Source organism: Scyliorhinus canicula, chromosome 22 (assembly GCF_902713615.1).
Source record: "Scyliorhinus canicula chromosome 22, sScyCan1.1, whole genome shotgun sequence".
In the NCBI taxonomy this organism is placed as follows: Eukaryota; Metazoa; Chordata; class Chondrichthyes; order Carcharhiniformes; family Scyliorhinidae; genus Scyliorhinus; species Scyliorhinus canicula.
The window spans coordinates 12,866,803-14,020,235 of record NC_052167.1 but is presented as its reverse complement, the minus strand read 5'-3'; the positions used below and the strand labels follow the sequence as shown (position 1 = coordinate 14,020,235).

The window sequence follows — 1,153,433 nt, the reverse complement described above, 5'->3', positions numbered from 1 at the left end:
CCTTTCCTTCGATAAAAAGGGACCAAAACTGCTCCCAGTATTCCAGATGTGATCTAACTAGTGCCTTGTATTGTTTTAGCAAGACTTTTCCATTTTTATACCCCATTCTCTTACCAACATTGCATTTACCCTCCCGACTACAGCTGAACTTGCATGCTAGCTTGTTTGATTTATGCACAAGGTTCCCCAAATCTCTCTGTGATAAATCTTTCTGAAGTCTTTCTCCATTTAAATAATATTCAGCTCCTTTATTCTTCCTACCAAAGTGCATAACTTCACAATTTCCCACATTATGTTCCACTCGCCAAGTTTTTGCCCACTCACCTAACCTGTCAATATCCCTCTGTGGACTCTGTGTGGCACCCTCATTACTTGCCTTCCCATCTGTTTTCGTGTCATCCACAAAATTGACAATAGTACCTTCACTAACCTCATCCACGTCATTAATATATATTGTAAATAAATGTGGCTTAGGACTGATCCCTGTGGCATTCCCATTAGTTACAGTTACACTAGTTACTTGTTCCATCCTGAAAATGCCTCTCCTACCCCCCCCCCCCCCCCACCCCCCCCCCCCCCCCCCCCCCCCCCCCCCCCCCCCCCCCCGCCCTACTTTTTAGAGTTTCCCAATCCTCTGGGGATTTTCCAGAATTTAAGTAATTTAGGAAGATTTTTACCTGTGTATCCACTTCTGGAGGATCCGTCTTGCCAGTGACGCAGGACATATCCAGGGTTGGTGATTGTGGTGCCTGGGAAATGTCTGTAAGGCATGATTCCGTGAGTATAACTATGTCAGGCTGTTGCTTGACTTGTCTGTGAGACAACTCTCCCAATTTTTGGACAAGCCCGTGATGTCAGTAAGGAGAACTTTCAGTTCTTCGAAAGGGCAGAATTTGCATTGTTGCTATTGGTGCCTGGGTCAATGCCTGCTGGGTCAATGGTTGCATTCCTTTGAGACCTATTAGCGGTTTGATGTAACTGAATGGCTTGCTAGTCCACTTTAGAGGTCAGTTAAGAGTCAACCACATTTCTGTGGATTTGGAGTCACATGTTGGCCAGATCAGGGAAGATAAGGACAGCGATTTTGATGCCTAACGGTTTTTACGACATTCAACAATTATTTCATGGTCATCATTAGACTTTTAATTCCAGATATCTTTTGGTTGCTTTTTAATTCCAATTCCAACACTTGCCATAGTGGGATTTGAATCTGGGTCCCCAGAACATTACCCTGGGTGACTGGATCGTTAGCCCAGCGATAGTACACTGCATCCCCGCGTCCCCAGAGGTAGAGGCAGATTCAATCACGACTTGTGAAAGGAAATTGAATAAGCACTTGAAGAGTAAAAGTTAGCAGGGCTAAGGGGAAAATGTGGGGTAGTCAGATGAGGTGAGTTAATCTTGAAGAACAGCATGGACGCAATAGGTCTCTTTCTGTGCTATAATCATTTCATGGTTCTAAACTCCCTGAGCTTTGTGGAACTGGTGAAGCAATAATAAGTACAGATTGCTGTTTCAGCAACGATTTTAGGAGAAGTGACATGGGAGCATTTTATAATTATCATATTCTGTAACTAAGCAAAGCTGAAAAATTAATCCAATAGAAGGTACCCAGACAGTTAGATTTTGCGTTCTAATTAATTGATTGGATAAATAAATTTAAATTAGGATAAGATGTTTAAACCAGAACTTTGAAACAGTTTAAGTAATAATGCGTAAGTGTTTTGACAAGGATTCTACTATTTAGATATTCCTTCCCTAATTTTCCCACTACTAATCCATGGCCGCGATTTTGTGACCATGCAGCACCCGAAAGGCAGCTCGCTGTGGCGCAGCGTCGCTGATATAAGCCGAGAGACCCGCTCCCGGAATCTACCCAACATTGCGATGTAAATCCCTCCCACAATTTTACCTTTTAGCAAATCTGCCTATTAAAGCGAGACAGCTAGTCTCACTTTACTGTGCGGATTCCTGGTGTACCTGTGTGTGTGGGTTTCCTCCGGGTACTCCGGTTTCCTCCCACAGTCCAAAGATGTGCAGGTTGGGTGGATTGGCCATGATAAATTGCCCTTAGTGTCCAAAATTCTATGATTAACCTAGGACAAAAGTTCGGCACAACATCGTGGGCTGAAGGGCCTGTTCTGTGCTATCTCTATCTCTATCCTTCACCACTGAGTCCTTGGGCGAGCACCGTTCAGTACTGGTCTCCAGGACTCAGTGCTCTATGGACTGTTTCCGGGGACACACACACACCGAAACAAACATCAACTGCTGCTGGAAGGTCAACAACTCGGTGAAAGACGCTCTTTGGTCTGCCCGTAAATTGCTGATCTTCCAGTGGAAAGAACTGTCCTCGACCGAGTGTTGCAGACTGGCACATTCCAAGGTCCAGGACTACGTGCTGAGGGACGCACTCAGGCTTGGGGCAGCTGCCGCCAAGGCGCAATGGGGAAAGGCCACTGTGTACGGTCTTCCAACAAATGTACACTGAGGGGCTGGTAACTGTAAAACCCCTTGGTCTGTGTCATTAACACTCCAATGTATAAAAGAAACATGACAATGTAAATATTTAAGAAAGATTGTAACGTAAAGAGGGATATGTGTGTGATGTCGTCCCAATTGAATGGAAAAAAGTCAAGGGAATGTGTAACTTTGATGGAAATGGACAGTCAAGACAATTCGAAATGTTCTGTAATGTTTATTATAGATTTTGTGAATAAAGTATATTTTTTGGGAAAAAAACTGGTCTCCATAAACAGGGACCAGATGGAACGGCACTCGTGTGGGTCTCCCATGGGAAGTAGGCACCCAGCTGCATGCCCTTTGGGCTAGGTGGTAGGCATTGTTGGTGCCACCTAGGCACCTTGGCTGTGCCACCTAGGTGCCAGGCTGGCACTGCCAAGGTACAAAGGTGGCACTGCCAAGATGGTATTTCTTGCATGGTGGTCATTGGGCTATAGGGCTAGAGGTGCCCTGCGCTGGTTTTGGGGAAGTGTAGGGGGGCGGGTTCCAGGGACTCTCCCACTGTGCATGGGGGTTTGGGGGATCGGGGATCGATCTCACGCTGCACTAAGGAGATCAGGTGAGCAGAGCTCCTTAGTGCATAAAACAGGGCTATGTGCGGCCTTGGCTACATATTCCCTGCTGAGGCCCCCTATCTAACATGAGTGTCATTTTCTAGCATTATGTTTCTTGGTGCTGCGTGCGCCGGGAAACACGCAGCTAAATGCACTCACTCTGCGTCTTTGCTCCTGTTTAATTAAATCGCGCCCGATAACTTTTCCAGCAGTTTATTAGACCAGAGTATTAGGGTCTGCCTCTGTACTGTGTTTCTTGTATAATTCCTTTAGTTAAGATTATGGTAATCTCAAAACATGTCCGAGCCATTGCATTCTGTCTCAACCTGTCACACTCTGAACATCTTGCAGTCTAACAGAGTTGAATGTAATTAATCTCTTTTTTTCTGAAAAGGACATGTTTGCACTTTTCTTGTTTGAATGTCAGTTTTATCCGATCGCTAAAACAATTAAGAGGATTTTAAAAATTAGGTATGGTTTAGCTTCGTATCTACTTTATCATAAAATGTGAGTGATTTTTGCAGATGTAAATCTCACAATGTATTTCCTTCACAGCTAAAAATATTTTTTTTGGCAATTCAACATTTTTCTCCCTACCCTTTTCCAAAACAAGAAATACAGTAGTCATAACACAATGCACACACTATATAATTACCGTAAGGCTTAAAAGGGTAGTTGTGTTCAAAAGACTTTCCCATTTTAGTCTGAATAGTGTACTCACTGCCACATTTTTTCTATAAACATCTTCAAAATTATGGGTTTGCATAAAAATAAGGATGCAAGAAATATGTCTTGTGAAACATGCTTTTATGGTTGCAATGTTAATAACATTAATAACTTTTAAATAAACAAATGTGCAGTTATCCAACTTTTGCAGTAATTTGCTGAAATGGTCTTGTTGAGTGGGAGGCCTTTAATTCTGAAATGAAAACAATTCAAAAGAGAGGATCGTTTATTTACATTATAATTTGGAGATGTTAGCAGGTTAGAGCAGCTAAATTAAGTGATTTAAATATTAATTATGAATGAAATAACTTGTTCAAGGTGCATTTTATAGCCTTTCGACAAGACGGCAGCTAGAGGCAATTCAGCAATAGACAAAGGGCAGGAACAAAATTATCATAAACTCTTAGCTTGTTTGCAAAGGGTTTATGTTAACCTTTTAGTACTAACGCACCCTACAATTAACATATCATAGGAGCTGCCTGCAAGCAAAGGCATGCAAATTGAAGTTCTCAAGATAAGGAGTGTTAACATTAAAATCAAAGAGGGGGCTGGTGTGGTGTTCAAAAGCTATCACTCCTTATGTTTGGGGGTAAGAATTGTAATGATTGTAATGATTGTCCTATCAGCCTTGGTTTCTAATTAGATCCCTTACTTCAACCATGACAATGGATGGAGCATTGATTTCTGTGTTTTATTGTGAAAGTCATTTAATTTTAGGGCTGATAATATGAATAGTTTAAATAAAAGGGTTGGGTGATGGCTTAGTTGATAGACTTGTTTAACATCTGCTTTGTTGCTTGGTATGAAAACAAGAAGAGCTGGGAACGGGATCGTATGAGATTTGAGAATTGTCATTCTCCCAGTGCTTGTCCTCGTCTCAAAGTCGAAGATTTTCTCTGATTTTAAAATCCTCCATTTTATTTTCTATGGGTATTCCACTTTCTACTGATTTGCAATATATTGGATGGCAATATTTAAATCCTTTCCGACTTTTCACAAATTATATTGAATTCTGGGGTGAGTGACGCTGTTGGTCCCAGCTTTGTTTCGGTTGTTTGGAATAGCCCGATGCATACCACTGTATGCAGAAATTGCATGACTGAATTTGAATTAAATTAAAGATCTATGTTTTGAATAATGCATTAAAGAAAATCAAAGTTAAAGAAGTATAGCATTGTGATTGTCCTCTGGGAGGAACATAAACTTTATAAAATTGTGAGACTGTAACTTCCACATGATAGCCCTTGTACAACAATCAGTGACCCACGTAATCCTTGGGGTTGAAATCAGTTCAATTCTTCATGAACACAGCCAGGGACTTTGGCCCTGATTTCTCCTTCCAACAGTGTCAGAGTAAACTGTTTAGAGTGATTGCTAATCCTTTGATCCTTTGTTGCTGATGCTTGAGAGGCAAGTATCCATTTTCTCCATCTATACAAAATCACTTTCCCCCTTTTTTTCTCGGTTATATGTATTGTAGAATATCTCGCTTGTTTCTCAGTTATTAAGCTTCTGATTGTGAGTAGGACTAAGTTTACTTAAATATGTACATACTTTCAAAGTGTTGGTCGGAAATTCTTCTCCAAAACACATTGCTTTGTTTCTTTCCCTGATGTGGATGAAATCAACTCCGATTCCATTCTCTTTGAAGGGTATTTTATCCCTGTTCATACCCTAGAACATCCGTGCTTCTGGCAACTTAAATTACTATCTTGTTCTTCAGGCATATTATTCGTTTAGTTGATATTTTTCACACAAAATGCCAAGAAAATGTAAGGGCAGAATTTAAATGTAAAAATGAAAATCTGCATGATGCTTTGAACTGTTATACTTGAAGGTTTCAAAAGATATTTGTTAATAATTACAAGGTAATAACAATTATGTTGCAAAGTATTTTGGCTTGCCCATAAAAGGTTTACCAGCCATTCTGAGATCTGACGCAGGACAAAGCATAAATTATAATATTTGCTGCGATTAATTCCATTGCTTTAAAGTAATGGGATTTTTCCCCCCAAAAAGCACCTTTTTCATAACATTTACAAAAGTACATTACAAGATTGCTCAAAGTTGACAATGTGTAAGGTGCAAACCAAACCTGTTGTTTACAATACTTTATGCAGCTCACTAAGTTTAAAATTACCATTAATATTGACAATATTCATCACATACCAAGGGATTTAACCCAGGTTCCAGCCCCTGTGTGTACAATGATAGAAACGCCTCAGAGGGTGACCTTTCCCCGCTTTTGCGGTGGCTGCCCCAAGGTTTCATGGGTCCTTAGTATATAGTTCTGGATCTCACAATGCGCCAAGATACAACACTTGGCCGCGGACAATTCTTTGCACTGGAAAACCAGCAAATTTGGGACAAACCAAAAAGTGTTTCACTGGGCCGATGGTCCTCCAGGCATAGTTTATGTTTATCTCAGAGTTCAGCCTAAGGACAGTCCATAGACCACAGAATCCTAATGATGTGGAGCTCCTAGGGATGAATCCTGACAAAAACCACTGCATCTCTTTCCAGACCTTGTTTGCGAGGCACATTCCAGGAGGAGATGGATGATGATCTCTTTCCCCACTACAGACCCTCTTGAGGGCAATATGCAGAGTGGGTGAGACTTGGGAATGCAGGAAGAATATGGTGGGTGATGGGGTTTCTAACCACCAGCCAAGCTCCACCTTGATGCATGTTTGAAGTTCTGGTGATTCTGCCAAATCCAAAAAAAAATAGTTGCCATTTGCAGTGTCCACCTGTCTCCTAAATGCCACCCTACTCATAACTGCATTCCCAGTGCTAATTAACCTTTGCATAAAGAAGCACTTTCTGACAGATCTGTATTTGCCTTTCACCATTTCAAACCCAAGATGTTTTTTCCACCTCTGAAGACTTTTGATAGCTTTATCTTGCCAAAACTATTTAACATTTTTAAATGCACTGTTGTATGTTCCCTTCTAAGTTTCACCATATCAAGCTTGAAGAGCTCAAATTTCATCTGCTGGTCTCAACTCAATCATCTTGTTTGACTGCCTCCTAAGACATGAATGTCTTCGTGTCTTGGTGACAAAAGTGTCAAACCAGATTTGACCAGAGCACCTCTTTGCTGTTCTGTAATGAGTGGATCCATAAAATGGCCACATTGCCAACACCTCAGACCTCTTTTAATTTGCAGGTAGCTAATTCAACACCATTCATAAAGTATTATGGAACAATTAATTTCTTTCAATTAATTTAAAATGTAATGTGCTTCTACCATAGACTGACAGAAGTATTGAAACATCAGGGCCACTGTACCTCACCATGTAATGAGAAAGCTACCGAGTGGTTAAAATGGGTATTAAACAAATCAACAATATTTGGAACAGCATTTGGCTGGATAGCAAACTAGTGGTAAATTAATTTTTAGTATCCCTGAAATGCAATATGATTTTGTTTAATCTTTGTGCCTGAGGAAAAAATGATCATTATTGACTTCTACTATGAAGTTCAGTCATCTGTACAGCTTTATCCTACAGCTCAGAATGATGGTACAGATTGAAGTGTTGGCTAGTGTAGACTTGAGAGATGAACAGACACTTCCAACACTGATGAAGGTTCAACTCAATTTTATTAACTATTTCTAACTAACTAACACACGATGACTGTGGGTCTAAATGATGCTAACTTAAACTAGAGACCTAAGCCTTGTCCGAACCAGTTGATTCTCTCAGCACGTGTTGTGAGTCTGTGCTGGGCTGGATGAGTTCTTGTTACACTCAGAGGCAGCACCCAGAATGAACGGGAACCGTGGTGCCCTCTGCCTTTATAGTGTGTGTATTCTAACTGGTGATTGGCTGCGGTGTTTGTGCATGTCGATTGGTCCCTGTGTGTGTCCATCAGTGTGTGTCTGCACCATGACATACTGGTGTATATTATGACACAGATGTGATCCAATGCACTGGACGGAAAGTCTTGGATTGCCAGAGTAGAGAAAATAAACTTGCCTGTAGGGTTTCCAGATGTTTGATTAAGCAAACTTATAACACATATAATAAAACAGATTTCTCAAACATTTGAATCCGCAAATGGGTTTTTAAAAATTCATTCATGGGATGTGGGCATTGCTGGCTGGCCAGCATTGTTGCCCATCCATTGAATTACGTGGCTTCCTCGGCCATTTCAGAGGGCATCGAAGATTCAACCACATTGCTGTGGATCTGGAGTCGCATGTAGACCAGACCAGGTGAGGACGGCAGATTTCCTTCTCTAAAGGACATTAGTGAACCAGATTGATTTTTATGATAATCAGCAATGGTTTCATGGGTATCATTGGACTTTTAATTCCACATTTTTATTGCATGGGATTCAAACCTGGTTTTGACCTGGGTCCACGGAGCATTCCCCTGGCTGTCTGGATAACATGTCCAGTGACAATACAACTATATTTCCACCTCACTTATCTGGAGGTGGCTGCACATTTTACTAAAAAGTCGCAACGTGTTGACAAATAAATTACTCAAATTAATTGAGATGCAAATTAAATCACCATCTTTTAAATTTATGGCAAGGAAAGAGATACATATTTTTTACTTACTTACATAGCTCAAGAAGTTAATAAAGCAGAAGTATATGCTTAGCTTACAGAGAACACCATTCATATATTGAAAAGTATAGAATGAGAATGAGAAAGAGTGATCCACACAGAGCGATGCAGTGCAAACTAACCTCCAATCAGCAGAAAGTGATGCAATTTGTTTATTTCAAATGTGCCAACGAAGAGCCAGAAGTAGGCCGTTCAGCCCCTTGAGCCTATTCCGCCATTCGAAAAGATCAGAACTGATCTACATGTCTAACTCTAACCATCTACCCCGATAGCATAGAACATAGAACATTACAGCGCAGTACAGGCCCTTCGGCCCTCGATGTTGCGCCGACCTGTGAAACCCCTCTAAAGCCCATCTACACTATTCTCTTAACGTCCATATGTCTATCCAATGACCATTTGAATGCCCTTAGTGTTGGCGAGTCCACTATTATTGCAGGCAGGGCATTCCACGCCCTTACTACTCTCTGAGTAAAGAACCTACCTCTGACATCTGCCCTATATCTATCCCCCCTCAATTTAAAGCTATGTCCTCTCGTGCTAGACATCACCATCCGAGGAAAAAGGATCTCACTGTCCACCCTATCTAATCCTCTGATCATCTTGTATGCCTCAATTAAGTCGCCTCTTAACCTTCTTCTCTCTAACGAAAACAGCCTCAAGTCCATCAGCCTTTCCTCATAAGATCTTCCCGCCTTACCAGGCAACAGCCTGGTAAATCTCCTCTGCACCCTTTCCAATGCTTCCACATCCTTCCTATAATGCGGCGACCAGAACTGCACGCAATACTCCAAATGCGGCCGCACCAGAGTTTTGTACAACTGCAACATGACCTCATGGCTCCGAAACTCAATTCCTCTACCAATAAAAGCTAACACACCGTAAGCTTTAACAACCCTCTCAACCTGGGTGGCAACTTTCAGTGATCTATGTACACGGACACCATGATCTCTCTGCTCATCCACAGTACCAAAAGTTTTACCATTAGCCCAGTACTCTGCCTTCCTGTTATTCCTTCCAAAATGAATCATCTCACACTTCTCTGCATTAAACTCAATTTGCCACCTGTCAGCCCAGCGCGGCAGCTTATCTATGTCCCTCTGTAACTTGTAACATCCTTCCGCACTGTCCACAACTCCACCAACTTTAGTGTCATCTGCAAATTTACTCACCCATTCTTCTACCCCCCTCCTCCAGGTCATTTATAAAAATGACAAACAGCAGTGGCCCCAAAACAGAGCCTTGTGGTACACCGCTAGTAACTGGACTCCAGTCTGAACATTTGCCATCAACCACCACCCTTTGTCTTCTTCCAGCTAGCCAATTTCTGATTCAAACTGCTAAATCACCCTGAATCCCATGCCTCTGTATTTTCTGCAATAGCCTACAGTGGGGAACCTTATCAAACGCTTTACTGAAATCCATATACACCATATCAACTGCTTTACCCTCATCCACCTGTTTGGTCACCTTCTCAAAGAACTCAATAAGGGTTGTGAGGAGATAAATCCTTTCAACATTCACCTTGCCAATACCATTCAGAATCTTATATACTTCAATCAAGTCACCTCTCACTCTGGTGGAAACAAGCCTAGTCTTTCCAACCCAGACAACCTGCTCATTCAAGGCATCATTCAGGCATTTCCTGATCAAAGGGTGTAAAAGAAGGGAACGTGTAGTAAATATAAAACCCTGTGGAACACTTTGAGAACTTTTGGTGGTTTTTCATTAAAAAAAGCCCTCGGCAAATATCCAGTTCTGAAATGCAAGAAAGAAATAAGTTCAACAAAATTGTGGTTGGAATTATAACTTTGCACGGTGGAGGTATCGTATTAAAAAAAATATGTCAATAACCTTTGAATAAAAATCAACAGACACTTTTCATTCACGATACAACCATCTATCTCACCCCCACAATCCAAAAAGATGTGCAGGGTAGGTGAATAGACCCTTAATTGGAAAAAAAAGAATTGGGTACCATAAATTAAAAAAAAAAGATACAACCTCCTGTTAAACAAAAATAAGTTCAGTCCATTTGGTGCCAGATCAGAGAGCAGATTTCTTGCAAGTGACAAATGTGGCATTTGAAATGAACGATCAGTAAGATGCACAGGAAGAACATTTAGATTAGCTTAGAATTTGGCTCAAAAAGGTTTTGATCCTCATGTATATGATCTTCACAGCTAAAGGTGATGTATTTTCCTTATGAAAAGTGAAATTAGTTGTGGCAATCAAGATATTTACTTTTATGTGTTAGTGATTGTGGAATCCCCATAATACCCTTTTATTAGGAAACAACCAATATATACCATATATGCACAACATCAGATCTAGTTGTGCTATTTGAAGTCAAGTAAATCAGTTAATGCACCACATCGCAATACGATGCAACTTTACGTTGAATCAAATCTCTAAACAAAGGTATAAATCAAGAGATTTTGTCCATGAGGGATTATAATAATTATTACTGTTATTTTACATGGTAACAACCAAAATACAAAATCTGATATCCACACCAGAACTTCTAGTTTAACAGCTTTGTTACCTTGTACTCTGCCTGTGAATTTCCGCTGATGGTGTTCAATGATGTGTTCCATCATCTGATTAGGAGCTCTGCAGCCACATGAAAGCATGCTTTAATTTCCTATCTATGGGAAAAGTAGCAGCCTCTACCATGACTGATTCTGAGGTAGTTGGTGGTTGTCATTATTTCTGAGAAATGTTTGATTCTTCTGTAAGAAATCCTCTGTAAGAAATCCATTATTGCAATTCTTCCAAGCTTTTCACCATTTGCCATCAAGGCTGAAGAATGATCTCTAAATTGTCTCGCGGATGGTCCATAATGGCCTTCTAGATTTACGATGGGACAATAGTAGGTTGATTAAGTTAGTCTATATGATCATGTCCGTGCTGGTATAGGTTGCACTCTCAAGAGGCTGATATTCACAGTTAAATTGTGGAAGTGCGGTATTTACCAGCATGGGCAACCAGTATGTTGTTTGGATGAAAGTGTACTGGTGACGATTCTCTTGTAGAGTTCAGCTGAACATTAAGAAATTTGATATGCACATTTGACAATAATGCCAGAGAGCATTGCTCTGCTGTAGAGTGAAGGAGGATGGAATGGATGCTGCCATACGGAGGGTTTGAACATCAGCTCCCATATGGAATCCGAGGAGTTTCTAGATCTGTTGATTAGTGTCCTGTATCTATTCTTCTGAGTACCAATGTAAACATGGGCCCATAGCTTCCAATCAGAGTCAGGAACGCTCCATCAAACTCTGACCAGACACAAAACTTGGATATGCCTAAAAAGGCCAAACGTCTGACCCACGATGCAGACGGATGGCCTCGGGGCAGGAATCCATGCAGAGAACAACATCACAGAAGTCATCACTCCTTTATATGTCACCCTTGAATGGGTGAGTGGATGTCACCCTTGAATGGGTGAGTGGATGGGCAGGGTGAGGTAAAGTGGTAGGGTAGCAGAGGGGTGAGGTGGTAGTGTGTGAAGTGCATGGGTGGCAGCTGGGTTAAGTGGTAGAGTGGCATGTGGGTAGCTGGTGAATGGGTAACTGTGTCAGCATGTAGTTGGGTTGGGTCAGGAGGAGTTGTCAAGTTGGGGGCTAGGGCGCAGCACTGTGGTGCAGTGGTTAGTGCTGCTGCCTCACGGCGCCAAGGTCCCAGGTTCGATCCCGGCTCTGAGTCACTGTCCGTGTGGAGTTTGCGCATTCTCTCCGTGTTTGTGTGGGTTTCACCCGCACAATCCAAAAGATGTGCAGGGTAGGTTGATTGGCCATGCTAAATTGCCTCTTAATTGGAAAAAAAAATTGGGTATTCTAAATGGGTTTTTTTAAAGTTGGGGGCTAGTCAGGTTGGATTGGGGGGTAGTTGGGTGGTGGGGGAGTATCAAATCGGGTCAGGGGAGTAATCACTGGGTGAGTCCTACCTAGTTGGGTTGGATTGTCAGGTGGTCCTGTTGGGGAGTAGTTGAGGGGTGAGGGGATAGTAAGGAGGTCATGGGAGGGTCAGTGTGGATGATTGGAGGTTCAGTTGTGTAGTTATCCAGGAGTTGGACTTAGATTTTTTGGTCTTGCATTTCCTGGGTAACTATTAAGTACGGCAGAACAGTCCAAAGTCTCTGACTCTAACTCAGAGTTGGAAACTATTTTGGAGGGTCTCAGGGAGCAGGGAATTGCTCATCAGAAGTTCAAACTTCCTGAACAATTCCCAAGGAGTCAGCGCGTTGGGACTTCTGCGGGGCCCCGATGCCTATCCTGGATTGTACACCCAGTTTCCAACAACTCAGATACCGGAAGATAGTGGGAATCTTGAAAAGCTTTCCATCCTGTAACATACGCCACTTACAAATCCACGAGGGCCTAAGCTGGTACTGGAAGGCAGCTTCAATGGGCATTGTTAAAGTTAACACTTAGTCAGTGGAGAGATGTCAGCATGGCTTTCAAAACACAGAAGTGCTACCAAAACAAGCGAGAAAATGCTTATTAATAAACCACAGATAATAAAATTATTGCTAAATCATAGTTATTATAAAAACTTGTGCTGATCAAGATGCTTCTGCTGATCAAGATATATTTACCCCATTCTATAGTGAAAAATTGATCAGCTTTTTAAGAAAGGAAGGCCACCTTGACCAGATTTATGGAATCAGCACATCAATAACCATAATGTCCCTTCTGTTGATTTCAATAAATTGCTGCATCTCATTGGCATATCTGACCTGATTGACCACTGTGTATTTCATTAATTGTGAAAGCAGTTATTGTTCTATGATACTCAAATAACCCAGTCTTCCAAAATGGCAACCTTACTAAAGTCCAAAAGCTTGAATTTAGAACTGCAGTCCAGCAGAAATATGCCCTTGATTTTCTCATTGTTTTCATTGATCTTGTGCTGTCCCAGTGAAATTGCAGGCTGTGTAACCTATCCAGGTTGGTGCAAGGTACATCATGCTAAAGTCCTGAATGACCCACATTGCAGCTGACATTACTGTCCTTGAAAATGACTTGAATTGTGCTCAAGAATAGCTATTGAAACTGTCAGCCTATTGAGAACATGTCACTTTACTGTGAAGTAATTTAAGTGTTTCAATGGATGGAATTATCAGAAATTGACAATGACATGCAAATGTATCATTTGGATGCCATTCTGGAAGCTTGAGCACATACCGTTCTTTTCTAAAGATTGGAAAATGAATTTCTACAAAGCCAATTTCCAGGACAATTTCATTCTTGAGGTCGGGAAATGGAAGTAGTTTAACTTTTGGGATTCTCTTTGTGCTAAATGCCTAGGGCACCTCGTGTAAGTGAGTCCTTGCTTACCGTGTGTTAATGTTTGGTCCAACATACGGAATATCTGCTACTGTTGCATTGACCGGGCATCAGTCAAAAACTTTAGTTACTCCATTTAGTTAACTGAATAATTAAGACATGATCCTTTTAATCATCAGATAGCAGAAGAATAAACACGCTTAACAGACAGTGGCTTAGACTATAAACTACAAAACAGGTTTTGTATAAAGTAATGTGCAACATTAGCAGAAGACAACAGAGTGGTGTGCTATATTAATTTATGCTCTATTCTCAGATCCAAAATTTGCAAACTATCAATAAGAGTAAACCTGGACTAACATCTGTCCTGTAACTTTTACACATCTCTTATCCTTCATATCTGGAGGCAGCCCATTCCTTTCACTGCAAGTTGTATCCTGGACACTTTCAACACGTTCCTTTTTACTTGGACAGGTCATTAGCCTGATTCGTAACTCCCTACCACCAGAACCTTATCTGGTGAGTGGTGTGGGACGAATGTCTACTCCACGCTCATTGATTGCCAGCATCCACTGAATGCCAACTGAATATTCCGGAAGACCAGGACACTCTTAGAAAGATTTGTAATGGTCCATAGAGCTCTATGAAATCACCTCTAGGTGAACTGCTGTTGTGTTATGCTGCTTCAGATAACACGGGCTGCTACTTGATGCAGTCTTAACTAAAAGATGCTCCAGACTCTGAAATGAGTTCAATGTGTTTATTGAACTATTAACACAGTTCTCAAATGAATTCGACTCTCTGCTAATCTAACTGTAGTAACTCAGTCTAACTGTACCAGCTTGCTCTAAGCCACGTGCTGGAGTATGATGCTGCTGATCAACCCTGTCTCTAGATGTCTGTCTGCGGAAGGAGGTAGGGTGTCAGTGCCTCATCCCTTTTATAATGTTTATATCATGCCCCCTTGTGGTGATGCCACCTCTGAGTGTCCTGACTGCCCATTGGTTGTGTCCGATTCTGAGTGTTCATTGGTTGCATGTTTGCATTTCATGACAGAGGGATGCAAGAAAAACTGATCATTGGAGATCAGAGCATGATTGGCCCATACATAGAAATTTAGATCGGAATGATTTTGAAAAACCTTGTTCTAAGCATTTTACAGCTGCTGATAGGATAATATTTTATTATCCAATCTTGTTGTCGTAAGAAGGTGGTGGACCTTCTCATTCAACTGATACAATGCTTTTGTGATTATGCTTCCACATTGTCATTAAGTATAGAATTATAGGATTTTGACCCACCGGCATTGAAATAACGATAATACATGTCCAAATCATGATGGTGGGGCGGCATAGTGGCGCAGTGGTTAGCACGGTTGCCTCACAGGTTCGATCCCGGCCCCGACTCAATGTCCATGTGGAGTTTGCACATTCTCTCCGTGTCTGTATGGGTTTCACCCCCATAACCCAAAGAAGTGCAGTGTAGGTGGCCCAATGAATTGGGCACTTTGAATTTAATTTGTTTTTTAAATCATGATGATGTGTGGCATAACAGAATCGGAAAACTGGAAATACTCCGCAGCTGTGGAAAGGGAAACAGAGTTATTAGCCCAAATTATCTGAGGAGCAGCAATCATCATTGGATTGCTATTTCACTCCTACTTTGCTGCACCATATTGGAACTCCTAATTTCTGACCAGGGCCGGGATTCTCCCCGACCCGGCGGGGCGGGGGGGTCCCGGCATAGTGGAGTGGCGCCAACCACTCCGGCGCCGGGCCTCCCCACGCTAGGCCCATGTCGGAGTGGTTGGCGCCACACCTACTGCCGCCAAAACCGGCGCCAACGGCCTTTGACGCCCACCGGCCTGCGTCGGGGCTGGCCAAAAGGCCTTCGCCGGTTCGCGTATGCGCCGGTGCGTCAGCTGCCGCTGATGTCACCACCAGCGCATGCGCGGAAGGGGAGTTCTCTTCCGCGTCCGCCATGGTGGAGGCTGTGGCGGCGGCGGAAGGAAAAGAGTGCCCCCATGGCACTAGCCCGCCCACTGATCGGTGGGTCCCGATCGCGGGCCTGACCACCATGGGGGCACCCCCCCAGGGTCCAATCGGCCCATGCCCCCCCCAGAACCCTGGGGGCCCGCTCGCGCCACCAATCCCGCCGCCACCAGAGGTGGTTGAAACCATGGCGGGGGGAGAGGCCTCTCAGCGGCGGGACTTCGGCCCATCGCGGGCTGGAGAATTGCTGCAGGGGGCACGCCGATCGGCATGGCGCGATTCCTGCCCCCACCAATTCCTGGGTGGCAGAGAATTCTGGCCACGGCAGGGGCGGGATTTTCACCGGTCCCGGGCGATTCTCCGACCCTGCGGGGGGTCGGAGAATTTCGCCCCAGGTCTTCCAATCCTGGCTTCTTCTGAGGAGCAGTCTTCCATTGTACTAGTTTCTTGTAGCACTGGATCATCAGGAGGAAGACAAGCCATGTCCCCCTTTTCCAGCAACACTGCTGTATTCTGGTAAATGTTTTCTTTCACACTGAAAAGCTTTGGGACATCTAAACAATGTTTTAGTGTATTAGTGAATGAATCTATGAAGGAATGTGTAAGTGAATAAGGTGGGTGAGGCAAGTGGTTAAGTAGGTAGGGTGGCAGTAGGTATGGTGGCAGGTGGGTTCGGGTGTGGTCAGGTTGAGAGGAGCTGTCAGGTCGGGCCAGGCAAGAGTTGGCTATAGTTGGATGGTGGGGGATAGTCAGGTCAGATTGCAAGGGGAGATGTGAGGCCAGACGTCCAATCACGGGGAAAGGGGTTTGGTTGTATAGTTATCCTGGAGTTAGACTTGGAATGTTCTGTCATTTACTGGGTAACTATCAAGGTTAGCAGGTTGGAACTGTTCAAAAAGTCTTCCACTGCAGCTCAGTGTTGAAGATTCTTGTGGAGGCTTCAACAATCCGGAGATTGGAAGGCCTCGGCGGATGTGTCACAATGGTACATGACATTGCTATACTTGTCCTTCTTGGCGATAGATATTGTGGGACACGGATGTGTTGTTGAAAGACACTTAAATTATTTGCTGGAGGGCAACCTACGGATAGTATGTATCATAACCATGGTGTGTAATCATGTATAGAATGTATTCTGATTCTTGTGCCAGAGACTGCAGTTAAATGGACTGTTAAACATCCTAGAAATATCAAAAATCTTTCTCAAGTATTGTTGCAGCTGCGCCCATTGAGGTGAGTGTTTAATATTCTATAGATTTGATCCTTGCAAAGACTTTCGGTTGCTTTTCATTGAGCAGCCAGCCTCTGTCTTGCTCTTGTAGCCGTTTTATTGATTGGCTCACTCTGTTAAGCTTGTAGTGATCTCTATGATAATGCCTGGGGACTCATTAATTGACATGTCCATTTGAGTCAGAGGCAGGAGGTTGAATCTTTTATTTTTAGAGAAGGTATTTGCTTGGCATTTAGTTGATGCAGACTTTACTCAGCATGTCAGACCTCCTAAATTGGCTTGAGTTGCTTCAGGTCAATATACAAATCTTTCCATAATGCACACTATGTTGAATCATCATCAATATCTAGACTCCTGATGGATGGAAGAGTATTAAAGCAGCTGAAGATGGTTTGCCCAAGGATGATGCTGTGAAAAATTCCTCCCAAAATCTCCTTGGACAGAAATGATTGGTATCTCAGAGCCACAACCATTACTTGTTTGTCTGGTACGATTCAAGCCATTGTGGGATTTTCCTTTTGACTATTGTTGATCTCTAATTAGTAGGACTTTTTGATATGAAGCAATGTCAAATATTGCCTTTATACCATGATTACCCACTCTTGTCTCTTTGCTAATTCTGGGTCAGTGCGAGCTCTGAAGTTAAATATTTTAATTTCCTTCATGGGATATGGAGGAGCTGGCTGGGCCAGCATTTATTATGCTTGCGAAGATGGTGGGGAGCTCCCTCCTTTTTAAAAAATAAATTTAGAGTACCCAATTAATTTTTTTCCCAATTAAGGGGCAATTTATCGAGGCCAATCCGCCTACCCGGCACATCTTTGGGTTGTGGGAGCGAAACCCACACAAACATGGGGAGAATGGGCAGCACGGTAGCATGGTGGTTAGCACAATTGCTTCACAGCTCCAGGGTCCCAGGTTCGAATCCCGGCTTGGGTCACTGTCTGTGCGGAGTCTGCTCATTCACCCCGTGTGTGCGTGGGTTTTCTCCGGGTGCTCCAGTTTCCTCCCACAGTCCAAAGATGTGCAGGTTAGGTGGATTGGCCATGCTGAATTGCCGTTCGTGTCCAAAATTGCCCTTAGTGTTGGGTGGGTTACTGGATTATGGGGATAGGGTGGAGGTGTGTACCTTGGGTAGGGTGCTCTTTCCAAGAGCTGGTGCATTCGATGGGCCGAATGGACTCCTTCTGCACTGTAAATTCTATGAAATTCTATGAAATGTGCAAACTCCACACGGACAGTGACCCAGAGCCGGCATTGAACCTGGGACCTCGGCGCCGTGAGGCAGCAGAGCTAACCCACTGCGCCACCTTGCTGCCTGGAGCTCCCTCCTTGAACTGCTGCAGTCCATCTGGTGTAGGTTCACCCACAGTGCTGTTGGGGATGGAGTTCCAAGATTTTGATCCAGTCATACTGAAGGAATGGTGATCAAGCTCAAAGCCAGGATAGTGTGTAGCTTAAAGTGGACCTTCAAGGTCGTGGTGCTTCCATGCATCTCCCACCCATCCCTTTCTAGTTGCTAAGGGTCACAGGTTTGGAGGCTGCAACTGAAGGAGCCGTGGTGAGTTGCTGCGGTATATCCTGCAGATGGTACAACCTGCTGCCACTGTGCATTAGTGATAAAGAGTGAATGTTGAAGATGGTGGCTAGGGTTGCTTTGTCCTGGATGGTATTGTGCTTCTTGAGTTTTGTTGGAGCTACACTCATCCAGGCAAGTGGAGAGTATTTCATCACGCTCTTGACATGTCTTTTGAATTGTTAGCAAGCTATGAGGAGTCAGGAGGTGAATTATTTGTCTCAGAATTCCCAGCCTCTGACCTGCTCTTGTAGTCATGGTATTTATATGGGCACGATCCAGTTCAGTTTCTGGTCAATAATGGCCCCCAGGATATTGATAGTAGAAGATTCCATGATGGTAATGTAATTAATGTCAAGGAGAGATGTTTAGAACATAGAACATAGAACATTACAGCGCAGTACAGGCCCTTCGGCCCTCGATGTTGTGCCATCCTGTGAAACCCCTCTAAAGTCCCTTTACATTATTCCCTTATTGTCCATATGCCTATCCAATGACCATTTGAATGCGTTTAGTGTTGGCAGGTCCACTACTGTTGCTGGCAGGGCATTCCACGCCCTTACTACTCTCTGAGTAAAGAACCTACCTCTGACATCCGTCCTATATCTATCTCCCCTCAATTTAAAGCTATGTCCCCTCATGCTGGACATCACCATCCGAGGAAAAAGGCTCCCAATGTCCACCCTATCTAATCCTCTGATCATCTTGTATGCCTCAATTAAGTCACCTCTTAACCTACTTCTCTCTAACGAAAACAGCCTCAAGTCCTTCAGCCTTTCCTCATATGATTTTCCCTCCATACCAGGCAACATCCTTGTAAATCTCCTCTCTACCCTTTCCAATGCTTCCACATCCTTCCTATAATGTGGCGACTAGAACTGCACGCAATACTCCAAATGCGGCCGCACCAGAGTTTTGTACAACTGCAACGTGACCTCATGGCTCCGAAACTCAATTCCTCTACCAATAAAAGCTAACACACCGTAAGCCTTCTTAACAACCCTCTCAATATGGGTGGCAACTTTCAGGGATCTATGGACGTGGACACCGAGATCTCTCTGCTCGTCCACACTACCAGGAATCTTACCATTAGCCCAGTACTCTGCCTTCCTGTTATTCCTTCCAAAATGAATCACCTCACACTTTTCTGCATTAAAATCCATTTGCCACCTGTCAGCCCAGCTCTGCAGCTTATCTATGTCTCTCTGTTACTTGTAACATCCTTCCGCACTGTCCACAACTCCATCATGTTTGGATTCCCTCTTGTTGGAGACAGTTAGTGCCTGGCACTTGTGTGATGCAAATGTTACTTTCTATTTATTAGCCCAAACCTGAATGTTGTCCAGGTCTGCTGCATATGGATCGGGGCTGTTTCAGTGTCTGAGGAGTCATGAATGATGTTGAACATTGTGCCGTCGTCAGCAAACATCCCCACTTCTGACCTTAAGATGGAGGGAAGGTCATTGATGAAGCAGCTGAAGCTGGTTGGGCCGACGAAAATCCCCTGAGGAACTCTGCAATGGTGTACTGGGACAGAGGTGATTGATCCTCAACAACTACAAGCATCTTTCTTTATGCTGTTTATGACCCCAACTAGTGGAGAGTTTTCCCCATGATTTTCATTGACTCCAGTTTTGCTAGTGCTCCTTGATACCACATTCAGTGAAGTGCAGCTTTGATATCAAGAGCAGTCACTCTCGCCTCAATTCGAATTCAGCTCTCTTGTCCATGTTTGTGCTAAAGCTGTAATGAGGTCAGGAGCTCAGTGGCCCTATTGGAACTTAAACTGAGCATCAGTGAGCAGGTTATTGCTGAGTAAGTGCCACTTGATAGAACTGTTGACAACACTTTCCATCACTTTGATGATAATCGAGAGTAGATTGATGGGACGGTAATTGGCTGGGTTAGATTTGTCCTGCTTTTTGTGGACATGCTTCCAGAGGAACCAAACAAAATGTCAATGAACAGTGTTTTGTAAGGAGGACCCTTTCAATGTTGCTGTCGATGATACCTTCTGTCAGTTTTCTGAGGTTTTGGATACAGCAGTATGTTGCTGGGTTAAATTTGCCCAGTGTTTTGGGAGAATCATAAAATCCCCACAGTGCAGAAGGAGGCCATTCGGCCCATCGAGAAAATACATACCTGGGTAATTTTCTACAATGCCAATGTGATATCTGTGCTGGAACAGCTGGGCTTGAGCTTGGGGGTTTCTGGCACTACACTTGATATTTTTAGGGCTATTGTTGTGTTCAGTGCTTTAAGCTACTTTTTAATGTCATGTGCGGTGATCTGAATTGACTGGAACCTATGACGTGTGGACTTTGGAAGGAAGAAGAGTACAATCGTCCACATGACACTTTTGGCTGAAGACAATTGCAAACCACTGATCTAAATACTGATAGCAAGAATGACTTTATAATTCAAATGTGTCAAAATAGTAAACTTGCTTAGATTTCTTCTGATTCAATTGACTATTCACAGAACTAAACAAGGTTACAATTAGCACATTAAATGTATAAAATCCCCAAAAGCCCACTCCTGTTCCTATGCTCCTGTACCTAAATTGGACACGCTTGATGCAATATTGGGAAAATGAAATGTGCTCTATTGCTTATCACTAACCTGCTTCATGTTAATGAATACAAAAATATAGGCCGACGTAAGGCATATCATTCTGACAAATTATTGTCACATAAATTGCTCGTCAACAGAGCTCGCCAGTGAATTAAGTCAAATTTATACTTCTAAACCCATCTAAACTAAATGGAATTGTGAAGCATTTCCCAGATAGCAGTCAATTTAATATTTATTTTTCAATTCTGCTACCAATGCAAAAGATTAGCTTTTATTGACAAAAGCCTGATAGTGTGAGAAATAGAGCCTTAATGTGAATCATTCCCTGCGCATATCTGGAGGATATGCACAAATACCCCAAAGCTCTAAATTATCAATTTAATTATTAAAAGTTTTATTCACCAATGCTCAAAGAGCAAAAACAGTATTATCCAAAGGCTCCCCTGCTGGATGAATCTTGGTTTCACTCTGCATCTAGGCTGATCAGGTGGCTCCATACAGCCAAGAGCTGACGTGGGACTTTCCTTGTCAATGTGGAACAGGATATTTTTTTTAATGAAGTGTTTGTTACTTCTAAAAACAGCTACCAAATGTGCAATCCTTTTGTGTTGTGAATCTTTACAGCACTGCAGCATTAATAAGACTTTTGCAGTTGCCCAACTCGAAACAATGGAACACTCTGCAGACCCTGGATTGATTTTAACATTTCATGAGAACACTGCTTTAAAACTTAATTTCTTTTTGTCAGTTTTCATAACTTACTGGAACAGATTACAAAGCTACTGATATAATATATTAGTTTGATCGACAGTTTTACACCCCCGATGTTTCCTGCTCTCCCCAATGACGCACAGTAACCAAGTGTGCTGTGACACTTCTCTTGATTTATTACCAGACTGGGAGGCTGTGTGGGAGACCGCATTCACACACAAAGCTGAAACTGGCCCAAGGCCTAGTGGATAAAGTTGGCCTGTATTTCACCAGAAAAGTGTCACTATTAAAATGGAAAGGGTCACTGATAATACTCTTGAATTTATTAGCTTACAGCAAAAAAGTTCAATGGAACTTGTTTCTTGATTGTTTGACATAATATTGTCAAGGCAAAATGCTCAGCCTACCAAAGATCTACAACATATTTCAAACCAGATGCCTTAGTTCTTGGCTTGTCACTGCCAGAACTAAACAATACACCAGAACAGAGAACTTGCAAACTGTGCAGTAATTAATCCCAGTTTGAGATCAATTCAAAATCAAGTGAAATTGGGCAATGCACTTCATAATTAATTGCAATCCAGACAGTTGGTGTAAATTTATATATTTATGTATTATGGTGCATATTCTTATTTATGCCACTTCTCATTGAATTTCATTTAATTGTTCTTTTCATGTATAGATAAATGGCAGATGTATCTGATGGGTTTCCATGAATAAAGACCGGACAGGAAAATTCTGCCAGATCTCCATCAGGCTTTTTACATGCACGTGCAAGAGCATTTAGCACAATTTATGGCTTTTGCAAATAGTAGCTTGATTGTTTTTAGCTTTCTGCAGATATTAACTTGTCTTTTGTTGATGACAGGGTTAAAAATTATTCATTAAACTGACCTGTAGCAGCTTTGTTAACTGGAAAATTGCCTTGCTGTTCTATTTGGTTTATAGATGTGATCAGAAGTAAATTTTTAACTTAATTAATTGGCTGTTTCTGTTGACAAGAAATTTATGTGGCAATAATTTGCCAGAAGTAAATGCCATGCATAAGAAATGAGATATCCATCACAGGTTTGTGCTCCGGCAGCTGTACTGCCACTAATATGAGAGTATTTCAGCCAGCAATGATCCTGCTGTTATGCAGTCAGGATTACATATCCCCACGATCCATTGCTTTCTGGAGTGGCACTTATGGGGGTTGATAATAACAAAGACTTTTTGATTTATCGTTGGAAGTGAAAGCAGAGCTTTATGAGATTAAACAATTTAGCAGCAGAAGTGTTTCTGAAGAACTGATTTGTAGTTGCTAGCCCAGGTTAATTCAGTTCCAGATGTACTTGAGCAGACGCAGCAGAGGTCCGCAATTACAACTTAGCATATTGTGAAGCAGGGTAACTGGAAGAATAGATATGTGTGTTAACAACACGCATTGTAATTTATTTTAAGGCATTCAATATTAGACTGTGAGATGTTTTCTCTGCTGTATTTCTTTCACAATTTATGTTTCTAGGGATACACTGGTCAAACCGGGTTGTCTGGAATATTTTTCAAACTGGATATGAAATTATGTGAGAGTTAGTTAAGGTTAGGTATTAGTTCTTAGTTCTGCTCAAACAGGGAAATATCAAAATGCGTATACTTAACAACACGAGTGCATAAATCACATGAACCTGTAAGACTTCAGAGTTTTTTTTGATGATTTTCTATTTAGTCACCAATGTTCCAAATAAAAAGCACTTTACTTTGAGAGTTTGATCTTGCACTGTGAAAAGGACTTTAAAAGAAAATGCAGCAGATGTTTTATGATGAAAAGCGAGTCGAATAGCCTGGGAAAACAGAGCTCAGCAGGGCTGTATAGATATCCTCCCACATGTGGGCTCAACTGACATTGTATAGGTGTTATTCTTGCTTCCTATGATTTATTAAACTACCCTTTACGCTTCACAAAGACAGCTGGGCCTGTAACACAAGACTAGCTTGTTTGAGATCCTTCAGTTTAAACCTGAAATTGAGATTAGCCCCTGGCAATATAATGCTATAAAGCTCTCAATGAGTGTTTATATATACAGGTATAAATGAGTAAAATGTGCAAACTCAAATGCAGATGCAAGGTCAGTTAAGTGTTTGGAATTCAGTTTTGTGAATTGAATTGAGGCTGGGGGTTAGTTGAACCACTAAACCTGCCTGTTGTATGCAACCTTCTATTGTCGAACACCAAATTGCACATTGTTACCAGTTTTCGGTGTAGAAGTCAATTTGAACATGTGATCAACTTTTGTATGATTCTGCAAAGTGCAAGTGCAGTCAAACACAGTGGGTAAATCATTGAAAAGTTTATGCTCCACACTATTTCTAAGTAAAACATCCTGCTAATATCTTTGTGGAGTAAAAGGCAGCCATTTTAGTGATGAACTTTGTACAGCATGTAGTCATGCGAAAATAATGAAATTACAGAGTGGAAAATCTGTTAGTGGGTGCTCAGAGTTTGTTTTTTTAATGTAAAAAAGATTCTTCCACACCTTTGTCTCCTGATTGCTGTGACTTCTTGCTGAAGTATCCATTGACACTCACTTTTCCAATATCTTGTAAATTGGCTGGACATCTGCTTTTACTTTATGCCATCCTGATTGCCTTGGGAACTTTTCTATCTTAAAGTAACTATTGGGGCAATTTTGTGCCTGTGTGAGGCATCAATGAGAACGGCGACAGGGTGCACAATATCACAAGAGTTGGGAAATGCAGTTGTTGCCGGCGGGATCATATTTCCCAATTTTCTACACCCACAAAAGGTAAAAAACCTCATTGTAATACATTTATATATAATTAGTGAGCATCCGACCCATGTGATGCCCCCTCACTGATTATTCAAACCTCACCAACATCACATCACGTCGGCGAGGTTCACAACAGCTATTTAAAAATGAAAATCGGTCGAGGAAGGTGAGAGTTTGCCCCTGAGGCTGCAGTGCTCGATGGGGGTTGGATATGCCAATGTTGGCGGTGTGGGGTGTGCTTCTGATGTTTGTGGGAGAGTCCGCCTTGTCCGTGGGGGCGGGGCTTAGGGCTGTTTACTCTCTGTGCTATCAGTGCACTGTTTGAAGATGATGCCCCTATCTCTGTGGAGCCAGCCGTGCCGGCTCTATCAGGCCCCAACCTGCCAGACTGACAGCATAAACCCCGCCTACCTTTTTTCCCCAGAGTGCCTAAAAACCTGGATTAAAACCTCGGTCGTGCAGCTGGAGAGCTACAGGCCGGTTCTGGAAAAACGATGGGAACATTCCACCCTATATAAATGCTCGTTGTAATTTTTGTAGTATTAACAACTCATTCTTTGCCACTAAACTCTCAAAACCATGCAACGCCTTATTCCTGTCTCGCTACCTTCTGATATTTGGGTATCACATGATCATTACTATTTATTGGCGGCTTTGCCTCATCCATTGTGGCATGTTTCATGGCAGTGACAGGTTCTTCTGTTCCCGTCCTGTCAATAGGGCTGCCTGTTGTATATCCCATGGAATGGTTTTGCCATCAGTGGGAATGGCCAGAAAGGTTCTGCCTGTATCTTTTACTCTTCAACCTTTGTGGTGACCTGTAGTACGACCTTGTCACCTTATGGTTATTTTCATCAATTGGATTTATCCTTTAATGTGAGCCGTGACTCTGTGGTACTCTTCAGTACTGTGCTGAGGGAGTTATTACACTACCAGAGATGCTGTCTTACAGCTGCAATTTTGAAAGGGGACCTCATCTTCCCTCTCAAGTAGGCATGAAAGATCCTATCACAGTTTTCAAGGAAGAACAGGAGGATATTTCATTACAGACATCACTAAAGCAAACTTTCTGTTAATTTCCCTCGTTGCTGTTTCTGGGTCCTTGTGAGCTACAAAATTAGCAGCCATGGTTTCCAACATTACAATAGTAAACACAATTCGAAAGGCTTTAATTGACTTTCATGCACCTTGGAATGCGAACCAGAGGGGCATCAGGAAGTAATGATAAATCTGTCCACGTCTATCCCTCTATTTATGGATAACATCTACTCAGGGTCATGCTTCTGCTTTCATGTGACTGAACGGCACGGTGGCACTGTGGTTAGCACTGCTGCTTCACAGCGCCAGAGACCCAGGTTTGATTCCGGCCTTGGGTGACTTTCTGTGTGAAGTTTGCACGTTCACCCTGTGTCTGCGTAGGTTTCCTCCAGGTTCCAGGTTTCCTCTCATAGTCCAAAGATGTGCAGATTAGATGAATTAGTCATGATCAATGTGTGGAGTTACGGGGATATGGCAGGGAATGGGCCGAGGTAGGGTGCACTTTCGGAGGGTCGGTGAAGAGACGATGGGCCGAATGACCTACTGCACTGTCGGGATTCTGTGAACACGCCGATTCTTGAGCCGCAGATTTTTGGACACATGGGCACAAGGTGGTGTGATCCAGAATCCAAAGTTTGTTTCCTTTTCTTTCTTCACCTGCTGCCGCGCTGCCTCATCATTAAGATGTTGTGATTCAAAGTGTGATGCAGCTTGATGGACAAGCTGTCACCATTCTGAACAAGCGGTAGCAGGCTCCTCTCCATCATTAATATCACAGCTACTGTGCTTCAAGGAGAGTCTTAAAGTGTCTTTGAAGCACTTTCTTTTCCTCCCCAAAATGTTGGCCATTTGAGAGTGGCAAAAATAGGACCCGGCAAAGGAGGTGACCTTCATATTTTCAGACACGGTGTCCAGTTCACCAAGTTGATTTTGAAGGAGTTTTCTCTGAATGTTTGTGGAGTCACATCAAGTAGGGCACTGGTATTGGTTTGATTGAACCCGGAGGATGTGGCGTACGCATTGCTGATGGACTTTTTCTAGTGTTCTTACGTTGCACTGATACAGAACCCAAGTCTCACTGTTGCACAAGATTGTGGTGAAGACGACTGCTCTGTACACTGAGACTTTTGTGATCAAACACTCGCTGCCATAGTTTCTAGAAGGCTGAGCAGCTGCCAGACATTTTGAAGGAGGTGGCTGCCGAGGTATGGGAAGAACACAATGTATTCCAATGTCCCTACTTAAACATAAATAGGAGGTGGACTATTTGACTGACCAGCTGTGGGTTGATATGAGTTTTGTCTAAGCAACATTCAAAGAGAGCCAAGTTTATTTTACACAGGATTGAAGAAATCAACAGTGGTTTGTAAATCAGGTGCCCAGTGGCTAATGACACTCCAGTCATCTGTAAACTATTGATCATGTATACCTCTGATGGTCATGGAGAGCTTTTCCAAATAGGTGGTATTTAATACTGACCAGAGAGTAGTTGATCTTTGATGTGGTGAATAACCACTGTCAATTAGATTGTAAACAGTATGAGGGTTATCATGCAGCCTTGCTTGACGTCAGCCCAGATTTCAAAAGCAACTGTTTCAAGTCTCCCAATCAAGATAGTTGCAGTCATATTGTCATGAAGCAATTTCAATATTGTGATGAAGTTCCTGAGACATACAACTTTTTGGAGCACGATCTAGAGAGTCTCCGAACCATCTATCTGACTTTCACATGCATCGTGAATGTCTTGCAGCATTGTGAGGCCCTGAGACCAACCCAAACATGCACATGAGTAAACCTGACAAAGGGACAGGAATAGTCATCCTTAACTATCCTGAATATATTAACAAACTGCATGCCATTCTTAATGACAGGTCCAAATTTGTATCCATTGGACCAGCCACTAAACATGACCAGACAGCCTTGCTCAAAAGTAAGCTAATAAATTGTTTGCTGAACTTGTGTATCAGTGAAATGAAATGAAAATGAAAATTGCTTATTGTCACGAGTAGGCTTCAATGAAGTTACTGTGAAAAGCCCCTCGTCGCCACATTCCGGCGCCTGTCCGGGGAGGCTGGTACGGGAATCAAACCATGCTGCTGGCCTGCTTGGTCTGCTTTAAAAGCCAGCGATTTAGCCCAGTGAGCTAAACCAGCCCCATATGAAGTTACTGTGAAAAGAAGTTACAGTGATGAGCTGCCCTGTGTTATATATTACAGGGTTTGTCCTCCTGGCTCACTGTGTGCATGAATGTATGGGCTGCCCAAGACGCACACAAATTATGTTCCTTTATGCTCTATCTTATCTATGACTGGTTCTGCACACCATGAGTTGGCCAAATAGTCAAGCAAATTATTACAACTGCTGAGAGCAAGTTTACCACATGCACGGTGAAGGATTTCTTGACATTTGCAAAAAACAGCCAGCACTTGCATATCAAAAGAAATACTGTGTCCATGTGTTCATTTGACATTACTAGCCTGTGTACCTGTATTCCACTCAAGGAAGCCATTGATGTTGGTGCTGCAGCACTGTATCAAGACAATCTAGAGCTGCCAACATTGCGTGAATCAGTATTAACTTAACTCATGAACTCAGCAACTCATGTCGTTGACTTCAGTTTTAATGACACTATGTAAGTTCAAATAGATGGTGTTGCCATGGAATCGTCTCTAGGCCCAGCTCTGGCAATCATCTTTTTTGGGTCTGTTTTGTTATGCTCTTGACGTAGCATAAGCTGCTTCCTTGATGTGCACTCTGACAAAGGAAGGTTCAGACTTGAAATGAAAAATGAAATGAAAATCGCTTATTGTCACGAGTAGGCTTCAATGAAGTTACTGTGAAAAGCCCCTAGTCGCCACATTCCGGCGCCTGTCCGGGGAGGCTGGTACGGGAATCGGACCGTGCTGCTGGCCTGCTTGGTCTGCTTTAAAAGCCAGCGATTTAGCCGAGTGAGCTAAACCAGCCCCTAACTGACTTGGAGATAGTTTTAACACATTTATTAAACTGTTAACGATTCTCCTATTTGGATTCGGCTCTCCTGTTAATCCTGCTATAGCTACTCAGACTGACGAACCAGTCTGCTACAATCCACGTGGTGGGTGTGATGTGTTTCAATCAACCTTGTATGCACTCACTAAGAGTCTCCACTGGAAAGAGGAAGATCATGTGTGCCATGTCCTTTTATATGGGTTGGTGTAATGACCCCTGTGGTAGTGTCACCTCTGTGTGTATCGTGAGTGCCCATTGGTCATGTCCTATCTTACTGACCTATTGGTTGAATGTCTGTGTGTCATGTCTCTGGTGCTCCCTCTAGTGTCTATCTAGTATACGTGTATTTACATTAACCCCTTGTGTATTTACAGTGATGCATATCACCTCAGGGTCCATGAGAAGCATGTCTTCGATGGAATGACACCTAACTCCTAAGCCTTTCATATTTCCAAAATGTGGATGACACATGCATGTGTAATAATTTTCTTGCATTTCCTAAGGGCTCCATCCCGTACGCGAATTCACATTTGAAATAGAGCAGTAAAATGATCTTCGCTTCCTTTACATACTAGTTGAGGAATCTGCCAAGGAGTTCTCTGCAAGTAACTACCACAAGTCTACCTTCAATGGTCAATATACGTGTTGGGATTCTTACAGTTCCACATGCTATATGGTTGATCTTATTGGCTACCTTGTAAATAGGGCCCAAGCCATTTGCTCACTATGCAAGCTTTACGTGGAAATAGGGCACATCAAAGGCATCCTTTGGGATAATGGGTACCCTGATCCGATCATTTTGCATTGTATGTCACACAAAACTCCGGAATGGGCCTTAAGGCTGTCACCTTTGGCCCTGAAAGGTGTCGGGCCTACCTCTGATTACCCTGGAAGGGCAAGGTATCTCAAACATTTGAGCAACAGGTAAAGCCAGCTGTTTCATGCTGCTACTATGCAGTAGCAATGTAAATGGTATTCTCCACTAACAGGATGCTGCTGTCAAACAAAAGACGTTCTACCGATCACACAAATGACAAATGAATGTCAGTGCCAGTGTGATGTTTGGTTTGTAGGCTGTGTGTCCCAAAGACTGGCAGCGGATCGTATCAAACAGCATATCCAGCCTCTGCTCGTAATGGCTTACCCATTGAGAACAGACCGCATCCAACAAGCCTGTGGACGTAAAACTCAAAACAGTGTCCAACAATAGAGGTGACTCTGAGACATCATAGAACATAGAACAGTACAGCACAGAACAGGCCCTCGGCCCTCGATGTTGTGCCGAGCAATGATGACCCTACTCAAACCCACGTATCCACCCTATACCCGTAACCCAACAACCCCCTCACCCCCCTTAACCTTACTTTTTTAGGACACTACGGGCAATTTAGCATGGCCAATCCACCTAACCCGCACATCTTTGGACTGTGGGAGGAAACCGGAGCACCCGGAGGAAACCCACGCACACACAGGGAGGACGTGCAGACTCCGCACAGACAGTGACCCAGCCGGGAATCGAACCTGGGACCCTGGAGCTGTGAAGCATTTATGCTAACCACCATGCTAAATAATCCTCAATGTAAGAATTATTGTCAGTTGGGCTCGCAGTGTGATGTATTTGCATGTACTGGAAGCTACATAGATTCATGTATACTTTGCAGTCAAAAATAACATGTAAGACTGTAAACATGGCTGTCTTTTGATGTGACCTTTTACAAGTTCAAAGTTCTTTTCCAAATAAGGTGGGTGATTATGTTGATGATGTATCCAGTGTTATGGATTTTACACCTTTAAGAGTTTGTGACAGCTAGAGCCTTTGTGTCTAAATAACTCATTCAATTTGATGGTACCCTCTTAGATTGGTTTCAGGAAAGGACATTGATTCAACATCAGTCTGGAATGATCCTTTTGTTCCTTCTTGAGACGGGCGTGGTTTCATCCGTAAAAAAAATAATGTGAGCCTCAGGTGCCATCCTTGGCAGCCTTTTGTGTTCAGTTTTAAAATATAACAAATAGTTTGAAGTTCAGAATATGCTGGGGCTTGACAACTGACATAGCAGTTTGAGTTGCAAGTATTTCTTCTCTGAATCAGAAAGCTCTCTGATCAAGTCCCACTCCAGGACTTGAGCATGTAATCCAGGCTGAAGTGGGAGCGCAGTGCTGAGGGAATGCTGCATTATTGACAACTTTGAATTCCAGCTGGATTATTTTCAAAAATGAATTGTCCCAATGAACCGGCCAACATTCTTTCTTTAATTAAACCGAAAACATCTCATTGGCTGGTTATTCATCTCATTTATAATTTATGAGATTTTATTATATGTGGATTTCTGATATGCTTGCTCATATTGCAATGACAACAATTCAAAAGTAATTCATTGGACGTAAAACATTTGGAATACGCTGAAGATGTGGCTATGTAAATGTTTTTTCATGTATAAGACTACATGGTTGGCGGACCATTCAATTATGGGGACAGCAGAAGCTCAATCGTATCCTCATCCAATGTGTATGTATAAACACCACACAGACCACACACACACACACCTGTGCATACATGGACACAGAGACTTTCTATCAGGCCACTAATACCAATCAGGAATTGTGCCCTGCTTCTGTCACCATCCCATTGATGTTGAGGCCAATTTTTCTGCTCCTACATCAATCGTATCTGAAACTATTTTCAGGTATTGTGGCACAGTGATTAGCATTGCTGCCTCAGTGCCAGGGACCCGGGTTCAATTCTGGCCTTGGGTGGCTGTCTGTGTGTGTGGAGTTTGCACGTTCTCCCTGTCTACATGGGTTTCCTCCGGGTGCTCCAGTTACCTCCCACAGTCCAACGATGTGCAGGTTATGTGGATTGGCCATGCTAAATTGTCCCTTAGTGTCTCGGGATGTGCAGGGGTACGGTAATAGGGGGGAGCGAGTAGGGGAGTGAATCTAGGTAGAGTGTTCTTTCTTTCAGAGGGTCAGTGCAGACAATATTGACTGAAAGGCCTCCTTCTATGAAGGTGGCAGTGCCGTACACAGTGCCCCAGATGTGGTCTCACCAATGCCTGCTATAACTGAAGCAAAACTTCCCTACTCTTGCATTAAATTTCCCTCGCAGTAGATGTTAGCTTTGCTAATTACTTATTGCGCATGAACTAAGCTTTTGCAATTCAAGCACTTGGACACCCAGTTCTCTCTGCATCTCATCTGAAAATCAAATGTAAAAACAATTCTTCAAGGCTGCAACTATGTGCCAGAACCTTGATTTCAGTTTAGTTCTGCACTGTGTGGCTTTAATTTCTGCATTTATTTTGTAAAATTGCCTTCCAAAGTAGCTGTATATTTCAGATGACCAGAACGTTCTTCCACCAACAATTTTCCAGTTAATTATAAGTCATTTGGAAAAATGTTGAAATCACTTTGAAGCTGAGCATCAGTCCTCCCTACCCACTGGCATTATTATGTGACTATTAAAATCTTTAATTTTAAAGAAAGATTTAGAGAACACTCACTAAATGCATAACTGCCAAGATCAATTGCAAATTGGGTGCATTATTTGCCCACATGGCAGTGATGGTGCTTTTCAAAAGTAATTAATTGGCTGTAGGTCATTGGGGATGTCTTGTAAACATCAGCGGGTTTTATGTAAATGTCAACTCTTTCCTTGGACCATATTTTCTTTTCCTCTTTGTTTCTCACTAATTTCCCTCCCCATCGCAGTGTTGAAGAAGCTGACTCCTTGCTGGGTCCAGTCTTGTGGCTGATGATTGCCCTCTGCCACTTACTAAGCTCCCTATTATTTCCCTGAGAGCCTTGACTATAAATATAGGCAAGATGTTTACAGCAAAATCTGAGTGTGATCTCTGTTAATCGACATTCCAGAAGCCTGTGTTATAAAAACAGAATTTGATTCACTCTTTCATCTGAAATCACTGAACAGAATCATATAATAACAACAGAAAGTGCTGGAAAAACTCAGCAGGTCTGCCATCATCTGTGGAGAGGGAAACAGTTCATCTTTCAAATCCAGTATGACTCTGTGTCAGAACTAAAGAGAGGTAGAAATACAATGGGTTTTATGCCGTTGGAAAAGTGGGGTGGAAAGAAGGTCAGGTGGGGCAGAAAGGATAGGTCAGAGGGTGGGAGAGATTATATATCAAAGATATCATGGGACAAAAGGCAAACGGAGTGGTAAAGAAACAAAGTTTTGGTTCAGAGTAGGTATTAATAGCAGAATAAAGGTCAACTCCGTGTGAAAGGAAAACATGAAAACAAGATTCAAACTAGCACTTGAATGGAAAGAAAATCAAATGGAGGAAAGAATTCATGTTCTGAAGCTCTTGAACTCAATATTGAGTCCAGGAGACTGTAATGTGCCTAATCGGAAGGAGAAGTGCTGTTCCCTCAGTTTGTGTTGGGCTTCATTGGAACATTGCAACATGCCGAACAACATTGTATCTTGCAATCACCAAAACATGTCGAGGTGGTGACACTGGGCAGGTCCCATATGCAAAAGTAGTCACTGAATTATGCAATGACTATTGCGAACTAGTGGCTCAAATCATTGAGTTATCATTTCTGGCCTCACCCAGTGTCCACGCGCATGCACTTCCAAAATTCTTTGTTGGTCGCCGGTGAGTATTAACTTTCTCAATGTGTGGTTCAGCTGTTCATGGAACAATTCTCTGAGCCATTACAGGGATATGTTTCTCTTCACTGCTCTTTAAACAACTCACAAAGGAAGGGACAATGGTTAATTAGTGAGGAAAAATAATCAACAAGAGAGTGCAACAAGATAAGCAGAAGGACGCCGCAATGTAGGGGACAAACAGTGTCACAGAGAGTTGAGAAGGTTTTATGTTGCATTGAGTGTCCTCTTCTGTCAACAGCTATGCTAAAGTAGCTTGATTCCTAAAGTCCATGACAATAATTTTTTTTTAAAATTTAGAGTACCCAATTAATTTTTTCCAATTAAGGGGCAATTTAGCGTGGCCAATCCACCTAGCCTGCACATCTTTGGGTTGTGGGGGCGAAACCCACGCAAACACGGGGAGAATGTGCAAACTCCACACGGACAGTGACCCAGAGCCGGGATCGAACCTGGGACGTCGGCGCCGTGAGGCTACAGGGCTAACCCACTGCGCCACCGTGATGCCCTGTCCATGACAATAATGAAAAATATTACACCATGACCACATTCTAGGTCTGTGCAATATCTTGTGCAGAATGGAAATGACACTGAGCTAAATATTTTTGCTCAGAAATTTGCCAAACTTAATTGTCTTACATCCTTCTAAGTTTGTGTCAACTGCCTGATAAGAGACAGGCTGCTTTTAAGAATAATATTATTTTGTTTAACTCGTAAACAAAATCAATTTGTGTCAGGCTAAATTTTCATTGTGAATTACAAACCTGATTTATTAAATACAGCAGTGGTGTGTGCACAATCACATGTAGTAATAATTAGAATTCTGTGTTTGATCAGCATTGCTATTCTGTTTGGTGTTTTTAGTATAAATACCTCAAATACTCAGTTTCTGTTTCCCCATCTTTATATCTTAAATTAGGTCACTTCTTTTGTATTGTAAATACATAACTAGTTAACGGACAGTTGATGAAATGAAAAATGAAAATCGCTTATTGTCACAAGTAGGCTTCAATGAAGTTACTGTGAAAAGCCCCTAGTCGCCACATTCCGGCGCCTGTCCGGGGAGGCTGGTACGTGATCAGTGTGCAACACAATTTAGTTTCTGTTTAAAATTGTAGGAAAGATAAGGATGAATCGGTAAATTCAGTTCAGAAGCACATCATTGGTTACGAAAACTTTGGGATGTTTTGATGTTGTGAAAGGTGCAACATAAATGCAAGTCTTTTTTTCTTTGAAAGGAAGGGTTAGTTGTTCAAATAGTGCAGTGGACTAGAAATGAGATTTCATATTGCTCTGCAAAACTATGTTTACATGTAATTAAAGGAAGTATATGAAAGGTAAACGGTTAAAAGTCTGAAGCGGATCTGTTTTTATTTCATAAGTAAAAAATACCATCGATTGTACTGGGCAGCATTGTAGCACGGTGGGTAGCACAGTTGCTTCACAGCTCCAGGCTCCCAGGTTCGATTCCTGGCTTGGGTCACTGTCTGTGCGGAGTCTGCACATTCTCCCTATGAGTGTGTACAAAAAGGTTAGATAGGGTTATTGGGTTACGGGATAGGGTGGAGGTGTGGGCTTGGGTTGGCTGCTCTTTCCAAGGGCCGGTGCAAACTCGATGGGCCGAATCACCTCCTTCTGCACAGTAAATTCTATGATTCTATAATCTGGTCAAATGAAATATAAGAAGTATGAACAAAACAAATGTTCTGTGATTGTATTCTGGATTTTGAGTGGCGCGGTGGTAGTGGTTAGCATTGCTGCCTCACAGCAGTAGTGACTCGGGTTCAATTCCAGCCTTGGTTGACTGTCTGTGTGGAGTTTGCACGTTCTCCCTGTGTCGTGTGGGTTTCCTCCGGGTGCTCCAATTTTCTCTCACAGTCCAAAGATGTGCAGGTTAGGTGGATTGGCCATGATAAATTGCCCTTTATTGTTCAAAGGTTGGGTAGGGTTATGGGGATGGGGCAGGAGGGTGGGCTGAGGTAGGGTGCTCTTTCAGAGGGTCGGTGCAGACTCGATTGGATGAATGGCCTCCTTCTGCACTGTATGAATTCTATTCTATCTTTTGTTCGAGCAGCACTTGGGTATTCCTTTGGTAGCTGATGACCATGTGTGGAGAGAAAAGCAGACTTGAGGCAGAATTCTCCCTAAATATTTTTGAAGTGTTGTCTCTAGTGGGGATCAAGATGCGCTACCTGCCGTGTAGATTGTGCCATCACATTCCGCGATCCACCCACACTTAGGTTTATTTTTGGAACCGGGGTGACTTGAGTCGTGGGACCCGAAGAAGAGCAGACAGGGCCGGAGCCTCAAAGATCAAAAGGGTGCCCTGATCTAAGAATAACGCTACAGAACCCCCCCCCCCCCCCCCCCCCCCCCCACTCGCTAGCTAGACACTTCCCCAAGTCGCCGGCATGGCCCACCTCCCAATCGCTGGCAATCCCCTCCCCAATTTAACGACACCCCATTATAGGTTCAGCAAAGGACCCTTTCAGGCCCCTCCTCCTTCAGGGCAACCCCTCAGTCCCCTTCAGAATGCATCCCTTGGCAGTGCCAACCTGACATTGCCTCAGCAACCTGGCAACGGAATCCTGGCACTGCCAGGTTGACACTGTCAGGGTTACTGGGGCAATGCCATGTTTGTGGTGCCAGGGCATCATTCAGTCAGAACACCTGGCCTTTCCACGAAGCAATTCAGGAACACCCAGCAGAATAAAAGTGTCAGACTCAGACTGTCACAAGTAGGCTTACATTAAATTGCAATGAAGTTACTATGAAAATCCCTTGTACCAAAACTCCGGCGCCTGTTTGGGTACACTGAGGGAGAATTCAGAATGTCCAATTCACCTAACAAGCATGTCTTCCAGGACTTTTGGAGGAAACTGGAGCCCCCAGAGGAAACCCACACAGACACGTGGAGAACATCCGCACAGACAGTGACCCGAGCTGGGAATCAAATCTGGGACCTTGGTGCTTTGAAGCAACAGTGCCAACCACTATGCTACCGTGCATTGTATTGATGTAAATGATACTTTGGTGAAACGGTTGCCTGTTGAAGTTGAAAAGTTTATTAGAAAATATGTTCTTCCTTTCTTAAATTATTACGAAATCCTATTTTCTAGATACCATTTTACATGCCTGCTCTTGCCAGTCATGGAGGATTCTGGCTAAGGTTGGGCTTGTGATTGTTTGCTTAGTATGCCTTGCAGTAGAGATCGCTTGAGGGTTGCTTAGTGCTGCGTTTCCAGGTGTTCTTGATTGCATATTGTGTTCTCAGTGCTTAATTTAAGGAGGGAAAAAGCAGTAACAATATAATGATTTAATTAGATGGAATAACTGCATGTCAAGCAGATGTATGTGTAAAAACAGGTTGTCTTTCATGGAATATTGTAACTTATAGTAGAAAAGTTGACTTCCAGCACGTGCACAAGTTTTATGAACTGGACAAGTCTGAAAAACTTCAAATGCAGTGAAGGCTAAATTTCCCACTTCATTTGAAAGTGTTTAAACTAATTTGTCTTTTGTTCTGGCTCTAAAATCGTTTGCTTCTGAAGGATTGTGCTTCACTGGCAGTGATTTGTGATTCACAATTGAGGAATGTTTTGAAAAGGATGAAGATTTTTGTAAAAATATCCTTGGTGTTTGTTGATCTACCAGGTTACCAAGGGCACTCCTTTCAGCTTGCAGTCACAAGGTTGGTCACAAGAAGTGGAAACTGTTCTGAAGTCATTTTCTTTTCTTAAATAACTTATGCCGCATTAGAGTTCAGTTGTTGTCAGCCCATTAACCCATCCCTCAACTGATAAAGTGGCTTTTAAGTGTTGGGACTACAAGCCTCCTATCAATCATTAGTCTTTTCCAGCACAGGGCAAAGCACATTGTTCTTCTTTTCTTGACTCTCATCTGATTGTACATGCAAGTACATTGCTTCAACAAGAACCGTAGCTCTTCAAAACTGACAGCGCGTCCAAATGAGAAAATATCGACAAGTTTATACAGTTAGCTTTCACATAAATATCAGAAGCATTATTTGGTGAGAAAACAAAAGAATTTAAAACTATTTGGTTTAAGCTCCTAAATCTCCTGAGATTCAAAGTCTTTTTTTTTACTTTCCAGTTCCTACTCTCTCACTTTTCTCATCCCACTGTAAAAAAAAAACCCTTCTTTATGGGGCTGGTAAATTGCAGGCCGATGCCTAGCAACAACATTCCTGTGCCTTAAGTAGCTGCAAGCCCTTGGCTGAACCCTTTGATGTGACTGTCAGGGCAGATTTATTTTGTTTTAGCACATTGTCTACTTGTCCAGATGTATCACAAGATAAAAAGAAGTAGTGTTTACACTTCTTGGAGCTGTAATTAAATTGTGTTTTTGATAAGGCTCAGAGAGATCCGAGATGAAAAAGGGGGCATCAACCAGGGCAAAGAAGGGAGCCGTTTGTTAGGTGAAAACACCTGATAACTCCGTAAACATTAGTTTGAAAATTGGAGGTAAGGTACCTTTGAACCCTAGAGGAATGTGAACCCTTAGGAGGCAACCATTGACCCACATAGATTCAGAAACAATATCGTCAAGATAGCACATGCATAATCGTGTTTTTTTAAAATCACTTTTTAAAGATATTGTCAGAATTCAATTACAGTGCTGTATTTTATTGGAACAAGGCACCTTCTGAGCTCTGATCGTACTGAGCTTGATAGCATCAAGTAATAAAATGGATATACCCTTGAAAAACAATTTCTCTATGCAAATTTCTGTAGTGCGTGCTACGTAATAAAAGCACTTTGGCAAAGATGTTTAAATTTAGATGAAGGACTGATTTGGATTTATTCTCCTCCAAAACTACGGATTAATACCTGTTACCAGATATCCCTCCCAAGCCCCATTTTCACCATCACAATTACAAAACACTATTCATATATAACATTGAGACAATGTCACAGATTTTTGGGAACTGCTGCATTTGTAGGGTAGTGTTCATTTGTAGGGCATGCAGCATTTTTCTATTTTGATCACACTATAGTAATAGTGGAATCCCTAAGTTTCTAAATGTGCTCCATTTATTGGCCTTGCTATGAAAACAAGTCAATTTAAGTGAAATAGAAACAGAAAATGGTGGATAAACTCAACAGGTCTCGCAGAATCTGTGGAGAAAAACTGAGTTAACGTTTTGGGTCAAATTGACCCTTCAATAGAATTCAATTCAAGTGATTGTTTTTTGAGTGACTGGCATCCAGTGGCCCTGATTTTAACTCTAGGTTAATTTTTCACTGACATTGCAGATTTAGATACTTCAGCCAAAAACACCCAATTATTTTTTCCAATTAAGGGGCAATTTAGCATGGCCAATCCACCTATCCTGCACATCGTTTGGGTTGTGGGGGTGAAACCCACGCAGACACGGGGAGAATGTGCAAACTCCTCACGGACAGTGACCCAGAGCCGGGATTCGAACCCGGGTCCTCAGCGCCGTGCAGCAATGCCACACTGTGCCACCGTGCTGCCCTGCCAAAAACAGACCCGATGAATTCTATTGATTGTTTCTGGTTTAGAGGATTTAGAATTTACAATGCATAAGGAGGCCATTCAGCCCATCGAGTCTGCACCAGCCTTTAGAAAGAGCACCTCACTTAAGCCCATGCCAACAGCCTATCCCCATGACCCAGTAACCCTATCTAACCTTTTGGACACTGAGGGGCAATTTATGAAATGAAAAATGAAAATCGCTTTATTGTCACGAGTAGGCTTCAATGAAGTTACTGTGAAAAGCCCCAGTCGCCACATTCCGGCGCCTGTCCGGGGAGGCTGGTACGGGAATCGAACCGTGCTGCGGGTCTGCTTGGTCTGCTTTAAAAGTCAGCGATTTAGCTGAGTGAGCTAAACCAGCCCCTATCATGGCCAATCCACCTAACCTGCACATCTTTGGACTGTGGGAGGAAACTGGAGCACCCGGAGGAAACCCATGCACACAGGGGGAGGACGTGCAGACTCCACACAGACAGTGACCCAAGGCCGGAATTGAACCCGGGTCGCTGGAGCCGTGAGGCAGCAGTGCTAACCATTGTGCCACCCATGCATTGAAGATCTTGATGTGGAGATGCCGCCGTTGGACTGGGGTGAACACAGTAAGAAGTCTTACAACACCCGGTTAAAGTCCAACATGTTCGTTTCAAACACTAGCTTTCGGAGCACTGCTCCTTCCTCAGGTTAATGAAGAGGTATGTTCCAGAAACATCTATATAGTCAAATTCAAAGATGCCAGAAAATGCTTAGAATGCGAGCATTTGCAGGTAATTAAGTCTTTACAGATCCAGAGATGGGGTAACCCCAGGTTAAAGAGGTGTGAATTGTCTCTAGCCAGGACAGTTGGTAGAATTTTGCAAGCCCAGGCCAGATGGTGGGGGATGAATGCAATGTGACATGAATCCCAGGTCCCGGTTGAGGCCGCACTCATGTGTGCGGAACTTGGCTATAAATTTCTGCTCGGCGATTCTGTGTTGTCGCGCGTCCTGAAGGCCGCCTTGGAGAATGTTTACCCGGAGATCAGAGGCTGAATGCTATTGACTGCTGAAGTGTTCCCCGACTGGAAGGGAACATTCCTGCCTGGTGTTTGTCTCGCGATGTCCATTCATTCATTGTCGCAGTGTCTGCATGGTCTCGCCAATGTACCACGCTTCGGGACATCCTTTCCTGCAGCGTATGAGGTAGACAACGATGGCCGAGTCACAGGAGTATGTACCGCGTACTTGGTGGGTGGTGTTCTCACGTGTAATGGTGGTATCCATGTCGATGATCTGGCACGTCCTGCAGAGATTGCCATGACAGGGTTGTGTGGTGTCGTCATTGCTGTTCTGAAGGCTGGGTAGTTTGCTGCAAACAATGGTTCGTTTGAGGTTGCGCGGTTACATAGAATTTACAGTGCAGAAGGAGGCCATTCGGCCCATCGAGTCTGCACCGGCTCTTGGAAAGAGCACCCTACCCCCTACCCAAGGTCAACACCTCCACCCTATCCCCATAACTCAGTAACCCCACCCAAGACTAAGGGCAATTTTGGACACTAAGGGCAATTTATCATGGCCAATCCACCTAACCCGCACACCTTTGGACTGTGGGAGGAAACCGGAGCTCCCGGAGGAAACCCACGCAAACACGGGGAGGATGTGCAGAGTCCACACAGACAGTGACCCAAGCCGGAATCGAACCTGGGACCCTGGAGCATTGAAGCAATTGTGCTATCCACAATGCTACCGTGCTGCCCTTCTGCCTCCTGTGGTGTGTTGGAATTGTCGATCGATGAGTCGAGCGCCATATCCCGTTCGTACGAGGGCAGCCTTCAGCGTCTGTAGATGTCTGTTACGCTCCTCCTCGTCTGAGCAGATTTTGTGTATATGGAGGGATTGTCCATAGGGGATGGCTTCTTTAATGTGTTTAGGGTGGAAGCTGGACATGTGGAGCATCGTCAGGTTATCCGTGGGCTTGCGGTAAAGCGAAATGCTGAGGTGACCGTCCTTGATGGAGATGAGTGTGTCCAAGAATGCAACTGATTTTGGAGAGTAGTCCATGGTGAGTCTGATGGTGGGATGGAACTTATTGATGTCATCGTGTAGTTGTTTCAGTGATTCTTCACCTTGGGTCCAAAGGAAAAAAATGTCATCGATGTATCTGGTGTATAACGTCGGTTGAAGGTCCTGTGTGGTGAGGAGATCTTGTTCAAACTTGTGTATGAAGATGTTGGCGTATTGAGGTGCGAATTTGGACCCCATGGCTGTTCCGTGCGTCTGGATGAAGAACTTGTTGTTGAAGGTGAAGACGTTGTGATCCAGAATCAAGCGGATGAGTTGCAGAATTGCGTCTGGATATTGGCAGTTGTCGGTGTTGAGTACTGAGGCTGTTGCAGCAATGCCGTCGTCATGGGGGATGCTGGTGTGGAGTGCGGAGACGTCCATTGTGACGCACGGCATAGTGGTTAGCACTGCTGCCTCAGAGCACCAGCGACCTTGGGTGACTGTGTAGTTTGCATGTTCTCCCCGTGTCGGGTGGGTTTCCTCCGAGTGCTCCAGTTTGTCACAGTCCAACGAAATGCACGTTGGCCATGTTAACTTGTCCCTTAGTGTCCATGAATGTTGATGAAGGAGGAGTTGCTGATGCACTGGTTTTTGGAAAAAGTAGATCTTCAACATTTGTATCATATTGTTGAGCAAGACCCTCTCCAAGGAGCCCATCACCACATCCCAGTTTCATCCACGCTGAATAAAGATATAAATACATTTGCCCAGTGGGGGGTAACCTGAATTAAAGAAAAGGAAGCAAACTCCTGGCTCAGAAAAGCACAGAAACCCTAATAACTACATTGAAGGCAAGTGTCCCGATGAATATTCCTACAGGGTATGTCAGTCAGTGTCTGCAGCCAATATTGCTTGGATATTACAGTTCATAGAGTCGTGGAGGTCTACAGCATAGAAATGCCCGTCTGCCAAACCGACGTGTCGGTTAAAAACAACCATCTAACTATTTTAATCCTATTTTCCAGCACTTGGCCAATAGCCTTGTATATGCCTGGGCATCGCAAGCACACATCTAAATACTTCTTAAAGGTTAGGAGGGCCTCTGCTTCAGTCACCTTTTTAGGCAGTGAGTTCCAGACTCCCTTCACCCTATGTCTGAAAATGTTTTTCCTCTCATCCCCTCTAAACCTCCTGTCCCTTACCTTAAATCTATGCCCCTTGGTCGTTGATCCATCAACCAAGGGGAAAAGCCTCTTCCCTGTCTAGTATATCTATGCCCCTCATAATTTTATATATTTCAATCATGTCTCCCCTCAGTCTCCTCTGCTCCAAGGAAAACAACCCCAATCTATCCAATCTCTCTTCAGAACTAAAACTCTCCAGCCCATTATTATTATTCCAACAGTTCAGTTAAAATTGAATTGAGGTCCAAGCACATCATGTAGTCCTGATAACGTATTTATTAGATAATTTGCAATAGGTGAGTTTTGAACAGGTACAGTGGCTCTTTTACATTTAGAATTGCTTGCTTCAAGTCACGAATGGGACAGTGAGTGGATTTTCCTGATTTTAACTGCTCATCTGCCTAGTTCTTGCTGCAGAGTAGATTAAAATCTGGGCTCAGACTTCTGCTTTGATCACTGAAACACCAAACAGTAGTTGAATTTCACCCTGTGTTTGTGGCACCCCGGTTGACCCAGCATGCATAATTGTTCCACGGAAGACCCCTTGAATCTTTGTCATTGTTTACATTGCTGGATTTTAAATTAATATTCTGTCCTAAAAGCTGGCGGCAGATGGCATGCACTGTACCCCAGAGGCAGGGCTTGCTTTAAATAGCAGGCGGCATAACAACAGGTGCAATGGACAGCATCTTTAGTTTCAGCTCTCTGACCTTGATGCTTACTGTAGAAAGCAAGATTTGAAAATATTGTTCTGGGCCACGAACATTCAAATACCACATTGTCTACACCTAAAGATATGCTCTGGTTTTCTTTATTTAGCAAGTGATTTAAATCACTATCGGCAGGCTGTGCCCGCTCACGCCAGTTGTGCTCGAGTTTAAACTTCAATGAGACAGATGTGGAGAGTGTATGCAGGAGTCTTGCTGGGTCAGATGATGGTGAAGTCAGGCGTGCATGGGATGAGTGGGAGCGGGGAATGTGAGGAGCAATTTATCCACTGGAGGGACAATGGGGAGTTGGTGGGGCGTGCGGGAGGGAGTTGGTGGGGTGCAGGAGGGAGCCACGACAAGGATTGGGAATCCGTGAAGTGACTGGAAGATAGATCACTGTGGATGTGTGATGGATATACGAAGGGGTGCAGTGGAAGACATTAAGAGGCTGCTGGCCAATGAGATTGGTGGGAACTTCCACCGAAAGACCAGAAGTCTGACCCTCACCTGCCCAAGTCCTCCAGCGGCATGTTATTGATGAACATCGGACTGTGCTGCACCCACATTCCTCATGCAAGGGCAGGAGGCTGGATGCAAGTGATACGCCAATCAGTAAACTTCAGCCCAGTTTTGAGTACTACAAAGAACAAAGAAAAGTACAGCGCAGGAACAGGCCGTTCGGCCTTCCAAACCTGTACTGACCATGCCGCCCGTCTAAACTAAAATCTTCCGGGGTCCATATCCCTCTATTCCCATCCTATTCATGTATTTGTCAAGATGTCCCTTAAACGTCACTATCGTCCCTGCTTCCACCACCTCCTTCGGCAGCGAGTTCCAGGCACCCACTACCCTCTGTGTAAAAAACTTGCTTCGTACATCTCCTCTAAACCTTGCCCCTCGCACCTTAAACTATGCCCCCTAGTAATTCACCCCTCTACCCTGGGAAAAAGCCTCTGACTATCCACTCTGTCTATGCCCCTCATAATTTTGTAGACCTCTATCAGGTTGCCCCTCAACCTCCATTGTTCCAGTTTATTCAACTTCTCCTCACAGCTGATGACCTCCATACCAGGCAACATCCTGGTAAATCTCTTCTGAACCCTCTCTAAAGCCTCCACATCCTTCTGGTAGTGTGGATAGTGTGGCGACCAGAATTGAACACTACTCCAAGTGTGGCCTAAGGTTCTATACAGCTGTAACATGACTTGCCAATTTTTGTACTCAATGCCCAGGCCAATGAAGGCAAGCATACCTTCTTGACTACCTTCTCCACCTGTGTTGCCCCTTTCAGTGACCTGTGGACCTGTACACCTAGATCTCACTGACTGTCAATACTCTTGAGGGTTCTACCATTCACTGTATATTCCCTACCTGCATTAGACCTTCCAAAATGAATTACCTCACAGTTGTCTGGATTAAACTCCACCTGCCATCTCTCCGCCTAAGTCTCCAAACGATCTAAATCCTGCTGTATCCTCTGACAGTCCTCATCACTATCCGCAATTCCACCAACCTTTGTGTCACCTGTAAACTTACTAATCAGACCAGTTGCATTTTCCTCCAAACCATTTATACGTACTACCAACAGCAACGGTCCAAGCACTGATCCCTGCGGAACACCACTCGTCACAGCCCTCCAATCAGAAAAGCACCCTTCCATTGCTACTCTCTGCCTTCTATGACCTAGCCAGTTCTGTATCCACCTTACCAGCTCACCCCTGATCCCGTGTGATTTCACCTTTTGTACCAGTCTACCATGAGGGACCTTGTCAAAGGCCTTACTGAAGTCCACATAGACAAATCCACTGCCCTACCTGCATCAATCATCAAGTTAGTGAGACACCTTCGCAAAACCGTGCTGCCTCTCGCTAATGCATTAGAAATTTCCTTTTATCTTCAAAATGTTAAATGTAGGCTGCTGATGAAGATGAGAAACAAGTAAACTTGTTACATGTATTCTGCTTAAAAAGTTAAAGCAGATGATGTTTGTATCCTGTAAGGAAGTTGGGTCTTTTAACCTTTATATTCTTTGCACTGATTGTTCCCGTGGTGGTGGAATTTCAGGATTTTGACCCAGATATGATGAGGGAACAGTGGTATTTGTCCAAACAAGGATTATGTGTTACATGCAACCTAGCGGAGAACGTCTAGGTGATGGTATTCCCATGACATTTATGTTCCTGTCTGTCTGGGTGGTAAAAGTTGCAAGGTTGACAGGTGCTGTCAAAGCAATTTTTAGAATTGTAGTGTTCCATACACATCGAATGTATGCACTCTGTACCTACTGTGGTCACAATGCACCCAGGGTGATCGTGGTGGATATTGAATTATGTGGCAGGGGTCCTGAACAAAATACTTTTTTTTTGTTTCAGTTGATTGTAAACTCATTGAGTCTTTATGTTATTACACACATTCAGGCCAGTGCGGAATACGTCTTCGTACTCCTGTGTTGAACATCATGGATGGTAAGATTCAGGAGTTCCACATATACGAATGCATATAGCTGATCACACAAAACCCTCTTATTTGATCATTTGAAAAACAGGCTTTTGCCTAAACTTTTCTGTCTATTTAACATTGATAAACATAATTAGATCTCAGTCATTCAGTGTACAATGCAGGCAACCGTGTTCAGTTCCTCTTAATATACATTTTCATGAGATAAGAAAGAGATGGGCACAGAAGTCATCTTTGCTAGATTTCACTGGGCTTAGGTTTCAGTGATTAATACCAGGTTCAGCCCAAGCTAGCTTTGAGTTTAAGCTAGGTAAAATGTCCAGCAAATTAGCTCATAGTTTACCTTTTACTGGCAAAACACTTGATATTCCTTTAAACTCTGCTGCATGTGCGACCAATTCTGTTGCTAATTGCCTTTTCATTCAAATGGGAAAAATGCCATATGTCAAATTAGAACTACAATTTCTTTAACTTCTCCCACTTCTCTGCAAATCATCGTGATGAACACTGACTCTGACGTTGCAGATCTTTTTTTCACCTAAGATATGTAGATTTAGATTTCCCTTCAGCACAGTGCACTTCTACTGGTATTTCACTGCTGGGGTAGTTCAGCGCACATAACTAATGGAATTTCTCTCTTTATATTTTGAAACATTTAAAGAGGCAATGTTGCAATGAAATTGTGACTACAATAATTCCTGCTCACTTTTAATGAGCAAAACCTAAACCTTTAATCTTTTTAAATGTGTTCTGGTCTGTTTTGCTCATAGATCCTTATTTAGCTGATGTGTCATTTTCAACTGCAATAGGATTCGCGTTTCGCTGGCAACAAGAATGCCTCTATGTGTGATCAGTGCTTAGCTTTTAAAAGTTGTTTGATGCGTCCTAACTGGCCATCCGTACTGTCCTCGCAAGAGCACCATTGAGCTGAAGTGCTTGCATCTACTTTTGCCCATTGAAATTGCTTCAAAGTGTGCTCCCCCTGTAAAGTCAGTCGTCAAACTGATGATGCATACAATTAGCTAAAGAGCTTGTTGACTAATTCTTTATCAGTGTGCTGTACAAGAAATGGTATGATGTAAGTTCATATTTAGAGCTTGCACATTGCTGATCTCATCTGCATTATTAGCAAGAACTTTGTAGACTTGAACCTTTTTTAAGTTTAGTGCACTTGCAATATAGCTTGTCAATATGGAGTGTATGTGTGAAACACTCTGTTCACATCAGACAACTTCATAAAACCTGGAGACCACACCAATAAGATGTTCGGACAACAGTGAAAATAAGAAGAACAATGCAGTGGACTAAACTGAGAGAAATCTCTCACGACATGGAAAAGATGAGCTGGAAGAAAGTGTCCATTGTGGAGTAGAAAAACACAAATTGAGTTATTTTTTTAAAAATGGACAATGCAGTAAAATGCAAATAAGGAAAACATTAGCACAGCACCTGAATGCAAAATGGCCAACAAATCCATGAAATATTAAACTGTGACAGGTAGGTGAAACAAAAAGAGTTGGAAAAAGGAGACTTTGAGAGGGACCATGGTGCAGAGACAAAGAATGACAACACAAAGTCAGTCAGTAACCTTGTTATCAAGTGTTTATGATGATTTGCAGAGAAGGAGGAAAAGATAGTCGTTCCATCATTGACATGTGAGGCAATTGCTCCATTTCCGTGAGCAGACCACGTGTGCTGCAGAATGTCTTATGCTGAAGTTATAAATGTGATTTGAAATTTAGTTTAATCTGGTGGTCAAAAGTGGTGACAAGGCAAGAAAATTGCCCTCTCTACAACATATCAGTGCTGAATGAGGTATGGATAGGATCCAACATCGGTCTAAACCCGAAAAAGCAACTTGCAAAACCTCTGTTGTGGAGCATTATGCTGTGGATGAGTGAGCTGGACCTTCCATGAGGCTGAGAAGAAGCAGATCCTAGCTTTTAAAAAGTGACTGTGGCAAAGAAACCTTTGAATTTGCCCACAGGAAAATTGGTGTCCCAGTATTTCATGGACTTTTAGCTGAAGTGAAAATGGAAAAAGTACGAGCACTGGAAAAGGCAGGGTGAGATTCTGGAGCCGGTGACAATAGAAGGAATGATCACACAAAGTTAGGACAGGATTGAATAAGTCCAGCGATGACCATGTCAATTGTCGTAAAATACCCAGCTGGTTCACTTTAGAGAAGGATATCTGCAGTCCTCTGGCCTACAGATCCACTGCAATATGGTTGACTCTTAAATGTCCTCTGAAGTGGCCTAGCAAGCCACTCAGCCTGACATAGTCATACTCACGGAATAATATCCTACTGATAACGTTCCAAACACCGCCATCACCATTCCTGGATATGTCCAACAGAGATGGTGGACCGGCACAGTCAGGAGGGAGTTACTGTGGGAGCCTGGACCACATGATGTCTCATGGCTTCAGGTCAAATATGTGCAAGGAAACCTCCTGCTGATAACCATGTACTGTCCACTGTCATCTGCTGACCACCACATGCAGGAAGCACTGAGGGTGAGAAGGGCAATGAATGTACTTCATGATATCAATATCCATCACCAAGAGCGGCTCGGTAGCATCACTACTGATCGAGCAGAGCCCTAAGGGACATAACTGCTGGACTGGATCTGTGACAAGTGTTGATGGAATCATCAAGAGGGAAAAACATACTGGACCTCGTCCTCACCAACCTGCCTGTTGTAGATGCATCTGTCCATGACTATATTGGCAGGAGTCACCACCGCACAGTCCTTGTGGAGACCAAGTCCCATCTTCACATTGAGGATACCCTCGATTGTGTTGTATGGCACTACCACCGTGCTACATGGGATAGATTCAGAACAGATCTAGCAACTTGACTAGGTATCCATGAAGCGCTGTGGCCCATCAGCAGCAGCAGAATCGTACTCAGCCACAATCTGTAACCTCATGGCCCAGCATATCCCCCACTCTACTATTACCACCAAGCCAGGGGATCAATCCTGAAGAAAAATGAAATGAAATGAAAATTGCTTATTGTCACGAGTAGGCTTCAATGAAGTTACTGTGAAAAGCCCCTAGTCGCCACATTCTGGCGCTTGTTCGGGGAGGCTGTTACAGGAATCGAACCGTGCTGCTGGCCTGCCTTCGTCTGCTTTCAAAGCCAGCGATTTAGCCCTGTGCTAAACAGCCCCTAGAGCACAGGAAGCAGCACCAGGCATTCCAAAGAATGAGGTGTCAGCCAGAGGGTGGTGAATCTGTGGAACTCTTTGCCGCAGAAGGTTCTGGAGGCTTTCATTGAGTGTCTTTAAGACAGAGATAGATAGGTTCTTGATTAATAAGGGGATCAGGGGGATATGGGGAGAAGGCAGGAGAATGGGGATGAGAAAATATCAGCCGTGATTGAATGGCGGAGCAGGCTCGATGGGCCGAGTGGCCTAATTCTGCTTCTGTGTCTTCTGGTCTTATGCATAGTGTTGAGTGACTCCTCAGACAGTGAAGCAGTCCACATGCAAATGCAGCAAGACCTGGATAATATCCAGGCTTGAGCTGACAAGTAGCAAGCAACGTTCGTGTCACACAAGTGCCAAGCAACGATCATCTCCAATAAGAGAGAATCAACCATCGCCCCTTGACACAATCCAGGAGAAAGCAGCCCGCTTTTTTTGGCACCCTATCCACAAACATTCACTCCCTCCATCATCGACGCACAGTGGCAGCAGTGTGCACCATCTGTAAGGTGTACTGCAGGAACTCGCCAAGGCTCCTTAGGCAGCACCTTCCAAACCCATGACCACTACCATCTAGAAGGGTGTATCTACACCACATGAATGCTAACGGTTCAAGAAGGCAGGTTACCACCACCTTCTCGAGGCCAATTAAGGATGGGGAAAAAAATTACATTAAATGATACCATTTATACATACATTATACATACATTAGACCTCTTGAGCAACCTCAATTTTTAAAGCTCCATTGGCCGCTGTCTTGCCCTGAAGCTCTAGAGTTCAATGCAAAATCTTCCCCGCCTCCTTTAAGTTACTCCTTAAAAACCTACATCTTTGACAAAGCTTTTGATCCACCCTACTATCTCTTTAAGGTTCAACGGCAAACTCATATTTGACAACACCCCTGTCAAACGCCTACAGATGTTTTTTTCTCTCCATTAAAGCTGCTATATAAATAAAAGTTTTTGTTATCATGTGTTATTTTGACAATACAACCTTAAATCAAATTTATGAAGTAGGAAAAGAAATACTAGTATATGGCAGATATCTTTGCTGTGGGTGAGGGTGGGGGGGGGGGGGGGGGGGTGTACTTCACAACTTCTCTTCGTTTGACTTTCTGACCTGATTTGTTTTAAATGCAAATCACTGCACACAGCACCCTCTCCTGCTCACAACAGGGTGTGGCATGATATCCACCTGAATTAATTAAAAGTGTGTCACTCAGTGCTTTGTGTGTGAGCGTGTGATGCTTTTTGGTTGAATGTTGGATGGAGAAGTGCTTATTCGAGGAGGACAGGATGTTAACCACATTAGTGCATAATAATGTTTTCGAATGGCATGATGAATGACAGCAGAGATACATCGGTCTCGGTAGATTTGTTTTCTGTGACTTGCAAAGTGCCTTTGTGCCAACTGAGGAAAGAATAACAAAAAGATATCAAAGTAAAATCGATTAGCTTGTAAGGAGGTTTACTGTAGTTCTGTCAACCAAACCAACCTTGTCTTGTGATTATTTTTTTGTGTGAACCTCTATAGCATATGATCAAAGAGAGCCCTGGTTGGTCATGCCTAATCTGATCAGCTTTAAAGGGAAAATACATTTTACAGCACATGGGATTTCTACTTTGGCTTGTTTAATTTTTGAAGGGTTCCAGAGCCCCTTCCTTCACTACAGGATGGGTCATTGAATAAACTTAAAAGGAGAGAGGATATGGGAGGAAATGGGTGGGATTGTGAATTAATCTTCCAGGAAAGAAATGTTTGATCAGCAGTCGGAAGGGTATGAAATCTCTGATGTTGACAGCAGGGAGCTTTCTGACCACAGCTTGATTGACATTTCTACCTCTCCCACAGGAGCTAATGTCCAGTGGAGCCCAGGCATTCTCTGTCTGTGGGTGGTAGTGTTAATAATGTGGCAACGAGAAAGATTAATTGTAGACAAGCAGCAGGATTACGAGGGGCTTCACCGGTGCAAAGGAACAGCGGTGAGGAAAGCCTCTGATCTCTCGGCTAGAGAGGAAATTAGTCAGGGCAGACAGGAGTTAGCTTAAAAAAGCATTTAGGATATTAAAGCCAAATGGTGAGAGGATATGCGAATAGTAACAAGAAAAAAAACTGAAGGTTCAAGATAAACATCTGATGACTTCACACAGAAGGATGCCATTCACATGTAATGCAGCTAAACCTCTCCCATGCATGTTTCTTTAATTTAAAATCCATTTTGAGATGTGAGCTCTTCTCGAAAGCAAAATACCAACCCTGTATTTGTGAAAGTGGATCCTTCGTTTGATGTAGAAGTAAGCCAAAGGAGTTCGAATTGCTCTGCTAATTCAACTGTGTGGAAAAGTATTTTACACTCTTGTGCATTCAAATGAAGTTAACATTCATCTGTATTCTTTAAACTGCGGTGATGTCATGCCACCTGTTGGATTCCGAGCAGACAACAGGGGATCAAAGTGTCAGCTTCAGTCATAGCCTGACCTTCGGTTGACCTCTGACCCAGTTTGTAGCTCCGTGACAGCAAATGAATCTTGGCCCATGCTCCTTAAAAACAGCTGGGGTGCAGCGGGAAAGAGGGATGGGAGCTTCTAACCATGGCTGATGCTCTAACGTTCATTTTTCCTTACCTTAATCAAAACCACCCTCTTTGCAAGCAAAGTTGAATGGAACCTGCGGATCCATTTACTGGTCTAACTGTTGCAAGCTACAAAGTGGTTGTGACACAGAACATCAGTTGAAGGCCAGGACCCAATTCCGGCCTCCCTTTTTACCAGCAAAATAGAACAACAAATTCAGCTGCAATGCGGATTTCACCCGCATTTTAAAAATAAATCTTACATTCCTGTCCAATGTTCGAGTGGCACGTACACCATTTGATGGTTAATTCCTATGTCTGATTTTCCCTCATGTTTGGACAGGACGAAAGTGACCTGTTTTGTTGTTTGGGTAGGGGTTTAGATGGGCTTTAGGGATATATAGACTGCCAAAGTAATGCTGCTCGAGAACATTGTCGTTTTAACCAGAGCTATTTTACAGCAAGTATTTATACATTTGGATCTTCACACAAGGTAAGAACTTTTGCTATGTTCAAGATCTCTCTTACTTCTCAGTCATGTGATCTGAGAACATTATTACATCAACTTCTCTTCATTATGGCTTACTATTGCTACTAGTAATTTCCCTTTGTGTCTCAAACTGATTTTTACAAATAACCCTCAGATGTTACCACAATTCCTGCTATTTCAGCATCAGGATGTTGTGAGCTTTGCAGCTAGCCCTGTATTGAGGACTGAGGCGGCATTCCTCTCAGTGATTGTGATGTCTTTGCAGGATCTACTTCTGGTACCTAAAAAATGTAGAAGACTTGAAAGATATATGGCAAAAAGGATGTCATTTGGCCCAATGTGTTTGTGCTGACCAAGATAGATTCATCCAGCTGAACCCACTTTCCAGCTCTTGATCCATAGCTCTGGAGGATCCAGCATTACAAGTGTGCATCCAAGTATTTTTGAAAATACACAAAGGGTTTCTGCCTCTACCACCACTTCAGCCAGTGAGTTCTAGACATTCGCCTCTAGGGATAAGGAAGCTCCTCAATTCCTTCTGCCAATTACCTGTACTTTAAATCTATGCCGTTAATTATTAACCCCTCTGCTAAGGAAAATTGATCATTCCTATACATTCAATCTAGGCCCTTCATGTATTTATACACCTCAATTAAATCTCCCCTCAGCCCCTTTGTTCCAAATAGAACCCAAGCATTTCCAATCTTTCCTCGTAACTAAAATTTCACACTCCTAGCAATATTCCCTTAAACCTCGTCTGTACCCTCTCTAATGCAATGAAATGAAAAATGGAATGAAAATCGCTTATTGTCACAAGTAAGCTGCAAATGAAGTTACTGTGAAAAGCCCCTAGTCGCCACATTCCGGCACCTGTTCGGGGAGGCTGGGATGGGAATATATGACATATTTTCTATAATATGGTGCGCAGTACGCAGTACACTAGCTCTTGCATAACTAGTGTTTTATACAATTATGGAATAAACTTGAGGTTCTTGTATTCCAGTCCTCAGATAAATATCCTGTTTGCCACCTTAACCACTTCATCTACCTGGGCCTCTACCCTCAGGGATCTGTAGGCATACACTCCACCGTTTCTCTCCATAAACCTACCATTGCTATTCCTTTGTCTTATTTCTCCTCCCACAATGCATTACCTTATACTTCTCTGGATTTGATTCCATTTGCCATTTTTCTATCAGTCTGTTGATACCTTGGTGTCATCTCGAGCTTTCTTCCATGCTCAACCACACAGGCCGTTTTTGTTTCATAAGTGCCAGGCTCAATTCAGAAACATCCTCACGAGCTAGCATCGGAGAAACCTGCATTGATGCAGTCAGTATATTAAGAAATTGCGGCATCTTCAGACATTTCTTGCGACCCCTTAAGAACGTGAGAGCAGGTCAAGCTAAGCCATGAAAACCCTGAGCTATTATTCTTCAATGCGTCTATGGAAAGAGTCATTACTGCCAATCAAAAGTAACAGTTGTCCTGTTCCTGATGTTGTAACGCTTTTGGCATCTCCTGGATGTTCACTCACTGGGGCGTTCTTCACATCATGCCACATATCCTGCATGGTGTTGCAGATTGACTGTTGAACCCCTTCAACTTTCTTTCCTGTCTGCAAGAAGAGGTGAAATTCTCTCTTATTGCCTGCAGGTGTGAAAAGCGCTTTTGAATCATTGTTTTTTAAGGAGTGAGTCACTATTATTTTGGTGAATGGGTTCCTCAGCTGAACAGATTTGATAACTGCTCCTTTTGGAGAAAAATACATCCAGATTGTTCATCCCAACTTCGTCCATACACTGATCTGTGATTATCCCTATGATGTAATCTTTCTCATGATTCGTCTCCTCCTCAGTTAGTGTAAATGGGCTGGTGCTTAAAAAAAAATTATACGCCCTGATCGAAACCGTAAATCACCCAGATGTCCTCTGGAGATGCCTGTGTTTGCCAGCTATTTCTTAGTGTTCTGAACCTATTAGGGATACAGAGACATGAATTTTCAGAAGAAGTGCTCTGAATTGCAAATTAGAAGATATGAATGAGCAATAATAGGTCTTCGAAGTAAACCAAATTCTCTGGAAATAGCAAACGCCTCCAGTTCTGTCACAGATTCATCTCCTAGCCATCCTGAACCTGATAGCTCTCCTCCGATCTCTCCATTTCCCACTGCCTCCCTGCTGATGAATTTCAAGCATCTCCCTCATGTCTACTTAGGGACTTGATGCTCATCATTCCTCCACCTGTGGTGCTTTTTTTTTTGCTCTGTGTGCATGCATTTGCAAAGAACACACAGATTTAGACAGGTCACCGATGAATTCAGTTTCAATTCACCCAGGCTTTTTTTTAAATTTAGAGTAACCAATTCATTTTTTCCAATTAAGGGGCAATCTGCATGGCCAATCCACTTGCACATCTTTGGGTTGTGGGGGTGAAAACCACACAAACACAGGGAGAATGTGCAAACTCCAGACTCTGGGATCGAACCCGAGACGGCGGTACCGTGAGGCAGCAGTGCTAGCCACTGCGCCACCGTGCTGCCCCACCTAGGCTTTTACAGATATTTCTTTGTGAATATTCTATGGGGTACATTCAATGCAGCAAGCCCTTTACTTTTCACTCAAATCACTGCAGGTAATTTGATATGGAGAGTGGATTGGTAGGAGAGGAGCCATTGACATGAGAGGAATATTGCAGCTATCTTGCTTTTAAATGCTGTCCCATTCTTTTGTTCTTTTACGTTATGCGGGTATGGATGGTATGGAAGTGAATCATTCTTTCAGCGTTATTCTCCATCTCAAGGAGCATTCCTGTTTTCCCTTACCTTACCCAACCTGATGATATAATTTATAGCATTAAATATCCTTTCAATCGTTGGTTCAGTTGGCTGTGACCACCAGAAGCCCCTCTGGTCTGTCGTTCTCTTGTGTGACACAGAACATTTACTTCCCTGGCCTTATGCCAGTCAACGTGACCTTTGCCACATCTTCTGAAAACCTTGGTTTTGGCCATGTCAAGTGCCCCAGATGTTTCTTCCCCTTCATTCATTGCAATTCTGCCTTCAGGTCCAGATCTAACTTCAGCTTTCTTGATCGCAGTCTCACCTTTTACTCTCTCCTTTTCTTATCCAGATACTGTGCTTTTAAACCTTTTAATTGCCACTGCTGGATCAGATTTTCCAGCCCCTGGATTAGCTGGGAGTAGGATGCCTGCCTGAAATCTGGTCTGCATACTTCACCAAGTCAGGAGGAGAGGGTGCTGGTGTTATCCTAATACCCCTGAGATAGGGAGAGGAACAATTGTCTTTATTTGTGCACCTTACCAGAAGAACTACCCACTGCAGGAAGTGTCTCGGATTTTTGGTCTGTTGGTATCATATGAAGATACCATTTTATAATGCCCCTACCATGAAACAGCACAGCTCCAAGTGAGAAATTTGGAGGGGGGAGGGAAAGAAATCCATATTCTGTTCAAGTGTAATCGGCACACAAATGTAGGCCCAAAAAGACAAATACAGTGAGCCCTCTTCTAGAAACAGAAAGGGCATTTCCTGTATTGTTTGTCACCATATGTTGGTTGGGTCTGTGATTGAAACAAAATGCTCAAAATCAAAAAGACCAATCAGCATCCTTCCCAAATCCGCACATTCTCTGTGAGGAACTGGGCAGGAAATACAGATCTGTGGCAGAAACCATGGTGTGTGCATGTGCATGCGATTAAAGGAACTGGCATCAGTGGTTGAGGAAGTGAGAAAATCAGGTTAGCAGACACGATGACATCAATAGTGAGCCGTGAACTGCTGTCACTTGAATTTTGAGCAGTAGGATAGAGGTTTGAGCAGTAGGATAGAGGAGCAGCTGCAATCCTCAGTCCAGCACACACTGATCAATATTGGCAGCAAAATACAGACGACAGCGAAGCTAGCACTGATAAAGGATCGCAAGCACGGAGTGTATAAAATGTTATCTCAATGAAGATTGATAGAAGTACTGTTATTTCAGCCAAATGGAGATCAGTACTATTTGGGAGATTTCTGTTTAGTTTGCAGTCGAAAACTAAACTTGTGCTTGCCTATATATGACACACGCACCAGCAGGGCCAAGTACACAGCAGGTATGAGGTTGTGAATTGAGCACTTGGTGATAAGTAAGCCTGAAGCAATGAAGTTTGAGTGTAGGATATAAAGATAGCGAGCACATTGCTGTTTGTATTGCATCGCTCCTTTTATTTCTTATTGCAGGTATCTACCATTTGACAATGAGGAAGCTCAGAGGCTTGGGATGACAGCGGCTGTAAGGTGTTATGTGAATAGATACTCAGACATCCAGATTTAAGTCTTCGTCTGGAATTGGTTACAGTGATGCAAACAGTTTTTTGCTGAAGTTCAGCAAAATGGGGCTTGGTGTGTGCCCATGCTGAGGTCAGACTGATGGTTGCAATGCACTCATAAGTTAGTGAAAGTACCTGCTGCCTGAGGGATCTGGGTGTCTTTGTTCATGAATTGCAGACAATCAGTATACAGGTACAGAATGTATTAAAAAAGGCTAATTGAACTTTTGTGTTTATTGCAAAAGGATTGGACATTGAATTAGAGAAGTGTTGTAATTTTAAAGGGTGTTGGTGAGACCACATCTGGAGTATTGTGTCCAGTTTTGGTCTCCTTATTTGACGAAGGATGTGGTGGCATTGGAGGCAGTTCAGAGGAGGTTCACCGTATTGATTCCGGGGATGAAAGGTTTTTTTTTTTTTTTAAATTTAGATTACCCAATTATTTTTTCCAATTAAGGGGCAATTTAGCGTGGCCAATCCACCTACTCTGCACATTTTTGGGTTGTGGGGGCGAAACCCACGCAGACACGGGGAGAATGTGCAAACTCCACACAGACAGTGACCCAGGGCCGGGATTCGAACCTGGGACCTCAGCGCCGTGAGGCGGTTGTGCTAACCACTAGGCCACCGTGCTGCCCCGGGGATGAAAGGTTTGACGTATGAGGAGAGATTAAACAATTTGGGTTTAGACTCGCTGGAGTTTAGAAGAATGAGACGGGATCTGATCAAGGTATATAAAACACTAAAAGGGTTTGATAAAGTAAACGTAGACTAAATGTTCCCCTTTGTGGGAAATCTAGAACGAGAAATCACAGATATAGGTTGAGAGGTAGATTTAAAACCTGAGATGAGGAGGAACTACTATTTGCAGAGGGTAGAGAAATTGTGGAACTTGCTGCCCCATAGTGCGGTGCAGTCTGAATCATTAAATGGTTTCAAAAAAGAGATAGATATATTTCTGAGGGGATATGGAATCAGGAGGGGAAGTGGATTTGACCAGGAAAAAGATCAGCACTATCTGACTGAATGATGGAACAGGCTCGAAGGGCTGAATTGTCTACTTCTGCTCCTAATTCCTATGTTCCTACTAAGCGGCCTGGTGGTACAGTGGTTAGCACTGCTGCCTTACAGCGCGAAAGACCCAGGTTCAATTCCGGCCTCGGGTGACTGTCTATGTAGAGTTTGCACGTTCTGCCCGTGCCAGTGTGGGTTTCCTCCGTATGCTCCATTTCCTCCCAAAGTCCAAAGATGTGCAGGTTAGGTGGAGTTACGGGGATAGAGTGGGGGAGTGGGCCTCGGAAGAGTGTTCTTTTTGGAGGGTCGGTGCAGACTCAATGGGCCGAGTGGCCCCCTTCTGCACGCTCCAGATTCTATGGATTCTAAGATTTTGCTTTGCACCCGTCAGTTCTCTTGTGATCATCTTGTGACAACCTTCCTTGCTGGAGAAGTAAACATTGTCGTCTTGTGTTAAGTTGGATCCAAACTGCTGCATCTGGATTTGGGAGGTTGAAAATGAATCAATCCTCTTTCTAAATCAATAATCTGACACCTGAGCTAGACTGATCTTGAAATGCCAAGTTAGTGATTTCAATTGATCTTTCAGCCTAGCTGAACCAGGAGCAAGTGGACTCATTATAAGAGGAAGGGATTCTTTCCCCTTGTTTTTCTATAACCATGCAAGTCAATATCCCAATTGGGTGGCCCAAGTTAGAATAAGAAGCTATAAGGTTCCCTGTTCTGGCAAGCTACATAGTAGTTGCCAGTTAAACTCCAGCAGTATATCTATGGGTTCCCTAAATTTGGCTCCTGCCAACATGTACCTAAGCTATTTATTTAAGTGCTTATACATACAAGGAGAAAGAGGAAACTACACTTCATGTGAGCAGCACGATGGATTGGTATCCATTTTGGAGACAGAGACGAGACGGGATTTTGTGGTCAACTGCTGTCCTCGAAGAACTCTCTCTACAATGATCAAGCAATTTCACATGTAGTTTTTCCCTTTCCTGATTTCTGGTGCCAGGTAATGGGGATCTCCAGATCTAGCAGTGATTGTCAGGAGGCAGCATAAACAGACAATCATATTGCAGGCAGCAAAGCACAGGTAAAAGCATCAATTAGCCATCATTTTTAATTTAAATGTTTGGGTGCTAAAATAAATTATGAATGGATTAATTTAGAAGTTACAAACTTTGAAAAGATTATTATAAAAATAAGTAGAATTTTTAAATTGCAATGGAGAAATGCGACATTTCACAAACAGACAAATAGCTTTTGAGGTCCAGTGAGGGTGCTTAGCAATAATTATGAAGTTAGTGTACTTTTTAAAAAGCCCAGTTACCTCTTGTTCAACAAGGTTTAACTTTTCCAAAATGTTTGCAGCGAGACTGACAGTAAAAAGTGGAAGTTATTGTCAATTTACTGATTGCTTAGGGATTGCAATCTGGGGATTGAAGTGGGGGGGGGGGGGGGGGCAGATGTTGATGAGGACATAAACAATGCACCCTCTGGAGTCGAATTGACAAGAGCCTCTGGAATTCTGGGCATGTGCGCACTCCTGAAATTGCAGTCAGTTTCGGTGGAGTAATGACAGTGAACGCTGACAGTTTTGCCGTCATTACCACTGCAAAATCCGAGTCTAATCATCATATCAGGCACCTAAAAGACTGGAAAAGAAGGAGGTAACTTCATCATCCGTACATTTTGAAATAAATTACAAAATGTTGCCAAGCTGTTGACATTATACTGAACTGTGCAGAGCAGGAGGGTGCCAGATATGATCCAAGTCTGTATTGAGCTCACTGATTGAGTCCTCTGTGATCAATCATCTCCTGGACTCGTACATGACATGGCCATTTATTACTGAGGTTATGGAGAGCAGCCAGTGCATATCTAACTGTACCCTAGCAAAAGGAATTGTCTTAGGTAGGAATGAAATGATGTAGAAAATCTAAAATGCATGCTGCTCCTTCCATTCCCATATTTTAGTTAGCTATGCATTTCCCGATGCCAACACCCCCCGCCTATCCCACTCCAAAACTTTTTGCAAACACTTCTGAAGGACAACAGACTTCTATAATTGATACTCGGAGCACTGGGAGTACAATGGTTTCGAGAGAAGTGAATTAATTTTCCCTCAAATGCGTGTCTTTTGCTGTTTTAAAAAAAGCAGGTTCTTTTACTGGTGCCCCTTACTGATTGCCCAACCAAGAATTGGAAGTCACATTTGCGTGAGAAACTTCATCTTAACATTTATTGGCACAGCTTGCCAATGCTTTACTGCACTACACACCTGCAGGTTTCTCAATATGCTGTTTTGTAGACTAAGAACCCCTTTTTGATCTCAAGTACTGGCTTCATTATTCAGTTTATGTTCACCAGTGGTATCAAGTCAGAACATTGTTGCCAAGGTAATTTTTCATGCTGTTATCTAGATGATAATGCAGTCTCCTCCAAATTCACATTTCAACAGCATAGTCACTTTAAATTCTGTTATCAGGTAAGCTGGAAAAGTAGGTCTTATCAGTGACATGTGTGTTTTACAGACAGACTGAAAATGGTGGCCTTGATTGGGACTTTATTAATTGTGATTCATATAGGAAACCCTTTAAGCTTTTTCAACTCCTCAAAAATGTTTGCACACATCTTACATTGACGGTGAATGAAATGTTTGAAAGTGCTGCCCAGGTTTTCCTGAAGACTTCCATTCTGTCGTGCCGCTTGGCGTGTGCCATTTAATTACAAATGCCAGAAGCTCGCTTTGTGCAATCATTCACCACATGAAAATGCGACTTTCTATCAGTTATAAATATGACGTCATGCTGCAAAGATCTGGGGGAAATCAGGTGATGATCTTGAAGGTAACCTATAAAATATGTAGTAACCTATAAAACTTGGAAAATCTAATAAATAGCTTCAAAGAAAGCTGACACAGGCTTCAGGAAGTTGACAACATAAAAACAATGCACAACTGAAAAAATAACTCAAAGTCCTTCAACCAAGGCCACTGTCCCAACGAGACTGCATAAATTCAATACTTTTTCGTTACATTTTATTGTGTTTTTTTTATTTTGGTTTTTTTAGATCATGTTTATAAATCAGCTTGATTTTCTATGAAAATTGAATTCTAATTGCTTCGCGTGTGCCTAATTGCCAACTCTCCATTTCTGGGGCAAAGATCGGCTTTTCTAGATCCTGTTCGTATGTGGGCTTCGAGAACAGAGGGACCACTCCTATTGATACTGTCATGGGCAGTTGGTGAGGGAGAACTCAAGTATGTTTTTCGCTCTTGTTGATTCCCCCTCCATCTACCACAGATGCAGTCTAGTTATGTCCTTTAGGACTCAGCCAGCTCCGTCTGTGTTGGTGCTACCAAGTCATCTTGGTGATGGACATTGAAGTCCTCCAGAGTCCATTCTGAGCCCATGCCATCCCCATTGCTTCCTCCAAGTTGCTGTTGAGGACTCCCAGGCCAACCCACTCCCGCCTGTATCCCATTGTGCCGCTGGGTCTGTGCTGCCAATGGGACAGAATATTATAGGGATGTTGCTGGTGATGTCTGGGACATTGTAAGTTATGATTGTAAGCCTATGTCAGGCTGTTGCTTGACTACTCTGTAATACAGCTCTCGCAGTGGGATTTGAACCATCTTCTGTGGTGGGATTTGAACCATCTGCTGTGGTGGGATTTGAACCATCTGCTGTGGTGGGATTTGAACTATCTGCTGTGGTGGGATTTGAACCATCTGCTGCGGTGGGATTTGAACCATCTGCTGTGGTGGGATTTGAACCATCTGCTGTGGTGGGATTTGAACCATCTGCTGTGTGGGATTTGAACCATCTGCTGTGGTGTGATTTGAACCATCTGCTGTGGTGGGATTCGAACCAGTGCATTATCCTGGGTCTCAGGATTATTTGGCCAGTGACAATATTACTACCCCACCGACATTGTAGTCTATGGAATTAATTATCGGGCGCTGCGTAGAACGGGCCAGTCAATCTGATACTGCCTGCTGTGCACTTCTTACTCATTGTAACTTGTCAATATTTTGGGTCATCGTGATTTATTGCCTCTTGAAACTCATAAGCCTTTTGTCAATCTGTAACCCTCATGCAGACTTATCTCTCCCAATGAAATTTTGCAGTAAATGTTTACATCATTATTGTTAAAATGATTTTCATTCCAAATTGCTTCAATTGGAATTTATTTTCTCCACATAAACGCATTATTTTTGATGTTCTGTTTATTGTATTATTTGGATTGTCAGTTCCATTATATTTGGAGAAGCAATCGGGAATAACAAGTGAAATTGAAGTATAACGTGTTTATTCTGACCATGAGGGTTTGGTGAGATGGAGTCAACAAGAAGATAACCTTTCAGCTTGGAAATTGGAATGTGAGAAGGTCAAAACCATCCTAGACCTGATCTATCATTTCCAACAACAAGCCCCTCCACCATCGGCACACAGCGGCAACAGTGTGTGCCACCTACAAGATGCACTGCAGCAACTTACCAAGGCTCCTGAGGCAGCTCCTTCCAAACCCATGACCACTGCCAACTAGAAGGACAAGGGCAGCAAATGCATGGGAACCTCACCAGCTAGAAGTTATTCTGCAAGTCACTCACCATCCTGGCCTGGAACTGCCTCATCGTTCCTTCACTGTCCCTGGGTCAAAATCCTGGAACACCTTCCGAACAGCACAATAATGCAAATTGTGGGATGCTATTTTTCCACTACAGACGCAAGCTACCATTTTAAGTGATCAAGCTTTAAACGTAGCTCCAAGCAATATGTCCCAAGAAATTCCTGTTAGAGAATGAACAGGCACATGACATTCCTTTGCTTGCTGTTTTATTGGAAACATTAACCTAGTTAGTTTAAAGAGGTACGGTCTGTGATAAAATAACAAGAGAGCGAAATGTTGGGTAATTGTCACTGCTCTGCTTGATCCTTTCGTGGATGCATCATGGGACACTTGAATCGAGGAAATTTCCACTGTGAGAAATCCCTCCCCTTTGCTCTATGCCTTCTGACTTCAGGGGCTATGTTTGGCAATTAAAGATGTCCTGCATGTTATAACCCCTATGACACCCATGGGGCTAACCTGATTGATTCTAGACAGATATAGCAACCATGAGGCCATCAACAGCAACAGAATTGTACCTAACCACAATTGTAACCTCATGGCTCTGCATATCCCTCACTCGGCCAATATGACCAAAGTCAGGGGATCAACCATGGTTCAATGAAGAGTGCAGGAGGGCATGCCAAGAGCAGCGCCAGGCATACCTAAAAATGAGATGCCGCCCTGGTGAAGCTACAAGATAGGACTACTTGCATGCCAAACAGCATATGTAGCACTCGATAGTCAGAGCTAAGCGATTCCACAACCAACGGCTCATATCAATGCTCTGCAGTCCTGCATATCCAGTTGTGAATTATGCTGGATAATTAAACAACTAAATGGAGGATAGGACTCCACAAATATCCCCGGCCTCAATGATGGAGGAACTCAGCACATCAGTGCAAAGGATAAGGCTGAAGCATTCTCAATAACCTACAGACAGCAGTGCCGAATGGATAATCTATCTTGGCACTGGATACTGCAAAGGCTGTGGGCCCTGACAATGTTCTGGCAATAGTACCGAAGACCTGTGCTTCAGAACTTGCCACATCTCTAGTCAAGCTGGCTCTAGTACAGCTAGAATACTGGGATCTACCCGGCAATGTGGAAAATTGCCCAAGTATGCCCTGTACTCAAGCTGGCCAATTACCTCCCGATGAGTCTGCTCTCAAGCATCAGTAAAGTGATGGAAGGGGTTACCAACAGTGTTATCACGCAGCACTTGCTTAACAATAACCTGGTCACCAATGTTCAGTTTGAGTTCCGATAGGGCCACTCAGGCTGCTGAACTCATTACACCCTTAGTCCAAACCTGGACAAGAAAGCAGAACTCAAGGTGAGGTGAGAGTGACAGCCCTAGACATCAAGGCAGTAATTGACCAAATATGGTGTCAAGGAACCTTAGAAAAACTGGACTCAATGGGAATTAGGAAGAAACACTCTGGTGGAGTTATACCGAGCATAAAAGAAGATGATTGCAGATGTTGCAATTGAAGCATCTCAGTTCCAGAACAGCATTGCAGGAGTTCCTGAGGGTAATATCCTAGGCCCATCTTCAGCTGCTTCTTCAATGACCTTCCGCCCGTTATAAGGTCACAAGTGAGGGGTGTTCACTGATGAATGCACAATGTTCAGCACCATTGGTGACTCCTCAGTTACTGAAGCAGTCTGTGTCCCAATGCAACAATATCTAAGGACAACATCGAAGGTTGGGCTGAAAGCAGCAAGTAACATTCGCTCCACATAAGTGGCAGGCAATGAGCATCGCAAACAACACAGAAATTAACCATTGCGCCTTGGCATTCAATGGCATTAACATCACTGAATCTCCCACTGTCAACATCCTGGGGGCTATCAATGACCAGAAACTGAATTGGACTTGGCACATAAATACAAGGCCAGGTCAGAGGCTAGAAATTTTGTGGCAAGTAACTCATCTCCTGACGTCCAAAGCCTGTCCACAATCTAGAAGGCACAAGTCAGGAGTGTAATGGAATATTCTCTACTTGCCTGAATGAGTGCTGTTCCAACAACACTTAAGAAGCTTAACAGCATCCAGGACAAATTAGCCTGCTTGATTGGCACCCCATTCACAAGCAACCACTCACTCCACTACTGCCGTACAGTGGCATCAGTGTGTATCATTTACAAGATGCAATGCATGAACTCATCAAACCTCCTTGGAAAGTACCTTTAAACCCATGCCCACTACTATCTATCAGGACAAGGGCAGCAGATATATGGAAATACCACCACCCAGCAAATTCCCCTCCAAGCCACCCACCATTCTCATCTAGAAATATATCGCTGTTCCTACACTGTCATTGGGTCAAAATCCTGGAACTCCCTAACAGCACTGTGGATGTACCTACACCACGTGAACTGCAGCGGTTCAATAAGGCAGCTCACCACCATCACCTGGAGATGGGCACAGACGATAACACCCACAACCCAAGAATATATTTTTTAAATTCAGCGGTATTTTATGTACTGCACATAGGCTTTGACTGATCGGATACTGTCCATTTTACACCAGTGTTCAAGGCAAATTTGTAACCCATTGATCCCAGCTTGTACACCACATAGGATGAAAGGACCTTTTCATAAACTAATAGCCTATACCTCTCCTGTAAAGGCAAGGAAGACTACTCGACAAAGAAAAAATAATTCCTGACAGACATGGTTATTGAGAAAGAAATCTCTTGGATGAGGCAAATGCAAAAATCTTAAAGCCCTGGACTGGGCCAACACAACTGTGTAAAACCCCGAACCAATAATGCGGGGAGGAACTGAATTATATACAACACAGATCAAAAAGGAAAGGAAGTCAAAATCATTTGACATTAGCCTGTAATTAGTCAAGAACCTAGTACTCTTCAATTGTACTATAACCATACCTCTTAAAAAATAAATCTCTTGTGATATAAAATTAATATTGGTTGCATCATCTGGATTGGATTTAAATTGAGTTTATTTTAGTAATTAAAGAAATGTGGAAGCTGTTCTTTTATTCATCTGTTGCACATTTTTGATTCAACAATAAATGTTCATTCAGATTTGCCATTTAATTTGTTACTGAAGGACGTTTACATTAGCATAAATCACCAAGTATTTTGTTCCAAACTTAAAAATGAGTTTGGACAAGTGGAAGAGAAAAATACTGATCCAATTGAATTGATTTAACTGTTTAGGCATGATGTAAAACCAAATATGAACCTTTTATACCGCTGCTCATGTTACAGAAGCAAAGCATTGTAAAAGATTTCTTTGTTGTCGCATGCACATTCATAACAGGTACAATAGGTTATTGCTAGACATTCAACTTGTTTCAGGTACCTCTCAACTGTCTCAGTGCAACTCTCGAGAAGTCCCTCCCTAAGCCTTTGTTTTGTCATGTCTCTCCCTGCCTTGAAAAGCTCCTTCCAAATCTACGTTTTTATCCAATTCTTCCACTACCTTCTCTCAGATTTCATACGCTTACATTATATATGTAATGATGCACTTTCACAGACTTCATTAAAAATACAGAAGGTATTTTATTAATAAGAAAAACAGTACAGCAGCCCACCCAGCTGTACCCAGTCCCCTAAATGTCGTCTTCCTAAGAGAGGATGCCACCCCATGGGTTGATTACCAACTCTCATCCCAATTGGTCCCCAAACCCAGGAGACCCTTATTATGCTGTGGTGCCCTTAAAGGGACAATCACCGCAATGACTACAGATGTTTTTAATTTTTTTTTCCAATTAATGGACAATTTAGTGTGGCCAACCCACGTACCCTGAACATCCTTGGGTTGCAGGGGCTGAGGCTCACACAGACAGAGGGAGAATGTACAAGCTCCACTTGGATAGTGACCCGGGTTCTTGGTGCTGTGAGGCAGCAGTGCCAACCACTGTGCCACTTTGATGCCCAGATACCTTTAAATATTCTAAACAAATGTATTATTAATTTTTGTTAAACCTTGCACCATAGGATGGTTTGTTAAACATGCTGGCCATTTAACATAGCAGAGTGAAGCAGATTGCAAAAAAGATTATTTTTGATGATGAAATTTATGCATTTTTGCCTTTTCTATCGTAACAAAACATTTAAAAAGTATTTAAACATTTTATTTCTATTCTTTGCTCAGTTATATCTTTTCTGTGATTATTCCTGTGGAATATTATTCATTGACATCTGTGCTGATTGAAATTTTTTGCCCCAAGATATTCTTTATTCAAAGCATTTATAAAAGTACCTTACATGAGAGTTCAAAGTGCAATACAGATCAGTTTCTTTTTATACAGGACATGCAATGCCTCACTACACTTGCCAATACAATTTATATTTACAATGGACATTTACATGTCAAACATTCTCTGGTGCATACAACCTGAGTGGTTTAACGTGGTTTACAATGGTGGGAGGGCCTTAGTGACTTTTCCCCATGAACATTTAGCAGCTGCCCCTAAGCTTTAGTGCATCCCTTAGAGGTTGGAATGTGCCAGCCTGCAGCACTTGGTCATCAGCTCTTTGCACTGGAGAACCTGCACGTTTCACCCAAACCAAAGAGTGGCTTTCACCGATTTGATGGTCCTCCAGCAGCGTTTGATATTTATCTGGGTGTGCATCCCTTGGAACAGTCCATAGGCCAGAGTCCACGTTACAGAGCTGCTTGGGATGAACCGTGACAAAAACCATCGCATCTCTATCCAGACCTGCATTCCAAAGGTATGACCCGGAAGATTTTAAACCCCTTTTTTCCCCAAAAGATACCACTGTTCTTGTTTTAAAATTGCATTCCATAGCAGTTCAAATTGGGCTTAACCGAAAGTTCAATTCATTCCATACACCATGTGACACTCCATCGTCCTTCAATGCAATTATACCAACATATGATATTTACAATATGCATTCCATGAGAATGATATTGCCTGAGGGGTTTTACACAGTTTCTCTCAGTATGAATTTAGAATTTAGAACAGTACAGCACAGAACAGGCCCTTCGGCCCTTGATGTTGCGCCGAGCAATGATCACCCTACTTAAACCCACGTAACCTGTATACCCGTAACCCAACAATCCCCCCATTAACCTTACACTACGGGCAATTTAGCATGGCCAATCCACCTAACCCGCACATCTTTGGACTGTGGGAGGAAACCGGAGCACCCGGAGGAAACCCACGCACACACAGGGAGGACGTGCAGACTCCACACAGACAGTGACCCAGCCGGGAATCGAACCTGGGACCCTGGAGCTGTGAAGCATTGATGCTAACCACCATGCTACCGTGAGGCCCTAAGGTATGGTAGGTGGACCTTATACAATGCCCTTTGTAAACTAGTGTTTCAACGCAAGGCAGTAGATAGTGAGACTGGAATTCCCTCCCTAATCTCTTCACCTGACTAATTCTCGATCCTCCTTTAAGTTCCTCCGTTTTGACCAAGCTTATGAAGAACTGTTCTAATATTTCTTTGTGTGTCAGTACCAGATTGTCTAATAATGCTCCTGTGCCGCACCTTTGGACACTTTTACTGTTTTAACATTGCTCTATAAATGCAAGTTGTTGTTAAGTGTTGGTTCTCTATTAATGTATTTGGGTATTTGTACCAGTCAAACAATCATTTAAAAAATAATTTAGTAGTCCCTAACTCAACTTACTGTTCCCTCGCAGACTCCAAGAATGGCCTACTCTTTCTATGTATCTCACCTCCTTTCCCAAAGATTGATGCTCAACTTCTGAGGAGAAAATGTGATGTGCGGCGTTGACAATAATCTCATTCACAGATATCCCAATGGTTGCTATTAGTAATGTTGCTCAGTCAACATCACACTTGGCATGTTGCAGTAATGTGGGTCAACCTCACCAAGCAATTTAGCTAAAGTTAGTAAATTCACTTCTGAGAGAAGTGCGAGTGTAAATGACATTCAAGACTGAGACTGGAACTCCATTAACCAATTGTATACTTCAAAACACAATTAAATAATTGCTATCAGAATAAGAATCTGATTAAGTCCTGAGCTAAACACATTGAATTATCCCTTCAATCTGATTAAATATTGTTCCAGAAACTAATAATCTTGCTGAGACGAATGTGGAAAGGCAACTTTGACATGTAACACAGCAGGAATAGTTCAAAAAACTACCTTATGTGACACCTTAATGTAAAGAAAATAATTCCAAAATCTTGTGTCAATTTAGAAAACTGCGGAAGCTGACTATTGGCTTCAGAAGCTGACACGGGATCCAGAAAGTTGGCAATTTGAAAGTTGCCTTTATTATGAACCCATGGCTGTAGGTACAGCAATGATTATAATATTAATGATATTTATTATTGTCAATAGTAGGCTTACATAGCACTGCAATGAAGTGAAGATCTTATTAATATTAAGCGATATAGAATTGGTCCTAGAACAGGAAATACTGGACAAAGGGGCAGCAGGGTAGCATGGTGGTTAGCATAAATGCTTCACAGCTCCAGGGTCCCAGGTTCGATTCCCGGCTGGGTCACTGTCTGTGTGGAGTCTGCACGTCCTCCCCCTGTGTGCGTGGGTTTCCTCCGGGTGCTCCGGTTTCCTCCCACAGTCCAAAGATGTGCGGGTTAGGTGGATTGGCCATGCTAAATTGCCCGTAGTGTCCTAATAAAAAAAAAGTACGGTTAAAGGGGGGGTTGTTGGGTTATGGGTATAGGGTGGATACGTGGGTTTGAGTAGGGTGATCATGGCTCGGCACAACATTGAGGGCCGAAGGGCCTGTTCTGTGCTGTACTGTTCTATGTCTATGTCTACAATCTCAGCAGGTCTGACAGCATCTGTGAGTTAGAAGGGAGCTAACGTTTTTAGTCTGGTTGACTCTTTGTCTTTGATAGAGAATCTTTCACAAAGAGTCACCCAGACTTGAAACATTTCCTCCCTTCTTTCTCCACAGGCAATGTCAGACCTGCAGAGATTGCTCTGTATCTTTTGTTTTTGTTTCAGATTCCAGCATCTGTAGTAATTTGCTTTTATTATAGTATTGATACTGTATTGCTTTGAAATGTAGTCTGTATAGATCAAGGACTACATACTTGCACTTAAGTTAACAAATTGAAAATACTATTTGACAGTTTACAGTGTGTTATGGAACTGCATATCACCCTAGGAAGTCCATGGATATGTTCCTGGCCTGGTCTCCACATCTTGTCTGTCCTTATTTTGACTTTCCTCTCAAGCAATAATCTCTTCCTTCCAACACTAGTTTTCCACACTCCTCTTTTCAGTGCCACCCTTTTCCCCCTCTCTCCACATACTTCTCTCCCCAGTCCAAGTCTACACTCTCCTCCCTCCAGTGCTACTCTTTCTCTCCTCTCCAGTGCAGGTCTTGCCTTCTCCTCTCCTGCTTGTCTTTTACGCTCCTCCAGCCAATGCTGGCCATGGAAACATTGTGCTGTCCAGTACTGGTCTTCCACTTCACTTCAAAAATATTAAAAATCCAATATTACTTTGAATCACTGTCCTCGTTGGCAAGTCATTTTGCTTGAAGTGAAGGGTTTTCATTCCTTTCTGAGGATGAAACAAAATAATTTAATTTTTGGTTTTCCCTGGTGGTATTTGTACAGCAAAGCACTGGCACATGAAACAACATACATTAAAATCAAACATTATGGTCTCTCTGAAGTGATAAGGTTCTTCCCACAGAACCGGAAATTTAATTTTAATCCACTTTAGTGCTGCTTTGTGAACTATGCATGAAACAATTGAAGAGTGAGAGAGGTGTTTTTTAAAAATTAATCTTTGAACTGGAAATCAGTGTGGCTCTCCAGCAAGTGGTTTATCACAAGAATGTTGATTCAAACTTAGCTAACATTATAAGCTTATTATAATCCTATAGTTAGGTTCATGTCTTATATTGGAAAGAGGTCAGCAAAAGCATAAGAGTTTGGAGAGAAGGAAACGGGAGGCGTAACAATCCCCAGGGAAATGATCACTTAAGAAAATTAATTTAAAAGAACTTCACAACAAGATTTCAAGTTTTGAGATTTTTAACAAGCAAACTAAAAGCAGCATTGACCAGACATTACTTAGTAGTGTTGGGAAAACAATGGTAGATTGAAGGATTTGTAGAGGTAAACAATAGAAATAAGTTATAGTTTTAAGTGGGTTGAATTTAACGTTCCTGTGCCTGGAAGAGTAAATCCTAGAGTTAGATTCATGTTGGACAAAGTGTTTGTATGTGTGGGGGTTGGCTAAATTCCAACTGTGTTTCTCTTGCCCTTCATGCTTCAGCGTGAAGAATAAATAAAAGTCATAAGCTTGTGGGGGTCGCTTAGCAACTGGAGGCCACTGTAAGGATCAAAAAGCTTCAAACCTTTATTTTAACAGTTGGAGACAGGATCTTGGGCAATTCTGCCAGTGGGGAGACTGGACAGGAGAGAAGCTGCAAAGAGGCAGGCTTCCTGAAGTACAAATTACAGTCCAGCTAACCAAGGAATTGGGACAGAAAGCTTCAGGTGTCTTCAACATTCTAAGAGAACAGAGACCAAGATATTGTTCAGAAGAATTCAAGGAAGAGAAATCAAAGTGTTTGAGTTAAAGAGACAATTGCAAGAACAATATTTAAAGTGGGACAGCAGACTTCAGTGGTAGATAAAATGTTTGATGTTGTTTTAATACAGTCTGGGAATTGAAAATTAAAGCAATTTTGAGCAGTTTGCACAGGGATTGGTGTGAAATCCTGGACTGGATTTTCTGTTAAAAGTGGAGCGGAAGCTTTGTTTAAAAGTGTTTTAGGAAAACTGGTCTGGATTTCAGAATGCAAACTGCTAAGGGAAAGCATAATTATGAGAGAAAATTTTAAAGTGTGATTTTGGGAGTGGAGCTTGGAAAGTCTCCCATGACAATCATCTGAGGGGATTCTGAGGAGACATCCACAAACATGTTCTTGGGGTTCAGAGTGGAGAGTGACTTTGCCCACAGTCATCTTGTGTGCTTAAAAGGGACTTGGTGTGTTAATGAGACCATTGTAGCTCAAGATGTACTTTGTAATCCATGTTAATCCTAAAACCTGTGTATACTTGTTAAACTAAGCAGGGAGTAAAGGTGTTTGTATTACCCAAATTTTCATGTTTAATAAATATTTTTTCCTTATGACTAATTAGCAGTCTTATGACGCTTATTCCCCGTTTTATTAAAAAAAAGTAAAAGTTACAGTCTTCTGAGCCAGGGTTCCAATCTGGAACATCTCTCAGTCTAGTTATACAGCCATCTGGGATAGTAACAGCAGGCAACTGATAGTTGAAACTATCAAAAAGATGACCCTTATTAATGTTTTAACTCAACCGATAATCTCGTGCCACATTTTCACCCATTCTGGTGATTTCTCCTCCCAGCTTCACAGAACAATTCTTCAGACTCCTTAAATGGCCATGAGATGCATCTCTTTGGCCAGAGGCTGCTGTCCCTCATTTTCTGCTTGGTAGCTTGCGAGGATGTTCAGCCTTCGCCTCTCTGCTGACCACATCACCTACAGCCTATGAGACCCACACACCTCTCCTTCTATCCAAAACTTTGGAGACCAAAGGTCTGTCCACAGTCAGCCTAGCTACTCTTGCCTTTGTTTCAAGGAATTAAATGCAGCAAGTATATTTTAATAAAAGTCTATTTATTCGTGGGATGTGGGCCTCACTGGCTGAGCTAACATTTATTGCCCAACCCTAATTGCGCCTGAACTGAGTGGCTTGCTAGGCCATTTGAGAGTGAATTTAAGAGTTAACCACATTACTATTGGTCTGAAATCACATGTAGGCCAGGCCAGGCCAGGTAAGGGTGACAGATTTCCTTCCCTAAAGGACATCAGTGAACCAGATGGCTTTTTACAACATTTGACAATGGCCATCATGAAACTTTTCATTCCAGATTTTTATTACATTGAATTTAAATTTCACCATCTGCCATGGTGGGATTCACACCCAGGCCCCCAGAGCATTAGCCTGGGCCTCTGGATTACTAGCCTTGTGATAGATAACCTTTAACCTGATCCACCCTGTCCCCATGGTAACCAACCCATATTGCTGTCAGACAGAGTTCAGCAAATCACATGACTCTTCATTCCTCCATTTTGTCTTGAAATAATGAGACATTCCAAAATTATAAATTTATAAAACCTCACATTTGTAACAGAGGTCAAGAGCTGAAAGAACACTTATTTATATTATAGCCTAAGCTAAGGTTAAAAGCATAATGTGATCTGGATCAAGAGGAGGTGATTGGACGGTTTCCTAAAATCTTGTAAAGTTGGTCAACCAATTCAGGATTTGTCATCTGCCTTTGTTTGAATATGCAATCTATGGTACTGTTTAATCTTGTTACCTCTGCCACTTTCAGGCTTTATATTGGTATAACTTTTTTCCATGCAGGCCTCCAGTGACTTTGGTTCTAATTTATCAGACTTCCAGCAATACACCCCACTACCTCAAGGAAGTCGGGATGGGACTCATCACAAAGGTAACAATAGATATGGCAAAACTTGAGGTAATCATTAAGTGCCTTTCAAAGATCGAATCTTAACAAGAACTGTTAACTTGATACAAGAGGAGAATGACTTACTTAAAATGAAGACAACATAGTTTTCTTTGCGATAAAAGTATTCGTAATTTTCTCAGTTACTAATATTGCTGTTTTCTAGCCATGTATATCTGCAGCTGTTACATTTGTAGATGTATTGCTTTGACTGGCTTGGAGTAATCTATGCATCAATTCTGTTATTAGTTTTAATTGGCAATGACCTTTTATTGTCTATAGCTAATTTGTCATGATTAATTTTGATGCATACAGTCTCACTGTGAAGAGTATAATGTAGTCATTAACACTGAAATACTTGACTAATAGCTATGTTTTCTGTGTCGTAAAGGTGTGTGACTTTCTTTTAAATTGAAATTATTTATCAATTGTAATTGAGATTGTATAGGATGCTTTTCTCTGCAATAGTTATTGTGAATAATGGATGTCCTGAAGATTTATACTGTTCTGTTTGTGTTCAAATACATTACCAAGGCTGCTCCAGATCGTGTTACCACTGCCCCATCTTAAACATGCCGACGGCTTTATACCTTTAATCTTATATGCTTTATTTTGGGAATCTTGGAGCTAAAACTGTTGAATTGTGCAATGTTGACTCACTAATCAATAACTATAGGGCCAAAATTTTACGCTCCCCCCAGGCAGGTTCTGAGGTGGGGTCGGAGCATAAAACTGCATGGATGGGGGATCCTGACGCAGATACAATTTCACAGTGGGGTGGGTAGGGCCTTGTGCGGGAAACCCTCCCTTTCCCCTATCAAGGCCCTTAAGTAGCCATGTCATGGCCAGTTAAGTGCCTTTTCCCACCCAGCCTCAAAAAAGGTGGACAGGAGTCCTACCTACTGCCAATCAAGGCTCAATTGAGTGTAAAATGGCATTGGGCCTGTCAGAATAGGTGAGGATGGGTTACACACTGACTCTCAGGAAACAATTTAGGCTTAGATCTATGAATTTCAGGTGTACAATTGCCCAGCAAAGCCCAGTCTTGGGTACATATAGTAATACCTAGGGAAAATGTGAGTTGCAATAATATATTGGTATATCTGGAAGTCAACATAGTTCAAAGGGCATTTGAAACTATTCAATCCCTTTAAAATATCCACATATATTTACTTTCTTGGCTTATTGCAGCCTCTAACAGTTGTCTGAAAAAACCTTGCCCTTCTCCATAGGAAGCTCTGTCCTTTGGCTGACTGTTGGCGGGCACGGTTTAGATGTTGAATACCTGATTTTAGGCTGCAGCTGCACGGTTTGATATCATTGATTGCATGAGCATGGGATGTTGCTGGGATTGCTATTGAAATTTCCAGAATGCTGGCAGCAGCAGCAACTGGCATGGTCACACAGACTTGTGGGGCAGTTTTTAATGCTGGCAATGTAATTCCTGCCTGCTGGCTGGACAGCTGACAGAAGCTCCATGTTGCCTCCTTCGGCAAAGGCCCCGGCATTCAGTGGATCTCCTATGCGTAGATTGTCAGTGACAGGTTTACCCCGGTTTAAGGGTCCGAGGGTTGGAAATGCTGCCCATTAAGAGCTGCCAGCCATTTATAACGCAGTAGCCGTCCATTTCAGGCAACACCAGTGGCAGAGATCTAGGATAGTCAAGGAACCCAGGCCGCAGCTGAGTGAGGACAGATGGGAGTTCAGGGGGAGAGTGGGGAGGGGAGTTGGCAACAAGGGGCAGGGAAGGGATCGCAAGGGGCACCATACCACACACAGACACACACCTTCCTGATGCTGAGTACCTAGATATGACACGATTTGCTCTCCAGCCTTCCCACATGTTGACTACCTTGTCTGCTGCATTAATTACCCACTTAAGGGCCTCAGTTGGTGGCGGAGCAGGAAGGGCATCAATGAGCCTACCCATTCCAGATTTATTTAGGGAAGGGTCACCTACCAGCATCCTTCCACCCAATTCGATACACTCCCGCCTCCAAACTCACCTCAGGGGAGGGCATTAAATTCTGTCCATAGAGTCGCAAGGAAGACAATAAAGGAGACGAGGACCAATCCAGTCTTCCAGAGCAGCAGATCTTAACTCAACATGGCAGAGGAGGTATGTATCGGGAGACTGTCCTTTATCAGCTGTTGCAGCAGGAATTGGAGCTAAACACCAGGGTACTCACAGTAAACACCAGGGCCTCACAGTAACCACCAGGTACTCACAGTAACCACCAGGGTACTCACAGTAAACACCAGGGCACTCACAGTAACCACCAGGGCACTCACAGTAACCACCAGGGCCTCACAGTAACCACCAGTTACTCACAGTAACCACCAGGGTACTCACAGTAACCACCAGGGCCTCACAGTAACCACCAGGGAAGTCACAGTAACCACCAGTTACTCACAGTAACCACCAGGGTACTCACAGTAACCACCAGGGTACTCACAGTAACCACCAGGGCATTCACACTCACAGTAACCACCAGGGCACTTACAGTAACCACCAGGGCACTCACAGTAACCACCAGGGCCTCACAGTAACCACCAGGTACTCACAGTAACCACCAGGGCACTCACAGTAAACACCAGGGCACTCACAGTAACCACCAGGACACTCACAGTAACCACCAGGGCACTCACAGTAACCACCAGGACACTCACAGTAACCACCAGGGCCTCACAGTAACCACCAGGGCCTCACAGTAACCACCAGGGCCTCACAGTAACCATCAGGGCCTCACAGTAACCGCCAGTTACTCACAGTAAACACCAGGGTACTCACAGTAACCACCCGGGCCTCACAGTAAACACCAGGGTACTCACAATAAACACCAGGTACTCACAATAAACACCAGGGCACTCACAGTAACCACCAGGACACTCACAGTAACCACCAGGCACTCACAGTAACCACCAGGGCCTCACAGTAACCACCAGGGCCTCACAGTAACCACCAGGGCCTCACAGTAACCACCAGGGCCTCACAGTAACCACCAGGGCACTCACAGTAACCACCAGGGCCTCACAGTAACCACCAGGGCCTCACAGTAACCACCGGGGCCTCACAGTAACCACCAGGGCCTTACAGTAACCACCAGGGCCTCACAGTAACCACCAGGGAAGTCACAGTAACCACCAGGGCACTCACAGTAACCACCAGGGCACTCACAGTAACCACCAGGGCCTCACAGTAACCACCAGGGCCTCACAGTAACCACCAGGGCACTCACAGTAACCACCAGGGCACTCACAGTAACCACCAGGGCCTCACAGTAACCACCAGGGCACTCACAGTAAACACCAGGGCACTCACAGTAACCACCAGGGCACTCACAGTAACCACCAGGGCCTCACAGTAACCACCAGGGTACTCACAGTAACCACCAGGGCCTCACAGTAACCACCAGGGCCTCACAGTAACCACCAGGGAAGTCACAGTAACCACCAGGGCACTCACAGTAACCACCAGGGCACTCACAGTAACCACCAGGGCACTCAGTAACCACCAGGGCCTCACAGTAACCACCAGGGCACTCACAGTAACCACCAGGGCCTCACAGTAACCACCAGGGCACTCACAGTAACCACCAGGGCATTCACAGTAACCACCAGGGCACTCACAGTAACCACCAGGTACTTACAGTAACCACCAGGGCCTCACGGTAAACACCAGGGTTCACAGTAACCACCAGTTACTCACAGTAAACACCAGGGTACTCACAGTAACCACCCGGGCCTCACGGTAAACACCAGGGTTCACAGTAACCACCAGGGCACTCACAGTAACCACCAGGGCACTCACAGTAACCACCAGGCACTCACAGTAACCACCAGGGAACTCACAGTAACCACCAGGGAACTCACAGTAACCACCAGGTACTCACAGTAACCACCAGGGCCTCACAGTAACCACCAGGGCACTCACAGTAACCACCAGGGCACTCACAGTAAACACCAGGGCCTCACAGTAACCACCAGGTACTCACAGCTGTTCCTGCAGATAAGTTGCCAGTTTCCAGGCAATCATTATGATGCCCTCACACTAGACCAGCCCTCAATCTCCCCGTTGCCCTCCCCCAGCGTCCCAACTTTAATCTAAGCTGGAGAAGTATGGCTGAATCCTTGGCGACATGTTGTATCTCCACAATACCTGGCTCATAATTCCCGTCAGGTATCCAGGTTCAGATAGTTGGTGCCGATACTGTGAGTGCCAGTCATTCAGCAAGTTGTAGGCATCCGAGAATGACCTAGTCAATTGGTGCATTTGGCCTTGAAATGGTCTTGTAGGTCTTTTGTTTGCTGCATGCTAGATAACTGTGCCATTTAGAAGGTCTAAGCCTTGAAGCTGCCACATAAGTGAGAGGTTCAAGAACAAGAAGAGGGGGATGACTGGAAAGACCAGACCGAGCTTTATTCTCAGCTGACAGAGCTGTAAGGCAGCAAACATGGAAATGAGCTTGGGCACATGGATAGGAGCGAATGGAACACCCACAGGGTTTCCAAGGCAGTTCATGCTCTTCTAAGCAGACCCTCCACATGGTGCACATAACCAATGGTTCCATTATTTTACTGACTCCTTGTAATACTCTCCAATACTACTACCTCTTGGGCCTTCCTTTAACAAATCTAAGAATATGAAGTTGAACATCAGTGCAAAAAAAGGTCTAATCCATCAGTGTCTGTCCATGCTCATTTCCCTATTCCAGGGCTCCTACATAATGATTCCCCTGTCATAGGAACCTTGGAGGTGGAAGGTTGCTGATCATCCACTAAAGGCACTTGAGATGACCACAGTAAATAGCTTCAAGCAACTCTGGGCCTTGAGAGATTGGCTGCAGATGTTGTGTTTTGCTTTGACCAGAGTATTCTGGACGCACTGACCTGGAACCAATGAAAACAGGCAGTGGATGGTAAAGGATACGATATGCTTGAGAGAGGGCAAACCCTGGGCGCATTATTCCTGTTATTGATGTGTTCTCCAATCTGTGCTTCCTGCTGTCAAGTAGCTTGGCCTACCTTCCTGCAGCTTTCTGGGTAAAGAAGTCTGTTCCTCAACAACCTCCTCCACCAGGACCTTCAGTGCTGCATCTGAAATGGGAGAGGTGCTTTTCATTGACCTGTCTTCTTCTAAATTTCCTTCAAACTGTACGTGCCTATTTAGAGGCTCAAGCTGCCTTTAAATATCATCTTGGACATTTTGCTGCTCGAGTTCCCAGCAGCCAAGATGCAAATTAAAAGTGGACTTAGTGCTGCCATTCATCTGTTCCTGATATTGAGGGCGCTTGACCAAATGCATCTGTAATTGCGCCCTTGTGACTAATTAAGCATGTCAACATAGTGCCACATAGTGGATCTAGAAATGCGTGCAGAAAACATCCACACTTTAATCTCTCGATTTTAGATTTGCTTCAGCAAGTTGCTTTTTGTTTGTGAATGCACTGGCTGAAGATCAAGATTTGGTGCTGTACCCCACAGGCACTTTGGGAAGAAAGGTAGTTCTGAAATGCTGCTGAGTTAGAGACAGGCATTAGTCATCTAAAGCTCTTGTTCACATCGTAGTATGAAGAGACACAAGTGCCTGTGACATATGACTCGTAACTACTTTTTTCCCAGTTGAGAAGCACAGCATTTATTTATAATTTGATTATTTTTAAATAAAAGCACATGTCATATCCTTTTTTCAACGGTTACAAATTGTAGTCACTTGAATGCTTTCTGTTAATCTGTATCCAGAGGACTGCAAATGTATTTTGCTACAGCGTTTTATCATCAGTCATAAAGTAAAATTATTTGCTGTTCAGGTCACCTGAACGTTTTTCTAAATGCTAGATTCCTTTGTTTACAATAAAATTGAATGACAGCATTTGACAAGCATCAATTGTAAATATAATACTACAGAAGGAGACTTAATAATGTTCATGCTGTCTGCTCATTTGATGGGTTCGAGTACAAATATATCAAGGCTACAATGGGTTATTTCTCTTAATACTTGTGATGCAATTTAGAGCAGGATGTCACGAGGACCTCAATTTGGGGAAAAAAAAATCTGGTGCATTAGTTGAAGCTTTGATGAAAACAGCTACAAATTTATTGGAAATTGATAGCCCGTTAAACTATTAGACTCAAAATGCTATTTAATATAGCGACTAATACTGGGAGAGAGTAGCTATTCCTTTGTGCCATTGACCTTTCTATTGCAACATGTCTTTTGTTGTCATCACTTGTCATGCCATATGACAAAAAACGACCGCTGTTGTTTTCGGAACACTGCTATGGTGGAACTGGTGGACACTGGCAGACTTTAGAGAACCGTAATCAAATACCAAAATAGACCAGTGTATAAAACAAGAAATATGCTGGAGCATATTACCGTGCTACAATAGAATTTTGGGATTCTTATCACTTCATAAATGGCTTGAGGTATGCTTTTACAATTTACGCCACAAAAGTCCTGAGATTGAATGACAGGATTTTAGAACATTCCACTACTGCTGTTAGTTTATCCGCAGCGACCTAATAAAGCTCACATAATGGCATCAATAGAAGCATTCAAAAGGGTAGTGAATCAATTCCTGATTCAGTCGATAGATGGGGATTTGAGGTAGCAAGAAGGTGAGAAATGGTAAGATTCCAGTCCTAAATTCAGACCTGGACAGTAGAACAAGCTGGAACAACTGAGAACATTCTTCATCAAAATGTCTAATTTAATTAGTTACAGTGCTTGCTATCTGTTATCAAAGCTTTCTGTTTTAACAAAGATTTTAATAGGACTAATCAATTTAAATCGATTAAAGCTTAGTTTTTGTTTATAGGAAAATAAGACCATAAGGCATAGGAGTAGAAGTAGGCCATTCGGCCCATCGAGTGTGCTCCACCAATCAATGAGATCATGGCTGATCTGATATAATCCTGAATCCCACTTTCCCACCTTCTCCCCATAAACCTTGATTCCCTTACCGATTAAAATCTGTCTATCTCAGTGTTGAGTATACTTAACCACACAGCGTCTTTAGCCCTTTGTTGCAAAGAATTCCAGATTCACTATCCTCTGAAAGAGGATACATTGCTCCTCATCTCTGTTTTAAATAGATGACCCTTTACTCTGAGATGATGCCCTCTGGTCCTGGACTCTCCCACAAGGGGAAATCATCTCAGCATCTACCCTGTCAAGCCCCTTGGAATCCTAAATGTCTCAATAAGATTGCCTCTCATTCTTCTCAACTCCAATGAGTGCAGGCACAACCTACTCAAGCGCCCCTCATAAGAAAATCCCTCTATTCCCAGAATCAACCGAGTGGACCTTTTCTGGACTCCCTCCAATGCCAGTATATGTTTCCTTCGATAAAAGGGACCAAAACTGTTCACAATATTCCAGATGAGGTCTAACTAGTGCCTTGCATAGGGCAGCACGGTAGCATGGTGGTTAGCATAAATGCTTTACAGCTCCAGGGTCCCAGGTTCAGTTCCCGGCTGGGTCACTGTCTGTGCGGAGTCTGCACGTCCTCCCCGTGTGTGTGTGGGTTTCCTCCGGGTGCTCCGGTTTCCTCCCACAGTCCAAAGATGTGCGGGTTAGGTGGATTGGCAATGCTAAATTGCCCGTAGTGTCCTAAAATGTAAGGTTAAGAGGGGGTTGTTGGGTTACGGGTATAGGGTAGATACGTGGGTTTGAGTAGGGTGATCATTGCTCGGCACAACATCGAGGGCCGAAGGGCCTGTTCTGTGCTGTACTGTTCTATGTTCTATGTTCTATATTCTATATTGTATAGTTTTAGCAGGACTTCACTGTTTTTATACTCCGTTCCCTTTGAAATAAAGGCCAACATTCCATTTGCCTTTCCTATTTCCTGCTGAACATGCACGCTAGCTGTTTGATTTATGCACGAGGACCCCCAAATCCCTCCTTGCTGCAGTTTTCTGCCGTCTTACTTAAAATAATATAGTACAAACAAACTAGAAAGCTTTATTCTTTGTTTATATAAATCATTTTTGATAATGATCCTAGCTTAATGATAGTCAGCTACACATTTCTACTTGTTTCCATAAGGTATCCTAGCCTCTCAATATTTTTAGACTTCTGGGTTGATGCAACCTCTTCCTTCTCTATGTCTTGTATCCACCTTGCTTTTCATAAGGTGAAAATAAGCAAATCCAATTCAACCTGGCAAGTGGAATGATTTTACTTGTCAGGCGGGTGGTGAGCTTCCCATCCCATGATAAAACAATGGCCTCGGTTTTTCAGAGATCGTGTCAGGATCCCACAGAAGACCAATAAAAGCATTTTTTTTCAAAAAGGATCCCACAGAGAAAGAAAACCATGTTAGACCTGGTTCTTGTGAATTAACTATAACAAGTGGCAGTAGGAGAACATTGAGGGACCATTGAATCATGAGGTTTAGGATGGCTATTGAAAAGGACAAAGAACAATCCAGAGTGAGAACAAATAACTAGGGGAAAACCAACTTTAAGAACAAAGAAAATTACAGCACAGGAACAGGCCCTTCGGCCCTCCCAGCCTGCACCGATCCAGATCCTTTATCTAAACCTGTCGCCTATTTTCCAAGGATCTACTTCCCTCTGTTCCCCGCCCGTTCATATATCTGTCTAGATGCATCTTAAATGATGCTATCATGCCCGCCTCTACCACCCCGCTGGCGAAGCGTTCCAGGCACCCACCACCCTCTGCGTAAAAAACTTTCCACGCACATCTGCCTTAAACTTTCCCCCTCTCACCTTGAAATCGTGACCCCTTGTAATTGACACCCCCACTCTTGGAAAAAGCTTGTTGCTATCCACCCTGTCCATACCTCTCATAATTTTGTAGACCGCTATCAGGTCCGCCCTCAACCTCCGTCTTTCCAACCAAAACAATCCTAATCTACTCAACCTTTCTTCATAGCTAGCACCCTCCATACCAGGCAACATCCTGGTGAACCCCCTCTGCACCCTCTCTAAAGCATCCACATCCTTCAGTAGGGTAAGAATGGATCTGGGCCTGATAAATTGAAATCAAATTTGGCAGGCAAAATAGTAGAACATAGAACATTGCAGAAGGAGGCAATTCGGCCCATCGAGGCTGCACCGACCCACTTAAGCCCTCACTTCCACCCTATCCCCTTAACCCAATAACCCCTAACCTTTTTGGTCACTAAGGGCAATTTCTAATGGCCAATCCACCTAACCTGCACTGGTTTGGACTGTGGGAGGAAACCGGAGCACCTGGAGGAAACCAACGCAGACACGGGGAGAACTTGCAGACTCCGCACAGACAGTGACCCAGCGGGGAATCGAACCTGGGACCCTGGTGCTGTGAAGCCACAGTGCTATCCACTTGTGCTCCCGTGCTGCCCAAACTTAATAGTAACTGAATAATGGGCTGCCTTTAAAAAAAATACATGGTTCGGGTATAATCAATGGATATTCCTACAAAAGGAAAAGATAGGACAAACAAACCCAGGACTTTCTGGGTGTCAAAAATGATAGAGTTTAAGATGAAGAAGCAAAAGTGCATTTATGACAGATATCAGGCTGGATAATACAGCTGAGGCTGAGTATGGAAGGTTCAGAGGGGAGGCAAATAAGAGAAGCAAAGAAAGAGTATGAAAAGAAACTGGCAGCTAGCATAAAAGACAATGCTTTAGGGAGTGGGGGACGTAAAAAAAAAAGAATAATTCAACAAGACAATCCATGGTCACTTGGGTAAAAGAGAGTTAATTAAGGAAAGTGTTATGGCCCACCTCAGGTGTGGTTCCCCATAGTTGATCCAGGCGAGACACCTCAATTTGTCACTGTCCCACTCTCCTGGACTCGATTGAATGGATTCCTGGACAGCTGCACTGTACTTTTATCACCCAGCCTGAGTTCAAAGGTCAGATGAGAATGGTCTGGCAGCGTTTCAGTGGAGGCAAATCGGAGCAGAGTGCCAATCTGACTGCGATTCCTACTCCATGGAAGTTATAAACCAATAGAAACCAAAATGTCTGAGAAGATTCAAAATATACATTACTTTTTTTGAGATACTCATGTTTCTTTTGTGTTCTGCTGAACCCATTTGTCCTTTTGTTGATTGAAATGGCACATTCAGATTTCTAAAGGTCAAGGGCAAAATGCAATGCTTTGTGTCTGCAGTGACACCAGTGTGTGTGTGTGTAACTTTTATTTCTTGCGAGCTGCTTTGAAACTTGCTCCTGAAACCTTTCCCTTTGTTTTCAATGGACTCATAGCGAGTGCTCATCTTTTAATTGTACCATTTCACAGAAAGGAAATGGTCTTTTATTCTGCGATCACAAATAATCCTTTAGTGCTATTTTTTGCATAACTTTTTTCAGCTGAACTCGCACCTCAAAATTAATACTTTTCTCGAAAACAATAAATGGAAGAAACTCTGAGGCACTGATACCTACTGTTTTATTGATTCTAGATCCATGTTATTTGAGCTTGTGAAATTGAACCTATGTTAGTTTATAGTTTAATGGATTTTTCTAGTTGTTCATCTCTCACGTGTCAGGGTCATTCACACCTGGTTCGCAGTGGCTAGTCTGTATTTTAATAGCATTAGTTCTCAAGATCTCACTTACTTGATTACGGTGAAGTACTTATGCTGTACACTCAGTTGTAATAATAATTTCAGTTGCAATTTGTGAAAGTGACAACTAATGTTCATGTTTTCTTTCCTATGGCATTGTTCACTTGAATATACCACGTTTCACCACTTGCACATACGGAGTATTTTGGTTCTGAGAATACATTCCACCAAAATTGTAATTTGATGTATTTGAGCCAAATTGACTGTGACAGAAAGTAAAGCTATAGGAAACAATATGATCCCATGGATAAATGAATATTAAAAATATATAGCCTTTTGATTTGAGGTCTTACACTCTGTTACAGAAGTAATGGAGATGGGAGGCACGGTGGCACAATGGTTAGCATTGCTGATTACAGCACTGAAGACCCAGGTTTGATCCCGACCCAGGGCCACTGTCCGTGCGGAGTTTGTACATTCTCTCTGTGTTTGCGTGGGTTTCACCCCACAACCCAAAGATGTGCAGGTTAGGTGGATTGGCCACACTAAATTGTCCCTTAATTGGAAAAAAATAATTGGGTACTCTAAATTTATTTAAAAAGTAATGGAGTCATGAAAATGATATGGATAAGTGAGGTATAGATTAGTTAGTGCCAATGTGTTGTCACTGTTACAACTCCTGGAATGGATAATAAGAGATAATCTACCTATCAAGTAAGAATTGTGCATTTCTGTTAAATTGCAGGAAAGAACATTAAAGAGTTTGTATTTATGTAACATCTTTCATGAAGGGCAGCATGGTAGCACAGTGTTTAGAACAGTTGCTTCACAGCTCCAGGGTCCCAGGTTCGATTCCGGCTTGGGTCACTGTCTGTGCGGAGTCTGCACGTTCTTCCTGTGTCTCCGGGTGCATCCGGTTTCCTCCTACAGTCCAAAGATGTGCAGGTTAGGTGGATTGGCCATGGTAAATTGCCCTGAGTGTCCAAAAAGGTTAGGTGGGATTATTGGGTTACGGGGATAAGGTGGAGGCGTGGGCTAAAGTGGGGTGCTCTTTACAAGAGCCGGTGCAGACTCGATGGGTCGAATGGCCTCTTTCTGCATTGTAAATTCTATGATTCTATGAACTCAGACATTCAAAAGTGTTTCACTGTCATTTGAGTGAGATAGAATCATCGTCTTGTAGGCAAACGAGAGTCAATCTACCGATACTAAGATCCCAAATAGCAATGAGAAAAATGATCAGTTAATTTGTTTTAGCCGTGTTTGTTGTTGGGTGAATGTTGGCAAGGACACTAGAACTCCCTGATTTTTGGAATTTATCGCATTAGACTTTTATGCCGACTGGAGTCAGTCTTGATTTGGAGGTGACTCTCATCTCTGAGTCAGAATGTTATTGGTACAAGTCTTACTCCAGGGTCTTGTGCACATAATCTAAACGGACATCCCAATGCAGAGTGTGGAGAGTGTTGGCCTGTTGCATAAAATATTCAACCAAAGACATGTCTTCCCGACCCCCCCCCCCCCCCCCCCCAAAAAGGACAGAAAATAGCCCTTATTTAAATGAGAGAAGGGGAGTTTGCTTGATATCTTGCTGAACAAGTATCTTTTAACCAATATAAGTAAAAAAAGGTTTCTGACATTCATTGATGTTTACAGAACCTTGAAGTGTACAAATTGGCTGGGCTGCTTTGTTTGCCTACAGTTCTGTGCTGTACTGTGCTATGTTCTATAATGGCAGTCAGTGCACTTTTTAATAATGATTATTATAAAGATTATTATAGGAGCAATTGGTTGCCATGATGCACTTTGATGCATCCTGATATTGTGGAAGGTCCTGAATTAATGCAACTTCTTCCTTTTACTGGATCAGGCAGGTAGAACTTCAATTCAAAATCTCGGCATTGGCAGTACAACTCCTCCACAGCATTGCATAAAAGGTAGAAATAAATGAGACAATAACAGCCACAAAGATTAAAGGGGAAATGTCTTTTTGGTAAGGGAATACGTACACATATTTAACTCTGGTGGTGAAGTATGGGCAAGAACTTGTGGCGTAATCTTTTGAATAATGAAAATACCATCAAGGAACATGAGCAATCAAGGGTATAGCTGGTTTAGCACACTGGGCTAAATAGCTGACTTGTAAAGCAGACCAAGGCACGCCAGCAGCACGGTTCAATTCCCGTACCAGCATCCCCGAACAGGCGCCGGAATGTGGCGACTAGGGGCTTTTCACAAAAACTTAATTGAAGCCTACTTGTGACAATAAGCGATTTTCATTTCATTTCATTCATACTTAACATCACAAAAACATGTTGCTTCACTGGCTTGGAGCGGCACAGTGGATCAGAGGTTAGCACTGCTGCCTCACAGTACCAGGGACCCGGGTTCAATTCTGACCTCGGGTGACTGTGTGGAGTTTGCAAATTCTCCCAGTGTTTGCGTGGGTTTCCTCCGGGTGCTCCAGTTTCCTCCCACAGTCCAAAGATGTGCAGGTTAGGTGGAATGGCTGTGCTAAATTGCCTTAGTATCAAAGGTTAGGTTATGGAGATAGAGGGGGGAATTGGGCCGAGGTGGGGGTGGCCTGTCAAAGCGTCAGTGTAGGCTCAATGGCCCATTGGTCTCCTCCTGCATTGCAGTGGTTCTATGGGTGCTCCGGTTTCCTCCCACAGTCCAAAGATGTTCAGGTTAGGTGGATTGGCCATGATAAATTGCCCTTGGTGTCCAAAATTGCCCTTAGTGTTGGGTGTGGGGTTACTGGGTTATAGGGATAGGGTGGAGGTGTTGACCTTGGGTAAGGTGCTCTTTCCAAGAGCCGGTGCAGACTCGATGGGCCGAATGGCCTCCTTCTGCACTGTAAATTCTATGATCATCTATGATGATTCTATTCTATCATTCAGATAATTGTTGGGAAGCAAATTTAGAATAAACTCCTGAATTAAATATCAAATGTGTACCAATCATAGCCTAACCCAACAATATCCTCTTTACTAGCTAACAGATTAGAAACTAGTCAAAAATGGAATATAAAATGAAGTCCATCATCAAATTCATTTTCATGTGTGCTGAGATTCAATCCTGAGATTAAATGCCCAGAACAATTTGTAGAAATGTGTTAAAAGACTTGGGCTCCTAGATATAACAATCTCAAAATAATTATTAATTTCAGGAAGTAATGAATCTAGATTACAATGTAGATCTATTTTCTAATGTTATAGATGGACAGTCAGGGATCTATTATAGATAGTTATAGGTAGGTGCAAATGCCTATTTTGAAGTTTGCTACCGACACAAAACTTTGTGGGAATGTGAATGGTGAGGACGCTGGTAAGAGGCTACAGGGTGATTTAGACAAGTGGGCAAAAACAAGGCAGATAGAGTATAATGTTGATAAATCTGAAGTTATCTACTTTGGACAGAAAAACAGAATGGCAGAGTATTGTTTAAATGTTGATAGATTGGGGAATGTTGATGTACAAAGGGACCTGGGTGTCCTAGTACACCAATTATTGAAAGAAAGCAGCTCGGAAGGCAAATGGTATGTTGGCCATCATTCCTTATCTAAGAAAGGGTACACTTGCCATAGAGGGAGCCCAGCAAAGGTTCACCAGACTAATTTCTGGGATGGTAGGACTGTCGTATAAAGAGAGATTTGGTCGACAGGGCCTTTATTCACTGGAATTTAGAAGAAAGCAGGGAGGATTGAAATGTATAAAACTCTGATAGGGCTGGATACAAGGATGTTCTTTCCTCTGACTGGGGGTGGTGGTCTAGAACAAGGAGTCACAGTCTTACAACACAGGATAGGCCATTTAGGACTGATATGAGGAGAAACCTCTTCATGCAGATGATGTGAACCTGTGGTATTCTCTGCCACAGAAGACTGTGGACGCCAAGTCACGGAATATATTTAAGAAGGAAATAGATATATATCTCAATTCTAAAGGTGTCAAGAGGTATGGGGAGATTGTGGGAGTATGGTGTTGAAAAAGAGTAGCAGCCATGATCATATTGAAAACATGAAAGTTTTACCGTCAACATATCTAAGGGCAAAATAGCCAATCCTGCTCCTATTTTCTATATTTCTATTTGCTTTGAAGGCAGAAAAATACCATGATGTATTAGTTTGAATATGTCTCCTTAGTGTTTTAATTAAACACAATCTGTTTGACTGAGACAGAAGAACAAATCCATCTGCAGGATGGAGTGTGTGAGCAAAGGTGGAGCTGCTGAATGTGAAGTTGTTTACAACCATAATGAATCTAGCTGGTCTCTCTTTATCATTATTAGGATCCTCAATTACAAAATGAGATAAAAGTGAGTTTATCCAGTGGGCAATGGAGCTATATAGACCAACCCATGCTAAATTAAGACAATCAACCAGAAATAGCAATTTAGCATCAATAGTACAGACTTCAAAGGGGGAATAGACAGACCAGGGGAATGTTGAGAGATATAATTGCTGTGCTCAAGATTCTGAAGCAACAAGATAATGGAGATTATGACAAATGATTTTGCTGTGCTAGAATAGGAAAACCAGAGGACACAATTGCACTTGAACCGGGGGGGGGGGAGAATCTGTAGATGCAAATCTAATATGCTGAAACGGCGGCCTGAATCTTCCAATCAGGAGCAATGCTGCCATCCATTATCGCTGTCAGTGAAAATTTTCCCAACCTCACTCTGCTACCCATTTCCTCTTGGATCTTCTGATCCTGGCTGAAAGCAAAATGGGCTGTGAATTGTCTCCTGGGAAATTCCAGCGGATTGTAGTAGGGTCACGGGAAGCAAGGAGAAGCCCACGGTTTATGGCATTAACTGCCATTTTCTGGCAAATATTTGAAAGTCCAGTCTTTTAGTCTTTCAATGAATGAGTGTTTGTTTGTGAATGTATAATGAATTGGGTGAGTGAATGAGTAGGTGGGCGGGGTGCATGGATTAGTCTGTGATCGGCCCAGAAGGGCAGCCAGGGTGGGGGGAAGGGGAGGTGTGGGGGGTGATGGTGGTGGGAAAGAGTGGTGGCGGTGATTGAGGAGGCCTGTAGTGGAGTTACCCAGATGTTAGCCCAGGTTTGAAATTATCTAACATTTCCTAGATAACTATCATTGTATAATTGCATATCTGTCCCAAGTTGGCGACTCTACCTCAGAGTTGGAAACATTTGCACAGCGTCCCAGGCAGCCGGGAAGTGTTCATCAGATTTGAAACTCCCCAGAGAATTCCCACATATGTCTGCACATCAGGACCAATATTGAATGAATGGTGTTGAAGGTGCAACTTTTATTTTTATAGATCTAACTCATTCCTTGTTCCCCTTCACCGGCTGCTGCTTACGGCTTTTCTGTCTCCATCGGCATCTCCATCGCTACACTACTGGGAAGGTGCCTGGTCTGAGCTTATTTTAATCCAAGGACCAAATCCCTGTGGTGCTATTCAAATGGTTGGGGTGTATTCATCCATCTTGCTGTTCTCTTGCTGACTAACATCATGTGACCAACCTACTCGTGTATCCAACATGTCAAGGACACAATTTTGGCAGTCAAATTACTGCCTGATGGTTTGTAGAAAATGTAACCAATATGTTTGCACAAGCTGTCTTTCATTTTAAATGTAAGATTCTAAGACCGTATGAAGTTTACTCAAATGACCAAATGCTTCAGGTAATTAATCATATCTTCAGTACTGTTTGTTCACAATGTTCCTTTTGGTAGAAGTCACATTCTGGCTCTCCTGCACAACCTCACTGTTCCCTCCCCCTCTATCATTTTATTGATATTCCCCTTGAGTCTCTGGTCACAGGTTTCCTCGGGGTGATATCAATTTATAAGTGAGCTTAGAAAGTGAGTAACATGAGTAGTTGTTTGACCCAAATCTCTTTTCAACAGCAGAAGAAGCTAGTGTAGTTATGTGCCACTGCATCGCTGCCTGGATACCAGTGTGTCAGTATACAAAAGACCCGTGGTACAGTGCCATATAAATCTGGCAAACAAACAATTTATTTTCCAATGAGCCCTGAAATAAACTTTCTGCCGAGACCATGGCCGTTTTGAAAACAGCCCTCAAGTGAATTCAGGAATATAAAGCTCTGGTTGGTTTCAAGTTGGTTGAACAAAATCGAGAGGTGCAAAAGGTCTGCAAAATAATTGACAGTTCAGTCAGTTTGTTGTTTTTGGGGCTACTTCGGTCTGGAAAGTATCAGAATGCATAAGCAATTTGTGTTTAACTTAGATCATTATAATGGGTAAGTAACATCGTCTGATCATATTAATAATATGTCAAGCCATCAGAATAAGCAAAAATAATTTGTGACACAGTTGAGATTAACAAAAAAAAATGTAATAATAGAAACTAACGTTCACCCTGCTCGAAGGAATTTGATCAAGGCTGTTTGAGGTTGCTTATAATGAAAGTCATTTCTTGAACACATCAATTCAGTCAATGAAATGTCACCAGTCAGATAGCAAGATATATCAACTGGAATGCCACTAGAAAGGTCCTAGATATGGAATGAATTTTGAAGAAGTAACTATTGAGGAACAGTCTATATGGGCTTTAAATGTCAATATCTTTTTTTTAATACATTCCTTATTTTGATGTAGGTGAACATGTTTGGTCAATTAGACCAGACTGTAGCTTTCCTTCTCACACTAACGTTTGAGCGTTGTACACCGATGGGACTAGTTGAATAACACATTTCAAAAGCATTTTAATCCATTGGTATATTTTGGTCTGATGCCACATATGGAACTGATCAACTGATATTAATTTGATGCGACTGTTACCATTTGGGCTTTCTCTTAACAATTTTAACTTGCGCTTACAGCAAAAAGGCACTTTGTATACCACTGGCATTTCCAATTACCTGAAACTTGCTAACTTATATAAGATGTGAAAGGGATAATGTGTCACAGGTCCAACAACTGTTCTTTTGCCACAATCTTAAGTACTACCAAGTTCTTCTGTACATTCTGTGAGGTGATAAATGTCATGGGCAGCATGGTGGCACAGTGGTTAGCACTGCTGCCTCACCGCTCCAGGGTTCAATTCCGACCTCGGGGAACTGCGGAGTTTGCACGTTCTCCCCGTGTCTGCGTGGGATTCCTCCGGGTGCTCTGGTTTCCTCCCACAGTCCAAACATGTGCAGATTAGGTGGATTGGCGGCCGTTAGGACGCGCGACAACGCAGAATCGCCGAGCAGAAACTTATAACCAAGTTCCGCACACATGAGTGCGACCTCAACCAGGACCTGGGATTCATGTTGCATTACATTCATCCCCCACCATCTGGACTGGGCTTGCGAAATCCTCCCAACTGTCCTGGTTTGAGACAATTCACACCTCTTTAACCTGGGGTTACCCCTATCTCTGGATCTGTAAAGACTTAATTACCTGCAAATGCTCGCATTCTAAGCATTTTCTGGCATCTTTGAATTTGTCTATATAGATGTTTCTGGAACATACCTCTTCATTAACCTGAGGAAGGAGCAGTGCTCTGAAAACTAGTGTTGAAACAAACCTGTTGGACTTTAACCTGGTGTTGTAAGGCTTCTTACTGTGCTCACCCCAGTCCAACGCCGGCATCTCCACATCCAAAAGGTTAGGTGGGGTTATGGGGATTGGGTGAAGGTGTAGGGTTAAGTGGGGTGCTCTTTCCGAAGGCTGGTGCAGACTCGATGGGCCGAATCATAGATTATCATAGAATTTACAGTGCAGAAGGGGGCCATTCGGCCCATCGAGTCTGCACCGGCCCTTGGAAAGAGCACCCTACCCAAGGTCAACACCTCCACCCTATCCCCATAACCCAGTAACCCCACCCAACACTAAGGGCAATTTTGGACACTCAGGGCGATTTATCATGGCCAATCCACCTAACCTGCACATCTTTTGGACTGTGGGAGGAAACCGGAGCACCCGGAGGAAACCCACGCACACACGGGGAGGATGTGCAGACTCCGCACAGACAGTGACCCAAGCCGGAATCGAACCTGGGACCCTGGAGCTGTGAAGCAATCGTGCTATCCACAATGCTACTGTGCTGCCCTTCTGCCTCCTTCTGCACTGGTTGGGGCTGGTTTAGCTCACTAGGGGCTGGTTTAGCTCACTCGGCTAAATCGCTGGCTTTTAAAGCAGACCAAGCAGGCCAGCAGCACGGTTCGATTCCCGTACCAGCCTCCCCGGACAGGCGCCGGAATGTGGCGACTAGGGGCTTTTCACAGTAACTTCATTGAAGCCTACTCGTGGCAATAAGCGATTTTCATTTTCACTGTAAATTCTGCACCATCAGACTGTATCACTCAGACCAAAATTCAGTCAAATTTATTTGCACGGTGATTGCAAAAACGCAGAAAAAACCATGAAGAAATTAGAAGGCCAATAAGTGACTGATTTTTTTCAACTGTTTCAAAGGAATGAAGGAGTGCTAAATCTTTACAAGTTCTTTGCAATGAAAGGCTCCAAGGTAAATGCCGCTTTTCTAATATGGCAATAGGCTATCATAAAAGGGGTCTTAAAATCTCCACAGGAAAATCCTGCCAGGTATTACACAACTTTCAGAGACTTTCAAAGACCAACTTCTCTGATCAAATCAAAGAGATTCTTTGTTAGTCAAGCAATCGTATATTATTTATTTTGACAAGTTGAGGCTTTTTTTCGTACGTCCTTTGATATCAAGGATGACAGCCAAAATATATCACCTCATTTCCTGCAGTGAGTCCCATGATAACTGAGGAGAATGATTTTTGCTGCAAATGAGTATCCACAGAATGAGCAGTGAGTTCTTGATACACCAGGTTGGAATCTTGATATTTCAGTTGAGGTTTGCTCGGCTGGCATCAGTAATGGAACCAGCAGGAGAGGCGTCCCTGGATTTTTCCACCCTGCTTCCTTATCTTGCCCAAATTGTTCACATTTCTGGGTGTATATTTTGTACTGTTTTAGAGTAAATCTAAGCAGTTTTTAAAATCTAAAATAGCAGCAAAATTCAGCAGATGCTGGAATCCAAAACAAAAACTAAGAATGCTGGGAAAACTCAGCAAGTCTGGCAGCATCTGTGGGGAGAGAAAATGGAGTTAACGTTTCGAGTCCATATGACTCTTCTTCAGGGCTAATGAGAGGGGAAAATGTGTTGGATATGTTGCATAAGAGGAGCTGGAACAGATAGAAGAGTAGCAGAAGGTCAGTGATTAGTGCGAGCTGGGAGAGATTGCATCAAACCTAACCACATCTTTGGACACGAAGGGGCAATTTAGCATGGCTAATCCACCTAATCTGCATATTTTTGGATTGTGGAAGGAAACCGGAGGAAACCCACACAGACATGGGGAGAAAGTGCAAACCCCACACAGACAATCTCCCGTGGCCGGAATTGAACCTGGGTCCATGGTGCTAACTCTGAGCCACCATGCCACCCATGTGTCTACAAATTAAATTATTCCTCCTAAGTAATGTTAAATGGCATTTTTTATGCCTTGAACTTGAAAAACACACAGGATCTGCCATACAAACTGGCGCTGATTACTTTTAGTTCAGGGCGTAGCATCAGAAATGACAGTTCAGTAATTTCGTCCCCACAGAAGTAAGCTATCTCTTGGTAATTTTGTGGATTGTTTTTCTTCCCTGACACCAAGAAGAAAACACTTCAGTCTCGTCAATTCAAAACATGTTGTTCCATCTATCGTAACATCAAACAGAATATTCCTGTTGAGGTATGGCAGAGCCTTGCTTCTTTCACATTCCAGTTCCAAATTGCTAACTATATGTATGCATCCAAATTCCTCACCTCAGCGTGATGGTTCTGTTGCAACTGTTCAACTGTTTAATTTCTGAGAGGGTTTATGCAGAATGTTCACTGGATAAAACATGGTGCATAAATTGTTCAAAGCAACCAATTGCCAGGACAGGGATGTGGAAGAAAGGTATTATAATGGAGCTCTTTAACGTATCTCTCGAGTTCCTGTATGCATATCTATGCTATCGTTAAGGATATCAAAAAAATTATTTATTGGTAATAGGTCCAGTTGTTATATACCAGAAGCCTGAACTAATGATCCAGAGACATGAATTGAAATCTCACCATTCTAGCTCGGGAATTAAACTCAGTTAATGAAATAAATCTCGAATAAAAAGGTAGTATCGGTCATGGTGACCATGAATCTAGCAGATGGTCATAAAAACACACCTGGATCACGAGGGAAAGAAAACTGCCACCCTCAGATAATATGGTCTGTATGTGACGCCAGGTCCATAGCAGTGGTTGACTTTAAATAGGGGCTGGTTTAGCACAGTGGGCTAAACAGTTGGCTTGTAATGCAGAACAATGCCAGCAGCGCAGGTTCAATTCCTGTACCAGCCTCCCCGAACAGGCACCGGATTGTGGCGACGAGGGGCTTTTCACAGTAACTTCATTGAAGCCTACTTGTGACAATAAGGGATTATTATTATTATAATTAATTGACCTCTGGGGGAAAAAATATGAAATGGGATAGAACACCTGGCATCAAGCTGGACATGAGGCATGTCAAAGGCCCAAAACACCCTGCAAAAACATCCTCCCTAATGTCTGGGTACTTGCACCAACATTTGGAGAGCTGTTCCAAATACTAAACAAGTAACAGCCTGACGTACTCACAGAATCAAACCAACATCCCAGACTCCTCCATCACCATCCCTGGATGGGTCCTGTCCCTCAAGGACTGCTGTAAATATAACGGCACTAAAACACGTTCAGTCATACTGTAATTGGGCTCTAATTCAACTCCTTGGTGCAAAGACTGAAGTTTTTTTCATACAACTGTAGCTTTTTCCTGTGGTTCATTCTCAATTACCCAAATTCAAGGAAGGAAGCTTTCAGAGTGTCAAAACTTAAAATGATAATTTTCTCCAAAAGAAATGTTTTCCTGCTTCACCAGAAGTGATTTCATCCACAAGGGAGGAAGCTTTTTAATTGTATATCACAACGCTATTTAGTAGTACAGGTGAGTAACCTTTACCTGTAAATCCGAAAACATCCAAAAACCACACTTTCTTTTTTTAAACCTCGTCGATATTTAGTGTGGGAAGTCGGTAACCAATGCTGACGTAAGACTAATAAGACATAGGAGCAGAATTACGCCAGTCGGCCCATCGAGTTCGCTCCGCCATTCAATCATGGCTGATATTTTCTCATCCCCATTCTCCTGCCTTCTCCCCATAACCCTGATTCCCTTATGAATCAAGAACCTATCTATCTCTGTCTTAAAGACACAGTGATTTGGGCTCCACAGCCTTCTGCGACAGAGTTCCACAGATTCACCACACTCTGGCTGAAGAAATTCCTCCTCATCTCAGTTTTAAAGAATCGTCCCTTTAGTCTGAGATTGTGTCCTCTGGTTCTAATTTTTCCTACAAGTGGAAACATCCTCTCCACGTCCACTCTATCCAGGCCTCGCAGTATCTTGTAAGTTTCAATAAGATCACCCCTCATCCTTCTAAATTCCAACGAGTACTGACCCAGAGTCCTCAACCGTTCCTCATACAACAAGTTCTTCATTCCAGGGATCATTCTTGTGAACCTCCTCTGGACCCTTTCCAAGGCCAGCACATCCTTCCTTAGATACGGGGCCCAAAACTGCTCACAATATTCCAAATGGGGTCTGACCAGAGCCTTCTATAGCCTCAGAAGTACATCCCTGATCTTGTATTCTAGCCCACTTGACATGAATGCTAACATTGCATTTGCCTTCTTACCTGCCGACTGAACCTGTGCATTAACCTTATAGAATCGTGAACAAGGACTCCCAAGTCCCTTTGCACTTCTGATTTCCTAAGCATTTCCCCATTTAGAAAATAGTCTATGCCCAAATTCCTCCTTCCAAAGTGCATAACCTCACACTTTTCCATATTGTATTTCATTTGCCACTTCATTGCCCACTCTCCTAGCTTGTCCAAATCCTCTGCAGCCCCCTTGCTTCCTCAATACTACCTGTCCCTCTACAGATCTTTGTATCATCTGCAAACTTAGCAACAGTGCCTTCAGTCCCTTCCTCCAGATCATTTATGCATATTGTGAAAAGTTGTGGGCCCAGCACAGACCCCTGAGGCACACTGGTCACCGGCTGCCATCCTGAAAAAGACCCCTGTATCCCCACTCTCTGCCAGTCAACCAAACCTCTATCCATGCCAGGATCTTACCCTTAACACCATGGGCTTTTAACTTATTTAACAGTCTCCTATGCAGCACCTTGTCAAAGACCTTCTGGAAATCTGAATAAATCACGTCCACTGGTTCTCCTTTGTCTAACTTTCTTGATACCTCCTCAAAGAACTCTAACAGATTTGTCTAAGATGACCTCCCTTTGACAAAGCCGTGCTGACTCAGTCCTATTTTACCATGCACTTCCAAGTACTTTGCGATCTCATCTTTAATAACAGACTCTAAAATCGTACCAATGACCGAAGTAAGGCTAATCAGCCTATAATTCCCCGTCTTCTGCCTCCCTCCCTTCTTAAACAGGGATGTTACATTAGCCACTTATTGCTTTTTTAGTTGTCCTCTGCTCGCTTTTAAAGGCTTCCCAATCCTCTTGCTTCCCACTGTTCCTCGCCACTTTCTATGCTTTTTCTTCAGCTTTTATGCTGTCCTTGACATCCCTCGTCAGCCATGGATGCCTTGTCCTCCCCTTAGCCCCCCTTAGTGAGCAGCACGGTTGCACAGTGGTTAGCACAATTGCTTCACAGCTCCAGGCTCCCAGGCTTGATTCCCGGCTTGGGTCAGAGTCTGTGCAGAGTCTGCATGTTCTCCCCGTGTTTGCGTGGGTTTCCTCCGGGGGCTCCGGCTTCCTCCCACAGTCCAAAGATGTGCAGGTTAGGTGGATTGGCCGCGCTAAATTGCCCTTAGTGTCCAAAATTGTCCTTAGTGTTGGGTGTGGTTACTGGATTATGGGGATAGGGTGATGTGGGGCTGGGTGGGGTGCTCTTTCCAAGAGCCAGTGCAGACTCAATGGGCTGAATGGCCTCCTTCTGTACTGTAAATTCTATCTACCTATCTATCTTAGCATGTTTCCTCCTCCTTGGGATGAATTTCTGTTGTGCCTCTGTAATAACCCCTTAAAAACTCCTGCCATTGCTGTTCCACTGTCTTCCCTGCTAGTCTCCTTTTCCAATCAACTCTGGCCAGCTCCTCCCTCATTTCTTTGTAGTTACCCTTATTTAATTGTAATACCATTAAATCTGATTGCAGCTTCTCCCTCTCAAACTGCAGGGTAAATTCTATCACATTGTGGTCTCTGCTCCCTAAGGGTTCCTTCACCTTAAGTTCCCTAACCAAATCTGCCTCATTACACATCACCAAATCCAGAATTGCCTGTTCCCTAGTAGGCTCTGTCACAAGCTGCTTGAAAAAAACCATCTCTTAGACATTCCACAAATTCATTTTCTTGGGATCCACTATGACCCGAACCAACATGAACTTCATCAACCGCACCCAACCGTTGTTATTCAGTGGTGCATCTTAATATACTTTAGACTATATCCAGCCATTAGGCTTAGGCCATTGTAAAGTAAGTAGGCCTAGGTCTATATGTGGTATCTGAAAAGCAAAATGATCAGAAATCCGCAAGGGATTGGATAAAGGATACTCAACCTGTATAATAATCAGGCAGTGGAAATTTAGTAGAATTGCATGCCATTTTATTCAGCACAATCTCCTTTTCAGCTGTTGTGTGTTATACTTGTGATGAACAGTATTAATAACTGCTGTAAACGGTACCTGACCTTTAATACCTTGCCCCTTTAAGATGCTTGGAACCCTGGGAGACTCCGCCTCTGGCTACGCCCCCAGGAAACGGTATATAGGATAAGGCTCCATGTGGTGAGCACACTTCTCTCGGATGCTGTTCAGTTCTCTGTAGATTAAAGCCTTTTGATTACCGACCTCGCTCTTGCGTCGTAATTGAGGGTGCCTCAATACTCAAATAAGTTTTCATGGGGGGGGCAGCACGTTGGCGCAGTGGTTAGCACTGCTGCCTCATGGCGGCGAGGACCCGTGTTCGATCCCGGCCCCAGGTCACTGTCCCTGTGGAGTTTGCACATTCTCCCCGTTTCTGCTTGGGCCTCACCCCCACAACCCAAAACGACGTGCAGGGTAGGTGAATTGGCCACGCTAAATTGCCCCTTGATTGGAATAAAAGAGTTGGGCATGCTAAATTTTTTTTTTATAAAATAAATTGCCATTTTGAATTTAGATAGGGAGAGATAATCATCATATTCCTCTCATTTTAATGCCCCCATTACGAAAAATGACAAATCAGATTGCCATGTCAAATTCCAGATCAGGTTGCATTTCTTGTCATAAAATGGCACATTAAAATCTGGCCTTGGACAGTTATTTTAAATAAATGAAAGTAGTTTTAAAAATATGTTATAAGAGAAAGGTTCTTGAAGAAACATGATCCAGGTGTTTGTAATACTGAAAGATACGGATAATATAAATACCACTAATTTATAAATAATTGTCAAACCAAAAGACAGAGGTACAAGGTTGAAAAGTCTTAAGTGAGTGTAATTGTGTTATTCTGCCCAAGTGCAGGAAAGATATTTCATGGTCTGTAAACTCATTCCTTTCACTTCTTTAAAATGAGAGAAATGTAGTTCGTTTCATACCACCGCACATCTTTGTTTTCCACTGGGGAATAGTGAAGAAGTGTTGCAAGGATTGACAAGGTCATTAACAACCTGTTTGAACCGTGTTCTTCTGTGGCGAACAAGTCCAGGAGCGTGACTTGAGCCTGGAGCTTTGACTCAGAGGAAGTGGTGCTACCTCTCCTTAGACACAAGACCTTTGGCAGTAATATTGTTCCACTCCTATAACTATGGAAATGCCAGTTAGATTTGAATAATATAGTTTATAATTTTACATCAATATATCAAAGTAGTGTGACATTACCTTTTAATTACCTGGTTTTGGGAAGGGGAGTGCAAGAAAGAACATCAAAGTTTTACTAGTTGGAGCTTTTTCATCTCCCACTGAATCCAATAAAGTATAAATCTTTCATGATCTGCAACACAGAATGTGGGATCTGAGTGGGTTTCTCCCATTTCATTTAATATCTTTGTGCACAGGCAGTTACAGGTCAACGTCATCAGAATAGTGTCATGATAGCCAGGGAGGTGGGATGGAAGTTTTTGGAAATGGGAGGAGAAGGGGATTAAGACGCTAAAAGATTTGTTTCTTAGGGGTCGGTTTGTAGGATTGAGGGAGCTGGAAGCGAAGTATGGGCTGGAGCAGGTTCGAGACTTTGCCAGGAAGGGGATACAGAGCTTCCCGGAGGAACCGGCTTCCACGTTGCTGGAGGAGGTGCTGACGGCAAGGGGAATGGAGAAGGGGATAGTGTTAGCGGTGTACAGAGCTATTTTGAAGAGGATAAGGCACCACTGGAAGGGATCAAAGCAAAGTGGGAGGAAGAGTTGGTAGAGGTTATAGAGGAGGGGGTCTGGTGTGAGGTGCTCCAGAGAGTGAACGCCTCCACCACATGTGCGAGGTTGGGGCTGATACAGCTGAAGGTGGTATACAGAGCACACCTCACGAGGGCGAGGATGAGCCGATTCTTTGAAGTAGAAGATGTGTGTGAGCGTTGCCGGAGGAGGGGGGGGGTGCGCTAATCATGTTCATATGTTTTGGGCCTGTCCAAAGCTAGATAGAACATAGAACATAGAACAGTACAGCACAGAACACGCCCTTCGGCCCTCAATGTTGTGCCGAGCCATGATCACCCTACTCAAACCCACGTATCCACCCTATACCCGTAACCCAACAACCCCCCCCCCCCTTAACCTTACTGTAATTAGGACACTACGGGCAATTTAGCATGGCCAATCCACCTAACCCGCACATCTTTGGACTGTGGGAGGAAACCGGAGTACCCGGAGGAAACCCACGCACACAGGGGGAGGACGTGCAGACTCCACACAGACAGTGACCCAGCCGGGAATCGAACCTGGGACCCTGGAGCTGTGAAGCATTTATTCTAACCACCATGCTACCCTGCTGCCCCCTGTGATGATTGCTGGAAGGAGGTTTTTAGGTAATTTCCAAGGTGATGCACGTGAAACTGGACCCAGGACCCCGGGAGGCCATATATGGGGTGTCGGATCAGCCAGGGTTGGAAACGGGTGCGGAGGCAGATATAGTAGCCTTCGCCTCGTTGATCGCCCGAAGGCGGATGCTGCTGGGATGGAGAGCAGCCTCTCTACCCTGTGCCCTGGCGTGGTGGGGGGAACCTGTTGGAATACTTGACCCTTGAGAAGGTTAAGTTTGAACTGAGGGGAAGGATGTAGGGGTTCTACAGGTCATGGGCATTATTCATTATGCACTTTCAAGAACTGGATAACATCGAACTTTAGTTGGTGGGGGGGAGGGGTACTGTGTGTATTAAGGGTGACTAGGGGTAATCCCTGATTCCTTTTTGTCATTTGTTTATGTAAACATGCGGTCTGATGTTTGGGGGTTGGTGGGAGGATGGGATCGTTGTTATTGATATGGGGATTGACATATTTGTTGCTGGTTATCGTTTATTGTTGGTGGGTGTAAATTCAGGAGAAAATGTGAAAAAGGAAAAGAATAAAAATATTTAAGAAAAAAGAATAGTGTCATGATAGATTTATATCGTTGTCATACAGTCTTCTGACTGGTTTTGTGTGACTTTGAAGAAATGCACTGCTCATTTTCAGGAGATATGTGGCACATATATGCTCAAATTGTTACTCGAGAACATAAAATCCATTGCTGTTTACAGTCCGCTTGTCCTGAATGGTGTATCCTAAAATTCATAATTGTTCGTTAAAATCAACATAGATAACTTGTAAGAGAAAGAGTCGCATGCCAAGATTTCACGTTTCAAATTCTTTCTATAGCAGCCTTATCAAAATCAACATTGACTAAACATTACTTAGTAGGTAACTCATACACTGCACCACAGAAAATGTCTTCTCCATCAACTTCTAACCGCAACCAAAAATGGTATGCCACATTTATACAAGAGAAAGGCAGAGCGCGATTCTCTGGCCGCGTTACGCCCGGCGCAAATCCCGCTATGTCAGGAGAATTCCAGGAGAGACCCGAAACGGGATTTGTGCTTGCGGCAAACAATTGCCATGCTCCCGGCCCACTCCAGCAGACGTAATCTGAGTCACGCCCTCGCTGTGTCCATACTCTTGAGTTTGAAGTCCCAATCTCCTTCTGGGACTTCTCTCTCTGTCTCGCTGGGAGGGAAATCTTCCTATTAAACAAAATTATTTTCACTCAATCTTCTGAACACACTCGAAGGCACCCTCTGGCTAGTTTTTTTAAAAAACTCTCCTCCAGCTCTATTTCCTTGTTTGCTCTGATAGATGACTAAGACTGGGAGTAAATTGAAAGTCTGAATTTTGAAGCAAGTCATACTTTTGCGATGTGACGAGAGACTTCAGTTATCTATTCACAAATGGTGTTTCCCATTGTGGTAACTTGACCACAAAAAGGTAGTTGAACATGTTGTGAAAGTTCAATCTTCTTTACAAAGAATAAAGAACAATACTCCAGAGGAACAGGCTCTTTGGCCCTGCAAGCCAGTCATGATACCACCCTTGGCCAAAACCCTCAGCACTTCCTGGTGCCGTATCCCTCTATACCCATCCTATCCATGTATTTGTCGAGATGCCTTTTGAACACCATTAATATATCTGCTTCCACAACCTCTGCTGGCAACGTGTTCCAGGCACTCACCACCGTCTGGGTAAAAAAACCTGCCTTGCATAAGTCCTCTAAACTTCGCCCATGGACCTTAAACCTGTGCCCCCTAGTGACTGACGCCTCCACCCTGGGAAAGAGTACCTGCCCATCCACTCTATCTATGCCACTCATAATCTTGTAGCCCTCTATCAGGTCACCCCTTAATCTCCGTCATTCTAATGAAAACAGTCTGAGTCTATTCAGACTATCCACATAGCTACGACCCTCCAGACCAGGCAACATCCTGGTAAACCTCCTCTGCACCCTCTCCAAAGTCTCCACATCCATCTGGTAGTGCGGTGCCAGAATTGTGGCAATATTCTAAGTGCAGCCTTACCAAGGTTCTATATAACTGTGTCATGACTTGCCAATTTTTATACTCGATGTCCCATCCAATGAATGCAAGCATTCCATATGCTTCCATGACTACCTTGTCCACTTGTGTTGCCACTTACAAAGATCTGTGGACCTCTATACCCAGATCTCTCTGACATTCTATATTCCTAAGAGTTTTGCCATTTACTGTATATTTCCCCTCTATGTTAGACCTACCAAAATACATTGCCTCACATTTGTCCGGATTAAACTCTATTTGCCATTTCTCTGCCCAAGTATTCAACCTATCTATGTCCTGCTGTATCCTCTGACAATCCTCAACACTATCTGCCACTCCACTAACCTTGGTGTCATCTGAAAACTTAATAATAAGACCAGCTACATTTTCCTCCAAATCGTTTATGTATACTACAAACAACAAAGGCCCCAGCACTGATCCCTGTGGAACACTACTAGTCACAACCTTCCATTCGGAAAAACACTTTTCTACTGCTACCCTCTGCCTTCTGTGACCTAGCCAGTTCTGTATCCATCTTGCCACCTCACCTCTGATCTTGTGTAACTTCACCTTTTGTACCAGTCTGCCATGAGGCACCTTGTCAAAGGCTTTACTGAAGTCCATGTAAACAACATCCACCGCCCTCCCGTCATCAATCATCTTTGTCACCTCCTAAGGGCAGCACGGTGGCCTAGTGGTTAGCACAACCGCCTCACGGCGCTGAGGTCCCAGGTTCGATCCCGGCTCTGGGTCACTGTCCGTGTGGAGTTTGCACATTCTCCCCGTGTCTGCGTGGGTTTCGCCCCCACAACCCAAAAATGTGCGGAGTAGGTGGATTGGCCACACTAAATTGCCCCTTAATTACAAAAAATAATTGGCTAATCTAAATTTAAAAAAAAAAAAAAAAAAAAAAAAAAAAAAAAAAAAAAAAAAAAAAAAAAAAAAAAAAAAAAAAAAAAAAAAAATCTTTGTCACCTCCTCAAAAAACTTGATCAAGTTAGTGAGGCTCAACCTCCCCTTCACAAAACCATGCTGTCTATCGCTAGTGAGTCCATTTGTTTACAAATGTGTATAAATCCTGTCCCTGAGAATTCTCTCCAATTTACTTGGACAGATATCAATCAAAATAACAGTGCATAGATTCAGAAACTAGCAGCAATTATACACAACTTTACACAAGGTCCTCATAGCGAATATATTTTTTTTAAAGGGGTGATTTAGCCTGACCAATCCACCACCCTCTCATCTTTGGGTTGTGGGAGTGAGACCCACACAGACACAGGGAGAATGTGCAAACTCCACACACACAATGACCCGGGGCTGGGATTGAACCCAGGTCTTCAGTGCCGTGAAGCAGCAGTGCTAACCACTGCACCGCCATGCCGCTGTTCTCGTGGTGAATATTGAAACCACACATGACCACGCGACCGATGGCATCACTCTCACGAGCTCACACTTGCTAAAGATATCCATATATCCATCTATACATATAATCAAATAGGAAGCTACTTACTTCGACACCCTATAGCGCTTCTCTCCACTTAAATTTCAATCCCCCTTAAGGAAAGGTACATAATGACACACTTGTATCAACTATACGTCAGTCTTTCAGGAATTTTGTGACTCCGCTGTGATCTACGCAGGACAACCAATCAGTAGATTGGTGAAGGTTGGATCAGTTGAACTGGACTTGTGTGTGCAGTAGTAGATTGGCTGTTTGTGGATGAATGTCCCATATCCTCTCCTGGTGTAGAATCCACTGGATGCCCCTGAACAACACGCACCAATTCCTGTTGAAGTTCCACAGCAGCATTTCCTTCTGCTGTGTGATCCGGAATCCTACCTGTATCAGAGATGTGGCACAGACAAATGTGATCTTTGTGTCTACGAAGGACTGTCACTGGTTAGTTTCACAACTACGGATACTGGATCACTTTCATTCAGAATAACTCCAGGCAGACATTGTTGGTTACGACTGAAATTCATTACAGAGACACGGTTATCTGGATTGAAATGCCTCCCTTTAGCATGGTAGTCCTGCCTTCCCTTCTGCTTTTCATGTCTCCTTCCCACCCTCGCTTTGACATCTGGATGTAGCAGATCCAAATGAGACTTTGGCTTCCTGCCCATCAGCATCTCAGCCAGTGAGAGTACTGTTGTCGATCGTGGAGTGATATGATACTGGGACAAGAACCGTGCGAGCTTAGTTCCCAAAGTACCGCCCGTCATTCTCTTCAATCCTTATTTCAGTGTCTGTACAGCTCACTCTGCTAGCCCATTCGACACTGGATGAAAAGGTTACACATGAATCATAGAATTTACAGTGCCGAAGGAGGCCATTCAGCCCATTGAGTCTGCACCGGCTCTTGGAAAGAGCACCCTACTCAAGGGCAACATATCCACCCTATCCCCATAACCCAGTAACCCCACCCAACACTAAGGGCAAGTTTGGACACTAAGGGCAATTTATCATGGCCAATCCACCTAACCTGCACATCTTTGGACTGTGGGAGGAAACCGGAGCACCCGGAGGAAACCCACACACACACGGGGAGGATGTGCAGAGTCCGCACAGACAGTGACCCAAGCCGGAATCGAACCTGGGACCCTGGAGCTGTGAAGTGATTGTGCTATCCACAATGCTACCGTGCTGCCCATGTGGTGTTCCATTTCTTTGCATAAATGCTTGGAAAAAAAATCACTTGTAGACATTGTCCGTTATTAGAAACAGAGAATCCAATTAACCATGAGCTGCAAAGCCTGGCGTAGCTTCTCTACCATAATGGGAGCTGTAATGTTGCTCATGATGTCAACTTCTCACCACTTAAAATGCACATCCATAAAAACTACAAACAGAGCAGCACGGTAGCATAGGGGTAGCGCAGTTGCTTCATAGCTCCAGGGTCCCAGGTTCGATTCCCGGCTTGGGTCAATGTCTGTGTGGAGTCTGCACGTTCTCCCTGTCTGCGTGGGTTTCCTCTGGGTGCTCCAGTTTGCTCCCACAGTCCAACGATGTGCAGGTTCGGTGGATTGGCCATGCTGAATAGTCCTTAGAGTCCAAAAAGGTTAGATTTGGTAACGGGGATAGGGCGGAGGTGTGTGGCGTAAGTTGGGTGCTCTTTCCAAGGACCGGTGCAGACTCGATGGGCTGAATTGCCTCCCTCCGCATTGTAAATTCAATGATTCTATGATATGATCCATAAAAGGTCCTGTTAAATCCACAAGAAACCGAGACCGGGTCGGTCAGGCCACTCCCAAGGATAGAGTGATGCTGATGGCACCATGCTTTAGTTTATCTGACACGCAGAGCAGGATTTTACCCTGTTCTTCAACTCATGATTCATATTAGGCCACCAAACATAAAACTTTGCTGAACTTTTCACTCGGGAGGGACCCAAATGAGCCTCATGAACTTCATCTGCAACTTGCAAAAGAACAGGGTGTAGAATGACCACTCCAGACCCCCAGAGAATGCAACCGCCCTGCACACTCCGCTCACCGTTACATTTTACAAATGGTCTCAGTTCATCATCCTCAGTAACAGGAGATCATCCCTGGAATTAGGAATCTTCTCACCCGGGGCAGGACAGGGTCCCTGTCCGTTCATTATTTAATGTTTTGCATTTACAGGAGACTTTGAAAATCAAACTCTTGTGGGTGTTGATTGGGAAATACTGTTTTGAGTCCTCCTCTAACAAGAGCTGCCAGTAAGCCTGACTCATATCAAGTTTTGAAAATGTCTTGCCTCCTGCCAGGGCTGATAACAGATCTTCTACCCGTGGCAATGGGTTAGCTTCCAGCATGAAAACCTGACTAATGGTAAGGTTGTAATCCCCACATGTATGCACAGTACCATCGCTTTTAATAACCGGCACAATTGGAGTTGCTCAGCGTGGAAACTGAATGGGCTCAAAGATTCCAAGCCTTTGCAGCTCCTCTCCGCTTTTCCTTTCATGTCGTAAGGCACTGCCCTAGGTTTGAAAAAGCGAGGAGTAGCCTGAGGAACTACAGACTTAACTGTAGTGCCCCACAGTGTATCCAGTTCATCTTTGAAAACCTCAGGATATTTCTGAATTACATACTTTTGTGCGTTTTATGTCACCCCAGTTCAACTGAATTTTCCTGAGCCAGTCATGCCCTAGTAGACTAAGCCCTTTTACTACCAGGAGCCATGTTCTTGCGTCTTGGCTGTAATATGCAATGTCCACCTCTTGCGTTCAAAGTAATGGTATGCATCCAAAGGTTGATCCCTGCCCGAGTAAGGACTGGTGTCTGCTTAGAGCCCCAGATTTTCTTGTCGGTCTCTCACCGATGACAGACGCAGAGGCTCATGTGTCCACCTCCATCTTAATTTTCTGTCCATCGACCTCCTGTAGCATAAATAGGCTCCCCGTGCACCTCACTCACATTATACATGGTGTAAGAGGGCTCCTTTTCATGCTGTGTGCTTTCCAGGTGATGCATTGCAGACTGCGGTTTCTTTGAATTTGAATTACCCTGCCCTGTCTATCCTGCACATTTTAGTCAAATATCCTTTTTTGTTGCAATTGTGACAGACAGTATCCATGAATTTGCAACAATTTGCAAAGTGTGTGTCTCCACACCTGAAGTATTCCACTGCTTTCTCTTTTCTATTTGCTGCCTTTTTTTTTTACTTGTTGCACTGCACATGGCTGTGCCCTACCATTGACCTGAATATCTGTTGCATTGTCAGCAGCCATTTCCATGCCCTGAGAAACCTCTAGAGCCTTCTTGAAGGTCAGTGTGGCTTCCCTCAACAAGCAACGCTGTATGTGTCTTCATTAATGCCACAGACTAATCAGTCCTGGAGTATGGCGTGTCTAATACTGCCCCAAACTCTCAATGCTCAGAGAGTTGAATGAATTCAGCCACAAAGGTAGCTATGGACTGTGTTGGTTTATGAAAATGACAGTGGAACTTAAAACGTTGGACTGAGGGCTTAGGATGGTGATGATTCTGAACGAGTGAACTAACACAATAAAGGAAATGTGAAAATGTCCCCCCAGTTTCCGTGGTTCTGCTAAATTCCTCATTAGCTTGTAAGTCTTTGCCCCACACACACAGAGGAGAACTGATGTTCAGCCTCACCTGCAATTCAATTTGCCATAAAAAGTGTCCTAACTTTTCCACATATTCAGTCCAGTCCTCCTGACCCTCCACAAACTCACTGATAGTACTGAACATAACCATGGCCGCCAACTCGATTTTAATTAGTAAACTCTGAAACCCCACCGGTTAAAGCTTCCAACCGCCCTTCATGTTGCAAACTAGCTACTGACTGTATAAGACTTCATGTCACCATGCTGCACCTCAAATCTTTCTTGTCCTGTTTAATTCATGTCGTCAGATAGATGTAGTAACTTGACCACAAAAAGGTAGTCACAAAAAGGTAGTCAAACGCGTTGTGAAAGTTCAGTGTTCCTATAAAAATATCAAAATAGCAGTCCAGCATGGATTCAGAAACATGCAGCAGTTATATACAACTATACACAAGCTCCTCGTGGCCAATAGTGAAAACCGTGCAAGCCCACATAGCGTGGTGACGTTACTCATATATGCTCGCACTTGCTAGAGATATCCATCAAGTAGGAAGATGCTTACTGTAACACTCTATAACACCCATTATGGCATTAGAACGATGTAAGAAAGTGCATGTTCTAATGCAGTGGTAGTCAGGTGGATGGTAAAAATCCAATGACACTGTTTGAAAAGGAGAAGTAGTTTTATGTGGCTGCCGAATGCCATCAATCAATGTCACAAAAACAAGGATTCACTAGTCATTCATCTCATCACTTCCATGTTAGCCAATATAACCATGTCATTGTAGTTCCAAGTACTTAATTGTGAAACACATTGAGACCATTAAAACAGTGATAAGGTGTGGTGATTAAGTAATGATAAATGCACACTGATCGGTTGCTTCATTCTCTGTGTTGCTATGTTTAATGTAACAGTGTTCAAGTTTCTGAGAAATAGCGTTCTCTTCCTTCAGTTGCAGGGACCTTTAGAGTTTATCCTTCTTTCTGGCCATGCAGATATTCTCCAATTTTTGGAGTGCATTAACCAACTGGATACCAAGGGTTGCATTTCTGCAGAGTCAGGCTGACTCTGGGGGCCTTTAAAAATAGAGGACGCAACCCAGATGCAAAAGCACCTGCCCCATTTTCAGCAGATCCTGGTTTTGCCAGCAGAAGAAAGTGGCAGGACGTGGATCACATCGGCAGGAAACCCACACTCAACAGAGTCATTTGAAATTGGTGCTGAGTTCAAACAGACCTTATTTTGATTGTTGCAAGTGCTGCGACCTGCAGTGTGGGAATTCCAAATTGATGGAGGAAACAAAAACGATCTTGATGGATGGATAAAATCTGTTAAGTGTCATGATCTAAAGTTATTTAAAACCCCAGTCTGTTAAACACAGAAAACACAATCTCTAACTGTCAGAGCAAACAACAAACACACTGCTCGTGTGCATTGATTGACAGACCATCTAGTGTAACTTAGAAAAAATACCACCACCATCTGTTCCTGCAGTTTCCATAGTCTTCATTGTTGACACTCCCAAAATATCTTACTACATTGAACCTATTATGAATGTTTGGCTGAGTTTCAAAAATACCAAAACCACTTATCGCCGTGGAGGGAGGGGGGGGGGGGGGGGGGGGGGGGGAGAGGAAATGTGTGAGTTCACAGTTTCCCTGACAGTTCTAGGAAGATATTAAAAGGATTAGCCATCTTTGATGTGGTGACAGAATAAAAGTTTGTTTTTATAACAGATTAACTGCATCAGAGGGTTTTCAATTTTCGAAAACATTTCATGAGCGAGAAATTCTTACTGTATTGAGTGTGTGTAATGAATATTATCTTAGTTTAATGGAAGTTTTCGTGTCATCTCCACATGGCTGTTTTAGTCCTCCCATAGTAGTTACTTGATGAGTGGCTATAGGGGTGACATTGGGTTATGAGGTGGCATGGGTAGATATGAGGTGGTACTTGAGAATGAGGCTGTATGGAGGGTATGATGTAGCATTGTGAATATGTGGTCATAGAAGTGCCATAGAGTATTTAGTGGCACGGAGGTATTCATGGCATGGGGATGGTGAGGGTGATAGCTGGAGGGCCTAATGGCCTTTTCTAAAACTGAGCCAAAGACTCAGGGAGGTGGGCCCTCTAACTAGCCTGACTTAGCACACATCTGCCTTTGTGTCCACCTCTGAACTGCCTTCAGAGACTACAAGCCTGACTCAATCATGACCCTGCACCAGCCCCCAAACCTCCATCGCTCCTGCCAGTGAAAATCATGGTGTATAAGGATCATGTTCATTAATCTAATAATAATGTCCACACATCCTTTTGCTTTGAGATGTTGGATTGATCCAGGTACAACTGAGGACCCTGTCCCCTCCACCCTCACCTTTGACAATGTGTAAGCAGCTCATGGATTTCTTCCTCCCTAAGATTCATCTTATCCAATCAGCTGTCTCTGCCAAATCCTTCCCTTCCATGAGCCCACAAGGCCAAACTTTCTCTAATTTTCTGATCCCAGACCACACCCCAACAGTGGATACTACAGCTCTCAATCCATCTTAAAATCAGCATGGCATAGAGTAATACTTGCTTCACAGAACAGATTTGGACACGTGTTAGAACCCCTTCAGACTCTGGCTGAATAGCTTAAAAAAATTGGTTCCCCTGGTGTATTTCAGCTTCCTCCTTGTCTTCAGACAAGACTGCTCTGCTTTAAATATTATTACCCTTTTTTTAACTATCCACTTTGTGCACCGTTCCACTGTCATCCAGCTGAATGGCGTTCCTCTCGCTGGTATCATTCATATCTATCTAATTCTATCCAGAATGTAACTTACAATGCCTTCTCTTCTTGCTCTTGCAGTATTACCCCCAATGCCCCCCCCCCCCCAAAGCTGCATCCTTGGTTCCCTCCTAATTTTCGTTTACGTGCTCTGCCTGAGTGACATCATTCAAAAGCACATTGGTCATTGTTACATGTGCGCTGATGATGCTCAGCTCTACCTCACCACCACTTCCCTCGACTCCTCCAGATGCTAAAATATCACACGGCTTATCTGACATTCAGCACTCGTTGACTAGAAATTTCCTCCCAACAAAATATTGGGAAGACTGAAACCATTGTTTTTCATCACCACTCCAAATTCTCCCAGACCAGGGTGTTCATAACCTTGGTGCAACATTTGACACTGAGATGAGCTTCTGACTACATATTAATGACATCACGAAAATCGCCTAATTCCACATCCATGGCATTGTCAGACTTCACCCCTGTTGGAGTTCATCTGCTGCTGAATCTCCTCATTTATGCCTTTGTGGTCTCCAGACTTGACTATTACAATACATATCTGGCTGGTCGTCCATGTTCTACCCTCTGTAAACTGGAGGACAGCCAATGCTCTGCTGGTAGTGTCTTATTCTGCACCAGGCCCTGTGCTTACTGATCTACATTGGCTCCCAGTCAAGCAAAGTCTTGATTCTTGTTTTCAAATCCTTCCAGGACCTTTTCCCTCCCTGTCCTGGTATTCACCTCCTGTCCCACAACCCTCTGAGATATCTATATTCCTCTAATTCTTGGCACCTCCAAAGTTCGTCTCACCACCAAAAGCAATCTGTGTTTTTTTCTGTGTTGAGAAATGCATGTGTGCATCACTAGTGAAAGGAGTGAATGTAGATGGTGGTGGATGGGGTACAAATCAAATGGGTTACATGTCAATCAAACAATCAAATTGGTTGAATACTGGCATCTGTGATACTGTGGACCTCTGGAGGAGGTCACGATGGATCATTCACTCAGCACTTCTGCTTGACGATGGTTGCAAACGCTTCACCCTTGTCTTTTACACTGAAGTATTGGGCTCCCACATCTTGAAGACTCTCCTCTTCCCGTGTCCACTACCCCGGACGAGCCCTTTGATGATGTTTTCTGTAGGGGATGGTTTAGCACACTGGGCTAAATCGCTGGCTTTTAAAGCAGACCAAGGCAGGCCAGCAGCACGGTTCAATTTCTGAACCAGCCTCCCCGAACAGGCGCCGGAATGTGGCGACTCGGGGCTTTTCACAGTAACTTCATTTGAAGCCTACTTGTGACAATAAGCGATTTTCATTCATTTAATTTCATTGATGGCTAGACTGCGGCACAACAGCAGATCGGTTGGTTGTGGGATCGCTTAGCTTTGTCGAACACGTGTTGCTTCTGCTGTTTGGCATGCAAGTCGTCCTGTGTTGTAGTTTCACTAGGTTGATACCTGACTAAGCTATCAGCTAATTAGAATAACTATCTGTGAATTAACTACAACAAATATAAAATACAGTGTACATAGTGTCTGACAAAATTACATTCTTTCCATTTGACGAACATTTCCAAGGTTATATAAAGTTTACACTGTATCCACTGTGGACCAGTACATGCTGTGGCTTCGATCTAATAATGCTTGTCACTGGTCTGCCCGCTATGCAATTTATTCCCCTTTATCACATCTATCGAATTTGTGAGGATTTTGGCAGTTTGCATGTTTGCTCATTCCACTGGATCACTGCAGGAATGCAAAGACAATTTCCTGGAAGGAGGGAGAAGCAGAAAATAGAATCAGGAGGGACAGACACTTGGGGCACTTTTGAGAACTTCCCAACTGCATTACGGAAGCTTGGGATGGGTCCCCATCCCATCTTTTCAATCTATTTGCATTAAATCTGCAGAAGGGAGGATGCAACAATGCAAGATTCTGAATTCAGTTGTTTATGGTTCCAGTTGCAAAAGAAATACTAAATTGTAGGTTTAGTATATTGTTTCTCCTTGCTGTTTCCCTGTTTATACCCTGTTTATGTTTTGGAGATTATATTCATAGAATGGACCACCATCATTGGTCACCACAGCTGGGTCACTGTCTGTGCGAAGTTTGCATGTTCTCCCCGTGTCTGCATGGGTTTCCTCCGGGTGCTCCGTTTTCCTCCCACGGTCCAAAGACGTGCAGGTTAGGTGGATTGGCCATGATAAATTGCCCTTAGTGACCAAAAACAGTTAGGAAGGGTTATTGGATTATGGGGATAGGGTGGAAGTGAGGGCTTAAGTGGGTCGGTGAAGACTCGATGGGCCGAATGGTCTCCTTCTGCACTGTATGTTCTATGTCCTATGTTCTATTGCCATGTTCAGAGGCTGAGGTACAGAGCCCAGCCTTCTAAAATTTATTTTCCAGATGTGGGCATCCTTGCTCGACCAGCTGTTATTGACCATCTCTAATAGCTCTTGAGGAGATGGTTAGCTGCATTCTTAAAAAGCTGCTGCCCATTTGGTGTAAGAACACCCGCAGTACTGCTCGGAAGGGACTATGAGAGGCTGTACCGGGCGGAGCCGGGAGAAGAGGAAGAGGAGGGGGATATGGGACAGTTCCTGGATCGATTGGGATTTCCAAAGTTGGAGGAAGAGATGAGGCAGGCATTAGAGAAGCCGCTGGGGTTGAGGGAGCTGATTGGCAGCATGAGGGGAATGAGCCGGGGAAGGCCCCAATGCCGGATGGCTTTCTGGCGGAGTTGACAAGGCGTTCGCGACAGAGTTGGCACCACATTTGTTGGGGATGTTTACTGAGGCAGTGGAGAAGGGGGAGCTGCCAGAGACACTGATGACGGTGTAGATCACACAGATCCCAAAGAAGAGAAGGATCCTTTGGAGTGTGGGTTGTATAGGCCCATTTCATTGTTGAGTACAGATGTGAAAATGCTGGCTCAGTTGATGGTGAGGAGGATGGAAGGATGCATGTCAGGGGTGTCCGCTGAGGATAAAACAGGCTTTGTAAAGGTTATGCAGCTCTTGAATTGCATCAAGAGGCTGTAAATTGTGTTATGCTTCCATCAGTGAGGCGGGTCATGGAGGTCATTGTTTCTCTGGTTGCAGATATGGCTTTTGATCATGTGGAGTTGAGATCTTTGATACGTTTGGGTTTAGCCCAAGGTTTGTGGCATGCGCTTGCTATATGTAGCCCGGGTGGCAATTTCAAGTTCAAATGGGATGAATCCATGGAGTTTTGGGCTATACAAGGGAATGGGACAGGGGTGTCCATTGTCGCCATTGTTGTTCACGCTGCAGATTGAGTCCTTGGTGATAGCCCTTAGGGGGTCTGTGAAGTAGCAGGGGATTGTGAGGGGGAGCAGGGAGCACCAGCTATCGTTGCATGCGGATGACCTGCTGTTCGTGTTGGCCCCGTTAGAGAGTATGGGTAGGATCATGGGAATATTGGAGAGGTTCGGGGCCTTCTCTGGGTATAAGTCAAATGTTGGGTAGAGTGAAACTTTTCCGATGAATGCATCAGGGTTGGGGGCCAACTTGGGAAGGTTGCCATTTAAGATAGGTAGGGAAAGATTCAGGTACTTGGGGATTTGGGTGGCCAGGGAATGGGCTACAATGCAGAGATGGGATTTGACAATGTTGCTACCACTGTTCATCGGTGATGGAGAGGTCAAATGTTTGTGGAAGGGGTAGCAATCAAGCAGGCTGCTTTGTCCTGGATGGGTTGAGCTTCTTAAGTGTTGTTGGAGCTGCACTCATCCAGGCAAGTGGAGAATTTTCCATCACATCCTGAGTTGTGTCTTGTGAATTGTGAGCAGGCTATGTGGATTCAGGAGGTGAGTTACTTGTCTCAGAATTCCCAGCCTCCGTCCTGCTCTTGCAGTCATAGTTCAGTTTCTGGTCAATGGTAACCCACTGGATGTTGGTAGTGAGGGATTCAGTGATGGTACTGCCATTGAATGTCGAGGGGACTTGGTTGGATGCTCTCTTGATGGGGCTTTTCATTACCTGGCACTTGTGTGGTACAAATGTTACTCGCCACTTGTCAGTTCAAGCCTGGATATTATCCAGCTCTTGCTACGTTTGGCCATGCACTGTCAGGGCCCAGAGCCTTTGCAGTGTCCAGTGCCTTTAGCCAGTTCTTGATGTCACGTGGTGTGAATCGAACCGGATGAAGACTGGCATCTGTGATGCAGGGAACCTCCAGAGGAGGCTGAGATGGATCATCCAATCAGACTTCTGGCTAAAGATTGTTGCAAATGTTTCAACCTTATCTTTTGCACAAATGTGCTGGGCTCCTCCATCATTGAGGATTAGGGTATTTGTGGAGCCGCCTCCTCCAGTGAGTTGTTTAATTGTCCATCACATGGCTGGATGTGGCAGAACTGCAGAGCTTAGATGTGATCCATTGGTCATGGAATCGCTTAGTTCTGTCTATATCTTTTTGCTTATGTTGTTTGGCATGCAAGTAGTCCTCTGATATACCGACACCAAGTTGACAACTCATTTTAGGAATGCCTGGTGTTGTTCCTAGCATTCCCTTCTGCACTCTTCATTGACCTGGCTTGATGGTAGTAGTAGAGTGGGGGCTATGCTGGGCCATCACGTTCCAGATTGTGGTTGAATACAATTCTGCTGCTGCTGATGGTCCACAGCATCTCATGGATGCCTAGTCTCAAGATCTCTATTCAAAGTTTACCCATTTAGCACGGTGATATACCACACATCACAATGGGGGCCTTCAGATGTTAGTAAGGAGGCTCTTACTGTCCACCCTATCTAATCCTCTGATCATCTTGTATGCCTCAATTAAGTCACCTCTTAACCTGTTTCTCTCTAACGAAAACAGCCTCAAGTCCCTCAGCCTTTCCTCATAAGATCTTCCCTCCATACCAGGCAACCATACCTAACACACCGTACACCTTCTTAACTAGCTCATTGGTATTGCCACTACACCACCATGTCCCCTAGCTGTTTCTGATTGCTGAGTTTCCTGAACCTCCTCATTGCATTCCAAAAGGCAAAGCAAAGAAATGTCTAGTTCGAGGAATGTTGTACAACTAACCCAATCCAGAGTCTTTTCTGAGCATGATTGAAGGGGAAAAAATTGCATCCACAAAATTTGAGCATGACACTACTTCCTGAATATCCATTGTTTATGCACTTGGAATACAACAACCTAATTTTTATGTTTTTAAGCTTCTGTGTTTACTTTTTCAGAATTAATCTTCTCTGGGCTCATCCACACCAGCCTGCAAAACGTCAACAGTTTTGGGGAATTATGTGGCTTCAGTTCCCTAAAGCGCATCTGGAAGGAATGTTGCAATTTTGTTTTTTTAGGTGAAGAAATCTGCTCCATTGCATATGTAGTTTTGTTACTTTTTTGGGGTCAAAGATTTCCTGCAGCTATGGAAATTTACAGGGAAAGGCAAAAGGAAAAAAAGAAGCAGCTCTTTTTGTCTCAGTTTATCTACAAATACAATATCTAAGCCGCTGATTAATGACAAGTAAAAGTTCAATACCATGCCATGAAAGTGTGGAATTCCTTTTTTGGCACAAGTGTGTTAGAAATTATGATATGTCAGAACTTTTTTCATTACTCTCAGGTTTTCTAAAGAGATTATTGCTGGAATGAAACAATATTCACATGTCATAATGATTAGCTTGGAAATGACCTTCATATAGTTTCGACATCTGAATTCTATTCTAGTGTTACCAACGTGTTCCCAGCCCTGCCAGAAGTTTGAGCAGATCTATATTTCCTTTAGAACATCAAAACGAAGACATTTATCATGGAGATTTATCATGGGACAGACATCCAGATGGTCTGGGTATTTTAGCTGCTGGTCTGGTGTGGGTCTGATTGGACCCATGTCATTGCCTAGTTAGAATCTAATACATCAGCTATTCTAGGGAACTGCTTGACTTTCTCTGAGTAATGTAGAAATATTAATGTCCTGGCAGATGTGGAATAGCTTGTCATTTTAAAGGAAAACCAAGCCATACCCAATTACCCTTAATTATGTTATAATTAGAGTGTGATTTGTGTTAGAAAAACTGCTGGCTCAGAGAAATATTTATTCTGATAAATCACATTTAATGTATGTAAAAATAAAAACCTTTCACAATGTTAAAAAGTATAAGGAACACAGAAGGAATGCTGCAAGATAAGAGAATCACACCTAACATTAGAGTGAAAGCAATAATACCCTTGATTTTGACAATTAAGTTGTCAACTGGAAATTATTTTTTGTTAATTAGTGTTAAACAACATGTATGGCTATGGCTGTCATGGAATTTGTACATTCTCGTTTTGTATGTAAGGTACAACATCTCTCATCAATCTAATAAATAAGGACAACTCATTTCTATTTCAGGACTTGATTGGGTGATCAGTTTTGACATGCACTGTCACTACACGATGATACAGTTCACTGAATCCAATTTTAACTGTTGATTTCAGGATACTGTGATTTCACTCTCTTACATCTTTGATTTTCACAGAGCTGGTGACTAAAATAGTATAAAAGCTAATGATTAATCTTTGCACTGGTAACAAGAGTAACTATTAAAAATCAAAATGTTTATTCAACAAAATGGATAAAACTTAGTAAATAAAATGCATCTTGGCCTTCTGAAGGCAATTAAATGTTCACGGCAGCTTTAAAAAAAATGCCTTCCTAGAATTGCAAATTAAGGTTGTGAGCAGGTCTTCGCTTTGTTTCAGTGCAAACTATGAAGTGTAATTTTGGTGTGAAAGTTGATTCACATCTAATATTGCACGAGAGCGATGCTAGTGTCACTGGATCCTGATGTATGGGTTTCATGCAACTTGCTGTAACTTGAAACTGCATTTACTGGGATTTTCTAGAGCTAATTTCCAAGAAGATTGAATCGCGCAGCACAAAAAGAGGCCATTTGGCCCATCGTGTCTGTGCTGGCTCTTTGGTGGAGCTATCTAATTAGTCGCAGTCACTTGCTCTTTCCCTGTAAGCCCTGCAAGTGTTTCCTTTTCTCGCTTAAATCCTATTCCTTTTTGAAAGTTACAATTGAATCAGCTTATCCACCACCCTTTCAGGCAGTACACCCCAGATGTGGTAAAAATGGGTCTTCTCAGCAACCTTAGTAAATTCTATTAGGCTGTGGCCAACTGTGTGACAGTCACCTGTTGGGAACTTTTTTTTCCCCAAATATACTTTATTCATAAAATTTCTAAAAGTACTTTACATGACATTCAAATTTTAGATGACATAAAGTGCAATGTTTTAATTTATTTCAGTACGCTATATGGCACTCCGCATTGCCTTACAAATACATACAATTACGGTATTGGACAGTGGTGTCACAAACACAGATCAGTACAGCGCATCAGCAGGTTCTGGTTCAGTGGATTGTTGGGACTATCACACACTACAGAACAACTAGAAATGGTTAAAATTTTCCAGCTGATCCATTGACTCCCCTGGACCAGGAAGTTTTTAACCTTCATTTTTAATCATTTTAATGTTAGCAGAGAGCCAGTGGGACAATTATCTCTGTGCTAACATTAAATTATAACTAGCATTTGGATTCTATTGAGCAAAGCTTTTTGCATGTGTGGAAGCATTCATATAGAAAGCTGTCTCCTATTTCCCCAGCTGGAGAGTAATGTGAATCACCAGTTGCCTTGGCTTTAGTTGGCCGATTTGCTAGGGAACAAAATTTAAATTCACCTTTAATCCCAAAGGCTGTTTCCAAATTTGTGTTGCGATTGCAGAAAAAACTCAACATTACAAAAGCTGCATTATCTCTCTTGTGACATTGCAGCTTTATTACATTGCCTTCATTTCTCAACTAGAAAATACAGTCATGCAGTTAAGTACATAATATACTGTGAGCTCTGCATCATGTACTACTATAATTAGCTTTGTCAGGTTCTAGCCTTACAACCTTTATGCAGATAATATGATAATATGTCTTCATAACCAGATGACCTTACATGCACAATATTTCTCTCCTTATGAAGATTGCATGTCAATAAAGTAATTGACTCTCAGAAGCAGTGCCAAGTGAAGATGCATGATTGGACTTTCAGAGCAGTGATGTACAATCATTATTATTCTCTGTGTCAGATATCTGCATGCAGGCTTCTGATGGTCATACAATGACAAGTCTGGGGGTTATGTATAGAGAAAGAAGGGAAAGGCGAGGGATGATATCTTCCAGTCAGATGATGCATCCCTCTGAGTGATCTTCCTTTTCCATCAATGTGACATTAAATTTTGAGTTAACAATTATTGGTGTTGATAGGCACGCCCCATGCGGTGAGCCAAACATGGTTGTTTTGATCCCTTGTTCTTTTATTTCCATCCCTTTTCCCTGTTTTCTGTCACCATGTCATGTTAAATCATTGTTTTGTGGCAGAAGAAGGACCCTCAGGTATTGCGGTAGCAAGCTTCCAGAGGCATTATAAAATGAATATAATAATGTGGACCGGAAAATAGCACAGACCACTTATCAGGCTGGAAAACATCTAATAAGTGTTGTTAGTGGTTTCTGTTGGGCACAAAACCAGGCGTTCATCCTCCAGTCATGCAGGTGTGGATTATACTGTCTGAGAGTCCAGTTACGGGAACCTTGGCAGATTACTATTGATGTCTGTCACTTCATGGCTATCAAGCTGCTTATCTGGCTTGCTTTCAAAGAAGCAGAGAGTGCTGGGTCCATGCTCCACTGTTGTGCATGAGGAAAAAAATCTATAAAACCTAGACATTTGTGTCAAACAGTTGATGTAAATTCTGTTGCCCTTGGAGAGTTTTGTTAATGAGTGGATCAAATTAATGGTTTCACTGAAGTAGCCCACTTTGAATGAGGTGCGTTTGAAAATGTAACAAGAAGAAATGCTGCACTCTTGCAACTTATATCCTCAGGTTCAGAATAATTAACGTGCATTACCAACCAAATTGAAAAAAGAACAAATATCAGTTTGCATCTGTACTTGTAAGGTAAAACTGCATTAAAGTTTTGGCCAATAATTATCTTTTTAATGTGTGCTTGGAGAAAATTGATTGAATGCTCTGTGAAATAATCAAGATTAAGTGGAATGTAGAATTTACTCGAAGTTTACTTATTTTCTCATCAGATATTGATAGTTAATATATTGTTGCATTATTATTGTGCCCATTGTCTCAATGTCATGGACAAAATTTCTTAATGCATCCAGCCATCACCTAACTAAAGTAACTATTAATTTGAATATGAAATCCCACACGTCACTGCAGGAATGAGCAAGGCATTTTCCTAATGTGCTGGCCAACAGTTCAACCTCAACCAAAACTCCGATTCAGTGGTCAGCCATTCATTTGCTGTTTGTGGGTCTTTGCTGTGTATAAATTGGCTGCGAACCTTGCCTGCATTAACAACAGTGAAGCTGACTGCATTTCAAAAGTCCTGCATAGAATGTAACATGTTTTAGAATGCTCCGAAAGTTTGGTAAGATGCTGATGAATTTGTTATTTGACTTAGATCATTGATCTGAGTTCTGGTGGTTCACTGGCTGGTCTATAGATAATAACAAAGTTTGACCCAGTGACTAGCCAAGAATGGTTAAAAGTTCCATTTTACATGAGTATTTCACCCCAGGGAAAGAGAAGATTCATATTTCCTGCTGGAGCTCACAAGAACCACATTTCCCATTGGTTAATAAATTAAAACCATATCTTCCTCTGCGGGCTAGTTTATGTAACATTGGATGTGAGTAAATGTGTGACTAAGATCAGTATAAAACTGTGGATCTGTGCCTTGATTCTAGGATAACAAGAGTTTACTATGCTGTAATTAATTCCAAAATGCTTGCTTGTTAGACTGTTTAAACTAAGTAAGCAGTGAGTAAGTGAGTAAGCTCACTTCAATAAAGTTTAGTGCAGAAGCAGGATAAGAACAGCCAGACCTATGAGTTACTGAGTTGGTCAGGCAGGTAACCAGGGTATGTGCAATCACACAATTATATACATAATAGTACGACCATCTATTGTGAATGCTCTCACTGATGGGGCGGACTACACTTGTCCCTGTTATAACTTTGGAGAGCAACCAGCCAGATTGAATAGGTGAGATTTACTTGGATTGGATAATCTGGAGTTCATTGACTTGTGGAGTTTGGGAAGGAATTTTGTAGAACTTTCCTGAAGGGATAGAATACGTTCTGTAGAATCTATGAACAAGTAGATTATATGTTGCCTGAGGAGGGGGCATACTTATTAATAAGCTAAAAGGCCTTTCCTAATTAGTTGTAGTTTAAACTTTTTAATGAAGGAGACACCTGGTGATGTCATGCAGAGATATGATTACACATTTCACACAGAATGCAAGGGAATGTTTCATGTCACCTACATTGTGACTTTATCACCCTCAATTTAGTGTTTCAGGGGAAGTTATTAAGTGGATATATTCTGAAAAGAAAAAAAAAATTAATTCTTGTGTGATGCAATATGGGTATGACTTTGTGTGTGTGTTCAAATATCATTCATCCCATGGCAAAATTATTGATGCATTTAGAGGAGAACCTATTAAGTACTGCAGAGGAAAGCAATAGAAGAATATGTTGATCGGGTGAGGTGATGTAAAATGGGAGGAGACGTGGGAAATTAAAAACTATCATGTGTTAATTCATGCCCGTTTCATTGACATATCAAAAACAGTTCAAGGACCACGTATTTCTAGAGGAGATAGATGGTGAACAATGCATTGAAAAGGGAGGGAAACGTGAGACATTCTGCTTGTGATTCAGCAGAAAGAGCTAACTTGGAGTTCTTTGCAATGCATCAAATTCTCCAGAAGGAAAAAGATGATGGAGACATTTACACCAAAGCTATTGAAACTTCACAAGAACAACATTGCAAACACTTTAGTAACTATATTCCCTCCAAATTATTTACTTTTTACTGTGCATTCTAAAAGATCAAATAATGAAGAGTTTTGACATTTTCAGTTTACAGCATATTTAAATGTTTCTGTGGTTCCATTCTTATCACAGATTTTGAATTTCTGACTCGCCATTTCTAAGATTTTCTCCTTCCACCTTTCTCATTCAAAATTTTTGAGTATTTTTACAGTTAACTCAAACTCGATGTTGATAAACATATTTAATGCTTTTATGATTATAATCTGGCCTAAATAATTACATCCATGTGCTTGATTAGCTGTGGTAACACAGATAGCAACTGTCTGAATCCAAATGTTATATACACCTTCATTGTACTGTTTGATCTAGTTTATTACAAATGCTTTACATTGAAGATAATGTGATTTAGATTTGTTTGCAGCAGAGATCTGATTAAAACCAGACCTCATTCATTTACAAATAAATGGTCTGAGTGAAGCAGTATTTCTGAATGAATCATATTGCCCAAGCAGCCATTATCAATGCAGGAGTACTTTTCACTTAATACTTACATTTAAGCTTTGAACTTCATGTGGGAAATTTCAGAAACCAAAATGAGTAGAAACATGATGATAAATATTCTGGTAGTCTTTTAAATACTCAACACATCGTCATATGGGGTGGCATGTGGCGCAGTGGTTACCACTGGGACTGCGACGCTGAGGACCGGGGTTCGAATCCTAGCCCTGGGTCACTGTCCGTGTGGAGTTTGCACATTCTCCCCATGTCTGCGTGGGTTTCATCCCCACAGCCCAAAGATGTGCCGGTTAGGTGGATTAGCCAGGCTAAATCGTCCCTTAATTGGAAAAAAACATAATTGGGTACCCTAAAATTAAAAAAATAACACATTGTCATATGACATCCAACACATTTGACTTCTAGTTACAGATCACACATGGTTGATTGTTTACTTTCTCCAATACATGACTGCATGAAAGAAAACATTCACCAGAATTTCTCCTGGTTCTCCAATACTCCTGACTTGCCCCGTTGAATTCCTCCTGTCTGTACCTCGCTCAGTTTTCACTGCCACTTTCCCTACAGCCAAGATGTCCAACTTCTGGACATTTAGGGTTTAAGTTCCCCTGGAAGAGCACTTGCGAATGCGAAAAATAAATGTTTAGCATCTGTTGCAATCGAATACAGAGGAATAATTATACAAACACGGAAGTGTTTTGTTAGACTAAATTAAACCCCTTCCTGTTTTTTAAAAAGTTGCCTATAATGTCGCTCCATGGTAGCAAGCAAGATGGGGCAGTAACATATTTTTCTACACTCCTGGAATACCTTGTTAGTGCATTAGCCCACCAATTAACAAGTAGACATGCACTAATACTTATATGGCTAAGGTTAGACTGTTTTTGTGACAAACTGTACCAGCATGTTTACAGCACCTAGTTAGGAAACATGTGCCATGCTACCTAGCTGTTTACTGTTTCATGGTTTTATCAGTTTAGGTGTGCCTCATTTTTTTGGCAGCACTACAACAAAGCATTCAAACAGGTGAAGGCTGTTCGGAGACCTTCTCACAAGCCAGAGATACTAACAACAGACAGCCTGTTGCAGTATTTTCTTTGTATCTGTGGTGGACAGTATTTTTGATACGTATGTTGTACTCTTTCTTGCATCAGTAAAATATAGCTTATGGAGCCAAGTTCGAACACTCCGTCACTTTCAGATCTGTATCATACGTTTACTGAAAATAGCTCACTTTTGATATTTTAGGTCCCTAGTGAAAATCAAGTTCCTTTTTTTAAGCAAATTTCAAAGCTACAGGATAATTTGTTCCTATGGGCAACACAATGTCACAGAGTTGACAAACTCACAAATGCATATCGAAGGTAACTTGCAATTTATTCATCTGAATGGCCACAATGGATCCGAAAGCTCTCGTTATGAGGGGATGTTTCATAACTTGTTGAAGTGATTCTGCTTTGAAATCACTGCACTTGAAACTAACTTTTGACTTTGCCAAAAACAGTGAAGATCATGCCCGACTTACACAAGGAATTTAATTTAATTCATACTGCAACGCTTAAATCTAAGCCTAGCTGAGGTGGATTTACAATCAAACACCATGCCTAGGCCCAGGACCCTAACCAACCAAGGGGGCCCCATGCTGGCCAGTGTCTGGGGGCACCAATCAGAGCCTGAGAGTTCTGCATTGCCTGCTGATAGGCTCAACATGAGCCCATCAGCAGGCAATGCCGAGCAATACCAGACTCTAATTGGTTAAGTCCCCCGAGAGCGGGAAAACGCTAGTGAATGTTGAGGTGGCTCAGAGGGTGAGAGAAAGCAGTCAAGCCAAAGATCTGTGTTTACTAAACTAACGTTTTTGTGAATTGGCGAAAAAAATCCACAAGAAAGGGAGGTGGCGATCAAGCTATCGTTGGGGGGCACAGGGCTGACTCAACCCCCAGACCAAGGCTGAGGGGGGCTGCGCAGGCCATAGCGAGCCAGCAGTAAGGCGAGGTGATCGAGGTGAGGTACGAAGCCGGGGCCAGGCGAATTGGCAATAAAAGCCACAAGGGACGTGGCAAGTGAACCAGCCAGCTGGTCAGGACTCGGGTTGGTCATTGTCAAGCAGCCAGGAGTAACTCCTCACCCAGGCTGAGGAGGGCAAAAAAAGACTCCTGTTCCAGAAAATTCATGTGCATTAAAATCAAGATCAGTTGTTAATATGAAGCTGCTCAATGATCAATCTGGCAGTCAAACATGCAGAAATGTGAAGGTGAAGCAAAAGGACGAAGCCAGGCAAAAAGACAGTTTGTCATTTTACTTTTAACAGTTCGAACAGTGCACAAACTGCACATGTATCCTCATCCACCAAAGGCATGGGTGAATTATCTGCTGACTTAGACTTGCCGATTTCTGGAGAAACCACATCACCTGAAAAAGTTGAACAGGAAGTGGAATCTGAAATTGCAATGGAGCAACGAGATATTCCTTCTGTCGAAGTGAGGGAAGAAACCAACTCTGAAGGCATTGCCTTATGGCTAAAATCTGTTCCACTGGGTATGATATAATATTTCACACTAAATAAATCAGAAAACAGTCTATTCAGGCTGAATCTTGACCAATTGGGCCAGTGGGCCGATGAATGGCAGATGGGAGTTTAATTTGGATAAATGTGAGGTGATGAGTTTTGGTAGATCAAATCAGGACAGGACCTACTCAGTTAATGGAGGGAGTTTGAGAGAGTTACAGGACAAAGAGATCTAGGAATACAGGTTCATAGCTCCTTGAAGGTGGAGTCGCAGGTGGACAGGGTGGTGAAGAAGGCATTCTGCATGCTAGCTTCTATTGGTCAGAATATTGAATACAGGAGTTGGGAGGTATTGTTGAAGTTGTGCAAGACATTGGTAAAACCACACATGGAATACTGTGTTCCGTTCTGGTCACCCTATTATAGGAAGGATATTGTTAAACTAGAAAGAGTGCAGAAGAGATTTACGAGGATGCTTACCGGTTGATGGTCTGAGATATAAGGAGAGGGTGGATAGGCTGAGACATTTTTCCCTGGAGCATAGGAGGCTTAGGGGTTGATCTTATAGAAGTCTATAAAATAATGAAGAGCATAGATAAGGTAGATAGTCGACAGCCTTTCCCAAAGGTAGAGGAGTCTAGAACTAGAGGGCATAGGTTTAAGGTGAGAGATACAAAAGGGAGAGATACAAAAGAGACCAGGAGGGAAATCTTTTCACACAGAGGGTGATGAGCATCTGGAATGGCTGCCAGAGGCAGTGGTAGAGGCAGGTACAATTTTCCTTTAAAAGCAGTTAGACAGTTACATGGGCAGGGTGGGTATAGAGGGATATGGGTCAAATGTGGGCAAATGGACTAGCTTAGTGAAAGAAACGAGGCGGCATGGGCGAGCTGGGCTGAAGGGCCTGTTTCCATGCTGTAAATATCTATGACTCTATGAATCCTGCAGACAGAGCCACTGATATTCGAATGCGATTCACTGGACACTCCATATGGATTTAAGGAAATAATGTCTTCGAGAGGAAGTAAGGAAGTTAACTTTTGAAACTGACTGAGACTCTGAAATATGCTGAATGGCAGCAAATGCATCTTGTTGATTGGAGTATTTGCTCCTGCACTGGACTGGCTCATTCTGGCCTGGACTGGCTCATTCTGGCCTGGACTGGCTCATTCTGGCCTGGACTGGCTCATTCTGGCCTGGACTGGCTCATTCTGGCCTGGACTGGCTCATTCTGGCCTGGACTGGCTCATTCTGGCCTGGACTGGCTCATTCTGGCCTGGACTGGCTCATTCTGGCCTGGACTGGCTCATTCTGGCCTGCACTGGCTCATTCTGGCCTGGACTGGCTCATTCTGGCCTGGACTGGCTCATTCTGGCCTGCACTGGCTCATTCTGGCCTGGACTGGCTCATTCTGGCCTGGACTGGCTCATTCTGGCCTGGACTGGCTCATTCTGGCCTGGACTGGCTCATTCTGGCCTGGACTGGCTCATTCTGGCCTGGACTGGCTCATTCTGGCCTGCACTGGCTCATTCTGGCCTGGACTGGCTCATTCTGGCCTGGACTGGCTCATTCTGGCCTGCACTGGCTCATTCTGGCCTGGACTGGCTCATTCTGGCCTGGACTGGCTCATTCTGGCCTGGACTGGCTCATTCTGGCCTGCACTGGCCTGTGCTGCAGTGTTGTAATTGGCTGATTTTTTCATCTTGTTGCTCATCAGCAAGCTCCATGTTTGCACATCTCAAGACACACATATCTTTACCTTCATTCTGACAAGAGGTACGCTTGGATTTCAAGTCAGCAATTAATCGTACAGACATGAAAAAAAGCACTAAAGCGGTTCAGCAATGATCAACTTGTGTATTTTTGTGGCTTGCACCTTTGCATTCAGTGGGGCGAGGGTAGGCGTGATTGAGAGGGGCGTAACATCATTGGGGGAGCGATGAAAAATCATTGAGAGGGGCCCTAGAAATGAAGTATGGGCTGGAGCAGGGGGAAATATTTAGATACATGCAGGTTCGAGACTTTGGCAGAAAGGAGATACAGAGCTTCCCAGTAGAGCCGGCTTCCACATTGCTGGAGGAGGTGCTGATGACAGGCTGTCTGGCAAAGGGGGTAGTATTGGCAGCTTAGGGGGCTATTTTGGAGGAAGAGAAGGCACTGCTAGAAGGGATAACGGCAAAGTGGGAGGAAGAGTTGAGAGAGGGTAAGGAGGGGTTCTGGTGTGAGGTGCTCTAGAGAGTGAATGGCTCCACCTCGTGTCTGAGTTTGGGGCTGATACAGCTGAAGATGGTGTATAGAGCGCTCCTTACAAGGGCAAAGATGAGCCGGCACTTTGAGGGGGTAGAAGATGTATGTGAATGTTGCTGGGGGGGAGGGGGGGGGGGGCGCAAAGCACGTTCATATGTTTTGGTACTGTCCAAAGCTGGAGGATTACTGGAAGGAGGGTTTTAGGGTAATCTCTAAAGTGGTGCACGTGAAAATGGACCCGGGGCCTCGGGAGGCCATTTTCGGGGTGTCGGACCAGCCGGGGTTGGAAACGGGTGGGGAGGTAGATGTTGTCGCCTTCTCCTCGTTGATCGCCCGAAGGCGGATCCTGTTGGGATGGACAGCAACCTCTCCACCCTGTGCCCTGGCGCAACGGGGGGACCTGCTGGAGTTCTTGATGCTTGAAAAGGTCAAATTTGAACTGAGGCGAAGGATGGAGGGGTTCTACAATTCATGGGCGTTATTTATTATGCATTTCGAGAATTGGATCACATCGAACAGTAGGTGGGTTGGGGGCTGGGAGGGTTGGGGAGAGGGGGACTGTATGTGTTAATGGTGACTATGGGTGATTCCTGATTCCTTTTTGTTATTTGTTTATGTTAACATGCGGGCTAATGTTTAGGGGTAAGGTGGGAGGATGGATTATTGTTATTGATATGGGGATTGACATTACATTTGTTGCTGATTATTGTTTATTGTTGGGTGTAAATGTGAAAAAGGAAGAGAATAAAAAAATATAAAATAAAAAGTAGGCTTTGGTATGACCACATCAAGAGCACTGTACGCAGTTTAGGTCTCCATATCTAAGGAAGGATATATTTGCTTGGAGGTGGTAGGCGCAAGTTCACTAGATATGTTTCTGGGGTGAGAGGCTATTCCATGGTGAGAGGTGGATCAAATTAGGGCTATACTCTCTGGAGTTTAGAAGAATGGGAGGTGATCATTGAAACATTCTGAAAGAGCCTGACAGGGTAGACACTGAGAGATTGTTTTCCCTGGATAGAATAGATTCAGAATCAAGGCTATTTCTTTAGGACTGCGGTGAGGAGAAATGTCTTCACTCCGAAAGTTGTGAATCTATGTAACTCTCTACCTTAGAGGGCTCTGCATGCTCCAATGTTGAGCATATTCTCGGCTGGGATAGATGGATTTTGATGTCTCGGGGAATCAAGGGATAAGGGGAGCAGGGAGGGGAAAGTGGCGTTAAGGATGGGCCATGATGTACGAGGGGCCACTTGACCTTCTTTCTCTTATGTTCATTCGATAACAACCTCCTCAGTCATATATAAAAGAGTGGATGTTAGGAGTTTCACTTCTAAGCTCAGGAAGGGGAAAGCACATTCTGGGAGCTGCAAATATAACACATTTCTTTTCGACTAAGTATGGTGAGTGGAATTGGGGGCAATATTTGATGCTGGTATTTGTCAGGAGTGGAAAAATATATAATTCCTTGTGCCAGTTTACTCACTTTGGAAAAAACAGATATTTATTTTTTAAAAGTGGAAAAAGTGTTGAAGTTTGCCCAAGGAAGGTGTTTGGGGCCTAAATTCAACAACGGTGCAGTTGTCCTCCCTAGTTATTTTAATCAGTGTGGCTCTTTGCTCCAGTGGTGCTACATTTTTCTGTTAACTGGCTGTGGGGTCCATAATGTCCAGGAATCCAACAGCCCCTCTCCATATTTAATGTGCCACTTTTGTATTTGACTTATAGAAATGTTCTAATTCTTCATCTCCTCTTGTCTCTCTCTTTTGTTTCTTCAGCTGCATCTATTCATTTTTCACAGGATGAAGGATGAGGTTGGTCATTGAGTTGCCAACTATGGTTGCATTATGGGAGGGTTGAGCACATGACATCACATGACAGTACATCTGCGAATGTTGTTGCATTTACTGTTATAAAGTTATATTTTCGGAATTATTGCCGGTCTTTCATAAAATGAGCAAGTTCTATATAGAATTTTAGAAACAATTGAGAGGCTGACCCTTGATTTAGTTGAATCGTTTTTTTAAAATGATCGATATTATTTTGAGGATAAATTATGGTGGTACAGAACATAAATTTTTAAAAATAAATTTAGATTACCCAATTATTTTTTCCAATTAAGGGGCAATTTAGTGTGGCCAATCCACCTACTCTGCACATTTTTGGGTTGTGGGGGCGAAACCCACGCAGACACGGGGAGAATGTGCAAACTCCACACGGACAGTGACCCAGAGCTGGGATCGAACCTGGGACTTCAGCGCCATGAGGCAGCTGTGCTAACCACTAGGCCACCGTGCTGCCCTTACAGAATATATATTTCATGTAAGTAAGGCAACAAACAAAGACTCTTCAACTGTAATGAAGAGAAATAAAGGAAGGTCTAGTAAACTGGAGGGGAAACCCATAGCATTCTCTTCCAAAGCTCTAACATCAATTGTGACCAAATATACTAACATAGAAAGCGAGCTCATAGCAGCCATGTGCAGATGTGAGAAATTCCATTCATATCTCTATGGGAGAAAGTTCATAGTGGAGAATAATCATTGTTCACTAGAGAAGACCTGCAAGAAAAATCTGTATAACGCACCAGCAAAACTGCAGAGGTTATCCCTGAGGTTTCAGTTACGATTTCACTCTGAAATACAGGCCTAGATGAGAAACAGTGCTAGACGATGTCCTATCTTGGTTGTCACTACAGGGGAAGCATGAGATAAAAGATTTTGGTATAGAGTACCATCACCAAGTGAGCCTAACACCACAGAAACTGAGTCAAATTAGAGATGCGATCAGCAAAGACAGAGTTTCAGATGCTCTCACAACAAGTAATCCAGGGATGACCTGAGAAGATACAGCAAGCACAGACAGCAATACAACTATACTGGTCTATCAGACATGACATCTCACTAGAAACAACTCAGTGATGCACAGGTCTCAGGAGGTCAACACTTCAACAAGCATGCCAAATCATTACCTGATTTGTTGAAAGGACAGACTGTACATGTACAGAATTCAATCACGAAAACCTGGAACACAGCAAAGGTTATTGGTAAGCAAAGGAGAAGGAACAGAGTCCACAATTGACCTCCACCGGAGCTGAAAAAGCAGAAAAGATCATCAATAACATCAGCAACATCTTAGCCAGTGAACCAACATCCACAGCATCACCTACAAGCGGTGCAACAGCAACAGCGTCACCAACAGGTGACACAATATTAGCAACATCAAGCACATGATCCAGAAGCAACACATGCGGCATTGCCTTTGCAGCATGCCAACATACCACTCAGAGCAATGAATGCCAAATCCACAAGATGGAGGCACAACATTCACGATCCACATGAATGTTTTTCTGAGAGAAAAAAAGAAACTATAAAAATTCTTGAGGAGTTCCATTCATTTATGAAAGACAATTGTTAATCTTTTTTAATTTGGAAGAGAACATAAGAACTAGGAGCAGGAGTAGGCCATCTGGCCCCTCGAGCCTGCTCTGCCATTCAGTGAGATCATGGCTGATCTTTTGTGGACTCAGCTCCACTTTCCGGCCCGAACACCATAACCCTTAATCCCTTTATTCTTCAAAAAGAAGTTAATGATATATATTATATTGATATAGAAGCACTTTTTTTTAAAAGAAAGAAGGGTGGTGTTTCCTTGTGTTGTTCGTGGTGGGCTGTGAGCTAGTTGTTGTGCAGATATGTGCCCTAATGTGCCACATTTGCTGCTGTACTGCGATTGTGAGCTGGATTGTGAGCTGGATGGGTACCTGTTGAGCCTGATAGAGGACAGTGAGAAATACACTTGACGAAGTTACGGCATTTAGCGTCCAAAGTGTGATTATTTCTAATTTCCGAGAGCCAGAAGACATAACACTATCTTAGGTGTGACGATGGCTGTTTGCTACAAGCTGCCTTGTGTAGGCTAACACTTCCTTTCATTCTTGCAATTATAAAATGTATTTATTTTGGGGCACTAATTGTAGATCTTTCTCTGGAAAAGATCTCAAAGCTTCAGTGTATCAGAGCTCATCTGCTATTTGCATTTCCAGTACTGGGCCCCACAATCAGACATGATTTATTTGTTATTGTTACATTTTGGACAACATTTTTGTGGTTTGTTTGCATTTCTGTCAAGCCCTAGGATATTTTTTTGGCTTCGGCAAGCGGTTTGTGTTTGGAGCACAGAACAGTGCATATATTTTGGGATAGCTTTAGAAATGTAAAGATAATGGATAGAGTAAAATTGTTATTGTCAAATATAGAGTATCAATTAACAAGATAATGTGCAAAGTTGCCTCAAAGGTAAATACAGATAAAATGCTTGGAGAATGAAAATTATTCATACTGATGACTAAATACAGGATGTCAGATTGGTAGCCGAGCATTGCAAGAGCTCTTGTGCAAGACTGAAAGACCCATAACTCATCTGTGTCAAAGTTATATGGGCAGAATTTACCAACAACCTCGCCACGTGATTTTCGGCAGGGGAGGCGGCCCGCCAGCGGGAATAACTGGTTCCGCTGTTATCAACAGGATTTCTCGTCAACTGCACCCAGCGCCGGCCCTAGGGTTGCTGGCGCCCCGGGCAAGCTGAACTTCGGTGCCCTTGGGGGTGGGGCCGAGGGAGGGGGTGGGGCCGAGGGGGCCGGGGGGGCCGGGGGGGGGGGCGGACCCGAGGCGGGGGGCGGACCGGACCCGAGGCGGGGGGCGGACCCGAGGGGGGGCGGGCGGGGTGGGGGAGGACCCGAGGGGGCGGGGTGGGGCGGACCCGAGGGGGGCGGGGGGGACCGAGGGGGGGGGCGGACCGAGGGGGGAGCGGGGGGAGCGGACCGAGCGGGGGGGGGGGCGGACCGAGCGGGGGGGGCCGCCCTGGGGGAGGGCGGCCACCGCGCATGCGCTGGTTGGCACCTGCCCAACTGCGCATGCGCGGGACCCGAGTCTCTGGCGCCCCCTAGCACATGGCGCCCCGGGCGACTGCCCGAGTTGCCGGTGCCTTGAGCCGGCCCTGACTGCACCCTTCGTCGCCGGGAAACCCGGAATATTACACCGCCGTGAACAGCTGGTGAATCCCGCCTTTTCAGATTTGTTTAATGAGAAATGCACTTAATGTATCCTATGATCTATGCCCTTTGGGCATGTGCTTTTATATGTACCCCACCCCACCCTGACTGGGGCTAGATACTTCTCCCAACGTCTTGCCTATAGTGTGAGTAATTGAACAAGTTTCCATTTGTGAGAAGTTGCCACTTTGCACTTTCCCTTGCAAAACTGTGCTTCTGTTGCAGTCTGTTATTTGCAATGGGCTTGCTTGCTCAAAACTGAAGGTGGCACGGGTGCAGTAAACCAAACAAAGAAGCTGGTAAAAGTGCAGCCATCGTCTCTTTTTGGCATTGTCTGTGATTGATTTGGACAGGGAGCTGGGAAGGCATTGCAAACTTTATCATTGCTATGGTTCACGTGGCAAGTAGCATCATTGTTGGTGGAGCAAGTGAATCGTAGAATCATAAGAGTGCAGAATGAGGCCATTCGGCCCATTGAGTGTGCACCAACACTCTGAAAGGGTGCCCTACCTAGGCCCAATCCCCCATCCTTGTGGCTTGTTACGTTGCTTGTGGGTTGTGTGGTCATGCTGTTTTTTTTTCCAATTAAGGGGCACTTTACCATGGCCAATCCACCCTGCACATGTCTGGGTTGTGGAGGTGAGAACCACACAGACACAGAAAGAATGTGCAAACTCTACGTGGACAGTGACCCGGGGCTGGAATCAAACCCGGGTCCTCGGCACTGTGAGGCAGCAGTGCTAACCACTGCGCCGCTGTGCCACCCCGTGTGGTCATGTTATACGATTGCAGGGAAATGTTGCATCACAATTTGTAGGCAGCACGGTAGCATGGTGGTTAGCATAAATGCTTCACAGCTCCAGGGTCCCAGGTTCGATTCCCGGCTGGGTCACTGTCTGTGTGGAGTCTGCACGTCCTCCCCGTGTGTGCGTGGGTTTCCTCCGGGTGCTCCGGTTTCCTCCCACCGTCCAAAGATGTGCGGGTTAAGTGGATTGGCCATGCTAAATTGCCCGTAATGTCCTAAAAAGTAAGGTTAAGGGGGGGGGGGTTGTTGGGGGTATAGGGTGGATACGTGGGTTTGAGTAGGGTGATCATGGCTCGGCACAACATCGAGGGCCGAAGGGCCTGTTCTGTGCTGTACTGTTCTATGTTCTAATGGTGCTCAGAAACTACTCGATGCCCATCATTCTGAACACCAGGACATCCTGATTTCAGCCATTGTACCAGAAATATCAACATGACAGTAAAAATGAAAGAACTGTGTATTTATAGATCTTTGACAGTCAATGGATGGCTCAGAGCATTTTTACAGGCAACAATATATTATTGCAGTGTAGTCTGTTGTAATCTAGGAAGCACATAATTTGTACAGTTTATGCCCCGCAAACCCCTGTAAACAAAGTTAAATTAATGGTCAGATCATCTATTTTATATTGAGGGTTAAACATAGGCCAGGGCACTGGGTGATCGCCCTTGCTCTTTGAAAGGTGCCATGTGCCTGATTGGGTACCTGAGATCTGGGTTTAATGTCACATTTGAAAGATAGCGCCTCCGATACCATTGTTCTAGCCATTGCAATATCCTGACAATATTTCTTGTTGCTTGACTTCAGTTGTGATGCCTGAATTAAGCAAATCCTTTCATTCATACTACCCATTGCCAGCATGCAATTTAACAAAAATGTTTCAAATTGGCTCCTCTGCCCTTTTTTGAACTGGGACGTTCTTCTGTGATGTTGAATTTATCCGCTCCTAATGCTATGAGATCAGTTTGGAAAATTTTACGTAGCAGATGCAGATTTACAGCTGATAAATTAATATAATTAATACATTTTCCAAATCATTATTAAGGCTGAATTTTAAAACTGCCATTAGCCTTGGCACTAGTGTGAGATTAATAGCGAATGTGAGTGATTATCCTTTTAGATTTTTTGCAGAATACAAGAGATTGCACCAAAATGGCCATTTTATTGCCCCACCAAGAGTGTTTGCAGTCATGATTTTTGGATGAAATGGTGAAATACATCTTACAATAAACCCCATAATGGCTGCATGTTGAACCCAGTCTGATGAAAGAGCTCAGAATGGATCATTATTCGATGGTGTTGAACTATTACTGAGTTGTTTTTAATCATCACAAATGGTGTGCAATTCTCCACTTGAAAGGGTATGACAAATTTCAGTTCATACTGTACATGGTTTCAGCATACATTGTGACTTGTTTGGGGATTAACATTTTTGTAACTCTATATTGGTTCCTCATGGTGTGTGTGTGTGTTTGAGCTTTAGTTGTTTAAGAAGCCAAAGCAAAAGTTAGAAAGGTCACAAAAAATCTTTGGGGGGGGTGGGGGCAGGGGAAAGAGCCCTGGAAAAGGAGATGGACAATGTTCAAACATTATTTTGGCTTAAATATTGCTACATATTTGTAACTGGAAAGGGATGTTGCAAATATCAGTTGTATTGAAAGCAGAATTGGGTAATGTGTTCATGATGTTATTGTTAGACTCTACAAGTGGAGCTTTGACTACCTAGTCACAAAGCAGAATATAAGTGTTTCTAATTTATCTTCTTAGCCCCTCCTCAAATAAAGTTGGTATCTCCAGCTAAGGTAACATTCCGTGGACACCAAGGCAATCGGCAGCTGCTATTTCTCATGTGTTATCCTGGACATCAGCAGGCTAATGAACTGAGGAGCTATCAGTTAAGTGACACATACATGGTCCACTGTTGCGATCAGAAATGCAACTCTGTGTGACTTTGTTTCTTTTCCCCATTCCATAGTCCAGACTTGAGAGCCAGCTGTAAAGCTTCCACATTGACTGGACTGAGATTAGATAACTCCGTAAAGACCAGGGAGCCAATCTGGCACCGTCCTGCCATGTTTATTTCAGTGGCATACTGCAAAATGTATTTACTCATCAAAGAGTTGGGTCAGTTCTCTGCTGAATTTTGCACTCTTTCGACAGTGTATCCTTTCTTTGCCAATGTTATATTCTCAGCCACATCTATGCCAGACTTTGATCCACATTGAAGTAAGTCAATTAATCAAATAAACCAATGGATGGTTGGGCTGCACAGCTGTGAGTGAGTCACAAGCAGCGTGTTTTCTTTAAATCCCGAAGACCTGTTCTTTCTAGAACTTTTCTGAATTAAAACCTTTTGTGAGGGCCACAAAGAATCTAGCACAAGTTTGCGGAGTCAAACAGAAGGCAACTTTATTCACAACAATATGTACACAGGGCGAGTCGTTCACTGCTGATTCCCTCTCTAGCCGGTACTACACTGGCTAGCTCTATTTATACAGCTGCACTGCTAATTATTACCCTGCCCCCCCCCCTCATTGGTGGAACCCATGGGCGGGATTCTCCCCCGGCGGGATGCTCCATTTTGTTGGCGCCTGGGGGTTTTCCGATGACGGGGGGCTGCCCCACAATGGGAAACCCCATTGATCGGTTGGAGTATCGAGGCAGAAATGTGGCAGGGTGGAGAATCCAGCCCCATATTCCCTAAAATACGAACATCATGGGATTGAACTTCCGTACTCGGTGGGCACCGCAGGGGTCAGATTGCTTTATCGACCCCAGTTTTCACATTTTGATTTAATGTTTTTTAAGCTTCCGTTCCTCTTTGTTCTTTTTGGACTGTGTCCCATTTGTTCTTTAGGAGTGGCCCCTTTCAATTTATCCCTCAGTTAATTTCTGTTCTTCTATTTAGTTGATTAACTCTAAAATACATCATGAGATTGGACCCTAAAATACATCATGAGGTTGGACCCTAAAATACATCATGCGGTAACCAAAGCTTCTGCTGTGCTTTGTTATTTTTGGGCAGTGCCCCTGCCAGGAGCGGCCACTTTTAATTTATCCCTGAGTTTATTTTTATTTTCTATAGATTGATTGGGCCAGATAATATATCATGGAGTATCCAATTGTCTCTAGGCAATAGAATTCGGGCAGGATATAACAAAACCGAAGTCATGTTATATTTTCATTATATTTATATTTATAATTGTGGCTTAATGAAAGTTAACATTATTAGGATCAGAAAAGGGGAAAATTGATTTTAAAAATGAAAGCTCTCCCTTGACCAATCTTGTAGATAGTTTTTGCTCAATATTTTTTTTAAATTACCCTTCAACCGTCTCTCTGAACTTTTAGTTTTACTCTTGCCATTATCAACGTGCTAATTCACTCCCAGTTATTGCAAACTCAGTTTCTGAATGGAGTATGCATCAATGCCTTGACAATTTAAAAATGTGCTCTAATCCACTGGCTACATGAACCATTTCACATTGTTCCATTGTCAAGTAGCTGCACTTGTCTGCAACCCGTTCTTCAGTGCATTTCACTCTCCATTTTTGTACGTTAGTTTCTTCACATGTAACAAATTATGTCTTCACACTTACTGCACACCACTTTCAATAGCTTAATGGAGCCATAACTGCCCAACGAGGAACACCAAAGATTTAGAAACATGGGTTGGATTTTGATCCTTGAGGCGGGTAGTGGGAGTCAGGAAAGTTCTCTCCTCAGCCTGCCCATCTTGGTGAAAGTGAGAGGAAGGGGATGATTTTCATTATGAGGGTGCGGGTTCTGACTGTAGTCAGGCCAGCCAAGCTGGGAATAAGTTCAGAGGCAGACACAAGTTGCAGACACAAGTTTTACCATTTCTTTCTTTCTTAATATACATATAATTCCCCCCCCCCCAAATTATCCACCTTTCCTGCACCTTTCTCCTGTTTGCTTCAGCCCTTCCACTCCACCCACACCTACAGTTCATCCTCTGATGTTAGTTTCCCTGCTGTTTGACCTTTCACATCTTTTGTCCTCTCTGGGGACTGCCATTAACACTCTTTCCCCTTGGTATCTGTGGCCATTAGCACCCGGTTTCCCTGGGTTTCTGTGGCTATGACTCATCTTTCATTCTCACTCCACAGTATAAATATTTCCCACTCTCTCTGTCTGTTAGCTTTGACAAAGAGTCATCGGACTCGAAACATTAGCTCTTTTCTCTCCCTAAAGATGCTGTCAGACTTGCTGAGATTTTCCAGCATTTTCCCTTTCGTCACAAGTTGCAGATGCAGGCTGTTTAAAAGACCCACCTCAATGCTGTATAACTTTGTCCCAGTTATAATAAAAACAAAAAGGTGCTTCAGCCCTCACCTCTCACACCCCTCACCTCCCGCACACGCTCCCCATTTCCTATCTATGCCACATCATAATAGTGCACAAGAGGCTTGGCTGAGTGTCCAGACATCCAACTAAACAAATGAACCCCAGGGGAAACATTGCTTGATTGACAGCCCTGACCTCTGATCTATGTTACCAATTGCCCACGATAAAGAGGTTTCAAGTGCTTGCATTTTCTGTTACTGATATTTTAAAGGGTCTGGATGATCGACACTTTTATTGAGCTGTAGTAAAATGCAATTATTTACATAACTTTATTCAAAATCCTGTCAGAAATGTTGAGAGAGAGACAATTGATGGATACAAAGGTGCAATTGACAGGAGGTGAGTTTTGAATCTTAGATATACTGCTGACAATATTCTGCTCACTATCTCAGTGGAGAAGCTGCATGATTTGGATGATCATCCTGACCAAATTAACTGGAAATTGAGCCTCTTGATCAATGTTGAAAAGACAAAGTGATGGAGGTGGATGAAATAACCTGCAAAATTCTAATTAAAGGAGTTCAGGTTGATATTTTCCTCTATCTTGGATCATTCATCACACAAAATGCAGTCTACCAAAGAAATTTGCAAGGATCATGGTGTTGTAAACTCACTTGAAAGTGTAAGGAGTAGGCATTCTGAATTACAATGAAAATTCATCTTCTAAATACCCTTGTGTGGCCAGTGATGAGGCATGGCTGTGAAAGCTGGACCATCAAGAAGAGTGATGAGGCTCGAATACGAGTATTGAAATGAAATGGCTCAAATGCATATGACCTGTGTCATGGACGTCCAAACAAACAAATGAGTGGGAGCGTGAGAAAGTTGTGTTAAGAGCCACTTGTTTGTGACAGTGATATCGAGGAAGCTCACATATTTTGGGCATATGTTGCGAACAGGAAGGGAGTGTTTAGGAAAAGGGGTAATGCAAGGAAAAAACCTGGAAAATAACATTCTCAAGGAAGAGCCAAGGTGGCATGGATGGATAATATCAGAAGATGGACTGCTCTCTCCCTGAACAGGCAGTGAGGACAATGGAAAATATAAATCAGTGGAGATAAATTGTTCCTAGTGCGGCCAGTTCTCAGAATGAGATCTGGTGGAAGAAAGATGGACAGTAAAAAAGAGTTTTTTTAACAAAGTGTAAAGTTATCAATGAATGAATTTTGTTTTTACACATGCTATTGTCATTACAGGGTTCATTGGGTCTGTACAGTGGGTGAATGGTATGAAAATATATTAAAATTGCTCAGCACAGGGTACTAGGGGTGGGGGTAGTTGGGGGCAAAGGTTGACATGGGGAGGCCTGAAGAGGATTTTTGTATTTGTATATCAAAAGGCTTCCCCATGCAAACTATAGTTCATGACATTTCTGAGTTACCTTGAACCATGACTTTTTGAAACTCTAGCTTGACTCTCTGGAAATTGTGACGAGAAGGACATGCCTATCTCCACAATGGAGCCAGCCAGGTTGGGAGTGTAGGATGTGTGCTCGCTAACTGAATTAACCCACACCACAACACGACACTCTGGAAAATTGGACACCCTGAGAATGGGGTTGGGAATCCTGGATCAGATCCGCCAGCATTTTCAAAGGGCTCCCAAACCATCCTGACCCAGCCAAAAAGCATATGGGTTTTGACAAAGTGGCAAATAACGCACTCGTTCTCATTTCATGCAGTAAGTGCACTGCCTGACACACCAGTACAGGTTCTAGCATAAAAATTCTGGGCCCATGCCAGAAAAGTCATTTAGGTCTTTGAGAGTTGGCTTTTGGAAAATCTGTCGCAAATGATGGCAACTTGCATCATGCATGCAAGGTCTCAGGTACATAAATGGGCAGCTGGTGGGTATGTTTTAATTCTTTTTACTTTATTGTGTAGCTTGGAAAAGCAGGACATTCATTGCATCAATAGGTACAGGCTATGTATGAGCTGGTACAGCACACACAGGTGAGGAGAGAAACTGGAAAGAGAGGGTTACAGCCTCTGGGAGAAGTTGCAGGCACATGGGGTTAACATTTAGGGTGGAGAAGGCGGGGTGAAGGAGAACCAATTAGGATGAAAGGGTTGCCCTATGCTGAGAGGCTGGGTACATTGACCGCATAATCTCTGGAATTTGGAAGAATGAGCGGTGATCTCATGGAAGTATTGAGGATTCTGAAGGGACTTGACAGGGTAGACACTGCGAGGCCCTTTTCCCTGACGAGGGAATCTAGAATACGGAAGGTACAGTCTCAGGATAAGGGGTTGAATATTTAGGACTGAGATGAAGAGCAACCTCTTCACGCAGAGGGTTATGAAGCTTTAGAATTCTCTACCTCAGAGGGTTAAGTATATTCAAGGCTGGGAAAGATAGATTATTGATCTCTGCTGGAATTAAGGCAAATGGAAAGCAGGCAGGAACAATGGAGTTGAGGCAAAACATCAGCCATGATTGTATTGAATGGAAGATCAGACATGAAAGGCCATATAGTCTACTCCTGTTCCTATTTCTTACATTCTTAAGTTGAGGATCATGTTATCCCATATAATGCCGGTTATATTTACTGTTCATGTGAAACTGTCATTGTAGTCGAATTGTCATTCAGTATACAGCAGAGGAGGTCATAGTTTAATTGTTATTCAAGCTGCGGGTCATAACCTTAGCTTGTTTTTAATTTTGGATTTGTAAGGTCACTGAGATATTAGAAGCCTTTGCCAAATAGTACATTTGTTAATTGTTTTTAACATGATCTAGAAATTTTAACGAGAGACACAGGAAATGAGGGCCGATGTGCTTCTCTTTAAGATGTGAAATATTTGGGGATTCATGTGCAGTATGCCACTTCACTCTGCTCTTTACAAGTCTCTCCATGGATGTAGTTTATCCCATTTGCTCCCAGTCCTCAGTTATCATCTTTGAGTTATGCCAGATGGGTACAGTGAGTGACCATTGCTTTTATTTTGCCTCCTCATGTTTGGAGAAACACCAGACCTCTGGTTTTCATGCCCTTTATCACATTAGTAGTTCAGAGTTTAGCATGTGATGAATCTCAGGAGTAAACCTCTGTCCTGAGCTTTGCTGCCTTCCCACCATGTCCCCCAAGCACAAGGGCACCAGCCTGTGCGTAAAAGGTTCTTCAGTCGAAATTAATTAACCAAAATGGTTACCCAAAGAACACCATCTGGCACCATGCTTATCTATAATAATTGATATATCTATTAACACACACAACCCAATATATACATCTCTCTTTCTCTATTGACACATACATACCAAGCAGAATTTAAAAGTTTTGAAACCCTTTATACAGCAAATATTAAATGTTACTTCAGAAATAAAGCAGAGACACTCTGCGAAACCCATTACGTTCCAAAACAAATAAGGCTAGCGTCTTTTTTATTGAGGGTTTAGATTTTCTTGTTGTGAACCAGACTTATCTATAAAGCAATGAGGTACAGCCAAACAATTTATACAGTGATAATGATGTGTCCATTGTAAATGATTTTGTCTATATCTCATATTTTCTTTCGATGGTTTCTAAAACAAAGACTATTATCTAAAATCCAGGTTGTCACTAATATGTGTCAGTTACATATGAAATCCCCTGTGATGGGTCACATGGGGCCATGTAGCACAGCTAGGATTAAATCTGTGATTGGAGCCACTTCTACAACTTAAATTACTGTTCTCTTATCTCAAGGTAACAGAGCGACTGTATGCCTTGTCGCACTTTCTCCCAGATTGAATAAATGTCAGCAAAATTAATTTCGTTGCCACTTAAATTAGCTCCTCAGTGTGATCTCCTGCTTCCCGTCAATTTATTTCCTCAACATTAAATTTCCTTTTTATGTATTTTATTTCATAAGGGAAACTCCCAGAATTGCACATGCTATCAATAACCTTTTCTCGTTTCACCGGAATTTACAAAGTCGAGAGCATGTTGCAGAATGCAGTAATCTTTCACTTTAATGGTCCTACGCAGAGATAGCTAAAACTAATCTGATGCCTTGTTGCTTTTATTTCCTACATGCAGCCTCTCAGTAGAAAAAAAAACTTTCATTAAACTGTAAGCATACATCTGATTAGCTTTACTATCAAGAGATCCTCACTTGTACTTAATCTTCAACCTAATTTGAACAAGCTTATATTATGCTTCATCATAGTCTTGCAATTTCAGGCTCCCTAAGAGGGTCTCGAGTTTTTTTTTGCTGATTCATTCCAGATAAAGACAATTACCCAGACTTTGCAAATTTGCAATTCAGCGCCTCAGTGGCATGCTTAGAGTAAAGATTTGAGAGAGGGTGTTTTATTGGGCATTAAATCACAAGAATTGTGATCACTCTGTAGACAGTAGCAGATTACCTATAATTAAACATGCAGAACCAGACATATGCATTGCCCAATTTAAAGCAGATTAAAATTTTAAAAGTGTGTTAGAAAAATAAAAGCACAATTTTATTTCCCATCTTTGTAGATGAGGTAGACTCCTTTGCCTCATTTTAGAATAAGCTTTTCATTTAGCAACTTTAAAAGTAGCAAATATTGCAATGTTTCACAGAGGAGAAATGTGCACTAAGCTGTTCTGGGAGCAGTTCAGGGATGACAAAGTATTTGGGGAGGCCTTAAAGACGGTGCTGCTAGGGGAAATTTGTAGAGCACAGAACTGAGATGGCTGAAGGTTCTGGCCACAGATGATGGAGTGGAAAATTGCGTGAGACATAAAAGACCACAATCAGAAGATCAAAGAACACGGCTGTAATATAGTTTGGAGGAAATTGCAGAGGTAGAGCGGTGTGGTGCTGTGGAAGAATTTGTAAATGAGGACAAGAATATTGAATTTATTGTATTTGGGAATAAGGAAACAGTAAAATAGTTGAAGATAAAATGATGGATGAATGGGATAGGATGCTATCTGTGCAGCGTTTGGGCAAATTGATTTTTGTTCTAAGATTGCTGCTCAGGAGGAAAGCACTGGAGACATTCAGTCTGGAGGTAACAGAATGTCAAAAAAGATGTAAGTGTAGTGGATAAGGAATAGACAAAAGTATTGCAGCTGCAGTTGGTGATGTGTAAGATCTCAATCTAAGCTCATAGTCAAAGAACAATTGGGTTAATTTTAACCAAGCTCACAGATAGAAAACCCAGGCAATTGGGTGGAACACCAGTGTTACATTGTGCTCAATAATACACTCCGTTGGCTCCATTATATAGCTGTCAGTTTCTCAATGCCGAGTTAGGTTAAAATTGCTCCCATTGAGGTTGTTCTCTAACTGGTTTATGCTGAGCAAGCTGCAAGGGAGAAATACAGCGAGGTGAGGGTAACATCCAGTTATTCAATGTGGGAAATGGAAGAAGACAGCCACAGAGCATTTGGGGGAGAGAAGAAGGAATTTTAAAGAGTACTTCTGAGCGTGGGAAGGACGGGGATGGAAAAAACTGGGAATGCATTCTTAGGCTGGACGTGAAAATTGTGAGAGAAAAGGGGCGCAACGAAAGGAACTAGGTGCACGCACATGAATGCTGGGGGAGAACGAGTGGCTACACAAACTGGTGTCAATAGATGGGACTTAAAGAAAATAAATCTTGCATTATCCTGAAGAGAAGGTAGGGCCAACTTGTTCTTTAGACACAGAAATAGGATGAGCAACCTGTGAACTAATTTGAACCAATTTAAAATGTGCTGATACCAATAACGAATATCTAAATTTGACATATCCTGATTAATGCCCTTTATTGCACGGCTCAGCTGATATTTTGTTCCTCTGAACAATTTACACCTTGACACCTTGCCTTATTGCAAAAAATTATTTTTAAGACATGGAATGCTGACAATTTATTTTAAACACTGCTCAATCAATCTTGTGTTTTTTGTTAATTCTTTTCAATGTTCGCTGGCACCGGTTGCCACCAGTGATACCAAACTGTCTCCCGTAACGTTCTCTGCCAGGCGTTCAGTACATTATATCTCTGAGCCCACAGTCACCACTGGTGGATAACTAACAGAAGGCGGACTCGCTGTCGTGAATGCAGCGTTGGGCCTGTGTTTTTCTGCAGGAGAGGAGAAGAGCGGGAGACCAACAATTTTGATTCCTGTACAGAAATATCAAAATGAAGATGGGGCCCAGATCCATCCCAGTGTGCCAAACATACTCGGTCAAAAAAACAGCAGTGACAAGATAATGTGTTGAACTCCAGTTCAAGGTTTCGGAGCCACGAGGTCATGCTGCAGCTGTACAAAACTCTGGTGCGGCCGCACCTGGAGTACTGCGTGCAGTTCTGGTCACCACATTATAGGAAGGATGTGGAAGCTTTGGAAAGGGTTCAGAGGAGATTTACTAGGATGGTGCCTGGTATGGAGGGAAGGTCTTATGAGGAAAGGCTCAGGGACTTGAGGTTGTTTTTGTTAGAGAGGAGAAGGCTGAGAGGTGACTTAATAGAGACATATAAGATAGTCAGAGGGTTAGATAGGGTGGACAGTGAGAGTCTTTTTCCTCGGATTGTGATGACCAACACGAGGGGACATAGCTTTAAATTGAGGGATGGTAGATATAGGACAGATGTCAGAGGCAGTTTCTTTACTCAGAGAGTAGTAGGGGTGTGGAACGCCCTGCCTGCAACAGTAGTAGACTCGCCAAATTTAAGGGCATTTAAGTGGTCACTGGATAGACATATGGATGAAAATGGAATAGTGTAGGTCAGATAGGCTTCAGATGGTTTCATGGGTCGGCGCAACATCGAGGGCCGAAGGGCCCGTACTGCGCTGTAATGTCTATGTTCTATGTAAGGTGTTTCTAAGGCCATCATGCGCAACTGAAGAACTGGTGGCGGCAATCAACAGAATAGAAACTTCACACTCGCTGGTGCTATCGTTTGCATGGGACCCATATACCAGCAGCCTGAGGTGCTGCATTGATGTAGAAGCATCTTTACTGCACTTATAAATGTTGGTTGTGGCGAAGAAGAAACATATTTGTCTCAAGGCCTTGGAAACTTTACAGATTAAGAATAATCTAACACTTCATTGCTAATCTGTAATCAAAACGACTTCACGTTGGTAAATTGGCGAGGAAAGTATGCATTGTTTCAGAGCAGCTGCCATTTGGTATAGTTAGAAAGCTTAAGTAGCTCCTGTTGCTTTGTTTTAAATTTATAAAAACCGTGTGTATTATCCCCTAGAGTTGGCCTACAATGCTTTTTATATTTGCCCGAAATTTCATCCATAATATTTCTTGACTGAAAACACATGGTAAACAGATTCTATTATTCAGCTGACACCATTTTTATTTCAAATTTGGCATCTTCCAGCTGACATGAATGACAACTGTGGCAGCAATCACCTCCTCAAATCTCTCCGCGATGTCTCTCCTGGCTTCTGGCAGCCTTTCTTTTTAAATTTCTATCAGATGAGCATACTTTCTTTGGCATGCATTGTCGAATCTTTTCATGTTAGTTTATCGCTCCAGCAGGAGCCTTTGCCCTGCATTGCTATTTACTTTGTTTGCGACAGTTTCTCTTCTTTCCAAATTTATGTAAAACCAGACACAGATCTGTTGGATTCTCGATTGCTTTGTCAGATGTACACCAGACTCCAAGCTCTCACAGCAAGGGAATCTGAGTGATTTTGATGAGGGCACATGTATTGACCAGGTTTACAATCAGTAAGGTTGGGGTGAGGCGAAAAATGGCCAACTCTGAAAACTGTGCTCCCTTACCACCAGCTTCGCGACCAGCATAATGAATTTGCGCTGCAGCAAATGACGTGGTTCCTACAGGGGGAGCTTTTCGAGATTTCTTTTGTAATAAATTCAAACCGAAGAAAAAGAGAAATTTGAAAATGACTCCATCAATTTCTGTGGTCCATTATTGGTGATTTTTCCATATTTCCAGGTGTGTAATTAATACAATATCATATGCACAATCGGAATTCGGGCAAATAAATCATGACTTAGCTCCCTGAAAGTACCACATGTGGTTGGGTGTATTCCTGGAGGCTTCATCATATGATTGTTTGCCTCCAATTTCCCAGCCTGGTCATACAGCCATTTTATTTAGCACAGTGGACTAAATAGCTGGCTTGTATAGCAGACCAAGGCCAGCATTGCGGCTTTGGTTCCCATACCAGCCTCCCCGAACAGCGCCAGAATGTGGCAACTAGGGGCTTTTCACAGTAACTTCCTTTGAAGCCTACTTGTGACAATAAGCGATTTTCATTTCATTTCATTTAATTGTCAATCCCCAATGATTTTATTATTTAATAAACACAGTGGAGGTAATTTTGTGGCACATCGCCCATCAGCAAGAACGGCGATGCGACAGCAAAATCTGGTGAGAATCGGGAAACGAGATTCTCACCGGTGGGATCTCATTACGCAATTTTCCACGCCTCTCGCTCGTGACACTGATGGTGGTGGATGGGGGGTGGGTGTAAGAGCCCCGATGATTGTGGGGGGAGGGGGGCTCTCCCATGTATGTGGGGTGGGGGGGGGGGTGGGATGGGGGGAATTTATGCTCTGTGCTGTTCGAGGCGCCCTGATTTGTCCGGCTGTACCCTGCCACAGTGATAGCGTAAATCACGTCCTCTGAATTTTTCTTTTAAAGTGGCTCAAAATCTGGATTAAAAACTCGGCTGTGCAGCTGGCGGATTGCATGCCGGGTTTCCGTCAGAGCCTGACGCCCTGGAAAAATATGGGAGAATTCCGGCCAGAGTTCAAAGAAAATTTGAAACAATACAATTTATTGTTTTTCTCTCAGTTTACTCACATCAGTGTCTAGGATTTTAATATTTAAGTCCTGGAGGTTTGCAATATGAGCTGAAGCTTCTTGTCAAACTTTGAAATAGCTGAGTTAAAATTCGAACCATTTCTGTTGAAGTGGGTTATTAAGGATGTTTATGCTGACGGGATATTCCGGTCCCACAACAGCACACTGGTTTCTCGGTGACGAGGGGCGCAGTCAATGATAAATCCCGCTGGCAGGCCACCTCCACTGCCAAAAAAACACACCTCAGGTAAATCCCGCCGAAGGACTTGTCTCTCCAACCCTTTCTATCCCAGCCACCTTCTTGGTGCTATTTATAAATTCTGCACACAATTTTGTACTTTTACTGCAACGGATTGATTGATTTTGTACTTATAAAGAATAGAACATATGTTCTAAATGGAGAAAAGCTAGACACGGTGGAGGTCCAAGAAGTCTTGGGGGTCCAGCTCAGTAGAAAATTAAAATGTCATGAGCAGGTACAGAAAATAATCAGAAAGTTAAATGGAATACGAGGGCGGATTACATGCATTAGCTATGCAAAAGCCCGTGAATCGTAGAATCCCTACAGTGCAGAAGGAGGCCATTGGGCCCATTCGGGGGCCTCACGGTAGCATGGTGGTTAGCATCAATGCTTCACAGCTCCAGGGTCCCAGGTTCAATTCCCGGCTGGGTCACTGTCTGTGTGGAGTCTGCACGTCCTCCCTGTGTGTGCGTGGGTTTCCTCCGGGTGCTCCGGTTTCCTCCCACAGTCCAAAGATGTGCGGGTTAGGTGGATTGGCCATGCTAAATTGCCCGTAGTGTAAGGTTAATGGGGGGATTGTTGTGTTACGGGTATATGGGTTACGTGGGTTTAAATAGGGTGATCATTGCTCGGCACAACATTGAGGGCCGAAGGGCCTGTTCTGTGCTGTACTGTTCTATGTTCTATGTTCTAAGTCTGCACCGACTCTCTGAAAGAACACTCTACCCGGGTCCAATCCCCTTTCCCCATAACCCCACATCTTTGGACTGAGGGAGGAAACCGGGGACGCCAGAGAAAACCCAGGTGGATATGGAGAGAATGTGGAAATCCTACACAGTCACCCAAGGCTGGAATTAAACATGGGTCCCTGGCATTCTGAGGCACCTGTGCTCACCACTGTGCCATGGTGCTGCCCCAATGAAACCACAGTTGAAGAACTAAGAGTAGTTCTGGACACCATGCCACAGGGAGGCTATATTGGCCTTGGCCGTCATGCAGTGTAAATTACTATAATAATACCTGAACACTGAGTGTTAATTTACAAGGAAACATTATACAAAATAGCGTTGTATCCCTGAAAGTTAGAAGATTTAATGGTGATTTGGTCAAAGTTTTGAAGATATTTTTAAAAAATTATTAATTTAGAGTACCCAATTCATTTTTTCCAATTAAGGGGCAATTTAGCGTGGCCAATCCACCTAACCTGCACATCTTTTTGGGTTGTGGGAGCGAAACCCACGCAAGCACGGGAAGAGTGTGCAAACTCCACACGGACAGTGACCCAGAGCCGGGATCGAACCTGGGACCTCGGCGCCGTGAGGCAGCAGGGCTAACCCACTGCGCCACCATGCTGCCTGTTTTGAAGATATTTATGGGAACAGATAAGCTCATTAGAGGGAAACTATTTTGACTGCTTGAGGATGAGAAGGACATGGAGACAGCCTAAAATTAGAGCCAATCCTTCCACGTGTGAAATTAGGAGACACTTTTACACATAAAGAGCGATAGAAGTCCGCACCTCTCTTTGCTTAGACCACAATTGAGGCAGTAATCATTGTTAATTTTTTAAAATCTAAATTTAGAATACCCAATTCATTTCTTCAATTTTTAGCATGGTCAATCCACCTAGCCTGCACATCTTTGGGTTGTGGGGACAAACCCACTCAAACACAGGGAGAATGTGGAAAATAATTGTTAATTTTAAAACCAACATTGATTTTTTTTGATAACCGAATATGTTCAGAGTTTTGGGGCAAAGGCTAAGTCACAGGTCAGTCCCGGCAGAACGGGCTGGAGGGACAAAATGACATCCTCCTCCTGTTCCTGTGGTGACTCAGATAGTTTGAATAAAGATGTAAAAAATGTGATCCTATTGTTTCAGAATAGAATATCAGAGGTAGAAGCAGAAACGGAGCTTTTGGCTGGTTGTGCCTGCTCCTCCATTCAGTGTGGGTATGATCGATCTACTGCTTCAACTCTATTTTCCCATCCACTCTCCATATCCCATGGTTCCGTGAGACCAAAGATCTGTTCATCTCAGCCTTAAATATATTCAGTGATGAAGCATCCACAATATTCTGGGGTGGGGAAATCACTTTGAGTGAAGAAGTTTCTTCTCATCTCAGTCCTAAATGCTTCTTCTTTTCCTGAAGCCGTGTCCCTGTAGGCTTTCAAGTGTAAGTTAATGCAAATCCCTGATATTACTATACATGTGTATTGAGGTCTTCAATTGCAGTCCTAATGGATCTCTACATTGCGGCATGGACAGTTTACTGCATTGAACCACACTGTGCTTGTCTTAATGCAATTCATGGCCTAATTACCTTTGTCTGAGACTGGGATTGAGTTGGTAAAAATTTATAGAGGAGATTGGGGAATTAAGTTAAAAGCAGTTTGGACAAGGCTTACCTTGTGCAATGATGTTCTTAATCCAGCCATCTGATGTTGCTCATCCTTACTTGGTGCAAGTACCAGATGTAGTGTAAAATAATGTTCTTGCAGCGCAGTTATTCATGTGGTAACCTCTGAACTTCTGTTCCCCAGTGTAATCATTTCAGATGGTAACCAAATCAATTTGCAATGTTCCAAACATATTTTTGGTCCAAGAAATATTTGCTTCATCTCATGAATCTTGTAGCCTACAATTCTTTTGAAAACAAATACTTTTCAGTGGTTTGCCAACAGAAAATAGATAATGTGCATTTTAACGACTAGTTTTAAATCAGAATGCACAAATCTTTCTTTTACTGCCTTTCCAAAAGCCTTGGGACTCTGCAAGGAGTTGATCGTGAACATTGCAGAATCTTTCCCATGGATATTAAATATGTAATATATTGTTTCCTCTGCTATGCATGCAGTATTATTGAGACAGAAAAATAAAAACATGTGCATCAGAAAATAATTCATGCTGAATTTAAATCCAACACTAACAGTTGCCCTGTATAAAGAAGAAAATAAATAAATACTTGCATTTATATAGTGCCTTTTCCAACCTCGGCATCCCAAAGTGCTTTGCAGCCAATGAAATCATCTTGAAATCTAGCCACTGACCCAGATTTTCACAATGATGGAGAGCCTCTCTGTCATGGCGAAAATGGTGAAGCAGCCAAAAGTCCCACCCAAAATGTGGCATTTGCCATTTTTTGCAGGGCAGGAATGCATGCGCAGTTTCTGAAGCCAGCTGGCCATTATGAAACATTAGCTGCCTCCACCAAATTGAAGAATGGGTCTGAACTTTGTGGATATGTTTGGATAGCCAGGGTGCTGCTTTGGAGAGGTAAGGTGCCCATTTGGATCTGGTCCCAAACATCTTTGTGGCAGTTAGTAACCCTTTGGTGTAGGTCAGGTGCCCTTTCAAATTGTTAATTTGTTAATTGTTAAATTTGTAATTTGTTAAATTGTTAATTGTCATTTTCATTTCATTTAATAGTAGACATAAATATGCGTAAGAAGTGTATAACTCATTACTGTCACGTTCATCAGAACTGTCAACAGATTTGTCAAAATAAAGTGTCAAAACTGGCAGAAGCACCTGTCAGAAACGCAAGCCAAAGGAAGTTGTCAATGCATTTAAAAGCGCTGCCCTTTAAATCTTTGGGGGGGAAATGGAGTATTGCTTGCCATTTCAGTCTGTCTGTTGATGAACTTGAGGGCTTCTATTACTGGATTAGAGTTGATAGCTGATTTCACAATCATCCATGATCACAAATGTGCCTGCTATTTCACAGTTCGATTAACACCTATAAATGATTATCGACTCTGATATGGGACTATGAATTCCAATGCTTGTTATTGTAGGAGAATGTGCACTTGAATTAAATATTCGTTGTTTTCAGGCTTTATTTAGCTCAAGAAATGTAAATTTAGAAAATTAATTGATATGGTTGTATTTTCTTCAGTATATTGCTGCCTTGGATTGGCATTAGGTTTGCCCAATGTACTGCTCTTCAATCTGCAATATATTATCTTGTTTAAGAAGCAAGTGACTTCTATCAAAACTTTACGGATGTTGACGAAAGCGGGGTACCAAGATTTTCAGTAGTATTATTAACTGATCTTCAAATTCATTTTTTAAAACTCCTCGTGCTTTTAACATTTTTGTTGAGTGATATTTGGTGGTGGTGAAATCTCGTAACACTTTTTGTTTTACACTTGGAAAAATTATACTAATTGTGAGTTCATGGTGAGCTGACTATCACTAGAGTACTTGTCCTGCACAGTAGTGTAACTCACCCACCCTTCGGTTTGTTCAGCAAGAACATTGGGGTGAGTTTTATGTTTCTCAGGGGGGGGGTCTGGGAGCCTAACCCGATAGTTTGCCAATTCCCACCAACTCCCTTCATACAAGCCGAATAAAACGTGGTGCAGCCAATTAGCGGCCACCCACAGGGAAGATGCCCAATTATAGCTGGATTCCAATCTCAAAATCTCCCTCTTGCTCCCGCCCAAGCGTGCAGTTAGTGCCAGGATCAGTTTCCCAGGCCTATTTTTAAACACCATGCCACAGTAAGCTCTTTTGACTCGAGTCAACATAATAAATAATGTAGTGTTATTTTTGTTGCAGCCACATTCACATTGTTATTTGAATAACACGTTGTTATGAAGGCGCTAAGAATCAGCTCTTCGGGCCTGTACCTCATGCTGCAGTAGAGTAATGCCAAAGTCATGGCTAGAATTGTAAAGTCTCCCTGTTCTCAGAATCAGTTTTTATTGATCATATTGAAGGCGCAAAAGCAATTAAAAATTGTAATTAAAGATCACGCACACACTGCCACCTTCCCACACAGTCCGCTGGTACATTCAACCATGGTCCCAGTGGTAGGCCTTGGCGGCTGCTCATTTTAGGTGGCATAAAACATTCCCAAACCTGTTTAGATCCGATACAGAACAATCCTGTAGGTGAAGTAAAATTGTGGGCGATTGAATTGTTAACAAGCTTAATAGTTTTTAAATGTTTCAAAAATGACATCCACCCAACTTCTGGACTGTCAGAGATTAGTGTGATGACATTGGTCAGGATCTTCCACCCTTCCCCGTGGCGGAAGCAGCTCACCATTGGCCGTTTTGCATGGCTCACCCATCCCGCTGCGGAGAAATCCATCGTGCAGAGGTTGCCTTCAACGGGAGGCCAGAATATTCCTCCCATTGGGTTCGTGACCCAACGTCATGAGACTGGATTTTCAGTGAGCACAGGGCGGCTGCACGCCCAATTTCTAAACCTAAAATTCACCCTATTCTTCTCCAAGTCTGCACTGCGTTCTCTCCATACTTCAGTGGAAAGGTCTTACCCCCAGAAACTGCCATGATAAATATCATTCGAATGTGCATTTCACCTGATCTCATTTTAAGTCAACAATTGATTTTGAAGTAAGATTCAGTCAGCAATTGAAGAAACCTACATTTCAAAGATTTCAGCACACTCATAAATGCTCTGACGTGTGAGGGATACCTCCACCATTGCTTTTACTTGGACCGAGTTGTAAGCATTGCTGAAAGTAATAGTTTGTCATAGTGATCTGCGCCACTTTAACATACATTTCAGCAAGACCCACGCAAAGCAGATTTCCCAGGCTCCCCATTTTTGTTGCATTTAAGTTTAAAATACTTGTCTGAGAATTATTCCGAAAAGAAGTGTCCCATGCTTTTTCTAGGACTTTGTGTTCTAGATCTCATGATATGGGACCCCCTCCCTATCCCCACCCCGTCCCTGGTTAACTTTCCATTAATCCCAACTACTATCAGGCCCCACATCCAGCCACCACTATGATCTTTCCCCCAGTTACTCACTCCCCCAAATACATCTGCCTGCTCCTTTCCTCCCAAAAGGCCTCCAGCCCATCAACCAGTTTGCCTGTGGACAGAAACACCACAGAAAATACTTCAAAGCATCTTTGCTACTAAATTCTGCAGGGCATCAGAGAAACCCTGTCTTCCAGGTTCGCTAACCTCAACAACCAAACCCCTGCCCCTCCCCCCACTGCACGATAACATTTGTCTCCAGGCTAATATATCCAGACCGTACCTTTTCCTCTTTCCTGTTTGAATGGACCCTAGTGGATGTCAGTTGTTCAAGGTTAATTCAAAGCAATCAATATATATTGAAGCAACAACCGATTCCATTCCTGCATATGTTTTCAGAAACTGCGAATTGAGTTACAGGATATAGGCCATTAAAACAAAATGAAAACGGTCAGTACACATGCTACATTACAGATATTCAATGCACAATTATTGATACCTAGTCCATGTTTATTTTATTTTCAGTTTCTCTGATAGAATGAGAGTTAGCTGTTACATGAAATTGGTCAGGGTGGGCGCAAAGAGGTTGGGGAATGAAGGTGGAGGGGGGGGGGGGGGGGGAAGGGGAGTTCCACAACCCTTAAAGTAATTATAGACTACTTTTAGACAGTGACACTGCTGTGGTCATTCAAAGTCCAGAGGCCACTGACTGTAATGAAAAATATGTCACTATTAGTGCTGTGGATGCATAATAGTATGTCAAACAGTCACTATATTCAGTAATTAATAGGTTTAAAGTGTGCAACCATTACAGATTTTTGAGAATAAATTCTAACTCAATATTGATTTTTTTTTTATTGATTAACCACCATTTCGTAGACGTTTTATGATGCAAATGACACAATCTCACTCGCTGTTATGTTATAATAGATTGTACAAAGTGGCAGGATTTCATTTGACCTGAACTCATAATATGGTATTTTTGAATTTATGTCTTGCCACACTAGATTCTAAAATATTATATTTGCATCCATGTATGTGACTATTTTAATAATTTATTACCAAAAACAAAACTGGTTTCAGTGCATACTAATTTATTTGGCAAAAGACGCCCAATCTTTGGAATAAGATTAACAATATTTGCTTCAATACATCTTTATTCAAAAGAGGAAAGGTAGATATCGCAAGGCATTTCATTGAAATGTAAATGTATTTATATCCATGGGCAGGCTTCTCCCATCCCTGGGCCGGGCCGGAGAATCCCTGCGAACGGGCCACGCCTCCCCGACGCCGGCACGCGATTCTCCGCAGAGCGAAGCATCAGCGCCATTGACGCCGGCGTGCTTGGTGCGGCGCCGGTCGTGGGCCACTCTATGTGGCCGGCACGCCGATTTTCGGGCCGGGATGATCAAAAATGAAGCCGAGTCTCACCGGCGCCGTTCTAAGCTGCTCTGGGGCGGCGGGACCTCGACGTGTAAGGGTCAGGTGGCGGCCTTTGAGGGGGGGGAGTTGGGTCCGTGCCCGGGGGAGGGCCTCCGATGTGGCCTGGCCCGCGATTGGGGCACACTGATCGGCGGGCCGGCCTCTGTGGCTGGGGACCTCCTTTCCTACGTGCCGGCCCCTGTAGTCTTGCACCATGTTGCGTCAGGGCCGGCGCATTGAAGGAGGCCACTGCGCAAGCGTGCGCTGGCACTGCTGCGCATGTCCTCGTTGGCACCGGTGCAACTGCGAATGCGCAGATCCCACGGCGCACAGTTTGCACCGGGAATGTAGCTGTAGCGATGCGGACCACTCCAGCACCGTGCTGGCCCCCTATAGGGGCCAGAATTAGTCGCAATGGTGTTTACGAAGGCGTGGACACTCTGCCGCGGGATTGGAGAATCTTGCCCTATCTTTCATGAAAATGTTGATATAATCTAAAGAAACATGTAATTATTGTTGTTTTACTTGCAACAACCCGACTTGTTGGTAGAAATAATATTAATGAATAGTTTTGATGCAGTCGTAGATTCTGTCCTGACAACAGGCCTAACCACCGTGCACATTCGTTTCCAAAGTGGCGTTGTACACACTAAACTAAAACTACTGTAACATAACAAATTTGGTTTCTAGCACCGAGGGCCTTCTTTACAGAATATAATCTTCACACTTAAACATTGCAAGGACAATTAATTTTAGACTGTAATCAGTAACCTATTCCATCAAATAATAAATATGCTTTGCCTCATTGCTACTGTTTATCTAAAAGAGCAAATCAGTGCTTAAAAATAAGCAGACTATCCAAAGGCCTTCTCTGTGAGACTGAACACATGTTACTGATTAATATCATGGTGCTTCTAAAATCATTTTTATATTGAGAGCACCCATTTAACATTGTAGATTAATTGGTTACCTCAGCTGCAAAAATCCTTAAATTGTTTGGCTCCTAGTAACAAGCAATTTATGTTGCTGTTTATTGCATATTATAAGAAAAGAATACTGTTTCAGATTGTTTTTTGTATCTATTGCTCCTTTAATGAGTTGCTCTTTGGCAATGCATAATACTGCACTGTAAATGGACAGGCCCCCGTGTCCTAATTTTATGCAGTGGAACTGCCAAGATTTGCTTCCAAGCATCGCTACAGTGAAAAATGGTATGCATTTTCTTGATAGTCCATGTGGTTGTAGAGTATAAATGGCTAATGAATTACAGATGAACATTGACGCAAATTAATCTTTTTGATGTCCCTAGGTTATATGGCAGGCATTTAAAAGTTTAATCAATACACTAAAGTTGAAAACATGCAGGCACTGCAGTTGTTTGGATGTAATAAACATTAGGGGAAAACTGGAGACTTGTACTCAGTACATGTATCATAATGACAGGTATTTATGTTTAATGGACTAAATATTTTTTACTGGAAGAGAACAAATGTCAGTTTAACTTTGAAGGTTTTGGATTTAAGTTAGCAATTCAGTCTCCGGGAGATGGCTGCCATATCAAATAGTCAGTAAGGAAGTGAAAATCTAAACAATATAATGACTAATTGGTTCTGCCTTAACTTAATGATGCAAAATTGTCTGGATATTTCTTTTTGTATATTAATATTTTCTCCTTTCTGCACAATATCCACCCTAAACTGGTTATGACATTTTGGTAGTCTAGCTTTAACATTTTCCACACTTTGTTGGAATGTGTTTGTTAAATTTACCAAACCTTTCTGAAACAACAGCAGGATGAATGGTAACTATGCAGTCTAATGTTGATGTAGACTGATAAACAGTATGTATGAGATATGTCCAGTCTAAAATAGCACTGCCACTATACGCCCTATCTCTGCCTAACCCCATAATTCAGTCTTGCATGTGGTTATGGATGTCTGGGCTCTGTGAGTCTATCTTTTTCCTACAGGTATTATTTCAGCCCTTTCAGATAATAAGGAATGTTTAATTGCATTGTTAATTGATTTTTTTGCACTGCATTATTACCATGATTGATTGCCATGTTGATGAAAATGTTAAATGCAGCTCGTGTAAAGTATCAGGGCAGTGAGGAGGGAGAGGCTTGCGGAGAACAGATAACCTTGATGTTAAGAGCTACATCCTTTGGATATGTCTTTCCTTGACATATTGATGGCTCTGGAATGGGAAAAGCTGATTGTATGCAGAATACAATCATTAAACCCACTTCAGTGCACTGTTGATTAATTTGTTTTTTCCTGAAGGTTCTAGTTAAACAGAAGGCCTCAGTAACCTCAAGAGCAGCAATATTTCAGAGTGGAAATTGTGTCTTAACTGATTTTCTCCTCTTCCGTTCCATCCTCCCCACCTCCCTACCCCTGCAAAGAAATCTGTTTCCATCATCACTACTGCAGAATAATCATTCGCCACCAGTAGCAAATCTGAAGACAGCACATACCCACATCAAAGCTGAGCAAGTCAATGTCATTCAAGGATGTGGAGATACACTCCCATTTTTAAACAAAGTATGACATATGAGGAACAAAGTGTTGATTGTTCCACTGCCAAATTGTACATAATGGAAACATTAGCTTCAAGATAACTTTTAATCTGTCAGACTAATGGGTTCTTAATGTGTATAGGGGTTTAAATGTATGCCAGCCATGTCTGTATAAGGTAATATACTTGCGGCCCGAGAGAATCTGGATGACTGTACGCTCGACACAATATGGTTTATTATTGTGTGTCAGCTCATCATTCTGTTCCCACGGACTTTGAGCTGCTTCTCAATTTTCCAGAAACAGATTATATGAAGAAGAGGCTGAGATTTCCAGTTATAGATGCATTGCTGCCCCTCGAGTATATTCTGATAAAGCTGCACCTCACCATCATGAATAAGTTACGCTGAGAGCTTGGGATGCAAACTTTTTTCAGAGCTCGCATGCTTGCCTGTTTTACAGCCTGCCCTTGTACTGATTCTCTACCTTTTGCTTTATGGTGTGTTCAACATGTGGAAAAGAAAACTTGAATGTCAACTTTTCCAGATCAGATTGCAGCCGATTAAATCTCCTCAGTGAACATTAAGGGATGGAAATACAAACTGACAGTCTTTACATTTGTAATCGCCATCATCTGTACCTAATTTTGGTTTGTTAAGTTGTAAGTTATCAAAGTTAACAAAAATAAATAAAATAAAAGCATAAAGGTTTCATATTAAGAAAATGCATTTATAACACATTTCTCTTAGTGTCATTTTCAATTTGTCCACTCGAGACATGGAACTAAACAAGTTGGCGCTGACAGTGAATACATCTTTGGTCTCCATCAATTATTGGTTATGACATTTGGTAAAGCAATAGTTTATGGAGACAGAATTCCTTTTGTTGGAGTCGACAGTATTTTTTTGACAAAAAAAACTCTAACTTACAAAAAAGCCTGTTCATATTATTTCAGATTTTTAAAATTGGCGTTCTGAATCATGAGATTTGTTACAAAATTCAACTGCTAATGGAATAAACCTGGAGACCAACGTGTTACTGGAATCCTCCCACTTGCAAAAAAGGCTGTCATAACTTACTCACAAGTGACACCATGGGTCAATCCATATATGTAACACAATCTTCAATCTCAGTCTGTTTTGAGTTTAATCTTAGCAAGGGAGTTACGGTTGGTCAAGGCACTCCTGGGATAAGAAGGGGAAAATGGACCAGGATTCCTCTTCTGGCTGGTATCAAAGCTCCCGGCTGAAAGTGCCTGTGGGTTGTTGTCAACTAGTGACATCCTCTACAATTGAATCAGTGCACATGATAATTAATAATAATCACTTGGACAAGATGCCAAAGGATAGTCGTTGATCATGGAATTGTAGCCAAAAAAAAAAGAAAGTCTGGCCGTTCAGGAGAGAAAGACTGAACATTGGCAAAAAAGAAAGGGTAAAATGAAAAACGATTCTAAAATGAATCAGCCTGTCAATATATTAGGTGTAGAATTAGTATCCTATAACTACATATTACTGGCAGATTCAAAAATAATTACAGGTCGAGTATCGGTAATCTGAAATCCTCGGGGGGGGGGGGGGGGATTGAGTTTCGGATTTCAGATCATTTTGCTTTTCGGATACTGTATATAGGACTAGGCCTACTTAAATTACAATAGCCTAAGCCTAGGCTAGCTATAGTCTAAAATAAATAAACAAAATAGCTGGAAAAGTCATATGTTATTACTGAATAATAAGTAAGAAGTCTTACAACACCAGGTTAAAGTTCAACAGGTTTGTTTTGAATCACTAGCTTTCGGAGCACAGCTCCTTCTTCAGGTGAGTGAAGAGGTGGGTTCCACAACCCGAAATATAGACAAACTCAATGATGCAAGACGATAATTTGAATACGAGTATTTGCAGGTAATTGAGCCTTTACAGGTCCAGACGGAGTGACTGGAGTGAAGGATAATCAAAGGTTAAAGAGGTGTGAGTTGTGTCAAGCCAGGACAGTTGGTAGGATTTCGCAAGCCCAGGCCAGATGGTGGGGGGTGAATGTAATGAGACATGAGTCCAAGGTCACGGTTGAGGCCGTCGTACTCATGCGTGCGGAACTTGGCTATCAGTTTCTGCTCGGCAATTCTGCGTTGTTGCACGTCCTGAAGGCCGCCTTGGAGAACGCTTACCCGAAGATCAGAGACTGAATGCCTTGACTGCTGAAGTATTCCCCGGCTGGAAGGGAACATTCCTGCCTGGCGATTGTCGCTCGATATCCGTTCATCCATTGTAGCCGCGTCTGCATGGCCTCGCCAATGTACCACGCCTCGAGACATCCTTCCCTGCAGCGTATGAGGTAGACAAAGTTCGCCGAGTCGCACGAGTATGTACCTCGTACCTGATGGGTGGCGTTCTCACGTGTACCACCATTACTGCAAATGTTCGCATTCAGAGTATCATCTTGCATCATTGACTTTGTCTATATATGTTATTGTGGAACCCACCTCTTCACTCACCTGATGAAGGAGCTGTGCTCCGAAAGCTAGTGGTTCAAAACAAACCTGTTGGACTTTAACCTGGTGTTGTCAGACTTCTTACTGTGCCCACCCCAGTCCAACACCAGCATCTTCACATCACTGAATAATAAATACGGGGTACCTGTAATAAATTTCCACTTATTACAGAGTGCCATCTGTGATTCAGCTTGTAGGAGAGAGTTGAGGTTGTTGATGTGTCAAAGATTAGGTGCGGTCGGTGATGTACGTGTTGGCTCAGGTCCTGTTGGCTCAGGTCAGGGACGACCCTTCTTAAGATTGGGTGCAATCGGTGAGGTTTTTGTCGACTCAGGTCAGGGTCCTGCTGGGTTGGGTGTAGTTGGCAAGGTTCCTTTTGACTCTAATTGGATTAGCTTGAGTCAGGGCTTGCTACACTAAAGGTTAAGTGCAGTCGGCGAGATGCCTATCAGTTCGGGTCTTGTCAGTTTGGACCAGGGAGTTCTTGCACTAAAGGTCGGGTGCGGTCAGCGAGGTTTGTGTTGCCTCAGGTCAGGAACTTCCCGCACCTGAGGTCGATAAGGTTCAAAAAAAGTGCAGCTTTTGCATATGATTGGTTTTTGGATTTATGGATAAAGACTACTCGACCTGTCTTTCTTAACATACTTACAACATATTTGAATAAGTTTTCATTTAATTTTGTTTTGCAAACCTAGTGTTACTCCTAATAAATTGTCACCCCTCTTTTTTTTGTATACGTTGACTGCGCATTGTTTGCGGTTTTGGATAGATTGCTGTTGTTTCCCTCAAACATTGACCTACTATCTTTCCTCGGAAAGAGATTTAATATTGATGAGCTAGGTTTGTATTAAGTGAGATTTCAAGAAGAGAGACAGACGATCCAGTGCTTTTTCCAAGTTTAGGTTGAGTCTATACATTAAATATTCCAATTTAGATGCATTGAGAAGCCTTTTGTGAGGGTATGCACCCTCTTACAAACAACTGAGAGTTGTGCCAAGCTGTATTTTATCGTGTGCTCTCATTCTCCAGTGGCAAGGTCTGGAATGTATGGATAGTGAGTAACTTTGACATTCATCCAGGATTTTCTTGGGTTCTCTGGGAAACAAAGGTTAATTTTAAGGTCACTTTCTGGGACGTCTGGAGAAAGGACATTAAAGGGAATATGAATATTTTTCATTTTCTTTGAACATTTACTCATTCTAAAAGTCCTGCAGTGGGGACAAAAAGGCTGTTTGACTAACAGGCATAATCAGTTCAGAGTCTGCTGGCTTTCCAATTGCCGTAGGAAAGCAGGACACGTGAAGATGAACGTGTTGGGAAACCAATAGCAGGAACTTATGTGTGTGGGCACAGTGGTTGGAGATGGAGAGTCATGTGATGAAGTCTTCAGGAATGCATTAAAGCAGATCTGGCCCTAATAGTGGGAGAATTTGTAACGGTAATTTTGGACTACCATCCAGAATAGTTGGATATTAGTTAACAACCGGAGCATGTGTTATCCTCATATTACAGTACATTGTCCATACGCATAACCAAGTTCTATGTTCCAAGATTACTTCAAGACTGAATTGGATTCTGAAAATTTAATATGGGGAGACTTGGGAGTAAATTAGCATATTTGGCCTAATGATCTTTTAAATTCTCATGAATTGTAATCAATCATGCTTGTAAATGAACTCCATCACAAGCTCTCAAACTACCACGGCAACAGTGATTCATTACGGTGATTAAAAAGTCCGCCAATATCTTACTTTTTCATCCAAAATGCATTTTTGCATCGCTGATTTGGAAAGGATTTTGTACAAAATGCAGCCATACGTACAATATCAAAATATGTAAACCTGCCAGTGAGAGGCACGGTGAGGAAAATGTAAGTAAATGGATGGGCATGTTACCATAACTTGAATTGAAAATGACAGGGTTCAGTTGTTGCAACACAATAATCCGGAAAATTACTTTTGCATTTTGAAAGTGCACAACTGAAATGTGAAACACCAGTAAACATTTGAATGACAATTCCTTAAAAGATAGGGTGCAGATACCAGAAATGTTGCTTTTATTAAGTAGAAAGTAGCTTTTACATATATATATATATGTATACCAACACCATCAGTTCTTACCACTTATTCCACATTGTTTTCATGAGCTAACACAGGTGCCATTTTCTGACACTGTTTGTTGCCATATGGCTATGCCATGAGCACTTTAAACCCAGAATTATGACTGAGGTGGACATTGTAAAAGATTTTATGAGGAATTTAAGCAAATATAGATTATGCGAAAGACTCATTGTGCAAAAGCACCACCCTGCTTGATGAAGAGCCAATTGAGTCAGAAGGTCTCACACTGTGATCTGATTTCTGCAGGGGCAATGGCTGGACATTAGGAGACGGGAAAAATTAGCAGAGGTTTCCACCCCTGATCGCCACCTTAAAATTGCCATTGTGGAGGGATCAAGTTAGGCTTCCTCTCTATATTGTCCACGTTCAAATAGCCTATTGGTTTGACTGAGGAGTGCCTTTTGGAAAGTATGAGAGGTCTGCAGGACCATGAATCTGTAATCCAATATGAGTGCACTACCTTAAGAAAGGGGACAGGATCAGGGAAAGGGTGGGGGGAACAGTTTTATTACAGTTTAAATGACCAAGGAAGCTTCTGTTAATGACAATATTGAAAACAGTTCCAAGAAGGGAACAAAAGCATAAATACTGATAACTCCCAGGGTGCCTTGTATTCCGCACACATTGATGTCATCATCTAGTGTTAAAGGCACTGCCACTACTTCCAGCCAATTGGAAAGCACCCACTTTGAAATAATTTTATTTTAAAGCCTGAAGATAGCACAGTGGTTAGCACTGTTGCATCACAGCATCAGGGATCTGGGTTCAATTCCGGCCTTGGGTGACTGTATGGCGATGCACGTCCTCCCCGTGTCTGTGTGGGTTACCTCCGGGTGCTCTGGTTTCCTCCCACAGTCCAAAGATGTGCAGATTAGGTGGGTTGACCATGCTAATTGGCCCCTTAGTGTCCAAAGATGTGCAGGCTAGTCAGGGTTATGGGGTTACAGGGATGGGGCGGGGGAGTGGGCCTAGGTATGGTGCTCTTTCAGAGTGTTTGTACAGATTCAGTGGGCTGAATGGCCCCCTTCAGTACTGTAGGAATTCTATTCTATTCTATAATTCTAAGATGATAATGAAACAGAATTCGCACAAGACGGAATATTGTAATATATTAAACATTTGAACACTTTACAAATTTTCTGAGCTATTATAATTTTATCCTGTGAATTTTTCAAGTCACAGAGTAGAGTCTTTTATTGCGTGGAAGGGAGGCCTTTCAGTCCATTGAGTCCATACTGGCTCTCCTTGGAGAAATCCAGTCAGTCCCACTCTTCTGAATGACCCTGTAGCCCTACAGGTTTATTTTCTTCAAGTGACCATTCAATTTACTCTTGAAATCATTGATTCTTTTCTCTTCCACCACACTCACGGGCAGTGAGTTCCAGGTCATTACCACACACTGTGCAAAAAAAGTTCTTTCTCATGGCACCCCCTGCATCTCTTGCCCTTTTGTACAATTTCTTGGTACTTTGTGTAGTTAAAATTTAACTGTTCAATTGCAACACTTCCTTTCATAAAGTAAATTATTCCTTTATTTGTATGATATGTGAGCTTCCTATTTTAAATGAGTATTTTTTTAGAGCCCCTTTGAAATCTAGTTTTTCCAATTAAGGGGCAATTTAGCGTGGCCAATCCACCTAGCCTGCACATCTTTGGGTTGTGGGGGCGAAATCCTCACAACATGGAGAATGTACAAACTCCACACAGACAGTGACCCAGAGCCAGTATAGAACCTGGGACCTTGGAACCGTGAGGCAGCAGGGCCAACCCACTGCGCCACCATGCTGCCCTGAAATCTAGTTTTAACAGGTACACATGAAAGTTGTAAAATATGGTTGGCTATCAAATCACAGCTGCATCGCCTAGTGCGGCAACTTCTCTGCAAAACCAAGCCTTTTTAAAAAAAAAATTAAACAGTTTCAGACCCCAGGAGTTCAGAATTTCAGCTGACTTTTACTGTCACTAGCTCGAGCACCTTTATCCCCAGGCGAACAGCAGCAGCTGGAATTTATTTCCTGCTGCCAGAGAGTCCGACTGTTTTATGATACATCCAGAAATTCAGTTTCTTTAATATTCGAACCTTTTATTCGAGGTGACAGCTGCTCACACGTTGCTGTACCGAGCACCTCAAGTAGCGAGGGTTTTCAGAAAAAATGAGTGTCCCGTCGCTACAAGCTCACAATGTAGAATGACTGAGGTTATCCCTAGGCCTCTGAGCCCCAACCTCCCTGACAGAACAACCGCTGGTAACATAAAACTTGACTACAGTTTGTAATGATGTCTGGGGAAAACTAGGCGGAGGAGCAGCAGAGAATACTGCAAGTGATAGGAGATGATGTCAGATTCAGTTAGAAGTGCAGACAGTGTTCGAATATGGTTGGCACTAATATGGTACCAGTATCTTTCTCCTCATCTCTGTTTTCTGTCACTGCTCACAAGTCTGGGCCTGTCTCCACAACTGACAATGTCTTTTCAGATCATGTTATTGCCAGCGCAGAGTGCACTCAGCACATCATCACTCAGCTCCTTTGTTTGAAGCCTGGTCTTTTGTCATTAATGCACTTGATATCTATTTAAAACTGACGGAGAATATGGGATCTGTTTTCCTGTCTCGAGATCATTGACAATATTAATACCACATGTCCTTGCTTCATATTCTAAGCACTGACACCTAGCTGCAGTCTCTTGCATTCATCAAGTGGCTCTTTCACCAGGATGTCTGTTAACAGTCCTGTTTCTAATCCGTCAGCAACACCAGCAGATTGCAATCACCAACTGTTAACATAGCCTACAAAAACATGTTCTTAACAAGTCACTTCATTTATTTTATTTTGGTGATGGGGGTGAGAGGGCTGGAGAGGAGCATGATAAATCTAGTGTATAGGGGCAGAAGCCAAATTTGTTTCTGGAAAGAGCTGATCCGGATAGCCTGAAGGCATTGACTGTTAAACATTGCCCAGATATTCCTGCAATTGTGAGTTTGGATCCCACTGAAACCATGCAGCCCCCTGTCAGCATCTGGGCTTCAAGCTTATCAACAGAATTGCTCCACCTGGCTGACCTTGGGTCAAAGTACAAACGGCAAGAACTCATTCTTTTTGCTTACTGTCCTTCTCCAAGTTTGGCCAGTGACTTTGTTGAGCGCTATGGCTACTATCAGTACAGTTGCGTATCTTGATGCAACTTCCTGCCAATGATCTTGCGTGCTGTGGAAGGAGCGAGCAAATTCTAGGGTCAAATCTGCCTGCGAATAGTTAAAGAAATTGCAAGGTAACGTTACGATCAACAAATTGATCAACGTTTACATGTTAGGGCTGAACAAAAGTAGTTTAATGAACCAATTAAAAGGCATTACATTGCACAAAATATGATTCAATAATTTAGTGTGTAACGTTTGGGTGTCATATCAAGTGGGGGAAAAAATCTCCCTTTTGCACAGTTGACGCATCATCCTTACACCTTAGCATTGTTTCCTCCCGAGACCAACATGATAGTGCCATACATCTCGTGAATCATTATTTTCCCTGCATGTTCTCTTTTCGAGAATGCCATTTCCCTTCCTGACACTGTTTAATCCTAACTTCCCTCCATGAGCCTGTCAATCCCTTCTGGAGATCATCATCAATGGTGTTCTTCTCCTGAGATCAGCTCTTCCCAGCATGAAAGGCCAAAAAAAATGATAGACTGATACCATCCTCTGCTAAAAAATTAAGAAGATCAATAATAAAAAAAAAGTCCAGAAACTGCAATTACATCAAACATGTCAATATATCACAATAAAGATAAAGTTTTCACTTAAATAAAAGAATCCTTCAGATCACTGAGACATAGCTGCCTCTCATATTTGAACTTGAAGACACTGTGTAGTCTTGTTCAGGACCGTTTGATGAGGGCTGTTTGTTCTTCTGCCTTCCTTGGTGAATTATTCTGCCCCTTTGTAGCCCGAGTGCAAATAGAATGAAAGCACCATACATTCAAATGTGAAAAGAGGACATCCAACTTTGTTTGGTTTGTCGATAAAATAACCAATGAGTGATAGCTGACGTATGCCTGGTGTGTTATAACTGCTGACTCACTGCAGTTCTTTACTTGTCCATTAACCAACAGGCTCCATTACACACTGTTTGTACTGCACAATGAGCTACTTGCACAAGTTCAATTAAGATATGCCTTTCAGGAATGAAACGATGTGATGGTGTTTTCTCATGATGGGAACGGCTGTATTAATATAATTGCTGTACTGTACTGTCCTGACGGAGTAAATTGAAGGTTTTGTACACATCAGGAAATTTTAGAAAATACGTCGAAAAGAATTTGTGTAAAGACTCATTTATTTGGTCTCAGATGAGGTGCTTTGCTTGGCCTCATACATCCTGGATAATAAAATCGAAGATCAGTAAAAGTTCTTTCCGTAGGTCGCTGGAATGTACACGCTTGGTGAGGCCTGGATAGGTCTTGGTTGTGATGTCTCCACAGTCAAATAGCCCATGAATGCTCACTGGGGAGGCTCAACTGTGAATAATGGTGACTTGGGTGAGGTGCCAAAGAAGACTATTCACTGAAACTGCAACTCAGCAAGAAATTAATGCCCTTGGGGATGAGGAACAGAGAAAACTTTGTTTTAAAACTGCGCCTTGATTTAATACATGTGAGGTTGTGCTCACTGCAGGAATAAGGAATGGTGGTACTAAAGTTTTATTTCTTCCTGATTAAGTATTGCCCCTTGCCCTCCTCTTCCACCTCCTCCTCCTCCTCCCCCCCCCCCTCATCTCCCACACTTGGATAAAATTCAAAATTGCCTCTAGTCTTCCTCAAATCAGTCGATGAGCTGGAAATTTAAAGCAAATTTTTCACTTCCCCCGTCAGTTTTCTTCTGTGCAATGGCTGCGTTCTAGCTTCTCTGATTGCTCAATTTTTGTAGCATTTATAGGCATTTGTATCTTGTAGACTTGCATTCAGGAAGGTTGATTGAGGCTGCTCAACTGCTTTACACTTTGTACATTAAATAGGCATCAGAAAATTGCCTTTTATCTCTTCTGTGTGGACTAAATTCAAACCCCTAGCTGAAAGGGAATGTTCTAACCCACACTATCGCCCAGTTGCCTGACCGTCAGATTGTATCTACAGGCTCTGTTCCTCGAGATAACCTTATCTTAAGGTGTTGTCTTTCCACGGTCCACTGTGACAGGCCAACTAATTGAAGTGCTTAGTGTGTCAGAGGGAACAACTTTATTCCCAGTTTAGCCATAAAGTGATATAACCTGTTTTGGGATGGAGTTTTCCACCTTCAGAGCAGGAAGATACTTTACCTGCCTCAGTGATTATCTTTATTCCTGTTTCCTGAGCCATAGAATAGCACTAAGTTTAGGTTTGGCAGGAGATATGTACAGCCAAATGGACATCCTGGAAAAGAAAAATATGTAAGTTTGTTTTCTTTAAATAAAACTAAAAAAACAATATATTTACTGTGTTTTTTTTGTGTGTGTTTGTAGGTGTTTTTGCAAAATGCCGCTATGTCTATCACGGAAGACACTCAGAGGGGAACAGATTCATCCGTGATGACCAGCTTTAAGAACAATTATGTCAGGCTACCTGCTTTCACCTTTTCATATATTATATATATGTTATATTATATTCAAAGCTGAAAATTTATTCAAATACAAAGAAACACAGAATACAATGTCAGCCTGCTAGTGTCTTCTGCTGACTTTGCCATGCCTGTCAAGATCAACCTTTCAGCCTAGTCTGAGCAGGCACATAGAGATTGACATGATTGCCTTTAAGCAGGTCCCTTCTATCGCCATGACAGACAGCTGCACCGAGGCTGTATGCCTGACAGGATGAGCCTCATGATGGATTGCCTGGTACAACTGCTGCTCATGGGAGGGCAGAGGTCACACCTGAGGTTGAACTGAGCATGCTTATTGCATCACACCAAGTTCCAGAAAGTCACATTAAGCCCTTACTGCACTCATTACAATGACTTGTTGTTGAGTAATGGGAAAATTCTGTTCCATTTTATAGATGGCCATGGACAAGATGAAATGAATAGTCATATTAAACCGTAAATCCCATTGACTGACCAACATTATTTCAGGGACTTTATCTTGATTTATCTTTTGCCTTATGGGTCTTATTTTGAGGTTGGGAAGATTAAATATCAGCTCCATTAGATGAGATTCTCTTTTTAACTTTGATCAGTGACGGTTCACTAACAAAATTGACAACTCTAGCAGGCTGAATAGATTGCACTTGTATCTATGTGTGGCTTTGACTTTTGATGTATTGAAAACTCAGTCTACCTTTACTGCAACTTTTTTCTTGAGCAGCAGATCATTTCTGAATGGTGTTAATTTTTTTTCATGTCACACTTGCTGTCTCTTACCCTATTTGAGTGGGATTTGCAATTAATCAGTGCTGTAAAAGGTGGAGAAGAGAATCTTTAGGGGCTCATCCTCTTCTTGTGATTAAAACCTATTCAGTTGTGGTCAGTCTTTTCTGTAAGAGGCTTTTCAGTTATTTTTAGTGCAAACAATGCAAAAGCAAGATAATCTGACAACATTAAACTCACTATCTTCTATACAGTACTTGTATTTGGCCACCCTCGTTCAAAATGGTGCAGCATTAAATTCAGTCAGGTATTTTTCTACGTCTACACTATACAATATTTGGTTTTCTACAATGGACATATTGCCGTTTTATACTTAAGTGTCAAAACATTTTGTTATACTTGTTTTTTTGCGTAGTACAGCACTGTGGTTTTGTCATATTTGATGTAACTAAACGTTTGGATGCATGTTTTCTATACATAACTTTTCTGTGCTGTCTTATTTAATACAGATGATGTTCTAGGAATCTTGAGTTTACAGTTTTCGGTGGATCCATTGAAAAATTGAGCAGTGATGAGTAAAACGTACTGTAAAGCAGATAGCCTGTCTAAACAATATGAAATGATTACAAGTATTATTTACCTACGCTAAGAATGTTATGTTACAATATTTAAACTTAAAGACTAACAAAGTAGATTCTGCACTTTATAAATCTGTGCATGATATCCACTGCAATAATTTACATTCCCGTATTTTGCAAAACATGCAGTTAATAGCAATTTGTTATCTAATTCTGATGACCGCTTCACTTATTAATAAAACAAAAGCATTCACTGAAGTGTTGGATTCTTCTTGGTCTGCTGAAAGCAGTTTTCTTGTTCAACTTTGAATCTTCAGTATAGTTTCCGAACTTAACTGGAGCTACGGGATTGTAAGTGTATGGATAGTGCTTGAAGTAGGATGTAGCTATTTTCAGTAGAGACTCTCGGATAACCGTTCTTAAAGAAACTCAGTCTATTTTAAAGGTTCAAAAATTAAGAAATAATTCCTGAAGACTCTCACTTTCCTTCGCAGCATTTTTGATAACTGTAAGAAGTTCACTTAGGTCTTGAGCTCAAATCAATCAATGCTGAGCCAAATGGGAAAATTTTTAATGATGACTTCATATAGATTATCAGCCTTTTCACTATAAGCTTCCCTCGTATCTTACTATTTGTGCATTCTCCCATTGTAGTGAGGTCCCCAACTTGGGAAAAGCGACAAAAGAACTTGTCCACAGGGAGGGAAAGTGGTGGGACTGATGTTGTGCACGTCCTAAGACTCAACAGAATGCTAATAGGGCAGCATGGTGGTTAGCACTACTGCCTCACATCACCAGGGACCCAGGTTCCATTCCAGCATTGGGTGACTATGTGTGGAGTTTGTATATTATCCCCATGTTTGTGTGGGTTTCCTCCAGGTGCTCCAGTTTCCTCCACAGTTTAGGTGGATTGGCCATGCTAAATTACCCCTTTGTGTTCAAAGATGTGCAGCTTAGGTGGGATTGTGGGGTTATGGGGATAGGGCGGGGGAGTGGACCTTGATGGAATGGGTCTTTTGCACAGTCAGTGCAGACTCGATGGGCCGAATGGCCTCCTTCTGAACTGTCGGGATTCTATGAACACAGGCCCAGATATCAGCTGGGTCATCAAGTATTTCCCCACAGAAATGGACAGACAAAGCAATGACGGTTACACCAAGAAGAACTGCTTCACACAGAGTGTGGCCAACATCTGAGGAGGGAAGCAGAGCGACAATGCTTAGATTCATTGAAGGTGAAATTTAATCTTTGTTGGGGGTGCGGTGGGAGGGAGATTGAAAGTTTTCTGCGTGGTTGAACTAAGATGGGAAGAGTGACCCCCCTCTTGACAGTGAATCACCTTAAATTACTATCATCAACTTAGCCACAATATGCATTTGCAGAGAGGCATTGCCACAGGTCTAACAGTTTGCAGCAAAGTGGGAGTTAAGGATAGGGAAAGAGAAACTCAGAATATCAAATGTTTCAAATGACCTTTCAGTTAAAAATACTTTTGTGGACCAACAGTCTGGCTGCATTACAAATTTGAGACTGGGAACCTTGTATTTTGCAGAGAGAAAAAAAAGCAATGTGGGATGGCTAATTTACTATGAAAGGGGTTAGCTGACGGTGAAAGTAATGCAAACGTCATTAAGATTCTTTTATCTATTGTCCCTGAAACCTTTTCTGCGCCATTGTCAGGCCCAAAAATCAACAGTAACAGCATTGGCCTGAAAGATTGGACCCAAGGTGTCATCTAAACATTAGCCTTTGTCAGTCACAATGGTTATTTAATTTATGTGCAATGAATGTCTTCACGAATCTGCTTCCAGAAAATCTTTGTTTTAAAAACAAATTGAGAAAAGTCCAAGCAGTAATGAACAAGAATGTTTCCATTTGTTTTCCATCCATTTATTGTGTAACATGCCAGGTCTAATTTTAGCTTGAGGCAATGCATCTAAATAACAGTATTGCCATTGAGTTTAGTGTGTCTCCTGAACAGACATCAGGCACAGGAAAGTTACAATTAGGATTTTCTTTCATTTGGATTTGAGTTTTTTAAACTATGCAATGCAGATACTCACTTCCACCAGTGGCTGAGTATACGGTGCAATTCAGATAAGAAAGATATCAGGATTTTTATCCTTGGTCTGTTTTTAGTTAGCTGAATTCAGCAACCTTGCCCTCTGCGTCCTTGGATTAAGAAATGGTGGTTAGCCAAGCTGCTGCTCGTGATCACTATCCAATGACCTCTACGGGAAGTGCACTATCATGGACATCAGGTGAGACGGGATTGGGCTCCGATGAGTTGCTCCAAACCGCCCCCGTCTGCCCATTTGAATATGTGCCAACCCTCAACTTGCACACAAGCAGTCACCACTTGGGCCAGGATATAAAGAGCGCTGGTACTGCATGTACAGCTGTGGTCCATCTGCATCAGACTTCAAGCAGAACAGACATTAGAGACAAAAATCAGGAAAAATGAAAGGAGAAAAAAAATAAACAAAACTAGGAGCTAGTAAATTATAAGGTGACTCCAAAATAAGGTACACAAGGATGTGTGCCAGATGCAACTATAAATTGATATTCGCACACCGCTGTGGATAAATGTAAGGCCATTTTGTTGTAATTTCCCGAGCTCATAATTGACCATGAAGATGTTAATTTGGATGAATATTTCCACTGCTCTTGCGATCAAAATGACCTTCTCCAATTTTTGCTTCATAATTTTTATATGGCAAGTATTCCACTGAAATGGAAAAAGGACAGGAGAATTAAGGAATTCATGTGTATTTGAGTTGTGCTCATCAATCTTTGGAAGCAGCACATCACAAAGGTCAAAGATAGCCTGCCGCTAAATTTTCTGTTGCGTTGCTTCCTATGAGAAAATGTGCACATTTTGCTTTGACATGTTTTTTTTTTAAACTTGGTCATTACTGCATAGATTTCCAAATGACCATGTTTATTTGTCTGTGTTTTGATATGTTTAGAGGATACTTGGAATGACAGTTGGAAGAGGGAGCTACAACAAGTTTCCCCCCTACAAAATGTCATCTTTCCCCTGGCTGGGATTCAGAAGCATCCTAATGAAAAGAGCAGACATTTAAAAGTTTCTGACAGATGTCAGGGACGCTGCCATTGAGCCAGTGCTCCTGATGTAGCTCGAGATGACAGCATCAGAGGGAATGGAGCTGGCTGCGGGACATTCCGAGTTTGGTACGTGTCGTATTCGATCCTTGTTCACTGGAAGTAAGAAGTGGGAGAGGGGGGGGGGGGGGGGGGGGGGGGGCGTGGGTGGAAGGTACTTTACTATTTTTTTTTCATCAGACTCAGAGCTGTGGGCTTCAGGGTTGAGTGACAGATATGAACCAGTAGAAAATCCGCTGAAAGCAAGGAGCGTATCATGGGCTGACATTCAGATTGATAGCACAAGGTGTTTGGGTATTTGGATCGAGTGAGATGTTCTAACTAATCACCATGTGTGCAGAGTTAGCTGCGTTCTGTACCTGTAGATATCAGCAAAGACTGGCTCAGGATGAACTCACTCGAAGGGAAGAAAAAGCGCCTATTTCTGGAAAGGTTTCAGATGAGCAGCATTTGTCATTGAGGGGGAGATGAGTGTAATTAGCTTGTCAGTCTAGTTTGGGCTGCGTTGGCTTGCAGTGGTAAGAAAGATGGACTGACTGCCAGAAGAGCTGACAGCCAGTCGATAATGCAGCAATTAATGTCATAAATAATTCTGGAACCAATTATATCAAAATGGACTCCATGCTTTGAAAAGGAACAGTATTCCCTTATCATTTCTCCTAACAGCGGGAACAGCTTTCATTTTTCTCAGTAATTACCTCTTATTCTACACTACAATACAATGGTTCTGTTCTTGCTACATTTGGATTTTTTTTCCCCCTCACAAATACATTTTTAAAAACAAAATGATCAAACACAGCACATCACAATCCAGTGTAACAAAATCAGTTAACTCCCTGCTACATCCAATTGGGAAACAATTAAGGGAAATAAAAACTTTGGCAAAATCCTATTTGGCATAAGCTTTCGATAGGTTGAAGAAATCACTTAGCAGTGACATTTGGAAATGAAGACATTTATGAAAGAAATGGAATTGTCTTGATATTTTAGAGGTTGCTGTAGCATTACTAACATGCCTGCTGACACCACAGCTATTGATTTTTATTTTCTCATTGTAGGATTCTGAAAGCTAGATAAGACAATTCCCTGTATACCGGAGCACAATGAGCAGGAGGTGACTGAAATCTCTTTTTCCTTAAAGGCTACCTATGATTATTCTGGTCCTTTTAGTATTGACAGCTTACAATGCTGAAGGTCATTGGAGGAGACTTGGAATATCTGCGTCACATGATTTTTGTTCGTGTTGTCACACAGAATTAATCTTCCAGACTGCGTGTTGCACAGTGTCAGTAATATGGAAGAAAATATTGGTTAAATACATCTAGTATATTTATAAGCTGCTGAAGGTCAAAGCTGATATAATATACTGTTCAAGTAGTTGTGGCTCAAGGTCACTGAGGTTTCCTGTTCATAATGTATGAATATTGAAAGTCTTGCAGACTCCAATCAGTCGACCTGAACCTTGGAACAAAAATTTTACTAAGTAAATCAGTACATGCTCTGGCACTTCTATTAACCTTTAATACACTACTGACAGTAAATGAGTAATGATAAATAATATGACGTGGTTGCAAATCACTTTTAGTACCATGCGCAAAAGAATTGTACTGGCATGCCACCATCTGTTAGTTCTTTACCTTTATTTTGTTTTACTGGTAAAATTAAACTATATTTCGAGCAAGAAATGGCTAATGACAAATTAAAAGAAAGCTTGATAAATTAGCTTTAACCTCTGGAGGGCTACAGTTCCATGTTTGTTTCCAATTGCTTGCAACTGTGCTGTGTGAACAAGGGAGCACAGTCCAACGTGGACGTCTAATTCATTCTTTGTCATTGAAATTCCGAATTATTTTATTTTTTTGCCATTCGGTGTGTAACACTGTAGAAAATATGTTTAAAAATGGAACTGGGGGAAGGAAGAATCTTGTTTACGCACCACCTTTCACAAACTCAGAGGGCATCGCAAAGTGCATTACAACCATTTTAGTACTTTTGAAGTGTAGTCATTGTTTTAATGTAGGGAACACTGCTGTAATGTCGCCAACTTGTGCACAGCAAGATTCCACAAACAGCAATGTGAAAATTGAACACAACACAAGATGCAATAAGTGGTACAGTACGGTACAGCCAAAATCCACCTCTGATCATGGCTTACGATTTATTGATCTGGTGAAAAGCCTGTCTTTCTCCCCTCTCTACTTAAAAGTCCTGATTGTTTGCTCAGTACAACTTCCAAAATGTTTCCAGGATGAATAGACTAATGGACAACGGTAGTCGAACAGTGCAGAAGCTCTCGAGTTCAAATCTCACAAAGATGAGTTGTGAAATTTAATTTAATGAACCTGTTAACTGGTCCTGGAAAAAAAAAGCAAACAAAAAACATTAAAGCTTCTAGATTGTCGGGTGGCGCCCTCGAGGAGGCAGGTCGCAGGTCGGATCGCTCCCGCCCGCGATGGGCAAACGGACCTTTGTTAACAGACTTTTTTGGGACCTGGCAGCCTGCATCGGTGGAGGAGACGATAGGGAAGAGGCTTCCTTTCCGGGATATGGGCAGCTGGACTAGAAGTGGTCGAGTGGAGCGGCAAGGATCGAAGCGGGAGCAGCCGGGACCCCAGGCTGGGCGGCCAAGCATGGCGGACGGTAGGGACCAGGGAGCGGAGGATCACTGGCCAAGGGAGGAGCAGATGGAGTTCTTCAAGAACTGCTTCGCCGAGGTGAGTAGGGACACGCTGGACCCGATGAGTGTGGTGATGGACCGAATGGTCGAGATACAGGCGGTCCAAGGGAAGGCGCTCAGGGAGGTCGAGGCGAAGCTCTCCAGCCAGGCGGGCACGATAACGGAGCTGGAGCACGAGGTGGAGGAGCTGAACGCCCGTCAGAGGAGGATGCAGGAGCAGCTTGAAGAGCTGGGGAACAGAGCCAGGAGGCAGAATTTAAGGATCATTGACCTCCCCGAGGGCTGCGAGGGGTTGGATGTGGGCACATACATGACGGGTATGCTTGAGGCGCTGATGGGACCGGAGGCCTTCCCTCAACCCCTGGAGTTGGATGGGGCACATAGAGCCCCCGCAGGGAAGCCCAGGACAGGCGACCGACCGAGGGCCTTGGTGGTCTGCTTTCACCGGCTTGCTGACAGGGAACGTGTGCTGCAATGGGCCAAGGCGGAGAGGAGCAGCAGATGGGAGAACTGCGAGGTGCGCATTTACCAGGACTTGGGAACGGAGCTGGCCAAGAGGCGTGCAGGATTCATCAAGGTAAAGGCAGCCCTCTACAAAAAGGAGGCGAGGTTTGGAATGCTGTATCCTGCAAAGCTCTGGGTTACGTTTGAGGAACTCCACTACTATTTTGAGACACCAGAACATGTTTGGACTTTTATTAAAGATAAGAAGCTGGACTTGAACTAATGGGCACTTGGTTCTTTCAGTGCTGTACAGTGGCGGCGGTCCGTTAACCCAAAATTGCTCTGATTAGGTGTGGACTTTTATTAAAAGAAGAAGCTCAACTGGAACTAAAGGACTTTGGGCTCTCAGAGCTTTTGTGTGGCGGCGGTTTGCTAAACTATCCTGTACTGTAATGTTTTATCCAAGATTGTTTTCAGCCTGGACAGAGGGGGGCTGGAGGGCGCACTGTTTAGGGTGTTTTGGGGGGATTGCAACGGGGGGGGGGGGGGGGGGGGGGGAGAAGAGAGGGGCCCTGCAAAGGGGGCCCTGCACTTGGTATCTTTTGGCAGGAGATCGGGGTCTCTGATAGGGGGATGGGCTAGGGGCTGGTTGAGGGACTTGAAAGGGAACGGTGGGATACAATTAGGTTAATGGGTCCCTGGCGTGTGGGGGGGAGGGCCCGAGCGCTGGGACGGGAGACAGGTAGGCGCCAAGGGCAGGGGTCAGTGTGGCTAGCGTAGGTCAGGGGGCACCAGAGTCGGAGTGGGGTGGGGTGGGCTAGGGCCAAGCGCAGGTTGACCTGGCAGGTCAGGCCTTGGGGGGCAGGGGAGGTTGGGGGGGGGGGGGGGGGGGTTAGGGCCACGCTAGTTTAGTTGAACAAGTGTGGCATGGGTAAACAGCTGGCAGGGGAAGTGCCTTATTAACATGTTTATTCTTTCCCACTGTTCGTTTTCACTATGTTAAGGCTCTTTGCACAGGGCCATTTTTCTCTCTGTAACTGTTACAAATTTGTGTTAAATAAAAAACTTTAAAAATAAAAAAAGCTTCTAGATTGTCATAAAACTCCAACTGGTTCACTAATAGCCTTTAGGGAACGGAGCCTGCCACCCAATCTGATGTAGCCTACATGTCACACTATGTGGTTGATTTTTAACATCCTCAGGGCAAGTGGGGAGCTGTAAGAAACAATGCTGTGCTATTTATTCCCTGAAACAAAGCCCTTTCTTATATTTATACCATACATACAATAGCATGATTCCCAGGAGCACATTCAGACAAAAACAGATGATGCACAAAATAAAGAGATAACAAGGAGGGGTTGATAAAAACAAAACTTGGCCAACTGACATGGCCACAGCTGGGCTTGTGACTTCCCCCAATAGCCCAGCAGATACCACATACTGATATTTTGAGTGCATCAAGGGCATGCTTGTATCTGAAAGGAAGAACAAAATATTTATACAGTGTCTTTCTCAACTTCAAGATGCCCCAACACACGTGCAGTCAATGAAGTACTTTTGAAGCATAGTTACTGTTGTAATGTAGGAAACAAGCGTACGAATTGCCCACAGCAAGCCTCAACTAACAGTAATGACATAATGGCCAAATCCTTTTTTTTCTTTCACGATGTTTGTTGAAGGTAAATCTTAGGCAGGATATTGGGAAGAATTCCCATGCTCTTCATCCAGCTGAGAGGACAGACATGGCCTTGGGTTAAGTTCTAACCTGAAAGACTGCCCTCTGATAGTATTGTCTAGAGCAGTGTTCTTCAAACTTTTTTTCCGGTGACCTATTTTTACCAACCGGCCAACTTTCGGGACCCAAACCGGCCGACCTTCGGGACCCAAATCGGCCGACCTTCGCGACCCACGCTGGCCGACCTGCACAACCCACCATTTTCTCTTACCGTGTTTGTTTATGACAAAAATGGAGCAAATGGTTTTGGGTCATTTTGGGCCCAATGGTCCCTTAGTCCATTTGGCCCCCCGAAGTTGATAAAAAATGGCTGTGACCATACAAAAAAAATGCGGGCACACTGCGCATGCATACCCGATCATTGGTACGCATGTGCAGAGCGGACAAATTTTTAAAATCTGTTCCTGGCCATTTTGAAGGCTGCTCGCAGCCGCCATTATTAAAAGCTGGCTGCTGTGGCTGTTGTGCATGGAATTGCGTGATCGGGATTGTCGCGACGGACAGCTCCGCGACGCTCCCGACACCCGCCCGCGACCCACCCGCAGGTCACGCCCCCGAGTTTGACAATGCCTGGTCTAGAGCATCAGTCTTGTTTTTCTGCTCAAGTTCTGGATCAGGCCTTGAATGCACCAGATTTTGACTCAGAGGCTAGAGTGCTGAGCCACGGCTGAATCTCTGGTATCATGTATAGTCTATGGCTAATGTTAGTGCAACATTGGAATTGCTGGGCGGCACGGTGGCTTAGTGGTTTCCACTGCCGCCTTATGGTGCCGAGGACCTAGCTTCGATCCCGGCCCTGGGTCACTGCCTGTATGGAGTTTGCACATTCTCCCCGCTTTTGCGTGGGTTTCGCCCCCACAACCCAAGGATGTGCAGGGTAGGTGGATTGGCGACGCTAAAATTGCCCCTTAATTGGAAAAATTAATTGGGTGTTCTAAATTTAAAAAAAAACATTGGGTTACTGGAAGAACTGAATCACTCTATTGAAGTTTAGCCAAGCATAGTCATCAGGACTTTCTGGCTTGTTTATTATGGGATGGTACTGTGACCGAAGAAACACAGTGCCTTCCATGCAAAATATTTGACAAATGTTTCTGTTTTGAGAGAATGTAAAAATGTTTATCAAACATTTTTAAAAATAAATCAAATGGCTCTATTTCCTCCTTGTTAACATTACGCAGTTGAATTCATTTCAATTTTATTTTTACAAAGATACTGCAGACATTGACTTCTCTCTCATGTTTGACAGTGTCTGCCATGTTGTATCTATTGGCAACCATTTCAGCTGTTGTAAACTGGTACTGCAATCTCTCACCTCCTTATCCTCCTGTGTGGTGGTGAGCCCTCTTAAATCTATCACTTTATTTGGACGCTTGCAATCGTGGACAGCTCGATTTTTATTCCATGCAAGCTGCCTTGGACATCTGTTATTTTCATCAAGGCAAAACATTTTGTACGGATTACATCATCAGCACGAAAATGAAATATAGAATGGCAATATGACAAATAAAATATTTCTGCTTTACAGATATTTATTTCACTACTTTCTTTAGGTATAAACAGACCTACAAAATTTCATTACAGTCATGGGGTGCTTGGATCTCTCATCTGGTGCGTTGAAATCTTGAGAGCTCGTGCCAGAATGAACAATATTCTGTGAACCCAGTAAACACATGCAGTTCTGATGCACAAGATATAGGGCAGAATTTTGCACCAGTGGGATTTTACTATCACCGAAGTCAGTAGACTTTTCAATTGCTGGCCACATTTTACCGCCCTGCCCCCACCCGGGCGGGTCCATAAAATGCCACCCAAGATGTTTAAACTATTCCAGCTGTTTTGTAGTTTCACAGTTTTGATTTCAGTTGTCACATTTGTCCCTCTCCTCTCAAAGGTAGTGGACGGGACCCTCCATCCCGCCTGCCCAGTTTTCCACTGCGGCAAGGCCCCACCGGCAGCGGCAGCCTCTGTTCCTGCAGCCGGGCAAATAGGGTTTCCCATAGTGGCCATTCCACGCCATTCGGGAAAACCCGCGGGCATGGGTGCAGTGCCGGTGAAGCAGAGGGTCCCGTCAACAGAGAATGATTTCTGAGGGCATAACATAGTATGGCCTGGTATCACTTAGCTTTTATAGCACAGATACAGGCCATTCGCTCCATCTGACCCATGCCAGTGTGTTGATGTTTCACCCACGCCTCCTTTCAGCCATCTTCAACTAATCATGTCGACATATCCCAACTATTATTTTCTCTCATATAGTTTCCCTTATGCTAGTCACCTCAATTCCACCTTGTGGAGCGAGTTCCACATTCAAACCTCCCTCTGAGTGAAGAAGTTTCTCTTGAATTCCTTATTTGATCTATTAGTGACTATCTTATATTTATAGCCCCGAGTGCTGTACATTTCTGTAGGTATCAGTAGCTCTTTCCCATCTTGATCAGTGGCTATTCATCATGTTTGAGCTCAACAGTGAGTGTTGACACGCTGACCAACTGCAGTGGACATGGTGGTCAAACCTCCTCCCAAAATGATCTGCAGTGGTCGCTGGATTGAAATTGAATCTTTTATCCCCTCTTTCATATCCCAAGCTTTTGAAGCACTTCTGCTATCTTCATAGCTTCTATTAGCCAGGCAAAAGCAGATCAAGATTCAGCATTGAGACATTTTTAGCCCGATCAGTGCCATATCACAAAGGGGAGAAGCCATTTTCACCATTCTAACCAGAGCTGGATGCATTCTTTTGTTACATAGCAAGATTGTTCCATAAATGGGTTTCTGTGGAAAGTAAAATGTTACCACATGCTTGTATTATATGAAAAGATTTTTTTGCAGTACTTGGGAGTAGCTTTATAACTGTTCAATAAAGACCGCTTGCTTTGAAGAGTATATAAATGAGATTGGATTTCTGCCTTATTTCCTGTCGACAGGGCTGTGTTGAAATTCTTCCACGCAAAATCCTACAAGGCATCAAAGGCAGGAATAAGATGGAAACCCAATCCAATGTGTGCCTCGAGATGTTCACCTTCAGTGCACATACATTACAGTGTGCAGAAAATACACGGCGAGTTCGGGGTGGGGTATGGACATGGCGTGTTTTCATTATGTGAATGATTCATAATTGATGAATGATGAAGTCCATCCACCATTCCCAACTCAGTCTGATGTTTCTTCTCTTTGTTTGCTTTCTCCTTTTAAAAAGCCAATTGTTTGAAATGCTGCAATGTGCAACTTTATTAGTTGCTCCTTTGTCTACAGGGCACAGCTTTGAGTGTTAATAACAAGGTCACAGACATTCACAAGTAGGTCTATTATTTTTCACAGGTGCAATAGTTTAATTCTCAAAGCAATAAAATAACATTCTGGTGTTATGAAATCATTACAAGTAAAATTTGGCCGGTCTGGTCACTGTGAAAGCATGTCATTTTATTTGAAAGTTGAATTAAATATATTTATTATTAGAAAGGGATAAATGGCTTTATATTGTTGAACAACTGGACTAAGATGGCAGAATATGCTCACTGTGCAGTGTGAAGTTAATAACAATAGCATCTCTACGTACTGCTGTAGGACCTTCAATTCATGGAGCTCACGAGGTGAACAAACACCTCTGCTGATCACCCGTTGTGGAAAATTATTAACAGTTAGGAGTTTTCATAGGCACAATGCTGAGCATGCCCCCGGGCAGTATTTCTTCACTGATGGAGATGCATCTACTGCAGCACAGTGCATGTTGCGCCGTGTTTAACATTAAACTGGCCTGGAGCTCTCTTTCAGTGTGTCTCGAGTTTAAATGCAAACACTGAAATGCTTGCTGGAAACAATGACATTTATTCACATTATCAGTCGCCACAAGGGTCTTTGAGGGAGACTGTTATTTCTTCCGAGTATACAGGAAGCAAATGCCCCCTGGAGGTGAAGGTTTCTTATAATGAAAAGCATGTGATTGTCGCTGTGCTGTGACAATGTCCAGTTATGGATTATCTGAAGCTAGCTTTGTTACTGGATCAGCACAGTTCAAAACTTGGCCCCATGTACTGGCAGTTCTATGATGATTTACCTTAAATATATGAGTTTGGAGTAAAATAAACTTTGTGTGGTCTTTGTGGCTGCCTTACGTCAATAATTAGCTCTTGAAAGACAAGATTATGGTGGATTAGAAGATATAAAGGGAAAGAGTGGTCAAACTAAACTACCCCTCCAATATAGTGATGATTCAGTAACTCGTATTATAAATGGAAAAAAATTACAAGTCATATCAATGTAAACGATCCCCAAAAATATGCCAGATTATAAAAACACACGATAAAGTAAACATGGTTTAATAAGTCACTGCTGCATTGTATGTTATGAACAACGTCACTCATATTCAGGCTTCAATCTATGTTTTCCCTTACAACCCACACACATCAATTTTGAAAATCCAGGAAATTAATGCTTATTTTACAGACCATTCACATTTCAGCTTGTCCTGCAATACAGCCAGATCTAATAAAAACAGTGATAAATAGTCCACTGTGTGTTTGATTGAAAGTAAACCTTTATTCTTTGCAGGTGGTTCAAACATCTGTTCAGCTCCAGAAGAATTAAAAGTGAGGTTTAATGCTTTATTTTAGGTAGAATACGATTTCAAATATTTAAACCTCTTTCACTTAAAAGAAAGCAAACTGTCTCCATTGTTTTCTTTTGAGATTAACGGCACAATTAACAGCTCGGTTATAAATCCTGTAATATTTTCAAACCATTTCTACTGCCAAACACCTCTTAAATAGCTAATAAAAGTGAGACACTAACAGGACCTAATCTCCAATGCACTATCCCCTAGAAGTCAATAAATGTCCATACTGCTTTAATGTCCACTACAGTCTACGGGCTTCATTCTGTCCAAGAATTTCAGTTATTGTGTCTACATTTAACTCCCATTTGATTTTTCTGATACATTTTGATTTTATCTGATTCATGCAAACTTAGCTCACGTACAGTGCAGTTGTGTGCAAACAAGAAAATGGTGCAAAATTAATATAGGTTAAGCTTGTTTTGCTTAAATCAAAGTATATTTTTGCTTTCATGGTTGATCAATTGCAGCATTTAATCAAAATTTGGGGCACTGTATAGCACTGAGAATATGTGAGTTGCATGGAAAGTTCTGGGAAAGTACGTGATGTAGAAAGGTCAAAGGGGTTGAAATCATTTCCTTTACTGTATGCGACCATTCTGCATGTGTACGCTGAGGCTTCTGAATCAAATGTTTGTTCCTTTTACACAGTTTACTCCAGCGAGACCCATACACAACAATTGCCAAGCAGCAGTCAACACCTTGACTGTTGCACAGCGCTAGTATAGTTTGTGCTGACTCCTTCCTTGGGAGCCGGGTCAGTTATTGAATGGGGCCGCGATCTAGTCATATATAAATGTGGCTTTGCAGGGCCCATGTGATCTCCTGGGCTGGTCGGGATCGCCAGACAGGATCAGAGAGTTTTGAGGTTTTTTTTGCTTCTCCCACAAGATTACACGCCCTGGGAGGGGAAGGGTGGTGTGTAGGGAGAGGAATGTCTACTCATGATGCTCCAGGTCTCCTGTGGACCAACTGGACTTTCCCTGCCCATCCCTGCTTCATATGCTCAGATGAACTTGTACTTGGCTATCCAAGGCTCAGCTTCTGCACTCCATGGGATTGGAAGTGCAAGAACTGTTCTTCATCTGCACATGGATGCTGACTCACATTGGTCCGAGGACTCTCTTGCTGTCTTGATTAATGATGTTGCACCTAAAACCAATTTAGAGTTTAAGAGCTACAGTCAGAATTACAGGAAAACTATAGAGTGGCTTGTGTGCTGATTAAAACGACACAAACCTCTCTTAACATCATGGTTTCAGTATCGATGATCAGACTCAGCAAGGATCAGTCCTGTGTCAGCACTTTTCACTGAGAAAGGAACTCTGGTAGAGCAGAATTGCACCGAGCCGGGATTCATTATTGGAAATAACCAGAGCTCTCATGGACGGGGACCAGGAAATGGACATTTTTAAAAACTTGATGTGAGCATCGCTGGCGAGGCTAGCATCTATTGCTGTAATAGGCACCAAAACGAAGAAATAAATGTGACTGAGCAAGGTGATGGCCGGGATGGTCGCAGGAAAACTGGAGCAGTGTAGGAGAAAGAACAGCTTTGTTTTTCATGTAACCAAAGGGAAGATGTTACAAAAGATCAACATTGCTGGTATAGCAAAAGAAATAAAGGAATTATGGCAAGGTTGGCAGCATGGTAGCATTGTGGATAGCACAATGGCTTCACAGCTCCAGGGTCCCAGGTTCGATTCCGGCTTGGGTCACTGTCTGTGCGGAGTCTGCACATCCTCCCCGTGTGTGCGTGGGTTTCCTCCGGGTGCTCCTGTTTCCTCCCACAGTCCAAAGATGTGCAGGTTAGGTGGATTGGCCATGATAAATTGCCCTTAGTGTCCAAAATTGCCCTTAGTGTTGGGTGGGGTTACTGGGTTATGGGGATAGGGTGGAGGTGTTGACCTTGGGTAGGGTGCTCTTTCCAAGAGCCGGTGCAGACTCGACGGGCCGAATGGCCTCCTTCTGCACTGTAAATTCTATGATGATAATGGGTGTCACGGTGGCACAGTGGGTAGCACTACTGCCTCACAGCTCCAGCCTTGGGAGACTGTGTGGAGTTTGCACGTTTTCCCCGTGTCTGCGTGGGTTTTCTCTGGGTGCTCCGGTTTCCTCCCACAGTCCAAAGATGTGCTGGTTAGGTGGATTGGCCATGACAATTGCCCCTTAAAGTCCAAAAGGTTAGGATAGGTGGGGCTACTGGGTTAAAGAGCTAGGGTGGTGGCCTGACCCGAGGTAGGGAACCCTTTCAGAGGGTCGGTGCAGACTCGATGGTCCGAATGGCCTCCTTCTGCACTGTAGTGATTCTATGAGTCCTGTCTGTTGTTCAACCCGGAATCTGAAAGTTGGGATGCGCTCTGCATGCAGTGTGTGGAAAAGGAGAAATGGGATCAGCAATCTGGGTGAATTCATAGTGCATTGTCACAGATAATGGTATTAGCTGATTAATAAATCCATGTCAGAACCCATAAGGGCTGTGCAGGATCACCATGTGCACTAAGGAGCTGTTTGCAGGAATAGTGAAGGCAATGGAAGAAAGTGGATCTTCCACATGTGACAGTGTCACGAGGTAAAGCCAAAGGCTGAATTAGTCATAATTGACAGCAAAGACAGGCTTTGTACATCGGAAGACTGAAGCTAAGCATACCACAGGTTGAACCATTGGAATAGAGAACACTTTAGGTAAAATCCATGAGCAATTGCAGGACTGATTCACTGGAATTAGTAAACTGAAGAAACGCCAGCTAAAGTGAAACATTGGGACCTGCCATGGAGGAAAATACAGAACTTGAGTATTGCTGCAAAAAAAAGAGACTTGGACAGCGAACCTTTTTTCAGCAATACCAATTGTACTTCATGACAAGGTCAACACAAAGCTGGGACAGTTTCTAGCAAATGACATTACTGAGGAAGTGTTTAACCCCTTCAATCATGCTACCCAAAGCTGATGAAGATGTTTGACCATATGTGGCTATGTGCATGTGTTAAAACTGCAAATTTAAGAGAATTTCATCCATTCCTGATGCCGGAAGAGATTGCAGAGGGATTTTACGACAATTAAATATTTTCCAAGTTAGACTGGAAGCAGGACCTCCATCAAAGGACTGGGAACAACAATACAAATGGTTGATGTTTGAAACTAAGCACTATCAGAAAATTGTTCAGAATCTGCTGGCCAAGAAAACAAAGCCAACCTGACCTGTGTTGGCCAAGGATAGACTGGGACGGAACACGTCCTCTTGTCCTTGTGTTGCTTTAGTTGTCAAAATAATGGGATCATTCTCTGCACAAACAGTGGACCAAAGCAGAGCACATCAGGACTTCTGTGGAGTCCAAAAGCACATCTTGGGTCATACATCCAGTCTCCTGCAATCTGGAGACTGGAAGCTCTGGCCCATGTAGCACTTGTGTCATAGCAAAGTGATAATGGTAATGAATTTGTGGCTGAAGAGCTTAAACAATTTGTGGAGGAACATGGCATGGAACATTCCACTATGACCTTGCAAAGAAGCTAATGATTAGGTAAAATACTCAAACATGATTCTTAATGAATGTGTGACATGTTGTGCAGGCTGAAAGCAAAGATGAGGGGCAGGAAATGATAATCCCTCAGCAATGGGTATTACTCCAGCTTCCAGCTTGGTTCATGTTTAGATGCAAGCTGCAGATGAAGTTGCCAGAATGATGGCTCTTCGCCGTTGACCAAGATCTGGCCTGGAAAAGCCAAAGCATTTAGGGGACAGAAATTAAGATTGGTCAATCAGATTTTGGCGAAGATGCTGAAAACAGGTAAACTGGTAAACCTGAACCCTAGACTGTGGTGAAGAGAAGGGGACGTCACGAGCAATTGCGGATGGGAGAAGCGATTGACCAGTCAGGATCCTCGGCTGGAGGAAAATGATTGCGGATCGATTCGGAAGAAGAATATGTCCTGAAGGAAAATCATGAATGGAGAATAGCGGTGAGTCATCAGGAAGCATCTCTGGGAACCAAAACTACCTTATTGCTTCAAGGCCTTTGGTGATAGAGTGAAGCAAAAATAAGAGAGCTATGTGGAGCATGGTATTACCTGAGCATGTGTGGGTAGTTCTGGGAAACGAAGTGGTAACATAAAATGATAGAAGGGCCTCTATCATGGTGTCTGTGTCTTACAATTCACTGTATGTTTTTTGAGGCTTTAGAATCAAGCTTTTGTTTCCTCCTATAGATAGTCTTTGAATACTCCAGCCATGTCAATCCACGAAAATCAAACTTTGAACTTTATTTTGGATGCGGCCTACAAGCAGGACGGTTTGAATATAGACAAGGGACCAAACATTCTGATCTGTGTTATCAAGTTGCAGATAATTGTACAAACGAATGAATCATCCCATGTTGTCCGTGTGGATTTCCCAAACATTTTACAGGAGTTGCTGATCCTTCTTGGATACTTTGGAACCGATTACATCTCTATAGGATGGAAGCAGCGCACTAGACAAAGTATTTGGACAGCTTTGAGGTAAGAGGTGGTAGCACTGTGACAGGACTGAATGTGAGAAAATTCATCGAATGTGCATTGCAGTCTGCCCTGATTACCATCAGTCCTTTTGCCAGTTAAAAAGCTTTTTTCTCGGTAAAATCCCAAGCTGATGCAATAGCAACATTGTATGTTTCCACTTTTAAACACATGCTCCTTCAAAGGCGCAACAACCAACACCTTCAGAAATTGCATAACCAGTTGGAAGCAATTTTTAGAATATGTCCAGTTGTATTCTGGTTTCTAAGACTGGAGTATGTCAAAAATAACTCAAAGTGTCAAATTTAAAAGTGTGAGCCAAACTTTGTTTTGTAGCAAAGAAAAATAACAGCAGACGTCTGTCTCACTTGATTATTCATTTGCTTCTCCCACATCATCTATCTATTGGCACCTTAAGCTCTCTGATGTGGTCTGTGCTTCCTGCGTAATGTAGCTCCAGTTTGGACACATTTCTGGTCGTGCTTGAATTTTGCTAAGTCACAACACTAAAGGATCCATGTCGTCTCAGAAATCTTCACACTGTTGACCTCTCCTGGGCTCTGCTGAGAATGAATAGGGATTGTGAACCCGGGGCCCTGAGTCATAATATTCAGCAAACACAATAAGCCTTGAATTTGAAGGACATGGAGAATGTCATCCATAGAATTAGAACCATTGAATCTCTACAGTACAGAAGGAGGCCATTTGGCCCATCGAGTATGCAGCGGCCTGCTGAAAGAGCACCCTATCTAGAACGACTCCACTGCCCTATCCACGTAACCCCACCTAACCTGCACATCCCTGGACACTAAGGGGCAATTTTTATCATAGGCAATCCACCTAACCTGTACATCGTTGGACTGTGGAGGGCAGCACGGTGGCGCAGTGGGTTAGCCCTGCTGCCTCACGGCGCCGAGGTCCCAGGTGCGGATCCTGGCTCTGGGTCACTGTCCGTGTGGAGTTTGCACATTCTCTCCGTGTTTGAGTGGGTTTCGCCCCCACAACCCAAAGATGTGCCGGGTAGGTGGATTGGCCATGCTAAATTGCCCCTTAATTGGAAAAAATGAATTGGGCACTCTAAATTTAAAAAAAAAAATCTTTGGACTGTGGGAGGAAACCGGAGCACCAGAAGGAAACCCACGTAGACATGGGGAGAACATGCAAACTCCACACTGTCACCCAAGACCGGAACTGAATCCGGGGCCCTGGCGCTGTGAGGCAGCAGTGTTAGCCACTGTGCCACAGTGCCACCCTACTGCTTCCCAAAGATGCCCCATTATTTTATCATTTTTCTGCTGATTTAAGGTAAGGGAATGTAAATGTTAGGAACAGCAGAACACTTTTTTTTGCTGTCTGAGTGCACATAATCTATTATTTTCACAAGTAGGCTTACAGTAACACTGCAATGAAGTTACTGTGAAAATCCCTAGTCGCCACACTCTGGCGCCTATTCGGGTACACAGAGTGAGAATTCAGAATATCCAATTCACCTAACAGCACATCTTTTGGGACTTGTGGGAGGAAACCCACGCAGACCCGGGGAGAACGGGCAGACTCCGCACAGACAGTGACCCAAGCCGGGAATTGAACCTGGGACCCTGGAGCTGTGAAGCAAGAAGGCTACCGTGCCACCCAGAGTTGAGCATGGTTTGCATTAAGCGTCAGGTAAACCCTTTCTATTATCCCTTAGCCGCCTAACTTCAGATGAGGAACTTATTATTTTATATATAATATAGTAATATAATATTAAATGAGAGCAGTGTTTTTATTTCTATCACCTGCCACCCTTAATAATTATCTTTGCCTGCTATTGCTCTTCAGTTGCTAGCCTCCTTTGTATGTTTGGTAATCGTAGCACAATAAATCACTAAAATTTACATAACTCACATTGACATGCATTCAATAAATTGTCTGCAGGTCTCACTCTCTCTTTAAAAATAACTTAAGAGTTTGAGTTAGTGTTGAGCAACTGGGCAAAGGAACCAAATGTCATCAGGGGTAGATGGTAATGTGGAACTCAACACAAACAGATCAGCCATCATCTTATTGAATGGTGGAGCAAGCACGAGGGGCTGAATGGCCTACTTCTCCTACTTCTATTATTTCATATGTTTGTAAGAGCTACCAAATGTGCCTGCAATTCTCAGTACTGTAGTACAGCATGTGGACTGTAGAGAATCTTCCTGCATTCACCAATAATACTGTGCAACTAGTTGGTTAAATTCTGGACCATTAAAGATGTATATGTTTATAGACTGGGAAAGTATCTGATCCAGATTTTAAGCTGTGGATGTAAGCAGCCAAGTTAATTTAGATGTAGGCACAGAACTATGAAACACACCATGATCTATGCTAATTTAGAACAGTTGTTTCCTCCCAAAGTAGTTATGGGTTCGTAGCTGCTTTGAAAGCAGACCAAGGCAGGCCAGCAGCACGGTTCAATTCCCGTACCAGCCTCCCCGAACAGGTGCCGGAGTGTGGCGACTAGGGGCTTTTCACAGTAACTTCATTTAAAGCCTACTTGTGACAATAAGCGATTTTCATTTTTTTCATTTTCGGTAAAGAATTGGATCTGGTTGCAATTGGTAGTTACAAAGTTGGTATGGACTTAAACGGTCAAGGCTCCTATGATGTGAAGCCTGGGTGATGATGGTATCTTTGGCAAAATGGAGATGCCTAAATACTAATTTATCTTTGATTGCCTCAAGTGATGAGGGAATATTAATGCAGTGATTACAAAGACATGTTCAGATGAAGAAGACTTTTCTCTTACTTGATCTCATCCCTTCAGAATACTAGAAGATGAAATTGGTATTTTGTGCATGTAAGCAAGAGGTTTTTGTTCGGTATTTTCTCATTGTACGCTTGAAGTTCCCAAGTATTCTTGAAGACGGCTGCAAAAGGCATATCTGTTCATTAGCAGAACTTTGAGGTTTCACCAAATATTTTAGCTAAATTATATATGCTGTATGTTTTTTGCTCAGGTTTGGTTGTGCTGTATCCTGAAATGAAATACAAGACAGGGTCTTGTTATTCTTTTCAGGCAACCCTCACTTTTACTGTCAAATTCTCCGGGTGCTCTACAAAATTCAGATAGGTTACACTGGGTGCCAATGTGTTTTCAGGTTATTAACAGCAATCTAAATCTTTGCTGAGGCTGAGGTGCGTTCATTTTGACTGCACGCCTTTTGGTCCTCCATTCATATTTTGATTCAAAGAATTTGTTGATTCCAAGTTAATCCGCTCCTTTTATTATTTTTGGAATGCAAATGGTAATCCCTCTCACCCTTTGTTTTACTGTAAGGAAAACAATTTAGTGTCCTTAGCCTAGAAATCATCATTGTCAAGCTCTGGTATGGATCTTACTTATACACGTCATGTATTTTTCCAATACGATAGGAGAGGATACAAAACTCCCCAAAGCACAAAAATGGCTATTTGTCTCAGAATTGACATTCATATTTTTGAAAAGAAGCACAGCATTTCATTTTGTTTATTCTATTATTATTCTGTCCCAGACGGAGTCGCAGAAGGTTGTCAATTAACTCTCAACTTTTGCAGAGAAGATAATTTCTTTCTGCCAAACACAACAAAATGTAACACAATTGTGTTTAAATTCACAGTCAAAATAACACTCCCCTAATAAGCTGGCTCTAATAGCTTATAAGGTCAAATAGAGACCAGTGTGTGCTCTGTCAGAAGCAAATGGAAAATGCTTCAATATCTTATTAAGGTGCGTGACTAGATCAAAATGTATTGGGTATATGCAGCCTCATACATAAACCTGCTCACAATGGAACTATTCAATTTATAGCAATTTAATTAATTTTAATTATTCACCAGGCCAAAAATAAACAACTTAATATGTTTGGTGTAATATATTCCAATATCAAAAGGCAGGAAAAGTCCACATACTAATTAAATCATTTTCTTGTCAAAGATTGTTAGGGCAATGAATACTTGATTACACCAACTTGTTAATTTCTTTCTGTGTAATAAGAACCTGATTGCCACAGATTCCTGCAGCGTGCTGTTTGACTACGCCTTTTCTACCAGGTAAATCAAATTTTGTTATCTGTGACACCTGCCATTCTGGAGAAACTGAATTGATTCATGATGTTTGTGTTTGCCAACGATGTAATTCTTTTTAAGAACATGTTTTTATCTGCGTCATTCTGAAACCTCCTCTAGTCTGGCATCCCACACTTCCATCATCACACTATTGGTAGTTGTACCTTCAGCTTTCTGAGCTATAGGAACTGGAATGCCCACCCTTGCTGCCTTGCTATCATGCTCCCATCCCTCCTTACATCAATTAAAATTTGCCTCTTCCGACTAATCTTTTGGTTGCTTGTCCAAATATTTCATTATGTGTCTTGGAGCCAAATTTGTCTGATAAATTACCCCTGAAATTACCCCAGGGAATATTTCACAATAGTAAAGACGTTCTTTGAATGTAAGTTGCTGTACATCTGTCCACATTAAGCACAACTCCTCAATAATTTGCCCGAGAGTCTACTCCAGTTCCCTTTGAACATCATTTAAATCTGATTCACATTTTGCTACCTTACTGAACTATTACAGTTTCAATCTCCTTGTGTAGGTGTTTCAGTAGATTAAGCTAAGGGCGGGATTCTCTGGCTGCATTTGACGGCAACCGGAGAATCACGCCTGAGGTCAATGGATTTTTCCATTGTCGGTGTCTTGCCTGTGGTGTTCTTACGGCAGGCGGGGTGGAAGAATCCAACCTGAAGTGTTCATGAAAGCACGGATAGCTAGGGAACAGTATTATTCCCTTTCCTCAGTATGAACTTATACCTGTTCCCATATCCCATTGTCATATTATCTATTTCACAGGGTACAATCCAATGGCTGCACTGCGCTGGAATTGCAGCTCGCCGTGGCACAGTGTGGCTGATGAAAGCCGGGAGACTGCGCTCCCAGGAACTACCTGGCTTGCGTCGCCTTGGGAGGTCCAACGCAACCTCACGAGACATTGCGATGTGAATCCAGCTCACAATGGGCAAAATCACTTGTTGGCAAATCTGCATATTAGAGCAAGGCAGTGAGCTTACCTGAGACTTTGGGTTTCAACCCCCTTCGTCTCAGTGATCTTGGGCGAGCGCCGTTCAGCACTGGTCGGCACAAATGGGAACCAGATAGAACGGCACTCATTGGGGTCTCCCAGGGGATCGGATTCCTCCAGCTGCATGCCCTTTTGGCAGGGTGGTGTGCTGGCAGTGCTGGTGCCACCTGGGTACACTGGCAGCTCCAGCCTGGCACCTTGGCAGTGCCACCTTGGTGCCAGCCTGGCACTGCTGAGGTTGGCACTACCGACATGCCAAACTGGCATCTTTTGTGCGTGTGCGATCGGGCCGAGCTTGACCAGCCTGCAAAATGAGGCTTTGTGTGACCTCAGCAACGCATTCCCCATTCAGGCCCCTTATTCAACGTGAGCGCCAGGAAACACGTGGCTAAACGTGCTGACTAGGGCATTTGTTCCCTTTTGGGAGAATCGCTCCCATTATTTTGGCACTAATTCCACAAAGGCTTAATTTTGCTGCCAATTTCTTCTCAGTTACTTCCCCAAATATCTCTTACAAGATAAATTTCATATTTTAGGTATGCTCCCATCTGAAACCTTGATTACATCTCCAAACAATGTGTAAGAATTGTTGTTATGACCATCAAAAAGAGGTGAACTGGCTGTCCTCTATTCAATCTCCTCGGTTCGTCCCAACAAAGATTTAGTTTTCTTTTTCACAAGGATTTGCTTTTTCCACATTCAAATGCATTTAACTATTTAAGATGTAAGCAATAAGGAGCCAATCAAACAAGATGTTCTTAAGTCAAATAAGGAGCAGATTTATTAACCACGAAACCTCAGGGAAAAATTAATAAAAACTCAACATCTTGCACACATATATCAGAAAGAAGGTGTGTTAGAGCATAATGAAACAAAGTTTAAAGAGCACACTGTCAAGTGTCTTTTGATTCTCCTTGGGGCATAGGTTTTTACACTTTGTGGCAGATTTGCATTTAGCTGGTTTCGTTGATGTGGTCACATGTAATGTAGAAGATGTTGCAATTATTACAAGGTCTCAATCCACTGCTAGATTTCCAGTAAAGGTGGCTTCTGAACTGGGTTCCGAACTTGTTCTGAAAGAGAGAGAGGAAGCGACAAGTCCTCAACTTTTTTGTTCTGTTGAAAGCTTTCTTGCAACTTCCCTGCACTGGATGCAGCCTGACCTTGAAGTCACACGGGATCAGAGGTGCGGTGGTAAAATGGATACAGAACTGGCTCGGTCACAGAAGGCAAAGGGTAGCAGTGGAAGGGTGTTTTTCTGAATGGAAGGTTGTGACTAGTGATGTTCCACAGGGATCCGTGCAGGGGCCTCTGTTGTTTGTAGTGTACATAAACGATTTGGAGGGAAATGTAGCCGGTCTGATTAGTAAGTTTGCGGATGACAACAAGGTTGGTGGAGTGGCAATTGTGTTGAGGATTGTCAGAAGAGACGGCAGGACATAGATAGGTTGGAGACTTGGGCAGAGAAATAGCAAATGGAGTTTAATCAAAACAAATGTGAGCTAACGCATTTTGGTATGTCTAATATAGAGGGGAAATATTTGGGGGCAGCACGGTAGCATGGTGGTTAGCATAAATGCTTCACAGCTCCAGGGCCCCAGGTTCGGTTCCCGGCTGGGTCACTGTCTGTGCGGAGTCTGCACGTCCTCCCCGTGTGTGCGTGGGTTTCCTCTGGGTGCTCCGGTTTCCTCCCACAGTCCAAAGATGTGCGGGTTAGGTGGATTGGCCATGCTAAATTGCCCATAGTGTTCTAAAAAGTAAGGTTAGGGGGGGTTGTTGGGTTAAGGGTATAGGGTGGATACGTGGGTTTGAGTAGGGTGATCATTGCTCGGCACAACATCGAGGGCCGAAGGGCCTGTTCTGTGCTGTACTGTTCTATGTTCTTTGTTCTATGTAAATATACCGTAAATGGTAAAACTCTTAGGAATATAGAAAATCAGAGAGATCTATTTGTGCAGGTCCACAGATCTTTGAAGTTGGCAACATAAGTGGGCAAGTTAGTCAAGAAAGCATATGGAATGCTTGCCTTCATTGGACGGGGCATCGAGTATAAAAACTGGCAAGTCATGCTGCCGTTGTATAGAACCTTGGTACGGCCGCACTTGGAATATTGTGCACAATTCTGGTCGCCACACTACCAGAAGGATGTGGAGGCTTTGGAGAGGGTGTATAGGAGGTTTACCAGGATGTTGCCTGGTCTGGAGGGTGTTAGCTATGTGGAGAGGCTGAATAGACTCGGACTGTTTTCATTAGAAAGACTGAGTTTTAGAGTGACTTGAGAGAGTTCTCCAAGATTTTGAGGGGTATGGATAGAGTGGATGGGCAGAAACTCTTTCCCAGGGTGGAGGGTTCATCACTAGTGGTTTAAAGTCTGTAGGGCAAAGTTTAGAGGAGATGTGCAAGGCAGGTTTTTTATGCAGAGGGTGATGAGTGTCTGGAACGCATTGCCAGGGGAGGTTGTGGAAGCAAATACATTAAAGACGTTCAAAAGGCATCTTGACAAACACATGGATAGGATGGGTATAGAGGGATACGGCACAAGGAAGCGCTGAGGTTTTTTTGCAAAGATTGGTATCATGACCAGTACAGGCTTAGAGGGCCGAAGGGCCTGTTCCTGTGCTGTATTGTTCTTTGTACTTCACCCATTATGTATTTCCAAGAGGTTTTGGGTGGGTCTGTCTGTGGCAGCCATTGTTTGAACATCCAGCATTTTGCATGTCAGTGTTTTTTCCTGAGACGATGACAATTTTCAGTGGATGTCTGAATTGGAGGAAATGTCTCTCTTCACACTTCCCTGTGGGTGGTTTGTTTGTTTTTCACCGTCACCTTGGAAGGTGGCCTTGCATTTGTAACTAGTTTGCTTTGCTTCATTTCAGATAGCAAGCTTTCTAGTCAGTTGAAAATTGAAAATCATACTTTCAAAAATAAAGGGGCACAGCATCATGACAATTTGAACAGATTAATCTTCTAAATATTGGCTTTCATTTATCAGATTTTCTTTTATGTATTCCTCACAATACTATGTAATGTCATTTTTTTAAAAACTAACATTGTTGGTTTATTAGATAATTTGTAGGGATATTTTTATTATTTTGTAGGAGCCAATGCAACAATCACACAGTTCTCACCTTTACTGGGTTGGCAACGAGGAGTGTGAAGCTCAACTTTCCAGGTTAGTCAGTGGAGCCGCTCATAGATGTACTTTTAACAAACCTTGTTGGATTGGCTTGCCAGCCTGAGAGATCTCAAATAATATCTTCCATTGCTATCAAAACAGAATAGTGGGATTGTTCTTCACTCCACAAATAAAACCATTGGGTACCAATGATTGTCTAGGAAAGACAGTTATTAAATAAGGAGATGGCACAAGGGGACTACGTGCAGTCTGAAGGTTATTATTGATTATTCGCCCATGGGGTTACTGCATGGTTCATTTTAAAATGATCCCTTATCTGTGACTAGATTCTCATTCACTCTTTAGAGATCCATACACATTAGGAACAGAACCAAAACTTTTTTCATATTCCCTTTTTAAGACTATCCCCGGGGCGAGGGGGGAGGCGGTCAGTCACCATTGATGGGGGCTCAGTCACTCCTGGACTTGGGGGGGGGGGGGGGGGGGGGGAAGGGGCTCAGTGCTCACAAGTCTGACATGCCACCCACTGGATTGTGTACAGCCATACCAGGGGCAACTTCAGCTTCTGCCTGTCCGTCCCACCACACAGCTCCAGGACAGAACCCCATCCGTGAAAATATGGTGCAAGTCACTTTAACCCCCATACAGCTGAAGGCTATTGCTAATAGGGAATTGGCAACGTTAGTAATGTGAGAACTTCACAGCTCCCAAGTGGATTCCCGTGGATAGATATGCCATGTCGCAGGCGAGTGTTACTGCCATCCCGATCAGACTGTGAGGCCCGGACGCTGTGCCTGAACATTGCAGGTTCAACTCCACAGGGGCAGCAGTCAACAATCAAACACCCAAGAGTTGATCCACCTGGTGACACTCCCCACGCTGACGGCAGCTGCAACTGACTCTCCCTGCGGCTGACCCTCCGCCCTCCTTGGGGGAAACAGGTATCCCGTCTGGGCTCCACCGCGTCTAAGTCGTGCCAGGTCTGCATCACCGAATCGTGGGGCCGGTTTGCACGGTGGCATAGCTGCGTGCTGCCTGGGGTCTGCTATTTGAATGCATATTGAAATAATGCTCCAATATCTCTAGGTCCATTGTGTTGAAACCATTTGTCTGCATTTCAGAAGAGTTTCTGCAGGTCAGATGAGTTGGAAAACAACTATACACTGGCATTTGGTTTGGAAATATTTGCTTCATATTTTTATCTTTGCCAATAACTGCGATTGTTTGCTTTGGCGCGTGCTGGTAAACCCATAATAATAATAATAAGTTCCTGTATGAAATTCCTGTGGCTGCCGAGGTGCTAGATGTTTGTGATGCAGCTTGATTTGCTGCTGGTTCTTTGGGAACAATATGGAGCAGTTATAACCCCCAGAAGGGGAAACTATTGTTCACCTCCCCGTGGGACTCGTGCAGTAAAGCTTCCCTGGAGCTCATTAAAGACGACACGTAAAAGCCGGCCCAGGCAGGGACTAGTGTGGTTGGTTCTCTCAGCCAGGACTCGACTGGGAGAGAGTTTCTGCCATGGGCCGAATATTGTACATAGTTCAATAAATCTTTGTTGCACTACCGCTGGCTTCCTTCCATTACTAAAACCACCTATTTTGAAAGTGCAACGTTTCCATTGGCATCAGCACTAGTGCTAAGAAGCGCAAACTGTTGCAAATGTCATCAACCAACATCTCCTCATGGAACACAAGCTGTTTCTCCTTCGATGCTCTTGTCCTACTTCCAAGGTTATCCTCATGATCTAAAACTTATCAAAATGTCTGGCAACCTAATTTGAAATATTAAATCCAATGTCATATCAATCATGTAGAGTATTAAGATCCTCCGTAGCCATTGTCTAGATGCGAAGCTATGAATTTGCTCCCTAAACACCTCCAGGTTTATACCCCCTTCTCTTCTTTAAGACACTCTTTTGGTCTCTTGTTCTAATATCTCTTTTTGTACCTCAGTATCAAATTTTTTAAAAAATGCATTTTATTCAAACTTGTATCAAAGTAGGTTACAGCAAATAAACATCCCGGGAAACATTCTTCCCAACAATCAAGTATACAATTTGTACAAATTTTTTTGGTCACAAACATCCCCCACCTTTTCTCGAACTCCCCTGCTGAGCCCCTTAACTCATACTTTATCTTCTCTAACCGCAGGAAGTCATACAGGTCACCCAACCATGCTGCTACCCCCGGTGGCGATGCCGACTGCCACTCCAGCAAAATGTGTCGCCGTGCAATCAGAGAGGCGAAGGCTGTGACAGCGGCCTTCCGCCTCTCCATGAGCTCCGGCTTCTCTGAAACCCCAAATATCGCCACTAAAGGGCCCGGGGCCACTCCCTCCTCCACTATCCTGGCTAAGGCCCGCCCAGAATCTTCCCAATTTTTCACAACCCCAAAACATGTCGGCATGATTCGCTGGCCCCCGCCCACACCTCTCACACTCATCTGCTACCCCCTGAAAGAACCCACTCATTCTCGCCCGAGTCATATTCACCCTGTGCACCACCTTAAACTGTATCGAGCTCATCCTTGACAAGAGGAGGTCCCGTTTACCCTTTGCAGTGCCTCACTCCATACTCCCCAATTGATTTCCATTCCCAACTCCGCTTCCCATTTCTCCTTGCCTCCCTGCTCCCCCAGCCACTTATATATATCCCCAATTCTTCCCTCCTCTTCCATATCTGGAAGCAGCAGTCACTCCAGCATAATGTAACCCGGCAATCTCGGGAACCCCTTCCAGACCTTTCGTGCAAAGTCCCTAACCTGTAGATACCTGAACTCACTACCCCTCAGCGGCTCTACCTTCCCCCTTAGCTCCTCCAGACTGGTGAACCCTTCCTCCAAATACTAATCCCTCACCTTGACCAGCCCCACATCCCTCCACCTCCTGTATACACCATCCATCACCCCGGCTCAAACCCATGATTCTCTCACAGCGGCGTTAGCACCGACATCCCTTCCACCCTAAAATGCCTCTTCAGCTAATTCTATACATTCACCGTGGACTGCACCACTGGGCTCCCTGAATACCTACTCGGAGCCATTGTCAATGCTGCCATCACCATAGCCCTCAAACTAGACCCCTAACAAGATTCCTCCTCCATCCTAACCCACTCTACCCCTTCTCCTTCCCACCACCGCCACACCTTGACAACATTCGCCGCCCAATAATAGTTTGGCAAGTTTGGCAACGCCAACCCCCCCTGCTGCCTCTGCCTCTGTAGCAGGGTCCTCCTCACCCTCAGCACCTTCCCCGTCCATACAAAGTCAGAGATGATTGTGTTCACTTTCTGAAAAAATGCCTTTGGTGTAAAGATCGGGAGAGGTTGAAAGATAAACAAGAACCTTAGCAGAATATTCATTTTCACCACTTGGACCCTCCCCGGCAATGTTAAGTGTATACCACCTCTTAAGATCCTCCCTGGCCTCCTCCACCAGCTTTGTTAAGTTCCACTTATGGAGCCCCGTTCAATCCCTCGTTACCTGAAACCCCAAGTACCTAAACCTAACCCTCGCTACCGTAAATGGCATCCCCCCTAAATTGGCCCGCTGTGCCAGCTCATTCACCGGGAATACCTCACTTTTCCCGACATTCAGCTTGTATCCCAAGAACCCTCCAAACCTCCCCAACAGGCCCATAATCCTTCTCATACTCTCCAACGGATCCGAAACATACAGCAAGAGGTCATCGGCATAGAGACCCGATGCTACCTCTGTCCCCTCATTATCCCCTGCCACTCTGGCGACCCCCTGAGAGCCATCGCCAATGGCTCTATGGCTAGCGCAAAAAGCAGCAGCAACAGCGGGCACTCCTGCCTTGTACCCCTCTGTAAGTCAAAGCTTCGTGAGCTCATATCATTCGTCCTCACCCTCGCTCTTGGCGCCACTTACAGCAACCGCACCCATGCCACAAATCTCAGTCCAAACCCAAACCTTCCCAAAACTTTGAACAAGTACCGCCACTCCACCCGATTAGATGCTTTCTCCGCGTCCATGGACACCACCACCTCTGGTACCAGGGTTCTCGACGGATTCATCACCACATTCAGCAGCCGTCTTATATTACTTGCGAACTGCCTGCCCTTCATGAAGCCTGTTTGATCTTCTGTAACCACCCCCGGGACACAATCCTCCATCCTCCCCGCCATCAACTTAGCCAATACTTTCACATCCATGTTCAATAGTGATATGCGTCTATACAACCCACATTACACCGGATCCTTCTCTTTTTTGGGGATTAGTGTGATTACTGCCTGCTTCATCGTCTCCGGTAACTCCCCCTTCTCCAGTGCTTCATTAAACGCCCCCAACAGATGAGGTGCCAGGTCCTCCTCAAATTCCTTATAAAATTCTGCCGGGTACCCATCCGGCCCAGAGGCCTTCCCCGACTTCATATCCCTGATACTATCCAGCACCTCCCTCAGCCCCAGGGGCTCCTCCAACGCCTGCCTCTTTGCTTCCTCCCCCTGGGGAAATTCCAGCTCGTCCAGAAACGACCCCAATTCCCCCTCCTCTCCTCCTGGTTCTGCCTCAAAGTCCCTGGTAATACTCTCTAAATGCCTCATTTATCTTCCCTGGCTCTGACACCACATCCCCAGCGTCAGTCCGGATCTTCAATATTTCCCTGGACGCAGCCTGCCACCGCAGCTGGTGTGCCAGCATGCGGCTCGCCTTCTCCCCATACTCTTATTGCACCCCTCTTGCCCTACGCAGTTGCCCTACCGCCCTCCCCATTGTCAGCCTGTCAAATTGCCCCTCAAACTTTTTCCTCCTCGCCAATCCCTCCACGGTGGGCACCCTCGAATATTCCCTGTCCACCTTCACTATCTCGCTCACTAGACGGTCATGTTCCGCCCTCCTTTCCTTATTCGCATGAACCGTAAATGAGAATTTCTCCCCGGACCACTGCCTTCAGTGCTTCCCAAAAAATGCCCAATGACACCTCCCCATTCTGATTGAACTCTACATAATCCCTAATCGCCAATCGCACCTTATCACATAAACCTCCATCCGTCAACAACCCCGAGTCAAACCTCCACCCCGGCCTCTGCTCTCGTCCGGTACTGAACCGATTATCCAGCCAGTGGGGCGCATGGTCCGAGATAACTATCCCCACATACTTTGCCCCGTCCACCCCAACCAAAATCTCCCGACTCACTACAAAGTAATCAATCCTCGAATACACCTTATAGACGTCTGAAAAGAAGGAATACTCCCTTCCCCCTGGGTTCTGAAAGCGCCATGGATCCACCATACCAATCCTCTCCATAAACCCCACCCCCCCCAAGCTCCCTTGCCATTCGTACCTTACCCATCAACCTGGGGCTCGATCTATCCACCCTCAGCTCCAGGACACAGTTAAAATCTCCTCCCATGATGAACTGGTACGTGGCCAAATCCGGGATTGCTGCCAGCACCCCCCTCATAAAACCCACATCATCCCAATTTGGGGCATACACATTTATCAACCCTACCGGTGCCCCTGTAGCCACCTGGGGTGGCCAAGTCTCGATTCTAAAATGGATGCCGGCAAAGAGTACAGGGAAAATTGGCCAGCCACAGGAAAAACAAGCAGGTGCAAGGTTTCCTGTGCATTAAGATTTGCAGAACCCAGACAGAACCGAAACCAAAAGCCATCTACATATGAATGAGCGATCCCCAGAAACAATCAGAAACATTGAATCAATCGGGACCAAACCAGACTCCCCGGCACCAGCGGGAGCTAGGACAAAGGCAGGCCAACGGACACATAGGGCCCAACGATCAGGGAATAGCTCCAGTATTGGAGAAATCGATAAAAATGATTGGGACATGGTTCAATTAATTGGGAGGAAGTCCGGGGTCCGCCCAAAAGGGCGCAAAACCCCTGGGGACTATAGAGTAGAGTCCCCAAGTCCAGTTCACTCTCTTGGCAGCTCTCAAAGAACTCTTGACCGTGACTCTCAACAAGGAGAGACCTGCCTAGCGGCTGCACCAACCATGTAAGTCTCCAGTCAACGCACGCTATTCCATACCAGCTTGAAGCCAGCAGATTCAGAACTGGACAAAGGTCATTGTTCCTCTGACCTGGTGGGCCATTTGAAAGCTAAGTATAGGCCTTTAGTAGTAGTGATAGTTTAGTAAGTAGAGTTTTATGCATGAGTAGTGATTGACTGTGTGTATAATAAATGTGTTTTGGTTTGAAACTTACTAACTGGTGTATTGAGTTATTGATCAGCACTTGGCTTTGAACCTCGTGGTGGTATCAGAAAGATACATGGTGACTCCAGAGCAAAGGTTATTTAAACAGAGCAGTTAAGTAAAAGCATAACGAGCAACAGCCCTTCCAATACCCCACTCACAATCACATATCTCCCACCTGGATCCCTCACCACCTTCGCACTCACAAATCCCATTTTTTTGCTCATTAAAATCGTCACACCCCTCGATTTCAAATCAAACGCCCGAGTGAAAATCCTGCCCGACCCACCCCTTCCTTAACCTAACCTGGTCCTTCACATGGAGGAGTGTCTCCTGCAAAAAGACAACCTCCGCTTTCAAGATTCTGAGTTGCGCGAACACCCGCCACCTTTTAACCTGCCCATTCAGTCCCCGGACGTTCCTCGTCACCAACGTTACCGGAGGCTTGCGCCTCCAATCCCCTCTACCGTCCACCATCTTCCCCACTTAACTCCTGTCCCTTTAATTTCACTCTGTACCTAGCCCATCCCAGATGGCCCATTTTTTCGCCCATGACCATGTCATCTCTCCTCAGTATCAAACTTTGATAATGTCCATGAAGTGCACCTTGAGACATTTTACTGTGTTAAATCACTGCTTAAAGTTTTCTTCTCAGTCGCCTTTGTTCTATCTTACTTTATTATCAGGCAGTTACTCATGATTACAATTGCTCAACTTCTATTTTCCATGGTATTTGTTAAGCAATTCCAGTTCAGCTTGTTTATTTGCTCTGTTATCTGGAACAATTGTGCTGCTCTTGTAGTATTCAGCCCTTATTGATTTGGACACTGCAGCAGACTAAGTTTTCCGTTTTACTGCCAAGTGTTCCCTGACCAACCGCACTTCTCACCAATCTCTGGTTCTAAGCATTAAAAATCATATTAAATACACTTTTCACAAATTATGGCTGCATGCTTTTTGACTATTGTGCAGGTTTTCAGGTCTAGCACAGTTGATTTCTAATTGTCATGACTGGTTTCTGGGCGAGGTGCCTCAATTTGTTGTGATTCTTGATGATATCCCCAAATTGTTATGCTCCCGGGCGGAAAGAGATGAACTGGCTCCCCTTCTCTATTCAGCTCCTTCGGTTGTTTGCACAAGGTTAATTCATAAAGGATCCCTTCCGCAGTGGATAACTTTTCCGGATACAAATGTATTGTAATAATTCCTGGAGACGCAGAGTGAAAGGCCAAACTGGTTTATTTTAAACTGAAAATAAAGCCGCTATCACGGCACACAATACACCGTCCCAGCCCAGGACGTTCGGGGACTGCCGATCCGGGTCTGGGAGGTCCCACAACAAACCCCACTGGCCAGGCTTCTCCCCATTCACCAATGATCCCCTCTGGTCCTCGTGAGGGTTATTTATGTTCTAAAATGAACCAATTTAACCAAACTTCTTTGGATTGGATTGGATTCCAATTCTTTGAGTTAAAGAAAGAGTGAGTTATTCATCACTAAAACATGAAGGAAACAAATAATCAAATGCAACACGGTAGGGCAGCATGGTAGCATTGTGGATATCACAAATACTTCATAGCGCCAGGGTCCCAGGTTCGATTCCCCGCTGGGTCACTGTCTGTGTGGAGTCTGCACGTTCTCCCCGTGTGTGCGTGGGTTTCCTCCGGGTGCTCCGGTTTCCTCCCACAGGCCAAAGATGTGTAGGTTAGGTGGATTGGCCATGATAAATTGCCCTCAGGGTCTAAATTGCCCCTTAGTGTTAGGTGGGGTTTCTGGGTTATGGGGATAGGGTGGAGGTATGGGCTTGGGTAGGGTGCTCTTTCCAAGAGCCAATGCAGACTTGATGGGCCGAATGGCCTCCTTCTGCACTGTAAATTCTATGAAAAAACACGCATACTCACAGATTAGTAATGCAAAATGAGTGCGAAAATACAAGTTTTAAAAATATGTAAATCAAACTTTGGCTTGTTCGTGAGGAGTAGAGGGTGAAACATTGCACCCGTTAAGTTGGGTCATTCTAGTAGCGCTGACTTTGATAAATTGAGGAATTGGTTTGGCGATTCTTGGTTCTGCAGCTTAGCTGAAAGGCATTATCCTGTTTCCTTTTCGACTGGCTCTGTTGACTTGTGACTTGCTTCCAACAATCAGAGAGATACGTTTTTACCTGCAAGTGCAGGGATGTCCAGTCAGTGTTCTTCAGCTGTGACCTTCACAGCATACACTAGAACTAGAACACCAGGCTAGCACACATAGACCAGCATTGCAGTTGGCTTTTTAAACACTTTTCTTGAGTCTTGCTGGAAGGGGAAAACAGAAACATGTATTTCACCCAGACTGCTTTTTTTCAATTTACCTCATGTTCATAGGGTGAGATATAGCTCACAGAGATGGTTTCTTCTGAGGTGGTAATCAGTCTCCACTATCTCCACAGGAGATTACAGTTCATTGTTGGCATTACATTCCTTTCTTTGAAGTGTTTCTGTCTGAAAATGTGCGGCATTGCATTCTCTCTTGACTAGTTAGGCAAGTGTAATCCACAATGGAATTTTCCAGCAAGTACTTACTTTGCAGTCTCAGCCAGTTTATGTCCTTTTTTAAAAACACATATATTTTATTGAAATGTTCAATGGGGCTACGATTCATTGCCGTGACACTATACATTTGGACAAAATACTTCCGATTGTCTACATTTATAAGTTTGGAATCCAGAACTCCTATTAGTCCTGTCAACTTCCTATTCTCTGACACACTTTTCATCTCTCCTTCTCATTTCTCTTTTGTTTCCTCTAATGTGCCTTACATTCCCCTTTTCCCTGACCATTTTTCCCTCCTCACGTTATCAGATGTCAATCACGAATCCTCCATTTTCTCCTTCATCCTTTCTTTTTATTTAATTCAATGGAATCTCAAAATCCCAACACCAATTCCATTTTAGAATGCATCTTTGTAAAGCTACATTTAGATGCTAATTACAAAATGGCTGAGAATTTATGCATTTTTTGGACTTGATGATTAGATATGAGTTGAACAATCCTTGCTCACTGCGAACTTAAATTGCCATTATTCTAGAATATAAACATAATGGGCATGATTTATTAGGAAAAAAAGCAATGTCCTGTTTTGGATGCATTTAGCAGGGTGTTTACCAATGCTTGCAGTGCTGAGAACAACCCCGCATTTAAACGGGACTCTTCATTTTCGGGCCTGAGTGAGGAATATTCCGCTGAGGCTGAACTTAGACCTATTTCCTGCACCAACGAGCTCAGATCGCCAGTGCAGGAACTTACCTAATTGAAAGTTTGAGTTATATGAGGATTCCGGAGACTGCGGGGTCGTGATTTTTAAATGGTGCCCTTTCTCTGAATCCCCATCCCCCTGTAACCTCTCGACCTCTCCAACACCCAAACTTACCAAATAGGGAGTCCTCGAGCACCCCCCCCCCAACTCAACCTCAAAAGGGCAAGGCATCCCTGGACCCGATCCCCAGTGCAGGCAAGATGCCACCCATGCATATTGGCACTGTTAGCCTGGCAACAGGGTAGCGGTGCCAGGGCTGGCAGTGCCATGGTGCCCAAGTAGCACTGGGGTGCCAGGGTACCACCCTGCCCAGACCCCGACCACCCAGGGGGCCCTGATTGCCTGGGAGAACCCTCAGGTGCCGTTACGCCTGGCCCATGTTTGTGGAGGCCAGTGTTAAACGGTGCCCCGTCGAGGTTTCCAAGGTGGGGCCGCTCGTTCCTGTGCCTTGGGTAACTCCGGCATCGATGTATTCAAGCGAGACGGTCTACTCACCTGAATATGCAAATCTAGATCACCCCCAGTGAGGGCGAGATTCTGATCGTGACACCTCGTGAGATCTTGGTAGATCGTGCGAGACATGACGAGCGTCGTAAGTTTCACGTGAGGCTTCTTGCAAGATTTACCGGCCTCATCGCACCCTGAGTTGGGCAGGACGAGGCCGTTAGATCTCGCCTAATTAATACAAATCAAATGTCATTTCATTACAACACAGCTACTGCAATGGAAATATTATTTTAAAATATCAATGTATGAGCAATGGATAATTCTCACCTCTCTTTCTGTTGGTACTTTAATGGTTAGAGTTTTGGGGTCTGATTCTATTATCTACTGTCATTCTTGGAAATGTTATTCCTCCTTTTCATTCAGAAACATCCCACCCCCTTCCTTCCCTTCACCCTTATCCAATGGTGGGTGAGGAAGCATTCATATTCTTCTTACAGAATATTGTTAACCAATTGGGGCACGGAGTTTTGCTTCCTTGAGTGCTCTTGGGTCCAATTTTCTGTCTTACCTTCCAATGTTTCGCTGTCTCCATCTGATAGGCAGGATCTAAGTGGCAGAGTGTGTTGCAACGTCATGTCTTAAACACCAGCTGTGAATGGCCGTTAAAACAGTGAAACTGATTTGAATTAAAATGTACAGTGTGAAAACTCTCATCCAATGGACTATGTTCTGAACAATACAGAAGAAAAGGATTAAACGGAGGTCGTATTGATATTTCTTTTGGAATTCCAGCACTAAACACACACACTGGCCAATGATGGATGGGTTTTGTATGTGTCTCACTGTAATTTGATGCTGACGGACTCATTTCCTGGTTTAACTCAAACCGCGCTTTAAACACTCAGAAGATCAAGTTCAATTCAGATCTTTCTCTCTGATCTGAACTGAATTGAATCCCCAGTGTAAACAGGTAACACACTACCTCCTCTGCCAGGCTTGCCTTTGTACTTATCCTCTCTGTTAATTTTGGCAATCCTACACTAAACTTGACGAGGACCCTGTCCGCCATTCGTCCCTCGATTAGCCACAGCTTCTGCCTTGAGCCCACTGAGGATTTCTTGTCTGAAACAAGTAATTGTACAATTACTGTTGTATAATTCAAACAATGATGGAATTTTATTCAAAGTAACAGAGTAAAAGCTTTTTTTTTTGGGGGTGGTGGGGGCAGGAGGGAGAAAGGGGGACTGGGTGGGGAGGTTTTTAATTAAAATCCTGACATTATCGTTTTCATTGAGAAATAGAAATAATCTATATCCGGTTCTGGATGTGTTTACTAGGGTGGCGGTGCCAGGGTGCCAGGCTGGCAGTGCCAAGGTGCCTGGCATCCAGAGGGAGTGCCAGGGTGCCGCCCTACCCTGTCCTCAACCACCCAGGAGTCTCTAATGGGTTGGAAGAACCCCCCCCCCCAGGTGCCATTTCCATTGGTCCATGTTTGCAGAAACCATTGCTAAACGGTTCGCTGGGGAAGTCTTCCAGGCTTAGCCATTAGGTCTTGGGGGCCGGGACAAATCCGCAAATGCTTATTTACGTGAGCCTCTCGCGAGGTTCAACGGCCTCACCCTGACACCAAGTCGGGCGCCACGTGGTCGTTAAAGCGGGCCTGGAATTTGTGAATAACTGGGCGAAAGGGATTTTTTAGCTTCTTTCAGTTCTATTCACAATTTGAGGTGCGACACTTGTACACTTGTTCTCTGGGGGTTTTATGATTATCCTTCTGGGCATTGCCTGCTTGTTAATAAAAAATGAAAATATTGCTGTACAGATTTAAACCCCATCGAACTTCATACTGTAACTTTGACATTATTCTGGCACAGTTTTCCACAGCAGTCTGAAAGCCTGAACACACACACACAAATAATTCTGAAATGAACAGTCATGATTTATCAGTTAGCAGTAGTGTTGGGAGGCAATGAAGCTCATTTTGAATGGAGCTGATGCTGTAAATCCTCCTGCAGTTTTCTTTTAAATAATTGTGCTATTATCAGCTGCTGCAGATGTCTAGTTAAAATAGAGGATTTACATGTTGTGGAGGCTATAAATTTCAAGACTTTATTCAACTCACTGTCCTTCTAACGCTGGGACCCAGCTTTCAATTCTCTCCCAGCTTATGAAACAAAAGCCTCGACTCCCTCCCAGATTACACAAGTCTTGAGTGAAGGGTTTGGTAATGAAACATTACTGGTAGGTGTGAGTTCTCAGCAAAAACAAAACACTCGTATTTTGTACTGGGAAGGAAATGTCTATAACCACTTCTGTACATTCCGTGGCCCTAGCTGTCAGGTAAGGGCTGACCTTGCAGTGTAACCAAAACAAGTAGAAGTCAACTCTCACTGTAATTGGGTACCACTAGGGCACCACTCACTCAGCAGACTGAGGTGATTATTAGGAGAAAGCAGTTTGGTGACACTGCTGATGTGTACCACTGGTGACACATTTTCTGCGCAGGTGATCGATACATGAAGTTCAGTCAATCGGAGCAGTTGCACTGTGTGTTCTCTTACTCCACACCATATTAAGCATATACCACACTGAGGATATTTCGAAGACCTGGCACTGTGGAATGACCAGCATGTCTACCATATTGAACACGCTGCATCCCTCCACGATCTTCCTAAATGTGTGGAAGCAGAATTAGACAGATATTATCGCAGAAACCTTTGAACAATTGAACCAGGTGAATTGAAAACAGATCATTGTGAACTGAGTTATTGCAGATGTGTAAATGCCCCGTTAAATAGGCTTCTACTATTGTTAAATGGAGTATTACGGCAGTGCAAACAATTTCTTTCTCTTTAAAATGAGCAACAGTGACATATTTTTCAATCTGCCACCATTTAATTCCAACAACCTGCTTACACCAACATTGGCCAGGTCTGGATCAACCTGCTAAACCAGCATTAACCCAGCCTGGATCAACCTGCTAAACCAGCATTAACCCAGCCTGGATCAACCTGCGAAACCAACATTAACCCAGCCTGGATCAACCTGCTAAACCAGCATTAACCCAGCCTGGATCAACCGGCTAAACCAACATTAACCCAGCCTGGATCAACCGGCTAAACCAACATTAACCCAACCTGGATCAACCTGCTAAACCAGCATTAACCCAGCCTGGATCAACCTGCTAAACCAACATTAACCAGGCCTGGATCAACCTGCTAAACCAATATTAACCCAGCCTGGATCAACCTGCTAAACCAACATTAACCCAGCCTGGATCAACCTGCTAAACCAACATTAACCCAGCCTGGATCAACCTGCTAAACCAACATTAACCCAGCCTGGATCAACCTGCTAAACCAACATTAACCCAATCTGGATCAACCTGCTAAACCAACATTAACCCAGCCTGGATCAATCTGCTAAACCAGCATTAACCCAGCCTAGATCAACCTGCTAAGCCAGCATTAACCCAGCCTGGATCAACTGGCTAAACCAACATTAACCCAGCCTGGATCAACCTGCTTACACCAACATTAACCCAGCCTGGATCAACCTGCTAAACCAACATTAACCCAGCCTGGATCAACCTGGTAAACCAGCATTAACCCAGCCTGGATCAACCTGCTAAACCAGCATTAACCCAGCCTGGATCAACCTGCTAAACCAACATTAACCCAGCCTGGATCAACCTGCTAAACCAACATTAACCCAGCCTGGATCAACCTGCTTACACCAACATTAACACAGCCTGGATCAACCTGCTAAACCAGCATTACCCAGCCTGGATCAACCTGCTAAACCAGCATTAACCCAGCCTGGATCAACCTGCTAAACCAGCATTAACCCAGCCTGGATCAACCTGCTAAACCAACATTAACCCAGCCTGGATCAACCTGCTTACACCAACATTAACCCAGCCTGGATCAACCTGCTTACACCAACATTAACCCAGCCTGGATCAACCTGCTAAACCAACATTAACCCAGCCTGGATCAACCTGCTAAACCAACATTAACCCAGCCTGGATCAACCTGCTAAACCAACATTAACCCAGCCTGGATCAACCTGCTTACACCAACATTAACCCAGCCTGGATCAACCGGCTAAACCAACATTAACCCAACCTGGATCAACCTGCTAAACCACCATTAACCCAACCTGGATCAACCTGCTAAGCCAACATTAACCCAGCCTGGATCAACCTGCCCACACCAACATTAACCCAGCCTGGATCAACCTGCTAAACCAACATTAACCCAGCCTGGATCAACCTGCTAAACCAACATTAACCCAGCCTGGATCAACCTGCTAAACCACCATTAACCCAGCCTGGATCAACCTGCTAAACCAACATTAACCCAGCCTGGATCAACCTGCTAAACCAACATTAACCCAGCCTGGATCAACCTGCTAAACCAACATTAACCCAGCCTGGATCAACCTGCTAAACCAGCATTAACCCAGCCTGGATCAACCTGCTAAACCAACATTAACCCAGCCTGGATCAACCTGCCCACACCAACATTAACCCAGCCTGGATTAACCTGCTAAACCAACATTAACCCAGCCTGGATCAACCTGCTAAACCAACATTAACCCAGCCTGGATCAACCTGCTAAACCACCATTAACCCAGCCTGGATCAACCTGCTAAACCAACATTAACCCAGCCTGGATCAACCTGCTAAACCAACGTTAACCCAGCCTGGATCAACCTGCTAAACCACCATTAACCCAGCCTGGATCAACCTGCTAAACCAACATTAACCCAGCCTGGATCAACCTGCTAAACCACCATTAACCCAGCCTGGATCAACCTGCTAAACCAACATTAACCCAGCCTGGATCAACCTGCTAAACCAACATTAACCCAGCCTGGATCAACCTGCCCACACCAACATTAACCCAGCCTGGATCAACCTGCTAAACCAGCATTAACTCAGCCTGGATCAACCTGCTAAACCAACATTAACCCAACCTGGATCAACCTGCTAAACCAACATTAACCCAGCCTGGATCAACCTGCCCACACCAACATTAACCCAGCCTGGATCAACCTGCTAAACCAACATTAACCCAGCCTGGATCAACCTGCTAAACCAACATTAACCCAGCCTGGATCAACCTGCTAAACCAACATTAACCCAGCCTGGATCAACCTGATAAACCAACATTAACCCAGCCTGGATCAACCTGCTAAACCAACATTAACCCAGCCTGGATCAACCTGCTAAACCAACATTAACCCAGCCTGGATCAACCTGCTAAACCAACATTAACCCAGCCTGGATCAACCTGCTAAACCAGCATTAACCCAGCCTGGATCAACCTGCTAAACCAACATTAACCCAGCCTGGATCAACCTGCTAAACCAACATTAACCCAGCCTGGATCAACCTGCTAAACCAACATTAACCCAGCCTGGATCAACCTGCCCACACCAACATTAACCCAGCCTGGATCAACCTGCTAAACCAACATTAACCCAGCCTGGATCAACCTGCTAAACCAACATTAACCCAACCTGGATCAACCTGCTAAACCAACATTAACCCAGCCTGGATCAACCTGCTTACACCAACATTAACCCAGCCTGGATCAACCTGCCCACACCAACATTAACCCAGCCTGGATCAACCTGCTAAACCAACATTAACCCAGCCTGGATCAACCTGCTAAACCAACATTAACCCAGCCTGGATCAACCTGCTAAACCAACCTTAACCCAGCCTGGATCAACCTGCTAAACCAACATTAACCCAGCCTGGATCAACCGGCTAAACCAACATTAACCCAGCCTGGATCAACCTGCTTGCACCAACATTAACCCAGCCTGGATCAACCTGCTCAACCAACATTATCACAGATTGGATCATATGCCCTCCTCATCTTTCTTTTCCCAAATGAAGACCAGTTCAGTTCTGTCAGATTCTTTGAGTACCTTCTGCATTTATTCTCGTTCGGCTGCTTCAGCATCCTTTTCAACACAACACTTGTCATGGGCAGGTGCCCAAATTGCACTGTTTCCATTTCTAGGGATTAATGGAATCTGTTTTTTACTGACAATAACACCTTCTAGATGAATCCCAGTTCTTACTGACCAAGCCTTTGCTTCTTTGGATTTGAAAATTCAAGTCATAGAAACTGTCTGCTTCTGTCTGCAATTCACTTGTCTCATTGTATGTATCTGATATAAAATACCTGAACAGGGATGCAGAAAAAGCATGTGCACGCCTAATCTCCACTCAAAGTGAATATCCTCACTCATTGGTCTATTGCATTTGCTGCTCCCAATGTGGTCTTCTCCACATCAAAGAGACTAAACGCAGACTGGGTGACCGCTTTGTAGAACACGGTCCGTCTGCAAGCAGGACCAAGACCTTCTTGTCGCTGCCATTTTAATGATCGTCCTGCTCTCATGCCCACATATCTGTCCTTGGCCAGCTGCAATGTTGCAGTGAAGCCCAGCGCAAACTAGTGGAACAGATTCTCACCTGCTGATTAGATATGTTGCACCCTTCCGGACTTAACATTGAACTCTCTCCTCCACCTTCACCCCATTTTTATTTCTATCAATTTATTTTCTTTTCTTCCATGCTCTTTTATTTCCCTCACCATTGTCCCCCCTCCCCCCACCCAACTAGGGCCAACTGTTCCTCATTGTCCTTTGATGCACTGCTCAGCTTTGTTCTGTCATTCACACATTCTAATCTTGTTATATGCCTATCAGCGCTCTTCTTAGCCTTATCACTCCCAATACATTCCTTTTGTCTTCTCTCCTCAACATCCTTGTCAATCTGCACCTATCGCTGGGCCCCTTTCCAGCCCAGCCGCTCCCATGCCCCGCCCTACTGCAGTATAAATCTGACCCCGTTTCCAGTTCTGTCTAGCTTTGACAAAGAGTCATCCAGACTCAAAACGTTAGCTTCCTTTTCTCTCCACAGACCTGCTGAGATTGTCTGGCATTTTCTGTTTTTGATCCTCACTTATTGGTTCAGGCTCCTCTGTATGTGTCATGTGCACAGGCTTGAAACTGTCATAAGACCCGTTCTATATACAAATAACCAAACCTGCACTGGGTTTGAAGCCTGCTTTTCAAGATTTAATTGTGAAATGCATACTGTAGCCAGTTTCTGCTCATGAACCAAATAGGCTTGCCTCCTGGCTCCATATTTGATCTGCGAAGCACTGCCAGTCATTGCTCTCACACCCCCTTCCCCCCATCAAAATTTCCTCTTCCATTACTTCTGCAGTCCTCTGTAGGTTCCCTCTCACGATGATCTTGTTGGCTGCTTGGCGGTACCTCTAGGCCATGATTGGTGCCTGCTGCTTCCAAATGAGTCTGACGGACCAATGTATCATTGGGCGCTTGCAGTTTGTACTGCACCAGAGTTGGCCCATGATTCGGGAATGATCCAATTTTTAGGCCTTTGTTTCTCAAGGCAATGAGAACTGACATCATGGGCGGGATTATCCATTGCTCGACGCCAATGTTGTAATCGGCGATCGGGCGGAAAATCCCTTCAGACGCCCAAATCGTGGGCGGCGCCAGATTGACGCTGGTTTTTGAATCCCCGCCGCCTCCGAAATGGCATCGTCGCGTCAAGCGCCGCATACCGTTGCAACAGCATTGGTGTGTCATTGGCAAGCCCTCTCGCGATGCTCCCCCCCAGATGGGCCGAGTTCCCGACCGCGTGGTTGACATGTGGTCTGAGCGGTCGGGAACCCGGCGTGGCGGCTGAGGCCTGTGTCCAGCGGCGCCACACTCGGCCGCCTTCCGTGCCGCTGGCCGAGGGGGCTTCCCCAAGGGCTGGGGGACTGGTGGGTGCTGGCCTGTTGAGTCACGTTTGGTGGGTTGGGTCCACGCATGGCTGGCGCGACCACTGCAGGTCGTCACCGTGCACATGAGCAGCCACGGGCCCAGCTGTTTTCAACGCGGGAGTCGGGAGTTTTACCGGCGGTGCTGGTAGCCCCTCACCAGTCCCAGAATCGGTGAGGGTTCACCGACAATTTTGGCTCCGTGCCAGCTGAAACGGGGAATCTGGCCCGATATGTCTGCAGACCTCCTTTTGATTGAACCACAACAAAAACTGAGCAGTGTAATTAACTGTAAAACTTTACTTGCACTAAATGTGCAACATATAGTAATGACCTGACATCGCTCCTTCATGGCTCAGATAATCACCAGGTGGTGTCACCTTTACCCCATTAATAATATCCCAAAAAGAACTAATGACAACACCTGAATTAAGACAGAATGAAGGTGTAATGTGAGCACTCGCTGAGTATGCACCAAGACAGCACGTGTGAGTTAGAAAGCTGACCCCATTCCTTTGTTCCTCATGCTCTCTCATATCGAACATCCTGCTTTAAATTAGCAGCAGCTCTTGTGGACAGTGATCATGAATTTAAATTATTTATTGTTGATGTTTGTTTAAGTACAGTAATGCCATTAATATTTTCCAAGAAGAATCAAGATCAAAAAATAAATCACTTGTAATGTGAATCTATAAACGGTTCATCAACAAGCCCTAAATGATAAGGTGGCATTTAGCAAAATACTTAACAACATTTCAGTTTTTTTCTCATAAAGACCATCAGTAATGTTTCTGGCAGAAACAAACTTGGATCTCCTCCAGACATGATTATTGCTACTGGTTATTAATTAAATTCCAGTCAGCTAGATGCAATTAAAATAGATTTAAAATCTACAATGGCAAGGGAATTTAATTTTGTTAAATTAATGATTAGGGCTCCTGTAGTGTAGCATAAGCAAAATATTTGCCCTGCATAATAAAGAATGACTTTGCAATGATGGTAATGAAAAATTAGACCAGATGAAAGTATATAAAATACACTTGTCAAAACATGGTTGACGTATCAAACTGACAGTGATAAGTTCTGTTGATGTTTTTATTATAATCTTCATTTGAAGGAAGGTAATCAAAGTTAGCATGTTATTACAGGTCTGCTGTGATAATTAAAACATTCCACTGGCAAGTGACAGATTATAAATTGCCATCTTTTTAATCTTGCCGTATATATTTTTCTCAGTCTAATTCTGATACCAACAATTGACACAGATCTTGTGCAGTACCTAATATCAGTTAACCTGCAAAGGCCTATTGGCGGGGGGGGGGGGGGGGGGGGGGGGGGAGAGGGGATTTCCTCAATCCTTCCCCAGTTTTGAGGAGGGTTTGGTGAGGTTTCATTCTCTGCATCCTGCCCATCTGCAGCAATGAAATCATTCCTACTTTGGAAAGTTGCGGGATTTCATTGTAACTGCTTAAAGAAACCACAAGCAAGAAATATTATCGCGATGCACAAGGCAACATTCTTCTGGTACCTCCCACCTTTCCATTATCAATGAGGTGCATCTTTAATTCCAGCATTTTCCTCATGAACAAATCCAGACATGATTAATCAACCTGGACAGCACAAGGTGGTCAATTTACCCGAGATATTCAAACTTCTTTCGTGTCTAAATTGCTTGTATTCTTGAAGAAACAAATGTATTTTGCAATGAATCGTGAACACTAATAGCTGGTGATGGATTATCAAATCGAAGGGATTTGTTTGGAATGTTTTCCCCCAGGATTCCAAAGCTACAAAACTCTTTCCCTCCTTCAGTCTCTCCATCACCCCTCATTTTATGCTTTTCTTTTTTTTAAATTTAGAGCACCCAATTCATTTTTTCCAATTAAGGGGCAATTTAGCATGGCCAACCCTGCACATCTTTGGGATGTGGGAGCGAAACTCACGCAAAAATGGGGAGAATGAGCAAACTCCATATGGGCTGGGCAGCACGGTAGCACAAATGGGCAGCACTGTGACTTCACAGCGCCAGGGTCCCAGGTTCGATTCCCCGCTGGGTCACTGACTGTGCGGAGTCTGCACGTTCTCCCCGTGTCTGCGTGGGTTTCCTCCGGGTGCTCCGGTTTCCTCCCACAGTGCAAAGACGTGCAGGTTAGGTGGATTGACCATGATAAATTGCCCTTAGTGACCAAAAAGGTTAGATGGGGTTATTGGGTTACGGGGATAGGGGAGAAGTGAGTGTTCTATGACAGTGACCCGGGGCCGGGATCAAACCTGGTACCTCGGTGCCGTGAGGCAGCAGCGCTAACCACTGTGCCACCGTGCTACCCTATGTCTATGCATTCATGCCCAATCCGACTTCTATCCTTCTTTTAAATCTTGTTTGCAAGTTTAGAGACCTTCCAAACCATTATTTACTCCTCCACAAAGACTGTTGTCTTCTATCTCCACAACATCACCAGCTTTCATCTCCAATCTCAGCTGGCCATCTGCTGCAGCCCTCGTTCATATGTTTGTCTCGTCCAGACTCGTCTACTCCAAAGATCTCCGAGCCGGCCTGAAATCTCCCATTCCTCAACCTCAGCTCATCCAAATCTCTGCTACACATGTTCCACATGAAATCCGAATTCTCATAGCCTCTCTTTACTAGTGAACACTGATCCCTCAATTTCCCACCATCTCAAATTAACAATTCATAATTGTCTTCCCCTGTGGGGAAGGGACTGAGTCTACCTCTACTTTGATACCTTTTCCTGTCATGATTTTTATAACTCATTTTTTATGTCACTGGCGAGGCCAGCGTTCATTGCCCATCCCGAATTGCCCTTGAGATGATGATTATGAGCTGCTTTTTTGAACCCCTGTAGTTCATGTGGAGTAGGTGCACCCACTGTGCTTTTCGGGAGGGAGTTCCAGGTTTTTGACCCAGCGACATTGAAGGAATGTCGATATGTTTCCAAGTCAGGATGGTGAGTGGCTTGAAGAGGAAATTGCAGGTGGTGGGGTTCTCATGTATCTACTGCCCTTGTCCTGCTAGATCGTAGTGGTCGTGGTTTTGTAAGGTGCTGCCTAAGGATGATGAGTTCCAGCAGTCCGTCTTGTAGATGATACACTGTTGCTATTGTGCATCGGTGGTGGAGGCAGTGAATGTTTGTGGAAGGGGGAGCAATCAAGCGGCCTGCTTTGTCCTGGGTGCCAGCGAGCTTCTTGAGTGTTGTTGGAGCTGCACTCATCCAGGCAAATGTTGAGTATTCCATCACACTCCCTACTTGTGCCTTGAAGGTGGTGGACAGGCTTTGGAGAGTCAGGAGGTGAGTTACTTGCCGCAGGATTCCTAGCCTCTGACCTGCTCTTGATTTGATTTAAATTGATTTGATTTGATTTATTGTCACATGTACCGAAGTACAGTGAAAAGTATTTTTCTGCGGCCAAGGGAACGTACACAGTACGTACATAGTAGACAAAAAAAAGAATAATCGACGGAGTACATTCACTAATGGTACATCGGCAAACAGTGATTGGTTACAGTGCGGAACAAGGGTCCAAACAAAGCAAATATATCTCTTGTAGCCACAGCATTTATAAGACCACAAGACATAAGACTTGTGACTCCACGTTCACAGAAATATGATCAGCTCTTCAGTGCCCTCCGCAGTGGCCTCACAAGCTACTCAGTTCAAGGGCAAGGGATGGGCAACGAATGCTGCCCTTGGCAGCAACACCCACATCCCATGAAAAAATTAATTTAAAAAAATATATTGTGGAGCATTGGAATTGAAAAAAAACTCCATAATGTATAACCTCTCCTTAATTTGTCACCAGTTGACACTGAATTGATATTCTCTATTACAGATATGAAAGGATGGCTGCCATGCAAAATGATAAATTGTTACACCGGTTAAAAAGGGATGCCATTGCAAGGTGTCACGTGCCTTGCCTCGGAGTGATCGATGCTGAAACTGTGTACCTAACGTAGGTAAGTATTCCTTTCTCAGCATCGACATCCTTTCACCTCTATTAGGTGAATAAACATAAGGAATTCAGATAAAATGTTGGCGTGTTCCCCTCCATTGTGTTCTTTGACTACAAGCTAAATGTTTATGGGTTCACAAAATACACAGTGCTGTCTTGGCCTGTGGAGGGAGGTAAGCTTTAGTTTTTCTGGTAGCGCTGAAGGATATGCAGGATTGCATTCTTTCACCTTTCATTTTGGCTTTAAAACTGAGAAGAGGCTGATCAATATGCTAGCGAGCCCATGAGACTTTCATCAGGAGGCTTTACCTTGCCCTGAATTTCATTCAATATCATGGGATAGTACCATCCATTTGCACAATTAGAAAGTCTGATTATCGAAAATGCGTTGTCTAATGAAAAACCTATATTTTATTAAACCTTCTTTCAGACGCCCCTGCTTCAAAATAAGCCTATGTACTTGGAGATTACTGGTTGTCTCATTCTGAATTAATGAACATGAGCTGACAGTCAAAAGCAGGTCACTCGAAAACAGTGCAGTTTGAAATTAAATTAAGGCATGTATAGTATGTGCTACTTAACAAGAAAACTGTGTCTGGAGAGCAGGAAAGAACCAGCTTCCAGAATCTTATGTTCACTTACCATTGTACTAAACAGCAGCTATTTAGTGCTACAGAAAAGATTTCTCTACTGGGAAATGGCATTAGTAGATTGAGTAATCCTCTTTTACAGTTAATCCTACGGTTCAATACAACATTTTATGATATGGGAAGAAACAATTGATGCCAATTTAGGCCACATTACATTCTCATTTTTCCTTTCTCTTATTAGCCTTTGTTACTAGATTTATAAAGACTATTTCAATGAAGGTAGTTAAAGCAACATTATCCCTCGAATTACAAACATGGAGCTTCTGTCTGAGGGATGTGAATTCAAGGAGATGAAGTACGTGTGGTGGTAAAATTTCAATTTTTATATCTGTTTGCTTATTGCTCAGAAAAGAAATATTTTCAATGTGCATTTGATGAATTGAAATCAGTGCAGTTGGTTATAATGCAAAAGATGAGTTAATACTACCAAGCTGAAAATCAAATAATATAGATGTGAAAAGTACTGTACTAGAAATTTCATTTTTTCTGTGCAGTCAGCATGGATTTTATAAATGTATGCGCATATATCCATTTACTCAGTCTGCATCATTTCCTTTATGTGACAAGCAAAGCCATTTGTGATGTTGGAGTAGACTTTTATCTGTTCAGATTCAATTTTCCTGGATTGCTGCATTTTTAAACTTTTTAAGCAATTCGCTATTTAACACTTTTTGAAAGCCCAGTGTGCTCACGTAACAGGGATCAGATTCCGTTAAGCATTTCAGGATAAATTACCACTGTGTGTGTGTAAAGACAGAGGGAGATATTTCTGTTCGCCGGCAAGTGTCAAATTGGGGTGGGTGGGGGAGATACCATGCTCAATCATGACTGCAGTATCACCCACATATCCCTGTGCTCCCTCAGCAATCCAATAGCCCTTATTTTAACTGACGGGGTGACATTTTGGCTGTATGGATAATTTGCTCTTTGAAAGCAGGCGATGTAAAGGGTGGGCTATACCTGTCTGTCCTCTGCACATTTCACTTAGATATGGAAGAGATGTCCCTGTGCTTTTGGGCACATTTTGCATTCAAAGCAAGCCTGTTAATAAGAAATATTAATATATTTAAAATTGCAGTTTATTATATTTTGTGCTGCATTTGTTTTCCTGAATTAATAACACTACAAGACATGCATTTTATAGAAAGGGAATATGCAAAGACAAAGTTTTTTTAATTTGGATGTGGGCACGCTGTCTTGGCCAGCATTTATTGCCCATCCTGAATTGCCCTTGAGCTGAGCGGCTTGCTGGGACATTTCAGGGGCCATTTAAGAATCAACCACATTGCTGTGATCTGGAGTCGCATGTAGGCCATACCAGGTAAGGTCGGCAGATTTCCTTCCCTAAAGGACATTAAAAAACCAGTTGGGTTTTTACGACAATCAACAATGGTTTCATGGTCATTGATGGATCTCTGTGTGTATTCAGAATCCTGGATTATCCCTTCTCAGTTCCTAAATAACAGAGGTCAAGTCTGTGCTTTTTGGCAAAGTCCACTGGAACTTTATTGGTCAGCTGTAGTGCCCACTGGTAACTTTATTTTCAATACGACATTGAGAGAATTCCGACTAACCCTTCAGCAAGCTAGTCAGATTGATTGTCTTTAGCGAATACAGTGGTTGAGTTTTAAAATACAGATTGTGGTAATTCTTCAAATCATAATACACAGTATAAAAAGACTGAGTGATTTAAACAAAAGAAAGATGACGATTTAGCAAAAGCAAGCAAAAAAAAAAAGGTTTCAGAAAGAGATAGATTGATTCCAAAATGGATTTTACCATCCCGACAAGTGATACTTAAGGAGATTATGATCTTTAAGGTCTCACCTTCTTTACATCTATGATTGGCTTTAACTAATTTATAATTCACTTAATTCAGCCAAACTGTCTATTCGTCAATTTAAGAGAGATATGTATTTAAAATATATTGGGACCGGGGGGTCGCGGGCAATGACTGCCCGAGGCCATCGGCAGAAAGGGAAAAACGGTTTGGTTGCTAGACTGGTAGCGCGGGGGGGGGGAGAGGGTGGGGGGGTGCGCGCGGGGGAGGGCGTGGGGAGGATTTTCCAGGGGGGATTTGTTGTGTTATAATTTAAAATGTAGTAGGGGTAAATGTTTGTATCGAAAAATTTCAATAAAAATTATTTAAAAAAAAAAAAAAATATATTGGGACAAACTTTCCCATACCATCGCTTGAGAAAAACACATTCTTCGCTAGGACTTATCACCTTAGACTGGTTGTTACCATAGAAACGGAACTGCCTGTTCTTTCACACAATGGGGCCTTTTAGCTATTTGACGTCACTGTCCTTACAATGTTAAGCAAGTCTCAAGCAACTTGCAAAATGTTCCCAGCTATTCGTCTTTCCTCACTCTCATGGTTAATATGATTTAGTTAATTACTCCTAATGAGTTCTCAATTAAACCTTTCACCTATATCATCTATACAACAGATTCATAGAATTTACAGTACAGAAGGAGGCCATTTGGCCCATCGAGTCTGCACTGGCTCTTGGAAAGAGCACCCTACCAGGCCCACATCTCCACCCTATCCCCATAACCCAGTAACCCCACCCAACACTAAGGCCAATTTTGGACACTAAGGGCAATTTAGCATGGCCAATCCACCTAACTGGCACATCTTTGGACTGTGGAAGGAAACCGGAGCACCCGGAGGAAACCCACGCACACACGGGGAGAACGTGCAGACTCCACACAGACAGTGACCTAAGCTGGGAATCGAACCTGGGACCCTGGAGCTGTGAAGCAATTGTGCTAACTACTATGCTACCGTGCTGCACCTACAAGCTAACTAGCTAAGCTACCTAACTAGAAAGCCAATTTCTATCAGTCATCATTGCACTTTTGATGTAGGAGCGGTTTCAAGACCTGTGTATTGAGTCAGCTTCCATGTAGGGTTATTCCCTGTGGCTCAGCTCAGTACAGATAGGAACAAAACACCATAACCTGGACAAGATGGCTATTTAATCAAGCTTGTTACGTTTACACGGAGAACAGACTGGATATCGGCCAAGACCTGTTCTGCCGAACAAAGACCCGAACACAGTAATTATACAACATTCAAAAATCAATAGCCCACCCCAGTTGGAAGGGATCCAATTACTGAAGCTGCTACTTTTAAACTTATCCAGTAGAATCATAAACAGTGTTTAAACTTCACCGAATAGAATCGCAAGCAGCGCATGATTGATCCTCATCCTGACAGCTGGGTACAATCCCAGCAGCCTGTGCTGACTGTTTGTGAGAAGCAGAACAACAGAACTAGCATCCTGGATTGTTTCACAAAGACAAGGGGTGGGATTCTCCGACCCACTGCCGGGTCGGAGAATTGCCGGGGAGCGGCGTGAATCCCGCCCCTGCCGTCCGCCGAATTCTCCGGCACCGGAGAGTCGCCAGGGGCGGGAATCGCGCCGCGCCGGTCGGCGGCCGCTCACAGCGGCCCCCCCGATAATTCTCCGGCCCGCAATGGGCCGAAGTCCCGCTGGTTCTTTGCCAGTCCCACCGACGTAGATTAGACTAGGTATCTTACCAGCGGGACCTGGCAGAGTGGGCGGGCTCCGGGGTCCTAGGGTGGGGCGATCTGGCCCCAGGGGGTTCTCCCACGGTGGCCTGGCCCGCGATCGGGGCCCACTGATCCGCGGGCGGGACTGTGCTGTAGGGGCACTCCTTTCCTACGCATCGGCCATGACAGCCTCCGCGATGGCCGACGCATAGGTGAACCCCTACCTGCGCATGCGTCAGCAGCTGCTGATGCTCCCGCGCATGCGAGGACTCTCGCCGGCCGGCGGAGTCCCTTCGGCCCCGGCTGGTGTGGTGCCAAAGGCCTTCCACGCCAGCCGGCGATGATTCCGCACCTTTGGGGCGAGCCGACGCCGGAGTGGTTCACGCCACTCCATCCCACCGGGGTCTCCGCCCTGCCGGGTACGGGAGAATCACGCCCGAGATGTCAAAAGTAATGTCAAGTTAGCTATCCTAAATCCCATTAGATTACTTATTACTGCTATGTCCTAAAAATACATGTTTAATGGTTAATAATGATTACTCAGTCCTATATTTCCTCTCAATCCTTAATAAAACAACTTATAGAACTAGCAGCATGCTATTTATTTAGTTTTAAGAGGTATTATTGCTGAACTTTTAATTTCAGATTTTTATTGAATTCAAATTTCATCACCTGACATAGTGAGATTTGAACCTGAGTCCAAGGAACATTACCCTGGATCTCTGAATTACTAATTCAGCGACAATAACACTATGGCACTACCTCGCTTGCACAGAGAACATCTCAAAGCACCTCGTGTCAAGTGACAGAAACAGCTGGATTTAGGGAAATGAATGATCAAAGAGAAGACTTTTAAGGAGACCTTAAAGAGCAGAGAGGGAGTACTACTTAGACGCTCAAAGTCAGATTTATTTATCATGCAGGGCCAATAAAATTCAAACGTAACATCATCAGCCATCTGAGAAAATTTAAAATCTGAATGCTCTTCGGGTGACATTTGTACTTAATACAAGACTTTTAAGAATTTCTTTATAAGTAACAAGGGGAAGAGTGTTCAATTAAGTCCTTCAGCGGGAGCGGGTATTCCAGTTAAGCCATGTCTGTCCAGTGGAGACAGGCTGTATGCAACCTTTGTACTGTCTGCTTATCAACATGGTTGTGGCATGAAACACACACTGTCTGGCTGCATACTCAACACGGGGCGTGTATGGCTAGCAGGACCAGAGACTAGCCTCCGCTTCTTAAAGGCAGCCTGCCGCTCTTTATGTGACGGTACATTCAGGTTGCACCAGCTGGTGGAAATCTCAGAAGGATTTTGAGGGAACGAGGAAGACTGGTAATGGAAAAGCTGGCCAGAGACAGGACTCCTGGGATCTCTGCTGCTTTGGAGTCCTTAGTCCAGCAGGCCTTGGGGCAGCACGGTGGCACAGTGGTTGGCATTGTTGCCTCACAGCACCAGGAACCCAGGTTCTATTCCCACCTTGGGTGACTGTGCGTGGAGTTTGCATGCTCTCCCCGTGTCAGCTTTGGTTTTCTCCGGGTGCTCCGGTTTCCTCCCACAGTGCATGTTAGGTGCATTGGCCATGCTAAATTGCTCCTTGGTGTCCAAAAGGTTAGGTAGGGTTACAAGATTACGGTGTTATGGGGCGGGCCTATGTAGGGTACTCTTTCCACAAGAGTAGGTGCAGACATAATGGATTGAATGGCCTCCCTCTGCACTGGAAGGATTCTAGGTCACAGGAAGCGAGGCCATGTTTCCATAGGAGGCCAGGAAGCCCGTGTGAAGGGAAGGGGAGAAGGTGGCCAAGTTGAGAAATCCCATAGTTTGGCCTCACAACCAGTAGGGTTCGTTGATCTCAAATGAGTGCTCAAAGTTAATGAAAACATCTTCAAATTACATCTTTTACCCCCCACCCCACACCACTAATCCCTAATGTTGCTTGCTGCACCACAGCCCCATCACGCATCCATTGACAAGACTCATCAGTAACAGTCAGATACCCGGCCCACCCCTCACACATTTAACAATATTGTCAGTTTCAGAGACACATCTCACAGCATTGGCACACGTGCGCCTATTCAGCTATGGCAACTACACCACTCCAACACATTGCAATGCACCCGCTGACATTCTTTACTATCTCTTGCAGGACAAGAATGCAGAAAACTGCAGCAGAGAACCAGAGGGTAGCTGGCCTGCCTACGTTTCCTGAAGCATTTGTAGTAGATGGTGCTCTCCATCTGGGAATGGTAGTGGTTGCTGCATCCTACGTCGCCAACAACTTTCAGGATGATGGTAAGTTCCTGCATTATGCGCCTTCTTCAATTCCACTGGACTCTCATCCACCTATCTGAAGCACAAACTGAAGGTGGTGATCATGGACCCTTTCCTTTCACTTAAGCCCAATATTAACACCATTTTCCTTTCAGGCACCCAAATGCAGTCTCACTATAAAGAATGTGAGAATGGAAGACATCTGGTTCAACTAACAATGCACACAATGTTCTAACAGGTACAATTCATGCTTTAGCAAATCTGCCACGTCTAATCCTACAGCATGCAGTAGTCAGAATTCAAGCTTGACATTGAGTATTAGAGAATGTTCCATGGTAGAGCATTGCAATTAAGTTAAATATTGTCCTCACATCACTGGGATACATTAATGGAAAGCAACCTGAAGTGGAAACCTTAGATGGTTTTCTCCTCTTACTTGATAAGGACAAGGGCCAGATGGACGAGCTAAGTGGCTCAATGTAATTGGGAGTTTGCACAAGCCATTTGCCTCTGCTATTCATGGAGCCACATTCGAGACCCAGCACTGACTCTTCAGCCAGGGATTCGTTCTAATGAACTGTTGGGTAATGTGTTCAGGGCATTGTTGCAAATTGCAGTAGTGACCAAAGGAAAAGGTGCTCACAGGTTCATTTATTAATACAATTATGGAAGAAAACAATTGAAACATTTAACATATTAATCTAATATCATCCATTCAGCATTAGACACAACAGGAGCAGAATATCGAGGGGTTAGTAAGAAATGTAATTACCACTTGGTGTAGAAATGGATAGGAGAACTAGGATATATAACTAGGATATATAACTAGGATATATAACAATAATAAGTGTGGTCTCGACCAGCTGTGAACTTAAATGAACATTAAAATAGGATCTACTATTAATTAAACATTGTAGATAATGAATAGTATATTATTTGCCAAAGTGTTTTATATGTTATGTTTCTCCTGATCAATGAAGTTTACTTTTAACAGATGCCTTGCTCCGTTAAGGTTGTGTCGCACGACAGTATAACTTTATATGTGTCATAAACCACAATTTGGCAATTTAAGCTTATATTTTATAAATGTTCTCTTCACAGTTTCACAGGCACTGCTCTGCGTATTTTGCCTTGGCATTAATTGTTTTTAAAAAAAATAGATAGCCTGTGTTGAATGCTCAGTTCATAATGAGAGTGAAGATAATGTGTGCGTTGACTTCACATTCAATGGGCGGGATTCTCCGGAATCCTGCGTGCAGACCGTACCGGTGCCAAAGAGTGGCGTGAACCACTCCGGCGTCGGGCCGCCCAGAAGGTGCGGAATCCTCCGCTGGCAGGTGTGAGTTGGCGCATGCGCGGGAGCGCCAGCATGTTCTGGCGTGATCCCAGGGCATGCACAGGGTGGTTCCTCTCCCAACGCTGGCCATGGCGGACTGTTACAGCGGCCAGCGTGGAGGGAAAGAGTGCCCCCATGGCACAGGCCTGCCCTCAGATCGGTGGGCCCCGATCGCTGGCCAGGCCACCATGGGGGGGGCCCCCTCCGAGGCCAGATACCCCTGCGAGGGCTCCGCAAGCCGCCCGCAGAGCCAGGTCCCGCCGGTAAGTACCTTGTTTGATTTACGCCAGCGAGACTGGCCGAAAACGGGCGGTGACTCAGCACTTCGCGGAGCGGAGAATCGCCAGGGGGGTCCCACTGCCAACATCCCCCGACGGGGGGACGTGATTCCCGCCCCTGTTGAAAAACCGCCACCGGAAAATCCGGCAGTCGGGGCGGCAGGGAGGGATTTAGGCCGCCCCCCCCCCCCCCCCCCCCCCCTCCCCGATGATTTTCCGCCCCAGAGGGGGATCGGAGAATCCTGCCCAATGTGTTTGCCCCATTGGGGCATGGAAAATTTTACCAACAGTTCCACCATATCCTGCTTCACGCTGTATGTGGCATAATTCTGTAATGTGTCAGCCTTGGCTGCATTGGTACACTCTGACCTCTGAGTCACTAGATTGTGGGAGTCAAGTCTTACTCCGGGATCGAGCACCACAATCAAAGTTGACATTCTCGTCTCGTGCAGTACTGAGGGAGTACTCATGGAGATGTGAAACCAACATTGGTCTGCCCTCAGGTGTATGTACAAAGTCCCACGGGATTATTTCAAAGACTAGCAAATGAATTATCCCTGGTGTTTTGGCCAATTTTTATTCCTCAATCTCCATCATCAAAAGTATCTAGTTGCATCACAGTGCAGTATGTGGGAGCTTGCTGTGCATAAACTGGCTCCCATTTCCTGCATGACAACAATGACTACATTTCAAAAATATTTAATTGACTGTAAATCACTTTGGGAACTATTGTGGTTGTGAAGGGAGCTCTATAAATGCAAGTCTTTTTTTCCCTAAAGTGCAGGAATCTCAACTTTTAACATAACTTAACAGAATGCATACTTTTCATCTGTCTTTTCAGTATAAACATGCTCATTTTAAGAGTGGTGCTCTTGGCCTTGATTAAGCTTCAGCAGGTATCCCCAAATTGTGGCTTTATTAATGGGCAGCTCGGTAGCACAAGTGCTTAGCACAGTTGCTTCACATTTAGGGTCCCAAGTTCGCCAGGGTCCCAGGTTCGATTCCCTGCTGGGTCACTGTCTGTGCAGAGTCTGCACATTCTCCTCGTGTCTGTGTGGATTCCCCCGGGTGCTCCGGATTCCTCCCACAGTCACAAAGGCATGCAGGTTAGGTGGATTGGCCATGATAAATTGCCCTTAGGTTATGGGGTTACTGGTTAACGGGGATAGGGTGGAGGTGTGCGCTTAAGTGAGATGCTCTTTCCAAGAGCCATGCAGACTCGATGGGCCGAATGGCCTCCTTCTGCACTGTAAATTCTGTAATCCTCAATACTTACGTTGTCTTAAATTGTTCCCACTATCTTATGGCTTCAGTTGAAAGATTGGATGGGAAGAGGGTGAAGTGATATGTGGTGGAATAGTCTGCAAACACTCACTTATCTAGGTTCACATACCAGGGATTGGACAAGCACTGAGGGAATGTAATGCCTAAGGAACCATAAGCCAATATTATTTACTGATGTAATTGCAGGTAAAAAGCTGCCATGTCACTGAGTTGCTTGCATGCTGCAGGCGGTATAGTGCACGTGAATACAGACTTGCCGAAACACTTACGGTGCAATTATGGCAGCAGCTTAGAGGTAAGTCCTGGCAGGGATTCTTCACTATTCAGCATTGCATGGCCAAAGTCAATTCTTGACTTTGGAAGTATTGTGGCTACTAAATGCTCATCACCCCTCAGGAACTCCCCCATGATCGGACGAACTGCAGTTAAGTAGCACTGCTCTCCTTTCTCATGATTCCTCTGCTGGGAAACAAGATAACGGACCTAACTCTGGAATTCAGGGATAATAAAACAGCACAGTAGGAGGAATTGATTCTTTAATAACATCAATTAGTATTTTTTTTGTTCCTGCATTCATTCTTGGATGGCTTTTCATCCAATGGTGACAGTGCAGTGAATGCATTTACTGAGAGCCTACAGCATACCAATGATTGGTACTGAGCAAAGATTGTGGAATATTTCACAGTATCTCAAAATAATTGCTTCTTTCTGTTGATACATTTCATATTTTTGCAGGTTGCTTTAGAAATTTGGAAAGGCTGGGACATTGTGTATTTTAGAAATTGACATTAATTTTACCAACAGTAACAAAATGGCTAACTGCATTGAATGGATATATTAGTGGCAGTCCCTGTGTAATGTTGCTTCAGTGCTTGCTAGGTTGATATTAGCAGGCACCTTTCTTAAGCAGCCAATTTTAGTCACAGGTTTCATTACACCTGGTTTTATGTATACTTCTGGGAGCGGTTAGCTATGTTCTTTGAGTTTTAAGTATAATGATCTATTGTGTTGTGTGGATATAGTGAAGTTGACGAGCTCTAAGCCACCCGCTTAAACCAAGTTGTTGAAAAGCCTGTTCATCATCTTTTGTGCAGTGGAATGGTATATGAACTAATAATGTATCACCTTCATAATAGTCTCACAAAACATCAAAATGTGTTTTCTTAAAGGTTACTGTTATGACCCTGTTACCTTGAAAAAGAAGATAGAAAGTTAGTATTGTGCACAGTGTGTCTATGACACATCCATGAATAAATAAATATTATTTTTACATTTCTAATTTAAAAGAAGCACATCTCTTCATTTAGAGTAATTGCAGACATAATTCCTTCGGAGTGCAAAAGAAATCAAAAAACGTTCTTTTAATACATATTATTATTTTAATACTTGTAAAGCAGAATGTCACTGAAATAGATTACAATGTTATAAATGTTTCAATATCAAATTTATTCTTAAATTCAAATGTCCTTATTTTCTTTTGACGTAATGGCACATATCAAACAGACTGTACATTTCTCCTTTCAAAATGCTCTGTCAGATTTTAACACTCTTCTCTCCCAAATCATTGACTTTTTTGAGCTTATTAGAGCTCTGTCATTCTGTCAAGCTTCTAGTAAATGAAGATAAGTGAAAGCTGTGTTCTTTATTAGGAGCTGCCAATTACTCACTCTCCTTTCAGAAAGCTCTTATCAGTTCCTAATTCTTGCTTATCAGATGCTATGGATTTCATACCTATTACATGGACCACCAACAGTGGCATTAAGGCTAGTACAGGCTCTGCATTGTCAACTACCAGCTGGGCACCATGGGATGCCAGTGACAATACGTCTGCTGGAGTATTGAGGCTGTCTGCACAACACACCAAGGTGCTTTGGGGAAGGAAGATTTGGATGCACAGAGTGTTTGGTAGGGATTTTGCGATACAGCATATCATGAAAAGTAATAAATAAAGCTTGGGTTAAAGAGGCACAATAAAACAAAAGACAATGTCGAGGATTAAAGAAAGAAATGATACATTAAACAATTGTGGCTCTGTGGTTTTGTACTTAAATTCTGTTAATCGCCCAAGGTAAAGATTAGCTGCTCTTGTCAATTTAATTCAGCTTCAAGTAAAGCAACAAGGTCACTTTTTGCAGCAACGAGGATTGAGTTGTCATGTAGTTCTAATAGGCAGCACAGGGAATCATTAGTCCACCTCAGCTCAATGACTGATGGGCATTTCACTTCAATCATCTGACCATGCACCAGTGGCCCAGTACTATTGACACCATGTCAGTGCCGAAAGAAGATGCCTTAATCCGCTGAGACACTCATCGAATTGATTTGACAATCTGCCGTAATGACCTTCTTGTTTTCGTAAAGAATCACTGTTTATCCAGGGCAGTGCTGGTATACTAAATACATTCGATTGTCATGGAAACTCATATCATCACAATCAGAAGCCCTTGAAGTTTCCAGCTGATAATGTAGGTGTCAGACAGTGAATATTGCAGGCATGTTGACAGGTCGTACCAGCAACTAAGTGTGCAAAATCACTAATAGGCGGCATGATGTGCTACTTCTTTCCAAGGTGAGACGCAGAGGGAAAGACAACTCTTGGCAACTCAGTAACAATAATATGAAAGACAAAGAGTGTGAGATAAGACTCCTGCTCAGAACTTTGCCTAATTCGTGTATCTACGTAACACACTGTCAAACAAGATTTTTCAATTTCTGTGAAGCTGGAGATTAAACAGACAGTATGGCTCTTCTTGGTCTGTAAAGGCTAGATTGAAATTATGCTGAAAAATCAAACTGACACAACGTTTCTTTTGCCTTGCCAGTCTTGCCTTAAAATGTAATGTGTTTTCAATAACATTACTCATCTAATGGGGCAGTCACATTTTGGAAGGCAGCAATGGGCTGCTTGCTTAGTGGAAAGGAGTGACCCTGTCATGGAAATGGTGTGTGATCGAAGCAAGAACCAACAATGTCCATCCCAACTGAAGCTGGTGGATGTGAGGGGCAGAAGTCAAGTGAGGACCAGCCTCAGATAGCCAGCGATGCAGTTGTTAAGCTCATTGACTGCCACCAGTTTTTTAAAAAAGATGCAAGTAGTTCTGCAGCTGTATCTTATAAAATGGGACTACAAATATGAGCTGTCATTTTTATTCTGATTGTGGCACTTGCTCAATTACCTGTGAACCAAGTATCTCAGACACATAGGCTTCAGTGACAACTGATATCATCTGACATTCTGAGCAATTGTTCAAAAGTTTTCTCAACGTGTGAAACACATCCAATGAAATATTTATGCAGTTTGGAACTTTGAAGTTGCAGCAAGAAGTACAAGTATGAAGCTTCAGAATCCCAGAGATGGCTCTGTCAGTTGAAATTCAGATTCCTAAATTTACATACTAATGTCAAGGTTCCTTCTGAACTTGAGCTGAGCTGGGTAAGTAATGAGAACCTAAGAAATAGGAACTGGAGTAGGCCATTTGCCCCTAACTCGGCCATTCAGTATGATCGTTACTGACATGGTTGTGGCCTTAACTTCACTTTGCTGTCTGCACCCTATAATCCTTGACGCCCTAGCAGATCAAAAAGCTAATGAATGTCAGGTGAAGTTCAAGTCATTTGAATGTTTGTCTCAACCAAGAATTGTGGGCTTGAACCCATCCACTTCAGTTGGTATGAATTCCATCAAATCACATTAGAAGGAGCATAACAAGAGTTAAAGTATTACATCTTGCTGTGTTTATAGAATTTACAGTGCAGAAGGAGGCCATTCGGCCCATCGAGTCTGCACCGGCTCTTGGAAAGAGCATCCCACTTCAGCCCACACCACTCTATCCCCGTAAACCAGTAACCCCACCTAACCTAAGGGCAATGTATCATGGCCAGTCTACCTAACCTGCACATCTTTGGACTGTGGGAGGAAACCAGGGCACCCGGGGGAAACCCACGCAGACACAGGGAGAACGTGCAGACTCCGCACAGACAGTGACCCAAGCCAGGAATCAAACCTGGGACCCTGGAGCTGTGAAGCCATTGTGCTAACCACTGTGTTACCATGCTGCCCCTTTGTGACTTTGATGATTCTCATTAATCACATGCCAATTTGTACACACTTAAAACTTAGCAGATTACCACATCCTCAATAGTCACCCTTACCATGCATTTCATTCTCAACACCACTGCAAGATTTTGTCAGTTTCCCCTGATGCTAACAATTGATGTCAAGGTCCTTGTCCATTTCCTCCCATCTCCCTATGGTTTTGCCTGGCCGTGATCTATTTCAGGTGTACATTCCTGTGCACACCCTAAGCTTCTGAGATATTGGCACACCATTCACCACCCGCCATTAGTGCCCCTTCATTCAGTATGTCCCAGCCCTCCTTAAATTAATCTGCCTCTCCATCTTGCTCTTCTGCTTTTAATAGCCAAAAGTACCTTTTGTTCCACTATGCTTTGACCTCCAACCTGTAGGGTCTCCTGCATCCCCACCTTTCTGCTAGGCATTGTTTTGTAATTCTGAGCCCTGGAAAACATCCTGCAGTGTATTTCTGTACATGAGAAGTATTAGAGAAATGCATGTTGTCGTTGCATATTCTATATTCCCAAAGGGTTGAGGGGACTTTTCTTTATAGTTCTGGGATATTTATGTATTGATAACAAATTTCCCAGTTGGAAAGGTTGGGATTGATTGATCTGAAGTCATGCAACAGGATCAGAGCCATTTGGGTCTTTGAGCCTAGCTCTGCCCTTCAGTATGATCATGACTGACCTAATTGTGGCCTTGACTTCACTCTCTTGTCTGCACTCCATAACCCTTGATTCCCTTGTAGATCAAAACTCTCATCTATTCTAATCTAAAATGCAATGGAATTAAATGGGTCAAAGTTAGGGAAGTATAACTAATTTACAGTGGGTGTGAGCTACTGACCTTGATTATCCAGACTTGCCCATCTTATTAGCTAAAAGAAAATTTGGGCAGTGGGGAATGGCAAATGAAACAAACAATGATGAATATTGAAATGACAATTAATGCAGCGTAAGTACTGATTTAAAAACTGTCACTGCTTTCACACCTGAGCTATCTGTGTCCTGGTGATAATTGCTGCGCATTGAATCTGCTCCATGATGGAGGAACCAGAATGTGAAAACAAAGCAGGGAGGCAGTGGCGTAGTGGTATTTTCATGGGTCTAGTGATCCAAAGACCCAGGTTCGAATCCCACCTGGGTAGCTAATGTAATTTGAATTCAATAAAAATCTGGGATTAAAAGTCTAATGATGACCATGAAACTACGTTCCTGTAGGGTGCCACAGTGGTTAGCACTGTGGGTTAGGGGGACAGAGTGGGAGGTGTGGGCTTCAGTAGGGTGCTCTTTCCAAGGGCCGGTGCAGACCTGATGGGCCGAATGGCCTCCTTCTGCACTGTAGGGATTCTATGGTTCTAAATTATTGTCAATTGTCGTAAAAACCCATCTGGCTTCACTGATGTCCTTTAGTGCAGGAAATCTGGGGTGGGATTCTCCGGTCCCCCCAACCATGTGTTTCTTGGCTGCAGAAGGCCACGTGCCAATGGGAATTACCATTGAAGCCACCCCACACCTCCAGGAAACCCGTGGGGGTGGAATGCACTGCTGATGGGATCAGAGAATCCCGCCGCCAGTGAATGGCCGGAGAATTCCGGCTCTGTTGTCCTTACCTGATCTGGCCTCCCATCTGATTCCTGATCCTTAAAGTGCCCTCTGTTGTGATACATGTGATGTTACGGTATGGGGGGAATTGTGGGTGTTATGGGGCTGTTAGTTGCACATTATTGCTTTTTGCTATACTTTTTGTTATATTTTCTGCAAAAAATTCCAATAAAAAAATTAAAAAAAAAAAAAAAAAAGTGCCCTCTGTAATGTAGCCTAGCAGGCTGCTCCGCTGAAGGGATGGGCAATAAATGCTGGCCCAATCAGTGACAGCCACATCCCAAAACTGGATCAAATAGAGTGAGCTATCTTGCAACAAATATTGTCTCCAGCATAAATGCTATCTTTCTCCTTTACCAATGCAGTATGATAGACTTCATTTCAGTGTCCTGTAAGGCCCTATTTTAAAATACGATGCAGGAAAAAGGGATAGAGCAAATTTAACAGCATGATTAGTTGGTTGAACCATTAAATTGGAAGGACCGTTGCAGTGTTAAAATTATTGGTTCATGGGCTTTACTCCATTGATATTGAGCAGGATGAAAGCAATACAGTGTTAGTATCAATCCTGATTCGATGAGGGCCTGATGGTATCCTGAGTCTTAGAGGCAGTTTCACTTATACAACCAATTCACTTGCTCATTTTCCTGACCGGAAATGTGTGGCTAAAAAGTGAGACTATCTCACAAATGTGCATCTTTTCGACGTTCCAGCCCCATCATTAAAGGTCTCTGATAATTTCAAGCAAGGCACTTGCACGGTGCGAGCCATTTATACAGATTGGGAGTTGGACCCAATTAGTGAGATGGCGAATGTGACAAAAGTAATTTATGGCTTTAGTTTCTTGTCATGGTATATATGGGATTAAAGGCAGATTTACTCATAATTGTAATAATTAATCAAGTTAATCTGGGACATGATTTATAAGCATTGACGGGGAAACTTAAATTGGGAGGAACCACTGAATTCAATTGAAATACAAACATGCAGTGAGATTTGTTCTGGTCCACGATGAAATGACGACATGTTGAATTGAATAGTTAATTGAGTTTGCAAATCTCTGGATATTATTTCAAAGCCAAATATCAACTATTTTTTAAATCACCGTGACTTACCTGGAAGCTTCAAAGGAAGACTATCTGGTTGTTCTGAATGGTGATAGCACGGTAGAAGAATGAACCTTGTGTCCCAGCTTGTGGGCTATTTGTTATTTTTGACTATACGGAAAGCTAGTAGACCTTAATCACGGAAAAGGGATATTACCCTACTGTTTCTATTCACTTGTTCTAGTTTGCTAAATTTAGTTAAAGCCTAAAATAAAATATGTGTAACCTTTCAAAAACTAAAGAGAACCAATACCTGAAGTGATCTTAAAAAAATGTGTTCCCTGCTTATCCTAGGTGTACTATGAAATTCAACTGGTGAAAATACATTCTGAGCATGTAAACAGTATGGGCTGAATTTAAACTTAAGGGCCTCATTTGGACTCGGACTAGGAAGGTTGGCGTCAACCTTTCCCACCCTGGACTTATGAGAGAGCCCAGAAAGTCAGCGTTTGCCCCTCTGTGCCTTCCTACCCATTGCATGTCCTACCCTTGCCTCACAGCCTGTTGCCGGGTGGGTATTGAATTCTGCCCTACGGTTTATTTCTGAGAATAGTTTATAAGGCATTCTTCTCCATGCATTCAGTCGGGTTGGAGGGCAGCCATATCCACTGATTTAAAGTTTTTCCCCATGGAAATATGAATACTTAGTTATTCTTGATTACCACTAACATTTGAGATGCGATTCTCCGGCCTCACTGCGCTCTCGCTTGAGTGAAACAAGGCCAGTAAATAGCAGGAGGGGCCGAAAACGAGGACAGCGGCAGGCACCAAACAGTTTGTGATGCAACCAGCCCTTAGGCAAGATCGGGTTCTGGCCGTAGTGTGGCAAGAGACCAAATATCACCACTTAAGCCCTATCTCCAGACAATTAACAGGAGCCCCTCCTTATCCAATGGCCTCTCGTGATTCATCAACCTACCCAGAAAGTGGACATGCTGGTGCTGATTAGTACTCCTTGTGAAAAACGTGAACCTGGTGGAAGGGTTTCTGTGGGGACACGAGGAGGTGAGTAGCCATCTTTGCTCACAGGTAAAGAGCCCAGGGGCACTGGGCTGGCCACCCCCAGTGCTTGGCGGGGGTGGGGGACCTCGGTTGAGGGGGGGGGGAGAACAGAAGTGGGCTGCCATGGGAAGGTGGGGGGGGGGTGAGCGGCAACCACGCATGGCACCACCACGCTAACCCCTGGATATTGTGTATCCATTCCGGGTAAACCCCTGTCGCTGCCTGTCTGCCCCATCAACCACCCATAACCCCCACCGACTGCTGAGACCTCTGGCCGTGCAGTTGAAGGCTATTTCTAATAGGGAATTGGCAATCGTGATTAAGTGAGCACTTCACAGAAGAAAGGTTGAGGGAGCTAGGGCTTTTCTCACTGGAAAGAAGAAGGCAGAGAAGTGACTTGACAGAGGTGTACAAGGTGATGAGAGGCATGGATAGAGTGGACAGCCAGAGACTTTTCTCCAGGGCGGAAATGGCTGTCACGAGGGGACATAATTTTAAGGTGATTGGAGGAAGGTATAGGGGGGATGTCAGAGGTAGTTTCTTTACACAGAGTGGTGGGTGCCACCCTGCCGCCCCCTCATCTGAGGATTTTCAATATGGATAACACATTGGCCAACATATACAGGTTGACCAACCGTAGCCATGTTTTTGCTGCAGCTGTCACAACAAGGGACCAGAATGGACAGTCTTCGACACATGTACCTGCTCATATCCGAAAGGGACATCGAACATCACCGAACCTGTTTCACTGGATCTGCAGAGAACATCTGGATCAGTGGCAATTTTTTCAGCAGCATTTAAAGGTTACCACAACATAGAACTTTCACTCTATTGGATCCTTTCAAACTCGGGAGACATCCATCACATCAGACAGTGTTTACTCCTGTATCAAATAAGTGATGAATGTTATCATAATAGATCTGCCTGCCTCTAAAAGGACATAAATTATTCAATTAAAAATAGGCTTCAACTGGACAGATGTACAATGCTTGCTGGGTGGCAGGGTTATTTAAATATGAGAGGTTCATGTGGCCACGGGAACTCCTTTGTACCAATCCATAAATGATCACGGTTCAGATGACACCTGGCTACAGTAATGCCAGTTTGTACATCATGGACATTCTCCAGGCGAGATCAATGGCACCTTCATTGTGTGGCATTTCATGAGTTTGAATTCATGACTTTTGAGGGCTTCTGGAAACATGGGACCCATTTTCATAGAATTTACAGCGCAGAAGGAGGCCATTCGGCCCATTGAGTCTGCACCGGCTCCTGGAAAGAGCACCCTACCCAAGGTTAACACCTCCACCCTATCCCCATAACCCAGTAACCCCACCCAACACTAAGAGACACTAAGGGCAATTTATCATGGCCAATCCACCTAACCTGCACATCTTTGGACTGTGGGAGGAAACCGGAGCGCCAGGAGGAAACCCACGCACACACGGGGAGGATGTGTAGACTCCGCACAGACAGTGACCCAAGCCGGAATCGAACCTGGGACCCTGGAGCTGTGAAGCAATTGTGCTATCCACAATGCTACATTTCAGCAGCACTGATGGGCAAGTCGCTGGTGACACCACTATAAAAATCTAGCAGATCTCACAAAAATATATTATCCTTACACAGGGCCAGACATGGAGCAAGGAGGATATTGGGCAGTGTATATTCGTAAGCAAGCTGTTTGACAGTGCTCAGGTGTGCAAAGGCTGGCAGTTCACATTTAAACCATCTTACCCAATGTCACTGCAGTGAATAATTGCCCCCCTTCATGATCATGTAGCAATGCTGATAATGGGTGAAGCCTTCACTACAAAGCCACTGAATAAATAGTGTCTGTCACCACAGCTCTCAGGCATCAGTGGAGTCAAACACCTGAGCAAACGTGAAAGCTCTTTCAAGCTCATTGTGTATCATATTTACCCTGAGGCTAGCGCTGGAAAGAATCCGCACTTTAAAATAAATAGGAGATTCTCCAACGACATTGAATCTCTGATAATTACTGAGGTTTCCTATTATTGATGTGCACCATAATAGCCACTTCATCAATCTTGAGTTTCTGTCTGAGTGTCTTCAACGCTGTTCATTTGCAAATCTCAGACATTTTGAGCAGGGTTCTATTAAATCGCTTCAGCTCAGGATGGGGGAGAAGAAACAACAATCCTTGTTTCGACATAAATAGGATAAAGGTGGTGTTTTTAACCTGTGCGCTGCTATATCTCATAATTCAATGTCTTAGATAGTTTTTTTCAAACTATGTTGGGGGGGGGGATGTTTCTAGTTTAACAATTCTGCAACTAATTGGGAAGTGGCTATGGGGGTGGTGTATGGCGGGGGGGGGGGGGGGGAGGCTGGGGAGAGGCAGCATTTGATGATAATGTTCAACAAAACTTTCTTCATCTTCAGAATAATGTTTAAGCTGATTTTTCCCTGGAGATGCAGTAGGTTGACACATCGCACATTCACCGTTCTTGGCCATGTTACATGTCCTTAAAGAGGAAATGTGCTCTGTTCAACTGCAAATTCATCCTAAGGAAGATATATCTGTGCACTCAAATATTTCAGTCACACCTTATTGCTGTTGGTTCCAGACAGTGTGAGAACAGACTTTGGTAAATTTGGAATTCTGCCTGGTAAGATATTCTGAAGTCCTGCTCCAAGAATATGATTGCTAGCAAGTGAAAGCATTGAGCAGCCATATTTCCATTCACTCCTCATCAATAGCTGTAGCAAAGTTTAATGATGCAATGCGACTCTGATTCACACAGTCATGCTTTATTGCAATTCATTCTGTGTCTGTTTCTGAATCTGAACATCAGCAAGAGGCAGATCTCTCCCCCACCCCCCTTCTTACAGCTCTTGGTTTCTCTCCGCACAGCCCCATTTTGAAGTCCCTATCTACAAGTGCTGAACCTACCGGATAGTCTGACGTGGTTGGATGTGGCTGATGCTGGCCAGGAGGAAAGTGCTTAGCGCTGGAGATGGAGGTGCAGCAGTAGGACACATGGATTGGGATGTGATAGGGGCACTGTCAGCTTGATCTGGGTGGTGATGTGCAGGGGGGGGGATGCCAACATGGACTTGGGGAGATAGGAACAGTGCCAACATGGTCTGGAGGAGGTGCAGGGGGCATGCCAACATGGCATGGAAGGGGGAGGGCAGCAAAGGGGCTGGGAGGGGGGAAACGGATGGGGAGTTGCTGGCATGAATGAGGAGGAGAGGGACAGTGCCAATGTGGACTTTGAGGAAGCCACGTGAAGTGGCCGAAAGACATGGGGAGTACCGGCATGGACTAAGGACAGGGAGTGTAAACATCGACTGGTGGTGGTGGTGGGGTGGGGGTGAGGGGGCATGGGGGGAGGGTGTAAGCACTGATTTGGGGAGGGCAGCGGGGGTGCTAGCATGGACTGGAGAAGGCGCACTTGGGTCTTAATGTATCATCATGAGCCCGGGGGGAGTGTCCCGTTTGCCGTCTTGCATTATAGTTAAGAAATAGTCATGCTTCCAGGGTGCACTCTGCCATAATACCCCAGTTTTAGAGCATAAACAGTGAAACATGATATCCATAAGAGACACACGTAATGATATATAGTTAGTTCATTTTATGATGTGCAACATGGCAATACAATGTAATATTTTAGGAGATCAATAGTTCTCTTTTGCTCCTGTCTTTAGAAAAATAATTTACTCAGTGTTATTGAAAATTAAATCTAAGCATCAATTTGATTTGCCTCATCTTAATTTTAAACACCAAAGCAATTCTGTTCTGATGTCAATAATGTCTAAATTTAGCAAACCGATTCCTTCCTTCCAGCCTGCGAAGAAATTAGAATGCTCAATTTTTATTTAGCTCCTGGAAACATTGTAATTATCCCTGAAGTACATTTATAAAGAAAGTATTGTAGCTTCTGAATGTTTAAAGAAACGCAAGCAAACTTGTCGAAAGCTGATTTGGTCAGGTGACTGAGATGGCTAAGATGTTTTTCACGTACTCGGAGGGAAAACAAAGGACTGAGATTAGATTTGTGGGCTCATCACAATGTAACTCCTGTTATAGGGAGACAGTGACATGTGCACAGTGCTGTCAATAAACCTGCTGTCAGATTAACCAGCTGATCAATCATCATCAGCAAAATCGATCAGAATTGGTTCTGCCTGCGTGCACATCCTGGGGCCAGTTTATTTTCAATCAATCATTTTTAAACCACCTCACAAGTAGGTTTTAAGCAAATGATTGATTTGAATTGATAAACAACTTTTGTGTGGGCATAGCAAAGCGATTCAGTTTAATCCTTAGAAAAGAACCAATGGCGAGGTTATAGGAATTCTCTCCATCATAGTCACCACACCATTGGACACTGACTAGTGCAGCATTTTTATGTCTGAAGGGCATTCACGGCGTGAAGCTGGAGAATCTTTCTTCTCTGCCCCCAGGGGCAGCATCGAGTTCTCTGAGTACAAGGCAGGCACATCCTCCCATTCATCGGCATAAGACCATGGGAAATTGCAATTCACTCCTTTTATGTCTGGTCCCTGTTTTACCCTTTCAAGCAGATTGTTAGACTCCCAGCGAGAGAACTGCCTTGAGACACTCATCACAAAGCGTCAGAAGGAAAATAGCTTAACTCGAATTCAAATCCAGGTTTCCAGAGGTAAAGAAGCAATAGGCGAGTAACTGTGTACCATTCAGTCCATCGTTTCCGGTCGGTTTTGAAGAGGAGAGGATGCTGGGTATGTTATAATGTAATTTCTTGAAAGTCATGGGAATATTTGCCTTTTCCAAGGTCAGGATTGAAATCTATCCTGATATAACTGAACCATCCCTCGCCAGAAGTTGAACATCTGCAATACTTTGTCATAAATCATCTTACTTTTAAAGGGTTTTTAATTTAATTGCAGAGATATACCTACAGATGGTCCAGCTTCAAAATTAGCCCCAGTACACTGAGATCACTAGTTGGCTAATTTTGAATCCAAGGAATTGTCTTGAAATTGCCAATTATAATTTGGATGTGCATAAATAGAGAATCTGATTGGTTAATTTCTGGGATAAACCCAGAGAAGAATCAACACTCTTTGCAGAAGAAGAAAACTATTTTGTCAATTAAATTTAATTTCTAAAGTAACAAATGTCCAGTGACATTTATAATCACAAAGTCTTTCTCACACAAGTGCCCATTTCAGTACTGCTCAACACTTCATCAAAACTAAAGCCCAGATACTATTTTAAAAGAAAAACAATATTCCCTCTCATTCAATAATGGAGAGAGTTCAGGCAGAATGTAATCTAGCACTAATTGGTTATCATACTGACAGAGGGCACAGGAATGGCTGGTGTGGGAAATGAACAAGTGACTCATTTCTTTCCATTATTAAATGGACGGATCTGTACAGCTACACGAGTTGTCATTTTGATGAAATGAAGAGGACTTTCAAAATTACAACCCTGGTGTGAGTAAGCTTTTATATCATTAGTGTAGGAAGGGGTTTTGTTTTCAGATTGGCATTTGGGCAATGCAATCTGCATCCACCTCTGCCACAGGTGGCATATCGCCAGTGAGTAGAGGAAAGCTACGGGCAGCATTGTGGATAGCACAATTGCTTCACAGCTCCAGGGTCCCAGGTTCGATTCCGGCTTGGGTCACTGTGCGGAGTCTGCACATCCTCCTCCCTGTGTGTGCGTGGGTTTCCTCCGAGTGCTCCGGTTTCCTCCCACAGTCCAAAGATGTGCAGGTTAGGTGGATTGGCCATGATAAATTGCCCTTAGTGTCCAAAATTGCCCTTAGTGTTGGGTGGGGTTACTGGGTTATGGGGAATAGGGTGGAGGTGTTGACCTTGGGTAGGGTGCTCTTTCCAAGAGCCAGTGCAGACTCGATGGGCCGAATGGCCTCCTTCTGCACTGTAAATTCTATGGTAAAGGGAAATTGTTCAATTCATTGTGAAGTATCATTGAATTTGAAACCCACAGACGTGAAAATATAAACTTACAATTCCTAATTAGCAACCAGAAACATACTTGAAATCCTCTTGATCTGTGCATTTGATAATAGAAATGGCAATTGATCCAGCAGAATATGACATACCCAACCATTAACTTCGGACTTTGCTACTGCATATATCACTCAGAAAACTGTAAGTACAGGTTGGTGGAATGAGCTAAAGAGATCGTGCTACACTATCGGTTGGAGGTAAGCTGGATCTTTTCTTTGGTCACTGCATTTTAGAATCACTACAGTGCAGAAGGAGGCCATTCGGTCCATTGAGCCTGCACCGACCCTCTGAAAAAGCCCCCACCCACCACCCTATCCCCAAACCCAGTAACCCCACCTAACCTTTTGGACACTAAGGGCATTTAGTGTGGCCAATCTACCTAACCTGCACATCTTTAGACTGTGGGAGGAAACCGGAGCACCCGGAAGAAACCCACCCAGACACGGGGAAAATGTGCAAACTCACACTGACAGTGACCCAAGTCGGAATTGAACCTGGGACCTTGGAGCTATGAGGCAGCAGTGCTAGCCACCGTGCCACCCTTTTGACTGCTGTTGCCATTCATAAGAGTGGAGAACAGCCTTACAAGGTCATGAGTTTACAACAATACTTAATCCATATGTAAAATAATGATAGTTAGGCATGGGAGCATGATACTATGCTGCAAAACATTCAAAGGTCTTTGCTGATTACAACAAAGTCTTCCAACCTCAAACACATTTAATGTTTATTTATCTTATTGTGTCCTTTATGAAAGCAGTTCTGTACATTGAGTACTTTCCTTTTCAGAAACATCCAATTATGTATTGAGCTGAGGTATTAGCAATGCTGTGTGTATTAAGGGGAGAAATATTTCATATGATGAGCATGCTTGGACCTTATGATGGTCAGGAGACCAGTGGTTATGGAGAACTTAGGAGCACAAATTGGCCATTTGAAACTTCAAGCTTGCTCCACCATTCAATAATGATCTGGTCGTGGCCTTCGCTCCACTTTCCTATCTCCCACCCCTCCATTCTCTCCCCCGATCCCTTGACTCTCTTGCCTCACTTGTCTAACTAACCCGGCATTGAGTAAATTCAAATACCAAGCCTCCACTACTTTCTGAGGAAGAGAATTTCACACACCAGTGACCTTTGGGAGAAAAAGATTCTCCTCATCTCTGTTCCTAAAAGGGAGACCTCTCATTTTTAAACTGTGTCCTCTAGTTCTAATCTCCCTAGAAGAGGAAACATCCTTTGGGTTTCAAGCCTATTAAGACCCCTAAGGATCTTGTATGTTTCAATAAAATCACTTCTCATTCTTTTAAAATGGGTTCAGGCCCAACCCGTTCAACCTTCCTTCAGGAGATTACGCCCTCCACACCCCAATCCCAGGGGTGAATCCGGTAAACCTCCACTTCTAAGTGATTATATCTTCTTTGTAAATAAGGAGACCAAAACTGCGCACAGTACTCTTTCTGCCGACTTGCCAAAGCCCTGGACAGCTGGAATAACCTTCCCTACCTTTATATTCCATTTTACAATAAGCACCAACATTTAATTTGTCTCCCTAGTTACCTGCATACTAACATAGTGATTCATGTACCAGGACAACCAGATCTCTCTCAACCATTGAATCCTGAAACCTTTCTCCATTTAAGTTATACACTGCTCTTCTCGTCTTCCTGCCAATGTGAACACGTTCAAATTTACTCACGCTGTACTCCACCTGCCAAATTTCTGCCCACTCACTTAACCTGTCTACATTCCTTTGCAGACCCTTTACCCTCTCGTGACAACTTACTTTCCTGCCTATCTTGGTGTCGGAAGCAGATTTAGCGACCATACATTTGCTCCCTTCATCCAAGTCATTGATATAGATTGTAAATGGTTAAGGACACAGCACTAATCCCAGTGGCATGTCACTAGTTAGTTTGCCACCATAATCTCTCTGGTCGCCTGGAGGAAATCTTGTTCACAAAGGTCAATGGGATTACCGCCATACTATTTTTTTGCAAAAATATACTTTATTTATCAAGTATCTGAAAGAATATTACAAACATTTCAAAGTGGCCATCACACAAAGTGCAACAATATTCAGGTTCTCGGGGCAGCACGGTGGCCAAGTGGTTAGCATAACCGCCTCACAGCGCTGAGGTCCCAGGTTCGATCCCGGCTCTGGGTCACTGTCTGTGTGGAGTTTGCACATTCTCCCCGTGTCTACGTGGGTTTTGCCCCCACAACCCAAAAATGTGCAGGGTAGGTGGATTGGCCACGCTAAATTGTCCCTTAATTGGAAAAAATAATTGGGTAATCTAAATTTATAAAAAAAAAAAAAAATATTCAGGTTCTCTACGTATATCATCTTGCACTCTGAGGTGCTTCAATACAGTCAAAGAAACATTTCAGGTATTTCAAAATGGTCAGTGCAAATGGTACCTACGTTGTCTACGTAGATCAAGTTGTACTCTGCTGTGTTTCAATACAATTGTGATACATTCGCTGTATACATTCATTGTGAGTTATACAGCCCAAGGGGGTTTGATACAATCCCCCCCCCTTCAGTTCATTATAGCCGAAAGGTCTTCCACTGCGACCTTCTCCCATTGCACACCTGGCGCTGCTGCCCCCAAGCTTTAGTGCGACCCGCTCTCTGCCATAGTCCAGGGAAATGATGGTGATAGATTAGGTCCACATCTCGGTGATGGCCATTTTAATCAGTGTACCTTCATGGACTTTCCAATGTCCAAACTTTTATATTTTGAATGTAACCATGGGGTATTTGGAATCACGGCTGTGAATCAGCCCCTACACGGCTGTTGGCATTTGCAGCCACACGTGTCACAGTGGGAAGAAAGAGTTTGCAAGATTACTATTTTTTGCATTTTTATTTCAATTTCTCCTTTCTATCTCATTCCCGTCTGATGATGACATCAAAGCAATTGGCAAGAAGAGAGCATTTGAATTTTAAAAATAGTCTCTCCGTTCCGCATTTATGCCATACACATGTATAACACTAGAAACAGTTTCAAATTGGTTTGGATTCATTCTGGTTAAAGCAGCCTTGAGTCTACAACTCCAAAGTCACCGTGCATACCCCAGGCATGCACTTTAGATAATTAATTATTTCACACATCATGCGCCGCATGTTAGTTTGTACTCAGGGTCTAATGACATTGCAGTATGGCCATTTTGTTCAAATCCAGTTAAGAATAACTGAAATACTTGTCGGCCCTTATCTCCCAGTAGCAACTGCTCTTTGCATTAATTTTTAAAACATGGAGATCTGTTTTTGCAACATTTTAACATGCTATTCATATGTGTGAATTACTGGGTGCAATTTAACTAAATGGGAACAAAGTCCCAATAGCGAGTGCATTTAGCCGTGTGTTACCTGGCGCTCGCAGCCGAGGATCGCCCCATTTTCTGGATTGAGGCGCTCTGCTCGTCAGACTTCGTCAGTGCAGCGAGAGAGCGGGACGCCATTTTTAAATGGTGTCCCAATCTCTGTAGACCCCGACAGCCCCCCGTCTAGCACCCCCCCCCCCCCCCCCAACACCCACGTGTTGTATTTTGTCCTTTGTACTTCACGAAGGAACTCACCAAGCACTTTAACTTATCCAAACCAGAATCTTTTATTGAGTCTCGTGTGGTAAGGTTGCAATCTGATACAGAGCACGTTATCATGGAAACTGCTAACTACTCCTCTGGAACTTGCACCTCGCACTGACCATTTTCTTATATGTCTTATTACCCTCTTATCATCTTCTGAAGATGGACGGATGTGTCTCCCTTTATATCGGAGTCACAGGTCACATGACCATAGTCTAGAGACCGCATGGTGTGTCTGTACTGCCACCTGCTGGTTGTTGGTCGCACTCCTTCCAACTATGATATCGCCCATGGGCCTATCACCACACCACGCAGGGCACCCCTGACCCAATCGCCACCACATGAAAAATGCCAGCTTGGCACATTGTCAGTGCCAACTGGTACCCTGGCAGTGCCACCTTGGCAGTGGCAGGCTGGAACCCAGGTGGCAGTGCCAGGATGCAGGCTGGCAGTGCCAGGCCCCACCCTGCCCAAAGAGCATGCACCTGGGAGCCTCCGATTCCCTGGGAGACTCTGACAAGTGCCGTTCCATCTGGTCCCCGTTGCTCGCTTAACCGAGCTCTTTGAGATGAAGGGGATAGATCACAATGCCTCGGGTTTCTCAGGGAATTGTATATTAGAGTGAGAATAGCTGTCATGCTCGAATATGCAGATTTTCCAAAAATGATCCTTTCCACAATAAGAGGGAAGGTCTCGTAAGTTTGCTTTAGATCTTGAGGAGTATTGCGAGCTGGGTAGATCCGTGAGTGGGGTCTCCCAGTTTCAATCAGCCATGTGGCGCTGTGCCGCGATGCGTTTCAGGCACAGCGTGTTCGATCATGCCTATTTTTGACACCAGGTCTCCAGCAGTGAAATTCCCAATGCCACCTGCACAATAAATATTTCTATTAGATGTGATTTCCTTTCAGGATTTGTCACTGGGCATCATTCACGTCATGATAGAGATTCAGTAAGTGCTGAATGACTGGTGGGAACATAGCAACAAAAATGCCAAACAAAATCTCGCTCATGCTTGTACTATGATTGTGCACGGTTATCACATTATACGCTGATGAGACCATCAATTCAGGTGACACGTGGTTAGAAGTGAACAGTGGTTTTAATCGCCTTACAACAGAGCCTGCCTGTGACAAGATGAACTCCAGATGAACTGGCAGGCAGGCTCTCAGCATCAACCTTTATACTTCCGGTTAGGGGGGAGGAGCCAAGGGTGGAGCCCAGTACAAACTCCCGTACACTCCCAGTGCATCTCCCCCTAGTGGCAGAGCAGCGCAACTGCTCGTGTACCGAGCTTACAGAGACATAGTACAACATGTGTAATACAGTGTGAATTACGCTACTGTGATTCACCACATTCACCCCTGTAAAAAAAATCAAGTCCGGCGGGGATGGTGGCTTACAGATTGAGTCTGTCCGGTGGCCGAGTTATCCGCTGTGATCGGCGGAGCACCGGGGTTGCAGCCCCTTCTGGTGGCTGGATGAGCACCGTCGGTTGGGGTACAATGGCGGACTCCGGGGGCGATTCCGCGCGAGCTTCGTACCCGCCTGGTTCGACTGGGGACTGTGGCCGCTGGGCGGGCGCGTGAAACAAATGTAGCGCACTGGTAGGTGCGGGGGCGTGGGGGTCGAGTTGGGTGGGGTGTAGTGTGAGGGGTACCTCAGCGGTGGTAGTGGGGGGGGGTTGGATCCTGCAGGTGCTAGGTCCCGGAGGGATACAGTGTCCTGACGGCCGTCAGGGAATTCTACGAAGGCGTACTGGGGGTGCGAATGCAGTCGGAGCACTTTCTCTACGAGTGGGTCAGTTTTGTGCGCCCTGACGTGCTTCCGGAGGAGCACTGGGCTCGGTGTCTTCAACCATGCCGGGAGCGAAACCCCCGTGGTAGTGCCCCTGGAAAAAATAAAGAGCCGCTCGTGAGGGGTCTGGTCGGTAGCAGTACATAAGAGGGACCTAATAGTGTCGAGCGCGTCGGGGAGGACTTCTTGCCAATGGGAGATCGGGAGATTCCTGGACCGGAGGGTCAGTAGGACGGTCTTCCAGACCGTTGCATTCTCCCTCTCCACCTGCCCGTTCCCCCTGGGGTTATAGCTGGTAGTCCTGCTCGAGGCGATGCCCTTGCCGAGCAGGTACTGACGCAGCTCGTCGCTCATAAAGGACGAACCTCAGTCGTTGTGTACATAGCTGGGGAAACCAAACAGGGTGAAGATACTATGCAGGGCCCTAATGACTGTGTGGGAGGTCATATCGGGGTATGGGATAGCAAAGGAAAAACGGGAGCACTTATCTATGACGTTCAGGAAGTACACATTCCTGTTAGTTGAGGGGCTGTTTAGCACACTGGGCTAAATTGCTGGCTTTGAAAGCAGACCAAGACAGGCCAGCAGCACGGTTCGATTCCCATAACAGCCTCCCTGAACAAGTGCCGGAATGTGGTGACTAGGGGTTTTTCACAGTAAAGCCTACTCGTGACAATAAGCAATTTTCTTTTTTTATTCAGTGGCCCTTTGAAATCGATAACGAGGCGTTCAAAGGGCCTAGAAGCCTTGACCAGGTGGGCCCTGTCTGGTCTGTAGAAGTGCGGTTTGCACTCCGCCCAGATCGGGCAATCCCTGGTGATGGCTTTTACCTCCTCGGTGGAGAAAGTCAGATTTTGGGCTTTAATGAAGTGGACGAGCCGGGTGACCCCCGGGTGGCAGAGGTCATTGTGGATGGCTTTTAAGCGGTCGCTCTGTGCGCTGGCACACGTCCCGCGGGACAGGGCATCTGGGGGCTCGTTGAGCTTCCCCGGTCGATACATAATATCGTATTTGTAGGTGGAGAGTTCGATTCTCCGCCTCAGAATTTTGTCATTTTAAATTTTGCCCCTTTGCGAGTTGTCAAACATGAAGGCAACCGATCTTTGGCCGGTGATGAGGGTGAACCTTCTACCTGTGAGGTAGTGCCTCCAGTGACGAACAGCCTCCACAATGGCTTGTGCTTCCTTTTCGACTGAGGAGTGTCGAAGTTCCGAAGCGGAGAGGGTTCGGAGAAAAATGCGACTGGTCTCCCTGCCTGATTTAGCGTGGCTGCAAGAGCTACCTCTGAGGCATCGCTCTCAACCTGGAAAGGGACAGATTCATCCACCGCCCGCATGGCAGCCTTGGCGATGTCCTCCTTGATGCAGTTGAAGGCCTGACGAGCCTCAGCTGACAGGGGAAATCGTGTGGCCTTAAAGAGTGGGCGGGCTTTGTCCGCATATTGAGGGACCCACCGGGCATAATACGAAAAGAATCCCAAGCACCGTTTGAGGGCCTTGGGACAATGAGGGATAGGGAGTTCATACGGTCCAGGTCGGGACCCAGGACTCCTTTTTCCATGACATAGCCGAGGATGGCTAGTCTGGTTGTGCGGAAAACGCATTTCTCCTTGTTGTATGTGAGTTAAGCTTCTGGGCCGTCTGGAGAAATCGGTTGAGGTTGGCATCGTGGTCCTGCTGGTCATAGCCGCAGATGGTGACGTTATCCAAGTATGGAAACATGGCCCACAGCCCGTACTGGTCCACCATTTGGTCCATTGCTCGTTGGAACACCGAAACCCCATTCGTGACGCCAAAGGGGACCCGGAGGAAGTGGAAGAGGCGGCCATCGGGCTCAAACACTGTGAAGTGGCGGTCCTCCGGGCGGATTGGGAGTTGGTGGTATGCAGACTTCAGATCCACCGTGGAAAAAATCCGATACTGGGCGATCTGATTCACCATGTCTGCAATCTTGGGGAGAGGGTACGAGTCGGGGAGCGTAAACCGATTAATAGTCTGACTATAGTCTATGACCATGCGGAATTTTTCCTCGGTCTTGACGACCACCACCTGAGCTCTCCAGGGACTGTTACTGGCCTGTATGATCCCCTCCTAAAAGCCTCGGATCGAATGAATACCCTGTCCTGTAGGCTGTACCGCCTGCTGCGAGTGGCTACGGGTTTACAGTCCGGAGTGAGGTTGGCAAAGAGAGGAGGGGGGGAGATTTGCAGCGTGGCTAGGCTGCAGTTAGTGAGTGGGGGTAGGGGTCCACCGAAGCTGAGGGTGAGACTCTTGAGATTGCATTGAAAGTCGAGTCCCAATAAGAGTGAGGCGCAGAGTTCGGGCAGGATGTATAGTTGGAAATTAGAGTAGCTAACGCCTTGGATTGTTAGAGTTGCGACGGTGCGCCCTTGGATATGGACAGAGTGGGAACCCAAAGCGAGGGAGATAGTTTGCCGTGCAGGGAAAACGGGGAGCGAACAGCGTCTTACCAGATCTGGGTGTACGAAGCTCTCAGTGCTCCCGGAGTCAAAAAGGCACGGTGTACTGTACCCGTTGATTTGGACCGTTGTCATCGGGTTGTGGAGATGCTTTGGACGCGATTAGTCCAGTGTGACTGCGTTGAGTTGCGGGTAGTCAGCGGCTCGGTCGGCTGCGCTGGGATGGCCCTGCGATGAGTGCCCGCTGAGGTCGCAGTCTTCAATCGAGTTTTCTGAGTGTGGAGAGGATGGGGCCCAAGATGGCCACCCCCGTGGATCTCACGTGGTGGGTGGCGAGGAAGATGGCGTCCACGATGGCAGCCCCCATGAGTCGCCCATGGTGGACCGCGTGGTGGGGGTCCACCAAGATGGCGGCCCCCATGGATTGCACGTGGCGGGTGGGGGCGGAGTCGGGGCATAGGCCGCTGCGTTCCGGGGCCTGCGGGCCTGCGAGTGCAGAGGGCGATTACTTTGTGCCGCTGGAGGTTTAGGGGCTGGGGCCTTCCTTGCCAGGCACACTCTGGCGTAGTGGCCTTTTCGCCCGCAGCTGCTGCAGGTCGGGCAGTGCTGCTGCGGGTGCTGGGGCTGGCCACAAAAGTGGCAGGCTGGGGTAGCATGGTGGCTGAGTGGCTGCGTGGCGCAGGCCTGGGGGAGTCGCTGGTCGGGGGCCCATGACGGGGTCGCGCAGTCGGCAGGAAACGAGGTGAGGCTACGAAATGAGACCTCCATAGTTGTAGCGAGTTCCACAGTATCTTCTAAATTTTGGGCCCCCTTCTCCAGCAGTCGCTGGCGCACGTAATTCGATCTAAGGCCTGCAACAAAGACATCGCGGACAGCAAGTTCTCAATGTTCTGCAGCAGTTACAGCCTGATAATTACAGTCCGGGATAAGGCTTTTAAGTCTCTGAGGAATTCTTCTAGCGATTCTGTAGGGCGCTGGTGGCGAGTAGTAAAAACGTGACGTGCGTAGACCTCATTGATAGGCCTCACGTACATTCCATCGAGTAGGGCCAGGGCCTCTGTATATGAGCCGGTACAGTTTACCTGAGTAGATATACGATGGCTCACCCTCGCGTGCAGTAGACTGAGTTTCTGCTCCTCCATCGTTTCTGTGGTGCTTACTTCAGCCAGGTAGGCCTTAAAACATCGGAGCCAATGTGAAAAGATTTCTTTCGCCTCTGCATCCTGTGGGTCGAGTTCCAGTCGATTAGGCTTGAGGGCTGATTCTATGGTCATTCCTTACTGTTTCTTAAGACGATTAAATTGATGAGACCATCAAATCACGCGACACGTGGTTTAGAAGTGAACAGTGGTTTTAATTGTCTTACAACAGAGCCTGTCTGTGACAGATGAACTCCAGATGAACTGGCAGGCAGGCTCTCAGCATTAACCTTTATACTTCCGGTTAGGGGAAGGAGCCACGGGTGGAGCCCAGTACAAACTCGCGTACTCTCCCAGTGCATCTCCCCCTAGTGGCAGAGCAGCGCAACTGCTTGTGTGCCGAGCTTACAGAGACATAGTAGAACATGTGTGGTACAGTGTGAATTACGCTACTGTGATTCACCACATACGCATTTTCCCAGCTGCGGTAAATGTACAATATTTCGAGGGCTGGCTACACTTTAATAGAAATGAATGAATTGCTGTTTTAAACAAAAAGGGTTACACAGGAACCGGTTAGTGGCTATATGAGTCAATGAAACATCAGATAAATGGTATCAGAATATTCAAACATAATTTACAATTCTGATTTATATCCAGTTCACCAAGTACCCGCTCAGCACTGGCTAATAAAACCGGCAGTAGCAGTGACATGCTGGAGCAGGACAGTGAAGGGTGCATTTACCTATTCACTTTCCCACTGTAACTCTCAGACCCTATCTCCCACAGTCCTCAATGACTCCATCAGGCGATGAGGATCTCAGTGCTTGCACAACCCCAGGCAGGATCCTGAACCCTATTGCTCCTTTGCACATAATGAATTGATATTCAGAGGCATTGCCCCATTAGCTCAATGTTGGGCTGTTTAGATCAATGTACTCTGCATCCAAATCAAATTTAGTCAAAAAACCATGAGTTGTCACTTCTGGACAAATTGCCTGCTTGTGAACGTATGCAATTCATAAACTGCAGAAGGTGTATTTATTTGATGACCTGTGCGAAACAAAAAAAATTGGAAGGGATTTGAGACAGAATTCAGAACATTATTGTAAATCTAAATTAGAACTGGTTGAGCAGAGAGCTGAATAGATTTCCCACCAGTTTAGTACTTATCCTAATTTATATCTGAAGGTAGGTGATATGATTCCTTTGAAATCTTAGGTAGGTTATTGGTGTTGCTTATAAAATAATTCATTCTCGGAACGTGGTGTTGCTTCACAGATGACATTAATTGCTCTGCCTTGCTACCCGGGAAAGGTTACGGTTGTGGATATTCTTCCTGAATCACCGTTATCAGTATGATTCAGTTGAGAGGCCCCCAGTCTCCTCGGTGGACAGCTGTGGAATCAGATAAAGGACAGATCAGTAAAAGTTCAGTTTCACTTCCCTGATGGACTTTGTGAAACTGATTGGGTTCCAATTCTACCCCACCGTTTCACCCCAGAATCTGCCCTCTCCTTCATATCCACCATAGCTCCTACACCCTCTGCAGTCTCTCCCCTATACCTCACCCTCCCACTATCTCTCCTTACCCCTAACATCTCTCCTCACTCCCCAACATCTCTCTTCCCACACTCCCAAACATGCCCCTCACTATCTCTCCTTCACCCATGCCAATCTCTCTTTCCCTTGCCAATCATCTCATCACCCCCTCCTCCTTCCCCAAACCCCTGCCCTCTCACCCCCCCCCCCTCACCCCCCCTCACCCTCCCTCGTTCCCTCCACTCTGACCATCTTTCCTCCCCACACCATCCTTCTCACCTACCCCCAACCATCTCTCCTCCCTATCCCTGTCATCTGCCCTTCCCAGCCCCCCAACATCTCTCCTCCCCACCCCAGCATCTCTCCTCCCCATCATCTCCCCTCACCACTCCCTACTCCCCTCATCTCTTATCCCCATTCCACAACATCCGCCCTACCCCCACCCACCATCTCTCTTCATAACCCCCTACCATCTTTCCTCAGAGCCCCCACCCACCATCTCATCAGGCCACCCCAACTTCCCCCCCCCACTATAATCTCTCCTTACCAAACTCACCCCTCCACCAGCTCCCCTCACCACATCACGCTCACAACCCCCCCCCCCCCCCCCCTCCACCTAATCCCCCAACGCCAGCTAATTCAGAACAGAAGACTCCCTTCAGATCAAAAGCAATGTGGAATACTATATCTGACTTCATGTGTTGGCAATTTGGGTTAAGAGGCCTGATAGTTCTAGGCCTGTTTGTCTGAAATCTGATGAACTAAGTTATCTAATCTTTTGAACAGGAGAATGTGAATTTGTATTACTCAACCTGTATTGAATACTCATCATTTTGGAAGTGTAACTCAATTGAATCATCAACTGTTCCATTAGAGAGCTTCAAAGAATAATTTACCAGAAAATTGCTGTGAACACCTGATTCACGAACCTGAATATCACAGTTCTGTGATAAATTTCTTTACTGACCTCCAATCTTTTGTAACTCAGCTTTGAAATCCATGTCTTCGTTTTTAACTCCTTCATGGTTTCCCTACCTCTGTATTCTCCTTCAGCACTCCATCCCTTTCCTCCAGTGAATCTGCTATTCCGTGGGCAACTTCCTTCACTCTGTAAAATTCCACCTCCTAAATATCCATGCCTCCCCCTGCTTTGAAGAATTCCTTGCAATCAATTTCAACTACAATTTTGGTCACCATATCTTTGCTTTGCAAATGTCTGTTTCTTAGGTTGCATTTGAATGATTCAAATTAAGAACATTCTCTCTGTTAATAGTGCTTAAAGAAATGGGAAATTTAATTTGTAGTTCAATCAGAAATATTGGAAATCTGGGGGAAAAGGACATGGGATCATTTTGGTTTATTATCCTACATTAATTTAAAAATTAACAGATTGGTGAGTTACTTCTGAAACTGTAGTAACTCTTCCTTTTTTTAAATAAAGATACTTTATTCCAAAAATATTCAACATAATAACACCACCTTAACATCCAACGGAGTATACAGTTTGTACATTTTCCCCCCATGAACCACCCCCTCCGGCGATAAACAGTTCCTCTAATACGGTACCTCGAAGCCCTCCTCCAACCCCCGAAGGGCAAATGTGATTTTGTCTAACCTGAGAAACCTGTACAGATCCCCCAGCCAGGCCGTAACCCCTGGCGACATAGCCGACCTTCAATTCAAAAGTATCTGTGGCCGGGCAATCAAAGAGGCGAAGGCCACAACATCGACCCCCTTCCCCTCCAGCAGTTCCGGCACCTCTGACACCCCGAAGACTGTCACCATAGGTTCCGGCTTCTTTCGCAAACCCTACAATCCTCGATAAGCTCCCAAACACTGCCTCCCAAAGGTTCTCCAACTCCTCACGCCCCCAGAACATATGGGCATGGTTTGCCTACCCTATCTCACATCTCTCACACCCGTCCGCTACCCCTGGAAAAACGCACTCATCCAGGACCTAGTCATCTGGACCCTGTGCACCACCTTGAATTTTATCAGACTCATCCTTGCACAGAAGTAGGTGGAGTTCACTCGGTGCATTACTTCACACCAAAGTCCCCATCCTTTCCCCCTCCCCAACTCCTCCTCCCACGTCTGCATGATCCTTGTCACTAAGGCTGTGCCCTGCTCCCAAACCACCCACCTATATCCCCAATCCTACCACCCCCCCCCTTCATCCGGGAGCAACATTTTCTCCAAAAGCATATACTCCGGCACCTGAGGGAACGAAGGCAGCGCCTTGCGCGCAAAGTCCCGCACCTGCCACTATATGAACTCACTTCCCCGTGGTAGTTCGAATCTCTCCCACAGTTCCTCTAGCCCAGCAAAGCTCTCCTTCGCAAACATGTCCTGACCCACTCTATCCCCTCCTCCCTCCATCTCTTATACATCCCTCCATTCCTCTGGCGTAAACTTATGATTCCCACCCAGTGGGTCACGTGGCTCAGTTTAAAGTGTCTCCTCAGCTGGTTACAATATTTATAGATGACGCCACCACCGGACTCCTCATGGCGACGGCAGCGGGACAGTCACTCGAGCCCTCAGGCTCGTCCCCTTGCAAGATTCCTCCTCTAACCTGACCCAATCTGCTCCCTCCTCCTCCCACCATCATCTCACCTTCTCCACATTTGCTGCCCAGCGGTAGTGCAACAAATTCAGTAGCATCATCCGCCCTTCCCGTCTCTGCCTTTGCAACAGAGCCCTCTTCACCCTCAGGACCTTCCCTGGCTGCACAAATTCTGAAATTAATGCATCTACCTTCCGAAGAAAGGCCTTGGGGAGGAAAATCTGGAGGGATCGAAAGACAAACAGGAATCTTGGCAGTATGTTCATCTTCACCACCTGCACGGTCCCCACCAATGTCAGGTGCAGCACAGCCAACCTTTTGAGGTCCCCTTAACCTCCTCCACCAACCCCATCAAATTCCACCTGAGCATTGTGGCCCACTCACGTATCACCTGAACCCTCAGGTACCGGAACCGCTCCCTTGCCACCTTAACGGCAGTGCCCTCAGTTTCACCCCCCCCCCCCCCCCCCCCCCCCCGACCCGCTGCATTCACCGGGGTGGGTAGCACGGTAGCCTTGTGGATAGCACAATTGCTTCACAGCTCCAGGGTCCCAGGGCTGGGATCGAACCCACGTCCTTGGCGCCGTGAGGCAGCAGTGCTGCCCTTGGTAACCCACAAACAAGCCCATCCTGAGGAAACTAATCTCCCTCTACTCTCCGCACATTTCCGCAGAAATTCCCCAAAATTAGGATAGAAAGGGTCAAAACTAACTCCTTCAAGCAGGACCCACCTGTTTGCGACCACTCACTCCATGGCCGCCACCAGTAACTCTTCTTTAATGCTATAGTTACCAATTCATGAAGCCAGCATCTAGAAACAGTCGGTCAATGGTGCTTATGTACTTGAACCAATATAAAGTACAATGATCAGCAGGTGAATTGTAGAGCTATAATTTAACCTGGTTATGAATGATTTTTCACTCGAGGTTCATACGTAATGTCATTAAATTCTGCTAATTAGTTGACCAATTTCCCACCCCTATTTTACTGGTTTAGTTGGGGCTGGTTTAGCTCACTGGGCTAAATCATTGGCTTTTAAAGCAGACTAAGCAGGCCAGCAGCACGGTTCGATTCCCGTACCAGCCTCCCCGAACAGGCGCCGGAATGTGGCGACTAGGGGCTTTTCACAGTAACTTCATTGAAGCCTGCTCGTGACAATAAGCGATTTTCATTTTCACTGTCCTTTCCAAAGTCCTACAGGAATTGAAATAAAACGTGACACCAGCTCAAATAGTGAAATTGTAACGTTTCCCAGTTGCTGCTTCATTCTGCCTTCCTTCTCCCTCTTCCCCTATTCAGTGAGCTATTTTAAAGAGCTAGTCATTCTCTCTATCATCACACTGACAAGTACACAAATAAAAACAAAACCATTGACCTTAAGAGGGACATTGTATTTATAGAAAGGTGCTTGACAACTCTTTATTTTGTATCTGGGAGAAAAAGAGGTATGAATTGTAAGTGGCCCAATGATTGTGTTTTGACAGGATTTATGTAATTCTGTATGTGTTTGTCAAACAATTCTGTGAAAACTCTATGCCCCCTTAATGCCAGTTAGTGGAGAACATTGAACATCCTTTGTCTCTTAGCTGATAGCCCTGACAATAGACAGGTTTGTTTATAGTGAGGAACCCCATATTGCCTTTGAGCAAGATCCATTCAGGATTTACATAGAATATACTGGGCACAATTTAATTAAATGGGAACAAAGTCCTACAGCAAACGTTTAGCCGTGTGTTTTTTGTCCCTCGGAGGGCCGAGAAACAGGTCACTCGGATTGGTTAGCTTCAGCAGGTAAGGTACGACTGAGGCCGCACATACTCGATCTCTGGAGCCCCCAATGCGACCCTCTCCCCCCCCCCCCAAAGCACAATGAGGGCATTACCGGACCCCCCCCCCCATACCACCCCAACACCCGCACAAGGCAGCACCATCGTGCATAAAATTACAGCTTGCTGCCCTGGCAATGCCACTGTCAGCTAGCAATGCCACCTGGGAACTATGGCAGTGCAAAGCTGAAGCCCAGGTGGCAGGGTGCCAGGTTGGCACTGCCAACGGTAGCACAGTGGTGAGCACAGTTGCTTCACAGCTCTAGGGTCCCGGGTTCGTTTCCCGGCTTGGATCACTGTGTGTAGTCTGCATGTCTTCCCCGTGTCTGCGTGGGTTTCCTCCGGGTGTGCCGATTTCCTCCCACAGTCCAAAGATGTGCAGGTTAGGTGGATTAGCCAATGCTAAATTGCCCTGAGTGTTCAAAAAGGTTGGGTGGGGTTACTGGGTTACGGGGAGGGTGGAAGCGTGGCCTTGGGTAGGGTGCTCTTTCCAAGAGCCGGTGCAGACTCAATGGGCCGAATGGCCTCCTTCTGCACTGTAAAATCTATGATTCTATGATCTCACGAGGCACTGTGAGCTGTGTAGAACCAGGCAGTGGGGTCTCCGGTTTATATTGGCCATGCTGTGCCACGGCCCCCTGAAAATCGCACTCAGCCTCCGAATTCGGCTTTTATGTAGCTGAAAAGGCTCTGCTGCAACCATCCTGCCTCCAGAAAAAAGGCCCAGCTGGGAAACGTGTTGGGATGGAGACACAAACCCATCTGTTTTGAAATCCCACCCTTGACAGTGGATAAAAATCCAGCCCCAGCTGTTTTTCACCCAGTGTGGACAAATGCACATGAACAACTTTTGATGTGTAGACATGTTTTCCACCCTTGCACCCGTGCAGAATGTGGTCCCCTGAAAGGCAAACATAATGTGGGACTCCATTGAAATGCCAGCCTAGTTTAAGCCCTGCAATCTTGGCATTCGGTTCCACCCAACCTTCTGATGCGGGCAGGAGTAGTGCCAAGGACCCAAGGTGACATTTAGATGCAGTCTGCTTATATCATTCAATTGGTAAGGTTGCGGCTATGTAACTTAGAACACAAAAGTTGCATTGTCTGGATTGTACTTCCTTGATTAAAACTCAAGTGAAGAACTGCATCTTTCCAACATCTTGGTATTTATGGGCAACATAAAGTCAGTAATATTCCCTTTGTGGCAAAAGTTTAGCGCATCTGGCTCAATGTGAGTGAGCTGAAGTTGGCTTAATGATTCCCTAAAGCCCACAAGTTACTATAACTGTTGGAAAAGAACATTAAAACAACATTTTTTGGATGAAATAACCGCAGCAGTTCAAACAATGTGCAATATCTTCAGAATTTCCATTCGGGCACATAAAAAAAAAATTAGGAATAAAACTTTAATTTTTAGATTGTTTACCCGCGCAATTATAGGCTTAAAGATAAAATATCTGCCACATCTTCGTCCTCTCGCTCTGACACTTCAAGCATCTATTTCATACTTTTTATACAGTTCCATCATAATCTGTCAGCAGTTACTGGTGAAAGAGACATTCAATATGATAAAACTGAGTATCATGCATGTATGAACGAACAAACTAATGAATGGATAAAATAGTGAAAGCTTTACAGCTTGGAAGGCATTTAACCATGCTACTGTTCCATTTATCATCTTAATTTTTTTAGTGCTGTTCATTTTATCTGACTGGTTAACATCACACTGACATACACGGATATTGGAACATTTGTTGGAGCATCTGAAGCCTGCAGTTGACAGTACAGTGAAAAAGTTGTGTGCTTTCTTCTGTTGATAGATTGAGTGCAACCAGGCCTTGATTGTGTAGCAACATTGTGGAGTCTAAAGCACTGGGGAAACCCTGATCCTCTGTGTCAGTTCCTGAAATTAGATGCGAGACATTAGCAATCCTAAATTTGCATGATTCGGAAATCTGCCCAGATTCAAAGAAAGCCCATCACAATGTGTTCACATTCATTCATCAGTCAGCTGTCAGCTTTCCAAAGTACTTTTCTTTTTGCAGGCATTGTTTATAACTTTTCATTGTTCGAGCGTAAGTGTGAAAGCTACATATCAAAGTCATCCCAGTTATGGTAGTCCCCTACTCTCCCAGGGGTGTTGGCTTTTTTTGTTAAGGTAGGCTATGGGCCAAGGGCTGGGAAGTGGGATTAGTGTGGATTATTCGAGTAGTTTTTGTTTGTCGGTGCAGGCTTGATGGGCCAAAGGGCCTCTTCACTCTATGATTCTGTGTAGCGGTTTCTTGGCTCTCGCATCCAAGCAGTCATTGTTCATGCATGAGTCTAGGCGGCAAGTGTTTGAGGTTTGGCTAGCATATCAATGTCCTGTTGATATGCTGCTTACACTTTATTAATTTGTGTCTCCTGATTATAAAGTGACAAATCACTTTGAATGTAAGAATGCAAAAATGAGGAAACTGATTAAAATATTGGATGACAGTAATTTTCCACAACCGATTCGTCAGTTCTTGTTTATGATGAATGTACAGTTCTCACTAACTGCAACTTGCATTCATATCGTGCTTTTAACACGGACGAATGTTCTAAAGGTCCTCACAGGGCCATTGCCAAATAAAATCTGACACTGAGCTGAGCAAGGAGATACTAGGATAAAGGGAGAGGTTTTAACCAGTGGCTTTCAAAGAGGAGGCAAAGAGTTATCGGAGAGAACTCCAGAGCTGAGGGTTGAATTGAAGGTACGGCCAACAAAGGTCGGGCAAAGGAAACTAGAAATGTACAAGGCGCCAGGATTGAAGACATGCTGATTTATCAGCAGGTTGAAGGGCTGGAGGAGGCTGTGCATTGAAACTTACCTTGAAATTTACCATCTATTCACAATAAAATACTAGCTAGAACAAAGCCTTGAGAAACCCCCATTGTTCTTATGCTAGGCTAAATTTTCTTTTACTAAAACATTGTCAGAAATTATTAGAAGTAAACTGAAACTATCCTTTTATAAAGTTAGAGGTAGAATAGTTAGTCAAGTCTGTGTCGCATATTAATTCACATGGAATACCTAATCTGCTTCATTTGTTGGTCATTAATAAACATTCACTCCCTCCGCCACCGAAGCACAGTGGCAGCAGTGTGTACCATCTACAAGATGCACTGCAAGAACTTAGACAGGGTGCAAAACTTGTCCAAAGCTTCTTAGACAGCACCTTCCAAACCCACGACCACCACCATTCACAAGGACAAGGGCAGCAGAAATACAGACTCACCACCTGCGAGTTCCCCTCCAAGCCACTCACGATCTTGACTTGGAACTATGTCACCGTTCCTTCACCGTCACTGGGTCAGAATCCAGGAACACTCTCCCTAACAGCACTGTGGCAGATTGGGCACATCAGCATGGAGGCGCCCTAACTGAACAAAGAACAAAGAAAAGTACAGCACAGGAACAGGCCCTTCAACCCTCCAAGCCTGTGCCGACCATGCTGCCCAATTAAACTAAAATCTTCTACACCTCCTGGGTCCGTATCCCTCTATTCCCATCCTATTCATGTATTTGTCAAAATGCCCCTTAAATGGCACTACCTGACATCAGTGTGTACAGATGGTACACACTGCTGCCCCTGCTTCCACCACCTCCTCCGGTAGCAAGTTCCAGGCACCCACTACCCTCTGTGTAAAAAAACTTGCCTCATACATCTCTAAACCTTACCCCTCGCACCTTAAACCTATGCCCCCTAGTAATTGACCCCTCTACCCTGGGGAAAAGCCTCTGACTATCCACTCTGTTTATGCCCCTCATAATTTTGTAGACCTCTATCAGGTCGCCCCTCAACCTTCGTCGTTCTAGTGAGAACAAACTGAGCTTATTCAACCTCTCCTCATAGCTAATGCCCTCCATACCAGGCAACATCCTGGTAAATCTCTTCTGCACCCTCTCTAAAGCCTCCACATCCTTCTGGTAGTGTGGTGACCAGAATTGAACACTATAACAAGTGTGGCTTAACTAAGGTTCTAAAGTATGAAGTTACTGTGAAAAGCCCCTAGTCGCCACATTCCGGCGCCTTTTCGGGTAAGACGGTACGGGAATTGAACCCACGCTGTGGGCCTTGTTCTGCATTACAAACCAGCTGTCTCGCCCACTGAGCTAAACTGGCCCATCTCCTTCTATAAAGGCGATTCTATGCAACTGGCTTGCATAGAATACAGATAATAAAGACTCTCAGGGATGACGGGACTGTCATACGAGGAGAGACTAAGTTGGTTAGATCATATTCATTGGAGTTTCGAAGAGTGAGAGGGGATAGAAATTTATAACATTCTAACCGGATTAGACAAGATAAATTCAGAAAGAATGTTTCCAATAGTAGGATGTCCAGAACTAGGGGTCATAGTTTGAGAATAAGGGATAAACCTTTCAGGACTACGATGCGGAGAAATTTATTCACCCAGAGAGTGGTGAATCTTGAAATTCACTGGCAAAGAAAGTAATTGAGGCCAAAAAGTTGTGTGATTTCAAGAAGGAATTAGATATAGCTCTTGGGTCTAAAGAGATCAAGCGATTTGGGGGGAAGGCGGGATCAGGGTATTAATCGTGATGATCAGCCAGGATCACAATGAATGGCAGCGCAGGCTCGAAGGGCTGAGTGGCCTCCTGCTTCTATTTTCTGTGTATGTTTCTATGTATTTTGCAAGGCACATTAAACTGTCTCCTTTGATGTTTCAGGTGGATGTCAAAGATCTCATGACACTGTAAGCAGTTAAGATGTGGAACTTGCTCGGATGCAAATACGGGGAAGCTGGATAGGCACATGAGAGAGAAAGGAATAGAAGGACATGTTGATAGGCTTCAATAAACGGGGTTAGGAGGAGGCTTGTGTGGTGCATAAACAGTGGCATGGACCTCTTGAGTTGAATGGAATGTTTCTGTCCTGCAAATACTTACTCTTAAGCAACATTCCGCCCTCTACAACATCAGCTAAAACCAGATTAACTAATCATTGTTCTCAATACTATGTGCGCATTTGCCTACATAATAAGTTACTGTAGCTCACGACATGTGCAATGCGGCTGAGATCTTCCCGAAGGACATGATTAAGTGTTGTATAAATGGAAGTAAAATTGGCCAATCTCTTGACTGAAATTAACTGATCCTTGTCAAATTTGATAGTCTTGGCAGCCCTTAAACTTGATCTAATTAAAATTAATCTCTCATAAGTTTACTTTTGTTCACATGGAGGAATTTATGAAGACTAGAACAACATGCTGCTGGCAGTTTGCCCCAAGAAAAATCTGTGTGAGATTAAATTGTTTTTGATGTGTTATTTCACATGTTTTTGAATCAAAATTGAATGAATAAAATGTGGTAATCTTTTGTTGCAAAAATGTCTGATTTCATGATTCATATGTTTTAGGAGCATAACTTTTAGTGGGGATTGAAGTTTTTAACTGTACAATAATGGGAGCACCAATGGTAGGAGGCTGGTAAACTGACCTGAAGTAATTGCCGTTCAGAGGAAGATCCAGGTTTATTTAAAAGAGGTCAGAGGTGGAAGTGTGAAAATACTAAACAATGAGCTAACACTCCCCTAGACCCTTGGTGGACGTGAGATTTCTACAACAGTCTCTGAAGGGCTTTGAATTATTCATGTGAGTCCCAGATGAAAGAGTGATTTGAAAGCAATGGCGAAGCAAGGGAAAATCATGGAGTATCCGTATACTTTTCAAATCAAAAGATAGGTTTAAAATTGGAGGCAATTGGTTTAAATTTTTATTTGGAGCATCTCAGGCATGCAATATTACTATGGAACTAGGTTAGGCAGAGGGGCACCCTTTTGTTGTGGATTTATCTGTGAGTTACCTCATAGGAACTCTTAAATGTCCAGAAAGCAACTAGAAGCAAAGAAGTAATTTGCCAGAAGCTACAGAACTGAGCAAAGGGCTAGCAGAAATTCAGGGTATTTCTGAGTTGGAATCACTAAGCAGAGTACAGTATGAGTGTTTATGAAATATAGCGGTAAGATGCTGGCTTTGTTTAACTCTTGTACGATAAGAAGTTCAGCTGTAAAATGAAATTATGTGGATTAGTTTGTTTCAATTAATAACTGGGAGTTTTAATTTCTTTTTCAAACTAAATGGTCTCTCGCAAAATCAGAACATCATTTTGGTGGCGATATCTGCTTAATGAAAGAAAATGTTTCCTATTCAGAGGTTTTGACATCACCCTCAGAATGATGAGTTCCTGGTTATTGGGCGAGCTTCTCTGGCCTCTCCGTAGTGTGTTTCTCAACTGTGCAAGGTGGCCAGCCAGTGGCGGAATCTTCTGGTCTTGCCGCTGTCAATGGGATTTCCCATTGGATCCACCCCACACCGCTGGAAAACCCACGGTGGGTGTGCGTGGGAGAATTCTGCTGGTGTGAACAGCCAGAAGATCCCGCCCATTATCTTTAATCAAATCATTCAACAACTAAAAATATCAAAATCACAGAACAATTAGCAATGATAGGCAAACTGTCTACTGGTCAGCTCATGATTCAGAAACATGACTTCTCATTAAAGCACATGATGGGTGGCACGGTAGCACAATGGCTAGCACTGTTGCTTCACAGCACCAGGGTTCCAGGTTCGATTCCCACTTGGGTCACAGTCTGTGCAAAGTCTGCAAGTTCTCCCCGTGTCTGCGTGAGTGTTCCTCCAGGTGCTCTGGTTTCCTCCCACAAGTCACAAAAGATGTGCTTTTTAGGTCATTTAGCCATTCTGAATTCTCCCTCTATTCACCCGAACAGGCGCTGGAATGTGACGACTAGGGGCTTTTCACAGTAACTTCATTGCAGTGTTAATGTAAGCCTACTTGTGACAATAATAAAGATTATTAGATTATATTATTACATGGGCAGAAATAGAGACAACACTAGGTGCAGACTGACCAAACAGCCATATTTCGTGTTGTGGCAGCCATTTGATTGAGTTTATTGGTTAAGAATGAAATGGTTGATAGGCATTTTTAGTATAGTTGTAATCTGCCTAAAAATGTCCTCTTCAGTTAGATGTAAAGTTGTTGAAATTGATTTATTTTCTGCAGGATAAGGAGAATACCACAATAAAAAAAACACAGGTAAATTATCTTTTCAAGTTCTATCTATATAAAAAATATGTACACATACATATCTCAATCTTGGTTTGGAATATTGAATTGCTGCAGACTCTAGGAACAGGAATACTGAATATTTGTAACAGTTACATCTTAATAGTAGAAGTCAACTGTCTTGTCAACTCATTGCTGACGTCAAATGGATTAAAAATGACATTTATAAAGTTGTGAGGCATGGCCTGCCCTGTTACTTTTAAAACTGGCTCCTGGAGGTAGTCTCAGATTTCTTGCCTAAATCTGAATTTATTCACTTCACTCCAAATTACACTGCTCTGTACTGACATCACTCAAACTGTGCCAGATCTGACCTAGATGTAGGCTTGATGATTCAGTTTGCCCAATGTAGTTTCTGGACAAAGTCGCATATTTGTAATTGTAGGCATCATGTCAAAGAATTGTTCCCAGTTTTAAAACTGACCCTTATTATGCTTCGATTGTGTATTATGCAGGTTTATCACTGTCAAATCTAATATTATGCATTTTTCTACTGTTAAAGAGAAACCTAGTTGCCATAGAAACGTTAAATCCGCTTTACAACAGTTATTTGCTATATAAGGGGGAGGGTTAGCTCAGTTGGATGGGTAGTTGGTTCGTGATGTGGAGCGACGCCAACAGCATGAGTTCAATTCCCATACCGGTTGAAGTTATTCATCAAGGCCCCACCTTCTCAACCGTGTGTGTGGTGATTTATCCCTCAGATTAAATCACCACCAGTCAGCTCTCAAAGGAGGGAGCAGCCTTTGGTCTTCTGGGGCTGGTTGAGGGGAACACTATCCATTATTTTTACATTTGCTACATTTGGGGCCTCACGGTAGCATGGTGGTTAGCATCAATGCTTCACAGCTCCAGGGTCCCAGGTTCGATTCCCGGCTGGGTCACTGTCTGTGTGGAGTCTGCACGTCCTCCCCGTGTGTGCGTGGGTTTCCCCCGGGTGCTCCGGTTTCCTCCCACAGTCCAAAGATGTGCGGGTTAGGTGGATTGGCCATGATAAATTGCCCGTAGTGTAAGGTTAATGGGGGGATTGTTGGGTTACGGGTATACGGGTTACGTGGGTTTAAGTAGGGTGATCATTGCTCGGCACAACATCGAGGGCCGAAGGGCCTGTTCTGTGCTGTACTGTTCTATTAATCTATTATAATTTTATGTGCTTTGATAAATATTGTATTCTGTTAAATGATGTTTTCTGAGGGTAAACCCACATTTCAACAATGTGCAGTAATTCACGTGAGAAAATGCAGTAAGTTCGAAGTTGGTCAGGAGGTTCTGGCTAACGGAGATTTCAGTCCTTTGGAAAAATGACTTTGGTCAGGGGTTAATGCTACTTAAAGTGTTTTATCAAAAGGGTTCACTCCATTGCATCAAAAATAGTTCTCCTTGATTGACAGCCTGTCAGGCATAATGCGATAGGAGAGTAAAAATGTGTCATGCAACCATGTGTCAAAAGTAGTGTGCTTGTGATGATGGTGATCATTCTAATAGTCCCCTGTGGTATGTGCATCCTACACATATTCACAAATCCTTCATCTGCGACTGCAAGTTATATCCACAGTGTTTACAGCAACTATGCCCCCAGTACTTTAAATACATTCCCAATTGTTGGCCAATGAAGCTGAATTTCAGTGTGACTGAAAAATATGTCAGTGCAGCTTAGATTTAAATTCAATGTCGATTTCCCCCCATTAAAAGTTTTATTCTGCCTTTTTGTCATTTCAATTCAAATGCAAACAGCCTTCGTGAGATGGTGCTTATTTTGTATTATTTTCACCGCAGGTCATAAGCTCTACTTTCTCCTCGGTACTGATCTCTTACACAGTGTCCTCTAGCTGTGGAGTTGGAGAGTCAACTGCAGTCTGCTATTCTAGCCGGACCGGAAGAATCCTTTGATTTCCCCAGATGAAGCGTTTCTCTTCTGCCATAAACCCTTCATCAGCATAGACAGAAAGTGAAGAATCTCACTTCAGTAAGTTAGGATTTTCCAATTCTTATTCCTTTTTGCATCTGAAACTTGATGAGATGACTGTGATGGGGAGAGGAGGAAATTCAAATGAGGACGGCACGTTCACACAGTGGTGAGCACTGTTGCTTCACAGTGCCAGGGGCCCGGGTTCGATTCCCAGCTTGGGTAGTCTGTGCGGAGTCTGCACATTCTCCCTATGTCTGCGTGGGTTTCCTCCGGGTGCTCTGGTTTCCTCCCACATGTCCGAAAAGACGTGCGTGTTAGGTGAATTGGACATTCTGAATTCTCCCTCTGTGTACCCGAACAGGCGCCGGAATGTGTCGACTAGGGGCTTTTCACAGTAACTTCATTGCAGTGTTAATGGAAGCCTACTTGTGACAATAGTGAAGATTATTAGTAGTAATTGGAATGGCTGTGTTTCAGGAATTAAACACAATTCAACATTTTATGTTGGTTTAAGAAAATGGCAACACTATTATGGTATTATATAATCATGGACATAATTTCATAGTTACTGGGAGTTCTATGAAAACGTGTCCCAATAGCCCAATCTTCTCAGAATTGTAACATGTTGCAACATGGCCATTTGGCCCATCATGGTGATTGTCTCCATTTGACCAATCTCATTTAATTCCATTCTCCTCCATGCTTTCAGTTAAAGATTTTTAAATAACTAAGACCCTTCTACAGGCATTTGCTGATACTACTTCAGCATTAGCTTGTAGCCAAGAGTTCCTGTGCAGACCACCCTTTTGTGCACAGCTTTTAAAAAAAATTTCCCTTTTAATTTTTTGGGTGATTATTTGGGCAGGTATTAGGATGCCAAATGTTAGAACACTCAAGGAATGCAGTATTCTTTCTTCAAAAGTGTGGTGGCCTCAGATTCCTCTCAGCACATAATTCCAGCATTTACCCTGTGACTGCCCAAGGGCTCAATCTGCCACATTTTATGGAGGTCAGTGGGAGGGCATTTAACTTGCCTGAGGCAGGTGGACACGAGCACTATTGTGGTCTATCTCCATCACCTGCTCTGCCCATGGGAATCTAGCACCTGCCTGCTATTGAGGGGGGCGGAGAGGGGTGGAGAGCATTTGTACATCATATCCCCCCCTCCCCTCCATTTAAACTCCTCACACCTGTCTGAGGAATTAATCACAATTTTGTATCAATGTGACCATTTAACCAACTGGACGTTGGTCTCCATCATCTCACTGGACATATTAATCTCTAGAGACACGTTGAGTCTCAACTGACCAGTAATTGGTACTCCCAACCTTCAACAATATTTGCCATGGAGGGGCCTGTCTGTCAGAAAAGTTCTGGCCCAGTGGTTAGCTCTGCTGCCTCATAGCTCCGGGGATCCAGGTTCAATTCCGGCCTTGGGTGACTGTCTGTATGGAATTTACGCTTTCTTCCCGTGTCTGTGTGGGTTTCCTCCGGGATCTCTAGCTTCCTCCCACAGTCCAAAGATGTGCTGGCTAGGTGGAATGGCCATGATAAAATTTCCCCAGAGATGTACAGGTGAGGTGGGGTTACGGGGCTAGGGCGGGGAAGTAGGCCTGGGTAGCTCTTTCAGTGGGTCATGCAGACTCGATGGGCCAAATGACCTCCTTCTGCACTATAGGGATTCTATGAGCCCTGCTGTTTTCTGATAGATTCCACCGATCTATTACTGGAATTACGACCAGCAGAACACCTAGATTTTCAGAGGAATTGGGCAGGATTTTGTTGGTGGTATATCATTGCCAATGGCAGACAGTAGTGCACATCATTTCTGCTCTCTTGCTTTTGCTGGTTCCCACATGACCACCTGATGTACCATCAATTGAACGCGAGACGAGTTGCTGAACAAAAGTATGGCTTTAATATACTAGATGTTAAGCCCTGTGGTCAATTACAGTAGAAGGACGACCGCCGGGAGTAATGGGTATTTATACCCCGACCTGGAGGCGGGGTTAACACAGACTCTGGACCAATCGGTGAGCCGTCACATGACTGGTCTCAACTAACCGGTCGAGAGGCACATGACCGACCAGGGCCAATGGTAAGCCGGTGTTCTGCACCAATGGCAGGCAGCTATGCTAATCATACCACCACACTACCATTAACATTAAGAGAGCCAGTGGCGTGCAGAGGAGATGTGTGTGATTCTGTGGTGGGAATCCCACTGTCAGCCTAAAATGTTGTAGCTATGGTTGGGCTATAAAATGGCCTCCTGCTCAAACATCAGGATTATCGGGCTAAAACCTGCCTGCCCATCTCGACTGCCATTAATAGAAGATTTTCTGAGAGCACAAAGATTTTTTTAAATTTTCAATTCCGCTTACAAATAATTCACTTGACATTGTTTTCGCATTATTCGTACGTGCATCGTTGTTATTTGCTGACACTAGCTCAGTCAGAAAGCTGAATGTACTGGCCCACACATTGTGGTTAGTATGCATTGATAGTTATAGGGGAGATAGGGACATTTCCTTCATTGTAGAAAGAAGAACATTATGATTTCTTTGATCACTCTTTATTGAATGTTCATCTTGATGTCCAGTGTTGCACTTGCCGCTCTGTGGAACATGGTTGAACTTAAAGGCTCTGCTGGTGCCCCCTTTTAGATATTGTACAGGATGTTGTTCAAGATCACTCTCAGCAGGGAAAACTGAAATCTTGTCGGTGAACTCAAAAACGTGTGAAGACTGTCAGCGAATACTGAGATGGACGTTCATTTGTACAGTACTGACATTGCCCCTTGGGCCCCTCATTTCCTTCTCTTGATTGGCTGTCCCCATCACATCCAGGAAGCCAGCCCTTCCCCATCACACCTCAATATCCCAACCCCACCCTCTGCCCTCCCATGGACCCCATTTCACCCCCACTGAGTCACCCTTGCCGGTTCCGAGTCTCCATGCAAGCTGCCATTTTCCTGCTTTCCTTCCGTGTGCCACAAAGTTCAACCTGGAAAGCCGCTGACCTCAGGCAAGGCGGCGCAAAGGCAACTGGTGCATGACGATTATTAAAAAAGCAATGCGAACCGGGGGTGATGAGATCTCGTGAGCCGCTGACTTTATCTTGCAGGTAGGAGTTTGTTTTAAAGGTTTTACGTTAGTAAGTATTCATGGAATGCAAATGTATTCTATATAACATGTAGGTTCAGTCGGCAGTTAGCAAGGCCAATGTTAGCATTCATGACGAGAGGGCTAGAATACAAGACCAGAGATGTACTTCAGAGGCTATATAAGGTTCTGGACAGACCCCATTTGGAGCATTGTGAGCAGTTTTGGGCCCCGTATCTAAGGAAGGATGTGCTGGCCTTGGAAAGGGTCCATAGAAGGTTCACCAGAATGATCCCTGGAATGAAGAGCTTGTCGTATGAGGAATGGTTGAGGACTCTGGGTCAGTACTTGGAGTTTAGAAGGATGGGGGAGGGGGGATCTTATTGAAACTACAGGATACTGCATGACCTGGATAGAGTGGATGTGGAGAGAATGTTTCCACTTTTAGGAAAAACTAGAAGCAGAGGACATAATCTCAGACTAAAGGGACGATCTTATAAAACAGAGATGAGGAGGAATTTCTTCAGCCAGAGGGTGGTGAAACTATGGAACTCTTTGCCGCAGAAGGCTGTGGAGGCCAAATCACTGAGTGTCTTTAAGACAGAGATAGATAGGTTTTTGATCAATAAGGGGATCAGGGGTTATGGCGAGAAGGCAGGAGAATGGGAATGAGAAAAGTATCAGCCATGATTGAATGGCGGAGCAGAGTCGATGGGCCGAGTGGCCTAACTCTACACCTGTCTTCTGGTCCTATTACAATTACAAAACTGTCACAGGCATGAGCCCCAACATGCTGCAAACACACTACTGACTTTATCTCTGTACTTCAACCAGCTGTCAGAAAATTAAAAGTTAGCATTCTGCCTAATTCAGTCACCAAACAATCCATGTTTCTCACTTGTACAGGCCCCATAAATTACCCGCCTTGGTGTTCTCAGAGATTTCTCATCATGGTGTTGGACAACGTTACTGCAGGAATGCGATCTTTGGCAGGTAGGAAGTTAACTGCAATGCAATTATTAAGATACCGAGGTTTAAGTCTTCTTACCACAGTCCAATGAACAAACTCAACAGCTTTAAAAGATACTTTACTCTCTCACGCCGCTGAGGACCTGGGTTTGATCCCGGCCCTGGGTCACTGTCTACCTACAACTCCGACCTGCAAGATAAAGTCAGTGACACACGAGATCTCATCACCCCCGCTTCGCATTGCTGTTTGAATAGATATCATGCACCAGTTGCCTTTGCGCTGCCGTGCCTGAGGTCAGTGGCTTTCCGGTTTGAATTTTGTGGCATACAGAAGGAGAGCAGGAAAATGGCAGCTTGCATGGAGACTCGGAACCGGCAAGGGTGACTCAGTGGGGGTGAAATGGGGTCCATGGGAGGGCAGAGGGTGGGGTTGGGATATTGAGGTGTGATGGGGAAGGGCTGGCTTCAAGGGAAGAAAATGAGGGGCCTAAGGGGCAATGTCTGTATGTGGACATGTGGAGTTTGCACTTTCTCACCGAGTCTGCGTGGGTCTCAGCCAAAGACGTGCAGGGTAGATGGATTGGCCACAATAACATGCCCCTTAATTGGACAAAAATTATTGAAAACAAAGGTAATTTAGAAGTTACATCTCCTGAATTTTCCCGAACATCTCTTTGCTGCTGTTGACTTCCTTCCTGCTCCATATTGAGACTGCTTAGGTAGTGAAATTCCATAGGATGCAGCAGTCCGTGATGATATGGGAGACTGGCTCAACCACATTGAAGGATCTACCCAGCTGCTTGAATCTCTGTTCAGCATGGTGTGTTTGGTGATGGCATGCTGAACACATGTCCTCTTTGGCGATCGCTCGCTAAGGAGTATGATTTTATACCTCGGAAACTCTGTTACTGTCCATGGCTTCTGTGGGTTCTTGCATGGGCTGATGAGCCCAATCCTAGAGTTGCATCTTCCATCGCACACTTGGCAGGCGTTTCCAGGAGGTGGGACTGACTCTAGATCGCTGGTATTCCTTTCTCAGGCTCCTTTTCTGGACCCCCTCTTGCTGTCGGGTGTCCTGGAAGAATTGTGCCCCTTCCTTCAGGAGGTTCCTCCAAGTAGGTCTCTTATGAGCATTTTCTTAGGTAAGCCCAGAGTGCCTTTGAAGCACTTTTCTTTGTCCTCTTTTTGCTTGGAAGCCTTCCTTGAGATGGGCAAAGAAGATTTGCTTTGGAAGTCAGGACTCTGACATCCTAAACACATGACCAGCTCAGCGGAGATGGTTTTGGGTGGTCATGACCTCAACGCTGGTGTACTTGGTTCCTTCAGGAACACTGATGTTAGTACGCCTGTCCTCCCAGCTGATGTGGAGATTGCCTCTCAGACAGCATTGATGGTACCTCTCCAGGACCTTGAGATGGAGTCTGTACATAGTCCAAGTTACTGAGTCATATTAAGAGTTGGGAGGACGAACACATTGTCCACTAGGATCTTGGCATCAGCACGGATGTTGCAGTTGTCAAAGACTCTTATCCTTAGGTGTCTGAAGAAGGCACTCATGAATTGGATACGATGTTGGATTTCTGCATCGCTGTCAGCCTTAGAGGTATAGGAAATGTTCCACATTTGTGAGGGCTTCTCCATTGATCTTGATGGAGGGGGAGACAGGATCTTCCCCTGGGGTGGGCTGGTAAAGGACTTGAGTCTTTTTGAGATTGAGGCTGAGACCGATTTTTCAGTATGTTTCCGTGAAGGTGTTAAGAATGGCTTGGAGATTCTCTTCCGAGAGAGTGGATGTCATCTGCATACTGAAGCTCCATGAACAATGCCAGTCTTGTTCGCTTCTTGGATTTCAACTAGTTGAGGTTGAAATGTTTTCTATAAATCCTGCAGATGATGTCCACTCCACTGGGAAGATTGTTCTTGACAAAGTGAAGGGTGGTGGCGATGAAGATGGAGAAAAGGGTGGGGGCAATGACACATCCCTGCTTGACTCCAGTCTTGACCTCAAAGGTTTCATTTCCGTTGTGGAGGAGTCATAGGACGTTGATGAATTTTTCTGGGCAGCTGGTCTTTGACAGGGTTTTCCATAGCACTTCCCGAATGACTCAATCAAAGGCCTTGGTCAGATCGATGAAGGCCATGTAGAATGGCTGATGTTGCTCCTGGCATTTCTCTTGCCAAGCAGTGAAAATCATGTCTGCTGTTCCACAGTTTGGTCAGAAGGATTTCTTCAGAGACTGGGAAAAGGCGGCTAGCGAGGATTCGCGCGATGATCTTCCCGGCGATGAAGAGTAGAGTGGTTCCTGGGTAGTTCCCACAGTCCACTTTGATGGAAAGTTCAGGGATTTCCTCAACCAAGTCCTCATCTCTGGTTGTATCACGGCTCAGGAGCTCTTTGAAGTGTTCTCTCCATTGAAAGCTGATGTTTTCTCTGTTTCTTTTTCTATTCCTTTACGGGATGTGGGTGTCGCTGGTTAGGCCAGCATTTATTACCCGTCCCTAGTTGCCCTTAAGAAGGGAGTTCCAGGATATTGCTCCAGTGACAGTGAAGAAACGGTGATATATTTCCAAGTCAGGGTGGTGAGTGACTTGGAGGGGAACCTCCAGGTGGTGGGGTTCCCAGGTATCTGCTGCTCTTGTCCTTCCAGATGGCAGTGGTCATGAGTTGTCATGGGGAACCTTGGCGAGTTACTACAGTGCATCTTGTAGATGGTGCACATGGCAGCCATTGTTCGTCGGTGGTAGACCGATTGAATGTTTGTGGAAGGAGGAGCAATCAAGCAAGCTGCTTTGTCCTGGATGGTGTCAAGCTTCTTGAGTGTCATTGGAGCTGCACTCATTCAGGCAAGTGGAGAGTATTCCATTACACTCCTGACTTGTACCTTGTTGATGATAAACAGGCTTTGGGGGGGTTAGGGGGTGAGTTACTCGCCGTATGATTCATAGCCGTTGACCTGCTCTGGTAGCCATAGTATTAATATAGCTATATCAGTTCAGTGACTGATCAATAGCAACCCCCAGGATATTGATTGTGGGGAATTCAGCAATGGTAATGCCATTGAATGTCAATGGTCGATGGTTAGATCCTCTCAAGAGGTTCTGTCCTTACTCTGCACCGGTTTGAGGCCGGTATTGGGTCCATATATGGTTATAGAATCATTGAATTTACAGTGCAGAAGGAGGCCGTTTGGTATGTGTTCAGTCCACCGTTGTTCTTGATTTCCCTAGTTCTTCTTTGGATTTGGATTTTGATTTATTTTCACGTGCACCGAGGTACAGTAAAAAGTATTGTTCTGTGTACAGTCCAGACAGATCGTTCCATACATGAAAAAACATAGGACACACATAAATACACTATGTAAATACAAAGGCACAGGCACTGGGTGAGTATATGCAGTGTAGTACTTACTACTTAGTAGAGAAGATGTGTGAAGAGATCAGTTCAGTCCATAAGGGGTCATTCGGGAGTCTGGTGACAGCAGGGAAGAAGCTGTTTTTGAATCTTTGCGTGTTCACAGACTTTTGCTCTCCTGCCTGATGGAAGAGGTTGGAAGAGAGAATAATCCAGGTGGGAGGGGTCTTCGATTATGCTGCCCACATTCCCAAGGCAACGGGAGGTTTAGACAGAGTAAATGGATGGGAGGCGGGTTCGCACGATGAACTGGGATGTGTTCACAACTCTCTGTAGTTTCTTACGGTCTTGGGCCGAGCAGTTGCCATACCACACTGTGATGCAGCCAGATAGGATGCTTTCTATGGTGCATCTGTAAAAGTTGGTAAGTCAAGAGACATGCCGAATTTCCTCAGTTTCTGGAGGAAGTATAGGCGCTGCTGTGCTTTCTTGGTCGTAGCGTCGACGTGGGTGGACCAAGTCAGATTGTTGGTGATTTGCACATCTAGGAATTTGAAGCTGCCAACCATCTCCACCTCTGCACCATTGATGCTGACAGGGGTGTGTACGCCCTTCACTTTCCGAAGTCAATGATCACCTCTTTAGTTTTTCTGACATTGAGGGAGAGATTGTTATCATTACACCACACCACTAGATTCTCTATCTGCCTCCTGTACGATGACTCATCGTTGCTAGAGATCCAACCCGCTCCAGTTGTGTTATTAGCAAACTTGTAGATGGAGTTGGAGCCAGATTTTGCCACAGCCGTGCGTAAATGTAGGGGGTTAGCCTTGGTCGGCCCCAGAATTGAGGACTATCGTGGAATTGGTGTTGATCCTTACTGAAGTCGAGGATCCAGTTGCAGAGGGAGAAGCCAAGTCCTTGGCTTTTGAGTTTTGATATGAGCTTGGCTGGGATTATGGTGTTGAAGGCAGAGCTGTAGTCAATGAATGGCAGTCTGATGTAGGAGTCCTTGTTGTCGAGATGCTCCAGGGATGAGTGTAGGGCCAGTGGGATGGCATTTGCTGTGGACCGTTTGTGGCGGTATGCAAACTGGATCATGGCATTCTGGGAGTATGGAGTTGATATGTCACATGACCTCCGTCTTGGCTAATTGATGAGCTCTCGTCTTAGCCTTACTGGTCATGTCATTTTGTCAGGCGCAGAGTGCTTTCCTCTACTTGCTGATGAGGTCTTGGACGGTGTGGTCATTCCATAGAGTTGCTACAGTGCAGAAGGAAGCCCATCAAGTCTGCACTGACTCGCTGAAAGAGCAGCCCACTCCCCCACCCTATTCCTGTAACCCCACCTGCACATCTTGGACACTAAGTGGTAATTTAGCATGATCAGCCCACCTAACTTCCACTTTTTGTATTGTGGGAGGAAACCTGAGCATGTGGAAGAAACCCATGTAGACACAGGGAGAACGTGCAACCATTTGCCCAAGGCCGAATTGAACACGGGTCTCAGGCGCTGTAAGGCAGCAGTGCTAACCACTGCCACCATGCCGCCCTTTTCTTGTTGAACTAGTCTTGGTGTTTTCAGTCTTGCAGCTGATGGGTTCTTCACAGCTTGATATGCTGGCCGTCTTCAGCTCTCTCCAGCTTTCTTCCACTCCATTAGAATGGACACTGGAGTTTGTGGAGAAGTCGTTGCTGGAAGTGCACTCGCACGCTTGGTTCTTGAAACCACTCAAAGTTGATCATTTTTCTGAGCTGTTTCTTCATCTTCTGCTGCCCCTGGTGGAGTTTGATGGACTTGATTCTCTGTTCAGCATGGTGTGTTTGATGATGACTGGTCAGTTTATCTGTGCTGGACACGTGTATACGGCTGCTGTAAAGGTTCTCCTGAACGTGGCTGCCTAGCCAATAATCTTGGGTTTTTCTTTCTTCATCCAAGATGGTATTTTAAAAAATTATTTTGCAGGATGTGAGCATTGCTCGCCAGGCCCGTCCCTAATTACCCTTGAGAAGGTGGTGGTGAGCAGCCTTCCTGAGCCGCTGCAGTCCGTGTGGTGTAGGTACACCAACAGTGCTGTTAGAGAGGGAATTCCAGGATATTGACCCAGCAGCAGTGAAGGAATGGCGATATAGTTCCAAGTCATGTTGATGGGTGGTTTGCAGGGGAATCTGCTGGTGGTGCTGCTCCTGTGCCTCTGCTGCCCTTGTTCTTCCAGGTGGTAGAGGTTGACGGTCTGGAAGGTACTGCCGAAGGAGCAGTGCATCTTTTAGATAAGAAATGGTGTACACACTGTTGCTTGAATCTAAAGGCCTCATGGCTGGGAAGTTGGCATTCACGTGCACCTTCTATGAAGATCAGAATTGGGCTGCACATTAATTGAGTGACTGCTATGTGGTTCATGAACCCATAGTTAATGTGTATAGGCTTTATGGGTCCAATACAAATCACCTGCATTCTGCAGTTTGAAAAGATGTAGAAACCTCCAAGGCTATTGCTGGTTGTCTGCAAGAAAACGTTCTTAGCCCAAGCAGCCATTGATTGATCTGCATTGCGGATTGATCCATGCTGCTGATATCTGCTGCAGGCGCCTGGACTGAGCTTAAATCATTAACTTTTGAGTGGTGTGATGACCTTGGGTTTGACCGCAGGTCACTTTACAACATGTGGTATAACCTGTCCCTGGTGAATCTCGTCCTGTGCAGCTTTTATCTAGAAATGTGTGGCTCAAAACCCACTTCCTATTCAGCCACGGTAATGCCAAAAAGGAAAACACCATGGCTCAAATCTTCCAGCATCCGTATTGTCGGAGATTGTACCTTTATTGAGAGATGCACATAAGGATGCTGTGGGAATCCTGGTGCATGAGCTGGAATTACTCAGGAAGTTTAAACATCTGATGGGTTGATTTCAATTGCCTGGAACCCGCCGCGAAAATATTGGACACTGAGCTCGGTGATTACTACCACCCCACCCGACAAGTCTCAATCGGACCTGATCCAACTCCCTCACCTGACTACTCCTCCGACCCAACTGGCCCTCCATGTACGCCGATATAGAGGGAAGCCTCCAGATGTGCACCTATGCACTGCCCTCAAACCGCATCTAACAAAGAACCATTGCACCTATATGCACCTCTCATGGTCATCCACAGCAGCTGACATCTTTGAGTGGAATGGTAAACAACATTTGGTCTTAGTCCGTTCGTATTCTGGGTGGTTTGAATTCCACTATTTGCCAAACATGATAAATAACACAATTATCATCAAGCTCAAGACACCGCCACACACGGCATCCCTCAGAGACACACGGCATCCCTCAGAGACACACGGCATCCCTCAGAGACACACGGCATCCCTCAGAGACACACGGCATCCCTCAGAGACACACGGCATCCCTCAGAGATACATGACGGGCAACACTCAACAATTTGTCTTTACTGAATTTAGAAAATTTACACACACATGGGACTTTGAGGATATCTCGAGCAAGCCCCCTATACCCAAAGTCCAACAGTCTGGGCTCAGCTAAGCATCTTCTCGGGGTTGCACAGATTACTATGCGGCACTCCTCGATCTGCGAAATCTGCTATGATCGGGTCTCGTCAGCAAATAATACAGTATTATTTGCACGCACCCGATCAGCACAACGACTATTCTCCAAGCACACCAGGACCACAATTCCTACAGCCAAGGTTCTGTTGCAGCCCAAACTTTAAACCAATGTGAGTGGTACCCTCTTGGAACACCAATTAAGGTGCAAAACGCCTATGATCACAATGCCTAGAGATCTGGCCCTCTAACACCTGGTCAAACAGTCAAGATCCAGATTGAACATGGCCATGACAAGGTGGTACACGGATATGTGGTCGCCTCAGACCATGCCCACTTTGACCAAACCGCCATCACCTACTACAGGTATTGGAACCAGCATCAACATATGCTACAGTGCACCAGTCATCTAGCCTACAACACAGGCCCCTACACCAATGGACATGTGTCTCCTCCAGAGGCCTTCGCAACGAGCCCTGCATCCACTGGTACACTGACAGTGTGCACCAGATCAACCACACTGAGACCAGCCTGGCAACTACAGCACAGCCAACTGGCACAATCACACATTCAGGGTGTATGACCAACCCTAGCACAAGCTTAATCCATATCTCATCCTATGTAACTAGTGATGTTTTGTTAGCCTGTTCACCTGTATGCTCTAAAACAGTTTATACACAGTATTATTTGCGCGCACTGTTATATCTTTCTGAGTGGCCACATGATGGCAGGTCACAGGTCACATGCTGCACGTTATCCCCGTGTCTGCGTGGGTTTCCTCCCACAGGTTAGGTGCATTGGCCATGCTAAATTGCCCTTAGTGTCCAAAAAAAAAGGATAGGTGGGGTTACTGGTTTATGGGGATAGGGTCGAGGTGTGGACTTATGTTGGGTGCTCTTTACAAGGGCCGGTGCAGACTCGATGGACCAAGTGGCCTCCCTCTGCACTGTAAATTCCAGAAGGAGTCGACCCCAGAAGGAGCCTATCTGATGCTAGCTCGCTCACAATATTTGTTTCATTCCAGCAAAGCCTTACATGGGCATTCAACCCTGAGGATGCACACGTTTGTCCTCTTTACACGTCGATGGCGTTTAGCTTTGGGACGAACGAGCTTTTCTGAAATCTATCTTGTGAAAGGAAAAGAAATCCGTCACCTGGATAGTATTCTGAGTAAGTTATTTTCACCTTGTGATAAAAAGGACCTTTGTTCCTATTGTTTGTGGTTTGACACTTGATGAGGTTAAAACAGAGATGGAAAGGAGCCCACAGCATAGCTTCATTGGACACAAATACAACAATTTTAATCTGAGAAAAAATACAAAATGAAACCATGTACAATATATGTACAAACTCTTTTTGTACAAGACAAAATATTATCACCAGATATCATATATGACAGAGCCAGGTAGATCAGGTCTGAGCACCATCATATTATCTCCTCTAAGTTACCCAGCAAAAAAAAAAAATGCAAACCGAAAATAAAAGTTGAAAAGGTGACTCCCTACAACGACTCTATCTTCAATGTTGATGATGAAGAGGAGGGAGCAAAGAGAGCAACAGGGATTTAAGGAACCAAAATTGATAAGAAATAGATGTGCACAAATGCAGAACAGAAAACATGCTAAAAATAATGAAAATGTACATTTTTCAGTAAGTGTAGTAAAGTTAGTTTTCTTTGTTGTTATGTAAATCATCCACTGAATTCCCAGACTCTGGCATCACCGAAGAGTCGAACTGAATGGAAGGTGCTGAAGCACAAAGTCTTAAAACAGGCTAACAAGGTCTCCATGTTAACAATCCAATTAATATTAATATATTTTATTCACAATTGTTTCACTCTACTTCCTACAAAATTGAACAACAAAATAATCACAATTCAAAAATCACTCCAGAACATAGTGTTGGGTTGCAGTATGGACCCATAAGTGTTCGGTGCTGCAGCCGGAGAACAGACATTAAAGCTGAGATAGATTTAGCTAAAGTTAAGAGTCTATAACTGATGGAACTGACACAGCAAGGTGTGCAGAAACAATAAGATTGCCTGCCACCTATCTTTTTCAATCCAATGATGTGAATATACAGTAGGTCCAATCCAGCTCTCTCCTGACATTGCCTGTTTCTCTCTCTTCTGACCTTGTGTTGCTGGACAAGAGTAGATACCAAGGTGGCTTCCGACACTGTGAGGGAGGTGGGGGGGGGGGGGGGGGGGGGGGGGGGGTCGCACCATGAGTCATAGATTGAACTGCTTCGATCAATAAATGTTGCTTGAAGCTGAAAGGTGTGCAGGCTTGCTTCAGACAACTCTGCATTAACGCTTTCTACCTCGCTGAGTTGGCATTGATGTCTCTTTATCCTCCCAGGTTATACTGCAAAGTATGATCTACTGCCTCTGTGATATGTGTAAACTACTTTTTGGTGTCTCAAAATTCTCATTTTAAAACAAGTTTAAAAATGGAGAAAATGAACAGTGTATAAAAATAGCGCTTGGCTTGCAATGTTCTCTATCCAAGACGACCTTGTAGGTTTATATTTCATCAAAGCAGTGAAACTAAAATCAGAAATGGATAATGAAGAAATGGCGATGTTAAAATGTGGATCAACCTTTAATACAGGACTTGGTCTCTGCCCTATCTCAACACAAAGACAGATAACAGCATTATTCTGATAGCGCTCACATGCTAGTTATCAGGCAACAATGGACGCCTCATTTGCCACTGCTAGAAGTATATTGTTTTTATTATTTTGTTGATTCAGGGATTGGGTACATTGAAATCATTATTTTTTGTGACCTTCATCCTCCAGGGGGAACAAAAGAGGAACAAAATAAAAGAGTCTGGTCACAAACAGAAGGAAAGAGAAGCTACAAAGTAGAAGATGACAAGGTATTGCATTTATAAAATACATTTTTTAAAACATAAATGGCCATAATATTCAGTCTGCATCGATTGTCTTCAAGTCATCAGTAAAACCATCCAATAAAACCTGTGATTCCATGCTGGACAATCAGGTAATTTTCAAGGGCAGATTATTACTACTTATTAGTGGTGGTGCAGCATCCATGATTCTTCACCTGTCTGTAACAGATCACGGTAAAATCCATGGAGCATTGAAGCCAGCAATCCTGTTGTAGGAGCTTCTCAAAGTCTCTCTCTCTCAGACTGGAGTTCATACAGGTATCAACATTCATCTTCTACCTCTCTGATTGGTGGGATCAAACTGCTGGTAGATTTGTACTGATTGATTTGATTAGCCATGTGAGTGCTCATTGGTTTTATCTGAATGTTCCTAGGAAAGGTGTTATCAGTTTCATCTGTAAACCATTTCTTTTCTGCAAGGGCCCACAGAAGAGCAAGAGAAAGAAGAGGGAAGAGAGAAACAAACATTGTGGTTAGTTTTGTGGGCTGGAAAAAAATGTTAACGTTGGCGCATGTTTGACAGATTGTAAAATTGGAATTCATGACATGTTACCTCCTCTACTGTGATACTGACTGATTAAGTGGTTTAAATTATTCCCTGTGACAGAATGATAAAGTTACAATCTGTTCTGACATGATCTACAGGTTGCCGGCATTCTGCAGCGTCCATCTACATTCATCTTCACGTCAAACAGACATTTTTTTGTAGCTGTAATTCAATGGAACTTTTAAAGTAATCAGAACACCTGAATTATTGATGGGGTTTTTATGTGGAGGGTTCCCAGTGGACTGGAGTTAGAGAGGGAGAGAGAAAAAACTGTTTTTTTTTTCCCAAGCTTAGAATGCAGTATCCCCTAAACCGGTTCAATTGCTTTGAAACTATAAGAATATGACTCAGAGGTATTGTAAATGTAAAATAAAATCAAAGCAACAAAAGAATGACTACATTTCACTTTGACAGCTTTTGCAAAAACCAATAACAGTATGATGTCTTGTTTGATATTGTGAAATCGTTCAATTTTACAGGCAAATTTCCTTTCTCCTCATTTTACTTCTTCTTGCCTGTGTGTGTCCTCCTGTATCGTGGGCCCAATGGGACAGTGCAGATTTAAATACTTCTCCAGACCCGCTGTCAGGGCTGTTGCCTTGTCTTGTTCGTTGGTTTGCGCTACTCAGCTAGTGAATGAGACAGTTTATGTCTATGTCAGCCTTTTCTTAACTCAGAGATGGAATACTTTACTATTCCACAGTGTGTCATTTGCTACTCTAGTTAATAGCCTGGCTGAACTCAAATGAGATTCACTCAACTGAGGCAAGCAAGCTGAAGTGACAGGCCACTCTAGTAGGTGGGTGCATGGCTCCCTGGCTGGCAGCCAAGTATTCAACCATTTGGGTTCCTGGATGATTGGACACAACAGACATTCGTAAAACATCCAAGTCCATCACAAATGGAGAATGCAGTTCTTGCAAGATTAAACCTTCAGATGTGTGTAGACAGATAGTTGGTAGAATTCAGGAGCTACCTTGGTAACTTTAACCTAGCCTGCCCAGTGGGAACAAAACAGGTTCAGATTAGACGCCTGGTTACTACGAGGCCCAAATATAGGCTTCACTGATCAGTGGGATATAAAGTGGGACGGGGGAGTGGGCCTAGGTAGTGTACTCTTTCAGAGGGTTGGTACAGACTCGATGGGCCGAATGGCCTCCTGCCGCACTGTAGGGATTCTATGGGTGAAAGGTTATCGGGGCAGGTTACAATCAGATCAACCATGATCTTATTGAATGGTGGAGCAGGCTTGAGGCGCATAGTGTTTCGCTCCTGCATACGTTTGCTTGCTATTGATTAAAGCTACCCCATCACTGTTCAGCTAAGTAACTCCAGTACATTGTGAGAGACATGGAGCCGGAATTCATTGGCCATTCACAGGCGGCCGGATTCTCGGGTCCTGCCCTTGGGCTTCCCAGTGGTGTGGGGTGGCTTCAATGGTAATCCCCATTGACAGCAGGGGGCTCAGAGAATGAGTGAAGTTTTCACCTTCAGCCAATGTTGAGACCTCATGCCCCTTAGTTTTGCTACCACAGTTGTTCGACCATGTTCTATAACTTGAGTAGATGTCTTTTTGTGAGGAAAAAAAGCCATTAAATAAAGCAATGGGCTTATGAATCCAAATCCTCTGAAAGACTGCATTGGTCAGATATGAAGTGTCATCACATTATTTTTATAGTTTTAGAGCAAGACAAACCTTTGTGGCCACGACAGATTGTCAATAGTTGATGCAGAATTGATGTTCTGCCAATAGTTACAAGCAGATTTGATCAATACTGTGTCATTTTCACAAAGCAAGAAATAAGGTACTGACGGGGTTGGTGGTGGGATGTAGACTAAAAACATTTGTCATGTTATTTTTCTTTTTAGATTATCAGCCTCCAGGAAAACTGAAAAGGTTATTTTTCAGAAGTCAGGAAGATTAAGAAAGAATGTGATCCATGTTTTTAAAATATGAAAAGGAACGAAAGGGATATAAATGGTCTATTTATAAAATAAACATTTAGAGTACCCAATTAATTTTTTCCAATTAAGGGGAAATTTAGCGTGGCCAGTCCACCTACCTGAACATCTTTGGGTTGTGGGGGTGAAACCCACGCAGACACGGGGAGAATGTGCAAACTGCGCACACAGTGACCCAAGCCGACATCGAACTTGGCAGTGCTAACCACTGTGCCACCTTGCTGTCCCTTAAATGGGCTTGTTTTGACTTAGATTCTAGCTTTATAAGTAATGCTGAACACGCCGCCATCCCCACCCCTCCTCAGAATGGCGGTGCTTAGCACTGTTGCCTCACGGTGCCGAGGACCCGGGTTCGATCCCGGCACCCGGGTCACTGTCTGTGTGGAAGTGGGTCTCACCCTCACAACAAAAGATGTGCAGTGTAGGTGGACTGGCCACGCTAAATTGTTCCTTAATTGGGGAAAAAAAGAATTGGATACTCTAAATAAAATGCTATAGGCTTCCATAAAAATCAGTGAGAGCTGAGGCAACTAGCTGCTTGGGAGAGATTAAACGATCGTAGGTATGGATGATATACTCCATAGTCCATAATTTGTTACAGTATTGTCAGGCAGGGAGCAGATAGTGAAGAGATGGCTAGGATTGAAGGTAGGCTTGAAGATATAATGTAATGTCCTTGCAATTGGGACAGAGTTGGAATCGTTGGAACTGAGTGGGTTTCTGTTGGGGGCTTACAGCCTTTTTTGGTCAGTTAATCAACGCAGACATACGCACAAATGCTTGTGGAAAGTTGCTGTCAGTTGCTGTTTGGAAATAAGATCTACTCTTCCACTTCAATTCATTACAGCAGGCTAGCAATGTAGTTCTACTAGCATTAAGCACAGACTATTACAGACACAGACACTGATAATCCACTCTGAATTAAGGCAAGCATTGGTTTTATGTGTGAAGCTGTTGACAAGGAATTTCAACAACTATTGTAGATGTGTTTTGGTAAATGTGTGGAGCTTGGAAATGTAATTTGCTCAGCTAACTCATTTTTCACTCTGAGTTGTATCTCAGAGGGTGAAACAAGGAGGCGGGAGGGGGTTGGCACCAACTATAGATGCTGAGGGGCGGGAAGGAAAATAGGTCAAGTCCCCACAGTTAAATAATTCTGACTTCCTAATTCTAACTGGAAAACATTTCCAGACTACACAGCAAGGACTGCATTAAAGTACGTGTCATTAATTTTTTTGATTTCATTCTAGGTTATCATTGAAAACATTGGAACGCCTTTCAGGAAGTAAAATTCCCTTCAGGAAGTATAAGCAAATCCGAAATGCGACCTGTCTTGTGTTCCAATCAGAATACGTTCTTTGTTGAGTTTCTCAAGCTTGAGTTTCTCTTCCCCACAATCTAATTCGAACCACAGGGAGCTGGTTGGAGATCAGGAAGGGTCGTCTTCTCCTACATAAAGTTGGCTTGGTATTTAGCACAACATCTGTATAGGCACCAACTCTATGTATCCCTATGAATGGTTAGTATCAGTACTTCAAACGTGAGTAATAATTCTGCTAATGTAGTAAGGAGCCACCCCACAGGAGAACTAGGGCCGATCAAGTTGACCCTTGTCCACTATATTGTGGGCAGAATTACAGTTACAGAATGCACTCTTGGGCTTTTATTAATAAGTTTGGTTTTCAGCCAAAGGACTTCCTTAGTTTTGTCAGGGAGAATATTTTAGTGTGTGTGACGATGGGTTCACATCGCACCACAGTCCTTCAACTCAGCTACAGACGGGAAACACAAAGCAACTTTCAGGCCTCAGTAACCAAGCAGAAAATTATAAACAGATAAGTAGGAACCCACAGGGCTCTCAAATAACCTGCGGTTGAATAATTTACCAGTGATTGCATAATATTTCCATTTCTTCGGACCATAGCCTTTCACAGAAGACGACAAAGTAGAAACAAGCAAGAGACAATTTAAGGGAGGTTGTTTTCCTACAACACTGGCGACAGTACAATGCTCTTGTAATCACTTCCAATCAGTACAGTTTATTGATGTGAAGAAGTCCATGTAAAAATTTGGGTTATATTCCTGGAAGGATTTCATGACAATGATGTGGTATGCCTCTTCTCTGCCAAGTCTTGGGCGACTGAAACTGATTTGAATTATCGTAGATTTCAAACATTGCCCTTATGTTTCTAAGTTGCTTGTCTGTATTTTTTTTCATTCAAGATTACCAATATAACCTAAGGGTTGATTGGTGCTACTGAAAGCCACGCAAGCGTGTGTTTGAGATAATGTAATGCCCCAGGCAACAGTTGCCCATCATTGTGTTAAATGAGAGGAACAAGTGGCCAAATTGACTGCCCCTCGCAGCTGATTCACATTATAAATAAGAGTGTGTATTAAGGAATAGATAAAAAGCCTCCTGAGAAAACATTTTGGGATTATTTATTTACAGGTTTATGTGCCCTGTTACATTGTGGCTAGAATTGTTGATGTTCCACTCGAACCACCTTTCTCATCTAAATCTATCATTAACCTCTCCTCCCTTCCCCTTAAATGTATCTATACTATTTGCTTCAACCATTCCCTGTGGGAGCAAGTTCCACATTCTTATCATTCCTTTGGGGTAAATGTTTTTTCAAGGTTCATTTTCTCTGCAATCCCACCATTCCCTTTTACTACGAGTGTGGTCTAACCAAGGTTGGCTACAGGTTTAGCATAACATATCTACTTTTCAATTCTATCTCTCCAGAAATAAGGCTTTGTTTGCTGATTTTATTGCCTTGCAAGTACAATGTTTAGTCATTGGTGTATTCCAAAAGGAGGTGGAAGGGAGAAGAGGGCGGGGGGAGGAGTGGGGGGAAAGAAGAGAGAATAGAGGGGGAGCTAAGAGGAGGGGGGGGGAGAGCAGGGTGGAGAGACAACAGGGAGGGGAGTGGGTAGAGGAGAGGGATAGGGGGAAGAGTCAAGGGGGAGAGGGATGGAGAAGGGGCGAGGGGGGAAGAGCGGAGTGGAGAGACAACAGGGAGAGGAGTGAAGAAGAGAGGGGGGAGAGGAGTGAAGAAGAGAGGGGGGTAGAGGAGGGTGGGAACATAAGAACTAGGAGTAGGCTATCTGCCCCTCGAGCCTGCTCCACCATTCAATGAGATCATGGCTGATCTTTTGTGGACTCAGCTCCACTTTCCGGCCTGAACACCATAACCCTTAATCCCTTTATTCTTCAAAAAACTATCTATGTTTACCTTAAAAACATTTAATGAAGGAGCCTCAACTGCTTCACTGAATTCCATAGATTCACAACCCTTTGGGTGAAGAAGTTCCTCCTAAACTCAGTCCTAAATCTACTTCCCCTTATTTCGAGGCTATGCCCCCTAGTTCTGCTTTCACCCGCCAGTGGAAACAACCTGCCCGCATCTATCCCCTTCATAATTTTAAATGTTTATATAAGATCCCCCCTCATCCTTCTAAATTCCAACAAGTACAGTACCAGTCTACTCAACCTCTCCTCATAATCCAACCCCTTCAGCTCTGGGATTAACCTAGTGAATTCCTCTGCACACCCTCCAGTGCCAGTATGTCCTTTCTCAAGTAAGGAGACCAAAACTGTACACAATACTCCAGGTGTGGCCTCATTAACACCTTATACAATTGCAGCATAACCTCCCTAGTATTAAACTCCATCCCTCTAGCAATGAAGGACAAAATGCCATTTGCCTTCTTAATCACCTGTTGCACCTGTAAACCACACCCAGGTCTCTCTGCACAGCAGCATGTTTTAATATTTTTTCATTTAAATAATAATCCCTTTTGCTGTTATTCCTACCAAAATGGATAACCTCACATTTGTCAACATTGTATTGCATCTGCCAGACCCTAGCCCATTCACTTAACCTATCTCAATCCCTCTGCACTGTCGTCTGCAAAATTGGACTCATTGCACTTGGTCCCCAACTCCAAATCATCTATGTAAATTGTGAACACTGATCCCTGAGGGACACCACTAGCTACTGATTGTCAACCAGAGAAACATCCGTTAATCCCCACTCTTTGTTTTCTATTAATTAACTAATCCTCCATCCATGCTACTACTTTACCCCTAATGCCATGCATCCTTACCATATGCAGCAACCTTTTGTGTGGCACCTTGTCAAAAGCTTTCTGGAAATCCAGATATACCACATCCATTTGCTCCCCGTTATCTACCGCACTGGTAATGTCCTCAAAAAATTCCACTAAATTAGTTAGGCACAACCTGCCCTTTATGAACCCATGCTGCGTCTGCCCAATGGGACAATTTCCATCCTGATGCCTCGCTATTTCTTCCTTGATGATAGATTCCAGCATCTTCCCTACTACCGAAGTTAAGCTCACTGACCTATAATTACCCGCTTTCTGCCTACCTCCTTTTTTTAAATAGTGGTGTCACATTTGCTAATTTCCAATCCGCCGGGACCACCCCAGAGTCTGGTGAATTTTGGAAAATTATCACTAGTCCATTTGCAATTTCCCTAGCCATCTCTTTTAGCACTCTGGGATGCATTCCATCGGGGCCAGGAGACTTGTCTACCTTTAGCCCCATTAGCTTATCCATCACTATCTCCTTAGCGATAAATATCATCTCAAGGTCCTCACCTGTCATCGCATCATTTCCATCAGTCACTGGCATGTTATTTGTATCTTGCACAAATACAGACCCAAAAAACCTGTTCAGTTCCTCAGCCATTTCCTCATCTCCCATTATTAAATCTCCCTTCTCATTCTCTAAAGGACCAATATTTAACATAGGAAGAGAAGAGGTGGGGGGAGGAAGAAAAGGATGGGAAAGAGAAGAGGGGGGATAGAGGAGAGGCCAGCATTCTATTGGGGGTGTTTATTGCTATGTATAAAATTGAAAAAGCTGACTAAAAATATATTTTTATAACTACAGATCTGTCTGCAACTCCATGTGTCCTCGTCACAACATACTTTCACACCTCGCTATCAGTCATCTGCAAATTTAGCAACTCCTCGTCTAAATCATTGATATAAATTGTCAAACGTTGATGCCCCAGCATAAGCTCTATTTTCAAACAGCCATGTTACCCTCCCCCCACTACATCTTGAGCTTTTCATTTCTGAAATGTTGATGTCGCAACTTCTGGAAATCCAACTACAGAACAGCTGAAGGCTCCCTTTTTACCACAGCATGGGTCTTTAGAAGAATTCCAATAAGCTAGTTAAGCACGAGTTCCCTTTCACAAAACTATGCTGACTCTTCTGATTAAACGATACAAAATATAAAGTAAAATAGCAATTAAGTTATGACAAGCTTTGATTTAATGGCCGTGATTATGGACGAGAATATTGAAGGAGAGGAGTTGTTCCAATAATATAGTGTAGAAGATATGATGACTCTAATGCAATGTAGCAAGGAAACAGTGAACAGTTCAAGGACAGAATGGAAAATACAGAGGAACTGTGAAATATTGATATTTATCAAATAAAGATCAGAAAAGCTGTATTGGAAAGCAAACGGAGAGAAAGATTCCTTATTAAATGAAAAATCTTTCCTACTTTATTGTCCAGGTGTATGGAAGAGGTCATGGACTCTGGAGAAATATTAGCCACATTCAAATCTTTCATGATTGTATTTTGGCACTGCCAAGGGTTGCCTGAGGGAGGGAGGGAGGGAGGAGGGGGGAGCATGCCCATGAAAGGGGAGGCTGGTGATGGAGTATCATAAAGGGGGTGGCATTGGGTGGGGAGTGTCCGAGACCTTCAAACTCAGTTCAAGATCAGGATGCCCTTTGGAGCCGGTATCGCTGGCGAGTTTAGTTCCCCAGTGCTGAAAAATTCTCTAAGTGTGGGCTAGACCAGTGAGAAACCTCCCCCAAGGCCCCAAAAAATGAAGTGTGGGTGAATCTAGGTCTGGAGCAATACCTAAGAAGCAATACTTTTTTGGGTGAATCGTACCCATCCATTCTTTCCCTGAAGTTGAACCAGAGTGTTTGCAACTTTAGTGTTATATTTGACCCCGAGTCAAGCTTCAGGCCATATCTGTCCTTGAACTGTTCACTGTTTCCTTGCTATATTGCATTAGAGTCATCATAACTTCTACACTATATTATTGGAACAACTCCTCTCCTTCAATATTCTCGTCCATAACCACTGGGCCATTAAATCAAAGCTTGTCATAACTTAATTGCTATTTTACTTTATATTTTGTATCGTTTAATCAGAAGAGTCAGCATAGTTTTGTGAAAGGGAACTCGTGCTTAACCAGCTTATTGGAATTCTTCTAAAGACCCATGCTGTGGTAAAAGGGGAGCATTCAGCTGTCCTGCAAGAGCCCCTCTTTTCATCTACGTTTGCTCACTCGGTCCTGTCTCAACTCAGCTGAAAAGCTCATTCAGGCCTTTGTTATCTCTAGACTGGACTATTCCAACACACTCCAAGTCAACCTCCCACTTAGTGAACTTGAGTTCATCCAAAACTCTGTCCTGACTTGCACCAAGTGCCATTCATCACCAAGCCTATGCTTACTGGCTCTCAGTTAAGGAACACCTCCATTTTAAAATTCTCACCCATGGATTTCAATTTCCTCCAGCCCCACAACCCAATTTTAACTGAAATTCCCATTTGAAAGCCACAATGAAGTTTTCTACTGTTGCTCTTTCAGGCAGTGCACTCCAGATTGTAACAACTCAATGCATTATAAATAAATATTTTCATTGTGTCAAAGAGCAGCAAGGATTTCTCAAAAGACCATTCCTATTGGCAGATGTATAGTGACAAATAACACCCATTACAGCATGTATTTAGCTGCAAACTATTCTTTAAGAGACAAATATGGCAGGGAGCTGGACAGCCTAGAAACAGTTCATGAGTTAGAATTGGGAACAAGTAGCCTTTGGTTTAAGGGCTATTTTCTTTAAAAGAACCAGTTAAAAAACAGCAGCAATCGGTCCACTCAATTCCCATTGACTAAGTGCGGCGAGGCTGTCTAGCAATATTATGTGACAGGCAAGAGGAGAACTACAGCACCTTAAGGGAGTATTGTTCATGCATTCCACCCATGTCTAGTGTTAAGTAGATGCTAAGGGGGTTTGGAGTAGACCGGTTATGATTCCACTATGTTCAGCTGGAAAATGCTGTTTTTGTTCATTTAGAGTACTCAATTAATTGTTTCCAACTAAGGGGCAATTTAGCATGGCCAATCCATCTATCCTGCGCATTTCTGGGTTGTGGGGGCAAAACCCATGGAAACACGGGGAGAATGTGCACACTCCACATGGACAGTGACCCAGAACCGAAATCGAGCCTGGGACCTCAGCGCCGTGAGGCTGCAATGCTAGGAAAATGCTGTTTTAAAGTCTGGTGGGAAAGCTAGGGCATTTTCCCTCCGAATTTGCACTCTCCTATCCTAACTATTCAGAGTTACAGTTTCAGAGACAATGGTAGTGCTCCAGTCCATGTATAAACTTGGACAAAGACTCTCAACCAGTTATTTGATTGTTTAAACTGGCAGTAGTGAAGGAGTGATGCACTGTTTCTTACACAGCAACACACTTCAAAATACTCAATTGCATGTAAAGCATTTGTGCAAATTGGCAGCTGTTACTGTTAATTTACCAGATTTCGTTGGCCGAGTGGTTAGCACAACCGCCTCACGGCGCTGAGGTCCCAGGTTCGATCCCGGCTCTGGGTCACTGTCCGTGTGGAGTTTGCACATTCTCCCCGTGTCTGCGTGGGTTTCGCCCCCACAACCCAAAAATGTGCAGATTAGGTGGATTGGCCACACTAAATTGCCCCTTAATTGGAAAAAATAATTGGCTAATCTAAATTTATAAAAAAAAAATAAAAAAATTTACCAGATTTCAGAAGTATTCAGTCAGCCGGAAATGCTTTGGGATGTCCTGAGATCATGAAAAGCATGGTATAAAAGTTCAGAAAAGGCACATAAAACGGACAGAGGGCACAAAGCTAAAAGAACCACCCCCACAATTTTGGAAGCAAACAGCAAACATTAGGCTGTTCCCATTTGCTGCAGGCACTAAATGCGCAGCTGAGGGCTTCCTCCCCTGCACCCCAAGCACCACATCCCACTCCCAACCCAACCCCTCTCTCCAATCGCATTGATCCTATCCCACCCACCAAGTCAACCCCTCTCTCCAACTCTACCCCTCGCCCCGTCCACCCTTTGCCTCTCCCCCTACACACCCTATCTAAATTGTAAATAATTGACAGGACAGCCAGTTCTTTTCCATAAAGGAACCATACATCTCTAAATGTTTCACTGAAAGTCAAATAAGACTTTTAAAATTTCCCACGTATGGCACTCGGTTTACTGTAACCGTTTCTTGTTGGTTGAAAAGCCCAGCTGACTTCACATCACTTAATATATTACCAGTGCTCACATCAGCCATCTTTTGTATATGACATGAAACAGACATGATCTCTCAGGTGGTTGTAAAAGGGACAATTTTAACCAAGAACAGGATAGTTTCCTCACCCTTCCAAGTGGAACCTGGCCAAATATTTATCGCTACACTAACATTGCTAAAACAGATTATTATTCCATTGCTACATGCAGGACCTTCTAGTGTGCAAATTGACTGTTATGCTTCCGACATTACAGTACCGTGACTACACTTTAAAAGTACTTTGTTGGCTGTAATAGCACTTTGAGCTGGCCTTTCTTTATTGTTGTCAACTAAATGGTAGTGGCTCTATGACAGTTCAGTATTACGATAAACAGATACTTCTGTTGACATCCATATTGTTACGCCTGCAGTAATTTCACTCTTTATCCTCTTAAAAAGAGTTTAATTTCCTGCATAGAAAAAAAGTCATTGCAATCATTTAAAAAAAAACTGATTTGCAGCCACAGGCAGGAAAGGAATTCTGTATTGTTGAGTGGGCCTGACTGACAGTCTCCAATGAGTTGTGCTCGCTCTTACATGCTTATTGATCATTAATGTCACTCCTCACATTTCCCGGTGAATGTTGACTGCTCGACACTATGGGTTTGTACTCCACACGCTACACAGCACCAAATGGACCACAAGCCTATTAGCACACTGCAGAGAAGTTTTGATTTTACATAATACCTAGGCCGCAGTTTTCTCTGTTACTACCCAAGTACACAGTCCTTTAAGGACAAATAACAAACTCTCCCATTCGTCAGCTCAACTTAAGTTTGTGGGTAACCAGTAGTGGAAGAAAGTAATATCTGGTGTGCGCCTTCTTTCACACAAGAAGGCGCACACAATCTGTCATAGCGAAATGTTCCACCCATGGCGAGAATGCTGAAATAATTCAGGTGATGAATTTGCACCAGACCTATACTCCTGGCAGGGATACCTCCAATTGTGTCTTTCTTGAAAAACAAGCAGTTGGATGGTGGAAACCCAGCTAAATGTAATTTGTAGGTAAACGGGTGAGCAACAGAATCACAAGCTGCAGAGCCAATACACATTCTGAGGTAGAAATGGGCAGAGGGTCCTCCCTACACCATCCTATCTGATCAGGCTTCAGTAGCTATCAATGACAACAAATCAATCTTGCATGCAGCCTGAGAGCTTTCACAACTCGATATTACTTTCTTCCACTGTTGGTTACACACAACTTAAGTTGAGCTGATGGCTGACAGCTGTTAGTGTGTTTACTATTTAAAGCACTGGATACTTAGGTAGTAACACAGAGACTGGGGATTGGATATTTGAGAAACCTGCAATAGTTTTACAGGCACAAAACACACATCTAATATAATATGTACAATGCATTGAACACATTCTAACCTGGAGGCCGACCATCCACCATTTTGGTGACATCTCTGGAATCGGAGGCCGAGGCCTGTGCCTGAAATAGGTGTTAGGCCCTTCATAAAGTTACGCTGCTCTGACTGCTGTCAGTATCCTCTCAAATTCAGAAGAACCAAGTCTACTGGTGGTGCCTACGGAAGGCCACCAACAAAAAAGGTACATGTTAACTTAATTGATTATGAAATCAATAGTGCTCCTCCCGGCTCTGCAGCGGTCTCAAAGGCCTCCAATAGGCCAATCCCCTCCCCTATCCCCAGGATCTACTTAAAAAATCTTAATCACCACATTGGCAAGCCTCGTGGGGATGAGCTGACAGCCTCACCTCAGCCGATGGAACCTGTTGAGTGGTCTTCAGGGTCTATAATCCCTGCACCCAATTTGGGCCAAGAAGCCAGTGCTATCCAATTTCACAACCACAACCCCGCTCCCCCATGGCATCTTCCTCCCCCCCGCCCCCTCCACAAGTTCAAATCCAATATGACAAGTCATGGAATCCCATTTGATAAATGTGGACGAGAGAGAGACAAAAATGACGGTAGCTGCCAGATAGTCATGAAAACTCCGCTGATCGTTCATCAAAGGGACTATCCCACCCCTATCTATACTGGTCTACAAGCTGACTCATTCTAGGTTGAGGTTTCCTGAGGTAGATTAGACAGCCACTCAATTGCTTTTTTTAATATAAATTTAGAGTACCTAATTATTTTCTTCTAATTATGGGGCAATTTAGCGTGGCCAATTCACCTCGACTGCGCATCTCTGGGTTGTGGGGGAGAGACCCACGCAGACACGGGGAGAATGTGCAAACTCCACACGGACAGTGGCGCAGTCGGGATCAAACCCAGATCCTCGGCGCCCTAAGGCAGCAGTGCTAACCACTGCGCCACCGTGCCGCCCGAAACCACTAAGTTCCAGTAAGGCTGTGCCCCCCCCCCCCATTGCCACCTGTTCAGGGCGATGAAGGACATTTAATGCGGTTCCACCAACCTAGTCTCTCGCCTGAAACAGAATGAATAACACCATAAAAAATGCAGATTGCACATGCAAAATGCAAACAGGCTGGCACATCGAAGGAAAGCATCAGTTTAAAGTGCTGTATGATTGGCACACATCTGTAAACGAGATGGCACCGCTGTTGAAGAAGCCGTTCAAGAGGTGGCCGTTGTTTCCTCATCGAGAGGTAAACAGCTGCTGTTTCTATCTGTCTCTGGGTAGACTTTCACATCACAAAAAAAATTAAACTGTCAAGAACTGTGCACGAACAAGGTTATGGATGTGTTTTTTTTTGGCTGTTGGTGCAGTGGAGGCCAGTCTGCAATGTAAATGAGGCAGCATCTACAGCAGAGTCAGCATTGAGCAAAAACACTTCTACTTCATTACTCAGTAACTAAAATGGGAGTGGTTGGGGGGGGAGTGGGGCAAGGGGGGAGTAAATAATTCCACACAAGAACACTTACCCAAACAAGTATTCAAAGAAATAATGCAAAGCACAGCAACATTTTGTCAATTCATATTCCTGAATTCCACCATGATTTATTTATTTTTTCTTTAAAGACACAGTCCACCCTCACTTTGTTTGGCCAATATTTCTCCCCCGTGAGCTGACCCAGTTCAAATACATAACCCATAGCCTCACTCCAGGCTTCGGTGGCAAAAGAAAGAAAAGCTGGGAACCAAACTGTCTGAAGGAAAAGAACAAAAGGGACGACAGAATTTATTTGCTGTGATTAAAGCACCACGTTTTTGAGTAACTGTTTCCGGTTATCCTGATGTTGGACAAGGAGAGAGTTATCACCCTGCTGTGATTTCACTGAAGGCAGCCGGTGCTCCCAGGTCAGTGGCAGAGGCCAGCAGGAATTCGGAGTTCCTGTGCAGTGACCTGAGAACGCAGCCACCTGCTCCGTGTCACTCTGACTGGGAAACTGAGCTCCAACACACACTTTGATCTCACAACTGTAAAAAGTCCAAACACTGGCAGATGATTTTTTTTTCTGAGAAGGATGAGGGCTCGGACCAACTTGAAACAAGGTGGAGATGGCTAGGGCCACGTTGCTGCTGAAGTTGGAGCAATACTTGGTGAGAGATGGCCTACACTAGGTTGAACCACAGTGCAGGTCTCCAGAGGAAGGGTCATCACACAAACGTCAATACCACAAGAATCAAACTGATTTTCATAACAAAGAGCCACCAGATTAAAAGTCAGTATTAAATTAGCTTTCCCACTGGCTGTTCATTGTCTATTGTGCCTGATGATTAATGCTGTCTCTGATGCCAATCTATTAACAACACCACTGTTAAACATACTTGTTATGGGCACAACAAGAATTATTATTTGGGTAATGCAAGCCCATTGATTATTAATAAAATTCTGCTCAGACCCGGAAGACCTCCACCTTTGCTCGACTTTAGCAGCTGAGTAAATGCGACACAGGTTTCCCATATACAGACAAAAATAGCGGAAACCTGGGGAGCACAATTGTTAATCTAATGACACATCCAGGGAACAAGTGGCTCGAGACCACCCTGAGGATGTGGTCTCAGAAGTTACAGCTCAGCAAGAGTTTACATTTTAACTGCCTCAAAACGTTTCAAGTTTTAATTTTGATGGTAGAATGGAGCAGACTGTGCTTTCGGACATCAGTGCCATAAATAATATGAACCACACTCTCCTACTGGACCTGCAGCATGGGGTTTAGCCACACAGGCCAACATTATGCCAGATGTTGCGTTAACTGATCTCGGGCAATGGCAACAGGACTAGCCTTGAAATGGAAAGAAGAAAGCCTGAATCCCTGCGAGTGAGTACATGTGTGAACATCACATTAAGAATTATAGAATTTACAGTGCAGAAGGAAGCCATTCAGCCCATCGGGTCTGCATTGGCCCTTGGAAAGAGCACCCTACTGAAGTCCACACATCCACCCTATCCCTGTAACCCACCTAACCTTTTTGGACACTAAGGGCAATTTAGCGTGGCCAATCTACCTAACCTGCCCATCTTTGGACTGTGGGAGGAAACCACCGGAGTATCCGGAGAAACCCCCACACAGACACACGGGGAATGTGCAGACTCTGCACAGTCACCCAAGCTGGGAATCGAACCTGGGACCCTGCAGCTGTAAAGCTAACCACTATGCTGCTGTACTGCCCAAGAATGATAGGTTTAGTTGTAATTTCCTGGTAGAATAACGTATTGATTTTCAAGACTCAAATATTAATTATAGCCAGTTGGACACTGGGAGGAGACTGTGCCCTGGGAACTGTGGCCGAGCAATGACTCAGCATCTTCAAGAGAGGAAGGAAGGAGGGGGGGTTATAACAGTGACAATATGCTAGGAAATGGGAGCACTGGAATCAAGTTTAAAAACCTGCTTAAACTGCATCAACATTCGTACAAAGTTCAGAAATTCTTTCAACTAAACAAAGAGTTTCAGGAAGGATTTCAGCACAGTTCACAGGTTTCTTTTGTCTTCATCGACTATTGACGGAAAAATTATTTATATAAAGAGATTGTACCCTTCAGCCACTTTTGAAGTGCAGTCACTGTTGTAATGTTGCAAACAGCAACTTCCGCAAAGACCATTGTGATCAGCAGCAGGTCATCTGTTTTGTGGTATTAATGGAGAGATAAATATTGGGCAGGACATCGGGGCTACCTTCCATGACCTTCAGAACAACGTGAGATATTTTATATCCACCTGACAGAGTAAACTGGGTCTCTGATTAACATTTCATCCGAAAGACAGTACCTCCAGCAGTGTAGCAGTCCCTCAGCACTGCACTACTGGAGTGTCAACTGGGATCTTTGTGCTTAACTCTTGAGTGGGATTTCAACTCAACTGTCTGCGGCCTCGCTACACTCTCGCTCGAGCAAAATAAGGACGGTGAATAGCAGGAGGTCAAAAACGAGAACCACGGCAGATGCCAAACAGTTTGCGATGCAACTATCCCGCTCACGTAGACGGAATCAGGATCCTGCCATAGCGTGGCAAGAGATCCCAATTATCAAGCCTTATTTCCATACAATTAATGGGAGTGCCGCCCGTCATTGATTGGCCTCCCAGCAAGTGGTCACACTGGCACTGATTAGTACTCATTTTGAAAAACGTGAACCTGGCAGAAGGGTTTGTGTGTGGAGTCAAGGAGGTGAGTAACCATCTTTGCTCACAGGCGGGGGAGTGAGGGACCCTCGGCTGGAGGTGTGTTACCATGGGAGGGTGGAGGAGGGGCATCTGCACGTGGCATCATGCCAACCCCTCGATCTTGTGTATCCATTTCAGGGCAACCCATGTCCCTGCCTGTCTGCCCCACCGATCACCCATAACTCCCACCGACTGCCGAGGCCTCTGGCCGTGCAGCTGATGGCTATTGCTAATAGGGAATTGGCAATCGTGGTTTAGTGACCACTTTGCACATCCCAAGTGGATTCCTGTGTGTGGGCAGGCCATGTAGCATGTGGGAGTCATTGCCAAACATCCCAATCAGATGTGATGCCTGAACACTGTGCCTGAACACAGAGGGAGGCAATACCACACACGGAGCAGCCAACATCCGAACACCCAGTGTCTGTGTCACATCACTCCAGGATGCTGGGACTGTATCGGCCCTGTCAGCGGGTCACTGTCGAGCAAAGGGGGGGGTGGTGATAATGCACAGAGAGCTGAGCGCTGATGCTCCTCAATCTTTGCCATAGTCTGACCCCTGCCTCTCTGTTGAGTGCTCACTCACACCCAGCACCTGCACGCGGTAAGCCCGGGGAGGAGGGGGGTGATGACAGGGGAGATGGCCAAAGATTCTGAGATCAGGCCGCATTATGGAAGAAGATGACAGACGCGTCATACTAGTTGTACTCAAGGGTGTTTAATGTGTTGTACACTTCCCCACTCTCCCGATGATAAAGCTGCCCCCCTCCCGATGTCCTCAGTAATCCTCAATGTGCTTGCCCCTCCTCACTCTACTGCTACATCTAGGTGTCTCCCCAGGATGCACATCAGAGATGCAGGCAGCCAGCTGCTTACCTCATCCCGTGGTCTTCGATGCCTCTGGCGCACTTGTCGACGGCTCCCGCACAGCCATGCTTCCCTGTCCCATGTGCCGATTGTGAGACACGGCTTCATCAGAGGGGTGGGGCTCGGGGGAGCTGGTGGCCACCGTGGCCACTCCATGGGACAGGTCTGGTTTGGCACCTAGCATCTCCTCCCGGTCGGTGCCCATAGGGACCTGGGGTTCACCTTGGGATGGAGGGGAAGCTGGTTGGAGCCCCGGCTGCCCCTGCATCATCTGGCTCTGCCAGTCCTGGAAGCTCCCTGATGTCTGCACCGTTGTATCAACGCCCTTGGCGATGCTCCTCAGCGATTGGGCCATGCTCTGCAGCGCGTCGGCAATGCTCACCTGCGACTAGGACAAAGCTCCGGAGCGTCTCGCCCATTCTCATCTGAGAGCGGGACATGTCCCGCAGAACCTCATCCAGGTCAGCCTGGTACTGGGTAACAGTCGCCAGCGAGTCAGACATTGTTTTTTTTAAACAAAATAAATTTAAGTACCCAATTCTCTTTTTTCCAATTGAGGGGCAATTTAGCGTGGCCAATCAACATACCCTGCACAGCTTTGAGTTTGTGGGGGTAAGACCCGCTCAGACACCTGGAGAATGTGCAAACTCCACACAGACAATGATCCGGGGCCAGGGTCAAACCCGGGTCCTCAGTGCAGTGAGGCAGCAGTGCTAACCACTACGCCACCTACGGGTCGGACTATCTGCTGAGACCCTCAGCCATAGCCGTCACCGACTGCGCGACGCCTCGGACACCTCCACTAATGGTGCTGACATCATGCATCAGGCTCTCCACTGCGGTCACCACCCGAGAAGTGATGGCCTCGCTGCCCCCGCCTCCCCCGGCGACATCTCCAGCGCCCGTAGCCTCTGGGACTCCTCCAATCAGCTATAGGCCTGAAGTGCTGCTGACATCTCCCTCTGAATGCCCAGACCGCACTCTAAAGTCTCCATTAGCTCTGGGTAATCCTGTACCTGAGCCGCAGCATCAGGCTGGGATCCAGCAGACCTATGACTGCTGCCTCGCCTGGGGGTTCCTGCCTCCTCCTGATGTGCATCAGCAGCTGTGTGGTGCTCACCAGAATGTGCCCCCGAAGCCTGACCGCTAATATTTTCTACCAAGGTGTGTGTATCTGCGCTGGTGGAGTGTGGGGAATGACAGCTGTGACCCCTCGACCGTGTCTTCCTCGGAGTTCCCTTCTGAGGTGGTCTCCCGGAGGCTGGCGAGGGGGCCATCAGGGATGGGCTGGCGCTGTTGACTTGAGGATCTGTGGGAGAATGGACACATGGTCAGTGGGAGGGATGGATCAGTCAGTAAGGCAATAACAACTCACTTTTGATAGGTCCTCCGGGCGAGGTCCGGTGGTTCCTCACCTCTGTGGCTTCCGCCAACCTCCGCTTGGGTGACCACTCTGTCCGTGGTCAGCCCCGCCACCTCCAGGGCCCAGTCCTCAAAGGGGGTGAGGATTCTTATGTCCGGCATGCCTCCATCAGTCTGGGCCCTGTCCCGACAGTCGTGGGAGAGCTTTTCCTGAGGAGACAGAGAGGGGATCATTAGCCACACGTGGTTCACAGCGGTGGAAAGGGGGCTGTGAAAGTTGGGCGAGCCTTCATTTACAGCGAGAAGCCCGTGGGACCTCGCTAAGTGGACAAATTAACTTTGAATAGCGTTGCCGGCCTCGCTGGGCCGATGTCTGGGAGGCTCGCGGCAGTTCCCGCTCGCTACCACACTCAGAAATCTTTCCACAGAATCGTGCCCAAAGGCAGCTTTACCAATTGAGCAACAGCTGAAACTGGTAAAATAAATATCTAAATTCCTCTCTGGAGTAACATTATTATAACCCTAGCTCTTTATTTTGGGTGAGGGTGATGGGGTGTGGCAGTTTTTCCCCTAGTCTCAGGTTTTGAGCTGCAACACAGCACATGCTTTGTCCAAATGAAGCGTTCTCAATCCGTGAGTAGGTCTGGACTTTACTTGGTAGAGCAAACACTATCAAGATGTGTCCGATATCAGTCAGTCACTGCACTGTTAACAACACCCAGACCTGCCCCTACTGTGCTGGAATGCAAATAATGCCAGTCCTATTAATTATCTTGCCTGCAACCAGAGTTATTTTTACTAGAATCTGGCTTGGCACTTTTTGTAAATATTTCAGAGCAAACTCAATCCCATGGTATTCTATTGACGCCGGTTTACTCAGCACCACAGGATTAAACAGCCTCAACACCAAGTCTATTTTAGCATTTAACGACAACTTACATTTACATAACACCCATAATGCTCCCTCAAAGCGGGAAAATATCCCAAGGCACTTCACAAAAATATAATCAGACGAAAGTAGTGCTGAACTGGAGGAGGAGATGTCTGGACAGGCAGCCAGCAGTTTGGTGGAAGAAATGGTTTTTAAGGAGGAGGGTGGCAGAGGGAAGCAGAGGGCGGAGCTCGCGTAGATCAAGGCACAGCTTCCAATGAGGGAAGCAGCACTGCACGAAAGACCAGTGTCCAAAATTACAAAGCAAGTTTTTGGAGCGTCTTGGCGTCAATGTAATTCTACAAGGTCGGGATTGATGAGTGAGCAGGAGCTGGTGAAGGTTAGAATTCCACAGCAAGGGCAGCACGGTGGCCTAGTGGTTAGCACAACTGCCTCACGGCCTTGAGGTCCCAGGTTCGATCCCGACTCTGGATCACTGTCCGTGTGGAGTTTGCACATTCTCCCCGTGTCTGCGTGGGTTTCGCCCCCACAACCCAAAATCAAAATATGCAGAGTAGGTGGATTGGCCATGCTAAATTGCCCCTTAATTGGAAAAAATAATTCGGTAATCAAAATTTAAAAAAAAAAGAATTCCACAGCAGGGTTTCAGATCCCGTGATCTGGTGCTGGAGCTGGTGGGGAGCGCAGGATGGGAACATTGGAATAGTGCATCTGGAGGTGACAAAGACATGGATCAGAGTTTCAGCAGTGAAGGCAGCAGGGATGGGGACAGGCCATCCCACCTTTGTGATTTAAGAGCCACAATTCTTTCTTTAATATCAGCATTTGGACTCCAGATTACAAACATTGTTCCTGAACTTCAAGAGGAGATGTTTAGAAAGAGGGTGGAATAATTTCTCTCAAAGTACTTCATCAATCTTGACCAAAAAAGTAATGAAAAATGTAGCTATTACCTGTACTGAAGTACAGTAAGAAGTCTTACAACACCAGGTTAAAGTCCAACAGGTTTGTTTCAAACACGAGCTTTCGGAGCACGGCTCCTTCTTCAGGTGAAGAAGGAGCCGTGCTCCGAAAGCTCGTGTTTGAAACAAACCTGTTGGACTTTAACCTGGTGTTGTAAGACTTCTTACTGTGCTCACCCCAGTCCAACGCCGGCATCTCCACATCCTGTACTGAAGTAACAGTGACCCTGCCATAGCAGGGAAGGCTGCAATTTTGCATTGCCTTTAATCCAGAGCCACAGGTTATGGGTGAATGACTCCATTCAAGTCAATACGGAATAGGTGATTCAGATTGGCCCTGGTTCCAAGCAACAGCTACCCAACTTCAGGGATGTCTCCAATCACTAACTGGTCGCTGGGTGGCTCCAGACCAATGGCAAGTTTAACAAAAGTAGTATTTCTACATTTACAAAAAGAAGTTTGACATTATTGTGTTACGAATGTTAAAGATCACGCCCATTCCATAACCGAGTTACTCAAGAGTAAGACTTCACTATGGATCCGCCGTCAACGTAAAAATCAATTTTGTTCATATTTGTTAAACGCTTCATATATATCGACGTCTATTCCCCCCTTGCGGAGAATTACATTTTCTCATTAGGCTGGCACAACGTTTGGTTTGGGCAGTGAAGGGATTCAGTTGGTTGGTCACGGCACATTGATCGTCGATTTCTTAAGTTTACCTCATATGTACGAGGTACACAGTAACGTGGGATGTCACGACAACAGGAACTTAAACAAGGAAAGCAAAAGATACGCACGCACAAACACAGAAAATGGGAGTGGTTTGAAGGGGACAAGTGACATCTGTGCAGTAGCGTAGGGAAAAAGCATCACTGGTGATTTGGGCCTGGTAATACCGAACAATGCTCAGGCCAGAGTTTTACTAGGGTGCTTTTATCCATACAATGCTGCTTATTGTTGTGTATCCCACAATGACACTCCTTCTTGACAAATCATGTAGAAACGTGTTGAGGGACAGATACACGGTACAGAATGACTGATTCACTAAAACATAAATTTCAGCGAACTGAATTTTTTGAGGAAGAATGAGGATAGAGGCTCGCAGAACCAGTGTGTGAACAGGATGATTAATTGCTCAGCTGACATCAACACAAAATCAAATGATCCTGTCAGTCACCGACAGAACAATGAGCTGAATGATGGAATCTGCATACAGTGACAGATTCCAATTGGTCACAGGGCAGTCACATGAGCAGCAAGACGCCACATGCAAAGGAGCAGGAGAATGATGGACAACACAGGGTCACATCTGTCATGGACAAAGCAACAGCAGCAGCAGCAGCAGTAGACAGCTCATTTCGGCCAGAAAGCATAAACAAACACAAATTATTTGATTTGTTTAAAAAAAAGTCTTTTTACTAAATTTTATTTGACAAAGTTTCACAAGGACAAGTATGGAAAGAACCCACGGCAATTGCCATATCATGCAAAACCATTGATAGTCATACCTTGGCTCATTCTAGTCATCCTTGTAGCACTTTAGAGAAAAAGTAAGTAAATATTCTAGGTAAGTTTACAATTTTCTTAAACTATCACATTTTGGACTCTACGCTTTCACTGACACTGTCAGACAGAACATTAAAATCTCCTGTAAATAAGACATTGTCAGTGAAAGTCTTCTTTGGTTAGTATTGATTAACCATAACACATGCCCACTGGTAAGCCCATGCTTTAAGATAGTGGTATAGTGTAAACATTATTTTGGGAAGGTATACTGAATAGCGGGAAGAGGGGGGGGGGGGGGGGGGGGGAAGTAAAGTCATTTTACAAATATTGGGTTCCTAAAAAAAAAATACATTCCCACATAACACCAGAAAGCAAATGTCCTGATTCTATGAAAAATCAATAACGTGTATATGCCAACTGTATGCATGACAGTCACACAAAAGAAGTGCATTTAACTGTCTTCATGAATACAAACTGTGGTATGAAATGGCTACTGCATATAAGTGCCTGACGCACATTTTCCTTTTTTGTTCTTTCTGCCAAGATTCACATCACTGAGCGAGCGGTCCCAGGAAAACATGACTGACTTTTTTTTTTAATCTTAGGAAATATAAAGATTAATTTCAAGAAAAATGTGACATCAATTCTCAGGGAGAAAAAAAAAAGTTGACAATGTAACAGATCAAGGAAAAAGAATGCTGTGTATGACTCGTTAAACTCTATTCATCACTCCCCCACCAAAGCTCTTTCAGCTGTGTCTGTGCTAATAGGAACATTCTATTGAATCAGTGACAATGCAAAAATGTCATGAATTTAAAATGCTCTGCCCTTATTACCAACAGGACAGCAGTCATTTTCGCTAGGGGTTGGATATAAGTAATTTCCTGTTTAAGATAATTATAAAAATCTTACCCTTTTCTGTACCCTAATGCTGTGCATTAAATAATTACTATTATTACGCTCAGTGTAAAGTAACAAACGTTAAATAATTAAGTGTTTCAAATTGCAGTATGTCAGTGGTTGTTGCTGATCGCTAACTGGTGTTTGGTAATGATTGGTTTTGAGGTCCATCTGGTTTGATGCTGTTGTGTTGCAGGAGGTGGACGATGAAATCTGTTGACAAGCACGTGCATACAGACGAACATGTGCAAACATATGTGATGCAGTCCGTGACAAAGGGAAGCTCGGCGTTGGGGAATGGACAGAGGTGGGAATTTACAAATAGTTTTTCATCAGACAGCAGGGTCAGGCACATACTTCTGCTTTTCCCGAGGATCTCGAATCTTGTTGCGGTTTTGCCGGTTGGTGGTAGTTGGGATGGAGTGCACAGACGAGCTTTTCTTACTGGAAGAATGAGAGGAATGAGACGAGTGCGATAAGCTGCCACGGGATTGGCCAGCGTTGTGGTCAAATTGCATCAGACAGAAGATGACATCTGTTGAGACTAGTTCAAATTCATAGTGTGGATTAGCAATCACGTATCTGAGAAGGAAACGGAAAATACTAATGAACCATGTAAGCAATCCTAATACTGGGACATTACTATGCATGTAAGGACCACAGTATTGCAAACACATTTTTAACTTTTGCCTAAAGCTGTAAGACGTTGACAAAAATTGCATTAAAATGCACTGCCCAGAAATGTCACTGTATTAATGGTGTATGTATGATGTTATCACAATTGCAACAAAGGGAGTAATTTTAAGATAACTCACTGAGCAGGTTCCCCAGGGGACTGGTGGAACAGTGGTTTTACATCCCAGCTGATATTACTCTTTGTTAACTTCAATAGAGTGTGACATTGAACATGGCGTAAACCAGCTTTTCACCAGATCCTAGCAGTTGGTCAAATTAGGTCAAAACTGCCCGCCAACATTTCTAAAACACGTTTCAACAAGGAAGGTTGAACATGCACAAGATCAATTGATTCACTACTGTCGCAGATAGCATTGAGTCTCAGGAAACTTGGGAATTATCATTTACCTCTTAGGATGACCTTATCCCCAAAAGCAGTATCAGAAGGAAAATTTGTAAGTTAAAAGAAATGTCCGTGGAACCTGTAAATGTTTTCAAGAATTCTCGAAAAGGACTCTTAAGAGTTTGCATTAATTGTACAGGCATCGGGCGGTATGGTGGCACAGTGGTTAGCACTGCTGCCTCACGGCGCCAAGGACCCAGGGTTGATCCTGGCCCCGGTTACTGTCCGTGTGGATTTGCACATTCTCCCCGTGTCTGCGTGCGCCTCACCCCCACAACCCAAAGATGTGCAGGATAGGTGGATTGGCAACGTTCAATTGCCCTCAATTAATTGTACAGGGATCAATTGTCGTGAGTAATAAATACTGGTCCATGTGATCTGGCGACCCTTGACTTGGAAGCAGTATCCACAGGAATTAAGTTAATATATTGAATTAGTGTGGGCAGAGACAAAGAAGAACTGCATCAGAGGAAGAACAGAGAAGACACATGTTAAAAAAGGACAGAAAGCTGATGACAGGGTTCAAGCAGAAGTTGTAAATTGGACAGTTCTACGATTATGCTTCAGTTCTGTCAGAGCCGGCCAGACTGTTTAATCAGGATTATTAAGGGAGTCAGCTGAAGGAATTGTTCATGACACTCTATCATCATAACTGTTGTGACCCTTGCCTAGGAGGGTCTGCTGGACTGTGCCATTTGAATATCAGTCTCTGGAGGCCTGGATGGAGTCACAAGTGACTTGAAGACCAAATCCATTAGGTGAGAAGATCCTGTGCTCCAGATACCAAATTGGAAAGACTTTGAAATTGCATGTAGTGTCACATTTGTGTGGGGAGAATTAAGAATGTTTGTAATCTCATGAGATAGTTGTATCCGCTAATTCATGTGTAATTTATAGTTGGTACTGGGTTTTTTTTGCCTGTTAATTCATGTGTAATTTACATGCATTCTGTAAAAGTAAAAGCTACAAACAATAGAATCCTTTTGGCAATTTCTTCGTTTAGGGCTCATTTAGTAAATTTAGTCATTTTAGTTTAGTTGTCCCACAGCGATCGTAACACTGAGTCACGTTTCAAAAAAGTGGAAATTCAACTTAAGTCAGACATTAGCAAGTGAGCAACATATAAGAACATCTCCTATGGAGAATGTGTGGAAAAATAAATAAATGAGGGAATGGAAAACCTCTTCAGCATGCGTCAAAGATCAAGTGCATAACTGGAGAATGGAGGGCAATCTAATGGCCTTGGTTGGAACTTTGTTCTGCGATTTGTTTGAGAGGTAATTTTTGAGAAATGCTTTAATAGGAGAATCTAAACGAAAAACATTCCAGCACTAAACAAGTGATGATATTAGTTAGGCTGTAATGATGTTGACAATACTTGCACTTGTATAGAAGCCATTTAAGCACTAGGGTAATAGTCTTTCTCTTGCTTTACACATTACTTGGGCAGAAACTTTGAGAGCTATGTTTGGAATGTCTCCAGTAGCCAATGTGATGCTGAGCTCTACCTACCTTCAGGGTACAGCTATCAGCTTGATGCGTCTTTCTAGTGCTTTTAGGTTTCTAATAATTGCATTCTGTCTTTTAATCACAGCCAGATCCCAGTGCCATTTAAAATTGGGGTGTGAAGGTGTATTTTAACCACAAAGTGGGTTGGGGCAGGAGGGAAGGTGAAAAAAAAATTAAATTCTTAAACCCTCCTCTAATCCGGTTTCCGGTTTTAATGATAGCAGGTGCCCCTCTGAGGAGGCAGATCAGTCACTAAAGTCTTGGCGTCATTTGAACTCCATGTTTATTTTTAACGCATAAAGGCCTGGGAATCCTGACAAGTAAAAGAATGCAAGAAGGGTTTGACCCACAGTGCAAATGCCGTTATTATACTGCTTAAGGGCCAGGAGGAGCAGCAGTGATTCCACCAAGCACAACAAGCTAACAAGCAATTGACACCCCATGATATCAATCCCCACACCGTACGATGTCTGAAACCCTTGTGATATCAGGGTGATATTACACACCCACTCCTCGCTGAATTCCAGTCTGCCATTCTGGCTTCTGGAGCTGGAAACCTGTTGAAAACATTTAGCAGCTTCGTCCTGTTAAATTCCGCAGTATCTGCGGGGAACCCTTTCTTCCAGGTTTTCCAGTCCAGAATTTCTCACTTATCCACATTCTTTTCCTGGCTCCAAGTAAATATCAGGAGCATCAGACCCATATAATCACTAACTCTAACCATTGCAGTATTTAAAAACAAAATCTAACAATAGGATGTGACGGCAAAAACAAACGAAAGTCTATTGCTAGGAATAGTATCATGATATAAGGATACCCTGCAGATTTTACATCCCAGCCACTGTTTACACAAATAGTCTTGCTTTTGGATTAAAACAAGCATGAACAATCTCTGGTATTCTTAGTCATTATTGCTTAAATTGGCTTCATTAAACAGACCATGTTCATTATTCGGGAATAATTAGTGATCTTATTTCAACAGCAGAGAGAAATAGCTTGACAGCACCTTCACCAATGGTGCACTGAGTTATTGGGCCTGATGAGGAAAGCCCAATAAGGAGCGCTCCACACCAGCTATGCACACCAACAGTTTCACATTCATTCCAGTAAAATGCAGCAATTAGAAAATGCTGTTTTGTTCAGACTGCTGGTTCTGTAAAGCAATGTTGCTATTTACCAACTATCTAAATGAGAGTCAGTGTAATCAGGGGCTTGTGCAAACCTCCAGGTGTAAATATTTGCTATTTTACTGTTCCGGAGTTCAACATGACAGCCGGTTTTCAGATTATTGATGCTGTATAATGCATGTTTTGCCTCTGAGAAATCAAATCTACTTGGGAATTGAAGTATTCATCTCATCCGTGCTCATTGAGAGCTACTAAAGAGACCATGGGGCTCATTTCACTCAAGTCAATGTTGCTTAATGGATGCAGGCATGGTAGCCTTGTGGATAGCACAATTGCTTCACAGCTCCAGGATCCCAGGTTCGATTCCGGCTTGGGTCACTGTCTGTGTGGAGTCTGCACATCCTCCCCGTGTGTGCGTGGGCTTCCTCCGGGTGCTCCGGTTTCCTCCCACAGTCCAAAGATGTGCAGGTTAGGTGGATTGGCCATGATAAATTGCCCTTAGTGTCCAAAATTGCCCTTAGTGTTGGGTGGGGTTACTGGATTATGGGGATAAGGTGGAGGTGTTGACCTTGGGTGGGGTGCTCTTTCCAAGAGCCGGTGCAGACTCGATGGGCCGAATGGCCTCCTTCTGCACTGTAAATTCTATGACATCTATTGGCAAGTGCATCATTCAGTGCAATGGTGTTTTTGCTAAAATGAATGCAATGGAGTGCAAGTCAGGTCTTCAAAAGAACATCATAAAATGATCATGTTTTACTGTGATATTCACGAAAACCAACAATTTTAGCGCTGTGAACTTAATCAAGGCTTCAATTGAGCAAATGGCACATGAAAGCTGCTCCTGTCCCTACACTGCATCATGTGAGGAAATGCAGAAAGTCAGAAAGGACATGGTCCAATATGGATTGCTTTGTCGCCTGTTCTGTTTATGTTTCACATGTCTGTACTTTACTCTCAGGATAAAGAAAGTTTTGGTGAGAAAGAAACAATCTTTAGAAGTGTGAAGATATCTGGCATGATGAAGAACATTGGGATAGCGAAGTGTGTCCATTCCCATTGTTTTGGGTTGGAATGATCAGCTGATTCGGATTGATTTCTTGAAAGTGTTTTAATGTTAAATGATGTGTACAACATCAAATGCGTTCTTGTACCCTGGACAGTGTTTGTGTCCATGGCATCTGTCACAGCATTTTGGTGTAAAGTCAATTTGACTTAATCCAGCCCTGCTGTAAGACAGCAACAAATAAATACCACAGATAAAATTCGCATCTCAAGTGCTCCCAGTCTACAGTGAATAAGTAGAAATACCAGGATGCGTTGGATGAATACGTGGCTGAAGAGTTGGCGTGAGGGAGAAGGTTTCAGATTCCTGGGGCATTGGGACCTGTACAAATTGGACGGGTTACACCTGGACAGGACCGTGACTGATGTTCTTTGGTGGGTGGGGGGGGGTACTTGCTCGACCGGTTGGGGAGCATTTAAACTAATATAGCAGGGGAATGGGAACCTATATAAGGATTCAGAGCAGGGGGAAATCAAGAACAAGAGAAAAAGACACCAAGGAGAATACAAAAAGTTATAAGCAGAGAAATCAAGGGCCTGTATCAGATAACGACCCTGTAAATAATAGTAGGGCGGGACAAGGAACGTTAAAAGGACGAGTCTTAAGGTTTTGTACCTGAATGTTTGGAGATAAGTTAGTTGCACAGATAGATGTAAAGGGGAATGACGTAGTTATGTAGGTATGATGGAGACATGGCTCCAAGGAGACCAAGGATAGGAACTAAACATTGAGGGCTATTCAGTTTTCAGGGAGGACAGACTGAAAGGAATAGGTGGTGGAGTTTCATTGTTGATTGAAGAAGATATTGATACAATATTGAGGAAAGATTTTAGCACAGGCAATGTGGAATCTTTATGGGTCGAGTTAAGAAACACCAAAGGACAAAAAACATTCATGGGGTGGTATACAGAGCACCAAACTGCTGTGGTAATGTTGGGAATAGCATTAGGCAGGAAATCAGAGATGCATGTGATAAAGGACCATCTGTGATAGTGGGGGACTTGAAACTGCATATAGATTGGGTGAGTCAAATTAGTCACAGTACAATAGGAGGGGGAATTTCTGGAGTGTAATTTCTGGATGGTTTTCTGGACGTTGAGGAACAAACAAGGGAACAGTTCATATTAGACTGGAAGTTGTGCAATGCAAAAGGATTAGTTGGCAATCTAGCTGAGAGAACACCTTTGGGGATGAGTGATCATAATATTTTAGAATTCTTTATCATGCAGGATAATGAGGTAGTTGATCCTGAGACCAAGGTCCTGAACCTCAATAAAGGTAACCATGATGGTATGAGCCATGAGTTGGCTATGGCGGACTGGGAAACATTACTGAAAGGAAGGACAGTGGACAGGCAATGACAGGCATTCAAGGAACGAATAGGTGAACCCCAAAAGTTGTTTATTCCTATGTGATGCATGAGTAAAAAAGGAATTGTGGTCAAACCATGGCTTACAAGGGAAATTAGAGATAGTATTAGATTCAAAGAACGTGCATACAAATTAGCAAGAAAAAGCAACAGACCTGAGGATTGGGAACAGTTTAAAATTCAGCAAAGGCAGATCAAGGGATTGATTAAGAAGGGGAAAACACAATATAAAGTTAGAGGTGAACATAAAAACTGACTATAAAAGTTTCTATAGGTATATAAAGAGAAAACAGATTGAGAAAAACGCCCTTTACAGTCAGAAACGGGGAATTCATATTGGGGAATAAAGAAATGGCTGAGGAACCAAATTCGTACTTTGTTTCTGTCTTCACAAAGGAAGAGATGAATAATGTACCAGTAGTTTGGAGAAACACATGTTTCAGTGAGTACCTGAAGGAAATTAGTATTAGTAGAGAAATAGTTTTGGTGAAATTAATGGGATTAAAGGCGGATAAGTTCCCAAGGCCGGATCTTCTTCATCCCAGAGTACGTGACAAAGTGAACCTAGAAATAATAGATCCATCGGTGGTCTTTTCCAAACTTCTTTGGACTCTGGAATGGTTCCTGCGGATTGGAGGATAGCTAGTATAACTCCGCTATTCAAAAAGGAAAGTAGAGAGAAAACAGGAAACTATAGCCCAGTGAGCCTAATGTCGGTAGCAGGGAAGTTGCGAGAATCCATTATTAAGGATTTTATAGCATAGCATTTGGAAAGCAGTGGTATATTCAGACAAAGTCAGCATGAATAGTTGAAATGCTTGACAAATCTATTCAAATTCTTTGAAGGTGTAACTAGTAGAGTTGACCAGGGAGAATCAGTGGATGTGGTTTATTTAGACTTTCAGGCTTTCGACAAGGGCATATTGCAGATTACTAGGTAGAGTTAAAGCACATGGGATTGTGGGTGGTGTCTTGGGATGGATAGAAAGCTGGTTAGCAGACAGGAAGCACAACATTGGAACAAATGGGTCTTTTTGCAATCGGCAGGCAGTGACTATTGGAGTACCGCAGGGATCTGTGCTCGGCCCTCAAATGTTCACATTATATATTAATGATTTGGATGAGGGAACAGAATGTATTATCTCAAAATTTTTGCAGATGATACAAAGTTAGGTGAGAGGGTGATCTGTCAGGAGGATGCAAAGATGCTTCAGTGGGATTGAACAGGCTAAGTGAGTGGGCATATGATGGCAGATGCAGTATAACATGGATAAATGTGAGGCTATCCGCTTTGGTTGCAAAAATAGGAAGTCAGATTATTATTTGAATGGGTGTAAATTGAGAGAGGTCAATACTCAACGGTCAATACCTTGGTGACCTCGTGCATCAGTCGCTGAAAGTTAGCACACAGGTACAGCAGCAGTAAAAGCGGCTAATGGTATGTTGGCCTTTCTAGCAAGAGAATTTGAGTATAGGAATAGGGATGTTTTACTGGGAACGTACAGGGCATTGGTGAGGCCACACCTGGAGTATTGTGTACACTTTTGGTGTCCTTATCTGAGGAAGGATGTTTGTGCTATGGACGGAGTGCAGTGAAGGTTTACCAGGCTGATTCATGGGATGGTGGGACTGTCGTATGAGGAGAGACTAAGTCGGTAAGGATTATATGAGGGAATCTGATAGAAACTTGTAAAATTCTAGCAGGATTAGACCGGATAGATTCAGAAAGAATGTTCCCGATGGTGGGCAAGCTTGAAGGGCCAAATGGCCTCATCCTGCTTCTACTTGCTATATATGTTTCTATGTAAACTGCCAGTACTGCAGTTTTACCATTTCCCCTTAGAACTGGTGTTGCTTAAATAGAATCCAACCAAACTAATTATGTCAGCAAACTCTTTTCCTGACAGCAAAAGCTTACAGCTGGAATGTGCTTTTACATTAGTTTTGTAACACCAATATTAGGTCTTGCATTGTAACAACAAAAACAAAACATTTTAGTTAAAGAGACACAAACATTATAAATAACAATTAAGGAACTGTGAGAAGCTTGTGGCACTTACCGCTTAGTACACTGATTATGTGCGCGTAAATGTGCATCTCTCAATCGGTAAATTCCAAAGCAAAGCATGTTATATGTTTTTAAGGCCTTGCAGAACAGGTCTCCATAACAACCACCATCCTGGGCAGAAGAAAGGCATAAGAGATAATATCAGCAACAGCTTAGCTTCCAGGGCAATACTTGCACCCGACCAATCTGCCAGACCTGCCATACCTTCAATTCACAATGTAGCATTTGGGGAGAAATGGGGGTTTGCTAAGTGCGACTGACACAGGAGCATCTGTTCTTTAAAACTGATGAGAAGATGTACAATTAAAGTATTACATGAAAAAGCAGCTTCATCTAGGTCCAAAAATAATACAATGTGAATATGTCTGAGCCTATTGTGTAATGTTACAACTCTGACAGTTATAATGAAGCTGATCACACTATCGAGCAGCCGACCTCAACCCCAGCAGAACCTGCCTCCGGGCAATCCGCCCCCACTCCTCCCTGCAGGTCCGGCGAGTCCGACCCCCCAAATATGTCAACAAAGGGATAGGGCCCCAGTTCAATGTTCAAAATTGCCGACATGGTACTGAAGAACGAGATCCAAAAGCTCACACGGTAGCACAGTGGTTAGCACAGTGGCTTCACAGCTCCAGGGTCCAAGGTTTGATTCCCAGCTTGCGTCACTGCGCGGAGTGGGTACCGCCCAACAACATCAACTCCCTCATCTCCCACTGTACAAAATATACACAATACAAAACAAATTCTCCCCATCCGCCCCCATTAAATTTCCAATCAAACTTTTTAAATTAAGTCCAAGTCCTTGCTCCTTGACAAAAGCTTCCACCTCCTCCGATGTATTGAGAAAATGGTCTTTCGACCCAAAAGTAACTCTCAGCCTCGCCAAGTGCACCACTCCAAATCTTGCTCTGCTCTCGTTTACCTCTGACTGTGCCTTATTAAAGGCCACGCTCCACTTTGCCAACTATGCTCTGACGTCCTGGAATATCCGGATGGTGCTTTCGTCCCAAAAAAGTCCCGATTCTCTTTGACTCCTTCTCCAGGAAGTTGTGGAATCTAATAATCATGCCCCTGGTGGCTCATTTGCCCAAGGCAAATGTGGAGTGTTCAGGCGACCCTATCCAACTCTGGAGGGGACATTTGCCCCCCCCCACCCCCAACCAGCTTGACGAACAATTGAGAAAAGTACTCAGTCGACCTCAGGCCCTCCATCCACTCTGGCAACCCCATGATTCTGAGGTTCTGTCTCCTCGACCTCTTCTCCAGGTCATCCACCTTTGCCCGCAGATTCTTGTTCTGCTCCTTCACTAGTAGAATCTCAGCCTCCAACGAGATGTTTGATCGCTATGCCGTGACAATGCCGCCTCTACACCCTTCAGCACCTCTCCATGTTCCTTCACAGCTTCCAAGATTTTTCCCAGCTTCTCCCGAATCAAGTCAAGCTCCTCCTCGATTGACGTTTCCTCGATTGATGTTTTGAGGGTTTCCATCATCACCTTTCCTTGCTTATCAAAATGTTTCTCGAATTGCTTTTCAATCTCTTGCGCCAGCACCCCAGTCAGCGTTTCCACCGTAACAGGAGCGGCCACACCCACTGAGGCCGTCTCTGCCATCTTCCCTCCCAATGATCCTCATGAACTTTCTGGATCTGTCGAAAGATTGCCACCCGTGGCCTTTTTGCCACCAATGCTTTTTGTAATTTTCTACATACTTTCGTCGATAGATGCCTAATACAATTAGATGAGTCGGGTTTGATCTCCAAAATCCTCGGGAACAGGGCAAAAAGGAACAAAAAAACAAGAACCCTGGCGGGAGCCACCTTATATGTGACCTTCTCCGACATGCCACCACCGGAAGTATTTCAGAAAACTTAACGACCTTGGTCATGAGTTTCTACTTTGGGCGCAATTCAGGAGCAAACCACTCAAAATCACACTAGTTTTGCATCTGGGTCCAGCTTTTAGTGTGAGGTTTTAAAATCAGCACACAAGTCAGCCGAAATTCAATATGCACTGGGCTGAATTTTCTCATACAATTCCATGATTTTTTGCGTCGGTTTTGGGAGAAATGTACTGGAAATACGAGCACAAGCTAACAGAAAATCCAGACATTTACCTTGAACAATTTTTAATGTTGGTGAAGAGTAAAGTTTCCCACTTGCTCTTCTTTGCCATTCAAATTAAACTGATGTTCAGGTGCTAGTGAGTGCTTAGCCTGGCCAGAGAACAAGGTGAAACTCAGAATGTACTTTTGAGTTTTCATTGATCTAAAGAGGCATCAGTCTCACGGTCAACAATTTGCTCACAGTCTGGCGAACATCTCCACAGGTATCAATAACCCTTGGTAACACCCTTTTGGAAGATGTATTTCAAGATATATTCTGAAAGCATTGCCTTCAAAGTTTTATATATGTATATACTGTACAGAACGATGACTCAAAATAAATAATTTCAGGTTATTTTTTGAAAATAAATTTAGAGTACCCAATTCATTTTTCCAATTAAGGGGCAATTTAGCATGGCCAATCCAGCTGCCTTGCACATCTTTGGGTTGTGGGGGCGAAACCCATGCAAACACGGGGAGAATGTGCAAACTCCACACGGACAGTGACCCAGAGCCGGGATCGAACCTGGGACCTCGGCGTCGTGAGGCAGCAGGGCTAACCCACTGCGCCACCGTGCTGCCCCATAATTTCAGATTATTAAAGGGTATGTTGCCATCTGAGTCTTTGAAAGAACAAACAACTAGAAATAACCAACGTTCCCCCTTTTTTCTATTTATTATGTATAATAATGTTTCAGTATCAAGCATTGACGAACATCAACATGAGAAAAGAGTTTACTGCCCACGACACTGAAGGAGCTGAATTAACTCTCAGTCAGAATGACATGATTGCTAAAGCTCTCTGGGTTAATGACTGTATATCCATTAATGTCAGTTCAGAATGCTCCCTTCACTGAAACCTTTGTGATGTTCTTTTTCTATGGGATTGAACGATGATTTGATGGCAGTGAAATTAAAAACAGTAATCCGCTGTGGTGGATTGGCACTGAGAGGATCAATTCACAAGGAACACTCAAAAGCACATTTGCATTCGAAAGATGTGCTTTACAGAATAGAGTATCAAATAATTGATGGCACATTGCGCCCCTATCTGCAGTGGTTCTTATAAACTCCAATTCTTTTAGTTTAAAATAATCTCATTCTCAGTACCTTCATGTCCATCATTTCCACACAAAAAACAGACACTTTAGAATTAGCCTCTTGTGAAGTTATTTGCACAGTTGTGACACTTCATGAGTTACATGCTTCACCTCTTCCCAACCCCTCCCCTCCCACCACCACATAAAGCACGTTTTGAGAAAGCTGCATCAATGGTGTATTCTAAGAAAATAACCCCCCCCCCCCCCCCCCCCCCCCCACAAGGGTGGACAAGTGCCATTGACCAATGAAAATGCTCCTCTACCATACAACACTGGTTCCATACAGATTATCCATAACTCTACCTCAATGAAATGTGCCAGGTCAGTTTTGCATTCAGAAGCTTAATGTTTGGGCTTCGAATAGAGGATTGCGCGCAGTATACCGAATTTGCGCACAGTATACGGAACAAGGTAAGTGAGCTCGTTGCGCACATTTGTGGGCATCACAGAGACGTGGCTGCAAGGGGATCAGGGCTGGGATCTGAATATACAAGGATATGTCCTATCAAAAGGACAGGCAGATGGGCAAAGGGGGCGAGGTTGCATTGTTAATAAGGAATTAAGGTAAATAGATAGCAAGGAGTGCTAAAGGATCAGAAGACATAGAATCTCTGTGGGTAGAGTTGAGGAATCACAAAGATAAAAAGACCCTGATGAGAGTTATGTACAGGCCCCCTAGTAGTCGTCAGGATGTGGGCAGAAAATAAATCAGGAGATAGAAAAGACATGAAAAAAGGCAATATTACAATAATCATGGGGGACTTCAATATGCAGGTGGACTGGGAAAATCAGGTTGGTAGTGGATCCCAAGAAAAGGAATTTCTGGAATGTCTAAGAGATGGGGTTTTTGGAGGAGCTTGTGAAAGAGCCTACTATGGAACAAGAAATTCTGGATTTGGTGATGTGTAATGAGGCAGACTTGGTCAATTGGGGTTGGGGCTCGGACCTCACTGGGAGTCACAGCCCAGACTGTGTGCTCGAGTCTGGAATGGGGGCTCACAGCGCCAGTGTCCCAGGTTCGATTCCCGCTTCGGTCACTATCTATGCAGAGTCTGCATGTTCTCCCCATCTGAATGGGTTTCCTCCGGGTGCACCGGTTTCCTCCCACAAGTCCCGAAAGATATGCTTGTTAGGTGAATTGGACATTCTGAATTCTCCCTCTGTGTACCCAACAGGTGCCGGAGTGTGGCGACTAGGAGCTTTTCATAGTAACTTCATTGGAGTGTTAATGTAAGCCTACTTGTGACACAAATAAAAATTCTTATTATTACTTTAGGGAACTTAAGGTGAAGGAACCCATAGGGAGCATTGATCACAATATGATAGAATTTACTCTGCAGTTTGAGAGGGAGAAGCTGCAATCAGATGTAATTGTAGTACAATTAAATAAGGGTAACTACAAAGACATGAGGGAGGAGTTGGCCAGAGTTGATTGGAGAAGGAGCCTAGCAGGGAAATGAAAAAATGAAAATCGCTTATTGTGTTGTATAAGAAGGGCGTGCGATTTGGTGTTGTATAAGAAGGGCGTGCGATTTGGTGTTGTATAAGAAGGGCGTGCGATTTGGTGTTGTATAAGAAGGGCGTGCGATTTGGTGTTGTATAAGAAGGGCGTGCGATTTGGTATTGTATAAGAAGGGCGTGCGATTTGATGTTGTATAAGAAGGGTGTGCGATTTGGTGTTGTATAAGAAGGGCGTGCGATTTGGTGTTGTATAAGAAGGGCGTGCGATTTGGTGTTGTATAAGAAGGGCGTGCGATTTGGGATTGTATAAGAAGGGCGTGCGATTTGGTGTTGTATAAGAAGGGCGTGCGATTTGGTGTTGTATAAGAAGGGCGTGCGATTTGGTGTTGTATAAGAAGGGCGTGCGATTTGGTGTTGTATAAGAAGGGCGTGCGATTTGGTGTTGTATAAGAAGGGCGTGCGATTTGGTGTTGTATAAGAAGGGCGTGCGATTTGGTGTTGTATAAGAAGGGCGTGCGATTTGGTGGTGTATAAGAAGGGCGTGCGATTTGGTGTTGTATAAGAAGGGCGTGCGATTTGGTGTTGTATAAGAAGGGCGTGCGATTTGGTGTTGTATAAGAAGGGCGTGCGATTTGATGTTGTATAAGAAGGGCATGCGATTTGATGTTGTATAAGAAGGGCGTGCGATTTGGTGTTGTATAAGAAGGGCGTGCGATTTGGTGTTGTATAAGAAGGGCGTGCGATTTGGTGTTGTATAAGAAGGGCATGCGATTTGGTGTTGTATAAGAAGGGCGTGCGATTTGATGCGGTGCCCGGCGCGACGGCGGCTCAGTGGACTCAAACGACCACTTCGACACGTCAGAGCAGGCAGAGGCCTTCATCAGGGGAGAAGATGTTGTTGTGAAGAGGAGTATGTGGGATTTGTGTGTATGAAGGAGGGGTGTTTGTAATTTGTACCAATGCTGCTGTATGTTCTGTTGTGTTATTTTTGTTCTGTTGTGGGGCGGGGAGGAGGTGGAGTATAATAAAGGGGATTATTACGTTTCACTTAGAGGGGAGATTGTACCCCAGCCCCCAGAGGGGGATTCGGACATGAAACAGTTCTTGAATATATGTCTGAGGCTATAGAAGGCTCTGGTCGGGCCCCATTTGGAGTATTGGGAGCAGTTTTGAGCCCCGTATCCAAGGAAGGATGTGCCGGCCTTGGAAAGGGTTCAGAGGAAGTTCACAAGAATGATCCCTGGAATGAAGGGCTTGTCGTATAAGGAACGGTTGAGGACTCTGGGTCTGTACTCGTTGAAGTTTAGAAGGATGGGGGGGGGGGGGGGTCTTATTGAAACTTACAGGATACTGCGTGGCCTGGATAGAGTGGACGTGGAAAGGATGTTTCCACGTTGGGAAAAACTAGAAGCAGAGGACACAATCTTAGACTAGAGGGACGATTCTTTAAAACAGAGATGAGGAGGAATTTCTTCTGTCAGAGGCTGGTGAATCTGTGGAATGCTTTGCTGCAGAAGGCTGTGGAGGCCAAATCACTGAGTGTCTTCAAGACAGAGATAGATAGGTTCTTGATTAATAAGGGGATCAGGGGTTATGGGGAGAAGGCAGGAGAATGGGGATGAGAAACATCTAGCCTCGATTGAATGGCGGAGCAGACATGATGGGCCGAATGGCCTAATTCTGCTCCAATGTCTTATGGTCTTATGGATGGTTTAGACTTCCTGGTGGGGGAGAAGAAAGTTCCGGGGTTGGAGACACAGGTGTTGGGCTGGTGGAAATTATGAGGTACATTTGCTCTATGCAATCTGGGAAGGCTCCATGCCCGGATGGATTCCCAATGGAATTTTATTAAAAATTTGCGACGGAGCTGGGGCCTCATCTAATGGAGATGTTTAATGATTCCTTATCCCGGGGAGAGTTGCCAACCAGATTACAGGCTTCCAGAGGAGTGTGGGTCTTATTGGCCCATATTTCTATTGAATGCCGGTACAAAGGTATTGGCCAAAGTACTGCCAACTCGCTTGAAGGAATGTCGGCCAGGGGTAGTAGCTGAGGATCAGACGGGGTTTGTGAAGGGCCGACAATTGTCAGCCAATATAAGGAGATTACTAAAAGTAGTGATGTCGCCCCTGTCGGTTCAGAACTGGAGGTAATAATCTCCATGGATATGGAGTAAGCATTCGACCTGGTAGAATGGGAGTATCTCACTGGGACAGTTCAGGTTTAGGATCCATTCTAATTTCTTGGATCAGACTGCTGTATAAGGCCCCCAACTGTGAGCGTTTGTATTAACGCATTAAGCTCGGGGTGCTTTCGATTGTATAGGGGAACAAGGCAGGTGCTTCCACTTTCTGTGATACTTTTTGTGTTGGCAATTGAACCACTTGGAGTGGAAAGATATAGAGAGGAGAGGTATGGAACACAGAGTGTCCTTGTACATGGACGACTTGCATTTGTAAGTAACAGACCCTCTTCCAGTGTGGGAAGGATTATAGAGGTGGTAAGTAGATTTGGCTCCTTTCCAGGGTATAGAATTAATGTGGGAAAGAGTGACGTGTTTTTGGTGAGCCCTCAGGGGCAGGGAGGAGGTCTAGAGACATTGCCGTTTCAGCTGGCTAGGTCGAACTTCAGGTATTTGGGAATACAGGTTGCCCACGACTGGGCATTGTTGCCTCAGTTGAATTTGGCCAGTCTGGTAGAAGGGATGAAGGGAGATTTGAAGAGGTGGGACGCACTGCTGCTATCGCTGGATGGGTGGATTCAAACAATGTAAATTATGATCCTCCCAATTTCTTATTCATTTTTCAGAGTCTCTCAATCGACTTACCTAAATCCTTTTTTGGGACGACTAATAAGCTGATTTCGCCCTTTGTTTGGACAGGAAAGACATTGTGCGTTTGGAGAGCGTTTTTGTAGACTGATAGTCGGTCGGTGCTTGGCGTTGAATTTGCTGAACTACTACTGGGTGGCGAATATCGAGAAGGTTCGGAAATGAGTCATGGGACATCGGTTTGGGGGCAAATGGAGGAAGCTTCCTGGACAGGGTCTTGTTTGAGGGTATTGGTGATGGCTCTTCTTCAATTCTCACTGGCCAGGTACTCTATGAGTCCGGTAGTGGTAGCCTCGCTAAGAGTCTGGAACCAGTTTAGGCAACATTATAAGCTAGAGGTGACGTTGAGGGTGCCGAGATTTGGGAACCACGAATTTATCCTGGCAGGGTTGGACTTGACTTACAGTTTCTGGGAACGGGAGGGGATAGAGAGGTTTAGGGATTTGTTTTGGAGGGTAGATTTTCAGGGTTGGAGTATATGGTGGAAAAGTTTCAGCTCCCCGGGGGGGGGGGAAATGGGTTCATATATTTACAGGTCAGGAACTTTGTGCGAAAGGAGCTGGCTGTTGCCACCCCACTCATTCATGGACAAGTGTAGTGTCTGAGGATGAGATAGGGGAGAAGACTTCATATATCTATAAGCAATTGATGGAGAGGGAGCGGGCCTCGCTGGAGGAGATAAAGAGAAAGTGGGAGAAAAAGTTGGGTGGTGCATTTGAAGAGGGGTCTTATGTAGGATACACTTGACCTCCATGTGTGCGAGACTGAGCCTGAAACTTAAAGTAGTGCACAGAGTGTATATGACCAAAACACGCATGCGTGGGTTTTTTCTGGAGGTGAAGGATAGATTTGAGCGGTGTTCAAGGGGGCTGGCGAATGGCACACACATGTTCTACTCCTGTCCAAAATTGGGGGAAGTTCTGGGTGTCGTTTTTCGAGATATTGTCAGAGATTTTAGGGTTAAGGGGGCTCCAGGCCCATGGATAGCGATATTTGGGGTATTGGATGAGCCGGGAATGCAGGAAGGCTGATTTGGCCTTTGCCTGTCTGATAGCCTGAAGGAGGATTTTGCTAGGGTAGCGGGATCCGGAGCTGTCAAGGGATTTGGCACGGGTGGGAGATCTGTCGGAGTTCCTGCATCTAGAGCAAATTAAGTACGCCATTAAGAAGGGGTTCTATTTGAGGTGGAGGCTGTTTATCTCGTTCAAGAATTGGTAATCGTCAGCAAATAGGGTAGGTGGAGGGGGGTGTTTTGTAAAAAATAAAACAGGGCACACAGGGTGGAAAGGTGGGTTGTCGGCTTATTAAGAAAACTGTGTAAAGTTGAATGAGTTTGTGTATATTGTAAAATAGAAATCCTCCTGAATAAAAATATTTTAAAAAATTAATTGAAAACAAGCATTTCCTGTTTACAAGGCGTTTCTATTCAATATTTTAGCCGCCGCTACAATCATCATCAGCGCTTTCACATTCCCCATTGAGGAAACTTCAAACTGTGCTGGGCAGCATGGTGGCGCAGTGCGTTAGCCCTGCGGCCTCACAGCGCCGAGGACCCAGGTTCGATGCCAGCTCTGGGTCACTGTCCGTGTGGAGTTTGCACATTCTCTCCGTGTTTGCGGGGGTTTCGCCCCCACAACCCAAAAACGTGCAGAGTAGGTGGATTGGCCACATTAAATTACCCCTTAATTGGAAAAAATGAATTGGGTACCCTAAATTGTAAAAAAAACGTGCTATTTGCAATCTTGCCCGCTTCTCTCCCAGTCTTGTTGGATATAATTGCAAGGCTGTCAGCTACCCATACACCCATTCTTCAACTGTGGACCCGGTCATTGAACAGGCTATTCACCAGGAGGGCATTGCAGGCAACTCTCTTCCTGTCCTCATCAATGTCCAATATGTCTCTGATTTCAATGTGTGAACCATGTATCAGACGTAGGAACCCTGAATGATTGTTTTGCCCAGCTTTGGCCGGGAGCTCCCAGCGACTGCGGTGCTCCTTGCGATGTTTGGTATCCCCATAACTCATCATATGTTAGGGATCAAACCTGGGACATTGCTTAACTGCCGAGACAAACCCCAGTGCCTGGACAACTGAGCCACAGGAGGTCTGGATGCATTTTTCAATCTTATCTCAAATACTCCCATTCTAATTCTCTTGATGCCATGTGCAACCCCATTCTCTGGCCCACAGGGTGACGAGCCACATGCTCTTAGACCTCTCTCAGCCAATGATGGTTTTGTGAAGCATCATTTTGTGTAGCTCAGTGAGATCAGTTTCCTCATTTTCCCTTTCTCACTCGGAGAACTTCCTGGCCTTGGCAGTGTTGGTCCTTACCCAGATACTTCCGGAAAAAGAGCTTCTTTACCAAGCTTCATGACACATGTTTAAGTGCTGATTAGTCAGTGCAGCAAACCATCTCATATTACAAATCCATTCATAACATACGCCAAATTATTTTTATAGTGTTTAATTACGTTAAATTTACAGAACAGAAACAGGCCATTTGGCCCAACGGGCATATGCTTGTGCACTGTTCCCCACCAATCTATTTGTCTCACCTTATCCTCTATTCTTTTCTCCCTCATATAATTATCCAGTTTACCCAAAATGTAAAGAAATGGCAGTGTCGGGTGTAAGTACTTTCCATTCAGAACAGTCAGGGAGAGTGTGGTGTAGTGAGCAAAACAACAGATTCGCCTTACCCCAAGGTCTGCAAAGGGGCCATCGTACAGAGCCAACTGTGCGACTCGACACCTGTCTCTGTTTGATAGTGTTTGCGGAGTGCTGTATCCACCTCTCAAGGCGTTTTCCTCAGCCAGCATTGATTCCAGCTCTGGCGTGGCTCCCCCTGTTACTAATGTCCGTATCAGAGTCAGGATATTGTCATTGAAGTATGTCTGTGGAGATAAAACAAACTCTTTAAGCGAACACTATTAAAGTCATCACCAAAGAAATTCAAATTACGCTTTCCAAGGACTTTGTGCAGTTAAAACTAACGTGCTGTCACTTCACATATTTTATCCGGGAAGTGAAAAGACAGCAGACTCCAATTACTCTGTTTTAGTTGTATGTCCCATTAGGTCCTTTCACTATATATCTTTTCTTCCACACACAAATTCAGGTCAGTTTTTTTCTAGACAGAAATTGTAATGATTAATTCCCTCTATAATTGCTGTTACTGGCGATGCAAAGTCTCCCTCTCTCAGCGTTAACTTCACAACCAATATGAGGCTGAGAAAGATACAAAAGTAGAAGACTCTGGACAGGTTTAAAGCCTGTACAAACTCGAGTGCCTTTTTTCCTCATCACTGATTCAGCTGGGAACAGCCTTTATGCTGAGAATGTCGCTGCGCATTACCACATGTATGCTCTCACAGTCCTCCCCTGCTATCACTTCCTGCAGCTTTACGACATGAGCTGACAGAAATCAGACTTAAGTATGTATCAATTAAACATTTTGATTATTTTTTAAATAAATGGATGATGAGGGTAAAGTCCCAGGTGGTCTTGTTTAAAACACTCAAGTGTGCTGGCAAGCACAATTTATTAGGTGCACAGCTACTTCAAGATGACAGCCTGCCAGCATCTATAACCATTCCATCCTGTCAGGTAAACAATCAGTCCTAGAAATATTTACTTAATGTCAATATAATAAATTCAAGCTTCATTAAAGATGATTGTTTTAGTGAAGGAGGCACTGTCCCTTTTACGGGCCTCCATGGACCTTGTTTAATAGCACAGAATCTGTACAACATCCTCATTACAGAATGCTCCGGCTTTCTCACAAAGTTGCAAGGACTCCCAAAACCATTTATGCTTTTTCTTAAAAAGACCTGCAAGGTTACAGGGCACAGTTCGATGGGCAGCAGCAGCCTTCAGCTGTTTCGCCCCTATTTGTTTGGAGAGGGGGTGGGAGTGAGAGATGGTCCTAACTGCAAGCTGCACAGCCCAATTCCGTATCAACTTGGCGCTGCCCGAGGGCAGCACGGTGGCACAGTGGTTAGCATTGCTGCCTACGGCGCTGAGGACCCGGGTTCGAATCCCGGCCCTGGGTCACTGTCCGTGTGGAGTTTGCACATTCTCCCCGTGTCTGCGTGGGTTTCACCCCCACAACCCAAAAAGATGTGCAGGATAGGTGGATTGGCCATGCTAAATTGCCCCTTAATTGGAAAAAATAATTGGGTACTCTAAATTTATAAAAAAAAAACTTGGCGCTGCCCGCCTTGGCGTCGAGATAACACCATTGAATCTCGCGAAAGGCCTCTCACGTGTTTCGCGATGCTCGAGACATCTCGCGAGATTCAACCGAGGCGTCAACCAGGCGCTGTTTAGTACTGGTCCACACAAATGTGGACGAGGCATAACGCCATTGGGGGAGTTTCCCAGGCCATTGGAGACTCCTGGGTGGCTGGGGAATGGCAGGATGGCCTCCTGACTCTCCTTCTGGCACCCAGGCATCTTAGTACTGCCAGCCTGGCACCATGGCACTGCCAGGCAGCACTGCCGAGATCAGGACCTGGGGGGGGGGGGGGGGGGGGGCATGCCCATGAAAGGAGAGGATGAGAGGGGATTATGAAGGATGGGAGACCCTTCAGCTCACTTAGAGATCGAGACAGCCTTTCAAAATGGTGGTCCGATCCCTCAGGAGCCAGTCTGACCGGCGGGTTCATCTTCCTGGTGAAGAAAACATTTGGGGAAAAACTCCCCAAGACTCTGCCTACTGGCAATTCTACCTGGGCACCCTGGCAGTGCCAGGCCAGCACTCAAGTGGCACTGCCAGTATGCCAGGGTTCCTGGGTGGAACCAACAGGACCAGGGTATCAACCTTCCCAGAGGCCTTGCACCTGGGGGCTTCTGAACCTCTGTTCAACAAAGAACACAAGCTCCGCAAGTTCCGCTCCATCTGGTCCCCATTTGTGGAGGGACACATCCCAACGCCTCAGGTACCTTGGAAATCTGCACATTAAAGTGAGACTAGCTTTCCTGGTCTAATGTGCAGATTTACCAAAAGGTGATCCCGGCCACTCGCAAGATTGCCTTAGATTTGACAAGGCGTTGCGAGCCAGGTAGATCCTGGCAGTAGTGTCCCCCGGATTCTTTCAGCAATGCTGCAATGCGGCACGCTGCTTTTCGTGGGCTGTTCTTCGATTGCACCCTACGTTTGGGTGAATAGCGGTACAGATCTGACCCAAACAGCCAGTGAGGAATACCCCGCCAAACCCGCCCAAAATGTCGCTCAGAGATTGTTTGGGTGAATTCTGCCAGTAGACTCCCCAGTAGGAATTTCTATTTGACGAGTGTATGAGACCCCTCCCAGAATTTCTTTCTAAGCAAGAGCTGTGCAGATAAACTGCTGTGTCCAAAAAATTGTCCTCGGGAAGGGTGGGGGGAAACAACAATTCTTTTAAAAACTGCTTACTTATTGCTCTTTTGTTTAAAAGAAACTAATTATTCTGCTGCTAAATTAAGGTGTCAGGTGAAAATACAAGGTCTAATTATTGCTAGCTAAACAGGTCAGTAAGAGTTTAATTGCTGTTTGGGTAAGAACGGGGGAAAATGCACAGAAGCAACCAAGCATTAAATGACTGTTTAAAAACAAGGCGAAAGTCAAAGGCCCACAGGACTAAAGTGAGATGTTTGGCGTGTAATGGAGTAAACACGTGCACATGCATGTTAAAGACTACTTAGCTGTGCTTTTGATTAACATGTTAAAGGAGGCTGACTCACACACTAAAAAAGACCTGAGATGGGGACATGACGATTCCCGGCCATGTTGTGCCTGGCGCAAGTCAGGAGAATTCTGGTAGAGGCCTGAAATGGGATTTGTGCCGGGTTCCAAACAGCTTCAGATGCACCCGGCCCGCTCCAACTGGTGTGACCAGGGTCAACTGATCACAGCTCTTTTGCATTGATGTTAATCCCATTGTAAGATTAAAGCTGAATGCAGTGGCTTCATGGCACTGGTGGGGGGAGGTTGCACGTCGGGGATCTCATGGGTCGTGAAGCCTGCTTTCTTTCATGTTTAACGCTGCATAACAGGGCAAAGCACAGCCAAAGCCCGCCTGTCCTAAAGTCCTAAACAGCACGGTAGCATGGTGGTTAGCATAAATGCTTCGCAGCTCCAGGGTCCCAGGTTCGATTCCCGGCTGGGTCACCGTCTGTGCGGAGTCTGCACGTCCTCCCCGTGTGTGCGTGGGTTTCCTCCGGGTGCTCCAGTTTCCTCCCACTGTCGAAAGATGTGTGGGTTAGGTGGAATGGCCATGCTAAATTGCCCGTAGTGTCCTAAAAAGTAAGGTTAAGGGGGGGGGGTTGTTGGGTTACGGGTATAGGGTGGATACGTGGGTTTGAGTAGGGTGATCATTGCTCGGCACAACATCGAGGGCCGAAGGGCCTGTTCTGTGCTGTACTGTTCTATGTTCTCTCATAGGACAGAGCCATTCTGCAGTTTGTTTCTTGAAGAAGCATTTCACTCCCCTTGAAATTTTAATAGGCTCTGCAGTTTCAATGTTGCAGTTTGCCCTCTTTTATCCCTTTATACTTGGTTGCTTACATTCAATTTCACACCCCATTGACTTTTAAGAGCCTCTTGATTGACAGCTGAATGCTATGTCAAAGGAGGGTAGTTTTGTTTGTTTTTATAGCACTTCAAGGTCAATTAACTGAAGTGTTTCCTCTTTTAAGCAGGTGTCCTATCTGACTGCATTTTTTCTATTGTGGATTTTTTCTACTCCAAAGTGTTTCCAAGAAAGATCAGGTGCTCTGCCTGACAGCAACTTTTTAGACTAGATCTTTTTCAGCCTCTGATGCCTGAACAGCATGCTTGCACTGGAGGTACTTTTCCACCATAGAAGCAACTCACTCCACTCAGACACTAAAGTGCAAGGGTTTCTTAATGAGGACTTTCTCGCAGTCACTGTTGAACACTCTGGATGGACGTAATCACCATGAATGGGGCCTCCCGGATGGTCAGGTACATGGCTGGACAGTGCCCTGACACTGCGCCCTGGCAGTGCCAACCTGCCAGTGCAAGGTTTGCGGTACCAGGGAGCGGTGCAGAGGGACATGGCTTGAAGGGGGGCCTTTGGAGACCCCATAGCGGGCTGTTTCTCACTTCGGGGGTGGGAGGGCTGATGACAGTTCTTGGGAGGGGGAATCTTTGCCAGCAAGAAGGAAGGGAAGGTTTACTGCCGGGTTATTCTTTTATTTAAAAAAAAAAGGGTTTCCCAGGGTCTTTTTCTTCTTTTTATTAAGGGGCAATTTAGTGTGGCCAATCCACCGACACTGCACATCTTTGGGTTGTGGGGGTGAGACCCACACAGACACAGGGAGAATGTGCAAACTCCTCATGTACAGTGACCCAGGGCCGGGATCCAACCCGGGGCCTCGGCGTCATGAGGTAGCAGTGCTAACCACCGTGCCGCCCGCTGTAGGGTTATACGGAGATCGAGGTGTACTTTAAAAGGGGTGTCCCGATCTCTGGGGATCCGACCTTTGGATCCAACTCATCACATTTTTGGCATGAATCACCCCTGGCTCCAAAATAATTGCTCAGTGTGGGTGGATAGCGATCTGGATTGCGCCGAATCACCCGGCGGGAATTGTTTCCCGCTGAAGACCACACTTAGAAACCTTTAGGGACAACTGGGTCCCAGACCTGCTTTTAACCTGGGGTTATGATCGTACTGGATGGGGAGTGTGGGGTGCAATACCAGAGGGAAAACCCTGCGGGGAGTTCCTTGTGAGACCAAGGCCATTTTAAGTCATGGCCTCTTTTGAATAGTCCAGCAACAATGACTCCTGCCACAACCAGTGGAAATGATATCATAGATAGCAGGTGGGAGTGGAAAATCAGATGGGAGATCTGTGATCATCTGGGGATCGAAGGGAACAATCTCTGCTATAAGGTTAGTGTTAAGAGTTGGGCAAGTGGACGGGTTGGGGCCTCCCAGTGCGCTCACAGTGATCGGTCAGAAGGACAACATTTGGTATCACAATCCTCTGCAGTTAAAATTAGATTGCAGTGGCATCTACATCGTCAGGCTGCGCCCTTCGAATTTCAAGTAGGCCATCGAGTGCTCAGGGCAGATTGCTCTTTCAACAAATGACTTTCCTGACAAATGAGTGTTGGGTAAAAACGCATCAGGAACACTGTGTAACTACTCCTTCACTCCATCCTGGTTATCATGTTAACTGTCCCTTAGCCCAGTTCACCCTAGCCTAGTTGTGTTAAAATTGGAGACCACCGTTCAATGCTGCTAACTCTGCGAACTCTCCAGAAATATCGAATTCCCAACCTTGTGTTATTACCAAAAGTTTCTGTTCGGCGAAAATCGATTTTCTATTGCGCTTAATTTCAAAGACACTTCAACACTGCTCTTTTTGAAAAATGAAGTCAGGATTGTAAAATCCACCCATTCCACAAGCAAAACATATCCCTGTTAATCACAGTGATGCCAATCTTGCAGCACTCGTTTTTGACACCCATGATTGATTGCGAAATGGAGTAACTAGCGTTGCAAGAGAGGTGTCACCAAAAGCGATACCCCTGCCATCTGAGGCAGGACCTGTAGAATACAGATCTATGGCTTCACTCATACACTTTGCAACAGTGACTGAAAGCAAATTGCATTCAGAGTGGAGTGATTTTGCTAAATCGCATCTTTCAGTGGAAGCAAGTGGAGCTAGTGGCTACCAAACAGATAAAAACTCTGGTTTAAACTCCGCTTGCAAAGATACAAAGTATTGTCCTTTTCCTTTTCTTTCCTTTATAAGGCTACTACATTCACTAACACTTTAGCTTTGACTGTAATCCACTTCCATCCCCACCTTTGATGGACGGTGAGGTTCAGGTTAAAATCCTGAATGTCGAGATCGAAGCATCAAAACTAACTACCGTAATAGTAATACAGCCGATTTGATTCATGTACTGGGTGACAATCCTTCCAAATGTAGGCATGATCCATTTATGATTCAAAGGTCAAGATACGATGAAACACATTTAAGGTCAGGGGTGGGATGGGTGTCCTGACCAGACAGGCCAGAAGAGGCCCAGCTAAGTTATAAAACTGTGTTTGTCATTGAACTCCTTGTAGTTCCTCTCCAGGACCCTCTAAGTCCATAGGCTTTCCCAGCACGAGTCTCCCCCCTCCCTCCCACCTCACCACAATCCTGGGGATTTCCCCACGAACAGCCTGCTGCATTGTAAATATTTTTAAAAAATCAACAGCCTCCCTCTCCCATTGCCATTGAGGGAAACCCGTCCAAGCAAATCCTCCCCGTCCCACCAACTAAGTAGCCAATTGGGCTTGTGTAGTGCTCAATCTATCTGAATGGAGCTCGGGCATTAAGATCGGCAGGGAGTTCCCATCCCCGACTTTGCTGCATTAATCGACCTTTCTGTCCACCCCCCCCCCCCCCCCCCCCCCCCCCGCCCGTCTCACCCTGCCCCATAAAAATGGACATTTTTGTACCTGGATGAGGAACTCTCAGCATACACACTGCAAAGCGTCAGGGCAAATCTCCAGCTCAGAGGGCTGCAGGGAGTAGAGTTAGAAACATTTCAACTGATCACAGCTTTCAGAAGGGAACTTTCTCCTGGTGAGTGGTTAAGAACCAAACCCTTGGGGCTAGTGGGCTATCTTAACCTGCCATTTTGAGAAACTTTCTCTGTTAACTTCAATCCAGCTTCTGTTAACTTCAATCCAGCTTGGCCACTTCATGTTATGATTTCAGCTGCTCTCTGGATATGCTGACTCTGATGGCTACCTACTTTCCAAGGAAGTTCACCCATTTTATAATATGGTCAGTTCTACAGACTCTGTTGTCACTCAGGTTCTTCTCTTCATCAACACAGTGGATTCTTCTTTCTTTTTCAGTCTTTTTCCCTTTATTTTTTTGAAATTTGTTCAGCCTTATTTTTTTATGACCAAGCTCGAATCCTTGACTGACGTTTTTGATCAGGTCTGGCCATGGACCTCCATCTTCTCTCCCTTGGACAGTCCATCATGGTCGAGGTTGATTTGCTTCCACTCTGGGGTGGTGGGTTCTGCAGTGGCTGGATAGTCCAATCTTGGATCCGCAGACTCTGCCACAGGTTTGGCAGATGATGTTTGATGAGGTGGGTGGGGCGCTCCAGATTCTACTCTCTCTTTCCACTGTTTACGCTTGGCCTCCACGTGTTCCACTCTACGACGCTCGAGATGTTTGGTGCCTTTGAGGATGCTTCTTCTCCGGTTTGTGCATTCTAAGGCGAGCAATTCCCACGTGTTGATGGGGATGTTGCATTTACCTAGGGAGGCTTTCAGAGTGTCCTTGTAGCCCTCTGCCCTCATAGTGATCACTTGCCATTGCGGAGCTCGGAGTAGAGCACTTGTTTTGGGAGTCTTGTATCGGGCAGTGGACAATGGGGCCTGCCCATCACAACTGGTTGAGCGTGGCCAGTGCCTCGATACTGGCGATTTGGCCTGGGAACGGACGTTCACATTGGTACGCCTATCCGATCAGTGGATTTGCAGGATTTTTCAGAGGCAACGTTGATGACATCGCTCCAGGGATTTGAGATGTCTGCTGTACATTGTCCATGTTTCTGATGCACACAGGAGGGCAGGGACCACGGCTTCTCTGTAGACCGTGAACTTGACGCTGGGTTCGAGGTCACGGTCTTCAAACACTCTGTTCCTCAGGCGTCCGAAGACTGCACTGGCGCATTGGAGTTGCTGCTGGATTTCGTCGACAATGTCTCCTCGGTCGAGAGGAGGCTCCTGGGGTATGGGAACTGATCGACATTGTCCAGGGGCACTCCGTGGATCTTGGATGGACGGGGGGGGGGGGGGGGGCAGTTTTGTATGGCAGGACGGGGCTGGTCGAGAACCTTTGTTTTCTGGATGTTTAGAGGCCCATTCTCTCATATGCCTCGACAAATGCATTGGCCTCCATATGCTCTGGTGGAGTCCTTGAGCCTCCATGTCTGTAATGGAGCTTTCCAATTAGACAATCTCCAACTGTGCCTTCAATTTAGGCACATTTCTCTCAGGTCAGGGTTCAGTGTCTTTAGATTTTCAAACCTTAGGATTCCAGAGTCCTTTTCCAGCTGCTCTGGGGTTGTTCATTTAGTTGCCACATGTCGGATGTCTTTGGTAGCTCACAAAGAGTTCTGGAGATTTGTATGTTTGAACATAAACCATTTATTGTTAAACAATACATATGCCAAGTACTGCTATGCATGGGTACTGCCTCCATGATGGCCCCTTCTGGACTCTGCTCAACAATCTACTATCATCCGACTCTCCACACAATACCTGGGGCAATCCATTCACGGTACAGTGCCACATTAATCCTTGCTCTGCTGATCACCTTTATAATACAATGGCAGCTACCCTTTAAGGGCAAATGAAACACCTACATTCAGCCCTGTTATATGCAAAAAGCCATTTATGCCACAACATTGCTTCATCAGCAAGAGCAAGTCAACCATATTGACAAAGAGCTATCCGGACTTGAAACATTAGCTCCTTTCCTTCTTCACAGATGCTGTCAGACCTGAAGAGATTGCCCAGCATTTTCTGTTTTCCTTTCAGATTCCAGCATCTGCAGTAATTTTGCTTTTATTTAAGACAACATATGAGGTGAGAGATGATTTGGCCCTGAGTGGTTGCGCCCCTGTTGGCAATGCCAACTGTACTTTAAATGGTATCTTGTCTGAAGACTGCTAGCAATGAGATACAAAAGAAGTGAAAATTGTACAAACATAAAAAATGTTTTTCAATATACAGGATTTTCCTTACTTCATTTTGAACTGTGAAGCGGGGGGAGGTAGGGAGAGAAAAACAACATAGGTCCCGTGAAAGTTATTTGACTGCAGTCCGCTAGCAGCCATCTTAATCTGCCCCTGCCTAGAGAAGCCAGAAACCATCTGTCATGATCTATAATCGACAGGAACTTCCATAGTTCTAAAAGTTGGAACAAGTGAGACTCACCAGAAATTTCTGACGCTTAAGGGAAGCAAATGAGAACAAGATCACCCGATTTTATTTTGGGAACGAGCGGTGGGAAATTTAGCTTGCCATGCTCAGCCAGTAAAAACAATGATCAGCTCCAGGGACTGTTTTGTGATTATAAGTGAATTACAGACCCACGGCTCTTAGTGAAGCAAGCTCAGCATTAACATGTGGTAGCTATCTGTGATTTTGACAATGCTGTCAACCGGGATGATAGATGAGAGCTGTCTGTTAATCATCAACACCTTTGTTCAACGTGAAATGTTGCCTGAATGATGTTTTGTTCGAGCTGTTTTTCAAAACGGAGAGAGGGGCCAAATTGAGACATCAAACCAGCAGACTATTTCAATGCCCAGAAATCCATATCCTCCTTGCTGGCACCTTTTCGGCCACATCAGCCAACAAAAAGGGCATTACTCCAGTGCCATACCCACAAGCCCACATAGCGTTCAAGGATTGTTATTTGGGGAGCTTGGTGCTGCAATGACCTTGTTAAGTCATCTAATGTGCTCAGTACAGCTCCATTTGATGGCAATGTATGTGAAAAGTGTGTTGACAGAAACTTCACTTGGCTGATACTGCAGCAAGTTGGACTGTCTGATCAATCTGACAGATTCATTTATAAACTTTCGCCTATTAGTGCAACTTGGATTCAACTTAAATTTGCATCTGGTGCCAACGCTGGATTTATGAATTCGCTTTTTTTGTTGTTGTTGTTGCATGGTACGTTACTTCGCATTTCTCGCAGCGAATTATTTCATATTGAATCTCAGGAGTGGTGGAAAAGGCGTTGGAAATAGTGCAGTGTTTTCTTTCAAAGAAAACATCTCCACAGCACATACACCAAGTTATTTTAATATTTCATGCTCAAGTTCACAAATTAAGGATCTCTCTGCCTTTTGCTTTCAAATCCACATGAATTTGTAACCTCAGTGCTCTCACACAGTATAAACTAAAGATCGTCTCTAATGCCAGAATAATGGGGCTATACTTCACAAATTGTCAGTTGCATTTACATTTATGTTAAATGGAAATGAAACCATGTCCGCTCTGCTCACTGGAGAGCACTAAACATCCCTGATCTGAGGCTGCAGTAAATTTTGAAGAGCGAAGGAAGATCCCATCCATTATATCCAGTTCCTTATTATTCATATTTAGCATTGTGTTCCAAAGCTGCTTCTCCTTTTTCTTTTGTCGTACTATTGCTAGTGCAGGGTTTTACTCACACTACCTCACCTTATTGGTAATTGAACAACAGCTTGTAGATAGGTGGCACCTTTAAAATAAGGTTTAGGGAGTAAACGCCAGAACTTAGAGGCTTGGCGACAGATGGCATAGCCAGCAACGGCACAGCGATTTAATTTAGGGATGTTGAAGTGGACGGAATTAGATCACACATATTGCAGGATTGTGGGGCTGGAGGGAGATTACAGAAACAGGGAGAGATGAGGCTAATGAGGTGTGTGAAAACTAAGATGAGAACTTTAAAATGGAGGCATTGCGTAATCAGAAGTCAACATAGGACTGCGGGTACGAGTTACTAGGTGCAAATGAGAACACAGGTGGGAAAGTTTTGGATGAACCCCAGTTTACAGGGGTTAGAATGTGACAGACCAGTCAGGAGTGTGTTAGAATATAGAGGTAAAAGGGCAAGGTTGAGGGTTTCAACCGCAGATAAACTGAGGCAGGGATGGAGAAGGGCAATGTTTTGAAGGCGGCACAGATATGTTGGTTGGAAACTAATTTCGGGGATCAAGTATGACACCAAGGTTGCGAGCAGTATGGTACAGCCTCAGACATTTGAAGGGCAAGCTTAGCAAGATTCTCTTTAGTCTTGTGAAATATGCTTGCTTTAAATTCTTTCATTCGCCACCTTAAGCTGCTTCACTATCCCTCTAACTCTCTCTTCTTTCACGTTGCTCCCTGTAACCTTCCTCTGTGCCCAAGCTTTTGATTCCCTGCCCTATTACCTGTCCTTGCGTGGTAAATTTTGTCTGACATTGCTCCTGTGAGGCACCTTGGGATATTTCAAAAGGCGCTATACAAATGCAAGTTGCTATTGGTGTTGAATGTCCTGTGCGCGCTGGGAAAGCCTTAAATGGCTGCTGAATGAAATATTTAATGTTCGGCAAAGTCAGGCCTTATCCTGACACTTTGAGAGGATTGGCTGTCAAAGGTGACTCTTCCAGCCATTACATTTCAGCTACATTGGAGCACTTAGCTAACGGTGTTCCATTATTTCAGAAATCCATTCAGTAAAAATCACCGGTTGCCTTAACTGTGGTTGGCTCTTATTATTTTGAAGAGATGCTTTGAAAGCTTTTGATCGTTTTCAAAGTAACCCCAGCTTTCTTATACTCGGGTGCTTTATTTTGAGCAAACAAGTGCCGCCCTTAAAAAAGCAGGTTTTGTTACAATCAAAGGCTCAAAGGATCGATCTGGCAGTATATTTAGCACAGTTCAAGAGCACCATAAAAACTTTACACTTCAATACTTTTACAGCAAACAGTGTTAAACGAACAGACCCATTAAACCCCACAATTTGCATCAATTCCGAAGGAGCTTTTGGCTTCAAGTTGATGTGAACCAGTAGCAAACTGCAACACTGATGCAATGTTGTCCAAATTGGACTGAGACCAGCAGTATGAATGGGCCTAGAGGAGGTGGGCTCTCACACTGCTTCAGCATCCCAGCTGCTGAAATATAACAGCGGCTAGCGTGAAGGGAATTCCAAACATCTCCCTGGTGGTTGAAATCACTGCTGGGGAAGCTTCTCAAAAAAAACTTTATTTCCACCTTTCAATGTGAGTAACTAACCCTTCGGCTCTTAGTTACCATTAAAATGTAACTGCCGTTTCAAAGCCTGTAAGCAGAGCTAAAGACCTCCAGCTTCCTGGTCAAGGAACAGTATGACGCCAGCTGTACAACTTGCGTTGCTGATCCCTTAACACTTGGACCAGGTAATTACCTCAAGACTGCTATTTGTAATATCACACTGCACCCATAAAGACAACAACACTGATATTTTCATATAAAAGGACCAGCTATATAAAACAAAATGCTTCTTAATTAATAGACGGGACGCATTCACTTCACGTGCAGTTCTACATTGTAACTTGCAGTTCACTCCGGCTGCCTTGAATTATAGCACACTTATTAAAACACGCAGCATGTGAGATCTTCTAAATGCCCAAAGGCTTGACCAAATCCTGCTAAGCTTTGGGTTTAAAAGACCAATGGATCTGTCAATGAGTGATTTATAAGAAAGGTTGTATTTTTAAAAACTGCATATCAGATGGAGCCTGTGAATTCAAGCGCAAGCAATGGACAGGAAAGACCGATCATGAAGAAGAAAAGCACGTCGGCCTGCTTTTACTTACAGCACTCATTAGGGAGTCCAACACACTGACAGCAAATGCTGTCCCGCACGCGAATGGCTGTGTCAAATACAACTCAGTATCTGGGTCATCATCATCATCTTGGTCCAAAAATTGAACGTTCGAGTCATTCACTGGAAAGATCAAAAGGAAAGGCAACAAGTTATCAACACACATTGGTCAAGGGAGGGACATGAATACACGATGGAAGCCATTGAACAGTCAAACAGCAGCTTGAGGAGATTGGAAATTGTAATCTCTGAACTTTTTGCTCAAAATTATTTTCATGGGACGAGGGATAGAGTGGGTTAGGATGGAGGAGGAATCTTGTAAGGGATCTAGTTTGAGGGCTATGGTGACGGCAGCATTGCCAATGGCTCCGAGTAGGTATTCAGGAAGCCCAGTGGTAACGCCGCTGTGCGAGAATCATGGGTTTGAGGACGGGGGGGGGGGGGGGGGGGGGGGGGGGGGGGTGGGGGGGGAGGATAGTGTATACATGAGGTGGAGGGAAGTGGGGCTGGTCAAGGTGAGGGATTTGTATTTGGAGGAGCTAAGGGAGAGGGTAGAGCTGCCGAGGGGTAGTGAGTTCAAGTATTTACAGGTAAGGGACTTTGCATGAAAGGTCTGGAAGGGGTTCCCTAGATTGCCGGGAAACACCCTGCTGGAGCGACTGCTGCTTCCGGATGTGGGAGGGGAGGGAAGAATTGGGGATATATATGTGGCTGGGGGAGCAGAGAGGCGAGCGGGTGGTGAAGATCAAGGAGAAATGGGAAGCAGAGTTGGGAATGGAGATCAATTGGGGAGTATGGAGTGAGGCACTGCGAAGGGTAAACGGGACCTCCTCGTGTGCAAGGATGAGCCTGATACAGTTTAAGGTGGTGCACAGGGTGCATATGACTCGGGTGAGAATGAGTGGGTTCTTTCAGGGGGTAGCAGATGAGTGAGAGGTGTGGACGGGGGCCAGCGAATCATGCACACATGTTTGTGGTTGTGAAAAATCGGGAAGATTCTTCTGGGCGGGGGTGTTCGCGGTCTGAGCCAGGATAGTGGAGGAGGGAGTGGACCTGGACCCTTTGGTAGCGATATTTGGGGTTTCAGAGAAGCCGGAGCTCATGGAAAGGAGGAGGACGATGTTTTGACCTTCGCCTTTCTGATTGCACGGCGACAAATTTTGCTGGAGTGGCGTTCGGCATCGCCACCGGGGGTGGCAGCATGGTTGGGTGACCTGTACGACTTCCTGTGGTTAGAGAAGATAAAGTATGAGTTAAGGGGCTCAGCAGGGGAGTTTGGGAAAAGGCGGGGATGTTTGTGACCGTGTTTGAGGAGCTGTTCGTCGTGGGGGAGGGGGGGGGGGGGGGAAAAAGGAGAAAAGTCTGTGCAAACTTTATAGTTGATTGTTGGGAAGAATGTTTCCCGGGGCATTTATTTGCTGTAACCTAGTTTGATACAAGTTTGAATAAAATGCGTCTAAATTACTTTCATATTTCAGTGCAAAGTGCAAAGCGTAGCAAGCTAAGTAGAAGTTATTCTTTCTTTGGTAACCCCTGAACTCTGCCTTCAGAGTAAATCTAGCAAAAATAAACAGTTTGAAAGAAGGTTTGATCTGAAGTCTTGTTTTGATTTTTTTTTCCTTTCCCCCCCCCCCTCTTTTCAGACTTGTTGTAAGAGCTGTGGAAAGAACTGTCAATCAACGTGACAGAGGGTGATGAATAGGCTGAAGCTGCAGAAATGAACTGCAAGCAAAATACTATGGAAACAGCTGCAAGTACAGAACAGCGAGGCCAAAGGGCAAGAGATACTCTGTGAAAATAATAATTGTTAAAAATAAATTAGAAGGGCACAACTAAAGCCGCCAACTTCAACCATAGCCAGCAACAGAAAGACACCGAGACTGGAGAAATCTCTCAGCAAAATGAAAAGAAGAAGTGATGAGCGAAGAGAAACTGTGGACAAAAGGTGTAAGGGGCTGCTTACCCAACTCAGTTATCATTGGTATGTTGGCTCCAATGTTTTTTTCCTGACTGAATGAAACCAAAGGGAGCAATTTGCCAGGTTTAACTAATAATGAATAAGAAATTGGTAAGCAGTAGAGTCCAAAGACACAAGAAAGAGAACATACAGGTAATACTTTCAAGAGGCACCAAAATAGAGAACCAGCGCATTAAATATTTAGCACCACGAGAAACAGTTTCTAAGAACAGATTTTCATTAAATAGGTAATACATTAAACTAACAGGAAAGGTTTCTGTTTGAAGGCTTTAGGAACCACCTTTTAAAATATGTTAACCATTGGGAAAGGTTAATTTTTACAATTATTCTTCCAATTTTCTCTTTTCCTTTCTGGAAGACACTGGACATGTGGCTCCATAGCACCTTCCACCTTGCAGTGCCTCACCCAACCAGCAATTCATTGGTGGGCCCAGTAGGAAAAGCAGGAAGTTCAATTAGAGCGCTTCACAGCTAAAGCTCATCCCGGTTTTCATCCATGTCAACCTGTGAGTATTCCAACAAGGGGCACTGGAGAATGACCGGGAGCAGGGATACTGACCGACTCCTCCCCTTCCTAATCATGTCAGTTGAAATTTACTGACGAGAATTCCGCTGGGATCTTCCTGCTCTGTACAAGTCCTTTCCACAGCAGACAGTGCAATGGTCTTTTTCCAACCATTCGCATTTCTCTTCCCCCCCCCACACCCCCCACCACCACACTTCAGGAAATACAATACTTTTGCAGAAAGCGCTTGTTGTCCTTGAAAGAAAAACTTCAAAGAAGTTATTATTATGAAAATTACCATTGTCAGTTAGTTTCTGTCAGCAGAAATCACACATCACATATGTATAAACAACCCCTGCCAAAAGCGCAATATTTAATAGTCAGGTGCTCAGTGGCTTGCTTTGCTGCTGAGAATACAGATTGTGTGTGTGTCAGTTTATGCGAACTGGAGAAAAATACCATGCGTGCTTTCAGAGTGAGAGTATTTTGGGTTGAGAGCGTGCTATTTATTGTCCACACAATGTTGACATAAAGGGCTCACGTTGGAGAATGATTAAGTAATGGTGGCCTCATCACAGGAAAACATGCACGACCCTGGACATTCATCTGTGTCTACCAAAGGCGACCTCCTGTTTTGATAGAGAGATGCTTGGCTCATGTATCTGGGGTGTAATGAATTTTGCTTCTTCTGTTCAGGAGCCTCCTGGCTAAAATTCAACATGGAATAACGTGTCAACCTTGAATTTATTGGTGCCTGCGGCTGGTGCCAGCTGAACAGGTCTCTGATGAGACACTGAAGATCGCCTTTAATTATACATTTGATCACAATATAATGGAAGGACCGCACAATATCCTATAAGTCAAAATGAAATAATAATTGACAGTTTGTGAATGATCGCTTGTTAAATAATATTTGTTTATGATTGAGATAAGACAGCAGTTTTATTTGATTGGCCACGTCACTGAGCATCATAAAACATGAATTGCCTCCTCTTTAGATTCCACAGGTTGATTTCTTCAGAGGTCTTCTAGTGGGGGATGAAATATTGAACTCACTGAACACTGTTGATGTCCTTGAGTGAACATGCAATCCCATTACTCCAACGTGAACATATTTTGTCAAATGTGCAGTCGGTTGCCGTGGAAGAAAGGTTGCTTTGTGGCTCTCATTGCTTCAGTTGTGGGCATTAAAACTGCTGCAGAGCATCCAAATGTAGCAGTGATCAGAGATGAAAACGTAGCTCCCATTTTAATGTTACCAAACCAGGTGAGAAAGCTTTTGTAGCTCACTGGAGTGTGAAAACAGCAATTTGATGTCATTTAGCATCCCTGCAATCTTTGACAGGTGACAGGACCTGACGTCATCTCCATCATGTAAGATAGAGATGAGGTAAGTGCTGAAGCACAAGAGTGAATAGGTTTTGTATCGGCTTGTTCCTGTACATGCAATTATAGACAATATGTATTGAAGTTTGCGTAAACAACTGGGCTTACCAAAGGATTGCGATATAATTACTGTATGATAAAGAAAAGAGTGCTATCTGTTACACAATGTATCATTAATGCACCCATGCTGTACAATTGATCAGGTCATCAATTCACAAGTGATCGGGATTGTAGATACAAAGGACAATAAATCAATTGAAATAAAAAGTAAAAGGGGCAAGTTCACAAGGGAGGGGGTAATAGTGGACATATTTTTTCAGTTGCAGCCAGTCTGTTCGTAGGTGGATACGAAGATATCTGTGCATTGTAAAAAAGGGTCATCGTTAATTTTATCGTACGCATAGGGTCCAAGTTTTGGTCAACAAGAGATTAAATTTTGCTTATAGGCACTGAGGTTCATTGGCAAATAGCATTTGATATATTGGTAATATCACATTTCAGCATTCTTTGTCCATTTTCCCACAGAATGGATCTAGATGTGAGCTTTTTAAAAAAAAAATGTTTAGAGTTAAAATGTCGAGAGTTAAAGCTTGCTTTAAAAGGTTAACTTCTCAGGACAACTCCATGCTGGGATGTGAATCTAAAATGAGATGAAAGGAAGTTAACATGCTAGTCAGAAGTTGTTTTCTCCGGAGTCTAAACATTAAGCAAGTCAATGGTTTGTCACTGTAACTGATAAACGTCATACCTGTTCTGTTGACAAGGTTTGTTTTGATCTCTTCCTGACAGGTAAGAAGGTATTTCTTATTTTTATGGGAATGGGATGCTGTACAGGCAGAAGACTAGGAAACACAGAAGACTGCAGAGAGAGTAAGTTCTGGTCCCTTGACAGAATGTAAAGGGGTTTTCATTTTAAATTGGAGTAAAATGGCTGAGAGAAGATGAAGTTCATTATTTTAATATGTCATCATATAAAGCTGTTGAATGTGATTTTAACTTATTATAACTTATGTTCACCACACTGTGAAATAAAGCAACTTAGCGATTCAAACAAAGCATTGCTTCATCTCGTTTAACTTTGTCTTCCTTTACCGAGACAAAAGAAAAAAAACATGACATTCAGTCCAAATAACAAGGGGGCTTGATTATTAGATTGTGGATGAATGTACAAGTAAAAACAAGGGAATGTTAATCAACCCTCATACATGCTGGACTCCTTGACTGCTTCTGCAAGTGGCTGAAAGTAACTACAATAGACTGAATTTATAACAAGAAAATAAATTCAATCATAACAGTTACATCTCACTCCTTCAGTGTTTGATGAACTTTTCACCCTCATGAAATTGTCCTCAGGATGGAAGGATGACACGAGTCTAGAGATTCTGCACAAGAGCAGGATATCAAGAGGGTTTGAATAAAAACAAGCTACATTCGGTTTAAAGAATAACTTTGCTAGTTGACTTGCGCTATGCTGCCAAATGCAGGAGATGATGTTTCTGCTCAAGTATTCGAAAGGGAACTGGATCATTTACTGAGCCAGTGAAGAGCAGTGCAAGGCAGGATCAGGTCTGGAAGTGGCACAAAGAATATTGCTCAGACAAGGCCCCAAAACAGAGCCATGGGGATTGTCTGAACGGACTGGTCTGGTTCCTACATTCTCAAGTACTTAACATAGACCGGCAAAGTCAAGCTCCCATGGTTGATGAACAATGAGCAGCTTCTGCGAGAATACAGTGTCACTGAAGGAATGGTTTTCGCTAAACTTGCCGTATTCCAGTAAAAATAAAGTTCATCCTTCAGTCAGCTAACAAAAATAATTAGGAAGGAAAAGCTGCACCCCATTTTAGGCATCATTCAGTTAATTAAGAGCACATTTCACCTAATTACTGATTTTCTGGGAATTTGACCTGAAGAATAATATAAATATATTTTTTCTGGGGATTCTAAATTAAGCATCTTTTCTCCAAGAATAACCTGCTGATATTCCTTTGAAATATATTGTCTACTCTTGCCTTTCATGTTGTTTCTTAATTAGGTTCAAGCAACCTTTCATCTTAAGTTGATTTTCACTCTCTAATTTTTTTAATGACTTTTGAGAGACGCAGCTGCTCTGGAACTGAATATGCTTCACTTTCCAGTCAGCTGGAGCACAGGTAATGAGTTAAGAGGATGTAAAACTCCCTCTTATTCTGTCAACAATGGGAACTGACTGCCTGTGTGTGCTATCTATTGTAAAATCAAACTCTTGTCACTTCACTCCATCATTGAATGGAGTGAACCTCTCTCCACTATCATCAATAAAAGCCCCGTTACCGTTTTCAGAGCAGGGTTTCTACTTCTTGAATTGATTATTGCCATCGGGCTGAGACGGTCAGCTGGTATTGAATTATTGGTACTTTTTAGCCCACAGGAGACTAGTGGGGATGCCCAAACTCATTTTGCCTTGGATCTGTTAAAGTCAGTAAGTTTAAGGGGATTCCCGGTGATGGCGTGTGAAAGCACAAAAGGTGGCTCCACCAAGGGCTTTTTTTGATGCTTTTTTGCCTGATGTTTCGGGAGAGTTTGGGTTCTAATCCAGTAGATTAGTGTGGAGAACGGAAAGGTTATTGAGAGATGTCCAAACACCTCGTCCATAAAGGCCAACGGAAAGAAACCCATGGCTGGTAGCCCAAGAAAGGAATATGATGGAGAAAAGATGGCAGAGGAGGCCGCACCCATCACGCTGGGCACACTGGCTAGGGTGATGGCGCAGGAGTTGGAGAAGTTTGCTTTTATTGATGGATGGCCAATCTGAGCGACAAGGGAAGGAGATTAAAGAGTCATTTAAAGCCACAGTGAGGACGGGAGCAGCTGGGCAAAGCTGTGAAGGAGCAAGGGGCGCCGCTGCAGGGCGTGGAGGAGGCCTTATCAAGGCACAAGGATCAGCTTGGAAGCTGAGATGCTGCTCATGTCGGACAGGAATAAGGGCCCGAAGGCCAAAGTGGAAGATCTGGCGAACAGGTCGGTGCATGAAGCTCAGAGTGGTGAGCTTTCCGGAGGGAGTGGAGGGCCCGAGACCAACCGAGTATTTTTCAAATGTTCTATCAATTGCTGGGTGGGGGATGAAGTGTTTGCCGGAATTGGATAGGCTGCATCAAGCTCTGTGGCAGAAGCTGGGTCTGTACGAGGCACCACGGACGGTCATCGATTGATTGCACAGTTACCAGAGGAAGGAGCAGGTACTAGAGTGGGCCAAGAAGAGTCAATTGGGACAGACACACGGTGCACATATACAAGGACATTGGTACTGAACTGGCCAATAGCTTTCAATAAGGCCAAGGCGGTGCTGTACAATAAGGGTGTGCTGTTCAGGCTGGTGTAGCCAGTGAGGCTGAGAGTCATGCTGGACTCGAGGTATCTTTATTTCGAAACACCGGAGCAGGCTAAGGCCTTAATCAAGGACAAAGGACAAAGGACTGGGACTGGTTTGTGGAGAGCTGGTGGGTTTTTTTCTGTGTGTGCAAGTTAGGTTGGGGTGACTGCAAATATTGCAGTATAGTGTGTTATGTTTTGGCTCTTTTTCTTGGAAGGTGGTGGGGGGATATTTTCTTGGAGACTATGGTAGAGCGGGTGGATGGATATGGTAATTGGAGGGAGGGAGAAGCACGGTGGGGATGCTGGGATTGGGGCGAGGGAGAATGGGCCAGGGGGAATGGGGTTGTACGCCTGGTCGTTTTCTGGGCAGGACTTTGGGGTGGGAGACACCTTGCTAGCACTAAGAGGTAGGCAAGTGAACGGGAGTGGTGAGGGGCAGGGGCTGTGGCTTGTTGGGACAGATTGGCGAGGCTCGATGAGTCTAGAGGGCTTGTTTGGGAGGGGGAGGGGATTACTTGAGGCGGCAGGCTGTCTGCTGGATTGGGGGGGGGGAGATGGGGAGAGGAGGAGGTGGGGGATATAGGAGTTGGGACCAATGTTGGAGGAGGAGTTGTGGAGTGAGGTGCTACAGAGCGCGAACAATACGTCATTGAGTGCGAGACTTAGCCTTATTCAGCTAAAGGTAATGTTTCGAGCGCACCTCACTAAGGCGAGAATAAATCTTTTATTGAAGGGTGGAGGATAGGTGCGAGCTCTGCTCGGGAGTGTGGGGTCACACCACACAAGTTTTGACCCTGTTCTGGAAGTCCTTTTTGACACCCTGTCCCCTTTTGGCTACTTTTAGGGTTTCGGCTGTGCAGGAGTTGAAGATATAGGTTTATGAGGTTTGTTATGTTGTATAAAAAAATGGTAAAAGTTTAATAAAAACATTTCCAAAAAAAAGGTCAGTGAGATGAAGAGACTTCCATCTTTTCAATGTGGAGTGGTTTTAAACCTTGATCTCAAGGTGACGTCTTAGTCCAAGGTTTGTTCCGTGCCTCCTGAGTTTGGATCTTTGTCTTTACTGTTCAGCTCTAATTAGATTTCATGCTGCAAATTGCTGAATATTTGAGGACCTACTCCTACGAGTAAAATGTCAGCCTCATGTTAAACACACTGAATAATAGAGAAGTGAAATCAAGTGCATCTGACGTGGGATAAAAGATCAAAGAGCAATAAAGAGATCAAAATAAAAATTTGGGCTGAGGAAGAAAAGACAGAAAAGTAATGAAAAAGTGTAATATTCAAAACACCTTTAGCAATAATTTTCCACCTGTGGGAACAAGACTCCATAAATTCAACTGCTACCTTTGAGTGTCTAAGTCGAGTTTCATGCGAGGACCATAAAATCCCCAATTTGCAGCCCTACTGTTCTGCAGCAAATTTAATTTGGTAATACAGCGCAACGTCGTGTTGATTAGCTCCCATTTCGTGAGGCTAATGGTACAAATTATCCAGCAATTATCGGCGATTTTCTACACGAGGCACACCTCTTCCCACCGCACATTGCTGGGTTATTTATGCACAAATAACTGCGTGCACCTTATTTTCCAACAGAATCTGGGCCAATGGACTCACTATGCTACCCAGGCACCAGCTCATTAATGCAAAGACTCCAGAAGCTATTGTACCTCTAAAAGAAAGTCAAAAGGTTATTGTATGTTTTCATCATGATAACCAGGTTCCACACATGAAGGGAAAAAGGATTATTACAATTATAGCAGATTTCGTATGACATGTCTAATATATCCTAGACAGAGCCTTTATCATAACTAACTACAATTATCTCCTAGTGAACTTGCAGTAATCATGTCACAGTTGTTAACCTCTGGTGTAAATACTGACATAAATGACTGCACTTCAAAAAAAGTACTTCATTGTGTGAAACACTTAGGGACATTTCGGTGTGGGAAGCTTTTAAATGCAAGTCTTATAACTGTTGTGTGGAAGTGAATCAAGGATATGAAGCATAATGTCAGCGCCAGCACTGAAATCAGAAAAAAAAGTATGGAGGTGAAATGTTTTCTATTTGATTATGGGAGGATTGCAATACAGTATATATCGAAATAACAGTGTTATGTTAGCAAACAGTTTGCAAGGGGTTAAATCCATTAATATAGCTCCAAGCTATACTAGTTAGATCTAGATGAACCTGCACACCATTTTAGCTTGAGACAATTTAAGTTCATTTAAATATATTACAAATATCCAGACTGACTATATTAGGATGGCCTATTTATTTGTGGACCGCACATGGTTGTTGGAGGGATAGATGGTTTAATTGCTGATCGCAGCAAAGGGTCAATATATCAGGTTAGCCACCCATTTATACACCTCTTCCAATTTCTCTTCCCAGTGACGTGAATGGAAGGTAATTCGGAGAGGTTTATAATAAATGGCCAATTCGCCATCACCCATTTTCCTATGTCATTGTCATCTATTGTCATAACTTAAAATGGCCCCTGGTGCTTTGGTGTTGTGTTCATCAGAAAATAGAGAGCAAAGAATCACTTGGCCTGGAAATATCCTGAAGACCTAGGAAGAGAGACAAGTTCAAAGAGTGACAGTAGCTTACTCAAAGTAGTGCCAATCAGAGGAACCACTGGACAGAAGTTATATTTAGCCCATTAATAGGGACAGTTTAGCGTCATTTATTAATTCTACTTTACAAGGAATTTACTAAAAAGTGGGTTGTAATTCATTACAATCATTGCAGAGTGTGATGCGTGTGACATGTCATGCTGCCTTTGATCTCATCTCACTTGAGTGTTCATAGGGCCATCTTTCAGAAGATGGAAGAAGTGTGTGAGATGGCGCACCGCCGAGTATAGATTCCGGTTCGTAAACCAAGATGCCTTATTGCTTTAATATCTGTGTCACATCATCATATAACTAAAGATCAGTAAAGATCAACCTCAGATTGTAAAATTTCCAAGAGGCACATGTGTGAGAGATTGATAAAATTGGACCAGAGAGATATGGAACATCGACCTAAAATTTGTAACAATCCCATATTGTAAACATCAATTTGGCAGTAATTTTGCAAATATAAATGACAATCTCCAGATCGCACCATCAAACATAATCCATTTCCAGTGTGGGCTAGATTTTGTTGTGGCCATCATTACTCCACTGAAGCTGAAGCCTGCGAATGTATAGAATAACATGGAAACCTGTCAGTGAGTCTCTGCTCCACCATAGGGTGTACAGCTCAAGTCTCCACGGACTGCACTCCCCGTTGCAATTATGAATTGATGCCAATTCATGCCTTTGTTACCTCTAGATTTGACTATTTCAACACATTCCTGACTGATCTCCCACATTCTATCCTTGATTAATTTACATTCACCCAAACCTTGGCTGCTTGTGCCATAACACGCACTAGGTACCATTCACCCATCACCCCTGCGCTCACTGACCACTGGCTTCTGGTCAAACAATGTTGATTTAAAAATTTGTATCCTTGTGTTATGGACAGAATTGGTGTGGTCCTTTCCAGTCTGTAATCAGGATGTTTGTGTGCAAGGTGTGTTTATTTCCTAACCCGCAGACTGATTTTCCCTCATTTAAAATAAATTTCAACAGCATACCTTTTGTGATTTTAAAAGTAAGGAAGGTTATTTATTATCACACAATTTCCTTGGACGCTTAAAACACAATGTCTCGATCACTCTTTTCCCTCACAACTTCACACATGCAAAGATTAGATACAGATGAAGTTAAAATCATAATTATAAAAATGGAATTTAGAACTCAGTCTCTGTGCTGGTGCAGGTCTGATGTCTTAATACATCAAGGATTTTTAGAAACATATAATTCTCATGAAGCTGCAAAGCCTCTTGTAGACAAATAGTCAGGAGATTTGTTTTGAAGGAGGGCTTGGAAACTGGGACAAGTTTGGTATTTTGGGGTGCATTAGAAAACTTTCAGCAGTTTCTGGTGTTGCAGATGTTTGTCTCCTGGATTTGCTTTGTTCCGAATATTTTAAACTACAGTTCCTGAAAGTTAGTTTCAGTCACATGATGGCATGGTTAGCACTTCTGGGGTCCAGATCGCGATGCTACAGAGACAGTTGACAATGTCATTCACTCTTAGCTCCACCCCAACCCGAGCTCAAATATTCTCCTTTGTTCAATATAGTACTTGGAGATGAACAGTCTAGAGATCCCAAATTCCTTAAATGCTGGTTCAGAAGAGGTCTTGCAGCCACTTTCACAAATTGTAATCTTACAATCCATAATATCCAATATCCTCTTGCTTATACTAAGCTGGACACTTGATTGCTATCCCTCCATGTCCTTGCCTCTCCCCTTCTCTGTAATCTCCTCCAGTCCCACAACCCTTGAAGATATCTGTTATCATCTAATTCTAGCCTATTTTACTCGTTCCACCATTGGTGGCCATATTTGCTGTTGCCTCGGCCCTAGATCCTGGACATCCCTCTTACAACTCCAAATCCATTTACCTGGCTTTTCTTTTTTAAGACACTCCTCAAAACCTTTGAGCAAGCCTTTGGTCACCTGACTGAATATCCCCTTATGTGGTTCAATGTCATCTTCTGTTTCATAATATTGCCATGATATGCCTTGGGACGTTTGTGTTAAAGGCACATTTTGTTTTTTGTTATTGCAGTCGAACATCCACTGTTTGTCTCTCAATTGTACTTAGTTGGAAAGTTAGCCATTGCTAAAAAGGGCTTCTGGTAGCATACCAACTTTACAATTACTTCTAAAAACCCTCACTGGCTCTGAAAAGCTAATTTTTCGTGATTAAAACACAACATTTTAAAAAACAAAATAGATTTCTGTTTATGGAAGTTTATCTTTAGTTTTGCCGCTGTCTCGATGTGGTCAGAATTTATTTCACTGTTTGGAAAGTTAAATTAGAAGCGAAGAGATTCAGTTGGTTTAACTTCCTGGTTTGTTGTGTGTGAATGTTTCAATGTGATTGGCTGCTTATAGTTGATTATGCTCGTGATTGGCCAGGACAACTGGCATCCACCATTGCCACTTGGTTCAATAGAGTGAAAAGTATTTTTCTTAATTATCAGTTGAGCTGCTCGCAGAAAAATACTTTTCACTGTACCTTAATACACGTGACAATAAACAAAATCCAAATCCAAATTTCCAATTGGCAACTGGCATCAACTGTTCCAGTAGAACTAGTTTTCCCATCCTGCTGCTGTTGCATGTCAAGACATCCCTTTGACTTGAAGCCAGATTTAAACGGTCATTGGCAAAGAGAAAAATACCACCATAAAGATTAGCCCCCTTTGTTGGGAGCTTTCTTTGAGCCCAGTGGCAAGCAGCCTTGCTCCCCCGCTAACCCCAAGACTGAGCACATTAGAATATCTGTAAACAAGTTGCAGATGTTGTGGTAACACTGACTAAAGTTAGAAAGATGACTGTTCTTTAAGTTCAACAAAATCCATTTCAATACACAATACTATTGAGACCAGAACTACAGTTGGTCAGCACTGCACTTTCCAACCTGATTTGTAAAAAGGCAAATGCGTGACAGGTATCGAGTCATAATGACTAAAGATCATTCGTTCGTAGGTCGGTGCTGAATTTGCTGATCTCAGGTAGGGTGCTTGTAGTTGTCCATAGCATCCTTTGGCTGGGGGAAGAATAGAAATTGGCAAGCATTGACCCTGGGACCTTCTAGGTCTAAATGACTCAGTACCACTTCCCACATTTACCCACAGGCCATGGGGGGAGAGCAGGACATGCTGACTGGGCTGGCTACATCTTCAATAATGTTCTAAAGTAATATGGATTTCCTTGAGAAATGAACAGTTGTCTTTTGACCTTTGATCAGTCAGGTTGATACAATCTGTACATAAACATTACAGCAGAAGCCCTTGAGCACAATGGATCTGAATTCTGTCCATATCATTGAACTATTAGCTAGAGTGGGAATGCCAGCCATTGACCCACATGTCTGTGCTACATTCCCCAAGGTGTCAGACTTGCATTTCTATTACATTTGACCCAAAGATCTACAGCTTTAATCTCTCGTCTTAACTAGAATAGCATTGTATAACACATTTTAAAAAATGAAATAATTGCTATTAGGTTTTAGGAAACATTCTCAAATCAGATAATAAGAATACCTAATTTACAACACACGATTTTACAGAGCTACTTTGGTAAGTTTGTTGTGAGGTGAAACTGAAACTTATTAGCAGAAAGCGAGAATTCTAAAATGTTTTCATTCTTGCTTCCACCAAGTAGGGAGCTTCAATGTCCGAAATGTATTCTCTTGTGACACGCTGTTTATTGGACCAGACAGAAGTAAAAATCAAGGATAGACTGTTCTTACTACCAAAAGTTTTCTTTCAAATCATTTACGTGTGGGTGACACGGGTGAGGCCAGTATTTATTTGCCAAGGCATCTTCGGCAGCACCTTCCAAACCCATGATCTTTACCACAGAGGCTAAGGGCGATAGGTGCATGGAAGCCAACAACAAGTGCCCCACCACATCATTCTGACTTGGAAATAATCAACATTACTTCATTGATGTTGGGTCAAAGTCCCTACATACCCGAGAAAGTAACGATTAGACACTTTCCTAAACTGCTGTGGCTCCGAGTTGAGAAGGTATTCCCACGTTTCAGCTTTATCAGCAGCTGTGGGAATTTGATCCAATGTTAGTGAAGCAATGGCAATATATTTCCAAGACAGAACTGTGTGTGGCTTGGAGAGGAACTCGATGGTGACGTGCCCAAATGCCTATTGCCCTTATCCTAGATTGTGGATGTCGCAGGTTTGGAAGGTGCAGTCACAGAAGCCTTGGCGAGTTGCTGCAATGCATCTTGTATTTGGCACACATTCTAGTCACACTGCACCGGTAGTGAAAGGAGTCAACGTTGAAGGTGGTGGATGGGGCGCCAATCATTTATAGACAGAGTATGTGTGTGTGACTTTCCTGGCATATTTTCCCTTGAGCGGAATGAATGATTGCAATTACCAACTGAGGAAGGTGTCACTAAGGCATGGAACATAATTTAAACACTTTACTCGAGGCGGCTGCAATGGCAAATATGTATCAAGTGGCTGAGATTGCAACATGGCTAGTATACACCACATTCCTGATTAATGGGTTAAAGGAAAGCATAGCCGAGAGGAGGAAATTTGATCCTCTTACCTAGCTCAGTCATCATTGGGATGTTGGCCCCGGTGGTGACAGAGGTCTGTCGGACCAGGCCGTGGACTGGACTGTTGTCTGGCGAAGTTCTGTCCATTCCCGGAGGTGTGAATCCTGGGCAGTGAAGAAATAATTCAGTCAGAAAATCTACCTCGACGACACTTAGCTGCCTCATTTAGAAGAAGCAAAAACAGGTGCATTCTTGCTCAGATATGTGATCATAGTTGTCCGATTTTTCCGACAGCCATTGTGAAGGAAAATCTCCCCTGTTAAGTGCAACCGACCATTACTCGTGCTAGTTTGATTAAATAGTATCGGTAAAAATGCTAATTCTCGAAATTTCTGCACAAAACCATAACTAAACAGCAAAAGCATAATGCTAGCACAGTTGTCAAAATGTAACTTATCTGCGCTCCATGTACAAAAAGATCAGCTTGAAATTGAGAAACTGAGAAGTAAAAAGCTCTCATTATAAAGCTCTCTGATGTGCCACAGATTCTGATACAACATGCGTTGCTGATAAATAAAGTATACACAAACTCCCCGAGTTGTTGAGTCCCACCACTGAAACATGATATTTGTATGGCTCCCGAAGGGAGTGTTACAGTGAAGGGCTACAGTACAAAGGAACCTGTCAGCATCTTAAGTTCAGAGAAATGACATGTGCTTTAAAGCCAAACAAACCCTCCCCACCAAAAATTGTTACGAATTCTAACTGAAGTGATAGCCTCGACTGATCAGACATTCCTCAATTTGGGAATATGGGAAGAACAGTAAAAATCAACTGCAGCTTCTCTTAAACCGAGTTCTTCCCCTCTTTTCTAATCTTGGTAGATCAGAAACTCCACACACAAGCTTTTATTCTAAACCCATTTTTGGTTTGGCACTCACTTTGATGTTTCACCAGACATGCCACGAGCAGCAACCTGAAATAATTTCAGCAATAAAGGTCACTTGATACTTATTTAGTATGTAGTTTCCCATCATGTTGCAGGTATTAATTTTACATGTTCTCCATTTGGGTACTTCATGGTGAACATAAAACCCTTCTTTATCAGAAATGTTAACTCTCAGAATCCTATTCCCCCCCCCCCCCCCCCCCTTGCATCCCCCACCCATGCACTCCATAAACATGCCATTTCTTTGAAGTCATAGAACTTGACATTTTTCATTTTCCATGTTGACAAGTCAACACCTAGAGCCAGTAATGCTGTATACATAATACATAGACTTCAGGTTTTTTTTTGAGGGCTTCAGGCCATTAGTTAATGCTGACACAATAAAAACCCAAGCTGCTGGTTTTTGAATCGTTACCTTTATATAAAAAAAAGGATCCCAGAGTTTTAGACAAAGCATATTCTTCCAATTGTTTTAAGTAATGCTACCCAAAATTGCTCTTTTGAAATGGAAATCTCCCCTCGATATTAATTACATATTTTATCTTTCGAAAATGCTTCGGCTTAAATGAAGAATAATATTCAATAGAATGCCGAGGACGAAGCTTCTTTCGAGGTGATCGGGTTCGGTTAAGTAAATCAAAGTGTTCAAGATTTTGTCTTTTTAAATATCCTGTGTTAACAGCTCTTGTTGAAGGGGATCTGTAATGTATCTTTCAGGATTATAATAACAAAAAGAAATCAAGGGCCTTTATTGTTTTCATGCAATTTTCTTGGCTGCAGTTTTGTTCTCAAAGTGTTAGAGCTCAATGCGGCTTGAAAAGCTCAACTTCTACAAATTGCCTGCAACTACAGGAGAATAATGCACACAAAGGAAGAGTGAGTGAACGAGGAGGTCAAAATACCTGGAAACAAAACAATTTAAATCACTAAACCAGAACAAAATGAAATGTGATTTTTTTAAAAAAAGATTCAAATAGCTTTAGCAGATCGAAACTTGATTTCTATTACCTTTTATTACCTTTCACCTACTGCCTTATTTCAAACAATTATTTTGTGTTTTATTCCTTTCCTGTCTCAATAAAAAAAAACTGAATTTACTTTAAGTTCTGAATGCTGACAAATTCACGTAATAAACAAGGGATCTTTAAAGTCTCCAGAAAATCCAGGACTCAACAGTGGGGGGGGGGGGGGGGGGGGGGGGGGGGGGGGGGCACGTACACCCACTAATACTTACACAACCCTTCTGCATCATATTCAAACCAACATTACACATTTTGTCCAAAGCACATTTAATATTCTTGGTGCCATTAGAATCATTCGGTTAAGCCTCCGTGCTGATGTAAGATGGTGCATGTATTTATACCGTTGGAAAGTATGGAAGACAGTCATGGCATACAGAACTACATTTTGTGTTATTATTCTTTAGGCCTACCGGAGAGGATTCTAACCATTTATTGTTTTTAACACTTCGGCCCACAGAGGATTACTGTAGAAGACGCTGTCTTACACTATGTACAGCGCTGTTCAGAAAATACAACTCCCATGTTGTTTGAGATTCTTAGTTACTGTAGTTGTGCACGAGAGCCAATATGGAAATAATTTTTAAAAAAAAAGAAACTGACAGTGTGCCTCTGTAGTATCGGTGACAGACATGCCGGATTGTCGAAGGATACTTTTATGGGGAACATAGATTGAGACGCCAACCGACACATTTTCAGATGGTAATAATCGTGTGATGTTCAGCAGATAGCGAACTAAAACAATTGTCAAATAGGGGAACAATCAGTGAACATCATGATAAATAAAACTCAATGACTGGATTAAATACTTGTTAATATCACATTAGTATCTCCTGCAACATAAATTATGTAAATTTCACACCAAAGCTTATGCGAAAATTATGCAGATTATAACTTGATTAGGCTTTTATCATGAGACCCAATTTGGCTTTTTTTATCTATTAAGCTTCAATAAATGAGGCATCTGAATAGCTCCCCTGAGCAGCTGCAGTAATAACTACACCAGCAGTTATTTCAGCTTTTGATGTTAAAGTAGTTCTACATGTACAAAGAGCAGAAGGGGGAAAGGGGAGGAGGGGGCGGGGGGCTGCAAAGGGTTGTTCATCTTAATGAACAAGTTTATATTTCAGGTCGTATAATCCAAAGTGGCTTTGACAAATCAAGAACACGGTGGATGCTGTCAGGGCAGTGCAGAATATACATAAAAGACACACAACACCGATTTAAGTACAGGTTATTGAAATACAGACCATGCTCCCCGCCCTCCCGGCAGATGCAGCGATTCATCTAAATCTAATTCAGTTTGCCAGAACCGTAATATACCAGCAGGCGGGAGTGGGTGACAAAGTCCTGGCCCAGCAGACTTGCTACCACAACAGACTATCAGATGGCAATGTAGTCACTATTCATGTTCAGTATGAGGCGATTTATAATCTATTAGGGACTAGTTTAGCCTTTGTTGATTCCTCTCTTAATTCAGCCATTTTACACTCACAAAGACCAAAAACACCAGCTACTGAAAGGCACAAATGTCGTACAACCAACTAAAAGTGTGCCTAACATTTGCGTCCACAATGAAAACAATGGGTGGAATGTTCCCCTATTTGCAGTGTTGGCTGAGGCGGGAAAACCCTCGGCATGCAGCTTGGGGAATTCCGAATGTGGGCGGAGCATATGGCAGGGGATGAAATGTTAATTTATTGAAATGAGGTTCCCGATCTTCCTGGGCGCTAACCTCGTTACGTCACCGGCGATGGGGGAAGGAAAATCAGAAAGCAAGGATTTGCCAGCGAGGTTCTGATTTCTGACTCACCCGAGACTTTGGGACCACGTTGCCCGTTGCGCTCGCACGTCGCAGGGTTTGCCTTCCCCAAATTGAATATTGACTCTGGACAATTATTTCATGAGGTAAATTCTCTTGAATGAGGAGTTATTGGCAAAGTCAAGAAAAAAGGTTGCTTCAGCAGTGCTGCATTGCACCCACTTTGTTGAAAGAGTGCAGGTGTGAGGGTTGGGGTTGGTCTCAAGTCCCTATCTGATACGTCACTTGTTCTTTCAATCCTGTCTGTGTTATTCTACAAACTCCACAACTGGTTCATTCAACGGTGGAGCTCTTCCTATTACACGCTGGACACTGTGGGTGTGATTCAGCGGATTTAAGTTAAAGACCTCTGAACAGCGCGTTTATCCGGGCGTTTCCTTCCTGCTATTCAAGGGCACATGACCGTTATTTTGGCCTCGGTGAGTTTCTCTCTGCCGAGCAGCACTGGCTCACCAGCAGGACAGGTTCCTCGCAGATCAGGGCGCCAATTTGACTGGCAGCCCCTATCCCCTCCCTCCTTTTCAGCCCCCTCCCCCCCATTTTTGTGACCTTCCCCCAACCTTTAAGAGAACCCCGGTAACAACAGCTCCCCCCCTCACCCTCCCTCTACCTGCAAGTGCAAACCTAGAACCCAGGCCCTGCCAGCCTGGTGCCCTGGCAGCGGCAGGGCAGCACTGCCATTTCCTGGGCTCAGTGCCAAGGTGGAGTGCCGGGGTGTCGCTCTGCCCCGTCCCCGACCACCCAGGGTCTCCAACGGCCTGGGAGATCCCCTTAGGGGCCTTTACGCCTGGTTAATGTGTGTATGTGTGCCAGTGCTAAACAGCACCCTGGCAAGGTTTCCCAGGCATGGTCGGTGAATCCGGGCCTCGGATGAATCTGGCATCCGGGTATTTAAATGAGCCTATTTAATACGCTGATCTAGGTCTCGCCCAGCGAGAGTGAGATCCAGATCGCGATGCCATGCGAGATTCAACAGTCTTGTTCTGACACCATGTCAGGTGCAACTAGGCTGCTGAATCGCACCCTGTGTCTCGGAAATTTCCATCTAAACTTGATGGCTTTCATAGGGAAGAACATGGGACTGGATCTCACCCGGTCTGCACCTTTTTGGAGTTCCCATTTTAACATGAAGATGAAGGATATATATGGGTGATAAATCACACGGGCACACAAACTGTGCTGTACCTGTAAAGAGTTATTGAGAACAATTTGATGTTGCAGAACAATATAAATTATATTATACATGCCAAAATTCCAAAGCAATGAACTGCTGCAAGGAATTGACATACTCCAGGATTCTGGTTTAAATCTTCAAATTCCAAATGTGCAGTTCTGCAAATAGTTTCTCTTGAAACCCTTAACATGGATTTTTTTGTGAACACGTTTTATCACGGGAGCAAAACTTGAAGGAAGGAGTAATCTGGAAGAAAACCAATACCACTTCTTCCCTTGGTTACTTTCAAAACCCTTTCCATTACATTTCACATCCAGAGGGAATCACTGTTCTCATTGTGCGCCATCTGATGCAAGTGACCATGACGTTTGATGACACAACATAATTTTTTCGAATAGTCCCATGGGATATTTTACATCAAATACAGCAGACATTTAATGATTATTTTGAAAGACAGCATCTGCGACAGTGCAGCACCCTCTCAGTATTGCGCTGAAGTGTCCAACTACATTATCTGGAACTTCAACCTGGGACCAGCAGCCCGAAGAGGCAGGTCAACTGAGTCCAGCTACAGAGTGCCTAAAGTTACTTTGCATCCAGGTTAGTGGGAATTATCAGGAAGATGGGAATAGGTCGGAAAATCTGCTTGACATCCTCCTGTCCCCCAGCCATGTGTTTCTCGTTGGCGCTGTTCGCTGGCAGCGGGTCAATGGGATTTCCCATTCAAGCCACCCCATGCCGCCGGGAGACCCAATGGCGGGGTACTGCCGGCGGGAAAAGTGAATCGCAACGGCCGGAGAACTCCTGCCTCTATCACAACTTGGCAATGTGATTGCAAACCTTTGAAACAACATCGAATTGAAAAAAACTCCCCATGGATCAGTGTGAAATGGAGGGAAAATATTTAGAACAAGACAAAAAAAAACTTTTGCAACAAATTCAGAATTGTGCCATGCCAAATCTAAACGGGGTCAGCAAAGCCACAAGGATTCATTTTTATCAGCCTGTGCTTGTTACGGAATGAAAGATTAAGAGAGAAAAGGAGAAACAGAGGGCGGGATTCTCCCAGTCCTGCACCGGGCCGGAGAATCCCCGCAACCACGCCACGCCGCCCTGACGTCAGCACGCGATTCTCTGTGCAGTGTAGAATCAGCACCAATTTGGCACGGGCCGCTCTATGCGGCCGGGCTGCTGATTCTCCAGGCAGAGCGGCCGCTCTAAAAAGGCAGAGTCCTGCCAGCGCCTGGTTGCAGCCGGCGGGAGCTCTGCGCGTAGGGTCAGGGGGCAGCCTGTGGAGGTGGGGTGGGGGGGGCTGGAGAGGGGGGAAGAAGGGCTCTGATCCCGGGGGTGTGGGGGGGCCTCCGATGGGGCCTGGCCTGCGATCAGGGCCCACCGATCGGCAGGCCGGCCTCTGGCTCCCCGGGCCTATTTTCTTACACGCCGGCCCCTGAACTCCCGCGCCATGTTGCATCGGGGACGGCACGTTGAGGGAGGCCACGGCGCATGCGCGGTTTGGTGTGTCGCACAGTTTGTGCCGGGATGGGAGGCTGGAGCAGCATGAACTGCTCCAGCGCCATGCTGGCCCCCTGTAGGGGCCAGAATTGGTACTCCCAGCGGCCCGTTCATGCCGTCGCGACGTGGACACTCTGCCGCCGAATGGGAGAATCCCGCCCAGGAACAGCAACAGGAAGTGTGCACAAAGTCTAATGGAGTGAGAGACAGGGTAGACAAATAGTAACCCAGAGTGGATAAATAGTGACAGAGAAACCAGGCGAAAAATAATTACAGGAAGAGAACATTTTGCCAGAGGAGACCAAGAGACGTTATATGTGGAAAAGGACCAAATTCCACCAAAACAAACAGACACAATGGGCGCAATTCACCAGAAAGATTTTGAAGTGTGGTAGCGAGCCGGAACTGCCGCAAACTTCGCCGACCCTCAGCCCAGCGAGGCCGGCAACGCTATCCAACGTTAATTGGTCCAGTTACACACACTCGGTTGGACATGTTAGTGGTCAGGCTTCATGGCCACAATCTGGCGAGTACCACACAGCTGCTGATGTACATCAGGTGGAGGTAGCAACTCCAGGTGAGGCAGCAGTTGGAGGTCTGATGGATCCCAGAACCCAGCTGGGTCCCAGCCTGATGCTGAACCTCTAGTACAGGGTTACTCGGAACTGATGGAGACGTTAGGGTGCAGTCTGGACATTCAGAGGGAAATGTCAGTGACGCTCTAGCAGATCTATAGCCGCTTGGAGGAGTCCCAGAGGCTACGGGCGCAGGAACGGTCATCAGCACTGCGTGGCACCCAGGCCAACAATGCTAGTTAGGGTGGCAACTGCAGTGGAGAGCCTGGTGTACGATGTCAGCACCATTAGTGAGGGTGTTCAAAGTGTTGCCGAGTGGCGACCATGGCCGAGGGTCTTTGCAGAATGTCTAACTCACTGGGGGACGTGACCCAGTGTCATGCTGACCTCGAGGTTCTGCGGGACATGTCCCGCTCTCAGATATGGCCGATGCACCGTGGAGCTTGTCCCAGTCGCAGGTGGGCATTGCTGAGACGCTGCAGAGCATGGCCCAATCACCGAGGAGCATCGCTGAGGGTGGCAACACCATAGTGCAGACATCGGGGAGCCGCCAGCTGCCAATCCATCCCAAGGTGAACCCCAGGGCCCTCTGGGCACTGAGCAGCAGGAGGGGGCACTGGATGCCAACCTGCACCCATCCCATTGAGTGCGGACGGTGGCCACCAGTTCCCTCAAGTTCCACCACTCTGATGAGGCCGAGAGAACACCATCCGGGAGAATGGGAAATGGTGTGACACATTGAACACCTTTGAGCACAACCAGTATGATGCCTCTGTCACTTTTTTCCCCACAATCTGGGCCAACCTCCGAACCCATGGTCCATCTCTCCAGGCATTCCACCCCCCCCCCCCCCCCCCCCCCCCCCACCACCGCACACACACACACACACACACACACACACACACACACACACACTACCGGGCCCACTGTTTCGGTCACCAGCCTCATCTTAGTGTCATTAGCCAGGTCACAGTGGGTACCCCTTATCAACCAAGAGCCAGCCGTCCATCCTGGGGTGGTTCTTGAAGAGGCTGGGGGTGATCGACTACACAGGATGTAACTATCGTGCACACGCCCCATGAAGTGTGCACACACACATGCATGATCTTCATGTGGTGGTCGCACACAAGCTGTATGTTCAGGGAGTGGAACCCCTTTCTGTTAACATTGGGCAGGGGCGAGGGTTGCCCCTGGGACGGATACACACGATCCAGGGGTTGGCCTGGTGGTGGCCAAGCACCTTTGCACCTCGTGCCTCCCTCCCACCCTCCCATGGCGGCCCAGCCCGTGGAGGATCCCCCACCCCCTCAAACGGCCAATGGTCCCCCACCTCCCGCGAGCACTGGGGCGGCAAAGCCCAGCGCCCTGGGCTCATTGCCTCTGAGCAAAGATGGCTACTCACCTTCTCGGCTCTCCACAGTAGGCATTCTACCACGTTCACTGGGCAGGGCTTTTAAAGAGGAGTACTAATCAGCACCAGCGTGACCACTTGCGAGGGAGGCCGATGAATCACTGGAGAGCGTTGGATAAGGGGTGGCTCCCATTAATTGTATGGACTTAAGTGGTGATAATTGGTGTCTTGCCACGCTCCGGCCAGATCCCGATTTTGCAACAGGAGTGGACTGGTTCCTTCACAAAATCTTTGGCGTCTGGCGTGATTCGCATTTTCGGCCTCTCCCGCTATTCACCAGCCTCGTTTCGCTCGAGCGAGGTGATGCTGGAGAATCGCGCCCAATTACGTCAAAATCCCCACTGGCAAAGGTTGTGAGCATTGAATTAAATATTATATGTATATTAAAGAATATGTACTTGAAACTATAGCTATTTTTGTTAAAATTTGGACCTTCTGCCTCACTGCATTAAGTCTAAAGGAAAAATTAAATGTCCCAAAGAGGGGTAACAATAATAAATCTGAAGAAGTCGTTGTTACAATGAATCCAGGTGAAGTAGGTGTCCAGCGATGAGACCTCTGAAAACTGAATAGCTAGCATGGCACGTGAATAGGTTTACATAAGTAAGGACTGAGATTAATTATAGAAAGTGTACTGGGTAATCATTATTAACCATTAAACCTGTATTTTAGGACAAAGCAGTGATAATCATGTAAACTCCAGCTACAAGCAGTGGCCACAATGCATGATGGGATTTAGGCTAGCTATCTTGCCCATGTTTTTGAGACACAGGCGATGTGTGGTGAGCAGATTACATAGTGGACGTAAACACGTTTTATCAGTGGCCTCCAATATCCTATGGAACAATCTATGAAGTGAAAAGGAAGCCACTTCTGAAATCCTGCCCCTCTGAAACAATGCATTGGAGTAAAGAGAATGCCAGTTCTGCCATCCTGTCCCTAATGAACAATGTTAGAATGGGGAAAACTTAAAATTGACATAAAACCTTTGGTAAACAACAGATGACAGGGTGAGGCTCAATCATGGGTTAATCGCAATTTTATTGGATAGGTTTGAACATGACAGCTTCAGGGATTGGGTCGAGTCCAACTGGGGTAGGCTATTGATTTTTGGAAATTGTATAATTGATGTGTTATCAGTGTTTAGCAGATCGGTCTTGGCATTATCCAGGTCCATTTCTCGGGTACACAAAATCAGGCTTGGGTTAATAAAGCCACCTTAACAAGGTTGTGCGTCGGCTCTGTCTATTAAGCTAAGGCCCAACAATTAGGGATGAACCCCACATTAAGGCTGGCTCAATACTCAGGCCTTGGAAAACGCTCCTATACCAGGTATGTGAATAAAGGAACCAGACATATCGTCAGCTTGCATGCTTTAATCGCCATAGATACAAGGTGAGTCATTAGCATGTCTGACACAGAATGAATAGAATATTGATCTGATTGTAAGTGCAGCTGAAGTGATTTAACTCCTTCACTGACATGCATATTTAAATTATAATTACATCTTATTTAATGCAATAGTACTTAAAGTCTTCTTGAACCACATGGCAGACAGAGGTTTAATATTGATTGTGTGATAACGCAGGCACAAGGTAGGTTAATTATCCGTGGGTCAGATGACAACCAAAATGAGCTTTCAGTGTTGATGAATGTATTTATTCCATACTCCTTATATGTTGGAAATGAATAAAACATTTTTCACATAACTCATTCATAACTGAAATGAGAAAGGTGAGCAAAGCCCTCAAAAGTCCTCCTGTAATGGTGTTGACAGAAAAGGTTATGGAAATCATTTAAAAAGTAATCAAAATGTCATGAAATTAAAGTATATTGAGACATGCTAAAGTCAAAGTCAACCAAAAGTGCCCCACTTTCAAAGGCTGATTTCATTTTTAAATGTTTATATATATATATATATATATATATATATAAAAATATATATAAAAATACACAGACATATATTATATATATAAAAATAATATATATATAATAGATAGATAGATAGTGAGTTTTATTTTGAACCATTTAGGATGAAGGTTTTGACTTCAAACATTGCTGGACAAATGGCAAATAAATCCAAATAGGGAATTCAGGAGCACCTTCTTTACTTAGAGATTGGTTAAAATATGGAATTCACGACCACAATGTGTAGTAGCAAAGGGGCATTTGAGGGGAAACTTGATGAAGACATGGGCGGTACAGTGGTTAGCATTGCTGCCCCAAGGCAGGGGGAGTTTGCACATTCTCATAGTGTCTGCGTGGGTTTCCTCCGGTTTCCTCCCACTGTCCAAATATGTGCAGGTTTGGTGAATTGGCCATGATCAGTGCGCAGGGTTACGGAGATAGGGCTGGGGAAGAGTACTCTTTCGGCGGGTCAGTACAGACCCGATGGGCTGAATGGCCTCCTTCTACATTGTTCGGATTCAATGAGAGAGAAAGGAATAGAAGGTTATTTTATAGGGTGAGATGAGGGGTGATCAGAGGAAGCTCTTTTGGAGTGTAAGTACTGTTTGGGCGGACAGAACATTTACCACAGACACAGGCCAATGTAATAAAATGGAATTAAGAAAAAAATTATTTAAAAATAGGCAGCTAATAGGGATGATTTACATCTTCTTAATGCATTAAATCAAAGATGTATGATTGGTGATAACCAAAGGAAATTAGTTCTGGCAGATTGCCATTGGATTGGAGCCCTGCTGTAAAATTCAATCGGGGCTGGGATGGGTTTTGGAAGCAGGTGGCAGTCTTCTTAGAGCACGCAAAAAAGGGACAGGCAAGATCCTTTCACACCTGATAAATTATGCTATACGCCAAATCCCAGTGCATCCATGAAAAGCCAGAGACCTCTGGTGGACCTGCTACCAGGAGATCCTTTCAGCAATCGGCTGATTTTAAATGCAAGCCAATTTGACATTTGAATGGCCTTTCTTGTATTTTTGTTTGTTTTTTTCAGTGTCCACAGCCCCATGTCTGAGAATTGACCTTGGCAGGCATTGTTTGTGGAGTTTCGTCCTCCTAAATGTCGCTGTGCCAACAAATGCCTGGTAGTCTTACATGAGATGTAAATGCCTCCATGCTTTAGATGGTACTATTCAAAATAAAGACATACCTTGGCGATCAGGAGCTGGCAACAACCATTTGGTTGCACTTGCCAAGGTGTCAACCTTATCAGCACTGCAGGTCGTTCAAACATGGTGAAGCCAAATGAGCAGAGGGCTGGGAGCAGAAAATATCATTAAAGATAATCTTTTTACCTGCCTTTGCTTGGCACGGGTGACAGTAGTGGATTCTGCACCGCATCCCCACGCCTTGCCACAATTCTCGAGTACCACAAGCTGGCGACAACTCTCCATTGACAAGTCCTATGTTTTTGAGGCTGGGTGATCAAAATAGTCATGGTCTCTGCTGCTGAGCAGGCAAAAATGTCCTGCTGGAAATGGTCTCACAGTTAAAATCAGCCCCGCGCATTAACTTTAGCAAGAGGGAAAGACTGATGGAGCAGACAGTGCAATGCTTGATGCCTTAAACTCAGTGAAGGAGGAGGAAGGGAACAGGAGGATGGTGTTTTAGGAGCTGAAGATAGAAGAGAAGCAGTGATTCCAATCATGTTCAGTAAAGAGATAAGAATGGTTGAGACAGAGAATGCAGTTTAAAGTTGAATGTGACAGACAAGATTTCCCCATTAGTGATAAAACATTCTATCTAGTTCAGGAAAGTGAAAACGATATGGCAAGTATGCGCCTTCCCCCATCCAACCTCACACCACCGAAGTGAGAAAAGTCTTCAGTGGATTTAAACTTTATAAAGAGTTGAGTAACGGAAAAAAAAATGTTTGCCATCAAAGAGAAAATCAAGTTTCTTCGAGTTGATTCTTGACACAGGAGTTCTATCCAAGATCAGAGATTGTGAAGCCCATAAACAGAGAAAGACCAAAAATTGAGTCTTCAAAGACAAGGTTGAGCTTTTATCTTCATGTCGAAAGTAACAAGATTATCACTGCCCCAAAGGGTATGGAGAAGATCAGTATGTAGTGATGCACTCTTTATGTAGCGAGAGAGATGGAGGTTGTGTACACTGAATATGTGCAGTCTGCGAAAATTATGAATGTAGAGTAAAATTATTAGCAAAGGAGAGGCTAAGATTTGGTTGTTGTCGATGCTGTGTTAGATTTGAATTGTAGCTTTCCACCTATAAAAAGCCTCTGTTATGATTCACAAGTGAAGAAGTTTGAAAAGGGGATTTTATTTTTGCACATCCTATTCTCCCCTTAGCCCCCACTCCCTCCAATTTTCTCTGCTGGTTTTTGGAAGGCACTGTACTTTTCTAGCAAGTCCATTAAGCTCCACACCCAAGCGATGATTCCTCACATTATGCAGAACCGTGCGAGTCTGAAGGGTGTTTAATAACTACACCGAATTACATAAAAATTATAGCACAGAAACAGGTCACCGAGACCAACAAGCGTTACTGGTCTCACGGCTCCCCTGGGATGACGATGAGGGGAATCCATTGGGTAAATGATAGCTGGTCAAGAGCGATGAAAGGTGTGTTGGGGCAGGGCAAGGATGGTGGAGCTAGACAGGCTTGTGACACCCTCATTGCATCAGGATTCCAGCCAGAATGGGGCTGCTGCAAGATCCCTTGATCTCCTCACAAAATGTCACTGTAAATGCCAGCAGATCCAGGGATTACAAACCCCGCATAAACAGCCAGACTGATGCTGCTGGATGGCAAGGAGTGGATATCTAACTGGGTGACATTCAAACATGGCGCCCGGACCTTTGACCCCGTGAGCTAACGGCATGGCCAGATACTTACTGCTCGTCTCTTTTTCATGATTGGCCTGGGCCCTCATTCCTGCATGTCCAATTGGTTGGCTGACGCCTGATTGCGCACGCCAACCTCACAACGTCCGAGTAGAAGCGCTGCCATAGAGACCCATGACGCGAGAAGATGATTCTATCCTCTGATTCATACATTTTATTCTTTCATGGGATGTTGAGGTTGCTGGCAAACATTTGTTGCCAGTTGCCCTTGGACTGATAGACCATTTCAGAGGGCAGCTAAGGGTCAATAACATTGCTGAGGGTCAGGGGTGACACATAGTCCAGGCCAGGTAATGAGGATGGATTTTCTTCCCTAAAGGATTAGAGAACCTGACTGATTTATGACAATTGATCATATTTATCATGGTCACCATTACTGAAACTAACTTTATATTCCAGATTAATTACATTTAAATTTCACCAGCTACCATTTGAACCCATGTCCCGGGTCTCTGGATTACAAGTCCGGTGACATCACCACTATGCCATCCCCTCGTGAACCTAAACAGTGGTCACATAGGCCTGGTGCCACAAACAAACCAGCACCAGTGGAACAAGCAAGGTGTCTTTAGCAGATCAATTAAGGGGAGGAAGCCGATTTGCCCCGAAGCCCTACCGGTGGGTCAGTGGGCAGATTCACTGACTCAGGTGGTTAGAAGGCATTCCAGGTTTAGTCTTTGTAACCTCGTTGCTCTCAGTAGCTGGAGGGCCACTAGAATTGCCACTAGAGACAGAGCATTTGAACTGACGGGAGGGTTGATTGAGAAAGTCTGCCACTGTTGGCAGTGTCTAATGGTTCAGCACAGGCCAAAAACGACCTGATTAGATTGGGTTGTGAGTTTTCCAGCAATTCAAGAGTCTTCCAAAACTTAAACAGTCATGACTTTGGGATGTCCCAAAGCTTCACAGCCAACGAAGTATTTTGAAGCACAGTCACTGTTCCAACATTGGGAATCTGACAATCAATTTGTGCATATCATAATAATCTTAATTAAGGCAGCACGGTGGCGCAGTGGGTTAGCCCTGCCGTCTCGTGGCGCCGAGGTCCCAGGTTCGATCCCAGCTCTGGGTCACTGTCCATGTGGAGTTTGCGCAGTCTCCCCGTGTTTGCGTGGGTTTTGCCACCACAACCCAAAAATGTGCAGGATAGATGGATTGGCCACACTAAAAACTGTCCCTTAATTGGAAAAAATGAATTGGGTACTCTAAATTTATATTAAAAAAAATAATAATAATAATCATCATAATTAGTGTCACAAATAGGCTCACTGCAGTGAGGTTACTGTGAAAATCCTCTAGTCGCCACACTCCCGGGGCCTGATCGGGTACACGGAGTGAGAATTCAGAATGCCCAATTCACTTAACAAGCACGTCTTTCTGGACTTGTGGGAGGAAACTGGAGCACCCGGAGGAAACCCATGCAGACACGGGGAGAACTTGCAGACTCCGCACAGACAGTGACCCAAGCCGGGAATTGAACCCGGGTCCCTAGCGCTGTGAAACAACAGTGCTAACCACAGTGCTACCATGTCGCCCTTCGTCCCATGAACAAGTGATAAATACCACTAAATTTGCTATTTTGAAGAAGTGATGTTGATTGTCGGATGAATATTGGGCCGGGGCATTGGGGTGAGCTCTTCAAAATAGCGTTTGGGATCTTTCGCGTTCACCTAAGAGAGCCAATGGGGTTTTGGTTCCATCCGAAAGAACAGAACCCCCAACTGTCCAGCACTCCCTCTGCACTACACTGGAGTATCTTCCTAGTTTTTTGTGCTCAAGTGCCTGGAGTGGTACTTCAACCCACAAGCTACTGACTCAGGTAATTGCTACCAACTGAGCCATGAAAGAATGGTTACTGATCAGGTTCGGCAAGGCAATCTTGAAGCTGTACCTGAGCAAGAAAACCAAAATCTCCAAGACAGGTGAAGGAAGTGGGAAGATTAATTGACGACAACAAAAATCTCACAAATGTAAATTTGGTCCTCTTCCTTTTTTAAAAAAAATTCACTTGTGTAAACAGAAAAATATAGATTAGGTGGCAGAAAGTGGCAAACAATTCACAAAAACTAATGAATATGGAACATCTTTAATCATCTACCCACCATAGTCAAGCTACAGCATGTGAAATATTTTCATGCTCAGAAAACCCCTGCACAACAGAATTGCTGTCATGTTAGCGAAATTATATCTTATTTATTCATCTAAAAGGTGAAATAGTCAACATTGCAAATCATCAATACATTCTATACATTCGTAAAACAGATATATTACGTAGAAATAAGTTAAACCTGAAATTTACGTCACACCTGAAAATAAATTAGCACATATATCACCAAGATGAAATGTTTTTTGTGTATATCCCCGCCACTTCTCAAAAGGCACACCGATCCCTTGTTATATATCGCATTATCTCCTTACTGCTCCAGATCCACTTTCCTGGTGTGTCCAGTTTGTGAATCAGAACTTGTACCAGGGATGCATGTCATGTCAGGGGCTGGTTTAGCTCACTCAGCTAAATCGCTGGCTTTTAAAGCAGACCAAGCAGGCCAGCAGCACGGTTCGATTCCCGTACCAACATCCCCGGACAGGCGCCGGAATGTGGCGACTAGGGGCTTTTCACAGTAACTTCATTGAGGCCTACTCGTGACAATAAGCGATTTTCATTTTTCATTTCATTCATACCATTTGAATAACTCTGGAAGCATTTCAATCAGTTATGCCCTCACTGGAATGTTGCTGACATCTCCTCCTGAATATCACAGCCATGTCCTAGCACCTGCTCTGGGATAACCTTGTCCAGTGGCTCGGCACCTGACTGGAACTCAGCAGAGTCCTGGGATCCAGCAGACATCCGACTGCTAACTCCTGTGGATGTTCCTGCCTCCACCTGATGGGAAATACTCCAGATGGTCCGGCCCCATCATATGAACATCATGTGAGAGGATGGGCTTGTGGTCAGTGAGAGGGAGAATGTAAAAGCTCCATTCAGACAGTCACCCAAGGCCAGAATTGAAGCCAGGTCCCTGACATTGTGAGCCAGCGACTGTATTGATGTCTGTAAGACATCCACCAGAGGATCCTTAAAATCTTTCATTTTAATAAAGTTCTTTGCTTGTTCTGAATGTTGAAATCGGTCGTTTCTCCTTTTAAAAAATCCCTTTATTTCCAATCATTGCACAGCAAAAGGAAAGCAAGATAAAACAGGGCTAACTTGTACCCCTGGGCACATGGCACTGCTGGATAGGGTTGGAACTGCCAAAAGCCACAGGTGAGGGAAAGGCACACCCCAAATGGTGCCAGACTATGCTAGGAGTTATGCTAATTTGTAGATTATCATAAATATCACTTGTTGAATAAAAATAAACAGGCCAAACAAGACTAAATCCCCTGAAGGAGTCAGCAGCATTTCTAGCCAAATAATAATCAACATATGTTGGATATTAATGTCTTTCTTGTCCATAATAATCTTTTTACTTGCGGTAATTCTGTTGGGCAGAGGGTAAACATTTAGTCGTTAACACATTTAAATAACCTTTGCTGCAAATTTACAGACCGAATCATCTCCAAGTTTCAAGTAGAGTTCCCATGACTCTCAATTTCAAGGAATATACTAATTTTCCACCACCAGTCAAATTTTGATGACATTTTGATTAGCAAAGTGAGCCAAATCCACACCAGGGATACTCCCAACCAGAGGAACATACATTGAAAATTGTGATAACTGCAAGGGTTAGCTCCAAATTAACTCATAATGTGATGGATGCAGGAAATAGTTATATATTGTATTTTATATTTGTTGCAGTAATGTTATTAAAACCCTGGTTTACGATACATACAGGCAGTATGTCTGCTAAAGCTGTGATTAAGGGGCCATCAAAGTGAGGTGATCATTGTTTTTAATAATTTACTTCTTTACAGCTAGAGGGCTAATGGAATATTGTTTTGATTTTGGAGGATCCCTGGGGTTGATCATTTATGAGGGATGGTGCTTCGCCACAGATAAACAGGTTTTGCGACATCTTAGTGGGAAGAGACCGAATAATGCATTATGATGTAATTAATGGATGGAGCCAGGTCTGTCTGCAGTTTTGTGGTTTGCCCATATGATTTTAGTCAGACAAAACAGCGCTTCAGCTGGCTGCTCAAAGGTTCTGTCCAAGGTCTTTGCACAGAGAGAAACAAGTAAAACAATGGTTTTGCAGTTTGCCGTATTAATAAATTGGTCTTTGAATTATATTGGTTTGCTCAATCGGAATATATATATATCTATGTGTAGGGAATAACTTAAAGTTTGGCCTTTTTTAAAAGAATTATTTGAACTGTTAACTATAAAACTGCTGCATTTCCGCTAATGTGATTGATTCGGTGTCTTCAACCATATTACAACTATAAACAACTACAGAGTAATTTGAAATGGTCTTTCCGTACTCAGCTCGAGGGTCCAACTGCTGGGACAGCACGTCCCAGTGAACACATCCCGACATGTCCCAGTGAATTCCCAACTTCTGCCCCTGACTGGACTACCAGGTCACATGACTGATCCCTCAGAGTACTCCCCTTCAAAGTGGCTAGCTACTACATTCCCCCGCCCCCCCCCCCCCCCCCAACTTTACGTCCCTTGTTACACATGGGAATAATTAAATTACACAATTGCTAAAACAGTAACAATCGTGAACATTTTTACACTAGTCCATCAATAACTCAGTCTGTCCGGTGACCTCCTCTTTCTCATAGAGTGACGTATCTTCAGGGACTGAGGTTCTTCTACTCGGGCAGTTACTGTTGGCCTTACTGCACAAAGACTCTCTCCTTATACCGGTGTTTCACCTTCCTCTGTTTCTCTCGTTTCCTGTGGGATAACAGTCTGGCCTGTCACTCACTGATCTGACAGTTCACTTCTCAGCAACCTAGCTATCCTGCTGCCATAATTGGATCACGTTGTAGCTCTGACTCTTGGGATGCTCTCGCACACGCAAATCGTCCACATACTTCTTTAGAATCTTCTCCTGTACTTTGACCTCACAGGACACTGGCCCTGTTCTGCCCACACCAACTCCTCAAACCCAATTTGGTCTGTTATTGGTCTTTTCCCAAACACTGGATCCTCTATCTCAAATGCTCTTGAACGTTTAAATGAACCATGGTTCCTCTTCTGATTCCTCTGGCGCGTCTCCACTCTCCCTACTAAATTTGGGGACACCAGGCTTAACCTGGTCCCCACCCGTTAGCCCATCAGCAACCCAGCTGGAGAAACTCCAGTCATCGTGTGCCGGCTGATCCGATATAACAAGAACAAGGTCAACTTGGTGTTTAAAGACGCGAGTGGCTGCTTCTTCCAGCCAGCCTTGAATGTCTGCATTGGCCTCATGGCCAGTCCATTGGTTGAAGGATGGTATAGTGCCATTCTGAATAAAACATATGAAAGTCAGCACTTACCAAAGCCATGGCGTTGTCTGAAATGAAGAGCTCAGGTATCCTATGGATTGTGAAACATTAGCGCAGCTTCTCAACTGTGGCAGAAGCACCTCAAACGTTTCCATCCACTTAAAATGGGCATCCGCTAACAAAACTGACGTGGACCCTAACCCATGGTCGGCCTGGCCCATGGATGTAACGGAACTGCGACAGGTGACATCTGCTGAAATTGGCAATGATCGCAGTGCTTTACCACTCCTCCAATTGCAGGGTCGATACCAGGCCACCACCCGTAGCTTCTCGCTAGCAACTTCATTTGAGACACGCCCGGATGGACACTATACAACTCTCCCAGTAATAATTCTCTTCCTGGCCTAGGGATGACCACGCTTGATCCCCAGAGGATGATACCATCCTCATAGCTAATCTCCTCTTTCTTGATCTGGTAAGGTTTCATTTTCCCTGAAGTTCTCTCTTCCACCATCCGTACAATGTCACTTTTGACAACACTGGATCTCTGTTTGTCCAGTATTTAATCTGTTGAGCCTACACTGGCAGTGTCTATAAAATTCCTGGCTATTCGTATCTCTTCCGTTAGTGTAGGGGGTGCAGCCATCTCTGGCAAAGGAATACGACTCAGGGCATCTGCATGGCTACTTGCTTCCCTGTACAATGTTTAATTGTGTACTCATAGGCCAATAAGAACAACACCCCCCCCCCCCCCCCCCCCCCGTGTGTTATCCGGGCCGAAGCTATTGGTGGAATCACCTTACTTCCTTGAATAAACCCAACAATGAATGTGGTCTGCCACTGTCTGCCGTATAGATATTGGTGAAACTTTTTGATGCCACAGATGACAGTTCGGCCCTTTCTTTCAATTTGTGAATAATCTTCTCCGGGTCTATAAGGGTTCTCGACGCATATCCCACGGGTCTCTCCAACCCATCATCCATTCTGTGGGATAAAGCCGCCCCAACACCATATGGAGATGCATCGCATGTTAGTATTATCCCCCCTTGGTGCGGTCGAGGTACACCAGTAAACATGACAATTGCAATAACTGCTTGACCTGGCCTAACTGCCTTTTTTTGACCCATCTCTGGCGATTCCTTAATAATGCATAAAGTGGAGCTAACATTGTTGACAGTTTTGGGAGGACCATCCCCAGAAAGGATTTGATTTCTGAGGTATTCCTCGGGGCCACTGCCTTTGGGATTGCTTTTACCTTGTCCTCCACGAGGTGCAATCCTTGTGCGTGCACCCAATAACCCAGGAAAGGCAGCTCCTTAGCCTGGAAGGTGGCCTTCTCACTCTTTAAGTGCACTATTGCTTCTTGGAATCCCCCAAATACTTGTTCCTGTCAGTCCTGTTACTAATATGTCATCCAAGTGTACAATGACACCCGCCAAGCCTACAGTAAAGTCTCCATTGTTCTTTGGAATATAGCACATCCTGATGAAACTCCAAAATTCGTACAACCCTTTCTGAGTGTTTATGGTCACATATTTCTACAATGCGCCATCCAGCTCCAGCTGCTGGTCGGCATGACTCATGCCTAACTTAGCGAACATTTAATCTCCAACTCTCCAAATCTCCAACCAGTTTTACATATAGATCTTCGATTTTGTCCAGCTTTACACCTGGTTCACCGTCAGGTCGTACTCCTTGCAGATGTGAATGGATTTATCCGGTTTCACTACTGGCGCAATAGGTACTGCCCATTCTGAAAGTCACACTACTTAAATGATGCCGTGGTCTTCCAGCCTTTTCAACTCTGTTTCGACCTTCTCCAATATTCACAGGGCACAGGTCTCGCCTTGAAAAATCTTGGGGTGGCTTCCAGGTTCACGTGAATGCTCGCCTCAACTCCTTTTATTTTTCTCAGTTCTTCCTGGAAAACATCTCGGTACTTGCTGATGAGCGAAAGAAGGGGGCCCCTTCTTTGATGCTAAAAATCTCTAGCCAATTTAATTTGATCTCCTGAAGCCAGTCACGCCCCATTAACATCGGTCTCCGGCCAGCCACCACGGGTAAAGGCAGCTGAGCGGATTACTGTCGGTAGTTCACTGGAGTCATCTTTGTACCTTTATCGTTATCTTAATGGTCCGCCCTGTCTATGTCGTCAGCCTGGTCTCGGTCTTCTTCAACCTCAGGTACTGGTACATCTGCTCCCCACTACATTGGCTGAAGCCCAGTGTCCACTCCCGTAGTGCCTTTCCCTTTCCCAATAACTCCACTGCGATTGGGGCAGCTTTGCCCACTTTTACATTATTGACATATATAACTTTCCACTCCCCCTCAGGACCATCTTCCATACTGGTGCTCTACTGTTTAATCTACTAGTGCTGGGCACCCTCCGCTTATACTTGCATTTATGTTTCAAATGTCCTTTTCTTCCACAGCTGAAGCATTCAGCTTCCCTAAATCGGCTTACATCTGGGGGGTGGCTTCCCTACATCTGTAACACTGTGCGCACTCTGGGTCCATGCTAGGCTGTGGGTTTAATCTCCTATACCTTCTGTCTCTTCCAGTTCACATATTCATTTCCTTGTTTGGACCAACAGCTTCACTCCTGGCGCCAATGCTGCTTGTGGTTCCCCGCGCTAACTGGTGGACTGCGCTGCCCAGAGCACTTTGTAACTGCTGAGCATCGTTCTCCATCCTCTCCACAGCTAAAGCAATCGCCAGCGCCTTTTTAAAATCTCGTCTGATTCTTCCAAAAACTTTTTTTTGTACGGCTTCACGTCGCGCCACGTACCAAATGATCTCAGCATCACATTTAACATAGCCCCAAATTTGCAATGCTCTGCAATCTCCTTGAGCCTCGTAAAGAAGGCTGCAGTGGTCTCCGCTGGGGATCACCTGGTCAAATTAAACTGGTAGTGCTGTCAAATGACTGGGGGCTTGGGGTGGAGCTTGAGTAACTCTACGATCTCTGTGAATGTTTCGGCATCTGGAGCATCTGGGGCGTTAAGCTTTGAATCCGACTATGTCTGCTCATCACATGCAATTAACAAAACTACGCTCTGCTTCTCCGCCGCCCCCCCCCCCCCCCTCTATTTCATTCAAATAGAAAATGAATTTCATGCATTTCACAAGCTGTACCCCCCCCCCCCCCCCAATCATCTGTAGCAGGATCGAATGGTTCTAGTTTCCCGTAAAGAGGCATTCCGCTTGTTCTCTTCCTCGTAGGCTGAACTTGTCTGGATTTGTTCTGCAACTCTTGCAATAGGACATTTTCCACTGATTCTTGCAATCTGAGGCACTGGTCTTTATCTCGTTGCTAATGTACTACCTTCAAGAATTGTCTCTAACAGTTAACTTATGAAAAAAAACAATGATTTATTACAACTATGAACAACTATTTACAGCGTGCTTTAAAACGGTCTTTCCATACTCAGCTCTTAGGTCTGACTGCTGGGACAAGTCCCAACACCTCCCAGTGAATTCCCACCTCCCATCACTATTTGGGCCAGTGGGTCCCTCCCTCAAAGAATGTCCTTTAAAGGGGCTAGCGGCAACAGAAATTGAATCTTAATTGTTCCTTTCACTCAGTTATTATCACTGGCAGAGTCTTGTCAATTCTTGATAACGGCTATTACATCTGAGCACTTTGCATCACAGGAGGAAGGTTAGGATAAAAGTATCCATGCACCCTGTACAAATATCCCTCAGCAGCAGTTCATGAAATGACTGACTGTTGGAAGGTTAGTCTTCATCCTGCCCTCATTCCAAACAGGAAGTATAGCAGAGGTAAAGTAACAAAATAACTTGCATTTATATTGTGCCTGTTGTCCCAAGGGGTTTACAACCAATGAAATACTTTTGTGCAGTCGCTGTTGGATAGGAGGAAAATACGCAGTCAATTTGTACAAAACAAACAGCAATGAGATAAATAGCCAGATAATCTGTTTTAAGGATATTGATTGAGGTAGAAATATTGGCAGGTAAATAATCAAAGAGAATCCTCCTGCTCCTCTTCAAATGGTATAATGAGGTCAATTTGCACCAGAAAGTAATGAAATGAAAAATGAAATGAAAATCGCTTATTGTCACAAGTAGGCTTCAAGTGAAGCTACTGTGAAAAGCCCCTAGTCGCCACATTCCGGCGCTTATTCGGGGAGGCTGGTACGGGAATTGAACCCGCGCTGCTGGCCTGCCTTGGTCTGTTTTAAATGCCAGTATGGTCTGGGTCTAACATATCATATGAAAGCTCTCAGCTCTGATAGAGCAACACCCCTTAGTATGGAACTTCTCTTGCCTAGAATTCGCCAGAGGAGTATTTATACAAGATCAGTCTGCCTCCGTCACCCTATGTGTTTCCTAGTCTGAAATTTGACAGGAATATGATTTAAGATGTGTTAAAGGATGGAAAGGGGAAATTGTAAAAAGGTTTCAATTCATTGTATTTGGAAAATGACACGAGAGCAAATATATTCAAATAAACAAGAACATTTACACTTAGCGTCAAATTTTCCATTGTAAATTCCAACATCCATACTTAATATAAAAACTGCCTATGTAAACATGTCACAGTGTAATTAGGGCATGGGAGCAGTGGTTAGCACTGTTGCTTCACAGCGCAGGGTCCCGGGTTCCATTCCCGCTTGGGTCACTGTCTGTGTGGAGTCTGCACGTTCTCCCCGTGTCTGTGTGGGTTTCCTTTGGATGCTCCCATAAATCCCGAAAGATGTGCTTGTTAGGTGAATTGGACATTCAGAATTCTCCCTCTGTGTACCCAAACAGGCGTCAGAATTTAGTGACGGGGGGCTTTTTCACAGTAACTTCATTGCAATGTTAATGAGAGCCTACTTGTGGCAGTAATAAAGATCATTATTATTACATCACCCCCCCCCCCCCCCCAACGGAGGTACTGCAGAACCACCACTAGAGGGAGCGACTAATAACAGTGTGACAAGCTTGCATAGGTTTTTCTCATTATACATATCAACATAGAATTTATAATGTAAACTAGCAGAAAGCTGCTATTTGAAATGGGGGCTGAATTACATCTCCATGTGCTGGTCCAGTTATGGTGCACAATAGCTCCACTCCACCTGGTGTGTATAATTGATTTTGATTCTTTAGGTGTAGCATCTCAAGAGATTGCCTCGTATAATGCATGTAAGTTTGAAATTTGGAGTGCAATTTGAACCCTGCCTGCCCAGTAATAGCTGCCCGGCATACGTACCTGCCTTAGACTCGCTAGGAACAGATAGGTGGGCATCCAAAGTCAATGGAATCTTTTTTTTTACGTGCGTATATTGGAATTAAATTAAGTCGATAGAAAGAAGCGATATAGGATCAGCAGGCACAGAATCTGTGTAGGCAGAGTTGAGGATGGGAGTTATGTACAGGCCCCCGAGCAGTCGTCAGGAGGTGGGGCAGAATTAGAAAGGCAAAATCGCAAAGGTAGATAAGAAAGGCGATGTTACAATAATGATGGGGGACTTCAATATTTAGGTGGATTGGGAAAATCAAGTTGGAAGCGGATCCCAAGAAAAGGAATTGATGGAACTAGGAGATTGATTTTTGGAGCATCTTGCGGCAATGCCCACTAGGGGACAAGCAATTCTGGATTTGGTGAGTTGTAATGAGGCAGACCCAATTAGGGAACTTAAGGTGGAGGAACCCTCAGGGGGCAGTGAGTGACCACAACACAATAGCATTTACCCTGCTGTTTGAGAGGGAATAGTTGGAATCCGATGTCACAGTCTTACAATTGAATAAAGCTAACTTCAAAGATATGAGGGAGGAGTGGTCCAGAGTTGATTGGAAGGGGAGCCTAGCAGGGAAGACAGTGGAACAAGAATGGCAGGGGCTTTTGGGGGTAATCCAGAGGCATAACAGAAATTCATCCCAAAGAGGAGGAAACATGCTAAGGGGAGGACAAGGCATCCATGGCTGACGAGGGAAGTCAACGTCGGTATAAAAGCAAAAGAAAAAGCATATAAGGAGGCGAAGATTAATGGGAAGCCAGAGGATTGGGAAGCCTTTAAAAGCAAGCAGAGGACAACTAAAAAAGCAATGGGGGTGGGGAGAGTGTGTGTGGAAAAGATGGAATGTAAGTTTAAGCTAGCTGGTAATATAATAGAAGAGTTTTTTTTCAAGAATAGACATTGGACCACAGGAAAATGAGGCTGGAGACGTAGTAATAGGAAACAAAGAAATGGCAGACTAACTGAATAGTTATTTTGCACTAGTCTTCACGGTGGAAGACACCAGTGGGATGCAAGAGTTCCAGGATAATCAGGGGGCAGAAGTGAGTGTAGTGGCCATCACTAAGGAGAAGGTTCTGGGGAAACTGAAAGGTCTGAAGGTAGATAAATCACCTGGACCGGATGGACTACACCCCAGGATTGTAAAGCAGATTGCTGCGGAAATTGTGGAGGCATTGGTGGTGATCTTTCAGGAATCACTGGAGGCAGGGAGGACTGGAAAATGGCTAATGAAACACCACTGTTTAAGAAGGGAAGGAGGCAGACAATGGGAAATTATTGGCTAGTTAGCCTGATTTCAATCATTGGTAAGATGTTACAGTCCATTATTAAAGATGAGATTGGCCGTGTGGAGTTTGCACATTCTCCCCATATCTGTGTGGGTTTCACCCCCACATCCCAAAAGAAGTGCTGGTTAGGTGATTTGGGCATGCTAAATTGCCTCTTAATTGGAAAAGAAAAATAATTGGCTACTCTAAATTTATTTAAAAAATGAAAAAGAAAGCAGATTAGATTGTGGAATACTTGGCAGTGCATGATAAAATAGGACTGAGTCGGCGTGGCTTCGTCAAGGGGAGGTCATGTTTGACAAATCTGTTAGAGTTCTTTGAGGAGGAAACAAGGAAGTTAGACAAAGGAGAACCAGTGGACGTGATCTATTTAGATTTCCAGAATGCCTTTGGCAGTCTTGAAGTTCTTTCTTAATGTTGGAAAGACCAAGGAACTTATCATCTATTTCAAGAAGCGTAGCACGACACCGACCCCCCGCTCCATCTACATCAATGGCTCCGAAGTGTAGATGATCGATAGCTTTATGTTCCTGGGAGTCATCATCACCAACAATCTGCCCTGGTCCACTCACGTTGATGCAACATTGAAGAAAGCCCAACAACATCTCCACTTCCTACGGAAGCTAAAGAAATTCAGCATGTCTGCATCAACTGTCACAAACGCCTACAGATGTGCCATAGAGAACATCCTATCCGACTGCATCACAGCCTGGTATGGCAACTGCTCGGCCCAAGATTGCAAGAAACTGCAGAATGTGGTGAACTCAGCCCAACGCATCACACAAGCTTGCCACCCTCCCATTGATTCTGTCTACACCTCCCGTTGCCTCAGGAAGGCAGACAGCATTGTCAGGGACCCCTCACACCCAAGCTTTGCCCTCTTCCAGACCCTTCCATCAGGCAGAAGATACAGAAATCTGAAGACCCGCACATCCAGACATGGGAACAGCTTCTTCCCCACAGATACTAGACTCCTCAATGACTCTCACTCGGACTGTCTGTGCCTTGTAAGAACACTATTCATGAAGTCATATGATGCTCTTGCTCATGTATTGCTTGAGTGATTGTTGTTCCACACTGTAACCAATCACTATTTGTTGATGTACCACGTGTCAATGTACTCTGTTGATTATTCTTATGTCTACTATGTACGTATTGTGTACGTTCCCTCAGCTGCAGAAAAATGCTTTTCACTGTACTTCAGTACATGTGACAATAAATATCAATCAATCAAACAAGGTGCCATATGGGAGGCTGTTAAATAAGTTAAGAGCCCAACGGTAAGATACTGGCATGGATAGAGGGTTGGCTGGCTGGCAGAAGGCAGAGATTGGGGATAAAGGGGCCTTTTTCAGGATGGCAGCCAGTGACTAGTGGTTTGCCTCAGGGCTCGGTGTTGGGACCACAACTTTTCACAATATATATTAACAATCTGGAAGAGGGAACTGAAGGCACTGTTGCTAAGTTTGCAGATGATGTAAAGATATGCAGAGGGACAGGTCGTATTAGAGGAAGCAAGGGGGCCGCAGGAGGACTTGGACAGGCTAGGAGAATGGGCAAAGAAGTGGCAAATGGAGTACAATGTGGAAAAGTGTGAGGTTATGCACTTTGGTAGGAAGAATGGAGGCCTAGACTATTTTCTAAATGGGAAATGGCTTAGTAAATTGGAAGCACAAAGGGACTTAGGAGTCCTAGATCATGATTCTCTTAAGGTTAACGTGCAGGTTCAGTTGGCAGTTAGGAAGGCAAATGCTTTTTTAAAAAAAATGAATTTAGAGTATCCAATTATTTTTTCAATGAAGGGGCAATTTAGCATGGCTAATCCACCTAACCTGCACATTTTTTGGATTGTGGGGGTGAAACCCACGCAGACATGGGGAGAATGTGCAAAACCACACAGAGAGTGACCTGGGATGCAGTAGGAGCAGTGCTAACCACTATGCCACCGTGTCACCCCGGCAAATGCAATGTTCGCATTCATGTCGAGAGGGCGGCGCGGTGGCATAGTAGTTAGCAGTGTTGTTTCACAGCGCCAGGGAGCCAGGTTCAATTCCCGGCTTGGGTCACTGCCTGTGCTGAGTCTGCACGTTCTCTCCGTGTCTGCATGGGTTTCCTCCAGGCACTCCCGTTTCCTCCCACACGTCCCAAAAGACTTGCTTGTTCGGTGAATTGGACATTCTGGAAATTTTCCCGCAATGTACCCGAACAGGCGCTGGGGGTTTGACGACTAGGGGATTTTCACAGTAACTTCATTGCTGTGTTAATGTCAGCCTTCTTGTGACACTAGTAAAGATTACATTATTATTATAGAATACAAGAGCAGGGATGTACTTCTGAGGCTGTACAAGGCTCTGGTCAGACACCATTTGGAGTATTGTGAGCAGTTTTGGGCCTGTATCTATTGAAGGAAGGATGTGCTGGCCTTGGAAAGGGTCCAGAGGAGGTTCACAAGAAAGATCGCTGGAATTAAATGCTTGTCATATGAGATGCGGTTCAGGACTCTGGGTCTGTACTCATTGGAGTTTAAAAGAATGAAGGGGGATCTTTTTCAATTTACAGGATACTGAGGCCTGGATAGGATATTTCCAGTAGCAGGAAAAACTAGAACCTGAGTGCACAGCCTCTGACTGAAGGTTCTGAGATGAGGAGGAATTTCTTCAGCCAGAGGGTGGTGAATCTGTGGAACTCTTTGCCGTAGAAGGCTTTGGAGGCCAAATTACAGTGGCTTTAAAACAGAGATAGATAGGCTCTTGATTAATAAGGGGATCGCGGGTTATGGGAATGAGAAACATATCAGCCATGATTGAATGGCGAAGCAGACTCGATGGGCCGAATGGCCTAATTCTTTTCCTATGTCTTATGGTCTGTGGACTCTCCATCCCTGTCCTCTCCCTCACCATCCTCGTCCGGGATGATCTCAACAGCCAAGCTGGCCCCTATCTGGGCTGCGTGACATTCCATCACTTTCTGTCCAAAATGGATGGGAGCTGAGGAGGGAGTGTTAAAAACAGCCCAGGCTTGTTTTCTGGAGCCCTGGGTGAACTTCTAACTTGCAAAGAAAATGATTCGCAGTTGAAATTAGGCTTTGACCTTTGCAGTCAGCTGCTGCTGCTTGTACCAAGGCGCACAAAGTTAATTCTATTTCTGGAAGTAGCTGACCCACTCTCCTTCCTGTCAGTTTGTCTGCTTTGCGCAAAGCTGCAGCACACTCTGCTGCAAATCTTCGTCTTGCTGCAGTGCCTGGCCCGAGAATCTGCTCGCCTTGTTTCATGTTGAACTGTTTTGCACGAGGACTCAAGTCATCTGATATTCACTGCAATCTCATTCAACTGCACTCTTAGTATCTTAAAACAAAAGAAAATGGATTTTGCTGTCTGCGATAAACCCGAGGCGACGGAACTTGCCACAGAAATAAATCTGAATCTTATGAGGATTTGTAAAGGTCACTTTTATGAGATCTCGTATCTCTAGTTAACATGCTACATTCCCCAAGTTGCCGGTTTAACATCCTGGCCCAGTTGAGTGCCTCTGACTTAACACAGCCTGTCCTGATCGTGTTGGTGCGATTACTCACACCGGTCAGGAACTGGGACACTGAGACAATCAAAAACACACACACACACGAGGTGTTCACAACTTTAACAAGCTGCTGATGACTTCATTAGCAGTCACATGACAGCCAGCATAACCCTGCAACCAGCAGTGTGACCTACACTTAGCAGCTGGCCACTTGCCGCCAGATTTATGTGGTACAGCCTGGATGGGAATTCAACCGCCCACTGAGGTCATATGCAGAATACATAGACTGTAAATTCATGGCTGACATTGTATCAGTGAGTGTAATTAGCCTTGTAAATCCCAGAAAGCGGCCTTTGACAGCTAGACTGAATGCCTGCAATGTTTTACACTTGTGATCTCGACTTAATATAAAATCATACCCTGGGCGAACCACAAGCATTATGTCGCTACCTTTGAGCTCCTTGAGCACTTTGAAAGCTGACTTATGTGAGCATTTCATTGTTTCACCAACAGGGTAGAAACTTGACTGATGACCACACAATTCAAACAACCGCTATTGTTGAAAAACAGCCCAGGGAGAGTTCTGCTGCTTTCTGGGCTTTCCATTACCATGCCCCCCACCCCTCTGCCGGGCAAGTCAACATTAATTAATTCACTGCTGGTCACCATTTTATGGGTTGATCTACTTTATGGCTTCCCTTTGTTCCAGTTTCAGGAAACTCAAGAAGGGCAACAATGTAATCCTGGAAGTTTCAGCACCACCTTCCCCAATTACATTCATCATATATCTTGCAGCGTAGATCTTGGGCTCCTCAACACAGAAAACAGATAACATTGGACTGCAGGGACATGGAACTTGTTCGACATAGACAGGCGGAATTTAATACCCTCTCCCAAATTAGGTTGTGTGGCAGGGGGGTAAGTTAATAGGGTGGGGGGGGGGGGGGGGGGGGGGAGTCACACTGCCTTCCCAACTCTGCCCTGGTGATATCCAGGGAAGGAAGGCTTGTGGATGACCTTCCAACCCTACCACCAACTGCAGCCTTAAATGGGCAACTAATGCCACCAGCGGCGGCAATGTGGCAGAGTGGTTGGCACTGCTGCCTCACAGCGCCAGGGACCTGGGTTCAATCCCGGCCTCGGGTGACTGTCTGTGTAGAGTTTTCAGCTTCTCCCCGTGTCTGCGTGGGTTTCCTCCGGGTGCTGCAGTTCCCTCCCACATTACAAAGATGTTCAGGTTAGCTGGATTTGCCACGCTAAATTGCCGCTGAGTATCCAGGTGTGCATGTTAGGTGGGGCTACGGTGTTCCGGGATGTGGGGTCATCTTTCAGTGGATCGGTGCGAACTTGATGGGCCGAATGGCCTCCGTCTTCACTGTAGGAGTTCTGTGGTTCTATGCTCATTTGACGGGCTCATTGCGCCGCGCTGATATTTACCCAGCAGCAAGCAGGATCTTGCCATGCAGGAAGCTCAAAAAGCAAGATCCCGCCTTCAATGGAACGTAGTGCTCGATTAGGGAATTCAACATCGGGAAGGAGGGATCGTCAACAGCCACCACCATTCCTGCCCATCCACGCCCCCCCCCCCCCCCCCCCCCCCCCCCACATCAATCAGCTGTGGCCTCATGATCATGGGCCTTGGGTGAGTGCATTACTGGTAATAGCCACTGCCATCCTGGTGGCCTCTGATTGGCTGGTAGCTTTCAGGGAGCAAGGATTCCACCCCTGGGGTCCTTAATCTTGGTCCTTAAAGTAGGTGACACGGAGCTCTCGCTGGCTCTCAAAGCAGCAGGTGAGATGCCCATCATCCAAATTAAATTCTGCTCCTGAATAATGCAACAAGATTGTCATTTCCATAATCTTAACAATAATTCTCGACTGTCTGCCGAGATTCTCTTTGTGTAGAAACACCAAAATCCCAGTTAAATGTTTCCTTCTCCAGTTCTAAATAGAAAAAAAAAGAAAGATAGAAAATCGCTTATTGTCACAAGTAGGCTTCAAATGAAGTTACAGTGAAAAGCCCCCTAGTCGCCACATTCCAGCGCCTGTTCGGGAAGGCTGGTACGGGAATTGAACCGTGTTGCTGGCCTGCCTTGGTCTGCTTTCAAAGCCAGCGATTTAGCCGTGTGCTAAACCAGCCATGGTGAATTTACTGGAACTTTGGTATGCAAAGAATAATATTTCCATTTTAGCTTTGGCTGCAAAAAGGTTGAACCTTTGGAACAATAATAGTTCTTCACATCTGTTGAGAGTATTCAAATATTCCATTATATGAATCAAGCCTATTTATATTCAATATTCAGACAAAACCACTTTTTCCTTCAGATAAACCTACCACTTCACCAAAGTTGCTGCAGTTTATATTTGCACTTAAACAAGTGCTTTAATGCCTTGCAGATTCTTAAAAATGCAGGATTCAAGAGCCTGATGGTAGAAGTGCTGTCTTGACTTCCTCCACACATTTTGATGGAAAAGTGAGACTTATTTCTTTAAGTTAAGCAAAACATGTTCTTTGATGCCACCACACTGAGCTGTCTCCACCTATCAAGGCTCCCACAATTTTGGCCTCCCAAAAGGTACAGGTTCATCATTTTTACCAAATATCTATTGTCTTTCAACAACCATTAAAATTACAGTTCTCTTATTGGTCCCTGGCCCTGGTTCATGCAACAATGTGGCTCAGTGGTATCACACACACCTCCTTCGGCATAGATCCAAGGCTCATCTCACTGACTGAGGGGGCAGAATCCAGGCCGACATTTCCTCACAGTACCAGGGCAGTGCTGCATTTTCATCAGGCAAGATGTGCCACCCTGGGGCAGCACGGTGGCGCAGTGGATAGCACTGCTACCTAACGGCGCCGAGGTCCTAGGTTCAATCCCGGCTCTGGGTCACTGCCCGTGTGGAGTTTGCACATTCTCCCCGGGTTTGTGTGGGTTTTGTCCCCACAACCCAAAGATGTGCAGGCTAGGTGGATTGGCCATTCTACGTTGCCACTTAATTGGAAAAAATGAATTGGGTACTCTAAATTTATAAACAAAAGATGTGTCACACTGAAGAAGGTTCAGCAGACATTCACACGAATGGTAATATGGGCTTAAATGGTTTAATAATGAGAAGAGGATGTGGTCCATCCAGGTGTTTAAGAGGATGAAGGGATTTGAAAGGGTAGGTACGCAAAAAGAATTTCCTTTGTTGAGGGAAATCGAGTACTTGAGAGAGCTCACATCTGAAGGCCGCAGATGAGCTTCTGGGTCTGCAGCCTCATCTGAATCTTGCAGAGAAGGGTGAAAATTGAGCCACCCACTCCATCAGAAGTTGGCTGAGATCAGCAAGTCAAATTTAGGGTGTGGGCAGGGAGGTGTCTATGGAGGCTTGGACTTTCTTCGAGGAATCTTATTCATGCAAGGAAAGGATTTCTTAAGCTTCCCCGAGCGGACTTCACACCGGCTTCCTGACGGGAAGGAGTGGGTATCTCACTTCGCAGCCAGTTAAAATTCCATTGCCGCGTGCAATGATTTGCATTTGTCAATGGGACTCCTGCTAGTGGCGGCTGCATCTGCATCCAAAATGCAGATTGGTGTGAGCAGGGCAGCAAGTGGAGCCACTCCTTTGTACTATTTATAGAATCCCTACAGTACTGAAGGAGTCCATTCAGCCCATTATGTATGCACCAACCCACTCCCACACCTATCCCCGTAATCCCACCTAACTGCCACATCCCAAGACACTAATGGGCAATTTAGCCAATCCACCTAACCTGCACATCTTTGGACTGTGGGAGGAAACCAGAGCACCCGGAGGAAACCTACGCAAACACGGGAAGTAAGTGCAAACACCACACAGTCACGCAAGGCCGGAAATGAAGCTGGGTCCCTGGGGCTGTGAGGCAGCAGTGGTAACCACTGCGCCAGTATTGGACCCACTCACAGAATCATAGAATTTTCAGTGCAGAAGGAGACCATGTGGCCCATCGAGTCTGCACCGGCCCTTAGAAAGAATACCCCACTTAAACCCACACCTCTACCCTATCTCCATACCCCAGTAACGCCACCCAACATTTTTGGACACGAAGGGCAATTTATTTTAGCCAATCCGCCTAATCTCTTTGGACTGTGGGAGGAAACCGGAGCACCCGGAGAAAACCCACGCACACACGGGGAGAACGTGCAGACTCCACACAGACAGTGACCAAAGCTGGATATCGAACATGGGACCCTGGAGCTGTGAAGTAACTGTGCTAACCACTGTGCCACCGTGCTGCACTCCATTCCCTCTGATCAAGGAAGAGTTAAAATTAGCCCGAACAACATGTGGAAGTTTCACTCCTCGAGGCACAAAGCATAGGTCTGACAGGAAACCGGTTAAAAAAAATCTCCTGTTAAAAATAAATTTAACTCAAGGATATAATAAATATTGATGGCAGCTCAAGAGCTATAATTAGTCATTTACTGCCTTCAGGATACAGACATAACCTTAAATGTTCAATAGGGCTTTCACCTTCGCCTACTATAATGAACCTACATTGACCCTTTGTCAATACTTCTCTCTTTACCTCGCAACTTCAGTTCATATTTCTATACCACACAGTTCACCAAAATCATCACGGGTATTTACGTGCAAGCCAGTTTAGTTAAATTTCAAAGCATTCCAAGCCCAAACAACCTTCCAGAGAAAGGAATGTCTCCTTGCTCCAGCCCCAGCAGAATAACAACGTATATTTATATAGTGTCTTTAACATAACAAAACATTGCAAGGGCACTTCATAGGTGTGTAATAAAGGACCGTTTCACATTAAGTCACAGTAAGGAAAGCCTTAGATTACAGACAATCTAGACGGGCTGGTTTGATGGGCAAAACAGTGGCAAATGGAATTGAGCCCTGAAAAGTGAGGGTTTTGATTTGATTTGATTTATTATTGTCACATGTATTAGTATACAGTGAAAAGTATTGTTTCTTGCATGCTGTACAAACAATGCATACCGTACGTAGGGAAGGAAGGAGAGACTGCAGAATATAATGTTACAGTTATAGCAAGGTGTCGAGAAATGATCAACTTAATACGAGGTTGGTCCATTCAAAAGTCTGATGGCAGTAGGGAAGAAGCTGTTCTCGAGTTGGTTGATACGTGACGTCAAACTTTGGTATCTTTTTCCTGACGGAAGAAGGTGGAAGAGAATATGTCCGGGATGCGTGGGGTCCTTAGTTATGCTGGCTGCTTTTCTGAGGCAGCGGGAATTACAGAGTCAATGGATGGGAGGCTGGTTTGTGTGACATGGAGGCCTGGGCGACATTCACGATATTTTATAGTTTCCTGTGGTCTTGGGCAGAGCAGGCTCCATACAAAGCTGTGATACAACCAGAAAGAATGCTTTCTATGGTGCAGAGGTTGGTGAGGGTCGTAGCTGACATGCCAACTTTCCTTAGTCTTCTGAGAAAGTAGAGTCGTTGGTGGGCTTTCTTAACTATAGTGTCGGGATGGGGGGGACCAGGACAGGCTGTTGGTGATTTGTACTTGAAGCTCTCGACCCTTTCTACTTTGTTCCCATTGATGTAGACAGGGGGATTCTCCTTCGTTTTGTTGACATTGAGGGAGAGATTATTGTCGTTGCACCAGTTCACCAGATTTTCTATCTCATCCCTGTACTCTATCTCATCATCGTTTAAAATCCGACCCACTACGATGGTGTCATCAGCAAATTTGAAAATCGAGTTGGAGGGGAATTTGGCCACACAGTCATAGGTGTACAAAGAGTATAATAGGGGGCTGAAGACACAGCCTTGTGGGGCACCGGTGTAGAGGATGATCGTGGAGGAGGTGTTGTTGCCTAGCTTTACTGATTGTGGCCTGTGGGTTAGAAAGTTCAGGATCCAGTCACAGAGGGAGGCGCCGAGGCCAAGGCCACGGAGTTTGGAGATGAGTTTCATAGGAATGTTGGTGTTGAAGGCTGAGCTGTAGTCGATAAATAGGGGTCTGACATAGGTTTCTTTGTTATCTAGGTGTTCCAGGGTAGAGTGCAGGGCCCTGGAGATGGTGCCTGCTGTGGACCTGTTGCAGCGGTAGGCGAACTGTAGTGGATCAAGGCAATCCGGGAGGCTGGAGTTGATTTGTGCCATGACTAACCTTTCGAAGCACTTCATGATGATGGATGTCAGATAGCCACTGGAAGATAGTCATTAAGGCACGCTGCTTGACATTTTTTTGGTACAGCGATGATGGTCGTCTTCTTGAAGCAGATAGGGACCTCAGCTTGTTGTAAAGAGAGGTTGAAGATATCTGCGAATACCCCCGCCAACTGATCCACGCAAGACCTGAGTGGGTTGGCCTTCGAGAAGGCTGCTCTGACGTCTGCACTGGTGATCTCAGATATAGGTTCATCCGCGGCTTCTGGGGCAATGTATTTTGGGAGGACTAACAAGGCAAGTGAATATACAATGAATGGTCGGACCCTAGGAAGTACAGAGGACCAGAGGGACCAGGGTGTGTATGTCCAAAGATCCCTGAAGTCAGGTAGATCAGGTGGTTAAGGTGCCATATGGGATACTTGCCTTTATTGGCAGAGGCATAGAATATAAGAGCAGGAAGGTTATGATGGAACTGTACAAAATGCTACTTAAGCCACAGCTGGAGTACTGTATGCAGTTCTGGTCACCACACTATAGGATAGAAGTGATTGCATTAGAGAGGGTGCAGAGGAGATTCACCAGGATGTTGCCTGGGCTGGAGTACTGCGCCTGAAGTACTGCGTGCAGTTCTGGTCACCACATTATAGGAAGGATGTGGAAGCTTTGGAAAGGGTTCAGAGGAGATTTACTAGGATGTTGCCTGGTATGGAGGGAAGGTCTTACGAGGAAAGGCTCAGGGAATTGAGGTTGTTTTCGTTAGAGAGGAGAAGGCTGAGAGGTGACTTAATAGAGACATACAAGATAGTCAGAGGGTTAGATAGGGTGGACAGTGAGAGTCTTTTTCCTCGGATGGTGATGACCAACACGAGGGGACATAGCTTTAAATTGAGGGGTGGTAGATATAGGACAGATATCAGAGGCAGTTTCTTTACTCAGAGAGTAGTAGGGGTGTGGAACGCCCTGCCTGCAACAGTAGTAGACTCGCCAACTTTAAGGGCATTTAAGTGGTCACTGGATAGACATATGGATGGAAATGGAATAGTGTAGGTCAGATAGGCTTCAGATGGTTTCAGAGGTCGGCGCAACATCGAGGGCCGAAGGGCCCGTACTGCGCTGTAGTGTTCTATGTTCTATGAATGTTTCAGCTATCAAGAGAGACTGGATAGGCTGGGGCTGTTTTCCTTGGCTGAGGGGGGAACCAGATTGAGGTGAAAATGCTGAGGGGGTAGATAGGGTGGATTGGAAATAACTTTTTCCCTTAATGAAGGGGTCAATAACCAGGGGGCACAGATTTAAAGTAAGGGGCAGAGGGGACGTGATCAGAGATGGACTTACATTTTTTGGGCCCTATGCTCTCCCTCTTTGCCCTGCCCCCCGGGTGACAGGACATCCCACCCCAAATGACATAAAACCCCTCCCTCAATGCCCTCCTGACCCCACCCACCCTCAGATATTGTTGGTGGCAAGGCTGTTCATCTACCTTTTATTGCACACTATACTAACTGGGGCTGGTTTAGCTCACTTGGCTAAATCGCTGGCTTTTAAAGCAGACCAAGCAGGCCAGCAGCACGGTTCGATTCTCGTACCAGCCTCCCCGGACAGGCGCCGGAATGTGGTGACTAGGGGATTTTCACAGTAACTTCATTGAAGCCTACTCGTGACAATAAGCGATTTTCATTTTAATTTCATTGAACTATACACAAGGCTCCACTGGAAGTATCTCAGCATACACTCTTGTCATGTATCTTACATCACAGATGACGTAGACTATCAATTTATGTAGTTAACATCAACCTTTTATACTACATGCCTCCCCACCATCCAAGTCTCTGACCCCATTCAACACATTATCCTCCATCGCCCTCTGAAGTCTCTGTCTCCCTCTCTGATGCACGGAGATTAAGTGTTGTTTCACCAATCTGCCCGGCACTGCTCTCAGCTCAGAGGTTGCATGGGATAGTAGTTCTTCATATTCCCTTTCGAATCCCATAGAATGGTCTGTAAATCATCAGAGACAATTGGTCCTCTGTTCAGGTTGTCTTCCTGATCATATGGGTAGTTAGTCTGTCCCAGTGATGGTCTTTGTGTAGTTACAAGTGCACTTCGAGTTCCTTTCGCTGTTCCCTTTTCAGTTTCACAAGATTGTGGATTGTGTATTTTTGTCCCAGTACGTGGCCTTCCAGATTTCGCTCATGAGTCCAGACTGATTCACTTGGTTGGAGTTCTAGTAAATGATGCACTCTATGGCCCTGATTAGAGTTTCTGGTTTGATTTGCATGATACTCATCCTCCCTTACTCACTCTCTGTTGTTTTGAGACTTGGCATAAGCGGGTGTGGAACACAGGAAATTGTGTGTGTAGTTGTCTTCCCGACCGAAGTTGTGCCAGAGCCAAACTGTGGAAATTAAGATACCATCAGCGGTTCCCTTTGATCCTGGCAATGGATTGCACCAGTGACGCAGCTCAAAGTCGTTCCCTCCAATTGTTTTGGAATCCCGAGCTACCAAATGGAATTCAACTCTCCAACATGAAACCTTTGTAATACCTAGGTGGCTCTGGTGTACTCTCTGACGTATCTCAAGTCTAAAGACTCCAGGTGTGACCAATCTCTCAACATAAATCAACACGTTATCCACAATGCTGAGTTGTCGTCTACGCTTGAAGTATTGTTTCAGGAAGAGGTTATTTGGAACATATTCTGGCCATCGATTGTTGCAGTATACCTTAATTTTTACACATTCTTCATCTAATTTTTGTGCCTTTTGAATTTCACTCTGTGTTGTTCCCTGTAGGAACTTTGTGATCAATGGGGTGTATGACTCCACATCCTCAATGAAATTAATGTCCTCTTGTTGAGGCTTTTCAACTAGAAGGCCTGACAATACATCCACTGCTATTTGTTGTTTTCCTTAGTCCATTTGTTCATGCAAGTGCAGCCTTTCCCCGTCACAGTTGGAACACTGATTAACAGTCTATACTGTGCCCTCTTCACACTTTCCCCGTTTTGGATTCGGGGCATTACAAATTGCACTGTATCAGCTCTTTTTCTGCATAAGATCTTTTTGTCACCCCAAATAAATATCTGATTTTGCTTTCTCACTTCTGCCTGCTTTGTTAATTACAGTCATGGATAAGGCCAAATCTTTTCATGAGTGAAGGATTGTGCTCTCTCCCGGTCTTAGGGTGCATCCAAGGAACTTCACTCTCTCTATAATGGTGTTCCTTCGAAGGCTAAAATAAACGACAACAGTTTTGACAACTTCTTCATATGTCGCTGTTTCTTCGTTTATGTCGTCTGACCATTAACGTCGTCTGCACTATTGCCTATGCCAATATGCTGAACTGTTTCTTGGTAGCTTTCTCTGCTAGTCCCAAAACTGTTCTGTACCTGGTAAACCTGCGATGCCGGTTATATTACTTTGCAGCTTGATCCTAACCTGTCACCTGGTCAGAGCAGTCTGGTAAAGGTAGGATCTTCCCCTTGGTTTTTCTCTGTAGTCTTTCTTTGAATTCTGTTGGCAATTTTCCTGCGTGGCCCTTTTCCCACAGTTGTTTCTCTTGTTGCTGCTTCCACTCACTGGGCTATTTATTTGGTGATTTTTCTGTTGTGTTTTCCACATCGGACTATCACTCAGCATACACTCTCGTAGGGCAGCATGGTGGTGCAGTGGGTTAGCCCTGCAGCTGCACGGCGCCGAGGTCCCAGGTTCGATCCCGGCTCTGGGTCACTGTCCATATGGAGTTTGCACATTCTCCCCATGTCTGTGTGGGTTCCACCCCCACAACGCAAAGATGTGCAGGGCAGGTGGATTGGCCAGGCTAAATTGCCCCTTAATTGAAAAAAATGAATTGGGTACTCTAAATTTATAAAAAAGAAACATGTGATGTTGCATCACCGATTATGTAGACTATATATTTAACATTGACCCTTTTTGCGACAGAGACCACAGGCTGTCTCTGAGCTATCCATCAGATACCAAAGTAGAGTTCCCAGCTCCAGGGCTTCACAGCTCCAGGATCCCAGGTTCGATTCCGGCTTGGGTCACTGTCTGTGCGGAGTCTGCACATCCTCCGTGTGTGCGTGGGTTTCCTCCGGGCGCTCCGGTTTCCTCCCACAGTCCAAAGATGTGCAGGTTAGGTGGATTGGCCATGCTAAATTGCCCTTAAGTGTCCAAAATTGCCCTTAGTGTTGGGTGTGGTTACTGGGTTATGGGGATAGGGTTGGAGGTGTTGACCTTGGGTAGGGTGCTCTTTTCAGGAGCCGGTGCAGACTCGATGGGCCGAATGGCCTCCTTCTGCACTGTAAATTCTATGAAAACCCTCCAGGATTGCCCTGGTGTCTCCCGGAATTAAAGATTAATCTAATCTCCAGGATACTAATTTGTACAAAAGCACAAGAAAAATGAGAAATGTTAAAAATTGTGTTTTCCTTTCTTTTTTTGAACATTTCTGTTCACTAGTGTTACATGGCTATGCCCCTTTATTTTTGAAAGTGTGATTTTTCAGCTTTCAACTGACTGGAAATTTTGCAATTTGAATTGGACAATGAAAACTGCTTAAAAATGCAAGGCTACTTTCCAAGGTGAAGGAGAGAAACCAACAAATCACCTTGGGGGTTGTGAAGAGAGAGGTTTCCTAAAATCCAGACACCCACTTAAACTCATAACTGTCCAAGGAAGAGACATTAAAAATGCTAAGTACTGGGTATTGAAGCAATTTCTGCCATAGACAGACCCACTGAAATCCTCTTGGAAATACGCAATAGGTGAAGAGTTTCAAAGCAAAGGCTGGCAGCTACCAGCGAGAGATTGCAAGTGACAGAGGTGGTGTGAAGAAAATCTTCAGCAGAAGAAACAAGCTAAGCATGATTGTCTCTCTCTGCTCACCCCCCCCTCTGTGTTTTGGAACAGGAGTGTTGTCCAATTCGAGAAGCCAACTCGACCAGTGAACCAAGATTGCGTAATAATTACAGAATCTTCTACGTCTGACTGCATCCAAGAAACCAGCTAAATTAAATCAGCCGCAGCATTTACAACCTATGCCTCAAAGACAATCAAAGGACACTTAACCAATATGTTCAACCAGAGTTAGCGGTCTGTACTACGGGAACATCCATGTACATATTCTTCCACTTCCTTCTGGCTGCCTTCAGTTTAATACCTGTACTGAGTTAGCTCTGATTCATATGGTTGGAGGGTGAAATTGGCTTCAGCATTAAGGGGTTAGGAAGCTAAGAATCAGTCAGGGTTTCCCTTCCTGATCACTATATGGACATCAGGTGCGGATTGAGTTCAACTATAATACTACAGGCAAACGGCCTGTTTATTCCAGTGTTTGGGCCCACATTTTGAAAGGGATGACTTGTGAAATCCATGCTGCTTGCCCATCGTCCCGTGCCTCCTGATCTACAAGGTTTCCAGTTAAGCAATGAATCGATTTTAAAAAATCCTCGTTTTCAAATTCCTCCATGACCCTGGCGCCCTTCCCTCTCCCACATTTATATAATCTGCACCTCAAGAGATCTCGGTGATCCTCTAATTTTGGCTGCTTGAACACCTGGATTTTAATCATCCTACCATCGGTGGCTGTGCCTTCAGCTGGTAAGGCCCCAAGCTCTAGAATTCCCTCTCTAAAAAATATTCCTTACAACTTATCTCTCTGACCAAGAATTTGGTCAGCTGCCTTAACATCTTCTTATGCGGCGGAGAATTAAATTTTATTTGATCACGCTCCTGTGAAAAACCTGAGTGTTTCACTATGTTAAAGCTACTATCTAAACAGTTGTTTCTCTCGCTCTGTCCCCACGGATGCTACCAGACCTGCTAACTATTTCCAGCTCCTGCAGTATTTTGCTTTTGTTTTGTCGGAGTTGGCATTGTGCAAGATATTTGGGATCTGCTGGCACATCGGAGGTTGAACATCAGAAAACCAGGAGTCCAGGTAGGTACATGAAGAAAAATAAATTAATAATGCTTCAAATGGAGCTGAATAATGCAGCCCTCACCATAGCAATAAATAATAGCCTTTAACCGACTTAATATAGGCTCTCTGACAAAATTCCATTTTTAAATTTTACAATATAACCTTTGTAGGTCTGAGATGATGAACAGTGAAATCCCACTCCAAAGGGAATTCAGTGTTTCAAGAAATTCTGGTACTGTTCTATTTTCAAGTCCAAATGGGTGCATGTTACTATTTTATTCATAGTATGTGTAATTGTAGTGTTGAATTGCAGAAAGCAAAATAAAAGTGAAGTGCCTCATAAATCAGAAACTGTCACTTTTACTTGACATAAAGGCTAATTAAAATCTAATTCACTTCATTGCTTGGGCAAGTTTAATGAAAAGTGGTAGAACAGCACTGGAATTGCATGAGCTGGAGCCTTGCATTGTTCATGACAAGATCATGGTGCTAGCAGAACAACAAGAGGGCAACACTCATGTCTACCGAATGTGGACATATCCTAGACACTTAACAAAGGTAAAGGGGCAGTTTGTTACTAAACCTGAAACATAGATGCATGTGATGGTCTGGCACAGCGTTTTCTCAGCACAATCTCATTTTACATGTAAAAATGTAAAAGAAATTAGGCAAGCCTTCACAAACAGTTTTAACTCCCTCTGTTTTTTCACCACCTTGATTTCTTTCCTCTTTCTCTGATTGCTAATGGGGGTGGGGTGGGGTTTAATTCCAAGCTGTGGGCTGGTATCCCACACAAGTGACCGATATCTCTCATGTAAGCCGGCACTGTGTATGTTGATTGATCACTCAGTTTTGCACAGTTGGCCTATAAACAGGCTCAGACTGGCAGGTAAGCAAATGCAGATAGCTTTTTCTCAAGAATTTAAAGCCTGGGGCCAGGTGGGTAGAAATCCATTGGCACTAGTCTCTCGAGCTTCGGTGGTGATGTGGCCAAAAAGCGTGCCTGAACTGAGAGCCTTAAGACAGCCTGAACCAGCAGCTGCTCCACACTACTTTATGGAAAGGGTCCTGAGACAAGAGTTAGGCCTCTTATCTACATACATAAGGGGCCAAATATTTGTTTTAGGTTGCCACTGGAAATGCCTGAAAAATCCAATTTTATTCAGGCCTTTGCTAGGTATCTTTTAGGGATGGAATTGGATGTTGCACCCATTTTGCACCTCGGGTGTGATACTGTAATGCCAATGCATTCAAGGCTATGGGCCAAGTGTTGGAAAATGGGATTAGAATAGTTAGATGGTTGTTTTGGACATTATGGGCTGAAGGGCCTTTTCCGTGCTGTAGATAAACCTCAATGACTCTAATGCATTGAATAAATGCTCGTTCTTGAAATGAAAAAATGAAAATCGCTTATTGTCACGAGTAGGCTTCAATGAAGTTACCGTGAAAAGCCCCTAGTCGCCACATTCCAGCGCCTGTCCGGGAAGGCTGGTACGGGAATCGAACCGTGCTGCTGGCCTGCCTTGGTCTGCTTTTAAAGCCAGTGATTTAGCTCAGTGAGCTAAACCAGCCCCTGTATGTTCTCCCTTGATAAACATTTGGAATAACATAGCAGGCAAGACAATAAATCCAAACATATTAGATGCCGGACTGAGTAAAGTAAGAGCTTTGATGGGTTGAATGTTGTTTTCCTTATACTTGGCATTTTCACATATTCTAATTGTAAAGCCCATATTTCTGCCCAGCTGAGATCAGTGAATTCAGCCCAGGTTGCTGATCAAATCTGGAACCGCTAGGACTTGCAGGGAAGTACCACACCACGTGGCACATTCACTTACAAAACAACGGGGAAACAAATTGGCTATAAAAGTAAAACCACCAACTAGAGAACTGAGTCATGTGTTCCCAAGGACGTTCGTGGAGCGACAGCGACAACTTCTGAAGGGACGCTCACTCAGCGAGACTAGGCTGGGAGGGGTACACGCACTTTGTGTGACATAATCAAGGGAGACACAGCCACACTGACATCCACAATCAAGTTATTTGCAGCACTGGCAGATTTTTAATTGGACCTCTGCATAAAATAACAATTAAATACTCTTGCAAATGAAGACAAAAAGCACATTTTACCAGAACTCACTGCAGGTTTCAAAGCATTTTTTTTTCGCAACTCATGCGATTGAGCAGTAAAAGAATGGTTATCTAGGATGAGTACAGTGTGTAATAAATGTAAATGACAGGAATTTGGAGGTAATGTCTTTCTGAACTATTCCCTTAAGGCCGTGCTGTGAAAAAATTCCTAAATGTAGATACCAGGCTAATGTACTTCAACCTGCAATTAGAACATTACTGGAACCATTACCCACTTAAACAATAGCATCTGATGTAGTCCTTGTAGTCTCATTAGAATTTTAAGGGTTATGTGGTTTACTAGCATTGTGTTACTGCTTAAGGTTTGCAATTAGTAAATATAAACCAGCAGGGTGGCTAGCCATGCCAGGCCATGCCAAAGGTGTGTAAAACATTACAATTCGAATATTTAATTTTTATTTGCAAGTAAGCGGTTCAAGTGCCAGTCTCCTAGTCATTGCAACCCTCATTTAATTAAGATTGCTGAGCCACTTAAGAAAACATCAAAGGGCCAAAAGTCATTCTAATAAGGCACCAAACACAATTACTGTAATAATGATAGACCTCTAAATCTATTCCAGAGACTTTTAAAATATACTATATTCACATCAAATGTCTTACTGGCATGAGAGCTTTTCAATCTATTCTGGGGAAAATTAAGAACAGACATGAAGCAACCAGTCCAGCATTAAAGACTCTGAACATTTTAAAAGTCTCAAAGGAGGTATAAAGTGCTTTTATAAATATTTCAGAAGTACAATCATTTAAACGGTGTTATTATCTATTGCTCTGTTAGCTCCCTAATACCACTACTTGAAGTTGGTGAGTGTTATTTAGCAATTGTTGCAAATCGATTTCAGTAATTTTATAAACAGCCTTAAGCAACGGTTGATTTTCTACCTGTTGCTAAGCAACCCCTGTAATGCATAGTCATCTATATAAATCATTACATTCGGTTGGAACAAACATTGATCCACTCGTACATTTTAATTAAATCATAATATTCTTTCCAGATGCAAAAGGGTACGACAGAATGTGGTATAGGACCCAAGTCCGAATACACTTCAAACAATTCAATGTCTTAAGGCAAACATAGAGATTAAAATATTTATAACGGGGGCTAAGAAGCAGTAAATAATTGCCATCTGCACCTATATGTAGATGTTATCGAGCATATATTTGCTGATTTTAAAGGTCCCACGTCATTTCTCATTTTCACGAAGGTAGTCAGCTTCATGCTCCATATGAGAGGAAAACATATCAGCGGTTTCTAACATGTTTACATCCCCAGATAGTAGGAGTGTAAAATATTTCCACAAGAGGTACATTACTGCACAAACAACTGTACAATCTGACAATGAATTGAATCTAAATCTTTTCCAGCAAAATGTTTTACGAGGCCAAATTGTTCCTCGCCTCACTCTATCATCAAATAACCGAGCAAGGTTGACGTGCGAGATATTGGGGCCTTAAACGGGGCAAGTGCTAAAGGGTGATTAGTCATAGCTTGGGAAAGACGCACAGTGCATTTCAATATTTAATCGATTATGGCGTCTTCGTGAGCTAAACAGAGAAGGTATGGAACTTTCTCCAGAACTCTTCAGGAAACTGCAGAGCTGAAAATACCTCAGTAATTCTGCATATGCCGTGACCCTCTGAACATCAATTAAATGTTTGAGGAAAACAAAAAAAAAATATTTCAAGGTAGATTATTATATATATTTTTAAAATGCATTATTTGTTACTTTTCTGCTCTTTTCTCTCAATCAGTCACAAAAACCGCCACCCACTAACCACAAATATGAAACCTTTTAAACACCCAGGTTTAATTATGCCCTGCCTATTTAGGCTCGGCCCATTTCAAAATTCCCCATCAATCCAAAAGCTATTCCTTTCCGTTGCTGTTTATCTCCGTCCTGTTTAAAACATCATAGCAGTCAGTTGCCCTTATTGTCAAACATACCAATCTGAGACTGTTTGAATTACTGAGTGAGGGATATTCTTCTTGCCAGCTCCTGTCCCCTCCAGGCATTGCAGAGAAGTATTATAGGGCAGTCCTTACCTTGGGAATTAGCCTGCAAGACCCCTATGCTGTCATCAAACTGCATAGATTTGATGTTGAGTGACGCCAAGATGCATTCCTTGTCCTGCAGCGAACAATCGTCGATATTGTTCTGATTGGCTGATAGAATAACACACATGTCGCAAAGGTTGATGTTGACAGCTCTTAAATCAGCACGACATAATGGCGTACCCTTCAGCGAATAAAAAATAGAAAAACAAATTAAAGATCAAGACTGCAGCTATGGGACAATACTTAACAAGTATCTTTTATTCTCCAACATTAAACCAATGTAAGTATGTGCTGGGGAATTGGAGATGTGCACTTATCTGAAAGGGTAGATGGTGCTGATGGCAACTCTCCGGTTCATTGTTTATACTCAGTGAAGCCATTAAAAGCAAATAAGAGACAGGCGCATTGCCAGCTTTCCACATCTGAGTCCACTGATGCCAAGTCAATAACTGTGAGCAATCTTTTCTAACTGGCAAACACTGGCATTCAGAATGCGTGAACTGAATGCCAGGCTGCTTATCGGGGCAACAAAATGTCAAACAGCCACTTGCGGCATCCAGATGTCCATGAAACTAAGGGCAAAGAAAGTAAAGGAGCTTAAACAACGGCAGTTACTTGCCAATACCTGCCCTTGCTAGTGCTACCTGCACTACAGGATATGTACAGGAATTGTACAGGAATTGTACTTTTGTTGGGAGTTACAGCTGTTTCAAAAGTAAAATCCTCAATTCAAGGAAAACGTTTTGGGTCATTGTGCAAGATGTTTTCAATTGTAATTTGCTCGGATCTTGGGCTTAATGGCTGGAACCCTTTGTTCTTGGTCCCTGGGAGCCATTGGGATAAGGGGGACTTGTCTTGGGTCCTTGTTAGCGATGAATGAATCATATACTGGCCCAATTTAGCATGCATAATCACAAATGTTCATTTCTCTTTTGGTGGTGGTCTGTTTCTTTCCTTCTCATCAAGTGTTTTGGCACTGGCAACATTGTGCTAAATGGGCCTCAAAGAATTGGCCATAATTGCTTGATATTTCTCAAGTTTCAACTGATATCTGAACATCAAGTGTTCACTATCCCATAGGTGCTTCAGACATACATTTGCTGTGGAGAGGTGATTAGGACTCCTTTTGTCCTGGAAGGATGAGTCTGGAGGAATGCATCTTTTTGCAGCCAACAGCAACAGCTTTGCAAATAGGGGGCCTTTACTCTCTATAGGACCAGTGATCATTGGTCGGGCCTTATGAAATGATGAGACCAACTAATATGGCCTTCTGGATAATTGTGCAGAAAGACAGACCAGGATATAAATAGCAGGGGTGCCCTACAGGCTGTAACTTCTGGACCAATAATCACGTCTGCTGCAAAGTGGCTCCAGAGTACATGTAGACGATGCACTGCAGTCACTTATCAATCTTGGTTTGGTAGCTGTGATCAGTTTTGTGTCCTCTACCAGGGGAAACATAAGAGCAGAAATATTATGGCAGGGGTGGGCAAACTACGGCCCACGGGCCGCATGCGGCCCGCCAAAGGTCTTTATGCAGCCCACCAAGATAAGGTTAATGGGGGGGGGGGGGGGCTGTTGGGTTACGGGTATAGGGTGGATACGTTGACTTGAGTAGGGTGATCATTGCTCGGCACAACATCGAGGGCCGAAGGGCCTGTTCTGTGCTGTACTGTTCTATGTTCTATATGAGGCGCCCAGAATCATAACCGGGTGAAGTGCCATTTTTGAAAAGTAGAGAAAAAGAGGGCTAAAGGCAGGATGCCGCCGGGGGAAGCGCTGAGGTATATGCCGCACGCTAATTGGTTACAACCGGGACTATTCATTAATATACTATGCGGCCCTTTAAAATTGTGAATTTCTGAATGTGGCCCTTGCACAGAAAAGTTTGCCCACCCCTGTATTATGGGATATTGTTACTCCTCCTTTATTGCTGGGTCAAAATCCTGGGAAGGCCTACCTAGCATCATGGGTAGATTATTGTGGGCGATTGGAGGTGGAGGCAACTGGTTGGGTAAAAGCACATAACATGGAGAGATAGGAAAACAGAACTTGCTTTAGCCGTGGCAGAAAGCTTTCAAATCCTATCGCAATAGCACAAGAACTCAAGGACAGTGGGGTCCTTGTAAAACAGTACAAAACCGGAGTAGGATAGGCCATTCAGCTCATTGAGCCTGGTCTGCCATTAAATAAGATCATGACTGATCCAATCCTATCGAGTCTGCACCGACGCATGAAAAACACTCGACCTGCCTATCTAATCCCATTCGCCAGCACTTGGCCCATAGCCTCGAATGTTATGTTGTGCCAAGTGCTCATCCAGGCACTTTTTAAAGGATGTGAGGCAACCTGCCTTTGCCACCCTCCCAGGCAGTGCATTCCGGACCGTCACCACCCTCTGGGTGAAAAGGTTTTTCTGCAAATCCCCCCTCAACCTCCCGTCCCTGACCTTGAACTTGGGTCCCCTCGTAATTGACCCTTCAACTAAGGGGAACATCTGCCCCTTATCCACCCTGTCCATGCCCCTCATAATCTTGTACACCTCCATCAGGTCGCCCTTCAATCCTCTTTGCTCCAGCGAAAACAACCCAAGCCTATCCAATCTCCTAACTGAAATGTTCCATCCCAGGCAACATCCTGATGAAACGCCTCTGCACCTCCTCCAGTGAAATCACATCCTTCATATAGTGTGGCGACCAGGATTGTACATAATACTCCAGCTGTGGCCTCACCAAAGTTCTATACAATTCCAACATGACCTCCCTGCTTTTGTGACTTATATCTTGATTGATAAAGGCAAGTGTCCCATATGCTAATTGGCCGACAGTTCCAGCGGTGCCAAAGCTCAGCAGACAAAGATGATCATGACTAACCCAGAAAGGCGAGTCCTGGGGTTTTAGGGCAGGGGGAGATCCTGAAGCCCAAGAAGGGGAAACGGGAGGGGTGGAGGGCTGGATTTTAGAGGCAAGGTGGTGCAGGTTTTCTCAATGTGCACAGGGCATGGAACCCCTTGAATAAAGGGTCCCCTTACCTTCCTGCCCTTTTTCATGTCAGCCATAACAAAACGATCTGCCCACTTCAGTCCACTTGCTTATGCTAGCCTCATTAAGACATGGGCAGTGTATTATCCAGGCCAATAGGCTTGTTAACAAGCCTAATTGACCTTTTATTATTTATTTAAACGACAGGCAGGCTGTTGATTTCGGTGCCCACCCATCTAATATATTATGGCGGGGTCAACTCAGGGTCGTGCATCCCACCACCAAAAACACACCGGTGGGAACACACAAAATTCAGTCCCTTGTCTTTAAACTGTGTTCCTGAATTCTAGATTTCCCCCAGAAAGAGAAATATCCACTGGCCCCTCAGAATCTTATATCTTTCAGTAAGATCATCTCTCATTATTCTGAACCACAATGAGTGTATGCGCAACCTGCAACCTGCTCAACCTTTCCTCACGAGATAATCCTTCCTCATCATTTTCTTTTACTCCTTTGCCCAGTGTAACCACTAAGATTTTTACTAAATGCATTAGCAACAAATGGCAAAAATCCACTGCTGAATTAAGCAAAAGCCAAGACAGAGCCACATCCTTCCATGTAAAGGGACACAATGCGTTTGACGACGCAAATTCAATTGTATACATTACCACACGCACTGAGGAGTCACTTTTGATATCGAGTTTCAGACTGAATCAGAAATGCTCAAATCATTTTAAGGTATTAGTTCCTTCCGTTGCCAGCTCCCAGTGCTGTCCCAGAACTCGGAAGTCGATAGAACTCACCGGCAATATAGATACTTTGGGGAAGTTGTGAAGTGTCTCCCATTCTCTCGTTAGGTATTCCAGTGTCCCAACAAAAACAATGTGCTTCAGTTCATGATAATGGAAATTGCTGGCTCGTAAAGGCATCACTAAGTTGCGTAAACCAACCAGAGCAGAGTTCAAATCCCCAAATATACACACGACCACATGGCCACTTAAAACCGTCATGGCAGCTTCACTCCGTGTCTAGGAAACAGAGATCTTTATTAATGACAGACAAGCTCATTCAGGCATGTAAAAATTAACCACTAAATGAATTTAAAAACCACCACATCCAAGCCAGACCTGGACTTCATTACTTGCAGATGTAAGGGACTGGTTGTCTTACATTTATTGGACAATATATATATAAATAGATAGTTTAAAAAAAAATAGATACTTAGGATTGCTGCCCTATTTTTCTCACCTGATTGCCCTATTCTATTCACATGATTTCTAAGATCCTTGATTAAGTAAATAAGGAAACATGGTTTCCATTGACAGGAGGGTTGGTTAGCAGATGACACATATTTAAGGTTATTGGCAAAAGAATCAGGGGCGAGAGGAGGATAAGTTTTCTCCTACGTTATGATGATTCGGAATACGTGAAAGAGTAGTCAAAGCAGATTGAACCCCAACTCCCAAAAGGGAATACTTGAAGACGGCAAATAGCAGGGGTACGGGGAAAGAGCAGGAGAGTGGAACGAACTGGGTGGCTCTTTCAGAGAACTGGCACGGGCAAGACGTACACCTTTTCGTGCTTTACAATTCTATAATTCTAAGCAACTGAAAGTGGAGTAGGTGCCAAGAGGGGAAGGTGGATTCAAGGCTGCAAAGTCAGTTAAACTCACTGTAAAATAGGACAGCGACATGATGGGTGCAGCAAAGCCTCGGCTTCCACTTCTGTGGAGAGTCAAATCTGTTAGCAATCCTCAAGCTGTTATCCTTATTCTTTTACTCTTCATGCTGCTAACTGTCCTTTATGGACTTCAGAATCCACCTCCTCCTGTCATATAGTATCTGAAAAGCTGATTTGCTATTCATTTCCAAAGCTCAGTGCAATTAAATTGGAGAAATGAACAGCGCTGTATTCCCGTTAATTGACAGTGCATTTTTTTTTAAACAGACTGGAAATTTCTAAAATGAGACAGAAATACCAACACACCTACCGCAGGGTTAATCAGATCACACAAACCTGATACTGCCAGGTCCATTATACCAGTGTGTTGTCCTGATGAAAATAGTGGAGGTTCTGAATTCGGAAATTAATTATCACTCGTAAGCTTCATTTGTCAGGAAGATAATGGTACAGGCCGACTAGGCTCGGGACTGCGGCTGATCCAATCTGGACAATGTCGCGGAAATGAGGCATAAACAATAATGGCCGAATTCAAACCGGAGTACCTGCAGGTATTTAAGCATTGGGAGCTTTGCAAAAACGGGTAAAATCAATGTTTCTACTCCAGTCTGATATGAAATTTGTTACAGGGTATGAGCATCATCACAGGCAAAAACTACCTTTCCTTCTCCAGTCCTCGCAGCCCATCATCCATGTTCTACATCACTGGGGACATATGTTTGCATGGATCTGATGTACCAAAAAATGCCTTATTGACCACGCTCCAGCTGCCATTGAATTTGGGAAGACAAGTCATAGCTTTTCCATTACATAAGAACATAGGACTTGGAAACCATTCGGCCCTTTGAACCTGTTCTACCATTCAATAAATCATGGCTGATCTGGTTGTGGGCTCGACTGCTCTTTCCTGTCAGCAGCCCCCAAAACCCTCAAGGGTTGTGAATCTTTGGACTTCTCCAACTCAGAAGGCTGTGGATACTCAGTCACCAAATATACTCACGATGGAGATTGATAGATTTTTGGACACCAATGGAATAGAGAGATATGGTGGCAGGGTGGGAAAGTGGATTTGAGATTGAAAAATCAGCCATGATAGTACGACTGGTACTGGAGGCCCCAACTGGCGTACACCTGATTCTATATCTGGGAGCAGTCACTCCACCTCTCATCAATCAAATTGTTTTAAGTTAAACATAGTTTAACTTAGATAGGCTGAACGTGCAACACATTTATTATAATGCAACTTCTTTTTTGTCAAAATGGTCTACATTATGCAACATTCCATATAGTTTTGTCTGATAACCTATGAATAAAGTAACCTGCTCGAACTATTTTCTTCTTTTTCCCACTGCAACTAACAACTAGATGCACAAGAGAAGCCCAAAAAATAGATGTGCTGGAGTTAGCCACAAAAAAGGTTCACTGGCTCCTTCAGCTCATTCCCTGAAGTCTTTTTAATTTGATTGATTGATCAATCTCTGGGATGAAAGCCTCCACTCCTCTTTGTCCAGCTGACAGAGACCAGCACATTCCAGGTTCATTCCCCAACCTGGGTTAAGTGCGCATTTGAGTCAGGCAGCAGAGGATAAAATACAAATTTATGGTCGCATCCCTGGGTCAAGGAGAGAAAAATAATTGCCTATTTCAATTTAAATGGTCTAACGCCTTCACGAAAAGAGCAGGCGAAAGAATGACATGTGGGTGCACTGGCCATTTTCCCATTGGCAATACCGACAGTTATTTCTGGGCCCTGATTTTTGCTCAAAGATACGGGCACGGAGGCAACATATGAGGCCTGGGATCTGGGTTGTAACAGTCGCCGATATTCATTATCCAAGTTCAGTGACATAACCGTGCCCGTCAGTTACTGAAATTGCAGCGTGATCCACTGACTGCAGCCCAGCAGAAAAACCATCGCCTTTGGAGGGAGAGAGAAAAGGGGGAAAGGAACACTTCAAGCACTTTGAATGACAAGCAATTGTGATAACAAAAGTCCATAGATTAATACAAATAAGGAACAGAATGTGACCCTATTTCCTACAAAACTATAATTTTCTTCTTACTTTGTCCTATTTGGCAAAGTATAATCAGAAAATCATTTTTAAAACAATTTGTGATAGATTACATGTTGTACAATGAATAAAAGATCAGTGCTCAAAGGGACAGCAGAAATCCAATAAGGTGATTCATGGTTGGGTATCAACAATACCACAGAGGGAACAGTTTGCTACCATAGTTCAGCTCATGGCACCCATGTCATTCTGTTTCTATGAAACTACTTTCAGGCTGCATTACATTCTATGATGTCATGCATCACCCGCATTGGTGATAAGTTCCCCTGATATTAATATTTTCAAATTGACATTTTGAATGTTTTAAACTCCTTGTCCGTTTGAAACTATTATTCATTTGTCCTTCTGTTTATATTCTTGATAATGTAACATTGGTGCATCAGTGAACAGCTGATTACTGAACATCAACAGCATCCGTAATGTTTTGATCCTCTATCAATGTATTGATGGAGACCAATAGCTAAGGACATTCTCTATTGTGCAACAGATTCATATACATCACAAGTATAAATCTCCGGCCTACGCTGAGCTAGCTGATCACAGCCATAGTTGAGGTAAGGGGAGAATTCCCCGTGTATGTTTAGGATAAAGAAGAGGAAGCTCATCCATTGTCAACCTGCAGCTGGAAAGCACGTGTTTGTGGGTGTTAGGTGGGAGGAGAACTGAATGATTCCTTTCAAATCTGAATGTGCTGCCAATGCTTGCTGATGAATAGGTACCCGGATGAGGTGCGAAAGGACTCCCCATTGCCATCCAGCTGTGCCAGCTAAATCAAGTCCAAGTGCTCCTGACTGACTGCCGCCTGCCAACAACAGCCGTAACCTGCCCCTGACTGAGCGTCCACCCCCAGCAATAACCCACCCCCTGCTCTGTGATTTCCACCCTCAACACTGCTGATCTTTCCCAACAATTTCTGCGTGAAAATTTCACGCCAAGTCTGCAAATCGGGAAATTGTCTACGATGGACGGAAAGTCATTGGCCAGACGTTTGTCGCTTCCTGAATTATGCGCTAGAAGCATCCAGGGTGAATTTTGTAGCTAACAAGCTTTGAATGCAGCTGGGATGTGCTGAACCATAGGGAGAGAAGGAAACAAAACAAAACAAATTGTTTCACTGGCATTATTGTATCAATTGGCTTTCAAAGATTTCAATATTATTCTTATGCTTTCAAGTTTCTTTTAACATGGGCAGCACGCTGGCGCAGTGGGTTATCCCTGCTGCCTCATGGCACCAAGGTCCCGGGTTCGATTCCGGCTCTGGGTCACTGTCCGTGGGGAGTTGTACATTTTCCCCGCGTTTGCGTGGGTTTCGCCCCCACAACCCAAAGATGTGCAGTGTAGGTGGATTGGCCAGGCTAAATTGACCCTTAATTGGAAAAAAAATGAATTGGTTATTCTAAATTTATTTTTTTAAATGTTTCTTTTAACAAATCCAATAAAAGTTTCTTTAAACAAATCTGTGTTCTTTGCAGTAAACAGCACTGAAAACATTGTTAATAACATTTGGAGATAGACAGTGCCTTTTCTCAGTTTTCTCCAGGACAGAGAATTATTTGACTGTTCCGGAATAAGGAGAGAGCCAGGGAAGTACTGGAACGGGATGATAACAAAACTGCAAGAATTCATTATTCACAGATGGGAACGCATCCGTGTTATAAAGTGTGTCATGGCTGACAGTGAGACGGAATAAAAATCTCCATTTGTGAGGCCGCTCAGAGCTCACTCGTGATTTCACCACTTGCGAGGTGGATTCACACGTCGAGACATTTATCACATCACATGGCTGGCCAGGATCCTATGTATCCGCTCAGATGTGCTAGGGGGCGAAAAGTGCACTGGGTACACTACTATAACCGGTGACTGTCGCTGCATCAGGACTGCCTGTCAAACAGGCGCTGAAGCTGGTCTCTGTGAAGAAATCAGATCTCCAGCAGAGACTGTGCAGGTTAGCATGTATTCAAAGCAGGACTGCCACATTACCGCAAATCAGCACAGTGATTTTACAAATGAGAAGTGGCATTTATGCAATCAATGAATGCAGCATCCTTTTGAGGACTGGCTGCTGATAAGGCAGCCAGGCATCTAAATGCAGAAATACACAACTCTGATTGTTGGCCTGATTGCAATTAAATAGAAAATATGCAGTTCTCATTTTATATGCATGGTTGAAATATTTCAGGGGCTGTCTACACGAGCTGAACCCGATTAATATCAGACTAAATGACCCATGCCCGGTGCATGTTGTTTCAGTGTCTCAAACTGAGCGGTCAGCTTTGTTCGCAAGGCATGAACTTGTTCCCAATGAAGCAGAATCTGATTCATCATACTGATAAGTCAGTTAAAATCAGCAAACAATGGTTTTGATCAGGTGACAGTGGATCTTAATGAGGGTCAGGGCCGGTTGGTGGCAGTTTGTAAAACAACATGTCACTTTTGTTCTGATAGGACATTGAAAAGCGCAGCGTACATGGTTGTCAGATCCCACTAAATGAAATGTCGGTTACACGTAATTGAAGAATCATGTCACCTTGCGCCATCCAAGGTCACTGCCAGCTTGTGATACCCACCAGAATGACCTTCTCCATTTCTTTGGCTGGGCACCAGTGAAACATCCCAGTGGAATCATATTTCTTCACACTGGCGTCTATTTCCTCGATCTGATCATTTCCTGCAATTGACAAGGGGTCGTGCCTGCGGAGACAAGAGAATCAAGGCTACGAGTTGTCTATCAGCCTGACACCTCACTCAATCTGCTTTGACCAGTTGACAAGTTACTGCTGGCCAGGAACACACTTAGTGAACGCGAGCCTATTTAATTTACAAGCAATCGCCTTACTACAGTACTTATTCTAGCCACCACCCCACCTACACCCTCCCTACCCCACCCCCTCCCCAAAAAAATGATCAAAAGGCAGACATTAACTGCTGCAATGAGGTGAAATAGATAGAGACAGAGCTTCGTGCTGGCTGAGTGGCATGAAGATGAAAAGCCAATTACAGGCTTTTACCGCGTACAACTTCCGATGCCATTCTCTGTGCAATAAAAGCTTTAACAGGGTGCACTTGATATATTTTAGCAATTTTACCCCCATCATATTTTGCTTTTTGAAAACTGGAAGCCATTAAAGTTTCAGAGGATGTCAGCTCGGAGCAGATTGATTAATTTACATCTCCATTGCGAGCAGATGATTTTTCTCCAGAAGAACACTGAGTATAAAAGTGGTCCTCAGCAGCTGCCACCTGGCCATCAACGCCTGCACTTCTAACATTTCACTGCATTCTGCACATCCATCATTCGCCAGCAGCTGTCATCCCAAGTCTCTGTCTTGAATAGTCAGCAATAGAGTTTTAAAAACCCCTTTTCATCCTGACCTAGCTGAAACTCTCCCAGAATTTCCATCACTTCAAATTCCATCACTTATGGGGTAATTACACCTGTGGCATTACCTTTTCTCAACCTACATAAGTTGCACTTAAGAAATGCTTGCAACATTTTCCATGACACGCAGCAACCTTGCTCAGACACTTGAAACTCTGAATTATTTCTGAGAAATAAATTATCACACATTTCTAAGGAAGCCAGATTGCTTTCAAATTCTAACGCTGTAAATTTTACAAATCCGGTGCTATATTTATTAGTGAATGAAACATTGGGCAAATGTTAGAAACGTGTCCAAGCAGACACCAGCAATTCTGCCTCTTTTTAAAAAAAAGAGGATTCACTAAATACAGAAAGAACTGGCTGCTTAACCCTTTCACCTGGAGAGGTTCACACTGTGAAGCCTTTCCTGACCCTCGGGTTGTTGTGTGTAATGTACTGTTTGTACCACAGACCACTCTTGTGTATTGCGGTGTTCAGTGCTGATAGCTCCCCAGTGTAATGCGATGCTTCACAGAGTCTGAGGCAAGGCACTGTAGACATTCAAGCACATTTACCGTATGGAATTCATTAGTAATGAAATTAAATGAAAATTGCTTATTGTCACAAGTAGGCTTCAAATGAAGTTACTGTGAAAAGCCCCTAGTCGCCACATTCCGGCGCCTGTTCGGGGAGGCTGGGTGAAAGCACCTTTGCGGAGGTGCAGGATCAAAACTGTCCATCACAGCCTCAATGGGTTAAAAACAAAAGTTTAAGAGTTGAATTTCAATTGCTCTGCGTGGATTTAAATTAACCTCCTTTGAAAGCATTTTGACAGTAACTCACGAATAAATAATAAAACTTTGTTCTTGCTCTATTTAAATTTTGGACATTTTTGATGCAGATTTCTTAGCGTCCTTTATTATAAATAGTTACTTACTAATAAATATGCCACTGGAAATAGTGTCCTGCAGCAAGCCAGGAATGTGTTGTCAAATCTGCGACTGGCAAGGGCCTGTTTTAACATTGCATCCAACCATGCAGCTTAACGGCAAGTAGAAATTGTGGGTAATGTACTATGAGTGCACACTAACCAAGCTGCCTTACAAGCAACAGCCCAGAAGCAAAACCACAATCCTATCCAGTAATGTTGCTGGGGATAGATTTTCTGCAGATCCGACAAAATATTGCTTCTCGCTTGGCATTTCAGTCATGCCTGCTCGAAACCTCGCACGTTTATTTAATTTCCCCCCTCGCTTTCTGCATTCCACACTCTCAGTCCTTCACAATCATCATGACAAAACATTTGTCTATTAAAATGTTCGTCGCCTAGATGCATGCAGTCAGTGCAGGTGCTAATAACTGCGAAACCATTTAGTGATTTTACACCATGGCTGAATATTTCATGACGCTTCTGTGTGTTTCACGATTTAGTCAATGGACCTCTGTCACTTCAATCTTTGCTGACTGCCTTGACTGGCGCAATAAAGCTCCACCAAGATAGCTATCTTTCACCAACTGTCACTCATTGCAGCCTGTCACTGGCAAACTCTTGTTGAACGCTGCTACTCACAGGGAATAACTACGACATTTGTTACACCGTAATGCTCTGTTCTGATGGATTTGAACAAATGCGTTGTGATTAATAGACCCAACATTCGCCGGCTACAATTAGAAGCAAGTATCCGATGACCCTCCGAAATCCAACAGAATGGTATTAATTTCATGTAAAGAATGTCAAACTGGCACTCGTTAGAACTTGTTATACTGAAGGCTCAAACAGTTCTATGCTTGGTGTTCAAGCTGCGTTTAGCAATTCCAATGTGATGCTGACTAGACAGCACTAGCAGGGGATGATTATTCTTGCTCAGTCCCTCTCCACCAGGCAATGAAAGCAGGTTTCTCTATGAAATTTTCCATTCCCATCATGCAAACTGACAAAGGCATGCTTTTCAAAACCCACTTCCAAACTGTTGATCATTACTTATTTACAAAGGCCTTGAGGCGTGTGCGCCTGCAAAAAACCATATTTGATACAATACATACCAGCTTATTCACCCTTGTGCAATAAGCACCCCTTAGGCTGACTTAAACCGGCACTTAATATTGCCCATAAAACGTAGCTTGTAATTCCAAAATATGTAATATTTAAGGTATAATATTTCTGCAGGAAAAGGATTTCTGAAGGGTTCGGTGGCTCTGTGTTCAGTAATTCTATGTTTTGCTGAGGGCTACGAGTTGAAAAAGCTGCACCAAGCAGAGACGACCTGTCATTTCACTACCCAAGGGCCACTAATATAAAGGAGTACCCTACAGCAGCAAAACTTCGGCACAGCTTTGAAGCGTACGAGAACAGCAGAACTTGCTCCCTAGAAGTATTACTGCAAGCAGATCAAAAGAGCCAATGCATATTTTACATGGTAAACAGGGACCCTCTGCTCATCTGTGAAATGTGTGGAATTTCTGTAAACCTGAAGCAATCTTCATGTAATATTGTTTCATATGCTAAGTGGATGAAGCTGTTTACTTGTCTAACATTGTACGCACTTTAATCCCTGACACGGGAGCAGCACAGTATCCATCATAGCGCTCCAGTCTACCTTACCCCACCAATTATTAGCTTTTCTTTCCTTCCTCAAAGTCAAAATCAATTAATGCCAAATTAATATAAATGGACAAGATAAAAGGAATGTAAAAAATTTGGGTTCATTTTTCATTGTGCCGCCATATCTCACCAATGGCCTAAAGTACAGAAAACAGGACTCGAAGGGCTTCGCGCAAACGGTGAACAGCCTGAGGCAAAGTAACCGTATGAGTCTCTCTGATTGGTTACTGCTGTCATTAGTGCCATTGCTGTTTAAGAAGTACATGCGGACAGGCTGAGGTGACAGCTGAGACTTTAAAGGCTGCGTTTTCTCTAACAGCTTTTCCTACCCTCTTTCATGACAGAAATTTTTCAGCTCTATCATTAACTGCTGACAGGCTGACAGAATAAATACTTCAGCCTTTAAGGATTTCTCTCTTGCTCGCTCACTCGCTCTCTCTCTCTCTCTCTCTCTCTCTTTAGACACAAGAGTTCTTTAAGCTGTCTTACCTCATCAGTTTGGGTGAACTGTTGGGTGAATTTCGCATACCTCCATTTCGCTGCTTTTTTTTGGGTGACAGAGCTGATGGGTTTTCATCTTGAACTGCAAACATATGGAAGATGGGAGATTAGGAGCCATTTTACGTCGGATATGAAATAAAAATTAAATATTTAAAAAATTTCATATTATACAGAAAGTGACTCATTGTGAAAGTTAAAGGTCCCCATTACAGGTAACTAACAATATTTGAGAATAAAAGGATAACACGGGAAAAGTGTAATCAAAATGAGTTTAAAGCCCTAGATGTCACAACTAGGGTTATGTATTATTCAGACTACGGTGCTGTAAGGACAGTGAAACAGATAATTAAAGGAAAATTTAAATCAATACACACACAAACATAAAGAAAAGGAAAGCTCGGAGTGAATGCAGCCTACATTTGTGTGGTTATGAAAACAAAGCTCCACCTACCACTCCAAAAACACAAGTAAACCATACTCAGTATAGATTTAACATATGTAATGTGCTGAAGTAATTTATTTAAAAAATAAATCAAACCACTCGGGTTAAAGACGTTGTCATTCCAAGCGTGCAGTTTTCACAAATGGGCTCCTGTTGTCAATCAGCAGTGGGCAAAGGAGCTACATGTGTACAACGTGCGGTACTGGGCAAAGCATACAGGGCGAGAGAAAATACTGCAGGGTACGTCCCTCTGCCTTTCAAACAATGGCTGTTAGAAAAGGTAGACAAAGTTTAACTAAAGTATTTAATCCATTATGGGAACGCTATTAATTGTTAAACCACTTAAGCAGCATGTTGTTGGTCTGAAAATGTTAAAACCCACACAACATTGTGCCTGGATATCTTGTATGTCATTCTGTTTGTGGTGATTTAAATGCAGTTGGGCAAACAGCATATTTTCAGTTACTCTAACGCCATCTGACACCTCTTTTACATATTTATTGCATCATTGGAATTTAACTGGAATCGTTAAAACAGGTACCAAGTTAGGACGCTGTCCTGATTGCTTTGTACAATCTGTAGTTATAGTTTTATTAGGGGAAGAACTAATGTTTCATATGCACATTGGGCTATGGTGTGAATTCAGTGACTCTTATGCGAGGACCATAACTAAGATTATCGACAGACAATGGAAACCTGGAACTTATGAGGAATCTTCTAGAATAACAGTTCAGGAAAGGGCAGGTGGACCAAAGGCACAGGAAGAGGAATGAAAAGGGAGAGGAACAGAAGAGGTTGTTTCCAATGATTGGAGTCACAGAGTACAGGAAATAAGGTGCTGTGGGAAACTGAGACATAACATTATCCGCCGCATAACATCATGATTTTGGGGTTTGTTGCATGCGCCTTTCTATTTATCATCTACTATATGCCATTAACCCTTTCAGTTTGTGCAGAATTACCGTATTTTATACGCCAGGAACACAGATAGAACCCATGATATGAATACTCCCCCAGCCTTCAATACTGAACCCAATGACAGCAGCAACAACAAAAGAAGATATTTCTCTCTAAAGTGCACATTGGAATAAATTGAGATATTGCAACTACTCCAATATTTTTGACAGAATTGAAAAAGGCTGCCAGAATCTACGGGAGAGCTCCATTTCATTGTGGCTGTCAGACACTGACGAACACATCAACCAGCATTCAATAACACTGTCTAGAAGAACACAATTAGCAAGAGCTTAGAGTCTAGTATAATATGCTGCTTACAGGGGGAAAGAAAACCCTTGCCAAGGGTTCTGGAGGGCTGCAGCAGTGACGACAGTGTTAGTTGAAAAGAAAATAATTCATGGGCTGTTAAATCAGGGTGGACTGAGATATTGGCTGATTTGAAACGCTAAAGAGCAGGGTTTTGGCTCAGGAATTTTCAAACACTTTCTGGAACATGTTTAGTCAGACTTCAAACTGTTATTACTGGCAGGTGATAAGATGATACAGTCTCTCTGCACCCCCCCCCCCCCAAACCTCCCGACAGTGATGCACAAAACCTGGAAAAGCACATTCTCTAGCTTAAAAGCTGTGATACAGCTTTTAAGATGTTTCTGTAAAACCACAAATGTTTTCATTCATCATTTGCAAAGTAATTTTATAACTTATCTGAACATACATTTCCTGAATATTAAATCAGCACATCAGCGGGTGTTTCTGAAAATGTAGAAAGGCTTCACCGTTTGTGTTACTTAGAAACAGTGACCCACACAGTAGTGGATGCGTGCCTGTAGGTACAAAGTGCAGTTTGCGTATAATCTATAGCTACTGATAATTCTGCGTGTTCTGTTGAAAAAAATGGATAATTGCTGAAGGAGAATTTAAGAGCATAACCAAACAGCTGTCTGCTGGGTTTATGCATATTCAAAACATTTCTGCTCATTTCAAGCTGAAGTAAATTGGACTGATTCTATCCGCAGCCTATCAACACGACAAAACCTGAGCTTTAAACACTCAGCTCTGCAAATGGTTGTTTTTATTGAGAAGAGTTTTTGTGTGTGTGTGTGCGCGCGCGCGCTCTTGGGGCTTGAAAGTTAATTGTATTTATTTGGGTTTGTTTAAATGCTGCAATGTAATGGAGACTTGGCTCAGATCAGAGAGTAAAAGGATCACTTCTGGGTGGACTGCACTCCTGTCACCACTTGGCAGTTTTTCTGTGTTTTTTTCTGTGTTTTTTTTTAAATTAATGTTTGAAAACAGAAAAAAAGGCACCCCAAACTATCCTGTCATGCACAGCTGTCAGCACTGCCTGCAGAATGTGACCAAGGGCACCTATGGAGGTCACTGAAAGCGGAGCGGGTGGACTGGTATCTGAACTTCATGGGCAAGCTTAGTGCCTGATGTAACTTACACTGGTCAACACTTCCCTGCTCCCTTGTATTCAGCAGACATAGGCAACTGAGTGAAGGGTCGCTGAAGTAAACATCCCCTTTGTTCCTGTTAACAAGCAGCATGAATTCTGCCTCTTCTATAACAGGTGCAGGCTCTGGCAACGCCACGTGATTGTGAAATCGTGGGCTTCAACCGAATCACTTAGCAAACCTGCTTTAGTTTCATCCTTTACTGACAAGAGTATGAAAGAGGAGATACATTAAAAACAAATCTAAGCCAAGCATCGGCATTGTCAGAAATTATTTTTGGGAAATTTTACAACTTATTTTCCCCAGTTCTGTTCAGAAAAAAATACTTCGATCAACTTTCACTGGCAAATCCAGGCTGACTAAAATATATAATCCGATTTTACAGTGATACCAATAGTCACCAGCAAATAGGGGCGCAGAACTAATAATCTCCAATGAGGTAACAATCAAACAAGCTTAGGCCGCACCTGTGCTTGTTGTTCATTATCTGGGATGTTGGCAAATCACTCAGAAGCAATCTGCATTAGTACAAATATTACAGATAACAATATACCCGCTGCCTTGTGTCTGCGTTGCAGGGTTTTAATGCTCATAATTGAATTGATGACAACAACTTACACATCAGTAATCTTTTAACAATCTGAATAATATGATGTTTTCCACGTAAATGATGTCAAACCAGAGACCAAAGAGCAGATTTCCCCAATTCTATTGTTAAGATAATGTACCATTTAACGAGGAATAAAATCATGCTCAAAAAGAAACCCATGCATTTTTCCCCTCCTCTCACCCACTTTGATATCGTCCTATCATCTATAAGTTTTTTTAAGTTGCCCACTCTATGTAACTCAGTTGGTTGGACAGCTGGTTTGTGATGCAGAGCGAGGCCCGCACTGTGGGTTCAATTCCCGTATCTGCTGAGGTTACTCAGGAAGGCCCCGTCTTCTCAACCTTGCCTCTCGCCTGAGGTGTGACGATCCTCAGGTTGAATCACTACCAGTCAATTCTCCCCCTCAAAGGGGAAAGCAGCCTATGGTCATCTGGGACTATGGCGTGTCACTTTACTATGCTCGCATTGAGAGGATGAGTTCTTCATGGGTCCCACAAAAGGTGATCTGGATCTATATATTAATGGATATCCCAGCTGAAACTTGCAGGACTCTCATGCTATTTTTTTTAAACCTGCGATCCAATTCCTCCAGTTCTGTGCTACGGTGGATGGAGGATTGAAATGATTTGCTGCCAGGAAATTATTTAATTACTCATCAGTGCAAATTTCTCTCTTGCTAACTTCAGCTCCCATTGCTGAATTCTCAACACTACACTACAGAGTTAACATTGTTACCTGCAGAATGGTTAACTAGGCAGCAGCATGATTTTCTATTGAAAATGAGTTGAGCTCTGAGCCTTCTGGGTTACACGACATGGTCCTCTGGTTGGTAGTCAGAATTGAGTTTAACAATATCATGCTTCACACAATGGGCCCCCACCTTGAATATAATAACCAATACTGAGTCATAAACTCTGCAGTCTAAACTGTGTGCTCACAATCATCATTACAAGCTCAATTTATGCAGGGGCAGCAATAGAATCTACTGATCATAGTCGGAGAAACCCCACTGAAAATAAATGGTGTTACTGCTCTCCTTTAATACTAGCATCATTGCTCACTGATCTAATTCTGGAGCTGAGATTTCAATCACAAGACCCCTCCCGAAGCCCCCACCCCCTCTCCATCCTACCTCCCATCACACACGCAAGATTGGGCAGCACGGTAGCATAGTGGTTAGCACAGTTGCTTCACAGCTCCAGGGTCCCAGGTTCGATTCCCGGCTTGGGTCACTGTCTGCGGAGTCTGCACGTTCTCCCCATGTCTGCGTGGGTTTCCTTCGGGTGCTCTGGTTTCCTCCCACAGTCCAAAGGTGTACGGGTTAGGTGGATTGGCTGTGCTAAATTTCCCTTGGTGTCCAAAAAGGTTAAGTGGGGGTTACTGGGTTATGGGGATAGGGTAGATACGTGGACTTGAGCAGAATGCTCTTTGTAAGGGCCGGTGCAGACTCAATGGGCATAATGGCCTCCTTCTGCACTGTAAATTCTATGATTCTATGATACCAAACGGCTGATGCCATTGAGAATATTGAACAAAAGTAACTTCTGAAAGGAAAACACGTCCATCTATCAAATAATTGAACAATAGCAACTCATTTGGGATAATTTAATATTTGGAGAAGTGCTTGAGAGATCAACAACAATACAACTAAATATTTCCAGAAAACGTATTTTGCCGTATTTAATCATGAGCATCTCCTCATGAATGACTTTTTAAAATAATGATATTGCACTATTTATCATTTCTCATTCATGACTTTGCAACTTTGATAAGACATTTGTGAAAAAACTCAGATCAAACCCTTGTAAGACTGGAGTTCTGAACCGGAGAAGTGTACTGTGTTTTAGATTTCTCCTGTTACTGGGTTGGGGGACTTAATTCATTTCATCTGGCCATTATTATAAATCTTATTGAACTGAGTGTTAAGCATCATAAAATGTCAGAATAACTTATTGAGATCACTTCACTTTTTAAATGTAACCCAGTGGCTTTTTTGAAAAAAATACTGCACTTCCACATTAATGAGGACACTTCCCGAAATCTTTGGACAATGGCAGCCAAATCCTCAAACTAGCTTAGAGCAATCCGTAGAGGTTGATTCTAACGTCAGCTGCTGCTTAGATTCAAACCCCCGCACCGATAACTCCTGGATTCATCTGCATGTTGTCAAACATGTACAGCATTAGTTTGAGAATTCGCAGGGTGGCAGTTTCACTGAGGATCCAGAATGATCCAGACGGCTGCTGTCTATTTACGCGCGGCGAGGCAAATGATGTGCTTGCCATGCATTTTTGTCTCAGTTATGCAATGACTGGTTGGCAATTGTAAAGATAAGACAAGAGAACATATTTGTATTTTTTTTATCAGAAACCGTGTTTCTTCAGCGTCGTTACTTATATTTCCCAATTTGCTCAATTTTGGAGTTTACGGTCTTTGTCTCATCGATGGCAAAAAGGGAAAGATGCAAAACACTGCTAGTGAATATCTCTCTGGATGTGGTCAGCAACAATCATTTAGATGTTGTGCTTAATAGTTGTTGTAGGTGGAATGTTGCATTTATATATATGTGAAATCAGAACTGGCCACACCCTGGTGTGTTAAAATTGCTTTTATGATAAAATTGATAACCCTCTAGATGTTACATAAGGAATATAACTGGTGGATAACTATCTGATTTGAATGGGACACCATAATTCCATAGACCATAAGACAGAGGAGCAGAATTAGACCATTTGGCCCATTTTTAAATAATCTTTATTGTCACAAATAGGCTTACATTAACATTACAATGAAGTTACTGTGAAAATCCCCTAATTGCCACATTCCGGCACCTCTTTCGGGTGCACTGAGGGAGAATTCAGAATGTCCAAATTACCTATCTATCAGCCATGATCAAATGGCGGAGCAGACTCGATGGGCCGAATGGCCTAATTCTGATCCTATATCTTATGGTTAGCAATTTTAACATTAATAAATGTAAATTTCGCCACAGTCCCAGAGGACCATAGGCTGCACTCCCCTTTTTTAATAATAATCTTCATTAGTATCACAAGTAGGCTTACATTAACACTGCAAAGAAGTTATTGTGAGGCTTCAGAAACGTATAAATGGGATGCATTGAGATTTTCGATACTCTGCTTAGGATCTGAATTTTCTTGTTGTCGCGTGTGGAGAATAAATAGGAGGTAAGGAAATAAACAGCCTATTTACTCTAATGCCAAAGAACGCATGCCTGTGTCTGTGTGAAAGAGAGCGAGTGTGTGCATGAGTGAGACAGTGTTACACTGTATAATGTACATATAAAAAAAACATAGGTTTCTCTGATACCTTATTCCTTAAGTAGCAGCACCACCTGCTGTTTATTACATTTATCAAATAGTCTGCACTGTCTTTCACACTCCACCATCTATTGCTTTAATTTAAGTCCCGTACCAGCCTCCCCGAACAGGCGCCGGAATGTGGCGACTAGGGGCTTTTCACAGTAACTTCATTGAAGCCTACTCGTGACAATAAGCGATTTTCATTTTCATTTAATTTCAAGTTTAAATGAAAAGCAATTACGAAGTATGGAGGAAGTGGTTACATTTGATACAAAACAGTGCACAACATTATTGCGAAGTGAAATGGTTCCATTAAATTATTTAATATTTTTAAAAGCATAACTCTAGGCTAAAAAGTAGAATTCACTGATTGCTTGAACAAAAAATGACTAAAATACTCAGCTATTTAATTACATTTATTTTCACGTGGATAGTTTCTTTAGTGTGTGTCTGATGTTCTATCCCTGAAACACAACATTGTGAAATCTGAATGAAGCTTTTGAAATGATAGATAGTTTATATTAAAGACAGTATCCATATTTGGGTTTGCTAAGCAGCGCTCAAATAATACCATGTCACTGCACTTTTTAGTTCAACCACCACATTGTTGCTCCCACCCTATAACAATGCAGAACGGTAAGAAACCATAGTTAGCTTTTAATGTCGCAACAAAGAGGTGCATGCTATCAAAACAGCAAATAGATCAAAGGGAGTAAATCCAATCTTGGGTCTCGATGACTTTGGTGGAATCATTTGAATGTTACCCTCCTCACAGTGTTAATGACACCATTATAAATGCGTGCTCCATCTGCAGGGTTGTGGCTTTCTCCCAGGAACCTGCGTAACTGTCTGGAGTTTATTTCAGCTTCATTCAGAGATCATTTTTAGAACCTTTAAGATTGCGCCTCTTGTGTAATATGTTCAGAGAACAAGCAGACTGGAAATCAGGATGGAGTAGGAGAAGTGACAGAGGATGGCTCAGCAGGCATTTCAAATACGTCCAGCAATTATTTTTGATCAATGGGCAGAGCAGCACTTCAAGACTTGCCACAAGCGGCAGCTCGAAGGAGCCAGAGCTTTGCTGACGTTGCTGGCATCCGCACTTGAAGATTTGGCAGAAAGGAGCTGCTGATATAGATACTTTTTCGACAGCTTACACCAACCCTCCCCCGCCCCACCCACCCTACCTAATGCATCTTTACAATTATTCAGCGATCAGCTGAATCAGGGCAACGAAGAAGGTCCCGGGTCTGATCCTAAGCTAACTGATCTCAGGAAGGAGACCTAACCTCTCTGGGTTAGAGAGGTACAAATTGGGTTTCCGTTGTTGATGGGGCCGAATGTTTAAACGTTGAGCTGGAAACATTTCTGTGATTGTTTCCCACTTGTATGTTCATATTCCCTGTCAAGATAAATAATAACCACTCCAACAAAATACCAGAGGGTGACCAGCAACTGTGCAACCATACAGTGTTAGGAATCGAAACCTTAAAAGAATTGGAGGGAAAAAAAACTATCTAATTCAAAGACCAGTACTTCAGCTAAAGAGCCCAGATATTTGACCTTATTTATGTTGGCTTGGGCACAAGGTAGTGACATAAAGATTCAAAAGATCAATATCAGCCATTTCATCGGAGTGAATGTTGATTATGGCTGATCCTGATATCGCTGAAGTCTAATTGACAAAGTGACCGCAGAAAAACCAACTAAAATAAGTAACCACTGCACTCCAACTAGAAGGAGAAGTCTAAAGGAATGGAAACAAATCAGACGGGCAAGGCAAGTGGGTTAAGGGGAGAACACGGGGGGAAAGATAATCAAACGGGAGGCAAAGGTACAGGGATAAATTAATTGTTGACAAACTAATGACTTACTTGAGCTGATATATCCGTTATAGCCATATTTTGCTGAAGACAATGCAAAAAAATTACAGGTTAAAAGATGCAGAAAACAGTAATCATGTTTCATGAAAGGTCAATGAGAAGCACAGGGAAAATAAATTCAATACAGGGGACCTTAAAGTCAGGATTGTCAGCATTCCACCCAGTGCCTCCTATGCAGATCGCCACTCGTATTGCTTTTTGTGCTGGTCTCGATATACAAATTAGTTCCTCACCCAAATGATCACTGGTGTATAGCGGGCGACAGACCCAACAATATATTCAACAGCACCACCAGAGATGTGCTGAAAATTACATGTGGCATATCCCATGGCGGTCATCAGAGATCCTCGAGCTATTACAAACATAATTTCACTGGATTGGATATGGAGGAGAAATGACGAGGTGCACCAATCCCATTTAGTCTTGCTGTAAAGTTTGGTGTGTATTTCCATGTCCTACCCCTAGCCCCGTGCCACAGTAGTACCAACAGGAGAAGGGGGTATATGGTGCTGGGCAGCTGGAACGGCACCCTCTGAAGTCATATCAAACTATGCAGTTGCACCATGGTATGTCTATCATTTACAAGTGGAAGCAGAGAGGGACTGCTGGGGAAATTCCTTCAAAGCACAACATGGAGCAATGAAGGGATTGCAGAGAGAATGAAAAGTATATTTTCATGAAAGGAGTAAACCTCCACGGTGAAGCACCAGATCCCCATCCTAAAAGACCAGAACTGAAAAAATTCTGATGGAAAATGAGTTCAATCTCAATTATCCTGAAGAAAATTAATGATAGAAAAGAGTGGTGCTGAATTGAGGAAGAAAAGGAATAAACTAATTGTTTACAAACTGATGACTTACGCGAGCTGATATATCTGACAGACCGCACCACAAGAGTTATTTGCAATCTAAGTAGCTTTTGCTTTTCTGAATGGCATTCTACTCTGGAGAAAATGCTAGCAGAAGAAGTGCCTCACTAAAATTATTGAATTCAGTGCTGACAAGTGCGATTGCTGTCTGCATCTAGATAGCCTAGGCGGAACTCTGCCTCTAATGCAGGCTGACTTGAGGGAAGGCACAGGAGCTGAAATTTGCTTTGAGCCTGCTCTGGATGAAGGTATGCGCTTCTCCATAAAAGCTTTTGTATTATTCACAAAAGGTCACTCTTTGGACTGAAGGCAGGAGTGTGACAGAAATGTTCCCGGGAAACAGTTCTTGTCCTGGCATCTGTCGCTTGGAATAGTCCAGAGCGAAAGGGCTCCGAAAAATAACTGCTGAGCATCTGTCTTGCACAAAAAATGTTGCAAGAAGATTCTGCTGCCTGGTGGTAAGAAACTGTCAGGGTGAGCTTCATGACAACCAGCAGCATTCAGAAAATGAAAATGCAAACATAATTTCCATGTCACCACATATAAACCCTCCACTGAATTCACAGCAGAAGATGCAGACAGCATCATTTCCAGCCTGTCCACATCACAACAAACCACTCGCTGTTTAGTTTCCAGTGACCCTGGTAACAAACACTGTAGTTACAAGCCCACGCTAACAACCGCCTTTAGCAATAGAAATTCCTGACCTCTCTTCTTAAAGCTCCAGTCTCTCTTCCAGTTGGCCTACACAGGTTGTCTTTTAAATGTCATTTTGATGTAATGCCCCCTTTAAAATGTTTGCATGACATTAAGAAGAGGTTAGCAGCCCACAGAAAGAAAAAGGACACTGGTTCCCATGGTTTAACTACGTTGATATTTCATGTAAGACTTGAATAACAAACAGTGCCCAACAACGTGAAATTGCGTTGATCCATTGTTATACACAGATTACACACCTTTGGTGCACACATTAACACATTCAAAGATCCCCGCCATTGGCATTTGATTATACAAGGAATTCACTACTAAACATTATCAGCATCATCATCAGGAGGGCAGCACGGTAGCATGGTGGTTAGCATAAATGCTTCACAGCTCCAGGGTCCCAGGTATGATTCCCGGCTGGGTCAATGTCTGTGCGGAGTCTGCACGTCCTCCCCGTGTGTGCGTGGGTTTCCTCCGGGTGCTCCGGTTTCCTCCCACAGTCCAAAGATGTGCGGGTTAGGTGGATTGGCCATGATAAATTGCCCGTAGTGTCCTTAAAAGTAAGGTTAAGGGGGTGGGGGGGTTGTTGGGTTACGGGTGTAGGGTGGATACGTGGGGTTGAGTAGGGTGATCATTGCTCGGCACAACATCGAGGGCCGAAGGGCCTGTTCTGTGCTGTACTGTTCTATTGCAAAGTCAAGCTCACCTTGTCAGGCTAACTACAGACTGGGCAATAAATGCAGCCTTGCAAAAGTCGCTCAGATCCTGAAAACAAACATCACAAGGTGGGCTCGGACCCAAAAAAAAGTCACTTGGGGTTCACAAGTTCATCTTTCCAGAATGGCCTCTTCCCGTTACAGCATTTACCTGTTTTTTTCAAACTGAAGCCAGAAACCCTTGCTCAACCCGCTAGGGCAGCACGGTAGCATAGTGGTTAGCACAGCTGCTTCACAGCTCCAGGGTCCCGGTTCGATTGGGTCACTGTCTGTGCGGAGTCTGCACGTCCTCCCCGTGTGTGCGTGGGTTTCCTCCGGGTGCTCCGGTTTCCTCCCACAGTCCAAAGATGTGCAAGTTAGGTGGATTGGCCATAATAAATTGCCCTTAAGTGTCCATAAAGGGTTGTGTGGGGTTACTGGGATAGGGTGGCGATGTGGGCTTGGGTGCTCTTTCCAAGAGCCAGTGCAGACTCAATGGGCCGAGTGGCCTCCTTCTGCACTGTAAATTCTATAAATTCTATGACACCTCTGCAAGAAATCTGTGCCCTTTGGGGAACGATAAGGTGCCTTTTGAAATTGTCCAAAGTAGATATGAATATGTGTAAAAGTGGATAAACTCATTGGAACAGTCAAGGTCATTGGAGCTATCAATCAGAACTGTCAAACGGAACTGTTAAGCTGTCAAGGCAACTGTCAAAGCTCATTTGAACTGTCAAGCCGTCAGGGGATTTAAATATCCAAGCCTCTAATTTAGAAAAAAATAGTCTGCAGATTTAAAGAAAGTTAGTGCTTGCTACTTCACTGTTTGCTAACATAAGCCTGAGGGTTATCATTATAGGATGAGTGCTGCATGACTGTTTTCACAATCTATCATTATCACAATGGGTTTCTGGTCATTTCATAGTTTGATTGACAGGTCCAAGTGGATATGCAGTCTTTGCTGTGGGGCTGCAAAATAACAAAATGCTTGTTGTTCTAAGAGATTAAGTGGTTGAAGGAATTTACTTGTAGCAAATGGATTTTTAGCAATGAGAGTATTTTTAAAAAAATAGTGAATTAACCATTGACACTTTATTTTCTCAACATGAGTCCTGAGATCTGCCCTTACTAGATACTGGGTGATTTGGCATCGAGGGTATAAAAGCAAAGGATGGTGAGCGAATGCCATTGGTTGGTGTTAAATTGACATAGCGCTACAAAAAGCTATGGGAGGTTAGTGGAAGGGGCACAGATTGGCATGGAGGGCATGAGGGGCCATTGGGGATGTGTGGGGGCATGAGGTGGCATGGATGGGGCAAGGGAGTGTGGGGTTTTGAGGGCAGGGGGCTGTTATTAGTCTTATTGGTGTTTTTTGCAGCTAGGACAAAGTGCCGGATCACTGAGTCCCACCTCTTGCCGAGCTCACTTCTGCAGCCAGCAGCACCCAAGCCAACTCTGAACTGTTTCCGGGACAGAGGGCCCGACTCCCATAGAACCCACCATCCGGAAAGAAAACCCAAACTTCTGGGGCACTTCCTCCCAGGTGGTGTTTGTGGAGCTGGGAATTCTGCTGACCCAGGAGTGAAACCACAGGCAGTAAGCTCTGTTTCTGTCTCCACAGATGCTGCCTAACCTGCTGCGTTTTTCTAGCATTTTTTGATTTTGTCTAGACATGACTTGCTGCCATTTCTCCGAAACATGTCCCCCACAAACTCCATAATTCTATGTCCTGGTGCTTTGACATGGAAACAGAAGCAGATACACCCACTCGAACTTGCATAAGAATAGTTTGAAGTTGAGTTTTGGGATCATCAGAGCTGTTAAAAGCATTTGTTCATCCCAAATCCTATGAAGGTTTTCCTGTTTCTTGTATATCACATTTCTACCCCAGATTAATGAGAGATAAGTGAGCATATGACCATAATACTCACATTTGCCCATTGTGTGCATGTCAACGCTAATCTTTTTGTGTGCTTATTGCTAAAATGGTTTGTCTGCTTTAGTTCCTTGATTGCTTAATGTCAAGAGCTGTTTATTAAATAAACATACAAAGTAGATTCACCTGTATTATGCGAGTGCGTGCAAGGTGCTTTCTACTAAATTCATGTTGATGAAACAGTGGCCAGAGTTCTGTGGTCATCGGGATTCTCTGTTCCCGCTGGCAGTGCACCCCGACAGTGGGTTTTCCGGTGTTGTGGGATGGCTTCAATGGGAAATCCCATGAACAAGCTGCGGGAAGGGAGAATCTCACCACCAGCGAATGGTGCGCCAACGAGAAACATGCGTCTGGGAGACCGGAGACTCCAGCCCAGTGTTGCTGGAGCCACATTTGTGGCTAGTCAGCACATTTATAAGCTCCTTTAAAAAGGGTTATTAAGGGATGATCAATGGATGAGATGACATTTCTATAGTTAATACGACTGTGCTGCTGTACCCTATTGATATGTGCTAACACGTTGGTATATTTGTATCTCTGCAATATGATATATTCTGCCACCTGCCAAATATTTTGCATGCTTGACAAAATAATGAGTTGCTCTCCATGGACCAATAACATTTCTACAGTTCAACTTATTCAGAGTTCAATGGCATAATTGTGTTGATGAATGCACCTTTAGCTTTTCTTAATGCAAAAGCATCTGCATCAATCATTCCAACAGGAGTAAGTACAGCTAAAAGACAGAAAGACTGCGCTGTGTGACTATTCTCCTGCTCATCCATTTTCCAATAACCCTCCCCTCATTTCCAATCTGGTATAAAATAATGAAATGTGAGTCAATTATCATTCTAATCTGCTACTAAACTAATCCATATTCCTTTGAGGGCAAGATTTGTTAATGTTGTACGGCTAAAGCAACAGTACTGTTCAACCAAGTCATCTAAATGTCAGCGTGATTAAAAGATTACTGTGGAACTGTGAAAATTGTGAACTGGTTGGAGCAATTAAATAGCCCACTGCCCTTGCAACCTTGCACCAAAGGATCAAGACCAAACTAGACTACTGGGATAAAGGATTCCCCTTCTTATTACGTGGAAAGGCTTTGTGAAATGTCAACTGAGTTCTCATTGGACATGGGCCCACAACTACGTAAAGGGCAATAATTTGGGCAACTGTTGGGCCTTGCACCTAGACAAGTGAATTTCGACCACAGTTCTGACCGATAGAACCACAAAACCATTGAATCCCTGCAATGCAGAGGGAGGCCATTTCAGGCCATCGAGTCAACACCGGCCCACTGAAAGAGCACCCCACCCAGGCCCACTCCCCTACCTAACCCCCGTAACTCCACCTAACCTGCATGTCTTTAGACAAATGGGGGCAATTTACCATGGCCAATCCACCTAACCTGAACATTTTTGGATTGCGGGAGGTAACCGGAGCACCCGGAGGAAACCCACGCAGCTGTGAGGAGAAAGTCAAAACTCCACACAGTCACTCAAGGCCAGAAGTGAACCCGGTTCCCGAGCGCTGTGAGGCAACAGTGCTGAGCACTGTGCCACCATGCCGCCCCTTACGAGGCATAAGCAAAATTTTCAAGTCCCGGAAATATTGCAAAAAAGAGCGAATGAGGCAGATGCCTCCTTGCTGGCAATTGAGTTTAAAAGAAGATTTGTTTTAAAACCCCTTAGTCTTTCAGTCTGGAAGTGAATGAAATGTGACGTTAAAGATCCTAACTATTACTGAAAAGGTAGATTTGAAAAACTGCTTCAAATGACACCATGATAGTAGGATATAGGTCATTTGTTCAAGTTGGGGGAAAAAGCACACCTAGGGTCGACTGAGAGTTGGAATGGATTTCCAGGTCAAGCAGTAGAGGCAAAGCTCATTTAAAGAACAACTGGACCCTCTGGTAGACAATTGCAGATTATTTACCAAAAGATGACTTATAATTCATTGAATGGCCTTCCTCAGCTTTTTCCACATTGTCGCCAGATTCACTGATACTGTGCAGGGAGGTATGGTCCGAATCCTCAGTGCTGACATCTTTCATCATAATGATTCAATACTGTCCCCCACCTTGTACCGAAAGGTGAAAAGGCTTTTAGCAGAAGAACCAACTCTTGTATGGGTAATGTTCATTATTCTAAATATAACACTGTGCAAGAACTGGGTGGATAAATAATTTATATCTTCTGTGATTAAAGGCCCGAAGGCAGTGGGGGAGAAATTGATTTTGTGGAATGAACAAGTGAAGGGGAATTGGATGTCTGAAAATGGAGGGCTGGACCTATCCTCCATAACTCGAGTGAACGGCAATCAGGCAATGTAACGTAACTCAGTCAGGGAATTTCCCGTCCAATTTGGACAGCACGGGCCTGTGTGGATGCTCTGAAGGGGGGGGGGGGAATATTCCGCCTAGCTCGACATTCAGGCAAATTTAAATCAATTTGCCTTTACATTCAAGGCTCCCATTGGTCACTTTAAGAACTGTTGGTTAAGCCATGGTGTAACTGTAAAAAACGAGAGGCCCATACATGGTCCACGCCGCTTTCAACAATTATCCAGAGAAACTCTAAAATAAAAAAATATGTTTTAAATAATTTTTACTGCCACAGGTAGGCTTACATTAACACTGCAATGCAGTTACTGTGAAAATCCCCTAGTCGCCACATTCTGGCGCCTGTTCGGGTGCACAGTGGGAGGATTCAGAATGTCCAATTCACCTAACAAGCATGTCTTTCAGGACATGTGGGAGGAAATCAGAGAGCCCGGAGGAAACCCGCGCAGACACGGGGAGAACGTGCAAACTCAGGACAAACAGTGACCCAAGCCGGGAATTGAACCTGGGACCCTGGAACTGTGAAGCAACAGTGCTACCCACCGTGCTATCGTGCTGCCTATTGGTAATAGGCTCCTCAATCAGCTTATCCATGAGGAGGAAATCCTGCTGTCCTTTCTCGTCTGGCCTACATTTGACTAGGCCACATTAAATGCTTTACTCTGAACTACCCCCCAAAAGTGATCTGGCAAGCAATTTCAGTTATATCAAACTGATGGAGGGCATCCCAATATCTCTATCTCTGGATTGGCAAAGAAAATGGAGGCCTTGCCAGGGACACTCTACATCCCAGTAGGAAAAGAAAAGGGGAATGGTAATACTGACCATGTCTTGAGACCTTGGCGTATTCTGTTCTCCCTACCCAAGGGGCATTGAGAATTAGTGGAGCAATTGTAGTATCCTATTTACTGGCCTTTCAAGCATTTCCAACAGTTTCTGTTTTAAAATATGAAATGGACCAGGGATCAGAGCAAGATCTCTCTCTCCTGGTAGCCCTTTAAAGTGAGGAGGAGGCTTGCCACAAAGCCCATGGCAAGAGCTTGAGTGTTGATTCATTTAACATGGAGAGGCTGGTGCTCTGCAGCTACCATATGGTTCTGGTTGACCAGAAAACTCTCCTGCTCGCACCGCCTGCCATATATCTGTATTGAAAGGATTTACATGTAAACTATCAACCTACTTGGCCACACCACAAAGCACCTTCTGTGGCCATCAGGTACTGGGGGGTGGGACTTGAAGCCAGAACTTTGGATTCAGAGGTAGGGATGCTACCCACTGCACCCGACAATCTCCACAGAGCGAGATCTACCTGATCCACATAGCTCAGTGGGCGAATATTCTGGTGGCGACGGCGCACCCCCGGGAGACAAGGAGAGCATTCAACGGGAAATCCCTTAACAATGACAGGACCAGAAACCCCGCTGACGGGCCGCCTGCCCCGCCCAAAAACATGTGGCGAGTTGCTCAGTGAATCCTGCCCATTGATTTACTCAGTAAACTGGCGAACCATTAGAAAACCACTCTGTGTGATTTTAAACAGTACTGTTAGGATGATGGCACGTGCAAGTAGATGTTTATAGAAAATGACATATTATTTAATCTCCATGAAATGTGTTTGCTATTCAGTCCTTCAAATGCTAACAAAAATGGAATAAAAGTCACATTGAATAAGATTGAAATAAAGCTTTGGCAGATAGTTCAACATCAAGGCTAGCTCACTCCAGCTACATGCAGTCCAACTCCAATAAAGAAATTACCAATCTGCCAAGTACTGCTCTACTTGGCTCAAGGTTTTGCTCCGATCAGGGTTTTCATTTAATAAGAGTGGATAGGAATGGTGTTCTGTAGTCGTCTACTTGGAACAGGAATCCTGAACAAAGTCAACAAATGGAAATGGTAACATAACTGTACTGGGTAAAGATACTTATGCAACAGCAATGAATGGGACTGGCGCACTGTAAGGACATAGGGTTGCAGACTGTGCACTGTAACTGCAGATGGGCAGGGTCTTGTATACAATAATGGTAACTGGAAATGGTACAGAGCAACTCTGCACCTGAGTCAGTATCCATATGTAACAGGAATAAAACACTCCAGTTCTACACTTGGAACAAGACTTGTACATAACTGGAGCACATTATTGGACACTAACAGTATCTTCCTTGTTACTAGCCCATTGTCCTCTGGTTATATCTGATTTAAAGTAAAATAAAATTGCTGAAAGCATAAATTACTTCTCTATGATCCCATCAGAAAGTTGACTGCAGCTTATCAATCCATTTGGGAACACATCAAAAGGATTAAATATTGTTGTTCCCCTTCAAGAGCCTTTGACAGCAACTATTTATTCACAATATGATTTTGGAATTTGATTATCTTAATTGGCCATGGGTTTACTATTCTTAAAATTGCCCACTATTAAACCAATGTTCTTGTCCTGCTCTTGCTGAGACAGGAATCTACATGGGCAGAGAGAGCGCATGGTCAATCTGCTCCCAGTCCACTCCCAGAGTTGCTCAGAACCTACCACCAGGTAGTGTCCAGGTGAGCGGTTTACAATATAGGAATGGAAGGAACAGAATTAGGCCATTCAGCCCCTCAATCCTGCTCTGCCATTCATTGAGATCATGGTTGACCCATAACTCAACTCATCCCGCCTTTGCTCCATCTTGGTACCTTGACACCATTACCTAACAAAATTGTACTGGTCTCACGAAGGCAGGAATGAAGTTGGGGGGGGGGGGGGGGGGGGGGGGAGGCTGGAAATGCTGGCATTGCAGACATGCAAGTTGCAAGACACCTTCTCGACACTGGACGTTTTGTAAGAGCTGAGTTTGAGCCCCTGGGGATGGGTTTGGAGAATGGACAGGAAGCCCATCTCCATGAGACAGGCAGGCAATTAGGCCGATTAAAAACTTTATTAAAGGTCAGTTTAGGAGATTGACTGGGATTTTCCAATTAGTTTCCTGACGCAACAGATCATCTGCCCAGAGGCAGGCACCCAGTGGCAGACTGGGGGCCTTTGTTCCTATCAGGCCTCCTTGCCTGACGGGGTGAGGCACAGCTAAAGACCACCCTGAAAGACACCCACCTGTTCCCTCCTTTCCAACAGCGGTGACCTGACTGCGCTTTCTCTGTTTCTTCAATGAAAGTTTTCAACATGTGTCTGAAAGTGCACCTTCTCGTTGAAGTGCCCTCTTAGTCACCCATGTTGTACTGCAGCCGGGTGCTTCCAAAGACATTGACTGGCTCTGCAGCTTCGAGAGTCATTTCCCCACCGTAAATTGGACAGGAAACCTGTCTCCATACCAATTATGAGCTCACCCATTTGAAAATCCCACGTGGTTCCCTGGCAAGTGGTTTTTTTGACCGAGAAAATCCAACTCATGTTTCCCACCTCCGGCAAAACATCAGCCTTGCTGTCTCCATTCCATGCCAATATTTATCGCTTTCATCGTTCTCTAGTCTAGGCGTTAAACTAGGCACGTTCTATTGCAGGGCTTTTCAAAGTGGGTGAATCGCGGGGTGGGGCTGTCGGGAGGATCGCAAAGTGATCAGTCGCAGCATTCCATTGGTGGTCCCAATCAAGGGAGAAGCTCCCAGTGGCCGCTATCGGTATTTAAACTGAGAATGGCAGCTGCCAGCGGCTTTTAAATGAGAACAGAATGAGGCTGTGTCAGTGTGCTGACCAGAAGCAGCAGCAATGAGCAGGTCACACACCCTGCGCATACACTCATGTGCTTTCGACATCAAATCACGCAAGAGAGCTTCTTCCATTTTCTAGCTGCTAGCAGGCAACGCAAGAAGACTGTGAAGGGGCTGGTTGAGCACAGGGCTAAAGAGCTGATTGGGCTGCATGGGTCCCGAAGGATGGCCAGTTAGCAAAAGTGGGTCCCAAGACAAAAGTTTGAAAAAGACTGTTCTAATGTAGACCTCTTGATTCTTTTTTATTTCTAGGTTTGGAATTATTTTTCCCCTCTTTTAGCATTCTGGACAGGATTCTCCATTTCAGGGACTACAGCCCCAAGCTGTCATGGAAACTGTGGCCTTTTATGCCAGAAAAACTGGCAGCAAAAGGCCAAAAGAGATAACACAGCCTTGTAGGGGGCTAGCAGGGAGCTTAAGTGAAGCTCGAAGCTGCAGATACGGCCCCCCCCCCACACTTCCGGGTCAGATGCCGCGCATGCACACGGCGGGCGGCCTCCAGCGGCCATGCCATGCTCCATGGCAGACTCAGACCGCGGAAGTAGTGCCCCCGATCGGCCGCGTGTCCGATCCGGACCACCCGCATAATAAAGGCACAGTCCCGTATGAGGCCACCCCGCCCTCCAATCGGCCTGCCCCGACCATGGCAGCCGTGGACTGAGTCCACAGCCGCGACGCGATTTTCCTGAACGGCTGGAACCATACGTGGCGCCGCGTACTCCCCGGGTACACAACTTTTTGGGGCCGGAGAATCGAGGAACCGGCGCCGGTCCCTATTCCATGTGTGAAACTAAATTCTCCGCCCCGGTGCCAGAAGTGATGTTGGCGACGGGGTGCAGAGAATCCAGCCCACTGCCTCAACACAAAAGATTTGAGTGGAAGATGTCGGCTGCTGGGCCCCTGCCAATGGTGCGGCGTAATCAAGAATAAAAGAGCTGCCTGGACAACCTATTAATTCTCGGCCTTTTACAAAAGAAGCACCTTGTCTCGATTTTGCACTTCACCCGAAGAATATAAAGATGAAAGAAAGTAACCAAATGGCTTCAAAACAAGACTAGTTCTCCCTAAAAGTTACCCACACAGGTACAGTGGGATCAGTTGCCTCCTCCTATGCAACAATGTCTGTAACTTGTTCACTCCTCTCTTTGGAAGCTCAGCTTTGAGCACAAACCCATTGAGTGGGGTACTTACCGTGCAACCCCAAGGCACAGGTGGTCATGTCCCAATCTTTTATTTATTTAGGGGATGTGGGCTTCGCTGGTTAGGCCAGCATTTATTGCCCATCCCTAGTTGCCCTTCAGAAGGTGGTGCGGAGCTGCCTTCTTGAACCGCTGCAGTCCTTCTGATGTAGGTACACCCACTGCGTTGTTAGGGAGGAAGTTGCAGTATTTTGGACAGCGAAGGAACGGCGATATATTTCCAAGTCAGGGTGATGAGTGACTTGGAGGGGAACCTCCAGGTGGTGGGGTTCCCAGGTATCTGCTGCTCTTGTCAGCTGGTAAACAGGAGAGGGCAGGACCGGAAGTGAGTTTTTTGCTGATACAGCTGGGAATTAATTATAAACTTCAACAATTAAAAATCGTCTATTTTGAAAAAAATAGAAATGCTATTTTAAAAAGGAACTTCCAGCAATTTTTGACCTGTCCAATCCAAAACTGGCTGGTAGCGATTCTGAACATTTATTTTCCTTCACAACAATTCACATTTCTCTAGTACATTTCAGACATAACAAGCTACACTCCAGTGAGTATTACAGCAGAAAAAAATAAAAACTGAAGTGAAGATAATAGTGAGAAACAGGGTGGGGGAAGGGAGCTCAGGTGAATGGATGTTTTTTTGGAGGCATTTGAAAGGTTAGGAGAGACAGTCCATGACCTGGCTAGGATATGCGCAAGGTTTAGGAGGTATTCTAAAAAGAGCAAGAATTGATTGGAAGAGCAGCTGGTGATAGAAATGTGGGAATGTCTTAACAGAAGTCGTCCATCCAGCCTCTCCAGCCTGCTCGGTCACTCAATTAAATCATGGCTGTTCCCCACTTTAACTCCATCTACCTGTCATGATTCTGTATCCTTAAATCCCCTTGCTTCACAAAAACATATCAATCTCAGTTTCGAAATTATGGCATTGACCTATGCTCAACAGAGAAAAAGAGGAGAGTTGCAGACTGCCTCTGTCCTTTGCATTCAGGATAAAGAGAGTTGGATAAGAGTGAAGGTTGAGTGAAAGAATGAACAAACCAGTATCTCAGATCACCTACATGGGAGATGACAGAGTTAGGGTGGAGGGCGAGGCCACAGAGGAATCTCAAATCTAGGGTATGGATCCTAAAAACTAATTGTTGTGGTCAGGAGTACCACTGGACTCTGCAAAGGAATTAGGCAATTTCGTGGGGTGGGGGGGTATGATGTTTGGGATGGTGATGGATGTGTGGAATTATGTGATGCAAGGGTGCAGACCAGGCCATTCTGAATATTTGTAAGGAATGTGTGCGAATTGGACGGCTAAGGAAGAGTTAAACTTCGAGACAGTTTACTTTTGCTTAGATTCCCAACTTTAGCGCTGGGTTTGGGATCTGAGCAGTGGGAACAGTGCATGCTCGGAACAGGAAAAGCCTCTCTGGGCTCATGCTGACTTTTCCCACTCACATTAGCAGCTGTTAGAAACTATACCCAGCAGGATTTTGGCAACCTGAACTTTGGTCTTTATTTAATTGGGTCAAGTTATGCAGGGAAATGTGTGTCACAGTTGAAGAAGTTAGGTGCAGCTTTTGTTTTTGGATTTAATATTTCCATGCTTTACTTTCAGCCATGCCAACTGTCACTCTTCTCCCTTTCTAATTGTGCGATATCAGCTCCCAGCTGCCTCGACATATTGTCAACAACCTTGTTTGCAAAACGCCCAGGTCCTCTGCACCAGGACTGCAGTGTAAACATGCGAGCGTTTCTTTAAATGTCACTAAGATGTGTGGTTGTATTTGCTGTAAATACAGAGAACGAGCCTCTCGTGAAACAGATCCCAATTTCTACAAGCTAAAATACAGCTTTGCTTGGGGAACACTTCATTACTGAACATTCAGGGAAATGGAAATGCAAAAAAAAAATCTGACGTATATCTCAAACTTTCTCAATTGTTTGCTTAAATTGTGTCTCTTCCCCATGTGTCTGATATGCTTGGTATGAAATATTACAACACACACGCACAGACCCCCAGTAGCTTTGTGTTCACCTGGCATTCTGACATCCATTACAGAAAAAGTTTACAGGTACAAGCGCAGTGCACAGTGTTGAGGATCTAGGTTTCAATATGAGGATGCTCCGCTTTCCTTCGGAATGCTGCATTGAGGATGGGCCAGGAAACGTCAAAAGCAATTATTGTGCTTGTCAATTTGTGGAACCAACTACGTGATCTTACTGAAATATCAAAATTGTGTTGTAATGAAAGAAAATTATCTGACAAAACCATGGGAGTGTGCTAACGTTACTGGGGTCCATGCTGAAACCAAGCCAAGTAATGATATAATGGGCTTTAATGAGTATCTAGGGAAGCAATCTAGTACCACAGTGAAAGACAAAGGGCAAAAAGCATCATAGCTGAACTGACACTAATTCAAGCTGATTGTCAGAGCAGCTAAGAATGTAAGAAAGGAAATGTGATCTGTACATCTGACCTCTCTTTGATTCCATCCCCCACTGCTGCCATTTCTAATTGTCAAATAGTCAACATTTCACATCTGCTCATATTAATTTAATGAAAATCTGAATCTCACAACTCACTGTCCTTTCCTTGCCCCTTGATTTCATGAACTATTTGTAAGCAGGCTCTGAACTAGGTTGTAGTTAGTGCGTGCCTGCATTTCCCCCCCGACTGGACAGTATTTCAGTTTGAGCACCTGGAATCATTCCCACGAAAACAGGAAATGTTGGTTCATCAATAAATAGGTGTAAACAAAAACAAGTTGCTCTGTGTAGTCCAGCTAAAGTGAAAAACAAAGTAATAAAGTTCACAACTACTGTAGAGGTAAAAATGACAAAGGAGTTTTCATCCTGGATATTTATCTTCAACAGATTATGAAGATCTAAGTACACCGGGGCCACAGATTAAAACAGTAGTTGTTTAGAGAATTGGGGTTTAAGATTATCAAGTGTTTCAAGTGATGTGGCATCTGCGTAAAGGGACAAAATTTGAGATTGGTAACTGCTTAAAAGTGCTGATTTGTGACCAGTGCTTGTATCGTGGTTTGAGACTGGTATCCCATCATCCACTGAAGGGCTTATTCAAAACTTTGTTACATGCCGAATGTTATTTTTAATGTTATCTAGCCTGCCATCCTCTAAACTTTCAGCTCATCAATAACTCTGCGGTCCAGTTTCTCACTCACAAGAATCCCTGCACGCCCACCACCCCTCTCCTCCCTTACTATCCCAATTCCGTATGCTAATATGTAAAATTCTCAATCTTGTGCCACCCCGGACCGGCCCAGTCCCTGATCTATGTAATCTTTTCATGCTCCTCAATTCCCTTCCAAGCCATGCGGTCCTCCCAGTCACACATGGAGGCTTGCCTCTGATAGGTTTGTCCTGGGAAACTGTAATTTCTGTAATTAGCAGGGCGCTCCTTTTAAACCCCCCAGCACTTGTTCCAAATCCAGTCGGGGGAGGAGATGGCTGCCAGAAAGACAGCAGCACGTTTTACAGAGGGAGCCCTGAACAAACGTGACAATGGGGTTCAGCAGAGGCGGAAAGTTCTCTACCACAATCAGGCAGGCGTCCAGCCAGCAAAGTGACCAACACGGCTTGGGAGGCTGTGGCCGTGATTGTAAACACCAGCTCACTTCAAAATAGGAGAGGGCTGCAGTTTCAGAAAAAGATGAATGACCTTCTTTGTGCAGCCAGGGTACACCTGCCTCCTCACATCTCCCTCAGTATCCCATAATGCAGCCCCCACACTTCCACAATGGTCTCATGCACCCACCCCTCCTCTCCCATGATGCTCCAAGTAGCTCTGGTGCATTTAAATGTCCTCTTCCACTCACCTCCCACGCAAGCCAGGCTTCATCCCTATCTGACCTGGCGCAACTCCCACCTACACTCTTCCCATCTGTCTCATTGCAGGACAAACTCAAGCCCAACAGGCGTGAGCGGGCACTGGCACTGGAATGATGTCGGAGCTCAAGACCCAAACCCTATTCAAGGAACAAGCCCTTGAGATTCCTGGTGAGGGGCAGGACCGCCCCTGGGGGCGAAAGACACAACTGAGAACCCTCAACACAGTCAGCCATGGCGCAAGCCTCACTAGTGACCTTCCTCCTATCAGTGTCCCACACTAATGCCATCTCCCTTCCATTACAGTCAATCAGTAAACCAGCCCGGACCATCCTTACAGTTCCTGGACACCACAAACCCGAGCAGCTCCAAGGCAGACATTGAAGAGGCGACACACCTGTCAACCGCACCCTCCACCAGCGCAGATCCTCACAGCTCGGTGGGATTCAGTAATAGGCAGACTTCTGGGTAACTCACTGCTGAGCACCTCACAGCTGATGACCCACAGCAGGGGGAGGCAGGGACGTCCCAGGGATCCGACACTCGGAGGGATACCTCAGCTCAGGGCTTTGCTGAGCCCCTGGCCAATGACGTGGCCCTGGGTACAGTTGTCCCAGAGCTACTGGAACTGCAAAGGCAGAGTCGCGAGCATCAAGAAGGGATGACAGCATCCCTTCTCAGACTGCAAGGCCAACTGGAGGAGTCCCATCGCCCTCTATCCGAGCTGATGGTTCCATCACTCCGATGCAACAAACCCAACACTGCGAAGGCGGCAACCGCAGTGGAGGCCTTGGTGCAGGACGTGCATTCCATGGCGGGGATGTCACGAGCTGAGGGCCTGGTGCAGGCATTGGGTGGAATACACGAGTGAAAGTGCCACAGGATGGGGGGGGGGGGAACTCTTGTATCTCACTCCAGCTGCCCCTCTATCCCATGGAGGAGCCCAGGACACCTGAAGGGAAGAGATTCAGCAGGAGCACAGCCCAGGCCCTCTACCCAGGGGACCTTGGTGGTGTCCAGCCCATCTGACATCCACCTCCCCCTATGAGTGAAACACCTTCAGCCCCACACACAGAGGGTGGCAGCACTGCAACACCTGTGCTGCCTGAATCCCAGGAGTAGCCCACCAGGGTCATCTCACCAGGGGGGGGGAGTCAGCAAGCCGCCTCAACCTCAGGTGTGGATCCTGAGGATATACCTCGAGGTAGCAGGAGGGTGAAGAACACTCAGAAATGATAAGCATCTAGTAGGCATGTGTGAACCTCGGTGCTATTAGAGAAGTCACCATTATACCAACAAGCTGGCGTTAAAATTCACTTTGATTACCCATAAAATATCTCCACATTATCACATGGCTTCAAGCGCCAACAAATCCCCATGCAAACTCGGCACGTCATCCCTGTGCAGTGAGAGAATGGCATCGCAATGTTTCCCCCACCTTCCACACTGAGATGCAGTAATGACGCATCACTCCCCCAACCCACATAAAGGCTCAGGCCTCTCACGTCTGCCAGCATCTCCAAGGTAGGAGGATGCCATCGGCTGAAAACGTGTTGAGAGTCTGTCACATATCGGGACCCCTGACCTCGGAGGAGCAGCTGAGATGTTTAATTCAGTCTCACATTCCCCTTGATCATTCCGTCCAGTGACAGGCCATGTTCAGCTCTCGGTCAGGCAGGAGTCAGTCAGTCGGCGGAGGTTAAGGTGAGCCTCGCTCTGACCCTCACTGCAAATAATCATCATTCTCCTGCAGCATCCAGTCAGTTGCTTTAGCGCCCTGCCCAAGAATGGTGCGATCATGGTGATGACCGCCCGCAGGCCCCACAATGAGAAGATGAGAGATCCCACGTTGGGAGAGGTCTTTAGACCCTAATTCTGGTTATCTCCAACCTGACAGTTCACGAGGGTGTCCCTAATCCTGCACCCAGTGCGGGCCCCAGCCATTGTCCAAGGTCCGTTCTTCTCCTCCTCTGCAGGTTGCCCGTCACCGCCCTCCTTGACATCGTCATCTGAGATGTGTCACTCCTCCATGTCCCCCTCTTCCATGTGAGTGCCAGGTTGTGCAGGGCACAGCAGAACACTATAGAATTTACAGTGCAAGAGACCATTCGGCCCATCGAGTCTGCAAAATCCCTTGGAAAGAACCCCTATTTAAGCCCACGCCTACACACTATATCTGTAATCCCACCGAACCTTTTGTTAACTAAGGTGAAATTTGGCATGGCTAATCCACCTAACCTGCACATCTTTGGACAGTGGGAGGAAACCGGAGCACTTGGGGGAAACCCACGCAGACATGGGGAGAACGTGCAGAGTTCGCACAGACAGTGACCCAAGTCGGGAATCGAACCTGGGACCCTGGAGCCGTGAGGCAGCAACACTAACCACTGTGCCACCGTGCCAATAATGTGTGATACCATCTGGGAGCTGTATAGGCTCCCCACGGCCTGTCCAGGAACTGGAACCGGATCTTGAGCAGTCCAGTTGCCTGCTCAACCGACGCACACGTTGTCACAAGAGCCTCATAGTAGCGAGTCTCAGTGGGTGTGTGTGGCCTCCGCCCTCAGCCACCACCCGAGAGTTTACACTTTGTCCGTGAGGAGCCATCCCCCCACCACTGCTCTCGCTCAAAAACAGCTGGGATCTGTGAACATCCAAGGATGTAATGAGTACAGACACTCCCTGGGAAACGGTCATACACCTGCATGATGCGTGGTCGCAAGACGAGCTGGACATTTGAGGGAATGGAATTTTTTTTGGTTCAAAAATAGCACCTCATGCCACCATGGAGAAGACAGATTCACGTGGGCGCAGTTGATGACCCTGCACCTGGGGTATGCCTCCTATGTGGATGAAGCCCATGGCCCTGATGGCCTGTCTTGTCTGGTCCCAGTCCAAGTTGATGTACATGTGGGCCATCACAAATAACTCTCCTTATGCATTTGTGCGCTATATGCCACACAGGTCACCTATGCAGTCCTGGAACGAGCCACTGGCATAGAAGATCAGAGCGGCAATAACTTTCAGGGCCACAGGCAATGGATGACCTCAGAGTAGTGTCCACTGTCCCTGGGAGACACACAGTCGTGTCCACCACTGGACCTCTGACATCTGGAAGTAGGAAGATCTGCGGCGGTATACCCATGGCCGGGAGTGTATGCTCTGAAACTCTGCCACATGTGGCACTGTTCCCGGAGGATCTGCCTGCCCCTCCTCTGCAGGGCGCTGGTCCTGGCCGCGTGCAGCATCACATCAATGTCGCTGCTGCTGAACGATCGCAATCAAAAGAATTGGCAGCTCGACTAGCTCCACGATTCCCCAGAATCAGTAACTGAAAGGAAGAGAAAATCAGAGTGAGCAATGAGGAGTCTTGACAATTCCCTGACCCTCAGCCCAGTCAGGATCTGGGACCTCCACCCGTGCACATCCCCCCATGAGTGCCTTTCCAATGCTCCTCACCTCTCTCCGGTCCAACAATAGCCAATTCCCCACAGTTGTTCTTCTCAACTCCACTTGAATGTAGCAATTCGATCCGTGGTCACGTACCATGCATCCCCCCCCCCCCGCCCCCCAAAATGGGTGAGGACAGTTGAGTACGTTCAATAGACCTACATTCTAATCTCACGGGGGATCTAATCTTTTCCATTGGGGGCCACATCTGTGTCACCTCTGTTATGTGGATGTGGGTATGAGCTTGGAGTTCAATGCTTGGGGAAGCATTAACAATTGGGTGTCAATCAGTAGCACGTTCATGCAATCACAGTGGTTAGCACTGCTGCCTCATAAAGCCAGAGACCCAGTTACAATTCCAACCTTGGGTGACTGTGTGGAGTTTGTGTATTCTCCCCGTGTCTCCGGTTTGCTCCCACAGTCCAAAGATGTGTAGGTAAGGAGGATTGACCATGCCATGATAGGTCGGGGCTGTGGACTAAGTAGGATGCTCCTTTGGAGGGTCAGTGCAGACTTGATAGGCCAAATGGCCTCCTTCTGTACTGTAGTCATTCTATGATTCTACAACTGCAATGCTGACTAAATTGGCACAATTGACTTGTCAAGGAAGGGTTTGGGATTTGATTCGGCAATCGGCTTCCCCTTGTGGCATACAAGGCACATTTGATGCATGTGAAGACTGCAATTAACATGTCCACTTCATCCTTAGAGGGAACCTTCATTCTCTCAGCTCTCATGGGCTGTGGATTAAACAAGCTATCTAACTTGAACAGCCATTCACCCAGACACTAATCCCCGAAAGTTTGGCCTCCATAACCAGTGGCCTTGACCTTTCATACAGCTCTCTGACTTCACAATGCTGTTTGAATGTGGGGGTTTACTTTCACTACAGTCCTCCTCCCTGTGTGGGGGACTTCACATCTCATGAAGCTGAAAAACACCCCTTCTGAGAGTTCTCCACTCTGTCCTTGCAGCCGGGCATCTCATGGGACCCCACCCAAGAACCTCACAGTTGCCCTCAGTGCTGAAGCTATGGACTCGCCTCCTCCCACTCACTTTCCAGCTGCCACCCTGGAAGGACAATACCTCAGCGGTGATAGCAAGGAGGACATGGGAAGCGCTGGCTACAAAGCAGCCGCCAGACCCCTTTAAACCTTGAGGCTCACAGCCATGAAGGGCCTCTAAGGCCTGTGAGTGACCCCACCCCCCAAGATGACGATACTGAACTTATTTTGGTCCCCCGCAACCTCTCCAATTTACATCCTGCAGTGTAACGGTGACCTGAGCGCTCACCTTCAATATCTCCTTTGAGGTGAGGTTGTCAGATTGTCTGTTGTAAATCACCCCAGCGGGACGTCACGCCAGCGGCCGATGAAGAGTCAGTGCAGGCGAGTAGTCACAGCGGGAAGCTGGCTAATGACATTTTGATGCACTGAAATTATGCTCCTGACCTTCCGTGGCAGATTTTTCATTATGCCACTGGCGAGGAACCTGGAAAATCGGAAAACGTTGCCTCGCTGCCGCTTCCTGATTCTCACCATATTTTCCATCCACGTCGCTATTCTCACTGACGGCTTACGGGGGCTCAAAATTCCGCCCGGTGATTGTTTCCCCATAACCAATGCATAAAAATGCAGGTACAACTCTTTCGTTAAATGCCAATGCTCAGTTTAATTCAGACCACATTTGGAATCTGCTCTGCAGGTTTCCGAGGTACCTTGCTCCAGTTCTAAAGCTGAGGTTAACATCCCCCTCGCTCAATAACAATTTAAAGTTGGACGCAACTCAATGCATTTGCAGTCTCTCTTTTGTTAACAGCTAGATTAAGATCTCTGGCAACTTTTTTGCCCCCAGTAAAACTCCACGGTGTCAACTGGTAATTTCAAAACATGAAGTACCTGCAGGCAGAGCCAAGTGTGATTGCTGAGAGACTTGGCTTAATTCAGAACAACCTGATTGAATCTAAATGTTACCTCCCGGTGTAAACAGAATAGTATGCTGTGAAATAAACTGACAGAGTTACTCAAAGAGGCTCTGCCATCCAGCAACAGAGCAGGCTCAAATATTTCAATTCCCAATTTCTGCAGAGTTGCCAAAGTACACTATAAAACTAGTTACACTTCGGAGGTAGGTGGACCCAATGGTAGTCTGAAAAATGCAGGACACCTGGCCTGCCATTCATATTCCAATTTTACACACTATTTTACATTCATTTGGCCCACTAATTGCTAAATTGCAGACACGCGATGGCAGTGTCTGTCAATGGCTTTAAAGGGGTTTAACTTCCTTCCCCATACCCAAATGATCCTTCCGACATTCTGATGTTTAGTGGGTTAATTCCAGAGTAATGGCAATATGATGTGATATATTGGAAGCGGTTCCATATTTAGCAACTCATCACTAATCTGGAGGTCAGGTTCCACGAGTAGATGTCCCACCAATAGGAAACTAGAATGACATTGAATGTTGTGGCGTGGCTCTTAGCCCCAAGCATATAGAACGGGGTGTTCAAATTTGTTATACCATGAGGTATTGAGCTCATGTAACTATGGGTATTGTGTACTTTTGACAGAAACAGATAATGAAAGAATACTTATAAAATTAAAACACAGCAATAATTAGAGATAAATCAGTTCCAGAAGGTATTGCCCCCACCCCTCTCCCACTCTAGTCATATACTTTAACTTTAATGAAGTCACTTCTCTATTGTTTATCCAAAATGACATTTAAAGACATGAAATAATTTCACCACACCATTACCAAGAACATCCACATTAAAGCAGGACTGTGGGTCTCCCATGCTAATCCACAGACCCAAAGCTCTAGCAAAGCACACATAGCCAACTTTGTCACTAGGAAGCTCAATGAACATGACAGCCATGGCAACTAAAGTACAACTTACTGGACCACAGATTACAACACAGAAGGGACGACCCCACATAGGACGGACATAGCATGGTGTTAAACTTACAGGCACGTAAACTGGTGGAGCAATCATTAACAGAGACAGAAGAAAGTGGGAAGGTTCTCTCAAGGGTGTCCAAGTTACTATGTACACTGTCTGACATGCAAGTGCAGTCACGCTCACAGCGTCCGCAATCAAAACAACATGCGAGTTTCATTCTCTTGTAGATGGACATCTTGGCTATAATCATGTTTTCGATGGAAGGAGAGGAAGAGGAGCAGGTTAATGGCAAGGTTACTCAGTCTGGCAGTTGGAAGGAATTAACAAGGGTTCTAACACAGGCCTTAGTAACATAAGCAGGCTTGACAAGAAGAAGAGCTAAGACTATTTCATGAAAGTAGCGACAAGAAAATCATCTTTAAAAGTTCAAAAGAAAGAGCTCAGAAGGTAACTTTGAATATACAATTCACATTCTTGGGTATTTTCAAGTTCAAGCTGCACGGGATACTATCCCACAAGGAGACAAGTTGCTGCTAAAAATTTCAATTGTAGACCTGCTCATCATATCCCTTTTGAAACAATTTAGCCAAAGCAGGTAATTGACAGAAACAGAATTGTATGTTAATGATTGTTCTTTCCGCCACTCTCCATTGTTTTTGCACAAGCATGTGCTGGCAAGAATTTGGTACAATTAGCATTTTCCTCATAATTACTACTGTGCTAATGAGCATGTCAAAACGAAGGTAGCACATAAAATACAGGTCCAATTCTTTCAAGCACACATGATGCTGAAATAGTTATTGTGCTAATTGATTCACTTGTTCAATGAAATTTGTAATATAAATAATATAAAACCATATTATTTGATAATAAACCTAATGTACTGATAATGAGGAATAATTTAAGTTTCTCATATCAAGTAAAACAAAATCAGCCTTGGATGAACAAGCCATTATGCCACGTGAAGGACATATTTAAAGCTCTCAACTGAGTCAAGCACTGACCTAAGGCCATTTATATCAAAATTACTGGCCAAGCAAGGGTCACGCTATGATCGAGGAAAAAAAGGCACTGGAGGGTGATGAATGTGAGGCATCTTCAGTAGCATCCCCATTTCTCTGCAATATTTTCAGCGGTTAGTTGCAAAACATTAATTTTCAGCAGGTTTTTTTTATTACGTTATCCGTTAGCTGAGAAAAAAAATGATCATATCATGCAGCATTAAGCCCGTTCAATGCACGCAACAGGACTATTCGGTTAGCACTGGTATTTCAATGAAGAAAGTAGCATCAAAGCCTAAGAAATGCCGGTGATGCTGGGCAGAATCGGCCTCTTGTCTTCCTTTGAATGATGCCAATCTTTTCAGCGTGACATTAATTGACTCTGACAAGGCTTTAAAAGGAATGGAATCTTGAGGGAGATGAACCGTTTTTTGATCTTGTTTCTTGAAATGAAACCAAATACTTCAGCCAAATTATTCTTCCCAATCAACAGGGGATTTGTGTAGAAGACATGCAGGTGCCTATTTTTTGTTTGTTTTTTTAAAAACAAAAGGAAGACTTGAGGAAACTATTTTTGAGTCCATGCAGCTTTACCAAAAATGACAGCATGCTGATAAAAATAACAGGCTTCAACCTTGGCAATAATAAATAAAGTAACACAAAAAATTCGATAAAGGTTATTAAGATTGAAGCATTCATAAACATTAACAGTACAGCTTGTGTCTCAAAAAAATCCATGCTGTAATAAATACATTGCATTCATTGTGGAAATAAAACGCACACAGTAATAGCACTTTCAGACAATGACATGTTGGGAAATGTTAGTTGTTGATGAGATGCATGTAGTTCTACACACGAAGGACTTGTCCACTAACTCGACACACAAACTGCTATATGGAATCCTTGTTAAAAACATGTTTATACTGCCAAAAAATGATTTTTAAAAAATCAGCGTTGAGGAGGACCTGAGGTACCGCGCGCTGTTGGAGTCCAGAAGAGGAGGAATGAGAAGGTCTCTGAGGACATCTAGTGGATGGACATCACAGAGCACCATGCTCAGCAAAATGCAGACGCTATCAGAGTCCAGTCATGGGCAGTGAGTAAAAAAGGGCCCAACTACCAAGAAGAATTGAAATGGTGACAAATTCATTTCAATTCAATATCTAGTGATGATTATTTGCATAAAAAGAAAAATGGAATGAAGAGTTGTGGGAATAAGAAGATTATTTTGATTGGTGATTAATTCAACTTTTTCTCCTGATTATAGTTCCTCAATTTTTAGGACTTCCCATAGGAGATGGTCCGTGCAGTGAAAATACAGCAGCAACATTAAACTGAAGATTAAGAGCACTCTCAAAAAGGTGAGAGTGCCCAAATTATTTCCACAGTCTAATAATAAAAAGCCTTAAGGTCGATTCCCTGGCTCTCTTTTTCAGATTGGAGTAGGGTGTCAGGGCCAGGGTTGTATTTTTGTCAAGGAAAGATTTGAAAATGCTTTGTTTCTTTTTGCTAACTTGTGAAGAGGGCATTGGATTGGGCAGCTTGATCGAGATTACTGGTGTAGAATCAATGAGACATATCTCATCTGTCTACCTACCCCAGATTAAAGCATTCCTCAAAAATAAATTGAGAAATCAAATGCACAAACAAAACATTCCCTCTGGCAGATCTTAGCCCTTAAAAAAAAGATTTCCGAGGCAGTGTTGCTACTTTCCTTCCTGAAGGCTTTCCTTTATGCAAGGGTGATTTCCCAGATACTGTGGCCCTTAGTAATGAGTATAGACAAAGTATTCAATCACATGGGCGCTCCTCATATGATGGCTAAATATGCTCATGGAGTCAAGGATTTACAGGTAGAAGCAGAAACCTAGAGTGTAGTCCCCACCCACCCCCTACCCAAACCTGGGGATATTGGCGTTGATTGTAACAGTCTAAGTACTGTCATGGGTGAGGCCAGCTTACTCAGAAGACCAAATCTGGAATGTCTTCACTTGCACCTCTTAATGCAGAGCCTTTACCCAGTGCTATGCAATGGGGACTCCTGATTGTTTTGGACTTCACAGCCCTGACACCAATACTCTCGATTCTCAGACTTGCAGTCTAAGCAAAGTCTTCAGAGGAAGAGGGCTGTTGTTTATGCCCCATGTTTGAGGCCCCCTGTACTGTCCACTTCTCATGTTGCTTAAAGAGAGTTACAACAGCATCCTGGTGACAAAAATGGCAACATGGGTGACAAAATCGCAACAATGGTTGCCATCCTCTTTTGCACCACAAGTGGGGAAAAAAGAATTGGAAATCTTGCAAGAAGGTTTTGGAATGAATGCACTATTCATTTCATCTTTTTTCATTCATATATCCAACCAATAACAGGGACACTTGACTCCAGTTGACTGAGCTCTGAAGCGGACTTGCACTCACTTCCTTTCCTTTAACTGAATCACATTTTTATTCATGCTGGTATCTTGCCGCTGGGCTGCTGTATTTTCTACAGATTCAAAGTGATCTGTGGGCAGTACTGAAGATGATGTGTACGTATGATGTAACTGCTACACATGCAACATAAAAATCTCTTGCTTAAGGTAGACAAGTTGGATCGCACTCTGGGCAACAGGGAACCCGTTTTTACTCACAATAGATCACTACCAGTGTGCAGTTAAATTATAGAGTTTCATGTTCCAGGGCAGCAGGGAGAAAAATAAATTAAAAATACATCAATCATCAAAAGGTACTTTCAATCATTTCATACATGGATTTTCATGTGCCTGAATTCCATGGAAAAAGGTCTATATGTAACTGTGTTTTGTGTTTCTCTTTCCCCATTACATGATCTATAACAGTGAGACAAACCTAGAAGGGGTGAATGCTTAAGAAATAAGTTTATACATACGGCAGAAATACCAAACTTTAGCATTTTTTCTAAAAAAATAACACGTATAAATCTTCAGAAATAAACAAACGGCTATTGCACTTGCTTCCTACCCCTCCCACCCCCACAACCATGGAGAAGAAATTTTCTTTGCAAATTCTGGGCTGCTTCTTGAATAATTTAGATTACGATGAAAAAATAATGATACTTTTAAGCTGAATTTTTGTTTTGCTTTCAAGCATCCAAGGTTTTCTTTTTTTTTTCAAAAAAAGATAAAGCTACTCACTTTAATTATTCTTGACCTCTGTGGATGCACCAAGTTTTTTTTTTGTTTAAATTATTAATAATGGGCCTAAAAGGTTTGGACAAGTGGCTAAGTAGGTCAGGTATATGTTAACAATGTGACATGACTAATGCCAATATAATGATAAATCTGCTGGAATTCCATTTTAAATGTGACAGCAACTACTAAGATGTGTGCCCTTATCAAAAAAAAACCTCTGCGTTTCTGGTTGTGTACTCAAGTATTGCATATTGCATGCTCCACCATTATGGGCTGTGAAATACAATGCATTTGGCAAGGATTTGTCTTTGTTTTTCCAGCTGACTTGGAGCATTACCTCTAGAGTTTTCAAACAGCGGCAGTTTAGTTCTGACAAGCTCTTTCTTCAGCCTCACTAATCATGTCATTTTATTTATACATCTGTTCTACATCACATCATTAATAGACTGAAATTTGGACTCCTCATTTTAGGCATGCCGTTATTCTCCAAGTATATTTTTAATTTTTTGTGTGCCGCTTAATCACATTAATGCTAATTATTTTTCGCTCCCCAATCTGCAGCATTCATTAATTTTCCCAGATTTCCCATTATGTATTAATGGCATAATGTTAATCTAAACCTGCCTTCCTTTCAGGTAATTAAACTTCCTTTCATATAGCCTAAAAAATGTTGCTCTCCATTTAATTTCTCTTGCCTTAGTTATTTGACTAGGTTAACGAGTTGATGAAGGACATTGCTGGCACAGTCACATTGCCACAGGCAAGTGACCAACAGAGGCCGCTGGGTAATAAGGAAGCTAAGTCAAATAGGTATCCCACAGCCTCCTCTTCAGCCTATTCGATTGGCCAAGTTCAGGTTAGCATTGGAAAAGGTCATTGGTCGACCCTACCGACGGCAGAGAGCAAGTGGCATGGACAAAAACATTAAAATGGAAACTTTCTCCCTTAAAAATTGAAGTGGAACACAAATTCTGTCAGTTCTGGTGCACATTACAAGCATTATGTTTTTCCTTAAAATGATAAATTCACTGCTAGCAGGAGTCTCAAAACCGCATTGCTTTCCGAGCAGAGGACTTCCTTAGAATAATGATTATGAGTTGAATTTTCACTGACCTCTGTCCACATTTTGTGTAAAAGATTTATATTCTGTAACAAACTTTATTGCTGCGGAACCAAACTCTGCCAAATAGGGACTGCAATTAGTGGTGGAGCTACAATAAAACATGCACCTGTACATTTGAAAACGGTTTAAGACGAGTGCTTTGCTATTGGATGGCCTGTTGTTTAGGTACAATTTTTATCGGATAAGTAAAGGGAGGTTTAACCACTATACTGTACTCCATCTCTGATCATCATGGACACGTTATTAACAGAAGACATTTGATATCCAGCCCTCCACCAATATGCTGTTGGTGCAAAAACTTTAATATTTTATTGCATTCAAGGTGCACATTCATTGTTTGCAAACTGTTATCACTAACAAGGTACTGACGGAAAGATGATGAAATTATTACTTACGTCGTTTACAACCACATTTCTTAATCCTTTTTGTATCTGTGATGTCATCATGACAAGCTTTGCAGTAGAAAAATGCCCTGAAGCAATAAAGTGTAAGAGTGACCATTGAACAGAGGCTACAGCAAGTGACACATTATCTCTAAACACCAAACGTGGCTTAGCCTGAGGGAGAAAAACAGTGCAGCGTCTTAAACGGCCAATCTTTACACAACGCACATTCAGAGTGACGAAAGGCCAGAATTTAAGTTCCAAATTCCTCAGTAAAGTACGCTATGGTTGCTCGGGGTACTAGTGGCGCAGCATTTTGCTCCAATTGAGGTGAAAATATATTGAGGAATATATATCAAAACATAAAAGGCCAGTTGCCTCATCAATCCCACTCCCTTCACAGCCATGCACACTTTCTGCTATTGTGGACTCTACCCAACATATTTAATCTCCTCGGGGAAAGTTGTGTGAAATTTCTCCCTGTCCCACTATGATAATTGACTGAAACTCCAGAATATCAATCTATCCTAACAAGGCCCATTATTCAATCCTGACCAGCTGCCTCCAACCAATGACGTTTCCATGGCGTCGGTGTCACAAGAACCATTGTGTTTCCGAAAGTCATTGATCATCTCTGTCTGCACATATCATTATAATCTTCAGTTCTACCTTTAACCAGATATGTAGCTGCTCCTCTTAAAGGAGTTACTCAGCACAGCCTGAACTGCTTTTGCTAAGAGTCTGTTCCAATATCCACACTACTCTGTGGGGGAAAGAACATTCTAATCTCCAGTCCTGCCTCAGGCTTGTTAATTCTGTTCTCATTTCCTGTAGTTCTGCACTTACCATCCAAGTTAAATAACCTGCTTACATCCATATTATGCATGGCTATCAGCATTTTAAAAATCTGGATCCTTTCCTGAACTTGCTTCTCCAATGACAAATTCTGTTTGGAGAGTCTATTTTCATAAATCACAGCCCCAAGGCTTCAATCATTCTTGTTCCTCTTTTGAAATGTTTTTGTTGGTGGAATTTCTCTGCTCGTCAGTGAATGGGGATACTAAATGCTGGGAGTGGAGAATTTTTAAACTGGTGCCCAATTTAAGTATTACACAATTCAACTGTGGACTCAGAATGAAGCTTTATTTGCTCAACCAACAAACCGCGTTTAACGAGCACCTTCGACATAACAGAACATGCCAAGGTATGTCACTGGACATTTATTAAGCAAGCCACACAAGATGTTTGAACAGATAATCCAATGTTGTTCAAAGAGGTAGGCTTTAAGGAATGGGTTGAAGGAGGAGATTGAGGTGGAGAGGCAGAGAAGTTGAGGAAGGGAATTTTGGGATTTAGGACATAGGCAGATGTTACCCAAGCCATTAATGATGGAGCGGTTAAAGGATGCACAAGACAGCAGAGTGCACAAATCTCAAAGTTGTAGGGAGACAGAGAAGGTTAGAGATCGGAAATGGCAAAGCCATGAAGGGATTTGAAAATAAGAGTGATTCACACAAGCCAGAACTAATTGGCATGAATAGGTTCAATTCAGTAATTCTGGGAGGTAGCTTGAGGGGAAAAGTTCAGGCTGCTGCAGTAGGGCTGAGGACCAAGGAATAGGAGGGCTATTTTCTGCTTTCAGAAACAGAAGTGTTAGTTGTGTTTTTTAGGGGGGTTAATTTAATGACTAATCGCTCCAGTCTTTCACTGAGTAATGTTATTGAGCCCGCTGTCAAAAATCTGGCCAATTGGGATGTGCCTTTAGTAATGTTCATTTAGAAACTCTCATGTAGTTTAATAGACACTTAACTTGGTGTAACAACTAGAAGCATTTTCAATTCCTATTTGGAACTATGGGCCCCATTTTAACTCTGTGGCAGTGAATAGGCCTCAGTTCATGTGATTTTGTTCACTTGGTTATATGTATCAATCAAAATAGTTGGAAGTGAATGGGTTTTCAGCGAGTTAAAATAAGAAATTAATCTGAGATGCATAGTTTATACAATTTAATTCCATGGCGTGCCAACTTCTAGATCTTAAATGACAAGAAGCAGTGACTTTATGATTACAAATCAGAAAAGAAGATTCAAACAGAATCAGTCTTTTAAAAATGCACCCTTCTCTAATTTGCAATGACATCTACATTCTCAACAATTGCTTGGTTAATTCAGGCTTTTGTTGTAATGTTAACAATTTATTTCAACAACCAAACCATGGAACCTGTCCCACCAGGCAGACCAAGGTATGCTGTTGAGGGACACATTGGGATTGTTAAAAAAAAGTATCAACAACCCAGGTCTGTTTAAAGTACCCATAAATGTTTAAGTGTAGGTGACCGCAATCTAAGAACATTTTTACAAGACTTGGTGATAGTTCATGGTGCTCAGTCTTTAACAGAATCTGCACTCCAGATAGCCATCTCCCACCAACACAAGCTAGTTTAAAATAGCAGCAGAATGCATGTTGAACAGAATCCTTCAGGGCAAATAGATTGGTTGCCTCATCAATGAATTTAATCCAGCTCGGTGAGTGTGTGGATTCCCACCAGTTCTTTCGATGAAAGATCAATACAACATTAACTGGCATTAATATGTATTAGCATTTCACTGGAAGAAATTCTCCGGTCGTTGGGATTTTCTTTTCCCGCTGACAATGTACCACCACTGGCGGGTTTCCCGGAGTGGGGTGGCTTCAATGGGAAGCACATTGACAAGCGGTGAGAAGAGAGAATCCCGCCCCCAGCGCACGCACTGCCACCGAGAAACAAGAGGTTATGGGACCCGAGAATCCATCCCGTAGTCTTGAATATCATTCCCCATTTTTGAGGGGTGAAAATAGGAAACATCATGAACAGGCCAACCTGGCTTTTCCCAGTTTTTCACTAACTTCAGGATTCAATTCTGTGTTCAATGGCATTGAAAACAATCCACGTTGTTGGGCTTGAGTAGAGTGAGCTTAGTTCTGTATCTTAACCCTGTTATAAATAACCAAGGGGTCTTAATGCTGAAGAAGACCCCTCAAAGCGCTCTGATATTATTGTTACATGAATGTAATTGCATTCCTTCCTAGTTATGCACTTATCTTAGTAGCTTTTCCAATATTAAAATGTCTACCCTCAGAAGGAAAATGCTTTGGTTTTAAGATCAAGATACTCTATCCTTCTGTACAGATTCTGACTGACACTAATGGTCACACTTCCAATGGTAGCCAGGAATGCAGGGGACGCTTATCCATGCAGCGTACTCCATGATGACAGTTGGTTGCACTCTGTTGATCAGCTGACTAGGGACACTTTTCATAACATGGGGTTATATCTAGCAGTGTGTTCCCCTCCTCCTGAAACTGACAGTCATTACTGGACAAAAAGAGACTGTGCATGCAGCAAGCCTCAACATATCAGGGCAACATTAAGAGTAGACAATTGAACTTGGCCCTCTTGCTTGCTGGGAGAGCTAAAAAGCTCCCAGGTGGGTTTATAAGTTCAGAGGCCTCACACCATCCATTCAGCCTTTTAACAGTGCCAACGCTGAAGAACACTTTAGCAAGGACACCAAACATGCCTAAAAAAACTTTCACCATACGTTATGAAAATGTTTTATTAAAATATAAGATGAGTTGCATTGTTGGATTACAAATAATGAGAATATTGTCAAACTTGTTCTGGTATCTCAACAAGAAAAAGTAAAATCCGTCCTTCTCCCTCCTCCAAATAAAAGGTGTGCCAGTTTTTAATATTTGGCATATTTCATCATTAATTAGAAACAGATCACAATTGCGTATGTACCAAAGTAAACAACTACCTTTTCACTTCTTTGGCATCACTTGCAATGAAGAATCCCAATGTGCCTTCATGGATCTTGATGTGGTTCCCAGGATTGATTAATATGCTACTCAGTGAAAACACAAAACACCAAGTTTCTGTTAGCTGCTGCTCGAGAGAAAAAAAACATTATCTTGATGGCACATGAATTAAAGGGGGATGTTGCAAACATTCCCACTGCGAAGGAAATCACTCTCATATGAACTGCATTTATATTTCAGTACCTGTATACATTCCAACAGATGACTGCAAAGTGATTCAATTCATAACGGAAAGAAGCTTGTTTATTAGACCCGTTATATTAAGATGCATGACAAGCAAAGCACCATCTGCTTAAAACATACACCCTTAAATAAATTCTCATTTTACCTCATTTGAAAGCCTTCTGATAACAAAGCAAAGCACAGGCTATATCATTTTAACCTGGGTGACGCAAGTCATTGCTATTCACAATCTGAATCAACAATGGAAGTGCAGTTTCAAGTTCAATTTTCAGGCTGATTTTTCTTCGACAGTAACAGTTGCTTTTCTTCTACATAGAGGTAGTGCTTTTAGGTGCAAACTTATTTTTTTGTGATTTAGCAACACTTTTTTTCTTTGCTCCATTTTGTTTCTACACCCACATCCCCCTCCCCTTTGCTGGTACTAGGACGTGTTCCCCAGCTAAGAAGCCCCTGTGGAGCCTTGCTTTCAAGCTCCTCCCCCCCCCCCCCCCATTACTCTAGACCTTGTTAAGATCTCTGAAGTGAACTCTTCTCTAGATTTTATTCAGTGTCCCCTCTGACAATACAGCTTGTGATCAGAAACTTGCCACCTCCTGACAGAGCGGGATGGACATTGGATATCTAACAAACAAATTAATTATATTCATTTGAACCACTGACCAATCTTGCATAGGTAATACAGATCTTCACAACACCATTTTGCCCAAGGAACCGTGGACAAGATTCTTTCCCCGTTGACCATGCACGGATTGAAAATCTAGCGCTATAATCTTAAAATGAAGCTACTATTCACAGATAATATAACAGGACAGTAGCTGCAGTGTCAACAAACAGGTTTTAGTAGATTGTACAGTTCCCCTGTGATTGGAAAACAACGCGAGCTCTGTGTAGCATCATTAATTAACTGCAACTTATCAATAGTTTAAAGCAACAGTCACAATTCTTTAAAGGTAATACACATCAAGCGTAGAACTACTGCACTGCAAAGCTGTATACTAAATTAGTTAGCTGACCCAAAGGAAAGAGATGGCTGGTACATGTTATTGACAAGAATCCCAATTCCTTGTCTTTAAACGGGCTGCCGTCTGAAATCTTCCTTTCGGCCCAATTTCTCACAATAAACATCCAGCTCTTTCCTCTGGGCTCTCCCCAACTACTTGGTTTTATATAGGTCTACTTTCATATCCAAAGGCTTTGATTTCTGGTAGACAAGAAAAAAAAAATAACGAAAAGGAAAGGTAGCAGTAGAGAAAGCGCACTCAAGAGGAGGTGCATTCACAAATAAAGCACAGCGAGATCTGAATTGCTTCCAGGGCTGAACTCCTTGCAGTTGCTGAGTTGCAAGTGTTATCAGTGGGGCCAGCTCCACTGATTTGCTGGGATTATGCCAGCAACGCCTCTCCTGAGATTACAGCTAAATTCCACAAAGATTCTTCGATGTCCTGAGGTGATTAGCAGATTAAAAAAAAACTTTCTTTCCTTATTTGCTCTGCCTCATTCTTACAATCATTCACTACTGAATGGCTATTCCTTTTATTTACCTCATCCATACCTCCTACTGTTTTAAACATTTCTGGAGTCCAGTAGATTGGGCCTTGGCTTCGGACGTTTGCTTTCTCCGTAGTAAAAAATAACTCAGAAATAAACCTGCTATCCTCGTTTACTGCAAGAACATTTCTAATCAGAATGGCGATTCTGCTTTTAAATTAAAGTTCATTCAGCAGAATTATAAAGGACATCTGACACAAAACTGAACAGATCCATGAGCAAAGCTAATGAGTTTTATGGATATATATTTGTTCTTATTTTAGATCTACTGCATTGACCGTTACTTTTCAGGTTTCCCCATTTTCTTGTGTGCTTTTTTATCTTCTTAGCTATTTCAATGTCCTTTCAAATATTTTCATAGTCTCGCAAGGTTTTTTAAAGTTTCAACAGTTTCCAATTTTCAATTAAGCGGTTTACAAATCACTTAACCCAGTAACATCCTCTGTGATTGGAGCTTCGGATACTCTTTCATCAACTTTTACCAAACTTCCCCCTCCAATTTTATTAAGCTGCTTATGTGCCAGCTCTCATATGCCGTGTATTTCCAATATTTTCCACTTTTGTTAAAAGCTACTGTTTAATTTCCAACATAAAACATATAGAATGCTACACATATCCTGAATTGTCAGGAAGCTGCTAATATTCTACTTCAATACACTGATGATTTATTTGAAAATGAATAACTTCGCAGGCTGGAACTAATAAAAAAAAACTTTAATTTCTGTAACACCTTATCACATTATTGAAAAATCTCAAAGTTTGTGACACAAAATACAGCATTCATTTAGGCTGGCCTTCAGCTGCTGGGGAATAGCCTAGCCATAATGTTGACCACCTGCTCTAATTGCCCTGGTTCATGAAATTAATTCTCAAGCTTGAATCCAGGTACGTTCATAGAATCCCGTCAATGCAGTAGGCCATTCGCCCCATCAAGTCTGCACTGACCCTCTGAAAGTGCACCCCACCTAGGCCCGCTCCCCTGCCCCATCCCTGTAACCCCACCTAACCTGCACGTCTTTGAACTGTGGGAGGAATCCGGAGCACCCGGAGGAAACTCACGCAGACACGGGGAGAAAGTGCAAACTCCACACAGTCACCAAAGGTGGGAATTGAACCCGGGCCCTTGGCGCTGTGAGGCATCAGTGCTAACCGCTATGCCACCGTGTGCTCATTGGGTTGCAGGTGTCATTATTGGTTCTTTCTAATTAAAAATAGTTTACAGTTGATGTTTTTGGTTAATCACATATGCATATGGGCCTTCCACACAGCACTATTGTTGAACATAAAACTAGGAATATTATACTAAAAGATGTTCTGCAAGGTTTTTCAAAGAGAAAAATATAAATAATGAATTTTATATCAGAGACCGTGATATATTTAAAAACATAATAGCTAGTTAGGGGGGAAATGATTTGTACTCTTGGTATGTACTATAATGAAATTTATTAAGAATACCAAGCTACGTATAACATCCATGGTACTAAGAACAATATCACTTCTCTGTGTGCTATAATTTATACAAGGTCCATAATCCAGACGTAACCTGCATTGTTGGATTGAACAAAGCTGCTAAATGTCTGTGTCTTTATAATTTACACTGCATGTATACATTGTACACTGGTGTATGTGCGTCCAATTCACGCAAGCTTTTCTTTCTTTATGAATAGGGATCTGATTTCTGCAGATATCATATCCAATTTAATATTCAATTGGCATTGTAATTAGAATATAAATTAATAAAAACCAAGTCTCGGTATAGATTTCCATATATCAGCAAACTGTTCATACAGCACAAGATTGACTTATTAACAGATTAAATTTTAACTGGAAAATCAAAGAGTAATCCCAGGAAGCAAATTGGTATAGAGTTCAGTTCACTGTGGCAATGACATGTCTCCACTGCAAGCACACGCAGAACAACAATATACAACAAACAACTCCAAAAATAGAGGTACAACCATTGCAAGCCACACATGACTGTGGTAACTGCTGTTGGATGACTGAATGGCACTGGAAGCTCCCTTATTTTTGTTGTACATATATCACTGCACACAAGCTTGAAGTCAGACAAAGGATGGAGGTGAGGGACAGACACAAAGCAGGATAGGGGAAAAGAAGAGGTAATTCATGGGACAAAGAGAGAATAAGCAAGGAGCTACGAAAGCTAGCTGGGTCAGTAATTAAATGACGCTTGAAAAAAAAATGGAAACAAAAATCATGAAAAAAATTCAAAGATTCAAATTCTTATCTTTGGACTAAAAGGATACTGCCAAAATATTAATTTACTTCATGCATTAATATTTCACTCAATGTCAAGCAACAAACAGGGTTTGGGGGGGGGTGGGGCTCAGATGATAAGTGGTTGTCTTTAATATTGGACTGGGAGACAATCTGCAAGCTTCCTAAAGCAAGAAAAACTGTGAAGAAATGGTAAAAACTGCTTCTGAAATACGTATTTCCACATTTAATGAATTAACTATGTAAGCATGGAGTGTGATCAGTTACCATCAGGTCATATTAACATGATCATTGTAAAAAAAAAATGATCAAACTCATTAATTAGCTAATGAAATAAATTTGTGACTATTCATTTTTCCCTTTCTTTTCAATGAATGCACAGACAACATGAAGTGTTGTTTAAGTGTATGAAAATCTGAAGACAGACAATATGTAAGACATCAATTGAACACTGACAAGCAGACAGCATAATAGCACCTTGGCTGACTGACATTTACATTACATCAGCATGGGGGCTGGGGAGGAATAAAACTTTATGCCAGCAAAGATTTTAATATGGAATGGTTGGAGACACAATCTGTGAGACAGCAAAGGATGAAGGACCATCTGGAAAAATATATGTAAATATCACTTTTTCCCACAGAAATTAGTGAAGTTTCAAAAAAAAACTATAAATGTCATATGTTGGCTAAAAGGTGATGTGTCGTTTTAGCATTATCCTGCTGACTTGGTGAGAGTAAAAGAATGAGTACGCTAGGAAATGAGGTCCAAAGCTGGAAGATGTAAAGAATTGAAGGGAAAGTTGAGATTGGTTGGAAAGTAAATGAAGAGAGCTTTACCGCTTGGCACCTCTGTAAACAACAAGAAAACATTTCAATCAAACGCCATGGTAGGAACAAACAGCTTGCAACAAAAACAAAAGGAAACATTCCAACTTGAACATAAAACAAACAAACTAGCTTTGTTTCTTCAAAAACACAAATGTGGCAAAACACAAGAAAACGTAAAAAGGAATCCTAGTAACAAACACGCAAAGTTTGAACTTTGTTTCTGTTGTGTGAAGGAATTATGAAAATAAATCTGTATACTCCAAGTAGATTTTGGACACTATTCTTGGACACTCACTAAGCTGCTTTGCAGCATTTATGTATTTCGCCATAAGATGTGTTTGGCCAGTCAGTGTCTATGATATCATGAGTTTTAATAAATCTTGCCCTCAAAAGAGCTAATCGAGCTTTCCCATCTTCCTTCCTCCCATTTGTTCATCACTTCAACACAATATAAAGATGAATTTAGGTTGCGTTTTAAATGTTCCTATGTTCTCTCAAATGAAACGAACACGACTATTTTCATCTGCTATAACCTTCCACAAACTTTCAGGAAAAGTAACTAATGAATATTCTGGAAACGCACAGCATCTTGATCAGCATCTGATGTGACCCTTTTCATTAAAACTGCTTGCCTGAAACAAAGGACTACAACTGTATGTCAACCTACCTTGCCTCTTTTAACTGATCGAGTTGCCGTGCTTCCCCAACATTTTGTTAAATAAAGTGACTAAAGATGCACTTGTTACCAAATTACTTCAAATTTAAACTTTACAGAAGTTTATGCAACGTGGAACCCAATCAATCAGATTTTTAATGGAAGAGACTAGACAGGAAATGTATTTTACATTAGGCTGGCATATAACATTGGACACATATAATGACGGTGAGAGGCTGATTAGACATGCTAATTAGCATTGGTTGATACATAGTTCTTCATGTGAACGTTTCATTTATGTCTTCCTGGTGTCTAATGTATGCAATATTGAGTAGAAGGTTAACATCACATTTAAATTAAATTAAGATGAGTTACCAGTACAAATGCCAAGCAATGCTATCTTAGAACGTTGTAAAGTTCTTCAATTGGGTATCTTTGAGATTATCTTTTGATAATAAAGGTTGCATTCACTTGTGCATTGTGAACCTTTCATTAATGGCAGTGTAAGGAATTACACAGTGTTAAATGCATTCATATTCTGTCAGTTCAGTGAACAGCTTAAGAAATGTACAGTGGAGACCCTTTAATGACCCTGTCTGCAGAAAATTGGATCTAACATGAACATGAGACACTCATTTGCCTCATCTACTGACTTTGAAGACCTGATGCCTTGGGAGCAGAAGCTTTCTTGGTCCTATGCTGAAAACAAAATACTGATTGGATTGCCCAGACCTAGTCAGGCATTTGTTTGAGTAGTGTTTTACATGCTTTGGGTAGTTTTTAAACTCGTAACATACAGCTAAGCATAATTATTTCAACCAGTTTAGCATAATCAGTTGTTGCCAGGCAATATACCCAATTTTAAGGAGCTATTGGAATGATTTGTCTTCAATTTAGCACCTAATACATATCCACAGCTGAGAATAGATACGTAATCTTAGTTCTTGCGAATTTACAGTGGAGATTACTGCTAATTGAGATTAGCAGTGAATCAATAATGTTTGCTGAATGCAAATAAGTGGATTAAAGAACAGTTTGCTTAACATGAGGCTGCTTCCATTAAGTGGCTTCTACTGTGTTAATGACTAAAATCAGCATCATTTATCCCCTTTCGCACTTAAGGCCAACTATATCTAAAATACGTTCACTTCATGAGATATATAATGCCTTGTCTCCATTTCAGATCTATTGTTATGTGGAAATATGCCCGAATCGACTTTGAATGGTACAAACTGGCACTGGATAGGATGGGCTACGCTTGCAGAGCACTTAACTGCTGTCTATGGCCAGTGGCGATCATCTTATTCCAATAATGACTAATGAGCAAGAGTTTACCGACCATGCATCACATAACCTTCAAAGATATCAATAATTCCTGGGCGGCACTTCACCATCAATCAAGGTGACAGCGGTGACTACATATGAAGTAACTTTGAAATGTAAAGGCATTTCTGATTAAAAGGTTGGTAAATTTGAAGAATGTTAACAATTAACTTTAAACAATTAACCTTGCTCAGCTCTGTTATGATAATTTTATTGAAGAACATGTTTTACTAACAGTGTACTGACGGAAAGGTCATGATATTTCCATGGAAAATAATGGAAATCAGCACCACCATGGAACTACAATTTATATGGGCTGCAATGATAAACCAACACTACTGTCAGCCTTTTAATATTCCTCTTCCAGGAATGCAAATCAGTAGTAGGTGTTTCCCTAATCACCACTGGAGCTTTTTGACCCATTCTCAGTTTTTTGCAAGTTATTACCTCCTGCAAGGGTTTATTTATTTCCAATATAAAACAAGCAGAATCCAACATGAGTCAGCCAGTGATACAGTTGGTGTAATTTCCTCATCTACTTTGGGTTTTTCCAGACTCATTTGTCAGGCTTTTCAAAAGGCGGAAAAAGGCTAGTTGCAATATATTTTTGCAACAAAAAAAGATTTAATATCTGCCCATTGTATCAGTTTATACGAGTGTGCTGTATTAAACGAGATGAGGCAGCAGCAAACAAAGGATATTGATACAGCAAATAAATTTGACATTGTGATTTTGAAGAAATATTTAAATATTTGATGTCCCATTAGTTAACATTCCTTGCAATACTCATGTGTGCAATGTTTTTATTGGCAATGATGTGGGAAGAACCAATCCCCCCAATGAGTTAAGGAAACACATTGGGAGAGCTGTACATCACAGTAATTGTTTCAATTGTACAGCTTCTTTCTACTCCTTCTTCAACTCCACCATTGACTCTGCAACCAACATGGCAAAGGAATAAAAGGTTTCAACAGGCTTTTAATCAGATTTAAATTGCCAATGTGAAAATGGAGTTAGAAGATGCTGAGTTTGTAGCAACAACTGAATGGCTTTGTCAACATTTAGTGTTCTCCTGACAGTCTGGTCGATTAGGAAGACTTGTGATGCAATTAATACTCACAATTCACAAGAAAGACTGTGGTACTCACCTGCTTTCCCTTGTGTTCGATTTGTACTCTATGGCTAACAATAACAGCTTCAGCTTCACAAAACACAGCCTGCATAAGAAAGGCAAAGAATCAGTCATTTCATATAGTTAATTCTCTGGCAGGTAAAACCATTTCACAAATACTGTCAGCCGGTCACATTCTCAACACAAGGGAATTGTTCTGATCTCACACAAATTCCGCATGGAGTTGTAAAAATAGTTGGTAGGCGGTATGATCAAAAAATGAACAGTCTGGTTCATTGGATGGCAGGATAGTTCACTGTGCAGATATCTTCCACTCCTCCCACTGGAGCTACGAGAGAATGCATCGTAGACGAGGCATGGATTGAGAGAGAGGGTGTGGCACATACAGGAACTACCAAGTTCCTGTGCTGCCAATTCTCCAAAAAGTAAGATCCAAATTTTTCAAAGTAATGTGGGGAAGGCTTTTCTGAAAACAGGCCCCTGGAGGAAGTACAAGCATGCCACATGAAAGAAGCTCTGTCGCATTGTTCAACCGTCCATTGTAGCTGGTCTTGGTACAGATCAATCTAGACTAAAATCCACATAACGTGGATCTTTACAGTATCAATGATTGGAGAGTCCAGAGATTCTACCTGAGGGCCAAGCTGCATTATTTAACCATCAAGTCAAAATCAAGGCGTAACAGAAATGTAGAACTATACTTAATATTAGGCCCTGCAATAACTAATTTTATTTCTCCTTAATCCAGACAATTGTAAGTACTGTTCACAAAGCAGTCAGTCTGTCATAAGTGTATTTGTGTTAAATCTATGTCCAGTAAACCGCAACGATCTTCTTAATAGAGAATGAATCAAACGATAAGAGGATTGTCCAGATAATTTCTGATTCAGTACATCAACTTGCTTGTCAATTAACACACATGAAGTGTCAAGTAAGAAAATATTTCCAGCTCTGGTCCCATCATCCATCACTTTGTTCGACTAATTATAGTCATTCTATTACATTTACAAAGAAAAAAGTCTGAAAATCAATTTTTATTAGTTGCACAATCATTATTAATTAAGCAATAAACATTGAACCCAAGTATGAAGAAAAATCAGTGTAAAATTAAATTTATAATACTTCTGCCACTAATGTAATGTTTACAGCTGAACCCACACAAGTATTTATTTTGTGCAGTATAACATGGACTAAAAGGAAATTTAAATAAAACTAAATGGACAACATCGTCAACTTAAATTGGAAGTCGGACTTCCGGTGACGGGAGGCAGCCGCGCGTTGGAGGGCTCCCATTTGGGAACGGAATTGTCGGGGATTGACGCCGATCCTAGGGGAAGCGAAGGCGGTAAAGGTCAGGAGAAAGCACAGGGAAGGGATATGTCGAGCACCAGTAAATAAACGGCCGTGAAAACAGCTGAAAGTCCGTCGGGGAGTAGAAAGGTCACCGCGGGGTCGGTAAAGAAAATGGAGGCTGGAGCACCAAGGGAGGCCGCATTGCTTACGGCTGAAGAAATAACTAAGGTGATGGTTGCAGAATTCGAAAGGTAGTTTACAAAATACATGGAGACAATGAGGAAGGAGATGAGGGAGGTTTTGAGTGTGCTGGTGGAGGAGGCGATTTCCCCGGTGATGACGGCGGTGGTGAGCGCAGTGGCTGAGGTGCGGAAGCAAGGGGCGGCGCTGAAGGAAGTGGAGGAGACATTATGCAGCACGGTGTTCAACTTACCTCGATGGGGAAGGAGATGCGGAAGGTTATGGAGATTAACAAGAATCTGCGAGGAAAAATGGAAGACTTGGCAAACGGATCCAGGCGACCGAATTTGAGGATTGTGGGGCTGCCTGAAGGAGATGAAGGGCCGAGGCTGGCAAAACTATTTTTGGGGGGGGGTGATCCCTCCCGATATGAACTGGATCGGGCTCATCGGTCGTGGAGGCCTGTACCAAAGGCGAGTGAGCCGCCAAGGGTAGTGACTCTGTGCTTCCGTAGGTACAGTGTGAAGGAGAAGGTCCTGTGCTGGGCCAAGCGGAAGCGGGTGGTGCAGTGGACTGGAGCTGGTATATGTGTATATCAGGACTTTACGATGGAGCTGACGAGGAGGTGGGCTGCTTTCAATCGGGTGAAGAGGGCACTGTACATTCGCATGGTGCAGTGTGGCATTGTATATCCAGCGAAGCTGAGGATGGCTTACAAGCTCAAGGACTTTTATTTTGGAACGGCGGAAGCAGCGGAGGAGGTGGGGAAGGCAGAAGGACTGTGGCAGAACTGAGAAATTGAGAAATGGCCATGTGCTGATGTAACCTCATGACTGTATTTTCTTTTTTTGTTTCACTGCGTGCGGGTGTATGGGATAAAGGAGCTAATGTTGTATATATTTGGACAAGTGAAGTGATGGGACTTTCACTCGAAGTGAGGGCTCTTTGGGGTGTCGGTGGATATGCGTGGTTTGTGTGATAAAAGGGGATTTCTGGGCTTTCCTAGGGCCGGGCAAGGGGGAAAGGGACCTGGGCCTCCACTGGCCAGTAAACGGGAGTGAGGTGGGGGGGAGCTCTGCGGCCATCGGAGCCTGGCAGAACAGGGTCCGAGTGGTCTCGCCGAGGTGGAAAGTTGGGGGGAAGGAACCGAGATTGGGGGGAGGAGTGTTACAAGAGGCAGTGGACGGGAGGAGTCGGAGAGGAGTGGGTCGGGGGGGGTGGGGGGGTGTTTACAACTCTTGGGTATCACGTACGGTGCTCTTTCAGAGGTTGGACTGTGGGGGGTGGACTCTACAGTGACCATGGGCAGTCCCGGACTCCTTTTTTATTTTTCTCCTTTGTTTTTTGTTTCCACTGTGGGAGGGTTTGTATTATTGGATGCCTATATTGACAGGTGTGCCGTTGTTTGGGGTGGTGGGAGGATGGGATCGTTGTTATTGTTAAGGGGATTGATTTTGTATTTGTTACCGTTTACTGTCTGTGGGTGGGGTGTACATTTTGAAGGAAAATGTGAAAATGGAGAATAAAAGCATTTATTAAAAAAAACAACTTAAATTGGAAGTCGATCATAATTATTAATCGTCATGAAATTTTAACAGTCGTCGAGTATCTTAAAGTCTTTAAACATGGCTACAGTATTAAGGCACATAGGAGCAAGAGCTGCCTGGTCAGATCCTCAAGCTTGTTTCACCATTAATTATACGATGGCTGATCAGTATCACTACGCCATTTGCTTTTCTTTCCCATGTATCCTTTCACACCCTCAACAAATTAAATCAGTCAATCTATTACATGAGGTTTTCAATTGACCAAACATCAACTACCCTTTTTCCCCCCAGAGAATTTTCCACATTTCCACTACCCTGTGTGTAGAAAAAAGTGCTTTCTGGTTTCACCGTTGTATGACTTATCCTTTAAGATTGTGCTCCGTGTGGGGCAGCAGGGTGGTGCAGTGGTCACACTGCTGCCTCACGGTGCCGAGGTCCCAGGTTCGATCCCGGCTCTGGGTCACTGTCCGTGTGGAGTTTGCACATTCTCCCCGTGTTTGCGTGGGTTTCGCCCCCACAACCCAAAGATGTGCAGGGTAGGTGGATTGGCCACTCTAAATTGCCCCTTAATTGCAAAAATTAATTGGGTACTCTAAATTTACTTTTAAAAAAATTTTGCGGAGAGCAAAATAAAGATAATAATAATAATCACTTATTGTCACAAGTAGGCTTCAATGAAGTTACTGTGAAAAGTGCATTTAGCCCCACACATTTCGGGCGCAGTGTGGCCGGCCGTTAGTTCGATCGTGCGTGCCCCAAATAATTTTTTTGTGGGCCAGAGAGATTGTTCGTTAGCAATTATGAATTCAGTACACTGTTCAAAACCCAATTGTACCTCACCGAACAAGACATAACTTTCCAAGAATTTGTGCAGTGTGGGCCAGTGTAAAAATGGAAGCTCTCATCGGTGGTGCAAGCGATTTCAAAGGATTGTCATCTACTGGAACTTGGCAATAGCACTCCCTGTGGAGGAGCAGGGACGCACTGACTGCATTCTGGATAATTTCCGCATTTAACGGTCAATGCTTTGGTGCCAGAATTTGCTGTCAATCTCATGGCTGCAATTACGGTGAATGCTATAGTTTCACCATCATTGCAGCTGCAAAATCCAGGTCATTAAGTTCCACAGTCAGAGAATCTGGAAATAACTCTTAAGGCGTCTACAGTTTTAAAGCAGGTTATTCAACTGAATATTTCAGAATGTCCAACACAGAATCCACATCACTGGATGAAGAATCACTGAGAATGTACAATGAATCAATCAGGCATTTTGAAAGTAATCAACTCCAGGACTTATATTTACAACTTTTCATCTGTTTAATAATATCTTTCGCTTCCCTAACATGATTCTGTAAAACAGCTGTATTTACAGTAATTTTAACAGGAATTAATTTGCGCAACAATATACAACAGGACATATTGATTATCATAGGGCTTAATTAAAGAGAATTGGATAGCATTATCCATCTAACACTAGCAAGGACATGAGAGCGTGAATAATGAGGTCTCTTTAATTTAAACTAGAAAACAGGATAATTGAGTCTCTAGGCAAAACCTATGTGTCAAATGAAGATTTTTAGGCGATTCCTAAATCTCATTAGAACATCTGCATTCATTGATCATCAGTTCCTTGTGGCACTGCATCATTAGTCGACAATAACAACCCCTCCTTGTTTAAATCTCATTAACCCCATGAGAACAGATGATGCGCGTTTTCCAAGCAGCCATTACCATGACAAGGCGACTGTTGTTTGGTATATGAACATGACTCCTGTAATAAAGTAATCAGCTTCTCCCGAGGGGAAATCCAAAATCTGAACTGTAATTACCATATTGAGACATGAACTGCTTTCATATACTCTACTTAAATTGGGAAGCCCAATGCAAATCCATTTGTTGGGCTAAATTGAATTTGATTTCCCCCCCCCGCTTTCACCTTCATGGTCATCTTTGCCCTGACCTAGGGCATGCCTTTGACATCACTGAAAAACCTACCCATCACTTCTGATGACATTCTTTGGAAGAATCAGTCTATTTATACTAGACACTATACACAGCTGTCTGATTTGATACACAGATTTATTTTAATTGTGCTACATAGCTCGCCACAGTAGGTTGAATAGGGTTTACTGCATTTCTGTTCCAACATTAAATTTCATTACCCTTTCCAAATAGAAGAATAATAGTACCTTAATATTAGGTGACAAGTTAGTGCTCGGTGGAATTTTTGAAGAGGTCAAGAAGATAGCTGCACATTTTACTTCCAATAATATTTAGCAGTTATGAGGTGATGCAAGAAGGGGGTTGATTCATCCTCACCTCCTTTAAAACCCAGCACAGGTTAGGCACTTATCATACGAAGAATAATGAGACGTATACCTAACAATGTGGGTAGCATATTAGTACACCAACATACCATGCTATTAAACTACCTATATTTTAGAACACTATCCTTTCTATGAGTAACTGAGATAGGTAGAAATTCTCTGTACTGCTCCTTATAAATTCTGCTTATAAATGGTTTTTCACTGCTGTTTTATGAAGGATGACTTCAACATTTTTGAGTGAATCAGTGTAGTTAACTTGACAGATAGTAGTTATTGGAGCCAATCAGGAAAGTGTGATGGATAATTTTTTTGCATCTTGCAAATAACTCATTTCCAGATTAAATGTATAGGCTGTCACATTTAATGTGTGACTGTTATTCACAAGGCTTTTAATTATATCTGCTAATGGCTAAGGAGCAATCATCGCCAGAGAGGAGTAAGCAGCCAGAAGCAAAGGAGAGAGCAACAAAAGGTGGAGAGGGAAGGGGGCTGACGGGCAGCAGAATTGACATTGAGCAGAGAAATGACATCAAGAGGAGGTTGACATGGAAGTGATACTGGAAGTGATGAATTGGTTGTGTTTATGGAACTCGGAAATGGTCTTGTAGTACAACCAGGAAATAGGTCTCCCTGAACACCAAAATATTGCCCTCGGTCTCCCTTCAACCATATTATTTTGATCAATTTCTTTTCGTCCTCAATAGCACAAAGAATCCAAGAGCTGAGAATAGATAATGGGTGCGATTTAATGGCTGCGAGAGCACAACAAGGCTGTTAAATCACGAGGTCTAAATCCGCACGAGGCACGGATCTGTTTGCGATCTAACCAGCCCGCTCCCGTTGGCAAAATTATGTTCATGCCACAGCATGGCAAGGAACCAATAATCACCACATAAGCCTAATTTGCATACAATTAAAGGGAACGACCTCCATCTAATGGTAACTTAAGCAAGTGGTTACGCGGGTGCCGATTAGTACTCCTCTTTAAAAATGTGAAGCTGGAGAAAGGGCTGCTGCGGGGACCTGAGCAGGTGAGTAGCCAACTTCACTCACAGGCAAAGAGCCAGGGGGCACTGGGACTACTGCCGCGGTGCACGGGTGGGGGAGGCATCGGGGGGAGGCCAGCCACGGTCAAGGTGGGCTGCCATCGGTGGGGATGTAGGGGGTAGTGTAACAGGAGACGTGGCAGTCCATGGGCTGGGCCAGGCTAAGCTTGGGGCAGAGAGATGGGTGGCTCAGCATTTGCGGGTCCGCCATGCCAACGCCTGGACCATGTGATCCCGTTCCGGGAGCAACCCCCATACCCAGCCCCAGCCCGCCCGCCCCACCGACCACCCCTAACTCCCGCCGACCTCGGAGGCCTCTGGCGGAGGGGCTAAGGTTATAGCTAATTGGAAATTGGTAATCATAGTTAAGTGAGCACTTCACACATCCCAAATGAATCCCCGTGGGTGGGCGGGTCCCGTGGGGGATTATTGCCTAGCATTCCAATCAGACCGTGATGCCTGGACACTGTTCCCAAACACTGCAGGAGGCAACACCATGGACACAGCAGCCGAACATCCAGGGGCTGGGCCCCAGCACCAGGGACATTTTAACAACCAAAGGGTGGGTATGTGCCCTGGGGAGGAGACCATATCTGGTCCAGGTGTCTGAATACAGGGACTGGGGTCCAGTGAGCAGGGGCCCCTGTTGCAGCCGGGTGTGAGCGGGCTGGGCGTGCCGGGTTTGTTGGGGGGGGGGGGGGGGGGGGTGGGGGGTGAAGAGGAGCAGTGGGAAGACTGGAGGGTCCCGGGATGGAAGAAGACACCGCTGGTTGTCAGTCTCACACCCTCTCTAATTTCTTACAGATGTTACGCTGGATGGACGATATCTTGGACTTGGGGGAAATTGCCCCAGTGGTGCTGCTGGCAGGCCTGGCGCTGAGGACGCAGCGGCAGCAGTGTGATGAGAGGCTCGAGGCGGTAGTGGCCCCTGTGCAGGATCCTGCCCCACACCCTGAGGCGGACCCAGCCATTCATCAGCCCAGGGGGGCCCGCAGAGGGGGGGGGCCCGCAGAGGGGGGGGGGCCCGCAGAGGGGGAGACCCGCGATGGCCCAAGGCGTACAGGTATTGCTGGTCTTTCGAAACAACGACGGGCAACGTGTGCCGCAGGAAGCTCCGCCTCAACAAGCGGATAGCGCGGCATCTGTACCATGTCCGTGCAGACGAGGAATCATGTGGAGGAGGAAGATACCTACTCCCGATGACAGTAAAGGTCAACAAAGCCCTGAACCTCTACACCTCAGGGTCATTCCAGGGCTCGAAAGGGACTGGGTAGCATCGCACAAGCTGCAGCCCACAAGTGCAATCAGGAAGCCACGGATGCCCTGTTTGCCTGGGCAGAAAAATCTATAAACTTTGACCTGGAAAACACCCAACAAGATGCCAGGCAGCAGGATTCTCTGCCATCGATGAGGCGCACCAGGTCCAGGGGCTAACAGATGGCACGCAAGTCGCCTTGCGAGCATCGGGCCATCTGGGAGTGCCGGAGGTCAACAGGAACGGGTTACATTGCTGTAGTAAACACCATTTTCGTCTCGTGGTCATTGATGGTACATCAATTGCCTGAACAACCAGCTGGTGTGTGACCACCACATAAGGATCACGCACGTGTGTCCTCGCTTCCCAGGGAGTGTGCACGACAGCTACAACCTGGGGCAGTCGGACATCCTCAGCCTCTTCCAGGACCACCCCAGGATGGCCGGTTGGCTCTTGGTGGATAACGGGTACCTGCTGAGGCCCTGGCTAATGACGCCAGTACAGAGGCTGGTGACCGATGCGGAGCCCCGTTGCAATGAGGCCCATGGGTGCTTTGTGGGGTCTGCTGTGTACTCCACAATCTGGAACAGCAGGAGGGCTATGTGCGGGAGATGGAGGAATAAGTGGCCACCTCCATTGTGTCCCCCTATTTTGCACATCAGAGGCGGAGTTAGCCTGCTGCTTACCGCATCCCTTGGCCTTTGATGCCCCTAGTGGGCATCCTCTGGGGCCAGAGGGCACCGGTGCACTTATCGGTGGCACATGCCCCGCCGTGCCACACTGTACCGGGTGCTGGCTGCGAGACCCGCAGTTCTGAGGTGGATGGAACTCGGAGGAGTTGGTGGTTCCTGTTGCCACTCTGCAGGATGGCTCTGGGTTGATACCCAGCGCCCTCTCATCTCGGTCAGTGCCCACAGGGCCTTGGGGTTCACCTTGGGACTGAGGGGTAACTGTATTGAGCCCCGGCTGCCCCTGCGTCATCTGTCTCTGCCAGCCCTGGCAGCTCCCCAATGTCTGTAGCATGGTGTTAATGTCCTTGGCAATGCTTCTCAGCGACTGGATCATGCTCTAGAGCGGCCCACCAAGATGTTTCTCTCTGCAGTGGTGGTGGTTTGGGGGTGTCTCTGAATGAGCCGGCGCTGTCGGCTGCAGGTCCTGCAGGAGAGTGGGCTTGTGGTCAGCGGGATGGGTCAGTCTGTGTGGCATTAACAACTCGTGTTTGACAGTCAGCTGCGTGGGGGTTGGTGGACCCTCACTTCTGCGCCGTGTGTCGACCTCTACGGTGGTCACTGTCACGTACTTGGCCACCACTGCGACCTCCACAGCCCGTTCCTCATAGGGGGTGAGGACTCCTCTGTTCATCTGGGCCCGTTCCCATCCGTCTGGGCCCTCGTCCATCGGTGGTGGGCCAACTTGTCCTGTGGGGACACAGACGGGGCATAGTTAGCCACACACATGGTTCATCACCCGGGGGGGAGACGACGACGGGGACGGGACGGGACTGCTTGGTGGTTGGGGAGATGGGCTGTATGGGAGGGGGGGGGGGGGGAAGAAACATGGTGGCATGGGCGGCACTGCTGGACATGGGTGGGCCTGGGCATGGAACGGTGCTGGGCAGGGACAGTGCCAGGCATGAGGGAAGGGGGGAGTGGTGCAAACTCACCCGAGCGGCACGGTGGAGGTCATTGACCTTCTTGTGGCACTGTGTGCCGGTCCTTCCAGGTCCAAGCTGACGGCTGCCGCCACTTCCTCCCAGGCGGCACTGGCTGCCCTGTGGCTGACCCCCCCCCCCCCCCCCCCCCCCCCACCCCCCGCCCCCCCGAGACCCTTGGAAGAGAAGAGCATCCCGACTGGCCTCGATCTCTTCGGGATGCTCAGATCAGCATCCTCAAATCGTGGGACTGGTCATCCCAGTGGCATGGCTGCATGTTGAGTGGGGTTGGCTGTGCAGGATCGGTTTAAGTGCTGCTCTCCCGTGTTAGCAGAGGGCTGGCGTGCACGGCCCCGGTGAATCAGCCAGCGGTACCATGATTGGCAGCGAGAACCCCGTGGGGCCAATTAACATTTTAGCGCGGTGACGGCCTCACTAGGCTGAGCGTCGGGAAGCTCGCGGCCGTTGCTGCTTGTTAACGCACTTGGAAACCTTTCCGTTAAATCGCGCCCAGTGTCATTACTTGAGGCATTCTGGATCAGGTAGAGCGAGATTCAGAGCTCATATTTATGCCAGTAATATGCCTTAGTCCCATTCTCACATAGTGTGACATCTTTATTTCGCACACAAGGCATTTTCACAACTAAGATTGACAATTTTAGACGAGAGAGAGAGAGAACAGTTTGGTGTCCACAGTTAGAACTGGGGTGAAGTTGTCCAAACTTACTTTGCATTCGCTTCTCCCAGCTGGCAAATAGAGAAAATTTGAATCCATTTGTCTGAGCTGACCTTGAATTTGGGTGTCAGAGGTGGACGAATGGTGAAAGGATACTAAACCTCTGGTCCTCACTTTGCGCATTTTTGCTCATCCACCCAGTTCTACATTGACTGAACACATGATCTTGTCATTGGCGTACCAAGTGGCTTTGTCATATGTCCCTACTTCTGAATTCACTCTGACAGGAAGTCCAATCCAAACTTCAAGTCAGAGCAAATCTGGAGATCAAAGTTTAGACATTTCACATTGAATTATGGAAAACGTGGAGCTGTGCAGAGGGAAGGGTCCATATCTTGTCTCAGGCAACATTTCTATCCTGCTTCATATACAAGGAGTTGTCTTGTCGGTGGATGTTGAGTGGGAGAAGGTAGAAATCCAGGGTTGAAGATGAGAGTCAGAAGGAAGTGTTTGAAGGCAGGAACAGAGCAAAAATAGAGCCTGCTCCACCATTCATTATGATCATCAAGTTCAATCCCCAATTAGGCTCACTGGTCTATAGTTTCCTGTTTTCTCTCTAACTCCCTTTTTGTGTAGCAGTAGGCTAATATATAGACAGGAGAAATACTGCAGCAAGCAGCTACAGAAAACGGAACAAAAAGACTTGAGTAGTCGTTACTGCTGGCGGAGTAGGTCAATGTTGAGATTGGGACAATATAAATGAGGCCTGGGGCAATAATTAAGTCATGCCACGGGCATTCTTGCAGCAAATACTTTGTGCAATTGAAGCAGTTGAATGTTCTGATACTCACTGCATTTAGAGGAGTTAGTCAAAGCCTAATAATCAGCTTAAAGTCAGTGTTGGAGATGATAGTAAAAAAAAAGCTCTTATTTACTTACTCACAAACTGCAGGAAATGATAAGCCTATGAAGGCACTAGACAGATACTCTGTGTACATCTCATTTGCGACCCCTTCTAGGTAGTACTTCTGCCAGGTGTCCTCCTCAATCTAGAATGGAAAGAGAAATGGAAAGTTGACATCTCACGAAAGGAAAACCAAAGTTTGGATTTTATTCCATCATCTCTATCTGGGTCAATGCCGTGTTTCCAAAGGTCACACCTAGGTGTGAACTTTGCTCCGATTGACGAAATGCAAGTTCTACTTGTTATATTACAATATGTAATTATATTTGTTACTCTCTTAATCAAGCCGAGTTGTTAAATGATAGCGGAGTCTTCCAGTAATGAATAAGAAATTTATTGAGTAACATAAACTAATCTCGTGAGTTCTTAATAATAAACTAGTAAAACAAATAAACAACTGTTGAATACTAACTATTAAATAAGTTGATATAAAACTCTGATAACTAATATCTCTCTCTAGCTTTCTCACTTTTCTTCTCTCTGCAATCCTGACACACACTCCTCGAAGAAAGAGTGGGTAAACATTTATATAGATCTTGATAGTGGGGCCATCTAGTGCTCATTTGCCTGTATTTGTTTAACATAGTCTGATCATGTATTATTAAATACAGACATCACTACACTACTCATGACATTAGACTAAAGCAGTCGCAGATTTTACAAACGTATCCATCATGGTGAAGTATTAGGATGCCACAAACATGTTGTATTGGTCCTGTCGGAGGCATTCAATCTGCCTGCAGAACAATCACTGCCCAATGAATAGTAAGTCAAGATGGGAGTCATTGGCAGCTGGTGTAATAATACATTTGAAAAATGCAGAATGCCCTTTTCTTTCTTAGGTTAAGGCTCAAGCATAATGATAGGCAATTCAGCTTTCACCTACACCATACCAGGAGAAATCCATCTTGATGCTGCTATGCGGAGAAAAAAAAAACGACTTTTAGTTGTCCATCTCAACCATCCTTACCTTGGCAAGCACAAAACGCTCCGCAGAAGACTTCAAGAAGAATAAGCAAGAACATATGCTGCCAAGGTGCAAGGGCGTCTACTACCAGCATTCATTTCAATTCTACTCCAAATATTAACACCAAAGTTCCCGTGGCCCTGTCACCAGCTTTCGTCCTGAATCGTATTATTTCTCCCTGTGTCACTGATAATCTAATGTAGGGCTACACTATTGGTTAATGGAAGCTCAACCAAAGGTTCGGTTGAGTATTGACCTTGATGGCAAAGCTATTTCCCCTAAATCTTTATCTCGAGACGACTGGATTTGGGACTCAACAATCTTCTTTTGTCCAAAATGGTGGCATTCCACCCAACCTTTACAAACATGCCCTTCTGGATTAGAAGCACTCTCATTTTTCACTCTGCTGCTGAGGCCTCTCTCAGCTAAATCTGACTAACGAGTAATTTTAAATTGCGAACTTGTGATTAGGTCATTGAAAATGCATTGTTTCTCATTACTTTATGACAGTAGAAATGGATGAGGGAGGGAAATTACATATTTTATTTTTGAAAGGGATTCAGTATTAGAAAATGAAACCTGAACGACTGTAACCTTGGCTGCCCTCCAAGCCTGCTCGACAGAGACTTTGCAATAAGGAACCGTGGGCACACATCTGTGGCACGGGATTTTGGGGACAGCAGAGTTCGCGCTTCTCAGACTTCTGGAAGCTTTGACCTCCAAGTTGAGTTATCTTTTGGATAGGGCAGAAATCAGCTGAGAAGGGCGAGTGTGTCAAACCTGAGGAGTTAAATAATCTCCACAAGACATATCTTTACTGAGAGAATAACATGGGAGGGAAAAAACCTAAACATGGATATATTTTGCCAGTTACTTTGTAAGCTTGCCATCTCTTTAGATGCCGCTTTGGCGCACATCATTTCATACTGGATGGGAAGATGATCTGCTCCCAGCTTTCTGCCAACATCTGACATGACTTGAGTACTGGGAAGCGTGTGGCATTGTTTCTCATGCCAAAGAAAAGAGCCTCTGTTCCATCTGACAGCTCTCCATTCCACAAGACTGAAATCAGACTTTATTACCCGATACTCATGGGGCAAGGTGTCTTGAAGTAGCACGCGAGCGAGCCAAAATATATTGCCAAACAACCCCATTTATCTCAGAAAAAAAAAATTGCTGGGAAAGAAAAATAAGCATACGTCTTCCACTCCCGATTAGTTATAATCGTCTGGAAAGTTCCAGAATACTGAGTGGAAATGGGATGCCAGAAAATTCTGTACAACATGGGGGGAGGGAGTAAGGAATGAGAGAGACGGGAAATTCTTTGGGCATTAACCACACGCATTAACTGGGTGGGCGAAAGGGAAAATCACTGGTCAATTGGTCTCTCAACGCACAATCGGAAAACCACCTTTGATAAACCAACACAACATGGGACAGGGGACATAGGTGGTTGAACAGTTCAAACATGATGGGATCAGAACTTTAACATGGTTCAAAATGTTGGTTAAACTTTCAAAACTTTTCTGAAAAAAGCATTTTTCTGAATTATTTTTCATCTGGTGCCTTGTGACATTATTAACACTCATTATGTTTGGTCTCCCCCTTGCCTTGACATACTTCACGAACAGTTTTAAACCTGTTACACAGAATTGTACAGTGTGGCACGGAGGTTGCCTATGCCAGCAGACAATGCTTTTGTATTGTTGGCCAGCGGAACAAGAACTCAGCAAAACATTCAACAGAACCCAATAAAACAAAACATTTTGTGGGTGCAAAATGTGCCCAGCTAGTTAAATTCACTGCATTGTTTCAACTCATCTCCAATAAATCTCCTGCAAACCTTCTTGCACCGTACCACCTTAAACTAGCGCTCCCATGAACTTTGCTCACTTTGTTCCTTCTCAGGTCCAAAGAGGCCATCCTGCATATCCTTCCTACCTTCCACATCCTCACTGTGTCGTCTCCTATCCCAACATATCTCATTCTTTGATAGAATGGCAAACTGTGTGTGTGCCTTTCTGTCATCAGTCTTGCTCCTTCCTACAGCCTTCAGATTGTTAAAACCTATCTCAGTTACAACTCATCCATTGCTCACTTGTTTTTTTTTTTTTGTTCATTTGCTCTGCTCAATTTTGGGCGAATGTTCTACATTTTGGAGCCGGGCTCTCTCCCCGTGGTTTCTTAAATTAAAATAAAATTTAAAATTGACTGGTCAGGGAACATCCCTCGTTTGGGTTGAGGATTACGTTTTGTGCAAACATTGTTTTAGGACTATTTCCCATGTTTTAAACTCAAGAAAGAACACGTTTGTGCAGGATCTTTCCAGTCTGCAGATTCTCACAGCCAATTAAATACTTTTCGAATGTAGCCACAACTGTTTTGGGTGTAATCTTTTTGGCAAGCAACAGATCACCTGAAAGTGAATAAGAAAAGTGACCAATTGATCTGTTTTGGTGCGGCAGATTGAGTTTTAAATGTTGGCCACTGTTCTTCATTGAACAGTATAACCCGAGCCATGGAACCCAACTGAACAGGCTGGATTGCATCATTTGGAAACAATTAAGAAGTGTTTGTTATGACTTTTTAAAAAAACGTTCTTTATCAATGAGCCAAACCAGAGGAAAGCTGTCACTTTAATCAATATTTCTGAGGATGAGGCAACAATGAAAGTCATTTGTGAATAACTGGTAAGGGTAACGCTACGGAAAATGGTATTGCAGATGTGTTTAAAGATCTCCAAGCGTGCATGGTGACTAGCAGCCCTGAGTTACATGCGCCACCTCAGACGCAGCAGTGATAAGTGCCTGTTGATGTGGCAGGTCACAGGGGTCCTTCCCCAGTAATCAGGTTTGTACGAGCTGCTACGATTATTTATGAGAGCCAAGTTCTCCAATGTGGAAAAATAGAACTTTACAATGACGACTGCTGATATTTTGAAACCATTAATTCCTTCTATGGCACGCAGATTAAATCTGTAGTGGCTCGTGGTGTCTAACTGGCCCCACACGGGAACAGAGACTGAAGGTGGCATTTACCAAGCAACCCACTGCGTGTTTCGCCATTGCGATGGGCGGCACGGCATTGGCCGGCAGAGAAAACCCACAGCGGGGGTGCGTCGTGGGCGGGACCGGAACATCCCACCGGCATGAACGGCCAGAAAGTCCCGGATAGGGATTCAGCCACTGAGGGATTAGACGAGTGTGGAAAACAGCTGTTTAGCGGACAACGTAACGGGATTAGTTAGGAATCTGAATTTGACTTCTCATTTGAAGTAGAGCATGCTGGTCAATTTGTATACCTCAGCCATACCACTGAAAACTATCAGCTTGTCATCATCACATTGCTGTTCATGGGACCTTATCGCGCACAAATTGATTGCCTTGTTTCCCTAACTTTGTCGCAATGACTGGACTTCAAAAATACTTCATGACTGGAAAGTGCTCTGGGTGTCTTGAGGTCTTTGCAGGCACCATACAAATGCAACTCGCTTCTCTCCTTTCTTCAACACTTCATTCATTTCTTTTTTCTGCCCATATCACTAAAATATTACATTATTTCTGTCTTTGATGATAAACAACTTCAAAGAACGAATGCATTCTATTAAATAATGATATAAATTAAAATGTTGTAAAGGAAGGTTATTCCAGTCACTCATTGGGCGCGATTCACTGGAATGATTTCTAAGTGTGGAAGCGAGCGGGAACTGTCGCGAGCTTCCTGGCGACGCAATACGTCAATTGGCCCACTTGTTTTTTAATAAACATTTTATTGAGATATTTTTTGTATTATAACAACAGCACAATAAACAATGTATATGAAACTATAAACATAGTGCAAAAGCCGTCTCCCTCCCTTACAGGTCCCACCTTTACTAACCCCCTACTCCAGGCTAAACGATCCCTCCCCCCCCCTTCTGCTGACGATTAATTTTCTGCGAAGAGGTCAACGAATGGTTGCCATCTCCGGGCGAACCCTAACATTGACCCTCTCAAGGCGAACTTGATTTTCTCCAAACAGAGAAAGCTAGCCATGTCCAATAGCCAGGTCTCTGACTTTGGGGGCTTTGAGTCCTTCCAAGCGAATAGTATCCGTCTCTTCAGCTTCTTGCTCTGCATCTCCTCTGACCCCATAAGTTCCTTGTAAATATCCGAGGCACTCCCTTCCCGTACCAGCCTCCCCGGAGAGGCGCCGGAATGTGGCGACTAGGGGCTTTTCACAGTAACTTAATTGAAGCCTACTCGCGATTTTCATTTCTCCGACCCACCCTCTGGAAACTACCCTATCCTGAATCCCCCTTAGCAGGAGCGGGAAGGTTGACACCTGTTTATGTAGGAAGTCCCGCACCTGCAGATACCTGAATTTGTTTCCCCTCGCCAACCCAAACTTCTCCTCCAGCGTCCTCATACTCGGAAAGCTCCCCTCTATAAACATTTCCCCCATCCTCTCAATCCCTGCTCTCTGCCATATCCGGAACCCCCCATCCATACTTCCCAGGGCAAACCGGTGATTATTACAGATTGGGGACTAGACCGATGCTCCCTCTGTTCCCACATGTGTTCTCCATTGTCCCCAGACTCTCAGGGCCGTCACCACCATGGGGCTGGTGGAGTACCGTGCCAGCGGGAACGGCAGAGGCGCAGTTACCAACGCCCCCAGACTGGTGCCCTTGCATGAAGCTGCCTCCATACGCTACCATGCCAACCCCTACCCCACCACCCACTTCCTGATCGTGGCTATATTCGCCGCCCAGTAATAGTTACTAAAATCTAGCAGCGCCAGACCGCGCTCTCCCCGACTCCGCTCAAGCATTACCTTCTTTACCCGCGGGGTCTTGCCCGCCCAAACAAAGCCAGAGATCACTTTGTTGACCCGTTTAAGAAAGGACAGCGGAATAAAGATGGGGAAACATTGAAACATGGACAGGAATCTCGCAAGGACTGTCATCTTCACCGTCTGCACGCTCCCAGCTAATGACAACGGGAGCGCGTCCCATCTCCGAAAATCGTCCTTCATTTGGTCTACTAGTCGGGCCAGATTTAATATATGCAGCCAGTCCCATTCCCGCGCCACTTGAATGCCTAGGTACCTAAAGCTTCCCCCTACTAATCTAAACAGCAGCTCCCCAAATCGCCTTTCCTGTCCCCTCGCCTGGACCGCAAACATCTCACTTTTCCCCATATTTAGCTTATACCCCGAAAAGCGGCCAAATTCCCCTAGAATCCTCATGATTTCTTCCATCCCATCTAATGGGTCCGATACATACAGAAGCAGGTCGTCTGCATAGAGCGAGACTGTGCCCCCCCCCCCCCCCCCCCCCCCCCCGGACCAGCCCCTTAAGGGTCTCAGAGCAATTGCCAACGGCTCTATAGCTAACGCGAACAATAGTGGGAAGAGGGGGCATCACTGTCTCGTCCCCCGGTGCAGTCTAAAATAGTCCGATGTTGTCCTATTCATCCGTACACTTGCCACAGGAGCCTGATACAGCAACCTGACCCAGTCAATGAAGCCCCGCCCAAATCCGACCCGTCCCAGTACCTCTCACAGAATAATCCCATTCTACCCGATCAAAAGCCTTTTCTGCATCAATTGCGATCACTACCTCCACCTCCCTACCTTCCGGGGGGGGCATCATGATCACGTTTAACAATCTTCTTACATTGGGCACCAACTGCCTACCCTTAAGAAACCCCCTCTGGTCCTCCCCAATAATGTCCTCAATCCTGGAGGACAAAATTTTGGCCAGCAGTTTGGCGTCCACATTCAACAGGGATATCGGCCTGTAGGACCCACACAGCTCCGGGTTCTTGTCCCGCTTCAGGATCAGCGAAATCACGGCCTGTGACATCGTCGGGGGCAGCACCCCTCTTTCCCTTACGTCACTGAACATCCTCATCAACACCGGCCCCAATATCCCAGAGAACGTTTCCTAAAACTCCACTGTGTACCTGTCCGGCTCTGCGGCTTTACCCACCTGCATAGCCTTCACACCCTCCACTATTCTCTTCCAACCCGATGAGGGCCCCCAGCCCTTCTACCAGCTCCCCGTCCACCTTTGGGAAATTCAGCCCCCCCCCCCCCCCCCCCCCAAAGAAGTGCCTCATCCCCTCCGGCCCCATAGGGGGTTCCGACCCATACAGCCTACTGTAGAAATCCTGAAACGCCTTATTCACCCCTGCTGAATCTCGAACCAGGTCCCCATCTCTGTAATTTACTTTCCCTATCTCCCTGGCTGCCTCCCTCTTTCTAAGCTGCTGTGCAAGCATTCTGCTGGCCTTCTCTCCATACTCATAGATTGCCTCCCCCTCGCCTTTCTCAGCTGCTCCACCGCCCTCCCTGTGGTTAACAAGTCTCTGCCGTTCCCTTAAAAGCCCTGCCTCTGGGGTCTTCCGCATACCTCCTATCGATCTGTAGTATCTCCTTTACCAGTCAATCGGTCTCTGCCCTGTCCACCTTCTCCCTATGGGCCCATATCGAGATCAGCTCCCCTCTGACCACTACCTTCAGTGCTTCCCAGGCCACCGCTGCTGAAATTTCCCCCGTGTCGTTGACCTGCAGGTAGTTCTGAATACATTTCCTCAGCCGCTTGCACACCCCTTCATCAGCCAAAAGTCCCACACCTAACCTCCAGTGTGGGCGCTGGTTACTGTCTTTACTAACCTGCAGGTCAACCCAGTGCGGAGCATGGTCTGAGATTGTGATCGGCGAGTACCCCGTATCCACCACCTCCACACTCAGGTTTTGGTAGACCCGCAGGATACTATTGTCCCACTTGCAATTCCATATCTGCTTGGCCCACTGTGGAATGCGCTCCTTATCCAAGTACCTGTGAAATCTCACCACCATTGCCCTCAGGGGGTCTCCAGTCCGCGGCTTCCTCACGTGTGCTCTCTGAGCCCTGTCCACCTCCAAGGGTCGGGTGAATGCCCCATTCCCCAGCAGCTTCTCAAACATGTCTGCGATGTATGCCCCAGCGTCCGCTCCTTCGGACCTCTCTGGGAGCCCAACTGATTCTCAAGTTCTGCCGGTGGGACCTATTCTCTAGGTCCTCCACCTTCTCCAGGAGCTTCTTCTGCTGGTCTCTCAGCATCCCCGCTTCCAACTCCACCGCAGTTTGATGTTCCTCCTGCTCAGCCAGAGCCTTCTCCACCTTCTGGATCGCCCGATCTTGGGCCTCCAATCTGTGCTCCAGCTGCTCAATTAACTCTTTCATCGGCTCCAAGCAGTCCCGTTTCTGCTTAGCAAAGCCTTCCTGAATAACTTGCATCAGCTGCTCCGTTGACCACTAGGTTGACAAACCAGAGGTCTGGTCCTCAGGCATGCTGTCTCCCGCTGCAGCTTCAGCCCAAGCCTTCTCTGTCTTTCTGTTTCTGCCGTTACGAGCACATCTAGTCCTTCTCTCCATGGACCGATGTGGGAATTCAGTCCACAATTGCCTCTGTCTTCAGTTTTACAGTTCAGGTCCAGTAGAAAATCGGGTCCAACCCGAGTGGGAGCCACCAGATGTGCGACTTCCCCCTTCTTAGCCGCCACCGGAAGTGTCAATTGGCCCACTTAATGAGGCCCCACGGGTTTCCACCACAAAGGCTTGCCAGCCGATTCACCGGGACCACACTTGCCAGCCTCCCGCTAACAAGCACTTGCACAGCCAACCCCACTCAGCTCTCAGCCGTGACACCGAGAAGACTTGCCCCAAGGTTTGGAGATGCGGACATGGGGAGGCTCCTAGATAGGTCAAGGCCAGGAGGGATGCCCTGTTCCTGTGAGGGTCCCGGAGGGTGAGCCACAGAGCAGCCAGTGCTGCCTGGGAAGAAGTGGTAGTGACCGTCAGCTCGGGAAGTATGACCAAGGGGACTGGGCCACATGCGCAAGTTGGCACCCCACCCCCTGCCGAAACGTTCCCAACCCCACGGGAGCAGCCCCCCCCCCAACTCTCCATTTCCCCCACCAACTCACCCTTCACCCCAACCACCCCAACCCACTCTTCACCCAACCCTCCCTTCACCGCCCCCCTCGAGCTTCCTGCACAGCAGTGACCCACCCTGCCCCCACCAACGTAAACCCACATGGGGTTAACGATGCCCTCTGCTGCCGCAGGAGAAGCTGCCCCACAATCGTCGGGAGGGCCCAGACTGGCAGAGGGGTGCCGGACATAAGAATCTTCGCGACCTCAACCTTTTGAGGAACAGCCCCAGCACCCATGGTTTCGCCCTCCCCTCTCCTCCCGAGCACAGGGGCAGCGTGCCCTCTGCCCCTGGGCTCACTGCCTGTGAGTGAAGATGGCTGATCATCTCCTCAGTCTCTCGTAGCAGCCCATCCACCAGGTTTGCATTTTTCAAAAGAATTATTAATCGGTCATTAATCGTGATCACTTGCTGGGTAGGCTGCTGCATCACGGGAGGTTGTTGGATAGTGGCAACTCCCGTTAATCGTATGGAAATAGGGATTATGCGGTGATATTTTGTTTCTTGCCATGCTACGGTGGGGTGCTGATTTTGCTTACAGGAACGGACTGGTTGCATCACAAACAGTTTGGTGCCCGGCACTGTTTTCAGTTTTGGCCTCTCCCACTATTCACCGGCCTCGTTTCACACTCTCGAGCAAAACAAGGCCAGAGAATCGGGCCCATTGTTGCTAAATATAACAAACTGGTTTCCCCCCACCAACCTCCTGCAGTCCTTCACCCACTGTCCTCAATAAAGAGTGGTATAAAGGTGTGTTCTAATACATGTCACTTGCAGGATTTATGGTAGCTGTGCACACGTTGATTGCCCGACATAGCTGTGGGATGGGTTCATAGTTGGCAGATCAAGGTGGTCATTGCTTCTCTAGGGGTTCAGGTCACAACGGAAGGGAGAAGGAGTGAAAGAGAAGGGTCTTTTGCTAGCATGTGGCCTCTGTTGTTGCTGATGGCAGGGCTTAATGGGGTTGCCACCTGTCCAGACAGGCATCAGCTCGGTAACCGCATGGCAAAGGGGGAACTTGCAATCACACGAGGGTGAGGTGGTGCCGAAGCAAAAGAAGTCCTGGTGCCTTTTTCAGCTCCAGAGGCAGCTTGTATGTCACCTGCCCTAATTGGCAGCTCTCCCAGGGCCTACACTGCTGGATGGAAACAGCCGGGCAACAAATACAACTAACAGCTATCACCAATTAGAGCATCATACCCTACCTGCTGCACTTAGGGGCACGGTACACTCCAGTCAATCCCACTTCCCCTTTAAAGCCTCCTCATAATAGTCAGCATTCAGTCCTAAAGCCATTTGGCAATTAATAACATGCGATTCGTTAATCCAAATCTAAGTTATCCCACTACCACCAGTAACAAACATAGAGTAGCAAGTGGAGAAAAAGACGGCCAGGGCCCTAAAACTCTCCAACTAAATTGTTATAAAAAGATAATCAGACTTTAGTCAAAAGCAAAAGAAGTCCAAGTATTTTGTTCTATGGGCGTTTAGGGTGTGAAATAACTGTAGCAATGAGACACAATAATTATCACCAACATGCACACATTGATGGCCCGACAAAGGGTGGGTACATGCATGGGGTTCATAGTTGTCAGGCACAGTGTCATTCCCTCTTTAGGGGTTCATTGGGCATGAATCTACATTGCAGCAATCTCTCAAAAACTAATGATAATGTATCAGCATAGATTCACCCTTCCTTGAGAGACAGGTCATTTGTTTTCACATGTAACAAAGGTCTGATCATGCACCATCATTTTGCCATATCCTGTAACAGTCCTCACAGGTTTAGAAACCTCTTTGGCGGTCCAGACTGTTTGCTTGTTGAAAGTGGGGGTTCATTTGTGAATGTACATGGAACCCAGGTTCTGAATTGGACTGATTCGGATTGTAATGGAAGATTCTGGAGTCAGCCAAACTGGGAGTTCGAGGCTCTGGGCCTGTACAATGTCATATTCTGTGTTTCTACCAAGTTTCTTCTAAATGCGGTGGGTATCAGTGTGTGATGATTGACTGCCATAAAGCTGGATGTTGAATGTTCTTCCCAGTGTTGGGCAGTGGTTTGGAGCCATTTCATAATCCAATGGAATAGGTAGCACTTGATGTCCGATACTCTGGTTGCAGGAGGTGTATAAGCCCCAGGTTATAAAGAAATGTTTTTTTTCTCCAAGTGCTGGGCCAGGTGAGAAAATGTTTCCATATTTTTCAGCACATATTAAAAAGAGAATGCTTGAGGCATGTCTCACGCTGTCACACTGAAAGGACGGGGCCTAATAGAGCTGGAAACTCAGATTCTCCAGAGATCAGGGTGCTCCCGATCGAAGAAAAATTAAAATCATAAAAAGATCCCCCACAGAGCCAGAATTCCCCCCACCCACAAACCAGGGAACTACCCCCCCACCCAGCCACCCCAACCCCCTGCCAGCCACCCCAACCCCCTCAGACGTCACACCCACATGGGGACCCCTCCTCCCACAGAGGCCTCCATAACTGAAGACCCCTTCCCATGCACTGCTCTCTTGCAATCACATGAGGGTGAGGTGTCCCCACAAATGCCATTGGGAGTGCCAGAGTGCCAGGGGTAGTGCCAGGGTACTGTCCAGGCATGTCCCTTTCACACCGGGGGCTACACCTAACTGTGCTCCTCCGGCGGGTGCCCTTCGCTTGATTCACGTTGTTCCGGATCTATTTTAAACCTCAGCAACATGACGGGGAATTCCTAATGTGATGGGAGGGGGTGGGGGGGGGGGGGGGGGGGGAAGCACACCAATTATATTTAAGTGCATTTAGAATTACTGTTACATCACTGGCTGGGTTGGGAGTGGTGGGGATCAGATTGTTTACGCTTGTCACCATTTGCTCTCTTGGAGAACGTGGGCATCCAATCCTCCCCTTCGAGGTTGTGGGGAAAGGGTAACTTCAAACAAGAGTACAAGAAGCTCTGCCCCATCCCATTTGGAACTTGAACTTCATGCTTTCATTGCCTAGATTTCAAACAGTCCACAGCCAATATCTAAAATTATCCAAAAAATATTCTTGCCATAGTCATGCTGGTTTGGAACAATTTCAGGGAACCACCTCCACCATGACTCAGACTTACCTATCAGCCAACCAAAGAGAGTTCTAAACCCTGATACCATCCTTCCTATTACACGCAGTCACCTATATTGGACAAGTGGTGCTAACCATTTCTATTCCCATACACGTTAATTACAATGGCGTCTTTTATACGGGGTATATAGTGTAACCATTTCAGGCAGGAAACTGGCAGGAACTGGCCGGAAGCTGCAGCCAACAACAATCCATACTTCAACATCCCGCTGAGGTGCAGAGATCAGTGTGGTGATTAGCATCATTTTTCACCGCAGTTAGTGGGAAATTGCATAAACACAATGGTGTCCACTTTACTGGTAATCTGTTCACGACAACGCACACTTTTGATTAAAGTTTCCATCCCTGCCTCCCTCCATTTAAAGCGATTTCTACTTTATATTGTAAAGAGTTGGACAAAAGAACACATTCTGAGGGGCCTGAAGCCTGATGGTAAATCCGTGGAAGAGCTGTGTGTACAGGAGTGTTAGCTATCTCACCATTGAAAAGCTGAAGTGCATGCTACACATTGGCACGTATTATGCCAACAAGCCATGAAATATGTTTGTGCTGTGGCACCTGAGATTTTACAAAGAACATATAAATCAAACATTAAAGAGATGTGAAGAGTCCAAGAACTCAAGTCATGACATCATTAGTTTTGAATGGCGACTGAAAGGGAAAGAACTTCCACGAAATTAACACAATATGTGAAGGAGCTGATGAGGAGATGACATTTGCATAAACAGCACTGGGCTTTCAAAACAGCTACTCTGAGTCAAGTTTTTGATTCATATATTGGGCTGTCATTCTCATTCAAACGAGATGACAGGAGCTTACTACTTTAGAATGAAATAAAGACGAACTGGGAGCTAATAAATCTGAAGTCCACGTGTCTTTGTGCGATCATGGATAAAGAGAAGAAACAGCACGTGTGGAGGAGAGCTGGTGCCGTGGGAATTGTGACCATCTCTGGAAGAGGTGCCAAATTAACTGGAATTTATGATGCTGGTTTTTGAAGTTGTAACTGAGGTAATAAATCAATCAGCCATGGAACAGAATCAAAGTCAAAAGTATTAGGAGCAAAGGCAAAAGTAAAAAAATGTGTCCCTCAATTAAACGTGGTGCATTACTTGAGTTCCTGCCATGAATTGAAGGAAAAGTACCTTCTGGCTTCATGTACATAAGAATTCACCTCAGACTTGGAGAGATTTATGTGCAAGATTAATGTGCTGGAGAAAATGTATTGCTTGAACAATGTCCAAATATACTTAATACTGCTTTTTAATAATTTGCATGTGTTTTTGGAGTTAGCCTGTACTGTACAAGCAATTCTTTAGACTGGTACTTTTTAAGCCTGGATTTAATTCAAAATTACTTGGAGAAATGCATTAAAATATTTCAACATGGACACGTAATTTAGTGATTTGTCAATGTGTTTCTGGCACTTTATCAACTCTGTGTTTAATATGCACCATTTATTTTCAGACTTAATTTTGAAAGATGAAATCAGCACTTGGATTTCGAAATGCTCCATAAACTCCCTTCACACCAAATTCTTGAGTGACAACACAGAACCAAGTGATTGATCATTTTCAGGTTTTCTTAACCCTCGAATGAGATTTTGATTAAAACAAATCATTTTTCATCAACGGATCACCAGGTGATTAGTTATTTCAGCAGAACGTAAGTAAACAAACAGCAGCTGTGATTAATAAAGGGGATGGATGGGATCCAACTTTTTAATTCCCAGACAGGTTCAGTGTTCCTACAGCCAATTGAGGAAGTTTTATTATTCCCCTAATCCCTAAAAGCTTTGGCCTGCACAACTGGTCCTGTTAAAAGCCAAGGCCCTGGAGACGCTGTTATGCCGATTAAAAGCCAGAGGAACAACAGTAAATTATCAAATACACTTTGGAAAAAAATATAAACTCTTTTCTCAACTTGGTGACAGGTATGATGTATGTATGTTTTGAAATGATGTGAAACCTTACCTAAACTAATTACTTCATTCATGTTAACAAAGCACTCCTCAGAGTCGGATAATTAACTGATTCATGCCCAATGCACTGTGGCATGGAACATCAGAAAAAAAGGTTGCTTTCCCACAAACTAAAAAAAATGTTAACATACAACAATTTATTTTATGTATAAACACAAATGGCAAGTGTTAACTGCAGTGGGCCTACACGCAAGCAAAATCCGAGATTTCAAAACAATTCAGGATATGTTGACGGCCACACCACAATACATTTTGGGGGGCAGAAGGTACACTTATCATGACAGAGCAGAACTGTACACATAATAGTCCTATATCACATAAATGGGGAGACTGAACCTCAAGGGTGGTTTTCAGTTTTGACCATCTCCCCAAGACTTGAATGTGAAAGAATTGAATAACAAACATTTATGTTCCTTGAAATATATGGAAGCTTAGCTTACTTAGAACCCAAGACTTTCCCAGTAAGTCATTTTACAAATACCAGTACAGGAAAGTAAACTTGGTTTTCACATGGAGTAAACAATGAGGAAAAAAAGAATGAATCCTTTGAAAGCCTATCACCATGTAATTGTTAAGTAGTCGCTGTTCTTTTTCCTCAAGAGTGTACTGCCAAAATTCCACCAGCACATCTCCTGTCCCACCAGGGGCGACAACACTCTTGACCACTGCTACTCAAAAATCAAGAGCGCCTACCGTTCCATACCCCGACCCCACTTTGGGAAATCAGACCATAAGATGGTGCTCCTTTTCCCGGCATGCAAGCAGAAACTGAAGCGGGAGAATCCAGCTAAGAAGGTCGGGCAGTGCTGATCCGAGGAAACAGAAGAGTTCTTACGTGACTGCTGAGAGACAGTGGACTGGTCCATATTGAAGAACTCAGCGACCAACTTAAATGAATATGCCACCACCGTCACAGACTTCATCAACAAATGTGTGGACGACTGCACGCCAAAGAAAGCAGTACGTACATTCCCCAACCGGAGACCATGGCTCAATCGCGAGTCCGACTCCCTACTGAAGGACAGATCTGAGGCGTTCAAGTCAAACGACCCTGACCTATACAAGGAATCCAGGTACAACCTCCGCAAAGCCATCCGAGATGCCAAGAGAGAATATCAAATCAAGCTAGAGTCACAGACAAACTCTCGTCGATTGTGGCAAGGACTAAACAAGATAACGGGCTACAAAGCAAAGCCAAGCAGTATCTTTGGCAGCAGCGCACCCCTCCCCGATGAACTCAAACCTGCTTGGTATGAGCAGGTAACCAACAATCCGCTGTAGAGTTCCCCAGCAGCCCATAACTCACCCATACCCACCGTCACAGCTTCCGAAGTCAGATGGGCCTTCCTGAAAGACCTGCTTCAAGAGGACCACCACCATACTGGTGCCAAAGAAGAACCAGGCAACGCGCCTCAATGAGTACTGTCCAGTGGCCCTGACTTCAGTCCTAATGAAGTGCTTCGAGAGGTTGATCATGAAGCTCATCACCTCCATACTCCCAGAATGCCTTGATCCACTGCAATTAACATATCATCGCAACCGGTCCACAGCAGACGGCATTTCCCTGGCCCTGCACTCATCCCTGGAGCATCTCGACAACAAGGACTCCGACATCAGGCTCCTATTTACTGATGACAGCTCCGCCTTCAACACCATAATCCCAGCCAAGCTCGTATCAAAGCTCCAAAACCTAGGACTTGGCTCTCCACTCTGCAACTGGATCCTCGATTTTCTGACCAACAGACCACAATCAGTAAGAATGAACAACAACACCTCCTCCACAATAGTCCTCAATACCGGGGCCCCGCAAGGCTGCGTACTTAGCACCCTATTCTACTCCCTGTACACACACGACTGCGTGGCAAAATTTGGTTCCAACTCCATCTACAAGCTTGCTGACGATATGACCATAGTGGGCCGGATCTCGAATAATGACGAATCAGAATACAGGAGGCAGATTGAGAACCTAGTGGAGTGGTGCAGCGACAACAATTTCTCCCTCAATGCCAGCAAAACTAAAGAGTTGGTCATTGACTTCAGGAAGCAGACTATTGTACACACCCCTCTCAGCATCAACGAGGCCGAGGTGGAGATGGTTAGCAGTTTCAAATTCCTAGGGGTGCATATCTCCAAAACTCTGTCCTGGTCCACCCCACGTCAATGCTACCACCACGAAAGCACAACAGCGCCTATACTTCCTCAGGAAACTCAGGAAATTCGGCATGTCCACATTAACTCTTACCAACTTTTACAGATCACCATAGAAAGCATCCTATCGGGCTGCATCACAGCCTGGGTATGGCAACTGCTCGGCCCAGGACCGCAAGAAACTTCAGAGAGTCGTGAACACCGCCCAGTCCATCACACAAACCTGCCTCCCATCCATTGACTCCATCTGCACCTCCTGCTGCCTGTGGAAAGCGGGCAGCATAATCAAAGACCCCTCCCACCCGGCTTACTCACCCTTCCAACTTCTTCCATCGGGCAGGAGATACAGAAGTCTGAGAACACGCACGAACAGACTCAAAAAACAGCTTCTTCCCTGCTGTTACCAGACTCCTAAATAACCCTCTTATGGACTGACCTCATTAACACTACACCCTGTATGCTTCATCCGATGCCGGTGCTTATGTAGTTACATTGTACACCTTGTGTTGCCCTGTTATGTGTTTTCTTTTCTTCCCTTTTCTTCCCATGTACTTAATGATCTGTTGAGCTGCTCGCAGAATAATACTTTTCACTGTACCTCTGTACATGTGACAATAAACAAATCCAATCCAAATCCAATCTAATCCAATCCAAACATTTATGTTCCTTGAAATATATGGAAGCTTAGCTTACTTAGAACCCAAGACTTTCCCAGTAAGTCATTTTACAAATACCAGTACAGGAAAGTAAACTTGGTTTACGTATGGAGTAAACAATGAGGGAAAAAAAGAATTAATCCTTTGAAAACCTATAACCATTTAATTGTTAAGTAGTCGCTGTTCTTTTTCCGGAATATAAACATCGTTGCTCTCCACATTACTGATAGACATGGCCATCTCCAAAGATAGAGCCAACTGTAGCTTCCATACCCCACCAACTAGAGCTGGTGGCATCATGTGCTCCTGCAAGCGACACAAAGTCATCCGCTGTATATTTAACTGAGGCAATCTCACCAGGACCTAAAGCTGTGGGCATGGCAAGTGGAACATACATCTTTCCAGTGTATTAAATATTATTTTTAAGTAATATAGTTTTCTAATTTATAGTCTGGAACATCCCCAGCATGACTACACCAGGATAATGTGTTACAAAAAGAATTCACAGTACAAAAAAAATCATGTTACACAGTTGAGCATGCAACATCAGTCATATCAATAATGAGAAACACAAATTTCTTAAAGCAGTTTTGTTGCAGTTGAAAGAAACCATTAATTCTCCCGTTGACTGGCGTTTGGACTTTCTTTCACAAAAAGTAAATGGCATCAGAATCATTCAGATAAATAATAGCTTTTTTTGGAATTTTTATAGGTCAGTAAAATTCTTACATGAGAGGTGGCATTGCAGTCACAACCATAATGAATGAGAGGAACATGCAGGTCCTTGCACTGACCATTAAAATGAATGCTACTATCACTTCTGGCCTAATTGCATGACACATAAAAGAGAACTGATAATCCATCACTATCCACCAAACCACCCCAATCAACATAGCTCTACCCCACCTCCCCTCCCTGCCAAAAATGGTGAAGCAACAATAACAGGACATGCTGAAACTCGTGCCACTGAATTCAGTGATTCAATAATTCAATTGTTCGACACCCATTTCCACTCAACTGTGACGCTCATGTTGTTTTTTCTTCTTCTGACATTTTGAATTGTTATAGTTAAAAATAAATGACGTCAAATTACCAATATGGTCCAAGAAAAAGAATGACTTGTATTTATACAGCTCTTTTCATGACCACCGGACATTTCAAAGAACTTTAGATCCAATCAAGTAGCTTAGAAGTAAAGTCACTGTTATAATGCAGGAAATGTGGCAGCCAGTTAACTCCCACAGGCAGCAGGGTAGCATGGTGGTTAGCATAAATGCTTCACAGCTCCAGGGTCCCAGGTTCGATTCCCGGCTGGGTCACTGTCTGTGTGGAGTCTGCACGTCCTCCCCCTGTGTGCGTGGGTTTCCTCCGGGTGCTCCGGTTTCCTCCCACAGTCCAAAGATGTGCGGGTTAGGTGGATTGGCCATGCTAAATTGCCCGTAGTGTCCTAATAAAAGTAAGGTTAAGGGGGGGATTGTTGGGTTACGGGTATAGGGTGGATGAGTAGGGTGATCATTGTTCGGCACAACATTGAGGGCCGAAGGGCCTGTTCTGTGCTGTACTGTTCTATGTTCTATGTTCTATAATGCCCAGATAATGTTTTTTGAGATGGTGACAGGGATAAATACTGGACAGGACACTGTTGTGTATTCATGTTTGTTCCTCGTTGGAACAAGGTCACTTTAAGAGTTCGATCACGTGACATACTAAAGACATCATCGGCAGTTTGGCTGGGCGAAGAGTCGGTCTGTTCTAGCAGTCTGAGAAATACTAAGGTTAATTTAGAGGTCCCCATTGAAGTTAGGAAAGGAGGTGAGAATACCTCTTACTATCCCACCAATTAATTACTGATATTTGTCTACCAGCCACAGTACGAAGTATTTCAAAGTCCGTTATCTGCAAAGTATTAGGAAGTTCGAAGAAATATGTTTTGGGGTCTCTAAATAGGAACGTAGGAAATAGGAGCAGGAATAGATCGTTTGGCCCATCATGCCTGCTCTGCCATTTAACACATCATGGCTGATCATCTACCTCCTTGCCATTTTTCCTTACTATCGATTTAAACATGCTCAATGATTGAGCTTCCACAACCCTCTGGGGTAGAGAACTCCAAAGATTCACCACCCGAGTAAAGAAATGCCTCCTCATCTCAGTGATCAATGGTCTTCCCCTTATTCTGAAACTGTTTCCTCTGGTTCTGGATTCAGGGGAAACATTCTATCTACATCTACCCTGTCATGGCTTGAAAGAATGTCTAAGTTTCAATGGGATCATCTCTCATTCATTAAAACTCTGGAGAATACAGGCCCAGTCTCAATTGCTCCTCACAAGACAATGTCGCCATCGCAAGAATTAGCTTGGTGAGCCCCCGTTGTTCTCCCTCTATGACCAATATAGCTTAGGAGATTTAAGACTGGACACAGTACTCTAGGTGCTGTCCCATCAAGACTCTATACAATTGCAGCAACACATCTTTACTCTTGTACTCACCTCCCCTTGTGATGAAGGCCAACATAATGTTTGCCTTCCTAATTGCTTGCTGCACATACCTGTTAGCGTCTAATGACTCATGAGCAAGGACACCCATGTCCCTCTGGACATCAACGCATCCCAATGTCTCACCATTTGCAAAGTACTCTGTCTTTTTGTCTTTCCAACTAAAGTGGATAACTTCACACTTACATGATATTCTATCTGCCTTGAGGCTCTGGAGTCCTGTGCAGAGCTAACACTCGCACTGCTCTGTCCTTCCCTGGACCCGCCTGAGGAGCTCCCTCCAGCAGGTTCAGATGCGAGATCCTGGTCTGAAGGTACACTGCTTATTTGAGTCGCTGGCCATCTTTTTCTTGTAAGAAAACGATTCATCTTCACAGTCCTCTTGCGTTGCTTGCTAGCAGCTAGAAAATGGAAGAAGCTCTCCTCCATGACTTGCTGCCAATAGCATGCAGTGTGCTTGACGGCAAGTATATTTGCAGACGCGTGACCTGCTCACCGCTGCCACTTCAGGTCGGAAGACTGCACAGTCTCCTTTTCATTTAAAAGGCGGCAGCGGCTGATATCCTCAAATAAAATGCTTGGGCGCTTCCCCCGCGATTGGGACCACCGCCACTAATCGCTCCGTGGCCCTCCGGACACCCGCCTGTGACCCACCTTTGAGTAACTATTGCCATCACCAGTATCCAAAAGCAGAAAACCTATCAGCAAACAAGATCAGTAGTGGGGACTCCTGCACTATCTGCATGGTTCTCCTGGACGGTCTGGCAGTCACCCGTTTCCCCCTCTGCCTGCATGCTTCTCACCTGCAGTGTGACCACCTCCCTAAATGTGCTATCCCCATAGTTCTCAGCCTCGCCTCGCGGATACAGTGACTTCAGCCACCACTAGATGATTGAAACCTGGAGTTCAAGCTTCTGCAGTTGGTGACACTTCCTGCAGATGTGTCTAGAACACACGGTGCATTCACTGCGACCCACAGGATGCAGATTCCATTTGGCCGAGCTGCTCAGTTCTACCTTAACTTGCTAAAATATTTGTTGTAAGTAAAATAACTTATTAGTTACTCATCAATCAGCTTCTTACCCTGTGCCAAAGTAAGTAGCTATGTCGGGGTTATTCATTTATCTCAAAATATATATTTTACCCAAGAGTCGGAATTTACAGACTGCCACTTATTGAAATATAAATGTAAAAATGTGAAAAGATACTCACCTTTTAACCCAGTCTCGAAGAGCAGATCCTACCAACTAATCAAATCAACTCTCCCTGTGATGTAACTTTTCAACTTTGTTTTACCAGTTTACACGGAGGTTGGGGTCATTCCTCGCACAAAGGAAGATTGCTGTGGTTTTTGTAGGTCAATCATTTCAGTCCCAGGACATCGCTGCAGGAGTTTCTCATGGTGGTGTCCTAGGCCCAACCATCTTCAGCTGCTTCATCAGTGCCCTTTTCTCCATCATAAGGTCAGTAGCGGGGATGTTCGCTGATGACTTCACACCATTCGTGATTTCTCAGGTATTGAAGCAGTACAGCACTGCAGGCGTACCTACACCGTTTGAATTTTCATGGTTCCAAATGGAGGTTCATCACCACCTTCTCAAGGGCAATTAGGTATGGGCAATAAATGCTGACTTAGCCAGCAAGACCCACGTCCTGTGAAAGAATGCATTTAAAAAAATGTAATGCAAGCTTTTGTTTCCTTCAAGAACTCACTCTACTGGGCAGCACGGCGACGCAGTGGTTAGCACTGGGACAACGGCATTGAGGACCTGGGTTCGAATCCCGGCCCTGGGTCACTGTCCGTGTGGAGTTTGCACATTCTCCCCGTGTCTGCGTGGGTTTCATCCCCACAACCCAAAGATGTGCAGGTTAGGTGGATTGGCCATGCTAAATTGCCCCTTAATTGGAAAAAAAATAATTGGGTACTCTAAATTTTAAAAAGACTCATACTACCTGCGAGAACAATCCAGCTATCTCCTCGATCCAGGTGAGCACACTTACTTGAGTTTTGAGATTCAACAAGACCTACTTAATGAAGTTCGTGAATTTTCTCATTCAAAATCGCGAACACATTTTACCCAGCCAGAAATGGTAGGCAGTGATCCAGTTTCTAATATAACCAAGTAGCTCAATGTAATGTTATTTATTGGCTCTTAATTCTGGACAAATTTAGCTGCCTCCTTAAGGACTGTCCTCCCCTGGTAACCAAACCAGGCCAGGCTCATTATCTTCCTGCCCACAATTTCCTCAGATCCCAAATGGGTCACCACAATGAAAACAAAGCATGTTTTGGGACATAGTGACCTTAGAGAACAGGTCACAGTTAACAACTAAGCAAAAGACAGTCCGATTTTAAGCTTAGTGTTTGGAGTATAATAGCTTGTTAGCGGTTTACAACTCAAGTCAGTTGCTCCACTGCACTGTATAAGGATATAGGCTGGGGATTTAATGACTTTGGTTATTTTAGCAAATGATGATATGGGAGGGTAAGTATGCAATGAAGAATTAGGTTCAATGGGCAGTCCAGACTTATCGGCGAGCCCGCTCACTCAGCCCTAATGTTAGAAGCCCACTGGCTAAGTGTCTCCCTCCAGAACTGGAAATGTTTAACAAATCCTTGATCAGACAGGAGTTGTCATCTTCGACAATTCTTTCTCCGGGCTAAAGGTATCATTGTTTTCAATGGATAGGCCAACTAAGTTATGTACGTAGCACGACAAAATCCTCAGTCCTCCTTTTCATTAGTTTTTTTTAAAAAATCATTTGGAAAAACAAGTCGGGTTGGTGAAGTACAATAAGGAATATGTGGGCTATGAATGTCCTTTTGGAGAAGACATTTGTGTTCAAATTTCATCTAATTGTAAATCCAATTTGCTTAACACATGGTACATCAAATACAATTTGAAAATTTTGGAAGATCTGCATTTTAACCCAGCAGTTCCTGATGTTGAGATATGTTGACCCCGAAAAGCAGACAAGAGCATAATTATAATGCCTTTCAAGGATAAACGTCTGACAGACAATTTCTACTGAAATTATTAGTCATTGTTTTGTAAAGGTTTTTTTTATTATAACTCTATGCTGAACTTTACAAATATATTAGAAGTCAAATTCTTTTTCATTTCTTGCCAAATGTTAAATAAAAATAAAAGGTTCCATATGAATACCGTAGAAACTGGAGAAATAAATCAGATGATTCTAGTTTCTGTGTTTGCTTTAAAATGAATAATACAGCAGGCAGTCAAAATGAATCATACTGTTTAAGGTCCAACATAATGGGTAAGGTCTGTTTTATTTTCCTAAAATTGCAAAACCAAGACCTTGGCTGATGGGAGCTTCAGGCACATTAACCATTTACGGGCAAGGGAATACCAAGGTTGGAACATGAAATCCAGTGAGCCTGCAATCTGGGCTGCATTTTTCAAAGGACCTTGAAAGTCCGACTGCCAAGGTCAAAATCAGCAGGTGTGGCCACTTCTGAAGCTGCAGTGAACGCCTCAAAGAGCAAGTAGATTTTTGTGGACAAATCAGAGCCTGACAGGTAGGCCCTGCCAGTCAGAGGAGGGGAATGGAGGTGGTGGTGTGGTTGCACCTTGGGGTGTTTGTTATTACAGAGAGGTATCCTTTAAAATATTAGCTAAAATGAATCTTGAAAATGACTGAATTTGTAGAAATATGAGTAACTTATAATCGTTTGAATACTGTCCATGACTGTCTCAAATGCTACGAATAATGTACTACAAGTTCTGATATGGAAGATACATTCGACAAGCTTGAAACAATCTTGTAACATTCAACAAGCTTGAAACAATCTCGTAACTGAGACCAGACGTGACATAGGGAGTTTGAACGTGGGACAAGAGTCGTAGGACAAGAGTCGTGGGAAAGTTAATTAATTAATTTAGAGGAATTGATTAGTCTAATTAACCAATCGCCTGTTAAGTTACTGACACTTTCCTGAACGAATCAAAGGGTCTTAGCTAAAAATTAGAACCAACGAAACTAAGTAAGGGGCTAAACTAGATAAGGATTCCCTTAAGAATGCGATCCATTTAACTGATTAGCAGAGAAATTATAGCCGTTGGAGAATCCTTGCAGCATAATTGGTAAAAGCATTGGTAAAATTTACTTTTTTTTTTAAATTAAATTTAGATTACCCAATTATTTTTTCCAACTAAGGGGCAATTTAGCGTGGCCAATCCACCTACTCTGCACATTTTGGGTTGTGGGGGCGAAACCCACGCAGACACGGGGAGAATGTGCAAACTCCACACGGACAGTGACCCAGAGTCAGGATCGAACCTGGGACCTCAGCGCCATGAGGCGGCTGTGCTAACCACTAGGCCACCGTGCTGCCCTGCTAAAATTTACTTTTAAAGGGCTTTGTTGAAATGACTTTTAATTTTGTAAATCTGAAGTCACTTTTATCTTGAAGATTTTGCTTCCACTCGTTGGTGTCTCAAGGACATTTCGAGAGACACAGGAAAAAAGTTAATTTTGTGTGAATGTACCAAAATGTGTTCTTAAAGCAAGAAACATGATTGAAATTCATTCAACCGGACTGACTTATCTATGAGCGAGAGATAAGGTGAATCCTATTGTGTCCTTCTGTGGATAGTGAAGTGGCCATTCAGGATAGACCAGCTGCCGAGGACCCACTAGGACTGCACCAGGCACCCTCCCCATGTAGCAAAAGGCCCTCCCTTAGGGGGCAAAATGCCCACAAGGACAGAAAGTGGCCCTTCATTGTTAAGCAGCTCAATTGCCACGCCACTAAGTTTCCACCACTGATGATATGGTTGGGAGGTGTTAGGCTCTCTGACACCTCCCCCACCATTGTATCAGCCCTCCTACCTCTCCCTGGCCATTGTCGTCCCATTGGTGACGGGCTGGGAAAATTCTTCTCCTCGTGTATTGGCTGCACTGGTTGTGCTGAGACAGTCCATTCATAACACGAAATATATTGTATCACAAGATCATGAACAGCTGGAGGAAGGTATGATTAATGTGTTGGATTTTATAATACCTGATCACACAAAAACCTGAGCTACAAAATACGAGGGAAAGATTTCCTTTGGGTGCCCTACAGAATGAAATCATAAATAGGCTCTTTATAAACAGGTTTATGATTTTGTTATTCGTGCCTTTGTTACCTTCAGATTCAACTGTTACAATGTGCTTGCAATTGGCTCCTGACAGGAGTGTCTTGAATTTTAAATTCTCAACCTTGTATTTTAAAATCACCTCCTCCAGCCCAACAACCTTCTCCACCTCTATAACTTCCTCCAACCCAACAGCCATACCTATGTTTGTAACCTCTTCCAGCCCCTACGACCTTCCCCATTTCTGTAACCTCCTCCAGCCCCACAACCGTCTCTATGTCTGTAATCTTCCCTATCTCCGTAACCTCCTCCAGCCCAACAACACTTCTCATCTCTGTAACCTCCTCTAGCCCCACAACCTTCCCTATCTCCGTAACCTCCTCCAGCCCAACAACACTTCTCATCTCTAACCTCCTCTAGCCCCACAACCTTCCCTATCTCCGTAACCTCCTCCAGCCCAACAACACTTCTCATCTCTGTAACCTCCTCTAGCCCCACAACCTTCCCTATCTCCGTAACCTCCTCCAGCCCAACAACACTTCACATCTCTGTAACCTCCTCTAGCCCCACAACCTTCCCTATCTCCGTAACCTCCTCCAGCCCAACAACACTTCTCATCTCTGTAACCTCTTCTAGCCCCACAACCTTCCCTATCTCCGTAACCTCCTCCAGCCCAATAACACTTCCCATCTCTGTAACCTCCTCCAGCCCCACAACTTTCCCTATCTCGGTAACCTCCTCCAGCCCTACAAGCTTCCAAAATCTCTGCGCTCCTCCCATTTTAGCCTCTTGCTCATCACCAATAACTGCCAATGGTGGGTTGATGGTAGTGTCTTGAACTGTCTTATCCTCAATTGCTGGAATTCCCTCCCTAAACATCTCTATTCCCTTTCAAGATGCTCCTTAAAGCCAATCACTTTGGCAACTCTTTTGGTCACCTCTCCTGATACTCTTTATGAGGCTAGGTGTTAAATTGTGTCTGATAATACTCCTTGGGATGTTTCTACCACATTAAAGCTGCTGCGTAAAAGCAAGGTTTTGCTATGTATTATTCACGGAGGAAAAGTTGCTATACTGTTAGCATGGGATATAGATTTCAGAATAAATGTGTTGCAACTATTAATAATAATAATGCAGCATTGGCAGAAGCCAAACTCATAAATTTGGGCAACTCGTCCTCTAAGGGGCCAACATTAACATTAGTTACTCACTTCCTTCTTGTACACTTATAGAATATTTTGCTATCAATTTTTATATTTTGTGCTAGTTCTTTTCTCTTTTTATTACTTTTTTAGTAACTCTTCGTTGATCTTCAAAATGTTCTCAATTCTCCAGCCTGCCACCAACTTCCAAATGGTATGCCTTCGTTTTGCCTTTGTTATCTTTAACCTCCTTGTTTACCCACAGATGCATTTTCCTCCCTTACAATTTTTCTTCCTCTCTGGAATATAGCTCAGATTGGAGGAATTGAATATCTCCTTAAGTGTCTGCTACTATTCATCAACTGTCCTATCTTTTAGTCTTTCTGCCCAACCCACTGGGGCCAAATCTGTCCTCATGCCTATGTAATTCCCTTGGTGTAACACCAGAGCACTAGTGTGGGAAAGTTTATTTCCCTCAAACTGGAATTGAAATTCAAGCATACAATGATCACTCTTCCCTAGAGGATCTTTGACTACAAGATAATGAATTAATCCCATCTCATTACACAATACTAAATCCAAAACTGCCTGCTCCCTGGTTGGTTCGACAACATATTGTTCCAAGAAACAATCTCAGATGCAATACATGAACTCTCTCTCTTGAGTACCCTTGTCAATTTGATTAATCCAGTCTATTGGCATTTTAAAATCACCTATGATTATTGCCGCACCTTTCTTATAGGCCCACAGTATTTTCTGGTTTATACTGTGTCCTACCATGGAATTACTATTCGGGGATCTATAGATTACTCACACCAGGAACTTCTTTTCCCTTGCTATTTCTTATTTCAACCCTGACTGATTCTATGTCTTGATCTCCAGTGCCAATCATTTCGCACTACAGTCTTCCTTTACTAACAAAGCTACCTCACCTAATTTTCATTTCTGTTTATCCTTCCAAAACACAGAGTACCTTTGGATATACAACTCTCCTTGTAATCATGTCTCAGGAATCGGCACCACATCATATCCCGTTGTCTCTATTTGTGCGGTTAACTCATTCGTTTTATTCAGAATTCTCTGCACATTCAGATACAAAGCCTTTAAGTTTGTCATATTATTAATTTTCCCTACTCTTGTTCAATCCCCTGCTGCAATATGATGTTCACATGTTCATCCCTTCCTTTCATTATCTGGTAACTATTAGTTTCGTCATTATCATGTATTCCTACATCCTCCTTGCACTTTGATTTTTTAAATTTCCTTGCAACTGAACCTTCCCCTGCAGTAAATGTCCTGCTTTATCTCCTGCACCTTGAATATATTGAACATCTGCACATATTTCTGATCATTCCATTTAAGGTCTTGCATCAATGGGCCGGATGCAGTAACCAAGTTTGTCAATGCCTTAACCTTCAGAATGTACAGCTGGTCCGAGGGTGAAGAATCCAGATTTTAAAGGTCCAGACTCATTCACCTGGAACCAATATGTTTACCCCTTATCCTCAAACTATGACACCTAGTTCTGGACTGCCCCATCATCGGGAACATTCTTTCTGAATTTATCCGGTCTAATCCTGTCAGAATTTTATAAATTTCTCTAATCCCCCCTCATTTTCTAAATTCCAAAGAATATAATCATTACCAACTTAGTCTCTCCTCATATTACATTCCCACCATCCCAGGAATCAGCCTTATAAACCTTCACTGCACTCCTTCCATAGAAAGAACATCCTTTCTTAGATAAGGACACCAGAACTGAACATAATATTGCATGGAAGACCTCATATTTCATCTCCTTCTTACTTCCTTATTTACAAAAGGTGTGGCCTTACCACTGCCCCATATAATTGCAGTAAAACATCTCTATTCCTATACACAAATCCTCTCGCTATGAAGGCCAACATACCATTTGCCTTCTTTACTGTCTACTGTACCTGCTCGCTTACTTTCAGCGACTGGCACAAAAAGACACCAAGTTCTCACTGAGTATCCACCTCTCTCAATTTACACCCTTCCTATTTTTGCTACTGAAGCGGATAACCTCACATTTATCCACGTTATACTGCATCTGCCATACATATGCCCATTTACTCAGCCGGTCCAAATCCCACTGAAGCATCTCTGCATCCTCCTCACAGCTCACCCTCCCACCCAACTTTGTATCATCTGCAAATTTGGAAATACTAACTGCACTTCCGTTGTCCAAATCATTAATACATAATGTGAACAGTTGGGGTCCGAGCACAAATCCCTGTGGTACCCCACTAGCCATTGCCTGCCAATCGGAAAAAGACCCATTTATTCCAACTTTTTGCTTCCTTTCTGCTAACCAGCTTTCTATCCATCTCAAGACACTACCCACAAGCTCGCGCTTTAACTTTACATAGTAATCTGCTGTGTGAGACCTTGTCAAAAGCCTTCTGAAAGTCTTTAAGTCCAAACGCTATTTACTGAAGATACAGACACGGAAAGTGCAAACTGCAATACTGTACCTAAAGGGATTCGTTTTTCTCTCTTCTTTCTTCACTGCATGCCAGTTTTCCAATTTCACTTCATATATATATATAACGGAATCCATTGATATCTTCAAGGTTCACTCTCCGAGATACAACAGCAAAGTGTTGTCACGTTCCGTCACTTGTGATGTCTTAACCTGCAATAACTGATATCCTGGTATTCATGTTGTGGGCCATGCATGGTCTAAGTGCAAAGTTAAGCAGGAATGGAGCATGTCTTGCAACTAGCTGGAATATGAGGCATAAATTAAATTAAATTGATCCATGCCTTTACTCCAAATATTTGGCTCCATTACTGCTTTCAGCTCCCACATGATAAAGGTTTTGCCAACATACTCTGGAATTTATGAAACAACATTAATATAGTTCAAAGTAACTTCAGTAAAGGGAAGACTTACATTTATATAACCTTTCATGACCCCGGAATGGCCCAAAGCACTTTACTCCCAATTAATAATTTTGAAATGTAGAAACTATTGTATCGTAGGAAGTGAGGCAATCAATATTAGCACAATAAAATCCCACTAACAGCAATGAAATAATGACCTGATCGATTGTTTTCTCGGGGCGTTTGGCTGTGGGACAGGTATTGGTCAGAACGCCAGGGAATACTCCTCTGGTCTTCTTTGAAAGTTGTCACAAGATCTTTTACACCCACAGAGGAAGAGGGTAGAGCTGGCCTTGGCTGAACACATTACCCAAGAGAGTGCAGCACTCCCTCAATATTGCACTTGATTGTTAGCCTGGTTTATGTCGCTTGGGGTTGGGCTTGATGCTTGAACCCATAAAATTCTGATTCAGGAGGTGAAAGTGCTCCCTCCTGGGCCAAGGCTGACACCTTGCTATTGTCCGCATGGTATGCAGAAACGTTTAGCAGTCTGAATTTCAAGAGCTCAGAGTGACTGCAAACAGGTTGGTATAAACCTGTGAACTTCAGCATTGGTTAAGTAATCATGAACATTTAATGACAAGCCTCGCAAATCACTGCCAGCCTGAAGTGCTGGTATTCTGTACTACAAAGGGTTTATCTGCTATATATCAGGTTTCGGAATGCAGGCACTGTGCGAGGCCCAGTGGTGCAATGCACATAGATTAAAGAGCAATAACACATGCAATGATTTTATTAGGAACACATCAACTTGTATTAAACTAAAACTCCTGCTTTGCTTCCCCAGGACAGTACTTCAAATTGGTGGCCTGAGTTTCACATTGAAAACCTTATATATTGCCAGCTGAATATCTTGAAAGCTGCATAAAAACTGCCCCCAGCAGCATACTGCCGATTCCTGGAGACTGCATACAAAGGAACCATCCTTTATCGCTTATAAACAGCAGAGTATCATATGAATCAAAGGTGTGCAAGAATCATTCTAAAAGCATTATGGTTTACTTAAGTATATGTAGCCTGGATTTTTAAAATCCACACATATTTATTTATATCATAGATTATCATGGAATTTACAGTGCAGAAGGAGGCCATTCGGCCCATCGAGTCTGCACCGGCTCTTGGAAAGAGCACCCTACCCAACGTCAACACCTCCACCCTATCCCCATAACCCAGTAACCCCACCCAACACTAAGGGCAATTTTGGACACTAAGGGCAATTTATCACGGCCAATCCACCTAACCTACACATCTTTGGACTGTGGGAGGAAACCGGAGCACCCGAAGGAAACCCACGCACACACGGGGAGGATGTGCAGACTTCACACAGACAGTGACCCAAGCCGGAATCGAACCTGGGTCCCTGGAGCTGTGAAGCAATTGTGCTATCCACAATGCTATCATGCTGCCCAAACACACCTTCTTTCAAGGCTACAAGATACGAGTGATTTGATAAATGTACAGCCCTCCAATGGAACTTGCACTGGAACAATATCGACTAAGTCCTTCCAACAGCTCACAACTGGAGGTCATCTTGTATCATCTTTCTGAACATATGACCACAAGATATCGCAGATGAACTAGTCCATTCGGCCCATCGCGTCTGCTCTGCCATTCGATCATGGCTCATATGTTTCTCATCCACATTCTCCTGCCTTCTCCCCGTAACTCCCCTTATTAATCAAGAATCTATCTATCTGTGCCTTTTTTTCAAAAATGTTTTCCAATTAACGGGCAATTTAGCATGGCCAATCCACCTACTCTACACATCTTTTGGGTTGTGGGGTTAAGGCCCATGCAGACACGGGGAGAAGGTGCAAACTCCAAACAGACAGTGACCCGGGGGCGGGATCGAATCCGGGTCCTCTGCGCTGTGAGGCAACAGTGCTCACCACTGCGCCGCCCATCTATCTCTGCCTTAAAAGGCTCTCAGTGACTTGGTCTCCACAGCCTTCTGCGGCAATGAGTTCCACAGATTCACCACTGTCTGGCTGAAGAAATCCCTCATTATCTCAATGTTAAACCCCATCAGTTTGAGGTTGTGCCCTCAGGTTCTAGTCTCTCCTATTAGTAGAAACATCTTTTCCACGTCCACTCTATCTGGGCCTCTCAGCATTCTGTAAGTTTCAATGAGATCCCTCACACCCCCTCATTCTTCTAAACTCCACTGAGTACAGGCCCAGAGCTCCTCATATGACAAGCCTTTCATTCCGGGGATCATTCTTGTGAACCACCTCTGGACCCCCTCCAAGGTCGGCACATCCTTCCTTAGATATGGGGCCCAGAACCGCTCACAATATTCCAAATAGAGACTGACCAGAGCCATATACAGCCTCAGAAATGCTCTTGTATTCTAGCCCTCTCGACATGAATGCTAACATTGCGTTCACCTCCTAACTGCCTGCACGTTAACCTAAAAGAGAATCTTGAACCAGCACTCCCAAGTCCCTTTTGTGCTTCAGAACCCATTTAGAAAATAATTTTTCTCTATTCTTCCTAACAAAGTGTATAACCTCACATTTTCCACATTGTATTCAATCTGCCGCTTCTTTGCCCACTCTCCTCGCCAGTCCAAGTCCTTCTGCAGCCCCCTGCTTCCTCAACACTACCTGTCCCTCTACATATCTTTGTATCATCTGCAAACTTAGCAACAATACCCTCAGTTCCTTCTTCCAGATCGTTAATGTATATCGTGAACAGTTGTGGTCCCAATACTGACTCCTGTGGAACACCACTCATCACTGGCTGCCATCCTGAAAAAAAACCTTTATCCCCCACTCTCTGCCTTCTGCCAGTTAGCCATTCCTCTGCTCATACCAGTACATTGCCCCAACACCATGGGCTCTTATCTTACTGAGCAGCCTGTTTGGCATCTTCTCAAAGGCATTCTGGAAATCCAAATAGATCATATCCACTGGCTCTCCTTCTTATAACTTCCACGTTCCCTTGCCAGAGCCGTGCTGACTCAGTCCTATTTTACCATGCATTTCGAAGTACTCCGCAATCTCATTCTTAACAATGGATTCTAAAATCTTACCAACGACTTTCCTGTCTTGTGTTTCCCTCCCTTCGCAAACAGGGGTATTACATTAGCCATTTTCAAGTCCTCTGGGGCCCTCTTCGATTTTAGCGATTCCTGAAATATCACCACCAATGCCTCCACAATCTCTTCAGAATCCTGTGTGCAGTCCATCCGGTCCAGGTGACTTAACCACCTTCAGACCTTTCAGCTTCCCCAGAACCTTCTCCTTAGTGTTGGCTACTATACTCGCATCTGCCCCCTGACTCTTAAAGTTCTGGTATGCCACTGGTGTCTTCCACTTGAAGACTGATGCAAACTACTACATGTCCAGCCCCATTTTCCAGTGGTCCAATGCCCATTCTTGCCTCTCTCTTACCTTTTATATTCAAATATATAAAAATATATAAATATATATAAAAATATATATATATATAAAAATATATATTTAAAAATATATACATATATATATCTATCTATCTCTCTATCAGCTGTCTATCTATATATAATCTTTTATATTACTAGCTAGCTTACACTCATATTTCATCTTCTCCCTCCCCTTATTGCTTTTTTAGTTGTCCTCTGTTCGCTTTTAAAGGCTTTCCTGTGCTCTGGCTTCCCACTCATCCTCGCCACATTGTATGCTTATTCTTTTATGCTGTCCTGGACTTGCCTTGGCAGCCATAGTTGTCTTGTCCTCCCATTAGCATGCTTACTCTTCCTTGGCATGAACTTCTGCTGTGCCTCATGAATAACCCCCAAAACCCCTGCCATCGCTGTTACAACATCTTCCGTGCTAGGCTCCCCTTCCAATCAACTCTGGCCAGCTCCTCCCTCATGTCTTGGTTCCTTTATTCAATTGTAATACCGTTACATCCAGCTTCTCCCCCTCAAACTGCAGGGTGAATTCTATCATGCTGTGGCCACTGCTCCCTAAGGTTCCCTTCACCTTCATCAAGTCTGCCTCATTACACATCACCAAATCCAGAATTGCCTGTTCCCATGTTGGCTCTATCACAAGCTGCTCCAATAAAACATCTCAGATATTCCACACATTCCTTTTCTTGGGATCTGCTACCAACCTGATTTTCCCAGTCCACCAGCATATTGCAGTCCCCCATAATTATTGTAATATTGCCTTTTTTATATGCGTTTTCTATCTCATGATCTATTTTCTGCTTTACATCCTGACTTCTGTTCGGGGATCTGTACATAACTCCAGGGTACTTTTTCCTTTGTGTTCCTCAACTCTACCCATACAGATTCTACACTTTCCGACGCTATATCGACTTGCTATCGATTTCATTTCATTACTTACTAACAAGGCAATCCCATCCCAATGCACATCTGCCTGTCCTTTCGACAGGACACATATCCTTGGATATTTTAAGAAAAATCTTTTATTGTCACAAATAGGCTTACATTAACACTGCAATGAAGTTACTGTAAAAAGCCACATACCAGCGCCTGTTCAGGTACACAGAGGGAGAATTCAGAATGTCCAATTCACCTAACAACTCGTCTTTCGGGACTTGTGGGAGGAAACCAGAGCACCCGGAGGAAACCCATGCAGACACAGGGAGAACGTGCATACACAGCACAGACAGTGGCCAAAGCCGGGAATCAAACCTGGGACCCTGGGGATCCCAGCCCTGATCCTCTTGCAGCCAAGTCTTTGTGATACCCCCAAAATCATACCCACCAATTTCAATGTGCACTACAAGTTCATTTCCCTTGTTTTGCATACTGCGCACATTTAGGTACAGTCCTGCTTTGACCGCCCCCTTCCCATAGTTGTCCACCTATCTGCTGTGCCTCAAGTTAGATTCCTTTCTTTAAATTTAAAGTATCCAGTTTTTTTTTCCAAATAAGGGGCAATTTAGCGTGGCCAATCCACTTACCCTGCACTTCTTTAGGTTGTGGGGTGAGACCCACACAGACATGGGGAGAATAGCATGGTGGTTAGCATAAATGCTTCACAGCTCCAGGGTCCCAGGTTCGGTTCCCGGCTGGGTCACTGTCTGTGCGGAGTCTGCACGTCCTCCCCGTGTGTGCGTGGGTTTCCTCCGGGTGCTCCGGTTTCCTCCCACAGTCCAAAGATGTGCAGGTTAGGTGGATTGGCCATGCTAAATTGCCCGTAGTGTCCTAATAAAAGTAAGGTTAGGGGGGGTTGTTGGGTTACGGGTATAGGGTGGATACATGGGCTCGGCACAACATTGAGGGCCGAAGGGCCTGTTTTGTGCTGTACTGTTCTATGTTCTATATGCAAACTCCACACGAACAGTGACCCGAGGACTGGATCGAATCCAGATCCTCAGCACTGTGAGGCAGCAGTGCTAACCACTGCGACGCTGTGCTGCCCATCTGAAGTTAAATTCCTGCCGCTTTCCATACTTTCTGTTCTATTACTTATTCTGGAAACCGCTCTAACCTCTCCTGAGCCTTTGGCCCCTTTAACTAGTTTAAAGTCCTCATCATTAATCTGCATCATTATCCTACCTTGTCCTTTAACTTTGATTTTCTAATTTTTCCACACAATTAACCCTCCTCCCCACTATTTAGTTTAAAGCCCTGTATATTTTTGTAAGCTATAGATATCTTTTGGCCGGATCTGTCACAGTTTTATTCTAATTGTAGTACATTATTTTTGGCTGTGACCTAACTGTTGTGGTTACATAGTGTCCAATCCAGATCTTCAAAGAATTTTGTAGAATTACATCAAATTTAGATCTGTGCGTGTGTTTAAGCACCACATTTGCCTCCTCCCACTTTATCAAATTTAATCAACATATCCTTCTATTCCATTCTCTCCACACCCCCCCCTCCTAATCTAATTTCCCTTTAAATACATTGAATGTCTCTGCAGTGAGCTAGTGCTTGGCCTCAATGCATGGGGCAAAGGCGCTTTTGTGTCAGAAAGCACCAACATCAAGCATATACGCTACAAGATTACTAGAAATATGCTATTGTGTTTAAGGTATTGATGTAGGTGATGTATTGGTGCTCTGCATTGTATGATGCACATGCACCACAAAGATGTATCCCTCAACAGGAATCGCTCTGCACGTTCTCCCCTTGTCTGTGTGGGTTTCCTCCGGGTGCTCCAATTTCCTCCCAGAAGCACCGAAAGACATGCTATTAGGTACTTTGGACATTCTGAATTTTCCCTCAGTGTACCCGAACAGTCGCTCAGAGTGTGGCGACTAGGGGCTTTTCACAGTAACTTCATTGCTGTGTTAATGTAAGTCTGCTTGTGACAATAAAGATTATTATTATTACTACAAAACTGAATCTCCTTTAAGGCATCTTGGTGTTTTGTCCCTGACGAACACAGACATTGTGGAGATTTGCTCAATAATGGGCCAAGGAAGCCTGAACTCCATAATGCCTCCTCCCACAATGGAACAAGCACGAAGATGTGACACATTGATTTCAATGAGGCTTTGTAGATTGAAGCACGTGCTACCATGTGATACTGTCCATTCTGCAAGCATAATAACAAAATTCTTTAAAAACAGACAAGCCGATCTTTATATTCAGCCTTTCATGACCTCAGGAGATCTGAAAATACTTCATTGCCAACAAATTATTTTGAAGTGAAGGCAACAGAAAACAGAAACATGCAAAATAGGAGAAGGCCATTCGGCCCTTTGAGCCTGCTCCAAATTCATTACAATCATGGCTGATCATCCAACTCAATAGCCTGATACCGCCTCCCCCCCCATATCCTTTGATCCCCTTCACCCCAAGTGCTATATCAACCTGCTTCTTGAAAACACACAATGTTTGGCCTCAACTCCACCGGCGTACTACTTTCTGGGTGAAGAAATGACACCTCATCTCTGCCGAAACGGTCTACCCCGTATCCTCAGACTGTGACCCCTGCTTCTGGAGCCCCCCCCACCCCAATATGGAACATCTTTCTTGCATCTACCCTGTCTAGTCCGGTTAGAATTTTATAGGTTCAATGAGATCCCACCTAATTCTTCTGAGCACCAGCAAAAACAATTCTAACCAACACTACACATTTTGTTATCTTTCGGAGGACAATGTATTTTCATAAGGCTGAAACCAGAATATTTCAGCAGTATTTCATTTATGTTAATTTCCCTTCCACACTCCTCAAACCGCCGTCTTTTTAAAAAAAAAACACATTTTATTCAAACTTGTATCAAAGTAGGTTACAGCAAATAAACACCCTGGGAAACATTCTTTCCAACAATCAACTATACAATTTGTACAAATTTTTCTCCTTTTTCATCACCCACCCCCCCTTCCCGCACCCCTCTGCGAGGAACAGCTCCTCAAACACGGTCAGAAACATCCCCCACCTTTTCTCGAACTCCCTGCTGAGCCCCTTAACTCATACTTTTTCTTCTCTAACCACAGGAAGTCATACAGGTCACCCAACCATGCTGCTACCCCCGGTAGCGATGCCGAACGCCACTCCAGCAAAATTTGTCGCCGTGCAATCAGAGAGGCGAAGGCTGTGACATCGGCCTTCCTCCTCTCCATGAGCTCCGGCTTCTCTGAAACCCCAAATATCGCCACCAAAGTGTCCAGGTCCACTCCCACCTCCACTATCCTGGCTAAGACCGCGAACACTCCCGCCCAGAATCTTCCCAATTTTTTACAACCCCAAAACATGTCGGCATGATTCGCTGGCCCCCGCCCACACCTCTCTCACTCATCTGCTACCCCCTGAAAGAACCCACTCATTCTCGCCCGAGTCATATGCACCCTGTGCACCACCTTAAACTGTATCAGGCTCATCCTTGCACAAGAGGAGGTCCCGTTTACCCTTTACAGTGCCTCACTCCATACTCCCCAGTTGATCATCATTCCCAACTCTGCTTCCCATTTCTCCTTGATCTTCACCATCCGCTTGCCTCCCTGCTCCCCCAGCCACTTATATATATTCCCCAATTCTTCCCTCCCCTCCCACATCCGGAAGCAGCAGTTGCTCCAGCAGGGTGTATCCCGGTAATCTAGGGAACCCCTTCCAGACCTTTCGTGCAAAGTCCCTAACCAGTAGATGCCTGAACTCATTATCCCTCGGCAGCTCTACCCTCTCCCTTAGCTCCTCCACATAACTCTGCCTTTTGCCCCTTGGTATTTCTCAGCTCTACCCATACAGATTCCACATTATCAAAGCTAATGTCCTTCCTCACTATTGCATTAATTTCCTCTTTAACTAACAATTCCACCGCCTTTTCATTTTTGCGTGTCCTTCCTAAATACTGGATACTCCTGGATGTTCAATTTCCATCCTTAGTCATCCTGCAGCCATATCTCCGTAATCCCGACAATATCATATCCATTTATATCTATTTGCATGACTAATCTATCCACTTCATTGCGAATGTTCTGCACATTAAGGCACAAAGCCTTTAGGTTTGTCCTTTTATCATTTCTTGTCCTGTTCCACTATTTCCCCAGTGGTCCTCGGTTTCTCCACCTATCTTATTCCTCTTTCTGCCTTTTGTTTTCGCCTTGATTCCCCCTCCTATGCCTCCTTGCATAGGTTCCCACCTCCCTGCCATTTTAGTTTGAACCCTCCCGAGCCATTCTGGCAAATACTCCCCTCAGCACATCAGTCCTGGTCCTGCCCAGGTGTAACCCATCCAGTTTGCACTGGTCCCACCTCCCCCAGACTGGGTCCCAATACCCAAGGAATCTGAAACCCTCCCTCTCACACCATCTCTTCAGCCATGTATTCATCCGATATATTCCATTTCTATTTTGACTAGCACATGGCACTGGTAGTAATCCTGAGATCACTACCTTTGAGGTCCGATTTCTCAATGTTGTTCCTAGTTCCCTATATTTTTCATTTAGGACCTCATCCCTTTTTTTTTAACCTCTGTCGTCTATATCTATGTGTACCACGACCACTGGCTGTTCACCCTCCCCCTCCAGAATGCCCTGTAACCGCTCCGAAACATCCTTGGCCCTGACACTGGGGCGGCAACATATCATCCTGGGGTTTGGTTATCGACCACAGAAACGCGTATCCATTCCTTTTACAATTGAACCCCCTAAAACTATTGCATTCCTGCTCTTTTTACTCCTCCCCTCTGCAGCAGAACCACCCGTGGTGCAACGAATTTGGCAGATAACAAGACCTCATGAACTGAGCCAGCCCACTATGTTGATGGGACTGGCTGAAGAATAACTGTTGGCTAGGATACCAGGAGAACACCCCTGCTCCCTTTTGAATAATGCCACAGGATATTTTACATCTGCCTAAACAGCCAGGCACAGCCTCACTTTAACAATCACTTTAACAAATGCTTGCAGCCATGCATCACTCTTCAGTACTGCACTGATGTGTCAGACCACATTATGGGACAAATTCAACTCCGCTGGGGTTGCAAACTGGACATAGAAAATTGTCCACTCTTTATACACCCCACCGTATTTTCATTACCATTGACTTCAGGATATTTAAACTGCATTTCCAAATTAATTCCTTGGCAGTGAAGCATTTTCAGAATTCCCCAGATCATGGGCTCAATATAAATCGAGGCCTGTCTGTTATTTCTTTAAAGAATTTTATTTTTACACTTGGCATCCATGATGATCATTGTGGTGATATGCCTGTGTTTGGTTTTGGAAACAGTTAGTAATGTGACCTCCAACCAGCTGGTGGCGTCAGACACCCATCACGTGACTGGAGATAAGACGTACAACAGGACAGTCACCCATAGGATAGCTCCGGGAAAGTTAACCAAATTCATTTAGTAACTTTGTCTGTATAATAAGAATGTGCTTCAACCTGCAAAGCTAGTCTGGTGTGTCTGCGTGCTTTACTGGCAGACAATTGGCTCCCACCCATTTTCTGTTCCCAATGAAGTTGCATTTTACCCCATGCCTCTCAATTTTATAATCAAACACCACAGTGCTTAAAATGCCATTTGTCTTCGTACTGCAAACGGCTCACTGTTAATGATACCATCAGTCTCTCATCACAAACTTTTCAAACATCATGTAAAGAACTATTGCCACTTTCGGGGCAAGGGGCAAATCAATTCATGCTGTAATTCTCACCATCTGGGTGGGCTTTCACCCTGCTGGTTCAAGGAATGTTAACAATTCCATGGCATCATTCAAGGGAGAACTTTTCCTCATTTTTCCCCACTCAACCAACAACCATTCAACTCATTGCCGTTAATAGGACTTCACAGACAATAAATTGCTCCCACGTTTGACTAGCGGACTCTGAGCAGTATTCACACCGTGGCCCACTTTGACATGTTTCAATCACATAATCAGGTGCTCAATAAATGTCGTACCAGTTTGACCATTACTTTCTCTTTCAGGGTTGTCATCTTGAGCGCTGAGAAAGTTTTCACAGACAGAAAGACAGACTTGTGTCTTTAACAAACTCAGGACGCCCTAAACACTTTAAAGCATTGTTGAAGGATAGGCAGTGTGTCATGTAGGAGCCACAACAGAGATTTACACACAGCAAGCTCCCACATATAGCAATGTGATAATGAGCCAATAATCTGTTTTAATGTTGTTGACGGAAGGATGAATATTGGCCAGGATAGTGGGGATAACTCTCCTGGCCTTATTTGAAATAACTTGTACCTACCCAGAGAGCAGAGCGAGCCTCCACTTAATATCTCAGGATGACACCTCCAACAGCGCAGCATTCCCTCAGTACTCAGAATGACACCTCCAACAGCGCAGCATTCCCTCAGTACTCACATCGACACCTCCAACAGCGCAGCATTCCCTCAGTACTCAGAATGACACCTCCAACAGCGCAGCATTCCCTCAGTACTCACATTGACACCTCCAACAGCGCAGCATTCCCTCAGTACTCACATTGACACCTCCAACAGCGCAGCATTCCCTCAGTACTCAGAATGACACCTCCAACAGCGCAGCATTCCCTCAGTACTCAGAATGACACCTCCAACAGCGCAGCATTCCCTCAGTACTCAGAATGACACCTCCAACAGCGCAGCATTCCCTCAGTACTCAGAATGACACCCCCAACAGCGCAGCATTCCCTCAGTACTCAGAATGACACCTCCAACAGCGCAGCATTCCCTCAGTACTCAGAATGACACCTCCAACAGCGCAGCATTCCCTCAGTACTCAGAATGACACCTCCAACAGCGCAGCATTCCCTCAGTACTCACATTGACACCTCCAACAGCGCAGCATTCCCTCAGTACTCACATTGACACCTCCAACAGCGCAGCATTCCCTCAGTACTCAGAATGACACCTCCAACAGCGCAGCATTCCCTCAGTACTCAGAATGACACCTCCAACAGCGCAGCATTCCCTCAGTACTCAGAATGACACCTCCAACAGCGCAGCATTCCCTCAGTACTCAGAATGACACCCCCAACAGCGCAGCATTCCCTCAGTACTCAGAATGACACCTCCAACAGCGCAGCATTCCCTCAGTACTCAGAATGACACCTCCAACAGCGCAGCATTCCCTCAGTACTCAGAATGACACCTCCAACAGCGCAGCATTCCCTCAGTACTGCACTGAAGGTGTTGGATGAGATTTTTGGGCTCAAGTCTCTGGAGTGGGAGTTGAACCCACAGCCTTCTGACTCAGCAGCAGATACAACCTGTCACCTTGTGCCTTTGGCAAAGGTGCGCATTGCACTGCATCTTCAATCACCCAGGTACCACGGGTGTGATGGCTGTGTTGCAATTCTGCAGGAAAAGAAATATAGAAAACAGCCCCTTCTGGGTGCTATGCATTTTGATGGAAACCGTAGAGGGATCAATCGATCAGTCTTCTGATAGTCTGACTCTTGCTGTTGTATAACTTGTGATTTACAAACACATCTGGTTTTCACTCCTTAACTGCTTATTATTCAATACACTTGACAGCAAAATTTCTTTAAACTCTACACCAAATATATAACCTGTGGACTGTTAGCCTTAACTAAAGTAAAGCCTAAGAAAACAACGTCAGATTCACACTCCATTTGGAATATTGCAGTATTGGCACACATTAAAAGCTGTGATACACAAGGGGCACTGGCCGTTAAGAGAAAAAAAAATGGTAACATCTTCCATCTTTTGCTTTTTCCTTCGAGATATATTCTTTATTCAAAAGAATGACAAGTTGGATGCATGTTTTGTCAGGTTTAATATGAAGAGACAGCACTATACCTTGATATACGACCTCATGGAGAAGAGGTTGGCCAGCATTGTGGAGAGGCCTGGAGCCAGGCAGCTCTGAGCTATAAAACCCAGCTTCAGTTCAGCAAGGCAGATTGCATCATCCCCTTCCCTCCAATTCCAGCTGGGTATGTTCAGCAGATGGGCCTGATAACACAGGAAAGCAGAAATAAAAGACAAGTTACAAATTTAATTCTGTTCGCTCTGCTCCCCAAAAAACATCTTGAAAAATGCACAGCGCTTCAAGTGAGGTTACAACAAACTGTCTCCTTTATTTTCCCTGGGAACCCTGCACAATAAAATGGCACCAGAGCGGCATGCAACAAACGCACTGTACTCCACATCTGTATCCACATCTGTTGCCCATTCAGAGCAGGCTCCCCCGGGCCGTTCATACCTTTCCAATATCGCTGGTTAAACATTTTGCTTTATTTTTATACTGTTCATACAGGAGTGCCAGTGTAGCATTTCTGTTCTGTAATGAACTACAAAACTACGAGCAGCTGCAACCCTTCCGTGGCATGCTCAGAAAGGCACACTCGATATAAAGCAGCCTCCCTTACTCACTCTGTGCCTGGGCTGTCAGTGCTGCATTCTGCTGCCTGACATTTTACAGGTGCATGAACCCTCGATTTGGAGATATGGACTTTATGGTTATTTGAAATTTGCAACATGCAAAAAAAAAATTACTGCCACCTTCCAAAAAGAATTAACAGATCTGAACCACTGAAATCAAGTTTTGGTTAATGTCATAACCATTGACCATTTTGGGAGCTTAAGATGTGGGAGAGTCTATTTATTTTTCAACCCCCAATTTCTGAGCAACTTCCTTCCCTGCTGTTCTGGGAGTCTAAAAGATTCTCAGTATGGAGAGAATCATGAGTGTGTCAACAAGGAACAGATTTACAGTCACCAGTGAGCACCCCCTGGAGACCAGGAGGATAGAATACCGCACTGAATTGGCCCTTCTTTACTCAGATAACAAATGTTAGGAGGTTATTTCACTGGGTTTAATGGCCAAACAAAATTCTGGCATTATCCAAAGTCAACACATACACTTACCAGTGAGGGAACAAGGTGGGAGATTGGGGGGGGGGGGGGGGGGGGTAACTGGATGGTCATCAGGAGCCCGATTAATTTTTTTCTCCCTTTATAGCCGTGGGATCATATAATCGTAGAATCTCTCTCCGTGCAGAAGGAGGCCATTCATCCCATCAAGTCTGCGCCGAAGCTTGGAAACAATACCGTCCTGAAGCCAAAACCCCCACCCTATCCCCATAACCTAACCTAACCTATCTGTGCGCTAAGGGGCAATTGATCATGGCCAGTCCACCTAAACTGCACATCTTTGGACTGTGGGAGGCAACCGGAGCACCCGGAGGAAACCCACGCAGACATGGGGAGAAATTGCAAACACCACACAGTCTCCAGAGGCTGGAATTGAACCCAGGTGCTGTGAGGCAGCAGTGCTAACCACTGTGCCACCCATATGAGAGTCACTGGTAGCTATGTAGTGTCAGCGATTGGTTTACAAATTTCAGCAAATCACAAGGCGACAAAGAAGAGGAAATGTGAGAGTGAGCCATCTTATGCAGTTGGGATCATTGGGTTATTTGAAATTCCCAGAGTGCTGCCTCAGTTAAATGCAGCCAGTCCTGGGGCATGATCCTCTCCCCCGAGCGATGCACTCGCACTTGAACTCCTCGGATGGGCTTTGTTCGGCAGGTGCACACTCTGGAAGACCCAACGTGATTGGCACACCAATGTGAACGGACAATCTAACAGGGTGGGTGGTGGTGGGGGGGGGGGGGGGGGTTAATCAGTGGTGAAGGGCTGATAATAACATTCAAATATATTCAAGTAGGGGTCTTGACGTTCAATGTTGGGATTCCCATTATGGCATGGGGGGGGGGGGGGGATGCAATCACTGGAGGATATTCGCTGTCTTAAACTGCATTTTGGGACTCACATGGGGTTTCCCGCTCCCGGCCCCAATCCCACCCCTCCAAAAACAAGTGCAGGAAAATCCCCCTGGGATTTTTTTGTATGCCCACTCGAGAAGCAGACAGAGCCTCAGATTAACATGTCATCAGAAAGGTGGTGCTTTTGGCAGTGCAGGACCCCAAGTCCTGAACTACAAGGGGATTTTGTGTCCAGGTTTTTTGTTTAGTGCGTATTAATTAGTAGGTTTCACTCGCACGTGTCACAGTCGAGCTTTATTCCAAAATTTTTATATTCAGGCAAGAGTGTTAATGATTGAATCATGGCTGACTCATGATATTTATGGTATCTAACGAACTCTTCCACCAAATCGAGGAGTGGCTAGCCTGGATGAGTCAGGAATTCACAGAGAAGTTTGAATTGATGCTGAATGGTTAAGAACAACTGGGTGTTTTTTTTTTCCTTTGAAGCTTTTTCTGCTAACTTTACTATACAAGGTCAGAAAAATAAAACAATTTAAAATACATTGTATTCTCTAACATTCAGGATTAACATGAGGTAATTCTCTAACATTTAGGATTAAAGTGAGGTAATCGTGAATCAACAGGCAAAGAGAATTTGGACACACCACACAGTGACTGGTAGATGTGACCAAGACAGATACCATGGATTTCTCAGCAACCCACCCAGAAGTCAGGTGTTCGCTGAGTTACACTTTCTTGTTAAAGCTCTGTCTCCCAACCTCACCAGCCTGACGGAGGAAGTAAAAAAGGACCTGCAAAGATGGAATACACTCCCACTCTCCCTCGCGGGGAGAGTTCAGACGATCAAAATGAACGTACTGCCCAGGTTCCTCTTCCTGTTTAGATCCATTCCGATCTACATCCCCAAGGCCTTTTTCAAAGTGCTGGACAAACTTATAATGGCGTTCGTATGGGGGGGGGGGGGGGGGCAAAAATGCTAGGATCCCAAAGGTCCTACAAAAAACAAAATCCAGGCTAGCCCTCCCGAATCTACAATTCTACCACAGGGCGGCAACAGCCGAGCGAGTAAGGGGATGGATCCAGGGGCCAGAAGCCGAGTGGGTGCGTGTGGAGGAGGCCTCCTGCATGGGGACCTCCCTCCGGGCCCTCGCCACGGCAGCACTCCCATCCCCACCCAAAAAACACTCCAGCAGCCCAGTGGTGACAGCCACCCTCCAATCCTGGAACCAACTGCGGCAGCAATTTGGCCTGACCAAAATGTCAGACAAGGCTCCCATCTGCAACAACCATAGGTTCACACCAGCACTGACTGACGCCACCTTCAAAAGGTGGAGGCAGGATGGGGGGACACTGACAGTCAGGGACCTATACATGGATGACAGGATCGCAACACTGGACGAACTGACAGGGAAATTTCGGCTAGCTGGGGGGAACGAGCTACGGTACCTGCAGCTCAAAAACTTCCTACGAAAGGAGACAAGGACGTACCCACAACTGCCACGACAGACACTACTGGAAGACCTACCGGACGCAAGTATCCTAGAGAAAGGGAACTGTAGTGACATGTATGACCAACTGGTAGAAAGGAGGGAACTGAAGAAAGGGATTAGGAGAGCTAAGAGAGGGCATGAAAAATCTTTGGCAGGTAGGATCAAGGAAAACCCCAAGGCCTTTTACACATATGTGAGAAATATGAGAATGACTAGAGCGAGGGTAGGTCCGATCAAGGACAGTAGCGGGAGATTGTGTATCGAGTCTGAAGAGATAGGAGAGGTCTTGAACAAGTATTTTTCTTCAGTATTTACAAACGAGAGGGGCCATATTGTTGGAGAGGACAGTGTGAAACAGACTGATAAGCTCGAGGAGATACTTGTCAGGAAGGAACATGTGTTGCGCGTTTTGAAAAACTTGAGGATAGACAAGTCCCCCGGGCCTGACGGGATATATCCGAGGATTCTATGGGAAGCAAGAAATGAAATTGCAGAGCCGTTGGCAATAATCTTTTCGTCCTCGCTGTCAACAGGGGTGGTACCAGAGGATTGGAGAGTGGCGAATGTCGTGCCCCTGTTCAAAAAAGGGAATAGGGATAACCCTGGGAATTACAGGCCAGTTAGTCTTACTTCGGTGGTAGGCAAAGTAATGGAAAGGGTACTGAGGGATAGGATTTCTGAGCATCTGGAAAGGAACTGCTTGATTAGGGATAGTCAGCACGGATTTGTGAGGGGTAGGTCTTGCCTTACAAGTCTTATTGACTTCTTTGAGGAGGTGACCAAGCATGTGGATGAAGGTAAAGCAGTGGATGTAGTGTACATGGATTTTAGTAAGGCATTTGATAAGGTTCCCCATTGTAGGCTTGTGCAGAAAGTAAGGAGGCATGGGATAGTGGGAAATTTGGCCAGTTGGATAACAAACTGGCTAACCGATAGAAGACAGAGAGTGGTGGTGGATGGCAAATATTCAGCCTGGAGCCCAGTTATCAGTGGCGTACCGCAGGGATCAGTTCTGGGTCCTCTGCTGTTTGTGATTTTCATTAACAACTTGGATGAGGGAGTTGAAGGGTGGGTCAGTAAATTTGCAGATGATACGAAGATTGGTGGAGTTGTGAATAGTGAGGAGGGCTGTTGTCGGCTTCAAAGAGACATAGATAGAATGCAGAGCTGGGCTGAGAAGTGGCAGATGGAGTTTAACCCTGACAAGTGTGAGGTTGTCCATTTTGGAAGGCCAAATATGAATGCGGAATACAGGGTTAACGGTAGGGTTCTTGGCAATGTGGAGGAGCAAAGAGATCTTGGGGTCTATGTTCATAGATCTTTGAAAGTTGCCACTCAAGTGGATAGAGCTGTGAAGAAGGCCTATGGTGTGTTAGCGTTCATTAGCAGAGGGATTGAATTTAAGAGCCGTGAGGTGATGATGCAGCTGTACAAAACCTTGGTCAGGCCACATTTGGAATACTGTGTGCAGTTCTGGTCACCTCATTTTAGGAAGGATGTGGAAGCTTTGGAAAAGGTGCAAGGGAGATTTACCAGGATGTTGCCTGGAATGGAGAGTAGGTCTTACGAGGAAAGGTTGAGGGTGCTAGGCCTTTTCTCATTAGAACGGAGAAGGATGAGGGGCGACTTGATAGAGGTTTATAAGATGATTAGGGGAATAGATAGAGTAGACAGTCAGAGACTTTTTCCCCGGGTGGAACACACCATTACAAGAGGACATAAATTTAAGATAAATGGTGGAAGATATAGAGGGGATGTCAGAGATAGGTTCTTTACCCAGAGAGTAGTGGGGGCATGGAATGCACTGCCTGTGGAAGTAGTTGAGTCGGAAACGTTAGGGACCTTCAAGCGGCTATTGGATAGGTGCATGGATTAGGGTAGAATAATGGAGTGTAGGTTAACTTCTTAAGGGCAGCACGGTAGCATTGTGGATAGCACAATTGCTTCACAGCTCCAGGATCCCAAGTTCGATTTCGACTTGGGTCACTGTCTGTGTGGAGTCTGCACATCCTCCCCGTGTGTGCGTGGGTTTCCTCCGGGTACTCCGGTTTCCTCCCACAGTCCAAAGATGTGCAGGTTGGGTGGATTGGCCATGAAAAATTGTCCAAAATTCTTTGATTAACCTAGGACAAAAGTTTGGCGCAACATCGTGGACCAAAGGGCCTGTTCTGTGCTGTATTTCTCTATCTATCTATCTAAAGGGACGACACCGTACTGGACGCAACAAGAATGAAATGGGAGGACGACCTGGGGATTGAGATAGGGTGGGGACTCTGGAGTGAAGCACTGCATAGGGTCAACTCCACCTCCACATGCGCAAGGCTCAGCCTGACGCAACTAAAAGTGGTACATAGAGCCCACTTAACAAGAAACCGTATGAGTAGGTTCTTCCCTGAGGAGGACGACAGATGTGAACGGTGCCAAAGAGGCCCGGCCAACCACGCCCACATGTTCTGGTCTTGCCCCAGACTTGTGGAGTACGGGACAGCCTTCTTTGAGGCTATGTCCAAAATGGTGGGGGTGAGGGTGGAGCCATGCCCGATAGTGGCGGTCTTCGGGGTTTCAGACCAGCCAGATCTATTCCTGGGAAGGAGGGCGGACGCCCTTGCCTTTGCCTCCCTGATCGCCCGCCGTGGAATCCTGTTCGGCTGGCGGTCAGCAACACCGCCCAGAGCTGCAGACTGGCTGTCCAACCTCTCGGAATCTCTCCAAATGGAGAAAATCAAATTCGCCATCCGAGGGTCGGACGACGGCTTCCACAGAACGTGGGAGCCATTCATGCAATTGTTCCGGGACCTGTTTGTGGCCAACGTACAAGAGGAAGAATAGTCCGGTGGCCAAGAATCAGGGGAAAATGGACGGGAATCAGGGGGAAGGTAGCCGGGGGGGGGGGGGGGGGGGGGGGGGGGGGGGGAGGGCTACGGGTTCGTTATGGGGGTTTGATGGCTAGCTAAGGCCCAAAACCAAACTGTAAATAAATGCCTATAAACATGTGCCTTGGCCATATTGGGGAATGTAAAATATGTAAGCCGGCTAAAGGGGGCGGCCACAGCTGTTATTACGAAGATGCTTACCTGTAAATATACATGTTAATTTTTGCGTTTTTTTTTCTCTCTAATAATTTGTTATTTGTTCAATATAAAATATGAAAACTCAATAAAAAACATTTTTAAAAAAAAGCTCTGTCTCCCATAAAAGGAACTGCACATCTTCACTCTTCCCTTTTGAAGATTTAACCTTGGAATCTTCTCCAAATGTCGCTCCATTTCACACTGCCTCGACAATGGTTCGCTTTGCAGGTTTTCAATCTCACCTCCCAAGACTCCATTCCCTAGAACACCTAAATCTGCTCTCCAGCACCAATTCCCAAGCTTCAACTTTAGCTCTTTAATCATGCTGAGCAAACACAAGTGCTCAAAAAGAGTGTCCGGCATGGAATCTCCAGCCTTCTGCTGTTTTCTCCAATCACCAGGATTCTCCCAAGCCCTCACTACCTAAAGCCTGCTAATTGTAGCACTTTTACTGCTTAGAGCCATTTTCCTTGCTCCTCTTCCCGATGGGTCCTTATCCTGTTCTTCCTCTTTAACTGGGACCTCTCCTGGGATCCTTCTCTGCTGACGTCCCACTCCTCGGTCACCTGAACTGGTTTTCATGAAGTTTTGTTTTATGCAGGTAGATGGGCGCTTGCCCTTGGCCCAAAGAACTATAGATGCCAAGCTTCACATGCATCCTGTCAGCACTCGTAGATCCCAACCTCCGCCAAGTTAGAATTCTTAACAACACCTACTGACCTCGTGCTGAGTCTGTACCTTCTAATATCCCACTGGAGTGGTTATCACTTACTTGTGAAGTGTGACTTTCAAACTGTGGGAATGTCAGAATCAAGTTTAATTCCTGCATTATACGACATCCAGATATACACCACTCCAGTAGGTATCTGTAGAGACTGAGAACCTGCCTATTTTCCTTGGCCTAATTTAAGTGAAATTAAAGAATCTAGACAGGGAATTGCATTGAGCTGCAGGAAACTGGATTTACCAATTTTAAACCCCCAAGGAGACACATTTGATGTCTTGTTCTCTTCAGAGGATCGCTTCTTTGATCATTCCAAAATAAGCAATGCTGGCTCTTCCCAAAACGAAGAAGAGTATCAAATACGCATCCACTTGGATTGAAAAGTTGAATTCTGGAAAAACCACCTCTGCAGACCAAGAGGGGTTACCCCATTGAGGAAAGCCATCCGTCAGCACCAGTGATTGATGAAAACTTACAGCAAGAGTGAGAGACAGTGCAGCACAGGCGAGCTGCATTGAATTGTGAAACAGAAAAGGAATCGAGTATTTCTGACACAGTGAACTCTGAAATCCAGTCATGTTGAGAGGTGATGATGTGAAGAGAGCAGGGGAACAGGAGCAGGTCCTTCAGCAACTTGAACCTGTTCAGCCATTTAGTCAGGCCATGGCTATAACTACATCTTAACATTGCTGCACTGGTACTGGCGTTTGAAGGAAAACAACTTGTACGGCTATGTGGGACCAAACGGGGGGGGGGGATCAAACGGAGGGGTGGGGTGGGACCAACTGGAACATTCTGTGAGGGACCAGCTGGAATTCTCTGCGGGGGACCAGCTGGAATTCTCTGGGGGAGGGGGGGGGGGGGGGGGCGGTGAAGAGAGAGAACCAGCTGGAATGCTCTGCGGGTGGAGGGGGAAGAGGACCAGCTGGAATGCTCGGTGGGGGGCAGCTGGAATGCTCGTGGGGGGGGGGGACGAGGACCAGCTGGACTGAACAGCCTCCAGCTGTGCTGTAAATGACTCAGACGCTATCCCTTAACAAAAATCTCAGCAATCTGAGGTTTGTAATTTTCAATTGAGCCCCAGACTGAACATATTTTTTTGGGAGAGGGGCGCTACAGATTCCCACTTCCCTTTGTGCGAAGCGCTTCCTGAAATCAGCCCCGAATGTCTGTACTCTCATTTTAAATTTACTGCGTTCCAAACTCCCTCATCCTCGTAGTTAACTTCCAAATCCCGGCTGTGCTACAAGGGGAGGAGAGCAGAAAATCACCTGGGATCCCCAAACTGAACCTGCAAGCTATAGTTGCCACGTTCCGGCGCCTGTTCGGGGAGGCTTTTGTGTGCAGTAAGATTCACAGAAGGGCAAGTGGAAGGGTTGAGTTTAAAACGCTTACTGAAAACAAATACAACATCAAATTTCCCCTTCAATCCCACCATGCCTCATGCTTCTTCTGATCAGATTTTATGCGCTCTGCGAAAATATATTGTTTAAATTTATGTTTTCACCATCAGACTGAGGGAGCCCAGTGCCAGAGAGAGGGGAAAGGGAAAGAACAGGAACATCTGCTGACAGCCTGCTACTTTGACCTAAGTCAGGTCATGGTCAGGAAGGTACATTGTTGGTACAGTCATATATCAAATGTCACCTCGTCTCAATGCCGCATGCTATGCCGTCAAGACTAGAGGACGAAAATGATACTGAACATATAGAGAGCAAGTCGTTTTCCATCAGATTATTTAATCTCTTTCTCTTCCCTGGGATTCAGTACCACGAACAACAGGAAATCTCCATGATGCTCCCCCTGCACTCCTCAAAACAGTAGCACTCGCATGTGTCACAGTCAAGCTTTATTCCAAAATTTTAACAAGCTCAACCATGAGGGAGGAGAAGGTTCGTCACTGAAGTGTTAGAATGAGGCTGCTGCCTCACATTTTTACCTGACCTCCAGGTTTAACAAGGCAGCTGAAGGGAGGCGAGGGCTGCTGCATGGAAGAGGCAAGTGCTTTCCTCGCACTGTTTGCGGGTCAGGAGGATGCTGTAATATAAGGGGATACTTCGGTGTGGTGATGTTAATGAGAGACAGTATACATCATCACATCCCTGGAAAGCTTCAAGCAGCTTGCAGGGCCAATCAAGCAGAAGCCTGGCTGAAAGGTCACCGAAGATTAACCAGATATTGCACTGCATCAAGCCTCTCTGTGAAGCCAAGCAGTGAGCAGGTCAGTACGCTGTTATACACAAGAGGTGGCTGTGCAGATGATATCCTCATCAGGAAAGGAATCAATGAAAAAAAATCTATATATAATGAAGTAATAGAAGAATTTGATGCCTCTTCAAACTGCGAAAGAGTAAGATGTCAACTGTGCTAAATTTAACAAGTGTACCCAATATCACGGGGACAGTGTTGATACAGAATCACAAAATCATCATGGCCCATTGCGTATGCCCAGCTATCCAATTCAGCATCGTGATTTACGCTTATCAACAATCTGTATGGGCTGCAGAGAACTGTGAATAAGGCAGATTAGGAGATGAAACAATTAGAGACAGAATTCCTGTCAGACTTTTGAGTGAAGCATTGTCTGACCACTTGAAGTTGGTGGACGATTTAATCTGAACAAAGGCAATTCAACTAAGCAGGCAAGCTTAGGTCAGGAAGAAAAAGCAATTGGTAAGTCAGGGTCAATCGTTTTTGGGATATGTTACATTTAAAATCAGCGAGGTGGCCGTACAAAAGCAGGGGAAGAATTCCTGCAGCCATCATACTCCTGGGCAAGGAGTTGTAGACCTCAAAGGCACAGGGCAACTCTTCAATGCAGGGGAGAGAAAAATCACTGAAACCTGATATGATCCTGAATCAGAGCTGTCCATTCTTAGACAGGAGAGCTTGCACTAACTTATATCTGATTGGCAGAATCGAGGATCTGCAAAGCAGAGAAGATCAGGCAAAACACTTCAGGAGTTGAAGTTTCACAGATGCTTACAGGGCTAGGAAAGTTGAAGACATTGTACCACATTACCCTACACCCTGAAACAAAACCAGTTCCTCATCCACAATGGTAAAGGAGGAAATTGACGCCATGTTGAAGGTGTTATTTCACCAATGACAGGCGCAACAAGCTGGTGCTCGGGATGGTCCCAGTCCCAAAATGCAATGGATCTGTCAGAATGTGTGTAGATCTTATCTCGCTGAACAATACAGTTGAACACGTAGTTCATCCGCTGTCGGCTGTGGACAAAAGCTGAGCAAATATGGGAGAAAGAGTTCAACCTTCACCAAGCTACAAGTTGTTTTCGGCGAATATCCTTCGATGAAGAATCCAAGTTGCTCACAACCTTCATTACACCCTTTGGGAGGTTTTGTTTCAACACATTATCATTTGGCATCACATTAGTACCAGAAATCTTCCAGAGGACAATATCAAGCACCCTAGAAGGACTGGTTACATGGGTAATGCCTTGATCCATGGATCCATTTAATCACATGACACTAGAGTGTGTGCTATGTTGCAATGCCTACAGGGAGCAGGATTGGCATTCCACGAATTCTCACAGCTGATTGTCGAGTACAGTGGGCATATTCGGAATGTGGCGACTGGGGGCTTTTCACAGTAACTTCATTGAAGCCTACTTGTGACAATAAGCGATTTTCATTTCATTATTGTGGATGGATCTGGTATCAGTGACCCACAGAAGGCAAGGGCAATTGAGGAGTTTTCAGCTCTTCGCTATGTGACCGAGCTCCAGAGCTTCAGGGATATTGTAAACCAAGGCTTGCCCATCCTAGTTGTTGTCAGTGAGCCATGACACCGGCCAAGATGACATGGTGATGGGAGGATGTACATCAGAGGTCTTTTGAGGAAATCAAAGAGCTGATATCAGCTGATGTTTTAGCTCACTGTGGTCCAGAACTACCCATTATCATTGCTGCAGATGCATCCTTAGTAGGACTGGAAGCTGTACTCTCCCAGGTCCCAGGATAGACAGTTGAAACCAGTTTCCTACACATCCTGTTCACTGGGGAAACTGAACAAAGGAACTGATCGAGAAGGAAGCATTAGCTGTTACATGGACTTGTAAATATTCATAGATTATGTTCTTGGTCTCCACTACAACAAGGAGACAGAACACAAATCCTTAGTGACACTATTACACTTGAAGGAGTGAGCAAAAATGCAAGTACAACGATTTAGACCGAGAATGATGTGGTTTGATACAAAAACAGAGTACATTCCAGGAAAGCAGTAGACCACAGCAGATGCTTTGTCCCATATGCCAAGAGCAAGGCCTGAACAAAGAAATATAGTTCTTGTTGAACAGGTAGAAATCTTATCACCACCAACAACCACAACTCTATCAGTGACAACTCAGCAACTGAATGAAATCAGAGGTGCACAGATATTTGATGAAGAATATGCTCAGGTCAGAGGAGCGTGGTGTCAAAGGAAGACCAGCAAACATTGGCCATTTTGAGAGCTCTGAAACTCGATATACTGTTACAATTACACAAAGGACATTTGGGCATCACAAAATGTTGAGACAGAGCAAGATGTTCTGTCTGGTGGCCATCTCTCTCTAAAACATTGGAAGAAATTCTATCAAACCATATTACTTGTGCTGTTCATCATCAGGAGGCAAAACCGTTCCACACCCACAGCGCCAGTTTGGATCCAAGACCAAGCTTATTATGGATAATGATTGAACAAGCACCACATCGATGGTCCTACCTCATTCAAACTGAGATGGCATGATCAGATTAAATAGATGTGCACTAGTTGCCATACTGATTCTCCCCATTATGCTGATGGGAGTTTGCTTCTGAGACTTGGGGAGATGTAGCATCGGGCGTTAACTCTAACTGTGGGGTATGCTAATAGCACCGTATACATCATTGCAAGAAATGATGCAAGGTCTGATGATTCTGCTCTCTTTGCCAGACCTCATGGCAAGGAAGCCACAGTAAGTTGTTTCTTAATAAAGTTAACGCGTTTCTTCTCTCATCAAACTTTGTAAATGTTATACATTATCAAAACGGGACCAAGAATATAGCAGAATCCAGTCTCCAAAATAGCCAACCCACTTGGGCAGAATCATTGCCTACATTGCCACCCATCACCTAGATTGAACCCTCCCTGCTAAGATTTAGAACTTCCAACCCCCCTCCACACCATCTGGTAGGAAAGTGGAGGCAGGTTCACTGGCTTTCAGAAGGGAATTAATGGGCATTCGAGGTGAAGAATGTAACAGGCTCTGAGGGAGGGGAGTGGAACAAATTGGATGGTTCTTTCAGGGTGCTGGCATAGACGCGATGGGCTGAATGGCCTTTCCTGTGCTGTAGGATTCTACGATTCTATAGCAACTCCGCATGTTATTTCACCTGCTGAATACTACTGGAAGGGCCTACTATGGGTGACACTGCCCGTCGCAAATTCAGGCACAGGCTTGTACTCACTGTAGTCTGTCAATATGTGCAGCCATCTCTTCAACAGCGAAGACTGTAAACTATCAATCTGTTCAGGAGAGTAATAAAAGCATCATTCTGAATCAATACAAAAGAAAGGATTCTAACCTTGTTATGATACTGTAGCATCTGTGTTATGATTCTTATCTTTGGATTGTAATTTTTGATGGATATTACCCTGAAAAAGGAAAATATTCATTAGGCAGTACCTCCTTTATTACATTCATAGGCTAAACCCTTCAATAAGCATGTCATAGGCAAATTAGAACACAATTTCTTGAACAGCTACAAGACACCTACAAAACTGTGAAATAGTGTGCACAGTAGCATTCCTCAGTTTTGCATTTGTCGAATTGGGATTGAGTAAAACTGAAAGGATTCATTCATTTTTTTTTAAAATTACCTTGTTCAGCAGCCATTTATTATTAAGAAGATTAAAAAACAGGAATAAGAGCAGGAATGTGTGACTGGACCTCCTGAGACGGTTCTACCATTCAATAAGATCATGGCTGACTTCCTTGCGTCTCAATTGGAACTTACCATTGTCTGTGACTATACACCCTCTGCTGGTTGGAGATGGGATTACATGACATAGTTTAAAACACATCACTCAACAGAGCAAACCTGGAAACAGAGAATGTGGTGAATTTCCTCGCGTCTTTTCCCCACTGCAGTGCTGTAACTTGTAACAATTTACACATGAACATGTCTGTCAAAGTTACACAGGTAGAGCGGAGGGAGTTCCAAGGAAATGCATCACAAAGTCCTTTCAATGCTATCCCCTTCCATCAATAGGAGTTGCATTTCTTTTCTTCTGTTTCATTTGTGTTGGTAAACCTCCCTCAGAGCTATGGCATTATTACCGGCCAGGTTATCTCCTCCCCTGCAGTCAGCTCTTGTTGCTTTGTAACCGTTCATGGCTGGGTAGAAGAGTTTTTACAGGATTAACTGGGCCTCTGAGCTTCCCACAGGCCTCATCTTTGTACTGATGCAAAGCACACTGTTTTCATCGCTACTGCATCATGCCTACTGTCGCCCAATGCCTTTCACTGGGGTGCTATATTTTCTTTCCAAAGTTGTTGCACCTGGCTTGACGGATTCTGGAGCAATATAGTAATTTTCAATAACCCCCGGTTGGTTGAAAAATTGTCTGCAAAAGGCTTTTGTTCATGTGCAAGAGTTCAAAATAATAAAGCTAAGCGTTTCCACGTTGCTTTTTAACTGGGAATGGATGGTATTAGTCCCTGGTGATGTCTATTCAATAAGGTGCTGTGCTGATATCATGTGCCCGTCTCTACCGCCTGTTTGTGTCACATGCCCGTCTCTACAGTCTGCTGATGTCACGGCTACCTGCTGGTGTCACTGCCGTCTGCTGGTGTCACTGCCGTCTGCTGGTGTCACAGCCCTCTGCTGGTGTCACAGCCCTCTGCTGGTGTCACAGCCGTCTGCTGGTGTCACTACCGTCTGCTGGTGTCACAGCCGTCTGCTGGTGTCACTGCCGTCTGCTGGTGTCACAGCCGTCTGCTGGTGTCACTACCGTCTGCTGGTGTCACAGCCGTCTGCTGGTGTCACATGCCCGTCTCTACCGTCTGCTGACATCATGCCCTCATCACTGCAACCACGTTCATCCCTGCTGTCCGCTGGTGTGAAGCCCCACCTTGGATGGAGCTTCTAAGGGAACAAAACCAATGCAATCTCTGCCTTTGTCTCCCCCCCATCTTCCTGCTTCCTGACAATATACCTCCTCTATCCAACCAATTGCTGGAATGTCTGCTCCTATAAGTCATGTCCCGCCAGCAGTCTAATAATCTCAGTCCACTCATTTTTACTAGAATTACAACAGACCATTCAGCCCAGCTGCATGCTGCTGTTTTTGCTTCACGTGAGCCTACTCCACTACTTCATTACCCCATCAACAGATATTTATGTTCCTTTCTTCTTCATATGCTCATCTAGCTTCCCCTTAAATCCATCTATATCTCACACCTCAACTATTTCTTATGGTAGCAAAAATCCACATTCTGGGTGGAAAAGTTTCTCCTAATTTCCGACTGGATTTACTGCAGTTGGAATGGACTCACTGGAACTCTCTGTCCTGTGTGGCCAGTTGTGTCGGTTGGTTACAATCTCAGGCATTCCAATCCACTCAGATGCTTGGGATTGTGTGTCGGTTGATTTATTGACTAGATAGGAATGTAGCTTCTCCCGAGCTCCCCATGCTGCTGACCTCAATAACGTTACTAAAAGATGTTACTATCCTTACAAAAGTTCAGAAGCGAGGACATAAGGTGATTCCTCAAGTTGGGATATTGAGGATAGCTTCAAGACACTGGGATTTTCTCTGGGAAAGGGGGCTTTGACATGTGGCCCAACTGAAAATTTCGAGACAAAAGGGAAGTGGCAAATCTGATCCAAGCAAACATCCTCTGTGACCGGTTCAAATAAAAGGATGCAAGTTAAACATTGGGAAATTAGGAGGGAGGGGGAAAGTCAGGTGCAATTTTTCATCTAAAGGCCAATAATAATTGCAGAATAAGTTACCTTGAGAAAATGATGGGCTTAAGTGGCAACAATTCATAAGACTGAGGGGTAATATGAAGGTAGGGAGAGTATGTTTATTTATCAAAAAGGGAATAGGCTTGTTGAGCAGTTTGCCATTTTGCTGTTCTTCAAACACCTTGCATTCTCACAAACAGGTTACTCAATACCATTAGCATAGCGCGCACAATAGGACGACGTGCCCATCACCTCTGAGCAGAATCTGGGACCTTATCCCTTGCTCTGAGCAGTAATGTTCCATCTTCCACTCTTACCTCATGATATTGGAGGCATCTTCAGCATCAGGATCAGGACAGTACTTATTGGCCAGAATCAGACATGCATCTGATGACTCTATCTGAGACACGGGAAAACATGAAAAGCCAATGAAAGGCATGGATCAGATGCAAAACCCAACATCAAATTCACAAACAAGTCAATAAACTGATGTTCAAGAGATCTAGCTTAACTAGATTTTAAACACCCGAGTAAATATTAACCCAAGGCCAAGTTTAATCCCAATCACTCCCTTATTTGTCAGTTTGCATTGGAAAGCTGTATGGAAGGAAAAGGTGAAAATAAAATTATCCTGATCAAATCATTCTTATGAAATTTTAAAATGAAATGTCATTCAGAAACGACATATCTCAGGTTCCTCGCAGAGGATTATTCATAGCCAGAGAAATCCCGCTCATTTTAAAACAGGAAAACACGTGTCTGACTCGCATACAGCTGTGTAGTGTTGCTGCTGCTCATTGATAAGACTGCAGCACTGACCAGGATACCAAACGGCGACCTCTGTTGACCTTTGTTGATAATTCGGCCAATGGCAGGCCACACGATGGCTGCCTGGAAGGGGAGAATGAAAGCTGGGGAGGGCTCACTTCACAGTAACTGTGTCTACAATGGTGCCAGTGGAGTGGACACTGACCAATCTCTGCCGGTTTTGATGGCTGTAGGAACGAGCTGGCAGCTGTAGACAATCACGTTTGCATGTTACGTAAACAGAGCAATAACAGGGCAGAGTGATACTGCAATTGGTCAAAATACTCAGTGTAGTTTGGTCCAACTGAACATGTATTTCTTAAATTCTACATAAGCTCAGGAACCCACCGGTCTGAGATGCTGGGCATCCATTTGTTTCTTACATTTCCAGTAAACGCTGGCGTAAATATTCCTAGGCAAAGTACATCGAAATAGAGAGTTGCAATAGTGCCCTCTTGTAGCCACTTGTGTATGTATGTATATAAACCAAACTAGATTAAATTAGTTTAATTTGTGTACCAGATGCCATGTTGTGCACATGAGTGCTTTTGTTCTGCAAGGTATCACAGTCTGGCAATGCAGGTGGGACTGCAGATTTCCAGCTGAATGTATTTGGACTGGAGAAGCTTCCAGCAAATCGACGCACTTGAGAGTGTTCTTTGCTGTGAGGGAAAGGCTTAAAAATATGGTCCTGAAAGAAGTGCGTCGGACACATGGGTGGACTGACCTACGGAGATGGCTGCATCAACAGGGTATTATCGGGAAACTCGGGAACGACAGCCATGACTGAGAATCTTTTGGTGCGTATGTGGAGAAGTTACAGAGATGATTTCTCACTACCAACAATACCCTCAAAGATCCTGACAATTGAGTGAACAAGCAGGCAGTGGGGGAGGAAGGAAAGTAGGCAAGATTTTGGATTGAAGTAGTGTATGAAACACTCAAGAACGAGCTAAGCCAAAAGACTTTGCTGTTGAACATTTTCAACCCCAAGCATTTGGAGATTGCAGACAGCTATTCGTTTGGGACAAGAAATAAACTGCCCAGTGAAGGTATTGAAGAAGTTCTTGCGTTCTTGAAAAATAATCTTTGCATCTAAAATCTCCAGTATCCATAACTGTAGCCTGAATGGTATGATTTCTGCTGATAGGTGTAATGTTAAGTACAGACATTCGGAAGAGCTGATGTAATGTCTAGATTGCCATCGCCAGAGGTAGAGTCCAACAGGAAAGATGCAGTTTTCTTTTCACACAAAGGAGATGCCAGTCACAACAGATGGCATTGGTGGGACAACTGGCAGGGACCCAGATTGTCAAGAGTGTATGACTATATCGCAAATGGGTGGCCAACACAGTGAATGTAGAAATAAGGCAATTTTCATGTGCTTGAATGAGTCGTCAGTTGATTAAGGTTGTGTCATGTGGGGAATCAGATTTGTAGCTACCGAGAAATGCAGATCGCAGTTGCGGTGCGATCTATATGATCAACACTTGGTGATGAGTTTGACAAAGAGTCCATCATTGGAGGCCAGGGTTAGATAAGGACATAGAAGACAGTGAAACAGTGCAGAGTATGTCAGGCAGTAGAGAAGCAGCCGCCATTGAGACCTTTGCATCCATGGAAATGGACAGAGTGCGGTCGGGGTTACCCATTGATTTCAGAGAATTTGAGGGGAAACATCTGTTCACTGGGATAGCCATTCAAAATGGGCTGAGGGGCGCCCGATGAATCGAACAACTAGCAAAACTCCAGCTAATCTGAATCATGTGTTTGCTGCTTGTGGGTCCCCAGAGGAAATGGAGCATGACAATGGATCTCAGCTTTGTTCAGAGGAGTTTGCACAATTCATGAGAATGAACGGGGTAAACCACACTGGAGATCCACCATATCATCCAAAGGAGCAGCCCAGTGCACAGTACAAATTGTTAAGCATGTTCTTGTTAAAAGGATGTGAGGTACAAATGTGAAGAAACGTCAGTTTTCACTGGATCACAGGTTGGCAAATCTTCTGATTATTTATAACACACGCCATGCTGCGACAGGCTAAAGTCCGACTGAGTTTCTTCTTAGAAGACCATCCAGAACACGATTTTCTCTTCTGAAGCCACACAAACAGTCAAGACAGAAAGAGTCACGATACGAAAAAAGTAAGAGAAAATAAATCTAAAATGGAACCAGAAAGTTAAGGTGAAAGACCATCGACAGAAGTGGTTGAAATGGCTACTAAGAAGAGTTGTGAAAATATGTGGCTCTTACATATATTTGGTCAAAATGTTGGGTAACGGAAAGGTTAGATGTTTATATATAACTATGTTCTGGCTTCAGAAGTTCATCAAGAAGAAGTTGGGATGAACCAAATGAGCCGATGAATCAGATAATTGGGATATGGGTAGATTACGAATAGTTACTCCAACACAGGTCATGCCTGAAACCAGTTCAAATCCAAGTCAGAGTCAGGCAGACATGGCTGATAAGGTGAAAATTCAATTGAAGGTCAGGATCAAAATCAAACTTAGTGGAGAAAACGTCTCCAAGATAGAGTGAACATGGAGAGGATGTAGGAGAGACTAGAACCCGAGGGCACAGCCTCAGACTGAAGGGACGTTCCTTTAAATCAGAGATGAGGAGAATTTTCTTCAGCCAGAGGGTGATGAATCTATGGAACACTTTGCCGTAGAAGGCTGTGGAAGCTAAGTCACAGTGTCTTTAAGACAGAGATAGATAGGTTCTTGATTAAACAGGGGATCAGGGGTTGTTGGGATAAGGCAAGAGAATGGGGATGAGAAACATAGAAACATAGAATTTACAGTGCAGAAGGAGGCCATTCCACCCATTGAGTCTGCACCGGCCCTCGGAAAGAGCACCCTACTGAACCCCACGCCTCCATCCTATCCCCATAATCCAGTAACCCCACCCAACTTTTTTGGACACTAAGGGCAATTTAGCATGGCCAATCCACCTAACCTGCACATCTTTGGACTGTGGAAACTGGAGCACCCGGAGGAAACCCACCGTGAGAACGTGCAGACTCCGCACAGACAGTGACCCAAGCCGGGAATAGAACCTGGGACCCTGGAGCTGTGATGCAACCATGCTAACCACTGTGCTACCGTGCTGCCCATATCAGCCATAATTTGCTGTACATGAGTGATTTTGTTCAGGAAAGGTAACATAAGAATATGCTTCCTTTACTCTGCACCAACAATGTACGTTAAGGGAAAAAACATTCTCTGCTTGGCTTGTAGGCCAAATAACTCAGCCATCTATATGGCAGCTCTGAATGTGATTATCAATATGGTTGTAATTTCTTCCAAACACTGGGAAGTTTGGTATTTTGGATTTATGTCCATGAGCAGTGGACTCAAGATGGTCTGAAACTCATTTCAGGATCCTTATACCTCCCAGACAGACAAGAATTTGATTTCACTTTCTTGGACTGAATTCCAACACAACTTCCAGAGAGCAGATAATATGCAACGAAACAGAGCCCAGTATCACTGAGGCAGAAATCAAGTTCAATAATCAAGTTTAATCAACATTATCATTGCCAGTTGCTGGCTACCTTGAGATCCAACTCCCGAGAGTTTATATTGGCCCAGACTTGGCTTGCGAAAATAACAGTAAGTTTGTTGAGACAACCGTTATTAGTGAGTAAATAACCCAACACTGTGGCGGGGAGGAGGTACACTGTGAGCTGTGCATCATCAAAAATTTAAGGGGACCAGTTACACAAAAAACAACTTCCTTGGGAGTTTCAAGAAATTGTGGCATTTGCCCAGTCGGCATGAATTAAATACCCTGCAGTTGGGGTTGATATATAACAATGCAAGGGCATTTTTAAGGATAAGATTTATGTTCCTGGCTTGCTGCTCAACCACTCCAGTCCAAAAAGGCGACAACTGAAACCGTGGAATCTCATTCCTGTGAGTAGTAAATTGTCATTCGATGCTTTGAAAATGTATTTACTTTTTCACACCTAATTTCAAGCTGAAGGGCGAGAGAAATAAATCTCAGAGGGCATGCCATGGGATGCCCCACTCCTGCAAAGATAAGAACATAAGAACTAGGAGGAGGAGTAGGTCATCTGGCCCCTCGAGCCTGTTCCGACATTGAATGAGATCATTGCTGATCTTTTGTGGACTCAGCTCCACTTGCCCACCCAAACACCATATTCCTTTATTCTTCAAAAAAAACATCTATCTTTATCTTGAAAACATTTAATGAAAGAGCCTCAACTGCTTCACTGGGCAGGGAATTCACAACCCTTTGGGTGAAGAAGTTCCTCCTAAACTCAGTCCTAAATCTACTTCCCCTTATTTTGAGGCTTTGCCCCTAGTTCTGCTTTCACCCACCAGTGGAAACAACCTGCCCGCATCTATTCCGTTCATAATTTTGTATGTTTCTATAAGATCACCCCCCCCTGCATCCTTCTAAATTCCAAAGAGTACAGACCCAATCTACTCGCCCTCTCCTCATAATCCAGCCCCCTCAACTCTGGGATTAACCTAGTGAATCTCCTCTGCACACCCTTCAGTGCCAGTACGTCCTTTCTCAGGTAAGGAGACCAAAACTGAACACAATACTCCAGGTGTGGCCTCTCTAACACCTTATACAGTTGCAAACTCTAGACCATTGTCCGTCATTAGGGCCACAAGATATATTTGTGTCGCTCTGATGGCTGAAACACAAGGTAGCCTCGTGTAACACATTTATAATTACGGCCAGATATGAAACAGTGACGGCTACAGTATCTTCAAAACTTTCCATTCCAGATAGAAGGCATCAATGGACAATGCTGTGACACTGAGCCTTGCAGTTGCATGTGATCCTGGGTTCTGTTTCTCTGCATCTTACACACTGGGTAGAATTTCTTACACGAAATGAGATGCAGCTTTCTAAACAAACTAAGAAAATTAACTAGACACATCCACCAATAGTGGCTTTGAAAAAGTGCAGCTGATAAATCAGAAACCAGGGGGACCTTGACTGAGTTTGAGCAAACTTTACTGCCCTGGTTATAATATAAAAAATCATATTATAGCATACAAGGCAGTAGAGTCAGAAAAAGGATACAGGATTACCTTGACTCTGGCTAGATCGTGAGGGTTCAGGACAGAACCTTGGAAGAATTCCACCTGAGTGAAATGCCTTTTGAAAAGGGCTTCGAGCTCAAGGTTAGGGGAAATACTGGGGAGATAAAAGCAAATTGAGACAGTTAGTCAAAAGGTACATGCCAAAGTTTAGACACGATAAATACAAGCAGTGAGAGCCGAGCCTATGCTGTTGTAGTAATATTTTAATACAAAGCAATTTTGGGTGAATGTTAACACTGAGTAGAAATGGTCACCCTCCTGATCTAAGCTCCAGCATACTGAGACTGAGAGGTCAGAGTCTCACCTTACTTCTAGGAGTTAGACTCATGTTTTTAAGGTAGTGAAAAACTACCTTTTTGACCAAGCTTTTATCTAAATATACAGCCAGCTTAGGTGGATTGATCACGCTAGAAATTTCCCCTTAGTGACCAAAGATGTGTAGGTTAGGTGGGGCTACAGGGATAGGGCAGGGGATTGGGCCTAGGTCGGCTGCTTTTTCAGAGTGTTGGTGCAGAATCAATGGGCTGAATGGCCTCCTTCTGCACTGTAGGGATTGTATTCTACCTGTTCCAGTATCTCCTTCACGGCCATGGTGTCAGATCTTCAGCTGTGAAATTCCTTGGGATATTTTACATTCACCACCCCCACAGGCAGAGCATCTCCGATCATAAAAACTCTGCATGATGAAACAAACTCTCATTTCCCCTGGCTTTTTTTTTTGCCAATTATCTGAATAAGTTCCATGGTCACTGATGCCCCTGTCATTATTCCCTCTCTACTTTTATCAAAACCTCTCAATCAAAACCTTTCAATCATTTAGGTTCAGGTTCTGATAACCCACTGTGATACCTCAAAGTATTATTTTCCCAACAAAAGATTTTACTCCCTTCCCAAGAGGAATGATATTCTGCTCCTGTGCTTTCAACGGAATGCAGAGAGTCTAGGTCAGAGAACAGGGTACAAAACCCCAGCTCTGATTCTCCAACCCACCCTTTGGGGGGGGATGTATCCTTCATAGAACCTGATGGGACTTTACGCAGCAAACAAATATGACGAACAAAAATCTGCTTCGCTAGAAACATGTTCATTTGAGGCAGATTGATTTAATTTTCCTCCCTCGAGTGTTTTGGTCGGTACATATTGCACTCAACAATTTACATCAGTAACATCTTATACAATTCACTTGACACATTCCCTCAGCGCCTTAAAGCGTTCATGAGGGATTCTACTTGCCAACTAAGACCAATTGCTGGAGATTACACACTGGGAGCCGCGGGATGAAGATAAGTAGCGTTTCTCCAAAACGTCCAATCTAATTCAGCTCACGGCTGCTAGGAACGGATGAGAGAGGTGTCACCAAGATGGAGGATAAAGGTTTGCATGTCAGGGCTCTCTCGTGAGACAGAGTGTCTGCCTGGTGTCACTGTGGGCTGCGGTTAGTCCTCTCCCTAGGTTGGTCCTGTCGTAGCCTGTCAACTGGGGCAGCACAATAGCACAATGGTTAGCACTGTGGCTTCATAGCTCCAGGGTCCCAGGTTCGATTCCCGGCTGGGTCGCTGTCTGTGCGGAGTCTGCACATTCTCTCCGTGCCTGCGTGGGTTTCCTCTGGGTGCTCCGGTTTCCTCCCACAAGTTCCGAAAGACATGCTGTTAGGTAATTTGGACATTCTGAATTTTCCCTCTGTGTACCTGAACAGGTGCCGGAATGTGGGACTAGGGGATTTTCACAGTAACTTCATTGCAGTGTTAACGTAAGCCTACTTGTGACAATAAAGATTTATTATTAATTGCAGTGAGATGAGGAAAAGGGTCACTGAATCTTCAGCTGGGGAATGGCACAGATAACTCAAAGAAAGGGAAACTGGTGGAAATAGGTAGAAGGATTTTTTTTTTTTTAAATGATTTGTTCTAAATAAGAAAAAGAGGAATACTGTAACTAGTCTGACCATTTTCAAATTCAGGTCCAAAGATGATTTAGTGCCATCTACTGGTTCCATGACAAAATGCAGAGAGGTACAAGTGTATTTAATAATATTGAAATTGTAGGTAATTCTCAATTGGGATCTGAAAGGTTTACTGAACAGACAGGTCCGTTTTATGAAATTAAGTCTTTTAAATATTTTCTCTTTTTACAGGGTTAGGGTGAAAGAATTGGGCTTGCATTGTGACAGAAGTCGAGATCTGCTAGAACCTCGTCGGGTTCAGCATCATCTTCCTGTGGGAAAGTTGAGGAACCAGATTTATTCATGGGTTTGCTGTCCCCCCTCCCAAGGCATTAACCTCTGGTTGAGATATGGCTCCATTGGTGCCACGCACACCAGAGGTATTGCAAACCCAAATGGCTGTTTTCAACGTGCTCGTCCAGACAGCAATTTAGTCGCAACGCGGCCGAGTCAGATTCACCCCCTACTCAATGTTCACATGTATAAACCTTCCAGCAGTGCTCGTGACTCAGTGGACAGCCTGAGGCAAGCTGCCTCCTACCTAATACACGTTGGACTGGTGTGGGGTCTTGAGCACTGGCCCAAGATGTGGTTGGCCCACTCGGCAGGGTGGGTGGGTGGAGGGATGGGGGTTTGGCCTGGGATATTTTCTGCTTTCCGTGGGCTCACTTACTCACTGCCTAGTCTTGCGCAGCTTTTGATGGAGCTCCTGGGATCATTTTACATTATTACGATCCACATCCACAGTTTAGGAAAATCAGCAGCTACAGATGCTGCCGGGATGAAGTAAGTGAATTGCTCGGCTCCCCTGCCGATGTGTTAATCCAGCGAAACAGAAGACTGGAACCACAGGCAATGAATCAAATCATCACTGCTATCAATAATACAGCGCACAGTGGTCCAGCCAAAGCTCAGTCATGCTAATCTATTTAGCATCATTTCTAAAATGAGATGAAGTAGGGATGTCATTCGAAAAGATGTTTTATTTCAGCACACATACACTGCTTTAACATTGGCTATGTCCTTTCCAACAATAACAACTTCTGCCTTTAACATATTTAAAATCTCAAGGTATTCATGGGAGCAACTATCAAACATATTTTGACATTGAGCCACTTTTAAGGGGATATTAGGACAGGTGGCTAAAGAGGTAGGTTTAGAGTTGGCTCCGAAGGGAGAGGTGGTGAGATGGAGGGGTCTGGGGAGTGAATCCCAGGTCTTAGGGCCCAGGCTACTGAAGGCACAGGTGCCGATGGCAGAGAGAAGACAATTGGGGATGCACATTGAGGCAGAATTGGAGAAATGCAGAGATATCACAACATTGTAGCGACTGGAGGTGGTTACAGGGGTAGGTAACAAGCCTGTTGGGAGTTTTGATATTTGTCTGTGCAACTCATTGCTGCACAGGCTGTGGAGGCCAAATCACTGAGTGTCTTTAAGGCAGAGATAGATAGGTTCTTGATTAATACGAGGATCGGGGGTTATGGGGAGAAGGCAGGAGAATGGGGATTTGAAAAAGATCAGCCATGATTGAATGGCGAGCAGAATTGATGGGCCGAGTGGCCTATTTTTGCTCCTATGTTTTATGGTGGCACATTTATGGTCACACACTGGAGGTCTTTACTTCAGTGTTTAGAAGGACATCACATTAACAACGGTTCAGACAGTGGCTCCCAGTGTCTGATCTATTTAGGCCATGAGGTCTCGGGTGTGATGCCAAGCTCCAGATCCTAAATGAGTAGTGCCTCAAATGCCCACACCACCCTGGATCTAAGAGTGGAATTTTAGACTGACTACTGTCCAGTGCTTTATCTGATGCATATCCTTTCGAATTTTAGCTGTTGTGTGTAGTCAGCATTTTCAGCTTTTTTTGGTTAGGTCAACCCATGATGTACCGAGGACACTAAGTTGGGAAATAGATGAATGGGTCGTCAGTGGATGATAAGTTCACAAAATCTTATCGATTTTTAGGGTATGATCTTTACAAGCCAGTACAATATTGATAGAAAATTATAGCTACATTTGTATTTTATGGAGTGGGCAGCACGGTAGCATAGTGGTTAGCACAATTGCTTCACAGCTCCAGGGTCCCAGGTTCAATTCCTGGCTTGGGTCACTGCCTGTGCGGAGTCTGCACGTTCTCCCCGTGTGTGCGTGGGTTTCCTCCGGGTGCTCCGGTTTGCTGCCACAGTCCAAAGATGTGCAGGTTAGGTGGACTGGCCGGGCTAAATTGCCCTTAGTGTCCAAAATTGCCCTTAGTGTTGGGTGGGGTTACTTGGTTATGGGGAAAGGGTGGAGGTGTGGGCTTGGGTAGGGTGCTCTTTCCAAGAGCTGGTGCAGACTTAATGGGCCGAATGGTCTCCTTCTGCACTGTAAATTCTATGATTCTATGATTTTCTTTATCTTTCCAATTTTTTCAAAAACTCACACTGGCAGGGTGGGCCAGAGACAAGACGGTATCTTATCCAAGTAGCCAAGTGTGAGCCTGGACAATAAGTTAAGGGCATGCGATGTCTTTCAGTCCATTTCAGCTCTCCCATGGTTGCACTTTCCAAGTGGAGCCACTAATCAAGCTGGCTTGCTTTTACCCCAGCCCAGGAATGGTGTTCTGACCACTGGCACAGCCTGGGTTCAGCGGTCGAAACCGAAAACCTACGTCCTGCAATGTCTATACTCACGAAACCACCAATCCAGTTCAAACATGGCCTTCTAGCAATTGCTGGGTACACAACGTTGCATTTTTCAGACATTGGGCTTTCTTAAGAAGTATGTGAAGACATAGAAGCATGAAACAACGCCGCATTTGACACTTGTGTCCGTATCCCTCTCTCTCTCTACCCTATTTCACACGTGACTAACCAAAAGGTCACAAATGCGCAGGCTTCTTTCTTTTTTCAGTGTCTGGCTTTGGATTGAAACATGAAATATTTCAGTCAATGTCGGAGCGGTTCTGCACATCATTATTCTAATGTAAACCAAAGCTGTTACTTACTTGTGCAGAAAAACTATTTCTACGTTCACATCATCCCTGTCCTTGTGCAAGAAGTCCTTTAGAAAATTGGAGACACTCTCTAGCGTGATGTGTCCACACACCACTATATGCCTGTTAAAAGTGAAAGTAAACTAGGTCAACAATTAGTGCCAGAGTGGAGATCAAAAGATTCCTACATTAATGCAGTTCACCAGAGACACGAAATGGTGGTGTTGTGACAGAAGAATTTCTGTCTGTGAAAAAGCAGGGAATGCTCCTAATCTTTTAGAATCCTGTGTCCATCTTATAAGAGAGAGGGGAATACCAAATGCATCCGATAATTTAAACCCCATCAAGATTTCTAATCTGGCCCCGAAAGGCCTCTCCCCCCTCTACCTGATATGCTCCTCAAGTACAACACTAGTTTTTACTTTCCTCCAGATCAAACCCACATGAGGTACTGGGGATAAGATAGAAGCAAACAACCGATTCATCAAATGTATAATTCATCGAATCCTAGTCTGTAGTATTGGCACATCTGAGGTTGGCCAAAGCAATGCAATGAAATACTGGTCTGTCCACTCTCACTGACTTCAACAATAAAAGCCTTTCTTCTGCCACTTCCACAGGAGTAGCCAATCAATCTTGGGTTGAACCTGAAAGTACTGAAAGTTTAGAGGGTTTGAAACATTTTCAGTGAAAATACCAATTCCGCTTCGAACTGCAAATGGGGAAGAGGGTATAAAAGGATGAAGGAGAGACACTTATTTAAAAAAAAATTTAGAGTTCCCAATTATTTTTTTCCAGTTTAAGGGGCAATTGAGCGCGGCCAATCCACCTAACCTGCAAATCTTTGGGTTGTGGGGGATGAAACCCACGCAGACACGAAAGAGGCTTTTAAATACATCAGTGACTGTTTAGTGCTCAGTTTTGATGTCACTCAAACAATCATGTGCCACAGGGAAAGGCCGCAAAACATGTTTATTGCTATCTAAATAAACACACTGCCCCGAGTACAGTTCAGAATCAACTGTAAGAAGAAACTCACAACAGTCACACATCACCCGCAGCAAGGAATTAAGAGTTTACCCAAAGTCCAAAGCTGCGGGGTATCCCTTTAATATTTGGTTTCACTTGTGTTAAACAAGGGCCCAAAAGTGTTCACACACCCTGATGAATGTATAGCTTCTTTCACTAGCACCTTAAAGAATCACACTGGAAATGATGAAAAAGCATTTGAAATGTGATAAGAATGGAATATGTAGATCTGTGAATATCACAGCAATCAGATTAATCCCAGAGTATTACGGTTTGGGTGCAGTGCAAGGTTTTCTATCATGTGCCGAGACTGATGAGGAGAAATCAATTGTCAAGTCTGATAAAAGTCTAACAGGATATTGAAGAGTTACTGAGGTGACATGGTAGATTTACTGCCAGACAGGCAGAGGTATATCGATGGATGTGAGGCAATTAGACAGCTCTCAACACACAATTTCAAAAGAGAGTTGAGAAAGTAACTTATCTAGCAAGACATGTTGAACCAGGGCTGATAACCATTTAAGTTGACAGACTAAGAGAACTAAAATCAAGTTTGATAATCCCCTTAATATACCCAATACAACAGCTCCAATTAAACACCAAGACAAAACACAAACCAATAAGTCTTTTCACATACTCTACGCACCAACCTCAATAAATGCCTTTAAAAACAGCACACTAAATAATAAACCTCTTCTCATACCACCCCCAATAAACCCCTTCACATACCAACCCCAGTAAACCCCTTCACACACCAACCCCAATAAACCCTTATCTACTAATATACATGACAAGCCCACTGACTCCCACAGCTATCTGGACGACAGCTCTTCGCACCCTACACCCTGTAAGGACTCCATCCCTGTCTCTCAGCTCCTTCGCCTCCATAGCATTTGTTCCGATGATACCACTTTCCAAAATGGTACTTCGAAAATGTGTTCCTTCTTCCTCAACCGTGATTTCCCACCTACCGTTATAGGGCCCTTAATGGTGTGCGGTCCATCTCCCGTGCCACGACCCTCGCCCCCTCCCATCCCTCCCAGAACAAGGATAGAGTCCCCCTCTTCTCACATTTCACCCCACCAGCCTCCGTATGCAAAGCATAATCCTCCGCCATTTTCACCAACCCCAGCATGATGCCACCACCACACACATCTTCCCTTCACCCTCTATCAGCATTCCACAGAGACCGTTCCCTCCGAGATAATCTAGTCCACTCCTCCACCATACCCAGTACCTCTCCCATCACCCGTGGGACCTTCCCATGCAATCGCAGAAGGTGTAACACATGCCCCTTTACCTCTTCCGTGCTTAATATCCCAGGCCCAAAACACACATTCCAGGTTAAGTAGCGTTTCACTTGCACCTCGTCCAATTTGGTTTATTGCATTCGCTGCTCCCAATGTGGTTTCCTCTATATCGGAGAGACCAAACGCAGACTGGGTGATTGCTTTGCTGAGCACCTTCGGTCTGTGTGCATTCAGGACCCTGGCCTTCCTGTTGCTTGCTATTTTAACACAACAGCCTTCCGGTCTCAACATCGAATTCAACAACTTCAGATGATCATCTCTACCCCACCTCGACCCATTTATTTTCATCCCATTTCATTTTAATTGTTTTTTACCATTTCTTTCTCTCTTGTCTTTCTTTATATATATACACCCCCCTTTAGCTTTGACAAAGGGTCACCTGGACTCGAAACGTTAACTCTTTTCTCTCCCTACAAATGCTGCCAGACCTGCTGAGATTTTCCAGCATTTTCTTTTTGGTTTCAGATTCCAGCATCCGCAGTAATTTGCTTTTAAACCCCTTCTTATACCAACCCCAATAAACCCTTCACAAACCACATTCACAGACCAATAAACCCCTTCACATCCCACCCCCAATAAACCCCTTTGCACACCAACCCCAATAAACCCCTTCGCAAACCACATTCACAGACCAATAACCCCCTTTACACACCAACCCCAATAAACCCCTTCACACACCAATCCAATAAACCCCTTCGCAAACCACATTCACAAACCAAAAAACCCCTTTGCATATCACCCACAATAAACCCCTTCGCGTATCACCCCCAATAAACCCCTTCTCACAGCAACCCCAAAAAACCCCTTTGCACACCACATTCACAAGCCAAAATAAACCCCTTCTCATACCACCCCCAATAACCCCCTTCACATATCACCCCAATAAACCTTCTCACAGCAACCCTACTAAACCCCTTCGCATATCACCCCCAATAAATCTTCGCATATCACCCCCAAAAAACCCCTTCACAAACCACATTAACAGACCAATAAACCACTTCTCACACCAACCTCAATAAACCCCTTCTCACACCAAATCCAATAAATCCCTTCGCAAACTATATTCACAGACCAATAACCCCCTTAACACACCAACCCCGATAAACCCCTTCGCGTATCAGCCCCAATAACCCCCTTCACACACCAACCCCAATAAACCCCCTTCTCACACCAACCCCAATAAACCCCTTCTCACAGCAACTCCAATAAACCCCTTCACAAACTATATTCACAGACCAATAACCCCTTCACACACCAGCTCCAATTAACCGCTTCAAATACCATCCCCAATAACCCCCTTTACACACCAACCCCAATAAACTGCTTCACATTCCAACCCCAATAAACCCCTTCGCGTATCAGCCCCAATAACCCCCTTCACACACCAACCCAAATAAACCCCTTCACACACCAACCCCAATAAACCCCTTCTCACACCAACCCCAATAAACCCCTTCTCACAGCAACCCCAATAAACCCCTTCACAAACTATATTCACAGACCAATAACCCCCTTCACACACCAGCTCCAATAAACCGCTTCAAATACCATCCCCAATAAACCCCTTTACACACCAACTCCAATAAACCTCTTCACAAACCTCATACAACAACCCTGAAAAGCCTGCTCGAAGAAGTTGTAAATATCCAGATTCACATGTTTGCATGAGGTATTGGAGGACAGTCGCCACCAGTGCATCTAGCCTCAGCAGAAGAAGAAAATAAAGTTGGGGTCAAATACAAATTTGATTGTCAGCTATAAAAATTGTGAAGTGTTGAGAATGTATTTTGATTATAAAAGTTGGGTAACTGCTGTAAATTCGAACTTGTCTAAGAGATAAGCAAACAGCATGTTGTCACCTGGGAATCCTCAATTTCACTGTCCGTATGTAAATCCATGGCGTGGCGGGGTGAGGGGTGGCATTATTTTCACGTGTGGGTTGTATATTGCAATTTTACACTAAAATAATAGACTAAGCAAAACGTAGAACAACGTTGGCAACAGCGTTAACTGCAGTGATTGTCATTGGTAAATGTGCTGCACTTCAGGGGTATTTCTAACTTGCTAAACAAGTAACTAAGTAATTATGGTGGGATTTTGAAACAAAGATGCAATAGACTGTGACAAACAGAAAATGTATGAGGTGGCTGGTTTGCATTTTTAACATGACAAGTCGATCAATTAACTTGTGTTGAGGCTCGAGAGAAGGAGCTACAGCGCTCTAAGTTTTACCTGGCAGAGGGTGGGCCAGATTGTGAGGCCTCAGCTGCATGAAATAATGTACAAAAAGCACTGTGAGCAGAAGGTGCTACACAGCACGTCATCCAGCATCTGAAAGGGAATGGGAGGCGAATGGTATAGATGCTCTCGAGTTCCAAGGCCCTTTCACTTTCAGATGCTGAATGACGACCTTTTATTGTTTTTATGTCAGATCTCTTCACATTGTCCTTTCCACTTCACTGTCAAGCTAAGAATCGTACAGGTATTTTCCTCATCTCAAAGAGTTTTTAAAGCACAAAAAAGGCCCTTTGCCCATCGTGTCTGCGCTGGCCATCAAGCATTACCCTAATCCCATTGTCAGGCACTTGGTAGCCCTGTATCTAAATACTTCTCAAGTGTTGTGAGGGTTCCTGCCTCTGCCACCCTTTCAGGCAGAGAGTTCCAGATTCCCACCGGGTGGTAAAGTCATTCCTCAAATCCCTCTAAACCTCCTGCCCCTGACCTTAAATCTATTCTTCTGATTATTAACCCCTCTCTGCTGAGAGGGAAAAATTCCTCCCTATCTATGCCCCTCATAATGTTACACACTTCAAGTCGGGTCCCCTCTCATCTTCCAATATACTTTCTTGCATTCACCATTATTTGTACATTACAACAGTAACCACACTTCAATAATTACCTCAATGGTTGTAAAGTGCTTTGGGAAGACCTCAGGTGGTGTAAGGCGCTATTTAAATGCAAAGTCTTTCATTCTTATACTGCCGGCTAGAATATATGTAGCTTTGACTTTTAGTGCTAAGTGTCACAGATGTTGACAAGGAAAACTGGTATGTGGAGTATAATTATCTATGAAAGCTGCCATTATTTTGCTCTTTCTAAAACACTGGTTGAACTCACCAGTGAAGGACAGATGCTTCATCCAGACTGCTCTTGGCGAGTTTGAAGAACATTATGTGATTAGGATCTCATGGAGGCATTTCAATTTAAAATACGATTCTTAGCTTGACAGTGAAGTGGAAAGGACAATGTGAAGAGATGCAGATGTTCTTGGAGGAGGCAAAACAAAGAAGTGAAACAAAAGAGAGCGTTTCTCCAAAGAGCCTTTTGTGATTGTACAAGAGAGCATGTGTGCGCATGAGTGCATGCATGTATTTTACATTACTGTGTATATGTTTGTTCTGTTTAATTTGTCTCATTTGTACCACAGAGCTACTTCAAGTCAGAGTTTTTTTTAATGGCCTTGGCTGTGGCAATCTGCCCATTTGTTTTATATCTGCAGATTCTACGGCAATAGCAGCAAAAGACAAACAGCTGTGGTTTGCATGTCCACATTTGTTTGCAGATTGCAATTTGCGACTTGCCTTTCTGACTTTCATTTTCCAGTAAAGTTGTGAAATCTGGAAACCACATCCAGCACAATCCAGCAGAGCAGTTATTTCCAGTTCTACTTTGATACAGCGGCATCTGAATGTGGGCTGTGAGAATCAATCACATCTTCATGTGGCTCTTACAGAGGCAGCAGCATCAACCAATTTACCTCACACCCCGACAGTGTTCTGAAATAAATGTAGCATTGGAGCACGTTTAACTAGATAACTTGCCTGAATGGAGTTTTGCCAATACTATGAACCATACTGTGGAGTGGAAGAGAGGCTAGGAGGATTTTTCTTGTGTGTCCTAATTATTTTAATTTAAATTGTGAGTATTGCTCCTGCCTCTGGGCACTCGTCAGAAGTTACTCGTACGAGGAAAACTGATCTAACATAAGACACTATGTTAACTGTTAACAGTTAGCACTGCTGCCTCTCAGCACCAGGGACCCGGGTTCAATTTCAGCCTTTGGTGACTATGTGGAGTTTGCACTTTCTCCCCATGTCTGCGTGGGTTTCCTCCGGGTGCTCCTATTTCCTCCCACAGTCCCACAGTCCAGGTTAGGTGGATTGGCCATGCTAAATTCTCCCTTAGTGTCCAAAAGGATAGGTGGGGTTGCTGGGTTATGGGGATGTGGGGGGGGGGGGGGGGGGGGGGGGTGTGGCTAGGTGGCGTGCTCTTTCAGAGTGTTGGTGCAGACTCTATGGGCTGAATGGCCTCCTTCTGCACTGTAGGAATTCTATGATTTGATGGTGTCTCCCTCCATCAGATCAACTGTTGGCATTCACTGTATGGGCTCAGCCATGGAGAGTGGTTACTCGCGCATAGTAACGGAGGACTCTTGTGCCTGTAGAATTCCAGCATCAGTTAACACTGCAGAAAAGAGGAGGATGTAACTGGTGAAAATATTTCTTTCTTTGAGCTGTTTTAAAGGGCCCAGAGTGTGAAACCTCCGTGGTCGGACCACATAGGTGACCCCCAAGATGCGCTACAGGATGCCTCAGATGTCCCGACTACTTGGGAATTTCCCAGGAAGTATGCACTTCTGATGGGAAATTTCTCGGAGAGTGGACCCCTCTGAAATAGCCTCCAACTCAGGGATAGAGGCAGAGACTTTGGATGTTTCTGACTTACCCAAATAGTTACCGAGGAAAGGTTAGAAGGATTAAAAGCAGTTCCAACTTCTGAATGACTGTATTACTGACTGCTAACCCCCTCCCCATCCACCAACTCCCCACTGGAACCCCCAACTGCCGCCACATCACTACCCCGACTACCCCCTTGGCCCTCCGACTCACCCTTAGCCCCCAACAATCACCCCAAACCGCAACTACCTTCCAGCTTTACTACCCCACTCCCTGACCTCACTCCCCGACCCAATTGCCCTCGATCCGACTACACCCCTGCCCTGGCCCCACTACCTCCCCTGAGCCACCCGACTACCCCCGACCTGCCAAACATACTACCCCTCACCCAATTGCCACCCTACCACCCTCACCCACTTACCTGCCACCCTACACCCTCACCTACCACCCTAGTTTGGAAGGACCCTCCACTGGAAGAGAGGCCCAGAAAATTGTTGGAAGGTAAGTAGGTAACTGTGTGTCTGATCTCTGTGGGTGGTGATTAGAGGTTCTGACACAGATCTGAAGCACTGGGCCATACCGAGTGCATTTGATTTTAGCTACTTTTCAGTTCCCAACCTCTGACGTCGTCAACATCTGACTGAGATATTGTTCGATGGACATCATGTCCTGTGATACCTCATGGAAATAATCATTGCTCATCACCATGCTCAAGTATCGGTGTGATATTCTGCTGAGGAGACATCACGATAACTGAGCTTAACCCAAAAGCAATATTCACCAGGCACTTTTCTGCCAGGAAACAAAAGGTAGCAAACAGGAGCAAGAATTCTGGCTGAAGGGCAGCACGGTGGCGCAGTGGGTTAGCCCTGTTGCTTCATGGCGCTGAGGTCCCAGGTTCAATCCCGGCTCTGGGTCACTGTCCGTGTGGAGTTTGCACATTCTCCCTGTGTTTGCGTGGGTTTCACCCCCACAACCCAAAGATGTGTAGGGTAGGTGGATTGGCCACTCCAAATTGCCCCTTAATTGGAATAAATGAATTGGGTACTTTAAATTTATAAAAATAATTCTGGCAGACATTCTCCTCTCTACCTTGGACCAGGTTGTAGCATTCTGGCCTCATGAGATCAGTTAAGTCATCAAAAATCATAATTTAATACAATGTAGAAGGGGGCCATCAAGTTGGTGTTAGCACTTTCGAAGGGCAATTCAGTTAGCCCCATGTCCTGGCACTTTCCCCATATCATGACAAATTTTCTCCTTCAAATATTTACCCAATTTCCATTGAAGGCTACTAATGAATCTGCTTTCACCACCCTATTAGACAGTGCATTTCAGTACTAACCATTGGCTTCAAACAAAAACAAATTCCCCTCAGATCACCTCTGGTTCTTCTGCCAATCACCTTGAATCTGTGTCCTTTGACTATTAATCCTTCAGCTATCGGAAACGTTTCTTTTTTATTTACGCTATCTAATCCCCTTCATAATTTTAAACAGCCCGATTAAATTCCCTCTTCGCTGCCTCTGCCCTAAGGAAAACAACCCTCCTCCAGTCTATACACACACAAAACCATAATTAATATCCATTCATGGAACCATTCGAGTGAATCTCTTCTGCACCCTCTCCAAAGCCTTCACATTCTTCCCAAAGTTTGGTGCCAAGAATTGGACACGATGGACTAGTGTTGTCCTTGGGAGACTCATTTAAAGAACAACGTTGAATTTAAGCTGCTGAAATAACTAAATTATTTTTACAAAAGCATGGACACAGAATTCCAATAATATCGCAAGAAGAATCAAATGCTCTGAATGATCTGGAGTGAGTTTAATATATCTAAGATTTGGTCAGTGGCAGAGCCACTGCTGCGGCTGCAAGGGAGGAGACAAAGTTAAGGCAGCAAAAAAAAAGGAAATGGTCAATAAAACTTAACATCTGTATGGAGGCCCAGGAATGGGGTTTCAAGGTGGTAAAAATGAATTATTGAGGAGTCAGATAGCAGCACAAGCAGTCAATTAAATACGAAGAAAAACATTTAATCTTTTTTATAAATTCAAATCTCTGGGCCTTTAAAAGAAGAGTAATTAGATAAACACAGAATCCAATAACTTTTTTTTACAATTTAACAAAACATTAAGCAACATTACATTGTGTGAAGTTGTGTAACTTTGATTAGAAGATGAAAGCACATCTAAAGTAAGCTGGTCATTAGATGAGTTCCCAGTAGATGCTAATTAACAATTTGGAAAATATTCAATATAAGTCACCTCCATTATTAATGGTGTAAAAATATAATCCGACTAAAGCATCTTCAATCACATGGAAACATATTTTAGGGAAGCAATAGCTTCCATAACCATTTCTTCCAACGTATTCCTGTTGAGTGTACAAGGGGTTTCAGGCTTTAAGCTCCTGTATACACTGCTTCCCCTGGTAGTCAAGAAAAGGCTCAAATCATGAGTAAAATTAAATTAATGTTAAAGACAAGCTGCTACTTTTTCATCGTTTTGAATGTCTTCTGGTACCCCAAGCATGAAACACCATTTCCAGAATAGCCAAGAACAGTTATCCAGGCCTGTGGAAGCTGATAGGAGCCAAATGGGAGGAACTGAGTTGTGAAAATAAATATTAATGTTCATTTTGCGTCTCCCTCCCACCCACTGCTCTTTTTACACCTGCCCGAGTGGGAGCTTGTCACATGGGGTTTTTGTGCCCGGCTATTCAATGGTCAATCATGCTGGTGCATCAATCACTGTTCTCCATAACTAAATGGAAGAGAGATAGGATGCTGAAGGCCATTAGTTCTGGGGCCCTGTAGACACTTTCAAGAACTAGGTCCTTGAGGGAGAGATTGAAAAATGCTGGCTGTCCCCCAAAGTTACCACCGACAGCCTTAACCATGAAGTCCAGAGTCCCAATGGTTTGGGAAGCTCTACAGAAGTATTGATTCCATAATTGCACAGCTTGGATAAATGGAGCCTTTTCTGTACCACCAGGGATTTTGACATGTACCCACCACCAGACTGCCAGACACCTGATGCATACCCAAAAATAGTCCAGCAGGACTTGGAATATATACCCACCACCAGACAGCTAATATATACTCACAAATAGCATGGCAAGATTCAGATTTATTCCCACCACCAGACATCTGATGGATACCTGAAAATACCCTGCAAAATTCAGACATGTATCCACCAGCAGACAGGTAAAGCCCGACAATATTGAAATACATAACTGGACTGTCAGAGTTCAGCGCACACACCTTTAAATTGTCCAACATTGATTGCCAATCAGCGATCGCAATCTTTAGAAGACTTTTGCACACAAATACATTGCATCAAACAGTTTGGGAGTGATTTGGATTATAAATCGGGGACTGCCCTTTTCCCAGACAGCCACCATTTCAGATGCAAATCCACCACCATCAGGGTGAGCGGGGAAACACATTCTCAGTCCCAAAACTCCATGACTGAGATTGAAAATAAAGCAATAAAAATACCCTTACCTTGTTGTAATGGAGAAAAGCATTCGGTGCTGTCACAGGGTGAACGGTCATCTCAATTGGGTACCATCTAACTTTCCTTCCTCTATTTTGTTACTTTTAACTGAATTATGTGAAGAGGCTATTTTGGAACAGATTCCACACTGATATTTGAATGCAAGAAATTAATAAAAAAATATGTAGAACTGAAACAATTCAGCCATTTTGTTGATGCAAATTTTGAAATTGGAATCCTTGGGCGGGATTAACTGACTAACCCGCCGCATGGTTTTCTGCGGCAGAGGTAGCCGACCTGCAGGATTTACTAATCCCGTTATTGGTAATGGGATTTCCCATTCCCCTCGTCGCTGGGAAACCTGTGCTCCCACCTGGGATAGGAATACCCCGCCGGCGTGAACCACCAGTAAATCCCACCCTTTGTTTACATTAGTTCTTTGTGTCAGCAGCATGTTGTATGTAGCTGGTTAACCAGACATTTAATATAATGAAAACTTTCCCAAGCTTGGTTCTAAGACTACTTAACTGGTATTTCTATTCGCTCCCATTAAAACTGTCACAGGATCATTCTACATTAATACGACAAGAGTAGCATAGCATGTCTCAGACATACCACCCAGTACCCTTGATAATGCCGACTGGCAGGAAGCTCAGCTGATCATTGCATGTTGCTACCATTCCTGTTTTCTGATGATCTACCAAGTATTTTAAATCCTGTGCAGATTAAAAGTGTTATTACACCGCAACAGCACGCCACTCGTGAAATCCAAGGAGATTACCAGGTCCACTGATGGCGAGCTGCGTGCTGGCACCAGCTTCAGCTAGTAGGTTGCCGCAAGCATACAATAAAGATTCAACTCATCCCAAATCTGAAAGGGAAAGAGGCAAACCGAGCCATTGGGCCCAATTGTATTTCTGGTGAATCTAACCCTCTCTGCTTGCTGTGGTGCAGATCCAACAGTGATCTTTACTCGCCATTGGCGATCAATGTGTCATATCCTGATAGCTCAGAGGCTGACAGCATTGACATTGTTAAGAGCCAGCCATTGTTTCAAACAAAATACTGATCAAGCAGCAGCTAGGATGGTGGTGGTGGAGAATATGATTCTAATCCCTTAAATTGAGCACAGGGCATCTGTTCCCGAGCGGTAATTCTGAAAATAAGAGTAATACGAAGGAGAGAAATTTCCTGGAGTTAGATCCATGCGAGTTTTCCAGTGGATCAACGTTTTCAAGTCTCTGGATGTGGGAGGGAAACAGAAACACAACCAATGACTGACAAACATAGGGAGGGGTATGGATAGGCCCTGGTGACGTATGTGGCTGATATCTGGCAGTCCATTTATTTATTTTTGTTGGGCTGGGGGCAGGGCTTGGGAAGCAACTATGTAACTGACCTGAGTTATCATAGTGCTTCAATTTGACAAATACATCAACATATACATCTCGAGGGGCAAATTCAAGTCAAAACCCTCAGTGGACAACCCAACTGAGCAAAAGAACATTATTGGAAACAGGCAGCAGTCAAACACAATTAGCATGTACATTAAGGAGGAAAGAAATAAACAATGTAACAGAAAGCCCAAAGACGTAACACAGTGGAATTAACCAGGGTTACGGTGAGTTAACATGCAAATGCAGCCATGCAGCACAGAGCCCCAGGGGCAGACAGGTAAAGAGCAGCTCCAGCATCAGCACCAGACTCCGCCACACCTCCGACTACTGCTCTAATCCGCATCTCATTGCGTTAAGTGCATTAAAAGCATAGCCCTCCTCATAGAAAGTGCCGCTGGCTGTCCTGTGGTAAAGTCTCTTAAGGTATGCAACAGTTTTAGACATTTCAGAAGATGGGTGATGGGGAAACCTCAGTATATTTTGCTACTCGTGTCAAACTGCATCAGTGGCTGCCCGCTAGGCTGCCCTGGATTCATAGCAATGCAATTCCATAATGTCAGGGCAGGCTTTACTTTTTCTAACTCTCATTGCTGAACACTTATGAATAATGACGGCTAACAAACTGCAAACTCTCTTAATTGGTGTTTAGACATTCTGTTGCTGTGCAAAATGAATGTTTATGTTGAGTGCTATGTTGATATGGTAAAATTAGAAAGCTGGAAAATAAGTTGTTTATAAGATGTCACTTTGCATCAACTTTCTCTTTAGTAAAAAAAAAAGTTGCAATTAAACGAAAGGCAAGAACTGCAGCCAGCTATCATGGCTGAGGCCAGAAGCCACGCTTGCCAGCTGTGCTTTAAGACATTGCATGGCTGGAAATTACTACCACATGGTCTTATCTCCTGGGCAGGGAGTCTAAATGTTCTGACAATTTGTTCTCTGAACATTAGCCTCCAAATGAAAACCAAAATGTTGGCCAAACATAACATATCGTCAATCTTCTCCTGCTAATGGGGAAATGAGACATAAAACAAATGATGCTGACTTTCACACAGTGTTTCTCAGCTATATAAGCGCTGATGCAAAGTCCAAGTGACTAAAGGTCTTAAAAACTTTACGCCAAACATAAATTAATAACTGTTTCACAGAATTTTATCTCCACCAGGCAGTTTGTGTGCTGATGAAAGAGCTGAGTTTCAATTAGGGTGGGATCAAAAATCTGACGGAATTCACAAAGACAAAAAAAAAAAATCAGCAGACGCAAGAAGCAATGACTATCTAAAAAGGGGAAAATGCCCGCTCAGACAAGCAGGCTGCCGACAGAGATTGTAAAGCAAGCCAAAAAGCATTGAGGATCCGATGGGCTGGGAGTTGAGGCCTTCAGAGTTTGGGGGAGGGGAAGGGAAGGGAAGGATCCAGGGGATTACAGGGCCAAGGTTTTAGACCACACAGTATCACAGAACTGAAGACTGGTGACAGACGAGCCTCTGGCAAGCCCTCGTGAAATGGTTTCCGTGGAAGAGTCACATGGGTTTTGATGAAACATGAAAAGTACAAAAAGCTGCACGCAGAAAACAAAGATGAAAACATCAGAGCAATGGAAGAACTGACTGCAAGGCCAGATTAAATATGGTTTTTAAAAAATGGAAATTTTGAAATAAATCATTTTGAATGACACAATGTAAATATGAAAATTGGAACAATGATGTTGTGCTTTTTTGGGGGGGGGGCAAAACAAAGTAGCTGGAATAGTCTGACTGCCATGCTTTTCTTCAACCTTATGCGCTGTAGACTTGATAAAACAACAGGAATTCTTGTTGGCGGCACCAGCAAAAAAAGAAACAGTTAACAAATGTGCCATATGCCTTATCAGAGCCCATAGTCCTCCACAGGCAATGTGACAAGCCTAGCCTTAACATCTGACATCACAATGCAAACAAAGTATCAAATCTCTGTGGGTCAGAGGCCACACAAGCACACTTTTTGTCCGGTTTGACTTACTTTCTGCCTCGGGTCGAATTAAAAGTCCCTCCATATTTCTTCCGGTTAAGGATGAGAGCAGCAATTTCTGGTACGTAGCGAGCAAACATTGCCTACATGCACGAAACAGAAAAAGAAAATGGCATGCAGAGAGTGTTCTACTGCATCAGAGGCAGCAGAGGCCCATGAGATACTTACTTTCTTCCATTAACCGCACTATAGGTACCACCATATTTCTTGCGGTTTCCTATTAATTCTATGATTTCAGGGACGTAGCTCGCAAACATGGCCTAAGAAGAAGATAGGAGACAGAAGAATAGACTAAAAAGAGAGGCCAAAGAGGGGGGTGGGATGCTGTGCTCTAAGGTTCAGAAGATGTTCTTAAGATCTGAAACTGTAAAAGAATAAGTCAGATCTGTGAAGAAGATCTCAGCTCTGCCAAAACTAGAACTCACAAAGCAAAATGGCTCAGCTTTTTACAAGGAAAGGGTTCTTTTCCTGAAGAATCTAAAGGATTTGGAGTTTTTTGAAACTATGTTGTGAAAATGTTTCATCTACTCGAGAGATGTTTTTCTAACAGTAAAGGCAACAAATAAACTATACAGTCTCTAAAAGAACAAATGAGGCCAAGGGCTCAGAAGAGCTTGCACCAGTTTAGTTTGTGAGTTTTAGGAATTTTTTCAATGAAAATAATCGGACCAAAATCATGTTTTTGAAGAAAAATTAAAAAATGTAATAAAAAAAAAGTCAGAGCTGATCATGTAACAGCCAAACAAGTCCAGGTCTGCTCACAAGATTCAACATTGAAGGGGGGAAAAAATGCAAAAGTAGTCGAGAGAAAATTTCTATCTGCCATGTTTCGTGCAACAAACAGTTTGCTTGTGGTAGGTTGCATCTGAAAGCTGTGGCTGGATGAGTATCTGAGTGATGTATGTGGGGGGGGGGATTCCACCTAGAGCCACCTCACAGTTACTCTGGCTGGTCTATGATGAGCTATTCTCAATTGTAAACTTAAACTTCAAAGTTTTGGGCATCCAACATTCGTATCGGCAAGGGTGCTAAACTGCATGCGAAAGAGGCAGCGAGGTCTTCTCTATCGGCTACGATCGGTGCTGCTGAAAGGTACAAGTGATGGTTTTGAAGGGGGATCGATCGTAAAAGAAAATAATTTTTCTTTACAAGCAACTGGTTGCTTGGAAGGTCATTCTGGTTGTGGCCGCCCTCCCATATCCTTCACTGAACTAGCTCTCGCTCGTTGTTGGCCTTCCTGTCAAAGTGGGTCTAAAATGACATTTACTTTGGACCTCGAGGCAAGACTAACATCCATAATTACGCTTTATCGTCCATCCAGTGATGAGAATTGCTTTAAATATCAGTGCTGCGCCTAGATTCCCTCTCCCCTCTGATGAACCAAATAGTAAAATGTCCCTCCAGGTTATCAGCAGTCTGTCCCGCCATCAGGCATTATAGCCAAGCCTGATTCTGTTCCCAGCTGACATTTTCCCTTTCGTTTGGGATCACTGTAAGCTGACCACAGGTGAAAACTCTGGCTGGTTTCCTCCCTCCCTCTCCTGGAGGAATTAAAACTGACCAAAGCGAAGAGCCATTCTAAGAGCCTTCAGTCAGCACAGATCAACTTCAAGACCTCCTTTGCCTATTACGTTACACTTTTGGCACATTGAGGCATCTGAGCAGGAGAGAGAACATCACAAAAACACTGATACTTTACCAGTTATCACCACTGGCTGCGTGAAAAAGTGTAATTATGAGCATTTGTTTCCCCTCATGGACTTGAACACCCATTTTTAAAACATTTATTATTGGGATGTTGACTTTGCTGGCTACACCAGCATTTATTGCCCATCCCTAATCGCCCTTGAGCAGATGGAACCGCTGCAGTCCATGTGGTGTAGGTACGCTGACAGTGCTGTTAGGGAGCGGGTTCCAGCATTTTGACCCAGTGGCAGTGAAAGAACGGTGATCTAGTTCCAAGCCAGGATGGTAAGTGGCTTGAATGGAAATGGTGGCGGCGTTCACATGCAGCTGCTTCCTTTGTCCTTCTAAATGGTAGGGGTCATGGGTTTGAAAGGGGCGGTCTAAGGAGCCTTGGTGAGCTCCTGCAGTGCACCTTGTAGATGACAAACACAGCTGCCACTGTTCATTGGTGGTGGAGGGACTGAATGTCTGTGGCTGCAGTGCCAATCAAGCGGGCTGCTTTGTCCTGGATGGCATCAAACTTCTTGAGTGTTGTTGGAGCTGCTCTCATCCAGGCAAAGGGAGAGTATTCCATCACACTCCTGCCTTGTGTCTTGTAGGTGGGGACAGGCTTTGGGGTGCTCAGGAGGTGAGTTACTCGCCATAGGATTCCTAGACTCTGACTTGCTTTTGTATTCATGTTCTGAGACCAGTCAGTTCCTGGTCAATGGTAACTCCAGGATGATGGTAATGGGGGATTCAGTGATGGTGGTGCCATTGAATGTCAAGGGATGATTAGATTCTCTCTTCTTGGAGATGGTCATTGCCTGGCACTTGTGTGGTGTGAATGTTACTTGCCACTTGTCAGCCCAAGCCTGGATATTGTCCTGCTCTTGCTGCATTTGGACAGGGACTGCTCCAGTACCTGGGAAGTCGCAAATGATGTTGAACATTGTGCAATAATCAGCAATTATTCCCATTTCTGACCTTATGATAGAAGGAAGGTCATTGATGAAGCACTTGAAGATGGTTTGAACCAGGACACTACCCTGAGGAACTCCTACAGTGATAGCCTGGAGCTGAGATGATTGACTTTCAACAACCATAACCATCTTCCTTTGTGCCAGGTATGACCAACCAGGAGAGAACCCCCACCCTTTGATTACCATTGACTAGGGTCCTAGATGTTACACTCAGTCAAATACTACCTTAGATTTAGGGGAAGGAACTCTCACCCCAACTTATTTTGACAGAGAAGTCAACAATGACCTGGACTGAGTCAATGGGAAAGCCTCTTTGTACACCATGTCTATAATTTCAAACCTGAGACTAAGGCTGTGCTTTACTGGGCAGCAGTGACTGCCCTGCTTCCGAGATACCCAACACCAGACACCCAAAGCAACTGCTCGACTTGGACCTCAAACAAGGCAGAAGACTCCCAGGTGGACAACAGGAATGCCTTAGTGATGTCTTTAAAGCATCCCTGAAGAGAGATCCAATATCCCTGCTGACTCATGGGAGTCCCTGGCCTGTGACCAACCATAAAGGAGAAGGTTAATTTAGGAAAGCATGGAACACACTGAAGAGACTTTTATGGGAACATGAAGCCTTGGAGAGAGTGCACTAACCTCCCAACAACTGATGTATCTACCTTGCCATTCAAGCACCACCTGCCCCTCATGTGGCAGAGCCGGTGCATTATGCATTGGCCCACCCATCTCAGAAGCCATCAAACCGGAGTAGAAGCAAGTCATCCTCGATCCCAAGGGCTGGCTTCAGATGATTTTTTTTTTAAACCTCCATTTGAAGGTGGGCGTAAATGACAAATAAGCACGAATCAACTCACATAAGCAGTGACTGAATTGAATATGTTACAGAAATACTATTAAGCTAGTATGTTAAGACCACCTGCATCGTGAATCATCACCCCACTGAACTTGAATGCCTCAGTCGTGCAGTTAAAAGATAGCAAAGTTAAATGAGCGAGCCTCTGAGTTGGCCTTTAAAGATTTTGGATTCCATAACATGGACAATGACTGTTGTCTACACCAGTGAATTGAGTGCCGACTTTCCTCTCTGCCATATTAAAGGTGGTGTTAAAATTGTGTCCGATAAACAGAATGTCAGTGATTAAAACGTTCACCGGTTTATATCAACCCAAGCAATTTTTGAATTCACATCAATGATGGTTACTAATAAATTTGATTTGTTCTCATCCAGGGGTACAGGCTTTGCAGTGCATCCTATAGCCATGTGTTTGTTAGCAGTTGGAGAGGAACACAGAGGGGTAGGGCTCCTGAAACCGCACTAAATAATCTAAAACATCACTTTATTAAAAGGAACAAATCACACAGAAGGGATTATGGTCACTGGCGTACGTAGAAAATTATTACACAAAACATCAACCTGGAACTATGACATAAAGCAAGACAAATGCTGTTTTCTGCATTATCTACGTCACTGAAACTTTTTCATAGAACTGGTTTTAAAATGAGTAACAGCTAAAATTCCGCTAATTTTTCACCAGCTCATTTTAAAAACACAAAAGATTAGAAACACATTTTGATTGCATATAATCCCGGTTACAAAAAAATTATTTCTATTTGCTTTCCTGAACAATCTCGTTGCTGCTCATTTGAGTTGAAAGGCAACTCTACCTTATTTTAATAACAAGCCAAATGTTTCAGTGTGGAAATCAGCTCAGGATTCAGCCCCAAATTGGTGGCTGTAGACTCTTCACCTGCTGTATGCAGCCCTGAGCCCAGATGGGTTTGGGTAGTGTCAAAGTTTCATGGTGTGGGTACTGGGAAGCTTTGCCCATAAGTCAGGCCAAAAAGGCATTAAAGCCAGCAGCCCCACTTGTGTGGAAAAATGGTGGCATTCCCTGTAGCTTTTTCTCTAAGGTTCAAGCTACGGCATTGTTGAATAGTATGGGCATCGCAATAATTACGGCAACCTCAAAAAGGAGACTGCAAGCCGGTTATCTAGAGTCTGCCTGAGAGATACTGAGGTGGTTAACATGAGGCATAACCAAGGTTCCCAGAGGTAGAGATCTTTGATTACAGGAGATGGGGAGCCGTTTCATTAGTGTTTCATATTAAAATAATTTGCGGCAATAATATATTTTGGGGGTAGTGGGAGTATGCTGTTGTTTACTGTTGTCGAATGTTCAACCAGGATGGGTGTCAAGCGTCAGAGGGGTTACCAAGGTGTTTTTCCCCCAAACGGGCCCTGGGCTTTTTTTTAAATCCCCCTCTCGGGTGACTACATGGCCCTGAGGGAAGAAATGTTCATTCATGATGGTTCCAATAATCATGGTGCTGGGGAGGCGAGAGGGACAAGCTGGTCTTTCCCTGCCAGTCAATCTTCTCTGTTATTTTATTTTGGCAGGAGCACGGCACTGCATTATTCTGGTGCTAAGCTGGAGCAGTGTGTCATCAGTCCATCTTCTTAAGGCTGCACAGTCTGACTGCTGTGTCGATACCTTGAAGCTAAATGGAAGCCGACTGCTCTTGGTGGATCCAGGAATAAGTGGCACTGTGCTCTTTGGGGCTACAGATACATTTCTAGCAGAAATACAAGACCAAAATAATATTAAGAAATAAAATATAAAACAAACAACAGGAATAGTCTGTCTGCCAGTTAGGAAGCCTGCTTCATTGCGGTGCTGGCTGATCTCAACAGTGGGAAGCTTGCATGCTTAAACTTTAATACATCCACTCAGCAAAACTGCATGAGAAAGAATTAATGGCATCCCCTGCTGTTGAATAAAATACAGTCTTTCAACATACTGGACTGCTTCACGGTGCAACTGCACAGAATAGGCGGAGGGGCTTCTTGCTTTGCAGTAAATTATATTTAACAAAAATATTTTTTCTACAAGTATCCAAGAGGGTAGAGTTGCCTTTGAACCAACTTACTAATGAGCCAACATGGTATTTCCCCCTCTACTTCACGATAAACCTGTTAGCTGCGAGACCGCGATAATTAAACCTATTGTTTGGAATTACTGTGATGTTTTACTTCATATTTAGATGTCTTACAATGTTTCAGTGGGGTTATTGTCATATTAACAAAGCCAATAATGCCTGAAGCCTGCCATTTCTCAATTCTGAACAGCAGTTCAATCTCAAATAAATACTACAGCTTATAAAGTAAAGCATTTCTTGATGCAGTATTAAAAGTAAATTGCTATTCATTAAGAATTTTAGAGCACAACAGATTAGGTAATTCTCTAGTTTTGAGACCCTGGTTGCCTTAAATCTTAAAAAAAAAGACTATCACAGAATTCCATTGCAAGAGAAGCACTAAGAAGAAAATGTCTGATAACACATAGTTTAAGCATTAAAAACACCCTGGGGGTGAATAGCTCTGGCTGCCTTTGCAGAGTAAACATATGGCAAGGACAGTGGGGTGCGAACATTAATGGTCCTAATCTTCCTCAGTCACAAAACATAATTCAATGAACCCCCGCTGTTTTGCCTCTATGTTGCCCAGAAACTGTTTGCAAACCTGCCAATAAATAGGTAAAAATAAAGGCCTCTTCTTCGGTCAAAACAGTGGAAAATGTAATCAGCACCAGGAACACTTGTACCAGGAGTGATTCTTATGGGGCTGATCAAGTGACGGCTGGCGCTGGTGGTGCAGCTGCGTATGGGCATGAATCTCCATTAGTGTGATGGAAACCTGGCGCACCTTGGGCAGTCAGGAAGTGCTTGCAAGGGGCTGTGTGCCTGACTTTACCGAGCTAAAGATCCCTTAAATTTCATATGAATAAACCAATTGTCCAATACCGTGCACTCAAGGACTTAACAGCGTTGCTATTAAATTATTAAATGGCAGCTGGGCCTTTCAGCTAGGTTGGGCTGCCTGTTGAATGGACACCCTGCTTAGCAACTGTAGCAAGTAGCTGTAAGCAGATCCAATTTGTTCTTTTTGCTTTTGCTGCAGAGGTTATTCAAGCTTCTTAAAGCTGCACCCACTCTCCCTTTTATGTGTGTTTCCAAGAGAAAAGTGGCCAAACTTAAAGAGATCTAAACATTCAAATGAAAGGTCTCCAGCTTAAATCTGTTGCCTTCTTAACGGATTCTGCCTAACCTGCCAACATTTCAGATCTGAGCAGTTCTGCTTTCACCAAAATGTGTCCCCCTGGACATCCCTGTTCATCTGCAGGATATGGAGATAGGGAAGAAAAATAAAGGGCAGTTGCCTTTACATTTTATATGCAGAAGACGAGCCTTTTATTATACCTCCGGCTGCATGAGAAGATGAAGAATCTTGTCACTTGTGAGGCAGTGACAGAACTGAGCCATCTCCTTCAGCCAAGCATTGAAGCCACTTTGAGGACAGGGTCAGTTCACAAAAGCTGTTAAACCACCTTCAATGTTTACATCCCTGAGCTTTCCAATCAACGGCTGCAGCTACTTGTCTCCTGACCAGCAGTGTATAAATGCATTCTGCAGTTAGTAGGCACACTCATTGTTGAAATGAAATGAAATGAAAGGAAAATGAAATGAAATGAAAATTGCTTATTGTCACAAGTAGGCTTCAAATGAAGTTACTGTGAAAAGCCCCTCGTCGCCACAATCCGGCGCCTGTTCGGGGAGGCTGTTACGGGAATCAAACTGTGCTGCTGGCCTGCCTGGGTCTGCTTTCAAAGCCAGCGATTTAGCCCTGTGCTAAACAGCCCCTGTTTGAGCAAGCCACAGATTTCAGTAATTTCTCCATGGAACCCAGCCAAAGTAAAAAAGCACTTTTACTTTCTGTCTCAATTCCCCAAAGTGCCGGATATTATTGGTGGCACATGCTTGCCCTTTGCCTCTAATGTCATTCCATTTTGAATAGAAAGGAGCTCTACTCCATGCCCCTATAGCTGGTTTGTTACTATGGGAATTGGGGGAAATGCACCTCGTAATTTCCATGACTCCTTAATTTCACAACAATCCACATTACCACCAGGGCCCACAATAATAAATGAATAACTGCAGGGAGGCCCCCATCTAACCATTGCAGTAATGACCATGATCCCATTGAGCCATCCTTGGACATGGCTTGATAAGACATGACTCGCGTATGTATCAAGATTGTGGGCGGCACGGTGGCGCAGTGGTTAGCACTGCTGACACACATCGCCGAGGACCTGGGTCACTGTCCGTGTGGAGTTTACACACTCTTCCTGTGCCTGTGTGGGTCTCACCCCCACAACTCAAAGATGTGCAGGGTAGGTAGATTGGCCACGCTAAATTGCCCCTTAATTGGAAATATTTCTTTTTAAAGTTTCAAGATTGTAGTGGAGCAGATTGTCAGGATGTTGAAATGGATTGGGGAAGGTGAGGTGGGAGTAGGAAATCTTTTACTAAAGTCTGATTTCTGCATTCTTGCTGCCCCTTAAAAACTCTCTTCTACAGGACCAATTAATGAAGAAATGAGCAGCAGGCAGTGGCAGAACGGTGCCCGAACTGGGATCGAGTAGATGTTTGCAGAAAGAAACACTCAGCAAGAGTTTTAATGCTCAAAAAGCTACTTTTCCAGTTAAGTTCCTGTGCCATCCGCTACACAACAGTCCTCAGTATATTCAGCAAATCCTGCCAGAAATCAGGCTTCCCACCTTTATCCTGAACCTTGCATCAAGATCTGTGACACCACTGTATTTCTCCATGATTACTTTTCATTTATCCCATCTCAAATGAGCTCTCACAATACATTAGAACACTAGTTTAGAAAAACTTAATTCATCATGACAGCATAAGATGCAGGAGTTTTGCATATTAACTCCACACAGCTTCATACAAATGGTGAGCAAATCTTTGCCTCGGGGTGGGAAACAGGAATTGGGAAAATTTCCGGGTTTTGCAGCTGCCGTAAGTGGGCAAAGAGTCACTCTGAAAGGGATGGAGAGAGGGAGGGAGGAGGGAGTGGGTGAGGGAGGGAGCTGGGGAGGGAGGGAGCTGGGGAGGGAGGGAGCTGGGGAGGGAGGGAGCTGGGGAGGGAGGGAGCTGGGGAGGGAGGGAGCTGGGGAGGGAGGGAGTGGGAAGGGAGGGAGGGAGCGAGGGAGGAGGGGAACGGGGGAGGAAGGGAGGGAACGGGGGAGGAAGGGAGGGAGCGGCGAGAGAGGGAGGGAGGAAGGGAGGAAGAGAGTGGGAAGGGAGGAAGAGAGCGGGAAGGGAGGAAGAGAGCGGGGAGGGAGGGACGAAGAGAGCGGGGAAGGAGGGACGGAGCGGGGAGGGAGGGACGGAGAGGGGAGGGACGGAGCGGGGAGGGAGGGACGGAACGGGGAGGGAGGGAGGGACGGAACGGGGAGGGAGGGAGGGACGGAACGGGGAGGGAGGGAGGAGGGACGGAACGGGGAGGGAGGGAGGAGGGACGGAACGGGGAGGGAGGGAGGGGGGGAGGGAGGGACGGAACGGGGAGGGACGGAACGGGGAGGGAGGGGGGGGGAGGGAGGGACGGAACGGGGAGGGAGGGACGGAGCGGGGAGGGAGGGACGGAGCGGGGAGGGAGGGACGGAGCGGGGAGGGAGGGACGGAGCGGGGAGGGAGGGGGGGAGGGAGGGACGGAGCGGGGAGGGAGGGACGGAGCGGAGAGGGAGGGACGGAGCGGGGAGGGATGGAGGGAAGAGAGGGAGGGAGGGAGGTCCTCTGCACGGCAGCTGTTCACTGGAATCACAGCCTGCCACTGGATACTTGCCTCCAGGTAGTTAAACAGTCCCATGGGCTATCGTAGATCAATCGGAAAATCTTGGTCCTCCTCATTTAGCTGCCCTTCACCAGCCTCTTAACCAGCCTAACCCTGCAGTCCCTGAACCTTGTCTTCCCCAAATGGCTGGGTCCAGAATGTTGGGAAACTGCCACAAAACCAGCTGGCACTGGAAAATTCTGCCCTATATCCGAATTTAGGACTATGTGAAAGGTGACCATTGGTTGGCAAAAATCTCCACAGGTTTCTACAGTTGAGCCAGGCAGACCTATCACTGCACAGGGATGTGTTACAGACATTTTCAAAGACGACCCCAAACCTAGAAAACCGCTTGGCGCACTCAAATAGCTGCAGGAAATGTGACAGTGAGCTATTAATCTGCATTCCTGACTTCCAGCTTTCTCCCTGGTCAGCTCTTGCACCTCCTCTATTACCACTTCCACATGTTTCTCCACATTTGTGCCTGATTTATGTATGAAATGCCCCTTTCGCAACTGACTAAATGAACACCTTAGAGTGGGTGGATTTGTGCTTCTTTTTTGTGCAGCCACAGAAAAGAGATATGTTGGAATTGAATTGCGTGTCACCCAAGTGGCCACTTCATGTCAATCCTTGAACGTTTACCACAGATACCTTAGCAAATAGTTTGATATAACGGCAAGGTTAGTAGGACACAGGGAAAAGCACGGCTGTGGCATCAATCCTAGAATCTCTGCCAACACGTGGGCAGCCAGTGCATTTGGAATGTTGGTGTGCATTCCCAGAATGTGTTTCATTCTGCCTCTCTGATACTCCACCAACCTTCTAGTGAAGCGCTGCTACAGCACAATGTTGGACAAGTTTAGAAAATTCAGCAAAGTGTAAAGACATTTACTCTCAAACTTCTTCCTCACCTGGGTCCCAGGAACTGGCTGGAGTTGATCCAGCATTGGCTCTTTCACCAAACGACATCTGGATTGGTCTGGCACTGCTTTTCCCTTTGATGGAAATCTCTGTATTCTAAAATTAGTCAGCCTACCCTCCAAAGCTGCATTCTTATTTATTGACTTGCTGCAGCCATTTCTTCTTCTAGCGAGCCAGCAGTCCTGGGAGGACAGTCTTTAAGAGCTGCTGCCACTAGATGACCTGCCCTTTGACCTAACTGGACTCCCAACCCATCACGTTCTGTGAACTGGGAACACGGAGATGGTGGAAATCTGCCAACCTCACATTCTGATGCGAGGTCAGCCAAGAACGCAGTAGACACGTGCAGCCGCTGGTGTGTAGAGATCCTCACCACCATCACGCTACTGGGACCCCCTATGTCGGTTCCACAGCGTAATGATGCTGCCAATAGGAAATGCGCACTGCCAGATGCTAGGAGAGACTCTCAATGGTGAATCCAAAAAAAAACAACTAGTGTCTAAAATATGCTCTGTGAATGACATACTGGTGATCTTACAAGCACTTTCTGGATCAATATTCAATGCGTTGAGTAAGTTCTGCTTTCTGGATTTTCTACATTTGCAGTTGCAGGGCTGAATTCTATTTTTCCTATCTACACAATGGAAATTGGCTATAATACTGCCGCATCCTGTGCTTTCTATTCGATTCATTCAGAATAAAATCGTCAACATCCTATTCCAAAAGGTATAATCCAAGGAATTCAGATTGAGGAAACCAAAATTTGCAACAGGCAAAAGCCGTTGCTTCTGTTTAAAGTTTCACACAGCTGAGCTGTCCAAATATAAATATTAACAAATGTTATATGAATTTGACTCAATCCAATTCCAAAAGAGCATCGGCTTAAAGCAGAACCCACCCAAATCTCAGGATAAATTGGCAACTTAATCCAAAATCCTAGTATTCCAGGCATTTTTCTTTTACTCATCGCATTGTCTTCAAAGGTCTGTGATTCATCACTCAAATTTTGTTGATCCGCTACCCAGTTTAAAATTTGAGAATTAGGATGCGCTTCCTTTTACAATCCTTTCCTCCAACAGGCATTCCATTTCTCTTTGCGCGAAACTGCTTCCGCAATCAATCTATCTGATCTGCTAACCTATGTGATCTTGGTGATGTTCTGAGGAAACCATATTCGACTCACAATGCTCACTCTGTTTCTCTCTCCACAGATGCTGCCAGATCTGCTGAGTATTTTCAAAGCTGTTTTTTAAATTTCAGATTTGCAGCATTATGTTTTTCCTCCTCCTGTAATCTACGATGAAATCATCAAATTTCACTATCAACCCTCTGCCAACTCTAGCCAAAATCATTTTGTTAAATGGAAAAAAAAATCATGTGTGCATTCCATTGTCCGGATCATTTCAATCGGTTTTGTGTTTTCTCCCACTGCCTCTCTATGTGGCTACATTTCCTTTAATGTGTAATGGGAGTTCACTGCAAACCAGGAGATGAAAACATATTAAAGGATGGCATAATTGCCCTGACAAGTCTCTTAAGTGGTACCTTGTCAAATGCCTTCTGAAAACTCAACAAGCCAACTGTGTTTTTCTATCTACACATCCTGTGGTTTCCCTCTTCACAAGCATTTGAAGGAAAGCTGCATTTTTCAAATGTATTCAGCCTATGTTCTCAATTAGAGGAGCGGAGAAATGCAATATGGTAAAATAAGATAATTTCACTGGGGCTTTGCAGCTAAAGTGTTACAAATTAAAAGGGGAACATTGTAATGGAGGTGGTAGCTTGAATGCAACGTGCTGTCCTTTTTAACAAATACTTTCTTAACGTACTGGGACAATTCTCAGCTTCCCCCATCCAAACTGTTCCCGTGGATTATCGCGAATGTCCGCTCTACTGCAAAAGGTGGGAAAGAGATGATCATCTGCTCTCAAATAGATAACAATGTCCAACCACTCCTACATTTGGAGATACCTCTGGACAATTACTGAGATGAGGCACATGGTCCCACATCAACCTGAACGATTGACACAATCAGCATCAGCTTAGGTTTTCAGGCGAATGTTGATGTTTCTTTTTGATGAGCAGTGTGGCCAAACCTTTCTAAACTGTGCTCCACAGCGCCTTTGAAGTTCCTCTATAATATGCTCGTTACTGCATCATAACATTTCCAAAATTTAAAAAAAAGTAAATAATAAGAATTTCATTTGCTTGTGAACATCCACTGTTTTTTTTATAGGCAGGAGAAACAGCTTTGCTGAATATTAAATGCTGGCTTGACGCAGAACATTAAAAGGACATCTCATCAAATATTTTATGGCTTACCGCACAATGGGCAAGTGTGTGAAAAGCAACACATGATGTTTATTTGCACGACTGAGACCGAGGAGTTGGAACAGTCTGTGCAGCGGATCGCCAGGCTTCTCAATAAGCAATGATGGGACTGGCCTGTAATTCAATGACCCTTCTATCAGGCCCAGGCACCTGTCAACACGGCTGTTGATTTGTAAACTGTAGGGGTGACCTTACAGGAGCTGCAGCACCTAACACACCTTCCTTAACTGTAATTTAAGTAATTGTCCAGAGGTATCTCCAAATGTAGGAGTGGTTGGACATTGTTATCTATTTGAGAGCAGATGATCATCTCTTTCCCACCTTTTGCAGTAGAGCGGACATTAGCGATAATCCACGGGAACAGTTTGGATGGGGGAAGCTGAGAATTGTCCCAGTACGTTAAGAAAGTGATACGCCCAATGTGAGTTTTTGGATATTTCCTTTTGTGATTCTGGCCAAAGGTGTTGACGCACAATTGGGCAAAAAAAAAAGCTTCTTAATCAAATGAGAGTGACGGGGATTTATAATTAGGCCAAATAATTTTAACATGTAGGTGGGTAATGCAGCATTTTTCAGCATTTTCACAAAGAGGAGGTGGAACTAAAACTGAAATTTGGAATGCACTTGGCCTTTATTTTACCATTTGAAGCAGGTTTTTGAGATCCCAGGCTGCAGCGATCATTCACAATAAATAGAGATTGTATTTTACCAAACCCCCGAGGATGAAGAAGACCATAAAAAGCCGTCCAAGGGTTGTCCTTGCATAAACATCTCCATAACCAACTGTGGACATTGTGACCATAAGTAAGTAGACACATTCCCAATACGTCAGTGGTTGGGAATTTTGGAAGTTTTCCCAAGGATCCCCCGAGTTCTCCACCTACGAGCAGCAAAAGTAAAAGACAATAGTTAAAAATCTTGAGTTTGGAAGGAGCTTCACAGATCTGAGAAATAAGTGAGCAGCGATACAGCTAGAGCACCATCTAGTGTCAACACCAGCACATTTACACTGTACTCAATGGTTAGCAGTGTGATTTACCCAATTCGAAACTGCGCAAATACAACAAATAACTTTTCTTTTGTTTATTCCTATTCACGGAATACCCGGAGCTCCAGAACCACATTTTATAAAACTCTGTTCGCATTGAACTTTCAAGCTTGGGTTTAAGATTTGCTGCAGACACAAGTGGTACAGGGGACCAGGGGAAACAGAAGGGCTGATAAACCTGAAAGAATTCTTTGTTTTTACATAGAATTACAGAGGCTACAACATAGAAACAGGCCACTCAGTTCAATCAGGTGCCACTTGAGCCTCCTCCCACCTTTCTTCATCTCAACCCATCATCATAACCCCCTGTGCCCTTCTCCCTCATATGTTAATTTAACTTCCCCTTAAATGCATCAATGTGCTGCATTTCAAGCACACCCTGTGACAGTGGTTCCCAAACTTTTACATGTCATGGCACACCTCTAAAAAAATAAGACCCATGCCTCCTATTTTCTCTGTCTTCGTCCCTTACTGGGAACTTTGTTTTTGTACCTTCCTATATCTCTATCACTTCTCCCAGGGTGTTTGTACCCTTTTTTAGTGTTCACTTTTGTGCAGGCACATGGGACCTTTGTCTGGAGCTCTTAATCCTGTTGGTCATGCGCATGGGCCTGACCAACATTTAAAATATCAAACCCATGCACGTGTGGCGCTTTCCCAGCTGGTGCATGTGCGGAGCTGCCAAACAGCTGAAGATCTTTGCGGCACACTTGGGAGGGTCTGCACACTGGTTGGGAACCGCTGCCCTAAGATAGCGAGTTCCACATTCTCACCACTCTTGGGTAACAAAGTTTCTTTTAAATTTCATATTTGATTTCTTGGTAACTATCTTATATTAATGGCCTCTACTTAAGCTCTTCCGCACAAATGGGGTTTCTGAAGTCGCTGGCTCTATTCTGAGAGGTCCTTCCACAACCTGCTTGGTATATCTCCCAGTCAGTCATTTTACATGTGCAAGTCTAAATAGCGGATGCTGACCTTCGGCATTTGACCTTAGGAGACTTCACAGTTGAGCCAATTTTGTTTTTTCTCCTCTTTCTCTCTCTCTCACACACACACACATACACACATTTACACACACACACATTTACACACATAGAGCAGGTTAGTCTCCCACCATCCTCCCAATCAGTTTGAGATCAGTTTTCAGATTTCTGAAATGTTAATCGCTCCACCCAATGGGGCTGTAGCAACGTCTGCAATTGAACAACAATCTCTACCATTCAACAACCTGCCGACAGATTATAAATTGACAACTGCATGAAGTACTGTGGGTTGATACAAGTATATGTCATCAATGTTTGAGAACAGGGAGAGTTAAAATAACAAATACCAACAGGAGGAAAATCAGACGAGGGCAAGGAAGAAACAAAGAAGAACACACAACCATTTTCACTATCATTCGCAATCGGACAGTAAAGCTTTGTAGCAAACTCTTAATTTACACTCTCCAATGGTACTATTTCTGATGAGAGATGTTCCGATGCCGGGTAGAATTTCCTTTATTAAATTGGCCGTGGTAATGATGATATTCCCTGCAATGGATGTGTTTATGGTGCTAGATTTGACATGGAATGGTGTGGTTTGCTTAAAATGGAAATAAGGTTGTTTAAGAATGCAGTATCCCTTTCAATGAATGATTGTGTGTATTAAGGTATAGACTGTAAAAAAGACATTGATGGAACCAACTTTTTGCAATATTTAAGAAACTAAACTGTGGATATAACAATTCCAGGTGAGAGTATAACAAATGGCACTTGTGGGTGGGGGGGGGGGAGAGAGGAGAGAGGAGAGAGATGGAGAAAGTCAATGAATGAGGCATTGTGAGATCCTGGTATATAGATCTATTATCTGTACCTGGCTTACAGGTGCAACAAGCGAGGGAAAATAGCTCATGGCATGTTGGACAAAAGCAAAGGAAGAATGCTACATTATACATAGCAGTGAGCAGTTTTAGGAAGGATTTGTTTTCCTTGGGAGACAGCCCAGCAATAAATCACCCAGATGCTGCTCAGGATGTAGGATAGAGTTATTCTGAGACACTGGGTAAATTTGGTCTATATTCCCTCGAGTCCAGGATGTTGAGGCTGTGATTTGATTGAGTTGCTTAAAGCAATGAAGAGAATAGATTAAAAGAAAAATGTACCCCTCAATAAAACAAATCCAGGACAAGAGGACAGAATCTGGACCAGTTAAGATGAAACCCAGGAAAAGCTCAACACAAGGAGCTTTTAGATTTGGGCCACAATCTTAGTGAGCCACTAATACAAAATCAATTGAGGGGTTTCGAAGGGCGAAAGATGTGTGCATAAGGATACAAGGATATTGGGGAAAATTAGATTAAAATGATCAAGCTGCTATGAGTTGCAAAAAGAGTGGAGCAGACTTGCTAGGCTGCCTAGACTCTTGCTGTTCCTGTGTTCCTTTTGATACTTGATTTATTAATAGTTAGCAATGGATTGTAAACATATGGTGATAACATCATGGCCATTAGTGTTACAATATAAACGTCATGGTGCATCAGCTATACCCACACCAACACTTGCAAAATTAGTGCTCCCAATATTCTATAAATTTACCATGGTCCCACAAATTGAACAAAAGAGCATCTACAGAGCCCTACAATGCAGCTAACGATCATCACCAATAACAATTCATCAGTGGAGATTTGAGAAATAATTGTGTAGCTAATTAACATTGTTTGGCCGTAGCTCTGGACTAGCTATTTTGTTCAAGCTATGTTAATGTTAAACACTGAGAAAAGTATCAGGCGTCCCAAGCACCAACCTGACCAAAGCTTTGCAGGTTGAGTGTTATTTACTTGGTTATGTACTAGGCTTCAGATGAACACAATCTTACACAATATAAAAATTAAAGTATAAGAGCTATGTAGATATTAGCTGTATTAATGGTTATTGAAAATTCATTGCTTGGAGAAGCTGTCGATCCAAATGACGCTTGACAGTGAACTATGTCAAGTACTTACCAAATGTATGAAGCCAGCTCCCGTTAGCCATGTGCTTATAAATATAGACAGTAGGTTCACCAACTTGATGGAATTGCTGTCCAAAAGAGAAAATAAATACTGAGTGGTACTGTTTGTGAAAACATTTCAAATCTCAAAAGATACTGATATCAAAATGCACATGCATTTCCACAGTGACTGGTCACATAGGTAGTCACTGGAAAGTCTGAAAGGTATAATTTCAGGGGAAAAGTTCGGAATTATTGGAAATTTAAAAATCTAAAAATATAGGAAATGTAAAGCAGGTCAGTCGACCATATCGCTTCCTCTAACATTTCAGAATGTATGTTAAAACAAACTAAATTAATGTCATTTTAAGTTCTAGCTCTCTTGTTAATAATAGTTAACACATCTGTACTTACGCTGTTTTGCTCAGTCTTCAGAAACTTTCCTGTTTGCCCATACCAGTCTTTCCATCCAAGTGGGATGAAAAGAAAACAGACACCCAAAACCCCAGAGGAGTGTGAAAGACCTCATCTCCTGATGACTTTCACACATGCATTGGGAACTCCTCAAAGGTTTCTGAGATGCCGTATCAAAACATAATTACCTGTGCTACATAGCAATGACCACCACAGAGGTGGTAATCAAATTTCTCTGGAATATACAGCCAGCAGGGTTTTTAAGGACTGTTGAGCAAGCCAGAACTGTCACAAGGAGAGATTAGAATGATGTACTGTAAAGCTTTAAGGAACCGGTTTCTCTTCTCTCTCGTACGTATTTCTTCTGGATTTGCTCAGTTGGCTGGATGGCTTTGTGATGCAGAGACATGCTATGCCAACAGCATGGGTTCAATTCCCATATCAGCTGAGGTTATACATGACCTTGGCCCTTGCCTGAGGTGTGGTGACCATCAGTAAACTTACCACTGTCATATTTTTAATAATGACTTATCTAAAATATATATATTACTCTTGAATCACCAGGATGATAAAATGACCAATAGTAATCTTGTTGAAAGATGAACTATTTAATGAGTAACAAAATAATAAACTGTGTGAGTCCTTTTACTCAATACTAAACTAACAATAAAAGAATTAAGTACAATAGATAACTATACACTATTACAACAATCTAGTTATAACTTCTCACTCTAGCTATACTATGTCTTGCTTGTTCACTGTTCTAGTATCATTTGTCATCTGACTTAGAAAAGGTGAGAAATCAGTTCTTATAGTATCTGACTGTGAGCCATCTAGTGTTCAAATGACTGTACTACATTTACATACATTGATCATGTATATTGATATCTGAATATCACTACACCCACCAGTCGCCTTTCTCTGAAAAGGGGAGGGAAGCCTATTGCCCTCGGGGACTATGGCGACTATCATTTTCCTTTTAATTTCACTGGTGTTTGTGGGCCCAGGGAATTTATGTGATGAATGAATGATGGCTGCGATTTGCCTATTTTTTTAATTTGCAAAGTAGGGGCAATAAACCTATCCTGTTCTTTGTTTAAATTCAGAAAACTTATCTGATTAATTCTTCATAATTTTAAAGTGTATGGAGTAGTGCACCTCCTGTATTGGCAAAGCATATCCTTGTTAAATTCACAAAAATAAACTCCGTTACGGTCAGACTTGGAGTGGTATAAGCCTCTCTTCACATGTCCATTACACAGAGATGTATCATAAAGGTCAAGACTAAGTTGTCGAAATCGCTCTCCCAGCTGCCCTCCAAATGGGTAATAGTGCATCATGGAGATGAGAGATAGAAAATGACACAGAATGAAAGTCTCTACAGATACCACCCAGTCATTAATGGGAAAAAAAGAAGAAAAAACTGGCACCGAATATAAGGACAGATAGCAAACGTTTTTATAATTATATAAAACTAAAAAGAGTGGCTAAAGTAAACATTGGTCCGCTAGAGGATGAGAGTGGTCATTTAGTTATGGGATATGATGAAATGGCGGAGGCATTGAACAAATATTTTGTATCGGTCTTCACAGTGGAGGACACTAAAAACATGCCAGCAATTGACCGAGAGAAGAAGGTAGGTGAGGACCTGGAAACCATTACTCTCACGAAAGAGCAAGTGTTGGACAAACTAATGGAGCTCAGGATAGATAAGTCTCCTGGCCCTGATGGAATGCATCCCAGGGTACTGAAAGAGATGGCTGGAGTAATAGCAGATGCACTGGCGGTAATTTTCCAAAATTCGCTGAACACTGGGGCAGTCCCAGAGGATTGGAAAACAGCAAATGTGACGCCACTGTTTAAAAAGGGAAGTAGACAAAAGATGGGGAATTATAGGCCGGTTAGCTTAACCTCTGTCGTGGGGAAGATGCTTGAGTCTATTATCAAGAAAGAGATAGGAGGGCACCTCGATAGAAATTGTCCCATTGAACGGACGTGGATTCATGAAGGGCAGGTCATGCTTAACGAATCTCTTGGAATTCTATGAAGACATTTCGAGCAAGGTAGACAAAGGGGACCCAGTGTATGTGGTGTACCTAGATTTCCAAAAGGCCTTTAACAAGAGGCTGCTGCATAGATAAGGATGCATGGTGTTAAGAGTAGAGTACTAGCATGGATAGAGGATTGGTTGTCTAACAGGAAACAAAGAGTGGGAATAAATTAGTGCTATTCTGGCTGGCAATCAGTGACGAGTGATATGCCTCAGGGATCGTTGTTGGGACCACAATTATTTACAATTTATATAGACGATTTGGAGTTGGGAACTACATGTAAGGTATCCAAGTTTGCAGATGACACGAAGGTGTGTGGCAGAGCAAAGTGTACTGAGGACTGCAAAACCTTACAGAGGAACATTGACACATTGAGTGAGTGGGCAAAGGTCTGGCAGATGGAGTATAATGCCAATAAGTGTGAAGTCATGCATTTTGGTACGAGTAACAATAGAACGGATTATTACTTAAATGGTAAAAAGCTGCAGCATGCTGCTATGCAGAGGGACCTGGGTGTATTTGTGCATGAGTCACAGAAGGTTGGTCTGCAGGTGCAACAAGTAATTAGGAAGGCAAATGGAATTTTGTCCTTCATTGCGAAGGGGATTGAGTTTAAAAGTAGAGAGGTAATGTTGCAGTTGTACAAGGTGCTGGTGAGGCCACACCTGGAGTACTGTGTACAGTTTTGGTCTCCTCACTTGAGAAAGGATGTGCTGGCACTAGAGGGGGTGCAGAGGAGGTTCACTAGGCTGATTCCGGAGTTGAGGGGGTTATCGTATGACGAGAGGCGTAGATTGGGATTGTATTCACTGGAATTCAGAAGGTTGAGGGAGGATCTAATAGAAACATATAAAATTTTGAAGGGAATGGATAAGATAGAAGTAGAAAGGATGTTTCCACTGGTAGGTGAAAGTAGGACAAGAGGGCATAGCCTCAAGATTAGGAGGAGCAGATTTAGGACTGAATCAAGGAGGAACTTCTTCACTCAGAGGGTGGTTAAAGTATGGAATTCCCTACCGAAAGGAGTAGTAGACGCTACTTCATTGAATATATTTAAAGATAGGGTAGATGTTTTTTTGAAAAATAAAGGAATTACAGAATATGGCGAGAATGCGGGTAAGTGGTTCTGAGACCACAAAAAGATCAGCCATGGGCAGCACGGTGGCGCAGTGGGTTAGCCCTGCTGCCTCACGGCGCCGAGGTCCCAGGTTCAATACCGGCTCTGGGTCACTGTCCGTGTGGAGTTTGCACATTCTCCCCGTGTTTGCGTGGGTTTCGCCCCCACAACCCAAAAGATGTGCAGGGTAGGTGGATTGGCCATGCTAAATTGCCCCTTAATTGGAAAAAATGAATTGGGTACTCTAAATTAAAAAAAAAAAGATCAGCCATGATCTTATAGAATGACGGAGCAGGCTCGAAGGGCCGGACGGTCTACTTCTGCTCCTAGTTCTTATGTTGCCTTCATGAATCAAACATTTAATTTTGTTTTGAAAAGCAGCCAGGATAAATTTTCACAATTCTGCGAACAGTTAAATATTAGTAACATGCTGGCACTTTTCAATGTCATTTATAGAATTAGTAGCATATGTTTGTAAGGAAATGAAAAATAGATTCCAAAGTATTCTGTGATTCATCATATTCCCCTTCTCATCTGACGGACTGAATATATAACATCACACGTACATAAACACCCACACACACACACACACACACACAAATACATAATACCCATGTTGGTTCAGGACACCTTTTCCTGTACTGCATACAGTACACAATGTAGAAGCACACATGGATACACATAGTGTGTATATAATATATATGTATGTATGTATTTACATTTAGCATATTGACATGTTAATAGCCTGCTCATTGACATTAGAATTCTTGCGTGTGTTCTCTCCTTTCTGAAAATGTTACTTCCTGTTGACCTGTTTATGGTTTTGTAGACAGGAAGTTCAAGAAGATAAAAAGCCAAGTAAACAAGCAAAGGGGTCGACCTAGGTGTAGTTGGATGATAGACGTCATAGAGTGGTTGCAGATAGGTCACAGTGGATATGAGAGGTTAGAGCGAGACAGACCAATGTGGCAGATCATGACAGCAGATCTGCAGGGTAATTCATCTACCGTGGGCGGCACGGTAGCACAGTGGGTAGCATTGTTGCTTCACAGCTCCAGGGTCCCGGGTTCGATTTCCGGCTTGGGTCACCGTCTGTGTGGAGTCTGCACATTCTCCCCGTGTCTGCGTGGGTTTCCTCCGGGTGCTCCGGTTTCCTCCCACAAGTCCCGAAAGACATGCTCTTCAGTGAATTGGACATTGAATTCTCCCTCTGTGTACCTGAACAGGTGCCAGAATGTGGCGACTAGGGGATTTGCACACTAACGTCATTGCAGTGTTAATGTAAGCCTATTTGTGACAATATAGATTATTATTAGTATCTGCTGGCACCTCCTGTCTACAAAACCAAAAACAGGTCAACAGGAAGTAAAGAAAGAAGAGAACACACACAAGGATTCTAATGTATTATGGGTCAAGACAAAATTTATAGCTTGTGACGGGGGGAGTGAATTATGTTCTGATCCAATTACCCTACCCTATAACCGTACTCTATTTGATGGCTAAAATAGGTTTAATCTCTCCATGTGCTCCACCAGACATGAACTCAAACAGATGTTATCTGTCTCAGCAGCAGCTATCAGGTTATAATTAACTTAGGCTAGCGCTAGGAAATTACCAGAGAAATATTATTTATCGCCAATATGTGTCCAGAATTTCTTTCAAAGGACAATTCACAAAGTCAGCGGAAAGGGGATTCCCACAACTGCTAATAGTGCATTTAGAAGGGCTGATGGTGCCATCATTTTGAAGTCCATTTAAGGGGTGAGTATTGAGTTATCAATAAAGATCACCTTCACCATTTAAATCCCTTTTAGGATTACAAAAGCTTTTAACCGTTCAAATTATCAACATTTATAATCAGAAACATTGCCATTCAACAACCAATGAAAGAAAATATATGTAGATGTTGTGCAATCACAAACCAATTGTACTGTGAAAGTTAGAAAGGATAAATGCTCATTACCCATGTAGTACGACTGCTTTATGCAGTACGCAGTAAGACCGCAGTATTTATTAAGTATAAACAAACCATTGTCAATACATTATGATTCTTAATATTAAATGCACTACAGGATTCTTAGGTCAAACTTTTTCAGGTTAAATAATAATCAAACAAGCTTAGAAAGAAAATTTTGATTTCATCGCACACTGAGTGTACGATGATTCTTCGTAGCAAGTCTTGTTGCCGAGCAAGTATGTTGAAATGGATTACATTTTCAATCATAGCAACTCAACATGGCCCCAGGATTAATCAGAGGCAAGCTCCTCAACATCTGCGCACAGCTGGGAAAAACAAGGTCTCAAACTGGCTCGGAAAATCCTCCATCCTGCACTGCACCAAAATATTATTTGGTTAGGAGAAAAATTGAACATTTTGAAACCCTCTGCAGTACGCTGCAGTTTTCCTTGTCATCTGTAATGTTAACTCTTACCCCAACCCATTCTGTGGTATAGCAACATTGACGTGCATGCCAGTTACAGGCACCAATTCCTTCCAACATAGTCCGCTGACCCCCTTGAATGGATAAAGGGGTTATTTTCTTGGTATGACAGTGCTTCCATTAAGATATTTCCATTACATATGGAGAACCTCAAAATATTCTGTGCAAGGCTTGCAAAAGTTAAAGCACATTGCACCAATCCTATTCAGGAAACAGAAGGCATCCAATTATAAGCAACGCTTGTAACGTTACACCACATGCCGTTAACACAACCACCGCCAGGCTGAGGACTATTCACGTTGGTGACATTTTAAGGTTATTGGGAGTAAATATGGTAATCTATCATGAGGACTCAGTGACTGAAATGCAATCTTCCTTAGTTTAAACAATGTGTATGACATGAACGTAATGCTATCATCCAATAATTTATTCCCTCATACCAAGTCATCATATTGGTATACTAAAAACCTACTCATCGACGTCAGAGAAAGTAGCTGAGTAAGCAAGCAATTTTCTGAAATGGAGGGTGGGTTTTCCATTCCCACCATCAGCGGAGCTCACCTCCAAGGGCCAGAATATCCCAGCAGGAAGGTTTTGCAGTCCTTTGCATTTATCTTGATACAAGCCAGGGAACACACTCACCATTCCACCAAGTTGCAGCAATTCTCTTTCTCCCTCCCATATTCCCCCCTCACTCTCCCTCCCACATCCCGTGTCTCCCCTTTCACTCATTTTGGAGGTTGAAGGGAGGAGGGAGAGTGGAGACTGGAGGCAGTGGTGAGAATAGAATCAAGACTTGAGGGAGAGAGGGGGGAGTTTGGACACTGGAGGGAGAGAGGGGAAGATCTGGAGGGAGAGAGTTTATTGGCTGCAGGGAGGCAGGGGGAAAGAGTTTGGAGGCTGGAGGGAAAGAGAAGAGTGCGGAAGCTGGAGGGCAAGAGGGGGAAGAGTTTGGAGATTGGAGGGAGAGAGGAGGGCAGTTTGGAGACTGGAGGGAAATGGAAGAGCGTGGAAGCTGGAGGACGAGAGGGGGAAGAGTTTGGAGACTGGACGACGCGGGGGAGAGTTTTGAGGCAGGAGGGCAGAAGGGGAGAGTTTGGAGTGTGAAGGTTGGAATGGGAGAGTTTAGAAGCTGGAGCAAGAGTGGGGGAAAGCTTGGAGGCTGGAGGGAGCGATGGGGAGGATTTGGAGACTGGAGAAAGGAGAATAAAGTTTGGATATGGGGAGAAATGGGGAGAGAGTCGAGGTTGGAATGAGCGAGAGGTGAGAGTTTAGAGGTTGGGGACAGGAGGGAGAGAGGGGTAGGTTAGAGGCTGAAGGGAGAGGGGGGGCGGAGTTAGGGGCTGGAGGAAGAGAGGTGGGAGAGGTAGGGGACAGGAGGGAGTGAATTAGAGGCTGGAGAGGGGGTGCATAAGGGGCTGGAGGAAGAGAGATGGGAGAGCTTAGGGACAGGAGGGAGGGAAGGGGAAGAGAGAGGGGATAGTTTAGGCTCTGACACTGGAGACAGAGTGTGGGGTGGATAAAGTTTTGTTTCACCCATGAAACTTGAGGAGGAATGGAGTTTGGACTTTGAGACGGGGTGGGGGGGGGGGGGGGGGGGTTACGTGGGTGGGTTACAGTATAAAACCTGATACTGTAATGACTTGAGAACTGATGGGAATCACATGGTGCTTTCAGGCATGTACTGCATAGTGGCACATTTTGTTTTGACTAAATAAAAAGCTGAAGAATTTCAGATATTATTGAAATGATAAATTTTCTTGTATTTTTCAATGCAACTTGTGGTGTGCGTTTGATAGCTTTGATGGCCCTATCAAATTGATGTCAAATTAATTTCAAATTAAAACTATTGTGTCAAATTGCAATTGAGTGCATTGAGCACACTTGATGAGCACACAAAAATGATATTAAAATTTTCAGGTAGGGTGAACATTTTGAGCAACAGGAAAGGGAACCAAAGGAGCATTTGTTTTTCTTGAATAGAATTAGACTCTGACTTGGTGAACAAGGAGCTCGGCACATGTTAAAATACTTCAAATCTCCACATTCTATTAAATGGTGTCCAATGGCTTCCTACATAAAGCTGCCAAGGAAATATTGGTCAACATAAACAGTGCAAACAACTAATGACAGATAGTTAGCTTGAGTGGTCCAGGGAGCCTTTCTGCACCTTATCCTATGCAGGAGGCGAAGGACAGAAAGATGTTAGCGTGCGCAGTACAGCAGGCACCGTCTGAGAGTGAGCATTAAAGGGAGGCTAAGGATCAGAGACGACTCACAACACCAAGCGTCTATAGTCCACGAATGACCTTTCTACACAATTGAGAGGCACTGCAGGGCAAGGCTGCAGACGTCGGGTCGCCTCACGCTCCGAGAAGACCTGACACCACATGGGGGTTGGAGGCTTACCCTGACAGTGGCCCTGAATGTGACGACAGGATTCAATTTATTTGCCTCTGGATCTTTCCAGAGAGCAACTGGGGCCCTATGCGGCATTCCTCAGTCGGCAACACATCGCTGCATTCAATAGACTGCACCCATATGGCCGTCCGGGCTTCCTCACAAGAACCCTTGATGTTCAGCAACCGCAAGAGTTTCCATTCTATCAATGTGCACTTAGTGTGTGACCATCAAAAGCAAATCTTCAACGTGTGCAGTCGGTTCTCCAAGTGCTTCCATGAATTGAATTGATTCCATGGGATCAGGGTATTGAACTGGATGATCAGCCATGATCGTAATGAATGGCGGAGCAGGCTCAAAGGAATGAATGGCCTCCTCCCACTTTCGATATATTTTTCTATTTTCGATGTATAAATCCTACAACCTCAGTTACTCTCAGGTGCCTTGGATCTTTGAAGGGCCAGAAAGTCTTCATGGTTGGTTGCTGAAGGATAAGGGCTACCCCACTTACACACGGGCAACCCTCTTAAACAACTCTGATGCATTGCACTCAGTCTCCAGCTGAGGAAAGGTACAACACTGCTCATGCCACCACATGCTCCCTCAGACTCCTGGACTGTTCAGGTGGCTCTCTGCAGTGTGCACTGGTGAGGGTTTGCCACATGATCACAGTTTTCTGCATCCGTTACAACCTGGCATTGCAGAGAGGTGAGGTGAGGCCCTGCCAGAGGGTAACCTGAGGAAGAGACCTCGGAATATGAAGATGTGCAGGAAGCCCAGAAGTTGCTGAGGGACAACATGAGTGCACTGTTGCCATGGAGGGAGGGAGATGTGGGAGGGGTTCCCATGATACGTTAAAAGTCCCAAGAGGATAAACAGTTTACCCAATCATCAGGAGTCATCTTCTCTGGCCCTCCAAGTCATGTCATGACTTCTGAGGGAATAGCCGAAGTATTGCTGAGATGATTTGCTGAATTCTCACTTGGGCCATATTCACCAAGGTCAGATCTTAGCTGTGGTCATCGGTGTTCTGCCAATGCACTTACTCTGTCACCTTGAAGTCCAACCAGGAAGAACAATGTGAGTGAATTTGGACTCTTCCTACCCATGCAAGGAGGAAAATGTTGCGAAGGAAATGTGGACCAGCGTAGGGCTCTCATTCTAAAGTGCATGTCTTGGCTATCAGTAAGAAATTCCAGAGTGTCACATAACTGATGAGACATTCTCCTCCATTGCTATCCCTTGAGTTCTAAGGGAACTCACTCATCATACACTCCTAATAAGGAATTACACAAATCTCCCTGACAACACACGAGGGTCCTGTAACAAGTTGCACTGTGGCTGACACTTAAAGAATGTTAATTTTAAAAGGGGTCATGCTGAATGTGAAGAAGGCTGAAACTTGGAATAAGAGGATTGGAAAGGTCCAAATCAAAATGCCCACAGTGTGAATTGCAGGATTTGATGGGCTAGGGTCCATACTGGGTTGTTGAGAGAGACCAGGCTCTACATTGCCCCAGGAGCGATCCCAGTCCTCACCAACGAGCTCTACTGCACCCTCCTCGAATTCGGTGAGGACGATAATCTCTGCTACGCTCTCCTGGTCTGGGCTCCCACTTGTTATACGCAAGTTTGGCCAGAATGGAGGCAAAAGAAAAACATGTGCTCAGAGAGAGTAGAGCAGAGATTAGGTAACATGCCCCCCCTGTGGGGTACGTCTTAACCAGAAGAGACTGAGAATGGAGTTCGAGGAACAAACAGATGGGATAGTGGCACTGCGAAATTCTTGTTGAGAGAGTAAGTGTTGAACTGTGTCCCCCCGTGACTGAATGTATGGGATTTATGAAGAAAGCAGCCGAATGTTTGATAGTGGAGAGAGCTGAGAGGGGACTTACCTGGCGGCAAGAGGCCATCACCAGGGCCCTCAGTTTAGACCCCCGAAACGACTCCTCTTCCAGCCTGACCCACTCAGACCACCCCCCCCCCTCCCTCCTCCCACCATCGTCACACCTTCTCACAGCATTTGCATTTTCTTAATTTCTATAATTCTTAGCTTAAAGAGTCAGAGTAATAGAATGAGGTTTCCCGGGATTGTTTGCAGGGTACTTTAACTTTGTTATTGCAATTATATGGCTGTTTCATTGAGCTTTTCCCTGCCTGGTTGATGCTTTGTAACTACAAAGCTGAAAAAAAAATCCTTTTTCTATAAAGCTTCCATCTTACTGAGGAGGCTCCAGACTAATCCACATCCAACAATCTGCCTGAAAACTCTGCTTGTATTTTGACAGCTGTGAAAATTCTACCACAGTTGCGGAGACTATCCATGACATTCTAAAAACCAAAGTCAATTCACCCGATCTCCCAAATGTTCAAAACTTCCAGGATATGGTGCACAGCTTTGGCAGAAGCTAATCAGTTAACCCATGGGCTATACGCTATTTGTGTACCATGTTTTGTTGAAATCTGTCCATTAGTTTCTTTGAGATATATTGTTTACAACTAGGCAGATTAGCAAACGGGCAAGAAAAACTTCACCACTGCCCGTTTCAGTCTTGCAAACAAAGCATGTCTAAGATACTCCTGCGGAATGTTAAATCTCTGATTCATAATTTGGGTTTCTTACCTTGTTTTTAGGATATTCAGAAATTGTAGAATTTCTGAGAACTGTATCAACCTGAGGGCTCTTAAAAACCGTAAGCCTGTAAAAAGAATCAACATGTTAATAGCCAGTCAACTCGGTTCAAGAGCATTTAATAACCAGTAACGTTCAGAATCAGTGCAACCACGAGCTCTGACTTAGAGTCGGAATTAGCTTAAATAGGGATTAAAGGGGAGACTTACTGCTCGAGGAATCTCATCTGTTGGAAGTGCAGATTAGAATTTACGGTTCACTGTGCATGTAAATGAAAGATGTCGCGCAACTCAATAGATACACAGTGGTTCTGTCAAAAATCATCCCCTTAGGCCTTAATTAATATAAGGCTACGATCTGCCACACATTTCTAAAAACCACCAGGCCTTGTGAGCATTAGCTTTGATGTTTGACAGAAACATAGAAAGGAAGGCATATTCGGGAACTCTGCATTCTGTTGATTACAATTAGGGGCTGGTTTAGCACAGGGCTAAATAGCTGGCTTTTAAAGCAGACCAAGGCAGGCCAGCAGCACGGTTCAATTCCCGTACTAGCCTCCCCGAACAGGTGCCGGAATGTGGTGACTAAGGGCTTTTCACACTAACTTCATTTGAAGCCTACTTGTGACAATAAGCGATTTTCATTTCATTTTTTCATATCGTTGAAATTACATGCTGTTTGATTCCCTGCTCATCTCAGTGTTACAGGAGTGGACTAGATGAGAAATAAAAAACTTGACATTGCACCAAAGTACCAGGAACTATTCATCACTTGCATACCATGACCTGACAAGCCTACAATGGCACAGTGTGCAGTTTTTAAAGAGTGTCACAGTGCAACAAGTTCCAAACAAGGGTGAACCACTAAAATCACAACGTTCGGTTGCTGCTCAACTAAAACTCCAAGGGAGATCTTCCTTCACAATGAAGTGTTAAAAAAGCAGAAAAGGAAACAAGAGGTAAAGCAGCAGCCAGAAATTTGAATAGGTTAAGGCGAACAATAATATAGTTCGGCAATAGAGATGGCGATGTCACGCAAATCAAGCAGAACTAAGGAAAACAGATCTCTAGTTTTCACCTCATCAGTTGGTTGTCATGGGTTGAGTATTAGAGAAAGTAAAGATTTTATGTGGCACAGAAAAACAGGCCGGTCCAATGTTCAATATATTAGCTGTCAAGACATTTTTATATTGAGCAACTTGCTATAGTCATTAAATTTGAAATATCTTCGGCTGGATTCAGGGCAGAAGAATCCAAATTCCCAACAGAATCAGGGGCACCGCCCCTTCCGCGATGCTCTGGCCCCTCCAAAGTGGCGTACGCATACGTAACCACGACTTCAGGCCATTGCCACCTGATGCTCCACCCACGGCCGGTCGAGTTCCTGACCTCGGGGTCTCCCATGGCCTCACCCATCGGGAACTCAGCGTGGCGGCTGCTGACTCAGTCCAGCACCGCCATTGTAGGGGGAGGGCCGATCGGCGGGCAGGGGTGGACATATTCGGGGCTGGGGCACTGTGGCGGGGCGGTCCGGGGCACGTGAGCCGGCTGAAGGGGGTACTATTTTGCGAGCCCGGTCCGCGAGTGGCATCCGCTATGAAGCAAGGCGCTGCCGCTGCACGCTGCCACTATGAGCATGTGCAGCCACGGACTCGGCAATTCTCCAGGCCGTATCGGCAGCTAGAGACGGGAGCTCTACTTTGCCTCTCTGCTCGCCCTCAGCCAAACGAGGAATCGGTGGGCGTTTTGCGCCAGTTTTCCTGGCGTTAAACGCCACCGTTTCCACGCCGGCATGGGGACATAGTCACCAAATCGGAGAATCCAGTCCCTTGTTTCCAGAAATATATTCTGGTATCAAAAGAGAAAATTAATTTACCACTTCAGTGAAAGATTATTTGAGAAGATGCCCTGCCTTGAAAAATAATCGGAGATAAATGATGTGAGCTGAAGTCCTTGCTGATGAAAGCGGGAGGGGAGGGAATTGGTGATCAGGCATGGAGACCACCACTCAAATACACGTCCCTCTTCTCCCTATTCCTGCACCCGCAACACAACCACAGTTATATGTATTGCGCCACAGATGTATTGTGTTCTCTATAAATAGGTCTACAAATTGGGAGCGTCGGTTTACCATACCCAACTGCCTGATATACACTCCAGCAGTGCTTACTCATAAAATTTACCCTATCAGGTAAAAGGAAAATATTAACAAATGACCATGTACAAGATTATAATCCCAATATAAGATTAATGGAGGCTGATCACAATTTAATCATCTTTTGGAATATCCCAAGTACTTCTTAGTTTGAAAATCAATTTAGTTTTGCAATCATTTTAACAAATGTTTTGAAATGATTATACTACGCAAAAAAAAAAAATCAATTTTGAAATTTTCCTTTGAAATGAAACCAGGGAACTGCAAAGGGTGTTGTATTATTTAGTGACAAGCTCATTCAGGAAACTAATCAAGAAAGAATTAGAACTTAAAAACCAAAAAGGAGCAATCACATTGCTGGGGGTTTTCTACAAGGCCAGATAAAATGCATCCCAGGCTGTTGAGTGAGGTAAAGGCAAAATAGCAGGGGGGCTGGCAATAATTTTCAATTCCTCTCTGGCCAGAGGAGAGGTGCCGGATCCGGGACTGGAGAATAGCCAATAACCATTATTCAAGACGGGAGGAAGGGATAAACCAGAAAACTAAAGCCAGTCACTCTCACCTCAGTGGTGGGGAAACTATTGGAAGCAATTCTGAGAGATAGAATTAATCTGCATTTGGAGAGGCAGGTATTAATCAAGAACAGTCAGCATGGGTTTGTTAAGAGGAGGGTACGTCTGACCAACTTGATTGAATTTTGACCGGGTGTGAAGATGAGGGAAATGCATTTGACATAGACTACTTGAACTTCTGATAAGGTCCCACATGGGAGACTGATAGTGAAGGTAAGAGCCCATGGGATCCAAGGGAATTTGGGAAATTGGATCAAACATTGGCTGTGGCAGGAAGCAGAGGATGATGGTCGAGGGGGTTTTTTCTGACTGGAAGCCTGTGTCCAGCGGGGGCCCCGCAGGGATCAGAGTTGGGGTCCTTGCAGTTTATGCTTAACATAAACTCGTGGATTGTATGAAAATTGGTGCGGTGGTAAATAATGAGGAGCATAGCCTTAGATTACAGGAGGATATAGACGGACTGGTTAGATGGGCTGATCAATGGCAAATGGAATTCAATCCGAATAAGGGTGAGGTAATGCACATGGGCAGGACAAACAAGGCAAGGGAACACATGTTAAGAACCGAGAATCAGAGGGTCCTTGGTGTGCATGTACACACCGGTCCCTTAAGGTAGCAGAGCAGATGGATACAGTGGTTATGGAGGCCTTTGGTATACTTGAAGAATTCCTACAGTGCAGAAGGAGGCCATTTGGCCCATCAAGTCTATACCGAACCTCGGAAAGAGCACCCTACCCAGGCCCACTACCCCGCAGCAACCCCACCTAATCTGCACATCTTTAGACACCAAAGGGCAATTTAGCATGGCCAATCCATCTAACTGACGCATTTTAAAGTGTTGGATTAAACCTGGCGACACTGGGATTGCAAGCAACTTGCAGTAACTGAATTCTGCAAACCAATTAAAAAAGCTATTACGTAAAATAAACGGGTGAGGAGCAAATTCACTTAGGGAGTTCAGACAGGGTCAATTCAAAGAGTTTTATTGAATATGTTAAGGCAGAGATACAGATTGAGAAGGCCAAATTGTTTATCTAAAAGATTAAATACCTACACCGCATGGCATTCACAGATAATGGCAATATAATCACTTTTGTTCCATCTACTTGCCTTAAGGAACAGTAGAGTGCAACAAAGCAGATGGAGAAATCATAAATTCTCCCTATCTCTGTCTGAGGAAGTATTTTAAACCCTTAATTCATGTTTTGCAAGAGATTGTTCGCTATTTAATTCCTTGGTTTGGAGTACAAGAATGATGGCGCAATCTGGAAATGATCATTGCACATTGAGGAATCAATTTGGTTGTTCTAAATTTAACATTAGCATCTGTTCCCTGTTCCTAGTTGTCCTTTGACACACTGCTCACCTTTGTTTTGTCATTATCACATTCCAATCTCTTAATGTGCCACTATCACCACTCTTCTTAACCTTGATCACTCCCATTTACATTCCCTTTGCCTTTCTGTCCACAACATTTTTGTCAATCTCCATGTATCGCTGGCCTCCTATCCAGCCCCACTGCTCCAGCCCCCCCCCCCCCCCCCCCCCCCACCGCAGTATAAATCTGACTCTATTTCCAGTTCTCTCTAGCTTGACAAAGAGTCAGCGAGACTCAAAACATTTGCTCCCTTCCATCTCCACACATGCTGTCAGACCTGCTGACAATGGCCAGTATTTTCTGTTTCTGTCTCAGATACCAGGATCTGCAGTAATTTGCTTTTATTAACATCAGCCCAACTTGTTTGGAGAGGAACAGGAACGGTGGAGCAGAATGTTCTCCTCTTGTTGGCGGCAAACGTGGCTGTGAGAAGGGCACTCACTTAGGTGGGGACGTGGCCAGCTGCCATCACGGAATTCAATTCCGGAGGGTAAATCCCACAGTCAACCTTCGCACTCCACCGCCAATTGAGGCCTTTAAGTGGCCAATTAACGACCACTTAAGGGCCTCCTCCCACGACCTCTGCGATTAACCCAGTGCAAGGGGGGTCAGGGTCCATTGACGGTCTCGCCATTGCCTGATTGGCATGTGGTTCTGCAAGCCTTCCCAAATAAAGGCACTGCAGATCTCACACCAGCTTTCCAGCCAATTTGTGAGCCCTGATACCACAACAGGATTCCACACATAATCTCCACATCATTTAAAAATATTTTTATGTATTCAAGCAAAACCCAACACAACACAACCCATTTTAACGAACCGTAATACCAATACTACCTCCTCCCAACACCACCCCCCCCACAACGAAGACCCTAATAAACTAACTGACCCCCCTTCCCCCCCCCAAACAGCTGACAGTAATCAGATCCCCGAGAAAGGTAATGAACAGCTGCCACCTTGAGTAAAACCCGTCCACTGACCCCCTCATTGTATACTTGATCTTCTCCAGGTACAGGAATTCCACCAGGTCCCCTTACCAGGCCGGGACCTTAGGTGGCACCAGAGACCTCCACCCAAGTAGAACTCGCCTCCGGGCTATGAACGAGGTGAAGGCCAAGATATTTGCCTTCATCCCCGCCTGCAGCACCGGTGAGTCCGACACTCCAAAAATGGCCATCAATGGGCACAGCTCCAACTTAACACCCAGAATCCCTGACATCGTCTCAAAACAAAGACCCAAAAATTAACCAGCTTAGTTTGCTGGCCACCTACAGTACCACTCACACCTGTCCTCCTCCTCTGAGAAGAACCCGCTCATACATGCCCTGGTCAGGTGCACCCTGCGCACCACCTTGAACTATATCAGACTTGACCTTGCACACGAGGTGGTGAATTAACCCTATGAAGTGCCTCACTCCACACACCCCACTCAAACCCAGCTCATCTCCCACTTCCTTTTACTTTGACCAGTGATGCCTGCTCCTTTGCCAAGAGCTGCCCATAAATATCTGATATCCTTCCCTCCCCTAACTCATCCAAGGAAAGAACCCTATACAAAAGCGGCACCAGGGGAAACAAAAGAAGTTCCTTCCACACAAAAGTGCCCACTTGAAAGAATGTGGATTCATTTCCTCGAGCACTGGAACTTTGCGTCAATCTCATCTAGGCCAGCCAACCTGCCCTCCAGAAACAAATCTCTAAACCTTTCCAATCCCTGCCCCTCCCATGCCCTGAACATAGAGTCTAAACCAGACAGCACAAACCTATGGTTCCTATAAATCATAGAGCTTAATTTACAATGCTGCCCAAATAATTTCCAAATCCTCAAAGAGTTTATTACCACTGGGCTTGATAAAAATTGCACGGGAGGAATGGGAGTGGAGCAGTAACAAGAGACTTGTTCCTATGCTCGAAGCCTCCTCCATCCGCCACCATATAGAATCCAGATCCTCAAACCAACCCTGCACCTTTTCAATGTTTGTCGCCAAGTAAAAACAGCAGATTAAGGAGAGCCAACCCCTCCCCTCCCCCCAATTGTCTATCTCTTTGCAGAAATTCCCTGTGAACCAGATGCCTTAGCTGCCCACACAAAAGTAGATATTAACTTATTGACCCGACCAAAGAAAGCCTTAGATAGAAATACTGGGAGATACTGAAACAGAGAGGATATTTGGCTTCACCATCTATACCCTTCCCACCAAGGTCAGAGGAAGGGCATCCCGCCTCTTCCAATCAGCCTTCACCCATCAACAAGACTGGCCAAGTTCAGTTTATGGAGTGAGGCTGATGCGACCATCAATTCACACGAGACGATTAGTAGAAGTGAACAGTGGTTTTAATTAGCTAGATCTGTGCCTGCCTGCGACTGCTCTGTACTGAGTGCCGCCTACAGGCTGCAGATTTATATACCACCCCGAGGGGGCGGAGCCACAGGCAGAGCCCACAAGAGCATCAACATAATACAATACAATGGTGAATTGTAGTAGCAATACTTTCACCTCAGAGGCCTAATCACCCGAATTCCCAGATCCTGAAACTTGTCCCAGCCGGACAAAACGGTAGCCTTCCCTGATCTGTTCCCCTCCAGATCTGTTCCACTCTCGGTGGGGGGTTTCTCCAGAAAAATGTCACTCTTGCCCATGTTTAACTTATACCCTGAAAAAGAGCCAATCTCCCTGAGCATCTCTCCATTATCCCCCCATATTGGAAAGAAGGTCCATGATGTACAACAGCAAATCATCGCCATATAGAGGAGCACTGTGTTCCTTTTCTCCACGCCCATCCCTCTCCAACTGGTAGATGACCTCAACGTAATGGCTAGCAGCTCAATCGCTAAGGCAAACAACAACAGAGATAATGAGCATCCTGTCTTGTACCCCTGTTCAGTAGAGTGATTGGTCGCTGCAACCCACACTCCGAGGGATCCTTATCCTTTTCCAGAATCAAAGAAATCGAGACCTGCGCCAGCGTGCCCGGCAATACCCCCCAGTGATAGAGAATCGTTGAACATGTCCCACAGAAGCAGAACCAACAGAACAAAAAACTGGTTATAAAATTCAATAGGGAATCAATCTGTACCCGGTGCTTTGCCCGTCTGCATTAAACATACACAATTCATCATCTCCCTCTCTGCCGCTCCAGCTCCGGAAAGGCCAACCCATCCTAGAATTGAAACATTACCAAGTCATCCTCCGGAGACTCAGACTTGTACAGCCCATGGTAAAACGCCTCAAACATTTCACTAACCTTCTCTGAGGCAGAAACCAACCCACCACCCAAGTCCCTAACCTGAACTATCTCCCAGAAGGCAGCCTACCGCCTCAGCTGATGAGCTAACTCACCATGCTCATAAAATGTGCCCCGCGAGTGACGCAGCTGGCTCACCGCCTTCCCCAATGATAATAAATCAAAATCCACCTACAATTTATTTCTCTCCACCAAAGGCGTTGGGGTAATTGCGTGTCTGCGGTCCACATCAGGGATGGAATTCACCAGCTTTTGCCTCTCCACCTTCCCATATTTATCCCCATACGCCTTATACGAAAATATCAGCTTCCAAACTTTTCAGATGGACAAACACCTGGGACCTTTTAACTCAACCCCATCACACTCCCTCTAACTTGTTCCGTCATTCAATTCGGCCATGGCTGGCCTGCATTTTAACTATATTTATGACCTTGATTCTGTAGCCCTTAATATTCTCCTCCAATAAATATCTACCAATTCCAATTTTGAACTTTTCAACTGAAACCCATCCTCACAGCTTTGTGGAAGAGTTACAGATTTCCACCACATTATGTGGGGAGAAATGCATGCCAATTTCACCACTGAGTATCCTGACTCTGACATGAAGGGTTATGACCTGTTCTCTACTATCCCACTGGAGGAATACCTTCCCCCATCGATTCCTTTTGGTTGCCTCTTCAATGTGTTGGCTAAACACATCAATTGAAGAACTCTTTAATCTCCTATATACAAGAGGATACAAGTATATAATCATATAAAATTCCCATTGGTGACAAAACATAGGTTCTGAAAGAGATTTGGCCTTTCCCATTGTCAGGTTTAGCTAATTCAAAGGTGGTTAGTGAAAACCCTTAGCTACAAGAGAAAGGGCCTGCTCCGGTAGTTTAGATACCTTGAAGACATTGGAGGCAATTGAGGCCCACTAATTCATTTGTTGTTGAATTATATCAAAATTTCCCGATTTTCGGAAAGGAAGGGGAAAGTGAATGACATTTGTGAATGAAACAATGGGAATAATTATAGTCACCAGATCCTCTTGGGATCACAAATAAGGACTCCGGGAGTCCACACCCCGGAATGGAATAAGATTGCTTCAATAACACTTTTAAAAGTGTAACTATTTTAAACTGGGATAGAATTAGATTTATTTACAATCACGGTGTATACACTTCCCGGTAGATCCGACCAGGTCTCTTCCTGTTTGGTGCCTTACTGGCCGACCTTTTATATACTGCTAAATGGAGTTCCCCTGTCCCTCAGCGGTGGAGCTCCTACTCTGTGAAAACTACAGGGAAGATAATCATTCAAACCCAGTAAGTCCCGTGGGGGATATTACAACAAATTCACCAAAAGGCATGATGGAAAGAGATTGGAGATCAATTAATGTGAAGGGGAGGAATGTCTATCAAAGATATGACAGAATTCTATGTAATACTCTCAACCAACAAACGTTATTTTCTTTACACCCAGTTTGGAGGATCGATGAGTCTCCCCATAGCTAGTTAACTACAATATATTTATTCAATGTGGTAAGGAATGGGAGAACTGGATAGATTTCAATGTTGACCTAAATTTATGACAAATTACATCTGAGTTTAGTTAGTTGGTCCTCAATGGACATCATCGTCCCTTTCCTCTCAGTTTACAATACTGAAACCTTCCCCTAAGTGTGCTACATAGATATCAAATGATGGTTTTAGCCAATGGATGCCAACAAATCAAAGGAAAAGGACTGAATCTTCACCATGCGCATTATTTATCAGGCATTCTGTGACATACTGATGAGAGAATTGACTTCCCCACCATGAGTGAACCACTATTTCTACAAGGCAAATTTCATGAGGTAATTTGATTACTATTATAAACTGAAATTCTTCCTCTCCTTTCTCTACGAACAAAAAGTCACTTTTTACCCTGTTTTCTCTCCCAGAAATTTCATTCATTCATTGTAAAAAAACCAAAGTGCTTTAGCCTGTCCCAGAGTAAATACAAGTATGTTTATCCTGCTATGTTAGCTCACTTTCTACACTGTAGTGGAATAAGATTGCTCCAATAACACTTTTAAAAGTGTAACTATTTTAAACTGGGATAGAGCCCCATCTCAACACAACAATGCGCATCATCTCAGGTACCTCCCCATTAAATTCAACTCTCCTGGCTCCCAGTACTGAGCGATATCCCGCCCCTCACATCAGGAGGGGGATTGCAACAAGAAAGCCCCTCGAGACGTTTATCATCAATCCAAGCCTGCCGCTACTCAAGGACCTTATCAATCCACCTGCTATTCGCCTCTCATCACACCAGCCTGTGTGGCTAAGACCACCGTGCCAAGTAATAACCGCAGAAGCCCTAAGGCAATGGAACCAACAGGCCACCATTGAAAAACCTCATCACATATCCCACCTGGCTTACACCTGCCACGCCAACATTGGCTGCTCCTCAGCCCTTTCTGCACCAGATAAGGCCTTTGTGCAGCAAATCAGCACAAGTGGCACCTGGCAGGGAACCCAAACTGCAGCTGTGGTGCACCCCAATCAATGCCTCACATCATTCAGGCTGCCCCGACAAAATTCAGTGGAGGGCTCAGAGAACTCAATTCGGCCTCTGTGCAAACTATTGCCTGGCTTAGTAATCAATGAACATGTTTAAAGAAAACTGGATTGGACAGGGGTGGCATAATATTTACAGTACAATTTGACCCAACAACTCTACACTGGTGTCAATACTCCACACAAGCCTCCTTCCACCCTTCATCTAATTCCATTAAGATATTTTTCTAATCTTTTCTCACTCATCTGTTTATCTAGCTTCCCCTTAAATATATCTATACTAGTAACCTCAACTATGCTTTGCAATATCGAGTTCCACATTCTGATCACTCTGGATATTTTCCCACTAAATGCTGTTAGGTGTCAGCTGATGCATTTATTTATCACATCAAGCATATTTTGTATTTCTGTGGCTGAGCGATGAGACCAGATGATGAGCGCGAGTTATAGATTGGCTGGTACTTGATCCTGTATAATTTGATTGGTCAAATGTGTTTAGTTTTGGGGCGTCAAAGGAACAGCCATCTTTTAGAGATGGACTCTCTTGTTTCAGTGGCGAGACTGGGCAATGCGTGGACGGGAGCAGAACTAGAGAATCAATGCGCAGTGTTCAAATTGCCTGTTATTTCAGGTAATTGGGCAGTAGCACAGATAGAAGAGGTTTGAGACCCATACTATCCATCTCAGCCAGCTGAAGAGAAATGTGTTATCGATTGTGGAGCATAATAAACAAAACATAGACCAAGTAACCCAATTCATCAAAATCTCTATTATCTTAAAAAGGACACACTGCAAAAATGTTCTTCAGAACTTAAAAACAGCTAAATGCAATAAATGCGCAGTCAATATGGTGATGTAGCTCAAGTAATTATGACGCTTTATTCCCAATTAGGAATAAGAATTGTTCATTTATCCATCTAACTCACTCCTTATTCAGTTTTGGTCGCAATCATGCTCACTGGAATTTTCCATGGATCGTAGAGTTACGCAGCACAGGAGGCGGACATTTGGCCCACAATGCTTACGACATTTCTTTGGCAGAACTATCCAATTCCATTCCCCTGCTCTTCCTCGCGTAACCCTGAACATTCTGGCCTTTCATCCAATTCCCCTTAAAAATGTTGAATCTGCTTTCACCGCCCTTCCAGGCAGTGCATTTCAGATCATAACAGCAGACTATATTAAAACAATTAGGGGCAGCATGGTGGCGCAGTGGTTAGCACTGCTGTCTCACTGTGCCGAGGTCCCAGGTTCGATCCCTGCTCTGGGTCACTGTCCGTGTGGAGTTTGCACACTCTCCCCGTGTATGCGTGGGTTTCGCCCCCACAACCCAAAGATGTGCAGTCTAGGTGGATTGGCCATGCTAAATTGCCCCTAAATTGGAAAAATTGATTTGGGTACTCTAAATTTATTTTTTAAAAAACAATTCTCCTCCCCTCTCCACCTTACAAAAATTCCATTAAATCTATGTTCTCCGGTTACTGAACACTGGAAGCAGATTTGCCCAACATTCGCTTTTTGAAACCTCGCATAGTTTTGAGCACAGACCAGGGATGCAGCAAGAATTTCTCCTGGCTCATTAGCAATGAGAGGGAGATAATCCATTTTGTATCAGTATGATTCATCAACAATGCTGTCTTCACAGACCAGGAACATTTGACTATTGGTGCTTTGTCTTGGAATAATTAATTAATGCATGATGCCGAGATCTTACCCCATGCATTCAGAAAGTAAAATGGAATGTCACGGCACCAGCATTACTGAACAAAATCACTACGGAGGAGCAATCAAATCATCAGAGCAAAATTAACAGAAACCTTAAATCCTGTGTCTGCCAGGAAAAAAAAAATCCTTTCAAAATTAATTGGAGTTGGTCATCAATGTCTGTGTTTTCAACGGTTAATCAAGCTAATGGTATACATCAACTGAAAACTATCAGAAATAACACAGAAAGGAAAGACCAAAGTTTTATTTCATTAACAAGGTTTTAGAAATCATATTATGAAAATTATCTGGACTAAAATTCAGCAGTTAAAATTCAAGGTCAAACCCCATTTTTAGCAGGGTTCTGATTAAATGATGTCTGCTTTTAGATATGGGCCAATGCAGGCCCTTCAAAATCAAATAAAACCAGGGGCTGGATTCTTCCCCCACCCCCGCCGGCCGCAAGATCGCCACAGGTGGGACACGCACCACGTAAAGGTCCACTGACCTCGGGCGGGAATTTCCAGTCGCCGGGCAGGCACGGCCAGAGAATCCCGCCCCAGAACTGATGTAACTGCATTAATGGCAGCTTAAAAATGGAGAGGTAGATTAGAGTTAAACGTAGGATGCCCTTTCGGAGTAATGGCCCCAATACCCAAGGTACAGAGAGTTCTTACCCCAGTAGTACACAACACGGTAGCAGGAGGCCACAGTGTGTCGGAAGCTGTCTTGATCCTCTTTGTCTGTGTTATGACCGTGACCAGTTCTGACACGGTACCCGTTTCGGAAAAGGTCTCCCAGTGACTTCTTGCGTCTCCTGGTGCTTCGCAACGTCTCTGTCCGTGTAGACCCATTGGGGGCACGGTAGACTAAAATTTTACTTGGAATCATGATTTGCAACGTTCACCAGCTGATCCCAAAGAGCTGCCGTGTGCCTCGTCCCTGCTCTTCCTGCAGATTCCTCGACATTTCAAAGTGAGTTCCCAGTTTCTGAACTTCCTGGTGCTAAATCACCTCTCTGTGCATTCAACTGTTTCGCCCACTGCTCATTATTAAAATGTGTCCACTTTCATTGAACCTGATCAACAAAGCTTTTTCTTAAAGATGAAAGAAAGTGCCTGCCCTGACCCAAAGTCCTTTACCAGCCAACAAAATACTTTTGAAGTGTAGTCACTCTTGTAATGTAGGAAACATAATTCCTTCCCTCCTGGGTTTGGTGATGTTTTCCATCGCTAGGTTACAGTGAACCTAATTCCAGCACTGCGCCTACAGAACCCAGGATCCAAATAACACACTTGTTCACCCACAGCACACTTCAGAGACAGCCAGCAGTGTTCAGCCAGAAACAAATAGAACAGACACAGGACAATGAGATGCAGGGACCTCCCACAGCTGCAGCTATGATCCTTGATACAGCAAAGCTTTAAAAGCCATTTTCCATCAGGATATTACAACATAAGCTCCTTTTCGATTCACCCAGGAGAATCACCCCTTGACTGTAAAGAACAGACCTGCTGCTTCTGCAGCTTGCGATTCCCATCTGCAGCTGGAGCCTCATGCAGAATTTTGCACCTTGTTACTCTATACTATTTACACCAAGTCCTCAGGAGGTGCTTCATGGCTGATTTTTCATTGTGTACCTGTGGAGACTTGAGCGCTACCAGTCCTTATTTACACTGAACTGTGTAAAGCAGCGAGAGCTCTTGCAATCATCTAACTCTTCAGGGATTTAGTCCAGGCTAAATGAAAAAAAAATAATCCTAACTTAATCACAACTCCACAGACCTGATGCTGTGCTCTGGTGACTTGGATACCTGCCCTAAAGGCACGTAGCAGATAATGAAAGGCTATTTTCGGTCGTCTCTTGCAAACAGCTGTCATTTAATTTGCAGAGTGACACGATTCTTGTGCAATTACAAATCAACTACCATTTTAAAAATTAATGAACCCAATATAATCTTTAAATGCTTCCTATCAGTGTACCTATAAAGCGATGATTTCAGTCTACAAAATCTGGCTTTTTCAAACATGGCTTTGCACAATTTTAGTGTCAACAGTTTCTCCATAAACCAGACAACTTGAGTACGAGAGAAAATTCTCTCAATGAACTCAGGAAACGGAAGGAGAGAAAAACCCTACAAGGCTCTACACACACAACACTTAATGAATGACATCGAAACTGACACATGTTGTGAGGGAAAAAACTTTGGTCATTTGGACAAGGACTTTGTTCTCATTTATTTTGGAACCAATGGTCCTGGCGGCAGAGGTCAGAGTATTGCCCACCTGTACAAAGATTTACGTTTCGGAAAATCACTTGCTGAACATCCCCCAGGAAAATTCTACATGTGGCTCGTTCATCAAATGGCATGAGAGGGCTTTAATCAGCCATACACTGGCTATGGTCTGAATTCCTCTGTGGGTTTAAGCACTCTCTTTGAAAGATATCCAAAAAGGTTTGAAATCATAGTGCTGAAAGCACAACTTTCACAAATGTGACCATGTTGAGCTTTTGTACTTCAGCAGCCTGGCTGGTAAAGGTTATGGAATGAAGGAGCTTCATACCTTAGGATTGTCAAACCTCCCAGCTTGTCCTGGAATCTTTGAGGATACAGCTGCTCTGAGAAACCCAGGCTTATAATGAAAGAGACATTTTAGATGTGTGTTTTTGTAAATTTTGCTCTCGTTATTAGAAATAATGGGTAATAACCTGTTTAATCAGGAGGAGCAGTTGACGGTGGAGCGGGTCATGTGATGAAAGTTCCAGGAATAGTCTCAAAGCAAATCATCAGTCTGCCATTTTGTTGGGATAATGCTTTTTCCTTTAAAGTTGGTGTTCGGGAGGAAGGTTTTAGTGTGGCATTTACTATTGAAAAACTTTCTGTTGCAACAAGTCGAAGCTCGAGCTTCCCGGTGTCAATATAGGGAAGCAATGGGTTCGAGAGATATAGAGAGGTAGGGAGAGAGAACGAGGAGAGAGAACGGAGAGGAGAACCGCGGGGGGGGGGGGGGGGGGGGGGGGGGGGGGGAGGGGGGGGGTAGAGAGAACGGGGAGGGGGAGAGAGAAGGGGGGGTGGGGAAAGAGAATGGGGGGGGAGAGAGAATGGGGGAGAGGAGAAAGGGAGAGAGAAAGGGAGAGAGAAAGGGAGAGAGACAGAGATAGAAAGAGAGACAGAGATAGAGGGACAGAGATACACATAGGAAAAACCCAGGTTTGATCCATAGGTTTGGGTTGGGTGGGATGTTAAAATGATAAAACTATCAAACTCAAACACAACCTGCCTCAAACCAGTCATCAAATCTCTACAGCGCAGAAGGAGGCCATTCGCCCATCAAGTCTGTAATGCCCCTCCGAAGATCACCCTATCCAGGTCCACTCACACATTCACCCCACCCTATCCACACAGTCCAGTAATATATCCTGTGCATCCCTGGACACTAAGGGGCGACTTAGGAAGACCAATTCATCTAACCTGCACATCTTTGGGCTGCGGGAGGAAACAGGAGCACCCGGAGGAAACCCACGCAGACACGGGGAGAATCTGCAAATTCCACACAGACAACCACCCAAGGCGGGAATCAAACCTGGGTCCTTGGCGCTGCGAGGCAGTAGTGCTAACCACTGTGCCACCCTCAACCAAGGAGGATTCAGAAGAAATGTTCAGGATCTCAGATGGTGTCATCCTTCAAGTCTGTTCAAACTTATGAGACGCTATATGACATGGTGAGATTTTAAATCAAGTTTATAAAATCTAGTCACCATCACTGAAGAGGAAATTCCTCTTCAATTCTTCTTAAAATTCCCATTCAATGTCTACACAACATTGAAAGCTGTGGGACTCCGAATGCCATCTGGGCTGTAATGCACCAAATGTATAAGGATTCCAATCTTGGACCTTTGGTGAAAATAAGGGCGGGATTCTCCCAGCCCTGGGCCGGGCCGGAGAATCCCTGTGAAATGGGCTATGCCGCCCCAACGCCGGCATGCGATTCTCTGCGCCAGGGTGGTTGGCACGGCGCCGGGCCGCTCTACACAGCCGGCCCGCCGATTCTCCAGCCCCAATGGGCCAAGTGGCCGTAAGAAAAGAGCCGAGTCCCACCGGCAATGTTCTAACTTGCTCTGGGCCGGCGGTACCTCGGCGTGTAGGGGTCGGCTGGCGGCCTTTTGGGGGGGGGGGGCTCCGATGGTATTTGAAACCGATTAAAATCGGCAAATTTACTTTCTTCTGCATAATGATTTCCTTGCTGGAAAAATTCTTCAACGGATTTCCAGTCTAAGTAAATATTTGCCGTACAAAAATGGGTTTAAAACCTGCAGCTCTGCAATCCCAGATTTGAAGTTATGTAAACCTGGACAAGATAATATGATGCAAATCAGCTCTGCAGCTTATGTTCAGCCAGTTGTGATACTCCAAACGTTAACAACCCACAATGGCTGTGCTGTGAAACTGGTCCACAGACCAAGCACTTAAAAGCAGCTCAAAGTCAGAATTGAGTATTTTAGAAATATTTGATTTGTAACTCTGGGCAACAAGGTGTGGAAAGGGTTTTTGGAGCAGCAAAGGGCTAGCATTACAAAAATAAACCACCAGATTGCTGTTAAACCATCACTAATGCTCACTGCCATGGACTGGTTAACATGAGGTCTTTGTTATTTCAATGTCTAAACCTCATTTAAATAGTCCTATCACAGACTGGTGCATGTAACTTTCTGGCCAGTGGGTGGCACTGAGGCCTGGAGCTGGACATCGCTGGCAATCGAAAGAAATGGTAAGTAACGCTTACCCAAGGGACTTCCACCCTGATCTTGCTCGCCACGAAACGGAGGTGGTGCACTGTATTGCAGACGTAAAGCAAACGTTCTCCAGGCACATCTTTCGTTACTTGTTTTTTCTTGTCCTGGAAGATGAACTCGTGTGCCATTAAATCTCTCCTGTCTTGCACCCTATCACAGGATTTCCTATTGTCCTTTTGCCACCCAACTCTTGCTCTAACCCTGTTACATCGCTAACTTTTCCCAGTTCTAATGAAAAGTCACAGATCTGAAACATCAACTCAGTTTCTCTCTCCACAGATGCTGCCTGACCTGCTCAGGAATTCCAGCATTTTCTCTTTATATTTATAATATGGAAGATCCTTCGAGTACTTTGGTCGGCTCAATTTTTCTCCTTAAAAAATCACGTGCACATTGTGCTGTTCAGCATGACTGACATCGGTAAAGGTTAGCTCTGGAATTACGAGATTCAGAATGTTACTGCACTGTTCATTAGTTTAGACAAGTGTGGTTTCCTCCTAAATGCCCTCTAAAATGGCCTTGCAAGCCATTCAGTTGTATCAAACCACTACAAAGTCTAAAAGCAATGAAATCAGACAGACCATCCTGCCATCAACCAAAACACTGGAAACGAGAACGGCAAACCCAATGTTACCGACCTTTCAAAGTCCTCCTTTGCTAACATCTGGGGGCTTGTGCCAAAATTGGGAGAGCTGTCCCAAAGCCTGACATAGTCATATTCACCGAATTATGCCTTACAGATAATGTTGCAGACACCACCATAATCACCTCAGGGTATGTCATGCCCCACCTGCAAAACAGACCCACCAGAGGTGGCAGCACAGTGGTATACAGTTGGGAGAGAGTTGGCCTGGGAACCCTCATCATTAACTCTGGATCCCATGAGGTCTCATGGCACCAAGTCATACGTGGACAGGGTAATATCCTGCTGATTACCACTTACCACCTTCCCCATCTCCAACTCAGCTGATGAATCATTACTCTTCCATGTTGAACACCAATTGGAAGAAGTACTGAAGTGGAAAGGGCACTGCATTTACTCTGGGTGGGGGACTCTTTGTGGAGTTAAAGTCCATCTTCACATTGAGGATAGATTTAGCACTAACACTGTGCTAAATAGGATATATGGCAAACAGGTCTAGCAACTCAAGCGTGGGCATCCATGAGGTCCTGTAGTCATAAGCAGCAGCAGAATTGTATTCAACCATTCAATGTAACCTCACGGCTCAGCATATTGCCCATTCAACCATTATCAGCAAGTCACGGGAATCAACCTTCGTTCAATGAAGAGTACAGGAGGAATGCCAGGAGCAGCACGAGGCACATCTAATGATGAGGTGTCAACCTGGGGAAGCTATAGTACAGTACAGTACATGCCAAACAGTGGATGCAGCCTGGAATAAACAGAGTTAAGAGGACCCACAATCATTGGATCAGATCTAAGCTCTGCAGTTTTGTTATATCCAGTTGTGTATGTTGGCAGACAATTAAACAACTCACTGAAGGAGGATGGTCCAGAACTATCCCCATCCCCACATCACAGCAAAAGACAAAACTGGAGTACTTGCAACCATTTAGCCACAATTGTCAAGCGGATGATCCATCTCGATCTCCTCCTGAGTTCTCCAACATCACAGATGTCAGCCTTCAGCCAATTTGGTTAACTCGACATGACATCAAAAATAGTCTAAAGGCACTGGATACTGCAAATGCTGTGGGGCCCGGATAAACTTCCAGTAGTTGTACTAAGATTTGTGCTCCAAAACTAGCCAAAACAGAAATCCAATCCAGCCAACTATCTCCCCATCAGTATGTACTTGGATCACCAGCAAAGTGGTGGAAGGAGCCATTAACAGGGCTTTCAAGCGGTACTCACTCAGCTTACTGATGCCCAGTTTGGGTTCTGCTCCTGACCCCATTACAGCCTTGGTCAAAACATGTAACAAAAAAGCTGAACTCCAGAGATGAGGTGCAAGTGATTGATCTTAACATCAAGGCAGAATTTTGTTGAGTGTGGTATAAAGGAGCCCCAGCAAATTTGAAGTCAATGAGAATCAGGGTATATGCCTCACTACCCATAAACAGACTTGGCATGGAAACTGGATAATCACCATTGCTAAATAACAAAAATATGTCATTAATTTAAATAGTGAGCACTCAAGGAAAATCCCATTTTTAGCTTGTATCTTTGTTCTTTTCAATTCATTCCTAGAATGTTGCACTGGCGAATTAGGCTTTAATTTTCAGTCAGGTATTTAATTCCAGTCACATAATGAATGTGAAAGAGATGCTAATTGATTATAATCTCAGACAACCTCTATAAAAGGACAACACATCTCTTCATTTTGGCACTCTGGAGGCTGCACTAATCTTCCCACTACAAAATAAATCATAAACAGAAAGATTAATAATCGCTCATTCACTACCAGAATGCTCAGCATTTTTAAGCATTCAGAAAACCCCATTAATTTCCTAGAATTTAATAAAAAACTTAGAGTATGTCTTGATATTGTGGGTTCCTGGAAAAGATGCAACAACACAGACATAATTGGGGGATCGTGGGGGGGTGTTGTGGGGGGGAGGGGGGGGGGGGTGTTGTGGGGGGGGGGGTGAGAGTGAGGACATTGGATCAAATCTGAGATTTCGGCCAGGATAGAAAAGTGATGCAACTCAGACATGGATCCATCTGCCAAAGGCAGTAAAGCACTATCCAGTTTCTGGAACACTTTAGTTGCACAAATACTACTCCCAAGCTCCAATATAAACTTAATGAAGCAGAAAATGAATTTAAAATGACAAGCAATCAATTACAAGGCAGGTCAAAATATAAAAAAAACTCCTGTACATTCTGATATACAAAATGTCACCCCATCAAACATATGAGCTGCAATTGGACTAGGTACGACTTAAATATTTTTTGGTGCTCTAGGTGTGTATGAGAATGACATAGCCATGTTCGTTGCCAATTTAGTTGACATGAAATAGTTTTTAGCGTTGAATGGCTTAGGCCAGATCCTGGTAGGAATCTAAATGATTTATATTTAGATAGTGTCTTCCACAACCTCAGGATTTCCTAACGTGCTTCCCACATTAGGATGTAGTTCTTTTGAAGTGCTGTCACTGCTGTAATGTAGGACACGGGGCAGCCAATCTGCACACAGCAAGCAGCCACAAACAGAAATGGGATAAATGACCAGAATCTGGAGAGGATTTTCCCAATGATGTCAGCCGAGCATTAAATATTGGCCAAGGCAGAACTGTCCTATTGTTCTTTAAAATAGCACAATGGGATATTTTAATAACACCTGAGGGGGAAGACGGGGCTTCAATTTAATGCCTCATCCGGAAGCCAGCATCTCTGGCCATGCTACAAAATGGCACTGGAGTGATGCCTGGATTTTGTACGATCTCTGGAGAGTGAGTTTCTTTTTCCTGAGGCAGATGAGCGAACAAGTTGGGTTTGTTACGACCACCTGACAGCTTCATGGTTGCAAATGACCAGATTTATTAAATTCAAATTAATAACTTGTTATGGGAAGCAAACTCACAATCTCTAGATTTGTGATCCCACAAACTCTGGACTATTTTACCCTCTTTTGTTACTACTAACAATTTTAAAGTAATATGTTTATTATTGATTTTATATGCTTGACAGAATTCCAATAGAAAATGTGCTCGTGCACCCCACCAATGTATTAGAGCACAAAAGTAATTATGGTTTCCTAGGTGTGAACTGTGGCTCAATCGTTTATCATCACTGAGCGATCAGAGTGTGGGTTCAATTTCCACTCCAGAGGCTGGAGCACTTCATCCAGGCAAATACTGCCGTACAACACCGAGGGAAAGCTGATATGTTGGAGATATCAGCCATTTTTCAGAGGAGACGTTAAACTTAGGTGCCATCTTTTCTCTCGGGTGAGCATAAAAAAATCCCATTACTGTTGATTCCATTTCCCTTTTGGTCATTCAGCTGAAACAAGCAACACATGATTTCAGGTTTGGAATTAAGGAGCTTCAAGCTCCATAAATCAGACCAAAACCCTAAGTATGTCACTGAACTCAAAACAGAGGATGCTGGAAGTATTCAGCCGGTCTGGCAGCATCTATGTACAGAGAAACAGAGTTCATGCTTTGAGTCAAATAGCATGCTTCAACTCAAAATGTTAACTCTGTTTTTCTCTCCACAAATGCTGCCAGACTTGCTGAGTGTTTCCACTATTCTCTGTTTTTAGTTCAGATTTCCAGCATCTGCAGGATTTCATTTTTATATCGCTGAACTGCCTAATTTCAGCCCAAAAACGATCACTACTCTCTGCCACTATCGTATTTGCTACATTGTCCCACATGCAAGTCAATATCCTACTTGTTCTAGACAAGTTAAGGCTCTCTGAGAGGGTCAGTGCAATGGGTCAAATGGCCTATCCTGCATAAACCTTAACTTATCGAGAAATCCCCAACTCTCATCCTTTTATATACAAGTCCCCCTCAACTAGCACACTGTCATTGTTGACCCATCCCAATTAATTGATTTCAAGATTCTTGTCATTGTTTACAATCCCTTCCAATATCTAATTGCAACCTACCGTAACCATGCTCTCCAGTCCAAAATTCCCCATTGTAATCTAATTTTTTGGTTATAGAACATAGATAGAACATAGAACATTACAGCACAGAACAGGCCCTTCGGCCCTCCATGTTGTGCCGAGCAATGATCACCCTACTGAAGCCAACGTATCCACCCTATACCAGTAACCCCCCCCCCCCCCATTAACCTTATTTTTCCAGGACACTAAGGGCTATCGTGCTGTGTTTGTCTAAGGGGTTCAGGCTGAGCAGAAACTACTTATTGTAGTACATAACTATGTCCAGATATGCAAGACAGGCTTTTTCAGTTCAAGCCATGACCCATATCTATTCAGGCTACCAGCACACTTCAAGTCTTGCGACTTCCTTTACATCATCATATGGGTGGTAATGTTTCCCCAGTCCCACATTAACCGTTACAATTCTGAACAACCTAATACTGCATCTTTTTCTTAATCTGGGCTGCATGCTTGCATCTTTCCAATGTTCCTTTGGTGACACAGTTTTCAGTCATCAGAGCCTGGTATTCGGAAATTCCCTTCCTAAATCCCCCAGTTGCATGACATCGCTCTCCACATCTTCAACATTCTTCCCAACCCACTTCTTTAGCCTCACCTTTGACCATCTCCTAATTCTTCACCCGATTCCAGCTTGATGTCCAAATTCAAACCCCTGCTTGTTCACTTTGATAAAAGCTTCCAAACATGTGCAGATTAGGCGGGTAGGCCATACTAAATTGCCTTAGTGTCCAAAAATGTGCAGGTTAGGTACAGGAATAGGGTGGGGGGAGTGGGCCAAGGTAGGGTGCTCTCTCAGAGGGTCAGTGCAATGGGTCAAATGACCTCCTTCTGCACTGTAGGGATTCTATGAAAAGAAAAATACCGCGGATGCTGGGGAAAAAAAACATTCACTTTGTTTCTTCCTCTACAGATACTGCCAGACCTGCTGAGTTTTTCAGGCATTTTATTTTTGTTCACTTTGGGATGTTTGTAATGTTAAAAGCAGTATATAAGTTTTTCTTGTTGTTACTTTATGTTTAAGTACAACTTGTTGACCTATTTCTCAAGGAGACTTTTTTGAGGAAGGGTAATTTGACCTATTGAACAGTTTTGTGTTCTGGGGAGAATAAAAAATGGTCTTGATTCCACAACCATTGCACAAACCATTTCATACACAAATTCACAACAGCCAGTTCAATAAAGCATGCATTCCTGGGTAAAGACTATTGTCCAACTACATGTCAGCCATGATCCAATCAATACCACCCTCACCATTGAGTTAGAGGGTTGTGGGTTCACAAGCACCAACAGCTGGGTTAACACTCCAGAGCAATTATCAGGGAGGGAGTGTTAAACAGAGGTCCTGTCTTCTCTCTAAATTGGGCATTAAAGATCCCATGGCGCCATGCTGAAGAGGAGCAGGGGAGTTAGCCTCAGTACCCTGGCTGATATTCGTTCCTTAATCAATACCACTAAAACAGACTAACTGACCATTGTCACATTGTTGTTTATGGGAGCTTGCTGTGCACAATCCGGCTGCCACATTTCCTACATCACAACAGTGACTATTCTTTAAAAGTACTTCATTGGCAACAACGCACGTGAAGCTGTGAAAGGCAAGATTTTCGTGTTTAAACTTTTCCCGCTACGAAAAAAAAAACATTTCAACTTGTGTAAATTACTTACTCATTAAGAGGTACGGTTTCAATATCCAATCCCATGAATTAACTTTATGCTGACACATATTACAGAAGAATGTGAGGTGTATATGACAGCACTAAAGGTTTGTTGACACCACTATGTTAAGGAACTCCACCTGATAGCCAGGTTCAAATTGTAGGACAATACTGGAATTCCAGTTTGAACAAAGTACTGTGACATCCCGTGAAGGAATTAGTATCACACTGTTTGGATTTAACATCATGCAAAGCATTAGAACCCGACTACTATGTCTGTTGGATCTCCAAAGCATGTTTTTAAACTTACTTAGCATTTTAAGTAAAGTGAAGAAAATGTGCCCTCGCGTTCTACACTTAAAATTTAAACAGCAGAAAGGGGAGCACTAACCGAGCCTTTAGCACGCAGCTTTTCCTTTGATCTGACAACTTCAATCAAAGCCAAACAATATAAAATTGGTACTGACTGGTTCAATCACAGGACAGTACCTGCGCAACATAAAAATGTGCCTGCTTGATGCCAGAAAAGCTTTGAAAAGCATGTGGATGCAATTTACGTAGAACGTACATACAGTGCAGAAGGAGGCCATTCGGCCCATCGAGTCTGCACCGACCAACTTAAGCCCTCACTTCCACCCTATCCGGTAACCCAATAACCCCTCCCAACCTTTTTGGACACTAAGGGTAATTTATCATGGCCAAACCACCTAACCTGCATGGACAATTATCTAATCATAGCTTTCAGGGTAATTTCAATGGGCCTTCTTGCTATGATCGCCCACCTCATTAACTGTGCATTATTGCTTCTAAACTACATCTGGCCTGTGGAACAGTGGTTTATGACTCCAACAAATGACAAACAGAAAAAATTGTTTTGTGATACATTAACACGAAGGTACCACCAAAAACATCAATCACCTAGTCAACAACTCGTGCTGTGAATGTAATGAGTGTTCCATTGCAAGAACGATGTTAGCCATCATCGGTGACTGTCTCTCCCTGTGGAACCATACTAACGGTTATGGTAATAACTAGGAAATCAGATTCCAAGCACAACGCCATGTGTGATGACGGAGTAACCTTCAGGTCCGCCATCTCCTTTAACAAATATTGAACTGTGGAGCTTTCAGCTTTGGTGGTTTAAGCAGGAGAAGCAGGGAAGAGAATTCTTACAGCTGAACGGATCATCGAGCACGAAAAACCCAGTACTTGAACAAAGTTCTGCCAGTTTGCTGCTGTAGATAGTGGGGCAGTCTCAGAGCTGAAACTGTACACATACAATTACACAGAATAATTTCCCCAAATCCTGACAATTTTCTTGACTTGTGACTTGCAGCCAAGCTGGTTAAGCAATTCACCTCCTGTCAGCTCTCAGCACATTTGATCTAATTGCTCACGTTCGTGCTCCACATTAGCTTCCTCCTGCTCTTCGTAATCTAACCTCATCAACATATGCTATTCATCTTTCTATGCACTTATCCAACTTCTATTTAAATGCATCTATGCTATTTTTCTCAACTACTTGTGACAGTGAGTTCCACATTGTACCCAATCTCTGGGTGAAGAAGTTATCCTGAATACCTTATTGGATTTATTAGCGACCACCTTACGCTGTGTCACTGTCTGTGCGGAGTCTGCACGTCCTCCCCGTGTGTGCGTGGGTTTCCTCCGGGTGCTCCGGTTTCCTCCCACAGTCCAATGATGTGCGGGTTAGATGGATTGGCCATGCTAAATTGCCCGTAGTGTCCTAAAAAAGTAAGGTTAATGGAGGGGGGTTGTTGGATTACGGGTATAGGGTGGATACGTGGGTTTGAGTAGTGTGATCATGGTTCGGCACAACATTGAGGGCTGAAGGGCCTGTTCTGTGCTGTACTGTTCTATTTATGACCCCTCGTTCTGGACTCCCCACAAGTGGAAACTCCTTCACCCCGTCTCCCCTATCAAATCCTTTCATAATCTCAAAAGACCTCTCTCTCTCGTTGTCCCTCGGCCTTCTCTTTTCTAGAGAAAAATGCCCCAGGCTATTCAGTCTTTCCCGACAGGCATACCTCATCGGCATAACCTCCGTGTTCTGGTATTCCCCCTTAAAATAATCTTTAAACAATTAAACATGCTCAATTAGAATAAAATGCTCAAGGGTTATCTTGAAAATCCATTCCTCATCAGCAGGAAGGAACCAGATAACAAATAACTCCATTCATATTCGAGTTCAACCTGATTGGAAACACATTTCTGTCCATTTGATTGTTTACTGTGTTCCTTAAAGGGGTATTATCTTTTTTTTCCATTATAAATTTAGAATACCCAATTAATTTTTTCCAATTAAGGGGCAATTTAGTAGTGGGGTGCCTGACACTGTGTTGCCCCTCACCCCCTCTGGGGAACTCCCAGAATCTGGCGCATCATGATTGAAGGTTCTTTTATTTTTCTGCCTCTGTAGATAGTTCAGCCAGTGCCCTATTGGGCCCCTCCTCCACCGACATCCTGACTCCTGCCCACCCCACCACCCTCTTTTTCCCCTCTCTCCCCACCACCCCCTTCCTTTCCCTTCTGTTGGTACAGAGGCGAGAGTATCTGGTCTCTCTAGCGGAAAGTTTAATGCTTGTACCATTTGTTTTTTGTAGAAATGTGTTCTGAGATGCTTTAAAATGAGTATCCACCCTCCCTCCCCATACATTGGTACTGAGGGGAGGATACCCTGTTTTTCCAACACAAAATTAGTGTTTGTACTGTTTTGCCTTCTATGTATTTTTTACTGTTTTAATAAAAGGCTATGGCCAATCTACCTAACCTGCACACCTTTGGGGACGAAACCCACGCAAACATGGGGAGAATGTGCAAACGGACAGTGACCCAGAGCCGGGATCGAACCTGGAACCTCGGCGCCGTGAGGCAGCAGTTCTAACTACTGCGCCACCGTGCTGCCTAATTCATAAATATTTGATAAATTTTCTCTTACCAATTACTTTATGAACACATTAAATATCATGTAAATTAAGCCCAATGTATCAAATCAGTTGCCAGTATTACAACTGGGACAAAAATTATAAACTGATTCATGGCTCCTTTCCTTACCAAATAACTAAAAGTTGTCATTCACCTTTTATCATTGATTGTCACTTTAAGACTTAACCTCAATTGTCCTTGACATTCTGGCATTGAGGGCTGCTGGAAGTAACGATGAGCGACAGGTGTGTTTTTGTGGGGGCACCAGGTAATGATAGATGTTAGGACTGTGAGGGCTCACAAAAGCAGGGGTCACAGGCTGATGCGCTCTGTTCATTTGTTTGAATTTTCTTCCAAATCCTCCGCCTCCTGTCAGGTGTCGGCGAGCAGCTTGGGCCTGACACGACCCTTCCGATAATCACCTCCCTTGCACCAAGTGACCATTTGCTTCTCTAAAGCAGCGAGGCTGAATTCAGAGGGAGCTGTGACCATCTCACTCTCCCTGAAGAATGGAGCAACGCGCAGGGAGATTGAGACAAGGGAAGAAGTGAAGAAAAAAAGGGAACCAAGCTCATGACGAAAATAAATTGGGGCAAATCATTAAAACAGCTAAAAAGCCTAAATTTGAAGAAATGGCTTCCGGTCAGAGAAATTAGTCAGCCTTCGCCTCGGCCTACATTAGGCACAGGCCTGAATGTACCAGATAAAGAAAAAAAAGGATTTGCATTTATATAGCACCTCTCACAAGCTGAGAGCTTCCCAAAGTGTGTTACAGCCGATGAAGGACACGTCTGAAGTGTAGTGACAGTCCCCGGGCTGAAAACCCATCCGCAGATTTCCTGTTCAAGATGATGGTCTACTGCTTTTGGCTAAACCTTTTGTCAGGTCTATCAACTTCAGCATCAAGCCTGCCAAGTGGTCTATAGTTCTTAATGTTCTGAGTAATGGGAACACAATTTCATAGACTCTCTACAGAGCAGGAGGAGGCTATTCGGCCATCGGATCTGCACCGATCCTTTGAAAGGGCACCCTAACCAGGCTTCCGCCCTATCCCTGCACCCCAGTAACCCCACTTAACCTGAACATCCCTGGACACCAAGGGGCAATTTAGCATGGCCAATCCACCTAACCTGCACATCTTTGGACTGTGGGAGGAAACTGGAGCACCCGGAGGAAATCCAGACACGGGGTGAATGTGCAAACCCCACACAGAGAGTCACCCAAACCTGGAACTGAACCCAGGTCCCTGGTATTGTGAGGCAGCTGTGCTAACCATTGTGCACTTCTGCAACGATAACTGGAAAATATTAGAACATAGGATTTAGGAGCAGGTGCAGGGGTTCGGGCCGTTGAACTTCCTTCGCCATTTGATGAGGTCATGGTTGATCTGTTTGCGGTCCCAGCTCCATATTCCTGTCTGCCTCCTATATCCCGTGACTTCCTTGTCTATCAAAAGTCTGCCTAACTCTGCCTTGAATAAATTCAACGATCCAGACTCCAATGCTTTCTAGGGAAGAGAATTCTATAGACTAACAACCCTCAGAAAATATTTGTCCTCATCTCCATTTTAAAAGAGACCTCTTGTTCTTAAACTTTGTTCTAGTCTCCGTACAAGAGGAAACATCCTCCTGATATCCACCTAATCAAGTCCTCTCAGGAACTTGTATGTTTCAGTAAGATCCCCTCTCCTTCTGATCAACTCCAATGGGTGTTGAACCTTTCTCCATTAGATAAGCTCCTCCTCATCGCAGGAATAAGTCAAGTGAACTTTTTCGGAACTGCTTCTAACGCAATGATATCCTTTTTTGAATAAAGAGACTAAAAGTGCACATAGATAATTAATTTTCTATTTGTTTCAACATAGCTTGTATTGGAGGACTGCGGAAAATTAAGAACAATGAAAATAAGTGCGGAGATGGAGGGAGACAGGAGGAGGAGAGATTTGCTGAATCGGGGAGACATGAGGAAGGAGTTAGATGCTGAAGGCTCTCACAACTTCACAAATTTTGCAAGAGCAATGGAGAGGCAGATTAAAAGCAAAAAAAGGAATACATAAGAATTAGAGATGAGTGACCAGGTAGACAGACAGTGACATGAACAGAGAAATCAGATATTCATTTAAAATGTTGCCTGTGGACTATGCCCTGGATGGTCAGCTAGAAAGTGTAAAAAACCAAGTTGTTGAATTAAATTTTTTAGTTGCAAAACACTGCATTTTGATTGTTCACCTGGATTCCAATTATTTAGAAGTGAAACAGATAGCACTGAAGGTCTGATTGTGCGGCAGAAAATATGCTGCAGTCACTGACATCCAATGACCTTGACTGCTGCCTTGTCTATAATACAAGTTGTGGGGTGGCACGGTGGCACAGTGGTTAGCACTGCTGCCCACAGTGACGAAGACCCAGGTTCGATCCTGGGTCACTGTTCGTGTGAAGTTTGCACATTCTCCCGTGTCTGTGTGGGTTTCACCCCAACAAGCCAAAGATGTGCAGGTTAGGTGGATTGGCCACGCTAAATTGTCCCTTAATTGGAAAAAAATAATTGGGTACTCTAAATTTTAAAAACGAGTTGTGTGTAAAAAATAGATCAGGGAATTTTAGGAGCAATGGATCATTAGCTTTCAAAACTAGTTCAAAAAGACATGGTTCAGAACATCAAGTAAAAGGGACTGATGATGTGTCAGTAGCAACTGATATTGGAGATTGAGAAGAAAATGAAGGCAGCAGCAAAGGAAGATTGAAACAAAAAGAGTGAAAATAAACTTTAATTAAAAAGGAGTGTTAGAAAAAATATGACAGGGTGCGATGGGAGTGTGCAGCCAGAATAGGCCATTTCTGGGAAGGAAAATGAAAAGACAGAGGTTTCTAACTTGAAGAGTGACAAAAGTTAAAAATGAAATCATAAAGGGAATTTAAAAAAATAAAAGAGGAATTCCATATTCTGAAAACGTTAAGAATTAGAGATGGGGTGACAGGTAGACAGTGTCATGAACAGAGAAATTAGCTATTCATTTAAAACGTTACCTGGATGGTCAGCATCCCTACCGGCTAAGGAACACAAATTATAAAAGTAACAAAATCAAGAAAAACAGGTCACAGCATGGAAACCTAATGACAGGAATTAATAGTTCTCTGAAACAAGGTAATGAAAGTCTTTTTAGGCAAGCTTAATCATGTTATTGTGAAATGTGTACATTTTTCTATTTTTATATTGGAACCCTCATTCTGAACCCTGGGTATTTAAGTTTTTAAGAGTAGAAAAACATTGGCGTGTAACTTCCTCTCCGGTCAGCGACTTAAGTCGTTGATCTGCTGAACATGTGCGGCGTGACAACCTGGAAGTGCGGGTGTAGGGGCAAGTGCACTGGAAGCGTGGGCTGTTCAAACTCGTGGCAGCCCACCCCCCTCCCACCGCTTCAAGCTCTGCGCTGGAGCTGCTGAATGAACATTGCAGGGACCGCGATAACTTGGACCCCTTGCCCGGATGTGTGGTGACTTTTTACATCTTTTTATTTTTTGGTCTAGCAGAGGCTGGAGACATTGGAAGACACTTTTTGCTAGGTTAATGTTTTATACATTATTAGTTTTTAGCATTTCTAAATATGTTTCAAATGCAAATAAAGAATATGGAAGATATATTTTTTTTAACTTTGGTTTTGCATGAGGCTGTTAATTGCAATAAAAGGGTACTTTACCATTTAAAGTGAGTTTGGAGTCATAGAAAAAGTTTCTTTAAACTTTGGTCTGTAACAAGGATGTTAATTCCATTAAAGGAACTATAATGGATAGACTGCTGTGATCGCTCACTAACGAGTATGATTGTCCACTCTGTGTTACTGGTCACAATTTTGTGGGTCCTTGCGTGGCTGATGAGCCCGCTCTTCAATCAGTCATTTGGCAGGAGTTTCCAAAAGGTGGGATCGGTCCTTGAACACTTGGTCGCATGTATTCCTTTCTCAGGCTCCTTTTCAGGGCCTCCTCTTGCTTTTGGGTGTTCTCGAAGAATTGCGACCCTTCAATCATGAGGTTCCTCCAAATAGGTCTCTTCTGAGCAAAGGTCTCCCAGTCATTGATGTCTATGCTCTATTTCTTGAGGTAAACCTTCAAGGTGTCTTTAAAGAGCTTCCTTTGACCACCTATTGTTCAGGATCCTTCCTTGAGCTGGATGAAGAAGATTTGCTTTATCAGTCGGGACTTTGGCATCCCAAATACATGGGTGGCCCAGCGGAGTTGGTTTTGCATGATCATGGCCTTGATACTGGTGCCATTGACTCCTTCAAGGACTCTAATGTTAGCACACCTGTCTTCCCAGCTGATTCAGAGCTAAACGTACATTTGGGTTTTACAATGTATTTTCAGCTGAGTTGTTTGAGTCCCCCTGACGTGATGTTCATCCTTACAATTTAAATGCTTTAAAAAAGTTTAATTCCTCAGTTGACATACGCAGGCCTCCTGTACGTTAATGCAAACTTTCTCTCTGGCAGGTATTGCAGCATCAATTATCCGCTCCTGAGTGCGTACTGCCAAAGGACATCCCCAAATGATGTCAGAGGAGATGTGTGTCAGGACACTACGCTTCAGCAGCTGCTGCTTTCAGACTTTGAATTTGTAACGTTAACAATTGAAATGTCAACCCCTTCCCATTCTGCCCCTCTTTACAAATAGAACCATTGTGTTTATGTGGGGAAATATATTTTATTGAGCATTGTGTTTAAGTGAGAAAATGAATTTTATTGCAAGAAATTTGTAAAAGTTGAGGTAGTTTAATGTCATTGTTCAACTGATAAAGTTAAATGTTAACTGGTTTCAAAGTTTAGTATTTATAAAATTCTTTTTGTTAATAAATATTTAACATTAACATCAAATATTAACATAAATATCAAAACACAAAATTTAATTACTAGATAATTATAAATGAATAAGATAAATGAAGTAAACAGGGCAGAAACATAACACAGGTAACACTTTTACACACTGGTTAGCAATGCTGCCTCACAACTCCAGGGACCCGTGTTAAATTCGGACCTTTGGTGACTGTGGTGTTTGCACATTCTCCCAATGTCTGCATGGGTGAGGGCAGCACATTGGCGCAGTGGGTTAGCCCTGCTGCCTCACGGCGCCGAGGTCTCAGGTTTGATCCCGGCTCTGGGTCACTGTCCGTGTGGAGTTTGCACATTCGCCCCGTGTCTGCGTGGGTTTCGCCCCCACAACCTGAAGATGTGCAGGGTAAGTGGATTGGCCATGCTAAATTGCTCCTTAATTGGAAAAAAAATGAATTGGGTACTCTAAATTTATAAAAGCAATGTCTACATGGGTTTCCTATAACTATGGAACAGAACCATAGAATTCCTAGAGTGTAGAAGGAGGCCATTCAGCCCATCAAGTCTGCACCAACTCTCTGAAGAGTATCCTACCTAGGCCACTCCACCTAACCTGCACATTTTTGGACAGTGGGAGGAAACCTACGGTGGCGCAGTGGGTTACCCCTGCTGCCTCACGGCGCCGAGGTCCCAGGTTCGATCCCGGCTCTGGGTCACTTTCCGTGTGGAGTTTGCACATTCTCCCCGTGTTTGCGTGGGTTGCGTCCCCACAACCCAAAGATGTGCAGGGTAGGTGGATTGTCCATGCTAAAACTGCCCCTTAATTGGAAAAAATGAATTGGGTACTCTAAATTTAAAAAAAAAGAATGCAGTGAAGATTTAAATAGTTTCAGATTTAAAACAAATAACCAAACGTATGTTCCCTTATAAATAATCCTTAATCATAAAACAAAAATAAAACTTACTTCAAAAGCATCAATAACAACAGCAATACCTTTATAAAGGGCAACAAAAAAGTTTAAAAAGCTTGTACACACCTTTAAAACACTTGTTAAGTATGTTGCCTGTTGTGTTGAATATAAATCTGCCTGCCCTCAATGGTCATTCCCAATCTGGCCCCATTCCTCCTGCATTCCTGGCTGCATTCCTCCTGCGCTGCGCTGGAGCCTGAGGTTGCCGCACTGAGAGGAAGGTTCATCGCAGAATCCGAGCGCAGGTAAGGGCGCATTTTTCCCTTTTAAAATCGGAGGCCCGTGGCATCCCGCCGCTAGCCGAAAGTTACGAGCCAGTGAAAAGAAACTGGCCAATCATCTGACTTGCCGCATTCAAATGAAGACGAGCGTTAAAAATCGGTCAGGCTGCTGCCGGACAAGTGGACGGGTTTGCTGACCATTCCTACCAGCTTCCCTTCACAAGTTAAAATCAGCCTTCTCGAGTCCATTTGGGAATTCCCAAAATAATAACTCGAAAAGAATGTCCACTTTTGCAGGTTTTAAAAAAACAGCTCAGAAAATGCTTAAGAACTGAACAGGTTAACTGAGAAAGATTAGTTAACAGGTTGCAGGAGATGCTTCAAAGAGGCATTTTTGACTTTGAATTGTTTGCGAGATTAGAATGACTGAATTGTGTTTTAAGCAGTCTCACATTTGACTTTGCTTCCACACAACAAACACTAGAGGGGGCTGAGAGATCACTTCAAGATGATCGTGCTATTTTCATGCAAGGTCTGCACACACCAGCATTCAACTGAGGCATTTGCTCAGGTGCAGACCAGTGAAGCTGAACTTCCATGCCACTGTTTTCACCTGGCTACCTATCATCTGTTTTTAAAGGCTGGCTTTTATGAAACTGTACTAGAAGTAGACTTTTGCCATCTCCACTCGGGGTGACTGAACTGGAGTGGCCAAATAACATCTTTTGGGAATTGAGTCATGCAGAGAGCACTGAGGTGGAATCACTGATTGATCAGCTGCAGAAAAATCTCAATTTTCAGTCACACTGGCTAGATAATGAAGGTGCCTTCAGATTCAATAATAAATCTGTCAAAACAATATCCTTTGTTTTAATTTTCCATCCTTTTAGCAAGGACACAGTGCTGAAAACTGTCGAACATTGTCCAGATGTGAATTTAGTCATTACACAGGTCGGAATCGTGCAATCCTGCGTGGAATTTATTCCACTTCTCCCTTTACAAAATGCAAATTAAACCACTGTAAATAAGGTTGTCACATTTACTGCAAAACAGTACAAAACTGGTCATGGGTGAATTTAAAGCCGCACAAAGTCATCATTAGGTTTTATCTCCTGAAAATATAACCTCTAGAAAAGTTATCCACTATACAGTAACCAATGAACATGGTTTTTTGTTACAGTGAAATTCAGCCGAGGTCCCAACCAAAATTGCGGTCCAAGTCATTGAAGCACTGCATCATTAACTTCCAAACATTTGACGCCAACACAAGGGCTTAAAGGAACATTTAATTTTGGATAGGTGCCAAAGTGATGGGCCGAACACTCCTTACATCATGGCAAATTTTCTGCCATTCTCCTCTTTAATTAAATTTAATTAGCTCTTGTGTGACACTTTAACACTTGCGGGACCAACACGGAGTTTCCCCCATAATGCAGGCTGCATTGGCCTGTCCACATTCTATCTGTAAAACAGAAGCAAGGGCCAGCTGAATTTCCTGGCAGAAATATCGGTGATGATTGTTGCGTTGCCCTAAAAGGGACAAAGTAAGTCACCTGGTTTGGGTGACCAATTGGAACGGAGGGGGGGAAATCACTCTTAGGCAGAAGACATGTAGGGGACTAGGGGCAGCCACCTGGCTGCTATACAGTTGTTAGCACTGCTGCCTCACAGCTCCAGGGTCCCAGGTTCAATTCCGGTCTCGGGTGACTGTGTGGAGTTTGCACTTCCTCCACGTGTCTGTGGGTTTCCTCCAGGTGCTCCGGTTTCCTCCCACAGTCCAAAGATGTGCAGGTTAGATGGATTGGCCATACTAAATTGCCCCTTAATGTCCAAAGGGTTAGATGGGGTTACTGGGTTATGGGGACAGGGTGGAGGCATGGGCTTAAGTGAGGTGCTCTTTCCAAGGGCCGGTGCAGACTCGATGGGCTGAATGGCCTCCTCCTGCATTGTAAATTCTATGATTTCTTATTCACAAATGCTTTTTCTGTTTCTAATGAAATCTGTGAAAGTGCACCATTACGTAACGCAAACTCGAGTTTCTAATCATTCCTCAGCTAATCTTCAAACATTTTGGGAGGGAGAAAAGCAAAACAGCTTTTTGGGAGGGAGAAACAGGAAACCCACGCAGACACGGGGGAACATGCACACTCCGTACAGTGACCCAAGCCGGGAATCGAACCTGGGACCCTGGAGCTGTGAAGCAACAATGCTAACCACTGTGCTACCGTGCTGCCCGTCATTGAATCTTCTCGGCTCCCTTGAACAAAAGGAATGCCTAAAAGAAAAGTTGCTGTGAAACTAAATGTCTCAGTTATCCATGTGTCAGGGCTGGTCCTCAGTTTTCTGATGGATTACTCCAATCCATTTTACATGGCCCAGTGGCTTTGAGACCCTTAACTCCTCAATCCACCATTCGTATCTTTCAGCCCATAGTTCTTTCAAATGCACAGACCGTTCTGGGGGCCAAGGGTAGGTGAAGCAAGCAGCTGTAGGTGAAGCAGTATTCCCCGCTTGCAGAGTGCCTAAATCAGTTAAAATATGGTGCGGTTTATTTTAGAAATGGTCACGAGCATTACATTAGGCTGAGGTGATTTTCAGTCAAAGCCAAAAGTATGGGTTTGAGGGGTTAAGTTGGGAATGCCCAATAGCAAAATGGCTCCAAGGAACTAGCCCACAAATGTTTTACTGTCTTACTTTTTTTTTAAAAATAAATTTAGATTACCCAATTATTTTTTCCAATTAAGGGGCAATTTAGCGTGGCCAATCCACCTACTCTGCACATTTTTGGGTTGTGGGGGCGAAACCCACGCAGACACGGGGAGAATGTGCAAACTCCACACGGACAGTGACCCAGAGCCGGGATCGAACCTGGGACCTCAGCGCCGTGAGGCGGTTGTGCTAACCACTAGGCCACCGTGCTGCCCCTTTACTGTCTTACTTAAGTGCCAATGTCAGTTATAAGTCTAAGGAGCGGAAAGTGCTGCAAATTACAATGGAACACAACTGTTTGCTAATTAACGGTGGTTGAGTAATGAAAGGGCAGCATTGACTAACTGTATCCTGCTTCCTTGAATAATTGCATAAATTCACTTCTAATAGTGCTTTACATTTGTCAAATGTTTTATCTAATACAGTAATACTTTCAATATCGGCTGACAGCCAACGATTTTAACTTTTTTTTCCTGAAACACACATTTATAGTGCATAGAGATTAATGTTCATCTCAATCGGTTTATCTTTCACCTCTTTGCATAAAAATTGAGAGAACGGAGGAAGATGAAGTGAAAACCCAACTAAACACCCCAATTGCCTCTAGTTTTCTGATTTAATGCTTAGATTATTCAAAAGTATGCAACTTTTGATAAAGAAAAGTGAAATCTAGAACTCACTTGAAATGAAAATCGCTTATTGTCACGAATCGGCTTCAATGAAGTTACTGTGAAAAGCCCCTAGTCACCACATTCCGGCGCCTGTCCGGGGAGGCTGGTACGGGAATCGAACCGTGCTGCTGGCCTGCTTGGTCTGCTTTTTAAAAGCCAGCGATGTGCTAAACCAGCCCCTTCCCAAAAAGCTGTGGATTCTGGGCCAAGTGAAACTTTTAAGACCGAGATCAATAGAGCTTTGATGAGTAAGGGTACAAAGAAATGTGGAACAAAGATGGTTAAGCAATGTGCTAACTGAATGTCAGTGGGGTTGAGTGGCCCAAGGCTGTTGCTACGTTCCTAAAATGGTTAGGGATCATCTAACAGAAGATGATGAAATATTTGGCTGAAAATCCTTCTCTTGAACTTGTATTATGGTAGAACAACAAGCTGTATTTATATAAAGCCTCTCTCACAGTAAAATGCCCGAACGAGCTTCACAAGGGCATACAAGGTTTGCCTAAATCAGAGGAAAAGGGAAGAACACTTGGGTGTCATACGGCAAATTCAGTGTTGCCATATCTCAGGGCATGCCGAATCAGAGATGACAACACGATGGAGAATGGTTAGTGGGCACTGGGTAAAATTCAGTGACGCCACATCTCAGAGGCAGCCTGCATCCAGGTTGGGCACACTGCAACAGCAACTCTGTGGCCTGCACTTCCCACTGCAAATGCTGAATAAATCCCTCAAGGGTATAGATATTCTAATTCCAAAGAGGCAGTTAAAAGGTTTGCTCACTTATTAACCTACAGGCCAATCTATGTTGCTTTTACAGTGAAGAAATGCAACTAATGTACAGTTCTGTCACCTCCACCTGCGCTTTAAAATATAGAAAGTACTGCCTGCTCAACACGTAGGGTTGTTCCTTGACATTTGATGCTAGCGTTGTGGTGTAAAGCAACATTTAATTTCAATGCCCATGCCCATTGCAGTTGTGTGAAGGAAAAAAATGTATTTAATAATGCCGGCTGAGGTACTTCACACCCTTGTCTCAGAATACACAGAGGGGTTAGAAACTGGGTAAAATTCCTCGGGCTGCATGTTTGGCATGTAATAAATATTAACTGTAATTGTAAATGTAATAACATTCAGTACTGAAGGAAATTGTTTTGGCTTGAATCTTATGTAATGTCAACTTTGAACGGTCATAGAACATAGAACAGTATAGCACAGAACAGGCCCTTCGGCCCTCGATGTTGTGCCGAGCAATGATCACCCTACTCAAACCCACGTATCCACCCTATACCCGTAACCCAACAACCACCCCCTTAACCTTACTTTTAAGGACACTACGGGCAATTTAGCATGGCCAATCTACCTAACCCGCACATCTTTGGCCTGTGGGAGGAAACCGGAGCACCCGGAGGAAACCCACGCACACACGTGGAGGACGTGCAGACTCCACACAGTCAGTGACCCAGCCGGGAATCGAACCTGGGATCCTGTATGTTATGTACTTCTATACATTTTAGGAATGAAGTATATTTTTGGAAAAAATAATACTCCTGCCTCTGAGACAGAAGGTTATGGGCACCCAAAACTAGTTTGATACTTGTATGTGCAGCATTGAGTGCTGCAATTTTGGAGGTGATGTCTTTAAGGTGAGACATCAAACCAAGACCCTGCCTGATTTCCCTACTTGATTACTTCAAACGTCAGGCTCAACCTGAAACATATTTTCCATTTCTCACACCAGCTATCTTGCGACCTCTCCAACTTAGGGGCTGGTTTAGCACAGTGGGCTAAGCAGCTGGCTTGTACTGCAGAACATTGCCAGCAGCGCGGGTTCAATTCCCGTACCGGCCTCCCCGAACAGGCGCAGAATGTGGCAACTAGGCTTTTCACAGTAACTTCATTGAAATGAAAATGAAATGAAAATCGCTTATTGTCACGAGTAGGCTTCAATGAAGTTACTGTGAAAAGCCCCTAGTCGCCACATTCCGGCGCCTGTCCGGGGAGGCTGGTACGGGAATCGAACCGTGCTGCTGGCCTGCTTGGTCTGCTTTAAAAGCCAGCGATTTAGCCTGGTGAGCTAAACCAGCCCCATTGAAGCCTACTTGTGACAATGTGATTATTCAAGCCACAAACACTCCAAAAAGTGTTTTATTTTCAATCCCCTCCTCTCAATCCACTCTTTACACCGAACTAAAATATGTTTAAATATCATTCAGCACTGGCGAGGTTCAACTTGCACAGATGTGTATCGGTAACCAGTGTATTTATTCAACACTTGCATCTTTCACTCAGTATTCATATTTGTATTTTCCAAGAAAGGTCTGGGAGATAAAATGTGTAAAATGTTCACCTGATTTAATGGTGAATTGCATTTGCTTTCTGAATATTCCACATTCTCTTGAGCAAGTTCTGGCTGATGCGCAGATGTGAATCACACTTATTTGGCCAGAATTCCCCAGCCCGTCACGCCAGCAGGCCAGAATTCCCCAGCCCGTCACACCAACAGGGTCCTGCGGTCCTGCCGATGTGAATGGAGGTTTCAATGGCTCGCTGGCTTCTGGGGGCTGGAAAATTCTGTCCATTGATCAGCTGCAAGACATCTCACTGTGGGCATCCACAATCAAGATATTAAGAGCTTTTTCAAAAATGTGAATTATTGGGAGTAACGTCAATTGTTGTTTATTCCACAAGCTTCCTGTCCAAAAGATGCACCAAAACCTCAAGGGCCAACTGAAAGAAAGCAATTTACAGAGTTCTGATTGCTATAACCAAACCAATGTAAAGGTCAAGAAATAAAATGAACAGTCACAGCCAGCTGCCCCAGGTATGCTCATAGTTCTTACAGTTCAATAAAAACATCAGATAGATAGACAGTTGCACAATATCCAGCTTCATCCACCATAGTCAACTTTGGAGGTCATTCAGTCTATTTATACCTTTCTGTCCAGGTATGTAAGAAAAATGTCCATACCAAGCAATGTATTGTCAGGCGGCACGGTAGCACAGTGGGTAGCACTGTTGCTTCCCAGCGCCAGGGTCCTAGGATCGATTCCCGGCTTGGTTCACTGCCTGTGCAGAGTCTGCGCGTTCTCCCAGTGTCTGCGTGGGTTTCCTCCCACAAGTCCCCAAAAAATACTTGTTAGATGAATTGGGCATTCTGAATTCTCCCTCGGTGTACCCGAACAGGCACCGGAGTGTGGTGACTAAGGGCTTTTCACAGTAACTTCAATGCAGTGCTAATGTAAGCCTAAAGATTATTGTCAGCAATAACAACGATGTGGAGATGCCGGCGTTGGACTGGGGTGAGCACAGTAAGAAGTCTTACAACACCAGGTTAAAGTCCAACAGGTTTGTTTCAAACACGAGCTTTCGGAGCACGGCTCCTTCTTCAGGTGAATGGAAAGGCTTGTTCCAGAAATGTTTATATAGACACAGTCAGAGATGCCCCGGAATGCGAGCACCTGCAGGCAATCAAATCATCAAAGATGCAGAGAGAGAGGTAACTCCAGGTTAAAGAGGTGTGAATTGTCCCAAGCCAGTTCAGTCGGTAGGCCTCTGCAAGTCCAGGCTTGTTGGTGGGGGCCGAATGTAATGCGACATGAATCCCAGATCCCGGTTGAGTCCGCATTCATGCGTGCGGAACTTAGCTATAAGTTTTTGCTCAGCAATTTTGCGTTGTCGCGTCTCCTGAAGGCCTCCTTGTAGAATGCTGACCCGGAGATCAGAGGCTGAATGTCCTTGACTGCTGAAGTGTTCCCCAACTGGAAGGGAACAGTCCTGCCTGTTGATAGTCGCACGATGCCCGTTTATTCGTTGTCGCAGTGTCTGCATGGTCTCGCCAATGTACCACGCTTCGGGACATCCTTTCCTGCAGCCTTTCCTGCAGGAAAGGATGTCCCGAAGCGTGGTACATTGGCGAGACCATGCAGACACTGCGACAACGAATAAACGGGCATCGTGCGACTATCAACAGGCAGGACTGTTCCCTTCCAGTTGGGGAACACTTCAGCAGTCAAGGACATTCAGCCTCTGATCTCCGGGTCAGCATTCTACAAGGAGGCCTTCAGGAGACGCGACAACGCAAAATTGCTGAGCAAAAACTTATAGCTAAGTTCCGCACGCATGAATGCGGACTCAACCGGGATCTGGGATTCATGTCGCATTACATTCGGCCCCCACCAACAAGCCTGGACTTGCAGAGGCCTACCGACTGAACTGGCTTGGGACAATTCACACCTCTTTAACCTGGAGTTACCTCTCTCTCTGCATCTTTGATTGCCTGCAGGTGCTCGCATTCCGGGGCATCTCTGACTGTGTCTATATAAACATTTCTGGAACAAGCCTTTCCATTCACCTGAAGAAGGAGCCGTGCTCCGAAAGCTCGTGTTTGAAACAAACCTGTTGAACTTTAACCTGGTGTTGTAAGACTTCTTACTGAGCAATAACAACAACTTTGATTCTCCAAGGCACCTTTAACGCAATAAATCATCCCAAGGCACTTCAGTGTAGCACTATAAAATAAAACTACACAGGGAGCTCTTAGGCCAGATGATCAAAAGCTTGATCAAAGAGCGAGGTGGAGAAGCAGAGAAATGTAGGGAGGGTACCCTAGATTTTGGGGCCTGGACAACTGAAGGTGCAGCCTCCAATGGTGCAGCGTTTAAAATTGGGATTACCCAAGCGAGCATATAAACTTCTTAAGTTTATATTGCATGTCTATTATGGTAGACTGCCCCAAGGTGCTTCATAGGACATTCAACACTGATACACGTTAGGAGACGTTCGGATAGGTGATCAAGATCCTAGTCCAAAAGGAAAATTTTAAGCAGCATTTAAGAGGAGAGTGATGCAAGGAGGTGGAGGCAGAATTAGAAGGAAATTCCAGAGCCTAAAGTCTCTGAAGCTGAAGACATGGCTGTCAATGATATAGCGATTTAAAACAGGGATATGCAAGAGGTCAGAATTGCCAGCAAATAAATGTCACTTTCTCCCAGTAAATAAGAGGCAACGAAAAGTTTCCTTTACATATAAGGGGCTTACAGCGCTCACTTAAAATGTTAACATTTAACACACTCCAAGAGAGCGAGGTGCTAATCAGAAGACAACATAATCACAGCATGCATTGATGGTGGCTTTCTGATCTCCAGCAGGACGATGTGCCAAAACTCAGTGTGTTCCCACAGGGAGCAAGGACTTTCCTTTTGTGCAAGATGATGAGAATCTCTCCTTTTAAGATAAAATATTTTTTCCTTGCCACTTTGTGCCTCTATCAGGCACCAGCTGTGGCCCGGGAGTGCAGCTGTGCAATCTCCACAGGAGCTCGGAGGTTGACAGTTTTAATAACACTGTTTGCTGGGACAGGCTGATTTCCACAGTGTTCTCTTCCTCTCCTGTTTAAAAACAAATTGCTGAGGATTATCAACAACTTGAACTTGTGCAACACAGTTAACAGGAAAAAACCCAAGGCTACTCAGAAGCACAATTAGGCAAAAGTAAATGCCAAACCAGAGAAGTGGCTTTCAGAAAAGACGATTGAAGCTTGGTCAGCACATTTGGACAAGGAGGGTCTTAAAAGGCAAAGGAGGTGGCGAGGTTTAGGGGGAGAATTCCAGAGCTTTAGGTCAAAAAGTTCAAAGTCACAGCTGTAGGCATGGGGAGGAGGCAAGGGAAGTGCACACAGCTCAGGGTCTGCAATTTGGAGGAAGGGTGGGATTGGGAAATGGGAATTGTAGAGTTGAAGAAAAAAATAATTTAAACATGGGCGTACTGAATTTAGCACATTGGATCTCCGTGTGCCAATGTGTGTCAGTGAGTGGCAAGAATGGGTAACTGGGATTTGATGTCGTCCAGGATATGCACAGCTACGTTTTGGACTATTTGAGTTCATGCAAGGGTGGTGGACAGCACTGGTACATTCCAATATGCACGGAGAAACACATTCTGAGGTGGGACATCACCACTTCCAATTTCTTTGAAGAAAATTGACGCATTTCCTTCTAACAGACTTCCAAGATTTGTTTCCCAAAATGCTTTATAGCCACTGCATAAGATGGTTCACTCTCACATTTCCTCTTCCTTGTCCCCTTGTGATTTGCTGAAATTTGTAAACCAATCGTTGACACCATGCAGCTACCACTGATTCCTTTCTCTCATAATGGCAAGGCGCCATTTGCTGTGTTAATTAAAAAATATATATATTTTCATTCAAATGTTTTATTTTATATAATACAGAATAACACGAATAAACACAAATACATACATAAAACAGAACCCTCGTTCAACCTAACTCCTCTCTCCTCCTCCTTCCCCCCCCCCCCCCCCCCCCCCGACGGCTAACAGCTAACAATGACCAGTTCCTTGAAAAAACAATAAATGGCTGCCACCTTCGGTAAAAGTCCTCAATTGCTCCCCCCACGGTATACTTGGCTTATCCGACGTATATGAACTCCATCAAGTCTCCCAGCCACACCGAGGCACTGGGTGGAGACGCTGACCTCCACCCCAGCAGTATTCATCTCTGAGCAATCTGCGAGGCGAAGGCCAGGACAGGGACACCCAATGCTCCACCCCTCTGCTCATTATCCCTCTCCACTTCGCCAAAGCCCTCAAAGCGATGGCCAAAGGGTCTGTCGCCAATGCAAACAGGAGAAGGGACATAGGGCATCCCATCTTGTTCCCCTAGTTAATCTCGTTCCCCTAGTTAAGTGAAAGTCCTCCAAGCTTGTGTTATTGGTGAGGACACTAGCCAAGGGTGCCTTGAACAACAATCATTTCCAAGACATAAACCTGGGCCCCACCCCAAACCTTTCAAAACCGCAAAAAGATACCCCCATTCAAATCTATCAAACTCCTTTTGAGGGTCCAACGAGATGATTACCTCTGCATTGGGTCCCTCCAACAGGGAAAGCACCACATTTAGCAATTGCCGCACATTAGACGACAATTGCCAGCCTTTGACAAAACCCGCCTGATCTTCCCCAATAAGACATGGTTCCAACCTCAGTGTTAACACCTTGGCCAGTATCATGGCATCCATGTTGACTAATGAAATAAGGCGGTGCTACCCACATTCCACAGAGTCCTTGTCCTTTTTTTAATAAAAGTGAAATTGATGCCTGCAACAGTGTCTTCGGCAGGAAACCCCTTATTACCGAGTCCTCATCATCCCCACTAATGACGGCACCAGCTATCCAATGGGCACCTTGTGGAACTCCACCGGGAACCCGTCTGGCCCCGGGATCCTTCCCTCTTTGCACCCGCCCTATCGCTGCCAAGACCTCCTCCATGCCCAATGGCTCCTCATGCTCCTCCTCGGCCATCTCGGGGAACTTTTAAGCCCTCCAAAAACTCTGACATACCGAGAATTCCCCACCTTTGGGGAGGCCCGACCTCCGAGTGGTTGGCGCCACTCTCCTACGCCGGGACCCTCCGTCACGCCGGGTAGGGGAGAATCCAGCCCCTGACCTTCCCCCCTGGCCTATAAAGGTTCTTATAGAATATTTCAAACTGTCCATTAACTTAGTCCAGAAGCGGACACCAGCCTGCTATCCGAGTCTCTGACCTGGATAATCTCCCAGGAGGCCACCTTCCACCTCAACTGGTAAGCCAAGAGACAGCTGGCCTTCTCCCCATATTCATAAGTAACCTCCCTCGAGCGTCGTAACTGGTGCATCACCTTGTCTGTGGATAACAGGCCAAACTGCATCTGCAGCTTTTTCCTGTTTGCTAGGAGCTCTGGGGTTGGGTCATTGAAATACCTGTGGTCTACATCCAGAATGTCATCCAGCATTGATCTCCCCTCTAATCACTGCTTTCAGGGCCTCCCATAGAACAGAGTGCCAGACTGACCCATTCCCATTAAACCCCATGTACCCATCTATTGCCCTCGATATCCATCTACAGAACCCCATGCCAGCCAATAACCCCACATCCAACCTCTAATACCAAATCTGCTAGATGTGGAGCGTGGTTGGAAATGAGTATTCGGCTTTTCTCACCCCAGGCAGAATAGACATTCCCATCAGGAAAAAAATCTGTCCTCGGGTACACTTTATGGATTTGGGAGAAAAATAAAAATTCCTTATCCCAGGGTACACAAACCACCACAGGTCTGTTCCCTCGTCTCCTCCATAAAAGCCAATAACATCTTTGTCACCCCCAAAGAGGCCAATGACTTCGACTTGGACTGGTCTTCTAATGTCCCAGTGTCTATCACATACCTACCTCCCTGATTGTTGCATTAATTTAACTGCAGTCACTGACTAACGGCAAGTAAAATGGGTTTGTTTTTTTGGTTGGCTTCAGAAGCATCTCATGACTCAAGCTTTATCCTCATCTAATCAGGGCAGTCCCTGGAAACTTTGCCATATATTTATTTTTTCGTTACACAAGGGTATGAAGGAGTAAGGAACCAAAGAAGATGGATGGAGCTAAGATACAGATCGGCTATTGAATGCAGAGTGGACCTGAGGGGCTGAATGGCCTATTGCTGTTCCGTTATTCTTCCGATGTCTCTTGGATTCAACTGTGATGATTCTCCTTCAGTAAAATCGTGTAAAACTATCGAACCAGATGATCACTGAGAGTTGAAGTGCAAAGCAATAACACTCAAGTGCCTGGAATAATAAAAACATTTTTCTATCAAAGTTGGCCCTGAAAATCTATTCAAGCTTTTTTCACTCTTGTTTTTATTATGTCATAATGGAAAATTCTTTGCTGCAGGCCACTGTTGAGCGAGAATGTGTTGCATTTTTCTTTTAAGGGAAGGGGAAATAAGTTGTTGAAACAGAAGAAAATGCAGAACGAATTCAAAGCAAAATGCTGCAGATGCCAGAAATCTAAAGCGTGGAATCTTGTGGAAGTGACGAGGATCACGGCCACTAGTTTGAGATCCAGCGAGGCCCCCCACGTTGCCTCTGCCACCCAGACACTTGACGTGCCAGCGACGGGCCTTCTCCCAGGATCAAGGACCCCAGGGGCAGCACACCAAGCGTTTGCCAGCCAGTCAGAGGCTGGCAGCTCTTATGCAGTCAGCAGTGCCAGTGGGGAGGTGGCAGCTGCTGCTGACCTGACACCACCCAAAGCCTCTGCTTGAGGAGGGACGCAGGCACAGATGAGTGATAGCAGGAATGGGGCCATGGGCTGGGGGGGTTGCAGCAACGGCCTTCAGTGGCCCCCGCTTCCTGAGGCTGGGGCCCTCGATCAGGCACTCATGACAAGCAATCATGTTGGGGTGTCCCACTGCTTAAAAGTAAGGTCAAGTCGCCATAGACATGGATGACTATCGGCTGCCTTCCCCTTTGACTGGTGGTGATTTAATCTGAGGGTCACCACACCTCAGACAACCACCTAACCATTCTAATCACATTTTCCAGCATTTGGCCCATAGCCTTGACTGCCCTGGGATCGCAAGTGCACATCTAAATACTTCTTAAATGTTATGAAGGTCTCTGCCTCCACCACCCTTTCAGGCAGTGAGTTTACCCTCTGGGTAAAAAAAGCTTTTCCTCACATCCCCTCTAAACTTTGCGCAAGTGAAGGAGACACATCCAGAGTGGGAATTTGGAACTTGGTAATTCGGTGCAGAGTGGGAGAAGGTGCTTTTTCCCGACTGTTTTGTTCTCTCTTGCTTCTGGCCTGTAACTTTTAATCTGCAGGGAGAGAACCAGAGAGCATCTGAGAACCTAGAAACGTCAGTGATTTTTATTTATTTTATTACCTTTTCAAATTGTGTAGGGGGGGGGACTGAAGTGACATCACAGTAAAGCTGTGACCTGATTGGCTAGTTGGGCAGTTATACTAAATTTAAAAATTAAGCATTGTTAAACTAATTAAACATAATTACTTATTAGTTAATAGTTATTAGCCTATCAGGGAAAAACAGCAGCAGCCAGAGCAGTGGCACCAGGGCTGGCTCTGATGTTCAGAAGGGAGGGTCGAAGCGCAGAAGAGCAATAATCATAGGGGACTCTATAGTCAGGGGCACAGATAGGCGCTTCTGTGGTTGTGAAAGAGGCTCCAGGATGGTATGTTGCCTCCCTGGTGCCAGGGTCCAGGATGTCTACGAACGGGTAGCGGGCATCCTGAAGGGGGAGGGTAAACAGGCAGAGGTCGTTGTACATATTGGTACTAACGACATAGGCAGGAAGGGGCATGAGGTCCTGCAGCAGGAGTCCAGGGAGCTAGGCAGCAAGTTAAAAGACAGGACGTCTAAGGTTGTAATCTCGGGATTACTCCCTGTGCCACGTGCCAGTGAGGCTAGAAATAGGAAGATAGAGCAGCTAAACACGTGGCTAAACAGCTGGTGTAGGAGGGAGGGTTTCCGTTATCTGGACCACTGGGAGCTCTTCCGGGGCAGGTGTGACCTGTATAAGAAGGACGGGTTGCATCTAAACTGGAGAGGCATAAATATCCTGGCCGCGAGGTTTGCTAGTGTCACACGGGAGGGTTTAAACTAGTATGGCAGGGGGTTGGGCAGTGGAGCAATAGGTCAGAAGGTGAAAGCATTGAGGGAGAACTAGGGAATAGTGTCAGTATGGCTCTGAGGCAGAGCAGACAGGGAGATGTTGCTGAACACAGCGGGTCTGGTGGCCTGAAGTGCATATGTTTTAATGCAAGAAGTATTACGGGTAAGGCAGATGAATTTAGAGCTTGGATTAGTACTTGGAACTATGATGTTGTTGCCATTACAGAGACCTGGTTGAGGGAAGGACAGGATTGGGAGCTAAACATTCCAGGATTTAGATGTTTCAGGCGGGATAGAGCGGGATGTAAAAGGGGTGGAGGAATTGCGCTACTGGTTAGGGAGAATATCACAGCTGTACTAAGGGAGGACACCTCAGAGGGCAGTGAGGCTATATGGGTAGAGATCAGGAATAAGAAGGGGCAGTCACAATGTTGGGGGTTTACTACAGGCCTCCCAACAGCCAGAGGGAGATAGAGGAGCAGATAGGTAGGCAGATTTTGGAAAAGAGTAAAACAACAGGGTTGCTGTGATGGGAGACTTCAACTTTCCCAATATTGACTGGGACTCACTTAGTGCTAGGGGCTTAGACGGGGCAGAGTTTGTAAGGTGCATCCAGGATGGCTTCTTAAAACAATATGTAGACAGTCCAACTAGGGAAGGGGCTGTCCTGGACCTGGTATTGGGGAATGAGCCCGGCCAGGTGGTAGAAGTTTCAGTAGGGGAGCATTTCGGGAACAGTGACCACAATTCAGTAAGTATTAAAGTGCTGGTGGACAAGGATAAGAGTGGTCCCAGGGTGAATGTGCTAAATTGGGGGAAGGCTAATTATAACAATATTAGGCTGGAACTGAAGAACCTAGATTGGGTGCGGATGTTTGAGGGTAAATCAACATCTGACATGTGGGAGGCTTTCAAATGTCAGTTGAAAGGAATTCAGGACCGGCATGTTCCTGTGCGGAAGAAGAATAAATACGGCAAATTTCGGGAACCTTGGACAACGAGAGATATTGTAGTCCTCGTCAAAAAGGAAAAGGAGGCATTTGTCAGGGCCAGAAGGCTGGGAACAGATGAAGCCTGTGTGGAATATAAGGAAAGTAGGAAGGAACTTAAGCAAGGAGTCAGGAAGGCTAGAAGGGGTCACGAAAAGTCATTGGCAAATAGGGTTAAAGAAAATTCCAAGGCTTTTTACACGTACACAAAAAGCAAGAGGGTAGCCAGGGAAAGGGTTGGCCCATTGAAGGATAGGCAAGGGAATCTATGTGTGGAGCCAGAGGAAATGGGCGAGGTACTAAATGAATACTTTGCATCAGTATTCACCAAAGAGAAGGAATTGGTGGATGTTGAGTCTGGAGAAGGATGTGTAGATAGCCTGGGTCACATTGAGATCCAAAAAGACGAGGTGTTGGGCGTCTTGAAAAATATTAAGGCAGATAAGTCCCCAGGGCCTGATGGGATCTACCCCAGAATACTGAACGAGGCCAGAGAGGAAATTGCTGAGGCCTTGACAAAAATCTTTGGATCCTCACTATCTTCAGGTCATGTCCTAGAGGACTGGAGAATAGCCAATGTTGTTCATTTGTTGAAGTAAGAGTGGCAAGGATAATCCAGGGAACTACAGGCCGGTGAGCCTTATGTCAGTGGTAGGGAGATTACTGGAGAGAATTCTTCGAGACAGGATCTACTCCCATTTGGAAGCAAATGGACGTATTAGTGAGAGGCAGCATGGTTTTGTGAAGGGGTGGTCAGTGTCTCACTAACTTGATAGAGATTTTTGAAGAGGTCACAAGGATGATTGATGCAGGTAGGGCAGTGGATGTTGTCTATATGGACTTCAGAAAGGCCTTTGACAAGGTCACTCATGGTAGACTGGTACAAAAGGTGAAGTTACAATGGGTCAGGTGTGAGCTGACAAGGTGGATACAGAACTGGCTAGGTCATAGAAGGCAGAGAGTAGCAATGGAAGGGTGCTTTTCTAATTGGAGGGCTGTGACTAGTGGTGTTCCGCAGGGATCAGTGCTGGGACCTTTGCTGTTCGTAGTACATATAAATGATTTAGAGGAAAATGTAACTGGTCTGATTAATAAGTTTGCAAACAACACAAAGGTTGGTGGAATTGCGGATAGCAATAAGGACTGTCAGAGGATACAGCAGGATTTAGATCGTTTGGAGACTTGGGCGGAGAGATGGCAGATGGAGTTTAATCTGGACAAATGTGAGGTAATGCATTTTGGAAGGTCTAATGCAGGTAGGGAATATACAGTGAATGGTAGAACCCGTAAGAGTATTGAAAGTCAGAGAGATCTAGGTGTACAGGTCACTGAAAGGGACAACACAGGTGGAGAAGGTAGTCAAGAAGGCATACGGCATGCTTGCCTTCATTGGCCAGGGCATTGAGTATAAGAATTGGCAAGTCATGTTGCAGCTGTATAGAACCTTAGTTAGGCCACACTTGGAGTACAGTGTTCAATTCTGGTCGCCACACTACCAGAAGAATGTGGAGGCTTTAGAGAGGGTGGAGAAGAGATTTACCAGGATGTTGCCTGGTATGGAGGGCATTAGCTATGAGAAGCGGTTGAATAAACTCGGTTTGTTCTCACTGGAACGACGGAGGTTGAGGGGCGACCTGATAGAGGTCTACAAAATTATGATTGGCATAGACAGAGTGGATAGTCAGAGGCTTTTCCCAGGGGTAGAGGGGTCAATTACTAGGGGGCATAGGTTCAAGGTACGAGGGGCAAGGTTTAGAGTAGATGTACGAGAGTTTTTTTTTACACAGAGGATAGTTGGTGCCTGGAACCCGCTGCCAGAGGTGGTGGTGGAAGCAGGGACGATAGTGACATTTAAGAGGCATCTTGTCAAATACATGAATAGGATGGGAATAGAGGAATATGGACCCAGGAAGTCTAGAAGATTGTAGTTTAGTCGGGCAGCATGGTCGGCACGGGCTTGGAGGGCCGAAGGGCCTGTTCCTGTGCTGTACTTTTCTTTGTTCTTCGTTCTAAACCTCCCACCCCTGACCTTAAATCTGTGTCCCCTGGTCACTGACTGGTCCACACCAAGGGGGAAAGTTTGTTCCCGTCTACTCCATCTGTGTCCCTCATAATTTTATAAATCTCAATCATGTTCACCCTCAGTCTTCTCTGCTTCAAGGAAAACAATCCAAGTCTATCCAATCTCTCTTCATAACTACCACTCTCCATCCAGGCAACGTCCAGTAAATCTCCTCTGAATCCTTTTCAGTGCTGTCACATCCCTCCTGTAATGTGGATTCCAGACTGCCCACAATACTCTAGCTGCGGCCTAACCAACGTTTTATACAGTTCCAGCATAACCTCTCTGTAGTGTACCTTATGTCTTCTTAACCACTGTATCCAACTGCTCTGCTACCTTAAGGAACCGGTGTATATGCACACCAAGGTCCCTCTGATCCTCGGTGCTTCTCAGGGTCCTGCCGTTTATCATGTGTTTCTTTGCCTCATTTGTCTTGCCTATGAGCATCACCTCACACTTATCCTGATTGAATTCCATTTGCCAAAGATCAACCCATCTATATCCTCCTGTAATCAAAGGCTATCCTCCCCACGATTTGCCACCCCACCAATTTTTATATCATTTGCAATTTTTCTGATTATCCCTCCTACATTCATATCATTATATATATGTATATATATATACAGAAACAGCAAGGGCGCCAATACTGATCCCTGCGGGACCCCACTGGACACAGACCTCCGGTCAGAAAATCACCCCTCGACCATCCTGCCACTCAGCCAATTTTAGATCCAATTTGCCAAATTCCCTTGGATCCCATGGGCTCTTACCTTCGCTATCAGTCTCACATGTGGGGCCTTATCAAAAGCCTTGCCGAAGTCTAAGTAGTCTATGTCAAATGCATTTCCCACGTCTACACACTTGGTCACCTCTTCAAAAAATCTCTCAAGTTGGTCAGACGTGACCTCCCCTCAATAAAACCATGCTGATTGTCCTCGATGAATCCCTGCCTCCCTTGCCTCACTCAGCAGCCTGGGATACATTTCAATTGGTGCTGGATTTGTCTGCTTTTAAGCCTGCCAGACACCTCTCTGTCAATGTTAATCTCTTTAATTTTATTAGTCCTTCTCACTGATTTCTGTACCCACACTGTCCCTCACACGAGTGAACACGGCACAAAGTATTCATTTAGAACGCTACCTACATCCTCCGGCTCCAGACACAAATTACCACTTAATGGGCCTTACTCTTGCCCTAGTTATCCTTTTACCCTTAATATACTTGCAAAATAAGTTGGGAGTTTCCTTTGTTTACCTCGAGAGAGAGAATATTCTCCACTTGCCTGGATGAGTGAAGCTCCAACACACAAGAAGCTCAACACCATCCAGGACAAAGCAGCCCGCTTGATTGTTCCCCCTTCCACAAACATTCAAACCGTCCACCATCGACGGAACAGTGACAGCTGGGTGTACCATCTACAAGATGTATTGCAGTAACTCACCAAGGTTCTTTAGACAGCACCTTCCAAACTCACGACCACTACCATCGAGAAGGACACCTGGGAACCCCAACACCTGGAGGATTCCCTCCAAGTCACTCACCAGTCCGACTTGGAAATATATCGCCGTTCCTTCACTGTCACTGGGGCAAATTCCTGGAACTCCCTCCCTAACAGCACAGTGGGTGAGGAGGTAACTCACCACCACCACCACCTTCTGAAGAGCAACTCGGGATGGGCAATAAATGCTGGCCTAACCAGCGACGTCCACATCCCGTAAATGAATTTTAAAAAATACTTGAAGACTCTGTTTATGTTTCTAGTTAACTGCAGTTACATTGTGTGAATGTCTGCTATGTACATTGATCAGAGCCAAACCCCACGCTTCCTCCACCACCTCCTTCACTCTACCTTGCAACACCCTACTCCAGTAAACATGCCCTTGCATTTACCAACAGAAACTGGGGATTTTAATCAATTGGAATATTTTCCCTTCCCTCGGACAGTGACAGCCTCGAACACCATATCCAACTGAGATCAGCTAACAGCATAAACCAGAGACTGAAGCCAAAATGTTCTTGGTCCAGCTGGCTCAATGCATTTAATCTGAGCCATCAGAAAGACTGTTTTTATCTTTCACAATGTGTAATATCCCATTAGAGTCCCATTTGGTATTGCCGTATCTATTCCACTTGTCTAACAGGATGCTCACAAAATCAATCATGGTAAATCCACCAATTAGTGCACAGAAATAACCAGGTAATTAATGAGTGACAATTTAAGATATTCACTATAAGTAACAGCATTACTTTTACAAAATAACAACATCTATCATCCAACTTTCCTTGTCAGTAATCTTTAGAAAAATATGGGAAAAAAATAATGTACTATTTAAATATACTATCAATGGAGCTTCTGTAATGCACCAATTTATGATTAAGTTTGTATAGAGTGAAAGAGTGATAACACTTCAAAAAGTCTCCTAACCTAGGGTGGCACGGTGGTGCAGTGGTTAGCACTGCTACCTCACGGTGCTGAGAACCCGGGTTCGATCCCGGCCCCGGGTCACTGTTCATGTGGCGTTTGTACATTCTCACAGTGTCTGTGTGGGTCTCACATCCCAAAACCGCAAAAATGTTCAGGTTAGGTGGATTGGCCACGCTAAATTGCCCTTTAATTGGAAAAACAAAATTGGGTACTCGAAAATTTATGAAAAAAATCTCCTTAACCTGTCCCAAAGTAAGTCATGGCCAAAGCCAATGAATGAATGAATGACGTATTATAATTTATACTGCTTGGACTCCTAGGTATAGATGATTTGATGATGCAGCACATCAGATTTCAATTCTAAGTAGTTTGTTGACTCACTTTATAAAGCTAAAATTATATTGGCCATTTTGCAGAGCACTGGCCCCAGAATCGAGTCTCACAAAGTTGGAAAACAGCATGGAACACAGAACAGGCTCCGTTAGCATTAGAATGCGTGCAATCCACGCTCTCAAATACTGAATCTGCTTTGCCTGAAGTGAATCCTCACAGAAATTTTCCCTGCTACATGTTTTAAATTTAACTATTAAATATTTAAATATTAAGAGATAACCATCTGAAGTTGTATATTTGTATGTAGGCATGCCCATTTTCCACCATTTGAAATGAAAATGAAAATCGCTTATTGTCACGAGTTGGCTTCAATGAAGTTACTGTGAAAAGCCCCTAGTCGCCACATTCCGGCGCCTGTCCGGGGAGGGTGGTACTGGAATTGAACCGTGCTGCTGGCCTGCCTTGGTCTGCTTTAAAAGCCAGCGATTTAGCCCAGTGTGCTAAACCAGCCCCTGCACATTACTTTGAGGATAGGCATTAGGTGCTGAGAAATATACATATCTAAGAACATCTCAATGTTGCAAATTGCACTCAGATGTTAATTTGCTTTAATTCTGCCATGGTTATCAGGCAAAGAGAAATCAAACGCAATGAAATGGAATCAAAGGGAAATATGACTGCCGGCTTCAGCACGTAGGACTGAAACGGCACAGGGAACATCATCAGAACAAACACCATTTCCTCCGTTTTGGTCTGAAGCACAGGGTGAATTTTGTTGCGTGCTGAATATTTTGCCAATTTAACAAACAACACCACCGTTACTGGAGTTCTGATATCATTTGATTGGAAATGCAAAACTTTTCCATGCAAACCGCTTCCCTCGCCCTGCAATGACTGAAACATAAGTCGCGATATTGGTTGAAGGGAGTGCGAACTTGAGCCAGTCCACCTTCTCCCATTAGAGGCTGCTCGTCCACAAGTGTCATTAAAAAGTGACACTTGCAGCCACAAATGCAAATCCCCATTGTTGTCAGGGCTCAGCCGAATGTCACCGTAACTAGCTAACATGGGGACCATTAAAAGGTAATGTGGAACATTTTATGAGCGGCATGTAACACTTATTTGACAAAGAGTAAGACCAAAAAAAAGAGCTGCCAATCTGTTTATAGGGTAACTACAGCACAAAGAGCAGTAACTAAAAATCAACATTGCTTAAAATCAAGGACCTTTGTGTTACAATCCTAGTTATGTTACAACTGAACTGGAAGATCCCAGAATGGAACCCTAGCTCAAGACCGTAACTTTTACTTTTCTTTATCTTAAACGTGAAGCAACAGAAATACAGGACTACTAATTCATTTTAACAAGGAAAGAACATTTGTCAAAATGAAAAGTTGGATTACTGTACAGTATTCACTCCCCTCTTAGTTTGACACAACGGGTTTTAAGATTAACACGGATTACAAAGTACATCTTAAGCTGCAATGGTCTCAGTAACACCAAGTCCCTTTTAAGCACATGGATTGATCGTGGCCAAATACACATACTCCGCTCTGAACCCAAGTTAGTGTCTGTGAATTTCTCCTCAGAATCCCCCCAAGGTGATTGCCACATGAGAGTTTCCAAACTCCACTCCCAAAAACACATTTTAAAATCTTCTCTCACAATTAGGCTTTCCATGAGCAGTTTGCATTCTGAAATCCAGTTCAAGTTTCCCAAATGACAATTTTAAACAAAGCTTCCTCTCCAATTTTAGCAGAGAATCCAGTCCAGAATTTGACACCACTCCCTGTAGGATTTCTTTGTCTTGGCTGCTGTACAAATTGTTCACAATTGCTCTAACTCTTGATTCGTAGATTCTTATTAAAATGGCATCAAATGTTTGAGTTACCTCTGAAATCTGTTGTCGCACTTCCAATCTGGTTACTGCAATTCTCTTTAACGCAAAACCCCGGGCGCGATTCTCCGCTGCCCACGACGGGTCGGAGAATAGCGGGAGGGCCTTCCCGACATTTTTCCTGACCTCCCGCTATTCTCCCCCACCCGCCCCCCCCCCCCCCCCACCCCCCACGGCCGCCCCACAACACGAATCGCTGCTCGCCGTTTTTTACGGCGAACAGCGATTCTCCCCTGGCCGATGGGCCGAGTTCCCAGGCCTTTACGGCCGTTTTCACCAAACGCAAACACACCTGCTCTCACCGTTCGTGAAAACGGCCGCAAAGTGCCGTCCCAGACAACCACGGCACCGATTGGCACGGCCGTGCTAAGGGTGGCATGGGCCCGCGATCGGGTCCGAAACCCGCGCACTCTTTGTTCCTCCGCCGCCCCGCAGGGTCAGTCCATGACGGCCCGCGCATGCGCGGGTGTGACGCATATGCGCGATGACGTCATCCGCGCATGCGCGGGTTAGAGCTGTCCAACCCGCGCATGCGCGGGTGACGTCATCGTGCGCGTCAGCCGCCGTGACGCTTGGCGCGCAGGCTTAGCGACGGTCGCTAAGCCAGCGATGCCGTGCTTCACGGGACCGCGCTGCTAGCCCCGCCCCGGGGGGGGGGGGGGGGGGGGAGAATCGGGTCCCGGGAGGGGGCGCGGAGGCTGCCGTGAAACACGGCCAGTTTCACGGCAGCCTTTACGACTCGCCGCATTTGCGGAGAATCGCGCCCCCTTTGTTTACTTCTCCTTGAATTCTTCTGAACAATATATTATAGGGAACGTGGTATGTACTCTGGTGAACTTCTCAGTTTGACTTGGTTGGTTAACACTCGGTCACAGCTGAAGAAATTTAATCATCAGTTCACGTGGTGACACCAGCGATCATTAGGAAGCTTCAGAGTGTTTTTTTCTGTAATGATGCTCATTTCTCAAGGTTATTCTGTTTTGCAAGATTGATGTCAACATCCCCAATATCAATGGGATCCGAAGCCCTCAGAGCTGCCCAGGGCACAGAGTCCTTAACAAGGAAGGGGCATCACAGCAGCAGCGTTTCAGTTTTTAGCATTTCAAGTCACTGAGCTAGAATACGAAGGGAAGAAGGATTGCTCAAGCTACAAAAAACCTTGGGTACATCACATCTGGAGGACTATATGCAGCTGTGGGCCAGGCACCTTAGAAAATAAATATTGACCTTGGAGGAGGTGCAGCACAGATGCAGCAAAACATTGCAAGGGTTAAGTTTAGGAGAGATTACAAATGAGGCTTGAGGAATAGTTGAAGAGAAACATTTTTTCACTGGTGGAAGAGTCTAGGATAAAGATACATCGCCTTAAAATCACAACAGACCACTCTGGAGAGAAGTTAGGAAACACTCTTCCTCTAACGAGTGATAGTGTGTAACTCTCATCCACAAGACGCAACAGATGGATAGCTCAATTAATAATTTTAAATCTGACATCAATTGATTTTTTCTATTCTGGGTTACAGAAGGTCGGAGCGAAAGCAAGTGAATTGAGCTAAGACAGAGGTCAGCCATGATCTAACATAGAACATAGAACATAGAACAGTACAGCACAGAACAGGCCCTTCGGCCCTCAATGTTGTGCCGAGCCATGATCACCCTACTCAAACTCACGTATCCATCCTATACCCGTAACCCAACAATCCCCCCTTAACCTTACTTTTATTAGGACACTACGGGCAATTTAGCATGGCCAATCCACCTAACCCGCACATCTTTGGACTGTGGGAGGAAACCGGAGCACCCGGAGGAAACCCACGCACACAGGGGGAGGACGTGCAGACTCCACACAGACAGTGACCCAGCCGGGAATCGAACCTGGGACCCTGGAGCTGTGAAGCATTTATGCTAACCACCATGCTACCCTGCTGCCCCTAACTGAATGGCCAAACTGGCTTGCCGGGCTATGTAGCAGATCCTTTTCCTAGCAATGAAAGTTAAGGTAAGGAATATTGCAAATGAATTTCTCACTTATTTCATTGAAACCTGAATAGTCTAAACTATTTCTTTCCGGAGGAGAGAATCTAGTGCATTTCGATGCTCATGCAGATACTTCACTGTATTCGTGCCAAGACAGGAAGCGTCAGGAGAAAGGGTCCTGAGCATGAAAAGGCCAACGTTTACCTTGTCAAGCTTGTGTGACCACTGGTCTATTTCCTGGTCCATAACAGAAAGTAAAAAAACATTTTGGGGCCCTCTTCCACTTTCTGATCCTCTCCACCTGGAAGGAAAAGCTCAGGCTGAAGCAGAACTTTCTCTCTGGGCCCAATGACACGCTTGAACCTGAATTAGCACGTGAACTAGGACCCCGATGGTGTTCGCCAACATAGCCGCCCACCGAGTAGCCTCTCAAAACTGAAAATGGCACAGGGAATTTTAACCGCCCACCCACCCTTTTTGGCCGGGGTAAAATTCTACTTCCCCCCCCCCTCCATCCCACAACTGTGATTTTTTTCTTTACAACAGACCTTACAATTTGGCCATTCTTGTTATGTTAACATTGATCTTACAGTCAAAACGGGAACCCCATCAAAACCACCTTTGGAGCAAAGCGGCCACGAAGGTTATCAAAAGCAATTCTAAGGGAAACGTGCCTTCCACTTTGTCTCTCCGCTCATGGGAGAGAATTAGCAACTTGTACTGGCGTCAATACCGAACCGGTATTTCACAAGCAGCAGCTTCCAATACCGTCAATACCGAACCGGACCTGCTGCAGGGGAAAAGCCGGCACAGCCAAGCCACATGACAACTGGTGGCTATGTAATTGACCTATGCTGCCCACTTTATAAGGATGCACAAAAATAAGCAATAATTCCCAAAGCCGAGGTCAGATAACCCCACTGACGTCACAATCAGGATTTAATAGGATGAATCTAAAAGCGCATTTCAGGACTTCTAATTTGCTCCATTGAACACAATAACGTGCAGATGTGATTGCTCTGGAAGCTGCTGCTTGTGAAATAAATGAGGACAGAGTGTTTGTTTCACAGTAACTTCATTGAAGCCTATTTGTGACAGTGAGCGATTATTATAATTATCATTGCGTTTGATTTTCGTCTCTGCTGATAAAATGGTACATCAGCTTACCGATGCAAAACAGGCCGAGAGGGGTGAGGAAATTGCCTTGCGGCTTTCAATAATTATCTCAATAGGTTATGCAAAAATATGCTTTATAGATATGGGGGAGGTGGGGGCGGGGTAAGGGGTACCCCCTCCCCAACATTTTTTAAGGGAATGCCCCAGTTATACTGCCCTGGAGCTTGGAAGTTATAATAAAGAACAATACAGCACAGGAACAGGCCCTTCAGCCCTCCAAGTCTGTGCCACCCTTTACCAAAACCCTCAGAACTTCCTTATATATATGTATAATAATTCACAGTCTTTGTAAGCGCAGTAGCGCTATCCTACCACTAGGGGGAGTAGCTCTGGGAGTACTCAGGAACTTGTACTGGGCTCCACCCTTGGCTCCGCCCATGACTCCTCCCCCTAGTGCAGCTGTATAAATACCCTTGTCCAGAGTCAGCCTGAGTTCACTAAGAGTTCATCAACGGGTAACAGGCTGGCTCTGAAGTAAGTCGATTAAAGCCTAGATTCATAGCGGAAACACCTGTCTGGTGAATTGATGGTTCCATCACTGTGTAAAAGACCTGCCTCGCACATCTTCTCTAAACTTTGCCCCATGGACCTTGAACCGATGCCTCCTGGTGACTGACCCCTCCATCCTGGGAAAGAGTGCCTGCCCATTCACTCTTTCCATGCCCCTCATAATCTTGTAGACCTCTATCGGGTCACCCCTCAACCCCCGTCGTTCTAATGAAAACAGTCCGATGGTCCATATTGTTTCTAACATAACGATAGGGCACATCTGAGACACTGTTGTCAAAGCAATAACGTCGCATCAGCTGAAAATCTATACCCGTTACTTTAAAAAGGGGTCAAACATTCTAATATGGATTTCTTGAAAGGACACACACACACAATGACCCTGACATAAATGCAGCAGAAAAGCACCTTTCCAAGGCTGGCTAAAGTAACTGCTGATAGTTGCAGTTTCCAGTCATTCTTTTCTCCCCATTTTACAAATTTCAGGCTTTCCCATTATCCAATGACAGTTTTGATGGCAGCAATCTTTGTCTGGGAGGTTCCAAGCCAACTAATTGGATTTTTAAAGAGGAAATGCTGAAGGTCTTTGAGGAAATCACTGCCCCAACAAAAGGAAATCACTCAACACGTCCGTCGTCCTGACTGTGCGCACCACATCAGCACTTTGTGTCAGGGGAAAAAACGTGAACAAACAATCACACGTGTTCCTGCTGGAATTTTCACTGTGCACAATCAACTAGCAGATTAAACGCTGGAATCTACAACCTACTCTCAGCGGGAAATTGAGGCCTTTCGCATCTCGCCCACTGCGTTTCCAAATGGAAACTTCAAATTTATTGACAAACGGGACTAGAAACCTCAGGCGGTAACCACGTGGAGGAGGACAATGGGAACTTCATCAAATGCTTCTGGCCATGGCAAGGGAGGGTTACTGATAAGGGAGAAAATAAAGCCTGTATCCTCCCCGGATACGCAAGACAATCATGCAAGAGGGCGCGGGCATCAGTGGGTGAGCTGGGTAAATAACACCCAGCCAGGTTGGGGGTAGACATTAGCTGGTGCCTGGTTGATGGGGCAAACGTGCTGGTGTGGCCTCAACCTGTGCATGAAACTGGAGGACTTTGGCTGGTCCGAAATTGGGCCTTATTAGTACTAATTGGGTGCGTCTGTCGTGCTGCACAGGCATATATTTTTATTAAAACAGTAAAAAATATATACAAGGCCAAATGATACAAACACTAATGTTGTGTTGGAGAAACAGGGTACCCGCCCTTCAGTACCAATGTATGGGGGTGTGGGGGGTAGGATACTCTGATTATTAAAATAGTTCACAACACATATCTACAAAAAACAAATAGTACCAGCACTAATGTTTGCGCTGGAGAGACCAGATACCCTCACCTCTGTACCAACAGAAGGGAAAAGATAGGGGGTGGTGGTGGTGAGAGAGGGGAAAGGAGAGTGGTGCTGGTGGAGTGAGTGGGGGTGCGGGTGGAGGGAGTCAGGGTGCGGGTGGAGGGGGTGGGGGTGCGGGTGGAGGGGGTGGGGGTGCGGGCGGAGGGAGTCGGGGTGCGGGCGGAGGGAGTCGGGGTGCGGGCGGAGGGGGTGGGGGTGCGGGCGGAGGGGGTGGGGGTGCGGGCGGAGGGGGTCGGGGTGCGGGCGGAGGGGGTGGGGGTGCGGGGCGGAGGGGGTGGGGGTGGGGGCGGAGGGAGTTGGGGTGCGGGCGGAGGGGGTGGGGGTGCGGGTGGAGGGAGTCGGGGTGCGGGTGGAGGGAGTCGGGGTGCGGGTGGAGGGAGTCGGGGTGCGGGTGGAGGGAGTCGGGGTGCGGGTGGAGGGGGTGGAGGGAGTCGGGGTGCGGGTGGAGGGAGTCGGGGTGCGGGTGGAGGGGGTGGGGGTGCGGGTGGAGGGGGTGGGGGTGCGGGTGGAGGGAGTCGGGGTGCGGGCGGAGGGGGTGGGGGTGCGGGTGGAGGGAGTCGGGAGGCGGGTGGAGGGAGTCGGGGTGCGGGTGGAGGGGGTGGGGGTGTGGGTGGAGGGAGTCGGGGTGCGGGTGGAGGGGGTGGGGGTGCGGGTGGAGGGAGTGGGGGTGCGGGTGGAGGGAGTGGGGGTGCGGGTGGAGGGAGTGGGGGTGCGGGTGGAGGGAGTGGGGGTGCGGGTGGAGGGAGGCGGGGTGCGGGTGGAGGGAGTCGGGGTGCGGGTGGAGGGAGTCGGGAGGCGGGTGGAGGGAGTGGGGGGCGGGTGGAGGGAGTGGGGGTGCGGGTGGAGGGAGTCGGGGTGCGGGTGGAGGGAGTGGGGGTGCGGGTGGAGGGGGTGGGGGTGCGGGTGGAGGGAGTGGGGGTGCGGGTGGAGGGAGTGGGGGTGCGGGTGGAGGGAGTGGGGGTGCGGGTGGAGGGAGGCGGGTGGAGGGAGTCGGGGTGCGGGTGGAGGGAGTCGGGGTGCGGGTGGAGGGAGTCGGGGTGCGGGTGGAGGGAGTCGGGAGGCGGGTGGAGGGAGTCGGGAGGCGGGTGGAGGGAGTCGGGGTGCGGGTGGAGGGAGTCGGGCAGTAGGGTGGAGGGCGTCGGGTGAGGTGGAGGGAGTGGGGCGTGCGCGGTGGCACGGGAAGTCGGGAGTGCGGGTGAGGGAGTCGGGAGTGCGGGTGGAGGGAGTCGGGGTGAGGGTGGAGGGCGTCGGGAGGCTGGGGTTGGAGGGAAGTCGGGATGCGGGTGGAGGGAGGCGTAGGGCGTGCGGGTGGAGGGGATCGGGGATGCGGTTGGAGGGAGTGGGGGTGCGGGGGTGGAGTGGAGTAGTGTGGGTGCGTGGTTGGAGGGGTGCGGTGGCGGGGTGGCGGGGGAGGGGGTGCTGGGTGGAGGGAGTCGGGGTTGCGGGTGGAGGGTGCGGTCGGGGCTGCGGGGTGGCGGAGTGGAGGGAGACGGGGTGCGGGTGGAGGGGGTTGGGGGTGCGGGTGAGGGGGGGGTGCGGGTTGGAGGGGGGGTGCGGGTTGGAGGGGGTGGGGGTGCGGGTGGAGGGGGTGGGGGTGCGGGTGGAGGGGGTCGGGGTGGGGTGGCGGGAGTCGGGGTGCGGGTGGAGGGGGGGGGTGTGGGTGGAGGGGGTGGGGGTGCGGGTGGAGGGGGTCGGGGTGCGGGTGGAGGGGGTGAGGGTGCGGGTGGAGGGAGTGGGGGTGCGGGTGGAGGGGGTGGGGGTGCGGGTGGAGGGGGTGGGGGTGCGGGTGGAGGGAGTCGGGGTGCGGGTGGAGGGGGTCGGGGTGCGGGTGGAGGGGGTCGGGGTGCGGGTGGAGGGGGTGGGGGTGCGGGTGGAGGGAGTCGGGGTGCGGGTGGAGGGAGTCGGTGTGCGGGTGGAGGGAGTCGGGGTGCGGGTGGAGGGAGTCGGGGTGTTGGTGTTGGTGTGGGGGTGGGGGCAATAGGACACTGCCTGAACTATCTATGGAGGCAGAAAAACAAAAGAACCTTCAATGATGATGTGCCAGATTCCGGGAGACCCCAGATGGAGTGAGGAGCGACACAGTATCAGGCACGAGTGAGCCCTGCACCCCACTGCAGAGAGCCTCATGTGCACCCTCCCGCTCCCGACACTGGATGGCTGACAGCCTTCAGACAGTCGCCCTCCGGCCCCAAATCCTCCACCATACCGAGTTCCGCGGGCGACACGGGCCCACCAACCAACCCAGGGCCTTCCTTGATCCCCCCACCAGGATCATCGATAGGCGGGATCTCCTCAGGCTCCTCCCGGGGTCCCTGATCAGTGGGAGGCTGTGGTGCAGATGGGTACTATGTCTATTTGAAGAAAATGAATACCAGGCTATTTACCACCTTCAGCCGCCAACAGTGAGCAGCAGCAGTTTCAAACAGGGTGGTGGGTGGCCATTGGAAGAGTGTGAAGACTGGGAATCATACCGCATTGTCAGCAAAGTCCTCTTAAATTTGGGAATAACTTATTTTTTATTGGTGGCAGCTGAAGAATTTGAAGCAGAGCAAGGTCAGCACCAGCTTCACTCGATAGCATGTAATTTCTATAAAGAGGCGCCTAATTCTGGCATTATGTTCCCTATTTGCATCTGTAAGGAACCCAATGCCTTCATTTACTCAGCCACTTGCAAATAACAGTCCAGCCCAATATTGGATCCATCAGATATCCTTTGAATGCAAGCATTGGTCACCAAACATTGGCTTCAAAGTCTGTAATTGGGTTGAATTTCATTATCAGGATTTGTCATGCTAGCACGCGAGGTCTAGGGTTAAAATCGCTCCCCCTGCGCTCCCCATTTTCAGATAGCAGCATCTAATCCAATCCACACTTAGAGGAAGTTGCTATTTTAAGCATTAAAACAAACTCAGATGATGTTAATTTTATCAAAATTCCCGACAGGTTGAGTGATGGTGAATTACAGAAGCTGTAATACCAAAGCCCAGTAAAGATGTTGCAGATACAGCAGCTTTAGGATTCATTTTAATTTTGTTTTGATTATATTGTTCCAATTCCTTATTTAATGATTCTGTAAAGTTAATGCTCTTAACTTAATTCTCTGCCGAGTTATTTTTTGCCTCTTAATGACATTATAAATAGATATTAAATATAGATGTTAAATCTGCCAAAGTACATTTTGCAAATTGAATCAATTTTAATCTTCCCCATCTGACAGCTGTAACTTCACTGCCACATCATCTTACTTTTGTAAAAGCCTTTGATTGTACTGATAGAACTATCTAAATGTGCCAATATAGTCCATTTTATTACGAGCTCATTGTTATAGAAACTGAATGCAGCCTACGCATAAACGTGGCCAAAATTCAACGTATTTTAGCACAAAATCTAAAGGCATCAGAAGGCATTCCATTTAAGCCACTTGAATTCTGACTGCTCGTTGCTACCTTAAACATGCTAGAGGTTTTCAAGTCATATCTCCCTCAATCTCCAGAATTCACACGACCAAGAAAAAGATGTGACCTACCCCGACTGTGCTGTGTTACCATTCTCCATCTAAAGTAATGCAGCACGAATATAGTTTACATACTTTTGCATCAATATAGCTTCAACAACCTAGAACTGCTTCTCTCAAAGTGTGTAGTCGTGGGACCGCAGGGACCAATCAACATGTACAAACACCGCAGCCAATCACCAGTTAGAATACACACACTATAAAGGCAGAGGGCACCACGGTTCCCGTTCATTCTGGGTGCTGCCTCTGAGTGCAACAGGAACTCATCCAGCCCAGCACAGACTTACACCACGTGCTGAGAGAATCAACTGGTTCGAACAAGGCTTAGGTCTCTAGTTTAAGTTAGCATCATTTAGACGCACAGTCATCGTGTGTTAGTTAGTTAGAAGTTAGTTAATAAAATTGAGTTGAACCTTCATCAGTGTTGGAAGTGTCTGTTCATCTCTCAAGTCTACACGAGCCAACACCTCAGAATGAATACAGCTTGTGACATTGCACCATCTTGATGCAAAATGTGCAGGGCGCGAGACTGGATTTTGCCTATGTGCCATCCACACAAACTGGGCAACCCTGCAGGATTGTAACAAATCAATCCTCTTGCTTTTTATAAAATGCATTCCCTCACCCCCAGTTTTCTCCTTTATTATCCCATAAGTGCTGACTTGTGCTTGGATGTGTACTGATGGACACTGACTGTTCTCTGGTACCTCAACCACATGGCTATTCCCCACATTAAAACTCAGTAGAATGGGATTGAAATCAGGAACTCCGGCTGCTTTACCTCCATCCAATTCTAGAGATGCTGAAACTAACCGAGTTCCAGATATGGTGAGTGGACACAAAATATCCCTAGCCTACAGAAATAAGTTTACAAATTGAAATATAATGAAGAGCATAATGAAATTATATCCTAAGTTTGTTGCATTCTCATTAATTCTTGGAGGAGTTACTCGGAGACAATTCTCATGCTTTACTGTCTAAAGCCCAAAACAATCGAAACATCATCAGGGACGTTCAGCACTGAAAGGGTTATTAACACAACATGAACCATCCACATTCAGCAGCGTGAGCTGCATCAGTAAGATGACTAAACCGAGAATTTCTCCACAGACATGCAGCATTGCTTTACGAGGATGGAAAAAGACCTATAATTCACAGACGCAAGTGAATTATGGTGGTATTTTGTGCAAACATCATAAATACAATGTCGGTGCTAGGAGCCTGTGCCTATTTCATGGCCTCTCGCTTTTGGCAGGTTATTAGGGGTTTTCTGTTGATTTTGGAACAGGACATATAGTCGTCTGTTGTTACTTCATGCTTGTGAGTTATCATTTTAGACTTTTATCATTGAAAACATTTCACTGCAAGCAGCAAGCTGATCATTACATTCCATTAAGGCGAAGCAAGGTCCATCAGTTAGCGAGTCAGGTTGATCAGCATCATTACCTTTCCATTATTTAAAATGGATTTTCTTATACTCCAGGGCCTCAATATTTGATCATTTAATCCCACTCCCACCTTGACTTTCATGTGCCCTTTGCCGGAGTGTCGGCTATTAACTGTATGAAACACTAACCTAACATGTACAAGTCCGTTGCTGTTTTCACAGAAGCGGGTTACACTCCATCGGTCTGTCTCTCTGTGAAGAGGTGGACCACTTCAAAATAATAACAGGTCGATTAGGAGGCTGGTGAAGCTGCAAATATACCAGCGACTACTGTTGCTCTCAAAGCTTCCTCCTTTCCAATGTTAATAAGGTGGATTCCATATGGCACCAACTGCTTCCAGCTAAAGGATGTCTGTTAAAGTAATGCAACATATGGAGAACTATCTTCTGAAGCTGCATCCTCACTTGTGGGATGGTTCATCAGCATTATTCTTTGTATTTTAATGAAAATGAAATGAATGAAAATTGCTTATTGTCACGAGTAGGCTTCAATGAAGTTACTGTGAAAAGCCCCTAGTCGCCACATTGCGGCGCCTGTCCGGGGAGGCTGGTACGGGAATCGAACCGTGCTGCTGGCCTGCTTGGTCTGCTTTAAAAGCCAGCGATTTAGCCGAGTGAGCTAAACCAGCCCTAGACGACATTACCGCTGCACTGAATATGCGCACATCCCTAGTCGATCATACAGCGTGATACTGATCTATGGATCCAAACTAATGTAACCCCAGGATCAAAATCAATACTCTGTTGGCACTTTGGGACTCAGGGAGTATCTCTCTGCCAAGGCCACGCTTTCATCGATTCCCTGCTGCCAGAGCGCCCAAGTGACACTGAGGCTTTCAAATGATCTGGAAAAGGAAGGTTAATCCAGAATAGTATTATCAATTAAACAGGAGTGGGTGGTTGAAACCAATAGAAATTTAACTTTTTCTTCTTCTCGTGGTGGATACCAACATTTGGAATGCACTCCTGGGCAGAACTGCAGAGGCAAAAATTCTGGAATTATTTCACAAATAAATAGCTAGAAGACTGGGGACAGGGGGTGGGAGTGGCAGATGGGATTGTCCTGGGTGGATGAATTAGGATGAGCTCAATGATCCTCATCATCTGTTATTCAACTGGTTAGTTTGATCCTTCATTGCAGGTCTATCAAAACCCCCAGGTTTACTGGGTTTAATGATCCTTTCCCAAGTATTTCTGCATTCTTCTAAATGTGCACCAACTGCCCACTTCTCCCTGTACAATTCAATACTTGAATCGTACTGCCGTTCACTGAATCATTTTGCTCCCAAAGTCCTGTTTATGAAAGGTCACAGAGTTAGCAGATATCTCAACAACAGGCTGTGAATCCAGCTGAACTCTATTTCAGGAGAGCTCATACAAGAAAAAGCAAACTGAAAATAATTCAATAACTTTGTCAACTTCTGTGATCATTTTCATCCATAATGTCAGAACAGAAAATGTCAAATGCAACAGAACAGGCGAAGAAGAACCATAGAAATGTTACAGCACAGAAGGAAGCCATTCGGCCCATCTTGTCCATGCCAGCCCAAGGACACAGAGATGCCCTTTCAAATCCCATGTTCCTGCACATGGTCCATATTCCTGTAGCTTACAGCATTTAAGGTGCAGATCCAGGTACTTATTACTTCTTCGGGTCTTTGCCTCCACCTTCAACTCAGGCCGCGAATTCCAGACTCCCGCTACCCTCTGTGCAAACATGTTCTTCCTCATGTCCCCTCTGCACCTTCTGCCACTTATCTTGAATCTATGTCCCCTGATTCTAGAATTCTCCACCAAAGGAAACAATTTTATCCTGTCTACCCTATCTCTTCCCCTCATCATTTTGTACACCTCAATTAAGTCACTCCTCAGCCTTCTTTGTTCCAATGAAAATAACCCCAACCTATCCAATCTCTCCTCGTAGCCACACTTTTCTAGCGCTGGCAACATTCTTGTAAACCTCCTCTGCACTCTCTCCAGAGCAATTACGTCCTTCCTGTAATGTGGTGACCAGAATTGCACACACTACTCCAGTTTCAGCCTCACCAGTATTTTATACAATTCCGACATTATATCCTTACTTTTATATTTTATATCTCTGCCACTGAAGGTAAGTATTCTATATGCTTTCTTTACAATCTTGTCAACTTGAACTGCTGCCTTTGGGGACCTGTGTACTTGTACGTCAAGATTTCTCACTTAATCTACCCCTCTTAGTATATTCCCATTTATTGTATGCTCCCTATAACTGTTTGACCTCCCTAAATGCATGACCTCACACTTCTCCATGTTAAAGTCCATCTGCCACTTTATCGCCCACTCCACCAACCCATTCATATCATTATGGAGATTATAACCATCCCCTACACTGTCCACCACTCAGCCAATCATTGTGCCATTTACAAATTTCCCAATCATGCCCCCCACATTCACATTCAAATCGTTCATACATAACACAAACAGTAAGAGTCCACCACCAAGCCCTGTGGAACACTGCTTGACACAACGTTCTATTTGCAGCCATTGACCATTACACTTTGTTTCCTGTTATTAATACAACATTTTATCCAGTTTGCCACATTCCCATGGGCTTTTATTTTTTTGACCACAGAATCCCTACAGCACAGGAGGTCATTCGGCCCAACAAGTCTGCACTGACACTTCAAAAGACCACCCGACATCAGCCCAAGCCCCTTGCAACCCCACCCCAAGGGGAAATTTTAGCATGACCAATCCACTTAACCAGCACATCTTTGGACTGTGGGAAGAAACCGGAGCACCTGGAGGAAACCCACAAATACACAAGGAGAATGCGCAAGCTCCATAGGCCAGATGGATTGTTTCCAAGGCTACCGAAGGAGGTCAGGGAGAAGATAGCAGATGCTCGGAGGATGATTCTCCAATCCTCACTAGATATAGGGGAGATACCAGAGGACTGGAGAAATGCAAACGTGGTTCCATTCTTCAAAAAAGGATTGGAGGAAATGCCAAACAATTATAGACCAGTTAGTCTTTCTTCGATGGTGGGGAAATTAGTAGAATCAATCCTGAGGGATAGAATTAACTGTCACATGAAAGGCATGGTTGAGTCAGGGATAGACTGTCTCCACACAGTGACCAGAGGTCAGAATCAAACTCAGGTCCCTGACGCTGTGAGGCCTAAGGGCTAACCATGTGGGACCTTGCCAAACACCTTGCTGACATCCATGTACACAATATCCACTGTTCTACTTCATCAACCCTTCTTGTCATTTCTTCAAAGAATTAAATCAAATTTGTGAGGCAAGACCTTCCTTTAACAAATCCATGCTGACTATCCCTGACTAGACCATGCCCTTCATGTGACAGTTAATCCTATCTCTCAGGATTGTTTCTATTAATTTGCCCACCATCGAATTGTTCAGCATTTCCTCCAATCCCTTTTTAAACTATGGAACCACGTTTGCATTTCTCCAGTCCTCTGGTATCTTCCACATATATCTACTGAGGATTGGAAAATCATCCTCAGAGAATCTGCTATCTCCTCCCTGACCTCCTTCGGTAGCCTTGGAAGCAATCCATCTGGCCCTGGCAACATCAACCTTCAAGTATTCTAATCCTTCGAATACTTCCTCTCTCTTTATGATTATCCCATCCAATATTTATCAGTGTTCCTCCTGGACTACTGTACCTGCATCATCCATTTCCTTTGTAAACACGGAGATAAAAGATTCACTTAAAACCCCTCCCACAACCTCTGCATCTACACAAAAGTTCCCTTCCTCATCTCTGATGGGTCCCACATTTTCCTTAACTTTTTACATTGAATATATTGATAACATGGGTTTTCTTTAACTTTACTTGCTAATCTTTTTTCATGGCCTCTGTTTCCTTCATCCCTGCACTTCCTATACTCCTCTAGGCTTTCTGCAGCACTTGGTACTTTGTGCCTTTTTCTGTTTGATCTTCCCCTGTATTCCTCCAGACAACCAGGGGGGTCTAGATTTAGCAGTTTACCACTCTTCTTTTTGGAGGGGACATATCTACTTTGGACATTTAGGATCTCTCCTTTTAGTGCTTTCCGCTGGGTTTTCCACGGAATTATCCTCTAGCAATACTGGCCACTCCACCTCAGCCAAGTCCCTTCTCATTTCTGCAAAGATTTGCCTTCACCCAGTTCAAACTTTTGATCCTGCTTTATCTCTGTCCTGTCCCATGGTGATACTGATTCTAACTGATTTGTGATCACTAACTGAATTGTGTTCAAAGAGAGGTTGGAATTCTGCACCTCGGGCTGAGATAAGGGTTGAAAGCCAAAGTTATCTGAAGATCGAAGCTCAATAGAAGCAAAAGTTCACAGGTTGAAAAATTGTAAGCATTGCTATTTTATTTTTTCTGCACTGCCTTCCGAAGTCTGTGCTGGACATGAGCTTTTTTATATTCCAGAATCTGCTATATTGGCGCCTATTCCTCTTCTTATGCTTCTCGCGCATTATTTTTGCCCTGCTCTCAGCTGTAACAGGACATCATGGTGAGGGATAAGTGAATGCGAGTTGGAAAGTGGAACCATTCAGGAAGGGGGAAGTTTTGGGTATTCTAAAAGGCATTAAAGTGGACAAGTCCCCAGGTCCAGATGTGATCTATCCCAGGTTTCTGAGGGAAGCGAGGGATAAAATAGGTGGGGCCTTAACAGATATCTTTGCAGCATCCTTGAGCACGGGTGAGGTCCCGGAGGACTGGAGAATTGCTAATGTTGTCCCTTTGATTAAGAAGGGTAGCAGGGATAATCCAGGGAATTATAGACCTGTGCGCTTGACGTCAGTGGTAGGCAAAGTGTTGGAGAAGATACTGAGCGATAGGATCAATTCACATTTGGAAGAAAATTGACTTATCAGTGATAGGCAGCATGATTTTGTGCAGGGAAGGTCATGTCTCACAAATCTAATAGAATTCTTTGAGGAAGTGACAAAGTTAAATGATGAGGGAAGGGCTGTAGATGTCATGTACATAGACTTCAGTAAGGTGTTTGATAAAGTTTCCCATGGCAGGTTGATGGAAAAAGTGAAGTCGCATGGGGTTCAGGGTGTACTAGCTAGATGGATAAAGAACTGGCTGGGCAACAGGAGACAGAGAGTAGTGATGGAAGGGAGTGTCTCAAAATGGAGAAAGGTGACTAGTGGTGTTCCGGGTGGGGAACAGAGGGAAGTAGATCCTTGGAAAATAGGCGACAGGTTTAGATAAAGGATCTGGATCGGCGCAGGCTGGAAGGGCCGAAGGGCCTGTTCCTGTGCTGTAATTTTCTTTGTTCTTTGTTCAGCATTGCCGTAAAAAATAAACATCCCCAGCACGGGTCACAAATAACAAATGACTGCATCAATGCTTTAAAAAGTTACACCAATGTAAAAGACTTTACCATAACACTTGGCTCAAGGTAAGGCATCTATTTAATCATTGCTGTCCCCCGACTTTCCTTGTCTATTAACAGTTTATCTCAATTGAGACTCCCAGCACTTACTACTATGAGTACGATCAAAAATGATCAGCACATTGCTGTGCCTGTGCAGGGTGTATCTAGTTGTTAAAATATGTTGGGAGTGATCTGCTCAGTACTGACTTTATCTGATTTTTTAGGATTATTCCTTTCTAAAGCCTCCAATTGGAAATTAATATTTACCCAAAACATTATAACGCAAATTAATAATAAGCATATTTTCAAATGTGGTATCTGCTGGTTTAGATCGGTGTGAAAAATGAAAAAAAGAATGAAATGAAAATCACTTGTCACGAGTAGGCTTCAATTAAGTTTCTGTGAAAAGCCCCTAGTCGCCACATTCCAGCGCCTGTTCGGGGAGGCTGGTACTGGAATTGAACCGTGCTGCTGGCCTGCCTTGGTCTGCTTTAAAAGCCAGCTATTTAGCCCTGTGCTAAACCAACCCCTAAACCAGTGTGTATTCATTAGAAATATTTCAATTCACAAAACCCATGAATAACAGTTCAGACCTATTTTGAAAGCGCTCCAAATACACTGATGACAGGCGAAAGCCTCCATCAATCTTATCTCCTTCTTATTTGCACTTCAGGTTTGACCTACTTTACCTCTTGCTGCCAAACTGTTTCTCACATTAACAGTCTAATTCTAAAGAGCCACTGCCTTTCAAATCTCAAAGGATCATTTGCTGAAAAAAACAAGTTCACCAATCTTCCTCATTTACTTCCAGTAATAATGGAAAGCATTACCGTACCACTTGCTCATATCACTCTGACCACCAGATCCATATCTTTTCATAAACAAAGGTTTCTTGTAAAAATTTGCTTGAAAAATGTTTGGTTCCACACAATTTGACCAGAGTCAACATTCCCACCTTAACCACTGCCAAGATTAACTAAAGATACATCTAATTTCTATCTATTTGGGATGTGCCGGACATAAGGGCAGCACGGTGGCACAGTGGTTGGCACTGCTGCCTCACAGTTCCAGGGACCCGGGTTCAATTCTAGCCTCGGGTGACTGTGTGGAGTTTGCACTTTCTCTGTGTCTCTACGTGGATTTCCTCCAGTCTTCCGGTTAATCCCACAGTCCAAAAATGTACAGGTTAGGTGAATTGGCCATCAGCAATTGCCCCTTAGTGTCCAAAAGGTCATGTTAGGTGAGGTCACTGGGTTAGGGAGACCGGGGGGGGGGGGGGCTGACCCTAGGTCGGGTACCATTTCAAAGGGTTGGTGCTGACCCGATGGGCCGAATCGCCTCCTTCTGCACTGTAGTGATTCTATAAGCAAATGTCGCACTTGCTTACATAACAAGTACAGTAATTCAATCTGTGAGAAAATTTCAGAGATTTTTCAAAGAGTTCTGATGAGGAGCTTTATGACCCCAAATCTTTTTGTAAAAAAAACCTGCTCATCTGGCAAGATTAGGCCTTTGTTATCATTGTCGGCTTCAACAATTCAGTGGCAGGGCCCTGATTGGTGAATTATGCCATCCACGGACTCTGCTTCCCCCCCCCCATTCAAGAGAGACACAAGCACCAGCCATGTGCATCAGTGCAAAATAGGTATCAACAGACATAAAGAGGATGTCAAATGACCTAACGGACTCTCACAACATCGCCTCATAGACAGATGGTGTTATTTGTTCAGAATATAATTTCAATGCACACAGAACTTGCTGGGTGTACAGTTTAGATCTAATTATATCTCCAGGCTATTTATAAACATTACTATGAGCTTCAGCTGCAGGCTCAGTATTGAAAAGGAACAGCGCTGTTTTATACTGGTGCCCAATATGGGATCTGTGTGCAAAGTTGGATGAGCAAATACTGCCCCCAAAAGAACAGCCGAACATTATGACCCGATTTTATACTGAAGACACTCTACAGTTTTGACAGTCTGGAGACAGTTTACTAATTCCTAGTAAAGCAATGAACACAACGCTTTTTATTAAAAACATTTGATGTGACAAGTGAATGTGGAACATACAATCATAGAAGCCCTACAGCGCAGAAGGAGGAGGCCATTTGGCCCATCGAGTTTGCCCCAACCCTATCCCCATGACCCCACCTGACCGTTAGAAACTGAGGGGCAACTTAGATGGCCAATCGACCTAATCTGCACATCTTTGGACTGTGGGAGGAAACCGGAGCATCTGAAGGAAACCCATGCAGACACGGGGAGAACATGCAAATTCCACACTGTTGCCCGAGTCGGAATTGAACCCGGGTCCCTGGCGCTGTGAGGCAGCAGTGCTAATCAGATGTTTTTAGGTGTCCAGATCACCAACAACAATGCCGACACTATAGTTAAGAAAGTCCACCAACGACTCTACTTTCTCATAGAATCATAGAATTTACAGTGCAGAAGGAGGCCATTCAACCCATCGAGTCTGCACCGGCTCTTGGAAAGAGCACCCGCCTCCACTCTATTCCCTGTAACCCAGTAACCCCAGCTTGTTTTTATTTACAATCTGGTTGGGATTTTACAATTTGGTAATTAAATGGCACATTTAGTGACTGTAGTGATCTGCATATTTGTATATATACAAGGGGTTAATGTATAGAATGTATAGAAGTACCAACTAAGTAATCATTAGATGGCAGCACTAGAGATGAGTATAAAATACAGACTCAAACCGAGTTCTTGCCTCTTCGTGTTTGGAGTGACTAGTGACCAGAGGTGGAGCGAGATAGCTCAGAAGAGTAAGAACATTTGGCATGTCAACTACGACTCTCACCAACTTCTACAGATGCAGCAGAGAAAGCATTCTTTCTGGTTACATCACAGTTTAGTATGGATCCTGCTCTGCCCAAGACCGCAGACCACAGGAAACTACAAAAGGTTGTGAATGTAGCTCAATCCATCACACAAACCAGCCTCCCATCCATTGACTCCGTCTACAATTCCCACTGCCTCAGAAAAGCAGCCAGCATAATTAAAGATCCCACGCACCCTGGACATATTCTCTTCCACCTTCTTCCGTCAGGAAAAAGATAGCAAGTTTGAGGTCACGTATCAACCGACTCAAGAACAGCTTCTTCCCTACAACCATCAGACTTTTGAATGGACCTACCTCGTATTAAGTTGATCTTTTCTCTACACCTTGCTTTAACTGTAACATTATACTCTGCAGTCTCTCCTTCCTTCCCTATGTACGGTATGCATTATTTGTACAGCATGCAAGAAAAAATACTTTTCACTGTATACTAATACATGTGACAATAATAAATCAAATCAAAACCACTGTGCCACCGTGCTTTACTTTGGGCATTGATAAGAGAGAAGCAGCAACAGTCTGTACAGGGGAGTTGAGAGGTGGGGGCACCTGAATCAATGGAAGACCATTCAAGTTAATAGGTCTAAAATTATTTGTTGCTCGGCATGAGGGCAAAACAGATGTTAACAGATCGACAATCACTTTTACATCCAATCGGATTGTCATTTCTATTTCCCGCTCTGCCTCACAGCGCCAGGGACCCGGTTTCCATGGTCTCCAAAGAGAATTGTTTTGCTAAAAATGAGTGGTGGCAACATTCCCATGCCTTTTTCATAAAATGATTGCTGACTTCTCTAATGTTTCACTTGTGTTAAGAGTTCTGCCTGTGGAAGAAGCCTTGTATTATAAGCAAAGTGATTATTTTGTCCCTCGATATACTAAAACCCGTCATCGGGGATTGGAGAAAATCAGAAGATATGTGGCTGGAGTGTCAGTGAACAGGGCAATCTGACATAGCAAAGCTGCACAGAAGGTCCCTTGACATCAAGGAAAATTGTATCTTTAGTCGTGGCACAAAACTTGAATAAAAGCAGAGATACAGTTATCCCAGGCCCATTGTCAGTTCTGTGAACCAGCCTTGTGATGGAAATGGGGAAAATTCAAAGACACAAGTGTGTTCAGTCCACAGCAGAAACATTTCTGTCAAGGGCAGGTCAGACTTGGAGATAGGATGGAAAGTCTGTTGCTCAATGGGCCACAGACCAAGTGCAGCCTGAGAAGGCCAGACCAGATCACTTCCACTGCCTTAATACATTCTAGAAATGCAGCATCAAATTCATACAGTTAGCTGACAACAGCTTGAGGGGACAGCGTGCTTATTCATGTGCACTAAATTACACTCAATAAATTGCAAAACAAAAGTATAATACTGCAGGGATGCTAAAATAACAGAAAATGCTCTCTTGAGTTATTGTTTCAGGGCAATGCCCTTTTCTGACATAAATTCTATTTCTCCCTCAGCAGATACTGCCTGACCTGCTGAGGGTTTCCAGCATTTTCTGTCTTTGTTTCAATTAATTTCCTGGACTGCTCCTAAGTTTATGCACCACTGCTACTGGATTTGATGCTTTCTGCTGTAATTCTGTATTCTTGGGATGCAAAGTTTTAAGGCGCATAACTAAGTAGACCTTAAAGTAGAAATCTCGATATCCTTGCCAAAAAAGACCCAAATACTTTGAAATGCATACACACGCTCCTTTTGACACTGCAATAACAGAGGTGCGCAAATGCTTCAAAATTTTTTTTAAAATAAAAATTTAGAGTATCCAATTAATTTTTTCCAATTAAGGGACAATTTAGCGTGGCCAATCCACCTAACCTGCACATCTTTGGGTTGTGGGGGTGAAACCCACGCAAACACGGGAAGAATGTGCAAACGTCACATGGACAGTGACCCAGAGCCGGGATCGAACCTGGGACCTCGGCGCCGTGAGGCAGGGCTAACACGCTGCGCCACCGTGCTGCCCCACGCAAATGCTTCAAAAATAAAGGAGGGAGGGAAATATAGGTCAGTGTTAGGACTGACAGTATTTGCAAACCATGCAACCATTACTGCTCAAAGATATATTGCTTTCCATTGAATCCCTTGCTAATCAACTCTAGATTATTTCTCAATGAAGCTGCAGTAATGACGTCTGAGATACTAATGCTCTTGTGTGAAAGTCATCGCACAGCAAGGGCAGAGAGTGTCCTGACAGTAGGCATTCAAGGTGACAGCTGCTGTCAACACAAAGGCTGATCTAGCCTCACATTAAAATGAAGCAGTATCGACTAAAAATAAAGGGAAGATATTACCTCCGAAGAGTTGATTTTCTTTGGTGGGGGGAGGGGGGGGGGGGTTCCTCTCCTTTTCTTCAAATGTGGAACTCACTGAGGCTAACTGCACAATGTCTTTAAGGGGAAGTCCATGAAGGAGAAATGAATGAAAGGATATGCTTATAGAGTTAGATCATTAGGCAGAAGGAAGCTCATTTGCAGCACATTCTTCATGTTGGGCTGAGTGTTGTGTTTTATGCTGCAAATGATACCCAAGTCCTGACATACTGGGATCTGGTTACATGGGCATCAATCACTATCTAATACTCAATGCACATGATTTTTCTTCATATGCAAATTTAGGCAATTAATTTTAACAGGTTATTAGGAAGAGCATTACAACCTGACCATGTGTCCACCATGCATAAATACTCTAGAAAGGGAGCCACTGGATCGCTATTAGGAGTAAGGACCCTGAGCAGACACACTGAGCCTAACTGTAGTGACCCAATTGCCATCCTGTTTAAGTTTGTTTGCTTAGAATATGTCAGGGAGCGAAGCTGAGAGATTTGTGAGCTGTTTGCATCAGAACCACACAAACCCTTGCATGGAATCTTGGATTCCTGAGCTCTGCCCCTACCCTCTGCACGCGCACACACACAAGAGTTTCTCCACATCTCTACTTTAAAACCTACTTGCTTTTGCTCATCTGCCCAAACGTATCCTTATGCAGCTTGGTGTTGAATTTTGTTTGCTAGTGTGCCTTGAAGCGTCTTGGGATGTTTTATATGTTAACGGCACAAGTTATCATTCTCGTTTGGGTCGATGCTCTGTGCATGGTAACATGAAGTAGCATTACTGTGCAGTTCACATAATCAAATCTCGGTGTATGACTTAATCAGTTAGGTTGGCTGAAGAGACATTGCATGCTGATTGACAGAACACAGCAGTGATGACAGTTGTGGTTTTAATTTATTGCTAGCTTCTTTCATTGGTAGCCTTCTCATGTGAATCAAAAGGGTGTGAGGTTCAAATCCCACTGCAGGATGCCAGGCAAAACCTGGAGCGATGTCTGATGTACTCAAGGTGTGTTGCATTGCTGAAGATGCTGTCTTTCAGATAAGATGTTAAATTGTCATAAAAGGTCCTCGGTTCAAGTAAATATAAAGATCCCAAGAAAAGCAGGAATATCCTGGCTAACAATTATTCCCCAACCAATACCACTAAAATAGATTAACAGGTCAACCGCATGGTTATGTATGTGAATCGGCTGTAACAAGAAATTTACATATTAAAAGTCATTCATTAACTGGGAAGCACTTTGAGGATATGGAAGGTGAGTATATAAATGGAAATTCATACTTTTATTTTAGGTTGTGGTGTTGATACATGTTTTTATTTGGGTTGGAGCTATAATAGTACTTCTCTGAAGTAGTGTTGGCAAAGGAGGTGACACAGTAGTATTGTTTTACCATGGAGAGGCAAGGACACAGTGGTTTTATCGCTGGACTGATAATCCAGAGGCTCAGGGTAATGCTCTGGGAACCTGGGTTTGAATCCCACCACCACGGCAGATGGTGAAATTTGAACTCAATAAAAAAATCTGGAATTAAGAGTCCAGTAACGACCATTAACCCATTGTTGTCGATTGTCAGAAAAATCCATCTGATTCATTAACTTCCATCAGGGAAGGAATTCTGCCAACCTTACCTGGTCTGGCCTACATGTGACTCCAGATCCACAGCAACTCTTCATGCCCCAGCAAGTCATTCAGTTCAAGGGCAATTAGGGATGGGCAATAGATGCCAGTGGTGCCCACATGCAATGAATATTTATTTATTTTGAGATTGACCTCAAAGGGTCTTGACAAAGTTATACATCAGTTGAGGGTGTCTTACGTGTTCTGAACTTGGGTTAGATTAGTCCCCATGAAATTATCGCGAAACATGCTCATCAGAAACCATATTACCACATAAACTAGCAACACTGCACCTCTGATGGGACAATGAAAATCTTCATTATTTCCCTGCAAAGCCCACTGTCTTGATTATAGCCAGACGTGAAGAAAAAAAACATCTGAGTGGGGCAGAAGTAATTCAGCGAATAGCTAATGTTTGTCAAGACTGAAATAAAAGACAAAATCAATACATACAAATGTAGCAGCTAACTCAATACTACATACAAGGGACTCACTCCACTGGTGTAAGATATGACACTTATGGAGTACAACACATGTAGTAAAAGGATAGGTAAATTTAGACTAGGAATATAGTCCCAAATCTGAACAGTAAGTAATGATGGGGAAAGTCAGAGCCCTATGGCATAATTTTTTTATCATCAGGGACATAAAACCGGTTTTATAACCACTCAGTTTTGCTCTCCAATGGCAAGGTACCCACCAACTTAACTGGAACCTCACAATTGGTGGGTACATATTCTACGCCAGCATCATTGCATAAGAGGAGCTGTAACAAAGATTTGAAAGATCTAGAAAGATAGGACTATTAGGTTACTAACAATAATATGAATTATTGAAATCTATCTTATTATTAGAAATTAATATCTAACCTTCTATTTTACTAACACTTGACTTTGGTAGACGCTCTTCTTTGTAGGATCCAATTTTAGGTCACAGTATAGCAAATATGCCAAGGATGGGTCATGGAGCTTGTGTTAAGTTTTAAAATAATTAATCTGCAGCAAAAAAAGAGCAAAGTTTGGATGCTATCTGTGAGAGACTGCTGGTCTGTGAATGGAATGTTGCTGTCTTTGTCTACCAAATAAGGAACCTCAGCGTTGAGATACAATATTACGTACAAAGGACGTTAAATTGCATAAATATATCAGGTTAGCAACAGCCACATGAACCACCTGGTTGGTCAAGGGAAGTGTCCACACACACACACACACACAGGGTTAAAGGTGATTGGGGTGAGGGAGGGGTTAATTGGTGAACAGCCAGAATTAAGAATGCCCTGAGTTCAGAGAGAATCGCTTCTCGGCCTTTTGGCTAAGATGAGCGCGAGGGCAGGTGTGATGCCTGGATCTGGTATGTCTCCCTTGTGGAGCCCATGAATTGGATTCAATTTGAATTGGTTTTTGGAGCAGGCAAGGAGCTGGATTAGGGGTTTGCCCCTGCCCACACTCCGAGCTCTGGCTTTACAACTCTGATAAAGTAATTTTTTTTTAAATCCTGAGTCAAGAACAAAATAAGATACAAGGGAGGGAGAGAGAGGCTTGAAGACCAAAAGACCCCAAAGCTGTGAGAGAAACTATTTTGAGAGCTCAACCATTCAGATCGAGAGAGGAGAATATTCTACATTAAACTGTAAATTATCACCCACGTTTGTTGGCATAGTTTATCAAGGAAATTAATAAACTTGTCCTGACTTCAAGTCAATTTAAATCAAAACTTTTCTGCCAAATCCATGCCTGCCTTAATAGTATGGAAAGACACCGCTCCCACCCCCCACCCCCCCCAATACCTTATAATGTTATGTAGCAGATACCTTTGCCTCCAAGAAAATCTGAGAGAAGTTTCATTGTCTACACTCCAGTTCCATCAGCTTAGGCACAGAAACTCAGTGGAACAGGATCGAGGGGCTGAATGGCCCACTCTTCCTCTGCGATGATTGTCCCCATCATGTCTTTTTGTGTGTTCATGACTGTCATACTTTCATGCCCATTGAAAAATGGATTTCAAACTGGGACAGCTTGTGAAACAAGTGAGTGGGATTTGGGCTGGTGTGGAGAATTCGGCAAGGAATTGGTTCAGCTTTGGGTTTGCAACAATTAGCTACCGTAAATAAATTGTTATGGTCCAGAGTTTAGAGAACCCCAAAGTGTATCATGGAGTTCATCTGACCCACAACTTTAAATAGATTTTAGTTATGGGGAACACAAGTGCCCACTTTACAAGTGTGATACAACAGAGAACTAAGAGTATTTTTAAACAAAAACAATGTTTATTCTATGAACCCGGTTAACATTTTCTAAACATACAGTGAACATCTTAGCAACCATCAATTCAAATACACCCCCCAGAGAATACAGTACTCTATAAGACATCCATAAGACAAAAACCCTTTTTACAGAAGGACAGCAGGTTTAAATTCTCTACTGAGAGCAGTTACCACTTTGAAATGACCACATTAACATTCTTCAGCTTGCAGAGATTCATACATATCTTGCTGTGACTGCAGCTTCTCCAAATCTAAAACAAAACTAAACAGAGTCACAAAGCAGCTTTTCAGCTCAATATGAAGGTGAAAGACAGAAGAACAGCCCAGCTCCACCCACACTCTGACATCACTGCTGCCATTTGAGAAACACACATTTCTTAAAGGGACTCTTACATGACAAAATAATAAACAAATAATCTTTATTGTCACAAGTAGGCTTACATTAACACTGGAATGAAGTTACTGTGAAAAGTCCCTCGTCGCCCTGGAGCAATTCACTATTGCGGTCATTACTGGGGTTTCTCATCACAATACAATAAACAAACATAGAATCACAGGGGAGATCATCAGCCCATCAAGTCTGTGCTGGCTGTTCTGAAGGACCACCCAGTTATTGCCAATCCCCTACTCTTTCTCCAATATCCAGCAATATTTATCCATCAAGTATTCAATTATTCATCCAATTCCCTTGTGAAGACTACTATTAAATCTGTATCCAACACTCTCATCAGTCGCCACATACCGAATCCTAAATATTCCTGGCTCAGAATAAAGATTTTCTTTAAAATAGTTGCTGTGTTATAATTAGGGTGGGAACAGCTGAATAACCACAGGCAAAATAAAATTCACAGCTTTAGTAGTTTGTGCCATGACTTTTTCGTGAAGCTTTCATATCTTGCGTGCAAAGATTCATATCTGTTTTTATTGCTGAATATTACAAAGTCTGTTGACCTTTATTCTGTACCTGTAGCTTAATCAGTCACAAGTCTCCAATTGCTCTTTATTCTTTTTAATGTAGCGTTGGGCTGGCACTCACACACTATTCTCACCAACTCAGCCCTTATATCTCCTGGGAGATCTCTCGCAGTTAATATAATGAAAATTCTTCCATTTTCAAAATGGGTTTGGAGAAACAAAATGTTCCATGATCAGCCATAATTTAAGTTCTGGAAGGAGAATTACGGTACAATAGTTAAATAGGCAGAAATGGTCAGGGAGGGGTGGGGCAGTGACTCATTACTGACTAAACATCCTACAAAATGCACCTCCTTGCTGGCCATTCTGTACACTGATGTGCAATAAAGTTGCGAGGGTTACGTTCCCCCAAAATCTCACAAAGGGCGAAATTGCAAACAGCGAACAGTCTTTATAATGGGGGTGAATTAGATAGGTGCCAGCCGTCACAAAATTCCTTCCCTGCTGTACATCTGAACTTTGCTCTTCCAGATGCAGAAACCTCGACAACTCTTCACCATCTCTCCCGAGCAGTGACTTCCCTCAATACCACATCCCAAACATTAAAAAAAAGGATGGCCTTAAATTCAGCCATCATAAACAAAAACGGCATCACCACAACATGCAAGTTGAGTCTGAACTTTACCAAGCATATAATTGTTCTGCAGTGCCAGCATGTTATTCAGCAGCTTGGCTTTGAGCTTATTCACACTTCTTCAAGAAGCTCCACACACGTTTAACCATCTTACCCATCCATATTTCTGTTTCAACAAATTAAAACCTTGAAAACATTAAATCTGTGAAGTAGCTCACGAGCCGACTGCCTAATGCCCTAACATCCCCTCACAATCTAGAATGAATTGTGTTTTCAAATTCAACCGCCAACTATCTGGGAAGTCAAATCCTATTTGGCTCTTTCCCTCATTTGTAATCCCCTGAAGATGACAAATGGCTATTTTAAAATGAACTTCAAGAGAAATATTTCCAATTTCTGAAAATATTTCTGGACCGCTACCACAGATGGGGCGTGATGGGCGATTGGGTGGACAATCTCTTTTGCCAAATTCGAGAAAGAGATCGCAAACAGCAGGAGTTTACTGTATCGATCGCTGGTACTCAGGCACAGTGAAAAGCGCTGATCTTTGAGCTGAGCCTCCCCTTGGGGATGGATGGCAGGTTGAGCTGGGAACTGAATTATCTCAAGTCATTCTGACCAAATTTACTAATGGCCTGGATGCTGCTCAGTCACATGACCTACTCGCTGGGAACAGTCGACAGACCAGGCAGGATCCAGTCCATGCTTACAATGAAAAAGAGTTACTCACTACTTCAGGTTTGAACATCACAAGTTCAACACCCATTCTCAAACTGGTAAAATTACAGGGGAAAAGAAGAATAGCATGGTGACTATTATCTTTATCTTTGGAATTCCCTAACCCAGAGAACTGTGACTGCTCATTTGTTAATTATTTTAAAGATTGAAATCGCTGTCCTTTTGGACACAAAGGATATCATGGGAGATGAGGATAGAGCAGGAAGGGAGTCGAGTAGATCAGTGATGATTTCACTGAACAGCAGAGAAGGTTTGTGGGGCCATATTGCATGCGCCTGCTCTCTTACTTCTAACAAAATAAATTTATGTCTTTTGTTTAAAGCTGTATCACAAAATTAGCACTAGATGGTGCCAACATTGCACAGAAGCCACCCTCAGCAGTCATATGACTTGCGATGTTAAGACCAGAAGCAAATTTGGAAATGCCCCAGATTTAACATTTCCATTGTTTCAATTTGAGAAAGTTACATGTTCGATTCCGATATTGATGTTTTAGAAAATCATCACAGCAACTGCATGAAAACGCAGAGTTGTTTGGATGCTAAATTGAAGTGCACCATATTACTCTTGAAAGTCTATCTGAAGCCTGAAAGTAGCTTCCTCAGGATGGGGGGGGGGGATATGGGGATCCTCGCATCAAGAAGCCTGCACTTCTAATGAAAACACCCTCATGCCTCACCCACCATCAACCCAACATTCCGTAGGGATGTCCTGGTGGCCTAAGAAACGGTTGGATAACCCCAGAGGTACCCGGAGGATTACAAGCGGTAGCCACTGGACTGTTCAAAGTGCTGCAGAAGTGCATGACTAAGACAACGCTGTTGGAATCAGCAATACGCGTACCACCCAGAAAGGAGTCAAAGTCACCTCAGGCCCATGCTTTACAAGTACGTCAGCCCTCAGAGGAGAAAATGATGCAGTTCAACTGCATCGCCACAATCAAGGTCGCCCCGATAAGGATAAGACTATTTGTCAACAGGTATTCTTCAGTGATGGAGGTAGATCTGGGGAGCTGCTGTCTCTACCTTTGGGGAACAAAAATTCTATCAGCTCCGAATGGGAATTCTGCCTTTAAGCCCAAGGGTTACCAGGGCTAGACTAGCCACATATAGGGGAAAATCTTTGAAAATTATGGGGACGACCCAACTCCCACTTATGGCCATGCAAGGAATTTTGTTTTACTGGTGACCAGTGGATCATATGAGGTTATTAGTAAATACCCCTAGTATACCCCAAGAGAGCCTTGGTAAAATAAAAGGAGCAAGAACCAAAATCTATATGTTAATCCCGACGCCCTGCCAAAATAATTCAGTCCCATACACATTGCTTGAGAAGGCAGAAACTGGGGATAATACGACCAGTGCAGTTTGAGGAGTGGCCCACACCCATAGTTCGTGTCCTCAAACCTGACAAGTCAATCTGCCTGTGTGGAGATGAGAAACTCACGGTCAGCAAGGCCTCGTGACTGGACTGGTATCCATGCCTCGTATCGAGGATTTGAATGCTAAATAGACAGGTGACCAAAGCCTTCACGAAACTGAATGTGGTGTCACGCCTACCTCCAGTTTGAACTAGACGAACCATCTAGAAAGTACGTCACGATTAACATCCATAAGGGCATGTATGAATATGCATGCCTGCCCTTTGGAGTCTCGTCAGCATGCGTCATGGAAAATATTCTCCAAGGAACGCTCAGGGTGGTAGTATATCTTGATGATGTATTAATTACAGGGACTACTGAATAAGAGCATCGAGTGAACTTGGAGGAGGTCTTGATGCGGTTCTCCAATGCAGGCATATACCTCAAGAAGGAGAAACTTGTATTCCCAGGCAGGTTAAGTGATCTTCCTAGCGTACTGGGTGGATAAGGAAGGCCTTGACGCCATGGAGGATATGGTCAAAGTCATTAATGAAGCTGTTGTACCAACAATTCACTGCGAGGCGATGAGAGTGAGTGGACTTTATTAACCAAGAACTAGCCTGCCTTTGTCTGCTGTACAAAATGAGCGCCACCCCCAGGCGGCCAGTCTATATACCGTCCGAGGGGGGGGGGTGGAGCCAGAGGCTCCGCCCACCAGGTTCCAGTACAATGCCTGAAAGGAGATCTCATTACTATTGGGCCATAGTGCTACACAGACAGCTTATACAATGATGAATACATTCACCACAGAAGCGCTGACCCCACAAAGTACAACAGAGTTGAAATCCTTTTTGGGTTGATAAATTGTGGGAAATTCATCCTGAATCTGTCCACTTTGTGATCGCCACTGCACCGGCTACTAAAGAAAAATCAGTGGTGGTTGTGGCAGACACCACAGGATGAAGCCTTCGCGAAAGTAAAACAGCAACTTCTGTCATCAAACACACTGGCCCACTACAATTCCAAAGAGGAACTAATATTGACGGCGATGCCTCTCACTATGGAGTGGAAGCAGTCCTCTCGCGGTGCTGGGAAGATGGCATGGAAAGGGCACAAGAAAGGTCATGGGGTTCACACCCCACGTTGTGGGGTCAAATCCAAACCCAATACACTTAAAGCCTGACTACTTTCAGTTTTCATGAAGGCAGAATGAGATGGTGCCAGGTTGTAATACTGGCACCATCTATTTTAATGAGAATGTGTGCCTTCAATTTTCTCTCACGTCCAGGTTTAAAGCTGGCTGGCTAGGTTTCGGGAGCCTGTGGAAACCCGATAGCTGAAGGGAGGTGAAGATTGTTGTGGGCCGGGAGGAGCAGCTGTGTTTCCCCCAGCCAACCCAACCTAACCAGCTGGCTGCCTTACTTCAAAAATGTCTTGGCTGTGAAGCAATTGAGAACTTCCCAAAGCTGTGAAAGGCATTAAATAAATGCCTGTTCCCAAATGCAGCTTTGCCGCCCACAGCCACTTTCAACAGTTTAACATTCCACTAACAAGTCGAGCTTTCAGGATCAGAGCTATGGCCAGTTTACTGTTTCGCAAAGCTACACATCAAACAACTTCTCTCTCCCTTTCCAAGACTATTAGTCAGCACCAAGCTAGTTTATTATAGGGTCAAGTTTCCCTTCTCATTCCATTACCAAGCATCAGGCATCACCACCAAAATACATCCACACACTCCTCACCCTTACAGTGCCCGGAGATCAGAACAAACGATTCTAAACTCATGAATACAAAGTCTGCAAGAGCCTCAAGCTGTTGGGCATCCCACTGAGCTGCAAGAATCACAAATCACACAGGAAAGAACATTAAAAAAAAACAATGCTCACGTTAATATGCGAGTCACAGAATTGCCTCACCCATCATGGCAATGAGTTGGAGAATGTCAACACTCTTTAAAGGAGATCAACTCAAATCCAAAGGCCTAGAAATTGGTGTGGTGGCAGCAGGATTGTGGGTGTGGGGGGGTGGGAGGGGGAGGAAAGAGAGAGAGAGAGAGAGAGAGAGAGAGAAGGGGGCACATGTAGGGATTGGCCTCTGTGCCTCAATGATAAGGCTCCAGGACCAGGAGTGAATGCTGAGCGGGCCACTGCTGGCTTTACGGGGGTGTGGGGAGCAGGGAGTTGTTAACCAGCGTGGGAAGAGGAGGGTGGGGTCTTTGGGAGGGTTGGGAGGAGTACATCAGCTCTTCCATGCTCCCCATTCAAGCAGTTATATTTCCCAAACGTACTTTGCTGGTTATGGCCTGGACTTTCGGCGTGGAGTCCACACCTGGAGGAAACCCAATCTTCATGGTTTCAAACAGACTGTATAGTGCCCATGCTTGTGTCTGCAAAACACTTAAAGATTGTTTCTGGCATGGGCATTATATTCAGCCTTTACCAGTAAGGCAGGTATTTGACATGTGATTCACAACTTACAGATACTTCCTGCCCAGTCCATATTCCCGACAGTGCTGTAATCTCTGTACAGCCGGAGCGTGAACCTGGATTTTTCTATTTGCAATATACCTTTCACTCTTTAAAAAAAAAGTCACTTATTCATCAATGTTGATACTGGGGAATGGAACCCATTCCCATTTCAGGTACCAAACACTCCCAAGTCTTGTACATCAAGGCCATTTCCCTCTATGTTACATTGGAGATATGCCTGAGCTCCGAAACTGGTGTACCAGTGTGATATTTTAATGTTTTTAATTTGTTCACAGGATGTAGGGCTGGTTTAGCACACTGGGCTAAACAGTTGGCTTTTAAAGCAGACCAAGGCAGGCCAGCAGCACGGTTCGATTCCCGTATCAGCCTCCCCGAACATGCGCCGGAATGTGGCGACTAGGGGTTTTTCACAGTAACTTCATTTGAAGCCTATTTGTGGCAATAAGCAATTTTCATTTTCATTTCATTTCATGTGGGCGTCGCTGGTTACATCCCATCAATCGGCCTCTCTATGGCTCCTTGCCAATTGCCTGTGCGCTGAAGGCATTCGCTCACTAAGACTGATACAATGCATAGGAATATTCTGGTCAGCACAGTAAGAGGACCATCATCCTGACTGAAAGCTGGGCACATCATGCGTGGGTTCCAGAGCCCAAAAGGATTGTTTACTATTACACGATTTTACCCAAGATACTTGAAAATGAAAAATGAAAATCGCTTATTGTCACGAGTAGGCTTCAATGAAGTTACTGTGAAAAGCCCCTAGTCGCCACATTCCGGCGCCTGTTCGGGGAGGCTGGTACGGCAATCGAACCGCGCTGCTGGCCTGCTTGGTCTGCTTTAAAAGCCAGCGATTTAGCCTGGTGAGCTAAACCAGCCCCTCTAATCCATAGTCTTGAAGGACAAACCCCCCCCCCCCGTCCACCAAGAAAATATGACCGCAGATCAGAGAATGGAAAGTGTTACATGTGGAATAATGAGGTGGATACTTGTGAACATCAAATAGATAGAAGCCTCACTTTAGAGAGTTGAATGACAGCAATCTCAGCATGATTCAATGGCCTATCTTAACCAGATTCTTCATCCAATTACCAGAGATACAAGACAATGGATATGTCATTCCTCACTGTAAAAGGAACTCTTGTTGAATGCTTCTAATGATCACAAGGTGATAAATGTACTTCATTAACCTGAATGAGTGTAAATTCGTCCTGAAAGTGGCCACCTTCCCCACAACCCCAAGGCCTGTTAATAGCTTTGCGGTGACATCCCAGGCAGTTCCCAGACACAAAGGCAAAGGGGGAAAAAGGTAGGAGGGAGTTAAAAGGCAGCAAAAGCATCTCAAGGTTCAGATGAGTTCTTCAAGCTCATAAACTTACTGCGTGTCATCTGAACTCTCAAACCGGTCACAATAGCTCCCAAATCAGATTTATTGACGTTTAACACATGCTTGATGTATTGCACAATCAGCCTTCATAACTCGCAGTGAACCCACTGCTTGATCCTACACCCTCTGAGATATTTCACAGGGCTACAAAACAGCCTCTAATTCCCTCCTACCATTGATTCATAAAGAGATCAGGAGCGGGAATTCAGGAGTAATTCTGAGACCTGGCAATGAGGTAAGAGAGAAACATAACACATTCCAAAGAGCTATGGGGAGGATGGAGAGGAGAGAGAAGCATCAGGCTGACTTCACATTCCCCTACCAAGTAGTAACGTCTATGCCTCTATGTATCACTTACTGCAGAGACAGCCAGATGTTTTATTAAAAGATTGGATGCTGTAAAAGTGCAAATGAACATATGCAACATGCAGCATCTGGCTAAATAGTACAACTTCAAAAGGGAGTTACCAAGGTCAGCTAAGGCTGATTAGTAGACCAGCAATAACACAAATCATTCACAGCTCAAAATGGTCTTTCATTAAAGCCCTAATTATACCAGCATACAAATGAGAAATACAGAAGAGATGGATTTTAAGTGACCATTTCTCCTGCAATTATTTTAGCAAAGGGTTTGGCTTGAAGTATTTTTATGGTCTACTGGTGATGACAAAACTATAATATTTGAACCCTTTCTGCTTCAATAACATTTCTGCTATCACAGCTTTTCATTATTTATTTGGTGCACACACGGTCAGGCTCTCCTTCTCAATTCCTGCACAATATACCTGCCCAATTTTTATACATTGTATTAAAGCAGATGTCAATGTCAACTGGACAACCAATTATCGCAACATTAGGTGCATTCACAGTGTGCATACAAGTGTGGCCACAAAAAGGCTTTGGGTTCAGTGATGCTGCAGTTATTCCAAAGTACAATCTGATTCTGGAGTTCTGCCCAATCAGATACCTCAACCAAGGACGTGACTAAGGCTCTCTGGGCTCACTCTCAAGTCAGGCACGGGACTCAATTTACGGCCCAAGGTTAGTGTCAATGCACTCTAAGTCTTAATATATGAAAATATTATTCATGATGCAGAATCGCCAGCACAAATATAAAACATTTTTTGACACAGCTAGTCTTATAACAATCATCGTTTGTGGTCGACATGGATGAAGGACGTCCAACTTACCCAGCCAGCTTCTGCTCAAATACACAGACACAAACACAGGAGGGACGGTGAAGAAATCTACCACAGAATTCACTTCCAACCAGAACCACAGTTTATCGTTTGCTGCAATAAACTGGAAGAGAAATAAGAGCAGCATGATTTTAATATCCCCTCTTGTGACAGTGTTCATTCAGTTTTCCAAGAGATTGTCAAAACATGAAGACACTTTACATTTTGAAGTTTTTAAAGTTAGATATCTTAATATTCGGTTCAATATAATGTGATGAGTTGCGAATTGCTGGGTCTCTGGGGATAGCATTGCAAGATGTGAAAATTCTTCAAGGTCTTAACAGCCTAAACACAGAACGTTAAAACTTCTCTGAGAACGGAATTCACACACAGCTAGCACACATCCCCAGCAGCCTTTCGGAAAGGTGAACGTCAGAATCCTTCTTAGTTTTACCTCCATGCCATCTGACAAACACATTTCTTTCCCTCTTTCTGCTTTGAGCACTTTGACCAAAAATCAGCAACTTCCCATCAGCAGAAACATTAGTGCAACGGTCATAGAATATACAGTGCAGAAGGAGGCCATTTGGCCCATCGAGTCTTCACCAGCCCTTGGAAAGAGCACCCTCCCCAAGCCCACACCTCCACCCTATCCCCGTAACTCCACCTAACATTTTTTGGACACTAAGGGGTAATTTAGCGTGGCCAATCCACCTAACCTGTACATCTTTGGGAGGAAACCGGAGCACCCGGAGGAAACCCACACAGACACGGGGCAGACTCTGCACAGACAGTGACCCAAGCCGGGAATCGAACCTGGGACCCTGGAGCTGTGAAGCAACTGTGTTAACCCTATGAGTCTATGGGCAGTACATGGTGATACTGGGCTGCTGTCATCTAACGGAGATGGAAGTTTTCCTGAGAAGTAACTTTAACTTGTTGGACTCGTCAACCTACAGAAATATTAAACTGCAATGTTGCATTTACTTCCACAGAAATCCCAGCTGCAATCCTTCACTGAGCAAGAATGAAAAGAGGTATGGAAAACCAGTGCAGTCCCAGGAAAGGAGGCCAGCTTGAAAGTCGATGCAGTAATTTCACAAAACAATTGCCACATTGCACTGTCCTGTGGCAATTGCGGCAAAGAGATTTACAGTGAACCTCAATAGACTCCACACAGAATCAAATGACTTCTCACCAAGCTATGTGTAATACTCAGATGTGCCTCACCGAGTACTCCAGTATTAGAGGCACATGTTTCATTCTGCAATGTGACGACCCATAATAAATATATTTTGGGGTGTTGTCATTTCATATGATATCATTTTAACATGATGCATTGTATAAACATAATGGAATATTACAGTCCCTTCTGCTTCCTTGTACTATTTCCTAATGCACTTGCCTTTCCCGAGAATAGCAATTGATAAATTATGAACCAAGAATGCAAAGATTTAAGGCTGATAGAACGAGTTAAGAAACAGATCAGCCATGATCTAATCAAATGACTGAACATGTTCAAGGGGTTGAAAAGCCTTCTCCTGTTCCCATGTTTCCTGGTACATTTCTAGCAGTTCTTTGCTTGTTTTCACATCAACTGCAGGAGGAAGTGGTGAAGGTAACTAATCTTTGAGCCCTTTCAAGTTTGTGATCAAATGGTTGTATGTGCTTGTTTCTGATATTAATTTTAACGCCGTCGCTGAATAACTCCACAAAATTCAACAGCAAGAAACTCTTTTATTAGCCAGTCTGCTCTTTCATTACTTTAATGGCAGCCATGACATTTTCTTTAACTTGACCAACAAACAGGTTGTCATTTTCTGCCTGGGGCAAAGTTTACGGATAAGGTTTCAGCATTTATTTCCATCGTTACTGAGCAGTCAAAATGAAACTTTTATTTTTGCATCAGAGAGATAGAACCTCTCTGGAATCCTCCTGGTTATATCTACACAGGTCAATTTTAATGAAGGCCAGGCAGCTACAAACAAATGCGTCACAAGTTGCTTCGGAGGTTGACGCATGTTTTGCTACTATAACCACCACATCGCCTCCAAGCACATCGGCTGCAGGCCGCTTGCGTGTTCAACTGACAAAATAAACCCAGCAAAGGGAAAGGTGCACTTTCCTAGGCTGGAGAGAGCTAATCCACTGAGCAACCTGGTGGATGGAACGCATCCACACTAGGCTGACTGAAACATCAACCAGGCCTCTTGACTCCAGCCCCTCCACAGCACCTAGCCACTGTATTCATTGGAGTAATTTTGTTAGAATGTTATTTTTGATCAGGAAACAAAAAGGGGCATTAGAATAGCAGCGTGCCTGCCCTAAAGATAGCCAATGCTCACACACAAATTCCCCACAGATCTAACTTGAAGTTTTGTTTTGTGCAGGATTTGTCACAAGGTTCTCTACACATGCAGGCAATGTATTTATTAACTTAACCAGATTAAAATGCAGAAAGGAACATGAAACAAGGAAAGGTTTGATGTCATGGAATAGACATTACTCAGTTCATTTCGGAAAGAAATATGTGACAAGCCATTATTTGGAATTTTGAATTGGAATTTTTTGACTCTTTTTATAAAATAAAATCCTAAGTAATTGTACATTTCCAATTTTAATCGAACAAGAGGCAGGGACAGAACCCCAGATGATCTAATTCCATTAATAGCAGAGATTGAGGAGGCTGCACCACAAAAATCACATTAAAATATCACAAATATTAAAATACATTACTGTTAAATCGAGAATGATTCTGATTTCTGATATGAGATACCATAAGGACCTGATGTATCCTCTCATCCTTCTGCCTAAAATCTCTGATGCTGTATTTTGATTCAATTTCTCTTTTGGTCTGTTGGAAGATAAATACTCAAATTGCAGACTAATTGGGTTCTTTGGCTCCGTTTGCAGAGGATTTAACCCCCAGTCAGAATTGTTGACTTTGAATTCGATTGCCGTCATTGGGCTTCAAAAGGTTTGACTGATGCCTTAAGTTACCTGCAAAGACTCGCATTTAAAGTATCATCTTGCATCAGTGGCTTTGCCTATATATATATGTGTGGAACCCACCTCTTCATTCACCTGATGAAGGAGATGCGGTCCGAAAGCTAGTGATTCGAAACAAACCTGTTGGATTTTAACCTGGTGTTGTAAGACTTCTTATCGTGCCTTAAATTAGGGCATGCAGCAGTAAAAAAAATATTGAAACTCGCCCCAGCACACTACTTTGATCATCCAAATATCAACTACCACTGGTGGTAACTATGGAGGAGAAGCAGCCACAATATTCCCAGCCCCAGGTTGTGTGGAGAGAATGGGGTTTCTCTCAAAGGAAAATGAGAGAAAAGCCTACAGGTATAGTTCAAACGGAGTCATACTGTTGTGTATTGCATTAAGTCAAACACATATTCCACTGCAAGCAGCCATTATTGAACAACTTTATTTATCCTCCCCAACAGAGAAGACAGCAGAAAGGGCAGTGTAAAAACGGCTCAGTTCTTCCAATATACTATACTCCCTACAAAATGTAAAAAAAAACATACATTAATGTAAAATGGTACCTGTACTAGTGTTCCCAGAATATAATATGACTAAACCAACATGTACAATACATGAAAATTTAACAGGTTAAGTTTCATATTTGATTTTAATGTATCACAGCCAAAACTTATAACTGATATGACCAGAGGAGTTTACACGCAAAGATTGTTTTCCTTAACTCTAGTATGCATTTCACAAAGATATCATGATTTGACAATAAGTAATGAAAAAGAACATGTTTCTTCTTCCCTCCTACATACTTTCAATTAACCTATCCAGCTACCTTCTCTTTCTATTCAAGTATCGCCTTCCATTTCCATTAGGCTGACTCTGCTCTCTCAACATGATTATCAAACCTGAACTTTGAACCAACTCCACTCATTGGTTGGGACTGTGACTGTCCCTTTACGCTACCAGTAGACTCTTGTCATGTTGCCAAACTTCTCAATTTCTTTGTGATTTTCACTTTCTTTCTGACTTTTCCTGATCACCTTGGTGGCTTTTCAACATGGCTTTCTGACCAGTACTGAACTCTCCAAGTTTTATGCCTTGTGTTCATGATTCACCTTCACTTCATCTTGCTTTTATCTTACTTTGCTATTGATATCAGGCTTGAGCAAATTAAACCTTGCCCTAGGTGCATGTTTAAATACTAACTTGCAAGAGTGCGGTATGGTGGCGCATTGGGTAGCAGTGCTGCCTCATGACGCTGAGGACCCGGGTTCGTTCCCGACCCCGGATCACTGTCCGTGTGGAGTTTGCACATTCTCCCCGTGTCTGTGTGGGTCTCACCCCCACAAACCCAAAGATGTGCAGGGTAGGTGGATTGGCCATGCTAACTTCCTCCTTAATTGGAAAGAAAAAGAATTGGGCACTCTAAATTTATTTTTAAAATATTAACTTGTAAGGTGAGCAACCTGGTATAGACTGTGGGATAATTCTGTAAGAACCAAAAGTTGCCTAGCCTGTGTCGAAGAAAATCTTGGAAATTACTGTCCAGCTTGTTAACCAGCAAATACCTCTTCACAATCGGTCCACTTCTTTCTGCGGCACCATTTGATGCTGGATCATATAGTGATAGAGTGTGTTGGACACTATTCTTACTCAAACATATTTCAAACTTTGAACTGTGTAAACTGTGGACCATTATCTGACACCAACACCTCTGGCAACAATAAATTACAAACCAACTTCCCAAAACCTCGAGAGTAGGCCATTTGGCCCTTCGAGCCTGCTCTGCCATTCATTACGATAATGGCTGATCATCCAACTCAATCGCCTGTTCCTGCCTTCCCCCCACTTGTGGTAGTGGGCATAGACTCAATATTTACCCATCTGCTATAGCTATTGGCCAGCATAAGGTACTTCTCTTCCATTTCAAAGAAATCGAGATGTACTCATCCCCATCATGTTCTGGTGTTTGACTGTGGTCTTTGGTTGGATCATTTCTTTTTTTTTTTTTCTTTTTTTTATAAATTTAGTGTACCCAATCATTTTTCCAATTAAGGGGCAATTTAGAGTGGCCAATCCACCTAGCTTGCACCTTTTTGGGTTGTGGGGGCGAAACCCACGCAAACACGGGGAGAATGTGCAAACTCCACACGGACAGTGACCCAGAGCCGGGATCGAACCTGGGACCTCGGCGCCGTGAGGCAGCTGTGCTACTCACTGCGCCACCGTGCTGCCCTGGTTGGATCATTTCTTATTCTGACGCACACTTAACAACTTTTCACCAACTCTGCAATATTTCTATCTACCTTGGATGCCAAAAATAGCTTATTGTAACTGATTTAATATGTACAAACATATCCTCTTGATGAAATTCCTCAAACAAGCTTTTTCTAAACCTTGGGGGAATAATGACTCTTAAACCGCATAGGAGACCGTCTTGATTTACACTGAGTTCAGTTCCACATGTGAAATACTCCTCCAGTTTTTCATGACACAATTAAGCACTTCATGAGCATCACATTCTCATGAGTTTCTTCACAAACTTCTCTGGCAGACACTGGCATATCACTTCTGTATTTAAAGTAATTCACTGGTAACTCAGTAACTCAAAATGAATCTGTCTTCACCACCACGTAGCAACACTTGTGCATTGACTTCCTGAAGTTGATCTAGAACTTTGTTCAATTTTACAACGCACTCTTTCTCTGCCTTACAGTTAATCAGAATGTAATTTAAGTAGTAACACAATCCTTTCATCAAACTTAATACCTGATCCATGATGCTATGGAACACTGCAGGAGTAGTAGACATCCCAAACAGTAACCTTTCATACTGGTACAACCCTTTGTATGCATGAATAGTAAGCAGGTCCTCAATTTTTCAAATAAACTGTGAAAAAACATTCTATTCCCTCCACATCACAATCTTTCTGTTGCGTATTATACTCAGTAAGATTAACACTTGCTCAACTGTGGCCAGCCAAAATTGAACTTTATTCATATCTCACCCCCAAAAAAGCAGTATAACAAAATACTGACAACACATTCACACATACCATCATACAACACCAGAAAGAAGCTTTTCAGTGCATTGTGCTTGTGCTCTTTGAAAGACCTTACCAACTAGTCCAACTCACTCTGCTTTTTCCCCATAACCCTGCAATATTTTCCCTTTCCAAACATTTATCCAATTTGACAAAGCTAGCAGGCACAAAGTAACTATTATTCCTAGCAATTCAATAGGAGACACGGTGAGACAGTGATGGGTGGGGGGGGGGGGGGGTCTGGGAGAATTCAGGCATTGTTTCAGGGACAAATAAAACCACTCTAATGTTTACAGAGTGTAATTCTGTTAAAATATTACACTATACGGTGTGAAACAATTTGGATAATCCACCTCCAACACCGCAGCTCTTATGAGCTCCATGGTTTGGATAGGACGGTCACCATTTGTGACAATTCCCCATTCAGTGGGATGTGTAAGTCGGGACCTCTGAACCAAATGTCCTTTCCTCACAAAGCCAGCTGTTAACACAACACCTTCTTGGTAAACGAGGGCCATTAATGGCCAATCCCGAGCAGGATTACAACAATCATTCCTCAGTGTCGCTGTACACACCAGGTCAGAGACCTGGCTCTGTAAACACCAGTGTTATGCCACGTTAAACACAATATATTCCACTGTTAAAGGGAATCTGTAGGTAACCCGGCCTTTCACTTCAAAGCCGTGACATCATAATGATGAACTTAAGCAAGACCTGCTGAGGCCCGCTAGAAGCTAATTGGAGGTTATTTCCTGGAATTGAAGAAGTGTGACTGAATCAAAGCGGATATGATTCTTCCTGGAGCATGCAACAATCATTTGCACAGCCATATAACAAAAACAACTAATGTCCTGTGACTTTGACCATAGTTAATTGGTGGAGCTAATATGTATTTTAGATGTGTTTTTGCAACAGGTCAACATGGTGAGCAAATCTAGGCACCACATCAGCACAGTGCTGGGAGGATTGAATAACAGCATTATCTCTAAGACGATTGGAAGCATATGTTACTTGTTATACTATAGGTGATAACCCACTGTCACAAATCTTACTACAGCATGACAACAGGAAACAAATATAACAAAAGAAAACCTCAAGCATTTTTTCTGTAGGATTTATATTATTGCATACATAAATATCCACCCATACACCTCAGTGTGCAGAATGACTGAATGAAGCTGACAACCTTTGGTGATAAGTCGGAAGCAAAATGCTGCTCAATTTCTCGGTGTAGAACTAAGAACCTGCCGAGACTAAATTCATGTGATTACATTCCAAATACAACTTAAGTCTAATAAATTGGTTCTCACCCGTAGTCCAAAGTAGAGTAGGAAGAATACGTTGAATGCCATGTCAATCTGCAACGTGAAATCGTCGTAGAAATTCTGACAGGATTCTATTGGGCTAGTAAAACACAGGAAAGGAACGTTTATGATGAATCAGAACAAAACAATAAACAAAAAATATAAATCACAATGAAACATTTTCAGTCCTCATTATACTTCTAAATAGCATCAGTCTTTATCCCTGTAATTTTCCAGGTAAACTATTCAAATATTACACATACAGGAGGAGAGAGCATCCGTTATCAGAGAATACCAAAAATGCATCAGGAATATATGGGGTTTGCTGTAAAAGAAGGAACATGCAAAAATAAAGCAGATATCAATCGGAATTTTGTTGGTCCTCGATTAACCCTTAAAGGACTGAATACTTAAAACTTTTTTTTTAAACACCAAAAGACACTAAATCTACTCCTTAATCATGGATATCTACAGTGCACCCTTAACATGTGGTGCATCAAAACACAAATATACCATACCTTTAAATAAATAGCATGTGCAATAGCAGTGCTTTAAGGGTTATTAAATTCATGCAGGATTGTTTTTCTCTATATGAGAAGCAGCCATAGCGAATGCTAAGATATCGAATCTCTTCATGTGTATCAGTATCAGGCACCAGCTATTGACAAAATGTGTATCTCGACACATGCAATTCATAGAAAATAAATTATAATAACAACACTCTGAAACGTTCCTCTCCAGAAACATTTATATATGCCAATCTGTACATGAGTTGCGGGCCAGTGAATTATACATTTAAATACCTCTCCGAACTAATGCAAAGGTTTAGAAGTGTTCGACTCAAAGTGCACATGCAAACCGGCCAAGTCTCTTAAATGTATTTCCAAGATGACGTCTGAACAAAGAGTGTTTAAGCTAAATAGAATTCACCATTATAATTTTTAAATCACATTCTGAAAGTATGATATTTTCTGGGTTTTATTTGCTTCCTGGGATTAGACTCAAGTTATGCTCGTTTTAGGAGTAGAAAAGATAGGTATAGACAGAAATAGAAAATGTTGGAAATACCCAGCAATGCACAGCTGTGCTGAAGGACTCAACCAAAATACTTTCTATTCCTCGGTGCTGCTCAACTTGCTTTATGTTGCCAACATTTTTCAGTTTTTAGTTCAGATTTTAAAAATTCCCTTCTTTTTTTCTCTCTATCCCCTGAACCCATCTAACCTCCTCCTCATTTCAGTATTTTGTATACACTGCTGGAACTCCCATGATGGGCGGCACGGTAGCACAGTGGTTAGCACTATTGCTTCGCAGCGCCAGGGACCCGGGTTCTATTCCTGTCTTGGGTCACTGTCTGTGCGGAGTTTGCACGTTCTCCTCATGTCTGCCTGGGTTTCCACCGGGTGCTCAGATTTCCTCCCATAGTCCAAAGATGTGCAGGTTCGGTGGATTGGCCATGTGAAATTACCCTGTAGTGTCCAAAAGTTGGGTGGGGTTGCTGGGTTGCGGGGATGGAGTGGAGGTGTGGGATTGGGTAGGGTGCTCTTTCTGAGGCCGGTGAGACTCGATGGGCTGAATGGCCTCCTTCTGCGTTGTAAATTCTATGTACATATCTATGTATGATAACTAGGATCACAAATTGTCTTAAAATGGATGTATTTAACTAATAGACAAGTCACATTAATCTATTGCTAAGGTGGATATGTATCTGATGTGACCATATCTGAAGGCCAGGTAAATCTAATTGCTCTAAAAGTATGTATAATTTGTGGTCACTAAAAAAATTGTTGATCCTTTGTTTGGGACCATGGCACACTGGAACGTATTAACCAATTTCAGTTTAAGGCAGAGTAACACCCAGCATTTTACGACTGTTTAGTAACTGCAACACAGTGTGACATCTGCAGCACCTTATCTGTAATGTACTTTTAAATATTTACCAGCGATCTCCCATACTATTGCGTGTGAAATCAGCTGACAATGTTAACATTAGGATTAGATGGTGGTTAGCATCAATGCTTCACAGCTCCAGGGTCCCAGGTTCGATTCCCGGCTGGGTCACTGTCTGTGTGGAGTCTGCACGTCCTCCCCCTGTGTGCGTGGGTTTCCTCCGGGTGCTCCGGTTTCCTCCCACAGTCCAAAGATGTGCGGGTTAGGTGGATTGGCCATGCTAAATTGCCCGTAGTGTAAGGTTAATGGGGGGATTGTTGGGTATACGGGTTACGTGGGTTTAAGTAGGGTGATCATTGCTCGGCACAACATCGAGGGCCGAAGGGCCTGTTCTGTGCTGTACTGTTCTATGTTCTATGGCGGTAATATCACTGGACTAGTAATCCAGAGACCCAGGATAATCACCTAATTCAAAATCCCAGCACGGCAATTGGTGGAATTTAAATTCAATTCATAAAATCGATTGTTGTAAGAACCCATCTGGAAGGAACTCCGCCATCCTTACCTAGTCTGGCCTACATACTGCATGCAGTCGTATAGGTTCACAACAATGTGGCTATCCTCTGAAATGGCCCACATAACCATTTAAAGGGCAATTAGGGATGAGCAACAAGTGCTGGCCTTGCCATCAACATTCACATCCCATGAAAAAATAAAATATAGTCCCTATAATTGTCAAACTAATATTCACCCTTGATGGAGTAATATCCCTTTAAGATAACAAAATATAATTATTCTTCAGAGTTTGCTTGTTATTAGGTGATTAAACTTTGCAGATTACAATGTGCCTCTTGGCTTCGACGACAGTTCAGAAACATACAACACTTAAAGTTGCTTTGCCTCCGTTACAAAGTGTGATGGCTAGAGGGTCATTTCTGCCTCCATTGAAGCATTATTTTAATATGTTATTGCTAATAAATGTTTTCCAGGCATTGACATTGTATCAAAGGGTGGAGCATAGCTCAATACTCCTGCAGAATAATAACAGCTCCATGAAGCGACTTTAGCCGAGGAGAAGCTATTGAGAAAGGAAGGGGACTGCTCTATAAGAACAAGAATGTGAAAGTCACTGAAGTTATGATAGCTATGGGGAAGGAAGGTTTTGTCAAGACAGAAAAAAAGGAGAGAAAGAAAAAAATGTGGGCATGAAGAAACATCGGCTATGTAAAACGGCCTGGTTTTAACTGGAGAAAGTACACGTTCTGTTCAGAACTGCTGAAAAGAGACACGTTGTCGTAGCTTTTCATCTTGCACTCATCAGTACAAAAGCATGAATGCTAAATTTCAAATGAACACAACAATTTATACTACAGGAGAAAAGGGTGCCGATTGATTGGTAAGTCGACTCTGATTGGCTGACATGTTGCCACGGAAAAAGGAAACTGGCAGCTACAGGCTTCCCGAGCTCCTGGGTAATTCAAAAAAGATTCAGGGCTTGAACATATTCCCTTATTTCAGAGCACAGGTCCCTGCATATAAATGTATGTCGCTTCATGCAAATGTCAGTGAGCCACATTACAAGCTCGACTAATTATCTGAAACTGGATGTTAGCACACTCCGAATTGGTCAGTGAGTGCTGCCCAGTAAAGAGTCACAGCCAACAACAGACATCTTCTTTTGGGTTTCCAAAGTGCGGGCTGGTTGAATAGCGTCTCCATTGTGCTTATTACGAACATGTTCTTTGATTTGATCAGCCAATCAGTGGCTTTAAATAGTTATCATTGGTGTAAATTGCTGTCAGTGTTTGAAATTTGGCTTTGCCCTGATGGCGAAAAGCTTTGGCAACATGTCTCTCTTTTCAGCAAGATTATATTCAGTTGTTTCTAGTTCTGTTGATAATTTAGTGATGTCCATCACTTCAGAGTTGCTTGTACAAGAAAAAAAAAGAAGGGGAAGGGAAAGGGAGAGGTAATGGACACAATCCTTGGAGGTGGTGTTTTGGAGCTGTGGACTCTCTGTACAAAAGTTCAATAACAGTCTTGCACTGATGTTGTGAGCCTTTCTCAAAATGGAAGTACTGATATCAAAATAATGACATCCATGGGATAAAGGGGCAATATGGAATCTAATAACCTATCCTTATAAAGCACAGAGGCTGATACCAAGCAGAGGAATAATCTGAGTGCACACACTAATATCGATTGACCATTTTCGACAAGCCAACTTATAAAACTGCAAAGTTTCATACGTTGAATGATGTGGCTTTGAGTTGCAAAATATAATTATTTAAAATCACTAAAAATGACTGGCATTTTCAAATCAAGACTGTTTAAAGCTGAAAGCTACAACCATTCAACCCTGCTAATGAAATAGCCAGGAACCAGTATTCTACAGTGTTATCTCAAAGGCTGGCCTTTGCAATCTGCAACTAGCAGGTTCTCATATGGTCTCAATCTAAACTCTTCAATAAAATAAAAAAACTTCAGCTTCTCCAAGCTCTCTAATTTAATCAAGAACACAGTTGTGCAGGCAGATTGGACAAATAACTCTTTCAAAGTCTCTTTGAAGCAAACATCATTTTTTTTAAATGTTAAATCAGTAATATATTTAAAATTCTAAAACTTGGTCATGTTCCATTAGGGGCTCTAAAAGTTCAATGGCCCTCCTGAGAACCAGAATGAGAGGCCGAGTTATGTGAAATTGCTTATCGGAGTCCACTATTACTGCAACATTAAAGATTATACAAGGCAACAGGAGAACATGTTGAAGCAGACCGCTGGTAAATTTAGAAAGAGCACGGAAGTTAAATACAATTACTGTTTTTCCGAGCCTATACCATATGACTTCATCAAGGAAAACAGCTGGTGGCACAGTGGGAACGATCAAATCACTAACTTGGTATCACAATTCATCAGGAAATAACTTTCTGCATTGTGAGGAGAAAAGCACTAGGAATGTCCAATGTATTGCATATAATCCGTCCCATGGCCCGTTTCTCAGATGTAATGGGGCTATCTGGAATCCATTTCTTTCCCCATAATCATTTCTATTGTTTTTAAATACCCAAGACATGATCTTCCATTGATTCAGTTACAGAACTGACACCCAAGTCAAAGTTGAACCAAGATGCACGTTTCTGTGCATTTTTAATAATTTCAGTTAAAATGCCATGTATAATAGTGAAAGATACAGGGAGCGATTCTCCCAAATGGAGCCCAAGTGTTTGCGCCATCGTGAACGCCGTCGCGTTTAACAACGGCGTGAAACGGGCACGGGGACGACCGATTCTGGCCCCCACATAGGGCCAGCATGGCGCTGGAGCGGTTCACGCCGATCCAGCCTCCCTTCCCGGTACCAAATGGTAAGTCAAAACGTAAAATACGAGAGGCTGGTACTTCTGGTATACTGGCCTCATATGTGGAAACACGAGTAAGCCATTCAGCCCGTCATATCTATTCTGGCAGTCTGTATCTCAGCCCAACCTGCGCAAGCGCGGGGGGCTTCTTACGCGCGCCAGCCCCGACTCAACATGGTGTCGGTGTTCAGGGGCAGCCGCACAGGAAAGTAGGCCCAGGGGAGTAGAGGCCGGCCCGCCTATCAGTGGGCCCCGATCGTGGGTCAGACCTCATCGGAGGCCCCCCGCCCCACCCCCATAGGCCACCCCCCCCCCCCAACGTTCCCGCCGGCAGCGACCCTTCGCGCAGAGTTCCCGCCGGCAGCGACCAGGGGTGAACGGCGCCAGCGGGACTCTGTCGTATCCGCGCGGGGCGGGGCTCGGAGAATCGCCCCTACAAAATCAGAGCCAGGCACCAACTTAATAAAAATCAACAGAATTTTAATGCAACCAGTCAAACACAAAGCGCTTTCTCTAGAAGTCTTTCTCTGCAATCAAATGGAGCTGTAGATTGTTGTGACGGTAGAAATAAACAGCTGAGAGATAAAGTTAGGGGCTGGCAGTGAAAGATTTGCCTTTTCTTCAAAGGTGAAATAGGCTCCAAAGAAAAAACTGAGCAACCAGCAAAAACAATGCCAAAGCGGTTTTGCAAAACCCACTCCAAGAGGTTTAGTCTAATATGCCCCAGTTTTCTTAGTAAGAATTTAAGTTTCATAAGTACCAGCCTCTCGTATTTTACGTTTTGACTTACCAGTACTGGCCTCATATGTGGAAACACGAGTAAGCCATTCAGCCCGTCATATCTATTCTGGCAGTCTGTACCTCAGCCCTATAATCCCCTACTTGCTTCATATCCCCTAGTGTCCTCAGCTAATGGAAATGAATAAATCTGAGTCTTGAAAGTTTCAACTGAACCAGCATCCACAGCCATTTGGGATACAGAGTTCCAGATTTCTACCAGCTCTTGCATGAAGGAATACTTCGTAATTACGCTCTAGAACACCCTCACTCTAACTTTGTGTCCCAGCTGCTGGGTTCCGCCACCAGAAGAAATAGTTTTTACTTTTAGCAACTCTTATGTTCCCTTTATTATTCAAACACCTCTCTTCACCCCAAAATCTCTGTACTCAGGAGGACATAAATTGATTTAAGCAATCTGTCTCTGGATAATTTAACCCTTTTAATCCAAGTATCTTTCTGCTGAATCTGCAGTGCACCCATTCAAAAGGGTTTTCATATTCATCTGAAGCTGAGTTTTAAGGTGCTCAAAGATGATACGGTGATGTTGAAAACTATATCTACAGTCCCTTGTTTCCCTCATAGTAAAACTGAATCAATAATTAAACCTGATAGAAACTATCACTTTAAAAATATCCATGCACCCATCAGGCACCCTTTTCACACTCCTCAGGAAGGTGAAAGTTAAAAAACTTCTTTTTTACTTTGCTGGTTACTTTCCTCCTCTTCTTTGCAGCACCTCACCTTTCAAAGGCTGAAGTCACAACAACACACCAATAACCTTAATTAGAATAGGCAACAGGTCACAAACATAGGAGGTGCAAGCACTCCCTTTGGGCTCACAAGTTTATCTGGAGAGTAATTGAGCCATACAGAACAGGAAGGGGCCAGCTTAGAATTCCACTCGAGTTGAAGTAGATGAAGGCTTTCTTCGAGGTATTACAGTCAGTTTCATTGATCCAGGATTGCGTTGGGAAAGGAACTGGCCAGGGTTCCCGCTGCGAATTGTGTGCGAGGCTATTGGCAATAGCTGCGAGATCAGCTCTCCCTGGATAGTCTACGACCACAGACTGCCATGGGAAGGTGTGAACAAGTGCTGTCAAATAAAGACAGCCGACGATTCTCCAAGATTCGTGTAAATAGCACATGTAAATGCCTTTCAGGAGATAAGTACACGAGGGAGAATAGAAGCAGATAGATTTGCTGAAAGGAGCAGTCAAGTAAGGTGGGAAAATGTTCTTTTGGATACAGATGAGTGGAGCTGGACGACCCGTTTATGTGCTCTAACATTCTAGGTGAAATATCTGGTGAATTGCAGGAAAACACCAGTAAAGATCTGGGTCATCCCAAAGCAGGGATGCAGCAATGATTTGATGCAGGTCAGAGAGATAAAAGTTGAAGTTCATATTATTGTACTTCTTTACTTTCCTTTTATTTCGACAAGGCCATAAAGGGTGAGGTTGGGGAAACTGGCTCCCACTTTGCTGTCAGAGTCATTCTTGGGTGACTTGGGACAATCTTCCCCCCATCCGAAGCTGGTCCGGATGAATCCATGCGGTACCTGGGGTAGTACCATTCCGTAAAACTCCGAGGAGGGGTGGGGGGGGGGGGGGGGACGACGGGACAATACTTAAATCAGCAGACTCCTTACCCTCAGGAGGCAGACAACAAAGATATGAAGTCCGGCCAGAAATTGATGAATTTATACTTAGACCACCGTCACTATTTTTTTTGAAATGTTTCATCTATGCAATTTGAATTACAGGCAGCATCAGTATGGGTTTACACCACCTTCTGCTGATGTGAAAATTAAAGAATAGGTGCCTTCAAATGTTCAAAATGCTTCAGACTAAATGAATGTTGGAAAGGAGCGCCAAGCCATGCTCAGCGCCCTGATTTACAGCCTGATTTTTGAAAATAGAAAAGAACAGGCTCTGAAGGAAATGGTAAGGTGCTCAGGCAATAAGGCTGTAATTGTAGACAAACAGGTTGAGGTGATTATTTGGATAGGTGAAAGCTGCTGAGATGCAAACTAAAGACTTCTCCCTATGGAACAAATATGGCTGGTGGCATTCTTCAACACGGTAGTCATGTTGTGAGGTTGTCTTGTGGTGCAGTGGTAGTATCCCTACTTCTGATCCAGAAGTTCCAGTTGCAGGTTTGTTGCGAATACATAATTAATGGTACATGTGACTATTTTAGAGGTAATTTTTAGTTCTGGGAAGATTAAAGTTGAACTATAGAAAATGGGACAGTTTGGAGTCTATTACACTTAAAGGGTTGAGGCTACTTTGACGGATAGGGTTAACAGCTAGAAACGCAAGATACTAAAAGCCTTTAAGGCTTACTTAGCTAGAGAGTTGAAAATGCAGGGTCTCCACTGCTTGTAAAGGAGTGCAGTCCAGAAAGATGTTTGTTTTGTGAGTTAGAGCTGAACTAGATTAACAGCATTCAATGGACCCTGAAAGACGACATGATCATGGAGATGGGCAAGCCTAAAGTGGTACACTGGTTTCAACTTATTTGTTTTGCAGTAGGGGGAAGAGGCTGGACACCAAAAGGATGCTGCGGATAGCAGGCTCCGGCAGCAAGGGCTCAGAAAAAGCCCAGGGAGCCATTCGGTGCAGCTCAGAGTTGCAGTTTGGGCCTTGTGTGGTTTGCAGTTCACAGAGGGCGTCTGAGAACAGTTCGGTGCAGTTAGCACTCAGGATAAATCCTGGGGAGTTGAAAAAGCTCATCCTGTGTTGGAGCCAGTTTGGACTCAGATAAAACAAAGGGCCGTATCATCTTTGTGAAGCTAGCAGTGTGGGAAAGAGCTGGAATTGTGCTGGTAATTAGAGGCAGGAATGCTGCTTTGTGAATTCTGTGGAAAGCACACTCAGGATGAGAGATTGAACTATTGGGAGATAAGCAGTTGTTGAGGCAGTCCGAGGGGCTGGTTTAGCTCACAAGGCTAAATCGCTGGCTTTAAAGCAGACCAAGCAGGCCAGCAGCACGGTTCGATTCCCGTACCAGCCTCCCCGGACAGGCGCCGGAATGTGGCGACTAGGGGCTTTTCACAGTAACTTCATTGAAGCCTACTCGTGACAATAAGCGATTTTCATTTTCAGTTGGAGCAGCCTTTCAGGGAATTTCAAGGATAGGACTTCAAAATAAGGAGCTGAAATTCCTCACGAGGGAGAGGTTTAATGAGATTTTGTGACTCACAGTGGTCATTGACATCTAGTTGTGTTGCTGAGAAATCTGTGGGATCTCTCTTGGTCACATCTGCCATTTAATGTGCAGTAAGGTGTGTTTCACCACAGCTTGTCTGTTAATTCATATTTACTTCATGTTAATTCTGAATGTTAGAGAATAGGATAGATATCATAAGATCATAAGACATAAGAGCAGAATTAGGCCAATTGACCCATCGAGTCTGCTCTGCCATTCAATCATGGCTGACATTTTTCTCATCCCCATTCACCTGCCTTCTCCCCATAACCCCTGATCCTTTTACTGTAGAATGGTTTTACATTTTTGAATTTGCACAGTAAAGTTTATTTCTGTAGAACATTGAGCTTTATTCTCCTCGTGGGTGACTGGGATTACAAACTGTGTCTACGTTAAACAAAACGTTATTAGTCCCTAACCAGGTCGTAAAAAGTGCCCTTGAGGGCATGGTATCTGAAGAGAGATCGAGTTACATTGGGACATAAAACCAAAATCTTCGAGTGTTTGAATGAAATATACTGACTATCCAATGTGATCGAAAGGTCAGTAAATTGATGGGACAATTTCGCCTCGATACACAAATGTAAACCTGGCCGGAGTTCTCCTGCCGTTGGGATTCTCTTTCCCCGCCGACATGCATCCCCGTCCATGGGTTTCCCAGCAGCGAGGGGTGGATATTTCCCCCCCCCCCCCCGCCAATTATGGGGTAATTTAGCGTGGCCGATCCATCTACCCTGCAGACATTGAAAGAATGTGCGAACTCCACACGGACAGTGACCCAGAGCCGGGATCGAACCTGGGACCTCGGCGCCATGAGGCAGCAGTGCTAAGCACTGTGCCATCATGCCATCCATGGAGTGGCTTTAATGGGAAATCCTGTTAACAACCCGCGTGAGTATAGAATCCTACCGCCAGAGAATGGTCCTGGGAGACCGGAGAAGCCAGCCCTCTGTCTTCTAAGGAAGTTATCCATGTGAGTGTCATCAATGTGTGCCAGGATACAAGAAATGTGATGGTTATTCAAGAATTTAATGAAGCAATATTTAACGTAGAATGGATGCCCTGTAATATCCATTATCAATGGTAAACACATTTCAGAATATTGGGCTCTGCAGAGAAGGGAGAAACCCATTTAAATTCTTGTTGTAATTACAGAGGCAGGCCATCACACACAGGGTGATTACACCTCCTCTCCCTGAATATATCAAAGGAGTAAAATTAGCAGTAAGATGACTGCTTATGTAACAGAACCACTTTTGTGTCGGTAAAACTGTAGCAGGGAGGAAAGCAAACAGAAAGCTGAGCATCTTCGTTCTCATGGGCCATGGGGAAATGCACAGCATCACTGAGACAGAACCATCAGAACACTGAGCCTCAAGGTTAATTACAATCCCACAGGAGGGCAGAAGCTGCACAGCAGTGCTTGATGCTTCAGAAAAAGCAAGTAAAACCATGGCATACCTGTCAAATGGTCCTGGCAATGGGATTACATCATGTGAGAACATTTCTTGAAAATACAGAAGTGCAAAAATCCCACAGCATTACAAAGTGCGCTAGGCTAAAGCAGTAGGAGCCCACACTTTTAAAGTAAAATACATACCTTTCCTAAACCAGTTTTAACATTGTGAGGTTAGAAGCACAGCTATTTATTCATCCACGACAAAACAATCAATTTTAATAAATAATTGATCGTATATTCAATTAAAAAATTTTTTATATAACGGGATCATTCAAGGATCTTTAAACTCGAAAAGTGTTCAGGAACACACAGAGGATTTTCAAAATGATGTTGTAATTGGATTGGATTGTTTATTGTCACTTGTACCGAGGTACAGTGAAAAGTATTTTTCTGCGAGCAGCTCAACAGATCATTAAGTACATGGGAAGAAAAGAGAATAAAAGAAAATGCATAATAGGGCAACACAAGGTATACAATGTAACTACATAAGCACCAGCATCGGATGAAGCATACAGGGTGTAGTGTTAATGAGATCAGTCCATAAGAGGGTCATTTAGGAGTCTGGTGACAGTGGGGAAGAAGCTGTTTTTGAGTCTGTTTGTGCATGTTCTCAGGCTTCTGTATCTCCTGCCCGATGGAAGAAGTTGGAAGGGCGAGTAAGTCGGGTGGGAGGGGTCTTTGATTATGCTGCCCACTTTCCCCAGGCAGCGGGAGGTGTAGATGGAGTCAATGGATGGGAGGCAGGTTCGTGTAATGGACTGGGCGGTGTTCACGACTCTCTGAAGCTTCTTGCGGTCCTGGGCCAAGCAGTTGCCATACCAGGCTGTGATGCAGCCAGATAAGATGCTTTCTATGGTGCATCTGTAAAAGTTGGTCAGGGTTAATGTGGACATGCCGAATTTCCTTAGTTTCCTGAGGAAGTATAGGTGCTGTTGTGCTTTCTTGGTGGTAGCGTCGACGTGGGTGGACCAATATTATGATGAATAGGGTCCACGCAATATCAGGGTCAAAAAAAACCCGACATTGTCTAAAGTCAGAAATATCCACACACTCGCCCAAATGACACCCTCAGTTGATGCTGAAGAAACGATAATATTCTATTAGCTTTCCGAATAACTTGCTGTACTTGGATACCAGCCTTTTCTGTACTGGGACACCAAGATCCCTCTGCACCTCAGAACTCTGCAAACCCCCACCTTTAATAATGGCTTCTAACCTTTTTCCGATGACAGATGTTAGGCTAACTGGCCTAACAGTTTTCGGTTTTCTGTCTCCCTCGCTTTTTGAATAAAGGAGTTACATTTGTTATCTTCCAATCTAACAAAACTTCCCAAATCAAGGGAATTCTGGAAAATTAAAACCAATGCATCAGCCACTTCTTTCAACACCTTAGGGTGAAGTCCATCCAGACCAAGGGGATTTGTCAGCCTGCAGACACTTCAAGTTGTTCAATACCACTTGGCTAGTGATTGTAATTTTCCTGAGTTCATCCCCCCCCTTTCCATTTTATATTTACAGCTATTTCTGGGATGATACTTGTGTTCGCTATAGTGAAGACAAATGAAAACTACCTGTTCAATTCATCTGCCACAGCCCTACTTTCCAATATAAATGCAAATGCTGCCACAGTCCCAGATGACCATAGGCTGCTCTCCCATTTGAGAGCTGACTGGTGGTGAATTAACTTCAGTGTCACCATACCTCAAGTGAGGGGCAAGGTTGAGATGGTGGGGCCTTCATGAATAACCTCAGCCGGTAGGGGAATTGAACCTGCGCCATTGGTTTGCTCTATATCATGAATCAGCTATCCAGCTAATCGACCCCTCACTATGGATGGCCAGTTCGTGATGTGGAGCGATGCCAACAGCGTGGGTTTAATTCCTGTACTGCCCGAGGTTATTCATGAAGGCGCACCTTTTCAATCTTGCCCCTCGGCTGAGGTGTGATCACCCTCGGGTTAACCCACCACCTGTCAGCTCTGTCTCAAAGGGAAGAGCAGCCTATTGTCCTCTGGGACTATGGTGATATTTATTTTCCATTACCAATTCCCCAGACACACTTTCAATTGGACCAATATTCACGTTGTTAACTCTTTTCTTTTTTAAATATCGCTAGAAACTCTTACTGTCCATGTTTATATTACTGGCTAGCTTTCTCTCATACTCTAGTTTTCCCTCCATACTTTTCGTTATTCTTTGACGTTTTTCATATTCTTTCCAATCTTTTGACCTGCCACTTGTCGTTGCACAAATATATACTTTGTCTTTAAGTTTAATACTGTCTTTAACATTTTTAGTTAACCACAGATAATGGACCCTCCCCTTGGAATCTTTCTCTCGCATTGGAATACGTCTATTCTGAAATATCCCTTTAAATGTCAGCCACTGAACATCTGGCCACCTATCCCGTAAGCACATTTGTCAGTTCACTGTAGCTGGCTCTACTTTTGTGCCCTCACCGGCCTCCCCGAACAGGCGCCGGAATGTGGCGACTAGGGGCTTTTCACAGTAACTTCATTTGAAGCCTACTTGTGACAATAAGCGATTTTCATTTAATTTCATTGCAAAATTGTCCTTATTTAAGCTTAAAATACTCGTCTTGGACACATTCTTCTCTCTCTCAAACTGAATGTAAAATTAAATCATATTATGATCACTGGTACCTAGGGGTGTCTTCACAGTGAGGCTATCAATTAATCCTTCCTCATTACGCAGTACCAGGTCGAGTAAAGCCTGCCCTTTGGTTGGCTCCAGAATGTGCTCTTCTAAGAAAATATCCTGAAAACATTCCATAAACCCTGTACTACCTTTGCCCATCTATTTTTTCTAATCCATATGTAGATTGAAATCCTCCATGATTATTGCAGCAGCTTTCTGACAAGCTCCCATTATCTCTTCCTGTATACTCTATCCTACCATGTAGTTACAACTAGGAGGCCTGTACCCCACTCCCACAAGTGACTTCTTGCCTTTATAATTTCTCATGTCAACTCAAACTGCTTTTACATCCTGGTGTCCTGAATTTAGGTCATCCCTCTCTAAAGTGCTAATACCATTATTAATTAACGAACCACCCTTACACCTGTCCTTAACTTCTTGTCCTTCCTAAATGACACATACCCTTCAATATTCAGGTTCCATATTCAGGAAAAACTCAGTTACAATGTTATATATTTGCCTGAGTTTATCTTGAACTTTTGCAAATTTAGTTTCTTTACTGGTTAGAACAGCAATTCTTAAAAGAATTGGTAGGTAAGAATGATCAAGGTAGGAAAGCACTGGGTGGATAAGCCATTGATTCCCAATGCTTTAGTTAGAATTGTGCACATAGTGCAGCTAATTGAAAACCTAACACTCAAAATATTTTGTTAATAAGGTTTTACAGTTGAGAGTTTTCCCAGCTTTGGAATTAAACCCAAACTTCTGTCTGTGTTCAGGAAATTTCATCAGGAAGGTCACAGTCTTCAACATTATAATGTTGGGGGCTGGGTCCGGGGGAGGGGGGGGCGGAGGCGGCGGCGGCATGGTGGCGCAGTGGTTAGCACACTGCCTCGCGGCACCGAGGTCCCAGGTTCAATGCCGGCCCTGCGTCACTTGTCGTGTGGAATTTGCACATTGATGAGCCATCAATTGCACGAGAGACGAGTTGCTATACAAAAGTTAGGCTTTAATAAGCTAGAACTTAGCCCTGCGGTTGTCTACAATAAAATGGACGACCGCCGGGCGCTTCGACTATTTATACCTCGGTAAGGAGGCGTGGTTAACTCAGCGCCTCAACCAATCGGAGAGCTGTCACATGACTGGTCTCAACCAATCGGTCGAGAGGCATATGACCGACCAGGGCCAATGGTAAGCTGGTGTTCTGCACCAATGGCAGACAGCTATGCAAATCATATCACCACACACATTCTCCCCTTGTTTTTAAAAATAATATATTTTTAGTCTCCTCCTTTTTCACATTTTCTCCCAAATGTACACCCAGCAATAAACAATAATCAGTAACAGATGTAATGTCAATCCCCATATCAATAACAATGATCCCATCCTCCCACCAAACCCCAAACATTAGCCCGCATGTTAACATAAACAAATGACAAAAAGGAATCAGGAATCACCCACAGTCACCATTCACACATACTTCCCCCAAAAGGTCGTACCTCACTAACTTGATAGAGTTTTTCGAAGAGGTCACAAAGATGATTGATGCAGGTAGGGCAGTGGATGTTGTCCATATGGACTTCAGTAAGGCCTTTGACAAGGTCCCTCATGGTAGACTGGTACAAAAGGTGAGGTCACACGGGATCAGGGGTGAGCTGTCAAAGTGGATACAGAACTGGCTAGGTCATAGAAAGCAGAGAGTAGCAATGGAAGGGTGCTTTTCTAATTGGAGGGCTGTGACTAGTGGTGTTCTGCAGGGATCAGTGCTGGGACCTTTGCTGTTCGTAGTATATATAAATGATTTGGAGGAAAATGTAACTGGTCTGATTAGTAAGTTTGCAGACGACACAAAGGTTGGTGGAATTGCGGATAGCGATGAGGACTGTCAGAGGATACAGCAGGATTTAGATCGTTTGGAGACTTGGGCGGCGAGATGGCAGATGGAGTTTAATCCGGACAAATGTGAGGTAATGCATTTTGGAAGGTCTAATGCAGGTAGGGAATATACAGTGAATGGTAGAACCCTCAAGAGTATTGAAAGTCAGAGAGATCTAGGTGTACAGATCCACAGGTCACTGAAAGGGGCAACACAGGTGGAGAAGGTAGTCAAGAAGGCATACGGCATGCTTGCCTTCATTGGCTGGGGCATTGAGTATAAGAATTGGCAAGTCATGTTGCAAATGTATAGAACCTTAGTTAGGCCACACTTGGAGTACAGTGTTCAATTCTGGTCGCCACACTACCAGAAGAATGTGGAGGCTTTAGAGAGGGTGCAGAAGAGATTTAACAGGGTGTTGCCTGGTATGGAGGGCATTAGCTATGAAGGGCGCTTGAATAAACTTGGTTTGTTCTCACTGGAACGACAAAGGTTGAGGGGCGACCTGATAGAGGTCTACAAAATTATGAGGGGCATAGACAGAGTGGATACTCAGAGGCTTTTCCCCAGGGTAGAGGGGTCAATTACTAGTGGGGATAGGTTTAAGGTGCGAGGGGCAAGGTTTAGAGGAGATGTACACAGAGGGTAGTGGGTGCCTGGAACTCGCTGCCGGAGGAGGTGGTGGAAGCAGGGACGATAGTGACATTTAAGGGGCATCTGGACAAATACATGAATAGGATGGGAATAGAGGGATACAGACACAGAAAGTGCAGAAGATTTTAGTTTAGACGAGCAGCATGGTCGGCACGGGCCTGTTCCTGTGCTGTACTTTTCTTTGTTCTTTGTTTGTAATCCTCCCAGCCTCTAATGTTCGATGCAATCCAATTCTCGAAAGTCTGAATTGTAGAACCCCTCCATCCTTCCCCTCAGTTCAAATTTGATCTTTTCAAGCGTCAAGAATTCCAGCTGGTCCCCCCATCCCGCCAAGGCACAGGGTGGAGAGGTTGATCTCCACCCTAACAGGATCCGCCTTCGGACGATCAACGAGGCGAAGGCTACAACATCTTTCTCTGCGCCCGTTTCCAACCCCAGCTGGTCCGACACCCCGAATATGGCCTCCCGAGGGCCCGGGTCCAGTTTCACATGCACCACTTTAGAGATTACCCTAAAAACCTCCTTCCAGAAATCCTCCAGCTTTGGACAGGACCAAAGCATATGAATATGGTTTGCCCCCCCCCCCCCCCCCCCCCCCCCCCAATCGCAACGTTCACACACATCTTCTACCCTCTCAAAGAGCCGGCTCATCCTTGCCCTTGTAAGGAGCGCTCTATACACCACCTTCAGCTGTATCAGCCCCAACCTGGCACACAAGGTGAAGGTGTTCACCCTCCGGAGCACCTCACAACAGAACCCCTCCTCCATAACCTCTCCCAAATTCTCCCCGTGTTTGCCTAGGTTTCACCCCGACAACCCAAAGATGTGCAGGGTAGGTGGATTGGCCACACTAAATTGCTCCTTAATTGGAAAAAATGAATTGGGTACTCTAAATTTAAAAAAATAGAAAATGACAAAGTTCAGACAATTTTGGATCATTCTTTGTGTTTTGATGTCACTTTTTAAATAGAATTCAGTAGAAATCTCACCTGAACGCAATTTTTGTGGGTCAACTATTTATATGTTATCTCAGCTCCAGATGTGGACATGTACAGAGAACATACAAGTGGCTGGACAGGAACAAAACTACATGTAGATAAAATTAAAAGCGAATTGAATAACTGAAGTGTATGACAAAGGGGAGAAATTCCTACACCCTTCCAAAAGTTCAAAAGGTATCACAATTTATTGGCAGCCTTTGACGAGGTTAAGAACTGACAGACAAAAGTGACAAATCAGGCAAGTGTAGTCACAGAAATGCATGCCCCCGACAGCTGCTGCTGCCGACCGTATTTGCCAAAAGACAACAGGATACCTACATGCCGCATGCCTAGTAGGAGGTGTAGGCAAATTGGAAGCTGCAACTGCTCATTACTGTCACTGGCTCTGCCAGTTCTATGCTGTCTATTAGTTGCAGCATGACGCAGCCCAGCATCTGGGATCTTGACTAACCCTCAGCCTGTGAGGCTATTTCCCAAGATCGTTTCCAGGTTGGCCTGACATTCTCTGTGACGATCATGTTACGTGATGCAGTCAGCCAAGCAATGCTGGCAGAAAAGGGCGGCACAGTGATTGGCACTGCTATATCATAGTGCCAGTGACCAGGGTTCGATTCCAGCCTTAGGTGTCTGTCTGTGTGGCACGTTCTCCCCGTGATTTTCCTCCGGGTGTTCCGGTCTCCTGCCACATTCCAGAGATATGTAGGTTAGGTGGGGTTACGGTACTTGGGGCAGGGGAGGTAGGGTACTCTTTCAGAGGGCTGATGCATACTCGACAGGCCTTTTTCTGTACTGTAGGAATTTTATGGATGTCACCCAGACTTGCCTTCTTTTGTCCAGCACTGTTGAAAATGACACACTTGTTAAACTTTTGAGAAACTACCTTGAATTCTAAGTAGTTAGACTGTCACTGATTGTCTCTGTATCATTAAACCTGCTTCCACAACCGTACTTGGACGATTTTGGATATTTTTCAAAACGTCAGTGTAGGTACAATATGCCAAATGGTTAGATCATTCTATGGGTTGGAACCTCTGCACAAACTAATTTTCTGTTAAACCAAGGTATGTGCACCTCTATTCATGGATATAGGTATGGGTGTACTGGTGAATAATACCCTTTAGCAAAGAAGTGCGGCCTTTCATTAATTAATCCACATTTGTGCAAGTGGCTGTTAATTTTGTCCAAATTATAGTTTCTAAATGCATTCCCAGACACGGAGGCTAAACCACCTCGACTTAACCTTCCACCCTTGTTTTTAACAAGGATGTAACATTTCCAATTCTTCAGTATTCTGGCATCAACATGTACCTCCTCTGCTTTTCTGCCCTAATCTTCCTCCATATCCTGTAATGCATCTCATCTGATCCTGGTGAGTTTACAACTTTAAATATAGCCAACTTTTCCAAAACATCCCCATTATAAATGGATAGTCCTCCGGGTGTTTTAACTGCTTCTTCTTTCACTATGACTTTGGCAACATTTTTTTTAATTGGGAAGGACAAATGGTTCCATTACAATTTTGCCTGTGAATCTTCAGCTCTAATTCACTTGAACCAGATCTGTTCTCAACCACTACAATTGGCCTCCCACGAATTATGTTTTCTCTGGATTCCTCCTTGTCCTTTTTCATTGCTAACCTAAATCACATGATACTATGATCATTGTCCCTGACTATTTCCCCTGCTGACACTTGATCCACCTGACTCCCAAGAATCCGATCCAGCAATGCCACCTAACTTGTTCTTAATGCTTCAAGAGAGTGAGGACATGGAATACTGAGGGAATAGTTATGGAGGAAATGAAAAATTATGGAAAAAGGTAGCTGGACTGAGATTAGATGTTTCATAATATGATAGGCAAATTAGAAGCATTCCTAATTCGCCTGGGTCTCTCAGCACCTGACCTCATTACAGCCTTGGTTCAAACATGCACAAAAGGGCTGAGGTGAGGTGAGAGTGACTGCCCTTGACATCAAGGCAGCATTTGGCCAAGTATACCATCAAGGAGCCCAAGCTAAACTGGAGTCAATGGGAATCAGGGGGAAAACTCTGCGCACAAATGAAGATGGTTGTGGTGGTTGGAAGTCAATCATCTCAGCTCCAGAACATCGCTGCAGGAGTTCCTCTAGCTTGTGTCCTAGGCCCAACCATCTTCAGCTGCTTCATCAATTACCTCCCTTCTATCAGAAGATCAGAAGTGGGGGCGTTTGCGGATGACTGCACAATGTTCAGCACCATTAGTGACTCCTCAGATAATGAAGTAGTCCATGTCCAAATGCAGCAAGATGGACAATATCCAGGCTTGGGCTGACAAGTGGCAAGTTATATTTGCGCCACACAATGACCATTTCCTACAAGCGAACATCTAACCATCAACCTCATGACATTCAATGGCATTACCATCGCTGAATTCCCCACAATCAACATCCTGGGGGTTACCATTGATCAGAAACTGAATTGGACCAGCCATATTAGGCTTCTGTGGCTACCAGGGCAAAGGCTAAGAATCCTACAGCGAGTAACTGACTTCCTGGCCCACCAAAGCATGTCCACCATCTGCAAGGCACAAGTCAGGAGTGTAATGGAATATTCTGCACTTGCCTGGATGAGTGTAGCTCCAGCAACACTCAAGAAGCTTGACACCATCCAGGACAAAGCATTCCACTTGATTGCTCCCCCTTCCAAAATATTCAAACCCTCCACCATTGATGAACAGTGGCAGCCGTGTGTACTGTCTAAAAGATGTATTGCAGAAACTCGCCAAGGTTCCTTAGACAGCATCTTCCAAACCCACGACCACTACCATCTAGAAGGACAAGAGCAGCAGATACATGGGAACCCCACCATCTGGAGGTTTCCCTCCAGATCACTCACTGTCGCTGGGGCAAAATCCTGGAACTCCCTCCCTAACAGCTCGGTGGGTATACCTACACCATAGGGACTGCAGAGGTTCAAGACGGCAACTCACCACCATCTTCTGAAGGGCAACTAGGGATGAGCAATAAATGCTGGCCTAACAAGAAACAGCCACATCCTGTAAATGAATAATATTTTTTAAAAAGAGAGATTAAAAAGAGAAGACGGAAGGTCAAAATTTTCAAGATCCATAACGAACACATATCCCTCAGGCCAAATAAAAGCAAATAAATTTAACAGTTCACAGTACTAGATTCCCAAGTAGATGAAGATGTGAAAAAAAACCAAAACACAAAGGCAGGAAGCTAACTGTCAATTATCGATGGACCGATAGAAGGGAGTAAGTAGTTTGCACAGAATGACAACAAAGTAAAAAAAAAGCATCTGCTAGCAGCTGACCTCCAGCTCAAGAAGAATGAGAAGGATTACAATGTGCAGCGTCTCTCCACAGATTGAGCATTTTCTAAATTTCAGATTTTCAGCCTGCGCATAATTTTGCTTCTGGAATCCAAGGTATTGCGCAGCACGGTAGCACAAGTGAATAGCACTGTGGCTTCACAGCACCAAGGTCCCAGGTTCGATTCGCCGCTGGGTCACTATCTGTGCAGAGTCTGCATGTTCTCCCCGTGTCTGCTTGGGTTTCCTCCGGGTGCTCCAGTTTCCCCTCTCAGTCCAAAGACATGCAGGTTAGGTGGATTGGCCATGATAAATTGCACTTAGTGACCAAAAAGGTTCGGAGGGGTTATTGGGTTACGGGGATAGGGTGGAAGTGTGGGCTTAAGTGGATCAGTGCAGACTTGATGGGCCGAATGGCCTCCTTCTGCACTGTATGTTCTATGTATCGTACTGGATTATTATGGTCGATTTCACCATCTCGGATGTAAAGTGGACCGGTTAGGAACATAGAAAATATTGTAGTGGAGGTGGGAAAAACTTCACACAAATAATAAATTACTTAACATGACATGTAAACAGGGAATGAGGCAGATGCTACTTTTGATTTTAGCAATGAATTTAGCATGGGAAATCATTAATAACTCGAAAATGGATGAACAGAAGATTGAGTATTCACTGAATTTTCAGAAAACATGGACATTTGTGGAGCTTTTAAAGCAGATTAAGGTTGATGGAATTAATAGCAATTTACCACAGATGGAATGAAAGCTGGGTTGGCAAATAGCACAAAATGGTGATAAATGAAATAGCTTGATCTGAAGGTCAGCAATGGGTAAAGCTCCACAAAATAATTACATATTCAAGTAACTGGTGCAAGGGACAATGACAGCATTTATAGAGGTTAAAAATGATGTTCTGAGGAACAGCATACGTTTCCAATGGAAACTCTAAGGTGATATACCTTTGAACAATCAGGGGAATAAACCTTACTTTACAACTGTCCAATAGCTAAGCTGAAAAAGGGAAAGGATCTGGGTTTGATTATTGCCATTGAATGTGAATATTTAGTTTATGTGAAGTTATATTCACCAAGACTAATCAAAACCTGGAAGATGCCTTCAAAGAAATCTGTATCTGAAAAGTAAATTTTAAAAATTCCAACTAAATTCTGACAGAACAAGTCAGAACAGAGACAACAAACAGAATCTGGGCCATTCGTAGCTAAAGTTCATTTTTTTCGACTTCCTTTCTGGACCTAGAATGGGCATATTGACAGGGAGCCATGGGTTCAATTGGGCGGAGAGCGAAACGTCTCAGACTGAGCAGAAAGCCTTCCATTTGTAAGGTCTCTCTTTGGAGCAGTCAGCTGGGAGCAACATTCGTGCAGACTTGTTTTTCGAAGGACGAAATGTCTAACACAATGGAAAAAACAACGTGCAATGCCATCAATCACTTTTGATTAATCAGTCTCCTGAACTTGCAATCTGAGAATTGTGGTGTTAAATACAACCAACTTCCACACCTTTATGAGCCTAATTTGAGAAATCGCTTTCACCAGCGGCAAATGCTATCCCCCAGCCCACGGTGCTTCCCAAACTCTGACAACTCAATGACAAAATAGCAAAGCCAGTCTTAGTTACAAAGTCAGGACTCAGACATATTCCAGTAAATATGGGCTGTAACGCAGTAGCCAGCATCATACCTGACCAAGTGGAGAACTAAATGCGAGTGAGGTGAAGTCAATATAGAGTTACTAGGAGTGGTAGCTTATCTAATGCTCGCTCACCCCCACCCAGAGTCGAAGCTCATACTATTTGAATGACAATTTGCAACACCAAGAGTTTCATGTCAATTACTGCCACAGACTCCAAGGGTGCAATTCTCCCAATCGGAGACCATGAGGCGGATTCTCAGACTCTGAGACAAAGGTGCTGACGCCGGCACGAGAATGGTGGCCTTTTACGACCGAACAAACGGCGCAAATCGGCGCAAAACGGCCACCGATCCCCCGTCCGGTGGGGGATAACAGGCACGTGGTGTAGAGCACCCGGCTCTAGCTGCCGATACGGCTGGAGAATTGCCGGAGCTGTGGCTGTGCACGGCGGCGGCCCGCAGCGGCCGTGCCGTGCAACATGGTGCCAGCCACATGCGGACCCGGCCTGCCAATTAGTGCCCCCTCTTTGTCCAGGCTCGCCACCCCCCATCAATGACCCGAGCCCCTGCCAAAGCCCCCACTGCCCGCAGATTGGCTCTCCCCCGAACTGTGATGGCGCTGGACTCAGTCCGAAGCCATCACGCCAAGTTCCCGACAAAAAATAGCGTGAGAGACCCACACAGTCAGGAACGCACCCTTGGGGGGGGGGGGGCGGAGCATCGGGGGGCTGCTGTTATTTACTGTTTTCATAAAGTATTTGAGCCTGGGATTCAGAAGTACAATTTCAAAAGTTCCCCAAATGCGACCCCAAATGGAGATGGAGTGGGGGCGGGGCAGTTAAGGGGAGGATCAAAGAAGACATGGGGATGCAATTAGTAAATGAATCTCAATATAGCTAAGTATGAGGTGTTGATTTCAATACCAATATCAGAAAAGGCTCAGGGCAGCACGGTGGCACAGTGGTTAGCACCGCCGCCTGACGGCGCCGAGGTATCCAGGTTCGATCCCGGCTCCAGGTCACTGCCTGTGTGGAGTTTGCACATTCTCCCTGTGTTTGCGTGGGTTTCGCCCCAAAGATGTGCAGGGTAGGCGGATTGGCGATGCTAAATTGACGCTTAATTGGAAAAAATGAATTCTAAATTTATTTAAAAAAAGAAAAGGCTTGGGTAAGATTCCAGCTATGGCCTCATCAAAAGCAGTATCTTATAATCCTGATTTTCCTGGACCATCTTCTCTCATGACAGCGGGCATGGAAAAATGTATAGTTGAATGGCCTTCATGTGAGTAAAAAAAGCAGCCACTTAAGACAACGTATGTTGGTTAAGATTGTTTTCTTAAACTGCTCTTGCAAATATATCCATGATACATATGCAATCAGAAGCGAGCCTGCGTGGGTTTCTAGGTAGGGTGCTGTTTCAGAGGGTCGGTGCAGACTCAATTGGCCAAATGGCCTCCGTCTCCACTGTAGGGCTTCTATGATTTGAGGCAGGGTGAACTAGAAGACACCAAGTCACAAACAGGGTGAGCACAGTGGTTAGCACTGTTGCTTCACAGCTCCGCAGTCCCAGATTCGATTCCCAGCTTGGGTCACTGTCTGTTTGGAGTCTGCACATTCTCCCCGTGACGGCGCGAGTTTCCTCCGGGTGCTCCAGTTTCCTCCCACAGGTCCCTAAAGACGTGCAGTTAGGTGAACTGGATATTCTGAATTCTCCCTCAGTGTACCTGAACAGGCACCGGAATGTGGAGACTAGAAGCCTACTTGTGACAATAAAGATTATTATTAGTATGAATTTCATGTCACTGGTGCAGAGTTCATAGCTAACAGTAGGTGACAATTAAATATTCAGAAAATTCATCAAGTTAACCTGAAAATTGCTCCCCGAAATTCATAATTCAAAGCTAAAAGTACTTGTAAAGAAATGCCTCCTTCTCCTTAACATTCATTACACAAAGAGAAGAGGAAGACGTTAAGATCATTAACAAGTTGTTATACATTAATTCTACAAGGAGAATGTACTGTTCCTGCATCCCTTTGTGCGATCTACTTTTTATCCCACTTGATTAGGGGCTGGTTTAGCTCACTCGGCTAAATCGCTGGCTTTTAAAGCAGACCAAGGCAGGCCAGCAGCACGGTTCAATTCCCGTACCAGCCTCCCCGGACAGGCGCCGGAATGTGGCGACTAGGGGCTTTTCACAGTAACTTCATTGAAGCCTACTCGTGACAATAAGCGATTTTCATTTCATTTTCATTTCATTATGCCTATAATATTATAGAACTGCTTATATTTATGCAAGGAAATTCTTGTGGCGCCAGAGCATGCATGTATTTGTGAGACACTTAAATGTGCAGCAGGTCTTAAGTGTTTGCAGTGAAATTATTTTCATAGGTTGAGCCATGAAAATTGAAAATATAAACAGTTCTACAGTATTAGGAATATAAGCAATAAAGAAAAGCAAAGACATTTGACTGAAACAGTTCAATATGTTGTACTTTCTGCATGAATTCTGTTTTCAGAGTGAAGCATATCAGTTCTGGAGAATGGAACATTTCTAAAGCTTGATCAACAACAAAGCTACCTCACCACTGCCTCGTGTCATTCTCTTATGCTCCTGTCCTCACTCTTTTTGGTTCCTGAATTGCAGATAGTATGTGCGCCATGGTTATGACTGTTTAACTGATTTTTCAATATGTTCCTTACATCCACAAAGGCAATAAGATTTTCATGCCATCATTTTGAGCTCGCCTTGAACTAAGATTTTAGACAAAGCAAAGAGAGTGGGCTAACCCCTTATTACGCACAGTATCCTGCCTGCCCTTCTGACGTTATGCAAGTATGTGTAATGTATAAAATGTTATTTCACAGTCATCATGAGTTTCTTTGGAACTAGAAAGTGAATAACATTTTTCTAGTTTCAAACAATAATACAAGTTCATATAATCTATTTTGCCAGTCCCAATAATGTGTGAAATTAATGTTTTTGCTTCAATCCTCCTTTTGTTTTCCTTTATCTTCCATTACGTACAACGCTGAAGTCTATGATCACTTGGTTTTTTATAAACCAACATTTACTGTCTTTTTTCTTGTCAATGGTTTTAAAATCAATCTGATCGCCGTGTTTACCAATCAGAGAATGGTGAATACATATATTAACTTGTACTCCAGGGGTTCAAACCACTTTACAATGAAGATAAGCCAGTCTTCCAAAAAGTTTGACAAGTTCTTCAGTATAGTTTCTGAACTCCCTTCCACCCATTTTGATTTTCACACATACAGATATAGTTCAATAAGAAATGCTATATTCAACAGTTCAATAGAAATTCCTCGATCATGAAATTGATGTCAATTGAAGTGAGTTCCTTAAACACAACTTGTATTAAACATTCTAGCACCACAGCTTAATATACAAAATCACTCATGCACATGTACTCCAAGACCCGCCAACAAAATAATAGATCTTAACAAGCCAAATGAGCAACATTTCAACTGTTAAAATTACTATTCCACAGTACATCGAGGCAGAATTTTATTTTATTGAGATTAACAAAGTGTTTCAGCAGCGAGAACATTAGTTCATGGTTCATTACAGTCCTTTGCACAAAGTAGGATTTTCTAATCCTAATTTGCATTTGCTTACTGTCAAGAATGAATCCAGCATCGTGGCACCTGGGCCATCAATGGGATACAAGTTTTCTATTTTTATGTTGGCTTGTCTTAAGAGTGTTATTTCTCCAACTATGGGGCTCAACAGTTACATTTCAAAATTACCTTGCAGTTATGAAATTGCTCAATACAATATGTTGACACATTCAGAATGGAATAGTGTGAGAATAGTTACAAGAAGTCCATACATTCAGTTAACAAGTCACCAGGCTGGTTATGTTGCATGCACAGGCAGCATAGGCTTTAGCTATGGTTGGTCAGGGAAGCAATGGTTAGTACCATCATGCAGTTAATGCATGGCTTTAATGCCATGCAATAAACCTACATCAATGAGCCTGGAGTGCGTCTCCTGGGTAAGACATGACATGAAACAGGGCTTGGTTAGTACAGAAGTGATAGATCGCGGGGAAAAATGCTGTTGCTATTAAATAAAATGATTTTAGCAGCACTATATTAATTTTATAAATATTTCCACATCAGACGTACGATAAATATTTTGTTGTTCTCTGATAGCAAGCGAAACTGGACCAATTTTATTCCAGAAGGACGACTGCCATGATAAGCAGTCCCATAATTACTTTCACTCTCAGCAAGTTATCAACCCTTACCATATCCAAAAGCATCATGTGGTGTCATCCATGGAATCTATTTCCATTACATACTCACCATAAACAGCCTAACACCTTTATTCCAAAAATCAGGTATGTTCAAACAAGCCATATGCATCTGCCTCCAAAATGGCTACCTGTATTGTGTCTCCACAATGAACATATATTTATTGTAAAGTGACAGTCAATAGTTCTCGCCTTCAACAAAGTGGCTTTCATTTTCCTCCTCTTGCAACTGACTGCACTTGGTTCCTAGGTTTCTTTTTAGGGTTGGATTGTTAAAGAAAGCACAGAAGTCCTTTTGTTAGCCTACAAAGTCTGTGATTAACAGCAACTGAACTGAATAATATGTCAAATAGCACACATTTGTGCAATCTTGAACTTGGGAGATGAAAGTCTATATAGACCAACAGAAGGTAGATAAAGTAACCAGGGATGAGAATGGGTATTTATTGCAGGTTGTAGTGCATTATTGATAGCATTGGCATTAGATGTAGCATGGTCCATGTACTAACAATACAACATCCCACAACAAACGCACTAATTTAAAATCATTCCTGCTGTTAGATTAAGAGTTTTACTACTTTTGGCATTCATATTTTATTTGTTCAATGTGTAGGAAACACCAAATTCAAAATGCTACATGATTAAACCAGTTCTCAACCAAATTAATTCTCCATATTGAAGAGCCGTAATCGAATGCCTCTCTAAAGCGTGAGTTATCTAATGAAAAGCTATTTCATTAGGGCAAATGAAGTTAATTTCTACTTTCTTGAGCCAATCTATGTGGATGCTTCACATTTCAAAAGGTTCAAAGCATATCAATGATTAAACCCTTAGCTTGTATGTATTGGATTGCCATCATAAGGTCGTAATTGTTAAATATATAATTCATACATTAAAACATTCGTAATCAGGTACTAATATGCTGATATTTCGCTCTATCCAAAACCTATCCTTACAGAAGGCTCAAAAACGGAGGAATTAATGTGCATTGACCATAATGATGCATATTAGCAACTTTGGAAAAATATTGAATCATTCAATTATCTAATTTTTCATGCAATATTAACTCGGAATAGAAATGGGACCAGGATGGGAATATCTGATAGTGAATCAGCATTTTCTAGAGCAGATCACAAGTTAGTATAATTTATATCAATATTAATTATATTCAGCTTATTTTTCCACACATTGTTTGCCTTTAAAACACAAAGACAAGTTTGATCCTCAGGTCAGGATAATCTTACAAACATTATGACTCCACAGTGCCACAATTTTGTGGTACAAACATCATCTATTTTCCATTGGAGAAAATCAAAACATTTTCCAGGAACAATCTGTCCAAACAAGAATGAGTAAAGAGGTGAATGCCTAATTATCTGCTCAGTTCTTCCACCAAACAAACAAAAAAGTGTGCAGAAAAAATAAAATAAAATAAAAAATACTGGAGATGTTGGATATCTGCAATGGAAACAGAAAATACTCAGCAGGTCAGGCAGCATCTGAGGAGACAGAATCAGAACGAACACCTTTGGTCAATGACCTTTCAACAGTTCAACTAGTTTTGCAGAAGGGTCAGTGACCTGAAATATTAACTATTCCTCTCAACAAAGCCTGATCTGCTAAGTATTCCAGCACACAGTATTCTGTTTTTCTTTTGACCTGTGACTTACAGTACAAAAAGGTGCAAGAAAATTCCTAAAACAGGCCTGCATCAGGATTCCAGAATTCATAATTTAATTTCGGACATAATACTGCACCAAGTAGACAAATTTCTGATTGGTTTTGAGAAAGAATGGGAGTGCCATTATCCAGCAACAAAACATCTCTGTGAAAAACAGAGGGAAGATTATGCAAAACAATGAGCCAGACCTTGTTAATTAGTACCCACAACAGATCTCCGAAGAGTTTTGTAAATACTGCATCAATTATAACACAATGCACTTTGCAGTCTTTATTAATTATCAATATGTGGCGGACGCCCAATCGCGAATGCATTATGCAGATTAACATTCCTCACGGAACGTTTATTTGTACCATGACACCTTTCAGGCAGAGAGAAAGTCAGTGGTATTATCCACGTCAACTTTTTTTTTATAAATTTAGATTACCCAATTATTTTTTTCCAATTAAGGGGCAATTTAGCGGGGCCAATCCACCTACTCAGCACATTTTTGGGTTGTGGGGGCGAAACCCACGCAGACACGGGGAGAATGTGCAAACTCCACACGGACAGTGACCCAGAGCCAGGATCGAACCTGGGACCTCAGCGCCGTGAGGCGGTTGTGCTAACCACTAGGCCACCGTACTGCCTTTATCCACGTCAACTTGCTGAGTTTTGTACATAACAGTAATCACCTCTTCATTAGGCTCGACATTTTTATCATCACTCAATCAAGATTGTTTTGTATCACACAGGTGGTATCCTATTCCAATCTAAAATCAATGGTAGGTGCATTTCAATTCATTTTATTTATCCCAAATTTCAATTGTGTTTCTTATATAGGACTGATGGGTACAATTCCACATCACTTATCCACATACCACAGTGTGACAGGAACAGCGGTTGCCGATTCAATATTCTGTTGCACAGAGCACATGCACATTTGTGATTAACAGGTTAAATGAATGGGGAAAAGTGTGGTCGGTGACGATCAATGGGGAAGTGTGGTGCAAGAATCCAAGAAGGGCAAAGTGGAATATTTTATTAATGAGGCTAGAAACAGTGGAGGAATGGAGAGAATTGGGTGCTCGGGTATAATTTTGTTTAAAAAGGTAGTGCACTGGTACAAAACATATCAAGGCAGTGGTGTAGTGGCATTGTCATGGACTGGCAATCCAGAGAACCAGGGTAATACTCCGGGGACCCGGGTTCGAATCCCGTGACCGCAGATGGTGGAAATTGAAGTCAATAAATATCTGGAATTAAAAGTCAAATGATGACCATGAAACCATTGTTGATTGTCGTATACAAACCCAGCGGGTTCACTCATGTCCTTCAGGAGGAGGAAATCTGCCATCCTTACCTGGGCTGACCTACATGTGACTCCAGATCCACAACAATGTCCTTGACTCTTAAACGCCCTCTGAAATGGCCGAACAAGCTACTCAGCTGTATCGAATGCTACAAAGTCAATAAGAAAAGGAACCAGACGGAATACCCGGCATCGACCTAGGCACCGGAAACAACAACGGCAAACTCAGCCTTGTTGGCCTGCAAAGTCATCCTTGTCAATATCCCACCGGCAGGACAGAGCCAGCAGAAGTGGCGGCACAGTGGTATACAGTCAGGAGGGAGTTGTCTTGAGTCCTCAAAAATCCATTTTGGACCACATGAAGTCTCAGGTCAAACATGGGCAGGGTAACCTCTTATTGATTATCCCATACCGTCCACCCTCAACTGATGAAATCGTACGCGTCGATAGTGAAAACGACTTGGGGAAAGCAGAGGGTGGCTAGGGCACAGAATGTCCATCACCAAGAGTGTCTCGACAGCACTGACCGAGCCCTAAAGGACACAACTGTTCGACTGGGTCTGCGACGGGTATTGAAGGAATCAAGAGGGAAAAACATACTGGACCTCATCCTCACCAACATACCTGCCACAGATGCATCTGTCCATACAATACTGGTAGGAATGACCACCACACAGTTCTTGTGGAGACAGGTCCCGTCTTCATATTGAGGATACCATCCATCGTGCTAAATGAGTAGATTCAGAACACATCTAGCAACATGACTGGGCAACTATTAGGCCATGGGCCATCAGCAGCAGAATTATATTCAGCCCAAATCTGTAACTTCATGACCTGGCATATCCCCCACTCTACCATTACACCAAGCCAGGAGATCAACCCTGGTTCAATGAAGAGTACAGGAGGGCATATCAAGAGCATCACCAGACATACCAAAAATTAAGGTGACAACCTGGTGAAGCTACAACACAGGACTACTTGTGTGCCAAACAACATAAGCAGCAGGTGACAGAGTTAAGCGATCCCAAAACCAACGGATCAGATCTAAGCTTTGCAGTCCTGCCACTTCCAGTTGTGAATGGTGGTGGACAATTAAACATCTCACTGGAGGGGGAGGCTCCACATATATCCCATCCCCAAAGATGAATGAGCCCAGCACATTGGTGCAAAAGACAAGGCTGAAATATTTGCAATAACCTTCAGCCAGAAGTGCTGACTGGATGATCCGTCTCGGCCACTCCAGAAGTCCCCAGCATCACAGATGCTAGTCATCAGCCAATTCGGTTCACCCCACATGATATCAAGAAGTGCCTGAAGGCACTGGATACTGCAACGGCTATGGGCTCTGACAATATTCCACCAATAGTACTGAGGACTTATGCTCCAGAACTTGCCCCTAGCCAAGCTGTTCCAGTACTGGGACAATGCTGGAATCTATACGGCAATGTGGAAAATTGCCCAAGTATGTCCTGTACACAAATAGGACAAATCCAACCCAGCCAATTACCACCCTACCAGTCTACTCTCAATCATCAGTAGAGTGATGGAAGGAGTCATCGACAGTGTTATCAAGCGGTGCTTCCTTAGCAATAACATGCTCACTGACACTCAGTTTGGGTTCCACCAGGGTCTCTCAGCTCCTGACCTCATTACAGCCTTGGTTCAAACATGGACAAAAGAGCTGAACTACAGAGGTGAGGTGAGGTGTGACTGCCTATACTTGACATCAAGGCAACATTTAATCGAGTATGGCATCAAGGAGTCAATGGAATCAGGGGGAAAACTGTCCACTGGTTGGAGTCATACTGAGCACAAAGGAAGATGAGTGTGGTTGTTGGAGGTCAGTCATCTCATTCCTGGGACATCACTGCAGGAATTCATCAGGGTAGCGTCCTAGGCCCAACCATTTTCAGCTGCTTCAGCAATGACTTTCCTCCAACATAAGGTCAGATGTGGGGATGTTCACTGATGATTGCACAATGTTGAGCACCATTCACGACTCCTCAGACACTCATGCAGTCCATGTGCAAATGCAGCAAGACCTGGACAATATTCAGCCTTGAGTTGACAAGTGGCAAGTAACATAACATTCAAGTGCCAGGCAATGATTATCTCCAATAAGTGGGAATCAATCCATCAGCCTTGACATTAAATGGCATTACCATAACTGAATCTCCCACTATCAACATCCTGGGGGTACCATTGACTAGAAACTGAACTGGACTAGCCATATAAATACTGCGGTACAAGAGCAGGTCAGAAGCTAGGAATCCTGCAATAGGTAACTCAATTCCTTACTCCCCAAAGCCTATCCACCGCCTCAAAACCATAAGTCAGGAGTGTGATGGAATACTCTCCACTTGCCTGGATGAGTGCAGCTCCAACAACACTCATGAAGCTCAACACCATCCAGGACAAAGCAGCCTGCTTGATTGCTCCCCCGTCCACATACATTCATCCCTCCACCACCAACACACAGTAGCATACTTGTGTACCATCTACAAGATACACTTCAGGAACTCACCAATGCTCCTTAGTCCAAACCCACAACGACTACTATCTCGAAGGACAAGGACAGCAGATACATGGGAACACCTTCACTTGGAAGTTGACCTCAAGTCACTCATCATCCTGACTTAGAAATGCATTGCCATTTCTTCACTGTCGCTGGGTCAAAATCCTCGAACTCCCTCCCTAACAGTATAGTGGACGTACGTACACCATATGGACTGCAGTGTTTCAAGAAGGCAGCTCACCTTCTCAAGGGTAATGAAGGGTTGGACAACAAATACTGGCCTAGCTAGCAAAGACCACATTGCGTACAAATGAACTAAAAAAAGGTTACTTTAGACATCGAGTTTACAATGCAGAAGGAGGCCATTCAACCCTTCGAGTCTGCTCTGTCCCTTGGAAAGAGCACCCGACCTAAGCCCACGCCTCCATCCTATCCGCGTAACCCAGTAACCCCACCTAACCTTTTTGGACACTCAGGGCAATTTATCATGGCCAATCCCCCTAACCTGCATGTCTTTGGACTTTGGGAAGAAACCAGAGCACCTGGAGAAAACCCACGCAGACACGGGGAGAGCGTGCAGGCTCCGCACAGACAGTGACCCAAGCCGGGAATCGAACCTGGGACCCTGGAGCTGTGAAACAACTGTGCTAACCACTGTGCTACCGTGCCGCCCAACTTTGGCCTTTATCTCAAGGGTTAGAATACAAGAGACAGGAAGTTGTGCTTCAGTCATATCGAGCCTTAGACTTCCATCTGGAATTCTGGGTTGAGTTTACGGCAGTGTGCGTCAGAAAATAGAGTACTACCCTTGGATGGAGACAGCTTTATATTCACCAAAATTATAACAGGATTTAAAGGGTTAAATTATCAGGACAGATTGCGTAAATTTGTATTCTCGAGTTGAGAAGCTTGAGCTGCGGTCTTTCAAGGCGTTTAAAATAATAAATGGATTAAACAAGAATAGATTCAGAGAACCTATTGCCGCTGGTGGGGAACTGCAGAACAAGGAGTACTATATCAAAATAGGAGTGAGGTCATTCAGGAGCGAATATAGGAACCATTTCTTCACACAATGCATAATGAAATGTGGAATCCTCTTCTCCAAAAGCTGTAGATTTTGGGTCAAGTGCCATTTTCAAGATGGAGATTGATAGATTTTTGTTATGTAAGGTTATTAAGGAAGAGGGATCAAAAGTGGATAAATAAATTTGAACTGCAGATCGGCCACAATCTAGTTGAATGGTAGAACAGGCTTGAGGGACTAAATGGCTTACTGTTCCTATATTTCTACTTAAATACTACATTCGTAATTTGAGAAATTAATAATGAGATTACTGACTGTTCCAATGCTTAGAGCTGATGCAGGACTGAGGTTCAGTTACCAGTTTACACAAGTTAAGTCAGGGGTGGGCAAACTACGGCCCGCGGGCCGCATGCGGCCCGCCAAAGGTATTTCTGCGGCCCACCAAGTCATTAAAAAAAAAAAAAAAAAAAAATTTTTTTTTAAAAAAAAATTTTTTTTTTTTTTTAATTTTTTTTTAAAGGTTAATGGGTGGGGGGGCTGTTCGATTACTTTCTGGCATAGGGTGGATACGTTGACTTGAGTAGGGTGATCATTGCTTGGCACAACGTCGAGGGCCGAAGGGCCTGTTCTGTGCTGTACTGTTCTATGTTCTATATGAGACGCCCAGAATCATAACCGGGTGAAGTAATTATTTTACTTAATATACTATGCGGCCCTTTGTGAATTGTGAATTTCTGAATGCGGCCCTTGCACGGAAAAGTTTGCCCACCCCTGAGTTAAGTGGTCTCAGCTGTATGTGCAATGAGGACTTTACAATTGGTTTCAATGTTCTTCCATTAGGGAAGGGAAAAATTGATTACTATGCATTGAGCCCTACTTGGAATGTGTGCAGATATGGAAGATGTCAAGTGAGGACTGCATTAGGTTCAACTGGTTAAGATCATCTTGTCTCATTCATAAACAATCAAATGCAGGGTTGACAAACTCTGGTGTGGCCACATGGGTTAACGTCGGAGGTTGTTGCAGGATATAAAACTTGTGTGCCAGCGCCCTCAAGGAGGGAGAGATGAAGGAAAGTAACGAATTTAACCTAATTCCAGAAATGCTAACCTATGCAGATCCTATTCTTCAAACTGTGACGGTATAATGGCTTTTCTTGCTCAACATTCCTGTTTCATCATACCTGTTTCATCATACCCGTTGCAATGCGGCGCAAAACTATGTGCCTATTTGATTCTCAGGGACTTTAAGAGATATCATGTGCATCTGTTTGTTGACAAGCTTGGGGCAAAGGCTATAAATGCCGAACATTACCTGGTTAAAAATAACAAATTAATGGATGGTGGTTGGGTAACAACAATTTTGGTCTATTGGAGGAAGAAAAATATTCGATCAGGACTAACATTTAATAACGCATTTTTATATATTAAGGTGGTTCATATTGAAGTATTTCTGTTTTAATCTGTGAAACACTTTGGGGAAATTTTTCCTGGCTTTTCATTTCCGCTTCTGAGCCTCCAACTAAATTGTTACACATGTGCACATATTGGCAGCTGAGTTAATAAATAAATCTAGGTCACTTATACAGTGTATTCGTATTACAATCGTAAACCCATATAATTCATTTGGATTTACTCTGTTTTCAGTCAATTGTTCAGTGTGCAATTCAGTTTTAACGTTCAAAGCAGTTCAACTTTCCACAGGCAGCTAGAGGATTTTAAGGTAACCATGGCAGCAGACAACACTTGCTTCTGGCAATTGAAGATTGCAATCTAAGTGGATAAGAATACAAGCACTGTTACTGTATATGTTTTCCAGATTAGTTGTGCTCCTCAACCACCATACCACCTACAGAAAAAAATTGAAGGCACGTCTCATTTTTGGACAATAATCAACATTAACAAGAGCAAGTAGGCCCACAGAATCAGTTTACATTGCAAATGTACTTCCTGCATTGGTAATACATTTCTCTTATTTCAGTTTATAGTCCTTAGTGGCAGAAAACTGTGGTATTGTTTTGCTCTATTTCTGGGTTCTGTTTCAGATCATTAAAGAAAATGAATATATTAATAATACAATATAGTAATGCAGCTCTTACTGGTCCTGATATTAATGAGGAGGGTACAGGGGAGCACGTGGAAAGCCTAGCAAGGCCAAGGACATGGAATTAATGGATTCATAAGGCCCTCCTGGATTTAACAATGTTACATATTTCTTGGCTTCCTGCGGTTTGTCTGTCAGTGTGACTGGAAACCAGGGACCTTTTAAGACAATAAAGGAGCATTCTGGGAGGAATCCTCTTTTATCTCACAGGCCGCCAATAAACTCACAGCACTCCCAGTTAGAACAGGCAGGCGAGCAAATAGCTGCTCTCAAGCTTCTGCCAGTATTACTCGGAGCCACCCATTCAGAGGCCATAGCAGCTAAGGGTGACATCCCTCTGATTCTCCGTCGCTGCTATGAGAAAATATGAGACGCCAAGCTTCTGATGTTTATACCACTCAAGCTTCCAGATTCCCCTGCCAAAACTAATGAAAAGCAAAATAGGAATGAGATAGAGATCGACAGACGTACCTGTCTCTTTTTTTGTTTTGTCAACATTTGTCCAAGATATACATTCATCCCTTGAAAGTTCAATACATTTATGAAATTATTGAATTAGATGTGGTCAAATTTGCCTTCCAGCGTTTCCATCCTTACTCAATATGACTGTCTCTTGGTTTAAAAGAACACTAAATATCATATTTTGTAAAATTCCCAGAGGGCAAAAGAATAAAAGAAGTTGGAAACTGGCTTATACAAAGTGCTTGTGAATTTGTTCTTTCCTACAAATTTCACCTTATACTCACCAAATGTATTGTCAACTGGGGTACTTAAAGTACCAGCCCCCCCGAACAGGCGCCGGAATGTGGCGACTAGGGGCTTTTCACAGTAACTTCATTGAAGCCTACTCGTGACAATAAGCAATTTTCATCTCATTTCAAGTAGCTTCAAATACTCTGAGGGCCATTTCACAACCAAACACAGCTATAAAACTCATCTTTTCTTCTTTTGATTGAGCCAAGTATCAAAATAAGCATCAGGCAACCAGCACTAATCTCATAATCTTGATCTGGAAAGGCACTTTTTTCACTGACATTACTCAGCAACATCACAAGGTTCAAGAGTTATTTTAAAGGACAGCTGCAGTTATTCTGTATTGCAAGAGTCATTTTCTGTGCTGCTCGATTCTACGAGCAGTAATGAGATGAACGCAGTTAATCTTTTTCTTAGTGATGCACACTGATCAAAGAATGTTACCTGGGACACTAGATAGTGCCTTGGGATTCTGAGCAATCGCTAAAGGACAGCACCTCTGATTAACATCACAGTGACATATTTGAGTGGCAACCATGATTAAAATTCGGGATAGGGCCTGAAACCCACAACTTTCTAACGGAGAGAGGACTGCACTACCAAGTGAGCCACAATGACGAGGATTGTCCCAGTAAGGAGATTCTTTGCAGATGAATTAAATCACATTTAGGCATGCCTTGAAGATTTATTACAATGGTACAATGAATAAATCATTCCAACATATTATATGTCTACAGCTTAAATCAATTATTTCAGTGCTGTTTTACCTCATTACTTTCCAATTGGGGGGGGGTTGAAATAATATTACAGATAAACATGTTCTTCAGTATCATACAAGAGGAGCTACGTTCTATGATTTGTTTGCAGTGGAGTGGACTCATAGTACAGAGCACAAGAAAAGGTAGCAGTAGTCCTGAGCATTGTTCAAGAGCAAACAAAAAGACAGGATAGAAAAGACTAAACTGTGTTCTGGAAGCATCTCCACAAAACTGAACAGAAATCCCATAATAGTAGTGGAATTAAAATTACTTCTCTGAGAAAAAAAAGCTCTTGTATCCTATCCTCCCTCTGTCAGAGGAGGGATTTTGAAAGTCCTGCGATGAAGATTGTTCATTTTGCTGGAAACTTGATGCTCTAATTGGGAACCAACAGAAACTGTGGATCAAAGTACCTGGAACGTTACTAAAAGAGCGGAAGATCTGGCTCTTCACAGTCTAATTGTGAAACCATCCATGACTGAAGAGAAGTCGCGTGGCACAGTGGCAGTGTCCCTAACACTGCACCATAATTCCAAAGTCCCATGTCAGCACTTGATTGCCAAGGAAGGTGCGTTCATAACATAGCCATAGAGGTTGATTATCAACTTGCAAATCCTTCCAATATGCCTGCTGACAGACAGTAAGAGTGGGAGAGGTTCCTGGTCAATCACACTACAATGACTTGCCAAGCATAATCTTGGACCAATCCAATGGAAGTCCTTGGTCTCCAATTTCAGGCTTGGTACCTGAAGGAGGGTTAGGACATCAACTTGAACTAACATTTCTAGGAATATGCCATAGCCATCTTTTTAAATGATGTGGAGATGCCGGCGATGGACTGGGGTGAGCACAGTAAGAAGACTTACAACGCCAGGTTACAACTTACAACAAACAAGGTTTGTTTTGAATCACTAGCTTTCGATGCACTGCTCCTTTCTCAGGTGAATGAAGAGGTAGATTCCAGAAACGGAATGAACGGACATCGCGCGACAATCGCCAGGCAGGAATGTTCCCTTCCAGTTGGGGAACACTTCGGCAGTCAAGGACATTCAGCCTCTGATCTTCGGGTAAGCGTTCTACAAGGCGGCCTTCAGGACGTGCGACAACGCAGAATGACCTGGCAGAAACTTATAGCCAACTTCCGCACACATGAGTACGGCCTGAACCGGTACCTTGGATTCATGTCACATTACATCATCTGGCCTGGGCTTGAGAAATCCTACTAACTGCCTTGGCTTGAGACAATTCACACCTCTTTAACCTGTGATTAACCCTCTCTCCAGTGACTCTGTCTGGACCTGTAGACGCAATTACCTGCAAAGACTCATATTCAAAGCATCGGCTTCCATTTTTGACTTTGTCCAAATATATGTTTCTGGAATCTACCTCTTCATTCACCTGAGGAAGGAGCAGTGCTACAAAAGCTAGTGATTCGAAACAAACCTGTTGGACTTTAACCTGGTGTTGCAAGACATCTTACTATCTTTTTAAATGGTCTAGTTTTGAATTTCTGCCTGCTGAGAGGGACAATTGAACAGTTAAACAGCAGGACCTGCAGCTGCAATATCTCAAATTGCTAGTCCTGTGAGAGGAATGTACTGAGGAGGCCTTGATGTTTGCTAAACTTATAGTTACAGCATTCCTTTTTGCCTTAGTGTCAGCTTTAAAGGAAAAAGCAAAACTTTTTCAACTCAACTCAGTTTCTTGATCGAGACACTTGTTGAAAAGAACCACGAATTAGACTTCGGTTTGTTAATGCCTTGATCTACCAATCATATCTATAACTATATCTATAACCATGGGGATGTCGGTATTTCACAAAGACATCATGTATTCGATCTGCATGAATGGCTTAGTCTGTTCATGTGAATCATTGTAATGGTTCACAGCAGGGGATGTAACACCGGTTGTATAAATGCAACCGGTATCTACAAGTTATTGCTCACAATGGAACGATAGATCTCTGAAGTCCGATAGAAAAAGATTTGTCTTAGCCTCCATTACTCTAGTTACAGTGATGAGCACGTGACACCAGGTGACACGAGTCAGTTAAAAATAACCTGACAAAGATGTATAAAATGTCATCTCTAAATAATGACACCCAGTGGCAAAATAATCACAGCATCAGAAGCCCTGGGTGCTATCTGGAATCCATAAAATTAGAAAACATCAGAGAAATTAGAGTAATCTGGGCTGCTAAGTATCCTGGCAGAAAGTGATGGGTTTTCGTATTTTGGCCGTTTATGAATGAAAATGGGCGAGATTCTCCAGTTCCCCCGGCTGTGTGTTTCACGGCAGCGCTCCGCAGGATTGTCTCTTCCCGTCGATTGTCAATGGGATTTCCCATTGAAGCCAACCCACACCGCCGGGAAACCGGGGGTGCGCTGTCAGCGAGAACAAAGGGCGAGATTCTCCCAAAACGGGAGAAATCGTAAAGCTGCCGTAAAACCCGGACGGGTTTTACGGCAGCGCGCCCCTTCCCGACCGGGGACCGATTCTGGTCCCCGGTCGGGGCTAGCAGCCCGACGCCGTAGGCTCCGGAAAGACGGGCTTAATGAAAATCGTTAAGCCCGCTTGCCGGAGTTAGCGCCGGCTGACGCGTCATATGACGTCAGCCGCGCATGCGCAGTTTGGAAGACTCCAACCCGCGCATGCGCGGGTGACGTCATCGCGTTTTTGCGCGAAACCCGCGCATGCGCGGGCCGGGTTGCCCCTCAGCCGCCCCGCGAATGGATACAGCGGGGCGGCGGAAGGACAAGTAGTGCGCGAGCATCGGGCCCGCTGCCCGCGATCGGTGCCCACCGATCGCGGGCCCATGGCACCCTTGGCACGGCCGTGGTACGGCCGTGCCAATCGGTGCCATGGTTATTAATAGCGAGTTTGTGACGCCGGTTTTACGAACGGCAAGACCAGGTGTGTTTGCCGTTCATAAAAACGGCGGAAAGGGCTGGGACTTCGGCCCATCTAACAGCTAAGAATCGCTGCCGGCCGTAAAAAAAACGGCGGCAGCGATTCGGGTCGGGACTTCGGCGGGGGGTGGGAGAATAGCGGGAGGGCGGCAAAAATGTCGGGAAGGCCCTCCCGCTATTCTCCCACCCGTCGTGGGGGGCGGAGAATTTCGCCCAAAGAATCTGAACGGCCAGAGAATTCCGGCCAATATATATGACAGCTTTGTATCCAAGCACAAACACACTTGCTAGGAGCAGTCCATGGCTCAAACTGAATACTGTCTTCTTACTGAAGCAGGAGACAATCATGGGATCTAAAAGAGAACACTGCAAAATAATGAACTCCCTGGAGATTTGCTCAGGCGGACTCTGCTTGATCCCCCCCCCCCAAATTTTACCATGAGAAAAACTGGACAAATGGAACTTAGGTGGTGATTATTCACTTATCTTGTGATTTAAATCGTTAACCGGAATAAAGCATCGATAGTCACAGATCCATCGCTTGCAGTGGCAATGCACAGAGCAATTTGACTGGTGAACAAAGTTCCAGACTGGAAACACTTTAATTCATGAAAGGTCTATGCAGAACTTTTCCAAATATTAACAGATATTTTCCAAATATTATTCCAAACTACTCTGAAGTAGTTCTAACTTTTATAATATATTTTTGTTATGCTAAACACAAGATCTTTAACATAGCAATTGTTCTATCAACAATTACTTCCTGATACAAGTGATCAACTGCTACTCAAAATTATCTGAATCATTTAATGACTCAAACTGTTGACATTTACAAATCAATCAATGACTTGGGCTCCAGTGTTGACCTAGTGCTTGATATTCTGAAATTTATAGTTCCAAAGGCCGTTGTAACTCTGGATACACAAACCTAATGCACAGGATGACACATGATAGTATTGTCATAATGTTACTATGCAGCTTCTTTAAGGTACACATCATTGTCTACATTGGCAGGCGCACAATATTGCAACATCCTCCTTTTCCGACAAAACTAAAGCTTTATGAGACCAGACAAAACAGTAAATATCTGGCATAACACGATTGAGTCACGCTAGAGTCTTGAAGCATGAAAATAACATTTTGGTGGGAGGACAATGCGATCGTATCTGGTTCTCATGTAGTTTTCAGGGTGTTGTGTCACATTCCGTGGTTGCGCATTCTCAGGGGGCATTTCCTGGTCGTTCACTGCGGGATCACCTTGTCTTACGGTGTTGCCACTTATGTGGTCCTCTGTGATTGAAATAACAGGCTGTGACTGAGTCGTTGTCTGTCTGTGGTTCAGAATGCACAATGCGAGTGTGCCAACGGTTCCTTCTGAGGATCTGTCCTCGTATAATTGTGGCCGTGTGCACTTTCACAGTACTTGTCCTTGTACCATATCTTTGTGGAGTGATCCAGCACGCATTGACCTACATTTATCAGTGTTAATGGTTTTGGATGGGAGAGTGGTATGGACTTGCCATCCAAACATGAAATTGGAAGGTATGGTGGTGCTGCAGTAGGGAAATTGAGCACAGCAAGCGATTTTGAATCATGCTTGGTTGCCTTACACTTGCTTTGACCATTTTAATAGTCTGTTCTGCTAATTCATTGGACTGAGGATAGTGCCGGGAAGATATGATGTGGTTTACACTCCATTCTTTGCACATGTCCTGGAAGGGTTGTCCTATATATTGGGGATCGCTGTCTGAAGCAATGGTTTCAGACACCAAAAATGCTGAAAATTGCAGAATGTATCAACAACCGTAAAGCTGGTCATGTCTTTGATCTGGCAAATGAAAGGGATTTTGGTCAAGTAATCAGTTGCCAAGTGCAGGGCGTGATTTTCCGCGTACATTGTGTCCAGCGGCAGTCCCATTGTGCTGAGTGCATTGCAGGAGAGGCCCAAAACGGGTTTCGTGATGGGTTTCACGTCTCCTGGCCTGGTCTCGATCACGCTCTTGCTGGGAGTTATCCAGATAATAATATTTAAATTATGATTAATTCTCCCAGCTCTCGGGAGTCACCCGCCGCACCGGTTGTTGGCAGTACCAGGGTGCCAGGAGGCCAAGAGGCGGGGCCTGAAGGGGGCAGGTGCATGAAAGGGCAGTTGAAAGCCGTGGACGGTATGAAGGGGCATCATGAAGGTTGGGAGGGTCAGGGCAGCACGGTAGCGTAGTGGTTAGCACTGCTGCTTCACGCCGCCGAGCACCCGGGATCGATCCCGGACCCGGTCACTGTCCATGAGATGTTTGCACATTCTTGTCGAATCTGCTTGAGTCTCACCCCCACAACGCAAAGATGTGCAGAGTAGGTGGATTGGCCACGCTAAATTGCCCCTTAATTGGAAAAAAATAATTGGGTACTCTAAATTCTTTCAAAAATAATTGGGAAGAATTTTTTTTTTTTTAATTAAGGCTGGAACGGTGAAGGGCAGGGTCCTGAAAGCATGGGTGTGGGACTGGGCGGTGGGGCAGGCTCACAAATTTTAGTGAGTGATGGGAGGGGGTGGGAGGTTGTCCCTCGGTGGTTGGCGATTCTTCCCATGTCTGCGGGTGGGGGAAGAGAGAGAGATCACAATGTCTGTGGGAAGGTGTGTGAGGGACCCGCAACGTCACTTTTTAAAAGGATGCCTCAATGTCAAAGGCACCCCGATCTCGGAGGAGCTGGTCTGGCCGGTGAGTTTAGTTCCCCACTGCAGAAAAAGTGTGGGATTTACCGGTGAAAAACTCTCCAAGCCCCAAAGAAAATGACTTAAGTGTGGGTGAATACAGATCTGGACTTCACCAAAAAAGTCAGTGGGAATCACCCAACCAAACCCTTGTACTCAAGGGCAGCACGGTAGCATTGTGGATAGCACAATAGCTTCTCAGCTCCAGGGTCCCAGGTTCGATTCCGGCTTGGGTCACTGTCTGTGCGGAGTCTGCACATCCTCCCTGTGTGTGCGTGGGTTTCCTCCGGGTGCTCCGGTTTCCTCCCACAGTCCAAAGATGTGCAGGTTAGGTGGATTGGCCATGCTAAATTGCCCTTAGTGTTGGGTGGGGTTACTGGGTTATGGGGATAGGGTGGAGGTGTTAACCTTGGGTAGGGTGCTCTTTCCAGGATCCGGTGCAGAGTCGATGGGCCGAATGGCCTCCTTCTGCACTGTAAATTCTATGATCTATGAAACCCGCCCACATTGACAGGAATTGCGAATTGTGCCCAGAATCTTTGTTGTCTAGATAGAATAAATCAGTGGCTATTTTTGACCATGAACAGAGGCAATATCATGCGTTAACAGTGATTCTGTGCCCTGCTGAAGTTGGTGTATCTGGCAGCTATGGCATGTTTAATTTCAATTTGTCACTGTAACATGGGGTCAGTAAACTAATTCTCTGGCAAGAAAGTTTTGTTTGTTCCGCACCCTTGTGTCCGACGTGTCAGTGACTTAACTTGGCTTGATGCATTGCCTGAGGTTTGAGGACAGGCTTGCTCTTGAATATATTGCTTCTGGAGGTGCCGAGTTAACCTCTGTGGTGCCAAAATGATCGGATCATTTTGTGAACATCTTTGACGTGATCAGGCCAACCAGTGATAATCATTTGCTCCAGCTGTTGTAGCTGCAGGCCTTCTTGGGTGGCTGTTGGTATCATTTCGCTTTGATCTTGCCCAAAAAGGACGAAGTAAACATGGAGATTGTTTTTCACCTTGTACTGAATCTTGATAAAAAAAGCACATCTTTGTAGTTGGCTGATTTGGGTCACCGACTCATGGGTTACCAGTATGTCTCTTTGGGTCAAGTCTTCCTTTGGTGGATTTCTATTCAGTGTTGGTGGCCACTGTTGTTAATACCAGTGCTAGTATATGATGAGGGAATAATACAGAAGCTTGTCTTTTGCCTTCAGCAAGTTTATTCGACACAGTGCAGTAGATATACAAACTCTATGTTCCAGCTGTGTCCATTTACACTCTTTTGGAAGTTGAGCCAATTATCATCAGTTATCGTTAATCGACAATTAACTTAATGTATTTGCCTAAGTATGCACTTGATACATTTACATCTGCCACATTATGGATAGTAACCATGTACATGTCACTGCATGACTGCTCGGACACTGGTTTCCACAACATAAAAAACCCCAGTGTCCACCTGGATCTTCCGTATTGGCATCATATTGTGCTGGTGCCAATGCAGGGCGGCACAGTGGCACAATAGTTAGCACTGCTGCCTTACAGCACCAGGGACCCTTGTTCAATCCCGGCCTTGGGAGACTGTCTGGGTGCTCCAGTTTCCTCCCACAGTCCAAAGATGTGCAGGTTAGGTGGATTGGTCATGCCAAATTCCCCTTAGTGTCCAGGGATGTTCAGGTTAGGTTAGGGGTTATTGGAATAGAGTGGGGAAGTGAACTTGGGTGGATTGCTCTATCAATGGGTCGGTGCAGACGTGAAGGGCTGTATAGCCTCCTTCTGCATTGTATGGCTTCTGTGTCAGACCTGTTGTAGGTGATGAGCTTAACAGATGTTGACTGGTCTATGCTGTGCCATTTTCCCGTGAATGTGGTGTTGAGAACATGCAATAGTAAGATATTGGCATTTGCACCAGTATAGAATTGTGCACGTATGGTCTGTGTGGTGGCCTGGAGACATATTTCACTTCATTGATATGTTTAAATTTTGTGGGATGAGTTTGACACTTGTATCGGATTTCTGTGGAATTCTTCTTTGTGTGAGTTTTGTATTTTGGGTCTGACTGGTTTCTTGCGTTCGCGACACATTTTTGCTGAATGCTGTTCGGTGGAGCATGGCTTGCACATGTCGAAATACGACCTCACTGCATGCAGCTTTTGAGTGTCTCTGATGTTCTGGTTACCGTGGCAATGGTACATTTGTGGTTGAGGGCTTGAAGGTGCTGTTCGCCAGCCACTAATGCCTCAGTTTTTCTATCTTCATCCAGCAGTGAACTACCGAGTAATGTTTCGCTTTGTCTAGTGGACTGATGGGCGTTGAAGCAAAGACAAGTTCCATCAATCTCTCCACAAGGTCATCCGCATTGAAGTCACATTCAACCCCTTTGCACCGGCACCTGGTGATAAATTGATGGATGCTTTCATTTGACGGTACGACATGAACCCTCGCCTATGAATTCAAAAGTTGACTCGGACTTTTAGTTCATCTTCAGTGAGCTTGAAGATTTGATCTGGGCTCTTTTGATTTTCATCAGATAGATCTGACGGGTTTACATGCATTAGCCCCTCATTGCGGGAAAAAGTTAGTAATTCGATGGTCTCTTGGTCCTGTACCTGCTGGTCTACAAAGTGTAAGCGCTCCTTTGTCTAAATAGTTGAAATTCTGCAAGGTCTCTTTGCTTGCCAGTTCATCATCAAATCTCTATCTGCTACTGTGATGTTCCTGGGTGCTGCACAAATGGGGATGCTGAGTGCCGTCTCTCTTTGCATGAGAATCTGTACTTGCCGTCTGCTTGTTATCCCTGTGCTTGAGAGCAAATACTGCAACAAATGTCACTGTTGGCTCATAACAATGTGCTGAGAATGGAGCAGAAGCCTGCCTCTCCCTTTGCTGTATATTTTAAAAATACCACTCAAGCTGCTTGGCCTTTTTAAAAAAAGAAACGTGATTTGAAATAGTGAATAAGAATTTGAAGTTGCAGATCTTTAGACTGCAGAGATGTTGCCTTGCTGATAGTTTCTGCTGCAGTGTTGAAAGTGTGCCGCTGTATTCCACCCAGTTGCTACCACGCCTCAATTGTCAGCACGGAAAGACTGGTTTTTGGCACTGAAACTGAAAAAAAAATGGACAAAACGGAGGAACCAAACGACAGTTGTGTTGAGCTCTGTCGAGAGATGTTGGAACTTGCCGTTTATGGCCCCCTCAACCTGGCATTCGATTTGTTTTTCAAATAAATTCCATGCTCTAGTCTACCCACCAACATTAAGGGCATTTAAATGGTCATTGGATAAACATATGGATGATAATGGGAACATGGTAGCATAGTGGTTATCATAATTGCTTCACAGCTCCAGGGCCCCAGGTTCGATTCCCAGCTTGGGTCACTGTCTGTGCGGAGTCTGCACGTTCTCCCCGTGTGTGCGTGGGTTTCCTCCGGGTGCTCCGGTTTCCTCCCACAGTCCAAAGATGTGCAGGTTAGCCATTAGATGTGGATTGGCCATGCTAAATTGCCCTTAGTGTCCAAAATTACCCTTAGTGTTCGGTGGGGTTACTGGGTTATGGGGATAGATTCGAGGTGTGCGCTTGGGTAGGATGCTCTTTCCAAGAGCCCGTGCAGACTCGATGGGCCAAATGGCCTCCTTCTGCACTATAAATTCTATGATAAGGGAATAGTGTAGGTGGGCTTTAGATTGGTTTCACAGGTCGGCGCAACATCGAGGGCCGAAGGGCCTATACTGCGCTGTAATGTTCTATGTTCACGGTTAGGATGAGTGGCATATAAAAAGCTGGTCCTGACGTTCAGATAAAATAAAGTCTTTTTCCCAAATTCCTGAGCTCGGAGTGAGGACTTGCCTCTGAACTTGGATGTCTTTGGGCACTATTTGCTGTGTTGGATTTTGGATTCCAAGTTCTTGTGGTTGAAGAACTGAGCTTTTGGCTTTTCAACTAAAGCACCTGGAGCACTGATGAGTGACTCCCCATGAATGACTTCACATAAAGCTCTGTTCTTTCAGACTGTCCCTCCCTCGAGTAGTCTGGATTGGAGCTGGGTCGGCAGAATCGCTCGAGTTGACGTTGCAGCCTTGTTTTCTGGTATCTTGAGGAATTCCCTTCACTGCGCGAGATCTTTAGAAGTGGCCACTGCTTTCAGCCATGTGATGGCCTGTTACAGTCTTCTGCCGCCATATACACTGATTGTCATGATGTAGCCTTTAAGGACGTCTGTCTCTACATTAAGCAAGATATTGACAATAACAAGGGTTCTGATTGAACACAAATACATGAAGTTTATTACTAGCAACAACCCTATAAAAAGTTCTGGACAGGCCTTGGTCAAGTCTGGATCCTAACAGTTATATAGGTTGATTATTTGACTATATACCTGACTCAAGGTATACATGAAGTCTTACTGATAGAGTCACAGGCAATAGTAAACATGTAACATAGAGGCTGCATCTTTCATCTTCCAGCCTTACACACGGTAATGTCACAATAATGTCACTATGCAGCTTCTCCAAGGTAAGTCATTGTTTGCACTGGCACGCATACAATATCACAACAGACTCAACAGCCTTATTCATTAATTAAGCTATATTTCAGGAAGAAAGACGTTTGTAGTAATTTATCTTCAAATATCCAGTTGATGTCTGCAGAAAAGCCACTCCTTCCCTGCCTAAATCCCCAATCCAATCTGCCTCGCTGTCATGGAAAAAGAACAAGGATTTGCTAAAAAGTTAAAAACTGGCCTTCCACCGCAAACCAACCCACCCAAACCAAATTACAAAACAAAAGGACACTTTCCCTTTTATTTTTTGTAAATCCATGCATGTTCTCAGTAATAAATGTTTTCACACAATACAGATCCACTGTCTGATTCAGTATAATTCAGCCACACTCGCTGCAAATTACCCGATACTTTAGCTATTGCTGGCAGACATTGAGTGAGGAATAGAAGTTTAAGTAATCACAAGGCATTTTGCATACAATGAGTGTAGCGTGTCTAAAAGAAATTACATGGTACCAAACAGAGCCTTGTAACGTTGACAATTTTGCCTTTTGCAATAATTGGACTCGCATTCCTTGGCAGGGTAAAAGCAAACTATTTTCCCATCTTTCTGTATCACCCTTGCGAAGATCAACCGCATCAAAGTCAAATCAGCAGAAATGCATCCAGCCTAGGGTCCATTTACGAGAAAAGCATCAATTGCAAATAAATTGAAGTTTCTTCCCTGACAGGATCTCAATGCATTGAGCAAACCTTCATCTTTGCATTATGCAGGTCGACCACTTTATCCAGAAAGAAATCTCGTTTTGGGTTTTTCTGAATCCTAGTGATTTGCTACTATTTTGAGGCTTTGCTCAGAGGTCACCAAGCAGAAGGGTATCTTTGTTAGACAAATGGAAGAACAGCACACACGCTGGGGCGTTAAAAAACAAAAACAATTTCTCATGATAATTTAAGAGGGTAAAAAAAGAAAACAAAACATCATCCTGGTCATTAATTCTAATATCAGCCTGGCACACAGACCAGCAACACATGTTGACATGATAATGCTAACCCTCAAATTTTCAAACGCCATAAGCGGTTCATAGTGCATGATTAATAATAAAATGCAAATTATACTTGCACAATTCATCCTAAGGTCATCAAGTAATTAAAATGACTTCAATACCAGGAGGGCATTAGCTCGAATTGTTATTCTTCTATCATTCAGACCCCTTTCTCTGTTGGAAGCTGGCGATGTACATGGTCAGGGTTGGAAACTGAGAGATTGCCTGAGGCACTATGCTGGAAAAACCACGAGCCTGAGGCGAAATCGAGGCCAAAGGAACTAAAAGAATCTCAAGCAGAGCCCTGGAGCAGCACAATAGAAGCACCGATCTGTGGCCAGTAACTGCCGAACCAGGCGAACGGGGTCCTATGAAAGCAGCCAAATCGTGGGCCTACTGTAACGACACAGGACTGAGATTTGGAGCCTAAAATCTGTACTCCCACCATGGCGCTGCAATCATTGTGAAGGAGTCAGATTTGTCGACAGAGAGGCTCGAGGGCAGCAACTCTTAGACCAATCACACTTTTCATCCACCGATGTGGAAGGAGAGGGCCATTAAAGCTCTTAGATAGATTTTATGAAGAATCAAAGCCAGTATGTCTGACTGCACTCCTGGTCTAGTACCCAGTTATATAAAGTTACAATTTGATTTTGAAGTATTGCCTCATTTTTTGTCTCCTTCCAATCTGTAAATAAAATCCCTCACTGTCTCGGAAACCAGAAACATATCTAGAGCATTGACCTCCATGAAATTAAATTAGCAGAAAAAAAAAACAGATTTTTATCTAGACTATTTACCCTCATATTTTTGTTGATGATACGCTTGACAGACTTCCAGAATGTCGTGACGTACCTCAACAAATACACTGTTCACTTTTTCTCCAAATAATTTGCCTGTACTTTAATATTAAAAAAATATTCTTCTGCTTTATTTCTCTTCCGCATGATGATTTGTGACTGATTTCAGGATATAATACCAGCTCGATATTCCTCTTGGCTGGTCCACAACTGTTGATAGTGAGGAAAGACTTCAGCCTTTTCTCAGCATCTTGTGCCAAGTCATAAATTCGTCAGGTTGGAATTGTGGGTGGACAGCCATTGTTCTTGTTGATAAATGGAGTGGCACGCTGATACACTTTGAGAGATGTATTTGCTCTAAGCTAAAACTTAAAAGCAGCTGTCACTTTCCAAAGAAAAGCTATCAAAGTAGAGGGGGGCGGCCATGGTAACCGACAGGAAAAATGAAGTGAAGGTCAGGCAGCCAGTGATCGCAAGAAGGGAGGGGACAAAGTGAGTTGAGATGGAAGTTGGAATCATTGTGGATGTGAAGTTGCTTAAAAGAGAGGCAAGAGGGTTGGACCAAGGCGAGGCGTTCAGAGGGGGCAGCAGTTGCACAGATCAAAGTGCGATTTTGTGATAAGGGCCACACTGTTTAGATATAGTGGGTGGTGAAAAGGAAAACTAGGTAGGGGGGCTTCAGTAAAGTACAAGGTACCACCACTCATGAGCAAGGTTTGTGTCAAAGCCATCACGTCAGTGCAGTTGCGCACAATAAGGTCATGGTCGGGAAGACCCTTGTACACAGTTAAATAAGCATTCTGGAGGAAGATATGGAAAGAACAATGCATGTTCTTCTGCTGATAAAGTCCTTGTGGCTGGCAATTGGAGGGATGATTGAGACGTGTCAGCAAGGCACTCTGAGTGGGAGTGTTGGCCAGAGAGGAAAACGGAGGATCTGGGGTTGCTGTAGTGCCTCAATGATTCCTCGACTAATGCACAGACTGCTACAGATCGAAGCACTGGGTTTATCCATTATGGAATCAAGTCTGGAACAATAGTAGAAAATAAAGAAGGTAATGGAGTATTGAGGGGTTGGGTAGAAATCTGGTGGAACAAAGTCCTTAACAGGGAAGAAATGAAAAGAAGCTCAAATGAGCAACAGGAAGGGATGGAAACAGGAGAAAAGGGGAGGGGGGTAAAGACAGGAGGAATAATGGAGTAGAAATGATGTGGTTGGGTCTGGAATGACTGCCGAGAGGGGTGCAGAAGTTGAACAGATCAAGATCATGCCTGTGCAACTTGAATCTAAATGTTCAGGTTTGGAGATGGCTGTGGAAGGTGAGCGAGGCCAGGAACGGCTTGAGCCACAGAATAATCAAGGTAGTTCCACTTACAACAGACCCCAGGAGGTGTGCTGTATTGACCATGATCCAGCAGAGGTGAGTGGTGGCCCCAGCAAGTGGTGATGCACACAACAGATCCAATATATCACTGCAGGGATTAATGGAGCCAACCAACGTGGAGAAACAAGAAGAATGCAGCACAGCAAAGGTCAGTTGTAGCAGCATTTGCAAAGCAATTGCTGACTGAAATGAAAAGGTACCCCTGACTAAGCTGACGAAGGCTCACTGACATGAAATATGAACAGTTTCTCTCTCCATAGATGCTATCAGACCTGCTGAGTACGTCCAGCATTTTTTGTTTTTAATCAAATTATAAATGCTGACATGGCAATCAAGTCATTAGCTTAGCAATGTGAAAAGGGGAAGTCTGAATCCTGTTGACAAAATGGGGAGAATTACTACTTCCTGAAACAAATGGAGTGGGAGTGAGAGGGTTATAGTGTACGGAAAACCCAGATGTCTGAGTTTCACCATGTGCGGCGGAGCTTTAACCCCCTATGTGACCTTTGGGCCTAAACCTTCTGAAGGGCAACTAGGGATGGGCAATAAATGTTGGCCTGTGTGAGGAGAGGATGATATGGGAGTTTTGGGGGATTATATGGGGGTTTAGGGGGTCAACAGGACGCACTCCTGGTCCACCATGTCCAAGGACTCCCAGCTGCAAAGCTTCCTGAGAGCCCTGGAAACCAGGCCATGCAAACCGTGCAAAGCAAGTTAAATATGAGTCTGCTTGCCTTAATATCATATTTAAAATTTCAATCCTTCCCCCAGGGGTCAATCGACTACACTCCCTCGCCCCCCCCCCCCCCCCCCCCCCCACCCCCCCCCTGTTCTGACTCAGTTAAACCCAGAAATTGGGGTCAGGAGAGTTGGAGCCAGCTTCTCCTTGCTCTCAAAAATTTTGCACATTTAACCCTCCTCTCACACCCAGTCCCATCCTCTCACTGATGTTAATATCATCGCCCCCCCCCCCCCCACCCCGCAGTGAACCAGCAACCCAGCAGCCTGAAATCATAGCTCTGAAATCATACTTTAAGAACCTGTTGACTGAACCGAAGCAACAAAATAAAAGCTAAGCCACGGAAACAAAAGGTACGACCACGATAGTTTCACAAATGGTCTCAAGTCAAGTGTGACAAGTTGTGAACGAAAAATAGATTGTGGAAGGTTTCCATTCCATTTCACAGTGGACATCAAGCAACAGTAGGATCGAGGTCAGGTTCACACGCACATATGCATACGGTGATTCTGACTACAATAGAATTTAGGCTCCAATGGACAAGAGAATTTACAGAAAGGATGGAGCCTTCAAGGCAGAATATGTGAGACAGTATTTATACCAGCATCCTCAAAGCCAAACTCCATTCACTCTACCTTTGCAATAACATATTGTATTTAGTTTGATCAACATAAGGTACCTAGATGTGAAACCCATGCTCCCCAACCCCGGGATTCCAAGATCACTTATCCACACAACTAAATTCCTTGTGCCAGAAAATTGTTATTCAATAACTGTTACAAAATGATGTGTCACAAGCTGCTGTTTATGGCGGGTGCAAGAAATAACTTTTGTTAAAATGGCTTAGTTATTCTACTTCAGATACAGAATATTCTAGCTATTTATATTCCAGGCTTTTGTTCAAAGTGACCTGCTGAATGACTCATCCACATAATTGCTTATATGATAGAATATTCCCCCCCCCCCCCCCCCCCCCCCCCCCCCCCCCCCCCCCCCCCCCCCCCCCCCCCCCCCCCCACCCCACCACTTAAATGACTCACAAAATTAATTGTTTGTGGGATGGAACGAATTTTCCCTTGTGAATTGTAAAGTAACCGTTGTCAGTGTGATTGTTTATGACTGCAAGCGATACTCAATTGATTGCAATTGAGTCCAAATACTGGAAGGTTTCTTCTGCAGATTACATACAACCTGCTACAATCAGCCCAGTATCCTCATCCCAGGAGGGAAATCGAGAAGTTGACAGTAGTATTGAGGCTGTAATTAACGCCACTGAACCAGGAGAGTTGGAAGCTCTGCCACAAAGGCAGACAATTTGCAAATCCCTAAACTTTCAGATTAGATTTATATATTTTTTTGTTTACCCTCTAAATTAACCCCGCAATGGTACAATATAAATATCTTAAATGCTTAATAAATAGTCATTTGGTAACACATTAGTAGAGTATTTCTGAAAAAAAGAGACATGCTTTATTTTCACCTTGCATTCATCAGGACAGTTTGCAAGAACATCAATAGTAGAAAACAACAATTTACACTGCATGAAAAGAGAGTGCTGATTGTTAAGTCGGCTCTGATTGGTAGAGACATTGCCATGCATAATGCACCAAAGTGCTGTTAAACTGCCAAGCTTTGGTTCAAATTCAAACCAGGCAGGTCAATTCTGATTGGTCAGGGCAGCACGGTGGTGCAGTGGTTATCACTGCTGCCTCACGGCGCCGAGGTCCCAGGTTCGATCCCGGCTCTGGGTCACTGTCCGTGTGGAGTTTGCACATTCTCCCCGTGTTTGCATGGATTTCGCCCCCACAACACAAAGATGAGCAGGTTAGGTGGATTGGCCACGCTAAATTGCCCCTTAATTGGAAAAAATGAATTGGGTACTCTAAAAAAATTTTTTAAATAAAATCTGATTCGTCAGAGCATTGCAATGGGGAATGAACTAGGAAATGGCTGTACCCCAAGCTTATTAGTTGCCTACCACACAAATGAGCAATGTGCCATATGAATTTCAGTGGCAGTGCGATGCCAGGAATGTACGTTGTATATCTCAATGACCGGGGGATAATACCAAGTTGCACATCCCTTCAGCCGGCTGTTCATAACAGGCGATGTACTGACTGAACCTAACTGGCCCATGTTTGCAAAACTCAAAACATAATATCCAACATTAGATGCAATTGTGTGATTGCACAACACTTGCAAAGGAATCCGGATTGTGCTAAGAAATACACTGAAAACCAATTTACGATCATCAGTCGGGTTCATATGTGGCTCACTTACATGTTGGAAGCTACATATATTCACACACACTTTGCAGACAGAAGGGGCATGTCCACATATGGTGCCTTTTTCAACTAAACAAAAGCTTGGTGGGTAGCCATTTCCTGGTTCATTCCCATAGCAATGTCTTGACCAAGCAGAGGCCACCTGTCCGGTTTGAATTGAACAAAACTTGGCAGTTAACTGTTCCCTGGTGCATTTTCCATGGCAAAACCGCTGCCACTCTCTTTTCATGTTGTATAAAATGTCCTGATGAGTGCAAGATGAAAAGCTTCAACAGCATGTCTTTTTTTTCAGTATTCCGAAATACTTAATATTCAAAGGATGCGGTGTTAAACTGACAGGCCATCATTTGACACCTAATGTGGTTCTTCTCTTTGTTGAGCATCATAATCTTTTCCAAGTGGATAACAAAATTGAATTCCTTTACAGCACATTTATAAAATTAATCATTTTCATTTTTTTTAGGGAATAAGATTTTGTCCCAGCATATTATCAGAGATAACATCCAAGGGGTACGGTGTTCATGAAGACGGGTGTGTTGAGCAGATGCATTATCAGAAGTTAACAATTTGTGGTCTTAGGTCAGCTGCATTGGGCCATCTGGGTACAATGGACACTGCAAAATTAGACAGGTTGGAGTACACATCTTAAAAGAACCTGCTTAATTTATCAGGAAAATTCCCCTTATCGTCCCCACTTGTATATGACATACTGTTTTTTAAAATTCATTTTTTATGGGATGTGGGCTTCGTTGGCTCGGCTAGCATTTGTTGTCCATCCCTAATTGCCCTTAAACATGCACAGCTCTATCTCCATTCTGCCTCAAAGAACCAAAAGCCACAGAATCCCTACCGTGCGGAAGGAGGCCTTTCGGCCCATTGGGTCTGCACCAACCCTCCCAAAGAGCACACTACCCAGACCCACTCTCCTACCCCATTCCCTGTAACCTCACCTAACCTGACACTAAGGGGCAAATTAGCACAGCCAATCCACCTAACCTGCACATCTTTGGACTGTGGGAGGAAACCGGAGTGCCCAGAGGAAACCCACGCAGACACGGGGAGAAAGTGCAAACTCCACAGTCAGCCAAGGCCAGAATCAACATGGGTTTGTGGCACTATGGTGGAACAGTGCTATCCACTGTGCCACCCATTCCTGCAAAGCTCACAGCAAAGGCACACATCCCTCAATATCATCTTTAGCCAGTGCCCTCATTTCAGCTTCTTAAGATAAAGCCGCATCCCAGGACAGTACGAACATCTCCACCACATCAGCAGCTGCAACTGTTCTGGCAAGAAGACACAAGGGTCATTCATTTTTATTTTGAAATGTGCAGTTCACCTTCCCCTAAGCATGAACTGATTTTCTATCACGCCTTCTCTCCTGGAGATGTATGGACCTCAAAACAGGTTTAGTAACCCGACTGCCAGATTAATGATGAAAGGAGCCTACTGCCCGGCCCAGATCTGAGGGAAGGTCATTGACCCGAAATGTTAACTCTATTTCTTTACAGATGCTGGCTGACCTGCTGAGTACTGCCAGCATTTTCTGCTTTTATTTCAAATTATTTTTATGGGACACATGGAATGAATCATCACCCATGTCCTTCAGAAGTGACATGGGCCACTGATGCCCTGAACAATATCCTGACCGTGCCTTGCTGATGACCAGAGCAAACCCAATATTGGTCGATACAGTATTACAATCTCCACAGAGATTGATAACTTTTAAAAAGAAATTCAAATTTCCAGTGACCAATTTAAAGGGTCACAAAATACAAGAATTCAAGTTTTAAAGTTCTTTTACAACAAGCTAAGCAACACAGACTAAACCCTTTAAACTACAGAACAGAATCTTCCCCCCTTTAATATTTAAAACAACCAAAAATCTACCGCTTCACAGTTACACTTTACACTGTTCCTTAAGCTGACATTTAATTCTCCCAGAACCCACCCAAAGTGATTCTTAGTTCTCAAAGGTTTACTTCTATTGTATTTCCTTTCCCAGGCTGGTAACTTCAAACCCCATAAGTGTCTTTCAAGGTGAATGTTTTCCTGGAGATTCTCCCTCTAGCTCAAGCAAGGCGAATATTCCAGCCTCGTTTTAAATCCTCTTGAATTTGGTCTTTTAAATTCAAGCACAAGATCCCACCAGCATTCCTGTGCGGTGAACCATAGAGTTCTGCCACCTCTTTATGCTCCCTTGCTCTCTGATTACGAGGTTCAGTAATACTTTAAAGAGAGAAATAAACCCTGTAACCTCACAATACAAGGGTTTCTAATGTACCATTCCTTCCTCAAGCCCACCCACCCCCCCCCCTTTTCCCGGTAATATGAATCACATAGGCTTTGTATCCAGGGAGAAATGCTAATTAACTATCCTTTTGACTCCTAACTCAATTCCATCTTTAAATTAAAAAGAAAGTTAATGCATAACCATTTACAAAACCTGACATTCTTAACATCTTCCTCGGACTTTGGAAGATATCAGTCTTTCCACAGTTAGCACAGATGCATCTGCCATTATGTGCAAATGTGAACATCTTTCCACCTTCTTCCCAGTAAAACAATACGGGCCTTCCCTTCAATCTTTAATAATCAAACCGCCCAGGTTTGCTGTCAGTAGAATTCAGAACAGGTCAAATGACCCCTTCATTCTTCCATTTTACCCCAAAATTAGAAACACAGTCTAAAAACTTAACAATCTTACAAATCTCACACTTGTAACATAGGCTACAATTCAATGTTGTTTGCAATGACACCAGGGCCTTAAAATGGTGACTATCTATTCTTGTTGAATGCGAGCGACTAGCCCATGAACATCATCGTTCCGTTGCCCATAAAACTGATAGATGCATATATGACCCAGTCACTCATAGGATGTTGCCAGAGTTCAACATTCACCCTGGTGAATGGTCCATAAAGGGTGTTGTCAAATTAAGTCACCCTTCAATCTCCTCTGGTCTAAAGAAAACAACACCAACTGATCCATCTTTCCCCATAGCTGCAATCTGCAAACTCTGGCAACATTCTTCTATTCCTCCTCTGTACCCTGTCCATAGTATTTACATCCTTCCTGTAATGTGTTGATCAGAACTGCATACAAAATTCTAGCTGCAGCCTAACCAGCACGTTACACAGTTTCACTGTTTGCCTGGTTTGTTTGCCCTCCCCAAATGCATTACCCACATTGAATTCCATTTGCCACTTCTTCACCCGCTCAACTAAACCATTGATATTATTCTGGAGTTGACATCAATTCTCTTCACAACTACGTGGCCAATTTTGCCATCTGCACATTTCCCAGTCATGCCTCCCACAATTAAGTCCAAATCATTAATATATACTAAAAACAGCAAGCTACCCAACACTAAACCCTGTGAAAGATGACTGGAAATCACTTTCCATTTGCAAAAACATCCATTGATCCTTTGTTTCCAGTCAATGAGTCAATTTTGGATCCAATTCACCACTTTCCACTGTATCCCGTTAGCAATGGCTTTTTAAAACCTTTTTTTGAAAACTTAAGAGTACCCATTTCATTTTTTCCAATTAAGGGGCAATTTAGTGTGGCCAATCCGCCTACCCTACACATCTGTGTGTTGTGGGGATGAAATCCACGAAAACACAGGGAGAATGTACAAACTCCACATGGACAGTGACCCAGAGCCGGGAATGAACCTGGGACCTCGGTGCCGAGAGACAGCAGGGCTAACCACTGCTCCACTGGGCTGCCCGTGCAATGACCTTTCTGACCAGTCTGCCGTACGGGACCTTGTCAAATGCTTTGCTGAAATCCATGCAGCCAACATCCACTGCATTCCCCTCATCAATCTTCCTGGTTACTTCCTCAATAAACGTGTTAAAATTAGTAAGACATCACCTTCCCCTGAGAAAATGATGCTGATTATCCCCAATTAAACCATTCCTTTCTAAGTGGAGTTTAACCTGTCAAGCAGAATTGATTCTAATTATTTTCACATCACCAAAGTCACGCTGACATGCCTATCTATCACACCCTTTTTAAATAGTTGTACAATGTTGGCAGACCGTCAATCCTCTGGTACCTCACCTGTATCTAGTGAAGATTGAAAATTTATTCTCTAAGCATCGGCTATTTCCTTTCTGGCTTCCTTTAACAGCCTGGTCCTGGTCATTTATCCACCTTCAAGGAGATAAGTCCCTCCAGTACTTTCTCTCTCATTATGTTTATTGTATCTAATATTTCACAATCCTCCTCATTAATTAGAATGTCTACATCATCCCTCTCCATTGTGAAGAGAGAGACAAAGTACTCGTTAAGAATGCTGCCCAGTCGTGAACACAGCCCAGTCCATCACACGAACCCGCCTCCCACCCATTGACTCTGTCTACACCTTCCGCTGCCTTGGGAAAGGGGGCAGCACAACCAAAGACCCCCTCCCGCCCGGCTTATTCACTCTTCCAACTTCACCCATTGGGAAGGAGATACAAAAGTCTGAGAACACGCACAAACTGATTCAAAAACAGCTTCTTCCCTGCTGTTACCAGACTCTTGAATGACCCTCTTATGGACTGAACTGATCTCTTCACACATCATCTCTACTGAGTAGCACTACACTCCTGTATGCTTCACCCGATGGCTGTGTCTATGTATTTACATTGTGTATTTTATGTTTGTATTTTCATGTATGGAATGATCTGTCTGAAATTGACACAGAACAATACTTATCACTGTACCTTGGTACACGTGACAATAAATAAATTCGATCTTCTGCATTCATGCATAAGTTACCTTGTACATCTCTGATGGTCCCTACTTTTTCCTTTGTTATTTTCCTGATGTACTGATAAACATCTTTGGGTTTTCCTTTCAACAGTTTTCCCATATCCTTTCCTGGTTTCCTTTTTTATTTCACCTCTGCACTTTCTATACTCCTCTAGGCTTTCTACAGTTTTATGTTTTTTTACCACCGTCATAAACGTTTTTTTCCTGCTTTATCTTACCCTGTATATTTCTGGATAACCAGGGGGCTCTAGATTTGGCACTACCACCCTTTTCCTCTGAGGGGCCATGTCGACACCGTCTGTAGAATCTTGCGTTTGAATGGTCTGCCACTGACTTCCCTTCAAGTAGCTGTAACCAGTCCACTTTTGCCAGATCCCCTCTCGGCATTTAAAAATATTGTTTCTCCTCAATTCAGAACTCCCCCCCCCGTTCTATCTTTATCCTTTTCCATAATAATGTTAAATCGAACTGCATTATGGTCACTATCTCCAAAATGTTCACCCACTGCTACTTCACACACTTGCCCAACTCCAATTCCTAAGACTAAATTCTAGAATTATGCTCCCTCTCTTTGGGCTCGTGATATACCGGCGAAAAGGTTCTCTTCGAGTGCAGTTCAAGAATTGTTCCCCCCTCTTTAAGTCAAGTATCCATTATGGTTATGATATCATGCTGCCATGTGTCTATTTGTGGCCTCAGGTCACTGGCTTTGTTTGCGATACTCCGTGCATTTAAATAAGTACCTTATTAACACTGACAAATCCCTGTGCTGTAAAACCTTTAACCTTTGCTTCTTTTTTCTTTCAGAGTAACTCGCTAATTTTCTGTCTCCTGTTCCCCGATCTGAATTTGACCTATTTGAATCTGCCGCCAGGTTCCCAGCCACTTGCCAATCTAGTTTAACCCCCCCCCCCCCCAAGAACACGAGGAAGTCTTTCCGCTCGGACATTCATCCTGATCAGGTGTTTATCACTGGCTTGTACAGATCCCACCTTCCCCAGAATCATTCCAATGCCCGAGGAATGTGAAACCCTCCTTCCGGACGCACATCTTCAGCCACACATTCATCTGGTATGTTCTCCTATTGATATCCTGACCAGCACGTGTCCCTCGGGAGATTACTACCTTTGAAGTTCTGCTTGCTAATCTCTTTCGTAACTCCCTAAACCTGGTCTGTAGGACCTCTTCCCTTTTTCTACTCACATCATAGGTACCAATGTGAACCATGACCTCTGGCTGTGCATCCCGCAGAATGCTCCATAGCCGCTCAGTGCTATCTGTGGCACGTCACCAGGGAGGCAACATAGCATCCTGGAATCAGGTCCGCAACCACAGCCTGTCTTTCCCTAACTACAAAATCCCCTACCATTATTGTGCTCCTGTCTTCTCCTTCTCTGCAGAGCCACCCATGGTACTCTGGCCATGACTCGCGCTGCTCTCTCCAGAAGTTAGAAAGTGGGGTGTCCTCAGAGGACTGTTGAACTAACTGCCTTGTCTTGCTGGTCTGTTTGCCTGCCACTCAGTCTCCCTCTGCCTGCACTTTCTTAATCTGTGGGGTGACCACCTTCCGGAAGGTGATGTCCACGCAGCTCTTATCCTCATGAATACATTTCAGTGACACCAGTTGCTCCTCGAGTTCCCACAATAACAGCACTCGAGTTTTTTTGCAATAAGCACAAAATGCAAGGTGAAATCTTCATTTTTGTTTCAATGATGTTGGATAAATTGACATGCTGTGTGCACCAAGTTACCCTTGATTGTGTGTGATGCTGGACTATACGTGCTGCTATACAAGTTCTGGAGGCTCTGGACTCCATCTTTTAAAATCATGATTGATCTATTTGAAAAGCAAAGGAAAGCATCACTCCAGTTAAACGGGGTAATTCTCCTGCAGCTCATTTTATAGCCACGAGCAATGTTGCTGAACAAAATCCGTAGAAAATCAATATTTTGGCAATTAAGCTATATATTTTAGTGTTTATAGTATTACAATATTAACTTTGTTTCTTGCATCTATCAATTAAGAATCTTAACAGGAAAGCTAATGTAAAAATTCTTAAATAAAAATGTACAAACTGAAATTCACTAGAATTTCAGCACTTTTCATCAATAAGTTGTGAAAGTTTTAGCGCTCGCATTGATCAAATGAATGAGGAATCACAGTCAGTGAAACAGAAACATTGCACACTAGAATGGACTAATATCTGCTTCAGCATCTAAAATAGATAACATTAAGCAACTAATCATTGATAAAGTAGAGCATCTCTCAATAAGTAGGTGAAGGGAAAAGGCCTCTGGTCCCAGTTATTTGCCAGAAGAGATTTGCAAGAAAATCAATTCAGGCAACTATAACACCCAACGGTTGCATTTCCCGTGATCGTTTGCCCTACAAAATAATTCAAATGCAAAAACATCACACCAAAACTGCTGAAGTTGTGTCAAAAACATTGTCATACATTTTATCAACAAAAAATAAATAAAATTGTTCTACCAAAACAAACGTGAACAATGGCGGCCATTTCTAGTTCATGCATTGCTATTAGCTATCTACAGAAAGCATTCCCAAATCAGCAAATGTCTACACTAACATGGTTGTACAACAGAAAGGTCTAACTGAAGAGAAAGGCAGCGCTAATAAGTTCAACAGGACTGTCCGAAAGTAAGTGGGTGAGGGACTGCATGCTTCTGTATTTGAACAGCAGTTCTACTCAACGCTACATCTCTAACGTATCTACATTCCTCAGCAATGCAAATGTGTCTAATACAATTTAGAGAGTAAAACAAGAGCATGCACATCTTACCTTGATGAACTAATAATTTGATATTTTAAAGAGGAAATGAATGGGAGAAAGAGCTGGTATTAGATCAAGTTATTTTTGATGGCAGATTCCATTAGTAAAATGTTAGTATGTAGCTTTTCTCAGGAAAAGAAAACTTGTAAGCACCAGATAGCTTTCGACAAACTTGCTGCCGCCACCAAAGCTTTGCAAAGCAGCTAATGAGAAAAGTACTTCAGATGTTTTGTATTCCCTTCAGCAGACTGGGATGAATGATATCAGGGTTGTGTGTTGCAAGGGAAGCAAAAAAGTCAAATGAAATAGCACCAATGACATTTGTGCACTCTCCTCTTCCCAAACATCTGTAACCAATGTGACTCAGAAGGAAATCAGTCCATGGCCACTTCAGTGGAGTACAATGAACCCAGTGCATTTTCTGTTTACAAAATGGTAATACGTAAGATTTGTAGAAGTAGACTATTGTTTCCGTTTCCCCTGTTCTACCCAGTCGACCAATAAAAGGACTGAAATATTTCATCTGCAATATGGTGCAAATGTTCACCAAATCCCATCAGTTTCCATTCCCGGCTTCTCACCATGGATCATCTACCATCAATTTCATTTTGACGTTGGGTAGGTGGCTTAGAACAAAAAAAAACTTGCAAAATGTCCATTATTTAAAACAGCTAAGTGTTTTATTGTAATACTATTGATATGTTCAATTTCACTGGACGGTTCGTGACAAGTGCTAGGTGGTTAGTGTTCATTGAAGATTCCATTGTGTTTCTCAATTCACTGAACTGAAGCATGAGACAATGCTAATAAAAGGCATGATGCCAAATGTTGTGGGGGTGAGGGGGCGGATATAAAATACTGTTGAAACATAAACCTAAAAGTTTTGTTTCTTATAACAGTGTTTTTCAAAAAGGTTTGGAACCAATGGTAGAAACTTGTCACTGTCAGCTGAGCATTTAAGGCCATTAGTTACATGGTGCCTTCTAATTTGGCAGTTTCATTTGATCAACATCATACTGTGTAGAGAAAGTTGACAAAGTTTCCCTCATCTGCATATTATATGTTAAAACATGTTCTTGGACAGCAGGGTCTGGTCGTGGTACGTGTGGTCGGCATTTACATCCCCTCTGGAGATATCTTTTGTTTCTTCATTATTCATTAACACCCTCTTTTTTGCCTTGCACTATCATCCCCTTTCTCATTTAATTACTTCTGGTCACTCCGCCCGAAGTCAGACCTCCCCTTCCGTTCTTTCAATCTCCCCAACCCCTCACCATTTTTTTCCCCCCTGGCTCTGGGCCCGCTTATAAACTGTTAAATCTATAATTTTTTTGAGTTCTGCTGATAGATCATCAACGTGAAATATTACCTCTGCATCACTCTCCACAGATGCTGCCTGACCTGCCGAATGCTTCCAGCACTTTGTCAGCCCTGCTAACAGACATCATCATGCCTGCTCTTTGTGAAAACTATCTAATTAGTCCTGCACTCCTGCTCTTTATCTGGAGCCTTGCAAAATATTCCACTTCAAGGAGATATTCATCTCTTTTGAAAGTTACTACTGAATCTGCTTCCACCACCAGTCCAGGCAGTGCATTCCAGATCATAGCAGCTCACTGTGGAAAACAACGCATTTCCCATCAGCTTCTTTTGCCGATTACCTAAAATCGGCATCCTCTAGTTATCGAGCATAGAGCGATGTTCAAAAAATACTTCCCTTTGCAATGTTGACAATGCAAGAAGCAAAGACTTAACATAAATAAAAGTGATCCTCCTATTGACAAATTATATGAGAAAACAGCTAATTTCCTCTAGACTGCAATCCCAATGTAAAACAAATGTATCCAGGAGAAAGGAGCCATCGGCTAACTGTTAAGAAAAAGGCAAGGAGAACACATTAAAATGTTCCCAAAGTTACGTACTTCATACTTTTAAATCATTTAAAAATTAAAAAATATAGAACAGCAGAAAAATATTTCATATGTTGGAAACATTTATTAACATGTTCTATGTTCTATGTGTGTTAGTTCTTCAATTACCCCAAAAGCGTGTACAAAACTATAAATAGAAAAACAAAGCTTTAAAGGTATTGTGGTACTTACTCTGAAGAATCTATGAAGTATATTACAAGTGCACCAATGCTCAGAGCAAAGACCAAGACAACCTGAAAAAGTGAGAATAAACAGCGATTAAGATACAAGACCAAAGAAAGGGATTAGCAAAAGTAAAATGAGCTACAAATATAGTCAGCAAGAAAAGTTGATATATTTACTAACTTCTACTAACTTCTAATCAATATTAACTTCATCTACACAAAGGTGGCAGCCAAATTAAATGCATCAATGTTTTACTGAGCCAAGTTGCTGTATGTCTTTGTTATAAATGACACTTTTTTCTCCTTATGCTTCACCTATTAATAAATCCCTCATGTTCTAGGCTCTGAATTCAAGGTTCCACCTCAGTAAAAGTCAAACGAATTATGTAATTTTAAAAAAATTGCGGTCAGACATTTAGGCGAATTATTTGATGAGACTGTCAAATCTGATCTAAAATTAATCAGATAGTATTAATATAACCTTTTGTTAAATTTGAGGCTGAGACCTCAACTTTTAACAATTTATATAACTGACTTGGATGAAGGGACTGAAGGTACGGTTGCTGAATTTGCTGATGGCGCAAAGATAGGGAGGAAAGTAAATTGTGAAGAGGACATAAGGAGGCTCTGAAGAAACATAGAAAAGTTAAGTGAATGGGAAAATATCTGGCAAATGGAGTATAATGTGGGAAAATGTGAAATTGTCCATTTTGGCAGGAAGAATAAAACTGCTTCTCATCTATATGGTGAGGGATTGCAAAGCTCAAGAGTGCAGAGGGATCTGGGTGTCCTCGTACACAAATCACAAAAATCTAGTATCCAAGTACAGCAAGTAGTTAGGAAAGCTAATCGGACTTCCGGTTGCGGCTATGACCAGCTAAGTCGCACGTTTGGCTGCTCCTGCTACAAAGGTGTTTTCGGGCCGATTGGAGGGCCCCAACGGAGCTGTAAGGACAAATCCCGGTGGGGGAAGGCTCCCTGAAGAGAACCAGACCAACTTTATGGTCGGTACCCGGAGTGGGGTGGTAAAGAAAGCAACAGCAGCTCCCAAAAAAAAGCGGGGGAAGAAGACCAAAATGGCGGCCGGTGGAACACCCGAGGAATGGAGGAAATGGGCGGAGGAGCAGCAGGCCGCTCTCCTGCGCTTCTTTACGGAGCTGAAAATGGAGCTCTTGGAGTCAATGAATGCGACGACCACCAGGCTGATGGGAGCCCAGGCGACCCAAGAGGCGTCGATTCGGGAGCTGCAACAGGAGATGACTGTGAGGGAGGAGGAGGCCACGGTCCTCGTGGGAAAGGTAGAGGTGCACGAGGCACTCCACCTGAAATGGCAGAGCCGTTTTGAGGAGCTGGATACCCGAATGAGGCGGAAGAACCTGAGGATCTTGGGCCTGGCAGAAGGCCTGGAGGGGTCAGACCTCCCGGGATATGTAGCAGAAATGCTGAGCTCCCTGATGGGGGCAGGGGCCGTCCCTTCGCCCCTGGAGCTGGAAGAGGCCTACAGGGTCATGGCTAGGAGGCCAAGAGCAAATGAGCCCCCGAGGGCGGTGCTGGTGCGGTTCCAGCGACTCAGCGACCGTGAGAGAGTGCTGGAGTGGGCCAAGAGGGAAAGGAGCAGCAAGTGGGAGAATTCGACGGTGAGGGTCTACCAGGACTGGAGTGCGGAGGTGGCAAAGCGGCGGGCCCGGTACAACCGGACGAAGGCGGTGCTACATGCAAAACGGATCAGGTTCGGAATGCTGCAGCCAGCGCGCTTGTGGGTCACCTACAGGAACCAACACCACTATTTTGAGTCCCCAGAGGAGGCGTGGGCCTTTGTACAGGAAGAGAAACTGGACTCGAATTAGACCCAGGGGATACTTGGCGGCCGTAGCCGCTCGGGTACTTTCAGCTGAATTCTTTGTTTGGATTTTGAACTCTTGCTGTGGTTTTTCTTCTGATGTTTTTTCCCCCTTTGCCAACTTCCCTTAGTTATTGTTATTGTGGTTATTCATGGTTATTTATGGTTATTTATGCTGTTTGGTAGAGGGCGACTGTTAAGTACATTGTTATTTGTTATTTATCTGTTATTTATAATGTTAAGTTGGGGAGGTGGGACGGGGGGGAGAGCAGATCGGGGATATGGGCTCCTAGGGGGGGTTCTTTTACAGGCATGGACGGGGACGGGGGTGGAACTGAAGATGGCGGGGTGGGGTGTGGCAGGGCGAAAGCGCGGGCTTTCCTCTGTTTTCCCGCGCGCGGGGCAGAGGAGGGGGGAGGGGAGGAGTGCGGGGCGTGGCTAGCAATGGCGACCTTTCCCGCGCTGGAGCGGGGCCAGGGAGGAGTGGCAAGGGGGGGGAGGCCCCCCCCCGAGCCGGGGGGAGTCGGAGTGGGGCAGGAGCAGCCGGGTCAGCGTGAACCAGCTGACTTACGGGAGTACGATGGAGGGTACATCGCGGCTAGGAGGGGTCCTAGCCTGGGGGGGGGGGAGGGGGGTTAGGGAGGGACACCGGGTTGCTGCTGAAAAGACCAGTAACGGGAAGTGGAGGACTGGAGAGGTGGGGGGAGGGGGACATCGCCATGGGGAGCGGGTCAGAAGGGGAGGGTCGACCCGGGGCGAGCAGGGAACAGGACATGGCTAATCGGCAGGGGAAGGGGGCGGGTCGTCCCGCGACCCGGCTGATCACTTGGAACGTGAGGGGGTTGAATGGGCCGGTCAAGAGATCAAGGGTATTCTCACACCTGAAGGGACTGAAGGCTGATGTAGCAATGTTACAGGAGACCCATTTGAAGGTAGTGGACCAGGTTCGCCTGAGAAGGGGGTGGGTGGGACAGGTGTTCCACTCTGGATTGGACGCAAAGAACCGGGGGGGTGGCGATTCTGGTGGGAAAGAGGGTGTCGTTCGTGGCGGAGGAGGTGGTGGCGGATAAGGAGGGTAGGTATGTGATGGTGAAGGGTAAGCTGCAGGGGGAGAAAGTGGTGATGGTCAACGTATATGCCCCGAACTGGGATGACGCGGGTTTTATGAGGCGCCTATTGGGCCTCATTCCGGGACTGGAGGCAGGGGGCTTGATCATGGGGGGGGACTTTAACACAGTGCTGGACCCCGGGCTAGACAGATCGAGCGCAAGGACCAATAGGAGGCCGGCAGCGGCAGAAGTGCTGAGGGGGTACATGGAGCAGATGGGAGGAGTAGACCCATGGAGGTTTGGTAGGCCGAGGGCGAGGGAGTATTCCTTTTTCTCCCACGTCCATAGAGTGTACTCCAGAATCGATTTCTTCGTGTTGAGCAGGGGGCTGATCCCGAGGGTACGGGAAGCTGAGTACTCGGCCATTGCGATCTCTGATCATGCACCGCATTGGGTGGATGTGGAAATGGGGGAGGCGCGGGACCAGCGCCCGCTGTGGCGGCTGGATGTGGGGCTGTTAGCGGACGACGAGGTGTGTAAAAGGGTCCGGAAGAGCATTGAGAGCTATCTGGACTTGAATGACACGGGTGAGGTGCAGGTGGGGATGGTCTGGGAGGCCCTGAAGGCAGTGATCAGGGGAGAGCTGATCTCCATAAGGGCGCATAGAGAAAGAAAGGAGAGGCAGGAGAGGGAGAGGCTGGTGGGGGAGCTATTGGAAGTGGATAGGAGATATGCGGAGGCACCAGAGGAGGGGCTGCTGGAAGAACGGCGCAGCCTGCAGGTCAAGTTCGACCTGCTGACCACCAGGAAGGCAGAGACGCAGTGGAGAAGGGCACAGGGCGCGGTCTATGAGTATGGGGAAAAGGCGAGCAGGATGCTGGCACACCAGCTTCGCAAACGAGATGCGGCTAGGGAGATTGGGGGAGTGAAGGAGAGGGGCGGGAAGGTAGTGCAGAAGGGGCAAGAAGTGAACGGGGTCTTCAGGGATTTTTACAAGGAGTTGTATCGGTCTGAGCCGCCGACAAGGAGAGGGGGAATGGAGGACTTCCTAAACAAATTGAGGTTCCCAAGGGTCCAGGAGGGGCTGGTAGAAGGGCTGGGGGCGCCAATAGGGCTAGAGGAGCTAGTCAAGGGAATAGGTCAGATGCAAGCGGGGAAGGCGCCGGGGCCAGATGGGTTCCCGGTGGAATTCTATAAGAAAAATGTGGACTTGGTGGGACCGGTACTGGTACGAGCCTTTAATGAGGCGCGAGAGGGGGGGGTTCTGCCCCCGACAATGTCGCAGGCTCTGATCTCCCTGATATTGAAGCGGGATAAAGACCCCGTGCAGTGCGGGTCCTACAGGCCTATCTCGCTTCTGAACGTGGATGCCAAGTTGCTGGCAAAGATCCTGGCAGCTAGAATAGAGGATTGTGTGCCAGGGGTAATCCATGAGGACCAGACGGGGTTCGTGAAGGGGCGGCAGCTCAACACGAACGTGCGGAGATTGCTGAATGTAATTATGATGCCGGCAGTGGAGGGGGAGGCTGAGATAGTGGTAGCGCTGGACGCGGAGAAGGCATTCGATAGGGTGGAGTGGGAGTACCTGTGGGAGACGTTGAAACGGTTTGGGTTTGGGGAAGGGTTTATTAAGTGGGTGAAGTTGCTCTACTCGGCCCCGACAGCGAGTGTAGTGACAAACGGGAGGAGGTCGGAGTATTTCGGGCTCCACCGAGGGACCAGGCAGGGATGTCCCCTATCCCCCCTACTTTTCGCACTGGCGATTGAACCGTTGGCGATGGCACTGAGGGGTTCAGGGGGGTGGAGAGGACTGACTAGGGGAGGGGAGGAACATCGAGTATCGCTGTATGCGGATGATCTACTGCTGTACGTGGCAGACCCAGAAGGGGGAATGCCGGAGATAATGGAACTATTAGCAGAGTTTGGGGACTTTTCGGGGTACAAATTAAATTTGGGCAAAAGCGAGGTTTTTGTGATACACCCGGGGGACCAGGGAGAGGGTATTGGGAGACTCCCCTTCAAGCGAGCAGGAAAGAGCTTTAGGTACTTAGGGGTGCAGGTGGCAAGGAACTGGGGGACCCTCCACAAGTTGAACTTTTCCAGGCTGGTGGAACAGATGGAGGAGGAGTTTAAGAGGTGGGACATGGTACCGTTGTCGCTGGCGGGGAGGGTGCAGTCAATCAAAATGACGGTCCTCCCAAGGTTTTTGTTTTTATTTCAGTGCTTGCCCATCTTCCTCCCTAGGGCCTTCTTCAAAAAGGTGACGAGTAGCATCATGAGCTACGTGTGGGCGCATGGCACCCCAAGGGTGAGGAGGGTCTTTTTGGAGCGGAGTAGGGACAGTGGAGGGCTGGCACTGCCCAATCTCTCGGGGTACTACTGGGCGGCAAATGTGTCAATGGTGCGCAAGTGGATGATGAAAGGGGAGGGGGCAGCTTGGAAACGAATGGAGAGGGCGTCCTGTGGCAACACAAGCCTGGGGGCCCTAGTAACGGCACCATGGCCGCTCCCCCCCACGAGGTACACCACGAGCCCGGTGGTGGCGGCCACCCTCAAGATATGGGGGCAGTGGAGGCGACATAGGGGTGAAATGGGAGGTCTGTTGGCGGCGCCAATAAGAGGGAACCATAGATTCATCCCGGGGAACATCGACGGGGGATTTCAGAGCTGGTACAGGGTGGGCATACGGCAGCTGAAGGACCTGTTTATAGAGGGGAGGTTTGCGAGCCTGGGAGGGCTGGAGGAGAAGTTTGAGCTCCCCCCGGGAAACATGTTCAGATATTTACAAGTGAAGGCATTTGCTAGGCGGCAGGTGGAGGGGTTTCCCCTGCTCCCCAGTAAGGGGGCGAGTGATAGGGTGCTCTCGGGGGTCTGGGTCGGAGGGGGGAAGATATCAGACATCTACAAGATAATGCAGGAGGCGGAAGCAGCATCGGGGGAGGAGCTGAAAGCCAAGTGGGAAGGGGAGCTGGGAGAGCAGATAGAAGACGGGACGTGGGCGGATGCACTGGAGAAGGTCAACTCTTCCTCCTCGTGTGCGAGACTGAGCCTCATTCAATTTAAGGTGCTGCATAGAGCTCACATGACGGGGACAAGGATGAGCCGGTTCTTTGGGGGTGAGGACAGGTGTGTCAGATGTCTGGGAAGCCCAGCGAACCATGTGCATATGTTCTGGGCATGTCCGGTGCTGGAAGGGTTCTGGAAGGGGGTGGCAAGGACGGTGTCGAAGGTGGTGGGGTCCAGGGTCAAACCAGGATGGGGGCTTGCGATCTTTGGGGTCGGGGTAGAACCGGGGGTACAGGAGGCTAGGGAGGCCGGAATACTGGCCTTTGCGTCCCTAGTGGCTCGACGAAGGATATTAATTCAATGGAAGGACGCGAGGCCTCCAAGCGTTGAAACTTGGATTAACGATATGGCTAGCTATATTCAGCTAGAAAGGATCAAATTTGCCCTGAGAGGGTCGGTACAGGGATTCGCCAGGCGGTGGCAACCTTTCCTTGACTTTTTAGATCAGAGATAGACGTTCGGGGTCGTGGCAGCAGCAACCCGGGGGGGGGGGGGGGGGGGGGAGGGGGGGAGGGGGGGGAGGGAGGGGGGGGAGGGAGGGGGGGGGCAGCAAGGGTCGTGGGGGGACACGCACGACTGTAACGCGGGCAAGCCTGCTCGCTGCTCATGTCTGAAACTGTAGGCTGCCTTGGTTGTTAAGGTTGCCGGGGGGGGGGGGGGGGGGGGGGGAGGACTGGTGCGCGCTAGAGGGCGGGCGAGGGAGGGACATTTGCCTAGAGGGATTGTGTTGTAAATAATTTAAAAATTAGTAGGGGTAAATGTCTGTATGGAAAAACTCTTTCAATAAAAATTATTTAAAAAAAAAGGAAAGCTAATCGAATTTTAACATTTATTTTGAGGGGAATTGATATACAAAAGCAGGGAGGCTGCATTTCAGTTGTACGGGGCATTGGTACGACCATATCTGGAGTATTGTGTACAGTACCGGTCTCCTTTTACAAGGAAAAATATAAATGTGGTAGAAGGAATCCAGAAAGGTTTACCAGTCTAACCACGAATAGGCAGGTTGACATGAGGAAAGGGAGAGATTAGGTTTATATTTAGTAGAAGTTAGAGGAGTAAGAGGCGACTTGATCAAAACCTTAAATATCCTGAGGGATACAGACAGAGTGGATGTGGAGAGTCAAGAACTAGGGGGTCACTGCTTAAAAATAAGGGGTCGCTCATACAAGACAGGGATGAGGAGAATTATTTTCTCCCAGAGGATCATGAGTCTCTGGAACTCTCTTCCCCAAGATGCAGATGCAGTATACTGTGGATAAATGTGTGTTAATCCACTTTGGTAGCAAAAACAGGAATGCAGATTACCTGAATGGCTATAGAACATACAGTGCAGGAGGCCATTCGGCCCATCGAGTCTGCACCGACCCACTTAAGCCCTCACTTCCAACCTATCCCCGTAACCCAATAACCCCTCCTAACCTTTTTGGTCACTAAGGGCAATTTATCATGGCCAATCCATCTAACCTGCACGTCTTTGGACTGTGGGAGGAAACCGGAGCACCCAGAGGAAAACCCACGCAGACAAGGGAGAATGTACAGACTCCGCACAGACAGTGACCCAGCGGGGAATCAAACCTGGGAACCTGGTGCTGTAAAGCCACAGTGCTATCCACTTGTGCTACCGTGCTGCCCATAACTTGTCACAAGTAGGCTTCGATGGAGTTACTGTGAAAAGCCCCTAGTCGCCACATTCCGCCGCCAGTTCGGGGAGGCCGGTACGGGAATTGAACCCGCTCTGCTGACATTGTTCTGCATTACAAGCCAGCTGTTCAGCTCACTGTGCTAAACCAGCCCCTACTGTGCTAAACCAGCCCCTGATTGAGAGATGAGAATGTAGACTAAGACTTGGGTGCCCTTGTACATCAGTCATTGAAAGTAAGCATGCAGGTGTGCCAGGCAGTAAAGAAGGCACCAAAATTGATAAGGTGGCATGCTGGCCTTCATCAGTCAGGGCATTAAATATAAAAATTGGCAAGTCATGTTGCAGCTGTACAGGACCTCAGTTCGGCTTCATTTGGAATATTGTGTACAATTCTGGCAGCCACACGACCAGAAGGATGTGGATGCTTTGGAGAGGGTACAGAAGCGGTTTACTAGGATGTTACCTGGTATGGAGGGCATTAGCAATGAGGAGAGGCAAGGTAAACTCGGTCTGTTCTCACTAGAACGACGGAGATTGAGAGGCGACCTGATATAGGTCCACAAGATTATGGGTGGCATGGACAGCGTGGATAGTCAGATGCTGTTTCCTAGGGTAGAAGAGTCAAGTGCTAGGGGACATAGGTTTAAACTGCGTGGAGAAAAGTTTCGAACAGATGTGTGAGGCAAGTGTTTTTACACAGAGGGTGGTAAATATATGAAACGCGCTGCCTGGGGAGGTGGTGGAAGCAGGTACAATAGCAGCATTTAAGGGGCATCTAGACAAATTAATGAATAGGGTGGGAATGGAAGGATACGGTCTCCATAAGTGCACACGGTTTTAGTTAAGGCAGGTACCATGATCGGCGAAGGCCTGGAGGGCCAAAGGGCCTGTTCTTGTGCTGCATTGTTCTTTGAATGGGAGAGCAGGCTCGAAAGGCCAAATAGCCCACTCCTGTTCCTATTTTCTATGTTTCTATGTAAAAGGCAATGGAAACTGAATCTCTGAATATTTTTAAGGCAGAGCTAGATAGATTAGTGATTAACAAGGGGGTGATAGATTTTCGGGGGTAGGCAGGAATGTGGGGTTGAGGTTGCAATCAGATCAGCCATGATCTTATTGAATGGTGGAACAGTCTTGAGGGGCTGAATGGCCTACTCCTGCCTCTAATTCCCATGTTTGCATGTACTAGAATAATCAATGTTATAACCTACTGGCACCATGGCAATCAATGCAAGGTCAATGGTACATGGTCATCAAGTGAAGGGTACTAAATCCAAGGGTCATATCTTTTAATTCAAGCAAACAATTCTGATGAAGGATCTATACTCAAAAAGTCAATCTACTTTCGCTTTTCAGTTACTGATTTATGTGTATTTGTGGACCTGGTGTGGTTATTTTCATGAATAATATAATAATACAATACAGAAAGAGACCATCGAGTCTGTGTAGGACTTCGAAAGAGCTATCCAATTAGTCCCATTCCCCGGTTCTTTCTCATAACCGGGGCTGGTTTAGCTCACTCAGCTAAACGCTGGCTTTTAAAGCAGACCAAGGCAGGCCAGCAGCACGGTTCGATTCCCGTACCAGCCTCCCCGGACAGGCGCCGGAATGTGGCGACTAGGGGCTTTTCGCAGTAACTTCATTGAAGTGTACTCGTGACAATAAGCGATTTTCATTTCATTTCATTTCATAACCATGCACATTTTCCTTATTTATGTTGTGGTACTGAAAACAGGCCGAGAAGATACACATAGGCCAGGAACAGAAACTGCTTCACAAGACCCTGGCTGGAGTCGATAGTGGTCACCTGCAACAGCACCCATGTCAAGACATAAACCTGCTATTGCTATATGGATTTTGTGATTACCCACTCCAAATCTATGAATATATAACAAACTTCCAGACACAGGTGATCAACTTTGCAGCCGGGCGAATATCACACAAAAAAAGCTATCAGACTCCTTAATGAGCTGATGGCTGGTCAGACAAGGGGAGTTTCAGAAGACAATGGGTCTTGATTGAACCACCATGGATAAACAGGAGTATCCTGTCCTTCTCATTAACAAGTTGGGGTCTGGCTCGGACAATGACCAGTGGTGAGCGTATATATATGACTCAATCCAAGCTTTCTAGTATAAAGAAAGCAGCATCCAACAGATCTTGAGCGATAACCTGGGAGTTCCCCAGGCACAACCATTGCAAGAAGAAAGGACCCTGGGTTTCGAACTCAGAGAAGACATCAACATCGAGTGATGGTAGCCTGCCAGCCTCCTTTACTAAATGCGGGTAAAACCCAAAGCTCAGCTGTGAGTCGGAGTCATATTTTCTTGAGTAAGAGAATTGTGAATAAAATTGCGTTAAACTGTGAACCTGTTTTGTCCTTTGTTCGCTTTGCAAATAAGGGCACCTGGGTAAAGCTTTAAGTAAACAGGTCAAACACATCAGAGGCTTTAAAGATACACAAAGTGGATACAAAATTCCCGTTTCTGCTTCCACCATCCTTTCCAGCAGTGCATTCCAGAACATAAGAGAGTTAGTTCACAGTGTAAAAAATCTCTTACTTTATCCCAGGATATTTATTTACCAATTACCATCTTTGCTATTCATTACCGATCCTCCTGCCACTGGAAGCAATTTCCAACGATCTACTCTGTTAACGCCTTATCATTTTTAATTTTTAAACTGCCCTTAATCCCCTAATGCTCAAAGAAGCACAAAATCTCCAGTCTCCTCATCACGATTCGGTCATTCATTCAAGTCCCTCGATCAGCCCTGGGTACCGTTCTCGTAAATTTCCTTTCAACCTTCTCAAAGGTCTTGACATCACAAAACGATGACTAAAATGGGTCTCACGGCTTTATGTTAGGAAGGGATAATTACTGAACTTGGCTTACACTGGAGAAAAGCCCGAGAGGGTCGCTTGAACCATGTCTTCAATCTGCAGGGTTACGTGGATGCATTCAGGCCGCGTAGCTCAAGTGTGTGAAGGCTGGACTAAAGAATATACGCCTAAAATTCCAAGCGTGGAGGGAGTCTTGACATGAGAATGTTTTTCTAGTTGTGCTCTGCCGACACTGTGGGGAACCCATCATAAAATAGAAGGTGGATGCTAGTGGCAGATAGTTCCTTACACACTTAAATAGCCACTCAACTCCAAGGAACAGCAAGCATGCCATGTATAGCTAGCAACAGAGAAAAATATCAGCTGTGGTAACTCCATAATCAAACACTTCAAAGAAAGAACAATTAAAAACAAAATAGTTCATCAGCCATTTAGCAGTCATTCTATTTCAGCTGCTGACACCAGGAGCCGATGAAAAATTGTTGATGTGCTTCAGCTGCACGAACAAAATAGGGATGAGCATGATCAGAAATGACACACTTCTGCTGGGCGTACACTGCACCATTTTCTGAAAAGGAGTCTGAATCCACGGGTATCGAGCTAGATTTTCATCGCTTAAATTAGCCCAAAATTCAGGCACTAAATTTAGACCAGAGCTTATGGTTATTTAGGACTGTCTGCATCATTACAAAACCTCATTCATCTTCACAAAGCGACGTGCAGCCTGTTTTCCCAATGACCCTTTTCTCACTCTTTCACTGCTATCCACAAGAGTAAAAGAATAATCCCTCGTCCAAAACTTGATTTAGTTAATATTTAAATCAGTCCATCATTTATTGCTTCACTTTTGAATTAATTTTCCTATCTCATTCCCCCAGCTAGAAAAAGATAGTTGGCTGTCGAGCAGCCTTGAGCAAGGACGGTCTTGCGCTGGTCACTATGATGTCACAGGTGAGAACAAGAATAGAAGCAAACTACCAACCCACAAGTAAATTAAAATAATCAACCCTTGTAAGGCTTTGTTTTTCCGACTGAACCTAAAGTTGGAACTATGATCACAACAATATGCAGTCACTCATTTTATATATGCATAGATGTATCATACTGTCTGTGCGGAGACTGCACATCCTCCCTGTGTGTGCGTGGGTTTCCTCCGGGTGCTCCGGTTTCCTCCCACAGTCCAAAGATGTGCAGGTTAGGTGGATTGGCCATGATAAATTGCCCTTAGTGTCCAAAATTGCCCTTGGTGTTGGGTGGGGTTACTGGGTTATGGGGATAGGGTGGAGGTGCTGACCTTGGGTAGGGTGCTCTTTCCAAGAGCCGGTGAAGACTTGATGGGCTGAATGGCCTCCTTCTACACGCGAGTACACATACACACACACGGATGACGTCTTATTCTGTGCTTCATTGGAACCTGCATTTTTCTGCTTGGTACATACTGTTAGAATTGGGTGAATGTAGTTTGAATATTTATTGTTATTATTTACAGCACAGGAGGCCATTCGGCCCATCGTGTCTGCTCCGGCTCCCAAAAGAGCAACCTAGCTAGTCCCATTCCCCAGCCCCATCTCTGCAGCCCTCTAAATTCATCACTTTCAAGTATATATCCAGCTTTCTTTTGAAACCTCCTATGGAATCCACCTCTACCACTCTCCCAGGCAGTGCATTCCAAACCCCAACAACTCCCTGAGTAAAGAAGGTTTTCCTCATCTCACTCTGAGCTCTCTTGCTGACCATCTTGAATTAGTCACTGACACACCAGCTAGTGGAAGCAGAATATCCTTGAATATGCATGTGTGAGACTTCTTGTTTTTCTATAACTAGAAGAAACAATATGTTACATAGCCTTTTACCAGTCAGACATTTTTAGGGGCAGGGCTCTGTGTATCAAATATGTTTTGGAATAAAGTCTCAGTTACTGCAACTTACAGATTTGAGTGGTTTCAATCCTTGACCACAAGTGTTTGGTATGAATGAAAACTATTTTCATTTTATCGGGATGGTTCCGGGCAGGTTCAATCGTATCAAATTACTTTACAAAAGGCAGCACGGTGGCGCAATGGGTTAGCCCTGCAGCCTCACGGCGTCGAGGTCCCAGGTTCGATCCCAGCTCTGGATGTGCAGGATAGGTGGATTGGCCACACTAAATTACCCCTTAATTGGAAAAAATGAATTGGGTACTCTAAATTTATTTTTTTTAAATTACTTTATAAACTGCTAACAAAATCACCCATTTAAGGGAGGGCAGGGTTCAGGAAGCAGGCAATCTCTTGAACGCTCTAGTTTTTGCAGTTTAATCTTTACCTGCGCAGGAAGGGTATTTTCAGTAACACTTGCCTCTTCAGTCAGTGTCCATGGATTGTAAAGTATCCAGAGACTGTTCCTTCGTGTAAATAGTGATACTTAAGCTGGTGTTCAGTCAGTTAAATATAAAAATGTTTTTCAATTGCACCAGTGAGCATTGGGTAGTCGCCTCTAGACGTTGACGTTTGGATCTGCAATTGGCAGAATATTGCCTTAAATGGCCTTTCATAGTCAGTGCCTTTGTACCCTTTGACATTTGCCTAATGCTATTATCTATTTATGGTTCCGCTTGCGTGCATGACAACTTATTTTTGTAAAATTCCATCCATGGAGACATTTCATAAACCGTGTTAAAAGTTTAAGCACCAACTATGCAGTATGCAATAGCTGACTGCTTGAAGCTATTTATGCAATTAAGTGACTTATCTGTGTTGCCATTTAACACCAATACACCACTTGATTTAATTTCAAAAAGAGTAATTGAACGATTACAATCAGATCAGCAAATTCCATGGCCTCAATATGGACCTAATTAGGTCACAGTTATACGTGCTCAATGATGATTTGTCAAAGCAGCTAGTTGAGTTGAAAGGCAGGTGAAAGATTTCTGAACTAACATTTTCAATTTTTAACATCTGTAAAGTTTCAGGGAGATGTGCAGCAGATTCTTTTTTTCAGAGTTGTATACTGTCAGAATGCTGTTAAAAACATTTCTGCCATTGTGTGGTCCTGTGTTAGGAAAATAGAGTTTTAAGGGATTTATATTTGTTTTGGTAAGCATTGAGCAAAAATTGAGTTTAATTTAATGTCTCTTTGTCTGGCAAGGTAATATCTATAGTTAGATTGATGCTAGACAAAGGTGTTTGTATGTGTGGGGGTTGGTTAAGTTCCAACTGTCTTTCCATTGTGCTTGCAGGGGACTACGGCGTGAAGAATAAATAAAAGGCATAAGCATGTGAGCGTTGCTTAGCAACTGGGACCTTCTAAGGTAGAAACACTTTAAAGTTTTAGTTTTAGCTGAATTTGAGAGTAGTTGGGGATAGGAGCTCGGGGAGTGAGCTCTGCCAGAAGATTATATAGGACAGAGCTGCAAAGAGGCAGGCTTCCAAAAGTACAAGTTACACCCGACTGCTCTCGATCACGCCGAAACACCTTCTTCCAGAATCAAGGGTGTCACGTGATCTATGTGACTGCTGCTCTTGATCACCACCTGGTGGCTAGATGCATTGACATAAAATTGTTGACACTTCCTTTACTATACAATATCCATATTGTCACAGTAATGAGACACCTTCTGGAACCATTGCAGTCCATGTGTTGGCGATAGAACCCAGAGTGTTTCTCTCTGTAGCGGTTTGGTATAATTGTCAGGCTTGTTCGGCCACTTCGGAGGGCAGTTAAGAATTAGCCGTTTTGCTGTGGATCTGGTGTTATGTCTGGGCCAGACAGGTAAGGATGACAGATTTCCTCCCCTGGAGGACACTCATAAATCAAATGAGTGTTCATGACAATCCCATATTATCATTATGATTATTATTATTCTCATTAATGAGAAGAGCATTTTAATTTCAGATTTATAAAATTGGATTTAAATTCCCCCAGCTGCTATGGAAGGATTTGAACTCATGTCACTGGCGCAGTCCAGGCCTCTACTTCAGTAACATTACCACCATGCTCTCATCCTCTTTAATATTCAATATACATGTATCCTGTACACAGTAGTGGCCAGTGATACAGTTTATAAACAAGCCTTCAGCAATAGTTCACAGTGTAGCAATATGCCCTTAACCAAACAACTAGAAGGTTCCACCAAAGTACGTGTTCAAAATAGTTTCTTCAAAATAGTTCATCAGTTTTCCAGTTATAAACCCATCTAAACTTTGTTAACCATGCAAGCACCGCTTTCACCATCTGCTAAGTACTACATAATCGTAGAACACTTTGTTTTGTTGAAGATGGTCAGACTGGCTGAGTCAAGAGCACCCTTGCATCTTTGTCAGATGTAAATCCCACTCCAGCATTCAAGCTAGGCTGTTGCTCCATGTAGCACGGAGGGACTACTGGATTGTAAGAGATGCAGTCCTTCAGATGAGAGATTAAAGCAAGACCACATATATTCATTAATCAGATAGCAGCTAAACTCCCAGGGCACATGTGACATTATACAAATGTACAGCATGTGAAGAGTTAAGCCTAGCCACTAGAGGGAGCTAAGGGACAGTGCTATAAATTACACTGGCTCTTGGGCTTGGGGAAGAGATTAGAGATTGGAGCTGAAGAAGACAAGACTCAGTGTATTGCAGAACTATTTAAGATAGAATAGTTATGACAAAGATAGGGTTAGTAAGTGTAGTTTAATTCTTACACGCATGTTTGCTATTTAGAATAAGCGTCAAACTCAAATTTAGTTGTGTTAATAAAATTAGTTTAGTTCTTCAAAAGAGCTTTGTGTATCTTTGTGATCACCAAGCCTTCCATCCTGGAAACCACAGCACTGTTTGATGAAGGGCAAATAGTTTTCTTGTTGTCCCAGCCAACATTCCTCTAATGGAAATGACCTTCAAATAATCAACATATTTATTATTCAATATACATCATATTCACAGATTTAATGTGGATGTCAATGCACGTCAATTACCCGGATTGCCTTGGTTATTATTAGTTTTGTAACTCAGAATGTCAGTCCAAAGGCACGTGGGGAAATTGGACATGGATTAAATTTGTGCAGGTAGAGTAAAATAATAGATGCAAGTGTTTTTACGATTAGATCATCCTAGGACTCGGATGGCGGTTCCTTAACTACATAAACTTTCACCATTCATAATGACATCAAAACTTTTGATGTGATTATTGCCTTGCAGTTTACCAGAATTAGCTTTTCTCATTGAAGGCAAATTACATGAGTAAGATCATCCGTTGTTACAAGAGAAATATGTGAACATTAATTAAAAGAAGAAAAAGGGCGTGTTTTGATCTGCATCTGAAACTGCACATGAATTATCAGGTCGGATATTAAATAGTGGTGCCACATGTAGGAAGATAAAGGGTGCAGGAATAATTCTGTATACACCTGAATAGTTTCTGGTCTCCATTATGCTGACAAATAGACAGTGATTTATTAGGGTGGATATAGAGAGAAACAAAGAGCCCTCCAGTTAGGTTACTGTGACATAGCAATTAATGGAAGAATTGAAAGTGGACCCTGTACAATGCTGCGTGAAGTGTGAGGCACTGATTAATCAACCAGCTTCAGAAATGTGGAATCTGAATCCAAGGATGTGACGCTCTTTAATACAACATCAAAACCTCAGATTTTTTTTAAAAAACAACGATAAGTAAAACCATGGTTCTTAGTGAAATGCATTTGGTCGGACATAATCGAGCATTTAGCAGCTGCTTGTCTTTAGCATCAACTGGCTTAAAACGGGCAATTTTACAAACATGTTGTAGCGATAGGCGATGCGGAAACTGCAAAGGTCACATAGTAATACCATGCTGGGATTGGAGTGGTGGTTTATAAACTGGGCAAACTTTACTCTGGACCATTCACAATGGCATCAGAATCAGTGGGTGAGGTTATTGCCTTGCAGTCACCTTCTGGCGTTAGCTGTTCTCTATTTAAAAAACACAGCTTGATTAAAATTAATTTGTGTTCCAAAATAATTGGTAGGCCCTTAATTAGATGCGGAGCTAAGCCGCACGTTCGGTAGCTCCCGCTATTTTTGGTCTTTTGGACTCTTTTAAGGGCCCGTAGCAGTGCTGGTTGGGCTTTTCCCTGTGGGGGAACACATCCACTATGCTTATCTGCCGGTGGACGAACTGGACCAGGAGCGGAGCGGTCAAAAAATCGGCTTTGGAGCAGAGAAAGGTGCGAGGCAGGAAAAGCAAGATGGCGGCAGGCGGGGAACCAGCAGCGTGGCAGCAGTGGGTGCAGGAGCAGCAGGAGCTGCTTCAGCGCTGCTTTAGAGGCACAGGTCCTAGAACCGTTTATGACCAAGCTCATGGCGACCCAGACGGCTCAGGGTGCGGAGATCAGAAAGCTACGGCAAAAGGCCTCGGAGAGTGAGGACGAACTCCTGGGCCTGGCAGTGAAGGTGGAGTCGCACGAGGCGCTCCACAAGAAGTGGTTAGCGAGGATGGAAGAGATGGAGAACCACTCCCGTCGGAAGAACCTGCGGATTCTGGGCCTCCCGGAGGGGCTGGAAGGTTCGGATTTTGGGGCCTACGTGGCTATGATGCTGAACTCGCTAATGGGCGCGGGGTCGTTCCAGGGACCCTTGGAGCTGGAGGGTGCCCATCGAGTGCTGTTGAGGAAACCCAAGCCGAACGAGCAGCCTCGGGCGGTGCTGGTCCGTTTTCACGGCTTTGTCGACCGTGAGTGTGTGCTGAGATGGGCGAAGGAGAGGAGTAGTAAGTGGGAGAATGCGGAGATCAGGATCTACCAGGACTGGAGTGCGGAGGTGGCAAAGAGAAGAGCTGGTTTTAATCGGATGAAGGCAGTGCTTCACAAGAAGGGGGTGAAGATTGGTCTGTTGCAGCCGGCCCGCCTCTGGGTCACTTACAAGGACCGCCAGCTCTATTTTGATTCTCCGGAGGAGGCCTGGGCTTTTGTCCAGGCAGAGAAGCTGGACTCGAACTGAGGACTGGGGGCTAGGGAATGATGTACATAGTCCGGAGGCTTTGTCCTCCTTGGTATCCTTTCGCTTTTATTGGTTGTATTTGATGATGCCTTTTTGTTTTTTCACTTTTTGGGACTGTTATTTGTTTATTTGGGTGTTTTTTCACTGGTGGAGGGCTGGGGAGCGGTTAGTGGTCCCGTTGGGTCATGTGCCCGTCTTTTCACGCGTGTTGGGTCGGAGGGGCGGGGTTTGGGATGCAAGCGCTTGCTTTCCTCCCGCGCTGGAGGAGCAGTGGGCGGGGACGGCACTGGGAGTGGGGATTGGGGGTTGTTGCGCCGGGGGGGGGGGGGGGGGGGGGGGGGGGGGGGGGTCGTTGGGATGGTGGGAGCAGCCAGGGTCAGCAGGAGTCGGCTGACTTACGGAAGTACGATGGAAGGGGTTACGCAGCTAGGGGGGGCCTTAGCGTGGGGGAGGTGGGGGAGCTTGGGGGGGGGGGGGGGGGGGGAGAGGGGGGGGGGGGAAAGAGTACCGGGTTGCTGCTGTAGGTGCCGAAGGGGAACTGCTGGTGATGGGGGGGGGTTGGGAAGGGGGTCTGCCACCGTGGGGAACAGGCCTGGAGGGTCTCACGTGGTGAACCAAGGGAGAGCTATGGCTGACCGGCGCAGTGGGAGGGGGAGGACCTCCCAGATTCGGCTGGTCACTTGGAACGTGAGGGGGCTGAATGGACCGGTGAAGCGGTCCTGGGTCTTGGCGCATCTGAAGGCGCTGGGTGCGGCTGTGGCTATGCTCCAGGAGACGCACCTTAAGGTGGCGGATCAGGCTGAGAAGAGGCTGGGTTGGGCAGGTGTTTCACTCGGGGCTAGATGCGAAGAATCGAGGGGTGGCGATTTCAGTTGGCAAGAGCTTGTCGTTTGTGGCGTCGAGTGTGGTGGCGGACAGTGGAGGTAGATATGTAATGGTGAGTGGTAGGCTTCAATGGGAGCGGGTGGTTCTGGTGAATGTGTACGCCCCCAACTGGGACGATGCAGGCTTCATGCGGCGAATGTTGAGCCGGATCCCGCACCTGGAGACGGGGGGGTTGATCTTGGGAGGGGATTTTAACACTGTGTTGGATCCAGCTTTGGATCACTCGAGGTCAAGGACGGGTAAGAGGCCGGCGGCAGCCTCAGTGCTGAGGGGGTTCATGGATCAGATGGGAGGGGTAGACCCTTGGAGGTTTTTGAGGCCAGGAGGTAGGGAGTTTTCCTTTTTCTCCCATGTCCACAAGGCTTATTCCCGGATTGACTTTTTTGTCCTCAGTAGGGCGCTAATCCCGAGAATGGTGGGGGCGGAGTATTCGGCGATAGTCATATCTGACCACCCTCTGCATTCAGTGGGGAGGGGAAGAATCAGCGCCCATTGTGGAGGTTAGATGTGGGGCTGCTGGCAGAGGAGGAAGTATGTGGGCGGGTCCGCAGGGGTATAGAGGGGTATTTGGAAGCTAATGACAATGGGGAGGTGCAAGTTGGGGTGGTCTGGGAAGCGCTGAAGGCGGTGGTTAGAGGGGAGCTGATATCTATTCGGGCACACAGGGAGAGGGCGGAGAGGGTTGAGAGGGAGAGTTGGTGGAAGAAATAGTAAGGGTGGACAGGAGGTATGCGGATGTCCCGGAAGAGGGGCTTTTGAGGAGCGGCGCAGTCTCCAAGCGGAGATCGATATACTGACCACCCGGAAAGCGGAGGCGCAGTGGAGGAGGGCGCAGGGTGGGGTATATGAGTACGGGGAGAAGGTAAGTCGGATGCTGGCCCACCAGCTCCGGAAGCAGGAGGCAGCGAGAGAGATAGGGGAGCCACAGATGCAGGAGGGAACCTGGTGCGGAGTGGTAGGGACATTAATGGGGTGTTCAGATCCTTTTGCGAGGGGCTGTACCAGTCAGTGCCCCCTAGGGAGGTGGGCGGGATGGACCGATTTCTGGATAAGCTGGAGTTCCCAAGAGTGTGGAGGATGAGCAGGTGGAGGGTCTGGGGGCCCCCGATCGAGTTGGAGGAGCTGATAGAGGCACTGGGGAGCATGCAGACCGGGAAAGCACCGGGGCCTGATGGGCTCCCGGTGGAGTTTTACAAGAAATTCTCAGATCAGCTGGGCCCGCTGCTTGTGAGGACCCTGAATGAGGCCGGGGGGTGGGTGGGAGGGGGAGGGGGGGGGGGGGGGGGGCTTGCCCCCGACGATGTCTAGGGCAATAATCTCACTGATCCTGAAGCGGGATAAGGACCCCCTCCAATGTGGGCCTTACAGGCCGATCTCGCTCCTCAACATGGACGCAAAGCTGCTGGCCAAGATACTGTCCAGGAGGGTGGAAGATGTGGTCCCGATGGTTATACACAAGGACCAAACGGGGTTTGTGAAGAGGAGGCAGCTGAATGTCAATGTGCGGCGGTTGCTTAATGTCATGATGATGGCATCGGCAATGGGGAGGCGGAAATAGTAGCATCGATGGATGCGGAGAAAGCTTTCGATAGAGTGGAGTGGAGCTACCTGTGGGAAGTGTTGGGGAGATATGTTCTGGGCGTGTCCGGAGTTGGAGGGGTTTTGGAGGGGGCTGGCGGGAACCTTATCCAAAGTGGTCAGCTCCAGGCTGGGGACTCGCGATCTTTGGGGTAGCATCGGAGCCGGGAGTGCAGGAGGCGAGAGAGGCCGGTATCCTGGCCCTTGCATCTCTAGTAGCCCGGCGCAGGATTCTTTTACAGTGGAGGGACGCGAAGGCCCCGAGCCCGGAGGCCTGGATTAACGACATGGCTGGGTTCATCAGGCTGGAGAAGGTCAAGTTTGCCCTGAGGGGGCGGTACAAGGGCTCTTCCAGCGGTGGCAGCCCTTTCTCAATTTTCTGGCGGAGGGTTAGAGGGCGGTTTGGGATCTGTTAAGGGAGTTTGATTTTGCGACTGTTTGTTTGCCACTTTCTTGTTTTTTGTATTGTTATTAATTTATTGCTTTGTATTGGGGGGGGGGGGTTCTTTCTGTTTATTTAAAAAAACATTTTTTATTATCATACCTTGTTTATTTTATTGTTGGGAGAAAATTTGTTGTTGAAAAATTTGAATAAAAATTATTTTTTAAAAAAGAAATATATTCACACTTTTAGAAAAAAAAGGAGGTTCCCTCTGCTGAGATTTGGGGCCAGGTAGAAAGGTCTTCATATGCATGCTTCATCTGAACCTTGGCTTCCCAGCATTATCATCTATGGTGGGGACAAAATATATTTCCCTCCCCTTTAGGTAGAAAACAAAGCATTATTCAAAAAGTGTCAAGTTTCAGGAGGAAGGGTTCCCCCTTTGGTGGTTGGCTATCATTTCGGGGGTCCCAGTGGCAAACACTGCTGCCTTACAGTGCCAGGGACCCGGGTTGTGCTTCAGTCAGACGTCCTGTTCACATCTTTGTCCCAGGGCCCAAATAAATTAATTCACAACGCAATCGCAAACAAAAATGGAAAACATAATCTATCCCCATCCTCCACATAACGGATCAGAATCTTAACTGTGCCGCTGTGGCACACTGCAGATCAATTAAAAAATAAGAAATTTAAAAATTAACTTGCTAATCAAATATTATGCTTGGTTTATGAATTCACTGGAAGCTGGTCTGGAATATTGAGACTCCGCCAACATAAAAAGGCTTCCTCATTCAAAATTTGCAATTGCAAAGGCACATGTTTACTCTCAGGTAGACATACAATGTGACCGTCATAATTTGTCTGATATAACGAAGAGAGATTAGAGCTTTATTTTATTTTTTTTTAAACTGACAATCACCACATTTTCTTCAATGAGAATGAGGTGATCCCAAGAACCAGCTCTGCCCAAGTGACAAGTAGGTTTAAATGGCATTTGCTCCTTAAAAGGAATTCCTAATTAAAATCAGGGAAAGTATTCTGGGGCGGCAGAGGTTCGCACTGCTGCCTCACGATGCTGAGGACCCGGGTTCGATCCAGGCCCTGGGTCACTGTCCGTGTGGAGTTTGCACATTCTCCCCGTGTCTGCGGGAGTTTCACCCCCACAGCCCAGAAAGATGTGCAGGTTAGGTGGATTGGCCAGGTTAAATTGCCCCTTAATAGAAGGTATTCTGTAAATCAGGACATTTTTCACTGCTACTTTGTAGTTGAATTAACTACTAATTTCAGAACACTGAATTTACATTTACCCAAAATGTTTCTCAGCAAACTTTGAATCCAAGTGCTTGTGCAATTTCCCAATTTGCGCAACCCATTTCCCCACTCACTGAACAGATCATACGGTTTTATAAGATTGCGATGGATTACATGGTTCAAATGGCATTATAAATCATGACTGCCAAGCCTCAGCAGTTATTAATGTCACCAGAACTTGGAGATGTTGTGACCTTGCGACATAATCCAACCCATGCCGCTCTGTACAATGCACACAGATTTCATGGTGCCAATGCATTCCACTTTACAGGAGGAAAAAAGTTATGATTTCAACTGATGAAAACTACTTTTATTTTACAAGGCGATAGATCCTGCCAAACATACTTAATGTAAATCTTGCCCGCCTATCATGTCCAAAGCATTATATTTGGAAAAAACACAAACTATAAATTTAATTAAAATAGCGCCCAAAAAAGGGCCCAAATCAGGAGAGCAGCAGTCAGAAGAATCAATAAACAAAGTCCAAGGACCATTTCAAAACTCTTTTGATCGATATGGGCAGCACGGTAGCATAGTGGTTAGCACAGTTGATTCACAGCTCCGGGTCCCAGGTTCGATTCCCGGCTTGTGTCACTGTCTGTGCGGACAGTGCACATTTTCTCCATGAATGCGTGTGTTTCTTCCGGGTGCTCCGGTTTCCTCCCGCAGTCCAAAGATGTGCAGGTTAGGTAGATTGACCAAAGGTTGGGTGGGGTTACTGAGTTACGGGGACAGGGTGGAGGAATGGCTTGAGTAGGGTGCTCTTTCCAAGAGCCGGTGCAGACTCGATGGGCCGAATGACCTCTTTCTGCACTGTAAATTCTATGATTCTATGAATATTCTTGTTTCACCACGCTAATTAACATAGTGCTCAAAATAAGGTTTCAACATAATGAAGACGTAAAATTTACAAGAACATTATTACACTAATATAATATTCTGTTCTCTGCTAATATTTTCTTTTGGAGGCCTGTGTCTTCTTTCTTTGAGAAGTCTAAAGCTAGAGCCCATGGAACTTCTCCTTCATACAATTCCCCAGCTAAATATAGTCAACAAGCTAGCAAAGCACAACTTTCAGCCAGGATTTATGCCTGCAACACCAAGGATTTTTGGATGAGTGACAGCAAGATAGGTAATTTACATTCACTATGCTGGGATTTGCTGCTTGTAAATCTGTCCCATTTTCCTTGTCCCATTAGCTCAAATAGAAAACAAATTGCTGGGGAAAAAATCAAAAGGTAAGCCATTATAAGAAGCAAGAAAAGTAACTAGAAGTTTACAGATAGAAGCAAAGTTCAACAACCATAGTATGTTAACCCTTATGCAAGTGCTAGCAACTGCCTTCTGTTACAGCAGAAGAGCGGAATGGGGAGTTTCTCTATTTTCAATATTCCTGGTGGGTACCTGCACCATTCAGGTTCGTTTTGATCATTCGTGATACATAAGAACATAGAACTCAGGAGCTGGAAGCCAGCAGGAATAAGTCACTAGAGCTCAGAAGAGATAGGGGAGACTTAGATTTAACTAGTAATTTAATGCTTTGAGCAACAATGTGTGCAATCTACAAGATGCACTCCTTCAACAGCAGCTTCCAAACCCACAACATCTGCCACATAGAAGGACAACAGCAGAAGATGCATGGGAACACCACCACTTTTTAAGTTTCCCTCCAAATCACACATCATCTTGACTTGGGAATATGTCACCATTCTTTCAGTGTCACTGGGTCAAAATCCTGTAACTCTCTTCCGAAGAGCACCATGAGAGTACCTAAAAAACATGGACGGCAGATGTTCAAGACGACAACCCTCTACCACATTTTTAAAAGATGGGCAACAAATGCTGGCCCAGTCAGCAATGCCCACATACTGTTAAAGAAATAAAGGCCTCCTTTGAACATCTAGGAGATAATGCCAGACTTGGGAGAACTGTCCCATAGACTAGTCAAGCACCAGCTTGATATGGTCATACTCACCAAATCATACCTTACAGAAAATGTTCCAGACACCATCATCATCTCTGTGTATGATCTGTCCCACCAATAAGACAAACCCACTAGAGATGGCAGCACAGTGGTATAAAATGAAGAGGGAGTTTCCCTGGGAGCGTTCAACATGGTCTCTGAAACCCACAATGTCTCGTGGTATCATGTCAAATGTAGGCAAGAAAACCTCCTGTTGGTTACCACCTACCACCACCCACCCACAGCTGATGAATCAGTACTCCTCCATGTTGAAAAGCATTTGAAGGAAGCACCAAGGGTGGCAAGGACACAGAATTTACTCTGGATGGGAGACCTCAATGTCCCACTGCTGACCAGGCTGGCAGAGACCTAAAAGGACATTGCTGCTAGACTGGGTCTGGACACGGTGTCCAGATCATTGCAGTTGCCCGATTGCTTGTGGGGCGAACTTCAAGAAGGACATTGATGTTTGTTTGTCGGTCCTCCCATTATGCTCGGGAGGATGTGGCTGAGGCATTGCTGATGGAATTTGTCTTGCGTTCTTATGTGTCACTGATGTACAGTTCAATTCTCACTGCAGTACAGGAGCGCAGGAACAACAACCGATCTGTACAGTAGGTTGTTTTTCTTACTTGCGGAGGTCTCTCTTGTCAAACACTCACTGCCATCGTTTGTAGAAGACTGAGCCTGTGCAGATGATTGGGTGTTGGGATCTCCTCGTCAATAGGGGCATGGGAGTAGACTATTTCAAATGCGGATATCAACCCTGTGCTGAAACAGCAGCACAGTACCTGTCCATGGTGCTGAAACGGTAATGAGGTATTTCAAGTTTGAGCATGCAAGGAATCACTTTTCTAGCATTAGCAATCTTGATTTTCAAGTAGTTGTGGATGTCTCACTGTGTTGTGAGTGGGTAATCTGGAATCCAAAGCAAAGCCTATCAACTTAAAGCTGAAAAACTACCCACACAAATCCAAGTAATTGTATTTACTTTTATATTCCACAGGTCAATTACTGGGCAGTAAATTAAGTGCTAATTTCAGGCTCCAGACTAATATCTGGTCATGATTATCGCTTCTTCTGTTATTTTGCATTTGGAATAAAGTGCAATGTTTGAAAGGATACAAATGTACACTTGAAGCCAGGTGTTTATACGAGTTCTTTATAAAAATAGAAATTATCATTCAGATTCATGGCTGAAATACAAACTTCCAATCAAAGTATTTAAGGTAATCAAAGGATCTGATAGAGTGCAAGTAGAAAACATTGACAGGTCCAAAATCAGACATCATAGAAATGTCTCCAATACGAAAATTCAGAAGAAGCGTATTTACTAAGAGTGGTTAGAAAACGCAACATACTCCCACAAGGAGTTGTTCAGACAAATTGCTTTTTTTATTTGTTTATGGGATGTCGGTGTTACTGGCTCAGCCAACATTTATCCCCCATCCTTAATTGCCCTTGAGAAGGGAAAGGTCAATAAGTACATGAGACAGACAAGAATAGGAGAATATGCTGTAAGGGGTTGAAGGAGGCTCACGAGGAGCATAAACACTGACATAAACCAGTTAGACTGACTAGTTTGGTTCCATTCTGTAGACTCGATGTAACTTGTATGCAAAACTTAAACAAATCACTATGGAAACAACAAAATCTTTAGACTGAGCAGATATACCACTCATTTGAGACATAAATATCACAGCACAATGGAAGCCTATTGTGCCATTAAATTAAAATATAACTAATCATCCATGACATTCACATTCCAGGTTAGATACGCTTGCCGAGTATTCTGTTGCTACAAAAGCAGACGTTCGGTATTCTCTGCTGAGTAACTCACCTCTTGGGGTAATGACCCCACAAAGCTCTTCCACCAAATTAAAAGCACAAGTCAGGAGTGTGACGGAACACTTTCAACTCGCCTGGATGAGTGCAGCTCCAACAACACAAGAAGCTTGAACTCCTTCCAAGGCAAAGCAGCTGGCATAATTAGCAGCTCATCCGCCACATTGAACATTCACTCCCTCCACCATCGGCACACAGTGTATTGTTCACAAGATGCACTGCAGGAATTTGCCAAGGCATCCCGGGTGGCACCTCCCAAACCCGTGACCTCATGGGAACATCACCACTTGCAGATTCCCCTCCCAAGTCACACAACATCGCGACTTAGAAGTAGGTCTCCATTCCTTACCCGTCACTGGGTCCAACTCCTGGAACTTGCTACCCAATAGTGTTGTGCAAGTAACTTAGTCATGCAAGCTGAAGCAGTTCAAGAAGATGGTTCAATGCCACCAGCTGGTGCAAAACAAAAACGCCCGTCTTGCCAGCAATAGTCACATCTCGTAAACAAATTTTAAAATAATCATGTCACCAACTGAAAGGGAATTCTTTAATCAGAGTATATTTGGATCCTTTTTGTTTAAACTGATATATTCAGGAGGTATCACGTGCAGCACAATATCTCTGCCATAGGTAAGTGGGAGGGGCTCCGTAGGTACAACATTTCTAGTTTGGTGGGGAGAGTGAAAGCTGATCTGGCAAGGTGGGACAGTCTCCCTCTGTTACTGGTGGGTCGAGTACAGGCTGTTAAAATGAACGTGTTGCCACGATTTCTGTTTATTTTCCAATGCCTGCTGATTTTCCTGCCAAAGGCATTTTTTAGAGAGATTGAAGGACTGATTACCTCATTCATATGGGGAAGGAAGGTGGCCAGAGTTAGAAAGGTGCTGCTACAGAGGGGAAGGCAGGCAGGGGGTTTGGGTCTTCTGGACCTGATGTATTACTACCGGGCGGCGAACGTGGAGAAGGTGCGGAGCTGGGTCAGAGAGGTGGATTCCCAATGGGTCAGAATGGAGGAGAGTCTGTGCAGGGGATCGGGATTGAAGGCGCTAGCAACAGTCTGCTCCTGATGGCCCCGGGGAAATACTCAGGGAGTCCGGTAATAATAGCTTCATTGAGAAATTGGAGGCGGTTTCGCCAAGACTTCGGGTTGGGGCAGGGTCGAGGGAAATGCCGATTTGGGGGAACCACAGATTTGAGCCAGGGAAGTGGGATGGAAATTTTCGGAAATGGGAGACAGGAATTAAGACGCGAAAAGATTTGTTTCTTAGGGGTCGGTTTGCAGGATTGAAATGAAATGAAAATGAAAATAATGTCACAAGTAGGCTTCAAATGAAGCTACTGTACATTCCGGCGCCTGTTCGGGGAGGTTGGTACGGGAAGCTTGGAGCGAAGTATGGGCTGGAGCAAGAGGAAATGTTTGGATATATGCAGGTTCGAGATTTTGCCAGGAAGGAGATACAGAGCTTCCCGGTGGAGTTGGCCTCCACATTGCTGGAGGGGGTGCTGATGACAGGGGGACTGGAGAAGGGGGTAGTATCGGCGGTTTAGGGGGCTATTTTGGAGGAGGAGAAGGCCCCACTGGAAGGGATCAAAGCAAAGTGGGAGGAAGAGTTAGGAGAGGGTATGGAGGAGGGGTTCTGGTATGAGGTGCTCCAGAGAGTGAACATCTCCACCTCGTGCGCGAGGTTGGGGCTGATGCAGCTTAAGGTGGTATACAGAGCACACCTCACAAGGGCGAGGATGAGCCGGCTCTTTGAGGGGGTAGAAGATGTATGTGAACGTGGCGGGGGGGGTGGGGAATCACGTTCATATGTTTTGGTCCTGTCCAAAGCTGGAGGTTTTTAGGAAGGAGGTTTTTAGGGTAATCTCTAAAGGGGTGCACGTGAGACTGGACCCGGGCCCACGGGTGGCCATATTCGGGGTGTCGGACCAGCCAGGGTTGGAAACCGGTGCGGAGGCAGATGTTGTAGCCTTTGCCTTGTTGATCGCCCAAAGGCAGATCCTGTGGGTTTGGAGAGCAACCTCTCCACCCTGTGCCCTGGCATGGCGGGGGGACCTGCTGCAATTCTTGACTCTTGAGAAGGTTAAGTTTGAACTGATGGGAAGGATGGGAGGACGTTTCTACAATTCATGGGCGTTATTTATTATGCACTTTCGAGAATTGGATAACATGGAACATTAGTGGGCGGGGGGGGGGGGGGTTGTCGGGAGGTGGACTGTGTGTTAATGGTGACTATGGTTGATTCCTGATTCCTTTTTGTTATTTGTTTATGTTAACATGCGGGCAGTTGTTTGGGGGTTGGTGGGAGGATGGGATTGTTGTTAATATGAGGATTGACATTATATTTGTTGCTGATTATTGTTTATTGTTGGTGGGTGCAAATTTGGGAGAAAATGTGAAAAAGGAGAATAAACATATTTTTTTTTAAAAGGAGGATGAAGTGGCGGGATGTTCATGGAGCAAATACCGGTGCTTAGTGCCTTCAGCTGACTGTGCCCCATCAATAATATTGGACTGATGAAAATCAGGGATGTGCAGGAGGCTGGAACTGGAGGAGCAACGGCATCTGAGACTATAGGGCTGGAAGCGGTCACAGAGATAGAGAAAGGCAAGGCCATGGAAGAAGTTGAAACAAGGATGTGATTGTTTTTAAAAACTGAAGCATTGCTGGACCAGGGCCAATGTAAGACAGCAAACATTGTAAACCTAATACCAAGAATTCACTGATCTATGGAGGGCACCTTTAATCACAGAACATCTTCAGTACATTGGATAGAATGGATTCCGACAGCAGCCAGAAGGAACAAAGCTTTAAGATGTATTGTTGGCATTTGGAAATGGGCCAATGATCATATTTAAGTTGGAATGAAGATAATACCACAATTGTGTAATGAAAGTTATGACATTATTTGCTGTCCACAAAGATAGAAACACAATGTTGTATCAGGCCCTCCGAATCCAGTTAAACAGCTGTACTGTTCATCACATCGGCATTAATACACTCCCGAATTTCATTCTTGATCACATAATCATTGAATGATACAGCACAGAGGAGGCTGTTCACAACATCATACCTACGGTAGCTAAAGGCTTTGAGCAATAGAGTTTACCGAGACCTTCCTTTTGTGAGTCATTGTTGGCTGCCTCTGATTTCTGTTATTACTGAGCAGGAAATTCCTCCTCTCCCTCCCAGTGGCTGAGCTGCAAAATCTATCAACTGAAGTTTGAAGAGGCAGGGAGTGAAGGTCAGGCAGTTCCTAACAATGCGTCAGGAGGGAGCAACAGGAAGTCTACAAATGAGCGCCTCCTCTCATTCTACTGACAGATTTGGATCAAGGAATGGATGGGTTCAACCAAACTTAGAATTATTATCCTGACAAATATCTATGCTGCAGATGAGAGACAATGTAATGAGTTTGATTGTACTATCATCACAAACTCTGCTCAGACGTCGGTGGCTCTTTGTTTTTGGTACTGAGTGGGTAGAGCTGGCGCAAACCTAGAAACCTCATTGGACGAGAACATGAAGGTAAAGGTGCAGAAATAATATCAGATTAGTGCAGCAGGGAGCATACTTTGTAGCATTGAATCAAAATCATCTTACTCCTGACTCAGTATTGTTCAACCAGAGTGCATGCAAAGCAAAAATAATGTCCAACTGGCTGGTATTGTGTCAGTATCCAGTTTAATGTGCACAATGACACACTCTCAGACATAATAAATTAAAATACATCCAGGAATACTGTGTGCTGCAAGGATCATTATATTGTAAATTCAGAATAAATACTGATCAAGACCTGCTCAAAATCCCCTCACCATAAAACATTGTAATGACCTCCATATGCTCCTACTTCCGACTGAACACTTGCTGTCTTCTTGTTGTACTGGTGAAGAAATACAACAAGTCATATATGTGCGAGCGTATTGTCTCCACAAATACCAGGCTCCAATCAACAGCACAAAGAGACCAGAAGGCAACTGTGGTACCAGGAAAGTCAGATTTGGGTTTATACACTTTCACAACCTCAGAACGTCCCTATTAAGTACTTTTTGAAGTGTTGCAATGTCGAAACCAAGGCAGCCAATTTGTATACAGTCAACTCCCACAAACAGCAGTGAGATCATGTTCTCTGGGGCTGGTTTAGCATAGGGCTAAATAGCTGGCTTTTAAAGCAGAGCAAGGCAGGCCAGCAGCACGGTTCAATTCCTGTGCCAGCCTCCCTGAACAGGCGCCGGACTGTGGCGACTAGGGGCTTTTCATAGTAACTTCATTTGAAGCCTACTTGTGACAATAAGCGATTTTCATTTTCATTTCTTTGTTTCAGGATGTTCACTAAAGGATAAACATTGACCAGGACATCAGAGACAACTCGCATTCTCTTCTTTCAGATATTGTGACGGGACCTTTCAGGTCTTCCTCAAAGAGACGAGGTAGGGCCTCAGTTTAACAACACACCATAAAGACCCTCAGTATCGCATCAAACGGCATTTTGTGCCCGAATCTCTGGAGTGGAGCTTGAACCTTTTGCCGTAGAGGATTACTTACCACTACCTAGTCAAGCAAGTGCTCAGTAAGGTAAATTAAAGTCTTTGCAATAGGTTCCCGGAAGAAAATATCTACATTTGCCGTGACCCTGTACTGTACCATTCTAAATATTACATGATGCTTTACTGCGTCTAACAGAAGTCTCCACACATGAAGAAATGGAATCCGCAGATGACAAAAGTCAAGATATTCTGTTCTAAACCTCATGAGGCATGCAGGGCTGTTTCAGTCATTCAATAAGGATTGCATTATGGAATCCTCTTACACATTTGGTTTTTGTTCTTCACATTTCTTGTTGTTGCTGTATTACAGTTTCTGAGAGGATTATTCTGTGCTTTTGTGCACTGGAACATTAACATTCACCGTGGCTGAGTGGGAATCTACAGGTTCAGTCCATCATTAAACTTCCAATCTGAGCAGCTGCAGGTGGAGACTGTGGCAGCTGAAGGGCTGTGCGGCATGGAAAATACTTGTTCCTCCCAATGGCAAGGTCTGACTGGCATGTTAATGTCAGCGTATTCTTCAACACGTGATCAACATCATTTGACCACTCCAATTTAGAACATCCGCAAATTCTAGTACACGTTATTTATAAATTAAAAAACAGCTTCATTTTTTAAAAAAATTGTATAACGTTTGAATGATTGTTAATAGATGCTGAACTAATTTGTAAGATTGTGAATGTCACACAAGGTATGGTAGCACAGTGGTTAGCATTGCTGCTTCACAGCTCCAGGGTCTCGGGTTTGATTCCCGGCTTGGGTCACTGTCTGTGCGGAGTCTGCACGTTCTCCCAGTGTCTGCGTGGGTTTCCTCCGGGCGCTTCAGTTTTCTCCCGCAAGTCCCAAAAGACCTGCCAGTTAGGTGAATTAGACATTCTAAATTCTCTCTCAGTGTACCCGAACAGGCGCCGGAGTGTGGTGACAAGGGGATTTTCACAGTAACATCATTGCAGTGTTAATGTAAGCCTACTTGTGACAATAATGAAGATGATTATTATTTCAAAATGCTTTCCCACCAATAGCAACAACAATCTTCTCTAACCGACTGCAAAGTGTCTATTGCTCCCACTGCTAGCCAATAAGTTGGGGCTTGCAACAGTACAGCAAATGCAAATTTAGGTCAAATGCATTTTGAATTGTGATCGTTTCAATCAGCTTACTAAATTTTAAATCATGCTGGGGTGTTATGATCCTGGCGTATCTGCATACAACTCCGCATCAGCCGACTGTTTTTTCTTTCATAACCGTGCATCATTAATAACAAGTACAAACCTGTAAGCCACAGCGAGTTTAGGTTACATTATAAACCACCGGAACATTATTCTCACTATACAATGATATCTGACACTGACTGGTTTATAGACATGCATCACGCCTGCATTTTTAATCTATGACTAAATACAGTACAATGGGTTTCACATTATGACTTCAGTGGTAAACCATGCATAACACCACAGTCTATATTGGTAAAGTGTCAGTCATTCCTTCAATCGTCCCTCTCCGAAAATCCCTCTTAAATCAGTCCATCTATCCCCCTTGAAGACCATCTTTAAAATCCAACTTTCACTGAGTGCTTGCTCATTGCTTCCAATCTTTCCTTTGGTGCATCATCCAATTCTCCTTTAAGCCTCGATGAAACACCTTTAGATGTTCCCGAGCGTGAAAGCCACTCTATTAAGTATTTGACTATCGATGGCACAAGCTCTCATACAGAATCATTACGCCTTCGCACATTTCAGAAAGAGTTTTGTGCCAACAATCCAATTGACTAGATGTACACAGTGACAACTAAATGGTTTCAATTTTTCCCCCCCATTCTAGACCCAGTCTGGGTTTGGGAATAAATCTTACAGGGTTTGGTATTCTTCAGATGTTCTGATATTAAACTGCATTTACAGCACAGACAAAGGTAAATCAGCCCAACATGTCCTTGTCAGTGTCAGCCTCCTCCTCCTCCTTTCGTCATCTAACCCATCAACATATGTTCTTTTCTTTCCCATCTTGTGTTTATCCAGATTCTGCTCAAACAAATTTAGGCTGCAGCATTGACCTAAACTAGTGTTTTTAATTTCTTTTTCCAGGGACCCATTTTTACCAACCGGCCAACCTTCAGGGCCCATGCCAGCCAACTGTCCCAACCCACAATTTCTTGCTTACTTTTAATGCAACAGGTGGGCCTGCTTGGTTATCAGAAGTCCTGGAGCTCACACCAGCACTGCTTAATCCTGCTGTGGATTCTCCTGAGCCACTCTCTCCAGCAGGTTTAATTGTGAGACCCTGGCCTGTTTGTGTCTCTGGACCCCTCTTCGTTATTACAAAATGATCCATTTTAAATGTTATAGTACTGTTGCTTGTTTGCTGCAGACATAAGGAGGAATCGCAATCGCGGCCAGAGCACGTGACGTCAAGTGTTTGGGGCACGTGACCGACCTGCTCTCTGTCGTCGTTTCAGACAGGAAGACTTTATTGAATTTTAAAAATAATCTTCTCCTGGGTCAGCGCGCTGACGTCAGGAGGAGGCGGTGTTTCTTGCTGGACTCCGGGCATGCACACTGATGACCGGGCGCGCATGCGCAGCGCGCCCGTATTCTGAAAGCCGGTTGTGGCCATCATTTTGAAAGCCGGTCACAGCCGATGTTTTTAAAAGCCGGCTGTTGCGGCCATTGTGCATTAATTCCACAATCGGGAACGCTGGGACGGATGTCTCCGCGCCCACCCATGACCCAGGTGGCGACCCCGACTTTGAAAATGACTGACCTAAACGATCCCTGGGGATATCAAGCTACATAATTCTCAGCTCATTGATAAATTATGAAATGGAAACTTTCCCCTTGTTTATAATTTATAATCTAAAATTCACCACAAGACAAAGTACTAGCAATATTGGAGAGTAAGACATTAATATCTCCAAGAAATGGGGATGGCTTGTTTTCCCAGAATGAGTCAGTGAATACTACTAATGCAAGAGTGAATAACTAGCGAGCAGCAACTACCTGTCTTAGTTCACAAACTAGTGTCACTTCATGCATTATGAATGGTCACAAGTGGATTACTTTTTCCACAATCTGTTCATTTTTGTTGAGTGTCATTTGTCAACTATGTTGTGTTAAATTTTTCATGGTATCAAGATATTTTTGCAAACTCCTTTTATTGCAACATACCTTGAATGAATGCAACTGTATAATGTTGTGGGCCGCACGGTAGCATGGTGGTTAGCATAAATGCTTCACAGCTCCAGGGTCCCAGGTTCGATTCCCGGCTGGGTCACTGTCTGTGTGGAGTCTGCACGTCCTCCCCGTGTGTGCGTGGGTTTCCTCTGGGTGCTCCGGTTTCCTCCCACAGTCCAAAGATGTGCGGGTTAGGTGGATTGGCCATGCTAAATTGCCCGTAGTGTCCTAATAGTAAGGTTAAGGGGGGGAGTTGTTGGGTTACGGGTATAGGATGGATACGTGGGTTTGAGTAGGGTGATCATTGCTCGGCACAACATAGAGGGCCGAAGGGCCTGTTCTGTGCTGTACTGTTCTATGTATACTTAAGTGAACATGTCAAGAAGAAAGGAATGTATCAGAATGTTCCACTCCTGAATATTTCACCTGTTGAGTGTGGTTTGTGTGGGTTTGGAGTATATGCCAAAAGGCTATGTGGCAGAGTATTATGAGATATACTCTCAAGGATTTTTTTGGCAGGAGGTCTTTGCTTCGTAAGTCAAGTTGCACCTATTTTCGAATTTCAGTGTATCTGGGACTAAAGTGTATGCCTTGGAAACAATGCACTGCACTTCAGTCCATGACTAGAATGAATGAAAGTATACACACACAAACTAAACATCCAGCGAAATCCCTTGCAGCGGATTTACAGCAATTCAAGCTTCGCAAAAGAGCCCAGCCAGATTAAAGGAAATTCCTGACCGAAACTTGAAGAAACATTAGCATCAAAATTTATTTAATACCATTCCGTCAACTTTAGTCCTCAAGAGTAAATCTACCAGTTGATGCAATGGCAATAATAAGTGAAAGAGTTATAGCCAAAATGTCACAGAAAGTATCTGGGCATTGTGTGCGACAGAGCATTTCCTTTTTAAATTTGGGTTTATAACATTAACTTTGTGCGAATTAGACGAAGTTAATTTAAGAAGGTTTGATTCTGTCTATGAATACCAGTTGGATGTAAACAGGATGGTCATGTAACCAGCTCCATTGCCATTGGAAATGACAAGTAAGTTAACTTTCTCCATTCAATGTCACTCTACCACAATAGACCTGTTAGAACTAATTAATTTATTTGTTGCTTCCAATTTTCTTCTTTACCCCCCCCCCCCCCCCCCCCCCCCCCCCCCCCCCCCCCCCCCCCCCCCCCCCCCCCCCCGGAAGATGACAATGCCGCGTTGGAGTACATTCTACTGGGGATCCTCAGCAGCTCACCCATAATGCTGATCCTAACCGTGGACAGCCCCTGATCCATGAAGACATCACATTTGGGCCCTACACAATCGCTGCAACATGCAGACTTACATATCACACAAGGATTACTGGATGGTGAGGAGGAATAGGAAATGTGAGCTGGTTTTCCTCCTTAACTGAAGGATGTGTAAATTTACATCCCAACTTAAATCAAATAACTCAGTACAGATGGATTAAAATCTAATGTTGTGGGCCAGGGTTTAGAAAACGGCCAGTATATCATGGAGTTCACCTGACTTACGACTGTTTGTAGATTTTGGTTACTTTTCAGCAACAGAGGCTTTAAGCACTTTTAAACAAAACAAAGTTTATTCTACAAATTCAGTTAACATTTCATAAACACACACAGTAAGCATTTTATCAATTATAAACATAAATATCCCACACAGCTACAGTACTCTATATTTAACCCTTAATAACTTCCCTTTACTGTTTTTACTCAAGTAACAACATCCATAAATCAGACAATCCCTTTTACCACAAAACAGTAGGTTTGAATTCCTTCCAGAACACAGTTATTACTTTGAAGTTAACAAGTGATCTGGAGACACCTTTTTAACATGGAGAGAGAGAGAGAGAGGCACCAAGATCCTTGTAGTCTGAATACAGCCTCCAACTGTCTAAACTGAAAGGAAAACTCAGAGCCACAGCCCAGCTCCACCCACACAATGACATCACTGCAGCCATTTGAGAAGACAAGCATTTCTTAAAGGGACATTCCCACGACACTAGTACCTTTGTAGCCTGTGACTATCCCTGGTTGAGGATGCAACCACTGAGCCACAACTGATATTTCCCACTGGAAAAACTCCCTGATCCTTCGGGAGTTTCCCCCCATTCCCTGCTTCAGCTGACTGATTGTCTATTTGTTTGCTTAAAAAAAAAAATCCTGCAACAAACCAGCTTTCAATTATTTATGTGGTACTAAAAACACATTCAAAAATCAGTGAAAGTTTGGCAACCCACTGTTACTTGGCAAGGTCTGGAATTTTTATTATGATGGTTTTATTGACATACTTCGATCATAAAAACAAGAGCAGGAGAATGTAACAATATACAATGCCAGAATTGATCGACAATAACAACCTGCATTTACATGCTCATCATCAGGTTTGATGGCCAAACAATTATAGGCCAGTTAGTCTTACGTCAGTGGTGGGCAAAGTAGTAGAATTAATATTGAGAGATATGATTAACTGTCACATAGAAAGGCAAGGACTAGTCAGGAATAGTCAGCATGGATTTGTTAAAGCAAGGCATTGCCTCACACATTTGATTGAATTATTTGAGAGAGTGACAAGAAGGGTTGATGGCGGTAGTGCAGTGAATGTTGTATATGTGGATTTTAGCAAGGCGTTTGGCAAGGTCCCACATGGTCAAAAAAGTAATAGCCCATGGGATACAGAGCAAACTAGATACAACGTTGCCTTAGTAACAGGAAACAAAAGGTCATGGTTGATGGCTGCCCTTGCAAATGAAAAGTTGTTTCAAGTGGTGTTCCACAGCGCTTGGTGTTGGGACCCTACTGTTTGTGTTCTATATTAACGATTTGGACGTGAATGTGGAGGGCATGATTGGGAAATTTTCAGATCAGCCGAGTGATGGACAGTGCACAGGATAGCTATAATCTCCATAATGATATGAATGGGTTGGTGGAGTGGGCAATAAAGTGGCAGATGTACTTTAACACAGAGAAGTGTGTGAGGTCATGCATTTAGGGAGGTCAAACATTTATATTGAGAACGCAATAAATGGTAATATACGAAGAGGGGTCGATGAAATGAGAGATCTTGGTGTACAGATGCACAGGTCCCTATAGGCAGCAGTTCAAGTGGACAACGGTGATAAAGAAAACATATGGAATACTCTCCTTCATTGGCAGAGATATAGAATATAAAAGTAAGGACATAATGTTGGAATTGTATAAAACACTGGTGAGGCTACAACTGGAGTATTATGTGCAATTCTGGTCACCACATTACAGGAAGGATGCAAGTGCTCTGGAGAGAGTGCAGAGGAGGTTAACAAGAATGTTGCCAGCGCTAGAAAAGTGTAACTGTGAGGAGAAATTGGATAGTTTGGGGCTATTTTCCTTGGAACAAAGAAGGCTAAGGGGTGACTTGAAATGTACAAAATTATGAGGGGAAGAGATAGGGTGGACAGGATAAAATTGTTTCCCTTGGTGGAGAATTCTAGCTCATGGGGACATAGATTCAAGGTAAGTGGCAGAAGACGTAGAGGGGACATGAGGAAGAACTTTTTTTCGTAGAGAGTAGAGGGAGTCTGGAATTTGTTGCCTGAGTTGGCGGTGGAGGCAGTGACCCTAAACTCTTTTTGAAAAGTACCTGGATCTGTAACGTAAGTGCTGTAAGCTGCAGGGCTCCGGACTGGGTGCAGGAAGTGGGATGAGAAGGTGTCCTCGGGTCAAGATGGGTCAAATGTCCTCCTTCTATGCTTTAACATTCCTATGATTCTATGTATTTTACCATAATGAAAAAAGAGATGGGCATTAAGAATGGGAAGACAGAATGGCTATTGAAAGACTAGAACAGGGAACCAAAATAAATGTTTTGCAAAGGTTTCTTTGAGTATACTGAGGAAGATAAGGTGGAGAGAATTGGTCGGTGAATGCCTTTATCGTCACTGAATCACCGACCAACATCCTGAGGGTTAACATTGATCAGAAACTGAACTGGACTTGCCATATAAATACAGTGACTATAAGAACAGGACAGAAGCTAGGAATCCTGCAGCAAGTAACTCACCTAACTCCGCAGAGCCTGTCCACCATCTACAAAGCACAAGTCAGGAGTGCAATGGGATACTCCCCACTTACCTGGATGACTGCAGCTCCAAAAACACTCAAGAAGCTCACCATCATCAAGGACAAAGCAGCCGCTTGTTTGGCAACAAACATTCACTCCCTCCAACACCGACACACACTAGCATCTGCGTGCACCATCTCCAAGATGCACTGCAGGAGCTCACCAAGGCTCCTTAGGTAGCACTTTCCAAATCCACTACCACTGCCATCTAGATTCTAGAACACCACCGGGAAGTGCCCCTTGAAATCACACACCATCCTGATTGGAAATATATCACTGTTCCTTCACCGTCGCTGGGTCAAAATCCTGGAACTCCCTCCCTAACAGCGCTGTGGGTGTACCTACACCACATGGACTGCAGCGGTTCAAGAAGGCAGCTCACATTCTCAAGGGCAATTAGGGATGGGTAACAAATGCTGGCCTGGCCACATCCAGCAAGGATGAATAAATAAAAATGACCAACTACCAATGGTGGAGAAGAGTGACTGACGATAAAGAAACCCACCAATGAGAAGAGTGCTCATTGTATCGAGGGATGTAGCGAGGATCGTAAATGTAGGTTTGAGTAAAGCCATGAAACGATTTGAAAATAAGAATAATAATTTTGAATGTGACACACGAGCAGGAAGAACTCTGGCGAGTTGGAGCGGAGGGACGAGACTGGATGTACAACATGGATTTGGTCTAGAAATTCTGCATTCAATTAGGTACTAGGTATAATTTGTCAGAAATAAATAAGTCGTGGACATGTGTGTCGTCACAAAGACCCAACGGAATGTGGGTCATACAGACCCATATCTCTGCTGAATGCAGACGCCAAAATACTGGCCAAAATCCTAGCCAAAAGGCTAGAAGACTGTGTACCTGAGGTGGTCACAGAGGACCAGACGGGCTTTGTCAAAGGTAGACAGCTGACCGCGAACATCAGGCGCCTGCTGAACGTGATAATGACCCCCTCCGGGGAGAGAACACAAGAGGTGATCGTCTCCCTGGACGCAGAAAAGGCCTTCGACAGAGTCGAATGGATATACCTCATAGAGGTACTGGAGCGGTTCGGGCTTGGAACAGGGTTCACAGCTTGGGTAAAGCTCCTGTACAACGCTCCCATGGCGAGTGTACAGACCAACAATACCAACTCCCAATACTTCCAGCTGCACAGGGGCACCAGACAAGGATGCCCACTGTCCCCGCTGCTGTTCGCACTAGCAATCGAACCGCTAGCAATCGCGCTCAGGGCAGCAAAAAATTGGAGGGGGATCCGAAGGGGAGGTAGAGAGCACAGAGTCTCACTCTATGCGGATGATCTGCTCCTCTATATCTCGGACCCACAAAGCAGCATGGACGGAATCATCGCGCTCCTGAAAGAGTTTGGAGCCTTCCCGGGCTACAAACTCAACATGAGCAAAAGTGAGATCTTCCCATTACACCCGCAAGGGGGGGGGGGGGGCAGCACTAAAGGGGCTGCCGTTCAAACAAGCCCGACATAAATTCCGCTACCTGGGGATCCAAATAGCCCATGACTGGAAAGGGATCCACAAATGGAACCTCACCAGCCTGACGGAGGAAGTTAAAAAGGACCTGCAAAGATGGAACACACTCCCGCTCTCCCTCGCGGGGAGAGTTCAGACGATCAAAATGAACGTACTGCCCAGGTTCCTCTTCCTGTTTAGATCCATTCCGATCTACATCCCCAAGGCCTTTTTCAAAGCGCTGGACAAACTCATCATGGCGTTCGAATGGGGGGGTAAAAATGCTAGGATCCCAAAGAAGGTCTTACAAAAAACAAAAACCAGGGGAGGGTTAGCCCTCCCGAATCTACAATTCTACCACTGGGCAGCAACAGCCGAGCGAGTAAGGGGATGGATCCAGGAGCCAGAAGCTGAGTGGGTGCGTGCGGAGGAGGCCTCCTGCATGGGAACCTCCCTCCGGGCCCTCGCCACGGCAGCACTCCCATCCCCACCCAAAAACACTCCAGCAGCCCAGTGGTGACAGCCACCCTCCAATCCTGGAACCAACTGCGGCAGCAACTTGGCCTGACCAAAATGTCGAACAGGGCTCCCATCTGCAACAACCATAGGTTCAAACCAGCACTGACCGACGCCACCTTCAAAAGGTGGAGGCAGGACGGGGGGACACTGACAGTCAGGGACCTATACACGGACGACAGGATCGCAACACTGGACGAACTGACAGAGAAATTTCAGCTAGCTGGGGGGAACGAGCTACGGTACCTGCAGCTCAAAAACTTCCTACGAAAGGAGACAAGGACGTACCCACAACCGCCACGACAGACACTACTGGAAGACCTACTGGACGCAAGTATCCTAGAGAAAGGGAACTGTAGTGACATGTATGACCGACTGGTAGATAGGGACGACACCGTACTGGACGCAACAAGGAGGAAATGGGAGGACGACCTGGGGATGGAGATCGGGTGGGGACTCTGGAGCGAAGCACTGCATAGGGTCAACTCCACCTCCACGTGCGCAAGGCTCAGCCTGACGCAACTAAAAGTGGTACATAGAGCCCACTTAACAAGAACCCGTATGAGTAGGTTCTTCCCGGAGGTGGAAGACAGATGTGAACGGTGCCAAAGAGGCCCGGCCAACCACGCCCACATGTTCTGGTCCTGCCCCAGACTCGTGGAGTACTGGACAGCCTTCTTCGAGGTAATGTCCAAAGTGGTGGGAGTGAGGGTGGAGCCATGCCCGATAGTGGCGGTCTTCGGGGTTTCAGAACAGCCAGATCTATTCCTGGGGAGGAGGGCGGATGCCCTTGCCTTTGCCTCCCTGATCGCCCGCCGTAGAATCCTGTTTGGCTGGCGGTCAGCAGCACCGCCCAGAGCTGCGGACTGGCTGTCCGACCTCTCGGAATCTCTCCAAATGGAGAAAATCAAATTTGCCATCCGAGGGTCGGACGACGGCTTCCACAGAACGTGGGAGCCATTCATGCAACTGTTCCGGGACCTATTTGTGGCCAATGTACAAGAGGAAGAATAGTCGGGGGAAGGTAGCGGGAGGGGGGGGGGGGGGGCTACAGGTTCGTTACGGGGGTTCGATGGCTAGCTAAGGCCCAAAACCAAGCTAAATAAACATGTTGAGGGGGGGGGGGGGGGGGGGGCGCAGTTACTACTACGAAGATGCTTACCTGTAAATATGTATGTTAATTTTTGCGTGTTTGTTTTTGTTTGTTTTTTTTTTTTTCTCTCTCCTAACAATTTGTAATTTGTTCAATATAAAATACGAAAACTGAATAAAAACATTTATAAAAAAAAAAAATGTGTGTCGTCACTGAATTAAGAACAACCAAGGTGAATATATGTATAATAACTATCTTTGCTATTGTGAAACTGGCAATGTGAAGACAGTTGCTATATTATGTATGGCCACCAGAGGGGGCAATGATTCTATAAAACTTGTAACACTGACATTCTGACTCTCAGCAGCATCTTTACAAGACAAGATTTGAGTTTACGGCATTCGCCTCCAATCACTGCATCTGCAGCAAGTGTGTATTTTCCATTCGCCTGACAGCCACCACCAACTGGTCTGAAAAAGATGGTTAGAATTCTTTTGAAAACTACATGCCACTAGCAGGACGTAATAACAAAAATAATCTCCTTATTTGGAGAATTCTGCACAAATCTTCCTTTGGCTAGTTTTATATTTATGTGTTGCCGCAAAGAGGAAAGGGATGTGGAGGAGCCCACAGTCTGCATTCTTGTAAAACACAATGAGAGGTTTTATTATACAATCGAGATGGTGATCTGTTCAAAGCTGACACACTTTGCAGATGGCACCACATATCACATGAAAAATGAATGAAAATCACTTATTGTCACAAGTAGGCTTCAAATGAAGTTACTGTGAAAAGCCCCTAGTCGCCACATTCTGGTGCCTGTTCGGGGTGGCTGGTATGGGATGCAGAACCAGCAAAACAATATCTCCGATACACAACACTCCTGCCTATTTACTTCATTAGGACAAGGACAGCAATTAACATTTATATAACAGATTACCTGATTATGTTACTTCTACACATTTACACAATTCAATAAGATAGACGCAGTCACTTCCTTTTGATAGAATTTGATGTTCTTGAACTCGGCTACTTGCAACCTCTGAGCTGTCTCATTACTTTCTGTAGATGGTACGTCTTGAGTGGTTATTTCAGTATCTGTCGCTTTGGGATTGAAAAGTCCTCAGAATCAGAACTCGTCACTGTCTCTGGTCTCCGTTCCAAACTATAGCTCTCTAAGCTAGAACCTCAAGAGCATTCTGCAAACTCACTTTGTGCAGCAAGTAACTGATCAGCATGACGCCGCCAAACTCTTTCATCATCCATCTGTACAGTGTATGATATTGGACCCGTCTTTACTAGGATCAAAGACCATTTCTCATTAGTGGTGTAATTCCGAGCTAACGCTCTCTCTCTCCCTGGCCGAATACTCGTCTTTTAGAGATTTTCTCCCTCCTAGTAATTTGTGTTTGTTGTCATTTGACAATCTCTGAAGAATCAGGTGGAGTTAACAAATCAAACGGTGTGTTTGTAGTTTCCTCTTGCACAACAGCATTGCCACTGAACTCTACGTTGTAGCATGTACAGTCTTCTGGTAAAACGTTAGGAGTTTGTTTACTCTTCTTGATAATGCCCCCTGGTCCTTCAATGCTTTGATAGAATGCTTTAACGATTGCACAAAACGTTCAGCCAATCCATTCCCTGCTGGATGATATGGAGCTGACTTGATATGGTGTATAATCCTTTCAAGTAGGCCTCAAACTCCTTTGAAGTAAACTGACAATCTGCTCCGGTATTTCAAACCTTGTGAATATCACGTTTGGTTTTTCAATGGTCTGTTCAGTCATAGTTGATTTAATTATCGCGAGTTCTGCCCATTTCAAGTGCGTGTCCACAATCACCAAGAACATGTGACCCTCTAGTGGACTAGGATAACCAATGTGTATTCTCTGTCATGATTGAGTTGGTCATTCCCACGGATGTAATGATAGAGTGTTTCTTAGTTATTCACAAGATTGGCATTGCACAACTTTCTCTTCAATTTGAGTATCTAACCCTGGCCACCAAAAATAATTGCATTCCAATTCCTTCATCCTCGTCACACCAGATGTCCTTCATGCAGTTGATCAAGGACTCCACTACATAAGCACGGAGGAATAAGCACGTGGATTCCCCATAATAGAACTCCATTCTGTACTATCAACTCAAATTTTTCGTATGGTGTAGGGCTCAAGGTCTGGATTTTTCCTATGAATGTCCGCCAGCATTCCTTTTTGACGAAGTCCACAAACTTCCCTATCACTTGATCGGTTCTTGTATATTTTTGAACTTGAGATGAAGTCACACGGACACTACCCACGAGCGAGAAGTACAAAATGCTGACAAAATTATTCTTCTGGGTCATGCTTGACTTGTAACGGCAATCGTGATAAAGCATCATCAGCACTTGCATGCTGCTCGGACTTACAATACTGGATATCGTAAGTTTGTGCCGACAATATCAATGGCCACCTCTGCAATCTGCTGGCTGCCAAAGAATGCATACCTCTATGCAGTCCAAAGATTACAATCAAGAGTCGATGATCCATCAAAAAAGGTAAATCAGCATCCAATAAAGATAATGATGGAACCTTCTGACACCAAAAATCAAAAATGATGCTCAAAGCTTCTTTTCCAGCTGAGTGTATTTCATTTCTGTGCTAGTAAGTGTGCGTGAAGCAAGAGCATGAAGCAAATGCTATCGGCCGTTCCTCCCCAGAAGTCAAAATGTGAGAGATGACTACATCAACCCCCATAGGGTTAGACATTGCAAGCCAACAGCTCTGACTTTACCAAAGCTTTTTTCACTTCATTGTATGTATTTTCACCTCCTTCTGACCAGCGCCATGCCTGACACAAAGTATGAAAAGGCTTCAATCGTGTTGATAAATTTGTCACAAATTTACCATAATAATTGATCAATCCTAAAAGTGACCATAATTGTGTCACATTGTGAGAACGTGACGTTTCTAAGATTGCTGACATTTTCCTCATTTCTTTGTGTAAACCATCTTTTTCCATGATGTGACCAAGGTAATTCATGGACGACTTGAAAAAGTCACACTTTTCCTTCTTAACTCTCAGGTAATGGCTCTGTAACCACTTCAGAGTAGCTTCCAAATTCTCCAAGTCTTCCTGTTCACTCGATCCAGTGATGAGCACGTCACCCAAACAGCACTGCACTCTATTCAACCCACTTAGGATTTGATCCATGGATCTTTGAAAAACACCAGGCGCAGATGTTCTGCCAAAAGGAAGTCTTCTGTAATGAAGCAGACCTTTGCACGTCACAATGGTGAATAGTGACTGTGATTCAGCAGCCACATTCAACTGCAGAAACACCTGTGAAAGAACAATTTTACTGAATTTCTACCCTCCAGAAAGTCCAGCAAACAAGCCTCCAATCAGCGGCAGTGGATGATGATCTCCAAAGCTCACTTGACCTACTCATATTAGCCAACTAGGCTCACATGGGAGGATGGCCCTCAGAAGAGATAAAACAAAGGACCGACATGGGCTGTCGAGTCACAGCCAAGTATAAATCGTCAGCTTCAAACAATTGAGGGGATGAGAGAGAGGAGACGGGTTTCTCTCTATATTCCCCCCCCCCCCCACCCCCCCCCTCTCAGTGGTCAGAATCTTTAAATGATTTACAAGCCTGAAGCTAAGCATCTTGTACTATTTGTCAGCTCGTAAAATGTCTTCCCAGCTTACTTTTAAATACACCTTGGCCTAAATATCTGCAGCACAAGTCAAATAAACACTCGTCCGTTAAGAAGTCGACTTTAATTTGACCTGCAGTCGCCAGCCTTGCCTGCAAGGGATTAGACGAGTCAACTAATCAAGATTCATGCTGAGGTACGACTTTCAAAGAATACTGATGCGATAAACTTTCGCAGCTGTGAACCATTGAAGCAGGTTGCTGGGTTCGAATAGGAGGAGGTTGTAATCTTCAATACAGTGCTTATCAGCATGCTTTAAGGTGTAAGGAGTTGCGCTGATTAAATTTGGACACATTTTGAAATCCACTCTGTGAAGATCTGCAACGATATGGGATGGTTCTGCAGTACTACAACCCCATATTGAGACATAAATTCCATGACAGACAACACAAGCAAGCTCGTGTTGCCACATCATAGGTGCATACATTGCAATGTTCTTTTCTTTTGTTTCTCTAGTTGCTTCCCTTGTAATCTATGACTCATTATTACGTGGTTGCCCATTCAGATGGAACACAAAAGGTCCTTTGGTGATATTCACAACATAATGTGCCGAATGGCATCTTTCATAGGTTTCTATGATTCCATTCAAAACAAGTGAAGTGAGAAGGTCACTCAGTGGAGCGTGCACGTCTGCCATTTTGCGTGAACTCGACGTCATTACAACAAAGCAATTCTTCCTGGAGGTGGTTCCCTGCCTTGTTGATGCTCTGGAAAGACAGTTTGAAAATAAAATGTTTTTATTAAGAGCCCCCATCTCATTGAGGAGGCTTCAGGTCAATCCACATCCAACAACCTGCCCCGAAAACTCTGCCCACATTTTGACAATTGTGAGAAATTCAGTTGAGACAACCCAGAAACAAACAGCATTCTAACTGAAACACTCCACAAAATTCTTTCCAAAAAAAAAGTCTATTTATCCTCTCTCCCAGTGTTAACGGGTCCCTTTAAAAATTCCAGGATCCGGATCTACAACTTTATCAACAATGGTTTAGTTCTTCCTTGAGCCATATCCCATGCGCTTATTGTTGAAATCCATCCATTGGGTTTTAATATATATTGTTTAAGACAGATAGACTAACAGGGATGCAAACATGATCTCTGTCTGGTTTCAGTGGCAGAGGTTAAAAATAAGAGCAGGGTGTTCTCTCAGTGCCCTTTACCTCAAATAAAACCACAAAACAACGGGTAATCTGCTCATTCCTTCATTTTCAAGTCGAAACCTTATTTGCAGCGTGTAAATTCATTCCCATAGTTGGCAATTTAGCATGGCCAATCCACCTAACCTGCACATCTTTAGACTGTGGGAGGAAACCGGGGCACCCGGAGGAAACCCACGCAGATGCGGGAACAAGGTGCAAACTCCACACAGTCACCCGAGGCCGGAATTGAGCCCGGGACCCAGGAGCCGTGAGGCAGCAGTGCTAACCACTGTGCCGCCGTGCTCTCAGCAGTAATTTGATGAGTTCTTTTTGTGAGCCAGAAATTCCGTCCATCTTGATTTTGCTGGTGGAAATCGCAACGATTGCAAATCCTTGAAGAGACAGAATGATCTCTAGTGAGCAGTGAGGGGCATGCCAAATGTGTACTAAAGAGTTCTCCACAGTCCCCACAAGCCCTCTGTGCATGCAGATAATTGGAAATTATTTAACGAGACTTGATGCCTTTGACGCAGGATTGCTTTGCACTTGGGATGCCTGGAGACAGAAATGAGTCTATTGGCTCCTAAATAAGTTTCATCTACAAATGGGAAATTACTAAATGCCAGCATCTGGTTTAAGAGATCTGGCACAATGCTGAGACATTGCTGAACAAATTCAAGCCATTTGGAGGCACATTTAGCTTCTTCAGTATCAACAACAACAATCTGCATTTATATAGAACCTTTAATGCCGTCGAAAGCCCCCACATACTTCACAGGAACAATTATCAGACAAAACGTGGCACCAAACCACAGAGATAGTAGGACAGGCAACCAATAACCTTGTTCAAAGGGGTAGGTTTTAAAGACAGACTTCAAGGAGAGAAATAGAGAGTCAGAGAGAATTCCAATGCTCAGACAAGGCACAGCTTCCAACGGTGGAGTGGCAAAAATTGGGAATGTGCAAAAAGACAGAACTGGAGGTGTGCACAGATCCCGAAGGATTGTAGGACTGATAGAGAGTGTCATAGGGAAAGTGAAGCCATGGAGAAATAGGAACACAAGGTTGAAAATCTGTCAGACTGAGCACCAATTTGGCCAATTCATGATTTGAGAATAAAGATGCCACTGAACATATCAGGCCAGAAATTGTCAGCAAATGAACACCCAAGAGACCTATATCAAATTCCTCTGAAACATTATATAGAAACATAAAATTTGTAGGGCAGGAGGCCATTCGGCCCATCAAGTCTGCACCAGCCCTTGGAAAGAGTGCCCCACTTAAACCCACACTTCCAACCTATCCCTGTAACCCAGTAACCCCACGTAACCTTTTGGACACTAAGGGCAATTTAGCATGGCTTATCAACCTAACCTGCACATCTTTGGACTGTGAGAGGAAACCGGAGCACCCGGAGGAAACCCACGCAGACATGGGGAGAACGTGCAGACTCCGCACAGACAATGACCCAGTGGGGAATCGAACCTGGGACCATGGAACTGTGCTAACCACTGTGCCACTGCGCTAAACAAGTGAGTGTAACTTCAATGCAGTGCTAATGTGAGCCTACTTGCGACATTAATACAGATTATTACTTTACGATAGACGAGTGAATGTCTCCTTTGTTATAACATTGAGGAATATGATTTCAATATGGTGACATCACTGATAGTTATTTTCTTTTGATTTTATAAATTTAAAGTACCCAATTCATTTTTTTTTCCAATTAGGGGGCAATTTAGCATGGCCAATCCACCTAACCTGTACATCTTCAGGTTGTGGGGTGAGACCCACGCAGACACGGGGAGAATGTGCAAACTCCACATGGACAGTGACCCGGAACCAGGATCGAATCCGGGTCCTCGGTGCTGTGAGGTAGCAGTGCTAACCACTGTGCCGCCTGATAGTAATTTTCAAACTATAATACAGCATCAACTGAGATCAAGCTGAATGACCAGCAGCTGCATGAAAACCGTTTCTTCCGATTTCCATTCACAACCTGCACACAAGGGCAACTATTAATGGCCACGGGAAACCCTTTACCTCATAACTGTACAGAGAATTTGGCCAGGGTGCCAGAGGCCAACAATCACTGTGGTTCAGTCTGACCATGCAACTTTCCCACAACTATTCCATCTCCTCGGTACACTAGATATGCAGCAATAGGATCCTCAGGTGTTTTTACCCACCCTTCATTCCACTTGCTTTGCACAACAGCACAAAGTGTTAGCTGATCCACGGACCATCTTATAAAAGGTATTACCAAGTATTTACAGCACAGAAACAAATGATATGGCCCAACAGGTTCAGGTTTATATTCCACACAAACCCTCAACTCCTCTTTATCTGAACCCAATAGCATGTTTTTCTACTTCTTCCCCTCATCAGTTTATCCAGCTACACCTGAAATGCATCTTTACTATTCATATCAACTACTCCTTGTGATCCCAATTTCAAAATTATAATCACTTTCTGAGTAAATAAGATTTTCCTGAATTCCCTATTGGATTTATCAGATACCATTGTATATTTAGGTCTTGCCTGCAAATGGAAACATCTTCTCTACATCAATGGGAAGGCAGTGGCATAGTGTATTGACACTGGACTAGTGATTGAGAGACCCAGGGTAATGCTCTGAATAGTACCAAGGCAGATGGTGGAGCTTGAATTTAATAAAAATCTGGACTTAAAAATATAATGACGACCGTGAAACCATTGTCAATTGTTGTAAAACCCCATCTGGTTCACTAATGACCTTTAGGGAAGGAAATCTGCCGTCCTTACCTGGTCTGGCCTACATGTGACTCCAGACCCACAGCAAATGTGGTTGACTCTTAAATGCCCTCAGGGATGGGCAACAAATGCTGGCCCCGCCAACGACACCCATATCCCATAAAACAATTTTTAAAACCCTATCAACTTTTCCACAACCTTGAAGAGCTTTATTAGGACGTCCCCTCAATCTTCTTTCTGGAATTAAAAAGCCCTAGCCAAAATGTCAAATCATTCCTGACGAGTTTGGTAAAAGGGTCATTTAAGACTTGAAACGTTAACTGTTTCTCTCTCCACAGATGCTGCCAGACCTGCCGAGTTTTTCCAGCATTTTCTGTTTTTATCTCCGATTTCCAGCAACCGCAGTATTTTATTCATGGTAGGTATTGTGTCGCACTATATTGTGCTCTGCCTCTTCAGAAAGTGGCACAATGTATAAATTGCATACGAGGTACACTGACCATTAAAACAGCTGCAAAGCAACAAGCGAAGCTCCCCTGATAACTTACTTGGTAAAGCGGCCAAGCCACGTCACCCAGCAGATACTTCATTTCTTGTCCACAAGAAGCTGTGGTGAAATGGAATGTAGGATTACTTTCTCATATGACATTGGTAGCTGAATTGAATAACAGACCATGCCATGGGCAAGAAGCCGCTCCAAATCAAAGGAAAGTTTTTGTTTTCTATAACAGCTGTAAGCCTTGCCTTGTGCTTACAGCTCTCTGCTAGTTTGCAGTCTCCATCCATTCACAAACATTGCACAACCACAGATTAAACATGTTTGCGATTATTGTCATAACTACTTTTAAAAAAAAATATTCATTTACCGGTTGCAAGCTCGGCCCCTCCCTGATTATCCTTTATCATTTGAATGATTTATCATTTAATGCCCCTCCCTGATTATCCTTGAGGAGGTGGTGTGCCACCTCACTGAACTGTTGCAATTAATTGTTATGGTTTTGATAGAGCGGAGAGAATTGCTGGGCCGTTTCAGAGGGCAGTTAAGTTGTGAAGCACATTATTGTGGATCTGGAGTCACAAACAGAGCTGGGCCAAGTGACAACAGATTTCTCTCCCTCGGGGGCTTTAGATGAGTTTTAATGACAATCCGATAATTTCTGCTACTAGCATTTTACTCAAGATTTAAGTAATGGAATTTACATTCCCCAACTCCTGTGGCGTGATTTGAACTCAAGTTGCCAGATGGGAGAGTAGAGGACTGGGAAATCTTTAGGGGGCAACAGAAAGCTACTAAAAAAGCTATAAAGAGTAAGATAGATTATGAGAGTAAACTTGCTCAGAATATAAAAACAGATAGTAAAAATTTCTACAAATATATAAAACAAAAAAGAGTGGCTAAGGCAAATATTGGTCCTTTAGAGGATGAGAAGGGAGATTTAATAATGGGAGATGAGGAAATGGCTGAGGAACTGAACAGGTTTTTTGGGTCGGTCTTCACAGTGCAAGACACAAATAACATGCCAGTGACTGATTATCATAGATTATCATAGAATTTACAGTGCAGAAGCAGGCCATTCGGCCCATCGAGTCTGCACTGGCTCTTGGAAAGAGTACCCTACCCAAGGTCAACACCTCCACACTATCCCCATAACCCAGTAACCCCATCCAACATCAAGGGCAATTTTGGACACTAAGGGCAATTTATCATGGCCAATCTACCTAACCTGCATATCTTTTGACTGTGGGAGGAAACCCACGCACACTCGGGCAGGATGTGCAGACTCCGCACAGACAGTGACCCAAGCCGGAATCGAACCTGGGACCCTGGAGCTGTGAAGCAATTGTGTTATCCACAATGCTACTGAGATGGAAATGAGGCTATGACAGGTGAGGACCTTGAGATGATTGTTATCACTAAAGAGGTAGTCATGGACAAGCTAATGGGGCTAAAGGTAGACAAGTCTCCTTGCCCTGATGGAATGCATTCCAGAGTGCTAAAAGAGATGGCTAGGGAAATTACAAATGCACTAGTGATAATTTACCAAAATTCACTAGACTCTGGGGTGGTCCCGGAGGATTGGAAATTAGCAAACGTGACACCACTGTTTAAAAAAAGGAGGTAGGCAGAAAGAGGGTAATTATAGGCGAGTTAGCTTAACTTCGTTAGTAGAGAAGATGTTGAAATCTATCATCAAGGAAGAACTAGCGAGGCAGATGGATGGAAATTGTCCCATTGGGCAGACGCAGCATGGGTTCATAAAGGGCAGGTCATGCCTAACTAATTTAGTGGAATGTTTTTAAGACATTACCAGTGCGATAGATAACAGGGAGCCAATGGATGTGGTATATTTGGATTTCCAGAAAACTTTTGACAAGGTGCCACACAAAAGGTTGCTGCATAAGATAAAGATGCATGGCATTAAGGGGCTGGTTTAGCTCACTGAGCTAAATTTCTGGCTTTGAAAGCAGACCAAGCAGGCCAGCAGCACGGTTCGATTCCCGTACCAGCCTCCCCGGACAGGCGCGGAATGTGGCGACTAGGGGCTTTTCACAGTAACTTCATTGAAGCCAACTCGTGACAATAAGCGATTTTCATTTCATTTCATTTCAAGTAGCATGGATAGAGGATTGGTTAATTAATAGAAAGCAAAGAGTGGGGATTAATGGGTGTTTCTCTGGTTGGCAATCAGTAGCTAGTGGTGTCCCTCAGGGTTCAGTTGGGCCCACAATTGTTCACAATTTACATAGATGATTTGGAGTTGGGAACCAAGGGCAATGTGTCCAAGTTTGCAGACGACACTAAGATGATTGGTAAAGCAAAAAGTGCAGAGGATGCCGTAAGTCTGCAGAGGGATTTGGATTGGTTAAGTGAATGGGCGAGGGTCTGGCAGATGGAATACAACATTGACAAATGTGAGCTTATCCATTTTGGTAGGAATAACAGCAAAAGGGATTATTATTTAAATGATAAAATATTAAAACATGCTGCTGTGCAGAGACCTGGGTGTGCTAGTGCATGTGTCGCATAAAGTTGGTTTACAGGTGATTAAGGCGGCAAATGGAGTTTTGTCCTTCACTGCTAGAGGGATGGAGTTTAAAACTAGGGAGGTTATGCTACAATTGTATAAGGTGTTAGTGAGGCCACACCTCGAGTATTGTGTTCAGTTTTGGTCTCCTTACCTGAGAAAGGACGTACTGGCGCTGGAGGGTGTGCAGAGGAGATTCACTAGGTTAATCCCAGAGTTGAGGGGGTTGGATTACGAGGAGAGGTTGAGTAGACTGGGACTGTACTCGTTGGAATTTAGAAGGATGAGGGGGGATCTTATAGAAACATAAAATTATGAAGGGAATGGATAGGATAGATGCGGGAAGATTGTTTCCACTGGCGGGTGAAAGCAGAACTAGGGGGCATAGCCTCAAAATAAGGGGAAGCAGATTTAGGACTGAGTTTAGGAGGAACTTCTTCACCCAAAGGGTTGTGAATCTATGGAATTCCTTGCCCAGTGAAGCAGTTGAGGCTCCTTCATTAAATGTTTTTAAGATAAAGATAGATAGTTTTTTGAAGAATAAAGGGATTAAGGGTTATGGTGTTCGGGCCGGAAAGTGGAGCTGAGTCCACAAAAGGCCAGCCAAGATCTCACTGAATGGCGGAGCAGGCTCGAGGGGCCAGATGGCCTACTCCTGCTCCTAGTTCTTATGTTCTTATGTTTTTATTAGTCCAGCAACATAACCATTCTGCTACTGTACCCTGTTTCTGAGCACTGCCCAATGACCTCTTCTGGCCAATGGGCTTTGAGTATGTTGGATGAAGTCAGGCGTGCATCATCTCCTCGCAGCTTGGCAGCGTTCAGTATGGAGACGCGTAAATGAAGAAAAAGCCACTTGGACAAATTACGTGGCGATCAACCGGTGCACATAAAATAATAGAACGTCACAAGCTGCCATCTTCAAAAAGGGAGAAGAGGGGGGAGCAAAACGATAAAAACCTACAAAAGAAAATCACTGCAGAATCCACAACAACTGGATCAAAAGCAAGTTAATCCCAGAGTGGTTGGGATTGCTGCCAATATTGGGTAGCTCAATCGGTTTAATACATCAGCAGCCACTTCCTCCACTACATCGTGAACATCAAACATTCCAGGTTACTAATGATAATGTTTTGAATGTCTTGACATTTGCCAATAGGTGAGCGGAGCAGAAATTTCACGGCTAACTGCAATTGCACTATTTAGGAAATGCGTCCAAAACAGTGCAGGAAAAACAGCGGTAAGGACACTGCGGAGTTAGTATCATTTAATGCTTAAGTGTTATTCTGGAAGGTGACAACTGATGATGGTAAAACGGAGCTTCACAAGTACATTATTCAGTTTCTCATCTAACAGAAATGTAAGACAGGCACCATTTCACTTTTCATACACAGCAATATGTCAGCAAACTGAAAGAGCATGCTAAGAATATAAATAGTACCAAGCAAAACCACGAAGGCTGCAATAAGACACAGCACGAGTGGTACAAGCTGTTCTTCACACCAGTGAAATACCTGCAATCACAGTGCTGAGCTGATTCAAGTGGCAAAGCGTGGCTTTTCTACCTCGAGTAACAGCTCCGTTGTCAGGGGATACATTAACCGCAGTAACAGATCCATTCCCGCCCCAGCAAACTTAACCTCACTACAGTGTCCCTTCACAAATCCTTCCTCGCCCTCTAAAAATAAATTCTAATATTTCACCCAAAGCCAAGAAAGAAATATTGGCACATATGGAGCATCTTAATAAGCTGTCAAAATGTCCCAAAGCATTTCACATAATGAATTTCTCAATGCAGTAAAGACAAATCTTAGGTCCAACATTAACCCAGGAAGACTTTCGGTGGAATTTAACCGGAAACATTCTATGTCCGATTTTGGGCACGTTTAGCAGGGTGTTTCTCAGCGGCTACAGCACTAAGAAACACGCCGATATTTAATGGCACTCTACTTTTTTTGGGGGGGGCCTTGTGGAGTCTCCCTCCACCAAGGCAGCACTTCAGAGTCATTTCCTGCTGGTGGGCCCAGTAGGAAAGGCTTCTCGCAGATCGGGGTGCCAGTCTGTCTGACCAATCTCCGCGCCGCCCACTGTTTTTGACCCCCTGCTTCTCCCCCCCCCCCCCCCCCAAAAAAAAAATCTCGGGAAGGCCCCTGGGAACACGCCCTCCCCTTCCACCTGGGAAGGCACACGAGCCCAATCCTTGGCAGTGCCAACCTGTCACCCTGGACATGCAATCCTGGGACCCTGGCAGGGTGACAGAGGTGCCAGAGTGAGCGGCCTCTAGCAAGATTCGACGGCCGCGTACTGACACCAATTCAGGTGCAACGAAGCCGCTAGATCACGTCCATTGTTCCAACATAAAATCACAAGGGGGATGTGTTGTTTTCCAACATTGCCCTTAACATCTGTGTATGTCAAAATGCTGGGCTTTAGCTCATGAGTGCGTTGTAACTAACCCTCAAACGCTGGTGTTTCTCAGGGGATTAAGTGATGGATCACTTCAGAGATTGAGGAATAAATGAATCCAATAAAAGCATCTCCGATGGATGGTGATAGAACAGCAATCATTGGACCCAAAATATGTTGTGACCCTCCACAGGCGATATACTCTAGTAGCATGGTTCGTCACGTGTTGTGCCAAAATAATTACTGGAGAGAATTCTATCCGGTTTCTCAGTTCTCTCGTGACATATTGGGAAGACCGTAACCATCGTATTTCATCCCCGCCACAAAACCTCGTTCCCTAACCACAGACTATGGGCTAGATTCTTCCGCCCCGCCCGCGCTAGATCACCAAGGGTGAGATGCGGATAATGGAAGAGTCCGTTGACCTCGGGCGGGATTCTCCGGTCGGCGGGACGGCCCAGCCGGAGAATCCCGCCCTACATCCCTCTTCCTGACAACTACCAGCAGCTGAGGTTGTTCACAACCTTGGTTTAAGATTTGATCCTGAGATCAGCTTCCAACCAGACAGTCACATCATCACCAAGACCATCATTTCCCCTCCTGTAATGTCACCAGAGTCTGCCCTGCTTCAGCTCATCCATACCTTTACTACCAAGAGACTCAACTGTTTCAATGCGCTCCTCGATAGCTTCCCACATTCTACCCTCCTTTAATCTAAGGATATCAAAGTTCTGCTGCCGTATCCAAACTCGCATTGTTCCATTTTCCCACCTCTCTGCTCACTGACCTACAGGAGGATTTTAAAATCCTTCCCTCACCCTTCACTATCTCTGTAATCTCCTCCAGCTCTGTAACATTGAGGGATCTGCATCCCTCCAATTCTGGACGCTCGAACATCCCCAGTTTATAATCACTCCACCATTTGTGTCTGTGCCCTCACTGTCAAGGCCCTAAACGCTGGGATTTCCTCCACGAACCTCTTCGCTTCTCTAACCCACTTTCTTTCTTTTAAGACTCCTTGGAACTGGCAGAGGGAGGCTCATCGTCAAGGTGCTGTAAATACATGTTACAAGCTCACCTGCAAAGTTCAACAGCAGGATAAAAATAGGCCATTGCCTTCTCTATGCAGGGATTGGAGATATTGCACCCCCAGGGGCCAGAATTTTACCATGCTTGTGTGAGCATACGCCCAACCCAAAAAACCCTTGAAATCTTGCGAGATATCAGGTGTGCGTTCTGATGTAATCGCGCACTCGCATGGTATTTTGATTGGTAGGCGCATACAAGAGATGCGCATTAATTGACCAGCCAGTGTGAAATCACGTCCCAGAGACGATCGCAGTCGGAAGTACATTTGTGCCCACTTCTGGGCCTGCCTTAGAATAGGAACAAGTCCAAAAATAGGGTTACTTTACAGAATACTGCACGCTTCATGTTAACAGTTGTTACAGCATAAGCACAAATGTTGACAAAGAATGAGATTAGACACAGCTGCGTCTGCTGTGGAACATTTGGCAATACTTTTGCCTCTGGATCACAAGGTTCTGAGTTCTGTGGGCAGCACGGTGGCAAGTGATTGGCACTGATGCCTCAGAGTGGCAGGGACCGGGTTCAATTCCGGCCTCGCGTTACTGCGGAGTTTCCACGTTCTCCCCGCGTCTGCGTATGTTTCCTCCGGGTGCTCCGGTTCCTTCCCACAGTTCAAAGATGTGCGGGTTAGGTGGGGGTTACAAGGCTAAGGCGGGGGAGTGGGCCAAGGTAGGACGTTCTTTCAGAGGGTCGGCGCAGACTCACTAAGCCAAATGACCCCCATCTGCTCTGTTGGGATTCTGTGGAAGTCCCATTCCAGACATAGGCACAAAAATGACGGCTGATTCTCCAATGCAGTGCTGAGGGAGTACTTCACAGTCAGAGTCGCTCGGATGAGACATTAAACCAACATCCCTTCTGCTGTTTGGGCGAACACAAAAGATCCCATGGCACGATTTTGAGGAAGAGCAGGGCGATTATTCCCCATCTCCAGGCTGATATTTATCCTTTAATCATAGAATCACAGCATTGTTAAGGCGCAGAACGAGGCCATTCAGCCCATCATCATGTTGTACCCTTCAATGAACATTTTGACTATTCCCCTGCCTTTTCCCCATACCCACGCACACTGTTTCACCATAATTGTTCTCTCTTTGTAGGAGTTTCCCGAGTGTTGGTTGTCACATTTCCTAGTAAGTGACTACACTTCACAAAGAACTTTACAACTACTTTTGAAGTCCAAAAGTTGCAAGATTACATGGAATTTACAGTGCAGAAGGAGCCCATTCGGCCCATCGAGTCTGCACTGGCTCCTGGAAAGAGCACCCTACCCAAGGTTAACACCTCCACCCTATCCCCATAACCCAGTAACCCCACCCAACACTAAGGGCAATTTTGGACACTAAGGGCAATTTATCATGGCCAATCCACCTAACCTGCACATCTTTGGACTGTGGGAGGAAACCGGAGCACCCGGAGGAAACCCACGCACACACGGGGAGGATGTGCAGACTCCGCACAGACAGTGACCCAAGCCGGAATCGAACCTGGGGCCCTGGAGCTGTGAAGCGATTGTGCTATCCACAATGCTACCGTGCTGCCCCGAAAAGTTGGGAAAACAACTTAAATGTAAATGGTATTTTGATTGGTAGGCGCATACAAGAGATGCGCATTAATTGACCAGCCAGTGTGTAAAATGTAAGTCTTTTTTCCACCTGTACTCTAAACGTTTACAGTTGTGTGTGAATATGATTGCTTCAATTCACAAATTGATCTGGAACTGTCCAGTCACCCAAGCAATGTCTACCTTCAGTCAGCCAGCCAACATACAGGAACCCCAGTGTGGTGAATCAGGCCAGCCAGACTAGAAAATGCTGTCAACAGAGTCCTCAGGAAACTATTACATATAGAAACTGCAGGCTAAAAGTCAATTTACTTTTGTTGTACATAAAAGGTATCACAAAGATAAATCAAAAGTGTCTTTGTCACAGAGGCCTTGGGCAGAAACTGTACTTGAGCAATTTCAATGTTATAAATCAGATAATTAGGGCATTGACTAATTAAGACTTTTGGGAAGGTAATTTTTAACAGAAAAAAATGATCTAATTTCATTTTTAGCTATTGCTTTTGAAATCATAGAATCCCTACAGTGCAGAAGGAGGCCATTCGGCCCATCCAGTCCACACCGACCCTCCGAAAGAGTACCCACGCCTCTACCCTACCCCTGTAACTCAGTTACTCCACTAATTTTGCATGGTCAATCCACCTAATCTGCACAGCTTTGGACTGTGGGAGGGCACAGGCCGCACCCGGAGGAAACCCACGCAGACACGGGGAGAAAGTGCAAACTCCACATAATCATCTGAGGCCGGAATGGAACCCTTGTGCTATGAGGCAGCAGTGCTAAACTCTGTTCCACCTTCTGATTCGAGATATCAAACAGGCTGGGGCCAAACACTTCCTTCCTCTATTTAATTACAGTGTAACCCGTTGCAAAGTCAGGATTTTACAGCTGGATAGCAGTATTTGAGAGTTCTAACTTATAAGTAATAAATGCACTGCCCAGCACTGAAGACTCAGAAGCAGCAGTATAAGATTTTGGATAGAGAAGGTACCATGAAAAATGCAAAACACAAGCATTCATGAGATTTTAAGCAGTTTACTGCTAGTTTAATTTCTCTAGATTAAGCAAGGTCAACATTAGTGCACACATCAGACTGCAATGATAGCATATGCAGATCAAATCTGGACGAGGCCATTTGGCCCCGAGTCCCTGCTCCACCATTCAACAAGATCATTGCTGATCTTCCAGCTCAACTCCACCTTCCCGCACTATCACCATATCCCTTAATTTCATTCGCACCCAAAAGCCTCGTCAACCTCTAATGTTGGAAGTGCTCAATTGATAACCATCCACAGCTCTCTGGGTTGGAGGGTGGGTCCCAAAGCACCTTCAAAACTTGATTTTCTTGGAAATTGATACCAGAAACAAAGGGCTTGGTTCAACTAATTAGGAACAAAGTCCCATAGCTGCGCGTTGCCCGGTGCATGCAGCTTGTTTCAGTGGCCTCAGTGGAAAACGGGGGGGGGGGGGGGGGGGGGGGGGGGGGGGGAGAGTCCTGTTTTGTACACTGGAGAGCTCCGCTCACCGGAACTTACCTGGGTAGCGAGAGATCAGGATGCCTGCACTCCGAGGCCCCCCAAGCGACCCCCGAACCTCCCCAGCCCGAACAATATATGGGATGTGTGGTGATATGTGCCATCACTGTAAATACACAAGGGGTTAATGTAGATACACGAGGACACTGTAAATGCACAAGGGGTTAATGTAGATACACGAGATCACTGTAAAGGCACAAGGGGTTAACGTAAGTACACTGGGACTGAATGAACACTAGAGGGAGCACCAGAGACATCATGACACACAGACATTCAACCAATAGGCCAGTAAGATAGGACACGACCAATGGGCAGTCAAGACACACCCAGAGGTGACACTACCACAAGGGGGCTACCCATATAGAAGGAGAGGGTACACATACTTGTTCTCTTTCCACAGGCGACACTCAGAGACACAGGGGCAGATCAGGGAAACATCACACCCACCGCATGGCTTAGAGCAGACTGGTTAGTTAGATTGAGTTACTATAGTAAGATTAGCAGGAGAGTCAAACCCAAGTAGGAGAATAAATGTGTTAAATCTATCTCCAAGTTTGAACCTTGCTTTGTCAGAGTATACATCAAGGAAGCAGCTTATGCTACGTGAAGAAGCATAACACAACAGGATGCAACAAATATATAGTTAATTGCAAAGATTTATGGATGGCACGGTGGCGCAGTCGTTATCACTGCTGCCTCATGGCTCCAAAGACCCGGGTCACTGACCGTGTGGAGTTTGCACATTCTCCCCATGTGTGCGTGGGCCTCACCCCTACAACCAAAAAGATGTGCAGGGTAGGTGAATTGGCCACGTTAAACTGTCCTTGAATTGGAAAAAAAAAAAGAATTGGGTGCTCTAGACTTTTTTTTTTAAAGAAAATTTGGGGAAGCAAGAGCTGTGGGGAGTGGTTGGTGAAGTGGATTTGAGCAGAAGATCAGCCATGAAAATGCTGAACAGTACAGCAGGCTTTAGGGGCCATCTGGTGTACTCCTGTTCCTACAACTTATGATTTTATATAGAGAATTCAAAAGATTCACAACCCTTTGAATTAAGACATTTCTCCTCACCTTGGACCTAAATGACCAACCTCTTGTTCTATGACTGTGATCCCCTGCTCTAGATTCCCAGTCAGGGGAATTATTTTCTCAGCAACTACCCTCCAAAATTTTCTAAAGGTTTCAATTCGATCAGCACTCATTCTTTTAAACTCCAGGGAATGAAGGCCAAGTCTACTTGATCCATTTTCAGGGGGTAATCCCCCTCATCCAGGAACCAGTTTCATGAACCACTATGGCACTCCCTCCCAAGTAATTATGTTCTTCCTTCCTTAAGACAGGAGACCAAAGCTGCACACACTACTCCAAGTTGCGGCTTCATCAATTTTCTGCATCACGTCTTTACTCATATTTCAATCAGACATGGCCATATTGAATGACGGAGTAAGTGCGATGGGTTATATCCTGCCATTCCTATTTCCCATGTTCTTATTTAATCCCTTTGTCACAAAAGCTGTTTAGGGGCTGTTTAGCACACTGGGCTAAATCGCTGGCTTTGAAAGCAGACCAAGGCAGGCCAGCAGCACGGTTTGATTTCCGTAACAGCCTCCCCGAACAGGTGCCGGAATGTGGCGACTAGGGGCTTTTCACAGTAACTTCATTGATGTCTACTCGTGATAATAAGCGATTTTCATTCATTTCATTTCAGAGCTAAAAAAAAAGGTAAATACCACACAGTTAGTTAATTTACATATATTCTCAGCTCAATACTAATTGAAAGTACAGGAGCAAGCATACACTCTGTGCCACTGGTAGGGTTGCCAAGGCGGTTGCATCCCAAGAGATTATATTGATTCCCACAAGCAAGGACAATTTATTTCCTCAAAGTTGTCAGGATCTGGATCATTCTACCTAAAAGGTGGTGGAAGTGGATTCCATAAATTATTTTCAAAAAGGCAGCACTTTAAGATGGGGAACATAAAGGGTCATTGACAAAAAGCAGCAATATGGAACTACAGACTTTTAAAGAGCAAGTATATAAACAATGGGCTGAATGGCCTCCTCCCGTGCTGTAATAAGTTTCTATTATTCTCCAAGACTCCCTACACCTCCCACAGCCATTTGCAATATTTCTATCACAAATAAGAGTGCCCTAAGAAAATGGGGGGGAAACTATTTTTAATTCCTCTTATTTTTTTTCCTCTTGGGTTCCTCGCAGCAGTGCCCAGGAGATTAATCTTCAACCACTGGAGGCTCCGTGCCAACCCTGGAGTGTTGGAAGCCCCAACTCTCCGGCCAAATTCTACCGAATACATCAAACCCTCTCATCGTGGAGGCAAAACGGCCAAAAGAAAATAACCCAGCGACTAAACTATGTTTCTCAGATAGGTCTCCCTTCCTTTCTGCTGGTCAGCTAAAGTTCGGACAGTTAACGCAATAGTCTTTGAGAAGAAAAATATAACACCAACAAACGTGTCAGAAAATCATCAAATTTGGTCACTGCAACCACATAAATCTTCACAACTTAGGCTTCCGTCAATCTAGCAACATTGGGAACCTCCTAAGGCTGACACAGTGATCATTCCCCCCCCCCCCCCCAATCAGACGCAGGGGTTTTCACCAGTCTTGGAACACACTGTTTAAACAAAGGAAATAATGTGTTTTTATATAAGAGGCCTCCCCATCAAAGGTGAAGCTCAGAAGCAAAATGCAGAAGAAAAAAGTTTTAAATAAGATTTAATAGAATAAATAGATTCAAGTAAGAATAAGATTTAAAACTCCGCATTAATGAGAATGAATACAGAGATACGAGTATAGTACACAAAACTATAAATGGGAAGGAAATAGAACGGAGTTAAAATGATTTTTCCACGGCGGCTTGGCTGAGTGTTTAACTTAGATTAGGGAAACCGAAGGTTTTTAAATATTGGAGAGTTTCTTTAGAGCTACTAATATTGCAGGCACAATATTTACTATCATAGAAGCATAGAAAACAGGAGCAGGAGTAGGTCATTCGGCCCTTCAAGTCTACTCCATCATTCAATATGATCATGGCTAATTCTCTATCTCAACATCACCCGCACTCTCCATAGAAACCCTACAGTGCAGGAAGCCACCATTTGGCCCACTGAGTCTGCACCAACCCTCAAAAAGAACACCCTACCGTGACCCATTCTCCCACCTTATCCCAGTAACCCCAATTTAGCATGACCAATCCACCTAACTCGCACATCTTTGGACTGTGGGAGGAAACCGGTGCACCCGGAGGAAACCCACGCAGACACTTGGAGGACATGCAGACTCTGCACAGTCACCCAAGGTTGGATCTGAACCCATGTCCCTGGCGCAGGGAGGCAGCCATGCAACTTCTGCACTCTCCCTATATATCCCTTGACATCTTTAGGGTCTATCATTATCATATCCATTAATCACCAATTATCTTCAATCTTCTTTCTGATGTGTTTTATTGAAGTGGAAAAAATAATGGCATTATCTTCACTGCATGCAACCAACCTAATGAACATGATAAAGCACTGCGCGGAATTTCAGTTTAGCGGCATGCATTATTTATCGACACTGTCCTTTTGCAAATTGGTGCATCTTCAACAACTTTGGGAGATCTGATAAACGAAAGACTGTCGCTCAGAAATAGACCATGTTTTCTGCTGTGCTGTAGACTAATTAGCTGCTAACCATGTTGGCTTATAAGACAGTTCCACCCGAATTATAATTGAAAGGTCATTTACTCTGATAATGACCGGCTACACTGAATGTAAATAAAATCACTGGAGTCCACTGCCACAGAAGTACAGCTGGGGTTTTATTATATGTTTTTATGCCCTACTGCTGGTTGTTACCTCAGTTTTAATCGGGTCTTCTCAAGGCTCCTTCCCATGATCTACAAACGGGAGCTTTCTATAACCTGCGCCACAACAAAAATAAAATACTGCGAATGCTAGAAATACGCAGTAGGTCTGGCAGCATTTGTGAGATTGGAAACAGAGTTAACACTTCAGATAGGTGTCCTTTCATCAGTTGACCCCATCTAAAAATTCGAATTTTCTAAAAATTGCTGAAATTTACATCAAAGGATGGGCGTTCTTCAGCCCAATAATGGGGCTTGAGGATGAAGCTGCAGCAAGTTCTGGGACAGAACACCACTGGTGGAAAAGTTTACAGATAACACTGTTGACATATTAATGACACTGCAAGTTATACCTCAAAACCTTCTTCCGCAAAAAAAGAAACATTTCCCAAATTCATGAAGACAAGGAGGGAAGTTAATCTTGGTGCACAGTGATATTAAAAGCAGGACTGGGCTTAAATACGCTCTGTACTGGGAACAAACCATCACAAAATAAACAGAGATAGCGCTATTAAATTCATCTCAGATCATCCTCTCATTGACCTTGCCGTTTCTCCCAGCATAAAAATCTAACAAATCATTTAGGTCATTCACGACATTAAGGAATTACTAAAGCACAAAAGGTAGTTGTTTTTAAATATATACTGATGCTATCAAAAAGACCACTTTAAGTTATTTTTAATAGGATTCTGTATAAATTATTAAAACAAGGTTATGTCAAGCTAGCTGGTCTACGTTAGTGTTTATGCTCCGTTATCGATCTCGATCGGGATATTACTTCCCCCACCATGTACCCATCCAACCTGCGTTTAACTGCTTTAAGTGCTTCAAAGGATGAATTGATATTCAGGGGAGGACATAAAACTGACCACATGCATGAATGGAAACAGAAGAGCATCCAAGATTCCCACACCTTTATTGAACAAATACTGTCTATAAAAAAAATCCTTTTGGAGAGTTTGTTTGTAGCAGATATTTTACCCCATCTATTGCCCCTGGTTACTGCCAACCAGAGACTCAAGACAGTAAGAATGAAGAGCAGAGGTTAGTACCATTGGTAAATACATTTAACTTGCTAAAATCTCCACGAATCATTACATTTGTATGTTTTAATCTGAATGTTAAACTTGGTAAATAAAAACAGCTGTAAGTGGGCCCTCCATTTACATTTCAATTTTTCAATGACTCTTAACAATTGCCTTCAAAGAAATATCAGCTGCACAATAATTGGTCTCCCACCAGCAGAAAGTTGCTTGAAGAAAATCATTGACTCAAAGCTTCTTGCCAGGATTTTCCCAAGTGTATATAAAAATAAACAGTAATTTCGCAGGTTCCATTAATAATTCCTTTTAGAGCTCGCTGGTCTGCATTGCCCGTCTGTAGGCAATATTCCCAGTGGAATTTTTCAATATTGGAAACATTTATTTTTGGACTGCATTCAGAGACAATTCTATTTTAGCAACTCGGTATCCTTTTAACGCTGCCAGTGACCCTTGTTGTATTACAGGGGTCTCAGAGTCATCCCCAGTCCTGTCAACCATTTGGCCAACAGTTGTGCCTGTGTAATTCAGAAGGGCAACGTATTTGTGCTTCAGAAATGTAGGTCAACACATATTCTATTAATATAACAGTCCATTATTTATTGGCAACTTAACCTAGAATAGCAACAGCTAGCAGTGCTGACAATACAGTAAACTTTGAGGAGCTTGGTTCCATGGGTACTGGCCACTCTCCAGTATGTGGGCACTGGTCACTCTCCAGTTATGTCACCTATTCTTTATATGCGGACTGCTTTGGCAAGTGCTGACAGGCCAATTTCCATCACAACAGAGTCTGCTTATATCCTCATTGATTCCCGTAACAGCCTTCCCGAACAGGCGCCGGAATGTGGCGACTAGGGGCTTTTCACAGTAACTTCATTGAAGTCTACTCGTGACAATAAGCGATTTTCATTTCATTCATTCATTTCATTTCATCTCCTCTTCTTTTTCAACTATCACTCGCTATCGAGTACGATTGTCCACCTCGGAAACTCTGTTAGTAGTCATGGGGATCCTTGCATGGCTGGTGATCCATGACCTTAGAGCCGCATCTTCACCTGCACACTTGGCCCCGAATCTGGTGACCACGGCCCCCGGCGCTGGTGATCAGGGCCCCCTGGCGCTGGGCTGATCAGGGTCCCCGGCGTTGAGCTGGTGATCAGGGCCCCCGGCGTTGGCGATCAGGGCCCCCGGCTTTGGCGATCAGGGCCCCCGGCGCTGGCGATCAGGGCCCCCGGCGCTGGGCTGGTGATCAGGGCCCCCGGCGCTGGCGATCAGGGCCCCCGGCGCTGGCGATCAGGGCCCCCGGCGCTGGCGATCAGGGCCCCCGGCGCTGGCGATCAGGGCCCCCGGCGCTGGCGATCAGGGCCCCCGGCGCTGGCGATCAGGGCCCCCGGCTCTGGCGATCAGGGCCCCCGGCGCTGGCGATCAGGGCCCCAGGCGCTGGCGATCAGGGCCCCCAGGCGCTGGCGATCAGGGCCCCCGGCGCTGGCGATCAGGGCCCCCGGCGCTGGCGATCAGGGCCCCAGGCGCTGGCGATCAGGGCCCCCGGAGCTGGCGATCAGGGCCCCCGGCGCTGGCGATCAGGGCCCCGATACTGATGTACTTGGTCCCTTCAAGGATACTATTATCAGTACCCCTCTCCTCCCAGCTGATGCAGCGAATTTGTCTCAGAAAATGTTGATGGTACCTCTCCAGGGCATCTGCATGTAGTCCAGGTTTCTGAGCTGTCGGATATCTGCTTTGCAGACGAGGTTGTCATGTGAGAGTGCCTTTAAGAATTGGATGTTTAAGAAATGTACCTTCAAGAAATGAAGCTGATCATATTACTGAAGTGATGTCACAGGGGGGGAGCTGAGCTCACTTCTGCTTTTTTGGAGTTTTAGTTTCAGTTTGAAGAAAGCTGGGTGTGTCTGTGAGCTGCATTGCTGGTGATCTCTGCCATGAAGGACTATCTCTTAATCCTTTGGTGAAATCGGAATTGTAAAAAGCTCTCAGTATTGAATATAAATTAATGTGCTTCTGTTTGAAGGATTTGTTCAGTCTTTTGGATGTGTAAAGGAATGGTTTGGAGGATTGGGTAGTGTTGTATTATTTTCGGGGTTATCTTTGAAGTAAGGGGTGTTAAGAGATCAAATGTTTATTTAAAAGGTTAATTTGAGTTCATGGAATAAACATTGTTTTGTTTTAAAAACCACGTGTCCATAATTGTCATACTACACCAGGGGAACAAGCCGTGTGCTTCAAAAGCAACAATCCATTAAAGGTGGGTTTGGTTGAACTCGATGATACATTTTGGGGTTCTGAAAACACCTCTCCCATAACAAGGGTCTTAGTGTCGGAATGGATGTGATGATCATCAAAGACTCTCGTATTTAGGTATCCGAAGGAGGCGCTATGCCCACCTTGGCAAATTGATGAACTCATGTCGCTTGTTATGTGATTTTGCCAGGCGTGGAGAGCTTTGCTCTTCTTGTTGATGAGGCCTTGGATAGTGTGGTCGGTCTCATCGAACCAGTCTTGGTGTTTCCCGGGCTTGTAGCCAATGGTTTCTTCACGGCTTGGGATAATGGCCGTCTTCAGCTCTTTCCACGTTTCCTCCACTCCATGAGAATGGATACTTAGAAGATTTTGGAGAAGACACTTTTGGAAGTTCATTGGCATGTTTGGCTCTTGAAGCTCCTCAATGCTGATCTTTTTTCCTGAACTGTTTATTTGTGTCCTGCTGTTTCCAGTGGAGTTTGGACATAGAGGTGCGGATGAGCTGGTGGTCTGTCCAGCAGTCATTGCACTGGTCAAATGCAAATTATTGCAGATGCTGGAATCTGGAACCAGCGAAAAAATGCTGGAAAATCTGCTTTGAGATAGGGCCATTGTGACTTGAAATGCTAGCTCCTTTACTCCCTACAGATGCTGCCAGACCTGCTTAGCTTTTCCAGCATTTTCTCTTTGCACTAGTCATCACTTTGGTGATGAGGGCTCCTTTTGGTTTTGGGATCAGACGATGATGAAGGCAATCATGTGCCAGTGCTTTGATTCTGGACGTGCCCAGGTGTCCTGAATGTGTCTTTTTGGTGGAACATTGATGACAAGCTGGTGTTCCGAACATTTGGTGAGCAGGAGAGCCCTGCTGGCGTTGCCATTCCCAACTCCTCCCTTTCCGATGGTTCCTTTCCAGAGTTGGGAATCCTTTCCAACCCAGATATTGAAGTCCCCAAGGGTCTTTGGCAAAGTATTGTTTTGCATCGTTGACTTTGTCTATATATATATGTTTTTGGAACCCAGCTCTTCATTCACCTGAGGAAGGAGCAGTGCTCCAAAAGCTAGTGATTCGAAACAAACCTGTTGGACTTTAACCTGGTGTAAGACTTCTTACTATAATTAAATAGGCAGCAAATACAACTGGTTAACTATTATCTAATTCCTAATCCTCCTTCTTTACCTTGTCCCATCTTTGAGATATATATATATATTTTTATATTTTACACACACACACACACACACACACACACACACACACACACACACACAGACAGAGGGGTATTGAAAATCTAAATCTCCAACAGCAAAGTACACTTTTTCAGAATTTTTAAGTTCCTCCCTTTCTCTACTTGACTTAAAGGTATATGTCCATTAAATATCTATGGATCAAAAATGATAATAACAAAGTAAAAGGACTGTGAAATAAAGGAATCAATAGAAGGGCCCTTACACTGTCATCTCTTGCCTGAGGGCTTCGCCTGTGTGGGGCTGGGGTGGGACGTCTTATCACGTGGGTACACTGTTGCACATCTGCAGTCACACAGCTCATGACAGAGGGTAGGACCAGTTCCAGTGACAAGGGAACCTCAAAGTTTGGTGATCTTCAGACTGCTACAGCCTTCATCCGCCATCGCAGCTGTTGATGCCATATGTGTACCTTCTGGCAGATCCGCCATTGAAGACTTGTTTTGGTTATGCTTTGTCTGGTTTCTCTCCTCCGACCGTACCATCATGGGTGACCCTGTCAGGAGTTTAAAACTCCTGATGGCATTGGTCTCGGGATCAACGTTAACGTTCAAGCCTCTCCACCCCGGCTAGGTGGCAATCCAAGGATATCAATACACACATTCACACCATAAAGCTGGGTGACAATGTGGAACAGAAATCCCCAGCTAGCTCTTCCTCACAAGATGCTGAGGACAACTATCTACTTGATCAGAACAAGACTTCCACTTATTTCCACACTGCTGTGTGTTTCTATCAGCTGTGTGTTTCTATCAGCTGAGCCTCCACGTGAGCCTCCAACAATGGTGTTACAAGTGCTATTGCCAGTGAATGATTAGCACTGTTGCTGTGAACAGGTTAACAAGAATAATTCTAAAGAATATTTCCACCATCAAATTCCGCACTGGTACCTAGTCCCATTTTTGAGCAATGAATTCCCAGGAGGAAAAAATATACCCATAGCCTGCTGACCTCAATGAGCACAAATAATGCTTAAATTCATCTAATCTCCTTGGGCTAGAGCGATATCCATCCTGATAGTGGAGGCATGAGGTTTAGGTAGAAAGAGAAGGCATTTTGTCCAACAAACAAGCTCTCTTTTCATCATCTCCATCAATCAATAAGAAAAGGATCTAATTGTCTCTTAAAACCATTTCTACTGTTATTCCAAAGACCTTTCCAAGATAACTTATTTCACAGACCATTAAGCTTTAGGTAAATGTTCTATCCAATTTACTTCCAATTTTCTTTAACTTGTGCTGCCAAGTACTGAAAACCCTTCTATCACAAGAAATTGCTAATATCTTGTCAATCACCTTCATAACCGTAGGCTTCAACAACTGCTGCCTTGGTTGAGTGTAATAGAAAATAGCATGAGGCCATTTGGCCCTTCAGGCCTGCTCTGCCATGAGTAATGGCTTACTCTGGTGGACTTTAGGAGGGTAGGGACATCTGTTAATCTCCATGTCATACCAGAAACCATAATCTGCCACTGGGAGGAAGTAACTTTTAGCAAGTTGTTTTATAAAATATTTTCTCATTAGTTTGTTGCAAACCCATAACAAAGCTCAATAAGCCCATACAAATTCTCTGGCAATATATCCTAAATGCCACAGTAAATTCTGGTAGTTTGATAAAGTATTGATTTATTCATAGTTTTAGGTGCTAGTTGAATGCATGTAGCTGAGAGGTAAAATTATTAAAAGTGTCTTGACTGTGGAAATGCAGTCAGTGTTTCACATAATGAATTATCCATTGTATTCCAGTGTCTTGACTGTGGGAATCCAGATATTGTGTCAGTCATTTTTCACATAATGAATTAGCCATTGTATTCAGTACTTAAGGATGTTCTTGGTCTAATCAACTAATTAGTTACAGCAAGGCCTCTGGGCCAAGCTGTGTAACAAGGAACACAGAGAAATATATCCAGTAATTTTCCTGAGACTATGCACGCAGACGCTGAGCTAGTTTTGATCGGCTCGCTGAGCTAGTTTTGATCGGCTCCAGTCTAACTTAATTAATGTCCAATGTTTTATGAACAAATTATCCTCGAAGTAACAGACATTCATTTGGACAAACCAGGAGGTCTCAGTTGAGAATTAGAAACCAGTGAGTAAATGAGGGGTTAAATCCACAGATAATAATAATAATAAATTCCCTTAAAAGTAGGACCTAATGGTCGAGGTCTTTGTTCCTGAATTCCTGAATCATCTGTTTGTTTGTGTTCAAGTGATTTCTTTATGTTTTATGATTTTTGCCATGTGTTCGACCTTATGTATTGTTTAATATTTTGTTTCTAACTTTTAATTCAGTTCTTATTCAAGTATGTTCACGTGAATAATTTGCAATAAAATCATATTTTAGACACCTCCAATCAATCGGACTATCGACTATTATCAGAAGATAAAATAGGAGTCTCAATATAGTTCTACTTAAGTTAATAATCAATTCTCGAGGCCCTTGGGTTCTGTTTGCTGGTCAAATTCTTGGGATATAATTCAGCAAACATCTCAAATATTAATCTCTTTCCTTCATCCACCAGTAGGAATGGACAGAACGGTTGAACACCCAAAGGGGGAATTCACAAATTATTCACACAAAAGACCACACAAGTATTTTTCTTGGAAGCACTGTGATTTCTAAGAGGACCACAGCTGCCTCAATCTAAAATCTCAGGAGCAAACTGACCAATTCTTGGTGCCGTTTACGGCACCTGCTCTAATGGAGGCTTTTGCCTCTTTTGCAAACCGGGTGTCATTGGCTGAAAGTGTGAAGCCTTGAGCAGTTCCTGTGGCAAATAGCTTGGATGGTGAGCCTGAGTAACCTTCATACCACCGAAAATGCAGAATAGCCATGCACCTGGAGAGATGCACGCTGGTTTTCAGTCTGAACCTGACACCCTGACTAAATTTGGTAAAGTTCCGCCCATCCTGAGGACAATAAGAGGATATTTTTGTTGCTGATGATAAATTTTGCCAAAATAAGCACAAAATCATTAGCTTCGTTCCTTTTGTGGAAAAAAAAAATCTGTGCAATAAAATTTGCATGATCAGTGCCTGGAGTTTGATGATGAACTGAGATCTTCTGCGCAAACCTCCAGCGCAAAATCTGGGGTCGTTATTTGCACCGTGACTCTGGTGGGGCAGGGCCACAGATATCAGGGTGCCATCTTTAAAGGGCTCCCCAATCTGCGCTGCTACAAGCATTGGGGCGACTCTCTTCTCCTTCCCCCCCCCCCTCTCCTCCTCTCTCTCCTCCTCCCCTCCCTCCCCCCCTCTCCTCCTCCTCCTCCCCCCCCCCTCTCCTCCTCCCCCCCACACACACACACACAGAAGTAAATGGGCAGTTCCACGGCTCCGCCCGGATATGTCCCTCTCCCTCGACGGGAGCTATTCTTACTCTGGCACTCCCATAGGGTCCCGCTTGACTGAGTCCCGCTTTTATATAGCTGTAAACCTTGCCAACGTGACATCACATTCGTGAGGTATTAATATTTAGTGAAGGGGTGGTCATGTGGCCGGTAAGCCCTTTAAATGATATTGAAATTTATTAAATTGTACTGAAATGAGAGTCTTGCCCCGGGATTTCAAAACATCACAGGCGAGGAAAAACTCAAAGATGTGCAGGGTGGGTGGATTGGCCATTCTAAATTGTCCCTTAATTGGAAAAAAAAATTGGGTACTCTACATTTATTCTTTAAAAAGAGTTCACACATCCTTCAATTGACCATGAGCGATGCCACAGGGGATCTGCTAGTTCCATATTATTCTTCCTGTAGTCTGCATTGCCATGGTCAGCATCAAGGACTGTGAGAGCACAAATCTTATGGTCAAGGCTACAGGCGGAAGTTTCTTCAACTTTTCCTCATCGCCATACATATTAACGTTTCTGAAACTCATTATTTAACAAAAGGGTAAAATACTTCTGACAAAATGTACTCATGCCGGGCTTGAACCTTCCCCATTAAAAGCAGATGGAGGCAGGCAGTGCATTTACACACATTTGCTCTTACATTAGTAAGATGTTCCGCACAGCATGTTAAGGCAGAGGACATTTCAAATATCTATAGCATATTAACATTTCAAAGGTTCTTTGGTTTTAAACACAAGACTGCCATCAGGATGTAGCATCAGTCACTGGTTGGCAATAATGTAACCTGCTCAGCTTGAATGGTATGTTGCTTCTTTAAGTAGATTATTATTGTATTTGGCTGTCAACTGAGTTGAGAGAAAAGTTTAAGAAAATAATTGTCTCTTTGGTTTGATGGACGATTTTGTTGCTTTATAATAATAGCTCCAACAGAAAACAATCACGCTTGCTGTTTGCCCCAGTCACTTCAAATTATGCTCATTTCTTCCTTTCACTGGCCAAGATCAATTTCCAACCTCAGCAAGGGGCGATTTAACAGGCTGGAACATTACCTTCAAGTTTCCATGTACTCTTTTCGTCTCAAGACTCCACTGATCAATCGCTGGGAGTGCCGCAAGCGTCTCCAAGCACATTCACACTGTGAAACACCAGGAGAATTAAGCAATGAAATTTATATTTATTGATGAGCGGTTTCATAATTTTCTGTTCTCAACTACAGATAGTTTGATGGAATTTTCTTCCACATCAATGTGAAGTAAAAAGCACAATAAAAATCGGAGTTGTTACAGCACAGGAGGCGGCCATTCAGCCCATCGTGTCTGCATCGGCTCTCCAAGTGAGCATTTCACCAGAGCCATTCTCCTGCCTTTGCTCCATAACTCTGCAGATTGGTTCTTTTTTCAAATCGTCATTTAATTCCCTCTTGAATGCCTCACTTGAAGGTGCCTCCATCACACTCAGGCAGTGCATTCTAGGCCCTAGCCACTCGCCGTGTGAAACTTTTATACCCCAGAATGCTTTTCAAAGAATTTACAGTGCAGAAGGAGACCATTCGGCCCATTGGGTCTGCATCGGCCCTTCGAAAGAGCAGCCCACCCAAGCCCACACATCCATCCTATTCCCGTAACCAGTAACCCTACCTAACTTTTTTCTTGGACATTAAAGGGCAATTTAGCATGGCTAATCCACTTAACCTGCACATCTTCGGACTGTGGGAGGAAACCGGTCAGACTTTGATCAGTAAAATTGTAAATTAAACGGATTTCAACTGTTCAATAATCTATTGCAAATGCAAAATGGAAAAGAAATACATTTTAGTTCAACAGCACATTTTCAAATATCTCTTGAATTAAACAAGTGACCCAATTGCCCATTTAAACTGAATCTCTTCGTATGTATTGTCGGCTGTGAATGAAAAATGACATTCTAATGAGCAAATTATTTCATGAACTCATTCCATTGAAAAAGAAATTAGCAGCACTGTTGAGTGATCCCATGGTACATCCACCACCCAATGCGAACTGAACCACACATACCAGCAAGATCTCAGGCAGCTCTCAACCAGGGCAGTGATCCCCAAGGTACTGCAATTTGCCTTAGCCCCTTGAGCAAGAGAAGAAAGCAGCATTTGGACAGGGTTTCCACTCCTGAGCACCATGCAGTGACCCTTGCTGAAATATGCACATACACACTTGGGTTGGGTGTGATTTTGCCCTTCCATTTTTCACAGAACTCAGATTTGTGTTTTTTGAATGGCTGATCGATCACATTTGAAATTTCTGTTACCTCAGAATCAGGCATTCATAGATAACGGCACAATATTTTAAAATAAACGTTACGCTTTCTTATATACAAATACAAATTTTTGGTGATAGTGGAAGAGTAAAGTCACATGCTTCCATACTGAAAAAACAAATATTTATTTTCCAAATCTAATCATGATACTTCATCGTTGACAGGCAACAAAATAAATAACTGTACTTGCACTGCTAAACTGCTACAATGGTTTTTATACAACCATATAAATGCTGTGTGGTCTTCAACAGAAAGGGAATGGTACTGATGAAGAAAAGAACCCAGCAATTACTGAGCATGCAACATTTCCTCTGACTTTCCTATGGGTGGCACAGTGGTTAGCTCTGCTGCCTCTCAACGCCAGGGACCCGGGTTCAATTCCAGCCTTAGGTGACTGTGTGAAGTTTGTACATTCTCCCCATGTTGGCGTGAGTTTCCTCCGGGTGCTCCGGTTTTCTCCCACAGTCCAAAGCTGTGCAGGTTAGGTGATTTGGCCATGCTAAAGTGCTCCTTTGTATCCAAAAGGTTGGGTGGGATCACTGGGTTATGGCGATAGGCTGGGGGCGTGGACCTAGGTAGGGTGCTCTTTCAGAAGGTTTGTGCAGACTCGATGGGCTAAATGGCTTCCTTCTGCACTGTAATGATTCAATGTTCTGTCATGATTCTATGATGACCAAATCACCCAATCAAATAAACCATGCAGAATATAATGGAGGACTTGAACGATCACTCGCACACCAAGGTACTCAATGCATTCAAATGGTATTGAACTGTGTGCCGCAAGGATTCCTCAAGAGGCTCATTTATTGAGACTGGAATCAATTCCCATGTCAAGGAGCGGTGAGAAAACCAAAGTGCCTTTGCATTGGTCACAACCTGCAACTCACAACCCCTACAGCTAAAAAATTAGATTGCTCAGAAATATATATTTTTAAATTTTGCTATTTTTATAAACCATTAATCCAATCAATAAGAACCAGCTATATTAATTAGGAGTGCCAAAATCGTACAAATAGTGACTCAGGTCTGCTATCTGCTTAATGCAATGAGCAGCTGGAAGATCAGTGCTGTACAGTATTGTCATTACTGCACAAAGTGCAGGCTTGCAGATGCTAGTACAGTATCAAAGGAAAGGGGTGGGTGGGTCAACATTCAACAAGCTCAAAGTAAAGTTTACAAAGTTTCCTTGTGCCCCAGTGACTTTTTACTGCAAAATCATGACTTCATTTCAGTGCAATGAGACACGAGAGAACAGAGCTGGGATTGATTCCAAAAGTACTCTAATTGAGAACCTTTCCTGTAAAATCGTAAACTTTAGTTCACTATTTCATTGAGACTTCCTGCCCTCCTGATATTCTATATTTCTAGCAATGTATTTTGGGTCTTCCTCTCATAATGACTGGTGCCACATTCACTCACCTCTTTAATTACACTGCAATCCTTTATTAATTTCAGATTATAGTTTATTCAAACAATGTAGAAAAGCCTTGGAAGTTTCGAGAACAAAACTTAAAAATTGAGGTAATAAGATAAATTGTGCAGCCTGATTAATTTTATAAGCCTGGGGGGGGGAAACAAATAGGGTAATTTAAGTTTTGCTTTCTGTGAAATTGAATAAATGTCGGTTAATCCCAACAATCTGTCCTGGTCCACCCACGTCGACGCTACAGCCAAGAAAGCACAACAGCTCCTTTAGTTCCTCAGGAAACTAAGGAAATTTAGCACGTCCACATTGATTCTTGCCAATTTTTACAGATGCACAATTGAAAGCATCCTATCTGGCTGCATTAAAACCTGGTATGGCAACTGCTCAGCCCAAAACTGTAAAAAAACTTCAGAGAGTCGTGAACACGGCCCAGTCCATCACACAAACCTGCCTCCCATCCATTGATTCTATCTACACCTCTCCGCTGCCTGAGGAAAGCAGGCAGAATGATCAAAGACCCCTCCCAACCAGGTTATTCTCACTTCCAACCTCTTCCCTCGGGCAAGAGATACAAAAGTCTGAGAACAAGCAGCAACAGGCTCAAAAACAGCTTCTTCCTCGTTGTTACCAGACTCCTGAATGACCCTCTTATGGACTGAACGTATCTCTCCACACATCTTCTCTACACCGTATGCTTCACCCGGTGTCTGTATCTACACATTTACATTGTGTACTTATCGTTTGTCCTATGTTTTTCAAGTATGGAACGATCTGTCTGGACTGCACGTAGAACAATACATTTTACTGTGCTTCAGTACACATGACAATAAATCAAATCAATTCACTCACTTATCTGATCTGACCAACCATATGTACTTTATTTGAGATTAACACGCAAGCATTTTAACAAGTTTTATAGTTTAGCATAAAATCATAGCATTCCTACAGTGCAGCAGGCTATGTGGCCCATTATCCCACCTAACCTGCACATCTTTTGACACTAAGGTGCAATTTAGCGTGGCCAATCCACCTAACCTGAGCATGAGCGGACTGTGGGAGGAAACCGGAGCACCCGGAGGCCGCCCATGCAGACATAAGTAGAAAGTGCAAATACCACACAGTCACCCAAGGCTGGAATTGAACTCAGGCCCTGGCACTGAGGCAGCAGTGCTAACCCTTTTTTATTTTGCATGATGTCATGTGAGTGTGTCCCTTTAAGAAAGGTTTTTGTCTTTATCACATCCAGTGATGTAATTTGTGTGGGTAGAGCTGGTCTGTGGCTCTGAGTTTTTACTTTCGCTTTGGGTTTTGGACCGGTTTGAACTGCACAGGCTGAAATAAGTGTCTTTCCCTATCTTCATTTTCAAAGCTGTTCCAGACTACTTGGTAAAAGAGATCATTGCTTTGTGGAAGGAATTCAAATCTGCTGTTTAAAAAGGGGAACAGAGTATCAATAACAATAGTTTTATACCAGTGAGAATGCCGTGAGCTGGGCCATGACTTGGAAAATGGGTTTTTGTTATTGAATTGGAACAGTTAATAGGGAATTCATTAAGGGTTATACATAAATTACTGAAGCTGTGTGGGGTCTTTATGTTTCTAAGTGATATAAAAACTTTGTGTTTATACAAATGTTTATTCTAAGTTCTTAGAATAAAGCTTGTTTTTTTTAATTAAAACTGCCGAAGAAGTCTGTTGAATAACACCTGAAAGGCAGGTTCTTGTGCTCATGCGAGCCAAATTCAACAAATAGTTATAGGTCAGGTGAACTCCATAATATATTTTGGAGTTTTCTAAACCCTGGCCTATAACAATGAGAATGCTAAGGACCGCTGCAGTAAGAGGTTAATTGAATTCTACCAGGAGGAGAGAGACACAAATTATTTTGAAGATGAAGTGAAACAATTCATTCATTTCATCGATAATTATGAGCTCTGCGCTTCGAGATCACCAGATGATTTGTACAGACTTGTAAATGATGGTTTGCAGGCAACTCTTCCAAATGTGGAAAGCATTTTGAAGAAAAAAAAAAATTTTAGAGTACCCAATTCATTTTTTCCAATTAAGGGGCAATCTAGTGTGGCCAATCAACGTACCGTGCACATATTTTTTGGGTTGTAGGGGCGAAACCCCCGCAAACACGGGGAGAATGTGCAAACTCCACACGGACAGTGACCCAGAGCCAGTATCGAACCTGAAACCTCGGCGCTGTGACTGAAGATCTTTTTAACAACACCAGGCACAAATGCTTCTGGTGAACGCTCTTTCTTTGCATTGAAAAGAGTGAAAAAGCTATCTGCGAAGTGTGAGTCAGGAGCATTTGACAAGTTCAGCCATACTGACAACAGAAAATACACCCTTCCAAGACTTTACCTATGGTGACAGGATCGCAAATTTTGTGAAGAAAGTGAAGACTAGCCAACTAAGTTGCCATGGATTACAAACAACTGATGAAGCAAGAAAATCTAAAAACAATGTTTGATTCAGACTATCCAGATATATTTTTTTACTGACAAATCATTTTCCACGTCACTTCATTTAAGAAGCATGGGGACATTCCAGTGAATCTGTGGGGCATGCGAAAATGGTATGCAGACACAAGATAGTTTAACAGCTGATAAAGAATAAACTCAGCAAGGTAAGGAATATGTCACAAGCCAAAGTACAGAGATTTACTGAGTAATTATGCTGCGATCGCACACGGATAAATTAATAACTTGGTGTGAGTTGGAACTATAATTAATTGAGGAGCGTTATGTTACATCAAACTACAAGCAGTTCAAAGCTGCATTCGATATTAAAAAGTGTATGGGGACTTCATTTTAAATCCAATTTTCGAGCATCTGAGAGCTCTAAATTTTAATAAGGACAAGAGGAGTTTGGGCTGAATAAAAATAAAGAACAACGTTTTGTATTTACAGCACTATATATACACAGCCCAGTAGATCCCTGGTCGACCTTTTATGAAGAGGTCAGTAGAGATCCCCTTGCGAGCAATATATATAGATATATAGGGGCTGTTTAGCACAGGGCTAAATCGCTGGCTTTGAAAGCAGACCAAGCAGGCCAGCAGCACGGTTCGATTCCCGTAACAGCCTCCTTGAACAGGCGCCGGAATGTGGCGACTAGGGGCTTTTCACAGTAACTTCATTTGAAGCCTACTCGTGACAATAAGTGATTTTCATTTCATATATATATGTACTTCTTTGCGTTTCGGAGTACTATGCCAGTGTGCACAACCCCAGTCCCGTGTCATGAGTTCCTTTCAAATTGATTCTATTTTTAAAATTTGCTTCGCCTGTCTCCAGCGCTGCACAAGGTTTTGTTGTTTAAGGTTACGGTGTGGAACACTTTCCGCACGGGGATCAGAGGCGCAGCTGGCAACATTTCAATCCAGAGTGCAAAAGGCCAGAGCAACTTTCAAATCAATCCAATGTTATTCTTGCGCCAATTTATCTCCTGTGGTGTCGCTCACGGTGGATCTGATGGCACGTTGCTCTGGAAGGTCAGGAGTGCTTTGTGACATAGCGGCAACCTGTTGCTGCTGTGTGTGTGTGTGTAACGTAGTATCTCCTTTCGCAGTCACAAGATGTGACTGCAATGCCTGCTTCAAGCAAGTTTCAGGCCGGCTGGTCCGAGCACAGCATCCAGTCAATTAGAAGTCAATCTGGATTATTTTTCTTACGTGTGCAAAAATGAAATGCATACAATTGTAAAAATACATACTTACTTCAGATGAAACACAGGCCTGAAGCATTAACTTGGCTTCTCTCCCCACAGACCTGCTAAATATTTACCATTTTCTGTTTTTAAGTTTAGATTTCCAGGATCTGCACCAGTTCGCTTGCGTATTTTATGCATTTTTACAGAATATTGAACCGTTTCGGGCTCTTTTGCTCTGGAAAAGAGGTGGCTAAAGGGTGATGTGATAAGAGATCTTCAAGATTACGGAAGGGTTTGATACAGTGGACGGAGAACATCACTTTTCACTTGCAAAAAAGACTAGAGGCCGTAAGAAAAAGATATTCACAAATAAAACCAATCATGAGTTCTGAAGAATTTTTTTTTTAAAACCTAGGATGGTTAGAACATGGAACGCACTACCATGGGAGTCAGGAACTGTGATGAATAGCATTGATGCATTAATGGGGAAGTTAGATAACCCTCGGCAAAAGGAATAAAAAGGTGTCCTGATGGAATTAGGTGAAGCGTGGTGGGAAGAAGTTAGTGTAGTGAATAAACATTGAAAAAAATATTATTGCCTATAAACAGATTTAGACCGTGCCTTAGTTAGTTATGTCATAGCTGCCCGAGTATAAACCTGTCACATAAAAAGTTAATTTATCACTAGCTTCTGAACCTCTCTGATTTGCATTAATCTACTCAATTAATCTAACGATTTATTTATATTTTTTCTTCCTTGTGCATATTCATCATTTTTTCATTATCCTTGCATCTCCTTTCCTACTTTGTGTATTTCCATATTTAATACCAACAACCTCAAATCCCAATGAAGCAGTTTATTTTTCCTGCAAAACACTTCAAAGCTGATGCACAGGCTCAAATCCGAGTTTGACCACAAGACATAGGAGCAGAATTGGGCCACTCAGCCCATCAAGTCTGCTCTGCCATTCAATCATGGCTGATATGTTTCTCATTCTCCTGCCTTCTCCCAATAACCCCTGATCCCCTCTCTAATCAAGAACCTATCTATCTCTGTCTTAAAGACACTCAGTGACTTGGCCTCCACAGCCTTCTGCGGCAAAGAGTTCCACAGATTCACCACCCTCTGGCTGAAGAAATGCCTCCTCATCTCTGTTTTAAAGGAACGTCCCTTCAGTCTGAGGCTGTAGCCTCGGGTTCTAGTTTTTCCTACCAGTGGAAACATCCTCTCCACGTCCATTCTATCTAGGCTTCAGTATCCTGTAAGTTTCAATAAGATACCCCCCCCCGATCCTTCTAAACTTGAATGAATACAGAATAGAGTTCTCAACTGCTCCTATGACAAGTTCTTCATTCCAGGGATAATTGTTGTGAACCTCTGGACCCTTTCCAAGGTCAGCACATCCTTCCTTGGATACAGAGCCCAAAACTACTCAGAATTACTGTTTTGATACAGGACCGAGAACATCTCTTTTCACTTGCGAAAAAGGCTAGGGGCCTAAGAAAAGGATAGTCACTAATAAAATCAATTGATAATTTGTTTTAAAACCCTAGGGATGGTTAGAATGTGGAACGCACAGTGATTAGCACTGCGGCCTCACAGTTCCAGGGTCCAAGGTTCAATTCTGGCTACAGTGACGGTGTGGTGTTTGCACTTTCTCCCCATGTCTGCGTGGGTTTCCTTTGGGTGCGCTGGCTTCCTCCCACAGTCCAAAGATGTGCAGGTTAGGTGGATTGGCCATGCTAAATTTCCCCTTAGTGTTCAAAAAGTTAGGTCGGATTACTGGGTTGCAGGGATAGGGTGGAGGCCTGGGTTTAGGTAGGATGCTCTTTCCAGGGGCAGGTGTAGACTCGATGGGCCGAATGGAATTCTATGATTCTATGATTCAATACTCCAATTGGGGTGTGACCAGAGCCTAATACAGCCTCAGAAATACATCCCTGCTCTTGTATTCTAGCCCTCTAGACATGAATGCTAACATTGCATTTGCCTTCCGAACTGCCGACTGAACCTGCACATGAAATGAAATGAAATGAAATGAAATGAAAATCGCTTATTGTCACGAGTAGGCTTCAATGAAGTTACTGTGAAAAGCCCCTAGTCGCCACATTCCGGCGCCTGTCCGGGGAGTCTGGGACGGGAATCGAACCGTGCTGCTGGCCTGCTTGAAAAGCCAGCGATTTAGCCCAGTGAGCTAAACCAGCCCCTGGTTTAACCTTATTAACCTTAAGAAAACCTTGAACAAGGACTCCCAAGTCCCTTTGTGCTTCTGAGTTCCCGAGCATTTGCCTATTTAGATAATAGACTGTGTCTCCATTCCTCCTTCCAAAGTAGATTACCTCACTTTTCCACACTCTCCTAGCCAGTCCAAGTCCTTCTGCAGCCCACCTGTTTCCTCATGTTCGTGAACTGAGCCATGCAGTTTATCCATTGGCAGCTGGAGTTAAAGCGGGTGCAGACTACCTGTCGCTCTGCATACCTTTATATTAGCTGCAGACTTAGCAAGTGCCCTCAGTTCATTTTTCCAGATCGTTAACGTATATTGTGAAAAGTGGTGGTCCCAGCACCGAGCCCTGAGGCACACCACTGGTCACCACGTGCCATCCTGAAAAAGACCCCTTTATCCCCACTCTCTGCCTTCTGCCAGTCAGCATTGGTTGGTAAACAACTAGCTTATTCCCTGGCATTTCTTTAATTAGTTCCCACTGCCACAGAAATAATCAAGCAACATCACCACTGGACTGTGGGTGGTATTCCGACCTCCTGTACATTTTTACACTGGGTTTATGATCTGAAGTGAGAGTAAGTGATGGGCAGAGTGTGCCAGTTGCTCACCCTGTGGAAGGTGGTCTAATGCCCAAACAGCTCCCCAGTTGGGCCTTGTTAGCTGTCCAGTGAGTTACTTGCATTTAGAGAAGTGATCAAATGGTGTGAAAAATCTTGAAACCTCATTGCAGAACCCACTAAGTGCACAGAATGAAGGGGCAGAGGAGAGGCAGTCCTGGGGAAGTGGGAAACAAGGGGGGGGGGGGGGGGGGGGGGGGGAAGGTAAAAGTGCTGAAATTGAGAGGGCAGAGAATAATAGAAATTAGCCTAAAAGACAGCACAGATAATTAAAGGACAGCAGAAAAACAGCATAAGAGGAAGGAACAGGTGAGAAGGGTAAAGAAAAATATTCAAGAGAAGCAAAGACCAAGACAGAAGGTTCATGAGGTAAACTAAACTATAAATAAATAAAACCACAGAGAAATACAATGTAGAATGAAGACAGTTTTATCGACACAGAGGCTGATTTTGATATTGAAGCATGGGATAGATGAGAGGTAGCTAACCCTCATGGGGACCATCATTGGTCACATTAAAGTGAAAAGTAATTCTTGGAAAAAGTATTTCAGAAAGTGACGTCTGTCACTTGAGTCACCGACTCGTGTAACTATTATACAGTCGTTCTTTGTCTGCTATCAATGGGATGCAACAAATGGAGTAGATTGAAGCTGGGGTGATTTTTGAACCAATGCCAAAGACCATTTTTATGTTCGACTTGACTCGGTTAATGAAAGGAAATGAAAATTGCTTATTGTCACGAGTAGGCTTCAAATGAAGTTACTGTGAAAAGCCCCTAGTCGCCACATTCCGGCGCCTGTTCGGGGAGGCTGGGACGGGAATCGAACCATGCTGCTGACCTGCTTGGTCTGCTTTCAAAGCCAGCGATTTAGCCCTGTGAGCTAAACAGCCCCAGGGCTGTTTCAGGGCGAAATCAAACATCAGACTTTTTTGATCTGTATACAAGGGGCTGGTTTAGCTCACTCGGCTAAATCGCTGGCTTTTAAAGCAGACCAAGCAGGCCAGCAGCACGGTTCGATTCCCGTACCAGCCTCCCCAGACAGGCGCCGGAATGTGGCGACTAGGGGCTTTTCACAGTAACTTCATTGAAGCTTACTCGTGACAATAAGCGATTTTCATTTCATTTCATTTCACATCGGCAGAGTTCAGGGATGATGTAGGAAGGAGAGGCAAGAAATAAAAGTTTGCCTCAAAAGAATATCAGGTTTTTGTTCACGTCATTGGGACAATGCCAGAATGGAGCAGTATGTTTTATCTGATTTGAAAGGTGAGTAGTTCGCTCTTCTACTTTCCTTCCACCTTGACTAGGTCTGTACATTTTGTAGGTAGGTCAAAGTTCACAATTCTTACATCTGTATTACCTCTTTAACAGTGCATGTGTCAGGACTTTGCTTGGGCCATCTTAACTACACAACAACACCGTGTTGGTGCATTAACTGCTTCCCAATTATGCACCCATTTTGAACTACAGCTGCCAATGGATAAACTGCATGGCTCAGCTCACGGACATGGATGTTTCTCATTTTAAAATTGGCCACGCTGAGGTATATTCTGAATCTCAGCACCTCTTACAAATTACTTCTCGCGTTCTCGAAACGAAAGCTCAACAACATTATCCATAAAATGAAAATACACCCTCATCACATGATGCATGGACAAATAGGCCTAGAAATTGGACCACTTGGCATCTATTTTCAGATGCTACCTAGCCTACAAAGGTTCCAAAATCGCAGACAGGAAGGGTACATGTACTTCTGGCCTGGAGGACACTAGCCACTATTTTAGGTAATCATGCCAAAAAAAAAGGGAAAGGCATTGAGCCAATGCCTGCAGGAGGTGACTCGCTCTAATATCGGTTTGATCTGAAGAAGCTAGGGTCACCAACCTCACATGGCAAAACCAGCCTCAGCAATCACCTGCAACAAGCAACTTAGTTGAATGTGGTGCCAGGAGGAGAAGGGATACTTCTCCCAAACCCACAAAAGTTCAATTTGCTGCCACCCCATAACCATAGCTTACCACTAGTGATCATCCTCACATTCCCGATTCTCTCGCACCACCGCACCCACCCCCAATTCTCTCGCACAATTGCAGCCACACCCGATTCTCTTGCACCATTGCAGCCACCCCTAATTCTCTCGCACAATTGCAGCCACCCCCAATTCTCTCGCACAATTGCAGCCACACCCGATTCTCTTGCACCATTGCAGCCACCTCGGATTCTCTCGTACCATTGCAGCCACCCCTAATTCTCTCGCACCATTGCAGCCACCCCTAATTCTCTCGCACAATTGCAGCCACACCCGATTCTCTCGCACCATTGCAGCCACCAATTCTCTCGCACAATTGCAGCCACACCCGATTCTCTTGCACCATTGCAGCCACCTCGGATTCTCTCGTACCATTGCAGCCACCTCCGATTCTCTGGCACCAGCGCACCCACACCCGATTCTCTCACACCACCGCAGTCACTCCCAATCCTCACCCCACTGGTCCCAAACACCGATCCTCCTCTTGCTGACCCTGACCTCTGTTCGTCAAACCCATATAATCTGTGGCCTGACCCGAAGCCTGACCTAGGTAAAGACTGCTGCAAATATCTGATTTTTTCTTCACTGCTCTCAATTCTTCACTGGTGGGCTGCGTTGCCACAGAGACTCTAGGACAGCAAGGTCAAATATCAATCGCAACGTGAACCTCAACATTCTTCAGATGCCCATCAAAAGCCCATGGAACAGCACTCCTGAATTTGTAGGCTATGATTGCCTAAACTAAGATAACAATCATTTGCCCTGACTATTAATCAAATTGCCCCTTTAGAATTCTTAGCTGCTAGGGCAGCATGGTGGCCTAGTGGTTAGCACAGCTGCCTCACGGCGCTGAGGTCCCAGGTTCAATCCCGGCTCTGGGTCACTGTCCGTGTGGAGTTTGCACATTCTCCCCGTGTCTGCGTGGGTTTCGCCCCCCACAACCCAAAAAATGTGCAGAGTAGGTGGATTTGCCACGCTAAATTGCCCCTTAATTGGAAAAAATAATTGGGTAATCTAAATTTATTAAAAAAAAGAATTCTTAGCTGCGGCAATGATGCCCCTCAAGTAGCAGCTTGAACTTTAATATAGCAGGGTCCTAAAAAGTTCATCAGGAACATCCCCATGACCTCATTCCCATTTGCCTTTCGAGGGAAACATAGACGAGATTCTGTCATTCCGCTGCCCTGCTTTTGACCCTTATCCAAGGTTGCTGTACAGTTAGCACATGGAAATAGAGCGTGATTCTGCTGAGAAAAGCATGGGTCAGGATTCTCAAATCCTGCAGCCAAGTTCTGAAGCCAGCATGAAAAGTGGCGCGAGCTTCTCCGGCGTCAACAGGCCTCACCTGGCAGCTATCCACTCATTCCTAGGGGGCTAGTACGGCGCCGGAGTGGTTTCTGCAGCTCCGGCGCCCAAAAGCCAGCGCGCCACGGCTGGCACTAGTTCACACATACCACAGCTGGCGCAAGTTCGCGCATGCGTGTGGGTTCCCATCTCCGTGCCGGCCCCGGGCAATATGGCAGAGCTATACAGGGGACCGGCGTGGAGGAACATAGGCCTCCATGGAACTAGCCTGCCCACCGATCGGTAGGCCGCGATCGCGAGGCCCCGACCCCCCCCAGGGTCGGATCCCCTCTGCCCACTCCACCAGGACGGCCCCCGTAGACAGCACTCCGAGGTCCCGCCGGGTGGGACCATACGTAACCCACACCGGCAGGACTCGGCCAAACACGGCGGGCACGGCCCATCGAGACCTGGTGAATCGCCTGGGGGGGGGGGGGGGGGGGCTGCTTTCAACTGTCCCCAACCGGCGCGGCGGTGATCCCGTGGGCGCCCGGAAATTGGTGCTGGAGAATCGGCGAGCCGGTGTCGGGGTGGTGTGGCCCGATTCTCGGGCCCTCCCACCGATTCTCCAACCCAGCACCGGGTCGGAGAATCCCGGCCATGGTCTTTGCTCAGCAACTCGCTTAACAACTTGATGCTTCGGAATTTGATCCATGGTCAGAATATAGTATTTAACATTAAAAAGAAAAGTCACTCCAGCATAATTTCTTCAGGTGGGGCTGAGGTCTGGCGGTACAAGCCAACTGGTTTACCACTGATTTCGAAGCATTATTCTGCCATTGGAATATTAGAAAAAGTGGAGGAGAAAAGGCAAAGCAAAACCCCTGCAGGAGAACATTTTAGTAATGAAATCACTATGCTCAATGGAACACTGAACATGGCAGCCTGGGTCACATATCCAAGCACAGAGGGGCTGTTAAGGGAGGTGCTGAACACAAGACCGTGCAACTCTCAGTAGAATCAGGCTCTACACTCTTCTGCCGCATCTCCCAGGTGCTAACTGCACGGTAACCTTGGCTAAGGATTAATCGCAGGGCAGACTACCTTCTCAATCAAGAATGACAAAAGACAGAGAAAGTAACCTAGAAAAAAATGAAAATCTCTGTAAAAACTCGCACTAAATTAACCCGTTAAGGAAACACAGATGCCAGTTCAAACTCATAACAAGGCAGATGCACAAAGCATGGAGAGTGTGCCACCTATTCATACCATTTAAATCTTTCCTTGCAGCACCATAAGTGTAATATATAATGAACATGCTCTGATTTGTCAGCAATATTCATCAAGTGAGTTATAAATAATGTACAGCAAAAAAACTGCATATGCACATCTATTCATCCGTTACAGTGATTGATAAAGCTGAACAGAACAGTAAGTAGTCTACGTGGTGGCTCCATTAATAAAGTGAAAACTTGCTTCATGTAAGTTGCTTCAGTGTCTCACCAAGGAGAAATGATTTGCATTTGGACAACACCTTGTCAATTCCTCAAAAAAAACGAATTGTTCTCAACAAACAATGGCTGATATCCAAACGCAGTGAGTGTTGTTATGTGGGCAGGCACAGCAACCATCTTACACGACAAATTGCAAGGAGTAAAATCCTTTAGTCTAGCTATTGTTGATCGAGGGAGTCATGTTGGCCAAGGCAACGGAACAGCATCCTGCTCTTGTAATATGTTCTGAAATTACTGGAACAGAGGGAGGTTTCAGTCTAATGCCTCATGCACAATTTGGCATCTTTGACAATATAATATTGAAGGCCCAAAAATTGCTAGAGTGACACAGAGCGTAATGAACACAATAAATGTGATTTTCTTTCACCTTAGCCTTCATGTCATGTTATTTTTGTGATGCAATTTGCTCAAAATGCAAACTGATCACAACATGGTGAGATCAATGGGTAATCTGGGTTGGTGAATGATGGGACTAACAGTCTATCTCAGTAACCAACGAGATTTAAGATAAAGAAAGGAGCAGAACAAAGGAAGAAACAGATGAGGAATGAGGTTGAATTAGTCAAATAAAAAACAAAGAGAAACTCTGAGGGGGGGGGGGGTAGAGAATGATTGGAGTAAGAATGGGAGGGAAGAGTCAGAATATTTTTTATGCACCTTAATATTAAATTTATAAAATCTCCAGGAACAATTTACCACCTGTGGGAGACAGACCATTTCAATGATTCTCTTTATAGGTCTTTAAGGACTGGGTTCCATGTCAGGAGCGTAACTCATATAACAGGGATTTTGAAATGCAGCTCTAAATGATTCTAATAAGATTCATTCCTATTTAAGGTGCAACAGCAGAAATTTCATAAAACCCATGGGGAGGTTGAAGCTGAGCCCCTTTTTCTTTGGCTAAGAGTCGTGCAAACTGTCCGGCAAGTTGTGGCGAATTGCAATTCGCAACAAATTTCTCGGTGTTTCATGGACTAAAAATACCAGTTTACACATGAAAAATTATGGGGAACCACAAATTCACTTTTTGTTCAGCAGTTTCTGGGCTATTATTGCTGTACCGCATCAAAATGTCAGCCTAGAAATGTGTGCTGGGTGCTTAAATCTTCTGAGGAATGGTTTAAGGCCTATAAATTATTAGTTTCCTACATATCATTTCAATTATTATTTCTGTCCGAGTATCTTTATAAAACTATGTACTTGTTAATGCACTATGTTAAAGGCTTGGAAATGTATCAATGAGCAGCTGCTACCTTTGCTATTGAGATCTCAACATTCTAAGACCTCTGACAATGTCACCTTTGGCAGTAACAGTAGGAATCCTCAACATCCAGCCAGGACATCCCATTTCCTCTGCCTTTTTGAGGTGGCATCATATTTTAGTTGCAAGCTTGGTGCTCCTTAGATAGTGAATGAACAGAATGGGGAGTCAAACCTTTGTCCCTACTCCCTATGGCACTGAATGTCAGCATCCAGTTCTATACTTTGTTCATGGATGCGGTGTGCCAGTTGTCACAGAATGATAGGGAACAGGTTGCCAGTACAGATTTCCCATCCAATGAACAATCAGTCAATTTCACTGTTCATCGAGTATGTAGTTGGGCAGATCTATTACACTTATATGCTTGATGAAGACCGCAATTATTTTGATGAGGTCCCCATCAGAATAAAATTGGTAAAGATCCAGTGCTGAATGGTGGGAGACGGAGGTGGGTTGGATAATTTAGCACCTCCTTCATGGAATGGAGCTGGGTGGCACAGTGGCATACAGTAGTTAGCACTGCTGCCTCGCGGTGCCAAGGACCCTGGTTCCATCCCAATCCAGGTCGCTGTCCATGTGGAGTTTGCACATTCTCCCAGTGTCTGCGTGAGCGTCACCCTCACAACCCGAAGATGTGCAGGGTAGGTGGACTGGCCACGCTAAATTGCTCCTTAATTGGAAACATTTTTTTTTTTATAAATGGAATGGAGCGGAGCAGAAAAAGTCAGAAAAAAGCATTGAAGCGCTGTTGGAGCAGCCATCAGCAATCCCCATAAGAACAACTGGTTTGGCCATTCAAAGCTTAGCTCCACTCTGTTAGGTAGAAGAACAACATTATACTAAAGTTCCTGCATACAACTCAAGACTCTGGTTTAAATGTTTATACTGAGGTTTTCACCTGATTTGAAGAGAGCACTAGCTCCCCATTTCAAGGTCTGTTTGAAAATCAAGTTGAGCAGATCTCGAGACGTATTGTCTAATCTACATTGATATTAAAATACATGCTGAAAACAAGGGGCACGACTCTCTCTTCCCCCCCCCCTCCCCTCCCCTCCCCTCCCCCCCCCCCCCCTCCCCCTCCCAAACAACCTCCACATTGCATCCAGCACACTTCCCACTATTCCCAGACAATAACTGGAGAGGCCTTAAACAGGGTTCACGCCAGGCGTTGAACGGAGCGTGATGCTCCTGGCTTATGGCAATGGAGCCCCGGCTAGGTGTGAACCAGACTCGCGTATTTAAATGAGTATTTAAACTAATTTAAATATGTTTCTGGGTTGTAGCTGACATCTCCCAGCTCGCGGGATTCTTCAAACCCCCCCCCCTCTCTCAGCACAACGTGAGGCCGGTGGGAATCACTACTGGTCTCCATCAACGAAGACCAGACGTGACGAGCACGGCAGGGGGCTCAGAAGCCATTGGAGCCCCCAGCTGGTCAGGTCAGGCCCTTTTAAAGAGCGCCCTGATCTCCAAGGAGCCGGCCTGACTGGTGTCTTTAGGTCCAACACTTCTCTTCCCCAGCAGGAACCTCCCCAGGCTCCAGCACATTGACCAAGTGTGGGTGGATTGGGATGGGAATTGCGCTAGTACAGCCGGCCAGAATCTCACCGTTTTTACCACCTGAAATGACAGTCATTTTTTGGAAGAATTCCGCCCAAGGCAGCAGATTGCTGAAAATTACCCCACAGCATGGTACAATTTTACAGCACGGAAGGACCCCAACATAGCCCAGCATCTGTCTGCCAACTCTCCAAAAGAGCTATCTACCACTTGTTCGGTCCCTTATCTTATTTAATCCTTTCTTGAGGGAGAGGATTATCTTTAAGAGAAAAAAGGGGAAAGTAAATTGGATAACATGTTGGCCCAGGATTGCAGACTGGCATTAATAGTGGCATTCATAAGTGGCCTACTGTTGTTCCTATTTATTGTTCAACAAGGTGTTGTTACCCAATGCCTACTGTCTTACAATCAGAGTGTGTTTCAAGGTAACAACCACTAAGTAAGAGGAGGAAAAGAAGCACTTAAAAAAAAAGTTGAAACAAATTCCATAATAATTAAGCCATGTGTCATTTGCTAGCCTAAAATGGAAATTAGTGAGCTGAACAGAGCAGTGTGAGGCATCTCATTAATATATAGGATCCATGAATAAAAGAAAGTGTACTTTCAGATCCTCGAGATTTCATGGAATTAGCTTGTTGCGCTCAATAATGGTTTTCATCTTCAGCGCCATCAATAAATGTTAGGGCACCAAACTTACAGAAGAGCTTAAATTTAAACAGAAAACTGATGTTCAAAATCATCAGAGGACTGGACAGGGTAAATGGGAAACTGTTGGCGCTCATAACAGGATCAAGAACGAGAGGGCACAGATTTAAAGTGATTTACAAATGAAGCAAATGTGACGTGAGAAAAACCTTCCACACACAAGTGGTTTGGGTCTGGAATGCACTGCCTGGAACTGTGGTGGAGGCAGGTTCCATCAAGGCACTCGAGAGGGCATTTAAGGATTATTTGACTGGAAACAATATGCAAGGGGACGGGGAAAAGGCAAGGGAACGGCAGAATCTGCAGTGTTTTGCCTTCATATCAAAAAAGAGCGGTCTGTCTACTTCTTTCTTTTTCTCATGGATTTTGATGGCACCTGGATGGATCTCTTGGGGGTTTGGGTTACCAGAATATGCACGATTTAGATAAGCCAGGTAAAGTTATCCCAAGACAATCGAGTTACTTTCAGTGACAGAAGAACAGGTTTACATTTATAAAGCAATGTTCGCCAATGCAAGATGTGCACAGCATGTGCACTCATTGTCTGTGAGAAGACAGCTGAACCTGCATCCTGGATTGTTTCACAAAGACAAGATATCAGAAGTGACGTCCTTTTGGTCAAGTTCGCTATCCTAAATCCCATTTGATTACTCATTACTGCTATGTCCTAAACATACATGTTTAATGGTTACTAATGATTACACAGTCCTATAATTCATCTCAATCCTTAATAAAATAATTTATGTAAAACTACTCTAGTGACATCCTAGCTATTCAGTTTTAAAAGGTACCATCACTGACCCCCCCCCCCCCCCCCCCCCCTTTCATGCTAGTCCCATGATTTGGAATTCCTTCATTTTCCCTGCACCAGGAAGTGCCTCACATATAATAGCAGAAAACTGTAAAGAGTCTGCTAAAATAAACAAGTCAGTCAGGCAATTAGAATAAAGCTGCTGGGATTGAGAGAGCAAGTTTCAATATTCTTACTCTTATTCACAGGAAGCTCAGGAATCTAAACATCAATACTTTAGACAAAAATTGCCTTGGGCGAATGTTACCAAAAGCTAACGATCTCAAACTTAAAGAACTTGCATTTTGTTACAAATGTGAATTTTGTAAGAGTGCCAGTACAGCACTGCCTCTTTGATTTAGGATTATGTTAAGGGTTGAAGGAGGGGGGGGGGGGGGGGGGGGGGGGGCAAATGATTCATTCTGAATTCTGCCTGACAACCAGCTTGGATAGCTTGGTTGCTAAAGAGGCCCCAAGTTGTCTTACTGAGAAGGTGGTACTAGATATTCACACCAGTAACAATGACCAGGGCAGCTAGACTGCCAATGGATAGGTCGTCTCCGAGTCACAGTGAGGCATTCGGAATGTTAGGTTTTGTAAACAGACATTAAACTGCCTATTTAATTCCATGATAGAATGCGATGCAGGGGGTTAGAATACAGTTAATCAGCATTTCTCCCTGGAGTCAAGGCCCTTGCTATTCATGGTGCCCTGGAGATGTGTTTTAAGAAGTGAACAGGGCACAGAAAGCCATTGCGGTGCGATCAGCTTTTCTTAAGATGTCCTGCACCTCGCAGACAGCTGCATCTACAAGAATCTGAGAGACAGGGGAGGAAAGGAGGGGGAGGGGGACATGAACTAGAGAGAGAGAGAGAGAGAGAGAGAGAGAGAGAGAGAGAGAGAACCGGTCTCTATTGTTCACCACAGAGAATGCAGGTGGGAGCTCACACTCGGAATGAAGAGACCAAGTTCATGAGCAGCTAAGTGAGGCTAGAAGATTCACCTTGAGAGAATGATCTCCAGGGAAATGTCAGTTCTGGGATTAGAAGTTATCTGGCTGGCAAAGGAAAAAAGAAGCAAGCTATCGAGATCAGAAAATAGCTTTGAACTGGTTCGTGGAGAATCGAGTGTTCACTGAAGCAACAGAATGAATAACTGCAGGGGGGAGGGGATTTTTGGTCATTTTAAAAGTTGAATAGGGCGGCACAGTGGCCGGGTTCGATCCCGGCTCTGGGTCACTCCATGTGGAGTTTGCACATTTCCCCCCCAGTGTCTGCCCCCCGTGTGGGTCTCACCTTCACAACCCAAAGATGTGCAGGGTAGGTGGATTGGCCACGCTAAATTGCCCCTTAAAAAAAAAGTTGAATGGGGGATCTTTTCTGTAGTTTAGCGTATAATTTGCTTACGGAACACTGTTTGGACATTGCTTAAAGCATGTTTATTACAGTAAAAGTGTCGAAATTTGAAATCTTGTCATGTGGTCTTTTCAGTCGGTGACTGGAATTTAAGTATAATTTTAAAAGTGATCAGTCTATATACACAGCTTCTCGTCATGTACTTCAGAGGTCACAAAATCCTTTACAACCAACAAACTATTTCAAGAGGGCAGTCAGAAATGCCATGTTATGTAGGTAAGTGGCTAAGCCAATTTGCATGGAGCAGCAAAAGAGACAATTGGCAGGTTAATGCTGGTACTGGTCGAGGCAGCAATAATCAGCCAGAGAACTACCAACTCGTCTCATGGGATCGGTTATATCCAGCTGAACAAGCATATGGGGCCTCAAGCTCCTATATGCTCTGACTCAGAGGTGGGAGTGCTACAGCTGAGTCAAGTTGCCACTGAAATGATACAGTGTGAAATTAAGATGTTCAGAAATATACCTTCAGTTTGATATTACAGCATGTCTCGTCCTCCAAGTCCAACATGAGATGATGATAGGTCCATAGAATTGAGGAAGAATCCAGTGAGGAATAGAAAAGGGTACGGCAACATTGCAAGATAAAGGGAAATTAACTGGCTAATTTTAATTCATCCATCCATAAAAAAAAGTCCATTGTAACAATCCAATTGTTTTCTAAATGGTTCCAATGATCCCTACTTCCGCCAACATATTTGAAAATCAAGTGTCACTGTTAAATATTCTTTGTGCGAAGCAATTCTTTATATCAATCCTAAAAGTGTCCTTCTCCAGGATGAACCCGGCCTGAAATTCTACTTCATAGTTTAATTTTGTGTAAAGTCTTGGGTTCACTTCCATAACTTTAGCAATCTTATATACCTCTATAGATTGCTATGGTAACTCCTTCCCAGGCTAAAAAGCTCAAGTTTCTCCCGGCTTTCACCATCACTGAAATCTCTGACAATAGGATCCAGCCACGTGGTGTTGTCTGCATGGCCTCCAGCTCCTTATTGCTTCTCACATTGCCTGGCAACTAGAACTGGATGCAGAATTCACAATGCAGTATGACTCGAGCACCATAGAGTTTCATCACCACCTCCTCTGACTTTTTATTCTATAGTTGTGACTCTGTAGCTCAACATCCTGTTGTTTTTGTTGCTTGCTGCTTCACATTGGTTGGATCTGATTAACATCGAGTGTTCTATGACTCATAGGTCTACTTCGACATCACCAGCCCGCAGCTATTTCAACACCATTCAAGGAGTATAGGAATTGACTTGCAACACAGCAAGAAGGTCATGCAAACCGAAAGAACTGGACAAAGTGAAGAGCATGAAAAGCTTGCACAAGGCAGAAAAGGCCTAGTGACATCCTCGGCCTCCGCTACATTAGCTGCATCTTAGTTGGAATGATGGTGGGGGCATTACAATGGATCCTGATGCCCATTTATGGGGAAAAGTAAAATTAATTTCGAGTAATTGGCTCCTGCTGGGAAGTGCACAGATGGACTTGGGATAAAGCCAGAATTAGATACAACTGAAGTGTTACTAATGAAGGTTGAACAGTTTATCAACACTGATTATGGGAAACTTTCAGCCTGTCAGGTGGAAATGGGACTGATAGTGCCCTCAAAACATAGAAACTTCCTCGAGACTCTGCAAAAAATACCTGGGCCAATGCCGCAGACATTCTCCCGCTTCCTCCTCAGAATAGATATCCTCCCCTACTCCTCCCCATTCACTGGTCATCCCTTCTCCAGGCTCCCTTGGGGGCACTCACCTTACACCCACAGCTCAGCAGCCCAGTGTTACTGAGAGCCAGCCCTCAAAATGAACCAAAGACCCCTGTCACCTGAAATCTACACAATGGGAAAATGTATTCCATTGTTCAGGCTCATAGTCGAAGAAAACCCCACTTGGCGAGGACACTGGAGGGATAATGACATTCACGGAGCTAGAACAGGTGGGGATGGTTGACAGCTTCAAACTCCGAGGTATAAACATCACCAACAATCTTTCCTGGTCCACCCACGTTGGCGCTACGACCATGAAAGCATAACAGCGCCTGTACTTCCTCAGAAATTGGGCATGTCCACATTGACTCTTACCAATTTTTACAGATGCACCAGAGAAAGCTTCCCATCTGGCTGCATCACAGTTCAGTATGGCAACTGCTCAGCCTAAGACTGTAAGAAACTAGAGTCATGAACACAGCCAAGTCCATCACACAAACCCGCCTCCCATCCATTGACTCTGTCAAAACCTCCCACTGCCTTGGGAAAGCAGGCAGCATAATCAAAGGCCCTTCCCATCCGGATTATTCTCTCGTCCAACCTCTTCCATCGGACAGGAGATACAAAAGCTTGCGAACACACACTAACAGGTTCAAAAACAGCCTCTCCCCCACTGTTACCAGACCCTTGAATGACCCTCTTATGGACTGAACTGATCTCTCCATGCATCTTCTCTACTGAGCAGTACTACACTCCGTATGCTTCACCCAATGTCTGTATCTACGTATTTACGTTGTGTAATTACCATATGTTCTATGTTTTATCCATGCCTGGACTATACATAGAACAATGGGCGAAATTCTCCGACCCCCCGGGGCCGGCAAAAACCCTGCCCCCGCCGTGGCAGAAATTCTCTGCCACCCGGGAATTGGCGGGGGTGGGAATCATGCCCCGTTGATCGGCAAGCCCCCTGCGGCGATTCTCCGGCCCGCGATGGGCCGAAGTCCCGCCGCTGAGAGGCCAATCCCGCCGCCGTAATCAGCAGCGCGAGCGGGCCCCCGGGGTCCTTTGGGGGGGGGGGGGGGGCGGAGCAATCGGAACCCAGGGGGTGCCCCACGGTGGCCTGGCCCGCGATTGGGGCCCACCGATCGGCGGACAGGCCAGTGCCGTGGGGCACTCTTTTTCTTCCACTGCCACCACGGCCTCCACCATGGCGGAGGCAGAAGAGAATCCCCCAGCGCGCATGCACCGGTGGTGACGTCAGCGGCAGCTGAGACACCGGTGCATGCGCGAACCGGCAAAGGCCTTTGGCGCCGGTTTTGGCGGCAGTCAGCGTGGTGCCAACCACTCCGGCACGGGCCTAGCCCCTCAATGTGAGGTTCTCCGCACCTTTAGGGAGGCCCAACGCCGGGGGGAGGCCCAACGCCGGGGGGAGGCCCAACGCCGGGGGGACCCCCCCCCTCTCCCCCCCCCCGGTAGGGGAGAATCCCGCTCATTAATTTTCACTGTACCTCGGTGCTCGTGACAATAAGTCAAATCCAAATTCAAAGAACCTGGCATAGGCTAGCACCTCCAAGGTCATAGAAGGGGAAACTGAGGTAAGGATTGGTGGGGGGAGGGGGGGGGACACCAGCCATCAGAAGTCAACCGTACCCTTGATTTTACACCAGCAAAATTTCCTACCAGATACATTCGCTTCTCTTGCAGCCTGCTTTGTCAGATTGCAATCACAGTAACAAATGAATTTGTCCTCTAATGGTGCCCTCACATTCTATCACATCCTAATGACATTTTTCCAGCAGCTGTTTTCGTTACATTTCAAATTTTTAGAACCTTTATTTAATCTCATGAGGCACACCATTCTGACCGTCTCCATGGTTCCTAATGCCTTTTGTGGAACAGGTAACAGATTAGAGATTTATTTAACCCAGCTCTACCTGACACGCATTATATTAGAAGTAAATTTAGCTTCCTTCTCCAGTCATAATTCAATACAAAATTTGCTGGTTCCCATTATAAAGTTCATTACAAATTTAATACGTGCTGAAAATGAATGAGAATTCGGAGTAGGAATGAAGTTTTATCCCATTCGGATCAAATGTTTTAAACAATGAAAGATGATTTTTCAGCTTCATCAATGTTATCTTGCAAGATGCAGTCACAGGTGTGGTTAACCGTACTCTATTTATCAAACCTCTTCACAATATTCATTCATCAAGGACATAAAATCAAATAGTTTGTGAAGAGGGTAAGGAGGAACTTTAGTTCTCCTCAATCAGGGACTTATGATATGCATAAAACCACAATGGCATTTTAACTTGCTCCTGCTGCAGCAAAGCTACTGGGTAAATCTTTTGGAAGTTGGTAAGACCATTCAAAGAAGTGCAAATGGGCTATGATCACTCGGAATGGTCCTTCAATCTGGCAAGGAAAGCCTGGTCTTCTGCCAACCAGGTTGCCATTAGCATAGTGGTAACCTTACTGGACTCGTAGTAGACAGACCTACTCTAATAATCTAGAGGTGCGAGTTCAAATCACATGATGATAGTTGGGGAACTTAAATCAAATAAACCTGGAATAAAACGGTAGTATCGATAATGGTGACAATGGAACTACTGGATTGTCATAAAAACTCATTTAGCTTACTAATGAGTATGCTCAAATATTACACCCAAGGAAGCACTAGGTAACTCACGTTGGAGCAACAGAATCAGGGCATGAACGTATTGTGATCAAGTCTTTCCACCTTTCGGGCTGGTTAACCATACTTGGGATGAATGGAGGAGATGGATTGCAAACACCGACTAAACATACTGCTCAAGGTTTGGTTTCAACTCCCTCCTCCATTGATCACCTAACACACTCACACATCACTTTCCCGTATCAAGTGGAAAATATCTTTGTTTAGAAAAACTTTCATTTGCTGGCAAAAACATATTTTCAGAACCATAGGACGCTTCACAACCAATGTAAAGGGCAGCACGGTAGCGCAAGTGGATAGAATTGTGGCTTCACAGCGCCAGGGTCCCAGGTTAGATTCCCCGCTGGGTCACTGTCTGTGCAGAGACTGCACGTTCTCCCTGCGTCCGCGTGGGTTTCCTCCGGGTGCTCTGGATTCCTCCCGCAGTCCAAAGATGTGCAGATTAGGTGGATTGGTCATGATAAATTGCCCTTGGTAACCAAGGAGGGGTTATTAGGTTACGGGGATAGGGTGGAAGTGAGGGCTTAAGTGGGTCGGTGCTGGCCCGATGGCTTCCTTCTGCACTGTACTATGTTCAATGAAGTACTTTTAGAATTATAGTCAATGTTGTAATTGAGGAAATTTGCCAGCCCAATCAATGTAATAATGACCAGATGAGCTGTTTCTGTGATGTTAGTGGAGGGACAAATATTGACCTTGACATTGGGAAAAATTCACCACCTCTTCTTCAAAATAGTGACACGGGATTTTTTACGATTACTAGAGGTGGCAGGTGGGTATCTTACCCGGAAAATGCAATCTATTGCCTCGCAAAACTGCCATAAATGTCTTGAATGTCTTGTATATCCCCTCAAACATTCCTTCTATTCTGCAATCACCTTCCTCATATTAAATTCGTAAGAAGCAAATTTTAGGCTTCATCCTGTAAACGTGAAAGAAAAAGTTGATGTAAACTTATTAAACTATACAAAACAAGAAACTCAGTGACAAAGACAGAGCTTTTCAGCAAATATTTCATTTACATGAACAAGTAAAGCAAATCCTGACATCTCACATTTACCTCAGAAAAATAACCTGATCTAAAAATTCAAAGAATCTCAGTTCCAGCCACAATCTGAACTCCTGCTTTGTTCGGTTCTACTCTTGATGAACAAAGAATGGGGAACAGTTTAACAAAGTCCTTCCACCTTTCGTGGGAATGACTTCAATGCGGAATTATATAATCTAACTTTGCACACTGACAATTTAAAGTGAAATTATGTTGGAGGGTCAGTCGTATTTCTGTTCTGAGTGTAAGTCCACGATATGAATTTACAACCTAATGGGTTACAGCCGAAGCCTTGACTGGAATCTTACCGCCGAGCCTGATTTTCTGTGACAGCAGTAGGAAAATATGCCGTTCCAGAATGTATCTGGAACAGTGAAGTCAGAACTCACCTGAACAATGACTGAGGCTGCCTCTAGGATTTGGGAAGGGGTGTAGGGTGGAGAGGGGGAAAGAGATGCTGATTCAGTAGCATCAAGGAGGTCCATCTTCCAGCCTCAGTGTTCCTGGAAATGTCTCTCCTTTCCCTTTTTTTATAAAATTACATTTTATTCCAAATACAATCAACGAATCATACAGTCAACCTCTCCTTTTTCAGGAGGTCCACCTTCTTTCTTCAATGGTGCATCAATGGCGTCGGGCGCCTTTTCGATATGGCACACACAGATATTATGGCGGGACTTGCGCCATCATATCCATCAGGCCATGGATTACAGCACTAAACACCCAGATGCATAATTCATGTGGTTGGAGCTGAGTTTCGAGCCTGCCTCCGCAGCAGAAAACACTCCCAGTTCCCCCTGGGTCGCTGTTACAATGCCAAAGAGATACATCAATAAAATGTTTAGTTAAAAAAAACAAAACTGGACTCAGTACTCCAGTTGAGGCCAAACCAATCTTTTAGACAGATTTCTCATAGGTTCCTTGTTTTTGTTCTGTGTCTTTACTTATAAGACCCAGAATCCAATACGCTTTATGACCCACTTTCTCAACCTGCCCTGATACACACACGCACACACACACACCCCCACCCCAGGTCCCTCTGCCCCTGACACCCCCATCCAATTGCATTTTATTTTCTCCCCTTCTTCTTACCAAAATGATTCACTTCATACTTTAATTAAATGGAGATGCGTAATATATTTTACTCAAATAATTTTTCTAGCTTCATGAATAAAATAACATTTTTTTGTTTGTGTGGGAGGAGAGTGTTGTGTCATTTGAGTCAAGATTAATGTCACAAGTAAATATGTGATTCATATAAATCATATTGTATTTCCGAACTATGCCCCTTAGGTACCACAGCCACCAACATTTTTTCAGTTAGTCTCTGCTGCTTTTAAAGACACATGGGGGATGTAAAGTGCCTCGACAAACCATTAATATCCATCAAGAGCATTTTCATGACATGGTTGTTCAGTTATTCAGCCAACACTCAATTGCTGACATGATCAATCAAAGCTGCTCATCTATTGAATTTGTTGAGGCACGTCTTTTATTTTACACATAGCATTCTCAGGGTCAACAAGTCCAATACATTTTCTGGTTGTTGGCACATACATAATCTGTTTAACACAAATTTACAGGTCTATTATAAAACGGGGCATCAACACAATCTCAAGGGGGAACTTGTCTAATCAAATTCAGGCAAGCGGTGGTTTATGTCTTCACTGAAGCTGCCACTCCTTGCTTTCCTGTCAGCACTTTACATTAACTCCATTCACTGCACCAGAGTAAATGGGGTTGTTAATAATTTTAGTTAAATTAATTTATTTTGTTTCCATGACCTCCAGCAACTTTCTCAAACTAAGCCAAACTGTGAGAGACCTTGCTGTTCTATCCAACCCCAAGTTGAACCGTAACCCTGTATCCTATTCAGCACCAACTGCCTATTTCACCCCTGTCTGCTCTTGCCACCTCTTGGCTCTCACCTCCAACATTCCATCCTCTAGCCTCCATAAACAAAAAATTGTCCAAAATGCAGCTGCTCCACCCTGCATCAAGTTCTATTTGTGCATCATCTTTGTGCTTGCTGATCAATGCATGTTCCCTGCCCTGCCCAACTACGCTTCTTCAGCTGCAAATCCCTGCACAACATTGCCCCATCTCAACTTCATAGAACAGAACAGCACAGAACAGGCCCTTCGGCCCTCGATGTTGTGCCGAGCAATGATCACCCTACTCAAATCCACGTATCCACCCTATACCCGTAAACCAACAACCCCCTCTTAACCTTACTTTTTAGGACACTACGGGCAATTTAGCATGGCCACTCCACCTAACCCGCACATCTTTGGACTGTGGGAGGAAACCGGAGCACCCGGAGGAAACCCACGCACACACGGGGAGGATGTGCGGACTCCGCACAGACAATGACCCAGCCGGGAACTGAACCTGGGACCCTGGAGCTGTGAAGCATTGATGCTAACCACCATGCTACCGTGCTGCCCTAAATCCTCCAACCTCAAATCCTTCTTCTCCCTTACACCCCTTCTGATTCTGGCCTTTCCCTTCACTCCACCATTGGTAGCAGAATCTTCAGCATCCTCAACCCTAATCTGTAGAATTTACACCTTCCAATTTGCTCATTAAAGCTGCTTCTTAAAACCTATCTTTCTGACCAATCTTCCACCCGTCCAATATCTAGCTCTACACCCATCTTCCCTGTCAATCTGCAGATGTGGACCTTTGAACATTAAGGTGCTCCATAATTATAATCGTTATTGTCACAAGTAGGCTTACATTAACACTGCAATGAAGTTACTATGAAAAGTCTCTAGTCGCCACATTTCGACGCCTGTTCGGGTACATGAAGGGAGAATTCAGAATGTCCAATTCACCTAACAAGTCATAGAATCATCATCGAATTTACAGTGCAGGAGGAGGCCAAACAGCCCATCGAGTCTGCAACAACCCTTGGAAAGAGCATCCTACTTAAGCCCACACCTCCACCCTATCCCCGTAACCCAGTAACTCCACCTAAACATTTTGGACACCAAGGGCAATTCAGCATGGCCAATCCACCTAACCTGCACACCTTTGGGCTGTGGGAGGAAACCGGAGTACTGGGAGGAAACCCACGCACAAACGGGGGGGGGGAACGTGTAGACTCCACACAGACAGTGACCCAAGCGGGAATCAAACTTGGGATCCTGGAGCTATGAAGCAACAGTGCTAGCTAACTGCTGTGCTATCATGCCGTCCTGAAAATACAAGGTGTCATATAGAATGCCTGCACTTTCAACAGAGTTGTTTTGCCAATATCTGCGCTTTGAAGAAAATTATTTCTACTGAATATTTATGTGTTTATTTTAGAAGCAATTGCTATCCTAGCCCTTTCCAATCATACACAGGAGTGTTTGAGATGCCATTTTTAATTAAATGTTTACTCTGCGAGGAGATTAAATCATTCCTCCAAAAATTCATTTCGAATCAGAGAACAAACAAGTTTGAAATGAGCCGGGCCATTTTTTTGTCGTTTGAGGCACACTATTTATACATCATTGAAGGGAAAAGTTTTGGGGGTACAGAAGAGATACTTAAATTGGCAAAGCTAATTTCCATTACATGTCACGATACAAAAACGTGAGCTGAACCATGAAATGTGGTAGTTAACAGGGCTGGTGTGGAAATTCACATTCAACAGTAGTCACTTCTGATCACTTGTGTTTCACTGCATACTGAGCTCTCCACAGAGCAACAAGATTCCGGCACTACCTTGTGTCCACCACTGCAGTAACAGTCATCCATCACTGAATCCTTATTCATGCCAAAGCTGCCTATTTCTCCAGACAGACTTATAACTACTGGCCTCCATTTTGGTCTAATTCACGTTTCATAGAACGTACAGTGCAGGAGGAAGCCATTCAGCCCATCAAGTCTGCACCGGCCCCTGGAAAGACCACCCTACTTAAGCCCATGCCTCCACCCTATCCTAGTAACCCCACCTAACCTTTTGTACACGAAGGGCCAATTTAACATGGCCAAACCACCTAACCTGCACATCTTTGGACTGTGGGAGGAAACCGGAGCACCCGGAAGAAACCCACGCAGATATGGGGAGAAAGTGCAAACTCCACACAGACAGTCACCCGAGGCCAGAATTGAACCCGGTCCAAAGAGATGTGTGGCAGCAGTGCTAACCACTGTGCAGCCCCCATTTCCTGTCTAAAACTCCCCTTTATGAAGTACACTGGGCCACTTCACGAGCAAAAACGTACTAGATTAATTATAAATTATTCTCAAGGATCAGACTATCAGAGCATTTCATATGTTTCTTTTGGCTGGTTTGAGAACAAGATGTTCAGAGAGAAACGGTCTACTACTTCTGCCTATCACTGCAAACTCTAACCATTGGAAGCATACTTCCTGAGCTGACACCAAATTATTAATGTCTTTTTCAGATGGTAATTGATAGGTCTCACATTTCCAGCACTGTTTTTAAGACATGCCATGTCTGGCCTCTGTGGTTTCTTGGGTGGAGATTATGATTCCAGACCAGACCCCAACAGTGGCTAGGTTACTGGACCGAAACCCCAATATTCTAGTTTATTTGCAAGACAGTGCAGAAGGAATGATTTGCTCCAGACATGATTCCATGAAGAAATAGGGATTCGGCATTTTTAGAACAAAACTTTATTATGAATATTATGCTAGTGGAGGTGGTGGAAGCAGATATGATAGCGATATTTAAGAGGCATCACGATGAACATATGAATAGGATAGGAATAGAGGGAGACGGACCCCAGAAATGCATAATGTTTTAGTTGAGACATGCATCATGATTGGCACAGGCCTGGTGGGCCGAAGGGTCTGTTCCTGTACTGTACTTTTGTGTGTTCTTAATATAGTGTTAAGCTTACATTTACTCCTTAAACACTACTATTTAATTTTCCATCAAATCACAAGAAAAAAACATAGCCCCCAATCTATCTTAAATTCAGCATGACAGTAATACTTGCTTTATAAAACAGATTTAGCTCCTCTTAGAATATCTTTAAAAAGCTGATTCACCTGATATGTTTCAGTTTCTTCCTTGTTCCCAGACAAAACTGCTCTGCTTTAAATATTATTTTATAGACTTTTAACAAGGTCTCTCATTGCAGAATATTATGTAAAGTTAAAGATCATGGGATTGCGGTAATGTCTGGAGATGGATAGAAATCTGGTTAGACAGGGAGCCAAATGTTGGAATGAATGGGTCTTTTTCTGATTGGCAGGCAGTGACTAGTGAGGAATTGCAGGGATCTGTGCTGCGACCCCAACTGTTCACATTATACATTAATGATTTGGATGAAGGAACTAAATGCATTATCACCAAATTTGAAATTTGATGCAAAGTTGGGTGAGAGGGTGAGCTGTGTGGAGGATGCAGAGATGCTTCAGTGGGATTCGGACAGGCAGAGTGAGCAGATGCAGCATAGTGTGGACAAATATGAAATATGAGGTTATCTGCTTCGGTCGCAAAAATAAGAAGGCAGATTATTATTTGAATGAATGTAAACTGAAAAAGGTGGAGACCTTGGTATCCTCGTGCATCAGTCGCTGAAAGTAAGTGCGTTGGTACGCAGGCAAACGTTATGTTGGCCTTCATAGCGAGAGGATTTGAATATAAGAATAGGGATGTTTTACTGCAATTGTATAGTGCAATGGTGAAGCCACACCAGGAGAACTGTGTACAGTTTTGGTGTCCTCATCTAAGGAAGGCTGTTCTTGCTATGGAGGGACTGCCGCAAAGGTTTACCAGGCTGATTCCTGGGATGGCGGGACTGTCATACGAGGAGCGGCTAAGTCAATTATGATTATATTCATTGGACTTTGGAAGAGTGAGAGGGTATCCCATAGAAGCCAATCAAATTCTAACTGGTTTAGACAGGGTAGATTCAGAAAGAGTGTTCCTGATGCAGTGGGAGTCCAGACTAGGAGTCATACTTTGAGGACTGAGGTGCGGAGATATTTCTTCAACTAGAGAGTGGTGAACCTGTGGAATTCACAGAAAGTAGTTGAGGCCAAAATGTTGTGCAATTTCAAGACGGAATAAGATATAGCACTTGGGGCTAAAGGAATCAAGGGCTATGAGAGGAACGCTGGCTCAGGGTTCTGAACTTTGATGATCAGCCATGATCAGAATGAATGGTGGAGCATGCTCAAATGGCTGAATGTTCTCCTCCTGCTTCTATTTTTTCTGGATGCTTCTAAATATTCTACGGTGACAGAATTGTGGATGCCGTGTCAGAGATCCAAATTCACCTCTTCTCTCTCTGAAGCCTTCTAAAAACTGACCCTCGGCATTCTTTAGTTCCACACAGCAATGACACCATCTCCCTAAGCAAACAAACAAATGAACTCTGCAGACAGAAAATACCTTAACCCACCAGGGACTTTCCCCATCAAACCACAGTGGATTGGCCTGGACTGCAAACCACATTCCTGTGCTCAATTTTACCTTCTGGCTTCCAAAAGCTCCCAGGCTTTTACAAAACACAATCATTTTTTTAAAAAAAACATGGCCACTGCAGTCAAATACACCACAGCCCCAGACTTTTAACTCTTAAATGGTACCAATATTTAGAAGCCTGAATTCCTAAATTCCTCCATCCGTCCCATGATATAAAAGGCAATCTTTCACGGTGGTATCCCATAAAGCCTTACAGCACAGAAGGAGCCCATTCAGCATGCCCGTAAGACATAGGAGCAGAATTAGGCCACTCGGCCCATTGAGTCTGCTCCGCCATTCAATCATAGCTGATATTTTTCTCACCTCTATTCTCCTGCCTTCTCACCATAAGCCCTGATCCTCTTATTAATCAAGAACTTATCTAACTCCGTCTTAAAGACACTCAGTGATTTGTCCTCCACAGCCTTCTGCGGCAAAGAGTTCCGCAGATTATCATGCCTCTATCAGCTCTTTGGCAAATCTCTTTCCCATTAGCCCTGCAAATGTTTCATTTGAATCTATTCTGAAGAATTCTATGCAGTCTGAAGGCAGAGCTTGATATTTTTTGCATACTGGAAGCTTGTGGCACAAGTAGCCATGGGTAACTAGTGACATATTAAATCATGAAAACAGGTACTAAATATAAAGGAATGGAAACCACACTGTTTAATGCCCTTTTCTCTTCTGGTCAGATAATTTATTAAAATAGAAGCAAAATACTGTGGAGGTCTGAAATAAAACCTCAGCAGCATCTGTGGAGAAAGAAACAGAGAATGTTTCAAGTCCAATATGACTCTTCTCTAGGAACACAGGAATATCTTTGGTACTGTCTTTATTAAATAGAAGTTGCCAGCTGCTAACCCAACTCTCAGTCTTCGTTATTTTGAAACCACAGTGCCTGGCAGCACTAGAAGCACAGTTGCTGGTAAGAATCTAGACTGAACTGACCAAATGCAGGAAAGAGACCATTTATATGTTCTGCCTCTGTATTCCAATGCCTTATTTGCATTAGCCAGTTTGCTTCTGACTAAGTGTAGTGTAGAGAGGGCTCCTTGTTTTCTAAGTGTTCTTCATCTCCATGAGAGCCTGGAAAATTGCATTACTGCTGCAGCTTAGATGCTTTCAAAAGGAAACTAGACGAGTATGTGAGAGAAAAATTAACAGAAAGGTGCTGAAAGGCTGATTTGAGATGGAGAGAATGGGAGGAGATTTGTGTCGAGTCCAAACGTCAGTGCAGACTAGCTGGGCCAAGTGGCCAGGTTCAGTGCTGTGTATTCCAAGCAAGTCTAGAAAATGTACATTACTACTGACAATACAGGGCTGCTGTGTTTCTTTGGTTCTCCACTACATTCGTGATAAATTACTGCAAAATACACGAGTGCGAGGGGATAGTGCAGTACTACCCAATGGCCAAATTAGTCCAAAGAGAATCACACTTTCAGAAGCAACAGAATAATTGATTAAAACAGATAACATAAAGACAAGTCTTTAATTGCGACAAGCAGTTCAGAATTATCAGAACAAGCACCACTGCCACCAGTACGACTGGAGTTCCGGTTTCAGATATAAAAGACTAGTTCAACCACGACCCGTTACTTCCACGTATTATCATATTTCATATTTCCCTCCTGAAATGACCTCTCAACTCCACAAGCTTACTTTCAGATCACTTTCTATTTTCAAGTCTCCATGGTTTTATGGAAGCAATCACAATTCTGCTGTAAATCATTCACGTCTCCTCCTCACAGTAACCTCCACAGTCCCAGCCAATTATTGATTTGTGCAAGCATAATGTCTGAGTGCACTTTCTGCTCCTGTCTAACAACACAACACCCTTGGCCAGCAAGAGGAAGAATGATGTGAGGCATCGTATTGGAGTTCAATGATTACAGAGAAATACAAGAAGTATGAGAAGGGCAGCACAATAGCACAGCGGTTAGCACTGATGCCTCACAGCTGCAGGGTCCCAGGTTCCAATCTCGGTTTCTGTGCAGAGTCTGCACTATCTTCCAGTGTCTGTGTGGGTTCCTCCGGGTACTCTGGTTTCTTCCTACAGTCCAAAGATGTGCAGGTTAGGTGGATTGGCCATTCTAAATGGCCCTTAATGTCAGAAAAAGGTTAGGTGGGGTTACTGGGATAGGGTGGAGATGTGGGTTTGGGTAGGGTGCTCTTTCAAAGAGCCGGTGCAGACTCGATGGGCGGAATGGAGTCCTTCTGCACTGTAAATAGAACTAAATACATACTTGGATAGCATTACAAGCCATCACCATCACATTGAGATATCATAATGATGAGAGTGAGCACACTGATGCACGAAAGGCAAATACTGCTGGAGTAATATTCCACTTGGTGGAAAATGGAACTCAAGATGAAACGATCTTAAGTAGACACGACGTACCATTTTCGATATAAACAAAAAATGGTTGCACCCAATTGCAACTCTCGGAGATTAAGCCTACACAGAGAGAACCCTAACCTCATCAGTCAGCGGCTAGAGTAGCTTGGAGAAAAGGTTAAAAATACAAAATTAACTATGTTTTACAAATTCAATTGGGTGAATATAAAAAATGACATGGAGGGGGTCAGGAAATTCATGTCCACATGCATTAAGAAATCCATTATCACAGTTCTCCCAAATTGCCTTAATTTAGATTTACAAATGCCATAGAGAAAAATATTTTAGTGAAACAAAGTTATTTTCTGAAATGGAAATTGCACTTAAAAACGACATTGCAAAATACAATATATTGGATCCAAAGTAAATAAAAATCCAAATTTACTCAAAGATTTAAAAAGATGCGAACCATAATAAAACGATTTCTTGCTTTAATCAGAAAATGAAACTCTTATTTTACAAATGCAATATTACATCAGGCTAATAAAGCAAGAGCAGGGAAGATTTCTCAATTCACAGTATTCTGTCACCAGAGTTAATTTAAAAACCCTCCGACCAGGTTAAGACATTATTTCACTTGATTTGAATCCCACTGATCATTATTATTTGCTTTAATGATCACATGGGAGACCATCTTGTATGTGTCAGAATCAGCTAGCGTCAGCCTCCTTAGTAAACCGTGGGTTTCTCAATGAAAATCAGAGTTGAACCATCTGAATAGTAGCTTAATAAAACAATGAGGTCAAAATCGCAGAGCTCCAACAGGTGGGGCATCCCTCATAAGGGTAGGGCACCGCTGGCCTCAATTCACAGCACGGCAAAATTCCACCTGCGTATTGTGGCAATGGCACCTGGAAGTGCCCATGCCAGCCTGGCTGTGCCATCTGGGCACCCTGGCTTTGCCCATGTGGCAGTGCCATGGTGTCCAGGTGGCATCGTGAGTGCCAGGGTACCAACCTACCCAGGGCTCGACCACCCAACAGTCTCCATTCGCCTGGGAGACACGAGCGCTGATACGCCTGGTCCATGTTTGCTGAGACCAGTGCGAATCTGCACCACGGCAGGGTCTCCAAGGCGAGGTCATTCGATCCCGCACCTTGGGTAACTCCGGCATAGACGCGTTCATATGCAAATCCTGATTCCGGCCATCGATGGTGGGATCCAGATTGGGACAACTTGCGAGATCTTATTAGATCCCACATGGAACTAGTCGTAAATATGGCAAGAGGCCAACTCGGGATGCGACAGGAGATCACTTAGATCGTGTGCATGAGAAAATAACATGGACCTGCAAGAGACAGCCACCTTGTTGCACCCGCCGCTGGTCAAGGCAAGCCAGCAGCATCACGGGAGACTTTGATACTTTGGATCAAATGTATTGTAGTTTGTGCAAAACCATGCGCAAGTCACCCAACGCACAGCACCCAGCACAATCAGGATCACGCCCTCAGCCGGCATGATCTAGATAATCCCTCATTTAGATATGCGTGGCCTATTGAAGGTCACATTCTCCCGGTGCCAGGGAGTTACCGGCCGCAACGGCAAGGCCTCAACCGGGCACCGATTAGTACTACCAGGGTCTCAGAGGCCATTGGAGCCCCCTCCCGGGTTGTTGGTGATAGGGCACCGCAGTTCCCCGACATTCCCCATGGCACCCAGAGTGCCCGATTGGAACTGATGGTACTGCCCGGTGCCACTGCCAAGGATAGAATTTGGGGAGCTTGCATATGAAAGGGTGGGGTCTGAATGTTGGGGGGTGGGGGGGGGGGCAAGGGTGGTCCTGAATGCGAGGATCCTGTATGAGAGGGCCATAGCAGGGTGTGCTCACTTGTCGGGGGTGGGGGGAATAATGACCATGACGGTAGGGTGGGGTGTGGGCAACCCTAAAGCTCACTTAGAGATTGAGGCCCTTTCAAAATGGGTCCCAAATCTCTGAGGAGCCAACCTCGCCAGCAAATTAATCTCCCGACTGATTAAAAAAAAGTGCTAAGTGTGGGCTAGACCAGGGAGAAACTCCCAAAGGCCCCAAAAAATATCTAAATGTGGCTTATCCAGGTGTGGATCACACCCAAAGAGCCTGTAAGAAACCACCCCACCAAACTCTCTCAAAATGTCACTTAGTCATTTTTTGGGAGAATCGCGCCCAATGTGATGGAACTCCAATGCACATTGGTCAAGAAGATAGACTCGCACGCACAGGTGAAAGGAATGGAAAGCAAAAGGGAGGGAGGTTCAGTGAGAAAAATGATAGCAGGTTTATTGGGTCAGAAACAAGCATTTGGATTCATCCACTAAACCAGAAGGAAATACACGATCACACAATGGTCCAGTGAATTTCTGGATTATTCGGTGATGAGCTTTGAAACTGTTAAACTGAAGCAATATGTTACATACTCGTGCCTTCCAATCATTTAATTTCCTTCCATCATATGTCTTTACACATTATTTCATTCCAGCCTACAAACATTTCAGGATGCCATTTGGAATTGTGGGTCTGAATTACTCAATGATGTATTCAATGTTACATGCCAATCAGCCAAGTCGTGGGTTTCCCTGATGATTTAGCTACAGGCTGTGTGTCCATGTTATATTGTTATTGGAACAGGTCAAACCACAAAAAAAAACCGTGCTGTTCCAGGTGGCAAGCATGAGGGTTGGGAGATAGCAGAAGTGCTTTAGGTGGTATGAAAGCACTCATTAACCACATTATAATGGGCTATTTGTAAACTTGAAGTCAGAAGGGCACGCAGGATGCAATCATTCTCGTCTTCAGACACTGTCTGATAGTCCTTTACGATCCCAGTTGATGTTATAACTGGGCAGGAAGATCCCAGAATGGAACACTGGCTCAAAAGGCCACAAATTATATTTTCCTTTATAAAACGCAGAGAAACAGTCACAGGTCCGCTTATTAGTTTTAACAAGAAATAATTTATTAAACATGAAAAAATATGTTTATGATACAACATACCTTTACATACCCTCAGCTAAACAATTACACCCAGGTTTTAAAATTAACAGGGATTACAAACTACATCTTAATCTACAATGGTCCCATTAACATATGGTCCCTTTTAAGCACGCAAGATGATTGTGGGCATATACACTCTTTAGTCTGAACTCCAAGTGAATGTTTGAGGATATTGCCTCGGAATCCCCCCCTGCCCCAGATGATCGTCACCCAAGAGTTTCCAAACTCCACTCTGAAAATTACACTTTTAAACAAAGCTTCTGCTCCACTTGTAACAGTGAATCCAATACAGGATTGTACACCAAAACGTTTAGGAGTTCGGATGTGGGGCTGTTAACAAATTTGGGATTTTGTGTGAAGATGGCCCGGGGGATTGATGAGTATGTGGAATTTAACAACAATGGGGAGGTGTCGCCCTGAGTGGTGTGGGAGGCCCTGAAGGCAGTGGTTAGAGGGGAGATAATCTCACACAAACCACAGGTGGCTAGGGAGGCAAGGGAAGAGCGGCAACAGTTGGTGGGTAAGATCTTGGAGGTGGAAGGAAGGTACTCTGGCCTCCACTCAGTGTGCTTCTCAACATGGCTTTCATTGGAGATATGTTCGTATTCCTCTGTTCACAGCTCATCCACCTATTGGCAACATCCAAATCTCGAGTTTATCCCCTTCCCTCTTACCACTGGCATTTGGAACATTCCCCCTGACAGGCAGCATACAGCTGCTGTTTTATCGAAGCCAGTCTCAGACTGGGTAATGAAACATATCTGCAGTCCAAGCTATTGAACCGTGCAGGGTTTCAGAATATATAATTGTTCAAAGTACATCATTTTCACATCCTATTATACACTGAGCTGCATTATACAAACAGACTGCTCGAGCCAAGTGAAGTGGTTATCTCAGCAGGCCTTCAGACTAAAGCAAATTAAGTGGCTGTTTTGGAATGGTCTCCCACAGGTGGAATACAACAGCATTAGACGTCCAATGTAGGTACATCAACATCAAGATATGAGCTCACAGGGCAGAATACACCAGCTGCTCAACATTAAACAAATACTTTGTATCTGTCTTCAGAGTAGAAGACTCAAAAAGCAGACCACAAAATAGTGGGGATGCGAGGGGCTAATGAGGGGGAGGAATTTCAAGTAATCAATACCAATGGAGGAAACTAATGGGATGAAAAGCGAACAAATCCCCTTGATGTGATGGATTCTATATAGATATTGCATTCTTTTCAAATTCCTTGGGTTTGGACCGGTCCCAGTGGACTAGGAGGTAGTGAGTGCAACACCGCTATTCATGAAAGGAGGACAGAAAACAGGAAGCTTTAGGCTGGTTAGCCTGATATTAGCTGCTCTGAAAATGTTATGACTTTATGAGGCTTAAAAAGCTGCTTAGAAAATCATGGCAGGATCAACATGGTTTTATGGAAGAGAAATTGTGACCAACAAATTTATTGGAGCTTTTTGAGGATCTAACTAAATGGGTAGATAAAGGGGAACTTGTCGATATGGTATATATGGAATTCGAAAAGTCATTCAACAAGCTGCCACATAGAGTATGATTACACACAAGACAAGGAATCCTGATCATGGTAATAATGGATTAACATGGATAAGGGATGGGTAAGTGGCAGAAATCAGAGATTAGGGATAAATGGGGCATTTTCAAACTGGCACGCTGTAGCCAGTGGGATCAGTCAGGATCAATGTTAGCTATTTCCTCAGCTATTTCCAACTGATGCAAGATTGTGAAGCAGGATCCCTGGGCTTGACAGGGTGGATGCCCCGATTGATGAGTCCCCAATCGTTTAAGACTTAGATAAGGAAGAATATCTTCACCCAAAGGATTGAAGATCTTTGAAATTCTTAATCAGAATGCTGTGGATGCTCAGCTCTTGCGTATGCTCAAGGCAGAGGTAGTTAGGTTTTTGGACCTTGGGGGGGTCAATGGAGATAAGAGTTGTGGACAGGAAAGCGGAACAAGGTCAAAGATCTGTTCCTATTTCTTATGCTTTTACAGTGAAACCTTTGTTCAGAGTTTAGAAGCAAAAGCAAGAAGTTGGTTGTTGACAAGCCAGCCCAAGTTTCTCCACCCAAGATCACATTAATACTTGATAAATCTTACAGCGTAACGACAGATTGTGTGCATGTCACACTCAGTGAAAGTGCCAAAGGGCACACGGTGACACAGTGGTTCGCACTGCTGCCTCACAGCGTCAGGGATCCTGGTTCAATTCTAGTCTCGGGTGACTGTGTGTAGTTTACACTTTCGCCAAGTGTGCCTGTGTGGATTTCTTCCGGGTACTCCACTTTCCGCCCACAGACCAAATATGTGCAGTTTAGGTGGATTGACCATGTTAAATTGCCCCTTAGTGTCCAAAAGGTTAGATTGGGACACTGGGTTACAGGGATAGGGTGGGGGTGTGGGCCTAGGTGGGGTGCTCTTTCAAAGGGTCAGTGCAGACCCGATGGGCCAAATGGCCTCCTTCGGCACTGTAGTGATTCTATGATTTATTTTGGAGCACTGCACAAAGGAAATACCATCCATTATAAATCAAGTCTTGTAAAAATAAAGTACAGACGATGTTAGAAAATTGCAAAACCATCACTTTCACTGATTTGGAACTGGCCATTTAGTGTGCAAACTAATACCATTTTGAACTCCTGCCCTCAGCTTTCCAACTGCAGTACAGCATTGGATGTTACAGAATCAGAATCAGCCAAACCCATGAGTGAAACTCGCTTCTTGTTGCATTCGTGGAATTCTATTAATATTCCTGTAAACCTCCAGGGTATTATCGCATGGGTCTGGCAGCAAAGGATATACCTTACGGTCATGTGCTGCGATCTGATGCCTACATTAAAACATTCTAATGTAGCAGCAGTCATGGTGAACTGAGGTCAGCACTTGGGCATATATTCCATAGAGCTGGGAATAAGAAATCAAAGTGGTTATTATGACAGGGAGAGAGGCTGCTTCGTTATCATCCTGAACAGCGTATTGAATATGATGTTGCAAAAATACACTTCAGCATTCTGCTCAAACACCAACACCGCTGATTTCATCAAGTGCTTTCTGTTCTATAAAGTTCTTCAGTTTTACTGTTCTGTGTACGATTAAATCTTAAAACCACTTTCAAACAAATATTGTTCCCAAAAAAGTGTCAATAAATTATACATCCCAACAAGTTTGCGGATCTGGGACTGTGATATTTGTGTCGCTTTTAATTTCAGTTCTCTCACTTCATGAACATTGTCTCCAGCCCAGTTTCTTCACTGTAACTGGGAATTCAGTCTTCCCCAGACTGAGCAAATAGAAATCTCAGTGGCAGTGTGCCTCAACTTCAGACTCAGAAAATCATCCCAGCCGAGCTGGAAAACCTCATGCTGGGACATGCACACAGCTGCCATTCTTATGGTTTCCAAGCGAGGTGCCCAAGTTAGTGTCTGTATCAAACTGAATGTTTAGCCCACATCTCTGCGAGAAATCACGGCCCTACTTTCTTTCGGGTATATGAACGGGCAGGAACAGAGAGAAGTAGACCTTGGAAAATAGGAGACAGGTTTAGATAAAGGATCTGGATCGGCGCAGGCTGGGAGGGCCGAAGGGCCTGTTCCTGTGCTGTAATTTTCTTTGTTCTTTGTACTGTCGAAATCTACTGCACTTAACAAGTTCGGAGCCAGGGGAGAACTGAAATTCCTACCCATGAATCTGGAATAAATTTGAAACCAGATTATGTCTGTGAAAGAGTTATGCATTCATAGTGTTACCTTAGTATTGGCTGCACTGGTTTGTCACACTCCCCAATATAGTTTTGAGACTCGAATGAAGCATCACATTCCCTCTCCATGCCCTGCGTTTGCTTTCCTTTTCCAGATGGCACAGTTCAAAATTGCTACCATATCATGAACAATCAGAAAACGGTATAAAAACATGTTGCATCAGTCTGTGGAATGATGCAATAATCTGCATCGTTCTCATGCAGACTCTGTAGTCAAATTTCAATTCATGCCTTTTCATTAAAATACATTTTTATTAGATTTTTCAATTTTTTTTTACAAATAATACAACAGAAGACACAATAAACAATGCAAAACAGGTACAGAATTGAACAAGAATTATTGCAAATATAGGAAAAGGCAAATAACCTAAACTCTAAACCCCAAATCCCCCAGAACAGCTGACGGTGTCAAGATCTTTGAAAATGTAGGTCAACAGTTGCCATCTCTGATCGAGTCTCTCAACAGAATCTCTGATGGTAAATTTAATTTTCTGCAAATTCAAAATGGACATTAAATCCCCAAACCAGCCAGAGGCATTAGGCAGAGCGGGGTCCACCTCCGGTGGCAATGAAGTGAAGGCAATGATGTCCACATCTGCCCCAGAATGAAGTGTTGGAGAGGCCAAAACCCCAAATATGGGCACCAATGAGCATGGCTGTAACTCACAGCATATTACTCAGTGTCACCCTTGCCTTATTCTTAATAAATTTTAAGAGTATCTAATTCTTTATTTTCCCCAATTAAGGGGCAGTTTAGCGTGGCCAATACCCAACCTGTACATCTTTTAAGGTTATGATGGTGAGGCTCATGTAGACACAGGGAGAATGTGCAAACTCCACACGGACAGTAGGCAAGGCAAGGATGGAACCCAGGTCCGCGGCGCCATGAGGCAACAGTGGTAACCACTGTGCTGCCGTGCTGCCCAGGTCTCCCTTGCCTTGGTCAAATGTGTCCTATGTAGCAATTTGAACTGAAGTAGGCTGAACTGGGCAGATGAGGCCGTGGCATTGAACCTGAATAGGGCCTCTCTCTAAACCGCCCTTGTGAGTGTAGGACCCAATTGAAATGGAATTCACTCTCCCCTCAGCCCTCACTGGAGGGAAGGTTAAGAAAATGTGGCCATAGGTTAGAGATCGATCCCCCTGCCTGGCTGGGCTGAGGATAGATTCTTCTTCATAAGGTGGAGATGGAACCAGAGGAAAAGAAGGGAAAGCTATATGGGTGAAATCACAAACTTGAAAGTAATGCCAACGACTAGAGTTGGAGAGTTGAAATTTGTATGCTAATTCTCTGGAGCTGGCAAACCTGCCACCATGAACAGGTTACCAAAGTGCTCGAGTCCCTTCAATTTCAATACATACTTTTAAATGCAATATTATGGTTTTCTGATATTTGACCTGGTTGGTCATATATGTCTCAATGTGTTTTTGCTTACTGTCAACTTATTTTTTATGTGTAAATGCCGGCGTTGGACTGGGGTGAGCACAGTAACAAGTCTTACAACACCAGGTTAAAGTCCAACAGGTTTGTTTCAAATCACTAGCTTTCGGAGCACTGCTCCTTCCTCAGGTGAATGTAGAGATAGGGTTTCAGAAACATATATATATATATATATATATATATATATATATATATAGACAAAGTCAAAGATGCAAGACGATACTTTGAATGTGAGCATTTGCAGGTAATTAAGTCTTTACAGATCCAGAAACAGGGGTAACCACAGGTTAAAGAGGTGTGAATTGTCTCAAGCCAGGACAGTTGGTAGGATTTTGCAAGTCCAGGCCAGATGGCCGGGGGTGGGGGTTTAATATATTGCAACATAAATCCAATGTCCCGGTTGAGGCCGTACTCGTGTGCGGAACTTGGCTATATGTTTCTGCTCGGCGATTCTGCGTTGTTGCGCGTCCTGAAGGCTACCTTGGAGAACGCTTACCCGAAGATCAGAGGCTGAATGCCGTTGACTGCTGAAGTATTCCCCGAATGGAAGGGAACATCCATGCCTGGCGATTGTCGTGCGATGTCGGTTCATCCTTTGTTGCAACGTCTGCATGGTCTCGCCAATGTACCACGCTTCAGGACATCCTTTCCTGCAGCGTATGAGATAGACAACATTGGCCAAGTCGCACGAGTATGTACAGCGTACCTGACGGGTGGTGTTCTCACGTGTAATGGTGGTACCCATTTCGATGATCTGGCATGTCTTGCAGAGATTGCCATGGCAGGGTTGTGTGGTGTTGTGGTCGCTGTTCTGAAGGCTAGGTAGTTTGCTGCAAACAATGGTTTGAGGTTGACGATTGTTTGAAGGCAAGTAGTGGGGTGTGAGGATGACCTTGGCAGGATGTTCATTTACATCGATGACGTGTTGAAGGCTGCAAACAAGATGTCGTAGTTTCTCCGCTCCGGGGAAGAAGGGTCCAGTTGTGTCCCATGTTCGTCTTCTGAGGAAGTCGGTGCGGTTTTTTGCTATGGCACACTGGAACTGTCAATTGATGAGTCGAGCGTCACAGCCCATTCGTACGAGGGCATCTTTCAGCATCTGTAGATGTCTGTTACACTCCTCCTCGCCTGAGCAGATCATGTGTATACGGAGGGCTTGTCCATAGGGGATGGCTTCTTTAATATGTTACGGTTGGAAGCTGGAGAAGTGGAGCATCGTGCGGTTATCCGTGGGCTTGCTGTAATGCGAGGTGCTGAGGCGACCATCCTTGATGGAGATGAGTGTGTCCAAGAATGCAACCGATTTTGGAGAGTAGTCCATGGTGAGTCGGATGGTGGGATGAAACTTATTGATGTCATTGTGTAGTCGTTTTAATGATTCTTCACCGTGGGTCCAAAGGAAAAAAATATCATTGATGTATCTAGTGTATAATGTCGGTTGAAGGTCCTGTGCGGTGAGGAGATCTTGTTCAAACTTGTGCATGAAGATATTGACATATTGAGATGCGAATCTGGTCCCCATGGCTGTTCCGTGTCTGGATGAAGAACTTGCTGTCGAAGGTGAAGATGTTGTGATCCAGAATGAAGCGGATGAGTTGCAGAATTGTATCTGGAGATTGGCAGTTGTGGGGTAAGCGTTCTCCAAGGCAGCCTTCAGGACGCACAACAACACAGAATCACCGAGCAGAAACTTATAGCCAAGTTCCGCACACGAGTATGTCCTCAACCGAAACCTTGGTTTCATGTCGCATTACATTCAGCCCCCACCATCTGGCCTGGGCTTGCGAAATCCTACCAACTGTCCTGGGCTTGAGATAATTCACACCTCTTTAACCTGGGGTTACCCCTATCTTTAGATCTGTAAAGACTTAATTACCTGCAAACACACACATTCAAAGTATCATCTTGCATCTTGACTTTGTCTATATTTATGTTTCTGGAACCTACCTCTTCATTCACCTGAGGAAGGAGCAGTGCTCTGAAAGCTAGTGATTTGAAACAAACCTGTTGGACTGTAACCTGGTGTTGAAGACTTCTGAATGAACTTATTTTTGAGCAAAAAATTGCTGCTGAGCCACGTGTAATACAAAAGCAGTGAAAGTGGCCATACAAGTAAATGTACTTTTCTTTGTCAGTAGCCCATGTAGTGACTTGATTGATGAGCTTAGTTGACTGGACGGCAACCTTGCTACTTGCCGGATGTGTGGTGATCCTCAGGTTAAATCACCACCGGTCAGCCCTCCCTCTCAAAAGGAGAAAGTAGCCTCTGGTCATCTGGAACTGACAGAAGAAACCAACCAGCTAGCAGCTGCAGTCAAAGAAGTGAAATGGTGCAACAAGATTTTCCAGAGGCAGTAACTCCCTCCCACAACGCAACTATAATCAGCCAGAAAGAGAGGTCAGTGTCTCCAGGTAGTTACCGCTAGTAGCAGCACACTCATTAAAAACTACAACGAACCCTGTCACTTTCTACTTCAGTGCTAAGAAAGCTAGCACTCACACAGGCTATTTAATCACGGAGTAAAAGGTCAGACAACATTTCAATCCGCCTCGTGTCACTAGAATTAACCAGAACGTTCTATATTCTACTGTGATCTGATAAAGCATTTTAATAAATGGAACAGAACATTGGTGCACAATCCTCTCATGAACTTTTAATGCCCTGCCTTGACAAATTTAACTCAGATCATTCACAGCAGTTTCATATAACCAGACAGCAGGTGATTACCTGTACAGCAGAAATAGGCATTCATAGAAATTCCACTGAGAAACAAAGAAGCTAGACTGGTTGATAAATAATTAATTTCACTGATCTTGTTGCATGTCATTTTGCATTGTTTGTCATACTTCTTTAAGCAATCCTGGCACATATTAGTACAACATCTGGAGACTGTAGTCTGTCATTTTGTTAAGGTACCTGTGGTCTCATAAAGCAATGGGAGGGCCGAGGGCAGAAATGCAGTGAAGTAGAGTCCATCTAAAACCTTGTGAAATAATTATCTAGATTTTGAACACAAATTTAAAAATTCAGTTTATATCAGTGTACACTGTGCGCACATTGTACTTCCAATATCACAATCTTTTTTTAAAAATCCAATTAAGGGGCAATTTAGCGTGGCCAATCCACCTACCCTGCACATCTTTGGGTCGTGGGGGTGAAACCCACGCAGTTACGGGGAGAATGTGCAAACTCCACACAGACAGTAACCCCCGGGATCCGGGATCGAACCCGCGTCCTCTGCGCTGTGAGGCAGCAGTGCTAACCTCTGCACTGCCCTCTAATATCGAAATCTTAGAGCAAAGCAAGATGCTCTGGAAGCTGGAAATCTGAAATAAAAATAGAAAATGCTGGAAATACTCAAAAGGTCTGGCAGCATCTGTGGACAGAGGAGCAAGAGTGAAGGCTTCATGTCAACAGCATGTGTTTGGGTAGCAATGTGCAAAAGTGGGCCAGAGGCTAGCTAACCAGCAGTACAGGAGCAGTAGACCAAGTTGACATTCTTTCCCAAGTGATAGATAACAGTGGTCAGAAATGATGACGTGCTGAGAGGAAAGTGAAGAAACAAAAACATTTGCTGAACGCAACTGATGTTACAATGTGGCAGGTGGTAAATCCACTGCTGCCACAGAAAAAGTATTTCACAGGCGTCTCGCTCTCTCACCCAAAGGAAAATTTGGACAAGCTACCACAACGATTTGCAATTTGTATTACATTGTGAGAAGGTATCTGCATTGAAGTCAGGAGCAAAACTTTCAAACCACTCGAGTGATTTGAAATATAAAATTTAGATATTTATTGAAAAACTTAAACACACAAGATTACATTTACACGATTAGAAGTATTCCACAGAGATTGCCCAAAAGATTTGCCCAAAAGATTTCTGCTTAGTTAAACTCGGAACTAAATACCCCTTTTAGGCAACAGACTTCATAATTTTTTTGTTATAGTAATTCCGGTAAGATTACCGCAAAAATCCACTGCTGCCACAGAAAAAGTATTTCACAGGCGTCTCCCTCTCTCACTCAATGCTGTAAATCGCAAAGCTCGTATCAAAACCTTTCAGACACACCACTCTTCTTTCTTGAAGGATGGCTGCAGGCTGCTGGTCACAGGTCTGTTTCAGCATGCATGCTCTTTAGGATCTCATGGCCACACCTACCTATAACAGCCTTCAAACTCTTTAATTATGTTTTTTCCCTTTCATCTTTAAATCTATTGCTTTACACCCCTTTGGAAGTCCCTGTTCCCAATATGATTTATGACTACTACTATAGGGTAAAAATAAACTTAATACTTTGCTTTACCCATTTACAATACTATAGTTAAACTTCAAGTCAGCTCCCTGATCTTCCTAATGCAAATTTCCATTTATGCTGCTTACTTGTATCCCATCATAGCCCTACTATGATTGAGGCAGATACGTTTGTGACCTTTAAGATTTACCTGGATAGACATGAACAGACCAGGTATAGAAGGATATAGGCAATTGGTCTAGGTAGGACACGTGGTTGGCGCAGGTTTGGAGGGCCGAAGGGCCTGTTCCTGTGCTGCACTGTTCTTTGTCCTTCTTTGTACTCAACTCCGCTTCAAAATAATTGCTTTCACACCTAACCCCTTTTTAATGTTTTTAACCTTTCAGTCCAACTGTCTTCAGTTTAAATTACATTAGTCACACCTATACACATACACAAGTCTGTTCACAGTGATATTGGGAAAATATTAAAAATGTGATATATTTGTCACATTAGGAAAAAGCAGGGAGACTGGGCAGGGGATATCTTAAGAGGAAACGAGGAAGGAAAAGAAAGAGAACATCAATGCAGGATCACTTGAAAATTGACCAATGTTATTGGCAAATTAAAAAGCTGGCATAGGGTAGAGAGAAATGGAGAAGTGAATGGTTGTGGTCTTCTGCTCCCATTTGCGTTGAACGGGTTTGGCAACAGGAGCGGAAAATATTACTAGACGGCCGAATCAAATATTGCTGGAAGGCCAAATCAAGGACGCAATCTCCTCCCCCCCGACCATCAGTGGCGAGCCACATTTCGGGATGTTCAACATGCGGAACCTCATTGGAATAAATTTACATATAATTATCAGGCCCATAAGCCGGAATCTTTGCATTTTCATGTATTTTCAAAGTAGTACACTGTACTTAATTAATTCTAGCATTAAAATAAAATGCTGGCTCTAGAAAGCTTCCAATATGACAAAAATGTCCCCAAAGATTTTCATTAGATGGATGCAACACTTCTGACACCCAGTATCACCTTCCAGCATTAATATACTTGATATACATCTGGCACCATATGGTATTGGCACATCAAGTACCTCTTGGTCAGATGAAGCAGAATTTAATGCTCCCCAGGACAGTCTGCAGGTGGCGGTGCATTGAATCAGGTGGGAGAGTGTGGGGTTGGAACCCTGCTGCTTTTCCGTCTCTGCCCATTAAAATTCAAGGCTGGAAGGCAATAAATGCTCACTCAAGGACCTCATCCTACTGTTGCTGATATTCAACAAGGAGTGGGCGGTGGGAAAATCTGCATGCAGGGAGACCAAAAAGCACAACTCTGTTTTCCTGTGGGTATCCAGGTCGGGGTCCTTTGCACAAAGCTGTTCAGTGCCTGATCGAGGAAGCCAGCATCAGGAAGGGGGGGTGGGGGTGCCGAGAGCCACCCCTGCTTTTACGTCCAATCCCCTCCCACTTTCCAGCTAATCCCTTCCCACACTCGCCCAACTCACCTCCGTGATCCTCAGGCATTGGTGGGTGAATTACCAGCAGTAACCACTGCTCCTGGCGGCACATGGATGATGGAACGGTGCTAGCCTCTGACTGACTGGCAGCTCTCATAAGAAATAAGAATGAGGTAATTTAGCCCATCAAGCCTGTTCCACCATTCAATTGGATCATGGCTGATCCAATTGTGGTCTTAACTCTACTTACCTACCTCTCCCCCATAGCCATAGACTGCCTTCTGCATCAAAAATCAGAGTGTGGGTACTCCACCCCTAGAAATCTAAATGCCAGGGAAGGCTCAATGTCTGCCAGTCAAATGTCTGATGGGCACTTGATACAGGCGGGCCTTCCTCTAGTGAGGTTCCTGCCAGTTCTCTAGCCAGTGAGCAAGGGCAGCACGGTAGCATAGTGGTTAGCACTGTTGCTTCACAGCTCCAGGGTTCCAGATTCAATTCCCAGCTAGGTCACTGTCTGCGGAGTCTGCACGTTCTCCCCGTGTCTGCGTGGGTTTCCTCTGCATGTCCAAAGTCTTCATCCCACAGTCCAAAAATGTGCAGTTTAGGTGGATTGGTCATGCTAAATTGCCCATAGTGTCCAAAAAGGTTAAGTGGGGGTTACTGGGAAAGGGTAGCAATGTGGGCTTGAGTAGGGTGCTTTTTGTAAGGGCCGGTGCAGACTCAATGGGCCAAATGGCCTCCTTCTGCACTGTAAATTCTATGATTCTACGAGCTGCTTCACAGCTCCAGGGTCCCAGGTTCAATTCGGGGCTGGGTCACTGTCTGTGAGGAATTTGCACATTCTCCCTGCGTGGGTTTCCTCTGGGTGCTCCGGTTTCCTCCTACAGTCCAAAGATGTGCAGGGTAGGTGGATTGGCCATGTTCAATTGCCCCTTAGTGTCCAAAAACATTACTTGGGGTTACTGGGATAGGGTGGAGGGTGCTCTTTCCAAGGGCCGGTGCTGACTCGATGGGCCGAATGGCCTCCTTCTGCACTGTAAATTCTATGAACGCCATTGACAACATTAAAATTTGCATCGGTAATGCAAGGACCTCTCCTGCTCATCTCACCCCTTAGCCGAATCTTTGAGGAATATTCTGCAGTACAGTTTAACAATATGTGTCTTGGCCTTTCTGAATGATTTCACAGTGAATTGTAATGAGCAGGTCTGTACCCACAAGGACCCAAGTGAGACAAAACAAATCAATTTAATTTAGAAATCCAAGAGGCAACTTTCAGCAAATAGCTCAGTTTGGATTTGCATCCAAATGGTAGTGAAAAATCATTTAGTGGGTCGTTAGTAACATAAGAACTTTTCAATAAATATGTTAAAGAGTTTCCATTTGTAACGAACTAATGACACAACAGACAGATGTTACATTATACAATATAGCCAAAACCCACCAGCCATATAAACCTAAACCAAAAGAAGAGAAAGGAAAAGAAATCTCCCCCCCCCCCCCCCCCCCAAATAAACAAATCCCCACCCCACAAACAACTGACGGTGACTAACTCTTTAAAGGAGGAAATGAATGGCTGCCATCTCAGGTAGAAACCCTCAAATGATTCTCCGATAGCACTTGGTCTTCTCCAAATACAGAAATTCCAAAGGGTCACCCAACCACATCGAGGTATTGGGTGGGAAAGAGGACCTCCACCCCAGCAGAACTCACCTCCAGACTATTAGCGAGGCAAAGGAGAGGACATCCACCTTCAACCCTGACGAGTCCAACACACCAAAAATGTCCGAAGGATAAGGTTCCAGATCGACATTAAGACTTGCTGACATGGTGCTAAAGAAGGAGACTCAAACGTTTACCAGCTTGGGACATGACCTGAACATATGGGTATGATTGGCCAGCATTCACACTTATCTTCTCCCCCCCAAAAAGAAACCACTCATCCTAGTCTTAGTTAGGCGTTCCCTATACCTTAAGCTAGATCAGGCTGATTCATGCACAGGAGGACATGGAGTTTACCCGGTGAAAATCCCCCTCCCATTTCACCTTCGCACCATCCACCGGGGTGGACTCCACTGACAGGATCTGCCCATAGATACCTGAAATACACCCCCACCAGATTCTGCTAAAGATAGAATCTTCCTCAGCAGGGACGATTGTAGTGCCATGGGAAATGATGAAAAGGCCTTTCGCACCTGGAGGAAACCCACGCAGACATGGGAAGAATGTGCAAACTCCAACCCAGGTCCCTGGTGCTGTGAGGCAGCTGTGCTAACTACTGTGCCACCGTGCCACCCATAGGAAAGTCAAAGAGCTCACAAGCACAGTTAACTTAACTCAAGTCTGTGCTTTTTTACGAAGGCATCTGCCTCCTCCAGCACATCAAACTAATAGTCTTTCGACTTGTAGGTTACACTGCCTCACTGGATACACCACCCTGAACTGAACACTCTTCTTTTGTAAGGCGGCCTTAGCCTTGTTGAAGGCCGCCCGCTTCTTTGTCAGCTCAGCTCCAGTTTCTTGGTAGATTCCTTCCCACTTCCAATCCCAGTATTCCTTGGCCCATTTCAGAACCTGTTCCATTGTGAAACCAAACAATGACTTTCCGTGGTGGCCCATTTGGTTTGGGTTCTGCTGGAGTGTCCTACGAGCCCTGTGTAATTCCAGAGGGGACTATAGTCCACCCTCCCCCATCTTTTCCAAAACATCTGGGAAAAATAAGTAGTGGAAGTTGGGCCGTACACATCCTCCGGCAACCCCACGACTCAGATTCTGCGGCCTGGATCAGTTCTCAAGGTCATCAACTTATACCCACAGCATCTTATTCTCGCTGGCTACCATGACGATCTCAGCCTTCAATGAGACAATTTGCTCACTGTGGCAAACGTTTCTCCACTCCCTCTAATACCTCGCCATGCTCCTTCACCATCTCGGAGGTCTTTTCCAATTTTTATCTGGTAGGCTGCAAGGCCGCCTCGGCCAAGACCTCCTCGGCCAACTTTCGGAGGCCTTCCGACATGGCTGGTCAATGGGAAACCCCCGGGCTGCCGGCAAAACAGAGAATCTCGGCGGCGGAGAATTCAGCCCCTTGTGTCTTCATTGGGGATAGGTTTTTTTTGACCAAAATTCCACCAGAAACTGGGCAAAAAGGGCCAAACAACATTTGCCCTGGCGGGAGCTACCTTGTCTGTGACTTCTCTTTACATGCCGTCACCATAACAAGATTAACATTGCAGGAGAAACATGTTTCCTGATTAAGCTTAAGGACAGTATAGGGCTTGTAGCACAATAAGCAAATATTCTCCCAAACTTAAAAGATTTGCATTTATTCTTGCAATTGAATTGTTCATCACAGGAGAAGAATATTCTCTGGCTTAGTTAGCTGGACTGCTGGCTCATGATAGAAAGAGGCCAACAGCGTGGGTTCAATTCCTGTACCAGCTGAGGTTATTCACGAAGGTCCCGCCTTCTCAACTTTGCCCCTCGTCTGAGGTGTGGTGACCCTCGGGTTAAATCACCACCAGTCAGCTCTCCCTCTCAAAAGAGGAAAGCAGCCTATGGTCATCTGGGGCTATGGTAACTTTACGTTACATTACAAGAGATAATACTGTGGTCAAACTATGCTTCAGTGCAACTTTCTGAACTGTTTTCTGTGCAATATTGCATTAACTATTTTTACATACGCACAGTATTGCCTGTTCCCAACATCACTTACGTGGTTGGCAAGTCACAGGAGACTGTAGGCAACAGCAGTCAATTGGACTCTGGCAACACTTGGATCAGGTTTCATGAAAGAACTGTTTCGTCTTGCTGACTGCTATGGAAACAATCTTAACACAGCGCACTTTCATTATTGATAAACATTCACGGCAAGCTGAGGAGCCAGCCAGCCGAATGCAAGAAAGAGAGAACTGACTGATGCAAATACAGGTTTGCTCAAGGCCCCACAGGTTTGATAGCACAGAGCAGGTCCAAGAAAATAACCTTGTACAAAGATGGTAGCTATTGGAAAAAAATGATAAAAAGGCATGGGCCAGTTATATCTAAAATCCAATGAGACAAACATTATTTGTATATGGATAAGTGACATTTTATGACCAAGAACTGTCACTCCCAGTGGAAATTGGTTTTTTTTTAAAAATAAACATTTTATGGAGTTATTTTTTGTATAACAACAAAATAAACAATGTACATGAAACTATAAATATAGTGCAAAAGCCGTCTCCCTCCCTTACAGGTCCCACATTTATTAACCCCCTACTCTAAGCTAAACTAACCACCGCACCCCGTCCCTCTTCTAACCATTAATTTTCCGCAAAGAAGTCGACGAACGGTTGCCACCTCCAGGCGAATCCTAACAGTGACCCTCTCAGGGCGAACTTGATTTTCTCCAAACAGAGAAAGCTAGCCATGTCCGATAGCCAGGTCTCCGACTTCGGGGGCTTTGAGTCCCTCCAAGCCAATAGTATCCGTCTCCGGGTTACCCGGGAAGCAAAGGCCAGAATGTCTGCCTCTTTCTCCTCCTGGATTCCCGGGTCTTCCGACACCCCGAAAATCGCCACCTCTGGACTCAGTGCCAACCTTGTTTTTAACACCGTGGACATGACATCTACAAACCCCTGCCAAAATCCTCTCGGCTTCGGGCATGCCCAGAACATGTGGACATGGCTCACTGCTCCCCCACACATTTTGCACACCTGTCTTCCACCCCAAAGAATCTGCTCATCCGGGCCACTATCTTGTGAGCCCAATGAACGAGCTTGAACTGTATCAGGCTGAGCCTGGCACATGTTGCGGACGCGTTGACTCCACTCAATGCATCCGCCCATCGACCATCCTCTATCTCTCCTCCCAGCTCCTCCTCTCACTTGCGCTTCAGCTCCTTGGTCTGCGACTCCTCTATCCCATAAGTTCCTTGTAAATGTCAGACGCTCCCTTCTCCTACCCACCCTCTGGAAACTACCCTGTCCTGAATTCCCCTTAGGTAGGAGCGGGAAGATTGACACCTGTTACGTAGGAAGTCCGGCACCTGCAGATACCTGAATTAGTTTCCCCCTCGCCAACTCAAACTTCTCCTCGAGCGCCCTCATACTCGGAAATCTCCCCTCTATAAACATATCCCCCATCCTCTCAATCCCTGTTCTACGCCATATCCCGAACCCCCCCATCCATACTTCCCGGGACAAACCGGTCATTATTACAGATTGGAGACCAGACCGATGCTCCCTCTGCTCCCACATGTCTCCGCCATTGCTCCCAGACTCTCAGGGCCACCACCACCACTGGACTGGTGGAGTACCGTGCCAGCGGGAACGGCAGAGGCGCAGTTACCAACGCCCCCAGACTGGTGCCCTTGCATGAAGCCGCCTCCATACGCTCTCATGCTGACCCCTCCCCCACCACCCACTTCCTGATCATGGCTATATTCGCCGCCCAGTAATAGTTACTAAAATTTGGCAGCTCCAGCCCGCCCTCTCCCCAGCTCCGCTCAAGCATTACCTTCCTTACTCGCGGAGTCTTGCCCGCCCAAACAAAACCAGAGATCACTTTGTTGACCCGTTTAAAAAAGGACCACAGAATAAAGATGGGGAGACATTGAAACACGAATAGGAATGTCGGGAGGACCGTCATCTTCACCGTCTGCACCCTCCCAACCGAGGCGCGTCCCACCTCAGAAAATAGTCCTTCATTTGGCCCACTAGTCGGGTCAGATTCAATTTATGCAGCCAGTCCCATTCCCGTGCCACTTGAATGCCGAGATACCTAAAGCTACCCCCTACTAATCTGAACAGCAGCTCCCCCAATCGCCTCTCCTGTCCACTCGCCTGGACCGCATACATCTCACTTTTCCCCATATTTAGCTTGTACCCCAAAAACCGGCAAAATTCCTGTAGCAACATGATTTCTTCCATCCCCTCTATTGGGTCCGATACATACAGAAGTAGGTCGTCTGCGTAAAGCGAGACTCTGTGCTCCACCACCCCCCCGGACCAGCCCCTTCTCAGAGAAATTGGTAACTAGCACAACAGTGGGGAGAGGGGGCATCCCTATCTCGTCCCTCGATGCAGCCTAAAATAGTCCGATGTTGTCCTATTTGTCTGTACGCTCGCCACAGGTGCCTGATATCTCCCCCCCCCCCCCCCCCCCCCCCCCCCCGCCAATCTGCTCCATGAACCCTTTTAGTTCCTTTGTCATTGCTGGCACCCTGCCCGTTTTTGAGCTTGACCGGTCCAAGCCAGGGTCAATAACTGTGTTGAAGTCCCCTCCCATGACCAACCTGTGCAAGTCCAGGTCCGGTATCTTCCCCAGCACCCTCTTTATAAACTCCACAGCATCCCAATTTGGCGCATACACATTTATTAATTCCACCTTCACCCCCTCCAGTTTCCCACTGACCATAATGTACTGACCTCCCATCCGAGACTATTCTACCCGTCTCAAACACCACCCACTTATTGATCAGGATCGCAACCCCTCTAGTCTTTGAATCTAGGCCCGAGTGAAAGACCTGACTGACCCAGCCTTTCCTCAATCTAATCTGGTTCGTTACTCTAAGGTGCATCTCCTGCAACATTACCACATCCGCCTTCAGTCCCCTAAGATGTGCGAGCACACGTGCCCTCTTGACTGGCCCATTTAACCCTCGAACATTCCAGGTGATCAGCCTAGTTGGGAGGCTCATTGCCTCCCCCCCTTCGCCGATCAGCCATCCCCTTTTTTTGGGCCCGCCTCCAGCCCATGCTCCGCGCCTCCACTGGCCCGCCCGAGGCAGCCTCCGCCCCCAACCTCCCCTCTCTCCCTTACCCAAGTCCCTCCCTCGTCAGCAGAACATTTACCCCCAGCGTGTCCTCGAATTAAAAGTTCTGTTCCTCATGCATGACCCATAGACAGGCCGCATGCAACAGTCCGAACTTCACCTTTTTCTTAAAAAGGATCAACCTAATCTACTCTTCTCCTGGCCACCTCCACACTCAGGTCTTGGTAAACCCGCAGGATACTGTTGTCCCACTTACAGCTCCGTGTCTGCTTGGCCCACTGTAGAATGCGCTCCTTATCCAAGTACCTGTGGAATCTCACCATCATTGGCCTCGGGAAGGGGGGGGGGCTCTGATTTGAGGCTTCCTCGCGAGTGCTCTGTGAGCCCTGTCCACCTCCAAGGGCCGGAAGAATGCCCCATCCCCCAGCAGCATCTCAAACATGTCTGCGATGTATGCCCCAGCGTCTGCTCCTTCGAACCCCTCCGGGAGCTCAACGATTCTCAAGTTCTGCTGGCGGGACCTATTCTCCAGGAACTTCTTCTGCTGGTCTCCCAACATCCCCACCTCCAACTCCACCGCAGTTTGATGTTCCTCCTGCTCAGCCAGCGCCTTTTCTATCTTCTGGATCGCCCAATCTTGGCCGTCCAATCTAAGCTTCAGCCGCTCAGTTGACTCTTTTATCCGGTCCAAGCAGTCCCGTTTCTGCTTAGCAAAGCCTGCCTGAATAACTTCTATCAGCTGCTCCATTGACTGCTGGGTTGACAAACCAGTGGTCTGGTACTCCGCCATGCTGTCTCCTGCTGCAGCTTCAGCCCAAGGCTTCTCTGTCTTTCTGTTTCTGTCTTTACAAGCACTTCTAGTCCTTCTCTCCATGCACCGATGGGGGAATTGAGTACACAATTGCCTCTGTCATCATTTTTACAATTCAAGTCCGGTAAAAAAAATCGGGGGAAAAGGTCCAAAAGTCCGACCCGAGTGTGAGCCACCAAATGTGCGACTTACTCCTTCATAGCCGCCACCGGAAGTCCCCCAATGGAAAAATTTACCTTTAAAGGCATGTTGAAGTGAACACCAAGGCTATGAAGGGGGATGGCGTAGTTGTGCTATTTTCCTATCGGCTCAGTTACAAATAATTGTAAAATATTCTACACACTTCCCAACTGTGGTCCAATAAGCCAGACAACTTTAGGTCATTTGCATTTAGTTTAGTTCAAAATAAGAGTCGGTCATCTCACTGACCCTTTTACCTAAATATCTCCTGGATTTTCTATTCATTCTCTGTCTTTCTGCTCATATATATTATGATGGGCCAGGGTTTAGAGAACATCAAAGTATATCATGGAGTTCACCTGACCAACATCTTTGAATTAGATTTGGTTATGGGGAGCACAAGGGCCCACTTTACAGGTGGGATGCAACAGAGATCTAAAGTATTTTTAAAACAAAAACAATGTTTATTCTATGAATCCAGTTAACATTTTATAAACAGAGTAAACATTTTATCAACTACCAACACTGATAACCCCCTCCCCAAAAAGATACAGTACTCTATAGATAACCCTTAATAACTTTCCAAACAGCATCCAAAAGTTAAAAACCCTTTTTAACAAAGACAGTCGGTTTGCATTCCTTACAGAAACAGGTATCACTATGAAATCATCAAGTGATCTGGAGACAGTCTTTACAGAGAGAGAGAGAGAGAGAGAGAGAGAAAGAGAGAGAGACCCAAAATACAGCTCCTTTGTTTGAATGCAGCTCTCCAACTGAAAACGAAACTAAAACTCAGCCATAAAACAGCTTCCAGCTCAAAACAAAAATAAAAAGCAGAGCTAGAGCCCAGCTCCACCCACACAATGACATCACTGCAGCCACTTGAGAAGACAAACATTTCTTGAAGTGACATTCCCATGACAATATGCTCACAGTTCCTGTTTCTCACTCACTTCTATGTAAGGTTTGTCTGATACTTGTGTCTCTCACTTTTTCCCTTTCTCCCCACATGCCTCATGGTCTTTCTTTCAGTTTCCTTTCGCCTGACTTCAATCTAGATCCGTATTCAGCGGTCTTAGGTCTAACATTGCCGATGCATTCCTCTCCTTGGATGAAAATAATGGGTGCATGTTATGTAATTGTGCTGTGTCCAGTGAGAATTGGGAGTGGGCAGGAGGCAGACGGAATGGGCCTTGATTGGGTGGGATTGAGTTTTAAGATGCTGCTGCCTGTATTACCAATATTCATAACTTGCTTGCTGCCTGTGTTTTTTGTTGCTTTGGTGTGATACGAATTGCAGATTTTAGAATACATGCACACATATTATATATATATATCGAATAGAACAGCAATTTATAGTTAGTTTCAGAGCTCCCATCAGGAAAACATACCTATCTCCGAGAGCAATCAGACTCCAAATGACTGTGAATATGCTTCTATAGCAGTAATACTTTGTATTCTTAAAACGGTTGTGCAAGAAAATGCCCATCTCCCTCTCCAAGGTAAATTGCACAGCAAATCTCCATTATGTAAACTTATCAGAGGACGAAGACCTGACTATATTTTTTTATTTTAATATAATATATAAATAAAAATATTTTAAAATATATACATATATATATATTTTAAAGACTGACCAAAGATACTTTTAAAATGGCTGAAGCTATGTCTGCACATGACTCAAACAATAAGAGCTACCAAGGCAGTATCGCAGAAACTTCTGTCTCGTTATCTCTAAAGTGACACTAACGACTCCTGTGGGCTACAGAGACTGAATTCAAAGGCAACTATGCGGAGGCGATCTGCATTTCATAGGCCAGACCTGGCCAACTGCCTATCCTTCTGCTAGGACAAAGAACCCTGCAAATCTTCCTGTCATGTCTTAATGGGTGGAACATTTAACCATCTCGGAAACCAGGTGGAGGATGTAAAGACGCTGGAGGTGGGAGGCATGTCATATAGAATCCACTAGCCTTGTAACCAGTAATATTGCTTTGCTGCACTGAGAAAACCTCAGTATGCCATTTTCCACCTACCTAGCAGCACAGAAAAGGGGCCCTGCCCATATTAATTAACCAGCCCCATCTACACAACCTCTACTGGAACTTCTGTACCATCGTCTCCAAGATTGATTCCTAACTTCTCATTTGAAGTCAACTCAACAGGAAAAATCAATTATACAGCATTGGGTTTCAACCAGCGGTCCTACGGTACCTCATTGGACTTTGATTCTGGACACATGCAAAACAATAATTCTTTTCCCTATAGTCTTTGCCCTGTTAATCTTTCTTTCTCTATTCCTCTTTTATTGTATGAACGCACAGAGGACCACATAGTGAACACCCCCCCCCCCCCCCCCCCTTCCATGTTTGGAGTGTGTACAAATATCCTTTCATGAGTTTTTAGAACAAAGAAAATTACAGCACAGGAACAGGCCCTTCGGCCCTCTCAGCCTGCGCCGATCCAGATCCTTTATCTAAACCTGTCGCCTATTTTCCAAGGATCTACTTCCCTCTGTTCCCCGCCCGTTCATATATCTGTCTAGATGCATCTTAAATGATACTATCGTGCCTGCCTCTACCACCTCCGCTGGCGAAGCGTTCCAGGCACCCAACACCCTCGCTTAAAAAACTTTCCACACACATCTCCCTTAAACCTTCCCCCTCTCACCTTGAAATCGTGACCCCTTGTAATTGACACCCCCACTCATCGAAAAAGCTTGTTGCTATCCACCCTGTCCATACCTTTCAATTTTGTAGACCTCAATCAGGTCCCCCCTCAACCTCAGTCTTTCCAACGAAAACAATCCTAATCTACTCAACCTTTTTTGTGAGACTATTACTAGAAACTGGATCACACCAAAACTAAGGGAGTTGGGAAATGTGTCACCACTTATAAAAGAGCAAGCAAATCAAAACACCTTTGTGTGTATAGACAGATGGTGAAAGGAGAAATTAGGGCTGGTTAAATTAACCCCCCTCCCCTCAATAATTTGAAAGAAGAGGCTGAATATATGATAGCTAAATTTGCTGACGTCACAAAGATTGAGTTGTCAAGAGGACAAAAAGTGTCTACAGAGTGATTTAGATAGATTAAGTGAGTGTGAAAAAAAATTCAGATGGAGTATATAATGTAGGAAAGTGAGAACTTGTCCAGTTAGGAAGAATGAAAAAGCAGTGTAATAATTGAATGGAGAGAGACTGCAGAACTCTACTTAATTATCCTCAGGAAGGTGGTAGTTAACTCTTCCTCAGCCATTCTAGTCCTTGTAGTAAATGTGCTCTCATAAAACTGTTACGAAGGAAATTCCAGGACTTTAGCCCAGAGACAATGAAGGAATGGCAGGATGATGCATGACCTGGACAGAACATGGAGGTAGCTCCGCTCCCATGCAGTTGTTGCCCCTCTAGATGGCAGAGTTTGCAGATTTGGAAGGTGCTGTCGAAGAATCCTCGGTGAGATCTTGCAGTGCATCTTGTAGATGCTACTCTACTGGTATGCAGGTTTAGCAAGTGATAAAGAAGAGAAATCGAAGGGAAGAGAATATGAAAGTAGGGATGTTATGTTACAGTTGTTCAGGGCATTGTTGAGATCACATCAGGAGTACTATTTACAGGTTTAGCAAGTGATAAAGAAGAGAAATCGAAGGGAAGAGAATATGAAAGTAGGGATGTTATGTTACAGTTGTTCAGGGCGTTGTTGAGATCACATCAGGAGTACTATTTACAGTTTTTGTCTCCTTACATAAAAAGGATATAATCGCATTGGAAGCAGTTCAAAGAAGGTTCACAACAATTTCTGGGATGAAGGAGTATGAGCAAAAGTTGAGTAGATAGGCCTATTTCCCACTTGAGTTGAGAAGAATGAGAGGTGATCTATTGAAACCTATAAGATCCTGACGGGACTTGACAGGGTAGTGGATTAGGAGCCTCCCATTTAAGACTGAGATAAGGAGAATTTATTTTCTCTCAGAGGATCATCAATCCATGGCATTCGCTTTGCCAGGGCAGTAGCAGGGGATGGGTCTTGAATATGTTCAAGGCTGAGTTATATAATTTTTGATCAAAAAGTGAATCAAGGGTTATGGGGGGCAAACAGGAAAGTGGAGCTGTGACCACAATCATGTGAGTTTGATCGTGTTTAATGGTGGATCAGGCCCCGAACTGCCTACTTCTGCTCCTAGTTCCTGTGCTCACTGCTGTTCTTACAATAAACATTATCCTCCAATATACCATGAGCAATGTTACATCTACTGGTTATTCATTATTTTTAAGATGCTTGCATGTTGTAATGATCAACATTTAACACTTCAAAGACAGGTATACCAGGAGCTAAAGGCAGACAAACATGTAAATAGAACATAGAACATACAGTGCAGAAGGAGGCCATTCGGCCCATCGAGTCTGCACCGACCCATTTAAGCCCTCACTTCCACCCCACCCCCGTAACTCAATAACCCCTCCTAACCTTTTTTGGTCACTAAGAGCAATTTATCATGGCCAAACCACCTAACCCGCACGTCTTTGGACTGAGGGAGGAAACCGGAGGAAACCCACTTCTTGTTAGCCCTTTGTTTTCAGTCAACATTTTAAAAAAGAAAACACAGAAATAATTGATATGTGTAAGGGAGGCTTCAGACTATTGATGCTTTATTTTTCCCTTTTTCAATTTCAGTCCTACGGTCAATGGTTTTGTATTATTTCATGCCTTTGCTGTTACAAACAATCAACAGCTTATTTATTTTGAAATGTGCAACCTTGCATTAAAATAGTACAATAAAGGTTTTAATGCAACCTCATTAATCACTGAACTAATAGTGCACACAGAAGAACTCTTGTAGATGGGACTAGATGCTGTAAGGGAGCTGTGCAAGGCTTTTTGTACTTGCTGATGGGATGTGGGCATCACTGGTAAAGTCAACATTTATTGTTTGCCCTTAATTATCCTCAGGAAGGTGGTAGTTAACTCTTCCTCAACCATTCTAGTCCTTGTAGTAAATGTGCTCTCACAAAACTGTTACGAACAAAATTCCAGGGTTTTAACCCAGAGGCAATGAAGGAATGGCAGGATGATGCATGACCTGGACAGAACATGGAGGTAGCTCCGCTCCCATGCAGTTCTTGCCCTTCTAGATGGCAGAGTTTTCAGATTTGGAAGGTGCTGTCGAAGAATCCTCGGTGAGATCTTGCAGTGCATCTTGGAGATGGTACACACTGCTGCCACTTGTGCGCCAATGACTGAAGGAGTGCATGTTTCAGGTGGTACCATGTGTAGGCCTGGATGGTGACAGCTTCTCTAGTGCTGCAGGAGCTGCATTCATTCATCCAGGCATGTTTGCCTACATTTTAACCTGGCCAAACAAAACGCTGTGTCAGACAAAACAGATCACATCCTCAGCAGACGGCAGGCTTTCCTGTTATGGTGCTTGCACTAAGCATACAGAAAAAAATTGAGTGAAAAGGGCCATATGCTGTAATGGTGCCAGGCCGATTTTCCATCCATTAATGAATTAATTGTTTATTTGTGCTGTGCAATCTTCATGCCTAATTTTCTTCTAAGTGCTTGCTTTGAGGCATTCCAATACATCCAAGCAAAGTGACAGGAAGATCTGCCTTGAAGTCTTTACAATATTTTCAAACATCCCTCCCCATCTTAGATACAAGCTCCATCTGTCAAACAAAAACAAGCCAATGTATTGGTAACACACCGGGAGGTGCCATAATAAATGACAACCTTACATAGCAAAACTGAAATGATCTGAAAACAGCCTTTTATATTTAAGTATAACTGGTGTTTTCTCATATTTTTTTTAAAAATAATTTTTATTGGAATTTTTTGAAAAATATATATCAACAGAACAATAATAATAATAACAATAATAAACACCCCCGGCACCCGAAACAACGCATATAACAAACCCCCCCCCACCCCCCAACCCCCCCCCCCCCAACCCCCAACCCCCCCCACCCCCAACCCAATAAACAACAAAATAAATTAACAATAAGCAAATTAACTTAAACACGACCCCCCCTTCCTCCCCCTCCCCCTTTCCTCCCTCCCCCCTTCCTCCCTCCCCCTCTCTCCTCCCTCCCCTTTCCTCCCTCCTCCTCCTCTCTCCTCCCTCCCCCCTCTCCTCCCTCCCCCCTCTCCCCCTCCCCCCCCCCCCCCCTCCCTTTCCTTCCCTCCCCCCTCCCTTTCCTCCCCCCTCTCCTCCCTCCTCCCCCTCCCTTTCCTTCCCTCCCCCCTCTCTTTCCTTCCCTCCCCCCTCCCTTTCCCTCCCTCCCCCCCTCTCTTTCCCTCCCTCCCCCCCTCTCTTTCCTTCCCTCCCCCCCTCCCTTTCCTTCCCTCCCCCCCTCCCTTTCCTTCCCTCCCCCCCTCCCTTTCCTTCCCTCCCCCCCTCCCTTTCCTTCCCTCCCCCCTCCCTTTCCTTCCCTCCCCCCCTCCCTTTCCTTCCCTCCCCCCCTCCCTTCCTTCCCTCCCCCCTCCCTTTCCTTCCCTCCCCCCTCCCTTTCCTTCCCTCCCCCCCTCCCTTTCCTTCCCTCCCCCCCTCCCTTTCCTTCCCTCCCCCCCTCCCTTTCCTTCCCTCCCCCCTCCCTTTCCTTCCCTCCCCCCCCCCTCCCTTTCCTCCCCCCCCCTCCCTTTCCTCCCCGGGTTGCTGCTCACCTAGTTCCTTATCGTTGAGCCAGAAAGTCGAGGAAAGGCTGCCACCTCCTAAAGAACCCTTGTACCGACCCCCTCAGGGCGAATTTGACCCTCTCCAGCTTAATGAATCCCGCCATGTCATTGATCCAGGTCTCCATGCTCGGAGGTCTCGCATCTTTCCACTGCAGCAAGATCCTCCGCCGGGCTACTAGGGACGCAAAGGCCAAAACATCGGCCTCTTTTGCCTCCTGCACTCCCGGCTCCACCCCAACCCCAAAAATCGCGAGTCCCCAGCCTGGCTTGACCCTGGATCCTACCACCCTCGACACCGTCCTCGCCACCCCCTTCCAGAACTCCTCCAGTACCGGGCTTGCCCAGAACATATGGGCATGGTTCGCTGGACTCCCCGAACACCTGGCACACCTGTCTTCGCCCACAAAAAACCTGCTCAATTTTCTCATATTTTTAAACTACAAAGAAACCCCTAATCTGTGATATTCCACCAAATGTTTTTTCCATGGGGGTCAAGGGTTATTGGCTGGAACGACAATAGCAAACTCAGGTGCTGCCATTTACTGATTTTACATTTTCACGGAAGCTCGACACCATCCAGGACAAAGCAGCCCGCTTGATTGGCACCCCCATCCACCACCTTCAACATTCACTCACTCCCTCCACCACCGATGCACATCAGCAGTGCTGTACACCATTTACAAGGTGCTCTACAGCAACTCATCAAGGCTCCTTTGACAGCAGCTTTCAACCCTGCATTGTCTACTACCAAGAAGGACAAGGGCAGCAAGGACCAACACCACCTCGAGTTCCCCTCCAAGTTACGCACCAATCTATCTTGGACCTATATCCCTGTTCCTTCACTGTCAAAATCCTGAACCTCCCTTCCGAACAGCGTTGAAGGTGCACTTACACCACATGGACTGCAGTAGTTCAAGAAGGGGGCTCACCACCTTCAAGAGCCATGAGGGATGGGCAGCCTAGCCAGCGAAATATATGAAAAATGTAGAGGCATAGCATCTTCAGGGTATAACAATCTCTGCTCTATTCTAATGGGAAAGTGTACATCTAATTTATTTTCTTTACTGACTTTTGTACTTATTTTTAATTTGTAATAATCTATTCGTGAATTGTATACTTTTAATTCATTCTCAGTATTTGAGCATCACGAGAAAGGCCATTGTTCATTATCTGTCAGTAGCTGCCCTCAAGCTGGTGGTTGTTCTGGGTCTTCTTGAACTGTTGCAGTTAATATGGTGGAGGTAGTGCTGCAGTGTGGTTATAAAATAAGCTGCAGGATTTTCAGCAAGCTTCACCTTCTTGAGAGTCAAAAATTCCAGTAGATCCCTCTGCCAAGCTGAGGCACAGGGTAGGGAAGCTGACCTCCACCCCAACAGGACCCGCCTCTGGGCAATCAGAGAGGTGAAGGCTAAAACATCAGCCGACGCTCCTGCCTGCAGCCAGGACCGGTCCGGCACCCCTAAGATGATACTAAAAACTCCCTCTAATACCTCTCCAGCTTTGGTCAGGACAGGAACGAATATACATGGGTTGCAGGGCGCCTCCCACAACGCTTGCATATGTCCTCCACTCCCTCAAAGGGTCGGCTCATCCTCGCCCTCGTGAAGTGCGCCCTACGATCTTCAGCTACAACCTCGCGCTTGAGGTTGGGGCCTTCACCCTCTGGAGCACCTCATACCACAAACTGTCTTCCATAGCCTCCTCCAAGTCTTTAATCCCCTCCTTAGACACATCGTCCTCCTCCAGAATCTTCCCGTAAATCGCCGACACCACCTCCTTCTCCATTCCCCCTGTCGTCAATACCTCTTCCAACTACGAGGTGTTCGGCGCCAATGGGAAGCTCGGAACCTCTTTCCTAGCAAAGTTTCAGAGCTGCAGGTACCTGAATCCTTCCCCTTGGCCCCAATCCATATGTTTTCCCCCAGGTCTTCCAACCTATCAAAACTTCCCCCGGACCAGGTCTTTTAAAATCCTAATCCCCCTCTCCTCAGTGACTGTAATATCACAAAGTCAGGGGGAGGTGGTTAGACTCTCTTGTTCAATTGACCATTGCCTGGCATTTGCGTGGCGCAAATATTGTTTAGTGATGTCTGATATTTCCTGGAAGAAGATTGAAATGTGGAATGGTTGGTTCTCCTGGAAGTTAGTTGAAGTAGGCTAGGTCTTTCCTTGCTTAGCCACTCATCGCTGGTAATCCTTTGTCGCAATGGCGCCAAGACTTCAATGCTCTATCCAAAAATAGCTTCTGAAACTACTCCTTTGCCGATGGTATTGAAATAATTATGAAGAAAATGAAGGATTTTAGGGTTAGAAAGTTCAAGCCATTGGTAATTCACAAGCACATGGTCATATGAGGGTCTGAAGATTTTATTTTGAAAATGCCTCTGATTCTTTAAGATTATAAGCACTAGGAACAGGAGTAGGCCATTCGGCCCCTACAGCATGCTCTGCCATTCAATAGGATCATGGCTGAACCGACATTCCTCATGTCCACTTTCCTTTTTTTAATAAATTTAGTGTACCCAATTCATTTTTTTTTCCAATTAAGGGGCAATTTAGTATGGCCAATCCACCTAGGCTGCACATTTTTGGGTTGTGGGGGCGAAACCCATGCAAACACGGGGAGAATGTGCAAACTCCACACAGACTGTGACCCAGAGCTGGGATCGAACCTGGGACCTCAGCGCCGTGAGGCTGCAGGGCTAACCCACTGCGCCACCGTGGTGCCCGTGTCCACTTTCCTGCCTTTTCCCCGTAAGCCTCGATTCCCTTACTTTAGTTTAAATCCATTTATCTATTTGGAGCTCACATCATTCAACTGCACGATGATCGCATTAAGGAGAAGGTTGAGCAAAGTTGATTTATTATGATAGCTAACATAATGATGGCACATTTCTTATTACTGGTTTGAGAATTGCTGAAGAAGCCTCTGTTTAATGAGAAAGAAGCTGCAAGGCCATTTCACCCGCAACAGTCAGGCTTCAACTCATTGTGTGCAGGAATGATGAGGCCATACTATCAAGAAGCACCAAATTCCCCCAATAAATGCTGTAATTATTATCAGTGAAAAGGTAGTAAGAGAGTGGAGGAACGAGTTTCAATCAAAATATTTAGGGGATGATTCAGTAGACTGCAGTTAAAATCTGGCGCGTTTGAAGGGGTGATTCTCAGGGGCTGCAGCTCTGAGAAACACCCCGCTACCCACTCTGCCCTTTTTTGGCCTCGGGGAGTTTCTCCGCAACAAGGTGGCACATAGAGGGATTTCCGGATGACGAGCTGAATCTTGTTGGTAGGAAAGTCTCCTTGCAGATCTGGGTGTCATTTTGTCCCGCCCCTTTCAGGATTGTTGTCTCTTCTTCTCCCCCCCCCCCCCCCCCCCCCCCCCCCACACCTTGGGGATGCCCCTGGGAACCATTCCTCACTCCATTTTACCTGGCAGGACTCCCCAGGGCTGACCCCTGGCAGTGCTGGCCTGGCACCCACATACTGTCAGGGTGCCAATCAGGCAGTGCTAAGGTGTCGGGAGAGTCGCAGAGTGCCATCCTGCCCTGTCTCTGAGCACTCGCTCATTTACATAGGTCGTGCGAGATGGAGCGAGTCTGGTCACTCGCGTGCGGCTTCATGCCTGGTGTGGAGTCTGACTTGGGGCTTGCCCACGCTTCACCTGGATCCATGCAATAGGGTCACTGAAGCGCGTCCTTAAAAGGAAATCGGATAAATTATTGAAAGAGAAATATTTGCAGAGCGATGGGGCAGGAGCAGAAGAATGAAAATTGATCGACTACTCCATCCAAGAGCCAGGGCAGGCAGAATGGGTTAGAAGTCCCCCTTCTGTTGTTGTATCATTCTGTTTTCTGGTGGGTTTCCATCGTCTCCCTCCCTTCACTTCAGCCATATTCCAATCTCATCAACCAAGCATTCTCTTCATTGCAAATAAATATAAAATATTTCAAATCCAGTTGCTAAGTAACTGGAGGTGCAACCAGTCTCATATATCTTCACTGTGCGCGAGTCTGAATGCAGCTTTCTATAGCTCCCTATTTGTTTCTCGCACTCCTGACTGATCAAGTGATGCTGCAGTTTTTAAAATTTATTAAAAATTACTCAATGTAACATTCTGGGGGTTTATAAAGATCCACCTTATTTCCAATGAAATTCAAAAGAAATTACTAGGTATTAAATATATTTTCTAGATATTAAATCTATCAAGGGATATATAGTGCGGGAAAACGCCATTCGGGCAGAAGATCAGTCATGATCTAGTTGAATGGCAGAGCAAGCTTGAATTAACTACTCTTGCTCCTATTTCCTATGTTCTTAAATCACTGTTTATTTACAAACCGAGGAGCATGATTTTATGGTCATGTTGCGCACTTGCTCGAGCGCAAGGCGGCCAGTAGATCCTAGGAGAGGTCTCTCGCGGTCTACCCGGCAGCCTTCATTCCTCATGGGATCTACACAACTCCCACGAGGCGTCAGAATCTGAAGCACGCCCAAATGGGGCTTGACCAAATGGTGCATGCCTAAATAGGCGTGCTTATCCAGGATCTACCAGCCTCCTGGGATCCATCAAGGAGGCTGCAGCTGGGTGCCATTCAGCACTGGTCCACACAAACATAGACTTGGCGAAACAGCACCCGGGGAGGGAGAGGGGTCTCCCATGAGATCCCTGGGTTGTCAGGCATAGTGCAGGGTGGCTCTCTGGCCCTCTCCCTGGAACATGGGCACCTTGGCACTGCTCAGCTGGCACCTTGGTACTGCTAGTACCCAGATGGCACTGCCAAGCTGGCAGCAGTACTGCCAGGGTGTACGTTCAAGGGTGCCTGGGTGGCACTACCAATGGTCAGGGTTCCATGGCCAAGAAAGGAGGGTGGAGGGGAGGGTTTGAGGAGTGGGGAGGCGGTGCATGGCAGTTAAGTAGGGGCCTCAGGGGAGGGGGGAAAGCTGAACAGAAGGGACCCTCAGGGGCCCATAGTGGGGTGTGGGGTAGTGCCCATGTGTGTAGTGGGTGATATTTCCCATGGGTGGGAGGTGTGGGGGATCCACAAGCTCACTTAGAGATCGGGGCACCCTTTCAAAATGGCGGCCCAATCTCTGAGTTCAACTCCCCGTGCTATAAAAAATTCTAAGCGTGGGCTAAACCAGTGAGAAAACCAGGGCCTATAAAGTGACTAAGTGTAATTTGATTATGGTGGGGAACTCACCAGCAGAGCCCACGGAAAACTCTTTGAAAAACCCACCACAAATGAACTTCGAAAATGTTCTATTAAATTCCACCCATTGTATCAAAGATATCCAAACCAAAAATAACAAGGATGTCTGTCTTTTCAAAACAAGACGATTGCAGCAAACGTATCAAATTATCAACAATGCAGCATCCTGGGTGCACAACTCTTGACCACTGTTTAAACCTAGCCCAGATAGACAACACACTCGCAGACTTTCTCTAATAACTGCCTATAATATGCCACAGAGTCTCCCCAAAGTCATCAACTGAAATAAAATCCATGAAACACGTGTCACCTCTTTGAAAGAGGCAAATGTTGGACCAAAGTTTTTCCTTATTAATCCCTTACTAATCTTCAATAGATTGTCCATTTAGTAATAATCGCTGACATTTGCAATCATACCCATCAACTGGATTAAGACTTTCAAGTTGAGCTCTCAAGTGACTGGTTTAGCATAGGGCTAAATCGCTGGCTTTTAAAGCAGGCCCAGGCAGGTCAGCAGAACGGTTCAATTCCAGTACTAACCTCCTCGAAAAGGTGCCGGAATGTGGCGACTAGGGGCTTTTCACAGTAACTTCATTTGAAGCCTACTTGTGACAATAAGTGATTTTCATTTCATTTTCATTTCAAGGGGGTGCTCAGAATCTGACTGCGCAGGTTACAGGGGAGCAAGTGGGAAAACTGCTTCCCTTATTAGCAATGGTCCTCAGTCCTTCTCGTGCTCACTGGTTGCAGAAAGCCTCAAATATACTGGATAAAAGCAAATTATTGCGGATGCTGGAATCTGAAATGATAGAGAAAATGCTGGAAAATCTCAGCAGGTCTGGCAGCATCTGTAGGGAGAGAAAAGAGCTAACGTTTCCAGTCCGATGACTTTGTCAAAGCTCAAATGGGGAACCAGGTACTCCCATTCCTGGTCTATCCAAGACACTGTCACAGAATAGAGACAATCAGCCACAGTAACAGCCTCCCAATGTCTGTCCCCAATCTGGGCCTGTGGATGGCCATCGTTGCCAGGTCCAGGAACAGACCCACAAGGCAGTTTTCACACTTGCTCCCCTGTAACCTGTGCAGTCAGATTCCGAGTGTCCCCTTGAGAGCTCAACTTGGGAAGTCTTGACCCAGTTGATGGGTATGATTGCAAATGACATGAAATTATAAACAGTGATTATTACTAAATGGACAATCTATTGAAGATTAGTTCCAGGAATGGTTGCGACAGGGGAAGAAAACTGGACAGTCCGGATGCTCCTGTGAGGGTATGTTAAGATGCTAAACTTTTTACTCAGAAATAATCAGCAACAAAGTTCCTGCCACATTTTGGAGCTTCTATCAAGTGGCTTTGGTGACTGATGGCAGGTATCAGATCTTTGCCCATCTCTAATGGCAGGAAAACCTCCGGGCAAGAGGCTAGCACGAGAGCTGCATATCCAATAGGGCGGGGGAATCACTCACCAATTACATTACTTTTTACCTCAGTGGTGAAGAAAATGATAAACACCAGTGAGTTTAACTCGGTAAAGGGCATAGATAACACCATAACCAGGGTGGAGAAGGAAAAGAGAGACAATCAGTTCCAACGTGAAATCAGTCCATTACCTCTGGAAGGACACAACAAGAATAAAAACGCAGGCAATGGATTGAGTGCGGAAGGTGACCCACTCTCAGAAATCTGTTGCACACTCCCAGGCCATCGCTGGCTGATCTAATTGAAGTTATGTCTGAGACAGTTCTTGACATACTTACCTGACAGGCTTGTTGCAACATTATTGCTCTCGGGCAGGAAATGGTTATCAGCTCATTTTAACTCACTTGTCAAATCTTCCCATAAGGTTTTGGACCCGAAAATCAGGAAAGCTCAGGCCAGCCTGCAGCTGGGAAATGAGCCTTATTAATATTGCTGAAGCGAGCTGCTAGCACCTCTTGCAACTCCACTGGCAGGCTGCTCATTTCAGCAAAAGGGATTTTGGGCCATTTGCCTCATTGACAATGGTTTGAAGACAGGTAAGGGATCATAAGACATACGAGCATAAGTAGGCCACTCGGTCCATCAAATCTGTTCTACCAGGCAACGAGATCACAACTATGATAATCCTCATCTCCATTTTCCCACCTTATCCCCTTGATTCCCTTACTGATTAAAAATTTGTCTATCTCAGCCTTGAACATACTTAACGACACAGCCTCTACAACTCCCTGGTAAACAATCCCACAGATTCACTACCCTCAGAGAAGAAATTCCTCCCCATCTCGGTCTTAAATGGGAAACCCCTGAAGCTGTGATTATGACCATGGATCCTAGACTCTCCCACAAGGGAAACAACCTCTCAACATCTACCCTGTCAAGCCCCTGAGAATCCTACATGTCTCGACAAGGTCGCCTCTCATCCTTCTAAACTGAAATGAGTACAGGCCCAACGTACTCAACCTCTCCTCATAAGACAATCCCTCCACACCCGGGATCAACCTGGCAAACCTTCTCTGAAGGGGGCCGGGTGGACGTGCAGTTTCAGCTGGAATAGGGTGAATAAGTTTGGGAATACGGAGGAGCCAAGAGAGCATGTCCGTTTCTCCCAGCTTCACAAGCATGTAACAATTTTGTGAACTACGATGCTGCCACTTTTGAATTGCATATTGCAGGCTCAGCTAGGTCCAATTTCTACTGCATGGCCATAAAACATTGTGCTATTGATACAATAGGTGTCCTCTGAAGTCACATTTCGCCCTTACTCAGGCCAAAGCAGAAAGATTTCCCGAGCAGCTGCCCTGTGTCAACTGATTATTCACCTGTAACTGTGCCAGATCGGAGGATATGCTTAGTAATGAAATAGGTGAGAAGAGTTGACAGGGAAGGTTTTTAGCAGGAGGTGGTGTTTGAAATTATTACCCAGAATTCTTCAAACGTTTGAAGAATTCTGGGTAATCATTTCAAACACCACCTCCTTGTGCAGGAATCAGACCCCAAATGTGAGGAGCACTTTCAATTATTGCCTCTCTGGTGTTTCGAAAATAAAGTTATAATGATCCCAAATAGAAGATACCATTCTGGCCTCAATGTATTTATTAAAAGCGTGTGCAGTTATAGAATCACTACAGTGCTGGAGGACAATCAACCCATCAAGTCTGCACCGGCCCTGATAAAAAGCACCCTACTTAAGCCCACGCCTCCACCCTATCCCCATAACCCTACCTAACGTTTTGGACACTGAGGGGCAATTTAGCATGGCCAATCCACCTAACCTGCACATCTTTGGACTGTGGGAGGAAACCCACGCAGACACGGGGAGAAAGTGAAAACTCCACACAGTCACCGAGGCCTAATTGAACCCGGTTCCCTGGAGCTATGAGGCAGCAGTGTTAACCACCGTGCCGTTCTCTCAAAGATAAGCTCGCAGCTCAAAATAGAAATGATATTTGTATTGTACTGTTCTCTCAACTAAGTACTGAAAAAATAAAATCAAACATAGTATCAAATTATCAAAATTCACTGTTACGGAAAGCTTTACTAAAAAAAATAATACTAATCATTGGTCAAAACAAACTAACCTCTTAGTGTCACGGCTGCAATTTCAAACAGAGGAGGAAATTGCTGTCGGTACTGAGCTGTGTTAGCAAGAAAATATCCTGTGCAAATTCTGATGGATAATTGCGGAAACAGATTATTGGAGTGTGCGTAATGGGCATGTTAGCTCTAAGTGCTCTCTCCAAGCATGGTCCAAGGACAGCATTATTAATTGTACTCCCGTGTGATTTTGGCATTTCTTTACAGCTTAAAAGGGTATTGTATAAAAGTTTCAGACATTCAGCATTTTGGCACAGACCAACACGATGAAAAGAATTAGCTTACTGTTTCCTGAAACTGTTTCAACCGAAGAAATCCTGCAGTCCGGCAGAATTTCCATCCACTCTTCCATCTTGGCCTTTCACCCCAGGGACCATTACTTTATCAAAGGCAGACACCCAAGTTCGTAGTGATATTTCAGGATGAGTCTCAGAACGCCACCGCACCACTTAAAGAGCGGCAGCCACAGACCACAGTCCAGTAGAAAATTTCAAGGCTTTGCTCACTCATCCTCTATCAATCCCAGCATGGTCTATCTCAGCATCAAATGGCAATTGATTCCCTCGAAATGGATTGCCATTTCAGTACTAATGGGCCCTCACGTTTCCTAGTGTGGCCTCGAGCCATGCTTCTGTCATTCCTTCTTCCAAGCATGGGAAACCTGGCAGAGATATGCCCTAACATCCGGTCTCAGACATTATTACACTTGATGCTCAAAGGAGACAAGGAGGTTTTATGGCCTATTCCTCCTCATACATGCTTTGTCCTTTCATCATGCTTTCCCCAAAACATTCACACATCTATTTACTGTACAATTTCAAACCTTTTACCATTTTTTTAAAATTCTGATCTTTTTCCCCTTTCTCTCTATGCGCTTTTTGCCCCCCTCGTTCAATGGAACTAAGAAAAGGACATGAGGATGAACTTAAAGTTCTGCAAAGTGCAAACTGGAGTTAGTCAATTCAAATACTGGTAGAGAGTTAAAGTAAAAAAGTTAAAATGGGATTCAAGAAAAGAAGAAGTGACAAAATAAAAGTGAGCACGTGAAGGAAAATGTTAATCGACTGGAGACAGCAGGCGAATAGAATTCACAAGTCTTGAAAATGAATAGAAATCGCAGAAAATGTGCACTGTTGATGGAGAGGAAAAGGAACATGAAACAGCAGGGCATGGACTGCGAACAAAGGGGATGCAGGAAACATTGGAGGAAATCCTTAGCTTCTTCTGTGCAACTAATAGTCAGAGAGAGTAAATACGAAGTGTCACTATCATTCCCTTTAGATGGAATCCATACAGCAATCAATGGATCGGACTTGGAACAAAAGCTTAATCACAAAGGCTGAGTACAGGAATTGATCAATATGAAACATCCTTGGCTTTTGCAAGTGCCAATAGGAGCAGTCTCTCGGGAACATGATGCATGCCATCAAGTATATGTTGCTGCAGGGAGTACACATATTCAGAGCCTCCAGCAGCAATCAATGTGAGGACCGAAATTACAGCAGTGGTAATTTCCAGAGCATGGGAACTCACTATGTAGCTCCCCATGGAGAGCATCATAGTCATTCTGCTGCTCCTGAATGCTCACGATTTGCAATGGGCTGTGAATGCATTCCTCACTTCATTAAATCTATTGCTATCGCTTTTAAAAAGATTCAGGAAGTATGACTGTGTAGCAGTATTGTGCCCGTCTGCACTCTAGATTCCAAGGAGACTTGTCCAATTAAAACAAAACTCAACTCCACAAACATTTGAATCGAGATAGCATGCTGTGATTGAAAAATATAATTATGTCCACACACTTTGCTCTCATATTAGAGATGCATGTTTTTAATGTTAATACTATTACATTTCTCCAAACCCTGCTATTAACCCATCACTGAAATTGGTATGCTTCTGGGATAGATGTAATGGTTTATCAATGATATAAACATTATATAGCCGCGGTGTTTGTCAGTGTAAGATAGACATCACTGTGGATAGTGCTCCAAGGACTTTCTGCTCCTATATCCATGGGACCTGTGATTTGTCTAGCAAGGATGGCATGACAACATTCAAGAGTATAGGAATAGATCTTCTGTCAATGAACAAAAGCCTTGCTGTGCACCCATATCAATATAAAGGGCTCCCTGCTCTGATATATGTACCGCATTCAAAATGGAATTAATTTGCACTCAAGAAATGGGTTTCAACTCCACATGGCAACTCCGGAGGTTCACTCCATTCATCTCCTTCTGGGAACATAGGAGAGACACCTTAGAAAGTTACAGATTTCAGAAAGTGATTTTACTTGAAAGTCTACTTTTAGATTGAAAAGAATTACACATGAATTCCATATCGTCTATTCCTGTTCCAGGTACACACGTTAAAATGGAAATAATTTCTGATCCAGAGTAAAATCAGTTTTCTTGGAGATGGAAGAAAAACCTCCTGAGAAATAACTACATTGCTGAATCTCTCTTCATTTGACAAGATGACCTTATTGTAAAATAAATTAAAACAAAGCACTGGAGTTTTACAGTGATACCAAGAGATGAGTACTCCTGTTTTGTTTCAAACTTTTTTGATCTCGAACAAGGAGTAAAAAGGAGTTTCATGGTGCAGGGTCTTACAAAGTAATTGTGTTGATGCTGGGAGATGGTGGTTAAAAGGGGCAGGAAATGTTCCCTCCTGCGAATGAAAGCTTTGTAACCTCACCTGTCAGAGCCAGAACTTGCATTCATTTGACACCTTTTGCATCGTCAGGATGTCCCGCAGCACATTTTACCCAATAAAGTACTAATAAAACATAGTCTTGCTGTGTTGCAAACATGCGGTAGTCAATTTGTACAGAGCAAGATCACACAAACAGCACCAATAAGATTAATTTGCAGGATTAAGGAAAAACACATTGGTGTGTAGGACTAAATTGGCCAGCTCTTCGACAAGTTGAATCGACTTTTACTTTGCTGTAAAATTCAATGAACAACCAGTTGTTGTTTGTTTTGTTTTTTTTATATAAATTTAGAGAACCCAATTCATTTTTTCCAATTAAGGGGCAATTTAGCAGCAGGGTAGCATGGTGGTTAGCATAAATGCTTCACAGCTCCAGGGTCCCAGGTTCAATTCCCGGCTGGGTCACTGTCTGTGTGGAGTCTGCACGTCCTCCCCCTGTGTGCGTGGGTTTCCTCCGGGTGCTCCGGTTTCCTCCCACAGTCCAAAGATGTGCGGGTTAGGTGGATTGGCCATGCTAAATTGCCCGTAGTGTCCTAATAAAAGTAAGGTTAAGGGGGGGGGGTTGTTGGGTTACGGGTATAGGGTGGATACGTGAGTTTAAGTAGGGTGATCATGGCTCGGCACAACATTGAGGGCCGAAGGGCCTGTTCTGTGCTGTACTGTTCTATGTTCTATGTTAGCATGTTCAATTCACCTACCTTGCATATCTTTGGGTTGTGGGGGCGAAATCCACGCAAACACGGGGAGAATGTGCAAACTCCACATGGACAGTGACCCAGAGCCGGGATCGAACCTGGGACCTCGGCGCCGTGAGACTGCAGTGCTACCACTGCGCCACCGTGCTGCCCTCTCAACCAGTTGTTTTTGATGCTAATGGTTAAGGGATAAATGGTTGGCCAAGATACCTGCAGAATACCCCAATTTCAACGTTCTTATGGGATCTTAGTTTAACCGAGATGGTAGATAGATCCAAAAGATGGCATCACCAATAGAGCAGCACACCCTCAGTACTGCACTGATGCGTCAGCTGAGATTAGGCACCCAAGTTTCTGAAGCTAGGCTCAAATCCATGATCTGCAGGGTCACAAGCGAAAGTGTTCCCACACGGAGCCAAGGCTTTGTCGCCTGAGCCAACACTTGAAAAAATATCTGCCAATGGGATCTGATTTAGATTAAATGGCATTAGTATCACAGTTCATGTACAATAGAGTAACAGAATTGAATACAAGAAACACTTACACAACATGAACTCTTGTGGATATAATCTAGATAACAATGCAGTGCAGTATTGAGGGACTGCTGGAAGTTCTGGCTTTCCGATTTCTATGTCCTGATTGACCCCTCAAATAGTTTCAAAACATCCCATGGCTCTATTGCGAATAAGAGCAGGTGATTTTTCCCAGTACCCCACGAATATTTATCCCTTAATCAACACCAATAAAAAGCTATTAAAATGCTGCGGATGAATCGGAGGCTGGGATTTTGCAGACAGGGTTTGGCTTGGCCGCCCAGCCATCAGGGAACCCGCCGCGGGAGGTTGATTGTGGCAGAATCATCTGATCCCGCTGCTGGGAAGGACTGGAAATGAAAACAGAAAATGTTGGGAATGCTCGGCAGCTGTTGAGAGAGAAATGGAGTTCATATTTCAGGTCAATAATCATTCATCTGAACTCAGTTCCGTTTCACTCTTAAATGCACTTGGAATGAAGTACTGCTGGACAACGACAATACCTAATGGCTCACTGGGTGAAGAATTTCACGGTGTTGTACTGTGATGTCATTGTACCCAATTGTTTTGATTCCAGGATCACAATATTTTGGTATGGTGAAAATCCCCCCAAAAATTCAATGGCACACTTTCCTTAAGCTTCCAAACCGGAATCTGACTGCTTCCAGCAGCTAAACTGGAAGAAAGACTTTTGACCAGAAGAGTTTCTTTATTTACTTTGTGTTCAGACAGAGATGAAGTGCCTCACAAATGAATACATCTAAAGCATCTTTGAACCATGTTTAAGTTTACTTCGTAATTAATCAGTGGAAGGTCAGTGGTTAAATTTTCCATGTCACAATAATAATTTCTAAACTAGAAATAGTGGATGGGCTTCTCCAGACCCCCAGCCTTGTGTGTCTCGGCAGTGGCCCTCTCGCTGAAAGAGAGATTCTCTACTCCCGCTGCTCGTCAATGGGATTCCCATTGAAGCCAGCCCCACGCCGCTGGGAAACACGCGGGTGGGCGTGCACTGCCAGCAGGTAAAGAGAATCTCAATGGCCAGAGAATTCCAGCCATTATCCTTCAATTCAATGAATGAGAGTCAAACGCTGGAATTTTGATCGCTTCAAGGTGAGAAAACCGTGGTGATATGCCTGTGTACAGTTCTGTATATAGTTAGCGATGTGACCTCTAACCAGCTGGTTGCAATACAGATCTATCATGTGATTCGGGACACCCGCCAGTTATTAGTAAGTTATACAAGAGAATAGTCACACTTCGAGTAGCTCCAAGAGAATTCACTGAATTCATTTAGTAACCATCGTCTGTATTATAGTTTGTTAGTTATCTTCCACCTGTTTGTCAATAAATCATCTTTCTAGTTAAAGGACTAGATTTTCTGTGTACATCATTACCACGGTCATAACACAGAACACAACAGAAACTAGTGCCATGGACCTGAATTAACATGGCAGGAGAACTATGTCTAAGTTAGACTAGGGTCAGTCATAACCCAACTTCCTTGTGCAACTCATCAGAAGCACTGACATTTAAGAAAGGGAAAATGGAGAGACTCCATTCAGGTATGGACAAAAGGTCAGCCAGTAAGGCACCAACTGTGGAGAGAACCACTAGGGATTGAGCAGGAGTTGTACATAACGTAACTGTAAATAAACCAAAGTTCCTTATACTTAAGGACCCGGTGTCCTTATTAAACAGCCAGCTAGCCAACTGAGCTAACCGATCCCGAGAAGGAGATGATAAATTAAATCCTTACTCAAAAGGAGCCTTGTGATCAACAATATTGTTGAACTTTCAATTTGAAATTAGAAAAACAAATTTAGAAGCAATTTAGGAACAAGGGTGGGCATTTTGGCCATGGAATTTGTTCATGTTAAACTGTGTGCCTCGCAAGTGTTTATCCAACCTTGTCATTTTTAAGACATAGGTGAAATATTCACAAGTACAAATTTTCACATCTTAGACTTAAGGTGACGTTTTTGGAGGAGTGGGCTCAAGATACATTAGTCAGGCTTCTCCTCCTCCCCTCCCCCCCCCCCCCCCCCCCCCCCCCCCCCCCCCCCTATAACTTCATCCAGCTGCACTGGTTAAGTCTGGACTGCAAGTATAGTTATGTTAGTGCATTAAAGTCCATCTGTAAGAATCAAATTCTCTGAATAATGCTAAAAGAGAATTAATACAACTGAACTATTTTACAACGCCTGTCCAAAGGATTCACTTAATATTAAACAGGTACTTTCCTAATGATTTATTACAGTAAAGTAATAACTGCAAAGCTGCCAACACTTGCCGTTATTACTGGGGAAAAATAACAGCAGCTTGGACAGATTTTTCCCAAACAAGGGGGTGAACACTTTGGAAGCGTTCACCTAAGCTCCAAACAGTTTGCAAGGAAATGGCTCCAAATGGCTGTGGGTGGGTTGCATACAAACATCCTGCTTTATACATTAATCGACAAAATACATGATAGAGCTGCACATTTTCACTGATCATGCTTTCAACAGCCTGGATCTTCTGAATAGTGTTATTCCAACGCCCTTATGGATGGTCCTACTGCATACCCGTTTTGATTCCTGCCTCAACTATCCTGTCTGCATACCAAAATATTGTGATCCTGGAATCAACTGCTGATTGTCATTTCAAAAACAATTGGGTACAATTACATCACAGTATAACATAGTGAAATAAATGGTCACCAACCCGATGCATATTTGTTTCACTAGTTCATTTTCTGTTAACTCCTTTAATCCAGAAACTTCACCTTCTTTATTCCTCCAAAGAAGGGACAAAGAGCAGCACAATTGACAGTGTTTGCTTCCAGGGTTTCTGAAACTGAGTTTGGCAACTATTGAACTTCTCAGAGTAGAAACATGTCCTTCTATGGTTATCAGCTAACTTCTATAACTTATAAGTAGTAACCGGCTCTAGGTAGTCTTGTACTTGTAATGCTCTTCAGCACCTCCAACACTTTTTATGGTCATTAAAAACAAGTTCCTTTCATTGCAAATGATTAGTCACCCAGTCGCTAAAAGGATTTTCAGAAAGGATTTCAGCAAATATTTTGGGCATTACTAAATGTAACTCCATTGATTAATAGCTGTGTGAGCTGTTAAGTTTAACGAGTTTTGTCTGATTTTTAGTTTAAATAAGGAGGGATTCTATTTATAAGCGTCTGGAGGGAAACTAGCTGTGAGACATTAGGTTGAAAGGTGGGTTATTAATGATTAGCCGTAGGGATGCATCTGCATTGGCAACGGTGTTGTTTGTAGATGACCTAGAAACTGGAGCCCGTTCAACTATGACCAAATGTCAGAAAGATATCAAAATAGAAACAGTGACAAATGATGTGAATGCCGGTTCTGAAGGATTGTGAGATAATCTTGTTCACAATGTACCCTGCGTTTATCTCCAGTTTGCAAGGCTGGTTGTGTTTGTTTAGAATCTTCTTCTTGATTATATGAATAACATTCTTTGGAGAAAAGCAGAAAAGATGGGGTGGAGGAAATTTTTTTGTGAGAATGCAATTATCATTTGGGACCTATGTGCAATATCAATCATTCAGGTAAAACATGATCTACAAAATAGACAACACCTTCCTAATCCCTGACTGTGACCATCTAGAAAGACAAGGGCAGCTGATACCTGGGAACACCACTTCCTGGAGGTTTCACTCCAAATCACTCACTATCCTGTATATATCGCCATTCCTTCACTGTCGCTGGGTAAAAGTCCTGGAGCTTGGTCCCGAAGAGCACTGTGTGGGTGTACCTACACCTCAGATACTGCAGCGGTTCAAGGAGGCAGTTCATTACCGTCTTCTCCAAGGGCAGTTCGGGACGGGCAATACATAATAGCCTAACCAGCAAAACCCACATCTCATAAGTGAACAAAAAAAAATCTTCCTAACAAAATTAAACTACTAAATTAAAGAATACATAAAAGGGACTAGAGAAATTAAAAACCAAAGTGAAACTGTAAGTTTTAGGGGTGTTGCATATTAATTGCTCTGACATGACTTATCATGTGCCATATTTATTTTTTCAATGTTTACTCTTCTGTGGACTATGTTTCAATACCCACTTCAAGTCTTTATTAATTCAACACAACAGCAACATGGCCATCTGGACCACAAATCTCCGCAATTGCAATGTCAGTTTCAATTTTGCACCTTTTGCAAGGGAGTCTGAGGGCAGGGGACCAGCAGTGAGACTGATCTACCAATCAGATTTAAGAATTTTTATGGACAGCAAAGCAGGATGTAAAATGCAAGAATTATAAATAACATTTAAATTATTGCATAAAAAGAAAAAAATAAGGTTGAGCCACAAAAATTCTGAAGAAGTTTAAATAGCAAAACGCAAACTTCAAGTAAAATTAAATCTACATTACAATTTTTTTATTCTGAGGGAATGAGACTCCACACTTAGAAAGTTAACTTTTCCAGGCCAAAGAGGTTGTTCAGCTCCTACGGCCACTAAAAACTCAGTTACAGATAATCAGACAAGGCTTAAGGTTACATTGTCTGCACAGTGAAAATATTGGATAATATCGTTCATGCCAAAACAGTGATTCGGTGTTGATTCCATTTGCGATGACTACAAAATACACCCTGTAGAGGAGCAGGGTCTCTCTGACAGCAGCTTCTAGATTTCTGCATTTAACTGTGCATGCGTGGCTATCTAATGGCCAAATTCTCTGTTTTTGAGACTAATTGCAGCGACGGATGGCTCTGGCCTTTCCCGCTGGCAAGATATCGCGGCAGCTTGGAACCTCATTAATTATCCACAGGCGATTTCAGAGGAGCTGCCTTCTTGAAAGTGAACCTACAGAAAACGTCAGGCCGTGACGGAGTCCCTGGGCGAGCACTCAGATCCTGCGCAGACCAACTGGCGAGTGTATTCGCAGACATCTTCAACACCTCACTTCTCTGCTCCAAGGTTCCCACCTCCTTCAAGAAGACCACCGTAATACAAGTACCCCTTATGTCTCATTCTACCTGAGCAATGTTTATCTTTCCTTGGAGGGGCTGTCAGCCAGTCTTCCCTTTGGCTACTCTGATTTCATTGCTGCACCCCAATCGAATGGCGAGCATGGAGATTGTTAGACGTTTAGCTGCTGTAGTATAAAGAGTCAAAGGTTCTGCTACTTTTCCACAAAACACCTTTAATTTCCTTCAACAGACTCTGCACAAAACTCTAACATCACATCACCTGACGCAAGGGCCACCTGAAGCCCCTTTACATATCAGTGTCAATTACTGGATGCTTAACATAAATGAGACAACTACTTGTAATGTCTCTTAACGCATTACTTAACAGTCTCCCCTTCCTTGGAGGAAAAAAAATAATTAGGTGAAACAAAGTTACAAGAAACTCAAAAACACACGCAATTTCTCCCCTTTTTTTCTTTTTGGAAAAAAAAGTCACAGAAACAGGTGCCCTTCATTAACAATATCCAAAAGTTTCTGTGAACTAGCCCCTCTTTTTGTAAAACAGTCTGATAATTGAGAGCTGCTGTCAACCATTTAATTTTTGCTATCTCCTCTCTGTCCAACATAGCTGATCTCCTCTTGGCTTCCTCTCCACATTCCTGTCCTGATCCCCATAACCTTTCATCCCGCAACTAATTAAAAACCTATACATCTCCTTAAATTTCTTCAGTGCACTCTGGGGTACAAAATACAACAGATTCATAACCCTTTTGTGTAAAGTTATTCCTCCTAATTTCGGTTTTAAATTTTCCACCCCATAGCCTCAAACTATGGAACATATGCTCTACATCAACACGGTCAGTGCCCTTTAGAATCTAATACACCTCCATTAGATCTACTCTCATTCTTCCAAACTCCAGCAAGTTTAGGGCTAAACCGTTCAATCTCTCTTCATAAGCCCAGTCCTTCATCCTTGGAATCAATCTAGTGATCCTTTTCTGAACCGCCTCTAATGCATTTACGTCCTTCCTCAAGTAAAGGGACCAAAATTGTGCGCAGTGCTCCAGATGCAGTCGCACCAATGCCCCATACAGTTGCAACGGCACTTCCCTACATTTATATTCCATTCCTTTAGCAATGAGTTCAAAAATTCCATTTGCCTTCCTTATTACCTGCTGTACTTGCATACTAACTTCCCACAGTTCATGCACGAGTACACCCTGTTCCCGCTGCACCAAAGCAGGTTAATGTTTCTCTCCAGTTAGATAATAAGTTGCCTTTTTATTCCTCTAACCAAAACCTCGCATTTATTCAGTTCATGAAGCGTCAGGAATTTGCGGGTGCATTAATGGCGAGAATTTTAACCATCCTATAGATGAGAGGAACAAATAAATACGAGTACTGTGATGAAGACAATCTTGAAAACCCTGGAAAGACCACTGGGACATATTGTTATTGGATAAAGGATTGAGAATACCCCCATAACTACAACTAACATGCCTGCAGGCTGAGTGACTGTTGATGTTATTGGGTGCCTAAACTATAATCATGTTGTCAACATTTGATGAGCTATGTTATGGGACAAGCAACAGTTTTGCTGTTTGTTTTGTGAAATATTTTACCAACGTACCAAGTAAATCCATTTCACTGAACACCTGCCACGCTTAAATTCCATGCTTTCATGAATTCCACCTCTGACAGCATTGTGATTGACTTTATATCATTCTGTTTGACAAATATTGCTTAGTTCACCACACAAAAATACATTTGACTACCCCACAATACATTACACTTTGCAATTACATTCTTTGACTGGTAGCATGTTCCGGAGATAATCTTACAATCATTTTTTATAAAGAATGGGGGGCTGGATTCTCCGGTCCTCCAGCCGCATTTTCCTGTGCGCCGCGCCCTCGCCGGCAGTTCTGGCAGCCGGCCAATGGGATTTCCCATTATGGCCACCACATTTAGTCAGGAAACCCGCGGGCGTGGGTGCGCTGCCGGGGGGGAAAACGGAGAATCCCACCGGCAGAGAATTCCGCAGAGGGCGTTAAACAGTTTATTTTATATGTATTAATGTTTTGTTAAAATAGCTAGGAACATCACGTGCACATAAATTAAAAATGCACCTATTTAGCACTTTTATGACTCCAGGACATCCCAAAATACTTCACAGCCACTTCTGAAGTGCAGTCACGCTTGCAAGGTAGATAAAGATAGAGGTACAATATGTGAATGACAGTACAATCTTATTGGGGCTGCCCCTCCGGTAAATAATTTTCAGGCACCGTCAGTAATATGGCAGCCAATTTCTGCACAGTCAGGTCCCACAAACATTAATGGGGTAACAGTGAGATAATCTGTTTCAGTGGCATTAGTGGAGGGATAAATATTGGCCAGGGTACGGGAGATCTTTGCCAAGTGTCATGAGGTCCTTACTGCCCAGATGGCAGACAGGGCCTTTGGTCAACATTCCATTTCAAAGGTGGCACCTCCATTCGTGTCGCACTTTCTCAGTGCTGCAATGAGGTATCAGCCTTTGAATTCAAGACTCGAGAGTGGGACTTGAAACCACAACTTACTGACTCACACAAAAAAATGTTACCGCTGAGCCCATAACAGAATCGGTCATTTCTAGTCTCATACATTAAAATTATTTGCAATCTGAATCATTCTTACCAATTAGAAATGTCACGCACAACATTGATAGCCCCGACGATATTATTGGCTTTTTAATTTAGCTTTGATTTTTTAATTAATTGAATGGCAGTTGAAACGCACAAAGGAACTCTTCACATCAATGCAGGCTGATTCATTGAAATCCTAACCTTTCGCTTGTTGTTCTGAGTAAGTGTTCTGAGTAACTGAAATTAATTATAGTATCTGCATCTTCAGCTGTGTGTTTGAAGTGCTTTTTATACTTAAGACAAACTCTCTTGTCAATTAACTGCCCACGTGGTTTTGTGCAGCTGTAGGCTCGAGTTGCTGAGATTAGATGGAAATGGAGAGACATTTTCCTCTTCAGGGCTTGGTCCGTACCAGCTTGGCAGGAATGGAACCATTCGATAAAGATTTAGTCACATGCTCAATTTTTCTTCCGCTAAAATACATAGACAGAAACGTGACACGAGTCTGCGACCAAATTTGCAATGGTAAGAGTATAAAGATTTCCACTTCAGCCAGGAGCTCGGCAAGTATCCACTTTGATACAATAGATGTGTCATTTAACACAGGGTTTCTTAAAACTCTGGATCACAACCCGCAGATGGGTGTCGGGAGGGTCACGGAGCGATCGGTTCTGATTGCGGGAAGACCCCAAAGGCGGCAACCAGTCTTTAAGAATGCCAGCCGTGGGCAGTCTCTGATTGGTTGCGGGTTCTGAGGGGGCAGGGCAAGGCTGGTCACCGCGTGCGTGGGGGTGGGGGCAAGGACTGACAGGTGTTCACATGGGCACGCGATGCTAACAGTGGTCGCCCCAGCTTGGAGCTCCACTCTGGTGCACGTCCTCTGCGCGTTATTCGGTTCATCCCCGCAAACCGATCGGCTGTCTGCAACCCTGTGATCAAAGTTTTAAAAAAGAATGACGGCTGCGACCAGCATTTAAATATGAACGATGGAGTCTTTCCGGCAGAGGCAATGGCAGAGAGAAGGTCACGCACCCAGCATGCACAATGACGCCATGTGCCCAGTATGTCCATGCTTTGGTGCAAAATCAAGGGAGGAGAAATCCCTCCATTTCGTAGCTGCCGGCAAATATGCAACAGGACTGTGTGAAGAACTAAAGTTGGATTATTCTGTAATAAGGAAAAGAGGATCAGAGACACAAACAGGCCAGGATCTCACAATTGAATCTGATAGAGAGAGCTTCACAGGAGAGTCCACGGCAGTACAAAGCAGTGCTGGTTTGAGCTGATCCAGAGTTCTAGGGCCTCTGGCGAACAAACAATTAAGGAGAAACTGAAATCGGGAGCAAAGCAGTAGAAAGATGTATGGCTTTAATTGTGCCAGTGCAAATCAGGATGCAAAGTCCATGTGTGTTATATGCAGGGAAGTACTGGCAAATTAAAATATAAAAGCCTCAAATCTTCAAAGGCGTTCAAAGACTAAGCATGGTGAGTTCGAGGACAGACTTAATTTTTTTCAAAGGATGTAGCGAGTATTTAAATAGTCAGCTGAAGTCCTTAGCATAAATGTAATGTTGAATGACAAAACAAGTGAGATTGTGAGGACCAAGCATGCTCACCTGCCACATTAAAGGTAAGCAATAATGGTGTGTCGCTAAACTCAGTCAGCTTGGGTCCCAAGGTTCCGATGGTTGGTACCTGTGGGTACCAGGACAAAGAGTTTGAATAAAACTAATATAAGTGTTATAAAAACCACATATACTAATTCTGATCCCTACGGAGCTCCTGCATCTGGGTTCTGAAGAGAAAGAATTGCTCCCACATACTCTAAATTGAGGATTATATTTCTCCTATGTATACCTCTTGGACTAAATCTCTCCTGACATCTCTCCCTCTATGACTGTCAATTATAGTCAGATTATGATTGAGCAAAACCCGAAACTTATTGTGCAACAGAACTATTTTTTTAAAGTATCCATTAGATAATTGGATCAATAATTTTATTTTGCTCACATCCTTCCAGATGAACAGCCTCTATTCCTTACAACAGCTTCATATATAATTGCCTAAGTGAACTCTGACAAAGCAGAATTAATGCTGTTCACTCTGAAGGGTGGGGAGGGGGAAATTAGGAATGCATAATGCGTCAGCAGAATTTCCCCACGAGAACAGCTGGCAGAAGTGGGTTGAGGTAGAACATCTGCAGCTGGTCCAACCGTGATTCTAACCTATTTTCCTGCATCAGGTTGATAAAGTCTGCAGGGAAAGCATCCAACAGAGCACTGGGCAATATTCAAGAGAGCAGAAGTTCCTGGCAGTAAAATGTACTGGCATAAAATGTGTTCTGAATCAGCCAAACAGACACAAATCAGGCATTTGGAAGGGTTGTCAGAGAGAGGAGGGAGTTGTCTGGCCAATTTCTCTCGTGCAGCCAGTTCTCCTGCCCACCACCAACTAACACCCACTGCTGCCACCTTTCATACCCGTGCACCACCAATGGAGGAGACTGAATCGCAAACCATCGCCCTTGCCATCATGTACAAGTAATGAGGTGTGTGTGCGCGTGTGTGCATGTACACGTATGTGAGAGGAAAACCTCCAGGCTCAATTTTATTCATGTCTCCACCCTATTTTCAGACAGCAATTCAAAGGAAAATCTTTCCGAAATTCCGGAAAATGCAGGAAAAATGTGGACTTTTAATGATAAATTTCACAACTAACCAGGAACCACCGATCCTTTTATTAATTCAGACTCATTAATGAATTAAATTACAGGATTAAAGACAGTAATGATCAAAAATTAAACTTCCATTGAGTTACACTGACTGCAGCACAGCAAAAGGCCATTCAGTCCAAAGGTCTGTGCCAGCATTAGCCTAAGCTTCTTTCTTCATCTACCTTATTGGCATACCCATCTATTCTTTCCTTCTTCACAAGTTTATCAAGTTTTGCTTCAATGCCTTAACCTCTTGTGGTAGAACGTTCCTTATTTTTCCCACTCGAGTAATGAAGTTTCTCCTTTTTGTTAATCACTGATGTGGACATCAACGGCAGAGCCAGAATTAATTGCCCATCCCCAATTGCCCCCTCAACTAAGGGCATTTAATATTGCTGTGGATCTGAAGTCACATGTAGGCCAGACCAGGCAAGGACGCAGGTTTCCTTTATGAAAGGGCGTTATTGAACCAGACGGGTTTTTACAACAATCAGCAATCGATTCTTGGCCATTAGACTTTTCATTCCAGATTTTTACTGATTTCAAATTTCACCATCCACCGTGGTGGGATTCAAACCCAGGTCCCAAGAGCCACTAGTCCAGTGACAATACCACTATGCTATCACCGCTCCTCCTGAATTATATATATTTGTGGATTCTCTACAAGTGGGAACAACTTCACTGTGATTACTCTATGGAATACCGCCATCATTTTAATCACCTCCATCATGTCACCTCCGTCTTTTTTCTGGAGAAGTGGGTTCCAGTTCTTTTATTTTACAGGGCAGACTTGGATCCAAAAAGGGAACTACAGCCATGATTATTGTGCCGAGACGGATCCAGAAGTATAAAGAGCAAACAGTCAGAGCTGTAGTAGACCAGAAGACTCTTTAGATTCTCGAATTCCAAAAACTGTGCTCTATGGTGAACTATGCCCCAGTAATTGAGACCAAGGTACTTTGAAGACCAACTGAAAAAAAGAGTTCTCTTGGCTGAAATTGACCTACGGGCATGGAAGGAGGAGGTTGCCAACAGAGACGCCTGTGCATAACAACAAGAAATGCAACTTACAAGATGGAAACAGGTTGACATGGGGGCTGCTGAAAAAAACAACAGACAACAGAAGGAATCTCCTTGTACCAGAGACACTCCAAACCAGAGGTTTCTGTGCCCCATCTTCTCAAATGCCTACAGATCAAGAATTAGCCTTGTTCAGCGACAAGTCATGTCAACTATGACAGAGGCCAGCCTGACCATGATCTTAACTTGTGAGGAATCTGCCATCAACTCTCAGTCTTCTCTTTCTTAAAGGAGAGGATTTCAGCTTTCTTTCAGTCATTCATTGGAACAGAGGACCAAGGAGCAGAAGTAGGTCACTCGGCCCTTCAAGCCTGCTCGGTCATTTGGTAAAGTTATGGCTTATCTGGTTGTGGTCTCAACTCTCAGTCCATTCTGCACACACACACACACCAACCTGCACATGCACGCGCACACACACACACACCAACCTGCACACACACACCAACCAACCTGCACACACACACCAACCTGCATCTGCGTACACACACCAACCTGCACCTGCGCACGCACACCAACCTGCGCACGCACACCAACCTGTGCATGCACACCAACCTGCACCTGCGCACGCACACCAACCTGCACCTGCGCACGCACACCAACCTGCACCTGCGCACGCACACCAACCTGCGCACGCACACCAACCTGCGCACGCACACACACCAACCTGCGCACGCACACACACACCCGCACACACCAACCTGCACACGTACACACACACCAACCTGCACACGCACACACACACCAACCTGCACACGCACACACACACCAACCTGCACACATACACACCACCCTGCGCGCACACACACACACACCAACCTGCGCACACACACACACCAACCTGCGCACACACACACACCAACCTGCGCACACACACACATACCAACCTGCGCACACACACACACCAACCTGCGCACACACACACCAACCTGCGCACACACACACACCAACCTGCGCACACACACACACCAACCTGCGCACACACACACACCAACCTGCGCGCACACACACACCAACCTGCGCACACACACACACCAACCTGCGCACACACACACCAACCTGCGCACACACACCCGCACAAACACACACACACACCCGCACAAACACACACACCCCCGCACAAACACACACACCAACCTGCACACACACACCCACCAACCTGCACACACACACACACCCGCACAAACACACACACACTCGCACAAACACACACACACACTCGCACAAACACACACACACCAACCTGCACACACACCAACCTGCACACACACACACACCAACCTGCACACACACAACCAACCTGCGCACACACAACCAACCTGCGCACACACAACCAACCTGCGCACACACAACCAACCTGCGCACACACAACCAACCTGCGCACACACAACCAACCTGCGCACACACAACCAACCTGCGCACACACAACCAACCTGCGCACACACAACCAACCTGCGCACACACAACCAACCTGCGCACACACAACCAACCTGCACACACACAACCAACCTGCACACACACAACCAACCTGCACACACACAACCAACCTGCACACACACAACCAACCTGCACACACACCCGCACAAACACACACACACCCGCACACACACACCCGCACAAACACACACCCGCACAAACACACACCCGCACAAACACACACACCAACCTGCACACACACACACACACCAACCTGCACACACACAACCAACCTGCACACACACACACACCAACCTGCGCACACACACACCAACCTGCACACACACACCAACCTGCGCACACACACACACACCTGAACCTGCGCACACACACACCTGCACACACACACACACACCTGCACACACACATACCAACCTGCACACACACACATCCCTACGTGCACACACCCCCTACACACACACACACCTACCTACCTGCACACACACACACCTACCTGCACACACACACACCTACCTGCACACACACACACCTACCTGCACACACACACACCTACCTGCACACACACACACCTACCTGCGCACACACACACCTACCTGCACACACACACACCTACCTGCACACACACACACCTACCTGCACACACACACACCTACCTGCACACACACACCTACCTGCACACACACACACACCCTCCCCCCTAATAACCCTGGACTCCGTTATCTATCAAAAATCTATTCATCTCAGCCTTGGATAAATTCCATGACCCAATTTCCACTGCTTTCTGGAGAAGAGAATTCCACAGACTGATGACCCTCTGGGATAAATATTTCTCCTTCTCTCTGTCTTAAAAGGGAGATCTATTATTCGTAAACTGTCTCCCTAGTTTCAGGCTACTCGGCAAGAGGCAACATCCTCCTAGTGACCACCCTATCACTTTCAATAAACTGGCCTCTCATTCATCTGAACTCCAGCGGGTACCAGCTCAACTTGTTCAACCTTTCTGCATAAGATAACCCCCAAGAATGAGTGCATTGAGACTTCTCGAAACTGCTTCTAATGAAATTAGGTTATTTTTCAAATAAGGGGACTAAAACTCTACACCGTATTCAAGATCTGGTCTCAACAAAGTCCTTTACAGCGGTAATAAAATTTTCATATTTTTACATTCCATTTACCTTGCAATAAACACCAAAATTCCATTTGCCTTCCTGATCACTTGCTGCACCTACAAACTAACTGAAAGATCTTTTATTTGACAATCGACTACAGAGTTGGTATTAACAAGCACAGAAATTACAGTCTCACAAGCAACAATCTAACTAGAATTCTGCTGAAAAGGGAGAATTTATGAACTGAAAGTTAAATTCAACAATGATGCTGTAGATCGAGAGGCTCAAGGAGCAGGGTGCAACAGATTTTTCGTATCAACAAGTGAATTAAATTACACTTAAAGAATTGTCTTTAAAAAATACATCATTTGGAGAGCACAGTGCAGTTAGAAATTGTAATGTTTTCCCCTGTGTACATAGTTTGCAGTGTCTGCTGGCTAGTTTAAAAATACCGTTACTTTGATGAATTTAACAGAATCACAATGTGCATCCAGATGTAAGACTGAGAAATGAGGCACAGAATAGAATGTGACGTGGACCTGAAATTGTGATTAGGGATCTGTGCAACATCAAAGTTTGGAAGGATCACAAGTGATACAATTGGAATGAGGTGAGCTGAAAGAAGGTAACATAGTTAGGGTAGAGTGTTTTGTCTGCTTGATAACATTCCTGTGAAATCCCTTGGGACCTTTTACCAGGTCAAAGTCACTACAACATAAAAGTAAGTCATTGCTGCTGCTGTCCTATGTAGGTTTGTATTCAGACTGAATCTTTGAATATGTCTTTACAATTAGTGTGCGCAGTTTAATTCCCATGTCCAAACTACAGGAGCCCTTCCTGTTTATTTCCTTTGTTCCATTTTCTTTTCTTGTATTATTTTTCTTCTGTGGATCCATATTCAAAAAGTGCCTTTAAGCGGAGGGCTCAAGCTTTGGAGGAAGTTAGTTTGATTGGCTGGCTGGCAACTGGTGGGTTGGCCAGGGACAATGTTCTGCCTGACAACAATCATGATTGGTTCCTGCGTGAGGCTTTTTCAGAGAACTGGGCAGAAGTGTTTAAACCTTGGAAGTGAAAGGGCCAGTTCCTCGCTCTCGCCGCTGAATTAAAGAACTGCTTGATTGTTGTAGAAACCAGTGAATTCCTGGCACATCTTTGCTGTAAACTTGATATGATCCTGAATCTACAGAGAAAGTATACAACCTTGCCAGAGAAAACCATCTCAGGCCCAGAAGAGAGAAGTGCCAAAATGAAAACTGAATCTCAGAAAGGCACTAATTCGAATTCACCCCAGTGCATCAAAAATCCTTTATCCTTTTATTTTTATTCATATTTTTTTAAATCTCCCAATCACCCTTTGCCTCTGTCTTGTCTATGTGTATGTAGAAAGCGGTGAAGTTAGAAAGGGGGTGTTGGGAAAGAGGTATCAGATAGCCAGTTACCTTTTTCTGCCAGTTTAACTGTAATGCTGTACATAATAAAAGGTTATTTGTGTTAAAGTTACAAACCTGGTTGGTGACTGCAGTTTTTTTGTTCTCAGCCAGGGTCCTCAGGGATTTAAAAATAACATCTAATTTCAATTGTGTTTTGACTCCGGGCCAAGTGGGGCTGGATTTGACCGTGCACTAGCCCAGGGGGTCATAACACAACCTATCGAAATACGTCAGCATGGTGTTATCAAAATGCCGTATAGATTGAGCCCCATTAAGAGCGTGCCTCACACATGTGTCCAGCATCAATCTGTAATTGGATTAAAATAGCAACACTTGCGTACAAATGCGTGCCATAAAAATTACTGGCATATTCACCGATACATATTGACTCATCGGAGAGAAATCCAGCCACCAGAACCAACTCCTGGTATTGGATATGGCCAGGGTTGGCAAATGGTCTGTCACATTAATTACTCATGCCAAACTCAGCAACAACAAAAAAAGATACAAGAGACAACCTCAGCACGAACAGAACACCAAGAACCCTGTCTGTTCAAAGTAGTTATTATCCAGTCACCAATTTTACACAAAAGTTACTGACAGCCCACTGAATGCGCCAGGTAAACACACGGTGCATTAGCAGCAGCTGTGATTTATTCTGTGGGGGAATTCTCCAAGAGAATTACTTAATATCACACACTGTTTTTCCAGCTACTTTGTAATTATGTTTTAAATAAAAATACGCAAATCATTATTGGACTGCCATTATACTGAAATGGCAATGACACACAGTACAGAATCATAATATCCAGTTAATGTAAATCACAATAATTAACTGCTGTGGTATATGCCACAATCTTAATCTGACTCGATGAAACATTTAACCAATATCATCGTAGGTAAACAGAACTGGTCAACACATTTAGCCAGCATGCAATATTGGGTCAAATCGCAGGGAAAAATAATGGAATTTTAAAGATGCATGCAGCTATTAATATGAAAAGCAGCCAAATTCATGGAGTAAAGAGAAATACAATGAGGTGTCAATCTCCAGAGTTTGTTGGTACAAATATCATCTCACCCTTAGCAACGGTCATCACATTCTTGGAGTTAAAATAATGTTTTCTGTTCCTTTCCGTCTCTTTCTTTATGACCCCATACCCAAACCAATCAACATATCTCAATGTTTATACCAACTCAGCTGAAAGGAATCTGAATCACATTGCCATATCAAGGTTTTTAAAAAGTGTATCAGGCCTTTGTAAGGAGTGGTGATTTCAAGGAGGTTTTGATTTTTAAAGTGGAAACTTAAGGATATATTTACACAGAAAGTACCACATCGCAGGGCAGTATTTTTTTCCCATTGTTCTCTGACATGTAATTTAGTAGGTAATTAGAGTGTGCAGCTCACAATCTTAGAGAGGATTGTAAGGGCTGCCAACAACTTCCATTTTAATAGCACCATGAACTGTATAAACATCTCAAAGTGCTTCACAGCTTGACGGGCATAAACAGTGGCCAAGTCAGGAAGGGAAAGGTCAGGACGAAGACTGTGTGATTGAAGGGGGTGGGAAGGACAGCTTCTTCCGAGTTGGACAATCTGGCTGGTTGAGAGAGGGGATAGAACATACAACAGCACAGCACAGAACAGGAGTCCAAAGATTTTTTTAAAAAGTATTTTTAGTTGGTAAATTTTCACAATACAAAAACCCTAGCAACACCAAACAAAAAAAATCCACACCCCAGAGCATGATAAACAAACCCCAAAAATTGTAGAGCCCCCCCCCCCCCCCCCCCCCCCCCACCCCCCCAGCTCAGCTCAAACCTTACCTTTTCCAGGGTCAAAACTCCAGCAGGTTTCCCCCCCCCCCCCCGGTGCCAAAACACAGGATGGAGAAGCTGACCACCATCCCAACAAGACCCACCTACGAGCAATCAGCGGAGCAAAGGCCAAGACAGCTGCCCCGCACCAGCCTGCAGCTCAGGCCGATCCAACACCCCGAATATGGTTTCTAGGGGTCCGGGCTCCATATCCACATGCAAGATCCCCAAAATTGTGCTAAACACTGTCCTCCAAAACCTTTCCAGCTTCAGCAGGACCAAAACATATGCAGGGCCACTCCCACAACCACTCACAGACATCCCCCACCTCATCGATATTGTGAGATGTGCCCTCAGCTGTATCAGCTCCAGACTCACACACAAAGTTGAGGCATTTACCCTTCGCAGTACCTCTCACCACAATCCCTCTTCCAGCGCCACCCCCAGCTCTTCCACCCCATTAAAACCCTCCATGGACACCCCATCCTCCTCCAAAATCCTCCCATAAGTCGCCGAGATGACCCCCACCCTCCCACCCCCACTGACAGCACCACCTCCAACGTGGAGGCTGGCGCTATTGGGAATGTCTGGAAAACCTTCCTCGCAAAGTCCCGCACCTGCATATAGATGGACCTTCCCCATCTTCCCGCGCCAGCCCATACGTCTCTCCCAGCTCATCTCGCAAATCGTCCTCCCCAGGAACAAATCCTTCATTTCCTTGATCCCTGTTTCGTCCCATCCCCAAAACCTCGCATCCATCCACGCCAGCCCAAACCCCTGTTGCTCTAATCAGCATCCCCCCTGACAGCTCCCAGCTTCAAGTGCGATCGAAACTGCCTCCAAATCTTCAACATGGCCATCAGCCCTGGACTCACCAAGTACTTTCCTGGGGACATCGGGAGTAGCGTCATTGTCTGTGTCCACAACCCCAACCTCCTACAAGAGCCTACCTCCATCTTTACCCTCAGAGTACCGACCACCCCCCCCCCATTGCTCCAGCACCGCACCTTCTTTGCATTCGCCGCCCAATAGCAATACAACAAGTTCGGGAGGCCCTTCACCCCCTTCAAATGAACAAGGAAATCAGCCTGTCCACCCCCTTGAAGAACTTGGGCAAAAAAGGGGGGAGAAAAGATACAAAAAGGTCCAGACGGGCAATTTTTTTCCACACAAGGTGGTAAGTTTAGAACGAACTGCCAGAGGCAGTAGCAGAAGCGGTTACAATTTTGTCTTTTAAGAAGCATTTAGACAGTTATATAGGAAAGGAGGTCTAATGGGATATGGGCCAAATGCGGGCAATTGTGACTAGCTTAGCGGTTAAAAACTGGGCGGCATGGGCAAGTTGAGCTGGAGTGCCCGTTTTCATGCTGTAAACCTCTATGACTATGTCCTGGTATATTCGTATACCAACGCCTTCCTACCTCACCTCTCATCTCTGCATTGCCTAACTCGGGACCTTCTCCTTCACAGGAAACTTATTGAAGCAGATTATGACCACCCTTGGTAGCTCATTTGCTTTCGGCTTCGGTCTGAGCGACCAATGTGTCCTGTCCAACACATATCAGAAGGGTTCTTCCCACTCCCCCAACAGCTCTGCCAGCATCTTTGCAAGTATTCGGTTGGCCTTGGGCCCTCCATTCCCTCCGGCAGGCCCACAATCCATAGATTTTGCCGCCTTGACCTGTTCTGCAGGTCATCCGCCTTAGTTCTGAGCCCCTTGCTGCCCTCCGCCACCCTCCGCACCTCTTCACCCATCGAGGTGAACTGGTCACTATTGTGACAATACCTCCTCCACCCCTTAGGGGCTTTCCACAGTAACTTCATTTGAAGCCTCCTTGTGACAATAAGCGATTTTCATTTCATTTCATTTTCAACTTTTCTCCTTGCTCCTGCACCTCAACCAATGTCTTCAACACTGCCACCTATACCGGGGCAATCACCTCCTCTACCCACTCTTTTGGCATGGGCGGCACGGTAGCACTGCAGCTTCACAACACCAGGGACTCCGGTTCGATTCCTGGCTTGGGCCACTTTCTGTGCTGAGTCTGCACCTTCTCAGTGTCTGCGTGGGTTTCCTTCGGGTGCTCCGGTTTCCTCCCATAAGTCCCGAAAGATGTGCTTGTTAGGTGAATTGGACATTCTGAATTCTCCCTCAGTGTACCCAAACAGGTGCCAGAGTGTGGCGACTTGGGGCTTTTCACAGCAACTTTATTGCGGTGTTAATATAAGCTCACTAAGAAATATTATCATTTTGTTCGTAGTGGCCATTATCTCCCTCAGCAGCACCTCCATGTGCTTGGGGAACTGCCCTTTAAGGGCAACACAACAGAGCAAGGGTCACCTGACCTGGGTGTGAGAAGACATACATCCCTGAAAAACTCTGGATATCTCAGTCTACCGGCGTGGAACGAGGTTCTGTTACAGTGCAGAGGTATCAAAGTTAAGCTTCTCAGGGACTACAGGCTTTGGACCCAAAATGCATCCTCTATGCACACAGCCCGCCCCCTGACGATATTGCACAGACCCTCACAAACCAACATAATTTGACATGAATGTTTTTCTACACTAAAATGCCTTCATAGAGAAAGGCTCTGCAGGGAGATTAGAGGGATTACGATTAGAAAAAAAAAAGCCTTAAAACATTACCTAACCAGTGGACAACCCCTGGTTTTGAACCCAGAATGAACAATAACAAATGACAGTTATATTTTGCATAAAACTCAATAAAACCTAATTTTCAACAAAGGAACTCACACAGGTCTATCAACACCTCTGGTTGTTTTTCTCGCTCTGATTTGCGCTAATTGTAGCAGAAAAATGTCTTCCGAGAATTGCGATCAATCTAATGGTCATAATACATCTCATTAACCTCGCCGTATTTATATTTTTTCAATGTGGAAGATGTTGAAGAGGAAGATAATATGGAGACATACAACTGTGTCATCATTGACATAAATATTTAAATCAGGGAGTGCAGTGAGGGATTATTTAACTGCTGACAGCATTTTTCCAAATTAGGTTTCTGTCATCCTTCACCTGTAAAGCAGCAAGCCACTTCAGTGTTTTCAATTGCAATTAACCTACAAATGCAGTCACTGATGAAATAATTGCTGCCAGCACTTCCAGCCTTCGAACGGTGGAACAGATGCTTCAGAATAATCTCTTAAGGAAACCTATGGAATGCATTCTGGAAGACACTATCCTTCAGTATCTTATTGGTAACCTGCATTGAAAAAAAATCTGTATTAATACGACATGACGTAACCTTGACAAAAAGACACATTGGCTCTTTCTGATCAACTCAAATTTGTTCCAACTGTTCAATCACACCATTCGTACAGATAGATTCTGGTAGCTTTCCTAAAACTGATAATAAACTGACAGCCCCATCGTTCCCAGGTGTCTTTTACCCAACCATCTGAAATAACAGAGTGACAAAAGCCAAATTCCAACTATCGGCACAGTTGCCAAACCAAGAGAGCTTTGAAACATTACCAACCCTTTTCCAATTTCATTATCTACTTGTTTTAATCCCAAGTTTAGCATGTTAAATTTATATCTCAATCCATCTAGGTAAGATCTGCATTTAAAATCTTAGTGTGTGGGTGTGCAAACAATATACTTTGAGTTACTGGATGTTAAACGCATAATATTATGGTCACTGTTTACTAATGCTGTCAAATATGGGCAGCACGGTAGCCCAATGGGTAGTACTGTTGCTTCACAGCTCCAGGGTCCCAGATTCGATTCCCGGCTTGAGTTACTGTCTGTGTGGAGTCTGCATGTTCTCCCTGTGTCTGTGTGGGTTTCTTCCGGGTGCTCCGGTTCCCTCCCACGTGCTGTTAGGTAATTCGGACATTCTGAATTCTCCCTGTGTACCGATCAGGCGCCGGAATGTGGCGACTAGGGGCTTTTCACAGTAATTTCATTGCAGTGTTAATGTAAACCTACCTGTGACAATAAAGATTATGATAATATGAAAATTAATTAATTATGGCTTGTTAATCATACTAGATCTAGTGGTCTATTTAGGTCCAGATTTTGCAGTCAGCCGCAAAGGAATGGCACATGGAGTTCATTATGATCACAGTTGCCCATGGACTTTTAATTGGTTGTTTGAGTGGCGACTTATGGTTACTCAAGATCCATTTCAGCATGTTGCTCTCATTGGCATCTGTGAGCAGGGCAACCATCAGCAAGTCTCCCCGACCAATGAGATTGCTGAATCTTTACTACATGCAGGTCTAAGCCAGGAAGTATAAAGTAGAACAAAAGAGAATTTAGGATTGGGACTTCACACTTTATGTTAAATTTTCAATGCGAGAGATGTTTGGCAGTAATTAAGACTTATCACACGTTAAAGATTCACTAACAGCTTAATGCCTTAGATGTTACTGCTGGGTGTTTAGTGGACCCTGCAAGGGTGCAGTGAGCTATCTCCGACAGAAACTTCACAATTTTCTCATTAAATGCACACGAGCAGATGCCAAAGATATTGTCCGATTTACTCCATGCTGAAGAAAAGCATCAATAGTCTCACTGATTTTGCAAAAGCAAAATCTTAGAACCATTATTTTAGAACTCTGTTTTGGATAAATCTAAAAATCAATTACCTTTACAACTGGATTAATTTGCCATTTAACAATCAACATGAGAATTCACATCTCCTATTTTATTGCGATTACATGTTTCAAACTCAAATAACTCCAGTTGTAAAGATAATTCATTTCTAGATTTATCCAAATAGTGAGCCAAATAGTATCAGTTTTTCCTCCATTACCCATTCCCTTTCAGCCCTGACCTTAAATGGTTTTCTTGTCAAATTGGAAGAAACTTATACAGTGAGAAGGGAGCTCAAGCAATAAACAAGCTTTGACCTTCCAGTCAGATGAAAACTTAAGCTAGTCCTTCTGTTAGGCCACCAGGAAACTCTTTCAACAAAGACGGGTTTGTCTCCATTTCAACATATCAGTTTTTGTAACTACAGAGATTTAATATTTATTTTGACCGTACCACACTTATTTCTGTCCACTTTGTCCCAAAAATAACTTAATTGTCCATTTAGTTGACTTTCTTCCATCTTTGCCAAAAGCAATATGCTTCATTACAAAACCTTTAAGTTGCTGTGTTTTGTCTTTTTGAAAAAAAGTTGGCAAAATCATGGGCAGGATTTTCCATTTCCCGATCCGGACTTCATAATCGGCGATCGGGTGGGGAATCCATTTTTACGACCGAATCGGGGGGCATCGCCCGTTTTAAACAGGTTGCATATGCTCCGCCCCCTCCAAAACGACGTAATCGCGGCGCACGCTGCACGCCATTGGGAAAGGGCTCAGGACGATACCCGAAGGCCCTCCCCAGATGCTCTACCCCTGAAGGGCTGTGTTCCCGACCAGGCGGTTGACATGCGGTCTCACCGGTTGGGAACCAGGCGTGGTGGCCACGGACTGATGTCCAGCGCCACCACAGACAGGCAGGAGACATGCTGCTGGCCAGGGGAGGGGGTGTCCAGGGGGGGTCACTATCTAGAAAGTCGGGTCCGTGCACGGCTGGCGCCATGTTGTACGACCACTGCAGGTTGTCGTCGTGCGCATGTGCGCCCACGGACCCGCAATTCTCCGGCCGTTTATTCCACGGAGGCCACGTGGTTTACATGGCGCGGCTCTAACCCCTTACCGGTCGGAGGATCGGGGCTGGGGCAGCGCTGATTTTTCCCACATAAAATGCCACGGATCCTCCGGACATAGCCTCAAATTCGGAGAATCCAACCCCATGTATTTCACAACATTGCATTCATTATTCAGAGTTATTTGTGATAATGAATCACGGATATAAAATTTGTGAGAATTGGTATTCCAATATGCAAATATTTATGCTTCAATGTGACATGTTGAAGTGTTCGCTCTTTTAATATGTACTAAGTTTAGCATCCTGGAACAGTGGGAACTGCAGAACAATTTCCAACTCTAAATATGGTCAAATACAAGGACTGTTTTTATTAACAATAACTCAAAAAGTTACTGTCAGTATAACAACCATTTATAGCCATGGCCGATTGTGCAGCATATCTGGCAGGCAAGAGTAATGCTATACTGAAGCAAAGCATTTCCTTGGAAAATGTAAAGGACATTTTTCAAAATGAACACTAGATGAACATCAGACCTAAAAATACCACCAAGGTTAGGATTTTCTGGAAATTCCCGTTGATGGGATCTTCCAGTCCTGCCAAACTTGGTCCTCGGCAGCGGGGCACGCAAGTCATGCAAATGGTCTTCGTCTTTAGCGGCGGCAGAAGATCCCACTGGCAGCCAATGGAGGGCCGACGCCACATTGGGGAAACCTGGGGCTGGAGAATTCTGGCCGGCGTTCTGGAAAACACGTAACAGGTTTCCACAGGGAGAAAGGATTGGTTAATTTCTCAGGTCTATACACTTTCAGAGGTCTGAATCCAAGTTGTTCCCCTGTCCAATGACATGAATGCTGACACAGAAAAAAATTCCTGTGTTTGCACATTTAGCCACACAGTGTACACTAACCAAGGTTGAAAAAGCAGAACAAAGCTATGCAGAGGTTGTGTAACCAGGATAGGCAGTGATGGAGGCAAGACATCAATTCATAGATAAACCATAACTATTGCCTCGGTATATTGCTGAAAAAGACAGTTTGTCAAAGCTTTTTGTCTTGCAATGGATTGTCCTGATAAGTGCAAGGTGAAAAGCTTTCACAAAATATATTTTTTCAGAAATACTAAAGTTCTCTACCAAATGACTATTCCCCTCAACCTAATGCAGAAAATAGTGCTGACATCTTTGAGTATTTCTATTTAAATAGGCAGAGTTTCTATTATACGACTCATTGTGGTGGGCATTCCGAGAGGTTAACCCTATGGATGCGATTTTCCGCGCCCCGCTTTGTAACAATACAGACGGCCTGCCATTGGCTGGCAGCGGGTTCTTCTGGTTCCACTGCTGATGGCAGGTTTTCCGGCCTGCCATTGGCTGGCAGCGGGTTCTTCCGGTTCCGCTGCTGATGGCAGGTTTTCCGGCCTGCCATTGGCTGGCAGTGGGTTCTTCCAGTTCCGCTGCTGATGGCAGGTTTTCTCAGTTGTTTTTAGCCTTCATCGCTGAGGAACCCGCTGCGCAAGATCTTTGTCAGTGGGACCGGAATATCCTTCCTTTGGGGATGGCTGGAAAATCTCAGCCCATGTTTCTCCATTTCCACAGATGCAGCCTGACCTCATTTGGAATATTGTGAGCAGTTTTGGGCCCCATATCTAAGGAAAGATGTGATAGTCTTGGAGGGGGGTCCAGAAGAGGTTCACAAGAATGATCCCGAGATTGAGGGGCTTGCCATACAAAGAGCAGTTGAGGACTCTGGGTCTGTAATCAATGGAGTTTAGAAGAATGAGGAGGGAATCTCATTGAAACTTAGAATACTGAGAGACCTAGATAGAGCAGACGTGGAGATGATGTTTCCACTAGTAGGAGAGACTGGAACCCGAGGACACACCCTTAAACTTAAGGGACGATCCTTTAAAACTGAGATGAGAGGGAATTTCTTCAGCCATAGGGTGGTGAATCTGTGGAACTCATTGTGGCAGAAGGCTGTGCGGCCAAGTCACTGAGTGTCTTAAAGACAGAGATAGATAGGTTCTTGATTAATATGGGGATCAGGGATTACTGGGAGAAGGCAGAAGAACGGGGATGAGAAACATAATGGGGAATGGAAACATATCAGTCATGATTGAATAGCTGAGCAAACTCAATAGGTCAGATGGCCTAATTCTGCTCCTATACCTTTTGGTCTTATGAATGAGGCCTCAACTTCACATTCTCACCTACCCCATATATCCTTTGACTCCCTTGTTCGTCTATGGTGGATGTAAGGTTGACTTTCACAGCAGATGACTGATATATTTGACAAGTTCGTACCTCTCAATGCTTTATTAAAGATCAACGTTATCTTTTGTATTCCAACATTTCAAGATTAGATACTTTAAGAACATCGAGGGCTAACATCTCCGTTCCTACGGCTAAGTGCCGACGCCAATGGTGGAACCTTGGTGTTTCACGACGGGAAAATCGGCACAAAACCCTCCCCAATTCTGCTGATGGTGAGGAGCTAGCACCACGTAAAACATCCACGGAACGTGAGGAAAACGGTCGGCGAATCGCCATGCTGCACATGCATAGGGCTGACAGGCTGCAGTCACGTCTACGCCTACACCCCCCACATACCAATCGCGCCGGAAAAGATGGCACCAGCTGTGCTGGACCATGTACCCACCCCACCATGATCCCACAGCCCACCTTCTGACCAACCCCCCACCACTCCCCCAGCCCTGGCAGAAGCCAGCGGCACGGATCTCGGCCGAGTGTGGCGGTGCTGGACACGGTCAGTACGCCCCCTCTCTCCCTCCGCACGCCAGGCTCACGACCGCTGAGACCACACGTGGCCCACGTAATTGGGAACTCGGCCCATCGGAAGCAGAGCATCACGGATGGGTCGGCTAATGACATTCTAATGGCGTTGCGACTGCGCACGGCGCATTTATTGATGATGCTGATTTGGAGAGGGTGGAGCATCACAACCCAGCTTAAAATCGGTGCCTGGGGAGCTATTCTCCACCCGATCGCCGTTCCCGATTTCAGAGTCGAGCTACGGAGAATCCCGGCATATATTTCCAGAGCAACTTTATTTAACTCCACGGTTCCTATCTCACGCCACTCATTTTCAACAGCTTTTATTTAATGCTAAGAACTCTGGTCACACACTACATAATGTGCTCAGCCTTTAAGAGATTGAAAGGTACACTAATTTATAACCATAAGTTTAATATGCCTGATGTAGAGCTCCTTTTATTTACATCAAGACAAAATAAAGTTCTACGCGTGCAGAACGTATTTCATTGCACAATCAAATCTAACCTAGACTGGTGTCACCATGTGCTCCTGTAAGGAAAATGAACTTCATGAATTAATCTGAACAAACAGCAAAGAAAGCAAATTTAAAGAAAATTGCAACTTATCTCCATAAATTTAATACCCGTTGACCTGCTATTTCTGTCTGTCGGGTTGGTGGAGGTCAGGGAGGTGTTACCAAACGAGTCTTGGAACTTGGTGTAGCGAATTCCACGGGCAGTACATACTGCAGTCATGGAACTCTGGTGCTGGAGGGAGGGAGATGTTCAAGCTGGCCAGTGAGGAGCTGATCAAGCAGGTTGATTAATCCTGGTTGGTGTTCAGCTTCTGGAGTATTGTTGCAGCACATATCCATACAAGAGCATTCTATCACACACCTGAGTTGTGCCCAAGGGTGTTAATTGTATAATTTAAGCTGAAATATTTACAGGTGGGAGGCAACTCATTGGATAATTAATTGAGCACTTATTGACACTGGAGGGTTATAGAGTTAAGAGTACACATTTTTAAAATTTCACTTTGTGAATAAATGTCAAACCGAGTAAAGACTGACGCCTGGTCTCCACTTCCACCAACTGGGGACTCCGGTGAGTCAATTTCCACACAATACCCATCTTTTTTGCCTGCCACAGCACTTTTGTGGCTTGAGGGTATGGCAAATTATGACCCCCAGGATCTTGACGGTGCGAGATTTGTTGATGGTGATGCCACTGAATATCAGGTTGTTGTTGGACTCCTTCTCATTGCAGAAAATCAATGCCGAGCAATTGGAAGGAGCACATGCTACTTGCCCTTTATCCAGAGTATTGATATGTCTCAGAATTGCTGAATCTGGACATATATTTTAGTGGAATGGTTAACTTTAACAACATTTAATTGCCCGTGCTGAATGAGCAAAGTATAGTATATTAAACACTCCTCTGCTACCCATGGGAGAGCAGTGGCATAGTGGTATTGTCACTGGACTAGTAAACCAGAGTCCCAGAGTAATGTTCTGGGGACCCAGGTTCAAATCCGGCAGATGGTGATATTTGAATTCAATGAAAAAATCTGGAATTAAAAATCTAATGACGACAAAAACCATAATCAACTCTCATAAAAACCCATTTGGTTCACTGATATCCTTAAATGGAAGGAAATCTATCGTCTTTACTTAGTCTGGCCGACATGTGACTCCAGATTCACACAATGTGGTTGATTCTCAACTGCCCTCTCAAGGGCAATTAGGGATGGTCAATAAATGCCGGCTCAGCCTGCGACACCCATGTACAAATACTTTTTTTAAAAATCAGTAAGAGTCATTTCCATCCTGATGTCTGGCAGGTACAGCCCAAGAGGGGATTGAAAATGCCTCGCCTATATATGCTACCTGGTACATGAAGGAACTGATGAGACTGCCAAAACTCTTCATATTTTACAGTCAGGAAGAAGAGGATCCTGAAGAAAAATACAAGCATTGTTTTCTTTTAGAGAAAGGTTTCACAGAAACTACACCCAATGTTGGTTCTAAATGCCTCAATGTTGCTGCAACAGAGGTAGAACATTGGGATAGGGTGTGTTTTAAGGCAGTGAGAATATAATGAGCACTTATGTCCACATTTACTGCTCATATAAAGTTAGTCTTTTTGCAGTTGGTTCAGAGAAAATCATTTAAACCTTTGACCTCAAGTTCAAGACAGGACTAAACAACAATGAGAAACAGTTATCTCGGCCATCTGTGCATGTACTGTTTTGTACTACACGGTATGGATGTCTGAAGACGCCAACTCCAAAGGCACAATTTATACCGATGCAAATATTAAACTGTCCAATTCCAAATAATGTTAAAACACATGAATTGTAAAAACATTTGTTTTGAGAAAAACATCCTTAAACTTCGGTCATCAACGTTTTCAAAGTCCTTTGATTACATGCTGAATAAATTAAGTCATCAGTTGTCACAAACAAACTCTAAATGGCTTCCCAGCACTCCAGATCCCACAAGAACTGTAGTATGTTAGAGGTCCATAATTTGTTTTTTGTAGAACTATCATATATAGGCATGGGAAATAATGCCTAAAATATCATTTTTGCAATGTGACTGATGATTCATATTCTCAGATAATCTGCAAGTCCCATTTAGTTTCTTTTAACAAGTTCACTCAACAGCCAGGAATGGAGTGCCACATCACGTTAATGAATACCTCAAATTCAGTAATCTGGTTAGAAGCCTTTCACTTTGAATACTCTTCAGCCCAAATGGTCCAATTTGTTTTAATAATGTCACAAGTAGAAAAAGCCGAATACTGTGAAAAGAAAAAAAACCCACCAGGACTATTAGCTATTTTGGGCTGCTTAGCTGCTCCTGGAAAGTTGATCGCACGTATAAAAAAACGTAGGTTCACTTGGCCTTCTCAGGCATGTTTCAATGAGAGGTAGAAAATGTATGTTGACTCAATTCTCATCCTATATTACTCCCTTGCAGGCGCAATGAGATAACATTAAACTAGGCTGAGATATTTTCTGGAAAAGGGAACAGGTGCAGATGCAAAAGCACGAGTTATTATAGTGTAACCTATGTGCAGAGGTCTCACGTACAGATCCAATTATAACTCATTGATAAAGCAACCTTAATGTATAAAAACAGTCCCAAGACACTTAGCAGAAATGCAATCAGAGAAAATTGCAGTTTGATTTCCAGATGCTCTGATGACACTGCAACGATTGAGATAAAGACCAAGGGATCGATTTTAACCGGAGTGGAATTAAAGTGGTCAGGGATGGGCGAGTGAGAGATGCACTGGCAGGCATAAGTTTCAGACCCAGGGTACTTTGACTGCTACTGCGGAGACAAGAGAATGCAAGCCAAAGGAAGTTGTGATCAATCTACATAGCTCTCTCGTCAGACCACTTAAGCGCTGTGCCTAGCTCTGACCATGTTGTGTATTGGAGTCAATAGAGAGGAGAACCACGAGTTTGATTCGTAATGACAGGTGTGTGAGTTATTACAAAGGATTGGAGAAATTTCAGCTTTTAAACTTGGAAGGAAGGTATCTGGGAGGTGATCTTTTAGAGCTACACACAGCAGGAAATGATACAGAAAGGGTTAGTTTTGAATATCTGCAGGTCCATACAAGGGGACACAAGTTGAAACTAGTAAAAGGGAACTTCAGGGCTGATATCGGATGGTTTATATCTTCATACAACAGGTGGCAAAACATTGGAAAGGATTTTTGGGCAGAGAACTCAAAAACCCTGGAATAATTCAAGAGACAATTAGATGCAGCAATGGGAAAGCATCAAACTGTTCTGGATGGATGAACTAAAATAGCCAAATAACCTTCCTCATCCTTGTGTGAAAATGCTTCTGAAATTCTAAATCCCAAACAAAAGAAGCAAATTCAGAAGCATGAAAATTATAAGTAAGTGGATGAAAATGAAATGAAAATCGCTTATTGTCACGAGTAGACTTCAATGAAGTTACTGTGAAAAGCCCCTAGTCGCCACATTCCGGCGCCTGTTCGGGGAGGCTGTTACGGGAATCGAACCGTGCTGCTGGCCTGCTTGGTCCGCTTTCAAAGCCAGCGATTTAGCCCAGTGTGCTAAACAACCCCTGCGAATGCAATAGGAGATGCGAATGCATCTCGATGCGAATAGGAGATTCAATGTTAACGGTTATTATTCACTCTGTCCTTTAAACAGTTCACCAATTTAAAAGCTCATTCACTTCATAATTATTCTGCCAAGAAGAGGTTAGTGTCTGTCCAAAGACATCAACAAGGAGAATGTGTAAACGTCTTTACTTCTGAGTTAATGTTGCTCACAGAATCAATTCATCTTGTGCCCATATTTCAGGTCAAGGCCTGAAAAATAAGCAGTGCAATAAAAACCGATGGATTGATTCTCTTCCAAAGTGACACACAACTTTCAATCTTGTCACCATTTTTGAGCATGTGAAACTTTCGTTTTTGTTTCTAATTCTGTCTGTGGGCTTGTCCCATTGGGAACTGTAAATGGGACACCTCTGCTGAATCAGATGTCCCAATCTAAAATAAGCCTTGCTTGGAAGTATGTGAAGTACAGAGGCATAAAATTAGCAATGAATTTCTCCAATCTGGCAGAGATGGAGACTTTAGAGACGCTAACTATATTTTGGAACATACAAATTGAAATTTATGTTCCTTGCTAAATGTGGAATCCCGGAAGCCAAATGTGACTTTTCAAGTTTAAAAAAGGAACACCTTTTCCTCTTATAACAGTGTGGACTGACATGAATTAACTTTTGAAAATTACTTTTATTTATCACCTAATGCTGACTGAACTTCATTCATTTTTGAAGCCAATGTGAATAAATGTAAACTCACCCTGATAAAGCTCAAACTAACTACTGAAATATACAATCTATGATTTTGAACCATGGGGTGCATCAGAAGTCCTTGGGACTTTTATGCAAGTCGATTTAGGTTTTTTATAAATGTATTCTTTCGTGTGATATGGACGTCACAGGAAATGTTGCTCATCTCTAATTGCCCTTGAACTAAATGGCTTGCTGGGCAATTGCGGACAGCAGTTAAGATTCAACCCACATTGCTGTGGGTCTGGAGTCACATGTATGCCAGACCGGGTAAACAGGACAGATTTCCTTCCTTAAAGGACATTTGTGACTCAGAATGGTTTATATGGCAATCATAATTTCATGGTCACTATTGCTGAGCATAACTTTATATTCCAGACTTATTATTAAATTCCACCAGCTGTCGTGGTGGGATTTGTACCCATGTCCCCAGTGCATTAGCCTGGGCCCCTAAATTACTCATCCAGCAACATTACCACTACGCTACCATTGCCCCAATTTTGCTGCCTGGCCCTTCTCCCTGGATAGGTACTTGGAGCATCAGTGCAGGGCAGGTCCATATGTTACATGTTTCATGTTTTTGTATAAACAGTAAAATTCAGAGTCCGAGGGGAAATTGGCGCATGGCTGGTTGGGGTTAATCCATCTCTACCAACCCAAGTGACAAGGGATTGTTCAAATCACTTTGTTTATGTCAGTGTCTTTAATACAAGGACATCATTGCTGACTACAATCATGGATAAAGTAGTGTTGTCAGATTATGTTACACAAAAATCCACATGGCAGACTATTTTCCTCAGTGTCTCAGACTGCTGATACAGATGGTCCTTCACCTTGGAGGAGTTATTAGATTTCTCAGTCTGTCTGGATGGGATAGTAATTTGCTTAGATATTGGGAAAATGTTTTGGCCAGATTGTAAGTTACATACATGATCTTGTGCTTGTGAAGGCGTGAGATTCAAGTCTGAACAGCTGCTCTCGAATTTGTGATTTCACAGCACTCTGCATGCAGCGGAGAAACAGAGAAGTTTTGATGAGAATCATATAAATTGGATATAACAAATTATAATCACAGCACTGGAGGCCACGAGGTTGGTCTATAAAATGAATTGTCTTCAAAGCCAGGATTAACTCCCTTATAAAGATAACTGATTAAGAATAGGAGAAGATTTTCAGAATACACATAAACAGCTGATTAAGTGCTCTCAGGTACATGATGGCTGTATAAGGGATGGGAGTTTAACATTGTGATCTGTGGAATGCAATTAGTTTAAATTAAATAATGTAGACTAGCAGATTAGATTAATAATCCTGTCAAGTGAACCTTACACAAACCTGGTTACCTCTGTCATGAGAATAAGTTGAGCAGACTTTAATTGTACAAATTTGTATAATGTGTCTGACAGACTGCCCTCAATACTGTTGCAAGTGGTGCAACACCACATATCAGGACATCAAAACCGAAGTGCTGTTTAATACATAGGGTGCAATTTTCCCAAAAGTGAATAAAGTCCCCGAGCGAGCACGTTTAGTCGCGTGTTTCCCAGCGCTCGCAGTGCCAAGAAACACATGGCTAGACAACGCAACTCGCGTTGAATAAGGGGCCTGAACGCGGAAACACACGGCTGAGGCTGCACATAGCTTCTTTTTTGTACAGTAGGGAGCTCCGCTCGCCAGAACTCCCCATTGTAGCAAGAGATCAGAGCACCATTTTTAAATGGCGTCCCAATCTCCGAGGCCCCCGAAACAATCCACGACCTCCCCCATCCCGAACGCACTATGGGGGTCCCCTGCCACCCTCTGCACCACCACCCCAAACATCCACGCCAGGCAACCCCAGTGCTAACCTGGGAAATAGACCACTGTTCTTTTTGGAATGATCCAGCAGCCTGGGGAAAGGTGATTGTTTTTTGTTCAGGTTCATTCCGAGCAGTTCGATGACACAGTCCCCCCTCCTGCAGCTGTTCACAGGGACCAACATCAAGATAAACAGCAACTGCGGCTGTAGGGTCATCAACTGGGTGAAAGATGCTCTTACGTCTGCCTGAAATTTATTGGTCTTCCAGCAAGTTCTCCTTAATGTTGCAGACTGGCACAGTCAAAGATCCAGGACTGTGTTGAGGGATGCACTAAAGCCTGGGCAGCCATTGTAGAGGTGCAACGGGGAACGGTTGCTGTCCAGTCTTGCAGACATAATGCACTGTGGGGTTGAACTATCTGTAGCAGCCCCCCACCCAATGAGCTGTATGACTGACAATGAATGTGCTTAGGGAATATCAAGAGTATTGAAATTGTATTGAGGTACCTCAGAGAGGAACGTGCTGTATGAAGGAAAGTTGAATTCTATTGCAATTTTTCAGCTCAATATGTTCTGTCCCCAGATTCCATGCCTAGCATGGAATGTATACTGTGAATATGAAGAGAATGACAATTGCATAGAAGCACCCAAGAGTGGAACATACTGTATGGAGACAGGTCACATTTTACAACACTGTGACTTTCACGTTGAAATGCTTTTTAATGTACTTTTACAAATTTCATGACTGAAAGCATATTTTTGGGGGTAATGAAGTTGAGATGTTAAACGTCTCAGGGCACTAACCAAAGGAGGTCAGGGAAGTTCTCTCAACAATCTCTCAACAACTAACTCATCCCTCAAATGCCACTCTAAAGCCAAACAAAAATGGAAAATGCTGGACACATTAAGTTGTAAAGAAAGGAAAAACATGGCCCTTTATCAGAACAGCAAAATATTGCAGATGAACTGCTTAAAGGAACAAACAGAGTGAAGAATGGAGGGGAAGATGATGACCTGATTAGTAGACAGCAAGAGATGGTTAACTGACACAGGAGATAATTAAATAAGATGAAAGGCATCATGATGGGAGAAATAAAAAGACATTTACGACATGCAGAGAGCATTTGAATAATTAAAGCATGTTAGCCAAATTGGAGAGATGGAGCAAGAAAACCCAGTACAGTGAAGCCATTAAAAAAATGACCAGATATCTGCATTTGCCAACAGAACATAAATTCCTTTTTTCCCTAAAGTGTAGTTTAAGGCAATTCGGGGTGTGGGGACATGGAAGGCAATATACACACCTTTCTTGTAGTTTCTATGTAGCATTACCACTGCAGAAGCAATGCTACTCTGAAGACGTCTTGGAAATTACTCCTTTGTAAAGATGTGGGGTCTCTCCATCCTCAAAAATGAGACAGCAGAGTGGTTAGCATTGTTGCCCCAGGGCCAGGGATTCAGGTTAGTTCCAACCTTGGGTGACTACGTGGAGTTTGCACTCTCTCCCCCTGTCTGCGTGAGTTTCCTCCGGGTCGTCTAATTTCCTCCCACAGTCCAAAAATGTGTAGGTTAGGTGGTTATGGGGATTAGACAGGAGCAGGGGCCCAGGCTGGGTGCTCTTTCGGAAGGACAGCGCAGACTCAATGGGCCGAATGGCCTCCTTCTGCACTGTAGGGATTTTATTACATATAGTTCTTCATTTCTGGTGATGGAACTACAAGTTGTGCTCTTTAGCTGTCAACCATTTCTCCACAGATGAAGTATCGGGCAATAAATATATTCCACATGCCAACACATGCGAACTTGCCTTGACCCAATTTTATAACCATGATTCCACTGATCCTTTAATCATGAGCTTCAGGTTAGATTTGGGTAGAAAAAGAGTGTGATAAATTCTCTCTGCTCCATCCCGTAAACTACCAAAGACCTGCAAGGGAGTGTGCCGGAGTTAAAATCTGAGCCAATCATTGAATGTGTCGGAATTTGCAGCATCAGATTTTTTTCCGCTAAGTGGAAATAATTTAGACATTAGCAAGTGGGTCAAGCTGTGTTTCCAACTTAAATCAGTGATATTTTAAAGAAAATACAACAAGGTTGAATTTTGATGATTTCTTTGGACCGATTCCAACTGAATCAACACATATACCAGTTGTTCATCTCCTACAGAGTGATCAACCCCCTTTGCTGCACCTAATGGAAGCATGGTAATGGCCTGCATCTCACAACAATCATTTTGTGGACATCTATAAAATACAAAGAGATAGATGGCAGCATTGTTGCGAGAGCGTTCCAACCTGTGCCTCCTTTAAGCACAGTTCTCTGTTTGGGCACAAGGTCAATAACTTCATCCTATACTCTGTTCCATATTGTATTACTGAGCTTTCATCATTGTTTGGTTAACCTTTCAGGTGCCAAGTTTGTTTTGCAGCATTTCACAGTGCATGCTATTTCTGCCCTGTAGAACCCGAACACATGTTTGGTTCTGGCACTGGTGACATGAAGCAATCCCCTGCTCGCACTGCTCATCAGAATGGCAGGACAAAGCAGGCATCTTTGATTACCTCAGTTCATACTGTAATCAGTCCCAAATAATCTTCAAGGCAAATTCCCCGTCAAAACGAGTTTTAAAATTGTTCTTGTGGAAATGAAATGTCAAGGTGACCCACAGGATAGATACTTCCTGTGCTTTCAGTCAGAAGATTGTGGGTTCAAGCCCCAGCTCAGGACTCAATCCCGGCTGATATTTCAACCAACAAAAAAAAACTTGCTTTTATACAGCACCTTAACATTTCAATGCACTTCACAGGATCATTAACAAACACACTTTGACACCAAAGCTCCACCTAAGTGTTTTGCCAGGTGTAAATAAAAAAACATGCTGGTATTTGAAAAGCATTTTCATAGTCTGGATAACATTTCTCACTCAACTGACACCACTGAAAAAAAATTAATGATTCATCTCATTTGCTATTTGCAAGATCTTGCTCTGTGAAAATTGTTTGCCATATTTGCCTACATAATCAAATGACTATACTTCAAAGGTCACTCTTTGTTTGTGCAGTGCCTTGGGAGGTATGCATGTAATGTTTCAACTTCATCACTAGTTCTGTGTCACTGACTTGTGGTCATTTGGTAAGTGAGGATGATAACTAAGTTCCAAGAGTCGATAATATTTCAATGAGTTAAATATTCACTTTAGTTACAATTGCACTTCTAGATGTCACTTTGCTTCAATTGTATCCAGTCTCCATTTTATAATCAGTGCAGTTTTACAAATTTCTCAAAATTTGGGCTTTTGGTGGCAAAGCCAGCTTTTATTGTCCATCTCCATCGATTACTGCACTCCACTGAAGGTTCGCTCACAGTATTGGTAGATAGGAATTTAGCTCAGCAATGATGATTGGAATATAGTGTTCAATTCTGGTCGCCACATTACCAGAAAGATGTGGAAGCTTTGGAGAGGGTGCAGAAGAGATTTACCAGGATGTTGCCTGGTGTGGAAGGCATTAGCGATGAGGAGAGGTTGAATAAACTCGGTTTGTTCTCACTGGAACGACGGAGGTTGAGGGGCGACCTGATAGAGGTCTACAAAATGATGAGGGGCATAGACAGAGTGGATAGTCATAGACTTTTGCCCAGGGTAGAGGGGTCAATTACTAGGGGCATAAATTTAAGGTGCGAGGGGCAAGGTTTAGAGCAGATGTACGAGGCAAGTTTATTTTACACAGAGGGTAGTGGGTGCCTGGAATTTGCTGCCAGAGAAGGTGGTGGAAGCAGGGACGATAGTGACGTTTAAGGGGGGTCTTGACAAATACACGAATAGGATGGGAATAGAGGGATCTGGACCCTGGAAGTGTAGAAAATTTTAGTTTAGACGGGCAGCATGGTCGGCGCAGGCTTGGAGGGCCGAAGGGCCTGTTCCTGTGCTGTACTTTTCTTTGTTCTTTGATGAAGGAACAGCAATTGATCTTGAAGTAATGACGGTGTGTAACTTGGAGGTGGTGGTGTTCCCATGGCGTCTGCTGCCATAATCCTTCCAGCTGGTAGAGGTCACAATTTTGGGAGGTGCAGTCGATTTTCATCCAGTTTCAACTTTTGGGTCTTCACAAAACTACAGCCCGTGGCCAGAGAATGAAGCCAATGCTGGAAGTGCCCCCAATCTAGGATGGAGACACCAATGTGTTCTCCTGCCTCATCCCCTCCCTCCCCCAGTGATTATCCTATATGAGTCAGATGGCTGCTCGCTACCATCAAAGGACACAAATACCTGCCCTGCAGGGAGTGAAGTGACAAATCTCCACCTCAATCTAATCTGAATAAAATCCTGCTTTTCTTATTATAGCTGTCAACAAATAACAACTTGATCATGAAAATCTAGGAAATGTATTCAAAACTAACATGCGGCCAACAAAAAGATAACCCCACGACCATGCACATTGCCCCTTTTGTTTTGAAAAGACCCAGAAAGGCTCATTTGGAGTCCCTTTCACTTCCAAAGATCACCGGTCTTTTGTTCAATTGGTGCTGCAGCCAAGAACTGTTTCCAATGGCAACAACATCTTTCTGGAGCCACAGGCACCACTGATGGCAACCCGATGTTATATTTAATCACATGAATTTTTTTGTATCAGTGTATAAGGAGTTCAAGATGATTTAATGTATCACCTGTCAAAACTAATCAGCAGGAACCGCAATGAAAATTTAGTTAACTCATCTGCATTGCTCATTTTATAATTTTTAGAGTTTGTCCTCTTAATATCTTATAGCTACAGTGGTCATGTAAAGCTCTCTGACAATAATTAAGGATAGAGTTCAACTTCAACAAAAATGTTATAATTTAGTTTGAGGATTGGCATGGTATCGTAAGAAAGAATAAAGCAAAGTATGTTGTTTTCTGAATTGCTTTAGCACAATTTTGAGATCATAGAATTTACAGTGCAGAAGGAGGCCATTCGGCCCATCGAGTCTGCACCGGCCCTTAGAAAGAGCACCCTACTTAAGCCCCACTTCTCCACCCTATCCCCGTAACCCTGCCTAACCTTTTTTTTTGCAGTCCAGTTTTCCTGGTTTCTTTCGTAGAGGTCAAAAGCTATTGTCATAATGAGCTTTCTGATGACTGACAGCATTTGAGTGTCACCAGGTTCGGAATTTGGTGGTGCAAGTTTGTGGTCAGATCGGGGCACGACAGCAAAGACTGATCACGTTTGTTCAAAGCTAATTCTGGCATTAGGCCCAAGCCTAACTTCCTCTCAAGAGAAGGACTGCCTCACATTTTACACCTTTGGGGATCTGGTGGTAAATGTCATTATTGCAGAGAAATTGGATAATTCTCTTGACGTTCAGCACAATTTTGCAACTCAACATTTTGTAAGGTTTCAATGGCAGAAAGAAACATAGCCTCATTCAGATGCCGATCTTGTGTGCCGTATCAATCGACGTGCAAGGCATGTCGACACTAGTTGTCAATGGAGAATCATTTTCCATGCACTGCTTTTACACCCCAATTTCTGAAAGAAGTTTACGTGGTTGCATTCCACTTCCCTCTTCATCTTTAATCATTTGGATATTATCAAAAGAGATGGGGGTTCTCTTGGATGATCTTTTGAAGAGTGATTAATTCCCCATCCAAGAGACGGGCAGCGACCATATCAGAGTGGGCAGGTGCAGATGCAATTTGGCCAGAGGAGTAGACAAGTGATGTGTCATCAGCAGGAAGAGGATCAAGTCAATTTCTGCTAATAAAAGTATTCTTGTTCATTCGCCTTGTTCAATTATGGACATTTAGTTTGGTGTACAGACAAAAGACATGGAAGGCCTTGATGGGAATAGTATGCAATGTCAGTATTTATTTCTTCCAACATTACGACAATCAACCCTGTTGAAGATGGTGGCCAGAATATTACAAGGGTTGCTCTAGATTCGAACCAGATCCCCACATTCATAAATCTTAACACTTGACTTTTACTCATATTGCTAGTCCAGTTTAATTCCTGGTCACTGGTAAACCCTTGGATGTTGATAGTGGGGGATTTAGCAATGGTAATGCCATTGAATGTCAAGGGGTGACGATTAGATTCTCTCTTGTTGGAGAGCATTATTGTCTGGAACTTGTGTAACGCACATGTTACTTGCCACTGGTCAGCCCAAGCCTGGATATTGTCCATTCTTACTGTATTTGGTTATGAACTGCTTCAGAAACTGTCTAAATATAGCAAGCAACTAAATGTTAAAAAGCATAAATGGTGCAAGAAAATCTATTGTCATTTCACATCACATCATTCGGAGAATTATCATGATACGCTGAACATCATCAGCATGTGTTTCATAACCAGATGGTCATAAATTCAAGACCCAGGGCTGCTTGTCACATGAATCCACAGGCCACATTTGTGATGAGTGTTGTCTGTTCTCAGCTGAGCCTCTAGCCTGAGCGCCTCAGGCAGATAGAAAGGCCAACATTGCCTCACTGCATGTGCCTCTGTTGCTACCTAAGGACGAGAACCTTTTTTGCAAAGGACATTAGGTGCTTTCTTTGCATTGCAGACCATCCTAATTTTACAAGAAAACATTGGCATGCCTTTCATTGTTGCTCATTCTCCCAATTTCTGGCTCGTAGAAAAGCCCAACATCCACAAGACCACCATGCTGAAAAGACTGCCCATCTTTTGAGAGGTGCCAAAACAGTGTTTTTCAAACTTTTTTTCCCCCCCAGGACCACTTTTACCAACCGGCCAAACTTTCAAGACCCACTCCAGCCAATCTTCACAACACACCATTATTGCTTACCTTTAATGCGACAGGTGAACCTGCCTGGAGTTCAAGGTCTCACTGGCTATGTGGTTCAGTGTTACATTTCTGCTAAGGACTTCAGCTGACGATTTAAGTTCTTGCTGCATCCTTTGAAAAAAATTAAGCGGTTTGTCCTCAAACTCACCATGCTTAGTCTTCAAATGCCTTTGAAGTTTTAAGGGTTTTCAACTTTCATTTGTCAGTACTTCTCTGCATAAAACACACGAGCTTTGCACCCCGATTTGCATTGGCAAAATTAGCAATGCCATACCTCAAGGAATCATCTTTTTACTGCTTTGGTCTGCATTTCAGTTTCTTCTTAATGGGTGGTTCACCAGACGCCCTGGAGCTCTGGTACAACTCACACCAGCACTGCTTTGTCCTGCCGTAGACTCTCCTGAGACATTCAATTGTGAGATTCTGAGGAGGGAATTGGGAAGCTCCCCTTCAGGAGGGCAGTGAAGAGTTTCAGGTACCTGGGGGTGCAGGTGGCCAGGAGTTGGGGGGCTCTTCATAAGCTTAACTTCACCAGACTAGTGGAACAGATGGAGGAGGAATTTAAAAGGTGGGACATGGTGCCGCTATCGCTGGCGGGAAGAGTGCAATCCGTCAAAATGACGGTTCTCCCGAGGTTCGTGTTCCTCTTCCAGTGTTTGCCCATCTTTATCCCTAGGGCGTTTTTTAAAAGGGTGACCAGCAGCATCATGGGATTTGTTTGGGTGCATGGCACCCCGAGGGTGAAGAGGGTCTTCTTGAAGCGGAGTAGAGATGGGGGGGGGGGGGGGGGGGGGGGCTGGCGTTGCCCAACCTCTCGGGGTACTACTGGGCGGCCAATGTGTCGATGGTGCGTAAGTGGGTGATGGAGAGGGAGGGGGCAGCATGGAAACGGATGGAGAGAGCGTCCTGTGGGGATACAAGCCTGGGGGCCCTGGTAACGGCGACGTGGCCGCTCCCTCCCACGAGGTATACCACGAGTCCGGTGGTGGCGGCTACCCTCAAGATTTGGGGGCAGTGGAGGCGACATAGGGGAGAAGTGGGGGGCTCGATGGAGGCTCCATTAAGGGGGAACCATAGGTTCGTCCCGGGGAACATGGATGGGGGATTTCAGGGATGTTATAGAGCGGGCATTAGACAGCTGAGGGACCCGTTTATCGATGGAAGGTTTGCGAGCCTGGGGGAGTTGAGGAGAAATTTGGGCTCCCGCCGGGAAACATGTTCAGATATCTGCAGGTAAAGGCATTTGCTAGACGGCAGGTGGAGGGATTCCCTGCGCTCCCCGCGAGGGGGTGAGTGACAGGGTGCTCTCGGGGGTCTGGGAGGGGAAGATATCCGATATCACAAGCTTATGCAGGAGGTGGAAGAGGCGTCAGTAGAGGAGCTGAAAACGAAGTGGGAGGGGGAACTGGGGGAACAGATCGAAGATGGGACATGGGCTGATGCCCTGGAGAGGGTAAATTCTTCCTCCTCGTGTGTGCGGCTTAGCCTCATTCAATTCAAGGTGCTGCATAGGGCCCACATGACTGGGACGAGGATGAGTAGGTTCTTTGGGGGTGAAGATAGGTGTGTCAGGTGCTCGGGGAATCCAGCGAACCATGCCCATATGTTCTGGGCATGCCCGGCATTGGAGAAGTTCTGGAAGGGGGTGGCGAGGACGGTGTCAAGGGTGGTGGGATCCAGGGTCAAGCCAGGATGGGGACTCGCAATCTTTGGGGTTGGGGTAGAGCCGGGAGTGCAGGAGGCGAAAGAGGCCGGTGTGCTGGCCTTTGCATCCCTAGTAGCCCGGCGAAGGATTTTGCTACAATGGAAGGACCATGTTCCATACAATGGAATGGAGGCCCCCAAGCGTGGAGACCTGGATCAATGACATGGCGGGCTTCATTAAGCTTGAGAAGGTCAAATTCGCCCTGAGAGGATCGGTGCAAGGGTTCTTTAAACGGTGGCAACCTTTCCTCGACTTTCTGGATCAACGATAGGGTACTGGGACAGTAGCAGCAGCAACCTGGGTGGGTTGGGGGGGGGGGGGGGGGGGGGGGGGGGGAGAGAGAGTGTGATACATGTGATGTTACGGTTTGGGGGGAATTGTGGGTGTTAGGGAGCTGTTAGTTGCATATTACTGCATTTTATTTAAATTTGATTTATTTAATTTTAATTTATGGTTAAGTTCTCTTGTTGGGGGGGGTGAGGGGAGTGTGATACATGTGATGTTACGGTTTGGGGGGAATTGTGGGTGTTAGGGAGCTGTTAGTTGCATATTACTGCTTGTTGCTATACTTATATTTTTATATTTTCTGTAAAAAATTCCAATAAAAATTATTTTAAAAAAAAATAAAAATTGAGAGATTCTGGCCTGCGTGTACCTCTGACCCTCTCTCCCTTATTACAAAATAATCCATCTTCAGTTCTTCACCCATTTCTGTTGCTTGCTTGCTGGCAACCACAAAATAAAGAATAATAAAGAAATAAAGAAATCTCTCCCTCATGATTTTGTGCCCAAAGCACGGACCAGTAAGACGTTTGATAAAGTTCCCCATGGTCGGCTCATGAAGAAAGTAAGGAGTTGTGGGATCGAGGGAAATTTGGCCAATTGGTTAAGTAACTGGTTATCACATAGAAGACAGTAGGTGGTGGTGGATGGAAAATTTTCAGAGTGGAGACCAGTTACCAGCCGTGTACCACAGGGATCAGTGCTGGGTCCTCTGCTATTTGTGATTTTTATCAATGACTTGGAGGAGGGGGCTGAAGGGTGGGTCAGTAAATTTGCTGATGACACCAAGATTGGTGGAGTAGTGGATGAGATGGAGGGCTGTTGTAGGCTGCAAAGAGACAGTGATAGGATGCAGAGCTGGGCCGAAAAATGGCAGATGGAGTTTAACCCTGATAAGTGCAAGGTGATTCATTTTGGTAGAAAAAATTTGAATGAGATTACAGGGTCAACGGCAGGGTTCTGAGGACTGTGGAGGAACAGAGAGATCTTGGGGTTCATGTCCACAGATCTCTGAAGGTCTCTGAAGGTGGAGCACACCAGAATGTCAGGGCATGGGATAGCTTGATCTTGGTTACGGACAATGCTCGGCACAACATCGAGGGCCGAAGGGCCTGTTCTGTGCTGTACTGTTCTGATGTTGTACAGGGCTCGTGATGCAAACGTATGTGCTGTGTGCGTGACCTGCTTTCTGCCGCCACTTCGGCGGGAATTCTCCAGGGTTCGCACCGGCATTCTGAAAAGACGGTCACAGCCATTGGGTGTTTCTCCCGCGACCCTCCTGACACCCACCCGTGACCCAATCACGGCTCGCGACCCTGAGTTTGAAAAACCCTGCTCTAAAACAAGTTGCAGGTGAAGGCAGTGAAAATGAAATGCCACTAGTAACGGCTTCATATACCATTGGGCCCAGACATCCTGCAAAAATATATGCACTGCTTTCAATCATGGAAATATGGCTATAAACACACACAAGGATCTGTTTTGGGGCCACTGCTGTTTCTCATTTTTATAAATGACCTGGAAGAGGGTGTAGAAGGATGGGTTAGTAAATTTGCAGATGACACGAAGGTCGGTGGAGTTGTGGATAGTGCTGAAGGATGTTATAGGATACAGAGGGCCATCAATAAGCTGCAGAGCTGGGCTGAGAGGTGGCAGATGGAGTTTAATGCGGAAAAGTGTGAGGTGGTTCACTTTGGAAGGAGTAACAGGAATGCAGAGTACTGGGCTAATGGCAAGATTCTTGGTAGTGTAGATGAACAGAGCGATCTCGGCATCCAGGTACATAAATCCCTGAAAGTTGCCACCCAGGTTAATAGGGCTGTTAAGAAGGCATATGGTGTGCTAGCCTTTATAAGCAGGGGGATTGAGTTTCGGAACCACAATGTCATGCTGCAGCTGTACATAACTCTGGTGCGGGCGCACCAGGAGTACTGCGTGCAGTTCTGGTCACCACATTATAGGAAGGATGTGGAAGCTTTGGAAAGGGTTTAGAGGAGATTTACTAGGATGTAGCCTGGTATGGAGGGAAGGTCTTACGAGGAAAGGCTCAGGGAATTGAGGTTGTTTTCGTTAGAGAGGAGAAGGCTGAGAGGTGACTTAATAGAGACATATAAGATAGTCAGAGGGTTAGATAGGGTGGACAGTGAGAGTCTTTTTCCTCGGATGGTGATGACCAACATACGAGGGCCCGTACTGCGCTGTAGTGTTCTATGTTCTATGTTCTACAACTGCATTTTTTCCATTTCCCTCAGTTCTCTGTGTTGGGAATGAAAAATTAGGAGTACTTTTGTAATCTAAACTAATACACATTCGTCAATGAGACCATCAACAACATCACTATTGAGCTTTAAAAGCAGCAGACGGCAGGGATCAGCATTAACATTCCAAAAATGGGGACCATTCTCACCCCCCTTAAATATATCAATATGCAAGAAAATAGACCATCCAGTGAGCTTCACTATTTATCTTCAAAATGCCAGCCAAACACCTCTGACTCACATAAACTATGATTTTGCTCACCTTCAAGGTCTATTATACCAATGAAATATTTATGACACAGCTTCAGCACAAATGAATTGGCAATGATAAAAAATTAAAAACAAGGTTTGGCTGTACAGCAGCTTAACAAACAATGCGCTGTCTGGTGTCACTTGTGGCGATGAGCTCTCCATGACTAACAGATATTTAATGATGATATATATAGGGCAGTCACTGGCAGGTGAAATGCTCAAATCGTGGACACAGGTCACATCTACCTCAACAGGCTGCACCATAACCATTAGTAGCTAGATTGCTCCCAGGGCTATTTTCAAATTCAAACGGCATTCTCAGAATACAAAATCCAATGTGAATTAATGTTCACTGCTAATCTAATCCAGGGTGTGCAAGAGGCATATTCTAACTAAAATATATTATCTCCTTTCTAGTGAAAATAGCCGTCACTGCTAGTTATGTAACTTTCCTTGGGTTCAGCTACAGTTGATTTCAAATATTGCCAATTAATCAAACTCACCACAGAATATGGCTGACTTTCTCTCCCTTCCATACTATTTTTCACAATTAAGATGACAATCGAGGGCAGCGACCTGGATTTGATCCCGGCCCCGGGTCACTGTCCCTGTGGAGTTTGCAGAATCTCCCAATGTCTGCGTGGGTCTCACCCCCACAAATCAAAAAGATGTGTAGGGGTAGGTGGATTGGCCACGCTAAATTGCCCCTTAATTGGAAGAAAAAAATAATTGGGTACTCTAAATTTATTTTTTTTTTTTAAAAGGCGACAATCGTAAAGATGGTTTGGTGACTCTTGAAAGGAACGACAAACATTTACCCAGTATGATATTGTATAGCCTGGTACAGTATGGTATATATGTATTTATTTATGAAAGTTAGGCTTTGTCGAACACATTTATTGAGTTCAAGATCAGCATGATCTTATTGAACGGCGGAGTAAGATGCAAGGACCAAATGGCCTAATCCTGTTCCTAATTCTTATGTTCTTCTGAAACAATGACCTCACTGACAGTAGAACTTGTGTGGATGAGATATACTTTGACTTCAGCAAGGTGTTCGACACTATGCCATACAAGTGATAACTTTGCAACGTGGTGTGGTGTGGACGAGGAAACAAACCTCGAGTTGAAAGGGAAAGTAGTGAAACTAGATAAATCAAAAATTCATTACCAATGGCATTCTCTCGTCATGACACGGAATCACTAACAAGGGGCCAATGTAAATCAATGTTGGGGTCACTGCTGTATACACGTATGAATTGGATCTGGGCACAGGAGCACCCTTAAACTTGTAGATAATACCAATTGAGGAGCAAATGTTTCCAAAAAAAAAATAGGAAAGAGAAGAAACAAATACAAAGTGATGCTGAGAACTTGGGAAGCTGGGGTGTTGATGGGAAATGGGAAAATAATTAGCAACTGCAGAGACACAAATGGAAAAATATGAACGTGTTGCCTGGAGAAGACAACACAAGAGATCCAAAGGAACAGTTAAATGGTTGATTGAAACCAACAGGGTAGTGTGTGTAAGCAGGATGGAAAGCTAATCAATCTTAGTAAGTATAGCCAGAGGAATAAAACACAAATAGCATGAGTTGTTAAGTACCAAGTATGAGGCAACCACAGCCGGGGATAATTCTGGTTGGCATACAACAAGGATATCCAGGCATTAAAGTCAGGGAATATCAAGGGCAGACAGACTCATAACTTGAATTATCCAAATTAAGAAAGCCAGAGATGGTTCAAGGGAGATTTTATTTAATTTGTTTACTGGATGTGGACTTTGCTGGCTCAGCCAGCATTATTGCCCATCTCTAGTTGCCTAAGTGGATAGCACTGGCTTCACTGCGGCAGGGTCCCAGGTTCGATTCCCCGCTGGGTCACTGTCTATGTGGAGTCTTCACGTTCTCCCCTTGTCTGCGTGGGTTTCTCTGGGGGCTCCGGTTTCCTCCCACAGTTCAAAAAGGTGCTGGTTAGGTGGATTAGCCATGATAAATTGCCCTTGGTGTCCAAAAAAAAGGTTAGGAGGGGTTATTGGGTTATGGGGATAGGGTGGAAATTAGGGTTTTAAGTGGGTCGGTGCAGACTTGATGGGCCGAATGGCTTCCTTCTGCACTGTACATTCTATGAACCTTGTGAGGAGGATGTGAACCGCGAGGTGGGCCGTGTTGAATTTCAAAAGGACATAGACAAGTCGGTGGAATGGGCAGACAAGTGGCAGATAGAGTTCAATGTAGAGAATTGTGAAGTGATTCATTTTCATACAAGTTGTGCCCAGTTCTGGGGAAGCTGAGAAGGAATTGGAGAGATTTCAGAAGAGATTAACAAGAACTGTTCCAGGGATGAGGAACTTCAGTTACAAAGACAGATTGGAGAAATTGGGACCGTTTTCCTTGGATTTGAGAAGGTTAAGAGGAGATTTGATAGAGGTGTTCAAAGTCATGAGGGGTCTGGACAGAGTAGATAGAGAGAAACTGTCCCCCTCATGGGGGAATTGAGAACGAGGGGACACAAATTTAAAGTAGTCAGCATAAAAAGCAACAGCAATCAGAGGGAAACATTTTTTACGCAGCGAGTGGTTAAGATTTGGAATTCACAGAGTGTGGTTGAGGCAGGTTCAATTGAGTCATTCAAAATGGGAATTAAATCGTTATCTGAAAGGGCAGAATGTGTAGATTTAGGCAGAGAAAGCAGGGAAATAGCAACTAGATAAGATGTTCATTCGGAAAGCCAGTGCACACGACAGGTCAAAATGACCTCCTTCTGCACTATAACAAATCTGTGATATAGATCAGCTGCTCAAGGAAACCAGCAGAGGTAGCATTGTCCTTTTCTGAATTTCTATGTTAAATCTTCAAATAAAGTTTCTTTCCACCTCAGTGGGATACACATCATCATACTCACTGAGGTTTAGAATTAATGTAAATTGAATGAAATTAAATCTGAAACTAAATTCTATCTATTGTAAAAGTCGTGATGCGAGTCTCAAGCATCAAGCTCTTTGGGTGTTCCTGTATCGTAACACTAAGTCAACGGCCAAACAGGAAAGCAAAGTGGAAGGCAGGGAATACCCCCTTCCAGCTGATTTGATGGGGGACAAAGTTCAAGCTGTAACTCTCGTTCCCTCTACCCAAACAAACAACAATTTGCATGTTTACAGTAAATGATCCCAAGAAGTTTCACAGGATCATTACCAAACAAAATTTAACGGCAAGTATTCTGAGATATTAGGGTTGATGAGTCCAAGTTTTATTAAAGAGGTTGGGTGTAATGAGTGCCTTTGGGGAGGGGGGGGGGAACAAACCTTGGTGTGAATTAGGGTAGGGAAGGAGCCTCATTTCTCCCGTGGGTGTTCATCAATTTGCGGATAAAATGATATACGATAGAGCATGTCGTCAGCGCAGTATAAAGAAGCAGTATCATCTTGCATCAGCAAGTGGAAGGTTCTGGATAAGCAAAACATCATTTTCATCACTGCATCATAAAGTATGAATGGTCCCATGACGCATTTCATTACAACTTGCATTATTACGAAGAGAGTTAAACATGCTATTGTGAGAGGGGCGTCAGATCAGGAAAGAAGGAAAAGCAAGAGATGCAAACATTTTATTACACCGAAGCAGCATGGGAGAAACTAATACGAGGGATCCACCTACCATTTACAAGCCTGTGTGATACCACCTTGCTGTTGTTAGGGTTTGTTTATGTTGTACGCCTGCTATTAGTTTAACCTTGTAATATTTCCTTCATTAAATATGTATTACTTTTCTTAAATGTTTTGTTTTATTGCCTTAACTAAATTGTTTGGTCAAATTCATATCTATATTCTAAGAGTTTCAATCTACTGTTTAAAAAATAAAATTAAATGCAAGAAAAGGAATGACAACTTGCAGATATTCAGCTGCAATTTTAATGTGCTTGACAACAACGGCTACACATAATTGGCCTGTGGTTCGTCAGTTAGAAGTCAGCATCAGCAGCATTATAATTCTAGCCTGAAATGGTCAGTCTAAGATCCAGTCCTTCTTTTGGTCATTTTTGCTATTTGTGCTTGTCAACACAATGTCAATCACTAACTAAACTCATATTGCCTTATGCACACCATCTCCTCTATGCAACTTCAATATTCATTTACAACCTATGAGAACTAATTTCCTCGTATCTAATTATCAATCATTCATTTACTGTGCTTACCCTCGGATCCAGACAGGAAGTCTTAGCTCTTCACCCCGGCCTCCTCGACTGTAAAACAAGTCACCGTTGCATGTTTGAAAAGTGCCAGGAAACAGAAGGTCACTGCAAATGGAACATTCTGGCAAACTTTGGGATCCACCTCTTTTGTACTCAGAACAAATTAAATTTTGAATTCTACAGAACAGTGTCCGATGGAGAAAAACTGTTGATGGGATGGATCTCTTTCCTCTTAGAAATCACAGCACCAACCTATGAGGCCCACACATTTGGAAACCAGGAAATAATTCCACAGTACGTTAAGACAGCATTTAAGAAAGACCACACAGATTTCTATCTTTGTTTTGAAGTGTAAGATTAAAGTCAGTAAGAGTTAAAATGTTCTGGCGAAAGCAAATCTCCACAGGGTTAAAAATTCATGAGTAGGAAGAAAATTATTGAAGTGGAAACCAGTCTACAGTACAGTTCTGCAGTAAGAGACCCCACAACCATCAATTTTTGCTTTCTCATGAGTTAAGTGTTCCTTTTTACAGTGTGCACTGTGTGCCTGGAATAATGCAAGGTCAAGAGTAAATGCAGACAGCCCAATAGCATAGGATTTTGATCAGCAGGCTGCCATGGCAGTGTGGCACCTGGTTGATTTATGTCTGGCTTATGCTCTGTAGTGAACAGTAAGTTGACATGATGGCCCATGACATTCTATATTTACTTTACGTGGCACAATTTGCTTCCCAGGTGCCACGGGCTTGCAGACAAATAGCAAATATTCTCAGGAACAAAAAATAAAATCACTGGTTACAACTCCCTACCTCAACAAGACCATCAGGAAGGGCACAAGAGGCAAATGGGAGAGGGGTATAAACACCACTTATCAAGCTATACTATACCTCCCAGATAATACCAGCATCAGCCTGAGTAAGCAGCCTATTGGCAGCCATTTTGGCAAGGAAAAGCAGATCGAGTAAATTTTTAAAAAGAACATAAAATTCTACAAATACTCAGTCGGTCTGACTCTTCATCACATTTGTTCTGACGATATGTTGTCAGAACCTGAAACTATTTCTCGTTTCACAGATGCTACTTGAATCAGGTTTTGTTTTTGTTAACATTTTTAGTTTTAATTTTAGATTCTGCCATTTTAAAAGAGTGAGTTATTCCAAACTTCCCAGCGGCCCAGCATGTCTCACGAGTGATGAGCTGAGCCATACAGAGCAAGTTGATGCCAGGCTCAATGCATGCCTGACCTTAATTAGCTGCTACCAGCCAAGGATGCAGCAAGGGGACTATAATCCTCTGCTGGAAGTAGTTAGTGCATGGATATCAGCCGAAGAGAGTGTCAAACTACATGACCTTTCCCCACACTCCCTAACACAGGATCATTAATTAGCCTATTGCCATATTAAGGATTGAACGTGAATCGGCCATTGAGCAGGGTTCTATCTGTTACGGTTCATCTGACAATAGGGTCAGTTATGTTATCTGGCTGTGGCTCAATGCTGATATCTGACTGCCTCAATGTTGAGTTGGATGCCTTTCCTTCTTTCTTTTTTTAAATAAATTTAGAGTACCCAATTATTTTTTCCAATTAAGAGGCAATTTAGCATAGCCAATCCACCTATCCTACGCATCTTTGGGTTGTGGGGGTGAAACCCACGCAGACACGAGGAGAATGTGCAAACTCCTCACGGACAGTGACCCAGGGCCGGGATTCGAACCCGGGTCCTCAGCGCCGTAGGCAGCAATGCTAACCACTGTGCCATCGTGCTGCCCTGGATGCCTTTCCTTCTAACTGTGATCATATATTATTGTAAAGTTCATGTCATATCTTATTGATCAACTCGTGATATTTTTCATGAGATCAATTGGCGGTTGAAAAATGAAAAAATAAAAATCGCTTATTGTCACTAGTAGGCTTCAAATGAAGTTACTGTGAAAAGCCCCTAGTTGCCACATTCCGGTGCTTGTCCGGGGAGGCTGGTACGGGAATCGAACCGTGCTGCTGGCCTGCTTGGTCTACTTTAAAAGCCAGCGATTTAGCCCAGTGAGCTAAACCAGCCCCAGGGCTTTGGTTAGGCAGCACAGTAGCAAAGTGGTTAGCACAGTTGCGTCACAGCTCCAGGGTCCAGGTTCGATTCCCGGTTTGGGTGATGTGCGGAGTCTGTACGTTTTCTTCGTGTGTGCGTGGGTTTCCTCCAGGTGCTCACGGAGGAAATCCAGAGATGTGCAGGTTAGGTGAATTGGCCATGATAAATTGCCCTTAAGTGTCCAAAAAAGTTAGGTGGGGTTACTGGGTTGCAGGGATAGGGTGGCGACGTGGGCCTAAGTAGGGTGCTCTTTCCAAGAGCCGGTGCAGACTCAATGGGTCAAATGGCCTCCTTTTGCACTGTAAATTCTGTGTTCTATTCAAATGCATGACATATACAGGCGACTCAGAAAAGGTCAGTGCTCTACTGGGCGAGACAAAAGTGGGGGAGGGAACTGGGCGTGGAGGTATAAGAACATAAGAACTAGGAGCAGGAGTAGGCCATCTGGCCCCTCGAGCCTGCTCCGCCATTCAATTAGATCATGGCTGATCTTTTGTGGACTCAGCTCCACTTTCCGGCCCGAACACCATAACCCTTAATCCCTTTATTCTTCAAAAAACTATCTATCTTTACCTTAAAAACATGTAATGAAGGAGCCTCAACTGCTTCACTGGGCAAGGAATTCCATAGATTCACAACCCTTTGGGTGAAGAAGTTCCTCCTAAACTCAGTCCTAAATCTACTTCCCCTTATTTTGAGGCTATGCCCCCTAGTTCTGCTTTCACCCGCCAGTGGAAACAACCTGCCCGCATCTATCCTATCTATTCCCTTCATAATTTTAAATGTTTCTATAAGATCCCCCTTCTAAATCCTTCTAAATTCCAACGAGTACAGTCCCAGTCTACTCAACCTCTCCTCATAATCCAACCCCTTCAGCTCTGGGATTAACCTAGTGAATCTCCTAGGTAGGGGGAGGACTCTGGATCGAGACCCTGCAACCAAGTGAACTCCACCTCCTCCGATGCCAAGCTAAGCCTGATGAAGCTCAAGGTAGTGTACAGAGCACACCTTACCAAGACATGCATGATCGGGTTCTTCCTGAAGGCGGAGGACAAGTTGGGGGGGGGGGGGGGGGGGGCGGGGGGTTTAACCACACGTTCCGGTCCTGCCTCAGACTTAGGGAATTTCTTTGAGGCTATGTCCAAGGTGGTGGTCGAGATGGAGCCCCCCTGCCCCCACCCCGCCAGTCCCCACAGCACCACCAGCGGAAAAAAGCCTATAGGCGAGCGAGGAGAGGAACCCCAACCACACCAAGATACAGAAGGGGGAAACTGGGGATAACCCCTACTGTCAAAACGGCAGGGGCACCAGCCGACAAACCAGTTTAAAGATCAAACCCAGATGTAAAAATGTAAATATTATCCTGCATCAGATGGCCAGTCACGGCTATGGTGACAGCGAGGGGCTCAAGGCTGACCCATGTACGGTTTTCTTTTTTGTCGTTGTATAATACTCTGCGTGAGAAACCCAACTCTTTCTTTTCTATTCTGTAACTGTTACTTCAAACACCAATAAAAACATTTGTTTTTAAACCCTGAACTAGAATGACACTAATGATATAGTCACCTTTCTTTTCAATTGTAAAGTAATCACAATATAGCTTGTATTGCTTCAAGTTTCATAAAACAACAGATTAATCTTAAATTCATAGGGGCTGATGGTAATGCACTGGGAAAAATCAGTTCTAAATTAGATTAGTCATGTGCTAATGGCACTCCATTTTCCTCGATCAGATGACTTATATAATTATTCAGAGCTCCTTAAAGTTCAGACTCCGCGGAACAGGTGCAGGAACGGAGCTGAATGTTGATGTGTGCATTTGGTTTCAGCTGCATGCAACAGCAGGGATCATGAGGATGATTACTGCCTCGAAGGCTGCAAGGATACTGATTTCTGTACAATAATCGTGGCTGCTTTTTCAGCACTCTTATTTTCTGCACCAGTGAACGAAGGTACTATTTTACAGGAACTATGGTTGCCTGGATCTGCCAAAGCTCCACTTAATGCCAATCATCCATCATCTTGGAGGACTCGCATGTTACTGCCCCCAGGAAATACAAGACATGTGAAAACGATATAACTAATTTAATGAAAAACAGGCTCAAATGTCTCTCCAACTGTATTAAAAAAATCTGTCATATGCTAAATTTAGTTAAATGATTGTGCACAACTGCTACATTCATTAGGTGTTATTAGGTAATGGACCATTCCCAGGAAGCGAAGGCAAGCTACCATTTTGCTCTGAGTCATGACAATTCAGGACTTCCAGATTACAGACACAGTGATTAGCACAGTTGCTTCACAGCTCCAAGGTCTCAGGTTCGATTCCCAGCTTGTGTCACTATCTGTGCAGAGTCTGCACGTTCTCCCAGTGTCTGCGTGGGTTTCCTCTGGGTGCTCCGGTTTCCCCCCACAGTCCAAAGATGTGCAGATTAAGTGGTTTGGCTATGCTAAATTGCCCCTTAGTGTCCAAAAAAGGTTGGGTAGGGTTACTGGGTTACAGGGATAGGGTGAAGGTGTGGGCTTGGTAGGGTGTTCTTTCCGAGGGCCAGTGCAGACTTGATGGACTGAATGGCCTCCTTCTGCATTGTAAATTCTATGCAAATCAATAAGCTCTAGAAAAGCTGACAATCAGCTTCAAAAGATGACAATGCAACCCCCCCCCCCCACTAATAGCCAACATGTCAGCAAAAACTGGCCAAAGTAAAAACCTCCAAACACCAAATTTATTTTGTTATCATATGTTATTTTTTTGTACTATTGTGGGGCGACATATCAGTTTTTTGTGACAATTGAAATTTTTACATGAAAATTTCTACAAATTGTGAGGAGGTAAATGACCAGTCAATGTTTTTTTTAAATTAAACTGGGGGATAAATGTTGCCCAAGATTCTGGGTGGCATCTCCAGTCCTGCTTCGAATAGTACCAAGGAATCCAACATGTACACTCAGTTTAACGTCTCATTTTAAAAAGACAACAACTCTGGCAGCAAGTCACTCTCTCAGCTCTCAAATCTCTGGTATTGGGCATCTGACTCGAACGCAAGAAAGGTCTATAACCTTAGTCTGGGAGAGGGATGTGCACACAATGCTAATCACTGGGCCCCGTTCGCAGCTTTTGTGATTGGCAGCACCATCCCCCTCGGAGGGAGCAGACAACCATATCCACAGGCTGTAATAAGTGTCCTGACTCTGAAACATGCCGGTTGTCCCTGATTCAATGGAGTTCCTGGACATGGCATCGTAATGGGCCACCTCCAAGGGAGGTCTTTCCGACAGGCGCACCAATGACAGTGCACCTTCCTCTCCTGGGTCTTGCTCTGGATTCCTGATTCCCCTACCTCTTTGGAATGTGCTCCACATGGTTCCAACTCACTGCGGTAATGGTCAGGTGGTGTCACTGGCCAGGGGTTAGAGGTGTGGCTTTGAGGTGCAGTTTGGCAAGTAACTTATATCGCTGATCTGCTGGGCTATTAGAGAGTGTGCATGGGGAGGAACCCCGCTGGGTTATTTCCAGGAGGTTTGGTAACCCCAGTCCATCAGTTTATGAGAGGCTGAATGCCAATCCAAGTCACTATTACCCATCTGAGCAGATGGTGCAAGTCTTTCCATTTGTGCGGATAGAAACAGCACATTGTTTTCATGGTTTGTTCAGTAGACATCACTGAATGATTCAGAGGCTTGTATGGTTGAAGAGTAGTGTTCATTGGTAACATATAATGTTTTACATCTGTACCCAAACTAGGAGCTAAACTAGGGCAGCACGGTAGCACAGTGGTTAGCACAGTTGCTTCACGGATCCCAGGTTTGATTCCCGGCTTGGGTCACCGTCTGTGCGGAGTCTGCATGTCCTCCCCATGTCTGCGTGGGTTTCCTCCGGGTGCTCCCACAGTCTTCCCACAGTCCAAAGATGCGCAGGTTAGGTTGATTGGCTATGCTAAATTGCCATTCGTATCCAAAAAAGGTTAGGTAGGTGGGGTTATGGGGATGGGGTGGAGGCTTGGGATTAACTGTGGTGCTCTTTCCAAGGGCCGGTGCAGACTCGATGGGCCAAATGGCGTCCTTCTGCACTATAAATTCTAATGATTCTGATGCTGGTTTATCATTGACTCTCTCCACACAACTGTGTATTGCTCTGTGATTCTCTATATTATACTGTGGGCAGTACTGGTCCCCAGTCCCACATTAAAACTTGCTGTGCTGAACATCCTTATACTACACGTCCCCTGACAAGTCTTTACCAAATATATTTACGATGCAATCTTTACTTCCATGCTACTCCATTGCCCCCTTCAAGTGTCTGACTTTTCTAAATTATGAGTCTGGAGGAGGCTTGACAATTCTTCCTGATCTCGTTTGGAGGAGTTATAGGTTCAGTTTCTTCGGGCACACGGTTTATTGGCTTGGAGTTGAAATTGTAGTAGTGTGTGTTTCTGACACTTGGTTTTCTACATATGATTTGCTTTTTGTGGTTCTTGGAGTTGGAACTTTCCTCATCAACAACTTATCTGCTTTTATTGGAGACCATTGGCTTGTCCCATTTCTTCTGGAGAAAACATTCACTCCATTCCTCCAGGGAGATTTCAGTTCAGGATCTTACTCGCGCCCCCCCCCCCCCCCCCCTCCAATGGTGCGATCAGATTCATGTCCAGGAAGGGCATATATTAGAACATAATTAGCAAACGTGACGTCGCTACTTCCACCCTCAATGTATCTTCCCACCCAGCTGGCGTGACATCACGCCAGCATGAGTCACCACAGGTTTTCAAAAATGAAAACCAGTCGTGATGACCACGCCAAGTTAGTCCCCAGGTGGTGAGGGACATGCCTTCTGGCAGTGCTAGAGTGGCAGTGTCAAGATAGCAGTGCCAGGAGCAGGCCCTCTGGGGAGGGTGGGTTGGGGGGGGGGGGGGGGGGGGGGTGTTCCCCCGATAGGTATTGGGGAGGACACAGACACAGACGGGAGAAGGAGGGTTAAAGGAATTGGGTGGGATAAAGGGCTCAGAAATAGGAGAAGCACTATGGCCCATGATTTCTTGCCTTGGTCACAACGGAATATGGTTCCTTTGTACAGTTTTTCAACTTATGCAAAGTCGCTATTCACTAAGCTCTGATAAAATTTTAAATCATGTTTTACAGACAATTTTTCTGACTTGTGGGGATAGTGGAAACATTTAGCATTTACATAGGGTACAACTGTCAATATTTACTAAACGTTACTGTGGAATTTATTCAGTCAAGGTATGCACTGCAGACAAGTGCATAGAATCTAATCGGTGAACTTTGCTGAACAAAGTTTACTTGAAAATAATTAAATGACAGGATATAAGAAGTTCAAGTTATCTACCCGAAGATTATTTATGTGCTGCACTCATATTTCTATTGGTTTTCCTTTGGACAGTGCAAATGAGATGATAAGGTGGACAAATACACAAACCACATGGACATTGATCACTATCAAATCGCCAGGGATTGGATTGACAACAAATATTCACAAAACATCAGCAGAGACTGGAAAGTTCCTGCTCCACACACAAAACAAACTATGATAAGAAAAAAAGTGTCACCGGGGAGCACAAAGACACAAAGTTTGCAGAAACTGGATAAAACCCTTGGGCACCATACATGCTTATCCCATCGCACCAGTAAAGATTCAATGATCACAGAGTATTCACACTGCAGGAAGAGGCCATTTGGCCCCCCCTCGAGTATGGTCAAGTGAAACAACCTGCAGCTGCAACAGAGCGATGAAAATGGTAGAGTTCCACTGTTCCAGCCGAAATTATTTGTTGCAGTGATTATAAGCCTTCTTAGCAACAAAACAGTGGGAAATATTTATAGAACAAAAAACGGTGTGCGAGTGCCCCTGAGAATTTTAGAAAACATACATAAGAAGGCATCAGAATTCTAAAATGGTCCAAACTGGGCCAGAATCAGATGTCAATACTTGATGTGAACACATACGACTATTATTTAATAAGTCCATTGCATATATAGAATAATTTCTTGCTTCTCGTCATATGTATCCATGAATATTTATTTGTCCTCTAGACTTCCAGCATCACTAATACTCAGTGTGAAGCTGCAACTTTAGTCATTTGCCTAGAATGTGTTGAGCATATCCAGCAATCACACTGGGCAATGGGGCATGATGTGTGTACATTAAGTGTGCCATGGTTGAGCGTGCACAGAGAAGAGATAAGATGCGAGGATATCTTATGCATGGTAAAATATACATGTGATGGAGATGTAGCATGAGCAAAGGTCAGAATTGCTCACTACTCATGTACAAAGCAGCAAATTGACATGACTGACAGACCGACTTAAGTAAAAAAAGAGAGGGAAGAGAGAAAAAATGGAGACCAGTCAGAGAGAATGGAGAGGGAGAAAGAAAGACCGAGGTGGATTGAGAAAGCTTCACAGATATACTGTAAAGAAGCACGAGAGAGACAGTTACTGGATGTGGTGCGCAAGAGGAAGGAAGGGAGGGAGAAAGAAAACAAGGGGCTTTGACATTGTTCTCCATATGTAAGGAGTGTGGCCATGTCAATGCTCTGCATGGTCTACACTGTGGCCTTAGTTTTAGTTTACTGTCCTAACAAAACGTAAAGTCCCACTGCCTTTAGCATGTGATTTGTGAATTTGAATAAGTTAGCATCAATGACACCCAGACCCCAAGCCTTTCTAAGATGCCCACATTGTGAACATCATACCTAAATGTTCCCCAGATACACAAGCACTACACTGTCCTTATCCATTAAAGATTACCTGCCACGTAGTCTCATTCGTCTAATTTATCTAAATCAGCCAGTAACCTATATATTTGCTCCAAATTCCCTACTCCTGCGCATATTTTTGTGTCATCCGCTAATATGTGGATGGTTCCATTAATACTCTGACCCAAATCATTACTGATAATGATGAACATCAATGGTCCCAAAAGACAAAGCTGCAAAACATCACTCATAACCCTGGCCATGTGAGTGCATCGAAAACAATCTACCCATGAGCTTGAAGCTAGTTACCTACTGGACATTGTATCTAACTGTCAATCCCAAACGTACAGATTTATTTTAAGCTAAATCTGGCAGTGTACAGCTGGTCTAGCTGGTAACTCAAGTTACACAATCAAACACCCATCTAAATTTCCAGGGGATTCAACTTTTTTGATGGGGTAAAATGCAGGTGTTCTGCACAGGGTCACCAACCGTCCAGGAATGCTCTGGACTTTTTCCAAGAATAATCCACAAGAACTCGGTTGTTAACCCAGGATAGGAAAAACATAGGGAATGACATTCATGACTTTGGTTGACCACATTTCTGCGCTCTGGGAGAGACTTGGTTGGAAGAATTCAAACATGAAGTTGGTCAAACAGGAACAGGGATCTGACAGATGACAACAGATCCGGCTACATCTGCATGGTTAGTGATAGATTCATCTTATTTGAAGTTTCAGTCTGATCTATTGCACCAAAGGCATACTGCCAACTCCATTTTGAGATGATGGTTTTGGGAGGTGGTGTTCTGGAAGTGGTGATGGAGTGGGAATGTCACTGAATTAGTAATCCAGAGACCCAGGGCAGCACAGTATCACAAGTGGATAGCACTGTGGCTTCACAGCGCTAGGGTCCCAGGTTCGATTCCCCGCTGGGTCACTGTCTGTGCGGAGTCTGCACATTCTCCCCGTGTCTGCGTGGGTTTCCTCTGCTTTGTGAGGGCCACGAAGAATCCAGCACGAATTGAAGGATAGGAAGAAATGACATTTATTTACAATAACACATACAACAGCAGCCGCAACTCCTTTGCTTTTCACTCACCTCTAGCTGGCTCCAAACTGGCCAGCTATATTTATGCAGGGAATCTGCTAATGATTTCTCGCGCCTCCTCATTGGGGAAGCTCATACTCCCAAAGGATTGTGGGATTGCCATTAGTCCCCAACCAATGGTAAGCAGGCAGTTTATAACACTCTGGGTGCTCCGATTTCCTCCCACAGTCCAAAGACGTGCAGGCTAGGTGGATTGGCCATGATAAATTGCCCTTAGTGACCAAAACGTTTAGGAGGGGTTATTGGGTTACGAGGATAGGATGGAAGTGAGGGCTTAAATGGGTCAGTGCAGACTCGATGGGCCGAATGGCCTCCTTCTGCACTGTATGTTCTATGTCTATGTCAGACTAAAGCTGGGGTTCAAATCCTACTGAAGCAGCTGGTGGAATTTGAATTTAATTAATAAAATCCAGAAATAAAAGTCTCAGTAATGGTGACATTGAAACCTATCACTGATCGTTGTAAAAACCCAGCTAGTTCACTAATATCCTTTTAGGAAGGTAATCCGTCATCCTTACTGATTCTGGCCTACATGTGACTCCAGACCCACAGCAATATGGTTGACTCTTAACTGCCCTCTGCAACAGCATAGCAAGCCTCAAAGGCAATTAAGATGGGCAACAAATACAGGCTTTGTCAGCAATGCTCACATCCCATTAAAGGATGGTTTTTAAATTCTGCTTTCAGCTGCTATTTCCTTTTGCAGCAACGGAAATGCGCAGGAAGCAAATGTATTGATGGTTCTTTTGGCAATACAAGATTTGGATGAGAAAAGACTGGTTTAGGCTGTCATAACTACCTCACATATTGTGTGCGCACCTGTCCTGATCCTCGGACCTATATTTATTGGGCACGATTCAGTGGCCGCGTTGCATCCAGGCGAGAGCACAATGCGGCTGGTAGATCCCCAGTAAAGCCTCCCGCGGGCCTACCGACAGCTTTTGCGCCTCACGGGATCTACCCAGGTCCCGCGAGGCGTCAGAATCGCAATGTCGCCAAAAAGGAGTGGGTCCAAACGGCGCTTGCTAAAGTACGTCTTAAATCTACACATGACCTACCTATCCAGGATCTATTGGCCTCCCGGGATCTACCAGCACCCCAGGGGGGCTGCAGCTGGGCACCATCAATGCCAGTCTGCAACAATGTGGACCAGGCCTAACAGCACCCAGTCTCCCGGGCCACTGGAGGCCCATGGGTGGCCAGAAATAAGCGCAGTGTGTCCTCCTGGCCCTTCCCCTGGAACGTGGGCATCTTGACACTGCCTAGGTGAAACTGCCAAGCCAGCAGGAGTACTGCCAGGGTGGCAGTGCTGGGAGACCAGGTGCCAGGGCCCAAGTGGTGCCATGCCCATGAAAGGAGGGTGGGGGTGGGGGGTTTAAAGGGTAGACGTATGTAGGACAGGTAAGTAGAGCCCTCTGGAAGGTTGGGGGCGAGAGGAGGGGGTTGATGGGTGGGGGACCCCCAGCGGGGTGTCCTCATGGGAAGTGTGGGGTAGTGTGGCGGGTGACATTGTCCATGGTTAGGGAGTGTGGGAAACCCACAAGCTCACTTAGGGATCGGGGTCTGATCTCAGAGTTCAGCTCCCCGGTACTGAAAAACATTCTAAGTGTGGACTAAACTGGTGAGAAACCCCCCAGGGCCCACGAAAGTGAATAAGTGTCATTTGATAGTGGTGGGATCTCGCAGGCAGGAAACTCCAAAATACCCACCACAAATTAACTTAGAAATTTTTCCATTGAATGCCATCCATTGACTCAGTTTTTTGGGTATGTCAGAACAAATCTTCAGCGCCAAGCTCCCTCTTGGACACAACCCAGATGCACAAAATAAACCTAAACATTTATTTGGGGCCTGTCCATGGTGATGGCACAAATGCCTCTTCACACAAAAAGGTAGTGGAAATCTAAAGTCCTTTCCTGAAAAAAGCTTTTGAGCTTGACCCTCCCCATTCTGTGTGGTTCCCCCACCCCCACGTGCACGAGTCTCAGACGGACATCAACCAAGAATACTCGCATCCCTTGTGAGGCCAAGGCGTGCGTTTGGTCTCTTGGAAGATGCCAGTGGCAATATCCCGAGCCCTGGAACGGGCAGGCTCCAAGTCCTCAGTGTCGGCTTTTCTTAGCAGTGTCCCCGTTCCTGCGGCCGAACACACTTTATCTGGCAACGAAAGGAAGAAATAAAGGGTGGCACACCGTTCCCGTGCGGGTGTCGTGCCTCTTCCGCTTGGACGGCGCGAGCCGGTTGCACCGTATTTCTAGTTGAACCTGGTACCTGATTCCCTGTCGGGAGGAAAGCCGCATACCCCCCCGTCAGAACACTTTCTAGGAGTGATCAGGTCCCCACATGCACTCCCACCCTTCTGCATCTGTCATCTCTTTACAGACAAGGCTCGCTGCTGTGTGTTGGCTTATCAATGTGATTAAAAATATCAAAACTGATATGGACCAATTTTTCTTTGGACAATCTATTCTCTCTTGAAAAAGACTGACGGGTTATCTAATTGTGTTCTTTAAAATTATGAAAAGTTTTGATAGTGGCTACATCGAGGGATGTTTATTCTTGTGGGAAAGACCCTAACCAGATACCATCAATATCGGATAATCACCAAGAAATGCAGAAGGGAATTCAGAAAAAACCTCTTCACCCAAAGGGTGATCAGAATGTGGAATTCCCTACCACAGGGAGTGGCTGACGTGAACAGTTTAGATGCATTTAAGGTGAAAGTGGACACGTATTTGAGGGTGAAGGAAAACAGATAGCTATGATGCTCGATTTAGATGGAGGTGGCGTGAGTGTAGCATAAATGCCAGCATGGACTGGATGTACAGAATGGCCCATTTCTTTGGCGTTTATCCTGTGAGATCTTATGAAATCCTATTAAGGGCTATGCAACAAAGGTGGTTTATGATACAGACCGGACATGATTTAATTGAATGGACAAATAGGCTCAAAGGTCAAGGGAGTGTATATCCAACTCTTGTCCTTCCTACGTTCCTACTCCGCTTAATTTATCCCAGCCACCACCAGCGATACAAGTTGGCCAGCAGTTTATCCTCAGTGACAAAAGATCATTTGCTCGCAAGAAAACGTTTGTCTCACTGTGGAAAGCTGACATCAGCTCAATAAGACCGGAAACATTTTCTAGGAGTGATCAGGTCCCCAAATGCACTCCCACTCTTCTGCATCTGTCACCTCTTTACAGACAAGGTATCTTGGCTCGTCAGTGTAGGAACCCCCCCATCACATCCACCTGAGCAGTGGAGCGCCCATTTATTCAGTTTTGAGCAGGTGCACTGGCTGCTGAACTTACCCAGAAACTTCACTTTGCATCTCCACATTGGCTTTGCACCCCATCTTTGCCAGACTGTTCTCCCCCCTCCCTAGCTTTGGCCAAATTGTGTCTTCACCCTATTAGGCTAACTCCCAACTCGAGGCCAAAGCTATGCTGCGAGCTCACTTAAATAAGCTGAATCCAAAAGTTTGGGCACACTTATCCCAGTGTGAAGTTGGCCAGCATGGGTCACACAGGAAATGTTCTCAGACTGTATTTTGTTGGTCTTGCAAAATTAGGGCTATTAAGTACATGGCCCAGAGTGTCTGAAAACCACAAGTAAAATATTCCTTACGTTTTAGTGGCAGGCAGAGATCAATATAACAATAGGTTGAAGGGAATGATGCAACAGCTGTCCTAGTTATTTACAGAGCTTTATAATTTTTATACTAGTTATCAAGAATTATCTTCAACAAAGCTTTAACTCCCATTCGTTACGAAGAAATAACATGAGATTTTGGAAGCAGAAATTGCAGATGGTGGTCACATTTTATTAGCCCATCACAGTCTTTACACAGGCTGGGAAATGACAGCAGGGATAGTTCATCCGATCGTCTGGGCAATTTAATTGTGGCGGATTTAAAGGCTGCCAGGTTTTTTATTTCTTTACCAAACTATCTCTGCATGACTGCACCTCATATTACTTCAAGTCAGCCTTGCACTTGTCACAGGAGTCGGACTTTACACAGCAAATGTGTCCTGAACAGACAGATGTTGATCTATGTGCATGTGGTTATAAAATGGTTACTGGGCAATAACAAACAAACTGAAAGGCTAGACCTGTGGAGTGTTCCAGCCATCTGTACTGCGGGTGACACACAATGATTGACTTTCTCTGTTGAAGCTTGTAATTATATTGCACAAGTGCTTATATTTAAGATCTATAATAAGTGTTTTTATGGGAACATGTGTTCATACATACTGGGAATTTAAATATTACTGTAGTCAATACATCAGTCATAATTTGCATAAAAGTTGCATCATGCCAACATTATATTTTCCTTTAATCTTTTAACTGGAATCAGATTCAGGACCGCTGTATGTTAATTTTTTTCCAGCCTCAAGGATATTTAACATTTGAAAGTGCGTCTGGATACACATGGAGCATAAGACGTTGAATACCATCTGCCTCTTGATCTGTAGCTTATCCGCGTGAAGCAACAACTGGGACTATACAGCTCCAGGGCAGGTCAGAAAAGCTCACAACAAGATTGCGATTAGCCAGACGGAGTCAAGCAATGTTTTTTTTTGAAAACTGCATGATGAACCCGGTGAGCCTCAACTTCTAACAGCATGAAATCATTCCCCTAACAGCATTTAACAACTGCAAGAGTTTGAAATAGTTTCAATGGTTGCTCCTGGTTGATTTCTATGACCCTGGTCTCTTTCCCATTCATGGCCTTTCGCTTTAAATACCTCTCAATCTGGTGTCCTCCTAGGTTCGACTTGCTTTTCAGAGCAGTTATGAGCTACACCAGGATTAACTTACCTGGAAAATGCGTAGGGAGTAGACAGAACAGACATGTGGCATTCAGAATTTTAAAAAACATGACAAGAGGTAACCAATACAGAGCTGAGTTGCAAGGCCAAGTGACGAAGTGATAGCACTCACTACTGACCTCGAAGAAAGTTGCCCGTAAAGATCAAGTGATCTCTGAAGCACAGATTTCACCTTTCCTGACATGAATTTGATTTTGGCATCGGTTCAAGGGGATTGCCGGTGTCCAGTAATAGCGATGGCATTCAGTAGGCTAAGCAGCCAATCACATTGATGAATTCTCACAGACAGCACATCAGGAAGAAGTGAAAAAAAAACACTGGATATCATTAATTTTTCAATTATTTTACAAAGAGCAAAATTAGTATTCAAATATTCACAGAGGATTGAGATTGAAGCCGAAATCTCAAACTTAAAAACAAAATTTAAACCTACGGACTTAAAAAAAAAATCAATGACATTCCATGAATCGAAAATTAGTTTTCAGGGGCAGAGAAATTGTTCAGCAATAAGTGTGAACGTAGGACCACAGATTCAATAAGGTGAAAATTATTCAAGGGTGTTTACATCAAGACTAATGGTGTAAAAGTGCAATTTCATGTCAATTGAAACAATTTCTAAAGAGCTCCATCTGCAGGAACATCAGCAGCACTCCCTGTGGAAATTACTGATGGAAATTTCTGGATTTCTGTATTTATCTGTCGATGTGCACATGCCAGAAGTTTCACAGTTGCAAGGACAGTGAACACCGGCAATTTCACTATTATTACAACCACAAAATGCGGGACATTGTTTAACATAACTGCAAAATATAAATGGCTTATTAAGTTGCCAACTCTTCACGATCGGCCTGGACATCTCCAGAAATTAAAGATGCTGCTTGACTTTTGGTTGATTAACATCGAAACTCTAATAGGATGGCTCATGTCACTACACCCCTCCCCAAGCATTTTCTATTCAAGGATACTTGGTTCACTTATTTTTTGCAAAGTCAGCATGGTTGGAGGTTCTGCCGACATTTTGTCAGGCAGGAAAAGGCAATTTCCAAGGTAACAGAGGCTGGATTACTCAATGGTTCCATGAATAAATGCATAAATGGACAATTCTGCCAAAGAATAAAGGTTTATATTGAGTTGGTTAATCAGCAATATGCTACGGGCAGCAGGGTAGCATGGTGGTTAGCATAAATGCTTCACAGCTCCAGGGTCCCAGGTTCGATTCCCGGCTGGGTCACTGTCTGTGTGGAGTCTGCACGTCCTCCCCCTGTGTGCGTGGGTTTCCTCCGGGTGCTCCGGTTTCCTCCCACAGTCCAAAGATGTGCGGGTTAGGTGGATTGGCCATGCTAAATTGCCCGTAGTGTCCTAATAAAAGTAAGGTTAAGGGGGGGGTTGTTGGGTTACGGGTATAGGGTGGATACGTGGGTTTGAGTAGGGTGATCATGGCTCGGCACAACATTGAGGGCCGAAGGGCCTGTTCTGTGCTGTACTGTTCTATGTTCTATGTTCTATGTAATCGCCACCAAGATAGTTTGTTCAGTAACTCCAGATTAACGGGGAAAAAAGTGAACAGCCAAAATTCTTGCACTTGATTGCTACCTGCAAAGAGCCCTACCTAATTTCTTATACCAGTAGAATTTTGCACCCATGCTACTTCAACTCCATGGTTACTGACACTTATGATGGAGCTCAGTTGTCAATGAAACTTATTGTGGTACTCCATAGTTACGAACACTCATTACGGTGGAGCTCCACAGATTCGATCATTTTAAAGGACAGGAGCTCCCTAGTTACTGGTGTTCACCTTGAATGAAAGTCTCCACTTAGAATTCTGCAACCACATTCTGCCAAGTTGGTGAGCTTGTATAATCTCAATAGTTAAAACATGAACTGTTCCTCTGTCTGCTATTTTAAGGAGATGTGAAACAAAATACCATAATAATAATCATCTTTATTATTGTCACAAATAGGCTCACATTAACACTGCGATGAAGTTACTGTGAAAAGCCCCCAGTCAACACATTCCGGTGCCTGTTTGGGCACACGGAGGGAGAATTCAGAATGTCCAATTCACCTAACAAGTACATCTTTTGGGACTTGTGGGAGGAAACCGGTGCACCCAGAGAAATCCACGCAGACACGGGGAGAACATGCAGACTCCGCAGAGATAGACAGTGACCCATGTGGGAATCGAACCTGGGACCCTGGTCCTGTGAAACAAGAGTGCTCACCACATATAACATCATACAAAACCATTAACTTCTTGGAGGTTAATGCTACCTTTCCAGAGCTTAACAATTGATGAAAAACAATACAACTGAAAATCCCACGTGCATGAAACAATTCGTAAAGTACAAACGGAGAATAGTTGGAAGGATGATGCAATTTTTATAATGCAAGAACATTTGTCTTGAATTTAGCAGTAGGATCTTCTCCCACCTTCCATTCCCTTTGATGCTGAACATTGCTTATTGAGAGGCAGCAAGAAAGTCTCAATGGTAAATTAAGCTAATTTGTACTGATTGCCATTTTCCCATCTTTCAAATTAAAACACCACATGCTGTTTTGTATATTTTTCATCTAGATAATTAGTAGATTTGTAGCTTTGCCAAAGTATGCAGTTTCAGGGCTGCTTTGCACTTCTTATGTCCTATAATGTGCTTGCATTTCAACGGCATTAAAGATTGGCATCCCATGATTTTCCAGAGTGCAGTTTCATTCTTAATAATATCTTGAGTCGGGGCACCACAAACCCAGCTTCACCTGCCAGAGTCATAATTAGAAGAGAACAAACTGATCTGAATCAATGTTGGAATTTGATGTGCCTCAGAAGAAATATTCCACAATGAATATGAACAATTAATGTTAGCTTATGGTCTGTAATATTCTGAGATAACAGTTGACATACCCATTTGATCTTTAACCACCGTGGCTTTTAAATGAAGATCGATTGAATGAATTTGTGTACTTGCATTTCATAAAAACCTGGCATCGAGCATTGGCACTTGGGACATTCGCTGCAGTGTCATTTTGCTATTAATAATTTCTTAAGTCAGTAGATCAGCCTCAGCTACCTACTCTAATTAGAGAAATTACTTGAACACAAGTTGGCTCCTGGTCAGGCAGGGATTACGCAATGTTCCAAAATTAATACCTTTAAATGTCTCAATCCACTGACTGGAAGATTCCAAGTTTACAGTTCACGTATCCCACTAATATTTGACTCAGGATATTTTGCTTTTATTTTTTACAAAATTTGATTTAATTAAAATTCTTTCAACAACTTTTTTTGATTTCTGAAGTAACAAACAATGTTTAAAATATTCAGCTAATCTGTCAGCATCTGTGGAGAGAGAAACAGAATTAAATATTTCAAGTCAATTCCCCTTTCCAACCTACGATACTTCTGGTGCATTAATCAACCCAGAAATGTTTGAGTCCACTACTGTTATTTTACGTTCCCGATCTGGTCCACTTATTGATGGAGGAACAAGAAGAGTCACTTCTTCCACATTGTCACTGATCTGCAACCAGTTACAACGGCATAGGTTATGCCGTGGTAGTTGCATGCCTTCCAGCAACCTTCTCACCCCGTATTGGGTCCTTGACTATTCCACTTCATTATCAGGTGTTGGAGTGGGACACTGAACTATATTCCATCAGATGACTGGACAGTAAACATATAATTTAGGGTGGCACAGTGGCTAGTACCACTGCCTCACAGCACCAGGGACACAGGTTCGATTGCAGCCTTGGGTGTGCGGGATTTGCGTGTTCGCCCCTCGCTTGAATTCACTTTCTCCAGGTGCTCCGGTTTCCTCCCATAGTCCAAAGATTTGCAGGTTAGGTGGATTGGCCATGCTAAATTGCCCTTTATTGTCCAAAGATGTGCAGGTTGGGTTAAGGGGTTATGGAGATAGGGCAGGGGAATGGACCTGGGTAGAGTGCTCTTTCAGAGGGTAGGAGCAGACTCGATGGGCCCAATGGCCTCCTTCTGCTCTGTAGGGGTTCTATTATTCAATTGTAGAAGGAATCATTTGTCTATATCTACAATGCCAGAGATCGAGCCACAACAATATACTGGGAAACTATAATGGTCCTTTTAAGTGAAGCTTATTACTGGAATCGGTGAGATTATCAGACTGAACATATATAGCAGCAGGGAGTGCAAGTTTTTAATGAGAGGTGCAGAGTAAGGCTGAACGGCAAGAGGTTTAAAAATGCCATTTGAATCTTGGGAGCAATTTGGATCAAGCAGCACAATGTAGGACAAAAGCTATTGTACAACAATTGCAACAGTGTTCCTGGAGGATAACAGCTTCTGTCAAAAATTATTGTTTGACACACGGAACAGTGGGGACAATTACACATCAAATTATTCCTAATTAGATAATTAAAGATCTTATGTAAGTAACACTTCAAGAGAAAACCTCAAACAGATTACAACAATCACCTGAAACCAAAAACATTAGTGTTGAAATTCATTGCTTTCTTCAATAATATATGGCCTTAACTTCACATGGAAGGGCTTGTTAAATTTTAGGTCTGCATTTGTGCTGGCTTTCGCGCAGTACAGCTACCAAGTGTTGGGGGGACTCTGTCATTAATATTCACACCCAACAACCAACGGTGAAAGCATCCCATGTATTCACTTTTTAAGAATCATAGCTTGCTATAAAGAAACCCATTATCCAAGGGGCTGGTTTAGCACAGTGGGCTAAACAGCTGGCTTGTAATGCAGAACAAGGCCGGCAGCGCGGGTTCAATTCCCGTACCAGCCTCCCCAAACAGGGGCCGGAATGTGGCGATTTGGGGCTTTTCACAGTGACTTCATTGAAGCCTACTTGTGACAATAAGTGCTTATTATAAATGTGAACAACCAGAAATTTACATAATGCAGAGTGAATGAAACATGGAATAATCAATTGAATCTCAATAATTGAATAGTAAATTACTAAATATTTTTGGATTGTGTGGAATGGCACGAGTTTTAGAGGAACATACTTAGATTTTGGCCAATTGTGGGTGGGACGCAAACCTCCTGTCTTCATATCGGTTGATAAAGGCCCAAAAACAGGTTATAACCAATTTTTGCCCCAAACTGTGCAAGCAAGTCAACACAACACCTTGAGATTATGTTACACTAAATCAATAGTTTCTTTGGCGAATGAGAGATCAAGTTGCCAATATTTGTTTTGCAGCAGTTTCTGATTATTGGTAATTCAACAACAGTTCAGCCTAAATACCCAAGATAAAAAAAACGCAGAAGGAATTCTTCACACTCACTTAGCCAGGGGAAGTCTGCTCCCTCATGTATCCTGCTGCACCCCTCAACAGACCCACCACACCTCCAGGGTGATCTATCTCTCTCTCAGCCACCTCACGGGTTCCCAACACTTGTCATGGCACCAAACCAAACAACCCCCCGAGGCGGCAGACAAAAATAAGATCTCTCAACACGTGCAACCATGGTGGAAGCTTCACGCGAGTTAACTTATTCCCATCAGTCTTCCCACTCATGCCATCTCACTTGCCTTGCAGGTCAGTCAACGAGCGCTGACCATCCTTGTGCCCTATGGAGACTATAGACCCGAGCAGCTCTGAGGGACAGATCTCAGACAAGATTCGAGGAGATCTCACAGCTGTCACCCACATTCTCCATTAGCACAGATACTACCGCCTCAGTGGGATTAACTAGGAGGCAGGCTTCTGTATCAATCACAGCTGACGATCTGCAGCAGGCGGAGGAAGGAAGGCCCCAGGGATCTGGCACTCAGAGGGAAATCGGAGCCCAGGACTCTGCTGAGCCCAAGGCCAATGAGGTGCCCCTGGGCCCAGTCATCTCAGAGCTCCTGGAGCTGCAAAGGCAGTTGCGAGCATCTGGAAGAGATGACAGCTTCACTCCTCAGACTGCAGGAGTCCCATCGCCTTGGTGCAGCCACTCCTACTCAACGAGGTCAACACTACGAGGGTGGACATGCTGCAGGACATGCACTCCATGGCGGGGGAATGTCTGCTCCATTGTTCTGCCCATGACTTCCATGACTGAGTGCAGGGGCTCCATGGAACAGGGCTTCAACTGCATGGTGCAGGCACCTGTGGGCCTGTGATGACCCTCCCCACCCCACCAAACCATATAAAGTTGCCAAGACTGAAGCCCACCCCCCTGGCCCTGACTTGGCCCCCCCACTTCCTCTTTGGTGCCCCCATCTGCAACTGGCACACTGGAGGGTGATGGCGACCCGAGCGCTCACTGCCAATATACCCTTAAGCAGTGAGGTCCCCAGAGCACTCACCACCAATATACCCTTTAGCGGAGAGGTTCCCAGGTTCTCGTTTTTAATCGAGCTGTTGTAAATCATGCCTATGTGATGTCACGTTGGCACCCGCCAAACAGTGAGTGGGGGTCCAGGTGAGACGACTCACTAATAAGATGCTAATCTATTTAAGTAAGGTCCCCGACCTTCCGTGGCAGGATTCTCATTGCCACTGACGAGGAGACTTCAAAGTCATGTCACATTGTGCACCATGTCATGGTTCTCGCTGATGGCTAATGCAGGCCGAATATTGCCCCCATTGTGCTCATGAGCTACCATAAACATTCAACCAATTGTGCTGATATTTTGAGCAGGGCTAAATTCAGGACATTTCTACCTCTCAGAGTCAGGCCTAGCAATTCAATGAGGCACGGCAACTTTTACAGGTATAAAACAAGCACCAAAGCATTCAATTGGAAGAGCACCATCTGCTATATTGCCCTGTAGCATTAAATGAGGCATCCAGGAACCATGCACAAAATAGTGTTGTTAGGCTACTTACTTGAATTAGCTGAAATAGTTTGCCCTCATAATTGCAATCTGCCACCGAAAGAGCCAGATTGTAAAAAAAAAAGGTACTTAAATGTGGTGCTGGGAGGTACAGGGGTGCTCCCGATACAGATCCAGGACTGCTCCAGATACAGAAAGAGGAGTGCTCCTCCCAGATAGAGGAGTAGTCCTCCCAGATACAGGAGTGCTCTAGATACTGATCCAGGAGTGTTCCAGATACTGATCCAGTAGTGTTCCAGATACTGATACAGGAGTGTTCCAGATACTGATACAGGATTGCAGCAGATTTAGATCCAGGAGTGCAGCAGATACTGATCCAGGAGTGCAGCAGATACTGATCCAGGAGTACAGATACAGAAGTGCAGCAGATACAGAATGCTCCTCCCAGATCCAGGAGTGCTCCAGATACAAATACAGATGTGCTCCTCCCAAATCCATATTAAAACCACAGGCTGCTGCCAGTCTTCAGCTGTCATTCAACCTTGAACACTTTCCTCAATTATCTCCCCCTCTCCTAATTCCGCCCCTGAATCATGTGACTGCCGCCGTCCTCCCCCCAACTTCCAATCATGTCATCCACCTCCCTTGAAAGTTCAGATTGCATCTTTCCACCAGCTGACATACCCCACCTATCTCAATCGACATCTCCCCAAACACCTCTCTTCCCCCCCCCCCCCACCCACCCACCCACCCACCGATAACCACCAACTACTTCCTCTCCCCATTGCATTACCTCTAACGATTGCCTTGGACTCTCCCAACCTTTCCTGACTGATCTCAGTCGAATGTAAATGAAGGTTAAGGCTCAATATCAGCCAGAATGGCCTACCCATTCTGGTGCAGGGATTGACTACTGTGCCCAGCCTTCGTTGGCCCACAAATATCCAGCTACTTAAATGCAAATACATTTTGTGTTGTGCGACTGATGTCTCCAAATGCTGGAAGTGCAGATGGAGGATTTCTCAAACAATGCCTGCAGGAGGGTGATGCATTTTGACGTTCAATTTCCCCAGTTATGCCAAATCAAATTTGCTCTCATCTTACATCTGCCCTACTCCAAGAGTAACGTATGACTGCATTGAGATTTTGCTAAGAAGTCTCGAGATAGATTTATCAGGAATCTTTACAAAACATTGCACTCTTTCACCTATTATAATCTCTTCTTATACTCTCTGCTTTTGAAAGCTGCATTAAAAAGCACAAAATGATGTCCAAATAACTCCATGGTGTCTGGACTCCCTTTGTTTGGTTTTTATTTTCATGACATAATCATACATTTTACCACCAGCCAATTTAATAAATTTTAACTCCAGTAGTAGACAGGACAGGCACTACCTGGTGTCAACACAACAAACTCAGCTGAATCTCGTACACCACAACTCTGAAGAGTGAAGGTTAAAAGTTTAAGACTCACAAGAACTCGGCCAGTGAGAGTTTGGGCAGATATCATGACACCTGCCCAGTCTTTTACAGAGGTCATCCAGCCCACTTCCCCTTGTGGTATTTCTTCCTTTTCGTCCGGGTCTTGAAGAGCATCATCTGGCTGGTTACCTGAGCCAACACCGATTTTCTGTGCATCCTGAAAAGAAACAAACAGGAAAATGTATGGTTTTAGTTTCCACCAGCAAGAAGACAGAATGGAAGGAGGGATATTTCTAAAGAATGCCACATTTTTCTTACTGCAATCACTTGTAATAACAGTTGCCAAAAGGGAATGCAACTAAAAATCAAGCGAGATCCTCATCTTGCAAAGTGGTTTGTTAAAGCTTAGAATCTGCCTTCTCAGGCAGCCTGCAGCATAAAATGGTTAGGGTTGCAGGATTCAGCTTGGTGCCCAGTTCCAGGACCTCAACAATAGTGTAAGCGAGCAGAACAGAGATCAGGTTATTTCCTCACAATTAATAAAAGTAATAATAATAATGATAACAACTTGTCACAAGTAGGCATCAATGACGTTACTCTGAAAAGCCCCTAGTGGCCGGTACAGGAATTGAACCCGCACTGGCATTGGTCTGCATTCCAAGCTAGCTGTTTAGCCCACTAATTAATGCTATTTTCCCATCTGTGCTGCTTCTATGATCCCAGCCACGACCATGAAAGGGAACATGTAGTAATCCACGGGAGGCAGGAGTTCCGTCACCACACCAATATTTATTTACAATAACGATATTATAGGAGCAGCTACAAACATGCTGGTAGCAGTCCAGTCAACTTAAGACTGGCTCACAAAGCCTACACAGGTGATTATATGGGCCCCCTCAATGAGCTATCATTGAGGGAGCTCATACTCCAATTGGCCAACCAATAAAGAAAATTGGAGTTCATTACAGAACACCAAGTCATAACGAGTAACTTTAGTTCCATCTATTGTCAGAAGGTGGACAGTTGGGCAACAATTGCCCAGATTATTTGCCAGTCTGCCTTCCCGAGATGGAAAGAGGGTATGCCCAATTCCATGGGGCCTTTCTTGTACATATGCACATTGGGACCTGATGATATTAACTCAGGACTTGGCTGGCAATCCACTGCCATCTTCCTGCTGGGCTAAACCAGGCTGGATGAGGATTAGTCCTGAAAAGGTTAGAGAAAGGAGAAGTTTTCCTTCATTCTTTTGTGACGCCAGAGAATTAGACCTTTAGCAACGGGCTGTTCCATATTCTCAACATAAACACTCGCACAAAGCTATGCCACTGCCACCCAATCCCACTAACCATGTGCCCGTGACCGATCTCTGGGCATCATAATTTCCTGCCATTCCCAACAGCTTCCAGACTATTCCGGATCAGAAATGGGCTGAAGGTTCTTAATGAGCTGGGAGTTAAAATAGCCCAGCCCTCATTTCTGGAGCAAGGGTGGAGTTTCCAAACTCACCTCGTCACCCATTCAACCAAAGTAAAAATCAAGGCCAGAGTTTCTAAGTCAAAAGAAAGCATTCAATCCCTGTGGATAGGGTTAATAAAACTCTCCAGTTAATACCAGTGAGCTGCTGCGATAAAACCTCGAAACATGTCAAAAATATCTGCGTGCGTGCACACATGCTGTGTGCTTGGATTGCACACAAACAGATTTATTTTGGCACCCGCATGGCTAGCGATTGACCGAAGGAGAGTCAGGACAAACTGGGGACAGTAGAACTTAGTGTGCATGGGTTGTGCTGGTCATCAAGCTTATATTGTAGACATCCCGATCCAGGGGACCTGCGATCTACCCCTGAAACAAGCATTATTGCGATTTGCAACTTGGAAAGTTGATGCTGCAAAATTGGAGATGGATTCTGGGATGAATTCAAACAGTCCCTCGTCACTGAACAGTATGAAAAGGTTTCCTAAACCTTTATTTTATTGTTAAGTTTCAGCCGGCGTTTCTTTAGTCAGCTCAATGGAGGCCTGCCAAAAATAAACTCCTATTTACAGAATGGCTCCATCAACAACATAACACAGTCTTCTTATGGTTAATTCTCTTCAATCCGGCTTCCTGCTCAGCTTCCCCCCTTTTGGTTGCAACATCTCCGTGAATTGACCATTTTCCTGGATGCCAGCTAATCCTGCCTAACAAACAAGTCTACTTATCAGAAGTTATAAGGTAAGTGGAAAGGAAACTGCAGCTCAGACATCTGGCTGGGAGCTGGATGTTCATGTTTTGATACAAGGGTGGGACTATTTCTGTTAGTGACTTAAAAAAATGGCAAGTTGGCTCAAATAATACCTCGAGGGAGAGGAAGAAGGGAGACGATGGGAGGGAAAGCAGGAGAAAGAAAGTTGGGGTGTGGAAGGAAAAAGAATGAGACAGAGTACCCAAAGCTTTTAAATCTATGGTATTAGCCATCAACATTTTGCACAGGTCGCAATTTTATAGTGAATACACTTCAAATGGACTTCATTGTATGTAAAGTGCTGTGGGGTGCCTGGAGGTTATAATTGTCACTCTTCTGGCACTTATTCAAGCTGTCAGTTGTTTATCACACCATCATTCTCCTTGCCCATTCTAATTTCCCATGTACTTTATCCATCATACGGATTTGAAAACCACACATTTCATTTCATCATACAAGCCTGCAGAACGTTCGACCAATCTAAAGCTCGACCAATCTAAAGCTCTTAACAGCCCTCAATACCGATTTCTGGTCACATTTTGAAGACAATTTTAGGAGCAGCACGGTGGCGCAGTGGTTATCACTGCTGCCTCCTAGCACCGAGGTCCCAGATTCGATCCCGGCTCTGGATCACTGTCCGTGTGGAGTTTGCACATGCTCCCCGTGTTTGCGTGGGTTTCGCCCCACAACCCAAAAATGTGCAGGCAAGGTGAAATGGTCACGCTAAATTGCCCCTTAATTGGAAAAAAATTAATTGGGTACTCTAAACTTATATATATATATATATTTTTTTAAATTTGGAATAGAATATCTAAAATCAGCATAGTGGTGGATCACAGCTAACAGGTCAAATAACCTCAGCCAGTGTTAATGGAGACCGGCAGAAACCTAACGCTGGTGTTCCGTACCTCACACAACCAAGAAATACGATCTTGTTGAAACCCGAGAGATGCAGGCAGCTCAGTGGTGAGTAAATATGCTACAAATAATGAAACAAACAGGGCATCTCTAGGGAGCCCCACAGAAATCTCATTTACTCTTGAGGAATGGAGCACAGCATCTTCCCTGTAAATAAAGCTACATTTTACCCAATGGCTTTCTCCCAAACAGTTAGCCTCACGGGGCTGGTTATTCAATTGCTCACAGCAATGAGAACAACAGGTTGCACTTTTAGTATCTGAAATTTGCCCCCCATCCCACCCAGTAATTTTCCCACTACCACCTTATTGGTCTTCAGGATATATATTATGCCCAGAACTGCCCCCAATCATTGCATGAATAAGCAAATATGCACCGGTTAAACAGTCAGCCGTTCATCTCGAGCTACAAATAAAATGCTTTTGAATAATCACAGAGCAAAAACCAGTGCAGTGTTAGAACCTAACCACTCGGAGAATTTTGAGCAGACAATGTTCAGTCACTTGAACAGAGCAAAGAGTTATCGAGGAAAATAATTAAAATGCTGAAATGCAGAAACACAAAGAGGATTACGGAAGGTTTCCAGCGTGTGACCCAGAGTTCAGGGATTCGCGTTATTTTCTAAAAGATCTTTCTATCATTACCAATTCCCAAATTACCACTACACTTTCAACCGGTGCTCAAACAGTCGCTCTCTTCGATCTTTTATGCCCCTGTACCACCATCAAACCATCACTCTCTCCCACAGTTCCTATGGGGCGAGCCACACCTTTGCTCCCTCAAATCCAGTGACTGCAGATGTCAAAACATTGGTGCACAACTGGTTGCACCATGTATCCATGGACCACATTGAGTTCTATTGAACCTTGGTCGTCTTCACCAAACCGCAGATGGTATCTATTATGGCTCGCGTTTCAATGCTGCGGTATGGGATATTGTTTCATTTGAATCGAGCACATCAGATTAGGCATAATAGGGCTGTCCCATGGCAGTTTTTGAAACAAAAATTCTTGAATCAATGTTGTCAGAAAACTCGGGATGCACTTTCTTTTTTTTTTAAATTTAGAGTACCCAATTCATTTTTTCCAATTAAGGGGCAATTTAGCGTGGCCAATCCACCTATCTTGCACATCTTTGGGTTGTGGGGCCGAAACCCATGCAAACGTGGGGAGAATGTGCAAACTCCACACGGACAGTGACCCAGAGCCGGAATCGAACCTGGGACCTCGGCGCCGTGAGGCAGCAGGGCTAACCCACTGCGCCACCGTGCTGCCCGGAATGCACTTTCAACATTGTTCCTTCACAAGGTCTAATATTTACATTGGGACAAATTTCACATCAGGCTTCACATTCCACAATATTTGTTTTCAAAATTGGTGGCAAAAAACTTTTTTTCTCTCAATATGAAAGATTCTTCAGCAAACACAAGCTTCTTAACTAGTGTACAACGTACTCAGCTTGGCTGATTCTTGCTCCTTAAGAGACTGAACATCTACTGTTCAGGTAGCCAAGAGTATAAATTTTCGAGCAGGAACATGGGCGAAATTCTCCACTCCCGCGATAAATCGGGAAGGCCGTCGTGAACTCGGCCGAGTTTCACAACAGCCTCGGAGGCCGTTCCTCGCACCTAATTCACCCCCACCCAGGGGGCTAGGAGCGGCGCTCCGTAAATCTCGGCCGCCGGGCCTTGACGCTTGCGTCAAGGCGGCGCACCGAGAATGACGTGTCGCCGGCGCCTATGTGACGTCAGCCGCGCATGCGCAGGTTGGCCGGCTGCAACCCGCGCATGCGCGGCTGACGTCACGATGGCTGACGGCTCCAACCCGCGCATGCGCAGTTGCTGTCTTCCCCTCCGTTGCCCCGCAAGACGTGGCGGCTTGATCTTGCGGGGCGGCGGAGGGGAAAGAGTGCGTCGCTTTGAGACGCCGGCCCGACGATCGGTGGGCACCGATCGCAGGCCAGTCCCCTCCCGAGCACGGCCGTGGTGCTCACTCCCCCTCTCCGCCCCCCACAAGCTTCAAACCAGCATTTGGCGCCCATGTTCATGACGGCAGCGACCAGGTGTGGTTGCCGCCGTCGTGAACCGGTCGGGAACAGCAGGCCGCTCGGCCCATACGGGCCGGAGAATCGCCGGTCGCCGTGAAAAACGGCGAGCGGCGATTCTTCCGAGCGGCGTGTGAGAGAATCACGGGGGTCCACCAGGGGGGCGTGTCGCAAGTTGCCCGGCCCTCCCGCAATTCTCCCACCCCTCGTGGGGAGCGGAGAATTCCGCCCATGTTTTTACTCTGCTGTTCAGGTGCCACCAAGTTTTGCAAAGTCACATGGTCTACTCAGACTTGCAGAGATCTATTCGAGGTCAGTCCCTCTTGGGTGCCTGCAGAATAGAGAACAATTATCTCTGAAGATCAGCAACAGAAGGAAAAGACCAGCATTTTTTCTTTTCAAAGCTACTTTACATCAGTAACGATGTGCGGCGGACTTGATTAACTTTGCACACGAGCCGTGGCAAATACACATTTCCTGTGGCCAGTGAGCCAGCAGTCATGTTATTGGAAAGAAGAGGCTGTTGGAGGGTACGGCAGTGTGGAAGGCCTTTACAACACCACTGAAAAAAATGTAGAAAAATGTTCCAAGTCGGTCATATACAGAGCAAGCATTGGGAAAGTAATCGAATGCTGTTATGGTTTCCTCCCACAAAGTCCTGAAAGACGTGCTTGTTAGGTGAATTGGGCATTCTGAATTCTCCCTGTGTACCCGGACAGGCGCCTGAATATGGCAACTAGGGTCTTTCACAGTAACCACATTGCAGTGTTAATGTAAGCCTACTTCTGACAATAAAGATTATCTACTACACGTTCATAACTAGGTAGCTGCTATATACAAGGGAAACTATGTCAATGTATTGCAATTACATTGTTACGCCAATTGCATTGTTAAAGACAGGTGATAAGCATTGGCCCACCTATAAATGGACACTTTTGTTTGGCTCAAAAGTATAAATGGATAAAGGGGGTTGTGAAGGAAGGAAGAAAGAAACTGGAAGAGTTGTCATTCTTCTGAGCAGTCATTCTTCCACAATACACAGCACAAATATAGGAGTTAACAGGTACGTGGATACATCCGTGCATGTCTCACGAGTGAATGATTCGCTACTGAAGGATATCAGTTAAGTATTCTGAAATGTGGTTTTAATAGCAAGGGTCAAGAAACATTAAATTTAAACAAGAGATCAAACTATTCTGTACTTTTTAAATAATTCAACCGTCTCTGCTGTGGTGCTGACTGATACGAAAGATGCTGCTTCAATGAATGTGTTCAATTCACAACCTCTTTTTAGCATTTTCCAAGATTATGGTCATCTGTCCTATGCTTCCTTATGCAGCTAGATGTCATATTTTGTTTTATATTGCTTGTGAAATGCCTTTGGGCATTTTATTATGTTAGGGGTGCTGGTGCTTTATTAATATAAGTTGCTATGATCAAGTATAAATCTGAAATATGGCTCAGCTTCCTAACTTTAGGAAGGAATGAGAGCTTGGAGAGGGTATAGAGAGAGATTTAATAGAAAGGTTCCAAGGATGAGAGATGAGTGTTACATAGATAGACTGGGAAAGCAGAGTTCTCTAGCTTCCGACGTCCAAGAGGAGTTTTGATAAAGGTATTTAAAAGCATGACGGGTAAATAAATGTAATAAAAGATTAAATAAAGAAAATTGTCAGTGGCTGAAGGGTCAATAACCAGAGACCACCGATTCAAGGTGATTGGCTAAAGAAAATCAGTTTCAGGATAAGCTTTTTATTTGATTTGATTTGTCACATGTGCCGAAGTACAGTGAAAAGTATTTTTCTGCGGCCGAGGAAACGTACACAATACGTTCATAGTAGACAAAAGGAATAATCAACAGAGAACATTGACAAATGGTGCATGAACAAACAGTGATTGGTTACAGTGCGGAACAAGGCCCAAACAAAGCAAATACATGAGCAAGAGCAGCATAGGACATCGTGAATAGTGTTCTTAGAGGAAACGGATCAGTCCGAGGGAGAGTCGTTGAGGAGTCTTGTAGCTGTGGGGAAGAAGCTGTTCCTATGTCTGGATGTGCAGGTCTTCAGACTTCTGTACCTTCTGCCTGATGAAAGAAGGCAATGCCTGGGTGTGAGGGGTCCCTGATAATGCTGCCTGCCCTCCCGAGGCAGCGGGAGGTGTGTACAGAATCAATGTGGGGGTGGCAAGCTTGTAAAGGGAGATTAGGATTTGAAATGGAATGCACCCTGATAGGGAACAGATTCAATAGTAGCCTTCAGAAGGGAATGGAATAAATATCTGAAGGTGAAAAAAATTGGAGGAACGTGGAGGAAAGGGCTGGAGAGTCAGATTAACTGGATTGCTCTTTGATGTGGCATTGCAGACTCTATGGGCCAAATGGCCACCTTCTGCCCTATACTATTCCATTACTCGATAATATCAGACATGGATTCAAGAATCCCAATCTGCATCCCAATGACATTTAGGATCTTAATTAATTGGATAAAGTGTGGCAGGATTCCACAATACCTCAGTGACAAAGAACTGAATTAATTAGAAACAATTTTTTGCCTTTTACAGTGATTTGTAACATTCAAGGCAAACTTTCATTCCGATTTAAATAGCTTTGTATTCCACAATCAAATTTGCAATGGTGATTATAAGAGTTTTAATAGGCAGCAGCAGCAGTGTGGAACATTGCTTTAGAAAGTGAAAGTGGCAAAACTTATAAACAGCAACATACTGCACATGAGCACCTTATTTTCCTTTTGTTCATCTTTCTCTCAGAAATGTAGATGTTTAAACCAGAGTTAGAAGCCATTCAGCCCATCTGGCCGTCTCTGTGCTCGAACAACTAATAATTAATGTTACTGCCCTGCTCTGCCCATAGTCCATTATGTTCCATTCCAGAACACCAGTTGATGGATGATACCAGGGCCAGCCTTTGCTCAGTTTAACATTTATTTTTACTGAGTAAAACACTGCAAGAAAAAACAAAAGACGATCTCAGCAGGTCTGACAGCATCTGTGGAGAGAGAAGCTAGCCAATGTTGAGCCTGGATGTCTCTTTGCCAAAGCATTGCAAGCATTCACCCAACTCAATCGCATCACAGTTTCAGAAAGTATGCTTTATATCTGCTTAAGCGAAACCTTAATTTATGCCCTCCACCAGGGGCAATTTAGCGTGGCCAATCCACCTACCCTGCACATCTGTTGGGTTGCGGGAGTTACGCGCACAAAGGCATGGGGAGAATGTGCAAACTCCACACGGAGTGAACCGTGGCTGGTATCGAACCCAGGTCCTAGCAGTGGCTAACCACTGCAGTGGTTAGCAGTGCTAACCACTGCACCACCATGCAGTCGTTAAATTAAACACACTTGATATACTATTACTTTATTTACCAATTTCCTTCAGAACATGCAGCTATTCCTTGTGATAAGGCATCCAAATTCCAACAACCCCCTTTTATAAAGACATTTCTCAGAATTCCACTCCAGGATTTCAGTGGCAGTCTTAAATAGATGGCCTTGCCACGAATTCCCCAACCTCACAAAAACTTCCAAAATGTGAAATGCTTCTACTAATCAGCTTTGAGCCCTCTTTTCTTTAGCGAAGGTATTATTTCATCTGGTCTGCAACATAATAAAGAGTTTTACTAATAGCTGCTGGAAGATTACGCAGCATGAGGACGAGAGAATGGGCATCAGGGCGTCTGTAATTTCATTTATGAATATCCTCTTCAAAGATCAGTTTGTTCTTGACAACAACAATGTGCTAACATGCCTGATCATGGTGCTTTAAGTCCAGTTCATTTGTTCAGCAGAAGGAAAATGGACCCATGAGAGCATGCGCATAAATGGATTAGAAAATGTGAACAAATTCCTCTCGTTAGTATTTTTAGATTTTCAGCATCCACAGTATTTTCCTTTTGCCTTCCCCTAATGATTCCAAGAACTTGCAAAGTTTTTTTGAACCCGTGTTGACACCACACTGGAATTGTACTCCATTTGGCATTAACCCCAAACACGGACTTCAACATCAATACTCGGGAATCAAGCACCACTGACTCTGAAGCTAGACTGCAAGCTCAACTAGTTTCCAAGTGAAAAAGGAAATTGCTGCAGATGCTTTAAAGGGAGAAATTGCGTGCACAAAAGGAAAAATATGTGGAAGGCAAGAGCTATTAAAAGATAAAAGGAATGATGGATAAGATGATGGTGATGGCCATGGGACAACAAACAAGAAATGGATCAAGAATGTGTCCATTGGAATGGAGGAATCATTTATGCATAAAATTGAGGTACATATGTCGGACCAGCCAGGATTGGAAACGGGCGCGGAGGCAGATGTTGTAGCTTCACCTCGTTGATCGCCCAAAGGTGGATCCTGTTGGGGTGGAGATCAACCTCTCCAACCTGTGCCCTTAGTGAAGTAAAAAACATCACTCAAAAATAAACATCTCTTCATTACCACATTGCTGTTTATGGGATCTTGCTGCACACAAATATCCAGCCCATTTCCTGCATTATAACAGTGACCACGCTTCAAAAATACATACTTTGCCAGAAACCACTTTGGAACTTCCTGTGATTGTGAAAGGTTCTACATGAAGGAAAAAAACCACTTACTTACTGGCACAAGGCCACTTACTGTAACTCATGATCAAACATAACTATCAAATTGAACTAAAATTGCTTGATCAGTTTTGTTGCTTCCTTAACGTAAAATCGGAAATTGTACAAGCACATGCAATTTCATTGTCTTCAAATGAAAGGTGACATCAATGCCACTGAAAATCTCTAAATGCTAAACCTTTTATTGATTTAGGAAAATAAAACTACCAGTACACCTCTTGTGCCAGACAGTGCACAGCAGTTCTGACAGAAAGGTAATTTAATAAATCATTGATCCAAGCAGCTAAACAACAGGCAACATGCAGTCACCATTTTGGGCGAGAGTGTGGATTACATTGTGCAGTGCACAGCAATAACATGTGACACAATATTGCCAAAGACAAACCTGCAGAGCTCATTGAAGTTATTAAACGTGAGGCGAAAAAGGAAGCCACCTTCAGACTCTGGTTTTGGTCCTGAGCCTGGACCAGCTCAGCTTGGCAGCACAGGGTCTCCCACAATATAGCTCTCACTATTGGACTGAACTATTAGAATTTCAGTCAGTCACCAAAGAAAACATTAATGCACGGAAAACAGGATTCAAATATTTTTTATCCCCATAAAGGACATAATTTTCCCCAAAGGAAATTCTTCAATATGAAAAAATTGGTCTTCCGGTGGCGGCATGCGAGGGCGAGGTCGCTCATTCGGTGGCTCCGACCAGGATCCGCGTTCTTTAGGCCTTTTTGTCCGATTTTTCGGGAGACATTTGCAGAAAGCACTTTGAATCAGTACCACAGGGTTCCCGCACCGAACACGTGTCCAAAGGAAAAGGGAAAGGAAACAAGAAGCCCACAGTGGACAATTCTTCGGCAGACTCGGAGGCTTCGCACACCTCCTCAGCTGAGAAAACGGCGATGGCAGCAATGTCGACGACAGCCACCCGGATAACTGCGGACATGCTCGCAAAAGAAATTGAAAAACATTGCGACACGCAGTGGAAGTTGGTTTCAGAGAGTCTGCGTAAATCAATCAAGGAAGCACTGGACCCCGTTCGGGTAAAACTTGACAGTCTGGGTGGTAAAGAAGCATAATAATAATGGCGAGGTGCTAGAGGGCGTGGAGAAGGCGCTGATGAGACACGGCTAGCAGCTTGCGTTGTTGGGAGACCGAGATGGCGATGGTAGCCATCGAGGATAAGAGATTGAAACAATGGGCTTGAAAAATCAGTCAAGAAAACAGAACCTCAGGAGTCGTGAGGTTGTCAGAGGTGGTGGAGGGCCAGAATCCCACTGAATATCTGCCGCAGATGTTTGGGAAGATGATGGATGATGGTAGTCTCGTGCCTCGGCCGAATGAGCCACCTCGAGCGGTCATCATTCGGTTCCACAGCTTCCAGAATGAGAGGGTCCTAAAGAGCACCGTGAAACATTATGAGGAATTATCAGGAAGTGGGGACTGAGCTGGCGAGCAGGTGGGCACTGAGTTGGCAGGTGGGCAGCATTTAATAAGGTTAAGGCCGCTCTGGACAAGAGGGAGCTTGCTTCAGGGGTGCACCCGGCAAGGTTGAGAGCAGCAGTTTGGTTCCTACTCGGAGAGAGGTTAATGCGACGTTTAAAGCTTTATATAGGGATCTTTATAGGTCAGAGCCCCTGGGGAGTGGGTTGCTCTTCCCGCTGGTTGAAAGAGAATAGGGAGGAGTTAAGTTCCGAGGATGTACTAAGGGGCATTGGGCTGATTAAAATAGGTAAGGCCCCTGGCCCCGATGGGTTTCTAGTTGAGTCATCTTGATATTAGTTCTTTTCCCTCCCTCCAGATGCTGCCAGACCTGCTGAGATTTTCCTGCATTTTCTCTTCAGTTTCTCTTGAGTTTTAGAAGAGGTTTTGAAGAGGACCAGTTGGTGCCATTGGTTGTAGATTTGTTCAATGGCTCTCTATATTCTAGCTCGGGGATCGTTGCCTGATCAGATCTCCGTCTCCCTCAATTTGCAAAGGGATAAGGACCCAACGGAATGTGGCCCATATCGGCCCATCTCTCATTTACCCAGTCCATCACATGAACCTGCCTCCCATCCATTGAATCCATCACGCCTCCTGCTGCCTGGGGAAAGCGGGCAGCATAATCAAAGACCCCACCCACCCTGCTTACTCACTCTTCCAACTTCTTCCATCGGGCAGGAGATATGGAAGTCTGAGAACACGCACAAACAGACTCAAAAGCAGCTTTTTCCCCACTGTTACCAGACTCCTAAAGGACCCTCTTATGGACTGACCTCATTTGCACTACACCCTTGTATGCTCCATCCGATGCCGGTGCTTATGTAGTTACATTGCATACCTTGTGTTGCCCCATTATGTATTTTCTTTATTTCCTTTTCATTTACTTAATGATCTGTTGAGCTGCTCGCAGAAAAATATTTTTCACTGTACCTTGGTACACGTGACAATAAACAAATCTAATCCAATTTGAATGTGGCTACAAGCTAAGGTGCTGGTGCTGGGATTGGAGTACCGCGTCCTCAGGTAGTTACAAAGGACCAGACAGGCTTTGTGAAGGGGCAACAGCTAACATAAGGCTGGTACTTAATGTTGTCCTCGTCACTTCTCCAGCCCCCAAACCAGAGGTGATCATATCTATGGATGCTGAGAAAGCCTTTGACAGGGCGAAGTGGCAGTAACTTTTTTTTTATTTAGCGTAGTCAACTTTGTTTTTCAAATTAAGGGGGAATTTAGCATGGCCAACCCACCTACCCTGCACGCCTTTGGGTTGATGGAGTGAGCCGCAAGCAGCCACGGTGAGAATATGCAAATTCCACATGGACAGTAACCCGGGGCCGGGATCGAACCCAGGTCCTCGAGGCCGTGAGGAAGTAGCGTTAACCACTGCGCCACCATGCTGGCCGTGTTGGGAGTACTTTTTTTTTAAGGTGCTTGGGAGATTTGGACTGGGACAGAAGTTTATCTCATGAGTTCGCTTGTTGTATAAAGGCCCTACAACTTGTGTACGCACTAATGCGTTGAATTTGAGATATTTTCCACAGGATAGGAGTACAAGGCCCATTGTGGCTGCTCCTGTTTTCGCGAGTGATAGAACCTTTAGCTATAGTGCCACGGTCTTTGGGTGAATGGGGGGGGGGGGGGGGGGGGGGGGGGTTCTCTATAAACAGATGATCTGGTCTTGTATGTTACAGACCCAGTCTCCTCTGTGGATGAAATTATTAAGCTACTGTGGAACTTTGGCTCTATTTCAGGCTATAAGTTGAACTTGGAGAAGAGTGAATATCTTCCGGTTAAGGGAGGGGGACAGTTAGTATTATTGTTGGGGTAGGTTTTTGGAGGGGCTGTTGGGAGTGAAGTTCAGCTGTGGTTTTTAACAAATATATTTGTTATAATGTATGAGCTGGTTTTGGGGCTGTTTGATGTTGATGTTGTGTTTGTTATCAATTAAAATTTTAAAAATAAAAATATTTTGGAAAAAGAATATGAAAAAATTACCATTCATTCTTTTTTTTTAAAATGCTGAACTTTGCTCATCAAGCCAGTTGTTTAGGTCATGCAAGCTTCACCTCGACAATAGAACCATAGGATTCCTACAGTGCATAAGTCTGCACCAACCCTAACTTGGCAAGCTTGGGCTCTGCACAGTCACGGGATAACTCAGTCTTTATTTTTTAACCTAGAGGCAACATTATAACACATGGGCTCAAATGACATTTGGGGGCAAGGAGCAGCATGACATTTCATAAACATTTTGGGCAGGGCGTTGCTGTCAGCAACGATCCAACAGTGCTCAGCATTTGCCTCAATGAAATTTCCATGATGCTCTAGCAATCTCTGTGTTGTGATTTTCCCCTTTTCCAAATCTGGCTCCAAGTCAACGGGATCTGCAGATGTCTAAAAGCTGTGGTTATCAGTTTGCAGGGTCAGCAGCCAATCACACTGAAAGATTCTCATAGATAGCAATCAAGGAGGTTCATAACACTGATTATCCTTAGTCATGGATCTGCCTAGTTCCAACCGGATCACAAACTGAACAAGACATAATAGGGTGCAATATGCCCAGCAACGAGTAGAAATCTGCCCAGCAACAGCAGGACCCAGCCTACTCAGGGCAGGGTGACTTGCATCTTTCCCAGTAATGAGATTAGCAGATATAATCAGGTGTGAATCCTCTTAGTAGAAACAGATCAGCTAGACAACTGGGAGATCAAGGAGATATCCATATGCTACTGTCTAGAGCAAGTAATTTGATAGCAGCAAACAGCCAATTACACAGAAGGCAGCAAAGTGGAACAAAGGTATAATGGTCAAAAGCCTCAGAAGCAAAGGAGGCCAGTTGACACCTAGCAGCCTCAGAAACAGACCAGCCAGCTTCCAGGTAGCAGCCCGGAGATCAAGCTTTACATTTAACAACCTCTAAGTCTTCGAGCCAAATCAGTGTAGAAACCTTCGTAAAGGGAGTTCAAATATTTTCGCTGGAACGGGAAAAAGATCTTTCTCAGACTTGATCATTATCCTTGCACTGTGTGCTAATTATAAACTGGATGTAACCCATTTCATTGGGATGTTGTTTGGGGACAGAGGAAGTCTTAAGGAGTTCAGGGATCGTAGACATAGGTTTGAACAAGGAGCACGTTCTACCAAAACTGTGTGGAGTAATTCACATACTTAACTGTCCTAGAGTAGAATGGTCCTGTGCCTGCGTGTTTATCTTTTCTTAAAATTTAATAAACAGTCTTTAATCATTGTTACATAACAACTGGACTGCTTATTCTCACTTCGGTTTCACTTGACTCCTCACACCATTCCAAAAACAAAACTATACACCCTCGCTAATCTTTATTGCAAGTTGGGATACCATCGCAGACAACATCAGTGTGGTTCAATTTTGATTTTAAATGCCTCGATTTTAAAATTCTCATTTTTGTTTTCAAATCCATCCATAGGACACCCATACCCCCAAATCACTGCATTCATCCTATTTAGGTCTCTTAAATCACCACCATTGGTGTCGTACCTTCAGCTGCCTAGACTCTTAAGTTCCAGAAATTTACTCCTTAAACCTCTCAGCCCTACCACCTCTCTTTCCCCTTTCAAGTCCAAAGCTCTATACAAATGCAAGTTGTTGCTTTTGCATTCTAAAACCAAAGATCTAACAATAAATAAATCTCATTTTCTGAATGCAAGTAAAAAGACCATACTTTTTTAAGATACCAAATTCCACTTAAAAAAACGTTTTTTTCTTTACATGCACATAGAACACAGCAAATATACAGTAAATCTAGCTTCAGAGAGAAAGAAATCATAAAACAAAAGTGTGACTGAAGATTTTAAGGGATCTTTGAAATGATGGGGAAACATGACCATGCTTCAAGCAGTCTCTTCAAAATGAGCCCCAACAATTGTCACGTGATGCTTCAGTCAGGAAGTTGAGTCAGGTCCAAACAGCCCACCTTCTTTGGAAGAAAATGGGCTCATCAGTGATAGGCAGCATGATTTTGTGCAGGGAAGGTCATGTCTCACAAACCTAATATAATTATTTGAGGAAGTGACAAAGTTAATTGATGAGGGAAGGGCTGTAGATGTCATATACATGGACTTCAGAAAGGCGTTTGATAAAGTTTCCCATGGCAGGTTGATGGACAAAGTGAAGCCGTATGGTGTTCAGGGTGTTCTAGCTAGATGGATAAAGAACTGGCTGGGCAACAGGAGACAGAGAGTAGTGGTGGAAGGGAGTGTCTCAAAATGGAGAAGGGTAACTAGTGGTGTTCCACAGGGATCCGTGCTCGGACTATTGTTGTTTGTGATATACATAAATGATCTGGACGAAGGTATAGGTGGTCTGATGAGCAAGTTTGCAGATGATCCTAAGATTGGTGGAGTTGCAGATAGTGAGGAGGACTGTCAGAGAATACAGCAAAATATAGATAGATTGGAGAGTTGGGCAGAGAAATGGCAAATGGAGTTCAATCCAGGCAAATTCGAGGTGATGCATTTTGGAAGATCAAATTCAAGAGTGGACTATACAGTCAATGGAAGAGTCCTGGGGAAAATTGATGTACAGAGAGGTCTGGGACTTCAGGTCCATTGTACCCTGAACGTGGCAATGCAGGTCGATAGAGTGGTCAAGAAGGCATACAGCATGCTTGCCTTCATTGGACGGGGTATTGAGTACAAGAGTCGGCAGGTCATGTTACAGTTGTACAGGACTTTGGTTAGGCCACATTCGGAATACTGTGTGCAGTTCTGGTCGCCACATTACCAGAAGGATGTGGATGCTTTAGAGAGGGTGCAGAGGAGGTTCACCAGGATGTTGCCTGGTATGGAGGGTGCTAGCTATTAAGAAAGGTAGAGTAGATTAGGATTGTTTTCGTTGGAAAGACGGAGGTTGAGGGGGACCTGATTGAAGTCTACAAAATTATGAGTGGTATGGGCAGGGTGGATAGCAACAAGCTTTTTCCAAGAGTGGGGGTGTCAATTACAAGGGGTCACAATTTCAAGGTGAGAGGGGGAAAGTTTAAAGGAGATGGAAAGTTTTTTTTTTTTACACAGAGGGTGGTGGGTGCCTGGAACGCTTTGCCAGCAGAGGTGGTAGAGGCGGGCACGATAGCATCATTTAAGATGCATCTAGACAGATATATGAACAGGTGGGGAACAGAGGGAAGTCGATCCTTGGAAAATAGGCGACAGGTTTAGATAAAGGATCTGGATCGGCGCAGGCTGGGAGGGCCGAAGGGCCTGTTCCTGTGCTGTAATTTTCTTTGTTCCTTGTTCTACTACCCAGTGAGTCAGAGGGAAAAGAAAAGTAAAACCCTGCTTTCTCTCCACTCCATTGCAGCCCCAAAATAAAATCGACGTTTCACGAGCAGTTCATTGACATTGGCTTTTGCAGGAAACAAACACTCTCAACCCACAACTTGGAGCCAAGTAAATTTGAAGCCATTTGCATCCCCTTGATATAGCGTTCACTTTATACTGATCACATCAGCTCAGTGAAGGGGAAAAATCATTGTCACGTTTAACAACAGCTTCAGCTTGGGAGGGGAGGGTGGATGCTAAATTGAGAAAATATAGGCAATGTGGAGCATTCAGCATTTTACAAGAGAGACCCATGCAGCAACAGAAACATATCATGTTACACAAAGTCATTTGATGTCTATTGTGCTTCGAACATAAAAGAGTTCACTACCTCTACCTTCCCAGAACAGAAGTGAATCAATGACAGACAGCATGACTCCCACAGTGACAGAATCTATGCAGCATTTTGTGAGCCAGTCAATAATTCAGCGCCCTAAATCAGCGCACTGCTTCATTTCCTTGGCCTGAGAAATTATAAATAAAATTAACAAAGGGTTTGACAGTCGTGTATAGTTACAATGGAATCTTGTGGTGTAATTTGCATAACTAATTAGTGCTGGTCCCAAGCACCGAGGAGATACAGTCCAATGCTAGACCAGTCATCAAACCACTCTGTCGACTTGCTGTGCTGTTACAAGGTGCTGCAGATAGCTGCCAGCACTGATCTTCGATTCGGTCGGTTGTGGGTTCAAGACTCCGTCGAAAAATCATGGCAGTGCTATAGGAATACTGTCCATTTTTCGGACAAATCATTGAACAAAGACATCGCAGCCCTCTAAAAGATGGTGTGAACTATCAGAAGAGGACAGGAAGGTGTTTGCCTGGCCAACATTTATTCCTCAACAGGCATTGCTAAAACTGGTCATTTATGTCACGTTGTTTGTGGACCTTGATGTTGACAAAATTGCCACAATATTTCCCTACATTACAGATGTGACATTAAAAGTACTTTGTTGTGTGTGAAATCACATGACAGCCAATGGAAAAACTGACCAAAGACATGTTAACTTTCTCTTTCTTTACAACCTAAGCTAACTCTTCAAAGGGGCACCATCATTCTGAAAAGATCTTGGGCAAAACTATCTTTTGTAAGTTTAAAAGGAACATGGGGAGTCCACACCGAGGAAGAATAAAGATCTTTGGTTTATTTACAGTTACATTACGTACAACTCCTGGGAGATCCTCTCTTCACGGCCGGTGCCTTACTAGCCATACGGGCAGCACGGTAGCATAGTGGTTAGCACAGTCGCTTCACAGCTCCAGGGTCCCAGGTTCAATTCCCGGCTTGGGTCACTGTTTGTGAGGAGTCTGCACGCTCTCCCAGTGTCTACGTGGGTTTCCTCCGGGTGCTCCGGTTTCTTCCCACAGTCCAAAGATGTGCAGGTTAGGTGGATTGTCATTCTAAATTGCCCTTAGTGACCAAAAAGGTTAGGCGGGGTTTCTGGGTTACGGGGTAATGGGGATAGGGTGGAGGCGGGGGGGCTCAAGTAGGGTGCTCTTTCCAAGGGCCGGTGCAGACTCAATGGGCTGAATGGCCTCCTTCTGCACTGTAAATTCTAAGATACTATGTCAGAGCTGAATGTAGTTCCCCCACCCTCATTGGAGGAGCTCGTATTCCACAAGAACCACAGGGAAGCTAATCATTCCCACCTTGCAAGTCCCATGCGGGATGTGACAGCAAGCAAGCATTTAATCCAAAATACGAATGATGCTGAAAAGTGTCCTCCTGGTATTTCTTCCAACAAAAACAGTAATTCAGTCTCTTCTCAAAAGACAAAAGGCTTCCTGAAAGCACAGATTTCAAGACAGTAGATACATTTGTTAAAAATGCTTTGAACGTTTAACCCTTTACTCTGAGATAACCAGCTGTGACTTTAAAATAATGGTAATTTCTTTCCCCACACAGTCCCACCAACAATTTAGTTGGACAACCATTCAGTGGAACATGATGGCTTCTGTGGCCATGGGATCTTGAAAATATCGTCTGTGGAAAACAACCAATTGTTGTTAAACATGGAGGTCAAAGGATAAGTGAACTCTCAAGGTCCACGACCGGCTTGGAGGGTTAACTGGGGACTTCACACAACTTCTCATGACATAAACATTTAGGATGGAGTGGATAATAAGATTGACAGTTATATGTTTCCCAAAGTGGAGTTCCAGCAGAACTGGTATCAGTAGAACTGGACTTTGGCTATTTTGAACTGGTCTGCATTGATGTTTCCTCCCCCGAGAGTCATCGAGGTCTACAGCACAGAAAAGGCCCTTCTGCCCATCGCGTCAGTACCAGTCATAAACAACCACCAAACTATTTTAATCCCTGGGCCCCAATCTGTGATAATCACCAGTTTTCCCCAGGGGGTTCCGGTTATGGCAGAGAGCGGGGATTGAGAGGATGGGGGATATGTTCATAGAGCGGAGCTTTCCAAGTATGAGTGCGCTCGAGGAGAAGTTTGAGTTGGCGAGGGGAAACAAATTCAGGTATCTGCAAGTGCGGGACTTCCTACATAAACAGGTGTCAACCTTCCCGCTCCTACCACTAAGGGGGATTCAGGACAGGGTAGTTTCCAGAGGGTGGGTAAGAGAAGGGACCGTCTCGGACATTAAGAAGGAGCTTATGGGGTCAGAGGAGACGCAGACCGAGGAGCTGAAGCGCAAGTGGGAGGAGGAGCTGGGAGGTGAGATGGAGGATGGTCTATGGGCAATGCGTTGAGTAGAGTCAACACGTCCGCAACATGTGCCAGGCTCAGCCTGATACAATTTAAGATTGTTCCCCGGGCTCACACGACAATGGCCCGGATGACCAGATTCTTTGGTGTGGAAGACAGGTGTGCAAAATGCGCGGGAGGACCGGTGAACCATGTCCACATGTTCTGGACATGTCCGAAGCTTAGAGGATTTTGGCAGGGGTTTGCAGACGTCATGTCCACGGTGTAAAAAACAAGGGCGGCGCTGAGTCCAGAGGTGGCGATTTTCAGGGTGTCTAAAGACCTGGGAATCCAGGAGGAGAGAGAGGCCTTTGCTTCCCTGCTAGCACGGAGACAGATACTATTAGCTTTGGGGGGACTCAAAGCCCCCGAAGTCGGAGACCTGGCTATCGGACATGGCTAGCTTTCTCTGTTTGGAGAAAGTTCGCCTTGAGAGGGTCACTGTTAGGGTTCACCTGGAGATGGCAACCATTCATCGATTTCTTTGCGGGAAATTAATTGTCAGCAGACCGGGAAAGCGGGGGTAGTTTAGATTAGAGTAGGGTGACAATAAGGGTGGGATTTGTACGAGAGGTAAATGGCTTCTGCACTATGTTTATGGTTTCATGTATATTGTTTATTTTGTTGTTGTTACATTACAACAAATACCTCAAAAAATGTTTATTTATTTTTTTTAAAATATTTTAATCCCATTTTCCAGCACTTGGCCCACAGCCTTGTCTGCCTTGGACTTGCAAGCACACATCTAAATGTTTCTTAAATATTATGAGGGTCTCTGCCTCCACTACCCTTTCAGGTGGTGAGTTCCAGACTCCCACCACCCTCTGGATGAAAACTTATTTTCGTACACAGCTCTAAAACCCCTGCCTCTTAAATCTATACCCCGAGTCATTGATCCAGCCACCAAGTGGAAACTTTTCTTCCCGTCTATCTGTGCCCCGCAATTTTTATAAATCTCAAACATGTACCCCCTCAATCTCCTCTGCTCCAAGGAAAACAACTCTAGTCTATCCAATCTCTCTTCATAACTAAAACTCTCCAGCTCAGGCAACATCCTAGTAAATCTCCTCTGCACCCTTTCCAGTGCGATCACATCCCTCCTAAAATGTGGAACCCTGAACTGCACACAATAGTCTAGCTGTGGCCTAAGCAACGTTCTATACCGTTCCAGCCTAACCTCCCTCCTCTTAAACTCTATGCCTCGGCTATCCATCTGCCTTCTTAACCACTTTATCCATCTGCCCTGCTACCTTAAGGGACTAATGTTCATGTACACCAAGGTCTATCTGATCCTCGGTGCTTTCCAAGGTACTGCCGTTCATCATCTATTCTCTTGCAGTGGCATAGTGGTATTGTTGTTGGACTAGTAATCCAGAGACCCAGAATCAGGCTCTGGGGACCTGGTTCGCATCCTGCCGTGTCTTGAATTAAAAGTCTTGAATTAAAAGTCTTGAATTAAAAGTCTTAACGATAACCACAAAACCATTAACAATTGTCGTAAAATCTCATCTGGTTCACTAACGCCCTTTAGGGAAGGAAATCTGTCATCCTTACCTGCTCTGGCCTACAGGTCCACCGAAATGTGGTCGACTCATAAAAATGCCCTCAGAGATGGGCAATAAATGCTGGCCCAGCCAGCGACACCCACATCCCACAAACACATTTTTTAAAAAAGTACACCAGCTCACACTTATCCAGATTGAATCCATTTCAATCCAGATCAACCGATCTGACCAGCCTATATCCTCCTGCAATCTAAGGCTACCCTCCTCAGTATATACCACCCCACAAAAATCTACTCCAATTTAATAAAATAGTATTGACAGACACATCGGGCTGGGTTCTCCGTCCCACCATGCCACATTTCTGTTTTACCCCACTGACGGGATACTCCGTTGCCCCGGGTGGTCAATGGGGTTTCCTATTGTGGGGCAGCCCCACGCTGCTGGGAAACACCTGGCCTGCCGGCAAAACGGAGCATCCCGCCGGCGGAGAATCCAGCCCATTATCTTTCTTATCCCCTTAAACACTACACTTGCAATCCAATAATACAAACGAGGAGTAAGTATTCAGAAATATATGGGGCGCAATCGAACAGCCATGCAGCTTGCCGCAGCGCAACGTGTCCGATAGAAGCTGGGAGAACCCGCTCCCGGGAACTTCCCAACTCACAACACCTCGCAATTGCGATGTGATCTCGACCATTGTGGGCGGGATAACTTAGGCAAATCTACATATTATGAGTGACACGGTAGCACATTGGTTAGCACTGTTGCTTCAAAGCGTCAGGGGCATTTATGCTAACGACCATGCTACCGTGCTGCCCCAAATGTTCAGTTTCACGAGGTACCAGAGTTGTTGGGCTCTATTTCCTTCGCCTTGGGCAAGCTCGATTCAGTGCTGGTCTCCACAAATGGGGACCAGACGGAACAACACTCATGGGGGTCTCCCAGGCGATTGGAGGCCCCCAGGTGCAAGCCCTTTGGACAGGGTGATACCCTGGTGCCAGCCTAGCACTGCCAAAGTTCCACGCTGGCATTTTTATGTGGCAGCAATTGGGCCTGGAGTGGGATGAGGTCCAGGGAACCTGGGGAGCTCCTGAGATTGGGATGCCATTGAAAAATGTTGTTCCCGATCTCTCAATACACTGAGGTGTTCTGGCAAACCGAGTTCCTCAGTGCACAAAATGGGGCTATGCGAGTCCTCGGCTGCACATTCCCCAAGGGCCCCATATCTAACCCGGGTGTCGTTTATACCGTTTTGTTTCTCGGCGCTGCGAGTGCTGGGAAACACGTAGCTAAACGTGCTCGCTACGGGACTTTGTTGCCATAATTTACCTTACCCTCTTCCAACTTTCTGCATTACGGTATCGTGGCAAACATTTCCCATATCAATTGGACTGCAGCTGCATTATAGAATACCTTTTTGTCAAGGTTTCACATCAGGCATGAATCCATGCAAACAACACTCTTAGACTGAACAGTATAAACCAAGTTTAATATATTAGAACTGGGAACTTGTGGTCCTTGAAAAAGACAGCAAGTGAATTCCCTTCTATAGCATTCTCACAATCAATCAAAAAGAGCTACTGCGAAATTCAGTGTCTGTTACAATTTCATATAAATCACTGAGAGCTTTAGAACATTTCTCTTCTCGGTCTGTCATTTACTTAACATGACTGACAGAACTTAGGAGCAGTAATGCTAAGGAACTAGTTACCAACTGGTGGATCAGGTTACGAGCATGCAGTTATTCGCTAAAGAGGAAATTGGAGGGCAGCATGGTGGCGCAGTGGTTAGCACTGCTGCCTACGGCAGTTCGATCCCGGGTGACTGTCAGCGTGGAGTTTGCACATTCTCCCGGTGCCTGCGTGGGTCTCACCCACACAACCCAAAGATGTGCAGGTTAGATTGATTGGCCACACCAAATTGCTCCTTAATTGGAAAAAAAGAATTGGGTACTCAAATTTTTTTTTTTTTTAAAAGAGGAAATTGGAAAAGGAAAAGATAATAAAATGGAAAATACAACCACTGTGTGCCCACACATTTCATTAACCAATATCAAACCACAATAACACAATAATAAAATAGGAATATCACAGCATCAATAGATAGAACATCATGAAGGTTTCCTGCTATTGTGAGGGTCTGCCCCAGATATGTGTGTCTCCAAGAAAAATCTCTCGGGTATTGCCTAGAGGAACAGAAGTGGGTGCTTGTGGTTATTGTGAAAGTATCACAAAGAACCTTCTGGAATATCAACCCCAACTACTTCCCATTACAACTTTATTTTACATTCATTTAAAAAAGCAAGCAGAAAGGAATCATAGATCATAGAATTTGCAGTGCAGAAGGAGGCCATTCGGCTCATCGAGTCTGCACCTGCTCTTGGAAAGAGCACCCTACCCAAGGTCAACACCTCCACCCTATCCCCATAACCCAGTCACCCCACCCAACACTAAGGGCAATTTTGGACACCAAGGGCAATTTATCATGGCCAATCCACCTAACCTGCACATCTTTGGACTGTGGGAGGAAACCAGAGCACCCGGAGGAAACCCACGCACACACGGGGAGGATGTGCAGACTCCACACAGACAGTGACCCAAGCTGGAATCGAACTTGGGACCCTGGAGCTGTGAAGCAATTGTGCTATCCACAAGGCTACCGTGCTACCATTTGGCATATTTTCCGAAAGAAGATAGCTCTGACAAAGCAGTACTGCACTGCACGACCACCTATAAATTTGCAATAAAATTGTGATGGGAAAGCCGGACCGTGGAGGTGATATTAAAGTGTTAAGGAATAAGCAACAAACTCCTTGGAAAAAGTTTGGAAGTTGGGAGGAACAGAGACAGAAATACAGTACAAGCTTATTTTGAGGAATAGGCAAACAAGGGATTGAACACACAGTTTGGAATAGGTGTTCTATGCTTTTGGGGTCAGTCATTTTTCTTCTTTGTTTTCAAAATACAAATGAAAAGGTTATGGTCAGTAGGAGAGGTTTCCCTCTGGGATCTGGACGGCTCAGCAAATAAAGCCGGCTATGGTCATAACAGGATCCAAAACAAAAAAAAAAATCTATGATATATTTCCCAAGTAAAATTTTAGACTGGTCAATGTAGTGTGCATTTGAAGCAACACTGTTGCACCTGAAAATAATTCCTGTGCCTAGGTTCCCAAGATAAAACTGTTCACGAATATTCCCAGTATAATGTGTTTTTGTGGGGGGGTGGGGGGGGTGTGAAGAGAGCTGGAGCTGGGGTGACTATCAAGTAAAACCAAACAACTGGAGGGAAATCATTATGTTGCTGTTAATCACATGAGAAATACTGTTAAGCTTTAGAACTCTTGATTCACGCCAAGCTTGCTGGTCCATAATGGGCACTAAGGATCAAACTCAAGACCGAACCACTTAAAATCAGTCAGGTGTAAAACAAAGTCCATCTAAATGCTGGGAGTTCACTTTCAATCTGCCAAATATGATTTCAAAAAATAATTAAGGCAAGTTCGATAATTAAGGTTAATGTGTGATCGGAGGTGTCAAAGGCTAGGTTCCACTTGTACAAGTCCATAGAATCCCAACAGTGCAGAAGGAGGCTGTTTGGCCAATCCAGTCTGCACCGACCTGGTCTAGGCTCACACCCTGCCCTATCCTTGTAGCCCCACCTAACCTGCATATTCCTGGACACCAAGAGGAAATCTTTTAGCATGGCCAATTCACCTAACCGGCACCTATTTGAACTGTGTGAGGAAACTGGAGCAGCTGGAGGAAACCCACGCAGACATGGGGGGGGGGGGGGGGGGCGAGAGAACGTGCAAACACCACGCAGTCACCCAAGGCCGGAATTGAACCTGGGTCCCTGGCACTGTGACGCAGCAGTGCTAACCACTGTGCCGCCCTGTTCCCACTTTTGCAACTCCTTTGCTTTAACTAATTATTTTGACAACTGACAACGTTACAACTGCAAATGGAGACAGCATGGGTCCACCACTGGGTCATTAAAGGTTCATTAAAAGAAAGGAGCTTCAAGGGATGCTGTTTTTGATATGATTGTAAATATTGTTGATGTCAAGAACTGTATTTCTGTTCATCTTTGTCTTTAATTAAAAATCTGAAAAATAAATTTAACTGTTACCTTCAGCCCAAACAATTGGTCAGCAAGATGGCCTCTGCCTTTTGGAGTGGCAAGCAGCGAATTATGGGCCATCCTTTCAAATTCTGCCTCAGAAATGGAAAATGTCATTGTTTATCCTGGTATGCCACTTGAACTCATGGCATGCTTGCAGGCTGTTTTAGAATTTAGCCAGCATGGGTCTGAACATTTCATTGTGCACGTATAGGAAATAATTGGGAGAGTCTAAATTCCAACAGCTGGGCAACCAGTGAAAGAATAAACTGTTTATATGACAGTAACAAATGGGAAAGACGAGTATTTACACAGCACATGTCTCAAAGCACATCAGATACAAGAAATTGCTTTGAGGTACACTGACTGTAGTTAATAGACAAGATAGAGTGAGACCAAGCATGAAACAGTGTGAAAGTCTTCAGGCCTGCACTGGAATACTTACAACACTTTAGAAATTAGCACAGAATTGGAACGGCACAAAGGCATAGTGGTTAGTCCTGCTGCCTCACAGCACCAGCGATCTGGGGTCGGTTCTGACCTCGGGTGACTGAGTGGAGTTTGCACTTTCTCCCAGTGTCTGCGTGGGTTTCCTCTTGTTTCTCCAGTTTCCTCCCACAGTCCAAAGATGTGCAGGTTAGGTGATGAGGTTACGGGGATTGGGGGGGGGGGGGGGGGGGGGGGGGAGAGAAGATGGGTAGAGTGCTCATTCAAAGGGTCGGTGCAGACGCGAGGCCTAATGGCCTCCTTCTGCACTGTAGGGATTCTAATCAATTTAGATTAACGAAAAATCTATCTGGAGCTCTTCACACTATGATCCACATTACATGAATTCATTCATTACTTTCCTTCTGCAACAGTTTTATTCCTCAACATTTCTCTTCCCCTCCCCACCCCAGTTGAATACCATCCATAATAAAAGATTAACATAGATATTAGAAAACCAACAACGCATAATACTGCGCAGTCCTTTGATCATGGACATGCTGAACAGTAATGAATATAGTTGCTGGAAATTTTTCAAATGCAGAAAATGGTCCCACACATACACAAAAATAGTTAATGCTCCCATTCCAAACTCCCAAAGGGTGTTTTTTGTATCTGTAAAGCAGTGTCAATATTCAGCAACGTAACACGCATCTTGCCTAACACTCATCACATTATCCCAAGCCAAAATGGAATCAGCTCGCTAAAAATGACTTATTTGTTCTGAAGCAACACTCAGAGGGAAGGGAACCTGGAAGGTACACAGCTGCTGTGCTTGGATGTAATGTAAGACACTGCATCGTATCTCCACACACAGGAGGCAACAACAAGCAGTGCAAACATGTTGACTGACACCTGACGCCAGAACTGACACGAGTATTTGGAAACGTTAAGGACAAATGTCAAGAATGCAACGGCAGCAAACTCTTCATGGAACCTTAATCAAGTTAACTAAAAGGGCGATAGTAGGATCCGCAGAAAGGCAAAATGCTCAAGATCAAAACAAATAAATTCAAACACCGTGTTGCTCACTTGCAACCTTCAATTCAAATTATGGAAAATGACTCCAGGAATTTTCCACTGGACCATTTTCCAGTTGGAAAGTCCTAGCTGGCCAGCAGGCAGCTTGAATGAAACATTAATTCAAGCATGCACTTCCTAGACATGCAACTGAACACAAAGTCAATTTTAAAAAGTGCAAGTCGAGCCAACACTTATTTCCCTTCCATTATTTCTTCAAGTGTTTTGCTTCTGAATTTGGGAAAGCAATGTGTTGTTCATCAGCAATGCTGAAGCTTTGCAATAATTTGCTCTTTCTCTCCTGATTTTCAATCCATGGGTCATAATTCCTTTCATGCTTAGTAGCCTAGAGCACTGTAAATGCATTCACTAATCCTTATAAACTGAAGTGTGAACATCTACACACATTATCTAGTGTTGTACTGTTGCAGATTAGTCAGATCACCCTGGCTTTTGTCATTTCAAAACCACTCAGAAATCATTGCAAAACCACTCAGAATGAAATCTAGTCTTTCGTATAATGGCATAATATCACCCTTGTACATGGCATGTCTTAGGCTATAATGTATGGATCGTCAGTAACAACAGGAGCAATGTTGGAATTGCAGCAATTAACTTACGACTCCTTGGATCTCAAATAAAGCTACAACACTTCAAATCTCCAAATATAAATGAGCATTAACCAGCATAGATAGTGAAAAAGTTAAATATGAGGTTCAGTCCAATTGATAAATTTGTACACTTGCACACTGACTGCTAAAGGGTCCCCCAAGACACCAAACATATTTATTTGCCTGGACATGGGACTGAAGTAAACACCTACATCCCTCATTCTCCAGAAGCAACTATGGGACATTCTTCACTGTTCGGAAATGGTTTAAGCTCAGGTTTCACTGGTATATCATCATTCTTCAACTAAAAAAATACAACGGCACACAGCTGATTGTTATTTTTCCTCAGAACAAACCGATGATCACGTGTGACCATCATATCCAGCCCTGATCCTGATAACATCCAGTCATAGATCTGCGGCGATTGAATAAATAATCAAAACAATGGACGCGAAAACTTGCAAATAGCAACTCACAAAATGAGCTGGACTTAATTGGCAGACCACATATGAATGTGGATTGTTTTACAATTTAGAGAAAACAAGTCTGCAGGTTACATGACAGCTGAAGCCTCAGATCTACAAATATAACAAAGATTTTGTTTAAATATAAAAAAGGATTGTTATTACATACAATTAGAATTATTTCTATTCTCATCAGGTTACTTATTTTAAGCCATCTATTGGTGGAACAGGTCCATGGGATTGAATGGTCTGCTCCTGTTCCTGTCCTTAACCCAGCCACTGAAAAACTAATTCATCTCCTTTTGGCACATTTTCCTGAAAATTTGGCTCAGGTAACAGTTCACTATGTGGCGATCAATCGCCTGGAATCAATGCAGGAAATGAAAGAACTTTAGGGGTTGCTTCACCTTAGCCCATTAGCTGCAACTAACCAACACCCACATGGAATACCTTCATTGAGTATGAAGCAACCTCCTTTGTTCAGAAATAATTGCTGTCACTGAGCTGGTTAGAATCCTCAAGAGACTTAGGGGGTTGGAGCAATCTCCCAGTGAGTCTCGCCAAATATGAGCTCCCCAGCTAAGGGAACAGGGAGCCCTAGATTATTTGCGATTAAAATCTGTATAAAGTGGGCCAGGAATGGCGCCGACAGTACAGACCTGGCTGAGATCTGATGGAAATTGTAAATATAGGCAGCACGGTAGCATGGTGGTTAGCATAAATGCTTCACAGCTCCAGCGTCCCAGGTTCGGTTCCCGGCTGGGTCACTGTCTGTGCAGAGTCTGCACGTCCTCCCCGTGTGTGCGTGGGTTTCCTCCGGGTGCTCCGGTTTCCTCCCACAGTCCAAAGATGTGCGGGTTAGGTGGATTGGCCATGCTAAATTGCCCGTAGTGTCCTAAAAAATAAGGTTAGGGGAGGGGGGGGGGGGGGTTGTTGGGTTACGGGTATAGGGTGGATCCGTGGGTTTGAGTAGGGTGATCATTGCTCGGCACAACATCAAGGGCCGAAGGGCCTGTTCTGTGCTGTACTGTTCTATAATGAAATGAAAATGAAAATCGCTTATTGTCACGAGTAGGCTTCAATGAAGTTACTGTGAAAAGCCCCTAGTCGCCACATTCCGGCGCCTGTCTGGGGAGGCTGGTACGGGAATCGAACCGTGCTGCTGGCCTGCTTGGTCTGCTTTAAAAGCCAGCGATTTAGCTCAGTAAGCTAAACCAACCCCTCATTACTTTGCAATAAACCAAGTTTTCTTTTCACTAACTCAGTTCAGACTCGTTTGCAGTCTACAAAACTTTCCCAATCCAACTAAATTGGCTCCTTGGCAGGTTGGCCGAGGAGTGGCACTGATATCCCCTCTGTCCAGCGGTTCAGCTTTCTCAACAAGGTGAGCAGTGTAGATAGGAGATTGGAGGAATTTGAGTGAAAGAACATTTAATGAACTGAATACCCTCTGGCAAAATCAATAGTAATACTGTGGTTTAGATAAACAACTATTATTTGCTTTTCTTGGTGGAAGCAATTCGGGAAAACAATATGTTCATGGCCTCCCATTGCTCAGGATCATCTCTTAGCCGAAAAATTGTTTCTCTAATACAATTACACCAAATTGATGTATTTTGGTTTGAAAATGTTTTTAAAAGTTTTAACATTTTATACAAAACTACAAAAAAAAGCAAAAAACACAAACAATATCCTTAACTAGATGCAAACAACCAGAGCCCCAAAAGTGACCTTTCAACCCAAGGAACAAGACCTCCTCTCCTCCTCCTTCACTCTCCCCATCCAGTCCCAAATTGATTTCTAAACTTATTTTAGTTTGATTGAAAACAAATCCTTGTCCAGTTGGGTTCCATTGGCTATAAATCAGAACACACCTTTTCCCGTCTTCAGTCATGATGAAAGTTCTGGTTTAAGCAACGGATCAATGTGTTATTGTCTATATACGGAGTTTACCCAGTAATGTGCAATATATCTCCATAGCCTACAAGCATTTCACTTGATGTACATTTTAATAAATTTGCAATACAGAATACTAATTAGTTTCTTTGAACAAAAGGTGTAGAATTTTCCGGATGCCAGAATCAATACTGTTCAACATTCCAATGTGTTTATCTAGTCTTTGTATGCACTGGAGTGCTGAGCTTGTTGCATTTGAGTGCTACAGTGAGAGTTTGGTGACTGAGGGAGTATAAGGGTTCATTTTTATTTAAAGTCTAGTATTTCTTTTATTTAGTTAATTAACTTAAAAGTTGCTGTTTGGTCTATAAGGTGAATTTGAATCAGCTTTAAACAAGGTTCTATTTGTAGGTACTTGCAGCTGGAGCTTCTTAATTAGTTAATTGGATTAGGACAGTTTTCAGAGGCTAGAGTCACAATATAAAGCTGAGCTAGTTATAGTGCAGACTATGTTTGCACTGGAGTGCTGAGCTTGTTGCATTCGAATGCTACAGTGAGAGTTTGGTGACTGAGGGAGTCAGGTGCTCCTTACATTTCATTTCCTATATTTATCAAAGAGCGTGAAGGGAGCCAGGAGTTTAGAGTACAGCTGACTGGAAGCAGAGTCGGAGTGCGGAGGTCCAGTTGGTCTACGGGGCAGCTAATTCTGTAAAGTAAGAGGGGATGGAGGCTAGGGCAGTTGCATGCTCCTCCTGTAGGATGTGGGTGGTGAGGGATACCACTGGTGTCCCCGCTGACTATACCTGCGGGAAGTGCACCCAACTCCAGCTCCTCAGAGACCATGTTAGGGAACTGGAGCTGGAGCTGAATGAACTTTGTATCATCCGGGAGGCAGAGGGGGTTATCGAGAAGAGTTACAGGGAGGTAGCCACACCTAAGGTACTGGACAAGAGTAGCTGGGTTACAGTCAGGGGAAATAAAACTAACAGGCAGACAGGGCAGGGATCCCTCGTGGCCGTTCCCCTTCAAAACAAGTATACCGTTTTGGATGCTGTTGGGGGGGGGGGATGACCTACCGGGGGAAGGCCCTAGCGGCCAGGTCTCTGGCACTGAGTCGGGCTCTGGGGCTCAGAATTGAAGGGAGAGCATAGAAAAGCAATAGTAATAGGAGATTCAATGGTTAGGGGAATAGATAGGAGATTCTATGGTCGCGAGCGAGACTCCCGAATGGTATGTTGCCTCCCGGGTGCCAGCGATGTCTCGGATCGTGTCTTCAGGATCCTGAAGGGGGAGGGTGAGCAGCCAGAAGTCATGGTGCACATTGGTTCCAACGACGTAGGGAGGACAAGAGGTGTGGAGGTAATAAACAAGTTTAGGGAGTTAGGCTGGAAGTTAAAGGCCAGGACAGACAGAGTTGTCATCTCTGGTTTGTTGCCTGTGCCACGTGATAGCGAGGCTAGGAATAGGGAGAGAGTGCAGTTGAACACGTGGCTGCAGGAATGGTGTAGGAGGGAGGGCTTCAGGTATTTGGATAATTGGAGCGCATTCTGGGGAAGGTGGGACCTGTACAAGCAGGACGGGTTGCATCTGAACCGGAGGGGCACCAATATCCAGGGGGGGGGGGGAGGTTTTCTAGTAATCTTTGGGAGGGTTTAAACTAATTTGGCAGGGGAATGAGAACCAGATTTGTAGTCCAGCAACGAAGGAAGCCGATATTCAGGACGCCAAAGCACGTAGTGATGCAGTGGGGAAGGTAACACTGACAAAGGAGAGTACTTGCAGGCAAGGAGATGGGTTGAAGTGTATATACTTCAATGCAAGAAGCATCAGGAATAAGGTGGGTGAACTTAAGGCATTGATCGGTACTTGGGACTACGATGTGGTGGCCATCACGGAAACTTGGATAGAAGAGGGGCAGAAATGGTTGTTGGAGGTCCCTGGCTATAGATATTTCAACAAGATTAGGGAGGATGGTAAAAGAGGGGGGGGGGGGGGGGGGGGGTGGCATTGTTAATTAGAGATAGTATAACAGCTGCAGAAAGGCAGTTTGAGGGGGATCTGCCTACTGAGGTAATATGGGTTGAAGTCAGAAATAGGAAAGGAGCAGTCACCTTGTTGGGAGTTTTCTATAGGCCCCCCAATAGCAGCAGAGATGTGGAGGAACAGATTGGGAAACAGATTTTGGAAAGGTGCAGAAGTCACAGGGTAGTAGTCATGGGTGACTTCAACTTCCCAAACATTGAGTGGAAACTCTTTAGATCAAATAGTTTGGATGGGGTAGTGTTTGTGCAGTGTGTCCAGGAAGCTTTTCTAACACAGTATGTAGATTGTCCGACCAGAGGGGAGGCCATATTGGATTTGGTACTTGGTAATGAACCAGGGCAGGTGATAGATTTGTTAGTGGTGGAGCATTTTGGAGGTAGTGACCACAATTCTGTGACTTTCACTTTAGTAATGGAGAGGGACAGGTGTGTGCAACAGGGCAAGGTTTACAATTGGGGGAAGGGTAAATACAATGCTGTCAGACAAGAACTGAAGTGCATAAGTTGGGAACATAGGCTGTCAGGGAAGGACACAAGTAAAATGTGGAACTTGTTCAAGGAACAGGTACTGCGTGTTTTTGATATCTATGTCCCTGTCAGGCAGGGAAGAGATGGTCGAGTGAGGGAACCATGGTTGACAAGAGAGGTTGAATGCATTGTTAAGAGGAAGAAGGAGACTTATGTAAGGCTGAGGAAACAAGGTTCAGGGCGCTGGAGGGATACAAGATAGCCAGGAGGGAACTGAAGAAAGGGAATAGGAGAGCTAAGAGAGGGCATGAAAAATCTTTGGCGGGCAGGGCCAAGGAAAACCCCAACGCTTTTTACACATTTGTGAGAAATATGAGAATGACTAGAGCGAGGGTAGGTCCGATCAAGGACAGTAGCGGGAGGTTGTGTATTGAGTCTGAAGAGATAGGAGAGGTCTTGAACAAGTATTTTTCTTCAGTATTTACAAACGAGGGGGGCCATATTGTTGGAGAGGACAGTGTGAAACAGACTGGTAAGCTCGAGGAGATACTTGTTAGGAAGGAAGATGTGTTGGGCATTTTGAAAAACTTGAGGATAGACAAGTCCCCCGGGCCTGACGGGATATATCCAAGGATTCTATGGGAGGCAAGAAATGAAATTGCAGAGCCGTTGGCAATGACCTTTTCATCCTCGCTGTCAACAGGGGTGGTACCAGAGGATTGGAGAGTGGCGAATGTCGTGCCCCTGTTCCAAAAGGGGAATCGGGATAACCCTGGAAATTATAGGCCAGTTAGTCTTAATTCAGTGGTACGCAAAGTAATAGAAAGGGTACTGAGGGATAGTATTTCTGAGCATCTGGAAAGACACTGCTTGATTAGGGATTGTCAGCACGGATTTGTGAGGGGTAGGTCTTGCCTTACAAGTCTTATTGACTTCTTTGAGGAGGTGACCAAGCATGTGGATGAAGGTAAAGCAGTGGATGTGGTATACATGGATTTTAGTAAGGCATTTGATAAGGTTCCCCATGGTAGGCTTATGCAGAAAGTAAAGAGGCATGGGATAGTTGGAAATTTGGCCAGTTGGATAACAAACTGGCTAACCGATAGAAGACAGAGTGGTGGTAGATGGCAAATATTCAGCCTGGAGCCCAGTTACCAGTGGCATACCACAGGGATCAGTTCTGGGTCCTCTGCTGTTTGTGATTTTCATTAACGACTTGGATGAGGGAGCTGAAGGGTGGGTCAGTAAATTTGCAGATGATACGAAGATTGGTGGAGTTGTCGGCTTCAAAGAGACATAGATAGGATGCAGAGCTGGGCTGAGAAGTGGCAGATGGAATTTAACCCTGACAAGTGTGAGGTTGTCCATTTTGGAAGGACAAATATGAATGCGGAATACAGGGTTAACGGTAGGGTTCTTGGCAATGTAAAGGAGCAGAGAGATCTTGGGGTCTATGTTCATAGATCTTTGAAAGTTGCCACTCAAGTGGATAGAGATGTGAAGAAGGCCTATGGTGCGCTAGCGTTCATTAGCAGAGGGATTGAATTTAAGAGCCGTGAGGTGATGATGCAGCTGTACAAAACCTTGGTCAGGCCACATTTGGAGTACTGTGTGCAGTTCTGGTCACCTCATTTTCGGAAGGATGTGGAAGCTTTGGAAAAGGTGCAAAGGAGATTTACCAGGATGTTGCCTGGAATGGAGAGTAGGTCTTACGAGGAAAGGTTGATGGTGCTAGGCCTTTTCTCATTAGAACGGAGAAGGATGAGGGGCGACTTGATAGAGTTTTATAAGATGATCAGGGGAATAGATAGAGTAGACAGTCAGAGACTTTTTCCCCGGGTGGAACACACCATTACAAGGGGACATAAATTTAAGATAAATGGTGGAAGATATAGGGTGGATGTCAGAGGTAGGTTCTTTACCCAGAGAGTAGTGGGGGCATGGAATGCACTGCCTGTGGAAGTAGTTGAGTCGGAAACGTTAGGGACCTTCAAGCGGCTATTGGATAGGTACATGGATGAGGGTAGAATAATGGAGTGTAGATTAATTTCTTCTTAAGGGCAGCATGGTAGCATTGTGGATAGCACAATTGTTTCACAGCTCCAGGGTCCCAAGTTCGATTTCGACTTGGGTCACTGTCTGTGTGGAGTCTGCACATCCTCCCCGTGTGTGCGTGGGTTTCCTCCGGTTTCCTCCCACAGTCCAAATATGTGCAGGTTGGGTGGATTGGCCATGATAAATTGCCCTTAGTGTCCAAAATTCTATGATTAACCTAGGATAAAAGTTCGGCACAACATCGTGGGCCGAAGGGCCTGTTCTGTGCTGTATTTCTCTCTCTCTAGTCTCGGTTTGTTAAAGCTATCCTACATTTTGTATCCAAATTAGCAGAACTGATATATTAGGCAATCAGTACAATTATACAATACTACAAGGGTGTTATTAAGACGTCAGGATTGCCTCTACTGTGATAATACCGAGCGCACACACAAACATACACCATACACAAATCTAAGCAATTTGACTAGGATTACTTTTGATCATCTTCACCTGGCTGATATTAGCCTTCGGGGCATACTTCTGGCCCGGACTCCTCTTCCCAGTGTCTTCCACTGGAGGAAAAGCTACAACAGTTCCCTGGCTCAGGACAGCAGTTATGATTGCAGTCTAGCCCAAATGACATTAACAAGATTTGATACATTTTTGCAAGAAGGACCCTCGTGGCTTTGGTCAGGCATCCTCATCATCTGCTGGGTAAAGCAGGTTAAAATTGAGAATGGTATGTCACTTGGGAGTCTGGAGTTGGTCATAAAAAGGCATTCTTCATCAAGCTGCAGAATCTCTCCAAACAGCAGTTACATTAACAGTCAAGTAATTAGCAAAGCTAATAGAATATTATTTAAGGAATATTATTGCAAGGAAAATCGAATACAAGAGTAGGGAAGATTATGCTTCAGTTACGCAGGGCATTGCTGAGACATCTGGAGTACTGTGTACAGTATTGGTCACCTTATTTGGACCATAAGACAGGAGCCATTTGGCCCATCATATTTGCTCTGCCATTCGAGGAGATCATAACTGATCTGATTAACCTCAACTCATTTCCGGCCTTATCCCCATAACCCTCGATTCCTGAACTAATTAATTTTCTGTTCATCTCAGCCTTGAGTATAGTTAACAACCTAACTTCCTCAACTCTCTGCAGTGAAGAATTCCACAGATTCAATGCCCTTAGAAGAAATTCCTCCTCATCTCTATCTTTAATAGGCAACCCCTTACTCTGTGATTATGACCTTGGATCCTAGACTCTCCCACAAGGAGAAACAACCTCTCCGCATCAACCCCATCAAACCCCCTGAGAATCCCATACATCTCAATAAGGTCGCCACTCATTCGTCTAAACTCCAATGAGTACAGGCCCAATCTCTCAACCTCCCCTCATAAGAAAATCCCACCATTCCTGGGATCAACTGAGTGAACGTTCTCTGGACTGCCTCCAATGCCAGTCTATCTTTCCTCAGATAAGGGGACAACAAACTTCCAAACTATACCCAAGTATAGTGGGTGAACCTACACCTCAAGGACTGCAGCAGTTCAAGGAGGCAAGTGGCCACCACCTTCTGAAGGGCAACTAGGGATGGTCAATAAATGTTGGCCTAGCCAGCAATGCCCACATCCCAGAAATTATTAAAAAATGAGGAGCGATTGAGGACTCTGGATCTGTACCCGATAGAGTCCAGAAGGGTACGTATGGATATCATCGAAACATTCAGAATACCATGAGGCCAAAATAGGATAGACATGGAGCAGATGTTTCCACTGGTAGGCGAGACTAGAACCTGAGAGCATAGCCTCCGACTGAAGGGATGAGGAGGAATTTCTTCAGCCAGAGGATGGTGAATCTGTGGAACACATTGCTGTAGAAGGCTGGCGGCCACGTCACCAAGTGTCTTTAAGACAGAGATAGATAGGTTCTTGATTAATATGGGGATTAGGGGTTACGGAGAAAGGGAGGAGAATAGGGATGAGAAACATATCAGCAATGATCGAATGGTGGAGCAGACTCGGGCTGAATGGCCTAATTCTGTTCCTTTATCTTAAGGTCTAATTTCTTCATATTTTGAATCCAATTATACAAGTGACCATAATAAATTGGAGAAATATAGCATCTCTGACCTATGTCCAGTTAGCTTGGCATACATCATGTATTGATACCAAAATAGGGCTGGGGTGTGTGGTTGAGAATCAGAGATTAACATTTTGTGGCTTCGGAAAAACACATCATTTGCAATGTCATTGCTTGTGCCTAAATTGGCTGCTTGACTCAATTTAAAATGCAGAGAGCAGAAACTGAGAATTTGGGGCTTAGTGCATAGCAATAAATAAAACACTATTGTGTCTTTTTCACTCACTCGCTTCATGTCAGCCAAAGGCTCAAACTAAAGCAAGGGAAAACCCAAATCATTCCCCCTATTTTTTTCCCCCCAGAAACTGCTGGGACACTGAATAAACCATCAACCCCATCTTAAGCTTGATTTCTTCTCCATGAGGCATTGAGGGATCCCTACATTGTACTCACAATGCTCTGGGACAAACAATAGGTGTTTAAATCAAAATAAAGTGCTGTGACGGGCTTCTAATCAGCTGGTATTGTTACTCATTGGGCAGAATTAATATGTCTGTCATTGAACCCACACAAATTTCAGCCAGTGAGATTAATGCCATGGGCATACTGCTGAATGTTATTCATTTGTATTTTCCATTTGATGATAATACTACAGGTACTGGCCAATTTTCCAACAGATCTACCTGAACTTCGACAGGTAATGACCTGGATTCTCCGCGCCGTGGCGTCGGGAAGGCGGATCGCGATCAGGTGGAGAATCGGGCATCAGGCCTAAATCAAGGTTCGCACCGTGCTCCAAAACAACCACTATGCTGCCCTGCCCCCACCCCTCCCCGCTGCTGGCGGGACCGGAGTTCGTGCCCACACGCGAGTGGGAGGATGCTAATGGGTCCTAATGATCTCAGCACCAGAGTTTCCGGGCCCTCAGGATTCTCCGATCCTCTGGACCGGGAATCACCCGGGCGGGGATCACCACATTCTTCGGGGGAGTGGGCATAGGTAGGGTGTACTTTGAGGTCGCTGCAGACTCACTAAAGTCAAATGACCCCCTTCTGCTCTGTTGGGATTCTGCGGAAGTCCGATTCCAGACTTGTGCACAAAAATGACGGCTGATGCTCCAATGCAGTGCTGAAGGAGTGCTCCATAATCAGAGCCTCTCTGATAAGACATTAAACGAAGGTCCCTTCTGCTGTTTGGGTGAACATAAAAGATCCCATGGCATGATTTCGAAGAAGTGCAGGGTAATTATTCCCCATCTCCAGGCTTCAAAATACCCGGGTTAGATTCAGACATGCCCCGAGGTGGGGTTATGGGTCATTTAGACCCAATGGGCTAAATGGCCTGTTTCTGCACTGTCGGGATACAGATTCTTCTATGATGGAACCCCTGAATAGGAGGACACTGCCCCCCACCCCCACAGAGACCCCCAGAATCAAGGCCCCCACACAGAGATCCCTGAACAGGAGCCCCCCCTCCTCACAGGTGCCCTAACTGAAGGAACACCACCCCTCCTTTCACACACACACACCCACTACACGCTTGAGTGATTTTGAAGTGCTGAGCTGGAAACTGACAGCACTTAACTCTCTTTGAAGTGGTGGATGTTTGTAATGTTGTGGTTACAGCACTTCAGAGTTACTTATCCATGAAGAGAGAAGAATGAAGCAAGGCTAACAGCTGTGTTTGTGAAAACTGTCAATCACAGCCCATTAAAGGAAATGAATGGCTTGCAGCTAATGGATCTGAGGGGTTCAAACACAGGTCACTGCTTTTCTCTTTCCAGGAATGGACACGTGATGCTTCCTTGAGCCTGCAGGTGTATGCCCAGGTGAGTGTCACAACAGTATTTTTTTTCACTGCCCTGTCTGGACTGCTCTCTCGATTACAGACACAGGGGGTCTCCTTTCTTGGGGGTCTGTGGGTGAGTGGGGGTGGGTGGGTCCCCTCTAGTTGGAGGTCTTGGGAAAAGGGAAACCCAGAAAATCCATGAGTAAAGAGGCTGAATCACAATACAGGGTGTGTGGCTGCTTTGTGATGCCAGTTGCGGAGACTCGCTGTTGGACCACCCACTCAAAATGGCAGCCCAGTAGCTAGATTTCCTTGGGAATTCTTCATATTCCTCGCCATGCAGAAATTTACATGGCACGGGATCGAATTACTTCCAGGTTTGAACTCCCAGCAGGAGTGAAAATCAGTTCCAATTCACCTCCAGTGGGAATACATAGTCTCCCAAACAGAGAATCCTGCCCAATGTCTCACCCTCTTATCAAGAGATCACAACATGGGGCTTTCTTCATCTGATCCTCGAGCCATTTTGATTTCAGCTATCCAAAATACAACACTGCTTTCCCATGACATCACCCAGCGTCAAGCTGGCATAATCATATCTCACTTCCAATAGTCTTGCTTTAAAATGTGATTTGAAAAGACAGCCAGCCTCTTCACAGCTTCAATTTATAGGCTGGTTACCTATTTGCTTTGAACTCCAACTGTGCACTTTCAAGGCGCCAAATTCCTTTCATCTGCCTCACAACTGGAAAATAACTTGCAGTGTCTTCATACAGTGTCTTAATGTAGTTCGCGAAAATGTCCCAGATGGTATTAACTACTTTGAAGCAGAGTAACCATTGCTAGATGGTCCTGCATTGCATCCATCATGAACTCAGACACAAATGAGATTAATTTGTTATAAAGGTGTTGGCTGGGAAATATTTGCAGGATACCGTGAGACTCCGATCTTCTTCATATTGTTACATGGGCTATTTTTTGCCCATCTGAAACAACTAGAAGGGGCTTCAATGTAATGTCCACCCAAAAGACAGTATCCTCTGACCATGCAACACTCTTTCAGTACTATATTTGGTTGTCAAATTCTGATGCATCACATCACAGTGAGATTATATACAAATGAACTCCTCCCAATTATTTTAACATTACATAGCATAGCACTCAATAGAGTAAATTAACTAATTTCATTTATGACCTCAAGATATCCTAAAGCACTTTACAACTTGTGCTATATCTCCAAGGGTGAATGGGTTGCAGGGAGCTTGGCAGCCATTCTACAAATAACAATGAGCTAAATGGCCAGATAATCTGTTTGAGTGATGTGGATTGGAGGATAAATATTTTCTAGAACTCCCCTGTTCGGATTTGAAAATAAAGTCACGTGAAAATGACGGTCAATCTACTTGTGATAAATATTGTCCAGGACATTGGGGAGAACTTCCCTATTCTTCTTTGAAGTCAGGCCATAGGATCTTGAACATCCACCCAAGGAGGCAGACATTTAATCTGAAAGATGGTAGATGGTACCCCCAGCACTGCAGCATTCCCCCAGTATTGCACTGCAGAAATTTAAAATCATGGAATCTACTGCCTGGAAGAGATGAGAGTTCAGTTTAATGTCTCAGGCAAGGCAGCAGGGCGTAAATTAGTCTCAGTCGATGGCACAAAATGTGCAGTACTAGAGCAGCCGCTTGTTCTATGCAGTGTCTGATATTTAATTCCTTCGACTGCAGATGTGTATTTCGGTTAAGGGTTGCTGGGAAAGCAATTGGGTAGGCAAACCATGATTTGAATATGCTTGTGATTGCATTTGAGACCGCACCCCTGGTTAAGACCATCAGTGCAAACTGCATCAAAACCTTTTTGGCATGATGCACAACAAAAACCCACTGAGGCACGAGAGAATGGCAGCACACAGCGTCTTGCATAGTAATTTTGGTCTCATCATGGGGGAAAAAAAAGACATCTAATTAAGAAGTCCATCTCACGGATACAAAGCAGGCACCAAGGCATGAAATTCTGAGATGCAAGGGTCCGAAAGTGCCAAACTTAATTGGATTTCCTCTTAATATAGCACCTGCTTTTGTGCATCTGCGCTATGGGCCTGGCTCCAAGCCAGCTTATTAACCAACTCCATTACATAAATTATTATTTATGTAACTACTTTGAAAGATAGTAAAATGAGATGGAATGCATTTCCAATCTTTCCAACATTGAGAAGCTACCTTTCTCAGCAAGATAAGGTATTAGCTTCATTATTGGACAAGGTTCGCATTTTGAAGGGTATTCAATTTTTTACTTACAATAATTTGATTTTGATTTTTCCTGCATGTAATTGGAGTTGCGAATTTTGTTCTAATGTTAACCAAAGAATAAAAGCGTGGTGATTCAGCTTCGCAAAATAGAATGTAATCTAGATCTCTCGTTGTCCTCAAGACGGGAGCACAAAGTGGCATTTACAACCCTCTGGGGTAGAATATTCACAATCCTCCCGAGTGAAGAAAACGCCTCATCTCAGTCCTAAAGCCCATCATCGTGAAACTGTGCCTGCATGTTCGAGATTCCCCAGCAGGGAGAAAGAAAGCCTACACTGTCAAACCCCTTCAATCAATTCTTAGGCAGTCCCTCTGAATTGAAGATCCATTTCAATGGGCTGAGAGTTGGTTGCTGTGACTCTGCCACATGTGAGAAACTGTAATGCATAAAAGGTGGGGTATCTGAGGTTTGTATGTTCTTTCCAATGTCTCGACTAAACCTTTGTGTGCTCCCGATGAAAGTCTCCTGATCCATTCCGTCTCTTGCCGAATCAACCGTCCACACTTGAATCAGTCACAAGCTGGGACCTCCCATGACTCGTTAGGGATAGTTGATCTCTTCAGGGATGTTTTGTTGACATCTCTGAAGTGTATCCACTGTCCTCCTGGGGGGCTTCCTACTGCAACCAGGTTTAGTATAGAATAGTTGTTTTGGGGGTCTGTTGTCAGACAGATGAATGACATGGTCAGTCTAGAGAAGCTAGTTTTGAATTTTAAATCCAGTTGCCCAGTCTTTCACAGTACTTTGGCCAGGCTATTGGACATGCAATGCGAAAGAGGTTTGTTTAGCCTGAAGCTGGATTATACAAGCAAAATTAGCCAGCATAGTAAATCACACCAGCTGGCTCTGCTTGTATTAGCATATCACATCCAATCTAGTCAGAGCAGAGTGTCATTTTATGAGGTACTTGTGTGATTACAGCTAATAATCCTACAAAGTAAAGAGACTTCATATCTGCGGCCTATAAATGTACAACCCACTAAAAAGTCTGTACTGGCACTGAAGAATGGTTTCCTTAGATCTAAAGTTTTCACAAGTAGAATTTAAAAAGCAAAAGGAATAACTAATTTTGCATAACAGATTTCACATCCTCAAAACATTTCACAGTCAATGAATGACTAAAATCTACTTTTCTTTTGTTGACAAATGTGACAAGTCAACTTTTGCATGACAAGGGCCTTCAGACAATAATTATGTGATGTTACACAAGAATAAAGAGCAAGTGTAGGCCATTCAGTTCCACGAGTATGTTCTGCCATTTAGTTAGATTATGGTTGATTTGTACCTTGACCCCATTTACCGACCTCGATTCCAATGTTGATCGAGGGATGAATATTGACGGTGATGCCCTTGTTCAAAGATTGCGTCTGATCTCTTTACTCTGACCTGAACTGGCAAAATGATACCATGGCTTTAGAACCTCATCCCAAAGATGTCACCTCCAACATGCAGTGTCAGCTCCAATGCTCATGGAGGTTATATTTGTGTGGCTTGAACACAATTTCTGATTCAAAGGCAAGAGTATTGCCAACTAAGTGAACATGGCACTTAGCTTGAAAGACTGGGTGGGTAAACAAACGCTGAGCAACTGAAACAGGCGATCAACTTTCCAGACATCTTCACCTGACAGAAGTTAACGGAACTTGCAAGACAATCCAAGGCTTTGTAACAGCATGTTTAAGCATCAATAACCTAGTTAACATAAAATAATTCATTCTCAAACAAATAAAGCTTATCAGCACACTAACATATACAGCACATTTTCTTTGTATCACACAAGTAGCACCAGTAAAGTGGAAAGTACTCCACTTGTCTTGTACCATGACAACGTTAAGGGCTTTCAACAGATGGTAAATGGAAAGCAAGGGTTGCAGCAAAATAAAAGCATTTGCTGGTGGTGAGGTGGTAATGAAAGATTAAAACTAAGCCACAGAAATCAAGGTGAAAATCTGAACAACAAAATTTAATGCAACAGCTAAAGACAGAACTCCAAATGGCAAATCTCGCCAGTTAAAATGAAAAATTTAACCTTGAAAGCTATCCAACTTTAATTCAAACAGGTTATTGCATTGAAGGGGGTGTCGTGGCGCAGCAAGAAATGTCCCTGCTTTTGAGCCAGAAACTCCAGGTTCAAGTCCCACCCCAGGACATGATGGCCAAGGAAGGCACATTCATAATGCAGTCAAACAGGTTGATTATCGACCTGCAAATCCTTCCAAAACCCCAAAGGCTGATTATAAAAGAGTGGGAGACACTCATGGTCAGCCATCCTTGATGCGGAGTGACGCCCTCAAGCTATACAAGTGGGTTTCCTCCGGGTGTTCCGGTTTCCTCCCACAAGTCTTGAAAGATGTGCTGTTAGGTAATTTGGGCATTCTGAATTCTCCCTCTGTGTACCCAAACAGGCGGCAGAGTGTGGCGTCGAGGGGCTTTTTACAGTAACATCATTGCAGTGTTAACGTAAGCCTACTTGCGACAATAAAAATGTTTCTTTAAAAATAGCTCCTTCGAGCTTAAAGCAAAGTTAGGGTCAATTATTTATCCAAATGCAACGTACCAAAGACTGACTAACTTACTACATAGACACATTGAAAATCTACAGCTCTCTTGCTCCTCCCAGCTCCCCATTCGGCGAAGTTGTTTTAAAAATGTAACATTTTGGAAGCATTTAGGATGCATGGCGAGTTGGTTATCCTGAGAACAGTAGGCACATTGCCACTGTGCACAGAGAAACTCAATTTTGGGAAGTAGACCACAAACAATTGTTATTTACTTGCACGTGCAAGAGGTACGTTTCAGGCACAGATTCTGATCACTTGCATAGGAGTCTTTACCAGTAAGGCAGACTGCACACTTAACGGTGCTGAATATGTCCGCACAGTGCACCATATCCGGGCAACACCAGGGCACCCTGTAGATGTAGTGTATCTGGACTTACAGATAGCATTTGATAAGGTGCTGCACAAAGGATAATACACAAGGCAAGATCATATGGGATTAGGGGTAAATTATTAGCTTGGATGGAAGACTGGTTAACTGACAGCAGGCAGAGTTGGGATAAATGGGTCTTTTTCTGGTTGGCAAGATGTAGCTAGTGGGGTGCCAAAGAGTTCAGTCCTCAGGCCTCAACTATTTACAATATATATTAATGACTTGGATAGAAGGTACTATAGCCACATTTTCCAGTGACACTAAAATAGATGTGATAGTAAGTTGCAATGAGGAAATAACGAATTTATAAATGGATGCAGATAGGTTAGGTGAGTGGGCCAAAATTTGGCAGATGACGTTTGACATGGATAAGTAGGAGGTTATCCTTTTGTTTTCTAAAAACGCTTTTTATTCAAACTTGTATCAATGTAGGTTACCGCAAATAAACACCCCAGGAAACATTCTTCCCAACAAACTACACAGTTTGTACAGAATTTTCTCCTTTTTCACCCCCCCCCCCCCCCCCCCAAATCACCCACCACACCACCCCCCGCGACGAACCGCTCCTCAAACATGGTCACAAACATCCCCCACCTTTTCTCAAACTCCCTTGCCGAGCCCTTTAACTCATACTTTATTTTCTCTAACCGCAGGAAGTCATAGAGGCCACCCAATCATGCTGCTACCCCCGGTGGCGATGCTGCCCACCACTCCGGCAAAATTCGTTGTCGTGCAATCAGAGAGGCAAAGGCCAAGACATCAGCCTTCCCCCTCTCCATGAGCTCCGGCTTCTCTGAAACCCCAAATATCGCCACCAAAGGGTCCAGGTCCACTCACTCCTCCACTATCCTGGCTAAACCGCGAACACTCCCGCCCAGAATCTTCCCCATTTGTCACAACCCCAAAACATGTCCACATGATTAGCTGGCCCTCGCCCACACCTCCCTCACTCATCTGCTACCCCTAAAAAAACCACTCATTCTTGCCCGACTCAAATGCACCCTGTGCACCACCTTAAACTGTATCAGGCTCATTCTTGCACAAGAGGAGGCCCCGTTTATCCTTCCCAGTGCCTCACTCCATACTCCCCAATTGATCGCCATTCCCAACTCCGTGTCCCATTTCTCCTTGTTCTTCACCACTCGATTACGGTAGAATGATGGGGTGTAGATGAATTTGTTCTTAATTCAGACAAAAGTTCGGCACAACATCGTGAGCCGAAAGACCTGTTCTGTGCTGTATTTTTCTATGTTTTATATCCCCAATTCTTGCCACATCCAGAAGCAGCAGTCGCTCCAGCAGGGTGTATCCTGGCAATCTAGGGAAACCCTTCCAAAACTTTTGTGCAAAATCCCTAATCTGTAGATACCTGAACCCATTACCCCTCGGCAGCTCTACCCTCTCCCTTAGCTCCTCCAGACTGGCGAACCCTTCCTCCAAATCCAAATCCCTCACTTTGACCAGCCCCAATTCCCTCCACCTCCTGTATACACTATCCATCCCCCCCCCCCCCCCCCCCCCACCGCCCCAAACCCATGATTCTCTCACAGCGGCATTAGCACCGACACCCCTTCCCCGCCCATACAAAGTCAGAGATGATAGTGTCCACTTTCCGAAAAAAGGCCTTTGATATAAAGATCGGGAGAGCCTGAAAGATAAACAAGAACCTCGGCAGAATATTCATTTTCACCACTTGGACCCTCCCCGGCAATGTTAAGTGTATCCCACCTCTTTAAGATCCTCCCTGGCCTCATCCAGCAGCTTTGTTAAGTTCCACTTATGGAGCCCAGTCCATTCCCTCGCTACCTGAATCCCCAAGTACCTAAACCTAACCCTCGCTACTGTAACTGGCATCCTCCCTAAATTAGCCTGCTGTGCCAGCTCATTCACTGGGAATACCTCGCTTTGCCCTACGTTCAGCTTGTATCCCGAGAACCCTCCAAACCTCCCCAACAGGCCCATAATCCTTCCCATACTCTCCAACGGATCCGAAACATACAGCAAGAGGTCATCGGCATAGAGCGACAACCGATGCTCCCTCTGTCCCCTCATTATCCCCTGCCACACTGCCGGCCCCCTGAGAGCCATCGCCAATGGCTCTATGGCCAGCGCAAACAGCAGCGGCGACAGCGGGTAACCCTGCCTCGTACCGCTGTGTAAGTCAAAGCTTTGTGAGCTCATAACATTCGTCCCCACCCTTGCTCTTGGCGCCACATACAGCAACCTCGCCCATGCCACAAATCTCAGCCCAAACCCAAACCTCAAACAAGTACCGCCACTCCACCCGATCAAATGCTTTCTCCGCGTCCATGGACACCACCACCACGGGGCTGGTTTACGCTGGCTTTTAAAGCAGACCAAGCAGGCCAGCAGCACGGTTCGATTCCCGTACCAGCCTCCCCGGACAGGCGCCGGAATGTGGCGACTAGGGACTTTTCACAGTAACTTCATTGAAGCCTACTCGTGACAATAAGCGATTTTCATTTTTGTTTCCATCTCCGGTACCAGAGCTCTCGACGGATTCGTCAACACATTCAACAGCCGTCTTATATTACTCGCAAGCTGCCTATACGACCCACATTCCACCGGATCCCTCCCTTTTTTTGGGATTAGTGTATTACTGCCTGCTTCATCATCTCCGGCAACTCCCCCTTCTCCAGTGATTCATGAAACGTCCCCAACAGATATGGTGCCAGGTCCGCTGCAAATTCCTTACAAAATTCTGCCGGGTACCCATCCGGGTCAGGGGCCTTCCCCAACTTCATACCCCTGATACTATCCAGCACCTCCCTCAGCCCCAAGGGTTCCTCCAACGCCTGCCTCTTTGCTTCCTCCACCTGGGGAAAATTCCAGCTCGTTCAGAAACCACCCCATGTCCCCCTCCTCTCCTCCTGGTTCTGCCTCAAAGTCCCTGGTAATACTCTATAAATGCCTCATTTATCTTCCCTGGCTCAGTCCGGATCTTCAATATTTCCCTGGACGCAACCTGTCTCCACAGCTGGCGCGCCAGCATGCGGATCACCTTCTCCCCATACTCTTATTGCACCCCTCTTGCCCTACACAGTTGCCCTACCGCCCTCCCCATTGTCAGCCTGTCAAATTGTCCCTACAACTTTTTCCTCCTCGCCAATCCGTCCACGGTGGGTACCCTCAAATATTCCCTGTCCATCTACACTATCACGCTCACCAGATGGTCATATTCCGCCCTCCTTTCCTTATTCGCATGAACCGTGAATGAGAATTTCTCCCCGGACCACTGCCTTCAGTGCTTCCGAAAAAAATGCCCGCTGACACCTCCCCATTCTGATTGAACTCTACATAATCCCTAATCGCCAACCGCACCTCATCACAAAAACCTCCATCTGCCACCAACCCAGAGTCAAACCTCCACCCTGGCCTCTGCTCTCGTCCCGTACGGAACCGAATATCCAGCCAGTGGGATGCATGGTCCGAGATAACTATCCCCACACACTGCCTCCTCCACCAAAACCAAAATCTCCCGACTCACTACAAAGTAATCAATCCTGGAATACACCTTATAGAAGTGTGCAAAGAAGGAATAATCCCTTCCCCCGGCAAGGTTATCCATTTTGGTCGACAATCAAATTTGGTCGACTAACAATCGAAATGGAGAACAACTTCAGTGCGCTTCGGTGCAGAGGGATCTGGGTGTCCTAGTGCATGAAACGCAGAAACCTAGCATGGGACAGGAAACTAGTAACAGGTACAGCAGGTAGTGAAGAAGGCAAATTGAATTTTGGCATTTATAGCTAAAGGAATAGAGTATAAAAGTAGGGAGGTGTTGCTGCAACTGTACAAGGCACCTGGGGTACTGTGTACAGTTTTGGTCCCCATATTTGAGGAGGAATGTAGTTGCATTGGAGGCAGTTCAGAGGAGGTTCATCAAGTGAGGAAGATTTTGTCTTCTGAAGAGAGATTAAGCAGTTTAGGCCCATACTCTCTCAAGTTTAGAAGAATGAGAAGAGATCAAATTGAGGTACACAAGATGATAAAAGATATTGACAAAGTAGACAAGGAGCAGATGCTTCATCTTGTGCGGCAATCTAGAACCAGGGGTCATAGTTTTAAGATAAGAGGCAGCAGATTTAAAACAGAGATGAGAAGAAATCACTTCTCTCAAAGGGTTATGAATCTGTGGAATTCATTACCCCAGAAGTGTTGTGGCTGCTGAGACATTGGGCAAATTTGAGATCGGCAGGTTTATAATTAGAAATGGGTTGAAGGGTTGTGGAGAACAGGCAGAAAGTGGAGTCGAGGCCGTGAGGAGATCAGCCATGATCGTATTGAATGGTAGAGCGGACTTGGGAGAGGCTGAATTGCCTACTCCTGCTTCTGGTTCTTACGTTCTTGTTTTATTCTTTTGCCCGTAAAATCAGCATGGTGCCAATCTATGTTTAGACCATCATATCGACTGAGCAACTAGAGATCCAATTCCTTGGCTTTCCCACAGAGCAAGTAATCGCCATAAACTCAGAGGCTCAGACCCTCGTATCCTGGAGGCAGTAGAGGTTGCTGCTTTTCCAAACTGCCTTCAAACAAAATGCATTCACGGACAGAAGGCCACAAAGTCGCTGAAAGGAGCTGTGCCCTTTGATTGACATTGCGTGCATTTGCCTCGATAATGTTTTAATTCCACTGTTAAACTGCCTGTCAATCAATAAAAAAAACTCAAAATAAGTGAATAGATGCACCTGCAATCTGACATATTTCACAGAAAGTACAGCACCGCTGTCATCGAAGCAGACAGCAGGTGGGGATAGATAAGATTTTATCTTAATTGATCAACTGGCTCACTGGTAAAATATAAAGTATCAAGAGGCGGTGTCATCAACATTCCAAAAGAGTGCAGGTAAACTCCACCGACAGCTTGATTCTTGGAAACCAAAAGGAGAAATTGCTGGAAGCACTCCGCGTCCGTGGAGGGCAAAGGCAATTGAACAGTTCAGGTGTATAACCCACCATGAAAACCCAAATAAAATGTAGATGAACAAGCTCCCTCGCTCCCTGTTTAAATGCTTGTGCATTGGAAAGTTTATTTTCGAGCTGTAGCCAAGGGCCTGACATCCAAAACCTTGGTTTACCTGTTGTTCTCTAACTGCTTGACCTGCTGGTTGGATCTGGCATTTTTGTTTTTTTTATTTCAGATTTCTAGCATCTAATTATTTTTTTGCTGGTCGTGAAAAAAAAATGATTATAAACTGAAGTGAGGTGAAATGTGTGAAAAAACAAACAAATATAAATAGCTTTTGTCTTGTGGAGTCTTCAACATAGCATGCATTTCTGCCCCCAGGACTGAAGGGAAAATGTAAATTAATTGTACAAATTAGCAGTGTTGAATTAGCCACTCTCTTGTTGACAGTTCTTTGTGGAGATCAATTTCCAGAGCAGGATGTGGGCTGGGTGCTCTGCAGCCTGACAACTCCAGGTCAGGCATGAAAGATGTTGTGCACGGCGTTACACTGTGGTGAGACAGCAAATTACTTTCAAAGTTCACGGCGATTCTGTGGAGCTGGGCTTTGCCCTTCCAGACTTGTGGCTGGATTCTCCGTTTTGGGGTCTAAGTACTGCCGCAGGTGGAGAATCACGGGAACTGTGCCCTCCTGCTGGAACGCAGGGGCCAGGAGGGATCCGGGTCATGCAAAAGGGCAGACACGCAGCCCACCCAAGCCCCGGCCCCACCGGTGTTAGATTCGCTGGAGTCAGGATTCGCGTTCAGAGCCCAACATGCCGGAGCAGCTTTTAGGCGCTCCGCTCACCACAGACAGTCATTCCGATCAAGAAGATGGTAGAAAAAAGGCCTGCTCCAAGATTTCTGGACTGGGAAATGGAACGCGCACTCTGCTGTCCATAGCTGAGGGATAGGACAAGAGGACCCAGTCACAAGCGAACATGTCCAGGGCCCAGATGGACATGGCTGCAGCACACCAGAACTAGGCCAATTCGCAAAATGTCATGGCTGAGGGTATCAAGAGTATTAGTTGGGTGCTGACTGAACTCAGCCAGTTACAGAGGGACGTGCCACAGTCACAAAGGGGCATTACAGAGGCACGAGGAACATGGCTCACTCACTGAGGAGCATGACCCAGTCACAGAGTTCCATAGCAAAGGGCAACGACACCATGGTTCAGTCAAGGGCAGGCCTCCAGGACTGGCAGTGCCAGGTGAGAGTGGGCCCCCAAAGCTCACTCCGGCCTCTCCTCCTTCCCATGAAGTAGTCCGGCAGCGAGCTAGCACCCCAAGGGAGGAGGAAATGATGGAACCCATGACGGTGCCTCAGCACTTCCAAATCCTCTCTCCCCCCCCCCCCCAACCTGACATTTAGCATCTGCTGGGCAGTGGACAGAACAGAGTGATACATTGTCACTCGAAAGTCAGCCGGGCCCATTCAGGCCCAGGTCCTCTGGAGTGTGAATGCCAAGGGCACCACTGGACAGAGGGCGGGACAAGCAGCAGGCCACCTCTACTCCTGATGTGCTGTCAGGGGAAACACGTGGGAGGCTGCAAAAGAGTGACAACATATGTTGGCACAGGAGTAGTAGAGAGTAAGGAGGGAGGGCACACATTGTAAATAGTCACAATTAAACACTTGCGCACAACCAGTCTGAACTGTCTCTCGGTTGGGTGGGGGGGGGGGGGGAAAGAGGAGGAGAAGAGAGAGAGATGACACATGAACATGTTTCCGCCCCCCACCCCGTCCTATCTCACTGGTTGTACCTTGTAATCTCCCACCAGGGGGGTGGCAACTGGTTAAATGGTGGAGATGTCCACACTGTGCAGGCATGCAGCTCTAAGCTAAGGGACTGGCATGCAGGTAGATCTGCGGTGATCAAGCGATGTGTATGTTTGCCGGGACCCAAGCTGCAGTGATATTTGGTGTCTGGGTTTAGCACACAGCTTATGACAGGGAGCTGGTCACAATGAATAAGGTTGGGAGGGGGCTCATGTGGACCATAAACACCAGCACATGGAGCTGTGATGCCAAATGGCCCGATTCGTCACTATAAATACTATGACCTAGGTCTTCCGATCCACTTGAAAATCTCTCCAACTGCATTGGATTTCTTCTGGGGCGTTCGAGACGTGAGTGCAGGGCACAGCATTCATCCAGGGAACTCAGTCAACGCAGAGTGAAGCCAAGGGAGGATAGGACAAAGCCTCTTTTTACAGCACGAGCCGTACTACGGCCAGTTTCAATGTCCAGACTTTGAATGTTAATGCATGGATGAGTAAATGGGTAGGGTGGGTGAGGTGGCAGAGTAGGTAGGTGGGCTAAGTTGGCAAGTCAGGTAATAGAGGGGAATTTTTGGGTCGGGTTAGATGGTAGGAGGGGTCATTGTGAGCAATTAGGGCGGCCAGTTCTGGAGTTATCCAGGGGTTAGACTTGGTTTTAATCCGTTTAACATTCCCTGGGTAATTATTCAGTTCAGTACATTGGACCTGCCTCAAGTCTCCAACTCCAGATCAGAGTCAGAGACATTTGCTGAGAGTCCCCAGGAGCAGGGGAATTGCACATCAGGAGCTGAAGCTTCCCAGGCAATTGCCACATAGGTCAGCGCATCAGGTCACCCGCAGGCTCCCAATGCGCATCTTTGGTGGTACATTGGGCAATCTTGATACTAGAAGATTTGGCCCGGTGTCATGTAACCCTCATCCAATTCTTGGACCCTTACACGTGCTGCCTCTGACAAATCTTGCAGTCATTTCCCTGCACAATACATCTCCAGATTTTGGCAGGTTTTAATTACACTTCTAATTTAAAAACACCCATTCTGCAATGAAAAAAGCCTCACTTAAACCAACTGATGACCTACAATTAAATAAAATGCATCTTGAAATACAATCACAATATTTCATTTAGGAGTATTTTTGAGTTGTAGCCTCGCTTCATCACCAATCTAACACTTAGTCAATTTCCAGGTCAATTTCCTCTGTTATAAATCAACTATTCCTGCCAGCTGCCCTGTTTGGTTTTGAAAGGATGTGCATGGTTAACATTTGCAACAAAAAAAATGTTGTTTATTACATAAATCTGATATGTCAATATCCATTAAGCGCATCTGTCACCAACTTGGAGCCTTCTTCACAAAAGCATCTATCCACATGTAAAGCTTTTCAATATTGCTTTGGTGACTTGGTTGAATAGGAGCGTCCCATGATAGACGTGGGGAAAAAAAAACAATCTCATTTCTTTATGAAGGGTTTCCCCTTGAGAGAAAAGCTGATATTTAGTTTTGAATTGGAGCAATAACATTCTTCATTAAGTAGCTGGAGCTTGTATTGATTATACCACAATGCAAATAGAAAGAGCAAATAAGGATAAATGGTTTCCACTGGCAGGAGGATTGGTAACCAGACAACGAGGATTTAAAGATATTTATTGAAATTAACACAAGAAAACGAGAATTTATATTAAGAGTTTTTGTAATCTGGAATACACGACCCGAAAAAGGGTGGTAGAAGCAAGTTTTTAAATAGCTTTTAAAAAGGAACTGGATAAATGCTTGAAAAATAAATTTTAAAATGCAAGGTTATGGGGGAATGGGGCCAACTGGATTGCTTTCAAAGAGCTAGTACAGGCACAATGGGTCGAGAGTCTCCTTCAGTACTGTAAGATTCTACCACCTTGAAAAGCAGCCAAACCGTTCCAATCATTGTGAAGCCAATACAACATCAATATAATTCCAGGGCAACTGAAAATTCTGGTATAGAATTGCCAATATAATTATATCATTGGTGACTAAGAGTGTTTTTAAGTTAATTCACTTCTTTGCATGAGCACTGCCATCTCAAGGAAAAGGAATACTTTGTGGAGGATTTTTCGCTCCCGTTTTCGGGGGATGGGGGGGTGCAGCGGCAGAGGCAGAAAAACCTGTGGGACTTCCAAACTGGCTTTTACACCGGCAGGATTTCCCTGATCGATTGTATGCCCCCTGTTTCCCCCCCCCCCCCCCCCCCCCCTCCAATGATGTAACAGAAATCCCAACTTTGAAAGTCGGGACCCCCATTTGCACAGATTTAAATATCACTATCAGGGCATTACACCTGGCAGTCCCTCACCTCCATTGGATTGTCCATTCACATCGGGGCACAGCGGCGTCAATCTTTAAAATCTTTCCAATTAAGGGGCAATTTAGCGTATCCAATCCACCTACCCTGCACATCTTCGGGTTGTTGGATTTACACCTATGCAGACACGGCGAGAATGTGCAAACACTTCACGAACACTGACCTGGATCGAACCCGGGTCCTCAGCGCCGTAAGGCAGCAGTGCTAACCACTGCTGCCATCGTGCCGCCCCATCAACGTGAATAATGACAGGTCCCCACGACCCGCACCTGGTGAGCAGAACGCACCTGGAGGAGCACCAGGGCAGAGATGGTCATACCCAGGATTTACCCTGGAACTAGATGGTCATGCCCAGGATTTACCCTGGAACTGCCCCCAGGCCGTGCCTGGGCACCATGATGGTGTTAGGAGCAGTGGAGTTCAGTGGTTGGGGGAGGTGGCAGTTGCATGAGTGAGGGGGTGGTGTTTCTATTTTCAGGTTTTAAAAGAAATCAGGGTGCTACTTTTAAGAAAACGAGTTGCTGGTGGGGGGTGGGTTCTGCGCACTGCACTACCCCAAAATCAGAACATTCCGAGCTTTGTCTTTATTGCTCCTTTGCCAAAGCAATCCCTTCCTGGCAAAGCTATGATTGCCGTTAAACTTTGAGCTATATGCATTTAACAAACTAGAGTCTGAAGCATCGTTCATCTGACTGCTAAGCTGTTTATATCCATCCCTGCAGGTTTTCAGGAACTCAATTCAGATACAGAGGTCGATACACAGCTTTCAATGTCACACAAAGGACACCAATCTAGGCCAGGTGTCGTCTCTGCACGAGCACATTAGCCCTCAAGTCTCTTTTGTTTTTTAATGTTAAACTATTTGCACATCGACTCGTCCAAAGGATGAAATGATTTGTGCTACTGGGAAGAGATATCATCGCTGTATCATTATGTCAAAGCTTCAATTGAAATGGACCCGACAGTGAAACAAATCAAATGGTTTGACAACTCTGATCTAAACAAATAATTGAATTATAGATAGTGTCATATCTCCTCGGGTAGTGTAACTGATTACACATTTACTTTATTTCTACCTCTTTTAAAAGTCCTCCCCTGCACCGCTGTTCCCAGTGCTATTTTGGTGCCGGGCCTAGCACAAGCTTAGACGGAATCATCAATGTCTCGTTCCATTCCAGAGCAAAACGTCTTGATATTATCCTGTTGCTGGTCTAGTCAAGATGGACTCTCCAAATCCAACAAACAGGGAAGCTACCTCCCACTATTCCTTGGCGCCACTGTGTTGGGAACAGAAACCTGCCTTACAACACACCGTTCGATCCAAGGTTACGGGGTTGTTAATACATATGGAGCGGATTGTGTGACTTGAACGCTAAGCTGCCGTCGACATTCAAATTTCAATTGGTCCTCAAGCTTGATCGAGAAGTATGGCCTATGGCCAAGCATTGTGCAATATTCATTATTGCCTGCATTATTTCAATTTTTTCATTAGATATCTAGATATTCCAACTCATGAGCCGTCACAGAATGGACTGAACTGAAAAGACAAAAAATACTGCGTGCGAAATTTAACTTCCCTGACATCAAAGCAGTATTTTAAATAGGGTTTTGTTTTCTAAGTGACCACACTTCCTGCACAAAATAATTCTCAAGAAACAGATGAAGTGGGGCTAAAGTTCAAGGAATAATTAGACCAGGGCACACATGGATAACGAAAGAGAAAATGCTGGAAAATCTCAGCAGGTCTGACAGCATCTGTAGGGGCAGCAAAGAGCTAATGTTTGGAGTCCGATGACTCTTTGTCAAAGTGTTTTTCTTTCGCACATGGATAATTCAGTCTCCATTTTAAAATGATACATCCTTATTTTCCATTATAAATTCAAGAGTTCACATTTATAATGGAAGCAGAGGTGTCCCCATTTGGGAAAGAGTATCACTGCAGCACAGCTAGTTTCCATAAAGAGTTTCTGATATAAAATGTGAAGATAGTGTCAATGCAAGTCCTAACTCCTACTGAAATCGTCACCCGTCCCTTTGTCACCTCCAAATTCAACTATTCTAATGATCACCAAATCAGCCACTATTTCATCTTTATAAAATTTACAGTGCAGGAGGCCATTCAGCCCATCGAGTCTGCACCTGCTCTTGGAAAGAGCATCCTACCCAAGCCCACATCCCCACCCTATCCCCATAACCCAGTAACCCCACCCACACCCAACACTAAGGGCAATTTAGCATGGCCAATCCACCTAACCCGCACATCTTTGCACTGTGGGAGGAAACCGGAGCACCCGGAGGAAACCCACGCAGACACGGGGAGGACGTGCAGACTCTGCACAGACAGTGACCCAAGCCGGGAATCGAACCTGGGACCTTGGAACTGTGAAGCAATTGTGCAGACCACTATGCTACCGTGTTGTTTCTTTTGGTTGCAAAAATATACTTTATTCATAAAGTATCTGAAAGAAAAATAAAACATAACAGAAGTGCAGCGAGATTAAGGGCAGCATGGTGGCACAGTGGTTAGCATTGCTGCCTACGGCGCTGAGGACCCGGGTTCGAATCCCGGCCCTGGGTCACTGTCCGTGTGGAGTTTGCACGTTCTCCCAGTGTCTGCGTGGGTTTCACCCCCACAACCCAAAGACGTGCAGGTTAGGTGGATTGGCCACGCTAAATTGCCTCTTAATTGGAAAAAAATAATTGGCTACTCTAAATTTTTTTTAAAAGTGCAGCGATATTCAAATTTTCTCCAGAGATGAGATACACTCTGCAGGGTGGCAGGGCGGCACAGTGGTTAGCACTGCTGCCTCACAGCACCGAGGACCCAGGTCGATCCCGGTCCTGGGTCACCGTCCTTGTGGAGTTTGCACATTCTCCCCGGGTTTGCGAGGGTCTCACCCCCCACAACCCAAAAGATGTGCAGGGTAGGTGAATTGGCCGTGCTAAATTGCCCCTTAATTTAAAAAAAAAATAATTGGGTACTCAATTGATTTTTTTTAAAATTATTTTAAAACCATAGGACCATAAGACATAGGAGCAGAATTAGGCCACTCGGCCCATCGAGTCTCTTCTGCCATTCAATCATGGCTGATGTTTTCTCATCCCCATTCTCCTGCCTTCGCCCCATAACCGCTGATCCCCTTATTAATTAGGAACAATGCGCTCTGCTGAGGTGCTTCAATTCAGTAATGAGAACATTACAACGATTTTAATATTTTTGTTGCAGAGTGTACAATTCTGTTCAAAATGCATACATTGTTCAAGATGCACTTAGAGTTGTGACAATACAGTTCCATACGGTAAGGATTAATCACACAGTCTGAGGGGTTTTACACAGTTACCAGCCCCTTGAGCTACATTAGCCTGAACGTGGCCTTTTTCCATTGTGCCTTGACGATGGCTTCCTCAAGCTTGAATACATCCCTCAGCACATAGTCCTGGACCTTGGAATGTGCCAGTCTGCAACACTCGGTCGAGGACAATTCTTTGCACTGGAAGATCAGCAGGTTTAGGGCAGACCAAAGAGTGTCTTTCACCGAGCTGGGAACTGCCCGTAGAGGCAAAGAGCAGAGTCTTGCATCACAGAACTGCTCGGAATGAGCCTCGACAAATACCACTGCATCTCTCACTAGAAAGCCTCTGAGAAGGCACATCAAGCAACCTCTTCAAGGATAGCATGCAGAGGCGCTGAGACTTTAGGTGTGCGTGAAGCATCTGACGGGGAGTGCCCTTCTAACCACCAGCCAAGCTTGGTCTTGGTGTTCTGCCAAATGACTCAGTCTGCTCGAGGAATCATCCGAAATGATCCACCTTTTCCCTTAAGGGCCTAGAGGACGATACATGCAGGCCACTGCCCATCATCAGTGCTTATACCTCCAACTGTCAAGGCCCTTAGCTCGGAAATTTCATCTATGAATCGTTCTGCTTCCCCACCTTGCACTGTCTCTCTCCTCTTTTAAGGACATCCCTCACAACTGGTCTCATTGCCCAAGCTGACCTAATGTCTCAGGCTCAGGTCAAATTTTTTCAACCATGTTAAAAGGTGCTATACAAATAAAAGTTGCAGTTCTTGATGGAATTCACACCGTTATGTCCACAAGCGAGATAACCTTTAATGTTATAGCCAGATGCTTATCCAGATTAACTTGAATGGTTAAATTTGTTATAGCCCCACTCAAAGCCCATGCACAATACACATCGCAATTAAATGTTCTGACCATATCAGTGGATAAATGATGGAATATTAAAAGGACTGCAAGCAAATGTAGAATTAATTAGTTGAAAAAATGAAAGCATCTGTGATTTCATCTCATTTACCGATTAAAAACTTTTAAATCATTGATATTTATTAAATCTCCTCGACAATAACCCTTACATTTGGTGTACATATATTGATGTAGATTTTCATTTCTATTGCCTGGATGTTACGCACTGCCTTCGCAGAGCACAAAAAGAACTATCTTTCAGAGAGGATCGCACAAAAGTTAAAAACCCATCTGATTTTCCTTCAATTTGAATGAATGGAAGAAAAATCCAGATGGTTTTAGAATGATCCGCCTCCATCGGCCAAAACGTAAAACTACATTATTCATTTTATAAAATTTATTTGGTCAGCAAAAACTATACTACACAGAACAACTGCTCCTCAAATAAAACTGGCTGTTCCAAAATTAATACATCGGCAATAATGGCAGTGTGTTACAAGAGCGTTAAGTTTAAGATTCATTCATAGGAAGCGGAAGTCGCTGGCTAGCATTTGTTGCCCATCCCTATTCAAGCAAGAAATGAATACAGAGAACTACAGATGTCCAAGAGTCAGTTACAAGGCTTTAATTTAATCAATGATTTTAGAATGTTCATACAGAGTAACAGGTCCCTTGGGAGTGATTACAGGGCTGCAATCAAATCAAATCGGTTCAGATTTCACCATATCCCACAATCGTGGTTTAAAATGATTTATTGATGGCCAGCTTTCACCTCTTCCCCTAACAACTGCACAAAGCAAGCGATTATTTAGAATGAACAGTATGTTCTGGGAGACGCATTTTTGGGTATTGTTCATGCAATTGTGGAAGACAGACATTGTCCTCACCAATTCCTGGGAGGAGCAGAGGGGGGGCGGAAAAAAGGTCAGATGGTAAGGATTGCTCGTAGTTAACTAAATCTATCCAAATTTCCTTCCATTCATTTGCAGCACGGTAGCACAAGTGGATAGCACTGTGGCTTCATCGCTCCAGGTTCGATTCCCCGCTGGGTCACTCTGTGTGCAGAGTCTCCCCGTGTCTGCGTGGGTTTCCTCTGGGTGCTCCAGTTTCCTCCCACAGTCCAAAGATGTGCAGGTTAGGTGGATTGACCATGATCAATTGCCCTTAAGTGACCAAAAAGGTTAGGGGGAGTTATTGGGTTACAGGGATAGGGCGGAAGTGAGGGCTTAATGGGTCAGTGCAGACTCGATGTGCCAAATGTCCTCCTTCTGCACTGTATGTTCTATGTTCATTTCATTATGGGATCTATTGAGAGGTGGTGATGTTACAACAAAGAACAGCACAGGAACAATCCTTCGACACTTCAATCCTCTAACAGTCATGATACCACCTTTAGCCAAAATCCTCGGCATTTTCTAGTACCGTATCCCTCTATACTCATCCAAGTATTTGTCGAGATGCCTTTTGCACACCGTTAATGTATCTGCTTCCACAACCTCCCCTGGCAGCACGTTCCAGGCACTCACCACCCTCGTGTAAAAAGCCTGCCTCGCACATCTCCTTTAAATTTTGCCCCATGGGCCTTAAACCTGACTTTCCTCCCTGTGCTATACTCAGATTGTACTTCGCACCAAGGGCATAAAGGTGAAACTGTACCCCACTACAAGCTTCTTAACGGCTGCTTTCCAATCGAAGCCCACTGCATGCACATTCAAAAGTTGCCATTTTATAGATCACATTGTTAGAAAGTTGGTCCAATAACCTTAAAGATAATCGCTCGCTAGATCTCTCCACTGCAGATTCAGGAAGCCAATCAACTCCCAAGAGTTCTTGTGCTGCATGCCAGAGAATATTTATTCCACCTCACTGTTAAATTAAACAGCTGCAAGTCTGCATTATTACATTTGTGTTTACAGATGCTGAAATGCTTCACAGCTCCAGGGTCCCAGGTTCGATTCCCGGCTGGGTCACTGTCTGTGCGGAGTCTGCACGTCCTCCCCGTGTGTGCGTGGGTTTCCTCCGGGTGCTCCGGTTTCCTCCCACAGTCCAAAGATGTGCGGGTTAGGTGGATTGGCCATGCTAAATTGCCCGTAGTGTCCTAAAAAGTAAGGTTAAGGGGGGGGTTGTTTGGGTTACGGGTATAGGGTGGATACGTGGGTTTGAGTAGGGTGATCATGGCTCGGCACAACATCGAGGGCCGAAGGGCCTGTTCTGTGCTGTACTGTTCTATGTTCTAGATGTAAACTGTGAAGAAATTGCTGTGTCTCAGTCAAACCAAGTGCAATTTTCAGCAAAACATACCAATTGCTATCAGTAGATGCTTTGTCAACCTCGTGTATCAAAAACCGAAGACAGGCGATGATATAAAGCGCAATGCTGACTTTGAACCCTACAGCATGGGGATACATCCAAGAACAGCTGAATGGAAAGCACCAAAAAAAACACATACAAGTTCCCAATGCAACCAGAAGCAAGCTGAAGGACTAATCATTCCCCCCTCAGATGTCCAATAGTCAGTAGTTTACCTTCAGTTCAAGTCTCTGACTACACAATTCAATGGGTTCACGTGGTTACCCAATCAATAATATAAAATAAATTTGACAGCTAGCATGTCATGTGTTTAAGCCTCGCACACTATAATATTCATGTCTTTGACTTAGACTCACCAGCTTGAACACTCTGGGCACAATATACACCACATGTGAAAAACCTCAACAAAACATTTCACCCACTTACAATCATTCAAACTGCAAGTTAATGGCCATCATTCCCACCAAGCAGCGGTCAACTCAATTTAGCCACAATGCACTCAACACTTGCAAAGTGCAAAGAAATAAAGATGAGGAAGAAAATGTCCCACAGTTGTTTCTGTTCCAATTGGGTGAAATAGTAAACGTTCTCGCCAGGTAAAGAGTAAACCTTCCCAAAATCTCAGAAAACAAGGCTGGGACGGTCATTATTAAATTGGCTCATGATTATTGCAAGCAATTAATGTTAGGAATGTTAACAATAAATATTGGGTCAAGAATATTCAAAGACCACTCTAATTTCTAAATCAGAAGGTTATAGTGGGAGGCCCACTCCTGAATTTAGTATATAAATAAGCAAGAGCTGCATTGCCAACAATGCCATGTTTTGAATGTGATGTTAAACCTTTTGGATGCCTTATCAGGTGCCTGTGGCAAAAACTATATATTTGCCATGTACATAATCCAATTTATTTTCTCCAAGCCATGGTGTAGGAATAAAAATAGCACAGATTTGACCCAAATTTACCAGTTAGGGCTGGATTTCAATAACGTGATGCAATCAACATGCTTCCATCAAGAAATTACTTGGGGCTCACAGTGCGAGCAATCGTGCATACAGCACATGCTGTATGTTTTGACAGCAGTTGTACTGGCAGACACAATGGCCAGCCTTAATTGTGTCAATGCAAGGAGTTGTCCTTAAATTTCATATTTACTCATGCAAATGTTTGAAACCAAAGAACCAAATTAGCATGCAAAAAAAGCTCGTTTGTACTCAGTCAATCTCGTGAGAAACAAGGAAAATAATAGCTCAGCAACATGACCTTGACAATGCCATCCTGTTACATAGAAACATAAAAGATAGGAACAGGAGAAGGCCATTCCGCTCTTCGAGCCTCCTCCGCCATTTATTATGATCATAGCTGATCATCCAATTCAATATCCTAATCCTACCGTTCCCCCATATCCTTTGATCCCCTTCATCCCAAGTACTATATCTAACTGCTTTTTGAATTGGCCTCAATTACTTCCTGTGGTAATGAATTCCACAGGTTCCACTCTCTGGGTGAATGAATTGCTCTTCTGTCCTAAGTGGTCCACCTCATATCCTCAGACTGGTTCTGGACACACCCACCATTAGGAACATCCTTTCTGCATCTACCCGGTCTAGTCCTAGTTGCAAAACAACTTATTTCAGGCCACCCAACTCCAACTCCAAACTGAAAAGGACGTTGAGACTCACCTATGACCTCGAAGAAGGGGGTCACAAAAGTCCTTGTGATTTTTGGACCATTCCTGACAGTAGTTTAAATCTGGCACCAAGTCCAAGGGATGATTTGGCATGTAGCAACAGTGATGTCAGCAAGCAGGCAACCAACCACATTGCAACGTTCACACAACGCAAACCAGGAGGCCGAAAGCACATACTATCCCTAACTTTTAATTGAAAAATTTCAGAGTGAAATAAATGATTGGATTAAGATAAATGCGCACATCAAAAAAAACAATTTTTTAAGATAGAATTTTTATAAATGCATTTCAGCAGTGGCGGCATGGGTAGCACAGTGGTTAGCACTAGTCCTTCACATCTCCAGGGTCTCAGGTTTGAATCCCAGCTTGGGTCACTGTCTGTGCGGAGTCTGCATGTTCTCCCAGTGTCTGCATGGGTTTCCTCTGGGTGCTCTGGTTTCCTTCCACAGTCCAAAGATGTGCAGGTTAGGTGGATTGAAATGAAATGAAAATGAAAATCGCTTATTGTCAAAAGTAGGCTTCAAATTAAGTTACTGTGAAAAGCCCCTAGTCGCCACATTCCGGCACCTGTTCGGGGAGGCTGGTACGGGAATTGAACCGTGCTGCTGGCCTGCCTTGGTCTGCTTTAAAAGCCAGCGATTTAGCCCAGTGTGCTAAAGGCCATGCTAAATTGCCCTTAGTATCCAAAAAAAAGGTTAGGTAGGGTTACTGGTTGCGGGGATAGGATGGAGGTGTGGGCTTGGCTGGTCTGCTCTTTCTAAGGACTGGTGCGGACTCGATGGGCCGAATGGCCTCTTTCTGCACTGTAAATTCTAAGAGTAGTGGAGAAATTTGACATTCCACAAAATGTTAAATTGGCGTTTCAGGGCTAGTTCAACAGTAATTATGAAGTTCCAGTTACACCTCATTCAACAAGGTGCGACATTTTGAAGAATGTTTACAAGAGTGGAAGTTCTAATTAATTTAATTGATTTCAATGGAGAATAGTCGGAGGGAGCCTTAACAGCACACCCTTTGGATAAGCTTTGAATCAGTAATAGCAACATCTGGATTTCATAGAATCACAGAATGAGTACTAAAAAATGTTCAACCCATTGTGGCTCCGCTGCCCCTCTGGAGGTGCCTTCTCCCTCATCTTCTCTCCCTGAAGCCCTGCATATTTTCTTTTCAGATAATAATCCAATTTGATGCCTCAAATGAATCTGCTTCCACCACTCAGGCAGTGCATTGCAGCTCCTCACCACTTTCGATATTAGTCTGCTCACATGTGGGCTCCAGAAGTTGCTGCCAGTTTCAGTAGTGTCACAACAGTGAATGCTGCCGGTTTGGTGGTCATTCTCAGCACAAAATTTAGGCCATGGACATATTGGAGTGAGGAACTTGCTTAGTGGATGAATTCATTGATAATAATCATCAGATTACATCCATCCATATTCCACATACTGCTGCATTTTGTGTTTCCTGTTCTTAAGAAGCTTTTCAACTAAATTGAGCTAATCCAATTAAAAATTCACCGAGGAGATTTCATCATCTAATATCAACTCACCATGGCTTCTTTAACAGCACCGTCCAAACCCACCTCTAAAACCTAGAGGAACAAGGGAAGCAGATGCATGAGAATTCCATGTTCCCTCCAAGTCACACACCATCCTGACTTGGAAATATTCCCTCTTGTCACTTAAAATCAAAATTCTAGAACTTCCATCCTAACACAGAGGTGTACGTGCACCACATGGACTGCAATGGTTCAAGAAGGCAGCTCACCATCATCTTCTCAATAGATGGGCAATAAATGCTGGCCAGGCCAGATATATCCCCATCCCGTGAAAGATGTAAAAAAAAAACACTTCCTCCACACAATCAACAGGAAACTAATTTATGAAGACACAAAATCTCAAGAATGCACTCAAGGTGATGAGAAGACACAAATGCACTGTGTCAATGCTCATTGGGTGCCAGTTAGTTCAGTTAGCTAGATGGCTAGCATGTGGTTCAGAATAACTACAACCGCATGGGTTTGATTCCCGTTCCAGCTGAGAGAGACTGGAGACCTGCCTCCCCATTCTTCCCCGAGGAATCGAAGGCAATGGCAAACCACACAGCCAAAAGCTGCCACGAAAACAGTTCAGGATGAAGCATCAGCAGACAATGAGCCAAGAACTTGCCTTTAGGCAGAGAACACATGGATGGATGATGTTATGTTAATTAATCTGAAAGTAAACAGTTTGGTGACAGTAAAAGGATTTAAATAGCGACCGACTTTAGCCTGTAATAGGGACAGAGTTGCAGTTTTGTTGGTTTATTTGTACAAAAAGAGTGACGGATATAAATGGCTGCTCATTCATGCATTCTATGTAAAATAACCCAGCTAATTACTTTATAATCGGTCTAGAATGATTTTCAATATGCTTTCTGAAAACGCGACAAAAATTCACAATTGCAACACATCATAATAGCCAGCACATGCAGCAAGGGAGCTATTATATCGACTCCCGGGTCATATTATCTTTAACCAGATATTGAGTAGTAAAGTTATCCTCCAGAACAGTGGCTTCAAAGTGGGGGTCACGATCCAAGCGAGCAGTGGGATGTTAAAAAAATGGGTCATCAAAATTAATTTCACAAAAGGTTCTCGGACCTTTTTTTCTCTGTGTAAATGAAATACATATTCTCTTTGCAGTACACAATATGACCACATTAGACAATAAACAGGTCAATGTGCCAGATACGTGCAATTGGCAGCAATTTTCTTTTCCTTTCTAGTAAATTGATTCACACTCTTCCTGTGCTAAACATGTTCTTTGCTACACATGTAATGACAAGCTGCATGTAACCCATAGATGGTTTTTTCATCCGAAACAGAGGGTCAGAAACACCAGCAGCTGATAAGCCTACTGGCCAGGTTTGAAAACACAGAGTCAGTGATTGACTTAAAGCTGACTCCTATGGAAGAGACTGAGCTGCTGCACCTGAAATGCGACAGCACATTTAAAACAGACCTCAAGTCCTGAAGGTTGTCATCAATCTGGATTAGCATCGCCCAGGAGTACCCAGTATTGAGTAAAACGAGCATTTCATTGCTGCTGCCTTTCACAACGACCTACATATGCGAGGTGGGATTTTATGCTTTGACAAAGGTGACGGCAATGTGTAAGTAACCGGTTGAACTCTGCATCCTCTCATCCTGTGAACATGATTGGAGTGAGATATGAGGGCAAGCAGGCTCACCTGCCACATGAAGTAAATGTGACCATGTAACAGTGAAATGCATATGAAATATCATTTTCTCATGACAGTGCCTTTTGATTTCACCTACAATTAGATTTAGTTAGCTGGTTATTGGCTAGTTACATGGGTGAGCCATTTGGTTAAAGTAGGTTGTCTGAAAAAAGTTTGAAAATCACTGCTCCCTTTATGTAAAGGTACATAAAGACCACACATGGAAGCAGAGAGAATATCTAGTGAGTGTTTCCGCGAGGAATCTATTTAAATTCTAGAAGAAGCTGTCTAGCTGAGGTGTTAATATTACCGTTGTTTTATACTATAGCTTGCAATTTGGTGTTTAAACTTCCCTTGCTCAATTATAATTATAGTCATAGTAATGTTAAATTCATAGCCAGTTCTTGCATACCCCTTTAACATCAAATTTTAGCCAAACCATTAAAATTTTAAATTCTTCTCACATAGCGGCTGCACTGACATGTTTATCTATTTCTACATCCGGTGTCAATATCACCGGTGCATAATGTGAAAATACCAACATATTGAAATGATGTTGATATCAAACAACTATCTGTGCGTCTATTCAAATGATCGGCACTGACTACTGGCAATTCTGCAGATTCAATTGCTTGACTGACATTAGGAGTTCACCATTACTATGACAGCTGGGGTGGAAGTTAAACTAAATTGCCTGTGTATAAAAACAAGCAGGGGGTATCCCATTATCCAGTGGCCCTTCATGTCAGTTTGAATATAAGACACTTATAAATGTGACCGTTTTTCAAATGATGCATCATTTGAGGTCTTAATCCTCCACAAAATGAGTAGTTTAAGTTATGGTGAATGAAATTGAAAGCCCACATAGCTGTGCACAAAAGTTTAAAGTTGCCACAGATTCTGAAGCAGTCTTTGCTGTGCCAAAATTTTGCCACTTTCTTGCAGTTTGGTGCTAATTTTAAAAAGTGGTTGCACCTCAACGTCGGTCTTTGAGCAATCTTGATCGGCTCGAGTGCAACCCTTATTATCAGGATTAGACCACCTGAGCTGCTAGTCGATCACGTTTCCATCTTCAATGAGCCCTCTACCTCTGCAGCATCACTGAGTGCCCCCCACCCCTCAGAAAATGTGGCAGGCAGTTCACAGCACCGAGACTGTCTGCCAGTTAATTCTCCCTGTTAGGCATACTGAATGAAAGCCCTTTCAGGCATCAGATGTAAACTGTTGGGAGATGTTTAATGGCTTCCTGTTGTCTCAATGCTAAAGGTACACAGATTTATGATGGCTATAAGGGCTGGGACATCGAGCATTCATCGCAATCTAAACAACATTCTAAGAGGCTCGTCTACCCCTGGGAGCTAATTGTTGGTGAGCTGCATCTCATTTTATAGCAACAACGCAAGTTAAAAATGCCTTCTAAGTCAAATTAGTACAATCCAAAAATGATGCAACTTTTTGGAATTTAAAATTTGTATATTGAATCAAATCCTTCCAGTCGGTTAAGGTACAATATAATCAGCCCAGGCAGCCTCTATTTGCTCTGCAATTCACCAAGAACAAGGATGACCATTTACATTATCTCCAATGTTCTGCCACATGCCTTGATTCCGTTAGTATCTAAAGATCCAGTGATCTCAGTTTTAAACATACTTTTTTTTTAAAATAATTTTTATTGGAATTTTTTAGAGAAAATTTGACACCAAACAATGAAAAGCAACAAAATAACCCCATAATAACTGTAACACCCCCAAGACCGTATCAACGCATGTATAACATCCCCCCCACCCCCCCAAACCCAGTGAACAACAAGAGAACTTAAAAATAAATTAAAATTAAATAAACAAACATAGTCATCGTCTCCCCCCCTTTCCCCCTCTCCTTTCCCCCCCGCTCTCCTCCCGCCCCCTCTCTCTCCTTTCCCCCCCCCCCCCCCCAGGGTTGCTGCTGCTGCTGAGCCAGAAAGTCGAGGAAAGGTTGCCACCGCCTAAAGAACCCTTGTACCAATCCTCTCAGGGCGAATTTGACCTTCTCTAGCTTAATAAAACCCGCCATGTCATTGATCCAGGTCTCCACGCTTGGGGGCCTCGCATCCTTCCACTGTAGCAAGGTCCTCCGCCGGCCTACTAGGGACGCAAAGGCCAGCACACCGGCCTCTTTCGCCTCCTGCACTCCCGGCTCCACCCCAACCCCAAAAATCGCGAGTCCCCAGCCTGGCTTGACCCTGGATCCCACCACCCTCGACACCGTCCTCGCCACCCCCTTCCAGAACTCCTCCAGTGCCGGGCTTGCCCAGAACATATGGGCATGGTTCGCTGGACTCCCCGAACACCTGGCACACCTGTCTTCGCCCACAAAGAACTTACTCATCTTAGACCCGGACATGTGGGCCCGGTGCAGCACCTTGAATTGGATGAGGCTAAGCCGCGCACATGAGGAAGAGTTAACCTTCTCCAGGGCATCAGCCCATGTCCCGTCTTCGATCTGTTCCCCCAGTTCCCCCTCCCACTTAGCTTTCAGCTCCTCTACTGACGCCTCCTCCACCTCCTGCATTACCTTGTAGATATCAGATATCTTCCCCTCTCCGACCCAGATCCCCGAAAGCACCCTGTCGCTCACCCCCCATCGCGGGAAGCGAAGGGAATCCCTCCACCTGCCGCCTAGCAAACGCCTTTACCTGCAGATACCTGAACATGTTCCCCGGGGGAGCCCAAATTTCTCCTCCAACTCCCCCAGGCTCGCAAACCTCCCATCAATGAACAGGTCCCTCAGCTGTCTGGTACCCGCTCTGTGCCAACCTTGGAATCCCCCTTAATGTTCCCCGGGACGAACCGATGGTTCCCCCTTAACTGAGCCTCCATCAAGCCCCCCACTTCTCCCCTATGTTGCCTCCATTGCCCCCAAATCTTGAGGGTAGCCGCCACCACCGGACTCGTGGTATACCTCGTAGGAGGGAGCGGCCACGGCGCTGTTACCAGGGCCCCCAAGTTTGTATCTCCACAGGACGCCCTCTCCATCCGTTTCCATGCTGCCCCCTCCCCCTCCATCACCCACTTGCACACCATCGACACATTGGCTGCCCAATAATACCCCGAGAGATTGGGTAACGCCAGCCCCCCACCATCTCTACCCCGCTCCAAGAAGACCCTCTTCACCCTCGGGGTCCCATGCGCCCAAACAAAGCTCATGATGCTGCTAGTCACCCTCCTAAAAAAGGCCCTAGGGATAAAGATGGGCAAACACTGAAAGAGGAACAAGAAGCTCGGGAGAACCGTCATTTTGACGGACTGCACTCTACCCGCCAGCGATAGCGGCACCATGTCCCAACTTTTAAATTCCTCCTCCATCTGCTCCACCAGCCTGGTAAAATTAAGCTTATGGAGAGTCCCCCAACTCCTGGCCACCTGCACCCCAGGTATCTGAAAATCTTCACTGCCCTCTTAAACGGGAGCCTCCCAATTCCCTCCTCTGATCACCCGGGTGTACTACAAATACCTCACTCTTGCCTAAATTTAATTTATAGCCTGAGAATCTCCCAAACTCCGCCAACAGCTCCATCACCCCCGGCATTCCCCCTTCTGGGTCCGCCACATACAACAACAGGTTGTCCGCATACAGCGATACCCGATGTTCCTCCCCACCCCGCACCAGACCCCTCCACCTCCCTGACTCCCTCAGCGCCATATCCAGAGTTCAATCGCCAATGCAAAGAGCAAGGGGGACAGGGGGCGCCCCTGCCTGGTCCCACAGTAGAGCCTAAAGTACTCCGATCTCCTTCCATTGGTAACTACACTCGCCATCGGAGCCGCGTCGAAGGGGTTTGTGTGGGCGCGGAAGGCCCCGAGAGTAAGGAGGGTATTCCTGGAGCGAAGAAGGGAGGCAGGCGGTTTGGCGCTGCCCAACCTGGGTGGGTATTACTGGGCTGCGAATGTGGCAATGATTCGCAGGTGGGCGATGGAGGGGGAGGGTGCCGCATGGAAGAGGCTGGAGGTGGCGTCCTGTGTGGGTACGAGTTTGGGGGCATTGGTGACGGAGGTGGCATTCCCGGGGGGAGGCCCCACTTCCCCTCCAACTCCTCTAAAGTCGCAAACTTCCCATCGAGGAAAAGGTCCCCCATTCGCCTGATGCCTGCCCCATGCCAACTCAAATACCCACCATCCATTCCCCCTGTACAAACCGGTGATTGCCCCGTATTGGGGCCCACACTGAGGCCTCCACTTCCCCCCCATGTCGCCTCCACTGCCCCCAAATTTTGAGGGACGCCGCCACCACCGGACTCGTGGAATATCTTGCCGGGGGGAGCGGAAGCGGGGCCGTCACCAATGCCCCCAAACTCGTACCCACACAGGACGCCATCTCCATTGGACACGGCTCAGCTTAATTCAGCTGAAGGTGCTGCAGAGGGCGCACATGACTGGGGCCAGGATGAGCCGGTTCTTTGGGGAGGACGACAGGTGCAGGAGGTGTTCGGGAGACCCGGCGAACCACACCCACATGTTCTGGGCATGTCCGGCGTTGGAAGGGGGTAGCGGGAACTTAGTCCAAGGTGGTCGGTTCCAGGGTGGAGCCGGGCTGGGGGCTCGCGATCTTTGGGGTAGCATCGGAGCCGGGAGTGCAGGAGGCGAGAGAGGCCGGTACACTGGCCTTTGCGTCTCTAGTAGCCCGGCGTAGGATGCTCTTACAGTGGAGGGATGCAAAGCCCCCGAGCCCGGAGGCCTGGATCAATGACATGGTCGGGTTCATCAGGCTGGAAAAGATTAAGTTTGCCCTGAGGGTGTCGGTACAAGGGTTCTTCCGGCGGTGGCAGCCTTTTCTCGATTTCCTGGTGGAGGGGTAGAGGGTGGTCAGTCTCAGCAGCAACCCGGGGGGGGGTTCGGGATTTGTTAAGGGGGTTTGTTTTTGTGACGGTGTTTTTGCTATTTTTTTTTTCTTGTATTGTTATTAGTTATTAATTTATTACTTTGTATTGGGGGGGGGGGATTTCCGTTTCTGTTTAGTTTTACACCTTGTTTACTTTAATTGTTGCGAGAAAATTTGTTGTTGAAAAATTTGAATAAAAATTATTTAAGGAAAAAAAGAGAATACATAACAACCGAGTCCAGTCCAGGGCCCAGCTGACATCCACAATTACACATATGGCGGCAGGGTTAACAGGGCATTGATCAGCAATTTTATAACCACATCGAATAATTTCTACAAAATAATTTGTTTTTGCATATACAATCAGTACATGGTTTTTGTTCCAAGAGGAAATCCCTCGTTCCCCTCCCTATGAAGATGCTACCTTCCACCTTTCATTTCAGCAGAGGTAATTTTCCTCTTTAGCTCTGCCAATAGACGGAGCTGCACGCGAGGGAGGAGTTCACCGAAATTTCAGGGTGTGGTGAATGTAATATAGATGTATACATGTTAATTCACACTGTCTTTGTAAACGCAGTAGTGCTATCTTACCACTAGGGGGAGTAGCTCTGGGATCACTCAGGAACTTGTACTGGGCTCCACCCTTGACTCCGCCCACAACTCCTTCCCCTAGTGCAGCTGTATAAATACCCGTGTCCAGAGTCAGCCTGAGTTCACTACGAGTTCATCGACAGGTAACAGGCTGGCTCTGAAGTAAGTCGATTAAAGCCTAGATTCACATCGGAAACACGTGTCTGGTGAATTGATGGTTCCATCACATGGCTCAGGCTATTTCCATAGCCTGACTGCCCCCGAAAGAATCACCTCCCCTCCCCCACCTGTAGAGCCTTATGCTGGCATTAGGAAGAGGTGGCGAGTATTGCAAAAAACAACTGCTGACTGGAGATGGCTGCAGCTGCCCTTCTCAGGAAGGCCTTAGGCCTAGTCGAACAGCATAAAGATAAACATGATTAAGTGAATATTTGCACATATTCAAACTTTTATTTTTCCATTCTAGTGTCACAAAGAAACAGCGAAGGAAGCAGAGTGCAAGATGCTTGTTGAAAACACAACGAATTCTTGCATTGTTCAGTCTGAGCTTCAGTAGATATATCTTGTGTTTAAACTAATTTGTGTCATCCTAACATTCTTAATGGTTATATTAAAGTCAGATAGCGAAGAGAAAAAAAATATAGAACAGCTGAAGGGAGCCAAGAAGATAGAGAAAACATCAACACCCTGCAGCTAATTTGATTCTATAAACCATCTCATGGGATTAGCCTCAAAATGTGTCAGATATTTAGAATGAAACAGCAGTTCCCTGAAAAAAAAACCTCCACAGTACTCCATGGTAACTGTCACAAAAAAAATGTTATTTGAATCAAATTCCGTTTTTGACAGGAAATAAGTCTGTAAATGGAACTCGGTGCAAAATTGTGCACAAAAATGCCAACTTTTTTTCCCAACACACCCACGCACAAGAAGGAACCTGCGAATTGGAGGGAAGGTTACCACAGCAATAAATTGCTACAGGAGCAGATGGTTTTAAAGCTCAATCTAGAGGGACAGAATCAATGAAAACACAAGCCTTTCACCTCTTGGGCATGGTTTCAAAGCCAGTCTGGGACTGGCATCTCAAGCAGTTCTTGGTTTCTATCAGAGCACAGCACAAAGCCACTCAATATTCTGTCTTGAACATTCGACTTACTCTGGAGGGGTCAAAAGTATGGCAAACAAAGGGCCGCACGGTGGTGCAGCGGTTAGCACTGCTGCCTCATGGCACCCGACGACCCAGGTTCGATCCCGGCCCCGGGTCGCTCTCCGCGTGGAGTTTGCACATTGTCTCCCTATCTGTGTCGGTCTCACCCCCACAACTCAAAAGATGTGCAGGGTAGGTGGATTGTCCACGCTAAATTGTCCCTTAATTGGAAAAAAAATGAATTGGATACTCTAAATTTATGAAAATAAATATACACACTAGGAACCAACCACGTCAAATAGTTTAAGTCCATTACTGGCTTGTGGTGTGCCTGATTTAGAAGTACTTGTTATGGGAACTCGGTGATAAAAGCAGATTAGTGTTCCAAAATCAAATGGTTTTTGAAGTGAATTTGTTGCATTTATCCATCCATCCATCATTGGAGAGATTTCATAAATGAATGTAATTTTCCATTACATTGATTACAAGGCTGGCAAAGGGAATAATAAATCATTAATGAGAGAATCATGAAAGCCCAGTTAGTTCTCCAAAAGATTAAGGAGTAAATTAGTGTGTTAGCTCAAAACCGGAGAGTTTATCTGAACTGGCCATTTCAAATGTGAGCAATCTTCCCTTGCGTTTCACCTAATTGGCACCACGCTGAGGTCTACACTGCAGTGGTTTCAAACACCTTTTTTTGAAAAGGATTGGTGTGACTTTTTTCTTCATATAAATATTTAAACAATGTGAAGTTCAAAGCTGAATGTCTTACAGCGAGCACAGGATAAAGTCAGAACAGGCCTGCCATTTAATTACTGGAGGTCAGTCATAGAGGCATGTGGCAAGATCAGATTCCTTCCAAAACAATAAGGTTTGGTATTGGACAAATCCTGTGCCAAGCACGAAGTCAATCAGATATCCTGTTTTCAGCAACATTTCCAACAGAAAAATTAATCGTGATTAAAGACCAGTGAAAAACTCTCCTGAGAAAACATTAAGAAAATCCACTGATTTTTGTGCATGCTAATTATCTTGCCTCATGCTGGTTACTTTGTTTTGGACGGACGATTGCTTTCAAAACACTTATAAAATTAATTTTAAGTATGTTTTCTACATTAAGCTCGATTTTGTTGTATGACAAATTTCACAAATTCTAGTTCATATTAAGTGTCAGATGTATCCAAACCAACAAGGTGCTGCAAACAGCTATCTGTGACTAAATAAACCTATCTTCAATGCTATTCAAATGGAACTGTATGAATATATCTAAAGTTCTTTGCCTCCAAATATCACTAGGCATCTACACAGTGTCAAAATGATCAACACCCAACTTGAACAGTAACGTGTCGCCACAGAATCAATTGCACGTTAACGTGATTCTACTTCAGTTTCCTAAATGATAGTTGTGACAACATTCAACAATCAGATGATCTCAGTCTCCAGTGGCTCCTGCTGGAAGTACATGTGGGTAGACTGGTTGAGGACAGGTCCGGCTCAGCTGTAATTCTTCTCATGATCAAGAGCACTCATTGTCAAAACTCAGATGTGAACGACAGCCACTTGAGCAAAGTACTAGAAGGTCCTCATACATCAAACAACAGCCAAGCAAGGAAGTTGATGCTTTGAAAGAGGAGTAAACCTTGGCAAGAAAGTTATTCCCATCCAAGCTCATGCCCATTAGCAAGGGTTCTTACCTCCTCGTCCACAATTCTGGAGGGCCAGGCAATAAAGTTGCTGCGCAGTATTGTCTTCAATTTGCAACAAATGATGTTGCTCAGTTCCATCTTTTTGTTACACCCAGGCTCAACTTCTAAAATAAACTCACCACTGGCCTCCCAAATAGAACAACACCACTCAATATTCTGTCTTCAACATTTTACTTACTCTGGAGGGGTCAAAAGTATGGCAAAGGGGCAGCACGGTGGTGCAGCGGTTAGCACTGCTGCCTCATGGCGCCCGAGGACCCAAGGCCGCGGAAGGTGCAGATAGAGTCAATGGATGGGTTTGTGTGATGGCCTTGGCGATGTTCACGACTCTCTGAAGTTTCTTGCAATCTTAGGCCAAGCAGTTGCCATACCAGGCGGTGATGCAGCCAGATAGGATGCTTTCTATACTGCACTTGTAAAAGTTGTGATGTGGAGATGCCAGCTTTGGGCTCGGGTGAGCACAGTAAGAAGTTCTACAACACCAGGTTAAAGTCCGACAGGTTTGTTTCGAACCACTAGCTTTTGGAGCACTGCTCCTTCCTCAGGTGATTGAAGAGGTGGGTTACAGAAACATATCTGTAGACAAAGTCAAAGATGTAATACGATACATTAAATGCAAGTCTTTGCAGGTATTTAAGTCTACAGGTCTTCGCTTTACTGCAAGCCCATGGATAACCTCACAATGCTCCACTTCTCCAGCTTCCACCCTGAACACATTAAAGAAGCCATCCCCAATGGACAAGCACTCTGTATATACAGGATCTGCTCAGACGAGGAGGAGCGTAACAGACATCTACAGACGCTGAAAGATGCCCTCGTACGAACGGGATATGGCGCTCAACTCATCGATCTACAGTTCCAAAGTGCCACAGCAAAAAACCGCACCGACCTCCTCAGAAGACAAACACTGGACATAACCGACACATTACCCTTCGTTGTCCAGTACTTCCCCGGAGCGGAAAATCTACAACATCTTCTTTGCAGTCTTCAACATGTCATCGATGAAGACTAACATCTTGCCAAGGTCATCCCCAGACCCCCACTACTTGCCTTCAAAAAACCGCGCAACCTCAAACAAACCATTGTTTGCAGCAAACTACCCAGCCTTCGGAACAGCGACCACGACACCACACAGCCCTGCCATGGCAATCTCTGCAAGATGTGTCAGATCATTGACATGGGTACCACCATTAAACGTGTGAACACCATCCACCAGGTACGAGGTACATACTCGTGCGACTTGGCCAACATTGTCTACCTCATACGCTGCATAAAAGAATGTCCTGAAGTGTGGTACATTGGCGAGACCATGCAGACACTGCGACAACAGACGAACAGACATCGCACGACAATCGGCAGGCAGGAATGTTCCCTTCCAGTTGGGGAACACTTCAGCAGTCAAGGGCATTCAGCCTCTGATCTTCGGGTAAGTGTTCTCCAAGTTGACCTTCAGGACATGCAACAATGAAGAATTGTCAAGCAGAAACCATAGCCAAGTTCCACACACGAGTACGGCCTCAACCGGGACCTTGGATTCATGTTGCATTACATATACCACCCCCCACCCCCTGGCAATCTGCCTGGGCTAGCGAAATCTACTAACTGTCCTGGCTTGACACAATTCACAGCTCTTTAACCTGTGATTATCCCTCTCTCCAGTTGCTCCGTCTGGACCTGCAGACTTAATTATCTGCAAAGACTTGCATTCAAAGTTTCATATTGCATCTTTGACTTTGTCTATATATGTGTTTCTGGAACCCACCTCTTCATTCACCCGAGGAAGGAGCAGTGTTCCAAAATCTAGTGGTTCAAAACAAACCTGGCGGACTTTAACCTAGTGTTGTTAGACTTCTTACTGTGTTGTAAAAGTTGTCAGTGTGGACATACCGAATTTCCTTCATTTTCTTAGGAAGTATAGACGCTGTTGTGCTTTCTTGTGGTAGCGTCAATGTGGGTCGACCAGGACAGATGTTTGGTGATGTGCACACCTAGGAAGCCGTCAACCATCTCCACCTCGGTCCTGTTGATGCAGACAGGTGTGTTTACAGTACTTTGCTTCCTGAATTCAAATACCAGCTCTTTAGTTTTGCAAGCATCGAGGGAAAGATTGTTGTTACACCACTCCACTAGGTTCTCTATCTCCCTCCTGTATTCCGACTTGTCGTTCGAGATCCAACTCACTATGGTTGTGTCATCAGCAAACTAGTCGATGGACTTGGAGCTAAATTCAGCCATTCCCCCTACTATATACCATTGTTCATGTGTGTGTATAGGGAGTATAGTAGGGGGCTATGTACGCAGCCTTGCGGGGGCCCCAGAAATGGGGAAATGAATGAAGTGTAAAGAACATACCACAAAAGTGTCAATCATACCCTGAAAACAACTAGACATTGCTCTCTCAACATTGGCAGTTTAAACCTTCACCAAGAACTTGCAGACCCCGTGGCAAGAAAATGCAAGGCAGCTGTGGTTTTTGCTTTCAGAATAAAAGTGATTAAATTTAAGGAGACTGTGCACCCGCATGATAGAAATCAACTCGTGGATTTCCATAACCTTCATGCTCATGCTGAATCGCCGCCAACACAGCACTTCAACTGTCGCAGCACTTAAATGCAAGTAAAATGCCGCAATCAATTTCAGCAGTGTTAAACAAATTTGATATCAAGCCATGTTGGGTGAAGACAGATGATCAAATGCCTGGTCAAAGAGGAAGGTTTAAGAAGCACCTTAAAAAGGAGGAAAGAGAGACAGGGAGGCACAGAGGAAATTCCAGAGTTCAGGGCATTCCTGCTTTATCCTCCATTAATAATACCGTGCTTCAAGCACAAAGAGGCAATTCAACACGGCCTGTAAATGAACACATTATTTTTTTATTTCCACTCTTCCAATTTGAACCTAACAGCTCATTCTCCTTTTCAGTGAGAATTGCCATGGAAATCTCAAATCAAATGCATGTTCCGAAATCATAATACATCAAGGCGTTGCACATAGTTGCTGCGGATGTTTGAAAACTGTGATTCTCCATGGTATAGAAAGGGATGTTCATTTCATTTGAATATGGCTGACAACTATTGGTAAGTATTGCCCCCAAGAATAACAAAGTTCTCGTCAGAGAACCGCAGAAAAGTTACAGCGCGGAAGGAGGAGGCCCTTCGGCCAGCCGGAGGACACCCAAGCGACTTTTCTAATCCCACCTTCCTGCACCCGGTCTATGTGGCAGGGGGATGGGAACCAATGCAGGAAGTCGGAAGGTAGTAAAACAGCGACAGAAACAAAAGGCAGTAAGGGGGAAAGTGCAAGGCAGAGAAGACAGTGAAAAATCAAAAAGGGCGACAGTACAAGGTACAGTGACTGAGGTGAATAGGCCCAGTAATACCAAAAGGAATAAAACGGGAAGTAAAAACATAAATGGTAAGCGATGCGGCAGGTTGTTACATGAAGTTATGGGTTCAATGACAAGGAAAATTGGGAGAAAAGTTAAGAGGAAATATAACTTAGGAGAGGTTACTGATCGAGGTGTTAAGATTCAAAACTGAGGTATAAAAGCCAACATAAGTGTACTTTACCTGAACGCTCATAGTATTCGGAATAAGGTAAATGAGTTGATGGCGCAAATCATCGTGAATGACTATGATTTAGTGCCCATTACTGAAACATGGTTAAAGGATGGTCACGACTGGGAGTTAAATATCCGAGGGTATCAAACTATTCGGAAGGACAGAATGGATGGTAAGGGTGGAAGGTGTAGCTCTGTTATTTAAGGATGACATCCGGGCAATAGTAAGGGATGACACCAGTGCTATGGAGGACAAGGTTGAATCCATTTGGGTGGAAATCTGGAAGAATAAAGGGATTAAGGTGTTCGGGCCGGAATGTGGAGCTGAGTCCACAAAAGATCGGCCATGATCTCATTGAATGGCGGAGCAGGCTCAAGGGGCCAGATGGCCTACTCCTGCTCCTAATTCCTATGTCCACAGCCCTGTAGCTTACAGCACTATAGTGCAGATCCAGGTTTTGTTTTGTTTTTTGATTTTTAAAAAAGGGTCTCTGACTCCAAATTGGGCAGCAAATTCCAGACTCTCACTAACTCTGGGTAAAAAGGTTCTTCTCCATGTCCCCTCCACACCTTCTGCCACTTATCTTGAATCTATGTCCCCTAGTCCTAGAAATCTCCACCAAGGGAACCAATTTTATCTTGTCCACTCTCTCTTCCACCCCCCCACCAATAATTTTGGACACCTCAATTAAGTCAACTCTCAACCTTCTTTGTTCCAAGGAAAATAACCCCAACCTATCCAATCTCTCCTCATATCTACACATTTCTAGCTCTGGCAACATTCTTGTAAACCTCTTCTGCACTCTCTCCGGAGTGATTACGTCCTTCCTGTAATGTGATCAGAATTGCACACAATACTCCAGTTTTGGCCACGCAAGTGTTATACCCTTACTTGTATATTCTATACCCCTGCCGATGAAGGACAGTAGTCCATATGCTTTCTTTACAACCTTATCTACCGTGCAGAAGGAGGCCATTTGGCCCCTCGAGTCTGCACCGACCTTCTGAAAGAGCAGCCCCATCCAGGCCCAATGCCCATCCTATTCCCGTAACCCCACCTACGGGCAATTTGGCATAGCCAATCTACCTAATGCACATCTTGGACTGTGGGACGAAACCAGAGCACCTGGAGGAAACCCATGCAGACACGGTTAGAATGTGCAAACTCCACAGTCATCAGAGGTCGGAATCGAACACTGGTCGGTGGCACGGTGAGGCAGCAGTGCTAACCACTGTGCCACCATGTTGCCCCCATGTCTGCAAATTTTCCATCCATGCTCCCCGCGTTCAAGTCCAAATCGTTAATATAGAATACAAATGGTAAGGTCCCAATACCGAGCACTGTGAACACCACTTGAAGAAATTTTCCAGTTGATATTGGGATAGTTAAGTTTTCCTACTATTATTGCCATCTTATTCTTACAGGCTGAAATTTGCCTACATATTTGTTCTTCTATCTCCCTTTCACTATTTGGGGGTCTACAGTATACTCCTAATGTGACTGGCCCTTTTTTATTTCTAAGTTCAAGCCATAAAGCCTCGTTTGTTGACCTGTTTAATAGGTCATCCCGTCTCACAACTGGAATAGATTCTTTAATAACCATTAGTGCTATTCCCCCTCCTTTCTGTCTCCCACTCTCTCGTGTCTGAAGATTACATCACCAGGGATATGGAGCTGCCAATTTCGCCCCTCCTTTAGCCAAGTGTCCGGTATAGCAATGACATCCTACTGCCATGTGTCTACCTTCGCCCTTAACTCATCTACCTCATCCAAGGTTCACTAGGCTGATTCCTGAGTTGAGGGGGTTATCGTATGAAGAGAGGCTGAGTAGATTGGGATTATATTCACTGGAATTCAGAAGGTTGAGGGGGGATCTAATAGAAACATATGAAATTTTGAAGGGAATGGATAAGATACAAGTAGAAAGGATGTTTCCACTGGTAGGTGAAAGTAGGACAAGAGGGCATAGCCTCAAGATTAGGGGGGGCAGATTTAGGACTGAATCAAGGAGGAACTTCTTCACTCAGAGGGTGGTTAAAGTATGGAATTCCCTACCGAAAGGAGTAGTAGACGCTACTTCATTGAATATATTTAAAGAAAGGGTAGATGTTTTTTTGAAAAATAAAGGAATTACGGGATATGGCGAGAATGCGGGTAAGTGGTTCAGAGACCACGAATAGATCAGCCATGATCTTATAGAATGGCGGAGCAGGCTCGAAGGGCCGGACGGTCTACTCTGCTCCTAGTTGTTATGGTCTTACGTTCTTATGTACCTTGTTTATAATACTCGTTGCACTGAAACATAAACAGTTTAACCCCACCATTTCCCCTTCCTGGACACTTTAATCTTTGCTTCGCCTGTAATTCCAAGTCTATCACTATAACTTCTACATCACGCAGAAGACTATATCACGTAGAAGATATAGTTGATTCAGGTTGGTAGAATTTCAACAAAATCCTTTTAAAAAAAATTTATTTTCCTATTTCCCATCTGGTGTAAAAATTTACTAAGAGCTGAAAGATAGGTCATTCTTGAAATAATTGCTATTGCAGTTATTCACACCATGAATGGAAACTGAGCTGCATTGAACTACTAGCTCAAAGTATCTGGTCAATGCAAAGCAGTTAAAAACAGATTAACAATTGTGCCACCATAAACAATTAGTTTTTTTATAAGCACAAAGGAATAATCATTCTCTAACCTGGTGGACTTTTGGCTATAAATCAAAATTGATCATTTCAATCTTGCACAGATCACTGGTTGGGTGAAATTTGGAACGTTGGTGAGCAGTTTTGAGCACCTAACTTTAAAAGGACTTTGACAACAGGACAGATAGCAAAGGGCAGTGGTAGCTTCAGCACCTGGGGCACCAAACTTAAATCATTTTTTATTGAAAATGATACTTGAGACAACTTGATATGATCTTTAAAACGATGAGGGACGTGGATAGAGCACTTGAGATTTCAATCAGAGAATTGGATGGCAGTGGTGTAAAATCAACAAGCCTCAAGCAAAGCCAGAATTTAGAAGAAGGTTTGTTTTATTGCTACAAAGCACTTAGGATTTCCAGCAAAAGCAGTTCACTCCATGCCGATTAATTCTATTAAAAGGAAATGGGCAAGTGTCTCTTTCTGAATTAAATTGAAAACTGGAAGCCAAAAAGAAAATGCTGGAAAATCTCAGCAGGTCTGGCAGCATCTGTAGGGAGAGAAAAGAACTAATGTCGAGTCAAAGCTTTGACAAAGGGTAATCTGGGCTTGAACCGTTAGCTCGTTCAAGTTGACTCCTTTGAAGGATGAATAGCTCAACCGTCTCCAGTCAACCATCATATGAAGGGATCAATTTCATGGTTCTTTGATCCATGGCTGCATATGTTCCCTTTGTGATTCGGTCATAACAGTACTCATAAAATGCATTCTGACCACAGTTTCAGCATGATATTCACACAGTCTACTGTGTTAGCAGCACAAAAGGAAGAGTCAATTGCTTTATCAGTCATAGTATCAGGACATTACAGCTTGATTTTGTTCACTAGGATTCGGTCCAAGTTCAGATGGATAATTTTAATTTTAAAATGTAAAAGTCTTTATTGTCAGAAGTAGGCTTACATTGCAATGAAGTTACTGTGAAAAGCCCCTTGGATCTGCGGTCAGCAAAAGGACAGATACTTGTCCAGGACACTGTTTACCCATAAATCATGATCACCTGCAGAATTCACCAGCAGAAGAATGATAACTGTTGAATGTGTCAGCCGAAGTGTGGGCAAGTGTATTCAAATAGCATAATTGTGAAGTGACGCAATTAGTTCATATTTTCCATTATTGTCATAGTAACACAGGATGTAAGGAATGCCAGCATGTTCCTTGTGCGTGGATGGTGTTTCAAATGTTAAACGGCCCCGTTGAGGAGTGCAATCAATCATGGAGAGATCGTCTGCGGTCATAACCCTGAGATTTATTCATTTTAAAAAAAAATGAAAATTGGCTCTCTCCTTCAGCCTCTCCTGTGGCTGCAACCGTCTCAGTCTCGAGCAGGGATTAGTTCCATCACCCAGGATGCCTTCCTAGAGAAAATTCCAACAAATCTATTTAAATCAACATGGGCCACAAGTATTTTCCAGGGTCAGTGGCAGCCAGGCCAGCTGGGTCAGGCGACAGGGGTCACTGCGTCGCATCGGCGAGGCTGAGAGCTACGTGGATAGCACAATCAGAGAGGCGGTCACACTGCAGCTCAAGGGTCTGGAGGCAGAGAGGGTGAGCATGAGGCAGTCGGCGCAGGAGTCCCGCTCAGAAATCAGCTTTCCATTTTGGAAGCTGGTAAGGCTGCTGGTTCTTTAGAGGGGCGCAGTTAGAGCCAGGTTTATGGCACCACAAGCAGCTCATTTGTACAACAGGAGGAGGAGAGGAAGAAGAATGGAAGAGCATTAGTGATAGGAAATTCATTGGTTACAAGAACAGACAGGCGTTTCTGTGACCATAGGTGGCACTCCAGGATGGACCATTTCAAAATAAAGAGAGCACTCACTAGCCAGATTACAGGTCAGAGCTGGACATTTCGGTGTCAAGTTACTTACTTCTCAGGGTACTAAATAAGGAGAAATCCAGCATCCAGTTGTGAGATTAAGGAACCAATTATGACCTTTATTATTTGAATTACCACAGATTTCCCTTAGACTATCAACTTTGTTACTAACCCTGACCAGACATAGTTGTGCTGGCAACTTACAGAACAGCTTATGCAGAGTAATTAGAATGGAGATTTCAAAAGCTCCCATTTCTATCTCTACCCCTCTAGCTCTGACTAAATGATGAAAGAATATTTAACAGGTTCAGTGATGTGTATGTTCTCCAACAAGCAATCTGCCTGCCAGCAACTTAAAATGTCACTGTGTAGAAAGCAGGAATGCTCATTGCTGACTAGTGCAGCGTTATGTAAAGTGAAGCCTACTTAAAACGAGCATAATTATGAGAATCATCAAGTATGAATCCACCATGCCATCTGGTCTTACTGCACTGATCAATGATTGGTCTCTGTCCTTCTGCTGTGTGATTGGGTCTAGCTTGATAAAAATCTATGAAAGCTCAATCGTTTCCAATAAAGTGGATTTAAAGGACGGTGACAGAAGTGAAAGTGGTGGCAGTAAAGCTCCAAAAAACATTGCTGTGTGCGGCACTGGGAAGACCAATATTTGTAGCCCATCCTTACTTGTCCTGGGGAAAGTAAATGGTTAGCCGTCTGCACTGCAGTTCATCTGGTGTGGTTCATCCCACAGTGCTGTTATGGAGGGAGTCCCAGGAATTTGGCCCAACAAGACTAAAGGAATGGCAATATTAGTTCCAGGTCACGAGTGCTATGCAATTTTGAGGGGAACTTGAAGGTGTGGCGTTTCCATGTGTCAGCTGCCCTTGCTCTTAATCTTGGTGGATACGATCATAGGGTTAGAAGGATGCTGTTGAAGGAGGCATGTCAAGTTGCTGCAATGCATCCTGTAGATGGCTGTCGCTTCTGCCAGTGTGTCAGTGAAGGGTGTGTCAGGTGGTGGATGAGATGCCAATAAAGTGGGTTGCTTTGTCTGGATTGTTATTGAGCTTCTTGAATGTTGTTGGCTGCACTCATCCAGGCAAGTAGTGAGTTACTCACCATGGAATTTTCCAGCATCTGGACTTCTCCTGTAGCCATATGGCTGGTGTAGTTGAGTTTTTGGTCAATGGTAAAGCCCCTAGGATGTTGAAGGTGAAGGATTCAGCAATGGTAATGCTGCTGAGTGTCAAGGGGGAGATGAATTCTCTTTTGTTGGCAAATTATGATCACATGACAATAAAATGGTTGGGAAAAAGTGGGTGCAAGTTAGTATCCCCATTTTGGCTTCTTCGCAACACTTTACCTTGTGGTTATGATCTAAAGCAATGCACCCGTGGTGTAGAATACCAGGATGCAAAATACAATCCCCTACCATGCTATAGTGTAGTGGCATCTTGGCAATCATGTGGGATTGCCCACTACATGCTTCCCATCTTCTCCAAAAGACAGAAAATAACATGCCTTTTGGCCAATATGTACATGTTAAAACTGGGTCAGATTTATTTATAGATTGAATTAAAATAGCAGTGAAAACAGATTATAAAGAGGACACCACTGTAAAACCATTGAAATAGAATGCATTCAAAAAAAGGTCAATGCATACTTCTCTGGAATCTAATTCTCCCTACAATTAAAAGGACTCTTGGGAAGCAAATGTCAGTGAGTTGATGAAATAATACAGTATTTCCTGAAAACATTATTAACTGTCTACAATTAAAGAATAGCAGCTCCTGCTATACTTTTGAGATAAATTAAAACTTCCCAATTTCCTTCTATTCTGTCCATAATCAGTTTAGTTTATTTTTGAAAAAGGTAGATGTGCCCGTTTTTAAACCCCCTTAAGAGACGATCAATTTAAAAGCTTCCAAGAGCGGAAACAAAGAGGGTTATTTATTTATACACGCACCACTAAGTCTTCACACATCAAAACTCAAGAATTATAGAATTATAGATGGTAGCGCATTCCTACAAGCATCAAATCAACAGTTATTGTGTCTTTGAGAGTCCAGTGAAGAAGGGAGCTTTTCCCCCCACTCTTGACATGTATTTCATATTGGTTCAGATAGCTGGGATGGAATTCCAGATTGAATGCAGGGCTCTTTCAAAGAAAAGACTGATCAATAAGTCATGTAGACAGGCACTCCTTCTTTCAGGAGACCCAAATTCTTTACAGGTGAACTCAGCTTTAAAAACAAGCGGAGAAGCTCTTTAAAAGAATGTTGAGTCTGAATTCTTAAAAAGGCACAGCCTTTCTCTACAGCTGTTGATGTGTCAATATTATTCTGCAGACTGCCCAGGTCTCTTGAGTTGTGGGATTAAAGAATCAGAGGACCAGTTTCAGTCACATGGTCAATCAGCATGAATATTCAACAGAAGATAAATAGTGATCCGTCACACTTAATATGTTGATGGCTGGTCTTGTCAGCTTTGCTGCTTACATCCTAATCCAGAAAACAGAGTCCAGGAGTCCACCGACTTAGTGTTTGGGTAAGCTTCAAGAATAGCAGGCGTGAAATCCAAAAATAGTGCTGTTTAGGCATGTCCATTTAAAGGCAAGACCCCCACCCATAATGATTCAATTCAGAACTATTCAGAAATTTGATGGTCTGTGTTGATGTTGAGACGATCACCTGAGTCAGGTGAAAGCCATCTTAACAGGTCATCAGCATCCCTTTTTAAATAAATAAAGGCAGTCCAGACGATTTCATTTCAGCACAATCCACGTTTTAAATTATCAATATGATATGCCTTTTGCTGGACATCATACTTCAAGATAAGCAATTCTTAAAACATGAGTACGAGATTGAGTAACATGCACCATTTGTGTTGGATCTAAAGGGAATTTTGTGCCATGTTCTATCATGAATGGAAGCTGGGTTTAATAGATAGTTTTACCATAAAAATCTGGAATTAAATATCTAATGATGACCATGAAACCATTGTCGCTCGTCTTAAAAACCCATCTGGTTCACTAATGTCCTTTAGGAAAGGAAATCTGCCCTCACCTGATCTGATCGACATGGGACTCCAGATCTGAAACAATGGGGTTAACTCTTAAATGCACTCCCAAATAGCTTAGCGAGTCACAGTTGAATCAATCACAGAGTCTCAAAGGAATGAAACCAGACTGACCACCCAGCATTCGCCTAGCAAACGCAGCCCCATCAACAGGGGGCCTGTGCAAGAGCTGTCTCATCGACTAGTCAAGCCATGGTCATACTAATCATACTTTACAATGTCCTCGACACCACCAACACCATCCCTGGTTCTGTCCTGCCAGAAGTGGGAGGTGATGGCACATTGGTATATAGCCAAGAGGGCATTGTCATGGGAGCCCTTAACATCTACTCCAGGCCCCATGAAGTCTCATGGCATTAAATCAAACATGCTGATTACCATGTACCATCACATAGTGGAAGCACGGAGGGTGGTAAGAACGTACTCCGGGTGGGGGACTTCAATTTCCATCAGAAAAGTGGCTCTGTAGCACCATTACTGACCGATCTGGTGGAATCTTAAATGGACTGTATCTACAGCTGGTGGTGAGGGAACCAAGAAGGAAAAACAGACCTCATCCTCACCAATTTGCTTGCCACAGATGCATCTGTCCTTGTGGAGCCGAAGTCCAGTTTTCTCACCGAGGATATCGCCATTGTGTTGTGTGGCGCTAGCACTACTAAATGGGATAGATTTCAGACAGATCTAGCAACGCAACACTGAGCAAGATGAAGCACTTCGTCCAGCAGCAGAATTGTACTCGACCACAATCTCTAACCTCATGGCCCGGCATGTCCCCCACTCTACCATGACCACCAAGCCAAGGAACCAACTCTGTTTCAATTTTTTTTTTAAAGTGCACAGGGGCATGCCAAGAGCAACACCAGGTGTACCTAAAAATGAGATGTAGCTACACAGGACTGCTTGCATACCAAACAACACAAGTGAGGTGATACACAGAGCTAAGCAATGCCACAATCAGCAAATCAGATCTAAGCTCTGCAGTCCTGCCATATTCAGCCATGAATGGTGGTAGACAATTAAACAAGCAAAAGGCTACACCAATATCCACATCCACAATGATGGAAGAGCCCAGTACATCAATGCAAAGGATAAGCAGCGGAATTCTCTGCTGGCAGGATCGTCCGCTCCGCCGGCTGTGCAATGGTTCAAAAAGGCAGCTCACCACCACATTCCCACGGACAATTAGGGATGGGCAGTAAATGCTGGCCTAGCCAGCAAAGCCCTATCCTCTTGAATTAATTTAATGAAACATTAGAAGCAAGGCTTTGATTTTCATAAGCTACACCATTCTTCTGAATTCCAAAATGTACCAAATATATTCAACTGTTTCACTAAAATAAATTGTATTTTCCCCAGTGTGTATAAATTGAGTAATGCCAGATCCAATATTAGAATTTCAGGTATGAATTCTTTACCATTGGTATAATTATTACAACATTGCTGAGAAAGATATGATAAAGTGTACATTGCTTAGAAAGACCAGAGTTGTCTCTCCACTGAACTCGTTGTTGCACCCTTTCTGGACATATCCATATCAGAACGTTGAGGTGATAGCACATGAGCATTAATCCATACAAATTATAGAAAAACATGATGCAAAGTGGAGTGAATAAAATAACCGTTTTCTGGAAAACAACCATTGAAAATATCCTTCCTATTATGAGCTTTGCTTCAATGACTCTTGATGCTATGATTTGTTAGGCACTCTTTGTTCTATCCTGGCAATAATTCAATCAGGAGCCTAATCATTAGTAAGTTCATTTCATGTGGATTTAAAGCAGAATTGGACAGTATCCAAAGATGTCTATTATGACAAGAGAACTGCAATAAACGTTGTTGTCCTGTGTCAAGACAGGTAAAGTACAACTTCTTAGTTAGACCAAACTGTTCCATTTAGAAACAGCCCTAGAACCTCTACTGAATGTGCCACATCCAAGACATCTCGAAGATCACATATTTTATACTGCAACTGCCCTTCGAGTCTCACATTGTTGATGATTCCTCTGTTTGATAGCTCACGTCTCTTCGGGCATGCTATGCGTCTGTCAACCCGTGCCCCATCTGGTGCAGTCCTCATCGACCAGACATTTCTTTTGTGAAGCACATTGATTCCACTTTTTCTGTACTAAACTCAAAAAGGAGCTGATCATCCATCGTGTGTAAACCACAAAAGGGAAAAGGCCATAATAACAATATCTGCAATTAGATACTTTCTCGTGGACATTTCACTTTCCCAACATCCGAATTTTGAAATCCCTTGCTGATATAAAGTAAACAAATTTGTTAATTGGGTTCAGTTCAGATTTGACAGATTCAGTTCCAACACCCTGCCCCACAGTCATCCCGTCGAAGTGTGCATTCTCGAGGTTCAAGTATGACTACATGTCACATTATTACATTTTTGATGAAGTGACAATTCAACATCTGGCACGTTAACCTGAACTCTTCTCAGCAACCTGCACTCTTCTCAACAAAATGACAAGTCACCCGAGTGTTCGAGTGAAGGCAAACAATATGTCGATACGGAGAATAAGTCACTTATCAACCATCTGAAAGTACAGTTTGCTGTTTGACATTATGAATTTTCATTCTTGCAAAATGCTTCCCAGCAGGAAGCTTTCAAATTTGCAAAAATTTATTTCAACAGAAAAATCTGTAAATATTCAGCATCTGTGGAGAGAGAAACTGAGTCAACATTACAGGTCTGGTGATCTTTCAGACTACAGGTTCCGCTTCTCCCAAATCCTCCCTACAGCAATGTGAAATTAAACCCCCCACAAAACTTGTTAACTTGGTCTCTATCAATAGGAATGTGATTCACGTTTTCTTTGCTCTGAATTTGAACCCTTTTAAATGGTCGCAGACAGGCATTCCAGCTTCTGGCGGGTATAATTTCTTACAGACGATGGGTGCAATTTCATGGATAGATTTACCGAAGGAAGATGCTAAGGAATTACCTCTGAACGGAATTCATCTCTTCCGGCTACACTCCAGACATTTCTAACACATGTTGGACATGCCCCCTAATTAATACTTCTGATTTAGTCCAAATTCTGAACCATGAACCTTAACCCTTCACTTGGGTTTTCCAAGAAACTGTCAGGGACTGATCAGGAAAAGCATAATCTTATAAATATACCACCACCAGCAAAACATACTATTCCGCAGTTCAAGTTACCATTAAGGTTCAAATTTCAAACAGCGAGACAACAATCTAAGCCAGTGATACGTCAAATGAAAATGATCAGCATGGGTCAAGATTCTGGGACAGATTCAAACCCAAGTCTCTGGACTGGAAAAGGTAATTGTGCGAAACCAGTGTCAAGCAGTGGGAATTTTCCTGTTTTCCAAACCGATCATGTGTAAAGCCCACCTAAACTAAATTGTGTTCAGCTTTTCATTGTATTCCCACATCCGTGAGGATCTGAGCCCAAAGTCCCCAAATTAATTTGCGTAGGGTGCTTAGAATTAAAGCCAGAAAGAATTTTCATGGAATACGATTGTGTTATTGTTCATGGTTCACAGTGAACCGTGCTGCTGGCCTGCTTTCAAAGCCACCGATTTAGCCCAGTGAGCTAAACAGCCCCTTGGCTGGAGATTTGAAGATCTCCAGCTTTACGAATATAGAATTTTTTTTTTAATGGCAATTTCATCACTAGCCTGTTAGAAAATGAAATTATTAGTGCAAAACCTGACTATTTGCATATTCATAGTTGTATCATTGAAAGTATACAGAGTGTGAAAGAGTTTCTATAAAGTTTCATGTCTTGGTCGTGTCTCTGCATGGAGCGAGCGTTTTAGAGTTCATACTCTGAGGCCTCTTTCACATTGGGGTTGATGTTTTTGGGGTACATGTTCTGATACCCGTCTCCCTCTGAGCAACTCACCCCCAGCTTTTCCACATACCACTTGCATCAACTTTCCCTCTCTCCCTCTATTGCACTATCCCTTTGTTTTCTTCTACAGGTTCAATTGGAGGGCAGCTTGGTGATCACTGAGCAGCAATAGTCAAACATCATAGGCCAGAGGATACAGGATTGGTCAAGTCCCTGATTGCTGCTGCATGAGGACAGTCCTTATATGGTCCTATGTGTCTACGCTTCAAAATACTTCAGAAGTACACATCAACAAAATCCCCGCTCTCACCAAAGATGATGAGCACTTTCAAAAGTAGCCTTCTACAAGCACTGATGTTTCTTTGATTAAATTCACTCTAGATATCCATCTGCTTTAACATCTCACTTCTCCCTGCGATAGATGTCACTGCTGTGACCTCAGCTGTGATTTTAATGGCTTCAAGAGCCAGTGCTCATCTTTTGACTCTTCCCCTCCCCTTCTGCAGCATGGTGCACCCATCATTTGAAGACAAAGGGGTTGCAGGCGGCACGGTAGAACAGTGGTTAGCACTGTTGCCTCACAGTGCCAGGGTCTCAGGTTCGATTCCCGTCTTGGGTCACTGTCTGTGCGGACTCTGCACATTCTCCCCATGTCTGCGTGGGTTTCCTCCCACAAGTCCCTAAAGACATGCTTGTTAGGTAAATTAGACATTCTGAATTCTCCTTCAGTGTACCCAAACAGGAGCCGGAGTGTGGCGACTAAGGGTTTTTCACAGTAATAGATATAGAATAGTACAGCACAGAACAGGCCCTTCGGCCCTCGATGTTGTGCCGAGCAATGATCACCCTACTTAAACCCACGTAACCCGTAACCCAACAATCCCCCCATTAACCTTACACTACGGGCAATTTAGCATGGCCAATCCACCTAACCCGCACATCTTTGGACTGTGGGAGGAAACCGGAGCACCCGGAGGAAACCCACGCACACACGGGGAGGACGTGCAGACTCCACACAGACAGTGACCCAGCCGGGAATCGAACCTGGGACCCTGGAGCTGTGAAGCATTGATGCTAACCACCATGCTACCGTGAGGCCCCTAATGTCATTGCAGTGTTAATTAAGCCTACTTGTGACAATAACAATTATTATTATTATTGAGGAAGAGGCCTCAAAGGAGCTTTTCAGGCTGCACAATTACATCTTGGACAGGTTGTTTAGAGAAAATCAGCCCAAAATTAATTAGTTAATTTAAGCGGTGTGGGTATTTTTATTTTTTTTCAATGGTGGTTGCTTTTTTTTTATACAGAATTAACATTGGTCCAGCTTTTACTGAAACCTTGTGAGCTTTGTTTCTCTGCGGGTCAATTCTGTCTAGTTGCAAATTTTTTCCACGATAAAATTTGCACAGATTTTGTATTTATTTTTTTATATTTTTATTCTCCTTTTTCACATTTTTTCCAAAATTTACACCCACCAATAAACAATAATCAGTAAAAAATATAATGTTAATCCCCATATCAATAACCCATCCTCCCACCAAACCCCAAACATTAGCCCGCATGTTAACATAAACAAATGACAAAAAGGAATCCGGAATCAGCCATAGTCACCATTAACACAGACAGTCCCCCTCCTCCCAACCCCCCCCCCCCCCCCCCCCCCCCCTCAACTAATGTTCGATGCTATCCAGTTCTTGAAAGTGCATAATGAATAATGCCCATGAATTGTAGAACCCCTCCATCCTTCCCCTCAGTTCAAACTTAAGAATTTTAATAGGTCCCCCCCCCCCCCCCCATGCCAGGGCACAGGGTGGAGAGGTTGCTGTCCATCCCAACAGGATCCGCCTTCGGGCGGTCAACGAGCCGAAGGCTACAACATCTACCTCCCCACCCGTTTCCAACCCTGGCTGGTCCGACACCCCAAATATGGCCTCCCGAGGGTCCGGGTCCAGTTTCACGTGCACCACTTTGGACATTACCCTAAAAATCTCCTTCCAGTAATCCTCCAGCTTTGAACAGGACCAAAAGATATGAACGTAATTTGCAGCCCCCCCTCCCCCCCCCCCCCCCCCCCCCCAACTGCAGTTTCCCAACTCTTCCTCCTACTTTTCAGTGGTGCCTTCCCCTTTTCCAAAATAGATGTGCAAAGGGGAACGATATTTGAAGCGGAGGGAAATTCTCCAAAGAGAGCGTCTATGGAGCTGACATGGCAGGACATAGAATTATTTCCATCTCTTACATCCCTCATGATCCTCCTCCTGCTTGATGTTCTCTATGGGTTGCAAAATTATGCAGTTTGGAGCATATGATGGTTTGCACGCCTTGTTTAGGACATTAATGTGTAATGAAAGTGGTTTCCTGCCAAACAAGGCTCTGTATTATGAAGCAGGAGATTGAAGCATGATTCATGCCACAATGGTGGCTGGGTAAGACCTAGGTGCAAAATATTCCATTGCTGTTGTGACCTTTGCAGTGAATGATAAATTTTGTCTGCAGGGCCGACACGACACTAGCAGATGGCCCAAACACCAAGATAGCTTCCCTCATGAACCACAAATAGCAACCACAGTTCCCATCATGAACCATAAATAGTTACCAGAGCTCTCTTTATATCTCAACAACGTGGAAATATCTAAACATTTGGGTTTCCAGCTACTGGAAAATAAACTATTTTGATCTTGAACATCATGGTTAGTATTAGCATGGCTCAGTGGAATAAGGCAGTTATAAAAGGAGTTCAACAACACAAAAGTGTGGCCGGCAAGAAAGAAGAAAGCAATGAAGACTTGCATTTCATCACCTCAGGATGTCCCAAAGTACTCTGCAGTTGTGTCTGAAGTGCTGCAGGAAATACAGAAGTCGAACACCAACAGCAATGTGACAAATGACCATATCATCTGTTTTATGATGCTGTTTGAAGAGTAAATACGGACTAGCACACTGGCAAGAGGCAAGAGTACTAAGAACTGAACCATTGCTGACACTTATGGCTGAAAGCATCAGACAAAGCAAAGGGAAAAAAGAGCTTTAGCACATTATTAAAGTATCATTCACAGCTTAAAGAATTAAAATCAGCAAGTTTGAAATCTCAGCAGTACCCATTTTAAACAAGCAATCAAGTAAAGAGGCAATAGGATCACTGGTTTCAGCATGGGACTAATTTGTGTCTAAATCAACAACTCTGAAGTACCAGATTTATGCACACTCTGCAGTAAATTAGAGAAACTTTACGTCACTGAATTTGGCACCTCATGAATTAAGCATTTGACTCTCGTCTAATTCCACCAGGTGCTCTCTCTGGTTGCAAAGTTGTCCTGACAAAGTGCATAATGCAAAATTGGCCCTTGTATCTAATGCAATGCATCAAATTATCCAGTGGGATAAATTCTTCTCCAGTTGTACTTGAGGTTTTCCAATTACGCTACACAACAGTACAAGGTCGCAGATAATTGAGTGAAGATAATGAGATGCTGCGAGTTTGCTACCTTCTCCTTTCACCTCCAAATTGGAATGATGACATGAAATATTTCCCTCTCTGTTGGTTATAATTTCTTTTCACCCAGTCTACTGCACAAATATTTCCATAATTAACTCAAAACAATGAAACTTACATAACCCAGATTATTTTGGATAGATACTTCCTCCTGACATCTGTATCCTTTTGAGAAAGTGAATTCAAAAAAGCAAATCACTATTTTCTAAGTCAGGATTTCCCCAAAACAGGGTCACAACCGACGGGTGGGTCGCGGGCAGGTGGCGGGAGGGTCACAGAGCAATCGGTCGTGGCGTTCCCGATTGCGGGAGAAGCTCCCAATGTCCGCAACCGGCTTTAGGTTGAGAACGCCAGCCGCTATTGCCAGCGGCCACAGCATTTTGCCTTGCTCCATCAAACTGGCACTCAGATTATCCAATGGGTGCTTAGCTTTCCCAACGATACATCCGGCATCCCATTGTTCCGCTGACAAAGAGGAGGAGGCGGTGGGACCGCTGGAGCTCGAGGCCGGTGAAGGACCCCGAGAGAGGTGTGGAGGGGCGAGAATGGCGGGTCACGATGTTGGCAGTCAGCACCACTTCACTGTCTTCCACAAGTACTTCAATGCCTATGCCATCACAAGGAGGAGGAATTGTGTGATAGATACATATACAGGGATTACAGCAATTTATTTGTTCTTCAAACCGAGATCAAGAAGAAGACACTAGCTGCAATCACAGAAAGGAAATGACGGGGGTTTCTTCTCTGGGGCTGGGCAAGTGGAATTTAAGGACCAGCATGTGAAATCGGTGTGAATGTTTGAAACCTCTAAAATTGTGTCACCAAAACTGTATTATAAGTTTTCAGTCTTCACAAACTCATGGGAGTCCACGTGCTGTTTAAAAATAAAAGAATGCTGTCCGCATGCACACCCCCTCGGGGGAGCGGGCCGTGCACAGGCCTGGTACCCAGCAGGGCAGATTGCCACCTCCTGAGGTCAGACAGTACCATCTCCTCCTGATGTCAGCACACTGTCCCAGGACCAAATTTTTAACAAAATTAAAACGGCAGTCTTCCCACCAGACGTGGCGGCAGAGGGATCACACACCTGGCACGCACGCCATGCAATCAGTGCTTTGGCCACAAAATCACAGAGAGATTCCTCCAATTTATAGCTGCCAGCAAGCAAGCAACAGGAGTAAGTAAAGAACTGAAGGTGGATCTGTTTGTAACAAGGAAGAGAGGGTCAAAGACACAAACAGGCCAAGATCTCACAACTGAATCCGCTGAAGAGAGCTTCACAGAAGAGTCCATGCAGGACAAAGCAGGGCTGGTGTGATCTCCAGGGCCTCCGATGAACGACCCATTAAGAAGAAGTTGAAATCGGGAACACAGCAGTATTAAGATGATTTCTTGAGATATGGCTTTATTAATTGTGCCAGTGCAAATCAATATGCAAAGCCCATCTATGTTATATTCAGGGAGGTACTGGTAAATGAAAGATTAAAACCCTCAAAATTTGTGGTCGAGGGCAAACCTTTTGATTTTTTTTATCTAAGGATGCAGCAAGAAATTAAATCATCAGCTGAAGTCCTTAGCAGAAATGTAACATTGAATGAAAAAGCAGGCAAGATCGTGAGGACCAAGCAGGCTTACTTGTCGCATTAAAAAGTTTAGTGAAAATGGTGGGTCGTGAAGTTCGGCCACTGTGGGTCTCGAAGGATTGATGGTTGGTCAAGATGGGTCCCGGGGAAAAAAAATTTCAAAAACACTGGGCATGATTCAACTAAATGGGAACAAAGTCCTAAAGCGAGCGTGTTTCAAAACACATAGCTCTCCAATGCCAATCGCGTCAAATAAGGGGCCTCAGCATTGTCTTGTTTTCCACACGAGGAACTCTGCTCATTGATGTTGAACCCAGTTCTATGAAAGATCTTGCTGGTTGTAATTCTGCTCTGCCAACAAATTCATATGATGGACCTCAAGGGTCTTTGGTGGAAGCATTCCAAAGCTTTAATATGGACCCAGGATTTTGTGCCATACAGCAGCAGTGTCAAGGACAATGGCCTAGTAGTCTAACAAAGCTCTTTAGTCTGCCTGAAGTGGAAATCCCAGGGAATGTAGGTTGAAAAATGTCCAAGTCCATAGCTGTTAATTGTCTACATATTCATTTGAAAAGAAGAGGATCAGCAGTTTAGAACAAATGAGTAACTCCACGGCAGTGCTACTTCGTGCCAGCAAGCACTGAAAACAGGGTTTCAGCTCTTTAAAGCTTTGAAATGGGTCCCAGATATTCATTATTCAGATCAAATTGATAAACATTAAGTAGTCTATTTCCCAGTAATTCACTACCAGAAATCTATGCGGTCTTCATGATACAAGTCTTGATCAGCTATTTGTCAATTGCCGATGTTTTTTCTACTCTGTACTGAAGAATGCCATCTCATGATTGTGCAAGAAACTGAAATTAAAACCAATAGCCATCAGAGTCCTGTGATTAAATTGCTGCCTTATCGACATTCACAAATTGCTTAAATGCTACTCTTGTAGTTTATGACCCTCATCAGAGATGTTCAAATGAATTATGGCTGCCTTTTCATTCAACTGTCTGCAAGTTAATATCTTTGATGTAATTTGATAGCAACATTAGGCAAGGGTAGAGTTGGGATTAAACTGATGTTCTGCATAATACTAAATAAATTAGCACAGTAAAAGAAAACAAAACGACATACAGAATCTGTCTTCATAAAATAAACTACTAATATCTTTACAATCAAAGGGTTCTCTCTATTTAACTTATTTTACTTGGCACAGATCAATTATTACCATCCTTTTGCAAACTTGCTAGTAGCAATGTTAGCTAAAGCCAGAGATGAAGTTGTAACCAATACATTTCACCCACTGATTTCTTGAATTTAGTCCTCACATTTGCTGCTTGCATTCCCCACCCTCACACTCAAAACATTCACCATTCCCAATTCACGCTCAACAATAATCCCAATTAAATTACAGATTCACTACAGAACTGTGTCACATTAACTGCGCAATTCCTTTCGTCCTTACTAAGATTCACTGTGGGGTCTGGCTTGCTCAGTCGTAACTTCAGCCGTGCTGTAACAAGTCAGGATAGTGCGTGGCTTGGATGGGAACTTCCAGCAACTACTGCCCTTATCCTTCTAGATAGTAGTGGGTTTGGAAAATGTTGTGTAAGGAGCCTTGATGAGTTCCTGCGGCGTATTTTGTTGATGAAACACACTGCTGCCACTATGCGTCTCTATGGTGAAGGGAGTGTATGGAGGGTAAATCAAGAGGGGCTGCTTTGTCCTGGATGGGGCCAAGCCTTTTGTGTTGTTGGAGCTTCACTCACCCAGGCAAGTAGAGAGTATTACAACACTTGGACCCTTGTAGCCAGTGGACAGGCTTTGGGAGTTAAGTTACTTGCTGTAGGATTCCAAGCCACTGATCCATTCTTCTGGTCAAACTCCCAGGATGTTTTTGGAGGTAATGCCATAGGAACGTTTCCATTCACCTGAGCAGACAGGCAGCTCTCAATTTAACATCTCATCAGAAAGAATGCACTTTCAACAATGCAGTACCCCCACAGGGCTGCACTGGATTTTCGTGCTCAAGCTCTGGAATGGGACGTGAACCTGGAACCTCGTGAATCAGAACTGAGCTACAGCTGACAGCTCAAAAAAATCAGAATTGCCGGGGTCTGTCTATGACGAACGGTATTCACTCAGCTGGTAATTTTCCGAATTACAGTAAGCAGGCTTACATCTTCAGGTTACACAACAATCATCTCCCATATCATACACAAATTCTACCATATCCAAGACTGAACATTGTCCACCAGTAAGACAAAACGAGCTAAACACAGGCATTGCTGTTTTAAAAATAAATCAGCTACATACATCTATCAGTTGGTCAATATTTGCTGAAATTAATTTTTAATCTAGGATCATAATAATGTTAAATTATGGCCTTGCCTTCAGGTTTCTGAACTGACTTGAACCACATAGAACAGAAGAATTCCATCAACATGGTTACTTTAGGATGAGCACAACCAATTTCACCAATATAAATGGACGAGAGCAAGAACAAAATGCCTTTGAGCAGTGTTAACATTACTTATGATTCCTTTGCGGTTGCTCAACTGAAAATTTCCATGAATGGAACAGTGATTATGTTGTTTGTGTGTTAAGTGTCACTCCACGTTGAGTAGTGTGCAATGATGCAAGTCATGGTACACATTATATTATCAACAAAAAGTTGCAGGTGAAGTCAAGGGATGATGATCATAGACTTGGCATTACCACATGCCAAATTATTTGCAGTAAACAAAATAACAGCATGACATTGCTAGGTCAGTAAGTTGGAGGAAGTGACACCAAAAGCTGTACAGTCCCCTAAACAAAAAGATCATGATTTGTGTATATTTATTTCTGGTTACCATCTTGAGGGGCAGAACATTTAAGCTATAGTCAGTGAAAGGAAGACCCATTTCCCTAATGATCTGTTTCAAAGCTTTGAAATAGGAGGAAAGGCTGGTTAAGTTAGGCTCTTTAGTCTTCAAAGTAGATGACTGTGAGGATCATTAGATATAGATTTAAACGTTTATTCGAGGTAAATCTAGCGACTTGAACAAGTGGTCATAAGGTAAAATTGGTGAAAGAAAAATTTAGGGTTGATGTCATGCAGATCGCTTACTGCAAAGAATGATTAATATTCATCGTAAAGGTGAGAACTTCACATTCATTCAAGGTTGAAGTGGGTGGCATGATGGGGGGTACCAATATTTCTGGGTGAATCTGCTGAATGACCGCTATCTGTATTTCTCTTCCATCAAACGTTGTTTATGTTCCTGTGAAGCACCTGCCGATATTTCACCGCATTGAAGATTTCGCTATACAAATGCAAGTTCTTGTTTTTAAACATGTCATCTGCTCGAACCCTGCAGGCTAAAGAGGTGAAAAAGAAACACTACAAGAGTTTGGCCTGGAGTGTGGGGCTACTACAGCAGGTAATCTGGTTCGTCCATCTGAAGCTGAATTTCCTGTGTTCCTGACCAAAAGAAAGGAATGTAACTGGTTGGAAAAGGTTCCAATATCCTGCCAGCCATGAAACCCCCTTGGAGCAGTCACCCAGACTTCTTAATCAGTCGGTACCTTCCATTCTTGTACCATTTCATCATTTGTCTCAGAGGCCTGCTATGTTTCACCCATTTTTTCTGTGAAACTGCAACAAATTGCTTGATTCTACTTCAGGGTTGCGTTTTTAAATGTGTTAAAGGATGAAGAGGAGGAGAGTCTCAGCACCAATTTATTTGTTCAGGTGAGGGGTAAGTTAAAGTAAATGTCCTGAGGAGCAGTGGCATCAGTCAATGCCTGTTTAATCAGATATCAGTAATGAGCTTTAAGATGTCCCAGAGTTTGACAGGACATTATGTGCAGAGCCACAGAGAACACACGTCAAATGATCACATCAGAAAGTAGACAGCTTCCAGGGTCATGCACCTTTAAATACAGAGAACAACAGCAGAGAGAGTCTGTCCATTTGAATTTTCCTACACAATAAATGTGATTCCTCACCTGTCTCAGTTTACATAGAACAGTACAGCACAGTACAGGCCCTTCAGCCCACAATTTTGTGCCGACTATTTATCCTAATCTAAGATTAACCTAACCTACACCCCTTCAATTTGCTGCTGTCCATGTGCCTGTCTAAGAGTCACTTAAATGTCCCTAATGACTCTGACTCCACCACCTCTGCTGGCAGTGCATTCCACACACCCACCACTCTCTGTGTAAAGAACCTACCTCTGACATCTACCCTATACCTTTCTCCAATCACCTTAAAATTATGTCCCTGCGTGACAGCCATTTACACCCTGGGGAAAAGTCTCTGGCTATCTACTCTATCCATGCGTTTCATCACCTTGTACACCTCTATCAAGTCACCTCTCTGCCTTTTTCGCTCCAGAGAGAAAAGTCCTAGCTCCCTCAATCTTTCTTCATAAGACATGCCTTCCAGTCCAGGCAGCATCCTGGTAAATCTCCTCTGTGCCCTCTCCAAAGCATCCACATTCTTCCCATAATGAGGCAACCAGAACTGGACACAATATTCCAAGTGTGGTCTAACTAGAGTTTTATAAAGCTGCAACAAAACCTCGCGGCTCTTAAATTCAATCCCACTGTTAATGAAAGTCAACACACTATACGCCTTCTTTACAACCCTGTCAACCTGGGTGGCAAGTTTGAGGGATTTATGTACGTGGACCCCAAGATCCCTCTGTTTCTCCACACTTCCCAGAATCCTGCCTTTAACCCTGTATTCAGCATTCAAATTCGACCTTCCAAAATGAATCACTTCACATTTATCAAGGTTGAACTCCATCTGCCACTTCTCAGCCCAGCTCTGCATCCTGTCAATGTTCTGCTGTAACCTGCAACAACCCTCAACACCATCTACAATTCCCCGAACCTTCAAGTCATCAGCAAACTGACTAACTCAACCTTCCACTTCCTCATCCAAGTCATTTATAAAAACCAGAAAGAGCAGAGGTCCGTGAACAGATACCTGCCACTGGCCACCGACCTCCAGGCAGGATACTTTCCATCCACTACCACTCGCTGTCTTCTTTCAGCCAGCTAATTCAGTATCCAGACAGCCAAGTTTCCCTGTATCCGATGCCCCCTAACTTTCTGAATGAGCCTACCATGGGCAACCTTATCAAATGCCTTACTGAAATCCATATACACCACATCCACTGCCCGACCTTCATCAATGTGCCTCATCACATCCTCAAAGAATTCAACACGGCTTGTGAGACATGACCTGCCCCTCACAAAGCCATGATGCTGACTATCTTTAATCAAACCATGGTTTTCTAAATAATCATCAATCCTATCTCTCAGAATCCTTTCCAATATTTTGCTCACCACAGACGTTAGACTGATGGGTCTGTAATTCCCTGGGATTTCCCTATTCCCTTTCTTGAACAGGGGAACAACATTCACCTCCCTCCAATCATCCGGTACTACTCCAGTGGAGAGTGAGGACGCAAAGATCATCGCCAACGGTGCAGCAATCTCCTCCCTCGCTTCCCGTAGTAACTTGGGTATATCCTGTCAGGCCCAGGGGACTTATCTATCCTGATACTTTTCAAAATTTCCAGCACATCCTTCTTCTTAATGTCAACCTGTTCGAGCCTATTAACCTGGTTCACACTGTTCTCATGAGCAACAAAGGTCCCTCTCTCTGGTGAATACTGAAGCAAAGTATTCATTTAGGAAACTCCCCATCTCCTCAGACTCTAGGCACATGTTCCCTCCACTATCCCCGATCGCCCCTACTCTCATTCCGATCATCCTCTTACACAAGTGTAGAACGCCTTGGGGTATTCCCTAATCCTTCCCACCAGGGCTTTGTCATGCCCCCTGCTAGCTCTCCACAGTTAATTTGAGTTCCTTCCTGGGTACCTTGTAACCCTGTAGAGCAAAGTCAGATCCTTGCTTCCTCAACCTGACGCAAGCTTCTTTCTTCCTCTTGACTAGAAGCTCCATTTCTTGTGTAGCTCTCTTTGAATTTGATCTGTTCAAAGGGTGGTCACAGACAAACATATTCAGCCATTTTAGGTCTTGTCCAATTTGAAATTTTTACTAATAGCAATGAACATATCTGGATGGCATGGTGGCACAGTGGTTAGCACTGCTGCCTCACAGCGCCAGGCACCCAGGTGCAATTCCGGCCTTTGGTGACTGTGGAATTTGTACATTGACCTGTGCAAAATTTGGGTTTGGACTGAGGAGTAGCATTCACACCAAACGTGTCAGGCAATGACCATATCCAACAAGAGAGAATCTAACCATCTCTCCTCGACACTCGATTGCATAACTCTATATCCCACTGTCAATATCCGGAGGGTTCCCGGGTTCCCACTGACCAGAAACCAAACTGGACTAGCTATATAAACACTCTGACTGCTGGTCAAAGGCTGGCTGGGAATTCTCAAGCAACCAACTTGCTTCCTGACTTCCCAAAACTTGTCCACCATCTACAAGATGCAAGTCAGAAGGATAGTGGGATACTTGTGCAGCAGCACATCCACCATTTTAAACATTCACTTCCTTCACCATTGGCGCATAGCTGCAACAGTTTACCATCCGTAGGGTATTTGGCAGCAACTCGCCAAGGCACCTTCAACACTGGGGCACGGAAGCAGTGGTTAGCACAGCTGTTTCACAGCTCCAGGGTCCCAGATTTGATTCCCGGCTTGAGTCACTGTCTGTGCGGAGTTTGCACTTTCTCCCCGTGTCTGCGTGTGTTTCCTCCGGGTGCTCCGTTTTCCTCCCACAGTCTAAAAATGTGCAGGTTAGGCGTATTGGCCGTGCTAAACTGCCCTTAGTGTCCAAAAAGGTTGGGTGAGTTTCCGGGGATAGAGTGTGGGTGCGCACCAAGTCCAACATGGCCTCTCCCCTAGTCGGCCTATCTACATATTGAGCCAGGAATCCTTCCTGTACACACCTGACAAAATCTGCTCCATTAAAAACCATTTGCACCAAGGATATTCCAGTCAATATTAGGGAAGTTGAAGTCACCCATGACAACAACTCTGTTACTTCTGCACTTTTTCCAAGATCTGCCACCAAATTGGTTCCTCTACCTCTCTGCTGCTATTGGGTGGTCTGTAGAAAACTCCCAATAAAGTGACTGCTCCTTTCTTGTTTCTGACTTCCACCCATACTGACTCAGTAGACAAACTACCTCATTTTCTGCAGCTGTGGTGCACTCCCTAATTAACAGTGCCACTCCCCCTCCTCTTTTACCTCCCTCCCTATTCTTCTGAAAACATCTAAACCCCGGAATATCTAACAACCATTCCTGCCCCTGTGAAATCCATGACTCCGTAATGGCCATAACATCGTAGTTCCAAGTACTGATCCATGCTCTAAATTCATCTCCCTTATTCCTGACACTCCTTACATTGAAACTGACACACTTTAACCCATTCTATTGAGTGCAACTTTATCCTTCCTCATCGACTTGCTGCACGTTATTTTTGACTGTTCAACAGCTACCCTATCCTCTGAATCATAGCTCTAGTTCCCTACCCCCTGCCAAACTAGTTTAAACCCTCCCAAAGAGCTCTAGCAAACCTCCCACCCAGGATATTGGTGCCCCTCCAGTTTAGGTGCAATCCATCCTTCATGCACAGGTCCCACCTTCCCCAGAAGATATCCCAATGATACACATATCTGAAGCCTTCCCTCCTGTAGCAGCCCTGTAGCCATGTGTTCCGCTGCACTCGCTCTCTGTTCCTTGCCTCACTTGCACATGGCACCGGTAGCAATCCTGAGATCACTACTCTGCTTGTCTTGCTCTTTAGCTTCCAACCTAACTCCCTAAAATCACTTTTTAAGATGAAATAAAATGAAATGAAAATGAAAAAGGCTTATTGTCACGAGTAGGCTTCAATGAAGTTACTGTGAAAAGCCCCTAGTCGCCACATTCCGGCACCTGTTCGGGGAGGCTGGTACGGGAATTGAACCGTGCTGCTGGCCTGCTTTAAAAGCCAGCGATTTAGCCCAGTGTGCTAAACCAGCCCCTATCATCATCCCTTTTCTTAGCTATGTCGTTGGTGCATATGTGCACCACGACTTCTGGTTGCTCCCTCTCCCCCTTAAGAATGCTGTAGACTTGATCAGAGACATCCCTGGCCCTGGCACCTGGGAGGCAACATACCTTCCGGGAGTCTCGATCACGACCACAGAATCTCCTATACATTCCCCTAACCATTGAGTCTCCTATCACTATTGCTTTTCTATTCTCCCCCCCCTTCCCCTCTGAGCCACAGAGCCAGACTCAATGCCAGAGACCTGGCCGCTAGGGCCTTCCCTCAGTAGGTCATCCCCCTCCAACAGCATCCAAAACGGGATACTTGTTTTGAAGGGGAATGGCCACGAGGGATCCCTGCACTGTCTGCCCGTTCCTTTTCCTTCCCCTGACTGTAACCCAGACACTCTTATCCTGCACCTGAGTGTGGCTACCTCCCTGTAACTCCTTTCCATCACCCCCTCTGCCTCCTGGATGATCCGAAGTTCATCCAACTCCAGTTCCCTAACGCAGTCTCTGAGGAGTTGGAGTTGCGTGCACTTCCCGCAGGTATAGTCAGCTGGGACACCAGTGGTATCCCTCACCACCCAAATCCTACAGGAGGAGCATGCAACTGCCCTAGCCTCCAGCCCCTCTGATCTGAATTCACAAAGAGATTTAAAGAGGGAAAAAAACAGGAGAAAGATTAAACATCTGTTAGGCCCTGAAAAAAATATATATACACTGTTGCTACTCTCCCAAATGAACCCTCGAAAATTGGTGATTCTGCGAAATCAAAGAATGACAGCTTGCTGCCCCAGAAAAAACAAAACCAACACAAAAAATAAAAGATTTATAAAATTAAAAAACCCCAAAACAAACAACTCTTACCTTGCAGAATGTAGCTGCCCTATGGGCCAACTGGAACTCCGCCCTCCGACTCTGTGCTCCCAGTCAGCGGCACTCTCTGTGTAAACTCCCAGCTCCCTTCTTGCTCTTTGAGGAAATGAAATGAAAGGAGCACCTTGCTCCCTCCTCACCTAACTCCCTCAGTCACCAAAATCTCACTATAACACTCAAATGCACCCAAATTCAGCACAGTGCAAACAAAGTCTACACTGTAAACTGGCTCAACTTTATACGGAGTCTCTAGCAAACAGGTGGTTGTCCCGTTAGGTAACAAAAGACGGGGGGGAAGAAGGACTGTCCAAGTCTATTCATCTAACTAAAGTTCCAACTTTAAATGGCAAAGTCATTGCAAGTGCCAAGAGATGGACTCTGATTATTTCTGATGCCATCGTGGAACTGCTGGGCAGACTGCCAGAGATGTATAATAACAGTTTATCCCCAGAGATATCAGGATGATTATATATGAAGTATTGAGGCCATGGAAGGAGTTCCATTTGGGTTAACCATCTACCCCATGTGATTGAAAATGAAAAATGATTTTATGATTTGCTCATTTAGTTTTTTTTATATTTTTATTCTCCTCCTTTTTCACATTTTCTCCAATTTACACCAACAATAAACAATAAATCAGAAACTAATGTAACGTCAATCCCCATAACAATAACAACGATCCCATCCTCCCACCAAACCCCAGACATTAACCGGCATGTTAACATAAACAAATGACAAAAAGGAATCAGGAATCACCCATAGTCACCATTAACACCCCCGCCCCCCCCTCCCCTCCCCTCCCCTCCCCTCCCCCCCTAATGTTTGACGTGGTCCAATTCTCGAAAGTGCATAATGAATAACGCCCATGAATTGTAGAACCTCTCCATCCTTCCCCTCAGTTCAAAATTGATCTTTTCAAGCGTCAAGAATTCAAGCTAGTCCCCCCACCTCGCCAAGGTACAAGGTGGAGAGGTTGATCTCCACCCTAACGTATCCACCTTCGGGCGATCAACATCTGCCTCGGTGCCGGTTTCAACCCCAGCCGATTCGACATCCCGAATATGGCCTTCCAAGGGCCCAGGTCCAGTTTCACGTGCGAATCATGTGCTAGGCATTAGTGTTTTAATTAAAAATATAAAAAGTCAAGAATGCTTTCATCTGTTCATGGGATGTGGGTATCGCTGGCTCGGCTAGCATTGATTGGCATCCCAAATTGTGCTTGAGAAGGTAGTGCATTGCCTTCTTGAAGTGCTGCAGTCCCATGTGTTGTACGAACACCCAGAGTACTGTCAGGACAGGAGTTCCAGGACTTTGACCCAGCGACAATGAAGGATCAGTGATATAGTTGCAAGTCAGGACAGTGTGTGGCTTGGACGGGAACTTGCAGGTCGTGGGCTTTTCCATGCATCTGCCACCCTTGTCCATCGGGATGGCAGATGTTGCAAGTTTAGAAAGTGCTGTCAAAAGAGACATGGTGAGTTGCTGCAGTGTATCTGGTCGATGGTATACATTGCAGCCACTGTATGGGTGGTGGATGGAGTGAATGGACATTGCAATGGATGGGGTGCCAATCAAGCATGCCGATTTGCCCTGGATGGTGTCAAATTCCTTGTAGGAGCATCACTCATTCAGCAAGTGTAGAGTATTCCATCAAACTCCTGACTTGTGCCTTGTAGATGGTGTAGTTCATCGACCTTCCGATACTTGTGCTTACAAGAGTTAATTTCTTTCAAACGGTGCAGGTATTCACCACAATAGTCTGTTAGCTCAGTTGGTTGGACAGCTGGTTCATGATGCAGCGTGATCCCCAATGGGGTCCAATTGCCACCAGCGGAGGCTATTCATGATGGTCCCGCCTTCTCAACCTTGCCTAAAAAGTGTGATGACCTTCAGGTTAAATCACCACCAGTCACCAGTCTCGTTAAAAGAGAGCAGCCTCTGGTCCTTGGGGACTTTCATTTCTTTCAGATGGCAAACAAACTTTGGAGAGTCAAAAGGTGAGCTACTCCCTGCATAATTCCCGGTCTCACCTGCTCTTGTAGCCCGAGAATTTGTGTGGGTGAGTTCAGAGTTTAGTTGATGGTAATTCGGTGATTGCCACTGAATGTCAAGGAGATCGTTAGATTCTCTCTTATTGAAAATATCGAGCTCAGTACTTATGTGGCACAAATGTTACTTACCACCCACCATAACAAGCCTGAATTGGGTGGCACAGTGCTTAGCACTGCTGCCTCAGTGCCAAGGACCCCGATTCGATCCTGACTCCAGGTCATTGTCCATGTGGAATTTGCACATTGTCCCCCTCCACGGTCTGCGTGGATCTCAAGTCTCAACCCAAAGATATGCAGAGTAGGTGGATTGCCCATGCTAAATAATTGGGTACTCTAAATTTATTAAAAAGAATAAGCCTGAATATTGTCTAGATCTCGCTGCACATGGACACAGGCTGCTTCAATATCGGAAGAGTCACGAATTATGCTGAACATTGTACAGTCATCCATGAACATTCCCTCTGCTAACCTTGATGGAGGGAATGTCATTGATGAAACATTGAAGATGATTAGGTCTAGGACATTACCCAAAGGAACTCCTGCAGTGAAGAGCCAGCACCGAGATGATTGGCCTCCAACAACCACAACATCTGTGTGTCAAGTATAGCTCAAAATGGCGGAGATTTTTGTCCTGGATTTCCATTAACTAAGGGCAGTCACTCTCACCTCTTTGGTCTATGTTTGGACCAAGACTAAAGTGAGGTCAGAAGCCGGGTGGCCCTGGTGGAATCCAAATCGAGTGTCTGTGGGCAGATTATTGTGGAGTAAGTGCTGCTCGATAACACGGTGCATGGCACTTCCAACGTTTTACTGATGATCAACAGGAGACTGATGGGGTGGTAACTGGCCGGGTAGGATTTGCCCTGCTTTTTGTGGACAGGACATACACGGGCAATTTTCCAGTGTGGGGTAAATGCCGGTGCTTTCACTGTAGTGGAATAGCTTGGCTAGGGGTAAGGCTAGTTCTTGAGCACAAGTCTTCAGTACTATTGCCAGAATGTCGACAGGTCCATTACAGTATCCAGTTTCTTTGTATTACCTGGAGTGAATTGAAATGGCTGAAGACTGGTACCTTTCAAGGATAATGTAGGGCATCGAGTTGAGGTTTCCTTTGCATATTGTATAAACCACACCAGCTGTGCAAGCTCTTAATGTGTCCACAGAATTTTGTACTGACAGACCAAGCAAAATTCTCCACCAACATTTTTCAATGGTCTATGCAAAGAAATACAGTTGATCACCTCTATAGCAAATGGTCAAACAGAGTGGGGCCAATATTTCCTTCTACACAAACCAATAAAATAATAGCATCCCATGCCGGCATCTCCTGTTTTTCAAAGCGTGCACTTGGAACGTTGCCTTCTCATGGTTTTTTTGAAGATAGACATTGGATGATTCAAAAGGTAGACAACATAAGGAAGATAAGGTTCATATAAGTCATGTAAGATAACAAACTGCTGGATTGCTGCCAGTACACTATGTTACTATGGCACTAGCTGTCACTTCTTCAGCATTGTAACACTGCTGTTACTTAAAAGCTACTGGAATGGCTGGAGGGCAACACAAGTTTTTCTTTCTTTAATGACTCAAAATTTGAATGGTAGAAAATTTCATGAGGATGTTTCAGTTCTAGTGATCCAAAACCACAATAGTGTAAAAAAGTCACCATTCCCTTCCCACATCCATTACCCAAATATTCACATGGGCAGAAACAATCAGTAACTCAGGAGATACGATGGTGGTGGCCAAGGTGCTTCAGGACAGTGGTTTACTAGCACCGATTACTAGAGATATTTTCGCATGTGATGACATCAACCCCTCCGCACAATGTTCAACTCTAGACTTTGTATCGTCTCCCCTGCTTTCCCAAACCAGTGAGATGAATGTTAATTAAGTTACTGCAGGCAATAGTGGATTATTCAATTTTGCCACGGTCTACCTCATTATCAAAAGGCAAAGTCATTGACCCCATCAAAGCTTCTTCAATGCTGATTTCACTCATCCACTTGCACCACCCAAGGGTAAACGGCTGCCACCAGTGGGAAGAAATCAGCTCCTGAGCTTTTTGATCACATTCAAACTCCAATGAAACAAGCAAATAGGTGCAGACAGCTGGAAGAGTTCTTGAAGGAAATCCTCAGGGAAAAAATGTTGCTCACAAAAGCTGTTCAATTGAGTTACTGCTCCTGCGAGCCATCTTCTAATCTTAATAGTCATTAATACAGCAGCTCTTAATACAATGGTCATGTTCATTTTACCAAGTAGGGGACAGTGCAACCTTTTTGGATAAAGAGCCAGCTCTTTCTCCCACACTGCGTGCTCCTCAAAGCCAGATAAAAAGAGCTTATTTCTCAGCACAACTCATTGTCGCCTGTATCAGAAGGTCATGACTGGAGCAGCACTGCACCAGTTTCCGGTCCATTGCTAGATCTCCATATCTATTGGACAAACAAAGAACCATCGAATCAGAGAATCAAAAAAATAATGCAGCACATTGTGTCCATACAAGCCCATGCTGTTTCCAAGAAGTAAAATTGCAGGTGGCAGCAAGCCTGCTTGGAGAATTCTCCGAATAGCCTCGTCAATTGGAGCACAGTCCACCATTGACAGTTTTCACTAAGTCTATGTTCTCAGGCAGTACCAGTGTCAAATGTGTGACCGATCTGATCTCACTGCAACTGCAAACATCGCCAACCAGGATTTAACCTTTTTTTTATACTTGACATTAACCAATGCTGTTCTTCATAAATATTCATTTACAATATATGTTTCTAAGCAATGTTCTGGACTATTCTTCCCATTGTGCCAAGGAGCTGAACTTTGCGCACCTAAAATATTTGGTACAGTCTACCATCATCCAAGGCAGCAGATAGGAAACATTTTCTTGAACAAAATCTCACAACAACAAAAAAAACAGCTCTTCAGAAATCCAGCAGCATGTTTGTAAGTGGTGTCGGGTTTCTCTGTATCTGTTGCAATGATTATGTGCTCACAATGTTTATGCTTCTCTAAAAGGGAGCAGCCTCAGAGTCAAACAGCACCTGTTGAGGTCTTATCTGATGGTGGATGATTTAAGTGAGCAAGATTTGTAGATGGAAAGAGTTGAAACTGGAGCCTCTGAAATATTAATAGCTGTTTGAGTACACAAAAGATCAGCTGAACAAATAAGTGGAAGATTGAATTGCACCGTCCAGGATTACCCTGGGAGTCTCCAAGATTTAGGAAACTGCCAGGAGAAAAATCATAGTTCTACCAACAGACAGGGTTTACATTTCCTTTGTTTATTAGTTTGCCAAGGATTGTCCAATTGGCCATCAGTCTATTTAGTGGCGGGGGCAGGGGAGGCAGTGGTGTAAGAATAATGTCACTGGATTAGCCGTCCAGAGGCCCACGCCAAGGCTCTGGGGGACACGGGCTAAATTCCCACCTCGGCAGCTGGTGGAATTTAAATTCAATTAATCAATTGCCCTCAACAAATATAATTGCCCTATGTAAGTGAGTCACTCAGTTAAAGGGCAATTAGGATTGGGCAACAAACTCTGCCCTGGCCAGCAATGCCCACAGCTCATGAAATAACATTTATTTATTTTTTTTAAAAAGGAGGTACTGAAGAGTCCATTTACTTTCTCATTGAACCATAGAAATGATACACCACAGAAGGGGTCAATTTGGCCCATCTTGTACATGCTGACCCAAAGGCACAGGTGGGGTATGAAGGTGTGACACAGCGAGGATGGGACAAGTTGCGCGGGCAATGCAAGAATGTGATGGTGGGGCAGCTACCTCCAGGAAAATGTCTGTGTCCACAACCCAGTAGGAGGGGAAGGTGGGGCATACAGCAACAAGGGCGAAAAAAGTCCATATAACCCAATGGAGGATCAAAATCAACGTTCCCTCCACTTGCCCTTTGCTGCATGCTGTCTATTTGTTGCACTACGCAGCTCCCTTTAAGACGGCATGTGGTCACACATGCACAACCAGTTTGCCCCCCTTCGCTGTAAGCTCTGGATTGTTGCATGGCCATGCACCTTCGAGCAAACGTTGGCTGAAAGCCAGTCCATGGATTTGATACTAGGAAACAAAGCTACTTGTATTAAGTTGTTTGATTTTCTGATATCCACTTTTAGTCCCCAAACCCTGATTAGCCAATAGCCAGGTGAATGAAAATGGGAGAATCGCAGGAGCAGTTTACCAAACTAGGGAAGGGAACAGTGTGTAAGCACCAATAAAAGGGACACACTTGAGGTATTTATACATTACAGATTTAGAGGTGGAATTTTCCCCTAATTTGTCAGTGTGTCAGGTTCGGACTGAAAACTGGTGCGCATCTCTACAGATGCGCAGTCAAGGTCGAGTTCTCAGACCAGAAATTGGGGATGGGGGGAACGTATGGGCACGTGGTTTACACAGTCAGTCTGGCAGGACAGCAGGGTGCCATCTTTAAAGGCTGCCCTGAGGTATCGGGGGATTATGCACCCACATTACCATTCTCACTGGTGCAATATCACCCCCGAGGAAAGTGTTCCATCCAATGTAGATGTACAAATATGGGTTTGAAGTTTCCAACCTTGCATGCTGAGTGGAATCTGCATCATCTGGGCAGGGGAGGACTGTGGTGCAGAGACCAATCCAACCCCTGTTCTTCCCACTGATGAATTCTAATGGAACGAGGCAGCCAGTCTGTTCCCTTCCCCATTGTGGGATCACCTTTGCCCTTTCCATCCAGTGGAGCAGTAAGGACCCTGCATCAATGGCACTTCCATCCTCATCTCCCAGTGGCAATCAGTCCCAGCTTGTGTTCCTCAATCTCCTTAGGCAGTCCCTTGGGACCAAGATGACTTGCTTCTACTGTGGGTCAATGGGTTTGGAGATGAACGAGCAATCTTTGACTTGATCGCAGTTAGATGAACTGTTTGGAAGATTGCACTCTGTCTGATGCCTGAACTTCACCTCTGCGAAGCCCCTCAATGTGTTTGGTACCTTCCCGAATGAATCTTTTCCATTTTGGTCAGTCACAGGCCAGGGGCACCCATGAGTTGGAGGGGATTTGTTTTGCCCTCTTTAGGGATTCCAGAAAGCATCCATAGTGTTTCCATTGTTCTCCTGGGAGTCTCCTGACACAATGGAGTTGCTAGTAGAGCAGTTGCTTCAAGAGTCTGTCGTTAAGCATAAAAACATGACATGCCCTGCCCAACAGAGCTGATTTTGGGTCATTAACGCCACAATACAGGGCAGGTGGGCTCAAGAGGACACTGCAGCCAGTCTGCTCCCTTGCCCCATCAGGACATCTATGGAAGGAGATATGACTCTTGCACAGAAAGTTTACCGTTTCCACCCAGTGGAGCAGCAAGGCGCTGCATTAGTGGCCCTTCCATGTCATATCCCAGTGGCAATCAGTCCAAGTGCGTGTCTCTTTCTTGCCAATGGATTTGGAGGATCTTACAAAGGCAATGATGTTGGCACTTCAGTGTTTTGAGGCGCCTACTGCAGGTTGCCAAAGCATATCGGAGTCTGAAGATCGGTGCTGCCAGGTAAACCATGACCTTAGTCTCAGGTTTGAGATCCTGACCTACAAGTACTCTCGTCATTGTACCAACCCATAATTCCTTCAATCAAAAACCAACATCAATCCAACTTCAGTTATTGATATCCAGTATGCAGGTGCGCACTCACTCAAGCGGAGCTCCAGGTCCCCAAAGCATCAATAAACACCCAGAAAAAACAAAGTCCTCTTCAAACCAGATCCGCAACACCCTTCCCATCCCTATCCGTCCATCCCTCTAACCTCATTGATTAAGATCATTGGCGAGATCCTAGAAAATGTGGATATTTTCCATATCTTGGGAGTCTTGTCCCAATGTTTGGACGACTTGAGAAAGAAATGAGCATATCCCCCAGTGGTGCTGCGAAAGTGGCACGGTCAACTGCTTCTGTTGGTACGGTGGCACAGTGGTTAGCACGACTGCCTCACAGCGCTGAGGTCCCAGGTTTGATCCTGGCTCTGGGTCACTGCGTGTGGAGTTTGCACATTGTCCCCATATTCGCGTGGATCTCATCCCCACAACCCAAAAGATGTGCAGGATAGGTAGATTGGCCACGCTAAATTGCCACTTACTTGGAAACAATAATTGGATACTCTCAATTTATTTTTAAAAACTGCTCCTGTTGTTTACTTATCCTAATCCCTGGATTTTGGGTTGTAATCAGGTCCTGGTTAAACGGAAGTCCTGCCTTGCCTCTCCAGCAGAACAATGCTTCTATAAAACACTTGAAAATTAGCACGTAGAAATAGCATCCTTAAGAAAATGAACTTTTGAATGATGTGATGAGGCTTCTTTTTCACTCAAACAGCTGTGCAAATTATCAACATGTGAAATTGTAACTGAAATCCACCGAGCTAAACATCTGGAAGTGAATTGAAAGATTACCACCATTACATCTGTAAAAAAAAGGGCTCGACTTAGTCTAATTTACTACTCGAGTAATAAACATAATAAAAATTAATGAAATGAGATTTTAATTTCAACTTAGAATTTATTGTTGTCAACAAGAGTGAATGAACACCAAGCATTCACACGACACCCCTGCCTGAAAATAGTGCACAGGAGAATGACCTACAGATGACAACGGCAATAGGAATTTTGGGACAACAACAAAATTCTGGAAATACTTTGGTCTGGCATCATCTATAGATAGAGAAACGTTTTGTGTCGAACATGAATCTTCAGGTTTTTTTGTAGTTATACCTAGCTAACTCAATCTATCCGTCTGAATGTATGCTCAGAATGTATGCTCAGAATCAATACCTAGAATCGAATATCTTTGATCTCATTTCCAAATCATTCTTCCTTTGCCTCCCCCTGAATAATTTTCTAAACACATTTATTTCAGAGGGTTAATTATCGAACAGTGATTTTTTAGTTTCTCATTCTGGGTGGCTGGGTATGGATAATACAAATGGCAAGAATAATAAGGGGCAATTTCCTGACTTCATTCTCCCGGCAGGGAGTCTCATCCACTGGGAATGCAGATTGAAAATTCGGGTACACGCTGGGCATGACATCCTGGCCATTGGAAATTAATGGCTGGAACATTTCACGCAGCAGGTACACAAATTTCCAATAGCTGGGCTCCCCATCGGGAGTACAAATTGGAAAAATGACTCCTCCAATATTATGGTCTTGTAACAGGATGGGAACAGCAGCTTTGCTTTCAATGATTGTAATAGCATCTAATTCAATAGCGACACAAAGCTCGCCAGGATGAAACCACTTCCTCAAGCACCGCAATTATAATCATTGATTCATTTCTTGCTTCCACCAGTAATGCAATCGTGGGCACGCTCATTGCTAGCATCAGTGAGGAACAGAATAGCATTAATCACTGGTGGTCATCGCAACACAGAAAAGGTGCAAAACACACAGGGATAAAACTAATTGGAATTTCAATGTGAGATCTTCCAGATCACTATTTAAAGTTCCAACTATTGCCCATCAATTCCTCCATTTAAATCTATGTTCACTTCAATCCTTTAAACTGAACAGGAAATGAGAGGAGAAAAGTAAAAACCACGTTTGCCAAAACAAATTTTTGAAGAAGTCTTCAAAATTAATAGAGATACTTAGAAACATGGAAAATAGGAGGCAGCTATTTGGCCCTTCGAGCCTGCTCCATCATTCATGATGATTGCGGCTGATCATCATAATCAATACCTTGATCCCACCTGCCCCCAATATCGCTCAAAATCTTTAGCCCCAAGAGCTATATCTAATTTCTTCTTGAAATTACACAATGTTTAGGCCTCAGCTATTTTGTTGCAGTGAATTCCACAGATTCACCACTCTCTTGGAGAAGAACTTTCTCCTCACCTCAGTCCTAAAAGGTTTACCCCTTTTCCTCAAACTACGATCCCTTGTTCTGGACTCCCCCACCATCGGGAACATTCTTTTCAGAATCTATCCCGACTAATCCTGTTCGAATTTTGTAAGTTTCTATGGAGAACCCCTCTCCCTCTTCTAAACTCCAATGAATATAATCCTAGCCAATTTAGTCCACCATCCCAGGAATCAGCCTGGTAAACCTTCGCTGCACTCCCTCCATAGCAAGCACATCTTTCCTCAGATAAGGACACCAAAACTGCATACAATACTCCAGGTGTGGCTTCACCAATGCCGTATACAATTGCAGTAAAACATCTCTATTCCTATACTCAAATCCTCTCACTATGAAGGCAAACATACCATTTGCCTTCTTTCCTGCCTGCTTCACCTGCATTCTTACTTTCAGCGACTTATGCACGAGGACACCAAGGTCTCGTTGAGTATCCACCTCTCTCAATTTACAACCATTCAAATAATAATCTGCCTTCCTATTTTTGTTACCGGAGCAGATAACTTCACATTTATCCACATTATAGTGCATCGGCCATGCATGTACCCACTCACTCAGCCTGTCCAAATCCTGCTGAAGCATCTCTGCTTACAGCTCACCCTCCCACCCGACTTTGTATCATCTGTAAATTGAAACAATACATGTTTTTTTAGATGTAGCCAAGCAGTCTGCACCAGCCCTTGGAAAGAGCACCCTCCTATCCCCGTAACCAGTAACCCCACCCAACCTTTTTGTACACCAAGGGTAATTTAGCATGGCCAATCCATCTAAACTGCACATCTTTGGACTGTGGGAGGAAACTGGAGCACCCGGGAGTAAACCCATGCAGACACGGGGATAACCTTCAGACTCTGCACAGACAGTGACCCAAGCCCGGAATCTAACCTGGGATGCTGGAGCTGTGAAGCAACTGTGCTAACCACTGCGCGACCATGCAGCCCGTTAATTTTTTTAAAAATATTTTAATTCTCCTTTTTCACATTTTCTCCCAAATTTACACCCACCAACAATAAACAATAATCAGTAACGAATATGTCAATCCCCATATCAATAACAACGATCCCATCCTCCCACCAAACCCCAAACATTAGCCCACATAACAAAAAAATGACAAAAAGGAATCGGGAATCACCCATAGTCACCATTAGTACACACAGCCCTCCTCCGCCCAACCCTCCCACCCACATGCCCCAACTAATGTTCGATGTTATTCAGTTCTTGAAAGTGCATAATGACTAATGCCCATGAATTGTAGAACCCCCTCCATCCTTCTCCTCAGTTCAAACTCAACCTTCGAGAGTCAAGAATCCCAACAGGACCCCATCCCATCAGGATCCGCCTTCGGGCGATCAATGAGGCGAAGGCTACAACATCTGCCTCCGCACCCGTTTGTAATACTGTCCGTTAATTTTAACCAACATCGTATCATAACAGTCGGACCATTTCTGATTTGACACCATAATTTCATAAATACAATGTAATGTGTCGTTGAAATAAGTAAATACTACGGATGCTGGATAAACTCAACAGGTTTGGCAGCATCTGTGGACAGAGGAACGGAGTTAACATTTTGGATCTAAATGATCTTTGTACAGGACTGTAGAAAGACCATTTAGATCCAAAACGTTAACTCTGTTTCTCTCCACAAATGTTCCCATTTTTTCTCATTTAGCTAAGCCACCTGAAAAATTTGCAGATGATATAAAACTTAGAAGTTTTGTGAACTGTGAGAAGGATTGTTTAAAACAGTAAATGGAATATAAACAGGTCAGGGAATGGGCAGAGAAGAAGCTGATGACATTTAATGCACAGAAGTGTGAAGTAATTAGTTTTGTTGGGAACTACGTGAAAAGACCATATAAAGGCTAGAATTCTAAAATGGTGTTTCAACAAAGGTACAGCAGAGTATGTGCATCTCATCAGTAAACAGAGGTAGTTTTAAATAATCCATATCTGTATTTTTAAGTATTAGGATATAGCTTTAAGGGATTCTAATTTAAGTATTTAGGTGTTAAAAAAAGATTTCAACTGGTTAGGTTCATGTTAAACAAATGTGTTTGCATATCTGTGGGTTGTAGTTTCATTTTAAACGTTGCCTGCATTGGAATTAAGAGATGACATCATGAATTTGAAGACAGACTAGGCTGATGCTTAGCAATCAGGGCCTACCTTAGGTTCACAAGAACTTTTGAGTTTAGTGTTAATCTGGACCCAGAAGCAGTTGGAACCAGGTATCTGGAAAGAAAGAAGCTCTCACAGAAACTGCTAAGAGAGAGGCTGGACAATGGAGTAAGGGGCAGATAGCAAGTCCCAGAAGTTAAAGAATGGATAGTTCTAGAAACCAGGAACAAAAGTGAAGTCCCAGGAAGACTGCAGTCAAAAGAGGACCGGAATCAGCTAAAGAGAGAGCTGAAAGGCGCAGACCTGGTGAAGATGGCGAGTGAGAAGCCCAATATCTGAAGTAATCCTAAGGTTGGTGATACCTTAATATAGCCTGTGAAGCATTGGTGTTCTGTTGGCATAGCTGGGTACCTGAGAGATTATGTGGAGTACATGCAGCAATTCGAGGCAGAGAAATACTGAGATATTGAAATCCTGGAAGTGGATGCTCGGTGAAGGATCTGAGAAAAAGCACCATTTGTGTTAAGATTCCACGGTGTGTCTTTTCAAAAGTGGAGTTGTGAAATACTTGTGTGGAAGCCAGAGCTCCAGTGAGTCCAGTCGGCTGTGCGATAAGCATCTGGGAAATTTGATGAGAAAATCGCGCCGGGTGCGTCTTTCACTTTGTTTCAGAATGTGGTGTATCTGACCATAGTTGAGCTGTTGATTTACATGGACTGTGTACTTACCAAGAACATTACAGTCGAAGATATATTCTGCAACTTGTATTATCCTTAAAAATCTGTGTACATCTGATATAGGTGAGGTGAAGGACTATTGCATTACAGTCAATCTTTTCATGTTTAATAAATGCTTTATTATTTTGTTTAAAAAGTGAATTGGCAAGTCTTACGATTCTGTTCATCCATGCCTCTAAACAATAAATAAAAGTTAGCCTCGTGCACCAGGATTCCATTCTGGGATCTTACTGTCCAGTAGTATAAACTGGGATCATAACAGAGTAAATCACTGAAGATGGCAGGACAGGTCGAGTCATTTGGTTACTAAAAACTTTATCAATCGGGGCAAAGAGTACAAAAGCAAGGATGTTAAACTGTGATTTAAAAACTGGTTCATTCTCAATTGGAGTACAGTATATGCAGTTCTGGGCATCACAGTTGCATTAAGTAACATTCACATCATGTAGGTCTGTTCAACAACTTTTTGAAATATGAAAGGAAGAGTGCATTAGAGCAGCACAGAATAATGAATATTCAGATACGTATTCTGATCTGGGAGATGCCAATGATATTGATGTGCTAAAGAAAAAAAGTGAGTTCAATATCCAGAGAGTCTTGTGGAATTATTTTTTTAAATGGTAAAAATATTTAGATGAATGTTCCTCAACACTTTGAGCAAGAGACAGTGGGTAAAATGGCAGAATCTCAATTATTTAATTTAAGTGCATAAGAAATAGGAATAAGCGACACAAGCCTCCTCCCCCACTAAATATCATGGCTGAACATCAACTATATCTTCTGCCCTTTTCCTTCATCCTCAATTTATTTGATACATTGGTCAATTGAATATATTAAACGATGGGTTTTGGGGACAGGGTGGAGGAGTGGGCTTGGGTAGGGCGCTCTTTCAAAGAGCCGCTGCAGACTCGATGGGCCGAATGGCCTCCTTCTGCACTGTAAATTCTATGATTCTATGACTGAGCTTCCACAGCCCTGTAGAGAATTCCGAAGATTACACAGCGTAAAGATTTCTCCTCATCTCAGTACTAAATGGTCGGCCCCAGATCCTTAGATTATGGCCCAGGAGAAACACCATCTCCGCAAATACTGGGTCAAGCCCTCTATGAAATTTATATGTTGCAATTAGATCATCTCTCATTTTTTTTGAATCTTTCCTTATAGGGCAGACCTTTCACCCCATGAATTAATCCAGTGAATTTTTGTTCAACACCCTCCAATGGAAGCATATCCTCACCAGGGAACAGCAGCAAAACAGCATGCAATAATATCTTTATGAAAATTACCTCATTGCAATCAGAGGATTCAGGCGGCAACAAGCATAAAAGAACCATATATCTACCCAGAATGTCAATACTGTCACATCACTGCTCCAAGCTGAAATATGGACCATTCCAACAAAAAACTTTAATCTCTTCTTTAATCCAAACACATATGAGGTAATGCATTTTGGAAGGTCTAATACAGGTAGGGAATATATACAGTGAATGGTAGAACCCTCAAGAGTATTGACAGTCAGGAGATCTTGGTGTACAGGTCCACAGGTCACTGAAAGGAGCAACACCAGTTGAGAAGGTAGTCAAGAAGGCATACGGCATGCTTGCCTTCATTGGCCGGGGCATTGAGTATAAAAATTGGCAAGTCATGTTGCAGCTGTACAGAACCTTAGTTAGGCCACACTTGGAGTATAGTGTTCAATTCTGGTCGCCACACTACCAGAAAGAAGTGGAGGCTGTTGCCTGGTATGGAGGCCATTAGCGATGAGGAGAGGTTGAATAAACTTGGTTTGTTCTCACTGAAACAAAGGAGGTTGAGGGGGCGACCTGATAGAGGTCTACAAAATTATGAGGGGCATAGACAGAGTGGATAGTCAGACTTTTTCCCACGGTAGAGGGGTCAATTACTTGGGGGCATAGGTTTAAGGTGCAAGGGGCAAGGTTTAGAGGAGATGTACGAGGTAAGTTGTGTTTTTGTTTTTGTTACACAGAGGGTACTGGGTGCCTGGAACTCGCTGCCAGAGGAGGTGGTGGAAGCAGAGACAATAGTGACATTTGAGGGGCATCTTGAAAAATACATGAATAGGATGGGAATAGAGGGATACGGACCCCGGAAGTGTAGAAGATTTTAGTTTAGACAGGCAGCATGGTCGGCGCAGGCTTGGAGGGCTGAAGGGCCTGTTCCTATGCTGTACTTTTCTTTGTTCTTTTGATAGAAATACTTTTGGTGTAAATTGAAAGCAATTAGTGGAAGTATATCTGCTTGGTCATCGAGTATGACTAAGTCAGCAGAGTTCAGGTTCAAAATTAAGCTTTTCTATTCTGCCTCAAAAATGTACTAAACTCCAGGAGAGAACCCACTATAATCTAGAAGTGAATTTTCTTAGGCAGTCAGCTAAAAAACCCTTTAGGCTATGCCAGATCAGCATGGTCAAATGAGCAGATTGTCCACCTTCCCATTTCTATATATTTACCATCTTTAAAGCGCCTTTTTTTTCTTGTGGGATGTGGGTATTGCTGGCAAGACCAGCATTTGTTGCCCACTGTCCTTCAACTGAGGTGTGCTTGGCCATTTCAGTGAGCAGTTAGGAGTCAACCACATTACTGTGGATCTGAAGCCACATATAGGCCAGACTGGGTAAGGGAGTCAGATTTCCATATCGTGGACCAGATGGGTTTTTACAACAAATCAATGATAGCAATGATAATCGCGAAATGGAGAATGGCTTTGTATTGCAGACGATTTCATTGACTTTCACCAGCTGCCATGGTGATTTGTTCTCAGAGTCTGGGATTACTAGTCCAGTGATAGTAACACTACGCCATCATCTCCCAGTGCCAAATTATATTCTTGGGTTCAGATTACTGAACACATTTCCCAGTAGCATCCAGGCAGCTAACATAGCCTTTCAGTCTCTACCAGACTAAACCCAGATCTCAGAGATGAATGGCACAATCAAAGGGCCATGTAGTGCCTGAAAAACAACACGCTGTGGCCGATAGAAGCCAGGAGATCCCACTCTAGGGATCGACCCAGCTCGCAACGCCGCGCAAGGTCTAACACTATCGTGTGAGACGTTGCGATGCGAATCCTGCCCATTGTGGATGGATCACCAGGGGCCCCCTCAAGCTGGGGCTTGGAGGGGGCGGGGTGTCCAGATCTCTCACTACACTGATTAGTTCCAGTGAGTTGAGCTCCTCAATGCAGTAAACGGGGCAATGTGCAGCCTCGGCTACGCATTTCCCACTGAGGTGCTCGATCCAACCGGGGCACATTAAATAGCGGGATGTAGGCAGCATTGTTGCGCAGTGGTTTGATCAAGGCCCCAGGTCACTGTCCAAGTAGAGTTTGCACATTCTCCATGTGTCTGCGTGAGTCTCACCCCCGCATCCCAACGATGTGCAAGATGGATTGCCCACGCTAAATTGCCCCTTAATTGGAAACATTAAAAAATAGGCTGTTTCTCAGCGCTGCGAGAGCCAGGAAACACGTGCCTTGACACACTTACAATGGGACTTTTGTTCCCATTTAGTTAAATCATGCCAGAAGTTTTATCATGGTCATGTAAATGGGTTGCCCGACTTCACATTTCTAAGCATTTAATAAATTAGATTCTAGAACGTCTACACCGGCAAGTGAAAAGTCACTAACTGAACATTATTCATTCGGTTTGTACCACATCCCAATACGGTTAGCCCAAGAGGTTAGAAGTACATGATGATTCAATTGCACAACTTTAGCAGGAAATTCTGCCATCAATAAACCATCCCATTAATTATGTAGATGCATGGTGTTCTGCCTGATAGGCAATAGCTGAACCACATATGAATTATTTAATGTTGGTCTCAGGTTTTATGGATTTGATAAGTTATTCCAATGCAACAATTTCTACTCTGTCCAAGATAACAGAAAGGATTCCCTAAAAAGATGAGCCCACGGTAACAGCTTATAATTTCCAACAGCGCTTGACTGCATTATTAGGACCACAGACTATAATTAGTCTAGTTAGTGTATACAACCCATCAAACTGTCACTGAAATACTTTGATAAAATATATCTAAATATTGAAATTAGGGAGACCCCAAGCTAACAACCAGGCGATGATATAAAAAGTTTTATTTGTGTTTGTACACCCCACTAGTCATGCTTAAATAACAACTGCTACTTCAGTGCCTTTAATGCAAGGTGCTTCAAGGAACAGTGTAAAACAAAATAGGATGTCAAGCCACAGAATGTGCGATGCTGTGGCAAGGTGGTTAGCACTGCTGCCTCGCAGCACAAGGGACCCGGGTTTGATTCCGACTTTGGGTGACTGTGTGGAGTTTGCACTTTCTCCCTGTGTCTGCATGGGTTTCCTCTGAGTGCTCCAGTTCCCTCCCAGTCCAAAGATGTATAGGTTAGGTGGATTGGCCAAGCTAGCGTCCAAAGGTTAAGTGGGGTTAAGCTGGGGGGGGGGGGGGAATTCTTTTGAGGGTCGGTGCAGACTTGATAGGCCGAATGGCCTCTTTCTGCACTGTAGGGCTTCTATGCAGGAGGCACTAGGTCAGATGATCAAAAGCTGGGTCAAAGAGGGAGATTCTAAGGAGTCTTAAAGAAGGAAAAGGCGGACAGAGTCAGAGACCTACAGCACCTCAGCCCACCACATCCATGCCGGTCAAAAACGACCACCCAACTGTAGCCACCTGGGTTGGCCACTTCCTCACACAAAATGGAAGAACGCAAAGGTTACAGGGAAAAATGGACAGTTGCAAAGAGACAAGCAGTTTGCAGAATCCCCTGTGTATTCTGGCTGCTAAAGAAACCAGACAGCGTTGTAACTAACAAGCTGCGGATTCCCGGTGATTCCCAGGCACAATGGACACAACAGTTAACTGCAATCGCTACATTCTATAGAAGGTCAGACTTCTCGGCGCCAAAGGGAGTCTGAAACAATAAGCCCCAAGGACCACCTAGTGATCAAGGAACAGCCCCGTTATTGGGGAAATTCAAATCAATCGATTGGGAAGAGACCCAATCGATTGCAAGTTTATAGAGGGTCCACCCAGAAGGGCACAAAGCCCCTGGGACCTATAAAAGTCAGGTCCCAGGACTGATTCTTTCTTCTTGACCAGCCGGCCCTCCCAGCAGAACACCTTTGCAGCAGAAGACCTTGACCAAGAGAAGGAGGGGCCTGGTCAGCAGCCGCCATCAAGTAAGTGTCATACAACGCACGCTACGAGAGTAGACACTCCTGACACCTTTAGTCCACACCAACTGGAAACCTGCGGACCCAGTGCAGAGCACGAGGCCATTGTTCCCTGATCCGGCAGTTCCCTTATTCCCAATAAGTATTGGCCTATTAGTGGTAGGAATAGTTTAGTCTTAGTATTATATGCATGAGTAGTAAATAACTGTGCTATAATAAACGTGTCTTGTTTTGAACTTACTAACTGGTGTATTGAGTCTGAACTTGAACTTGAATCTTGTGGCGGTATCATAACGACACCTGGCAACTCCAGGGCTAAGTAATAAACAGAGCCAATTGAGTGTAAAGCACATTCACCCAGAACGAGCAACACAACTATTCTAATCCCATTTTCCAGCACTTACAGTGGAGAAAGTTAGGGAGGAAATTCCAGACTTCAGGTCCGAGGTAACCGAAAGCATGTCCACCACTAAGTGCTTAACATTGAGGATGCCCAAGAGGACAACATTTGCTCACAAATATATGAACAGGACTTGGTTTAAGAGACAGGAATCAAAGTTGCATATGGGGAGCTCATGTTTATATAAGGTAGAATGTGGAGACCAAAATCAGGCTTTGAATAGTCAGGTCTAGAGGTAACAACGGCATGAATGAATACCCAAACAGTTTCATTGGGAAAAATTCTGCCCATAAACCAAGAGAATTTCTTCTCTAGTACACATTAACTCTGAAATATACAGTGACTTCCATTTTCACAGATAACGCACAAGTCAACCCTGCAATTTATTTTAATTCCAACTAACGTATTGAAAAGATATGCTTTTCTATTAAGCCGTGAACCCTTAAAATTGTTTGCGAATTTTCCAGTGATAAAGGTCCACGGAAGATGTATCATTTTAAGAGGAGTTCGGCACCTCCGGTAAAGCAACACTTCCAAATATTGCAAAAGAATTGTTCAAATCCTTTGGTAAACTCCTTCTAGTTTCCCTTGGCCTCTTTCGAGCCAATTTCCACAAAATGTTGTTCATTCTCAGTATGGCAGAACAAGGACCTGTGGCGTTGTCCTGCGAGTGGCAATCAGTAGCTAGTGGTGTCCCTCAGGGATCAGTGTTGGGCCCACAATTGTTCACAATTTACATAGATGATTTGGAGTTGGGGACCAAGTGCAATGTGTCCAAGTTTGCAGATGACACTGAGATGAGTGGTAAAGCAAAAAGTGCAGAGGATACCGGAAGTCTGCAGAGGGATTAGGATAGGTTAAGTGAATGGGCGAGGGTCTGACAGATGGAATACAATGTTGACAAATGTGAGGTTATCCATTTTGGTAGGAATAACAGCAAAAGGGGTTATTATTAAAATGATAAAATATTAAAACATGCTGCTGTGCAGAAAGACCTGGGTGTGCTAGTGCATGAGTCGCAAAAAGTTGGTTTACAGATGCAACAGGTAAATGGAATTTTGTCCTTCATTGTTAGAGGGATGGAGTTTAAGACTAGGGAGGTTATGCTGCAATTGTATAAGGTGTTAGTGATGCCACACCTGGAATATTGTGTTCAGTTTTGGTCTCCTTACCTGAGAAAGGACGTACTGGCGCTAGAGGGTGTGCAGAGGAGATTCACTAGGTTAATCCCAGAGCTGAAGACGTTGGATTACGAGGAGAGGTTGACTAATGTGGGACTGTACTCGTTGGAATTTAGAAGGAAGGATGAGGGGGGGGGGGGGGGGGATCTTATAGAAACATATAAAATTATGGAATAGATAGGATAGATGTGGGCAGGTTGTTTCTACTGGTGGCTGAAAGCAGAACTAGGGGGCATAGTCTCAAAATAAGGGGAAGTAGATTTAGGACCGAGTTTAGGAGGAACCTCTTCACCCAAAGGGTTGTGAATCTATGGATTCCTTGCCCAGTGAAGCAGTTGAGGCTCCTTCATTAAATGTTTTTAAGATAAAGATAGATAGTTTTTTTGAAGAATAAAGGGAATAAGGGTTATGGTGTTCGGGCCGGAAAGTGGAGCCGAGTCCACAAAAGATCAGCCATGATCTCATTGAATGGCGGAACAGGCCAAATGGCCTACTCCTAGTTCTTATGTTCTTATGAGTGTCTAGATTAACGACACTGATCAACACACTTCAAAATTCCTTATTTTATAACATTCGGGATGAATTGTGATCAGGATTAAAAAGGAAAAACTCCATATCGAAAGTTATTAATTTTCACTAAATATTGTACTGAATCTCTGAGTGAAGTGATTCTAGATCAAGCAAACAATGTTTCAAACCACATCAGGAAGTAATTCGTCAAGGGAATTGATTATCTGTTTTATCAATTCATGAATCATTAAATATCAGACTATATGCTTTTTTTTTTAAAAGTACACAGTAGCATTTTACGGTCAGCATAAATGACATTCAACTCACTTGACTGTATTTTTAAGCCATCATCTAGCTGCCCAATAGAAGTTTGAGACTTATAATATCCTTCATCATTTTGCAATATACTGATAGCAAACCAGAGTAGAGCAGAACTCACTTGAAAACAAATCAATCTTTTGTCAATTCAAACTGTGAATTGATCAACCAATTTGATCATATTGCAGTGGTTGATAGAGATCTAACTACAACAGTGGAAGTATTTATAACAGAGACATCAAACAGCAAGAAGTATAAAATGATCCAGCTGGAACAGGTTTTAACAATAGCTATATGCAAAGCAGAAAATACTCTCAGCAATAGTCAAGGAACATCGCCTCCAGTTGCATACTACTGACAGCATTCATCATGTCGTGTGGAAAACAGTCAGTCACACAACTGACAAAGGAATGAATGAAATTTCTTTCTGTCCAAGAAAACATGGTTCTAAAGATTTATTTTTCAAGATGCCTCCATTCGCAGCTACAAGGCTTTGCTGCAATAAACAAAAAGATTACAAGTCATTAATAATTTGAGATGTAACTGCAACAGAGAGCCACACAGCCAGCCAATGATCTGAATTTAATATTTCATTGCCTTTGGCCTCTAGAGAAGTGAATATTTATGGCCTAGAAGATCCATGTTTCAGATTATAAACTAATCCCCTAATTCAAACGAATGCCAATCAGAACACGTTTCAGACAGAGGCTTAATGTTACGACAGTACCAACTGCTGTGATACCATTTTGGCAAATAAATAAACAATTATAAACATGGTTCAACCACCTTTCAAAGGTGAGAAACACAACCAAAAAAATCAGCAGCATCTCTGAGAAGTGCCAATTTGACAATAAGCCAACTATGAAGATAGACTTTGCACCGATACAAACCAGGCTCTACATTTGTACTGAATCCTTAGAAATCATTGAAGTTTATGGGATATTTTATTCAGGATAGAAAATGTTTGAGAAGAGGAGGAGCTGGATATGATATACAAGTCATGCTTCAGCGCAATTTTGGTACAGGTTTGTAAGCATATGGAAGAAATTGATTGTAATGTACATGCCAATGAAGATGAAACGTGCATGGTCCTCATCTCATCCCCCACCCTCAAAACAACAGCACAGAATTTCATGGTGGTCTTTTTTAAAGGCTGTGCCTTTCCAACTTCTGCTGAGCTGAAAGTCAACTTGCAAAGTTATACCCATTCGGAAAATGATTCCTAAAAAGGTAGAGAAAATATGAAAGTATAGATCCATTTATATGTTTTTTTTAAATTGTGAAACATAGATCATTTTAAAGAATATTTTCAAATGACATATCGTAGGTGGCCTTTGGTTAAGCAAGCAAGGGTACATCTCCTATCCTTCAAAATGTTTTCTCACAGAAAAAGAGGGCTACACGGTTTCTCCCTAGAGAGAACATAAGCAATTTGAAAAGTCCATTCAGATCAGGTCCTGCAGGGAAATCCAAACTCAAGAAACGTCATCCTGAAAAACAACTGGATGAAATTGTTCTGCCAAAATAACAAATGAGATTGTACATTAGTGTGCTGAAGAAAGCAAAACTTCAAACATATCTCAGAGCAGAAAAGGTGTGTCCTCAAGTCATGTAATTTGGTTTGAACCGTCAAACTCTCACTAATTCTATTAAATGTTAAGAAAGGATGAGGCAGAACTGAATTCATGACAAGAATTCTGCAGAATTATATAAAAAGTAACAAGTCCAGGCACAAGGATGCTGACAAATTGGATTTTGAAAAGGATTCTAAGCGATAAAGAAGCAAAGAAAAAGTTTTACAAACTTAAGCCAAGATTGTTCAGTTCGGGGGGGGGGCGCAAAAAGCAGCCACAATAAATTAAAAAAATATCAATTCATTACCACAGGGAATTCTTAGCTGCAAAATCTCATCTTCTGCAACATGATACATCTTGAAATACGTTACCCAATATAGTGGCATCATGGTGCTCAAATAATTGATAAACTGAAAACAAATTTACATTTCTCCTTAGTAAAGTTATGCATATATTCGCAACAGATCACAGCACAGCTTTTGACAAGTTCAGACCTTTTACAGTACAACCAAGATATTTCTCCACTGCATTAATAGTCTTGTACTGATGAGAAAATTATAGGGTATTTTCTAATACATGCTGCCTCAAAGTCTAACAGTCGTGGAAAAGGAGCTGCAAAACATCTGCCTCCAAATTAATGATTCATGCAGCGGAGTTAAATTCAGCAGCTGATTGCTAAACAAATTCGAATGTCACTGTGCCACCAGAAGAAAAGGTCGTTCGTTAATGAGATACGGAGCTCCAACAAAAAAAAAGCTCTTTTGTCTCTGAATTATAAATGTTTCCTTTAATCATCGTGTCAATGGATCATCATGTCCTTGCAACCGCTTGTGATTTTTTTTTGCACGGGGCACATCCTGTTTAGCCATTTGTAAAGTAGCAAAAGATTACAGGTGACACATACATCCTACCCCTGCTCCTATTTCTCATGTTTTCACAGCTTCACAGAGTGATCTGAAGACTAACTGCAACATTCATATGCATACCCAAATATAGGTTATTTTTCGTCATCAAGTATTTGGGCAAGACCTGCATGGTTACACAAGATTTAACATTTATATGGGATTGCAGGTTTTTGTTCACTTTTTAATTAGACAGATCACACTTCAAAGATGCTAATCTAGTTTTTTTTGTCACAATGATTTACAGTCTCTGCAAAATGCATAAATGATATGCATATGATGCAGATAGCTACCCGTATTGGAACAGTACTGTAACTGCACTGTTTAAAAATGCAGTGTACAGTGCGGTCTCTTAATAGGAACATCTCCATAGCAACCAAAACGTTATCCAGTTGCTCCTATTAAGAAAAGGCTGTAGACTGCCGAGAAAATAAATTTGTGTTGAAACAATTTCTTCTCCTTTTAAAGATGCATTCCCACTAACCAGTCTCTGCCGCATTGGAAAAGTTAACCATGTTCATTTCTGCAGACTCCTTCACACAGAATGGTTTACGTTCAAGGGAAACATGGCAAAAACAATGTCACAGTTCCATTGCCATTGACCTTGGATTACAGAAGCATACCGTAGGATTTTGATGACAAACAGAACGTTGCATTGGGAGAAGGATCACGTCAATTCACTGCAAGGTGGAATTGTAGAAAATGGTATGACCAATGGGAGGCAGCATTCAATGCCAAAGAAAATGCTCTTTGTCATGTGCATTGCCAACAAAAAGGATCCAGGTCCAGCTTCAAGTTCTGTAGTCAAATTCTCCAACAGGTAGTTGCATAACTATACCAGAGGCTTCAGCTTAAAAAACAATCTTCAATGGGGTTTCCACATTCAGAAGGGAACATCCAAAACAAACCAGATTGTCTGAGGAATCTTTGGTATTGCAACAAAGTTATAGCTTACCAAATATTTGTTAATTCAGTCCTCAAATATGCAAGTCATGTGTGGGATCCTTATATGGCGAGGGATGTAAATAAGATTGAAGCAACATAAAGACAAGCATGAATCAGTGTGGGAAATGCACTGTCACATCCTGGATCAAAGGCGAAGAAAGGAGAATAATACGGACCACGTTCTATAAATTATGGGATGGACTGGTGGGAACGGACAGAAGTAACCCTCTGTCAATGACAGAAAAAAATGAGGTAGCCCCAGCTATCCACACAAACTACAAAGACTGCCCCCACTACCGGGCTGGTGGAGTACCTGGCCGGCGACAGCGGTAGGGGAGCCGTGACCAGGGCTGCCAAACTGGTGCCCCTGCATGAAGCCGCCTCCACTCGCTCCCAGATAGACCCCGTCCCCACCATCCACCTCCTTATCATGGCTATGTTAGCCGCCCAGTAGTAGTTGATCAGACTCGGCAATGCCAGCCCTCCCACGCTGCGTCTCCTTTCAAGCATCGCCTTCTTCACCCGCGGGGATTTTCCCGCCCAGACAAAGCTCATGATGATTTTGTCAGTCCTTTTGAAGAAGGACCGTGGGCTAAATATTGGGAGGCACTGGAAGATGAACAGGAATCTAGGGAGGATTATTATCTTTACAGTCTACACCCTCCCTGCCAGTGACAGCGGGAGTGCATCCCATCTCCAAAACTCACTCTTCATTTGTTCCACCACTCTAATCAAATTTAACTTGTGTAACCTGCCCTAGTCTCATGCCACCTGTATCCCCAAGTACCGGAAACTTTCCTCAACCAGTCTAAATGGCAGCTCCTTCAGTCTATTTATTCTTCTGGCCCCTTGCCTGCACCACACACATCTCACTCTTTGCCATATCTAATTTGTACCCTGAAAACCGGCCGAACTTCCTCAATGTTTCCAGTACATTTTCCATCCCGGCCAGTGGGTCCGATCCCAGTTACAGTTGAAGCACACCCAGAGAGACAATCAAATAACAATGCACTATAATAAGTTTTACAAAGAACAAGCCAAACAATGGTGTTAGAAATGATAAGTAATGAGGGGAAGGATTGGGAAGAGAGGGAGAGGGAGAGGGAGAGGGAGAGGGAGAGGGAGAGGGAGAGGGAGAGGGAGAGGGAGAGGGAGAGGGAGAGGGAGAGGGAGAGGGAGAGGGAGAGGGAGAGGGAGAGGGAGAGGGAGAGAGGGGGATGGAGGGGTTCTACATTTCATGGGCGTTATTCATTATGCACTTTTGAGAATTGGATTGCATCGAACATTAGGGAGGGGGGTGGGCTGTGTTAATGGTGACAATGGGTGATTTCGGATTCTTTTTGTCATTTGTTTATGTTAACATGCGGGCTAATGTTTTGGGGGTTTGGTGGGAGGATGGGCTCGTTGTTATTGATATGGGGATTGACATTGCAGTCGTTCCCGATTGCTGGGTGTAAATTTGGGAGAAAATGTGAAAAAGGAGAATAAAAATATTTGTAAAAAAGAAATGAAAAGTTATGCTTTAAAAATTCATCATTCTTGCCACACTGACAGATTTTTGTTTGTTATGCTAATCAATGATTTTTTTTACAACTCAGACTCTATATACCCTATGGTGAACAGTGATCCATAATTATTATAAAATGGACATATTACAACAGTAATTTATTTTGAGTTTAAGATATTGGTAGTAGCTCGCAAAAATCAGTGCGTGTGAAATAAATGACATTTCTTTGAATACTAAATCAGGTGATCTAATATGACACTGTTCACCAAGTTAAACATCCTTTGCAGAATGTAATTCCATTTGGCAACTTGTGTCCGCTGTGACCCAATTTGTACCACTCAATGTCCGTCAGAGGCTGCGAATTCAGGTTCCACTGTCCCCAGGAGCTCAAGCACAATAATCTCGGCTGCCACTATGATGCCCATTTGACTGACATTTATTCAGGGGCTTTCTTGATAAATAGGGGCTTTCTTGATAAATAGCTCAGCTGTTGGCCGCTACTGAGAGGGGAATGCTGCCCTGGTTTGGAGATGTTAAACTGTCTGTTGCCCGAGGGGGACGTAAAAGATCCCCGTAGCACTATCGTGAGGAAGAGCATGGACATTATCCATGGTGCTCTGGCCAATATTTACCCTTCAATTATCATCACAAACAGATTAGCTGGTCATCATCACGTTGCTGCTCGTGTGCCCTGGCTGCGTGCAAATGAATCATCATGTTTCCTACACTACATGGGCAGCACGGAGGCGCAGTGGTTAGCACCTCTGTCTCACAGAGCCGAGGACCCAGGTTATTGTCCGTGGGAAGTTTGCACATTCTCCACGTGTTTGCATGGGTTTCACCCCCACAACGCAAAAGATGTGCAGGGTAGGTTGATGGGCTAGCCACGCTAAATTGCCCCTTAATTGGAAAACATGAATTGGGTACTCTAAATTTATATATTTTTTTTTAAATGCTTCCTACACTACAAGAGTGACTACACAACTAAAGTATTTCATAGGTTTCTACTGCACTTAGGACAGTGGTTTTCAAACTTTCTTTCCAGAAACCCACTTTTACAAAATGGTCGACTCTCACAGCCCATGTCACATTCACAATACATTCTCCATAATCAATTTTTAAAATGTCGCTGGTTCGCGATCCAAATAATTTATAATAAACAGACGGACTTTTCCCCCGACTGGGGTGGATGGAGTTCCCAAACACACACCCGTCCCTGTCCCCCCAGAACAGAGTTTTGAATGGGGCAAACATGAATCAGCTTCATAACAATGGACCAATTGAAAAGGTGGGGAGACACCCACAGAATACACAAGAATTATCTGTTAAATCTTGCATATGGGAGTCCTCTGGCTGTGAGTTGTTGACTGGGGCACTTGTGGAAACATATTCCTGTAAGCAAGCAGTGTTAATGTAAGCCTACATTATTATTATTTGGTTTTGGGTGGGAGATGCAGGCCTGGAAAAAAAAAGAGAATGAAGCACTATTGGAAAGCAACACTGGAGAAGGAGTATCATCAGAAAAGAAATTCAAAGAGAATTGACTTTTCTTTTCAATTCTTCAGTTTTAATTGCAGGTGCTGACTAACCTAACCGATCAGCTACTGTAGAAATGGAGGTTGTGTCAGTGACTGTACCGGTTACCCAGGGAGGCAAGGTGGTCCACAGCACTAGCTTCTATACCAGCCTCAGGTAGCCATGCACTGTACTGCAGCGAACATTTACCCAGAGAAAAAAAAACTTTTTAGTGGCCCATTTGACACCATCCCGTGACCCACCCATGAGTCGCAAGCTCCACTTTGAAAAACGCTGCCTTAGGAGGTCTTATGGAGGTGAAAGGAGGTATGCATATACAAATCTTTCCTTTTCCCTTTAATTGTTGGACAGGGCAAGTTAGCAGGTATGAGCTACTTGTTTGAGATTGCTGGCCCATCAGGGGTCTCTTCTGTTCACAGTCGGCCAATATCTCTGCTCACTGCAACATCACAGGTACAATTTACCTCCTCAGTCTTTGAATTGGATTTGATCGATAGCTGTTCGGCGGCTTCCTCGATAAAAGGTTCAGGCTTTGGCCAGTTTGATTCAATCATTTAGCCCCACATTACTTATTACCAAATGTTCAGAATGACAGTCATCATACGAGCTTGAAACATTGGGTTTCTCTCTGCACCGACGCTGCCAGACCTCCTGATGTTTCTCCAGTATTTTTTATTTTTAGTTCGGAAAGGTGATATTTGTCCATCAGGATGTGTCACAGTGTAAAGAGGAGGCAAAGGAGGAAAGAAAAGGAAGAAAATCCTGCACTCCAAATCTCACAATACATGGGACTTCCTGTTCCAGTAATGCAGTACAAGTGCATCAAGTGTTCTTATGCGCATTACTTCAGTTGAAATTACCTTAGTGCACTGGGGAAGGGTACTTCCTGTTTGTATTCATTAAGAGGCAACAGAACAGTATTATTTTGTTTGAGGTATGAACCGCTCTGCAGTACAATACAAATTACACAAGTCTTTGTATTGGAGTTCTTCCTGATTGATAGAGCAGTAGTGGATGCGAATAAACCTGAAGCTCATAAATAATTCCTATAATTTTGCAATAGTTTCTTCAAGTAGGCAACAGGAAACAGCAAGTATCATTATCCACTGATTTCATGGTCTATTTAAAATACAGCAGCACATAATTCCTAGTGGTGAATTCATATTTCCATTGCGGCACAGAAACGGGTCGTTTGGTCCAACCTCCTCCCATACTACTTTATCTAATCCGACCAGCAAAGCTTTGTTTATACTGCTTGGTTTATATTTCAGTCAGAGCTTCTATTCATTTCTATCTCTGGCAACTATCTGATTTCCCCTTGAAGGCATCTGGATGGATTATTTACGACATGCGGGTCAATTGCCAGTCATCAGCCAACAACCTAATTCCTATTTTCATGAAGCCGGCTGATGTTATCCGCGAGGATATCCCTACTTGGTACACCAGTTCATGAGAGTGTAGAGTTTTGTTTTGGTGTGAGGAGGAAAGTGGAAACCCCAGTGAGAATAAACAGCCCAATTGTCATGTAACAATTAAAGACTATTTATTAAAGCAAAGACAAATACACACGAACAGGACAACCTACTCAATTAAGGCATATGAATTACTAAACACACAGCTTATGCAGAACATATGCCTTGTTCCAAAATACATCTATCATCCCGGAACTCCTCGAGGCTTCCCTGTTTCCCCAAGCAACATCAAAAGTAAATCAAGGTAAAACCAGCTTATAGTTACCACACAACACAGGGATGATAATTAAGTCTGGAAAATGTCCTGTCCTTTTCCAGCAAAGATATTTAAACTGCCTTTATGAAGGTTTCCTGCATTGCCTTGGCTCTAAGACTTTGAGGTTGTTCAATGTAAAACATTGGGCGGAATTCTCCGCAAGGCCCGACGCCGTCGTGAACCCCGGAGAGGTTCACGACAGCGTCGGAGGCCGCTCCTGGCCTCTCTCTATTCCTTCTCTTCCTTCTCTTCCTCCCCTCTCCACCCTCTCCCCTCCCCCCCCCCAACCCCGGGGGGCTAGGAGGGCCGTGCCGTAAATATCAGCTGCCGAGCCTTGTCACTGGCGTCAAGGCCCGGCGCACCGAGAATGACGCGGCTGGCGTGCCTAATGACGTCAGCCACGCATGCTCAGGTTGGCCGGCGCAAACCCGCGCGGTTGCCGTCTTCCCCGCCGCTGCCCCGCAAGACGTGGCGGCTTGATCTTGCGAGGCGGCGGAGGGGAAAGAGTGCGTCCCTTTGAGACGCCGGCCCGACGATCGGTGGGCACCGATCGCGGGCCAGTCCCCTCCTGAGCACGGTCGTGGTGCTCACTCCCCTCTCCACCCCCCACAAGCCAGCTATTTGCGCCATGTTCACGCCGGCAGCGACCAGGTGTGGTTGCCGCCGGCGTGAACCGGTTGGGAACGGCAGGCCGCTCGGCCCATCCGGACGGAGAATCGCGGGCTGCCAGGAAAAACGGCGGCCCGCGATTCTCCGAGCGGTGTGTCCCAAAACACGACACGCATTTTTTTTGGGGGGGGGGGGGGTGCCAGAGCGGCCCTCCCGCGATTCTCCCACCCAGCGTGGGAGCGGAGAATCGCGCCCTTGCCTTTAGGCTGCTAGGTGGAAACTGGCTTGTCTGCTTCTGAGCCTGCTAGGCGTTAACTGCCCTGCCTTGCTTCTGGAGGTCCGGCCAATTATACCTTGCTCCACTTTGATTTTGTCTTCTGTGCATTTGGCTGCCTGTCCCTATCAAATTACTTGTCTCTAGACATCATCATATGTATATAGTAGTCCCCCGTTATACCGCGGGTGTTGGGGTCCAAGACAGCCACCCGCGTTGCATCCGAGCCGCGGATAGCCTACGAAAATTTTGAAAGAGCAACACATGGCCAGGTAATGTTCTGCTGCGGGAAAGAATAATTACAAGTGAACCTATCAGGGTAGTTTCAGATATTGTGGATGTAATAGCCTTACAATGTAAGAATGGAAGGGCGTTTTAAATAAAAAACATCAAAGTTCTTTCAAGTTTTAAATTTATTAAAAAATACCACTCAAAAATATATACAATAATACATAAAATAGCACTTACAAGCATATTTTTAAAAATCATTTAAATCACATGAAAAAGTCTGTGAGTTTCTTCTGGCACATCCCCTTCCTCATCTTGACTTGTGCTTGCCTCTAGAGGTTCTTTTGATGTAGTATGTATATGGGGTCGAAGTCCTGTTGCTCTGTGTATTCTATGAGCCACTTCAGGTGGGTGATAGCATCCGAGTGGCTCTTTGCTGCAACTGTGGGCTGGGGTTCTTCTTCTTCTGCCTCTTCTTCTGCCTCCTCTTGGACGACCTGGTCGATGATCTCCTCCTCTGTGAATGTTTCTGTGGGTGCCATGTCGTCCTCTGCTGCTGACCACCTGTTCACCCAATCGCGGCGTGTTAGGTTCTCATCCAGGTGGTCCTCTAGCCTCTCCTCAGCTACCCTGGTCTCTGCTTCAGTAAAGCCTAGGAAGTCCTCTTCTTCTGGGTCATGTTGGGGTTGTGAGAGTGCTGCTTATCTTTTCCTTTACTGTGCAAGACTTGCGCTTAGGCATTTTGTATTTATACACTTTAATTACAAATCATCGCGGCTAATCGGGCTAATCATCGCGGCTAATCGGAATGACAAACAAGTTCACCGGCTTAAAAAGGTGTTGTTTCAAAAAGAGTGAAAAAAGTTGGGGTCCATAAGCACCCCCGCCGTATATCACGAACCGTGGTATTGCGGGGCGCGGTATAACGGGGGACTACTGTACTTCAATGATCTCCCCAATCTAAACTGCTTCTAGTCACAAGCTATTCACATCTGATTCTTATTTAAAATGCCTTTGAACCTCATCATTGGAAGAGACGCGTCTCATCTGGCCTTTTCAATACTGCCCACTGCTGTCTCTAGGCAAATTTCTACCTGCTGCTGAGCTGGTAGCATCCCACTATGTTTTTCATTGGTGCTGCCAGGCGACACCATCACTTAATAAGGGAGCAAAGATTAATAAAAGACAAGAATCCTCCCAGCTGGAAGGTGCATTCAGTCTGCTTTTATACATCGTTTCCTGACAAAATACGCGAGTATCTCCAGAACAACTTCAAAGCAGCAATTCTCATCATGCGGCAGATATATAGCCCTATTACCTTTCGAACCTTCAGGTGGATGCCAGAGTTTCAAGTTGTACCATCAATCCCGTAGGCTTTACGCTCATGTCTAATTAACTCATGTCACAAATCATTCTATTGTCAGCCTAAAAAACAGTTGAAGTATATACTGAACTGCCAGCTGATGGTAAATCCTTGTATCTTCGCATCTTAAATAGCATAAACTATAGACAATAAATTTATCAAAGTGTCAATTTAGCTATGCAGCTGCTGCCTATTCACTCAACATGTTTGTATAGTGTTAAACCAAAATTGCAAAACTCTTCATCCCGAACTTGGAACTGCCTGCCACCTATATCTTGCTTAGACGTTGCCCATTTTTCCTTTTGAATCAACTTAATATGGACTCCAAGCCTAAAATAGGTCTGAGGCTGTTTAAGTATGCAAATCAAGCTGTTACAGTTGTTGTAGGATCCTGCTTGCATCTTGAGGAGCCATGGGTGAAGCATGCCAGTCCAATTTACTCCAGGGGCTGAGACCAAAATGGTGGCTGCTAATGCAACCCAAGGAAGTCTATTCCAAAATATAGGAGTTAAGAAAAATACTGTTGTTGGTATAACAGCAGCATGAATGTCCCTCTAATCCGCATAGAAATATGCAGGCCCATTCTTCACCATCAACCCCTGTCACACAGCTTATATTGTGCCCATCACAAAAATTGCTTCAATGGACTAATTACTGAAAAAAAAACCTCCATCAACCACCCATTCTACTGAAGATCTGTGTACATTACTTAAAGCCCATATCTGTTGGAGTCCCACAGGGCAATATTAATCACGATTTTGTGTTCGAAACAATCTTTAGAAAAGATGATTTATTCCAAAACAGAAATCTTTTAAGTAAACAAATTGTTCACTGATAAATCTATCCTGCCGATGTCCTTCAGGGACTGCTCTAATGAGAATTCCAAGGGCATGCAGATTCTCTCAGATTTACCGCCGGGGGACTTATGACTTTTAAGTTAATTATTTCCCCAAAATGCAAATTGATTGTGGTTCAGTAAATCTTTCACCTCGCAATATCAAAAAAATCCTAGTTTTAGGGATGTCAGAAGCAAAAGTCAGGCACAAAGTTTTCTTTTTTTTTTAAATAAACATCGAGGTATTTTTGATTTTACAACGACAAAATAAACAATATAAGCAAGTCTATAAACAGGTCCCACCTTTTTTTTTAAATTTAGATTACCCAATTATTTTTTCCAATTAAGGGGCAATTTAGCGTGTTCAATCCACCTACTCTGCACATTTTTGGGTTGTGGGGGCGAAACCCACGCAGACACGGGAAGAATGTGCAAACTCCACACGGACAGTGACCCAGAGCCGGGATCGAACCTGGGACCTCAGCGCCATGAGGCGGTTGTGCTAACCATTAGGCCACCGTGCTGGCCTGTCCCACCTTTATTAACCCCCCTACTCTAAACTAATCCCCCCTCTTCTGCTGACGTTTAATTTTCTGCAAAGAAGTCGACAAACGGTTGCCACCTCTTGGTGAACCCTAACAGTGACCCTCTCAAGGCGAACTTGATTTTAGGCACAAAGTTTTCAATAGATTTAGATTTAAAGGAACAACAAAGACCATCCTAGATTATCTAATCTGCTCAAGTTCCCGAGGCAAGCACCCAACCAGAATGATGCCAACAAGATCATAAAGCTTTTATAAATTTCTCTAATCTCTCGCAAGGCATCACTGCTAAAACCAGGAAATTAAAGCAACCGGACAAGATGTACAATTCCAATTTGACCTCTGTCACTCTGGAATTGAAACCATGAAAGAATGAAAGGATCACTCGCACAAGGACAATCATGTGCCCAGGAATATTTGATTATTTGGTCCAATTATTTTGTCTGTATCTTGCAATTTTATTCTTAAACAAACATTTGCCCAACTTGTTTCCCAAAAGAAATTAACTGATGTAGTAATTTGGGGATATTTTCCAAACCGTACTAGCATTAGTGAAAATTCAGCCCTATTATAAAGTGGTTTCCTCCATTTACCTTACCTTGTAAAGAACATGAGAACTAGGAGCAAGAGTAGGCCATCTGGCCCTTTGAGCCTGCTCTGCCATTCAATGAGATCTACTTTCCCGCCCGAACACCATAACCCTTTATTCAAGCAGCAGTAAGCAAACATAAATATGTTTATGTGCTAATTTAAGGGCATTTAAGTGGTCACTGGATAGACATATGGATGAAAATGGAATAGTGTAGGTCATATAGGCTTCAGATGGTTTCACGGGTCGGCGCAACATCGAGGGCCGAAGGGCCCGCACTGCGCTGCAATGTTCTATGTTCTATGTTCCCTCATCTTTCTCCAGTACCTCTTCTTGGTCTTTTGGCTAGGATCAAGCATGAGGTCAGGTGTAATGCCCGTTCTTGTCAGCTTGGATCTAGTCTGTCTTTTTTGTGGGGACCATGAATTGGATTGAATTTGAATTGTTTTTTGAAGCAAGCAAGGAGATGGGTTAAGGGCTTGCCCTGTCCACTCTGCTCATTGGCCTTGTAACTCTGAGAAAGGAAGAAAAATCTTTTTTAAATCCTTTGAACTTGGACAAATTTAGAATTTGTTTTGCCAATACATTAACAAAGAGTGGAAGTAACCTTGCATAATCTGCTCTTAAAGTGCATTATCATCCACAAATAACAGAGCTGGATTTTGCAGTCAGCAGTAAAACAATGGCGCCCAATAATGACCTTGAAGAAAGCTGCCTGCAAAGAATGTACCGATCTCGTCAAGTGCGTAATAGTAAGATTTAAAAGATGACGTTTTGCACCATGTCTTTAAATTTAGGTGAAAATAAGGGGAGATGGGGTCATGCGACTGCTCCGAATGTTGCCTGTCACAAGCCTGGCTAAGTCCTGGGACCTGCTGAGCAAGGTGCAATGTTCTCACACCTCGGGACAGCAAGGCAAGGGCAGCTGTGCCAGGAGTAAATTAAAGTGCTGGCTCCAAACCTATGGGCATATACGCGACAGCAAGTAGAATCACTGGAGTGGGCTTTACTGCGGATAGTGGATTTAGAAAACTCCTGGAGCTCTTGTTCTCAAAGTTCGGGAAAGCCCAAACTCACTGTTGACTGTTTGAAATAGGGGTATGGAAAATGTTTCTGTCTAGTTTCAAACTGGGGGCCTTTCGTCGACCAGCATGGGTCCTGGGGAAAAAAAGTTTGAAAAACCACTGCTCTGGATTACTAGCCCAGGTGACAGCACCAATGAGTATGCCACTTATAATAAGCATGAATTGTTATGGGCCAGAGTTTAGAGAACCCCAAAGTGTATCATGGAGTTCACCTGACCCACGATGTTTACTAGATTGTGGTATGGGGAGCACATGGCCCACTTTACAGGTGTGGTGCAGCAGAACTCTAAAGTAATTTTTAAAGCAAAACAATGTTTATTCTATGAACTCAATTAACCTTTTTAAAACATAGTGAACATCTTAGCAACCATCAATTCAAATACAACCCCCAAAGAATATGATAGTAAGTAATCCTTAAACTGCCCTTTTAACATCCATAAGACATCATAAGCCAAAAATCCTTTTTACAGAAGCGCATCAGGTTTAAATTCTCTACTGAAAGCAGTTACCACTCTGAATTCACCAAATGATCTGGAGATAGTCTTTAGATTGCAGAGAGATCAAAATTACACCTTCTTTGGCTGGCTTCAGCTCCAACACTAAAATGAAACCAAAACAACACAGGCACACGCAAGCTTTTTCTCAAAGCGAAACTAAAAAGCAGAGCCAGAGAATCCGCTCCACCCACACTGACATTACTGCAGCCACTTGAGCAGACAAACATTTCTTAAAAAGTGACATTCCCATGACAGAATGAGGAGTATTTCTTTCTGTAGTTCAAAATAGAAGTTGGCAACAAAAATAGTATTTAGTTAGCAGTCCTTTTAGTCATTTGCTACAGTGAAAATCTTAAACTACAAAACCTTGCAGTATCCTTTTCAGCAGTTGTTTCTACAGAGATTGTAACAAGGGGCTTACTGCTTCCCAAAGTCAATGTGGCACCAAGTCTCAGAGATCTCCTGGCAACAGCAGGAATGATGTCAGACAGCAGGCCATTCAGTCAATCACACTGCAGTATTCTACAGACAGGAAGCCAGGATGTTAAAAGCTGTTCACTTTTGAAACATTTCAGTAGCAAAATTAAAATAGCGATTGATTGCTTATAATTCTAGTTTCTATCTTCTGAATCCAAAGTTTTAAGACATTAAAAAATACGGAAATGTTATATAATTAAGAACTCTGACATTCCATAAATGTAAAGAAAGCTTTTCAGAGCCTGTGAAGGTGTTTAGTGTTACTTAGTATGTCGCTAAAAGCCCAGTTAGTTACAGCTCTTTCAACAAGGTACAAAAACAGCAAGACTAAGAGCGAAACTCTTGCCAGTTCAATGATTTTCAATTGTTTGTAGGCAGGGGGACAGTTTACCCTTAGGAGGAACACAGATAGCAATTTCTGGATTTCAACATTATTCTGTGCCTCTTGGAGTTAGTCAGTTTCAGAGGAATAATAATGGTAAATGTGTTTAGCCATCATTCCGACTGCAATACGGGAGTACATGTTTGTTACTGTCAGTCATATCCAGATGCTCCTCCGCTTGCTGTGCAAGCATTTCTACTTCTCGTCCTCCAACAGGTGTTATTTATCTACATTAAAATCCATTTACCATTCTGTACCCCATCTGCTTAATTCATCAAGGACACTTGAATTCTATAAATCATCCCTTTATTAGTCCCTAGGACCCGCAGCTCAGCGTCACCAAGTGTTATATTACAGTAGTAGTCCCATCCATGTTGTTTAGCAATATGTTACCACCAGGATGCCCAGAAGACACTGCCGCAGAACTCCATTTGTCACTGATCTCCAGGCAGAGCTTCATTTATCACCTTCAGTTTCCCACTGCCAAGACAATTTTTAAATTCTAAGTAGCTTATTTTCCATCAATTCCAGTGCGTTGAGAATATCAAGACACCAATAGAACACCAAGCCCAAGTTATTGCGTATCGAAGACGATTCCATAATATCTCAATACACTAAGATTTGCAAAAGCAATAATGTTAAAAGGCTCAAGCTGCAGCACAGTGATCCAAATCATGACTGCAGCCTTGGAAGGGAATTGGTACAATTAACTTTGGATAACTAATGACCCAATGAGCTTGTTCTGAATACTACAGAATCTTATGAATGCTATTAGATAAATCAACATGCTTTTGGATTTGAAGCATTTCTTTCAACTTTACCATATCAGCGCTCAGCTCCAGCTATAATAACCGTGTCTACACCAAGGAAACATAATGCATGCATTATTTGGGGTTATTTAACTTCCATTAGAGAATATGTAGCGTCTATAAACAGAGAAAGCTGGAAAATGGTAAAAGAATTTAAATGGACCAAATAGCCATTTTGTATTCCAGACATTTACACACAGTTAACAACTCTGGCAGCTTAGCATGACAACACAATTGGGTAGGTTCACAATTTAAAAATGGGAAACACCGTCAGCCGATATTTCTTATCCTGTCACAGTAAAGCTGCATGGCTTCATCAGCATACAAGGGAATAGTCTATGGATATAGTTGTTATCCGAGCAGTAGATATTTTGTATCAGTGGAAATTAAGATACCACAGAGAATTGAAAATCTCATGCTCCAATGGGCGACAGTGGCAAGCACTGCTGCCTCAGAATCAGGGACCAGGGATCACTTCCGGCCTTGGGCGACTTGGTGAAGTTTGCACGTTCTTCCAGTGTCTGCGTGGGTTTCCTCCCATTGTCCAAAGATGTGCAGGTTAGGTGGATTGGCCTGGATAAAAATTATCCCTTTGCGTCCAGGGATGTGCAGGTTAGATGGGGTTACGGGGCGAGGGGATTGGGCTAAGGTAGGATGCTGTTTCCTAATGTCAGTGCAGACTCGATGGGCTGAATGACCTCTATCTGCACTGTCAGGATTTTATGATGCTATGAACTGCATATTCCTATGACACGTTTACTTTAACTCTATACCCATTCGTGACATTGTACTCAAATTCTTACTGAAGGTCATCAAGCTTTTATGGACTTTAGTACTATAAAACCAGGGTGACAGATTAAAAACTGGGAGGATAACCATGAGCAAGAAATAAGTTTAGATGTTTGAACGGTGTTGACAGAACAATGCATTTGAAGATTATTAACGAACCAACCTTTTCAATTGACCCACATGGGAGTTACTAAGCCTTATTTGGTTCACTTCAGCTTTCTTTATACATTTAGGAACAATGGAAAACCACAAGAAATAATCTGAAGCTGGAGATAATTGCAGTCTTTTGTGCAATAAATAAATAATTGAAAATCAAAGAACAGTCCAAAACATCCTCTCAACTTCAACAAATCATCAGCAATATCCAGGTTGAACCCATTAATAACAGTGTTAAAAATATTCAAATGTAAGTGCCACATCAAACAAATTACCCTGTAATGGGATTAGTCAGGGTCAGTGTTTACTCACTCTTACCTGTAACTGAACTAAAATAATCAATCGTACATTTGGAGCCAGCCGAATGAAAGAATATTAAGTCATTCATGAATTCATTCTCTAGTTAAAAATTGAAAATAAAAGCAAAAGGTACATTATCTGGCTTCTTTAGATCAGGGAAACTTGCGTTCACGGGATGTGGGCATCATTGACAAAGCCAGCATTTTATGCCCATCCCAAGTGGTGTTGAGACACCATTTTGAACTGTTGCAGTCTGTGACGTGTCGGAGGGAGTGAATGCTGACGGTAAAAAAAAAATTTAACTTGTGTATTCTTTTAAGAACATATAACAACATAGGAACTAGAGTGCGGCATGGTGGTGCAGTGGTTAGCACTGCTGTCTCGCGGTGCCAAGTTCACCAGATCACTGACGGTGGGGAGTTTGTACATTCTCCCAGTGTCTGCGGGGACCTCACTCCCACAACCTGAAGATGTGCAGAGCAGGTAGACTGGCCACGCTAAATTGCCCCTTAATTAGAAAAATTAAAAAAACAAACAACATAAGGACTAGGAGAAGGAGCCAGCCCCTCAAGCCCACTCCACCATTCAATACGATCTTGGCTGATCTCCTCTCTGCCTCAACTCCACTTTCCTGCCTGTTCTCCATAAACTTTCAACCCATTACAATTTGAAATTAGTCTATCTCCTCTTTAAATTTAATCAATATCCCAGCATCCACCGGGGGTAGTTAATTCCACAGATTCACGTTACTCCTCATCTGTTTTAAATCTGCTACCCCTTAACCTAAACCTATGACCTCTCGTTCTAGAGTTCCCCACAAGAGAAAACATCCGCTCTATGTCCACTTTGTCTATAACATTTATAAACTTTTAGAATTTTATACACCTTACATATATTTATTTTGGCAAACTTCATTATTTGCTCTCTCTTCTTTCGGGCTACAGTTGCTGCATAATATCTATCTGTCAGGGATTCGCTATTTTCTAGCCACCACCTGCTTCTGTCACTCAACCAGTCCAGGCAGAGAAGCCTCTTTCACTCAGTATCTAAAAGTCAATGTGTAATTTAGAAGGCTTAGCTTAAGCCATCAAATTTGGTGCTCCCCCCCCCCCCCCCCCCCCCCCGGTGACCTATTAGTGAAGCTCACTCAGACACAAATTCAATTTGTTTTGATTTTTAATGCATAGATTTCATTTTATTACCCCAGCCATATCACACTCCCCCAAGTGCAGAGATTCCCATTACCTAAATATTATATTTGTCATAATGAAGCTGCATTTGCGAATAATATGCAATCTTTTCCATTACAGGAAAAGAACTATTCAATGCCAAAAGGGCAGTTGCAGTAGTAGTGGATTTTCAATTGAAGGAGATGATGTGAGCCCACAAGACTATTTTATAAAACTTCTCCCGCGCAGAAAATCATGTTTACAGAATCTCTTTCTTTGGTACATTTTCCAGTATTTTGGAATATTTCAGCCTCTCTAATCAAATCAACTATTCCTGAAAGGATTACTAAGAATTTAAATATGAAAATTACCAAGAATTTAAATATGAAAACAGTCAGCTGTAGGGACTCCAACTCTTTTAAAACTTCAGTTTCTTTCATTACAAAAGTCAGTAGAGATTCATTGAAATTCTGATAACTATTTAATTTTCATATTTAACCCCAGGCACAGTTAACTTATGAACTAAAAAATATTACAACAATAAACCAACTTGCAGTTCATTCGATGTTCGTAAGACAGAACAATAATGAAAAGTTGCCTCATACTTTATTCAATTTACTTCTGGAAATCCCTTTTTCCTCCACTGAGTGTCTGTCTCCATTTACTTTATAAATTCAGTCAACTATGTTTACTTTAACAGTCCCTATCTGTCTGCGTCCTAAAAAGAGGAAGCAAAAAATGTGTCACAGCACCCTGTCAAAAAGGAGAGAGGATGAGGAAGCCAGGATTTCAACTGCAGCCCTGCTTGGAAATGGCAGAAATTTCAGTCAGAAAGAGCGGATCACTAACTTAGAATGTGGAAGGAGGGGAGATGCAGGCTCGGACAGCAGAGGAGTCAGGGCTGCGACCATGGAGGAGAGAAGGAATTAAGCTAGGAAGCAGCAGTCAAGTAGCTGAGTAGATGAGGGTCTCAACAATCAGAAGGGGGGGGGGGGGGGGGTCTGGGCTACATAGAGCAGAGATTATCAGGATTTGTCGTGCAACAGAAACAATACTCTAAAAAATTAAGAACGTAAATATAATGTTAGCATAACCTAAAAATAAGTATCATATTACTTTATTTAAGTCAGGGATAAAAATTCATTTTTTAAAAAGGCTAATTTGTCAGGGAAGTGATTTGTCTGCGCTGACCACTTGACTACATGGTCAGTATTCACCAAACAGGAACTTGGGAGGCACAGCATCATATGAACAGCTACATTTGTAGGTCTATAGCCAGTCTTACAACTTATGGGATGGAATGATTCATTGTTTGCAGACCTCATCAACTGGCACCATTTGTGATCAAGAGGTTTACTGCTGCTTTTGCAAATAGTATATTCTTAAATCTACTCAACTATTTTTTTGCAAGTTATTTAATCTCAGCTGCCGTGGTTCAAAATGAATATTAATTGCATATGCTGAAACAGAAAAAGTCTACAGAGCAAAAATGTTCAGACGTAAAATCTGATAATAATTCATATTGATTGTGTTATTGTAGAAAAAAAACCTGTAAACATAGCATAAATTTTAAATTATTTTCAAAATGTCAAGGAGAAAGAACTCGGAACAATTTTACATACAAACTGTTGAAATTGCTCCTCTAAATCCAAAACATGCATGGTCGTAGCCAACAACTTATGGGTGGCACGGTAGCAGCAGTGGATAGCACTGTGGTTTCACAGAACCAGGGTCCCAGGTTCAATTCCCCGCTGGGTCACTGTCTGTGTGGAGTCTGCACGTTCTCCCAGTATCTGCGTGGGTTTCCTCCGGGTGCTCCAGTTTCCTCCCACAGTCCAAATGTGCAGGGTAGGTGGATTGGCCACACTAAATTGCCCTTAAGTGTCCAAAAGGGTTAGGAGGGGTTGTTGGGTTACGGGGATAGGGTTGTAGTGAGGGCTTAAGTGGGTCGATGCAGACTTGATGGGCTGAATGGCCTCCTTCTGCACTGTATGTTCTTTGTTCCAACTGTTTTTACCGAGTTTCATTTTTACCCTCACTAAATGTCCATTTTGAATCAGAAATTGGGTGTTAAATACATTTTCCAGATTGGGATTCACTGAATCCCAATCAAAAAGTGATTGCAAAGCTCAGCTGACAGTCACAAGGCCTTGACCTTGACCACACATCACTGCCATTGACAGTTACTCCCACTGATGAGTAAGTGGGTAGATCCAATGGAAGCAGAGGTCTGGCACTGATACATACGAACAGGTGCATCTCAGACCTGCTCTGTTGGCCTGAGCAGTGCTGTGGCCAACTGAGCAGAGATTTACTTAGTGGGCTAAAGGTACAAAAAGTATAATCAAGTCCTTTTGAGATGTTGTGCAATATGAGACCATAAGACATAGGAGTAGAAGTAGGCCATTTGGCCCATCGGGTCTGTTCCCCCATTCACAGAGGTCATGACGGACCTGACATGATAACACTCAACTCCACTTTCCCACCTTATCCCCATAGCCTCCTTACTGATTAAAAATCAGTATCGCAGCTTCGTTACGCCACAGCCTCTACAGCACTCCGTGATGAAGAATTCCACAGATCCACTGCCCTCCGAGAGAAGAAATTCCTCCTCATCTCGGTCTTAAAATCGGCGACCCCTTACTCTGTGATTGTGCTCTCTGGTCCCCGGCTTTCCCACAAGGGGAAACAACCTCTCCGCATTTTAACATAACAGACTTCAGCATCTGTCTCAGGCGGGCTTAGGCTGAAGAGAGCACAGTCAAGAGATGCCGCGTGTAACAGGGTGATTTCTGATTCAGCGTACAACAAACTCTCCTCAGCTCGCTTTGCCTTACTCTTGCAGCTGATGTATTGTGCAAGAGCCAGAGAAAGCTCAATCAATTAAAACATAAATAAAAACGAGCTGCATTTTGTTGTTCTGACACTGTAATAGCTGTATGTTTGAAAATACTTTTCATTTTTCTCCAGTCCTGATTGCATATAGAAAACAAACCTCTCGGATCAGACTGCATTCTACATCCACTGACACTACATGCCAATGTTTCTTAGGGTTGGGTAGGCACTCACGAAGCTCTCATACTTCAATGCATAATAGAAATCAAGGCAAAGGAATAGGTGCAGTAAAGTTACATCCAAATACAAACTAAACGATTTAAATATCAGTGCACATTAGAGAAGTTAGGTTTATACAAGGAGGTGAAAATTGGAACACAGCTTAGACATTAAACCTGGAAGGGTAGACAGGCAGGGTTAGATAAAGTAGGGCACAAAGAGGGTATTGTGGGGCATAGAGCAGAACATCACAATGGACCAAATGGCCTGCTTCACTGCTGTAACATATCCATTCAAAGCAAAAAGTAATTTTAACAGATAACAAGACAAGCAAACCCACGTAGCTCCACCAAAATGTATGCAGCTCAGATTTCATGGTGACAATGCTCATCTGAGGCATGAATAAATATGCAAAATGTTTCTACTGGCAGGGAGGCAAAAAAAAGACATGAGATGAGAGAGTCTGAAAGGAAGGGAGGTGGAAGCAGATCCAATTGTGACTTTCAAAATAAATTTGAGTATATATTAGAAAACAAAACATTTGCAAGGCTCTGGAGAAAGGGTAGGATGATGGGACTAACTGGACTGTTCTTTAAAGAGCTGGCACAATCATGATAGGTCATTCCTTTCCCTGCTGTATGTTTCTATGAGTAGGAGCATGTGAATCAACAGCAACTATTTTTCCTACTTAGTGATTGAGATTTTACTTTAGAATCATAGAATTTACTCATGCAGAAGGAGGCCATTCAGCCCATCGAGTCTGCACCAGCCAAGCCCACACCTCCACCCTATTCCCGTAACCCAGTAACCTCACCTAACTTTTTTTTTTTGGACACCCAAGGGCAATTTAGCATGGCCAATCCACCTAACCCTCACATCTTTGGACTGTGGGAGGAAACAGGAGCACCCGGAGGAAAGCCACGCAGACACTGGGAGAATGCGCACTCTCCGCACAGACGGTGACCAAGCCGGGAATCGAACCCGGGACCCTGGAACTGTGAAGCAACTGTGCTAACTTGCCACCTAATACTTGGGTCTAAGAATTCACTGGATAAAAACGTAACCAATGTTTACAGAAATAACTAGCTGGAAAGTTAGACCCACAAAAAAAAAAACAGTAAACTGTTCGTACAGATGTTGAGTGTTTTAATTCTATATCAAGAGAAGAGTAAACTCATTTGTAGTGTTTGGACAGCATACTTTACTTTGGAACAGCTGCAAGTTTGGATAAGAGCCAAAATCGCAGCAACATTCAGGAGATAATTCTGTCAACGTTACATTGATTGTGCCATTGAAGTGAGAGTGAGAGCAAAAACTATATCTCAAATGACCACTTACCTTCCTCCCTTTCACTTATGTTGCAGTGCGAGTCAAGTGATTCCAATGACAGCTACCTGACATTTTATGTCTCTAGGCACTGCTTAGAACAAATCCCAAAAAGGATATACAAATACAAAAAGAACAAGAGGATAACAAATAAAGGGATCGGGCAAATTAGAAACCAAAAGAGTTAACTTGTTGGGGAAGCGGCAGACATGGCATTTAACAAATAATTTACATCTCTTTTCACAAGAGAGGGGGCTGAAGCAAACATAGTTAAAGAGGAAGATTTTGAAATATTGAATAGGGCAAGGATAGGGAGGGGTGGGGAAATATTAAAGTGTTTGGTATTCTGTGGTGATAGCAAAGAGGAAATCAATGGACCGTGTCAAGTGGGTGGAAGAGTGTAAATGGAATTCAATCTGGAGAAGAGGTAAGGAATTTGGGAAGGATTAACAAGTGAATATTCAATAAATGGTAGGATTTGATTAGTGTACAGGAACAAAAGGACCTTGGAAGTGCATTCCTATAGGTCCCTGAAGTTAGCAGGACAAGTAGATACGGTGGTCAAGACGACAAATGCATATGTTGCTTTATTGGTTGATACTTAGAATATTACAGCAGGGAGGTTATATTAGAATTGTATAAAACTAGTTAAACCCTAGCAACCATACTTCATGCAGTACTGGTCATCATATTACATGAAGAACGTGGTCATACGAGGAAGGGTAGGAAGTGGATAGGAAGAACATATTTCTGAAAGCAGAGAGATCAATAAAGTAACTGGTAGAAGTATTAAAGGAGAGATGAGGAGTTATTCCTTTCACCCAGAGGGTGGCAAAGGTCTGAAATTCACTGGTTGAAAAAGGTGGAAGAGGCAGAAAACCCCATTGCATTTTCTTTTTTAATCACCTGGATAGAGATCCTGTAACATGTACAGGATCCTGTATGGGCAGCACTGCTGCTTCACAGCGCCAGGGACCCAGGTTCGATTCCCGGCTTGGGTCACTATCTGTGCAAACTCTGCTCGTTCTCCCCGTGTCTGCATGGGTTTCCTCCGGGTGCTCAGATTTCCCCCCACAAGTTCCGAAAAACGTGCTCGTTAGGTCAGTTGGACATTCTGAATTCTCCCTCCATGTACCCAAACATGCGACAGAGTGTGGCGACCAGGGGATTTTCACACTAACTTCATTGCAGTATTAATGTAAGCCTACCTGTGACACGAACAAAGATCATATTTACCTACAACGTTACAAATCTTAACTCAAAGGTAATACGTGACTAGTTAATACTTTTACAACTGGAATGGATATGGACCAAATGACTTCCTTCTGTGACACAGATCTATAGTCTCCATGCTCAAGAATCACAGAATATGAAAAAAAAAGTAAAAATTGCTCCCATCAACATAAAGCTGTACTGGTGATCATGCAGATCTCCCTCCCCCAAATAAGGTCTTAATTTGAAGAACAACATGCAAGATTGTTGAGGCTAAATCAAGAGCGACAAGGTCTGAAGCATGCTGCAAAAGGCTGACAGATGGTTGTATTAATTCCCTGCAATGTGTTCGTGTACGAAGTCTGCCAGCAACTCTAATGAAGGGAACTCTTTATTTACAAAATTCAGAATAGAACAAAATCTCGGCGAAAGGGCCAAGCTCAGCTGTTCCAAGTTTTCTCACTTGATAATATTTTGCAGTGATTAAAATTGGGAGGTGAATCGCCTGTTCATTCTAGCCAGTTTATCCACTCTTTGCCACTACAATTGAGGCAGTTAGATTCAATATACATTAGCGAGCTGGGGTTTTACATGTCTGAGATTTTGATCAGAAACTTGGTTTCTTGCGCGTCCATGTTGGTTTCATAGAATCACGGAATGTTAAAGTACCAACTAATGCCATTCCTCGCACCAAGTTAATACAGGTTCCCCCACCATCCCCTCCCCACCCACCTGACATGTGCGTGCACACACACAGCTTGCTACCCATATATTTTTCAAAAGGAGAAACTTATGCCGTTTCAATTAGTTTTTGGCGGCAGAGTATTCACATTCTGACCACACACACTTGTGTAAAGATTTTCTTTAAAACCTTTAATTTATCCCCTTTTAAACAAACAGTGAAATAAATCAGGATCCTTCATAAATTCGCACGTCCTGCATCAGTAAACCCCTTAACATTCTCAGGTATTTTTTTTTAAATAAAGCCCAAGCTTCTTAATTCTCTCTCCATCAGTGGTATCCCTCCTCTCTGGTAACAACTTATATTTATATAATGTAAGGTAACCCAAGGCACACATAGGAGCACTACAGAACAAAATGTGGCACGATACCAGATAAGAAGCTTAGGGCAGATGACCAAAAGCTTGGTCTGAGTAAGTTTGAAGGAGTCTCTTTACGAAGGAGGAATAAGCAAGGTAAAGGAGAATTCCAGAGTTTCGGGTCCAGGTAGCTGAAGGCTTGGCTGCCAATATTTGAGCAATTCAAATTGGGGATGCTCAAGAGGCCAGAATTGGAGGACCAGAGATGCCCAAGGGTTGTAGGGCTGGGCAGGGTTACAGGAGATACAGAAGGATGGATGGATTTGAAAAGAAAGGGCAAGAGTTTTTTTTTTTTTTAAAAAGGTGCTTCCAGACAGTAGAGATGGGTGGTTGGTACACATTCTAAACAATCAACATTACCCCATTTTCTATTCTATACCTCTAGATTTAAAAAGGGCTTTATTACCTTGTCCACTTGTGTATCTGCACACTTACATAGGTGCCTCTGCTTCCCTGCAATTAATTTACTGCCCCTATTCCTACATCCAAAACATCTTAAGTTTACATTTCTCTTCACTAAAGTGCATCTGCTCAACCTGCTATTCTATGTCCTCATGTTGTCTTTCACTATTCGCCACACCCTCACGCACCACCTCAATTTGGTATCAGTCAATTGAGATTATTCCCTTCATGGTCAAGTCCAGATCATTTATATGTGAAACAGGAGCAGCCCAAGACAGACACAATTAAACAATTTCCTTTTCTTATCTGAGGAACTTCACTACATCTCTCCCTTTTACTTTCTGTCCCCAAACTGTCTCCAACCATAATAGACTTCCCTTAATTCCATGTGCTTTTATCTTCCTCATAAGTGCCCTACATGGTATAATGCTAGTGCTACTTCATCAAATTATTTTTGAAAATCCATATAAACTACATCCACTCCATTTCATTTATTTCCTTTCTATATTCCTTTGAACCTTTCAATAAACTTGTTCAAATATATCTTATATTTTAAAATCTGTGCTCCCTGATCAATGCCCCCTTCAAGCACTGCAAGTGTGCTTTTACCCAAAGTGCCCTTGCAAGCTATGCACAAGTTACCACATGCAAGTGGTTGCACAAAAAAAAATGAATGGAGGCCATACACATTAAGAAAATTAGAGGGTAAATTGTCTTGAAACCCGATGAGTTGATGCTTCCCCAATTGTCCAGTAATTCCATCCCTTATTATAAATGTTTGTGATTTATCACCTTGAGGGGGTATTTGGTCAGCAATTTGTCTTCTCAGTATCAGTGACATTTTCCACCCTTTAGTCCTCCACAAATTTCCCGAAAGTCTGTGCAAAGGTAACAGTCAGAGAGCCTCTGCTACAGTGGCTTCCTCAGGGTATTCAGTGATCTGTTTTCCTACAGTTTAAGTTACTTCATGGGTATTGATTAGCATAACGAATTTCACTGTCTACAGCCTCCACTCCACACCCACTGCAGGTGGTGCTACAATATCCAACTCTCCGTGACAACCGAGGCAAAGTAATGAAGTCGCATTTTATTCACAAGATTGATCAGATGCACTTAGTTTCAAATACTTCTGAACAATTTTGCACATCACGAGATACAAAATTAAGAATTCATAAATGGCAATTTAAGGGAAAGCTAAAAAAAAAAACACATGAGAAAGGAACGGAAAGATATGTTGATAGACTTAGATGAAGAGTGGGAGGATACTGGTGCATAAATACCAGCATGGACGGGTTAGGCCAAACAGCCTGTTTCTATGATGCAAATACTTCATAATACTTTATTAATTATATGATAATGTCGTAATATCAGACACTGAAACATTATCTGAAGGACAAAACTGTAAAAAGGTGTCAGGGTCCACTTCAATCTCTAATCAGCAACGTAGAGAAGAGGGTATTAGATCAAATGAATTTATTCAGCTGAATGAACACTGGATTTGTTCACATGACTGAATATTTAAATAATGTCATGTTGGCTGTTAATTTGTTCTGCCCTACATTCAATGAAAAACATTAATGGAATAATGGAGTCAGTCTAAAAGGTAGATTGCAACCGTTGTTTCACCTCAAAAAGTTAGTCATTTGCTGAAAAGTGATGGTTCTGAAAAGCACTCCAGAATTGAAGTTCTTGACTTCTTACTTTTAATCAATGGTGTGTATGAAACAATTGGGTTTACCTCCCTTCATGGGGAAGGATAGTCAGGAATAGTGGGAATGTGGAGCTAGGAAAGGAAGTGAAACAGCAATAATTCAGAGTAATGTGCCATTCAAATCTGCAATACTTGGACAATTACTCTTGCATGCTTATCCACTGGAAAAACAAAGCTTTCAGGAGTCAAATCCATCCAGTCTATCGAGTTATATTTAGTTAGATCTGCGTCACCAAATTTACATCAAGCGATTTCAGGTCACCGCATGTGAGAAGTTTGCAGTGTCCATGGTTGTTAAAGAAGTCAGATTTTAATTAGTCTAATTGGAGACTTTAGTCTGGTTTAAAAACAGCAGCACTAAATAGATTTTAAGTCTCCACAAACCGCAACAACAGCAGTTTAATCCTCCGTTTTCCTTCTCGCTGGAAGGGATTTTTAGATGAACCCTTTCAGAGACACTATCACTGGTACTCTTTAGTTCGCCTGAAAAAAAGCAGTGATGCAAGGAGCGAATCTCATCCTCAAGCTGATAAAACAAAACTGGAAAACTTACTCTAAGTCGCAGTCTAAGAGCCCAGAATCTGCAACCGAGTTCAAAGGATAACACACCGGCACTGTAATTATTGCGTGTACCTTTTCGCTGAGCATTTAAATTCATTGCAAAAGAAGCAAATGTGATGCAAGGAAAACCTTTTTCACACAACGAGTTGTTTGGGTCTGGAATGCTCTGTCTGGAAGTGTGGTGGAGGCAAGTTCAATCGAGACAGACAAGGGGGGCATGAAATGATTACTTGATGTTCAGGTTAGGTGGATTGGCCATGCTAAATTGCCCTTAGTGTCCAAAAAGGTTAGTCTGGGTTACAGGGATAGGGTGCAGATGTGGCCTTATGTGGGGTGCAATTCCAGGTGCCAGTGCAGACTCAATGTGCCAAATGGTTTCCTTCTGCACTGTAAATTCTATGATACTATGATTGAGTAGAAAGAAATGTGCAGGGATACAGGCAGAGGTGGACTTACACCTTTAGGGGACCAGTGCCACGCCCACCTCCTGGTGACATTGTACTCTGCTCTCAGTTGCATCAATGCCCTCCTGACCCCATCCATCCTCTATAATCGTGCACACTCCTGGCTAGCTGGTCTGGCCTCTGCTTTCGCTGACCCTCACCACCCAATCTGATTGCTGCCCAGCCCTGTTCCCTGGCCTCCTGCGCACCTCCCGAATGCTGCTCCTCATTAGGGTGGCCAGACCTCAAACTTCAATGACCACATGTGTTCCTGGCTTGGTGGCCGCTGTCCCTTTTGATTGGTTGCCCGCCTGCCCTCCTCAACTCTGGCCTGGAAGTCGAGAGTCACCTCGCTGCTCCCCGCAACTGTGGGCCAGCACCTCCTCCTTGCCGCCCCTGAAGGCTTTTGCAGGCTCACACCCCGATGTTCGGTCGGCAATCTCACCTTTGCCTCAGGCTGCCCGCCAGATCGAATGTCCCCATAGTATATTTTGTCTCAATAGTTTTTTTTATACAAGGTGAGCATTTTGTGGTCTTTTCCCTTTGTTTCACTATTTATTTCCCCTCTTTAAACCTCCCGAGAGTGGGAGGAGAGGTCCAATGAGAGTTACTCCTAGGCTTCTAATTCTAACGTCTTTAGTCAGCGTCTGGAGTGTTCAGAATTTAGCGTAACTCGATAGGAAAGTGCAACTCCACACCTTCAAATTTAAAATGGAAACTTACCACTCTGGGGCTTTGCTCAACCAGAAATAGCAACCTTCCAAGTGATGGATACTCACTAATGAGCTCAACCTCATCAATGACTTGGTCTATAAACATAAGTACATCACAGATTGTGTTGGAGAGTTCCACAGATCCTGGGCTCAATGTTTACTGCAGAATCACAACAGAGGCATTCAAATCAACCATAGTACCCGTAAAGTAGGGAAGTGAAAAACCTGCCACAGTTCCTATTCTTTTTTTTCATAATTTTAGAGTACCCAATTATTTTTTCCCCCAATGTCGGGGCAATTTAGCATGGCCAATCCACCTACCCTGCACATCTTTGGGTTGTGGGGGTGAAATCTACGCAGACATGGAGAGAATGTGCAAACTCCACATGGACAGTGACCCAGGGCCGGGATTCGAACCCGGATCCTCAGCGCCGTAGGCAGCAGTGTTAACCACTGTGCCACGTGCTGCCCTTACAGTTCCTATTCTTGACTGAAATCCTGTGTCCCTGCTGGAAAGCAGAGCGGTTTTTTTTTGTGGGCAAAAAACAAAAAAAAAAAAAATCAAGCCACAGCGTTGAAACCTCCAACCTGGTTGATTAGCCATCCAACAATCATTGTGTAGGCTACTTCAGATTTTGGATAACAGCCACCTGCAGAACTGTCCCACAATCAAAAGTTGATCTGGGTGAAAAATCGTAATAGAAACTTACATATAATTAAAATAATTGAAAACAAATCAGGTTTTGTTTTTGGGAAAAGGGATCCGAGACATGCACCAACTGCCTGGAAATTTCTACATCTGCTGGAAGCTGGACGGAAGGATGCAAATTATCCGCTGATCATCTATCCACGATAACCTTTGTTTACTTCTGCTGTTGGGAAGAAAAAAATCTGTGCTTGTGACTCAAAGCAATGCTTTTCCTTCAGTGCATAAGCTAATGAAATGTTGTTCGGATGGCACCTGTTATTATAATTGTAGGGATGAGTAGAGTCAGGAAAATCAAGTGCCACTCTTCTCAGCGATGTTGTGCACAGATGACCCGATGACGCACTTAAACACAAATTGGTGTCACCACGTTACATATATTTGTTGCCCCAGCATGAGGAAGCTAAAGTTCATTTCAATATGAAGTTGATGCCACCTGAAAACCATGGAATTACTTGCTCGCACATTCAACACAAGTCAACCATAGCTAAGTGATCAAATAGCATATAGTGCCTTTTCTTTCCACTGCCGGTCAAAGTGACAAAATATATACAAACAAATTGAAATTAAGTAATATGTTACACCATATAACAAGCAGCTTCATCAAGAATCATTTATTAGAAATTTACAGAAGGATGTAAATGGTGCTGCAAGGAGTGCTTTCACTTTTTTAAATAGAAAAACTGAAATACCCACATGTTGAAATGACTACAATCAAGTGAACAAAAGATACATGAAGCCACTATTTCTTTAATTTGTGCCTTTAGTTCTACAACACCACAAATGATCTTAAATAGAATGTTGCTCACTTTTTCTTGAAGCTGGTGTGCTTACGGTTTGAGAGACATGTCGTTGAGCTGATTTATCTGTCAATTAACCCATCCATTTGGTCAAACCCAGCAGCATTGCTGACCAAGAAAAAAAAATGTTAATTAACACTCAAAAACAATGAGAGTTAACTTATAGAATGTGCTGGTAAAAGTCCCCGACTGATTCCTATTCACTTTTCAGATGTATGGTTAAATAAAGACTAAACAACAAAGGAAATCACTAAAATCCTGGTTTGTTTAGTGTTGCTCATTTAATGCCCGTCCTGCTGGCTGGTTTTAAAATCACCGACTTTTGGTTTTAAAATCACTGACTTTTGGTTTTGAACCGAAACCCCCGCTGCAAGCTGCTGTGCGGACTGATCCGGCAGATCCCCTCTTATTCAGCACACTCTAGAACAGCCTGTGAAGTCATTCTAATGGGCTCAGCAAGCAACCAATCAGCTCATTTGAAATCTGGGCCTTGGACCAATTCGAATTTGGGATTGGCGGAGCTTTTCAAAAACTTCTGGAACAAACCCCATTCAGTTCTGTGAAAGATCCAAGCATGAAGCAGCTTTAGGGCACTCTCTCTCAGCTTTCTCTCTGCCAGGTGAATTAAGAGGCTCCCAGCTAGACTGTGGAAGGCACTCCTTTTAAAAGACTGCAGCCAGTACCAGATCTGTGAAGAGAACTACTGGTTTGAAAGACTGCAAGAAGGTTGTCCCACAGGTCTACAGTTCAGTCCTCTGTCTGTGGCTGGGAAAAGCCCAGTCTGAGAACTCTTCATGGTACAGCCACAATCTCTGCACAGAGACCAGGCAAGCAGTTGGTAGAGTGTAGTCCTTAAAAGATCTGAACTCACCAATGGTTTACAACACCTTCCATTCTGAAGAGATCACCGCCTACAAGGACCTCAACATCAGCAGTGAAGACCCTCAGATTTCTCATACCATTTTAATCCTTTCCCTCCCCCCACCGTATGTTTGTCTTGTGTGTCTGAGCATCAGTGAGCAGGTTACTGCTAACCAGGTGCCACTTGATAGCGCAGTTGATAACTCCTTCCACCACTTTATTGGTGACAGAGTAGATGGATAGGGCGGTTATTGGCCAGGTTGGATTAGTCCTGGTTTGTGTACAGGACATACATGGGCAATTTTCCATTTTGCTGAGTAGATGCCCATGTTGTAGCTGTGCTGAACAGTTTAGCCAGGGGCATGGTAAGCCTTTGCAGTATCCAGTGCCTTCAGTCTTTTCTTGATATCACGCGGGGTGAATTGTAGTTACTCCAATAGTGTCATTTAATCTCCATAAATAATCTCCACTGCTGAAAACATTTATTGATGAATGTGGCTTTCATCTTCCTGTATTAAAAAAATCTCTGCTTTTCTCCCCCCACCCCGACAGAATTTACCTCTTTATTCAGAAAATCATGGCCAAATGACTATGGTGAACTTCAGGTTGGTAACTGCATGATTAAAATATAAACATGAGGTCTGAACAGCTCATCAGCATGTTGTCCTACCTTTAGAGACTCGGGTTCAAACCTAATCCAGACTAAGGGGACAATAAAGGTTTCCCCATGATGAGCAGCAAGACTCCCATGTAAAATCCGTTTGGACTGCCTCAAGGCAACTACTACCAGAAACAAGACGATGACTCAAAATGAGCTGAAACGTGGCACAGATTGATGTGATCAAAATGGCAACAAGGGAGGACTACTGAAATCCTCACAGTAGTGGATGTGTTCGGAGATTGAGAATTAGGCATATTAATAGGCAGAGTGGTGGGGGGGGCAAAAGAGTCTTAGACTCCATTGACATCTTCACCTTGAAAATGCACATTTCAACAGAAATAAGTACATAAAAGATGGTAAAGTCACATGTGTTTTGAATAAATCACTGTTGTAGCATCAGAAAGCTGGATATTTTATTTTGCACTGTGATCTTCCTGTCCTATGTAGTAAGAGCCCAGCATCAATGTTGGCCAGAGAAGAAAGTGACAGTCACACTGGCAGACACAAATCGAGCTGGCAAAACACATGAAAAAAAATCAGCAAGAGTAAAAGAAAACAGAGGAGACTACATCAATTAGTAACCAGGTCTATTGAATGGAATTCAAACTTCCCATGGGATCTGTTCAATGCTGCAAGGTTTGCACTCATACCGATTGTTAATACGGGAACCAGTCAGGTTGTGTGTCCTGGATGTCACAAATACTACAACATACTGGCACAGTCGATTGTGTGTCATGGAGCTCGTGAGCAAATTTGTTTTGAGACCAACAAAAAAAGAAAGTGCGAGATTAATAGCGGCAAAGCACAAAAAGAAAAGTGACAGCAAAAGAACATAAACGAGAGCAGGAGGAGCTCATTCGGCCCCGAAAGCCTGCTCTACCATTAAATAAGATCATGGCTGATCTGACTGTGCATGGCTGATCCGACTGTGGCCTCACCTGCACCTGCCTGCTCCCAGCTCCCTCATCAAAAATCTGCGTCATTCAGTCAGTCATTCAATGACCCAGCTTCCACTGTTCTCTGGGGTAGACAATTCCAATGATACATGACCCATTGAAAAAATAAATTCTTCTTCAGCTCAGTCTTAAAATCAGAGACCCCTAGTTCTAGATTTCTCCCACCGGAGAAAACATCCTCAGTGTCTACCCTGTCAAGCCCCTTAGAACCCCTAATTTTTATAAACCCCACAGGCCCCATTCTTTCTAATGCAACTCCACCACAGAAATCAGCCTGGTGAACCTTCTCGGAACTGCTTCCACTGCAAGCATATTCCCTCCTGAAGGGGACCAAAGCTGTACACAGGGTACTGATCATCAAGTAGCAACATATATTTTAACTTTTACTCCTAACCCAAGTAAGAACATAGTGTTTTCAAGCCAGAAGTCAACGTTAACGTTAACAGAAATACTAACTTGTTTATATATGCATAAACACATTAAGGTCAGAAATTAAAATGTTACCCAGATAAAAATATTTACAACAGGTAACTCAAAGGAGGATAGTAAATAAGTGCGAGTGGTTAAATTGTGAGGAGAAAGACAGACAGTCCCCAGGATAGTAAGTAAGTGCGAGGAGAAAGACAGACAGTCCCCAAACTATATTTATTACAGCACATTGGTCAGCCAATCAGTAAGAGTGTAGGAGGATTCCATTCTTACATGGCCCATGTAAGAGTGGGAACAGACCTGAGAAAATTCCCAGTGTAGGTTACAATATTTAACTTTTTCGTATATCGACAGCACCTACCATTTTCTACAAACACAGAAGTGCTACTTTGTTTCACAACACATCCACATTCTCAATAACTTCATTCAGTATACCTAGCCTTCTTATCAATTTCAAAGTGCATTTTCTGATACTGGAAATCATAGGATCAGCTATGTCATCCACTGTTTGAAAAGAATAGCCACCAACATAACAGGAGTATTTTTCAATGTTGCCGCCTAGTTTTGGTGGCAAAGTCGAGCACCTCCAACAAACCTTTGGCTCTGAAGTCCCAGTGGTTTTTATTTATTATCATGCTTTATTTGAAACCCACAATTGCCTGCCGATCAGAAAATTTTTCACCCGGGGCAAGGCGACAGAGAGAGTAGGGGTGGGGGAGAGAGACATAAAACAAACTAACAAACACCCACGAGAGACTACGCTTCACCGTCAACATTGGTAGGGTGTTGAAGGGCAAGTCAATGACTCATCTTCCCATTTCACACATTCCTGGCTGTGAAGGAGGGAAGGATCCTTGCGAGTGTCTGAGCGAGATACATTAGACACAAGGATCAGATGAAGTAAAAAAATTCTGAATGCAATCTGACCTTGAATCTTCATGTGCCAGTTTTGACAGTGAACATCATATAATGGAAGAACAGGCTGTGACTCACTGAGCATCTCCAAGATATTGCCGTTATGAATTCTCAATGTATTTAATCCTCCGAGGAAGATGAATAATGAAAGGTAAACATTCAAGAGAACAGAAACATTCTCCTTGAACCTCAAATAGAAAATCTAGTATATGTCGATCAAACAGCGCAGCCTAATGCTGAGTATATATTGTTGAGACTGCTGTTGAGAACAATTTTCAAAATCAGTTTTTGTTTCAAATTCGGAGTTCAGTAAACAATTTTGTGTGAGAGAATAAAAACATTTGTATTACAAAATTAGAGCGTAGATTTTGCCATTTTTATCAGGCCTGAAACTACTTGCACAAAATCTTGGCACAAGCACAACGGAGATGGGTCTAAACAATGAGTCATATTAATGGTGACTCACTTCAACATGTATTGGGAATACAAATGAGATGATCCAAGGTACCGGCATTTTCCATGAAACAGCGCTTTGTACCACAACAGGCCCCAAAAACTTGAAATTTTAATTATAAATGATCAGCTGGTATTTAATAGGCTTCTTCCTATTTAAGATCGTAGGTATGGTTAACATAATAATTAAAGGGCATAAAGCATGCTTTTAATAAGGTATTAAAATGGAGAATGATGATTACCATGAGCTGTAACACCGCAAGTTTAATTCAGTGATAATACTCAGCTGATTACGAGCACCCAACATTTTCAGTACATAACTGTATTTCTATATATTATGGAAGATCCTACCTCCAGTCTATTAATGGACTTACTGAAACACAGATAAATAGCAACATGGGTGTGCAAATTATCATGTCACAATAATTATGCTCTCCAACATTCCTAGAATTATTTTTCAGATTGTAGGGAAAATTAACTTCCAATTAATATTTTGGCTGTATATTCAATAAATTAGCATGGGTTGAGTGTTATTTTTAAGACCGTGATAACCATAGTCTTCAATTTCCGTAACTGGAATTACATGCTTTCTTATTAACCTAAGTAGCATTTGGCTAAACCAAATGCAAAGTGAATGTACTATGCATTAATCATCAATGCCACAAATGCAAGCCACAAGGTTCAACACCAGCCAACCTTTTTCTGCTCTCACACTGAGCCACAGGAGATACTAAGGTAGATGCCCAAAAGCTTGGTCAAACCTTGGTAGGTTTTATTGAGAGGAGAGAGAAATGGAGCAGAAGTCCAGTGAGGGAATTCTAGACCTTAGGTCCTTGGTGGCTGACATTACAACCACCAATGAGGGAGTGATTAAAACTGGGGGTGTTGAAGAGGAGGCCAGAATTAGATGCAGCCATGAAAGAATTTGAAAAGGAAAATAAGAATTTGAAAAACAACGTGTTGCTCAAGCGAAGGTCGGGTCAACAAACCCAGGGATGATGGGGAACAGGTGTTGGTGTAAACTGATGAGCCTAAATTTATGGAGAATCAGAAATGGGAAGCCGACCTAGAACGTGTTGCAGTTGTCAAATCAAAAAGCATGAAGGAGGGTTGAAATATACTTTTTTTTTTTAAAAATAGGGATTCAACATCCTTCACAATCTCATGACGTCCCGAAATACTTTGGGTGGGATTCTCCGTTTTGCCGGCACCCGGGGGTTTCCCGATGGCATGGGGCTACCCCACAATGGGAAACCCCATTGACCAGCCGATGTAACGGAAAATCCCACCGGCGGGTCGGGGCAGAAATGTGGCGTGGCGTGGCGGGGCGGAGAATCCAGTCCTTTACATCCAAATGAAGTATTTCTGTCATGGAACCACAAGTTCAAAGAAAAGCAAACGCAAACACTCAAATGTATTTTTCTTGCCCAAAGTAGAACATCTCAGTGAAGGTGCTGGAAACAGCTACGGATGGCTCCTCATAGATATCTACTCAAAAATGGTCAGCGCTATTTTCCTTGCTCCAAGCTGCTGTTAACCAGGCCGTTTTGTGACAGCTGGCCTCCAGAGAAAGGATATCAGAAGAAGATCCTCGTACAGTGATGGTCAATCTAGGCTAGTGAGTGGGCCACCTTCACCTCAGCGGGCCACAAGATTAAAATCAGGCTTGTCCACTAGCGTTCACCCCATAAATAAAGTAAGAAGTCTTACAATACCAGGTTAAAGTCCAACAGGTTTGTGCAGTGCTTCGAAAGCTAATGATTTGAAACAAACCTGTTGGACTTTTAACCTGCTGTTGTAAGACTTTTTACTGTGCTCACCCCAGTCCAATGCCGGTATCTCCACATCATGCCCATAAATCAAGATTAAATACATTTAATACACGTCAAATACTTCAGAATGAGTTATAAAAAAAGCATAATCATTTGCATACTAATAGAACTACCAACTTCAAATGGTAAAAGCAAAATAAATATTTACACTTGGATGCAGAGGGGGCACACGGCTCTCAGTTTTATGCAATCGGCACGCACCTCACTTCACTTATCCTTGCTATATGTTTGCACATCAGTCATACCAGTAGGGAAAAAGCTACACAGGTGGAAATCAGCAGAATGTGACAACCCTGTGAATGGGCAACGGTCAACAAAATGCCTCAAGAGCAGCATGGTGGCGCAGAGGTTAGCACTGCTGTCTCACAGCGCCGAAGTCCCGGGTTCGATCTCAGCCCTGGGTCACTGTCCGTGTGGAGCTTGCACATTCTCACCATGTTTGCATGGGTTTCGCCCCCACAACCCGAAGATGTGCAGGGTAGGGATTGGCCACTCTCAATTGCAAAAAATGAATTGAGTATTCTAAATTTATATATATATTTTTTTTAATGCCTCATGAGCCACACTTAGAAGCCAGATGGGCTGCATGTGGTACCCAGGCTGATTGGTGTGGGCTCTTCCAGAACGTTCTGCAAAGGAAGGTAGGCTAGCTCTCAGGTTTTAGTTTCATTTTGGACAGAGCTCAAAAAGGCTTTGAGTCCTCTCCCCCTGGAAGGGGTGGATTTCTCTCAAGACCTAGTCGGAGACTCTTTACTCCTCAGCTGAGCTGTGGGCCTTCACCGTGTGACTCATGTTTTCCAAGTTAGTTTTCAGTTGGATCAAGAAGCTAAAGAGTACAAGTCCCGATCTCTCAGATCTGATGGGTCTCTGTCTGAAGGTGCAAAGTAAATACCTTTCTCTTTCTACAGTCAGATTGACTCAAGAAAGTTCAGTCCAGCAGCAGCTGCAGGCAAGGCCAGTGGTTCAAGGAACCCCCTTTAAACTCTCATGTGGGGTATGTCCATCTTACCTCAATGAGGCTGAGCGTTAATCTGGTAGAGACCAGTCAAGATTGGATTGATCCAAGGGGGCAATCTTCAGTGTGAAGACCTCGATTGCTATAAAAGTGAAGGGGACACCCCAGAGGAAATAACAATAATAATTATTGGTGTCACACGTAAGCTTACATTAACACTGCAATGAAGTTACTGAGAAAATGCACGAGTCGCCATGTTACGGCGTTACTTCTGGGAGGAAACCAGAGCACCCGGCGGAAACCCATGTACACAGAGAACAAGCAGATTTTGCACAGACAGTGACTCAAGTTGGGAATCGAACCCAGGTCCCTGGTGCGGTGAAGCAACAATACTAACTACTGTGCTACCGTACCACTCCGACAGCCTGACATTCTAACTGAAGGTATATACTAAAAGATCTAAACCAACTGACGGTTTTCAACACCTCGCTGCCGACAAGATCCAAAACTCAGCAGTGAAGATCCTCAAATCTCTCGTACCCAGTTTGATCACCATTATTTTGATCCTAGCCTAACCCCCATTGTCTGGGTGGAGGGTGGTACAGGGTTTGGGGAATAATTAGATTAGCAGGTCATTGGTTCTATTATTGTCAATACACGTTTAACGCTTCTCATTTGTAAATTAACAGTTCTTTTTGTGTTTTACTTACAAATCTGATGACTTAAGTCACTGAAGCAGTCAGGGATCTCAGGAAAATATACAAATTAATTCACTTGTGTTGGGGCTCCGGGGCCTGTGGGGCTGAAATTGACCGTGCACTAGCCCAGGGTGTCGTAACAGCTGGTACTCTCTACTTCTGTGAAATACACAGGAAACAAAATCAAGACTAAGTTGTACATTATTTTGCAGTTAAGTGCTTCTGCTCCTCATATCCTGACACAGAAAATAAAAATCTAACCCTTTTTTGGGTGGCATGGTGGCAGAGTGGTTAGAACTGCTGCCTCCACAGCAAGCATTCAATACAGATCAAAATAAAAAATGTTTTGAAGTGTGCAAGTCCTTTCTGAATCACTGGGGGTTTCGGTTTCAAAAATCAACGCTTGGATAAATTAGACTGGATGAGCAGCTGCCGAACCCATTGTGTACACTATTCAGATGGTACATTAGATTTTTTACTTTAGCCAGTTAGCTGTCTCACTATAACCGGAATTAACAGTTCTTAAGAGTGCTGAAGAGCCATAGCTCACCAGCCATGAATGATTCATTGTGAGTCAATTTTCACAAAGGCAATAAACACTGCAAACATCTCCTCAAAACGTCACTTTTGGGTAATTCAAGATGACTTTTAGGAGCAATAAAAAACACGAACTGTGTTCAAGCATTATCTCCACTTACGTATTATACACACGGATGTAGGAATCAGATTGAGCTTACTTTCTAAGAGTACGTACCCTAATGAATACTTCCTAGATTTTATGTTTTCGTTCTATTTTGTGCTCAATGATAAACCTCGTTCCCAATTTGTCTCAAGGGCATTTCCTGGCCATTTGATTTTGAATAGAATCTTGCTGGTCCACTCTCAAATCATGTGCTACTGAGAAAGTGCATCAAAGGTTCAGCTGAGATGGTCATTCTTCTAATATTGATCATTTATCAAGTGACCGGTGTACACTTCCTACAAGAGTAGGTATCTCCAACAACAGCACCTTGCTTCTGATCAAACACTACAAGTGCTGACGAAAAACTCAACCCCCAAATTGTTTCTTATTTTTTGACCAATGCTCAATGACCATCCCCAAGAAAAAACTTGATTATATCCCAAGCTCCTTCTAATACGTACTGCATGGTTTGTTGCCAAAAGACAGGCTCCAGAGAAACCCTATTGTCCTTCCTCCGACCCTCAACAGAGCTAAACGAGGGAAACGAGAGGTTAGTTTAGTAGGCCACAGATAAGTCCGAATAGAGTACGTGAAAGAAAACTTGTTTATTGCGAAGCAATTATATTTACAATATACATCAGATCAGAGCAGGGTCTGTTGGTTAAATACCTGGCCAACTTGTAGAATCAATCATGAATGTCCTCTGGCTCCCCGTCCCCTTAGTGGGAGAGCTTGTACTTTGCAAGACTTGCAGGGAGACTGATTTCTCCAACCCCGTAGGTCTCATGTGGGTTAAAAGCTATCTTTTTCTGTAAGGGGGCTGGGATGATCTAAGGAGATGGACACACACTGGTCTCTGAAAAGCATGGAATAGTCGTACAGAAAGCAAACCTACTCGTCTCACTAACTGGATCTATTTCCTATATAATGGTCTCTACTCTAGCCACATCATCCACTAGAGACAGCCTTTATAAATATTCTGATTCTTAAATTAATATTCATGCCACCTTGCAGCTCAGCATGGATTCTAGCTCGTGAGATCCAGAGCACTATGCTTAACCCCCCAACAATTCAGGAATTTGATCCCAGTTTAGCCACAATTAAATTTTAGTCTGTATTACTCCTGGGTCTAACTTGGGTCAGTTTATCTGGGGACAACTTTTCAAAGCTTATGTTATGGCCACAGAAAGCAATTAATGGAAAGCAGTAGCTTTGCAGGTAAAGTATGAGCATGGCATTGCTGATAATACAAATTAGAAAATAATTACAAATTATGCACCTGCTGTCAAAGAAACTAACATATTGATCACCAATGCTGAAAAACATCGTGACATCTTTTGAACTTGAGAAGCCAAGTGCAGTTCATTAGTACCAACTAACTTCAAGCCTCCAAGGAGTGGACAATTGACTGAAGCTACTGAAAATTCACAGACCTGACTGGCACTGGGTGTTCCTAATTTCCATTTTGATCCACAAAAGATTGATCAGTACCTCAACCCCACTGATCATCTTTGTTCCAAATTCCTTGATACACAAATTTAGCAATCCTGAAAGCTTCAATTAACCCCCAGTGTCCCAATTCTATTGGAACAACTAAGTTCCAGGTTTCTAACCACTATGTGAAAAGGTGCTTCTCCATTTCATGCCTGAACAACCTAGCTCTATTTTATTATACTTGGTGTTTCAGGATTCCATGACCAGAAAAAGTCTATTAATTATGAATTGTGTTTAATTGCATGCAGGTGGAGGGTATTAATTCAAATGACCAAAGACATTTCCTGAAAACGGTGGGTGTTGAGTTAGCAGGTATATGCTTTTAATATTTCACTGTCAATAAATGCAAAGTAAAGATTGGCTCCAGTATCATCCTTAACTAAATGGTTTCTGGAGTTTAACATCTTTATCCTATTGAATTGCTTTTCTATTTTAAACAGCTCTATTATATGGCAAATCAATCTTTTGTACTCCCAAGGAATACAACCCAAGTTTATGATATCTGCACTAATGACGTAACCTTTAAGTTCTGGTATCATTCTACCCAAAGCCAGTATGTTTTTCTGATGTGAAGTGCGCAGAACTGAATGCAGAACTCCAGATTGAATCTGAAAGGAAACATAATTTCCTTCTCTTGGCATTCCAGCCTGCTTGAGGTAAAGGGCGATATTTACATTAGTTTATGATTGTGTTTTTTGTATCTTTCTCCACGTGTTCTTGCTTTCAACACTCAAATGGTCAGTGAGGGCATACTGGCAAGGAGTGGGATGCTTACAGCAGGTCAGACACTCATCAACCAACTGCGAATAAACCAGGGCGGGTGGGTAAGTGGGCAGAGGAGAAGGGAGGCGTGAGCCAGGGAATGCCAGTTAGGCACTTGGGGTGGAAAGTTCAATAGGGTTGTCATTTAGCATTAAGGTTGCAGTGGAATGGATTTAATGAAAACCTGCTGGGAAATTGCAATAACTGAATGACTGCAGTCAGAACACTCACAGAACTACATATCAGAGGCTTGACCAGCACAGGCACATTTTCAATCAATATAAAACAGGCACTCCCAAGACTAGCAAAGTTCCCTTTCTATCCTATGTTTTCCAATTGAAACACAAGTTTAACATTCAAAAGACGAAAACAAACAAAATGTTACTGTTTAGTTTTGAAAACAAAAACAAAATCCCTTTCACCCACTTCAATTTTGCATCTATTTCCAACTGGTTCTTCCTAGTCTATCGAAATAAAACTATTAGGTTAGTTACACAAAACTTTAAAAATGTTATCTGTTAATGAAATAAACATATCCATTAACAGCACGTGCTATTTGAGTCATGGTGTCGATCAGGATTGCTGCCTTGGGTGAAAATGAACAAGAGCTGATAGATTTACTGAGGGGGCGATGCAGAAACCACGAGAGCCAAAATCACCACACCAAGAGTCACACATAGCCATCTTCCCCCTGACCCCATGCACATCTGAATTGTTGCATGTAGTCCAAAATCTTGAGCATGGGTCGATTGACTGTGCTACCAAAGAACAATGCACCATAGTCAAACAGTACAAAAAATAAACACGACGTAGTACTTGTATTGGAGCTGTAGCAGAGTTTCAAACAATTATGGAGAATTTCGATAAAAGCACTCATACAGACACTGAGACATTACACTCAATGAGCATGATCAGCACTATCGCATTTATGTTGATGTCACAGACTTTACATTTAAATGGATACTGGAAAAGTTACTTTTGTTGCAACATCAATTTCCTGGGAACATCATTGGGAACATCAATTCCCAATTCCGTTGGGTTACGGGTATAGGGTAGATACGTGAGTTTGAGTGGGGTGATCATTGCTCGGCACAACATCGAGGGCTGAAGGGCCTGTTCTGTGCTGTACTGTTCTAAATTCTAAAATCAGATAACAAGATAAAAGCAAGACTGAGATTCAAGCAGTCTACGATTTCTATACTACAAACCCATCATCAGTGCCTGGGTTCATTGATTGCAATGTACATAGAACATACAATGCAGAAGGAGGCCATTTGGCCCATCGTGTCTGCACCGACCCACTTAAGCCCTCACTTCCACCCTATCCCTGAAACCCAATAACCCCTCCTAACCTTTTCTTTTGGTCACTAAGGGCAATTTATCATGGCCAAACCACCTAATCTGCACATCTTTGGACTTCCCTGGTAGTTGGTACCGTCTTTTTCTTTTAAGTGGCAGGGGGAAGAGCTCGGATCCCCAATGTCAAAAAACATTGGGCAGGATTCTCTGTCCCGCCACACCTGTTGTCACCCCACCGGCAGCGGAATCCTCCATCCCAGCAGCCGAACAATGCGGTTTCCGCACTGTGGGCACCCCTACGCCGTTGGAAAATCCATGGGCGCGAGTGCACAGCCGAAGCAGAGAATCCAGCCCATTGATTTGATGTCTCACCCAACCAACAGCTGGAACATCCAACAGTGCAGCTGTCAGCCAAGAAAGTGATTTTATTAGTTCTAGTCGCGTACAGAAATCACTTTCTTCGTAACTAAAAGGTTTGATAAATTGCCTACTAATTCACCCGTGTTCATAAAAAGAAGCTTAATTTTAAGAATCTTTTTGAAGACCGTTAACGGAAAGAATTTGTGGAAACGAACATTGGTTATTAATTCGATAAAGAGCACATGGCCAGCTTCCAGTGTGATGTTTTATAAAACAGTGCAAAAATATCGTGGAAACCTCATCTGTGCTGGACATGTTTTGCACTTTAAATTCCATTTTTTCCAGTTGGTTTGGTTGAACTGTGCTGGAAATACTCATGCAACCTTACAGAAACTCAGCATGGTTGAAATTGGATTTGGATAAAAAAACCTTGTGACTCAGAAACCCGAGTACCATTTGGGAGACCATGGTCTCTTGCTGGAGCAGAATTGCATGCAATTTGCCCTCAGGAAATGATTCCCAATTCTTAGCTAAGCAAATTTCTACTTGGTGATGATTGAGAAGGATTCACTAGGGAATCCAGTTAGTGGGCCGCTAGCCAGGTCCTGTGAACTGGCCACTCTTTCTCTCTCCTTCACCCCGCCCCACACATTGGCCAATTCAGCCCCCTCCCACTCCCTGCATCACTATTCAGCCCACCCCCGGATTTCCTGCCCCCCGCCCCCTCCCCTCCCTTCCCATTAGGGGGATAACTGGGAGTAACTTTGAAGTACTCTAATTGCAATGTTTAGAACCATCACCTTTGATTGACAAGTTTCCCCCCAATTCAAACAGAATTAAGTGCTTTCCAATTGCCTCCCTTCAGAAGGGATTTTGAAGTGGTCAGCAGGAAATTGACAGCATCTGTTTGAAGTGGGTAATGCTTATAAACATTGTGGTTAGAGGACTTCAGAGTTACTCAACCTTGAAGATGGATGAATGAAGCAAGGCGGACAGCTGTGTGTATGGAGGATGGCTGTCAATCACAGTCTAGTAAGGGAAATGAATGAATGAATGGCTTGCAGTTCAAGGATCTGAGGGAGTTTAAACACAGCTGACTGGTCTTCTCTTTCCAGGAATGGACATGGTGCTTCCTGTGTCTGTGCCAGCAGGTGTATTGCCCAGGTGAGTTTTACAACGTATTCTTTTTTCCATGCCTCTTTCTGGACTGATTCCAGATTCCAGACATGGGTCTCTTTTTTTTTGGGGGGGGGGGGGGGGCGCATCTCAGATGGACTTTGGGGCAACCCCCTTAATGAGTTATCCCTTGACCTACCATGAGGTTCACCACATCAGGGTCTCCCTGGTCCATACCTGTAGCAATTCTCACCCAATTGACTCCCAGCCCAGAGGACTGGAGAATCACCCAGGCCCAGGTGCCTGGTCCCTAACTGAATACAAATAGAAAGACCTCTTTGCATCCTTCTGCTGGCGCAGGGCACGAACCTCAATCCATTCACCAGCTGTCGGCCAGGGCATCAGAAACAGATCAGCGGCCGATCCCATTTTCTCCCAGATGCTGGAGTCCTAACTCAGCAGGAACTCCTATACCGGCACAGCGCGAGGTGGAGATTTCCGCCCAAACTGTTTATTACTAGGATTGTACATGCTAGCAGAGGCTGTCGACGACTTCCAGTGTAACCCGTGTCCTTGATTTATGGGTCTTCACAAAAAAAGGTACAAGCACATTATGGTATCTTTACTGTGTTGATGACTAAGCTGCTATCGATTCAAAGTGAACTCTGCTTCTTAGACAGTGAACAAATCAAACAATACAATCTGTTAAAATTAGTATGCGTGTGGGGGGAGACAATTTCTTTTTTTGCATTCATCTTGAAGTAGCCATTCTTTGATATTCAGAACAATAAATTAGAACACAGAATGCTGTCAGAATGACCCAAATGACAATGCTATCAAATACATGAACACAGTCATGCAACCTGCTCTTTCAGTCCTGTGTGAAGCAGCACAGAGCAGTAGTACTACTCTTGGGCACTGAGCACCATTTTTAAAAATCCACAAAGGAACCAGAAATATAAGTACAGGCAACAAAGCAAAGGTATGAAACATAAGGGCAACTGAGTCACTCTTGGTTTTCAACTTCAGAATAATCCTTATTACCCATGATCTTCATAATACATATTTGGTGTCTTGCTGCTCAAGGAAATTCACTTTCAAAAGGGCCTTGTTTAAAGATGCAAGTTTTATTGGCATAATCAATTAAAATAATTGTTCCATAACTTGGCACAAAATATAAAATGTAATGGGCCAGGGCTAGATCATCTTACTGGCACCTCGAGAGCGTTTCCCCCTCAAGGTATGGATTAATTCCAAAATACGTGGCAACATTCATCTGATGCCTTGCTCCAACCTGTGAGCCTGCAGAACAAGACCAGGACTTCCTTCACCACTGTGGTTGGCAGCTTTAAGTGTGGAAGGTTGGTCAGGGCTGGTCCCCTGCTGAATTTCCCTTGGTCAAGCCCACTCACGTTAATTTCCAGCAGTATTACTAATTGTGCTCAGGAGCTCAGCAGTGAGGCGAGCATCACGATGACTGCATCAGCTTAAAGGGTCAATCATAGCAACTGAATCTGCTGGAGAATATTAATAAAGCAGGTGAAAGCCTTCATTAATATTTACACCACCCATTGTTTCCTGGTAGCACATCACTGAGCAAAACTAACTGGCTGCTGCATACAGGTGTTAGCAGTTTCGAACATGACAGAGGCGATGTGATGCATTTCAATTTGATGCCCTCCACTTGCTGCACTGCGACCAGGAAATGGGCACAAAGAGGAAAATCTAGATGCAAGTGTAGCTGAGTAATAACTTCTAAGGAGGGCAACACAGCGGGGGCCTGATCGTGCCCCCACACAAGTAACACAGCAGCCCACTGTCGTCCTGGCTTAAAACAACTTCACAGCGTAAAGCAGACAGAATCTAGAGCAGATCTTATTCCGAATGTCTCAGCATTCCCCTGGGCCCTGTGTTTACTCACTGAACCATCAATAGACTGCATAATGAATTATTCATAGATACATTTTGCAATCATAGAAATTATAAAAATATTTAAATCAGTCTTAAATGGTCGAGATAAAGAATATTTGAAGTGCACTTTTTGAAAAATATATAAATTTAGAGCACCAAATACTTTTTTCTCCAATTAAGCATGGCCAATTCATCTACCCTGCACTTCTTTTTGAGTTCTGGGGGTGAGAACCACGCATACACGGGAAGAATGGGCAAACTCCACACGGACAGTGACCCGGGTCTGGGATCGAACCCGGGTCCTCGGTGCCGTGAGGCAGCAATGCTAACCACTGCGCCACCCCCTTTTGAAGTGCACTCTTGTCCCGCTGGCATAAGAGTAAGAGAGTGAATTACAGCGACAGCTTATCGGATTCCATGCTCTTATTTCCGTGACTTACAGCCTTGCATAACCTGACCAAAACAAAAAGCACACTTACACATCCTTATGTTGATGCTGGTTTTGTTTATCGATACAAATCATTGTGAAGATCATATAGAGCCACTCTGACATGTTAACTCAAACTGTCCAGATTTGGCAAGTCCATATCATGAAACCTTAAAAAAACTTGTCCTGGGTTTTATCACCGGAACAATATTCAATGTTTAACTTTTCGCAGTGGATTCACAAATAAATAAATGAACAAACAAATCTTTCTTTTAAATATTTATTTGCAGCTGGGAGCTTGGCTAGAGCAGTGGTTACAAAAAATAAAATAATTCTACATACTATAATACCTCAAGGCGATTCACAGTTGTAATCAGACAAAACGGAATACAGTCAGTCAAAAAAGGCGGAAATTAGAAGGGTAATCAAAATCTTGGCCAAAAGAAATGGTGAAGAATGACATGGAGGTGTAAGATTAACACACCATCTTTTCACCTCTAAGATCTGGTGTGGTTTGCAAGACTATTTTAAAACTGATGTCTTCTTCCTAATGGCTGTAGAGCATCAAAGTAAGGTGAACTTGAAGAGTCACAACGCAACTCCCCAATGGTCAAGCCCCATGGCACAAAAGTCCATGCAGGCAGAACTAAATAATGACTAGAGACAAATGGAAATGTTACAAGGAGTTAAAGAATGTGAGTTAAGCATATTATTGGGGTGGTGGAACGAGGGCTTTATCCCCATCTAACCAGAGATAGATTTACATAAATGGTTTAATGGTGATACTGGTAACTAATGTGGAAGGGGGGGGAAGAAAGTGGCGGTGGTGGTAATGTCACTGGACTAGTAATCCAGAGGCCCAGGCTAATGTTCTGGGGACATCAAGTCCCACCATGACAGCTGGTGGAATTTGAATTCATTAATAAATCTGGAATTGAAAGAAGCTAGTTTCAATAACGATCACCATGAAACCACTATTGATTGACGCAAAAAAAAAGATCTGGTTCACTCGTCCTTTGGGGAAGGAAATCTGCCACCCTTCCTTGGGCTGGTCTTCATGTGCCTCCAGATCCACAGCAATGTGGTTAACTCTGAAAGGGTGCGTCTAGCCATATAGTTCCATGGCAATTAGGGATGGGGAACAAAAGTTCACCTCACCAACAAAGCTCATATCACATCACTTTTTTAAAAAACTTTCACAGCAGCAGCAAATCCAATCTTTAAGAACAGAAAATAATCTTTTCAAGCTACGTCCATTTCCTGGCCAGGAACATGGATAGGTAGTTCGCTTTGATAACTCCCTCCACCAACAAACAATGCATCAAATTTAAATCAGATATTAAGCTGATAAGTAATTAACCCATAAATTTAGTTATGCTTATTGATCAACTCCAGAAAAAATTGCAGGAGCCTGAGCCTGAGAATCACGGAATTTACAGTGCAGAAGAAGGCCATTTGACCCATCGAGTTTTCACCGGCCCCTGAAAGGGAACCATACCCAAGTCCACACCTCTACCCTATCCCTGTAACCCAGCAACCCGACATAACCTTTGGACACTACAGGGCAATTTAGCATGGCCAATCCACCTAACCCACACATCTTTGGACAGTGGGAGGAAACCGGAACTCCCGGAGGAAACCCACGCAGATACGGGGAGAACGCACAGACAGTGACCGAAGCCGGTTCCCTGCCACTGTTAAGCAACAGTGCTAACCACAGTGCTGCCGTGCCGCCCTTAACGGTTTGTATTTGATAACAGCTCTGAACTCACTGGAAAAGGCAATGCCTGCTGATATGCTGATAAGGGGCTGGTTTAGCATAGGGCTAACTTGCTGACTTTGAAAGCAGACCAAGGCAGGCCAGCAGCACGGTTCAATTCCCGTACCAGCCTCCCCAAACAGGCGCTGGAATGTGGCAACTAGGTGCTTTTCACAGTAACTTCATTTGAAGCCTACTTGTGACCATCAGCGATTTTCATTTCATATGTAGACAAACACAATAACCAAAATTGGCACATATGAACCAGTTACAGTAATAGTTTTAGTTGCATCTCCAAAGTTTGAGAATTCCTGGTTCTTCCTCAAATACCAATAGTTAATATCACCCATAACCAAGGGAGCAGTCAGCCAGGGTTTCACTTTAGCATTTCAAAAACAAAGTGCCTCTGATGTTCAGCTCCACCACAACACTAAAACATCAGTGGAGAACAAACTCAGGTCTTGGGAGGGGGGCTCAAACCCACAACCTACTATTGAGAGTAACCTCACCATCAATCTCGCACAGTTAACTTTGCACGTTCATTTCAAGATCAATGTGTTGTTTTGTTTCCGTAATGCAATTGTGATTTCATACATTGCGCTGCACTTTCAAAACAATGAGGCTATTGCAATGCCATACATTTGTTTGTTTTTAAAAGTGTTACATACAATGAGGTTAGAAGGATATAAACATAAACAGCAGGAGTAAACAAGTGCAAAATCTATTCCCGCAGCCTAAACACTAACTGTACTTTGACTGTCACACAGTCCAGGGTCGGTTACTTTAGTGATCAAAGTATTCCCACTACATCTCTCTTTGCAGGGTGAGACTCCATTTAGTATCCTTTTCAAATATATTTTTCGCTAGTCTACTTTTAATGGGCTGAAAGGTTAGTCTTCTAATGGTACCTTGCAAATGTGGAGATGCTAACTTGGTGTTGTATTTCAATGCACACTTATAATTTTTAAATTGTAACACCAGGAGGAACTCTCCCAATCTTCTGGCTGGGCAGTTTTGATGGAAGATCATTGACCGGAAACGTTTCTCTCTCCAGAGATGCTATCTGACCTGCTGAGTACTTCCCGTTTTTATTTCAGATTCCCAGCATCTGCAGTATTTTGCTTTTGTTTGGGCAGTTTTGAATTACACGTAGACCTGCTCCACTCCATTCCCTATCTGTGCCAAGCAGTGAGGGGCTCAGAGACCAACTCAATGAGCTCACCGTCCTCTTATTCTTCATTCTACCCGGTACTGGCTACTCCAGGTAAGACTTAGAAATGCAGTTTATACTTTATTAAAAAAAACTGGACAAAGATACTCTCTACATGGCAGAGGTCAAGTTTTGACTGTTTCTGGTGAAAGCAAAACGGGTTTATATTAAAATTGCAATGACTGCTCGCAAAAGCTTTACACCTGCACAAAATACTACAAATTAATTGTTATTTTCTTTGGGGTGCCATAATCAAGAAAGAATTAAATTTAGCTCAAATGGTGCAGGAAAAAATGCACACTCACAACAGCATGCTTATCACATGAAAGGTTTTGCACACCAGGAGAGCGACCCTCCTGTAATTAAACCCAGCAAGCTTGTCACCTGCAGCTGAAGCACCAAAGCTGCAATGCACAAATCTCATTTTATATCACTTCATGGCTGGCTGCCATCATATTCTCAAGCGAGTGGGAATAGGACCATATTCACCCAGAGAAAGAAATGGAGGCTTAGCATTGCAATTGAAAGGGTTCGGGGTTCTACAAGGGAATTCTATGTTTGGAGGTTGACACCGATCACCTCGGAGACCTTCCAATGAGCATCTGTGGCTTCTCTCTTCAGAGTAGGAAAAAGAAGGACAAACAATGTTTGAGCATCCAAATTGAAGCTTTCTCCCTTAAATCTATTCACCAAATGAACCCCAGACATTAAACGACTATCAATGCATTGATCAAGTCCTGCCAATCCTCGGTACAAGGCCCACAAGTGGATTATTTCAGCACCAGTGGAATCTTAGTAAAATCCAAATCCAAACCATATAGGTTGGCATATGAATCTGTGATCATTTCGCAAATTTTTAAATTGACACAATAATTTATTTTAAAAATGCATATGCAGTAATTTAACAACATTAAAATCTTGTGCGGGGGAAGTCAACCTCCAAAATAAGCACCAATGTTGGTTTTATTCACGACTCCTAGTGGATAGCAGAAGCAATTTTTCCATGTCTATTTCTCCCTCAGAAACTAGATGGGAAAGAGGAATAAAACAACCTGTTCAATGCAGAGAGAGAGAGAGAGGAATACACACAGGGAAGACTCCCCAGCTGAATTTTAAAAACGGTTAATTTAGTGCAGAGTTTAAAATGAGATTGATATTATGGAGTGCGAGGAAGGAGGGAGAGAGAGAGTGAGTGCGAGGAAGGAGGGAGAGAGAGAGTGAGTGCAAAGAAGGAGGGAGAGAGAGAGTGAGTGGAAAGAAGGAGGAAGAGAGAGTGTGAGTGGAAAGAAGGAGGAAGAGAGAGAGTGAGTGCAAAGAAGGAGGGAGAGAGAGAGTGAGTGCAAAGAGGAGGGAGGGAGGGAGAGAGTGAGTGCAAAGAAGGAGGGAGGGAGGGAGAGAGAGTGCAAAGGAGGAGGGAGGGAGGGAGAGAGTGAGTGCAAAGAAGGAGGGAGTGAGTGAGTGCGAAGAAGGAGGGAGTGAGTGAGTGCAAAGAAGGAGGGAGTGAGTGAGTGCGAAGAAGGAGGGAGTGAGTGCAAAGAAGGAGGGAGTGAGTGCGAAGGAGGGAGTGAGTGAGTAAGGAGGGAGTGAGTGAGTATGGAGTGAGTGAGTATGGAGGGATTGAGTATGGAGGGAGTGAGTGAGTAAGGAGAGAGTGTGAGTAAGGAGGGAGTGTGTGAGTAAGGAGAGAGTGAGTAAGGAGGGAGTTCGTTCGTAAGGAGGGAGGGAGTGAGTAAGGAGTGAGTGAGTGAGTGAGTAAGGAGTGAGTGACTGAGTAAGGAAGGAATGAGTGTAAAGAGGGAGAGTGTAAAGAGGCAGAGAGTGAGTGGAGTTACCCTACCTCCCCCACCCCAACCCTTTACCTTTCTCTTGAGGCCGCAGTGGCAGCAGACTGCCCACAGGTAGTGGACGGTCCTCCACACGAGGATGATGAAGAGGCCGCCGAAGAAGGTGACCATGGAGGAGGCCAGGAAGGCCCACCACATGCGCTGGTCGTTGTTGTCGCAGATCGCCTCGGCGTCGATGGGGATGATGACAGGATCCATCTTCAGCAGGGCCGCCGAGAGTTGGCGGGTGGAGGTGGTGATGGAGGAGGAGGAGGCGTTGCCCCGGGCCATGGTTCAGCAGCGGGGGCAGCGAGAGAGGCGGCGGCGGGGGAGGAGGAGGAGGCCGCCCTCCGCCAGGCCCGGAGCCGCCATGGCAACCGGCAGCTGAATGTCTGTCAGAGAGAGAGAGAGAGAGGAGCTGCTCCTCAAAAAACACCCTCACTCTCCTCACAACAACTGACGCACGGATAAATTAATAATCCCCGCAGCAAATTCCCTTCAGTCAGCTTTATAATCCTGGAGGAGGGGAGGGGGGGGGGGGGGGGGGAAAGACTGCTTTCCAGAGAGAGGGAAAATAATATATTTATAGACAGCAGTGGCTGGATCTTCTTTCTTTTCCTCTCTTGTCAAATGTGATCCTAGTGCCGCTGCTCTCGCCTCTTCCCTTCATCGTCGGGAGGGATTCCAGTCACACACACACCGAATATCACAGGTGGATTTCTAACTATTCTCCTCCTCTTGCTGTTGTTGTTGTTCAGAAGGAAATGGTTTTTCCCACTGGAGAAGGAGATGAAGCCAGGAGATGGGTTTGGTCCCGCCGACCGCTCCCTCCGGCAGACCCGCTCACACTGACTGCTGCTGCTGACTGAGTGAAAGAGGAGCAGCACTTTCAGCACTGGTACAGACAGCTCCCAGCACAGCTCTCTCTCTCTGCTGACTGCATTCATCACCTCCTTATCCCTCCCCTCCCAAGTCCCCTTCACTCAATTCTGTTTCCTCAACTCAATCATTTCACTATTTTTAAAATATCTCTTCCCCCTCACTCAATTCTATTTCCACAACTCAGTCATTATCATTTTAAAAATACCTCCCTCCCCATCCCCTTCTTTGTTCACTCTATTTCCACAACTCAATCATTATCATTTTTAAAATACCACCCTCCCCATCCCTTTCACTCAATTCTATTTCCTCAACTCAATCATTATTTTTTTTTTATATCTCCCCCATCCCCTTCATTCAATACTATTTCCACAACTCAAATAATTTAAAATGCCTCCCCCACCTCCTTTACTCAATTATTATTATTTTAAAATATCTCCCCATCCCCTTCTACTCAACTCAATCATTTACTATGTTTAAAATATCTCTCCCCCCCTTCCCCTTTACTCAATTCTATTTCCCCAGCTCAATCATTATCCCCATCTCCTTTACTCAAATCTATTTCCACAACTCAATCATTATCATCTTTAAAATAGCTCCCCCGCCCCTTTACTCAATTCTATTTCCAAAACTCAACCATTATCATTTTTAAATAGGCCTCCCCCAGTAACAGTCAGAGCTGTTTATGTTTTTCAATACTAGATATGATCGTATATTTAATTGTATGTCTTCAACGCCTCTCAACTCAATAATTATAAAAATGCCCCCCAATAACGTTATCAGAACTGATTCCGTTTTTTTCATTCTATGTATTTAATTATATTTGTTCAACATCTCCCAACTGAATGATTATTTTTTTAAATTCCCCAATAATTATCAGAACGGTTTCTGCTTTCCAATTCTCTACACTATCATATATTTAATTATGTTTCCTCGACGTCTCCCAACTAAATTATTCCAAAAATGCCCCCATAAAATTGTCAGAGCTGCCTTTCAGTTCTATATATGATCATATTGGCAATAATGTATTTGCAGTTTCACCCTTCAACACACTTGGCATAGATATTCACACACACCGCGGCTGATTTCTACTGCTAATTGATGGATAACACCTCATTTCTACACCAGGCAGATTCAGATTGCCTGAGATTCTTTAAAAACGGAGAATTAGTGAATTAGGCAACGCGTTGAGCGAGGAGCTGAACACCGTTTGCGCGTGTTGTTTTCCTATCGATTTCTTAATGAGTGGTGATCAAGGGCAGTTATGATAAAGATCATTGCAGGACAATTGGTTTTGTTTGCCGTGTTTGGCAGGTCGCGGACGTCTGCGTGCTTCTTCATAACACAACGAGACTATCAGCAACATTTCAGCACGGGGAGGAGAATAACATCTGAATGAATTGCGGATGCCTTTCCGCACGATGACAGATCAGTGGCGATGGTGGAGAGGCGGAGGCGATGTTTATCTGGAAGATTCTGCTACCTATTGTACATGTTCAGTGGGCTGATAACACAAGATTGTTGCAATCGATTACCCCCCCCCCCCCCCCCCCAAATCATCACCGTCTCGCAACGTGAATGCATCTGCACAGTTAGCACCATTTTAACCCCTTACCCTTAATGCTCGTTTCCCTTAATTTGATCTCATTCTTCAGCCCGAGAAATAAAGATACACCTGACCCAAGGAACACATAGGCATTTTAAGAATGCTTCGAGGGAACAGCCACACACACACACACAGTAATAATACTCGGAAATGTTGCAGGAAGGAATCACATTCGTCATTCATTCTGCACTAAGTATCCTGAAACTGGGCGTAAGAATAATAATCTTTATTAGTGTCACAAGTAGGCTTACATTAACACTGCAATGAAGTTACTGTGAAAATCCCCTTGTCGCCACACTCCGGTGCACATTATTGATGCACAGCTCCTCCCAGTCAAAGTTGAGTTATGAATGTTGCTGGAAAGAACTCTCCAAATAAAATGATCATTGCACTCAAATGCAACCCTCTGAAATCAAAGTCTGTTGCAAAACACTAAATGATTGTACAAATCGTATTTAGATCACTTCATTCTACCGCAGTATTGAATGATGTTTAAATTAATTTGTCAATGTGCCCTGGACATCTCAACAACCCAACGTGAAGAAAAGGAGGAATTTACAGCTTGCTAATGAAGCATAGTACATCTGTCGCCACCTGGTGGCTATGCTGCATCTCACTGCCGCTGGTGAAGGAATAAAGTCACACAGGAGACTAACTGGCCTCAACAGGTCCTGCCTGACCTGCAGAGAGTTTCCAAAGTTCTACTTTTTTTTTGTCTAAGCATTGTGCACTTCTCACAAACCAAGAAGAGCAATATGCCCACTTTGCAAGGATAGGCTGCATTTTAGCATTGTAGCATTGTTAGCATAGGGCAGCACGGTAGCATTGTGGATAGCACAAATGCTTCACAGCGCCAGGGTCCCAGGTTTGATTCCCCGCTGGGTCACTGTCTGTGTGGAGTCTGCACGTTCTCCCCGTGTGTGCGTGGGTTTCCTCCGGGTGCTCCGGTTTCCTCCCACAGTCCAAAGATGTGCAGGTTAGGTGGATTGGACATGATAAATTGCCCTCAGTGTCCAAATTGCCCCTTAGTGTTAGGTGGGGTTTCTGGGTTATGAGGATAGGGTGGAGGTATGGGCTTGGGTCGGGTGCTCTTTCCAAGAGCCAGTGCAGACTCGATGGGCCGAATGGCCTCCTTCTGCACTGTAAATTCTATGAAATTTAAATACATGCGATGAGGCATTGCCGTTATTGTCACTGACCCCGCCAATCAGAGACACAGAGTAATGCCCTGGGGACCCAGGTTCGAATCCTGCCACTGCAGATGGTGAAATTTGAATTCAATAAGAATCTGGAATTAACAGTCTAATGACGACCATAAAACCATTGTCAATTGTTGTAAAAACCCACCTGGTTCATTAATGTCCTTTAGGAAAGGAAATCTGCCGCCCTTGCCTGGTCGGGCCTACATGTGACTCCAGACAAACAGCAATGAAGTTGATTCTTAACTTTCCCTCAACATCCCATGAACGAATAAAAACAAGTATTTAAAAAGCATTCTCAGCTTGTCAATTATGGATTTAGAGGGTTTGTAAAAAAAGGTTTGAAAACTGGGAAGTGTTCTTCAGTTGCTCTTTGATGCCTGAACAACTTATACATTCTGCAGAATTGGAAATGTATTGAATTAAGTTAGAATGAGGCTAGACAGCAGTTTTAATTCTGTGGTTAATGTACCAATGTGTTTATGCACAAGCAAAACAGCTTTGCTTAAAATGGCAATTTATATCTGGAGGGTGTTTCCTCTTGTGGGGCAATCTAGAATGAGAGGTCATAGTCTAAGGATAAGGGGTAGCAGGTTTGAAAGAGAGATGAGGAAAAAATGCTTCACTCAAAGGGCTGTGAATCTGTGGGATTCACTAGCCCAGAGTGTGGTGAATGCTGGGACATTGAGTAAATGTAAGGAGGAGATACAAATTGTTAATTAGTAATGATTGTGTTACAATCCCAAACCATACCCCAACAGTGGCTAGGATTTTAGACAGAAACCCCAATATTTTATTTTAATTCTGTAAGGTGAGAGTACCTTAAAGAAATGGGTGTTTATAAATGGGTATGTATATAAATATCTGCAGTGAGTGTACCTTTAAGAAATGGGTGTTTACTACTGCAGTGATGTCAGAGAGTGGGTGGAGCTGGGCTGTCTGTCAGCTTTTTACTTCTATTTTAGGCTGTTTGTTGCAGGGTGTGTTTTAGTTTCGTTTTCAGGGCTGGATAGCTGCAGTCACAGCCAGAAGGTGTATGAATCTCTCTCTGTAATCTAAAGACTGTAAATCAATCCTGGTGATTTAAAACTAATAACAGTAGTGACTTTAACCTGATGTGCTTCTGGTAAAAGGTGTTTTAAGTCTTATGGATGTTAAACGGAAAGCTAAAGGATTACTTAGTGTTGTATTCTTTGGAGGTTGTATTTGAATTAATGGTTGCTAAGATGTTCACTATGTTTTAAAAAGGTTAACTTGAGTTCATGGAATAAACATTGTTTTGCTTAAAAAAATACTTTTCCCTTTCTGCTGTACCACACCTGTAGCGTGGGCCGTGTGCTCCCCATACCACAATCTATCAAAAGTTGTGGGTCAGGAGAAATCCATGATACACTTTGGGGTTCTCTAAACCCTGGCCCATAACAATTATGTAAGACTGAGACTGTGAAGAAAGCATACCTTGTTCCAGGAGTGATTTAAAAAATATTTTAATCCAAATTTTCAACATTTTTACAACACACAACCCCAACCCCAATTCCCACCCCCACCACTCTTAATTGCCCCAGGGGACATGGCAGCACAGTGGTTAACACAGTTGCTTCACAGCTCCAGGGTCGCAGGTTCGATTCCCGGCTTGGGTCACTGTCTGTGTGGAGTTTGCACTTTCTCCCCATGTCTGCATGGGTTTCCTCCGGGTGCTACGGTTTCCTCCCACAGTCCAAAGATATGCAGGTTAGGTGGATTGGTCACGCTAATTTGCTCTTAGTATCGCAAAAGATTGGGTGGGGTTATGGGGATGGGGTAGGGGTGCTTGCTTAGGTAGGGTGCTCTTTCCAAGGGCCGGTGCACACTCGATTGGCCAAATGGACTCCTTCTGCACTGTAAATTCTCTGATTCTATGAATATGGTATATTTGGGGCAGCATGGTGGCACGGCGGCTAGCACTGCTGCCTCACAGCACCAGGGTTCCGGGTTCAATTTGGCCTCGGGTGACTGTGTGGAGTTTGCATGTTCTCCCCTTCTCTGCGTGGGCTTCCTCTGGGTGCTCCAGTTTCTTCCCACAGTCCAAAGATGCGCACATTAGGTGGATTGGCCACGCTAAATTGCTCCTTCGTGTCCTTACATGTTAGGTCAGATCACTGGGCTATGGGAATAGAGTGAAGGCATGGGTTTAGGTAGGATGCTCTTTCCAGGAGCCGGTGCAGACTCGATGGGCCAAATGGCCTCCTTCTGTTCTGTAATTCTATGATTATATGAAAATTCTATGATATTAAAACAAACTTTATTACTAATGCGATATTAAAACAAACTTTATTACTAATGCGATATTAAAACAAACTTTATTACTAATGCAATATTAAAAATAGCTTACCAGCACCCCTTAAACAATTGTTATGGGACAGGGCTTAGAAACTCCAAAGTGTATTGTGAGGTTCACCAGACCTTTATGGTGAATTTGGCTAGGACGAGCACAGAAGCCTTCACTGTTCTCACTTGAATGGGCCTGGTCCTTTTCCTGAAATTCTGAACCAGTTCCAACCAGCAGACTCAACTCCTTCCGGAAAGCAACTATATCTTTAAAGTTACCAAGGCAGTTAGCCACAACCAATGTACTTTTTACTGGAACAGCTTTGAAAATGAAAATGGAGAAAAACAGGGAAAACACTTCTTTCTCCTTCTGCAGTCCAAAGCAGTCAAACTGAAACTGAAACCTTTCTTAAAGGGATGCTCACATGACACAATGCTAATCAATACAGCGAATACAGTAACCCTTAATTGCTACCTTTATTCCCACTCTAACAACAACAAACAATCTCAGCTCTCAATCCACAGTTAGCACTCAGGAATACTTGCTTCCGAGATGTCTTAAAGAAAAGACCTGAATCCAGTCAGAACCATGCAGAAACTCTGGTTGTATTTCTTCAGAAGCTGGTTCAGCTTGTTTCAGCTCACCTTCTAATCACACTCTTCTGAACTGCCTGGAAAGAAACTGCTGATTTATCTACAGACATATCTTTCAACTGAACTGGGACGCTTCACTCCTGCTCACATCTCCAACAAACACTCAACTAAAACTGCTTTGCTGCAAACTGCCTGATACCTTGGCTCTTCCCAGTAATTACACAATCTTGCCAAGCTGAAATCTAATTAACTCCACAGGGAATACCCTTAATCCAAACAACATTCCACTAGCCCAAGCTTTTTATGATGCTTTAATTGCCCCCTTGGCTCTCAGAATCCTTCAACCCAGGATTCTTTAAAAACACGACTACTACAGTCATATTCCTTAATGGTGTTGTTTCACTCAATTGACCCCATTTTCCATATCATGTTTGTCAAGTAGTGTGCAAATTTCGAGAATATATCTGAAATACCTACATTCATAACAGGTTGAAGGGACATGGAGAACGGGCAGGAAAGTGGAGTTGAGGCCGAGAGCAGATCATCCATGATTGTATTGAATGGCGGAGTGGGCTTGCTAGTTCTCCATGTCCCTGCTCCTAGTTCTTATGTTAGAACATAGAACAGTACAGCACAGAACAGGCCCTTCGGCCCTCAATGTTGTGCCGAGCCATGATCACCCTACTCAAACCCACGTATCCACCCTATACCCGTAACCCAACAACCCCCCCCTTAACCTTACTTTTTATTAGGACACTACGGGCAATTTAGCATGGCCAATCCACCTAACCCGCACATCTTTGGACTGTGGGAGGAAACCGGAGCACCCGGAGGAAACCCACGCACACAGGGGGAGGACGTGCAGACTCCACACAGACAGTGACCCAGCCGGGAATCGAACCTGGGACCCTGGAGCTGTGAAGCATTTATGCTAACCACCATGCTACCCTGCCTCCCAGGGTATGTTCTTATGTTCTTATGAGTTCAGGTGACACTGATTCCCAATTCCATGAATTAATATGGCTCTCATATGGAGTGAAGCTAGTTTAATATTTCACAGCTGGTCAGTGAGGCCTAGGTTTATATAAACTTAAAACTTGAAGTGAAAAGCAATGACGGTGTAGAATTCTACTCAGGGGCAGAATGGGAGCCACTGGCCACATTACAATACCCACTTTTCCCCTATGTGCTTGGCAATTGAACATTGAGAGCACGGGTACTTTTATTTACCCAAAACCTAGTTCAGTACAATCTTTTGCACCCGCCCATTTTGACAATTGTTGGAATCCTTCATTTGGTAGTATATAACGGATAAAAAGTAAACAATTGACAGGATTAATGCACATAGAACAGTACAGCACAGAACAGGCCCTTCGGCCCTCGATGTTGTGCCGAGCAATGATCACCCTACTCAAACCCACGTATCCACCCTATACCCGTAACCCAAACCCCCCCTTCCCCTTACTTTTTAGGACACTACGGGCAATTTAGCATGGCCAATCCACCTAACCCGCACATCTTTGAACTGTGGGAGGAAACCGGAGCACCCGGAGGAAACCCACGCGGAGGACGTGCAGACTCCGCACAGACAGTGACCCAGCCGGAACCGAACCTGGGACCCTGGAGCTGTGAAGCATTTATGCTAACTACCATGCTACCGTGAACTGGTTTAACTAATGAGTAACAATATCATGATATTGTCAGCTTGGAACATTTTCTAAACACAATTTCAAGTGGATAGAACACCTCAAATGATTTGCATCCTGTCTGAATTAGTTGGTCAACATCTGAATAAAGTCATTCCAAAGTAAATATTAGTTCCCACAACCCTTCTCAACACCACTCTGCATTATCAGAACATACTTCGGTCCCAGTTTTCCCTCAACACAGGCAGGCAAAGGATATTTGAACTTGTGTTTATTATTTGACTGCAAATACACTTGCAACCTGGTGTTCTATCTTGATACCATTTACTCTTTTTGTACCAACACTTCAGGTTCAGGAAATAAAGCTTTCATATAAGTTTTATGAAATTCTTCTGATCTTGAACAAAGGATGATCCAATTTAAAATAAAATGAAATAGTGTCAATGTTAAAATAACAATACACCTTATAGACTGTTGACATGTTATACAGCAATATCATACCCTCTGATTTCATCCCACTCCAGGAAATAACTTGAGGAGGAAACAAGATGCTACTTCAAGTTAAACAATTTTCCTTCTGATTTTTTTCTGCGATTAGTAAAACTAAGTTCCAGCTGGACAGATTTGGCAGGAGCACTGTGTCATGATATGCAGATAATGATATACAGACAGGCAGCTAATGAACACAGAAAACAGGACATGACCAATGAGCAGGCAGGACTCTCAGGAGTGGTAAAAGGCACGAGGCACTCACACTCTGCCTCTTTCCACTGATGAACATCTACAGAGTGAATCAGGGTGTATGTACGGTATCACACCTCCAGCACATGGCTAAGAGCTAGTCTGGTTCAGTTAGACAGAGGAACCACACTTAGGTTAGCAGAGAGTCGAACTCATAGAGAACTATGCTACTGGTTCAATAAATCAGATTGAACTAACTTCAAGGTCTGGAGTATCTTTTGGTTAAAGCTGCATCTAGTTGCAGCCTGTGTTATCCCAGAGTACATAACACATCACACTGTGTGTTGAGAAGCCATCTCGTTGTGATAACGGGGCCAGAATACAAAGCTTTGGGAAAGATTTCAAAGTTTAATTTTCTCCCTTTCAGGAGAAATCAAGTGCAAAAGACAGAAGACCATAAGTGGCACCGGACATATTCTCATAAGTCCATAGAATCCCCACAGTGCAGAAGGAGGCCATTTGGCCCCTCAGGTCCAAAAGAGCACTCTTTCTCCCCTGCCCTAATCCTGCACCTCACCTACACATCTTTGGACATGAAGAGGAAATTTTAGCATGGCTAATCCATCTTACCTGCACATCTCTGGACTGTGGGAGGAAGCCCACGCAGACACAGGGAGAATGTGCAAACTCCACACAGACAGTCACCCAAGGCCGGAATTTAACCTGGGTCCCTGGCACTGTGACGCGGCGGTGCTAACCACTGTGCCACCCTGCCATCTATGTAATAGGAACAGAAAATATTGGAGATGCACAAGAGGTTGGTCAGCTTCTGCAAGACGATAGGTCGACATTTCAGATTTGACTCTTCAACAGCGTATCCAAAAGGTTGAACGGGTAGTTGTGTCAGATGGTGACTGACCTACTGTGCGCGTCTACTTTGTGGAATTTTCCACAAATTCCAGAATTCACAACCATTTGATGTGACAAACCTAGGGTAAAATAAAATGAGGAGGAGGCCACATGGGCGGATCACCTACTTGAGCTCCACCTGCCCGCCCTACCCCCATACCTCTTGACATGCTTCATGTCCAAAAATCAGTCAGTTTTGGGCTTGATCATTCTTATTGACTGAGCATTCACAACACGCTGTGGCGGAGAATTCCAAAGATTCACCACCATGTAAGTTAAAAAGTTTCTCCTCAGCTCTTTCCTAAATAATCAACCCCTTTGCTTAAGACTGTGATATCTAGTCCTGGACTTTTGTGGGGAAACAGGATTTTGTATACTTCAATATGGAAACCACTCCTGCTTCTGAACTCCGTCTCCTCATGGGACAACCCATTCATCCCAGGAGTCCAGGAAATGCAAGGAGAAAGAGAAAAAAATGGGCGCCAAGTAATTGTGCGCGCGCACACAGCATCGAAAGCTCACGCACAAATACAAATGAGAAACACATCTTTTTGCCATTGAATTACACTGAACATTTTTCTGGCATGTTCAAAAACCTTCTTTACAATCTACTCAAATGAAAACTGCTGAGAGTCCCGATTAGAACATAGAACAGTACAGGCCCTTCGGCCCTCAATGTTGTGCCGAGCCATGATCACCCTACTCAAACCCACCCTATACCCGTAACCCACCAACACCCCCCTTAACCTTACTTTCATTAGGACACTACAGGCAATTTATCATGGCCAATCCACCTAACCCGCACATCTTTGGACTGTGGGAGGAAACCGGAGCACCCGGAGGAAACCCACGCACACAGGGGGAGGACGTGCAGACTCCACACAGACAGTGACCCAGCCGGGAATCGAACCTGGGACCCTGGAGCTGTGAAGCATTTATGCTAACCCCATGCTACCCTGCTGCCCTGATTGTGTTTCAGGTGTTAACAGAAAGAGTGGAATATCTGGCCTGACAGCCACAAAGTGTTAGGGTAAGTGGGGAAAAAACTCCTTTGCTTCGTGGTTTCTGCTGTAAATGTGCCGTTTGTGAGCTTGCGTATATATTGTTGTTGGAGGATATTGGCCTTCCATTCTTACAAAGATTGGAGATTTGCAACATTAACAAATGTAGCCATTTTGGGTGAGCACAAGTGCAGTTTGGTTGAACCAGTAGAACAACACACCTATGACAGGAGGTATGATAATATTCACATGTCTATTGACAACCAGTATCGCAAATCAACAAGGCAAAATGAGCATCAATTGAAACACATATCTGTAAGGTTTGAATCTTTCTGACTGAAGGTGACAGGAAGAAGCAGATTTGAAATTTGAGTCTGCACATCCTCCCCGTGACTGCATGGGTTTCCTCCGGGTACTCCAGTTTCCTCCCACAGTCTAAAGGTGTGCAGGTTGGGTGGATTGGCCATGAAAAATTGTCCAAAATTCTTTGATTAACTTAGGACAAAAGTTCGGCGCAACATCGTGGGCCGAAGGGCCTGTTCTGTGCTGTATTTCTCTATCTCTATCTATCTCTAAACCGCCTGCAGACGTAATGCCCTTGGTTGGTGTTAGCTGACGTTTACTCCAACTTACAACATAATGAGTCCACTGCACTCATCTGAAATGTAGCTGTTTTGACAAGTGGTGACCTGGAAAGGCAGGATTTTGAACCACATGTGCTCTCTCTCACATGGTAATTTCTATACAACGTACATGTGACCATGCCTGCTACCATGAGTAACCCACCTGAAGGTTTCCAAACCAGTTTTCCTGGTGCTGCGAGTTATAGAGGGCGTACAATGTCTCCTTGGGTCAAGAATTGATTGGCAAAACAGCAAATTGTTTGTGTCTCTTAGGTGAAACCACTAGTGCAATACAGAAAGAGTCACTGCTGGCAATCTGGACACACCACCTCATCGATTACATCTCCTGGTGCAACCAACTAATGTGGTAAATGTTAGCATTTCACACTGACAGCACATTGTAGGATTCAAACGGGAACAAAAATACAATGGACGCAAGGTAAAGTAAATTCGATGCCTTTATTGTCGGCAAAATACAAGTAATATACCCTGAAAATACAGAGGGCGTGTTTTCCAATTGATGACATCCAGATGTGAATGCTTAGCAGCTACCAAGAACAATCGATGGAGGAACATAGTACAGGAACGTGAAATATTCAGTTCCGACAAGTGAATATTTCATTTGTGGGCTAAAATAATCCACTTTGCTGGGACATCAGAAGTCGTCTGCCTACATAAGAGTAGTGAGTGCGCTTAATCATTGGTTGTGTGAGAGACTCAGATGGTTTGAGAACACGATGACGTGGGGGTGACACAGCGGCACAGTGGTTAGCACTGCTGCCTCAAGGCACCGGGATTTGATCCCGGCCCCGGGTCACTGTCGGAATTTGCACATCCTCCCCGTGTCTGCATGGGTCTCATCCTCACATCCCAAAAATGTGCAGGGTCGATGGATTGTCCATGCTAAATTGTCCCTTAATTGGAAAACAAAAAGAATTGGGTGCTCTAATTTTTTTTTAAAAAGAGAACATGGTGACGTGTTCCATCTGCAAATATTTACTGCATTTTCAGTACATCACATCTCATTTGCAATGGCATGACGGCAACTATTAATCTTCAAATATAATCTTAATTCTAACAGAGCAATGCATTGACAACCCAACGTTTGAACCCATTCCAGGTTAACAGCAGTGACAGATTGGCTTTTTAACTATGACACATTGGGTCCGATTTTAATTTGCTCAAGAAACCATTCACTTATGCGGCAGTAAAATCAGGCCGTTTACATCCATTGACAGACCAATGCGTGAAAGGATTTCTGTTGTTTTGAAGCCATGCCAATAAACAACAAAACACCAATGGAAATTAATGTTCAGTGGCCATAGTCCAGTTCTTCCAACACATATTCCAAGGTTACCATCTTCCAGAATGAGGACAATCATTTGTGGTTGTGTTGCAGAGCTCCTGAGGGTAAGATGCTTTAGGTCTGAATTACAAATCTGCAGAAAACCTTCTCCGATTAAAATTTGTTTCCTTGAAAAGGTGTCTGTGGATTTTTATTGAAACAATTGAATACACACTTACTTGAAATTAGTACATTTACATTGAACAAAAGTATTAGGTATTGCTGTTTAAGGAGATAATTAACACCAAAAGATGATCAATGAGACACATCAATAGACAATTTCCAAAGATGTCCCATAGCTAAAACTATGACATAACTCATGACAGCTTTCTCCTTTAGGTTTCACAACTCCAAAACACCCCGGATCTGTCCGAGTCTCGCATCCTGCTCCAGGATCTGGCTGACGAGAGCGCCCTAGTTGGTTGTCCTCTGGGCAGGGTGGCACCCTGGCACTGCTGGTGACACCTGGGCACCTTGGCAGTGGCAGTGTGGCATCTTGGCTGTGTCACCTGGGAGCCAGCCTGGCACTGCCAAGGTGTTCAGGTGGCACTGCCAGCTGCATGGCAAGGGTCTGGAGTCACATCGGTAGGAGCAACAGGACCCATTTCCTGAAGAACATTGTGGTATCACACAAAGAATGTCAGGGATAAATAGGTTTCACCTTTGTTCATAAGTACACAGCTCTCATAATGGTTCAATGGGAGTGTGTACAACCATGTATAAAACCTAGCTATGAAGTCTTTGCTGAAGGGGCCATGCTAAACAACTTGATCAAGGGGTATGGATAGAAAGTGGGAGTGGGATACTGAATTTGCATGATCAGCCATGATCATATTGAATGGTGATGCAGGCTCGATGGGCCGAATGGCCTACATCTGCACCTATTTTCTATGTTTCTATAGCACTCTATTGTCTATTTGCTTCTAGAGTTGGGTTTGTACCAATTAGGGATAATTTTCAGACCATGTTAAACTAAGCACAGCAGATCGACCAGCCATGATGCGCCTGGGAGTGGCCACTTCCAGGATCTACCCATTGTGGGCGGGATCAGTATTTGGCAAAACTGCATCTTAGAGTGAGTAGCTAGTCTCACTCTAATATGCAGCTTGCCTGAGCTACCGGAGACGTTGGGAATCTAACCCCTTTGTCTCAGAGACCATAGGCGAGCGCCATTCAGTGCTGGTCCCTACAAACGGGTACCAGACGGAACGGCACTTTTGGGGTCTCCCAGACAGTCAGAGGCCCCCAGGTGGTTGCCCTCTGGATAGGGTGGCACCCTGGCACTGTTGGTGGCACCTTGGCACTGGCACCCTGCCACTGCCAACCTGGCACGTTGGCCGTATCACCTGGGAGTCAGCCTGGCATTGCCAAGGCATCCAGGTGGCACTGGCAGGGGCAGGTTGGCATTGTGTCTGTGCCAAGGATTGGGCCTTAGGATGCCCTGCCCCTATGAGGTGGGGTGAGGGAGGGGTCCAAGGACCCCCTCATAGATGAGTTGTGGATTTGGAGCTCCAGGGATCATCGGGGATGGGGGAGGGATGATTTAAAAATGGTGGCCCAATCTCCCCCTGCACTAAGGGGTTCTGGCAAGCGGAGCTCCTCAGTACAGGGAACAGGACTAACTGTGCCCTCAATGGGCCGTTCCCCGCTGAAACCCCGGATTTCAACAAACACCCATTCGATAGTGTGGTCTTTCTCAGCGCTGGGAAGCACCCAGCTGAACGCACTCGACAGGGGACTCTGTTGCACGCAATGAGTATGTCAGTTCGCACCACACGTGGCCTGGAACCAAGCCATCATCAAACTGTTAACACAAGGGAGAAAAAAACCTGAACTGCAAAACTACGCTACGCTGTCCTAATAATGAAGCTAAACTTGCCTGATAATTGCAGTTGCTATTCCCTGGGGTGAGCAGTTCTAACAACTTTTGTTGGCTGCTCGTTATCTTGGCTTGGTAATGAAATTTGTCAGGACCATTGCTCTCAAAAAAAGAGCTGCTGGGGTATTGTAAAAGTTCCAATTAGAATCAAAACGAGGAAAACAGAAGCGAAAAACAGAACATGATGTGGTTTAGTTTTCCCTCTTTCGATACAAGGGAAGAAATACTAGAACTTGGTACCACGTGTTGTTCCTCATGTCTTAATAAAGCTCGTAGTCTCAAATGTGGAGAAGATGCTTTATTGTGAATTTGTTCTCTCTTCAGAGCTTAACTTACGGCTACCTCAAATGCTGCCTGCTTGTGTCTGTGTGCTGCTACGAGTTCTGCCTTCCGTGAAGTGTGTCCTCACTTCCTGTCCCGGTGTATTTATAGCTCTCCCGTGCTCCCTCTAGTGTTTGCTCAGTTGTATTGGATCTAGTCAAATCTACGATCACCACAGAACAGGAAGAATGTCAGATGATAAGAAGTGAGCAGATAAATCCCATTTGGTGAGGGAAAGACTCCTTGTAACACATTACAAGGGAAAGCAATATTACCACTGCATACTTTGCAAACAGATCCCACACTTAAATAGAAAGACAGCAGTTGCACGAGACTTGCAAAATTGTTTGATTAAATCTTTGAACCTGTGACTATGGTTTTAACGAAGCATATTGAGAAAATCAGAATTAGCTATGTGAAATTGGTACGCAGCCCATGAGGATCTGTGCGGTATCATTAGTATCCATGAGCAGGCGTCCCTGATAAAGGTCAGTGCCAGCAGTAGAATATAGATCACATCCCACACTGAAACAAAAATGGAACTAAAAATGTTCCGATTCCAAATGGGAACGGTCTGGTCACTCTGTCATTTTAAACTTGTCCCACATAGATCACGTTGCACAGAGCTCCTTTATTCAATTATGCAATCAGGTTCGAGCACAAATTAGCTAATTAAAATGGTAATGGAGAAAGGTAAATTTTCAATGTTGAAAGAGAATTAAATTAATATGTAGGTTGCACTGTGATTCCATTCATAGTGCAGGCGAGTTTCGCATGGTTTGACTTGTTCTCAATTGTGACACCCTGGAGATATTGAGGGTGAAATTGGGTATTGACATGGGCAGGATATCTCTGTTTATTGAAGCCAATGGACCTTAGCAAGTAACAGATGGAGCTTAGCATTGAACAGATGACATTGCACCTCCACGCCCAGGTCCAATTTCACCCCCATCCTTGCCAATGACAGCAAATAGATTCAGGACATTATTTTCCTCAAAGAATTGTTCTCTACTAAACAATAACCTTGAAAAGATTAAAGAGAGTAGGATCAGAGGGGAAAAAAACACAGAACGTAGTGGATGCTGGATATCGGAAATAAAACAGTACAGGTCAGGCAGCATCTGTGGACAGAAAAAATGAGTTTACATCCCAGGTCAGTGGCCTTTCATCAAAAGTGGGAAACTGTTAGAAATGCAATAGGTTTTGAGAAAGGGGAGGGTGGGACAAGGACAAAGGAAGATCTGTGCTAGGGTAGAAGACAGGAGAGATTGAATGACAGATGCCTTACAAAGGGAATGGAGATTGAGACAAAAGAGAGCAGGCGTGCTATTGTCTGAAAGCCAAAGGAAGGGGAAAACCCTTATCTTTCCGTGTTTAGTTTTTCTCTTATTTTAACTTGCTGTCAATCTGGATATGTGCATCAATTTCAGTGTATTTTGGATTTTGGGGCCGGTTTACTCAGTTGGCTAGACAGCTGGTTCATGATTCAGAGCAAGGCCAGCAACGTGGCTTCAATTCCCGTACCGGCTGAGGTCATTCATGAAGGATCCCGTTGTTTCAACCTTGTCCCTCGCCTGAGATGTGGTGACCCGCAGGTTAAATCACCACCTGAAAGGGGAAAGCAGCCTACAGTCATCTGGAACTATGGCAACTTTACCTTAACCTTTATTTTGGATTTTGTGTATCATTGCTCAACAGTAATGACAGTTTTTGGAGAATGAAGTTTTAATTACTATAATGAATGCAACAACCCTGCTGTTGACTTTCTTTCGACTGGTATTGCAGTGAAGAGGAATATACTGTCCTGCCAGCCAAATTGGAAGAGGCATTCCTACAAATATCAGCTCTGTCCTGATATTTCAGTTTATTGGACATTTGTGAGATATGGCGATGCTGGAACTGAACTGATGGCAATTTCTATTGGGTAGGTTCTTCATAAACTTGGTTTACAAGCTGACAGATTTCAATTCATGGAGAGCCATGAAGAACTGTCACTGCCAGATGATTGCTGCTCTTACCATTGTAACCCAAGTCCCAACTTTATGCTGGGGGTACTTACTTACACAAACAATTTGATAAATATATTTTTATTGGGCATTGTCACTAATCATTGCAAACATTCTTGCTTTGGAAGTTAGCACAACCGTGTCGCACTCAAGCCTTGATGGCCATTGAACCATGCTTCCATTTTGCTGTATAGAATTAAGATTCATATTCATTATGCAACAGAATCTGACAGCACAATAGGAAACCATTCAGCCCATTATACCTGTGATGGTCCCTTAAAAGAACTACTTCTGTGATCCCTCCTCCTACCTGTGAGTATTAGATTTTCAAGACATAATTCAATCCAAGGTTGTAAAACACAGTGAAGCTGGGGCTGAAGTACTCATAGAATGTATTCATAGAATCCCTGAAGTGCAGAGGAGATCATTTGGCCCATCAAGACTGCACCAACCCTCTGAAAGAACACTACACCCTAACCCACTCCCGATCCCAATAACCCCCTAACCTAACCGACACATATTTGGACTGAGAGAGGAAACCGGAGCACCCGGAGGAAACCCACGCAGACACGGAGGAGAACGTGCAAACTCCACACAGACAGTCACCCAAGACCGGAATTGAACCAGGGTCCCTGCGAAGTAGTACAGTCATTTTTATTTCTTCAGCTAAGTCAGTAGAATTTTCAAGCTGCTGGTCAACTGCAACTTGAGAATTTGCTTTTCAGAGGAAAATAACCAAGCCAAATGCCTATATCATATTAAAAAGTACAATTGAGTGGGAACAGTGCAATCACCATTTTATTCCATCCTGGAGAAAGATCCCCACAGCATGTTGTTATGGGCCAGGGTTTAGAGAACCCCAAAGTGTATCATGGAGTTCACCTGACCCATATCTTTAAATAGATTTTGATTATGGGGAACACAAGGCCCCACTTTACAGGTGTGATGCAACAGATAACTAAAAGTATTTTTAAACAAAACAATGTTTATTCTATGAACCCAGTTAACATTTTATAAACATACAGTGAACATCTTGGCAACCATCAAAGAATACAGTACTCTATAAGACATCCATAAGACAAAAACCCTATTTACAGAAGGACAGCAGGTTTGAATTCTCTACTGAGAGCAGTTACCACGTTGAAATTACCACATTAACATTCTTCAGCTTGCAGAGATTCATACATATCTTGCTGTGATTGCAGCTTCTCCAAATCTAAAACAAAACTAAACAGAGTCACAAAGCAGCTTTTCAGCTCAAAATGAAAGTGAAAGACAGAAAGACAGCCCAGCTTCACCCACACTCTGACATCACGGCTGCCATTTGAGAAACACACATTTCTTAAAGGGACTCTCACATGATAATATGAATCATCGTGTCTTTCCATCCATTCATGCACAAAGCTTTCACCCTGCTCTCTCTTATTGCATTCCCTGTTTGTACAACATATCACTGGCACCGTGTTGAAACAATAAAGATGGGAAAGGTTTCCTCCACCAAAATATTCCCTCTTAATCCCTGCTCTGATGCAAAGAAACATGAAACTAAGTGTTTGAGGCATAATTTATTTGTAAAATTGACAGAGCATAGCTGAATTGAGATTTAAAATAATTAATTGGGAGAATATAAGATTGGCAATGTTCAACAAAAGTTAATTTTTGAAGAAGACCTCCTTTTTAAAAAAAGAATCGAGAGCCTTTCTCTTTTAGCCAAGAAAGGAACAGGTTCACACAAATGAGTCAGACTTATTACTTTGGAAAAGACAATCTGAAGCAGCCACAAAGGAGTGAGTTAAATCTTACTCACAGAACTGAAAGAGCGAACATATTAAAAATGCGAGATCCATTCCAATAAATTAATTTCTAGTACAAATCAATAATTGATATCATCTGAAGTCAAGTCTGCGAGAAAGGAAATGCAGCCGATAGGGTAAAAATAGATTAATTATTCAGTCTTAAAAATTAACCCTGACAGGTGTCAGAGTTTTATGCAAAGGCAGGGATCGCTTTAATTTTTGAAACCACAAATCATTTGACAGCTCAGTGATGAAAGATCTCTTTCAGAAAGGCATATTTCCCTGTATGAGACACATTACAGTCCGTACAGAGACATTTCCCAGATAGGTTTTTCTTCACTGCTGAGTCTGCTGTCATGTGTGAGTACCTTTAAGAAATGGGTGTTTATAAATGGGTGTGTATAGAAATATCTGTAGTGAGAGTACCTTTAAGAAATGGGTGTTTACTACTGCAGTGATGTCAGAAAGTGGGTGGAGCTGGGCTGTCTGTCAGCTTTTTACTTTCGTTTTTGTTCAAGCTGCAGGGTGTGTTTCAGTTTTGTTTTCAGTGTGGGAGCTGAAGCCAGACCAATCAGGTGTACTGCTGTTCTCTCTGCCATCAAAATACTATATCTTGATCGTTTGGTGAATTCAGAATTATAAATGTTTTCAGTAGTGACTTTAACCTGATGTGCTTCTGATAAAGGTTTTGTTTTTAAGTCATATGGTTGTTAAAAAGGAAAGCTTAAAGGTTTACTTAGTGTTGTAGCCTTTGGGGGTTGTATTTGAATTGATGGTTTGTAAGATGTTCACTGTATGTTTTAAACATACCTGAGGAAGGAGCTCCACTCCGAAAGCTAGTGTTTGAAACAAATATGTTGGACTTTAACCTGGTGTTGTAAGATTTCTTACAAAAGGTTTAAAAAGGTTAACTTGAGATCATAGAATAAACATTGTTTTGCTTTAAAAAAATACTTTGCCATTTCTGCTGTACCACACCTGTAGAGTGGGCCGTGTGCTCCCCATACCACAATCTATTAAAAGTTGTGGGTCAGGTGAACTCCATGATACACTTTGGGGTTCTCTAAACCCTGACCCATAACACTCCAGTAATGACAGACAGAACTGGTGGTCAATAGCTATGGTCCAGATCTGTCTGACTGACTCCAGTTACAGTTAAGAATTAGAATGTGGGACTCGGTTAGAATATGGGATTCTTTGCCATAAATCTTTGAAGCAGAGTCTTTTAAATTCTTTATGGGAATTAGATTGTTGCTTACAAAAGGGAAACGTTAAAGGAGCACGAAGAATTAATACAAATGGGATTACACCATGTGGCTCTTGTCTTTTTTTTCCTCTTAATCCAAATGTTCTTTCCCTTAATTCACCTCATTTCCTTCTCCCTGTTTCTGGTTCTTTCCCTATCCTTGAATTTCATGGAGTGAAGGAAATGGTGTTGATCTCATCCTTCACCAATTTACATCGGCCTTAGATTCCCCATCAGTCTCGCACTTCCAGCAATTTACTTAATGGACAATTGAGTGGAAGGCTTAGTTGATTTTAAAACATTAAATAAACATAATACGCTACAAAATGCAACGATCCAGTGATTTCTGAGCCAATGTAAGAAGATGATAACATGACAATCCTACATTCGTTGAAGATTTCTGAACTGAACTTTAACCTTGCCAATGCTGAGTTGACCTGTTTTTAATTAAAGGCAGGTCCTATGTTCAACTGTATCGTCTATTCTTGGAAACTTGAGCTGACTGATGCGAGTTTGCAGATAAGGGAAAATAGCCATAAAGAGAATATATAAGATAAGTTGGAAGATTTTCACCCAGCAACAGTGAACTTGAAAGTGTTGGCGTTCCCATCGATTTGCTGCCCTTATCCTTCTGGGTGATGGGTTTGGATGGGTTTTAATTAACTCAGTGGTCACCTTGATTGCATAAAGTGTGAATTGTCTTTAACAGATATAAGATGCTATTTATCTTAGTTTTGTAAACCTCAAAAGAGTCCACACCGAGTCGTGGAGAGAAATAAAGTTTTATTACAATACCTATTATTCACACAAATGCAGTCTCCCAAACTGGCTGACTTTATACAGAAGTTAAGCTATGCATAGTTTAGGATTCGCTGCCCCCTTTAACAGGTGCACTCATATCCAGCGAAGCTCACGGGAGTTTAATCATTGCCACTTTGCAAGTCCTTTGTGGGTTATGACACTTAGACAACTATATGAAAATTGTGCGATTTGTGGCTTCAAATGCATTCCTTTGCAATTAAAGTTATTACGAGATGCCGCTTTGACACTTAGCAAGAAAGCTGATCATACTGAACAAAGGATTTTATTGTCCAAAAGGTTAATTATTTCCAAATTGATCTGCAAAGAAACATTTTCCATGGAATATGATGATATAGTAAATTCGTCCACTCAGCCAGCATTAACTTCATGTAACCATTGCTTTAAAGAATGGAGCCGGTTACAATTTGAAAAAAAAATGGTTGCTGTCCAATTTTATGGACAACATCTGTCAGTGACGGGAACATCTCACCAGCAGATCTGACAGCCTTCCTCCTGTTTAAGGCCACTTGATGTCTGCTCTTGTGTATCCTTTCAATCATAGCCTTTCGCTGTGGCAGGACATTCTGAGGTTGCTCCCCAATGATCTGCATTGATTTCCATTGCTGTGCGATGATAAATGGACTCAGATTCAAACTCATCTGCAAAGTAGGTATCAAGCATTAATTTCTGAATTCTCATGTCGCGACCAAACTCAGAGACTCACTCAGCTAACATCTCTTGCATCTCACGTCTTGCTTACATTATCATGCATTTGGGCCGTGGCAATATGATTCATTTCATGAGCGTCCAATTAGTTATTTGTTGATCTATGAAAGGTAGAGCTCCTCTGCAAGGTCATCGACCTGAAATGATGGCTTGTTTTTCTCTCTCTGCAAATACTGCCTGACTTGCTCAGCATTTTCTGGCAGTTTCTGTTTTTATTGTATATTTCCAGCTTTGGGAACATTTTGCTTTTGCTGAAGATTTTGACTATCCTGACATATGTAGTTGAAATAAACTCCAACAGGAAATTCATATCTTGGATTGAATTTAATCGGATCTATTTTAAATCAGCTTCCAGTTTCTTTTTTTTATATAAATTTAGAGAACCCAATTCATTTTTTGCAATTAAGGGGCAATTTAGCATGGCCAATCTATCTACCCTGCACACCTTTGGGTTGTGGGGGGGGGGGGGGGAACCCACGCAAACACGGGGAGAATGTGCAAACTCCACACGGAGAGTGACCCGGGACCGGGATCGAACCAGGGACCTCGGCGCCATGAGGAAGCAGTGCTAACCCACTGCGCCACCGTGCTACCCTAGCTTCCAGTTTCTTAACGCAACAGGAGGGGGAGGGGAGTGATCAATAATCTGGAGGCAGGCACCCAGTGGCAGTCCTGGATACTGTGGGCACACCTACCAGATCATACAGGCCTCCATGCCTGCCTCAGTACAACCTGAAGCAGAGGTGACTTAACCCCCACTACTACCCCCGCCATCCCCCACCCACCCCTAGTTTGGACCAATCTACCATTTCCTAAGTTTTAGGTTTTTTCCATCATAAACAGCTGCTTCTCTGACCCTGGAAAGCCTCTGAAAGGCTCTCCAGCTTCTGGTAGCCTGCCTACCTCCCTTAATTGCAAAGGTGCCAATTAAGAACTCACCCACGTGAAATCTTTAATTGGTTTCCAATCAGAGGTGGGACATGAGAAAACAATCCTGATCCTTGTTTTCCAATTCCGTGGGGATAATTCTGTCCACTGGAGAAATTAAACATTGAAAATATGACCAATGGAAGTCAGCACGGTGTACAACTTCAAACTGTTAACTGCATCTAAATGTTGATTCCGGGGAAGATTTGGGAGGTTCAAGTTTGCAACTCTGAATTGAGTTACCAGGGAAGAAAAAATGCTTGCACTGTGACCAAATAGATAGCAAATAAATGAGGAATGTGCTGTTCCATGAAATGTTATGTCATGCCGACACATTTACCTGTAGCTCTGGGCAATTCTCAGAACCTGGATGTTTCCCTTAAAGGAAGGAGGGAATAAAATCATGGCATGTCATGTCGTAGGGCGGGATTCTCCGCTGCCCGACGCCGATATCGTAATCAGTGATCGGGCAGAGAATCCCTTCCAATGCTCAAATCGGGGGCGGCGCCGGTTTGGTGCCGGGTATTGAGTCTCCGCCCCCTCCAAAATGGAGTCACCCGTCGTGCGCCGCATGCCGTTGGAACGGCATTGGCACGTCATCGGAAGGCCCTCCCCGATGCTCCACCAATGAGCCGAGTTTCCTACCAGGCGGCTGACGTGTGGTCTGAGCGCTCAGGAACCCGACGCGGTGGCCGCGGACAGTGTCCAGCGCTGCCACAGTCGGCTGGGAGCCGTGTTTCCGGCTGGGGGGGGGGGGCTTCCGCGAGGGCTGGGGTGGCTAGTGGGGGTTGGCCAGGGGAATGTCCTGTGGGGCCATATTTGGCAGGTCGGGTCCGCACACAGGCAGCACCATGTTGTATGGCATGACCCCTGCAGGTCATCGCCGTGCGCATGTGCGGCCACGGATCTGGCCATTCTCCCACTGTTTTTGGCACGGTAGCCGGGGGTTTTACCCGGCGCCACTGCCACCCCCTCACCAGTCCCGGAATCGGTGAGAGATCAGTGCCGATGTTGGCGTCGTAAAACGCCACAGTTCCCACGCCGGTGTCGGCACTTAGCTGCAGAAACGGATAATTCAGCCCATAGTGTCTTCATGGACTATGTAGAGGCTAGTTACGAGTTGGGGCCGGTTTAGCTCAGACGGCTGGACAGCTGGTTCATGATGCAGAGTGAGTCCAACAGCGTGGGTTCAATTCCCGTCCTGGCTGAGGTTATTCATGAAGGCCTTCTCAACCTTGCCGGTCAGCTCTTCCCCTCAAAGGGGAAAGCAGCCTATGGTCATCGGGGACTATGGCGACATTCTTTACAGAGTGACACTGGCAGAAGGTTATCCCTTAGTAGCTCGGAGGGACTGAAAATTCAAAACCAAAAGGGAGAAAGAGGTAATTGATAGATATTTGACAACATGAAGCAGGTCAGGTCCTGTTGTTGAACATTGAAGTTGTCACCACTGCAGCAGTGTCCTGTGGAAACACTGCATACTCCAGTAATCAAAGTTGTTGAGGCAGTGGAATGTTCTTGAAAGAGTTGAGGAAATGTCAAATCAAACGCCACCATTAAATTTTCTAAGATGATAAAGTAAATTAGCGCGGGCAAGAAAAATGTAATGTATACACACATCAACTGTTTATAAATAAGAGAAAAACCAATAAAAAGATTTTCTTTCAAAAAAAATTTTCTAAGATAATGAAAAGAGTCCTGTGGCCAATCAGCCCTTCAAATTAAAATAATTCTTGACCATCTAATTAATGCAACTTAAGTGGGATTTGTGCACAAGGACATTTTCATTGACACCTGGATGTAGGTTCTGGGATCACGCAGTTTGAAATTTCCTTTGCAATAAACAGTGAGGGAGTGCACCCTCGGCCAAAATGTAACTGTCTGGAACAGTAAGAAGTGTTTCAACACCAGGTTACGAGTCACTAGCTTTCAGAGCACTGCCCCTTCACCTGAGGAAGGAGCTGCACTCCGAAAGCTAGTGATTCAAAACAAACCTGCTGGACTCTAAGCTGGTGCTGTCAGACCTCTTACAGTGCCCACCCCAGTCCAACACCGGCATCTCCACATCATGTGTGGAACATCACAGCCAATGGTTTACAACAAGCAAAGCATTGTGACTGGGGAGAGATTGGAGATTTTATTTCAGGATGGGTTAACCTTTCCCTTGACTGGAATGTCCATCGGCGCCACTCTGACCAGCAACCCGGCTGCCCACAACAATCTTACACTGGGGGGCAGTCTTAATTGGGTCAAGATTGGGACTTCCATACCCAACTGAGAGGACGTTCCACCCTAGAGAGCTGTCAGTCAATCAGCTTAGCCAGCAGCTCTGTAGTCCCGGATTTTTCTGTTGTAAAATTCACCCCCAGGGCTGCAGAGCCTGGACAGACCTCTCCAATAACTGAAACAAGAGCATAACCACAATGTTAGCATTCCGTGCACATTCTCTATTTTCCAAGGGGTAAGATAAATCTCTTTTTTTTTTCATTTGCCTCTCCTCTAATAGACTTGTTAATGTTTTCTCTTCGATTCTTACATTCTTGTGTTAGTAAAGTGGTTCCCTTTGGGAAGTATTAGCCAAATGATCTGGTTCACAGCAGACATCATTATCTTAGAGAAGTAATTTACACGGCCTCTCTTACATGAAGACAATTCAGAAGTAACAAATGTCACCTACATACTGGCTGTGCATATAAAAATTCAGCAAAGCACGCAATAAGGCATCTCTGTTCTCAGAAATCTGTTGCTCCGTAGGCATATGACTAGCAAGTTTCTGAATCTTTAAGATTAAAAATACACAGTAAAAAACCTCAAGGCTGGCCTGTGAGCGTCAACCAAGGTAGTAAAATCACATTTGATTAAATCACTAAGGAACAATTCTACAAGGAACTAGGATTAGTTATGCTTACCGGGCACACTCTTTACTCGTGGTTAGCAGATGCTGGAGAAATATATGGTGCAAGTGGATTAGAAAAAGGAAATAGAACAATGTTGCTTTAAAAAACAAATTGTCTTTGAGTGACACATATGGCTATTAGTCACAGTCATTAGCTGTCAAGATTGCAAGGATAGGGTGGTTATTAATGAACACACTAGTTTAAAATGTTACCACAGTTAGGGGACAGATGGGGGTCATGGTTGGCCCTTTTTCCTTGTGTTTCAATCTTGGCTGAATTTATGATTATTTATGCTTGTGTATACATATAGACACACACACATATATATATACAATTAAATGACAGATCAAAGTAGGCTCAAGGACAGATATACTTTTAACAAAAGAAGAGCAAAGTAATATAAATTGCAACAGGTGATCCTCAGGCTAGTCAGTATCATAGGCCCAAACATCATCAGCTAATTCATCAATGGCCTTCCTTCCATCACAACATCAGAAGTGGGGATGTTCGCTGCTGATTACACAATACTCAGTTCCATGTTTCATTCCTCAGATAATGAAATCTTGCATGCAGCAAGGTCAGCTGATAAAATGCCAAGTAACATTTATGCTGGACAAGTGTCAGATAACAACCGTCACAAACAGGAGAGTCTAACCACCTCTCGTTGACAATCAAGGGTATTATCCACCCTACAGTGCAGAAGGAGGCCATTTGGCCCAGCAAGTCTGCGCTGAATCTCTGAAATAGAACCCCACCCAGGCCCACTCCCCCGCCCCATCCCCGCAATCCCATCTAATCCTTAGGACACCATCTCACATGGCCATTCCACCTACCCTGCACATGTTTGGACTGTGGGAGGAAACCGGAGCACTCGGAGGAATCCCACGCAGACATGGGGAAAATGTACAAATTCCACACAGACAGTCACCCAAGGATGGAATCGAACCCGGGTCCCTGGCGCTGTGAGGCAGCAGCGCTAACCACTGTACCGCCTATTTGGTCATCATGATCAAATTCCTCCACCATCAACATCCTGTGCGCCACCATTGACAGAAACTTAACCTGGCCAGCTATGTATTTACTGTAACAACAATAGCTGGTCAGAGGTTGGGAATTCTGTCACGTGTGATTCACCACAGCCTGTCCATCACCAACAAAGCACAACTCTACAATCTGATGGAATACTCTCCACTTGCTCGGATGAGTACAACTCCTATAACACTCAAGAAGCTCAACACCATTCAGCACACCATTCCTCCATCTTAAACATTCACCCCTCCACCACCTGCACAATCTGGGTGCACCAAGAACATGACCCAACTTTGCATCTCGCAAGGATTCTTTGACAGAAGCTCCAAAACCCACGGCCACTAACCCCGAGAAAGACAAGGACAGCAGATGCATGGGATCACCACCACCTTCAGGTTGCCCTCCAAGACACACAACATCTTGACTTGGATACATATTGCCATTCCTTCACAGTGGCTGGGCCAACATCCTGAAATTCATTACCCAACAGCACCATGGGAGCACCTTCACCACACAAAGTACAGTTCAACAAGGCAGCTCACCACCATCGGCAAAAGTCATTAGGGATGAGCCATTGATTCTGGCCTGGTCGGAAATGCCCACCTCTTGGAATTAATAAGTAAATAAACAATGCATCGTGCATGTTTGATCACCTAGCTTTGTCGGTAATTCCTATTCACCACAGCTACTATTTTGTCCAAATTTACAAACTTAGGCCGTGATCTCCTGACTCTTCACACCGGCAGGATATTCCAGTCCCACGCCAACACACGGGTTTCCTGGCAACGAAGCGTGCAATCACCGGGAAATCCTGTTGATCACGGCGGTGTCGGAAAATCCCGCTGGTGGGCCGCCTCCGCTGTCGAAAATCCGGCGGTGGGTTGGGCAGTAAATCCCGCCCTCACTTGCAACTTTTCACTTTGCAAAATTGATGATTGGTGTTCAGAGAGATAATGGTTAGATGAATGCAAAGATCGATTTCTCTATTATAAACGACTGTGGGCAAAGCCCTGCTCAACTCTTTCGTTCTGCCCTGGTTGCAATCAATTTCGAGCTTGTTAACACTGGCAAAGGTGGCAGATCAGTAGATCGCCTGCCACCTGAGACGCAGGTAAAAATAATTCTAGAGCAGCAAGGTTATAAACAAGTGTAATAAATGCACTCCCATGTGAATGCAGATTGCATGAACACCCTTGGGTGCTGCCAGCTGCCAGTATTTTTTATATGTTTATCGAATGTTACAAAAGTTAAAGATATTTTGTGAGAAAATAGCTTCCAAAACGGAATTAGAGAAATAATTGGAGGGAAAGAATTGCAGGGAGATGCTACTTGGCGAAAGTATTGTCAGGCGGGATTAACTGTTTCCACAGATTTGATAGCTGAATAGTTGCAAACTATCGGCCGCGGTCAAATCGGACTTCGTGACGGGTGTCTGGGCGTTTGCGAGTCACCCAATTTGCTGTGCCCAAAGCGATCTGGATCTCTCCCTGGCTGGGCGAGACCCAGAGCTGCATATTTAAATAAGCTTACTGGCTCAGTTAAGTACCGAGGCGCTGGATTCACCCAGCGCCGGGGACTCAGCGACTGCGCCTGCGAGATCTCGCCAAGACGCCATTTAGTACTGGTCTCCACAAACGTGGACCAGGCGTAATGACACGTCGCGGCATGAATCTAATTATAGGTTGTACCCTTCCAGAAACAGAAACATTAAATTAAGCCCACTTAATACTATACCTTATTTCTAATGTTTACCAGAACAAATATAAATCCTTTGAAACTCCCTTTGCTTTCTTAACCCTTGTGATTCAGAGGCAAGTGTCTAATAACTGAGCTGAAATTCAAATGGCAGCTTTCAGCCTGAGTGGGAACAAGGCCTGAGGTTCCACAGGTGACCTCAGTGCCTTCAGACCAGCAAAAGTCAAAGCCAGCTAACATTTTCCTTTTGGATTTATCCAAAATATACATGCAGATGTTAGACACAGATAGAGTTGGGTTCAGCTGCAAACTAACTCTCTCCCCGGTCAACTGGCCTATAGCAGAGACTGCCAGTGGCAACGGGTAGGAGAAAGTCACACATAGGTAGATCCCACTTTGTCTTTGTTTTCTGGACTTTTTAAACCCAGTTTCCAGGGATTTGGGTTATCAATACTGGCCCATTGTGTGAGATAAGGAATTTGTCAGCGAAAATATGTTGAAATCCGTGAAGAAGGTGGGTGGCTGCGGCTGGGTGGCGCAGTGGTTAGCACTGCTGCCTCACGGTGCCAAGGACCTGGGTTCAATCCCGGGCCCAGGAATGTGGAGTTTGCACGTTCTCCCCGTGTCTACATGGGTCTCACCCTCAAAACCCAAAGGATCTGCAGGGTAGGTGGGTTGGCCACGCTAAATTGCCCCTTAATTTGGAAAATTAACTTATGAAAAAGAAGGTTGGTGGCAAGAAGGTTTCAGGGGGTAATCCTTCGACGAGGCTCAGAATGACCTTTTGGTCAAAAGATTATATTTTTAATACATTGGAGGAGGCGGAGGCTTTTGTCAAGGAGCATGGATTTGATTGAATGGATTTGATTGGGACTTTAATGGGGACAGTTGGAGATGTGTCGTAGTTTGTAGCTGTTGTATGTTTGGGATTGAGGCGGCTACGGTTGTCGGGGAGTAGTGGTCACGGTAACGGTATGTGGCATGTATGGCCCCGGGGGAAGTGTAAGGCTGTTGGACTTTGGTTACTCTTCTGTGGATGGAACCGGCTGGGACACATTGTTTTTCTTTGTTCTTTGAAGATACAGCCTGGGTGGGGGGTTACCTTTGCTGGGTGCAAAGTTTCAGCTAGTGAACGGAAATGAGGTGGGGGGGAGGGTCTGCGGCTTACTGGACCTGCTTGGTCAAGGTGCAGTGAGTCTAGCTTATTGATTTGGTGGGGGAGGGGGGGCAGAGAGGAGGGAGTTGGCTCTCTGGAAAACTTTTTTATGGGGGAAGGAGGGCTGGGGGGGAGGGGGAAGGGATTGGGAGGGGTGGAATCTGACTGGGACTAAGGGCTTTTCTTTGTCTTGTCTGAGGGGTGGGATTGGTGGCCATCTTGGGTGGGTCCTGGACCTACCGGAGGTCATGACCTTTGTCTTCTATCTTTAGGAATTGGTCACAGTCAGCTGGTCGGGGGAAAGGGTGGGGGTGGGGGGTTTGGCTTTTTTCCTTTTTCTCAAGGAAATGTTGTTTTGCATGGATTTGTTTATTTTGTGTTCTATAAAATGAAAACTTTAATAAAAATATATATTTTTCAAATTGCCTGTTGCAATCCTTCGGCACTTTTACTTCCTGGTTCCCTTGCAAAGGTTGCGAATGGGCAATTACAAACCAAGAAAGGAACAATTACCATTCATTAATAGCAGGTCTGCCTGGCAGCAGGGTCTTGGGAAAGTCCTCTGGTAATGTTGGTTTGCAACTAACTACACCAGGTCCTTGCTTGAGGAATATGGCGGGAAACGTAGACAAAGAATACACAATGTAAAAGTGACTTTACTTAAGGCTCTGACATGGAATAGAACCTCTGAATTTTGCAGTTCAGGAGAGAGAGCATTCACATCGACGTAGGTTGTCCATGTTGCAAGTTGGCAAGAGGATTAATTTTCTTCTGAACCTGAAATCTCTCCAGGCCACTCATCGTCAACAAGCACAGAATTGGCTCAGATACTGGACACAAGTATGATTAGGTTAGAGATTCTGCATTGTGGGAAAACTGTCTTAAAGAGCATGCAAATATTCTTTCTAATTTAGTAGGGAGAATAAGCGAATGCAGCATGGCGGCGCAGTGGTTAGCACTGGCGACTCACGGCATCGAGGACCCAAATTCGATTCCGGCCCCGGGTCACTGTCTGTGTGGAGTTTGCACATTCGCCCCGTGTCTGCGTGGGTCTCACCCCCACAACCCAAAAAGATGTGCAGGGTAGGTGAATTGGTCACGCTAAAGTGTCCCTCAATTGGAAAAAAAAAAATTGGTACTCTAAATTTATATTTAAAAAATATAAAATGGAGAAGCTGATTATCTACTGTGGTTTAGTCTGAGTAATCAGAAAATATCCTCCTTCTGGGCAGCACAGTGGCTCAGTGGTTAGCACTGCAGTCTCACCACGCCGAGTTCCCAGGGTCAGTGTCGGTGTGGAGTTTGTACATTCTCCCCGTGTTTGCGTGGGTTTCGCCCCCACAACCCAAAGATGTGAAGATTAGGTGGTTTGGCCACGCTAAATTGCCCCTTAATTGGAAAAAATTAATTGGGTACTCTAAATATATAAATCAAAAAAGAAAATATCCTCCTTTAAACTCTCATGCAATTTCTCCCCTTTAGTCACTGAGTTCAATATGTTAATTCATCGCTCGGTGTCGTCAATCTGTTATGACATAGCTATATTCCTTATAATGGGTTCTGGGAGTTGATACCAACATCATAGACATAAGTCTCAACCTTTCCTCTGAGGTTTAAGTCAACGACATTTCTAAAGTATTATCTCTGCCCGGGAATGATGATGGTTAAGATTTATAGGTACCGTGTTGACATCATCTCTCCCATAACACATTGCCTCATCTCTGCAGTATGGGGAATATAGCCACATTGTAACAGATTGACTGACTTGCAATGAATAAAATATTGAAATCAACTACTGAAGGGGAGAAATTACATGAGAGATTAAAGGAGGCAGTTTTCTGATGACTCACAATGCTAAGACTACACCATCGAGTGGATAATCAGCTTCTCCATACTAAATTAGAAAGAATATTTTTGGAACTCCCGATTCCCCTGCCGATCAAGAACACTAGCCGACTATCCAGCAAACAATTGTGACTGACAAAGCACCTGGTTATCCTGCTCTCTGGGGGAGATTAACCTTGAGTGAACATTTGCAAAATCTTATCAACCAAGATGTCAGTTTGGTTCACTTTATAGTACTCCAACCTTCGAATCAGAAAGCAGCAAGTTCAACACTTTGTCTATGATCTGAATACCTAAATTGAGCTGTGGCTATGTTACAGTACTCACGAGTTGCTTACCTTTGTGGCTGTGGCTATGTTACAGTTCTCACGAGTTGCCTACCATTGCCTGAAGATTTGTTGAAATGGAATCCAATTTACCCAGCAGGAAGTTGTCCCATCTCCCAGTTTCTGGCGAATATTCACTCAACCAACAGTACCAAAATTAATTAGTTAATGTTCTGATCCCAGCTGACAATCGGATAAGTCAGATCCCAGGATGGAACCTGGCGTGATAGATCCTAACTTTTATTTTTGTTTGTATACATGGATGGACAGAGTCACACGACTGTGGGTGAACCTGTAACAAAAGAATAAAACATTTATTAAAGAAGAAACTGTAATATACTACTCATTTAAGCAAGCTATACCTTTATAGATATATACAGATTTGTTAGGATAATTCAAGATACAAAATCTATCTTTTACTTGAATGTGTTCAGTAAATACACAGTCCATGTAAACCAATAAGTAAACTGTGATCAGACACACAACACTCTGAAACTAAGTGACATATGCCACCCAATACAACTTCTATGGATTTCTCGTCAATTCCCCCCAGACCCCTGCCACACTGTAAGCCAACTGGTCTCAATGGTCCCAAACCCTGCCCTCGAAGAACACACCTTGGAATCTCCACTCAAACAATGCTTTCTCTTGGATAGCTTCACCAAGGATCCAGCTCCAGGGTTTCAGATTCTCCTTTCGGTACTCCTCTGCCCTGGATTGCGACATTCATTCAAGCTTCACTTTCCACAGACTCTCTCAGGGACCCGGACATGCCCTCAGAACATCACTGCTCACAGGCCCACAAGAAGGACTCACCAACCTTCTGATTACTTGGAAATTTGGCTTCTCGTAAGCTGATTTAAAAATCTGTTTCTGGCAGCTGTCTCTAATTTAGAGCCCTTTGTTGGCTCCTTGCTTTAACTTTGCTGAACTGGAACTTGTTGAGACTTCTGCTCTTTGTTCTATGGTGACAGAGTCTTCTTGGAAATCTCTTTGTCTCATTCCCTGGTTTCTGAAGAACTTTCTGTTCTTTAGCTTGGGACCTGCCCTCTACAGTTTCTTTTCATATTTTCCCTGATTTGGCAGTTTCTGCGAAAGCTGCTTTCTATGGTCTTGCCTGGTTCCAATTGACTCAGGTACTCGTGCTGTCTCAGTGTGGCCTGTGGTTGTGTAGCAATAGCTGGCTTTAACATTGTAGAACTGTCATCACAATGCAGGTATCTGGACCAAACTGAAGTTATTAGACACATTTCTTAACACACAAACACGGAAACACAAACATTAAGCTCACTTAAAGCCATACCTTATTTCCGATAACCACAATGGCAAATATAAATGCCGTAAAACGACCTTCATTTCCGACAGGAGTCATTTCCGCTATATCAGTCTGTGGGATTTTAATGTCCTCAAAGTTGTTGCTTTTGCCTATCAAATAGGCCCTCCACACCAATGTTAACTTTCTGAAGCATTTGCAACATAATCTGAAACATGCGACATACTGGAACATAAATCCTCATCTTTTAGCAGGTTTACCTACCTAAAATAGTATTTGCCACAACTTCTGAGTGCTCAAAGATCTGAAGGCTGCTCAGATATTTGAAAATCAATACGAGGGGCATATATTCCACTGTGGCTTCAACCTCAGTGGGTCTCAAATCTGTGACGCTGAAGTGGGTTTCTACCTGGGGGGGGGGGGGGGGGGGGGGTGCTCACTGGTCACAAGATTGGAAATTTTGGGGTTCTAAATTCATGGAGTTGCTAATTTATGGTTTCAATAACAGATATGTAGGGCTATGTATCACGGCGCTGAGGTCCCAGGTTCGATCCCGGCCCTGGGTCACTGTCCGTGTGGAGTTTGCACATTCTCCCCGTGTCTGCGTGGGTTTCGCCCCCACAACCCAAAAATGTGCAGAGTAGGTGGATTGGCCACGCTAAATTGCCCCTTAATAGAAAAAATAATTGGGTAATCTAAATTTAAAAAAAAAAAATGTAGGGCTATGTGGATGAGCACTGTTTTTAGGATTATCAATACTACTGAGATGAGCAAGATAGCAGTTGTCTAAGCTGCTGATCATTTTTTGCTGAACCTTGTTTTGTCTTGTAAGCACCTTTTATTTCATGAACGATGCTTCCAACATTTTTGACATTTAACCATCTCCTGTTCACTACTTAAGACGTAAGTTAACATGCATGCATTGAGCTCAGGTGAGAGTTGCCAGCTCACAAAGGCAACTGATAGAAGCCTTTGGCCTCAACGCATCCTGAACACAGGCCACTGTCCCATTCTACCACCAACCTATTGCGAGGATCCAAACCGAGGCCGTCAGTTGTGGCTTCCTTCTGCTCATGCTCACTCCCCTTACAGGCCAAGTTGCCCATTTCTGGCAGCCAAGCAGATCTGTGAAGCCCTGTTGCTAAGATTTGCAGTGCGTCCCTTTTTCTAAATTCTTTCGCCATTTTTGGTCTCCCCATTAATACGGGGATAATACAAAATTAAATCCCGAGAGAAAAGGTTAAAATATTATGACAAAGAGAGGTTTTCCAACTGTGTAAATAGACGACTATGCACCAACTGGGTCATGGCAGAAGCCTCCAATTTCTCAAATCTGCTCGCCTGGTGGATTTTCCAGCACTGGACTCATTTCTGTGATGGGTTCCTGACGGTATTTGCACGGTGCCAAACACATCAGCTGTGATACTCAAAATATTTGCCGGAAGGGCTGCCGAGATCAATTAATTATTTTTTTTGAAGGCAATGCCCATTAGCTTAACGACACTGAACATTCAAAAAAACATCTAAAAGCCAAATACATGTCATGACTTTCAGTTATTCTTACCCTTGCAAGTATATCCTCACAGAGGAACAGGTGATGGAACCTGGAGCCTCAGCATTTGCCACTTCAGACCCATCTAAGATGAGGAGAAACGTTTTCACGCAGAGGATGGTGAACCAGTGGAATTCTCTACCACAGAAGGCTGTGGAGGCCGAATCACTGAATATATTTCGGAAGGAAACAGATAGATTTCTAGGCTCCTAAGGTGTTGCGGGAGAGCACAGTGGGTACGGTGTTAAGATAGGTTTGGCCATTCCCTGTTGAATGGTGGAGCATGCACAAATGGACTCTGCTACTATTTTCTAGTTGCTATCCCATCACCACCCAAAAGTAAACAGTGGAGGTGCAAAGATAACTGCCCATTTTGCAAAATGGCTGCGTGTGGAAAACGTCCCAATTACTCCCTGCCACAACAGAATAGTCATTTCCATTCTAGTGCACTGGACCTTGGCTGGGGGTGTGGTGGGTTTGAGCGCAGCCAGGCTTTACAGGAATCTGATCATCGAGAGACATTTACGGAAGGCAAAGGATATCAGACCATCCATTCCGAATGTTCTTGAAGCTTTTCCTCCCACGCCCACTCTCCATTTCAGCATCCAACTGTTTCGGTTAGTAATTACACAGCTTCATTTCCATGTGTTTGCCACTGTGTGAAGAACAATTTCCTGAAAGTCTTCTCGTAATGGTAGTCTCTAACACTGCAGATCCTGCAGCCTCACTCGACCGACTAAAATTTCCACATTACCCACTAATTAACCCAAGGGCAGATTAGTCTGATTGTCATTCCGAAAATGTTCATTTGCAACAATTAAGTCTTGTGACCTGAAAAGAGGCATGCTCGTTATAAACAGCTGCATCACGATCATTGACGCACTGCCTGCGTACAGTTAATGATCCTACCCTCATTAAGCAACACCATTAAAAATCTGCTAGTATGCATTATAAAAAATATTAATACTGAAGAGAGTCACAGAGTTGTTACGGCGCAGGCGAAGGGTATTCGGCCCATCGTGTCTCCACCAGCTCTCCAAACAGACCTTCACCGCCTAGTGACGTTCCCCTGCCTTTTCCTCGTAATCCCGCACATTCTTTCTGTTCCAATAAGTACCTAAGGTCCTCTTGAATGCCTTGATTGGACCTGCCTCCACCAGATTTCCAGGCAGTGCACTCCAGACGCCACTACTTCGCAGAATCCTAGAATCCCTAAAGTGCAGAAGGAGGCAATTCGGCCCATCAAATCTGAACCAACCCAGACCACCTAGACCACGTTCCCACCCACCCTATCCCCATACCCCCCCCCACCTAATCTTTCGGCAATTTATCATGGCCAATCCACCTAATCTGCACATTTTTGGACTGTGGGAGGAAACCGGAGCACCCGGAGGAAACCCACGCACACACGGGGAGAACGTGCAAACTCCACACAGTCACCGAAGGCCGGAATTGAACCCGGGTCCCTGGCGCTGTGAGGCAGAAGTGCTAACCACCGTGCCACCATGATGCCCACTTGCGCAACACTTGTTGTGTGATCAAGTTTTTTCTCACATTTGTTTCTTTTGCAACTCATTTATAATCCCTGCCCTCTCCTTCTTCATCCTTTATCGAGCAGGAACAGTTTTTCCCCATTTACTCTGCCCAACCCCCTCAGGATTTTGAACATCTCTATCAAATCTCCTCTTCTCTCCAAGCTTCTTCTCTCCAAGGAGAACGTCCCAACTTCTCCAAGCTATCTTCATTTTTTTAAATATAATTTTTATTGAAATTTTTTACAGAAAATATAAAACGTAACGACAAACAATGACATGCAACAAAATAACCCATAATAACTGTAACACCCCCAGACCGTATTGACGCATGTATCCCATCCCCCACCCCCCCCAACCCCAATGAACAACAGAAGAACTTAAAAATAAATTTAAATTAAATAAACAAACATAGTCATCGTCCGTCCCCCCCCCTCACACCTTTTCCCTGCCCCTCCCCCCCCCCCCCCCGGGTTGCTGCTGCTGCTGTCCCCGTACCCTATCGTTGAGCCAGAAAGTCAAGAAAAGGCTGCCACCGCCTAAAGAACCCTTGTACCGACCCTCTCAGGGCGAATTTGATCTTCTCTAGCTTAATGAAACCCGCCATGTCATTGATCCAGGTCTCCACGCTTGGGGGCCTCGCATCCTTCCATTGTAGCTAGATCCTTCGCCGGGCTACTAGGGACGCAAAGGCCAGCACACCGGCCTCTTTCGCCTCCTGCACTCTCGGCTCCACCCCAACCACAAAAACCGCGAGTCCCCATCCTGGCTTGACCCTGGATCCACCCCCTTCCAGAACTCCTCCAGTGCCGGGCATGCCCAGAACATATGGGCATGGTTCGCTGGACTCCCCGAGCACTTGACACACCTGGCTTCACCCCCAAAGAACCTACTCATCCTCATCCCAGTCATGTGGGCCCGGTGCAGCACCTTGAATTGGATGAGGCTAAGCCGCGCACACGAGGAGGAAGAATTAACCCTCTCCAGGGCATCAGCCCATGTCCCGTCCAAGCTATCTTCATAATTGAAGTTTCTCATTGCTGGAACCATTCTTGTGAACCACTTCTGCACCCCCTCCAATGCATTCCCATCCTTCCTGTAGTGTGGCATTCAGACTGTACACAATATTCCAGCTGAGGTTTAACTAGATTCAGCACAGCCTCCTTGCTCTTGTACTCTACGCCCCTATTAATAAAGCCAAGGATACCAAATGCTTAATTAGCTGTTCTCTCCACCTGTCCTGCCACTTCAATGATCTTCAATGTGAGAGAAAGCAAGAGGCTGTAATAACAGTTCAAGTTAGTGCACAAAAAATAAACTCGGCTGTTCCTTGACAGACCAAATGCAACCGACTATATCACGGTATTAGTTTTTTTGAGGTTTTTACACTCCTTTCATCGATTAGCTTCAGCGTCACAGATCACTCTGGTAAGCGGGCCCCTGTGCAGTGTGTCTTTATCTGCCCAATATCTGGGTAAATTAGTGAGCCCAAGGACTGAAGGGAGAATCATGATTGTATCCCCCGGTGTACGATGTAGCTTCACAGGTTTAGTACTTTGATATGCAAAAGAACAAACAAAAAACATCCCAAAAGCATGACTTTGGCTATCAACTAATACTCTCACTTAACTCGCACAGAAAAATGAAATATCAAATGTACAGGAGATCTATTCAATTACAGATCTCACTAATCTTGAAAGATCAGAAACTACTGAAGGACTTATCCTGTGCCAATTGTCAATATAAATGGAACCTTAAAATGTATTCTATGATGGGGCCTTGCATCTTTGATTTGCCCAGCGTCTTGATGGTTTTAGACTGACAGAATATTGGCCCTGGAAATGCCATTCAAAATCCTTTGAAAATAAATCAGAACAAAAAAAGTCATTAAAAATTAATCTCACAACTACATCAGATGGCAAACCATTCACCCTGAATATGTAAATACAGCTGCTAATCCGATATGTACTTCAAAGCGATCTACAACACATGTCTTTGGCTGAGAGTCAAACCATTCAATTCAAATGATCCTGCCCTGGATTGCCTGCGACCACAACAATCTAATAGCTATCTGCTTGTATCAGTGTTTCGAAGCACAGTGGATTTGGCAGAACACAACCATAGAATCACCAATGCATGTGTTGTTCATACCCATTGGGTTCATACCTGTGGGTCCTGCATTACTACAGAGCGATTAGAGATGTCATTTTCTGCAATTAAACCTGCATTGACACAGCGAGGCAGAAGTCAATAACACCCACCACCTTGGCCAAAAACGTTCCATTTTCTCCCGCGGATGGAGATGGCTGGCACGAGGGGACATAGCCTTAAATTGAGGGGTAATAGATATAGGACAGAGGTCAGAGGTGGGTTTTTTACGCAAAGAGTGGTGAGGCCGTGGAATGCCCTACCTGCAACAGTAGTGAACTCGCCAACATTGAGGGCATTTAAAAATTTATTGGATAAGCATATGGATTATAAGGGCATAGTGTAGGTTAGATGGCCTTTAGTTTTTTTTTCCATGTCGGTGCAACATCGAGGGCCGAAGGGCCTGTACTGCGCTGTATCGTTCTATGTTCTATGTTCTCACAGTCTCAACTCTACATACTTACACCTGGGTGAACAACGCTCTGTTTCTTCCTAATACCCAAAAGGAAACAAGTAAAATATATTCTTTATCTAATCTTTGTAAATTGACTAGTTAGCCCTGGTTACCTGCTTGCTAGCAGCATAGGAACTAGTGTAACCAATGGATTACTTTCTTCTTTCTATATTGATTCCTATAATCTCCAATTGCATTCTAAAGCAGCAATCTGACCAATTTCCTCCACAAAATGAATACCTTATTGCCAATTTCAAATCTCAGCCCAGTTATCCACAATGCTTTACATTAATATTACCCCCTATTTGGCACAGTTCATCAACATAGCAATGATATTTGGCAAAGACAACATTAGCCGGGGTGCTCTGCTCCCCACCGCTCTGATCGTGAATCTCGATTGGGCAGAGAATCTCGCTGACATTGAAGATTCAAACCAGGAAGTCTCTCTCTTTCCTCACGTCTACTCCCTCAGCCTCATGCTTTTAAAAATGCTGCTTTTTGAAGTGTCAGAGCCTTCCCAGAAAGTCTGCAACACTTGAAAAACTTTGAAATCCCCAAAGGTCCTTTGAAATGCATTCAGTTTCACAGTGCAGTACCTTTAACTAGTGTTTGATTGACAGCCTGATGGTTTAAACACAGCTGCCAGGAGGTTTGTTTATTTATCTTTCAAGTTTGAATGCATCTTTGACAAAGACTCACCTGGACGAATAACGTCAGCTCCCTTCTCTCGCCACAGACGCTGCCAGACCTGCTCAGATTGTCCAGTCTGTTCTGTTTCAGACTCCAGCATCTGCAATAATTTGCTTTTATGTTAACACAAGCTTTCATTATTGTTTTTCGGTCCCTGTAAAAGCTTCTTCCTTGCATCATTCTATACACTAAATTTGATCTCCAATTAGATTTTCTTCTATAGCTCCATGGTTACATGCTTTCAATCGAGACATTCACTACATCATATTCACAGAGTATCTATAATTGTCCCATCGATTTCTGTTGTTGAAAATGTAGAATTTGTGACTTTCTTGATTTGCCTTCTTGCCATCAGTTCTGGTCCCTTCAAATCTGCATCAATTTCTGGTTGGCAAGACACAAGGGGCACATTTAACCAATAGGGTCAATGTAGAGTAGGGCTGTGGTGTTAATCCACAAAGTCAAATGTTTGAGTTGAGCGATAGGTTGGAGAAACATGGGCCGCCAGTAATCCATTTTTAGATCTGTTAAGAACATAAGGTAGACTTCCAGATATGAACAGTGAAACTGCAAACCCTTAAATTGCTTAAACAATTGGATGACTTTAGCATTTTGCTGGATGGAAGCCAAATGGCTTTCTCCATATGCACTTACTCTGCAACGCTGATTATTTTGCGTGTCCCTTTCCATCGTTATCTTCATCTTTCCATTGCATTCTTGGTCAGATGCTTATCCAGTTCTTTTCTGGAAATTTCACCCACAGTGCAGCCTTTGCTAGTCTTCTAGTTTCATGTGTTGATTTTTAAAGCTGCTATCTGTATAGGGGCTACACATGTAAGGTTAAGATGCAGCAATGCCCAAATCGTTTAATCGATAAGTACCATAGACAGTAACAACACATACACTATCCAGAGTGCTCAATTTTCCAATTATACTACTTTACTATTTTGTGAAGAGAATACAAATTCTAAATTCTAGGTGTTCAATTCCTTTATCATTCCACTTTAGAAGTTCCACTTGTTACAATCAGATTAGAGATTGTATTTAGAGATTAGAGTTATATGGAGTTATAATGAAAGTTAATAGGCTTATGTCTTCAGTCACTAACTTCAGCGTTACTTATACATACTGCATCCTAACTACTGCTTTGATTTTACTGACACTAATTTAATAATAATAATAATCGCTTTTTGTCACGAGTAGGCTTCAATGAAGTTACTGTGAAAAGCCCCGCGCCGCCACATTCCGGCGCCTGTTCGGAGAGGCCGGTACGGGAATTGAACCCGCGCTGCTGGCATTGTTCTGCATTACAAGCCAGCTATTTAGCCCACTGTGCTAAACCAGCCCCATAGGTAATGTGGATTGAATAAAAACCTGTGGGAGAAATTTTTAGGGCCCCTTTGCCACTGCGCAAATCCCGTCACGGCCGCTCAATCTCGCCAGGGAGCCATAACGGAGATTTGTGGCAGAGATCTCACTTTAAGACCTTCCCCACCCTCCCCACTGCAGCTCCAGTGAAGACATGAACCTGATTACCATGGATTTGAATATTCAGAAACAGCGTAATGCCATTGCTTCTGGTGGTCAGATATCCCACTCCCCCGCGCGTGCCGTAACACCGTCGGGAATCAGGACTACGTTCCAAAAAAGTGGAAGCCAGTCGTGATGACTAAGCCGGGGGCTCGGAGGTGGTAATAGCCCCCAATGGCGAGGGATATGGCAGGGCAGTGTCCTGGCACAGCCCCCTGGCACCGACCATACTCAGTGTCAATCATCAAACTCCTACAGTGCAGAAGGAGGCCATTCAGCCCATCTAGTCTGCACCAACCTTCTGAAAGAGCACCCTGTCTAGGCCCACTCCCCCGCCCTATCCCGGTAACCCCATAACCCCACCTAACCTGGACATCTTTGGGCAGCGGGGGAAAAACCGGAGCACCCGGAGGAAATCCACGTAGGCACTGGGAGAAATGCACACTCCACACAGTTATCTAAGACCAGGATTAAACCCAGGTCCCAGGGGATGCTGTGGGGGTGTAGTGCTAACCACTGTGCCCATCCTGCAACCCTCTGTGCAGTCCAGCAGTGCCACAGGGTGGGGCCAGGGGACAGGGCCTCTAGGGAAACCCACGGGGAGTGGAGTGCTTCCCATTATGTGAGGATGGGGAAATGGTGGAGAGTTTGTGCCTAGACGAAGGTGCGCAAGACAGACAGAATGGGAGGGATAGTGATCGGATCAACCTGATGCCTGTGTGATGTGGGGGATTGACCAGATCATTGAATGGTGGTGGAGGGAGGGGTGGGCAGTGGAGGTTGGCCCTCTGTGTTGGGGGGTTCGGGATGTTTCCCTGGTCTGTGGCAGGTTGAGAGGGGGTGCCTTTAACATCACCCTGAGATCAGGAAGCCCCGATCTCTGGATCACAGTTATGCCAACAGTTTACGCAAACCCCCCCCCCGTAATCCTCGCCAGCACTTTGAAATTGCACAGGGTGCCGTTTGATCTGGCTGGAAAAGGGAGCGGTGAATCCAACGAGTTTCACGCTGCTTTTCTCACCGGATCCAACAATTATTGGAAATGTCCGCCCTGTAATTTAAAGTATTGAAAGGGTGATAGCCTAGGATTGATATTGGACACTGTAAAGTTCCAGGCGAAGACTGTCAGAAAAACTCAATATTTATTTAACCTGCTCGAGACAACGCCTGCTCCCCGAACAGTCTCCCTTGTCCGGCCCACACTTGGACCGGGGTATTTATGTCCCATGGAAGGGTGTAGCTCGCCCCTTCATCTGGGGTGATCATATTCAGGTGAAGCCATGGGGACTTTGCTGTTACAGACCCCATCGCCTCCGGTTGGGTTATAACCGACACCATGGCTTAACTAGTGTGTTCAGATCAGTCTGAAATATCATTCGTGTCTCCCTGGTGCAGGGCTTCTATGAATTAGGCAGTAAAACCGGACCGTGAGTTCCTCGTGTTTTACCAGCATTGTGGTGTTTGTAGTTCCGAAATGGCAGTGCTGAAATTTCAGTTACCAGTGGTGTTCCACAGAGCTCAGTGGTGGGGCCCTTGCTGTTTGTTGAATATATTAATGATTTGAACTTAAATACGGGAGGCATGATTGGGAAATTTGCAGGTGATGCAAATACGTAGTTGGTAGTGAAGAGGATGGCTGTCGTCTCCAGAATGAGATCAATGGTTCGGTTGAGTGGTGGAAAAATAGCAAATGGAATTCAACCCAGAGAAGTGTGGGTAATGCATTTGGGGATCGCAAACACAGCAAGGGAGTACTCAGAAAATGTAGGATATTGAGATGGGGAGAGGCAGTGAGTGGCATTGGAATGCAGGTCTACAGGTCCCTGAAGGTCGAGTAAATAAAGCAAATGGAATGCTTTTGTTGATTGGGCGAGGTATTGAATACAAAAGTAGGGATGTAATGCTGGAACTGTGTAACATGCTGATTAGGCCACAGCTGGGGTTTTGTGCACAATTCTGGTCACCACATTACAGGAAGGACATAATTGCGCCGGAGAGAGGGCAGAGAAGATTTACAAGAATGTGGCCAGGGCTTCAAAATTATAGCCTGAGGAAAGATTGGATTGGCTGGGATTGTTTTCCTCAGAGCAGAGGAGGCTGAGGGGACACACAGGTGCAGAAGGTAATCAGAAAGGCTAATGGGATATTGGCCTTGATTTGAAGGGGGTTGGAGTATAAGTGTAGGGAAGGCTTGCTGCAGTTGTACAATGTGCTGGTGAGTCCACATCTGGAATACTGAGTAGTTTTAGTCCCCCTATTTAAGGAAAGATATTATTTAATTGGAGGAGGTTCAGCGAAGGATCTCTAGGTATGGAGGGATGGTCCCTCCTTAACATTTTATCTCCCAAACAAATTAGATGGCATCTTGCCAAAAAGACTTTAGGAAAATCCAAGTCAACCAGATTGGCCCAGCTGCCTTTATTGACCAAATGAGCAACCTCTTCAAAAATGTCAACTCAATT

General features: G+C 44.2%; 2 protein-coding genes and 3 long non-coding RNA genes across 33 annotated transcripts in view; 3 read left to right on the top strand and 2 right to left on the bottom strand.

Moving 5' to 3' along the window:
* Positions 1-165,008, top strand: part of lrmda (leucine rich melanocyte differentiation associated) — a 1,080,961-nt gene extending 915,953 nt beyond the window's left edge. For all 4 annotated transcript variants that reach the window (XM_038783193.1, XM_038783192.1, XM_038783195.1 and 1 more), the window contains 2 exons: positions 71,647-71,734; positions 163,334-165,008. In XM_038783193.1, coding sequence (XP_038639121.1) covers positions 71,647-71,734; positions 163,334-163,413 — 168 coding nt within the window. In that variant the 3' untranslated portion in view covers positions 163,414-165,008. The remainder of the gene's footprint in view (positions 1-71,646; positions 71,735-163,333) is intronic.
* Positions 165,009-211,653: 46,645 nt separating this feature from the next.
* LOC119956193 lies at positions 211,654-255,158 on the top strand. The gene is made up of 5 exons (XR_005458601.1): positions 211,654-211,780; positions 212,608-212,721; positions 218,100-218,245; positions 218,380-218,462; positions 254,500-255,158. It is a non-coding gene; the product is annotated as an uncharacterized LOC119956193 (long non-coding RNA).
* Positions 255,159-258,707: 3,549 nt separating this feature from the next.
* LOC119956194 lies at positions 258,708-270,911 on the top strand. The gene is made up of 3 exons (XR_005458602.1): positions 258,708-258,883; positions 262,834-262,920; positions 270,821-270,911. It is a non-coding gene; the product is annotated as an uncharacterized LOC119956194 (long non-coding RNA).
* Positions 270,912-272,503: 1,592 nt separating this feature from the next.
* Positions 272,504-1,110,869, bottom strand: kcnma1a (potassium large conductance calcium-activated channel, subfamily M, alpha member 1a). 26 transcript variants are annotated; one of them, XM_038783288.1, is made up of 34 exons: positions 1,110,389-1,110,869; positions 938,183-938,347; positions 722,206-722,267; positions 720,113-720,121; positions 659,930-660,023; positions 652,595-652,706; positions 566,205-566,280; positions 555,172-555,247; positions 551,847-552,017; positions 538,712-538,803; positions 524,634-524,744; positions 519,688-519,793; positions 514,117-514,199; positions 511,412-511,481; positions 498,622-498,777; positions 457,955-458,064; positions 447,057-447,125; positions 439,071-439,157; positions 435,283-435,359; positions 433,246-433,254; positions 429,681-429,854; positions 407,956-407,988; positions 399,284-399,377; positions 395,399-395,522; positions 389,883-390,107; positions 386,087-386,279; positions 341,161-341,274; positions 328,711-328,794; positions 326,740-326,870; positions 314,066-314,260; positions 303,861-303,979; positions 296,012-296,236; positions 294,757-294,785; positions 272,504-273,124 (listed from the first exon to the last, which is right to left on the bottom strand). In XM_038783288.1, exons 1-34 carry the CDS (start codon positions 1,110,641-1,110,643, stop codon positions 272,973-272,975), a joined length of 3,882 nt encoding a protein of 1,293 aa, XP_038639216.1. In that variant the 5' UTR covers positions 1,110,644-1,110,869; the 3' UTR covers positions 272,504-272,972. The 26 variants fall into 26 exon arrangements, with proteins under 26 accessions (XP_038639216.1, XP_038639215.1, XP_038639221.1 ...); XM_038783287.1 differs by lacking the exon at positions 538,712-538,803 and adding an exon at positions 538,535-538,626; XM_038783293.1 differs by lacking the exons at positions 407,956-407,988; positions 538,712-538,803 and adding an exon at positions 538,535-538,626.
* Positions 425,995-429,673, bottom strand: LOC119956255. The gene is made up of 2 exons (XR_005458610.1): positions 428,003-429,673; positions 425,995-426,590 (listed from the first exon to the last, which is right to left on the bottom strand). It is a non-coding gene; the product is annotated as an uncharacterized LOC119956255 (long non-coding RNA).
* Positions 1,110,870-1,153,433: the final 42,564 nt, after the last annotated feature.

Coding starts and splice junctions, on each gene's coding strand:
- kcnma1a (XM_038783288.1), bottom strand. CDS start 1,110,643: ATGGCCCGGGGCAACGCCTCCTCCTCCTCCATCACCACCTCCACCCGC. Junction 722,268..938,182: donor CTCTCACTGGCCGAGTTCTT/GTGAGTCTTAAA, acceptor TCACTTTTTCAG/GTTGTCTTGGTCTTTGCTCT. Junction 555,248..566,204: donor CTGAATATCCTAAAAACAAG/GTAAGAAACCCA, acceptor TCTTTTGGACAG/CAATTCCATCAAGTTGGTGA.